Raw genomic sequence first — 1,074,220 nt, 5'->3', positions numbered from 1 at the left:
AGGGCTTGGACATGGGTTGTGAGTTCCTGGGAGAAGGGCGCCATTGACCTACATTGATGGAGGATCTTCATCCATGAGCTGACCGGAGGAGCCAATTGGTTGCACTACAAGTCTGCTGCAGGTGATAAACAGATTGGGTTGTGTTGGATTACTGACTCTGTGGATGGGGATAAAAATGGTAGTACAAGGGCAGAGGAAATAGGCCCAGCAAGCTTAAGCCATTTGCCTCTAGTTAAATGCAGAGCAATGACCTGAACAGAGTACAACCTCACAGTAGATATATGTAACCAACCACCTGGTGCTATTTCCCCAGAACGAACAAAATCGAGATTAAAGTGCAAGGTGGCACACCTTGTTCAGAAATGCACTTAAATGGTAAAGGCTTGGGCATTGTTAAAGATGAACTGTTATTTTAAAAGAATGAGAGCACGGTAATACCTTTTCCCTGTATTTATTATGCCACTACGGACCTGTCCATAAGGAATCAACATACTCTAATAAAAAAAGGCATTTGACTTGGACTCAAATCCCATCCAATTGTGTAGCGGCTGTGCCTTTAGGTAAATTACCTAGTAAATTTGAGTTTGGTTTCCTATCTGGTAAAATAGCAACAGCCTCATATTGTTTTAAGGATTAAGTGGGATCGTAGGTGTAAAGCTAGTGACTGGCAAATTCAAGGTACTCAGTAATTATGTGTCTCTCCTTGTCTTCCACCTCCAATATGTTAGGGCTTTTATGTTGTTTTTCTAGGAGTCCTAACATATTAATAGGAGAGGGGGATGGAAGAGCCAGCATGAGCTCTTCCACTCTGCCTAATATCGGCCCGGGGCTTTTCACCGTTTGCCCTGTATTTTAGAAGAGTGACTCAGACTTGAGCTTGCATCATCACAATCACCTGGAGGGTTGGTTAGAAACTTGGGTCACTGGGTTACATCCCCAGGATCTGTAATTGGGCAGGTCTGGGGTGGGGACTTTGTATTTTCTCCAACTTCCCAGGTGATGATTTAGAAGCAGGGCTTTTGTTGAAGAATAGAGTTAACAAGAGGATAGCCATGCCCATTAGTAATTGAAAGAAAGAGATGCTACGATGCGAGGCTCTTAACCAAGTCCAGAAACCTGAGTATTATTTTGACACGTTGGCTAACCACAGAGCACCTTACCGGAGGAAACAGGCTTAAGTTATAGCTAAAGAGAGCTGAGGCAAAATAACTTTTTTTTTTCTTTTTTACTAAAAAGGTAATTTAGAGACCCCTTTGCATGAAATTTTCTGCCACTTGACTATTTTAAATTCTTGTGTTACCTGGATGTGACTGGAGTGTCCTTAACTACCACTCATGGTATGAGACTAGTTACCAGGTCAGCAAGGAGTGACTTTGGTGACCTTGAGGGGCTAACAGTTTGGGAGCCAGGCCCGCAGTGTGCGGCTTCACGGGAGTACAAAGACCGGGAGACTAGGTCCCAGGCTGGGAGCACTGAATTCCAGTCACTAATTTCCAAATTCAGCCCATCCTGTTTACCCTACTCTCCAAGAACCTATCAACCCTCAAAGTTACTAGACAAGCACATTTCCTGACTGCCCTCATACCTGCTCCAAACTTAAGAAATCTATCCTCATGCTGCATCACAGCCCATTTTCTGTGCTACTGTCCAGAGAGAAGGAAAGCATTTCTGATCCTCTATATCCTTTAGATAAGCCACAGCTCAGGCTTGAAGACACTGGCTGTCTTTTTGGAGATCATTATAACCAGGCTTTTATTTGCTGCTGCTTTGTCCCCTTACTGCTCTCTTTTCCTCGGGTCTCCCACCTCTCCCCAGAAGAGTCGGCCAGTGTCGTGCTCCTCTGTTTCCTTGTCAGCTGAGCCCCTCTGGTCCTCCATCCTTAAAGATCCAAACATCTCCCCCTCTCATGCCTTAGCGCATCTGAGTCATCATACCTGAGACCCAAGAGAGCTTTCACCTTCCCTGTCTCTCATTACCCCTCTCATTATACGCCTTCACCGCGATTGCCTTTGGTCCTGTGAACATGCCTGTCTCAAATGTCCTCCCATTACTTCTAAATGAGCACACGTCACTATGCCCCTTAAAGAGCTCCTCTGCCAGGACAGCCCCACCTTCAAATACATGCAGCTCATGTTATCCTTCAAGTTGTATCCCTCATGACCCATTTTCAACCTGAATGATCTCCCAGGCAAAATCCCCTTAGCTTCAGGCATTTTACTCTGTATTTTTAAATACTTTCCTTAAGGGATTTCATCACATGTTCTAGGGATGCATCCATCACTCCCTGTCCTTAACCAGAATGCTCTGTTCTCTTAAAGGGACCCATCTCTGTACACATTTTTTTAGATATTAGAACACTCCCTGAATCTCTAATGAGCCCACCCAGCCGTACCTCTCCTACACCTTTCTGTAATTCAGCATGTAAGAAAAGAATCAAAACATGGCTATCCACCAGCCAAATCCAGCTCCCTTGGCAAAAGTATAAATGCCTGGGAGGGTGTGGGTTCTCCCACTCAGCACGGACACTTCCACTCCCTATTGCCCTACCTACCCCCAACTTGCTGCACACATTTATGTAACTAGACTGGTAGGCAGACATTTGAGTGGGTGTCCAGAGCCCCAGGCCAAACCCAGGGAGGCACTTCGGCCAACATCCCCCCACCTTGCCCGGTTATGCACACACAGTCCCACCCCACCCCCGGACCCCACCTGCTCTGTGTTCCTGGGAGTGAAAGCTCTGAGAAAATACATTTAAGAAAGGAGTGTTATTCAAGTTCAAATAGCAAGCTAGAGGTAACTAATAAAGTTGCCTGGAGGCAGTCCTTCTGTCCCTGTCTTAGTGAAGAGCTGGGAATGGATTTGTAAGTGACCTAGTAATTTTTCTAAAGAGCTTAGGGGTATTTGAACACAGTTACTTCTCTTAAGCAGCTTAAACATTGCTCTACAATCTTGAGACAAAGAACATGTTTAGCAAACTCTTTTGCAGTAGTTGGTACAAAGATACATTCAGCCCAATGTAGGCACATATCAAATTAATGAGGCTATGCCTATTAAAACACGTGCTAGCTTAATGCAGTCTAGCTTAATATTAAAGATTCCAGCTGGAGTGAGAACTTGACTTTCACTTACAGGCACTGGGAACAAGCAATTCTACCCCCAAAGAGACTCCATAGAGGGTAGGAGGGGTTCAGGGATATGGAACTACTGATCACTACCTTTAAGTATTTGACACACCATGGTGTGAAGGAGAAAGCAGCTTTGATCTCTGTGGTTCTAGAGACAAAACTGGGACCAGTGGATGCAAGTTACAGGAAACATTATGTCTGACTGGGTGGTTTCCTGAACTTGAAGCCAAGAATTAAGTTAGGCCAGGAACCACTTTGCAAAGATGCCACTCATCACCTTTTCTAGTGGACTCTGCCCTGTTTAAATAAACTTGGAGTCATGAGTTACAGACTCAGGATGGAAAGGAACCTTCAACATTACAATTCTACCTCCCTTCCAACGAGTCAGTCGCTCTTCATCACCCAGCCACAAGTTCAGGCACCTGGGTTTTGAATACATCCAGTGATGGGGAGCTCACTACTTTCTGAGACAGCACATTTTATCTTTATATTTACTCTTTTTTTTTTTTTTTTTTTTTTTTTTGCGGTACGCAGGCCTCTCACTGTTGTGGCCTCTCCCGTTGCGGAGCACAGGTTCCAGACGCACAGGCTCAGCGGCCATGGCTCACGGGCCCAGCCGCTCCACGGCACGTGGGATCTTCCCGGACCGGGGCACGAACCCGTGTCCCCCGCATCGGCAGGCGGACTCTCAACCGCTGCGCCGCCAGGGAAGCCCTACCCCTCTTTTTAAAAAGTGCCTCCTTGGGGCTTCCCTACCCCTCTTTTTAAAAAGTGCCTCCTTGGGGCTTCCCTACCCCTCTTTTTAAAAAGTGCCTCCTTGGGGCTTCCCTACCCCTCTTTTTAAAAAGTGCCTCCTTGGGGCTTCCCTACCCCTCTTTTTAAAAAGTGCCTCCTTGGGGCTTCCCTACTCCTCTTTTTAAAAAGTGCCTCCTTGGGGCTTCCCTGGCGGCGCAGCGGTTGAGAGTCCGCCTGCCGATGCGGGGGACACGGGTTCGTGCCCCGGTCCGGGAAGATCCCACGTGCCTCAGAGCGGCTGGGCCCGTGAGCCATGGCCGCTGAGCCTGCGCACCTGGAACCTGTGCTCCGCAACGGGAGAGGCCACAACAGTGAGAGGCCTGCGTACCGCAAAAAAAAAAAAAAGTGCCTCCTTTTATTCAGAGAAAATCCATTTTCCTTTAATTTTTGTAACTACTCCCAGTCCTACCATTTTAAATTACACAAATATAAATTTCCCTTCCCAGGTAATAACCATCAATATGTTGGGAAATATGAAGTCTTCCCAATATTATTTCTTCCCCAGGATAAGAATTCTCTACTCTCTCAACTTGTCCTCATGTGTCATGGTTTCCAGTCCCCTCCCCTGCATAATCTAATCACACATAATATGTATTAAAGACACAATTGCTTTATATGCATTTGCTCTTTGAATACTTATAACAGCCCTGTGAGGAGGGTGCTTTTTTTGTCCCCACTTTACAAAAACAAGAAACTGAGGCCTGGAAAGGTCAAATAATTTGCCTGCAGTAAAACAGCTGGTGAATGGTAGAGCTATGATTCAAACCCAGCCCTCTGATTTCAGAGCCAATACTTAATCTGTAGTTTCTCAATTGTATTGGTTCCAACTTATGGGCCCCCTTCACAGCCTGGTTGCATGGATCCTTACCAACGGGATCTAGACAGTAAGCATCATCACAGATACTGGGCCATAAATGGGGTGGGGCTGAGAGCCAGGGAAGACAACAAAGTGTCCCTAAAGGCTGGAGGACTAAGAGGAAACCATCTCTTCTGGGGACCCTTTAGCAGAGAAGAAACTTTAAAGTGCTTCAACATTTTCTCCGATACAATATAGATGTTCTCCCTACAAATATCAATTCAAGAAAACATCTCTGTCCGATCGCAGGCCAACTCTGGAAGTAAAGAGGCTTTGAGAAGCTCAAGCCAATGGTTCCTAGATTTAAGAATGCATCATGTCCTGGCTATTGTAAATAGAGCTGCAATGAACATTTTGGTACAGGACTCTTTTTTTTTTTTTTTTTTTTCACTACGCGGGCCTCTCACTGCTGTGGCCTCTCTCATTGTGGAGCATAGGCTCCGGACGCGCAGGCTCGGCGGCCATGGCTCACGGGCCCAGCCGCTCCGTGGCACGTGGGATCTTCCCGGACCGGGGCACGAACCCGCATCCCCTGCATCGGCAGGCGGACTCTCAACCACTGTGCCACCAGGGAAGCCCATGACTCTTTTTGAATTATGGTTTTCTCAGGGTATATGTCCAGTAGTGGGATTGCTGGGTCGTATGGTAGTTCTATTTGTAGTTTTTTAAGGAACCTCCATACTGTACTCCATAGTGGCTGTATCAATTTACATTCCCACCAACAGTGCAAGATGTGGCACATATATGCAATGGAATATTACTCAGCCATAAAAAGAAACGAAACTGAGTTATTTGTAGTGAGGTGGATGGACCTCACTCTGTCTGTCATACAGAGTGAAGTAAGTCAGAAAGAGAAAAACAAATACTGTATGCTAACACATATATATGGAATCTAAGGAAAAAATTGAAAAAAGGTCATGAAGAGCCTAGGGGTAAGATGGGAATAAAGACACAGACCTACTAGAGCATGGACTTGAGGATATGGGGAGGGGGAAGGGTAAGCTGGGACGAAGTGAGAGAGTGGCATGGACATATATACACTACCAAACGTAGGGTGGATAGCTAGTGGGAATCAGCCGCATAGCACAGGGAGATCAGCTCGGTGCTTTGTGACCACCTAGAGGGGTGGGATAGGGAGGGCGGGAGGGAGGGAGACACAAGAGGGAAGAGATGTGGGGACATATGTATATGTATAACTGATTCACTTTGTTGTAAAGCAGACACTAACATACCATTGTAAAGCAATTATACTCCAATAAAGATGTTTAAAAAAAGTTATAGTCTTTGCATTCAAAACAAAACAATGCATCAGTACCACCTGGAGAGCTTATCTAATTACCAATTCCTGGGCTCCAAGCTCGAAGGTTTTTTATTATTATTAGGTCTGGGTGGAGCTGTGGAAGCTTCATTTTAATAAGCATCGCAAGTATTTATGGCATGGATGGCTCCTGAACCACTCTCTGAGAAACTCTGCCCTAAGCTTTCAAAAACTCTTGGCCAGCTCTTCTGAATAAGGGAATGGTGTGTTAAGGCAAGGTGTTGTAGGCCAAGTGGTCATCTGGCTTGAGATACCTGGATGCCTTGCCTTCCCCCGGTAGGTGGAGAATGGTCAGCCTGGGCCCTGCTGGCCAGCCAGGGTTCTTGGTGACAGAAGGGTAGAGTCACCCTCTGAGCAGCCATTTATACAGTGGCCGAGATTTCTCAGCCTCACCTCACCCTACTCCCAGGTTTTCCTTTTTTTAAAACAAGAAGTAGTTGCTTAAGTGGAAGCCAATTAAAATCTTATTTTAAAACCGACTTCTAAATATTGTATCTAACACTCTTCCCTCCTTAGGATAAACTGCAACAATGTTAATTTTACACCCTGATCTAATGAGATCTCATTACTGATGTTGCTGTAATAACCTGCTACCAGCTCTGTATCCTTACTAGTGAGCAGATAGAAGTCATAGATTTCAAAGCTGGTCCCTGTTTTTAGCAAATAGAAAGACAAAGAGACTTCCAGCTTATACTTCGAAACCCATCTGTTGGAAAACCATGCCCAAGGTGCTTGCAGTCTGCCTGCTAAGGCAACAGGCTGATAGGAGCAAAACAAGCCCAGCTCCTGAGTATAAAACCAGGCAAAAGTCCAAATGCCTCCCGACTGCCTGCCAAGGCTACAACAGGACAGCTGGAGCCAGTGTTCCTGGCCAGGACCTCTTCCTTCAGCCAGGGTTCTGGTTATCTATGGCCACTTAAACTACTTCATACTTGGTTGTGTAAACCACCACCATTGCATTATGCTCAATCTCACATGTCAGGAATCCGGGCAGGACTCAGCTGTGTGATTCTTCGATTCCGTGTGGCATTAACTGGGGTGCCTCCGTGGTATTCAGCTGGACTGGTTTGGAAAGTCCAAGATGACTTCACTCCTGTTGCTGCCCCTCAGTAGGAACAGTGGAAGGGTGAGCCCAGCAGGGCCCATTCCCCTCTCTCTACAGTCTCAGAGCTTCTACCTGCATTCTTCCTAGCACAGTGGTTGAGCTGTGCTAACATGGTACTCAGAGCTCCAAGAGACCAAGGTGGACATGGCCAGTCTTCTTAAAAGGTAGGCCCCAAAATGGCTTAGTGTCACTTCTCGTGTTTTGTCAGGCTCAGAGTCATGGGGAGGGGAAATAGACACACCCTACCTTTCAAAGAGAGGCTTGTCAAAGAATATGCACCGTCTTTATCTCCCAGAGCCAGCCTCTTCTCCTCTGGTTCCCATGGGTTCAGAGCCATTCTCCCTTCACAGACCGCTAAATCCTTAAGACCAGAATACAAGGCTCCAGTGCCAGATGGCGATATAGGAGAATCCTGAACTTCTTCCCATGAACACCCCAAATCCAAAACCCCAACACTAGATGAGTGACTCCTGCACATCAGGCAAATGAGAAAATCCCACATCAAAGTGGGAAGGAGAGGCTGAGGCACAATCTCACTATAAACCCAACCGCCAGCACAGGATCGGGGGAAACTCACAAACCTGAGCTTCTCCCTGAAGAGCAAAGGGTTTGGACCCCACTTTTGCACTCCAACTTTTAAGACCTGCACCTGAGAGCTGAATCCCCCAAACATCTAACATTGAAAGCCAGTGAGGCTTGTGTCCATGAGACGCACAAGGCTATGGTGAACTGAGAAGAAGTCCTTAAAGGGCTCACGTGCAGACTCACCACTCCAGAGCTTGATACAGAGGCTGCCAAATGAAAAGGCCCCAGACTTGCTGTGAAAGAGGCTTATTAGCTTAACTTAAGGCAATGGCCAGAGGAGCAGGCATCTAATTTAACACACATCTAGGGCTCTACTGAAGTACTCTCCGAAGAAGGGGCCAGCAGTGGCTGTGTTTGTGTTCTCCCTCTGCCTTGCTTCAGCTTGTTAGTTTTCCCCAGAAAGGAGTTTGCACCCTTGTCTGGTACCCCAATTTTTTTTTTTTTTTTTTTTTTTGCTGTACGCGGGCCTCTCACTATTGTGGCCTCTCCCGTTGCGGAGCACAGGCTCCGGATGTGCAGGCTCAGCGGCCATGGCTCACGGGCCCAGCCGCTCCGCGGCACGTGGGACCCTCCTGGACCGGGGCACGAACCCGTGTCCCCTGCATCGGCAGGCGGACTCTCAACCACTGTGCCACCAGGGAAGCCCCTGGCACCCCAATTTTCGTGGCTGCTGCCTAGGGGACACCTCTAGATCTCCTGGCTTGGGTGGCCAGTGGAGTTTATGTTCACGGGTACCACAAGACTGTAACAAATGGAGAAAGAGTTCTTAACTGGCTATCATTTGCAGGACATGGCAGAGAGGGGACAGATGGAAGTGCCCAGTCTTTCTGTGAAAGAAACCTATTAGCTTGTCTTCCGAGTTGTAGCCTGAGGGGTGGCTTCTAATTAAACACACATTTAACGGCCAACTGTAATCCTCTCCAGAGGCCTCAGAGGACAGGCACTATCTTCACACTCCCCCTCTGCTGTTCTCCAGAACACCATTATCTCCTGGAATGGAGCCTGTATCTGGTGCCCCAGTTTTTATGGCTGGTTCCCTGTTTTTATGGCTGCCACCCAGGGGATGCCCCTTGATCACCTGGCTCCAATGGCCAGTGGGACTTGTGTTCATGAGTGCAATGGGTTGGTAGCAAAGAAGAAAACAGTTCTTAACTAGCTATCAAGTCTCAGCACAGGGAGAAATGCTCATCTCCCAGTCTTCCCCGGAGAGAGGTATATTTGCATAATTTAAAAGCTACTGCCTGAAGGTCTGGCTTCCAATTAGCCAGAGTTGAGGTGCTGACTGAAATCCTCCCCTTTAGGATACTGACAGGTCTTTTCACAGCAGCTTGAACGATCACAAAGGTTTGTCCTGAAAACTAGGGCAGGGTAGAATGATAAGTTTCATCTCCTACACGAGGCCACCCCTTAAAGACTGGAAGAGGTGGCTGCTTTATCTAATGCACAGAAACCCAGCACAGTCAAGGAAGATGAAGAAACAAAGGAAAATGTTCAAAATGAAAAAGAAGATAGAACCTCAGAAAAAGACCTTAACGAAATGGAGGTAGGTGATCTGCCTGATAAAGACATCAAATACATGGTGATAAAGATGCTCATTAAGCTTGAGGGAAGAATGCATGAACAAAGTGAGAATTTCAGGAATGAGATGGAACATATAAGAAATACCAAGCAGAAGTCACAGAGCCGAAGAACACAGTCACTGAACTGAGAGATACACTAGAGGGGTTCAACACACCTGAAGATGCAGAAGAAAGTATCACTGAACTCGAAGACAGAGCAATATAACTCACCCAATCAGAGCAGCAAAAAATACAAATAGCTTAAGGGACTGACTTACGGGTCAACATCAAATGGACCAACATTTGCATTATAAGAGCCCCAGAAGGAGAAGAGGGAGAGAGGTAGAAAACTTATCTGAAGAAATAATGGCAGAGAATTTCCCTAACCTGGAGAAGGAAACACACATCCAGATCCAGAAAGCTCAGAGTCTCAAATAAGATGAACCCAAAGAAAACCACACCAAGACACATTATAAAGTGTCAAAAGTTAAGAAAAAAGAGGGAGGGAGATCAAGATGGTAGAGCTCACTGCCCCCTCCCCCGCCATGAACACATCAAAAATACATCTACATGTGGAGTAATTCTCACTGAAAACAAGCTGGAGACTGGCAGGGAGACACATACAACCAAGGCTATAAGAAAGATCCACAAGGAAACAGGAAGGGAAGAGAAGCAATCATGCCAGGTCCTGCACTCCTAGAAGGGGAAGCATGACCTTTAGATCCTCCCTGGGGAGTGAGCCATTTGATCCACATATTGGGTACCCCAACCCTGCAGTCTGTCACCGGGGAGGACAAGTCCCCACGCTGGTTTGAAAAGCAGAGGGAATGATAGAAGGGCTGTAAGAAACCTAGACTCCGCTGTGAAAAGCATGCACATACTTGCTTACTGCCAAAAGAAGGCAGAGGAAGAAGACTGAAACTGCCCAGGACTCTGCCAGTTTCCTGTGGGTTTCCTGTGACTACCCCAGCACACGGCCCAGCTTGAGCTGATCACCCACTCCAGTCCCCTCTTGCTCTGTGCTGCAGCTCCACACTGGGGCAAGGCCTGCTGCAGCTGAGGGGAGTGCCCATTTGTGAGAGAAGAAACCAGCTCAGATCTGGCACAGCATCTGTACAGGGTGAGGATGGCCGTCGCTGGTGCTCACAGAGGCAGAGGACTGGGAGTAGTCCAGAACTCTTACTGGTGCTGGGACTGCCAGTGCCTGCACCCACACCCATGTCAAGCACCCACTCTGATTCCTCTTGCTCCATCAGTGCTTCCCTCTGAGGTGAGGGTGCCAGCGCTAGGATGGAGGAGAGCACACACTTAGAGGGAATAAAGCCAACTTGAACCTGGCCCTCAGTGCTCCTGCTCCAGTGACTTGGGACCTGACCCCACCACCAATAGGGTGATGCTGGCCACTGAGCAGAGGAGAAGACACAGCTCACACCTGGCTCTGGCCATAGCCCTTCCATCTCCAGCCCCATCTCCTACCAAGGTGATAGCTGCCAGAACACCCTGAGGAAGATGTGACTCATGCTTATGCCAGATCCAGCTCACCAAAGACACTGGCCATATACAGATTGTACAAGAATGCTCCCACACAAGGATACCCCTTCAAGACTGGGATGGGTAAATGTTTCACCCAATTTCATAGAGACAGAGAAAGTTAAGCAAAATGAGAATACAGAGGAATTTGTTTCAATTGAAAGAACAAGAGAAAACCCCTGACAAAACAACTAACAAAACAGAAATAAATAATTTACCAGATAAAGAATTCAAGGCATTAGTAATAAGAATACTAACTGAATTAGGGAAAAGGACAGATGAACACAGTAAGAATTTTTCCAAGGAACTAGAATATATAAAAAGAACCAGTCAGAACTGAAGAATACAATAACTGAAATGAAAAATACACTAGAAGGAATTAACAGCAGACTAGATGATGCAGAAGAATGCATAAGTGATCTGGAAGACAGAATAATGAAAATCACCCAATCGGAACAACAAAAAGAAAAATAAATTTTTAAAAATGAGAACAGTTTAAAGGATCTCTGAGACAACATCAAGCATACCACCATTCACATTATAGGGGTCCCAGAAGGAGAAGAGAGAGAAAAATGGGTCAAAAATGTATTTGATGAAATTACAGCTAAAAATTTCCTAAACCTGAAGAAGGAAACAGATATAAAGGTACAGAAAGCACAGAGAGTCCCAAACAAGATGAACCCAAACTGCCATAAAAAAGAATAAAATTCTGCTATTTGTACCAACATGAGTAGACCTGGAGGGTATCATGCTTAATGAAATAAGTCAGACAGAAAAAGACAAATACTGTATGTTATCACTTATATGTGGAATCTAAAAAGCCTCATGGCTTTTTATTTTTAACCACAAAGCAAAAAACGTAGAGTATATACACAAATGATACAAAGAAATGAATCTAAGCATACCACTACAGAAAATCATCAAATTACAAAAGAAGAGAGCAAGAGAAAAAGGAAGGAAAAGAGGAATTACAAAACAGCTAGAAAACAATTAACAAAATGATAATAAGTACATACACATCAATGATTACTTTAAATGTAAATGGACTAAATTCTCCAAGCAAAAGATATTGAGTGGCTGAATGGATAAAAAGACAAGACCAATCTCTATGCTGCCTCCAAGAGTCTCACTTCAGATGTAAGGAAACAGACTAAATGGAAAGGGATGGAAAAAGATACTCCATGCAAATGGAAACCAAAAGAAAGTTGGGTGGGGTAGCAATACTTAAATCAGACAAATTAGATTTTAAGACAAACTGTAATAACAGACAAAAAAGATCATGACATAATTCTAAAGGGGTCAATTCAAAAATAGGTTATAACATTTGTTAATATTTATGCACCCAACAACACCTAAATATATAAAGCAAATATTAACAGCTTAAAAAGAGAAATAGATAGCAATACAATAATAGTAGAAATTTTAAAACCCCACTTACATCATTGAATAGATCATCTAGACAGAAAATTAATAAGAAAACATCAACCTTAAATGATACATTAGACCAGATGGACTTAACAGATACATAAGAATTCATCCAAAAGCAAAAGAATGCACATTCTCTCAAGTGAACATGGAACATTCTCCAGGATAGATCATATGTTGGGCCACAAAACAAGTCTTAATAAATTTAAGAATACTGAAATCATATCATGCATCTTTTCCAACTACAATGGTATGAAACTAGAAATCAATTATAAGAAGAAAACCAGAAAATTCAAATAGGTGGAGAGTAAACAACATGCTAATGAACAACCAAAGAGTCTAAGAAGAAATCAAAGGAGAAATTTAAAAATACCTTGAGACAAGTGAAAATGGAAACACAACATACCAAAATTTGTAGGATGCAACAAAAGCAATTCTAAGAGGGAAGTTCATAGCAATAAGGACTACATCAAAAAACAAGAAAGATCTCAAATAAACAACCTCACTTTACACTGCCAGAAACTAGAAAAAGAAGAACAAATAAAGATCAAAGTTAGTAGAAGGAAGGAAATAAAATCAGAGAAGAAATAAATGAAATAGAGACTAAAAAGACAATAGAAAAAAATCAACAAAGAGCTGCTTCCTTGAAAAGATAAACATAATTGACAAACCTTCAGCTAGACACACCAAGAAAAAGAGAGGACTCAAAATCAGAAATGAAAGAGGAAATATTATAACTGATACCACAGAAATAAAAAAGGCTCATAAAAGACTACTGTGAACAGTTATACACCCAAAAAATTAGACACCTAGAAGAAATGGATAAATTCATAAAAACATACAACTTACCAAGACTGAATCAAGAAGAAATAGAAAACTGAACAGATGAATTACTAGGGAGGAGATTGAATCAGCAACCACCAACCTCCCAACATAAAAAAGTCCAGGACCAGACAGCTTCCTTCTCAATATACCAAAAAAAAGAAGAGGAGGGAACTATTCCAAATTATTCTTTGAGGCTAGCACTATCTTAATACCAAGAGGTATTAAGACAGAAAGAAAAGGACACCGTAAGAAAAGAATACTACAGGCCAATGTCCCAGATGAACATAGATGCAAAAAATTCAACAAAACATTTGAAAACCAAATTCAACAACATGTTAAAAGGATCATGCATCTGATCAAGTGGGATTTATTGCAGGGATGAAAATATGGTTCAACAATGTGATACAGGGGGGAGGAGTCAAGATGGTGGAGTAGGAAGATGTGGAGTTCGAGTCTCCTCAAAATTAGGGCACCTACCAGGTGCTGTTTGGGGGCCTTGGACACCTAAAGGGATGAGAGGAATCCCCAAGCAACTGGGTTGGATGTGGTGGGGGGGGAAGGAGGAGAGGAGACAGGATGGGACTGGCACCCCAAGGGACAGCTGGGGGAAGGGAAGGGTTCCCACGATCTGAGGGGCCCACCCACAGAGCAGGGATCAGTGGGGATGGGGAGAGACCTTCAGGGTATTGGGGGATCAGAGGGGAAGGAGGATAGCATCTCCCCCACCTGCTCAATCCCTAGTAAGCCTACTTGGGTCCCAGGCCTAAACCTCAGCCCTCCAAGGCCCCCTCCATCCGTGCTGAGCCTGAGCCCTGACCCCCACACCCCCAGGGCCTTTTCCGGCCATGGAGGTCTTGAGCATAGGCCCTGCCCCCCAGCTAAACCCTGCCCCCCAACAAGGTTGTTTCCAGCCTTTTTCTTTTCTTTTCTTTTGCTGTTGTAGTTCTGTTTTGCCTTGTTGTTGTCTCATATATATATATATCTATATCTATATCTATATATATAGATATAGATATAGATATAGATATAGATAGGTTTTTTTTGGCTGTATTGGGTCTTCATTGCTGCATGAGGGATTTCGCTAGTTGCAGCAAGCGGGGGCTACCAGTTGTTGAGGTTCGCGGGCTTCTCATTGTGGTGGCTTCTCTTGTTATGGAGCATGGGCTCTAGTCATGCGGGCTTCAGTAGTTGTGGCATGTGGGCTTTAGTAGTTGTGGCACGTGGGCTTCAGTAGTTGTGGCTCGTGGGCTCTAGAGCACAGGCTCAGTAGTTGTGGTGCACAGGCTTAGTTGCTCGGCAGCATGTGGGATCTTCCCAGACAAGGGCTCAAACCCAGGTCCCCTGCATTGGAAGGTGGATTCTTTACCACTGGACCACCAGGGAAGTCCCAGGAAACACAAGCTTTAAATGACACAATAGACCAGATAGATTTAATTGATATTTATAGGACATTCCACCTGAAAGTGGCAGAATACACTTTCTTCTCAAGTGCACATGGAACATTCTCCAGAATAGATCACATACTGGGTCCCAAATCAAGCCTCGGAAAATTTAAGAAAACTGAAATCGTATCAAGCATTTTTCCGACCACAATGCTATGAAATTAAAAATCAATTACAGGGAAAGAAAACTGTGAAAAACACAAACACATGGAGGCTAAACAACATTCTACTAAATAACCAAGAGATCACTGAAGAAATCAAAGAGGAAATCAAAAAATACATAGAAACAAATGACAACGAAAACATGACAACCCAAAACCTATGGGATGCAGCAAAGGAGTTCTAAGAGGGAAGTTTATAGCAATTCAACCTCACCTCAGGAAACAAGAAAAAGCTCAAATAATCTAACCTAACACTTAAAGCAACTAGAGAAAGAAGAACAACAAAAACCCCAATGTTAGTAGAAGGAAAGAAATCATAAAGATCAGAGCAGAAATAAATGAAATAGAAATGAAGAAAACAATAGCAAAGTTGAAGCTAAAAGTTGGTTCTCTGAGAAGATAAAAAAAATTGATAAACCTTTAGCCAGACTCATCAAGAAAAAAAGAGAGAGGATTCAAATCAATAAAATTAGAAGTGAAAAAGGAGAAATTACAACTGACACCACAGAAATAAAAAGGTTCATAAGAGACTGCTACAAGCAACTGTATGCCAATAAAATGGACAACCTGGAAGAAATAGATAAATTCTTGGAAAGATACAACTTCCAAGACTCAACCAGGAATAATTAGAAAATATAAATAGACCAATCACAAGTAATGAAATTGAAACTGTAATTAAAAATCTTCCAGCAAATTAAAGTCCAGGACCAGACGGCTTCACAGGCGAATTCTATCAAACATTTAGAGAAGAGCTCACCTATCTTTCTCAAACTCTTCCAAAAAATTGCAGAGGGAGGAACACTCCCAAACTCGTTCTATGAGGCCACAATCACCCTGATACCAAAACCAGACAAAGATATCACACACACACCAATTAGACACCAATATCACTGATGAACATAGATGCAAAAATCCTCAACAAACTTCTAGCAAATAGAATCCAACAACACGTTAAAAGGATCATACATCATGATCAAGTGGGATTTATCCCAGGGATGCAAGGATTCTTCAATATATGCAAATCAATCAATGTGATACAACATATTAACAAATTAAAGAATAAAAACCATATGATCATCTCAATAGATGCAGAAAAAGCTTCTGACAAAATCCAACACCCATTTATGATAAACACTCTCCAGAAAGTGGGCATAGAGGGAACCTCAACATAATAAAGGCCATATACAACAAACCCACAGCAAACATCATTCTCAATGATGAAAAACTGAAAGCATTTCCTCTAAGATCAGGAATAAGACAAGGATGTCCACTCTTGCCACTATTATTCAATATAGTTTTGGAAGTCCTAGCCACAGCAATCAGAGAAGAAAACGAAATAAAAGGAATCCAAACTGCAAAAGAAGTAAAACTGACGCTGTTTGCAGATGACATGATACTATACATAGAAAATCCTAAAGATGCCACCAGAAAACTACTAGAGCTAATCAATGAATTTGGTGAAGTTGCAGAATACAAAATTAATGCACAGAAATCTCTTGCATTCCTATACACTAACAGTGAAATATCAGAAAGAGAAATTAAGGAAACAATCCCATTTACCATCACAACAAAAAGAATAAAATACCTAGGAATAAACCTACCTAAGGAGGTAAAATACCTGTACTTGGAAAACTATAAAACACTGATGAAAGAAATCAAAGATGACACAAACAGATGGAGAGTTATCCCATGTTCTTGGATTGGAAGAATCAATATTGTGAAAATGACTATACTACCCAAAGCAATCTACAGATCCAGTGCAATCCCTATCAAATTACCAATGGCATTTTTCACAGAATTAGAACAAAAAATTTCACAATTTCTATGGAAACACAAAAGACCCCGAATAGCCAAAGCAATCTTGAGAAAGAAAAATGGAGCTGGATGAATCAGACTCCCTGACTTCAGACTATACTACAAAGCTACAGTAATCAAGACAGTATGGGACTGGCGCAAAAACAGCAATATAGACCGATGGTACAGGATAGAAAGCCCAGGCACCTATGAGATAAACCCACGCACCTATGGTCACCTAATTTATGACAAAGGAGGCAAGAATATACACTGGAGAAAGGACAGTCTCTTCAATAAGTGGTGCTGGGAAAACTGGACAGCTACATGTAAAAGAATGAAATTAGAACACTGCCTAACACTATACATAAAAATAAACTCAAAATGAATTAAAGACCTAAATGTAAGGCCAGACACTATAAAACTCTTAGAGGAAAACGTAGGCAGACCACTCTATGACATAAATCACAGCAAGATCCTTTTTGATCCACCTCCTAGAGAAATGGAAATAAAATAAAAAATAAACTAATGGGACCTAATGAAACTTAAAACCTTTTGCACAGGGCTTCCCTGGTGGCGCAGTGGTTGAGAATCCGCCTGCCGATGCAGGAGACACGGGTTCGTGCCCTGGTCCGGGAAGATCCCACATGCCGCGGAGCAACTAAGCCCGTGAGCCATGACCGCTAGGCCTGCGCGTCCGGAGCCTGTGCTCCGCAACGGGAGAGGCCAAAAAAAAAAAAAAAAAAAAAAAAAAAAAAAAAAACCTTTTGCACAGCAAAGGAAATCCTAAACAAGATGAAAAGACAACCCTGAGAATGGGAGAAAATATTTGCAAATGAAGCAACTGACAAAGGATTAATCTTCATAATATACAAACAGCTCATACAGCTCAATATCAAAAAACAAACAACCCAATCAAAAAATGGGCGGAAGACCTAAACAGACATTTCTCCAAAGAAGACTCTCAGATGGCTGAGAGGCACATGAAAAGATGCTCAACATCACTAATTTTTTTTTTTTTTTTTTTTGGATGCGGGCCTCTCACTGTTGTGGCCTCTCCCGTTGCGGAGCACAGGCTCAGTGGCCATGGCTCACGGGCCCAGCCACTCTGCGGCATGTGGGATCTTCCCAGACCGGGGCACAAACCCGTGTTCCCTGCATTGGCAGGCGGATTCTCAACCACTGCACCACGAGGGAAGCCCTCAACATCACTAATTTTAATGCAAATCAAAACTATAATGATGTATAACCTCACACCAGTCAGAATGGCCATCATCAAAAAATCTACAAACAATAAGTTCTGGACAGGGAGTGGAGAAAAGGGAGCCCTCTTGCACTGTTGGTGGGAATGTAAATTGATACAGCCACTATGGAGGTTCCTTAAAAAACTAAAAATAGAACTACCATACAACCTGGCAATCTCACTACTGGGCATATACCCTGAGACAACCATAATTCAAAAAGGCACATGTACCCCAATGTTCACTGCAGCACTATTTACAGTAGCCAGGACATGGAAACAACCTAAATGTCCATTGACAGATGAATGGATAAAGAAGCTGTGGTACATATGTACAATGGAATATTACTCAGCCATAAAAAGGAACAAAACTGAGTCATTTGTAGAGATGTGAATGGACCTTGAGTCTATCATACAGAGTGAAGTCAGAAAGAGAAAAACAAATATCGCATATTAACGCATATATGTGGAATCTAGAAAAATGGTACAGATGAACCTATTTGCAGGGTAGGAATAGAGATGGAGAAGTAGAGAATGGACATGTGGACACAATGGGGTCAGGGGAGGGTGGGACGAATTGGGAGCCTAGGATTGACATATATACACTACCATGTGTAAAATAGCTAGCTAGTGGGAACCTGCTGTATAGCACAGGGAGCTCAGCTCGGTGCTCTGTGATGACCTAGATGGGTGGGATTAGGAGCGGGGGAGTGGGAGGGAGGTGGAAGAGGGAGAGGATATATGTATACATATAGCTGATTCACTTTGTTGCACAGCAGAATCTAACACAACATTGAAAGCAACTATACTCCAATAAAAAAAAATGTGATACACCACAATCTGCCAATCATTGTGATGCACCACATTAACAAAACGCAAGACAAAAATAATATGATCATCTTAATAGATGCAGAAAAAGCCGTCGAAGTTTTCAACATTCATTTATGATAAAAACTTTCAGCAATGTGGGTATGGAGAGGACATACCTCAACATAATAAAGGCCACATATGACAAGCCCACAGTTATCATACTCAACTTTGAAAAGCTGAAAGATTTCCTCTAAGGTCAGGAATAAAACAAGGATGCCCACTCCTACCACTTTTATTTAACACAGTATTGGAAGTCCTAGCTAGATCAGTTAGGCAAGAAAAAGAAACAAAATGCATCCAAATTTGAAAGGAAGAAGTAAAACTGTCACTATTTGCAAACATCATGATATTATATACAGAAAACCCTAAAGTCTTCACCAAAAAACTATTAGAACTAATTAATAAATTCAGTAAAGATGGAGGACACAAATCAATACACAAAAATCTTGTTTCTAATAACACTAATAACAAACTATCAAAAGGAGATATTAAGAAAACAATCCCGTATACAGTTGAATCAAACAGAATAAAATGTCTAGGAATACATTTAATCAGGGAGGTAAAAGACCTGTACACTGAAAAGTACAAGACATTAATGAAAGAAATTGAAGAAGACACAAAAGATAATCAATGCTCATGGATTAGAAGAATACTGTTAAAATTTCCATACCACCCAAAGCAATCTACATATTCAAAGCAATCCCTATTAAATTCCCATGGCATTTTTCACAGGAATAGAATAAAGAATCCTAAAATTTGTATGGAACCACAAGAGACCTTGAATAGCCAAAACTCAGTGTGGATAAAGGACCAAAAAACTGGAGGCATCATGCTTCCTGATTTCAAATTTTATTACAGAGGTACAATAAAACAGTATGGTATTGGCATAAAAACAGACACACACATCAATGGAACAGAATAGAGAGCCCAGAAATAAACCCACACATATATGGTTAATTAATGATAAAGGAGGCAAGAACATATAATGGGGAAGGACAGTCTCTTTAGTAAGTGGTGTTAGGAAAACTGGACAGTCACATGAAAAAGAGTGAATCTGGACCACTATTTTACACCATACACAAACGTTAACTCATAATGGATTAAAGACTTGAATCTAAGACCTGAAATCATAAAACTCCTAGAAGAAGACATACACAGTAAGCAACTTGACATCAATCTTGGTGATGATTTTTTGGATCTGACACCAAAAGCAACAAAAGCAAAACTGAACAAGTGGTACTACATCAAACTAAAAAGCTCTGCACAGCAAAGGAAACCATCAACAAAATGAAAAGTCCACCTACCCACATGGAGAAAATATTTGCAAATCATGTATCTGATAAAGGATTAATATCCAAAGTATATAAAGAACTCATACAATTCAACAACCAAAACAACCCAATTAAAAAATGGGCAGAGAATCTGAATAGACAATTTTCCCAAAGATATACAGATGGCCAACACACACATGAATGTAATGTTCAACATTACTAATTATTAGGGAAATGCAAATCGAAACCACAATATCACCTCATCTCAGCTAGAATGACTATTCTCAAAAAGCCAAGTAATAATAAGTGTTGGCGAGGATGTGGAGAAAGGGGAACCCTCGTGCACTGTTGGTGAGAATGTAAATTAGTGCAGCCACTGTGGGAAACAGTATGGAGGTTCCTCAAAAAAAGAATAGGATAGACTACCATATGATCCAGCTATCCCACTTCTGGGTATTTATCCAAAGACTATGAAAACACTAATCTGAAAAGATATCTGCAGCCACATGTTTATTGAATCATTATTTACTGTAGCCAAGATAGGGGAACAGGCTAAGCACCCATCAATGGATGAATGGATAAAGAAGATGGAATATTCCTCAGCCATAAAAAGATGAAATCTTGGCATTTGCAACAACATGGATGGACCTTGAGGGTATTATGCTAAGTAAACTAAGTCAGATGGAGAAAGACAAATTTTGCATGATTTCGCTCATATACGCAATATAAAAAACAAACACAATAAATAAATAAACAAACAAATACAACAAGCCAAACCAAACAATAACAAGCATGTAGATACAGAAAACAGTAGTGGTAAGCAGAAGTTAGGGGTGAAATTGGCAAAGCGGATCAACTGTATGGTGATGAACGGAAACTAAACTTTTGGTGGTGATCTACTATAGTGTATACGGAAGTAGAACTATGATGTTGTACATATGAAACTTATATAATGTTATATACCAATGTTATCTCAATTTTAAAAAATGGGCAGAGGATCTGAATAGACATTTCTCCAAAGAAGAAATACAAATGGCCAAGAGGTACATGACAATGTGCTCAACATCACCAATCATCAAAGAAATGCAAGTCAAAACTATAATGAGGTATTACCTCACACCTGTCAGAATGGCTATTATCAAAAAGACGACAAACAAGAAGTGTTGGCAAGAATGTTCATTGTTGGTGGGAATGTAAATTGTATAGCCACTATGCAAAACAGTATGGAAGCTCCTCAAAAAATTAAAAATAGAATTACCCTGTGATCCAGCAATTCCACTTCTTGGTATTTAATCAAAAAAATAAAAATCACTCACTTGAAAAGATATGCACCCCCATGTTCAATGCAGCATTATTTACAATAACCAAGATGGAGAAACAACCCAAGTATCCATGGATGGATGAATGGATAAAGAAAAAGTGGTGTGTGTACACACACACACACACACACACACACACACACACACACACACACAGAAATATTACCCAGCCCTAAAAAGGAAGGAAATCTTGCCATTTGAGACAACATGGACGGACTTTGAAGGCATTATGCTGAGTGAAATAAGTCAGAAAGAGAAGGACAAATACTGTAATATCTCACTTATATATAGAATCCTAAAAGAACAACGAAAAAGCCCTCCCCCAAGGCTGAATTTAGAGATACAGAGAACACACTGGTGGTTGCCAGAGGTGGGGGCTTGGGGAGGGGTGGGTGAAATGGGTGAAGGGGGTCAAGAGATCCATACTTCCAGTTACATAATAAATAAATCACGGGGAGGTAGTGTACAACGTGGTGACAACAGTTAATAACACTGCCTTCAGTATTTGAAAGTTGCTCAAAGTAGATCTTAAAAGTTCTCATCACAGGAAGAAAATTGTGTGCTGATGCTTGTTGACTAGACTTACTGTGGTGATCATTCTGCAATATACAAATATTGAATCGTTATACTGTACACCTGAAACTAATATAGTGTTATGTGGTCAATTAGTTTTCAATTAACATAAAAAGACTAGAGTACCAGGAGTTTCATCAGGAGCCGTAAGAAACATGCATGCTGATTTCACCTGTGGACAATTACCTCATTCCTCACGTGGTCGTGCGGGGCAAGGGCAGGCCCTTTTCAATGTCTTTGCTGGACAGAGAGGCCCCGCTGCCCCTCACCCCTTTCACCACCACTCCCATCAGCAGGTCTGAGATTCACCAGTTGACAAACACTCCTTTTTATTTTTCACCCCAGCCTGGTCTGAGTGGCATGGCGTGCCATCAGAAGAGACAGGGAGAAGAAGGGACCGTCAACCCTCACCCCACCCCCCTTCCCACTAAGCCTGAGAGTCTCTATCCACAAACCCTGTCCACCCAAGGTCGACAGTGGCTGTGGGGCCTGAGAGGCCCCCAACTCTGAAGGGCCAAGAAAGAGCTGGCTCCCTAGGTCATCACCACATTCCTGAGAACGCAGGGTTTACTATATATTGGGGGCAGCCCTTAGGACCCAAAGATCATTTAAGGGCTACCAGAAGGACAAGGGTAAGAAGAGCAGTCTGGAGGTGGCTGGTAGGAAGTGGTACAGTGCGGGGAGCCCCAGCCATCAGGCAGGGAGCCAGGGGCCAAAGCTCTAGGGAAAGTCCCCTAGCTGCCTCCCTTCTGCTGCCAGGGAAGCGATGCCCTGGAACGCCGGTGTGCAGGGCTGCGACGCCCTCCGCCTGCTGTCTAGAGGCATGGGAAGCGGCCCGGCAGCCCCGTTTCCTGCACCTCAAGCCCGGTGAGCTTCGTGTGGGAGATCTGTCCGCGTAATCCCCTAAACAGCTCCCTCCTGCAAGTCACACGGCCTGCCTGCTGGGCCCCAATGCTTAACCCGCCAGAGAACTGACCTCAAGAAGTCGCAGGAAGTGGAATGAAGGAAAGCCTCAGCTGGGGTGCAGTGAGCCCCACCCACCCCATGTCATGTGACTGACTCTTCATGAGAGATGCCCTCGGAGGAGCAAGGGATATCCACCTCCCCCTGGCACCTAAATGCCTTTCAACTTTCCAGCCACGTCTGGCCAGTCTCTGTCTTCGTGGCCTCTAAGCCTCACTTAATGGGGGTGCGATGAACCACTGCCCTAGGTTTGGGAGAGCTTCCCCATGTCCAGATATGGGGACATCTCCAGCCCTGCCCTTTGACTGGCTGTTCTGCAGCACACTGGCAGGATAGGCCAAGCACAGTTCTGTTTTTAAAAGCAGGGCTAAATTCTCCCTTGACACCGAGAGCGATACTCGTAATCAATCTAGCTGGGGCAGCAAAGCACACACATTCTCAGTATTATAACCCCCTGAATGTTCCTAACCTCCCCAGACTGCACTCCGTGGAGGGGAAGCTCCAAGTGCTAGAAGATTCTTTTTGCACTAAACCCCAAATTATCCCCCTCTAAGTACCCTCTAATAGTAACAACAAGTGCACTTTATCCAGGCCTTACAATGCTTCCGGCACTCTGCTGAGCACTCTGTGGCCTTTGTCCCATCCTGGGGGCTGCTTGGGAGTACAGACATACCAGCATCCCTGCTTTACAGCTGAGGTTCAAGGTTCAGTGGGCTGAGGAGATCGCTGAGTCACTTAGCTGGGTTTGAACACAGGTTTGTGGGATGCCCTGGACCAATGTTCCTCCCAGCCTGTTGGGCCTGGTTCTATCCTCTGAAACCCCAAAGAAAAGCATCACCCCTCTTCCCTTCAGAGGGCAACAGGTAGAAATGGACACAATACTGCAGCATTAGTAACCACCTCTCCACTTCTGGATCCCAGATACCCTGTGATACAGCCGAAGATTACCTTCCTTTGGCCTCTCTATCCCACATGAGCACAGAGGCAGCTCCAACACCTGATACTTGTTCACACGCGGTATTTTAGGGTATTCCTTCTGCATTCAGAACTTTACATTTATCTCGATCAAATTTTGTCTTGTTAGATTCGATTGATTGTTTCAGTCTCTTGAGTACTTTTAACAATGCCGATTCTGTCATTTAGCACACACGCTACCCCTCAAAGCGTGTCATGCGCAAATGTGGCCTCACAATGCCGACTGGCTGAGGCTGAGGACGTGGCCTGTGGCCACCACACACACCACATCCAGACTGGGATCCACTGCTTTTAAACAGGGCCCCTTGGGAAGCACCGGTCAGCCAGATGAATCCACCACCCAATCCCACCGCCGTACTCACCCCTCTCCTTCCAGGTTTCCTCCTGATCTCCACTGCTGGCTCCTGGCCCTTTAGGCTCCAGGATTCTTGGAATGTCTGAGCAAGACAGCGACAGACTTCCATTTCTTTGTTGAACATCGTCAATGTCTGCCCCAAGTCATGAAACTGTCAATGTTTTTCTGCGGAGTCTCCCGACAGCAGTTGAAAGTTGTGGAGCAGAGACCTCTGTGATGCTCGGGAGAGGTTCAGTGTGCAGGCAACCCGGACCCTGTAAAATAACCAGGTAGCCCCAGTGGTGGACGAGGCTAAGGAAGGGAAGGCAGCTGTCCTGGAAGGTGAAAGCGGAGGCGTTTCTGAAACCCGGAGTCCAACGGTGAGCCCTGATCTCAAGCAACTTACAGCACCTGCCCCTCAAGGTCTGTGGGGACCCTGTGTGGGAGATGCAAGGAATTCTCAGCAGAAGGAAGGAAGGAGGGAAGGAAGAGAGGAGCTCTGGCTGGCGGAGCCCCTGGGCTTCTGGTGGAGAGGGAGGTGGCCGGAGGCTCCCTCTCTGTTTTGCTTCTTTCCATTTTCCTCAAGAGGCACTTCACCTGGGCTTTGCTGATTGGGTTCAGCCCCTCTTTGTAGCACAAAGTGAAGGGCGCCTTACTTGAACAACACCTGTTTAAAATCAGGTATCAGATAGTTGGCTAAGGAGTTGATTAGCTTCATTACCAAAAGGTGCTTCTTATAGACGATTCGGGGTCCTCAGAGACAGAAAATGCCCCCAACGCTTTTCCAGGTGTCCCCAGGTTAGCCATTCAAAGAGGACCAGAGGGAAAGGGCACACATTTGAGTTCTAGGGAGAGGGAAGGGACTGTCTACAGCAAAAGAATCAGAAAAGAAGGTAAATTCCCTCTGTAAATCTGAGAAAAATGAGCCTTACTAGACGAGCTGTATTTCCACCCGCTAATAACACAGCGGCTGTGAAAACACAGTGGTTGGCATGGGAGAGCGACACAGGTGATGAATTTGGAAGGAAACCACAGTGGGCCCTCGGGAGGCATTCACTTAAGTCAATATGTATTTTCCGGGCGCTCCAGTTCCAGGGGGAAGAGCCAACAAGCCCTTGGAATACTTACTACACCTCAGAAGCCTGGCCTGAAAGCCAACAGCAGGCTGCTGCTTCCATCTGCTGGATGCTTTTAAGTCTTGCTTCAAGTGAAGAAGAGCTGTGCCAGGAGAAAATCTGAAGGCACCAAGACTTGCCTCAGACTCTTGGGGCTCTTGCGGGACTGGGATAGCCACTGATCTGAATTTTTGCAGGACCCACAGCCCTGTCACTGTCTGAGCTAATGGACGGGGCTGGGAGTGACCCACTCGTTGACCGGTGGCCTTCGGAGCACAGTTTCTTTCAAGAACTTTTCTGGGTACCTGGGGTGGCAGCGAAGAGGCAGTCTGTAAAGGCAAAGGGATCCACAGAGCACTGAGCAAATGATAAAGACACTGCTTCAACCTGAACAGACATTTCTCCAAAGAAGACATACAGATGGCCAAGAGGCACGTGAAAAGATGCTCAGCATCACTAATCATTAGAGAAATGCAAATCAAAACCACCATGAGGTATCACCTCACACCAGTCAGAATGGCCATCATCAAAAAATCTACAAACGATAAATGCTGGAGAGGGTGTGGAGAAAAGGGAACCCTCTTGCACCATTGGTGGGAATGTAAATGGATCCAGCCACTATGGAGAACAGTATGGAGGTTCCTTAAAAAACTAAAAATAGAATTACCATACGACCCGGCAATCCCACTACTGGGCATATACCCTGAGAAAACCATAATTCAAAAAGAGTCATGTACCAAAATATTCATTGCAGCTCTATTTACAATAGCTAGGACATGGAAGCAACCTAAGTGTCCATCAACAGATGAATGGATAAAGAAGATGTGGCACATATATACAATGGAATATTACTCAGCCATAAAAAGAAATGAAATTGAACTATTTGTAGTCAGGTGGATGGACCTAGAGTGTCATACAGAGTGAAGTAAGTCAGAAAGAGAAAAACAAATGCTATATGCTAATATATATATATGGAATCTAAAAAAAATGGTACTGATGAACCTAGGGGCAGGGCAGAATAAAGATGCAGATGTTGAGAATGGACTTGAGGACATGGAGTGGGGAGGGGAAGCTGTTGTGAAGTGAGAGTAGCATGGGCATATATACACTACCGAATGCAAAATAGCTAGCTAGTGGGAAGCGGCTGCATAGCACAGGGAGATCAGCTCGGTGCTTTGTGACCACCTAGAGGGGTAGGATAGGGAGGGTGGGAGGGAGACAGACGCAAGAGGGAAGAGATATGGGGACATATGTATATGTATAGCTGATTCACTTTGTTGTTCAACAGAAACTAACACAGCATTGAGAAGCAACTATACTCCAACAAAGATATATTAAAAAAAAACCACAATGAGACGTCACCTCACACCTGTCGGAATGGCCATCATCAAAAAGTCTAAGAATAACAAATGTTGGCAAGGATGTGGAGAAAAGGGAACCCTTGTACACTGTTGGTGGGAATGTAAATTGGTGCAGCCACTGTGGGAAACAGTATGGAGGTTTCTCAAAAAACTAAAAATAAAACTACCATAAGGACTTCCCTGGTGGTGCAATAGCTAAGAATCCACCTGCCAATGCAGGGGACACGGATTCGAGGCCTGGTCCAGGAAGATCCCACATGCCGCGGAGCAACTAAGCTTGTGCGCCACAACTGCTGAGCCTGTGCTCTAGAGGCCACGAGACACAACTACTGAAGCCCGTGCACCTAGAGCCCGTGCTCCACAACAAGAGAAGCCACTGCAGTGAGAGGCCCACACACCACATTGAGGAGTAGTCCCTGCTCGCTGCAACTAGAGCAGCAACAAAGACAAAACACAGCCAAAACAAACAAACAAACAAAAACAAAACTACCATATGACCCAGAAATTTCATTCCTGGGTATATATCCAAAATAACCAAAAATACTAATTTAAATGGTACATGCACCCCAATGTTTATAGCAGCATTATTTACAATTGCCAAGATATGGAAGCAACCTAAGTGTCCATCAACAGATGAATGGTTAAAGAAGATGTGGTGTGTGTACACAATAGAATATTACTCAGCCATAAAAAAATTAAATTTTGCCATTTGCAGCAACATGGATAGACTTGGAGGGTATTAAACTAAGTGAAATAAGTCAGACAAAGAAAGAGAAATACTGCATTATATCACTTATATGTGGTATCTAAAAATTTTTTTAAGAAACATAGTGAATATGACAAAAAAGAAACAGACTCACAGATATAGAGAACAAACTAGTGGTTACCAGGGGGTAGAAGGAAGGGGGAGAGGTGAGACAGGGGTAGGGGATTAAGGGGTACCAACTACTATGCATAAAATAAATAAGCTACAAGGATATGCTGTACAACACAGGGAATCTAGCCAATATTTCATAATAACTGTAAATGGAGTATAGCCTTTAAAAATTGTGAATCACTATGTCGTACACCTGAAACTTATATAATATTATACATCAACTATACTTCAATTTTTAAAAAGGCATTGCTTCAACCCAGAAGGTGTTCAGAAGTCAGAGAACTGTTGGTGGCTCCATTTTCCTCCCCTCAGACTGATGGGAAAACCTCCTACCACCTATAACCTCCCCTCACCAGCATCTGAAAAGTCCTGGGGAGCCAGAGCAACTGGAAAGAACTAGGGAGTGGTGTGCGGGTGCGGATGAGCTGCAGGGGCCCTGATTTCTCTGACCAGGAATTCTCCACAAAGTGATCTGCTAAGTACCCAGACATTTTGTTTTTCCCCTAAAGCAAGTTCCAGAAATGTCAAGATTGTCCAGCAGGGAAGGCCCTGGAGTCCACCCTTCCCCAGACCATGAGCTCCCCCCACTTCAAGAGATAAAAGAAGGAGAAGGGTGTCAGGATTCACCAAACTTATTTAAGGAGTGGATTATGACTTTATTGAATAAAACGGTATGTAAGAAATGTCACATTTCTTTCCTTTCTTCCCAATCCTGATCTATCCTATCTGCTCTAATCTGGCTAGGTTGAAAGGGAATTCCATCTTGGTAATGACCGAAGCTCTCACCCGCCCTCCCACGGTCATATAAAGGTCCCAGGGGTCCTAGCAGGGAGGTCCCAGGTCTTCTGGTCACCATATCCTGGTTTGATATGCTCCTTGTTCTTATCTGCTGAGCCAGGGCATGGAGGTCACTCCCCAGGTCACAGCCCCAGCTGTGTTCCAGCAGATATTCTCCTCGAGGTCCTGCCACATCCCAGGGATGCTGTGCTCAGAACCTAAGTACTCCCGTCCCCTTCCCGGGCATGGGGGAAGCTCTCAGAATCTCATTCCAGTCTTCCTGTTTCTCCGAGCCCAGCACAGCTTGAGGCGGGGGTAAGCCTCAAATGGCCCCTCACTCTCAGCACCAGCCTTTAAACCTGGGCAAGAGGGGTGCCACGCTATACAGGGCCCACAAATCATGCATGTACGCACACTATACACACACACACACACACACACACACACTCGGGACACAACCCCCAGTGCTGGCACAGAGTCACCTGTAAACCCTAAACAGTCGTCTTACTAAAACCTATCGGGCCTCAGAGAAATGCCTGCCCTTGTCTTTTGCTCTGTGGCTTCAAAATAAAAGGTGGTGGAGACAGAATGCTTGAAGGGAGCTGGACACCACTGTGAAAAGTGGGGAGGAGTTGAGCACTGGAGGTGTCTAGGGTGGAGAAAAGACACGTTAGCTTGTCAAATGCGCCCTCTTAAGTAGCATCAAAAGAATAGCTTTGTGCACAGCAAAGTGTTGCTTCTCTATAGTTCGAAGTGTCCATTTTCTAGCTTCTCTTCATGTTCCTGTTCATGGTCCCAATCTGTGACATTCACAACAGGTGCATATGGCTGCTGAGGACCATTTTGTAATATTAAAGGTCTAGGGGTAACATATTTGAAGTAATATACCAAATCATTTTTATGTTTACATTTATGGTAACTTACATTTTTGATAAATAGATATTAAAATTGGGTGCATTTGGGAAACAATTCCCTTTGATTTCTCCAGATCCTTGAAAATAGGAGAACAAATCAGGATGATGAAAAAGTAGAAAATCTGACAGAGGAAATCAGAAAAATGGCTGAAGAGAGAAAAGAAATAGAAAATCTTTAGAGAAATGGAGTGCTTAAATTTTTTAGAAACAGGAAATGCTGAAAGTGAGTAGGTTTGCATGTCAAAATGCACTCATGTCATTATGAAAATGGACAGAAGACTAGATGAGCAGCCAACAGTCAAGATATTCAACAATGACAAGGAAATACATGTCAAGACTTGAAATATTATATGTCCAATATTTAGCCAAATATAATGACGCTTTTGATGGCACTAACAGTGCAATATTTATAAAAAACAATGGGTAATTTTAAAGTTTAACAGAAATGATTTTGAAATGTGATGCTATGATGGCTGAAACATGTAGTTTGTATAAAAATTAAAGAAATAATCCCTTCCTAGGATGGAGAATTCAAAATGAGATTATTAATTTATGGGTTATAAAGTCAAAAAAACATACATATATCCAATTCAACTAGATTGTACTAGGGAGGGACAAAATCATGGTGCCTAACTAACATTTTTATACATATCATTGAGCTGCCAGAAGAAAACAAGGAAGTTGAAGTTAATGAATGTTTTTAACTGGTTTTGCAAATATTGTAAAAGATAATATTCTTGTTCTAAGTGAAGAACTAAACAAAGTTTAAATTTTAGGCATTCATTGAAAGCAGAGATGCACACACTTTTTATGTAAAGGGCTAGATAGTAAATATTTTAGTCTCTCTAGCCTAGACTGTGCTTGCAATCCTTCCAGCTCTTTCAGGCATAAAGGATAGGTTCCAGGATAGTACTGGGGTCAGCCTGTCCCAGACGGAAAACTTTAGGAAATGCTGAAAGAGATCACAGGATCCCCAGCCCAGGATGCCTAAAAGGGTTCCTGTTTACAAATGAGCCCCGTTAAGGGGCTCCTGCAGACTCGGAGACCCCAACCTCAATTTCTCAACATCCTGTTTACCATCTGCCACTGGAAGGACAAAATTAGACATGTCTGTGGCACACGATATTTAATAATCTCTTATCGGTGCCGCATATTTTCGTTGTGAATATTTTAGGACTTTTACCATTTAACTGGATTCACATATCTTCTAAGGGATCCAAGCTATTTGATCAACAAAGTTGTCTTTACATTGTAAATTCAATGTAGAAGAGTTTCCTAGTTCTTTTATATTTTTAGGTTTCTTTCTGTGGTCCAACCCATCACCTTCATATGTCTAGAAGAAGAAACATAAAAAGAAAAAGAAAAAAGCCCTTGCAACTTCATAGGGGTGACTATGGCAGCACAGCATGCTGATATCCTAAAGAAAGCAGACAGCACAGCTCCAGGTAGAACTTAGAAAGTTGAGACTATATTTTACTCTATATTAATAAACTCGAAATAAAAAGTTGTTATTTCTCTGATAACACAAAGTCTTCTTTGAAGCTGTGGAAGGGAGAGTGTATGTGTGTGTGCTTGCCATTTTTATTTTTCTTAATGTACTGATAGGCTGGGCTGGGCTGGGATTGGATAGAGAACTTCAGAGAAAAAGAGTAGAAACCACTCAACTCTTGAAGTTTGCCTGCTGGTCTCCTAGCAACTGGCTTCTTGTCACAATTGAGCTGTGCAGGGACTCGGAACACTGTGAAGGGCCACAGATTCGCTTTCCCACTGGATAATGAAGTTGTTTGTAATTAATACAAACATTCCATTTAAGGAGTCATGAAGGAAAGAGGGAGAGTTTTCAGAATAAGCTTTCCTTTTCTTTTTAAAAATTCTTTTCCGTTATGGTTTATTATAAGATATAGTTTCCTGTATTATACAGTAGGTCCTTGTTGTATATCTCTTTTATATACAGTAGTGTATATATGTTATTCCTAATTTATCCCTCCCCCATTTGCCCTTTGGTAAACATAAGTTTGTTTTCTATGTCTGTTGGTCTGTTTCTGTTTTTTGTAAATAAGTTCCTTTGTGCCATATTTTAGATTCCACATATAAGTGTTATGTGATATTTATCTTTCTCTGTCTGATTGACTTTACTTAGTATGATAATCTCTGGGTCCACCCATGCTGCTGCACATGGCATTATTTCATTCTTTTTTGTGGCTGAGTGGTCAGAATGAGCTTCTCTGGGTTGCTGTGTCTGCTGTTGTGACAAGAGAAGAGGTGTGTGTGTGAGGGTGATGGTTGGCTTAGTCCTTAGAGGAGCCAGAGTTGCTCATGCAGCCTCCTCCATGCACACAGGGGCCAGGCGGGCTACCTGAACGAGGAAGGAGGCAGGTGAGGCACTGGAGGGCAGAACCAGACTGGAGTGAGGCAGGTGAGGAGAGTGAGACATTGGGGTGAAAATGTAAGGAGGCATTCACTCTCTGGGTGATGATACAAATGCTGGCTCTGCACTTGTAGCCCCTGCTTACACTAAGCAACCCACTGACCCCACTCCAGGCTCTGCTGGAGGGGCATGTCCTGCCTCAGGACAGCATTTGCTTCTGAGACTATGAGCCCAGTTACCAGATCACTTGGTTTTTAAAGAAGCAACAGGAATCTAGATGTGTGTGTGTGTGTGTGTGTGTGTGTGTGTGTGTGTGTATGTAAATCTCCCAATTTAAATATACAGTATACTATATATAAAATAGATAATCAACAAGGACCTACTATATAGCACAGGGAACTCTACTCAATACTCTGTAATAACCTATATGGGGAAATAAGCTGAAAAAGAATAGATATATGTAGGGACTTCCCTGGTGGTCCAGTGGTTAAGACTCTGCTCCCAACGCAGGGGGCCTGGGTTCGATCCCTGGTCAGGGAACTAGATCCTGCATGCCACAATTAAAGATCCCTCATGCCACAGTGAAGATCCCATATGCTGCCATCTAACACCCAATGCAGCCAAATAAATAAATACGTACATAAATATTTTAAAAAAGAATAGATATATGTGTATGTATAACTAAATCACTTTGTTATACACCTGAAACTGACACAATATTGTAACTCAAATATACTCTAATAGAGAATTTTAAAATAAATAAATAAATAAAATTTGCTTATTTTTCTTCAAAAAATAAAATACAATTATTTTTATGCAAATGTGTTTCGTTCCCTTGGGACACATGAGGACCAAAGTTTGAATCATGACCCTTTGCTTAAATCTCTTCTAAGCAGACTTTGCTTTTAAAAACTCTTTTTTTTTAATTTGCGGTACGCGGGCCTCTCACCGCCGCGGCCTCTCCCATTGCAGAGCACAGGCTCTGGACGCGCAGGCTCAGCGGCCATGGCTCACGGGCCCAGCCGCTCCGCGGCACGTGGGATCTTCCCAGACCGGGGCACGAACCCGTGGCCCCTGCATCGGCAGGCGGATTCTCAACCACTGCGCCACCAGGGAAGCCCCAAAACTCTTTTGTTATCCCATGCCTAAAGGCATGCACTCCCCTTCAGGCAGGATGTTGACCCAGGAGTGTGAGAAGCATCAGAGCCTTTTCAGTCCCACAGCTCAGTCTGTGAACTATGCCCCACCAGACATGGGGGTTCAGCACTCTAACACCTCTCCCCGCACTGAGGGCATATCCTTAGTGGAGGGCTGTGGTGGACAGGGGAGACCAGGGCTGTGGTGACCGGGGAGACCAGGGCTGTGCCCAGGGCTGTAGGGGGGGTGAAAACTTGGTGACCGGGACTTGCCGCCAGTATTTATAGAAGTGAAGAGTCCAATGAGGAAAAAGACTGCAGAATGAAGGGCATATTGAGGGTTCACATTTGGTGGGGGGGGGGGGCGGGGGGAGCAGTGGTTTAGCCGAGGGCAAAGGCAAACTTGTGAAGCTGAGTTCTGCTTCCGGGTAGGCTAGAGTAGGTCATGGCACACTTACTGACAAAGAGCAGAAAAAACTGGATAAATTACAAAAGTCATATTTTTAATGGCATCAAAGAGTTGAGGAAGCTACAAGGATAAATGGACTAAAATTTCAGAAAAGGGAGAACTGTCTGGAGCTGAGTGGACAGTTGGCTGCCCTTTATTTCCCTGGGTCATTTTCTGATTCTGAGCTGGGCTGAGCACCAGGCAAAGGAGGGAGCAGCAAAACTCTCGGGGGCCCTGAGGGGTTGCACTTTCTCAAAGTGGGGGTTTTAGGAGTCTCCAACTCATGGCTAGCTTCCCCCAAAAAACTTTTCTGAATCTGAGGCTGTGAGGGTGACAAGTTTTAAAAGGCGGAGTGGGGCTTCCCTGGTGGCGCAGTGGTTGAGAATCCGCCTGCCGATGCAGGGGCCGCGGGTTCGTGCCCTGGTCCGGGAGGATCCCACATGCCGCGGAGCGGCTGGGCCCGTGAGCCGTGGCCGCTGAGCCGGCGCGTCTGGAGCCTGTGCTCCGCAACGGGAGAAGCCACAACAGTGAGAGGCCCACGTACCGCAAAAAAAACAAAACATAAAAGGCAGAGTGAAATATGCTGTGGTCTAGGGGTGCTGAAGAAACTAAAATGGCCAGGTAGAAATGAACTGAAAACAAAAAGGCAACTGATGAAAGCTATAGGGAGAGGGGTACACTGACACTGAGATTCCATAGGCCCTTTTTACCTGGGATCACTTATGAATTCTGGAAGCTGCTAGAACCTGGGAGTCGAGGCTTGCTCTAAGTCTGCAGCTAGAGGTGGAGGGCTTATGATATTTATGAGAAACTGGGGTGATACAACTGAAGACTAGGGGACCTCAGACAGATGGCTGGGCTCCCTCTCAGGATATGTACTAAATTTTGAATCTGTATGAGGTGAGATGTTAAAAAAGCTAAGCTGAAAACCTGTGAAGGGCAGAGCTCTCCTGTAGTCTTCAGGTGAAGGAGCCAAAGACCTGCCAGGCTCTAACTGAAAACTCTGCAGAGTCACACCCTAGGCACAGGGTAAGCTGGAGGTAGACCGAGTGTTGCCAAAACTCTTACCAAAATCTCATCCAAGGCCTGATTCAGCTCAACCTCTGATGGACAGTCTCCTGCCTGATGCCTAACAGAGGAAAAGGGGAAGATAACATCATTTGGAGCCTTTACAGGTCTTTCATCAAAATGTCTGGCATCTAATAAAAAATTACCAAACATGTGAAAAGCAAGACTGTACCACAGATAACTGAATTAAAAACCTAGACAATAGAAATAAACCCATAGATGGTCCAGATAGTAACAGATAAGAACTTTTAAATAGCTATGATTAATATACTCAAGAAAGTAGAGAAAAGGATGGACAAAAGAGATGACAGAATAGAGAATTTTACCAGACATTTGGAATAGAATCTATAAAAAAAGAATCAAATGGACATTCCAGAACTGGAAAATACAACATTTAAACTTGAGAACTCAATGAATAGGTTTAATGTCAGATTGTGAACATAATTTACTAACTAGTTGGAAGACAGCCTACTAGAAAATATTCAAAATAAATATACAGAAGAAAAATATGAAAAAGTAAACATCAACAGTGTGACATGTGGGGTCACTGGAGTCTCAGGAGAGAAAGAGGGAATGGAAAGAAACAATAGTTAAAGGGGTTATGCTTAAAAATTTCCCAAACTGATGAAAGATGATGAAAGACAGATTCCCTCCCACAGATTCAGAAAGCTCAGCAAACCCCAAGCAAGATAAATACAAACTTGTGGTGCCCTTCTGTGCTGTTTTTAGATCCTGAACTGAGTACAATAAGAAGTAAGGGCTTAGACTTAGAGAAATAGAAATATTTATTCTGGGGCATTGACCACCTTTGGTTAGAAAACTGACATATTTCACAAACTCCCTATGACTACTCCCCATTTCCCAAGGTACTTTGGACACTGAAACTGCCCTGCTTTGCTGTTGTTTTTTCTCTACTTGGAATGCTCCCTCTCACCTACCTGTTGAATCTCTGTTTGTCCTTCAAGACCTGAGGCATGTAATGCTTATCACTGCTGATGATTTTGAGGTTGAAGGGAGGGCACGCTTGCTACACTCACCAGGAGGAAACAGTGCTGCAGAAACACCACTGGCCCCTCTCTTTTCCTCTTGACTGTATCTCCTTATGGAAGGAGGCATGATTTATTTGACTGGACCATTGGAGAAAAGTTATATTTCTCTATTCAGTGAGGCTAACAGGTTAAAATTGCCCCTACACGTGTCCTTTCTCTCTCTTCTGCATTCAACTTTTGTGCCACAGTTCACAACTCTGCCTGCTGCTGGCTCAGAGTCTGCCCTGCTCACCTGGTTTTCTCATGAATTCCCTGTGTGCAGGTACTGAAGTCTAGACTATGAGAGAAATGTGAAGATGTTTTTCACCCATAGCCCCAAGCCTCATTCTCGAAGCCAGTTTTTTGTTGTTGTTTTTTTCTTGCGGTACGAGGACCTCTCACTGCTGTGGCCTTTCCCGTTGCGGAGCACAGGCTCCGGATGCGCAGGCTCAGCGGCCATGGCTCACGGGCCCAGCCGCTCAGCGGCATGTGGGATCTTCACGGACCAGGGCACGAACCCGCGGCCCCTGCATCGGCAGGCGGACCCTCAACCACTGCGCCACCAGGGAAGCCCCCAAGAGACTATATTGAGCGTGGCATAATCTTTCCAAGTCTCAGGATCATGATTCAGGATAGGAATTCTGTTTCTACAGAACAATAAACTCCTAAGTGGCTATTGAGATATAAGTTTCCTTGCATCTGCATTAAGTGATGGCTGTGATTTTCAAGTTCAGGATTTTCTACCTTCTTCCTTTCTGTTATCTGATGCTTATGATATCTGATGGGGCTAACCTCCAACCACCAGTTAGCTACCTCTCGTATTTTGGGGGCAAGAAAACCAGGTAGCTAGCGCTGTCATAACTATGTATTAAAAAAACAGTAAAAAAATTCTGATTGATTGAGAAGCGCTTTTAAAGAATCCAGAGCCTGGGTTTAGAGCATAGACGTGACAGCCACAGTGACCTACTCTGCTGGGTGGTTCCTGCATCTATCTCCACCATGCTTGGATTAGGTGCTGGGGAGGGTGAGGAGATACAGCAAGAAACAAAAGAGAAGGTGAAACTCCTGGCTCTGGAGGAGGTTGATTTCTTAAAGAGATAACAAGCATGGAAGAGGGGGAGGGGGACCAGGGAGGGTGAAAAGACAGCTGTTGAAACCACTTATGGGGGAAAAATCTGATTTGTTGTGCTTTTATTGATGAGCTCACACTTAGCAGCGACTCTGAATTAATTTACCTTAAACATCTTAAATACAGCACGACAATATAGTTTAGCACCATGAGCTGAGCAATCAGCCTTTCCAGACTCAGCTGGATTAGGAATTAAAATAGAGTCTTCCAAGGAATTTAACACAGAAGGAATTTGGCTTATTTTGTAAAGCAACACAATTTTTAATAACTCTTCTTACTAATTACTAGGGAAATGAGGTATCAGCTTTGGAATCACTTAGGTAGTTTGGGCCAACATCAAATATATACAGATGTTTACTCCATTCCCACATTGGATTATATGTGTTTTGGGAAAGATGTGTGTGGGCACTTCCTATCAACAGTGTTATATACAAAGCAGTAAAAGTAAGGGAATAACATACAAGATGTTATTTCTCCTTTGTATTTATATCAAAAACTTTTTTGATTCATATAAAAATGTTATTGTAGTTTTCTTTGGATTTTAATTGACAATTTATTGACAAGTGTGGCTTGGTGTGTTTTTATTTAATTGAGAAAAATCATTCTCTTGTGAGTCCCTCTTAGTTATGTAAATATAAAGAAGGTTGGCCTCATGAATCTAGAGTTAGGGATAACAGGATTCCTGAGTTTTTCAAGGGCCCTGGAAAAAGCTACCTTATCCCATGTTATGCAGAGTTGATTTCCAAGGAGGAAATGAACTGATGCAATAGTCCTTGTGTTTGCCTTCTTTCTTTTTTTAAAAAAAAATCTTTATTGAGATAGAATTCACACGCCATATGTCTTAGTTTGCTTGGGCTGCTATAACAAGATAGATGGGTAGCTTAAATAACAGGTATTTATTTTTCACAGTTCTGGAGGTTAGGAAGAACAAGATCAAGGTGCTGGCAGATTTAATTCTTGGTGAGGGCCTCTTCCTGGCTTGTATACAGCACCTTCTTGCTGTATGCTCACATGGCCTTTCCTGAGTGCATGCATGTGGAGAGGGGATCTCTCCATCTTCCTTATAAAGGCACTAGTCCCATCATGAGGGTCCCACGCTCATAACCTAATTTAAACCTAATTATCTCCCAAAGGCCCACCTCCAAATACTATTACGTTGGGGGTTAGGGCTTCAACATATGAATCTGGGAGGGGGACACAAACATTCAGCCCATAACACCATACAATTCATCCATCTAAAGTATACAATTCAATGAATTTTCATATACGCATAGATATGCACAACAATCGCCACAGTCAACTTTGGAACATTTTTCTTATCTCAAAAAGAAACCCCATACTCCTTAGCTATCATCCCATTCTCCCCCAGTCCCCAGTCCTAAGCAACTACTAATCTACTTTCTGTCTCTATAGGCTTACTTATGTTGTACCTTTCATATGAATGGAATCACATAATACGTGGTCACTGGTGACTTAGATAAGTGGTCTGGTTGAGGGTCTCTCATGAAATTGCAGTAAAGATGTTGGCTGGGGCCTACAGTTATCAGCCTGAAGATTTGACTGTACCTGGAGGATTCACTTGAAAGATGGCGCACTCACATGACCATTGGCAGAACGCCTCAGTTCCTCACCACTCAGACCTCTCCATAAGACTACTAGAGTGTCCTCACGATATGGCAGGTGGATCCTCATAGAGCAAATGACCTGAAAGAAAATAGAGGAAACAGAATTAAATTTTATGATTTAAAGTCTCAGAAGTCACGCACACCATCACCACATTCTATTTGTTAGAAGTGGGTCACTAAATCTACACTCAAGGGGAGAAGGATAGGTTCCACTTCTTGAAAGGAAGATCAAGGAATATGTGGACAAATTCATAACTCACCACAGAAATATTGCTGGATTAAAGATCGGTGAAAAAACCAATACCAGTTTTTATACCACCAACAATTAACTAGAAAATATAAGAACAACAACAACAACAAAGCATGCTATCTACAATAGTATCAAAAATAAAAAGTTTCTAAAAATTAACCAAGAATACCAAGTCTTCTATAAGGGCTATAGGGGAAGATCCGATAAATGGAGAGATATCCTATGTTCTAGAATCGGACAACAATCCATTCCCCAGTTATCTAAAAATTTGCTATTATCAAAATGAAGATTCAATTTGAACTTCTTGAGGATATTGATAAACTTATGATAAAATTTATATGGAAAAAAGTCAAAGTCTACAAATAGGTAAGATAGTTTTAAAAGAGAAGCATAAAGAGGGGTACTTCCCCTACCAAATACAGATCACATCACAGTTCTAGCAAAACAACAACAACAAAAAACCCATAAGCAGTGTGATACTAACACAAGCACAGTCAAATGGACTATTGAAACAGAAGAGAGAGCTCAGCAAGACCCAAAGGTATAGGAGAACTTAATATGAGATAAACATGGAACCACATGTCAATGAGGACTGACTGGCTTGTCTGTCAAATGGTACTGAGAAAAATAACAACTGTATGGTGAAAATACACTGGATGTCTACCTAACACCACATAAAAAGATGCACTCAAGATGGAAAAAAATACCTAAATATAAAAGGTTATACAGTTAACAGGAAAAAATGTCAACAATATTGTTTTGAACTAAGAGCATAAACCATAAGACAAAAATTTTATTTGTCTAAATAAAAATTAAGTATTTATTTTCAAAAAAATAAATCCTGGATGTCTTTTGATAGAATGACAGAAGATATCTGCAGTGTTTAAAACTGAAAAGGGATTAATATCTAGAACATTGCTTGTCAAATTTTAATGGGGATTCTAATTCCTTGGGGGATTTTGTTAAACTGTAGATTCTGATTCTGTAGGTCTGGGGTGGGGCCCTGAATTCTGTACTTTTAACAAGCTCCCAGCTGATGCCAATGCTTCTGAATATCAAGGTTCTAGAGTATATAAAAAACTTTGAAACCATCAAGAAAATGACAGAAACCCTAATACAAAATGGACAAAGGTCATGAGAACATAATTTAAAGAGGAAACCCAAAAGGCCATCAGACATATGAAAAGAGTCTCAAACTCATTAATTATAAGATAAATGCAAATTAAAACAATAACAAAATATTATTTTACATATATCAGGGTGTCAAAAATTAGGGAGACTGATAATGCCTATTATTAGCATAAAGTTTGGGAATATAGAAATACTCATGCATTGCTGGTGGGATGGTAGAGTGGCATAGCCATTTTTTCTGAATAGTCTAGCACTATTTGGTAAATTTAAATATAAATTCACACCATATGTATAGGCGATCTACTCCCGGTTACGTTTTCCAAAATAATTCTCACATAGGTTCATAAGGAGACATGCTTATTTATGAGAATGTTTATTAGAGCATTATTTATGGTGCTAAGGAATTGAAGGCTCTCTAGAGGTCCATACCTAAGAGAGTGGACAGATACCCACTTTAGAACATAAACCAAGTTTATGGATCAAAAATCTTAATGTCTTTAAGATGACAATACTCATGTAATTGATGTATGGATTCAACACAATCTCTATTAAAATCCCAGCTGCCTTTTCTGCATAAATAGACAAGCTGATCCTAAAATTCATATGGTAGTGCAAAGGACCTAGAATAGCCAATTGTGCCAGACATGGGACTTTTTAGCATGGCGGAGTGAGGAGTTGGGCAAATCTAACAACTAACATCTTACTCAATGGTGAAAGACTGGATGCTTTTCCTCTAAGATGAGGAACAAAATGAGGATATTCTATCTTGATACTTCTATTCAACATTGTACCAGAGGTTCTAGCAAGAGCAATTAGACAGGAAAAATAAATTAAGGGCATCCAGATTGGAAAGAAAGGAGTAAAACCATCTCTGTTTGCAGACAACATGATCTTCTATATAGAAAATCCTAAAGAATCCACTTAAAAAACTATGTGAATTAATAAATTAGTTCAGCTAGAGAAGGCCCTTGCATGGAAATGGAAATGAAGACCCAACACAGCCAAAAAAAAAAAAAGAATGCAATTCCATTTACAATGGCATTAAAAATATTTAGGAATAAATTTCATAAAAAGAGTGCAAAACTTATGCTCTGAAAATTACAAAACATTGTTGAAAGAAATTAAAAGGAGACCCAAATAAGTGGAAAGACATTCCATGTTCATGGATCAGAAGATTTAATAGTGCTCAGATGGCAGTACTACTCAAATTGATCTACAGATTCAGTGCAATCCCTATCAAAATCCCAGCCAGCTTCTTTGCAAAAATTGACAAGCTGATTTTAAAATGTGTATGGAACTTCAAGGGGCCCAGAATAGCAAAACAATCTTGAAAAAGAGCAAAGTTTGACAGTTTCTGATTTCAAAACTTACTATAAAGCTATAGTAATCGAAACAGTGAAGTACTGATAAAGATAGACATAGTGGTCAACAGAATGGAAACGAGAGAAAATTTGTCACAGTTATAGTCAACAGATTTTAAACAAGGGTACCAAGGCAATTCAATGAGTAAAGAATGATCTTTTCAATAAATGGTGCTGGGAAAACTGGATATCCACATGTAAAATAATTAATTTGGATACCTACCTCACACCACATGGAAAAATTAATTCCAAATGGAACAGGACCATTTTAGGAAAAGCCAAAACTATAATATTCTTAGAAGTAAACACAGGCATAAATCTTCATGACCTTCGATTAGTCAATGGCTTCTTAGATATGACACCAAAGGCACAAATAACAAAAGAAAAAAATGCATATATTGGACATTATCAAAATTAAAAACTTGCATTCATCAAAGGACATCATTAAGAAAGTGAAAAAATCTATAGAATGAGAGAAAACTTTTGGAAATCATGTATCTGAAAGGGGTTTTGTATTCAGAATATAGAAAAGATTCTTACAGCTCAGTAATAACCTAATTTAAAAATGGGCAAAAGATCTAAATAGATATTTGTCCCAAAAAGATATATAAATGGCTAATAAGCATATGAAAAGATATTCAACATCATTGGCTATCTGAGCTATGCAAATCAAAACCACAGTGAGAAAGCTACTCAAATAACCACAATATTTGAGTAACAAATATTAGTAAGGATGTGGAGAAGTTGGAACCTTAATATAATGCTAGTGGAAATGTAAAATGTTACAACTATTTTGGAAAGCAGTTTGGTGATTTCTTAAAAAGCTAAGTATATACTTTCCATATGGCTCATTTATTCCATTCCTAGGTATTTACTCAAAAGAAATGAAAGCAGTATGTTCACACAAAGACTTGTAAGCAAATCTGTAGAGACAGGAAATAGATCAGTGTTTGCCTGGGGCTGGAGGTGGGAATAGGTATTGACTACAAGTGGAAAGAGTGAACTTTTGTAGTGTTGGAAATTTTTTTTTTTTTTTTTTTCCCCCCGGTATGCAGGCCTCTCACTGTTGTGGCCTCTCCCGCTGCGGAGCACAGGCTCCGGACGCACAGGCTCGGCGGCCATGGCTCACGGGCCCAGCCACTCCTCAGCACGTGGGATCCTCCCTGACTGGGCCACGAACCCGTGTCCCCTGCATCGTCAGGCGGACTCTCAACCACTGCGCCACCAGGGAAGCCCGAAATGTTTTAAAATGGAATTTTTGTGACGGTTACACAGATCTATAAATTTAGTTAAAGGCATTGACCTATATAAGTATAATGACTGAATTTAATGGTATGGAAATTATGCTTCAATAAAACTGTTTAAAAAATAACCAGCAAGTGGTAGGAGGTATGGATAAATCAAGATTGGCAGTGTGTTGAAACTTGCTGAATCTCAGTGATTGGTAATGGGGTTTCATTACACTATTCTTTCTATTTTTGTATATATTTGAAAATTTTCATAATACAAAGTAAAAAACAAAACAAAACAGTAGTGTTTTAGGAAAGTTTCATAGCCAAATAACTTTGTGATGGGAAAAGTCTATTTTTTTTTTTTTTTTTTTCAGTTCGCAGGCCTCTCACTGCTGCGGCCTCTCCCTTGCGGAGCACAGGCTCCGGACGTGCAGGCCCAGCGGCCATGGCTCACGGGCCCAGCCGCTCCAAAGCACGTGGGATCCTCCCGGACTGGGGTATGAACCCGTGTCTCCTGCATCGGCCGGCGGACTCCCAACCACTGCGCCACCAGGGAAGCCCCAGGAAAAGTCTATTTGATGGTAAGGCTATTCAGAAAGAAATTACCCACTGAGACATTGCACACATCTCTAAATGTGTAAATTCATACTAAGCATTTGAGTTGTCTTTATTCAACTACTATTAAAAAAGAGATAAATTTTAAAAATCTGTATCACAATGCCCACAGCTCTGTATCCCCTAAAACATGTTGCTAGCACTCAGCATCCCAAGATTGGCATGTTAGTGCTGGACAAACAAGATTGTCCCCTGAATGACCCCAGATAGTCTCTGCAGGTTGCCTGGCAACAAACCATCTGGGATCAGTATAAGGGGCTGCACCCAGTCTGGACTTCCCACAAGGTCTCCAGGTGCTATCAGCATAGGTCTGCAAACTCCCTGGACAGTTGGAGCTTATGCTCAGACTCTTTTCTCCAGTTTGTGAGGCTGTTCTCTGGCTACCCTATAAAAATGCAAAACAACAGAGGGAAAGTTTCCAGATGGAGCACAGGGCAAGGTACATCCATCTGTGCCTTGGCTCCTGAACTTTCCTTGGGATAATGAGAGCTTGGTGGTGGGGGACGCATGTCTCCTCTTTCTGCTTGTAAGTTTACTCTCAAATTCTGCTTTGTATCTACACCCTGTCACAGGTAGTATATATACTCCTTCATCCACATTCCACAGGTGAGGCCCAACATGGAGAACATACAGCTTCTTACTGCCATTTTGAAATAGTCAAAAGGATCAGTTAGGTCATTTTGGGTGTGGGAGACATGGCTCCTGGGGGCAATGGCAGGCCACCTGGCTGAGCTGGGATTGTGACCTTGAGGTCAGAGATTTATGCCCATGGACTGCAGGAGTCACAGAGCAGTGGTTCAAACATAAAAGGAGAGGCAAGGGAAGACAAGCTACCCATAATTCTATTCCTTTGCTTTTCTGGAAATCCTTCTGAAGAACAAGAAGGAAGAGACAAAAGAGGTCTGTCCTAGGCCACCATCAGAGGGACTGGGTTATCGTAACCACTTAGATCTGAAATCTATTAATATGCAGGGTTGCAACCGGGGTCATTTTGTCAGGAGAAGTGTGAGTCGGGCTCCCTCCTTCATTACCACCCTCGGTCAGAGGAGTCCTGAGAAGTGAGTTCATTTACAGGACATGAAGGGGCTGAACAAGGGAAGTTAAGGGAAACCAAGAGGTGGTTACTGCAAGCTCCCCTGCTGCCAAATGAATTGCCTGGAACCTGTCTAATTCCTGAGCTGGTTGCCAGGGGAATCAGGTCCTCATACCTGCAGAAAGGAGGTTCCTCTGAGACCTTGCATGTGGAATCCTACTGATGTAGCCACAGCCATTTGGGACACTTTGCAGTTTTGTTGTCATTATGTGATAGACCTGGACATTGTGAGGCACCCTCAACAATGTACCCTGGACTCAGAGTCTGCCGGATGAGTTAACAGAGACAGAGGTTTCCAAGAAGAAGATATTCCTAACCTTGTTCCATGCCTGGATGGGGCTGGGGTGGGCACATATTGTGAGAGACAAGGATTTTAGCTGCTTATATATACCATATACCATGTCTCAAGGGAAAAGATGGAGTTAAGGGGCCAAATAGGGGCCATGTCTGGCAGCTATGGAAAGAAAGGGGGTTGAAGAAGGGGGTAAGCAAAAAGAGGGGAAGACCCAAGGGCCAGACTCTTCTTATAAGACAATATGGTTGTTGGCCAAAGGGGTTGTTACTGAGGAAGCAGACTGACTGATCACCCAATCTTAATCTGTGAAAAATAGAGACAAGCATGTTTCAGAGGTCTGAGGTGCTGTGGGCTCTGCGATCCCCCTTCCTTCCTGGGTCAGGGGTCGAGGAGGTTCCTAAGGGGCTATATAAGTCTCCAGGCTGACCCTGGAACAAGAGGCCCTGAGGCCTCTTTCAGCTGCTCCTGGGCCCCGCCTGCAGGAACAGAGAAGATAGAAGCCACAGGCACAGTTGTAGGGGGTGGGGGTGGTGGCTGGAGAGACATCCTGCCCCAGACATGTTGCAGCTATAGGGTTTCTGGGGGATAAAACATTGGGTCTCGGGGTCCTCTAGGGGCTTCTTGTTTCTTGAGCTCATGTATTGCTCCTTTCCTCTCCTCATTCCCAGGATGGCTGCTGTAGCTGGAGTGACCTTCATGATAGACAAGTCCTGGTTTACGCTGGGGAAAGAGTGATGCCCAGATGGCCTTTGTTACATTGGTCAATGAGAGCAGTGACAGTGACAACAGTAATAGCTAACCTTGCCTGAGTGCTCTCTAGATGGGAGGCCCTGTCCTGAGGACTACACATGCTAACTCATTAATCCTCACAATCTCGCCGTGATCATCTCTGAACATCTCCACATTACACATGAGGAAACTGAGACACAGAGAAGTTAGTCATTAGTCCAGGGCAATGCAGCTAGCAAGGAGCCTCTGGTCACATGGATGAACAGACACGTGAAGGACACGCAGACTTCAGATTATGTGCCTGTGCTGCTTCCTTCCATACCTCACCCCTGCTGGTTATCAGAAAGGCTGGGGCAGTGAGCAGAGTGGTATGGGGTGAAAGTAAGCTATGGAGTCAGATGGCCTGAGTTCAAATCCTGGATCTGCTACGTTAGAGTTGGTCCACAGCAAGTTACTTAGGGTCTTTAAGTCTCAGCTTCCTCATCCTTAACAAGCGGATGGTTATACTCGTACCTATCTCATAGGTTGTTATCAGTATCAAATGGGGAAACATGTTAATTCTAGTGACCAGGCTGGATATTGGAGCTACAACCCACACATACGAGTATATTCTATCCATATATCTCTATATATCCAGGCAGCAGGAAGAAGGAAGGTGGGAAGGACTAAAAGGTGCTCTCTCTGTTTAAAGGGACCCTCCAGGACGTCCTACACCACTTTCCTGCTCACATCTCACAGTCCAGGACGTAGTCCCACGGCCACTCTAGGCACAAAGGAGGCTGGGAAATACATGGTGGCCCTGAATCGAGGTTCTGCTCCCCAGGAGGAGGGCATAACGGATGAGGAGGTAGGCAGACAGCAATCTCTGCCACACTCTTCCAGACACGTGGAAGTGCTCAGAGGAAAATTCATCACGGAGGTGGGCGATGCATTTGATTTTACATTCGTAGTGGAAACCTCTAGTTGCTTACTCCATCAATACCCATCCTCATTGCCTCCCTTTCCAGAAGAATCCCCATTTTGGGGATGTGGGGGATGCGATTGTGAGAAAAAGGCTGTTTTCTTCACTTCCCTTGTACAAAGTGGAGCCCCCATGATCCACTTCTGGTCTTTGAAGCATAAGCTTGGTATTTCTGGGAAACCCTTTGCTTCTCAGATAGAGATTCTGGAGTTTCCTTTCCTTCTTCTTCCTGCTCAGAATATGGACTTGATGGCTAAAGACGAAGCACAACCTTGAGACCAAAAGGGAAAGGCCAAGTGAATAGAGGAGACCTTAGTCCTAAAATCCTGAAGCCTCTCAACTAACGTTGGTGACCATGCCCCTGGACCTCTTGTGTAAGAAAAGAAACCTAGGTGTTTAAGCCACTACTGGTTGACTTTCCATTTCATGCAGATCATAATACACTCATGGATAAGCTTTGGCTAGGAAAGAACCAGTCATTGTCAACCTCATCCATGGGACCAGAACCCTTGCCAGCGGACACCATGGCACAAATCCATCCCAACTGCTGCTGCCCTGCCAGTATTGGGTGGAAGGGAGAAAAATAAGACTGAGACACAAACATTTGCAAGGCGCAGAAGGGACTGATGAGATTAAAATGGATTATTTTGGTAGGGAGTGCTCGATATTTGGACGAAGAAGGGGAAAAAGTGGGGGAAGAGGGCAACATAGGGGAAGGCGCTGTATGGAGATTCATTCTCTCCCTCTCTTCTCTCTTTCTCCCCACTGTCTTGCAGTCTCTGTTTTTCACACCTCCAGCTCCTTTCTAGTTGCCATCCTCCTAGTACAGAATTCTTGTAACTTTCTTGGGACTTCCCCGGTGGTCCAGTGGTTGAGATACCATGCTCCCAGTGCAGGGGGCCTGGGTTCGATCCCTGGTCAGGGAACCAGATCCCACATGCCAAAACTAAAATATCCTGCGTGTCGCAACTAAAGATCCTACATGCTGCAACGAAGATCCCCCATGTCTCAACTAAGACCTGGTGCAGCCAAATTTAAAAAAAAAAAAAAAAAAGAATTCCTATAACTTTCTTTTTTTCTTTATAAAAAAATTTTTGATTAATTAATTAATTAATTAATTTTTGGCTGCATTGGGTCTTCGTTGCTGCGTGCGGGCCTTCTGCAGTTGCAGCGAGTGGGGGCTTCTCTTGTTGCGGAGCATGGGCTCTAGGCATGCAGGCTCAGTAGTTGTGGCATGTGGGCTCAGTAGTTGTGGCTCGTGGGCTTAGCTGCTCCGCAGCCCGTGGGATCTTCCTGGACCAGGGCTCTACCCTGTGTCCACCTGCATTGGCAGGCGGATTCTTAACCACTGAGCCACCACGGAAGTCCCCTATAACTTCCTTAAGCATTTTAATTCTCCATCCCCTCAGTGCATTTTTATAAACTGATTAAATTGCTGTAATAGTCCAGGTGATTAAGGTGCAGAACAAAGGAATAAACTTAAGAAACTTAAAAATTCCTCTGTGGGGACATATATAAGACTTGAACAAATGGAAAAGACAAAATATTTCCGTATAAGAAAACTAAAGACATCAATTTTATCTAAGATGACTTATGCCACAATCCTGGTTTAAAAAGAAATATTAACTGGATATTATTGAGAAATGGGCAAACTGGTGACAAAATTCATATGGAAAAATAAGTGGGTAATGGAGCCAGACTAACTCCATCCTAATCTGCTGATGGAAATGGAAGAAAGTAAACAGGTTTTGGTAAGACTTGGCTTACACATGACTCACATCTGCAGTGCTGCATTCAGTTGAAAAGAACTAGTCACCTAGTCACCTGGTCAGTCCTGGATGCTGAGGGGCTGGGAACACTGTGGCCTCCTAGTAGCAACACTGTGCTATGGGAGGGGAATTGCCTTATTTATTTCTTATAGTGACTGACAGGATGCTTATTATTATGCCTATTTTAGACACCTTCCTGAGCCTTAGGTAAGTTAAGTAACTTTCCCTAATTCACAACTAGTAATTGTCAGGGCTGGGAATCAAATTGGTCAGCAAGGCACCCCAAACCTAAGCTCTTTTCTCCATAGCAGGTGACATTTTAGAGCTGGAAGGGAACTTAGAGATGACTTAGCTGTACCCTCGACTGTGAAATGCTTGCAGGCTTCTTCTGGACCTAGCACAGGTCCCGGCTCAATTACATGTGCTGCCTCCCTAATGAACGGACTGGCTGATTCTCCTCCAGATGAGCAAACTGAGGTCCCAGACCTTTGCATGACATGCCCGAGGTCCTCTCCTAGTTAATGGTGGAACTGGGATGGGTCTGTGTCAGTTTATCGCTCTGTCTTCTAGGCCACACTGTCATGATCCTTTTCTCTCCTCCATATGAACTCATCCCAATAGATGAAATCCCTCTCGTCAGAGGGTAAGTCCTTTATTCTTCACTGTGAGTGTCAAATGTGACTCATGGGCAGTTTTACAAGTAGTGATAACTTCACAGAAAGGTCTGGCTTTTCATCTGAAGTCCTCACTTCTGAAGCTTGACCAGCTACACTTCTTGATGACCCCCATTCTAGATGAGAACAAAGTTCTTTCTGGCTTTCCTCCCTCTTGCAATTCAGTTTGGAAATTGCCCTTTCCCCCCAGACTCCTCACAGCTGTCACTGGTTTCTGTCTCAGCTGTTTCTCTCCAAATCTGGACTCTCTCTCTCTCTCTCTCTTTTTTTTTTTTTTTTTTATGCCATACGCGGGGCCTCTCACTCTCGTGGCCTCTCCCGCTGCGGAGCACAGGCTCCGGACGCGCAGGCTCAGCGGCCATGGCTCATGGGCCCAGCAGCTCCGCGGCACGTGGGATCCTCCTGGACCGGGGCACAAACCTGCATCCCCTGCATCGGCAGGCGGACTCTCAACCACTGCGCCACCAGGGAAGCCCTGGACTCTCTTAAATGGTCATTTCTTTGCAGTCCTAATCTGAGGCCAGATCTACTTTTGGATTAATTCCAAATACCTTCTGCCTAATAACTAACCCTTGTCATCCCTGGCAGTCATGGGGAAGAATCTGGCATTGGTCCAACTGTGTCCTCAGATGTCTACCTTGAATCGCTTCTGTTCCAGCCCACAGGGATGACACTTGTATATTTTCCTGGAATGCTTAACCTCCTACTAGTAAACTCTCACCTATTGCCAATTTGCAGTTGTAGAACTCACACAAACACACTTTACAGACACACACACCCTTCCTATTTATATGGGTTTGTTCTTACCGGTCCCTGAAGACAGATACATTTATGACACCCCTAGAACCAGAGGGTTATTCTTCACAGCAGACTGGAAAACCCAGATCTGCCCTTGGACCTGACTTCACTTTTGCCTGTTGGGAATGGTTCTCCTGGGGGACAGGAGGGGATAGGTTGATATCAATCATTTAGATGCAAGAGTCAAACCAAACCAAACCAAGCCAAAACAACTCATAACCGGAGGCACTGGAGAACTCGAATTAAAACCTCTTTAAAGAGAATTTGGAGAGGTAATGATTATCTTGCTAAGTAACCCCTATTTAAGGTGACCTCCAGAGTAGGAAAATTTTTGTCTGAATAGGCCAACAGCCTTTAAATTTCATATGGATGAAAAAAACTTGTCATAACACAAGAGATAAATGAATAAAAATGTTTTCTCCAACTCATATAGTTGACTCTGAAAATAATATCTTTCATTGCAAGTAATATTTATGTGATGTCTTAAGCCTCTGGAGTTGGACATTTGGTAATATAATCTTCGATGTTTATCTGCATTCACCTTTGTGTGCTCAAATCTTATTTTTGAGAAAAATAATGTAAATTCAATTAATCACAATGTAATTGGGCCATAAAGGAATCTTGATAAACCAGCAACAAACACTATAACTCTTACTGTCCAGGATCACATCTTTAAGCTAAGTGCTGAAAACAAATTTCAGGGCTGAAAGGGCTAAGCCCTGCTAAAGACTTGGGCTCTCTTTCTACCAAAGGAAAGATTGGGGGCCACGTAGCAGCCTTGAAGCCAAATCAAACATCTCTGAATTTCTTCCTGTTCACATCCTAAGCCTCTTGATTATTCCTTATCCCAGGAAGGAAAAGAAAGTCAGATGTTCCCCCGGACAGGAAGTTGGAGGGTGAACTTCATCCTAAGTGAACTGTCAGGGAGGGGTTCTGGGGTGAGCGGGGAAGATGGAGGAGGAAATCAAAGGGGTTCACGGAGCTGTGACCAGGGCAAGGTGGCTATGCCAACAACCTGTCATCTGTCTGGAGGCCACCTCTCCTTGGTCCCTTGCCCCTGGAGGTAAAGAAGCAGAACATGTGAGGGGTCTGGCACATGGCTTGGGAACAGCAGCTGGGGGGACAGATCCTGCATGTAGGGCCAGCACAATGAAGATGTGCTCTTCTGGGTGCCTTGGAGAGAGACAGAGCGAGCGCTGGCAGCAGGGAGAAACATCCTAGGTGCAATAAAATAGTGAGTGGAAAAGCCTTTTATAAAAGGGCAGCGTAGTTGTATTCTTGGATTTCCAGAAGCTTCTTGAAAGAGCAAGTGCAGTGGGGTGATGGTTTTCATTTCCATAACTCCTCTTGGTCTCTACGCTCCCGTTAGCATCGGTCAGACTTTGTTCTCAGGATAGACTTGTCAGAGTGAAGTGCAAAGTGCACTTTGCACTTTGTGAAGTGCAGAGTGAAGTGCAAAGTGCAAAGTAAAAACCTACATATTTCTTAGGTTTGGAATTTCCAAATGGACATTTACATTTCCAGTTGGGAGCACACCCAGCTTTTGAGTACCAAAGTCAACATTCGTGCCATACGCAATAGGCCTGGGAAGGAAGCCTGATGTTGTAACAGCCAGTCCTCTTGTGTCCTAAGCCTGATCAAGGGTGAGAGTTGGGGAGGAAGACGATAGCCAAGGTGCTGGCGTGTGACCCTGTGTTCTTGCCCCATCACTTCTCTCTGGGGGCTGAGTCCAGAGGAAAGATCCCATGATGGTTAGGAATCTAGGAGGAGAGAGGATGTATGTCTTGCTATTCATCTGGTGCTCTACTGGCCTCACAAATGTGCAGGGGGAAGCAGGTAAGGCTGGGATGGTGGCAGGGCAGGGAGGGCTGGATCCTGGCCAGTCCTGACAACCCTTAGAGCAGCTCAGAAGTGAGTTTTCTTGCACAGGAGACAAAGGGATGGACTCAGAATTAGCAATAGAAATGGGAATGATAAGATGCCTAAGGCTGTTCATCTATACAGGAGTCTTGAGTGTGGGGAACAAAAGATGAAAACCCAGGACTTCCCTGGTGGCACAGTGGTTAAGAATCCGCCTGCCAATGCAGGGGACATGGGTTCGAGCCCTAGTCGGGAAGATCCCACATGCTGGGGAGCAACTAAGCCCGTGCGCCACAACTACTGAGCCTGCGCTCCAGAGGCAGCAAGCCACAACTACTGAGCCCGCGAGCCACAACTACTGAAACCCGCGTGCCACAACTACTGAGCCTGCGCTCCAGAGCCCGCGAGCCACAACTACTGAAGCCTGTGCACCCAGTGCCCGTGCTCTGCAACAAGAGAAGCCACTGCAATGAGAAGCCCACGCACTGCAATGAAGAGTAGCCCCCGCTCGCCACAACTAGAGAAAGCTTGCACTCAGCAACAAAGACCCAACACAGCCAAAAATAAATAAATAATACATACATAAACTTAAAAAAAAAAAGATGAAAACCCTTTTGAGACTTACGGTTTTCAGCCCACCTCTCCTCCTGGGATCAGGAATTCCACAAGTTCATCTGTTCATTGGTTTGTTAGTTTGCCTGGTTATTATTTCAATTATTCACTTGTTCTTATGGTTTCAGCACCTACTATATTTCTAGAGTTTAAATCTTGTATTAGCTACTGAACCAGCTCTTTCCAGCATTAAGGAATGTTCCCTTGTCTTATCCTGGAAAATGGTGATCAGTTCTGAATTGCCCTGCTCAGACTCTTCATTCTTTCGGTTACTCTGATCAGACTGACTTTGAGCCTGAAAGGTAAAGTTTTTAGAAATCCTAAACCATGGAGCAAGAACCTTTGTGTGGATATACTGAAGAGAAGGGAAACACATATTCGTTCTCTTTAGAGTTTTCCACACCTATGGAGCTACTTCACTTATGAAAAAATAGGCAGGGGCATCTAATTTTCAGAAGTGAACACATTTAAACCCTTACCTTTCAGGAGGGCAAACATTTAACTTCTTTGTGCATCTCAAGGTCACACAGGCTCAGAGAAAATTCCGACTTCCTTTAAACTCCAGCCTCTTGACTTACTATTATTCTCTTGGTCCTGAGACTTCGGAGCAAATAAGGTGATGGCTTATTTTCTCAGCATCTCTGAGGAATAAAGATTCCACAAATGTTGGAGATTCAGTGAGTAAGCCATAGAAATGTAAGTGATCTAGGGACAAACGTGTAACTGTTCCTGGAGGCTGTCAAGAACTGCTTTCTTCAAGCTCCCTTTATTCTTAGAATTCTCTGGGTGGCAAGTATATTTATGGACCATACCCCCTGGGTAGATCATCAACCTTGATATTTCCAGAAGAATCCATTGACATAGCACTAGACACTGCAGACATCCTGCTTCCTGTGTGTAGAATACAAGGCTATTTTCTATACATTCCCAAAGGAGAGAATGTATTTTTCAATACCTATTTCCTTACTGTAAAGAAAAAGAAAAGTGACTGAGGTATTTTGCCTGTGAAAATCCATGAAGTCTGGACTGGTTACTGCAGTGACTGGAGCAACAGGAATGAAGCCAAGGGTTTAGTCCATACTTCAACCTGTTAGTTTCAATGTCTGACCACAAATTATTCTCCTCACGTGACTTGCAAATGCCTCATGTTGGTCATGAGAACTGATTAAGAAGTACAGATGGCTTAGTGTGTATCCATCACCCTCAGTGGGAAAGTAATGCCAAGTGCATGCTGACAGCTCATTCCAGGCAGCGACAAATGACTTCTTTTCCAGTTGTGTTGGAAGCCAAAAGTTTTTCTTATTATAAAAAGATGTTATTTAAATTATTGTTTGCTTTTGCTCTGATGTGAGGAGAGAAAAAAAAAAAAGACCCTTTTCCTGCTGAGATGAAACAGAGAAGGATAGGCTGCAAGCTGAGAGGGCCCATGTGGTCTCTGTTTGACTCTAGATCCTAGGGTAGCAGAAAGACACCTTCACTCCATTATAGGGGTGATGCAGATTCAGAAGGGAAGTGCAAAATCCTCCAAGGTCATGGGCTTTCTCTAAGAGGAATGAAGAGCTAACGAAGGAAGCCACAAAGAGATATCAAGGGAACCAAGAAGGAATGAGTCTGTCAATAGCAATTTGCCATCTGCTTTTGTTATGCACAAGACAATTAGGTGACATCTAAGGCTGAGGTCTTCAAGGGCAGTCAAAACCAAACAGAGCTTCTTCAAGCATCTGTAGTAGGCTCATAGATTAACCTGGTCAGTGACTAATTTGCAACTCAGCTGGTGAACGATGGTCTGGCAGTCTGCTCTCTGGGCTTTGAGGAATTCTTGAAGATATTTGGTAAGTCGAAGAATGATGTTCAGAGAATAGTTGGCGTCAGCTGAGGCAGAACCTCTCTGGGGAATCTGAGCCTCACCCTGAGCAAACTTACACATTTGATTTTGGTGTGTGTGTGTTTCAAGGTGAGCTGACCCAAGCGACTGACTCACACTAACCAAATGCATAAGAGGCAGATGCAAAAGTCCAACTGATGACTCATTAATTTTTAACAAGAAACATAACAGTTGACAAACTGTTTCAGCTGGTCAGCATGTTGGCTCTCTGGAGGGATGGGAAATTCCAATGCCAGTGGGGCCAGGCAGGCAAAGAAATGAATTGACCAGATGTGAGGTCAAAAGGAGGCATGGGAATTGTGCTGAACAGGGGACCCTATTCCCTTTCTAAACTATGCAGCCAATATGATCTCCACCCAGCTGTTGCTGTTCAGGGGGTGGTGTGTGCAGAATTTCTGATTTTTTAGAAGTTGAGATACAGAGTTGCATAAGAAATTTCCTGATTTATAAATATTAGCAATTAATTTTTAAAAGTTTTAAAACCTACTGTATAAGTCAAACATGCCTACACACTTCACATTTGCAACTGCTCATTAAATTAAAACCAGAAGGCATCTTTGAGAGCCAATTTCAGGACAAGAGAGTTAGCTGGTTGAGCTCAATGTTTAGTGTCATCAGACTGTAAAAGCCTGATGTATCTGTTTCTATTCCACACACCTGCCAGGAAGGGTTGAAGTCTCCTCTGGTCCAGATACGCAGTCACATCTGCCTCAACTTCATAGGTTTCATTAAAACCACCAATGCCCCCGCTAGCAACACATTCTTCATTTACACTGTGGTGTTTGCCAAGGAACGTTCCACCTTTCTGGACATCTTCTGGGATTGCATTCTCACTCCCCAGTTAGAGTTTACCAAGCCCCTGTTTTGACCTAAGGATTCCAGAGCACTTTGTCCAAGTGGATATACAATCTTATTCATTAGGAATTGATTTTTCTCATTTAGTTTTCCACAGGAAACAATGACACTATTAATAGTATTCATTCATTCAACAAGTGTGTATTGAGCTCCTATATTGAACCAAGCACCGAGCTGGACACTAGGATTGCATGAGCAAACAAGAGAGAACCGAAGGAGCTTACACTCTAAGCACTGCCAACATTGATCAAGATCTTTCAATGTACCAGGCTCTGGGAGAGATATTTTATGTAATTATTCAATCTTTAGGCCAACTCGACAACCAGTATTATAATTATTTCTGTGTTATGGTTAAGAAGCTGTGGCAAGTTAAGATCTAATGACCCTACTTCCACTATCCAGAGAGGCACCGTGGGTCCCCATTTGTCAACCTTAGTGTCTTCCTAGGCACTGATGACTCCACTCCTTCCCCCCACCATGCTGTCTTGGGACTGGACTTGGTGGATGGGAAGTGGGCTGGGTCTTCTGATGGGAATTCCACGTATGTGTTGAAGGTCTTTCCCATTCAAGAGTTCTTAATAATGATTATTAAAAGAGATACCATTTTCTGGGTGCCTACTTTGTGCTAGGCTTCACACTAAGTATTTACTTATGTTAATTAAATCCTCAAAGCTATCACACGATGCAGGTATTATTATATCTTTTTACAGATGAAGAAACTGGAGATCAGAGAAGTCAATAAGCTGTCCAAGATTACACACAGGGTCACTGAACATCACTGGGGGTCATGGGGGGGACTGACATCGCAGACCATGGAGTAGGCGGTACGTGACCCAGTTAGTTGCTCACAGAGTTCATACATGGTGCCACTGAGAGCTGACCCAGAACAAATACAGTCAGATGGAAACGCAGGCAGAGGGGCTGGTGGAGGGGAAAGAGACTTCCAGGAGGGATTCAAGAGAACTGCCCCCCTACCCCGGGAAGTGGGAGATGCTACCCGCACATGGGAACAACCTCTCCAATATCATAATTTTGCCCGTGGTCAATCCAACACATTGGAAGAGTTGGCTCAGATAATAACTGGCCAAAAAGACAAGCAACTGGTCGATTCACCTATAAGACAGTCAGAGTCTTGCAAAACTGTTGTAATTGTTCAACTTCTTTCATGTGACCAATCTGGGAATGTAACTGACCTTCTTGACCAGATATTTTGGCATTGTGTGGACAAAGAGGAATACACAATCAACACTGAGATCCAAAAAGCCTACGTCAAGATATGGTTAAGAAGAGTCAGAATGTTTTGCAGATCACGAGGCCTTCCTTGTTTATGGTTTGTCCTATTGTCCTAGCTGGGTTGAGGAAGGAAACATTTTCCTAAGGTTTAAAAATAAATAAGTAAGTAGGATGCTATCAAAAGCCATAAACTAAACGAGTCCTTGGAGAACAGCCAAACAGGATTTTTATCAAGGAATGGCAGCCTTCCTGAGCAACCAGTCAAATCCTTGGCATGTCAAAATGGACTGCAAATGGAATAAGTAGTCCTGGAATTCTAGAATATTAGATCTGGAAGGGGCTTTAGGGACCAGCTAGACAATCTCCCTTATTTTATAAATGAGGAAAAGCTTAAGGACCAGAGAGACAGAGTGACTTAGTCAAGGTCACACAGCCAACGATGGAAGAGCATAGAATGAAGGCTTCCTGAAGCTTCTGCATATCCAGAGCAACATTTCTGCCTCTTTGAAGACTATTTAGGGCTATTTGGGTGGGGGGCTTAAAATAAATAGTTGATTTATTAATGTTATAAATTCAAAAGTGTAATTTTTCTCTCAACTTTTACATTCAACTTATGTCTTTTATTTATCAAATAGCCCTATTTAATCCAGTTAATAAAATTCTTTTAAATCTATTTAACACAATTATAAAGGTAATATATTCCATTTTCATTTTTAAAAGTTTTAAAATGTCTGAATTAATAAGTAACTTTCCTAAATACTTAAACAACACTACAAATCTAATAAATCTAGTAGAATCATCAGTGATTATCAATCTTAAATGCTCCAGTAAAGCTGTAAAATTCTCTTAACACTTATGAACTTAAAAATCACAAACTAAAATTAACTACTCCATCTTACTTTTTAAGTTGGAACCACAAGGCAGTGTTTTATTCCCCAATATTCCAAATTCTCTTAAACATTTTAAACACTTTAAGCACCAATGTTCACAAAATCTATTCTTAAACTGAATAGAAAAGTATTAACTCTATGGAACTGACGTACTTCACCATCTCCTTAAGTCTAAATCTTTCCCAGGGGTAAAGGAAGCCATTACTCCATCCCCAGACCGAGAGTACCATTTCAATGAACCGAGGACCATGAAGGATTTGGCTGTGATGAGCAGCCTAGAGCAGCAGGTAGGTAGGGGAGTCACCCCTGGATATGCACTACATTTGGAACCCCTTTAAAACTGTTGCACCAATAGTGTGGTCTTGCAGTCCGGGTTCTCTGGTTTGAAATGATACCTTCTCCCTTTTCATTTGTATCTTCATTTCCTTTCCACTCTGCAAGCCTGCTTTGCAACTTGATTGGATTCTGCTAATCTGTTTACTGCGTTATGGTATTCTGAAGCTTTTCCCTTTGTTCCTGTTTCTCCTTGCCCAGGCCATAACTCTTATAGATACTTAATGACATCTGTTTGGATTCTGTATGGATATCTCAGAGCTTTTTCCGGTTCTGTGTTCACTTAATCCAGTGATACCCCAGAGGTCTTTCCATCACATGGCCTTCTCCTGTAACATGGAGGTCAGCCTCTGGGCAGGATCTGGGAGTGGCTGCCACCTTCTCCTCCCTTTCATCTGGGAAAAACACCCCCCAAATGCTGATTGCCTTATAGACCTCTGAGGCAGAGCCCAATTCTCCCCATGGAGCTGGTCCCCCCGTTGGATACAGCCAGCCTTACTATGACGGTATTCTTCTGTGGAAGAGACTTCAATACAAAGTTGTTTTTTTTAAAAAAAAATAGATTTATTTATTGGCTGCACCGTGCAGCATGTGGGATCTTAATCCCCCAACCAGGGATCGAACCTGCGCCCCCTGCACTGGAAGAGCGGAGTCTTAACCACTGGACCTCCAGGGAAGTCCAATATAAAGCTTTTGAAGATAATGCATTTTGGGGTGTTTTTCTTTTTTTTTTTAATACAGGGAAAAGATGCCCTCCAGTCTCGGTCTTTTTTTTTTTTTTTTTTTTTAAAGGACTGGTTTTGTTTATTTATTTATTTAATTAGGACGCAGCCTGCAGCATGCGGGATCTTAACTCCCCGACCAGGGATCCAACCCATGCCCCCTGCAGTGGAAGTTCAGAGTCCTAACCACTGGACTGCCAGGAAACTCCTGACTTGGGGTGTCTTTTAATACTTCGCGTGAATATAAAATTTAGTGGGTGTGCTTGGATGGTTTAAAACAAAAGTTATGTGATATGCCCAAATTTTACTTTGGAGGGTTCTGGGAATCACACTTAAGAGAAGCAGAATCTCAGATATTACTGGAAGCCCAAATGGCCTCTGGTCAGAAGTAATCTACTCTATGTATTAAGATGCTGTAAACAGAGAAAACAAGCAATGGTTTCCAATCAAAACTCACCTTGAATTACAGGTGTTGATTTGCAGTTGAGCTGCTTTTCTCATGAGCATATACACCTGGGCACAGGGCAGCCAGAGATGGACGATTAAATGATGCTTAGTGATTCTTCAGCATGATACTGGGTTAACCAGAATTTATTTTCTGTATATATGATATGTGTATATATGTGTGCGTATGTATGCGTATGTATATATCTTTCAAATTGAAAAGAAAAAAGAAACAGAAGTCCCTTCAGTTTTTGTTCATTTACAAAAATATTTAGCTGGGCTTGACAAAACTTCTGGGTGTGTAAAGCAGATGTTGTAAAACTGTCCTACTCTGGTAAAATCCAGCCTGTAGATGGGGTTAGTTTAGCCCTTTAGTATCGACCCATGTGGTGTTAAGAAAACAGCAGCCAACATTTAGGAGTAGGAAGGTAGCACGTAAATATCTAGATTTCTTTAAGAAATGCCTGGCTACACAACCAGTATGACATGGTGACAATGGTGTCCCCACTAGATGGGGCTTGTACTCTTCAGTCCACAGTCCCCATCATCCCCTATGTCTACCTGAACTTGAGTGTCAGTTGCTGTTTATCCTCACACTCATCTTGTTATTTTTTCTTATAGTAGCATTAAGAAGCAGCATCATAATTCTAGTAAAAAATGGAAAAACAAAAGACCAAGGGAGTTGCAGTTTTCAAGAAATAGAAGAGGGCATATTTCTATGCAGAAATAAAGGCTGTTCCTAAGTTTTTAACATGCAGAGTTTTCTTAGACCCAGACAGCACCATTCAATGACTTGGCCTCTGGGCGGGGGTGGGTGGGTGGGTGGGTTCCTGCTGGCTTGTCAATATGCAACCCCTGGGTCAACTGTGCTTGGGAATAGATCCTTATGTTTGGCTCCCTGACAATGAATGTCAGCATGCTGTAACCCACTGAAATACTCATGGCAGGGAAGGTGGGTGAGCTTTACAAACTTTAGCAGTTCTCTCTTTAGCTTCTTCCCTAAGGCCCTCCTTTCTCACAAAACTTTCAAGCCAGTCCCACTCTCTCCACTTCACACAAACATAATTGTCTGCACTGGTACTTTTTCCCTTTCCAATCTCCCTTGAAATTGGGTTATTGCACTAGAAGTGTTCATGGCCATGAGAGACTTAAAAGCTAATAGAGATATGTAATACGGAAGACTCAGCCCTCCCTTAGGAAATTATTGTGTAGTACAGTTGAAAGGGGAAGATATTAAAATCAAGATTATGTTGAGTAAGATTGAAAAGGAAACACTGTAACTGGGGAGAGGGGTAAAGAGGGTAGTTGAAGGCATTTCTTGATTTTAAAATTCATTCTATTTAAAAGATACTGTCAGTTTAGAATAGGCCCTACTCCTAGCTTTTGATTAAAAGGTTGGGAGAAGAAATGAATATTTCAGACTTTCATATGGGCAGAAGTAACATTACAGATCACTCATTGCAAAGGGGAAAGAAGAGTAAAGGTTTTCTTGCAGTGGTGCAAAGAGTGCTGGAAAAGTGGCACGTCTTTCTGACAACGAATCTGACCTACTTAAATTCAGGGTCTGGAGAAGCATGAAAACATAAAAGTCCTAGGGAGTCACTCTGATCATGTCCTCCTCTCTTTCGTATATGAGACTTCCTTCGGGAGTGATAACCTTCCATAACCAATGCAATGAACAAAAATGATTGACCTCTAAGGCGCAGCCTCAAACAACCTTACTGGTGCCTCTACCCCTAGGTCCTGGTCCAGATCTGCTCTGTGCAGCTCCTTTTCCTGACTCCCGGGTGAGGTCTAGGGCAAGCCCAGACTGTCTTGGTCACCCTCAGATAAGGAAAAATCTTCTGGTCACCTGAAGTCACAAAATCAGTCTCATCTCAGTAATTAGGATATTTGGTTGCACGAAATAGTTAAAACTCCAAGTACATTTAGAGTTACAAGTTCTTTTCTCCTTTAAGTCAGGCTGCCCCAGGAAAAGGAGGCCTGATTGGATTCTTCAAGATTTCCCAAACTAGCACTTACACCAGCACTCCCATCCTCCTTTCTCGGTGTGCTGACCACAGAGTTTCTAATCCTTCCAGGAAGCAGGGGAGAGGGAGGAGAAGTAGGATGTCAGGAGAGGTCTTACCTGACAGGTACAGACATGGCTGACACGAGGCCTGGGATTAGGACATAAAATTTAAGGGGCTCCCCAAATTAGCAATCAAGATAAATAGTATTTTAATCCCACATTAAAAAAAACTAAAATTAATGCAAGAATCCCTAATGAACAAAATGTCAATGTTTTTTAAAGACAGGATAAGCTGAAATTAATTTAAAAATTATTTCCAATGCTCACTTACACAAGAGAAATTGTCAAACACAGCAATTCTCTCAAATGAAAATGAGATAAGTAAAAAAGTTGATTCTGAAAATGTTATTGATGAGTTTGTGTCCATTAAAGCCAGGAAATTAAAATAATAGCAAATCTGTTAGGGTTATAGATAAAATATTTAAATTTAAAGTAATGTGGTTTCAAAATATTTTTCAATTTCTCAGTATTTTTTCAACTATATTAATGTTCTGGGAAAAAATTAACCATTAAAAAGATACATTAAAAAATGTATGTAGAGGGGACATGTCTTTCCTTTCACCTCAGGCTCCAATATGGCTTGCTGCGGCACTGTTACCAATCCTGCCTTTATTTAAAATATGAATACTTTGTTCATCATGAATGTTTTACCATTAATTTTGATTTTTTAAAATACTGTATCAAAATATTATTTATCTTGATTACTGAGTTGTTTGGTGTCCCCTTAAATTTTGTGCCCACCCTAAGGGTCCTGCTCTGGTTGCTCTAATCCCAGTCAGGGCTGACGCTGTGTTTGAAGGTGGGCTAGGCAGTTGTTTCAATGTGACTGTCACCTGCATGGCTCCCATACTGCAGGTGCATATACCTTGTCTCTACACACTCATGATTCTTTCCTCCACCTTTAGACATCCCACAGGACACTTCCACCCTTATCTGCAGCTCTTGGGCAGGGTCTAAGCCCCACCTGAGTGGCTGTCAGGTGCCCACAACCTTTCCTGGGAAACAAGTAGCTTGAACACACCATCATTAGTAACTAAGGTCCTTAGTTTATTTAGATTTTCTTAATTTTAACCTAATGTCCTTTTAAAATTTTAATTTAAGACAAAATACAAATTTATAAAAAGACTATCTTTTTAGAGCGATTTTAGGTTCACAGCAAAATTGAGAGGAAGGTACGGAAATTTCCCATATAAATTTCCCTGCCCTCACACATGTATAACCTCTCCCATTATCAACATCCCCTATCAGAGTGGTGCCTTTATTGAAATTAATGAGCCTACATTAACACATCATAATCATCCAAAGACCATGGATCACATCAGTGTTCATTCTTGGTGTTGTCCATTCTATGGGTTTGACAAATGTATAATGCCATGTATCCATCATTACAGTATTTTACAGAATAATTCACTGCCCCCCAAATCCTCTGTGTCCTGCATATTTACCCTTCCCTCCGACTCTCAGCCCTTGGAAACCACTGATTTTTTGTCTCATAGTTTTGCCTTTTCCAGAATGTCATATAGTTGGAATTATATAGTATGTGACCTTTCAGATGGGCTTTTTTCACTTAGTAATATATACTTAAGTTTCCTCCATGACTTTTCATAGCTTGATAGCTCATTTATTTTAGTGCTGAATAATATTCCATTGTCTGCATGTACCAGAATTTATTTATCCACCCACCTGAAGGATATCTTGGTTTCTTCCAAGTTTTGGCAATTACGAATAAAATTGCTATAAACATCTGTAAGGTTTTTGTACAGACATAAGTTTTTAAAAAAAATATTTTCAGTTTTTTTGGATGTATAGTTGATTTACAATGTTGTGTTAGTTTCGGGTATACAACAAGGTGATTCAGTTATACATATACATATATCCATTCTTTTTCAAATTCTTTTCCCATTTAGGTTATTACAGAATGTTGAGCATAGTTCCCTGTGCTATATAGTAGATCCTTGTTGGTTATCTATTTTTTATATAGTAGTGTATATATGTTAATCCCAAACTCCTAATTTATATGGACATAAGTTTTTAACTCCTTTAGGTAAATACCAAGAATGCAATTGCTGGATCATATGGTAAGTGTACGTTTTGTAAGAAATGGCCAACTGCCTTTTGAAGTGGCTGTATCATTTTACCAACATTTCATCAACATTTGGTGTTGTCAATGTTCTGGATTTTGCCCATTCTAATAGATGTGTGATGGTATCTCACTGTTGAATTTAATTTACATTTCCTGAAGACATAAGATATGGGGCATTTTTTATATGCTTATTTGCCATCTGTATATCTTCTTTGGTGAGATGTCTATTAAGTATGGCCTTTGGTCCACTTTTTAATTGGGTAGATTATTTTTCTATTGTTGAGCTTAAAGAGTTTGGGGTATGTTTTGGATAATAGTCCCTTATCAGATGTGTCTTTTGCAAATATTTTCTCCCACTCTGCAGTTTGTCTTCTCATTCTCCTGACCTAACGTCCTTTTTATGTTCTAGGATCCCATCTAGTACATACCACACTGTATTCGTCAATTCTCCTTAGGCTCCTCTTGGCTATGACAGTTTCTCAGACTTTCCTTGTTTTGGATGATCTTGACAGTTTGAGGAGTACTGATCAGGTATATTGTAGGATGTCCCTTTATTGGAACTTGTCTTAGGTTTTGGTCATGATTACACTGGGGCTATGAATTTTTAGGAGGAAAATTAAAGAGGTAAAGTGTCATTTTTATCACAGCATATTAAGGGTATATACTACCAACTTGATTCGTAACCGTTGATGTTGAACTTGATTACCTGGCTGAAGCAGTGTTTGGCAGATTTCTCTACTGTAAAATGACTCTTGTTTATCTCCTTTCCATGCTGTACTCTTTGGAATGCAGTCATTATACGCAGCCCACACTTAAGGAACAGGAAGTTATACCCCCCCCCTCTTTTAGAGTGGAGTAGCTACATAATTTATTTGTAATTTTTCTACATAGGATATCTGTGATTTATTGGTTTATTCAGTAACTTACTTGTATCAGTAGGACTCACGTATATTTATTTCTTCTTCTTTTTTATGTAGTTGTTTATAGCCATGGATTTCCTTTAAGCACTACTTGGCTGCATTCCATAAGTACAAAACTGGTTTTTAACCAACTCCTGAGCAAGTCCTGGCTCAGCCAAAACTCAGACTGAGTGCCCTTTTAACATCCTGGTATAACAAGGTTCTTTGACACTTTACCAACAAACTCCCCTTTTTTGAGGTCCCTAATAGATTTACATTTATGTTACATTTCTATGATATTGAGCAAAGTCCCAGGGCAAGAAGCATTGTGGGGTTGAGGGTTGCCATAGCAGGAAGTTAGATCTCTAATGTTCACAATGGTTACTTTTAGTTTAATTTAGGCATACCCTTAGACGAACTGCACAGCTGCAATTTTAAGTTAAGCAGAGGAAACAGATGTATCTCTTATAGATTATCTGGTTAATTTAGGCCAGACTGTGTGTTTCTATGTGGAGGAAATATGGAGACAGGTACTGGGAAGTGGCGAGATGGAGACAGTAAATATTTGCAGTCGTTGAGCTCTGGCTCATAATCCAGAAAGGAGACAGCAACCAAAGGACAAAACTCTCAGGTAGTCACAGTGACTTCAGGAGTATGACTGCTTGAAAATTCTTATTGGCACATCCAGAAAAGCAGCTTATTTGAAATAGGATTATCCTGGTCCACTTTCTTGTGCCTTGGCTCTGAAATAAACTGAGCTTGGCCTTTGGTTCTTGGAAGGCTGACTTCCCGGGAGTAACTCCTGAGAAAGCTGGTATTCAGCGGGGAAAGATATTGCCTTTGAGGGTTCCCAGGGCTGTAATATGGTCATATCACCCCTGGTTGCTCCATAACTTATTGTGTGAGCTGGCGCAAACCCCCTTAACCTCTCTGAGCCTTACCTTCCTTATCTAGAAAAATGAGACTGGAATAGATGGAGTAAATGATATCTAGAGACCCTTCCAGCTCTAACCTTCTGTGTTAGATTTCTCGGCTGGTGTTAGCCCATCTTCCATTATAAAATGACCCCCAGAGAAACGTAAAGTACTAGTCTGTATTTTTCTCCCCTTCCTTTGTTTCTCTCCTCACCCTTGCCCGTACTATTTTTCCCTGTATTTATCCAAATACTAAAATTTCCCTTAAACGTAAAACTGGGATGGAATTGAAAAAGATGTGATGCTTCCCATATATGTTTAATAAGCTAAAATGACTGTTTCAGTTAGGGAGGGAAGAACTCAGCATTCTCAGCACCAGAAACACAGTTTTCAAGGGCATGCCCTGATTATGTTTCATTCGGGGTATTTTCAGCGAACAAAAGATAATTAACAATGAAATAGAAGCAAAACAAATCCATTTGTGCCCATTTGCATTCTCTTCATAGGGTGATGTCTAATTCTGGAAGCAACGGTAAAAAATTACAACAAAGAACTCTGTTGTGATTCAGCTGGTAGACAGCACAAACCAGTTCTTTTCAATATGCAAAAAGTTGGGGGCTTCCCTGGTGGCGCAGTGGTTAAGAATCCGCCTGCCAATGCAGGGGACATGGGTTCGAGCCCTGGTCCGGGAAGATCCCACCGTGTTGCGGAGTAACTAAGCCCGTTCGCCACAACTACTGAGCCTGTGCACCTAAAGCCCGTGCTCTGCAACAAGAGAAGCCACTACAATGAGAAGCCCACGCACCGCAGTGAAGAGTAGCTCCCACTCTCCGCAACTAGAGAAAGCCTGTGCCCAGCAATGAAGACCCAAAACAGCCAAAAAAAATAGTATTAATAATAATAATAATATGCAAACGGTTGGGGAAGGGGGTCAAATATGATTAGGTTGCAAGACGTTTGTTCGGCAAAAGCTCAGTGAATTTTTCATCTGTGTTGTACCTGGGCTTCCTGAAACCCACCGAAGTATCTTTTCTGTTAAAAACATTTCAGAGAACGTTTTTGGGGGAACAGAGGAGGGGGAGAGGAAAAAGGAGAAATAGTGTCAGGGATAGATCCAACAATCTGGTTTATGCCCCAGAAGGCCCAGAATTAGATGTCTCTCAAAGATACAGTGTAGTGAGACGCACACCGCATCTGGAGTCCAAGTCAGAACCTGCCCCCCCTCACCTGCAGCACAGAACTCCACCTAACACTTGCTCACGTGACTCTTGTGAAGGCCTAAAAGAGATCTGTTAAAGTGCTTGGAAAACAGCAGCATCTCATGTTGGCCACTGTCACGAAGAGGCCATGCTCCTTGGAAAGAGAAGTGCACTTCAAACTAAGCAGGGATTGTTGTAAAGGGGGCTGTAATTGGGGATGAGGAGGGCTTCCGGGATTTGTACCCCCTCTTTTCCACAGATGTCTCTTCCTATAGAGGCAAACTACTTGTAACCAGTGAGGCAGGGTCCCAGCGGGAATTGCACTGGGAGGGCAGGGGAAGCAGCCTTGGGGACTCAGGCTGGGGAGTTATTTGGGGACCTTGAGATGCTCGAGGGACCACAGGGGATGACTGCAGTGCACCTGCTGAGGGCCAGCTCACCCTTCCTTCTGGCTAGAACACGTGTTAGACTTGGACGATGAAGTGCTATGATGTGATTTATTTGTGCTATGGTTCCTACTCATGTGAAACTTACACGATTTAAGCTATGTTAAGATACGTTAAATTGTTCTAAATGGAGTCCCAGTGGCCAATGGGAATTTTCATAATTGTTGTTTTGAAATGTCTGCTGTAGGACTGTGAGTGTCTTAGGGTGTAAACTAAGAGTGTTACTTTAGATAAGAAGTATGATTGGCAATGGACGTCTCTGGAACAGAAAGAGTGACTGATAGTCAAGACCCCTTTCCTAGGGTAATTGTTACTTCTTAAAAAGAAATCACTAAGCTGAGTGGCTTGAAGCCTCTTTTCTGGGGGACCTGACTCCACACTGCTGCCCTGTTGGAGCTTGTCCTGACTCATGCTTGTCACAAGACCAGTTGCCAGACTGGAGACTGCTGCTCATCCTGAGATGCCTCCTTCCAGACTCTCCTTGGGGTGGTTCATTACCCTCTTTTCCCTACTTTAACTAACCTGTGTTATGTGCTAATTGTGTACCATAAACCAAGTGATTCATGAGCTGAATATTGCCTCCTATTTCATCTGCCTCCAATTCCCATGATTCTTACCTGCCCTTGCTGCTGGGTCCTGCAACGAGCATTAAACCTTCCCTCTATGAAGGGCTCAAATAAACATCCCAAAGAACTACAGACTCAGAGGTCTAGAGGTTGTCATTCTTTTCAGTTAACTCATTTCCTTCCTCTATCTGATGGTCTTGTCTCTTCGGCTTCCAGTGTGCTTAACTCCTCTCAGCTTCATTGCCTTCCACCTCCCTATTTCAGGTCCTTCCTTTGGCTTTACACATACACACACACACACACACACACACACACACACACACAAACACAGCCATTCCCCAGTCTTTCCTGTCTGGCAATCTTCCAACCCTCCTAGAGATCTTCATTCCTTCCTACATAATAAAGAAGTCCTGACTCCATACTCTTGTGTCCTGAAAACTCGGACCACTTGGACTTCAACAGGAGCCTAGTGGAGGTTTGCCTTTGCTGACTCTAGATGTGTATGGAAGCAGAGGGGCAGCAGAGGGTCAAACTGGATATGGAAGGAAAATGTGGTTATGGGATATGATGTGGTTTCCTAATCCAGTTCAGGTTAGATGCTCCACCAGCCAAAGATGGATTGAGTTCCCTCCAAAAGCAACCTACAAGGAAACACACCTTGTGTGTTTCCAGACAAAAGTATGGAAAATTCCGTGTGTGTGTGTGTGTGTGTGTGTGTGTGTGAGAGAGAGAGAGAGAGAGAGAGAGGGACAGGGAGGGAGAGGGATCTTAATGTCATTCTATTTTTAAGTGGAATAATTGTCAAATTTAATTTTCAGATTTTCAACTGGGAGCACAGATAGATGGCTAAAAACCGTTTAAGAGCATGCAAGCTTTAATGTCCATGTGACAATGAAGGACATTCAGAACACACTGAAGTAAATGATGATTACAGCAGATTTGATGTGGTCTGAGGCTCCATAGTGAATGACTAGCATAATGCTCCATAACGACTAGCAAAGACAGCAGTACCAAGTCCATAGCAAGTGGTTCACGTAGCTCATTAAAAATTTCTTTAACTTGACCAAAAGGAGTTTGCAAGTCAACAGATTTTCACCCACACATCATTTAAAATGGAGCAAAACAAGCACAATAAAATGTCAAATTCATTCATGGCTTTAGTCCAATCAGAAGTAAAAATGGGGTTGACTGTAGTCTTTCAGTCAGAGTTCAGGGACATTTTTTGAACATGCAAAAATGCATCACTTCAGCTTGGCCGTCTCTTCTTGAGCCTAAACCCAGATCCACAACCCAGATCTCTACCAAGTTTTCTCCTGTTAAATGATTCTGAAATTTTGAAAGAAGCTTCAAGCAATTTTATTTGTCTCCATTGTCTTATTTCTAGCCCAGACATGTTTCTTGTTAGCCACAAGAATTCCTGAGACTCATTCAAAATTGCATAATTGAATTTTCAATGTCACTGCAACAACGGTTCTTTATTGATCAGTTTTATCACACAGGAGTTTTTTTTTTGTTGGTTTGTTTGTTTGTTTTTTTTTGTGTGTGTGTGGTACGCGGGCCTCTCACTGCTGTGGCCTCTCCCATTGTGGAGCACAGGCTCCGGACGCACAGGCTCAGCGGCCATGGCTCACGGGCCCAGCCGCTCTGTGGCATGTGGGAACTTCCCGGACCGGGGCACGAACCCACGTCCCCTGCATCGGCAGGCGGATTCTCAACCACTGCGCCACCAGGGAAGCCCAGGAGTTTTATTATATGAAAATTTGTGCTCATTTGCATCTCCACAATTATAAAGCCCAGGTTTAACATGAGCATCTAAATACCTCCTACGCTTTAAAAATTTCCCACAGCTTACTTGTTATGGTTTTGGAAGTACCATCTTCTTTTTTATAAGATTGTAGCTAAGAGGTAGTGAGCATGCATTCAGCTAGCATATATGTATACTCATGTCCACATGTGAGCAACACTCAGGAAAAGCAGCGCACACTGAAGCCACAGCCATGCACCAACCGTGACACCACAATTGTTTAGATCACCTTTCCTCAAAGGGTCTGTATCAGGGTTCTCCGGAGAAACAGGACCAATAGTAAATATACAGATACGTAGAAAGAGTTATTATTAGGAATTGGCTCAGGCAATTATGTAGGCTAAATCCCACCATCTGCTGCCTGCAAGCTGAAGTCTTAGGAAAGCCAGTGGTGTGTAATTCTAGTCTGAACCTAAAGCTCTGAGAACCAACGGAGCTGATGTAAGTCCCCATCTGAGTCCAAAGGCCTCAGAATCAGGAGCGCTGATGTCCAAGGGCAGGAGAAGATGGATGTCCTGGTCTAGGCAGAGAGCAAAGTCATCTTTTCCTGTGCCTTTTTGTTCTATTCAGAACAAAACAATCAACAGATTGGATAACACCGACCTGCATGGGTGAGGAAACTCTTCCTTATTCAGTCTACTGATAAATACTGGATTCAGTCCAATGCTAATCTCCCCTGGAAACACCCTCACAGATACACCCAGAAATAATGTTTTACCAGCCATCCAGGCATCCCTTACCCCAGTCAAGTTGACACTGAAAACTAACCATCACGGAGTCTGAGTCTCGATCTTTTCAGTGGGATCAGCGTTCTCAGTTTACTCACTGGTAAAAAAAAAATAGGATGTAAACTGTGTAAAGATCAGTGGTTTGAATACTGACCTTTCCAGAGGAAGCTGAAAGCTTGTGCTAGCACATATCTATATGTTATTTCAGCTGGGAGAAGGCGCTCATTAAAATTTTCAGGCAAAGAATTAAATGGTTGTTTGTCTTTTTGGAGAAAATGCGACCTTGAGGCAAAGGTAAAAGCGGGAACGGGCAAACGATTTTATTGTTGACCTTGATGATGAAAAGGGACTCACAAAGTTGCCTTTTTGCAGCAGATATTCTTTTTCATGACTGGCTGAGCGTGCTCATTCAACACAAAGGTGAAAATAAATATTTTGAATTGCATGTGACTTGATCACAAATAAAAATGAAGTTTGAGAGTTGGATAAAGACAGTTGATTGTGAGGACAGTGAATCATGTAAGACTCTCTGTTTACCTGGCATCCAAAATCACAGCCCCCGGGCTTCCCTGGTGGCGCAGTGGTTGAGAGTCCGCCTGCCGATGCAGGGGACACGGGTTCGTGCCCCGGTCTGGGAAGGTCCCACATGCCGTGGAGTGGCTGGGCCTGTGAGCCATGGCCGCTGGGCCTTGCGCGTCCGGAGCCTGTGCTCCGCAATGGGAGAGGCCACAACAGTGAGAGGCCCGCGTACCAAAAAAAAAAAGAAAAAAAAAAAAAAAAATCACAGCCCCATTGGTAAGATAAAGAACAACATTGGCAGTGATCTTTTATCGCAGAAAAAGCCACTTAATGAACATTTCCTGGGGTTGTTGAGCCTGATAGAGGCTCCTTCAAAACAAAATGTGACATGAGCGACCTGACCTCTTAACAAAGATATATTTGTTCAGTTTGCATCAGCTGAGTTTCAGCAGCCTGAAAACCTTGTGCTATGTACCTCTTAGTATAATCCTGGCATGTCTCCTCAGCCATTACTGTGATGTTTGTTTGAGATGTTAAAAAAATATAAAGTTGTAGCCATTATATTTATGTAAATAAATTTATTTACATAAATATTATGTTGATAAATATTATGCGTTTATAAATATTATGACACAAAGAGAAGAGAAATTGTGTTGATGGTGAACGTAATACATGTCCCCTCCTGCACCCCAGCCCCCTATCCTGCCCAGGCAGCCCTCAGTTTTTACTGCTCGGCTTGTTTCCCCTGCTGCTTCCTCTCTTTTTCAAACCCAGGTGAGCAGATCACGTGATCACTTCCTCCTTGTGCTGTAGTCAAAGGAGTTCTTCTTGACCCAGGAGTTCTTTGCAAAGTGCCCATTAAAGTCTTTTGGGCCCAATTCCCAGTTCATATGGTAGGTACTTAATAAACATTTGCTGTCGAATGTTGTTCAGCTGCTGTGTTTTGTGGGCTTTCCCATTCAAGGTACTTGGGCTCTCATTCCAGTTTTTGAAAAGCACTCTTTTCATTGTGGTTCTCTCTTTGACTTTGCTCGTTTTGAGTGCCTGGTATTTTTGGTCTTTGGCTCACTCTTGTTCCTGGGTTTCTAATAAATGGCCTTTTAAATAGTCTCTAGGCTTCCTGTGGGTTTGCTTGCTTTTTTTTTTTTTTAAATCTTGTTTTATAACTCTCCCTTTACAATTTTTTCCCTAACTAGTGTCCGATAGTGCTTTCTAATATTGGATATCTATGCAAAGCATATGCTCGGTTTTCTCTCTCCTTGTGGATAGCAGGGGAGGGTTAGAGTTGGGACTGAAAAAAGAGAACTAACATTTATTACATACACGGTATAGACTTTACATGTAATTTTATTTAACGCTCACAAATGCTTATGCCCAAGATTATTTATAATAACAGCCAATATTTATTGAGCATTTACCACCTTGCTAGAGATCAAATTTTTGCTCATTTGTGTATACTATCTCACGTGATTCTCATGACAAGTCTATGGGGTAGATTATATTATTCTCACCAGTTTAAATATAAGGAAGCTGAGGATCAGAGAGGCCAAGTGACCTGCTCAAGGTCACACAGCTAGTATGGGGCAGAAGTGGGCTTCACACTCAGTCCAAATCTTCGGCAGCTATGCCCTTGAGCATTCTGTTAACAAGTGTTGCAGCTGGGGTTCACAGCCAGGGTTCACAAGTAGGACTGGCCGCAAAGGCCATGTTCCTTCCGCTACAGCACCCCTGCCTCCCTTGTTATTACATGCTATTAAATTCAACTCCAGAGTGTGTAATTTAACAGTCTCGTGATTACTGGCTCTTAGTGAAAGGTAAAATCCTGACATTCTAGAAAGATGTTTAAAACCATAAGGCCGAACAACTGAAGGCATAAATGGGTATTAAAAGAGGTAGTCAAAGGATCTGGTTTATTCTGAATTTTGAATAATTTGCAACAGGTTAGAAAACATTGAGAGGCTATTTCCAAACAGGATGCAGAAGACTCACCAGTTCTGTTTTAGCCTCATTGAGTTCCCATTGGCCCATATTAGCCACATTTGTGAAAGAGAAAAATTGAGCTTGTAAAGGACTCCAATTCATGTATCTATTCATTTGGTCATTCAACAAATATGTGTATTAAGTTAAAAAATGTGCCAGGTACTGTTGTAGGTAATGTGGTTATAAACTGTACAAGACAGATGAAACGTCTGTCCTCTTGGACCATATTCGAAGTGTGATGAGAACCCCTGGAAGGTTTAAGGTTTCTAATGTTTGAAAGGCTCACTCTGGCTTCTGGAGGGCAGGAGTGGTAGGGGGGACTAGATGGAGGGATTCTGTAGTGGTCTGGGCAAGAACTCATGGTGGCATGGAAGATCAAGGGATAGAGGTGGAAGGGATGAGAGGAGTGAGAGGAGGCTGAGGTCAGGATACATTTTTTTTGTTGTTTATAAATTTATTTTATTTATTTTATTTTTGGCTGTGTTGGGTCTTTGTTGCTGCACGCGGGCTTTCTCTAGTTGTGGCGAGCAGGGGCTACTCTTCGTTGTGGTGCGTGGGCTTCTCATTGCGGTGGCTTCTCTTGTTGTGGAGCACAGGCTCTAGGTGCATGGGCTTCAGTAGTTGTGGCACGTGGGCTCAGTAGTTGTGGCTCGCGGGCTCTAGAGCATAGGCTCAGTAGTTGCGGTGCACGGTCTTATTTGCTCCGCGGCATGCGGGATCCTCCCGGGCCAGGGCTCGAACCCGTGTCTCCTGCATTGGCAGGCGGATTCTTAACCACTGTGCCACCAGGGAAGCCCACAGGATACATCTTGAAGGCACAGCCAATGGGATGAGTTGTGGGGAGTGAAAGACAGAGAGAGTCAAAGTTGCTTCCCAGTCTTGGGGCTGGGCTGCTGGATAAATGGAAACACCATTACCGTCTGTGGGAGCAGCAGGTTTGGGAAGGCTTTCTGTTTTGACTCCTTTAAGTTTGACAAGTCCATCGTGCATTTCCAGGAGCCATGTCAGGGGGTGCAGGCTCTGTGGGTCTGGAGCTCAAGGCGGTTGACTTCCCCGCCCCACCCAGGTGATTCAGGGGTAGAGAAATGGGGACCTGAACTAAGGTTTCTACCTCTTCTACTCAACAGTGATTGGCCCCATTTCACATAGCCTGGAGGACACACGTACAGCTTCCCTGGTGTGCTCTCCTGTGAGGCACCTGAGTCCCAGTGCTCCTCTCATTTCCCCTGGAGACATTCTCAACATAGAGGATGTGTCTCCTAGGGCTCCTGAAGGGGTGGGGGTTGCACAATGGCCATCTGGAAGAGGTTTTAATCAACTGCCAAGTTGCTACGTTACTTCTCTACTTCCTCCCGCCTAAATCCGTGGTGTAGTAATAGTAACAACGGTCAGTACTCCTCTGGGGTCACAGGAGTTGGGAACTGTTCTAATCACTTTATTATCTCATCTCAGCAATCCTTACAATCCCCTGTGGAAGGCAGTCTTATTATCCCTGTTTTACAGACAGCACACTGAAGCACAGAGAGAGAGCATGAGAGGTGTGGCCACCAGCCTGGCCTGGCCTGCCCTCTGCCCTGCTGGTCCTGATGAGGTACCCCTTCCTCCTACCTGCGGCTCCCCTTGACCCCCTTCATCTGCCTTGTTGCAGGCTGGTGCAGAGGAAGGGCTTTCTACTTAGTGCTCAGGCCTGATTATTCTCCTCTGACCCCTGTAGAGCTGATGGGAGGACCCCTCTCTGGGGGGTCTTCATTCACATCCTGGTCTAGGTAAGGCAGGGCCCACTTCTCTGCTTGACCTCTGAAGCACCCCAAGCAATCAACCATGAGTTTTCACTAAACAAGGTGTGACTGAGGAAGTTCAAAATCATGAAAGAACAAAGCCTCCCAGTTCCTTGTACTGCTTAGAGCATATCACCTGCATGCATCAGTGCCCCAAACCCCCTGCTGACCCTCCTGTTTCTGCCCTACTTGATCACGTCTCCTTTTGGATCTTTTAGTAACTTTTACTTATTAAAAATTTTTTTAAATTGAAGTATAGTTGATTTAAAATGTGTTAATTTCTGCTGTACAGCAAAGTGACTCAGTTATACACATATATACATTCTTTTCCTTTGTGAATTTTACTTTATTTATCTTTTTATACAGCAGGTCCTTATTAGTCATCCATTTTATACACATCAGTGTATACATGTCAATACCAATCGTCCAATTCATCACACACACCCCCACCCCACCCCCCACTTTCCCGCCTTGGTGTCCATACATTTGTTCCCTACATCTGTGTCTCTATTTCTGCCCTGCAAACTGGTTCATCTGTACCATTTTTCTAGGTTCCACATATATGCATTAATATATGATATTTGTTTTTCTCTTTCTGACTTATTTCACTCTGTATGACAGTCTCTAGATCCATCCACGTCTCTACAAATGACCCAATTTCGATCCTTTTTGTGGCTGAGTAATACTCCATTGTATATATGTACCATATCTTCTTTATCCATTTGTCTGTCGATGGGCATTTAGGTTGCTTCCATGACCTGGCTATTGTAAATAGCGCTGCAATGAACATTGGGGTGCATGTGTTTATTTGAATTATGGTTTTCTCTGGGTATATGCCCAGTAGTGGGATTGCTGGGTCGTATGGTAATTCTATTTTTAGTTTTTTAAGGAACCTCTATACTGTTCTCCATAGTGGCTGTATCAGTTTACATTCCCACCAACAGTGCAAGAGGGTTCCCTTTTCTCCACACCCTCTCCAGCATTTATGGTTTGTAGATTTTCTGATGATGCCCATTCTAACTGGTGTGAGGTGACACCTCACTGTAGTTTCGGTTTGCATTTCTCTGATAATTAGTGATGTTGAGCAGCTTTCATGTGCTTCTTGACCATCTGTATGTCTTCTTCGGAGAAATGTCTATTTAGGTCTTCTGCCCATTTTTGGATTGGGTTGTTTGTTTTTTTAATATTGAGCTGCATGAGCTATTTATATATTTTGGAGATTAATCCTTTGTCCATTGATTCATTTACAAATATTTTCTCCCATTCTGAGGGTTGTCTTTTCGTCTTGTTTATGATTTCCTTTGCTGTGCAAAAGCTTTTGAGGTCCCATTTGTTTATTTTTATTTTTATTTCCATTACTCTAGGAGGTGGATCAAAAAAGATCTTGCTGTGATTTATGTCAAAGGGTGTTCTTCCTATGTTTTCCTCTAAGAGTTTTATAGTGTCTGGTCTTACGTTTATGTCTCTAATCCATTTTGATTTTATTTTTGTGTATGGTGTTAGGGAGTGTTCTAATTTCATTCTTTTACATGTAGCTGTCCGGTTTTCCCAGCACCACTTATTGAAGAGACTGTCTTTTCTCCATTGTATATCCTTGCCTCCTTTGTCATAGATTAGTTGACCATAGGTGCGTGGGTTTATATTTGGGCTTTCTATCTTGTTCCATTGATCTGTATTTCTGTTTTTGTGCCAGTACCATATTGTCTTGATTACTGTAGCTTTGTAGTATAGTGTTAAGTCAGGGAGTCTGATTCCTTCAGCTCTGCTTTTTTCCCTCAAGACTGCTTTGGCTATTCGGGGTCTTTTGAGTCTCCATACAAATTTTAAGATATTTTGCTCTAGTTCTGTAAAAAATGCCATTGGTAATTTGATAGGGATTGCATTGAATCTGTAGATTGCTTTGGGTAGTATAGTCATTTTCACAATATTGATTCTTCCAATTCAAGAACATGGTGTATCTCTACATCTGTTGGTATTATCTTTAATTTCTTTCATCAGTGTCTTATAGTTTTCTGCATACAGGTCTTTTGTTTCCCTAGGTAGGTTTATTCCTAGGTATTTTATTCTTTTTGTTGCAGTGGTAAACAGGAGAGTTTCCTTAATTTCTCTTTCAGATTCTTCATCATTAGTGTATAGGAATGCAATAGATTTCTGTGCATTAATTTTGTATCCTGCTACTTTACCAAATTCGTTGATTAGCTCTAATAGTTTTCTGGTAGCAACCTCAGGATTCTCTATGTATAGTATCATGTCATCTACAAACAGTGACAGTTTCACTTCTTCTTTTCCAATTTGGATTCCTTTTATTTCTTTTTCCATTCTTTTTAATATTCTTTTCCATTATGGTTTATCCCAGGATTGAATGTAGTTCCCTGTGCTATACAGCAGCACCTTGTTTTTTATCCATTCTATATGTAGTCTTTTAGTAACTTTTAAACGTTTTCTTCATATATCCTTGTATATTTTTTGTTATGCTTACTGCTAGGCATTTTATCTTTTTATTGTTATTTAAAAAGGTTTTTCCACTATATCTATTAACTAGTTGCTGTTTATATATATGTGTGTGTGTCTATGTGTGTGCGTGTGTTGTGTGAAAACTACTGATTTAAATATTTATTCTGTATCCCTCTATGGTACTGAACTCTTACTGTTAGCAGTGAATTTTCAGTTGATTTTCTTGGGTTTTACAGATACAGAGTAATATCTTCAATGATAATTTTAGCCTCTCCTTTTATATTTTTTATGCTTGTAATTTCTCACTCTCTTCTGACTGTGTTGGTTGGTACCTCGAGATTAATATTGAACAATGGTGGTGATAGCCAGCTCACTTGCTTCTGCCTGACTTTAGTGGGACTGCCTCTCATAGTCCTTATTAACGTTACCTCAGGCATGAAATAGATGTATCATGTTGAGAAGTAATCACATACACCTACTTTATTGTGTGTTGTGATCAAGGTTGGTTTATCGATTTTGTCAAATGGCATTTCAGCATCTGTGACCATGATATTCTCCTGAGAGCCACTGACATGATAAATTATATTAATAGTTTTGCTAACATTGAATCATTTGGACATTCTTGGAATAAATTCCACTTGGTCCTGATGTTTCAGTTTTAAATAAACTGTTGAATTTAGAATTGATATCCTTACATGAGAATGATCTATAGTAGGTTTGTTTTGTACAAGCTTTGACAGATTTGTTATCATTATTATACTGGTTTCATAAAAGGAATTTGAACATTTTCTTTCTTTTCCCATGCTCTAAAAGAGAGCATTAGAATTATCAATTCTTTGAGGTTTTGGTGGAATTCCCACATGAAACTCCCTGATGCCATCTTTGGGGTCATCTCTTTGAACTTTCTCTCTTTTGCCTATAGAAAAGGGCTGTTTTGATTTTCTCTTTCTTCTGGGTTAGTTTTATTTAGTTATATTTTCCTAGAGAATTGTCCATTTCATTCATATTAACATGCTGTAATTCCCTTAATTTCCTCTGTATCTATTATTATTGTCCTTTTACGATCCATCATTCTGTATCTATGTACTTTTGCCCTTTCTCTCCTGACTGGTCTAGCTAGTGCTTTGTTGTGAGTTGGGTTCTCAGGGGAGTAGACCATGAGGCAGAGGTGAGTGAATCAGATGTTTGTTAGGGAATGCTGCTGGAATCAAGATTTGTGGAAGGCAGGGGTAGGAAGCAGAAGTGGTCAGAGAGAGAAGAGATCCAGGTCCAATGCTAACCTCTGGTGACTTCTTGGGCAGCTCTGGAGCTAGAATGGCCTTCAGAGTTGTCCTGCAATGGGCCACATGGCCAGGCCTCTTTTCCTGCTTTGAAGAGATAGTGGGTGTAGACCACTTGCTCCAGAAGGGGTGTGACCTGAGTGAGGTGACTCTCTGCGGCTGACACAAGCCTCAAAGCCACTGACAGCTGAAGCGACAAGTTTTCAAGAAGGGAGAACTGGGGAAATCAGTGTCCCCCACATGGTTTATCAACTTTTTACTTCTTGAAGATTCTACTTTTTGACTTATTTATTGCCTCTACTGTTTTTTTTAACATATTAATTTCTGCTTTTACCCATATTAATTTCTTCTGTCTTCTTTCACCTTATTTTGTTGTTCATTCCTTAACTTTTTGAGCCAGATGCTTAATTCATGTTTTTTTTTCTTTCATGTTTATTTTTGTAAGTATTTTAAAGGTTAAATACTTTCCTCTGTGTATGACTTTAGAAGTTTTCTGTAGCTTCTAATACATCTTTATGATTCATTTTTTCCTTTCTAGGAAGTCTGCAATTTGTTTATATTTCCTTTTAGACCCTAAGGCTGTTTAACAGTTTTTAAAATTTGCAGATGGAAAATGTTTTCTGCTTGTTATTAATTTCTAATTTTATTGACTTTGGCCAGAAAATATTGTTTGTACTATTTCTACTACTTGAAATTTATTGAGGTTCCCTTTGTGGATTTAATGTATGGTCAATTTTTGAGAAAGTTCTCTAGGTACTCGAAAAGACGGCATATTTAATTAATTAATTTTGGGGCCACCCCGCGTGGTATGTCGAACTTCCCCTAACAGGGATTGAACCCGTGCCCCCTGAAGTGGAAGCACGGTGTCTTAACCACTGGATCACGGGGGGAGTCAAATTTTAAATTATTTTTAGGATACACAGTTTGATGTATATCAATTTAGATATATACCTTATTCATTATTTAGGTACTCTATATCTTGTTTATTGTTTGCTCTACTTAATGTTTTTTGGCTTAAATTTTAGTTTACCTTATATTTGAGACCATGACCTCTGCTTCGTTTGGTTTGTTTATTTGCATTTGCCTAGTATGTCTCAGCATAAACTTCTGTTTCCAACCTTGCTACATAACTTTTCTTTTTCAGGGGTGTATTTTGTGTGCTGCATAGAGGTAGTTTTTGCTTTGTGATCCAACCTGAAAAATCTTCTTATTTAATAGATAAGTTAAGCCATTTGTATTAACTGATGTAACAAATGTTTGGTTTCAGTTCTATTATTTTAATTTATAATATGTTTCCTGAATTTAGAAAAGTTTTTAAAAAACTTATAGTCTGTTTTGTGTGTGGTTCTCTGGGCAGTACTTCTGATACTTAGAAAGGTATCTATTTTTGTTCTGTTAATAAATAACAACTTCTAATGTAATTTCATTTAATGCGATTAGTCCTTTCTTTCTTTAAAAATATCCATTAATTCCTTAATAAGAGAAGTGATAAAGTTAACATGTTTCTTTTTACTTCCCCTTGTAACAGGGAAGAGCCAAATCGGACTACATGTTGGACCTGTTTTACTTTAACCTTTGCTTTCCGTGGCTTTTGTTCACTAAAAGGATACTGTCTGTACATAATAGCCTGCCTTGGGAAAACTCTACCCCTCTGCCTGAATGTTAAAGTGCCTTTGTTCAGGGAAATATCAGACCCTGTTCCCGCCTGTGGACGGCTATAAGAAAGAAGAAATAAACACATCCCCTCCCAAAGGCTGGCCATTCCAGGGGATATTTGCAAAACTTATGGCCTTTTTATTTTACGTCCTCATCTCCTCTGTGCTATAAAGGAAACTGGCATCCAAACCCGGATAAGATGGTTATTTTGAGACTTTAGTCTGCTATATTCTCGGTCTGCCAGCTTTCTGAATAAAGTCATATTCCTTGCCTCAGCACCTCCTCTCTAATTTATTGGCCTGTCGCGCAGCAAGCAGAGAGAGCTTGGACTTGGTAACACCCTCTCCTTCTTTTCCTTCATCATCTGATTTTTGTCAATATTTTTAAGCATTTCTTTTGAACCATTATATTTACTTATACTTTGATTACTTGTTAACTTGTTTTAAATATCTTTGGCTCTCGTTTTTACAGATGAGACCACCTCTGAATTTATTCTATTCCCTAACAACTTTCTCCCTTTCTCTCCCATTTTTTATTGTATAATTTTTACAAGGTCAAGAATAAGCTTCCCTGACATAAGGTGTATCATTTTAATATGCAAATTTAAGAAGGAACAATCTCTTGAATTTTACCTTTGAATGTTCTTCTTTTACATTGTCTTGGTTTTCTCCCTTCTTACAGCTAAAGGTATATTGATTTTTTTTCATCCATTCTCCATATTTATCACTGTTTTCTCTAGTCCTTTTTAGTTATTCCTTTGTGGCCATTTCGTTTTAGTCTTTGTTTTTATTTCTACCTTGTGTACCTTATGTTTTTCTAAAATGCTTATGCTCCCTGTGCTCCTTCCAAATTTTACTTTTTTTTCCTTTTATAGTTTCCTGAGTTTTTTTAATTGAAGTATAGTTGATTTACAATGTTGTGTTAATTTTCCTGAGTTTTTCTAATTCAAGGCTTTTTTTTTTTTGAATTGAGGTATGGTTGATGTACAATTTTTTAAAATTGAGGTATTCTAGGTCAAGTTTTATCTCCTCCTGAAGTTTGCTATCTCTTCCTTGATTTCTTACATCTGTGCTTTGTGATTTTTCCTTTATAGAAGCAATTACCTCATTAGGTTATTTTAATTCTTAGAAAATAAGCCAGAAAGAGAAAACCAAATATCATATATTAATGCATATTTGGAATCTAGAAAAATGGTACAGATGAACCTATTTGCAGGGCAGGAATAGAGACGGAGATGTAGAGAATGGACATGTGGATGCAGCACGGGGTAAGGGGAGGGTGGGACGAACTGGGAGATTAGGTTTGACATAAATGCACTACCATGTGTAAAACAGATAGCTAGTGGGAACCTACTGTATGTCTATCACAGGGAGCTCAGCTCAACGCTCTGTGACAGGAGTGGGGGGTCCAGGGGGGAGGGGAGATATGTATCCATATAGCTGATTCGCTTCATTGTACAGCAGAAACCAACACAACATTGTAAAGCAATTATACTCCGATAAAAAAATAAAATGAAAAAAAATTTGCTCAGGATTTCCATCCATTTCATTGTAACTCTTTTTCTGGTAGCAATTATATCTGTTGGTAGGTTTTACTGCTCTTTTCCACCATTTTTTTCTTATGGTATCTTTGTATCAATATTGTGTCAGCTTCTTTATGATCACTCACCTTTGAGTGAGAAGTATTTGGGGGAAGCTCTTTGCAGGAGATTCCTTTGGGCTAGGGCAGCAAGTAACCTGCAAGGCTTCAGAATTCAAAGGCTCTCTGCCATCAGCTGCCTCAGACAGTCTTCTGCAAATTTGGCTCATTTGGTGATTCTTTGAACGGTCCATCCCCACTGCTTCTCTGATGCAAGCCAGACCAAGGAGGTCAACTGTCACCAGCCCTGCTCATCTCAGGTTCCATACTTGTATTGTAAGGAAGAGACAGTTTTGCACCTTGGGTGAATCTGTCACTTTCGGGAAGAGTATTTTATGACACTTTCGTAGATATGATACCACTGAACCCTTTTGCAACTCTCTATACTTCTTGTCTTCACTTTCTACCCTATTTTAGCTGTTTGGGGGCATCTTTTAGCATATTTTGAAGGCCTGTAGATTTTATTTGTCTCCTAGTATAGCTGAAACTGAATTTGTGGGGTTTTATTTTCTTTATTGCTTCTGTATGTTTTCCAGGAGAAGAGAAAGATACTGATTTGCATAAGTTTGTTTATATCAGACGTTCTGAAGAATGACTTTCTTTTTTTAGAAATGGAAGTGTAGTTGATTACAATGTTGTGTTAGTATCAGGTGTACAGCAAAGTGATTCAATTATATATATACTTTTCAGATTTTTTTCCATTATAGGTTTTTATAAGATATTAAATGTAGTTCCCTGTTTTATACAATAGGTCCTTGTTGTTTATCTATTTCATATATAGTAGTGTGTAAGGAGTGACCTTCTTAAAATAAAAACCAGATCCTATCTTCCCAGCTTAAAATTTTTTGGTGGCTTTGCATTTCACATAGAATAAAATCCAAATTCCTTTGTACTAGTAAGTCTTGTTTGTGGTCTAGTCTCTGTTCAGCTTTCCAACCTCACCTTAAATCTCTCTCCTACACACCATGTTCCAGCCACATTGATTTTCTTGGACTCCTTAGAACATGCCAGGTTCTTGGTCACTAAGGGTCTCTGTCCACTAAACACTCCCTTTGCCCTGCCCCCTATGGCTTCAGCATTTGTTACTTTATCAGCTCCTTCTCATTTTATAGGTCTGAGTGTAAATAACACATTTTCAGAGGTACCTTCCCTGGCCATTCTATTCCAGCCCCTTGCTTGTGAAGGGTAGCAAAACATGCCACCCCCAAATAAGCCACTTTGCTATATTGATTATTTTGAGCTTTAGACTCTTGAAAAATAGCACATGCAGGGAGAGGCTTTCTCTGAACTCCCCTTATTTGTCAAAAGACAGATTTGTCAAAAGGAACTCACCTGTCTTAACCTGCCTACCTGGGGATGGGAGGTTTCATCAACCAGGGAAGATGGAGACTCTTACCAGGTCGGGGGGAGACTAGAGGTAGACTCCACACATACAGACTTTGTCACAATCATACCCCCCATCTATTCTGCTAAAGGCCCCTTCACCTTTCCTGACAACCATTTACTCTCCCCTGACAGGTCTACATCCCTCCTTCCCTCTCCCTACTAAGATGCTATTTAATCCTGAATTCTAAGTCACCTTGGAGAGTTACTCAGTTTTCCTGGGTATCTCTCATGTATACCAAAGGTATACATGATAATAAACTTTCGTTTGTTTTTATTTTCTTAATCTGTCTTTTACTACAGGGGTCTCAGCTAAGAACTCAGAAGGTAGGGGGAAATTTATTTTTCCTTCCCTATACTTGCTCCTTTCATAGTATGTCATATATTTTGTAATTATTTGTCTCCCTTTGACGAAATAAAATTCATATTTTATGGCAAGACAATAAAAATTTTAAATATCAAATGTTTCTCTGCTTGTTTGGGCCTCCTCCCTCCCCTTTAGTGTATATTACGCATCTGCATTAACTGGACCTCCTTAGGAGATACCTTCTTTATCTCTGTACGTGCAGATCTGGACTATGTAAACTGTCAGTTCATCATCTGATGTCTAACCCTTTGTCTCAAGAACGTATGTAACTGTGCTTCGGCTTTCTGAAAGGCTGTCTCCCAGGTTATCCTCCTCAGGCTGACTCGAATAAAATTTTCTCTTTCTTTCTTAGATTGACTATTGATTAATTTTTATCGACACCTTCTTCCCTTCCCTCTCTCCTTCCTTTCTTCCTTTCTTCCCTCTTTCTTTTTTTTTTTTTTTTTTGTGGTACGCGGGCCTCTCACTGCTGTGGCCTCTCCCGTTGCGGAGCACAGGCTCCGGACGCGCAGGCTCAGCGGCCATGGCTCACGGGCCCAGCCGCTCCGCGGCACGTGGGATCTTCCCGGACCGGGGCACGAACCCGTGTCCCCTGCATCGGCAGGCGGGCTTTCAACCACTGCGCCACCAGGGAAGCCCTTTCCCTCTTTCTTTTCCTTATTTCTTCCTCCTTCCCTTTCTTTCTCCTTCTCTCCTTTACTATAAGATTTAGGAGTCAAGGAACTGTGATAATCTTGTTCTTTATCGTTGTCAACACAATGCCTGTCATTAACATGTGCTCAATAAGCGTTTGTTAAGAGAATAAATACGTTAGTCAGTGAAGATTGTTTTCACACATGAGTGTCATATTTGAATAGGGAAATCAATAGGGTCTGTTGTTTGCACTGGAGAATAAATAGGTTGGATGGAGGTCTGGAGACTGTTTCTTGGAAGGTTTGGTTATAGGAACAAGGGATATTTCATTTTGCAAAAGAGAAAAGTTTGGAGATGGAAATTAATAGCCTTCAAATATAAGCAGTTTAACCTTGTAGAAAAGTGTTTTTCATCATACGAATCACTTGAGGAGCTTGTTAAAAACATGGAACCCCAGGCTCTTCCTTGATCTTTGATACATTGGGTACAGAGTAGGACTAGAGAATCTGTTTTTTCTGTTGTTTGTTTTGGTTTGTTTTTTAACAAGCACCTCAGGAAGTTCTTTATATCAGAAAATGTTGGGAAATGCTACTTTATATGAGGCAGTGCTGTTACAGTGGTGAAAACTAGGATTCATGGGCTGAAGTTACAGAAAGGCAGACTTGGACTCAACATAAGGAAATTGCTTTAAGCCAGAAGTGCAGCAAAGTGGATAAGGCTGCCTCTCTGGATGGATCTGGCCGAGGTCATCAACCCTCCAGGGGCTAATCTTGCAGTGGAAATTGCAGGGGGTGAATGAGATACATGCTGAAGTAGCTAAAATCTAGGGTTCAAGGAGATGCAAAGTGTTTTAAATACTTGGGGCTAGCAGTTATTCTAAGAGTGAGGAAAGGCAGGAGAAACAATAATGACAAACAAAAAACAAAACCCCAAACACAAAACCGTGGGAGATTTCTGAGAGGGAAAAAGGAAGCAAGACAGCAGATATAATTAAACCCTCAAAGGTCTTGAAGACCAAAGGAAACCTGACATTTTTAATATATTTAGAGCCACAGAACAAACAACAAGAATGATGAAGTGAACTGAGTCTCAGTGATTCAGTAGATTATCTTCAATTGCAAGAGCCTCAGCAATTACCATGCAGAATCATCGTGCTTTTGCTAATAACATATTATGAGGAAATGGACTGTGGAGCAGTGGGTTCTGGGCTGTGGGAAGATGAACTGGCTAGAAACTGTTCATCTGTGGTCCGTAATTCCCAGTTAGCACTGGAGTGGGAGGAAGGTCACTGACTTCCGGGTGGTGACAAGTCAGAAGTCGCCTGGTTTGTTTCTGGGTGGCAGTGGAGGCTGCTATAGAAACAGAGACTGGTTCTAGAAACCCTCTCTCAACTGGCCTGATGGGGGCTCAGAAAGGCAGAGGTGAACATCATCACTGGTTTTTTTGAGTTGATGTGGGGAGGGCCCCCTTGGAATAGAGCACGTTTGGCTCTGCTAACAGAATGGTTTCTCCAGCTCCAAGTGAAACCTGCCCCCCTCTCCCATCCAGGGGAATGGACAGCTCTAAACACTCACCACTGGTCTGAATGTCCAAACTAAAGGCAGGGTTTTTTTTTTTGACAGATACCCTCTAATGTGGAACTTGCCCCTTTGGTTATCCATAGAGGCTTTTCTAGGTTAAGAGCAAACACAAGGAGGGACTTCCCTGGTGGTGCAGTGGTTAAGACTCCACACTCCCAATGCAGGGGGCCTGGGTTCAATCCCTGGTCAGGGAACTAGATCCCACATGCATGCCACAACTAAGAGTTCGCATGCTGCAATTAAGCAGCCTATGAGCCTCAACTAAGGAGCCCGCCTGCTGCAACTAAGGAGCCCACATGCCTCAGCTAAGGAGCTGGTGAGCCACAACTAAGGAGCCTGCCTGCCACAACTAAGACCCGGAGCAACCAAATAAATTAATACATAAATAAATATTTTTTTAAAAAAGAAGTTATTAAAAGAAAAGAGCAAACACAAGGAGAAAAAGGAAGTAAAGCTAAGCCAGCCTGGACATTGAGAAAGCCATGTGGATCAGCCTGTGGCGTCAGACCTCAGAGCAACAGAATCCTGTCCTATTTTCCTCTACGCTAGCGCTTCCAATCCTGGCAGCCCGTTGGACCCATCTGGAAGAAGTGATGCTTTGGAGTTGGTATATACTAGCTCATGAAAACCAATGCAGAAAATTTCAGAAATTTTGTGAACCACTGGTTGACTAGACCCATTATTAAAAATTAATTATATGAAAATATAATTAGCTATCATTTCAATGATATTGAAAACAAAGCCCATCACTCCCTAATTATTTTACTCTTCTCTGTGCTCTTGAGGTTGTTTACATCTATTGTATGTGTAGGGCAGAAGGCCTAAATGATGGTATGCAACCACTCATCTCTTCCCAAACCCCGTGCTCAGTGATGTCTCACTGTAAGCTTAAAAGTGACCATCAGGGCTTCCCTGGTGGCGCAGTGGTTGAGAATCCGCCTGCCGATGCAGGGGACACGGGTTCGTGCCCCGGTCCGGGAAGATCCCACATGCCGCAGAGCGGCTGGGCCCATGAGCCATGGCCGCTGAGCCTGCGCGTCCGGAGCCTGCGCTCCGCAATGGGAGAGGCCACAACAGTGAGAGGCCCAAGTACCACAAAAAAAAAAAAAAAAAAAAAAGTGACCATCATGGGAGTATTTGCACCATGAAAACTGGTAAGTACTTTAATCCGGGCTTGATCTATTGTCTTGTTGACTGTCTAAGACTTAACGAAATGATAGGAAAAATGTCAATAATTCAGATTAAACTTAAAAGTAAGTAAAGCTGTCACTGTTTGCAGATGACATGATACTATACATAGAGAATCCTAAGGATGCTACCAGAAAACTACTAGAGCTAATCAATGAATTTGGTAAAGTTGCAGGATACAAAATTAATGCACAGAAATCTCTGGCATTCTTATACACTAATGATGAAAAATCTGAGAGTGAAATTAAGAAAACACTCCCATTTACCATTGCAACAAAAAGAATAAAATATCTAGGAATAAACCTACCTAAGGAGACAAAAGACTTGTATGCAGAAAACTATAAGACACTGATGAAAGAAATTAAAGATGATACAAATAGGTGGAGAAATATACCATGTTCTTGGATTGGAAGAATCAACATTGTGAAAATGACTCTACTACCCAAAGCAATCTACAGATTCAATGCAATCCCTATCAAATTACCACTGGCATTTTTTACAGAACTAGAACAAAAAATTTCACAATTTGTATGGAAACACAAAAGACCCCGAATAGCCAAAGCAATCTTGAGAACGAGAAATGGAGCTGGAGGAATCAGGCTCCCTGACTTCAGACTCTACTACAAGGCTACAGTAATCAAGACAATATGGTACTGGCACAAAAACAGAAATATAGATCAATGGAACAGGATAGAGAGCCCAGAGATAAACCCACACACATATGGTCACCTTATCTTTGATAAAGGAGGGAAGGATATACAGTGGAGAAAAGACAGCCTCTTCAATAAGTGGTGCTGGGAAAACTGGACAGCTACATGTAAAAGTATGAAATTAGAACAATCCCTAACACCACACACAAAAATAAACTCAAAATGGGTTAAAGACCTAAATGTAAGGCCAGACACTATCAAACTCTTAGAGGAAAACATAGGCAGAACACTATACGACATAAATCACAGCAAGATCCTTTTTGACCCATCTCCTAGAGAAATGGAAATAAAAACACAAATAAACAAATGGGACCTAATGAAACTTAAAAGCTTTTGCACAGCAAAGGATACCATAAACAAGACCAAAAGACAACCCTCAGAATGGGAGAAAATATTTGCAAATGAAGCAACTGACAAAGGATTAATTTCCAAAATTTATAAGCAACTCATGCAGCTCAATAACAAAAAAACAAACAACCCAATCCAAAAATGGGCAGAAGAACTAAATAGACATTTCTCCAAAGAAGATATACAGATTGCTAACAAACACATGAAAGAATGCTCAACCTCATTAATCATTAGAGAAATGCAAATCAAAACTACAATGAGATATCATCTCACACCGGTCAGATTGGCCATCATCAAAAACTCTAGAAACAATAAATGCTGGAGAGGGTGTGGAGAAAAGGGAACCCTCTTGCACTGCTGGTGGGAATGTAAATTGATACAGCCGCTATGGAGAACAGTATGGAGGTTCCTTAAAAAACTACAAATAGAACTACCATACGACCCAGCAATCCCACTACTGGGAATATACCCTGAGAAAACCATAATTCAGAAAGACTCATGTACCAAAATGTTCATTGCAGCTCTATTTACAATAGCCAGGACATGGAAGCAATCTAAGTGTCCATCAACAGATGAATGGATAAAGAAGATGTGGCACATATATACAATGGAATATTACTCAGCCATAAAAAGAAATGAAACTGAGTTATTTATAATGAGGTGGATGGACCTGGAGTCTGTCATACAGAGTGAAGTAAGTCAGAAGGAGAAAAACAAATACCGTATGCTAACACATATATATGGACTCTAAGGGAAAAAAATGTCATGAAGAGATTAGTGGTAGGACGGGAATAAAACACAGACTTACTCGAGCATGGACTTGAGGATATGGGGAGGGGAGGGGGGGGCTGTGATGAAGTGGGGGAGTGGCAGGGACATATATACACTATCAAATGTAAATTAGATAGCTGGTGGGAAGCTGCTGCATAGCACAGGGAGATCACCTCTGTGCTTTGTGACCGCCTGGGGGGGTGGGATAGGGAGGGTGGGAGAGAGGGTGATGCAAGAGGGAGGAGATGTGGGAGCATGTATGTATGTATAACTGATTTAGTTTGTTGTAGAGGGAAAACTAACCCACTATTGTAAAACAATTATACTCCAATAAAGATGTTAAAAAACAAACAAACAAACAAACAAACAAAAACTTAAAAGTATGTCCTGTTTATAACTGTTACACTGCGAATAACACAAAAAGTTGAGGAAATATTCCTCCAGCCTTCAACATTATTATCTGTTTAAATAAAGAAGCTACTCACGTTATGGACAATTGAGGAAAATCTGACCTACTTTTACATGTTTCACTTTCATTTTCCTCATAAACATAAATGAGAATATCAATCAACATTCATGTCTGAACTACGCTCATGTGTCAGTTACAACTGTACGTTTACTATGAATAAAAGAGTTCAGTAAAAATAAATGGAAGCATTTTGTGAGAATCAGTTGGTTAAATGGAATTTACAATAAAGAGCATTATGTTTTATTTTGTTTTATTATGTTTTTTTTTGCGGTACGCGGGCCTCTCACTGTTGTGGCCTCTCCCGTTGCCGAGCACAGGCTCCAGACACGCAGGCCCAGCGGCCATGGCTCACGGGCCCAGCCGCTCCGCAGCATGTGGGATCTTCCCGGACTAGGACACGAACCCATGTCCCCTGCATCAGCAGGCAGACTCTCAACCACTGCGCCACCAGGGAAGCCCATATTTTATTTTTATATGTATATTATGTGCTACACATCTTTTATGTCACTAAAATTTATAATAAGCTTATGTAGTTATATGTATACTGATTTTTTTTCTTTTGGAGAGCTGGTCGTTAAACACCACCACGACACCACTTCTGCCTGGGAGCTTTAAAAATCACAAATACCTGGCAAGGTGTTATCAGCAAGATGGTGGAGTAGGAGATACCAGCCTTCAGTCCCCCCATATAAAACAACAGTTAGACAGCCATCCATGAACAAAAATAGCGCTGGGAGGGCTCAAGTCCAATTAAGAAACTGCAGCAACACAATGGAACATCAAGAACATCAACAACAACAGCAAATGAAGAATAACTGCACAGAAAGGATTGCTGGGGAGATCTGCATAGCTGAGATGTCTGGAGATGGCTGAGAACAAAGAAGAAGCATGGGGACTATTAGTGATACCCCCTGATACGGTGTTTCCTAGTGGCCTGCCCTGTGATGGACCTTCACATCCTTTGCCTCTGAAGACCTCAACAGCCTCTGCAATGTCCACAGACTCCCTGAAGCTTTCACAGCAGAGGAAGGACCCCACAGTGTGTGTTGGCACCGACCCCAGCAGCCTGCTCCACAGAGGACGCCTTGCTAGGTAACCTCCACCTTACTAGGTAACCAACAGTCATCGCAACCATGGATGCCCCTGGAGAGGGAGATGCTACTGTGCTCTTGTCCCAAGAAGGAGCCGCTGTTGTGCCATCCTGGGATCAGGGCTGACACACCCCATCCCCCGCCTCCATACATGCCTTGGACCCAAGAGCTATGGCTGCTGTGTGTATACCTGTGCCTCAGTGACCAGAGCCACTGTCACTGTGGACTAACCTGTGCCCTGGCCTAGCTCTGTGGCCCTTTGTGAGCACTGTGGAAATTAGAGGCACTGCTGCAGCACGTGTATCTTCACTGTGGACCATGGAGCCACAGTCACTCTACTCACACACATGCTCTGGATTCTGGCTCCAGACCCACTCTGTGAGTACCTGTGCCGGGGACACTAGGCGACCACCTCAACGGGCACAGTGCATCCTGGACCCCAGAGCCATCTGTAAATATAGCACACATCTGTGCTCAGAACACTGGCTCAGCAGCTGCTCTGTGAGTGCCCACGCCAAGGGCACTGGCATCACCTACAGCGGGACCCGGACCCGCTATAACTCTGCACATTCTGTGCTCCAGACACTGGTTCCATGGCTGCCCCATGGGTGCGTGTACAGCAGCACTGGTGCCACCACCACTGAGAGTACATCCAAAAACCAGACGTGGTACCAAGAGGGATTCCCTTGGCCATAACTTCCCCTGTGGGAGAAAAAGGTATCAGGAAAAGCCCAGAACCTTTGCCATAAAAGACCCCAATAGCCCTCACTGCTGCTGTGGTCACTTACCACAATGGCTGCTGAGGACCCCTGTAATCTTTGCAAATACTGACCTCAGGTGATGGACAAGCACAGAGACTATACCACTGTCCTCCATGAAGCAGGAGCTGCCACACCCCACCCAGCCAACGCCCTTGCACACACTCATAGGTGAAGTCTTTCCCCACTGAAACCAGTCCAGAGAGTCTGGTAGAGGTGAGTGCTACATCAAATGTATACATTAAAACAAGGCTACAAGAAATACGAAAAGTCAAGGTAATATGACACCACCAAAGGTACACAATAATTTTCCACTAAATGACTCCAAAGAAATGAAGACTTACAAATTGCTGGACAAATAATTCAAAATAATTGTTTTAAGGAAGCTCAGTGAACTACAAGAAAACACAGACAACTCAATGAAATCAGGAAATCAATATATGAACAAAAGAAGTTCAATAAAGAGATAGAAATCACAAAAAAAGAACCAAACAGAAATTCTGGAGCTGAAGGATACAGTGAATGAAATAAAAGTGTGATAGAGAGCATCAGTAGCAGATTTGATCAAGCAAAAGAAAAAATCTGCAAAGTAATCGTAGGTCATTTGAAATTACCCAGTTAGAGGAACAAAACAAATGAAAAAGAGTGAAGAAAACCCATGGAATTTGGGGGTACCAGTAAAGGAAACAACCAACAAAATGAAAAGACAACTTATAGAATGGGAGAAAATATTTGCAAACCATATATCTGATAAGGAATTAATATCCCCAATATATAAGTAACTCATACAATTCAATAGCAAAAAACCCTAAATAACTTGATTAAAAAATGGGCAAAAGACCTGAATAGACATTTTTCCAAAGAAGATATACAAACAGCCAACAGGTATATGAAAAGATGCTTAATATCACTAATTACCAAGGAAATACAAATCAAAACCACAATGAAATATCACCTCACACTTGTTATAATGGCTATTATCAAAAAGTCAAAAGTTAACAAGTGTTAGGATGTGGAGAAAAGGGAACCTTTATTCACTGTTGGTGGAAATGTAAACTGGTATAGCAACTATGGAAAATAGCATGGAGGTTCCTCAAAAAAATTAAAAATAGAACTACTGGATGATCCAGCAATCCCACTTCTGGGTATATATCCAAAGGAAATGAAATCACTGTCTTGAAGAGATATCTGTACTCTCATGTTTGCTGAAGTATTCCTTATAGCAGCCAAGATGTGGAAACAAGCTAAGTATTCTTTGACAGATGAATGGATGAAGAAAATGTGAAAAAAATGCAATGGAATATTATTCAGCCCTGAAAAAGAAGGAAATCCTGCCATGTGTGACGTGGATGAACCTGGAGGGCATTATGCTAAGTGAAAGAAGCCAGACACAGAAAAACAAGTACTGCATAATCTCACTTATATGTTAAATCTAAAAAGGAAGTCAAATTTATAGTAACAAAAAATAGAATGGTATTACCAGGGACTGGGGGATAGGGAAAAGGGGGAGATGTCTGTCAAAGGGCAGAAACTTTCAGTTATAAGGTAAATAAGTTCTGGGACATGGACCTAGACATTATCATACTAAGTGAAGTAAGCCAGACAGAGAAAGACAAATATCAAATATCATATGATATAAGCTCATATGAATGAGCTTATTTCCAAAACAGAAAGAGACTCACAGACACAGAAAACAAACTTATGGTTACCAAAGGGGAAAGGTGGGGTGAGGGAGAAATAAATTAGGAGTCTGCAATTAACATATACACACTACTACTATGTATATAATAACAACAAGGACCTACAGTACAGCACAGGGAACTATAATCAATAATACGTAATAACCTATAAGGGAAAAGAATCTGCAAAAGAATATGTGTGTGTGAGTAACTGAATCACTATGTTGTACACCTGAAACTTACACAATATTGTAAATCAACTATACTTCAATTAAAAAAAAGATAGGGCTTCCCTGGTGGCGCAGCGGTTGAGAGTCCGCCTGCTGATGCAGGGGATACGGGTTCATGCCCCGGGCCAGGAAGATCCCACATGCCGTGGAGCAGCTAGGCCCATGAGCCATGGCCACTGAGCCTGCGCGTCCAGAGCCTGTGCTCTGCAATGGGAGAGGCCACAGCAGTGAGAGGCCCGCATACCGCAAAAAAAAAAAAAAAAAAAAAAAGATAAATGAGTTCTGGATACCTAATGTACAGCATAGTGGCTACAGATAATAATAATGTATTATATACTCAATTTCAACTGTTCTCACTAGAAGGAAGAAAAAGGTAACTTTGTGAGGTGATAGATATGTAATTTAGTTTTTGTGGCAATCATGTCAGAATGTATATATATCAAAACATCACATTGTATACCTTAAATATATAAAATTTTTCATTTGTCAGTCATATGTCACTGAAGCTGGAAAAAAATCACTAATACTTGAATCCCATGCCCACAGTTTCTGATGTAACAGTGTCTGGTATAAAAATTACATCAAGCTCAGGTGATTTTAATGGCAGTAGCTGACAGCAACTGCTCCAGAGATTTGCAAAACTGAATTCCAGAAAGTCTAGGTTGGGTCACTTGACCAAGACTGGCTTCATAGGAGACGTGGCTCTCCTTCCCAGGCTCAGATGACTACATGGAAACTTTACCTTCTGAGATGCAACCAGCCCATCTTCAAGCAATGACATGCAAGCTCTCTGTCCTCAAAAAGATTCCAGGTAAGGCAGGAAGGGAAGCTTGGTATACATGAAATGCAATGAAAAACACAGGGCTTACAAAATTAAGATTCAGATTATGGGAAGAGGAAGAAAGTGTGAGGATATGTTTGTCACAGGCAACTAGTTATGTGCATGTTGGCAACAGCATACCATACAAGGTCTTACAGGAGGGTAGGACTAGCCTAGGGCCAAACTTAGGGTTGTACTTCTGACAATTATTAAAACATGTAAACTACACACACACACACACACACACACACACACACACACACACACACACACACACCACAAATGAGTGCCAGAGGCAGAAATATAGATTATTTAGAGAGATTGTCTGCCTAAATCAGTAGTTTACTCTTTCTCATAGTCTCTTATTTTACTCCCTTTGATTTTAAATTCTTCTTTTACACTCTATTTTTTTCTTATCAGTTCCTTTCTTTGATTTTATATGACCTCCTACTCATTACCATGGAAAAGAATTAGAGTAACTGCCATGTTCTTCCCAAGTCTTCTCAGGGCCAGCAGAATGTCAACAGGCTTGCCAATTATTTTAGGTTGAGGTTCTCAGCAAGACAGGAAACCAGAGCTAGAAGTTTCAGGGAAATAAAAGTCAAAAGGTGTGGTTAAAGGGCCAGCATATGCCAACATCTTCTAATCAAATTCAGATGAAATCCAAAGAGCTCTGCAGATTGAGTGAAGCCTATGGGGATAGGTGGGAGGGGTGGCAAAAATAGTCCTATTCTCTGACTCACAAATCTCAGCTGCCCTAACACCCCTCACAAGGTACTGCAGAGAGACTAGTGGACAATGCAGAGAGCCTGGATTATTTTACAATAATCCTCCATCTTCTATAATTGAGTTAGACTGATTTCAGTTCTATATACACTTGAGACATTTTTAAGAGTTGAGGATTAGAACAGGAAATTGGAAACAGCTAAAACTAGCCACTTGCAACAGAAGCTGTTACTTATTCCCCAATATATTAATTCTCTCTTCCTTTTTAACACAGACACCATTTCTTATGTAAGGAAATGGTCACCTAAAATAAAACCCCGTCTGTAGTTTGTTGAGGCCTTATGGCAAAGTTCTGATGAATAAGATCTAAGAGGAAAGGTCATATGAGATTCTAGGAAGTATCCTTAAAGAGAGGGGATGCACTCCTGTCTCTTCCTCCTTCATGTTGGCAACCACCTTGGACCATTGAGGATGGTGAAGAGCAAGGTGGAAGAGGCCAGAGTTCCAGTTCCTGGTAAGATGGAGTAGACACTGTATCTTGTCTCTCCCACTGAATGCAGTTATAAAACCTGGACAGAATCCTTGGAACTGATATTTGAGGACTCTAAAAAGTAAATTATAGCAGGAAGATGGGAAAAAGAGCAGAATTCGAAGAACCACCAAATCAGTGATGAATCCCACCCCCTCCCCAACTTTTTTCCTCTGTTTTCCCCCAGCCTGGACGCAAGGCAGCCTGAAACCAGGAAGTAAGCACCAAGGCAGGAGAAGTCCTCTAGTTCTGGCTTGAAAAGTGGGAAAGGAGATTCCTAACAAGTTGGGAAATTCTCCACTTCTCTTTGTTTTCTCCATTCTCTTACACCCTAGCCACGATAGTCCTGTGATGGTGGTAGCAACAGCAATGACAGTGGCAGTAGTGGGACCCACAGGTGCCTAAAACTGAGGGATGGGAACTTTTCTCTCTGATCAGAGGTGCTGTGGTCCCAAAAGGGTAAGATAAACCTCTATTTTGGTTTGTCTCTCTGTCTTTCTACCATTTGGCCTCTGTTATAGGTACAGGAAATATATACAACAGGGCTCAATTAACAAGTCCCAGTTTTCTGGCCAAAGGACCATAAAGGGGAGCCCCAGAGAGTCAGAAAGTAGCAGAAATATCACATAGAGGGGGTTCTTGGGAAAAAAAAAACATAGATCTATTGGGTTCTCCTGGAAATTGCGCATACATGGGTCCAAGAAAATACTACAAACTTGAAAATGAAGTACTGGGTAGGCTACCACCTAAGTCCCAGACTGGCCACTAGGTGGCACACACGACAGACAGATATGAATAGTACAGGAAATGCTTTGAAAACATAATTGACACTGGAATTACAGTCTATGGAAGACTGGTCAGAACTTGCTGCCTGAACCCAAACACATCTATATACTGGCAAAACAAAAATGTCAACGTTCTCTACAGGATTTAAACAAGACTTGGAGTCTCATGACAGTATATCCAAAATGTCCAGGATACAATCCAAAATAATTTGGCATATTAACAACCAGACAGATCTCAATTTGTATAGAAAAAGACAATCAACAGACACCAACTGTTGAAATGACACAGATGTGGAGATTATCTGACAAGGACTTTAAAGTAGCTATTACACATTGCTTCAAGAAGTAAGAGTGTGTAAAGCAACTATATTCCAAATAAAATTAATTTAATAAATAAATAAAGTGGTTAAAAAAAAAGAAGTAAGGGTGAATACTCTCTTAAAGAATGGAAAGATAGAAAGTTTCTGTCAAAAATCCCTGAAGATATAAGAAAAAAACAAATGGAAATTTTAGAACTAAAAAATACAAAACGTGAAATAAGAATTCCATTGGATGGATTCAATAGCAGAATGGTAATGACAAAGGTAAAAGTCAGTGAACTTGCAGACAGACCAATAGAAATTATCCAACATAAACCAGAGAGAGAAAAAGATTGGGGGGAAAATTAACAGAGCATCAGAGGCCTAGGGGACAATACCAAAAGTCTAACATTTGTGGCATCAGAGTCCTGGAACATGCAGAGAAAGCATGTGGTACAGAAAAAAATAAGTGAAGAAATAGTGGCTGAAAACTTCCCAAATTTCTCAGAAGACATAAACCTACAGATTCAAGAAGCTCAGTGAATCTCAAAAAAATATACCAAAGAAATCTATGTCCAAATGGGTCATAACTAAACTGCTGAAAACTGAAGATAAGGGAAAAAGATCTTAAAAGCAGTCTGAGAAAAATAACACATACTTTTAGTGGGAAACAAGTAACTATGGATTTTTCAACAGAAATCATGGGCACCAGTAAGAAGTGAAACAGCATTTTCAAAGTGCTGAAAGAAAATAAGTGTTGATCCAGAACTGCATTCCTGGGATAAACCAAACTTGTTTATGAGGTAGTCTCAATTTTATGCTTTGCTGGATTTGGTTTGCTAATATTTTGATTTTTTTCCATCTTTGTTCATGAGAAAGATTGGCTTGTAATTTTCTTGTATTTTTCATGTTGGGTTTTGGTTTCAAGATTCTTCCTTTTTCTATACCTTGTAATGGCTTGCATAAGATTGTTATTTTATTTGTATTTAAATTTCTTTAGTAGAACTAGCTAGGAAGCCATCTGGGACTCAAATTTTCTTTGTAGGATTTAAAAAACTGATTAATTTTTTAAATGGTTTTAGAACATTCAGATTTTCAATTTCTTCTTCTTTTTTTTTTTTTTTTTTTTTTTTTTTGTGGTACGCGGGCCTCTCACCACCTCTCCTGTCGCGGAGCACAGGCTCTGGACGTGCAGGCTCAGCAGCCATGACTCAAGGGCCCAGCCGCTCCACAGCATGTGGGATCCTTCCGGACCTGGGCACGAACCCACATCCCTTGCATCGGCAGGCGGACTCTCAACCACTGCGCTACCAGGGAAGCCCTTCTATTTCTTCTTGATTCAATTTTGGTAAGTCATATTTTTCTAAATATTTACTCATCAAATTTCCAAATGTATTGGCACAAAGTTGTTTGTAATATCCTCATTATCTTTTTTATTTTTTTATTTTTATGTTTTTATTTTTGGCTGCATTGGGTCTTCATTGCTGTGCATGGGCTTTCTCTAGATGTGGCGAGCGGGGGCTACTCTTCATTGCTGTGCATGGGCTTTCTCTAGATGTGGCGGGCAGGGGCTACTCTTCACTGCAGTGCACGGGCTTCTCATTGCGGTGGCTTCTCTTGTTGTGGAACATGGGCTGTAGGCACATAGGCTCAGTAGTTCTGCCACGCAGGCCCTAGAGAACGTGGGCTTCAGTAGTTGCGGCGCATGGGCTCAGTAGTTGTGGTGCGCGGGCTCTAGAGCACAGGGATTACTTGCTCCACAGCATGTGGGATCTTCCCAGATCAGGGATCAAACCTGTGTCCCCCACATTGGCAGGCGGATTCTTAACCACTGTACCACCAGGGAATTCCCTCATTATCTTTTAAATGACTGCATCATCTGGAGTATGTCTCCCTTTTTATTCCTCATATTGCTTATTTTGCCTTTTCTTAGGAATCTTTCAAGAGATTCTTTTTCAATTTTATAAGTCTTTAAGAAATCAGCTTCTGGTTTGGATCCTATCTGCTATTCCATCAATTTCTGTTTTTATTTTTGTTATTTTCTTCCTTCCATTGCCTTTGAGATGCTAACCTTTTTCTAAATCTTTATCTCATTTTCTAACTATAGCTCAATAATTTCCAACTTTTAATCTTTTCATATGTATAAGCATGTAAAGCATACCCCTGTAAGTTCTGTTTTGCCTTATACCTCAAGTTTTCACATATAGTGTTATTTTTATGACTTTTCAACTTTAAATAGTTCTAATTTCTTTTATGATGAGAAACAGTATAGCATTTTGATTATGTGTGGAATTTAGGGCTTTACTGATTGAACCAGCACTGCCAGCTGTGTGAGCTTGGGTAATCACTTACTCACTCCTTGGGGGTATTGATTCCTTTGTCTGTAGAAATGAGAGAAAATAATAATAATGTCTACCTCAGGTGGACTTCTGTGCAGATTAAGTAGAACCTGGCAAACAGTTGGAGCAACATATGTGCAAGATGCTATTTGTTAGCTGTTACTTCTTCTTTGACTCATTCGTTATCATTCCTTAATTTCCAAACTTTTTTTCTAGTTATCCATCATAATTTATTTCTAGTTTTATTGCATTGTGATTACACAGAGAACATTTTCTGTATGATTTCAACTGTATGACCCAGTAAAGGGTCAATACTGGAAAAGTGTGTTCTTGAAAATAAAATGTATTCTGCAGTGTTGAGTGCAATGTTATACTTTATTATTTTATCAGTCAGTATCCTCTCAGGGAAATGGAAACCATGCTAGGTATTTCAAACAGAGAAAATTTAATACAGGAAATTGGTTACAAATTTTTTAGAAGGGCTAGAAAAGCAAAACAAAGGGAGCTTAGTAAATGCACAAAGCAATTAGCAACCTCCTCCCCCAAGGATAAATAGTTAGAATGACTTTATCCAGAGCCCAGAATCATTGCACATCTGAGGGTGCTCAAGCACCTACTGCTGTTACTAGAACCATCGCTGCTACTTTGAGCAAACAAAGCATGGTGAGGGATGATGTAGGAGCCCAGCAACGGGAAGTCACATGGATTGCTGCTGCTGTTGCTGGAGGTGCCATCAGAAACAGAAAAAAAAAAAGAAAAGAAAAAAGCCTTCTCTTTTCCTTCTGCCTTATAACCTCTGACAAGTGCCTCTCATTGGAAGCATGTAAATTGAAGCCAACTGACAAAGGAGTATGGAAAATGTACTTTGTAGGGTTCAAGCCTGTTTTGGGACAAAGCAGTGCTCAGAGTGCCTGGAATGAGGCAAGAACAGAAGCTAAACAACTAACCAACTAAAAAGTGTTGTTCAAATCTTCTGTATCTTTAGTTTATCAATTATTGACATAGTGTATTTGTATATTTCTCCTTACAGTTCTGTCAATTTTTTCCTTAATTATTTTGAGGCTATATTATTGGATTCATACAAATTTAATATTTTTAGAGCTTCCTGGTAAATTGAATCTTTAAAAAAATTATGAAGTGACCCTCTTTATCTCAAGTAAGCATGTGTGTCTTAAAGTCCATTGATGTGATATTATTATAGTTTGTCTTAAGTTGGGTTCCTAAGAACAGAGCAGAGACAGAGATTCTGATGCAAACTTTACCATTTTACCCATTTGTCACTGTACAGTTCAATGGCATTAACATCCATATCATGTGTAACCACCATTGCTATAGATTTTTTGTAGCTGCCCTCTGTAAGACTGAGGAACTTTCCATTTTTCCGGGTTTGCTGAGAGTTTTCATCATAAATGTGTTGAATTTTGTCAAATGTTATTTTTTCTACATCTGTGAAATAATTGTGTTTTTCTTTTATTCTATTAATTTAATAAACCATACTGATTTGTTTTAGAATGTTCCATCAAACTATTTTGGTTAAAACCCACTTGTTCAGGGAGGATTACCATTTTATTATATTGATATTCATGAGTTGTATTGCTCTGTAATTTCTCTTTCTTTCAATATCTTTCTCAGTTTTGCTATAGCTATGTTGTTCTCATAAAACAATTTGGGAAACATTTCTTCTATTATTTGAGAGTTTTTGTAATTAGAAACCTTTCCATAAAGAAAATGTTAGGCTTAGATGGATTTACTGATGAACTGTATCAAACATTTAAGGAAAAAATAATTCTGATCTTACAAAGAACCAACTTCTGACTTTAAAATTTTTCATTGCTGTTTTTCTATTCTCCATTTTTAAATTACTCTCTTTATCATTTCCCTCCTGTTACTTGTTTTGGTTTTAGTTTGCTGTTCTTCATTTAGCTCTTAATCTTAGATCATTATATTAAACGTTTCTTTTCTTTTAAAAATCTACATTTATAATTATACATTTTTCTCTAAGCAGTGCTTTAGCTGCATCTTACAAATTTTGTTATATTTTCAGTACTATTCAACTCAAAATATTTTCTTGTTTCTTTTAAGATTTCTTCTTTGACTCATGGGTCATTAAGAAGTATGTTGTATAACTTATTAAATTGTGGAGCTTTTTATAATACCTTATTGATTTCTAATTGAACTCCACTGTGTTCAGAACACACACTCTGTATGATTACAATATTTTGAATATTTTTGACTATTTCATGGCCCAGGACGTGGTCTATTTTAGAGGATGTTCCATGTGCACTTCAGAGCATGTTCTGCCATTTTTGGTCATTGTGTTCTATAAATGGTAATTAGGTTGCATTCATTGGTAGTGTTCATATTTTCTGTATTCTTACTGATTTTTAAAAATTTACTTGGCCTATCTGTCATTGAAAGAGAAGTGCTAACACTTCCAACTATGATTGCAAATTTGTCTATTTCTCCTTTTAGTTTTGTCAAATTTGCATCCTGCATTTTGAAACTCTATTATGAGGTACATAATAATTTAGGATTATTATGTCTTCCTCGCGAACTAATCCTTTTATCTTTACAAAATGTCCCTGGTCATAGTCCTTGTGATTTTTCTCCCCTTCACTTGGTGCCAAGGTTCAAGACACTTGATTTTCCTTATGGTCTCCTGATTGGGGCAGGATGGCTCAATCTTATACTAATAATGTAGTTATTTGGGGTTCTGGCTCTAAAAATGGTAGGTGTCACTTTTTTTTTGAGATGAAGAAAGCTAAAAGAGGAATAGCATCCAGGGGGAGGGGGGATGAACCGGAACTCAGATGTATACATGTTATGCTGGAGATTCCCAAGAGCTGTACAAATACAAGGGGAGAGAATTTTTTGAACATTTTCTATATGACAAGCACAATCCCAATTACTTTACACATACTAACAGATTTAATATTTGTAGCAGCCCTATGAGGAGGATAACATTGTTATTCTCTTTTATAGATGGGAAACTGAGGCTCAGAGAAGTTAAAGTACTTGCAGAGCTAACAGAGGAGAGAGGCAGAACATGAACCCAGGCAGTGATGCTTAGGAGCCCATCTCTGAACCACTATGTCCACATGTGATGTAGTGATCTCAAGTCAATTGTTACATTCTGAACTGGATATGCAAATCTGATCATGACACTTGACAGCTCAAATCTTTTTAATGGCTTGTCATAGTTCTTAGGTTAAAGACCAAAATTATTTACGTGTTCCTGTAAGATTTAGATCCTGCTTATCACCTGAGCCTCATTTTGAGTTACTTTGCCCCTCGGTCCGCCTCATTCATACTGCTCACTAAGATTTCTCCTTCTCTAAGAACATGACACATACTCACCCTAGGTCTGAAACACTCTTCCTCTCTATTTTTACCTCATCATGTTTTAAATCTCAAACATTTCCTCCTCCAGGAAGTCTTCTCTGATACTCCTTGGTGAGATTCTCCTGCCTTACATGCTCACAGGATTGTCTAACGCTCATCATGCTTGGAACTAGAAATTATCGTGCTTGTTGGCGATATGTCTTTTCTATGGACTTTCAACTCAGTAAGGCCAGGAAAGGTGATTGTCTTATTCACAGTTGGGTCCTTATTGCTCCACAACCGGCTTGACACATAACAGTCCTGCAGTAAATGTTTAACTATTTCAGTCTCAGAAGGAAAACTGGCGTCTTAGAGACGTAGTTCTCTCTCTAGGCACATGGCCTCCGAGAATTTGGAATATCTTATAAACACTTCTCACACGGTATAGGGCTCACATCCAAGATTTAATTTGCTATTTGAAAATTAGGTTAGCATTCTCCTGAGAACAAGCCTCAGGAGATGAGATTTCTGGGATTTTTGTTTTATGAAGTTAGGAAAGCATTTCTTGTGGTGTTTTGACCTCACAGATTCTAGTAACATCTGGAACCTAAAATGCAAAGTCATGTATATTTATGAGAAAAAAAAAAGTGGCCAAAGCTATGAAATAATCCTTTTGGCAGATTCTAAATAAATTTGTTTTAACCAATGAGAAGAGGCCATAGGGAATATTATTTATACAGAGATTGCTTTAAAGTATGAAACGGATGCCAGCAAATCCCCTGTACCCCAAAGTATTTGCCTCAAATTCCACTTGTAACATTTTGGATAAAAGCAATTGCCTCTTTTGAAATGCAAATATCATCAGGGGATGAAGGAGGCAGAGCTAAGGAGACAGCATGATGAGCTGCTGCTAATGTTCCTTTGTTCCATTTTCTTCTCACAGTTTTGTGTGACTTAGTAAAGCATCTCCTTCCCAAACTGACAGATAAGTTGAGAATAGGCTCCATAAGAAGGAAAAAAAAAAAAAAAGACGAGAGGGAAGAGTTACTCCCAGACGGATCCTTCTTGGGAATGGGATGGAGAATCCCGAGTACCAGGCAAGCAGGAAATGCCACAGAATGCCAGGGAAGGAGAAAGAGAGCCCTGTGTAGGCAGGAAGGAAAGCTTCATAGAAGTTGCATCTTGTTCACAATGTTTCCTGGGACAAGTTTATCTACTTCATTCAGCTTTGTTTAATGAGCTGCACATACCTCTATCCTACTCTATTAATTTGAAATGAAAGATTTTTTTTTAAAAGACAGCTTTGCTGAAGTATAATTGGCATATGATAAACTGCACATATGCACCTTAAATTTTATTAAAATAAAATTTGATATATGAATACACCTGCAAAATTATCACCACAGTCAAGATAATGAACATAACTCGTCCCCCAAACTTTCTTCTTGCCTCTTTGTAAATCCTTCCTCTTGCCCCTTCCCATCCTTTCCCTCTAGGCAACTATTGATTGGCTTTCTTTTTTGGGGGGAGGTGTTTATCTTTAAAAAAAAATTTTTATTGAAGTATAGTTGATTTACAATGTTGTGTTAGCTGATTTGCTTTCTATCACTCTACATTAGTTTGCATTTTCTTGAATTTTTCTAGACAGAGAATTATACTGTATGTATTCCTTTCATTTGGCATAATTATTTTGAGATTCATCCATGTTGCATGTATTAATAGTTCATTACTTTTTTATTTCATTGTATGGATATGCCACATTTTGTTTATTCATTTATCTGTTGATGTATATTTGGATTGTTTCCCATTTTTGGCTATTACAAATAAAGCTGCTATGAACATTCATGGATAATTCTGTATAAGTCTCTGCGTGGACATATGATTTTAGTTCTTTTGGGTAAGTATCAAGGGCTAGAACGACTGAGTCATATTGTAGGAGTATTTTAACTTTTTAAGAAACTGCCAAACAATTTTCCAAAGTGATTGTATCATTTTACATTCCCACCAGCAGTATATGAGAATTCCAGTTTCTTTACATCCTTGCCAACATTTGGTATGGTCATACTGTTTAATTTCAGCCAGTCTAATCATGTGTAGTAGGGTTTCCTTGAGGTTTCAATTTGTATTTCCCTAATGACTGATGATGTTGAACGTCTTTTCATGTGCTTATTTGCCATCTGTATATCTTCTTTGGTGATGTGTCTATTCAAATCCTTTTCCCATAAAAAAATTGGGTTGTTTTCTTATTTTTGAGTTTTGAGAGTTCTTTATATATCCTGGATATATAAGCCTTTTATCAAATATATGCTTTACAAATATTTTTTTCTCAGTCTTTCAGTAGTCTTTTTGTTCTCTTAACAATGTCTTCCAAAGAAAAGAAGTTTTTAACTTAGATGAAGTGCAATTTACCAATTTTTGTTTTTATGGACCATGCTTTTGGTATCCTGTCCATGAAAGCTTTGTGTAAATCAAAGTCACAAGACTTTCTCCTATGTTTTCTTCTAGAAATTTTTACAGTTTTGGTTTTTGTATTTGGGTCTGTAACCCATTTTGAGTTAATTTTTGTAGATGGTGGAGGATTGGACAGGAGTTCTATATTTTGGTTTATGGATATCCAATTGTTCCAATATCATTTGTTGAAAAGACCATCCATTCTCCACTGAATTGTCTTTGCAACTTTTTCAAAACACAATTTTCCATATATGTGTGGGCCTAGTTCTGAACTCTATTCTCTGCCTTTCATTTATTTTTCTAATATTTATACTAATAGCTTATTGTCTTGATTACCGTAGCTTTATAATAAGTCTTGAAATCAGGTAGTATTAGCCTTCCAAACTTGTCTTTTTCAAAGTTATTTTTGGCTAGTCTAGGACATTTGTCTTACCATATCCAGTTTAAAATCAGCTTGTGAATCTCAACAACAAAAAAAACCCTGCTGGGATTTGAATAGGAATTGCATTGAATCTAAAGAACAATTTGGGGAGGACTGAAATCTTAACAACTTTTAGTCTTTCAACCCATGAACAAGGCATATATCTCTATTCATTTGACTTAAAGTTTCCACAGCCAATTTTATAGATTTTAATGTATATGTTTTTTAACATCTTTCAGATTTACTCCTAGGTATTTCATGTTTGATACTATTATAAATAATTTTTTAAATTCCAATTTTTGAATGTTCATTGCTAGTAAATAGAAACATTACTGATTTCTAATGTGGATCTTATATACTACAACCTTGCTAAATTCATTTATTAATTCTAATAGCTTTTAAAAATAGATTTCAACAGATTTTCTAAACAATTGTACCCAATGTTGTCTATAAAGACAATTTTATTTCTCTCTTTCCAATCTGGATGACTTTTATTTCCTATTCCTCTCTTGTTGTACTGACTAGAACCCCCAGTACAATGTTGAATAGACTGGGTGAGAGCAGACATCTTTGTTTGTTCTAGATCTTAGGGGAAAAACATTCAGTCTTTCACCATTAAGTATGATGTTAACATTAAGTTTTTCTAGATTACTAGTATCTGGCTGAGAAAGTTCCCTTCTATTTCCAGTTTGCTGAGGGTTTTTTTAAAAAATAGAAATGAATGTTGGACTTTGTCAATGCTTTCTTTGCATCTACTAAAATGACCATACGTTTTTTCTTTTTAACAACTTTTTTAAAAGTTTAATAGGCTGAATTACATCAATTAAATTTCCAATGTTAAGCTAATCTTACATACATGGAATGAATTCTATTTGGTCATGCTGTATTGCACTTTTTATATATTGTTGGATTCAGTTTGATAAAATTTTGTTTAGAATGTTTGCATGTATGTTCATGAGAGATTTTGATCTGTAGATTTTTTTTTTTTTTTTTTTTTTTTTGCGGTACGCGGGCTTCTCACTGTTGTGGTCTCTCCCGTTGCGGAGCGCAGGCTCCGGACACGCAGGCTCAGCGGCCCTGGCTCACAGGCCCAGCCGCTCTGTGGCATGGGGGATCTTCCTGGACCGGGGCACGAACCCGTGTCCCCTGCATCGGCAGGCAGGCTCTCAACCACTGCGCCACCAGGGAAGCCCTGATCTGTAGATTTTTAAAAAATGGTAATCTCTCTGGGTTTTGGTAATCAGGGTAATGCTGACCTTGTAGAATGAGTTGGGATGTATTTCTTCCTCTTCACTTTTATGGAAGAGTTTGTGTAGTATTGATATTATTTCTTCATTAAATATCAAATAGAACTTCCTTAAATATTCCTTAAATATTCAGTAGAACTTAAATATTCAGTGAAGCCATCTGAGCCTGGAGTTTTCTTTTTGGGAAGGTATTTAACTACAAAGTCAAGTTTTTCTTTTCTTCTTTTTTTTTTTTTAATAGGTATAGAGCTATTCAGTTTGTCTATTTCTTTTTGAGTGGGTTTGGTGTTGGTCCATTTTATCTAAATTATTAAGTTTATTATCATAGAGTTGTGAATTGTATTTCGTTACTATTTGTTTACTATCTATAGAATGTATAGTGAAATAGCCATTCTCATTCTTGATATTGGTAATTTGTGTTTTCTTTTCCTGTTCAGTCTGGCTAGGGGTTTATCAGTTTTATTGATCATATCATAGGATTAGCTTTTAGTTTTACAGATTTTCTCTATTGTGCTTCTATTACCTATTTCACTGATTTTTATTTCAATCTTTACTGTTTCATTTCTTCTATTTTTTTTTTCCTAGTTTAAACTGAAAACAGGCCACTGGTCAGATACCTTTATTCTTTTCTACTTCAGGCATTTAAAGTTATAAATTTCCCCCTAAGTAATGCTTTTGTAGCATTCCCCAAATTTGGATATGCTGTACTTTCATTTTTGTTCAGTTCAAAATACTTTCTAACTTCCCTTTTGATTTATTCTCTGACTCATGGATTATTTAGAAGTATTCATGTTATTTAATGTTCAAATAATTGGAGATTTTTCAGAGATATTGGTAATTTAATTTTACTGTGGTCAGAGAGCACTCTTTATATGACTTGAATCCTTTTAAATTTACTGAGACGTATCTTATGGCCCAGAATTTGGTCTAGTGTGGTAAATTTTCCTTGTGCACTTGAAAAGGGTGTGAATCCTGCTATTCTTGGGTGGAGTGTCAATCAGGTCAAGTTGGTTGACTATGTTGTTGAAGTCTTTTCTATTTTTACTGATCTTTATCTCTATTTGTTCTACTAGGTATTGAGAAAGGGGCTTTAAGATCTCTGACTATAGTTATGGATTTATGGATTTGTCTATTTCTCCTTGAAGTTCTACTAATTTGATGCATAAACCCTTATTATGGTTATGCCCTATTGATGAATTGATCTCTTCATCATTATGAAATGACATTCTTTTTTTTTTTTTTTTTTTTTTTTTTTTGTGGTACGCGGGCCTCTCACTGCCGTGGCCTCTCCCGCCGCGGAGCACAGGCTCCGGACGCGCAGGCCTGGCGGCCATGGCTCACGGGCTTAGTTGTTCCGCGGCATGTGGGATCCTCCCGGACCAGGGCACGAACCCGCGTCCCCTGCATCGGCAGGCGGACTCTCAACCACTGCGCCACCAGGGAAGCCCTGAAATGACATTCTTTACCACTGGTAATATGCTTTTCTCTGAATGTTACTGATATTAATCTAGTCATTTCAGCTTTCTTTTGATTAGTACAATATGATATACATTTTCAATCGTTTTACTTTTAACTTATTTATGTCTTTATAGTGAATAAATGTTTTTTATAGGGAACATACAGTTGCATCTTACTTTTCCCAATCAATCTGACAATTTCTACCTTTTGACTTTAATTATGTTTATTGGATACTTTAGGCTTCTCACAGCTCATTTTCAAAATTCATTTTTCTCTATTTCATTTGGTAGGTTCTACTGTTGTTTTTAAGTTCACTAATCTTTTCTTCTGAAATGTCTAATATGCCATTAATTCCATCCAGTTTTTTTTTTTTTTTTTTTTTTTTTTGCGGTACGCGGGCCTCTCACCGTTGTGGAGCACAGGCTCCGGACGCTCAGGCTCAGCGGCCATGGCTCACAGGCCCAGCCGCTTCATGGCACGTGGGATCTTCCCGGACCGGGACATGAACCCGTGTCCCCTGCATCAGTAGGCGGACTCTCAACCGCTGCGCCACCAGGGAAGCCCCACCCAGTTTTTTTTCACCTTAGACATTATAGGTTTTTTTGTATAAAAGTTTAATTTGGGTCATTTTACTTCTTCCATGTGTCTACCTAACTCTTTGAACATATGGGACGTTTTAATATTCTTATTTTTTGAAAATTGAAATCTCTCTGGGTTTTGGTATCAGAGTAATGCTGACCTTGTAGAATGAGTTGGGATTAAGAATAGGACTAAGTTTTTTACATCAAAGTTTCTTCAATGATTATAATCAATACAACTCGAGTTTCTTTAATGTGTACTCATTTTTTATAAGATTCAAAAAGTCTTAACAAATATATCAATTAATATACAAATTATGAAAAATAAAATAAATTTTAAAATATACAAATTAGGATCACAAGCAAAGGCTTTTTCCCCCCTAGTTCTCACCACTGCTTCCGGGCTGGCTCAGCTTCCCTGGCAGGCTATTATCTGTCTTGTACATGTTCTTCTCCCCCCACCCTCCATTCTCTGTGATTCTCTCTCTTTCTCTCTCATTCTTTCTGTCTCTCTTTCAATTTCTCTTTCTTACTACATTGGGACACAAGACATGTGCACTCGATTCCTAGAATTATTACTATGCCCATGAAACACTGGCTAAGTCACTTCAACCCACTGACTTTAAACAAAATAATAATAAAGGTTAAATTAGTTACCACCTCTCTATATGATGGAAATCCTGGTGCTAGGTAATACAGTTGTAGATAAAATCTGTTAACCTTGAGAACCTTTATCTGTTTAATCCTTCCCTGTAGGCTGTCTCTCATTAAATGCCTGCAGGGGCTTAGGGCTAGGGAATGTGCTATACTGGGGGAGGATTGGGGGTGGGTTGGGGGGAGGAAAGAGCTACCAAGGAAAAGGAGCCCCCAGGTAGTTTTTGATTTTACAGTGCTAGTCTCTTAAATGCAGATTTTGCTTTGGGCTCTTAGAAGAGTTGCTAGGGCCCATTATAATTGGATAGTATTTACTACAAAGAAGGCACTTTTCTGTGTTTGTGTATATATTCAACTGACCTAGTATATTTGGATGTAAACACCAAGAATGTTTTGAATTTTTAGCTAGTCCCTTTGGTAGCCACTTTTACAGAGACAATGACCCAGGCTGCCCCCAATGGGCCCAGGATAAATAGCTTTTCCTGGCTTTCCACAGCCACCTTTTTCAATCATTTCTTTAAAGTGTAGTAGTCAGATTGCATGAGTTTGTTAGTACTTTAAAGCTGGCAGGACAGGGACCTCTAACCCTCTGTTTCTTCATCCGAAATGTGAGAACATTCTACCCCCTACATAGGGTTATTGTGGAAATTAAACAAGATGGTGCACGTAAAGCACTTAGTACAGTTCCTGGCATGTGGTAAGCTCTCAATTACTGTCAGCTACTATCGTTATTCATCATCTAATAACTACTTGTTGAGTACCCATTATATACAAAGCCCTGGACTAGGTTCTGTGATGTTCTAGTGAAAAAGCCATCATTCCTGCACTGCAGTGTAGAGCAAGGTCAGCAAAGTTTTTGCATGAAGGGCCAGAAGGTAAATATTTTAGGCTTTGTGGGACATACTGCCTCTCTCACAACTACTCAATTTTGTGTTATAGCTTATAAGCAGCCACATATGAGACATAGATGAAAGGATATGGCTGTGTTCCTACAGCTCCAGTAGCTTGCCAACCCCTGGTCTAGAGGGAAGACATATATTCAAAGGGGCCATTATGATACAGTGTGATAAGTGCTCGGATAGAGTAAGTGGGGAATAATCTAGTCCCTCGCTACTCCAAGAATGGTCCTCAGACCAGCAGCATTGATATAACCACGGAGATTGTTAGCAATGCAGAATCTCATACCCCGCCCCAGAACTGTTAAATCAGAGTCTGCATTTAATAAGAGAAGCTCTGGTAGGAGGCCACTTCATAGAAGGAAAAACATCTGATCTGAAAGCTGGACAAGTAGAAGATTTCCAGGTGATGTGTGGGGCCTGGGGACATCTTTCAGGCAGAAAGCACAGTAAGTGCAAAGGCCTGGAGGTGAGGGAGAGATGTTTGAGGAACCAAAGAAGTTGAAGACCTTGTCAGCATTGTTCAGATGTTAACACTACTCTAGGTTAGAAGAGATTTAAGCAACATAACAGTCAAAAGCAGTGACTCGATTCTGTTTAGATCCTGTTTTAAAGAAACCAACTCTTAAAAGAGATTTTTGAGACAATTAGAAAATTTGAACATAGAGTGGGTGTTAATACCCCTGGTTGTGAAAATGGTTTTGTGTTTATATAAGAAAATGCCTACTTATTAGAGATACACATGGAAAGATTTAGGGGCAAAATGACCTGACCATGGGAATTGGCTTGAAAAAATATTCACCAAAAAAGCAGACAGATAAAAAGGAATAGATGAAGCAAGTGGCACAGAAAGTGAATAATGGTTGAAGCAGGGGATGAGCACATGGGTTCATTATATTATTCTCTCCTCTTCTGTGTACTTTTTTTTTTTTTTTTTTTTTTTTTTGCGGTATGCGGGCCTCTCACTGTTGTGGCCTCTCCCGTTGCGGAGCACAGGCTCCGGACGCGCAGGCCCAGTGGCCATGGCTCACGGGCTTAGTTGCTCCGCGGCATGTGGGATCTTCCTGGACCGGGGCACGAACCCGTGTCTCCTGCATCGGCAGGCGGATTCTCAACCACTGTGCCACCAGGGAAGCCCCTTCTGTGTACTTTTGACAACTTTCATAATAAAAAGTTTAAAAAGATTTTAGGACTTCATCAAATCTCTTATCTTTGCTTTTATGTGCAGTTCATGAGTAAACCATCCCAAGAGCTATGCACAAAGCAATACCTTCCCTTCTTTGAAGACAATTCAGAGGCCCTTGACAGAAGGTCACTTTGAGCCCTGGTGGAGCTACATGCATTTTCTTTTATTGGAAAGAACAGAAAAACAATAGCTTTATGGAGGTTTCGACTTCATTTCTTTAAGCAGATGCATCTGAGCCTAGGCATAGGGGCCTCGGCCCAGAGGTAGGACAGACCCTGACCCAGAGGCCCCTGGGGTGCAGGCACAGCCAGGCCTGCAGCCTGGTAGGCAGTATTCTGCAATGGACACGTGAAGAATGTGCACTCCCGTGATCTTGGGTTTGGAATCATATGTATACAACAGTGGCTTTCGATGGTGAAGATTACAGATTTTTCAGTGAGTGACACTTACTGTAACTCTGAGAAGATCAGTAATAAGGAAATGAGAACAGCAAAAGGAGATGGCTTTGGAGCCACTATTTGTCAGCTCTGTAGCCTTGAGAAAGCTATTAAGTTTCTCAAGGTCTCATGTCATCATCTGTAAAATTATTTCACCTACTCAATTGGATTGCTGTGAAGATTTAATGCGATAATTTGTATAAAGGCTTGGTCTCATTTGGAGCTGTAAGAAGTAATCAATACATGCATTTTTTCTGAGTTGGACTTCTTTGTATTCTCCTTTATTTCTTATGTGGTTTGTAAAGCTTATTTTTGGACCTCAAATTTTACTGTTCCCCCTGTACCCTGTCTTCATCTCTAATGCAAAAAGTGGCCCTTTAGCATGTATCTCTTAACCTGGATCTTCTTCCTGCCTGGAATGTTGACATGATTCCTAGAGGTGGAGCAGCCATCTTGCCATCCTGAGGATTAGCCTACAACCTAAGGGTGTCAGGCCAGAAGGATAGAAACCTTGGTCCTCAGTGGCAATGTGGGACTGTACCAAGGCTGGACTACCCACAGAATTTCACCTTTAAAGAACATACATCTGGGCTTCCCTGGTGGCACAGTGGTTAAGAATCCGCCTGCCAATTCAGGGGACACAGGTTCCAGCCCTGGTCCGGGAAGATCCCGCATGCCGCGAAGCAACTAAGCCCATGCGCCACAACTACGGAAGCCTGTGTGCCTAGAGCCCGTGCTCCACAACAGGAGCCACCGCAGTGAGAAGCCCGCTCACCGTGACTAAGAGTAGGCCCCGCTCACCGCAACCAGAGATAGCCTGTGCACAGCAACGAAGACACAGTGCAGCTTTAAAAAAATAAAGAACATACATCCTAGAATTTTAAACTCCAACTGTCTCTAACATAAGAAAGAAAGAAAATAGGTATAGGTAAGGAAGTGTGGCAGAATACTGATAAATGATGAATCTGGAGAATGGATACATGGATTCACTATATTTTTCTCTCTACTTTGTGTGTGTGTATATGTGTGCACGTGTGTGAAAATTTTCATAATAAAAAGCTTTTTAAAATTTTAACTTCAAGAAATTTCCCATCTTGCTTATTTTGCGAAGCTCCAGCTCATAATTAAGCTCTTCCAAGAGCAGAGCCAATGGCTTTCTGTTAGCAGAGTTTTCACTGGCCTCATCCATATACTCCAGACCTGCCTCCATATTCCTGCCATGCTGCTGCCCTCTGCTGGCCCCTGCCATGGTGTGTGCCTGAGGTTAAGCGTTCCACCACGTCAAAGGGTCCTGGTTGTAAGCTCTCTCTACCGAACGTTTTCAGGGAGAGATCTGTCTCTTGATTACAGATGATGTTTGTTAAGTGAGTGTCCCTTCTATTCTAAAATTCTTAATGCCTGCTTTTTGCAAGGCACCATGAATGCTCAAAAATTGCATATGGGGAGATACAAGAGACATAAAACCCTGCCTTTGAGGTTCATCTCATGGGGACGAGGATTCATAAGCTTCCCCCTGGAGCTGATGCCCTCCATTTCATTCTCATTTCTCTGATTTCTTCAGTTTTCTACTCATGGAGATGTTCTGGGATATATTTCTGAAATCCCATCCTTTCTGCTTTTATTTAATCTTAGGCTTCATGGATGTGATAGTGGTGAAATATTTGAGAACAGAATGACTATATAAGATGGGCCAGGAAGAGATAAAGGGCTGGGTGCAGGTTGCTTTACAAGGAGGTTGTTGAATAATTTCTGTGATTCCAGAACAGAATAGATCCCAGAATAGAATAGAAATTGTACCACTAGGTTGACTGGCAAGAGACTGAGGAACTTGCACTATCTTTTCAAGTTGAGGAAAAACTGACAGGTTCATACGCCCTCCTTAATATAATTAAGGTTGTGGAAACTGCCTTTTAGGATGGAGTTTTTTTTGTATGCACTTCCTCAAACTCCCCATGGCTTCTGGGTAACTAAAGACAGAGATTTACAAGCAGGTTGTATTTTCTATGTCCATTCATTCAGGAGCAGATAAAATTGTTTTGTTATTCATGGCAAATGGAAGTTGTCTAATTCCCGTTTACTCATGGATATGAGGGGTACATATTAAAGACAGAGGGGAACTTTTAGGGATTATCTAATTTACTCTTCTCATTTTAACAGACATGAAAACAGAGGGCCATGTGAGATGGGGCAGTTTACCAGAGGTCCCATTGCTAGTTCAGTGGTAGGCAGGCACTGGAGCTTAGATATCTTTTTAAGTTCACTTGGAACATTTACAAGGATAGATCATGTCCTGGATCATAAAAGAAACCCTAACCAAAATAATTCAAGTCATACAATTATGTACTCTAATCATAATGGAATTAAAACAGAAATCAATAACAAAAGAACAGGAAAATTCCCAAACATTTGAAAAAAATCAAACACACTGCTAAATAATATATGTGTCAAAAAAATAAGTCTCAAAGAAAAGTAGAAAATATTTTGAACTGTATGAAAATGAAAATAGAACATATTAAGATTTGTGGAATGCCACTAAGGCAGTGCTTAGAGGGAAATTTATGGCATTAAATGCTTATATTAGAAAATAAGTGTTTCAGATTAATAATCTCAACTCCCATCTTAAGGAACTAGAAAAAGAAGAGCAAAATAAACCCCAAGCAAGCATAAAGAAAGATAAAAGTAGAAATTAACTGAACTGAAAACAGGAAAAAAAATCAATAAACGCTGGTTTTGATAAATATTGATAAACTTGTGGACAAAGACTGTCACCTGCCATATCAGTAAACAAAGGATGTTGAGGCCAACAAGCCATCAGCCACTGCAGCCACCCCCAGTGGTGCACCCCGAGGGGACTCAGGATGGAGGAAAACAGGATACTGGGCCCTAGACAGTTAAGGTGCATATCAAAGGAATAATTACAATAAATCCAGACTCTTGCATCTTCCCATACATAGAAAGGTATTAAGTTCATTAACTTGAGATGTCTGGTTTTCTTTAATTAGCACTAATCTTTTGATGTTCTGACTACCTGGTTTTTTTTTTTTTGCAAAAACTTCTATATACCTGGCTCCTCCCTTACCTCTTTGGAATAGTCCCTCAGAGCTCTCTGAGAGGCTGTCTCTCTGGTTTAAGTCCTCAGTAAGTTCATTGTATAAGACATAATTTTCAACTTGTAGGTTGTACATTTTTTTCAGTTGACAAACTTGTAGCAAGACTGCCAAAGAAGACGGAGAAGAAAGAGGAGAGTAACCACTCTCTTTTAGTTTTAGCACTGAAAGTCCTCCATCCCAGGAAATCCCCCACTCCTGAGCAATCTGGGATGGTTGGTCACCCTACAACAAATTACCCAGGGATGGAAAATATTTCACTACAGACCTGCAGAGGATAAAAAGGAAATACTAAAAACAACTCTACACGCAGAAAGTCAACCAATCTTGATGAAATGGACTGTTTCTTTGAAAACCACAAATTATAAAAACTCACCCAAGATGAAATAGACAACCTGAATAACTTGATAAGTACTAAAGAAACTGAATTCATAGTTAACAACCTCCTGTAAAAGAACTCTCCAGGCCCAAATGGTTTCACTGGTAAATTCTACTAATCATTTAAAGAAAAATAGCAAATTCCTTATAATCTCTTCCAAAAAAATAGAATAGGAAGGAATATTTCCCATCTTGTTATTTGATTACTTAATTACTCTGATACCAGAACCAGAAAAGAGATTAGAAGAAAACCACAGCCCAATATCCCTCATGAACATAGGTGCAAAAATTTTCAATGAGGTATTACCAAATTAAATCCTTCCTTCCTTCCTTTCTACTTTCCTTCCTTTCTACTTTCCTTCCTTTCTACCTACCTACCTGTCTATCCATCCATCCACTCACCCACCCGTCCATCTACCTACCTATCTGTCTCACCATGACCAAGTGCGTCTTATCCTGGTAATGCAAGAAGACTGGCTCAATTTTCAAATAACAATCAATGTTATCCACTATATTAACAATCTAAAGAAGAAAAACCACATGATCTTACCAAGTAGTACAGAAAAAGCTTTTCACAATTCAGCATTTAATCATGATACAAATTTTTGGTGAACTAGAAATAGAAGGTAACATTCTCAACCCAATAAAAAGCATCTACAAAAAATGTACAGCTAACATCATACTTAATGATGAAAAAAATGAATGTTTTTCTTCTAAGATCAGAAACAAGAACTGGGATGTCTACTCTCCTCACTCCTAGTCAACATGGTATTGAAGTCTACCTAGTGTAATAAGGCAAGAAAAAAAGGCATACATATTAGAAAGAAAGAAATAATCATATTACCTGTGAATAGGGATGATGTTAAGAAAATCACAAGGAATCTACAAAAAACAAAACCAAAACCCTCCTAGAACAATAAATGAGTTCACTGACAGAGCAGAATTCAAGGTCAATTCACAGTATCAGCTGTATTTGTTATATACTAGCAATGAACAAGTAGAACCCCAAATTTAATACAAATAAAATAGACCTCCCGAAAACAGAGAGGAAGAAATGCTGACAAATAAATCTAACAAAACATGTATAGGTTCTGTATGCTGAAAACTACAAAACTCATGAAAGAAAGCAAAGAATACCTTAAAAAATGCAGATGTACTATATCTGAAATGTCAGTTATGTATTTACCCATATTTCTTAATGAAATTTTCATTCAAATGTATTAATTAATTTATTTGGAACTATTGGTAAGAAAGTATGATTTAATTAGATTTTTTCCTAAAGTATTTGCTTCAGCACCTAGTACTGAATTATTCTTCCTTTCATTCTTATGAAATGTATCCTTTACCATTTGCAGAACCATATGTAGGCCAAGATATGGTTTTGAGTTATCTACCCTTTTATTAAAACTTAAAATAACTTGAGCAATATATGCCTGTATCCCCATTGTCTGTCTATTAAAAATATTCTTGGCTATAGTTATTCTCACTTAGTTTTTCCTCTGAATGGCCCCAGAGTCACTGGCATTTGTTTTGGGTTGAAATAAATGTATATATGTACTAATGCAAGAAATAAAAATTTATTTTCCCCCTCCAAAAAAAAAAAAAAATGCAGATGTAAACCTTGTGAGTTGGAAGTCTCAAAACAGTAAACATGTTAGTTCACCACAAATTAACCTACAAATTTAATACAATTCCAATACAAATTCCAGAAGAACTTTTTGTTGATGTGGACAGCTTATTCTAAAACTCATATGGAATGGCAAAGAAACTAGAATAGCCAAAAAAAATTTGCAAAAAAATAAAGTTTTACCCTAAAGACTCCACACAAAAACTACTTGAATTGATAAACAAATTCAGTAAGATAGCAGGATACAAGATTGACATACAGAAATCTACTGCATTTGTTTACACTAAGAATGAGATTCAGAGAGAGAAAGTTAATTTTAAAATCCCTTAAAAAAATTGCATCAAAAAAATAAAATACTTAGGAATAAGCCTGACCAAGTGGTTAAAGACTTATATGATGAGAACTATAAAACATTGATAAAGGAAACTGAAGATGATTCAAAGAAATGGAAAGATATCCCATGCTCTTGGATTGGAAGAATTAATATTTTTTAAATGGCCACACTACCCAAAGCAACCTACAGATTTAACTTGATCCCTATCAAATCATCCATGGCATTTTTCACAGAACTAAAACAAATAATCCTAAAATTTATATGGAACCATAGAAGACCCAGAAGTGCCAAAGAAATCCTGAGGAAAAAGAATAAAGCTAGAGGCATACCCTCCCAGACTTCAGATAATACTACAAAGCTACAGTAATCAAAACAGTGTGGTATTGGCCCCAAACCATCACATGGATCAATGAAACAGAACAGAGAGCTCAGAAATAAATCTACACACATATGGTCAATTAATCTTCGACAAAGGAGTCAAGAATATACAATGGAAAAATGACAGTCTCTTCAGCAAGTGGTGTTGGGAAAGCTGGACAGCAGCATGTAAATCAATGAAGTTAGAACACTCCCTTACACCATATACAAAAATAAACTCAAAATGGCTTAAAGAAGTAAGTTTAAAACATGACACCATAAAACTCCTAGAATAGAACATAAGCAAAACATTCTCTTACATAAATGACAGCAATCTTTTCTTAGGTCAGTCTCCCAAGGAAATAGAAATAAAAGCAAAAATAAACAAATGGGACCTAATCGAACTTATAAGCTTTTGCACAGCAAAGGAAACATAAACAAAACTAAAAGCCAGCCTACGGACCGGGAGAAAATATTTGCAAATGATGTGACCAACAGGGCTTAATATTCAAAATATACAAACAGCTCATACAACTCAATAATAAAAACAACAACAAAACAACCCAATCAACAAATGGACAGAAGATCTAAATAGCCATTTCTCCAAAGAAGGCATCTAGATGTCCAACAGGCACATGAACAGATGCTCAACATCGCTAATTATAGCAATGCAAATCAAAACTACAATGAGGTATCACCTCACACTGGTCAGAATGGCCATCATCAAAAAGTCTACAAATAATAAATGCCGGAGAGGGTGTGGAGAAAAGGGAACTCTCCTACACTGTTGGTGGGAATGTAGATTGGTACAGCCACTATGGAAAACAGTATAGAGGTTCCTTAAAAAACTAAAAATAGAACTACCATACGACCCAACAATCCTACTCCTGGGAATATCTTCAGAAAAAACTCTAATTGGAAAAGATACATGCACCCCAATATGCATAGCAGCACTATTTACAATAGCCAAGACATGGAACCAACCTAAATGTCCATCAACAGGTGGATGAATACAGAATTTATGGTGTGTATATACACAATGGAATATCACTCAGCCATAAAAAAAGAATGAAATGACCATTTGCAACAACATGGATGGACCTAGAGATTATCATACTAAGTGAAGTAAGCCAGATAGAGAAAGATAAATATCATATGATATCACTTATATGTGGAATCTAAAAAATGATACAAATGAAATTATTTACAAAAGAGAAACAGACTCACAGACATAGAAAACAAACTTATGGTCACAAAAGGGAAAGGGAGATGGGAGGGATAGATTAGGAGTATGGGATTAACATATACACACTGCTACATATAAAATAGATAAACAACAAAGTCCTACTGTATAGCACAAGGAACTATATTTAATATCTTGTAATAAACTATGTTTAATATCTTGTAATAAATGACAAAACAATCTGAAAAAGAATATGTATATGTAAAACTGAATCACTTTGCGGTACACTTGAAACTAACACAACAGTGCAAATTAACTATACTTCAATAAAAAAATAACTGATATTTTAAAAAAAAGACTTCCTTTCTTCACCTACATCAGAGGGAAGGCAGCTCTTGAGAAATGAGGTCTCATGGAAAATATATATATCACTTTGTTGTACACCAGAAGCTAACATTGTAAATCAAATATACTTCAATAAAAATAAATAAAATTGTATAGCTGGATTACTCAAACTTTAAGACTTACTATACAGCTACAGAAATCAAGACAGGAGGACCTTCAAGATGGAGAAGGAGTAAGACGTGGAGATCACCTTCCTTTCCACAAATACATCACAAATACATCTACATGTGGAATAACTCCTACAGAACACCTACTGAACACTGGCAGAAGACTTCAGACTTCCCAAAAGGCAAGAAACTCCCCATGTACCTGGCCATGTGGCGGACAGGGTCTTGGTGCTCTGGCCGGGTGTCAGGCCTGAGCCTCTGACATAGGAGAGCTGAGTTCAGGACATTGGACCACCAGAGACCTCCCAGCCCCATGTAATATCAATCGGCAAGAGCTCTCCCAGAGATCTCTGTCTCAACGCTAAGACCCAGCTCCACTCAACGACCAGCAAGCTACAGTGCTGGACACCCTATGCCAAACAACTAGCAAGACAGGACCACAACCTCACCCATTAGCAGAGAGGCTGCCTAAAATCATAAGGCCACAGATACCATGAAACATACCACCGGACGCAGTACTGCCTATCAGAAAGACAAGATCCAGCCTCATCCACCAGAATACAGGCACCAGTCCCCTCCACCAGGAAGCCTACACAACCCACTGAACCAACCTTACCCACTGGGGGCAGACATCAAAAACAATGGGAACTATGAACATGCAGCCTGCAAAAAGGAGACCTCAAATACAGTAAGTTAAGCAAAATGAGAAGACAGAGAAACACATAGCAGATGAAGAAGCAAGGTAAAAACCCACCAGACCAAACAAATGAAGGGGAAATAGGCAGTCTACCTGAAAAAAAATTCAGAGTAATGATAGTAAAGATGATCCAAAATCTTGCAAATAGAATTGAGAAAACACAAGAAACGTTTAACAAGGACCTAGAAGAACTAAAGAGCAAACAAACAATGATGAACAACACAATAAATGAAATTAAAAATTCTCTAGAAGGAATCAATAGCAGAATAACTGAGGCAGAAGACCACATAAGTGACCTGGAAGATAAAATTGTGGAAATAGCTACCACAGAGCAGAATAAAGAAAAATGAATGAAAAGAACTGAGAACAGTCTCAGAGACTTCTGGGACAACATTAAACACACCAACATTTGAATTATATGGGTCCCAGAAGAAGAAGAGAAAAAGAAAGGGACTGAGAAAATATTTGAAGAGATTATAGTTGAAAACTTCCCTAATATGGGAAAGGAAATAGTCAATCAAGTACAGGAAGCACAGAGAGTCCCATACAGGGACTCTTGTCCTTGGATAAATCCAAGGAGAAACATGCCAAGATACATATTAATCAACATATCAAAAATTAAATACAAAGAAAATATATTAAAAGCAGCAAGGGAAAAGCAACAAATAACATACAAGGGAATCCCCATAAGATTAACAGCTGATCTTTCAGCAGAAACTCTGCAAGCCAGAAGGGAGTGGCAGGACATATTTAAAGTGATGAAAGGGAAAAACCTACAACCAAGATTACTCTACCCAGCAAAGATCTCATTCAGATTCGATGGAGAAATTAAAACCTTTATAGACAAGCAAAAGTTAAGAGAACTCAGCACCACCAAACCAGCTTTACAACAAATGCTAAAGGAACTTCTCTAGGCAGGAAATACAAGAGATGGAAAAGACCTACAATAACAAACTCCAAACAATTAAGAAAATGGTAATAGGAACATACATATCGATAATTACCTTAAATGTAAATGGATTAAATGCCGCAACCAAAAGACACAGACTAGCTGAATGGATACAGAAACGAAACCCATATATATGCTGTCTGCAAGAGACCCATTTCAGACCTAGGGACACACATAGACTGAAAGTGAGGGAATGGAAAAAGATATTCCATGCAAATGGAAATCAAAAGAAAGCTGGAGCAGCAATTCCCATATCAGACAAAACAGACTTTAAAATAAGGACTATTACAAGAGACAAAGAAGAACACTACATAATGATCAAGGGATCAATCAAAGAAGAAAATATAACAAGTGTAAATATTTATGCACCCAACATAGGAGTACATCAATACATGAGTCAAATGCTAACAGCCATAAAAGGGGAAATCGACAGTAACACAATAACGCTAGGGGACTTTCACACCCCACATTCATGAATGGACAGATCAACCAAAATGAAAATAAATAAGGAAACATGAGCTTTAAATGATACATTAAACAAGATGGACTTAATTGATATTTATAGGACATTCCATCCAAAAACAACAGAATACACATTCTCAAGTGCTCATGAAACATTCTCCAGGATAGACCATATCTTGGGTCACAAATCAAGTCTTGGTAAATTTAAGAAAGTTGAAATCATATCAAGCATCTTTTCTGACCACAATGCTATGAGACTAGATATTAATTAAAGGAAAAAAAACTGTAAAAAATACAAACACATGGAGGCTAAACAATATGCTACTAAATAACCAACAGATCACTGAAGAAATCAAAGAGAAAATAAAAAAATACCTAGAAACTAATGACAATGAAAACACGACGGCCCAAAACCTATGGGATGCAGCAAAAGCAGTTTTAAGAGGGTAATTTACAGCAATACAATAATACCTCAGGAAACAAGAAAAATCTCAAACAACCCAATCTTACGTGTAAAGCACTCAGAGAAAGAAGAACAATAAAACCCAAAATTTAGAAGGAAAGAAATCATAAAGATCAGATCAGAAATAAATGAAAAAGAAATGATGGAAACAATAGCAAAGATCAATAAAACTAAAAGCTGGTTCTTTGAGAAGATAAACAAAATTGATAAACCATTAGCCAAACTCATCAAGAAAAAAAGGGAGAAGACTCAAATCAACAGAATTTGAAATGAAAAAGGAGAAGTAACAACTGACACTGCAGAAATACAAAGGATCATGAGAGACTACTACAAGCAATGATATGTCAATAAAATGGACAACCTGGAAAAAATGGACAAATTCGTAGAAAAGCACAACCTTCTGAGACTGAACCAGGAAGAAACAGAAAATATAAACAGACCAATTACAAGCACTGAACTTGAAACTGTGGTTAAAAATCTTCCAACAAACAAAAGCCCAGGACCAGATGGATTCACAGGCAAATTCTATCAAACATTTAGAGAAGAGCTAACACCTATCCTTCTCACACTCTTCCAAAATACAGCAGAGGGAGAAACACTCCCAAAGTCATTCTACGTGGCCACCATCACCCTGATACCAAAACCAGACAAAGATGTCACAAAGAAAGAAAACTATAGGCTAATATCACCAATGAACATAGATGCAAAAATCCTCAACAAAATACTAGTAAACAGAATCCAACAGCACAATAAAAGGATCATATATCATGATCAAGTGGGTTTAACCCAGGAATGAAGGGATTCTTCAATATATGCAAATCAATCAATGTGATACACCATATTAACAAACTGAAGGATAAACACCATATGATCATCTCAGTAGATGCAGAAAAAGCTTTTGACAAAATTCAACACCCATTTATGATAAAAACCCTCCAGAAAGTAGGCATAGAGGGAACTTACCTCAACATAATAAAGGTTGTATATGACAAACCCACAGCCAACATCATTCTCAATGGTGGAAAATCTGAAACCATTTACACTAAGATCAGGAACAAGACAAGGTTGCCCACTCTCACCACTATTATTCAACATAGTTTTGGAAGTTTTAGCCACAGCAATCAGAGACAAAAAAGAAATAAAAGGAACCCAAATCGGAAAAGAAGAAGTACAACTGTCACTGTTTGCAGATGACATGATACTATACAAAGAGAATCCTAAACACGCTACCAGAAAACTACTAGAGCTAATCAATGAATTTGGTAAAGTAGCAGGATACAAAATTAATGCACTGAAATCTCTCGCATGACTATACACTAATGATGAAAAATCTGAGAGAGAAATTAAGGAAACACTTCCATATACCATTGCAACAAAAAGAATAAAATATCTAGGAATAAACCTACCTAGGGAGACAAAAGACTTGTATGCAGAAAACTATAAGACACTGATGAAAGAAATTAAAGATGATACAAATAGATGGAGAGATATACCATGTTCTTGGATTGGAAGAATTAAAATTGTGAAAATGACTCTACTACCCAAAGCAATCTACAGATTCACTGCAATCCCTATCAAACTACCACTGGCATTTTTCACAGAACTAGAACAAAACATTTCACAATTTATATGGAAACACAAAAGACCCTGAATAGCCAAAGCAATCTTGAGAAAGAAAAACGGAGCTGGAGGAATCAGGCTCCCTGACTTCAGACTCTACTACAAAGCTACAGTAATCAAGACAGTATGGTACTGGCACAAAAAAAGAAATATATATCAATGGAACAGGATAGAAAGCCTGGAGATAAACCCATGCACATATGGTCACCTTATCTTTTTTTTTTTTTTTTTTTTTTTGTTTGTTTGTTTGTTTTTTTTTTGCGGTATGCGGGCCTCTCACTGTTGTGGCCTCTCCCGTTGCGGAGCACAGGCTCCGGACACGCAGGCCTAGCGGCCATGGCTCACGGGCTTAGTTGCTCCGCGGCATGTGGGATCTTCCCGGACCAGGGCACGAACCCGTGTCTCCTGCATCGGCAGGCGGATTCTCAACCACTGCGCCACCAGGGAAGCCCTGGTCACCTTATCTTTGATAAAGGAGGCAAGAATATACAGTGGAGAAAAGATAGTCTCTTCAGTAAGTGGTGCTGGGAAAACTCAACAGCTACATGCAAAAGAATGAAATTAGAACACTCCCTAACATCATACACAAAAATAAACGCAAAATGGATGAAAGACCTAAATGTAAGGCCAGACACTATCAAACTCTTAGAGGAAAACATAGAACACTCTATGACATAAATCACAGCAAGATTATTTTGGACCCACCTCGTAGAGAGATGGAAATAAAACAAAAATAAACAAATGGGACCTAATGAAACTTAAAACTTTTGCATAGCAAAGGAAACCATAAACAAGATGAAGAAACAACCCTCAGAATGGGAGAAAATATTTGTAAATGAAGCAACTGACAAAGGATTAATCTCCAAAATATACAAGTAGCTCATGCAGCTCAATATCAAAAAAACAAACAACCCAATCCAAAAATGGGCAGAAGACCTAAATAGACATTTCTCCGAAGAAGACATACAGATGGCCAACAAACACATGAAAGGATGCTCAACATCACTAATCATTAGAGAAATGCAAATCAAAACTACAATGAGGTATCACCTCACACTGGTCAGGATGGACAGCATCAAAAAATCTACAAACAATAAATGCTGGAGAGGGTGTGGAGAAAAGGGAACCCTCTTACACTGCTGGTTGGAATGTAAATTGACACAGCCACTATGGAGAACAGTATGGAGGTTTCTTAAGAAACTAAAAATGGAACTACCATATGACCCAGCGATCCCACTACTGGGCATATACCCTGAGAAAACCATAATTCAAAAAGATAAATGTAGCACAATGTTTATTGCAGCACTGTTTACAATAGTCAGGACATGGGAGCAACCTAAGTGTCCTTCGACAGATGAATGGATAAAGAAGATATGGAACATATATATAATGGAATATTACTCAGCCATAAAAAGAAACGAAATTGAGTTATTTGTACTGAGGTGGATGGACCTAGAGTCTGTCATACAGAGTGAAGTAAGTCAGAAAGAAGAGAAAAACAAATACCATATGCTAACACATATATGTGGAATCTAAAAAGGAAAAAAGTTTCTTCTGAAGAATCTACGGGTAGGACGGGAATAAAGATGCAGATGTAGAGAATGGACTTGAGGACATGGGGAAGGGGAAGGATAAGCTGGGACGAAGTTAGAGAGTGGCATGGACATATATACACTACCAAATGTAAAATAGATAGCTAGTAGGAAGCAGCCACATAGCACAGGGAGATCAGCTTGGTGCTTTGTGACCACCTAGAAGGCTGGGATAGGGAGGGTGGGAGGGTGACGCAAGAGGGAGGGGATATGGGGATATATGTATATGTATAGCTGATTCACTTTGTTACACAGCAGCAACTAACACAACAATGAAAAGCAATTATACTCCAATAAAGATTTTTAAAAAATTAAAAAAATAAGAAATCAAGACAGTGTGGTATTGGTGAAGGAACAAACCATAGACCAATGAGACAGCATAGAGAGACCAGAAATAGACCTACACAAATATGACCAATTGATGTTCAACAGCGGTTCAAAGGCAATTCAATGGAGAAAGGATTATCTTTTCAACAAATAGTGTCGGAACAACTGTATATCCATATGTAAATAAAACCCCAAACAACCTAATCTTCACACCTACACAAAATTTAATTCAAATAGATCATAGATCTAACTGTAAAAGATAAAACTATAGAACTTTTACAGAAAAACATAGGAGAATGTCTTCATGATCTTGATTAGGCAAAGAATTGTTAGATAAGACACTAAAAGTATGATCCACAATAGAAAATATTGGTAAGTTAGACTTCAACAAAGTTAAAAACTTTTGCTCTGATAAAGATATTGTTAACAGAATGAAAACACATACTACACTCTTGGATAAAATATTTATAAATCACATATCAAAGGTCTTTATGCACAGTATATAAAAAGCTCCGAATATTTAATGGGAGGAGAAGGATTGATCCAGCAATCACACTGTTAGTTATTTTCCCTAGAGAAATAAAAACTTTTGTTCATGCAGCTCTATTGAAAATCAACCCAAACTGGAAATAACCCAAAGGTCCATCAAAAGATGAATAAATACAAACTGTGGTATGTCCATACAATGGAATTTTACTCAGCAATAGAAAGGACTGAACTATTGATACATGTAGCAACCTGGATATTCTTTAAGGCATTATGCTAAATGATTAAAAAGCCATTCTCAAAAGGTTATACACTGTATTATTCCATTATACGACATTTTTGAAAGGACTGAAAGCATAGTGCCAGATAACAGATTAGGGGTGGTGTGAAGATGAGATCACAAAGATAACAGGAGACACATTTTGGGGTGACAGAACTATTTTGCATTCAGACTGTGGTGGTAGTTACAGAAATCAATACATGTGTTAAAATCCATAGAACTGTATGTACATTATGTTAACTTAAAAAATAACATTTGAATCTTTAATAATAATAGACATTTACTTTTCTGAAATAATTTCTGAAAACCCTAAGAATTAGATTTTGGACTAAATGACCTCTCAAGATTCTTATAGCTCTTATTCTTATTGAGCAGTTCCTTTGGAAAACACTAAAGACAGATTCATCTATATTTAATTTAATTGCTTCCAATACTACACATTTGGGTAAAACAATCTCAAATACTTTAAAGATAATAGGATAATAGAGGGGAAAGAATAGGTGTTTATCATTGAAACAGTCATTTTCTTTAACATGTGAAACAAGAAACAGGTGGAAAAAGAGTAAGTTGTCATTCTAACCTTATTAGAACTCATTTGCATTTCAATCAGTAGCTGTTTTGACCGCAACAACTTAAACACAATAGGGACCCAACCTTCCATTTTTCTGCTCCTCCATCCTTAGCATATAGCCTACATCCTCAGGGTCACCTCATGGGCCATAGCTGATGGATCTCCAACCGTTATTTACCTTCCAGGGGAACAAGAAAGATGAAGGGGAGGACATGCAAAAAACTTCCAACCGAGTCAAGTCCGTTTGAGGAGTTTTATTTGGCGGTGTGTGTATGCTTCCTCTCATTGGCCAGAACTTAGTTACATGGCTATCCCTATCTGCAAGGGAGCTTGGGAAATGTAGTTTTTTAGCTGGGCCCAATGCAGCCCAGGATAAGATCAGAATTCTGTTACTAATGAAGGAGGGGAAATGGATGTTGGGTATTCAGCTAGTAGTTTCTGCAATAGATTCTCCCATGGGAGAGAGGGTTAATTTGATTTCATGAGGAAGGGTGGGCAGAAAGGCAGTTTGCAATAGCCCAGAGAAGCATTTGTCTTTCAGAGGGATTATCTGGTTGAATAAGCTATGGAGAGCAACTCAGGCTCACTAAGAATACCTTTACCAGGAGGACTGTCAGTCTGACCAAGAGAAGATCCTCTCCAATCTGTCAGGATTTGAGAATAAAAAGTGTCTTCCATTCTTGGAAGTTTCTAGGAAGAATGACAACTTGTAGCTCCATGTTGACTAGGTCTTGATTGAGTTGAGGATCCATATGGTAGCCTCCAGGCTCACAGATGATGTAGGACTGCCCAGCAGTCCTACATCACATTTATACAAATACAGCTAAAGGCTGTATTTGTATAAATATGTATGTATTTGTAATAATAAATATAATAATAAATAATAAATAAATAATAATAAATAATAAAAATAAATAAATAATAAATAAAAAATAATAAATATGTATTTGTATTTATACAAATACAGCTAAAGGCTGGGTCATCACTGAGGATTTGCACACACTGGGGGGAGCACAGGCTTCCGGTAGCTCTTTCACCGACCCATTTCTGTGGCACTTGGAATGTCTCCACCATTTCCTCTCCACTGTAGAGATGCCCCAGCCTTTGGGAGGGACACAGGCGTTTTCAGCACTGTCCTTTGTTGCTATCTTCCAGAACTCCCTGCTCAGGGGTCTGTTAATGCTGTAACCTGGAAAAACTGTGTCTCACGGTTTTGCTCTCTTCTCCTCCCCAACTAGGCCTCTCCTTTTCAGCTGTGCTTTTAGCTTTAATCTTTTCCCTCCCACTGTATTGCTGTGATGGCCCATATGTGGTGGTGATAAGTAAAGTATGGAAATATATATGTGTATTAGGGTTCTCCAGAGAAACAAAACCAATTGGATATTTGTAAATCAATAAATCAATGTAAACAAATTTACATATATATAAAATAGAAATTGACTCACGTGATTACGGAGATGAAGAAGTCCCATGATTTGCCATCTGGAAGCTGGGGAACAAGGGAAGCCGGTGGTGTAGGCCAGTCCGAGTCTGAAGGCCTGAGAACCAGGAGCACTGAGGTCCGGAGGCGGGAGGAAGTAAAAGTCCCGGCTCAGGCAGAGAGCAAACTCACCCCTCCTCCACCTTTTGGTCCTTTTCATGACCTCAAGGGAGTTGATGATGCCCAGCTGCGCTGATGAGGATACCAATCCGCCACTTCGAATGCTAATCTCTTTCAGAAACAGCCTCACGGCTGCACCCAGAAATAACGATTTCCCAGCGATCTGGGCATCTCTTAGACCAGTCAAGGCGACGTATAAAATTAACCATCATGACCTGCATTTATTTAGCTTTTGAGCACAGCAATGGGAGGTGCTGAGAAGCCAGAGAGCTCTGAGAGCATTTGGGGGTCTCTAAAGTGATAACAGACAGTGGCAATAATAATAACAACAACACAAATAAGAATAAAGAAACATACAGGGGCTTCCCTGGTGGCGCAGTGGTTGAGAATCCGCCTGCCGATGCAGGAGACACGGGTTCGTGCCCCGGTCCGGGAGGATCCCACATGCCGCGGGGTGGCTGGGCCCGTGAGCCATGGCCGCTGAGCCTGCGCGTCTGGAGCCTGTGCTCCGCAACGGGAGAGGCCACAACAGTGAGAGGCCCGCATACCGCAAAAAAAAAAAAAAAAAAAGAAACATACAGACTTTCAGCCCTCTGTAAACGTAACGACCTAAATCCCTCTGCAGTCACTGGATTTCTGGCCCATGCCCCTCGCTCTTACCACTTGAGCATGTACCCAACAGGTTTGCCATTGTCAGCACCTGTGTTTCTTTGTGCGCGGAACTTCTCTTGCTGCTGGAGCCCACTTAGCTGCTCACACCGCGAGGCAGAAGTACCAGGGAATTAATGCTCCCTAGGAGAAGCCATCAACCAACGACTCATGCGAATTGTATAAATGTGTATAAATGGCTCCTTGCGTGGAGTAAATCCGAGGCATACGCTGTATGCTGGCTGCCAGAGTCTCCCCCTGGGGGATAAGCTCCAGGCATCCACAATGGCGGCTGCCTTAAGAACACATGCTTGCCTCCCACTGGTGTTCCCTTCACCTCCCAAAAAGACTAGTCATCCTAGAGTCCTTGTCTTAGGATCCGCTACTGAGGGAACCCAAACTAAGACAGGTTCCAACTGACAGTACTATGAGGAACAGCACATATAAGCAGACAAAGAAGACATCACTATTTCATGCTTTTTTTTTTTTTTTTTGAGGCGCTACTGAGTCTCACACTAATGACTAAGCTATTATTGTTTCGTGTCAATTCTAACAAACTTAGATATCTGTTTTCTAAATCCAGAACAGATTAGAAGTAAAAAATAAGAAGGGAGTAGTTTTATGCTACAGGAAGGCAGAGAAGGAACTAAAACATGAATGCAAGGGAAGGGCAAACACACGATTGAAAAAATAAGCAGTGATAGATACAGAGAACAAACAGGTGACTGCCAGGTGGAAGGGGGCTGGGGGGATGAGAGAAATAGGTGAGGGAGATTGAGGTACAAACTTGCAGTTATAAAATAAATGAGTCATGGCAATGAAATGTACAGTGTGGGGAATATAGTCCATAATTATGTCATATCTTTCTACGGTGGCAGGTGGTAACTAGCTTTATGGTGGTGACCATTTTATAACGCATAGAAATATCGAATCACTATGTTGTGTAGCAGGAACTAACTTAGTGGTGTAGGTCAATTATACTTCAAAAACAAACAAACTCACAGAAAAAGAGGGCAGACTTGTGGTAACCAGAGACGGGGTGGCATGGGGGAGGGGGAATTGGATGAAGGTGGTCAATAGGTATAAACTCCCAGTTATAAGTACTAGGGATGTAATGGACAACATGATAAATATAATGAACACTGATGAACGTTATCTGTGAAAGTTGTTAAGAGTAAATCCTGGGCTTCCCTGGTGGCGCAGTGGTTGGGAGTCCGCCTGCCGATGCAGGGGACACGGGTTCGTGCCCCGGTCCGGGAAGATCCCACATGCCGCGGAGCGGCTGGGCCCGTGAGCCATGGCCGCTGGGCCTGCGCGTCCGGAGCCTGTGCTCCGCAACGGGAGGGGCCACAACAGTGAGAGGCCCGCGTATCGCAAAAAAATAAATAAATAAAAAAAAAAATAAAAATAAAAAAATTAAAAGAGTAAATCCTAAGGGCTCTCATCACAAGGAAAAAAATTTTCTTTTTAAAAAATGTTATATCTATACGAGATGATGGTTGCTTGCTAAACTGACTGTGATAACCATTTCATGAGGTATGTTAAGTCAGACCATTCTGCGGTACACCTTAAACTTATGCAGTGCTGTGTGTCAATTATATCTCAATAAAAGTGGAAGAAAAAAAATAAGCAGACATGCTTATTGGTATCCACAGCAGATGGGGACCATTTAGTTTAGGTCAAATAGCACCACACACTTTAGATGGTCCCCATGGGTCAGTGTTTATAGAATTGTAGATGACCTGTTCTAACTTCTAGATCCCTGCTCTTGACCTGATGTGGTAATCCACTGCCTACCATTGTTGCCCAGGTGTAGACTCTTCTTACTTCTTGCTTGGATTAGTAGCAGCCACTTATCAGGCCTCTTTAGCATCATGCTCACCTCTCCTTAATTCTCTCCACTGCTGTTGCCAGAGAGATCATTTTAACATGCAAACCAAATTATGCTTAAAGTCTTTCAGTAGCAGTATTTCTCAGCCAGGGAATGTCCCAGATGTCCTAGGGGGGGTGTATACCCTTAAAAATATATATATTTTTGATTTCCTGTTTCAGATTCTATTTTTCTGAACTTGAAATACGAACGTTAGAATTACTTAAGTATTCCCACCTGTGAAAGCCGAAGCATTTGCTCCCCTCTTGAGTGGACCTGCACGGTGGTTAATGAGATGGGAGAAAGGAAAACTCTCTTGAAGCAAAATTACTCAGCTGGGTTATCAGGGGACCACTGATAAACCACACTGGGGTTTTAGCCGGTACACTATTTTAAGTTGTTTGCATTTTTGGTTATGTATTTTAAAATTTATACCCGTAACGAATTAATGGCTAAAGATGGGACACATTTAGGTACTCACATCAAAATGCAACAAAAGAATGAAAAAACATAAGAAATAGGGCTTCCCTGGTGGCGCAGTGGTTGAGAGTCCGCCTGCCGATGCAGGGGACACGGGTTCGTGCCCTGGTCCGGGAAGATCCCACGTGCCGCGGAGCGGCTGGGTCTGTGAGCCATGGCCGCTGAGTCTGTGCGTCTGGAGCCTGTGCTCCGCGGCGGGAAAGGCCACAACGGTGAGAGGCCCGCGTACCACACACACACACACACACACACACACACACACACACACACACACAAACATAAGAAATAACATTCTCTAAAACTCTTCAAGATGATTTCATCAGATCTAGAAATTGCACATATATAACAACACTTGTTATATAGTATATCAAGGGATCTCTGATACTTGTGACTATTACATGTAATCTGGTGTCCGGTTTATTGGGTATAAAGACAGTTAATACCTACAAAGTGTTCTGGGCTAGAAGAGCTGAGAAAGAGCAGTCTGAAGCCCTTTCCTAATTTCATCATTTAGAAACAAACACTAATGTTTCAAAAATAAACCAGTTGGTATTTTTTTTCATAGCAAAGGCAAGCATTCCAACATTAGGTCATAAAAGCAGTTTTAATCTACTTTTGCTACTGTAAAGTGTAGTCAAAATCATTCTATATTAGGTATGCTCAATCTTAAAACACACCCACAATACAAGATGTTAATGGTAAATGTACCGGACAAGAAACAATGCTTTTCCTTATGTAATTAACAAGGTAAATTAAGGAGCATGTGTTGCCTATTAATGGAACAAAGAAGAAATTTGTCTGTTTAAATAAATACTATTAAACAGTGATTAAAAACTGAATCTTGTAATATAATCTGTAATCTACTAACCTAAAAATATTTTTAACTCAAAAATATTTCATTATCTTATACCACATATAAATGACATGAGATTTTTAAAATCCTCCAAGAGTATCACAAGCTTATCTATTTTATCTCTGTGAGAGATATTCAAGGGTCATAACTGGATCTTTTAGCATGATACATTAGCCTCTCTAAGACTTGGTCCACATTCCTACCATTCACCAATGCACACTACCTCCTGGCTATCCCAAACCATTGGAAGTTCCCCCCAAACACGTCCTCAAACCCTGGGTTTTTGCATGTGTTCCTTTCTGCCTGGAATGTTCTTCCATCATTGTCACCATTTTTGAACCAAATGAAGCATTTCTTACTTAATCCTTGACATCAACTTATCTCTAAACATTTCCCTTTCTGAAAGTCAGTAAGAATTAGATGTTACTTTCCATGTTTCCAAACTATCCTTTTCACAATCCATTTAATTATCAGGAAGTATTGTAAGTAGTTGTGTAGTTCTCTGTCGCTTCCACTAGACTGAGTTCTTGGCAGTGGGGTTTTTGTCTTATTTATGTTTGTATCCCCTGGGCACAGTGCCTGGAACAAAAATTGGCTCTCAATAAATGTTTCAAATGATGTTCCATAAGGTGACCCCCATCAAGAAAGGGCTTAATTATATTTTTAAAATTCTGTTTAGAAAGCTGGAAAGTGTAAACTGTATTTTGAAAAAGATTATCATCTCAAATGACTAAAAGAGAAACAAAAATGTTGATATTTACAAAGGTGCCCTCTCAGATCTTCAGGGCACTGAGCTTTCCACAGAACCCAGTCCCAAGGGGATCCTGGGTACACAGGCTGTGCTCAGCTCAGAATCACCCATTCTTTTCACGTGAACTCCCTGTGTCTACCTGATGGATATGACCCAGGTTGGTCCTTTTATCACTTATACTGGCTTCTGGTTCCTTTTGGAGAGGGCCCTATCGCTGGAGTGAGCGAGGTAAAGGCAGAAAATGACAAAGGAAACAGGCTATATTGCCATAAGACATTATTTTAGTGCCTTGCAAGGAAAGAGGCCCTTGGAGGAATGAATCCACACATGTAAGCATGAGCAGTTACATTTAATTTTGTTTCAGAGAAATCCTGAGGAAAACTGCAGGAAAGCAGTGGTATGTTCTCTTGCTGACCCAGGAATCAAAAGGATGCATGTGAAAGCCTCCTCATTTCTCATAAATCAGGGCCAGATGGGTCTGCTGGGCATCCTCTTTATATCTGAAGAATGTCAGGAAATCTCTAATTAAATATTCTGGAGGTGCTCTAATTTTGGGGGAGTCTTGTTTGAGTAAAACCCAAGGGATGAGCACATGCAGCTCAATATTAAAAAAAAACCAAACAACCGAATCCAAAAATGGGCAGAAGACCTAAATAGACATTTCTCCAAAGAAGACATACAGATGGCCAAGAAGCACATGAAAAGCTGCTCAATATCACTGATTATTAGAGAAATGCAAATCAAACTACAATGAGGTATCACCTCACACTGTTTAGAATGGGCATCATCAGAAAATCTACAAACAACAAATGATGGAGAGGGTATGTAGAAAAGGGAACCTCTTGCACTGTTGGTGGGAATGTAAATTGATATAGTCACTATGGAGAACAGTATGGAGATTCCTTAAAAAACTAAAAATAGAATTACCATATGACCCAGCACTCCCACTACTGGGCATATACCAGAGAAAACCATAATTCAAAAAGACACATGCACCCCAATGTTCATTGCAGCACTATTTACAATAGCCAGGTCATGGAAGCAACCTAAATGCCCATCAACAGATGAATGGATAAAGAAGATGTGGTACATATATACAATGGAGTATTACTCAGCCATAAAAAGGATCGAAATTGGGTCATTTGTAGAGACGTGGATGGATCTAGAGACTGTCATACAGAGTGAAGTTAAGTCAGAAAGAGAAAAACAAATATCGTATATTAACGCAAATATGTGGAGTCTAGAAAAATGGTACAGATGAACCGGTTTGCAGGGCAGAGGTTGAGACACAGATGTAGAGAACAAACGTATAGACACCAAGGGGCAAAGCGGCAAGAGGGGGTGGGGGTGGAGGTGTGATGAATTGGGAAATTGGGATTGACATATATACACTAATATGTATAAAATGGATAACTAATAAGAACCTGCTGTATAAAAAAAAATAAATAAAAATTTTTAAAAAACACCAAGGGATGAGGATATAAAAAGAAGTCTTAAAAGTCTACCTTCTCTTTTCTGTTTGAAAGGGCACTAGTGCATTCTGCCAGCTTTGCTCCAACACTTCCCTAAAGAAAATAATGCAGGTTAAGTGGGGCACCTTTGTGCCTTCCAAGAGAGTTCATTTATTTAACTCAGGTGCAGGTGATTTGGTTGAAAGCAGTTTGAGCAAAAGCAATTCGGTTGAATATAATTTGGACAATAAGATAATTTGGGTCAAAAATGAATGCTTCTTCAGCCGCATGGCACAGGGAGATCAGCTAGGTGCTTTGTGACCACCTAGAGGGGTGGGATAGGGAGGATGGGAGGGAGGGAGACGCAAGAGGGAAGAGATATGGGAACATACGTATATGTATAACTGATTCACTTTGTTGTAAAGCAGAAACTAACACACCATTGTAAAGCAATTATACTCCAATAAAGATGTTAAAAAAATGAATGCTTCTTGATCATTGATTTTTCATGTATTAATCATTTTGGCAGACTAGGAGGGAGGTTTTGCAACACTTAATGTATTGTTTGGGCATTTTTTGGTCTCCTCTCCCTGCCTTTTTTAAGTGCAGTGAGGTTTTTTTCCTTATTCTTTGGATATTTTACCTTCGGAATTAATTTTCAAAAATGTATTCCAGTTCTGCCCTGTATATGATACTGAAAAGTTAGAAACATTTTAAATGCTGAGCGAAAGAAAACTAGTTGAAATAAACTCCATGTCCAACTATAGGTGGATTGCGTAAACATGTTATAGCATGTCTCAAAGAAGTATGAAAATCCCCAGCTATCCCCCAGATTAGCTATTTATCAAGACTCAGACCCAAGGGATATAAATGTGTAACCCATTCTTGTAGAAAAGACATATGGACACGCACAGAAAAAATCTGGAAGATGTACGCTTTGGTGATTTTTTCTAATAGGTGGATTGATATGGGAATTCTTTATAGTTGCCTATGTTCTATTTTTTTTTCCTTTTAATGAACATCCGTTGTCTTTTTAGTAAGAAAAATAATTTTAGAAACCTTCTTAATAAAATAAACTATAAGAGAATGATCTGGAAGTTTCACGCTTTGGGGATGTGATGGAGACTTGCAGCTGCCTGCCCCATCATCATGTTACTTGAGGCAGCAGTGCACTCAGCCAGAGGGCTGCCTCTCCCAGCCTCCCCTGTAGCTGCATGGGCCTTGGGACTGGGATCTGACCTTAGCAGAGGGGCTATGTGATCCTTCCAGAACATTTCCTTAAAAGGGATGGAGTGGGCCCTTGCCCTTCTCATCTTCTGTCCTCTGCCTGAACTTGGATATGATGGCCGACACTCCAAGAGTTAAGGCCAGGGATAACTGACTGAAAATGAACTAAACAATTAAGGAAAAAACAGCAAACCTCCCTCACCCAAACATGAAAATATTTAGAGAAACAGACAAAGATTCATAGAGGCTGCAAAATCACCCCCAAAGGCACTAGAATTGTTAATACTTTAAAAAGTCAGCAACTGGAGATATTTATGTAACAGGATGAAGCTAGGTGCCAAGTGGGAGTGTTTTCTCATCTTGGTTGGAACTGATAACTAACTTAACTGCTGAAAACAAAACCTCAAATTTCCCCACACTGTAAGCACAGAGAATGGCCAGCCATAGGGATGGCAGCTTTCCAAAATGACTTGCTGAGAGGCAATACTTTCAGCAGGTCCCACACCACCACAAACTCCAACCTCCCAGTATCCCTTTGACCCCAACCTAAATGCCCACACCATCTCCCAGTATAGGACTTTGGGGGAGGGAAATGGTTTTTTAAGCAGGAAAATATTATGAAGAACAGCGATGTCTCCTTTTTCTTGGGCCCCTCATGGGGATAGGGAATAAGCTCCAGGACAAGTGAAAGGGGCAGGACCTGGGGAGATTCACATTTGTACAACTTGGGAGTGTCTTCAAGAAAGGCAGGCGGACATCTCATCTTCTGGTTAGGACTAAAGAAAGAGCCCTGGGAGAGATGATAAGAGATGTCCAGATCAGGTGGGAACAAGGACCATTCCTCTAAATGGTTTCACTCCTAGAAGTACAGAAAGTAGATTCCTCTTGTGTCGGCCGATTCCACGATTATGAGCCTCCTTGAACTGATGAGGTTGGGATAGGGCTAACTGGGGAACGTCATAGCAGATAGCAAATAGCAAAGAGCCTAGGCCTCACACGAATATAGCTTAGACTGCATGTGGGTGTCATCCTGAGGATGAGATCACTTGTCTTTAGGGATCCTAGACACCTTGGGAAACTCTCTCACATCACTGAAGCTTGTTGAGACCAGCACCTAATCACCCATCCATATCCAGACCATAGAAAACTAGGCTGGGCTTGGTGGGAGGTGGGGAGGATGAGGAGCTTTGAATTGAATTTGAAATGGAAAGTTTTAAATAAATAAGACTGAACTTCAAGGACTAAAATGAGATGACTTAAAAAAAATTAATTTATTAATGTTTGGCCGCGTTGGGTCTTCGTTGCTGCGCGCAGGCTTTCTCTAGTTGCAGCGAGCGGGGGAGACTCTTCATTGCGGTGCGCGAGCTTCTCATTGCGGTGGCTTCTCTTGTTGCGGAGCACGGGCTCTAGGTGCACGGGCTTCAGTAGTTGTGGCACACAGGCTCAGTAATTGTGGCTTGCGGGCTCTAGAGCGCAGGCTCAGCAGTTGTGGTGCACGGGCTTAATTGCTCCACGGCACGTGGGATCTTCCCGGACCAGGGTTCGAACCAATGTCCCCTGCATTGGCAGGCAGATTCTTAACCACTGCCACCAGGGAAGCCCCTAAAATGAGATGACTTTGATAACTGAAAGTAATTGAGGAGCTATAGGCTTCAACAGAAATGTCATTAAGGAAGCTCACTCCTCCAGTGGGAAAGGGTGTTCCACAGATCCCAGTAGAGAGCAGGCACTGGAACACCAGGCCCATTTTGTGTTTCCACTTCAGTGTGGGATTCCCCCTTTTTAAACCAATTATATATATATTCCTTTTCAAAAAAATTGTCCAAGTGACTATACTGTTTCAAGCCAAATGGTATGTCATCCCGAAGGCTGGACAAGATCTTGCAATGAGATGGTCACATAGCACAGGTATGGAAGAAAGTTCTAGAAAGCCAATGTGTGGTACACTTCAGGAACCATTTCTGATCCTTTTGATCTCACCCGTTCTGGGTACCCTTGACCATTTGACTGCTCTAGGAAACATTTTCTCAAGGACCCCAGTCACCTTCAGGAGGGCCCAATTCCATAGCCTCTTGGCCTTTTGCTCTACTAGACTCCTAACTCCTGCCCTGGGGCATCCCTGTTGGTGGAGAGCCACGACTCTGCCCTGAGGTCTGCTGGGGTCCCAAGGAATGATCCAAGAGCGGTCAGCCAATGAGAAATGGATACTTCCTCCTTCCCTCCAGGGACAGGCTGCCTTGAGCTGCAGTTTACAGCACCCCTTGGAAAGGGGAGCCTTTGTGACTGAGCAGCCAGTCGCAGCTGACACCAACATCCCCTCCTTCCCTGCCTCAGCTCTCTCCCCCCACACACCCACTTCTCTGGGATCATACTCTTTAATAAGGAGTAGTATATGAGCCTTTGCCCCAGGCGCTGCTTCTGGGGAACTCAGACAGGGACAGGTGTGCAAACCTGCCTTGATTTTCAAAATATTCCTTCTCTGGTTTCTGTGCCAGATTTGCTTTGAGAATCGGCTCGAATAGTGTGAGTGTTAGCGCTGAAGATGCCGCCAGCTAGAGGCATGCGATATACCAAGTGCCCACTGTCTGCCAGGAGAAAGCAAAATCAGACAGGCTCTCAGACTCCAACCCCGCCGTGCCTACCAGGACTGGACTGAGATTCCAGCGGAACTTTCCCAAGCGAAGGAAGGGAGACTGTCCTTCACTTTGCAAATGGAGTTAGGGGGAAATGACAGACATTGGGGAAACAAAAGTGCTCTCCAGACATTGTTGCTATGGTCCCTGCTGAGACTAAAACTGAAACTGACAAGCTTTCCCAACAAAGGAAAATGATTTATCGTCCAGTATGCTAAATTAAAAGTAAAATATCCATTTTGAAAGAAAGCACAGTGTTCCAGCTATAGAATGCCTCCTAAGGAAATGAGACAAACCTTTGGCTAAAAACCCCCAAACCACTGGATCAGCATATCAAAACTTGACACAGCGTGGTTTACCAAAAGAATGAGCTGCTAAACTCCAGGCCAAGGTCGTCAAAGCATCACCCAGTCAATTCCTTTTGGAAGCACACCGTGACTTATCCTGTACGACAAAAGGCAAAACCATCCCTACTGATTTTTAGCTTTTTTTTTTTTTTTTCCTCATTCAACTATTTGTCCCTTTGCAACTAAGCTAAAGAAAGTTGAGTAGAGCCAGGATAACAATGACACCAGTCTGATTCACCTCCAGTGCGGGAAGAAAATAGAACGGAGAGTCTTCAGTGTTGGTAAAAGGCAAATTCACATTCTCCCTAGGAGGTGCTTGAGGCTGTTCAGGAGCAGGGGTAGGGGGTGAAGTTTGCAGATGACCCCTGAACACTATCAGGGTAACCAAAGAAGTAGTTTAAGGGGTTGATGGTAAAGACATCTGGGGCATCTGAGAATTCACCCAGAGTGCGAGTAGTTTTGGGGGGTTCGTGCCTTCCTCACTGAGTCAGGCACCTCTGTGTGTGATACCGGCTTGGTGACCAGGAAGGACACCAAGGCTGCCGAGAATCCCCCAAAGAATTCCAAGACTAGGGGGCCTGGCTGCTGTCACTGCCCAGTTCCTGTAGCCCTTCCAGAACATCTGGAGGGAGGCCACATGCAGGCAGCAATGCCGACCCGCAGCCCAGGGGAGCAACAGCCAGGGTCCTGCCCCCCTCTGGTGTGTTCCCAGGGTGCCAGGACTGTCCACAGAGATTGCCCAGCTAAGGGCTGCACTAAGGGAGAAGTCAGCCTTATTAAGTGGCTTCGGGCCTCCCACCTGGGTCACTGTGTAAGGTGGACATAGTTTGATGCTTGTACCTCTGTGAGGTGGTACAGGCTGTATACAAGTCTTCCTCGGAAGAGGGACACTGACAGTAGTGAGGTGGGGGCAGGGAAGAAGTCAAACAGCTGCCCCACCAACCCTGCTGAGGCTTTCCCAGACCCCAGGGTGCCTGCTGACCTCTGGATCAGAATGGAACAGCGAGGAGAAAGCTTCCTGCGCTGAGACCCTGTTCCTGAGGAATGTGCGTCCTCAGGGGTGAGGAGCTCGTTGGTGAATGAGTACAGGGTAACTTCAATGGTGACGTCAGGGAAAAGGGAATGGAGGGAAAATCCCAGACCAGAGCATTTCCCCCCAGAACCTTCCACTCCTAAAAATGGAGACCAACGCAGGCTATAGAAGTGGTTGATAGAAGCCAGACTGCCTGCCTAAGACTCCCATATCCTTTTCTTGCTAGTCTCTGAATAACTTCTGTGTTCCTTCCTCCCGTCTGCACTCGGTGACTCTTCACCCTCCTTCACACCGTATGCTGTGTGTTCCCAAGGTTTGGTCTTTAGCTTTTTGCTCTGATTCTTTCCCTCTGAGAGCTAATTCCCAAGAAGCCCACTCCTTAAATATCACCTCTGTGGACTCCTCTAAACCCGTCTCTACTCCTGACCACCTACAGACGGTCTCGTGTGGATGCTCCTGAGACCCGGGTGTCACCAGCAAGCTCAAAACCTGCATGTGCTGCTCTCTGAACACCATCTCCTTCACCTACCACATTCGCAAGGCCATCGAGGTCAGGTGATTTCCTTCTTCCCCTTCCTGTTTGCTGTTCCTACCGCCCCGACCCAGGTCTCCATCACCTCACACCTGAGTTACTGTCAGGGGACTTAGCCAACAGCATTCTTTCCTCTCCAGCTCATTTCCTCACCTTGCTGTTGGGCGAATCTCCCCGGAGCATCTTTCACTGTGTCCTATCACCCACTTACATCCAGCCCTCCAACAACGACTTCCTGGGGCAGCAGATTTGAGCTTGACCTGCGCGGGGGCGGACGGGGTGGGCAGATGAGCCGGGAGGTGAGGGAGCAGGGAGGCAGGCATCCCTCCTGGAGAGCTTTGCCGGGAAGCAGCCCGTGGGCAGCCGCCCAGCAGGGCTCTGGCTCCGTCTTTGACTGAGGTTTATTCGGTTCTAATTACAAGTGAACACAATACCACCCCCACTCCTTAAAAACGAGCAGTTTGCCACACTTCCGCCCACAGGATCGGATAAAAGAAGAATCCATTCGGTGACTCAGGGCTTCCTTCTCCCACTGACAGCCCCGCCCTCTCGCCCGTGGTGCGCACAATTTCCCAGGATTAGGTTTCTGTGATCTGAGTGGCACGGCTGGATTCTCTGATCAGACGGAGAGGGGAATGATTTCTTTTCTCTCCAGCTCACTAAAATGCTTTCTTTTCTGCTCCCGGACCCTAATCTGGCTTAAGGGGTGCTCACGGGCTGCCGTGGACCCTGGGGTCTCTAATCATTCCTTTCGTGTGAAAGCCCCAGGGCTTTCGTGGTCTTAAAGGGAGTTGAATCTCATGCTATAATTGGGTAGAACCTAGCAAAAATTGAAGAGATAGTATGTGTAAACGTAGAAAATATACTCCAAAACCTAATAGAAAGGAGTTTTTTGTTTGTTTTTGTTTTTAATTCAGTTGGTTTTATCCTAGCCACAGCTCCTTCGTTGAGGGATGCTGATTTAGAATTCTATTTCTTAGAGTCCCACCAAACCTTTGCTTCTGTGTCTGGTTTTGTGACATTTAATCAGACATTTTGGGCATAGTTTTTCTGGATGTCGTCCACTTCACAGTTTATTCGCTTTCTGCCCTACACACACACACGTTGTCTGGGTTCCTAATTCTGAGCCCGAGGCTTATGAAAAGGGAGAAAAAACTGGACTTCAAAGCTGTAGGAGCTCACAGGTCAAAAACTCACTGTGGATTTATGGGAGAAAGATATTTTCATTCCCCCTCTTTGAAAGCAAAAGATGAAAGAGCTTGGAGGTGTAACAGGTAATTCTAAAATTTGCTTTATTCACAAGTGAAAGATTTGCTGAAAGAAGAGGCAGTAGAGAGGAGTGGTTAAGAGCACAGGCTTTGAATGGAGACAGAACTGGCTCTTCTGTGTGACTTAAGGGAACTGAATTACCCTCTCTGAATCTCTGTAGCTCATCTATCAGATATGCGGATAACTCCTCACAGTGCTGTGAAGATTAAATGAGTTGCTTAGCACAGAGCCTGACACACAGTAGCAGACAAAATCACAAACCCCCAAAACTAAAGGTGAGTCCAACAACTGGACAGCACTTTTTTCTTTCCTTCCTCCCTTCTTCCCTTCTTCCCTCCTCCCTCCCTTCTTTCCTTCCTGTCTTCCTTCCTTCCTTTTTATTGTGGTAAAGTAATGCACACAATAAAATTTACCATTTAACCATTTTAAAGTTTACAATTCAGTGGCATTAAGTACATTCACATTGTTGTGCAACCATCACCACTAGCCATCTCCAGAACTCTTCATCATCTCAAACTCTGTACCTATTATACTAACTCCCCATTCCCTCCTCCCTGCTAGCCTCTGGTAACCACTATTCCACTTTCTGTCTCTATGAATTTGACAATTCTAAGTACCTCATATAAGTGGAATCATACAGTATTTGTCCTTTTGTGTGTGGCTTATTTCAGTTAGCATAACATCCTCAAGTTTCATCATGTTGTAGCATGTATCAAAATTTCATTCCTTTTAATGGCTGAGTAATATTCCATTGTATGGATATACCACTTCTTGTTTATTCATTCATCTATCAATGGACATTTGGGTCCACCTTTTGGCTATTGTGAGTAATGTCGCTATGAACATTGACGTGCAGATATCCGAGTCCCTGTTTTCTGGACAGCACATTAAAAAGGTGTGGTTTGCTATGAAAAATTATTCCAAACTTGGAAACAGGCAAAAAGGATTACTGGATGTCCTTTCAGTGCAGTGCTGGGTACTGTTTAACAGTCTGCCCCACGTGGGGATGATCTTCTAGGGATGTTTACCTGTGTTTGATTTCCTATTTATGATTGATTCAGTTATTTTACAACTCTATATATTTTAGTATATTGAAAATCATCAGAATTACAAATGATTGTTGTTCAATTGCAATGCAAATGAATTCTGCTCAGGAAGAAAGAAAGTGAATGCCAAGATTACAGTTCATGCCTTGTGGCATATTTTAGCAGGTTTAACAGAGGTTGTGAAAGAACTAGAAAATCTGTATAATTTTAATAAGGATGGTTTTGGCTTCTTGGTCTATCTTGCTCTGCTTCCCAAAGAGTCTCCAACAGTGTTTGTTTTCTGGACTTGCTCAACCCTTCAAATGTCTCCCTGGAAGAGGGTATTTGGAAGTTGGTTTTCTTTTCCGACTCTCACACCACTTCTTTGGTCAAGAAACCTTATCCTTGATTAGAGTCTTCATTTCTTATGGAGAATCCTGCTCTCTCTTTGAACAGTTGGGATGTATATTTCCCTACTCTGGTTCATTTCATGACTTGTGCTTGTTTATTATTTTAGTTCAGTGATAGGCAGGGTGTGGAAATGAAAGAAGAACATGAAGGGGCAGGAGGGGGTCAAAGTGACAGGTTGGATATTTGTCACCAGCACCTCTTCTTACCTTGGGAAAGTGACTCTCTCTTCTAAGCCAAGACACACTTTTGTTCTTCTCAGACAGAGAATGAGGTCTCTATTTTCTAGTAGTTAAATCTGTCAACTTTTCACCAATCCCGTTTTCCCCCTTTGCATGCCCATTTGTCAATACCAGGAGAATTTATGTCTGGATCCTCTCACTTTCTTGTAGCCCCACAGAGCTCAATTCCCCAGGGCCAGAACTAGGAACCAGATGCAGTGAGTGGGTGCCTGGGCACAAAATGTAAGGAGGCCTCTGGGACTTCCCGGGCCGTCCAGTGGTTAAGACTTTGCCTTCCAATGCAGGTGGTGAAGGTTCAATCCCTGGTCAGGGAGCTAAGATCCCATATGCCTCGCAGCCAAAAAAACCAAAACATAAAAGAAGCAATATTGTAACAAATTCAATAAAGTCTTTAAAAAAAGTAAGGAGGGGGGCTTCCCTGGTGGCGCAGTGGTTGAGAGTCCGCCTGCCAGTTCAAGGGACACGGGTTCGATCCCCGGTCCAGGAAGATCCCATATGCCGCGGAGCCACTAAGCCCACGAGTCACAACTACTGAAGCTCGCGCACCTGGAGCCCCTGCTCGGCAGCTAGCGAAAGCCCGCGCGCAGCAGCATAGACCCAACACAGCCAAAATAAATAAATAAATAAAATAAATAAATTAAAAAAAAAAAAGTAAGGAGGCCTCCCTCTCAGTGTTGTCCCAGTGCACGGTCAGCACCCAAGATGCCTCACTTGCCTCACCCTATCTATTCCCATCCTATGGAAGCGACAGCACTGCTAATCTAGAAACTTCCTCTCGTACAATCTCCCTCCCTCAATATGACCTTCAGCTGGGTGCAGATAGCTTTCTCCCCCACAGCCATTCTTCTAACTTGCCTTTTGAAAGAGACAATTGTATTTAAATTGTAAACAAATCATTTAACCAGCACTAAAACAAACAATTCTAACTAACATAACCACGTTAATTTTTTTTCCTTCATAAAGTTGCCAAACTAACTCAGTAATAAAGACATGTGACATTAATTCCTAGGATACCTGAGCTAGGTGATATTATAGCCATCTCTGGATTTTAGACATTAAAATTATTCTTCACTCCAGTTCTTACAAGAGCAAGTTCTTAAAGAGGCAGCTCGCTCTGTTTTTGGGGCTCACATGGTGGAAGGAGGGCAGAGCACATGGGGAAAGTCTTAGTGGTCTTCCTAGGATTTCAAGAGCGTTCGCTTGGGGAGTCAGTAATCACATCAGAGAATCAGAAGGGATGTGAGGGGTAACGATGATTGAGGCTGTCAGAGGGTTTGAAACACAAACAAGAGCTGCAAAATTAATAACACAGTACATTCTTCTGTGCATAGGAGAGTTCAAAGGCTGTTCTTGTGGGATACTGGCAATTCTTTCCAGTGCTGTCTACTTTCAGAGATGACCTTCCTCTTTGGCCTTGTTTCTCTCCCATGTAGTCTTTGGCCAGAGAGGAGGAAGGCTGTTTAATAGGGGGATAAAATTCCTGCTTCCCTTTCTCTCTCCCTCTCTCCCTCCCTCCCTCCTCCCCCATCCTTTCCCTTTCCTCCATCTCCCTCCCTCTCTCTCCTCCCTCCCTTCCTTTCTCTGTCTTTATTTTCTTCAGAAATGCATGTGATCCTAAATTCAAAGAAGGAAATTTACCATCTCATCCCTTGCTAGTCATTAGAAAACAATTAGTGCTCAGGACTTGGACTGTTTAATGATTTTCTTTCCTTTTTTTTTTAAAAAAATAAATTTATTTATTTATCTATTTATTGGAGGCGTTGTTGGGTTTTCCTTGCGGTGCATGGAGCACAGGCTTCTCATTGCAGTGGCTTCTCCTGTTGAGGAGCGCAGTCTCTAGGTGCACGGGCTTCAGTAGTTGTGGCACACGGGGTCAGTAGTTGTGGCTCCCGGGCTCTAGAGTGCAGGCTCAGTAGTTGTGGCTTAGTTGCTCTGCGGTATGTGGGATCTTCCCAGACCAGGACTTGAACCCGTGTCCCCTGCATTGGCAGGCGGATTCTTAACCACTGCACCACCAGGGAATTCCCAGGGCTTGGGCTGTTTAGACTGATGTGATTAAAGTTTAAGCCATGCTGATATACTGACAATAAATTATGCTTACATATGGTCTTCCCGGAATAAGCCAGGCAAAGTAGCTTTTTTTCCTACCATACTTATCACTATCTGAATCTCTTATTTTTCTGTTTAAGAGTTGATTGTACCTCCCACTAGAAGTTAAGCTCATTGAGGGCAGTGACTTTGCCTTATGCATGGCATAAAGATCCTCAGTTAAAATCACTGTGCACAAGAGGGAGGAGATATGGGGATATATGTATATGTATAGCTGATTCACTTTGTTATAAAGCAGAAACTAACACACCATTGTAAAGCAATTATACTCCAATAAAGTATCTTAAAAATAAATCACTGTGCGCATCTTGGAGTAGGTGATTAATATTGGTTAAATGAATGAATGAATGAATGTATGAATGAGTTGCATTCCAATAATGAGTCATCTAAGTAAGTAGATAATAATGTGTTTGCATTCTCTCATTTAGTAATCATTCTATCCAGGATCTATTTGGAGACATATGCCAGGCAGGGTGCTGGGCACTGAGGCTAAGGCAATGAACAAGAACTCCCTGGCTCCTGCCTTCATGGAGCTTAGAGTCTAGCAGAAAATACAAGAAATAAACAAGTAATTTCAGTGTATTGCACTTTTTGTAAGGTAGAACTTTAATTTTGTTTGTTTGTTTGTTTTGGAGGAAAACAACTGAAGTATAACTTGAAGGCTGCTGGGTACAGTTTGACAAATGCTTGGAAGAAACCCAGGGCTTTCTGGTGGGGCATATCCGTTAGAGACTGCTTTTGCCTGCATATGATAGAGTCCTGACTGCGGGAGCTTAACCAAATTGGGGTTTATTTTTCCTCATATGGCAAACAGGTGGCTCCATGATGTGGTCAGTGTTTTCAAGATCTTTCTATCCCCCTGCTCTGCCATCCCAAGCATCAGACTCTCCTCCGCAAGGCTTCAAAACGGTTGTTCCACTTTGGGTCTGATACTCGCTCTCCATTCACTATGAAGGAAAGGAAGGGACAAGGTGCAACAGGAAATTTAAATCTTCCTTGAAGTCACTTCTTCCAAAACTGTGTCATGTGGGCAGCCTCAGACACAAGGAGTTGGGGAACTATAGCCTTTCATTACCTTGAACAAAAGCTGTATTGGGGTGGAAGGATAGCAAATGCTACTCCATTACCAAAGCAGGTTTCCATAGTAAGGAAAAGGGAAGAATAAATATTAGGAAACAAATAGTAATGAACAGTCTTCCACAGATGACTTATTTCCTCCTGAACTTGTTCAGATAGACTAAGCTGGCCTGACTGTGTGTTAGTGACTGGATACAAGAACTTTGTGAGTCATACTGGAGAATACATCTTCAGAATGCTGGGGTTTCAGCAGGCGGTGACAACAGATTCCAGCACCAGCAGCAAAAGCAGTGACATGGTTCATCAGAGACATCTCTCAGTGTGATGACAGCAGGGTTCCAGAGCAATCAGAGAAAACAGGGAACAGGTTCGGCTGCTATAATAAAAGAGACCTCAAACACAGTGGCTTGAGCAAGATGGAAAAATTTCCCCTCATATGTAGCATTCAGTGATAAGCTGTCCAGGGCTATTTGAACTACTCTGTCATTCCCAACTTGTGGTTTCCATCTCAAGAAAAGGAAGCTACCCCAATTGTCTTCAGCTCTTAGCCAGAATGAAGGAGAAAAGGGCCAGAGATGCATGTACTAGTTCTTTTAAAAGCAAGACCTGGAAGTCTTCCAGCCTCGAAGGGCTATTCTGATTCCATTAGTGATTCAAGAATATGCAGGTCTGGCTTTCTGTAAATTAGTAAGCTTTGGAGTCTATAAGAGGAGGAAGATTCCAGAAAGAATGGCAGACTTTCTATAAAGTGGGGAGATGGGAGCTCAAGTCTTGAACTTAGAGATACTCCTGGAAAGCTGTTATTTGTACTCCATTCTGTGAAGTGGAACTCCAGGTCACAATAATAAAATGGGATGATTATAAAGGGAACTGTCTTAGCCTGGGTACTGCAGAGCCTGAGGCAAGGATTAAGGTTAAGGTGCTAACCCTTTTTTAGGGAGGTACAAGCCCAAAGCAGGGAGAGTAAAGGAAAAAGAGAAGTGGCCACGGATGACGGGAAGCGATGCAATGCATTACATTACACGCTAGCCACCTCTTCACAATGAGCCACAAAGAGACAAGGGACATAACAGGCTGCTCAGCAGGTGTGTTCACTCAGCATACGCAAGCATTTTGCCCAGACAGGTTGCAAGGAAGGAACCCCACCTGAAGTAGCTAACAGGTGATAAAGATGAGGAAGAATTTATCGGCCTTGGTCCTCCCATTTCCTATTTCTCATTGATCAAGGTTCACCCCACAGAAAGCAAACGCTCCCTCCCTTCCAGCATCACCAGCTGGTCCCTCAACAGCTGCTCAGACTGGCCAGATCCCATGCTCTGCAATTGGATGTTTAAGTCCCCACGTGGAGGGGTGACTTGGCACAGGGAGGACACCCATCAGGACAGAAAAGGAAGGAGGTAGGCAAGGGAATTTGAGAGAGTGTGCAGGTGTCTGACCTAATTACCAGGACACGCAGGCTGGAATGGGACGGTAAATGTGCAGGAAGACCTACTGTGGTCTAAAGGGTCAGCTGAACTGCCTCAATATATCTTCTCCATTTGGCTCCTAAGGAGCTAAAAATATATATCTTTATATTTATTCCTGAGAGTTACTGCATTGTTGAAAGCAATGACAACAATACTGAGCTATATTACCTCCCTGGGAAGAGCACCAAGTCAGGAGTTTGTGATGTAGATTTTCTCCTGCCAGCAGTGTGCGTGTCATCTAACATAAGTTGAGTGTGGAGCACGGTGCATCAGGGGGACCAAAGAGACACGATACTGTCACTGCTCCACATTGAGAAAGAGAAACATAAACAAATGAATAGCATTGCTACACCACCCATGCTAAGGGCAAAGTGAGTGATAAAGAAATCAGAGGACATTATCACCAGGGCTTGGGTAGAGGAGAAGCCTTCATGAAGATGGTCAGATTTGATCTGGGTCTTAAAAGAAGGGGGGACTTCGGAATGTTTAGAGTGGGAGGAGGGCATTCCGGGTTGGAGGCAAGGAGCAAAGGTATGGTCTTTGTGGGAAAGTACATGGTGAATAGCAACCAGAAGAAGAAGAAGAAGCAATGAATAACTGCCTTTGTCTGGAGAAGGGAAGGGTGAGAAACATAGTTGTCAAGAGAGGCTGGATGGTAAATTGTGGATATTCTTAAATACTAAGATAGGGAGTTTGATGTTTTTCCCCAAAGGCCTTGGAGATGCCACAGAGGGATGTTAACATTCCGAGAATGGGAAACTGGAGGGGCAAATTTTGGTGGGTGGGGGAAGGGGAGTTGGAAAAGTCCCATTGTGGACTTTATCAAGGACCCTCAACCAAATAGGCCACACCTACTTGGTCAGAGAGGGGATAGTGAAGTGGGGTAGGTCTATGGGGCAGTGCACTTAGGGGGTGTAAAGTACAGAAAGGAAAAGCAAGAGGGCAATGAACATAATTTTTCTGTGTTGTAGTTTTGCCAAGTTTGGGCTGTGAGCAGACCAAGAGATCTGGTCAGCGTGCTTCATCTTGAGTCCTTTCAACGCTATGTGAGAGGCAAAAGCAGCGCAGGAGGGTCTGCCATGAAGAACTACAGTAAGTAGCGTTCTGATTTGTATGGCTGTAAGATAATTTTCCAGGGTGTGTGTGTGCGTGTGCGTGTGAATGAGAAAGAGATCTTGTTTAGAGGCTGAACTAGTCTCTGACTGTATTTCGTGTTTCCTTCCAACGCCTCATAATTCTAGGGCATCCGTCTTCCTGTTAAGCCAATTGTCAGATGTTATTTTGGTGAGCATAGGCCTTTATTCTAACTCATTATTTATTTATTTAGTTTTTGCGGTACGCGGGCCTCTCGCTGTTGTGGCCTCTCGCGTTGCGGAGCACAGACTCCAGACGCGCAGGCTCAGCGGCCATGGCTCACGGGCCCAGCTGCTCCGCGGCATGTGGGATCTTCCCGGACCGGGGCACGAACCCGTGTCCCCTGCATCGGCAGGCGGACTCTCAACCACTGCGCCACCAGGGAAGCCCTAACCGATTCTTTAAAAGGTTTTTTTCCAGATTATTCCATTTCTAACTATGCACCTGCTGCTAATCCTCCATGCAGCTAATTCTAGGGCTGCCTGCAGATCCTGCCATGGATGTTTTATAACTGTTACAACGTATTTTTAAAATTCACTCGGGATGTTTTCCCTGGAGTAACTTACCCTTCCAGAAAGTCTTTAGCTGCTACCCACACACCACATGAGTCACAACAGATCTTGATTCAGAGCTAGTGAAACGTTTAAGAATAAAGCTGTTATTAGTGAAAAAGGCTGAGTTCAGGATTCAGTTTGGGCTTAAAAACAACAAGACACTTAAAAAAACAGAATTTTGTCTTTATATCTCAAATCTATATGTTTTGAGAAAATATTTTAGTACTCAGTAGGATTTCTGGTAAAATAAAATATGAGAAAATGGATTCTGGAATGAAAGGTAATTTGTTTGAGTTTTATATAGTGTCTGTAGACAAGGGGCACTTTTCTTGATCTGGAAAGAAGAGAAAGTGCCACAGTTATTAGTTTGCCAGAATCAGCCAACACATTGACTTTTTTTTTTTAAGTTTGCAATGCAGACCCAGAATATTCTGTCTGTAAAATTCGCACACAGATCTCCTGTAGGTCAACAAATCAGTTCTCATTTTGGTTACCATTGCTATAAGTCCAATTGTCCCAGAGCCAGAAATTCTGAAGGACTCAGCTGAGAAGTTCCCACTTAGTTCGTAGCATGTAATTGCAGTCAGATATGTACTGGGGCTGCAATCATCCAAAGGTTTGACTGGGCTGGACGTGCAAGACGGCTCATCACATGGCTGGCAGCTGATGCTCCCTTTTGGCTGACAAGGGTGTCCACACATGGCCTCTTCAGCAGGGCAGTCTGTGAGTAGTCAGCAGCTGGCTTCCAACATGGAGCAAACATTCCAACAAAACCAGGTGGAAGCTATATGGCCATTTCCAACCCAGCCTCAAAAGTCACATGGTGACCGTACTGGGTGATACAGTCATAGGTCCACCCACACTCAAGGGAGAAGGCAGAGACCCACTCTTGATGAGAGGAATACCAGATAATTTGCCACCATTAAAAAGAAAAAACCAAACTGTTACAATCCTTTACAGCCAGCCTTAAGAGGTCTCTGAGGACATCTCTAGAGATTCTTATCAAGTTCATGTCAAATTCTGTGAGCATCAGGATATCCACTTAGTAGACTGTCTTCTCCAGCTTTTCCCCAGGACCTCCTTGTCACACTTTGCTTCCTTCTCTTTCTCTCTACTTGGACAAATCACCTTAGGTATCTCATCTTCAATTTTAAGGACTTTCTAACTGAATTGGTTTTAATCGGTTGATGGATTCCTAACTTGTGCGTAGAATGCCTGTCATAAAATGTATTTTTATATTAGTAACAAAGCGGAGATTTTAATATAATAGCTCATTTTTTGAACTATCTTTCACATGAGTACATTGCACATGGATCTTATTACAATACACATCATTTCAGTGAAGAGTCTGTGCTTTTCATCTTAACAGCATCTAATTGGCCTTCTATCTCAACACAATGAAATTCCTTCATGATAAAATACTATTGACAGGGCTTCCCTGGTGGCGCAGTGGTTGGGAGTCCGCCTGCCGATGCAGGGGACACGGGTTCGTGCCCCGGTCTGGGAAGATCCCACATGCCGCGGAGCGGCTGGGCCCGTGAGCCATGGCTGCTGAGCCTGCGCGTCCGGAGCCTGTGCTCCGCAACGGGAGAGGCCACAACAGTGAGAGGCCCGCGTACCGCAAAAAAACCCCCCCAAAAAACTATGGACAGTCCTTTGGAAACAATTGTAGTGGGTTGGACCCATGTTAGAAAAGGAAAGCTACTGGGAGCTGTTTGAATGCCTGAGAAATTGTATTCTGTTGAATATTTTCAAGCAATTAGCCACCAATAAGCCTCATAAAAATAGATTCTTCCCTGCCTTAAAAACTGAATAATTGCCAGTAATCCTCAGCCAGATGGATACAGCCTTCCTACAATCACCTTAAATTTTCCTTTTCAGTCTTCCTAGGTCAGCTGAGAATTATGCTCACATTAGCTCCTTAATAATGAATGAACTAAGATTGACAGGATGATGGATGCCACCCACTTCTATTACTGGAGTAAGGATGGAGGAGTGGCTTTTTCTCCTGTAGGAGGAAATTCTGAAGGTGGATGGTGCCAGTGAAGAGGGAGTGTCACAGTATAACCTGAGCATGTCACACTTAGCACGCACAAGGGTGTGGCCTTGGATTTGCAAACTATGTAAACTGTTATCCAGAGCAAAAGGAAGTGGTAAATTTAGAAGGATAGCATGTCACTGAGATGGTGATAGGGCTATTCAATAAACTATGAATGCCTTCTTAGAAATTAAATGTAGCTTATATAAGACAGTGGATTGTTAGGGATTTAAAAACAATATGGTTTCTGTAATACAATGGCATTTTATGGCTTTTCGTGATGATTTTTTATCAATGTTGAGTATGCAGTTTTTTCTTATAGAAATTGTGTGACAAGGCAATAATAATGTGCTCTACATACAGATGAATAAGTGACCTGAGCCAGCCTCATGGGATGGCAGTGTTCTGTCTAAGGGCAGTTGTCTGTTATACTGTTTGTAATTCAAAACACTTCTGTGTAAACACACTAAAGTCTGTATTAGTTGGCTTTTATCTACACTTCAGAGGCAGTTAGTTAATATTTGAAGTATTCTAATCAGAAATTATACACCAAAGGGATAATTAGTTAGCATTTGAAAGTTCTGAATAAAGTCTATACTCCAGAGACAGCTGACAGTAGATGGACCTCAGCATTCCTTATCTGTGATCCACACTAGAGATTTGGATGAATATAGTGGATGTTAGAATTCTGTCACTGATGAAGTGAGTGGTCTTCAAATGTGTGGACTTGCTAGAAATATTGTTTGGGCGCTCCTACCTTTATATAAACAGGGTATGAGGATTTAGCAAGGCCCATACGTCTCTCTAGGATTTGATTACAAATTTGCCTTGGACTCAAATGCTGATTAGAGAATTTTTGTGACCCTGCTTGGACTTGGCAACTGAATCTGCTGCTAGAATATTACCACATTTGCTTTAAGTAAACTTTTCATGAAAGATCCTTTCCCAGCACCCAAAAGGACAGAAAGCTGGGACTTCATCGTTTATGGAATAGAATGTATGACTCTTTTTCTGTTTATGTGTTAAAGTAACTTCTCAGGCAAATTAATTGCAAGTATATCTCAAAGGTATTTTTCAAACCCACTGCCAGGCAAGAGGTTTATGAGCACACTAACTTCAATATATCTTACTTGACACATATTTTGTAGGGGAAAAATTGTTTAGATAATCACTACTAGGCTGTATTTTTTAAAAAAGAATGTTTATACATGTACCCCAATGCAGCACTATTTATAATAGCCGGGACATGGAAGCAACCTAAATGTCCATCGATGGAGGAATGGATAAAGAAGATGTGGTACATACATACAATGGAATATTATTCAGCCATGAAAAATGAAATAATGTCATTGCAGCAACATGGATGGACCTAGAGATTGTCACACCAAGTGAAGTAAGTCAGACAGAGAAAGACAAATATCATATGATACTGCTTATATGTGGAATCTCAAAAAATGGTACAAATGAACTTATCTATGGATGCAAAACAGAAATAGAGTCACAGATGTAGAAAACAAACTTATGGTTACCGGGGGTAAGGGGGGGAGGGATAAATTGGAAGATTGGGATTGACACATACACACTACTATATATAAAATAGATAATAAGGACCTACTGTATAGCACAGGAAACTCTACTCAATACTCTATAATGGTGTATATGGGAAAAGAATCTAAAAAAGAGTGGATATATGTATAACTGATTCACTTTGCTGTACAGCAGAAACTAACACAACATTGTAAATCACCTATACTCCAATAAAAATTAATTTAAAAAAATAAAATAAAATAAAAAAGAATGTTTAAAGATCATTAGAAACTCTAGGAGACTGGTCACAGGTTGCTAGACAACTCATGAGGTTGATAGTGGATGTGTTAGTCTAGGTCTTGGTAGAAAGCAAATGGTTCACTCAAGATGGGTACTGTGAAGACGGTTGGAGAGAGGTTGTTTGTTGTGGTGTGCGTGTGGGGTTTGGGGATACTAACAAGGGGTGTGCACCTCAGAGCTGGCAGCAGTGGAAGCCATTGCTACTCTTACCTGAAGGGCCAAGGGAAGGGAGCCGGCACTAGACCGGAAGAAGAGAGCTACATAGAAGGTGCCATCTCCCAGGAACAGAGGCCTTCAGGAGAGGGGTCTAGCCAACCCACGGTGTCTTTGCAGGGAGAGAGCCAGGGCGTGTATACCCAACCTCACTCTCCTCCTGTCCTTTACCCTCCAGTCTCCTGCTGATGCTTCTCACTGGCCAAACCCATCCCAAACTGGAAGGCCAGGGAGCCCAGGAATGCATCCATACAAGCTAGCTTCCAGGGGTCATGAGCATGATGAAAGGTGCAGAGTGGAGCTGGGGGGGCAAACAGAAGACCCAGTGCAGGAAATTTTCTGGAAAGACCTCTTGAGCTCATTGAAGTCTATCAGAAAATAGCTTATGCGATTTATCAGAAATAGAAATTACCTCTGCAAAGGAGCAGTTAACTCACATCAGAGCACAGAGTTCTGCCTCCATTCAGGGACAATTTTTCTTTCTCAGTATGTGTAGCAAAAATTGGTCTGACTTGGCTTTTATTACTGCTTCAACTACCTATAAGCAGGTGCGGCTATTAGGCAGAGATTATCTTCTTGATACCGCGCACCTGTGAAGGGCTGGACTGCCTTAGGTAAGCTCACTACATCTCTATACTCTACATCCTCTTCTTTTCCCTCATTGTATTTGTTGCCATCCAGATTATATATTTATTAGTTTGTTCATTTGTTTATTGTCTCTCTGCCATCCCGCTCAGTGTCCATAGTTCATGAAGACCAAAGAATGTGTCTCTCTATACTGTCTATCATGGTGCCAGGCACATAGTAGGTGCTCAATAATTATTTATTGAATGAAGGAGTGAATGAATACTCTGGTTATCTGCCAGCAAGACAGCATTAGTGAAGTAAAGAGAATGTGAGTTCTGGAATAAGGAAGAATTGGGTTTGAATCTTGATCTACTTAGGAGCTGAGAGGTCTTAGCAAATTGCTTAATCTCTCAAAGCTGCAATTCCCTCCTCTATAATGTGGTGATTCTAAAATTTACTCACCTGGCTGTTAAAGTTTGAATCAGAAACACTGTTAAGTGCCTATAAGGACTGGGAACATGAAGGAAATAGAGTGATACCTGCTGCTGTTCTCATCTACCTATTGTTAGGTTTTGTTAAAGAATGTTTACAGCAAGAGAGGACTCCTTTCAAGTGAGGAATGCGCGTTTAAACAATTTTTTTCTTGAAGGAAAAACCAGGGGCTTAGCATATAATATAAAGGCTTTATCTTTTTGAGGGTTATAGAAATTTCTTTTTTAGATGATCACTGGTCACTGAGGTTTAGTACAATCTAGTGGATATACTTTCAGCTGAGTCTGAAGCCCTTAGCATCTGTGAGCCAGGGTGTCCTATGGAATTGTCATGGGGTAAAAGCAATAGAAATGTTCCTAAAAATATGCAGGCACATATTTATCAATTGTGTTATATTTTAAATGCATTAGGATCATTCACCCTGTGATGAATTCTCTTCTAATTCTAAAAATATCTCCAACATTATTTTTTAAAATCTGATTTCCTTTAAGTAATGCTAATTTGGGAAAAGCCATATGCTGGTGATGTCCTCTGGGCTGGCTTTCCAAGTATTTGTCAGTAAAGCACCCCCTTCATCCCCTTTTTCAAAGTGGGCTTTAAAAAAATTTGAAAATCTCTCAAGTTGACTATAGAAAAAAATAAGAAATACATATAGCAAAAATAATTTAAAAATGTAAACCCCACCCAGAATCCAACTGCTCAAGAGTGAATTTGTACTTACCCCTTCCTTTATAGACTTTACCAGGAAAAATCTTCATTGGTGATACTTTCTCCTCCCTGGAATGATAGCAGGGTTTCATGTTTCAGTGAGTATTTTTGTAAACAGAATCCCTTTTGCAAATTTCCCCCACTTTCCCACTCTAAGAAAACACTCTCACGAACCTGTCATTGGGACTTCCCTGGTGGCGCAGTGGTTAAGAATCCTCCTGCCAATGCAGGGGACATGGGTTCGAGCCCTGGGCCGGGAAGATCCCACATGCCGCGGAGCAACTAAGCCCCTGAGCCACAACTACTGAGCCTGCGCTCTAGAGCCCACGTGCCACAGCTACTGAAGCCAGTGCGCCTAGAGCCCGTGCTCTGCAACAAAGAAGCCACTGCAATGAGAAGCCCCCGCACCGCAAGGAAGAGCCGCAACTAGAGGAAGCCCGCGCACAGCAACCAAGACCCAATGCAGCCAAAAATAAAAATAAATTAAAAAAAAAGAAACCGTCATTGCTTCCCCAGCATTGATTTTACCTCCTTCACGATAAGTAAAAACTTTTATTGTTTGGGTGGGATTGACCCAACCCCTCAGTTTTAGGGATGGGCATTATGTGGTATAAACGAATCCAGGTAATCCCATTTCCTCTTGCTCAAGTGATTGGTTCAAGCAATGTAGTCCTAGAATGATCTGTGCTATTCCCTTAGCCACAAAGATTGACTCATAGGTGATCCAATCAACTTGTAGCTTGAGCCTTTTTCTGGGAATTCTGCCATATAAAATTTTCTCTCCTGGATGGGGAATGTGTGAGTGTGTAATACAATTCTAACCAATGCAATGTGAGGAAAGGCTTTTTGTGTTTTTTTTGGTTTTTTTGCAGGGCTTCTGGAAAAGAAAACTGTTCTCTTAAGAGGCAAATAGGCAAATAGGGACGGGACATTTTGTCCTCCAGCCTTGGGGTGTTGATATATGAACAAGTGATGCTTGAGGTGGCTACAGTCGTCCTTTTATCATAATGTGTCAAGCCCGAGATGAGAGTCAGCATTCTGAGGAGGAAAGAACCTGGTTCTTTTTTTTTTTTTTTTTTTTTTTGCGGTATGCGGGCCTCTCACTGTTGTGGCCTCTCCCGTTGCGGAGCACAGGCTCCGGACGCGCAGGCCTAGCGGCCATGGCTCACGGGCTTAGTTGCTCCACGACATGTGGGATCTTCCCGGACCAGGGCACGAACCCGTATCTCCTGCATCGGCAGGCGGATTCTCAACCACTGCGCCACCAGGGAAGCCCAGAACCTGGGCATTGTTGAACAACTGGAAACCAACCTGCTTCGGGACAGCTTGCTGTATAGTAGATTAAATCCCTTTATCATTCAAGCCATTTGGAGTGTTCTGTTGCTTACATCAGTGATTCAACTATGAGATATGAATAACCTATTTTCTCCTCTTAGATGTTTTTCTTTTTGTTCAGAGAGAAGCAGGCTGTGGAAAAACATGAATCGCTCCACTCATTTTGTAGAAAAAATAATTACCAAAAGGTTCTTTTGGCAACTATTTTCACATATTTCATATTTTTGAGTGACACCAAATCTTGTTAGGCTTAAAGAAAATCTTGTTAGGCTTTGTTTCCTGTTAGATGTGGATGCTTGGGTACCTCGGAGAGAACTTTGGGGATCTCTTGGGACATTTTACTTCATCGATACAGTTTCAAAAAGTCTGAATGCTCACAAACAGTAGTTTTCTTCAGAGGTATGTTTCTCAGAGGGGAGCAAAATCGTTTGGAAATACAAGATCCAGAGAGAGAAAAATCCACTTCTTAGGGGCAGAAAGGACTATTCTTGCAACTACAACTTCTGGCAAAGTCAATATAGTTAAAGAAATGGAAAGAATAGATGCTGCTTCTGAGCCATATTATGACAAAGGAAACACATCAAACATATAAGCTTATTTGCCTCTTGAAAGGAAAAGATTGTGTGGCATTTACCTAAAGGCAGATCAATCCCTCTCCCAGAGGAAATGAGGAAGAGATTAATTGAAATCTTAATGAAACAGAAAATTAGGCATTGGTGAGATTGCCTGCAACCATTGTAGATTGATAAATAATGCAGCCAGTCTGTTTACCTTCTTGGAATGAGCCCTGGGGAAGCCATGGATCTGATTCCTAATCTGAGAATTAAATCTTTACTCCTTAGTTTCTGTCGACAGGCTAATTTCCTTTCTCACTGGATAAATCAGGTACATTTCCAGCTTCCTTTGTTTCGACCTAGGGAAGATTTAATGACATTTGTCTAGGCATGGCAGGGTGAAGTCCAACACTCTGTTGGAAAGAACTGGGATGCAGGAAGATGTGGCCATATTAACAGCAGTGTTTTCTTTAAAACAACAGAAGGGGAATGATGCCTTTTGAAGAAAGACCGTCTTATCACCATCCTCCTCTCTCTACATGTCAGCAATCTCTATAGTTACATGGTTGAGCTCCTTGAGGGCAAGGCCCTTCCCTCATGAATCTCCTTATCTCTCTCTTCCTGTCATGGTGCTCTGGACATGGTAGATGTTTGATAAATCCTAGTTGGTTGACAATTGAGGTCAACCTGTTCTCCAATCCACATTTTGAAAGGTTGGGTTCATTACTACTGAGGCTCTAGAGAAAGATTGCTAGGGATTAACAGATTGTACTGCTAGTGTCTGACATCCTGGGGTGGGAGAGAAGGTGGGGCTCCCACTTGGATGAGGGCAGCTCCTGAGTGAGAGGTCTTGCATCAGGTAGTGAATCTAAAAGGTGCTGAGTGGGAGGAAGAGATGGAGTGCAGAGTGGGAGGCCAGGAGCCAGAGGAGCAAATTAGCAAGTGGAGTTCACACTCTTCTCTTGGAGCCCCTTATTACCATTACAATGGAGATCTGACTTCTGAACATAGTGAGGGTGTCGTTGCCAATCCATATATCAATATACAAAATGTTAATAAAGTTTCCTTTTATCCTAAAAAAGTTAGTAAGAAAAATAAGTAGAAATTCTACTATTATCTTAGTGCACCAAACTTTTTTCCACATCTCACTTTGGAGACTGCTTGTCCACATGGATAAACAAGATAAGCCCAGTTTCTCTGCCCTCATAGGGGTTATAATCAACTGGGGAATATTAATAACAAAACAAGCCTTTATAATAAGGTAACACCCATATTCAAATATATACCTCCATACTTAATATTAAAATAAGTGAATATTAACTGATAGGAACATTTTTGGGTAGCTAAACAGATGACAATATTTCTCAGCTGCTGTAGCAGACAACTGTGGCTTCTGCTACCCAAACTCTATTCCCACTTTTTCTGGGAAGAACATCCTGAGTTTTTTCTTAGGATAACATCTCCTCTTCCCCCGGACTCTTAGCCCACCACCCCCCTCCCCAGATCTAGGGATGGGGAAATTATCCAGGTGTCAGCAGTATATTTTAATCCCTGACAAGAGAGATTGTTTCAGAAGTAGTCATGTGACCCAAGCTAGTCCAAGCAGAAAAAATCCTGGGATTTTTTTTTTTTTTTTCCTGGAATAACTTGGAAAGAGGAGTTCTCTTTTTTACAGACTTGGAATCAAGTATGAAAGTTTAGAACTTCAGACAGATATCCTCTCCACAAGAGGAGAGCCTATGAAAAGAGAACCAAGACAGAAGAAATGTAACATTCAAGAGGCAAAGGCAGAGAGACTGGGTTTTGGTGATGTTTGAGCCCCGAATCCCTGGAGACCAGATATACCTCTATACCTTCCATTTACATGGACCAATAGATTCTTGATTTTTTGCTTAAGCCGTTTTGAGTTGGGCTTTCTCTTAACAACAAAAATTTTGTAACAAATTCACTAATTTGCAGCTACTTTCAATGACTGCTAAGCTAACCTTAGTCTTGTTTGAAGTTTGAATGGAGCTCAGCTCTTTAACATCCTAAATTTTTCTTGGATTTATACTTTACCTAATATTTGTCTTTTATCTCTAAGCTTTTAACAATGATAGTGGCTTCTGGATATCATTATCCTTCCCTGCACCCTCCATTGTGATTTCTGCTATCCTAGTACAGTTTTTCCTCAGACTGTTTTGAAATCATGAGATGCCCATTGAAACTGCAGATACTGTGAAGGTTGGACAATCTGCATTTTTAAAATGCTCCCAAGTGGTTCTGTCATGCACTAGCATTTGAAAACCAGAGTTCTAGCCCTAGACCATCATCTGTAATTGCTTTCTGCTCTTCCCCCCAAACTCTTAGGTCACTCTCTGCCTTTGATCAGTTTCTTTTCCCATCCATGGATAAAAAGTGAATGAGAAACAGAAGAGCTACCTGGACTTCTCATTGGCCAGTGTGACCCTGATCTTTCTCTCTCATTCACGTAGCTGGGAAAATTTTCCCAGATGAACTATCTCAAAACTCAGATCTTTGCCCTTTGAAAATCTGAATTTATGTTTCCTAACAAAGTGCACTCATGTCTAGTCTTCTGTACTTTTTGCAGCTGTACTTTTTGCAAGGGGCACAGAATTCCCAAAACTCAGCCTGCATCAGAAATTGGAAAACATGTACGTAAATAGAATATAACAAGATATTTAAATGTTTTCCTTTTTCTTCCCCTTCTATGAAGAGGCAAGAGAGGTCTGAGGCTGCCTGCCCCTTCTTCTGTAAAATGAGCCCACTTATATTAGGGGCTTGTACGGCAACACCATATCAGGGTCTTTAAACAAAAATATCCAATGATTACCTCAAACTTGACGGAACTGTTGATTGTGATACATGAGGCTGCAGGAAAAGTTATGGGACAGTCACAGAAGCCAACTTTGAACTGTAAGCCTTTCCCATGACCTGTGCCCCCAGAATAGTAGCTCCCTGCCGGCGACCATCTGTAGCCCTGATCTGACCCTGCCCCAAACATTTGTCATGTGGAAGCTGGCCCAGCTGTCACAGAGCAAGCAGATAAATTTCCCAGTGTTTACAGACTTCTCCTGGACTTGTGCATATCCTCGCAGTAATCGCTGTTTAAAAACACCCAATAAAATTCAAGAATGTGCCAATAATAACTCCCTCGTCACAGGCTGGACTGGATTTGCAGAGCTCCAGATGCTGAATGCTGCTCCTCCAGGAAAGACATTGAGCAGGGTACCAGGAGATGCCCTGTTGAAGGCACTGACCTCGCCCTGGCCCCCAGGTCCATCTCACTCCAAACCACAGGCCTGGTCCACTTCAGGTCAGGGAGATGTGGGTGTGGGCAGAGTGGGTGAGGAAGGAAATCTCACCATTTACATCAATTTTTCTTCAGCTTTCTTTGCTTTCCAGGTCCTGCTGCTTATCTCACCATCCCTGTCTTCCCACCCCTCACCCCCCCAAGCCCCGCCCTGCTCCCAATGGAGACAGATTCCTTAAAGCTTCATGTAGAAAACTCTGACTCACCTCTGCTTACACCATTAATTCTCCCTCTCTGCCCTAAATCTCCTCCACAGTACAAGCGAGTGCCTAAGACTTTGCAATGAGATGTTAAAAAATGTATTTTTAACTTAAGGAGGAAAATGATATATGAGCTCTTCCATGTGAATTGAGAAATTGAGAATTGAGAAAGGCAATGTGGTTTATTTAGGGATGCTTCTTCCAGAAGATCCAGGCAGAAGTCAGCACTTTTGGGGAAATTCAGGGACCTCCCCGCAAATCTATCATATACAGAATATTTCCCGTCAAAAAGACTAAGGTGAGGACAGTAAGGGATAGGAAACCAGGGAGTTTGTGGGGCGGACTGAAGTAGAGGAAGCACTGTAGTTAGATGGGGTGACCCTTTCCTTTCTCTCGGGAAGGACCTCTGCAAAAGAGGGAGGCTTGGATCCTCCAGGGGATGAATGTTTACATCCTTCAACAAGTATTGTGTGTGCTAGGCACAGTATTGGATGTGGAGGATACAAGGATGAATAAAGAGACGTGGTTCCTGCCTCCATGGAGCTAGAGTGTGTGATGGGAGGGGTAATGCTAGTAATCAATTAATCACTCAATAAATGTGCACATGAAGCAGCGGTAAGTGCTGCTAAGGAGAGGTTTGTTGGACTAGGAGAGGCAATTTGAGAGAGGATTTGACCTATTCTGAGGGGTCAGGAAAAGCTTTCCTAAGAAAGTGATGACTGGGTTGAGAGCTGAATGATGACTAAGAACTAGGCAGCTAAAGGAGGAAGGGTGGGGCTGGAACTGGGGGCCCATGGGGGCCTGCTGAGCAGAAAGCCCTAGAGTAAGGACGGTAGATTGGAGTTGGGAGAGCAAGTGGGGGAGGGGCTGAGGCTGGAGAGGTTCTGTGGCACGGATCAGGGAGCAGCTTGCTTGTAGACCGTGTTGAGGTTCTGTGGCACGGATCAGGGAGCAGCTTGCTTGTAGACCATGTTGAGGATTCTCGTCTTTATCATACAAGCAATGAAAAGCCATTGAACCATTTTAATTGGTGGTGGTGGGCCTGGTAGCGGTGGGGGATGTGTTCAGATTTGTGTTGGAAAAGATTGTTTTGGCTACAATGTGATGGGTTGTGGGGGGTGGTAGGTTCAAGGTAGAAAGAAGAGGCCGAGGGGGTCATGTAGTAGCCCAGGCAAGAAATGATGGTAGCTTGGGCTAAGTTAGTGGCAGTGACGGGAAGAGAGATTTTAGAGGCAAAATCAACAGGGCTTGGTGTGTGTGTTCCCCTTATCACCTTCAAGCTTCCTCAAGTGTAAATCTGACAGGAGCCTGAAGGTAGCATGCCCATTGGTGCATGAGAGAGCAGGTCACAGCTCAATTACATTTATCTGAACAAACAGCTCCGGTGCTGGATCTCAAAGAGGATTTTCCAGCCCTCGTGCATCTTTCGCATGAGCAGGCACTGAAAATGAAGTGCTAGGGAAGGAAGCGGGCTCCCAGGTTATTTTTAGTAAGCTCTAGGAAATAGCCGACGTTCTAATTTGAATCCCTCTCATTAAAATCCAGAGCCTCACCTCACACAGTTCTTGTTGCTAATGTCTGCAAACTTCTCTTTTCCCCAGATAATTGACAGTAGGGCCCCATGGAAGTCTTCTCATCATTTCTGCAAAAATTCAGGAAACATTAGGTTTGGCACCATCACCATGTTTGCAAAGGCAGCAAAAATCCCAGCCGGCAAAACTTCAAGTGTGATGAGGCGGAAGGGTGGGGCCGGCACAGAATGACTGATCATCTTGGGATGTCTTCTAGCAAGAGTTTCCAACGTTGGCATTTTTTCTTGTCTTTGAAGCAGGAACAGGAGGCAATGGTGGCTTTGGGGTCATGCCATGGTGATGTAGGTAGGGTTTACCCCTCTTCCTTTTCTACCTTTCCTCTCTGCCCTCAAGCAGTTCCTGGATTTAAAGTTATTTTTAATATTTTTATTTAACAACAGTAAAAGCATTTTTAAACTAGATATGTTGAAGTTATATAGAACAGTCAGTACCTGAGCTATTGCTGAGCTGATTCTTATGTTGGCATTCCAGGCCTTCCATGGGCTTAACCTGGGACGTGTTATTTAGCCTCTTTGGGTCTTGATTCAGTTGCCCAAGACATGAAGAGATGTTGTACCAGCTTGGCATCTCTCCACCTTCAGTCATTCAGGCATCACTCTTATCATATTTGCCATGATGACTTTTCACTTACATTATGACTTTAACATTTTTTTCCTTTAAATTGACACATTCGTTTATATCAGTCCCTTTTTTTAAAAAAAAAGTCTTGGCTACAATGTATATGAAATTGTGGGACTGATGTGATAATGACTTTTTTCCTTAACACACATAAATAAGCACAGAATTAAAAATATTTATCTATCTATCTCAAATTACATTCCACTATGATGACATGTAGACCCCACTCTGGGAGACTCTGGACAAGTTGATTTCTAAGCTCTCTTGCAGTGCTAACATGTTATTGTTCACATCTGGCCTTACCTACCCAGCCTTATTTCCCATGGCTTCCTGAAAGAAAACCTCAAGTTTGGCCAAATCAGTGTTCTTGTTGCTCCTTGTAGACAGTGTATGCATGCTATTCCCTTCATGTAGAATTAATAATTTACTAAGGAGAGAGGAACTCTGACCTAAGAAGAAAGAATAAGTTGAGAAAGCACATGATTGGGTGGACAAGCTACCCTTGACAAGTTGGCTAAGAAAAGCCTTTGGGTTGGCAGTTGTTTGTTTGATGAAGGTCAAGTGTAAAGAGTTGAGGGACTGGTCATTCGTGGGTTTATTTTTTTCCCTTTAAAAAGAGGGTTACCCATTTACTGGGCAAATCTACTAGACAAATTTCTGAGTGCCCCCACCCCAGGGTGGGGGGTCTTCAGCTTCATCTAATAGAGAAGAGAAATCTGGTTTGACTATTATTGTGAGTAATCATTATTTGCTATAGAAATTAATTAGTTCACTTATTTACAATGCATGATGCTTTATTCCATGCTAGTCATTGGATATGTGAACATAATCAAGACACTTCTCTACCCTCTAGGAGCTCAAGTTTAGGAGGAGACAGAAAGTAAATAGGTGAACATGATAAGGCATGTTCAGGCCCCAAAGGAGAAGTGTCTCTAGTGTACAATGTGGCCACAGGAGAGCGGGTGTCAGCTCTATGGAGGCAGAACTTCCTAGGGGAAGTAAAATGATTTATAAGTTGGGTCTTGACTATAAGCCAGTGCTGGCTATCTGAATGGGCAGTGCAGGACAAAATGCCCTCCCAGGGAGAATAAACACAGCTATAAGATTATCTGGCATATTAAAGCTGAAAAGTGAATGCAGCTTAGTAGGGGTGGAACATGTGTGTGTGTGTGTGTGTGTGTGTGTGTGTGTGTGAGAGAGAGAGAGAGAGAGAGAGAGACAGAGACAGAGAGAGAGAGAGACAGAGAGACAGAGAGACAGAGAGAGAGAGAGAGAGACAGAGACGGAGAGAAATATTGGACTATAGTCTCTATTCAAGAAGGAGCTATTGAAGTCTTTTAAACAAGGGGGTGATCGTTCAGAGTTACATACTGAAAATTCACTCAGGCAGCTGGGTAGTGGATAATTAGGTTGGAAGGCGTTTCCAAAGTACAGGCAAAGAGACCAGTTAAAACTCAATTACAAGGGTCCAGGTGAGAGAGGATGAGGGCAGCAGCAGTGGGTAAAGAGGGAAGGGACAGATCTGAGACGTATTAAGAAGGATGTGATGATGAGAGAGTGGGTGATGTATAGGAAGATGCCAACATTTCCAGCTTGGATGACTGGGTCGTGGCGCCACTCAAACCCAAGAGGAAAGACGCAATTTGCGGAAACATGAATTTCTTTTGGAACTGTATTCCCTGGGGCCTGCATGACCAAGTGACAGGGTTTGAAGCAATTATGCCTGAGTTTTTTCCCCAGCTCTGTTGGTATGACCTTGTTTGACCTCCCGAAGTCTCTTTGTCCATAAGATGTACTGCCTGTCCTGGCTTGACTTGAGGTCTCAAAGAAAAGATATACGTGAAAATACTTTGTAAATGTTTTCACAAATGTACGTATTTATGTCTCTAGGGAAGTGCAAAGTGTAAAGAGCAGAGTCATCATTACATTTAGCTTATAAATGGGCAGCGTGCGCAGCTGCTTTCCATTGTGATCCAGCAGATTTCTCTGTGAAATTGTCAGTGTCACTGCCTGTCCTCCTGACCAAGATGGATTAATTCCTATGAGACTAAAATGTATTACTTTGCCCTGCAACAGTCCAATCCAAGAAACATCACGCATCTTTATTTTTCTAAACCTTATTAAATCGCTCCTCTGTTCCCATTTGCCAGGGTGGCCTAAACATCCATTTTCAGTCAGAATTGAGAGTCCCATTGGATCGCATAAAAATCCTGTTTTTCATTGGTGAAATGAGTGGGGTTCGTAGGTAGGCTAAGAAATATTACATAGGAAGCTCTACCCCCTTGCATGAACAGGGCATACGAATTGGCATAGGTTTAGGCAAACCTGTAACAGCTGTTAATTCAGACTCAGGTCTTTGAGATCCGTTGCCCATATGGCTGAGAAGAAGATGGGCCTAAGGTACCCATACCCAAGACATACCCGAGACAGCTCAGCAGCCTTATCATCCAGACCCCAATATTGAGGATTTACTTTTGGTTGCTGCTGGGTTCACAGTTTGCTGTGGCATAATCATGTTCCTTATAAACGAGGAGAGTTGTAATGTCAACAGTGTGGGGACGGTCAAGATGGAAGGAAAACCCCAAAACTGAACCACTGAGGGTGAGGACTGCTGAGGAGAGCTGAGGGTTGAGTGTACATGGTGGAGCTAAGTCTACCTAAGAGAAAGACGTAGGAAATAAAGACTTTATCTGAAAAAGAGGCTAGAATGGAGAAAAATAGGAATAAGAAAGCATTCTGAGTGCATTGAAAATCTTTCTTTTAATTCTTGCAAATTGTGAAACTATCAACTTAGCGCTATTGCCCTTAGAATAAACATTTTTGATCAGAGCACTTTAAATACTAACTCAACTCCTGGGAGGAGAGAAAAGCCCCCCTCTTAGAGCAATGTTTCTAGAGTGGGATACATGGACCACTGGTGGCCTGTGAGATGATTCTTGTAGTTAAACATAAGAATATTCTTCTATTTTAATAGCTCTATGTTTATTTTGATTATCTTTGGCAACTCATGATAGTTTTCCATTTAAGGCAGTGACACTTTTAAAAAAAATTTTATTTTATATTGGAGTATAGTTGATTTACAATGTTGTATTAGTTTCAGGTGTACAGCAAAGAGATTTAGCTATGCATATACATATATCCATTCTTTTTCAGATTCTTTTCCCATATAGGTTATTGCGGAATATTGAGCAGAGTTCTTGGTGCTATGCAGTAGGTCCTTTTTGATTATCTGTTTTATATAGAGTAGTGGATATATATTAATCCCAACCTCCTAATTTATCCCTTCCCCCAACATTTTGACATTTTCTTTTAAAATAAATTTAAGGAAAAAAGTGAGTTGATTTAAAGAAAGAGTATAGGGCTTCCCTGGTGGCGCGGTGGTTGAGAGTCCGTCTGCCGATGCAGGGGACATGGGTTCGTGCCCCGGTCCGGGAAGATCCCACATTCCGCAGAGCAGCTGGGCCCGTGAACCATGGCCTCTGAGCCTGCGTGTCCGGAGCACAGAGAGGCCACAACAGTGAGAGGCCCGTGTACCGCAAAAAAAAAATAAAAAAATAAAGAAAGAGTATAAGTATTTATTAAAATAAACAGATGATAGTATAGAAAAATAGAAGGTAGTATTAGAATGACTAATGTTTGGGAAACATCAAAAGTTGTGCTACATTTGGGTGGAGAGGTAGGAAGGAAGTAGCTTACAAGGTTTGTGATGACCACACACAGATAATTTCTCACCAGGTTACCTCATTGCATGGGCTTTTCTCTCACGAAGATTATCCTCTAAAAATGCAAGTAATTTGAGGATAGCGTCATATCGTAACATATTATAAGCACATTTCTTATTTATTTATTTTGTTTCTGGCCACGCCATGTTGCTTGTGGGATCTCAGTTCCCCAGTCAGGGATTGAGTCCGGCCACTGCAGTGAAAGTGAGGAATCCTAACCACTAGGCTACCAAGGAATTCTTTAGGCACATTTCTTAATGCTCACACTCTGACCAGGACATATCTGGAAGGAGAAAGGAGATTCCTGGGCTGCGGTGGGGGTGGTGTGGAGTGGACCCCAAGACAGTTCACCAACCTCACAGTTTTGTCCAAGTCTTGAGTGGCAGCATTTACCTAGTGCAGTGGCTGACAAGTGGATTGAATTCAAATGACATGAAGTTTAATTTAATGTGATGACGAGCATCCCTTGAGGGTAGCCTTGAGGCATTGTGACTTTTTTTGTATGTAGATCTTGCAGTCCCCAGAATTGTGCTCGGCACATACTGCATAGATACTCGATAAATAGTTGCTAAATGAAAGAATGAATGGCTGTGAAAATTGCACAATATTTTATATTTATACTTGCAAATGAGTAGAAAGGGTCCAGGCTTGCAATGATAAAGTGCGGAGGTCACATCTCATTTCTGTCCTTTACTTGCTGTGTAATCTTGGGCAAGTTACTTAACCTCTCTGAATCTCATCTATCAAATGGAACTACTCAGTGATACTCTGGTAAGTGTTTTACAATTGGCTCTCCAAGAAGAAAAGCTCTGCTTTGTAGCATTTACTGATTTCTGGGGGGTAAATAGTCCCATCAAGCTAACAACCATTTAACAGCTAGCTTGCAAAATTCCTGCAAATCTGAAGATGAACTCTCATAAGTGACAGGATACAGCTCACCACTGGAGGCAACCTCATGGGGTGTCAATCATTCTTGGAGCACATACTACCTGCTAGCACTGTGCTTAGAATATCTCGTTTAGTTCTCATAAAAATGCTGATGTAGAAACTATTATTATCCCTATTTTAGGGATAAAGAAATAGAGTGTTGGAGAGATTAAGGGATTTGTGTATGAACACACAGCCTGTATCCTTTCTACTAGACTGTCTTCCCTGTTCTTTGAAATGAATCAAGAAAGGACAAGTACCACATGCAGCATCTGGCATGTAATAGATGCTTAATTAATGTTCCTTTCCTTTCCTTCTTTACCATTTCTATGAAAAATATATTGGTAGAAAATGTCCAGGACCAGATCCCAGACATCCCTGGGAAGGTCTAGTCATAGAGCAATGCCAGAAACATTATTTTTTTATTTTTGAGAATGCACCTTAGGTATTGGGGAAGGAAAAAAAAGAACAACATAAGAAACTGCAAAGATACAATAAAATCCAGGTGTAGTTTCAAGTACGTAAAGCCATCAAATTGTTATCTAATGACCCACTTAACAAGCCAAGGGCTTTGAACATGTATGGTTCTTCTACAGGAGGGCACACGCCACCTCCACTAACTTCCTGCTCAGTTTAAGAGAACTTCATAATGATTTACCAGCTAAGTGAGAGCCTTTTCCTTCCCTGCTCTCTCTGCTTTTGGCATATCAGGCAATGAGAAACTCACAAGTGTTTCTAAGAGTCTGATATCCAGCTATTCATTAAACATATGATATTTGGAACTAAACTGATGCATTATTATACAATTTCTGGCAAAAGAGTATGAAAATTTTTCCTCCTATGGAAAAATATGGGCATAACTTGGGTTGAAGGAAATTGGACTGGGGGGATTTGGCTAAGAGGATAGGGTCTCCTACCCACCAGTCACTCCCTTCCCACATCCTCCTGCCTGGCAGAGCCAGCTCCATGAGATGCTGGAAAGGCTAGGTACTTGCTTGAAGGGAGGCTGGCCATGTAACCTACCCAGTTATGGCCAAGGGAAAACATGCTAAGGGGCTTCTAGGAACAATTTTCTTTGCTGAAAAAAGCAGGGACATGCAAGAACAAATTCCACATGTCCTTACCTGCTTTTGGACACTGTCATCTGAGGGTGACAGTTTTGGTGTCTAGGTGGATAGCCTGGAAGTTTCTACCTCCCTATTTCTCGTTAAGCAAGATAGAGAAATATCCTTATTGTTTAAAGCCCGTTTGTCATGTATTCCCTACTTTGCAGCCCAAAGCATCCTATACCAATAGTTAAAATTATCAGAAAAAAAAAAAAAAAAAAAAAAAATTATCAGGATTATCAAGTTTACCTGCTAGAATTTAAGTGTTAGAACGCATAGTTACCAAAAAACTTTGCATAAGAAAACTTTCTGCTGCAAGTAATTCAAAGTCCTTACTCCAACTGGCTTAATATAGGGAAGTTTATCACCTCATGAGGCAGGAAGCACAGAGTCAGGGCAGGCTTTAGGTGGCAGGAATGCCCTGGCTCTGCTTCTCTGAGACTCTCCTATTCTTCTCGCCCTGGTGACTTTGGTCCTCAGGCTAGCTGACTGCCAAGTTCTAGGCACCAGTCCCAACAAGACCACGTCCCCAGTGGAAGAAGAGGACTTGTCCATCCCTGTGTCTCTTCCGAGAAGTGAGGAAAGTTTCTTTGTTAGTGATAATTCATTTTCCATCCTTTCCTAAGTCATTCTCTGCCAATGGGAACATAAGATCTTCATGAGCTACATTTGGGTGGAATAGATTTGGGGAACCCATACCAAGCACCAAGTGTCACTTTTCTTATTTTCCCTCTTCTTGGAGATCTTTCATGGACTCTAGTGAGCTCGTTTTCTACCTAGAATCTCTGAGAGCCCTAACTGATCTTTTTTTACCCCTTCTAACTTGGTTTTGAGCCTTAACTCACTCAGATCCCTCCTAACTGACAAGTGATTCTTTGATGTTATCAGTTGGTTTCTCTTAAAAGAATTGGATCTTTTTTGTTTCTGGGTCCTTAATCCACCCCTGCAAATTATAAAACAGGTGTAGTTTAAAAACAAAAACCAACCAAACAAGCAAAAAAATCGGATACCAATTTCTTAAAGGAAAAAAGTCTAGATGTACAAACTACTGTTTTCATGGTTAAAAATGTTGTACCTCAATTTGTTCCTCTGCTTGAGCATATTTTTAAGCTTACAAAGAAAATAGGCACCATGCCTTTAAGGAGGAGATATGTCAGATTTTTTAAGTGATACAAAGTTACTTAAGGAATAAGAGCCATGAAATGTGAAGGGACTTTTATCTGGGGAAAACTTCAAGATTCAACCTGGAGGAAAGGGTTAGTAAAGGAGAGAAACTTGTGTGTCAGGTCAACCCTTTCGTCATTTGATGGGAACCCTACCCTTTCCATTACCCATCACAGCTCCCTCTTCTGTATTCACACGTAGCAGATTAACCACTAAAGGCTTACTTTGTGCCTGGTTCCTGCTGCTTTTAGTCTGAGAATCCCCTGGGTGAACTCTGGGCCAGCAGTAGCTGATTCGGCTGTTGTCATGACTACCTCGCATCCTGTCCCTCCCTTCCCCCACCATCAAGGGCCCAGTGTCCACCCCGGCCATCCAGCCTATGTTACTGGGCATGTGGGAGTAAGTCAACCAGCAGTCTGTGGTCACTGGCTCAGGGCAAGCCCGGGACAGACATGCCTAGTCAGGAGGAATCTCAGGATTACTTTGCTTGGAATGTTGTGGCAGACACAGCCCCTCTCCCTCTGTGGTATGTGGCTATGGAGTTGGGTGCTGCTTACACTCTGGAAGGCAAAAGAGGGATTGAAAACAGAACAAAAAAAGCAGATGGAAAGAAACTGAGGGCTTCCCTGGTGGCGCAGTTGTTAAGAATCCACCTGCCAATGCAGGGGACACAGGTTCGATCCTTGGTCCGGGAAGATCCCACATGCCACAGAACTACTAAGCCCGTGCACCACAACTACTGAGCCTGCTCTCTAGAGCCCGCGAGCCACAACTACTGAGCCTGTATGCTGCAACTACTGAAGCCCACGTGCCTAGAGCACGTGCTCCACAGCGAAGAGTAGCCCCCACTCACCACAACTAGAGAAAGCCCGTGCCCAGCAACAAAGACCCAATGCAGCCAAGGATAAATAATAAATTAAAAAAAAAAAAAAAAAGAAACTGAATCAAGACAGTCTTGAGGCCTGACCTGGCTCTGGACCTTCCAGTGACCTGGGCCAAGAAATCTCTTTATTGTTGATTGAATTTTCCATTAGCAGCCACTCAAAGGGCCGCACAGATGGAACGGCTGATGCCATAGGCTGAGGGAGAAGCTGTTCTCAAGAAATTTTAGTAAATAGTCCTATGTGTTTCATAAGTCTAGGTTCCTCAAGGCAAATAAGTTTATTGCCCAAGAAAGGGAGGAAAATGGATCCCTTGTGTTTTGAGGGTTGAAAAGAAAATTAGCCTGATTTCAAGCTTAGAGCCACAGGCCTGGGAGATAAAAATGGTTTAGGAATTCTTCAGAGGCTGAGCCCACACCCAGTCAGATGCAGCCAAGGCGTGGGATCTCTGAGGGGACCAGCCTAGCAGGCGCCTGAAAGGACCAGGCAATTAGGGCATCAAAGGCTGGGGTGAGCCTGGCGGAGTGGCCATGGAGGATCCCTGTGGCCCAATCAGGAGGCTTGTCTGTGTCCTTGTCAGCAGTGCTGGGCCAAGGGTGGAAAACCAGTGATCCACAATCACACTGTTTGTTAAAATGCAGATTCCCAGGACAGATACCAAAGTCACTGAATCAGAACCCCTGGGAGCACAGCCTGGAAACAGGCATTTCAAAAAGCATCCCAGCCAAAGTTTAGGTGAGTACCATTTGAGTACCCACACCTTAGAGCATGCAGAGGGTTAAGCTGAGGAATCTTAGTCCAGTTGTCACAGGAGAATGGCTGAAAACAGGTGGCAGAAAGTCCAGGGTCAGGGTTCCAGCAGATGCAGAGATAGGATGCCACAGGTTACCACTCTGGGTCAGGCTGGCTTAAGATCTTAAAATCCTTTTGAGTTAATTACCAGTGCTTCTGCTACGTGGACCGCCTTTAGTGTCACTAATGACCTTTGACACTTGTCCCTCATTGGATAGCCCTGCCAGCTGTGAGGTGTGGAGAGGCAGGGTGACGGGCATATTGGCCCCGATGCCACCAGAGCTCCCTGGCCTGTGTCAGGGTCACGTGGTCCTCGTGACAGACCTCCTCACAGAGTGACTCCAGGGTTGAGGTCATGCAACCTCTTTTCCTGCTGCTGCTTTAAAAAGTATACATACAGCAGTTTGGCAGGGAAAAGATTTTTACCACCACTGTTTACAAAGGAAGGCAGAAGCATGGAATTATTAGATTTCTCGAAGGTCAAGCAACAGGGAGTCTGGGGAGGTGGGAACCAGAGTGGTTTCTACCCGTGACCCAGTGAGCCGTCAAGGTTAGTAGAGGTCACGGCCTAGGCAGCAGACCCCCATGTGGGTCAGCTGCTCCCCCTATTATTTGAGTTCTGAGCGTTCTTCAGCTAAAAAAGCAACGCAAATACAGGGAAAAACGTTAACAGGCACCATTAGGAAGAATGCAGGGCTGGAACCAGGAGGATGGAGCTCTGTTCCAACTGTAATCCTTTGGCATCCCATGGTTCTTTCTGGGGCCCTTTGTTCATCGGCAAAATAAGTAGCAGGAATTCATGGCAAAATTAACATCTAGGGTTTCTAGTGTTAGGTGTTTCCTTGTCAATTTAAGCCTCTCTAATACAAGGCCGTCTTGGAAGAATGCTCTAAGTGTCCATTTTATATTGGTGGTTCTTAGATTTTTTTCAGCTTGAGTTTATCTCATTTGGACAATACTTCTCATATTTATCAACACAGTGAAATCAAAGAAGGAGGCACACTTACCATTCACAGGCTTGTTTCCACTTGCTACATTAAATGTGATAAACCCTTGATCCCACGAAAGGATTAGCTAATAGATTCCTTCTCTTAAGGTTGCCTAATTTTAGAGACCTCCCAAGGGAATGAAAATGCATAGTTTATTGGGATTGGGATTTTATGGCTGAAATTCTTCATTAGTTGAGAGGAAAGAGATACAACCAAAGATCTAGTTTACCCCCAAATAATTTTGTGTTCCCATGTGAATTGCTTCAGTAGTTAAAAGTTTCCAACTTAAAAATATTCCCTCCGTGTAAATATTTATGTGTGCATACTTTCTTAAACCTCGATCTTTTTCCATTACGTGAAGTAGTTTTCATTCTTGGTCTGCAATTCTTTTTTTTTTTTTTTTTTTTTTTTGTGGTACGCGGGCCTCTCACTGTTGTGGCCTCTCCCGTTGCAGAGCACAGGCTCCGGACGCGCAGGCTCAGCGGCCGTGGCTCACGGGCCCAGCCGCTCCTCGGCATGTGGGATCCTCCCGGACCGGGGCACGAACCCGTGTCCCCTGCATCGGCAGGTGGGCTCTCAACCACTGTGCCACCAGGGAAGCCCCACTGTTAAACAACCTATCTATCGTCCTCAAAACCGAGCACTCTAATAATTTCCTTGGGGATTAAGTCTGTAAAATATTTATCGATTTGGAGTCACACCAAATTTACTTTCTTGACAACAGCTGTATTATTTTGGGTATCAATCAGTGCCTAAAGAAACTGCCTCTGCAGTAAGCTGATTTGTGAAGTTAGTGTTGAATTCCTGTGGGAATGAATTCCATTTGGTCATGTTAAACCTACAGTATCATTACTACTGGTATATAATCATACTTGAAAAATTTTTTTATTGAGGTATAGCTGATGTAAGTTTCAGGTGTACAACATAGTGATTCACAATTTTTAAAGGTTATACTCCATTTATAGTTATTGTACAATATTGGCTATACTCCGTATGCTGTACAATATATCCATTTAGCTTATTTATTTTATACATAGTAGTTTGTACCTCTTAATCTCTTACCCCTATCTTGCCTTTCCCTCTCCCCTCTCCCCATTGGTAATCACTAGTTTGTTCTCTATATCTGTGAGTCTGTTTCTTCTTTGTTATATTCACTAGTTTGTTTTATTTTTTAGATTCCACGTATAAGTGATATCATGCAGTATTTGTCTTTCTCTGTCTGGCTCATTTCACTAAGCATAATACCTTCCAAGCCTGTCCATGTTGTTGCAAATGGCAAAATTTCATTCTTTTTTGTGGCTGAGCAGTATTTTATTATATATGTATATATATACACCCACATATATATGTATATATATATAACACATCTTCTTTATCCATTCATCTGTTGTTGGATACTCCTTGGGGATTAGTTTTTAATCTTCATCTTAGTCAGTTGTTCTATTTTTTAGGAATAGTATAATTTTACTATAAGATATACATTTAAATGAAAATCAAATATATTACACGGCAAACAGCCAGGGAGTTAAGTTACTACAATAAAGATTTGTTTGAAACCCACCTGAGGTACAGAACAGCTGTGGTTTCTAGGTAGGTGCATTTAAAGTATTTAATTCTTCTCCTCTTCTTGGTTAAAGAATACTTTTTCTTTTTCCCAGAAAGAGATATTCCTTATCAAATTATATATGATCCACCCTCGTGCTGGGGTACATAGAAAAGAGAAAAGGGCCCATTTCCTTTATGGTCATGTGCCTGGAGAATCTTGGGAAATTCTGGATAAAGAATGGGTTCTGTCATCTGCAGCTCATAAATCCTCCAGAGTTGCTCCCAGTTTCTCCACGGCTTCTTGTACAGTCTCAATCTCTGAAGGGGAGAAGAATGAAGGTTGGTTCCTCCCTTGTCTTGCTCAGAGTTTTCCAGAGTAAGTGCATGTTGGGGCCAGGGCAGGGCGCCTCCTCTCTTTCTCTCTACAGCAGGAATCCTCAAACTCTAGGGTGTCAGAACCACCTGAATTACCCACAGAGCTTGGTACATCGCTGATTTTCAGCTTCCATTGCTGGAGTTTCTGATTGCAGAACTTTGCGGATGAGGAACCTCCGTTTTAACCCACACGTCACAAGATGTATATGTTAGTTAGATGTATAGGTGGACAGATAAGCAGGCCGTTAGTTAATATCTGAAATATCCTAGAGGAATGCCTATTCCAGGAGTAGTTAGGGAGTTCATAGTGACTCTCATCTAAAGCCCGTGTGTGCTGGGGCGGGGGAGGGTTGGGTGCTTACTAAATGCAGCTTCAAATATCTTTAATCTCCCATCACAGAGGCTTTGTTAATTAGCACAATGCACATTAGAAATAGTTTTTCATTGTGAAATGAGAGGGGTTCAAGATATGTAGGTAGGCTTAGAAATACTACACAGACAGCCTTCCCTTGCATGAACAGGGCATACGAATTGTCATAGGTTCAGGCAAATCCATAACACCTGTTAATGCAGACCCAGGTCTTCGAGATCTGTTGCCCATAGGGCTGAGAAGAAGATGAGCCTAAGGTACCCATACCCAAGACAGCACAGCAGCCTTATCATCCAGACCCCAATATTGAGGATTTACTTTTGGTTGCTGCTGGGTTCACAGTTTGCTGTGGCATAATCATGTTCCTGATAAACGAGGAGAGTTGTAATGTCAACAGTGTGGGAAGGGTCAAGATGGAAGGAAAACCCCAAAACTGAACCACTGAGGGTCAAGATGGAAGGAAAAACCCCAAAACTGAACCACTGAGGGTGAGGGCTGCTGAGGAGAGCTGAGGGTTGAGTGTACACGATGGAGCTAAGTCTCCCGAAGAGAAAGAGGTAGGAAATAAAGACTATCTGAAAAAGAGGCCAGAATGGGAAAAAAATAGGAATAAGAAAGTGTTTTGAGTTCATTAAAATGAACTCAAAACCTTTTAAAATAATTCTTCCTTGCAAATTGTGAAAAGATCAACATGGGGCAATTACCCTTAGAAGAGCATTTCTGATTAGGGTATTTTAAATGCTAATTGCCTGCTCATGTGTATATTAATCCTAATAGACGTACTTATATCTTGCTGAAATGCAGGTTAAAATGCATTAGTTTCTGATGTCCCAGTTGGATGCCTCATAAGAGAGACTAGAACAGTGATTTTCAGGGGGAGAGGAAGGCCCATGGGCATGTATCAGGATATCTGTGTGTGTGAGAGTATGTGTAATTAACACAAATTTGCTTCGAGGATTCTCTCAAGCTTTTTGACCCTGTTTTGCTTTCTGCAGACACTGGCATTGCTATAGGAAATCATCTAAGTTCCATGACTTTAAATTCCACCTATTTTATATCTGCAGCCCTCATTTCTCCCTCAGAGGACTGAGATGAACATACAACTTCCCAACAGACATGTCAAAACAACATGGCCCTGGACTGAGTGCTGGTCTCCAGCACACCTGTTGCATCTCATTGTTCTTCACCTTGGTAAATGGTACTATCCTTTTTCCTCATTTTCAAGGTTAGAATCATACTTGACTCCTCTCTTTTTCTCACAGTCTTTATCCAACCTATCAGCAAGTCTTATCAGCTAAATCATATCCTGAACTCAACCACTGCTCATTACTCTCACCTCTATCGCTCTAATCCAAGACACAACACCATCCTCCCTTGCCATGCTGGTTTACTACAATAGCCACAGTCCTTGTGCTTCCTCCTTCATAGTCTATTCGAAACACAGCAGCTAGAATTTAAATAATAAATATGATTGTGTTATTCTCCTACTCAAAGCCCCCCAACAGCTTTCCATTGCACTTAAAATAGCATCCAAAGTATCAGGGCCTCAAGGTCTGCTGTGATCTGAACCCCAGGCATTTCTCTGAACATATCTCCTCCTCTTTTTAAAAAAAATGTTTATTGCAGTATAGTTGATTTACAATGTTGTGTTAGTTTCAGGTCTACAGTAAAGTGAATCTGTTTTACATATCAGTACATACACTCTTTTTTAGATTCTTTTCCCATATACACCATTACAGAGTATTGAGTAGCGTTCCTGTGCTATACTGTAGGTCCTTATTAGTTATCTATTTTATATATAGTAGTGTGTCTTTCTACTCTTTCTTCCTTGTATATTCTGCTGTTCTTTAACATGCCAAGCTCATTCTCACCTCAGAGCCTTTGCAAAAGCTGTTGCTTCTGTCTCAGAAGGATTTACCCTAGATATCTGTGTGGCTTGCCTCCCTCCACCTTTAGTCTATGCTCAAATATCACTTATCATAAAAGCCTTCTGTAACCTCCTGCTCCAAAATAACGTTATCCAGCTTTATTTTCCTTATGACATTATTATTATCTGACAATACATTTATTCTATTCTTTCTTTCTCTTTTAACCTTCCATACTACAACGTAAGCTCTATGAGGACAGGCTTTTCATCTGTTTTGTACATGGTATATTCCTAGCACCTAAACTGTGCCTGATATTTAGTAAGAACTCAGTAAATATTTGTTAAATGAAGTAAGAAACACTCAAAACCATCCTAAGCAGTTGAGGTGATACACTTTAAGCAATAAATCACAAAAGCCTTATACCTTTCAAAATATTCTATGGCCTTAAAACTTTAAAAAATTGTTTGGAATAATTTTTAGACTTACAGAGAAGTTACAATGGTAGTTCAGAGTATTTACATATATCCTTCACCCAGCTTTCCCTAATGTTAACATCTTACATAACCATGGTACATTTATCAAAGCTGAGAAATTAGCACGGCTGCAATAGTGTTAACTGAACTACAGACTTCATTTGGGTATCACCAGTTTTTCCACTAATGTCCCTGCTGTACTGCAGATCCAGTGCAGGATACTACATTGCATTTAGTCACCATGTGTCTTTAGTCTCCTCCAATCTATGTCATTTTCTCTTTAGTCTCCTCCAATCTATGTCATTTTCTCTTTGTTGACCTTGACAGTTTTGAACAGCACTGTTCAGGCATTTTGGAGAATGCACTACCATGCTCTTTTTATTTGTTTGCCACAAAAGCCAGTGTGATAAGAAAGCAACAAAAGGGAACCCCAGCACCCATTGAAAATTTTGCTATAGCTTACCTTCCACGGGCTCCTATGAGAGCAGAAACTGATTCACATTAAGTAGGAGATTGTGGAGGCTGAGGATATCAGGAGAGCAGGAATTAAGAACCAAGACGCTTTTTACCAGAAGCTCCCAGCAGATTTTCCATCAAGTCCCATTGGTTATATAACATGGTCACAGAAATGGAATCACTATGATTAGCTTAATCCAATGAAGACTCACTCTGGTGAAAGTGGGACTGGGTCCTCTTCCCTGACTCATGCTACTAGAAGGGGGAGAAGCCAACAAAGATGAAGGAGGAAACTGAGGGGCATCAGGGATGGGGACCGGGCAGGGAATGGGTTTGGTAGACAACAAGCAATGCCTGTTACAGAGTCTATTTTTATATTCTGTGTACCAGTAATGCTTGAATGGGTCGTGGCCTCCTAGGAGAATAACATATCAGAAGTGTGATACTTATCAAAAGATAGCTGGTGTGGATAGACAAACTGGTATATCCATACAATGAAACACTACTGGGCACTCAAAATGAATGGACTGCTGGTACATGCAACATCATAGATGAACCTCAAAGGCATTATACCAACCAAAAGAAGCCTGACAAACAACTATGTACTGTATGTTTTCAATTATATGACATTTTAGAAAAGGCACAATCATAGGGACAGAAGACAGATAAGTGGCTGCCCAGTGAGGGTGGAGGGAGGTGATTGGATACAAAGGGGTATGAGGGAACTTTGGGGGCTGATGAAAATGTTCTACAGATTAAAGAGAAAACAACTATCGGATCTTGGGTGATGGCATGAAAAGGGACAAAAGGACATGACATCGCGGGAAAGTTCTTTTCGAGCATAGGGTACAGTTCTGTGGTCTTGAGAAGGAGTCATCGACCTAGGCTTTGGTTTGGGCAAATGGTGCAAATTTCATTTCTGTGTTCTTTGGAACATCAGTTAGGAGTTGGCAAACACAAGACTCTGCAGAGGGGTGAGAATACCCTATGAGCTGAGCTCTGGTTCTTAAATATTTGCAAAAGCTCATAAGTTAATTAAAATGCAGTTCTATTAAGACGAAAGCTTTGCCACATTTTACAGAGGGTGTTATGTATTCAGTTTCACAGAGGGTTTTACAGAGGGTGTTATGTGTTCAATTTGGGGGGGCTACCTGTTTGTAAGTGACAGATATTGCCTCAATAAAGGAATTTTCTAGTAGAAGTACATCCCTGGCTATTTACCATGGTCCTAATCAAACATGCCTGTATCTGGTTATCAAAAACCGAGGGAATCCCAGAACCTAGGAATTCAGGGGGACAGGGTAGAGGTGAGGAACAGATATCTTTGGCTGAGGTGACGTGTCCAATATTTCAAGTCACATCACACAAACAGCTGCCTATTCTGTGATGATTCTAACCACAAGATCCTGGATGTCAGTGCCTGAAATAATGCCTAGCGGGTGATCTGATGAAGAAGCTTGGTCCAAAAAATAGGTATGAAGAGAATCCCACGGTTCGTTTGAGGCTGGTGTAGGTTTTTAAAAACTTGTTATTGTTGATGTAAATTTTCTCCCATGTGCACTGGTTGTACACACACATATTCCTGCATCTTGATTATTAAGCACTGGGACTTTGTAAATATGCATTCCAATCTGAGTAACATTACTCCTGAGTTTCAAAACATTACCATTACAGCCCCAAGATATAAACACATCCATTCCCAGACATGTGATTTTCAAAGCTGCAAATCAAGTACTAAACTGTATTAACTGTGCTGGAAAGAGAAAAAAATCCCCTTTATATTGTACTGAGCTTGCCTGTCATAGACCCCTCCTGAGAAGGAGGTTATGCAATTAGTAATAACAGAAATGCTGGGCAGGCTACGGGTTGGTCACAAGTTGCTGGAGGATGTCATGGAGAAGATGTGACCTCCGGTTGACTTCTGAGCTGAACCTGGGCAATCAGAGGCTCCTCACCGACTGACTCCCCCTCCTTGGAATGTACGTTCTGACCACATTCTCACAGTGTTCCAAGACCGTCGCCTTGACTGAGGCAAGGTGTTGTTGAGACCATCTGGAGGGTATACATGACTAAACCCAGGTAAGGCCTCTGTGTAAACTTTTAAGATTCTGGCGGGGCGAGGAAATCTACTTGCCTTACAGCTGCCCAAGACAAGCCTCTTATGTAAGTTTCCTTGCTTGTTAAAACTGCCACCTGCCAATCTGGAGGGGTCTGTCTCTTTCTTCAGTCTCTCCCTCCGTGTATGGCGCCAGTTTTCAAACCAACACAAATATTTGTTCAAAGGCAGATTCCCAGGTCCCATCACTAGAAATTTCAACTCAGCAGATCTGAGGAGGTACTTCAGAATCTTTACTGCTAAGTTAATAAGTACCACAGGTGATACAGATGCTGTGGCCTTCAAGAAAGACCCTTTTGAGAGAGACCCCTTTCTTAAATATCTAAACAGGAAATTTATTTTCTTTCAGGCTTTAACAGGGGGCAAAACCTAACTCAGAATCTTTTTTTTTCCTTTTATTGCCAAAGTGCAAAGAAAACAGCTCTTAATTCTCAGAAAAGAAGACAACATTAGAGTGAGAAAAAGGAAAGGTGGGGGCTTGAGGAAAAGCAGCATCAGCTGTCAAGTGTCACAAATTCACAGTCCTGGGAAATAGGCTACATGGTACCAGACTCATTATCCTCCCCAAATCCACTGCCATAAACTCATGCACCCAATGCATTGCTACTAACCATATTTTCCTACCTTCTCCTGCCAATACAATTATTGAAACTAAGTTGTCAACTCATTTTCATTCTTCTGTTCAATTTGTCACACAGTTTGAGAGCTATACCACAATCAATTCTATTACATACTTTTCTGCAACTCCTTACTTGATAATGAAGTAATAAAAGGATTCAAGATTTTAACTATAAACTTATTTTATTTTATACTTTAGATGAGTTTTGGGAAAGACCCTTATATGCAGCACACCCTTAAGAAATAATTGCTGAGTGAATGAATGAGATGTTGGGCTGAATCACACTGTATATATTCCCGAAGTAGTAGGCTAAATCATATTTTCAATACATCTCACAGGGAGTTGATTTTTTTTTTTTTTTTTTTTTTTTTTTTTTTTTTTTTCGATACGCGGGCCTCTCACTGTTGTGGCCTCTCCCGTTGCGGAGCACAGGCTCCGGACGCACAGGCTCAGAGGCCATGGCTCACGGGCCCAGCCGCTCCGCGGCATGTGGGATCTTCCCGGACCGGGGCACGAACCCGCGTTCCCTGCATCAGCAGGCGGATTCTCAACCACTGCGCCACCAGGGAAGCCCAGGGAGTTGATTTTTAAAGAAAACCCATGGTGAACATTTTTGGAAAAGAGAAGATGGTTTTTTGGGTAATGTATCTTTAAAACAAATCTTTTATTTTGAAATCATTTTAAATTACAAAAAAGTTGCAAAAATAGTTCAAAAGCTCCCTTATACCCTTCGAGTTGTTAATATTTCTGAACCATCTGAGAGTAAGTTGCAGATGTGATGCCCCGTTTACCCCCTCATACTTCACTGTGTACTTTCTAAAAATGAGGAAACTCTCCTAAATAAAGTACAATCTCAACATCAGGAAAATAACATTGATCCAATTTAATTCAACAGAATGCATTGAAGTTTTGCTGATTATGCCATTAATGTCATTTATAGATCTTGGATTCCATTCAAGTCATCTCCTGCATTTAGCTGTCCCTTTAGTGTCCTCCAATCTGGAACAATCTTTACTTTAAAGATTATATATTATATCAGGACACAACCCAAGGGTGATTTTTCCCATTATTGTTTTTTATTTATGTAAACTTTTGCCGGTTGATTAAGATGGTATCTCCCAAGTATTATAGCTGCGATTGTTAATTAATAAGTATGTTGTGTTTATTAATAAATAATAATATATTAATGAGAATTAATGAATTTTTTTAGGCACATGCTTTGAGACTGTAAATATCCTGTCCCTCATCAAATTTTTACCCACTAATTTTAGTATCCATTGATGATTCTGGCCTGAATCAATTATTATCATGATGGTTGCAAAATGGTGATTTTCTAATTCTACCTTTCTTTCTTCATCTATTTTTTGCATTCTACCAGTAGAACTTCCTTTCTCTCTCTCTCTCTTTTTTTCACTTTTTCTATCAGCACGCACTCGTTGATTCCTATTTTATGCAAAGGTTGCCACCTGCTGCTGTCATTATTTATTTTGATGCTTAAATGGTCCTAGATTTGGCCAGTGGGAACCCCTTCAAACTGGCTCCTATATTCTTTTGACATATCTCCATAATTCTTTAAGTACCTTCTTATCTTTTTGCTCAACAAAGTATTCCAGTTTCAGCCACTACACATGGAGCCGTAGTTCCTCTTGGTGGAGAGTGGTATTTAGAAACAAATCTGAGTTCTACCTGTGTTCACTGTACTGGGTGCTATTGCTTTGAGGATTTCTTGGTGGACAGAGCTAGGAAATATATCAACGTATATATATACATACATAAGTATATATGTCTATCTACCTAAATTAAAAATCATTTCATACCATCACCTCTACTTTCAAGCCACTTCACTGAGTTTATTCTAATCTTTCCACTTTTTATATCTGTAATTCCCTCCTCCAACAGTGAGAAACCTGCCTCTCAATATCCTTGATATATTTACTTGTTTGCTCAGTTTCCCAGTATGTAAACCAATCTCTTGGCCATGCCAGGAAAAAGTGTGGTCTGTTCCTATTAAGTTAGTTATTTTTATCATTATATAAAAATTATATTTATAATATAAATATATAAATTATATAAATAAAATCATATAAATTTATATTATATAATTATATAAATTATATAAAAATTATATAAATTATATAAATAAATATTAAATAAATAAATAAATTATAAATAAAATTATATAAATAAATTATATACATTATATAAATAAATATTATATAAATAAATAAATTATAAATAAAATTATATAAATAAATTATATAAATTATATAAATAAATATTATATAAATTATAAATAAAAATTATATATCATTATTAAAATATGTGTAGTATGTATATAGTATGTGTATTGTGTGACACATATGTGTAATCAAACATTTTATGAAAAATCAGATATTTTCCATACATATATAAGAAATTATATTCAAGTCCTTTGTCTATTTTTTAATCAGTTTTTTTTGCTATTGAGTTGTATGAGTTCTTATATATTTTGAATATTAACTTTTTATCAGATAGCTGGTTTGAAAATATTTTCTCTCATTCTGTAGGTTGATTTTTCATTTTGCTGATGGTTTCTTTTGCTGTGTAGAAGCTTTTTAGTTTGATGTAGTCTCACCTATTTATTTTTGCTTTTGTTGTTTGTGCTTTTGGCATCAGATTAAAAAATTGTTGCCAAGACCAACGTCAAAGAGATTTTCCTTATGTTTTCTTCTAGTAGTTTTACAGTTTGGGGTCTTACATTTAAGTCTTCAATCCATCTGGAGTTAATTTTTGTGAGTGATGTAAGATAGGGGTCCAATTTCATTCTTTTGCTTCTCAATATACAATTTTCAATAAACACCGTTTATTGAAGGGACTATCCTTTCCTTACTGAGTATTCTTGTCTCCCTTGTCAAATATTAGTTGACTGTATATGCATGGGTTTATTTCTGGGCTCTTTATTCTGTCCCATTGGTCTGTTTTTCAGTTTTTACAATGGTATTATACTGTCTTGATTACTATAGCTTTGTAATATAATTTGAAATCAGGTGTTGTGACATCTCCAGCTTTGTGCTTCTTGCTCCAGACTGCTTTGGCTATTCAGGGTCTTTTGTGAGTCAATATACATTTTAGGATTTTGTTTCTATTTCTGTGAAAAATGCCAGTGGAATTTTGAAAGGGATTGCATTAAATCTATAAATGGCTTTGGGGAGTACAAATATTTTAACAATATCAACTTATCCAATCCATGAACTCGGGATATCTTTCCATTTATTTATGTCATCTTCAATTTCTTTCTTCAATATCTTGTAATTGTCATTATACAGATCTTTCACCTCCTCTGTTAAATTTATTCCTAATTATTTCATTATTTTTGATGCTACTGTATTAAGGGAAGTCCACAGAAAGACCTTTCTTCAGATGCACCTGGATCCCTTTGCTCATACTTCCACGTGGTTGTTCCCTCATGCCTGACCCTCAAGAAGCTTCTGGTGTCAGAAATTCAGAGCTCCCCACAGAGGAAGAGCCCCCCGTCACCCCCTATCTCTCATCAGTAAGTAGCCTATGCTCTAAGGGTGGAGCCACAGCCAGCTTCTCAGCCACGCTTAAGCCAAATGCTAAAGCTAGGGAAGGAAAAGCTTTACATTTCAAATGTAATAAATGAAATAACTGGAGAATTTATTGAAATTATATTTTACTCACTAGGTTGGATGTGGTTTCTTTCGGTTGCATGTTTTTCTCTAGTTCTCAAGGACTTAGCCCATGGTAATACACATATCTTGTGCACTGTTAGGCCGGGGGCCTGGATGGCAGAGACTGTTCTGCCATCCATTTCTAGTGCTTAGCAGAGGGTATAACACAGGTATGTGCTAATTATTGTTTATTGGGTGAAAGAATGAGTACATCCATCAATCAATGTAGAATGGCGGGAAAGGAGATGTATGCTGGGAAGGAGACCTTAGATTTCCACCTCTGGACCCACATGGATGAAGGGAGTCCAGGTTATCCATCCTTAGTGGAACCTAGATATTTATTTTCAAGGTGACACAATACAATATAAGAGTAAATCTTGGGCTTCTCTGGTGGCGCAGTGGTTGAAAATCTGCCTGCTAATGCAGGGGACATGGGTTTGAGCCCTGGTCTGGGAGGATCCCACATGCCGCAGAGCAACTGGGCACATGAGCCACAACTACTGAGCCTGCGCGTCTGGAGCCTGTGCTCCGCAACAAGAGAGGCCGCGATAGTGAGAGGCCCGCGCACCGCGATGAAGAGTGGCCCCCGCTTGCTACAGCTAGAGAAAGCCCTCGCACAGAAAACGAAGACCCAACACAGCAAAAATAAATAAATTAATTAATAAACTCCTACCCCCAACATCTTCTTTTAAAAAAAAAAAGAATAAATCTTGAATTTATCCTTGATGTTGATAACATCGGTATTGCACATCAATCCCATGGTTACCGTCCAGCACCAACAATCTTGTTCTATTTCCACCTGCAGCGTCCTGAATCCTTAACTAAGCATCAAATTTCAAAGCTTCCACATTAAAGAAGGCCGTCAATTCAAGTTACCCTTTCTCATTTTCTGTCTCCTACTTTTTTTTTTCTTCTCCAAGATTATTTGCAGAGTTAAATTTTCTTTAAAGTTCTTTTGTGGTGTACTTGATAAGAAGGCTCATAAAACACTCCAAATACAGCATGTGGTGTAAATGTTGAAACAATAAAAATGACGAGGTGAGTAACACTATCCCTGAGGATCGCGGTGGCCCGTTTTAATTTAGAGGGCGCCAGCTACACGTCAGCGAGGGATTCAAGAACTACCGGGCAATCCACTCCGGACCAGGAATCCCCAAGACAACCCTGACGCCACCAAAGTTTCCAGTCGCAGCCAGCTCTCAGAATTGACGGAAGGAGCCTCCGCCCCGCTGAGCCGCTCTGCCAGTTTTCTCGCCGGAGCTCAAGTGTCAGGAATTTCTAGGTTTTTCCCCCCCTTCCTCGGGCAAATCTCCATCTGCACCTTCCGCGACGCTGGGAACAGGTGAGCCGGGCAGCGGCGCCCTTGGGACGCGCTCGGGTGTCTCGGCCCTGCCCGGGCCGCCGCCCCGCCCTGTCCCGCGCCTGTTGGGGCCCAGGTGCGGGAGCCCAGGTGCGCGTGGCGCCGGCTGCAGCTTCTCTCGACACCCGACAGCGGGCGCCGCTGCGGCAGCTCCCGAGCGGCGGAGCTGAGCGCCTTCGCGACTTGGGGCAGCTCCTGCGCTCGGCCCTGCTCGGCGGCGAGAGCTCCGCCCGGGCGCCGAGTTCCCGAAGCTGCGGGAGCAGGCGGGCGGGCGCCGAGGGGGCGCACCGAGCTCTGCGGACCCCGCCGGCCTGGGGCGACAGAGGCGGGCGAGCGGGGAGCGCCCAGGAGCGCGGAGAGCGGGGCCAGTCCCCCAGCGCGCTGGGGACACCCGAGCGACCTGCGCCCTTGACACCATGCGACCCACCGCACCTCCGCGCCGGCCTCGGGTTTCGCTGTCCGCTCGCTGAGACCCCGCGCTCGCCACCGCGGAAAGTCGGGAAGGCCAGGCGAGACGTTGGAGAGCCGCGCGGAGACTGACCCAGGCGTCCCCTCCGCCCCCAAGAAGCTGCCGGCCCCTTGATCCCTGGGCTCCTCTAGCTTTACCATGAACCTGGCGCAAGCTTGGCGTTAGGAGAAATTCAGAAACCGGAGGGGGAGTCAAGGCAATTCTTTGGTTGCTAAGGTAATTGTAGTTGTTACAGAAATGGGCAAGAAACAAATGGGGGAAAAGATGTTTTAAAACGGTATGCCCTTCACCCTTCCAGTTCATGTGTGTTGATTTCATTTCATTTCCTGGGTGTAGATGCTTGTCCGTTGCAGATACGTGACAGGTGTCGGGGTGTGTGTGTGCGTGTGTGTGCAGTTTGGGACTGTAGAGGCACGAGCTTACATAAGTGGTTAGGAAAGCTGGCGTGTGGAGTTGTGTGGGACGGGTGCAGGTCTGCATATAAATCATGTTCCTGGGTTTCTGGGTGTGAGGCGCTCACCGGCCGGCCGGGGCGAGAGCTGGCAGAGGGTACGTGCTTTTAGGTACTTCCAGTCTTCTGATTCCTGATCACAGGTAGGGCAGCTTTACCTCAAAAGCAGATGTTCATTAACTTTTTCTCTGAATAAGCTCGCCCATTTGTGGTTTGGAAGAAAAGCAAGCGAGAGGCGAGGTGTGGAGGCCAGGGGTGGGTGGTGAGGTCTGCTGTTTGGGGACTGCGGCAGGAAAGGGACGGGTGGGTATTTGCTGCGTGGGGATGACAACCGAAAGGGTTGTGTGAAGGACCGTGTTTACCGTTACTGTCAGGCTGCGTAAGAAGTGGCCCAGTGAGACAGGAAAGGAAAGTGACCCAGAAAATTTAATTTTGTTCAGAATGGAAGCTGCTGAATCTTCTTCTTATTATTTTTAATTTTGATGGAGTAGGAACGTTGTTTCTTTCTCTTTGAGACGAGTGGCACTTCCACGCTACAAACTTAAGATATTTTGGGTCTTGTTCTTGGCTTGGAATTGTTCCCTCAGTATTTATCAATGTTTAGCAGATGGATCTGAAGGTAGTTTCTGATCAATACCTTTTAGCAGTCCCAAAGTAAAACTGCAAAAATAAGCAGTAGTAGGTAAACTGGGACCTACTTTCCTAGGGTCCCAAAAGGGTTGGACCCTTTTTCTTAGCAGAGGGGGCTCGTGAGAGATGGAAGAATAAGAAATGGGCTTATAAGTGTCCGGACGGACTTAGAGTCTGAGCCACAGGTTTGTGTGTTGTCAAAAAGTGTTAAACTGAAAGGTAACTGTCAGATTTAGCTTAATAGGTAAGGCTTTTATGGATCAATTTTCACAGGTAGATAGGTAATTATATAGAGTGGGCTCTGGGGGGTTGGTGAGAAACTTTCTGTGAATGGTATAGTCACTATATTCTTTCTCCTTTTTTAAAAATCAATTTGTTATTTTTGTAATGGGTGGGACTGCCCTGTGAGAGAAAGCAAGCAGAGGACTGAGGGAAATTGGAGACTCTTCAGAGATTTACCTCTGTAAGCAAACGCTCACATCCTGAACAGTGAAAACCAAAATGGTAAATTTGTAAATTCTTTCTGCGTTCTCTGATATTACTAAGCTAAACTGTTGTGTCGATCTGGTGAGCTTATGTACTATAAATGTTGGTGTATTACTATATATATATTTTTTTACCCTAAATAATTTGTCCTTTTCCTAAAGTGTCTGGAAATTCTAGAAATGTCAGCTTCTGTGAGGTATTTTTCTGAAGTAGGTAGCCACTGGCATTTTCTTTTCCATAGTAATTACATTTGTTCTTAACTTTACTTCCCTGTCTCCTTTAAGAAACTTTAATTAACACGCACTGAATTTATATTGCTGAGAGTTAGTAAAACAATGCTAGGTTTTCTTCCAGCGACAAATTTATCTTATCAAGTGAAGCATTGCAACAATGCTTTTGTGGCAGAAAGATCTCTTTAAATGAGACAGTCCTTATTTATTTATTTATTTATGATTTGTGGAATGAGATAGATGGCCAATATAGATATTTTTTTAAATGAGCAAACATTTCTTGAGGAAGAAAAAAATTTTAAAGGATATTTCGGACAATGAAATTTGTCAGTAATTTTGGATGTCTTACTGTCCACAGGAACAGACTTTTATATAAAAATAGGATCATTCACTTATTTCTCTGATATTCTCCCATGCATTTTATCCCCTGAACTCCTAAGACTTTGCCAGGAATTGCCACACCTTCTGTATTGTGCCAGGGGTTAAACATCAGGGAGATATGAGTAAGGAGCTATGTGTCACATCAATGTTTTTCAAAAGAGATGCTCTCAGAGATCTCAGTACTAGGATTAATTTTTCCTTTAGCTTCACAGTTAGCTTGTCTTAATTCATAGTGCTTTGAACCTAGGAAAGCATTTAACCTCTTCATTTTCAGTGCCAGCTGGATGGAATATATTTACCGAATTTCATCTTCGTTGTAACATATGGCATGATATAAATAATTACTACACACACACTATCCTGCTGTATGGAAAGAAATAGAATTACAAAATAAACCTTTATGTTGCATGATATGGATGTAACATTTCAAAAAAGTGGTTTTACTTTTTTCTTCATACCAAAGTAATAAATAACCATTGGGAAATATTCAGGAAAATACAAAGGAAAAAATGGAAGATCGTTTGTAATTCTCCCATAGGAGGTGAACCACTGTTGACATTTCCACATACTATACATTTTTCTAGACTATATTCTGATCGCATTATTCCTTGTATTTTTACCCTTCTCCCTATCCCGCCCCCGCCCCCTGCAATTTTCAAATTGTAAATGAAACTTGGATGTGTGTTAAAGGTTTGGGAAATTACTGCTAGTTTGCTGGATGGGTTTGATAGATCAGGTTTTAATTTTTGTTAGTGGTCTTTATTTTCAAAGAGACTAGTTTCTCTGTTGTCTTTGAAAGCCAGTGTTTGCACTTTGGATTGGCAAAACTTGGCTCCCCATAAGATTGAGGATTTAAAGCATCAGAAAAGAAACAGAAAGTACCTTGGCCATGCAGGGCTAGGGGTGGTGGTGGGAGACCTGAGTTCTGGTTTCAGTTTCTCCACCAACTCTTCACGTGGCTTTTGGGCTCTGGGACTGTTTCCTCAAAGGACAAATGACACTTTTAGGTTTAGCTCAATAAGCTAACCACATACTTGTCGTTTTGACCTTTGATGAGGATGATCTTTGTTTGAAGCAGGTTTTTTCAAACACAGATGGCTGGGGGTTACCCCCAGAGTTTTGGACTCAGTTTGTCTGGAGCGGGGCCTGAGCATTTCTATTTCTAGCATGATGGTCCCGCTGATTCTGCTGGTCTGGGGACCACCCTGAGAACTAGATGGTAAGTTCCTTGGGGGCAGAAACACTGTTGCACTTTTCTTTGCATCCCTCTGGCCCATGCCTAGCAATGTACCTGCCAGTAAGTGCCCAGTAAACATTGGTCAAACTGCTATCAGTTTTCTCCATGGGGCAAAAAACTTTCCGAAGTGGTCAGGATAAAAGAGATCATAATCCATAATTTGGAACCATTAAATCTGTAATAAGAATAATAATCAGTCATGAAACCCAGTTCGTCCAACTGTAGGGACCGCAAAACTGCTCACAAGTAGGCAGTTAAAGTGCACATTAAACCAAGTGAGTTACATTAAGTAACATCTCAGAGTACCTGCTTGAGATGTTACAAACCAGGAAGCTTCTCCAGTGCTTCACAGCTGCCTCCCTGAGACCTGTAAGAGGCAATTCTTTTTCTACCACATGCACATTCCAGTAAGGGGGAGGAAATTCACTATTAATTATCCCAACTACCAAGGCAGCCCATAAAGCAAGCAGTGGCCCAGACTCCGCCCCCATCCCCCCTAAAAAGACAGAACAGTGCTCCTTAGAGCATCCTGACCAGTCTCCAAGGGAGGACCACCTCTTATGACCCAGGAAACGAGAAGAGGGCACTGAGTGAGTGCATTTGCTAGCTAGGAGGTTCCAGCTGGCTGAAACACCACGGTCAGAACTTGTTGGTCTTCCTTGTGTGGCTACTTTGTGGGTAGAAAATGAATCCCTTCCTTCCACTTTGGTGTTAGAAACATAGGGTGCAGAGGACACCCATTTTTACAGATGGAAACTGAAAAATGTGTAAATATTTGAATATGAACAGAGTAGATGCTCCTGTGAGTGAGGCTATTCAAATGAGTTGTGGTGGAGACAGCTGTCTGGGCTTTTCGAAATACTTTGGTAAAACCATCAAAGGAAAAAGCCACCTTTAAGTTTTGGTATGGTAGAGCTCCCTTGTCCACTGCTGTCTGCCCTACCCCAGAGGCTATTTTCTTGCACAGGGGAAAGCACACGTTCATCAGAGGCTCCTGAGATGAGAGTGTCCTGTATGAACGTGGATGGGTGGTGGCAGCCCTCGGAGGTCTCCAGGCTCCTGTATTGCATTCAATCCAGGCCAGCTCCGAGCTCCCACAGAACTACCATCCATAGCTCTTCAAATAGCACTGCAGGCATTTTAAACCCTGTTCATTGTGTTTCTGAACCTCAATGTCCTCGTCTGTAAAATAAAAATAAAAAATATACCCCTTGAGTATGTGTGGCTGTGAGGAGAAGGGCAGAGGATGCCCGGTAGCTGGAGAAGATGGGCCCTGTATCACCATCCTTCCTGTTTTCTAAGAATTTTGATAATGAGTTACAACCCTGGTTGTTCCCTGTATGAAATCTGAAACCGGTCCCCACACATGGAAGGCAAGGAGAAGGAAGAAAGAGGGAGACCTCCAGATCGGGAGGTGAAAGATGTAATAAGCAAGGAAACTTACATAAGAGGCCTGTCTTCCACAGGGCCAGAGGGGTAGATCTCTGTACCCACCTGCGAGAACCTTAAAAATTTATGTTTTTCAGGCCTGTGTTTCTACTTTGAGGCTTTAACTGGGCTCGGTCAAGTCCTCAGTCCAGATGGTCTCAACAACACCTTACTTACTCTCTCTCTCTCTCTCTCTCTCTCTCTCTCAAGGCTGCATCCTTGCACATGCTCCCCAGGGGGATGGTGGGGGGCAGAACGTACATTCCAAGCACGGGGGAGGGGTGAGGAGCCTCCTGAGTGCTGCGGTTCAACTTGCAGGTCACCTGGAAGCCACATCCTCTCTGTGACCTCCTCCAGCGGGAGTCTGTTGGGAAATACTAAGTATTTCAGGGCAATCGTTTCCAACTTTTTTCTATTCCTGAGGACTTGCTCTGTCAGCCTGGCACTTGAGGAACTCCTAAGTTCCTTGGAGAATCTTACTCCGTAGTTCTGACACTGGATGTTAGAAAGCAAGTGGCCCAAACACCGGAAGTGGAAAGGGTGGAGGGAGGATGATCTTTTATGGCAGCCAAAGATCTGTTTCCATGAGCCTAAAGGCCATTAGTCACCAGCAGGAAGAGAAGTGAAAAATAGGGGCTGCGGCTACAGTGATATCTCTTGGGCCAGACTGTGACCCACACCCGGACAAGGCCCTGTGCTATTTTCCTCGATTTCCTTGGTATCTCTTACAGTGCTTGGCACATGGTAGGGGTTTGGTAAATATTTGCTGAGTTACTGACTTGCAGAGTGACAGCTATGGGTGGGTGAAAATGGAAGGAAGGATGGACAAATACTGATGCAGATGTGCGGACTGGACCAGATGTGGGTGCATGGACTGGTCTGGGTGCAGGCGCGTGGGCAGTTACAGGTGAATATGCAAAAGGTGCAAATGGTTATAACCCCCATTCTTGTTGTTTGCTTGATTCTGCCTGGCTAGATCCACCTGAGATCCATGATAGTGAGGTCCTTGTCCTAGTTTGTAATTATACATCAATGTTTGTCTCTCCCACTAGGCTGTGGTCTGTTTTTTTTAAACCATAATTTTATCCTGCCCCCACCATGAGGCAACACACATAGTAAATGCTTGCGAGAAATTGGTTTCCTAAGCCAAAAGTTGCCCAGCCTACAGAGCTATGGATCTGTCATGCAGCAGTGGACTGATCTTATAAGAAGTAGCACATGTAAAGCCTTTTGTAGATCAAAGACTTTAACAAGAATTAGGTGGTATCACTCGCATTTTACAGATGAAGAAACTGAATCTGAAGAAGAGGTTCAGCCACTTGCCCTAGGTCAGGTAGTTATTGAGTTACTAAAAACCAAGATTTAAATCCAGATCTTCTCTGACCCTAAGATCCCAAGTCTCTCTGATACATCACATGGCCAGGGATGAACAGAAACCCTTCCCTTGAGATCATTTCAGTTGTTTTGGAGAGAAATAGAAATTAACAGAAAATAAACAATAAAGGATGTTAAGTGATAGTTTAGGAAAACAATGCATGGAATTTTATAAGTCAGATTGGGTAGCAAATAGATCATGAAGACAGTAAGTACAGTCCAGTTCAGAGAGAGAACACTGTATAATCAGACCTGGAAGAGAGGCTTTGGGAAATAGGCAGAAATTTCGTGAAGAGAGGGGATAACAGCAATCTTTTCAGATAATAGGTGTTAATAATAATAAAAATAAAACCAATTATTGTTTGCTTTCAGAGTAAAAACTTATGTAAAAGCTTCATCATCAGAGTCATCCCAGACCGGCGTAGCTAAAATAATTAACTCCTGCCTCAACACAGGGCTCTGTATTGCCTTATCTGCTCCAGTTTTCTTCAGAGCTTTATCACCATGACATTGCACTATATGTTTTTATTTGTATTTTGTCTGTCTCTGTCCGCTAACATGTACACTCCCGGAGAGCAGGGACTCTGTTTTATTCCCTCTTGTAGCTTCAACGTCTGTCAGTTTCTCATTCATAGTAATTGCTTGAGAGCTGTTTGTGGAATGAATGAAGGAAGGGAAAAGCCTTAGAAAATGGGTTGCAAACTCAAACACAGAGCCAGTTAGGTAAAGCAGATGAGTGAAACAAGTGAGGTTTCTTTTCCTTTTTTTCTTTGAACATCTTTATTGGAGTGAGGTTTCTTTCACAGTGGTAACTTAAGTTGTATTTTTTCATCAAAACCATGCTTTGTTTGTGTGTAAAACATGTAGAAAGTTTTTACTCCCAGAAAGAAAGGTATTTATCCCCAATTTCTTGAAACATGGGGCTTTCTGCCCCATTTTTGAAAGAGACATGGGTACCAAATAACACTATCTTTTTTTCTAAAAGCCAAACAGCCACCCATGTGTGACGATGAATGACATCTGGTGCTGGACCTCAGGGTTGGGAAGCATTAGGGGCAGGTAAGGACTGCGTTAAAGCAAAGGGTGTGTGCTGCTCAGAAAGCTGTTGTCATCCATTTTTAATCTATTTTAGTCATTAGCAACTAATTCCAATTAGAAAAATATTATAGGGATCTACAATGCCCAATCCAAACAAAACGCTTGTTTGAGCTGGCTGTGTGTTTTCTTCTTGTGACCTCTGTAGAAGAAAGACAACAACTTTAAAAACAGTTTACTGTGTATTTTTCCCTGGAGCCACTATGTAAGTGCTACAGTGTTTAGATTCCAAACCAAGCAGTAAGCTGCTGTTATATTATTTTGCTGACCATACATCCTAAAACAAAGACTGATTCAGCAGCTGGTCAGAACAGAAAGGATGCATTCACAAAGAATACATTTATTGATTATTTTTGAGTTGTTTTTTTAAGGGGAAGGCACTTTTAACTTTCAGAATGGCAGGTAGTTTAGGGACTTGGCTGCTGGTTCCTGCCTGTAGCCAGGGGTTTGTGACATTAGACACAGCAGCTTAATGCTATTGATCTGTGCTCTCCCCAGGTGCAGAATAGGGCTGAGAAATTGTGATTGCTTTGCAGGCATTCCTGTAAGAGAGGGTATTCCTGGAAATCTGAGGTTTAGTCACTCTTAATTTGGGGGTGGGGGAAGATGGGGGAAGGGGAGGGGGTGTTCCTACCGCAGGTGACACTTAGTCTAAGGTCTCTGCTGTTCTTCTCTGCTCCTTGTCCTGCTTGTTTGTGATGACAGTGGTCCCACTACTGAAGGCCCTTTTCTAGATGATGATTAATCAGATATGGCTTCTGTTTTCAAGAAGTTTAAAATTCTGTTGAGGGGAAAAAGATGGAGAAACAGAATGTGGTAAGACAGGCATGTATATGTGAAATGGGGGAGGGATTACTTCCCACTGGGAGATTTCACTGAAGAGGTTGAATGGATGAATCGGATGTTGGAGGGCCTGCAGAGTTGGGGGTCTGCAGAAATGGGGCAGGGGACAGAGGTGGTCAAAGTGTGCTTGAGGCATTTCAGTGTAAGTAAAAGGACAGAAGTGACAAAGTGTGCAAAGGATTTTTAATACCTCTCTACTGAGAGTCAGGTCCTCAAAGACCTTTCCGGCAGGGAAGTCCATGTTGAAGAACTTAGAACTTAAGGGGAAACAGGGATGGGGAAATCTAAATTTATGTTTACTGAAAGTAAAATGAGAAAAGTAGATTGAGTGACATTTTCCTCACCTTATGTTGATAATAGAGGGTATGTCACAATGAATTTCTGGTTACTTCTTACTATTATTCAGGAGATTGCTCCCCTGCAGTGAAATGCTTGTAACTGGTTTTGCTTTACTATAGTCAATGAACAATTTCCATGCGAATGGGCATATTTTCCCCCACTATGTCAGGATCTCTGTCCAAATGTTCAATGCCTTTTAGACTTTCAGACTGAGAGGTTGACCACTGACTCCCAGATCTTCCTATGGCTTAAGGTTAAAGTGGATACATCTTGGGATAAACTTTATTTAACTTGCTAGGCATGACCGGTTAGGAAGTTCTCAGATGTCTCACCCCAACGCATAGGGTATTTCACTTCATGCCAAAGCATATGCTGTTAATTCTAGGTTTTCGTTTCTTTGGCTTCCTTTAGCTTTCAAAAGCTTCTCTGCAAAAACCACTTCTTCAGCCTGCCATCTGCCATACTCCCCCACTTAAAAAAAAATCCATTTCTAATCCCCAGTTTCTTATATTTTCTAATTATCTTTAATAGGAATGACCAGTTGGCTATCAAAAGTGTATTTGGAAGTAGGTTGTTTTAAGTTGAACTTTACTTATTGGTAATTCTTAGTTGCGGAATGTTTCCTGTGGTTGAGATTGGTCATGTTTTTGGTTATATGAAGATGAATAGTGATTGATAAGACTAGAAATGCAAATTGGGGCCAGTCTATTGAAGAGATTAAATGCCACATATATATGATAAAGGTGATGATGTTAATGGTGATTCAGAGCTCTCTTGGATGTAGACAAAAAACAAAACAACTGCACTAAAACAAAATTCAAACCAATTCAAGCAAAAAGGAATTTATGTGACTAATATACCTGGAAGTTCAGGCATGGCTGGATCCAGGGACTTAAATGATATCATCAGCACTTCTTACACCTCATCGTCTTGATATCCTTCTTCTGTGACACTATAAAAAAAGAAGATGGTCATTAATCTCCCTCCCCTCATATCCTTTCAGCCTAATCCCTCACAGGGAAGGGGCCTTCTTTCTTCCAGTATTCTTATCTCAGTCTCAAGGAAGGACCCTGATTGGTCCTGGTTAGAGTCACATGTCTGTCTTGGTCCAATCAGTGTGCTCAGTGATATGGCATACTCTGCTGAGGACAGTTTACAAGCCCATCTTTCTGTATCAGAAGAAGTAAATTTAACAGCAAATATATATACATATATATACACATATATATGTGTATATCTATACACATGTGTGTATATATGTGTATACACACATATATGTATATTTATATACACACATATATATGTGTACATACACACACACATACACACATACACTGGGCAAAAAGATACAGTAACTGCCTCAGTCTTCTAAACTGGCTGGATTTTATTTGCTGGGGAGTAAAAGTTATTAACAACAAGTGTAGAGTATTTCAACTACTCTTTGGAAGTTCTGAGATATTTTATAAGAGTTGGAAGACTTTCAATACCCAAAATAAAGCTTTTGGATAATGTGAAGCATTCCTTCAGTTGTGTGTTTCTAATCTTGTTTCACTTCTATACCAGCTCTCTTGTTCAATGATTATTGCTCCTGCTCTATGCCTACACACAAACATTGGGGTAAGTGTGTATGTATATAGTGGTGACAGATACAACCTCTGGCTCCTCCACCATCCCTGCAACTGTATCTCAGCAATTACATCACTTTTTCATGGCTGTATCTGAGATGGCTCAAGTGCCACCGTGGGAATCAGAGATGCTCTGTCCTATATCCTTTTCCCAGAATATTTACACTCTTTCCAGAAAAGTATACAAATCATTGCTCAATGAATTTTCAAAGAGTAAATACATCCATATTGTCACTCCTAGGTTAAGTGAGAGAATATTTATTACCATTCCCCCAGAAACTACCACATGCACCCTCCCAGTGGTACTACATACCCCCCTTTCCCCAGCAGTGACCACTAACTGGATTACTAACACCATAGCACTCTCATTTTTGAAATATGTGAAATATATATGGAATTACACATATATGTATATACTCTCTTTTTTTGTGGCTTCTTATGCACAGTACTGTTTGAGAGATTTATTCATGATGTGGTATGTAGCCATAGTTTATTTTTACTGCTGTATAGCAGCCCACTCTGTAACATTTCACAAATGGTTTATTCATCTACTGTTGATGGGCATTTGGGACATTTCCAGTTTAGGGCTACTGTGAATAATACGTCTATAATTTTTTTTAGTGTGTTTTTTGGTGCACGTATGACTGCGTTTCTGTTTGGTATGCACCTAAGACTGGATTTCTGGGACATGGGGACATAATGTTCAACTTTAGGAGGGCCTTACAAAGAGATTTCCTAAGTGATTGTACCAGTTTATACTCCTATCATCAGTTTATGAGTGTTTCAGTTTCTCCACTTACTTGTCAACACTTGGGATTGTCAAACGTTTGAATTTTAGCCATTATGGTGGGTGGGTGGTGCTGCCTCATTGTGGTTTCAGTTTGCTCTGGTGACTAATGATTATTGTGCCTTGTTAGTAATTTTTTGTCGCTTTTACTTAATCTTTTGTGGTCCCTCTTCAAGTTTATTGCCTATTTTTCTGTTGGATTATCTATCCTATTGATTTGGAGGTTTTTTTTTTTTTTTAAACAAATTCTGAATACAAATATTGTTACCAGTTATTTGTATTTGAAGTGTCTTTTCCTATTTTGTGGCTTTCCACTTGACTCTCTTTTCATGAATAGGAGATCTTACTTTTAATAATCCAATTTGTCAATTTCTTCCTTTATGGTTATTGTTTTCTGTGCCTGCTTAAGAAAGTTTTGCCTACCCTAAGGGTCATTAAGCTATTTTCCCACTTTAATTTATAGAAGCCCTGTTGTTTTGTCTTTTATCTTTAGGCAAAAAATCTATGGCATAAGAAAAAGATCTACTTTGCTTTCCATAAGTATGTCCAGTTAACCCAGCACTACATATTGAAAAGTCTTTTCTTTTCCACTGCTCTGAAATGCCATCTTTGTTATAAATCAGGTGATCATTTATACGTGGATCGTGGATCTCTCTCTGCTTTCTAGCCCCTTCCATTGTTCTATTTGTCTATTCTTATATGATATCACACTGTCTTAACTAATATGGCTTAATAATAAATCTTGATATCCAGTAGTATGTCTCCTCCAGCTTTGTTGTTATTTTAAGAATAGTTTGGTTATTCTTAGCCATTTGCATTACTATATAAATTTTAAAACCATCTTTTGATGGGATTTTGATTGCATTAAATCCCTAACCCAAATTGGGAGTAAATTAATGTCTTTAGAATGTTGACTGTTTCAATGTATTAATATGGTAATCCCTTCATTTATTTAGAGCTTTCATTTCTGTCAGTGTTTTGTATCTCTCCATGTTGTAAATGCATCACACATTTTTCTTTAGATGTATTCCCAGTTTGTGAAGGTATATGATGCTATTATAAATGGTATCTTTTAAAAACATCATTTTCTGATTGTTTGTTGTGGGTATATAGAAATGCAATTGGGTTTTATATATTGATCTTGTATCCAGTGACTTTGCTAAATTCACCTGTTAATCCTAACAGGTCTGATAGGTAGATTATTATGGCTTTTCCATGTACACAATCAAATTACCTGCAAAAAAAAGTTTTTACTTTTTCCTTTGCAGTCATTGTGCCTTTTATTTCTTTTTCTTGCCTGTTGGATTGGCTGAGACCTCTTACATAATGGTGAATAGAAGTGGTCATAGTGGGTGTCATCGTCTCATTCCTAATCTCAGTGGGAAAGCTTCCAGAGTCACTGTGTTTTTAAAATACCCCTTATCAAATTAAGCAAGTTCCTTTACATTCAAAATTTGCTCAGAGTATTTTCATGAGTGGATGTTGGATTTGAGAAGATACCTTAAAGCAATGTTTCATGGAATGTCTGTTCTCTGCACTTCCCTTTTCTCCATGTGTCCTCATTGCCTTGGGAGCACTTCTTTTAAAATTTTATCCAACTTTTCTAGTTGTTCTCAGGGGTTGGATATGGTACATTCTAAGCTGAACTATTTTTGTCTTCTATCTACATAATATGAGTAAAATCATACCCTCAGGAACCTATTCAGTTGTTATTTCTTTGACCTATATTGCTCCTGCCTGGTGAGCTTTATGAATAGATCTTTCTTTTGTCAAGTGTTGCCATCTCCAGAAGGGGAAAAAACCTACTACTGTGACTCATAAAAGAGCTGGACCCCGTATTTAAGTGCCCAGTTTTAAAGATACTGATTTTTACCTGTTCTTACAATTAAAAGAAGAAGAAAGAAAAAAACAAAATCCCAAGGAAGAAAAGTGACATTCTTAAAAAGAAGCCAATCCAAGTACTTTTCATCTTGGTCCCCTGGGAACATGCCATCCTCTTCATCTCTTAGTCACCCCATTCCTGTGCATAGAAACTGGCAAAGCTTCCCTATCACTCCTATTTCTCCTGTAGCAGTCATGCCACCTTTCATGTGAAAGAAGAGAATAATAAAATGTTAATTCTGCAGTCCCCAGAGTCAGTAATATTAGTCACTATTAGTCAGTAGTATTAGACACTGTGATCTTAGAATCCATACTTATATAAGTCCTCTAATGTGAGAGGACAGGCAGTGGGGATCCGAAGACCTGCATTTTCATGCTGCTTTGTTACTGACCAGGAAGATGACATGCTAGTGTAACTCTATCTCCCAGGCCTTGGTTTCAGCCTCTGAAAAATTAAGTGATTGGGCGTGTTCAGGGAACAGAAAAAATTTTGTGTAAAGGATCAAAGAGTAGGTGCTTTGAGCTTTGTGGGCTGCATGGTCTCTGCTGCAGCTACTCAGCTCTGCCCTTGTAGTACAAAAGCAGCCAAGGCAATAAGGAAACAGATGGGCATTTATAGAACTTTGTTTATGGGCACAGAACTTCGATTTGTATACAGTTTTCATGTGTCATAAAATATTATTCTTCTTTTAACTTTTTTCAGCCATCTGAAAAGGTAAAAATCATTCTTAGCTAACAGACCACACAAAAGCAGGCACGGGGGTCAGGGTGGGGAGGGGGAATGGGGAGTTATTGTTTAATAGGGATGGGGACAGAGTTTCACTTTAGGAAGGTGAAAAATTCGGGCGATGGATGATGGTGAGAGTTGCACAACAATGGGAATGTACTTAGTGCCACTGAACTGTACAGTTAAATATGGTTAAAATAGTATGTTTTATATTATGTGACTTTTACCACAATAAAAAATCATTTAAAAGAAAAACAGGCAGCAGGCTAGGTTTGTCCCAAGGGCCCTACTTTGCCAACCCTTGAACTAGCTGATTGTCAAGGGCTATTTTAGAGCTCTGTGTTAGGCGTTGATATGCTAATCTTTTTTAAAATATTTTTTTTCTGTCCCATGAACACTGTTCAAAAGAGTCTTATTCCTTTCTCTTAGATCAATTTACAATAAGAAAATAAAAGATTTTATTTCCCTTTATTTCTTCCTTGACATTTGCTGTTTCATTTGGTAGATCTAAGTTTCTGGTCTATATGATTTTCCTCTGCCTGAAGAACTCCTAGCATTTCTTGCAGGCAAGTCAGTTAGTGATGAACTCACTCAGTATTGATGTGAGAAAATTTAGTTTTCCTTCACTTTCGAAGGATCATTTCACTAGGTGTAGAATTCCAGGTTGGTGTTTTTTTTCTTTCAACATTTTAAGTATTTAGAAACTAACACACCATTGTAAAGCAATTATGCTCCAATAAAGATGTTTAAAAAACCCCAGTATTTTAAGTATTTGACTGTACTCTCGTTTGTATGATTTCTGGTGAGAAGCACCCCTGTAATTCTTATCCTTGTTTTTACATAGTTAAGGTTTTTCTTCTGGTTTCTTTCAAGATTTTCTCTTTGATTTTCTGCACTTTGAATACAATATGTCTAGGTGTAGTGATCTGTTTTGTTCTGTTTTAATGTATCCTGATTGGTGGTCTCTGATCTTTCTGGATCTGTGTTTTGGTGTATGTTATTAACTTTGGAAAATTCTCAGTCATTATTCCTACAAATATTTCTTCTTCTTCTTTCTTTTCCTTCTGGTACTCCAATTACACAATGCCTTTTGATATGTACCATAGTCTTTGGATGTTCTGTTCCATTAAAATTTTTTTTCTCCCTTTTTTTCAGTTTGGGAAGTTTCTATTGACCTCAAGCTCACTGAATTTTTCCGTGGCCATTTAGAGTCCACCAATGAGTCCACTGAAGGCATTCTTCATTTGTTACAGTGTTTTTGACTTTTAGCATTTCCTTTTTAAGGAGTTTGGTTTTTTTTTAAAGAGTTTCTATCTCTGCTTTCATTACCATCTATTTTTCCATTAGAACCTTTAACATATTTAATCATAGTTATTTTAAATTTCATCTCTGGTAATTTCAACATCTGTGTCATACCTGGTTTTCATGACTGCTTGTCTCTTCAGATTGTGTTTTTTCCTTGCCTGTTAGCATGGCTCATGATTTTTTGCTGAAAGCCAAACACAATGTATCAGGTAATAGGAACTGAAGTAACCAGGCCTTTCACCTGAGGTTTTATTGAATTTGGCCAAGAGTTGGGCTGTGCTCAATGTTTGTTGTAGTTGTAAGTGCGAGAAGCTTCAAATTCCCCTGGTGTTCTTGTTTTTGCCTTCTCTCTTAAATTAAGGTTTCCCTATGTGCTCTTCAGAGACAATGTCTTGGAGGTCTTTGAGCTGTAATCCACTGTTATTATACCAGAGCCTGTTGGTGTGGTGGGAGGGTGTAGATGAGGAACAATGTTCTATTGCCTTGCAATTAAGGGCAAAAGTGGAGCGACTTCCTTTCTGTAAATGCAGCAGCACTTCCCCTACTGGAGTGGAAGGAAGACCAAGAACGTGGTGGTTTAGGTGAGGGTGTCTCAAGATGAGAGACTTGCCTTCTGCTGGCTTCCATTTCTTCAGCAGATTTGGAAGTGAGCCCATCAAGTGAGACCGTGTGTGAAGCTCGAACAAGGAGAAGTTATGAGATAGCCAACTCAGAAGGGGAGGGAGCAAGCTTGACAGGAAAACCTTTTAGGTTTGGTGGGCAGTGTTGACGAACTAATTTACTTATTTATTTATTCATTTATTTATGGCTAACTCATTTAAAGTTTGCACTCATGAATTTAAAATGCAGCTTGTCAGCTTGGTGTGAGTGATTTCCTTCCCACCCCAAAGCATTCACCTGCTCGGATGTGAGCTTGGATATCATATGGCAGAGGGTCGGGTTCCCTTGGTGTTGGAGTTTTGTCAGGAAATATGACACAGAAAGGGGGAGGTGAGGAAGTTGAGGATATTTGCAAAGGACTGATGATGAGTGATTTTTTTTTTTTTTTTTTTTTTTTTTTTTTTTGCGGTACACTTGCCTCTCACTGTTGTGGCCTCTCCGGTTGCGGAGCACAGGCTCCAGACGCGCAGGCCCAGCGGCCATGGCTCACGGGCCCAGCCGTTCCGCGGCGTGTGGGATCTTCCCGGACCGGGGCACGAACCCGTGTCCGCCTCATCGGCAGGCGGACTCTCAACCACTGCGCCACCAGGGAAGCCCGATGATGAGTGATCATAATGATGGAGCCAGGGGGAGAAGAAAGTGAAGACAGAGTGAGGAGCAGTAATGAATAGTACCAAAGGTGTGGTTGAAATGGATTGAATATTTGTAGAGAATGTTCAATAAGTGATCTGGAAAGAGGGGTAGTGGACAGAGTGTACCTTCTCAGCCTGTGTTGGGATTTGAGGTCACCAGCGATGGCAAGGTTCAGCATGTGGCCATGCAAGATAGTAGCTGAGGAGGAGGCATGAAGGAAAAGGGTTCAGATGAGGAAAGAAAAGGGTGGAGAAACCAACCAGCTTTGGCTCTAATGTTAAAGTCACTGAGGTTGACCAAGGGATGGAGAAAACCTCTGAGACCTTGGAGCTGGAATCTTTAGGTAATGAAAAGGCTTAACAGGAGAGAGGTAGGAAATAGCAGTGAGAATGGGTAGACAGTGGCATGGCCAGATGGTCTGAATGTCATGAGGGCAGGGGTTTGTGTAGGAAGATGGGAGGGAAGTCATTTGAAGCAGCAGTGGAGAACCAGGAGGATGCTTGCTTTACTTCTTGGTCTTGAGATAGGTGGGGTGAAGACAGCTAGGTTTCAGGGAGGGGATGTCTTTGGGGGAAGCCAGGGTTCCAAGAAGGCCACAGAAGGTCGGAGTTCAGAGAGGAGGTGGAAGGACATAGCGGGCATGCTGTTTACAGAAGAAGAATTCAGAAGGCAGAAGGAATCCGTGAGGAGCTGGAGGGCTCCGCGTGTCCAGAGCCGTGTGGAGTTCAGAGCCCCCGGTAAGAGAGGGTTCCTGGTGGACCTGAACTTCAGCAGCAGCAGTGACTGCAGTAATAGGACCAGGAGGCATATCACACTGCCAAGCACATCCTGTTATGTGAAGAACTTTCCACTTCTCCCTCCCAGCTGAGTTTGTTTTAGGACTTTTGTTTAATAGAAGGATTGCAAAAATAATTGTCTTTACAAGTAGCTTTGGTAGATTCGTTTATTTAGGCTGTCAGGCAGTCAGGCAACTTAGGGAAGATTGTATTTCTTCATGTGTCTTCAGGTAGGATTGGTATGGGGATGTCAGCTTCACTGATACACTAGCAAGAAGAAGGAAAGACCCATTAATTAGTTGAGAACCTCCTATGTACCAGTTGTACTATGTACCAGAAGTACCTGCTACTGAGTATGCTGTAATTAGTCTATAGGTGCTAAATACTGTATATTGAAGTATATACTGAAATTTGTATATTTACAAAATTTTGTTTTAAATACTGTGTATCAGTGATTTCACTGGAGACCAAGCTGCCCTACTGGAAACTCTGTGGGTATTGCAGTCAGTCCTGGATTAGAATTCTAGATTCTTGGCTGACAAGCTGTTTTATTGATACATTGGGCAAGTGACCTATGTTCTCAAGCTTCAGTTTTCTCATCTGTAGCGTGGGAGTGATAACATCCACCTGTTAGAGTTTCTGTCATCGTCTGGGTGATTCTAATGAGCAGGCAAGGCGGAGAACCACTGGTACAGGTGATGAGTATTTGTTCCATTTTATGGATGAGGAAACCAAGGCTCGGAGAGGCTAAATAAGCATAGCAATACGCTGTTCACGGTCACACAGCTCTTAAGTGGCATGGCCGGGACTGAGAGCCAGTTCTTTGACCTCAGGACCCTGGCTTTATCCATCACAGTGAGTTTCTGGCCAAATTCAAGGGAAGTTAAAGGAGCCCCACCTCAGCATGGCTGCCCAGACCGTCGGTGGCATGGGGCGGGATGAAGGCATCAGGCAAAGAGAAGGCAGGCTCCATGGAATCTAGGTCACTAGTTCCCAAAGCTGACTGTTCTTCCAAATCACCTGGGGAACGTTTCATTTATAAATCTCCACGGACCATCCTAGGCCTACTGGATCGGAATTTCTGGAGCATGGGAACCAAGAACATATATCTTTATAATCTGCCCCCCTCTGCAGTGATTCTGAGGATCCTAGTCTGGTTCAGGTCCTTGGACCAGCTTTTGGGAACCCCTGAGTTCTAAGTGAAGTCCTAAAATGATCAAGCGATTACAGTCTAGTAAAATACTGTGTGCCTGGCATTGCCAGCAGCATTGGCCCCTAGGGGCTGAGCCCTAGTGCCTTGTTTTCAGATCTTTGGTGCATTACTTGAAACAGACACTTGAGCTGTCATGGAGCATCTGAACTTTGAGTATATAGGAGATGTCAAGTTGGCAGACTCTGCAGTAATAGAAAGAGTTATTTGTTCTTTAGAGCTATTGCTCTTCTTTCTTCCCTCTTGAGGTTCCTGCCCACTCAGTCAGATTAGAGCTGTATAAACAAGCTTGTACTACTGAGCTAGCACACATCTTGTAAATTTTTTTTTTTTTCTGAAGTACTTAACATTGCTGATGTCAGAAAAAAAATCCACTGGGTTTTAATGGGCTGAGGCAAACAATGTGAATTGGATATAACACGGAGGGGAGGAAATAGCACCAACAGAAATTCTTATGTGGCAGCATAAATATTCAGACTATATTACAAGCAGGGTTTGGTTGCCTGTCCTGAAAGGTATTTTCCTGAATAGGGTTTCAAGGGCTGGACGCTAGAAGTGGCGAGCATGATGTATAGGGCTTCTTGCTGCCTGTGATGCTGGTTTTAGTGGCGTTGTAGTGGTCTGCTGCTTAGTTGTGTATCAGGATCACCTGAGAAGCTTGTGAAACTGCTAATGGCTCCATCTCAGATGCACTGAGTCAGAATACCTGAGGAGGAGGAAGCCTTTCTCCAATGCTTCTGATGTCAGTGGCCTGGCAATTTCACTGGCCAAACACTGGCCAAAACTAAGACTGCTGGTCAGTTGCAATAATTCATTCAGTGCTAAGGAAATTTGTGTGACTTGTTTTATTCCCTCTTCAAAAGCAACCCTGCAAAGTAGAGGGTTCTCTGCTTCCAGGTGAAGAGCTGGAAGTTGAGGGCGGAGGAATCAATTGCCAAAGACCACACAGCAGCCTTGGTGTGGCCAGAGCTGAGATGCGATTCCTGGTCTGATTTCAAAGCCCCTCCCTTTTCCACATCATCGAGGTCCTTCCTACCTGCCCTGCTCAGCATCATTATCTGCTGGACCCTAGGCTTTGCTTGCTAAGGGGCTGGCATTACAAAGGAAACCAGCTGGCATTTGTTGTAGCTGAAGCTACAAATGCAATGTAAGTTTGGAGTGAATTGCAGTCCTGACTTTCAGAAGATTTACTAATCAGAGTTTGAGTCATAGATGCTCAATTGTTCTGTTATTCACAGGGTCCCTCCTCATTATACTTTCCACCCTCCCACATATTCCTTCTGATCTAAATTGCTCGTGGATTCCAAAAGTGGATTCCCGAGTTCAGGGCTGGTCCATGTCAATAAACCCTGGGGGAAATCTTCATGTGTGATTCTATCTCTAGGTCTTTGTTGATAAAGAGCCTTCTTTGCTGAGCAGTTTTAATGGCTTGTTAACCAGATGAGTGTTCTAGACGGAGTACACTGCATCTTAGTGAAATCTTATCAGTTCTGTCATTCATTAAAAATATTAAGAATCTGCCTGCCAATGCAGGAGACAGTGGTTCAAGCCCTGGTCCGGAAAGATCCCACATGCTATGGTGCAGCTAAGCCCGCGAGCCACAGCTACCGAGCCCATGTGCCACAACTACTGAAGCCCATGCGCCTATAGCCCGTGCTCTGCAACAAGAGAAGCCACCGCAATGAGAAGCCGGCGCACCACAGCGAAGAGTAGCCCCCGCTCGCCGCAACTAGAGAAAGCCCGTGCGCAGCAACAAAGACCCAATGCAGCCAAAAATAAATAAATAAATAAATAAAAAAGTTTGAGTACCTTCTAGGTGCCAGGAATAGAGGGGTAAACCCCACCGACAAAGGCTCTGCCCAGGCAGAACTGGCTCTCTAGCAGCGGAAGTCCCTGATAAACAAGTGAGCAAAGTCATATGAATTCAGCTAGGTGCAAATCCCTGTTATTTCACTCTCCTCATTTGACTGTCTTCCACTTAATCTCCTTGAGATCAGATCATCGTCATGTTTTTTTCCTCCCGGGTGTCTACCACTTCGGCGGCTTCAGATGTTCATACCTGTGTTGGGACCCAGGCTGGAAGGGCCTCTTCTGCCTCCCCCAGACTCCTGTTCATCCTTATGCTTTGATCGTAGTTGCCGCCTCTTCCTGCTCTGTGCTGTCATAACTGAGCACCCACATATTACAGTGTCCTTTATTTTTGGACGTGTCACCCCTCCTGGACTCTGAACATTTTAAGGAGAGACGATCTGTGTCTGATTTATCTTTATATCTCCAGCACAAAGCACGGAGCTTTGTGCAATTGGATTCAGTGTTTGCTCCAAGATTAAACGTTGAGTCCCACGGCACCTAGTGGTGGGTGGTAGTATTACAGGAATTGCTCCATGGGGAGGGATGCAGAGTCTGGGAGGGGATGCCCTAGCTTAGCAGTTTGGTGATTCTTTGAGAAGTTCAGCATGAACATCGTCATGATTAGAGGAGAAAAGCTAGCATATAAGCAGTGATGATGGAAGAGAGGTGGCATGGAACATTCTGGTGAGTCTCTGAAGAAAAGTTAGAAATTTGAAATTCTGAGGTTCTGGGACGGAGCTGGAATACTAAGGATGTATAGCTAATGTCCACTGGGGCTGCGTCTTGACCTGGTTCCAATAGTTAGTTAGTTGCAGATCAGGTGGGGGATCCGGGCTTCTCAGTTCAGAGGGTTTTCAACTATGCTGGGACTGCGGTTTGTGACAGATAAGGAAACAAAGGCACAGAGACGTGAAGTAACTTGCCCCAGACCACACAGCTAGTGAGTGGAGCCTGGATTGAGACATAGAGACATAGATCTGTCTGATTAGAGAGGCCAGCTTGTCACCACTAAGTTGTCATGTCTTGGAGATTGTGAAATGCGTGGTTGTAACACATTTGCAGTTTTCCTCTTCTGTTAGTTGAAAGCGACTAGAGAAAACTATTATTACTAACGTGTTTTCTTTCTATTGAAATGTAGTTGGGTGTTTTCAGAAAAACATTCACAAATATTAAAAGTCCCTATATTATTTACTGTATGTATATACATGTATATGTAACTAACCTAAAGAAGGTTTTGTTTTTCTCCACCACTAAATTTAAAATACTCCTACTTCATTTTTATTGTACTTCATTTAAAAATAAATCTTTATACTATGTTGTAGTGAATGAAAATCTAGTTCTTTAATTTTAGGAACCCAGCTCTATAGTCATTGATTTAATTAGAACATCCTTACCTGTGTAGGTTTCACATCTAGTACTCTCTAATATCTGTTGACATGTAGACTAGAAAGTGGTTGCATCACTATTTTAGAAATGCTTCTTTCTAGACACAGAAAAGTTAAATGACTTGTCTGAATTTCAAAACAAGTTGATAGAGGAACCAAAAATAGAAGCTTTTCTACTACATATTAGACTCATTAAAATTCCAAACATAGAGGCTATGTACATTCACTGAGCAGTCTACAGTCCAGAGCCTGGGACACCAGCCTGATTTAACACACAGGAATGTTGCTCTTGGGGGTGGAGGGGTGGCCAGGGAAAGGCGAAAGGAGGGCTGACACGATTGTTTCACGATTGTTTCATTTCTAAACTTGCTATCATTGCACAGTTTTCTGGGTGGAAGATAATATGCTCATTAAAGTGAAAGTGTTTGTTTTAAAATAAAGCAATAGAAACACAAGATGACTCTGTTACACTGATAAATGAGATACATAAACGGACTGTTTTTGTTTTTCATGCTGTGTCATATTCTGTGTTCAGGCAAAAGAGTAGGTAAATAAGTAGATGTTTAAAAATGAAACAGTGTGTTGTTCATTTAACTTTAAAAGCTACTGATTAGAAGAATAATGTGTTGTCGTGTAGTACAATAGTCATAGAAATACTGATATTACAGTGGGTAGAGATAATAGAATGACACTCTTTATTTCTGCTTGTAATCTAACTTTTAAAAGGCACCCTGATTCATAAATGATGAAGAAAATAAGCAACATTATTCAAATGGGATACTTGGGGCAATTAAATTCTTAGCTTAAATTATAAATTCCTGTCTCTTCCCCATCTTCCGCCAAAATTTGTTTTTACAGGATGACCTTTGGTGCCAACTTAGTGTATAATAAAATGTTTCCTGAGTTTTTATTTTAAATTGAAATGGCCTTTTCTGTCAAGTATGGTATTTATAGAGGTTTCTTTGATGGAAATCCTCTGAATTTTGTGCAAATAACCCAGGCAGGCTCTTAGATTAGTGATAACATTTGTATAGGACTTTAATGGCTTTATATGATACTTTACACTCGATTTATTTGACCCTTACCTGTGAGTACTCAGTGGAATTTACATTTTACTGATGAGAGCAATGTAGGGGAAGGTGACTTGGCATGGTTCTGGACATATAGCAGGCATTCAACATGTTCACTTTAAAAGGAAGGTAACCAAGGGAAAACTTGTTCGAGGTCACCCAGCAAATAGTGCACCATACCAAGAACTGAACTTGCTTCTTTAACTCAAAAATTCCATATGCTGTCATTGTCTCACTGCTGTCTTTTCAGGCTGTTAAAAAAAGGTCAAATTAGAAAAATTCATTCTTATTAATTAAGATGAAATTCACATAACTTAAGCATACATTTCAGTGGCATTTAGTACATTCACAATGTTCTGCAGACATCGCCTCTATCTATCTAGTTCAAAAATGTTTTCATCATCCCTAAAGGAGACCCCATATCCATTAAGCAGCCATTCCATTCCCTCCCCCCGCCCCCCACAGCTGCTGGTAACTATGAATCTGCTCTCTGTCTCTATAGATTTCCCTATTCTAGATATTTCATGTACATGGAATTGTACAATACAGGACTGTCTTAGTCCGCTCAGGCTGTTATAATAGAATACCATAGACTGAGTGGCTTATAAACAACAGAAATTTATTTGTCACCATTCTAGAGACGGGAAGTCCAAGATCAAGGCTTAAGCAGATTTGGTGTGTGGTGAGAACCCACTTTCTCATTCATAGATGGCTTTCTTCTCACTGTGTCCTCACATGGTAGAAGGGAGCTCTCTGGGATCTCTTTTATAAGGACACAAATCCCAGTCATGAGGGCTCTGCCCTCATGATCTAATCAAATCCCAAAGGCTCTACCTCTTAATACCATCAGATTCGGGCTTAGGATTTCAACATACAAATTTTAAGGGAACATAAATATTCAGTCCTTAGCAGTGACCTTTTGTGCCTGTTTCTTTTACGTAGTATAATGTTTTCAAGGTTGATCTATGTTGTAGTGTGTATCAGTACTTTATTACTTTGTTTTTTAAAAATCTTTATTGGAGTATAATTGCTTTACAATGGTGTGTTAGTTTCTGCTTTATAATAAAGTGAATCAGTTACACATATACATATGTCCCCATATCTCTTCCCTGTTGCGTCTCCCTCCCTCCCACCCTCCCTACCCCACCCCTCTACATGGTCACAAAGCACCTACCTTATCTCCCTGTGCCATGTGGCTGTTTCCCACTAGCTATCTATTTTACATTTGGTAGTGTATATGTGTCCATGCCACTCTCTCACTTTGTTCAAGCTTACCCTTCCCCCTACCCATATCCTCAAGTCCATTCTCTGTGTCTTTATTCCCATCTTACCCCTAGGTTTTTCATGACCTTTTTTTCCCTTAGATTCCATATATATGTGTTAGCATATGGTATTTGTTTTGCTCTTTCTGACTTACTTCACTCTGTATGACAGACTCTAAGTCCATCCACCTCACTACAAATAACTCAATTTTGTTTCTTTTTATGGCTGAGTAATATTCCATTGTATATATATGCCACATCTTCTTTATCCATTCATCTGTTGATGGACACTTAGGTTGCTTCCATGTCCTGGCTATTGTAAACAGAGCTGCAATGGACATTTTGGTACATGACTCTTTTTGAATTATGGTTTTCTCAGGGTATATGCCCAGTAGTGGGATTGCTGGGTCGTATGGTAGTTCTATTTGTAGTTTTTTAAGGAACCTCCATACTGTTCTCCATAGTGGCCGTATCAGTTTACATTCCCACCAACAGTGCAAGAGGGTTCCCTTTTCTCCACACACTCTCCAGCAATTATTGTTTGTAGATTTTTAGATGATGGCATTCTGACTGGTATGAGTTGATATCTCATTGTAGTTTTGATTTGCATTTCTCTAATGATGAATGATGTTGAGCATTCTTTCATGTGTTTGTTGGCAATCTGTATATCTTCTTTGGAGAAATGTCTATTTAGGTCTTCTGCCCATTTTTGGATTGGGTTGTTTTTCTGATATTGAGCTGCATGAGCTGCTTCTAAATTTTGGAGATTAATCCTTTGTCAGTTGCTTCATTTGCAACGATTTTCTCCCATTCTGAGGGTTGCCTTTTTGTCTTGCTTATGGTTTCCTTTGCTGTGCAAAAGCTTTTAAGTTTCATTAGGTCCCATTTGTTTATTTTTGTTTTTATTTCCCTTTCTCTAGGAGGTGGATCAAAAAGGATCTTGCTGTGATTTATGTCATAGAGTGTTCTGACTATGTTTTCCTCTAAGAGTTTGATAGTGTCTGGCCTTACATTTAGGTCTTTCATCCATTTTTAGTTTATTTTTGTGTATGGTGTTAGGGAATGTTCTAATTTCATTCTTTTACATGTAGCTGTCCAGTTTTCCCAGCACCACTTATTGAAGAGGCTGTCTTTTCTCCACTGTATATTCTTGCCTCCTTTATCAAAGATAAGGTGACCATATGTGCATGGGTTTATCTCCAGGCTTTCTATCCTGTTCCATTGATATATATTTCTTTTTTTGTGCCAGTACCGTACTGTCTTGATTACTGTAGCTTTATAGTAGAGTCTGAGGTCAGGGAGCCTGATTCCTCCAGCTCTGTTTTTCTTTCTCAAGATTGCTTTGGCTATTCGGGGTCTTTTGTGTTTCCATACAAATTGTGAAATCTTTTGTTCTAGTTCTGTGAAAAATGCCAGTGGTAGTTTGATAGGGATTGCAGTGAATCTGTAGATTGCTTTGGGTAGTAGAGTCATTTTCACAATTTTGATTCTTCCAATCCAAGAACATGGTATATCTCTCCATCTATTTGTATCATTTTAAATTTCTTTCATCAGTGTCTTATAATTTTCTGCATAAAGGTCTTTTGTCTCCTTAGGTAGCTTTATTCCTAGGTATTTTATTCTTTTTGTTGCAATGGTAAATGGGAGTGTTTTCTTAATTTCACTTTCAGATTTTTCATCATTAGTGTATAGGAATTCAGGAGATTTCTGTGCATTAATTTTGTATTCTGCAACTTTACCAAATTCACTGATAGTAGTTTTCTGGTAGCATCTTTAGGATTCTCTATGTATAGTATCATGTCATTTGCAAACAGTGACAGCTTTGTTTCTTCTTTTCCGATTTGGATTCCTTTTATTTGTTTTTCTTCTCTGATTGCTGTGGCTAAAACTTCCAAAACTATGTTGAATAATAGTGGTGAGAGTGGGCAACCTTGTCTTATTCCTGATCTTAGTGGAAATGGTTTCAGTTTTTTACCATTGAGGACAATGTTGGCTGTGGGTTTGTCATATATGGCCTTTATTATGTTGAGGAAGGTTCCCTCTATGCCTACTTTCCAGAGGGTTTTTGTCATAAATGGGTATTGAATTTTGTCAAAAGCTTTCTCTGCATCTATTGAGATGATCATATGGTTTTTCTCCTTCACTTTGTTAAAATATGGTGTATCACATTGATTGATTTGCGTATACTGAAGAATCCTTGCATTCCTGGGATAAACCCCACTTGATCATGATATATAATCATTTTAATGTGCTGTTGGATTCTGTTTGCTAGTATTTTGTTGAGGATATTTGCATCTATGTTCATCAGTGATATTAGCCTGTACTTTTCTTTCTTTGTGACATCTTTGTCTGGTTTTGGTATCAGGGTGATGGTGGCCTTGTAGAATGAGTTTGGGAGTGTTCCTCCCTCTGCTATAATTTGGAAGAGTTTGAGAAGGATAGGTGTTAGCTGGTTCTCTAAACGTTTAATAGAATTCGCCTGTGAAGCCATCTGATCCTGGGCTTTTGTTTGTTGGAAGATTTTTAATCATAGTTTCAATTTCATTGCCTGTGATTGGTCTGTTCATATTTTCTATTTCTTCCTGGTTCAGACTCTGAAGGTTGTGCATTTCTAAGAATTTGTCCATTTCTTCCAAGTTGTCCATTTGATTGGCATATAGTTGCTTGTAGTAATCTCTCATGATCCTTTGTATTTCTGCAGTGGCAGTTGTTGCTTCTCCTTTTTCATTTCTAATTCTATTGATTTGAGTCTTCTCCCTGTTTTTCTTGATGAGTCCGGATAATAGTTTATCAATTTTGTTTATCTTCTCAAAGAACCAGCTTTTACTTTTATTGATCTTTGCTATAGTTTCCTTAATTTCTTTTTCATTTATTTCTGATCTGATCTTTATGATTTCTTTCCTTATGCTAACTTTGGGGTTTTTTTGTTCTTCTTTCTCTAATTGCTTTAGGTGTAAGGTTAGGTTGTTTATTTGAGATGTTTCTTGTTTCTTAAGCTGGGATTGTATTGGTATAAACATCCCTCTTAGAACTGCTTTTGCTGCATTCCATAGGTTGTGGGTCGTCATGTTTTCATTATCATTTGTTTCTAGGTATTTTTTAATTTCCTCTTTGATTTCTTCAGTGATCTCTTGGTTATTAAGTAGTGTATTGTTTAGCCTCCATGTGTTTGTATTTTTTACAGATTTTTTTTCCTGTAATTGATATCTAGTCTCATACGTTATGGTCGGAAAAGATACTTGATATGATTTCAGTTTTTTAAAATTTACCAAGGCTTGATTTGTGACCCAAGATATGATCTATCCTGGAGAATGTTCCATGAGCACTTGAGAAAAATGTGTATTCTGTTGTTTTTGGATGGAATGTCCTATAAATATCAATTAAGTCCATCTTGTTTAATGTATCATTTAAAGCTTGTGTTTCCTTATTTATTTTCATTTTGGATGATCTGTTCATTGGTGAAAGTGGGGTGTTAAAGTCCCCTACTATGATTGTGTTGCTGTCGATTTCCCTTTTTATGGCTGTTAGTACTTGCCTTATGTATTGAGGTGCTCCTATGTTGGGTGCATAAATATTTACAATTGTTATATCTTCTTCTTGGATTGATCCGTTGATCATTATGCAGTGTCCTTCTTTGTCTCTTGTAATAATCTTTGTTTTAAAGTCTATTTTGTCTGATATGAGAATTGCTACTCCAGGTTTCTTTTGATTTCCATTTGCATGGAATATCTTTTTCCATCCCCTCACTTTCAGCCTGTAAGTGTCCCTAGGTCTGAAGTGGGTCTCTTGTAGACAGCATATATATGGGTCTCATTTTTGTATCCATTCAGCCAGTCTATGACTTTTGGTTGTGGCATTTAATCCATTTACATTTAAGGTAATTATCAATATGTATGTTCCTATTACCATTTTCTTAATTGTTTTGGGTTTATTATTGTAGGTTTTTTCCTTCTCTTGTGTTTCCTGCCTAGAGAAGTTCCTTTAGCTTTTGTTGTAAAGCTGGTTTGGTGGTGCTGAATTCTTTTAGCTTTTGCTTGTTTGTAAAGGTTTGAATTTCTCTCACATTTGAATGAGATCCTTGCTGCGTAATCTGTGTTGTAGGTTTTTCTCCTTCAATACTTTAAATATGTCCTGCCACTCCCTTCTGGCTTGTAGAATTTCTGCTGAAAGATAAGCTGTTAACCTTATGGGGATTCCCTTGTGTGTTATTTGTTGTTTTTCCCTTGCTGCTTTTAATATTTGTTCTTTGTATTTAATTTTTTTTTTGCGGTACGTGGGCCTCTCACTGTTGTGGCCTCTCCCATTGTGGAGCACAGGCTCTGGATGTGCAGGCTCAGTGGCCATGGCTCACAGGCCCAGACGCTCCGCAGCATGTGGGATCTTCCCGGACTGGGCATGAACCCATGTCCCCTGCATCGGCAGGCGGACTCTCAACCACTGCGCCACCAGGGAAGCCCTGTATTTAATTTTTGATAGTTTGATTAATATGTGTCTTGGCATGTTTCTCCTTGGATTTATCCTGTATTGGACTCTCTGTGCTTCCTGGACTTGAATAACTATTTCCTTTCCCATATTAGGGAAGTTTTCAACTATAATCTCTTCAAATATTTTCTCCAACCCTTTCTTTTTCTCTTCTTCTTCTGGGACCCCTATAATTCGAATGTTGGTGTGTTTAATGTTGTCCCAGAGGTCTCTGAGACTGTCCTCAATTCTTTTCATTCTTTTTTCTTTATTCTGCTCTGCAGTAGTTATTTCCACCATTTTATCTTCCAGGTCACTTATCCATTCTTCTGCCTCAGTTATTCTGCTATTGATCGCTTCTAGAGAATTTTTAATTTCATTTATTGTGTTGTTCATCACTGTCTGTTTGTTCTTCAGTTCTTCTAGGTCCTTGTTTCTTGTATTTTCTCCATTTTATTTCAAAGAGTTTGGATCATCTTTACTGTCATTATTCTGAATTCTTTTCCAGGTAGACTGCGTATTTCCTCTTCATTTGTTAGGTCTGTTGGGTCTTTGCCTTGCTCCTTCATCTACTGTGTGTTTCTCTGTCTTCTCATTTTGCTTAGCTGACTGTGTTTGGGGTCTCCTTTTCACAGGCTGCAGGTTAGTAGTTCCTGTTGTTTTTGGTGTCTGTCCCCAGTGGGGAAGGTTGGTTCAGTGGGTTGTGTAAGCTTCCTGATGGAGGAGTGCCTGTGTTCTGGTGGATGAGGCTGGATCTTGTCTTTCTGGTGGGCAGGTCCACATCTGGTGGTGTGTTTTGGGGTGTCTGTGGCCTTATTATGGGTTTAGGCAGCCTCTGTGCTAATGGATGGGGTTGTGTTCCTGTCTTGCAAGTTGTTTGGCATAGGGTGTCCAGCACTGTAGCTTGCTGGTCGTTGAGTGGAGCTGTGTCTTGGCATTGAGATGGTGATCTCTGGGAGATTTTCACCATTTGCTATTATGTGGACCTGGGAGGTCTCTTGTGGACCAGTGTCCTGAACTTGGCTCTCCCACCTCAGAGGCACAGACCTGACACCCAGCCGGAGCACCAAGAACCTGTCAGCCATACAGCTCAGAATAAAAGGGAGAAAGAAAGAAAGAAGGTAAAATAAAATAAAATAAAGTTACTAAAATAAAAAATAATTATTAAAAAATATATTTTTTAAAAGTAATAAAAAAAAGAGAGAGAAAGAGAGCAACCAAACCAAAAAACAAATCTACCAATGATAACAAGTGCTAAAAACTATACTTAAAAAAAAAATGGGGCTTCCCTGGTGGCGCAGTGGTTGAGAGTCCGCCTGCCGATGCAGGAGACACGGGTTCATGCCCTGGTCCGGGAAAATCCCACATGCCGCGGAGCAACTAAGCCCGTGAGCCATGGCCGCTAGGCCTGCGCGTCCGGAGCCTGTGCTCCGCAACAGGAGAGGCCACAACAGTGAGAGGCCCGCATACCGCAAAAAAAAAAAAAAAAAAAAAAAAAGGACAGACAGAACCCTAGGACAAATGGTAAAAGCAAAGCTATACAGACAAAATCACACATGGAAGCATACACATACACACTCACCAAAAGAGAAAAAGGGAAAAATACGTTGTTCCCAAAGTCCATCTCCTCCAATTTGGGATGATTCATTGTCTATTCAGGCATTCCACAGATGAAGGGTACATCAAATTGATTGTGGAGCTTTAATCTGCTGCTCCTGAGGCTGCTGGGAGAGATTTCCCTTTCTCTTCTTTGTTGCCACAGCTCCCGGGGTTCAGCTTTGGATTTGGCCCCGCCTCTGCATGTAGGTCACCTGAGGGCGTCTGTTCTTCGCTCAGGCAGGACGGGGTTAAAGGAGCAGCTGATTCGGGGGCTCTGGCTCACTCAGGCCGGGGGGGAGGGAGGGGCATGGAGTGCGGGGCGTGCCTGCGGCGGCAGAGGCCGGCGTGACGTTGCACCAGCCAGAGGCACGCTGTTTGTTCTCCCGGGTAAGTTGTCTCTGGATCCCGGGACCCTGGCAGTGGCGGGCTGCACAGGCTCCCGGGAGTGGAGGTGTGGAGAGTGACCTGTGCTCGCACACAGGCTTCTTGGTGGCGGCAGCAGCAGCCTTAGCGTCTCATGCCCGTCTCTGGGGTCCGCTCTGATAACCGCGGCTCGCGCCCGTTTCTGGAGCTCCTTTAAGCGCCGCGCTTAATCCCCTCTCCTCGAGCACCAGGAAACAAAGAAGCAAGAAAAAGTCTCTTGCCTCTTCGGCAGCTCCAGACCTTTTCCCAGACTCCCTCCTGGCTAGCCGTGGCGCACTAACCCCTTCAGGCTGTGTTCACGCCGCCAGTCCTCTCCCTGACCGACTGAAGCCCGAGCCTCAGCTCCCAGCCCCTGCCCGCCCCGGCAGGTGAGCCGACAAGCCTCTCGGGCTGGTTACTGCTGGTCGGCACCGACCCTCTGTGCGGGAATCTCCCCGCTTTGCCCTCCGCACCCTTGTTGCTGTGCTCTCCTCCGTGGCACCGAAGCTCCCCCCTTCCGCCACCCGCAGTCTCCGCCCGCGAAGGGCCTTCCTAGTGTGTGGAAACCTTTCCTCCTTCACCGCTCCATCCCACTGGTGCAGGTCCCGTCCCTATTCTTTTGTCTCTGTTTTTTCTTTTGCCCTGCCCAGGTATGTGGGGAGTTTCTTGCCTTTTGGGAGGTCTGAGGTCTTCTGCCAGCGTTCAGTAGGTGTTCTGTAGGAGTTATTCCACATGTAGATGTATTTCTGATGTATTTGTGGGGAGGAAGGTGATCTCTGCGTCTTACTCTTCCGCCATCTTGAAGCTCCCCCACCAGTACTTTATTACTTTGGATGGCTGAATTACATTCCATAGAGATAGACCATATTTTTTTTAGCTATTCATCAGTTGATGGACATTGAGTTTTTTCCATTTTTTGGTGACTAGTGCTTCTCTGACAGACATTAGTGTTCAAATATTGGTTTGAATACCTGTTTTTAGTTATTAAGAGTAGAATTGCAAGGTTATATGGTAAATTCTATTCTATGGTAAATTCTAACGTTTTGAGGAGCCAGCAAACTGTTTTCCATGGTGACTGAACCATTTTATATTCCTACCAGCAATGTACAAGGGTTCTGATTTCCCTACATCCTTGTCAATGCTTATTTGAGTTAAAAAAATTATTATAACCATCCTAGTGGGTATAAAGTGGTATCTCCTTGTGGTTTTGATTTGTAATTGCTTGATAAAATATTCATATTTTAATGCATAGAATTAATCATAAAATGAGCTTTGATAAGACAAAATCAACGTGAAAATGAGTGGCTTCATTTATCTCCATGAGATTATTTAAGATTGGTGTATGATCTCCCCTAGAGTGTGTGATTCTGGGGTGAAAATTTAAAAAAAACACATGTTGCTTTGGAATTAGAAGAATGTATGTGGATAATAAGACTACAGTTATCCCCAGCTTAAAAAAATACTGCTTAAAGTAATGAGGAAAAAAAAGAAATTACATCACGTTTTGTTTCCATGCCACCTGACGAAAGATACTTAGTTCTTTGCATGGCATTTCTTTATGTAATTCTTTCCTGTCTTAATGGTCTATTTATTTATTTTCGCAGTGTGAGTGAAGACACCCAGGATGGCTCAGGGTTCCGGGGATCAAAGAACAGTGGGGATTGCAGACCCAGAGGAGAGTTCTCCAAATATGATAGTCTACCGCAAAGTAAGGCATCTGGTTAAACGTTGGGGGTGCTGTCGTGTACGTGTCTGTGTTCTGTGTAGGGTTGACTGATGGTTGATGGCTCCACAAATGTTTTCTGCCTACAAATGTTTTCTGGCCTTGACTGTTAAATGAGTAATTTTCTTTTCATATCCTCTGATTCCCCAATTTTAAAATTCAAGGAAGTTAGGTCTTGTCATCCTTGGTATTGAACACTTGAAAAACACTCTATGGCTTAATTTTCTTTAAACCAAAGTTTGCCTGAACAATGCAGATAGACACGTGTTGTCCTTTTGTCTAAAGGCCTTAGTGTAACATTAATTAATCGAATGTTCTTCAGACCCATAGTACGGATAAGATCTGGTCTAGATACTGTGGGAGGGACACAGAGGTGTGTATGTATTAGATGGTTTACAGCTGGTAGGAGACATAAGATGTACACAAATAACTGTTACAGCGTCCAAGTGTTAACTTCCAAAAGAGAAGTGCAAATAGAGTGTTACATAATCTCAGAGGAGGGGGCGATTACTTCCAGCCTCCGAGATCTGGGATGGGCTGTGGAGGAGAGGCCTTTGAACTCAGTTTTAAAGGATCTGTAGCATTCCCCTCTGTGGAAAGCAGAAGTGAAGAGCAACATTACAGGCAATGAGATGCATTCAGCAAAGGCAAAGAGCTAGAGGAAGTGAAGGGCAACCAGAACCAGTTAGCTTGGACAGAGGATGAATTACAAGTAATTGGAGTAAATGGAGGAGAGATTTGGGGAAGAGAGTCTGGGATGGAGCCAGATTTTAGAATGTTGAGTCATAGGCAATTTGATCATCAAAAACTTTAGTGCCGGGAGTTGTAAGATCAACATTTCTTTGGGATTATGAGCCTTGTGCTAGTGTGCCAAGTGGACTATTATCGAGGGTGGGTTGGAGGCTTTGGTGGGGTGCTTCTGTATCTGTGAGAAAGGTAAGGAGGACCCTAATCTAGCAGGGAAAATGCCCCTCAGAAATGAGCAGGACTGAGCGGGGGAAATAAAGAGTCTGAATTAGCAATGACTTGGAAACGCAATGAATGTGAAATTAGAAGGTGAATAGGGAGTCAGAGATAACTGGGTTTTTGACCTTGGGCGATAGAAAGGCATTGGTGCTATTAATTCAAATAGGAATATTGGGAAGCATATGTTTTAAAGGAAGGAAATATGGTACATAAGTTTTATTTGTGCATTGCTGAATTTGAGAAAACAGTTGCTGCTTCTCATACACCTTTTTGATGTCTGCACGTTTGTAAAAATGTAGCCTAACTGTATCATATATTAATAAGGAAAATGAGTTCATCTCATTCATTTCGCTAAATATTTGAGTTGACTGCTGAGTTCTGTGTATTCTGCAAGATTCTGTGTTCTATCTATGTTAATCATATGTGCAACGTTGAACTAGATATTCCTGGATGATCAATATGGTGAATTTTTCTTTTTTCCTTGTAAGAACAGAGCTCTCAAACTAATCTTGCTTTTAGTACCAAATTCCTTAATCCTTTGCTTTGAAAAAGAATGCTTAGATAACCCATCCCTAAGAGAGATGTTTATTAAGTTATAGTAAAGAAAAAAGAGATTAGTGGGGTTAACCAAGTTATGAGGCATATAGAATAACATAGAGACGTTTATTCATTACCTTCTTAACCCACCTCAGACTAGGAGACCCTCTGCCAAGCACATAGGAACATGGGATTTGGGGTCAGATCTGGGTTAAAACTGCAACTCTGCCACTTCCTAGTGGTGTGACCTGGAGTCTGTTATTTAACTTCTGTGAGTCTCTGTTTCTTCATCCAGAAAAGGGGGAAAAGGTGGGAGAAAGGATAGTACCTCCAGGAGTTATTGTGAAGATTCATTTGGATAAAGTAATTAAAGCAGCTTACATCCTGCTTGGCATATAGGTGGTCCACGATTAATGCTTCTTTTTCTTTTATCTTTCGGTCTTGTAGCAATAAGTAACACTTGGAGAGGAAATAAATGATAAAATGTATAAATGTTGATGCTGTTAATAAGGTGATTAAAGTGCATTCATACAGTGAGTTGCTTTTTATGACACAGGAAAACAATGCAGATATTTTAATGTTATTCAAGAGATTGCAAATTAATGGATTATTAAAGGTTAATAAGAAGTGTAAAGGTCATGTAATCTAAACACCTTCCCACAAGAATGTTTGGTATTATGTTGAAAGGGAAAACTTCCTACAGGTTTGTGGGAACTTGATTTTTAGTGTTTAGGTGGTATCAGGAGGCTCTTCATTTTTAAATTTTAATTTAGCTACAAAGTTGTAAAATGCTGTAATTCTTTAGAGAAATGACTATTAGTTATTTGGTTTCTATATTGGAAATCTATCTTGCTTCCTCATGCTAAATCTGTGGTGGGTATGTCTGTGTTCATGTTATTTGCTATGTTAGTTAATTGGTATAAAAGGGACATTGGATCTGTGCAGTCTATTAGAAAGAAAGCAGGCACACTTATTGCCCCGTATGGGTCCAGGACCTGGAATCATTTAAACCTCGTTAATTTGACTAACTTAGGCCCTGGTTGTGTTTGAAACATGGGATATTCACCTAGTTTTCTGCTGTAGACTGACCGTTGCCTATGACCAAGACTTACCTATGCAGGACACTATCCTCAAGGTATAGGTAAAGATTGTATCTTGGAACCAAGGTTGATTTAAAATATTTTCTATGGAAGTCCTCTTATGTAATGATTTATTCAAGGTCATAGCGATAAAATCAAACCTTTTCTCAGAGTTCTACAGCAAAAATTTACATTAAAAATGTGCAAATAGTGCTTTCATTTTGATTTTCTTTCTCTTGCTTGTTATTTCTTTCTCTTGTCAGATGTTTTCAGTGTGAAATTTTTGCTTGGACTATGTTGTGTTGATTCAGATGCTGACATTTAAAAAACTAAATCTAGAGAAATGAAACTTTTGAGTAAACCTCCGACTAATAAGTGGGATGATTATGTCCATAATGTTGTTGTGACTTTTAAATACCATTTAGGATGGTAACCTTCTGACATATGAGTAATGATGGGTGGGTTTCTTAAGCCTATACTTTTCAGAATACTCTTCATTTTCTTTTCATGTGTTCTATGTCATTAACTATGAGAAGTTATACTTTCCCAAAGCATGATTTATTTATTGACTTGAACAGACTTTCTAATTTAGTTTTTTTATCCTTCATATTCACATTTTGGATTGGAGGTGTGCATGAAAAATGTATTGGTCACATTAAAAATCTACTTAAAATAAAGCCTTAATTATTCATTGTCGTCTAGACCTGTTAACCTATTTTTCTTTTTAATATTCCTGGATCCAGAAGATCCTGGGGTCATTGAATTGCCCAATGTAATGATGATATTTGAACCTGGCTGTACATCAGATCATTTAGGGGTACTTTATAAAAATGCTGGTCCTCAGAGAACCCCCAAGTTGTTTTTGTTTAGTATGTCTGAGCTGGGTCCTAGGAGTCTGAGTTTTAACGTGTTCTCAAGAGAATCTGATGCCCAGCTAAGTTTGAAACACATTTATTTAGTGTCTTTTAAAATATCCAGGTGGAGTATGCAGTATAAAGTCATGGGGAAGTTGGTGTCTTGAATTGGGTTTTTGATTTTGTAATTATTTGCAGCTCTTTCAAGATGTAGAAAAACCAGGCTCTTATAGAGTTAAAATTGAGAAATTTTAGTACCTTCATCTTAGAGATTTTCTAGTCAATACCCTCATCTTATAGATGGGAAAACTAACGTATGGGGAAGATGCATAACTTGCTGTAGGTTACTTGGCAATTTCCCAGTGAACTGGTGATTGTGTCCAGGTAACTCGACAGCCCAGTTGGTGTCCTCTCTCCTGTTATGTTATCAACCACAAACTACCATTCCTACATTGTTGGGGCTGAAAGCCATTAGTTAAATTAAATAAATGAAAATACCACGTGGCAGATCTTTGGTTTTCGAGGTTATTCTCAGAGGTGTGACTTGGGTTACCTTTGAACATTTGTAATGCTCAAGTTTCATTCTTCTTGCTAGTTGTCTTGTTTCCTGGGTGAAGATGTTCTGAAATGTTTACTTTCTTTTATAACTAGGAATTCTTTTGAGTGAGAGTAGGTTGCTTTCTGATTTTATTTGGTTCTCTGAGAGGTGTTGGTAATGTCTCTTGACAAATTTCTACCTGGACTGGCAATTTGATTTGGTAGAACTCTGGGAAATTAAATGGTAGGTGGACAGAGAAAATTGTAGCTTACCATGACCCACGCTAGGGTCAGGAGGTGGTACAATGTGATGGAAGATGCCAAACAGGGAGCCAAGAGCCCTGGCTCACTTACTGCTTTGGTTCTCTCGATGGGGAACTTCATCTTCCTGGCTCTGTTTCTTATTTTGCTTTCTTCCTTCCCAACTAAGGAACACTTCTTACAAAAAATATGTATGTATTTAGTGTCTACATAAAATAGAAAGAAGCATGATAAGATTAACCCTGTTTACTCACAGGGTAAACTTAATAAATAAACTCAATAAATAAAATACTGTTTTGGCTTCATTTCCTCTTATGTAAAGTGATGGGGATTGGACTAAATAATGTGCACAGAACTTCTCTGCAGTGATTTTGAGAAAGCTAGCAACAGGACATTGTTTTGGAATTCATTGAAGGCATCTGTAGAGGCCAGTGCAGTTGAGAGTCAGGGAACCTGCAGACCCTGGTGAACAAGGCGTGATGAGGATTAGAAACTCTTTAATTAGCAAATATGTATTGAGTGTCATTTGTGTGCCAGACACTGTTAGATGCTAGGAAGGCAAGATGAATACTATTCCCCGAAAGAACCCATTGGCCAGTGGGGCAGAGATGGGGTAACTAGGCAGTTGCAATGCACATAGAGGTACACTGAGGGGTCTGGGAGGAGATAGAAGGGTTGGGACGTCCACATCGGGAGAGAGGATGATGATGTCATAGAAGACATCCAGAGGGTTTGACCTGCCTTAATTCTTGAAAGATAAATAAGAATTAACCTTGCAGAGAATGGGAGAAAAACTATGGAGGCAGAAGGACTAGCACATGCAAAGGGACAGAGTTGTGATGTATACTGAGTTCTGGAAGCTTCAAGTGGCTGTTTTCCTGGAGCTAGGTTTCTGTGATGAAGGTTGAGAAATAAAGCTGGATAGGTAGATTAGCCAGATCATAAAAGATCTTATACATCAGGCAAGGAGTTTGGATGCTGTGCAGGTATCTTCTCTTTCTGTCTCTGCGCCCACACTCCCCTGCTCTATATGCTGCTCACTGTACCATGTGGACTGCATCTACAGGGCTCCCGTGACCTCTGGCTTTCAATTGAATTTGGTCCATGGGAGACTGAGGAGAGCTGGGGGGAGGAGGAAGAAGGGCAAGGTCAGGGTATTTCTTTCCCTGGCCCCCTCTTGGCAAGGTCTCACACTGGCTGTGTCCCTTGACTGAAGGCCATTGCTCCTCTCTAGGCAGACTGCTCTCCTCTGGGTCCAGATACCCTTTTCTCTGACTCATCCTTTTGGGCCTTGGGGTGGTGGTTCCAGTTTGTCTTAGTAATTTATTGCTGTATAACACATCACCCCCCCCCCCAAAATCAATGGCTTAAACACGACATTTATTGCCACAGTTTCTGTGGGTCCATAATCCAAGTGCAGATTATGAGTGTCATAATAAGTGCAGGTGGCTCCTCTGGCTCAGGATCTCTCACAAGCTACAGTCAAGATGTTGGCTGGAATTGCAGGTTCATCTGAAAGTTCAACTGGGGAAAGGCCCACATCCAGGCTCACTCATGTGGTTGTTGGTGGGATTCAATTCCTTGAGGGTTATTGAATGATCGCCTTGGTTCCTCACTGTCTGTTGTCTGGAGGTTACTCTCAGTTCCTTTCCATATGTGCCTCTCTGTAGGGTAGGTCACAACATAGAAGCCTGTTTCATCAGAGTAAGCAAGGAAGAGGTGGAGGGTGGGGGTTTGGCAGAGTGGGAGTCACACTATTTTATAACCTAATCTTGGCTGTAACACTCCATCCCTTTCATTAGGGGCAAGTCTCCAGGTCTAGCCCTCAGTCAAGGTGGGGGGTTTATACAAGGGCACAAATACCCAGAGGTAGAGATCATTATGGGCCACTTTAGAAGCCATTTACCACATGGTTCTACTTCCACAAGTCAGAGGTTCCTGAATGTTTCCTTATGGTTCCCCTATGCCCTGCTACTTCTTCATACTTGATCCTTTCTGAAATAAGCCGTCTTTGAATTGTCCTATATTTTATTTGCCATCTGTTTGCCGATAAGCCTCTGACTCATACAGGTCTAATCCCCGAAGCAAAGAGAATCCATTGAGATCCTGTTTTTCTTCACAGTGAAATTCTCCACAAAAGGATTTAAATCAGGGAAGTCGTATGTTCAGTGTTCAGGATGGGATTGTGGAGGGAGGCTGTAAGAGAAATGGTAGGATTAGTAAGCAGAAGAATAGTTTGGTGACTTTACAGGAATTCATGGGAGGAAAAAATGATGTCCAGCTCAGTGGCAGTGATAATGTAGATGAAGAGAAGTGCTTGAGAGCTGTTTAGGAGGTAGAATCTACAGGATTTGGTGACTGATCAGATGCAGGGCAGATCTGAGGGTAACGAGAGGGAATGAGAGGGTTCCTCTCATTCTAGGTTATACCTGGGAGTTGTCTGAAGGTCTCTGGGGCAACAAAATTTTGAACCAAATAACCACGGAACTGAATTGCCTTCCCCTCTTCTTGTATGTAGATAAATCAAGAGGGTCATGGAAAGAGGCTGTAACTGGACCAGGATATCTGGCTATTGTCACTGCCCTGCTAGTTCACTTTTGGCCCTGCACAAGTTGTTTCTATGTTTTATTAAGTCCAGTTTTGTCATTTGTGAAGTGAAGTGTTAACTAGGCTGAGTGATCTCAAAAACACTTTCAGTTCTAACATTCCAGGGCTTTAATAATCCATAATAAAGAAATCCACATTTTATTATTTGCTTCCTTTTGAATTTTCTTTAGAGAGTTAACCAAAGTAAAACTTTAAAACACAGAGATGTCAGTATGTTTAAAACAAATGCTTTCTGGTCTTGGCTGTCTTTCATTTTCTTTTCTTTTCTTTAACATTAAATAAAATTCCCAAGGACAAACTACGGAGAGTGTTCTGGGTAACTACTTTAATTGTTCAATCTGCATTTTAAGATTCCTTTCATTAAATATTTTGAAGGTTCTTAATTGCCTTAGGAAAAAACTGTTCTGTTTTCCATTTCCCCTAGGATTAAACTTGTGAGGGGAAATGCTTCCCATCCCATTATCTTGGTTGGCAGGAGACAGGAGTGCAGGCAAGTCTCAGACCAGTGGTATCAGTGTCCACAGATGAAAGGGATGGTATTTTTAGTGTGGAGAATAGCTCAGTGTGGTTTAATATGATGTGTTTCCCTGAATATAACTTCCTAGTTTGAAAGCCTTTGGTGTATTTAAGGCTTCATTTCATTTTTTCAAATTTTTTCCCTCATTTCATTTCAAAGAGTCTAAGATTTTACACTTTGGCAGACAGTTTATTACTCTGGCTATTGATACTCCTGTATCCTTATACTATGGAGAACCTGAGTGGCCACAGAGGAGATTCCCCATTCTCAGGATTTTGAACAAGAAAAACTAAAGTTAATAAATGTCTGTGAAAGGAAAATAAATGTGTTAAATCATTGGGGGGGTAGGAGGGTTATTTTTTAAATGTCTGTTAGTTTGCAAATAGAAATCAAAATTGAAAAACTGCAATGAGGGAATGGAAAAAATATACAAAGATATAAATACAGATATAGACATACACCCATTCCAAAACAATATCCATATTCTTTGGTGAATAATATCCAAAGATAGAAATAAGTCAAATGTCTCTTGAAAGGGAATTAGTTAATTAGTTATTCGTATTTGGGATGATCCCACAGTTAGGTTACTGAACTTCTGTTCTGGTAGACCTAATAATTGCCTTGAAAGGGAGATGGTTACTGACATCCTGGGATATGGTCAGATTGACTGTTCTTTATTTTTGAAACCCTATAAGACTTTATCATTTTTCTTTTACTTGCTAAATATACTGGTTATGTAGATGTATTAAAGCTTATTGTTTCCATTATTCTTAATTATTTTCTGCACCTCTGTGCTTACATCTGGAGTCATTTTTCTTTTGTCTGAAGAACTACCTTTTGTATCTTCTGTAGTGCAGGTCTGCTGGACATAAATTCTCTCAGTTTCTCTTTGTTTAAAAATGTCTTTGTTTCATCTTCATTTTTTGGAGGGTGCTTTTCCTATGTATGGAATTCTAGATTGTCAGTTATTTTCTTTCCACACTTTAATGATAACTTTTTTTGTGTCTTGGCTTCTATGGTTTTTGTTGTGAAGTTACCTGTCAGTTTTGTTACTTTGTTGAATGTAATCTCTTTTTTAAAATCTTTGACTGCTTTTAAGATTTCTTTCACTTAGGTTTTAGCAATTTTACTATGAGCTGTTATTTTCTTTTTACTTATTGTTCTTAAAGGTAATAGCAGTTCTTTTTATTTGATTGGTGTTTGGAAAATTCTCAGCCATCATCTTCTCAAGTATTGTCTATGTCTAGTTTTCTCTTTTTACTCTTCTTGGGATTTAGTTCATATAGTATGACTTTTTCTCTGTGTTTCATGTTCTTTATGCTCTTTTCTGTATTTTTTATTCCTCAGTGTTTCAATATGGATGTTTTCTACTGACCTAACCTCCAGTTTACAAATTCTTTCCTTAACTGTATCTAATCTTTGGTTAAATCCATCCAATTGAATTTATAACATTAGTTATTACTATTTAAATTCTAAAATTTCCATTGAATTCCTTTTGATAGTTTCCAGTTTCCTGCTAAAATTCTCTATTTTGTCATTTAATTCCTTAAACATATTAATCATAGTTATTAAGTTAGTACCTGATACTTCAAAATCTATATCACTTGCTTGATTGTTTATATTGTCTTCAAATTTTTTTCTAGTTATTTTTTTCTTAAGTTCTGCACATTGTTTATACAACTAATATTGAGAGATAATTTTTAAGGCTCTGGGGGGATGTTATCTTACTCCAGAGGGTACTTAGTTCTAACTGTTTCTTTTTTCTATCAGTTAGGCAAGGGGCAGACTACCTTAATCTAATCAGATACAGAGAGTATACGTAGCTGGATTTTAGTTCTTGTTAGGGCTAGTATATTTCTAGATCACCTTTACTCTTGGGTGCAAGCTCTTCTTGTCCCAACAAAACCCCTGGATGTTCACTCAGTTTCCTCATCCTTGGTGACTCTGACCTTCAGTTGTCCCTTGAGCTTCATGAGACTTCTGAAAGCACAGATCATCTTCTCTGTCATGCCTTTTGTTTAAGAAATTTGCAGTGTCCTGAGAGGAAAAAGAAACTCCAATTGCCAGGCTCATCTTCTTAGCTCTCTTGTTTTTCAGATCTTGGTCTAAAGTTCTTACTGCCTTTGTAGCACTCCAATGCCTTCAGACAAATTTAACAAAACGTTTTTCAGTCCCTCTGGTTACTCTCAGCAGGAGGGTTATCCTGAAACATTTACTTAGCCAGTGCCAGAAGTAGAACCTTAGAGCATTGGCTTTGAAGGAAGATAGATCTGTCCCTGATAGCCTCAGTTCGCTCTTAAAATGTTTTAGAAAAGACATTTCCTGAGTGGTTTATTGGTGTAGGGTGGCAGTGGTAGAGATGAAGACCATGAGAGACTTTCAGTATATTTAGGAAGTAGAATTGACTTGGAGGGTGAGAGAGAAGGATTCGAGACTGATGACTAGGATTTGGGCCTGGGTAGCTGGGTGGCTGGTGGCATCAGTCACTGGGGTAAGTAGGAGGAGGAAGATGACTCTAAAGTGTAATATCACCACAGTACCCAAATGACATTTATTGACCCCAGCCTAGTTCTACAGAACTCTAGAAAGGGGGACTTTGTCAGGCAAATAACTCTAATAGGAAATGGGCCTGAAAAGAAGCTTTATCTAAAGGAACTCTTACCTGGCTCTAAAGAGTTTTTTGGTCTAGAAAACAGGACGTAGTTTATACCTGTCAGTATGAGACTTGTGAACATTTTTGTATTTGTTTCCTAGGGCTGCGATAACAAATTGCCACAAACTGTGTGGCTTAAAATAATAGAAATTTATTCTATCACAGTTCAGGAGGCTAGACGTATGAAATCAAGGTGTCAGCAGGGCTGTGCTCCCTCTGAATGCTCTAAGGAAGAATGCTTCCTTGCCTCTTCCTAGCTTCTTGTGGCTGCCAGTAATCCTTGGTGTTCCTTGGATTATGGCTGCATAAATCCAATTTTACTTCCATCTTCACATGGCCTTCTGCTTCTGTGTCTTCACATGGCCTTCTTATAAGGTCACTGGATTTAGGACCCACCCACCCTAATCCGTCCAATTCAGATGTGATATTCACTTAACTAATTATATCTGCAAAGGTCCCATTTCCAAATAAGGTCACATACACAGGTATCAGGGGTTAGGACTTCAACATGTCTTTTGGGGGGACACAATTCAACCTGTAATAGTTTCTAATTTTTCTCTGCCTCAAGCTTAGCACTCCTTGCAAAAAACAAATCAACAAATAGTATATATATATATTTTAATAAATTTATTTATTTTATTATTTTATTTATTATGGTTTGTGGCTGTGTTGGGTCTTCGTTGCTGTGCATGGGCTTTTCTCTGGTTGCGGTGAGTGGGGGCTACTCTTCATTGCGGTGCGCGGGCCTCTCACTGCGGTGGCTTCTCTTTTTGTGGAACACCAGCTCTAGGTGCACAGGCTTCAGTAGTTGTGGCTCACGGGCTCTAGAGCACAGGCTCAGTAGTTGTGGTGCACGGGCTTAGTTGCTCTGCGGCATGTGGGATCTTCCTGGACCATGGCTTGAACCCGTGTCCCCTGCACTGGCAGATGGGTTCTTAACCACTGCACCACCAGGGAAGCCCCAACAAGTAGTATATTTATTGAACATCTGCTTCTGGTAAGGCACTGTAATTTATTCCCCCCCACACTTTTGTGTGGGGGAATAAAAAGTAGGGTACCACATGGTCCCTGTCCTAGACAATTTTAGATTGTCCTAGACAATCTCCCCAGTTGGGGAGACCAGGGGTGGTGCAAGATTAAGGAAGAAAATAAGCATTTATTAGCTACCCATTGTATACCAGATGCTGTCCTGGGTGCTGAACATACACTGAATCATTTAATCATTAGAATAGCTTGTTAGGTAGGTGGTGGTCACCCTATAATTCAAATAAGGAAACTGAGTTTCAGAAGGGTTAAACAACTGGTATGGGTATTTGAATCTGGGCTTGCTTTATTTAAAGCATGTGGTTTTTAAAAATAAATTGAATTACATAAAAAAAGAAAAAAAAAGGACATTTCAAGGCTGTTTATAATTAATTACAGGAGAGTTGGTGTGCACAGGATGGGCATCCAGAGGAAAAGAAATTTGAAGAGAAATGACGTGAATTGCATCTTTAAGAAAGGGTATGATTCAGTCTGGTAGAAACAGAGCCAATAAATGATTCTAGGTGATGGGTGCTATCTGAGAAAAATATGAGATGTTAAGAAAACATAAGATGATAGGACTTCCCTGGTGGCACAGTGGTTAAGAATCCACCTGCCAATGCAGGGGACATGGGTTCAATCCCTGGTCCTGGAAGATGCCACATGCCACAGAGCAATTAAGCCTGTGTGCCACAACTACTGAGCCCGCCTACCACAACTACTGAAGCCTGTGCGCTTAGAGCCCGTGCTCTGCAACAAGAGAAGCCACCACAGTGAGAAGCCCGTGCACCACAATGAAGAGTAGCCCCCACTTGCTGCAACTAGAGAAAGCCCGTGCTCAGCAACGAAGACCCAACACAGCCATACATACATACATAAATAAATCAAACATAAGATGTATTTAGGAGATAGGATATTTTATAATACTAAATCTAGGAGTTGTGCCTGATGTAATAATAGCCTCATTCTTCTTATGGAGACCCTGAAGCATGAAATCATAAAATATTTTTAGTTCTGAAACTCACATGGCAAGATATTGGTACAGCTGAGCTTTCCACCAACTGATTTTCTTTCTCCCTTTCCTCTTAAAAAAATTTGTTTTCCATTTTAAAAGTTATAGTTGCATTTTGAAAGAATCGAAGCATGAACTATAGAAAAAAAAATCTCACATATTCCTACCATGCAGATATGACTACAGTAACATTTTGGTCTGTTTCCTCCCAGTTTTGTAATTTGTATCAGCAGTATATATATGATACATTAACCTAATGGGTAATCATAGGATATGTACAATTTTATGTTTCCCTACCATATCCTAAGCATTAATCTGTACCACAATACATTATCATTATCATAGTTTTGAAGGTTGCTTAATATCCTAAGTGGATTATGTCCCATAATTTAATTTTTTAGTTTCTCCTAATTAATAGCAGAATTTAGAATTCCTAGGTCAAAAGGCATAAACTGTATTGTAACTCCTGATACCCACCCCCCGACACACACACTTTTTTTTCTAGCTGGTCAGTCTTGGTTTTTGCACGGATAGACTAAGTTTCCCTGGGTAAAGTTCTGCATCAGCCGACTGCAGAGAGAGCGGGTGAGGGGATTTCTAAGAATCAGAGCCAGTGTTTGCTTCACTCTCAACCTCTACACCAGCATCTAGTGCTGCTGCCTGACTAGCTTTGCAGCACCACCCTTGTCTCAAGAGCCTCAGTGCTGGGGGATTCAGAAACTTTCAACCTGGAACCTTTCCAAGCCATTTGCTATTGTATCCTCTATTTGTTTATCTTAAGCAACTAACTAAATAAGAATAACAGCTCAGCCTCTTTTCACTCCCCACAGCATTTTTCCTGCCTCACCACCCCTGCCTATAGTTTAACCATGGGGTTGCTTCTTATATTTTAAAGCTCAATACAAAAGCACAGTCCTGAGAAGCAGCCAAGTCCTGCAGCCAAGTTTGAAGAATAAAACTTTAAAACAGCCCTTCTGTCACCCACTGGGGAGGGGAGGCAGGCTTTGCTATAAATAAGTCACATTCCATTTCTATCTCATCCTTTGCAGTCCTCTTGGATAACGCTTTTCATACATGACTACAGTGTTCTCGAACTGCCCACTCGCCCCTTTCAACCTGCCATCTTATATCTCATTTTATTTAAATGTTTAGTGGCTCTGGAGTTTAGGGACCGTGCCTGAGAGAGGGCTAGAACTTTTCTTTCATCCTCCAGGGTTAGGTGTCATGAGACAAAGCGGCCGACTTGTTAGAAACGATACTTTATCTGGCACATTTTTAGCAGTTGCCTGTATTAGTTTTCTACTGCTGCTGTAACAGATTACCACAATTTGAAACGAAACAGATTTATTCTCTTAGAGTTCTGGAGGTCGGAAGTCGAAAATGATTTGGCGAGGCTGCATTCCTTCTGGAGGCTCTTGGGGAGAATCCATTTCCTTCCTTTCTCTGGAGGCTGCCCACATTCCTCAACTCAGGACCCCTTCTCACTCTGACCTCTGCTTCGGTCACTGTGTCACTTTCTCTGACTGACCCTCCAGCCCCTCTCTCACAGGAAACTGTGATTACATGAAGCCCACCCAGATACCCCAGAATAACCTCCTCATCTCAGAACCCTTAACTTAATCACACTTGCAAAGTCCCTTGTGCCGTGGAAGGTAACATATTCACAGGTTTTGGGGATTAGGATGTGGACATCTTTGGAAGGGGCATTTATTCTGCTGGCCACACTGTATATCTTTGGAAAGGGAAGGAAAAATAATTTTGGAATTTTATCTTTTTTTCATAGCTGGGGAGGGTGTGTGCTGACGGATTGGTATTCCTTTCAGTGTTTGGTAGATACAACCTAAATTAAGTCTGGGATATCCATTTGTATCGGGCCAAGTCCATCTGAGGGCAGAAAAGAGAAGCCTTTCAGCAACCGGCAGAGAGGATGGGAGGGTGTTTCAGTTAAAGACCTTCCTTCCTCTTCACTGGGCGCCCTTATTAGGCCCTGCTCAGGACACAAGCAATCCCTTGCCTTTGACGGGGAATGACCGAGCAGGTGCATTCAAAATAAATGAAGGAAAACCCCCTTTACTGTAGCCCCATATCGTGTGGCTTCCTTGTAGGACTGTTTGTCTCCAATTATTTTATATTTTAGAATCTATACAAATTATGGTACTGAGCAATATAATTAATAAACACTTTCCTCATGGCTGGCCAGCCAGTACAGTAGAAGACCATGACCTTACATTTTTTTTTAAGCGATAAGAGAGAGTGCTGTCAAAAGGCACTACCAAACCTAAAATAGACAGCTAGCGGGAAGCAGCTGCATAGCACAGGGAGATCAGCTCGGTGCTTTGTGACCACCTAGAGGGGTGGGATAGGGAGGGTGGGAGGGAGGGAGACGCAAGAGGGGAGAGATATGGGAACATATGTATATGTATAACTGATTCACTTTGTTATAAAGCAGAAACTAACACACCATTGTAAAGCAATTATACTCCAATAAAGATGTTAAAAAAAAAAAAAAAAGGCACTCGCCTTAGCCTGAGAGGAATGTCAGTCTGCTTGTTGACTTTCCTGAGGCCTCTCTTTCCACCCTTTTTCATGCGCTGGCGAGGAGTTGTGACATGCAATGGCCAACAAAAAGCACACAAGTACTAGTGTTGGCAGTAAAACTGCCCAGGAAGAGCATGAGCCTGGATGCTAGAAAGATTCAAGGTAGATGAGCCCCTCCAAGGAGCTAGTCAAGGAAGCCGATGGTAGAGCCTAACTGTCAGCGAGGGATTGGAGTGAGCTTTTTCTCCAAGAAATTATTAATATCATTAACTTCACTGCCTTCCTGGGAAGGAGGGTCAGTAGGTGAAAAAAACCAAACAAGCTTCTGCAGCTGATGACACATTACAACTTTAGGGCAGTGGTCAGCAAACTACTTGTCCTGGGACCAAATCCATCACCAGGCCAGTTTTTGTATGGCAATCCAGCTAATTAAGGATGGTTTTTCCATTTTAAAATGGTTGGGAGGAATCAAAAGAGGAGCAACATTCCATGATGTGTGAAAATTATGTGAAATTCAAATGTCAGTGTTCGTAAATCATGTTTTATGGAAACAAAGCCACGCCATTGCTTTACCAGTTGTCTGTGGCCTTTGTTGTGCCACTGTGGAGGAGTTGACTGCTTATGACAAGAGACTGACCATATGACTGGCAGAGCCTAAAATATTTACAAACTGGCCCTTTACAGAGCCGTTTGCAGTCTCTGTTTAGGGGATTTGGAAGGGACTGAAGAAGCATCTGCCAACGTCCTTGTTGGGACAATATTTCCATAGGAACCAAGACCCAGTGATTCTGCATAGTGTTGGCTCATTGCCAGGAACCCACGGAGAGTCTGACTGCAGGATGGGCATCGAGAGAACTCGGGGACCAGGGTGCATTCATGTGCTATAAATAACACACAGGTCCTGTCATTCCCCCCTGGAAGGGTATGTTCCCCTTTACTGAGGGGTCACAGAGTTTATACCAGTGCATTACAGAAGAGATTTTGTTTGTCTGGTTGTTTGTTTTTTTTTTAATGAAAAAGAGCATATTGAGCTGTTGGAAGTGTTGGGCTGTGTGTTCTGAGATGTCCTGGTAGGAAAAGCACTAGCTACCTACGTTTCAGATGCAGCATCCAAATGGCTCTCCTCCCTGCAGGACCCACTTTGTCTGGGTATCTGGCCAGGGCTTGGCACGTGGTTGCTCACACTGATAGCACCTCTGCAAGTTCACTGCTGTTATTCCCACTCTGCTTGCGAGGAGAGGGGCTTCTGGTGGGCAAGCTCATGCCTGGGGTTCCACTCAAGGTGTGAAGCCATTTCTTCGCAGACCAGGCTCTTTTCATAAGACCTGGAAGGAACAGACCAACCACCTGGGGAGCTGCTTAATTCTGGTCTTTAATCTAGGATAGCAGGGCTATCACAAGCTCATAAGCAAAATGTCCTAATCACTGAGATATAGTATTCAGGAATAATATTAACTACCATCAACAGATACTTAGGTTGTTTCTGTGTCTTGGCTGTTGTGAAGAATGCGGCAACAAACATGCAAGTGCAGGTGTCTCTCTGAGATCCTAATTTTGTTTTCTTTGTATATATATATACCCCAAAGTGGGCTTGCTGGATCATACGGTAGTTCTACTTTTAATTTTTTGAGGAACTTCCATACTGTTTTTTCATATTAGCTGTACCCACTTACATTCATCAACAATGAGCAAGTGTTCCCTTTTCTCCACATCCTCGTCAATACTTGATGTCTCTTGTCTTTTTGATGATGGCCATCCTAACAGGTGTGAGGTGATATCTCATTGTGGTTTTAAAAAAATTTTTATTCTCTATTGGAGTGTAGTTGATTAATAATGACGTGTTAGTTACAGGTGTACAGCAGTGTAATTCAGTTATACCCATACAAGTATCCATTCTTCTTCAAATTCTTTTCCCGTTTAGGTTATTACTCTTGTTGTGATTTTGATTTGTATTCACGATAGCCAAATATGGAAACAACCTATGTGTTTGTCAGTGGATGAATGGATAAACAAATATGGTATTGTGTATACAATGGAATATTATTCAGCCATGAACCACAAGGGAAATCCTGCCATTTGTGACACAATATGCATGAACGTGGAGGATGTTATGCTAAGATAAATAAGCCAGGAAGAGAAAGACAGATTCTGTATGATCTCACTTATATGTGGTATCTAAAAAAAAAGTTGAGCTCATAGAACCAAAGATCAGAATGCTGGAGTAGAATCAGAACTGCCAGGGGCTGGGTAGTAGGATGGCCGGCAGGAAATGGGGAGATGTTGGTCAAAGGGTACAAACGTTCAGCTATAAGATGAATACGTTCTGAGGATCTAGTATACAGCATGATGACTATAGTTAATAAGACTGTATTGTGTATGAAATTTGCTAAGAGAGTAGATCTTAAGCATTCTCACCACACACACACACACACACACACGCAGGTAACTATGTGAGGTGATGGGTGTGTTCATTAACTTTACTGTGGCAAATATTTCACAGCTTATATGTTATGTCAAATCATCATGTTGTACACTTTAAATATATACAAATTTGTCAATTAAACCTCAGTAAATCAGGAAGAAAATTAACTTCCCCTTTATAGTTCCTTCCGTATCCTTTACAGTATGTTCATGACAGTCCTGAGGTATTATTTATTTCTACTTTGTAGATCAGGAAACTGAGGCTCAGAGAGGTTAAGAGACTTGTCTAGGGTCAACTAGCTTTTAGTGGCAGAGCCAGACCTTCTGACCTGGGGTCTGGTGTCCTGTACATTACTTCCCATTGTTTCTCTATGAGGCAGGGCTGGCCTGACCGTGTCACTCAAACTGATCTTAGCCGAGGACCATGCTACTGTCTAGGCTCACCCTCCGTGGTGGCTCATCTTCATTCTCATTGGTGGTCACCAACCGGCCTCCAAAGACAAATTTCACATCCTAGGTGTCTTTGGACATTACTTTAAAATTGTGGCTCCAGGGCTTCCCTGGTGGCGCAGTGGTTGGGAGTCCGCCTGCCGATGCAGGGGACACGGGTTCATGCCCTGGTCCGGGAGGATCCCACGTGCCGTGGAGCGGCTGAGCCCGTGAGCCATGGCCGCTGGGCCTGTGCGTCCGGAGCCTGTGCTCCACAGCGGGAGAGGCCACAGCAGTGAGAGGCCCGCGTACCGCAAAAAACAAACAAACAAACAAACAAACAAAAACTTGGAAAAAAAAATTGTGGCTCTGTTGAATACAGTGTATGTCTGAATCCCTTTTTCTTCCTCATCACCACATCTGTTGCTTGTGTTTTAGCCCAAACAAAACCAAAAATGTATTCCCATTTACGTGATCCTTACCACGTGGCATAATGCATGTGTTCTGCTCAGAAAAAGGCTGAAAAATCATAGGGAAATGCAGCTTCAAAGAAGGTTTGCATTCTTGAAGACACAGGAATATATCATTAATCAGAACTGCCGCTGACTGCTGAACAAATTTCATCTTAGGCAAATTTTAAATACTGGAGAAGATCCAACTTAAGCATGCATAACAAACACTCTGTCCTGGTTTTGCCCCAATCTCGCACATTCCCTCTCAGTGTTTGTCACTGGAGTAACTTCCTTCCTCCACCGGCCCCAGGAATCTTTGGCCTCCTCTTAAGCATGTGCTCTGGGGGCAAACTCCTGTACTCATATACTGATCTGTCGATCCTGAAATTGCTATCCCCCCTCCAAATTCCAAACGCCTGCATCCAGCTACCAAAAGGGCATCTCTGTTTGAATTCTCCTCACTTACTGCAGACTCAACTGGTAGAACATAAATATTTGTTTGCCCTCCTGAAATTTCTCCCTCTGCAGTTGAGTGGGAGCTTCATTCCCCAGCTAGCGTCTGGGTAAAAAACCTGAATCTGATTCTCCTTGACAAGAACCATCACGCAGTGCCATGTAAATATTTTAATTTTTGTATGTGTCACATTCTGTGTCTGTCTCCCTATAATACTGTAAACGCTTGGCACCAAGTAGGCACTAAATAAATGTTTGCTGAACAGACCTGTTAATTACGCATTCCTGAAACACATCCCATTATCTTTCCCAGATGAGATTTGGGGCCACATGACTTCTTTTACTGGATGGATCGTGTTTAGTCAGTCTTCGGTTCAAAGATTGGTAGCAACTCTCCAAGCTTTGCAAACTTATTTATCTTAGGAATGACAGGGCTTGGCTGCTCTCCACGTCATGTAACAATTCTGCTATCACATTCCCCTCCTTGCTTTCTTTCTTCGCTCTCCCCCATCTTTCACATTCCTATCTGTGAGAGAGAATGAGAAGAAATGAAGACGAGAATACAAATCCATATTTCTCTCACTAGTTAAAAATATCCATTTTACCATTAAGTGTGTTGTCTTCTCTGTCGTAATTAAAACAGCTTAGTTTCTTTCTTTTAGTTTTTATTATTGCAGAAATAGTTCCCATTTATTGTAAAAAGAAAAACCAGAAATTATAGATAAAAACACAAAGAAGAAGATAAAATATGTAAAGCCCCACCTCTTACTCAGATAACTTTTGAAGTACCTACTTCCATACCTTTATTCCTATTTTCCTATTTTCATAAAAATGGAGACTTTCTATTTTTTTTTTTTAAATGATGTTGGGGGTAGGAGTTTATTAATTAATTAATTTATTTTTGCTGTGTTGGGTCTTCGTTTCTGTGTGAGGGCTTTCTCTAGTTGTGGCAAGCGGGGGCCACTCTTCATCGCGGTGCGCAGACCTCTCACTATCGCGGCCTCTCTTGTTGCGGAGCACAGGCTCCAGACGCGCAGGCTCAGTAGTTGTGGCTCACGGGCCTAGTTGCTCCGAGGCATGTGGGATCCTCCCAGACCGGGGCTCGAACCCGTGTCCCCTGCATTAGCAGGCAGATTCTCAACCACTGTGCCACCAGGGAAGCCCAAGACTTTCTATTCTTGCAGAATTTAAATATGTTTGATTTTGAGAGGCCAAGCTCTTAACGACTCTTTTATGTTTTTATGCATGTTGGTGGTTATTTCCTTAGGATAAATTCCTAGAATTAAAATAAGTGCATTTTAAGGTTTTTGATCTATGTTGCCAGGTTGATTTGATGTTCATTTCTCAGGTTGTATATAACAGGGCTTTGTTCTTCATACCCTTGCCTATAGTGGGGACTCTTAAACCTTTGCGGTAATAGGTAAATCAAACCTCATTGTTTTAAATCACATTAAAAATTATAAATACAGATAAACACTAATCTTATGCATACTTCTCATCTATATTTTAAAAAATTGAAGTATAGTTGATTTACGATGTTGTGTGAGTTTTAGGTATACAGCAAAGTGATTCAGTTTTACGTACATATATATTTTATTTTTTTCACAATCTTTTCCCTTATAGGTTATTACAAAATATTGAGTATAGTTCCCTGTGCTATATACTAGGTCCTTGTTGGTTATCTGTTTTATATATAGTAATTTGTATATGTTAATCTCAACTCCTAATTTATCCCTCCCCTATATGTCTTCTTAAGTGAATTTTTCATTCATGTCTTTTCCTCATTATTCTTTTTTTTTTTGTTTTTTTTTTGTTTTTTTTTTGTGGTACACGGACCTCTCACCGCTGTGGCCTCTCCCGTTGCGGAGCACAGGCTCCGGACGCACAGGCCCAGCGGCCATGGCTCACGGGCCCAGCCACTCCTCAGCACGTGGGATCCTCCCTGACTGGGCCACGAACCCGTGTCCCCTGCATCGGCAGGTGGACTCTCAACCACTGCGCCACCAGGGAAGCCCTTCCTCATTATTCTTTAAGATCATTTGTCTCTTCTATTGATTTGTTGGAGCCATTCAAATAAGGAACTCCTTTGGTGTTAACGTTACCTTGCTTGTTATGAAAATAGCCTGTTTACTTTAAAGTGATATTGTCTTTACAATTGAAAAGAATTAAAGAGAAAAGTGTCCTGTTTTTAACATAATAGCACCCATCAGACTTCTAGAATTTAAAAAACAGAAAAAAAACAAAAAAATCTATAAGTTAAGAGAGAACTTATTTCTTCTGGGGAACTTGTTCCTTTAGTTTCCATCTCTTAAGTCGCTAGGGTTTGTGTTCTTTAATTGGAACTACTACTTTGCTGTGGCCATGGCAACACATCTTAGCTGCCATGAACAGCACACACCTTGACAATATATTTTTTTAGAGAGTGGTTTTCATTAACCAGTGTATTATGGAGAGTCTAGATGAATTAATGGGTGTAGACCCATAATTGTATAATAATAACAGTAATAAAAATAGTAAAATTAACAGTTACTATCTACAGATCACTTACTGTATTATAGCCACAATGCTAAATGCTTTGTATTATTTAATCTGATCTTCACAGTAATCCTAGGTTGTGGCTGTTGTTATTATCCCTAGTTTATACATGAAGAAATTGAGACACCAAAAAGTTAACTAGCTTGCTCTGGCTATACAGATGGTAAATACTGGAGTTTGACTTCAACCCCGATGCTGTACTGTCTGAGTCTTACAGGCTTATTCTAAAAGGATGCTGGGGGTATATGTTTACTTAAACAGTGTGAGCATGCATGGCAAATATCTTGATTGTAAAAGCTGGGGTTAGCACTGCAAGACTCTAAGACAACACTAGGATCAATGACCACAGTAACTGCCAGGATTTCAGAACCTACGCTCTTACAAAGATCAGAGTTTTGATGCTTCATTAGATTTAAAGAGCCCAGAGGGTAGCTGCTTCAATATATGCTATCTTGGGCTTCTCTTGAGGACCATCAAATTAGAAGAGGGTCTCTGACAGGGAAAAGGTGGAATAGTAAGGCATCCTAGGCACTAGGACAGAAGAACCACTTCTTTTCTTCTAGTTTTATTGAAGTATAATTGACAAAATTGTGTATAAAAAACACAACATGATCATTTGATATAGGTATACATTATGAAATATTTGCCACAGTAAATTTAATTAAGACACATGTCACCTCATGTAGTTACTTTTTTTGTGTGATGAGAATGCTTGAGATGTGCTCTGTGAGCAAATTTCAGGTGTACAATACAGTATGATTAACTATAGTCACTATGCTATACATTAGATCTGCAGAACTTAGTCATTTTATAACAAAGTTTGTACCCTTTGACCAATATCTCTTTCCCCATTCCCTAGACCCTGGCAACCACCATTCTATTTTCTGGTTCCACGAGTTCAACTTTTTTTTTTTTTTTTTTTCAGATTCCATATATAAGTGATATCGTACAATATTTGTCTTTCTGTGTCTAGCTTATTTCACTAAGTGTAATGTCCTCCAGTTCACTTATGTTGTCACAAATGGCAGGATTTCCTTCTTTTTTATGGCTGAATAATATTCTGTTTTGTATATATATCAGCTTCTTTATCCATTAATCCATCTGTGGACACTTGGGTTGTTTCCATGTCTTGGCTATTGTGAATAATGTTGTAATGAACAGGGGTACAGATATATCTTCAAGATACTGATTTTATTTCTTTTGGTTATATATCTAGAAGTGAGCTTGCTGGACCATATGGTAGTTATATTTTTAATTTTTTGAAGAACCTTCATACCATTTTCCATAATGGCTATACCAATTTGCATTCCCACTAACAATGTACAAGGGTTTCATTTTCTGCACATCCTCTTCAACACTTTTTGATGATAGCCATTCTGACAGGTGTTAGTGATAACTCATTGTGGTTTCGATTTGCATTTCCCTGATGATTAGTGATGTTGAGCATCTTTTCATGTACCCATTGGCCATTTGATTGTTTTCTTTGGCAAATGTCTATTTAGGTTCTTTGTCCATTTTTAAATTGGTTTATTATTATTATTGCTGTTGAGTTATATGGGTTCCCTATATATTTTAGATATTAACCCCTTATGAGATATAATTTGTAAATAATTTCTCCTATTCTATAGGTTACCTTTTCACTTTGTTGACTGTTTCCCTTGTTGTACAGAAGGTTTTTAGTTGGTTGTGGTCCTACTTATTTATTTTTGCTGTTGTTGACTGTGCTTTTGGTGTCATATCCAAAAAAATTGTTGCTTAGACTAATGTCAAAGAGCTTTTTCCTTACGTTTTTTTCTGGGAGTTTTACAGTTTCAGGTCTTATATTTAAATCTTTAATCCATTTCCAGTTAATTTTTGTGATTGGTGTAAGAGAGGGATCCAGTTTCATTCTTTGGGTATAGATTCCAGTTTCCCCAACACTATTTTATTGAAGAGATTATTATCTACCCATTGTATGTTCTTGGTGCCCTTGTTAATGATTAAGCGACCATATATTTGTGGGTTTATTTCTGGGCTCTCTGTTTTGTTCCATTAGTCTGTGTGTCTGTTTTTAATGCCAGTACCATACTGCTCTAATTACTATAGCTTTGTAATATAGTTTGAAATCAGGAATTGTGGTGCCTCCAGTTTTTTCTTCCTTCTCAATATTGCTTTGACTATTCTGGGTCTTTTGTGCTTCCATATGAATTTTAGGATTGTTTTTCCCAATTCTGTGGAAAATACCACTGGAATTTTGATAGAGATTGCATTGAATTTGTAAATCGTTTTGGATAGTATGTATATTTTAACAGTGTTAATTTTTCCAATCTATGAACATAGGATATCTTTCCATTTATTCGTGTCTACTTCATTTTCTTTCATCAATGTCTTATAGTGTTCAGGGTACAGATCTTTTACTTCCTTGGTTAAATTTATTATTAAGTATTTTATTGTTTTTGATGCTATCATAAATGAGTTTTTTTCTTAATTTCTCTTTCTAATTTTTCTCTTTTAGTGTATAGAAATACAGCTGATTTTTGTACGTTGATTTTATATTCTACAACTTCTCTGAATGTTTTTATTAATTCTAACAGTTTTTTTGGTGGAGTCTTTAGAGTTTTCTATGTATAAGATTGTGTCGTCTGCAAACAAAGATAGTTTTACTTTTTCCTTTCTAATGTGGCTGCCTTTTATTTCTTTTTCTTGCCTAATTTTTCTGGTTAGGACCTCCAGTACTATGTTGAATAGATTCTTGTCTTTTTCCTGACCTTAGAAGGAGTGCTTTCAGCTTTTCATTGGTGAGTATGATGTTAGCTATGGGCTTGTCACATAAGGCCTTTATTATGTTGAAATATGTTTCTTTTACATCTAGTTTCTTGAGAGGTTTTTTTTTTTTTATCAGAAATGAATGTTGAATTTTGTCAAATGCTTCTTCTGCATCTATTAAAATGATCCTATGATTTAAAAAAATTTTTTATTAGAGTTTAGTTGATTTACAGTGTTGTGTTAGTTTCAGGTGTACAGCAAAGTGAATCAGTTATACATATGTATATGTATATATATTCATTCATTTTTAGATTATTTTCCTATTTAGGTCATTACAGAGTAACGAGTAGAGTTTACTGTGCTATACAGTAGGTCCTTATTAGTTATTTATTTTATATATAGTAGTGTGTATATGTCAATCCCAGTCTCTTAATTTATTCCACCCCCCTCCTTACTCCCTGGTAACCATACGTTTGTTTTCTACATCTCTAACTCTATTTCTGTTTTGTAGGTAATTTCATTCATACCTTTTTTTAAAGATTCCACATATAAGTGATATCATATGATATTTGTTTTTCTCTTTCTGACTTACTTCACTCAGTATGACCATCACTAGGTCCATCTATGTTGCTGCAAATGGCATTCTTTCTTTTTAATGGCTGAGTAATATTCCATTGTATATATGTACCACATCTTCTTTATCCATTCCTCTGTTGATGGACATTTAGGTTACTTCCATGTCCTGGCTATTGTAAATAGTGCTGCACTAAACATTGGGGTGCATGTATCTTCTCAAATTATGGTTTTCTCCAGATATATGCCCAAGAGTGGGATTGCTGGATCATATGCTAGCTCTATCTTTAGTTTTTTAAGGAACCTCCATACTGTTCTCCATAGTGGCTGTACCAATTTACATTCCCACCAACAGTGTAGGAGGGTTCCCTTTTCTCCACACCCTCTCAGCATTTATCATTTGTAGACTTTTTGATGATGGCCATTCTACCTGGTGTGAGGTGATACCTCATTGTAGTTTTTATTTGCATTTCTGTAATAATTAGTGATGTTGAGAATGATCCTATGATTTTTATCCTTCATTCTGTTAATGTGTTGTATCACATTTATTTATTTGCATATGTTAAAACATCCTTGCATCCCAAGGATAAATCCCACTTGATTATGGCGTATGATTCTTTGAATGTGCTTTTGAATTCAGTTTGCTAGTATTTTGTTGAGGATTTTTGCATCTATGTTCTTCAGGCATATTGGCTTGCAATTTTCTTTTCATGCAGTGTCCTTGTCTGTCTGCCTTTGATATCAGGGTAATGCTGCCCTTGTAAAATAAGTTTGGGAGTGTCCCCTCCTCTTCAGTTTTTTGGAAGAGTTTAAGAAAGATTGATATTAATTCTTTAAATGTTTGGTAGAATTCACCAGTGAAACCATCTGATCATGGGCTTTTCTTTGTTGGGAGGTTTTTTTTTTTTTTTTTTTTTTTTTGTGGTACGTGGGCCTCTCACTGTTGTGGCCTCTCCCGTTGCGGAGCACAGGCTCTGGATGCGCAGGCTCAGTGGCCATGGCTCATGGGCCCAGCTGCTCTGCGGCTTGTGGGATCTTCCCAGACCGGGGCACGAACCTGTGTCCCCTGCATCGGCAGGGACTCTCAACCACTGCGCCACCAGGGAAGCCCTGTTGGGAGGTTTTTGATTACTGATTCAATATCCTGACTCATTACTGGTCTCCTCAGATTTTCTGTTTTTTTCATGACTCAGTCTTGGAATGTTGTCTGTTTGTATAAATTTATCCATTACTTCTTGGTTATTCACCTTTTTGGTATATAACTGTTCACAGTAGTCTCTTATGATCCTTTTGTTTCTGTAGTATCAGTTATGTTTCCGCTTTCATTTCTGATTTTACTTCTTTGTCTCCTCGTTTTTTTTTTTTTTAGTATTGCTAAAGCTTTGTCTGCTTTGTTTATCTTTTCAAAGAATGAGCTTTTAATTTTGTTTATCTTTTCTATTATTTATATAGTCTCTATTTCATTTACATCCATTCTGATCTTTGTTATTTCCTTTCTTCTAACTTTGGGCTTAGTTATTCTTTTTCTATTTCCTTGAGGTGTAAAGTTAAGTTGTTTATTTTAAATCTTTCTAGTTTTTTTTTTTAAATATTTTGGCTGCATTAGGCCTTTTTGCTGTGCGTGGGCTTTCTCTAGTTGTGGTGAGTGGGGGTTACTCTTCATTGCGGTGCGTGGGCTTCTCATTGTGGTGGCTTCTCTTGTTGCAGAACACGGGCTCCAGGCATGCAGGCTTCAGTAGTTGTGGAACATGGGCTCAGTAGCTGTGGCTCGTGGGCTCTGGAGCACAGCTTCAGTAGTTGTGGTGCATGGGCTTAGTTGCTCCATGGCATGTAAGATCTTCCTGGACCAAGGCTCGAACCCGTGTCCCTTGCATTGGCAGGTAGATTCTTAACCACTGCACCACCCAGGAAGTCCCTCCAGTTTCTTTTTTTTTTTTAACATCTTTATTGGAGTATAATTGCTTTACAATGGTGTGTGAATTTCTGCTTTATAACAAAGTGAATCGGTTATATATATACATGTATCCCTATCTCTTTTTTTTTAACATCTTTATTGGAGTATAATTGCTTTACAATGGTGTGTTAGCTTCTGCTTTACAACAAAGTGAATCAGTTATACATATACATATGTTCCCATATCTCTTCCCTCTTGCATCTTCCTCCCTCCCACCCTCCCTATCACACCCCTCTACATGGTCACAAACCACCTAGCTGATCTCCCTGTGCCATGTGGCTGCTTCCCACTAGCTATCCACCCTATGTTTGGTAGTGTATATATGTCCCTTCCACTCTCTCACTTCGTCACAGCTTACCCTTCACCCTCCCCATATCCTCAAGTCCATGCTCTAGTAGGTCTGTGTTTTATTCCCATCCTACCACTAGTCTCTTCATGACATTTTTTTTCTTAGATTTCATATATATGTTAGCATACAGTATTTGTTTTTCTCCTTCTGACTTACTTCACTCTGTATGACAGACTACAGGTCTATCCACCTCACTACAAATAACTCAATTTCATTTCTTTTTATGGCTGAGTAATATTCCATTGTATATATGTGCCACATCTTCTTTATCCATTCATCTGTTGATGGACACTTAGGTTGCTTCCATGTCCTGACTATTGTAAATAGAGCTGCAATGAACATTTTGGTACATGACTCTTTTTGAATTATGGTTTTCTCAGGGTAATATGCCCAGTAGTGGGATTGCTGGGTCGTATGGTAGTTCTATTTGTAGTTTTTTAAGGAACCTCCATACTGTTCTCCATAGTGGCTGTATCAATTTACATTCCCACCAGCAGTGCGAGAGTGTTCCCTTTTCTCCACACCCTCTCCAGCATTTATTGTTTCTAGATTTCTTGATGATGGCCATTCTGACTGGTGGGAGATGATATCTCATTGTAGTTTTGATTTGCGTTTCTCTAATGATTAATGATGTTGAGCATTCTTTCATGTGTTTGTTGGCAATCTGTATATCTTTGGAGAAATGTCTATTTAGGTCTTCTGCCCATTTTTGGATTGGGTTGTTTGTTTTTTTGTTATTGAGCTGCATGAGTTGCTTAAAAATTTTGGGGATTAATCCTTTGTCAGTTGCTTCATTTGCAAATATTTTCTCCCATTCTGAGGGTTGTCTTTTGGTCTTGTTTATGGTATCCTTTGCTGTGCAAAAGCTTTTAAGCTTCATTAGGTCCCATTTGTTTATTTTTGTTTTTATTTCCATTTCTCTAGGAGGTGAGTCATAAAGGATCTTGCTGTGATTTATGTCATAGAGTGTTTTGCCTATGTTTTCCTCTAAGAGTTTGATAGTGTCTGGCCTTACATTTAGGTCTTTAACCCATTTTGAGTTTATTTTTGTGTATGGTGTTAGGGTGTGTTCTAATTTCATACTTGTACATGTATACCTGTCCAGTTTTCCCAGCACCACTTATTGAAGAGGCTGTCTTTTCTCCACTGTATATTCTTGCCTCCTTTATCAAAGATAAGGTGACCATATGTGTGTGGGTTTATCTCTGGACTTTCTATCTTGTTCCATTGATCTATATTTCTGTTTTTGTGCCAGTACCATATCTCTTTCCTCTTGCTTCTCCCTCCCTTCCACTCTCCCTATCTCACCCCTCTAGGTGGTCACAAAGCACCGAGCTGATCTCCCTGTGCTATGCGGCTGCTTCCCACTAGCTATTTATTTCACATTTGGTAGGGTATATATGTCCATGCCACTGTCTCACTTTGTCCCAGCTTACCCTTCCCCCTCCCCGTATCCTCAAGTCCATTCTCTAGTCTGTGTCTTTATTCCTGTCTTGCCCCTAGGTTCTTCATGACCATTTTTTTGTTGTTTTTTAGATTCCATATATATGTGTTAGCATATGGTATTTGTTTTTCTCTTTCTGACTTACTTCACTCTGTATGACAGACTCTAGGTCCATCCACCTCACTCCAAATAACTCAATTTCATTTCTTTTTATGGTTGAGCCCTCTAGTTTCTTAATATAGGTATTTGTTGCTATAAACTTCCCTCTTAGAACTCCTTTTGCTGCATCCCATAGGTTTTGGTATGTTGTATTTCCATTTTTGTTTGTTTCAAAAAAAAAAATTTTTTTTCTTCAGTATGCGGGCCTCTCACTGTTGTGGTCTCTCCCATTGCAGAGCACAGGCTCCAGATGCACAGGCTCAGCGGCCATGGCTCACAGGCCCAGCCGCTCTGCGGCATGTGGCATCTTCCCAGACTGGGGCATGAACCCGTGTCCCCTACATCGGCAGGCAGCCCTTCAACCACTGCGCCACCAGGGAAGCCCTCAAAAAATTTTTTTAAATCGCTTTTGATTTCTTCTGTGGTCCATTGGCCATTCAGAAGTGTGTTAATTTCCACATATTTGTGAATATTCCACCTTTCTACCTGTTATTGATTTCTAGTTTCATACCTTTATTGTTGGAATAGATACTTGATATGGTATTAATCTTCTTAAATTTCTTAAGACCTGTTTGTAGCCTAAGATATGATTTACCTTTGAGAATATTCTGTATGCACTTGAGAAGGATGTGTATTCTGCTGCTGCTGGCTAGAATGTGTATGTATTTTAGGTCTGTTTTATCCAATGTGTAGTTTAAGTTCAGTGTTTTGTTATTGGTTTTCTGTCTGTATGATCTATCCATTGTTGAAAGTGGAGTACTGAAGTCCCCTACTATTATTGTATTGTTGTCTGTTACTCCCTTCAGATCTCTTAGTGTTTGCTTAATATATTCACGTGCTTGATGTTGGGTGCACATGCATTTACAATTATTATATACTCTTGATGAATTGATCCCTTTGTTATTATATAATGACCTTGTTTCTCATTACGATCTTTGACTTAAAGTCTATTTTGTCTAAGTGCAGCTACACCTGCTCCCTTCTGGTTTCCATTTTCATGGAATATCTTTTTCCATCCCTTCACTTTCAGCCTATGTGCATTCTTAAAGCTGACATGAGTCTCTGGTAGGTAGTATTTCATTGGGTCTTTTTTAAAAATCCATTTAGCTACTCTGTGTCTTTTGATTGGAGAATTTAATCCATTTACATTTAAAGCAATTATTGATAGGTAAGGACTTACTATTGCCATCTTGTAATTGTTTTCTGGCTGTTTAGTAGCTCCTTTGTTCCTCTCTTGCTTTCTTCCCTTGTGATTTAATGATTTTTCTTTAGTGTTATATTTAGATTTCTTTCTCTTTCTCTTTTGTGTGTCTGTAATAGTTTTTTGCCTTGAGGTTACCATAAGACTTACATAAAACATCTTACAGTTATAACAGTCTGTTTTATGGTGATAACTTCAATCACATACTCTTTTTATTTTTTTATTTTTTATTTTTTTGCGGTATGCGGGCCTCTCACTGTTGTGGCCTCTCCCATTGCGGAGCACAGGCTCTGGACGTGCAGGCTCAGCGGCCATGGCTCACGGGCCCAGCACCTCCACGGCATGTGGGATCCTCCCAGACCGGGGCACGAACCCGCGTCCCCTGCATTGTCAGGCGGACTCTCAACCACTGCGCTACCAGGGAAGCCCCAATCACATACTCTTTTACTCTCTACCTTTTACTACCCACCCCACACATTTTATGTTTTTGATGTCACAGTTTACATCTTTTTACATTGTGTATCCATATCCAAATTATTGTACCTGTAGTTATTTTAAATCCCTTTTTTCTTTTAATTTTTATACTGGAATTAAGTGATTTACACATCACCTTTGTAGTATTAGAGTATTTTGAATTTGACTATATAACTTCTTTTACCAGGGAGTTATATACTTTCATATGTTTTTATGCTATTAATTAACATCTTTTTATTTCTGCTTGAGAGCTCTCTTTAGCATTTCTCTTAAGGTATTCCTAGTGGTGATAAACTCCTTCAGCTTTTGTTTGTCTGAGAAATCTTTATCCTTCATTCAAAAGGATAGCTTTGCTGGATAAAGTATTCTTGTTTGGTAATTTTTTTCTTTCAGCACCTTGACTATCTTATCCCACTCTCTCCTGGTCTGCAGGGTTTCTACTGAGAAATCCAGTGATAGCCTATGAGAGTTCCCTTTTATGTGATGAATCCTTTTCACTTGCTGCTTTCAAAATTCTCTCTTTGTCTCTGGTTTTTGATGGTTATAGTGTGTTTCCATGAAGTCATTTTTGAGTTGAATCTGATTGGGGACCTAGGAGCATCATATACATGGATGTCCATATATCTCCCCAGATGGGGAAGTGTTCAGCCAGTATTAGAGGAACTACTTTTCTTGGCCACCTAAATTACTTCCAGATGCCTACTAATTTAGATACAAAACTCCTTTTCCTGCCAATTAAGGTTTCCCAAACTATAATTTTAGTCTTCTATCACATGACTCCACGATACATACCCAATTATCTGGGCAAACAGACCTGAACCAAGCACAGCTTGTGCTTTCTCTTTTCTTTGCTCAACCAGTTCTATCTACTTGGAATGTCTTCAGTTTCTCTGTCCCAACCACAAGTCTCCCTCTGTCAGAATTATGGGCCTCCTTCAATCCTGTGATCAAACTCTATCTAAGGATCAATTCCTGATTTTTACAGATGAAAGTGACTTCTTTCCCCCTATTTGATTCTTACAGTATTTATATTATTTTCAAGTTAATTATAACCTACTTATTTGTAGGATAGTTTTTGTGTATGTCCTCTCCCTCCAGCTCAATTGGAAGGTCCTTGAGAAATGGGATCAAATTCATCTTTATATTCCCTGTAGGACTTACATGGTTTCTTAAACATAGTAATTTTTTATAAATAAATGATGGCATGCCTTAATCCTCTTCTTAGAGATCCCAACTCTGGAAGAAAGGAAACTGTGGTTTAGAGCTTTGTTACGGGTAGAATTGTGTTTCCCCCCATAACCATACCTTGAAGTCCCAACCCTCTTTGCCTCACATTGTGACCTTATTTGGAAATAGAGTCATTATAGATATAATTAGTTAAGATGAGGTCATAGTGGAGTAAAGTGGGGCCACTAATCCAGTACAACTGGTGTCCTTACAAAAAGGAACATTTGGACACAGACACACATAGAGAGAACACCATGTAAAGACTGGAGATATGCTGCCACAAACCAAGGAGCTATGAGATGTTAGGAGAATAGCCTCGAGCTGATGCTTCCCTAGAGCATTCAGAGGAAACAGGAGCCTTCTGACACCTTGATCTCAGACTTCTAGCCTCCAGAACTGTGAGACAGTACATTTCTGTCAGTTTGTGGTACTGTTAACGGCAGCCTCAGGAAACTGACACCAGCCTGGTGTTTCCATCATCCTCAGAACAAACAAGATGGGGTGTTTAACAGTGTTTTTCCTCCTGTTCTAGGTGGAACTGAGGGCTGAGGTGGGGTGGCCAGATAACAAAGTAGCCAGAGGCTTCTCTGTCATCTGCACCTCTTGTCCACAGCTCCTGCCTCAGAGTTCTGACAGTCCTGTTAGCAGCTTTAGCACTGGCAACTCAGCAGGTCAAAACTGGATGGATACACAGGGTTTCCCTTCCAAATCTCTTCCTCCCTCTTAATCTCATCTCATTTACTGTTATTGTATTCCTTTCAGTCTCTCTGGTGAAAGCATTCTGTGATCCTTCCCTTTCCTCATCCCCAATTTTTAAAAGTCTGGATTTCCGCCTTTTTTTGAAAAATAGATCTGGGAACATCAGACCCTCATTCCTGCATGGCGATAATTGGCCAGACTGAGGGGTCGCCCCTTAATGCACAGAGTATGTTCTTGGTCCTGCCTGTTCCCATCTCTCCCATCATCCCTCTTCCCCCCCACCCTGGGGAAGTCAGAGTCAGAAGTCAGGGCAGAGCATCTGATCCTGGGCTCTTAGTCCGCCTGCACCTTTGTCTCTTGCTGTGTCACTTACTGGCTGGAGGGCCTCCTGAGGGAGGCTCCTTAATCTCACTGAGCCTTTGGACATTAATCTGTAGATGAGATCATAATGGTGCTCACCTCCTGTGAACCTTGAGAGGATTAAATGATTTAATGCACATCAAGAGGTTAGACCCTGGCCCCAAGCAGGCCCTCCATAATCATTCACTTGTATTGTTACAGAGTCAAGAATATCTTATTGGCATTTATCCAGCCTGCTTTCTTATTTTTCATAAAGGAGGGTGTGGTTACGCCCCAGTTTTTCTTTGTTTCTCCTCATCCCCCACCAGTTTCACACAGTAAGAGATGTGGTAGTTTATGCATGAAGAAGCAGGGCTGGCCTAGCAGGGAATTTGGAGCAAAGCTCCTGGGCCACTCCTGGCAGCTGAGACTCCCCTGTGCTTACCTGCCTTCTGTGTTGTTTAGGATCCAGTGACCAAAGGCATAGCTTGGTGACTGGCCTCCTGAGGCCTCCAGCTTCCCCGGGGGGGGGGTGCCTCTAATTAGGTTCACTGTTAAGGACGCAGGTATTTACCTTGGAGGCAGGAAGGGCTGCTGGGAATAGCTGCTTAACTTGAAATGCAGTCAGCAAGTCTGATGTTAGTTAGAAGCATGTTACCTGTGATTTGAGGCCTTGGCAAAGCCTAGACAAGCAAACAGTGAGGACCCCCACTCCCACCCCAGTTGTTTCCATTGTATTCCCCTTATAGGGCCTCTCCGAAGCAGAACTGACTCGTTAAGCTGATATTCATGGACTGGATCTTTGTTAATCAATAGGGATTTACTGGGCTTCCCTGGTGGCGCGGTGGTTGGGGGTCTGCCTGCCGATGCAGGGGACGCGGGTTCGTGCCTCGGTCCGGGAGGGTCCCACGTGCCGCGAAGCGGCTGGGCCCGTGAGCCATGGCCACTGAGCCTGCGTGTCCGGAGCCTGTGCTCCGTGACGGGAGAGGCCACAACAGTGAGAGGCCCGCTTAGCACAAAAAAAAAAAAAAAAAAAAAAAAAGGGATTTACTAAGCAGTTCTTGGGTGCCAGATACAGTACCAGGTGTTGATAATAAATAAAATGAGAGGTAACACACAGTCCTGCCTGTAAGGGGTTTATAGATGGAGACGGGAAGATGGATGAGACAACACTGGCAGTGGGGCTGGGGGATCACAGGTGCGGGGTATGGGATCCAGAGTGGGAGATCCTGACGCAGTCTGGGGGTGGGACTGTCAGTGACTGGGAGATCGTCATACTTGTCATTGTTGATCTCATGTCCCAATAAGATTGAGCTTTGTCAGGACAAGGATGGCAAGTATCTTTTTATTGCTCTGTCTGTAGTGCTAGCCCAGTGGTTGGCATATAGTAGAGGCTCAGTAAACATTTGAGGAGTAAGGGAATTAAATAATACCTGAACTGAGAACAGAAGGATGAGGGGCTCGCCAGGAGGCAAGTGTGTGTGTGTGTGTGTGTGTGTGTGTGTGTGTGGAGTGGCAGGAAGAGGTGGAGTAGAAGGGGGTGGCAGTAGGAAATGAAAAGGTGAGGAAGGACATTATGAGGAGGGAGTAGCATGAGCTCCCGGTGGGAGACAAAAGACTGAAACTCTGGGAACCGTGGTGCAAATGGTGGTGTGGAATAGAGCCATTTCAGGGAGGCATGGAGCAGGCTGATGGTGAGGTTTCAAACAGAGGAAAAACATGATTAGATTTGACATGCATGTTCTTATGGATTGGAGAGGACAGAATAGAAGCTGAGAGGCCAAGTCGATGACCTCTGCAACACTCTTGATTAGAGATCGGGGTGGCTGGACAAATTACTGACAGCTGAGATGGGAATGCAGATAGATTCAAAAGCAACTAGGGATGTAGAATTGTCAGGACCTGGCATTTGTCTGTGGAGAAGGAAGGAAAGATGTCTGAATGATGTCGACACCTTTGGGGGATGCTAGTTTACTTGCGTCCTAAACAACAGAGAAAGAAGAGCAGCAGGGAGATAAAAGCACAAGTGGACACGTTGAGTTTGGGTTGCCAGTGGGAAGTGCATACATCAGTCTTAACCTAATGAGAACAACCTGGCTTGAGATACGGGTTTGGACATTCACTGACGTATGAGATCGGGGTTTCATAACCTAGAGGTCCAGAGATACAATTCAACAGGCCCATGAACCTCAGACATTTCTTTGAAAATGTAGTGTATGAATGTTACTCTGGAGAGTTAGCTTTGTATCAACTTTCAAAATATCCATGTCTCCAAATAGGTTATCCCTTAATGTATGTAGTTATTGAAGCTGGAAGGAGAGATGAGGTTTCTCAAGCACGGTGGGTTGGGAAGAGAGATGAGGACTTCTGTGGGCCTGAGAGGCCCTGTGCTAAGTTGGGGGTGGGCGAGGAGACAAAGACCTACAGAAAACATTAGGTTTACTGTTTATAAAGCATAGTCACAGATATTATTGTTTTATGTCTCAGTAACTCAACTAGATATTTATCATTTCGCTCTGGGTCATGTAGAGGTCAGTATAAGACACAGAAACTTGGCCATACGTTTTAAACAAGAAGAGATTTAATACAGAGAATTAGGTGCTTAAAAACCACTGGGAGAGGGGCTTCCCTGGTGGTGCAGTGGTTGAGAGTTGGCCTGCCGATGCAGCGGACACGGATTGGTGCCCCGGTCCGGGATGATCCCACATGCCGCGGAGCGGCTAGGACCGTGAGACATGGCCGCTGAGCCTGGGTGTCCAGAGCCTGTGCTGCACAATGGGAGAGGCCACAACAGTGAGAGGCCCATGTAACGCGAAAAAAAACCAACCAACCAAACAAAAAAAAAAACCACTGGGAGGGCGAGCCTTGGGGAAAGATTTCCAGAACCATGTGTGTTTGTTTTTGTTTTTTTCTGTTTGTGATACGCGGGCCTCTCACCGTTGTGGCCTCTCCCGTTGCGGAGCACAGGCTCCGGACGCGCAGGTTCAGCGGTCATGGCTCACGGGCCCAGCCGCTCCGCGGCACATGGGATCTTCCCGTACCGGGGCACGAACCCGTGTCCCCTGCATCGGCAGGCGGATTCTCAACCACTGCGCCACCAGGGAAGCCCTCCAGAACAATGTGGAACCACACTCAGAGCACACCCCGGCAGCTGGCATCCCATTATGGGGAAGCTGGGACCAGAAAGCCACTATGGCTGCCACTACTGCTGTAACTGCTTCTGGACCCTCAGAAAGCTGGAGAAAGGGTGCTGGGATACTGCTGAGGTTAAAAGGTCTCATGTCTCCGTGACCGTCCCTGACAGCAGTGAACAGTCAAGAAGGAGCCAGAAATGGCCCCCGTCTTACTTTTACCTTCCAGAACATCTTGCATGAATGCATTTAATTAGTGCAACCTAATTAACCCCCCCTCCCCAGGTTTAGGGAAGTCTGGAAAATATTTCTAATTATTCCACCTCTCCACCTAAAAAGAGAGTGCAGTGGTAGAGGAGGAGTTCTTTTTTTCTAAGGGGCTATATGGTAAATATTTTAGTCTTACTGGGCCACGTGATCTCTGTTGTAGCTACTCAGCTTTACCATCATAGTGCAAATCAGCCATAGAAAGTACGTAAGTAAATGAGCATGGTTGTGTTCCACTAAAACTTTATTTATGAAAATGAGTGGTGGGTTGGTTTTGGCCTGGGGGTCATGGTTTGCCCACCCTTGAGTTAAGCAAGCCAATTCACAATAATTACCATGGGTTCTTTTTACAGATGATGGAGCTAAAATCAGAGAGATTCAGGGTCATTTAACTAGTGCAAGTGAAAACACACCCCAGTTATTTTGGTTTCAAAGTTCATGCTCTTTTCAGCAAACCATGATGCTGAGCCCCTCTCTTTGGGAGACTTGTGATCTAAAATAGGAGAGAAAATGTGCACTTCATTGTTATAGACTGTGGTAAAAGTCCCAAGGATGGTGAAAAATATTTTTGCATATGAGGCCTTTTTTGACAAGAGGATTCAGGACGAGTTTCATTGTGAAGTAGTTTGAGCTAGGTGTTGAAGAAAGGTGTAATTTTAACAGGTGGAGATGCTGTGGGGGTAGAGAGGTAGGGACCAAAGAGCACTTTGGATGGAGGGGGAAACTTCAAGGCAAGTTTAAGAAAACAGCTAGGAATCCAAACTCATCTGAACATTGTGACTGTCTAGGGTTTTAGCACAGATAGGGCTAGATTATGGAGAACCTTAGATGTTAGGATTAGGAATCTGGACGTGAAAAGCAGAAACAGTGGCAATTTTTGAACAAGGCTGTGATACACACACATTACTTCAGGGAGAATTATCTGGTACTATGGTGCAGAATTTTTTGAGATCAGAAGATACTGGTAACAAGAATCCATGTAAGTTATTGCAATATCTTTGTATGAGGACACAAAGGAAGCAGTGGATATGAGGGATGTCTTGAGCCATTTCTGGGACTTGGAAACTTGTAAGTGCGGGAGAAGTAGAAGGATGGTTTTGATAGTGAGAAGTGAGAAGAATAACAAAACTTGGAAAGCTGGGAGAAGGAGCTTGTTTTTGTAGGAAAGGTGGTGGGTTCCATCTTGGATATAAAGTGCTGAGGGGATAAATGGAAACATGGAGCAGGCGATTGGAAATACGGCCTTGATCTTGAAAAGAGAGTTGGTTGGGAATTGTCACGTACAGCTGGATAGAGAGCCACAGAAGAGCTCAGATCTCTGAGGGAGTGTGGATAGTGGACGATGCCCAAAGCAGAATCCGGTGGACTTAGGTCCTCAAGAACTGGGAGAGGGACAGGGATAAGAAAATGGAGTAGGAGGAGTAGGTGGAATGCCAGGATGGGTGTTGCATCAGAGGAGTGGAGAGGTGCCACTGTGTGCAGTGGAAGGACTGGCCAGTGGTGTAGCACGCCACAGGAGGTGGAGAAGAATTCACCTGGGGCCACTCGACGTGGCGATCACCCCATCGTGTTGCGTGGCCCCTGAGAGGGCTGTGTAGAGTGGGGTGAGTCAATGGAGACAGAAGGCTGGGGACCATTCTCATGAAGAGTTTGATACAGAAAGGAAAGAGAAGAGAAGACAGTAGATTGAAATTTTTGTTTTGAAGTTGACTAATTCTTCAGTGCCTAAATAGCACACGTGACTTCGCGTGTCAGGGTGTCTCCTGTTCTCCCCTCCCCACCACAGTGGGTGGAAAGAGGAACATCATCTAGATCTTGATTTCAGGATTCATTCTTTGGTCCGTTGCTTGTGTCTGACTTGGCGATGCCTTTGGCTCTGCCTGTGGCCTCTCCTGGCAACCTGTGAGGTCGGACACAAATGTGAGTAGTTGGGTGGCTGCCCAAAGCCGTTTGGCTCCCCTACGTTTGGAACACGTACTAGTTCCCATCTCAGTCTCCACTCAGCGGGAAGAAATCAGTCCCTGACTTTGAAATTTCAGAGGTTATACATTTGCAGAATATGAAATCAGCGTATCGTTGATTTTTGTCTTACCTCACAGGATTCCTTTAAACTCTACTAGAGAATGGGTACACTGGGTTGTGAAAATTTAGTCTCTCCAGGGTTTTTTCTAGAAAAATGTAAGTATGCCCAAACCCCAAAGGAATGGAATATTTTACATCAGTGCTTTCTGTGATAATAAACAAAAACAACACACACAACAACAAACAACAAGCCAGACAAACTCTAGAGTTTCAGATGGAAATGATCTCATCAGTCTAAATGAAGGGCATATTCTAACTCTTATTTCCTTTCACACCTCCGTCTGTGGCTTCTACAACATAATCAGCTTGGTCTCAAGTGAGTTATGAAATGGATGTAAGAAGAGGTAACTTGGATTAATATTTTTCCCTCAGTGGAATTCACTTCCTCATTCTCATATTTAAATAGCTGTGTTATACTTAAATGGCCCTGAGCTATGTTTCTCCAGAGCTCTTTAGAGATTTAGAAGTGTTATAGTACTCTTTCACATTTTTATAGAACTTTAGTTGTTGAAATGCTTAGATAGCCATTAATTTCATTTGAGCTCACAACAATCTGTATGATAGGCAGTGCAAGTATGATCATTAAGCCCATTATTGAAGATAAAGGAACTGAGATTCCGAGTGAGTGGTTAATTAACTAGCCCATGGTCACATAGGTTGTGAGCAGCAGATTCAAGACTGAAGGTCAAGTTTCCCAGCTCCAAATTCATTACTTTTTCTTTTTTTAAAAAAATTAATTAATTTATTTATTTTTGGCTGCGTTGGGTCTTCGTTGCTGCACATGGGCTTTCTCTAGTTGTGGCAAGCCAGGGCTACTCTTTGTTGTGGTGCATGGGCTTTTCACTGCAGTGGCTTCTCTTTGTTGCGGAGCACGAGCTCTAGGTGCGCGGGCTCAGTAGTTGTGGCTTGCAGGCTCTAGAGCTCAGGCTCAGTAGTTGTGGCGCACAGGCTTAGTTGCTCCGTGGCATGTGGGATCTTCCCGGATCAGGGCTCGAACCTCTGTCCCCTGCATTGGCAGGTGGATTCTTAACCACTGTACCTCCAGGGAAGTCCCTCATTATTTATTCCATTATGCTTTGGGTGGCATTTTTGACATTAGCATTTTCTTTCATTCTTAAGCACTTCAGCGTATAAGCTTCGTAAAACATCATGGTTTCTGGTAGTTCATTGATTGTGGAGGGCCAGGAGCAAGAAACCACAGACTTTAAATGACAGTTACTCTTATTGGAGGTTTGGCCTTTATTGAATGGAGGTCGTTTGTTAAGGGAAGGTATACATTGATATAAGAGGCTTGCCAGTCTTTCAAAAAATGGAAGCTTCTGGGCTCCTTGGGGATGGCTAATGATGATGGTTATGGAGGAGTTTGCAAATGTGAAGTACTTTATAAATCCTGGAGTAGTGGCAGTGGACTGTGTACTGGGGAGAGATTTTTGCATCTGATATTCTTTGGGAACTGCTGCTTTTGGCGCACTCTGGTTTTATAAATAAGCCTGTTTTGCTTCTCTTTTAGAAACGGTCTGTTGTCTAGCTTCATGGTGGTTTTCTGTACGTGTGAACTTGTGCTTTAGTTAAATTAAACACTTATGCTACTGCAAAACTGAATATAGTAACGTTGCCAATAACTTAGCTCTCAATAGTCTTTAAATATTCTTAACCCTGGGAGCTGGCCCAAGCAATAGCTTATTCTTTTTCCTGTACCACTCAGCATATAAATCCTGAATTACTGCTGACCAAAGATATGTAAAGTACAAATCAATGAGCATTTTGTTTCTGTATGTTAGGGAATGAGATAGTGAGTGAAAGAAAACCCCTGGATGAGGGCTTAAAAATATTGTCAGTGTTCTATGGATTAATGGAGCTGAGGCTGCTGTTTTATTCATTTGTTGACCACCATGTCTTTACACTGCACTGAAAGGGTTTTTTTTAACAGCTTTATGAGGTATAATTCACATATCAATGATTCATCCATTTATTATTTAATTCTATTTTTTTGTGGAGAACAAGTGGTTTGCCTTATTTTTTTTAATTGAAGTAAAATTGGCTTGCAATATTAGTTTCAAGCGTACAACATAGTGATTCTATATTTTTGTATAACCATTGTATGCTTATCTGAAACCATATAAGATTATTTCAATATTATTGACTGTATTCCTTATGCCATACATTACATCCCCGTGACTTAACTATTTTATAACTGGAAGCTTTGTACTTCTTAATCCCCTTCACCTATTTCACCTAGTTCTCCCCATCCCGCTCCCCTCTGGTGAACACCAGTTTTTTTCTCTTTATCTATGAGTCTGTTTCTGTCTTGTTTTGTTTGTTCATTTGTTTTGTTTGTTTAGATTCCACATATAAGTGAAATCATGTGATATTTTTGTTTGACTTATTTTACTTAGCATAATGCCCTCTAGGTCCACCCAAGTTGTCACAAATGGCAAGATTTCTTTCTTTTTTTATGGCTGAGTAATATTCCATTATATTTTGTGTATATATATATATACATACGTGTGTATATATACATATATATGTGTATACACACACACACACACACACACACACATATATATTGATGGCACTTAGGTTGCTCCCATAGTTTGGCTGTTGTAAATAATGCTATAATGAATGTTGGGGTGCATATATCTTTCTGAATTAGTGTTTTCATTTTCTTTGGATAAATACCCAGAAGTAGAATTGCTGGATCATATGGTAGTTTTATTTTTGGGAACCTGCATACTGTTTTCCACAGTGGCTGTGCCAGTTTACATTCCCAGAAACAGTGTACAAGGGTTCCCTTTTCTCCACATCCTTGATAACATTTGTTATTTGTTGTCTTTTTGATAGTAGCCATCTGACAGGTGTGAGTTGTATCTCACTGGGGGTTTGACTTGCATTTCCTTGATGATTAGTGAGGTCGAACATCTTTTCACGTGCCTCTTGGCCATCTGTATGTCTTCTTTGGAAAAATTTCTGTTCAGTTCCTCTGTCTATTTCTTAATCGGATTTTTTTTTTTGATATTGAGTTGTATGAGTTCTTTATGTAGTTTGGACATTAACCCCTTGTTTTGTAATAGGCACGGGGAGGGCGCGCAGCCATTAGCACAAGACCCATAGCACCAATGGTCAGCTTCAACAGTGGTCCTCACGGCAGAAAGTGCAGTGAGAGGCAGATCAAGGCCTTCTCCCCGGGGGCCTCCAGTCCCTCCAGCATCGGGGTGGTGGGTGAGCTGGGTGGCCTGGGGACAGGCTGGGGGCTGTGTCCTGAAGGGCTCTAGAGCTCTTACCAAGGCCTCCCATTGGCTGGGCCCAGGCCTTGAAGAAGCAGCGAACCTCTCTCGCATCCCTTCCTCTGTGACCTAATGCCTGCAGTGGTCTGCATGGGTCGCAGTCCATGGAGGTCTCAGCAACTGGAGTATACGGACACTGCCGTTAAGGTAACATATTCAACCAGCTTTAGTCTCTCCTTTCAAGTTTTAAAAATTAGTCCAGCTTAGATCAGTTGTCTCCCCCTAGGAGGTGGCCAGAGGTCAGGGTTAAGGTGTAAGGAATCTGCACATCATTACTTCAGGTCCACCTCTGTGGCTGGGGCTATTCTCAAAGAAGGGCAGCTGTTGTGAGCTGGGAATTCACCTGATGGGTATTTGCTACAACGTGTATTCCTATTGATCCTATACAAATGGTTCTTTGCAGTTTAAATGAAAAGCCTGAGGGTCGGCTGGGTCCTGGGTGCCTGGCTTCCTCAGTGATGATGGCTGGGGAGGGTCTGGGGACCTGGCCCTGAGGGTGCCACCATCTGAGATCTGCTACCTCAGCCAGGCCTGGGCACTGGTGGGAGGACCCAGACTGGGTACTGGACGAACACTCCCAGGCCAGGGTATCCAGCTGCTCAGGGATCCCCTCCTCTTAGCCAGGGACTAAACCTCAGAGGGTGAAAGTTGAGCCTTGGGACCTTGCCCTTTTCTGTCAGAACAAAGAATAACATGTGTTTTGGTGGAGGGTTACAGGAACATTGTGACCAACACGTGACCTGACCTCAAGAACAAAGGATCTGACACCAAGAAGTTTGCAACAACTAACCACATCCCTCCCTCACCTTCCCTATAAAAGGGCTTTGCTGAAAGCTTTCGGGGAGTTTGGTGGTTTTTAAGGCATGAGCCACCCATATACTTTCATAACCCTGCAATAAACCTTTCTCTGCTCCAAACTCTGACGTTTTGGTATTGTTTGACCTCACTGTGTGTCGGGCACATGGACTTGCATTAGGTAACAGTTGGACATATCATTTGCATATATCTTCTCCCATTTAGTAGGTTGTCTTTTCGTTTTGTTGATGGTTTCCTTCACTGTGCAAAAGCTTTTTTAGTTTTATGTAGTCCCATTTGTTTATTTTTGCTTTTGTTTCCATTGTCTGAGGATTCAGATCCAAAAAATATTGCTAAGACCAATGTCAAAGAGCATACTGCCTATGTTTTCTTCTAGGAGATTTATGGTTTCAGATCTTACATATAAGTCTTTAATCCATTTTGAGTTTATTTTTGTATATGGGGTAGGAAAGTGATCTAATTTCATTCTTTTGCATGTAGCTGTCCAGTTCTCCCACTACCATTTATTGAAGGGGCTGTCTTTTCCATTGTATAGTCTTGCCTCCTTTGTGATAGATTAATTGACCATGTAAGTGTGGGTTTATTTCTGGGATTTCTGTTCTGTTCCACTGATCTGTGTGTCTGTTTTTGTGCCAGTACCATACTGTTTTGATTACTGTAGCTTTGTAGTATAGTTTGAAGCCAGGGAGCATGATACCTCCATCTTTCCTCTTCTTTCTCAAGTTTGCTTTTTCTGTTCAGGGTCTGTTGTGGTTCCATACAAATTTTAGGATTATTTTTTCTAGTTCTGTGAAAAATGCCATGGATATTTTGATAAGAATTGCATTGAATCTGTAGATTGCTTTGGGTAGTATGGACATTTTAACAATATTAATTCTTCCAATTCATGAGCATGGTGTAGCTTTTCATTTATTTGTGTCATCTTTAATTTCATTCCTCTTTATCTTACGGTTTTCAGAGTACAGGTGTTTCACCTCCCTGGTTAAATTTATTCCTAGGCATTTTATTCCTTTTGATGTAATTGTAAATGGGGTAGTTTTAAAAATTTCTCTTTCTGATAGTTCATTATGAATGTGTAGAAATGCTACAGATTTCTGTATATTAATTTTGTATCCTGCAACTTTACTGAACAATTTACCCACTTAAAGTATACAATTTAATGATTTGGGGTATATTACTTTTTGAAAATTGTGGTAAAATGTATATAACATAAAATTTGCCTTTTTAACTTTTTAATGTACAATTCAGTGGCATTAATCCATTACCTTCATAATTATGTACAAATGTCACCACTATCTTCAAAAGGTTTTCATCACCCTGAACAGAAACTCTCATTAAACAATAACTCCACCTGAAAGGATTTCTGACTATGCTTTGGTAACTACCTTCAGCTGTATGTAAGGCTTTTCAGGAAGATTTTGTTTAGTTTCTTCTTTTAGAGGAAGTTTATTCTTTTAGGGGAAGGTCCATGTAGTCATGACACAGGCTGGTTCCCCTCAGGAAGCAGCCTCTGTGATGAGTGTATAGGACACTGTTAGGGAATCTCTCAGGGTGAGCACTTGGGGGGAGGAGGAGGAGGCAGAACTGGGCAGAAGGAGAAGATGGGCTTCACTGCAGTCATAAGGCCTCCTACCTAGTGGGAATTCTGGGATTTTCTGAGGTGTAGGGCAACAAGGATGGGTCTTTTTTTTTTTTTTTTTTGGCCATGCTGTGCAGCATGCAGGATCTTAGTTCCCCAACCAGGAATAGAACCCATGCCCCCTGCATTAGAGGCGCAGAGTCTTAAGCACTGGACCACCAGGGAAGTCCCAAGGATGGGTCTTTGTATCTTCATATCCTCCAGTCGTAGGAGGCAGCAGGCCCAAGAAGGGACATGAGCTTAAATTAGTTAACTCTTATCAACCAAGGGCAATTTGAGAGAGGGCTGACAGCCAAGGGCTGTGAGCCAGCAGCGTTCCCAGCAGCTGGGGGATGGAATCTTTGGTCAGTGGTTCCAAACATTGCTGCCCACTGAATCACCTGGGCATCCTCAAAAATGCTATGCCTGCTTAAACTGATGTGGGGTGAGAAGCGGGTGTCAGGAGTTTGAAATGAACAGTGGTTTGGGAATGCCTGCTCTTACTCCTGAAGAGGTGTAAACAGAGTCTGCACCGCTGTGGGAAATGGCTGAGTTTTGGAGTCAGGAAAATTTGAACGTGGCTCAACATTTTCCTAACCCTGTGGGTTCTTATTTATGTTCTGCTGATAACACTTTGCTGCCAGGGTGTTAAACATGTGAATGGGTGGGCATTTGGGTGGGAGGGCACTTAACAATTGAATACGAAAACAGTGAACACTTCCATGAAAATTTGGTAAAAAACAAGGATGTGTTATTCACAAAGAAGAAATTTAAATGATCTTTAAACATTTTAAAGTGTATTGTCTTAATATATTATCGTTCATGTCTGAAGAAATGAAAATTAAGACTGTATGTGATATAGTACTCAGTGATGGTGAAGGTGGTGGCTGGAGACATTTCTATACTCTTGGTGTGGGTATACATTGGTATAACATTTATGGTGGGACATGCAGCAATATGCATAGAAGTTCTTTAAAACTGAATGTCTTGGACTTCCCTGGTGGCGCAGTGGTTAAGTATCTGCCTGTCAGTGCAGAGGACATGGGTTTGAGCCCTGGTCTGGGAAGATCCCACATGCCGTGGAGCAACTAAGCCCATGCGCCACAACTACTGAGCCTGCGCTCTAGAGCCCACGAGCCACAACTACTGAGCCCACGTGCCACAACTACTGAAGCCTGCACGCCTAGAGCCTGTGCTCTGCAACAAGAGAAGCCACCGCAATGAGAAGCCCGTGCACCGCAACAAAGAGTGGCCCCTGCTGGCCGCAACTGGAGAAAGCCCTCACTCAGCAATGAAGACCCAACACAGCCGAAAATAAATTTAAAAAAAAAAAAAATGAATGTCTTTTGACATAACAAACCTAACTCTGGAAGTTTATCCTGATGAAGTAACCGGTAAGTGTGCAAAGACGTGTGCATAAAGGTATCAATGCTGAGGCTTGTTGACAATGATGGAAAATTGGGAGCAGCATAAATGCTCATCAGTAGGGACTGGTTAAATAAGTTATGGTACATACCTATTCTGGAACTATATAGTCATTAAAAATACTGTAGGTGTACATGTGTTCACGGAGGAAGGTAGCTACCATGTACTTTGTGTGTGTGTGTGTGTGTGTGTGTGTTACGCGGGCCTCTCACTGTTGTGGCCTCTCCCGCTGCAGAGCACAGGCTCCGGACGCGCAGGCTCAGCAGCCATGGCTCACGGGCCCAGCTGCTCCGCGGCATGTGGGATCTTCCCGGACCGGGGCACGAACCCGTGTCCCCTGCATCGGCAGGCAGACTGACTCCCAACCACTGCGCCACCAGGGAAGCCTGCTACCCTGTACTTTTAAGTGAGAGAAGCACTTAACAAAACAGCATGAGCTATTTTTGCATTAAAATCATATTTGCATTGAATATGCCTGTAAGAAGAATACTAGATGTTAACAGTAAAGTGTTTTCCCCCCTGAGTAAAAGAAATACAGGTGAATTTTACTCTCCCTCATACCTCTCCATAATATTTAGACTTTAGAATGCATTACCCATAAGTGAATTTAATATTTGTGTGTTAATTTTATATTCATGAAAAACATGGAGCCATTTCCAAAAATGACATATTTCCATAATTATACATACGTACATGCATATATATACATACATATATGTGTGTGTGGTATATGTGTATCTCTACCTATCTGTCCAGCAGTCTACAAGGGTATGGTCTATAATCCAGTTAGTGGTTATCCCTAGAATTTATAGGTCATGGGTGACTTTTACTTTCTTTCTTATGCTTATTTACAGATTTTTATAAAAAGATTGTATCACTTATAATAAGAAATGAAAAATTAGCTTTTATATTCCAGTGTGCTTGCCTAACCTAGTTTCCCAGCCACTCTTTAAACTGTGCTTTGCATCTGTTTCACGTGGAGGTCCTTCGGTTAGCATTTCTTTCTCCATCTCCATCTTTCTTCTTGCCTTCTTATTTAAATAATCACTATTATGTGTTGAAGAGTTGTGTGCTTTACCAAATTAGGGGCATTTATTCTGACTTTCCCATTTGTTATCAAACGTTGTATTTTCACTTTATTCATCTATCTCTCATTTTTCCCCTTTAAGTTTGACCTTTACATGAGACATTTCCAAGCATAGCGTTTGTCATCTACCATTATGCTTTTGATTCATCTATTAAATGGTGATGTGTCCTCCAGAAACACTGATATTAAATTAAGTCGTTCCATAGTTGCTCTTAGGAAGAGCTTTGGGGTTATTGAATTTACCAGGCAGGTAGGATATGCAAAAGAGAAATGCATGGGAAGCTTCCGGCAGGCCGAGGCTCTTCCATGTGTCTGACAAATCTCATTCATCCCTTTAGGGCCCTAAATTACATACACATCACCTCCTCTGTCACACCAACTTGACTCCTCAGGGTAAGCTGGTGATAACTTCTCCCATGTGTTTTTTTTTTTTTTTTTTTTTTTTTTTTTGTGGTATGCGGGCCTCTCACTGTTGTGGCCTCTCCCGTTGCGGGGCACAGGCTCCGGATGCGCAGGCTCAGCGGCCATGGCTCACGGGCCCAGCCGCTCCGCGGCACGTGGGATCTTCCCGGACCGGGGCACGAACCTGCGACCCCTGCATCGGCAGGCGGATTCTCAACCACTGCGCCACCAGGGAAGCCCCTCCCATGTGTTTTTTATGGCCCTTCTTAAGTTTTATTGTAAGTAGTTGTAGATGGCCGTCATCCCATTAGACTTCCAGTTAGGAAACGTGGTAGCCATCCACCAAGATGGCCCCCAGTGATCCTCACCTCCTGGTATTCACGCCTTTGAAAATCGATTACTACAGAAGTGATGGTTTGTCAGGTCCAAGATTAGGTTATAAGTGACTGCAGTTTCCATGTTGGGCTCTTTCTCTTGGACCACTCATTCTATGGAAAGCCAGCTGCCGGGCTGGGAAAATAGGCAACGCATGGAGAGAGACTCAGTCTCGTGGCAGCAGCTAATAAAAAACGGCGGCTGGCAACAACCATGGGAGTCAGTTTAGAAGCAGATCTTCCCCTTGTTGAGCCTTTAGCTGTTACAGACTCTGCCCATCAGCTTGATTGCAACTCACGGGAGACCCTGAGCTGAAACCAATCTGTCTTAACTTTAGGCTCCCAATTTCTGATCCTCAGAAAGCATGTGAGACAATAGACGCTTATTGTTTTAATCAGGGTGGCTTATTCCACAGCAATAGGTAACTAATAAGATTTTGGTAGTAGAAGTGGGGTGCTGATGTAACGAAACACTAAAATGTGGTAGTGGCCTTGAATCTTGGCAGCGTGCAGTGGAAAACGCTGTAAGGACTTTGAGGAACAGGTTAATAAAAGCGTAACGTGCCTTGAATACACTGTCTATAGAAGTTTGGACTTTCAGGAGGCCGCCAGTGAAGGCTTACAGGAAAATAACACTGGGAACTGGGAAAGGGAGAGTCTGTTATGCAGTGGCAAAATATTTAGCAATACTGGTGCCTGCAGTAGTGTGGAAAATAAAAAATGTACCTAATGAACTAGGTGATACAGTTAAGGAGATTTCTAACTGAGGTGTTGAAAGTGCCTTCTGTTTTTTTCCTGTTGCTTAGAGTAAAATTGCAGGAAGAGAGAAGCTGAAGGCAGAAGCAGTCAGCAAAAGAGAGCCAGGACTAGCTGTTTCTGAAGATTTGCAGCAAGAAGTGGCTCCTAAGCAAAGATCAAATTTGGGCCACTTTTAGGAAAACAAGCTCCAAAGGTGAAGCCAAGGGTGTGACTATAAAATCTTTTCTTAAGATCTCACAAAATCCAAGATGATGTCTCAGAGTACCAAGCAGCCAGCCAAAAAGCCCTCTAAAGAGATTAAGGGTTTGTCTTCACAGATCCACTTGATCAAACAAGAGCGCTGGGCTTCCTTGGTGGCGCAGTGGTTGAGGATCCGCCTGCCGATGCAGGAGACACGGGTTCGTGCCCCGGTCCGGGAAGATCCCACATGCCGCGGAGCAACTAAGTCCGTGAGCCATGGCCGCTAGGCCTGCGCGTCCGGAGCCTGTGCTCCGCAAGGGGAGAGGCCACAACAGTGAGAGGCCCGCATACCGCAAAAAACAAACAAACAAACAAACAAAAAACAAACAAGAGCGCTTCTTGGAGGCTCAAGGACACGGTACCCCAGCAAAAGCCCAGGGTGAGGAAGGACCGAATGCACAGGGATTGGTGGGTGGGGCTTTTGTCTAATGGAATGAATCCTAAAAGAAGTCACAGAAGACCTTCAGAGTTTTTAAGAGTCATATTTGGAGAGGCGCCATCAGCTTGAAATGAAAGGAACATAGAACAAAATGAAGAGAGGTCTTTGGACCCCCAGGTATCAACAAGTAGGAGGCAAGCTGAGGAAACTACTCCTCTGCAAACGTGTTTTACTCTTCATGAAAATGGAAAGATGATGGAGAGGCCAAAACTAGGAGCCTGGAGGGTGGCGTTAGGGGCACAGAGAACTATTCTCAGACCTCACCTCTAGACCAAATCAAGGAACATCTGCTCGGCAGGATTTTAGAATTGCTACCCCTACGTGCTCCTCTTTACCCCCTTTGTGAGCAGGAGTGTTTATAGCGGTTATCCTCTGCTTGTCCCACCACTGCGTGTTGAGTGTGTGTGTCGCTTGAGTGACAGGTGTCTACAGATTGAGAGGAGCCATACATCAGAGACTATACGGAAGAAGTCTCATCTGTACTTAGACGTGATCTAGATGACAAGCGTGTAGACGTGGAACTGATGCTGTGATGGGATGAGACTTTTAGGGACCGTGGGAGAGGTTAGCGTATGTTGCATGTAGGAGGGATGTAAATCCTCGGGAGCCGGAGGGTAGGCTGTGGTAGGCACCCCCCAAGACAGCCCACCATGAGCCCTGACTCTTGGCATCCCCTCCTCTTCCCACATTGTACTAGAGACGGTCTTTGTGACCAGCAGTGGAAGTGATGGTATGTCACTTTGAGATTAGTGTATTAGAGACTGTGGCTTCCATTTGGGGAATGTTCTTGATCTCTTACTCTCTTGGATGACTTGCCGTGGGGGAATGCCAGCTGCCATATGTTGAGGATGTGCAGGCAGCCACGGGGAGAGCTGTGCACAGGGAAGAACTTCCAGCCTGTAGCTGCATGCGAGAGCTTTCTTAGGAGCATACCTCTAGCTCTAGTCAAGGCTTCAGATGAAGGAGCCCCAGCTGACACCTCAACTACAGCCTCATGGGACACTGCATAGAAGAGAGTTCACGTAGCAGGCCTGAAAGTGCCATCCTTAGAAAGTCCTGCTTGCAAGATTGGCTCTTGGTTGGCATCTGGGAGCTTGGATTTAGGGAGGGTTCTCACCATTCTCTAACTGATGGTGAGGGTGGTTGACTGTCCCTGAACTGTGCAAGCGTATTTTTATCATGAACACCTGCTTCTATCTGGAAGTCTGGAATTTTGGTATGTGCTAGACAGCGGGTGGGTATGTGAACAGCCACCAATAGAAACCTCGGGCACTGAGTCTCTGATGAGCTTCCCTGGTAGAGAACACTTCACAACTTGTAGTCACAATACGATGCTGGGGAATTAAGCCTGTCCTGTGTGACTTGGTAGGGAGAGGACTCTTGGTAGCTCGTGCCTGGTTTCCTACGGACTGCACTCCAGGCACCCTTTGCCGATTTTGCTGTAATAAATCAGAGCCATAAGTAACACCATATGTGAGTCCTGTGCGCCATTCTAGTGGTCACTGACCCTGGCGGACCCCCAACACAGAGACCCTGAGCCAGAGCCACCTCCTCTGAAACTGTGAGATAACTGTTGTTTTGTTATTTTAAGCCACTGAGTTTTAAGAATAGTTTTAATCCACACAGCCGTAGATAAACTAATTCAGGAAGCCAGTCATTTCTCTCTCCCCAGCATTTAGCTTAGTGTCTGGAACATAGGTGTTAAGGAAATATTTGTTGAGTGAATTGATATTTCTACCTTTGAAGAATTTTATAGCCCATCCGGCTGCTTTGCGGGAAATCGCGCTCCTGGGTCGGTATAAGGAAGCAGGCTTCCCTTCCTGTTCCTTTGTCTGGAAGAACCAGTCCCAGAGGCAGCCGCCTGCCTTACAGTTGTCAGTTCTGCCATCTTCCTTTCTGGATGAGGTCCACATGTATGAGAAGTAGTGTGTGGCCATCAGACCATGCTTCGTCTCTGTTCCTCACTTCTTAGGTCCCCTGATTTTTTTTTTCTCTCTCGTATGCCTTGGTGATGATAACTATTCTTACCATTGAAATAAAACCTTCTGAAAAATTAATTAACAAATGTTTCAGGACCTTATAAGATGCTAACATTTCTCTACTGAGCCTTGCCTCTTTATCATATTATTGCCTGCATAGAAGTTGAGACAAATGAACTTTTCTTGTTTCACATTGTCCCCTCCTCTGCACAGTATCTCAGAATAGACTTATATACGAAGATAGCAACCATAGCTTTGATGTGGGAGAAGAACCTAAAATATATACTAGAAGTAGACTTCCTTGAGGAGTTATTTACAGTTTCTTAGAGAAGTATTTTAATCAAAGGGTGTGTCTGTTCTCGTGTGTGGGTATGTGTGTGTGCGCACACACACACACACACACACACAACCGTATTGATTCCTGTGGTAGTTATCAGAATGTTTCCCTCTCTTCAAATCTCCTTCAGTCTTAGCAGATGACCTTGATTCCTGTTTTCCTGATAATTTCAAGGGGATCTAATAGGATCTCTCTCATTTGATCTCCTTTCCACCTAATTAGAAAATTTTCCTCCTCTTTTATCAAAAACTCGTCTATCCTTCTTTCAAAAGGTCCCCTCTCCAGCCCGTCCTCCCTCTTCTTGAATGTGTCATCTGTTTTTCTGCTTTTCATGCCTGCATTTCTTCCTCTTTCTACGGGTTTCTATAAGGATGCTCAGGTTTCTCCAACACTAAATAGAACAGCCGTCCTTTCCCTTAGACTTGCTTTCTCTCGGAGCTGGACTTCTGTGCATTTCCTTTACTCTCCCGCCACGCTTACGATCATTCCCTTGTGCTGGCAGCCTTCGACTTCCTCATCATCCATCCCCTGCTCCCCACTTAAAACACTTTCCACTCTGAAATGCCCTCCAAGGTATTTTAGTGACCAAGTCTGTTGACCCTCCACCCCCCAACCCCACGCAGATTGTTGACCTTTCTAAAGTATTTTTTCTATTGCTTTAATTTACAGTTGTCAGCTTCTGTCATCTTCCGTTTTGGATGAGGTCCATGTGTATAAGAATTAGTGTGTAGCCATCAGGTTTTACCTTCATCTTGTTTGTCTCGGAGGCAGTTTCGTGAGTGGTAAAGAGCTTGGATCACAATTTGAATTGTGACTCAACTATTTACCAGCTGTGTGACTTTGGGCAGGTTTGTGAACCTGGGAATGTCTCATTTACCCTCATCTGTAAATTGAGGATAAAAGTATTACCCACATGGCTGTATCGTTGTGAAGACTAAATGAGTTAGTACGTGGGAAATACTTAACAGTGCCTGGCGTAGAGTAAGCAAACAAGAAACTTCAGCCTTTATTGCCAGTCGAGTCCCTTGTCGAGTAAGCGAGGTTAATCATCAAATAGCTCCTGTAAAATGAAGCGTGGATACGTTCTTCAGTAAGATGAATTATGTATTAAAGACTCTGTTTTACCAGTTTCAATGGCCAGGAGCCATGAACACGGCAGTCTCAACCTGTGGGAGTTTATAGGGATAGTATGTAATCTTGCACATTTAAAAGGTGAGTTGGAGCCCTTTTGTAGGCAGAATTCTACAGCGACAAATGAGGGGAGAATTAAAGCCTTCTTAGAAGAAATTTGTCATTGGTTTTGTGAACAGCATACTTAATTTACCCCACACTTGATGAGGGCAGGGACGCGGCTGTTTCAGGTCACCAGTTGTATACCAGTCCTGTACTCGGCCATGGTAGGCACTCCATAAATAGTCGTGAACAAAGTACACATTTGTTTTTTGGTTTTGTTTTTTTTTGTTTGTTTGTTTTTTTTTTGTGGTACGCAGGCCTCTCACTGTTGTGGCCTCTCCCGTTATGGGGCACAGGCTCAGCGGCCATGGCTCATGGGCCTAGCCACTCCCCGGCATGTGGGATCTTCCCAGACCAGGGCACGAACCCGCGTCCCCTGCATTGGCAAGCGGACTCTCAACCACTGCGCCACCCGGGAAGCCCTAAGTACACATTTGTGAACAAACATGTCTGTGCTTTGTTGAATGTAAGTTGTACACATAATGCAGGCTTTGTGTGATGAACTGACTGTGGACAAGGGAACTCTTGTCCACAGAGTGGGATGGGGGCTTGCAGGCTTTTCTTCTGATGTTCATTGGACTTGAGGGTGAGCAGCTTCAGAAACCATGCAGGCAACGTTTGCTGCTTGGGCATGCCTCCCTCTAAGCCGATCAGGTTCTCTGATTCCTCCGCCATCCCCTTGTGGTGCCCTGTCCTTATCGCAGCTGCTGGATCTGATCTCACTGTGAAAATAGTGTGTCCTTTCTACTGACCCATGGGGTTCAGTGTTTGATTAACAAGTTTCTGAGTTTCTGAGCCAAACACCTAGGTAAGTCCCCCCCCCCCCCGATGCTGGGAGGATCTGCAGTAATTTACAACCACTGCATGAGCCTTGTGTTGAATGGCATGCTCTTTGTAAGGGTGTGGTGTCATTTTTAATGCTAGTTCCAACATCGCTCCTAGCTGTGCGGTGTGTTGACTCCCAGACTAGATGACATTGGCAGTCAGGAGAGGAGTGACTTTAGTTGCCACTGCTGCATTAAAGAAAAATCAGATTTACAGTATAAATGGATTTTGCTCTCTTCAAACTAGTGACCTTGGGATAGATGTAATCCTTCGATGCTTCCATTGATGTTGCTATTGCCCCAAACATTTCTGGAATCCTTCTTTTTAAGTTGTCTTCTGAGCCTGTGGCATATTCTTGGGAATATTTTCAAGTCTGACAAATATTCATTCTTTGTAGGAGGCTTTGATTTTTGGAAAAAGGAGAGTCGCTGGCATTGAGTCCAGCAGCTGAGGTGGGTGATGGGGCCAGGGAGCACTGGTCCTGTCCAAGGCAACGTAGGATTTTAGACGTCTTTTCATTATGTCATAAGACTGGTATGTTTTTTGTTCTGAACAGTGTTTCTTTTAAAAATAATGTTTCAAATTATAAACATATCAAGCCTATAGAACACTCTGGGACTCTGTATGACAGACAGGTGTATTTCCAGCACTGATGTTTAAATGGATGCTAACTTTTTTTTCCCAAGCAAATTAGTTTGTGAAATGAAAACTATGGTGTGAGCTTAAGCTTAAACGATGCAGGTTAAACGTTAACCAGCTCAGACCACAAACCAGATGTGAAGATGATCCCAGCTGTGCCTGGGTCAGTGTTGCACTGGAAAAAAGGAGTCCAGGTGACTGAGTCTGCATTCTCTGGCTCAGCAGGGAGTTTTATTTTTTTATTTTTTTATTTTTTTAAGACTTGTATGCCTCCCAAACAAGCTGGGTATAAATTTAATTCTTCATTAAAATACGGGCAAAAAACTCAATTTTTACCTAATTTCCAAATTATAGAAAATTTTAGATATTCATATTTGTGATCGGATGCTATTTGCTCTATTTGTTGGCATGTGTTCTTTCTTCTTTCTCCAAAAAAATACATTTTAGGTATTCCTAAAACCCTACCCTGCCCCGTGCCCATCTGCACCCACCTTCCCTCTGTGGTCACACCTCTGCCAATCCCAGGTGTGTCTAGGCCTTTTGGAGGGAGTGTTTTAAAATGGACATGAATTGTATTATACTGTGTGTTTCCCTCCGACATTTTTTTGGAGATTTATCCATGTCGATTTGTTTAACTGCTCTATAGTATTTCACCTTCAGAATTGTTTTGGCCATACCAGGCTCTTTACACTTTAAAATATATTTCAGGAATGTGGAGCCCTGTTTTGCTTTGTTGGAATTACTCAGACGTTTTACAGATACATTATGAAAATTTGTCGTCTTACGATAATGGGTCTTCTCACCCACAAACATGTTATACTGTGTTTATTTAGTTCTCTTTTAATGTCCTTCAATAGAATTTCCCAATTTTTGGTATACTTTTCTTACATATCTTTATTGAGGGAATTCGTAAGTATCCCATACCCTGTATTTCTGTTGCTTTTTTTTTTTTAACTGTAGCAAAGGCATATCCTAGCTTTATTAAAGAGACTGCGCTACAGTCAATATAAAAACACAAAAACTCCCATCAGTTTAATAATAATAAAAACCCCCCAAAATGGAAAACGGAGGGGGTAGGGAAGAGACCCCTGGGCCAGGGTCATGGGGAGCCGTGCTCATGGCAGCAGGCCTGGCTGCAGGGCCCCCCGGTATTGCTGTTGCTACGAGGTTGGAGGTCAGCGATTGTCCTGTGGGAGCCATCGTTCACCTGGGTCGAGGACCCTTACTTTTTCTGGGGTGTGCTCAAGCTTCTGCATGCCCCGGATCTTGTCCAACAGGCCAGAGATGAAGACCTCAGTGGGTTTGTAACAGTCCACCAGTGGCTCCTTGACCAGCTCGGGTATTATCGCCCTCCACGTCCAGGAGTTATCCACATAAGTCTCCAGCTCCGGGATCTCCTCTTCCTGGCAGTCGTAGAGGTGAATGAGCTGCTCCAGGATCCACTCCTCAAGGTTGAGGCTCTTCCGTAGCTCCTTGCGTTCCTACTTGACCGTGACCTTCCCTTGGCGCCTCATTGGGCCCTCATCGTCCGTGGTGCCCGGGCCCTCGCCTGCGGCCCCAAGGCGTCTCCGAAAGTAGATGCTGGGCCCTGGGCCGCCACTGCCCGGACCAGGGGCCGGAGCAGCCAATGCTGCGCCCACAGCAGGGCCGCTGTCCGCCCTGGCTGCTGCTGGGGCCACGTGCGTGCGTCGGTGCCCTCCGTGTGCCGCCCCCTCCGGGAGGGCTGCCGGCTGGCTACCGGCTGCTGGCTCGGCTTAGCCCGTGTGCTTGGCTCAGCCTGGCTACGCGGAGAGGGCCCCGGGGGCAGCTGCAGCATGCGGAGCCCCCCGGCCGGCCCTGGCCTGGTCACGGCCCCTGTGTTTGTACTGTTAATGGCATCTTTTTATTATGTTTTCCTGTTGTTGCTAGTGCATAGGAACATTACTTGTTTTTGTATATCTTGCTGAACTCTCATTTATTTTCATGGTTTATCTGTAGATAGTCTTGCATTTCCTATGCATATGGATATATAACTTCTTGATAATGACAGATTTTTTTTTTTAAGTTTGTGTGACTAAGGGAAAACCGTTTTTCTACTGACAACACGTGCGTGGATTTTCCACACATTTCAATTTTCTGTGGACCAACTGGATGGCCTACAATTTAACTCAATTCTGGCATTATCGACCTGGAGTTAGCACAGACCCCTCAAGACTGCCCCCTTTTCAGATGCCAATCACAAGTCGGGGCTTCCCATACTTTTGACTAGTAGGTTCCCGTGACCCCCTCCTGAGTTCGATAATTTGCTAGAATGGTGCGCAGATCTCAGGAAAGCACTGTACTTACTATCACTGGTTTATTATAGGGATACAACTTAGGAACAGCCAAATGGAAGAGATGTATAGGGCAAGATATGGGGAGAGGGGTACACGGGGCTTCCATGCCCTCTCCAGGCACGCCACCCTCGCAGCACCTCATGTGGTCACCTACCCAGAAGCTCTCCAAAGCCTGTCTTTTATGGTTTTTGTGGAGGTTTCATTACATAGGCATGATTGATTAAATTATTGGCCATTGGTGATTGAACTCAATCTCCAGCCCCTCTCTCCTCTCCTCTGGTAACCAGCTTCATTTGCCAGGAGTCACCTCATTAGCATAAATTCACCTGTGGTTAAAAGGGACTTATTATGAATAGCAAAAGACACTCTGTCTCACCCCTATCACTCAGGAAATTCCAGGGGTTTTAGGAGCTCTGTGCTAGGAACCCAGGATGAAGACCAGATACATGTATTTTATTATATTGCAGTAACTTTCACTTATTTTTCTTGAATTAGTGTATTGGCTTGGACTTCCACTCTAATACCTGTTTTTGTAAATAAAGTTTTATTGAAACACAGCCACACTCTTATTGTCTCTGGTTCCTTCTGCATTACAACAGCACAGTTGACTACTTGGAACAGAGACTTTCTAGTTTGCAAAGCCTAAAGTATTTGCTATCAGGCCCTTTACAGAAAGTTTGTGAACCCCCTCAACAGTGTTGAACACAGGAAGTGATAGTAACCTTTCTTGTCTCATTACTGACTTTAAAAGGAGAGATTATAGTGCTGTGCCATTAAGAATGACGCTATCCATAGGCTGGTTAGCGTGTGCCCTTTATTGGGTTAAGAAAGTGTCTTTCTCGTCTTAGATCTGTAAGAAAGGTTTTCTTGTTTTGCCGAATTTTTTTATTTTTAAGAAATCATAAATTAATGTTGAGTTTTATCAAATGTGTTTTTGGCATCTGTGACTGGTTTTTCTCTCCTTTTAAACATACCCAATTATATTCTCTTTCAGAGTTTTTCTATTATTTCCAGTTCTTAGGGGCTGGATTCCTCCGGTTCACTGTGCTTTTATCACTTGTGAGCTTCCTGGGTCTGACTTTTCTAATTGTCTGTAGCATGGGTTGTGGGAGTTTTGCTCTCATTTTTCCCATGCCCATCGTTGGCCCAGGACCAATTTTTATGCTAATTTCTTAGGTTGGGCATTTCCAGACTGTAGCCTAAATTTGTACCCCAAATGCTCCAGAGGCAGAGGTATGAGTTTCAAATTTTGCAGGAAGCTTTTAATTCTCCTCTCCTGAAGCCAGAGATAGACAAGCTAGCTGAGCTTGTAGGGAAATACTTTTCAGCCCATTTTTCCTGCGGTTGCAGCTCTTTGCAGGGCCTCACTTTGGGCAGCACCCTCCTCTCTCGGGCAGGACTCACGGGCTTAGCCTCCTGTTCCCATGTGCTAGTTGACATCTACACCCTTACTTCCCCTGGATCAATGCTTATTCTATTCCTTCCTCTGCCCTGTGGTCACCTTCGGCCCCAGGAGTGGCTGCCCAGTTGATTCCTCTGCTTACTTCTGGTTTTCAGTTGAGGCTTTGTTTCTGGCACCTGGTAATTTCCTATTCTTTATTGCAGGTTCAAGTATGCATTTAAAAAATTATTGTATCTGGATTTTTTGATGATGGCCATTCTGACCGGTGTGAGATGATATCTCATTGTAGTTTTGATTATCATTTCTCTAATGATTAATGATGTTGAGCATTCTTTCATGTGTTTGTTGGCAATCTGTATATCTTCTTTGGAGAAATGTCTGTTTAGGTCTTCTGCCCATTTTTGGATTGGGTTGTTTGTTTTTTTGTTATTGAGCTGCATGAGCTGCTTGTAAATCTTGGAGATTAATCCTTTGTCAGTTGCTTCATTTGCAAATATTTTCTCCCATTCTGAGGGTTGTCTTTTGGTCTTGTTTATGGTATCCTTTGCTGTGCAAAAGCTTTTAAGTTTCATTAGGTTCCATTTGTTTATTTTTGTTTTTATTTCCATTTCTCTAGAAGGTGGATCAAAAAGGATCTTGCTGTGATTTATGTCATAGAGTGTTCTGCCTGTGTTTTCCTCTAAGAGTTTGATAGTGTCTGGCCTTACATTTAGGTCTTGAATCCATTTTGAGTTTATTTTTGTGTATGGTGTTAGGGAGTGTTCTAATTTCATACTTTTACATGTATCTGTCCAGTTTTCCCAGCACCACTTATTGAAGAGGCTGTCTTCTCTCCACTGTATATTCTTGCCTCCTTTATCAAAGGTAACATGACCATATGTGCGTGGGTTTATCTCTGGTCTTTCTGTCCTTTTCCATTGATCTATATTTCTGTTTTTGTGCCAGTACCATACTGTCTTGATTACTGTAGCTTTGTAGTATAGTCTGAAGTCAGGGAGCCTGATTCCTCCAGCTCCATTTTTCGTTCTCAAGATTACTTTGGCTATTCGGGGTCTTTTGTGTTTCCATACAAATTGTGAAATTTTTTGTTCTAATTCCATGAAAAATGCCAGTGGTTGTTTGATAGGGATTGCATTGAATCTGAAGATTGCTTTGGGTAGTAGAGTCATTTTCACAATGTTGATTCTTCCAATCCAAGAACATGGTATATCTCTCCATCTATTTGTATCATCTTTAATTTCTTTCATCACTACTGGGCATATACCCTGAGAAAACCATAATTCAAAAAGAGTCATGTATCAAAATGTTCATTGCAGCTCTATTTACAATAGCCAGGACATGGAAGCAACCTAAGTGTCCATCATCGGATGAATGGATAAAGAAGATGTAGCACATATATACAATGGAATATTACTCAGCCATAAAAAGAAATGAAATTGAGTTATTTGTAGTGAGGTGGATGGACCTAGAGTCTGTCATACAGAGTGAAGTAAGTCAGAAAGAGAAAAACAAATACCATATGCTAACACATATATATGGAATCTAAGAAAAAAAAAATGGTCATGAAGAACCTAGGGGTAAGATGGGAATAAAGACACAGACCTACTAGAGAATGGACTTGAGGATATGGGGACGGGGAAGGGTAAGCTGGGACAAAGTGAGAGAGTGGCATGGACATATATACACTACCAAACGTAAAGTAGATAGGTAGTGGGAAGCAGCTGCATAGCACAGGGAGATCAGCTCGGTGGTTTGTGACCACCTAGAGGGGTGGGATAGGGAGAGTGGGAGGGAGGGAGATGCAAGAGGGAAGAGATATGGGGATATATGTATAACTGATTCACTTTGTTATAAAGCAGAAACTAACACACCATTATAAAGCAATTATACTCCAATAGAGATGTTAAAAAAAAAGGCATTAATGATGATAATAATAGCTACTCAAAAAAATTATTGTATCTGATATTTCTAGGTGCTTATAGCAGGAATGTTTGAATGTGTATGTCATCTTAGCTCAACATCTTGCTGAAATGAGAGATCGCCATTTAAATGCAATTTCAGGATTCAACACCCAAAAGCAAAACAAAACCCAGTAAAACAGAAAGCAAAACCCCAAACTGAATCCCTAAACGAACTAACCATGAACCAGGCGGCACGCAGGGTCCTCTGATATTAGCTCATGCAATTCTTACGAAGACCCCGTAACTCTTTGCCAATGGAGAACTTGAGTAACTGGCCTAGCAGTTTGTCAGGGGCAGAGCCAGGCAAGGAACTCAGCTTTATCTGACATTCCCTCCTCTTGAACATCGGTAACACTTAAGTGTGAAGTGTGCCCGTTCTCAAGGTGACTAATGTGAAGGTCAATGCTATTTTCCATCTCATATTCCTAATATATTTACACAATTGTCTCACCTGGTAATCCAGAATACAGTCGTGATTTTGTTTGTCTATGAGAATTTGCAGTTTTGCGTGAGTTTAAATTAAAGAAAAATCTGAAAAGCAGTTGCCTAGGGGCTATTAATAGTTGCAGAAAGGAGCGTGAGGACACTTCCTTCTGAGCACAGTAGAGCTCCAGGGAATTAATAGGGACCCATTGTTTTCCATGTTGACTTTTGAGAAATGTACCTTACTCCCAGTCTGCTGAAACATGTTTTAAGGATGTATTGTCATGCATGTAGTTTCTGGAAGGCCACAGACAAGTGAATTTTTATATCCCCTCTTGGTTCATTTGCTCATCCTCTGAAATCAAGGCCTCTGCAAAGATGGAGTCAGTGGTCATTGTAGTTTGTGATTAGGAGTTGCAGGTGGCTGACATTTTAGTCTCAGTTAATGGCTGAGGATGGACCCCAGGGCACTTCACCTTGTTCCCAATCTAATTTAGCAGCACAATCTTAATTTGAGTTAAAAAGTAGCCTTAGGTATTTTTGCTTGGTGCTTGCAGGAGCATTCTGGAACGCTGTATGTTACCTGATGCTACCTGAGAGGAGGTGCTTGGGCAGACATGGCTTCTCTGAGCCCTCACCTACATGGGGGAGGTTGAGAAGTGGCAGAAGTTCTATTCTACCAGCAACATAGACCTGTCTCACTATGAAGTTGTGTTAATGACTTTGCCAAGAATTTTCCCAGTGCACAGTAGGCGTATTTGCTGGAGGAGCTGATCTTGCAGTCCCTGTATATCTGGAGCAGTCAGTTATGAATCTGCTAATTAGCTTGATGTTTGGTCTCCCAGCTAAGTGAGCTCTTGTGAACTCTGCCAGAATCTGGATTTCCAAATGATCTGATGAGAGGAAAGGGAAAGATTGGGCCAAAGAGGCCATTACAAGTTAATTTCATATAATCAGAAGTTTACTCAGTTCTAACGCCTGCCTTTTCTGTTGCCACAAAATACCCATTCTTCCCCTTTCATAGCTGCTGACCCATCTGTGGGTGAACTGGTTTTGCCTCCCTTTTTTGTTTTCAGTATTAGCGCTTGTAAAAGCCTCTGGCCACATGGTGCAAGGTGTGGCCTCCCCAGGGGCACATCTCACCTCTCTTCCCTGCCTTAAAAGGAGGCCCAAATTTCTGATCTTGGAGAGTCTGTTAATTCTTCCTTTTCCTGGTGAGTACGTGGGAGTGTTCCAAGGTTCAGCACTTCCCATCTGCCTTTCTCTTTACAATTTTTTGAGATATTCACCAATAAATGCTAATATTTACTGAACATGTTTTATATGCGAGACACTTTTAAAAGCACTTTAATAACAACACTAATATTACTGAGTATCTACTGTGTGCCAGGCACTGCCCTAGGCACCGAGGATGTAGAACAAGCAAAACAAAGGTCGTCCCTCCTGGAGCACATGTTTTATTAGGCAGACAGCCAAACAGTACAACCCATCAGTAAACAAACATACACTATGTCAGATAGTTACACATGTGCTCTGAAGGAGAAGTGGGGGGATGTGACAGTGCGTGTAGGAGCTGGCCAGGGAAGGCCTCTCTGATGGGAGGAGAACAGAGGCTCCAAGGAAATGAAGGAATAAGCCTACTGGGCCCCAGATCTCCTCCTCCCTAGGTCTTGCTGACTCAGACAGAGCCAATGGCATGGGGGGCCCCTCCCTCCCATCTCTGCTCTCTGCTCATGGCACCACTTTCTCCCAGAACCCAGCCTCTAGGCCCGAGTCCCCACCCATCCCTCCTCTTTCCTCATCCAATCGCCAGACCTCAGTGACTTTCTTTGGAAATCTCTGTGGCATCCCTTCTACTGCCTTTGTGGAAAGGAAACCCCTGCCAGCTGAGTGCTTTGCCGGTCCGTTTTAGAATGACTGTAACCGCCTCCTAAGTGTTCTCTCTGGGCTGCTAGCCTCTCTTCTCACCAATCTGTCACCGCCCAAGTGCTGGCACATACATGCCATCGTTTGGGTGCTTATTCCAGGCAGGGCACTGGATCCCCATAGGAGCTTTATTATTATTATTATTATTATCATCCCCATTTTACAGATGAGGAAACAGACTCCCTCAAGGTCACTCACTGATCCAATAAGTGGTTAAGTCAGAATTTGAACTCAGGTCCCACTGAATCCACAGACCTCTTCTAGCCAGGAACCCAAGCTGCCTCTGCCCTGCCCTTGTGTGTATCAAGACCCTGCTTTGATCGCTCCTTTGCTTAGAAATCTTTCATCCTTCCCATCATCTGTGGGAGAAAGTCCAGCCATTTTGAAATAGTTTTCAAAGCCTTTCATAACTGGACCACGCTTCACCTGTCTCCCCGTTTTATATCTGAGTTCTCTCTTGTAACAACCTCTGCCGGGCACACACAGATGTGTCCCGCTGGCAGACACGGCTACACCTGTGCTCACAGGTGGGTGCTTTTTCACTCCCTCTGTGTTAACTCACTCTCCACGCCCCAGCTCAGACTGCATCCTCTCTTACCTTCATTTGTGTCCATCTTTACCTCCAGCCTCCACCTAGTTAGGAGGAGTGTCCTGCCTGTCTTAAGCTAATCCTGATGTCATAGGATGCACTGGGCCATCCTTTGAGCACCTGTAGCTCTCTTAGTTCTGATTCCCAACTGGCCATTCCCGTTGATTTCCTTAGTACTTTCCCACAATGTGATCCTAAAATATTGAGAAAACCTATATGTCCAAAATGAGTATAACTTTCTAAGTAAGTGTCTTGGAAGATACATACTTATTTCACTAAACCTTCTCAGAGCTCAGAACACATTTGGAGGAGCCCCATTTGCTAAAACTGCCTTCCAGCTACACAAGAAAGCCAATTTCCGTCTTTAATAACTGTGACTCATTTTTGGACCCACAATGACACGAATCCAGTTCACTCACCCATCTGAATCATCAGTAGGGACTCCATTTAAAATTAGACAATTTTCCTAAATCAAATCCATCCTCAAGAGATTAAAAGTAGATGTCCACTAGAATGTGCCCTGGGGAGTTCTGAAAATGTTGGTTTAAAATGTCAGGGGCTGAAACTAGGAGAAAAGCAGGACTGGAATGTTCCTCTTATTTCTTAATTCATTGTCCCTCCCTTACCTGCTTCTTAGTGGAAGAAAAGGCAGAAAAGGAAGCATGGGAAGGAAAAGGGGAACTAATCAGAGGCAGTTAGAAGCACGGGAAGCAGTTAAAACTCACAAAAAAAGAAAATGAACAAAATTTTCTCCGAATCCAAGCCTTCCTTAGGGAAGGATGGAGCAGGAAATTTCATTCTGAAAATGGAATGAGAGCTGGTCCGGTGCAATTGGAAAGGTGAGTATAGAGGCAGGAGGAATGAGGTAGAAAGACCTAGGGACCCTGGAGCAAAGCCATTTATTTGCAAATAATTCTCCAGAGGTAAGGGAGGGGGTGGCATAGAGGGGGAGGCTGCGGAGTAGAGGGCTTGATCCAAGCTGGATCTTCTTCACTCTCTGGTTACGTGCAGCTCCTCTACTCAGCCGTTGTGTCAACAATGAGCTCGCTGAGGGCTGCCACTGAATTTTATTCTATACATGATGTACATCCAGCACTTAGCACTTGTCTGGCCCCTAGTAAGGACTCAGTACATATTTGCTGAGTGAATAATACAAAATACTTTGTTGCTGGAAGAGGTTAAGGCTAATTCTGCGCTGTCATTTCTGGTAGCGGCCACCAGGTGGTGCCTTCCTAAGAGCAGAGGAGAAAATAAGATCTTGAGTCTTGGGTGGAAGGCTTCAGAGAAGCCTTAGGTCTCACCCGGAACCCTCACCCGAGCGGGTGCCCTCCAGCGACTCATCACACTTTCTTATTCCTCTGTTGAATGTGCCTGCAGAGTTCAGACACGTGGGTAGAACCAACTTTCTCTACTTGGAGTCAGTTTCGCAGGAGGCCCACAAAAACCTTTCAGAAGGTTTCATTTACGGCTCAACTTTGCGATGTGAGACCAGTTCCGCCCCAGACCTGTGCTCTGTCATGTGGGTTCCCGTTGTTCCCAATTACCCCCTGTTCTTCAGGAGAATGTCTACTCCCATGGATCCTGTATTTTCTCTGAAATTCTCCCCCAAAGTCATTTATGGCTTCACACCCAGCTCTGGCAGCCTGTGGGTTGAAGTGCACGGCAGCCCTGCCTACTTTAAGCTGCTGCCTGATGAGTCCCTACACTGTGCCTGTGGTTTATATGTTCACATTCTCAGAACAGTTCCACAAGATGCGCAGAAAGCAGAACAGCAGCTCAGCAGGCTTAGGCAGCCTTCCCAGAGTGACACAGCCAGTCCATGGGAGAGAGGACTCAAGCCCAGGGCCAGCTGCCCACAGGCCTCACTGGGATTCTTTTTTTCACACACACACACACACACACACACACACACACACACACACACACACACTGTATTTTATTTTTACAAGAGATAAATAAACTGACACCAAACATTGTAAATGGATGACCACAACAAAAGCAACAATGATTGCAATTACCAAACATGAAACACACTCATACTGTGTCATAAATATTAACATTCAGTCCAGTAATCCTCCACTGTAACAGGTCCTTTACTTTGCAGTGAAAATTGATTTGTATATTTTTTGCCTCTGAGTCCTTGTGGGATTTTTTTAAAAAAATTCAAACAGAAAGTCATAAAAATTATAATCATCCTCATCATTTCACTCAGTCTTTGCTGGAATTCTTATTGCATTTCACATAGAGTGAGTGCGGTTTCATGTATCTGTATGGCTGAGGTCCAGGGACAATAACAATAATAATAACGATTATTGTTTTAATAACGATAAAGCAAAATCCACATCCTGTGAAGCCACGTCTTATAGGAGTATAGTTCACCATCAGTATGAGCAGACACACTGAGCTCTTGTCACTTTTTAGACGGTGCCAAAGGGAAAAATACTCGGCCTCCTTTGTGCCCATAAACCTAATTAAAGGTACTAGAGATTTTGATTGGCAAGAGCTGGGGATGGAGTTGCTGAGTGAGATTGTATGTGTCCTCGTGTGTGTGTGTGTGTGTGTGTGTGTGTGTGTGTGTGTGTGTGTGAGGGAGAGAGAGAGAGAGAGGGAGGGAGAGAGGGCATGTTAAATCCTATGAAGACCTAGAAAACAATCATTTTTGCCAGGACTGGACTTGGGCAAAGCAACAGAATACATGGACTTTTATGTCTGAGTGCCCCCTTCGAAACTTACCTGTCCTGTGTCTCACTGTCTCTGGTTTCTGCTATATAAGTTGCAGTGAATTGTACAAGGTTAATCAAATAAATAGATCAGTATAATGCACTTGCTAAATCGTGTTTCTTTTGGGAGAAGATGATTTAACTCAGTTAACCATCTCCAGGCATGGGGGATGTTAATGTTGGGAATATCAGGAGTGATTGGCCTGTGGGGCCGGGGTGGGGGGTTGGGAAGAAGGGAGGTGGAAATCCAGATCACAGTGGGGGCTGAGGTGAAGGGCGGGCTGGAGGAAAGGGGGGATGGGAGGATGTGGAGTCAGGAGCGCCCCTTGAAGTCTCATCTCAGACCTTACTCTGTGCCTTTTCATAGGGCTGCGCCTGATCGATCATCTTGGGCTTTATGGTCTTGAATGTCTTCTTTGAGCCTTTCAGAAATTTTCCACGTAGTAATGTACATGATTTATGCTTTTAAACACTTAACATGCTAGAAACTGGGCCTTGTTTCCATAATCCTCAGAGGAGACTTGGGAGATACTGTTATTCTTTCCTCCCACCCTTCTTTCAACTAATGAAATGGAGATTCAGGAAGGCCGTAAGCTAGGTAATGTTAGAGCCAAAATTCAAAGCCAGGACTGTGTGATTATAAAGCCATGCACTTAACAGCTATCTTGTGCTGTGAGAATAAAGTGGCAAATCTTAAAAATAAAAGCACCCATTATCAGTAATCTAGCAACCGCCCCCACCCCAAACCATTGATTTATTCAACATGAATGAGCCAGGTGTAGTAGACACGGGGCAGGGCGGGGGGGTGGGGATACAGGATGAATGAAACAGGCAAACCTAATTGAATGGAGTTTACCTTTAGAGAATAATAGAATAAAAGTTCTCTCAAACTTAGGAAAAGCCTCATTGTTCCGTAGCTATGGTAGCAAGTAGCCAGCAGAACCAACTTTAAATCTGTTCACTTGGTCCGCACCAACTTGTCTTAGTGAAGGCTGGTTTTAAAACCAACCACTGTTGGCCCCCCCAGTTCTGAAAGTCAGCCAGTCAGGGATGGATGCTCTCCAGAAAACCTGCCAATCAATATCAGCCTTACCTGAGCACCCACCTGTTGTCAGCCCAGGAATGACTCTGAACATCTGCGAATTACAGAGCTCCACGCTTTCCAAAGCCCTCTATGAGATCAGTCACCTGTTCTGCTTGTAGAGACCTTTTGGCCAGCACAGCCCTTCCGTATTATCTGAGCAATAAATTCAGCCTTGTAGTTCGATTTCAGATCCTGAGTAGTGTTCTCATTGTCCTTTGACAAAAACAGAGAAGTACACACGTGTCAGGTAGTGTCTGGCTACAGAGAAAATGGCACAGGTAAGAGGAGCATGACAGGATGGAAAGCTCAGTGTTTGTTGGGGGAAGCTTTGTGGAGAGACTGGAATGATTTGAGAGGGGTCCAGGCATGAGCAGATCTAGACCTAGAGCTTTTCAGGGGCCCTGAGGAAGAGAGGTTGCCCTGTGTATTGGGAAGGAGAAGAGGAGGCTGATTCTCCAGGGCTTTGGGAGTTTGGATTTTGCTCCAAATGCAGCGGGAAAGCAGGAAGCTACCCAGGAATGGACCCCGTCCTCTGCTTTAGAAAGGATGTGCACATGTTTGCACATGTGTATACACACTCATGTTCTGAAATTAGGTTAGAAGGTCCTTTAGGTCTATCACAGTGTTTACGACCTTGAGCATGTGAATCAGGGTGCCCTCCACTGTGTGCTGCTGCCCCCACCCACACTTTCCCATCGTGAGTCCCAGAAGTGGGGTGATTTCTCTACCACTGATGGGGTCCAGTGACAGGCAATCGGTGATATAAAAAGTACAGGTCTAAGAGATGACTCACTTCATTGTAAAGCTGCTCTATTGTGTCAGGTACAGAGTCTGGGGAGGCTGGGGCCAGAGTAAGGCCCCAAACTACTGTGAAACCTGCCCAAGTCCAAGTTGAGGTTGGTCTACTCCCAAATACTTCAGCCAATTGTTTTTCTTAGTCCTTACATGTAAAGCGCGATGTCTGTTTCTCAAGCAGGATTCATCCTGATCACCATTCTTACAGAGGGGATAGATGCCCATAAAAGGCTGACATACGCTCTGTTTTTATTCCTCTTACACAGTTGTTGCTTCAGTGAGATCACCTGACCATCTTCTGTTGGGAGTGTTTTTGTTAATTCGTGAAGCCTGATTTCACTTGCTGTAGGAGATGAATGTCACACGTGCTCCTTGTTTTTGGTTGAGAACTGCCCCTGCCCTGGGGCACTGCTTGCGGGCGCTGCTGGCTTTTGCTGGTGGGGCCATTGGCTTTACACTGCAGTGTGATGACAAGGCCAGCCTGGTAGTTTTTTGGGGCTGGGTAGGCTGCTCTTTCATTCCCGGCTGCTTTGCTCTTCCAAAAGCATTAACCCCAGTTGAGATGGAAATCCTTCTCCTTTTCATCAGCCCCAACTCTGAACCCCTTCCTTCAGCCGTACCTCCACACTGCTTGGGCGCTTGGGGATGTGTTTTCCTTATTCACATTTGAATTGCAATCTGGTGTGTGGATACTCCCTCACTAGATTGGCAGTTGTTTGCAGAATTCCTGAGTACCAGTTACACGGAGTAGCAGGAAATGAAAAGACAAGCAAGGAACTAGTAGAGCCCAGAGCATAGCCCTTTATCATTCTCCCTTCTTAGCTGATACATCTTACAGTTATCTCTGAAAGGAGAATTTATTTAAACATACTAAATAACTGCAGGTAGTGTCTTATGTTTGTTATCATAATAGCACTGCTAATGCTACACTTAAGGTGCAGTGAATAAACCTTTGGAGAAATATCCTCATAATATGGTTTCAGAGGACATGCATCCTTCTGGAACACATTGCTAAACTAGTGTTGTTGTTTAAATTAGCACAGAGAGATCCTATTCTAAGGCTGTGTTGGTGCTCCATTGTAATATGTCTGTAATGGATATGGAAGTCTTATGTGTGATTCAGTGTGGGTAGCTGAACTAGCTAAAGAAGACTTAATGTTTGTTTGGCTTTGTGGCTCTGGTGAAATTCTCAGACGGTATAGTTGAAAAACCAACGTGGGTTGACTCGCTCTCTTCTCATTGTTGCTTTTGGTCTTCTAGTGAATCAAAAAACAGGTACTCTTCTTGAAGTCTTTCTGCCAGTTCCTCATTTACAGGTCCTGTCATAATTGAAATACGGCCTAAATGGTTGGAGTCATAAAAAGTAGAATCCCCGGACTTCCCTGGTGGTGCAGTGATTATGAATCCGCCTCCCAATGCAGGGGACATGGGTTTGAGCCCTGGTCCAGGAGGATGCCACGTGCCGTGGAGCAACTAAGCCCATGCACCGCAACTACCAAGCCTGCGTTCTAGAACCCACGAGCCACAACTACTGAGCCCACATGCCGCAGCTACTGAAGCCCACGTGCCTACAGCCCGTGCTCCGCAACAAGAGAAGCCCACCCACCACAACGCGCACTGCAACTAGAGAAAGCCCGCGTGCAGCAGCGGAGACCCAGTGCAGCCAAAAGATACAAATAAATAAATTAATGAATTAAAAAAAAAAAAACAGGCTGAATTTAGTCCACAAGCCGTGTTTAAAAAAAACAAAAAGTGGAATCCCTATGACATATGAGCCATTTTCTAACATCGTACTGGCTCTTGATGTTGGGGTTCCACTGATAAGTTAGTCAGGATTATAATTTGTTAAGAATCTCCTGTCATTGGGAATAATCAACAGTGGATGGATAACACGTTGGATATGGACATTGCTTGCAAGTCACAGTGCGCTTGTAAACATTATTAAGTGTCATCTGTAGCAGGAACCAGTTTTTCATGATCCCTCTTGCAGTTACTACTAGCTGGGTCTTTATCATGGAGACCTACAGTATGGTTTCAAATGAAGCAGCAGCTGCATAATCCTTGTCACCCAAAGACTATAGGTCTTGCCAGAAATTGTATAATAGTGGCCTTGCTGATTACTGACATACATTCACCTTGTCACTGGCCATGTGAGAAAACTGAAGCCATCATTGTATTTTGATGTATATCAGACTCTGTGTCTTCTGAATGTAATTCAACTCCTGGGTTTCTTGGTTATGGAGGTATCAAGATCACCTGATGCTCACTGATGTGAACTACTGTGAAAGTTCCTGAGGCTTATTCTGCTGTATTTCTAAAGTTTCATCCTTACAGAGAGGCCCTTCCTCTTGCACAGTCTGCATCCAGCACCCATAAGTGCTCTCTTTTGCTGCAGGCTCAGGAACTGAACCAAACCACGGATATGGTGGGAAATGTGTTTCCTGGTTCCTGCTAACTAGTGGTATGATGTGATAAGTAAGCTCCAATGCAGTGCCTCATGGAAGGGTCCCCCAACTTCATGTGGTGAAAAGCATTTCTCTCTCTTTCTTTGGATAGAGAGAGGGGCTTTGGATACGAAAAGAATGATGTTCTTGGGCCTCAAGATGGGGAGAAGGTAGTCAAGTGTTTTATTCTTTCTGAGATGAGAACCAGCTCATTACAGAACTGAAAGTGAATGCTGTGTATCAAACTTAAACTAGGCGCTTGTGTTGAAGTCTAAGTAGTGATGGAATTTTTTTTTTTTTTCCTCCTTGAGGAGGCCAGCAGTCTGCTCGCAAATGATAGAGCTACAGGCAAAATATCTAGCCTTTTCTCTTCCTTTAATTCTTCATCTTGTTTATTGCTCCCTCAGTGATTCTAGAGGGTTAAAAGATAAGGAGTTCTAAGGTCTTTGCATTGTCTGGGAAGAAGTATAAATATGTCAGTATTAGTCTTTGATAAGTTAATGACATATATTGTAATTGTTACAATAACCCCTAAAGAATAGTAGGAGTGTATAATTTCCATGCTAACAGGTTGAAAACAAAATAATTAAAAATAAGCCAATGGGAATGAAGGAGAAAGAGAATTTGAATATTGGGACAAAAGCACTGCACACAATGGTAGCTGCAAACCCAAATATTTCAGTAATTATATTACATATAAGTAGACTGAATATTGCAGTTAAAAGACAAAGACTGTCAGAGTTTAAAAACTTTCAGGAGATATATTTAAAAGATAAAGAATTAACATTCTGAAAAATAAAAAGATGGAAAAATATAATATGCAAATACTAACCCAAGGAAAGTAGATGTAGCTTGGTCTCAATTTTGATCATATCACGGACGTGGTTGATTATGATATGGATTTGTGCTTTATGTTGTATGTTTTCATAATCAGAGTTTCTTGTAGTTAGAAAAAATGATCAAATTTATGATTCATAGAAAATATTTTATAATTGTAGTTGATTTCTTTTTCTTTTTGATAAAGATGTAGGTTTTTTACTGCATCTGAAGGAGTCTTTCAACCATTATGTAAACTATGTACCATTATGTAAGATAAGTGAAACATAATATTTGTTTAAGCCATTGTAATTTAATTGGAAACATCTTGTGTTAACAATATCATTATCTTAATGGGGGGAGAATGCAGTAGAAATCAGATTCCCTGGGGAATAGGCTCTACAGCCCAAAGTAGAGTTGTTGTTTTCCTGACCAGTGACTTATCTTATTTTTTAGGTCAGTGGTGTTCTCTAAATAAAGCAAGATTTAATTGGGCTCATTTGTAGCTGATATGAATTCTCGGGCCTGAATAGGATTTGGGTATTGATCTGGGAATCTAGAAAGGATAAGAAATAAGATCTTTAGCAACAAAAAATTTCTAGGGTTTGAGATTAGTTAACACCGGATACAGGACACACAGTGTTAGGTTGTAAATTTGTGGATAAGCATAAATATATACTCCATAGATTAAAGCATTGGCCAGATAGCTCCCATTTTTCAAGGCAGCACGTTCATATGAAGGGCTAATCTCTTCTTTCTGGAAAACTTTCAGTTTGCAAATTTTACATGATAAAGTTCCCTTCTGAACATTTTTTGTGACTTCCATGCTCTTTAAGGAATGTTATTTTACTCATTAGAGATCGTGTATGAATGCATGCTATTAAAAAACTAACAACAAAAAAAAGTGATTTGATGAACCTAGGGGGAGGACAGGAATAAAGATGCAGACGTAGAGAATGGACTTCAAGACACGGGGAGGGGGAAGGGTACGCTGGGACGAAGTGAGAGAGTAGCATTGACATACATACACTACCAAATGTGAAATAGATAGCTTGTGGGAAGCAGCTGCATAGCACAGGGAGATCAGCTTGATGCTTTGTGACCACCTAGAGGGGTGGGATAGGGAGGGTGGGAGGGAGGCACAAGAGGGAGGGGATGTGGGGATATATGTATCTGTATAGCTGATTCACTTTGTTATAAAGCAGGAACTAACACAACGTTGTAAAGCAATTATACTCCAATAAAGATGTTAAAAAAAAAAGAGGAAGAATTTCCTACATATCCATCAAAAGATAATCATTATAAATATTTGGGTGTGTGTACTTTTAGTCTTTTTTTCTAGGAATAAGATGTTTATAAAGTAGAGGTATGCTCATAGCATATATAGTTTTTATTGTGTTCTTTTATACTAACAATTTAATGTAATTAGCATTTTTCTTATGGAGTAGGGTTACTACATCAGTCTAGATACTGTTGTGACACAGCTCCTCAAATCTTAGTGACTTAACACAACAAAGATTTAGTTTTTGCTCTTGTTACATGTCTGGTGTGGTTCAACAGGGAAACTTTGTTCATTCACATTCAGGGATCCATGATGAATTCAGGGATCCATGATGACTCTGATGGAGGCTCCATTTGGACACAAGCATTAACAGTCATCGAAGCAAAATAAGAGAATGTGGTCACTCTTCACTAGCTTTAAAATCTTCTTCCTAGAAGGGAAACACCACTTGCTTACATTTCATTGGTCAAAGCAAGTCACATGGCCATGCTAACTTCAAAGAAGGTGAACAAGTGCAATCCTACTATTTATCCAGAAGGAAGAGAACTAAAATATTTGGGAACAGCTCTAATGACTACCCCAAATGGCCATTGAAAGCACTTTTTTAAATGATTGGGATAATATTCCTATGAACACCTAGTTTACAGAGTTAGCCCTTCTATTTATGTTTCCAATTCCAATATTTTATTAATAATGCTGAAATGGACATTTTGGTGTGTTATCATATGTCCATCCTACCCCCTTTTGGGGTACTTAAATTCTTATAGATTACAGACTAGATTAATTTCCCTGTTATGTAGTTTAATGGCCTGTTGTACACCTACTTTGTAGCACTTATTTTCTGCCTCCACACTGTAAGTTTCATAATTGGAACATAATAAATGCTAAATATTCATTGATGAAGGAATGAATAAATTGGGAGAGAGGGAAGAGTTCTAACAGAGGATAAAATGGTAAAGCTATTATTAAAGCTTTTTCTGTGTATTGTTAAATTGCTTTCCAAAAAGATTAAAGCAATGAATGTGTCAGTCTGCTGGGGTTAGTCAACTCACTGCCTATTGCTATCATTGGTAATTTTTCTTTGCTAAATGGAAAGGCAAAATAGATAGTATTTCAGCATTTTTTCAGCATTTTAATTGGCATATCTTTGATTACCAATACGACTATTTTTCATACATTTTTTTCTTGTGGTAAGAAACACATAACATACAATTTACCATCTTAATGATTTTAAAGTATACAGGACAAAAGTGTTAACTATATGTACATTGTTGTGCAACAGATTCCTAGAACTTTTTCATCTTCCAAAATGAAAACTCAATTCTGTATCTATTGAACCCTTTTCTCCCACCCCACCAAGCCCCAGACAACCACCATTCTGCTTTCTGTTTCTAAGAGTTTGACTACTTTAGATACCCCATATAAGTATAATCATTCAGTAATTGTCTTTTTGTGGCTGACTTAATTAACTTAGCATAATGTCCTCAAGTTTCATCCATATTGTAGCATATGATAGTATTTTCTTCTTTCTTAAGGCTGAATAATATTCCATTGCATATATATATATTTTTTTTCCTTATCAATTCATCCACTGATAGACATTTATTTTGCTTTAACCTCTAGGCTATTGTGAATAATCCTGTAATGAATACGAATGTGCAGATATCTCTTTAAGATTCTGTTTTCAAATCATTTGGATATATGTGCAAAATATATAGAGGTGTGATCGCTGAATCATATGGTAATTCTATTTTTAATTTTTTGAGGAACCTCCATAGCAGCTGTACCGTTTTACGTTCCCACGAACAGCGAATAAGAGTTCCAATTTCTCTACATCCTTGCCAGCACTGGTAATTTTTTTTTTTTTTTTGATAGCGGTCATCCTAATGGGTTGAAGGGTGGTGACTTCTCATTGTGGTTTTGATTTGCATTTCCCTCATGATTAGTAACGCTGAGCATCGTTTCATGTTTGTTGGCCATTTTCATGTCTTCTTTGAAAAAATGTCTATTCAAGTCTTTTGCCCATTTTAAAATCAGGTTATTTGTTTGTTGTTGAGTTTTAGGAGTTATTTATATATTCTGGGTATTCTGGATAACCTCTTACTGGATACATGGTTTGCAAATATTTTCTCCCATTTTGGTAGGTTGCCTTTTGACTCTGTTGATCACTTGCTTTCCTGCACAGAGTTTTAAAGTTTGATGTAGTCCTATTTGTTGATTTTAGCTTTGGTGGTCTGTGATTTTGGTGTCATATCCAAGAAATCATTGTCAAATCCAATGTCATAAAGCTTTACCTTGTGTCTTCTTCTAGAAATGTTATAGTTTCAGTTCTTAAATTTAGGTCTTTAATCCACTTTGAGTTAATTATTGTACGTGGTATAAGGTAATGGTTCAACTTTATTCTTTTTCATGTGGAAAAAGTTTTCCCAGCACCATTTGTTGAAGAGACTATTCTTTACCCTTTATGTAGTCATGGAACCCATGTTGAAAATCACCTGAGCATGTACCATAGGGTTTATTTCTGGCCAGTCTATTCTATTACATTAGTCTATATGTCTGTATTTATGTGAGTACCATATTGCTTTGATTACTGTAGCTATGTAAAATGATTTTGAAATGGGGATGTATGAAGCCTCCAGCTTTTTTTTCTTTCTCAAGAGTATCTTGGCTATTTCAGTTCTTTTGAGAGTCCATATGAATTTTTAGGATTGTTTTTTCTACATCTGCAAAAATAGGCATTGGGATTTTGATAGAGATTGCTTTGAATCTATAGATCACTTTAGGTCATACAGACATTTTAACAATATTAAGTCTTCCAATTCATGAACATGGAGTGTCTTCACATTATTTGTATTGTATCTACTTTCTTTCAGCAATCTTTTATAGCTTTCAGTATATACATTTTTTGCTTCCTTGGTTAAGTTTATTCCTAAGTATTTTATTGCTTTTAATGCTCTTGTAATTGGGATTGCTTTCTTAGTTTCCTTTTTTAGATTGTTCATTGTTAGTATATAGACACTCAACTGATTTTTGCATGTTGATTTTTGTATCCTGCAACTTTGCTTAATTTATTTCTTCTAATACATTACAGTATTACAGTATTCTATATTTGTTAATATATTTAGAGAACTTTATATTTTTATATGCTTTCATGTTGCTGTCTAGCATCCTTTCATTTCAACTAGAAGGACTCCCTTTAGTATTTTTTGTAATGCAGGTCTAGTGGTGATGAACTTCCTCAGCTTTGTTTACCTGGGAAAATTTTAATTTCTTCTTTATTTTTGAACAACTGTTTGGCCAGATACAGTATTCTTGGTTGGCAATTTATGTCTTTCAGCACTTTGAATATATCATCCTACTCTATTCTGGCCTATTATGTTTCTGCTTAGAAATTCACTGATAATCTTTTAGGAGCTTCCTGGTACATGATGAGTCACTTCTGACTTGCTGTCTTCAAGATTCTCTCTTTGTCTTTTATTTTTGATAGCTGATTATAATGTGCCTTAGTGGGCTCCTTAGGTTTATCCGAGTCCATTAAGCTTCTTAAATATTTCCTTCCTTATCTGGGAAGTTTTGGGCCATTATTTCTTCAAATAATCTCTCTGCCCCTTTCCATCTGCTCCTTCTGGGACTACCATAATGTGTTTATCGGTACATCTGATGTTGTCCTATAAGCCCCTCAAATTCTCTTCACTTTTCTTCTTCTTTTTTAAAAATTTTATTATTCTGCTCCTCTCATTGGATACTTACAAATGACCTGTTTTCAAGTTCATTGATTCTTTCTTGTACTTGATTGAATCTGCTGTTGAACTCCTCTAGTGAATTTTTCAATACAGTTACTGTATTTTTCAGCTTCAGAATTTCTGTTTGGTTCTTTTTTCTAGTTTCTTCCTCTTTGTTGGTATTCTCATTTTGTTCATTCATCATTTTTCTATTTCATTTGGTTGTCTATCTGTGTTCTCTTTTAACTTATTGAACTTTTTTGCTATGGTAATTTTGAATTCTTTTTTAGGTAGTCAGTACATCTCTATTTCTTTAAGATCAGTTCTGGAGATTTATTTTGCTCCTTTGATTTGGCTGTGTTTCCCTGCTTCTTCCTATGCCTTTTTATTTTTGCTGGGACTTGCCATTTAAAAAAAAAAGCCACCTCACCTAGTCTTTACAGACTGGCTTCATATAGGAGAAGATCTTCACCAGTCAGTCTGGCTAGAGAATCTGGAGACCCCTCCAACCTTTTCTGGGATGCATTTTCTCTGGGCTTGTGTGTATACTTTCCCAATTAGAGAGGTTTGCGATTTCTTTTCTTAGAGCTCATTATCTCTTGCTTCCTTTGGTGTTTCTCTGCAATCATGCAAGTTCTTTGGTGCAGCAAGAAGCCACCAAGCTCTCCTTTGTTTTTGGTAGCCCCCACGCATCCTAATTATGCTAGTTCCCCATTAGTGCTCAGTAGTAGCCCCCTGGAAAGTCAGAATGTTGGATCTACATTTTACTCTTCTCTTTCCCTCCTGAACCACAACTTGGTATTGTCTCCTGACCACACTAATCTGTGCCAGGGAAAGCCTATTGAGGGTGAAATGCAATGGCTTTTTCTTACCGATTTCAGTGAGACTATTCTTGGCTTTGTGTTTGCCTGGAGTACTGTGAATTCTTAATTGTTTCTGGAGAGCTTATAAAGGCTTTTGGACCATTGATAAGTCAGTATCTCTATGGGGAAATAATATCTTGGGTTTCCTTTTCTGCCATCTTGCTGACATCACCTCCCAGGAAGATCAAATTTTAAACCTATCAGTGTAGGGCAGTGGAAAGGTTGTTTGTATTGAAAGCCAGATGTCGTTCCATGTTTGTTTCTGTAACTAATGGTAGAACTACTGCTATCTTATAAAAATTTTAAATGATGCTAGAATAGAATATCATATTGTTGAAACTATAAAATCTGAAGGACTTTATTGCTTATTTTTTGTGTATTCTCAGAGTTTTAATAGTTAAAAAATTCCTTTAATAATTTTAGTATTTTGCTAATTATGAATCTAATGAATGCTTATAGCTTTATGTACATTTATTATAAGAATATGTATTACATATAATATGTTACTATAAGCATTCATTAAGTTCATAATTAGAAAATTACTGTCTAAAAATCATCTGTAACCCATTCAACCTGAGTAATAACTATTAACATTTTGGAGTATTTCTTTTACATTTTGTATGTATCTGTATGATGGGTTCAAAATTATATAACTTTAAATGTTTTCGTATACAGTTTTGTTTACTCTCTGATCACCAGACTTTATATAATGAACTTTTTTCTTGATAATCATTTAGTGATTTTTTTTCAGTAGCTACATATTGTTCTAATACCTTATTTGACCATATAACTATATCTCATATTTCTGTTTTGGGAGCTTATTATAAATATGGGGCTATGAACATCTTTGCAGAAATATAGTGAGATAGTGGTTTCTCCACTGTAAAGTTACACTTCTGTCCCCCCCTTCATACTGTCCTCTTTGGAAGGAAATCATTATGTGCTGCCCACACTTAAGGAATGGGGATTTATGTTCCCTCTCCTTAAGGGCAGAGTAGCTACATAAATTAATTGGAAATCTTCTGCATGGGAGATTTGCCTCTCCTCCCCCATTTATCAACCATTTATTTATTTAACAATTTATTTATATCAGTATGGACAAATGAATATTTATTTTTTACTTTGGGCTGTAATTCCAATGCCACTTTCTTTTGTTGCTCCAGTTGTTCTAGCTGGGAGTTCTTTCAGTTGCCTTCTATGTCCCTGTGACAAACCACTATCATTGTGTGTGTGTGTGTGTGTGTGTGTGTGTGTGTGTGTGTGTGTGTGTGTGTATGTTGAGCACTTCCTTACTTTCCTGTATTAGAAGATGCTCATGCTCGTCTTGTATGTTATCTGCCCAGCCCTGCAATCTACCATTTCTTTAAGGAATTTTGGCTCCTTTTATTGGAGAATGGTCTTAGAAACTAAGATCTGGGTGCTGGGTATTCTATTACCAAGTTTTAAAATATAAATTTAAGAGAAACTTGAAGTTTTGGAGAAGTTTTCTTTGCCAAATGAGTTTATTGCAAATTCAGCATATTTATCCAACTTCTCAGGAGGCATAAAAGTACAGTAGTTGTTGAGTATTTACACTGTGCCATACATTATGCCAGCTGCTGGGGAGAGAGGGGGAAGTGAGACCTTTTAGTGGTTTCTGGAACCACATATTCCGGTTTGTGTCTGGTGAGGGGGGCTTGGACGGGGATGGGGGCATGGGTGGGTGGGAGAAATAAACATATAGATGATTTTGGTGAAAGATAAGCAGAAGATAAATAAAAAAGGAATGAAGTAGAGAAGAACTTAGGATTGGTGCTCCTGAAGCAGTAGTCACTGGGGGAAGGTCACCTAGAGGGGCCACCCTGAGCCACTTGAATAATGCAAAGGAGGCATCTCAAGATCACGAAAGATCATTCCCCAAAAAAGGAACAATGAAGGCAAAGGAAAGAATTTGATGTGTTGGAGGGACAGAAAAACACCCATGAAGGACTAGCGGAGGGTAGTGATTGAACAGGAGGATGGAGGGAGAGGAAGGCAAAGACATAGAGATAGGGCTAGGGTGGTGCTGGTGGAAATTAGGCAGAGCAATAAATCATGGGATACCATACCTGGGGTTCTGACCACCTTAACTTTCCCTCCAGGCTTTTCCCCTTTCCCCCAAATCCTAATTGTCCCTACTGTCAGGTTACTTGGGGGCAGTTTGGCCCTCGTCTGCTACCTCAGTCCTGGACCAGAAACTTGCTTTGGGAAGTGGCTTGGTGTTGAAGAAAGATCATGGCTTTGGATTCAGAAAGTTCTAAGTTTGAATTTTGTAGGATCTTGGGGTATTTACTTAACTTCTCAGAACCCCATTTTTCTTAGAATCTTGCAGGAATCTTTTGTGGATTCGAGGTGATGTACGTAAAGTGCTTTGGAGGTACACAATGGGTGTGGCTTATTATTTGTAGTCAAAGTTTAATTGTACACCATGAGAAGAAGTTTCTGGTACAAACTGAACACTTAAATCATAACTAATTAAGAGTAACTCAGGGTTATATAATATTCTCTCATGACTCCAGCTTATACGACCCTGTTAAAATATAAAAGTGGATGATGCCAATAAACGGTGGACATATGATAGGCTTCAACCCTTTGATAGTATAAAGTTATCAAAAGACAACCAGAGACAGTAGAGGGGGAGCAAAAGGAACCATAAAATAGTAGAAGAGGAAGGCAAAGGCGCCAAGAATAAACACAACATAAATACAAAATGAGAGAAAAAGAGGATCCAAGGCAAGAGGTCTGTATTTGAGATAAGAAGTGAGGAAGAGAAGTGAATCAGAGCCACCACACGAATTGTGCCCCTTGGAGACATGCAACATGGCAGCCTTGATTGAAATCCATATGAGTGAAAGAAGAACAGAATCTCAATATATTTTAGAGAAAGTCTAAGGGCTAGGATACAGAGGTCCAGGCAGGTAAGACCTGGTGAGACCAAATTTTTTAGTCAGAGCCTGGGATATACCGGCTTGGCCATGTGCGCCAAGTTCCATCCTGAAAAGTTTTCTCTTTGGCCTTCCTGCCTGCACACACCCTGTGCCCATCACTTGAAGCATCCCATTGTGCAGGTGGTGACATGTTTCCATATCTTTGTGCGGACAGCACTGTCTACCTAGAATTCATTTCCTCCACTGAGATCCTGGACTTCTTTCAATTCAGTCCATAAGTCTTCTCCTGGGAATTCCCTGGTGGTCCAATGGTTAGGACTTCATGCTCTCACTGCCAAGGGCATGGGTTCAGTCCCTGGTCAGGGAACTAAGATCCCACAAGCCGTGCAGCCAAAAAAAAAAAAAGTCTTTTCCTGTAGAACGACCATTCTTATTTATTGCCTTCACCCATACCAAACTAACATGCCATTCTTTGGGTTCTGTGGTACACATTCCCACCATCTGCTGCACATGTGTGTCTGTCTCTTTTTCTATACTAAATCATGAACTGTCTGTTGGTCTAGTTCATCTCTGTGTTACACGGATTATTTGATAATACAATGGGCTATCAAATAATTGGCATTTGACAATTTACTTATTGAGACCTACAGTGTTCTGGCGCTGTTTTAGCCTCTGGGGAGAGTGTGAATCAGACAAAGTTCTTGCCTCATGGGGCGATAAGCACACACATAAAATAGCATCACAGAGTAATAAATGCCATGAAGACCTGGTTAGGAGATTGAAAGTGATAGGGGCAGGGGAGGGAGTAGTTAATGGGGAGGAAGGAAGCTTTGGGATAGGATGCTCAGAAAAAGCCTCTCTTAGGAGATGACATTTGAGCAGTCACTCAAGGAACATGGAAGAAAAGTTCAGAAAAAAATATGGAGAGAAAGATGTTAATTACAGGATTTCTTCTTAGTGAGATTTAATCTATTTGTTTGGAAGAAATGTGCTGGTTAAGTCAGTTTGAAGTAGCAGATGGGACCTCCAAAGGGCTGACTCAGAGAGATGAAGAGGAGCTGATTTGCTTCTGAAGCGCAGTGGGAAGAGGAGAGACAAGGGGACCGAGGGGGGCCCAGTAGGAGGGAATATGACCCTCTGTGCGGGCCCCACCCCCAGCCTTCAGTGAAGTTTCTGAACCCATGAACTGCTTGGTGGGTACACGGAGAATCACAAACAGCACATGTGGTTGTAGGAGCCCAGAGTCAGGCAGACCCTGGGTGAGACTCAGGCCGGCCGGTGGATAGGTTACAGAAGGCAGGCAGGTGAGACACAGACAACCCAGAAGCAGGTCTAGAGACTAAATGGGAGACCAGAAAGTAGCAGTGGAAGCTGGAAAGTTAGCCCTGCCCAGCAGCTCCTGTAAGGATAATACCTAAATTTAAACCAGACCACTGTATCTGCTTAAAAGTCTGTGAGATTTGTGCTCAGTTCTGGTGTGAGCTGCCAGCTTGCTTCTGTCTTGGCTTCTGCTCATCTACATAGTATCTTGATGTGTTCTCAGAGGTCTTGCTGCTCTAAGGAATGAAAGCAAATGCTGCTGTTTTAATCTATGGTCATCCTGGTTCTAGGGCATATCCTGGAGTGTGTGGTGTGTGTACCTTTGTGGGGGTGTGTCTGTGTGTGTTGGTGGGCGGTTATTGGGAAACTCAAACTGTTCTCCAAAGAGCCTGGTGGCAATGAAGTTTTTGGAGGTCTTAGGTCTCTCCTTTTGTGCCCCAGAATCTCAATGACATCATCTTTTCTTGGTTACGCAGGTGAAAATGTTAGTAGGTGTTTCTCCAGGGGAGTATCTTTTTTTTTTTTTTTTCTTTTCAAATTGCCAGGCTAGTGTTAGGCACAGATTCACTCCTTAAATTTTGTTTTTCTTACCTGATTATGACTGTAATGTTGAACTTTTAGGTGTGGCGCATACATACACCTCTCGTTTTATTTTAATTGCTTGTAAATTCCCGTGTCCAGTATCTATTTTTAATCTTATATTTGGTAACCTGAAGCATTTCATGTCTAACTTTGATTCTCTAATTGTATAGCATTTACATGGCTTGTGATAAAGACATCAGTTAGGAAGAGTCTAGGATCCAACTCCTAGTGTTATGTTTTAAGAGTAAGTAACCTATTTTGGCTGATGTGGGAAGAGGAGATTGACAAGCTCCAATGTGCGGTGTAGCGTGTGCGCGCGTGTGTGTGTGAACAGTTCCTCTCCTCTCTCTTCATTCTTCTCTTCCTCTTCTTACTTCTTCTTTTCCTTATCCCCCACTCCAAGGAGTTATGCTGGCATTAGAAATATCCCTTAATGACTATGCTTTTTAGGTATTATTATTATTTCAGAATCTGATAGCTGATTGATTACAGGGGGATTCTAGGACAAATGTCATATAGAATCAGATTCTGAGTTCAGATGTAGAAGAAATATATCACCCTTTATTGAAATCTTACTTCTTCAGCCACAGTGAACAATTCATGGCCTCCTGATAGTAACAAATAATAAAAATTGATTCTACATAATAACACCTTTATTCACCTAGTCTCATGGCCCTCTGATTTTGTTAGATGATCCAACCGCTGAAAAATGCACGAGGATTGATGTTCAGACAAATAGTAAATCCTTCTTTACAGTAGATGCTTTCTACCCCCAATACCAGCTCTAATAGTAATTTGGGTAGGCAGCTGTTCCCATGACCTTATAATATAATGTATAACAAGAGCTGTGGCTGCCCCAGATAATATTGCACTTTGGCAAACTCTGGTGTCTGGAATTTCTGCCTAGCTGCCTTGGATTGATAAGCCATAGAAGTCCATGACTGAACTGTGTTGTTTCTGGAAAGAGTGATGGAATCAACAGAAATGGCTGTTACTCAGTGAGTACTTACCGTGTGCCAGGTCCTGCACTAAGGGCTTCATGTGCCTTATTTTGTTTCATCCTCACAACAAACTTGGGAGGTATTATTCCCCCTTTGAACTTGAAGACACAAAGGTCAAACAGCTAATAAGCGGAGCTGGTAATAAGTCCTGTTCTAGCCACTAACATTTATTAACGCCATCCTATAGACATACTTTTTTAGGTTGTTTAGCCAGTCCCGTGGCTGCTGTGGGACTGGGGCAAAGGAGAGGTAAGTGATGACTGAGGACACAGAGCAGAGAAAGATTCATTCGTATAGGAGTGAGAGTCTGGAGTTACTGGAGATAATGCCTAACAGATGTGGCAGCAACAGTGGTTAATAGGCTTATTCCAAATGTGATATCCGGCCTTTGCCTTTCCATCATGGTCTGAGTTTGCAAACTTCAGACTGGGGGGTATCGTCTCATATGTATGAAGCCACTATTGAGTTAAGCCGGCACATGACATGGTACCTGGACGAGGATCTCCAGTGAACCAGGAATTCTCTGGGCAAAGTGGGAACCTAAGAGAATGTTGATTCAGCCTTTTCCATGTAGTCATATTTCAGAACAGGTCATCACAGTGTGTCCTAGGGTAAGTAATAGCTGAATTATCACGCAGCTTTACATGTTTTCACTTTAATGGAGTTACCCAGTGGCACTTTAACTCTGATTTTCTGTCAAGCTTCAGAACTATACATTTTTTTTCCCAGTCTGTTCTAGGATTAGTGAGGCCCTCAACCCATTTCTTCAGGTATATCACAACCCCTGTAGTCTTGTCTTTGCCATGGGTGCGTCCATATTACCTTCTTCTCACACCCTTTTTAGTGGAAAGCACCTATTTTCCTGGTTACCCTGCTGCCTTCTGTCTCCCCTGCAATGCCACAGAAAGGGAGGGGAATCATGGCAGCAGTATGAAATGGGGGACTTTTCTGGGCTGATTTTCCTTTTAAGTCAGAATGGAGATTTATGGTCATCCCACTTCCCATTGAATATTTACAGGTTTTCAGGTAACCAGTACTCTTAACAGTGGTTCTCACAAGTAATGAGGTTAGCCTGCTCTCCATATAGACTGCCCCTTGCTTTTCTTAAAAAAACAAAATTATTTATTTATTTATTTATTTTTAGATTGTCCCTTGTTAAAGGGATACTTTTTTTTTTTCTTAAGCAGAGGAAATAGAGATATAAAATAGTTTCCTCAATCTCTAAAATAACAGACCAAACCAGCATCATTCCGATTTTATTTGTTAAAGTTTTTAATTTCACCAACAATACATGGCAGTTGTAGACATTTGTTTTTAATAGAGAAGAGCTAAAAAATAAATAAAAACCTCTATAATTCCAGTACCCAGGGATAAGGTCTGATCTCATTCATCTCACAAGTTCTATGCAACTATTGTATTCCATGTTGCCTACTCATTAAATATTGAGAGACTAATATCATTTTTATTATGATGTTGATGTGTAAATAATTGCCCAGAGCTAATTTACAGAGATTTGAAATTATGGCCGCAATAGAAAGTCAGAATTTTATTTTCTCAGTTGGCAAGTTGATCAAAAAAAATGCAACCATGAAAATTTTTTTTCTATATTTGTATTGGGTGGTTCCAATTTCAAAACAGAGAAAGGTTTTTAACTCCTGCTTTCCTGATTCATTCTTACAAATAAGTAGAATTGTTTCCCAGCAAAACCTTGGAAAACCCCTAAGGAGAGAGCCACTGTGATATCAGGAGAAATATGTAAGTGGAAATGGCGAATTTGAAGGATGTTAATTTGGAAATTGCCATTTTTTGGAACACAGAGAGCTGGCCATGGCATTGGACTCAGGTTTTACTTGTTTTCCTGCAGGGCATTAGGTTCAAAATGAAGGAGGGGCTTCAAACCACAGGTCAGGATATTGGGAAAGTTCAGCAAAATGGTGTTAAGTCCCTTATGATATCTACCTTTATACTTACAACTTTCCTATGGTAAAAACAGATCTAGTCTTTTGCAAACCCCCTAAGTTCCCACCAGTAGAAAGTTAAGGAGTGGGTGAGTCAGGAGCAGTCAGCCAGAAGCAAACAAATGGCTTTGAACATGTCACTCCAACAGGTAACACAGAGTGGCTGGCTACAACATTTACCCTTAAAATGCCCTTGGTGACCGCAATTAAATATAATTGGAGCTTTGTCTCTGAGCTTTGCCCTCTGGCAGTCATCTGCCTCATTTGCTGATGGGTTTCTCTTCTTGAAACTCTGAAAGGGACATCTTCCATTGACCCATCCCTACTTTTCAGACAGGAAAGGACTTGCAATTTTACATTGCAAGTTGCAATTTATGCATTGTTTCTGAAAATTTCTTTGATGACTTTCTGTGTCAAAAAAGCAATTTAAGAAAGTGGAAAATATAGCAAATAAACAAAAAAATGACACTAAAAAACCCAAAACTATAGCTGAACAGTAGTCCTGTCTAAAACTGACCAGCTAGGTGATCTTGGTGATGGAGTAAAGACATGTTTATTCTGTCAACAACAGAAAAGAAAGGCAAGTAGAAATTCTTGGAAAAACAAAAATTTGCAAAGGAAATCCCAATTCAAGTATGAAGTAAACTAAAATGTGACAGAATTCTGAGTAATTGATGATGTATAAAGAGAAAAGAATACATTTGAACTTGTTGCTTGGAACTAGTATTGTGACAAAGGATTATATCTTCTTCAACGGATCTAGTCTTAATATCTGGATCTGTACTGAATAAAAATACTTACCTAATTGTAATATTAGAAACATTTTATTTTCAATTTTCAGAATTAACCTATTTGTAGACCATGAAAGATAAATTGTATTTACTGAATAAAATGGAAATGTTGTAAAGCCTGACATTGTGAAATAATGATATAGGTGATAAAATGTAAGAAATAGAAGGGGCTACAAGGTAGAGTGAAGCATAAAGGCATACATTTTTCTCCTACTTCATGATGTATAGTTGAATGGTACTCTATCTTGCTAAGGAGGGAAATAGAGATTTAGATGTATGATTATGTGATTAAGGTAGCCAGTAAAAGATTATATGTAGGGCTTCCCTGGTGGCGCAGTGGTTGAGAGTCCGCCTGCCGATGCAGGGGACACGGGTTTGTGCCCTGGTTAGGGAGGATCCCACGTGCCGCGGAGCGGCTGGGCCCGTGAGCCATGGCTGCTGAGCCTGCGCGTCCGGAGCCTGTGCTCTGCAACAGGAGAGACCACAACAGTGAGAGGCCCGCGTAACCGAAAAAAAAAAAAAAAAAAAAAAAAGATTATATGTACATGATGAAGGAGACAAAAGGGAAAGACAGTGTATCCTAAAGCCTTTTTTCTCTCATAGTATGGAATCAGCATAAATTGCTTAAAGTTTATAGAGGCATATGGGACAAGGAAAGCTGATACTTTTCACTCTATGCCCTTGTTCAAATTAAAAAGAGATAACCCATATACATCATACAAAATTAAAACAACAAACACATGATCTGTAAGAAACTGTGATAGGAAATGACACTAGCAAAACTTCACTAAATTTCCCTATTAGAAGGCACAGAGTCTCAGATACAATTAAAAAAAAGCACAGACTGCCTCCGTGTTGTTTACAGAAGTACCTGAACAAAAGGGCACCAAGATTGACAGTAAATTAACAGGCACAGAATCTAGGCAAGTGAAAGCAAAAACAAAGCAGGGACAATTTCAAGGCACAAAGCATTAATGGACAAGAGGGGATTATTTTTTTAATGGTAAAAGTTATTACACCAAGAAATTGGTACAGTCATGGATCTTTACATATGGAAAAACAGCACTAAAGCAAAAATTGTTTGCAGATAAAAGAATTTGTAAGGTAAGAGAAAGCACACAGAAAATCAGAATAGCAATTAAGTGGCTTAATTTCATATACAAAACCAGAATATACTTTAAGAAGTCTGCATCTACAAAGGAATCTTGAAAGCAAGGCTCTTGGGAGTGGGAGGTGTAGAAGTGTACAGGCAGTTTATCCTACTCATAGGTTTCAGGCACTTTCTAGAAGAAGGAATGAAAAGTTTTATTTCCGTGACATTTTCTCATGGTAAAATTCCATGAAGTTGAAAACTTTGAGATAAAGGTATTATCAGAAAATACTGTCAAGATTTTTAGTATGTGAGCTATAAATTCTCTTCTTATCACCAGGTCACTGAGAAGCAAGACTGGTGATTTTCCCTACTCAGTAAAACAGAGTGACCCAACCAAGAAATGATTCTATTGACCTTCATTCTTCTCCATGCAACCCTAATGCCCTTCCTGCTTCTATAGATTCTAGCCGATATAGCAGTTTTAGTGGCATGGCTCGTTTCCTCTAATGGAAGTGAAGATCGAGAGTAAAAGAAGGTTGGCTTGATATCTGTGCAAATGTCAGCAGGAAGAGGAAGGGGAGCCGGCAGGAGACTGAGAAAGATGTGCTTTGAGCATCAGGGAAAGCTCTTCTAGCACTAAAGGCTTGGAAGAGAAATCTCCATCTAAGCCAGAAGAGCACTTTTTAAAAAAAATTTTAAAGCCTCTTGGTTTATACCTTTCAATCAAATAGCATTGTGACCTTATTACAGTCTTTGGGCAGAAAATATTTTTAGTACATTTGGTACTAAACATAGCACGTGTTAATGTGTCGTTTTATCAAAAACCTTTAAAAGAATTTATTAATGCACAACTAGAATGATCATGCGTGGTAGAAGTTCCTTACCCTCACCCCCCACACACTATTCATAATTTACTGATTTGAAACGTTTGTGAAATCAATACAGAGGAATTAACTTAGTTGAGTGCCTGCTCCGCAGTGTCTGGCTGCAATGATAAGAAGGCTCACTGTGGATGGACTTGATACCAGCTGGTATACAAGGCTTATTTCAACCCATGGACTGAAAATAGGGCAGATCAGTGAGCAGAACTGTACCAGTTTTGGTGTTTTAGTCTGTAAGGATCTCAAGGGACTAGATTCCCCAGCAGGAGGAATTTTTCTTACTGGATTTCTAAATACCCTTATTTGGCAATGATTTATTTGAATTCAAACATCAGGAGAGCTAAGAAAAGTAGCCTTTTCAAGTGATTAAAACTGGCCCAACACTGTACTTTGGCTCTTGTTTATTAGTTCCTTAAACATTGCCATCAGGTTGTATAGGTAAGAAAGCTGAGACATGTTTGCAAGGACATTAACTCTAAAAGGCTGCAAAAGTATCTTTTAAAATGTACTTATAAAATTGAGTGGATACCGTGTCAGACCCTCAAGGGTTCCTTCAGTGTGTCTGATGTCCAGGACAAACCATGTGTTCAGATTTGCATTGTAAGTTGTAACACAATGTTTCCTACAAGGTGTGGTCCGGCGTCTAGCCTCTTGGTCCTATGTCCCAGTTTCTGATTCAGTAGGTTAGGTGATACTTAGGAATTTGCATTTTAGCATGGTCTCGGGAAGTTGGTAGGCATCCCAAATGTGAGAATAACTGCTAAGGGCCATTACGTTTCCGCAGGCAAAACTATTTTTCTGCTTCCACTTTATGTCATACGTAAGTAGGAGTTTAAAAATTTATTTTTGGTAAAACTGGAACACTGTCTTTAAATTAATAAGAGCCTTGTTGTGGAGGAGAAATCATCTCTTCAAAATTCCTCTATGAAATTGATCTTAAAAAGACCTGCTGACTCAAATGCTAGATAAGTCTGTCCTCTCCCTGGCTGCTGCCTGTCAGAATTGCTGACCTTAGGCTTCTGTATTCAGATGCTTCCTGAAAGTCAAAACATGTTTTCCAGAGTTTCTAATGGAAAAGAACTGAGCCTGTCACTTGGTTTTAAAAGGAAGAAATTGAGATTAGACAAAGTGGTTCAGATAAATTTTACGTCTCAAGAGCAGAGGGAAGAAAAGAATAAAAATTCCTATAACTGCTATCAATTACCTTTTGAGTGAGGGTATTGTGAAATAAGTAGCTCCTGTCTCCACAAGCCACAATAAATATTAGATATAGCCGTCCTGCCTAATGATTCCTGCTATGTCATAGATAAATTACATTAATTTCTTACAGAATTATGAAGAATATAACCCTTAAAAAACTGGGAATTGTAACATTAGTAATTGGATTTTTTTTTTTTTTTGCTATGGTTTGAGAGACTTTTTTCCTTCCTAGCTATTCTCAATTAGCTACACCAAGGCACCTTTGGCTGGCAAGGTGAAGGTGCCCCTGTGCTCCAAGATGACAGTTCGGTACCATGGCATGACAATTGAGATTCTTGCTTCTAAAGTGAGATGGAACCTGCAAGATGGCGTGATTCTAGTTTATGAGTATTTGACTTAGAATCATTGAAAGTCCTTTGAATTTCCTTCTCACTAGATTGGGTTCTATTGTCTTTACTGATAGAATTTTTTTCTTTTCCTTCCATTCTTTGGAACTCTAGTGCACAGAATTAGAACCACCTTAATTCTTAGTTCATGACATACCACCAACTGTCCATGCCTTCTTTCATTATTTTACTTATTTCAAAAATGAAGACGTTTTAAATGTGAACACATTGCCTCATGTAAGAATCAGAACATTGTTAATTTGTTACATCCATCTCTGCAATTCTTTTCTTATTCCTTTGCCTCTCCATCCTTCTGCCACCAGAGGTAACCCCTATTCTGAACATTGTTGCTGTCTTGCTTTACCCCCTCTTTATCTACATGTATGCTTAAGTGATACATTGTTTCATTTTGCCTGGCTTTGAACTTTATGAAGAGGTGTCATCCCTGGCTTATACAGTCTAGTGAGACTTGCTTTTTCACTGTACAACATGTTCCTGAGATTCATCCATGCAGCCCCTGCTGTGTAATATTTTGTCATTATACTGCAGTTCATCCACAAATTATAGTGTAATTTATACTATGACTTATCCATACTCCTGTCATTGGGCATTTAGGGCGTTTCCAGTTTTGCTTTTGTGACCAGGGCTGCTCTCTGGTATGCTTGTGCTGAGGTTTTTCTTCTAAAGGTAGAACAGCAGCCACTGCTGTGTGGCAGGATGTGCGATTGTTCAACTTTACAAGATAACATGAAAGTGCTTTCCAACGTTATTGCATCAATTTATGCTCCCAGCAGCAGTGCAGAAATGATTCTATTCATCCAGATCTTCACCAGCCCTTTGCATCTTCAGACTTATTTAATTTAGCTAATTTTTGGGGTATGAATCCACTGATATACTTTTAAACTAATTTGTCCATCACTTAGAAAAAATCAGGGAATACAATTTGGTTCCCTTCATGTATATTGGCTAGAGAGCAATTACCTGATAGTGTTGGCTTAGGTTAATGGCACCACATTTTTCTCCCAGTTATATCATTATATGTAGTTGACATTTTTCCCCCATACTTGCTAAAAATATTAAAAACCTTGCCTGCACAATGTATCATTTGGGAAAGTTTAAAAAGTACTAATGCCTAGACCCCACCTCCAGAGACTGATTTATTTGGGGTGCAGCCTTGAACATAGGAGTTTTAACAGCCTCCCAGCAGATTCGAATGTGCCATCAAGGTTGAGAATCACTGCTTTCAATTAAAGAAATCTTGAAAAATAAGTATAAGCTCAGGGCAGCCTGATACCATTACTTTTCAGTTTTCTAAAGTATAAATGTTGTGTTGCTTTGGAGCATTCTCTTGCTTCTAATTTTAAGTTTAGCCAACATTGAGAGGGCTGTGTGTGTGTGTCTGTTGCCAGTAGAAGTAAATAGTAGACACATTCAGTGAAAGTTATTATGGGCTATCAATTGTGCTTATCGCTTATTTTATGCTTCTAACTGTGGATCTCAAAGTTTAGTGGACATAAGATTCTCCTGGGACATTGTGGGTTTTTTTTGGTTGTTTTTTACAGTGCAGACTTTGATTCCAAAGGTCTGGGTTTGAGCCCAGGAATCTACATTCTGGCAAGGATGTCAAGTGAAGGTGACACAGGTGGGTCCAGGAGCACCCTTAGAGAAAAACTCCCTCCTTCTAATCCTGCAGTTTAGATCGGATTTTCATTTACAGATGAGGGAGCAAACGGGAAGCTCAGAGGAGTTGAGAAACCTGGACCAGGTCACACAGCTGCTGAGGGGTCAAGCCTTTGCTCTGTTTGTCCTTAGCCCTACTTCCAGCGCGCCTCCAACAAGACTCCCAGCACGTGGGGAAATCTGCCAGAGTTTGAAATGTGTGTTATCTTCTCTACACATAAATGTTCTTTTTTTCGTCTGGGCCCACTTCTCCCTCCCACCCCCCAAATAAATAAATAACCTTTAATGTCCTAGCAAAATTCACCTCATTCCTGGGCCCTGGGCTGCCCTGTGTGCCTCATTCTGTAGGTTTGTAACCAAGAGCAGATGTTTCATTTGAGACTTGCATGTCTAAATTTCATTTGCCTCTGGGTTTTGACTATTTGGGACACGTTGGGTTGCAAGAGAGACGATACCAAGGCGAGCCAGCAGAAGGGAACTTAAGGGTTGTAACAAAGAGCGGGGTGGGGTGCAGCTGGGGCTCAGGGACCTGTCAGCACTCAGGACCCCAAGCCTCTATTCCTTTCTGCACGATGGTGTCCTTCTGTGACTGGCTCCTCCTGCTTAGTGACAGGTGTGCCTTTGGACCGGAGTGCTGCATTGGCTTGCACGGCACAGGAGTACATCGCTTTCCCAGCTCCGGAGCGTACCCACTGGGAAGGCTCTGGCTTGGTTTTGGCTCCATGCCTGACCCGGGATCAGTTAGCTGCACAGAAGGTGGGGCCCTACGATCGTCAGCCTTATGGTGCAAAGGGAGAAAGGAGCCGTTTTCCTGTGAAAAAGGGGGAATGTGTCCCAGTAAAGGGGCTGGGGGCTGGCAGGCAGTCAAAGTGACTGACGTCTAATTCAGGTGCCTGTGTCTGATTTTGGAGGGGCAGAGTGACTTCATGGCTTTATGGCGTTTGGCTTTTTGTTTAGGGAGAGTGTTGAGCATGACATATGTATAAATGACTCTCTGGTGTGCCCGTCCCCACAGGTAACCAACAATAACGCTGAAAATGTTTACTTGCCTGCCATTGGCTTGAGTTTGATTTTGAGGTGGGTTATGTTTTCTGAGGAAACTGTACATAGAGACTTTATTAAAAACAGGTTGAAAAAGCAAAAATCGGTGTGTTGTATTTTTGTTCTTACTAGGCCCTTGATAGTGGCTTTAATTGGCACTGACTTCCCTGCAACTTTAAGAATTCTTTCTAAACTCACACACAAGTGTATGGAAATATTTCTGTGCACGTTTTCAAACCTTGTATTCCGTGCATGCTCTCCTCCCCAAATTAGGAGTTTACCATGAAATCTGGGCCTTTGGCCTATGTATTTTAATTTATGTTCATATTGTACTACACATGCGACTGGCTGTAATACAGCTGTGTATATCTACAAGAAACACAATGTGCATTTAAGCTCCCATTCCATTTGTGAGCACATGGTAGCTTGTCAAGGAAACAAGATTAGGATGTTTGTGTCCATATTTTGCCATGCAAACCTCATAATCACTCTCAATAATTACATCTCCTTCTTGTGTTAACCTGTAATAAATGCAGTGTCATCATATATGTTGGCATTGTGATATATATCCTTTGTATGCAAAGAATGTTTGCTGCTGTGGGCATATTTGTGTCCGGACTGTGTGATGTATTAAGGGAGTATTCTAGTTTGTATCTGGTGCTTCTTCAAGAAGGGTGTCGTAGGGTCTGTGATTATGCTCCTGCATGAGCCCCCGCCTCTGGCAACCACCAATCCCTTCTCTGTATCTATGAGCCTGTTTTTTCTTTTGTTTTGTTTTTGTTTTTGTTCTTTAGATTCTATATATAAGTGAGATACGGTATTTATCTTTCTCTGTCCAACTTATTTCACTTAGCATAATGCCCTTAAGGTCCATCCATGTTGTCGCAAATGGCACGATTTCCTTCTTTTTTATGGCTGAATTATATTCTTCTGTAAACATACACCATATCTTCTTCATCTGTTCTTCTGTTGATGGACACTTAGGTTGTTTCCATATCTTGGCTATTGTGACTACTGTTGCAGTGAACATGGGGGTGCATGTATCTTCTTGAGTTACTGCTTTTGTTTTCTTTAGATAAATTCTCACAGGTGGAATTGCTGGATCATATGGGAGTTTTTGTTTTTAATTTATTGAGGAACCTCCATACTGGTTTCCACAGTGGCTGTACAGGTTTATATTCCCACCCACAGTGCACAAGGGTTCCCTTTTCTCCACATCCTCACCAATACATGTTATTTGTTGTCTTTTTGATAATAGCCATGCTAGCAGGTGGGAGGTGATATCTCATTGTGGTTTTGATTTGCATTTCCTTGATGAATAATGATGTTGAGCCTCTTTTCAGGTCCCTGTTGGCCATCTGTACATCTTAGGAAAAATGTCTATTCAGATCTTCTGCCCATTTTAAAATTGAATTGTTTTTTCTATTGAGTTGCATGGGCAGTGAATTCTTTTCTTTTTTTAAAATAGAGTTTATTTTTTGGAAGTCCTAGGTTTATGGCAAAATCAAGCAGAATGTTTACAGAGTACCTGCATACTCCTTGACACCCGCCTCCCCTCCAGACACAGTCTTCCTCACCGTCAACATCCTGCGTCACAGTAGTACATTCGTTACAATCAATACACCTACGCTGACATGTCATTATCATCCAAAGTCCACAGTTTACATTTGTGTTCCGACTGGATGTTGTGCACTCTTTGGGTTTTGACAGCCGTATAACAACATGTGTCCACCGTTATAGTTTCATACAAAATAGTTTCACTACACTAAAAATCCTCTGTGCTCCACTTATTCATCCCTTCCTCCCCCAAATCCCTGGCAATCACTCATATTTTTATGTCTCCATACTTTTATCTTTTTCAGAATGTCATAGTTGGAATCATACAACATACAGCCTTTTCAGATTGGCTTCTTTCACTTAGTGTAATATGCATTTAAGGATCCTCCATGTCTTCTCATGCTTGATAGGTCATTTATTTTTAGTGCTGAATAATATTCTGTTGTCTGGATGTACCACAGTTTATCTATCCATTTATTTATCCAGGACATATTTTCAAATGACTTCCTAAAGGCTTCATTCCAAGGCCCTTCTGAGGGTCATTTTGTACTTCTACTTAGTGCTCATTCGTAGTACAGAGTCAGCTGGTCAAGAAACACTCCTGTCACCCATGATCTCTCCAAGTTCTCAGTATGTTCAGAAAGTTAGAATTTCATTCTTTGTAGAATTTACACCTGGCTTGGAAATTAATGCTGGATTAATTCTGCACACTCTCTCCAAGTCTCTTGAAGGATGTGCTAACATTTTCATTGGGTTCTACTCCAGGATCACAATGGTATCTGTGAGTAACTGCCACTAAATCTGCTGTGATAAAAATGTTTTCTTATCCTGGTAGATGATGCTGGTTATCATATCATATTGTCAGTTCATGACATATTTTTGCTTGTCGTCTTTCATGTATTTCCAGAACACAGGCACTGAGATGCAGAAGGTGTGGCTGTAGTCAATCCAGTTTTCTGAGACATGCTGAATCTTCAGCAAGGGTCTTAAAAAGTTGTGTTAGAATACCCATCTTCAGAAAAGTTTTTCTGAAGTTGATGCAGTGAAACAGCTGCCAATTGAGCCTATGTCTCAAGGTGATTTTCCTTTAGCGGGAGTGTATGCTCATCCTCACTTTCTTTCCAGTGTTCCTGGCGTTAAATATTTTGAGAACTGGTTAGAGTTAGAGAGGTCATTCTTTGGTCATGAAATGATGATGACAAATTCTAAAATCACATGGCTATTCATCATTAAAAGCATTTTTTTTTTTTTTTTTGTGCTAAGCGGGCCTCTCACTGTTGTGGCCTCTCCCGTTGCGGAGCACAGGCTCCGGACGTGCAGGCTCAGCGGCCATGGCTCACGGGCCCAGCCGCTCCGCGGCATGTGGGATCCTCCCGGACTGGGGCACGAACCCGTGTCCCCTGCATTGGCAGGCGGACTCTCAACCACTGCGCCACCAGGGAAGCCCTAAAAGCATTTTTTTTTTTGCATCCATTAACTCATTTATCCTTTATAACAGGCTCTGTGAGGTAAGTATAAAAAGTCTTTTTTGGTTTTGTTGCCAAGTGTTATTTAAAAATAATCGTAAAACTTGAGAAAAGAAAACCTAATTAGCAATCACCCAGTCTAATTCTCTCACTTTACAAATGAAGAAACTGAATTCCAAAGACATGAAGTCACTTGCTTGTGGCTCCATAGCTAGTTAGTGGCCCAACAAATTGTTTCCCAGCCCAAAGATGGTTTTGTGGATAAAAGCACATTGATTGAGACCTGATTCTCATATTTTTGACTGGGTGATGTTTTTACCAATTATCTAACATTTCTGGGTCTGTCTTTTTTTCATCTGTAAAATGGAATATTGTGAATATTATATTAAGCTGCATCTAAAATAGCAATCAACCCAGTGCCTAGCATCAAGTAAGTAGTTAATTTATGTTAGCAGTTCACAACTGGGTTTATATTTTCAATATTCTTCTCTCAGGGACTTTGGGAGCCAGAGCAAGATGGCAATTTTTCAGCTTTTATATTGTCTTTGGAAGCATTATATCTATGCGTCTGTTCCATCATTTAAAATTCTCCTAATGCAATTTGGAAGGATTCACTCTGAAAGAAGAGCAGGGACATTGTTTGGGAGAGTTTGATGAAAACTTGTTATGTGTTGGTTCACTGAAAAGCTGAATGAGTTTCTTTCTTCTTACTTGTGTACTCTCATTTAACTGTGAAGTACCCTGGCCCTTAAAACAAGGTACCATACTGTTTTAAACCTGGCAGAGTGTTTAGAAACCTTCAGAGACTGCTTCAGAGAAGAGTCCATGTTTCATTATCACTCAGTCATGGCTTGTGTTTTCTCTTCTTATGAACTAAATGTATCATTCCCCACCTCAAACTCCCTATGCCCCCACTCCAGTCACCAACTGATATGTTGAAACTTTAGCCCCCATTGTGATGGTTTTGGAGATGGGGCCTTTGGGGGGGGTGATATGGGTTGGATTAGGTCAATAGGTGGGGCCTTCATGATGGGATTAGTGGCTTTATGAGGGGGTGCCCGGGGTTGGGGCGAGAGACAAGAGAGAGGGAGAGGGAGATTGAGATCTCCGTTTGAGCACAGAGGAAACACCGTGTGAAGACTCAGTGAGAAGGAGGCCATCTGCAAGCCAGAAAGAGGACTTTCACCAGAAACTGAACCCTGCTAGAACTTGATCTGGACTTTCCAGCCTCCAGAACTGTGAAAAAAGAAATTTCCATGGTTTAAAGCATCCAATCTGTGGGATTTCATTAGGGCAGCCAGAGCAGATTAAGACACTTCTGCAGGAGTGTGTGTTGTTCAGCCATCTACTTCCCTGTTTGCCTACACATTTTGAATAGGTCTCCATGATGGAAAAAGCATGACTGTGATGCATTGAGAATTTTCTCTTTATCCTTCAACATCCTATGCTGTGAGAGGACACTGGGCCAGGCACTCAAAGGAGCATCAGTCATCAAATACATTTCCATTAGGTCTTTGGTGATTTAAAATCTCCTCTTAGATGAATCAAGAGGTTGGGCAAGTGTTAATGTTCACAGTTGATGTATAAAACATGAAAGCTTTGTAATAAAATTATTTTATATATAAATAGATTCCAGCAAGTATTTACTCTTCATTTCCATAATTGCTTATAATCTTTTCTTTATATTTAGTATTCTTGTACATGCCCCCTGCCCCGCCCCCCCCACTTTTTAAAAAAAACCATGATCCATGTGCTTCTGTGTAACCTGAGCTATAAAGACTGGAATACTAGAGATATTCCTTTTTTGTTTCACCTGTAGTATCTGTCATTTTCTTATGAAGAGTCCTTAGTCTGTCATGTATAAATCTCTGCATAGACGCCAACACTTTTTGCCTATTCATTAGTCTTATCTAGTTCCTTTGGCTTCCGGTTCATCTTTAGCTGAATTCAAAATCATCTGAGGTCAGTGCTTGTTTTTCCCCAAATAGGTAGGGTACAGCTAAACCTGGATCATAGCCAAGAAAGATCTTTTTTTTTTTTTTTTTGTGGTACGCGGGTCTCTCACTGTTGTGGCCTCTCCATTGTGGAGCACAGGCTCCAGACGCACAGGCTCAGCAGCCATGGCTCACAGGCCCAGCCGCTCTGCGGCATATGGGATCTTCCCGGACTGGGGCCTGAACCCGTGTCCCCTGCATTGGCAGGTGGATTCTCAACCACTGCGCCACGAGGGAAGCCCACCAAGAAAGATCTTAAGTCAAGTGTCTACAAAATTAGAAGCATTACCAAGGAAGCTTCAGCAGAGTTTTGTTTCCTTGTGTCTTATTCTCAAATAAATTTTATGCATTTTTGATAGAAGCTTTGGGTTGCTATTGTGAAACTGCTAGGAAGTGTAGCATTGTTTAACTTTGCTTTTAATTTTTGAAATATGAATTCTTTCCTTCCTTCTTTCCAGGGATTTTGCCACCGGGGGTTGGAGCTATCCATTGGAGGTCATTTGTGTGTTCACATATGTGACTGGGTAGAATGTATGAGATAAACAGGAAGGTCTTTACCTGCTATTTTGTAAAAGTTATTATTCAAGGCTCTGTGAAGGGAATGTGGCAGTCATAGAGGCTGCAAATATTCTGGCAGGATTGTAGAATTTCATCCTCCTCCTTTGAAGGTCGGAAGGAGCCATGTGAATTTCTTTGGCCAATGAAATGTGAACAGAATGTTGGAGGCTTTAAGAACTGGTACATGGCAAGTAGATCATACTTGAAAAACCACAAATGATAAACATGCAATAGATTCACAAAAACCAAAAAGAAGAAAACATAAGTATAATGCGAAGGGAAACCATGAAACCACAAAAGGAGAAACAAATAAAGGAACAAAGAAGAAATACAAAATCAACTGGAAAACAAGGTTTAAAATGGCAACAAATACATATCTATCAATAATTACCTTAAAAAAATCAATGGACTAAAGGCTCCAATCAAAAGACATAGAGTGGGAGATTGGATTTAAAAACCAAGAGCCTACAATATGCTGCCTACAAGAAACCCACTTTAGGGCAAAGGACACACATAGATTGAAAGTGAGAGGATGGAAAAAGATATTTCATGCAAACAGAAATGACAAGAAAGTGGGGGTAGCAATACTCATATGAGACAAAATAGACTTTAAAACAAAGGCCATAAAGAAAGATAAAGAGGGACACTATATAACGATAAAAGGATCAATAGAATAAGAGGATATTACACCCATTAACATATATGCACCCCATATAGGAGCACCCAAATACGTAAAACAAATACTAACAGACAAGAAGGGAAAATTTGATGAGAAAACAATAATAGTAGGAGACATTAACACCCCACTCACATCAATGGATAGGTTTTCCAGACAGAAAATCGATAAGACCACAGAAATCCTAAATGATACAATAGAACAGTTAGACTTAATTGATATTTTCAGGACATTACATCCAAAAATAAGAATATACATTCTTTTCAAGTGCACATGGAACATTTTCTAGGATTGACCACATACTAGGATACAAAACAAGCCTCAAAAAGTTTAAGAACATAGAAATTATTTTATGTATCTTTTCTGGCCACAATGGCATGAAACAAGAAATGAACCACAGAAAGAGAAATGAGAAAAAAATGATTACATGGAGACCAAACAACATGATACTAAAAAAACAGTGGGTGAATGATGAAATCAAGGAGGGAATTAAAAAATACCTTGAGGGCTTCCCTGGTGGTGCAGTGGTTGGGAGTCCACCTGCCGATGCAGGGGACGCGGGTTCGTGACCTGGTCCGGGAAGATCCCACATGCTGCGGAGCGGCTGGGCCTGTGAGCCATGGCCACTGAGCCTGCGCGTCCGGAGCCTGTGCTCCGCAACGGGAGAGGCCATGACAGTGAGAGGCCCGAGTACCAAAAAAAAAAAAAAAAAGCCTTGATGCAACTGACAATGAAAACACAACCATACAAAATCTATGGGATGCAGCAAAGGCAGTTCTTAGAGGGAAGTTCATAGCGATACAGGCCTTCCTCAAAAAATGTGAAAAATCTCAAATAACCTAACCTATCCCTAAAAGAATTAGAAAAAGAAGAACAGACAAAACCTAATGTTAGCAGAAGGAAGGAAATAATAAAGATCAGAGAGGAAATAAATAAAATAGAGATTAAAAAAATAATAGGAAAAATCAGTAAAACCAAGAGCTGGTTCTTCAAAAGAGTTAACAAAATCAACACACCTCTGGCCAGGCTCACCAAGAAGAAAAGAGAGAGGACCCAAGTAAACAAAATGAGAAATGAAAGAGAAGATATAACAACTGATACCACAGAAATTCAAAAAAACCATGAGAATACTATGAACAATTATATGCCAACAAATTGGACAACCTAGAATAAATGGACAGGTTGCTAGAAACATACAGTCCACCAAAACTGAATCAAGAAGGAATAAATAATTTGAACAGACTTATCACTAGAAGTGAAATAGAATCTGTAATATAAAAACTCCCTGCAAACAAAAGTCCAGGACTAAATGGCTTCACTGGAGAATTCTACCAAACATACAAAGAAGAACTTATACTGATCCATCTCAAACTCTTCCAAAAGTTTGAAGAGGAGGGAACACTCCCAAAGACATTCTTTGAAGCCACCATCACCCTGATACCAAAATCAGACAATGACAATATCAAAAAAGAAAATTACCAGCCAATATCTTTGACGAATATAGAAGCAAAAATTCTCAACAAAATATTAGCAAACCGAATCCAACAATACATATGAAAAATCATACACCACTGTCAAGTTGGATTCTTCCTGGGGTCACAAGGATAGTTCAACATATGCAAATCAATCAATGTGATATACCACATCAACAAAAGAAAAGACAAGAACCACATGATCATCTCAATAGATACAGAAAAAGCATTTGATAAAATTCAACATCCATTCATGGTAAAAATTCTTACCAAAGTGGGTATGGAGGGAACATGTTTCAGCTTAATAAAACAGTCAACATAATGCTTAACAGTGAAAAGCTGAAAGCCTTCCCACTAAAATCTGGAAAAAGACAAGGATTCCCACTCTCACCACTTCTCTTTAACATAGTATTAGAAGTCCTAGTCACAGAAATCAGTTAAGAAAAAGAAATAAAAGGTATCCAACTTGGAGAAGAAGAGGTCAAATTGTCATTATATGCAGATGACATGATACTGTATATAGCAAACCCTAAACACTCCACACAAAAACTACTAGAACTGATAAACAAATTTGGCAAGGTAGCAGGATTGACCTACAGAAATTGGTTGCGTTTCTTTACATAACAATGAAATATAAGAAAGGAAAAGTGAAAAAATTCCCTTTTAAAATCATATTAAAAATAAACCTGACCAAGGAGGTGAAAGACTTATGTGCTGAGAACTATAAAACACTGATAAAGGAAATTGAAGATGAGTAAAAGAAACGGAGAGAAATGCTCTTGGATTGGAAGAATTAATATTGTTAAAATGGCCATGCTATCCAAAGCAATCTACAGATTTAATGCAATCTCTATCAAATTACCCATGACATTTTTCACAGAATTATAATCCTATAATTTATAGGGAACCATAAAAGACGCAGAATTGCCAAAGCAGTCCTGAGGAAAAAGAACAAAGCTGGAGGCATAATCCTTCCAGACTCCAGACAATACTACAAAGCTACAGTAATCAAAATAGCTTGGTATTGGCACAAAAACAGACATACGGATCAATGGAATAGAATAGAGAGCCCAGAAATAAAGTAACACACCTATGGTCAATTAATCTTCAACAAAAAGGGCAAGAATATACAATGGAGAAAAGACAGTCTCTTCAGCAAGTGGTGTTGGGAAAGCTGGACAGCCACATGTAAGTCAGTGAAGTTAGAACACTCCCTCACTTCATACACAAAAATAAACTCAAAATGTCTTAAAAACTTAAATATAAACCATGACACCATAAAACTCCTAGAAGAGAACATAGGCAAAACATTCTCTAACATAAATCATAGCAATGTTTTGTTAGGTCAGTCTCCCAAGGCAATAGAAATAAAAGCAAAAATAAGCAAATGGGACCTAATTAAACTCATAAGCTTTTGCACAGCCAAGGAAACCATAAACAATATGAAAATACAACCTATGGACTGAGAGAAAATATTTGCAAACAATGCAACCAATGAGGGCTTAGTCTCCAAAATACACAAACAGCTCATACAAGTCAATAACAAAAAACAAACAACCCAACCAAAAAATGGACAGAAGACCTAAATAGACATTTCTCCAAAGAAGACTTACAGATGGCCAACAGACACACGAAAAGATGCTCGATATCACCAATAATCAGAGAAATGCGAACCAAAAACTGCAGTGAGGTATCACCTCACACCTGTCAGAATGGCCATCATCAAAAAGTCAACAAACAACAAATGCTGGAGCAGGTGTGGAAAAAAGGGAAACCTTCTGCACTGTTGGTGGGAATGTAAGTTGGTGCAGCCACTATGGAAAACAGCATAGAGGTTCCTCAAAAAACTAAAAATAGAGTTGCCATATGACCCAGAAATCCTACTCCTGGGCGTATATCCAGAGAGAACTCAAATTCGAAAAGATACATGCACCCCAATGTTCATAGCAGCACTATTATAGCCACGACATGGAAACAACCTAAATGTCCATCAACAGATGAATGGATAAAGAAGATGTGGTACATATGTACAATGGAATATTACTTGGCCATAAAGAAGAATGAAGTAGTGCTATTTGCAACAACATGGATGGACCTAGAGATCACCATACTAAGTGAAGTAAGTCAGAGAAAGACAGATACCATATAATATCATTTATATGTGGAATCTAAAATATGACACAAATGAACTTATTTATGAAACAGACTCACAGACATAGGAAACAAACTTATGGTTACCAAAGGGGAAAGGGGGTGGGGGAGGGATAAATTAGGAGTTAGGGATTAGCAGATACAAACTATTTTATATAAAATAGATAAGCAATAAGGTCCTACTGTATAGCACGTGTACAGTATACCTATATAAAACTGAATCACTTTGTTGTATACCAGAAACGAACATAACATTGTAAATCAGCTGTACTTCAAAACAGAGAGAAGACAAAAAAAGAACTGGTACATGATCTACCACATTCATTGCCAAGTGATTTTGAAAGCAAGTGTTAGGAGGGAAATTGTATCTTTCTGGGTACTTAATTGACCATGATAAATTGAATTGTAGCTGGCCTGTATTAGACATGTGTCTTAAGCAATATTATTTTGTTGGCATTTTGTTGGGATAAGGGACTGAGATTTGGCATACCCAGTGTAGCCTAACCTATTCTGACTATTACAGGGGGTCGAAGAAGTAACCTTATATTCAGGGAGCTTGTGATCTAATTGGGCAGAGAGGATGCATTTGCATAATCAAGAAAGAACTAGGTACTTCACTATTCCTTTTATTTAACCACATTTATTACTGAACAAGAGGGGAGTTGATTGTAGCATAGGATTGAGTTTTCAGCATATTCCTGTGACTCTAATTTCAACTAGGAAAAGTAACTTTTTAAAAATGATGCTTTCAGATCATAATTGATCAAAACACCTATGCAGGGGATTAAGATTTGCTGTTAATTAGCTAGTGGATGCATGATATCTTTAATCTGAAACTGGGGGTAAGAAAACCAATTATGAGTTATATCTCTTTTGTTCTTTCTATCTTGATATTATCCACCTAGGAAATAGAAATAAAATCTTTAAAACAATACACATTTGCTTTGATTGCATCTATTAATCAAAATTGTACTTTATCTTTTTATTATGTGGGGACAGCCTGCCTGACTACACATACTCATAGCTAATATTGTTAAACTGGTAATTCATTCATTGCTTAAATTGGTAATTAATTCAGTAAACATTTATTGGGCATCTGCTATAAACCAAGCCCAGCTCTAGATGCTGTGGGTACAGTGAGGAACAAAACAGAGCCTCTAGCTTCATGAATCTTACATTTTAGTGAAGACGTTGGGGAATAAACAAGTAAACAAATAACAAATAATATGATATCAGTGAATGAACGCTGTGGAGGCAACTAAAGCAGGGGGATCGGGAATGGTAAGGTGCATGATTTCAGATAGCTTGTGAATCAGTATTCCAGGTGACAGAAATAGCAATTGTGAAGGCTCCAAGACAGGGACATAGTATTTAGAGAATAGCAAGGAAGCTAGTGTGAGGTGTGAGGGAGAGGTGAGCAAGGGAGAAGCTGGGAGGAGGTAAAGCCAAAGAGGTGATCAGGAGACAGACATCCAGGGCTTTCTGAACCTTTTCTACACCTGATGGGAAGCCATCCAGGTTTTGAATGTGGGAGACCTATGATCTGCTTTATGTTTTAAACAGATGACCCCAGAGTAGTCCATAGAGAGGAAGAGAACAAACAGGAAGATGGGTTAGGAGGCTTATGCATGAGTCCAGGTGGGAGATGATGGGACTTGGATGCAGCTAGCAAGTGTTGGTTGTAAGACATGGTTGGACTCAGTATTTATTTTGAAAGTTTTTGCTGTTAGGATTTGCTCACTGGATGTGGACTTTGGCCTGAGCATCTAGCTGAATGATGATGCCATTTTCTTAGATGAGGAAAATGTTTGAGATGCCGTTACCTACTCAAGAGAAGGTGACCACTGCGTCTATGAACCTGGAGTTCAGGGAAGAGGTTAGGGCTGGGGGAATAAGGTTGGGTGTTCAGTTGGTAGGTGGATTTAAGTCCACAAGATTGGACGAGATCCTTAAAGGAGTAAGTGCAGTGGGCCAAGAAAAGATGCCAGAAGACTGAGTCCTGGGGTCCAGCATTTAGAGGTTGAGGAGCTGAAGAGGAACCAGTAAAGAGGACTGAGAAGGAACAGCCACTGAGGACAGCAAGTGAAGTGTCACAAAGCTACAAGAAGAGAGTGTAAAAAATGAGAGAGGAGTGAAGAACCATGGGAATGGTACTGAGTGGTTGATGACCTTGACCATGACTTGAGCATTGGAGGTAGCAGCATGAGATCTCGGTGATGTTAACAGTATCATTGTCAGCAGTTGATTGGGGGGAAAAGCCTGATTGGAATTGGTTCAGGTGAGAAATGAGAGATGAGGAAATAGGGACAGGATACATAGTTCTTGAGAGATTTGTTTTTCTATGCGGGGAGTAGGGGAGAATAGCTATATAGGATATGAGGTGAGAAATATTTAGCTTATTTTTTTAAAAGATGGGAATTACCGTAATATGTTTGAAAATTGATGGGAGTTTTAGAGGAAAGAATTGACAGAAGGTCTCCTTTAATAGGCAAGAGGGGATGAAGCTAAGGCATTGCATATTCTAGATTTGTACAGATTCACATAGATGAGTATACATAGTTGTGGGAAGATGCAGTGTTATCTTTTGCATGCTCCTGTTTTCAAAGAAAAATAAGAATCAGGTCATCAGATGAGTGTGAGGAAGAGGTAGAAAATATAGTTTTCTAGCAATAATAGTGTAAGATGGTCAGGGAAGTGTGGTAAGGTCATTAAGTAGGGCTGAAAGCCTTTTGAGAGTAGTGTCCAATCTTTAAAGCAAAACCAGCCAGTATAGTTGTTTATTTTCTCTGGATTGTGTCAGTTTCTCTGGGATAGGGAGAGAATCCAAGGATAATTGTATTTAATCAGGGTTGTAGTTTTGCCAACTGAAGAACGTGGAAGCAGAAAGAGGCCGAGATGGACTGGGGACAAACGCAGGGGCATGATTATTATGTAGTGTGATGGGTCAGGTGAGATGACAAGGAAGGTGAAGCCATGAGGCTGTGATTGACTGTGAAGAGGTGGTCAAGTCAATGGGTTCCGGGGCCACTGACATCGAAGTGTTGAAGTTGGGGCATTAGAGGGAATGAGCTGGAAATGCATTGAAATAAAAAGTTGGCAGCTTTCCTCAAGCCGAATCTCCAAAAGAAGGCATTTAAATAATTACTTTTGCTGCATGGCTGGGGAAAAATGTATTTTTCAAATATGACTTCAACTCATTTCGTATCAGGATATTCACTCTGATATTCTTGGGCAAGTTATGAAAATTAGGCAACTATTTCTGTGTCTTCACTCATAAAAGAAGATGAGTGAGAAAGCAGAACTGAATACTTAGTGATTGTTGGATTCTACTGAATTTCACTGCTTTGTTGCAGTTTAATTGACAGGCTAGAATTGCAGGGATGTCATTTCAGTGAAGCCATCGAGCCTCACATAAGGAGATAAAATTGGAATATAAGGTCTTGGTTGACACAACAAAAGAAACTTCGGTGTGTCACAAATGAGAGATCATTGGATAGGTGTCATCTCTTTGATTGTTAAATAATAGCACATAAAGAAATATCCCTCCTGAAAATTTGTCATGTGTATTTATCTTGTGAAGCATCAGTGAATAAAAAAACTTTCTTTGGAATTATAAAAATGTCCTCATCAAAGATAGAGCAATTGTAAAGTTTGTTATATATATGTAAATATATTTAATGTCACAGATGAATTTTGCCATTATTTTTTGTAGTATCTTGGGCATAGAACTATTACAATAGTCAGATTCATTTCCAATTTATTGAAAAGCTACTGTAAGCATTCTCACATACATTGTGTTTTTAGGAGAAATTCTACTGATGATTAACATATGTTGTCTAGAAGTGGAGCCTTCTGAATTGACAGCAAAATATGATAATTCACTTTTATTAAATATCCAGCTGGCACACTTTGGAAATGTTATCTCAAAAACAGAAGAAAATGTTATCTCAGCATCTAGCATTGGTTTTATTTTAGCTTTCAACTTCCCTGTTTATTTTATCCTGTTGGGGTAGGGGAGTTAGGGTTACAAATTTTGTGTTTTCCCTGCATTACTGGTTGTTATGAAATGGTTTACAGGTCAAGATTCCTAGATCTGTCAGGGACTTTATCCCAGAAATACTGACAACAACTATTTCTTGATATAGTTTTAGATTGATTCCTACATTAATACATGTTTTGGGGTAAATGAATGGTGCACAATACCTTTAGTCTTAATATGACCATTGGTTTAATTTGGTAGAGTTAGGATGAGGCTACCCATTGCTTAATTAACCCATCTTTGACTTCCCAGTAGAATTTCTCCCTTTTAGAGTTATCTTATATCGCCATACTCTTATTGTCCTTAGAACAACAATAACAAACCCTCAAAAGTCACTGGGCTCATCAGCGTGTTCCTTTATTTTCAAACCTTTGACCCAGCCTCTCCTGACAGTGAATGTTTTCAAACTCACCATTTGAAAAGGAGCAGGGAGTGGAAGGCACCTGTGCGTTGTGTGGCTTTTGAAAGTAGCTCTCGTTATTAACTCATGTCTCTGCCTGTTGATTGGATGTTAACTGTTTACGTTATAGACTGAGGTCAGAGTGTCTGCTGTAAACATTTGGGAGTAAATTTTCTTTCCTCACAGTTGAAGTTTATAAGTCCTCCATAAAATGCACAGGGATCTCAAAAGGAACAAATGTAGCTAAGCCTGATGCGACCACTTTATTGCTGCCTTGGAAGTATGTACTTTTCATCTCTGAAGGTGTGTGGTTTAACTGTGGGGGGAACATGTCACTGGAGATTTTACTTTTGCTGTCTTGTCTGTCTGGGTTCAGTGCCTTGAGAATCAAAGGTAGATAACAGTTTGGCAAAACCCTATGAGGGGCCAATCTTTTTCTACAGATTTTTAGGTCCGTATTTAGCTCTGTATGTTACTACTTCAAGCTCAGCAACTGGCAATTTTGTTTTCACTGAGATTGTGTTTTCTTTAAATATACAAGATAATAGCACTTTCATACAGACTACATTATATGTATATATTTTACTTAATCTCATCAAGAGGGTTTGTTTTTTTTTTTAAACCGTTCTTAAGCTAATTTGGCATCCATCTCTTTTCAAAGAGAAGCATATCCAAGGAGATCGCTCTGTCTGGAGGATGGCTATCCCCTTAAAAACTGAAATAGCTCAGTGTTATTTTAAACCCCAAGTGAGTAGTGACTTGGGATTTTACTTGAGTACTTAATTTCCTGAAAAAAACAGTTTTTGAGACTGAATAATTATTATGCTACTGAATAATTACATTTTCTTCTCTGTTCCCAGTGTTCTTAGACTTTAGAGACAAATGTTTTTTAAAAAGACCACAAAAACTTCCGGGGCAGATGTATTTTGGAATTCAGGATTTTTTTGGATTTTAGCAGGGTCTGATGTGGCACTTTTTAATCAAACACACTAGGATTTCTGCAGTGAAACACGAATACTCACACGAAGTGGGATAAAGATGACAATAACCTCACATCAGTTCAGGTAAGGTTTTGCCTCCTATAGAGTCTTGGTATCAAACTTAAAAATCAAGCAACCAAGCAACCAAAACTGTGTTTTCAAGGACTACGTGCCTGACATGTTACCAAGTATGACCCTGAACATTAAACATTCTACTTCAGATTTCTGGGACCCTGATTGTTGTATGAATTTGTGCTGCAAACTTGCATGGGTTTTGGTTTGTCGTAATGAAATCTTAGGGTTGATTTTATTTTCTTCTTCTTGCATCCATGGCCAAGATGTGAGACAGGCAGGGCTCCTGGCACTCATCTGTGTGTTGTTTGTGGTGGTGTTGGTGCTGGTGCTGGGAGGATCTCCTCTACGTGTAGGCACGTAGCTGGTAAAGGGAGCACAGGCTGGATTTCAGCACTTCCCTGTTTGCTGTGGCCCTGCTGTTGGGCCTTAAACCGAAGCTCAGGGAGCCTGGAATTAGACAAGTGACCTCAAGCAAAAGCCAGCTTCAGTGCTTAGCTTATTTCACAGGAATCATGCATGTGGATGCATGTAGATATATATATGAGACTCTGTGTATATAGGTATGAGATGCTATGTGTATATAGGCATATATGAAACTCTATGTAGAGATAGGTACATGTATGAGACTCTGTGGAGATAAAGGTATATATGTAAATATATGTGCATATATATAAATATATGTAGCCAGTAGATACATGAAGTATTTTGAAGAGAGAATGGTGTCAGGGTGATGGGCAGTATAATTAGTTCTTCTAGTGCCACTGTAACCTATCAGCCTGGATTCACACATCTGCTTCTTTACTCTAATGCCCACCCCCACCGCTTTTGGGGGAAGAGAGTAAATGTAGGTTTGGAAAGCTTGATGTGTTGTAAATTAGGGGGTAGAAGCTCTGTTCTGAGAAAGCAGTGGTTTACAGTCCTTTCAGGGAATCACCCGTCCTCCACTCAATTAGCAACTTAATATGTGATTTGCAGATTAAGTTAGTTTCAAATGGATGTTAATTTTCATGTCAGAATATAGTAAGCAGCATCCCATTAGAGTGAAGGTGAGCCTTGTAATCATTAGAGCAATATGGCATTGCGCTGTGGTTCTCAAATTTGGCTGTACGTTGGACCTACATGGGGAGCTTTAAAAATACTGCACCCTGGGAGTCACTCCCAGAAACTCTGATGTATCTGGTCTGGATGTGGCCTGGGGCATCAGCAGTTTTAAAAGTTCCCCAGTGCTTCTAATGTGTTTAAATTTGAGGATTACTTGACAGCAGTTAATTATATGGGTGTCGCATTCAGACTAACTAGGTTCACATAAACCCTGGCTCTGCCACTCACTAGATGTGTGACCTTGGCAAGTTTCCCAATGTCAACGTGGAAAATGGGGGTGATGATGATGACAGTAGCTCCATCTTAAAGTGTTGTCATGAGGATAAAATGCTTAGAGTAGTGGCTGGCACAAAGGAAGCATTTGTTGTTATTTTAAATATACTAGTGATAGGGCTTCCCTGGTGGCGCAGTGGTTGAGAGTCCGCCTGCCGATGCAGGGGACACGGCTTCGTGCCCCGGTCCGGGAAGATCCCACATGCCGTGTAGCCGCTGAGCCTGCGCGTCCGGAGCCTGTGCTCGGCAACGGGAGAAGCCACAACAGTGAGAGGCCCGCGTACCTGAAAAATAAAAATAAATAAATAAATATCCTACTGATTAAAAAAATTATTACTGTTGTTGGATATTTTCTGTCTCAAAAGCGTTTGGAGGGGGGTAAGAAATTAAATCAAGTTTTGCATAGTACCAACCTAACAGTCTGATATCTCCAATTAGATATCATTATCATTAAGAAAATTATCTATTTTCCCCATAGTATTTAAAAGTAAACCAAGACTTGTGACATCATGCTAATCAGAGCATTTATAAAATATTATTTAATTTCTTTGTTCTCATTGTAAAGAGTCAGTTTTGTTAATTTGTAAATTCATTTATTTATTCATTATTTGTATACCCAACAAGATAATGTGATACAGCCTTGCACTTAAGGATTTTATAGTCTAGGAAAAAAGAATACACACACACACACACACACACACACACACACACACACACACTACACACACCATGTCTGAATATATGAACAGACATAAGATGAAGATAAAATCCTAATCAGGCTTTTATATTTTGTCTTTCCCATAAACTAGCCTATCTTTTCTTTCTCACGAAGTAGAATGGATTACTTTTTATTATAAACATAATGCCTGTTCACTGTAAAAGAGAGATAATTAAGAAAGGTATATAAAAGAAAGAGAAAATTACCTATGATCCCACCACCTAGAAGTAAGAACTATTGTTATTGTTTTTATTATTTACCTTTATAAATGTTTCTGTGTATTCACAGGCTGACACTTTTTTTTTAAAAAAAGACTTTTTCTCAGTGTATTCATAGGCTGCTACAATTGTTGCAATCCCACACAGCCTATGCAGGTCATCAGCATGATCAGTCCTGGGTACCTTGGTTGTCCTCCAGACATCAGTGCAAGTGTTGGAACTGGCAGGCTGATGGGAATATGTGAAAACCTAATTGATTGTCTTTATACATCTGACCAAAATCAGTGGGAAGAACAAGAAGTCGGTGATACCCAGGAGTTCTTCCCAAGAGAGGACTCAGGGTAACTTTGATGCAGTCCTCAAATTCCTTCTTTACATTTGAAGACCTTTGGTTTCTTTGGAGGACAACATGCTCCCAAACTCCTATAGACCTTGTCTCCAAGAGGTCCTGTCTAGGGCACGTGTGAATTTACCTCTGTCTTTACAGCATTTGCATTTTGCTTCTTCTTTTTATAAAGCCCTTACTAGAAGGAGAGCAGAGCACTGCCAGAGCAGCTGGGAGGTGATGCTTCACTGTGCAACCTCCACAGACACCTTGACACCTCATGGTTAAATTCTGGTTTCTGCTTCACTCCACAGGGGTAAAAAGAGGATAAAGTGTGCTGGAGCCATACCCTCTTCTGTTCTTATTTTGTCTTCCTCACTCTAACTTTATTGATAATCTTACTAGTTTTTTTTAATATAATTATTTTTTATTAAAAAAACATTTTTTTGAAGTATAGTTGATTTACAGCGTTGTGATAGTTTTTGGTGTATGGCAGAGTGATTCAGTTATACATATATATATATCTATTTTTTTCAGATAATTTCCCTTATAGGTTATTACAAAATACTGAATACAGTTCCCTGTGCTATACAGTAGGTCCTTGTTGATTATCTGTTTTATATATTGTAGTGTGTATATGTTAATCTCAAACTCCTAATTTATCCCTCTCTCCCTTTTCCCGTTTGGTAACCACAAGTTTGTTTTCTATGTCTGTGGGTCTGTTTCTGATATAAGTTCATTTGTTTTTTTTTGTTTTTTTTTAGATTCCACATATAAGCAGTATCATATGATATTTTCCTTTCTCTTTCTGGCTTACTTCAAATTGACAAAAATTAAAGATAAAGAGAAAATATTAAAAGCAACAAGGGAAAAGCAACAAATAACATACAAGGGAATCGCTGTAAGATTATCAGCTAATTTTTCAGCAGAAACTCTGCAGGCCAGAAGGGAGTAGCAGAATATATTTAAAGTAGTGAAAGGGGAAAACTAGTTTTTCATAGTTATATAATATTCTCTTGTATGGACATCCCCTTATGTAATCAACTACTTGTATAACATTTTAATTATTTTTAGTTTTTCAATATTCTAATTAACTCTACAATCAATATTCTTTTACTTGGGACTTGTTCTAGGTGGAGGATTGCTGGATTAAAAAATGTGTACATGTAACATATATGTGTGTATATATGTATATATACCCAAATTATCCCACAAGACTTGTGACAATTTATATTCCTGCAAAGAGGGCATTAAAATTTCCTTTTCCCAGAGCCTTGCCAACACTGGTTATTTACAGTCCTTTCAAGCTTCGTAATTAAGATAAATAAAACTATATTGACTTATAATTGTTTAATGGTAGTGTTGAGGATCCTCCCATAGCTTTCTTAGACTTTTGTATATTAATTTCCTCATCATATTTTTGCTCACTTTTTCACTGAATTGTTCTCCTTATTGGTTTGTAATGGCTCTGCATATAATAAAAGCATTAGTCATTGCCTATTTTACATAGTGCAAATATTCACCCCAGTTTTCCTAAGTTTAGTTTTATTCTTCCTTCTGGAATGCTAACTTTTATGTAATCCTGTCTTTCAGTCTTTTTCTTCATTATTTCTAGCTTTGATGGCATGCATAGAAAGCCCCCTCCTACCCCAAGGTTATAAAGTTATTGGAAAATGCTGTTAAATGCCACTTTTAGTATTTATTAAATGCTCTTGAAAAATTTGCTCTATGCTGAAGTCCTCTAATTCTTCCTTTAACCTGTCTTTTCCTATGCCTGTTCCTTACCATTGTGACTACAGCAGGATACCTATTTGTATCTACATATAAAGTCAATGGGTTCAGCAAATACACCTGTTACTCTTCTTAAAAAATTTTTTTCAGCTGACTCTTGAATGTTTATTCTTTTAAATGATGGTTAAACATTTAGTAAAGTTTCAATAACTTTGCTAGTTGTATTTAGATTACATTAAATTGTTAGCTAGTTCATGGGAGAATCAGCATCTTTGTAGTTTTAAGTCTTTCAGTCTAAGCTAGCCTGTAGGCATTGCCTGTCTTTATCCCCTTAAGTTTGTTTTTTTTTTTTTCAAATTCTCAGTGAGGTTGTCAAAATTCGCAAATCCCCCTGCACCAGGACTCCTCTCCCCTAGAACCCTGTGACAGCCCCCCACTCCCACAGTGTCATCCTGGCACTACAGTTAGTTTACCCTTCCTTATGCTTTTGCATCCGTATCTCCAACTTCATTCATCCATTGTGGTTGTAACTTATGTCTTTAATTATTTCCTCCATCTTCTATTATGTTTATTATTTAAATATTCTACTTTCTCCTTTTCTCCTTTTACTGGATTTATCAGAATTTGTAAATTTCCTTTAACTCTGATTTGTTAATTCAATTAAATACATCTATTTTGCCAATTCTCATCTTCCTGTTTCTAACAGTCATATATCAGGCCATATTTGGATATTTGGTGTATCCACAGATACACCAAAATTAAAGAACATCTTAGATGTCCTCTGCCAACTGGAGTGTTTATTACCATGTTCTAAACCCACATACTCTCCCTGAATTGAGGTAGGGCATGTAAAAGGCTTTTGTGTCATTATTTTTTTCGTCTGTTTCTTTCTTTCTTTTTTTTTTTTTTTTTTGCGGTACGCGGGCCTCTCACTATTGTGGCCTCTCCCATTGCAGAGCACAGGCTCCGGACGCACAGGCTCAGCAGCCATGGCTCACGGGCCCAGCCGCTCTGCAGCATGTGGGATCTTCCCGGACCGGGGCACGAACCCGTGTCCCCTGCATCGGCAGGCGGACTCAACCACTGCGCCACCAGGGAAGCCCCGTCTGTTTCTTCCTTGAAAATTCTGGGGCTAGTTGAATTAATTTCGAATTTTTTTTTAAGATGCTGTTAACTTTTCTAACACATATATATGGAATATAAGGGAAAAAAATGGTTCTGAAGAACCTCAGTTCAGGACAGGAATAAAGACGCAGACATAGAGAATGGACTTGAGGACATGGGGAGGGGGAGGGGTAAGCTGGGACGAAGTGAGAGAGTGGCATGGACATATATACACTACCAAATGTAAAATAGCTAGTGGGAAGGAGCCGCATAGCACAGGGAGATCAGCTCGGTGCTTTGTGACCACCTAGAGGGGTGGGATAGGGAAGGTGGGAGGGAGATGCAAGAGGGAGGAGGTATGGGGATATATGTATGTGTATAGCTGATTAACTTTGTTATAAAGCAGAAACTAACACACCATTGTAAAGCAATTATACTCCAATAAAGGTGTTAAAAAAAAAGGTACTGTTAACTTTTTATTGCATTGCAAAAAGTTTGCTCGGGTTTGTCTGTCAGATCTTATGGGAAAAACCCAAACAAACTTTTTGGCCAACCCAGTAATTTTTTTTGCAGCGTGTTTCTATTGTTTTAAGGATCACAGCTTTTAAAGCATATCACTAGACACATTTATATTATCTACTTTTACTTAACTACATTATCATATATTTGACCTATTTCCCTAAAAAAGTACTACTCAACACTAATTCTTATACTCTTCATCATCCCCTTGAGATCTTTGATTTTGCTTAATTTTTATTTCATCAGGATGCTGTCTTAGAGCCCAGTGTTTGTATACTTTTTTGAGTTTGTTTCCAAAAATATTTTTTTCCATCAAATATGTACTTTAGCCTGTGGTCTTGGATTGTAGTTCTTTTCCTTCACATGGTGTGTAAACCCTGTTTCATTGTTGTCTGTCATGCAGGGTTGCAGATGAGAAGTTGAATGTTACAGGAATAATTTTTCCTTTATAAGTTACTTGCTCTGTCTCTGTGGAAGAGTACAGAATTTTCCCTTTTGTCCTTGAAGGAATTTCTCCAGAGTATGTCCAGGTGACTTTTTTATTAAGCCTGAGTAGAATTTCTGAGACTCTTTATTCTAAAAATGCAAGTCTGTCTTCAACTCAGTAAAGCTTTTCAATCTGAAAACTGAAGTTGTAAAGTCAGTGAAGTTTTCTCTCCTTTAAAAAATTATTACTACAGCTACTTTTTCTTTTTATATTTGTTGACCTTAAAAAAAAAAAGAATGCAGTAAGTTCTCATTTAGTCCAAGCAAGAGTTAAGTATAAACCTCTTGTCATATTTTTTCAAACCTTTTTTAAAAGTATAATATATTTAAAAATATTGTCTAAAAGACAGGAGTTATAGCCATTCAGCTTTTTTCTCATGGTACTTAGGTAGTTGTTTGTGATTTAGAGGATGATGGCAAGGAATGCTGGGAGCAGCAGAAAGAAGTCTTAGGGAGAAAATAAGCATGTTTTACAGTGTCATGGAACTTGAATCTTGTTTTATAAGTATTTGTAGTGAACAATACAGTAGGATATTGTATTAGGATCCTTTTGGCTAAAAGTTACAAAAATCCCCAGCTCAAATTGTCTTAAAGAATAAAGAAATGGTTCCGTTCCAATAACAAGGGCTACTCGGCTTCACCTCAGGCCAGGCCCTCATGCATCCACCTAGAAAACTCACCTGCAGGGTCTCAGTACTCAGAATTCACTCACATGTTTAAACCAATGGTAAGAAAAATAGAATTCCCATGACTTACATAGACTAGTTGTTCCCAAGCAGAGCTGATTTTACCCCCAGGGGACACCTGGCCATGCCTGGAAATCACTCTGGCTGTCACAGCCGAGGCGTACTATTGGCATCTAGTGGATGGAGGCCAGGATGCTGCTAAACATCCTGCAGGATACAGGACAGGCCCACAACAAAGAATTATCCAACCCAAACTGTTAATAGTGTTGAGGTTGAGAAACCCTGACAGACTAATCAGAATTTTACCCCTCGAAGCTGAGGAGAGGGCTATTTTCCACTGAAGCATGGGGCTAAAGCGGGGATGAGTGGGTGTCGTAGAGACCACCAAGAGAGCCCACTGAAACCCCTGATGTTCCCTCTGATGAGGCTGGTCTCCTGAGCTGCTCAGATAGGATGGCTCAAAGCTGTGGGTTTTAGACTATTAATAAAAATTAACTGGCTGCATTGACTTTCATGCTCTTCTCTAATTCATTCCCAGTCTTGTTGTTTGCCAAGCTTTCTGCTAAAGATTTTTCTAATGAATGTAAGCAGGTCCTTATTTAAAAAAAAAAAAAAAATCTAACAGCCTGTGATTTGCTTGACCAGGATCCAGAAGAAGTGACACGTGGGGGAAATGGCCTGAATTAGACAAGCTTGCGTATCTGTCTTGTACTTGGGGACTGACTGTCTGGAAAACAGGCAGAGAGTTTATTCAGGCTTCACAGAGAAGTTCACTAGCGTCTGCACCTCAAAGCATCAGGGTTGAGAATTGTCGGCAATGGCAGTGGTCATGTGTCGAGACCTATGGGTCTTTGGTTTTTTTTTCCTGCTAAAACCATGGTGGTTTGGGGATGAGTAATAGACTAGAACCTTCTGGATTAAGCAGTTAAGGGACCTCTGCAAGTCCCAGATCGACTTGACTGTTTTCAGCTTTGGGTACCTCATCTATAAAATAAAGAAATTAAATTATAAGATTGAACAGGTCCTATAATTCGCCTCATCTCAGGTGAAAAATAAATCCCTTTCTCAGTTCAAGAGAAGGCATGATTGTGATAGCAGCTACTGCGAGTATTTGCTTGTTGCTTTTATTGTTTTTAGCAATCAGTGGGAAATTCCTCAGATGAAATCTGTCAGGCCTGTGTATATCTGGTCAAAACTCATTTATTGATTTTTCTGCTGAAGCTTGAGCATATATAAAAAACGAAAAGGCCAAAGTTAATTTTCAGCAGCTCAGTGTCTAGGATTGTGGCTACCTGTCTCCCCAAAGCTGGAGTTGCTCTCAGATAATAAACTAAGCTATAAAACCTTTAAGATGTCTGATCAGGTGGAAAGCATTTCTGATTAATCCTTTGTCTGTTGATTCGTTTGCAAGTATTTTCTCCCATTCTGAGGGTTGTCTTTTCATCTTGTTTGTAGTTTCCTTTGCTTTGCAAAAGCTTTCAAGTTTCAGGGTCCCATTTGTTTATTTTTGTTCTTATTTCCATTACTCTACGAGGTGGATCAAAAAAGATCTTGCTGTGATTTATGTCAAAGAGTGTTCTTCCTATGTTTTCTTCTAAGAGTTTTATAGTGTCCTGTCTTACATTTAGGTTTTTAATCCATTTTGAGTTTATTTTTGTGTATGGTGTTAGGGAGTGTATTAATTTCACTCTTTTACATGTAGCTGTCCAGTTTTCCCAGCACCACTTATTGAAGAGACTGTCTTTTCTCCATTGTATATCCTTGCCTCCTTTGTCATAGATTCGTTGACCATAGGTGCATGGGTTTATCTCTGGGCTTTCTATCCTATTCCACTGATCTATATTTCTGTTTTTGTGCCAGTACCATATTGTCTTGTTTACTGTAGCTTTGTAGTACAGTCTGAAGTCAGGAAGTCTGATTCCTCCAGCTCAGCTTTTTGCCCTCAAGACTGCTTTGGCTATTTGGGGTCTTTTGTGTCTCCATACAAATTTTAATATTTTTTGTTCTAGTTCTGTAAAAAATGGCACTGGTAATTTGATAGGGATTGCATTGAATCTGTAGATTGCTTTGGGTAGTAGAGTCATTTTCACAATATTGATTCTTCCAATCCAAGAACATGGTATATCTCTCCATCGGTTTGTGTCATCTCTGATTTCTTTCATCAGTGTGTTACAGTTTTTTGAGTACAGGTCTTTTACCTCCTTAGGTAGGTTTATTCCTAGGTATTTTATTCTTTTTGTTGCAATGGTGAATGGGATTGTTTCCTTAATTTCTCTTTCTGATTTTTCATTGTTAGAGTATAGGAATGCAACAGACTTCTGTGCATTAATTTTGTATCCTGCTACTTTACCAGATTCCCTGATTAGCTCTAGTAGTTTTCTGGTAGCATCTTTAGGATTCTCTATGTATAGTATCATGTCATCTGCAAACAGTGACAGTTTTACTTCTTCCTTTCCAATTTGTATTCCTTTTATTTCTTTTTCTTCTCTGATTGCTGTGGCTAGGACCTCCAAAACTATGTTGAATAATAGTGGTGAGAGTGGACATCCTTGTCTTATTCCTGATCTTAGAGGAAATGCTTTCAGTTTTTCACCATTGAGAATGATGGTTGCTGTGGGTTTGTTGTATATGGCCATCATTATGTTGAGGTAGGTTCCAACTATGCCCACTTTCTGGAGAGTTTTTATCATAAATGGGTGTTGAATTTTGTCAAAAGCTTTTTCTGCATCTTTTGAGAAGATACCATATGGTTTTTATTTTCAATTTGTTAATATGGTGTATCACATTGATTGATTTGAATATATTGAAGAATCCTTGCATCCCTGGGATAAATCCCACTTGATCATGGTGTATGATCCTTTTAATGTGTTGTTGGATTCTGTTTGCTAGTATTTTGTTGAGGATTTTTGCATCTGTATTCATCAGTGATATTGGTCTGTAATTTTCTTTCTTTGTAGTATCTTTGTCTGGTTTTGGTATCAGGGTGATGGTGGCTTCATAGAATGAGTTTCGGAGTGTTCCTTCCTCTGCAATTTTTGGAAGGATGGGTGTTAGTTCTTCTCTAAACATTTGATAGAATTCACCTGTGAAGCCATCTGGTCCTGGGCTTTTGTTTGTTGGAAGATTCTTAATCACCATTTTGATTTCATTACTTGTGATTGGTCTGTTCATATTTTCTATTTTTTGATGGTTCAGTCTTGGAAGGTTATACCTTTCTAAAAGTTTGTCCATTTCTTCCAGGTTGTTCATTTTATTGGCATAGAGTTGCTTGTAGTATTCTCTTATGATGCTTTGTATTTCTGTGGTGTCCTCTGTAACTTCTCCTTTTTCATTTCTAATTTTATTGATTTCAGTTCTCTCCCTCTTTTTCTTATGAGTCTGGCTAATGGTTTATCAATTTTGTTTATCTTCTTGAAGAACCAGCTTTTAGTTTTCTTGATCTTTGCTATTGTTTTCTTTTATTTCATTTATTTCTGCTCTGATCTTTATGATTTCTTTCCTTCTGCTAACTTTGGGTTTTGTTTGTTCTTTCTCTAGTTCCTTTAGGTGTAAGGTTAGATTTTTTTATCTGAGATTTTTCTTGTTTCTTGAGGTAGGCTTGTATTGCTATAAATTTCCCTCTTAGAACTGCTTTTGCTGCATCCCGTAGGTTTTGGATTGTCGTGTTTTTGTTGTAATTTGTTTCTAGTTATTTGATTTCCTCTTTGATTTCTTCAGTGATCTCTTGGTTATTTAGTAACGTATTGTTTAGCCTCCACGTGTTTGTGTTTTTAATGTTTTTTTAAAGACCGACATATGGATCAATGATGATAGTTTCTCCTGATTATGAGCAATCAGTTCTGATCATCCAAGACCTTTTGAAACAGGTACCATGGATGAGCTCATCCATTCCAAATTTGATATTTTTAAAGTTTCTGCTGTACTCTATTTTTTTGTATTTATAATTATTATCCTCAGAGAATGTTTAAAGAAAAAAATTATTCAGATACTTGTTAAAGATAGTAAGCAGGACTTTATTGGGGGGTGGGGCTGGGGCTACTACAATGGAGTTTTATATTCAGGTAGAGAGATCAGGCTCACCTCTGCTGCATACAGCAAGGGCAAGTGGGGTTTTATAGCCAAGGAGCAGAGTGAGGGGGGTCAGTGGATGGGAAATTATTAAGGGGATACGTCAGGAGTTAGGAGGATTCTTCCTAGACCAACTCTCAACAGGATTCTTGCTGAAGGCAGGCCAGGGTGATAAGATATTGTGGGTGGGAGATGAGGAATGTGATCAGATATTGAGGGTGATCAGATACCAAGGGCAGGGGATTTTCACTAAATGGACTTAGCAGGATTCTTGCTAAAACTGGAATAAGCAGGCCGAGGACAGAGCCCAAGGGCAAGGCCCAGTCAGAAAGACTCCAAAGGAGTCCGAGGAGCCTGATTCAAATTTGGTTAAGGAGAGAGTTTGTTTTAATTTTTATTTTATATTGGGATATAGTTGATTTACAATGCTGTGTTAGTTTCAGATGTACAGCAAAGTGATTCAATTATACATGTACATATATCCATTCTTTTTCAGATGCTTTTCCGATGTAGGTTATTACAGAATACTGGGAAAACTGACAGGTACATGTAAAAGAATGAAAATTAGGACATTCTCTAACACTATACACAAAAATAAACTCAAAATGGATGAAAGACCTACATGTAAGACTGGACAGTATAAAACTCTTAGAGGAAAACATAGGAGAACACTCTGTGACATAAATCACAGCAAGATCTTTTTGGATCCACCATCTAGAGTAATGTAAATGAAAGGAGGGAGTCTTTGTTAGAGCAAACAGGCCTGTAGCTACTAAAGGCAGAAATATAGGTCAGAGAAATCTTGGGACCATGGGGCCAGGTGAGAATGGGCAAGCCAATAGATGGGAACCTGTGAGGAGGAGTTGGTGCTTTGGGCTGAGCGAAGAGAAGACCTCGTCTTTTTGAATCATCTCTTTCTCTGCATTTAAGGTGAAACTTCGTTCTTAAAAATAAAGGTGCCAGCACTGTGTGTTGCCAGCAGCTGAGCTACCTTTGGTGGCAGAGTTTTGATTAAATGGCATGGTTTTGCTCATCATTGACCTGTGGGGCACATTTTGCTCCTAAGAAATAAATGTGGGTGCTGTTCATTTGAATCAAGGGAGAAACTACCAACTGTGATGAACTCCTATTTCCCATGATCACAGCAGTGTGTTTCGGAGTGACCAGCTCCTTGATTCTGCAGGTGCTCTCCCTTTACACGTGCTGGCTGAGAGAGAGGGTATCTCACCTCAACACTTACCGCATATCACTACCTTTCTATTAAGGCTTCTGCTCTCTTTGGCAAAACAGAAGTGAGACTTCATCTGAAATGATTCATTGAAATGCTACACAGAGGGGAAGGGAACCATCCCATTTAACAGTTACTGACATCAAGTCACTGTCATCTTTTGTCTGAACAGCTGTGAGGCTTCCCTGCTCCCTTTATGCCCCCACTGCTCGGCTTCCCAGCCCGTTTCTGTCTTCAGCCGCCGTGATCTTTAGAAGGCTTAAATTAGACCAGATAATTCTCTCGCTTAAAAACTCTCCAATGGTTTCCCATTGCCCTTAGAATAATATCTGTGATTTTATTACGTGCTAGTGGGGCTTGCCCCCACCTGGCCCCTGCCTGTGTTCCCTGCCTTGTCTTGTGCCATTTTGTGCATGGTTCACCTATGTTCTTGTTACTCTGGTCTTTTTTCTCTTCCTCAGTCACCCTGAGCTCATTCCCTCCTCAAGGCCTTTGCACATGCTGTCCCCTCCCTAGAATATTCCTGCTCCAGATCTTTGCAAAACTGTCATAGTCTCATCATTCTCAGAAGGGAGCCACTGTGTCTAAAGTAGCCTGCCCCTCTCTCTCACCCCATTCAGAGACACTGTCTCATTGCACCTTTATATTATCTTCATCGTCTTTACTGATCTCTGAAATTATTCTGGTGTGTTAATGGTTTCCCAGTTACAATTAATTTCCATGAGGGGAAGAGGAATCTTGAGTGATTCCCCATTGAATTCCTGGTGCCCAGAACACTGCCTGGCATATAGAAAGTGTTCAGAACATGAAAGCAAAACCGAAGATATCACTGTTATGTGTGTCTATGACATAGATCACTTCCAACAAGCATGGGGGAAACCTTTCCATTTTTCCAGAATAATATTACGAAGGATAGAAAATAAGTGCACACAGCTGAACAACACTTCATAATGCTGTGACCTGCTAGTGTACATTTAAATAAATGTTGCTTAAAGAATTAGGCCAACATCAGGTGATCTGAGTTTACATTCCCACACATTGTGTATTTGTTTCCTGATGATCAAAGCTGACTTATTTAGTCTACGCTGTGTCTTTTCTGTTAGGGATATGAAGATATCTGCTCTATCCAATTTGTTTTTTTCTCGGCTGAGAAATCATCGTTGAATTTAAAAAGCGACTTGCCTGACCCTGTTTCCTGATCTTTTGATGGAAATGGTTTAGTGGGAAAAAAATATTTACTAGAAACAGATAATTAAATCATTTAATGCATTTTTCCTATGCGAATGCGTCCACGTTCCTCTGAGTGATGACTCCCTTTTTCCAATCCTTTCTCCCAGCCTTCTCCCCAGGCCAGGTCTGGAACTTCCTCTCTGTCACCAGCCCATGGTTCAGCTCCTCAGGCTTCCATATGGGACAGTTCTTCCCCCCACCCCCGCCCACCGCCCTTTACCAGCTGCCATTTACACACCAGGGCTCCAGTCAAGCAGACTCAGGGGAAGGGAGTTTGGAAACAGCTTTATCGTTAACTGGTACTTTTATGAGGCACATCACAAGATGTGTTGAACAATAATTGGTATCGAGGAAGCAAAGAACAAAGAGCTTTATTTGCGGGGGTCTTTTGCAATTTGGGAGACACAGATTCTGGTAAAACCAAAAGAATGTCTGGGGAAGAGGAAGAGTCAGGGCAAAAGCCCCCAAAGGCAAAAGCCACAAGGTTGTCCAAGAATCATGATAGACCCTGACATAAGAAAGGAAAGATTTGTCCTTAAGGGATAGGCTGTTACGAGTTGTTTTAGGGTGAAAGGGTCCAATAAGTCTTGAGTTTCTGGAACATTGGGCAGATGTTGTGGAAGCCTGCATTAAGACAATAACTGGTCAGAAGGTCAGATTCCCCCTGGGCCAAGATGTGCATAAGTCACACGTCCTCAGTGGCCTCCTGGCTCCATTTTATTTATTATTTATTTATTTGGCTGTGCCATATGAGAATCTTAGGTGCCCAACCAGAGATCGAACACTTGCCCCCTGCAGTGGAAGCGTGGAGTCCTAACCACTGGACCACCAGGGAATTACCCTTGGCTCCATTTTAGAGAGCTCTCTTAGCAATAGCAACTCCATTTTGATTTTCCTTTCACAGATGTTAGGTAAGTGCAGCACACCAAATTTTATTAACAATAAAAATTCTTTAAGGAACTTTGTTTCTAGAGAGTAACTCTGTTATCTGTAAACCAAAACTTACATAAATCTGAAAATGAATGAATGAGTACATGAACATGGTAGCCATCTAGTTGATAACTATCAATATGGAGTCAGAATCAGAATAGGAGCTCTAGGTAGAAAAGTAAGGAAAAGAAAGTTCCTATATGTTGACTGCCTGTGCTTGGCTCCATCCTGGCTGTGTGTACATCTCATCCCAGTTCCTCCTCATGTGTCCATAATGCAGATATTACGTGTTCCATTTAACAGTTATGCAAACAGAGGCCCAGTGGTTTGATGCAACTCACTCCTAAGTGACAGTGCTAGCGGAGGCGTGTGAATATGCAGGCAAGGTCCATCCTCGGTCCATTCCGAGAGATTTTATTCTCTGGCTCCATCACTTAATTGAACTTTTTGCATGTTAGTTTCCTCATGTGCAGAAGGGGATAACAGTGCTACATTATCTACCTCCCAAGCTGTTCTGAGAATCACATGGAACGTGAAATAGCTTTGAAACCCATGTGCAGCTCTGCAAACACAGGGATGAACACAGAATGAGCACTAGGTTTTATTAGCAATAGAAGTCAGGTCTGTATTCTCCCACAGTTCCTTCTTCCTTTCCTCTTCTGTTTGTTCTTATAACCCCTCTCCCTGATTCATCTCTTCTCTCTACAATAAAAATCCTCTCTGTCAGTTTGAAGTTGCCCGACAGGAGGGCTGAGCTTAGACCCTAGAATGTTCCCCCCTTTCTCTCCTCTTCATTAGTCTTCAACTCACTGCAGTAGGATTTTGCTTCCTGCACTCTACTGAAACCACCAATTTTTTCACAAGCACATTTGATGCCTTTGCCCCAGTTAGGGAAAATGTATCCCTTCCTCCTTGGAGGGAATGAGTTCATGAGCACAGTGCAGGCTGGTGTCCTTTTTCAGTCAACAACTTGTACAACTATCTTTGGCCAACAAACACTGCTTTGGCAAGGTCATCAATGATCTCCTACTGACAAAATCCAACAGACACTTTTCAAACTTCATCTTACTTACTGCAGTTCTTTTTTTTTTTTTTTGCGGTACGTGGGCCTCTCACTGTTGTGGCCTCTCCCGTTGCGGAGCACAGGCTCCGGACGCGCAGGCTCAGCGGCCATGGCTCACGGGCCCAGCCGCTCCACGGCATGTGGGATCCTCCCGGACCAGGGCACGAACCCGCGTCCCCTGCATCGGCAGGCGGACTCTCAACCACTGCGCCACCAGGGAAGCCCCTGCAGTTCTTTTTACATTTGATGTTGTTAAGAATTCCCTCGGAGCACCAACCTCCCTTCCTCAGGGAAGCTGATACCGATGTTGCTTGATTCTCCTCCTGAAGATCTACTGTTTTCTCTTAGTCTTCATCACAGATTCTTCTTCCTGGAGTTGCTTCTGGGTTCTGTCTGTCTTGAGCCCTCTTTTCTCTCACTCCACCCCGGCCCCCCAAATTTTTTTTGAAAGGCTTTAATGGTGGCTAGACGTTAAACCTGAATGCCTTTAGATTTCTTACAGTGCCTTCAGAGTTCTTTTATATCATGGATCCTTGTTGGCTCTGGGTCCTTGTTAATTGTTTTTTACAGGCAGCTCTCCTTTAAGCGACCAAACTCATGCATGGACCAGTGAAAAGTAGGTCTTTCTCAGAGAAGGTTAAAGGGAAGGTAGGACAGTCCCCACAAAGTTCTCTTTTTGTAGACCTTCAGGCCAGTGTACTTGGTGGAACAGAGTGTTAGCTGGACTCAACTTGGCCTTGCTGCTGTCTTTTATTGGTGCCCTTGAAATCTGTGTAGGGTGGGGCTCATGTCTCCATTGCCACAGTCTGTGAAAGTCTCCTTCCTCCCCAGTCTCTCATGCCCAGGGGCATTCTCTTGGTCACCTGGGCACAGAATTCTGCCCCAGTGACTTCCACTAAATAGACCCCTCCTCTGAGCAGCTGTGAGTGTGGTGGACTTCACTAAAAACAGAGGAGACGGGGGTGGCACACGTGTTTATAATGCAGTAGGGCAGGAATGTCAATACCAGGTTTAATAGGGCCCCCAGCCACCCTGCAACAAGGAGGAGTCTTTCTACTGGTCACTTCCCCAGAGACCCACTCAGCCCTTACCATTTCTCGGGCTCTCCTGGCCTTCTCTCACCTGCCTGCTCTCATGCAGAGCCCTTGGGCCTCTCCCCCTGTTGTATTGAGTGTCCCCCTAGCTCACTTAGGTAATTGCCTCCCTCAGAGGATGCCCGGTCACTACTGAGGTCACGTTTCCCTTGCTCACATGAGGAGGGCGTTATGTGCTCTTAGTTTTTGATGGGGCATCCCCTCTGGTAAAGGAGGGGACTTTTACCAGATTACCTCACTTCCTCAATGCCTACTTAATTCATCCTTAAAGAAGGACACAGGAGCAGGGTGTCATGCTTCTTTCTGGCTCTACATTTCTGTGACTTTTATCTCTTCTGAGGTTGGCTTCAAGAATGCAATCCCTTTTAAATATGTTGAAATCCATGTGGTATGTCAGTATCTGCCATGGAATCCTTTTTTTTTTTAAAAAAACTCTATTTTACTTTAAAGAGGATGTAAATAGTTTGGCTGCACTTGACAATGGCAGTGGCCTAAGGAAGCAGGGTAGAGAACCTACAAGGACAGGAGAAGCTGGGGAGAGGAGGGAAGCCAGGCCAGTTAATGATCAGCTTGCTCTGAGACCGTGTTCTCAGAGGTACTCATGCCATGGGAGGGACATCATGTTTGACTACTGTCCAACTCTTACAAAAGGCAAACGGGAGCCGTCTGATATTTGAGGGAAATACAGCAGTTTAGGGGATGTACTAACTTTACTGCTCTCTAAATTCTTTTCTCTAAGTTGGCTCATCAAAACCCAACACACTTGGACCATATTTTCTTAGCTTCCTGTAGGAAGATTCTTGTTAAACTTAGTAAGTTTGCTACGCCTTATACCTTTTTTGAAGGATTGCTGTAAGAAAGGTCCACTTGCAGAATGTTTTTGTGCTGTTTACTTCTTTTAAAAGACATTATTTTAGAATGGTTTTCGACTTACAGAAAAATTATGAAGATAGTTCAGAGAGTTCCCATAAACCCTATATCCAATTTGGCCTATTGTTAACATCTTATATTAGAATAGAACGTTTGTTACAGTTAACACACCAATACTGGTATATCATTATCAACTACAGTCCTTCCTTTTTCCATAGTTCCTTAGTTTTTACCTAATGTCTTTTTTCTATTCTAGGATCTCATCCAGATGACCATAGTATACTTAGCTGTCATCTCTCCATGTCTCCTTAGACTTTTCTATGACAGTTTCTCAGGCTTTCCTTATATTTTATCAAGAAATATTCCAGGCATTCAAAAAATGTGTGTGTATTTATATATACATTTATATCACCAATATAACCACTGTTCGGCCTCAGAAGGAGAACACTGCAGATATGACTGAAGCTCTGGGTGTTCCCCACTCCACCCCATTCCCTTCTCCTCTCTAAAGACATCCAATATCTTAGGGCTTCCCTGGTGGTGCAGTGGTTAAGAATCCGCCTGCCAACACAGGGGACATGGGTTTGAGCCTTGGTCCAGGAAGATGCCACATGCCACGGAGCAGCTAATCCCGTGTGCCACAACTACTGAGCCTGCATGCCACAACTACTGAAGCCCGTGCACCTAGAGCCTGTGTTCCGCAAAAAGAGAAGCCACCCAATGAGAAGCCCGCACACCGCAACGAACAGTAGCCCCCGCTCACCACAGTTAGAGAAAGCCTGCACACAGCAACGAAGACCCAATGCAGCCAAAAGTAAATAAATAAATTTATTTTTTTTAAAAAAGACATCCAGGGCTTCCCTGGTGGCGCAGTGGTTGAGAATCCGCCTGCCGATGCAGGAGACACGGGTTCGTGCCCTGGTCCGAGAAGATCCCACATGCCGCGGAGCAACTAAGCCCGTGAGCCATGGCCGCTAGGCCTGTGCGTCCGGAGCCTGTGCTCCACAACGGGAGAGGCCACAACAGTGAGAGGCCCGCATATCGAAAAAAAAAAAAAAAAAAAAAAGACATCCAATATCTTAAATGTGGTGTTTCTGTCCCATACATGCTTTGAAACAACTATATATAGTGTTGTTTTGCATATTTTAAAGTGATATAAATGTTATCCTGTAAGCCTTTTTCTGTAATTTGATTTTTTTTTACATAAAATATTTTGATCTATGTTCCTCCAGTTTACTTAATTTCTCAATCATGCTGTTGTACGAATCCATTCTCTTGTTGGTGGACGTTTCAGTTTTTTCCTTTTTGTCGTTGCCATGGTCATTGTAAATGGTACTGAGCAGACATGCATGATAACCCACCTTCTGCACATGCATATACATTCTATCTTGGGGTTTGGGACAGGAGGATTTCTGGGTGTCAGATTTTATCTTTGACAAAACAGTTCATTCATTCATTCAGTAAATATGGATTGAGTACCTAAATGGGTCAGAAACTGGACTAGGCTCTGGAGGTAAACAGAACAGAAATAATCCCTCCATCCTCACAGGGTTTACAGTTATTATTTGTCAAGAGAAGCAAAGATTTAATTAAAGGTAAACATGAATTATATAGGTGTATTATAAAAATATAAAACACAATAATTAGTGTTGTGTGCCAGAAGAAAAGATTAGAGATATTGAGAGATGGTGAACCATAATATTTATCTTGATATTGTAATTTTCATAAAAATTCCCTACAAGGAAAAAGCTACTCTCTTATTGAATTTATGTACTTCCTTTTATCTAACAATGGAAGCAACATATATATATATATATATATATATATATATATATATATATATATATATATATATAGGCTGTGTTGGGTTCCCATTGTGCGAGTGGGGGCTACTCTTCATTGCGGTGCGGTGGCTTCTCCTCCTGCCATGGAGCACGGGCTCTACTAAGCCAGCTCGGCTTAGTAGTTGTGGCTCGCGGGCTCTAGAGCGCAGGCTCAGCAGCTGCGGCGCATGGGCTTAGTTGCTCCGCGGCCTGTGGGATCTTCCCGGACCAGGACTCGAACCTGTGTCCCCTGCATTGGCAGGCAGATTCTTAACCACTGCGCCACTAGGGAAGCCCTGGAAGCAATATAAAGTAAAGGATTTCTCCTTTTGCCTTAACTACCAGGAATCTCACATGTAAGTATAGTGCCCAGCTGCAGTGCCTGGCACATCCCAGTTACATTCAGTACATTTACATTTTGGCTTTTTAACTAAAGCATTTTCTTTTATTTTTATTTGCCTTGTTTTACATACCACATTATTTTGGAAGTAACTAAGGTATAGATCTTAGAGGGTAGATGAGATTTTGGTCATCCCCATTTTTAGCTTTTCGTAGAAGAAATAGCCTTCCTTTTCTGGGGGTTTGGGGTGTTTGTGTAGGGGTCTTAACAGTACTGGCATGCTTGCTTGATTTCAGTGTGAATTCTCCAAATTAATTTATTACCCATCAAGAGGCAATTTGTTCCCTAAATACTTCACTTAGATGACGATTCTTCTTTTTAATCACCACCAACACACACACAAACAGAACTTAGCAATTCCACTTGGCTCTACTGCTATCTTTAGGAATATTTGTCTTGTCTTAACTACTCTCCTTGTAAAGACATCTAGTTTTCTGTGACACTGTTTACTTTCATTATGCCTTAATTATGGTATTCTGATAACCATGGAGGAGTAGAGAGACAATAAATGTGGTTTTGCAGGTGATAAAATGCTAAAGCAAAGCCGAGATGTTTGATAACCACAACAGTTGTTTCTGCAAGTATATTCCAAAAGCAGGAATATTATGGCTATTACACAATAAGCAAGAAAAAAAGCCTCCCACAAATCACTCTGCTACTTTTCTAAACCACTGTGCTTTTGAAAATCTAATGCTCTTTTATCTGATGTTTTTTTGATTGTCAGTCTGAGTAGTTGGCTCTTGATGGCAGAATGCTATTTAAAGAACAAGTTCTCAGTGTGAAATATGTCACTTATGTAAATGAGTGGTTGAAGTGGGCAAAAATGTACCTCATCATCAACCATGTGGATCATAGTATAGTCTGAAGAAAAATTATATTTGAGGAGCTATAATTGAACTCAATCTTACAAGGGCTTACTAGGTTTTAATGAATGACTTAGCACTATCAAGAAGAAGCATGTGATGACTGCAGGTAATGGAAAACTGGAATAACAAGTAGGGTTTATTTTTCTCACATGACAAATCTAGAAATGATAGGCAATTTCTAGGCTTCGTTCAGCTGCTTGGTAATTCCATAAGAGATCTGGTTTTTTTTGTGCTTTCTGTTCTGCTCTTCCTAATGTGTTAGCATTCATCCTTATGTTTATTGCCTCGTGATTGCAAAATGGCTGCTGCAGGTGTCACGTCCATATTCTAGGAGGGAGATGTGAAGTGGTGATGCTGTCCATGGCTCTCCCCTTTTACCAGGATAGCAAAGTTTCATCATAACTCCGCAGCAGACTTGCTCTTAATTCTAAATGGCTATAACCGAGTCACGTGGGTGCTCTGCTTTCAAGGAAAGCTCAGAAAGTTGAATATTTAGCTGAGACATTAAAGCTTCAAACAAAGTGGAAGACATTGACAAGGAACACACAGGGAATGGATACTGACAAGGCAACTGACTGCCAATCGTGAACCTATCGTACATCGCACATGAGAGTTTTGCAGTTGAGCATTTAATATAAAAATGAATGCCATCATCATGAAAATGGAAAACCACTACATATTTATGTCATGTCTGTTCCATAGTTAAAATCGAAAGATAGCAAATCTGGCGCACTGCCCACATCAGCGTATCTGCTTGTTGACCCTACCGCCTAAAGGATGCTTGTGGAGACAAGCTGGTCTTGCTTTGTTTCAGAGGATTTTGCTTTTATTTTCCTTTTTGTTGCTGACCTTGAAGATAATTAAGAAAAATACATAGACATGAAATGGAGCTGGTTAATTCTTCATATATTCTTCAAAAATGCATACTTTTATGCCTTGATTATCTTCAGGTGATCACTAGGGAAAGGGAACAAGAGATAATTAATAACTGCCTTCAATTAAAAAATAAATTGGGCCACAAATTTCAATCTCATTTACCACGTTGCCACAGGTTAAAAAAAAGTGTTCAAATGTCAGGCTTTCCTTCCCTTGACATTTGTCTTCTGGTTATGTCATGCTGCGTAATAAACCACAGTTTCATGGGTTGATGGGCTCAGCTGGAGCTGCTCACACTCTGGCTCTTCAACGGCAGCTGGGGCTGGAGTTATTGGAAAACTCGGGCTGAGCTAGACGTCCAAGATGGCTCATCATGTGGCCTCTTCATGTGGCATGGGCTTCTCACAGGCTGGTGGCTGGATTCTGAACTTAAAGTTTCTAAGAATTCAAGGCAGATGCTGTAAGACTTCTAACCTTGAAAGTCATGCAGCATCCACCTTCCATTAGTTATGAAGGACAGCCCGGACAAAGGCGGGGCATGAGGCATGGTCAATTGGAGACCATCTTTGGAGACAAGCTACCATAGTCTTCTTCCTTTCCTCCTCTTGTGGATTGAAAGGACCATCAGAAGCCAGAAAGAGAAGAAAAGGGTGAGGATACAGCTGCATGTAGCAGGCAATGGAGCCAGGATGCTAAGATTTGCCATCCTGGTACCCGAGGGTATCCTTTTCATGCCATTTTGGAACATGACAATGGTAATTACGAGTAGAGTTGAAATCCTTAGCTTTATATTGATACCTTAAAAAATTTTCCCTTTCAGAGGAAAAAGAAGCAAACATTAACCTTTAAAATTTTTTTTCTTTTAATACTAACAGTTGCAAACGAAACATAAAACTTATGACATCCCCAAGCTCAAATCAAAACCAACTCCGAACTATGTTTTGATGTACAATTTCTATTTTTTATGTGTGAATATTTCCTCTTGTATTGGAGGCCTAGCAGAGAACATTCTCGTCCAAAATAAATGAGATCAAAATTGATTTTATGAAGAGTATCATCTTTCTTTGTGCCAAGACTATAGGGACACAGTTAAATACATCTGCATGTAACATAGACACTTTAAATCATTCTCTTTATGTTGGCCTTTGGTGATTTTTTCATCTTTGCTGCCTTTTCATGTGAATGAATGGCAAAAGCAGAGCAAGTTTTAAGAATCTTTAGGGATCCCCAGAGATTCCTGTCTTGCTGAGACACAGGAAGGCCATAATTAACAAACAGACCACGAATGAAGAGATGGAAAAGAGGGCCGGTACCGTCGCTGCTATAAACGACTAGATTTCACCATTCCGTGCCTTGCCTGTGTTGCTGCTGCCACCTGGAGCCCCTCGCTCCCCATTCTTTGCCTGGCAGGCTCCCACTCGCCCTCAGATGCAGCCCAGCTGGTGCCTTCTGCATGAAGCCACCTCAGCTCCCCGGACAGGCTGCTCCACAGCTGCAACCCTATGTCTGTTACCTTATCTCTGTATAGGCATCTCCCTCCCTGGATTGTGGCTTCTAATGGACAGGGACCACCTCTTAGCCTAATGCCATCAGTCAAGAAAGCATAGTGTTCAGGGGCTCGGGAAAAGTTTGAAAGCAGAATACAGAGTCAACTACGCCCATATATAGGTCATTTTTATGAGGATCGGCAGCCATTGTGTTAGGTGGCTTATACCCTGCCCTGACCAAAGCAAAACAAACAAATGCTAAAAACAACAAACTGGACCGTACACACTTTTTCAGTGTCAGAGATGGAAGAGATGTTACAATAACCCGAGATAATTATGCTGGTGCTCATTTAGTCTCGTTACTAGAGCGTACCCCTCTATCCCATCCAAAGGCTCCCCATCCTTGTGGTCTGGTGCAGGAGGCAAGTCTCCTTGTGGTCCTCTTGGAGCCCCCAGAACCTTGGAGTCTCCCTTCCCCTAAATCCCGATGGGGTCTTGAGTGGGGACCACACAATTGAGCAGTTGCAGATAACCTAACTTTTGCTGTCATTTCCCTTGCATGTGTCTGGCCTCTGGGCTAAGATGTGAGTGCACATCCTCACTTTTATTCTGTCCCCCGAAGGCTAGGTAGGGTGTATATGTGGCAGGCACTCACTGGGGTTGCCCTTGACTTCCTGGAGCCCAGCAGTGCGTGGATATCAGCTGAGCACTAACACTTGACACCTTCACACCTCCCCTTAGTGGGAATTGGTTCTTTGGAAGGTGTGGTGCTGATCAGACCACCGCGTGACCAATTTCAAGACGACTGCCAGAGCTGACTGTGCTGTTTCTAAGCGTAGCCCCCTCCCTCTACCTATACACCCCTAAAACGCCCCTTTAAAAGCTCTTTGCCCACTGATTGTTGGGGGTGGGAAGTGGGGAGTCGGCATTTGGACACGAGTCTGCCCTCTCCCCGCTGCTTGCCGGCCTCAGAAATAAAGCAAACTTCCCTTTCCACCAACCTTGCCTCTCTAGTATTGGTTTAAGAGTGGGAGCAGCCGGACCCTGCTTTCAGCAACAAAGTCAGATCTGTTTTTTGTTGTTGTTAAGTAGTCTCTCTGAAGAAAGTCCCACTTGGGCAGGGGGAGGGTTTCCTAATGTTTAAACTATTCAATAGAATTGACCCTCAGAAGCCATAGACTTTCTTTGGCATGACTATAAAAGAGAAATTAGTAGTGACATCCTAGTAGAATGAGGGGTTTCGTTTTCTCTTTAATCCTAACCACGACTTTGAATATTTTCTCTGAAGCTACCTACTTGCAGTGCAAACTCCCTACATGCTTAGGACTCTGGTTCTTGTTTTCCCTTCCCTCTCATGCAGCATCCCCTACTTCATTTGCTGCTTTTCCTATTCTTCCCTTTTGCCTCTCTTTTTCATCTCTGCCAAAATCTTTATTGAGTGCTAATGTGTCAGGGAAAAATATGATGGTTTCTGCTCTCAGAAAACTTAGTTTTGTGGAGGCAGGCAGACATAAAAACAAAAAATCTCTCTTTTGAAACTTCATATTGTAGTGCACCATTTTTCATCAGTTCTATGCTCAAGAATACAAACAGAAAACAATGATTCCTCATGTTGGCAAAACTAAAATAAAATGGGTCCTCTTGTACGTTACCAGTATTAGGACATATTTGAGAATTTGAAAAGGATGTAGTTTTTATATTATCCAGAGTATTATCAGTCAGACTTTCAGGAACTTCAAATATGCTTTCTAAAACACATTAGTCCACTGAGTTATAGGCATATTTTAATAGCCCATCCATGAGAAAGCTCCCTGAAGAGAAGAGGGGACCCCAAGGTACACCTATGTCACAACTTTTGCAGGACATTCTGGACCAAGGTAAGATATTCTGGGTGTCTCAGGACAATTTGTGTCTCTATAGAGTAGATTTTCTACAGGCGGTATGTAGACAGCAAGGAAACCACAGTGGCCGAATAGAGTGAATGCTGAAGAGTAGATAGAATGACTTGCTTGGAAAATGACTGAGGTGAAAAGGGATATTCATGCACAAGAAACATCTATATTCTCATTAAAATAATCTGACAATATATCCAACGCCATCAGCGCTCATTCCTCACTGAGCCCTCATCCCTCACAACTTCTGGGAATCTAATTTTAGGAACCATTTCAAAATATGGAAAAATCCATATGCATGGAAATTATTCATTTTGGTTCTATTTATATAATAACCAAAAATGCTCTATGTGTCCCTCAGTAGAGATATGCTTATGTAAGTTAAAAACATTTTCTTCATGGAATGTTATGCAGCAATTAAATGATGATCTTAAAGACTGTGAAGTAATTTGAAAAATGCTCAAGTAATTTAAAAGTAGGATAACAATTGTACAGTGACCAAAACTGTGTAAATGTTCTTGGGGGGAAAAAAAACAATAGGCAGGAAATACAGCTAAATGTTTGTAATTATTGTGTTAATGCGGGATTATGGATGTGAAATGATTATTATATTATGCCTAATAGTATAATGAATTTGTGATTACTTTAACTATGAAAATGACATACATTTAAACATTGGACAATAGCACTGTGATAAGCGTATGATAGAAGTAGATGTAGGTGCCTTACTATGATTTGTGAGAGGTGTCAGTGGATGCTTTCCCTGGGACATAGCTATAGTTGAGTCAGGTGAAAAGTATGGCTTAAACCAAGGGTCTAGGAAACAGACACAGTAGGGCTGCAGAGGCGGGCAGAGGTCAGACGATGGTGGTAATACTGATTTGAGAGCGTTAGCTTTAGTATGGTATTTGTGTCCCAAACATTAGAACCCCATCCTGCCACAGCTGGTTTGCCCAGGGAAATACTGATTTTTCTCTGCCTTCTTTGGAGACCCTTTTTCTGCTTGATTGGTTCAGTATTTCTGGGGTTGCTCTCTTTAGGAGCTATTGATGCCCTAGAAAAAGGTTGAGCCAGACCTATTGATGACTCTGCCATTGGTCTTGTGAGGAACTTGCCTTCTCTTTTCCCTATAGCTTTGGCTAGCATTATTTGTCTTTGGACTCGTTCCTTTTTATGAAAGTGATAATAGCGGTAACCACGACAGCAGTCATGGCTAACTTTGAGAGCACATACAGTGTCCGATATTGTAGGAAGCACTCTCAAACTCCCCATTTTATAGAGGAATGCATGGAGGCTCAGAGAGCTTAAGTAATTTACTAGGATTATACAATGAGTCAGTGGTAGAAATGCAATTAACTTTTAGAAATGTGTTCATTAGTTTTTAAATACTTTTATTGGCTAAAAGTTGGCAACTTCATGTCAGTCCCTCGATCATTATTTTTTTTCCCCTGAAAGTCCACTTGTTCCTAAAATCACAAGGCCTGGGAAATCCTGTATTATTTTCTGAACCCAAAACTCAGGGCCCATGATTTGACAGTGGAAGAGAATATTTAAAATAGGAAATGTTCCAGAAAATCCAGATGACAAGATCGTAGTAAGGTTCAGAAGAAGAACCAAAGGTTTGGCTTGCTGTTCAGAGCTGGACACTGTGTACAAAATATCTCGGGAGGAATTTGAGAGCTCTAGTATTTAAGACATAGGAGATAGCCATTTCTCAGCCCTTGTGCAATCTTTACCTGTCTCTCCGTAAGCAAGGCCCCTTCACAAATGCATTACAGCCAGCCCAGTGCCAACCTTTCCCATCAGGAATCACCTTTAAAAAGTCTCCAAATTGCAAATATGTGGCTGAGTGTCAAGTGTGGCATGCACTGTATTTAAGTACCACTTAGGAAGAAAAACAAAAAACTCAGCACTTTGAAATGATTTTTAATTTAATGTTTTGGTGGAAAATTCCTGTCTTACCTGTGGCAACGAAACACCTTTTATGTAATTTTATTCAAGTTCTTGAAAATACAGGAGGAAAACCACTTCTCATTGTGTCTCCTTTTTCCCCAATAGCAACAATCAGCAAGCTAACATCTACCCTCTTCCTGTTCCCTGGAACTTATGTTTTCCCTTATTTGTTTCCCAACAACTTAGGGGAAAACAAGAACAGAAGAAAACTTTGCCCCTAAAAAATTTACAGAAAATCATAATTATATTGTGCCCAGCGAGGAAAGAAAATCAAATTGTGAAAAGGTTTTTACCAGGTTGAAATGAATATGCCTGGGCTTGCTCCCATGGTAGAGATAGGATTCCTGAGAGTCTGCTAGAAGCAGGGAAGGCCACCAGAAGCCTAGACTCAGAAATGGCACATTCTACCTCCACTGAGTTCCATTGGTCAAAGCAACTCATTAAGACCAGCCAGATTCAAAGGGTGGAGAGACAAGAGTTCACCTATGAGTGAAGGAGTGTGGCCATTTTTAAAAAATAGATATTTATTGGAGTACAGTTGCTTCACAGTACTGTGTTAGTTTCAGTTGTACACCAAAGTGAATCAGCCATATGTATACATATGTCCCCATATCCCCTCCCTCTTAAGGAATGGCTTTGTCAAAGGTTATTAATAGAGTTAAGTGAGTTAATGTAAGTAAAGGGCTTAGAAGAATGCCTGGCACACAGTAATTGCTATTTTGCTACATATTATTAATATTACTACTATTATTATCTCTAGACATTTCACTCAGAGCTTATTGAGTATCCTTTAATTTTACTTTTTTTTTTTTTTAATGATGTGGGAGGAACAGCAGTGACTCTTCACCCGGAAGATGTTATTTAAGGGCTGATATCCTCTGTCACCGGAAGCAAAGGTGTGGGGTGGGAGAGATGTTTCTAGGTGGTGCTGTTCTCTGACGTCCAGGTATCCTGTTTCTTCCTGCTTTTTCCTTTCTTCTCTGTCAAAATTAATTCCAATCCTTTGTTCTCACCATTGTGGTGTTTACCAAATGTGAGTGATAGTTCAGCAGTCTTGTGAAGTTAGGCATGGATTTATATTTTTATTATAATGTTACTTAACTATGTACAAACATAAAGCTATATATAAGCTAATTATACTTGTGTATAGCTTTCATGCATTCATAAAATAAAGAATAACTTTGAAAATGAAAAGATTTAAAAATTAAAAGCAAGGCTGGGGAGGGATAAATCAGGAATTTGAGATTAAAATATACACACTACTATATATAAAATAGATAAAGAAGGACCTACTGTATAGCACAAGGAACTATACTCAATATCTTCTAATAACCTATAATGGAAGAGAATGTAAAAAAGTATATATATTATATATAGATATATATTTATATATATCTGTATAACTGAAGCACTACTGTACACCTGAAACTAACACAACGTTGTAAATAGAATATATTTACTATATTTCAATAGAAATTATTTTAAAAGTTAAAGGCAAGAAAAACTTTGGAATTTCAAAGTAACGGCATTAACATAACATGACGGACAATGCTGTTTTTACTAAAACAATTCCTGACTCAAAACCGCCATGGCCTTTGATGCCTTGGTTCTTCCTTAGTTTCCTCTGTTCGGATGACTGCAAACCCCTCCGTTACACAGTGTATTGTGACATTATTAGACCTTTGTTTGGCACGAGAGCACCATTTAGATATCAAGTCCATCTCTGTCCCTTCTCTTTAGCCTGCGATGATTAACATAGCACTACTTGATATCGACTTGACTGTATGTAAACACAGACACGAACAGTGAAGTCACCTGGCAGTGCTTGGTTATCAGATAGCTATCTGATTTAGTGCCTTTCCAATTTTAATGGACAGATAAATCACGAGAGGATCTTGGTAAAATGCAGACTGGTTCGGAAGGACTGGGATAGGGCCCAGAATTCTGCATTTCCAATAAACTCTCAGGCGATGCTCATGCTGTGGTCCAGGGACAGCACTTTGAGTACAAGGCTCTGATTATGCCTCTATCAATATTTTTTAGATTATTATTTCAACAAAACATACAAACATTTAAGAGTCACATGTCTATGGATTTGTCCATGGTCCCCAACCTAAGAATAACTGTGCTGAAACACAAATGCAGCGAGGTTATTAGACTATTATTACAGGCCCTGTAGGAATCAAGTCCTAACATAAGTATGAAGCTGCGTGTATTGAATATCAGGCATCAGCCAGTAATGTAGGATGAAATGAGGCTTGAACAAAGCCTTCTCTGGATATTCCGTACATAACTCATAGGTGACTCCTCTACCAGAGGGACAGGCCAATTGTGTTTTTGCCTCTAATAAATCAAATCTCCCTTTTTTTGTTTTTGTACCTCTCTTATATGAGCACTCACATTTTGCCTGGTGTTAGAGGTTAAAATGTGGTGGAGCTTTTTCAATTTTAATGTCCTGAGGGCAAGGATTATGTTCTATTCATTTTTGTACTTTCATACAGCAGGCATATAAACAGTTGTAGAATTGGCTTTATGAGCTAGATAAATCTTGTGAATGCCCTTTGATATTGCATAACCAAGGCTTGATTTTCTTAAAATTCTAGGAATTTTGCTCTCTCTTTTATATTTCAGGACACTTGTTATTTTATTTACTACTCTGCTTTTTTTTTTTCTTTCTAGGAAATATTCCTAAAACTTAAATGACTAAAGTTTAGTTTCTGATATTTGAACTTACACCGCATTTTTGTTCTCGGCTCTCAGGTGCACTTTGCCTTTTATTTTCGTCTGATGAATGTTGAGAGGATAAGAAATGCTTATAGATATATACTTGATAATTTGTGAGACCAGGATTTATCTTTTCTAAATAGTGCCATAGCAGTCTTCTGAAGAGAAGTCCTGTCAGAAGATGCAATGGAGTGAATTTTTCTTTAATAATAAAGTACAAGATTATAGAGAAATATCCAGATGTAGGCTTTGTACATATAATATCTTTCCTATGAGGAAAGAGGAAACAGTGTCCGACTTTATCAATAAACCATTATGTGATGTCTTCAACATGGGCACCAAGTACATTCCAACTCTTCTTTTGGATTGAGAAACTTTCAGATAATGATTGGGAGAAAACAATCCAGAGGTCACAGTGGGATACCTAGTGGGTACCCCAACTTATCCTAGTGGGATAAGTTGTGTAACACATCACTGAACAGAGAGAGACCAGGTGTATAATATATGACTGATAAGGGAATCTTCTCAAGGTATTAATGTGATTTTTCCCTAGTTCTGTTGATCTGTCTGCCTGTCTTTCCACCCGCCAAATCCATCCACACACCCAACCCACCCAACCAACTCAATCCACCCATACCATCCCATCCATCCATTTATCCACCCATCCATCCATCCGTCCATACATCCATCCTATCCTTCCATTCAATCATTCACTTAACCTTTTCACTGAAAAATAAAACACAGACGGAAAAGAACCACATAAAACAAATATGGCTTAATGCAAAGATTCTTGAGTGTGGACTCCATATCATCAGCATCAGCATTATATTAGAACTTGCTGGAAATACACGTTTGAGCTTCTGTGGAGACATTAAATCACAAACTGTGGAGGTGGGCTCTCTTGAAACAGAGGTTTCCCACGCATGCTTGAGTTTGAGAACCATTGGCTAGGTGAACTATTATAAGGTAGACTTTTTTGGAAACTACCACCTAGGTCAAGAACTAGAACTTTTCCAGTCACTTCAGAAGCCCTTTCATGTGCCCCTTCCTAACCATAGCTCCTTCCTCCTTCCGAGAAAACCACTCTCTTGAGTTTTACAGTAATTTTTCACTTGTCTCTTTATAGTTTTATCACTGAATTGCATATCCCCAGATGGTATAGTTTAGTTTTTTCCATTGATGTTAACTTTTTGTCTTTTAATCTACAGGTTCCCTCCATTGTCACTTTCTTTATCATACAATGTTTCTGTTGAAGAACCTAGATTGTTTGACCTATTGGAACTTCCCAGAGTGTGGATTTTGCTGATAGCATACTCATGGTTCAGTTCAGTGTGTTCTTCTGCATTTCATGCATATTGGCAGCTGGATATAGAGGCTTTATCAAACCCAAGTTTGATCCTTTTGCCCAGACTCTAGGTGGTATTGAGTTCTTTCAACAGGAGGCACATGATGTCTAGTTTTATTGTTGTTTGATACTGACAACCATAGATGCTCAATACCTAGGTCTGTTGGGAGGTGTATATTAGCATATTCTGCCATTTCATTTTCACTTGTTAGCTAGAATAATTTCTGTGGAGTAAATGTATATCACTAGATGGCTTCTCAGTGATAGGGTTCGTACGTGAAAGCAGGTCAAATGTTCATCTTTCCTTTTATTGACCTAATTTCAAGATGGTGAATTGTTTTCCCTGTCATGTCCAGAAGATGAACAATTATTTTTTTAAAATATCATTATGAACTACTAGGTTTAAACATATTGGAAGGGTATCAAACAATAGCAAACCTTATCTTTATTAAATCTCAAATTGTTCCATTCGTTGGCCAGTGGGAGCCCCTTCAACCTGCTTCCTGATTCCTTTGGATATGACTCTAGTACTCTGATTCCTTCCGTGTTCCAGGATCATGTTGTACATTTCTTGCCTCAGACCATTTCTTCAAGAAACCTCTGTCGCTTAATAAGAAAATGGCATGTCAAAACCACAAAAGTCAAAGCCACAAACTAGGCACTCCTGACTATTGCCTTGGTCCTTTTTCCTGCATGTTTTCCATGATGGAGCTAGGAAATATTTATAACTATATGCATATCTTTTCTATACCTATATATAGGTGTAGTATATCTATATATTTTTATAATTAAATATATATTTAAATGTATATAAAGTTAAAATACCTCCTAAGTTTTTTCTGAGATTTACACTTTAGGACTATGGATTTTTACCTGACCTCTTTTGTATCTCCCTTCTTCCACCTCAAGAATCTTGGTTCTCAAGGACATAGAGAATGCTAGATTAGAATATCTCATAATTACTCATTTGCTCTATTCCACATTATACACACAATATTATTACTACCAGCACCAGTTATCATTACTAAAAAGAGCTTAAATTTTTTTGTGCATATGCTAGTTCCATTTCCCCCTAATATTTTATCATAATACCTAATCTGTAGTATCAGATAATAGTTATTACATGCTATACTATCTCCCATTCAACCCTCATTTAATGTTAATTCTTAATTTTATATATTTTATACCACTATCTTTATATCAATAATTCTCTAGTCATTTGGTTTCCTGAATCTTATCCTCTGGTAGATTCCTTAGGAAGAGGTTATGGTTCAGTTTTACTAGATATAAAATCCTTGGCTTACATTTTCTTTTCTTGAGTACCCTAAATATGTTACTCAGTAACATATTTAACATATTTCTCAGTAACAGAAAACTGTTACTCAGTTTTCTTCTGGCATAAAACTTTTCTTCTGCTGTAAAACTATGATGATAATCCAGTTTTCCTCCTCTTATAAGACATGTTCTCCTTTTGGCCTAGAATCCCAAAGAATTTTAAAATTTTTCTTTAGAGTCTTGTAATTTTCAGTAGCATATGTCTTGGTTTTGGCAGTTCTGGGTCATTATTCTCATGTATGTAGTTTATTTTTTAACTATACATTAAGATGTAGTTTCTAAAGTTTCTGTATTTCAGGAAAATTTTCTCCAAGTTTAAAAAAAAATTATGTCCTCTTGTTTTAGTTTTTTTCTTCAGAGACTTCTATTATCCTTATGTTGCATCTTATTTGGCTGTCTTCAAAATTTGTCACTTTTCCTTGAAACATTTTCATCTTTCTTCATTTCTTTTGATTTAAAAAATTTTCTATTTTCCTCTTCTATTTATCTTAAGGTATTATTTTTAAAATTCACCCTTAAGTTTTTTCTAGTTAAGGCTTTATTTCTAAAATTTATAATTCTCTCAAGTTTTTCATCTCATTTTTGAATTTTTTTCTAGTTCTAATTCCTAAGAAGAAATTGTTGTTCCTTTGTGTCTAGTATATTCTTTTGGTATCTTTTGGTAAGTTTAGAAATTGCATGTTATAGCTGTGATCTGATATTTGAGGCTGTTTTCCTTGGGGTGATTTCATTATAGAGTTGTTATTCCATTTTCTCTTTTTATTTCTTACAGTAATATTCTGTGGAATTTGATCTCAGTGCTTTTCTGTTGCTCATTTTCTTGAAGTTTAAGAAAGAGGCTTGATTCTATATAGCTTTTTCTAAGTACACAGAGCTCCCTCTTCGATTCACATATTATTGTTTTTTGTTTTTTTACCTAGCTGTCTGAAGTTTCCTGTCTTTTCTTCCCCTTCCCCACTGTTATCTGGCTCTTCTGGTTTTTCACCTTTGTTATTTCTGTTTTGCTTAATTTTGATTTTTCTCCCAGTACTTTTTCTCCAATGTGAGGCTCTGTCCTGGGGGCAGGAGTTGGCTAGTCACGTAGCTGTTGGAGGTTTATCCATAACTGCTTGTATTTTGGTGTTTGTGGGGATACCTTGTCACCTAGTTTTGTTGTAAATGGTGTCCATCCATTTTATATGAATTAAATGAATTTTTCTGTTTAATTGATCTGAATGTTTATATGTGGGGATTCCAAGACATCCAAAGAACTATGTTACTACTACCACTGCCATCTTAGAACTCCCCAGTTTTTTAAATGATGATTAGGGAACTTTGGACTTGAGAGAGATATCATTTTTGGAGCTGGGACAAAAAATTTATAAATGTAATTATGAGAAGTAATGAAAAGAATTGGCTTGTAAAATGTAATGGTTTATTATGTAGAGATGGGTGAACTCAGTATCTTTGCCTTGCACAATTACAGAGTAAATAGGGATAATGATGACAATACAAAAAGAAGTATGTGTGACCTGGGGCAGAAGTAGGTTAATCAACACAGTTTAGTCTCCTACTCAGGACATATACTTTATTTCTTCATTAAGTTAAGAAATTTCTGTAGTTTCTTACAATGAACAGCTACTATGTTAAGTGCTTTAACAATATGTGGACCCTTGCTTACCTGGCCCATCATATACCAAAATCACACATTGAGATGTTGTGGGGAAGTAAAGTGAGTGGGAAATGACTTGGCCAGTATCACACAGCTGCTTTGAGATTTAGACCTCAAGCCTGCCTTTCCTTGATCGCCAATCCGGGATCCCTTCTACCTCCCCCCTCTAGCTCATCACTAAGTATCCAGAAGATGGGTTTGTTAGCCAAAACTAAAACTTCCTGATGTGCAATGTATGCTGTTTTTTGAAGAATGTTGTGAATTCTCCTTTCTTAACCATCAGCATGGCAGCTCTCACTGTAGAGTTATTTTGTTCAGGCCGACATGGCGATCACGGTTCACTGAGTGACTGAGCTGCTTTGCGTACATGTTTTTATCTAATCCGCACCGCTTGGCAAAGTATTATCCTCATGCCTGGTTTTTACACACGAGGAGTATATCACCCAGAAGTACCCTGCTAATAAACTGTGAGTCTATGGACATAAACTCTTTCTTATTTTATTTTTAAAGTGTTCTGGGCAGCAGATAATAGCCTCTTAGCCTCTCTTATCATCACTGTGGACACCACGGTCTGTGTGCCTCATTCCCCTCGCTTCTCCCCCTCCCTGCACATGTGCACATGTGTACATGTGTGCGTGCACGTGCGGAAGAGGAGAGAAGTACTACCCTGAATGATTATCTTGGGAGGGAGTCTGTCCTGTTGAATGGGTCTTATAGGAGGGAGGCAGCCGCTTTTGTTTTCTTGCCTTTTTCCTTTCTGTTTCCCTCCCTACTCAGCAGTTAGTTCATTGAGCATCAGAGTGTAGATCCAGTGCACGCTCCTTACTCGTGCCAACATATCAACTTTTGCGCCATTTTCTATGTAAGATTTCTACTTGAACTCTTTACAACCTGTTGCTTTGGTGCCTAGGGCTGTAGAATAAGCAATAACTAAAAACAGAAATGTTTAAAGAAAAAACTTCATGTCTGATCCTTTATATCCATTGACCCAGGCTTCACAAGGACCACGAGAGGCTGGGGAGCGGGAGGCATGGCCCACACGTTGCCAGGCCTCCATCTTTTCCAGGACTCGTCACATCCAGTGGCTTCCTCACTTGTCTTCTTGTCTTGACCTTTATCCTTCTCAAATCCATCAAACACTATAAGCAACCGAAGGCCCCGAACTCTTCTTTCCCTAGGTCACTTTCCTACCCAGCACCCACTGATGCTTTCTCATTGTTCCTGAAATCAAATCAAAACTCCTGCTTGACTTTCAAGCCTCTCTCAGTGTGCTTTGCTGAGCTCTTTGCTAGGAGGGCTAGAGGTATAATGGTCTGTAATCCTTCTCTTCCTTCCAGCCTGCCTCTCTCTGCCCCCTTTTGCTTTTACTGAGTAACATTTTCTTTTCCGCAGTTACTGTAAAAAGAGATCGATTCTTTTTAGCTAAAGTAAATTACATCCCAACTCTCCTTACATGGAAAAAAATGTACTAAAGTGCTGACAGATACCATCTCAAGAGTGGGTGGATATTCTTGCTGTTTTCCTTCCAGGATGATCAGAAACAAATTTAACTGGTGAATGGCCACTTCGTATGGAAGGCAAGTAGTAACTCATGCTAAATTAGTATACCTCCCAGTAGAATTCACAGCATTTCTATATGATTTGCCACTTGCAAATTACAAAGATAATGAAATCTCAAATGGGAAGACAGGATGGGTCATATATGCTGTCTACATTTATCTCTTTAAAATGCACTTTGAATAACAGAGCCACCAAAATATGTTAAAAGGAGTGTTAAAATTTCTAGAACGTAGTAGGACTTCAAAAATTCCAGGGACTTCCCTGGTGGCACAGTGGTTAAGAATCTGCCTGCCAATGCAGGGGACACGGGTTTGAGCCCTGGTCCGGGAAGATCCCACATGCCGCAGAGCAACTAAGCCCGTGTGCCGCAGCTGCTGAGCCTGTGCTCCAGCCCGCAAGCCACAACTACTTGAGCCCGTGTGCCACAACTACTGAAGCCCACGTGCCTAGAGCCTGTGCTCTGCAACAAGAGAAGCCACCGCAATGAGAAGCCCATGCACCACAACGAAGAGTAGCCCCTGCTCGCTGCAACTAGAGAAAGCCTACATGTAGCAACAAAGACCTAGCACAGCCCCAAAATAAACAAATTTATTTAAAAAAACCCCTCCAGTTACCATTATATATTATTCACGGCACCCCCAACAGGGTTTTGATAAAATACCTTTTCCGGACCGAGTTTACTGCCAACACATATCAAGAGACCTGGGGAGGACCACATTTGCATGTGTGTGGCCGGCAGCATCGGTGGAGTAGAGTGAGGGGGTATGTGGCTTGAGGGAGCTTCAAATAGCCATTCAACGTGGACTCAATAAGGGAGCCTTGGAGGAGCATTCAGACGAATTTCTTAAATCATTGTATGCCCACAAAAAGTGGCAGATGGCAGCTTCAACTAGTGACCTGATAGTTAATCCATGTCTAGGATGTTTCTTAACTAAAAATGTTAAAGGAGCTAGATGGGTCGGCTTCTACTGCCAATTCTCAGTTTTGCTCTCCTCCTTAGCTACCGTGCTGCTTGTGTCTTTGGTCTAATCCCTCTGAGAGGTCAGATTCCACTGGCGGGGCTCTGGGTCTTAGAGAAATAGGGCTGTAAAATGCATGAGGTTTATTCTGATGGTACTTGTGACACTGGGCAGATGGTAGCATTTACCATGTTGATCGGTGAGGAGTGTTTGCACTCCCAGCCACAGATGGGCCGGGAGGGTCTCCTGGTAGCATCACATCCACCCCCTCCAAAACACCATGGCAGGTAGTTAGCTGCTCCCTCTTTTTGTTTCATTAGCACTTGTGCTTGTGTTTCTTTCATGTTACCTGTTGTTCGTGGTGATGATAATCTGTCCTGATGCATACTCCTACGAGGCTGTCAAGTCTTTAAGGGCAGGGACCTGACTTCTGCTGCAGGGGTTAAGAAGTTCTGCACTATGCTCAAGGTCACCAAGCAGCTGAGTAGCAGTGAGGCAGGGTCTAAGCCTCATTCATCAATCTCCAAAGCCCAGGCTCTTAATTAGAAAGCCTGTCGTGTCATCGAAATAATAATGGTCTTCTGAGGGCAGAATAATGGACGTGAAATAGTCCATTGTCCAATAATAATTATAATAGTAATTGTTTATTGGATTCTTAGAAACTGCACTAATCATTTTATAGATATTATTTCAGTTAGTCCTTCTAACAGTCCTATGCCTAGAAAACACAAACACCATTTTCAGATGAGGAAACAAGTTCACAGAAGTTAGAAGACTTGCCAACCAGGTCACACAACTCTTAAGTAGCTCCGACTTTAACCCCAGTTGATCTGATTCCAAAAAGCCTTTGGTTGTCTGCTCTGCTTTAGCGCCTGTTGGCACAAACGGGCCTTGAATATCTGAGAAAAGCTACAGTCTGGGAGCTCCTCATCTGTGTGTGTCTCTCTTGTTTCACCAAAGCCCAAACTATAGATCATTTGTTGTTACCTTGAGCATAAGAAAACACATGAAGTGATAATAAGCACATGTTTATAGATAGATGGATAGCTAGATAGATACAACTTGTCATATACCTGAATCAAATTGTAGAAAATAATGTGTTATTTCCAGGTGTACAGCATAGTGATTCAGTTATACGTATACATGTATCTATTCTTTTTCAAATTCTTTTCCCATTTAGGTTGTTACATAATACTGAGCAGAGTTCCCTAAACTGTACTCCAATATAAAATTTAAAAAAAATCTGTGTCCAATTAAAATAATTGTAGAAAATAATTTTCTTACGTGTTGTCCCATTTCTCATTTGAAATCAGTGGGGAGCTTGGGAAACTCCCAACTCAATTGAAAACTCCCCAGCTACCGTTCTCTTGAGCCCCCAGACACGCCTTAGTTCTCACTTAGATTATGGTGGAGGGAGTACCTCTGTCAGGTCCACCCCATCATGTGGGTGATTATGGAGGGGTGGTGGAGGTGGCAGCAATGATGCCTTTCTTTCATCAGTGTGCCCTGTATTTTTACACGTATTCTGATTTGGTCTACCTCAGAGGTTGGTTGACCAAGCATTACGCATTATTCTCTGTTTCCTCACCTAGGAAGGAACCGGATCTCAAGGGTGGTTAAGTGATCTCGAGTTGGATTTGAACTCAGGACTTCTGTTTTCTGATCGAGTGCACTTTATGTTGGAGTCATTGCTTTCAAACTGTGGCGTGTGGAGGTGCCTCAGAAGCTATGGTGATGAGTGGGGACAGGGGTGCACAAGGACCTACATCCTGCCCTCAGATCCACCTTCATCTCCTTGATTTACAGGACTCTGTATGAGGTTTCGATATATAAAAGGGTTCTGGCATTTTCAGCTTGATGTAACAAAGCACTACCAAAATGTAGTTATTATTATCGTGCATGCACGTGTGGGTTGGCGGGGGTTTGGCTGGGCTGCTGCAGGCTGCAGCAGTGGGGCAGCTCTGCTTCTCGTTGCAGGTGTGTGGGTCAGCCAGCGGGATGGCTCTGTTCCAACAGGCCTCTCATCTCTCCTGGACCAGTGGGTCAGCCAGGGCACGTTCTTCACATCTTCTTCCAGACTTAGGTTTGGAGCTGGCCTACAGTTTTCTTCTGAAGCAAGTCACATGGCCAAGCCCAAAGTCAAAGGGCGGGGCAGTTCTCGGCTCACTGTGAGGCCGTGGCCAGGGCATGGATGCAGAGAGGGTTGAAGAGTTGGGGCCAGTAATGCAGCCGACCACAGGTACGTTCACAAATTGTAGTATCACTGCACTGCCAACATTTGAAAGTGATGAAAGTTCTTCAAGTCATCTGCACCTATAGGATCCACTGGAGGTGGCTTTGTAGTAAAGGACAGGAGATTTGTACCCAGAGATCATCAGGCTTGAGAAATGTTGCTTGTGAGTGGCTGCCAGTTTCGGTTGTGGTCTTCATCTTTCAGAACTTGCTCAGGTAGGGTGATGTTTAAATGTGTATATGTGTTAGTGTAAGGACAGAGAGAGAGAGATGCACGGTACAAACATGCCTCGCTTACCAACCTCGTCCGTTTCCATCCTTGTTTGACCTGAAAGCTTTATTCTATGCTTCACCTTCCCTCCCACCCCTGCTCTCCCCCGACATTCACATTAAGTTGGTCTGTAGATCCAGTTCCTCCTCTGCCACTGTGTCCTTGGTTGGTGTCAGCTGCACATCTCTACTGTAAGCTTTACCTGCTGAAAGTCATTCCTGGGTGGTTTGTACCTTCTGACCCTAGACTGGCTAATTTGCCTTCATAAACTGTCAGATTCTGCAAAGGTCATTTAATTCTGTCTTCTTTGTAACGTTGTTCAAGAAAAATGGCTAAGAGGCCAAACAGTGAGAAATCTGCCCTGAACACAACATGCCAGCTGTGTTCTAATACATCATTGAAAAAATGGTGCAGGAGTTACCAAGTAGGATATTTATGAAGATGGACTCAATGAGGAGTTTATAAGGACAGATGCAAAATATTACAGTCACAAAATAAAAATTCCTTCCTGAGGTTTGGGACAGACACAATCTCCCCGTCTTCCTCACTGCTGTTTTTCCCAGTAGGTTTAATTACTTGGGTGACAGTCATTAAACATCGCACGTCATGTGTGCCAAGGGATCCAAAGGCAGTTCACCAAACATCTGAGTGGGAGGGTGATTACCTTGTGAGACAAGTGATTAAGATAAAGGAAAACAAGTAAATCATCAGGTGATACAAAAAGATATGCATCCATTCTATTTAGTCAGAATCAATTTCAATGACTTCTAAAAAGATGGGAAGAATCTAACCATATAGGCACTGTGCAAGTATGACCACTTTTATCTGATTTAGCAACTCATTTTCTAATTATCTGGAGCCCACACTAACTGTATCTACATGCTAAAATTCATTTCCTTCTAATAAGATCCCATCCACCTGGATCTCAGTATTGTGGCAATCTTATCAATGTGGAACATGTCTCTGAATACAGAAGGATGTGGGAAGGCCACCAAATTGCCAACCCCAGTGTCTCAGCCAGGATGTGGTCTGAGAAGCAGAGCCGCTAGGATTTATGATCTGGATTTCACTTATGCCATTGGGGGATCTGGTTAAACAGTCAATGGAAGGTTGTTACTCCTGTATTTGACCCTGGGGCCTGAGGATGGCAGGTCTGGCAGTGGGAAGGAAAGATGGACATGAAGTAGAGGAAGCAAAGATGAACTGGGACCCTTGGGGATAAGCCGGACTCCAGGAGGGTGGGCTGGAAAGCACATTGGTCTCTTGCTGCCTTCAAGCAGCTTCCATGATGGGGCTGACCTCCAGCAGAAGCTGACTGACCTTCATCCTGGGACGAGCAAGCACCTGGCCAGGAGTCAGAGAAGGTAAAGGAGGAGCTCGCAAATGGCTGGACAGGCTCATTGGCTGCCTCTTGACAGCTAGGTGGCCCACAGACAAATGAAAACCGTAAGAGATGCAGTGGCCCCTGGCACCCGGCACCAACCTTTCAAATGCAAAAGTGCCACAGCTGCCGCTGTACTTCCTTCTTTCAGCTCTCACACAGAATGAATGCCTCTTGTGGTCCGTGCCAACCCAGAACTCCATAGGAGAGGGAGGTTTGGGAAACACAGTTCCAACTTAGCTAGGTTAACACGATACAAATCTACTACACTTAGTCTCACAAGCCCATTGATCACACATGGCCCGCCCAAATTGGAATAATCCCTGTTGGTTCACCATTTTGTAGGGGCCACTATTTACCTAGTTTGCCTAATTAGGGCGCTAGAATGTTAGATGCAACCATCAGTTCTGTATTGCATGTTAAGGATCTGCTTACCTGATGGGAATCTTTTTTTAAAAAATTTTTAATTGAAGTATAGTTGATTTACAATGTGTTAGTTTCAGGTGTACAGCACAGTGATTCAGTTTTATATACATTTATACATTTTTTTCTGATTCTTTTTCATTATAGGTTATTACAAGATGTTGAATATAGTTCCCTGTGCTATACAGTAGGTCCTTGTTGTTTATCTATTTTATATATAGTAGTGTTTATCTGTTAATCCCAAACTCCTAATGTATCCCTCTCCCCATGATGGGAATCTTTTAACCCTTGAATTTGCAATGACATCATAAGGATTATTTGAAAAAAACCAGTAATGCAGGGTAGCACACTGCACTGATAGTCATATCTGATGCGGAGGTACATAAACATAAATGGATATGAATATTATAACACATATATGCTATAAATAATATACCGCCATTGGTATAACATGGTGTAGCAATGACGCCTCATCAGTGAAATCCAGGAACAAGAGTAGCTTAGTCGTTAACAAATGTTGCCTGAGCACCTGCTGTGTGTCAGGTAGTGCTAAAGGCACAGGGGATGTAGCAGTTAATAGAACAGCGTCGGTCCTAAGGTGCTTAGGTTCTATTCCAGGTCATCACAGCCAAGGCGCTACTGACATTGTTGGCTGGGTAATTCTTCGTTGTGGGCATTGTTCTGTTCATTGCAGAATGTCAGACAGTGTCGCTGACCTCTACCTACCAGAGGTCAGTAGTCCACTCACTCCTCTCCAAGTGGCGGCAACCAAAAATGTCTTTAGACACTGTCAAATGTCCCTGGGGGGAAATCACCCCTAGATGAGAACTGCTGTTTCAGGGGGAAGGGCAGATAATAGTTACCACTGAGATACTTTCGGACACTACAAGGTGACTTTGAGAGTATAAAGTAGGACTGCGTGGTTCCATGACCACGTTCGGGGGTGTTGAGAGAGGCCTTGTGGAGGATTGGCATTTGATTTGAGATGCAGGTAGCCCTTCCGAGATCTGGGGGCAAAGTACTTCAAGCAGAAGGAAGAGCCAGTGCTCAGGCCCTTGGGGGGAGCGAGCTTGGGGTGTTGGAGGGCAGAAATGCCAGGGGACTTGGAGCACATGTGAAGGGGTGAGAGGAATGCATGGGGTGGGATTGGGGGCTTGACATGGGGGCTTTGTTGCAGGGGTCATGGTATGGAGTCTGCATTTAATCGTGGCTGCTAAGGGAAGTCACGGGAGAGATTTGATCAGGGAAATGAGGTAATCTAATTTATTTAAAAGAACCATGCGGCCACTCTGTGGGGGGTAGACAAATGCCTCATTGTCCTGCAGCATCATGTACTCTACTTCCTACACCCAGTGACCTACAGGGATCCATGATAACCCCCTGCAGCTGGCTGTTTCCACCTAATAAGCAAATGGTAGTTTTGAGCCTCAGTGTCTGCCAGTGATCAAAACTGGACCTGGAAATCTGGCACTTTCATCACTGACATTTCTTAAATGCTGGCTACTTGAGTTTCTGGCCCTTGCGTGTACACATCAGCATCCTTGCTCAAGTACTGAGCCCCACCCTTACCCCACTTTTAAAACCAGGCCTTCTGCAGCCTTTGGTAAACATCAGCTTTTCCCGAAGGCTGTAGTGGAATGGACCCACAAAGATTTTGCATTTGGGTAAAATCTGAAAATCTCCTACCTGACTACTGACTGTAATATTCTTTTCTTTCTGACCAAAAAACCTTTACTCTAGGTTATTTCTCTCCATCTACCTCCCTTGCTCCCCTCCTCCCCAACACCCCATACCTACACAGGATTTTACTGGTTTTATGCCCATTTATATTTGAATTACATAGCATGAGCATTCATGCTCTTTACTCATAGAAAAGTCACTCTGTCTTTCCTGGACAAATGATTTACTTTCATTTTGGACCCTGTTTGAAAACACCCGGTTGTCTGAGTAGAAGCAGAAAAGTAAATGGCAAGAAGAGTCCTGCTCCACGCAGTGGTGAGATGTGGCATCTGACAGCCTGTGAGCAGGACAGCAGACCCAGGATTCAGAAACGTATTCCTGAGGTCAGTACAAGGTCACTAGCCCTGACACCACCATAACTAAGTCATCCTGAGGGCTTCTTTGTGTGACAGGCCAGCGTGGCAATGGATTTCCTAATGAAGATCATGAGACATCAAGATAAAAATGATGTCTTCTTAGCATAGTCTATCTAGCAGTGCAGGAAAATGTTACACTTTTTAGTTACACTTTAATTAATTGATTTATTTTTTGGTTGATAATTATTTTATTTTATTTAACATCTTTATTGGAGTATAACTGTTTTACAATGGTGTGTTAATTTCTGCTTTACAACAAAGTGAATCAGTTATACATATACATATGTTCCCATATCTCTTCCCTCTTGCGTCACCCTCCCTCTCACCCTCCCTATCCCACCCCTCTAGGTGGTCACAAAGCACAGATCTGATCTCCCTGTGCTATGCGGCAGCTTCCCACTAGCTATCTAATTTACATTTGGTAGTGTATATATGTCCATGCCACTCTCTCACTTCGTTCCAGCTTCCCCTACCCCACCACCCTGTATCCTCAAGTCCACTTTCTACGTCTGTGTCTTTATTCCTGTCCTGCCTCTACGTTCATCAGAATCATTTTATTTTTTTTTCTTAGATTCCATATATATGTGTTAGCATATGGCATTTGTTTTTCTCTTTCTGACTTCACTCTGTATGACAGACTCTAGGTCCATCCACCTCACAACAAATAACTCAGTTTCATTTCTTTTTACGACTGAGTAATATTCCATTGTATATATGTGCCACATCTTCTTTATCCATTCATCTGTCAATGGACACTTAGGTTGCTTCCATGTCCTGGCTATTGTAAATAGAACTGCAGTGAACATTGTGGTGCATGTCTCTTTTTGAATAATGGTTTTCTCTGGGTATATGCCCAGTAGTGGGATTGCTGGGTTATATGGTAGTTCCATTTTTAGCTTTTTAAGGAACCTCCATACTGTTCTCCATAGTGGCTGTATCAATTTACATTCCCACCAACAGTGCAAGGGGGTTCCCTTATCTCCACACCCTCTCCAGCATTTATTGTTTGTAGATTTTTTGATGCTGGCCATCCTGACTGGTGTGAGGTGATACCTCATAGTAGTTTTGATTTGCATTTCTCTAATGATTAGTGATGTTGAACATCCTTTCATATGTTTGTTGGCAATCTGTGTATCTTCTTTGGAGAAATGTCTGTTTAGGTCTTCTGCCCATTTTTGGATTGGGTTGTTTGTTTTTTTGATATTGAGCTGCATGAGCTGCTTATAAATGTCGGAGATTAATCCTTTGTCAGTTGCTTCATTTGCAAATATTTTCTCCCATTCTGAGTGTTGCCTTTCATCTTGTTTATGGTTTCTTTTGCTATGCAAAAGCTTTTAAGTTTCATTAGGTCAAAAAAAATTTTTGTTTTTATTCCCATTTCTTTAGGAGGAGGGTCCAAAAGGTTCTTGCTGTGATTTAAGTAATAGAGTGTTCTGCCTATGTTTTCCTCTAAGAGTTTTACAGTTTCTGGCCTTACATTTAGGTCTTTAATCCATTTTGAGTTTATTTTTGTGTATGACGTTAGGAAGTGTTCTAATTTCATTGTTTTACATGTAGCTGTCCAGTTTTCCCAGCACCACTTATTGAAGAGGCTGTCTTTTCTCCACTGTATATTCTTGCCTCCTTTATCAAAAATAAGGTGACCATATGTGCGTGGGTTTATCTCTGGGCTTTCTATCCTGTTCCATTGACCTATATTTGTGTTTTTGTGCCAGTACCATACTGCCTTTATTACTATAGCTTTGTAGTATAGTCTGAAGTCAGGAAACCTGATTCCTCCAGCTCCATTTTTCTTTCTCAAGATTGCTTTGGCTATTCGGGGTCTTCTGTGTTTCCATACAAATTGTAAGATTTTTTTAATCTAGTTCTGTGAAAATTGCCATTGGTAGTTTGATAGAGATTGCACTGATCTGTAGATTGCTTTGGGTAGTATAGTCATTTTCACAATGTCGATTCTTCCAATCCAAGAACATGGTATATCTCTCCATCTGTTTGGATCATCTTTCATTTCTTTTATCAGTGTCTTATAGTTTTCTGCATACAGGTCTTTCTTCTCCTTAGGTAGGTTTATCCCTAGGTATTTTATTATTTTTGTTGCAATGGTAAATGGGAGTGTTTCCTTAATTTCTCTTTCAAATTTTTCGTTGTTAGTGTATAGGAATGCAAGAGATTTCTGTGCATTAATTTTGTATCCTGCTACTTTACCAGATTCCCTGATTAGCTCTAGTAGTTTTCTGGTAGCATCTTTAGGATTCTCTATGTATTGTATCATGTCATCCGCAAACAGTGACTGTTTTAGTTTTTTCTAGGTTTCCCATAGGTTTTGGGTCATCGTGTTTTCATTGTCATTTGTCTCTAGATATTTTTTGATTTCCTCTTTGATTTCTTCAGTGATCTCTTGGTTATTTAGTAACATATTGTTTAGCCTCCATGTGTTTGTACTTTTTACACTTTTATTTTTTACTGTAATTGATATCTAGTCTCATAGCATTGTGGTCTGAAAAGATTCTTGATTTGATTTCAATTTTCTTAAATTTACCAAGGCTTGATTTGTGACCCAAGATATGATCTATCTTGGAGAATGTTCCATGAGCACTTGAGAAGAAAGTGTATTCTGTTGTTTTTGGATGGAATGTCCTATAAATATCAGTTAAGTCCATATTGTTTAATGTGTCATGTAAAGCTTGTGTTTCCTTATTTATTTTCATTTTGGATGATCTGTCCATTGGTGAAAGTGGGGTGTTAAAGTCCCCTACTATGCTTGTCTTACTCTCAATTTCCCCATTTATGGCTGTTAGCATTTGCCTTATGAGTTAAAGTGCTCCTATGTTGGGTGCATAAATATTTACAATTGTTATGTCTTCTTCTTGGATTGATCCCTTGATCATTATGTAGTGTCCTTGTCTCTTGTAATTGTCTTTATTTTAAAGTCTATTTTGTGTAATATGAGAATTGCTACTCCAGGTTTCTTTTGATTTCCATTTGCATGGAATATCTTTTTCCATCCCCCCACTTTCAGTCTGTATGTGTCCCTAGGTCTGAACTGGGTCTCTTGTAGACAGCATATATATGGGTCTTGTTTTTGTATCCATTTAGCCAGTCTGTGTCTCTTGGTTGTGACATTTAATCCACCTACATTTAAGGTAATTATCAATATGCATGTTCCAATTACCATTTTCTTAATTGTTTTGGGTTTGTTTTTGTAGGTCTTTTCCTTCTCTTGTGTTTCCTGCCTAGAGAAGTTCCTTTAGCATTTGTTGTAAAGCTGGTTTGGTGGTGCTGAATTATCTTAACTTTTGCTTGTCTGCAAAGGTTTTAATTTCTTTGTTGAAAATGAATGAGATCCTTGCTGGGTAGAGTAATCTTCGTTGTAGGTTTTTCTCTTTCATCACTTTAAATATGTCCTGCCACTCCCTTCTGGCTTTTAGAGTTTCTGCTGAAAGATCAGCTGTTAACCTTATGGGGATTCCCTTGTATGTTATTTGTTGCTTTTTCCTTGCTGCTTTTAATATTTTTTTCTTTGTATTTAATTTTTGATAGTTTGATTAATATGTGTCTTGGCATGTTTCTCCTTTGAGTTATCCTGTATGAGACTTTCTATGCTTCCTGGACTTGATTGACTATTTCCTTTCCCGTGTTAGGGAAGTTTTCAACTACAGTCTCTTCAAATACTTTCTCAGAACCTTTGTTTTTCTCTTCTTCTTCTGGGATCCCTGTAATTCGAATGTTGGTATGTTTAATGTTCTCCTAGCGGTCTCTGCAACTGTCCTCGATTCTTTTCATTTCTTTTTTCTTTATTCTGCTCTGTGGCAGTTATTTCTACTATTCTATCTTCCAGGTCACTTATTCGTTCTCCTGCCTCTGCTATTCTGCTATTGATTCCTCTATAGAGTATTTTAAATTTTATTTATTGTGACATTCATCATTGTTTGTTTGTTCTTTAGTTCTTCTAGGTCCCTGTTAAATGTTTCTCGTATTTTCTCCATTCTATTTTTGAGATTCATCTTTACTATCATTACTCTGAATTCTTTTTCAGGTAGACTGCCTATTTCCTCTTCATTTGTTTGGTCTGGTGGGTTTTTACCTTGCTCCGTCACTGCTACATATTCCTCTGCCTTCTCATTTTGTTTAACTTACTGTATTTGGGGTCTCCTTTTCACAGGCTGCAGGTTCATAGTTCCTGTTAGTTTTGATATCTGCTCCCAGTGGGTGAGGTTGGTTCAGTGGCTTGTGTAGGCTTCCTGGTGGAGGGGACTGCTGCCTGTGTTCTGGTGGGTGAAGCTGGATTTTGTCTTTCTGGTGGGCAGGACCGAGGCCAGTGGTGTGTTTTGGGGTGTCTGCGTACTTACTATGATTTTAGGCAGCCTCTCTGCTAATGGGTGAGGTTGTGTTCCTGTCTTGCTAGTTGTTTGGCCTGTGATGTCCAGCACTGGAGCTTGCTGGACGTTGAGTGGAGCTGGGTCTTAGTGTTGAGATGGAGATCTCTAGGAGAGCTCTTGCCAGTTAATATTACATGTGGCTGGGAGATCTGTGGTGGTCCAGTGACCTGGACTTGGCTCTCCCACCTTGGAGGCTCAGGTCCAACACCTGGCCAGAGCACCAAGACCCTGCCTGCTGCATCGCTTGGAAGAAAAGGAATAAAAAAAAAAAGAAAAAAATGAACAGAGAGAACCCCAAAACAAATGGTCAAAGCAAAACTAAACAGACAAAATCACACAAAGAAACATACACACACACTCACAAAAAGAGAAAAAAGGAAAAAAACAAAAAAGAGGAAGAGAGCAACCAAACGAATAAACAAATCCACCAATGTTAACAAACACTAAAACCAAACTAAGATAAACATAAAATCAAAACAAATCAGTCTCAGTCTGCAAACCCCAAGTCTACAGTTGTTCCCAAAGTCCACCGCCTCAATTTTGGTAACATTCGTTGTCTATTCAGCTATGCCACAGATGCAGGGTTTATCGAATTGATTGTGGGGATTTAACCTACTGCTCCTGAGGCTACATGAAGAAAATTACCTTTCTCTTCTTTGTTTGCACAGCTCCCGGGGTTCAGCTTTGGTTTTGGCTCCACCTCTGTGTGTAGGCCAACCCTCAGGTGTCTGTTCCGTGTCCAGACAGTAGGGGGTTAAAGCAGCTGATTAGGGCTCTCTTGCTCACTCAGGCCTGGGAGAGGGAGGGGTACAGTAGTCATAATTGGAATGCAGGGCAAGCCTGTGGTGGCAGAGGCCCGCATGACATTGCAACAGTCTGAGGCATGCTGTGTGTTTTTCCGGGGAAGTTGTCCCTGGATCATGGGACCCTGGCAAGTGGCGGGCTGCACAGGCTCCCGCGGGTGGGGGTGTGGGTAGTGACCTGTGCTTGCACACAGGCTTCTTGGTGGCAGAGGCAGCAGCATTAGCATTTTATGCCTGTCTCTGGGGTCCAAGATGATAGCCATGGCTCACGCCTGTCTCTGGAGCTCACTTAGGTGGTGCTCTGCCATCTGTGGGCACACGGAGCAGGAAGCCCCTCTCCTTGTGCACCCCAAAACAATGGTCTTCTTGCCTCTCTGGCAGGTCCAGACTTTTTCCCGGACTCCCTCCCGGCTAGCTGTGGTGTACGAGCCCCCTTTAAGCTGTCTTCATGCAGCCAACCCCAGTCCTCTCCCTGGGGTCTGACCTCTGAAGCCTGAGCCTCAGCTCCCGGCCCCCACCGGCCCTGGTGGGTGAGAAGACAAGCATTTCAGGCTGGTGAGTGCTGATCAGCACCGGTGCTCCGTGCGGGAATCTCCCTGCTTTGCCCTCTGCACCCATGTTGTTACGCTCTCCTCCGGGGCTCCGAAGCTTCCCCCCACCACCCCCATCTCCACCAGTGAAGGGGCTTCCTAGTGTATGGAAACTCTTCCTCCTTTACAGCTCCTTCCCAGAGGTGCAGGTCCCATCACTATTCTTTTGTCTCTGTTTTGTCTTTTTTCTTTTTCGCTACCCAGGTACGTGGGGAGTTTCTTGCCTTTTGGGAAGTCTGAGGTCTTCTGTCAGCATTCAGTAGGTGTTCTGTTGGAGTTGTTCCACATGTAGATGTATTTTCGGAGAGGAAGGTGATCTCCACATCTTAATCCTCCACTGTCTTGAAGATCTCCCCTTGCATATGTGTTCTAATGGACATGCAAACTATCCCAATGAGTTTAGGAAGATTTCAAGGAGGGTGTAAATTTCAGTCTGGTTGAGCAGCAAAGGATGGGACCTTGGCAGAAGAGATTGACAAGAGTATTCTTGTAGCAGAAAGAGCTTGGGAAAATGTGCAGAGCTAGGTGTTGCCTGTTTTGTTTTGTGAAGACAGTAGATTCCTACGATTAGAGCAGTGGTAGAAGTGGAAGTATTGCAGGTGGTCCTTGATAAATAGCCAAACCGACTTGGAGAGTAGTTGTAAAGGTCTTGCCAATGGAGTCATACTGTATTTTCTGTGCAGTGCAGCATCCATTAGAGGAGTGTGAAGAGGAAATTGTTGTGGAAAATCTAGAGGGAATCATTTAGGTATAAGCTATGAAATATTTTCCTTGAAACTATTAAAGAATTATAGATTCTTAGCACTAAAAGGGGACATTAGAGATTATCTATTGAGTTGGTTTTCAAGTATTGTGTGGAACCCTTCCTACAAATGACGTCTTACACAAATGCCTCGTCTATAAAACTGCTAGAAGGGCAGTCCTGGTGGAAACATGATGGGAAGAGTTTTGCATGTGCTCTTTTCTCCTCCCTTCACCCATATAGAAATCCCCAAGTTACCTGCAAAGGAAGCTCAAAATCATGGCACAACCTGCCATTTTAAAGATGAAGTAGGGCTTCCCTGGTGGCGCAGTGGTTGAGAATCCGCCTGCCGATGCAGGGGATACGGGTTCGTGTCCCCGGTCCGGGAAGATCCCACATGCCGCGGAGCGGCTGGGCCTGTGAGCCATGGCTGCTGAGCCTGTGCGTCCGGAGCCTGTGCTCTGCAACGGGAGAGGCCACAACAGTGAGAGGCCCGCGTGCCACAAAAAAAAAAAAAAAAAAAAAAAAAGATGAAGTAACTCAAAGGAAATGGAAACATATGTTTACAAAAAGACATGATCAATAGTGTTACCTTATTTATAACAGCTGAAAACTGGACCCGACCCAAATGTCTATCAACAGGAGACTAGATAGACAAATTGTGGTGTCTATCTCATACAATGGAGTAGTACTCAGGAGTCAAAGGAGTGCCCTCCTGATACACGTAACAGCGTGGATGAATCTCAGAAACATTAAGTGAAAGACGCGTGACACAAAAGAGTATGCACTCTCTGAATTCCATATATATGACATCCAAGAACTTGTAAGAGTAACCAGTGGGGTAAGGAATTAGAAAATGGTTGCCTGGGGCTTCCCTGGTGGTGCAGTGGTTAAGAATTCCCTGGCCAATGCAGGAGACATGGGTTCAAGCCCTGATCCGGGAAGATCCCACATGCTGCCGAGTAACTAAGCCCGTGCGCCACAACTACTGAAGCCCATGCGCCTAGAGCCTGTGCTCCCACAAGAGAAGCCACCGCAATGAGAAGCCTGGACACCACAATGAAGAGTAGCCCCCGCTCGCTGCAACTAGAGAAAAGCCCGCACACAGCAACAAAGACCCAATGCAGCCAAAAATAAAATAAATTTTAAAAATAGAATACACATTATTTTAAAAAAAGAAAGAAAGAAAGTGGTTGCCTGTGTGACAGGGAGGAGGATGGACTCAAAAGGGGCATAAAGGAACTTTCTGGAGTTTTGGAAGTGTTCTGTATCTTGCTTTGCATGATGGTTACATTTGTGTATTCAGTCGTCAAAGCTCATCAAACAAAATGCCAAAGATGTATGCTTTTTACTGTATGTTCATTGCACCTTAATTAGTAAAAGTTGAGTTATCAAAGGTCCTTAGAGGGAAAGTTGCCCAGTTCCCATAGAAAGACTAGTGGCTGGAGCTTAGGTTTCCTGGATTCCTGGTCCAGTTCTCACTGTATCCCCCTCCCTCAGACTCCTGCATCCTCTTCACCAACACAGTATCAACACTGACTCAGTGCCACCCCCAACCACCCTTCCCCCCAGCTCACAAACTTCACTGCTGCTGAGAAGGATTAACTTGACCGTGCTATAGAATTTCTGACTCAGCTTTTAAAATCTTCCTGCAGTGAGACCAGAACTGGCAAACATAGCCACACTTTTCTTAAACCATGCTTCACCTGTATTGCCAACCCAGTGACAAACAGTGCTCTATTCCACAGCTATGGGGGGGCTTGTATGACATAGCCATTTTTTGCTAGATGGCAATAGGGTGGGGGAGAAGACACTGATGGCTTCCATTGAAGACCTGTCTACATTGGTGGACGGCCACCTCTCAAGTCACACCTTGTTCTTGCATATCCAGAGGCTCACCTGCACAGATGTGCAGTTCAGCTCCATGAGTGATCACTAACCAAGCGGCACACACTGCTGTGCTAATTGGTGTGTATGTGAAGAGCATCGTTCGAGGAGAAGGCGGGAGGAGGTGAGAATTCATTACTGCCTTCTCGCTCATGGAAACACTGGAGAGCCCCAGCGGGTTGCTGACTGCTCTTTAGGAGGATCTAGCTTTTTTGCCCTCCTGAGCCTTTGTTCATGGTCTCTGCCTGGAGTGTGCCGGGCTGCATTTCCCATCTGCAGTATCACACACATTCATGTCAGACTCTCTCACTCTACTGAGAACTTTTATCTTTATCATCTTTGTGTTCCAGAAACCAACAACAGCACTTTAGTCTGGAAAGGTGGATCTTAAGTAAGAGCTATTTTGTCCCCATCATCCCGGGGGATATTTTGCAATGTCTGGAGATGTTTTTGGTTGTCAAACACTGGGGGCAGGGTGTTATTGACATATACTGGGTAGAGGCCAGGAATGCTGCTAATAATCTTACAGTATACAGGATAGCTCTCCACAACAAAAAAATTACCCAGCTCAAAATGTCAATAGTGCCAAGGTTGAGAAACCCTGATTGAGAATATACTTTATTGTACGGAAGATAACAAATCCACAATATCATGGGATCATCACTTACTCAGAGCTGGGTCATCATTTCCATTATGATGAATCTCTCAGCTTCTGTTACCATTCTTGATTCTCTAGGCATCATGGTCAAAGTCTTTGAGATGGGGGTGTGTATGACTGAGTCCGGTAGCTACTTGCCAAACTGAAATAACCAGCCCGTCTCAGTCCATCTCTCAATATTGCCTTGATTCAGTTTTGGGTTTCTCATCCATTAATCTGTAGCCAGGTAAAAGAGGCTTTTACACACATCGTGGAGATCTGCCTGCTCTGCTTAGAAGGGGTCTTGGGGGGGTGAAAGAATAAACTCAGATTAAATTTACTTGCCCAAGGCCACAGAGCTAGTATGTTTGGCTTCCAGAGTCATCATTTGTCAGTATGCATGTTCCCTTTTTACTTTCTTGGATTTCATTAAAATTCCCACCTCTCCCTAGTAAAATTGGTTTCCCCTTGACACGGATGCTCTAGGAATCTTGGTCTAGGGCTTAGTCTCTTAAATAAGTACAGAGATACCACCATGTTTGTTAGAAGCTATAGTTTCACCTGTTCAATTCCCAATCAGGCCAGCACTCAGGGTTCTAGTTTATCTTTTTGTTCAGTCTGTACACGTCATAAGAATCTTTCTTTTATTTAAGGTAAAAATTAAAATGTGGGGAAAAAATGGAAAGAAACAGAAAACCAAACATTTTTAGTTAGGTTACTAACTGTATGTGGCTAAGGGCAAGATATTTACAAATCTCTCATTTCTAAATTGGTAAATTAGATTTCCTTCTAGATCTTAAAATTTATGATGATAGGGCTAGTTTTTTTATTAAAACATATCCATTTTTCTTTGTTTAACTCTCCAGTATTCAACAGATTAAGGTGTAGGAATTAAGAAAAACTGTGGTAGATAGACCTGTTGTCTGTCATACAGAGTGAAGTAAGTCAGAAGGAGAAAAACAAATACCGTATGCTAACACATATATATGGAATCTAAGAAAAAAAAAATGTCATGAAGAGATTAGTGGTAGGACGGGAATAAAACACAGACCTACTAGAGCATGGACTTAAGGATATGGGGAGGGGGAAGGGTAAGCTGGGACGAAGTGAGAGAGTAGCATGGACATACATACACTACCAAATGTAAAATAGCTAGCTAGTGGGAAGCAGCCGCATAGCACAGGGAGATCAGCTCGGTGCTTTGTGTCCACCTGAAGGGGTGGGATAGGGAGGGAGACGCAAGAGGGAAGAGATATGGGAACATATGTATATGTATAACTGATTCACTTTGTTGTAAAGGAAAAACTAACACACCATTGTAAAACAGTTATACTCCAATAAAGATGTTAAAAAAATAAAAAGAAAGAAAGAAAGAAAGAAATAAAAACTGTGCTAAAGCAGAAAAGGTAAGATTTCATGCAAATGGTAGAAATCATGAAATACAGTTTTAAACTTTGAGTGTGGTTTGGGAAGATATTTCTTATTTCTCTAAGAATACTTCCCTTCTCAGATCATCTCCCTCAGTTTCTGCATGTTTTAATGAGAGGACCAAACATAGAGTATAATCAAGTGTAACGTGTGCTCATAATGAACACATGACTGGCACTTTGGAAACCTGGTGTGGCAAAAATCACCTAGAATCAGATAAATTAGGAGTCACCTTTCATTCTTGTGATGAAAAAGTGTTTGTAATGCTGAAGAATTAGTAAGAGGCTTCTTTAAAATGACAGACCCAAGTTTGAATTTTAAGCAATGCGATTTTCAAAAATTTGACCTGCACCAAACCTTTCACGAGAACCTTATATAAAGCAAGGGTGCTGTGTCTTTACTGGGTAATAAATATTCTTCAAAACCTTGAAAAACATTCAGATGAAAAACATGGAAGTGGAAATGCCCTCTTCTTGACTCCATAACAGATATCCCCTGTCCTTGATCTGCTCAAGGACCAACTTGATCCCAAGCTGGCCAGGGTTTGATACCTCTGAGTAATGACAGCAATGACCCCACAATATCAATAAGTAACAGAATATACAGAATCACTGTAGATAGCAGCCACTTAAAACTTCCCCTTAAACTGCTAGCCAAAGCACTAATTAAGATCTGCAATGGAAGCTGAGTGACACGTGCTATATGGTCTCCTGCAGCCAGAGCCTGGGACTGAGTTTTTTCACTCACTGTCTAATAATAATAACAGGCATTTAATCTCTTTGCTGATCCAGTCTCTTTTGCTTTCCTATGTTGTTTATTCCATGAGAGCCTTCAATATGAGTTATAATAATGTCACTGTGTCTGTAGCTGCATTTTTCATCCTATAAACTCCCAGGGAACTCATCAATTTAACCTGCTTTGTACAGTTTGCAGCAAACCACTTCAGGCAAGACAGGCTTAATGAAACTTTTTTCTTCATAATGAACACATTTCTCCAGAAATCATATCAACAAATGAGCCTGGGATTCTAGGTAAAGACGTACTCTATGAAAATCTATATTTAAATTAAGGGCTTTGCAATAGGATTCTTAAATAACTGTATGAGAAAAATCACCATAGGATTTCACCAAAATCACCTCCAAATAGCAAGTGTGTCCTAGGCATTTGAAATAGAATTTAATCTATAAACAGTTTACCCTAGGCTTTAAGCAATTCATTGCTGGTGAAAAAAAAATCTGGATTCTTTAAAATAGAAATAGAAAAGCATTTGCAGTAAATGGCCATTGTTACAGATACAGATATACAAAGGTAATTTTCTTTTGTATAATTTTTGAATTATAAATTGTGTATCTTTCTATAATAACTTTCACTGTAGAAAGGGCTCTTTTTCTTTCTCAGTTTACATAAAAGTGTCTGGAACAGTTCAGTGACACAGATCCTAGGTATTAAGGACTAACTTCAGACTGCAGCTTTTTTTCCCCTCCCCACCTCCCAGGCCCTTATCCAAAACTAAGTAGTGTAAAGGCCAAAAGCCAGATGAAATGATGTGAAAAGAGGTGACTGCACCAGGGGCAAGAGTGAGGCCCTCTGATCTAATGCAGAGAAACCAGTTGACATTTTCCAAAGGTTTTTAATGGAATCATCTTCAGAGGTTCTCCTTCACTAGTCAACAAATATAAACTTTGTCAACCCCCTCCAGACTCCAGATGTTTGTAATCGAATTAGTGCTCCAACCTTTGTTTCCTGCGAGGGAGGTCCTTGTGGGTACTGCAGGCTGAGCCATCTTAACTCCTGGGAGAGTGAGCGTTGCCTGGTTTCAAGGGAGGCGTCCAAGGGGATTTACCCTTATCAGGTGCTGGACAGAGCTTTTGCAGACTGCACTAACCTGGCTGGGTGACTGAGGGTGCACTGTATGCTTCCTCAGTTGTGCTGTAGAAATGCTAAATCATCAATTTTATGTATTAGGTTTGGGTTTTCAGAATTGCAAGGTGTGTGCTGAGCACGTGCAGGGGGGCTGTCTCCTTACCTTTCCCAGTGCTCCCCAGGCCCTCCCCACCACCTCCATCCCACTTTCACATATCAGAGGTGATCTGCCTGACATGTACAGTGAACAAGTAGGATCCAGCTACTTTTTACATCCTTTTCTGAGACGTTTGGGGTGAGACTCTTTCTTCCTCTTCGTGTCTGTCTCAGAGACGGAAGTCCTCGTTTTTCTTACATGTTTATTTGTCTGCAGTCAGTAGAGACTCGCGGCAGGTGTGCCGGGGAAGTGCTGCCTGCCGGGGTTGGCTGACCTCCTAGCAGGGACCAGTGTGCTGTGACGTGGCCATACCCCCTAGCAGTTCTCAGGTGAGGGACAAAGCTCCTGTGTAGTCGTGTGGACTGCAGTCCACATGAACCTCCTGTCTCTGGCCACCAGCTCCAGAGCACAGGAAGGCGTCCCCTTAGATGTGCTGTGTGCAGTCATGGTTGTCTCAAGCCTTTTCCAGGGCTCCCCTGCTCACACAGGGCCTTTCGCAAAGGGGTGGTGCTCATTTTCTACAAAGGAGACCCATGATGGTTAGTCTTTGGGCATTGTGAGTTTTTTTGTTTCATCGTATATTTGGTCAGCTGATACCTTTTAATTCCTTTGGCCTTTTTGGGTGGGTGCTAGTTAGGCAATTCTTGTAAGAAAGTAGAAACACTTGAGTTCTCTGTTTTGTGTGTGGCAATGTTTAAATCAGGGCGTTGGATTTGGCTGACTGTATGTAGCCAATTCCATGAGGCTGTGTTTTTTCTTTTAATTGAAGTACTGTGGTTTTACAGTGTTGTATCAGTGCCTGGTGTATAGCAAAGTGATTCAAATATATATATATATATATATATATATATATATATATATATATATATATATTTGGATTCTTTTCCATTATAGGTTATTACAAGATATTGAATATAGTACCCTGTGCTATATAGTAAATCCTGTTGTTTATCTATTTTATGTATAGTAATGTGTATCTGTTAATCCCAAACTCCTAATTTATCCCTCCCACCACCCCTTCCCCTTTGATAATCATAATTTTGTTTTCTGTGTCTGTTTCTGTTTTGTAAATAAGTTCATTTGTATCATTTTTTTTTTTTTTTTTTTTTTTTTTTGCGGTATGCGGGCCTCTCACTGTTGTGGCCTCTCCCGTTGCGGACCACAGACTCCGGATGCACAGGCCTAGCGGCCATGGCTCACGGGCTTAGTTGCTCCGCGGCATGTGGGATCTTCCCGGACCAGGGCACGAACCCGTGTCTCCTGCATCGGCAGGCGGATTCTCAACCACTGCGCCACCAGGGAAGCCCCATTTGTATCATTTTTTTAGACTCCACATAAAAGTGATATCATGTGATATTTGTCTTTCTCTGTCCAACTTACTTAGCTTAGTATGATAATCTCTAGCTCCATCCATGTTGCTGCAAATGACATTTCTTTTTTATGGCTGAATAATATTCCATTATATATATATATGTGTGTGTGTGTGTGTGTGTGTGTGTGTGTGTGTGTGTGTGTGTATTTTTGCTTTTGTTTCCCTTGCCTGAGGAGACAGATCCAAAAAAATATTGCTAACACTGATGACAAAGAGCTTACTGCCTATGTTTTCTTCTAGGAGTTTTTTTGCTTTTTCTAGGAGTTTTATGGTTTCAGGTCTTACATTTAAGTCTTTAATCCACTTTGAGTTTATTTTTGTATATGGGATAAAAAAGTGATCTAGTTTCATTCTTTGCATGTAGCTGTCCAGTTTCCCCAGCCCCATTTATTAAAGAAGCTGTCTTTTCCCCATCGTATAGTCTTGCCTCTTTCGTCATAAATTAATTGGCTATATAAGTGTGGGTTCACTTCTGTCTGTCTATTCTGTTATGATCTATGTGTCTGGTTTTTTGTACCAGTAACATACTGTTTTGATTACTGTAGTTTTGTAGTATAGTTTGAAATCAGAGTGTGATACCTCCAGCTTTGTTCTTCTTTCTCAAGATTGTTTTGGCTATTTGGCTATTTGGGGTTTCATACAAATTTTAGGATTTTTTTTTTAGTTCTGTGAAAAATGCCATTGGTATTCTGATGGGGATTACATTGAATCTGTATATTGCCTTGGATGGTATGGTCATTTTAACATTAATTCTTCTAATCTGTGAGCACAGTGTATCTTTCCATTCATTTTTGTTGTCTTCAATTTCGTAAATGGGATTGTTTTCTTAATTTCTCTTTCTGATAGTTTGTTGGTGGTGTACAGAAATGCAACATATTTCTGTAAAGTGAAAATTTCTGTAAAGTAAAAATAGGGTATGTAAAGGAGCATTTGGTTTACTATACCATTTTTCGTCTTTAACTTTTAAATTGTGAGGTTTATATGATCTGAGTACAGCCTGAATATATTTTAATATTTAATTGTTTAATTTTTTCTTAAACTGTGATTTAAAGACAAGCAATAATTCTTAAGATGGGTTTCATTACTTTGGGAACACTGTCTTCTCATAGAACACATGAATGGTTTTAAAATGTAAGATAATGAAAAAATCGTATTCACTTAAAGAAGCAGCAGAATTCTAGCACAGGACAGAATTAACTAGGACTTTTTAAAAAATTAAACTTTTTATTTTGAGTAATTGTAGATTCACATACAGTTGTAAGAAATAATACAAAGAGATCCCATATTTCCCTTTACCCTGCCACCCCCACCCCACCACCATGGTAACATCTTACAAAACTGTAGTACAATATCACAACCAGGTGTGATAATCAGATGATTGACACTGATATAATGAAGTACAGAATGGTTAGCAGACATTTGTTCCTGTCCCAAATATTCATAAAATATTTGGTCCACACCAAAAGGTCCTTGAAATTTGGTGCTATCCAAAATGTCCATGCCACATGGCTTTGGACAGGACCAAATATCAAGAACCTTTTGACATGGACAAATGTTTCCATGGACATTTTGAACAGGACCAAATGTGACCAAATATCAAGGACCTTTTTTGGTGGACCATATGTCTTGGACATTTTCAACAGGACCAGATGTCCTGCAAGGGTACAGAACAGCTCCATTAACACAAGACTCCTTTAAGTTTTCTTTTTATAATCATACCCCCTCCCTCTGATATCTGACCTCTGGAAATCTGTTCTTTGTTTCTATAATTTGTCATTCCAAAAATGGAATCATACACTATGAAACCTTTCAGGGTAGTTTTATTTTCAACACAATTACCTCATGATTTATCCAAGTTATTACATGTGTAAGTAGTTCATTCCTTTTTCTTGCTGAGTATTATTCCATGGTGTGGATATACCACAGTTTAACTATTCAACCATTGAAGGGCACCTGGGGTGTTGGCAGTTTTTGCCTTCTATAGAAAAATAATCAGGACTTTTGAAAAACACGGTTATAGAGATGCTTATGACTGTGTCTTATTACAGAGTATTTATTGGGCTGGGGAGAGTAAGATTAAAGGCTTACAGTCATTTAGGACTAAAACATATGTTATAAACTATGACTGTCTAGCTCAAAATAGCTTGATTCTATAAATGTAGTTTATGGTGTTTAATCAGACTTAAGTTTATTATTGGCCAATATCAATGAATACAATTTGTGCCCATGTTTTCATTTCTGCTCTCAACCTAAATGATTGCTCAACATACACTGGAAATATTTGCTTTTATTAAACGTTACTCACACATTGTATTGTTCTTGTTCAACCTGGCAATGTGAAAGCACATGATTGTGTTGATTTTTGCTGCCAAGCCCAGTTGATGGATGTTTTAAAAACATTACATACCCTTATGCACTTGGAGTCTCTCATGATGAGGCTTAATTAAATAAACATTCGATTATGAATTGAAGTGCCAGCCTAGGCTCAATCCATGAAGTGTACAATTTATTGATGGATGCTAGGTGATCAGTTGACGGATGCCCAGAAACATGTGGTTACATTGGTAGGAAGTAGAAGGAGCCTGTCTGCTCCCCCTTGGACCCCACAAAGTATCTGTGTGCATCTGCTTATGCTCCATGTTAGCTCTGGCAGGGACAAAGAAGCAGATGACTGACATCTTGTCTGCCCAGCAGATGCTTCTCCTAATGGTCATTTGTTGATGTTGCTTTTAATATAATTTATAGGACTTATAGGCAAACACATCTTTGAACTGCTAGCAAAATGTCTTCTGCTTAGGAAAGTTTTCCTACAAGGTATAAAGTTTTTAAAAAATATTTTTGCTTTAACCTCATAAGATCTTTTGGAAATATTGTTAGCTCCCTTTGCACCTTACTTAAAGTTGGAGAAATTGAAAGACAGAGACCAGGTGGGTGTGGGAGAACTTCACGAACAAAAGGAAATGAGTTGAGTCTTGCTTGCCCTAGAAAGTGGGGAATCTAAACAAGGAAATAGTTCTGGAGGATGAAAATTGACAGCTTTATTGAAGAAGGAAAAAAGTGAATGAGATGATTGGGTTGGAAACTCCCTGAAGGCAAGAATTGTCTTTCATCCCTGCCCTCAGTACCTACTTAGACCCTAGCCCCAAGGAAAGGTTCAGTAAATGTTTGTGTAATTGACAAATAAACAAAGGGATGAACAAACAGACTGAAATGAATTTTGATGTTGTTATTAAAAATGCCTTTCTCAGACTGTTTGATACACCTTGCCCTGACTGTGTTGTTTGTGTTGAGTATCTATGGCTGCATAACAAACTACTCCAAAACAGAGTGGCTTATGATAACAGCAGTCTGGAGGTTCACTGGGTTCAGTTACCCAGTTCAGATACCCAGTTTTCCTGGGTATCTCTCTTGCAATGGGACTGGAGTTTCTGGAGGCTCCATTTGGCTACAGGATGTCAGGCCTCTCTCTCTCTCCAGGTGGGTCTCAGGGCCTCTCTTCCTTATGTGGACTTGCCAGCAGAGGAGCTGAACTTCTAAAGGGGTGGCTCAGGTCTCCTGAGTACAAAAGTGGAAGCTGCCAGGCCTTTCAAAGGCTTAGGCCTGGAGCTATCAGTGTGCCCCTTCTTCCACCTTCTTTTAGTTAAGCAGTCCTGGGGGCCAGCCCAGATGTAAAAGGAAGGAAGTAAACTCCACCTCTTCATGGCGCTCCACTGTGATTCCCCAACAATCTCCAACACCACCTGGGTGTCCTACAGTTCAATTCAATTCTGATTCTACCTGGAGTTAGCACAGATCCCACAGGTTAAGGGCTCAGTCCCCGCCTTCTTCAGACACCAGCCACAAGCGAGGTATTCCCAAGTTATCCACTGTTCTGCCCTTGCCACTGTGAATTTGGGGGTTCCCACAACTCCACCTCAGGTTTCATAATTCACTAGAACAATTCATAGAACTCAGGAAAGTGCTTGATTTAGGATTATGGTTGATTATAAAGGATAGAAATGAACAAGCAGATGAAGAGAGACATGGAGTGAGGGCCAGAGGATGCTGAGTGAAGTAGCCTCTGTACCCTTGGAGTAGGGGTGCATTGCTCTCCTGGGACATCACGTTCACCAAACAGGAAGCTCCCCAAAACTTATTATTCACGAGTGTTTGACCAGGATTCATTGCCAAGACATGATTGATTATAGTATCAGCCATTGATGGTTCAACTCAGTCTCCAGCCCCTCACTTCTCCCCATAAGTGGGGGGTAGAGCTGTAAGTTCTCACTGTGTAATCACAGATGTGGCCAGCCTCTGCCTTAAAACTGTCGAAGGGCCCAACTTGAGTCACCTTGGTAGCATAAACTCAGGTATAATCCAGAGGGGTTCACGATCAAAGACATTCCTATCAGTTAGGAAATTCTGGACGCTCTGTGCCAAGAACCAGAACTGGGACAAAACCAAAATATGTATTTTATTATACCACGGGGGTGATGACAAAGAATTCATGGCCACTCTTAATCCACCACATGGCCCTCCACAAACTTGAATTGGCCTGTTACCTGATGCAAAGTGGATGGAATTTTACAAGTGACTGTTCCTATCATTCACTTGGAAAATGGCCCTACTGTATATCTTCATTGTCACTAGAGCAGAGGCTTCCAGAGAGCTGATGCTGTGCCTCATGTGCATACACGCCAGACACATACAGGGATTTTTCAGAACCAGCTTGTTGAATTGATATGCCTGTGGGGTGAGGACGGTGACCGGAAATCCCTGTGACAGATCTCGGTGTTGGACTCTGATTCCCAGCCGTGGCTCCTTGGCAATGACTTCCCTGAGCTCCCCAGCTCTCAGGTCTGCTAGGCTCTGCCTGGAGGAGAGAACGAATGATTCTCGTTTCCCTGAACTTGACTGTATTCATCATTTCCTTCCTCACCCTTGTCTTCTGTTCACCCAGGCCTGAGTCAGGCCTCCTAGTTTTGGCCTATCTGTTTTCTTTTGCTCACAGATTATTCTCTTGGGCCGGATTCCTAGGCCTTCAACTCAGTCATCTAATTCCGGCTTCTCAAATGTTTCTTTTTCTTTTTTTTTTTTTTTAATTTCTATCTTGCTAAAAAGCTATTTTGGGGTTTGATTGCAGCTTTGGGGCATCATTATCTTACTGGGTCTAGCTTGGAGGTTCCTCTGGGGTCCCTTGCTCGAGTCTTGTCTTTTGAGGATTTCCCTGTCCACATTAGCAAAGTTATATATATATATGTATGTATATTTTATTTATTAATTTATTTGTGTGTGTGTGTGTGTGTGTGTATTTATATGTTTATATATCATCACTTCGTCTTGGGAAGAACCTTATTGTCTCCATTCAGATATTTAAAAATCCTTAATGCTCTGCATCTAGAGTTTTATTTTTTAAAGGACATTTTTTGATAATCTGCCAGTGGTAAACTATAACATGAATTCCATCTACCCTTTGAGTTTAACAGTAATCTTTATGAGATAATTTTATCCCCTTCTCTCTCACCTTGTAACTGAAATTCTCAAGAGACATTTGTATCTCTCCCACATCCCAGAGCTAGCTTGGAGTTTGGCCTCAGGCAACAACCAACTAACAATGCCTTGAAAATAATTCTCTGGGGAGTTAATTAGGATAGACTGAATAAGGGACAATTTTGGTGAATCAAATGGAGAAGAGAATTTCAATGTCAAGGGTTAAAGCATCCCCCTCCTCCATCATTTCAGCTCTTACCTCTACATTCTTAATAAACATTAAAGAAAAGTAACTGTTTTATAGATTTGATACTATTAATTAATTTGGGTGCTAACTGTGGGCTCACTGTTGGGCTGGGCTCCATGGAAGTCTGAGTTATGGTTATAAAATAAGTTTTAAAAAATGTATGGTAAAATCCTAGGCAGTCTTTAAGACCCATCCTAGAAGCCACCACCTCCTAAAAGTCTGACTGGTATTCTTCTTCAGAATTGGTCATTCTCTCATCCTTACCCCTTATAACTTTTTAAAAAATAGATCTTTATTGGAGTATAATTTCTTCACAATACTGTGTTAGTTTCTGTTATACAACAAAGTGAATCAGCCATATGTATACGTTTGTACCCATATCCCCTCCCTCTTGAGCCTCCCTCCCATCTTCCCTATCCCACCACTCTACGTCATCACAAAGCACCGAACTGACCTCCCTGTGCTATGCTGCTGCTTCCCATAGCTAACTATTTCCATTCGGTAGTGTATATATGTCAATGCTACTATCACTTCACCCCAGCTTCCCCATCCCACCCCATGTCCTCAAGTCCATTCTCTATGTCTTCCTCTATTCCTGCCCTGGAACTAGGTTCATCAGTACCAGTTTTTTTTTTTTTTTTTTTTTTTTTTAGATTCCACATATATGTGTTAGAATATGGTATTTGGATCTGAGGAAGGTATTGTAGAGGCCAGGAGACATCTGAGAGAGGTTTTAAGGCAGCAGCGTTTCTGGGCAGTGAGAAGCAGCCTGCAGGCCAGTGTTCCGGTGCTGGCTGCCACGCCATAGGCAGCTAGATCCTGGGGCAGCCACCCGTCGTTTCTGCCTGGTTTTCTAACACTTCTGTCAATTCTCTATTCTTCAGTGTTCTTCCCATACATCTCTTTTCTGTTGAAGGTAGCTGGACAGAATTTCTATTGCTCACAACCAGTGACCCTGTGTAATTCAGTCACTTAATATTATGTGGCTTTGCGTAGTCACCTGGCATAAACTGCCTTCTGCTCAGGCAGTTTGGCGATATCTGCAGTCCATGTGCATCACGATTAATTTAACTTTTTTGTTGAAAACTTGTTTCTTGTGGGGAAGCAGGATTATTTTGGTTTGCGTTTAATAAGCAGAAAACAAAGACAAAGAAATACTGTTGGCACTGAGCATTAAAATACAAAGCAACAAATCTGTTGATAGGTAGAGTCTCAGCTAAGCTCCAGAGGTTTATTTGCTTATGGTTTCTGCCTATCCATTCCACAGTAGGAAATAGGGAAATCCAGGAAGAAGAGAAAATAAAGCAACCAAGAGGATAAAAATATTGAATAAAGTATTGGAACCCAAAATGCTTAAATCTTTCACATTCATTAGGAAAGTACTTGACATTTCTCAGGCGGATTTTTTTCTACCACTTGGTATTCTGTGCCAGCACTTGCATATTTAAATAATAATTCAAAAATCACAGCAAAAATTGGTCAAACTTTTCTTCCCATTTGACTCTGTTATGTCAATTCAATGAGACTTGTTAAGGAAACCATTTAGATTTGTAAATGCCACTAATTCATTCCAAAGTAAAGATGAGAAATTCTCTCACCAATTCCAAGTTAAAAAGGTCCTGAGATTTCTTGATGGAATTGGCCTTATGTGACCGTTTACCAGTAACCATATCACTCCGTGCTAGGCTGCTCCCCCTGCAATGAGCATGGTCTTTATAACAAGGTGGAGAGCTTTGTGGGCACCAGTGGCCATAACCAGCATCTTGAAAAGCAAATCAAATTCACATTTAGCTTGCGTGCTGGGTAAGGTCTTTGGTAGGCAAAAAAGGAACTAGAGCCCTATTACTGTTTCAGCTGTTAGATATCACATCTTTAGAGTTGAAAAAGGCTTTATAATCATTTTCATTAGTGGTTTCTCTCCAAAGCCCTGGATGTGACATGACGGGCACCTTTGTCTAAGAAAACCGTGTTTAGTGGGGTGGAATTGACACAGGATGCTAATTGGTGGTGAGCTGGTGATAGCATCAGAGTGATGGCAGAGGACTTATTCCACAGCCTGGTGAACCATGCTGTTTTCTCCATTTTTAGAGGCCTGGGTGGGATGGAAGGAAGGAGCTGATGACTATTATTATTACAATTTAGAAGGGGAGAAATGATTTACAAAAACATCATTACAAATGTTGACAGAAGTCCTTTACAAAATTAAAGTAGGGTTTCTCAAAACAGGCACCTGCGGTAAAGCACCTCTGATAACAGCCAGCATCTAGCCAGCATCCGAGAAGGTCACAGTTGGATCTGCCCCTTTCCAGAATGGCTGTCTGTACTGGCTTCTTGTCTTGGCCTGAGAGTTGCAGCAGGGCTTTTCAGCGGGCTGGACCTTGGTCCCGGGGATTGGCATGAGACTTTTTGCGGGGGCATCTGGCAAGCCTGTCTCCATCCTTCATTCATAAGCATGGACTTGATCCCTGCTGCCTTTACTTTGACTTGAGAGAGGTTATTGGACCATTTTAACTCCTTCCGTGTAACATGTGCAGTGGACCTTGTCAAGACATAACAAAGTTCATATATCAGGACGTGCTTTACCGTTTACTGTTGCATGCATCTGGGAAGTTTTATGACAGCAAAGACTCTGTCCTTCTCTATTTACATTGTAAGGCAGCATCCAGAGACGTGGGCATATTCTGAGTCCGTACAATTGATCAAAGCCTTCACCTGGAGTTTCTGGGGCCATTTTCTCACTCAGTAGTTGGGGACATTGACACAGGGAGGGGACAACACTTAGCTTAAGAGCATTAACACAGGTCTTTAGTGCCCCATGCCTCATTTTGCTGACTGAGCTGTGACACAAGAACTCTGGTCATCAGGCAAATTCCATTGCCCTAAGGACTGATTTGGGGAATATTGCTCGTCAGCTCCGCCAGGGCTCCCTCTCTTCTCTGCCCACAGCCCTGGAACCGCTGCATCTATCCGCCTCTCCTAGTGCTGATGTTTCTGAGACCTCTCTCTGGTCAGTGGCCAAAGTGCCCCAGTGGGCCCAGTAGGGACAACTCTGACTCTCTACCCCTCTTTGTAGGAGGTGATTTTCTAGGAAATGTCGTAAGCTCTCTAGAGCTGCAAAGGGATGGAAATCTCTCGTTAAGTCTCATAGTTGTCATCCTGGTGGTTGTCCTGGAGGTTGTCCTCCACTGGACAGCAAGGAAGGGCACAGGCCAAAGTCCTTGTCTCCAGGTGACTTCTCATACTCTCCAAAGAGGTCCCTCCCTGATGTATCTTCAAGAGCCCATCACTTCTCATTGTCTGTGTCCCCACTTGGATTCCTCCAGCAAGTGGGGTCAATACTGAACACATCTTTGTACATTCCTGCGTAGGACCTGGGACTCACCATAAACTTTAGTGCCAGAAATAAATAACTTCAGGCACCCATGTTCCATTGGGTTCCCTATGGACTCAGATGATATTCCTAGATGACAGATTTTACATTAAACAAAAAATTCCCCAAAGTATCCAGGAGCACATTGGATCCTTGTTAACAATGGGGAATCCATTAAATATATGTCCAAGTAATTTTTTCTCCTCTGATGTCTCTCTCTTGATGCCCACTATTAACTTCCCTACTTTGGGGAACTACTCAGATAAGACTTTCTAAGAGAGAAGAATGGGTATATTTAGCAGTCATCAGATAGTTACTGCTGAGTTTTAAAAAACTTGTTCATTGTACTCAAGGCTAAATTACATGTTCCTGTCTTCAAACAGCAATGATGATGATTTTATAAATGCCGGCTGGATAGCACTGTAATTAGTGGGCACCACCTTCTATTTTGGTAACAATTTATTCTTATACATCGACACTGAAGAGGTTTCTCTTTCCTGGGTCACAAAGAGGTTAAAAAAAAAAAATGACATCCTTTTTAATAAGGCATCCCAAGCAGTCTAAGTACCTATGAATTATAAATGAAAACTTTTCAGTGATTAAAATAAATATACTGATGCAGTCCCCTTCTCTGCATCATGGCTTCACGAGACCTGCATGAAAATCACTCAGGGAAGTCCCGTGGGTCTCTGAGATCACTTCCTTCTGTTTCATGAGTTTTTCTGATGTAAAGCAGAGAGAATCAAGGGCAGTGGCATTTCAGTTGGTTTGAAGAGAGGGACTCTTTCTTCCCAGAAGAGTCATCAGCCAATTGCTAATAGTCAGATAAGGCCCCAGGGTCCAGCTCTTCATGAGACTAGTTTTAGTAGTTGTGGTCCCCTAATATAACCTGTGTTTTGTTCCTTCAAGAATCAGCTTACAACATTTAACGTTCAAGGATGGTTCCATTTCTTTTTTTTCATCCACAGGTGAGGCTTCATTTAGTAGAGGCAGTTAAGAGCAGGTGCTGGGGCAGTTGGTTCAGGAGTCCTTGACCCTGCTGGAGGGGCTCATACACTGAGGAACTTGAAGACTATCACTCTGAAATAAGAGCCGAACACAATATCAGATGGACACAAGTCAACATTAATAATGTCATTTATAGGAATTATTATTTCCCATCTCTCAGACTTATAACAAAACTCTTACTGTCATCAGTGGTCATTGTGTAAGAAGTTGGTAGCAGAGAAAGAGCCCTCAAAGACCACAGGAAGTACCTGAGAGAAAGGAGAGGGGAAAGCCTGGGTGGAGAGGGAAAATTTTCTGGCTCTGTTTATTCCTCCCTGCCCTCCATTGGCCTTTTATTTGATCAGTTGTTGATTAAATAACGTTTATTTCTGTTGCGGAATTGTAAGTAAGAAACTACTAGCCTTTTATACTGTTCAAGTTGGAAATGAAAGTGATGAGGATTGCAGGTCATCGGTTCTAATATGGCCCATTTTGCCAATGTTATTAACAGCTTTTGGGGAGCATTGTCAAGGTGAAAGCAGGGAACCCTTCAGCAACTGGGAATGAGCCAAGGGAATATTCCCTTAGCCTTCCATAGACCTTTCTCCTGCCAGAACATGTCTTTAAGGTCCAATGTCTAATATTTTTTACTTTTTAATCCAAATTTTTAACTTACTTAGAGTTCTTTTGGTGGTTTGTTTAGATTATTAACTCATTCTTTTTTAAACAATGTATGTAACAAAAAGTAATGCAGGGAAGATAGTGCTTAATAAAAATCTTTGTTTAATGTCAATAATACTTATTGCCACCAGATTAGGACCAAGGTAACATCAGATTAGTAAATAGCATTTCAATCACAGACCTTTTAGGGATGTGAAGTAAAGAAGACCAAAGAAGTTGAAGAAACAACTGGATTTATCTTTGGTGAATTTCAAAACCATCAATGAGACATTGGCAAAACTGGGAAAATTATTGCTGAATCTTGAGCCAATGATGTCCCATGATCAGACCATTTGGCTATTATGCGTTTAGAGAGCCATCATGTTTCTTGGCATATTTAATCTAAAAAACCTTTATCCTAAAAAATTAGAGAAAAATTACAACCATAACAAATTGGTCTCATTTTCATGGATTCATGACACCAGTCTCTTTCCATTTCTTTCTATGTAGTGTTGTTTACAACTACTGCCCAGTTAACAAAATTTGGGAGTCTGTAAGGGACAAAATACTAAAGCTATTAGGCCCTTAAGGAAAAGTGTGCAAGATACATCTTCTGTTTTTAACCTGCTTCCCCCTTGCCACACCCCCAGGAGAACCTTTTCTTTCGAGAACTCACGGATCAACAGCTGGAAGATGGTTGTATTTTTGAGCGTTGAGGTTCGACTTTTTCTCTTCTAAGCTTTTTATGCTGCAAGAACCCTTTGGAGTGATTTGAAATAACCTCTCCTCTCATTCATAATGTATTGAAAATCTGTTTGGAGTAAGGTATTGTGGTAGATTTAAAGAGAGGGGAAATGGTTCATTCACTTAGTGTATATTTGTTGTGCACACACTATGTGTGGTTAAGAACTAAGAATAGAGTGGAGAGCAAAAGAAGACACCATTCCTGCCCTCTTGGAGTTGAGTCTAGTAGAGGAGACACTCTTGAATCAAAAAACCACACACACAAATACTAGTGTAGTGTGTGACATGAGGTGTAAAATAGAGGAATCTCATGTCTGGGGCAAAGGGCTTCCCTGAAGAAGGGATATTTAAGGGAAGACTGAGGAGAGATTCACTCAGGAAGGAGTGGGGTGCAGAATTGTACTGCAGGTAGAGGCAACAGCTGGTGCCCATCTTCTGTGGTGAGGGATAACACAGCATAATTGAGAAAGGGTATGGGCTATGGTGCTGGAGCCCAGAGAACTAGGGAGACCTCAGGGTGAGATGAATCTGGAGTGGGAGGTGGAGGCCAGACCATGTAAGACCTTATAACCACTTTAAGGATTTGGTGTTTGATCCTAAGAGCAGTGGGAAATCAGTGAAGGGTTTTAAGCAGGGAAGGTGAAGGGAACCCATTTGTGGTTTGCAGAGACCACTCTAGTGCCATTGGAGTAGAGTGGTAGCAAGAGCAGTTAGGGCACTAGTGCATCCAGGTGAAAGATGACAGTATCTCAAATGCACAGTATGGAGAAGGGAGCCGTGAATGGATTCTGGACATGTGGAAGAGGCGGAAGCAATAGAACTTGGTATTGATTAACTGTGGTTTGGAGGAGGGGTGTTAGCATGACCCTTAGGTTTCTAGCTTGCTCATAGGGTGAATGGTGGTTCCAGTCACTGAGATAGAAAACTGGGATAAAATAAGATTTGGGGGGAAAGCTGAGTTTTACTTTGGACATGTTGAGTTTGACCTGTTATATGGTGTAGTAAAGTAAGCTCTTGTTATGTAATCTAAAAAAAAAAAGGATTTTAGAAAGGTCGAGATGGCCAGAGGTAGAGTGCTACAGTTACTTCATGTTGTGTAACAAACACCCAATAGTTATGGTTTACAACAACATTGATTTTGCTCATGAGTTTGGAATTTTGGTAGGAATTTTAGAATTGCAGATAGCTCGTCTCTGCTTGGTGTCAGCCGGGGTAGCCTGAAGGCTGGGGGCTGGAATCACCAGAAAGCTTGCTCACTCTATGGCAGTTGATACTGGCTGTTGGCTGGCACCTTAGCTGGGGCTGTGGCCAGAACACCTACCCCTGGCCTTTTCCTGTGGCTGCTGGGCTTCTCAGAGCTTGGTTGGCTGGGCTCTACTGAGTGTCACAATAGTAGAGTGAGAGCCAGGCAGGGGTCCTACCTCCTTCCGTGCCCTCACCTTGGAAGTCATCAGCATCACTTCTGCTTTCCACTGCATTTTATTCGTTAGAAGTGAGTCACTAGGCCAGGCTGTAGGGTCACAGGTCAAAGGGGGAGGAATTAGAGTCCACCTTTTGATGGGAGGAGCGTTGAGAACTTGCCAACATGTTCTAAAAGCACCACTTGGGGTGAGAGGTGAAGAGAAGAAAGCAAAGAGCATTCCAGCTGGAGGGAACAGTTGGAAGCTGGAAAGTAGAAACTGTATTCAATGGAAGTGTTGTTGACCCAATTAGAGAATGCACGAGGGGTCATGAGTAGTGGGGAAATATAGGTTAAAAGAAAGTTTGGGACCAAATTATGGTGGAGCTCAAATTCCCCGAAATCCATTGTTCTGAACCCTGAAACAAGCTGTCAGAGCAGACTACAGGTTCGGATTTATTAAATAAAGATCAAAAGTAGGGATAACAGTTCAATGACCGGCGCGGGTTAGGAAGAACTCTATTTGATGATGAAATGATTCATGCCAATTTTTTTTCTGGTTCTAGTCTACAAATTTTGGATCATATGTCTCCAAATTTAAACTGCACACATGCTCAAATCTCTCTTCATTTGGGTTTGTTGTTTGCCTTATGCCAGTTGGAAAGATAAGTCAAAAAAAACCCCACAAAACATGCATGAGTGGTTCCAACAGGGGGTGGATCTCCTTTATCCCTTAGTGGGTTAACTGCAGGAATCTTGGTCTTTCTGTTCCTGGTTATGGCTTCAAATTCCTCCCATCTCACTCTTGGACTACCTCAATAGGACTGCCTCGGGGCAAGTATAGTGGGTTGAATAATGTCCCCACAAGTTCCTGTCCACATGGAACCTGAGAATGTCACCTTGTTTGGAAATAGGATCTTTGTAGATGGAACTAGTTAAGGATCTCAAGATGAAATCATCCTGAGTTTAGGGTGAGCCTAAGTCCAGTGACTCACATCCCTCTATGAAAAGGAGAAAGGACATGGGGACAGAGGGAAGAAGGCCATGTGAAAATGCAGAGGCAGGGATTGGAGTTATGCATCTATAAACCAAAGATTGCCAGGAGCCACCAGAAGCTGGAAGAGGCAAGGAAGGTTACTCCCCTAGAGCCTTTTGCGGGTAACGTGACCCTGTCAACACCTGATTTCAGACTTCTGGCCACCAGAACTGAGAGAATAAATTTCTGGGTTTTTTAAAGTCACTCAGCGTGTGATGATTTGTAACAGCAACTCTAGGAAACTAATATCAGGAGTTAGAGCCGGGCATTGAGAGTATTGGTGTTAGTTTGCCAAATGCCAGACAAACGATTTTGAATCTGTTCATAATTGGGTATCATTTTTATCACTTCTACCTCCAGGAAATCAGAAAGTCTAGCATATTTCTAAGTGTAACAGCTAGGCATGTTGGCCTGGGAGAGGGGATATGAAACGTAAGTGATGGGCTCCACCAAAGTGCCCTCATGTAACTCTGGCTGGCCCTTTTAGCTGCCCTGGTAGATGGTCACCATGAAGGGAAATGGGCCAAGGAGGACTCACAGGTGGAACCTGATACCTAACAGTTCATTCAGTGCAGGAGGTGCAGCTGTCTACAAAGGAGGGAGCCTCCCAGTTCTTTGTCTCTATTACGGTAAATAGAGAAGAAAGCGGGCCTTCCTATGGCAACGGGGGATTGCTAATGAAGTAAAGGAGACAGAAGAAATGTTCCAATGGAGAAGAAGTATGTCAAAAACAGATTGTGCACGTAATTACTTTCTCAGACCTTCCTGACATTATCAGCAGGACGGGTGTTTTGATGAGAAAACGTAATTAAAACTTAATTTTCTTTTAAGTGGAAAATATTCAGCATGGTTACAGGAGGATTGAAATCAGGGCACTGTGTAATTTTAATTGTCTTCAAGAGACGGGCTTCACGGAGATGAGCCTGGGGAGAAGGCAGCCACAGGGACAGACTCAGAGGTGAGTGGCCCTGTTGCATCTTCAGCATCGGCAGGTAGTGGTGGCCGTGCCTTTGGGTGGAGTTTTCCCTACTCTTCCAGGTGATGGAATACAAACTCAGGTTTCATTGTTGGCACATCAGCCCAGAGTAAGGGAAGTCGTGGATCTATTCCGGAGCGTACTGGTCAGGCCCTATTTGGATTACGCATTGTAGGCAGAATGTTGATTTTTTAAATATAAAGTTTGTTCCCCCAAAAAGGGAAACTGGAAGCGGAGGAGGTTAATCCTCACATGAGGCAGCAGTTTTTAAATGCCGATCTCTGAATCAGTTCTATCAGAATCATCTGGTTCCGGTTCACTAAATCTGCTTGAGTACCCGTGTGTTTCTATTTTTAAAATAGACCTTCCCACGGGATTCTGGGAGTCAGGTGTGGGAACCACAGGTTTTGTCATGAAAGGAGTGTGGACTCGGAAACAATATAGGCCGTGCCCTTTACTTCTCGTGGAGATTCAAGCTAATTGCTCTGCCTCCATCGAATAGGGGATAATAAACTTAACTGATGGCATTTTGTGATAATCAAAGATCACACCAGTGACGTGACTGAGACATAATAAGTGATCTCAAAATGATAAAACTGTGTGAGAAGAATTGAATCAGTCTCCTTGCTAAATTGGGAGAGTTAAGGTGGCTTTCTTCAAATATTTAGAGGGCACCTGGGTGGAAGAGGTAATAAACTTATTTCTTGTGGCCTGTAGAGGTCAGACACAGGCCCAGCAGGTGGAAGTCTTGCAGACAGAGAAATTTCAGTGCAATACAAAGTGGAACTTTCTAGCGAATGGTCCAGGGATGACCTGGGCTTACTTCAGAGGGCAGTACCTTCCTAATCACTGGAGCAGTTACAGCAGCTGCCATCTCGGAGCCGCTGCTAGGTAACCACCTGGATCAGCTCTGCAGTGGCCAGCATTCTATTGCTTTGTAAACTATAAACACTGGTTTGAAGGAAGTTTTAGCAGAAAACATGCACATATAAGACATACACAAGTAGGGATGGCCTTTGAAGCATTTTCTACCAGGGGCATTATTGTCACCCTTACCCTGGGCCTTTCAGAAAGGAATGGGGGCATATTTAGGTCTCTCTAATGACTGAGAGCTCTACTGGCATTTTGGGGGTGGGAATTAGAGCTGTAAAATGTGCTGAAAAGAGTAGGAGAGTTCCAGACAGTAAGAAATTATCCCACCCCAAGTGCCAACAGGGCAGGCGGACTCTATGAAAAACTGGCACCCTGTTGAAACCCAGTTGGTACCCCTGAACCAGGCCCTGAGGGTTCTTTTTGGTGCATAATTTGGAAGCCTCTGGTGTAGGATAGGCTGGGTTATAGGGCCTTGCATCCTGGCACTCCCTGGGACCACAAGTTTAAAGCCTAGTGTCAAAAAGAAGATGGGCTGGGCCTGGCCTAAAAAAGAGCGTAAAGGGGCTTCCCTGGTGGCGCAGTGGTTGAGAGTCCGCCTGCCGGTGCAGGGGACACGGGTTCGTGCCCCGGTCCGGGAAGATCCCACATGTTGCGGAGCGGCTGGGCCGGTGAGCCATGGCCGCTGAGCCTGCGCGTCCAGAGCCTGTGCTCCGAAACGGGAGAGGCCACAGCAGCGAGAGGCCCGCATACCACAAAAAAAAAAAAAAAAAAAAAAAAAAAAAAGAGCGTAAAGACAGTGGTGGGACGTGAAGGCAGTTTACCTCCTTTTCACTGGGGACCGTGTTTGCCTGAATGCTGACACGCTTTTCAGAAGGAGACTTAGCCGTTTTCCCAGTCTATCCCTCTTGTTATCAACGAGATGTTGGGGGACAATTTGATGAGGACAAGGGAAGTAGTTTGTGTTCACGGTGTTAGATGTCCCTGCAGGGTGCTAAGCAGGCTGTGTGGGAAGTCCGATGTCTGACTTTGGCCTCGGCATCAGGCTCCAGCCAACTGACCTGAAAGCAATTTGTAATTAATTTCATCCCGGCTAACTCAAGTTTCCAAATTTCTCCTTTCTACATAGCTGTTCCTTCTGCCTACCTTAATTAATTAATTACTTATGCAAATGCCTTTCTCCAACTGTTTCATTGTTTGCTCTGATGGCTGTTTTCCCAGTAAGTAGGAAGACCCCGCATCCCTTCTCTGTTGGCTCTGCCTGGTGAGGCTGGTGGTCACGAGGGAACCTTGATGAGTTACAGGGGCGTGACCATGTTACCAAGCTGTACACTAAGAGAAACACTTCTCAGAGGTGCTCCGCAAGCCTAGGAGCGGTGACACAGCCCTTGGTAGTGGGCAGGAACAAAAGCCCGGAGGGAATTTGGCCCTCTACCTGAAGGTGATCAGAGTGAAGCAAACATCTCCACTGTGGCACAGTTTGCTCGTCAGCCTTCATTATTGGCTTTCTGGGAAGCCAGTAAACAAGGTGGAGAGACGAATTATTTATTCCCTTTGGAGTGCAGGGCCCCCCCTCCAGTCCTCCTGGCTGTCACTTTGAGTCACGCCCCCGGCTTTCTGGAACCGGAACGATTGTCTCTAGTCAGCTCAGGTCTTGCAGCGGTGCCAGATCCAACCTGTGACATTGTCTGAGCAGCAGGGCGTTCTGTTCCTCCTGGCTTAGCTCTGGAGCAGCGCGGTGGCCCAGGCAGACCACACGTCATTCATTTCCTTCCTAGCATTCTTTCAAACCCTCGGGGCTTGTTACCTGGAATCAAAGACTTGCCAGCACTAAAGAGAATCTTAAAGGTCAGCTTATTCAACCTCCCACCCAGGATATGATCTTGCAGAACTAACCACCCACGTGGCACATTAGTAATATTGTTATGTGGTTGCTCAAAGCAGTTGTGTCATTTCAGGAGAAATGGCTTGTCCCCAGGGTGTCGTAAAACCCAGTGTAATGAGCTGGGCTGTGACGGAGGTTTACTCTGGTTTCCAACCTTAATTATTAGTGGTTTGGATTCTTTAAGTTTGTTTTTTTTTTGCGGTGCGCGGGCCTCTCACTGTTGTGGCCTCTCCCGTTGCGGAGCACAGGCTCCGGACGCGCAGGCCCAGCGGCCATGGCTCACGGGCCCAGCCGCTCCGCGGCATGTGGGATCCTCCCGGACCGGGGCACGAACCCGTGTCCCCTGCATCGGCAGGCGGACTCTCAACCACTGCGCCACCAGGGAAGCCCCGGATTCTTTAAGTTTATGATGGGTTTTCTGATTACCAATTACGATGTACTACATGCCAGTTTTTGAATATAACATGAAGCTCTGAACCACTTTCAACAGCACAGCAGCCAAACGCCCAACAATGGGCAGTATCCACTTCTGTTTGGATCATTGCATCTACTGCGATGGCTGGGGAACCACTTTATCTTCATCCTCTGGCTTTTCGTGTTATTTTCTGATGTTGTCATTACCTACCTGGGTACAGCCCTGTGCCATGCTGGGACCTCAGCTGTGTGCCCGTGAGGAAATGCGGTTCCACTGGGGAAATGGCCTAGAGCCATTGTTCTCAGACTTGACTGCGCGCTAGAATCACGTGGGGACCTTTCCAGAAATGCTGATGCATGGCTCCCGCTCCTGGAAATTCTGATGTAATTGTCTGGGGTGCCGCCTGAGTCTCAGGAGTTCTGTCATCTCCGTGGATAATTCTAGTGTGCAGGCAGGCTTGTGAACCTGTGACTGAAGGGACTGGCCATCTAGGAGAGCAGTACAAATGGTGGTGGCCAAGCGGGGTTAAAATGGACTTGTGATATGTAAGAGCATTTTCACCCCAGAGGTCTAATTAGGCGGTAGCAGGGTTTCCGGGGGGGGGAATGTTTCCTCATTAGCTCGATGACTATAAAGTGCACAGGAACAGGATGTGGCTGCTAAGGGTTAGAGTGATGCAAGGATGGGGAAGATTGACAGTTTTCTAGCAAATAAGATGGGATCTGCAGTTCCAGCAGGAAAAGCTCAGGTAAGGACCTTGGACGCAGGGAGGTGGTGTGGTCTGTGTCCACAAGCCGCGGTCAGAGGACAAGGCTGAAGCCTGTTTGTCACGCTCGCGTTGGGCTTGCCGCTCTCATCATAGACAGTGAGGCTGACTCCAGAGCCTGCCTTCTGGCTGTGTGACGGGGCTCTTCATTTATCTCCAGGCTCAAGGCTAAGCCTGCAGGAAAACAAAAACTGGAGTTCTCGTGTCATCCAAGACTGAGACAGTCAGAGAAAAATGGGCTTGGAACCAGAGGGGTTCGGGATAAAAAGATTGCTCTCAATCTGTTGTAATGATCAGGGCAGTCATTAGGACTGCCTGGAAAGGTGGTATTCTTGGTTGTGTCTTCTTGTGAAAGTAATTTCCTCTCCCAAACCAGGCCGATATAACACCCTTCAGCTCTCATATCGGAAGTGTTGAATTAGGTAATGTCTTTAAAGCTCTCTCTGGAGTCCTTAGAAGAAAGATCATTTGAATACTATGCCTAGACAGGAAAGAAAATGCAACTTACCTAAGCACTGCACCATAGCATTCGGTCTTCACCTCCACGTGGACTCCTAGCAACTAGAAGCCCAGGATTTGACGTGAGAAGGCTGGATATTTGGCCGAATGGAAACAGGGATGTAGCTCAGGATTTGAAGCACTGGAAGTTAGAGAATCTTTTGATTCCCAGGTGTGTATGTTTGTAACCCACTTGAAACTGCGGAAGGTCTCTCGTAGAGAAAATCTTGCTTCTCGTCCCTTGGCAGCGCAGGTGGTCAGTGGGGGTGTAGAACTTCCTCCTTGTTCTGGGAGATGAGCACCCAGGTTTCCTTGACTACCATGTTGTGGATGTATGCCACTGTGGGAGGATGTTGCCTGTTCTATGGCTTATAAATGACAAGGGATTTTTTCAGAACGCCTTGGGAATAATTTGAACTTTTTCCTCGAGACAGTGGGGAGCTACTGGAGGTGTTCGGCCAGGTGAGCAACATGTTGAAGGAAATATTTTAGGAATATGCACTTGGCAGCCTTGTATAGGTGGGGGGTAATAATACTTAAATGCTGGCTTGTTGTGAAGAGTAAATGAAATGATGTAACTGAATGTGAAGATGCAGGACTACTATTGCTTTATCCATTCCTATTGCTTTCTCTGAGGTCTGGTGCCCCCCAAGGACACAATATTCTCTCTCTCTTTTTTAAACACCTTTATTAGAGTATGATTGCTTTACAATGGTGTGTTGGTTTCTGCTTTATAAAAAAGTGAATCAGCTATACATATACATATATCCCCACATCTCTTCCCTCTTGCATCTCGTTCCCACCCTCCCTTTCCCACCCCTCTAGGTGGTCACAAAGCACCGAGCTCATTTCCCTGTGCTATGTGGCTGCTTCCCACTAGCTATCTGTTTTACATTTGGTAGTGTATATATGTCGATGCCACTCTCTCACTTTGTTCCAGCTTACCCTCCCTCATCCCCGTGTCCTCAAGTCCAATCTCTATGTCTGCATCTTTATTCCTATCCTGCTCCTAGGTTCTTCAGAAGCATTTTTTTTTCCATTAGATTCTATATATATGTGTTAGCATACGGTATTTGTTTTTCTCTTTCTGACTTACTTCACTCTGTATGACAGACTCTAGGTCCATCCACCTCACTACAAATAACTAAATTTCATTTCTTTTTATGGCTGAGTAATATTCCATTGTATATATGTGCCACATCTTCTTTATCCATTCATCTGTCGATGGACACTTAGGTTGCTTCCATGTCTTGGCTATTATAAATAGAGCTGCAATGAACATTGTGGTACGTGACTCTTTTTTGAATTATGGTTTTCTCAGGATATATGCCCAATAGTGGGATTGCTGGGTCCTATGGTAGTTCTATTTTTAGTTTCTTAAGGGACCTCCCGTACTGTTCTCCATAGTGGCTGTATCAATTTACATTCCCACCAACAGTGCAAGAGGGTTCCCTTTTCTCCACACCCTCTTTAGCCTTTATTGTTTGTAGATTTTTTGATGATGGCTATTTTGACTGGTGTGAGGTGATACCTCATTGTAGTTTTGATTTGCATTTCTCTAATGATTAGTGATGTTGAGCATCCTTTCGTGTGTTTGTTGGCAATCTGTATATCTTCTTTGGGGAAATGTCTATTTAGGTATTCTGCCCATTTTTGGATTGGGTTGTTTGTTTTTACAATGTTGAGCTGTATGAGCTGCTTGTAAATTTTGAAGATTAATCCTTTGTCAGTTGCTTCATTTGCAAATGTTTTCTCCCATTCTTAGGGTTGTCTTTTCGTTGTTTATGGTTTCCTTTGCTGTGCAAAACCTTTTAAGTGTCATTAGGTCCCATTTGTTTATTTTTGTTTTTATTTCCATATCTCTAGGAGGTGGGTCCAAAAGGATCTTGCTGTGATTTATGTCATAGAGTGTTCTGCTTATGTTTTCCTCTAAGAGTTTGATAGTGTCTGGCCTTACATGTAGGTCTTTAATCCATTTTGAGTTTATTTTTGTGTACGGTGTTAGGGAGTGTTCTAATTTCATTCCTTTACATGTAGCAGGACACAATATTCTCTTGACCAATATATTAGTTTGCTAGGGCTGCCATAGCAAAGTACCACAGACTGGGTGGCTTAAACAACAGAAATTGATTTTCTCACACTTCTGGAGGCTGGTAGTCTGAGATCAAGGTGTTGGCATAGTTGGTTCCTTCTAAGGGCCGTGAGGGAGGGATCTGTTCCGGGCCTTTCCACTTGGCTTGTTGATGGCCATCTTCTCATTGCCTTCCCTCTGTGTGTGTGTCTCCGTCCATATTTCTCCTTCTTGTAAGGATACCAGTCTTATTGGAATAGGGCCTATCCTAATGACCTTATTTTAATTTAATTACCCCTATAAGGACCTTATCTCTCAATATGGTCACATTCTGAGGCACTGGGGGTTTAGAACTTCAACATATGAATTTGGGGGAGGGACATAATTCAGCCCATAACACCCAGTCTTTTTGGAGACTTTCCCTTTTAGGGCCGTCCACTTAGTAATTACAGGCTATCTTTTTTTTTTTTTTTTTTTTTTTTTTTGTGGTACGCGGGCCTCTCACTGTTGTGGCCTCTCCCTTTGCGCACAGGCTCCGGACGCACAGGCTCAGCGGCCATGGCTCACGGGCCCAGCCGCTCCGTGGCATGTGGGATCTTCCCGGACCGGGGCACGAACCCGTTTTCCCTGCATCGGCTGGCGGACTCTCAACCACTGCACCACCAGGGAAGCCCTACAGACTATCTTAAGAGTTATTTCAAGACCCAACAACCCCCTTCTCCACCCACCATATGCCGAAAATTATGTTCATTATCTCTTGGTTCCTGTTATCCCATCACTAGAATTACTTGGTTGAATAAAGCAGTGTTTTAAGATAATTTCTGTAAATATGCACTTCTTTTACATAAGAGGAGTGAAAATAGCAGCCAATGAACTACTGGATGAATTTGTTTACCAAATTACAAACAAGTACTAATGTGTGAAAGCTAGTTCAGGAACCTAAGACATGTGACACAGTACAGAACATTTAGAATATCCCGTGTTACATTGGCAAGGGCTCTGGAGCCAGTATGCCTGGGGTTGAATTCCAGCTTTGCCCCTTTGTCTTTCTGTGACCTTAGGCAAATTATTTAATCTCTCTGATTTTTTCTTCATCTGAATAATGGGCATAATAGTAGCACGCATCGGATGTGGTTGATTAGAAGATAAGAGAGCTAATATACATAAAGTGCCTTGTCTATAGTCAGCTTTCAAAAAATGCAGCAGCTATTACTGTTGTTGTTGTTACTAGAATGTTTTATGAATTGCAAAGCACATCCCTGTTTTCTTCTTTGCCATTAAAACAACCACGTGGAAAAACAAAACAAAACAACCCTGTGGAGTAAGAGTAATTAGTCCTACTTTACAGATGAAATGACTGTGGCTCTAAGACATTAAGTGAACCATCCCGGGGTGTATGGCAGTGTTCCTAAATTTTATTTCACTATTGAGGAGGCCTATTAGAAGAGAAATAGAACACCAAAATGACAGGGCTTTCCCCAGGAAGGTGAGGCCAAAGGTGAGCTACTATAGGATGGCCTTGGGACAAAACAAGGAGGTAAGCTCCCGAGAAGTGACCAAAGAGGCAATCTTTGGGGGAGGAGGATTTCAAAGAACTGTGCCTCTTGGTCAGTGCATCACGGGTTGTAATGCTGTCCAGGTAGCTGCACTTTGAACCCTTCTTGGCTATTTGATGGTAAAGACAATCTTTGAATGTGATGGTTTCCGGTATTAGATTTGTGGAATCCAGTTGCCTCAGATTTCCCCGTCATATGTGGGCTCTGCCAGGTGACCTCCATGTGTGGGTTTTATGATGTTTCCAGTGCTCAACCTACAGCCTGTGATATTTTTTCTAGGACTCCTGATGGTACACTCAGTGCACTGGAGCAGAAAAGTTTTCTCTCTGTTCTCCTAAGTGTGGTTCTCACCAGGTTTCTTATTGCATCCTCAAGCATGGACAACAAAAATAAACGGGGAGAAATCAGCATTCTCTTAGTGATGTGGCAAGGCTGAAGGATGACATCATTAATGTGACCATGTATTGCCAACTTGGAACTTTGCACATGTCAGTAAAGATGTCCAATCTTCCTAATTTCAAAATTTTAAATTCAGTTTAAAATGCTTTATACAATTATTTTTATCTTATGAAGTATGTATAGTTCTCTATGCATGTCTTTTACCCATTAGATTTTGAGCCAGCTCATGGGTAAGCACTAAGACCTACTTGACTTTGTGCCAGAACTCAATAATGACTAGTAAATAGTAGGTGTTAGTAAATGACAAATGTTCAGTCGAATCAAAAGCTTAGGTATAATCTGTACCACCTCCCTGGGCCACTGGGAATGCCTGTATTACACCTCAAAGCACTTTGAATTCAGGTACAAGAGTAGAAGTAATTTTAACAAAACCAGTGTGCTTTAATAAAGGCAGAATTATAGCTATTTCTTTTCCCCTTGATCATCAAAGCAATCTATAAATGACTAAATATATGAAAGAGTCATCAAATGCTATAGGAGAGGGCTACTGTTTGGTTTACAAATGATTCCTGTTGTTTCTTTTTTTTTAAACACCTTTATTGGAGTATAACTGTTTTACAATGGTGTGTTAGTTTCTGCTTTACAACAATGTGAATCAGTTATACATATACATATGTTCCCATATCTCTTCCCTCTTGCGTCACCCTCCCTCCCACCCCTCTAGGTGGTCACAAAGCACAGAGGTGATCTCCCTATGCTATGTGGCTGTTTCCCACTAGCTATCTATTTTACGTTTGGTAGTGTATATATGTCCATGCCACTCTCTCACTTTGTCACAGCTTACCCTTTCCCCTCCCCATATCCTCAAGTCCATGCTCTAGTAGGTCTGTGTTTTATTCCCATCCTACCACTAATCTCTTCATGACATTTTTTTTTCTTAGATTCCATATATATGTGTTAGCATATGGTATTTGTTTTTCTCCTCTGACTTACTTCACTCTGTATGACAGACTCTAGGTCCATCCACCTCATTACAAATAACTCAGTTTCATTTCTTTTTATGGCTGAGTACTATTCCATTGTATATATGTGCCACATCTTCTTTATCCATTCATCTGTTGATGGACACTTAGGTTGCTTCCATGTCCTGGCTATTGTAAATAGAGCTGCAATGAACATTTTGGTACATGACTCTTTTTGAATTATGGTTTTCTCAGGGTATATGCCCAGTAGTGGGATTGCTGGGTCGTATGGTAGTTCTATTTGTAGTTTTTGAAGGAACCTCCGTACTGTTCTCCATAGTGGCTGTATCAACTTACATTCCCACCAGCAGTGCAAGAGTGTTCCCTTTTCTCCACACCCCTGTTGTTTCATTGCATGTGACAAGGATGGATGGAGGTGGTGTCGGGTAGAGAAAGACTCAGTTCTGTTGGTAAATTATTTACCTTGGTCACTGTTACGGGCTGAATTGTCCTCTCCAAATTCATGTGTTGAAAGCCCTAACCCCCAGTACCTCAGCATGTATTTGGAGATAGGGCCATTAAAGAGGTGTAAATTAGGATGAGCCCTAATCCAATCTGACTGGTGTCCTTATAAGAAGAAATTTGGGTACATAGAGTGACACCAGGGATGTGTGTATAAAGATAAGGTCATGTGAGGACTCAGTGAGAAAGCAGCCATCTGCAAGCCAAGGAGAGAGGAGATGCCTCCAAAGAAACCAAACCTACCGACACCTTGATCTCAGACTTGCAGCCTCCAGAAGTGTGAAAAATCCATTTCCATTGTTTAAGCCACTCTGTCTGTGGTATTTTATTATGGCGGCCCTAGCAAACTAATGCAAACCAGCTACTCTGCAACCTTTGTAGGATCCAAGGATGAGAACATGTAAAAAATAAAAGGGAAGGTGATGTAGACCCTTTCTTATTTAATGGAAGTTTTGTAAGTATCACACTGGACTATGAAAGAGTCTGTGTGAATTTTGCTTGTTTGTTTCCATTCTCACCCCAAGGCCAGTCTTGAAAGGGGCCAAGTCGGATCTTCCACACAGATGCCATGGACTGGGGGCTCAAGAAAGACACTGTGATGAAGGCATTGTTGAAATATTCTGTTTCCGTGAGGTTTCTGCATGTCATTATGGGCCCTCCCCCTCCAACCTTTGCAATTAGCAAAACTGCAGGAGTGCTGAGCAGTGATGTCTTCCACATAGAATTGTGTTTGTGGCCAGCCTTGCTTGAATTAAACTATTTGGCCATATCTACCAACTAGAGTGCTGGATAACGAATGAGGAAAACAAAATGTGAGTTCTTTCTTCTACTGTACAATGGGGTTTCTGTTTTCTTAAGTTCTTAAATTCTGTGGGAAACCCATGGGAAGTAAGAGATTCTATCCAGGGTATATGACTTCAAATCATTTCACCTCTTTTGTTCTTTCTCTCATCTATTCCACTGTGTTTTTATAATATACTCAAGGGCAGGATTAATAGCAGAGAGAATTCCACTATGAAATTTGAGCAACGTGAATTCTTTATCAAGATTTCAAGAATCAAAACTTTGATTACAATCTAGCCCATAATTGGCACTTGTATGCACTTGACATTGTTCATTTACATTAACTAGCATAAAATGCCTAATGAGGGCAGCAAAAAGGGAAAAAGAATGCTCTATGGGGAAGAAGAAATGATTGCTCTTCTGTTACTCATTGAAGGGAACGGTTGGATTTATTTCAAGTTGTTATTTAGGTAAATACTGTTGATGGACTCTCTGGAGTGTGGAAGTGGTGGACCCCAGCCTGCCTCCATTCCCTGCAGGGTTGTCTGGAAGGATGCTACAGAATAGACATAAGGCCGAATTACTCTGCAAAATGAAGTTGAAGAATTTTATGAGTTCTGGGAAGTGGAGAGAAGAGGGGTGAATACGATGAGAATGTGGGACTGGGCAACATGACGTCCGGAGCAGGGGACAGAGGAGCTCAGCCAGGAGATGGTCCCTCAGGTGGGGGACGGAACAGCAGGGAACAGTAATGCCTAATATTACTGAGCTTTGCTGTTCTGTAACCTCTGTTCACTGCACTCCCCCAAACCTTCACAGAAGCCTACTGTACATACCAGGGACTTGTTTCTTGGAAAGTAAAACTCAAGCGGTTTCTATGTTGAGTTAGTTTGAGGTGGTAAAAGAGACTGACAGGAGATGAAAAGCAAATGAGGTTCAGTGGCACCCACAAATGCAAGTCAACAGATGACAGAGACTGTAAATCCACCAGGAATCCACAGAACTTTCGAAGAGGGCACTGGACTCCTACAAGAAAGTGAGATTGGTGAGGGTTTTGTTTGAGCCATTAAAAATAAATGTGTAATAAATGAATGAATGAATAGTAATGCCCAGAAAGCTGGAGATCTAGAGATCTGGAGATCTGGGGAGAAACCCAGGTGAGAAACACTTGGGTTTAAGCAAAACTGCAGTTGTCGAAGCTTTGAAATCCCTACTGTGAAGCTAGGGGAAGGTGTTTCTGCTCAAGTACATGGGCTATTCCTCTTTTCCAGGGGAGTGGCAGGAGAAAGGGGTGCAAAGCAGGAGGTGAATAAGATGAAAACATTCCATGTGTTGGTAGTTGGTAGCCTAAGAAGGTTTTAGGAAAGAAAACAAATGACCTGTTCTACCCAGCAAGCTGATAGATCAAACCTGCCCTCCCCGACCCCACCTTGCCTATAGCCTGTCTTTTCATTTGTAGCATTTTGTATTTTGTTTTTTGGCTGCCTTTGGTCTTCCTTGCGTCTTCGTTGCTGCGCGTGGGCTTTCTCTAGTTGCGGCAAGAGGGGGCGACTCTCCATTGCGGAGCATGGGCTCCTCATTGCGGTAGCTTCTCTAGTTGCGGAGCACGGGCTCTAGGTGCACAGGCTTCAGTAGTTGTGGCACACGGGCTCAGTAGTTGTGGCTCGCGGGCTCTGGAGCGCAGGCTCAGTAGTTGTGGTGCATGGGCTTAGCTGCTCTGCGGCATGTGGGATCTTCCCAGACCAGGGCTCGAACCCGTGTCTGCTGCACTGGTAGGGAGATTCTTAACCACTGCGCCACCAGGGTATTTTGTATTTTTTTATGCAAAGAGATTTCTCATGAGAGTAGAAGACAGCCCAGGAGAGGGAAGGCATTACCTGTCTCCAGGCACAGGGTTTCAGAACCATACTGCTCTGGAATCATAAAAAGAAAACTAAGTCTTTGATTTGCAGGTGGTTTGTTTTGCTTGCTATATCAAGTAAAACTCAGATGGAATATTTCATCCGGCTGCTCTCTGGATGTTCCCTGCAGCCCCGTGCCTGAGCAGCCCTGGGGGAGGGCGCAGAAAGGAAAGGGAGGAGAGAGGAAGGAGAAAACGGGACCTGGATTTCAGTGTTGGAGACCTTCCCTGTGTCAGACCCCCGGAGTGATCAGCCCTTCAAATCCTCAACACGACCCTTGGATAGAGGGATGATGTTCCATTTCATAGGTGAGGAGACTGAACCTCAGTTCAATCTGACTGAGCTAGTAGCTCATAGTTATGGAGTGGCACGGTGCAGTTATGGGACTCAAAACCAGGACTCTTCGGTCAGAAGTGGGGCATTTCATGACTTAACCCTCCCTCCCTTCATTCCTTCCTCATTCCTTTTCTTTCCTTCCTCCCTTCCTCCTTTCCTTTTTGTTGTCTCTCTTGAGGTGAATGGTGATAACTCTTAAGCACCGAGGTACATTTTGAATAAATAATGACTTCAATTTGTAACCATCTTTTGTTCTAGAATTTTAACAAACGTAACATGTTTGAAGTTATTTTCCAACAGGCCTGATGAGGTGGTGTATGACCATGACTGCTGTCATTTATTTTCTATTGGTAAAGTCAGGGTTAATTTGCAAATGTCTAAAGAGGACAGGGCGTGAGCAGCCAGATAGGGCTGAGGTGGGACCAGGAAAGTGAGATCTCCTTATAGGTCCACCTGGTCTGTCTTAGGGGCACCTACTTCAGTGGTAGCTCAACTCATACTTTGTGAGTTCCGACAAGGAGCCAGGAACCGTGCTTGGGATAGAAAAGCAAAGAAGTCAGGGCACTCGCCTTGCATTGCCCACCAAGCCAAGAAGGTGAGTCAGACTCAGGCAAGGAAGAATCACATCACATGTATGTGCTCCAGCCTGGAGATGCAAGGACAGCTTTTGAAGGGCGTAGACCTGATAGGTAGAGTCACTTGTGGGGAACAGAGTGTGAGGAGGAGGAATAAAGCAGTTCAGGGGTTGCATCACCACGAGGAAACGTGATGTGAAGGAGTTCTTTAGCAATCTGGCCTCACCCATAATGAGCAGGTCTCCCAGGACCTCAGCTGCAAGTAGTTCTGCTGTACAACCAATAGCTGTCCCTGAGCTCATGATTTAAACGAGTGTTGCTGGGTTTCCTTTGGGGCCCTGCTTTCATTTGTCGTGGTCTCGTAGTTTGTTCTGGCACAATGTCCCTCATGGGTTTTTACAGCTTCCTTAGTGCATAGGCATCTTCCCACCAAGCAGCATGTTTACGAATACCAGCCCTTCGTTTTCTGAAAATACCGCTGAAAAGAGCAACTGTGCTGGGCTGAGCTGTGTGTTTGAGGCCAGGCAACCAGCCACCGGCATCGGCTCTTCCTGGTGACGGGCCTGCTCATGTCGTCTGCTTCTCCGGCACCCTAAAATCCAAAAAAGGGCCTGTCCTCTGTTGACATGCCATCATTTGGGAAGCTGAAACCCTTTCTGGAAATTCCTGCTATGCTTAGTGTAATAATGCTCTGATATAAATTTGTCACACGTTCTAGAAAACCCCTTTGTATAAACTCCCTGTATTAGTGAATTTATCCTAACCCCTTAGAGAACATATTCGCACAGATTTTAGAGTTAATCAACAGTAACTAATCTGAATGTTTTAAAATTTGTGTTTCCTGTGCAAGTCCCTTCAAACCACTCCTCCTTCTGGCCCCATTTTTGAGAGAAAGACGGACAGACAGACAGACCCCACCATACCTTACTGGTTTTTAACTGATGGTCAGATAACTCCCTCCTCTCTGTTACTCCTGCCTTCAAAATCTCCACTAACGTAGTTTTCTCTTTCTCTTACTATCTTTCTTACTTTCAAAAACATGTAGGTGAGTGGAATTCAAGGGCTTCCGATCATTTGTTGTATTTGTAAGCTCCTTTCTCTGTGTCTGTATTTTCTCACTGTTAGTCCTGAATACAGACTAGTAAACGTATGTGGAAGAGAGAGTAGCGAATTATGTTGTTTCACCCACTCAGGAGCTTCCCAATTCAGGAATTGTCTGGATGGGGAAGACTTTACTATATGGCGACACTAGCCAACTAAGTGCATTAAGGAAGGCCGTCTGTGACAGACTTCAGAAATAGACCAAAGATAGAGGGAGTTTTGAGAAATCTAAGGAAGCATAGAAGCCATCCTTAAGCTTTGAGGTCAAAAATGATTGGTAGCAGTGGGTTCATCTCACAATTTGAAAATGCTGTAAGGAAAGAAATGCACCTTTCTATAGACCTATTGATTTCAGCAGATATCACACAGATGGTGGGGGACAGTGATCATCCCCCAGACACCCACCATTCAATATTTTCTTCCTTGTCACGTGTTCTCAATTTATTGTGAATGTTTTTCCTACCTGATTTTTGGTGGCAATTTTTGAGGACTGGTAGCTGGACTCATTTATTCTTCATTCGTTTATCAGATCATTTTGTGTGGGTTTTTGCCAGGTGCTATTTCAAATGTTGGGCACAGCTTTAGATTCAATAATTTAACTTCTTTCAATTCCTTACCAGCCCACTTGCACATTTCAGATGAATGAGAAATTTTTGAAGGGAGATTTTTTTTTTTAAGGGCGAGTGTTTGTAGTTTCTGCTTCTTGTTCTTGGAGGGGACCACGTTCAGAGGGGTCAAGTCGGGGTTAAAAGGGTCATCTGGAAAAGCAAGAGGTGAACCCTAGCACCTCCTCCCCATCTCAGTTTGAGTTCCTTAATTAGGCACAGCCAGCCCCCACCCACCAGAGTTCCCACCTGTGAGATAACAAGGCTGGTGCCTTCAGGGTCCCTTTCTTGCAAAGCTAGTGGGTCAGAACTAGTGGACTCATGTTTTATTGGCTTAACGATCTGATCCTGGTTAGAAATACAGGATTAAAGTTCTAAAAATCATAGTATTTTCTTGGACACACTATAATTCTTGGAACAAAATGGTCTCAAATCTATTGTACATTAAAGCTAGTATTTTTTTTTTATTTATAAAAATAAAACATGAACACAGCAGCAAAACTAAAGTAATACAAAAGATTATTCAAGCACAGTAAAATCTTCCTTTTCTCCCCCTGAATCTGAGTCTCTTTCCCTCACGGTAATACCTGTTACGAGTTTCTTATTCTAAAAATTTTCTATACATACACACATTTATATGTGTATACATGCATTTTTATACATTTCCACTGTATTTGCTGAGTGCATTAGCTATATATTGCTGTATAACAAAGTACCATAAACACAGATGCTTAAAACTATACACACTTACGATCTGACAGTATCTGTGGGTCAGGAATCTGAGCATGGCTTAGCTGAATCCTCTGCTTCAGGGGGTTCTCATGAGGCTACCTTCAAGGAATTGTCCAGGATTGGGGTCCTATCTCAAAGCTTGCCTGGGGATGAGCCACGTTAAACTCATTTATATAGTTGTTAGCAGGATTTAGCTCCTTTTGGGCTGTTGGACTGAAGTCCCTCAGGTCCTAGCTGGCTGTGGGCCAGAGACCACACTTGGTTCTTCACCAAATGGTCCTCCCTGTCATGACAACTTGGCTCTTCAAAGCCAGCAAGGAAGGGAGTCTGCTAGCAAGACAGGAGTTACAATTCTATGTAATGTAGTCAAAGAAGTGACAGCCCATCACCTTTGTCATATTCGGTTGGTTAGAAGCAAGTCACAGGTCCTGTCTACACTCAAGGGAGTGTACATGAGCATTACTTGAGCGTATGAATACCAAGAGGTGGGGACTATTGAGGGCCATCCTAGACTCTCTACTCTAAGCTGTATGAACACTGAACAGTTCATATTAATGATATCTGTACTTCTATATAACAGTGCTCTGCAGAGAATTCACTGTGTGCCAGATGATACCTCTGATCTCCTTCATTCATTTATCTTTCCTTATCCCATCCTTAATTACAACTAAAAAAACACTTCAGGGCCTATCAATGGTAAAACAGAATCCTTATTCCAGAATTTAATTAATAGTCAATGGAAATAAGGACCAGTTGTTTATTGTGGGTAAACTAAAACATCATCACAAGGAGGAGTGGGTCGGAATATGCAAAATACAGTAGCTAATATTGAATAGCTAGGGGTGATGGTTATAATAATGAATAGCCTATCCAGTGGGGATATTGATCCCCCCTGGCCCTATTGAAGCACTTGCCTGGAAGATCCTGCCTGTGCCTGGTGTTAGCCCATCAGTTGCTGAATAGTGGGGAGATTTTTGGTAGGGATTCTGGGGAAGGGGTCTGAGAGGCAGTGATAGAGGACTCTGGGAGAGCTGAGGGCAATTTCTATTTACTCACCATTAAAGACATATTTTAATAACTTAATAATCAGTATAGCTGTACCAGTACATATAGCTTGAATATCACTTCTCTTATTAATAGCTAACCCTTATTGAGCTCTTTCTCAATATATAATATTGGTAATGTACAGAAAGGGAATGCAGCCAATATTGCCTGTGCCAGTGTCTAAGCCCTATTAGAGGGGCCAGTGGTGATGTGATTTATAGTTCTTTTTAAATAAAGAGCCAACAGTAAATAGGACAGTGGCTTCATTCAGCACACGGCAGAGCTGGGGGAGAGCCCGCTCCAGCTTGAGTCTTGCTCCTCTTCTTTTTTCACCCCTGCCCCAGCTCTCATTGTGTGGTGCCTGGCACACGTGCATGGGAGCCAGGCTACATGTCGAAGCTCCACCCACACCCCCTTCACACAGCTGCTCTGTGGTCCCCCTCAGACCTCAGAGCATGAGCTCAGGGGAGGCTCTCCCAGGCCCTGCGAGTGGACACGGGATCCTGTCAAGAATCTGGGGCCCGTGACCCAGAGCCTGGTCTAGGACTGTGCTGCCAGACACAGTCCCTACAGGCGGCCATGGAGCTCTGGCTGACACGTGCTGTACGCATGTACAGCACACACTGGACTTAACATGAAAAGTGAAGAATATAAAATATCTCAGTAATATTAGTACATTGATTACATGTTGAAATGATAATATTTTGCATATATTCGGTTAAATAAAATGTATTAATAAAATTAATAATTATAAATTTATAATTGTATCAAATAGTATTAAATTTAATAATTTTGCCTGTTTCTTTTTTACTTTCTAATGTGGCTACTAACTTTAAACTTAGGTATGTAACTCACATTTGTGGCTGCCCTAACATTTCTCTTGGGCAGTGCTGGTCTAGAAGGAGGAAACGGGCCTACGAGGGCACATGCCCTTGGTGCCTTGGGCTCCTTGTGCTGAGAAGAGGAAGAGCCAGAGCAGAGCCCTCTAAAGCCTGGAGTCCCAGGCAGGGGCTCCTTTTCCCCGAAGGTGGTTCATCTTTAAGGTGATGTTCATAGTTAATTTGGTCCTCCAGGGCTACGTGTCCTCCAAATCTCGCTTCCCTTTGCTCACAGGTGGTTTTACCTGAGGCAACAACCTAGGCTTCCCATCCCCGACTGCCACATCACAGTTACTTTTGAATCAATATATACATCAGCACAGGAAGTAAAACTGTTATGTATTAACCATTATCTTTTGAGAAGCTGTTATTGTTTGGATAAGACAGAATCCAATCACTAAGCAATTTTTTGCAGGCTCTGTGCCTCTTCCCTCCCTCTCCCTTTACTTTAGAGAACACATTAATCTTTCCAAATTGATTCTTCAAGTAGAGTGATGACACAAGGATCAGAATACCTTTTTTGGATTCAAGGGGTGAACATTCTGCTGTATGTCTTAACATCAATTCTGTTGGATTCCAATACACATATTTTCTAAGAAGAAAATCTGCTTATCCAATCTCTAGAGAAGGAAACTGTACACAGTCCCTTATGACTTAAGAAATTCACGTGTCTGGTATATAATATTGCTGTATGACAGCTTTAAGAATTTACAATAAATGATTTAGACTTCAGGCTTCAGAGTTTCAAGAGAAACAATGGCTTATATAGGGGGATTGTGCCTCTTGCTTCTGAATAAATTTGATTTGAGCTTGCAAGTAGGAAGGATTAATGATTTAGATGTTTATTGCTTCTTTTCTTCTTGTGGCAGAGAGTGGCTAACTGTTAATAACACTGTTTTTCCTCCCGAACGCATAGCTGGTTCACATTACCCAGCCTCCCTTGCAGTTAGGTGTGACCATGTGACTGAGACTGGCCAGTGGGGTGTTGGTGAAAGGGATGGATTCCTGCCCATACTGTTATTTACTCTTTCTCCTTTTCTTCCTCTGTCTGCGGATGCAGAGTATCCAGGGGAGAGATTCAGAATATGCATTTTAACAAGGTCCCCAGGTGATACCTATGCATATTAACATTTGAGAAACACTGTCCTAGGAGGTGACAGAGCCACTTGATGGAAGAAGCTTGGGTCCTTGCCTTGTGCTTAGAGGTGAGCCACCCAGGAGAGTGGCCCCTAGGAACAGCCATCTTAGATTGGTACATGTACTAGAAATCACCTTTTATTAGTATTAAGCCACTGAGATTCAGGGGTTATTTGTTAGAGCAGTTAGCCTTCCCTGGCTAATATACTCACAGAGTATTTGCAGAACTTTGTGCACCTGTAATATATCCCCTTCTTACTAATAGGCTCTGCCCACCAAAGTGATCTTTTCATACCACCATTATCCAAATTATTTAATATAAAAGACCAAGGTAGACCTTAAGAAGTGACATGAGTGAAACCCTTGTGGATAATTTTTAGAAATCACCAAAGTTACGAGACACTGGCAAATTTGCATTCGCCCTGTATATATTTTGTAATTTTTCCTCTCTTCCCCATCATTTGACCCTTTTTTATCAACTGCCTCCTTCACTTCCCAGTAGCACCAAAGTTAAAGGGTGAAAATTGCCCTTGCTTCCATGAATGGGTGAGGAGGCCACTCTTTCGCAAAATCCCCATGGAAGCCAAATGGTAAGAAGATGCAGGTTCAAGAATATAAATTTTCATTTCTCTTAGTTCAATTATCTTATTTTCATTTGAATATCTTTAATTTCTTTAGGCCAACATTGCTTTCTATAGCTTAATTATACAAGTTAAAATGATAAAAGGTATCTTTCTGTTATCATGAAGGTACAATTATTTATATGTTCATCTATTTATTCATTCATTCCTAGTACAGAGAATAGTCCAATCAAGAATAATCTCTTGTACCTATGACAGGTAGAAAAAAGCCCCAAAGATCAGTCTCTAAGGTGTTAATAAGAGTTTTACTGATCTTTTTGCTATAGATCTGGAGATGCAAGATATTCACAAAATGGATGAGTTCATTGGATGTGTATATGAATAGCTGTCTGTGATGGATTAGGCAGAGTCAATATTTTAAAGCTTCTTCAGAACTCCCTATATTTATACATTTTAAATTAAGAAATCTAGGTAATTTTTGCTTATTGGCTTACATTATACCTAGAACTAAATTATTAAAACACCAGCATGTTTAAGCCTCATTATTTCCTTAGACACATATATGTGCACACACAGAGGCATGCATGTACATATATCTACATGCAGGCATGTATACACATTCTCATGCCTACACGTACACACATGCTAACAAAAGAAAAAAGAAGCTGAAAGAATTTGTGCACACGTGCATGCACACACATGCATAGGCATGCATATGCACACATGCATGAACACACAAATTCCTTCAGCTTCTCTCTTTTCAGCCAACTGTTGTAGAGAGGAGTGACATCTGTTGTCAAAATTCAAGTAGAGAAATGTAATATACAAGAACCACAAGCCTAGCGGTGGACAAAAGATTCTTTGAGGCTTTCTGTAGTTGGTCTACACTAGCAACAGATCAGTGTTTCCCAGCGCAGGGGGCCGTCAAGGTGTTGGAGAGCTTAGGTACCACTGTGATAGAGGTTTTACCAAATTTTAGCTTTCCTTCACTTCTCAACTAAAATATCTTGGCGGTGATATGTACTGAGATTTTGTTTTTAAGGGTGAAATGTCTCTTTCGGAAACAAGAGGAAAAGGAAACACGTGTCCTGTGGTTTTTATGGTAAGGCTTTATAGCCTGATAGCGCATCTTGGCTTCATCATTATTATGTTTAGTGACAGAGGGGGGAAACAGTAACAGTACCCACAAAATGTGAGTTCAAGTAGCCTGACCTTTATATTGAACTCTGAATTATTAACAAGTGCTGTATGTGCATTTCTCATTTAATTCTTACAACAAGCCTATGAGATGGAGACCATCATTATATCATTTTGCAGAGGAGGAAACTGAAGCACAGAGAAGTTAAGTAACCCACCCAGTGACTCTTAGGATTCTAACTCAGGTCATCTGTCTCCCGGAGCCGGGGTCTTTTTTTCATTTTTATTTTTTTTGAAGTATAGTTCATTTACATGTTGTGTTAATTTCTGCTGTACAGTAAAGTGATTCGGTTATACACATATTTACATTCTCTTTTATATTCTTTTTCATTATGGTTTATCCCAGGATATTGGATATAGTTCCCTGTGCTGTATAGTAGGACCTTGTTGTTCATCCGTTTTATATGTAATAGTTTGCATCTACTAACCCCAAACTCTCAATCCATCCCTCCCCAAACCCTCCCACCCCCTTAGCAACCACAAGTCTATTCTCTGTCTGTAGTCTGTTTCTATTTCGTAGATAGGTTCATTTGTGCCATATTTCAGATTCCACATATTAGTGATACCATATGGTATTTGTCTTTCTCTGTCCCACTTACTTCACTTAGTATGATAATCTCTAGGTCCATCCATGTTGCTGCAAATGGGAGCCAGGGTCTTAATCAACTTCCTCTGCTGTGGAGATGATGAGCTTGCCCGTGCCTCACGGTCACTCTCTGAGGCTTTGCACTTTGTGAGTCTGGGACTGCCTAACTCACTTAAATGTGGAAGTTTCGCAAAGATTCAGACTGCTCAGGGATATGAAAATGACTCATTGGCAGGGTGGGGCTTCCAAGAAAATCTATTTCATTCCCTTCCTAACGGGCTGTGCGAGTTTGCAAAAATCAAGAACTGTGATGATTTAAGATGCGTTTGAACTATTTTAGATTTCCATAGAACCTCACTCAGCAGTCCTTTTGAGATGACATCATAGTTCTTCTGTGTAAGCTAGTAATGCTTCCAGGGGAGGAAGCCAACGTATTTTACAAATGTTGTCTTATCCTTACAACACCCTTGAGGCTTAGTGAGTGGTATTTAGTTACCATCTGGGGGACTATAAAAATTAGGTCGTGGTTTTTAAAGTTTATTTTTGTACTGTGGAGAACTCACATACTTATATTCATATACTGTCTATATAATATTCTATATTATTATTCTAGATCATGTGTTATATATGTATACCCACAAACATATATGCAAACTTTTCATGAAACACTCTTAGTATATGTGATATACCTTGGTGTATTGCATTCTGTTCCATTCTATTCCACTGAGAAGAATGCTGCTTATGACCCACAAAGCTGACTTCATGACCTACAAATGGGATACAACCTACAGTTTGAAAACCATGGCATTGAGGGGACTCCCCAGCATTTATGGACATAACTCAGGTGGTGCCCTGCCGGCATCCTTCTGATATTTTGCAACTACCACCCGCTGTGACTTTAAAACATCAGCTTTTTAGGTACATGAAAAGTTAGCAATGTGGCATTAGATCTCACAGTGTGTCCTAGAATCCCTTTCACATGCTTGGTGGATATTTACTGATTGCCACCTGTGTGCCAGACACTGGCATTACAGCAGTGACTCACAGAGTCACTGCACTGGAGAAATTGACTGTCTAGTGGTCAGAGCCAAAGAGAAAACAAATACATCATCTGTCAGGTGATGGTGCATGCTTCTGAAGAAAAACAAAGTAGGGTGAGCTACTGTGACATTTCGGCATAGGGCTGCTTCCCAACTCTTCCCTGCTCTCACCTTACCTGGGGCTTTTCTTGCTCTCAAGCAGCAGTTTTCAACCAGGGGTGATCCTGACCTCCTAGGGGACATTTGGCAGTATTTATTGTCATAGCTAGGGGAGGGGATGCTGCTGGTGTCTGGTGGATAGGGACTGGGCATACGGCTAACATTCTACAATGTACAGGACAGCCCCCTACAACAAAGAATTTTTGAGCTCAGGATAGGATATAAGTAGTGTCCAGGTTCTAGAGCCATGCTCAGGCGTGCAGGAGACCTCCCGAAGTGAGCACGAAAAGACAAAACTCCTTTCCCCCTGGGATCCTTTTTTCTGGCCCAGGAAAACCTATGCCATAGCCTGTCTCAGTGACAGAATTGTTTTCTGTTGAGCCTCAGTGTTTTGGCACCAGGATGCCACCTTCATGCTTAGACTTGCCAAGGAGCCTCTAGAATAAAGTGCGTGTTCATGGAGAGAGCCATCATGACACGGCACATCTTCCCATTCTTCTCCATCAACCTCACTCCTTGAACGGGTGACGGACATTTCAACAGGAGCTGGTCATCTGGGCTTTGGATCTGGCATGGATTTTATTTAAAAATATTCCATGAGCCCAAGATTCTTGAAATCAAAACCTATGGGCCACCTCCTGCCCGCTCTCGTCAATATAATAGTTAAATAGAAGTATCTTTGTTACGGTTATTGTTCTAAAAGTAAGGGAAAAATTCACCTCTTTCTCAACAGCACTTTATGCTTCTCCCTTTTGGATCCTCAGCTGCTAGAATTTCCCATCCACAAAGTGATTTGAAAAGATGCTCAGGCCACTTGTAAGAAAAATTACCCTTTTAGATTGCTTGGGCCCCAGCCTCTTATGCTGTGCATAGAATACAAGGGCAGGCCCCTTACCTGCCCCGAGTGTGCGGGGGAAGGGGATGAGGGATGGCCAGCGTGGTGGCTCCTCCCTGAAGATGTGCCACCATCCCAAGTGCTCCCGACGGACAGAAGACCCTGCAGGACTGTTAAGCAGCCTGGGGCAGAACCAGATGCCCTCGTCTCCCGCCATTCTTGGGAACAGTCTCTGAGCCTCCCAGCCCTTGTAAGGCAAGGAAGCTCAAGGATGTTTTCAGGAATAAACTTGAAAAGAGGGTCTCAGAAAAAACTCCCCAGAATGTTCCATAGAATCCAATTCTTGGGGAAATCCTCCTTTCCGTCTCAGTATTTTGTGTGAAGTGGACCTGGTAGGGTGCAGGGACTCTTTGTTCGCTAAGGCTTCTGTCCTGGTCCTCACCCCTCCTGCAGCCCAGGACCTCCTCAGTACCCTAAGATCTGGAGCAACTTGTCACCTGGAGACAGCTTCAGGTGACCCATTAGAGAGGATTGACCAGATGGTGGCATGGCTGTGAGTTGGAGGGTCACAGTGACATCAGGAGATGGCAGTTTTGTTGGCAGCCCTCACAGAGGCCCTTGTGCAAGATGGACCCTATCGCCTTTACTCACTGGATAGGAAATAGAAAGGGATACAGGACCTTCCTTTGCTGCAGAGGAAGGAAAGGAGGCAGGAGGGCTCCCAGGCAGGTCCTTTCTTTGGGTAATACAGTAAGGGATTGATTTACCCTGCCTGGAGCTGTTCCAGATATGGTGGAGGGACTTAACTGTGTGTCATGGAATGGCCATCCATGAAGCAGAGCTTTTTTTTTTTTTTCGGTACTGACATTACTAAATGTTTTCCTGGCAATTTCTCTGCTTTGACCAAGAGTCTTCCTCCACCACACACCCCCACCCGCCCCCAGCAAATCATCCTCTCTGTCCTCTCCAAACCCTGGATAATTCTCTCATTCTGTTTGCCATTTTCATACCATGCATCTGGAACTCTTGGACTCTGGTTAAATATCCCAACACAAGAAAAAGGAAGCAAAAGAAGGCAAGAGAGTGTATGTCTGAACACACTGTGATTTTCAGAATTTTCAGTTAGTCATAGTTATATTTCATGGTCTCTATGCCAATAATCAACAACTTTTTAAACAATTAGAGGCAAAGTAGGATGGTTGTAACCTATCATATCTATATGACTTGCTTCATTTGTTTATGCACACATGCATTCACTTATTCAACAAAATCGTACTGAGTGTATATTATGGTCTAGGCATGGGGCTGGGCTGGCCCTGTGGGAAATACGAAGATGAAATAAGACACACTCTTCTCAAGTCTGCGTGGAGTGGAAAAGACTAGATATTGGCTTAGCAAAGTGTAAACTCTTCTGGGAGACAGTAGTTTAGGATAAAACAAGGCATCACACAAATGTCAAATGGGTGCTCCAGTCAGCGAGACTGGGTCAGAGGCTCCTCAGGGGTGGGGACTGCACCAAGGTGTTGCTGGGTGGCCTGATGGTTAGCACTACTAAATGAACTGCTATAGTAGTGCCGAGGGTGATGAGGTGCGGGAGATCACCGTGAGGGAGATCACGTCGGCAGTCTCTGCAAGAAGGGGAGAATGGCGTTCTGCTCCCTAACTTAGGTTCGCTGAAAATGGGCCTGCAGACCTGCTCTTGTACCTTTGGGGCAAAGGGGAAAAGACCACAGAAACAGGTGCCACCAAAGGGGTAAGGATTCCAATCCGCACATGGAGCCAGTTGAGGACATGGCCGTGAACGAACTGTTCTGTGTCCTGTTTCCACTAACATGCCTTTACCCACATACCAGACTTTTCTCTGTCTTTGCAGCCAAGAAAGTGCCAGAGTAAAGCCTGAAATCTGCTGAGAATTCAGACTCTAGGAAGTGGGGGGAGGAGGCTGGGAAAGAGCCAGTTTAGGGCTGTGAACAGTGATAAGTTAATGAAATCGTTTGAATCTGCCTGAAAATTTACCAAGAGCATTTTAAGATAGAAGAGGCTGAAAATATAAAGTGCACTAATCTTACCTGTCACAGTGAAATTTTACACACGTACATACACGCACACACACATGCACTCACACACCCCTATATAACCTTCACTCGGGTCAAGATATAGAATTTCCCACCTCCCTACATGGAGTGCCTTGTGCTGTTTTTCAGTCAGTATCTCCCTAATGTAACCATTATTCTGACTTCTATCACCATTGATTAATTTGGTCTCTTCTTATTCTTGAATTTCACTAAATGAACACATGTAATATGGACTCTTTTGTGTCTGGCTTCTTACCCTCAACAGAATATTTATGAGATTTTTTCAGTGTTGCTGTATGTATCAGTATTTTCTTCTCTTTAAATTCTGTGTATAAGCCATCATATGAATAAACCACAATTTGCTTATTTATTCACCTGTTGATGGAAATTTGAATTGTTTCCAAGTTTTGGTGCTTTTGAATGGAACTGCTATGAATATCCCTGTGCACGTCTTTCAGTGGACAAAGGCACTCATTTCTCTTAGAAATATCTATAAGACTGGGATTATGCATTGTAAGGTAGGCCTAGGTATAGATTTCTACCTGGTCTGTTCTATGCTTCTGCTGAGGTCAAAGATAGTAATAAACAGGGTGTCTGAAAGCAGGGAGATTGAAAAGGCTCTTGTGAGCAGGGCAAGTGAATGGCTTGTGCAGTGAAGGGCCAGAAGAGCAGGTGCTGGAAAGACCCCCCAGAGGAGGCCTGATGCCAATCTAACCAGAGAGTGAGGAAGATTCATTGGGAATCAGCTTTTAGTATGTCTAGGTTCAGGGAAAGCTGAGTCAAATGACAGAAGGAAAGATTTAAAAAATTGGAAATATTTAGTCTGCGTTCTAGCTTTGTCCATCAGCACAATGCAAAATAATTGACCTTGGGCATATCACAGGATCTCTCCAATCCTATTTTCTCTTTTATAAATAAAAAGTCTGTTCAGGGTGATCCCTGTATGACCTGTGAGCTCTCATCAGCTCATATGTGTATGAATAGTAGCTTAGTTGTCAATGATCAATTCTAGTGTAAGAGAAAAGATTACTAAGAGAAACCCAGTTATTTTCTTCTGTTGCCTTAACATCCATCCCTGGATATTAAAAGAATATGAAAATATATTCTTAGGACTTTCCTTGTTTGGCCAGGCCAGCTATATGCCATTGGTCCTTCATGGGAAAGTAACTAAACCTCTCTCCTCTTCCCCCACTTTTTGTATCCTATCAGGGAACACTGGACCCCAACAGCCATCCACCACAGATGCTACTCCATTTCCTCCCCATCTCTCACTGATTCAGCCACTGCTCCTGGCTGGTTCACTGGCTGTTCTGTCACACTCACTGAAAACCACATCTCAGGATGGAAGAAAGGAGGTGGACCATTTTCTTTCACTCATTCATCCATTCACAAAGTAACTCCAGTTATGGCCACTGCAGCCAGCACCTTACACACTGAACTATCTCTGATACTCAGTCCCTGCCTTCTCCTAGACATGACACAGACCTTGCTCTCCTGCCTTGACTTGGGTCAAAACACCAAAATTCAGCATCCCCCAGAGGACACGCCTGTATCTTAAAGCTTCTCCCTCTGCATTTCAGCTCAGGGACTGGAGAAAACAGGTCAACCCCAGCTTTTCCGATGCCCGTCGGGGGCTGTGAAATGACCCTCCTGCCAAGATGGGAGAGGACTCTGGAGAAATAAGATGGGGCTCTTAGTTGCTAATTCACAGCCTACTGAGTAGAGCCCATGCTTGTGATACCTCAGGATGCTTCCTCTACTCCAGCAGACCAACCTCCTGAAGCAGGGAAACTCCCTTTCTCCTCAGTCTACCCTGGTCCTGGGAATAGGTGTATCCCTAGAGGCCATTTGTTCCTGACCCCTCCTACCTGAGAAGTTCTAGACCTCACTGAGTTCTAGTTTGTTCTTTCTTTCAAGAGCTGCATTAAAATATCTTTACAGGGCTTCCCTGGTGGCGCAGTGGTTGAGAATCCGCCTGCCGATGCAGGAGACACGGGTTCGTGCCCTGGTCCGGGAAGATCCCACATGCCGCGGAGCAACTAAGCCCGTGAGCCATGGCTGCTAGGCCTGCGCGTCCGGAGCCTGTGCTCCGCAACGGGAGAGGCCACAACAGTGAGAGGCCCGCATACCGCAAAAAAAAAAAAAAAAAAAAAAAAAAAAAAAAAAAAAAAAAAAAAAAAAAAAAAAATATCTTTACAACTTGTGTTTATTGTTTGTTGAAGTTTAGCTATTTATAATAAATAATTATATTTGTGATAATGCAAGGGCTATATCGGTCCATCTTTCTAGTCGTGGTTTCTAGTTTGGTATCTAGTATATACAACCCTTCATACTGAATAAAGAGAAAGTGGTTAACAGTGCCTGGTACATGGTGGGTCCGGTGTCGAATGAACTAGCAGATATTTCCAAGTGGTACAGGCAGCAGCACTGGCAATTAGCAGTAACATAGCCCCACAGCAGGGACAGGAAAGGCAAGCTTTCTCTGAGCCCCTGCTACACACAGAGCATGTCTCTGGTCACCAAGGAGGCAGGGCATACTCAGCCAAATATCTGCCCTGATACCTGGCAGCACCAATTTTGCAGGACCTGGATCTGCATAACCCCTGCCCCCACCCCTGCCAGTGGGGCTGTTTACACCATATTTGAAGGGGCTGTACTTTCAGGTTATTCCTGAATTGAGTCCTCTCATGTAACAGTGATTCCCAAAGTTTGGTCCCTGAACCAGTAGGATCGAGATCACCTGGGAAATTGTTAGAAATGCAGCTACTCAGGCCCCACCTACTGAATCAAACATTCTGGGGGTGGAGCCAGCAATCAGTGTTTTAACAAGCCCACCAGATGATTCTAATGCACGTTCAAGGTCCTGAACCATATAAGCATTGCTACCAGTAGTCCCGCATCACTGTCAGAAGAACACGACTTTGAACCCATTTGTTCCAATGGATCGAGGTCTCTCTTTCCTGGTTCTTGGGCAGATCATCTCTACTGAGAATTACTTGGGTTTTCAGAATTAGAGATGGGAAGTGGATGGGTGGTTAAGAAGGAAGTTTGGCCTTTTACTGGGGGGAGAATCATAAGGCAAGGTCTTTTCTTCTCCATTACTTATGTGGTTGATGGAAACTGCCAAGGACTGAGGAGAGCTGTTGACCCTTGGGTGCGTTACACTTCTGCTTACCTGTTAGTCACCGTGTCAGGTGTTAGCACTTAAGCAGCAGACTCCCCCAGGAAATGAAATCTTAGTACCAGAAATCTTGAGTTGGACTAGACAAAAGCACTTCTCCACGTAGCCGCCGTTTTTGGAGGTGTTCTGTCGAAATTCGTTTAATTGAATAGAGTGGATGAGCGCTTGAGTGGCTCACTCCAAACTTTATGAAAGACAGTTGATGGCAGTTTTGATCTTAGCCTGCATGATCCATAACCTTTCTTACTTCTCTTGAGAAAATCTTGAGCTCAGGTCCTTATGGACTCAGGCTGTCATGGGAGATTCAGTCTCAGAAATGCTCCAAAGTTTCTTGTCCTGAGGCATATTTTGGTTCATCATCAGTTTTAAAAGAATGGAAAATTCACCCCCTGTATCTTGAGTGGCAGGGTAACCAGAAGGGAAGAAACTTCTTGTCTCATAATTCTCTACCTCTATTTGTATTCAGGTGCTCTCAATTCTGGAAGGTCTGGTCAGAGGATGGAAATTTGACATTGTAATGCAGCCCTTTGGTGTCATTACAGTGTTGATTTAATTAAAAACACTCTGGGGCTTCCCTGGTGGCGCAGTGGTTGAGAGTCCGCCTGCCGATGCAGGGGACACGGGTTCGTGCCCCGGTCCGGGAGGATCCCACATGCCGCGGAGCGGCTGGGCCCGTGAGCCATGGCCGCTGAGCCTGTGCGTCCGGAGCCTGTGCTCTGCAATGGGAGAGGCCACAACAGTGAGAGGCCCGCGTACCACAAAAAAAACAAAAAACCACTCTGCTTTATTTGTCCCCATTTAGTGATTCACATCTTAGGAAGCCATTGTTGGGACTTGTTGGTTAGTTCAGTGTGGGAATGGGATTTCCCATCCTTGACCTTCATGACTAGCTGAGTAGCAGGTGCAGAAGCCGGGTGGTCATTATGCCAGCGAGATAAGTAAGGCTCAGTTACCTGATGTTTTGATCCGGGCCTTTGTAATTGCTGTGCAGACAGTGTTCAAAGCCAGATCCATCCCTACCATGAGGTGCTGACAGGACACTCATTTTTTGCCATCATTCAGAACTCTGCAAGAGAGCAAATTGCTTGTTACTGAAATGTGTTTGCCTTTGAAGAATAAAAAGCTGAATTGACACTGCTGGGTTTTGAGCCTCCAGGTGCAGCGATTTGGGAAATCTATATGTGCCATAGGATGTGGCTTAGCAGGACTAAGCTGATTCCTTCAGCATAATATACTGTGTTGTTAAACCCATTTGCATTGTGTGGAGTGAAGACCTTTCTTCAACCAGGTTTTAAATTTTCTTAAAAATATCTTGATGATATGATAAAATAATCAGGTTCTCTCTAACCCTGAAACCTAGCTGTTTCTTTGATAGTCCTACTAACAATACGAAGTTCTTTTTTTTTTTCTAACCAACATTGGAGTGCCTTTTATGTGCCTAATACAGGTTATAAGAGCAGCTCACATTACACTTAATTTGAGTTACCGACAGTTTGTCTTTATTATCCGAATATACAGTGGCAACAATAAGAGTGTTGTCAGTGCTGAATGTGTGTATACTCACAGATTACTAAGTGACCAATTTACTACAAAAAAAAAAGAAGGAAAATTACTGAGATTTGTTGCTTTCTGCTCCTTGTTTTGCATTATGGTACAGTTGGGATTTTTATAACAATTCAGAAATGAAAATTGTTTTTACATAATATCAGTTTGAGTTTTTTCCAAATTTCGTTTTCCTTTAGAAAATGTACAGCCTCTATTTTCTATTAACTCCAAAAACCCCACAATTTTTTAAATGCTAGGTCAATGCTGGGGGTACAGCCCAGCAGACTGTGGCTTTTTAATTCACTGAGACAGAGATGGTGGATGGACTCTTCTGGGAAACTGCCAAAAGGAACATCCATCCTCATTGAAAGTCAAGTGGAAATATGGTCCAGATGAGAGCAAATTAAAATATGGATGATGTTTTCAAAGAAGTGAGTAATAAATCAGGGGAGCACACACACTATTTTAGATAAGATGCACAGCAATTTTCTAGTGTGTAAGAGGGAAAAATCCATTCTGGGGAACTCTCGCAATGACTGTTTTTGGTCAGAGGTTGGAAGGAGCAAGATTTAGCAGAACTTTACACAAAAAAATGTATTTTGAAACAGTTTAGAAAAACATCTGGTGTTGTGGTCATTGATGATTTTTTTTTTCATACTTTGTCTTGTTCAGGAGATATGTGAGTGAAAGAAAGAATAATGTTGTGTCAGTTCATGTTGCATGACCCACCCTAAGCTAGTACCTTTTTCACTTTCATGGTAAATTCCCCATAACATTTGATGGAGACCATGCAGGTCAAAGGTAGATGCTTCTGGGGCTGTGATTTTGGAAATATATTTTTCCTGGCCTTCAGATATGCTGTTAATTACAGTTCAGAAATCCTCTTCAATTTAATCTGATAGGATAACCTTACTTTATGTCACCTTAAAATGAGGTCAAGCTAAGTGCTGTAAGATATCAAGTATTCAGTGGCAGTACTCCATTTCTGCAGGGGACAAAGAAAGCCTGGCTTAGGTAATTGCATTGTAATGCTCAAACCTGGCTGAATTGCTTCTGTACCTGCAAACCACTCTTCTATCTTTTACATTCACAGACTTACATTTCTCCTGAATGTAGATCTAAGACCCATTGTAGGCTCTTGTATAATTTGTGTGATTAATGGACTCTGGGTCTGGCCTATTTCTTGCATCGTAGGTCTATAAATTATCATAATAATATAGGCATAATTGCAGGTACATTTTTATATCTGTCTGGTCCTGCAGTGGTTTTATCATTCATTCACTGAGAACAATTATTAATCTTCAACCCCAAGGCAGGACACCCAGTTCCAATTGGGCCCATAAATAGTACATCAATTTACAATAGGATAGGGGTGGGGGAACAGTGTAGTTTAAAGGGAATAAGTGATATACTAAACCTGGGGATAGGGAGAGGGCATGCAGCAAGTGCAGAAAGAAATTGAAGAGAAGTTTAAAAACAAAGAGGAGAAGAAATATCACACAGCAAATGTGCTCGCATCTCAAAGTAGATGTGAAGAATTCTTTTTCCTTCTTCTGTGAATCTGAGCTGCCTCTCCATGACTGTGTGTGCCCCGGGGATTGAGGGGTTTGGTAAGTTATGAGAAAGAAGATTTTTCATTCCTGGAAGGTGTATTTGCTTGTGTTGGCTCAACTATGGGTAAGTATTCTAGATGATCAATGGACCAAAACCTGATAATATGCCATTTTTTAGAGATTGTTTATTAGCGGTCTACACATTTTAAGTATTTCCTGCCAGTTTGCACCCTCTGTAGTTTCTGTACCATTAGTGTCAGAAATTTGCTTTTGATAGGAGTTTTCTAATTAAAAACAAATTTATTGTCCCTATGCCTTGTTCTCTATATAACCCAGTCTTACACACCCTTTGAGGCACTGGTCAGATGTTGTTTCTCTTGCAAGGAGCTTCTTATAGGCAGGAACTGGACCTCATTCATCTTTTTGTCTTACACAAGGCTCGCCACAACTATTTATTGAATAAATGAATGATACAATTTATAAGAGTCTCTAAGGCTTACAAACACTTCTTGAAGAGAGTTAATAAAGCAATAAAAATAGTAGCATTTAGCGATTACCTGTTCATGTTACAAAAGTATTTTACACTCACACAAAACCACCCAATCTGACAAACCACTTAAGGGAAACCAAAAAAAATGATATTATTGTTGCTAGTTATTGAGTTTATAGTTGATTTATACTTTCCTCCGAATATGTATTGTACTCCTTATGTAAGAGCTACAAATAAAGGGTGACCATTTCTATGCCTATCATAGGTACTCCAGCCTAGACATGCTTTGTTTGAGCCAACAGGCTGGAGAAGAGGATTTGGTTATATTGCTTTATATAGTTAGTCTTGGGTTTCTTATGGGGTAGATGGAAAAATGCCAAGTTTGCTTTTCTGTCATTTGGCAAAGTTTATTATTTTCCTAAGCCCAAGAAGATACATACTTTTCTCCTATTGACACAAAATATTGTTTATACAAGTGTAGAATTCTGTTGAGCATATTATATGTATATTCCTATCTGAGTGTTTCTGTAAAGGACATGCTTCATTTTGAGACAGGTCCAATCCTATTAAAATGCCCTCACAGAAACCTCCTGATAACCATAATAATTATATCTAAGTCTTCTTAATAACAAATTTATTTTCATCAGTATTTACTACCTCAAAATGGCAATACTATAAATGAAGGATAGGATGTGGTTATAGCATGGAGTGTGAATTACTTGGACTGGATTGTGACGTAGATGTAAACACTCTACAGGAAAGAAATTGCAGTCATTATAAATCATAAAAATTAGCATTTGTACATGATTTTCTGATGTATCAACCACTTTCCAAGCATTATGTCATTGATCCTCAAAACAGCCCTTGTGAGTATGGTTATTATCTCCTCTATAAATGGAAGAAATGAGTCTCGAAAGAGTGATTAGCCTTGAGACAGCTGGGTAAGGAGGGTGTTGGCAAGTTGAGTTCAGTGCTTTTGACTCCAAAGCCTATGCCTGGAGATGTCTGTCTAGCCCACCACCCTGTGGTGGGTACCAAAGCAGATGTCACCACCTGATCCTATTTCTTTCTCTCTGAACCAGGTGGAGCACAAGAATCCTTCTCAGTGTAGACAAAATCTGTCTGCTCTCCTGCCCTGGGTTCTTTCTAAGCGTATTTTGCTGGGCCTTAGTGGAGATCAAATGCAGCCAGAGTTTGCATAAGACTCATGCAGCTCAATAACAAAAAAACAAACAACCCAATCCAAAAATGGGCAGAAGAACTAAATAGACACTTCTCCAAAGAAGATATACAGATTGCCAACAAACACATGAAAGAATGCTCAACCTCATTAATCATTAGAGAAATGCAAATCAAAACTACGATGAGATATCATCTCACACCGGTCAGATTGGCCATCATCAAAAACTCTAGAAACAATAAATGCTGGAGAGGGTGTGGAGAAAAGGGAACACTCTTGCACTGCTGGTGGGAATGTAAATTAATACAGCCACTATGGAGAACAGTATGGGGGTTCCTTAAAAAACTAAAAATAGAACTACCATACGACCCAGCAATCCCACTACTGGGCATATACCCTGAGAAAACCATAATTCAAAAAGAGTCATGTACCAAAATGTTCATTGCAGCTCTATTTATAATAGCCAGGACATGGAAGCAGCCTAAGTGTCCATCAACAGATGAATGGATAAAGAAGATGTGTCACATATATACAATGGAGTATTACTCAGCCATAAAAAGAAATGAAATTGAGTTATTTGTAGTGAGGTGGATGGACCTAGAGTCTGTCATACAGAGTGAAGTAAGTCAGAAAGAGCAAAACAAATACCATATGCAAACACATATATATGGAATCTAAGAAAAAAAATGTCATGAAGAGATTAGTGATAGGACGGGAATAAAACACAGACCTACTAGAGCATGGAATTGAGGATATGGGGAGGGGGAAGGGTAAGATTTGACGAAGTGAGAGAGTGGCAGGGACATATATACACTACCAAACGTAAATTAGATAGCTAGTGGGAAGCTGCCGCATAGCACAGGGAGATCACCTCTGTGCTTTGTGACCACCTAGAGGGGTGGGATAGGGAGGGTGGGAGGGAGGGTGACACAAGAGGGAAGAGATATGGGAACATATGTATATGTATAACTGATTCACTTTGTTGTAAAGGAGAAACTAACACACTATTGTAAGACAGTTATACTCTAATAAAGATGTTAAAAAAAAAAATCACATAGCACATCACCCAACGCCCAGCGTGAGCCTGCAAGCTGCCCTTGGTTGGAGGAGGTAAATTTCCTGTAAAAGGCTTTGATGTTTTCCCCCCAGGAATTTTGGCCCACCTCCTATGGGAGGTGAGAGGTCTTCTACTCAACATCTACTTCCTTTATTTCTTCCTTCATGAGAACTTTAAGTGGCCAACTTGGAGTATGCTGAGGCAACCTATTTCTGTCTGGGATAACAAAAACGTTCCAGATGAGTGACGCCTTTTACTGGGGACAGTTTGACCTGATTCTAACCCTCCTGCTCTGCTTGCCAGGGAGGATGATCACTGACAGGCCTTAGCGCCGACCTCTTTATTTTTCATCTACATTGTTTTTTCTGTTTTCTTGCAAAAATAGCCAACTTTTCCAAGTGCCTAGCTACTATGGCAATGAGTGCTATTTAAATAGTTGCTGAATACATGTGTCCCACCTTCAGTGAGGCAGTGGAAGCAGTCGTGGGATCTGTTGCATAAATGCATGGGAATAGTGTTTGTCTCTGGGGCAACAGAAACTCCTTTTGAGCCCTTGAGATGACTGTGTGCAGACGCAGAAAGGCTGGTGTAACGATGTCACACGTTCAGGTGGAAGGGTCAGTTCCTCCCGAAATGGAAAATGTCAAGAAATGGTCATTTGGTTATTCTGCTTTGTAATCATAGCAAATGCCTCAAGAAAAAGAGAATGAGCGAGGAAAGGCCTCAAAAGCTCTAATGGAGTTGGAAAATGTAAAGCCATTATTGTTGGTTTATGGTCTTTATTTGGCTGAGCAAATGTCCTGGCTTATTCAGACACATGGATTGATTTTTTTAAAAATACGCAGTTGACATTAAGAAACTTGAACCTAAATAAATGAACACTGCCTTACAGAATGCTGCCAAACACGTCTTGAATGCATTGGGAAACCACACCGCTGTGAACAATTACAAAGGCAGAATTTTGTCGACGCAAAGATGACATTTTTTGAAGATGCCTCTATCATGTGGCTACCAGTGTATCGTGCTAACTCTACAACCCTAAAATGCTCAGGGCACACAGGTGGTCTGTTAGTGCTAGTCGGTTACTAGTCCTGCCATAAAGGTATGGCTTGGTTCCTTAGGCTGGATTCTTTCCAAGTTGGCAGTGGACTTGAGTGCACAGAGATTAGCAGTCTTTTTTGGTCTTGGCAGTAGGCAAAGAAGCAAGGAAAGGGCTCGAAATTTTAGTCAAACAAGTTCAACATTAGGAAGTCTTCCTGATTTTAAATACCCACTGAAGTTCCCTTAAAAAAAGGTCTTATAAGCCTTTCCACCCTTCCTGCCCCTCCTCTACTGTTACCTTTTCCTTTTCTTTCTTCAGAGACGCCCCATCTGTAAAATGGGGAAAATAATAATACATTTGATCCTCCTTATTCACAGATTCCATACTCATGAATCCACTACTCACTAAAACTTATGTGTAACCCCAAAGTCAACACTTATAGCACGGTGCTTCCCTGGCGGTCCAGTGGTTAAGACTCTGTGGCTCCAAGGCAGGGGTCCCACATGCTGCGTGCCATGTCCAAAAAACAAATAAATAAATAATACTTGCAGCCCTTTTGTGCTCATTTGCAGACATGCACAGAGTCGAGAAATATTTGAGTCACAAGGTGACCCTTAATCAACTTGTTTTATCTCATATTGTGAACAAGTGTCCTTTCTACACTTTTGGTGCCACATTTTTCACATTTTTGTGCTTTTGGTTGATTTCACTGTTCACAATGGCCCCCGAGCCTAGTGCTGAAGTGCCATCTAGTGTTCCTAAGCACAAGATGGCTGGGATATGCCTTACGGAGAAAACATGTGTGTCAGATAAGCTTTATCCAGGCACAAGTTACAAGTGCTGTTGGCTGTGAGTTCAGTGTTAGTGAATTAACAATATATATTAAATAAGATGTCTCTAAACAGAAAAACACGTAAAACCAAGGTTATGTGTTGATTGGTTAATGAAAATGTTGTGACCAGAGGCTGGCAGGAACCTAACCCTGTATTTCTCGTAGGAGCTGTGGTGTGGTATTCACTGACTGTTCACAGCAACTTTATAGCCCACAGTTACCACAAGTATGAGAACTGACCGTACCTCCCTCTTAGGACTGGTGTTAGGATCACGTGAGATGACGCCTGTGAAATGCATGTTCGACTGGTACAGTGCTCAGTAACCACACGTACAGCTGTCACTTGTTATCGCTATAGTTATAAGTTAAAACCTGGGAAAAGAAAGAACAATTCCACTGTTTTATCTGAACACCTGGCTTCATTTTGCATCTTTCTTTCAGCCTTTGTTCTTCCTTATTCACATTTTGACAAAAGTGCATTAAGATGCATGCAATCTCAAATAATTGTTTTTCACCTGCCATTCTGTCATGCGCTCCATTCTGTGTTATGACACAGCTTTCATTTCCCTGGTCTTGTTGACTGAAAGTGTTGAACATTTTCTTCCTGGGATGACTTAAGAGTAGTCCTTTTCCAGTATGAGGCTGATTAATCTCTCACAACCCTGAGAAGCTTTAAAATCCTGTGATTAATGGTTTAAAAAAAAGAAAAGAACTTAGCAATAGAGAGAAGACTCTTACTGAGCTGGAAAATTCATTATGCAATCTTTTTTTACCTCCAGTGGAAAACTGCCTGTTTTAAGCCAGAGGGTCTGGAACATAATTCAGTGGAACAAGGTGCCGAGGATGTACAAAGGAAGAGTAATTATAATCTTAGTAAAAGTACTGGCCTAATTCAGGGATGGTAAAGGTTTTCTGCAAATGGCCAGATAGTAACTAGGTTCGACGCTGTGGGCCATGTGGTCTCTGTCACAACTGCTCAAGCCTACACTGTGGCTAGAAAGTAGGCACAGATAATACTTCAACACATGGGTGTGACCGTGTTCCAATAAAGCCTTATTTACAGTTGAGGTTCAATTCCAAACAGAATGTCTGAACACCAAAGTGGGCAGTTGCTTCATTTACTCTATTCCCTCCACAGAACTTGTAGTGTATGTCAGGTCTTATACTGGTTGGGAGTAACATCAGGAAGGGGAGCAAAACAAGATTTTCCATGTCTTATGAAGTTTAAAGTCTGGAGGAGAAGAGAGAGATCTTAACTGTGTAAATTAATGTGCAATTAATTATGTTGATAAATGCCATGAAGGAAGAAATTAATGGGTAATAAAACTGTATGCAGAGAGTCAGGAACTAAGTTTAGGGAAGGAGCTGCACCTTGAGGCTGCCATCAGAAGCTCACTGAAATCGTAGGGCCTTGTTCATTGTGAAATAAGTGATTTTTATTAACAAGAACTTAATGATGTACATGCCTATCAGTAAGTAGATGCTAGCTCTTAACAGATTTTCAACAGTCAGTTGGTTCTTGAACCAGGGCCAGAAAAAAAGGGGCTTTCTTCCTTGAACTAGTAATCCTGCAAATGACCCCTTAACTCTCATGCATAGATGTAACCACCATGCCATCTGGATTCAGATATTTGGTCCTTTTTATGTAACACCCTTTTTTCTTACGGTTTAACTTGCCAGCTCCTCGTTTGCTGACTTGGGGCTGGATTTATTTGCATCCACTGCTCCCTTAGTATTTTATTGTTTTGTATTATTGGTCTTCCTAGGGAGAAATGCGTGTGGTTTGAGACATGTGCAAGATTCAGGGCAACACCAACTGCTCAGCAGCTCTGATACTTCAAGGGCAATGGAGAGTCAGTGGGGTAATGGCCCACCCTAACTCTCCACAGGCTGCACGGGGGCAGGGCCTGGGCACCCGCATGGGCTTCCTGGGATGAGATGCGTTTATGCAGATACGTGGGAGAAGCCCAGAGACTTCTAGAAGTATGTGGAGGAGAACCTAGGGGGTGCAGTTTAGGGACTGAGAATTTGAGATGTGTAGTTTATTACCATTAATGTGATCTCAACTTTGCAACAGCCTGTGCAGCCCATCAAAGCATGGATTACACACTAACATGGAGAAATTCCTGATTGTGCCTCTTTTCGAGCTGTTCAGTCCTTACATTAGTGCTTTTGAAATCTCCGTAAATCCTTGAGATTAGAATTGTAAATTTTCCCAAATAGTGAACTTGTCAAAGCACTGCTGCGCATCCGGTAGAAATAGATCTCTCTCTCCTCAATAGCAATATGCTTATTTTCTTTTCTTGGTGGGTTTTTTACCCTTTGCTCGTTTTCCATGAAAAGGCTTCCTCACTACCACATTTTAAAAGTTATCTCATCGATATTATTCCAAGTGAATTTTGCAGTATCTTTTTTTTTTTTTTTTTTTTTTTTTTTTTTTTTTTGCGGTATGCGGGCCTCTCACTGTTGTGGCCTCTCCCGTTGCGGAGCACAGGCTCCGGACGCGCAGGCCCAGCGGCCATGGCTCACGGGCTTAGTTGCTCCGCGGCATGTGGGATCTTCCCGGACCAGGGCACGAACCCGTGTCTCCTGCATCGGCAGGCGGATTCTCAACCACTGCGCCACCAGGGAAGCCCTGCAGTATCTTTTAAAGGGGAGCAACAATCACGTGATTCCCTTGCTTTAAGCCCTTTGTGATTTCCCCAGTGGTGGAGCCAGGGCCAGGGTGCAAAGTAAGGGAGTGTCCAAAGAGTCCGCAATCGGGATAAAAAATATTTAATGCATTGTTTTCTAAAATTCTAATAGGCACCTATGGCTCACATCTGTGTTTGTAAATGAGGTCTTGAGCCACACTCTTTTTTTTTTTGCGGTACGCGGGCCTCTCACTGTTGTGGCCTCTCCCATTGCGGAGCGTAGGCTCCGGACGCGCAGGCTCAGCGGCCATGGCTCACGGGCCCAGCCGCTCTGCGGCACGTGGCATCTTCCCGGACCGGGGCACGAACCCGCGTCCCCTGCATCGGCAGGCGGACTCTCAACCACTGCGCCACCAGGGAAGCCCGAGCCACACTCTTGATGTCTCTGAGAGGCCACCACCGCAGACTTCATCGCACAGCTGTACCTCTCTCCACTCACACTTACCTTGCTGGAACTCCCCAATGCTCCCTCCTCCTCCCCGGCCCCCCAGGCCCTTGCACAGGTTGTTCCCTTTCAGATACCTCCCAGGGCTGGCCCTCCTGCTCATCCTTCAGAACTCACTCAAGTGTCCCTTCTCAGGGTCAGGCTCCTCTGCTGTATGCTTTCATGGAAGTGAGTCCCCTTCCTTGAGAGCACTTGCCCAGTAGACATTTTGTTGATTATTTTTATTATGTTTATTTATTATTACTGGTAACTTCTCCAGTTGGTTGTAAGTTCCATGAGAGCAGGACTGAGTTCATTTGCAACTCCCATAGCACAGTGACTCACACACTGATGATTAATGAACGATTAATGGGTGTTTATCTCATGTGCTTCTGGTGTAACCCCGTGATATTGGATCAGAAACTTCAAATAGTTGTTTTCCTGGTGGTGGGTGTGACACCCTCATGTTGTTCACCATTGCAGAGCTCTTTCGCCTCTTCACAGTAACTCTGCCAGGTAGATTAGGTTGTGTCATGACCTCTGTTGATAGCTGTGCCAAACAAATGCTTTTGAGGAGGGCGTAAGGTGGTTAAAAAAAAAAAAGATGAAGCCGTCCCTCTACAGATGAGGAAAATGAGTCTCAGAGCGGTGAGCTGACTTGCCCAGGAGTCTGTAGCACAGCAAGAACTCCTACCTGGATTTATGACTCTGAGCTTTGTCCTCATTCTACTTCCCTAGGCTCCATCTGTCAGGGGAAAGTGCTGGAGAAGATTCCCCTTTCACTTTCCAGCAAAAGGACAAAGGAGATTAGGAACTTTTTCTTAGCATTAATGCCTTGACAATTTCTAGACCTCCTTTTCCCACTAATCCCTTAAAACATCCAATTTGCACATCTCTGCTCTTAGAGGCTGAGTGTTTGGTATAAGTTCCTCGGTGAATAAAAGGCAATAAAATAAATAAATAAAAGGCAATAAAATAAATAAATAAAAGGCAATAAAAAGTATCCCCTGGTAGAATATAATTTTCTTTCTCTTGTTCCTCTCTCAGGCTTACTTTATCCTCTTCACTGTGAAAGGCTTAATTGGAACTGGCTCTCTTATTAGCCTTCCAGTTAAACTGGCTTCCACAGAGGGACTATCTCTTATTAGACTTGTTTGCTTGGCAGACCTTTGCAGAAGCTAAGCATAGACTGAAGTATTCATCAGAGTAAGGACCCAACACAGGGTCCAAATGTCTCCATGAGGCCTTGGTGGAAGACCTCGGCTGCTGTTTGTACTCCTGCCTGAACCCTGCTGTGGTTCAAGGGCAGGCCTTAGAAGTCTTCCATCAGTAGCTATCACTCCCTCTAATGCAAGGCTACATCCTTTCCCCCACAGAGAGTGCAAGCCTTGAGAGGATTGGGTGTGACCTCAATGGGTTTCTGTTCATTCATTCATTTATTCACGCATTAAACACTGAGCATCCACTGTGTGCCTGGCATTTTTTGGACCCTGGGGATGCATAGTGAACAGCTCAAAGATCCCTTTCCTCCTGGAGTTTATATTCTCTCGAGGGAAACAGCCAATGAACAAGTAATCAAGTAAGTTTTATTTTCAGTAATAAGTGCTATGGAGAAGAATGAATTAAGGCAAATAGAGATGATGTTTGATGCTGGTGATAAGTGGCAAATGGGGTGGTCAAGGAAGGCCCCCCCAAAGAGGTGACATTTGAACAGAGGCCTGAGTGATGGGAGGAGGGGAGCCATACGAAGGTCTGGGGAAAAGTTTACCTGGCAAGGTATAGCGCTCTGAGTCCAGAGTGAGGGTGATTATCCAGCAATCAGGAAGAGGCCACTTTGGCTGGGAAGCGTGGGAAGAGTAGAAGGAAGAGAGACCAGAGATGTGAGCAGGGGGCAAAGCAGGAGGGCTGTTATGCAGACCCTGGTCCGCTATGGAAGGCCTCTCAAATCACTGGGGAGATTTGAGCAGGGGAGGGTCGTGGTCTTATTTATGCTTTAAAGAGGCCATTCTGGCTACTGTGTGCAATGAAAAGTGGATGAGTGGAGCAAGACAGGGGTGGGGCGGGGAGATCAGGTGAGGGGCTACTAGAACAATCCAAGTAAGAGATGAAGGTGACTTGGAACAGGGTGTCAGCGGTGGAGGTGATGAGAAGAGGTCAGATCCTTGTGTGTGTTGAGGGTAGCGTTCATTCACAGTTGTTGCTGGGCCAGATGTGGGCTGTGAAGGAAAGAGACAAGACAAGCCTGGCCTATTAGTCCATTTACAAATATTTATTGATCACCCATCAGGGACCAACCATTGTTCTGTGTGGTTGGATATACCAGTGAACAAAATAGTCAGAGATTCCTGCCCTTGCAGAGCTTACCTTCTAGCATGGGAAAGAAAGAAACAGAAAATAAATGTAAAACACAGTAACTTATACTGCACGTTCAGAAGATGATGTGTGTTATGGAAAAAGGAAAAATAGAGGAGGGACACTTGGGGAGGGGAACTGTTGCAATTTTAACTAGGGCAGTTAGAGCAGGTCTGCTTAAGAAGTCACTGAGGTTTTTGGCCTGAGTAGCTAGATGGATGATGATGCTATTTAATGAGATGTCCACAAAGAATAAATAAATAAAACTAGAGGAGGGAGGGAGGAGGTTGGAGGTTAGAGTGATGTCAACAAGTACAGTTGACCCTTGAATAACACAGGTTTGAATTACATGGGTCCACTTATACACAGATTTTTTTTTCAATACCTTCTGTAGTACTACATGATCTATGGTTGGTTGCATCCATGGATATGGAACCATGGATACTGAGGGTGGACTGTAAAGTCATACGGGGATTTTTGGCTGCATGGAGGGTAGGTGCCCCTAACCCCTGCATTGTTCAAGGGTCAACTGTATTTGTTGTCTTTAAGTCTTGAGATTGAGGTGCCTCTTAGTGAAGATATCAAGTAGGTGGATATTCATATCTGGGCCTGAGGGAGAGGTCAGAGCTACAGATGTAAATTTCAGAGTCATCAGAGTCTGGAGGCTTTTAAAGCCATGGGACCAGAGGACATCTCCAAGGGCATGGGTGTAGAGATTAAAAAGAGAGCCAAGGGCTAGTGGGTCCTCCAAGGGGAGGAAAGAAAGGAGGAGTTAGCAAAGGAGGACCTGAAGTAGCAGTTGGGAATGCAGGAGAAAAATGAGGAGTGTGAAAAAATAAGTGAAAGAAGAGTATAAGAGGGAGAGAGCGATCAACAATTTGCAAAAAGCGTCAAGTAAGGTGGCAAATGGGTCCGGGAAGTGAACGTGGAGATCTTTTTTACAGGTTACTTCTTGAGCTGCAAGTAATTAAGTCACCACGTTATTGCCATTTAACTGCAGTGCCTAGAGTCATGGAAGGTATCATCTCACTGTGTGTCCACAGAAACACCAGGGCTGAGAGCCCTCCGTGCTGGCCAGTGTTGATGTGGTTGACTTAAGAATAAATGCTTATTCTGCAAGGCAGTGCAGCTGGTTACAGATCATGCAGGCTCTGATCGTCACACAGAAGTCTATGGACTTGATTGTATAGGTGGGTGGATTAAGGTAAGAGTTTTAAGCCGGGGAGTGACATATGGAAGCCTATTTCATGTAGATATTTGGGGAAGCGGAAGGGAAGACGGATAGGAAGACCTGGTAGGGAGATCTGGTAGGAAGAGTATTTCAGTAGTTGAGGCATGAGATGGGGGTGTGGGGGGACTGAACCAAAGGAGAAACAGGGAGAAGGCAAAGGGGAGGACACGTCAGAGAGACACCGAGTAGGTAGATCTGATGGTGTTTGGTAAGCGATTGGGAGAGGATATGGAGAGAGGAAAGATGGAAGACAACTCTAGGGTTTTTCTCTTGTGTGACTTGGGACGGGGGGCTGTGGGTAGAGCTCACGGTGGATTTTTGCTGGGAGATCAAGGGAGGGGGTTGACAGATTAACCAGTTTATGGATTAATTATTAAGATACCGCAGGGCCCTGGGAGCAATTCCCCTCACTAATTAGTTAGCTGGTAATTAGGCAGTGGCTGATTAATGCTATCGCCTGCTCCCTGTGGGGTGGGAGGAGAGGAGCTGAGCCCCTGCCCCCCAAGCACTGTGGTGCATGAAAGAAGGGGGACCTAGAGTCCCTGTCATTATAGGATGTCACCACCACCCTCCCAGAAACCCAGCTGTGAAGGGCTTTCCTTGACACCAGATTTTCTCTTCCCACAACTCTTCAGATGTTTTCTGCCTAATGGAGAGAAAGCAGGGAAACGAAAAAAATATGTGTACCACAGAATTCTCATTCTCAATAGTGGTGTTTTGCAAAAACGCCATGGCGACCTTCCTCTTCAACTACTTGGGATTTGATTTTCATGCATCTGTCAAGTGCACATCAGAGTTTAATTTTCTACTTTGGAACTACGACTTGGGTTCTGCTTCCCCCATCCTGGGCTTCTGTCCTCCTGACAAGTGCCTGTTCTGATACAAAATGGAAGTTTCCCAAGGCTGATGTAGCAGCTTAATGCTGAGTGTTGGGGAGTAACCCAAAACAGAATTTGGTGAATGCTTTTAAAAATCTATAAATTCCCTAGAAACCCAAGTCACTTTAATTCATGAAGCACACTCTGACCTCCTGTCAGAGCAGTGTGAGGACTAAATTCCAAACATTCTCTGATTATTTAGTTCAAATACCTATGTCAGAGTGCTGTCTCAGACTTAAATTAAAAATATCTGTCTCGGGGCTTCCCTGGTGGCGCAGTGGTTGAGAATCTGCCTGCCGATGCAGGAGATACAGGTTCGTGCCCTGGTCCGGGAAGATCCCACATGCCGCGGAGCAACTAAGCCCGTGAGCCATGGCCGCTAGGCCTGTGCGTCCGGAGCCTGTGCTCCGCAACGGGAGAGGCCACAACAGTGAGAGGCCCGCATACCGCAAAAAAAAAAAAAAAAAAAAAAAAAAAAAAAAAAAAAAAAAAAAATATCTGTCTCAGGCAGGAGTCCTGTGTCTACCATGAATCCCATCCTGTGACGGACGCTCCGGCAGAACACTTTGCAGATGCAAGAAGAAAAGAGAAAAGGCCCAGGGGGCCAGGGGGTAAAGAGCAGAGAGTACCAGGGGGGCAACGGATGGGCTGGATGAAGCCTTTATTTAATAGTACTTTGAAACATTAAAATGAAATGCCAAAATTTTAAAATCAGTGGTTTTTATTTTAAAAATCTAATAAATCCCCCAAATCCCAATAAATTGGGAGTATGGGATTAACAGATGCACACTACCATATATAAAATAGATAAACAATAAGGTTTTACTGTATAGCACAGGGAACTGTGTTCAATATCTTTTTTTTTTTTTTTTTTTTTTTTTTTTTGCGGTACGCAGGCCTCTCACTGTTGTGGCCTCTCCCGTTGCGGAGCGCAGGCTCAGCGGCCATGGCTCACGGGCCCAGCCGCTTCGCGGCATGTGGGATCTTCCCGGACCAGGGCACGAACCCGCGTCCCCTGCATCGTCAGGCGCACTCTCAACCACTGCGCCACCAGGGAAGCCCTCAATATCTTATAATAAACTGTAATGGAAAAGAATCGTAAAAAAAAAAAAAGAATTTAAATATATATGTATATGTATAACCGAGTCACTTTGCTGACACTTGAAACGAACACAGTATTGTAAATCAACTATACTTCAATTTAAAAAAAATTTTAATCCAAATAATCAGAAGACACGGCACATTGGGGCCCCAGTTTCCATTTGGCAGATGTCAGCTAGAGATGAGTTGGTGTCCTTCAAAACTCAGGGCATGTGTGTTTCCCAAGGGTCACACTCGCCACCACACCTTGCTGTCTCCATAGCGCCAAGGAGACATAGGATTCGCTGATGAGTGATGTTCTTCCAGAAGCCTTGCTTGATCCTCCAGGTCAGGGTCAGGCGCCCACCAATGCTCCTAAAGCAGCCAGAGCAATGTCTATTTGTATGTATAATAGTATATACATATATTATCTATAGTAAAAATATACTATGTGTAGTAGAAATTACATATATAAAGTTTATATTTTAAAAATTTATGGTTTTTACATATATATAAAATTTTACTATTTTTTAGTATATATATATATATATATATATATAACTTTTTACTATTATATTATCATTGCTTGCTGATTTATCTCAGTCCCCCGCACTGTAATTTAGGCTCCATAAAAGCAAGTGCTTTGTCCCATTTGCTATTACACCTCCCGCATAAGGCCCAGCCCAGAACAGGCATTCAAATAAATAAATTTATAAAATAGGAACTGTAGGCTAAATGATCTCTAGGGCCATTTAGTTGTAATGTCCTATTGCTCTGATGTTTCTCTTCAAATGAACAGGTATCCATGGCGTTCCTACTATGTGACGTATTTTGCTTGCGTCCATGAACACCTGATTACCGGATACTGTGCTTTGGTCTTGTTCCCTCTTTTATAGCTCATAGCAATAGAGACTATAAGAGATGGAAGGGCCCTTGGAGTTCAACCCCCTAATTTGCAGGTGGAGAAATGGAGGCTCAGAGAAGAGAAGTGACTTTCCTGAAGGCATACAATTATAACTCAATTTAGAACCAGAGCCTCTAGAGAAGAGTCCACCTGCCTTGTTCTCTAGTCTGGAGGAGCCACTGATCAATGTAGAAGGAAAGAATAAAGTGAAGGCCTGGTGTCACCTGAATGGTGAAAATAATACATGCTAGAAAGATTTCAGAAACATGACTAGGTTTCAGGAATCCAGTCTCCATGGCAATAGTTCTCAAACTGGGGTGCTCAGGCCCATTCTCAGGGGACCCTGAGTCCTCTCTGGAAACAGTGACTATGCATAACATTCTGATCATCTGCTGCTGAATTTCAGAGTTTTCACTGGTTTCTATGAGCAGGTATGAGACTATCCTGGCCAATGAGGCGGGAAGGAAGGGGCATTGATTTGTAAATGATGTGTACACACTAAGCAAAGGCCCAGGGATGGTATGATGATGTTTTGCTGTAATTAGGGGCTGTGGTGGTTAGTGACATTTTTAAGTTGCAGGGCATGATTTCACTGCAGCAGGACACCATGATCCATTGCATTATTTTAATGCAGTGGACCATTACTGGCTTTGTATTTAATTTTTACATTTATTTTAGTTTCAGGATTGCATAAGAGCTGTAATCAAAAGCACTTGGTATTGAATTTTGTTAGTTTTATGCATATTTAAGCAACACTGCAATAAATCTAAAATGATGCTGAAGGTCCAGGAGATTTTATCTTTCCTTTACAAGGCACCTATGCATTATCCAAAGGCATTGTACACTGACTTCCTTTCATATTTGTATTTAAGTTACGAGAATCTCTTGGCATGAGAGAGAATTTCTGTGGCATGAGCTCTTTGGCTGTCAGAGTGAATGACTTATAAGGAACTTGGTGTGGGACATGTGATATGCTCTTCCCTCAGTAAGTGGCTGTTCCTACAGGCGATTCTAGAATCTAAGAGGTAATTCTGACTATTGATTTGCTAACTTTAGAACCTAATCCTTTGTAAGATGTTATGATGTACAAGGTCTGAGAGGGGAAAATGTGTATCTTCTCTTTAACATGATATAAGCTAGAGGTCTGCAAGCTATAGCCCGAGGACCAAATTTGGCCGGCAGACTGTTTTGGTAAATAAGATCTTATTGAAATTTAGCCACATCCATTTGTTTACAAATTGCTTGTGGCTCCTTTCGCACTATAATGGCAGAGTTGTGAGATACAGACCCTATGGCCTGAAAAGCCTAAAATCTTTACTATCTGACAGACCCCTGGGTGTGCCTTCTAAATACCATCATTTCTGCACTGTGCTTTCAGCTTATGTACATTTCACTTGTTTGATTCTCTAAAGTGACTTCATTAATCTGTCCTGTTGGGGCAATTAGGAAATTCTAGATGGTTGTTGCTTTGTATAAGATTCCTTGATTTCTCTAATGAGGGAATCTACTCTATTCTCAACATCAGTTGCTATTGGGTTGGCCAAAAATTTGTTCAGGTTTTTCCGTAAGATGTTACAGAAAAACCCGAACGAACTTTTTGGCCAACCCAACACTTTCTTTAATTAGGACATTGGAAGCTGGCGAGATGCTGCTTTAATCATGGACACCTACCTGGTGGAGCTGGCCTGAGGCTGAGCTGTGAATTAAATGCTTGTGTTTCCATCTGTCAGCCCTCCCTTGCTGAGTCTCCCACCTTCACCCTGTCTTTCTCTCACCATCTTTGAGACGCAGTGCCCTTTGATTCTTTCTTGCCTCTCAGCCATATTAAGGAAGGCCCAGACACCTCACTTTTATCTCCATTTAAATTCATTTAGTTTGTTCATTTCTTAGTTCCTCCAAGCGTATTCACACTTAAAGCTTTTTATTCCAACTCTGGAATAAGAAGCTTTGGCCTCTCTTAAAGATTTGACCTCGGTAGAGGTGCTGAGGAAAATTGGGACGATGAGGGTAGCACCAAGGAAAGAGGGTGGGGACAGAGATTTTCCTGAAAATGGCCAAGCCCCCTCAGTGACTATGGTTCACTGCATTGAATCCTGAGTTTGCTGTGAAGATCAGAGTCTATGCCTCCCTGACCTCAAAGCCCTAAATCTTCAGGAGGATCCCAGACTTTAAAAATAAATTCTCTCGGGCTTCCCTGGTGGCGCAGTGGTTGAGAATCCGCCTGCCGATGCAGGGGACACGGGTTCGTGCCCCGGTCCGGGAAGATCCCACATGCCGTGGAACGGCTGGGCCCGTGAGCCATGGCCGCTGAGCCTGCGCGTCCGGAGCCTGTGCTCCGCAACGGGAGAGGCCACAACAGTGAGAGGCCCGCGTATCGCAAAAAAAAAAAAAAAAAAAAAAAAAAAAAAAAATTCTCTCAATGTGTTTGACTTATTTATGGAACCACCTGAGACTGACACAAAAAGCAGACGATTCAAATGCTATTTGGGACATTTGACTGAAGATTACTTCCTACGTAGTCATGCCTAGGAAAATCATCAAAGGTCTAATGGCGTATTGTAGGATTTAAGGACAGTTCCTAAAGGAAGCTATCTATTGCTGAAAATACTTTGCTAGAGAAATTAGAAGAAAGAAATTGTTGTTGTGAGTAACCCAAATAATGGAAGACACTGGAGCTTTCTTAGCCAACTCAGGTCATTCCTGATCGCTCAAGCATTGCCCACCCTCTGAGGATTAGGTCAGCCACGGTGAGCTTTCGCAGAGAAATGGTGCCTCAGTGGCGTTCACTTCATTCTTTCCTTCTTTCAGCCAACAGCTGAAAAGCAAAGGCAGGTGGCCACTGAGGTGCTCATGTGGTCCTGGTTTTTTAATATGTAATGATAAGAATCCTGTCATCTCTTTACATCTGCTTTGTTCCTACCATGGCAATACCTTCAAATATGTCAGGATTGCTGCCAATTAATTGCGTATTCTGGCAACTAGTAATTTGGCACATATGTCTGTAAGAGTTTCTTCAGCTAACATTTATTGAGCACCTACTGTATACCAAAAGACTCGGCACAGTGGTAAAGTTTTCCTGTCTTTGAGGAGCTCATGATCAAATGAGGATCTGTGAATAATTGCAGTTTAGGCTGGAGAAATTAGGAAAATTCCCCTTAATACTGTGTTCCTCTCATACCCTTTACACTGAATTTGACCTTTTTTTTTTTGTTTATTTTTTATTTTTTGGAGTATAGTTGATTTACAATGTTGTGTTAGTTTCAGGTATACAGCAAAGTGATTCAGTTATACATACATATATATTGTATATATATATATTGTATATAGTATATATATTGTATTTATATACTATATGTAGTAAATATAAATATATATACTACATACAAATATATATAGTATATTATATATAGTTTATATTATATATATATAGTATATATATATTGTTTATAAAGAGTCTGAGAAACAATATATATATTGTTTCTCAAGATCTTTTCCCTTATAGGTTATTACAAAATATTAACTATAGTTCCCTGTGCTATACAGTAGGTCGTTGCTGGTTATCTATTTTATACATAGCAGTGTGTATATGTTAATCCCAAACTCCCAATTTATCCTTCCCTCTCCCTTTCCCCCTTGGTGACCAGTTTGTTTTCTATGTCTGTGCCTCTATTTCTATTTTCTATATAAATTCATTTATATCATTCTTTTTTTTTAGATTCCACGTATAAGCGATATCATATGATATTCGTCTTTGTCTGTCTGACTTACTCCACTTAGTATGATAATCTCTAGGTCTATTCATGTTGCTGCAAATGGCATTATTTTATTCTTTTCCATGGCTGAGCAATATTCTGTTGTATATATATACCACATCTTTATCCATTCACCTGTTGATGGCCATTTCAGTTGCTTCCATGTCTTGACTATTGTAAATAGTGCTGCAATGAACATTGGGGTGCATGTATCTTTTTGAATTTGACTTTTTAAATTCACCAGTGATCATCTGAAGCCTGAGCTGTTTAGCTTGCTAGATAACACTACTCCAAGTGAATCTACAAGAATTTTAATTAAAGAAGTGAATTTGGATATGTTCAAATTGTGGCTCATTAAATAACAAGTTCTCTGCTACGTATCCTCACCATTCCCACATGCCAAATAAACCTGGTGAGCTAGAATAAAAGAGTCGAGATCACAGGTTGGCAAACTACAGGAGGCCAAGTTCCTCCTGCTGCCTATTTTGGTAAATAAAGTTCTATTGAAACACAGACAGGTCCATTCATTTGCATAGTGTCTGTTGTCTGTAGCTGCTTTTGAGCTACAATGGCTGAGTTGAACAGTTTGAACAGAGACAGTCTGTGGCCAGTAACACCTAAAATAATTGCTATCTTACCCTTCACGGAAAAAAATTTGGCAGCCCTTGGTCTAGACTCTACTAGACACCCATATAATGTAAAGAGTAAAATTATTCAGCATCTCTGACTGGTAAAACAACTTAAGAACTGGTACATTGGTATATTTTAACATTGATTGGAAGTCTAGAGAGATTTGGGTTTAAACTCACATCAAATATCCACCTCTTCTATGACAAGTATTAACATAGGAAATGTTTAGCATTCATGTACTTTAAATCTCTCTTGTTTTGATGTGTCTATTTATACAAATTAGGGACTACTAAATACATTTATAAAGCAAGTCATCTTTACCAATGGGAGAGTAATAGTGCCCAAATCATTGATGCTGAGGTGAGAAGGAAAGAAACCGGGTATTACCCCCATTGCACAGTTAAAGGGAGGGCTAAAATAGTCAGCTGAAGGCACAAAATATCTTTGGATGAGAGGTGTTAAGAGTAAGAGCACATGTAGCGTATTTCATGAAGTCTCCCCTGTCTTCCAGCTTCCCCAGTGGGCCTGCAAAGAGTTTGTTCTGTAAGAGGGCCTCTCTCTGGATCTGAGAAGCTCAGTTCTCACCCATTCCACAGGCCTTTCTTTTGGGGACTTAGGGGAGAACTTACACATCAGTCTGTGCCCGGTGTTTCACAGAACATTTTTAAACAACTGATTCTCCTAGTTTTGTAGCCAAACTCAGAATCAGCAAGGTCACTTCCTCTCTGGGGAGAAGAAGTGAGGTGAGTGCCCACATGTCTCTGCATGGTGTCTTTGCCTCTAGCTTTGCTGCAAACTGGAAATGCATTTGTCCACACCAACTAGAGATACAGCCCCTGGAAGGAAGGAAAGGGGGAGAGCAGGAATGTGTTAACAGGGGTAGTAGATGGAAGCATGTACAGCTGTGACTGCCCACTTCTGCTTAAATGGCAAGTCAGTCCCCTGGTATGAAGTCAGAGATTATGCAGAAGAGATCCTGTTTGTTTAGAAAAAGTAGACTGTTAATACATTATGTATTGTCCCTAGCAGGGTATATACCAGGTACATAGCACAAATACATACTTGAGTAAATGAATAAATTAATGAATGAATGAAGACCTCAGACTCTGAGGACAGGCAAAATTGGATCTAAATCCCAGCTTTGCCAGTTAGTAGCTGTCAGTTACCTATTGCTGCATAACAAATTACACCCAAACTTAGCAACTTAAGTTTTTATCTCACAGTTTCTGTGCATAAGCAATCTGGGCATGACTCCTCTGGGTATTTCAAGTTCAAGGTCTTTCCCAAGGCCACAGTCATCTCAAGGCTTGACTGGAGGAGGACCCGTTCCCAACCTTACCCATGTGGCTGTTGGCAGGCCTCAGATCCTCAATGGCTGCTGGCCAGAGACATCAGTTCCTTGCTGCCTGGGCCTCTCCAAAGGGCTGCTAACAACATGGCAGCTGACTTTCTCCAGAGAGAGGAATCTCAGAGAGAGTCCCAAGATGAAGCCACAGTATTTCTGTTTTGTTTTTTGAACTTTTTAAAATTTTGGAGATATATATATATATATACACATATATATGTATATATGTATCATTTTAAGTGTACAGTTCAGTGGCATTAAGTACATTCACAACCACCACCATTATCCATTTCCAAAATTTTTCATCACCCCAAACAAAAACTCAAAGCTCTAATGTTTTTATAACCTAATCTCAAAAGTGACATACCATAACTTCTAATCTACTCCTTGGAAACATGTCACTAAATCCAGCCCACACTCATGGGAAGAGGATTATACAGGGTGAGAACAGCAGGAGGGTGAGTGTCCTTGGCCATCCTAGAGGCTGACTACTATAGAAGCTAGGTGATCTTAGGCTTAACCTTGCTAAGCCTCAGTTCCATCCTTTGTAAATCAAGCATGATATCTACATTGTAGAACTGGGCTCGTATCCAAGGGGAAAACCACCAAACTTTCTGCATATCAACGTGAGATAAAATGCATGTCCTTGGGCCATGAAGTTTGACCACCTTGGACTGTGTCTTCCTGCACAGCCTCTTGGGTTCTTTATGATGATTCAGTAACTGTCACATCTTTAGACCCCTGACAGCATGAGAGGAGCCATGGAGATCCAGACTACGATCCCTAAATATTCATAGTATATATGTGAAGCAGAGCTTCCTCTAAAGAAGCCTGTGCTGGACAATGTTAGCTCATATGTTCCCATTGTATCACCTCTGGGAATTGGTCCACCCTCTCCCTCAGTCACTCATGTTCACCACGAAGATGCTCTCCTTGTTTCCATTATGGTTTACTCTCTTCCTTCCATGCAAATTCCCAAAATGCATCTCCTCTCTTTCCTGGTGAGCTGCCCTGTGCAGTGAATAAGAAGCAGTCAGTTCCTCTGCAGCTCTGTACATGGGATTATGCAATGAGCGAGCAGGCTGCTTTTAAAACTATACTTTAAAAACTTCCAAAATGACAATATATATTTCCGTTCTTGTCCCCTCTCACAGCTCAATCTTAAACAGGTCGGGGTTCATTCCAAACACCAGTTTACAGGTGAGTTCTGGGTTCACCATACGTATATTCAGCGTGTCTTTGTACTTCTTCTGTAGTCCTATAGGAGACTCTCAATTTAGATCCATAACTAATCAGCTGCAAATCAGTTCAGATAATTGTACTTTTAAGCCAAAGAAGTAAATAATATTCTGTACCAAGTTTTCCAGTGATAAGTATTTTGCAAAGACTAATAAAAACATTGGAAATTAAAATAGTTTACTGGCTAATGCTCAAAAACCAAAAATAAGTATTGAGCAGTGTTTTCCAAAGTATGGACTGTGGAATGTATTTGTTTGCCCACTGACCAAAATTAAATTGATAATCTCTAGGGTTGATGAGAATATGGTGACACAGTCATAGACGGTTTGCTGCTGGGAGTATAAGTTGGGCTCATCTCTATGGAGGTAAATTGGCAGCTTCTGTCAGAATTTAAAATGTATGTGCCCTTTGACCCAGAAGTTATACTTTTGGAAATTAATCTTAAATCATCCTTGCACATATACAAAAGGGCACATATACAAGGAGTTTCACTGCAGTACTGTTTGCAATAGGAAAAAATTAGAAACAACTCAAATGTTCATCAATAATAGACCAGATAAATCAAGTACACTGTACCTCTATTTTGGAGTACCATGCAGCAGTTAAAATAAGCAGATTTATATGCGTGCACACGAAAAGATGGACATAATATTTTGTTGTCTGGATGAAGTTAAGTAGTAGAGCAGTGTCTCAGTATGATCCCTTTTGTAGGAGATTTTATGTATATATGAATGTGATATGTGACATCATACGTAGGATATATCATTCACATACACACACACACACGCACACATGAATACCCACATAGATTTGTTTGGATGGATACACAGCAAACTGTTGATAGTAGTTACTCTTCCTCTTGGGAAAGGAATAGAATTTTCTAGAGGATGGGAAGGTTGCTTCCCACTTTACTGTATATACTTGCATATTGTTTGACTTTTTTACAATTAGCATAATTGCTTTTATAACTTTCATAAAACAATCTAAAAATTACCTTTCAAACTTATTACAGAGTAACATAAAAAAGTCTATAATTCCTCCACCCAAATACAATTACCATGAATCTTCCATACCTTTTTCTACACATGTACTGTTTTTTAAAAATGTAATTTTTCCACATAGACATTTTTGTAATCTACTTATTTGAATTCAAAATATGCAGTAAACATGATTATCCCCCAAAGTGTTACATCGTCAACACATTTCTGTGTCAGTAGATATTAAATTATAATATGTCTAATGGTTATAATATTATGGTTTTTAGGCATGTGAGTTTGCTGGAAAGTAGGAATTAAAAATGGGGCAAGCTAAACTTTTAATGCAAGAGCCTGTTACCTGGTTCCCTGCATTCAGGCTTGGCCATTCCTACATCCATACTGCCCATAGTCTATACCTAAGCTCTGTCAGTGTCTGGAATAAAATCTTCCATGGCCTCCCGTTGCCTTCAAATACAAGTCTACCATCCCTGTATGGACTACAAGGTCTCTCACTTTGTGGCTTATGTTTATTCTCCAGCATTTGGTCAACACCTTTACCTCCAACTCCTGTCAGCCTCCCACCTCACTGGCTTACTTACCCCTCCATTTCTTTTTTTTTTTTTAAATAAATTAATTTTATTTATTTTTGGCTGCATTGGGTCTTCATTGCTGTGCACGGGTTTTTTCTAGTTGCAGCGAGCAGGGTCTACTCTTCATTGCAGTACAGGGGCTTCTCATTTCAGTGGCTTCTCTTGTTGCGGAGCACAGGCTCTAGGCGCTTCAGTAGTTATGGCTCACAGGCTCGGTAGTTGTGGCTTGCGGGCTCTAGAGCACAGGCTCAGTAGTTGTGGAGCATGGGCTTAGTTGCTCCGCGGCATGTGGGATCTTCCCGAACCAGGGCTCGAACCCGTGTCCCCTGCATTGGCAGGCAGATTCCTAACTACTGTGCCACCAGGGAAGCCCACTCCTCCATTTCTGATTCAACCACTTCTGTGATTCCCACAGCATCCTTGGGCTTACCCTTGGTCCTGGGCATCTCTTGCTTTTGCTACCCAACAGCAAAAGGGAGCTTTTGTTCCCTTTTCCTGACAGAACAGTTCATCATGTGTGGAGACCTGGAGCACAGTTATAAATCAGTTTGTGCTTCAAGCTCATCATCTATTGATAGGATGAAAATAGTCTCTACTTCCTAAGGTCATTAATTAGAGGAAGCTGATGAATGTATCTCAGCGGCTTGGAAGTGCCAGATACATGGTGAGGGCTCTCTGTATGTGGCTGCAGTCGCTGGTCACCACTTTTGTACTCAGTTGGTCTGGTTTGGTTGAGATTGGTTTGGCCTTCTGCTCTAGAGGTAGATTCCTGATTAGCTACGGTCATCAGTTAATCTCCTCCTCCTAGATTGGGTAATTGGGTCAGAAGAGGACACACAACCCCCTTTGAGCCATTAGGAGTCATCATGAAAATTTTAGATTTTGAAGCCTCTCTTTTCTTCTCTAGGCTTGAGCATGGTGTATGCCAGGCTTATTGCTGCTGCACGGAGACAGCACAGAAGCAAGCAGAGCAGCGTAAAGAGAAGGCACTAGTGTCCTGGTGACACCGTGTGGAGGTCCTTTCATGAAACCACCCCTGAGCAGCTCTTTCCTCAACTTTTCAGTCATTTGAGACTAAATATTCCCTTTTTGCTTAAACCACTTAGGGCTGGATTTTCTGTCCCTTGTGACCCAGAGTTCCAAGACTTGTATCCCGTGTCTAACCAACATCATATCTCAGTGTAATACTCTGCCTACCGATCTCTCCTCCTTGTTAGATTTTAAGCTCTCTGAGGAAAGGGCCTGAGTCCTATTCAGCTTTGCATCTCCAGCCCCCAATGCAGTGCTTGAGAATATCAGAGGCTAAACATTTGTTGAGTGAATAAAATAACCCCAGATGCTACCTTGAGTGTTTCAACAGAACCTGTTCAATGCTGCTGGTTTATCCAGGCTTAAAATTCTGCTGATTGACATATAGTATAGGGGAAAAGATTTAACACTACTGAATGCCTATTAGAAGCTGGGTAGTATATATAATACTTTACATTACGTTGTGTCATTTAATCAAAAAGGCTTATTGCTTTTTCTCCCTATCTGCTCTCCCATGATAGGGAAGTGATTTTATCTATCAATGAAATAATGAAATGATCACTTTGCAAGTGAGTGATGTTTTTCTATTAAAGAAATAAGAACAAAGTATGAGCTATCTTCAGGCATCTAATAAAAACAAAAAGCAGATAAAAAGCACACAAGTTCTATTCTTTAAAAGGAAGCAATCATTTGAGTCTTTGGAGTTCAAGACGCTAGGTTTTACAAGCTATTACTACTGTTTTTGAAATAAATGATTTCATTAACATGTGCCATTTTAATTGCGAAGCATTTCAATTCAAAATCTCCTAAGAAACAGGAAGTGAAGTGCTTGTATCTAGTCCTTTAATTAGCTAAGGGAAGTGATGTGGTTGTCTATGTATAGGCCAATTGGAAGGTCACAGGAAACCCTCTGCCCTCTCCAGGCTGACAGTTTATTGTCGCCTACTTGGTGACATTCAATTTGCGGACAATTGGCCAGGACAGAAACACTGAACAGCCTTCAATCCAGAAGATTTTCTGTACTGACTTTGTCTCTGACTTCTCTTGCTCAGAGAGCATACAGTAGTAAGAACACCTAAATTATAATGCTTGTCCTCTATATATGGGCAGTTTATATTTGTTCAGGTTAATTCTTTAGAGAATAAGAATGAAGATTGTAGTACAACCCAGCTCTTTCTTGTGTAATTACTCTTTATAAAGCAGTCTATAGAAATATATTGACTAAGTAAATACAGTTATTAATCATTGAGTTATCTGCCTAAGGGCATTTAAGAATTATTGAAACTGATTATTGCTGTACTTGTTCAGTAAATATTTAAAGAGCATCCCTCTATGGACCAAACTTTGTGGAATACAAAGATACCTAGGATACAGTAGACCTCTTGTCTGCAAGGAGTGATAATCAAGTTGACCTTTTTCCTTTATAGTGGGAATTTTGATGGATGGAGAAATTTATCCGGAAAAGTGTTGAAGAATGTGGTTTATCTGCATGTAGGTTAAGGATTAATATTTAGTGAGAGCCATGGACAGCCTGAGCACACAGTTCTTAGCGCCAAAGAAGCAAGTTATTCAGAGAAAGGTGGGAAATGGCAACTCCCTCTAGTGCCTGGTTTTGTTTTGTTTTGGTTTTTTCTCTCTGTCAGAAAGGTGAGTTTCCAGAGTCTTCTAGATCAGATTGCTTGTAGCTTTCTCACATAGTTTTGGGCTCCACAAACCTTCATTTTATCCTCAAATTTGCTGTAAGTTTAACACCTATTTGTATCTAATCAGGGAAGGACATGATACCATATTATGAGTATTTTAGGTGGAAAATCTTTGAGGGAAATAATTTCTGTGTCATTTGAAAGAAGGAAGAGTTTTTGCTTTGAGTCACTTCAGTTCTGGCAAATTGAAGTGACTTTGTCATTTCGGGTCTTTGTCGTGATAACAGATTCAATTTTATTTAAACTCTGTCTCAGTGAGAATATTCTTAGGTGGGGTGGGAAGCACTTTCAAGTCATTGTACCCTATAATCTGGAAAACGAGATGAACCATAGCAGTAGAATGCCCTTTTAGGATTGATCTATTTGGTCTTCTGCTTTTTCCTTTCTCCATCTTGTTTTGTCTTAAATCCCCAGGTTCTCCCACTCAGAACTCTTCTTACACTATTGACTGTCCTCTTCTGTCCTTTCCTAGTTTATTTTTTAATTTGTCACCATCTTTTTTTTTTTTTTTTTTTTGCGGTACGCGGGGCTCTCACTGTCGCAGCCTCTCCCGTTGCGGAGCACAGGCTCCAGACGCGCAGGCTCAGCGGCCATGGCTCACGGGCCCAGCTGCTCCGCGGCATGTGGGATCTTCCCGGACCGGGGCACGAACCCGCGCCCCCTGCATCGGCAGGCGGACTCTCAACCACTGTGCCACCAGGGAAGCCCTCACCATCTTATAAAGTGATAGCTCCCAAACGAGTGTCCTTTAAGTGAGCAATAAAGGATAATAAACCTTTATTTGTATGTATGCATGTTTTCAATCAACATACTTAATAACAAAATATCAATAGAAAATGAACAGTGTCACATTTTTCACCCTTTGTTAAAATCAAAACCGTCCCTTTTACCGTTTGCTTTCAAATATGGGAGAGCCTAAATTCCTAAGAAAATGCTAAATATATCAAAGAAATGGAGACAAATATATGTGAACAGAGGAGGACACTGATACTGACCTTGGCCCCAGCCTGGACTTATTCAGACAGGATATCAAGAGACAGATTTTGGGGGTTTCCAAAGGTGAGAAAGATAAGGAAAACTTGGATATTGAGGTGTCACAGAAGCCAAGGGTAGGGTTTCAAGGAGGAGGAAGTGGTCAAAGTGTCAAAATATCAAGTATAAAGAGAACTGAAAAATATAGTTTGGATTTAGAGACTTGGAGTAATTAGTGGCTTTTGCAGCATTGTTTCGGGGAAGTTGTGGGGCTTGAAGTCCAATTGGTAGGCTAAGGAGTGAGCAGAAGATAAGGAAACTGATGTGTAGGTATGGATGCTTCCTTCAAATTAGCTGTGAAGAGAGTAATAGGATGGTAGCTGGAGGAATATAGGGACTTGAGGACTAGGAAATACTTTATTTTAGATGGGAAATACTTGAACAGGTTTAAAAGCTGATGGGAAGGATTCAGCTGGAAGGGAGAGGTTGAATTAAAAGGCCAAGAGAGACGATATAATACAATAGATAATAAATTCCTGAGATCCACAATGACCCCAAACCCAAGAATTGTTTTAGAATAGACCTGAGGTCCAAGGTTCATCTGGGAAAGACTCTACTTCCATATGGCCTCTGAATTTAGGACTGATGTTCACCAGCCTGCCCTGAAGTTTGAGAGGAAGAAGAGGACTGAGGTACCATTTGCTTCTTCTCTGACTCTAAGGAACAAAGTTAATGTTCAATATTAATCAAGCTTTGGAAACTAAGGAAAGGAACAGGTAGTGAGGGTGCGTAAGGTTAAAATAAAAAACTAGACATGGACAATAAATTCATTACAGGTCAATCTAGCTTTACCATAACCTGAGAGAGGTGGGTGGTCAAGCAGCTAGGTTTTATTTATTTTTTTATTTATATATTTTTTAACATCTTTATTGGAGTATAATTGCTTTACAATGGTATGTTAGTTTCTGCTTTATAACAAAGTGAATCAGTTATACATATACGTAATATCCCCATATCTCTTCCCTCTTGTGTCTCCCTCCCTCCCACCCTCGCTATCCCACCCCTCTAGGTGGTCAAAAAGCACCGAGCTGATCTCCCTGTGCTATGCAGCTGCTTCCCACTAGCTATCTGTTTTACATTTGGTAGTGTATATATGTCCATGCCACTCTCTCACTTTGTCCCAGTTTACCCTTCTCCCTCACCGTATCCTCAAGTCCATTCTCTAGTAGGTCTGTGTCTTTATTCCCGTCTTGCCCCTAGGTTCTTCATGACCTTTTTTTCTTTTTTTTTAAGATTCCATATATATGTGTTAGCATACAGCATTTGTTTTTCTCTTTTTTTTTTTTTTTTTGCAGTACATGGTCCTCTCACTGCTGTGGCCTCTCCCGTTGCAGAGCACAGGCTCCGGATGTGCACGCTCAGCGGCCGTGGCTCACAGGCCCAAGCCGCTCTGCGGCATGTGGGATCTTCCCAGACTGGGGCACGAACCCGTATCCCCTGCATTGGCAGGCGGACTCTTAACCGCTGCGCCACGAGGGAAGCCCTGTTTTTCTCTTTCTGACTTTACTTCACTCTGTATGAGAGACTCTAGGTCCATCCACCTCACTACAAATAACTCAATTTCATTTCTTTTTATGGCTCAGTAATATTCCATTGTATATATGTACCACATCTTCTTTATCCATTCATCTGTCCATGGACACTCAGGTTGCTTCCATGTCCTGGCCATTGTAAATAGAGCTGCAATGAACATTGTGGTACCTGACTCTTTTTGAATTATGGTTTCTCAGGGTATATGCCCAGTAGTGGGATTGCTGGGTCGTATGGTAGTTCTATTTTTACTTTTTTAAGGAACCTCCATACTGTTCTCCATAGTGGCTGTATCAGTTTACATTCCCACCAACAGTGCAGGAGGGTTCCCTTTTCTCCACACCCTCTCTAGCATTTATTGTTTGTAGATTTTTTGATTATGGCCATTCTAACTGGTGTGAGATGATACCTCATTGTAGTTTTGATTTGCATTTCTCTAATGATTAATGATGTTGAACATTCCTTCATATGTTTGTTGGCAATCTGTATATCTTCTTTGGAGAAATGTCTATTTAGGTCTTCTGCCCATTTTTGCATTGGGTTGTTTGTTTCTTTGATATTGAGCTGCATCAGCTGCTTGTATATTTTGGACATTAATCCATTGTCAGTTCCTTCATTTGCAAATATTTTCTCCCATTCTGAGGATTGTCTTTTCATCTTCTTTATGGTTTCCTTTGCTATGCAAAAGCTTTTAAGTTTCATTAGGTCCCATTTGTTTATTTTTGTTTTTATTTCCATTTCTCTAGGAGGGGGGTCACAAAGGATCTTGCTGTGATTTATGTCATAGAGTGTTCTGCCTGTGTTTTCCTCTACGAGTTTGATAGTGTCTGGCCTTACATTTAGGTCTTTAATTCATTTTGAGTTTATTTTTGTGTATGGTGTTAGGGAGTGTTCTAATTTCATTCTTTTACATGTAGCTGTCCAGTTTTCCCAGCACCATTTATTGAAGAGGCTGTCTTTTCTCCACTCTATATTCTTGCCTCCTTTATCAAAGATAAGGTGACCATATGTGCATGGGTATATCCCTGGGCTTTCTATCCTGTTCCATTGATCTGTATTTCTTTTTTTGTGCCAGTCCCATACTGTCTTGATTATTGTAGCTTTGTAGTATAGTCTGAAGTTGGGGAGCCTGATTCCTCCAGCTCTGTTTTTCTTTCTCAAGATTGCTTTGGCTATTTTGGGTCTTCTGTGTTTCCATACAAATTGTGAATTATTTTGTTCTAGTTCTGTGAAAAATGCCAGTGGTAGTTTGATAGGGATTGCATTGAATCTGTAGATTGCTTTGGGTAGTATAGTCATTTTCACAATCTTGATTCTTCAAATCCAATAACATGGTATATCTCTCCATCTATCTGTATCATCTTTAATTTCTTTCATCAGTGTCTTATGATTTTCTGCATACAGGTCTTTTGTCTCCTTAGGTAGGTTTATTCCTAGATATTTTATTCTTTTTGTTGCAGTGGTAAATAGGAGTGTTTTCTTAATTTCACTTTCAGATTTTTCATCATTAGTGTATAGGCATGCAAGAGATTTCTGTGCATTAATTTTGTATCCTGCTACTTTACCAAATTCATTGATTAGCTCTAGTAGTTTTCTGGTAGCATCTTTAGGATTCTCTGTGTATAGTGTCATATCATCGGCAAACAATGACAGCTTTACTTCTTCTTTTCCGATTGTGATTCCTTTTATTTCTTTTTCTTCACTAATTGCTGTGGCTAAAACTTCCAAAACTATGTTGAATAATAGTGGTGAGAGTGGGCAACCTTGTCTTGTTCCTGTTCTTAGTGGAAATGGTTTCAACTGATCACCATTTAGGACGGTGTTGGCTGTGGGTTTGTCATATATGGCCTTTATTATGTTGAGGAAAGTTCCCTCTATTCCTACTTTCTGGAGGGTTTTTATCATAAATGGGTGTTGAATTTTGTCGAAAGCTTTCTCTGCATCTATTGAGATGATCATGTGGTTTTTCTCCTTCAATTTGTTAATATGGTTTATCACATTGATTTGTGTATATTGAAGTATCCTTGCATTCCTGGGATAAACCCCACTTGATCATGGTGTATGATCCTTTTAATGTGCTGTTGCATTGTGTTTGCTAGTATTTTGTTGAGGATTTTTGCATCTATGCTCATCAGTGATATTGGCCTGTAGTTTTCTTTCTTTGTGACATCTTTGTCTGGTTTTGGTATCAGGGTGATGGTGGCCTCATACAATGAGTTTGGTAGGGTTCCTCCCTCTGCTATATTTTGGAAGAGTTTGAGAAGAACAGGTGTTAGCTGTTCTGTCAATGTTTGATAGAATTCGCCTGTGAAGCCATCTGGTCCTGGGCTTTTGTTTGTTGGAAGATTTTTAATCACAGTTTCAATTTCAGTGCTTGTGATTGGTCTGTTCATATTTTCTATTTCTTCCTGGTTCAGACTCTGAAGGTTGTGCATTTCTAAGAATTTGTCCGTTTCTTCCATGTTGTCGATATTATTGGCATATAGTTTCTTGTAGTAATCTCTCATGATCCTCTGTATTTCTGCAGTGGCAGTTGTTCCTTCTCCTTTTAAATTTCTAATTCTATTGATTTGAGTCTTCTCCCTGTTTTTCTTGATGAGTCTGGCTAATGGTTTATCAATTTTGTTTATCTTCTCAAAGAATCAACCATTAGTTTTTTTGATCTTTGCTATAGTTTCCTTCATCTCTTTCTCATTTATTTCTGATCTGATCTTTATGATTTCTTTCCTTTTGCTAAGTTTGGGGTTTTTTTGTTCTTCTTTCTCTACTTGCTATAGGTGTAAGGTTAGGTTGTTTATTTGAAGTGTTTCTTGTTTCTTAAGGTGGGATTGTATTGCTATAAACTTCCCTCTGAGAACTGCTTTTGTTGCATCCCATAGGTTTTGGGTTGTCATGTTTTCATTGTCATTTGTTTCTAGGTATCTTTTGATTTCCTCTTTGATTTCTTCAGTGATCTCTTGGTTATTAAGTAGTGTATTGTTTAGCCTCCATGTGTTTGGATTTTTCACAGATCTTTTCCTGTAATTGATAGCTAGTCTCATAGTGTTGTGGTCAGAAAAGATACTTGATATGATTTCAATTTTCTTAAATTTACCAAGGCTTGATTCGTGACCCAAGGTATGATCTATCCTGGAGAATGTTCCATGAGCACTTGAGAAGAAAGTGTATTCTGTTGTTTTTGGATGGAATGTCCTATAAATATCAATTAAGTCCATCTTGTTTAATGTATCATTTAAAGCTTGTGTTTCCTTATTTATTTTCATTTTGGATGATCTGTCCTTTGGTGAAAGTGGGGTGTTAAAGTCCCCTACTATGATTGTGTTACTGTCGATTTCCCCTTTTATGGCTGTTAGTATTTGCCTTATGTATTGAGGTGCTCCTATGTTGGGTGCATAAATATTTACAATTGTTATATCTTCTTCTTGGATTGATTCCTTGATCTTTATGTAATGTCTTTCTTTGTCTCTTGTAATAGTCTTTATTTTAAAGTCTATTTTGTCGGATTGATATGAGAATTGCTACTCCAGGTTTCTTTTGATTTCCATTTGCATGGAATATCTTTTTCCATCCCCTCACTTTCAGTCTGTATGTGTCCCTAGGTCTGAAGTAGGTCTTGTAGACAGCATATATATGGGTCTTCTTTTTGTATCCATTCAGCCAGTCTTTGTCTTTTGGTTGGAGCATTTAATCCATTTACATTTAAGGTAATTATTGATATATATGTCCCTATTATCATTTTCTTAATTGTTTTGGGTTTGTTATTGTAGGTCTTTTCCTTCTCTTGTGTTTCCTGCCTAGAGAAGTTCCTTTAGCATTTGTTGTAAAGCTGGTTTGGTGGTGTTGAACTCTCTTAGATTTTGCTTGTGTGTAAAAGTTTTAATTTCTCCATCAAATCTGAATGAGATCCTTGCTGGGTAGAGTAATCTTGGTTGTAGGTTTTTCTCCTTCATCACTTTAAATATGTCCTGCCACTCCTTTCTGGCTTGCAGAGTTTCTGCTGAAAGATCAGTTGTTAACCTTATGGGGATTCCCTTGTGTGAATTGTGATTTGCATGAAATCACCTGATTTGTAAGAGGCAGAGCCAGGATTGAACTAGGTTATTCTGTTTTCTAGTCTAGGGCTTACACCAGCATGCCATGAAGCCCTCCCTCTTGTGAGTTTCTGGTATTGAAGACCAGAGAAGAGTCCATATTTTGCACTTTGTTATTCATTTCACTGTCAGACTCTCTGCAACTTGTTGCCTCAACTGTGCCTTCAACACCAGGGGCTGCTATCCACTCCTCCTTTCCCAGTCAGCATTCTTATTGAAGCATGTAGGAGCTCATTGATTGACTTCCAGCCAGTCAGAGGCAGGAGATCCATTCCGTCCATTCTCTCTTTGGGGCTGTATCTATCTCTGAGTACTCGGTGGAGGGCTGCTCTTTGCTGACAGAAGTGGGGCTAGAAAGAGAGGGAATGCTGTGTTCCTCTCTCAACTTCCCAGAACTTCTGAAGGTCCTAGAAGACAGAGAGTATCCTAGATACTGAAATAGTACTGTATTCCACTCAATATCCATTCTATCATCATAAAATCTCATGACAAACAGTACACATGAGCATACATTCTACCTTAGGTGGTGGAGCCATTTTGAGAATTACATGGACTACAAATCTAGTTTGTTCTGTGGAAATAGCATTTTCATTTCAAAGAGATTGAGTGACATCCTCAAAGCCTCACTTGGTAAGGCACAGTGCCTCACCAGAGCAAGGTACCGCCTTTAGTCTAGCCAACCTCACTGGATGCTGCCCGATATTTTAGCTGTCGGATCATGCTGTCTCTAAATGCAAAGGTGTCATGTATATTAGGAAGGGACCGCAGATGGATTTAGAGCATGCAGCTTTTGCCATTTATTTTAACTTCTCCTAATAGTTACTGTGGGGGCAGCAAAATAAGTGTAAGACACAGCCCTGACACAAGGAGTCATCAGTCTTGTTCTTGAGGGGAGAGCTGACTCCTTTCAGATAGACTAAATTTCTTTCCGGGCCCTTTAAAAGTGAAATGTAATAAGATATTTAAACATCATTTCACTAACATGTAAAGGAAAATACGAACACATGCACATTAAATTGTAGGTCTCACAATTTTGGTACTAAGGAAACAGTAATTAAAGTAAGTTCAAAATAATACTTGCTGACTGGGAACAGATCAATTGAAGTACGGAAACTGTACAAATAATATGGAATAGTTAATCAGGCTTAATCCCCCTCCCCCTCCTTCTCCCCCTTTCTCTCTGGCTGTTGCTTTTCTCTTGCTTTCACTCTCTACTTCCCTCTTTCTATATCTTTCATGAGATACATAGATTTTACATTGGGCAACAAGGTCACAATTCTCTTTAATAGTTACATAGACTGAGAATATATTTGCTTTTGGAGGGAAGAAACATTTGCTTTGTAAATGTAGAAAAGAAAGAACGAACTTTGACTTTGTGGTGAAGATAGGTAAGTCCTTCCTTCAGCAATGGAGAAAGGCTGTACCTTGTATGTATAGGGAACAGGGAGGGGATGTTTCTCGTTTTACAGTGATGGCGTCTCCCAATACAGATCTCATAAGGAAAATGACAAATTTGTTGGTTTGTGGGGCTGGCAGCAGATCCCTTCCCCTAACAGCCTGAAGAGAAGGAAAATCAAAGTGCCTTCTGAGAGTTAAATGCCAGAAACCCACACACAATGGATGCCATTAGCCATCTGTGGTGGGAAAGTAACAGAGTTTCAATCAATGCATGGTTGAAGAGTTTCACAACACCCAGAACTCCAGTCAAGGTGATAGAGGGGCGATCTCTTGGAAGTAGAACTGGATGGTGGTTGCATTTAGCTGTGACAACCTCATTGGTTGTATTCCCATAGGAAGACTGTGTGCATAAAAGGGTGATGTCAGCCCAGAGCTGGGTTCTCACAGCGTGGTGAGAAGACCACCAGCCTAAGAATCTCCTGAGGTGCCTGTGAAAATGCAGATTCTGGAGCTTCATTGCACAAACACTGAAAATTTGGAGTGGGATAAAATAATTGGCATTTTGTTTACCTAATATATTCAATTGAATTTTCTTTTTGATATTTTCTCTTTAATTAAAAACATATGTTTTTTGTAACTACGGTTAAAAACATGATAAAAGAAAAGTAAATCTTACCTGACCCCTCTGTTTTTTCTACCCTGGGGTAACAATATTAGTAGCCCGTAAGCATCCTTCTACCCCATTCTCCATGATACCCATTCAAACATATATACATATATATATATACAAACATATAGAAGTGGTGGCGGTAGTTGTTGTTGTTTTGCTTTTGTTGTTTATTTTTATAAACTGGGTCATGTTACACATATTATTTTGAAATTTGTATTTCTCAAGTCTTAATAGAAAACCCTTCGGGTTGAGAAACACGTACGTAAGTATATATGTATGTACACACGCACACGTCAGTTTGATTGGAAATGCAGATCAACTCCATCTAACTTGGTAAACTCCATCTAAGTCAAAATACTGGCACAACAGTTAAGAAGTACCATAAGAGGGCTTCCCTGGTGGCGCAGTGGTTGAGAGTCCGCCTGCCGATGCAGGAGACACGGGTTCGTGCCCTGGTCCGGGAGGATCCCACATGCCGCGGGGCAACTAAGCCCGTGAGCCATGGCCGCTGAGCCTGTGCGTCCGGAGCCTGTGCTCCGCAACGGGAGAGGCCACAACAGTGAGAGGCCCGCATACCGCAAAAAAAAAAGAAAAAAAAAAAAAAGAAAGAAAAAAAAAAAGAAGTACCATAAGAAAAAGTTGAAAAAATCTTTGGAAGAAATGTATATATAAATTCTTTAAAATCATTGCGTTTTTTTTCCATGGTATGGATGTATTAAGATATTCAAGCATTTCCCCATCAGTGAACATTCAGGTAACTTCCTAATGTTGTTATATTTCATTTTGTTGCCATTACAACTAATGCTCCTATTTTGGGAGGATAGATATGCAGAAATGGTATTTCTGGGACAAATGCTACATTCATTCTTTTTTTAATTTTTATTGGAGTATAGTTGATTTACAATGTTGTGTTAGTTTCAGATGTACAGCAAAGTGAATCAGTTATACACATACATATAATCACTTTTTTCTTTACGATTCTTTTCCCATATAGGACATTACAGAGTATTGAGTAGAATTCCCTGTGCTATACAGCAGGTTCTTTTTTTAAAAAAAAAATAAATTTATTTATTTATTTATGGCTGTGTTGGGTCTTCGTTGCTGCGCGTGGGCTTTCTCTAGTTGGGGCGAGCGGGGGCCACTCTTCATCGCGGTGCGCGGGCCTCTCACTGTCGCGGCCTCTCCTGTTGCGGAGCACAGGCTCCAGATGCGCAGTCTCAGTAGCTGTGGCACACGGGCTTAAGTTGCTCCGCAGCATGTGGGATCTTCCCAGACCAGGGCTCGAACCTGTGTCCCCTGCATTGGCAGGCAGATTCTCAACCACTGTGCCACCAGGGAAGCCCCTAAAGCCCGTACAGCAGGTTCTTATTAGTTATGCATTTTATATACAGTAGTGTGTATATGTCAATCCCAATCTCCCAGTTTATCCCCCCCCCCAATCCCCTGGTAACCGTAAATTTGTTTTCTATAACCATGACTCTACTTCTGTTTTGTAAATAAGTCTATTTGTACCTTTTTGTTTTAGATTCCACATATAAGTGATAACCTGTGATATTTGTTCTTCTGTGACTGACTTACTTCACTCAGTTTGACAATCTCTAGGTCCATCCACATTGCTGCAAATGGCATTATTTTGTTCTTTTTTATGGCTGAGTAATATTCCATTGTATATATGGACCACATCTTCTTTATCCATTCCTCTGTTGATGGACATTTAGGTTGCTTCCATGTCCTGGCTATTGTAAATAGTGCTGCTATTACAGAGTTTTTATCATAAATGGGTGTTGAATTTTGTCAAAAGCTTTTTCTGCATCTATTGAGGTGATCATATGGTTTTTATTCTTCAGTTTGTTAATGTAGTATATCACATTGATTAATTTGCGTACATTGAAGAATCCTTGCATCCCTGGGATAAATCCCACTTGATCATGGTATATGATCCTTTTAATTCACTCTTAATTTTATTAGTATTGGGATATTACTTTCCTAAAAGATTGAGGCAAACTGCAGTTGATTATCATTCTACTTAATGATGTCCTATGAAAAACATTGTGAACCTTAAAGTAGTGAATACTAAATCATTAGAGGAAATACAAGGTTAGGTTCCTGCAATCTTTGGTCCCAACATTTTTTGTCAAACAATCAATATGTAACCTTGTTTTATGTGTTTCTGTTTAAAGATGGCTTATCTGTTATATATCATTGATTCATTAACATTGAACTCACAGCCAACAGCACTATAACTCATGCCTGCACCAAGTTTATCTAACACACATATTCTCTCTGAAAGCACATCACAGCCTTCTAGCATTTAGAAATGTTAGACGGCACTTCAGCGTTATGCTTGGAGGCTATTTAAACAGCAAAGTCACTTCACAAAAAGCAAAAAAAATGCAGGAAGCATTCACTAAATAGATGGTAAAAAGGACACTTATTTATAGTATGTGAGCTGAAGAAGAAAACAGAAGATCGCCTTGCTTGACCTCAGTTGGAAATGTACCTATTGAATGACTCTATAATTTTACTATTCTGCACGTGTCCACAAATGACTGCATGTAACTGCAAAAGCACTTCAAATACTGATTTTGGAGTTACAAATAAATTTTAGCAAGTGAGTGAATTTGTAAATATGGAATCCACAAATGATGATATTGCTGGTGGCTATATCTCCGCCAGCAATGTGTTTGTCATGCTCACTATCCTTCATCTTCACTGAATGTTACTGTTTTTAAAATACTTGTGAGGGAATTCCCTAGTGGCACAGTGGTTAAGACTCTGCACTCCCAATGCAGGGGGCCCGGGTTTGATCCCTGGTCAGGGAAATAGATCCCACATGCATGCCACAACTAAGAATTTTCATGCCATAACTAAGGAGCTGGCGAGCTGCAACTAAGGAGCCCACCTGCCACAACTAAGAACTAAGACCTGGAGCAACCAAATAAATAATAAATAAATAATATTTTTAAAATACTTGTGAAATTTTTGTGAAAAATATTTCCTTGTTGCTAACTACCAGTGAGGTTGAGTGTATTTTCTTGGATTTCTTATACATTTTCATGCAATCTTTGACCACTTACATGTTTATATACTTTGCCACTTTTCCTATTAAGTGGCTTATTTTTTCTCATCAGTTTATAGAAACTTTGTCTATTAGAGATGTCAACCCTTTGTTCTATGTCATGCAGATATTTTTTCCACTCCATTACTTGTCTTATTTTTGGTTTGAGTATCTTTGCCATATTTTTTTTAATAATCAAGTATGTCTGTGTCCCTTTTGTGATTTAAGGTCTCCTATCTTGTTATACCTCCAAGATTACCTAGACTTCAAATTTTTGTTCGAATATTTTTATGATATAATTTAAATTTTGAATTAGCATTACTTCGTTAAGATCAACCAGCCCATGGAACAGAAAATAGAAACCTGATAAGCCACAAGTTGGAAGTACTGATTCAAGCACTGTGCAGGAAAAATAACACCCTAGCTCAAAGACATGATCTGAATGTCTGCATGCTAGGCGTATCTCTTAAATCTACTGGGACCCCATGCTGTAAACATTAGACAGCCAAATTCAAATGGCATAACTAATAACAAATTCAATCACTCACCTCACTGAATAATTCAAGGTAGAACAGGCTTCTGATCTTTGATCTAGTAGCCCAATGATATTTCAAAGACCCAGTTTCCTTCCATTTGTGCTCAGCCTTCCTCAATGTCACCTTAACCTAGGGTTGGCTTTCCTCGTGTTCATATGGTGTTTACCAACAGCAAGAACGAGTGCTACATTCTTTCTCGTTCAGGCACAGTGACTGTGGTGGACATATTTCTCCATTGATATGGTTCTTCTGCGGTGGTTGAGACAAAGTTCCTAGCATCTAGAACTAAGCAGCACTGGTGTCCCATAATGAGGATCAATGTCAGTGTGTGATGTGCTGGAGTGTTTCTTCTCTCTGGGCTGTTTCTGGATCTGCAGCAGCCAAGTCTGGTCCCTTGGCCCTCCTAGAGATTCTATGAGCTACCTTTATTCATCTCTTTCTCCTTAGCCTGGTTAAAGTAGATTCTGGTTTTCGCCACTAGGTTTTGCAGCAAAGAATAGTAAGTGGTGCTGAAAGTGTTTTCACATAACAAGACTATTAAGGAAATGGGAATCTAGGATTAGTTATTTAATTTAGTTGGGTTTGAAGGCTTGTAGAGTGAAACATTTTCTTAAACATGGGCTGTGGTTAATTGGAGTGAAGTGCCTCTAGGAGGCAAGGCTTCTGTGGGCTCAAGTGGCTGCTGTCATATACTATGCTAGAGAAATGTGGTTGTACTAGTTACATATATGTAAGTGTGCTAGAGAGCTTAAAGAAAGAAAAAGGAAACAGGTTTTCAATTCTTACCTCAATGTAGGAGGCTCAGAAAACAAGGGAATGTCTATGTCTGACCTAAAAGAATATCATCTCTTAGAGCCACCAGGTTGATGAAGCTGAGTATCAAACATATGCTCTGATCCTGTGGTTTGTTGTATTACAATATAGGCTGAATTCACAGACTTGCTGGTTCCTTAAGTGAAAGTTAGGGCATTGGGATGAAAAGAATGGGACCCAGAGAATTGAAATGGAGACATTTGGGAGGAGTCAGATGACTCATATCTCACTCACACCTGAAGACACTATAAGAGGATTTTTTCTTTTTTTGGCCGTGCCATGTGGCTTGTGGGATCTTAGTTCCCTGACCAGGGATCATACCCAAGCCCACGGCAGTGAAGGTGCCAAGTCTTAACCACTGGAATTCTTAAAGGGAATTCCCTATAAGAGGATATTGATTCCTCATTACCCACTCCTATGATCCGCCTCATTTGCTTCCATTCATCTATCTGAAATCAGATACAAATATATCACAGAGAGCTTATCATAAACTCGTAACTTGGAAGAAAAACATTTCGTCTGTTATTGCTACTCCTGTAATTTTTACATGCCAAAATATTACAAGATTTTTCACTTCATATCTGCAAAAATCTTTATAGTGTTATCCATTACACACCTTAATTTTCTTTGTAACTAACAGGAGCATCTGTTTTTTAAATGACTCAGCTGAAATACTGTATTTCCCAAACGTCTCAGCATCTAGGAATGGCCAAGTGACATAGCCAATGAGACACAAGTGTAAGTCTGCTGATTATTTCTTTAAAAGTTCTGCTTTCCAAAGTGCTGCTCTTCCTTCTTTGTACCTTTCTCCTTTTTATTGTCTGGACGTGGTTGTAATGTCTGAAGCTGTAGAAGTCATGTTATGCTCATGAAGGAAAGGCCTGGAGAATTGCTAAGACTTTAGAACTGACCTTTTTAAGCCCCTGAACAAATGACAGTGGTTACTTTCAACTTTTCTTCTTGATTACTTAATGAGATGGAAAATGAAACCTAATTTGTTTAAATCATTTCGTTGAATTTACTTTTACATTGAGCCAAACACGATCATGAGTAGCTAGTGTGCCAGGTGGAAACCATCTATTTCCCCCTTAAAGAAGTAAAAAAAAAAAAAAAAAATCCCTGAGCTTCACTGATTGGGTCAACTTCGATACCATACCAACCCTGTATCCAGTTACTTTGGCAAGAGAAATGTTGTGTGCTAATTGGTTTAGTCCAGTTAAGGGCCCCCCTTTGAAGGGGGGTGGTCAATGCCTTTCAACCTGCTTGTTTGCAGCTCCATGGGGGGATAAATGCTGATAGGAAAAAGAAAGGGAAGTTTGGATGTGAAGTAGACAGGGAACATATCTACTCTATCCCTATTGTGAATATGCCATTAAAATTTATTACTCATTATCCTTAATCTATTTTCATGACTGCCAAGCAATCTGCTGGTTAGATTTGACCCTTGTGTAATTTATAACAGAGTGATATGCACTACTGATGTGAGCCTTGTGGTCTGATTCCTGGTTAATACATTTAAATACAAGATTTCATGAATCAGCATCTCTGAGCTTAGTTAATCTGAGTCCTCCATCCCAACCTCTAAGATATGGATCTGGTCTGCCTGTAATAAACCAGGTCTTGAGTCTGGGAGGATGAGGGCCAGATTCCAGACCAGGGAATTCTCCAGGTAAATGGCACTTTCTGAGCCATCCTAGCATCCAGCTTGCTTACCTTCTGGGGATCTCCCTCTGCTATACTCCTTAGCATCTACTTGAACCCTTAAAACTCTCATGAGTGCCATGAGCGTTACATTTTCTTTATGAAAAATTTCAGCAGTAACATTTGTTCCATCTCCAAGAGAACCCAATATACAGTGCAGGGTGGGACAGATCCAATTTCTATCTTCATAGAGTCAAGATGAATCCAGAACCTTCACCACTATAAAATAGTATCACTTTGACCAGCTATAATTCAGTTTAAGGGCTCTTGGCAGATATAACCAGGATTATACCAATCGCAGAAATGTAGAGTGAGTTTGAAAAAAAAAAAAAAGATCGGTTCTGTAACCAGAGCCTGGCAAAAGAAATCTGGGCTATAGGTAACTGGCTAATGTTTACTGAGTATAAAAAGGTATACGTCTGACTAATAGAGATCCTACCAATAATAATCAATAGGATGAAGAGAGTTCTGGACTGGAAGAGAGAAGCCCTAAGTGCTAATTTGTTTAGTATGGGTGCAACTGTGAATAAATCACCTCAATAAAATGGTCTTCAAGTTTCCTTTCAGTTCCAAAACTGAGTACTCATTAAGGTTAAATATTTCCTGAGCTGTTTTATTTATCTCATTAATTTTCTTAAAACGGCTTTCCACAAAGATTCAATTTCAGTTTTTTAACAAACTATAACAAATTTTGTATTTGTGGAATCCAAATTAATGAGGTCTGGCTGCATGCTATTTAAAACTCCTTAGAATTCTATACAGACTTTCCCTTCAAGAGTTCAGACTTGTTAATGAAATTTTCTCATTTGCCTTCACGATGAGCTTGGGAAACAAATGATCAGTCTATCAACCCTAAAAAGAAAAACTCTGGGATATTCTTCCCAGTTTTTACTATGGAAGGCAGTAACAGACCAGCATAGAAACCTAGCCTTATGGTTTGAATGTCTTGCAGATAACTCACTCTCTTAAAGAGATTCTTATAATGATTTAAAACCAAACTGTAATGTAGCTGTGAAGCTCAATTAGCAGATTCATTGGTTGGGTCTTGATCACACTTCTAGTTGTCACCCCTAATAGACTGAATTAAAGTGTTCATTCATTACGGTCATTAGTCCCTGTCAGTGATAAGAAATCTGTTGGTGTTCTACTTCTAATGAGTGCGTTAAGTGGTGTCTCTGCTTAGAACACATATCAGTTGTGGTTCAGGGTGGTGTGACCCATTTAAAAGCCATTCATGCAAGTATAGTCTGGGAGGTTTAACTGGAACAGCTGAGAAAAAGCGACACTATCCAATCTAGTAGTAATAGAAGAGGACAGTTTGGAAGGCCATATCTTCCAGAGTCCGGAAGGAAGGTGTTCTCACCAGGGGGAGAGGGCAATTGCTTTGTGCCATCCAGAGGGGGTTTTGCAATGGAACAAAGGTTTACATTAGGCCAGCTTTACTCTAGATATGGTGGGAAGACCACTTGCATCAGAATCATTTGGGATGTTTATTTAAAAAATCAGCCCTTGGGCCACACTCCAGACCTCTGGGGTAGGACCCAGGGACCTGTGTGGTTAATAAGCATCTCAGATTATTTGGGGGCTCATGAAAGATTGAGAACCACCACAGAAGATGCCTGCAAGAAGAGACAGAGAAGCAATTCACGTGCGACAAAGACATCAGAACATTTTGTAAGAAAGTATTGAGGAATCATTCAACTTGTATTTATTATTAGGGGTTTTGCCCTAAATAACTGAGATAAGCTATGAAGGGGAGCAGGGGTCAAATATGCAGCAGGTAATGAGAATAGTTTTTTGTTTGGGTTTTTTGTGTGTGTGTGTCCTTTAGAGCTTTTGGTTTTCCTTTTCCTGCTTTATGTGGTCTTGTTTAGTTGTGTGTATTTGAGTTACCTGCATAAAATAGTGGTTTCTTTGTTATTTTTTATTATACATGCAAGAAACATGGGTGTGCTGAAATTTTTTTTCCTACTTCTGAAAAGTTGGGTGTCGGTACTTCATTTCTTTTCCTAGGGTACTTGACATTTTGAGAATCTGTTAAAAGGCATGGCTTCTGATTTCCACAAATGCATGTACATAAATGTATAAAGTTTTATATTTAATTTCTTGGGTGGGGCGAATTTTTAGACCTCCCCCTACTGATCCATGGAGACCAGATAAGGAACCTCTGACCTGAGCCTAAATCACCTGTCAGTTGCTCTATCCATTCAGGTAGCTCCCTGTATCATAGCCATGGCAAGAAGGAAAAGGGCCTGGTTTATGTGGAGGAAATAGATAACAACCACCTGAGGAATTCAGTGTCCCCCAAGGCCTTGACCCAGTCCTTCAGATCTGTCAGAATTGCCCCCCAAAATATGTGCTCCTCCACAGGAATATTTGAGGCTTAACCTACCTTGGGTGGCAAGTTCCACATTTCCCCACGTTTGCTCATCGGGGCCTGGTTGGAACCATAATTAAAGGCAGGTTTAATGCATTTTGTCCTCCCCATTGAGGACTGTGGGCTCCTTGTCAGTTTTGGCCTCTGTATTTATATTTTGCTACCATAAATGGAGATGGTGTTTTCTAGCGTTTGGGTTTTGCAATCTCAGAGTTTAGTCTAGGGCTATGTGGAAATGGCCCATAGCTTAGTCTGGGCCCATTATAAATTAGATTTTTAAAAAACTGTCCACTATGGAAAAAAGAAAAATCAAATCTCCTATCATACCACTGCCAAAAACACCTAATATTATTTTGGAGTGTGTTACTCTAGCATACATTCTATATCTTTTTTTTCAAAAATAGGATCATACTATATTTAGTGTAATCAAATCTGATTTCTTCCCTTAATATATCTTAAATATCTATCTATATCAATAGATACATCTCTTTTATTATGTTTACTGGCTGCTGGTATTCTGTAATATTTATGCATGTACTTTATTTAACCAAGTGCCCATTAATGAATGCTTAGACTCATTCTGTAAATTGGATTTTCTAACATCTTTCTGTGCTTATACCCATTAACGTTTAAGATTCTTGCTGCTGTTATGACTCATCTCAAAGTCTCTGAAGAAACAAGCGCTTTGTAGAATCCAGTTTTCTTGCTTAAAAAAAGAATTCCTCAGAGTCAAGTGTTGTTTAGATGTAATTTTCACTTTATTCTGGAAAACTAAGAATAAATAAAAACCAAATCTATAACCAGTGCCCACCTCTCTCGTGAAAGTAATCAGCCTCTGTCTCTGAAATTTCAAAGGAAAAAAAAAATGGAAAATGCCACTGAAATCATTTTTAATTAGGCATTTAGCAGTTTCTAAAGCAAGTTATGAATTGGCCTTCAAGAGTGGTGTTTTTTAAGAAGGGAGCATTTTAATTGGTATGTTCTCATTTAGCATTTCATGTCAGATCGTAAAGTTTTAGACTTTGGATGTCTTATCTAAGTGTACCAGACCAAGAATATGATTTTTTCTGTCTTCTAACTAGCTAAACCATGGCACATGAGTGGATGTGTCAATATGGATCTATGGGAGGAAAGGGAAACTTTTCTATTAGCTTTGGCTTGATGTCATGTTTGGGGGCTCCAGAGCCACCACTTTTATCATGTAAGCACTTAAAATGTGGTCGATGGACCATGGCATCAACACCACCTAGGAGCTTCTTAGATGAATAGAACCGTGGGTCCCACCCTACCCCTCCGGAATCAGAATTTTCATTTTAGCAAGAGCCTCAGGTGACTCCCATATGCTTTAAAGTTTGAGAAGCACTGCCAGAGAGGACACCCAATAAATCAGAACAAGTAAATACATACACAACCTCCATGCACTGCTCTCCACTAGATATGTAGCATTTCTTTCAAAGGGATTGATTCTTGCAGTCATTTGTAGAGTGACTTAAACTATGAAGGTGTTGTTTGTGTCTTAATGTTGGAATGCATGTGTTCAAGAGAATTGATATAGAGAAAAACTTCCATTGAGTGAACCTTATTTCTCACTTTATTTTCATAGTAAAATTAGGCGTTTCCAGATTGAAAAAATACCCTAGTATATAATATAAGAATGAAGAAAAGAACGAATTAAGGTGCTCACCAAACCCCTGGCATTTTGTGTGACAGTGATCTTAAAAGCTTTGAGGCCCTTCCCAACACCAGCCATTCATCAAACTATTCATAAGCACCTAGAGCATGCCAGGTGCTTCATTGGGGAGGAGGGAAAACCAATACATGCTCCAATAATCACAAAGACAGAGGTGTCCTGGGATTAGAGAGGGCACCTAATTTTGTATGAGGGTACCAGGAGAGCCAAACAGTGGAAGGGATGTTTGAACTGAATCTTGTTAGATAAGGAGGAGTCCCCAGGGGAACCAGGAGGACAGAACACATCCAGTAACTGAGAGGATGAATATAAACATACAAAGATAGGTTGCTATGTTAATAAATCTGTTCTTCCTCCTGCTGTTAGTAGAGAGCCACTGGAGGATTTTAATCAGAGAAGTGACACGATGAGATTTGTATTTGAGAAAGATAATTCTGGTATTAGCAGAAATAGAGCAAGGTAAGGTCAGAGGGAGGGAAATCAACTAGGAAGTTGTGTACTGAGACAGTGAATGTGGCAATAACAGTGGTAGGACTGAGTTTAGAGGGATGCTAGAAGCAGAAGCGAAAGGATTAGGGACAGAGCAAAGAGATAGGATAAGGAGAATAAAAAGACAAAGACTTCCAAGATTTTAGCTGGGCTAACTTGATTGCTGTTGGTGCCGTTAAAATGAGATGGAAGACTATACTACAAAGCTACAGTAATCATGACAGTGTGGGACTGGCACAAGAACAGAAATATCAATCAATGGAACAGGATAGAAAGCCCAGAGATAAACCCACGCACATTTGGTTACCTTATCTTTGATAAAGGAGGCAAGAATATACAGTGGAGAAAAGACAGCCTCTTCGATAATTGGTGCTGGGAAAACTGGACAGCTACATGTAAAATAATGAAATTAGAACATTCCCTAACACCATACACAAAAATAAACTCAAAATGGATTAAAGACCTAAATGTAAGGCCAGACACTATCAAACTCGTAGAGGAAAACATAGGCAGAACACTCTGTGACATAAATCACAGCAAGATCCTTTTTGACTCACCTCCTAGAGAAATGGAAATAAAGACAAAAATAAATAAATGGGACCTAAAGAAACGTAAAAGCTTTTGCACAGCAAAAGAAAACATAAACAAGACAAAAAGATAATCCCCAGAATAGGAGAAAATATTTGCAAATGAAGCAACTGACAAAGGATTAATCTCCAAAATATACAAGCAGCTCATGCAGCTCAATATCAAAAAAACAAACAACCCAATCCAAAAATGGGCAGAAGACCTAAATAGACATTTCTCCAAAGAAGATATACAGATTGCCAACAAACACATGAAAGGATGCTCAACATCACTAATCATTAGAGAAAAGCAAATCGAAACTACAATGAGGTATCACCTCACACCGGTCAGAATGACCATCATCAAAAAATCTACAAACAATAAATGCTGGAGAGGGTGTGGAGAAAAAGGAACCCTCTTGCACTGTTGGTGGGAATGTAAATTGATACAGCCACTATGGAGAACAGTATGGAGGTTCCTGAAAAAACATATGACCCAGCAATCCCACTACTGGGCATATACCTTGAGAAAACCATAATTCAAAAAGAGTCATATACCACAATGTTCATTGCAGCTCTATTTACAATGGCCAGGACATGGAAGCAACCTGAGTGTCCATCGACAGATGAATGGATAAAGAAGATGTGATACATATATACAATGGAATATTACTCAGTCATAAAAAGAAATGAAATTGAGTTATTTGTAGTGAGGTGGATGGACCTAGAGTCTGTCATACAGAGTGAAGTAAGTCAGAAAGAGAAAAACAAATACCGTATGCTAACACATATATATGCAATCAAAAAAAAAAAAAAAAAAACGGTTCTGATGAACCTAGGGGCAGGACAGGAATAAAGACATAGACGTAGAGAATGGACTTGAGGACACGGGAAGGGGGAAGGGTAAGCCGGGACAAAGTGAGAGAGTAGCCTTGACATATATACACTACCAAATGTAAAATAGATAGCTGGTGGGAAGCAGCTGCATCACATGGGGAGATCAGCTCGGTGCGGTGCTTTGTGACCATGTAGAGGGGTGGGATAGGGAGGGTGGGAGGTAGACACAAGAGGGAGGGGATATGGGGATATATGTATACATACAGCTGATTCACTTTGTTATACACCAGAAACTAACAACATTGTAAAGCAATTATACTCCAATAAAGATGTTAAAAATTTTTTTTAAGAAAATGAATTGCGATCAGTGGCTTCCACAATGTCTGCATATGAAATGTCACTTAAATTTAAACTCACATCAAAGGATCTGGGTTGATTCTTTGTGTCCTTGAAATTAGTACAGTTCTTATAATACCATTTTCAGTAACTATTTCTTAGTGCATCTTTGGCAGGGCTGGTTCTGTATGAACCTCCAGAGTGAGTGGAAGGACAGTGTGGTGCCTACTCTGGTTGCACAGTTAGCTGGAAGGGAAAGGGTTGCAGGCTTATGTGAGACAAACCGAAGGCTACAGGCAGGGGCAGTACGATGAGCCTCTCTGCCTGTGACAAGAGCACCAGCTAAACTGGGCTCTGTGGAAGACAAGTCCGTCTCCAGGGCCATGGGTTTTTGTGGTGATGCTGTGAGGCACTCAGCAGCTAGTTGTTTTTCCTGAGTGTCCGTGGTGTAGGGGAGTTTCAACCACAGCATTCAGGGGTGGTGGCCGTGATTAGGGTTGGTTAAGGGGATGGAGAGGCACAGTTGTGGTTTGCTTAACAGCAAAGTTCACTGTCCAGAAGGGGTGCGAGCTGAATCCTGATAGTGTCGCGTGGCTTGTGTATGTTATTGAACACCTATTATGCTCCATGGTTTGATAAGCACTTAGCGTACACTTCCCTTAATTTTCCCAATCATTCCATTTTCACTTTGAGGAAGGCAAGCAGTTAAGACAGGCTGGCCCCTGACAGAACCCCACACAATAACTGTACCTCTAAGGGGTTAACCATTTTCTGAGGTCTGGATCTCCGCTGGGTAGGTTCAAAATTCTGGTGTGTAACCGGAGGTGAATGGGTGTTTAGGAGACTGACACACACTATCCTGACTCATAAGGGACTGATGTATAAAAACAGGACTGCCAGCCACTTATCTTGCAGTGAGAAAGAAGATAATCCTGAGAACAAGAGACATGTGTTCTCTGAGTGGTGCATTCTCCCCAAAGGCAGGTTTATATGATAACACAATTTAAGATCTTCAGGTTACTTCAGAGTGTGAAGCAGCACAGGCTGGATGAGGTAGGGGATCTTACTGGCTGGGTAACAGACCTGTGAGGGTCTGAGCCTGGATGTCACAGCTACTTTCACTGTGAGGGGATACCAGGCCCAGCCTCTGTCAGTCTCTGCTTTCAGGGTCTCCAATACCGGCTGACATCCAATTGGGCTGATACAGGCTTTCTTTAGATACTGGCCCTTCGGTCAAGTTGTGGTCTTTGAGAGTATGTTTTCTCTTTGTGATGTCTTTGCATATCACTGTTTTAGTCCATTATTTTTGTTTTATGGCTGTAAGATGTTTTGTTTCCAGATTTATGGGGAAGGGTAAGAAAAGAGGGGAGGCACTGTACCATCAACCTCAGCTCCCACCTGAAAGAAGGTACTATTTTCCCCACCTTAGAGCTGAGTAAACTAGGTCATGCTGAGCTCCCATTGCAGTCCTATGTAGTAGTCATTTAGTTGCTTGTTTATCGTCAGTTTCTCCCATTAGAATGTAAGCTTCACCAGAGTGGAATTGTTTTATTCACCACGGTGTTCCCAGCACCTGAAACAGTGTGGGACACAACGTAGGTGCAGGCAGAATAAATATACGTTGGATGGATGAATGATCAGACACTAAATTCCAGTTCTGTTGGGCTCTAAAGATGTGGTGTCACACCCTAATCTCAGTTTGGTGAGGCAATGGAAGGGAGGGAAACCTAAGAGTATCTGAGCCAAATGAAAATCAAGTGAAGACAGGGAGTGTTCTGGGGGGACTTGTGTTCCTACCTCTTCTTAAAGAACCAGGCTGGCCTGGTGGGACTGGAGCTGGTGACACACAGTGACACAAGAATGTTGAAGGCCTTTCTTGGGCATGATTGAAATAAACTTTGAAGCTAAAGAAGGAAACAATTTGTCCTGCTTTTACTATATTTTAGATGATATCTGGAACAGTGTATCATTTACAATTTCCACTTCCTTTATCACTTTTATTTCAAGTATTTCCATCTGTAGTGTCACATCCAAAGGTGACACCCTTTACCTGGTAGCAGTCCCCTGCATTTCAGACATTAATATCTACGAGAAAATAAATTGGCTCAGAGTTGCCTTTTTGTAACCCCAAATCCAGGATGTGAGTATATGGCTTATTAATATTATATGTGATTATATAGTCTGCTAATTTCCTAGTTGTTAATAGCTGGTTGATGGACATATGTATGTACTCTGCATATTTTATTCTGTGAAAAACCCACAGAATTTTACCTCATGTCCAGTATTACAAACCCCATGCACCTTTGATACAGATACATAAATTAGCCTGTATTTATTATATTAGAAAGTATGGTTATTTTCTCTAAATATTTTTAAAAGATATTAAAGTATCTTGTTCCAAATCAAATGGAGCTAACTTATTACCAGCGTTTTGTACGTTCTTCAATAATTAAAGAAAGTAAGCAAGATTTATAGACAATGCAATTTTCATGACGCATCAAAAAATGTGTTCTTATAGAAACCGTGTATCACACACTTTCATTCTCTTAATGTCTTAAAATTGCTTGGCAAAATGAAAAGGGGGGAGGGTGGGTGGTCAGGGACCCTCCCAACATTTTATTAGGATACTTTTCAAATGAACAGAAAATCTGAAGGAATTGTACAGTGGGTACTCATATACCCACCACCTATATTTTGCAGTTAACATTTTGCTGTATTTGTCACTGTCCATCCATCTGTCCATTTCTCTCTTCATCTTATTTTTGATACATCTTAAAGTAAGTTGCAGAAATCGGTATACTTCACCCCTAAAGACTTCAGCATTTCTATGATCATCTGGAGTTTAATATTTGTTTATGGTTTTTATTGAGGTAAAAGTTTACATGCAGTGACACACAAATTTAAAATTTTCTATTCAGTGAGTTTTGACAAATGCATACACCTATGTAATGCCAATCACACAGGGGTAACCAATGATGTAATTTTTCTCAATAGGCATTAGTTTAGCCTCTTCTAGAACTTTATACACTTCTAGAATTATAGAGTATATACTATTTGGGATAAGTACATAGAGTATACACTATTTTGCATAAGTCTTTCAGTGCATATTTTTGAGATTCATCATCATTTTTTGCATATATCAGTAATCGGTGCCCTTTTTAGAACTGAGTAGTATGGCTTTGTGTGGAGAGACCACAATTTGCTTATCCATTCACCTGTTGATGGTTGCCTGGGCTATTTCTAGTTTGGGGTTATTATGAATAAAGCTGCTATGAACATTCTTATATAAGTCTTTGTGTAGGCATATGTTTTTTGCTTACTTTGGAAACCCCTGGAATATGTAGCCTAACGGGGTCTATAGGCCCCCTCCCCAAAGTGTCCTGTAAAACTGGCATTTCCACGGGAATCTTTTATATTAGTATGATTTTCTACCTGTGCACTTAATGCTGTTAGAGCTCCAGCCCTGATGCTAATCTCCCTTATCGCCTCCTACCCTCACTGACAGCAAACCAGTAAGCAGGCAAATAAACTGTTCGTTCCTGGGGGATTTTTTAATGCAAGTCTCATGTTTAAATGCAGCTCTGGTGATGGTTCTTAACTATCAGAAGTGACTTCATTTGGACAGAAAGCTTTTTTACTCAGGGAAAACAGAATCTGAGCAGCAGTGTAGCGCTTTCCAGTGACTCTGCAGGCTATTAAAGTGCCACTTGCTTTGCAACTGCTGCTGTTAATTAAGTTTACAGCCTCATTATTACTTCTTGGCTCTGCTATTGCTATTAATTATGTTGATAAAAATTTATGGTGGTAGGCAATTCCTCTGGGAATTTTTTTAAGTTGCATACTAAAATTAGAAATAATAAATATTTAAGCTTCCTTATCAATACACTAAGAGTCTGGAGATTTTATTTCCAGCACTTTCTACATTGGAAAGATGGTGCCATGGTTTGGGAATTGAGTTTTTAATTGCATTTCCCTTCCTTCCTAAAATGTTGTTTTGGGGGTTTGCAGCAGAAATTTCTATAATACCTGTGTGGTTTAGCATTTTAATGTTTAACCCATTCTGTGATAACTTGTAGTTCATTTCAAGAATTAGAATTATGCCTTTACAAGAGAAGGAAAGGAAAAAGACTGGCGTGGGATTTTGTGTACGATGGGAACGCAAATTGTATTGGACAAATATGAATGTAAGCAAGTCTGTTTGTATATTGATAATATTGGGGAGAACGAATTTTCCTCTACCCTTCAAAGATTCTTTCAGCTGGTCTAATAATCAACTCGACATAAGACAGATTAACAGGTGAAAAACAAAGTTAATTTTATACATATGGGGAACCCAAATAATGAGAGGTTCAAAGACAGAAGAGTAAAAAGAAGTACATATTACCATCCTGAGCTAAGGAGTGGAAAAGGGGCCTGGGACTTCAAAGGGGAGAAGGGCAATTCATAGGATAATAAGAGAAGATGTTTAGTAATTAGATGTTTGCCTTGCCATGCAGATAGGTCACTCAGATAAAATTTATCCCTGGTAGTAATTCTCATTCTGGGAAATATTGCCAATTTAAACTCTTCTACATAGTCAAGGGAGAGGCAGAAGTTTCTGTTGAGCCTGCAGGGTCTCAATTATGTTTAGCTCAAAATAACCCAGAGGCCAAAGTGTTACATTTGGGGGAAGCTCATTCTGAACCCCCTTCCACAAAAACAGCCCCTTTTAGTTAACAGTACTGTGTCCTTTATTTATTTATTTATTTTTTTGAGAAAGGTTTAAATCCCCCCCCATTCCTTGATTCAACTCTCCAGACAATGTTTGCTAATTGGGTCCATAAGTAATTATGGTACCTTTTGGTTGGTTCTTTTACCAAAGTTTAGTCTTTTTTTTTTTTTCCTTCTATTAAGAAGAAGCAACAAATCACCCATAATTCTCCAGGTTAGAGAAAGCAACTATTGGAATTTTTATGTATTTCCTTCTAAATGCCTTCCCAAGCATATATACAAAACTTAATTTAGATCACACCCATTTTTTAAACTTTATTTTACCCCTTAACATTTTATTTAGCTATTCTTTATTAATGGACATTTAAGTTGTTTGTAATTTTTTTTTTTTTTTTTTTTTTTTTGCGGTACGCAGGCCTCTCATTGTTGTGGCCTCTCCCGTTGCGGAGCACAGGCTCCGGACACGCAGGCTCAGCGGCCATGGCTCACGGGCCCAGCCGCTCCGCGGCATGCGGGATCTTCCCGGACCAGGGCACGAACCCGTATCCCCTGCATCGGCAGGCGGACTCTCAACCACTACGCCATCAGGGAAGCCCTGTTTGTAATTTTTGTCCTTGAAAAATAAATATATATTTTGCTGAGTAGCTCTTTAAATAAATATTTGAGAGCATCTCTTATTATGTCCTAGATGTCTAGAAATTTTCATGTCTAGGGATATTAACATTGTTAAGGCTCTTAATAGAAGTTGAAAAATTGTATCAAGAGCAATTGATACAGGAAATTGTATACAGGAAATTGTCTGAATTTCCTGTCCACTAGAAGCTTTTCAGCATGCCTGGTTCACTGCAGTCACACCACTTAATATATATAACAAGCTAATAACCATATTGTTACCCAACTAAACTTGAATTTGCTTGCCAGAGCATAGAAAAGCCAATCTACTGACATGGGCTTGTGGTGAAGGAAAGTACAGCATTTAGTACAGGGTGCCAAGCAAAGAGGATGGGGAGCTAATGCTCAAAAGACATGAACTCCCCAGGTGCTTTCAGGGAAGAGTTTTTAAGGCAATATTAAGGGTGAGGGTTGTAGGATGTGTGATCAGCTCATGGATTTTCTTCTGATTGATCAGTGGTGAGATAACAGGGTGAGGTTTTGGTAATATTTATCATTAACCTTCTGGTTCCAGCCAGTCTGTGGTCCATGTCCTTTTGGTCAGCATGTAGTCACCACACTCCACCTGGGTGGGGGTCTTAGTTTCTTCAGAACAACTCAAAGATATGCATCAGGTTGTTATGTATATCCCTAGAGGAGGAGCTAGGACTCTGTTTTATCATTGAACTTCTGTTTAAACTATCATTACTTTTCTTGCTTGACTGCTTTTTGTTTGTTTGTTTCTGCATTCCCTCACTTCCCTAATTAATAACTGCTTGAGTCTGCTCTTTGGAATTTAGGGGAGGGGTAAGAGACAAAGCCTTTTTCTACAAACAAGAAATGGGGAACACGGATGGGTCTGTCACCAGGAAGGGCCTGCGGGTCTTTCATGGTTTCAATTTTCACTTATTAACTTAATAGTTTTTGAATTCAGAAACTTAATGAATTCAATAAAATGGAGTATCAAATACTGATCTATTTCTTTTCAAAGCTTTACTTTGCTCTTATTGGTGGAAAAATTTTCCTCTTCCAACTTGGGTTCAGTGGTTGGGGTCCTGCAAATTAAATGACAATAGACAGTTTAACAGGAGAAAAGATGAACGTTACTTACATATGCACTAGAGAACTGCTCGGTAATGAGTAACTTACTAAATAGCCAGAGGTAAGTGTTTGTATACCAGCTTAACAAAGGGCATGGAAGTTGGGGTGGAGGAGTGTTAGGGCTTCAGTGGGAAAATATGGAATGTTCTTTTGGGCTTTTTTGCTGCTAATGGCAGGGGGCAGTCAGTCTCCATGGCAGCTGAATTTGCTGAAACTTCCTCAGAGGGAGGTCAATAGCAGCTGTATTTTGGGGAAGCTCTGCTTTAATCAGATAAAGGAAGTTTAGATAAGATTTCTTTTTATATCTTCTGTAGCTCAAATGTTTTCATTTTAAAATCATCTTTATACTAACACTGGGGGTCTGAGTGGGTCCCCACACTTCTTATTTTTTTAATATCACAAATGTGCTAAATGATACATTTTCTAGCATGAGTTATGCTGAGATTTAGTATTAATGGTGTTTTATGGTATTTTAAACAGATAAAAATTACCTGTGAGGGATGATATTGGAGGATAAAAGGGGAAAAGAAAGAAAGGTTGCAAGGATAATTTTTATCACAAATATGAATATATTTGCTTGAAACTGACAACTACTTTCAGAAGAAAATTAGGCAAAAATTGACTCTAGTGTATGGGGGTGGGGAGGGATAGTAGTAGTGGGTTTCAAAGAATTTTTAACCTACTCCTTGATACAGTATTACCTGGAGTTCATTTATTTCAGTTTTCAGTTGTGGGATGTGTTTAAAACTTCTGAGTGACACTGTTTGGAATAAATAGTTATAAATATCAGAGATGGACAGTTAAATTAGTTTCTTCTCATTTTGATGTTCATCTAGGAAACAGTTTGTTCTATAGATGTTATTCAAGCAAATCTCAGTTCCTTGCATCTTGACTTTTGCAGTAACCCTTGATTTGAACATCCATCCTGTGGTAGCTTTGTGGATAATGCAGTGTGAGAGACATAATCGGAAGGCTTGACAAGTAAGAAAATGGGTTCATACCTCAAAACAAAGGCTCGTTATTCATGACGATTGAAGGGGTATAAAAATTTTCCCTTCTTCCCTTCAAGGTTCTTTGGCTGGTCTAGTAATTAAACTGATATCAGACAGATTAACCAGAGAAAAACAAATTTTGTATGTATGAGAGCCCCATAAAAATATGAGACCTGCAGGGCAGCCATGTAAGTGAGGCCTTATATAGCATCCTGAGCTAAGGAAATGGGTAAGGGTCTGGGACTACAAAGGGGAGGAGGGTCATTCATAAGAAGGCAGAGGAGATGTTTGGAAAACAAAGGTTGCCCTGTTATGCAGAAATTTCTTAGGTAAAAAGGTATCTTTGATTATAGCTCTTTCTAGGTATAGGCCCCCCTTCCAATGTAAATTTAGGCAGTTGAGGGGAGTTAAAGAGCTTCCCTGAATCTGCTAGGGTTTGATTGCCTTTAGCTCAAAATAATCCTCATGCCAAAGTGGCATAGTTCGGGGTGACAAATTCCGCTCCCCTTCAACATTATAAATTATACATGTGATTCATTTTGGGCTCTTCACTGCATACTTGCCACATAGATTCATTGCCTTCCAATTTAAATGGGTATTTAAACGTTTCCTCTAGGAAAAACACCTTTTTTTCTCTTACCTTCATAACCCTGGTATCTGGTGTCACTAATTCAGCTATTCAGTCTGGGACAAAGTGACTGTTAAGTTTCTAGAGCAATAAGGAAGCTATAAATGGAATGCCATTCACTCCATTAGAGAAATAACAGCCTGGGAGCTCAGGGACCAGAAATGTTGCTCTCCAAAGGTTTGTTAGAGCTTTACTTTAAATTTTATTCCTCAATATTTTTGTTGGTCTGAACCAATGTCTCTAATTATATATAGAAGATAGAAACAGCATATTTAGCAAGTTGGAAAAATCCCCACAGTCTACCCTAAGAACAGCTAAACATAGGGAGCAAACCTGAGACTCTGAAGACCCTGTTAATTCCCTGAGAGCTACTGATGACTTAATAGCCCCGGGAACACAACAGAGCTGGAACTCCAGGCAAGAAAGCTCATCAAGGGGTGACACTGAGAGATCACGTATAGCTGTTACCAAACCGAACTTGGGTCGGTTTGCCCACAGCAGAGCAAAGCCAATCTAATCTACAGACACCGTATTGTGGTGAATGAAAGTATGGTGTTTATTTGCAGGACACCAAGCAAAGAGAGTGGGCAGCTCATGTTCAAAAGACCTGAACTCCCTGATGGCTTTCAGGGAAGGGTTTTTAAAGGCAACATTTGGGGTGAGGGTTGCAGCTCGTGGACTTTCTTCTGATTGGATGGTGGTGAAGTAACATGGTGATGTTTCTGGTATCTTAATCATGAGCCTTCTGGTTCCAACTGATCTCAGGTGGTAGCCTTGGCCTGCAGTGGCTTGAAGCAGGATTTTGGTTCCCTGGCCAGAGATTGTAGTCAGGCCATGGCAGTGAGAGCGCTAAATCCTAGCCACTAGACCACCAGGAACACTGGTCAGTGACAAGGCCCTGCCCTGTCGGCTTTGTAGAAATGAATTTTCACATAGAGATGGAAAGTAGTGAAACAAAGTGTTTCTTAGGAGGAAAAGGAGTACTGTGAATAGACACACATGGGCAGACTCAGAGAGGGGTTGCACCCTCATGGTAGCTTGAATCACTTATATGGAGCATTTCTTCTGGGTTTCCTCTGGCCAATCATCTTGCTTTGCCTGGTTCTGAGTCTGTGTTTGGTTTATCTCAGGATCCTTCCCTGTGTCCGTGCACATCTCTTAGCCAAGATGGATTCTAGTGAAGAGGCCTATGGGTAGGTTGACATCACTTACTGTGGGGTGGCGCCCCCTCCCTTTTTGACCCCCAAGGAGCCTTTCTGTGCATGTATAGTTGGGAAGGTCTTCTTGGCCTCAAGGATGAGAAATATGCAGGGCTCCCCTGGTGGCACAGTGGTTGAGAGTCTGCCTGCCGATGCAGGGGACATGGGTTCGTGCCCCGGTCCGGGAAGGTCCCACATGCTGCGGAGCGGCTGGGCCCGTGACTCATGGCCGCTGAGCCTATGCGTCCGGAGCCTGTGCTCTGCAGTGGGGGAGGCCACAACAGTGAGAGGCCCGCGTACCACACAGACACACACACACACACACACACACACACACACACACACGCACAAAAAGAGAAATAAGCAGTGTCTTTATGGGCAGGGCTCAGCTCCTCTCTGCCCCTGCCGTTACTGATATCTTAAAGTGTCCACCGAAGGCAAAGTCCAGCTATTAACCCTGTCCCTGTTGTTGTTTCTATCTGGAAGGGTAAACAGGAGGCTGGCTGTAAATGTCTAACCTGGAGCCCATCTATCTCCTGCCTCACACAGCTAGTCTGGGATCTGTATGCTTGTGGTCGGCCTCATCATCCATCTGAATGAGGGGTCTTAAGTTTTTGCAGAACAACTCAAAGATATGCATCAGATTATTATGTATATCCCTTGAGAAGGAACTAGGACTGTGTTTTATCACTGAACTATAGTTTAAGCTATCATTACTTTTCTTGCTTGACTGTTTGTTTTGTTTGTTTGTTTCTGTATTACCTTACTTCCCTAACTAGTATCTGCTTGAGTCTCCTCTTTGGAACTCAAGGAAAACCTGGAAGACTAAAGCCTTTTTCTGCCAACGATAAATGGGGGACATAGAGGGGCTTTTGTATCCAGGAGGGCCCCACAGGCTCCTTCTCAGTTTCACAGCCAGCCCCCTTCTCCTTGAGGGAAAAGTGGGAAGCACAGGATAAGGAATAGATAGGATCATAAAGCCATGGGAGCTATTATCCCCCTGGTAGCAGTTTGCTCAGGAAGTGTGGGTAGGTAGTGTTGACACTGAGGAAAGTAATGAAAGTCTGATACAGAAAATCTCCAAAATTATTAAAGGGGTGGGTGGGTTGAGCACAGGGCGCTAGCCCCCCGACCCTGGCCCATCTCCACCTCCCCAAAAAAGCTAGATAAATAATAAACAAAAGCATAGGGTGGAAGCTGGGAATTCTTCTGGGGGGCTTATTGATGACCTTTGTCCCATACTGAATAGCTGTCATCTGTTGAGCCTCTACTGGGAAGCTGCTCCAAGAACAATCAGTCCCCACATGGCAGCCACTGGCTCCTTCCCTCCCACCAGGAAGCCAATTAGAGTCGTGAAGTAACTGAAGGGAAAAAAGATGGAGGGAGAGCTAGTGCGGGACCTAGAGCAAGCTTCCCCCATTCCAGCACCCCCCATTCCTACTCCTCCCTCCCATGTTCAAGCTTTTGGTGGTGAACCAGGGTGAGGCCATGGGTGCCACTGGCCTCAGGTGCAGGCAATAAGGAGTGCATTGTCCATGGAAATTTTAAAAACGTTAATGAAGCTGATTAAAAGTTGATTTGCTTTTTATTATCACCATATTCCGGCAGTTCTAAATGATGAATATAATACTCCTCCCTAGAAAATTATTTTTTAATGGAAATTTTTTTTTATTGAAGTATGGTTGATTTACAATATTATATTAGTTTCAAGAGTACAATGTAGTGATTTGATATTTTTATTGATTATACTTTATAGCAACTTTAAATGGAATATAATCGGTAGAAAATTCTTCTGTTAGCTAAGTTCTAAACAATTGCTGCAATGATTGTTGAGTCTTAATAATAATAAAGTAGCACATTTATGACTTATGCTTTCAGAAATATTACATTCTACTTGGAAGTTAATTTGGGGAACTCGCAGTTTTGTCCTTTGACTCCCTACACACGTGGACTCAGCTACATACAATCAAGTGTGTGCTGGTTAATTGTATGTGTCAACTTGACTGGCCATGAGGTGCCGAGATTAAACATTATTTTTCGGTATGTTTGTGTGAGGGTGTTTCTGGATGAGATTAGTATTTGAATCAGTGGGCTCAGTAAAGTAGATCACCTTCCTCAATGTAGGCAGGCATCATTGCCTGAGCTGGGACATCTCATCTCATCTACTTCTGCCCTTGGACTAGGATTTATGTCATCAGCTCCCCTGGTTCTCAGGCCTTTGGACTTAGTCTGAAATATACCACTAGCTTTCACTAGCTTTCCTGGGTCTCCAGCTTGCAGATGACAAATCATGGGACTTCCCAGCCTCCATAATTACAATCAATCTATAATCTCCTATGGGTTCTGTTTCTCTGGAGAAACCTGACTAATACAAAGTGTTAAGTTCTTAAGATTTGGAATAATTTGAGTTTGCTTCCAGCACAGTTTGTGTCTCTAAACCCTGTAACACCACATATTTCTGTATTTCGAGAGTAGATTCAAAATGAACAAGGATAACACAAGAACTGTAAGGGCACAGAAACAAGGCTGGCCTTACTGCAGTTCTATGTGCAAATCTGTCTCTGAAGCTTGTAGAGTTTACTCCTTTCGAAGTGCTTCTTTTCTGTGCCTTTCAAACAAATACTTTAATGTAATTGAAATGATTAATCCATTACTTTTCCTCCTTTTTTGTGTTGTAATAATTACTGGCCTAATTATATGTATAAAACTTAATAGAAGACAATTCTTTATGTTTTCATTTCTTTTCTAGCCTTATTTATTACTCGTTTTAGGATCATTTCTGAAGATAATTGTGTTGTATCAAGGAGGGAGGTCTTAAGACCCACTCTGGGGACAGCTGTGCCCCTGGGCCCACCACCCGGGGCTCTTCCTGCCCCTCCCTTCCCCATTCTCTTGTCTCTGTAAATGCCTGGAAAAACTTTACTTCTTCCGTGAAGACTTGGCCAATTATTCCACCTCTTTTCTTTCTTCTCTGAATTCTTCTACCATGCTATGGTTTCCCACAGATGTAGCATGCAGTTGTTTGCCAACTTAGATCTGATTCTAAGATTTCTTTTTTTTCTGAAATAGGTTGTAAATGCCCTGAAAGCCTGGGTTGTGCCTCCTATTTCCTCTCTTGTGTCTCACTCAACACACCTAGTGGAAATATCTGATTGATTAAGATATCTGCTCTGGGGGCTTCCCTGGTGGCGCAGCGGTTGAGAGTCCGCCTGCCGATGCAGGGGATACGGGTTCGTGCCCCGGTCCGGGAAGATCCCACATGCCGCGGAGCAGCTGGGCCCGTGAGCCATGGCCGCTGAGCCTGCGCGTCCGGAGCCTGTGCCCCGCAACGGAGAGGCCACAACAGTGAGAGGCCCGCGTACCACAAAAAAAAAAAAAAAAAAAAAAAAAAACCAACAACAACAAAAAAAAAGATATCTGCTCTGTAGCACCAACTCAAATCCTTCCAAAGCAACTCTTCCACCCTTAAAAACTTCATTGTATTCTCATGATTTTATATGATCATTTTTTATCAGAAAATTAAACCTTGATCTGGGTGACCAAATGCAACCACTTATCTTCAAGGAAACAGAGCTTGCTTCAGCTATGCATTCTAAAGACACATGAGGGGACAGAAGGAAAATCAATAGCAGTAGGTAATTTCTGGCTTTACCCCCAAGACAGGTACTTTTACAACACTGAAGAAGTACTCATCAAAGAGATGTTAGCAGACGCTAAGCTATGTCAGTGAAAACCATCTTTATTTGTATCCCCTATCTTAGGCCAGCAGTTCTCAAAGTATGATCCAGGGACCCTCCCCAGGAGTCTCAGAGACCTTTTCAGGGGTTCCATGAGGTCAAATGATTTTCATAACATTACCTGGACATTGTTTGCCTTTTTCATTTCCCTCTCACAATCTGAGCAATTGATTCAGAATCTGGTAGGGGCCAGGTACCTCTCCTATATTTTTAAAGTTTTGGTGAGGTGATTTTGATGCATAATGAGGATTAGGAACAGATGACACTCAAGTATATGATCAGATACCAAACAAAACACATAGTTTGTAAGTGGATAAAGTCAATCATTTGTTCATTTAGCCTTTATCCAGGGCAGAGGCCCACCTGGAGATTTGAACTCAAGTCTTGTTTAACACATAAGTATCTTATGACCTAAGAGGCTGATTGTTAACCTTAGTGAGAAACTTGTTGAAGGCGGGGAGAATTTTTTTTAGTTACTCAGTTATAGTTTACTCCCTGGATGAGCAACACCAGTGGAATAAAGGCTCCGAACTAAATTAGAAGGAATGTGTTAGTCTAGTTTCTGCACTAGCTTAGGACTGATTTCCCTGTGTTTCTTTGGTGCAGTGATCCCAACTCATGGGCCAGAGACCCCTGAGGGCTAAGAGTTGCAAGTAATGGAAATCCATCCAAACATCAAGCATTATCTGTGAACTAAATATGTAATATGATTCACCTATACATATGTCAGCCCTTCTTTTTCAAATGTATGCATGGACTTGATTGACAGAAAAGATAAAAATGATTTAAAAAAATTATGGAACACATGATTCCTTTTATCAGTTAAGGAATTGATATTGAAATTGATATTAAAATTGTTCAGAAATATTTAATGAGCATCAACTATGTACTAAGTCCCTAGAATACAGTATTGAACAAGACAGCCCCAAGCCACAGAGACACGCAGATTAACGGATGATTGCCATGTAGTGAATTTAGTGCCAATCCCTTTATAGCTATCTGTGGTATAAATTTATGTAATGGTATAAATGCCTGTAATTCTAGAAAAACTGCCTTTAAAGCCAGCATGTCTGCTCCCATCTCCCTGTTAGCCTGTATAAATCTGCTCAAGTGTTAATTAGCAATCGCAGGGGAGAAGTACTGTCATTCATAATTATCTCAAGATTACCTTTAGATATAGTAAACAGTGGCTTGCAATTGATGAATGTTGTGGTTTTAGCCAAATGCATTTTCTCAGTCTGTAGTTACTCAAAGTGGAGCAATAGTCATGGTGGGGGGAGGGGTTGATGCTCAAAATGTGTTGACATGAAAATGTTGAAAACAGTGATGCAGTTCGATTACCTCATTTTATAAGAGGAGGACTCTGAGGTTCAGAGAGAGACTTATTCTAGATCCATCCATGGTATTTTAAGGGTTTTTTTCATAGTGCTGAGCTGACTTTTGCACACCAGGATTGCTTTTTTTTTAATAATTAAAAAATTTTATTTATTTTTATTTTTGGCTGCATTGGGTCTTCGTTGTTGCACGCAGGCTTTTCTCTAGTTGTGGTGAGCAGGGGCTACTCTTTGTTGCAGTGTGCGGGCTTCTCATTGCGGTGGCTTTTCTTGCTGCGGAGCATGGGCTCTAGGCGTGTGGGCTTCAGTAGTTGTGGCACGTGGGCTCAGTAGTTGTGGCACACGGGCTTAGCTGCTCCACGGCATGTGGGATCTTCCCAGACCAGGGCTTGAACCTGTGTCCCCTGCATTGGCAGGTGGATTCTTAACCACTGAGCCACCAGGGAAGCCTGCACACCAGGATTTCTTAAGGTCCTGGCCAGCCATTGGTGCTGTCCCCACCAAACTGCTCACCTGGTAGGGATGGTCAATTGTGTTATTGTTCCCAATTATTGTTCCTTCTCTGTAAGAGTACTACACATCCCTGCACATAATCAGGTAACTCACAGTGCCTCCTTATGGTGGGGCATTCACTTCTCTATCCAGTGATGTGAGGCTGGGCCACGTGACTTTCACTGGCCAATAAAATGTGAGCAAAAGTAATGTAACTATGTACATCCATGCTTAAGCTTTAAGAGTCATTGTGAGATTCAGCCATGCTCTTTTCTCTCTGCCACAAGAATGGTATATTATAATAAGGAATACTTCATCAGCCTGTGAAGAAGACCCAAATCACAGCCACAGCCTGCCCACAACTGACATGTAATGAGAATGAGAAATAAACCTTTGTTTTTATAAGCCCCTGTGATTGGGAGGCTGTTTGTTATTGTGGCATAACCTAGTGAAAGCTAATTAATACAGTAGGTCACAGATCTGCAAACTTTTTCTTAAAGGACCAGAGAGTAAATACTTTAGGCTTGTGGACCACATGTAGTCTGTGTCACAGCTACGTAATGCTATGGCGAACACAGCTATAGACCATATGTAAACAAATGGGTATGGCTGTGTTCTAACAGAACTTTATTTATAAATACAGTTGGCTGGGCTGTGAACTATAGTTTGCAAACCCTGCTGTAGGATTGTATTTTCTTATCTCCTTAAAGTTGGATGTGACCATTGAAGTTGGATGTACACTTGCTTTGGCTAGTGGAATGCAAGTCATTTTAAGATCTGGTGCATGTGGTGGCTACTCTGTCAGCCTGAGTCCTGGGAGAGAATATTAGAAAACTGAGCATGGCCAACCCCTGATGGATATGTAGCATAACTAAGAAATAAACCTCACTGTTTTAAGTCACTAAGATTTGTGGGGTGTTTGTTACCACAGCATAACTGTTTATCTTTCCTGCTATAGGTCTATCTGGCATGAGATTTTAGAGAACCCCTTCTCTTCTCACTACCATCCCAGTGGACCCCATGTGGCATTCTGAGTTACTTGCTTCTTTACGATGTTTGTGTTGTTGATCATAATGATAGAATTTACTTAGATGATGTTTTGATTGTGGTAGCAGTGTGTGGCAAGGATTGTTCTATTGAACCAATACAACCTCACATCTTTTATCAATAGATCAATTAACCTAACGAGCTCTTGAATATTTTTAAAAGTACGAACTCACCTGAAATAATTTTTAAGTTAAATTTGTGGTGGATGAAATCTGTTAGCAGTTTGGTTCACAAGGCTGGCCTTTGAAAAAACACAAATCAGAGACTGCCACAATACCTGTATTCCCCCTGGTGTGTAATGGTTAATTATCAAACTCATGCTTGGCAATAAAAACGTGAGTTCATTGAAGTCATCACCTTACATGACCGGAAGCAGCCTTTCTTCCTCACTCTCGGGTCCAGGCCTACTGTGTGACCGTCTGCTTGGACCTTTGGCCTCCTTTGTCTTATCCCCTTTCCATGTCAAGCCCTCTCTGCTTCTCGGCAGTGGGTGCCTGAGAGCTGCCCTTTCCACAGTTCCTGTTCCTCTCCGAGGTCTGGTTAATTGCTTCTCTGTGTAATGTGTTGTCCAGCTTGAGCTTGCCAGAAACCCTCTGCACCTGCTCTGTGATCTCCACTGTTATTTCTGGAAAATTCCCAATTCACAGGGGGCCTTTGCTTCCCTTCTTTATGCCCAAGGGAGAACAAATCAGAGAGGAGCAGCAAGCCCTTTGTGTCTCAAACTATACCTACCAGATGGAGCCACAAAACAAAAGGCAGAATCCCTTTGTTGCTCAGAGAACATTCAGTCCTGGTGGGTTGGGCTCATTGGTGCCATGACAGTGGCTTACGCTTTCTGGACACTCCCTATAGCATCTCCTACAATTAGTCTTAGAGTTTTTGTTTAGAGTGAAAGGTAATAGACTAGCATTTTGATCCTATTACCTTGGATGAGGTATGGTGAGGCCAGATGTGCTCAAGAAAGAGAAACCAGAAAGAGCTTTACAGTTTTGTCACTTACAGTTCCCTGTGAGAACACAGCACATCACATAGGGCCACTCTAGGGAAGCACTGGGGTCGGTCACCAGGCAGGAGGGGTGGGAGAGGCAGTGGTCAAGTCCATTTATTGTGGTTTCCACAGGAAAGAAGGGGTGAGGCAGAGCTGAGGATCTAGGAGTGGCTGATTTGGAAAATTTCAGCAGACTCTGGGGCAAAGGGGCTGACGCTTGTTGTCTGGGAGCTGGCCCCAGGGCGGTTAGGGTGGGTGCACAGTGGCCTGGAGTGTGAGTGACAGTAAGGGAGGTGGTTGGGACTGTGGACTTAATTGACTGCTAATGAAGGGGAACTGACCAACCTTTGGCCAAAGCCTCAGAACTGGGCGAGGACAGCACCAAAAAACTATAGTACACCTCGGACAGATACCAAAATGCTGGGGACCTTGTGTCTGCCACAGTAATTCCATCAACTGAAGTCTCATCATGTCTAGTAAGAGTGAGACTAGTGGGGTATTAGACTGAAGTCTTTGTTTGTTTAGAGGAAGATTCTGAATTTATTTCCTCATTGGTTCCCAGAGATGGACAAAGCCATGTAGCTGCCAGGCAAGCTGTGAATGGGCCCTAACATTCTTTATTCAGTTGATGCTTTTTAGCGAAGGCTTCAAAGAAACTGATTTTCTATTACTAAATATTTCATACTTCTTTATGTTTATACTAAGCATTTAACATGTACACTATCTATAAAACAGTATTTACTTAGTTGGAAAACTTTTATTTCCATTTCACATTTTGCTACCACTCCTTACAAACTAGGATGAGTTGTTCACATTCAATAGGGATAGAACTAAGTAATAACTTACAAGGGAAGTCTTGTTCAAATATGTATATTTTTACCTGGCTCATATGTCAGTAAAATGGTTCCCCTTTTTTGTAACTTTCCTTTGCAATTTCTTTTGTGATTTCAGAAATATACAACATCTTTTGACACATGTTAAGTGTTTTAAAATTTAAATAGTCAGAGAAACTGCTTGTTGCCCCCCCTCCAGTGTTATACTATGATTTATTCAGTTTTAGAATTTCATCCGAACATAACTAATAACTAAAAATAGCTGTCAACTTACTGATCTTGGTGCTGGGGGCAAGGCCTGTAGTAATACTACTCTGTAACATAAATGTGCAACCCCAAAACATGCTATGCAGGTGGGTTGACACCAGCAAGAGGAGTGCTTTTGTAAAGAATTCATATGAAGACACCTTCTACTTCAGTGGGAGTTTTGCCAGTGATGGTAGAAGTTGCTGTGGAAATCAGAAATAGCTGCTCCTGTATTTTTGGTTTGTTTTAGTGATGTTGTAATGTCCCTCATAGATTATCATCCAGCAGGAACCATGTTTTATGGAACCCTAAGATTCTTTTAAACTACTTTAGACATTCCTCTGAACATTTATACCACATTAAAGCAGGCTCAATAATAAGATAATAGCTGAGGAGCCCTGAGGGTTGGCTACCCTAGAGGAGAGAGGGAAGGGTCAGGCTGTGTTTAAAACAGCTCTGGTCCAAGAAGGGCAGCCCACCCAGGCCCAGCCCACAAGCCCCCCTCCCAATAATCACCCAGCCATAGAGCACTGGAGTTGCATGAAGTGCTTGGAGAAAACAGTTCTACTGCTTAAAAGGTTTAAAAACCACTGTTCTAGCGTTCCTTATGAGAAAAGAAACTAAGAATAAGAACAATACTGAATTTGAACAACTAATTCCTTAAGACCTTGGGACATCCTGTGCTCTTATAGTTGTAATTTAATACAAATACATTGGAACCATGCTGTAATTCAATTCTAGGCAAAGAACAGAGTTTTGTACACGGCAGATTCATTTTGGAGTACTCTCCAGGGATTTGGTTACAGAAAAATCCAAAAGCCTTCTTTGTGTTCTCTCACCCGTAAATCTGCCCCATAGCCTGGATTTGAGAGAGAACATTGCAGCGAGGTCCTCTCTAGGACATACTGTGGGATACACCACTTTATCTTCACAAGACATATTTGAATTGCATTCTTTATCTGTTGTGTGCCCTTGTTATATTTGGTCAGATTCTACAACCCATTTCTCAAACTGGGGTTCCGTTTCAGCCCATGAATTTGTTGTTATTAGCACAGGGAGTTTTAATGCCTTCAGAAAGTGTGTGCAGTATACACTCCACAACTCCGGGGGGCACCATTTGTATTGTTGTCACATTGTGTTCTAGGGGACTGTGCCCCTATAGTGGCTTTGAGCGAGGCTTTCTCCAGCAGTATCCAAGTCTGGGTTGCATCTGAGTTTGAGATCCTTGCTATGTGACTGCCTTGTTTCTCCTAGTCAGTAGAGCACTTGACTTGGAGCCAGAAGACATAGGTTGGGTCTTCTCATTTCCTGATTCAGGCGTTGATTAATTATCAAGTCAGTTAACGTTGTGGAGCCTCAGTTTATTCACTTATCAATGGGACCAATAGTGTCTATTTCACAGGGGTTGTTGTGAACATCATTTATACCCTGCTTTCCAAAGAGGATTTAGAGTGGACCTATATGTTTGTATAAAATACAGGAAGATGACATAAACTAGAAGTAGCTGAGAAAGAAAAAGGTGAAGGGGGGGAGTATAAAACAGGGCCAAGAGTTGTCCCTTCTGTCTAGATCTGCATGCTTGCAAGGAGTAGGCCACAAATTTGCTTCTGGGCTTCCTGGCAGCCAAGGAGAAAATGGAAGCTTGATCATTCTCTTTCATCATGGTGTCCACAAGATCCACAACATGCTAGAAATTTAGGAAAAATATTCCTCTTCCAAATACCTTAACTGAAGGAGACTGCTTTCAAGGGTCTGCATAGAGGGGACACTGCATAAGGCAACCAAGAATATCTGCTAAAGAGAGAGGTTGCAGATGGGCAGCCCACAGATGCCAGCATTTGTAGGGGTTTTGATTTGTTTTGATTTGGCTTGATGTCTAAAAAACTTGATCCCATACTTTAAAATATCAATTGATTTCACAATATATGAATTTTTAGATTTTCTTTTTTAAAAAATCAGATGATCAGATAACATCAGAGCTGCATGTCAGAGGTCAATGGCACTGAGTAGCAGCTGCTTATTTTTTTTTTTTTTTTATGTGGTTTGTGATTTCAGGATCACCACCGTCCTTACCACTCCCTACTGCCTCACTTCCTATATAACCTGCTTGGTAACTTAAGCATCTGATTTACTGACTCTTATTCTATAAAATCCTTTTTGTAGGCTCAGTAATATGTTTTATTCTGAGAGGACTGACTGAGAAAATGTATAGGAAAATGCTGGCACACTGTACAAACTGTACTACAATGGAAGTATAGAATATTGTTATTGAAATCACATCACTGAGGGTTCAAGTGCTTAAATGAACAAGAGTGAGAAATAGCTAATCAATGGAACTTCAACAGAGTCAAGTATCTCCCAAAGTACACCGCTGCTAGAAAGTAGCTTACCCAGAGTATCTGTTCCATTTGCTTTTTAATCAAATAAAAATTTTTTAAAGAATTTTTACATGAGCTATATGGGAAAATAATCTAAAATAGAGTGGATATATGTATAACTGATTCACTTTGCTGTACAGCAGAAACTAACACAACATTGTAAATCAACTATAATTTTAAAACTTTTAAAATTAAAAATAAAATTTAAAAAGTTTTACATAAATAAATAAACATAGCTGTATATTTTAGTCAGAAAACAGTATCATAGCAAAGCCATGTTTTAATAGGGCTTTACATGTATAAAGTATGATTGTTAGGCTCTATTATATGATTATAATAGTCATTACTATTAGAGTGGGTGGGTATTTTAAGTCAAGGTTCACTTGTGGCTTCTAGACTCATTAAATTTAATGGTCCTCTCAGCACTCAGTTGCTAATTTTCCAGAAACATAATTTGAAGTGAGGATATTGATGGGACTTTTCCAATTATCAGAAAGAATTAATACTCCAAAGTTGAAAATGAGTTCTAATTATCTAATATTCTGAAACATAGTGTTAGACATGGCTATGGAGTGTTTAATAAAAGATGTCAAAATTGGTCTAGTGACTACCGGCTCCCAAGTTCTAGCTGATATTAGAGATGACTAGCAATTCAGAAAGAAAAGGAAGACAGTCATCTCAGTAAAGAGTCCTGGGCCTCATTTCCCCCCCCCCCACTGCCATGGAGAAAGGGGAGGAGGGCTCTCCCCTCACCCCAAGCCAAGGGAAAGGATCTCCAATCTAGAGGTTGGGGTCATGGCAGCAATAAGAGGGTGACATTTCCCTCCCCAGGCAGATGCGTGCTGAGCTGTCACTGGCCCATCAGAGTGGAGCACGGTAAAGACTTTGGGGGTGTGTGAATACAGAGACAGAGGCCTGCTTCCCATGTAGAGAGTTTGGTAGCTGGGAAGTTGCTAAAGCAGCCCATGAAAGTGAGGTCAGGAGAGGGTGTCAGCAGTGGCAAACTCACCTTCCACCATTCGGCAGAGAAAGACGTGTATGTTCTCCCTGAGTCAAGCAACACTGGGAAAGGCAGAGAGTCTGAGCAGTTATTGCTAGGTCCTGGCCTTTTGGGGTGAGGTGACCCAGGCAATGGACACAGACTGTGAAGTATATGCTGAGGTCAGAGGTCAAGTGGTTCTTCAACCACCTTGGGAACTAGGCAGGTGAAGTTCCATGTGGGTCCTCTGAAGAACCTACAAATGCACCCCTTGAATGTATGAATATGTGACTGTCGCCTCACGCAGACAACTTTGATAGCCAAGAGAGAATTGCAAACAGCACAAACTAATGTAAGAAGATGTGCAGCCCCCCTCTGCCCTGATGTCACTTCCCCTGTGTTGACCCTAGAGGAGCTACAAGCAGCAGGATGGTGGGGGGCAGTGAAAGAGGTGTGGGAGAGTAAAAGGGAAGGCCATGAGCCCCCTCCCCACTCCAGGTCTTAGAGATGGGGAAGGAGGAGAGAAGCTTCGAATTGGCTGAGTGTGAAGTTTGGATATGAGATCACTAGACCTTCAATAAGTGAGTGAGTCTTGGTTTCCACAGATAAGACTGTTCTTATGAGTGAAAGTGATTGAAAAACTATGGGATCTTCCTGAGATGCTATCCAGCCTCAGGGAAGGCAGCTCCAACAGAACATGCACCAGAAGATGTGAAGATAGTGGTGAGAGAAAAGTGAAACCATATCTTTAAATTCCCACCATTCCAAAAAACCAGTAGCCAACACCATGGAACTCATATTATTTGACAAGATTCTAACATGAATCTTTCCACATAAGGAGGCCTCTTCTCTTAATAGCTTTATAACCGGTTTTCGTGGCAGTGTTTCTTGCTCAAAATTGAATTCTTGTGACCAAAAAGTCAGAATCATAGTCTTCTAGGCTTTTCTTGAAAATATTTTCTCTTACAGTTGAATTGGTTGTCTTGCTTAATTAGTGTCAAAGGTGAATCTATTCTAGAGATAATTTTTGAGTCATGATATGTATGTGATAGTTAAAAACGGTGTTTTGATTTTGATCTTCAGTCATGATAATTTCAAATGAGATTATTAAATCACTGTAACTTCACATTTTGTAGAAATTGTGAAGAAATTAACCTAAAACATCTTGGACTGCTTCCTTTATTGTGTTATTCCCCAGTGCCTTCCAGCATTTCCAGGCAGACTCTGGTTTCCTGTTTATCCTCCATGTGGCTTTTCCTTTTGGAGGTGTTGGTGGGAGAGAGTGCAGGGTTGAGGGTGACCCTTGCAAAGTGACAAACTGTTGAGTTGACCCCCTCAGAAACTTCATAGGGAGTGTATTAGATGGCTCAGGTTGCCATAACAAAATACCACAGGCCGAGTGGCTTAAATAACAGAAATTTATTTTCTCATAACTCCGGAGGTTAGAAGTCCAAGATCAAGGTGTCATCAGGGTTGGTTTCTGATGAGACATCCCTTCCTGGCTTATACATGGCCACTTTATTGCTGTGTCCTCACATGGCCTCTTCTCTATGCAAGCAGAGAGAGAGAGGGAGAGAGAGAGAGGGCACAAGCCACAAGCTCTGGTCTCTCTTCCTCTTCTTATAAAAACACCAGTCCTGTTGGATTAGGGTTCCACCCTATGACCTCATTTAACCTTAATTACCTCCCTAAAGACCCTAACTCTAAATACAGTCACACTGGGGCTTAGGGCTTCAGTATATGAATTTGGGGAGGATGTAATTCAGTCCGTAACAGAGAGGGAGGAAGAGATTCTTTTAAAGTTTTTTCTTAAAGTTAACACTTCTTTAAAAAAAATTTTTTTAAATTTCAAATTTAGAAGACTTCTAGAGCCAATTGCCTGTGGAATTTTCTTTTACACATGACTGAAACCCGGCTCAAACTAGCCAAAGAAAAGCTGGACATTTTTTGCCTCACATAGCATATGGCTGAGGGTCAAATATATCAGCTGCAGCTGGATCCAGAGTTCACATTGTCATGTGTCTGTCCTCTGCCCCAGCCCTATTTTCCACTGCATTGGCTTCCTCCTCAGGTAGGCCCTCTCCCTGTGGTGGCATCGGTGACCTGGGGCAGCTTCAGGCTGACCCAGTTCTTAATGTTTGTGACTTTGAAAGGAGGGACGCTCTCTCCTAAGGATCAGCTCTCATTGCCCCAACATGGGGTAGGGATACTTGCTGATGGCCTGGACCCCTGCAGGTGGGAGAGGCCCAGCTCTCAAACAGAGAAGATTCTGGGCAGTTTAAACTGCAAGACATGCCACGGTCTTGCCCTTCTAAGTTTCTGAGATGAGACAATTTATTGTCCTTTTTTAACTTCTATAATTTTATAATTGATAGTTCAGGGAAAGTTCAAATTAGTTCCTCTTAATCATATTTGAAGAGATTCTATTTTAAGGTTGTTAGAAGCTTTTGGAAAGCCAATTGGCATCATGTTGACCTTTGCAGGTGTCTCTCTGCAGATCCTTCAGATTACACAGCCTTGTCACCATCAGCAGATTTGGCTCCCAATTCTTTGCCACCTGCAGGCTATCTACAGGGATGGCCTGCATCTCTGTCCTCCTCCCCCATCCTCACTCTTCTCTGCTTTTTCCTGCACACCTTGTGTGGCCCCTCTCATGTGGATGCAGGTGCATGAGCCCCCATCTGAACTTCTTGGAGTCAGATACAACTCTGTATATAGACACTCTTAGCAGGATCTGGGGCAGCACCCAGATTCTAGCTCATTAACATTTCTGCAGGGAAACATGTCAATGTTGACACTAAGTAGGAATAGAGAAAGTCTATAGTAGCCTTGAGACAGGCTGGGACCTGGGACCCTTTGCTGCAGTGCTTGCACCTGGACAAACTTCTCCTCCAGCAACAAAATACAAAAAAACTCTGAGGGACTAAATATAACTGCGTGCATGGGCAGTTGGGACAAATTCTGGACAACAAGATACAAAACAACCAAAATCCAACTGCCACTTCTGAAGAGCCAGGAGCAAAAACAGGGTGTCGGGAGCAAAAGCAGGGTACTACACATGCCCCCTGAACTCAACACCACCAAAGAGGTGGGCAGACCACCTAAGCCACCCCTTGGCCTGACCCCTGGACACACCCCTACCCTCACCCCATATAAGGAACCGGCTCGGAGCCCCCTCTCAGGGAGTGAGCAAGGGAAGCTGTTACCTGTTTTCACTCCCCTGTGCAGCAGCAGGGACCCCAATAAAGCCTTGCCTGAATTTCCTGTCTGGCCTCTTATCCTTTGTAAGAGGATTCTGGACCGATATTTGCTTGTACATAGTAGATATTTGTGAATACCTCTGTTGGAATCTCAGTAGCTCTGACTGGTCTCCATGAAATTTAAAACTTATGAAACAGGGCTTCCCTGGTTGTGTAGTGGTTGAGAATCCGCCTGCCAATGCAGGGGACACGGGTTCGTGCCCCGGTCCGGGAAGATTCCAAATGCCGCAGAGCGGCTGGGCCCGCGAGCTGTGGCCTCTGAGCCTGCGCGTCCGGAGCCTGTGCTCTGCAACGGGAGAGACCACGACAGTGAGAGGCCCGCGTACCACAAAAAAAAAAAAAAAAAAAAGAAAGAAAAACCTTATGAAACATTTTAACTTAAAGAACTTAAAGCAGTACCTTCCAGTGTTTCAAATATATGAGTGTATCTGTGGGGGGTAGATAACTATAAAGGAAAACCAATTTTATGCTGATATCTTCACTTTGAGAGGTTCCTGGTGGGCAAAGAGTTAGAAAGCCACAATACCTGAAATTAAAAGTTTTTATTTACTCTTTTTTTTAAAGTACTACTTACCATCCAGTGAGAGGAAAGCATTCTCACCAAAAATGGTTATTACCACGTGAAATGAGGTCAACGGGAAACTCATTCATAACTTTCTATTTCAAACCCTTTGTGGGGTTTTCACCAAAGGATTTTCCACATCTTTTTTGTCTTTGAGCACAGAAATTAGAAAACACTCTTACCAAGAGTGAAAGCAATTCAAGCATCCAAAAATAAATTAGTTTACCACTTGGAACCATGAAGTTCAAGAGAATTTTTAAGTTTGCAATGCTTGGTCTCTCCCAGGGAGAGGCAGAGGACAAAATTGATTCTAGTTTTGCTAATGTTCCCGCAGCTTGTGTCAACCATTTACCATCACGATGTCTCTGTTATCCCATCTGTCAGAGCGAAGAGTCTTTGCTGTATTTCAGCATGTCATGTTTTCAAGAACTTCTCAATGCTACACTCTGGTGCCTGGCAACTGTCATGGGTGAATTTGCTGCACCTCTTCCTGCTGCCTGCCGGGAGGGAGCTGGAGGAAGGATTTAGAGCATCTTCTGGTAAATCCAGATAATCACATATATGCTGCCATGGAGGTGGGAGAATGGAATTAGGGGCAGCTGTCTTATTAGAATTGTGGGAATTGACTTTTCAAATACTCTGTATGAGGAGTTGAGGGTTGGCTACACACATTGGCAATGCCCTGATCTGGAAAACACTTCGGGATTGATAAATCTAGCACTGTTTTTGAAAATGTGTTGGTTAGGATGGTGACACAGGACTCAGCATCTTTGCGAAAATGAGGCATCAGAAAATTGGAACGCCAAGGATCTTTGGCAGCAAGACGGCATTTCAGGTCCAAGCCGCTTGACCCCCTGTTTCTCTCCACTTCATGGGGAATCCGCCACCTGGTTCAGCCAGAGGCCTGGTGGTTCAAATGGAGAATTTCCTGCCAGGTGCTGATCCATGTACTGGAGGGCAGAGAAGGACCTCTTGGGAGCCACCTGCCCACACAAAGCCTCCCTTTCAGATTCAACCCAGTCTCCAGTTTCTTTCCTTCCTATAGCTTTCCTTACCTACTCCATCCCATATTGATCTTTTCCTTCTCTGAATTTCAGTCATGCCACTTTCGGGGGGAGTAAGGGAGAGGGAGCGCATCTCTTCATATTTGCTGTTCTCCTTATCTATGCTATGTAACTACACCAAAGTTTAGTGGCTTAAAACAGTAAACATTTTATCATGTCTCCGGGGTTTGTGGATCAGGAATTCTGGCAGAGCTCAGCTAGAAGTTTCTTTGCTCCTTGTGGACCTCAATTGAGGTCACTTGGTGGTTTCAGTTGGCAGATGGGTGGTCTGGAGGATGCTAAACGGCTTCACTCACATGCCTGGCGCCTTGGTGGGACGGCTGGAAGGTGTGCTCAGCTGCAATGTTCCCTGGACCACCTATACCTACACTTGGTTGTCTCAAACTGATTGTATGACAGCTGGCTTCCCCCAGAGGGAGGAATTCAGGAGAAAGGAAGTGGAAGCTCCAGGTGTCCTAAGCCTGGGCCCAGAGTCACTTCTGTCACATTCTGATGGCCACACAGTTAGAAAGTCCTCCCAGCTTTAAGGGAAGAGAACCTGGACCCCACCTCCTAACAGGTGGTATTGCAGAGTTGGCCACCATCTTTAATCTTCACACTTGCCTTCTTTGTTATCCGACCTTCTTCTATATTGTGCCGCTTTCTCCAAATTAGATTGTCTCATAAATCTTTGGTACTTAGGACAGGATTCAAGAAATACTAGTTGAAATGAAAAGAGTTGAAGGAAAGAGAGTTTCCCTCTCTAACCACTTTCTCGAAGAGGTGTCAGAGCTTTGGAGAACAATTTAGGGATACTTCTTCTAATCTCACAGCTTGGGGCTCGGAACTGAGCTGATAGGCATTTCTAGATTTCTTTCCAGATATGACAGGCTGGGGGATATGAGGTCCTGTTCTTTCTCCCCAGGGTTCAACCGTATCAAGCCTGAGCCAGGTTCAGTGAAGTCTCTTTTACCCACCAGGTCATAGTATCTTAGACCAAGGGCCAGCAACTGTGGCCTGCAGGCCAAATCCATTCTACCTCCTGTTTTTATATAGCCCATGAGTTGGTTGGGTTCTGATGTGACAAGGGAGAAAGATGCAAACCATTATGAGTATCCGCAACAAGTATATTTTGTGTCATTCCAACTCCATGGAGCCAATGACTTATTAAAAGTCGGAGAATGGGCTTCCCTGGTGGCGCAGTGGTTGAGAATCCGCCTGCCGATGCAGGGGACATGGGTTCGTGCCCCGGTCCGGGAAGATCCCACATGCCGCGGAGTGGCTGGGCCCGTGAGCCATGGCCGCTGAGCCTGCGCGTCCGGAGCCTGCGCTCCACAATGGGAGAGGCCACAACAGTGAGAGGCCCGCGTACCACAAAAAAAAAAAAAAAAAAAAAAAAAAAAAGTCGGAGAAGACACTCATTACTTGAACTGGGAGAAGAATGAAAGACTTCTGTTGCTAGAATATCCCTAACACTTGAATCTCTTCTTTCAGCCCACTGTATATTACTGATTCTTAAGCAAAAAGAAAAAAAAAAAAAAAATTTTCGTCCCCATAGCCAATTAATTTCTACCCTGAAGAGTAGAATATGGTTATTTCTGTCATTGTCTTAGTTTCTGGAGCCACTGACGGTTCAGTGACATACATATTCACACACTCACACACACTACATCTGAACATTTATCGGAAGAATCTGACTTAGCTTTCAGGAGTGCTCATTTCCCCCTAATTACTCTACACATGGTTTTTAGAGTATTTATATTTTATATATTGAAATTTGCTGACATTTAGGATTGTCAGGTAGTTAGTCTAGCGACGCTAGTCTAGCATCCAGGACGTTATAGCAGACACTCATTCAGAATAGCCACTCCAGCTCCTGGCCAGCTCACCTTTTGGAATACGCCCGCCTTGGGTGGCCCTCTCTTGTTAACATAAGAATGACAAGCTGGTACCAAAAGGTGAGTTTTTCCCTAAGATACCATATTGGGAACTTCCTGTTCTCCTCTTTGCCTCTTCTATGCTATTTTTTTCCTTTTAAATTCCATAGCAATTTTTAAAAAGTCTCCCCGCACTGTTTGATAGGCAATGAACTTTCTCTCCTGGGCGGTGGTTTCCACCTGAGGGAAATGGCATAGCACACCCATGATATTTCTCTGACTGCCTCCTACTCTGCATCACAAATCAGCGAGAAAGAGGCTGCATCCAGGCACTGAACACCGGCTCTGTGGCACGTGACTTCTCAGTCACTCTTCTCCAAAATAGGATTTCATCCGCCAGTTACTGCAAGTTACTCGTGATTTCTAATAGACTTTGCAGTGGTGATTCATTTACCCTTGGCTCAGAGAGAGAAAGATTTCAGGTGATGAAGGATGGTTGGGAGAGGGGAGATGGGTGGGTAGGCAGGACAGCTGTAGGAGAATCCTTCCCTGCAAGGTGATAACACCCTTCAGTTTTACACTTTATACCAGGAAAGATGCCACCTTACATGTTATCCTGGCTGAATCTTACAACAATTCTGTAGAGTAAACAGGCGTTACCGAATACAGAGGGAGAAATGGAGGTTCAGGGAGGTTAAGCGACTTTCCCAGTGATATACAGCTGGTAATTAGACCTGACCTTCCTGCCAAAACATACTCCTTCAGGCTTCTCCACTTCAGTAGATGGTCCTGCAATGCTCATATTAAACACCTTGGTGTGATTCTACCTCTCCTGTATTTCTCTTGCATCCTTCTTTTAGTCTAGCAGTGAATTCCTGCTGGCTTCACTTTTCTTTTTGTTTTCCTTTGTACTGGTTTATAACATCATATAAGTTTGATGTGTACAATACTATATTTTGACTTCTGTATACACTACATCATACTCACCACCCAAAGTCTACTTTCTGTCCACTGCCATGCTGTTGACCCCCTTCCCCCACCCCTTTCCCCTCTGGTAACCACTACTCTGTTAAAATACACCCAGAATCTATCACCTCTTTCACTCCCACCCTGTTCCCAGCCAGCATCATCTCCCTGCTGGACCATTGTGACAGCCTTGTCCCTGGTCTCACTGCTTTTGCCCTTGTTCCCCTAAAGTCAATTTCCAGCACACAGGCAGGTAAGTCAGATCAGACTCTTGACTGGAAATCCCATTCCATTCCAAATAAAAGCAGAAGTCTATACAGAGGCTACAACCTGCCTCCTACCCCCATTACCCCTTTACCCACCATTGCCCATGCTTGCTCACTCTACTTCAGTCACACTGGCTTCCGTGCTGTCTCTTGAATAATCAGGGCCTTTGCACTTGCTCTTCCCTCTGCCTTGTACACTCTTTTCCCAGGGAACTGCATGATTTACTGTCTAACCTTCTTTGTGTCTTTACTGGAGCGATGCCTTTTTAATGATGATCCTGTGTAAAAACGTTTCCCACTCCCTGCCCCCACACCCAGAATTCCTCTTTCCTCCAGAGCACTTTATTTTTCCCCATAGTACTATTCATAATCTGGCACACTGAATATTTTACTCATGTATTTGTTTATTGTCTGTCTCCTGCTAGAATGTAAGCTCCATGAGGACATGACTTCTATGTGTCTTATTCCGTGCTGGGTTCCTAGTACCTCTCATATGCCTGGCACATAGTACATGCTCAATAAACTTGAATGGTAAATGAATGGATTATTCAATCTTAGGACTTTAAATCCAGGCATCTCTGCTCTTTCCAGATGCTCACTATTCTGCTGGTTAATTTTTATATGATCATTTTGATAGAAAACAGCTCATTTCAGGAAATAGCTGAAGAATGCATTTACAGGGGAGGAAATTGGCCCCTGATTTCTGACATCCATTTGGACTTTGATATTCTGCGACTACAAAGGCTGATTTCATGATGCAAAATTGTTTCTGTGTCCCAGAAACACAGATATAGGTTTTCCAGATATGGGGTGTCCTTGGGCTGTGGATGTCATCTCTCTGGTAATCAACTTTCCTATCTATAAATTATACAAGTTAGTAGACAATCATTACCCTTCTTTCCACATCAAAAATGTTATCTCCTTTGGCCCACTGAGGTTAAATACCTCTTCTTAAATACAAGAACCGACTGCTTAGTTTGTGTCCCCTTCTTCTGAATGTGTATCAAAGACTCAAGCTCTCTGAAAACCAGAACTAACTTTTCCTTTACTTGGTTTATTTCCTCACAGTCCAAGACGTGATGTTCTGTACTCAGTTGCATGTCAGTATGCTTTGTTGATACAACTAAAGACAAAATCACGCTGAGCGCTGAGCTCTCCCTTACTTTGAAGTTCGTTGTTAGATAAATTAGTTCTAAGACAATAGCTGCTATTGCCAACATCAGAGGCCACTACACTTCTGTGCACATACGGCTGCATCCGCAATCACCCTAATCAATGGACACTTCTGTTTGGTAAAGTTAACTTCACACAGAGATCAATTAAGACAGGCTATCAAGAAATATTAAAACTACATTGGAGATCTTCATGCTGGAAATCTTAGGATTCTGTGGATTTGTGTGAGCTTCCAAGTTCAAACTCTATCTTGAATGAAGGGATAAATATTAAGACACCGACTTGGCTTGATCAACATTAACAAGCTATTGCTTATTGCATAAGATTGGAGCTAAGTGTATATGGGAAAGGAAATACCCTTCCTTGTCCTAAATCCACAGCCTTGAAGATGTAAAAGTATTCAAGATATTGAAAAATGTTTTAAATTTAGATGGACTTCTAATGAGCGTGATCCTGTCCTTAAGATTTCTTTTAATATATATTTATTTATTTATTTATGGCTGTGTTGAGTCTTCATCGCTGCGTGCGGGCTTTCTCTAATTGCTGCAAGCGGGGGCTACTCTTCGTTGCAATGCGTGTGCTTCTCATTGCGGTGGCTTCTCTTGTTGTGGAGCACAGGCTCTACGTGTGCAGGCTTCAGTAGTTGTGGCACGTGGGCTCAGTAGTTGTGGCTCACAGGCTGTAGAGTGCAGGCTCAGTAGTTGTGGCCCACGGGCTTAGTTGTTCCGTGGCATGTGGGATCTGCCTGGACCAGGGCTTGAACCAGTGTCTCCTGCATCGGCAGGCGGATTCTTAACCACTGCGCCACCAGGGAAGTCCCAAGACTTTTAATAAGAAACTCAGTACAGATGTGTTTTAATGTCACAATCACCACATTTTAGTAAGAATTGGTTGACTTCCCTTTTAGTATGAGATTTTGAATAATGTTTGTTTTAATATATGATTTTATGGGTGATATAAAATAGGACAGAATATTGTCTCCCTCCAGAGCAGCACTTCCTTAACTTTATAGAGAAAATACATATTTAAAAGAGCTCATGCTCGAGCACTCTTTCTTTCTCTCGCTCCCTCTTTTCTTCCCTCCCCCACTCCACACGTACACATTTTATCCCGATGAAGTGCCAGGCACCTTTAATTTAATGCACCAAATATGGACTGAGTCCCTCCTGTGTAAACTATGCTATAGTGTTATTAGAGGATAGAAAAGGTTAAAGGGTGTATATGTCTTGCCCTCAGGAAGTTTACACTTTGGAGGGAGAAGAAAACAGAATTCGCTGCACGTGCCAAAAAAAGTTGCAAGTGAAATGCCATGCAGTGGAAACCATTCTGCAGAAATCTGGAGAGATTTCCTGGAGGGGGTGCTAGAAGAGGAGAGCAAGGCGACTGGGGCCAATTTAGATCAGGTTTCCCTCTGCCACATTCTCCTCTTTGCCTTCAAAATGCTCTAGTTTGCAAGATGTCAGCTCCTGTGCAACTTTTCTGGGACTCAGCCATCATCTAAAACGAGGTTCATGCTTACGGTGTTGGTCCATGCAAAAGAATGACTGGGTGACGGCCAGAACAAATGGACTCCTCCAAAGCAGGGAGACACATAAAGAGAAAGGAAATGAAATGGCATGATCCCAGGAACTGCCACGGGGAAAGGGTGGGAGAGAGGAGAGCGGGCAAAGACTGTGATGTGTTGTTCATTGTCAACTGTCCAGCCTTTCAGATGTCACCCGAGGACACGGCCACAATTAGCATGCAACCAGACAGCGCACAATGAGTACACATTTTGGCTTGGTTGGTGGTAATAGTTGAGACTCAGACAAAAGCAGTTTCAGTTGCAGAGCTGGTGCCAGGCTTTCAGAGAAAGAGAATAAATTAGGCTGCTGTGACAAGCTGTCCCATTGCAGCAACAATAGTTTGGACTTGCAATGCTGCCTGTCAACCAGGCCTCAGAATACATCTTCATTTGTTTTTGGGCAGTTGGGGAGGATGAGTCATTAAAGAACTCTATAATACATCAAAGGCCATGAATTCTCCCTTTCATGCAGTCACACCTTACCCCAGACCTCATTCTGCCAAAATAAACTCTTTAGTACACCAAAAGTTAGGTAGAATCCCTTTCCTTTATTTATGTGCTGTGTGCCTATTTCTTTGAGAACTGCGAAAAAAATTCAGCCATTCTCTTTAGGACTGCATTTCAGTTCTACAAGTATTCACGGGCCACCTACTGTTTCCAAGCGTTAGGCTGGTTGATGGATGAAAAAGTTGTTGGAAAGCCCAGGCCTATCAATCAGGTTGTTAACGATGCAAGACAAGTAGCACCAACAACGTGTTAGGAGGTCAGAGGAAGGAGAGGTTGTGTCTCTGAGAGAGTGAGAAGCTGTTGAATCCATCCCCCTTGTTTCCGTTGTCGATCTGACCAGGTTCACACCTGGTCAAGAGTCAAAAGGGAGCTGGTTGGAGAATGGAACATTTTAATGTGTAACAATTTGTGTGGAGTCATTCCAACTTTGTATTGGTTTCCTATGGCTACTATAACAAACTATCACAAAAGTAGCGGATTAAAACAACACAAATTATTATCTTACAGTTCTGGAGGTCAGAAGTCTGGCATGCGTCTCACTGAATTAAGATCAAGGTGTTGACAGGGTATGTTCCTTCTGGAGGCTCTAGGGGGAATTTTGCCTTTTCCGGCTTCGAGAGGCTGCCCACATTTCTTGGCTTTTGGTCCTCTTCCCTCTTCAAACCCAGCAACAGTGAGTGGAGTCCTTCTCACACAGCGTCACTCACCATTTTTTTGCCTCCTTCTACTTTTAAGGATTCTTGTGATTACCTTGGGCTCACCTGGATAGTGCAGGATAATCTTCTTACTTTAAGGACAGCTGATAGGCAACCTTAATTCCATCTACAGCCTTAATTCCCTTTTGCCATGTGACCTAACATATTCACAGGTTCTAGGGCTTAGGGTATGGACGTATTTGATGGGTGGGGGGTGAGCATTCTTCTGCCTCCCACAGACTCTCATCCATCCTCCAAAACCACAGATTGCGATGAGTAGCATAAGGGCTAAGGATATGCACTTTGGGCCCAGGTGAGAGGAGGGTTACGTGGCCTTTGCCAAGAGTGACCTCATCTCACCTTACCCAGTGCAACTGGGGCTACGGATCCAAAGGGAAAGGAAGGGGCCCCATGTGCACTTGCCTGGTAATCCAAAGACTTAGATTTTGGTTTCTCTTCTGTAAACAAACTGCCAGCTGACTGTGGGCAAGTCATCAGACCTCTCTGGATTTCCACTTCATCCTCTATAAAATGAAGGTGATGAATTAGATGTTCTCAAATCCCCTTTCAGTTTCTAGCTCTCCATGGCTCTTTACTAACAAATGGACAAAAATGGAGAAAGGCTGACCTGTTGAAAATGTCCTGCCATCGCTACAGCATCAAAATGCTGGAATAGTATATAAAATGTTGTCTATCTACAACTCAGACTCTGTACCCCTTTTACCCTGTCCTGGGCCAGCCCCATCATCTTGCCCCTGATGACTGTAATACCCAGTATCCGCTCCCAGTCTTTTTTTCCTAAACTGGAAATTATGCCCAAAGAGTCATGCCAGTGAATGAGGTGAATTAGAGATAAAACTGGCTCTACAGGTGAAACACGGCTTTAAGGAAATCAACTTGGAGATGCATGAGGTCACATGTAATTGAAAGTGAGGATTCTAGAGTGACTTGAGAAGGTTGGTTCTGCTTTTCAAAGCTTGCATTATGGGCAAGAAACCCAAGCCAAAGAAGAAATACTACGTATGTATGTGGGTCATCAGACAACTTCCTCCTTCATTACCTTTTTTCCTTGAATCAAAGAACTATACATATGCAAGTAACTGAATCACCTCTTCTCTCCTTTTTTCCCTTTAATCACAACTGAAAGGAAAGTTTCCAGCTAGGCATTAAATTGGGTCAACAGCTGACACAGCAGGAGTATAGGTGGCAAGGAAGCAAGTGGTATATACACAGGAAATAAATGGCACTGTGCAGCCAGTGTGGATAAGCTGCGGAATAGTGCAGGGGCCCCATTAAGATTTAAAGTAATAAAAGATGAGAGGAAATATGGTTACCAACTGCTGATAAACATCCCTGCCTTACGAAGGCGTTAGTTTCACTTACTGGCTTCTGATGCCTCGAGTATAATCTCTCATGGTGACCTTTATCCCCCAGAGCGGGCCTAAAGGACACCTAGGAAATGTCACCTTTGTAGTTGCTCGAAGAATAACTTTGGGTGGCTGCGGGGAGACCTGAATACATTAAGTATGGCAGGTACATGGAGTTGCATGCATTTACAAAATCATCAATTCAGCTTAAGAAGAAGTGTAGGGCTTCCCTGGTGGCGCAGTGGTTGAGAATCCGCCTGCCGATGCAGGGGTCACGGGTTCGTGCCCTGGTCCGGGAGGATCCCACATGCCGCGGAGCAACTAAGCCCGTGAGCCATGGCCGCTGGGCCTGCGCGTCCGGAGCCTGTGCTCTGCAACGGGAGAGGCCACAGCAGTGAGAGGCCCGCATACAGCAAAAAAAAAAAAAAAAAAAAAAGAAGTGTAAAAAAGACGTCTTTGCCCCTGGTATGTGCAGATAAGAAGTGGAATTTCATCAGGAGTGTATATGGAAACATGCCTAGCTACAAAAGGGCAAGTACTTTCTGCTCAAGCGTGTAACAATTTGGAACCATTTATTGCTACTGAACAGCAATGTTTCCTCCCCACGAAACTGTGCTAACGTTGGACTAGGACAGTTCACGCAACTGGGGGCAATGTCCAAATTATTCCTAGAGATCTGAGGGAGGGGGTCATTCCTTCCCATGTTACACCCAGTTAGGAGTGTCCCAGAGAGGCATTTACCCCCAGGCAAACCTTTAGTGGCAGAGACAGTGAATTAGGAGCAGTTCTAGCATCAATCCACATGGGGTGCAGAAATGTCTTTCCCCTCTGACCTAAGAAGTAGAATCATGCTCTACTTGATTGAGTCTATCAGATTAGTCTTAGTCTCTCATCACCCACCAGTGTGATTATAACTCAGGTGCATGTTCATGAGCTCTCAAACCAAGGCCCCATCAGTGTTGCATCTGGGGCTTGGGGGTTCTGCTTCCTGCCATCAAGTGACCGCACGATTAAGGCGGCTCAGTCCTCACCACTGGCATCACCCTAGACCTTCCATTGCCTCCAAGAGTGAAACCAAAGGCCACAGGAATTTGTTCTCATCAGGCCCAAGGCTCACACAGCAGACAGAATAATGGCCCTCATTGATGTCCACATCTGAATGCCCAGAGCCTCTGTATATATTACCTTATATGGCAAAAGGGACTTTGCACATGTAAGTAAGTTCAAGATCTTTAGGTAGGGAGATTACCCCAGATTATCCACATAGGCCAAATGTAGTCAAGGCCAAATGTAGTCAATAAGAGGATAACAGGAGGTTGAGCCAGAGAAGGTGTTGTAGTGATGAAAGCAGAGGTCAGAGTGATGCTACTGCTGGCTTTGAAGAAGGGGCCACAAGCCAAAGAATGCAGGCAGCCTCTAAGAGCTATAAAAAAAAGCAAGGAAATGAATTTTAGTCTAGAACCTCCAGGTCGGACACAGCCCTGCCATCCATTTTAGACCTCTGACATCCAGAATTGTAAGAGAATTAATTTGTGTTACTTTAAGCCCCTAAGTTTGTAATGATTCGTTAAAGCAACAGTAGGAAACAAATGCAGCTTATCTGGTTCCCTGCCATCATGATTAACCACTTTCTGGGTTAATTAACAAGAACACAACTGTTTTCTTTAACAGAAAATTTATTCTCACCCACCAGAGTGAAAGTTTGCCACCCTGGTTCCAGCAAATGCCAAAAGCACTGTAGCATCAACTGAAGGCATCAGCGATTAACAAAACGTTTGTTTGTCATGAGTGATAATTATAGTTAGATATAGTGGGATTACTACTTCTACTGGTCTGATTTTCTAAACATGTCTTTAATGAGCATGTATTAATTTTGCAGTTAAATGATGTAATAAATTAAAATTTTAAGAGAAAGGAGAAATTTGTCATTTCTGTAGTGCCCTAACCTGTGTTACCTAATCATTAATGAGGACATGAGTGTTGTTTGCCCAAAGAGAAGGTAGAAGAAGAAGAGCAGCCCTATGAGTGAAAGCAATTACTCTATATACCAAGAACAATGCATAAGAGTGAGTCTTGCCTGTAGATTTCTACATCGTCATGAATTTAATAAGGGCACTGTAGTAAGCAGAGTTCTGAGAGAGCCTCCGAGGGTGTACCAGCTTTGCATAATCTCTGGATCTATGAGTATAATAAATTTTACTTCTGTGGTCAGATATGTTACGTGACACAGACTTTAAGGCAGGGGGATTATTTGGCTGGGCTTGACCTAATCACTTGAACCCTTTAAAAGAAGAGAGTTTTCTCTGGCTAGGAGCAAAAAAGAAAATCAGCCTTGAGGTGACTTCTCTGGTGGTCCAGTGGCTAAGACTCAGTGCTCCCTATGCAGGAGGCCCAGGTTCAATCCCTGATCAGGGAACTAGATCCCACAGGCCACAACAAAGAGTTCGCATGCTGCAACAAAAGATCCCGCGTGCTGCGACTAAGACCCGATGCAGCCAAATAAATAAATGAATGAATATTTTTTTAAAAATCAGCCTTGAGGCATGAGGAGGGTTTTTTCTGGCATTGATGGATATATAGGGTATATTAGTAAAGCTTCTGCCCTCTAAATTTCACACATGAAGGCCTCTTACGGCTCATTCTAGTCAGAAGCATATAAAGCAGGAAATTCTGGTAACTGTAGTTGAGCCTACCCAAGTTGACACATTACAAGGCCACCAGAGTCTCTAAAGAGAAATTGTGTCTTGGGTCAGGGGAGATGGGAGCCATTAGCAGACTGAGATGAACAATCGATGGCCCAGAAACAGACCTATAAAGGGCCAAAGATATTCATTAGAAGGAATTGACTCATGCAGTTGTGGAGGCTGACAGGTTCTAGGATCTGCAGGGTGAGTCAGCCAGCAGGAGGCCCAGGAGAGCCAATGGGTAGTTCCAGTCCGGTGACCAGCAGGCTCAAGACTCAGGATGAGCCAGTGTTTCCGTTCAAGTCTGAAGGCAGGAAAAAAAAATGTCCTATCTCAAAGGGCAGTCAGGCAGGAGGAATTCCCTCTTAATCAAGGGATGGTTGGCCTTTTGCTCTATTCAATCCTTCAACTGATTGGATGAGGTCCACCCACATTAGAGAAGGCGATCTGCTTTATTCAGTCTATCAATTTAAATGCTAAACTCATCTAGGAGCACCCTCACAGAAACACCCAGAATAGTGTTTGACAAGCCATCTGAGCACCTTGTAGCCCAGTCAAATTGACCCATAAAATTAACCATCATATCATGGTACAAAGGATGTGCTTTTGGTGGAGTCGTCTCAGGTTTGCCATCCTGACCAGCCTTTTGTAACCTCAGGCTCCTCACATGTGAAGCGGGGGTGACGTATTTGTCTCCCAGAACAATTGCAATGACCAACTGCTAATGTAGTTACTCAGCAAAGGTAGTGAGCAGCAACTCTATACCAGGAGCTGTTGCCCACACTGCGGACACAGTTACGAAGGCAGAGACCATGTCCTTGCTCTCACGGAGCTTACGGTGTAGTGAGAAGAGACCGATCAAAGCAGATCAATCAATAATTTATTACCTAATCGCTCAATGCCCAATGTAATAGAAGCTGTACATTCACTTGCATCCTGGGAAGTGATTATGATTTCCCTTTTCTAAATGTTGAAATGGAGGTTACTTGCCTGAGATCTCTGCTACCAAGTGTCAGCCAAGGTCTTCTGACTTCATGTGCAGTACTCTTTATACAAAGGCCTCTTCCGACAGAAAATGTAAGCCAGCTGTTCTCACAACCTTACAAAACTTAAGTGGAGTACCTTATCTCATGTGGACAGATGGTTATGACTTTATACACTAAGAAAACCTACTTAGGCAGATGTTTAGGCGATAACAAGAAATGCAAACATGACACTGATCCTAATTTAATGGATTTGCTGAAAGTTATTGGTTGCTGTTAATACAGACATAGTTATTGTTGTATTAATGCAGAGAGTAAGGCATATGTAGCAAGCTAAAAAGTGAGAAGTAAAACCGGATTCTTGGGGCAGGAGTGACCACTGGGAACTAGATACATTTATTTCATGAATTTAAATGATACTGAGTTTCTACTACTAGAGTGATAAAGGCAATAAAGAAAATAAAAGGAGGTGATGGGATCATGTGTCTAGGGGAGGGGCCCTCTTTATACAGGTTGGTCAGGCAAGACCTCTGCGAGCAGGTGACTTTTTGAGACAGGACTGAGGAGGCAAATATGTGAAAATCTGGAGGAAGCCTGTTGTAGTAGAGGGACTGCAAGTGCAAAGACCCTGAGGCAGAATGAGTGTGATGTGCTTGAGGTACAGAGTGAAGAGTGGCTGGAGGTTGCTGAGCAACCTGGTAACCCATGCGTCTGGACAGGTACAGAAGAGCCAGATCCTGCAGGGTGGTGTAGCCCACACTGAGGGATTTGAATTTTATACACAGTACAAGGGAAGCTATTGAAAGATTTTATGCAGAACTGAAATGATCCCATTTGTGTTTTTTAAAAATCACTGTAGCTGATATAAAGGTATCATCAGTTATAGGGCACTTCTAGACATTTAGCTCTTTTTAAAGATTATTGTGTTCTGGATCATTCGTGTATTCCAGACTTGAAATGGAAAAGATGAGGACAAAAATGAGAAGCTTGTAGGACGTCAGTAAGGACTGCTAGGATCCTGGCTGTGGTGCAGAGCTTTGACTTGTGGCATCCACAAGACATGGACGTGATGGCAGTAAGGTCCCATTTGTCACTTCTTTCCATCAAACATAGCTGACCTTCATAAGACCCTGTCCACTGATTGGTGACTGGGTACCAGAAGATTAGCATCGATTGGTTTTCAGTTCACTGTGACCGATAGTCAATGTGTTACCCTCTTCAGGTAACAGGGTTCATTAAACCATTCGAAATGCCCAAATTGCCAGAAAGGCTTAATATGTGACTGTAACAGAGTTGGGATTTCCAAGTCTACAACTTGCCACTAGGAGAGGGGTTGGAAGACAGGATAGAACACAGAGTCAGCGATGGCCACTTGCTCTGCCCGTGCCTGTGCTTCCCTTGGTTTAAGACATGAGCCAAAATTTCTCTTTAGCTGGCAGGATAACATAAATATTATATATGTACAATTTTATAAGTCAAGAATTGTTCTTCAAAAGGTAGTAGAAAACTCAATTCTTACTTTTAGGACCCTTCCATTATTCTGGTGTCTTGGCTTCTCAGGTAACACTGTAATACTGAAATTCATTCCATGATACTGTTGAGTGAAAGGGATCCACTGCTGGAAATCGACTTGATAGTTGACCGAGTAGGTTAAATACCATGATAGGTTAGCTAGGGGGCTGCCCCCAGGCGTAATAAGCAGAAAAGAAGGTCATATTGGTCTGGTTGGGGTGGGAAAGGAATAACCCCAGTGGTCTTCCAGAGTCGCAAAGTCCAAGTGGAAAGATGAAACCGCAGGCTGGAGGGAGGTCAGAGTCATGATCTGGCGGGGGGATGCGTGTTGAGTAGAGCGGATAAGTCTTGTATGCAGTGGTGGCTGTAGTGAGGGTTGCTGGCCGAGGAGATACAGAGAATGAAGTTAGGAGGGAGGCTTGGGGGAAAGAAGGTCAGGTACTTTAGAAGGCTGAAAGTTCTAGAAGCATGGGCAAGAGTGCCTGGTAGAAGGACAGCACCTTGAAGGTGACACCTCAGCTTGTTTTTGTCATGGATGACTCACCCTGCCAGAAATGTCTTGCTAAGACAGTTTTTTTTTTTTCTTGCAGTACGCGGGCCTCTCACTGTTGTGGCCTCTCCTGTTGCGGAGCACAGGCTCCAGACGCACAGGCTCAGCAGCTATGGCTCACGGGCCCAGCCGCTCCACGGCATGTGGGATCTTCCCGGACCGGGGCACGAACCCGCGTCCCCTGCATTGGCAGGCAGACTCTCAACCACTGCGCCACCAGGGAAGCCCCACTAAGACAGTTTTTAAAGGGAATTAGTTTCCCTGGCTTTGCTCTCTCTGGGTACCTGAACCTTGATTCTAAGACTTAGATGAGGTCCACTTGGCCAACATATTTATTAAATGCCAGAGTCTAGGGGAGTCCTTGAAAAATGGTAATGCTGTGAAGATGTTGAAGGGCTCTGTTGAGCCACTAAAGCCACATTTTGAAATGAGGATTATAACCAATGTATATACAATAAACTAGAAGGTATTATATAGTATTTTCTGATATAAGTCTTTAAATTCTCCATACCAGGGAATTTGTGTTAGTCCTTAATCAGCTGCTCTGGGAATCTGTCTAGTCCAGTGTGGATCTTCATTTCTCTATCTCGTCTACCGTCTGGTGATTGCTTTCTACCCACTTGATCTGGAAAGTGATGGCTGATTCCAGGATCCTTAACCTGCATGCTCTCCCTCTCTATTTCCTTTGGCTCCCTGTGGGCTTTTCTCTTTTTCTGCTGTAGTGTTGAAAGCTTGTTGTCAGGATGAGCCCTCTATTATTTAGAATCCAATCTTTTGATGAATTGCCCATTTCACAGAAGCACGGATGCCATGCTACTTCCTGGCAATACAGCTAAAGTTTCAGTCTCCACCCCTACTCTTAGCAAAAGTTCCTTAGGACATTATCATTTAATTACTCAGTGCCCAATATCATAGAAGTTAGACATTCATCCCAGGATCTTTGCATCCTGGGAAATAGTTACCACAAATGCTAGATCAAAGGTCACTTGCCTAGGACCTCTCCACTACCAAGTGTCAAAGAAGAGACTCAGCCCGGGTTATCTGATTCCACGTCCAACACTCTTTATGCAGCCAAAGCCGTCTTCCGACAGAAAATATAAACCTGCAGTTCTCACATCCTTATAAAACCTAAGCAGCATATTATCTCATGTGGACAGATGGTTATGACTTTATACACTAAGGAAACCTATTTAGGCAGATGTTTCGTTGACTCCAAGAAGTGTAAACATGACCCTAATTAATGGATTTGCTGAAAGTTATTGGTTGCTCCTTGTCAGAACTCTGGTTTTTCCTGTCATTCCTCAGATGGGATACAAAGAGAAAAATTAAGCATGAAGAAAATTGGCATTTCAAATGTGTTTATTCTTCACCATCAAGCCAAATAGAACTTTTCATTCAAAAAGGAACGAAGAGTTCATTGTACTATGGAAAATCACACATGAGAAAGAGGGGATAGAGAAATCCGAGGAGGCTCAATCTCTCTTAAAACAAAACGAGGAAATAGTAGAAGGCTCCTTGCAAAGAATTCTGCAGGTGCATAAAGGCTAAGATTGGACTGATCTCCGAGTTTGAGAGTGACACCCAATCTGTGCACCGTTTGGGTTCATTCTCAAGAAGGCGACGTCATCCCCATGTCCCCCGCCTGGTCCACCAGCAATGCAGGCCACCAACAAGCCATCAGCAATGCAGGCCATTCTTGTTTTGCCCTCCCCATTCCTAAGTGACTCCGTAATGCCTTCATTAGCTTCGCTTCTAGCAAGTGGCAAGTTTTACTTCAGGCCGTCGGCAGGCCCTCTGACCCTCAGCTCCATCCCTTTCTCCAACTTCAGCAGAAGGTATTTGCAAGTCCCTTTGAACTGATCCTTGCTGACTAAACCCCTTTGTGAGTCTCAGACTTTTACAAGTTCTTGGAACTCACAGGACCCCCTCTTTGAGGGTTGACTGGCTGATACATCAGTGTTGCTTCTGTCACCAGAGAAGCAGGTGGAAGGCTAGGTTTGCAGTGGGAGAATCTGTGTTAATTAGAAATTGGTCCTCATAGAGGGTCCTAAGGGAGAAGTTCAATTTGCACCTATCTTAGCGGATCCTCACATGAGTTAATTAAAAGCCACTGCTCCCACCAGTGAAACCTTCAAGGCTGGGCTGAATTCTCTGCAGCTGCCAAACATGTACAAAGGGGAGAACGGTTTGAATCTGGGTTCTTTCCAAGGCAGAAAGTTCTTTCAATCTGCAGATTCCAGGGAGCCGGCATCTCAGGGTAGCAGATAGGGAGGAGCAGTTGGGGTGAATTTTCCTCTGTGTCTGCTCTCCCCAGATGACCACCGTGCCTCTCCGCTCTCCCTGTCTCCTCCTCTGCCTGTGCTGTGCTCTCCTCCTCCCGGTCTGACCTGGCCAGGCTGTGGCCAGCTCTTTCTCTGTGATCTCCCAGGCACCAATTTTTCAACTCCTCCTTCCCTACATTGTTACTTTCTAGCCCTTAGCATCGCATTCCTCCGAGACCTCCCATTTCTATCTCCTCCTCCACGTCCTTCCATGAGCTTAGGAGGCCAGCCACAGTGGGCAGCGCTTGCCTCTTACGTACCCTCTTCCCAGGCCATTGTTCCAACAAAACTGCCCTTTCTCTCTTCCTCCCCTTAGGAAATTCTGTTAATTCTCCGTATCTGTGTTCACATCCACTTCCTTCTGTCCCTGCTAAGAGCTCATTGTTCTTTTTGTCATTCTCCTAAAGTACTCCTCTTATACCAGCATTGTAGCAAGCATTTGTCCTGTCTATATTACAGGCGTTTGTGTGGCTTTTCTTCCCACTGAATTGAAAGTTTTCAAGGGTTTGGTCCTCATCTTATTCATCTCTGTAACCTCATAGTACCTCATAGAGCTCTTTGTACAAACCCAGTGTGGCGAAGTGTTTGTTGGATTGAGACCAGCAGGCCAGCCTTTCTGATGAGCCAGAAAGATAGAGCAGATTAGCTTTTCTAAAGTTGTGAAGGGCAAGGCTGATGAAAAGCTTGTTCTCAGAAAGATTTTCTTTTAGGACCCTCATCACTGCACCATAGCAGGTTTGAAAAGAAAGTCAGGGCTGAGTACATCAGTACTGCCTATTGAGTGCACACAGGGCCGAACGTCGACTACAATAGGAAGTCGCAAAAAGAAAGAACAGATGCTTTTTGTACCTTAGGAGCTAATCATTTTCCAATGATTTTCATCTCAGGCCCCAAAGTACATTCTGTTGTTAACCCTGAAATAGTTGTACATGAATGTCCAGTCGAACACACACACACACACACACACGCACAGAGGTGTGTGTATATGCATGCATATATGTGTGTATATACATGTATGTATGTGTGTATATATGTATGTGTGTATATACGTTATGTGTACACATGTGTATTTGTGTGCACATATATGGTGTATATGTATGTATCTATATATCTGTATGTGTATATTTATGTGTATGTGCATATGTATATATGTATATGTATGCTTATATGCATGTATATTATATTATGTGTGTATACATGTGTGTGCATATGTATATGCATGTGTGTGTATATACATATATATGTGTATCTACATGTATCTGTGTGTATTTGTGTATATGTATACATGCATTGTGTATGTTGTGCGTGTATGTGTATACATATGTATGTGTGTATACGTGTGTATATATATGTGAAGATGTGCATGTGTGAATGTGTATGTGTGTGTGTGTGTGTGTATATATATATATATATATATATATATATATATATATATATTCCAATCTGTTTTTAAAAAGCCAGTGTTAGGTAGCACATTCCAGAGGAACCCAAGGCTGAGAGACTCAAGCACAGAAACTCAATTGGACCCATTTCTGCAGAGCAGGATGATTCAGACCATCCTGAGCAAAAGAGGCTGTGGGTGGAGATCCTCACCCCAGGAGACGTGGAAACTTCTTTCTCCAGTTTATTGGTTTTCCCTAACAGCATGGAATCAAGTTAATCCCTACCAGGGCTTCAAGCCTTATATTTAGTAAATTTGTATTCGAGTCACCAGCACAGATTTGACACCTCAGTGTGGTCAGCTGTGACTGCCATCTGCCCTGCTCGTGTCTCTTCCGGCACAGTGGCTGGAACATGTGTCTCGATGTCACCACACTTAACTTTCCCTGACCACAGGCACAGAGGAGGAGTGACAGCCACATCTCCCACTGCCAGGGAAAGCAGAGAAGTTGAGACTCAGGCCAACAGGATGAAGACTGAGCCACGACGAGGAGGACAGTGGAATTTAAATGGCCGAGGGGGGCCCCTACTCTTAGAGTTATATCCCTATCAGCACACTGGAGGGGAAGGAATTGGTCCTGGTAATAAAATAAACCTTTCATTCCCGGTCCTATGTTCGGTTTACTGACATTTCCCCATCACACTGTTTTAACAGTGCCCTCTACAGGCTATTTCAAAAACTACAGTGCTCTGCAGGCTTTACTTGCCTCCCTCCACTTGTTTAGGAATTCCTTCTGCGGGATGGGCTGAGCCCAAAGCTTTCTTGATATAAGAAATATATTACTAACTTCAGGTTCTTAAGAGCATGAAAATGAACCATCCCACCTGGCTGGAAGGAAGGAGGGACTCTCATCCTTGTAAGAGATTTCTTTGTAAAGGTCCACCAGGATTTCAAAATCTCACCTCCTCCTGAATAGGGGAGAGAGGCCCAGAGCAGTTCTGAAGATGTGACACAGGAACCTTGTCACGGGTTGATGGATTGAGAGCATGGTCATATTTTCTGAACACGTCACTTTGCTGACAGCTCTTAGTCTCCTGTGAAATGCTCTTTCTCATCTTTGAAGCATACTGGTTTTTCTCTGGTGATGTTTTTATTGTGGTTATTTTACATCTGTCAGAATTTCATCCCTTTTTAACTCATCCTTTGCAAAAAAAAAAATCACTCTGGGCTTGTTAGTTTCTTTTACTCCCTCTTAAAGAAACTCTAAACAAAACCCTACATACAGTTACAGGAAAGAGGTGTTTTCTTACTAGATAGTCCCATCAGAACACAACCCCCCATCCATCTATTTTAGTTCATTTTAAGCCACTATCATGTAACAAGTTCAAGAAAATTGTGTTTTCATCACGAATTATTATTCACGATCTTTCTGCCTGGTGAAGATCACTGAGGCAGCGCAGAAAAGTAGTAAAACAACAGATGAGGCCTGTTTTCAAAACACTGTGGAACTGGTACACAGCATTCCTCAAACTGTGATTGGGATGAGACTTTGAAAGTTTCTTCTGATAGGTTAGAGTTCTGCTTCTCTTCTCTCTCTCTCCCCAAACCTTAAATAAAAACAGAATCGTATGTATTCTTATAATCAGTAGGCCTGATTTATCCTGCCAGAGAATACACTGCTCAGCCTTTCATGGGGGAAAATGGACTCCTGTCGGATCCCAGCATTACGTTGTGTTTTTAAGCAAATGGTGACCAAGTGACCCAAGTACTGATTCAATTCCAGCACTTGGGTTGTATATTCTGTTCCCAGTAGTAGATTCATTTCATTAGTTTGGAGTGTGGATCTAAAGGAAATGAATATCAGACATGGACTAAGCCAAGGGTTGGTGAACTTTTTCTTTTCTTTTTTTTTTTTTTTTTTTTTGTGGTACGCGGACCTCTCACTGCTGTGGCCTCTCCCATTGCGGAGCACAGGCTCCGGACGCGCAGGCTCGGCGGCCACGGCTCACGGGCCCAGCCGCTCCGCGGCATGTGGGATCTTCCCGGACCGGGGCACGAACCCGTGTCCCCTGCATCGGCAGGCGGATTCTCAACCACTGTGCCACCAGGGAAGCCCATGGTGAACTTTTTCTGTAAAGGGCCAGATAATAAATATTTTCAGCTTGTAGGCCGTATGATCTCTTTGTTGCAACTACTCAACTTTGCTCTTGTAGTGCAGAAGCAGCCACAAATGAGCATGATTGTGTTCCAGTAAACTTACAGAATTAGGTGGCAGCCTGGATTTGGCCCGCGAGCTCTTGTTTGCTGACCCCTGGGCTCAAGCTATGGGAGGGCCGCTACCGACAGACCCAGAGGCTGAGCATTGTCTGATGGAGCCCAACCAAGGGGGTAAGTGGGACCCCACATCCAACCTGTGCTCTGCTTCTCCCCACCTCCGACAGCAAGAGTCTCTTGTTCTAACTTGCACAAAGGTGCCTAACTGCTCACAGGCTGTGTCCTACCAGAAGGAACATCCTTCGTAATGTGTTCGTCAGCGTTCTCCAGAAAAACAGACCCAATATGGTGTATATAAACAGAAAAGATTTATCATAAGGAATTGGCTCACACAATGATAGAAGCTGGCTAGTCCCAAGAGCTGCGGGGTGAATCAGCAAGCAGGAGACCCAGAAGAGTTGATGGATCACTCCCATCCAAGTCCAAAGGCCAGAGAACCAGGAGAGCTAAGGTTTCATTTCTAGTCTGAAGGCCACCAGGCTCAAGACCTAGGAGGAGCCAATGTTTTGTTTTGAGTCTGGAGGGAGGAAAAATTCCCCCTATTCATAGGAGAGTCAACCCTTTTGTTCTATTCAGGCCTTCAACTTATTGGATGAGGCCCATCCACATTAGGGAGGGCCATCTGCTTTACTCAGTGTACTGACTCAAACGTTAATCTCATCCAGAAATACCCTCAAAGACACTCCCAGAATAATGTTTGACCAAATATGTGGGCACTTCATGGCTCACTTCAATTGACACATCAAATTAACCATCACCCCTAATTTGCAAAAAGGTGCCAAATGTGGAACAGTAGTGCTGAGTACTTTGCTTTGTTTGCTGGGCTTGATTTTCAAAAGTGGGATCTCACTACTTCTGTTTTAGTGGCCACATCACTCCTTATAGACACAATTATTGTCCAAACAGTAGACAAGAGGGTGCCATCATCAGGACCATTGGACTGAAAGGATTGGAAACCCATTCAATCCCCCAAGTCAATGGAGGGTCTAAAAAGAATGGAGGGGACAGACAGTATAGCACAGCAGGTTACGTGGCGTAGGAGGTGGGAACTGTTTCCTCTCACAGAACTACAAGTGGTCCTCCCATCCTTGCCTCTCTTTATTTTTTCATTCTCTCACCCACTTCTACTTACACAGGGTCTGCCCCAGCCCTGGCTCAATGGGTCCTTTCATTTCAGGCATCTGCACTCTTACCTCCAACCAGCCAACTGACCTATTGCTTGTTGTGCCAATGCTAGATTGAAGGGAGAGGGACGCGATTTTCCTGGATTAAGCTTAGGTCACCCTTGGATCTAATTAACTGTTACTGAAATTTCAGGATAAGGTCGCATGATTCAAACATGGCTTCCTTGACCCACACCTAGGGACTGGGAGTAGGTGGTGGGAGCAATTTCGAAGGAGGTGTAGACTGGGCAGGTACCCCAGGTAAGGGGAATGCTGAAGAAACTGAGTTCATTTGGTTAGGGATTCCTGTGGTCTGAATATTCGTGTCCTTCCAAAATTCATATGTTGAAACCTACCCCTCAGGGTCATGGTATCAGGAGGTGGTATTAGAGGCCTTTGGGAGATGATACCGTCATGAAGGTGGAACCTTTGTGAATGAGACTTAAAAAGCTTGAGAAAGCTCCCTTGTCTCTTCTGCCATGTGAGGCCACAGCAAAAAGATAGCCATCAGTGAACAAGGAAGCAGGCTCTCACCAGACAGCAAATCTGCCAGCACCATGATCTTGGACTTCCCAGCCTTCAGAACGGTGAGAAGTAAATTTCTGTTGTTTATTAGCTACCCAGTTTATGGTATTCTGTTAGAGCAGCCCAGACAGGCTAAGACAGGGATCTTGTTACTGGTTATTGCCAAAACCAGAATCCCTTCCAAAAGTTTCTCCTTGTCCAAAAATTGTGATTTAGGCCACCAAGTTCTACCTTAGAATGGTAGAATATTAAAAGTAGGAGGAAACAAAGCATGCTTTTCAAATTTTAACATCAGAATCCTTTCCTCAAATAAGATCTTATATGAAACTCCAGTGTATGTAACTGAGAAAGGGGGAGGTGTCTGGTACAACTGGAAAAGGAAGATGAAGAGTGGTCCTCATTGTTCATTACCCTCGTTGGCCTCCTGCCTAGCCCAGAGATGGCCACTGAAACTCCTCCAGGGAGCCAACTTGAAAGCCACTGCTATCACTCTGCAATGAAATAATTTGGGGTAATAATATCTTCTACCAGCTTTTGTGATAGAAAACACCTTTTCCTTCCAAATTCCCGCACTCTAAACATTTTTTGTTGTATATATATTTAGAATATTTTATAGAGATTAATATAGAATTGGAAGGCTGAATATAATGTTGGTATTGGACATTCTGTTGGATCTAAGCAGCCGGGGGAAGAGAGTAAATAAAAGTAAGTGCACGAAGGAAACTGCTATTAGTGTCTGTTTACATGTGAATGAAATAGCACATCAGCTGGGCATATAAACATCTCAATAGAAGTTTTTTCAGTGATTTGTTTAATGGAGGTATATTTACATAAAGTGAAATGCATAGCTTTTAAGAGCACAGTTTGATCTTCTGTTAACAACTGCATAAACTTGTGTAATCCACCACATTATCAAAATATACACTTCTGTTGGCCAGGATGTGGAGACAAGGGAACTCTTGTACACTTTTGGTGGGAATGTAAATTGGTGCAGCCACTGTGGAAAAGAATGGTGGTTTCTTAAAAAAATTAAAGATAGAAATACCATATGATCCAGCAATTCCACTCCTGGGTATATATCCAAAAAAAAAAACAAATACACTAATTCGAATAGATAACATGTACCCCAATGTTCATAGCAGCATTATTTACAATAGCCAAGATATGGAAGCAACCTAAGTGTCCATCAATAAATGGATGGATAAAGAAGATGTGGTGTATATACACAAAGGAATACTACTTAGCCATAAAAAAGAAAGAGATTTTTGCCATTTGCAGCAACAAATATTCTTTTGTGTCTGGCTTCTTTCACCTAACATAATATTTTTGAGATTCATCCATGTTCAGCATACATCAATACTTAGTTCCTTTTTATGTCTAAGGAGTGTTCCACTGTGTGAATGAATAAAGTGTGGTTTATTCATTCTCTTGTTGATGAATGCCTGGAATGTTTCTAGTGTCTGGCTTTGAAAAAGCTGCTCTGAAAATTCTTGTTCAAGGCTTTTTGTGGACATATGTCTTCACTTCTCTTGGATAAATACGTAGGAGTAGAACTGTTGCATCATAGGGGAGATGCATGTTTATCTTTTTCAAAAACTGTCAAAGAATTTTCTGAAATGATTCCCCATTTTACACACTCACTAGCAACATTTTTGCCAATGCTTGATACTATCAGCCTTTTAATTTCTAGTGGGCATATTATAGTATCTCATTGAAGTTTTAATTTATATTTCTCTGTAACTAAGGATGTTGATTGCCTTTTCAAATACTTATTGGCCATTCATCTATCATTTGTGAAATGTCTTCACTCTACTGGTTCATTCTACTGTGGAGTGCATCCCCTATGGGGCCCTGCATGATGTGCTGTGTCCCCCTCCCCCAGGCTTTGAGTACATATGTCTAATACACTGCCATCTAGCCCATCTGTCTGGTGAAGGGCATTGTGTGTTCTGCTACATCCTACTGTTGAGGGCAGGGGATCCCTCTCTCACCAGCAGAGTGAATAGGAGATGATTAGAACAATTCCATATTATACATAGAGCAATATCTTATTCTTTTACACAGCTGCAAAAAGTTCTACAATGCAAATACAAACTTATTTATCTTGTTCACTATTGGTAGATATTTAGTTTCACTCTTTGGGCAATGCTTTAGTGAATTTTCTTTTTTTCTTTCTTTTTTTTTCTTAACATCTTTATTGGAGTAAAATTACCTTACATTTTTGTGTTAGTTTCTGCTGTATAACAAAGTGGATCAGCTATACGTATACATATGTCCCCATATCCCCTCCCTCTTGCATCTCCCTCCCACCCTCCCTATTCCACCCCTCTAGGGGGTCACAAAGCACAGAGCTGATGATCTCCCTGTGCTTTGCAGCTGCTTCCCACTAGCTATCTATTTTACATTTGGTAGTGTATATATGTCCATGCCACTCTCTCACTTCGTCCCAGCTTACACTTCCCCCTCCCTGTGTCCTCAAGTCCATTCTCTATGTCTGTGTCTTTATTCCTGTCCTGCCCCTAGGTTTGTTAGAACCTTTTTTTTTTAGATTCCATATATATGTGTTAGCATATGGTATTTGTTTTTCTTTTCCTGTTTTACTTCACTCTGTGTGACAGACTCTAGGTCCATCCACCTCACTACAAATAACTCAATTTCATTTCTTTTTATGGCTGAGTAATATTCCATTGTATATATGTGACACATCTTCTTTATCCATTCATCTGTTGATGGACACTTAGGTTGCTTCCACGTCCTGGCTATTGTAAATAGAGCTGCAATGAACATTGTGGTACATGACTCTTTTTGAGTTATGGTTTTCTCAGGGTATATGCCCAGGAGTGGGTTTGCTGTGTCATATGGTAATTCTATTTTTAGTTTTTTAAGGAACCTCCATACTGTTCTCCATAATGGCTGTATCAATTTACAGTCCCACCAACAGTGCAAGAGGGTTCCCTTTTCTCCACACCCACTCCAGCATTTATTGTTTGCAGATTTTTTGATGATGGCCATTCTGACTGGTGTGAGGTGATACCTCATTGTGGTTTTAATTTGCATTTCTCTAATGATTAGTGATGTTGAGCATCCTTTCATGTGTTTGTTGGCAATCTATATGTCTTCTTTGGAGAAATGTCTATTTAGAGCTTCTGCCCATTTTTGGATTGGGTTTTTTTTTTTTATATATATTGAGCTGCATGAGCTACTTGTATATTTTGGACATTAATCCTTTGTCAGTTGCTTCATTTGCAAATGTTTTCTCCCATTCTGAGGGTTGTCTTTTCATCTTGTTTATGGTTTCCTTTGCTGTGCAAAAGCTTTGAAGTTTCATTAGGTCCCGTATGTTTATTTTTGGTTTTATTTCCATTTCTCTAGGATATGGGTCCAAAAGGATCTTGCTGTGATTTATGTCATAGAGTGTTCTGCCTATGTTTTCCTTTAAGAGTTACCACAAAACTACTATTGCTAATAAATGAATTTGGTAAAGTAGCAGGATACAAAATTAGTGCACAGAAGTCTCTTGCATTCCTATACACTAATGATGAAAAATCTGAAAGAGAAATTAAGGAAACAGTCCCATTTACCATTGCAGCAAAAAGAACAAAATACCTAGGGATAAACCTACCGAAGGAGACAAAAGACCTGTATGCAGGAAACTTGTAAGACTGATGAAAGAAATTAAAGATGATACAAACAGATGGAGAGATATACCATGTTCTTGGGTTGAAAGAATCAACATTGTGAAAATGACTGTACTACCCCAAGCAATCTACAGATTCAGTGCAATCCCTTTCAAACTACCAATGGCATTTTTCACAGAACTAGAACAAAAAATTTCACAATATGTATGGGAACAAAAAAGACCCCGAATAGCCAAAGCAATCTTGAGAAAGAAAAACGGAGCTGGAGGAATCAGGCTCCCTGACTTCAGACTATACTACAGAGCTACAGTAATCAAGGCAGTATGGTACTGGCACAAAAACAGAAATATAGATCACTGGAACAGGATAGGCAGCCCAGAGATAGACCCATGCACCTTATCTTATCTTTGATAAAGGAGGCAAGCATATGCAATGGGGGAAAGATAGCTTCTTCAATAAGTGGTGCTGGGAAAACTGGACAGCTACATGTAAAAGAATGAAATTAGAACACTTCCTAACACGATACACAAAAATAAACTCAAAATGGATTAAAGACCTAAATGTAAGGCCAGACTCTGTAGTAAATTTTCTTAAGCAAATGTCATCTCACATCTGAAGGAGTGAATTCTTAGAAGCTGAAGTATGGGTCAAAGACTATGCACATTTAAAATTTGGAGACACATAGCCAACTTGCTCTCCATAAAACATATATACCAATTTAGACTGTCATAGACCACTTCTGAGAACCTGTTCCCCACATCTTTGTCAACCAGGATGTCATCAAACTGTCTAATCTTGGCCAAGATGATAAGTGAAAACTGTCAAGTTGCTGTGCTTTTAGTTTATATTCTTATTAGAAGTGAGTGTAAGGATCTTTTCATATACTTAAGGCTCTTTTATATTTCTGGTCTTTTTCTTACTGACCGAGTAAGCTTTTTCTATATAAAGTAAATTAGCCCTTTTTTCTATAATACGGAGTTGAAAACTTGTCATTTATCATTTGACTTTGTAGATTTTGTTGTCCAGACCTTTATTTTATTTTATGTTGTTAAATTTATTTTCTTGTATGGATTCTGTTTTTTGGATTACACACAGTGAGGTCTTCTCCACCCTATTGTTGTATAAAGAAATTCTCCTGATGTTTTTGTGTGGATTGTAATGGTTTAGTGATTACATTTAAATCTTTGATTCATCTATACTGATGTGACGTATAAGATAAAGATCCACATCTTTTCTTCTTTCAGTTGAATACCTATTTGGGTGTAATTCATCTTTTCTTGACTAACATGTAATATCCCCTTTATCAAATTCGAAGAGACTGGTCTGTGTTCTGTTCCATGGATCTATCTGTCTCTTCATCTAATAATATGAGTATATGTATATTAATACAATTAATGTCTGTTACTATCTGCATTTGTCTTCTTTTTCTTATTCATACTTATTTTGTTTCCCATATGAACTCTAAAATCATCTTGTCTACAAACTCCATGGAAAAATTCTATTGCTATTTTTGTTGAGATTATTTGAAACATACATTAAATTAAGAACAATTAAATCTTTAAGATGTGGAGTTTCCCCCTCAAAAGATGTGATAGACGTTTTATTTCTTTAAAGGTCTTTATACCCCTGAACAGTGTTTTAAAGTTTAGTTTATACAGATTTTACACATTTCTCATTACATTTATTCCTAGATATTTATAATCTTTTCTTCCTTTGGCTTTTTTTAAGTTGTAATTTACAAATATTAAGTCTGCTGATTTCCAGATATGAACTTCCTCTAGATATCTAATTGAATTTTTTATTACTTATAATAGTTTCCCAGGTATACAGTCATATCCTCTCCAAATAATGATGATTTTACTTCCTTACTTTTCGTTTTCATAGTTCTTATTTATTTCCCTTGTCTATTTTGGGTTGGCCTTCAGAAAAACACTGAGTAAAGGAGAAAGGATACCTTTATCTTATTCTTGACTTCAGCTTCGATGGTTTCCCTACAACAAATGTCAACAGAGTAGCCACTATATTCCAGGCACCAGGATAGAGCAAATCCAGCTGTCATTGAAGACTTAACCCAAAACCATCTTCTTCCAAAGCCCCTTTTTGAACATCTCAAGAAAAAGCTGTCTTTGTCCCCTCCAAACTTCCTATTTTCCTCCCCTGTGTCCCTTCCTACTGTTTATCCTGTTTTAGAGTTATTCGTGCCCTTGTCTTTTATAGTCCCCTAAAATTCTATAAGCTAGAGAAGACAGGGTCTTTGACTAACCGCCCAGCTGTGCTCAGAATTTGGCATTGCACATAGCAAATGCTCAACCCTGTGCTGCTTAATTAATTAATTAATATGAAGATCTGCTCAAATAAACTCTAAACATCTGCTCAAATAAAATGGCAGATTCTCATACAGAGCACTTAGCCATGAGTAATAAACGTAAATCCAGCTGACGAAATACACAATACACATATTCATATTTAGCACATCCACAAAGGGTGCAGGGTTTGCCTTTCAGTTGTTGTGGAGGGAATAAAATAGAAAGGAAAAAGCCACTTGCACCCGGAGAGCTGGGAAGTTTTGAACTTTGATCAGTTCTCTGAATCTAGACAAATAATATAAATCATCCAGTCATTTCATGCCTTTTTGGTTTAACCTCAGAATCTTTTTCTCTAAAAAGCCTCTCTCACTGGGGATAATAGAGTGAATGACCTCAGTATCAGTGTTTGCTGTCTTTGTAAAGTGCAATTGGTTTTATCTGGTGTGGAATGTCTTTTTGATTTTAGATTCCTATTTTTAGCTTCTCCATATTTTGTGTTATGTGGTCACCCTTACTCTCCATCCCCTCGCACCAGAGATCTATCCACACACCCTTCGTAAGTCTCTATAAAAAGGTTTCATGTAGAGCTAGAGTTCTTTTGAGGGACCTGTCATCAGCCTGCTGACACCCACACATCCGCAGGGCCTGAGTGAGGATGGGCACAGGGGCGTGGATGTAAGAGCTTGGATTTCCTGACTCCTCAGGTTATAAGTCGTAATAGGAAGAAAGTGTCTCGAGGCCAGGAACCATGATTTGGTGGCTAAAACCTAGCACACTGGCTGGCACACATTTGACTCTTAATACATGTGTGCTCAATGAATGAACAACTAAATGAATAGTGAATGAATGAACACACTTGCATCTCAACAGGAGATGGATCACAACCCGACATTCACTATAGACTCTTCTAATTTTTCAGTATGATTGAAGTTGGCAGCTTGTACGTTTACACTTGGTTTAGAAAAGTTCCATTAACCTGGTCCTTGTGCAATATGGTTCTATTATTAATTCATGCATTTGAAAGAACACACACACTGAACGCAACAGCAAATCCTTTTAAGCTCTACGCTCTGGTGAAGAGCTTCTTTCTTTCACGCTCAGGAAAAAAAAAAAAATCACTGGTGGTGATGGCAGCAGGCTGGTGCCTCGAATCTCTGCTCACAGCCTGTGGAGGAGAGAACTCACGATGACAGGTCACCTGTATCGTCATATCTGTGATTGACCAAAATTGTATAATCAGTATTTAACTCAGAGATTGGAGATGTATTCTGGGTATTGCAACCGTTAGTTTGTCCCAGCCTTTATTTTCTGGCAGATCATTCCTTCCTCTCTTCCTTCCCCGCAGCACTGGTGTAAATTGAGTTTTGTGAGAGGACAGCTCCTCCTCTCCTTGCCTCCCCCTCCCTCCCCCTCCACCGGCTCTTCACGCCCTGTCGGTCATCTATTAGTGATAACCCTTCGGCATCTTGTCCACCCCAGGGTTCCCGAAGCCCTTGTGCACTGCTGAGCAGAGACAGGTGCAGGGTCTGGTGGGGGGCCAGGACTGCTGCTCCGAGCATGCCAGGATGCCTTTCTCTTCCTGCTGCTGGAGAGGATGCCTGGCACCAGAGATATAACAGCGGTGGCGGTGGTGGCCAGTGCCCAGGAGGGTTTGTTTCTCTTGTCTGTTCTCTAGGAAGCAGAAGGTTAAACTGTTCATTTTCAGAGACCTCCTGAGTATAAAATCCCGAGCTTTGTCTTTCTGGAGTGGACCAATTCCTAGGCTCTTGACCTTGACTTCAACACATCATTTGCCTATCGCTTAGAGTGGGTTTCTTTCCTCTCTATTTGGTCAGGACAAAGGAGGCTAATGTGTGCTGTTAGCTTAGTTACTGGGGCCAAGCAAACACTGGCAGAAAAGCACTGGCAGAAAAGAAACTGATTCTGTTTCCCCCCTTCTTATTCAAGCAAATGTTAACAAGATGATTGTGTGAATAATGTCCATGGAGTGGCCTTTCTACAGCAGATTCTCTGCTTGAGGATTCCTCAGAGAAGGCTGGAGCCCCACTGGACCTGTTCACCTTCACATCTGTATGCATGATTTACACACACGGAGCTCCATCCGCATGTCCACAGCCAGCCTCCCCTGAAGCTTCGTAAGACACAGGCTGCTGCTTTAGAGAATGTTAGAACCAGACCCTCCCAGGGACTCATCTCACTGGCTTATCCCATCATGATCAGATTTCACATCTGAGAATTCAGAATTCATAGGGCCCAGGGTAATTTTAGGAAAAGACAACCAGATGTCTACTTCCCAGCTCCCAGAAGGTAAAACAGGTGTTATTCTTGACAGAATAACGAAAACAGGACCCTGCTGTGTCCCAGGCATCCAGCACACTTGACTTAGAATTATTCTAGAAAGTAACGGGGTGATTTGTATGCTCACTCTAGCCAAGGAGTGCGGAGAGAAGGGAAAACCATCCTTTTAGTCCTAATCTCCTACAAGGGACCGTGTACTTAAAGCTTTTCCAAACTTGCTCAGGATTATATCACAAAATGAACAGTTTTTTGCTCCACAAAATATTTTAATGAAAGTAAAACAAGGGATAAGAGCCTCATGCAATACTGGTCTTGCTTATTTCACATCTTCAAAGGCCTTTAATAATCTCTACTCTGTGGCTATGTGATTTTTATCACACAACCTCAGACTCTTTACATTTTTAAAATAATTCACCAGCAAGAACCAATGTCAGAACTAAATGCTAATAATATTTGGTCTGAGAGACTAGCAATGGAAGATTGTTAATGTTTAATGCACTCACATCAAAGTGGGATAATCCTGCTGCCAAAGGTCAAGAGAGCTTTAAAAAAAAAATAGAAGAGAAAACATGATTGTAGCCATTCTGTTTTTCTCACTCAAATATATCTAGTATAAATGTATTACAGCCAAGCCCAGGAGAGACATTTCCTGGCAATCTGGCAATTTCCCACGTATTGTTCACGTGGTTTTTCTCTTTCTTCTTCCTCTTTGTTTCTAACGATGAAAGCAACCCTGGAATATGCCATGCCTTCCAAGTACTTCTCTCATTGTCACTCCAAAGGACCACTGTTGGGTTTTATTACCATCCCTGATATATACAGTTCATTTGCATACAAAACTGTGGCTTGGTTTTTAGAACTCTAGTGATGGAAGTTATCACTCAGCAGTGAGAAAAGGAAGAATGGCCTTCAGCCATGCAGTAGGAAATTGCAAAGAGTTCTGCTCCTGGTTATCTTGCCGTATCAAACGATTACAAGGGTCAAGATCGATTTCTTCATTTTCTTTAGACAGCATTCTGAAGAGGCTCCAGCAGAAAACTCCAGCCCTAGAATCTCTAGTAATTGAAAAAAGAAGCAAGTGTTCTTGGGGACCTTATGTGATGTTCATAAAAGGGCACCAGCTTCTGGAGGCAGCCTGGAGTCGCTGGGTTCAGTTGGCGTGTGCACAGGATGGCCCCTGCAGTTTCTGTGGGGGGGTGGAGCACTCCGGTGCTCTTTATGAAGCTTCCAACAAGCTTACAGAGTTGCCTTATTTGGCTGGTAAATCTTTTCTTGGTCCTCAGCCCTAATTTTCTCTGGCAGATATTGTTCCATAGCTTTGAGATAAATGCACCCATTGAAAACTCTGGGATAAATCCTCATGTGGCTCTATTGTCACTCATCATTTTGCCAAGAAACATTAGTGAAGAAAGCTATAAGGTGGCCGATTAAGTATTTTGTGGTTTTTTGTTTGTTTTGTCTTTTCATCTTTTTGTGTTTTAGTAGGGGAAGAATCTGTCTCAGAAGAAAAAGCCAGGTTCTGGTTTTAGCTCTGCCCTCTAACTTAATGTGTTCCTTTATGCAAAGGTCTGAATCTTTCTGGGAATTAATTTCTTTATTTGTCAAATGACCCAATGATACCTGCCCCAGTTGACCTATAGCATGGTAGTATGGATAAAGTAAAATCACAAATGTGAAAGTGTTTGCAAAATTCTAAAATGTTTGGATAGCATTTCCTCATGTGTCAGGGAGGTAATGAGTTACAATGCTACTGCAAAAAGGCGATTATGAGGATTGAATGTCAAAGGGCTTAGAAGAGACCCTGACACATGAATAGCACCCTATAGATGGCAGCTGGAAGGCCAAGTGGTGGAGGTGTTACCCCACAATCCCTTCTATAACTTCCACCCATGCGAAGCCAAGGAACCTAACTGGCCTCACTTCAATGCTAGTATTCGTCACTATAATGCTAATATTCTTTGACTTCAGAGATTTTGCTTTTTTTGGATCCTCACATTTCTGCCTTCCAGGCATTTGCCAGAGTTTAGCTCTCCTATCAAAAGGAATCTGCTATCAGCAAAGAACGACCTTGGAGCTGGAATGACCTCGGTGCTAAGTTTGAAATCTAACTTTTTACTTACTGGGTATGACCTCAGGCAACCTTCCTCATACCTTGAGCCTCAGTTTCTTCACTGGGGATGGTATTATACCATCTCCCTTATAGGAGATGACACAAATACCACAGTCCGAGAGGCTACCTAATTGGCAGGGCCCAGTGCAAAATGAAAATGCAAGGTCCCTTGTTCAAACATTATTAAGAATTTCAAGATGGCGACAACAGAGCATTAAACCAAGCATGGGGTCCTTCTGAGTCCAGGGTCCCGTGCAACTGTGCAGGGCACATCTGTGAACCTGGCTCTGGCCACAGTTCCTGGTACAGTGGCAGCCTGCCACGTAATAGGCATTCAGTAAAGACTACTGCTTTCTTTCTTTTCCTCTCTTCTTTTCTCTCTTCTTCCCTTTATAGCTATGTATCCCTAGGAAGAGTTGGTTTCACTCCTAAACCTCCTACTGCAACTTCTCTGACAAGCCCACTTAGGATGGTTCCCTCTGATGATTAAACTGCTTCTTCCTTTCTGCCCCTGAAATTAGGGAGCCAGGTGGTAGGATTAAGGAAGGATAGCTTATCTATGCAACCTTCCCATCATGTGTCTGTATTTCCCAAGCATATGGAAGGGGAGGAAATGATGGAGAAGGTAAACTGAGGTGAAGAAAATGAACAAAGGAAAATATGGTATTAGAAGAAAATAAAAGCCTACACTTCACAAAGAATATCATTTTGCTACCCTCTGTCTAAGCACAATTGACACAGATTAGTTGTAAAATCACTTCTTATATTTGTTTCCCCAACTTTCAGCTATTTCCGTGAAATAAAGCAACCACACATTTTCTGAGGGTTTGATTTCCTTGTCTGTGAACTTCATAATTTAAAAAGTATTTTGTTATGCATTGTTTTATGCAGAATTCACAATATCTGTGTGTTTGGGTATGTTACTTACCTCTTCATTTTGTAGAGGAGGAGATAAAGTAAACTTCCATAGTTACTGGGTCAGTTGGGAATATTTGGGCTCCACATAGCAGAAAATCTGAATTACTGTGTCTGTGTTTGGTGGGGAGATGGTCCCCTTAATAAGAGTCTTGGAAGCAGACCACTGCCTCAGGGGCTGGGCAGCTCACAGACATCATGGTTCCTTTCTGCAGTTCTCATGGTCTTTGCTTCAAGGTCACAAGATGGCTGCTTTCACTCCAGGCATCACAACCATGGTCAAGAGAAGAAGAAATGTGGGAAGGAGCAGTATCAGCCACCTTGTTTCTCCTTTTCTCATGAAAGTTAAACTTTCTCAGGCATCCTCTGCTTATGTCTCAATGGCTTAGAACTATGTCTCTTGGAAGTTCTTAGTTACATAAAAGGCTGAGAAAGAGGGTGTTTACTTTTCCAGTCTTTACACTGGAGGTGAGAGAGAAGGGTGCTAAGACACCTCTTAGGTGAAGCACACAACAGCGTAGGCTCTGTGACACAGAGTGGCAGGGCCAGAGACTGAACCCAAGACCTCCGAGCCTGAGTTTAGTGATTTTACCACTGTGCCATATTGGACTTCTTTTAAAAATGTGTTCAGCACCACCCACTTGGACACTTCCTGCTGAGATGAGCAGACAGAAGTCACTCCACATTATGGAAATTTAAAAACAGGGAATACATTTACTATGCCTTGCCTTAAGGCTCCTGAGAGTTAAACTCCTCCAAGTATGTAAAACTGAGAGATAGGTGGCATACAGAGAATTTATTCCTCCCATGAGAGATCCTATGCATTTGAAGTTTCATAGAACTAGCTGTTGTATATTTGGAAACACATAACAGAAATTGTGTGAGATATCGCTTCAGGCTCTGTGCCCTTCCAGCCTTAAGCTGCCCCTCTTCCCACACTGCTTCAAATCACAACCGTCTTGTTTTTTGGTAGGAACTATTTATATATGAAGATCATATTTGGATGTCCTTAGTGATTTATTAAACTCACTTTCCTAAAGCAAGACCAGAGTAAAAAACATACATAAATATCAATTTGGAAGATTAGAAACCAAGGCCAAGATGGAATTTCTCCGCTGTAATCACCACATGCAGTTACCGCAACAGGGAAGCTTAACTGAGTAATTCAGTCCAAGGCAGAGAAAGAACAGAATCTGGAAATATAAATATGTTTCTGTTGGAGATACTTGAAATTACATTATTGCCAGCTTCTTCTTTTTTTTAGCTGGGGAATGTTGTATGAGCAATTTTTGTTGTGTTTTCTTAAATGCTCCCAGCAGTAAATTGGAAGTATAGCACCTGCTAAATATTTAGTCAGTAGTTGAAACATTGAATAACTCATGAAATCTGTAGGTGAACTGAATAATAGCTGCCCTGGAGAGAATCATAATTCAGTGTTGACAAAATAACCCCCCTTGCACTTTTCTGGGGAATCTTTTATTTTTAGCAAGGGTGTTTGATACTCCTAAGTTAATTAAGAGTTTTGACAGATTGGAATGTTATTGAACCTAGCGGCAGTGTTTAAGAACTGCCATATATGTGCTAGACACTGGGTTAGGCAATTGTGTAAGTATTGGATCATTAAATTCTCTCCCAACACTATACAGTTGTCAGCTCTGTCTCTCTCGATGAATAACCAGGACGCTGAGAGGCTGTGTAAGTAGTCCAAGACCACGGCTGGGAAGGAGTAAAGTTTTTTCCGCCACTTCTTCATAAAAGTACTTCCCAGGCAGTGTGGGGGACCCAACGGATTGGCTCACTTGACCCTTGTTACAGCCCCTTCTATCTTGTCTAATCCCTCCACAGAGACCAGAAACCTCAAATTCTCAGCCTTCCTCGTGGCTTGGCTTCGTAACCAGTAGACACAGTCTGTCCAATGACGTGTAGGTGGAATTCCATGGGAAAGCTTCCCTCCCCCGCAATAGGTAAATCCTCTTTGCCTTTTGCCCTTTGTTCAGGAAAAGAAGATTCACTCTCTAGACATTCAGTGGCTACTCTTTACCATGAGAAGGAAAGTTGCGCAGTTAAGGTTGGTATAATAGGAAGTCCAGGTCCTTGATGGCATTCTTGACCACTTGTACTAACCCTAGACTGCTTGATGTTAGAATCCTTCTTACACAAGAAAAATAATAATCTCTTATTGTATCCAGGAGGCCATGGATTGATGTTCTGTCTGCCTGCCCACCTCCCCAGCCCCCTATAGCCAAATTAATGTACCTGCATTTCTCAAAGTGTAGCTTCTAGTGTATAAGTTGTTCCTGAGGCAGAGGTAACTGAGAAAGGTGATTGCATATATGTATAGTCAATGTTGCTTTTAGAATTAGAATGCAATTCCATTAAAATAATAATATAAATTAGATAACTGATGACTAATAGTGATTTAAAGTAAAGGACTTAGTAGTCAGGTAAACCTGGTTTCTAGTGCTGGCTATAGCACTTATTGGTTATGTGACCTTGAGCTAGTCGGCTAAACTTGCTAAGTCTCAGTTTCTCATGTATGATTGGGAATAATAATAGCCCCACCTCGTAGGGATTTGCAGGGCACTTAGCACTGGCTCAGGCACATAATATGCACATAGTTGGTAGTAGTATTGTTGCTAATAATAATAGTAGAATTACTCAAGACTTACAGTTTGAGGGAACAGTTATGAAATATATAACAACCAAGGTAAAAGTGTTCTAATTTTCTCTCTCTGGATTCATCTGTTATGGTACTTTTTAAACTTAATCTAACATTAGTATCCTTCCAGAATTAAATCAATCTTTCTTAAAGGTCAATAGTTTCTCATCCTAGAGAAGCTTCTTTGGGCCTCTGAATGGTGAAAATATCTGTTTGTCCCTTCTCTTTATTTTCATTGTCAAAGGTCTTAGCAACTTTACCTAATTATTCTAGCCAGCTGCTTCCTGACACACTTATGGCCTCAAAGTTTAATACTTGAATTGGTTTCTTTTGACTCTAGTCCCCTATGTTGTGTTGATATGTAAAACAGTGATTCTAAACGCTAAACCAGAAAGAAGAGCCACATGACTCTTCTTGACCACATAGCATTCTTGACCAATTGTACCAGCCCTAGAATGCCTGGTGTTAGAATCCTTGCTACACAAGAAAAATAATAATCTCTTTTTGTATTCAGGAGGCCATTGATTGGTGTTCTGTCTCCCTGCCCACTCCACTTTAGAATAGTAAAAACAGCATGGTGTCCTTTAAATTTTAAGATTTTATCAGAAAGAAAGCTCTTCCCATTTTACTCTTGAAGGTCATAAAACAGAAAAACAAGAGTAAAAAGTATAAATTCCATTTTCAGTAAAGTTAGGAAATTCTGTATCCATGAAACAGTCTATGACATAGGGCTTGTCAAATGCAATGGAGCAGGATTTCAGGAAGAGCTAAGACAAAGTGACCGTGACCAGGCTATAGATTTTGACGAAGCGAATGGAAAATGTAGCTCCAAAGTTGGCACTACAGAGTAAGCATACCCTAAAGGCTGAAACCAATAACCCTTTGGAAAATGGCAAGAGTATTACAAAGCTGGAAGCAAAAGCTTCCTTAGACCCTACCTGACACCACATAGTAGCAGATGAAGCCAAAAGGGAAATGAGCAGGTAGATTGGTAAGGCATTGCTGTAGCCTGTTGGCTGAGAGGAAGCACAGCTAAAATAACTCATAAATACACAAACCTTTATAATGAGATTTAATGGTGAATCACGGAAAATTTATACCAACACATAGCAACAGCCTGCCTCCTACCCATACAAACTTCTTTCAAGTATCTGGATTGAGAAGAATTCTCCACGTTTGATGAACAGTCACAATAGAAAAGGAACCAGCCCAGGGTGCTATAACATACTACCTGCTACCACAAAACTATTGCAATAGAAAAGGAGAAAAAGAACTGGAAAAACAAATAGTGAATGGAGGACACTGACTATTAGTGATTCTAACAGACAACTGAAAAATATAATGTGATCAAGAGCTCAAACAAATTAAAGAAACCGCTGACAAGTTCAAAACAGATGAAGAGGTCAGGGATGATATGGTGAAGTGAGAGGAGAAAAGAAACAAATGATATAGCTGACCAAAGAAGTGAAGTGGGAAAAGCAGCACAGATATGAAGATGATTTGAAGAAACAAAGCAAAATACACACTGCTGAAAATAGAAAAGGGAATCTGAAGGGTAGGATTATCAAAGCAAATAAAGTAAAAAGGAACTAACATTTTTAAAGGATTAGAGATGAAATGGTAGGTTTGGCTGACAAGACACCACAGATACCTAATAAAATATCACTGAAGAAAAGAACTAAAAAAATGAAACACAAAGAAATAGTCAAAGATATAATTCTACACAACTTTGAAAAAATAAAAGAAGATGAGAACTTATAGATTGAAAGGATTGACCATGTTCCAGGAAAATTTCTTAAAGAGCTGTCAACATTATGCTGTATTTTAGGGATATTAATAAGCTTTAGAGATAAATAATCATTTGGTCAACCCGGCAGGAATACCAAGTAACCTCTATAAGATCAAAAGTTTTTTAAGAGTTAGGCTAGCCTAAGGTTTCCTTACAGAAGCATTCAAAGATAGCAGAGATAATGCCTATGAAGCCCTCAATGAAAGAAAAAAAAAAGTGTGTGACCTAAGAATTTTATGCAGAGCCAAACTGTCAGTCAAAATAAAGACAGTATATAAAACTTGTCCAACATTTAAGAACCCATAGAAGTTAATTCTCATGAGTCATTCTTTTAAAAAACTATTAAAGGAAAGACTGTAGCTGTCTAAGAGATGAATGGAGAAAATCTGGCAAAAGAACTTCCAAGTAAACACTGAATCCATTTAGCTTTTGGATTAAATCTAAAATAAATATGGGGAACTTCCCTGCTGGTGCAGTGGTTAAGAATCTGCCTGTCAATGCAGGCAACACGGGTTCCATCCCTGTTCTGGGAAGATCCCACATGCCACGGAGCAGCTAAGCCCATGTACCACAACTACTGAGCCTGCGCTCTAGAGCCCACGAGCCACAACTACTGAGCCCACGCCCCACAACCACTGAAGCCCGTGCACCTAGAGCCCGTGCTCAGCAACAAGAGAAGCCACCACAAAGAGAAGCCCGCACACTGCAACAAAGAGTAGCCCCTACTCGCCGCAACTAAAGAGAAGCCCATGCACAGCAAAGAAGACCCAACACAGCCAAAAATAAAATAAACAATTAATTTTTAAAAAACTTTAAAAAAATAAATAAAATAAAATAAATATGGAAATTTTGGTTGCAGTAAAAAAAGTATGTTATAAGCCCTGAATATATAGAGATATTATAATTAATATAATATTAAGAATAGAGAAGTCAGAAGGATGTATATGTTGTTTTTTTCATCATTTATAGATGAAAATCAAAGGATCTCATTTAAACATGATAAATCAAGTAATTTCTCTTTAAGGATATTAAATATACAAAGGTAAAAAGTATAAGACTATATATATATGTGCTTAGTTATATATATATACATACATATGTAGACATGTATGTAATTACATATGCATTATATATCTATCTATATCTATATCTGTATATATTTTAAATGAAATTAGTGTGATGGAAGGAAGAGAAAAATGGAGAACAGGCTTTTTTTTTTAATTGAGGTATAGTTGATATACAATATTATATAAGTTACAGGTATACAACAGTTTTTATTGTTCAGAGTGGGAAGTTAAAAGTTAGTGTTTCAAGAAATAGAGAATTTAAATAATTAAATAGTTTACTTATAATGGTGCTCACTGGAAAAATTAATCATAACACAAACCTGCCCAGATAGTACAACGAACACTCACAAAAGCAAAACAAAGAAAATATAGACTGAGAAGTGTAATATTTTTTAAAAATAAAGCAATAGAAACATAAAACATGATACAAAATGTTGTGAATTAAGAGTAAACACATCTATCACACCAATAAATATGTAGGCTAAGCTCACAATTGAGTAATTAAATAAAACTTAACCATATGCTATATACCAGACATATATCTAAAGCAAAGTGACTCAGAAACTTGAAAGTAGAAGGATGAACAAAGGAATATCATCAAATGCCAACAAAAAGGAAACAAAAGGCCATGATTTTAGTATAAAACAAGGTTGAATTTAGATCAAAAAGCATTAAGAAAAATAAAGATACTTTGTATGATAATGTATATATTCCACAAGGAAGATCTATAAGTCATAAGTATTTCTGTACCAACCAAAATAGCATAGAAAGTTATTAAGCAAAGCTACACAAAATACAAGGAAAAATATTGAAATACTTTAGTTATAGGAAGTTTAACAAATAAAGTGGACCAAAAGAAAGTAGTGATATAAATGGCCTAAATAACATAACAAAGTTATATATAGCAAACAATCCCTAAAAACTGAGAGTACTTCATCCTTTTTTCCATGTCCACAGAAGATTCCCCCAGACTGACTGTTCTTTAGCCCACATAGAAAACCCAAATAAATTTCCCAAATATTATCCTCTAATCACTCTGAGTCTAAAATAAAATTGATCTGAAATTACACAATATTTAAAATTGATAGTGATTATAACCACATTACATATGTGGTTATAAGGGATCAGCTAAAGCCATTGCTCAAAGGAAAATTCATGGGCATAAGTACTTAAATTAATAAACAAGAAAGATAGGAAATCAAACCATTGTCTTCTACTCATGAAGCTAAAAACAAGAAAAATAAAATTAACCTAAGAAAAATATACGGAAGAGATGAATGTTTAAAGCAGGAAACAATAAATTAGGGGAAAAAAAGAACAAATAAACTTTAGGAAAAAAGCAATAAATCATTAGTAAACTAACCAAGATGGATGGATAAATCATTTTCCCGGAAAATATAAATTCCCAAGCATGACCCCTGATAGAAAGGAAAAAAATCTAAATTAGCAACAAGAAATATAGAACATGGACAAAAAGCAAACCTATCCAAAGAAAGCACCAGGCCCAGAATATCTCACAGATAACTTCCACCAAACCTCTAAGGAAAAGACAGGTCCAATATTATTTACACTCTTGCAGAATAGAAGCTAGCATACATCAATTGTATCCTGAAAAAGAGAGAACAAAAAAAGAAAGTTAAGACCAATATTGCTTATAAATATTGGTGCAAAAAAAATCCTAATTAAAATATTAGCAAACAAATCCAAGAGCTTACAAAGACAAGAATTGACTATGACCAAGTGGGTTTCTTTTTTAATTGAAGGATAGTTGTTACAATATCATATTAGTTTCAGGTATATAACATAGTGATCAAAATTTTTATAGATTATACTCCATTTAAACTTGTCATAAAATAATGGTTATATTCCCTGTGCTGCACATTACATTCTTTTATCTTATTTGTTTTATACCTAATAGTTTGTACCTCTTAATCCCCTTCCCCATCTTGCCCTGATCCTGACCCCTCTCCCCACTAGTAACCACTAGTTTGTTCTCTGTATCTGTGAGTCTGTTTCTGTTTGTTATACTCGTTTGTTTTATTTTTTAGATTCCACATATAAGTGAAAACATCCAGTATTTGTCTTTATCTGTCTGACTACTTCACTACTATCCTCCAGGTCCATCCATGTTGTTGCAAATGGCAAAATTGCATTCTTTTTCATGGCTGGGTAATATTCCATTATAAATAAATATAGATATATAATATTCCATTATATTTGTGTGTATTCACACACACACACACATGCACACACACACACATATACCACATCTTTATCTATTCTTCTGTTGATGGATACTTAGGTTGCTTCCATATCCTGGCTATTATAAATAATGCTGCTATGAATATTGGGGAGTGTGTATCTTTTTGAATTAGTGTTCTTGGTTTTTTGGATATATACCCAGGAGAAGAACTGTTGGATCATATGGTAGTTCTATTTTTAGTTTTTGAGGAAACTCCATACTATTTTCAACAATATAATATACCAATTTATATTCCCAAGTGGGATTTTTTCTTTTAAAAATGTAAGAATGTTTCAAAATCTAGAACCATCTTAATTTAATTTGTATAATATTGTCAAATTTCAGAATCATTTTTATTATCTCAATAGATAACTGAAGAGGCATTTGATAAAATTTGTCTCCATTCTTGATGAAAAACCCATAATAAAATACTTCATTACACACACAGATACACGTATACACCCTCACACATACTTAGCAACATATGTCCCCAAAGCTACTAACATACCTACTGGAGAAAAAGTAGAAACAGTGCCATTAATGTCAGCTACAAGAAAAGGTACCTTAATCAACAGCATTAGTTAACATAACTCCAGCCCAAGTAGAAGAGAGAAAGAAATAATCATAGAAATTGGAATCAGGAGTTAAGGTTATGATTATATGCAGTTGATATATTATATACTGTTAAACACAAAGAATCATGGAAAAAATGTTATAAACAATAAGGAAACTCATTAAGGTGATAGAGTATAAAAATACTACTACTAAAAACCTTCCAATACAAACAGATATTGGTTAGAAAGTGTAACTGAAAAGATCCCATTTACAATTGAGAAAAATTTAACAAGAAATATGCCAAATAAAACATTTTAATACTACTGAGGAGAATAAAAGATAATTTAAACAAGTGCAAAGAGATACCCTATTTAACCTAAAGATGTCTTAGCTAAACTAAACTAGTGCAATCAAACACTAATAGGTGTTCTGAGAAGACAGGATGATTCTAAATCTCAAATACAAATAAGCACAGCCTGAGAAATTGACAAAGAAAACTAAGAGTGGGGATTAGCTTTTCACATATTTTACAAAATACATTGTAAAGCTACAGAAGTTAAAAAAATGGATTGACAGATAATAGATAGATAGATAAAGATAGATATATAGACACAGTACCATACCTGCATAGCCAGGAAGCTCAATGGAAGAGTGTTTAGAAATAAACCAGACTACATGTGATAGATGACGTGTTACCTATCAATGGAAAAAAAAGATAATCTATTAAAAAATGCTAATGAAACAATTGGATACCTTTTTGGAAAAAAATAAAGCTGGATTCCATCCTCAAAACCTACACCAAAAGCAATGTCAGATGACTCAGATATTTAAATATAAAAAAGAAAATCATGAAGGCACTATAAAAAAAATGGAAAATTTTTATTAACCTGTTTTGGGGAAGACCTTTCTATTTTAGACACAAAATGCAAAAACCATAAGTTAAAATATTAATAAATTCTATCTACTATAAAAAATTTCTGCATTGAAGAAAACACCATAAACATAATTAAAAAGTGACTTACTGAGAAAAATAATTTGCAAAGGACTTCTCTTCTTAACATATTAAAAATGCTAGTTTACAATTCTGTATTGTACACTTAAAGATTTGTCAAGAGGGTAGATCTCATGTTAAGTGTTCTTAACACACACACACACAAACACACACACACACACACATGCATACACACATAAAAAGAATAGAAGAATAAAAGGAAGCAGGAGGAAACTTTTGGAGGTGATGGATATGTTTATTAACTTGATGGTGATGATGGTTTCACAGTTCAGAGGCATATCTCCAAACTCATCAAATTGTATAAATTAAATATGTCTAGTTTTTTGTATATCAATTATACCTCATAAAAGCTGTTTTTAAAAAAAAAATAGAATTAAAAGGACAATGAATGAAGTTGGTACTTCCCAAAAAGAAATACTCATGATGGAAACAGTTGGAAAATGCCCAATCCCATTCAAAAGAAGAGAATTGTACATTAAGACTACAGAAACTGCCAGTTTCCCAGAAACCTACCGGATTTCAGATTGACATGGATCAAAAAGCTTAGTAACATATTGTTGGTGACACTAGGGAAATAAGGTACCCTCATAGATTTTTGGTGGGACTATGAATTGTTACAATGTTTATTTGGAACAAATTGCCAAATATTTACCAAAATATAATTTGCATGTATCTTCTGACTAAGAAATTCCACCTCTAGGGATTTACCTTACATTGCACTTGTGTGCAATTGTTTGTACATGCACTTGTATGAAATGAGGTATGTTTAAGAATAGTCATCACCACATTGTTAAGAGCAAAAGATTATAAATTGAATGGTGATCAATATAGACTCATTACCACAAAGATCCGGTCAGCCTATACAAAGGAATCCTATATTCTTTGAGTATGCTTTCTGAGAAAAACAAAGTGCTGACAGTACTATAGGGTAAGATACCACTGCTGTAAAATAATGATAATAGTAATAATGATTATTATATATAAAGTGTATGCTTACATATGAATAAAAAAATCACTGAAAGCATACCCATGAACCTGATAACAGTGAATGCCTTGGAGAGGGGACTTGAGTGACCTGGGGTCTGTGTTGAGAAGCCAACTTACTTTCTAATGTGCCCCTTTTCTATCTGTTAAAGTTCGTATCGTGTATATGTGTTACCTATTCAAAAGGTTAATCAACTTAATTTAAATCCCAATTCAAATCCTACGGTCTCCTATATTCAGCTCTGTGACCTTGAGCAAATCATACCCTACTTTCCCTCTCTGTGGAGCAAGGATGATCATAATCCTCTGTCCCAGGTTGCAATCAGAGCTACATGAGATAATCAGGGGAACGCAGACTGCACAGAGCCTGCCAATTACATGTAATTGTTTAGTAAATGCCCTCCACCTCTTTTCCCTGAGAATTAAAGTAAGTTGCAGTAATTTCACTATTATCGGGCTTTGCTGTGTTTTAAATTTTCTCTGTAATACACGAATGGCTTAAACATATGGCTTCCTTAGGCACAATTAAGTAAGAGGGAGAGCAGTATACGTCACCAGTCAGGCATTCTTTCCCGTTGTAAAAGTAACACTTTTTATTTAAGAGCCAAGTCTAGGTGTTAACCAGTCCTTGGCACCACTAGAATAAGGTTGAAGGACTAAAGCCGCCAAAGCACAATTATGTACTGGCCTTGGATTTCAGATACCTGGGTTCAAACCCTACCTCCATCACTCCTGACTGGCACTTGGTGGCTGTTTATCGCTGGAGATGTTTTGTTACTTCTCTGCCCTTCCATAGCATCACTTTAAAATGGGAACAACCACTGCACAGACGTGCTGTCTGGATTAAAGTCAGTCTGTCTAGAAAAGCACCTGATACATACCAGGCACTCAACAAGTATTTTTGGAAGAGTATTAAACAGCTGCTATGTGCAAGGACCAGGAAATGGTTCCTACCTTCAAAATCCTTATGCATGAATATGGGGGAGGAAACCATGACTCGAATGACTGCAGGACCAAGCCATTTAGTGGTAGAAAATGAAGTGAAGAGGGTAAGCATGACTAATAAAGAGTTATCACCAGTGAACCGGTGGCCACGTTGACTAATTGTAGCCACAATACCAAGGAAGAGTAAAACCAGCATTAGAGGCCAATACATCCAACTTGTAAGTGGAGGAAAGACTCCTTCCTGTGTGGTGAAGTATAAACTTCTTGATGGTATCACACAATTTGTGTTCTCCACAGCAGCAGACATAGCAGGTGGGCTGTAAACATTAGTGCAGGACCAATACTGTAGGTGCAAATGTTTCTCCAGCATCAGGAGCCTTGCCAGGATCTGCCATCAGGCTCCCGATCCCAGATTATGGTTTTAAACCTTCCAGTCCACTTCTCCCCAGTTACCAGTCTTTGTTCAGGACTGGTATTAATGCATTACCAGCCCTGGACAATGCATTAAATGCATGTATTAAATGCCTACCATATGCGTGAAACACACAACCAGTGGGTGTTCGGGTGGCCCCGCAGAAGGAACTGCACTTCTGTCTTTGCTTGGCACATCTGTAATTTCAGTGTACCTTGCCGTGTTCTCCTCTGTAAGGGGTTGATGTAAATAAGGAGGAAATGTTTGGGAGCCTTTGGGAACCCCTCAGGCCAGCAGCACTCTCAGCAGCATGAACTGGGGAAATGGGGCACCCAAGGAGGGTGAATACCCTCTTACCATATTTTCCCCTCTCATGCCAGGGAGTTTATTGGCAGGTTGAAAAATCAAGGCTTCTGCCATATTTTTCTCTGAGTTTGATTCATCTGCAAGGGCATTAACGTTTCATATGCCTCAGCTAAGTGAGATTTTTAAACCCATGTTAGTGACAGGATATCTAATTTCACATCCACAGGGCCCACATCTAAACTTAACATGCATGCTTGTCCGAAGGAATTCCAAACCCTCTCGCAGCAGCCTTGCATGGGACCTAGAGACCCCTGACCAGATGGGGGTGACAGGTTCCATCTCAGCTTTCAACTGAACACCTGCAAGAATTTTTTCTTCTGAGATGACATGTAAAAGTTTTGGTGTGTCCCATCTTCCCAGACGACATTCGAGTTTCCATCTTTCTGCATGCTTTCCAAGGCCTATGGTCTGTCATGGAGTGGGCCTTCCCCTGCCCTCAATTAATCAATTTCTCACAGACGATGCAGACAGGCTTCTGGCCCAGGCCAGCAAGGGCTTTCAGCTGAGACCATCTGGAGGGTGAATCTGGAGAAGGCAGCCAACAGGCCCAGGAATCTGCTAGACGCAGAGAGGAGCCTGCCTGGCCAAAAGCAAAGATCAGGAAGACTCAAGGGGGCGGGGGTATAGGTCCACTTGTTATGTGCACCTGCGCTGGCTTGCTGTGGGAAACCTCCACAGGCTGAAAGCCACCCTGTTGTTCAAGAAGATTGAGCTGTTTGCCCATGGACTTTGAAGACTTTCCTAGCTGAGTGTAGCAGTATGTCAGAGAAGTGACCGGGCATTCGGATTTTATTTGCAATCGAGGAATATACATGAGGCCAACAGGCTGTATTGAGGGGTCTGTTAATGTCCTCTGCTTGGTGAGATAGGCCTGCCTAGCAAAGTCATTACTGGAAAGGGCTGGATAGGATGAAGTAATCCCTGGAGACAATTGTCTGGGAGGACAGACTACAGAGCTGCATTTCTACTTGGTGTCCTCCAGGGGCTGCCTGACCTGGGGCTTCAAGCGTCCTTTCAGACCAAGGCTCCAAGGTCAAGAGTGGTCTGCCCTTTTCTTTTGTTCTCATTCTTTCTCTGTCTCCTTTCTACTCACTCTTTCTGCTTCCTTTTCTTCGATGGCTTCTGGCACTCTCTTTGGAGCAGAGCACAAGCTGTACACCCACTGGCCTTGAGAACCTCTCTTTAAGGCTACTCACACATCCCCAACCCTGGCAAAGGAGAGAAAAGGGAAGTGTGTCCAATTTATCACTGTAACAAATACCCAATTTTGTTTTTCTCCATGGGCTCTCCAGATGAATGCTTCTTTTACAGTGTGTGTTTGCAATATTTTCTTCCTCAGAGGAAAAAACTGTTTGCAGATATGAAATTATTCTGATTATCTAATCGCTGTTGCATTCCTCGGCAATACAGAGTTAAATGATGCATGAAATCACCTGTCAGCCCCCATTAGACAGGGCTGTGTTTACATACCCAGAGGTGGCCTGTGAATTAGTTAAGGGAAGGGGCTCTTGGCTCTGCATCCGGCTAGACACGGTTCAGCCCGGGTTACTTTGGAGGTGCCGTTTGTGGCCCCAGCTTCCACTTGGCTGAGGAAACCATCTGACAGACACTGTGGGCTGCTGCCAGCACCAGCTCTCCTTGAGAACAACTTGAACTTAGTTCCTGCAAGGTCCAGATGGCTTGCAAACTACAGAGGAGCTTTGCAGAGTCCCTAAAGCTTCTCCAAAAAAGGAAGTTGGCAATGTTTCAGTCCGGGTGGTAGGTTCGCCCTGACACTGAGGACTCATGGATTATTGTTGGGGTTTCAGAGAGTCCATATAACACCACCAGTCCCCATCTGGATTTGGAACCAATGCGAGAGGGAAAGAGAGAAGAGTAGAGGCAGGTGAAGTTCAAAATAGCACCTGTATTACTGAATGACCTGTCAGAGAACATGGGGGACAATGACACTGGACATCCTATGAACCCCAGGATGGATGCACACTTCCTCACCCGGTGCAGGAAGCCATAAGCCTCACCCCGTGGGGCAGGATCCTGGCGCCTTTTACCCTGGGGCAGGGAGCAGAGATGAGCCATATTTTCTGTAAGTACCAGCCTCCCAAGAAGCAGCAGCCAGGGACCAATTTTGCGGCCCATACAGTCGGCCCTCCCTATCGGTGGACTTCTATCCTAGGTTGTTTGAACCCACAGATATGGAGAGCTGACCGTACTATACTTTTTTTTACGTAAGGAACTTGAGCCTCCTCAGATTTTGGTTTCCATGAGGGTCCTGGAGCCAGTGCCGTGTGGATACTGAGGGATTATTGTACCCATCTTTCAGGTAAGTTTCTCCCTCTCCCAGGAGAAGAGAGAGGGTAGAGGCTGTGGCAAAAGACAGAGGCATCTGGAGGGGAGCCTTCCCCTGGGAACACGGCATTCCTTGCATGTCCTAAGGGTACGGGTCAAGCTGAAGATTTGGAGGAAGGAGATTATAAGAGCTGGAGAGGATTTTGGAAGCCATGAAATGCTTTTATTTGCAGAAGGAAACTGATGGCACAGCAGAGGGCTCTTCACCCCAGAACCTCACCATGGAGGCCCCTATTGCCTCTTGGTCCATGGGGGCTCCACCCACTGTGGGTCTCAGAGCCCAGTCCCACCCCCATCACATCTACCCCCCACCCCCAGAATAGGATAGGCTTAGAGGATGCACAGTAATCTTCTATTTGTAGCAAATTATAATTTAGTTTAATATCATGAAATTGAGTCTAATAAAGGTCTTTACTGATGCTTTGTTCTTGAGCTTTTCCAACTCTGAACAGACAGTTGGGAATATAATCAGCTCTTGCCTGAGCCATGGGGCAGCTTCGGGGGAGGCAAAGGAAGGGAGGGGACCTAATTGGTATGTCACTGGGAGGGTGCTGCTGCCTCCCAGTTGGATGGGGTCATTGTCACACCTGCTTCTGCAGGCGCTCAGACCCCTAGGCAGCTCTGTGGCTTCTTCCTGTCCTCTGGACACCGTCCCCACTGCTCTATTTACCTCATTGATAATTCCCACTGTCAAAATCACATTTCTCCCAGCCACTGACTGTGTTGCTTGATTTGTGCACTGTCTTTTGCTGGTGTCAGGGGCTCAAACCCCAGACTGCTTTGGCTTGGGCTCCCATAGAGCAGCCACGCCCCGTGCTAGAGACCCAGGAAAGGGCCCTTCCCAACCTGCCTTGTGACCATGGGGAGGCAACACCTTTGCCATCATACTCCCTGAGGGCTCTCATGCTCTCCCCGCCAGAGAAGGCACTGAAAGCTAAACACCAGCTGGCTGAGTTTTATTTCTACCTGCAAGGTAACAAGTTCACACACACACACACACACACACACACACCAGATGTCTGCTCCCATCAAATCTTGGCACCCCAGAATGACCTACATGTGGGCAAAGGCTTTTTATCTGTCTGAACTCATTGTCAGCTGGAAGTTTTCTCTCTCTCTCTCCGCTGCACACACATTATCACAAATGCAGGTACCATTTTCTCTCCATCTTGCCAGTCCTGTCCCCTAAACCCTCCACACCCCAGGCTCTTGAATGCCCCAGGAGAATGTCTGATGCCAGCATGTAATTGGTGTCCAAAAGGAGGCCCCTGGGGCACAAAAAGGACATTTTTTAGGGCACTCACCCATATATTTTTTTAATATTTAATTGAAGTACAGTTGATTTACCATGTTGTATTAGCAGGTATACAGCAAAGTGATTCAGATTCTTTTCCCATATAGGTTATTACAGAACACTGAGTAGAGCTCCCTGTACTACACAGTAGGTCCTTATTGATTATCTGTTTTATATATAGTAGTGTGTGTATATGTTAATCCCAAACTCCTAATTTATCCCTCCCCACCCGTGTTTCCCCTTTGGTAACCTTAAGTTTCTTTTCTGTGTCTGAGTCCATTTCTGTTTTGTAAATAAGTCCATTTGTATCCGTTTTTTAAGATGCCACATATAAGTGATATCATATGATATTTGTCTTTCTCTGGCTTACTTCACTCAGTATGATAATCTCTAGGTCCATCCATGTTGTTGCACAAGACATGATTTCATTCTTTTTTATGGCCACTCACCCATATTTTTAATGGTACTGTCCTTCCCCATAAGGCCCAGTGCGGGAAAGCCCTCCAGCCATGCTAGAGCACACCTGCCCTGAGGCTCAGGCTGAACCCCTCTTCTCTCCAGGGCAATGGGGCCTAGGAGCTGGGCCAAGAACGCCCCCTCCCAGCTCTTGAAAGAGCGTCCATGTACGGCTCATATGAACCCTGCAGTAACCTGGAGGAGCAGGCAGGGCACAGAGGTGAAGGCCACACAGTAGGCAGGTCGGGGAGTGTTTCTCCTTCCCTACTCCTCCACCCCTCGCCTTGGAATCATCATTCACCTTGAAAGCAGAAGGGAAGATTCCTGGTCTGGGTTGGCCTGGAAACACGCAGAAATCCAAATAGAACCCATGGAGGCACTTGAATTTCAGGAAAATGAGGGATGTCTGTCTTAAACATTTTCTGCAAAAGTGTGTTCCATGATGGAGCTCACCTAGCTCATTTATAAGGAGACTGAGAGCCTCAGAGGGGGCGTGATTTCCTTGTGACAAAGCAAGGTTAAGAACCACATGCAAAAAAGCCATTCTCACCTCTGTGCTTTGTGACCACCAAGAGGGGTGGGATAGGGAGGGTGGGAGGGAGGTTGACAAAAGAGGCAAGAGTTATGGGAACATATGTATATGTATAACTGATTCACTTTGTTGTAAAGGAGAAACTAACACACTATTGTAAAACAGTTATACTCAAATAAAGATGTTAAAAAAAAAGCCATTCTGAAGGCTTTTTGAGATAAGAACTTCACCTCCCTGCCCGCCCCACCCGCCCAATTCAGCATCTCCCCACCCTGCCGGATACTCTCCCCCTGAGTCCTGGCAATCTCAGGCTTCCCCTGGCTCTAGAGGGGCCCTTGCATCCCACCCCCACCCAACCCCTTCCACCCGCAGCCCCTCACCCGGGCCTACCCACCTTAGAATTGAAACCTCAGACTCCACCTCTCCTCCCACACCCCCAGCTCTCTCTGTCCCCAGCCCTTTAGGGTGACCCTGCTCTTTGGGTTTTTTTCCGGCGAGAGTTAGCTCATCTGATGGACTAACACTTTCTGGGAGGCCACAGGTAATAGGTTAATAGGTTTCCACTCCAAGCTGACTTAGTTGCATTTTAAGAACTGAAAGTGAATCCAAGGGACCTGGGCCTTGCCTCAAGAAGTGCTTCTAGAGCTTGGCAGTGGCAGATCAGAATAGTTTTTTAAGAAACCTCCATGCTGTTCTCCATAGTGGCTGTATCAACTTACATTCCCACCAACAGTACAAGAGGGTTCCCTTTTCTCCACACTCACTCCAGCATTTACTGTTTGTAGATTTTTTGAGGATGGCCATTCTGACTAGTGTGAGGTGATACCTCACTGTAGTTTTGATTGGCACTTCTCTAATGATTAGTGATGTGGAGCATCATCTTCTTCATCTTCTTTATTCATTCATCTGCTGATGGACACTTAGGTTGCTTCCATACCTTGGCAATTGTAAATAATGCTGCTATGAACATTGGGGCTCATGTATCTTTTTGAATTAGTGTGTTTGCATTTTTTGGATGTGTACCCAGGGGTGGAATTGCTGGGTCATGTGGTTTTTCTATTTTTAGTTTTTTGAGAACCCTCCATACTGTTTTCCACAGTGGCTGTACCAATTCACATTCCCACCAACAGTGTAGGGGTGTTCCCTCTTCTCCATGCACTCGCCAACATTGTTATTTGCAAACACACTCTTTTTACTTGGACTGTGGGTTTTTTTAAGTTGATAGAGTGGCTAAGCACTGCCCTGCCAACCTCTACCCCTGTTAGGTAATGCTTTCACAGGATCTAGTCACTTGCTTTTACCCTCACTACAGTTTGTGGATGTTCTCTTAGATCTGGTGCCCGATGGGAACTTGGTATTCCTAAGTGTGTCCTCATCAGTACAGATGAGGGCCCTGTCACCTCCCTCACTCAGGTCACTATGTTTCTGTTAATGCATCCTACGATCAAATTAACTTTTTCATGTTTTTTGTTTGCTGTCATCTTACCTTACAAGTTTTTAGTTGACTCCAATGAAAAATATCTAATATTTGGGGTGTTAATTTATGTCTCAAGTTGTGTGGTATTCTATCTACATATCTGTGCCCTAAGTGTAGGAGTTTATATTTATTCCTTATTGCAGATAGTTTTAGAACAAACAAAACCCAGCTCTGGTCGGAATACTCCTCACTCCTGATTCTGGAAAATGGTGTCTTCCTGCACCTATGGTTCTGAATCTCGTCTCTGAACCTGGTGTTTATTCTCAGCCCTAACGTTAGACATGGTCTTGGCTTTTTAGAAAGGCAGAGCTTTGAAGGAATATGCTGTGTGGCTTCCTGGGAATCAGACAATATGCAAGATGTCAAATAAGTCAGCTTGGCACATGGAACATTGTCTGATCTGGAAATAGTCATCCTCTCTTTGGAGAGAATGTGTGTGTGTGTGTGTGTGTGTGTGTGTGTGTGTGTGTGTGTGTGTAGGGAGAGAGCAGTGGAGGGGAAGCGAGAGGGGAGAGGAAGGGAGCATGAGAGGAAATTGTTTTCATTGCATGTTGAACGGAAGGAATTGGAAAAATTAATTCCTATGACCTGTAAAGTCATTTGAGGAGTGTAAGTTTGCTAGGGCTGCCATAAGAAAGTATTACAGACTGAGTGGCTTAAACAACATAACTTTATTGTCTCAAAGTCCTGCTGTCTAGAAGTTGGGGATCAAGGTGTCCACAGGGTTGGTTCCTTCCACGAGCCTTGAGGGAAGGATGTGTCCCAGGCTGCTCTCCTCAGCTTGCAGATGACTGTCTTCTCTCTGTGTCTCCACATCATCTTCCTTTTACACATCTCTGTGTCCAAATATCCCCTTCTTATAAGGACACAGGCGTTTGGATTAGGACCTACCCTAATGACCTCATTATAACATGATTGCCTCTGTGAAGACTCTTGTCTCCAAATCAGGCCACGCTCTGGGGCACTAGGGGTGAGGACTTGAATGTAGGACTTTGAGGAGGACACAGTTCAGCCTATAACAAGAGGATTCACGACACGGTATAATAAAAATATCAGCAAGGCAGCAGGGAGATCCTGCAAAGCCGGTAGAGCAGTGGAAGTCACACCTGAGACGTGGTCTTTCTGACGTGATCCCGCTTTGGAAATGGTCCAGTTCCCACCAGCCATTTACCTATTCCACACCCCTGCCAGGTATTTCAGGCCCTTTGACAGCTTTTCTCCTTAACTGGGGAAGAAAACCTTCTCCCTTCCAAATTGCTGTGGTCCGTGTTTCAAATCCAGCAGTTTCTCACATTTGCATCCCCTCCTGTGCACCTCCTGGTTCTCTGCAAATCCTCCACCCACACATAGAGGAGGGAAAAAGTCCTTTTCATTTAGACAGGAGGGGCCAGGTGCTCTACATACAACAACGTCTGCATTTAAAATTGAAAAGCTAGGGGGCGTGGTCAGCTGAATGACTGGCAAGTCTCAGGCCACTCCCCAGCCACCCCGTCTCCCCTGTAGATGGGAGCCAGGCACCCAGTGGGTGCTTCTATGTCCTGCCTGACAGGACTGCAGGCTCCACCTGACTCTCTCTTGCGCTCCTGTTGCAGAAGAGCTGCACGGAGGCTGCAAAAAGAAAAAAAGTGACTACAAAAGCCACTTAATCCATGCGGTTAACAAAAATCATTGACTAATGACTCCACTGCCCACCCCAGGGACTTGAAGCGTTAATTTTCAGATATGGGTGTTTATCCCACAGATTTTCCGTGTGTGCCAGTAGTGTATCACTTGCTTCCCAGAGTTGCTCGGGCTCCTTCTTAGATTAAAATCAGAATTCAATCAGATAGATAAATACCGTATTATATCTCATTCTCTTAGGAATGAAAAATAAGTTTCTCTTTCAGTCCGTGATTTCAGGAGCAGGAGGCAAAGGACACTGAAATAAAAAACACCTTTTCCTGGGCCTGCAAAACTTGTCCTTCCTCCAGACAGATGTAGACCTCTCCCTGGCAAGGTGCTACCTGTGGCTAGGAAGGTCCTGCTGCAGTTGCTGCATGTAGTGGGACTTGGGAGGGAAGGTGGTAAAAAGAAGGCTGCTTGGGGAGCCCAGGGTTGATGCAGAGTTGGTTCACGGGATGATCCTTTCCCATGTAGTTGGAAACCTGCACAAAGTGGGCCCATGAAGTAGGAAAAGACTTCAGCGACACCCGTTTGGAATGCGTGGCTCTTCTTCCCCAGCTGTTGACCGCTGAGGCTTCTTCAGGGAACTGAACAACAAAGGGCCAATCACGTGCATCTGAAGGGAGCAGCAGAATCTTCTGTGGTTACTCATTTGCTTCGGATGGCAGAAGAAATTAAATCTATTTTGAAGGAGGGGAAATTAACATTTATTGGGAGCAACTGTGTGCCAGGCACTGTGCTAGGAGCTTTGGCCTACATCTTCATTTAACTTTTAGAAATAAACGGTTATTCCTTAAAATTAATAAAAGTAGTTCATGGATATTAAAGAAAGTTGGGGAAATATTATAAAGCCTAAAGAAGAGAATAAAATTACCCATTGTGCCTTACTAGCCCGTTCTGTTTAACCCTTTGGGGTGGCTTGATTGAAAGGGAGAGACCAGCCAATTCAGAAAAACCAGGGGACCTCGTGCTTCTTTCTGTGTAAGAGAAGGTGCAGGGGCATTTTACGGTGCAGGAATGCAACGAGGGGAAGGACCCAAAGTCTACAGGGGAGACGGCAGCCTCTGGGCATCAGTTACAGACCAGAAGGGGTACTCTGGCATCACTCAGGGGAATGTTCCAGAAAACAGCCCACGGGCTGGGGTGTTCTGAGCAACAGTATTTATCAGCAGGAGAACCATGAGACTCAAAACCCCAAACAGAATCCTTGTTGCTGTCCCTCTGGCAGCACAAGCCGGGGTTGTCACGGGCGCCACCCAGCAGAGTGTCCGGCAGGACCCCAGGTTGCTGAGGACAATGCTCGGGGCGCCCTCAGGAATGGAGGCAGGAATTACACGAAGTGAGCAGTGTAAATGCACCTCCTTCAGCATGGCTCCCTTGGGGACTGTTCCCCTTTTTCCTTAGGCTCACTTAAAATCCTCAAGGTAAGCGTGGAAGAAAGGGACCCTCCTGTCTGGTTTCCCAGCACCTAGCACCTAGTGAGTGCTCAAATGTATTTGGCATAAGTGATGATTCACCCCCTGTTTCCCCTTTAGGACTCTTACCTGGTTTTGCCTATATAGCATTGAGGGGGGTCCACACACTGGTTTGTCTCAGGGGTGACTCTCCTGTGCTCCCGGGAGCCGTTGGGGACATTAAACATGAAGAATGATATCACCAGGGCTTCCCTGGTGGCGCAGTGGTTGGGAGTCCGCCTGCCGATGCAGGGGACACGGGTTCGTGCCCCAGGTCCGGGAAGATCCCACATGCCGCGGAGCGGCTGGGCCCGTGAGCCATGGCCACTGAGCCTGCGCGTCCGGAGCCTGTGCGCCGCAACGGGAGAGGCCGCAACAGTGAGAGTCCCGCATACCGAAAAAATAAAATAAAAAAAAAAAGAATGATATCGCCAAAGAAGGCAATGCCCCCGAAAGAAAAGTAACCAGCTCAGCAGCGGTGGGGCTGCCATCTGAGGAAACGGTGAAAAAAGTGGGTCCCCTCAGGACAGGTGGGGAGGGGCCAGATGAAACCACAGGCACAGAATCAGGGTCAGCGGACTGAGGGGAGGCCAGCAGGATCGCCCTCCCCTTCGGAGGGAAGGGTAGTGGTGTCATCACCAACCACAGTGAGAGATGTTCAGCACCAAGAAGTGGTGCCACCCCGGGTTCTTCTGAGTGTGGACGGCAGGGGTTCTGAGCAAAGCCGACAGGGGCCCTGGGGGGCAGGCAGCTGGGAAGTCTGTGGGCACCCCTGTCAGAAGAGGTGTGCACAGAGTGAGAGGGGAGCCCGGGGATGACCAGGCCTCGGGTGCAGACCTACTTTTTCTTTTTAATTCTCTAAAGCTTCTCTAGGCGTTCTGGTGTTTCCAGTTGCTGAGCAAATTTCACTCTAGTCCTTTTTGTTCCATCTGGAAATGCTCTTCTCTTTGAAACGCTGGGAGACTATGAAGGGCTAGTTCTCTCATTTCCCTGAGATTAAGGGGTGAGTATTCCCTGTTTTAAAGGATGACTGTTATCCTCTCTGTTTTCTATTTCCATTCAGTGGAGCCCAGGTACGGAAGACCAGGGCTCATCTTCAAAGATGAGAACTGTCTCTTCTCTCCAGAAAGTCACATTCTAGAGGGAAAGAAGCAGAACGTCAGTAACAGAAAATAAGTCCCAAGTGGAGGCATATAGTACTTACCATTGGAGCAGAGGGAGAAACACCACATTCTGGATCTTGCCTCACATCCTTTGAATGGAAAAAGGGAGTAAAAAATATAGACATTCATTCTGTTTATCCATTCTATAGATCATAGCTTACATCTGCTGACCCCCAACCTCCTGCTCCATCCCTCCCCAACCTCCTCCCCCTTGGCAACCACAAGTCTGTTCTCTATGTCCGTGAGTCTGTTTCTGTTTCGTAGATAGGTTCTATAGAAGCTATTGTATATAGAATGGATAAACAACAAGGTCCTACTGTATAGCACAGGGAACTATATTCGATATCCTATGATAAACCATAATGGAAAAGAATATATTTTTTTAAATTTATTCTTGACGTGTGCTTTTTTTAAAAAATTAATTTATTAATTAATTTATATATTTTTGGCTGTGTTGGGTCTTCGTTTCTGTGCGAGGGCTTTCTCTAGTTGTGGCAAGCGGGGGCCAGTCTTCATCGCGGTGCGCGGGCCTCTCACTATCGCGGCCTCTCTTTTTGCGGAGCACAGGCTCCAGACGCGCAGGCTCAGTAGTTGTGGCTCACGGGCTTGGTTGCTCCGCGGCATGTGGGATCTTCCCGGACCGGGGCACGAACCCGAGTCCCCTGCATTGGCAGGCGGACTCTCAACCACTGTGCCACCAGGGAAGCCCGAAAAGAATATTTTTAAAAAGAATGTATATATGTATAACTGAATCACTTTGCTGTACAGCAGAAATTAACACAACAATGTAAGTAAAATATACTGCAATAAAAAATATTTTTCAATAAAAAATATATACATAATGCATATGTGCACATGTGCTGGAAAGATCAAGTGACATTCCCTAGAGGAGGAGTCTTGAGCAGGGCCTGGGAGCGTGATGAGGATTCGGGTGGGTTTACAATGGTGGACGAATCATTGCATGAGCAAGGATAGAATGCAGAGAAGTGTTTGCCGATAAGTGTGCCCAGGAACCAAAAGGGTTTAGGGAACTGATGCTGGAAAGGTAGTTTGATGTCAAATCATAGAAGACCTTGAATTCCATAGTGGGAACCTTGGCATTTATTTTGTAACAGTAGGGAGCCACAGCAGGTGTTTGAGGAGATTATTTACATACATGATTCCAAGCCCCCAAATTCGCTCCAGTGGTCGGTTCAGTTGTTCAGCTTGGAGTAGGGGAAAGTGTTGAGGAAGAGTCAGAAAGGATGAGTGATTCCAGAATCCAGGGTGTCCCTGGGGAAAAGGTCTTATGTTTCTTGCTCCCCTCCAGGAGGAAAAATATGTCATAAGATTCTAGGACACTGAAGGGACCAGTTTTCTTTGGAAACAAAGATATTGACCTCTCTCCAGCAGTAAGGGAAAGGTGATGTACCTGTTAAGCTAGATTATTTCTGTAGGAACTTAAATATATGAAAGGCTTCATGTTCAAATTTGGAGCATTTTATGGTGCCGGCCTAATTATTTGGGTTGTGTTACTGAATGATATTCCTTGTCCAATTCTCCTTGGTAGGCTAGATTGAGGAATGTGGCAAGGGAAAATCTGGGATGGGAAATGAAAAGGGTGTTTGTTTTTGCATGTGTGGAATGTGGTGTTGTTGTTAATTAGTGGGCTGTGACCCATTTGAGAAGCTCCTGGAAACAACTTCTGAACCACCCATCTAATTGTTCCCAGCAGACCAAAAACTGAAGCATTTAAAACGTCATGGAAGCAATTACTTCAGGATATAGACAGACATCTTTCCCTGTCATCATCCCTGACACCTTCCCCAAGCAGAAGGCCACCATTTCTGGCTGACCATTGGTTTGGCTGTTAAACTGTTCAGAAAAAGCAGAGAGCAGTGGAGTCTGGGAAAATCTACCCACTTCCTCCCCAGAAGGAGAAAATAGTAATCGGTTTTGTAAACAAGACAGAATCCTGTTTTTTCCAAACATGTAGTCTTGAGTAGGGGTCACTGTTGCTACTGTAAAAAATTACCACAATTTTAGTGGTTTAACCCAACATGAATTTGCTGTTTTACAGTTCTGGGGCTCAGAAGTCTGAAATGGGCCTTTCTGTGCTAAAATCAAGGTGTTGGCAAGACTACATACCTTTTTGAAGGCTCTAGGGGGACAATCTGTTTCCTTGCCTTTTCTGGCTTCTAGAAGCTTCCCACATCCCTTGGATTGTGGCCCCTCCCTCCATCTTCAAAGCCAGCCAAGTCCCATTTCTCTGACCCTTTTCCTGTGATCACGTCTCTCTCTCACTGACTGCACCTGGGAAAAGTCCTTGTCTTTCAAGGACTCATGTGATTAGACTAAGCCCAGCTGGATAATGCGGGATAACCACTCCATCTCAAAGCCCTAAACCCATTACATCTGCAATGTCTCTTTTGCCATGTAAGGCAATATATTCACAGGTTCCAAAAAATATGTGGACATCTTTTTTGGGGGGGTGGGGGCGGGCATTTTTCTGCCTTCCACACTGTATTAAACTTTTAAACACAAGATGTGGCCCCATCTTCTGCATCTCCTTCCGCTCAGCTGAAGCCTTAGGTGAACCGAGACCTCCCTGGGAGCTACCTTGGCACTGGTGTAGTGACTCAGGCAGCCGGCTCTGGAGCAAGACTGCCTGAGTTTCTTACCAATAGTCTCGTTATTCAAGTCTCATTTGGCATTGGACAGTTTACCTTTCCTAAGGATCACTGTGTTTATCTGTTCCCAATAAGAAGCAGATAGCAAACTCAATTAGAGTAGTTTGAGATTATAATAAAGAGATTTTAGGTCCTCTGACATTGCTAGAATGTTTCATTGGTCGGTATTCATTTTCCTCATTTGCCTTTTATCTGACCTTCTGCAGTCAGAGATTCCTTGTTCCGTGGTTTGCCCAAAGGACCTGCTCCACTCATATTTGCAAACAAACAATAGATTCTTCTACAGGAGAGACAATGCCTTCTAAGGCATGACTATTGCAGCCAAGCTCAGGGAAAATCATTTCCCCTAAAGTATCATCAACAAGCCACTTGTCCACTGACCTAGAACATCATTCTTGCCTGCTTTCCTCTTCAGTTAAATGGGGAACAATGTTTTCCATAAAAGTAATTTATGAAGCACTACATATGGTAATAGCAAAACCATAAAAATGGGACTTCCCTGGTGGCACAGTGGTTAAGAATCCTCCTGCCAATTCAGGAGACACGGGTTCAAGCCCGGGTCCAGGAAGATCCCACTTGCCACGGAACAGCTAAACCCGTATGCCACAGCTACTGAGCCTGCACTCTAGACCCCACGAGCCACAGCTACTGAGCCCACGTGCCACAACTACTGAAGCCCACACGCCTAGAGCCTGTGCTCCACAACAAGAGAAGCCACCACAATGAGAAGCCCGCACACTGCAACGAAGAGTAGACCCCGCTTGCCACAACTGGAGAAAGCCTGCGTGCAGCAACAAAGACCCAACACAACCAAAAATAAATAAATAAGATAAAAAACTTTATTAAAAAAAACAACCATAAAAATAAGCTTCCAGGAGACAAAGCAAATAACACTGCTTCATCCTTCTAGCCTGGCACTGCCCCTGGGTGATGTCAGGCTCAGTCCATTGGGGAACTAGCTCCTAGCTCGACTGGTTCTTAGGTGCCTATTTAGCAATTCCTTGAACACTGTTGCTAAGGTTCATGGAATCTTGAGATTTATGTTTATTTAATGCATTTCCAAAGCAGAATGATCTTAAAAATGTAAATACCAAATTTACTTTAAATGGCAGATATCACTACCACTAAATCCCTGATATATTAAGTATCCCATTCAATGCTGGATTCTAAGATAAAGTTCTTTAAGAATATAGTACTCATGTCATTCATTCATTCATTTACTGATGCATACATTCGATTATTCATTCAATAAATATTTATTGAGCACCCACAATTAGGATTAAATGGTGAGCAAAACCATTTAATCTAATGAGAAATACAAGTATGAATTAAAGTGATAATTGATAGAAAAGATAGAGGGTTCTATAAGAGCTTATAACAGAAGCACCAAGAAACCATACACAGATTTTAAGTTAAAGGATCAGAGTTTTCCTTTAAGAGCATCAACAGGCTACATGTAGAGAACAGATCAGAGAAAAATCAAGATCTGCCTAACCATCCTTCATGAATGTTCTTTAATACAGTGTCTTTGTGGCAGAGAATGTTACTTGGTTAACCCAACCCCATTTCCTTTCTCCTATTCCCATACTTCCATGTGGTGTAGAGGCTGGAAAAGCTAATTACCCTCTTCCCAGCTTCCTTTGCAACCACATGTAGCCATGTGACCCTGTTCTGGCCAATGAGACTGGAACAGAGATCTGTTGGGATCTTCTGGGAAGGAATATACTTTTCCAGATAAAAGGAACAAGTACAGCTGTACCAACACTCCCTGCTTCTTCCTACCTTTCTTCTTCTTTAACATGAAGTGATGTCTAGAGCTGTGGTAGCTATCTGGAAACTGTGAAAGAAAAGCCAACATGGTGATTCATATAGAACTGAGTAACTGCAATAATGCCAGCAGCCACCCACATGGATATTACTTGTTATGGGGGGAAAATAATCCCTCACATTTGGATTTTGGATTTTTAAAAATTTTTTATTGAAGTATAGTTGGTTTACACTGTAGAATAAGTTTCTGGTATACAGCAAAGTGATTCAATTTTATATATATAACTATATATGTATATATTGTTTTTCAGATTCTTTTCCATTATAGATTATTACAAGATATGAAATATAGTTCCCTGTGCTACACAGTAAGACATTGTTGTTTATCTGTTTTACATATAGTAGTGATTGTATGTTCATTCCAAACTCCTAATTTATCCTTCCTCCCCTCTTTTCCCTTTTGTAACCATAAGTTTCTTTTCTATGTCGGTGAGTCTGTTTCTATTTTGCATGTAAGATCATTTGTAGCATATTTTAGATTCCACATATAGGTGATATCATATGATATTTGTCTTTCTCTGTCTGACTTACTTAGTATGATAATCTCTAGGTCCACCCATGTTGCTGCAAATGGCATTATTTCATTCTTTTTTATGGCTGAATAATATTCCATTGTATATATGTTATGACATCTTCTTTATCTGTTCATCTGTCAGTGGACATTTAGGTTGCTTCTTTGTCTTGGCTATTGTAAATAGTGCTGCTATGAACATAGGGGTATATGTATCCTTTTTAATTTGTTTTTTTATATAGCAGGTTCTTATTAGTTATCCATTTCATACATATTAGTGTATATATGTCAATCCCAATCTCCCAATTTATCACACCACCACCCCCCTGCCACTTCCCCCCTTGGTGTCCAATGTTTGTTCTCTACATCTGTGTCTCTATTTCTGCCCTGCAAACTGGTTCATCTGTACCATTTTTTAGGTTCCACATAAATGTGTTAATATACAATATTTGTTTTTCTCTTTCTGACTTGCTTCACTCTGTATGACAGTCTCTAGATCCATGCACGTCTCTACAAATGACCCAATTTCATTCTTTTTTATAGCTGAGTAATATTCCATTGTATATATGCACCACACCTTCTTTATCCATTCGTCTGTTGATGGGCATTTAGGTTGCTTCCATGACCTGGCTATTGTAAATAGTGCTGCAATGAACATTGGGGTGCATGTGTTTATTTGAATTATGGTTTCCTCTGGGTATATGCCCAGTAGTGGGATTGCTGAGTCATATAGTAATTCTACTTTTAGTTTTTTAAGGAACCTCCATACTGTTCTCCATAGTAGCTGTATCAATTTGCATTCCTACCAACAGTGCAAGAGGGTTCCCTTTTCTCCACACCCTCTCTAGCATTTGTGGTTTGTAGATTTTCTGATGATGCCCATTCTAACTGGTGTGAGGTGATACCTCATTGTAGATTTGATTTTTATTTCTCTAATAATTACTGATGTTGAGCAGCTTTTCATGTGCTTCTTGGCCATCTGTCTGTCTTCTTTGGAGAAATGTCTATTTAGGTCTTCCCATTTTTTAATTGGGTTATTTGTTTTTTTTAATGTTGAGCTGCATGAGCTGTTTATATATTTTGGAGATTAATCCTTTGTCCATTGATTCGTTTGCAAATATTTTCTCCCATTCTGAGGGTTGTCTTTTCATCTTGTTTATGGTTTCCTTTGCTTTGCAAAAGCTTTTAAGTTTCATTAGGTCCCATTTGTTTTTATTTCCATTACTCTAGGAGGCGGATCAAAAAAGATCTTGCCATGATTTGTGTCAAAGAGTGTTCTTCCTATGTTTTCTTCTAAGAGTTTTATAGTGTCTGGTCTTACATTTAGGTTTCTAATCCATTTTGAGTTTATTTTTGTGTATGGTGTTAGGGAGTGTTCTAATTTCATTCTTTTACATGTAGGTGTCCAGTTTTCCCAGCACCACTTATAAAGAGACTGTCTTTTCTCCATTGTATATCCTTGCCTACTTTGTCATAGATTAGTTGACCATAGGTGTGTGGGTTTATCTCTGAACTTTCTATCCTGTTCCATTGATCTATATTTCTGTTTTTGTGCCAGTACCATATTGTCTTGATTACTGTAGCTTTTTAGTATAGTCTGAAGTCAGAGAGTCTGATTCCTCCAGCTCTGTTTTTTTCCCTCAAGACTGCTTTGGCTATTTGGGGTCTCTTGTGTCTCCGTACAAATTGTAAGATTTTTGTTCTAGTTCTGTAAAAATTGCCATTGGTAAATTGATAGGGATTGCCTTGAATCTGTAGATTGCTTTGGGTAGTATAGTCATTTTCACAATATTGATTCTTCCAATCCAAGAACATGGTATATATCTCCATCTGTTGGTATCATCTTTAATTTCTTTCATTAGTGTCTTATAGTTTTCTACATACACGTCTTTTGTCTCCTTAGGTAGGTTTATTCCTATGTATTTTATTATTTTTGCTGCAGTGGTAAATGGGAGTGTTTCCTTAATTTCTCTTTCAGATTTTTCATCATTAGTATATAGGAATGCAAGATATTTCTGTGCATTAATTTTGCATCCTGCAACTTTACCAAATTCATTGATTAGCTCTAGTAGTTTTCTGGTGGCATCTTTAGGATTCTCTATGTATAGTATGTTGTCTGCAGTGACAGTTTTACTTCTTATTTTCCAATTTGTATTCCTTTTATTTCTTTTTCTTCTCTGATTGCCATGGCTAAGATTTCCAAAATTATGTTGAATAATAGTGGTGAGAGTGGACATTCTTGTCTTGTTCCTTATCTTAGAGGAGATGCTTTCAGTTTTTCACCATTGAGAATGATGTTTGCTATTGGTTTGTTGTATATGGCATTTATTATGTTGAGGTAGGTTCCCTCTATGTCCACTTTCTGGAGAGTTTTTATCATAAATGGGTATTGAATTTTGTCAAAAGATTTTCTGCATCTATTGAGATGATCATATGGTTTTTATTCTTCAATTTGTTATTATGGTGTATCACATTGATTGATTGGCGTACATTGAAGAATCCTTGAATCCCTGAGATAAATCCCACTTGATCATGGTGTATGATCCTCTTAATGTGTTGTTGGATTCTGTTTGCTAGTATTTTGTTGAGGATTTTGTATCTATATTCATCAGTGATATTGGTCTGTAATTTTCTCTTTTTGTAGTATCTTTGTCTGGTTTTGGTATCAGGGTGATGGTGGCTTCATAGAATGAGTTTGGGAGTGTTCCTTCCTCTGCAATTTTTTGGAGCAGTTTGAGAAGGATGGATGTTATCTCTTCTCTAAATGTTTGATAGAATTCACCTGTGAAGCCATCTGGTCCTGGACTTTTTGTTTGTTGGAAGATTTTTAATCACAGTTTCAATTTGATTACTTGTGATTGGTCTGTTCATATTTTCTATTTCTTGCTGGTTCAGTCTTGGAAGGTTATACCTTTCTAAGAATTTGTCCATTTCTTCCAGGTTGTCCATTTTATTGGCATAGAGTTGCTTGTAGTAGTCTCTTAGGATGCTTTGTATTTCTGTGGTGTCTGTTGTAACTTCTCCTTTTTCATTTCTAATTTTATTGATTTGAGTCCTCTCCCTCTTTTTCTTGATGAGTCTAATGGTTTATCAATTTTATTTATCTTCTCAAAGAACCAGCTTTTAGTTCTCTTGATCTTTGCTATTGTTTTCTTTGTTTCTATTTCATTTATTTCTGCTTTGGTCTTTTTGATTTCTTTCCTTCTACTAACTTTGAACCCAAAGTTGTTTGTTTTTCTTTCTCTAGTTCCTTTAGGTGTAAGGTTAGATTGTTTTTTTGAGATTTGTCTTGTTTCTTGAGGTAGGCTTCTGTTGCTATAAACTTCCCTCTTAGAACTGCTTTTGCTGCATCCCATAGGTTTTGGGTTGTCGTGTTTTCATTGTCATTTGTCTCTAGGTACTTTTTGATTTCCTCTTTGATTTCTTCTGTGATCTCTTGGTTATTTAGTAACATATTGTTTAGCCTCCATCTGTTTGTGTTTTTTACATTTTTTTACCTGTAATTGATTTATAATCTCATAGCGTTGTGGTCAGAAAAGATGCTTGATATGATTTCAATTTTCTTAAATTACTGAGGATTGATTTGTGACCCAAGATGTGATCTATCCTGGAGAATGTTCCATGTAGACTTGAGAAGAAAGTGTAATCTGTTTTTGGATCGAATGTCCTCTAAATATCAATTAAATCTATGTGGTCTATTGTGTCATTTAAAACTTGTATTTCTTTATTAATTTTCTGTTTGGATGATCTGTCCACTGGTGTAAGTGAGGTGTTAAAGTCCCCCACTATTATTGTGTTACTGTCGATTTCCTCTTTTATAGCTGTTAGCAGTTGCCTTATGTATTGAGGTACTCCTATGTTGAGTCCATATATATTTATAATTGTTATATCTTCTTCTTAGATTGATCCCTTGATCATTATGTTGTGTCCTTCCTTGTCTCTTGTAACATTCTTTATTTTAAAATCTATCTTATCTGATATGAGTATTGCTGCTCCAGCTTTCTTTTGATTTCCATTTGAATGGAATATCTTTTTCCATCCCCTCACTTTCAGTCTGTATGTGTCCCTAGGTCTGAAGTGGGTCTCTTGTAGACAGCATATATATGGATCTTGTTTTTGTATCCATTCAGCAACCCTGTCTTTTGGTTGGAGCATTTAATACATTCACCTTTAAGGTAATTATTGATATGTATGTTCCTATTACCATTTTCTTAATTGTTATGGGTTTGTTTTTGTAGGTCCTTTTCTTCTCTTGTGTTTCCCACTTAGAGAAGTTCCTTTAGCATTTGTTGTAGAGCTGGTTTGGTGGTGCTGAAATCTCTTAGCTTTTGCTTGTCTGTATAGCTTTTGATTTCTCCATTGAATCTGAATGAGATCCTTGCCAGGTAGAGTAATCTTGTTTGCAGGTTCTTCCCTTTCATCACTTTAAATATATCATGCCACTCCCTTCTGGCTTGTAGAGTTTCTGCTGAGAAATCAGCTGTTAAGCTTATGGGAGTTCCCTTGTATGTTATTTGTCATTTTTCCCTTGTTGCTTTCAATAACTTTTCTTTGTCTTTAATTTTTGTCAGTTTGATTACTGTGTGTCTCAGCGTGTTTCTCCTTGGGTTTATCCTTTATGGGACTCTCTGCACTTCCTGGACTCGAGTGGCTCTTTCCTTTCCCATGTTAGGGAAGTTTTCAACTCTAATCTCTTCAAATATTTTCTCGGGTCCTTTCTCTCTCTCTTCTCCTTCTGGGACCCCTATAACGCGAATGTTGTTGCATTTAATATTGTCCCAGAGGTCTCTTAGGCTGTCTTCATTTCTTTACATTCTTTTTTCTTTATTCTGTTCCATGGCAGTAAATTCCACCATTCTGTCTTCCAGGTCATTTATCCGTTCTTCTGCCTCAGTTATTCTGCTTCTGATTCCTTCTAGTGTATTTTTGATTTCAGTTATTGTATTGTTCATCTCTGTTTGTTTGTTCTTTAATTCATCTAGGTCTTTGTTAAACATTGCATCTTCTAGATCTTTGCCACCATTCTTTTTCTGAGGTCCTGGATCATCTTCAGTATAATTATTCTGAATTATATTTCTGGAAGGTTGCCTATCTCCACTTCATTTAGTTGTTTTTCTGGGGTTTTATCTTGTTCCTTCATCTGGTACATAGCCCTCTGCCTTTTCATCTTGTCTATCTTTCTGTGAATGTGGTTGCTGTTCCACAGGCTGTAGGATTGTGGTTCTTCTTGCTTCTGCTGTCTGCCCTCTGGTGGATGAGGCTATCTCATATGACAATATTTTTATATTACTTTATAAGTTTACCTGCAAACTCTGGAACGCCACACTCCAGAGGCCCTCCTTTTCATGTGCTGCCTCTCCCCTTCCACACCATGTATCTTTTTTATTTATAGTTTTATCCAGATATATGCCCAGCGGTAGGATTGCAAGATCATGTGGTAGCTCTATTTTTAGTTTTTTAAGGAACCTCCATACTGCTCTGAGTTTGGATTTTTTAAAACTTTCCATCAAAAGCATTCCAGGCTGATACAGTGATTCAAAAGTAAGTTTAACTGAATACAAATTAGCAGGCATTGCAATCATTGTCATAGCTAGCACAAGGAATCTCAGAAGTCTGCTCCTGACATTGAAATCAGTCTTTTGAATGGGATGGAGGAAAAGAGTGGAAGTCTTGATGGTTCCCCCTCTGAGGGTCTCTGAAAGTGGTATTCCTTAGTGTTTCTAGCTTCCTTGGAACTCATACTTGGCTCTGCTGTCTCCATCACAGCCTACATCCCTGAATCTTTCTGAAATTTATTAGTCCATGATGAAAAGGGACAAATTCTCTCTTTTACCTACTTTTTATAACCATAGAAACTATATCAGTGCCTGGCACTTTGTAGATGCTCATCAAATGTCCACTAAACCAGTAGGTGAAGCTGAGGACATTTAAATGTTGAGAATAGCAGTGTGCGGTGTTTTTAAAAATAAAAGTGAGAAATGGCCTGATCTTATGGAACACATATGGGACAGACCATACTTAGTGAAGCATGCCCATTTTGGATTAAGAAATATGATTATCATTTGCCAGCTCTGATTCCTGCCTCTGGGCTGATAAGATGTGTCAAAAGATTCATTTTCACTCATTCACAGACACCAAAACAGAAGTGGTTTTTAATGAATGCAGGAGCTGAAGTAACAGTCATTAGTATCTAGAAATAGGCAACTGATTGCTAAGTCAAGATGAAATGCTTCAATAAAAAAGACCTTCATGCCTGAGGCATACTCTGCCCTCTTTGCTGAAGTTGTGGTGGATTTTTTGTTTTAATAATGGCAACATAGTTTGCCTATTCTTGATGTTTTCTAATCTTCCACTGAGGAAAGATTGGAGGAGCTAAATAAATTAGTTATCAGATAATTAATTTACACAAACAAAACTAATATTGGCCCTTAGTCATTTCTGTTAGGTATGCCATCTATCCAAACAGAGATGGAGCTGGGCAAGAAAGGGCAGTGTCAAGGCCTCTTTGGATCATGTCTCTGTCTGGCTTCTGATGCCATCTGTCTGAAATGATTTCTAAAAACATCAAAAATTCCTGGTCCTGCCTAGCACCTTTCCCGCACCTTGCACTGCTCAGCACTGGGAAGCGTTCTGCATGGATCCACCTGGCAGATGGGCAGAATGGTAACCCAGGGGCCTGATTGCTGGTCCAATTCCTTCCTTGCAGACACAGCTTTGCATTTGTCAAGTCAGAGAAGTCTCTCATGTTTTAGAACTAGAAATCTTAGTTTAGCAACCAGAGCTATCACTGTAGAGATGAGGGAAGTGAAGTCCAGAGAGATTAAGTAGCTTGTCCAAGGTCAACACAGCAAAACAGTGAATCTGAGACTGGCAATTCTCTTGGACCTCAGACCAGTGTTCTTCCTACTGTCCTTCTGTGGCTTCAGTTTGTAAAGGGAGGATTGCTTCTCCTCACTCCTCTCTTATACCCCATGGCTCTTTCAGTGAATTATCTCTACTGTCCTCATAATATTCCTCATTTCAAAGAAAACTCACTCTATGGTATAGTGCTTTCCATTTTTCCTGCTGTTTGGAAGAATGTTTTACCTGCTTGTCAGTGCTGAGCTCTGAGCTCCTTAGAGAAGGGCGTTTGGTTGTTGTGAGCCATCCAGGCAGAACTGGCCGAGCTGGCCACGTGGTTTCTCTGCATCACTTGGCTGTCAGATAAGGGCCACCTGCTTATTGATTGGCACAGTGTAACTTAGGTCCAACATGCTCCTTGATGACACAGAACTTCAGGGAATTGATGTTGCTCTTCTTCAGGAACAAAAGGTACCAGAAGTTAGATGGAACTGAACAGTCAAGAAAACAAAAGTATATACCTCCCGTCTCCCCATTCCCAACCCAGGAGCTGTGATCTTCCAATAGAGGATAAGTCCAACCAAGTCCCTGGGACAAAGAGAGAAAATGCTGAGCAACCAGACATCAGCAGTCATTGGGCCAAAATAAACCTTGAGATGGTTGAGAATCTGATTATCTGGATCAATTTCTCTTTTTTCTCCTTTATCCTCATAGGACTGAGCTAAATGTTCCCTTCAATGCAAACAGTATTAAGTGCCTTGTATCTAAAAAGCATGTTGGCAGGTACTGGTTGAGGTTAAAAGATGAATCTTAGATTTGATAGAGCTTGGGCATTGGAGACAGGAAGACTTGGGTAAGAATCCTGGCTTTGCCACTTAATAGCTGTGTGTCGTTGGATAAATGACTTAACCATTCTGAGGCTTAATTTCAATATCTTTGTTAAATAAATTTTAAGACTGAGAAAAGTATCAGATAATTGATTTAAAATACCTAAAACAGTATTGATCATAACATAGATGTTCTGAAAATGTTTGTCATTATCATTTATATAAGCTCCTGGGAGCCCATTTTTGATCTTTTGGTAGGTCTGTACTCTTAGCATTTCTCCGGAAACCATGAAAAAAATTTCAGGGACAGTATTATTAGCTGATGTCACGGTGGACCATGCTATGGAATCAAACTCAGCTATCACAAATTTGCCTGACATAATGTTGGTAGAATAAACCCTAAGAATTTTTAAGCACATGGTGAATAGTGTAGATGGAATTTCTGCATTCTTTAAAAGGGTTGGATTCTAGGATGCCCTTCCTCTAAGGTTTATTGATTCTTATTATTTGTTGTGGCTTCATCAATTTTGACAAATGCATTTTTTTCAGAGCCCTGTGTATCAGTCAGCTATAGCCACAATTTTTCTGCATAGCAAATCACTCCAAACTCAGTGGCATACAACAATAAGCATGCATTTCTCACTCATGAGTCTGCAGGTCAGCTGAGTTTTGACTATCTAGCTATGGGTTGGGTCCCTTCTGCTCTAGATGTCTCTCACCTTACTTGGAACAACAACTATCTGATGCAGGAGGGCCAGGGAAGGGGATAAGCATCACCATCCAGGTACATTGAAAGCCTCTGCTCACATCACATTCAATAACATCCCATTAGCCAGGCAAGTCACATGACTAAGCCCCAAAGTCAAGAAGCAGACTTTCCGCCCACCATGAGGCCAGAACAAGGATCTGGGTGTCTATTAATTCTGGGGAGGAGTCAAGAATTGGGGATCAATGAAACATTCTTCTACACCTCTGATGCTGTAAACTATTGCTAGAACGTTATCCCCTTTCTGGACATTTAAGGAGATTGTCCTTTGGATCTAGCTGTAACCTCTGACGAGTGATCTACCTCTTGGTATGTTGTGAGCCAACATAAGAGGATAGGTCTTCTTTAGTAGATAGTTCCTTTTAAGATTCAATGGTGTAATAAAGCAATAATAATAAATAATAAAGCAGAGGAAAAAACAATCATGGAGATGTCCTCTGTCAGTTTTTAAATCCAGTCCACATCAGAACAGACTGGAACTTTTACCAACTAATGTCAAGTCAGGGGTCTAACTGAATTGAAATATTGGCTTTCCTCAAATTCCCAGTGATTTTCAGGCCATTTCATAAAAAGCAGTAATGTAACTGATACTTCTGGTTTCACATAGCACACTAGATCAAAAGTATAGATTACTTTGAAAATCTGATCATTTTTCTAGGAATAACTCTCCTTGACTATCAATAAGTAATAAATACTCAAACTACTCTGAATCGTTGCATTGAGTTTAGAGGACAAAAGGTGGGGCTGTAGCTGAGACTATTAACAAGAATGTGGATGAAAATCCTCCTTCTCCTGTCATCTAACAATACAGGTCTTCAGAGAATGACCCTTTTTCCTGGTGTGATATATTCAACCACTGCCTGAGGGGCAGGGAGCTTAAGATTCTTTCTCACTATCAGTACTTCTCTGGGAAACCAACAAATATCCAGGGGAGAATGGTCTTCCTGCTTGGCTGCTTCTCTGAGACCCTTACTGGGTGACAGAGCACCCCAGGGTTTAGAAAAGCCTGATCTCTGGGATACATGGCTGGGTTCAAGCTCATATCCACCACTGGGTAGCTGTGTGACCTTGGGAAAGTGGTTTAGTCTCTGTGGTGTCACTGATGCTGCTCACAGATGGTCCTCTCCCCTCTCTTCCTGGCACCCAGAAGACTGGACCCCCTGGTTCCTTTGTGATTGGGTGGTGACTCGTCCTGTCCAAAGAAATGTTATATTATTATAGTAATGTCTGGGCTATAACATGCAATAACTCATTCAAGAGTCTCCAGAATTCTCTCTTGTCTCTCTCATACAATGAGCAACAACATTCAAGATGGTGGCTACTCCATCAGCCTCGGTCCCAGTATAAAGACAATGAACAGAGTCCTCCTGGTGATCTCTGATAGACTTGTAGCATGAGAGAAAAATAAACTTGGTTACATTAAACCATTGTGATTTTGAGGGTTATTTGTTACTGCAGCTTAACTTAGTCTATCCTGATTGATACACCTCACTAAATCTCAGCTTCTTTATCTGAAAATGAGGATAATAGTGGAATCTAGACTATGAAGTAATCATGGGAATTAAATAGGATAATATGTCTATAGTACTTAGAATTGTACCTACATAATAAATTCTTAATATATTTGGCTATTATATATTATCATTATTATTTTGTTATATCTTATTCTAACTTTGTCTCTAACAAGTTACCTGTTTCTTTCAAATAAGTTGTTAATCATGTGATTTGAGAAACTCACTTACCCACAAATTGCTATACTAGTACATTAGACTAGGTAAACTCCAGCTTTAAATTTCTAGACTTAAAATTATGTGACTCTACTCTGGAAGCACTCAGAGAATCCATCCTGGTGTTTCAAATACATTCTGTTGCTTAGGGGAACAAAATATGTGATAAAACTAAGCACTATCATCTTCCCTTTTCCAGTTGCCCTTCCCTACCACTCAACAAACAAAAAGATCTATGTCCTTTTTACAGGTTGCTCTGTATCCTATTCCAAAGATTTCTGCCCAGGAAATTACATCTGGCTTGTAAGTTCTCAGCTACAGATTGGTTTCCCAGTTTAGGCACCTACATCTGGTAGTCCATTTCCTCTCTCTGTTCTGTTTTCAGTCTATGTACACAGTATCTTGTCTCGTCAATACAATTTCACCTGGCTCCAAACCATAGCCCACCATGGTCTTTCTCATGATAGTGTGGTCTTCTCTAGTCCAAAAGGAGAGGATCCTGTTCTTGTTCCATCTTAGTCCTGTCTAAAGGTGACCCCCCCTCATGCCACCACTCAAAACCATGAGACTTGTCCTCCAACTTCTCCAGATCAGCACTTTCCATATCTTGATTTATACTCTTTATTTTTTCCCCTATGTGACTCTGGCTGAATCCTTCTCTGGTCCCAGAGGCAGCCCCACCTATACTTCTAACAGCAGTATGTTAATATGTTAGGTTAAACTATAGGAAATTGCCATTTTTAGGTTGAATGTGGTGATTTCATATGGTTCAACCTATATATAAACCCAATTTAGGAAAGAGGAGAAATTTCATCACATACATATTGAATTGCATGTTGGATCCAATCCAATCAAGAATTTCTTTCTCCTTACTTGCTGAACTGGGGGCAAGTGGTTGTTCTTACAGACCATGCTTTATGCTATTTATATCTAACCCCCTGGCCTCCCTATCCCCAGCACTTGGCCCATAGCAGATCCTGCTACTAAGTTTATTGACTGAGGCAGAGGCTTTTCCTAATATCTCTTATTGGCATCCATGTTCCCACATTTTGTCTACTTATAAAGGTACTGTTTACTATTACTTTGTGAGATACAATAACACTTCTTTTCTTTAATCTCTTTCAGATTGAAGACATCATTACAAAGATGCAAGATGACAAGACAGGTGGTGTGCCTATCAGAACAGTCAAGAGCTTTCTCTCCAAAATTCCCAGTGTTGTCACAGGTAAATGTTCTCCTTACAAGATGTTGATGGCAACAAGGAAGTGTTGCTGAAGTGTTGTGTAGCCTTGACTGTGACCTGGGAGGTTTCTAATAGTTTGTGGATAGCAAAGATGATATGTTCACTGTGCTTCTTATATAAAGTCAAGTTCTGATCCTGGTTTCTAGGAAGAAGCTACTGTTTGCCAGTCATTAAGAATGGTCTAACCATGACCAGCCTGTGGTTGAGGCTTCTGGAAAGAAACAAACTCATTAATAAACTGGCTAGCCCATCAGCCATTTGGCCTATGGGGTGTACACAAGCATAGAAGTATTAAAGAAATTATTTTAGTTTTAAACAAGCTTTAAAAAAGGTCTTATATTCTAATTCTACAAAATGCTTTAAAGTGTTTTAACTCATTGTACTTGAACTCTTGAAAGAAGTGGTTTTAAAATGTTTTTCTGCATTACTTTGGGGTTTTTGTGTGTTTTCTATGGACAAATCTCTCTTTAAAAATTGTTAATTGTGAAATCTATCAAACACGTCGGTATAGTTTCAAGAAGAATAGAACAGGTCACATGTACCACCATGGTGCTTCATAAAGAACACATCCTCGGAACCTTATTGCCTCTAGGGAACGTAATGGATGGCATCTACCTCCTTTTCCACCAGAGGAACCACTGTCTACTTTTATATTAAACAAATCATTGCTTTTCCTCACAATCTTTCCACATAGGTGTGTATCCCTTACTATACAAACCAATAACCAAATAAATTAAGATAAAATTTTAGATGATTCCCTAACTATCAAAATCTGGCTATTTGCTTTCCCATTTGGGGGAAACAAAAGGACTAAGTTTCTACTGCACACCTATAGAATGGCTAAAATAAAAATCCTGACAATACCAAGTGTCAGTGAGGTTATGGAGCAACTAGAACTCTCATATGCTGTTGGTGGGAATGTAAAATGACGCAGCTACTCTGGAAGTTTCTTACAAAGTTAAACATATCTTTACCGTGTGACCCAGCAATCCCACTCCTAGGTACTTATTCAAGAGAAATGAAAACTTGCCTTCAGACAAAAACTTGTCAATATTCATGGCAACTTTATTCTTCATCTCTGAAGACTGGAATGTCCTTCAGTGGGTGAATGAATAAACAGACAGTGGTACATCCATATCCAGCAATAAAAAGGAGAGAACTATTGATGTATGCACCAACTTGGATTAATCTCGAAGTCATTTGTCTGAATGAAAAAAATCCATCTCAGAAGGTTAGATACTATATGAATCCATTTGTAGGACATTCTAAAAAATAAATAAACCAAAAAAAAAAAACTATAGTGATAGAGAACGGATCAATAGTTGCCAGGGATTGGGAGTTGGGGGAGTTATGGAGTGACAGAACAGTTCTGTATTCTGATTGGGTTAGTGGTGGTGACATGAATCTATACATAGGTCAAGATTCATAGAACAGCATACCAAAAAAAGATTAAAAAAGAGTCAATATACTATATGTTACTTTAAAAAATAAATGTACTCAGTTGAGGTACCCATAAGTATCCCAACTTATTATTCAGACTGTCACTGTCTGAACTCAAGTACCAAGTAGATTTGGATAATGAAAGATGCTTGCATTCTTAGTATTCTCTCATTCTGAAATTTATATAAATGAAATTATACCCTAATATTGGCTAGTATATGTTATATTTTTTCACCCATTTCTGGATTTTGCTTGATAAACTGTTGTTCAGGATTTTGTATCTATTCTCATGGGCGAGATTGGTCTGTTGGTTTTCTTATTTACCCTCCTTGCTGGTTTTGGTACCAAATTTATGCTAGTTTCATAAGATGAACAATGGCATATATCTCTTTCATTGACATGGTGGTGTTCTCTGAAAAATAATTTTACCTTTAATCTAGCTTTCAGGTGTTTATTTCAATTATTCTATTTTTATTTATTAAAGTCCCATCTGGTTCTTCTTTCAGTATGCCTGGTCATTCATTCAACAAATATTTACTGGGTATTTACCATTTTCTAAGCTTTGTTGGGCACTGGGTATTCAGAAGTAAATGAAACAGGTCAGAATTTCTGCTCTCATGGAATTTAGATTCTAGTAGAGGAGATAACAAAATAAATAAGGAAAATTTGCAGAATTTCCATAGAGATAAAGACCAATGAAGAAAATAAGTATGAAAAGGGGATAGGAGCGTTAAAATTTTGGAACTAGTGGCTAAGCAAGAACTTCCTGAGAAGGTAACATTTGAGTAAAGATGGACGGAGACGAGGAGTTGCATTATTTAGATATTGAGGGAACAAGCATTCCCGAAAGCCAGTGCTAAAACTCCAAGGCAGGCATGTTCCTGGTGTATTGAGGAACTAAGAAGAGGGAACTAGAATATAGTGAAGAAAAGAAAGGATAACAGAGATGAAGTCAGACTGATAATGGTGAGCTAGATCGTGTAGCTTCTTGGTCATTATAAGGCCCCCGGAGGACTTTGAGCATGGGGTGACATGCTCTGACTTATATTTCAACAGGATCACTCTATTGCTTTCTACGTACTCTGGGGAGTTGGGAGGTTTAGCACCAGATAGGAGGCTATTGTAAAAATGGTGACTCAGACTAGGCTGTCAGCATTGGAGATATGTGAAGTGGTCAGATTCCAGTTCAAGCTTAAAGGCAGAATAGTATTGGGGGATAGATCTGACGTAGAATATGAGAGAAAGGAATTGATGATGACTGCACACTTTTGGGCTTAAGTGACTAAAAGAACAGAGTTGCCATTAAGTTCAATGACAAAGACTGTGAATGGGGCAGGGGGGTTGTTTGTTTAGCTGAAGTATAAGAAATCAAAAAATTTATTTTCATTTTTACTTTTTAATTGAAGTACAGTTGATTTACAACGTTGTGTTAGCTTCAGGTGTATAGCAAAGTGATTCAATTATACATATATATGTATATTCTTTTCCCTTATAGGTTATTACAAAATATTGAGTTCCCTGTGCTATACAGTAGGTCCTTGTTGGTTATATATTTTATATACAGTAGTGTGTATATGTTAATCTCAAACTCCTAATTTATCTCTCCCCACCCTTTCCCCTTTAGTAAGTATAAGTTTGTTTTCTATGTCTGTGGGTCTATTTCTGTTTTGTAAATAAGTTCATTTGTGTCATTTTTTTTAGATTCCACATGTAAGCAATATTATATGATATTTGTCTTTCTCTGTCTGGCTTACTTCACTTTGTATGATAATCACTGGGTCCATCCATGATGCTGCAAATGATTATTTCATTCTTTTTTATGGCTGAATAATATTCCATTGTGTATGTATGTGTATGTGTGTGTGTGTGTGTATATATATACACCATATCTTCTTTATCCATTCATCTGTCAGTGGACACTTAGGTTGCTTCCATGTCTTGACAGTTGTAAATAGTGCTGCGATGAATATTGGAGTGCATGTATCTTTTTGAGTTATAGTTTTATCCAGATATATGCCCAGGAGTAGGATTGCAGGATCCTATGGTAACTCTATTTTTAGTTTTTTAAGGAACCTCCATACTGTTCTCCATAGTGGCTGCACCAATTTACATTCCCGCCAGCAGTATAGGAGGGTTCCTTTTACTCCACACCCTATCTAGCATTTATTATTTGTAGACTTTTCGATGATGGCCATTCTGCCCAGTGTGAGGTGATACCTCATTGTAGTTTTGATTTTCATTTTTCTAATAATTAGTGATGTTGAGCATCTTTTCATGTGCCTCATGGCCATATGTATGTCATCTTTGGAGAAACGCCTATTCAGATTTTCTGCACATTTTTTGATTGGGTTGTTTGTTTTTTTTGCTATTGAGCAGTATGAGCTGTTTGTGTATTTTGGAAATTAATCCCTTGTCAGTTGCATCATTTGCAAATATTTTTTCCATTCAGTAGGTTGTCTTTTCATTTTGTTTATGGTTTCCTTTGCTGTGCAAAAGCTTTTAAGTTTAATTAGGTACCAGTTGTTTATTTTTGTTTTTATTCCCATTATTCTAGGAGATGGATCCAAAAAGATATTGCTGCAATTTACATCAGAGAGTGTTCTGCCTATGTTTTCTTCTAGGAGTTTTACAATATCTGGACTTACATTTAGGTCTTTAATCCATTTTGAGTTTATTTTTGTATATGGTGTTAGAGAACATCCTAATTTCATTCTTTTACATGTAGCTGTTCAATTTTCCCAGCACCACTTATTGAAGAGACTGTCTTTTCTCCATCGTATATCCTTGCCTGCTTTATTGTAGATTAATTGACCATAAGTGCATGGGTTTATTTCTGGGCTTTCTAACCTGCTCCACCTATATGTCTGTTTTTGCAAAAACTTCATTTTAGACATGTCAAATTTTAAGGACCTATTGTACATTCAACTGGAAATAACAAGTAGGCACTTGGGTTTGTGGGTCTAGATTTTTCAGGGAGAGTCTGAGCTGGGACATAAGTCATCGGCATATGGATGGTATTGAAAGCCATGGAATTAATGAGCTCACCAAGGGAGTGAGTGTAGGTAGAAAACATAGTCCAAGTCCTAAAACTTGGGATACTCTAGTATATAGAGGACCTGGAGAAAAGAAGAAATCAGCAAAACAAATTGAGAAAGAGTAGCTGGAGACAAGGAATATCAGGAGGATATGGTTTCTTGGAAGCCAAATTTTCTAGAAAGTATTTCAAGGAGAGTAGAGTTTATCTACTATATCAAGTGTAACTGATAGTCAAGTAAGATAAGGACTGAGAATCAACCACTGAATTTAGCAACATTGACTTCACTGCTGACCTTGATAAGTTCATGTTCCATGAAGCATTGAGAGCAAAAAGCCTTACTAGAGTGGGTTCAAGTCAGAATGGGAGGAGAGTGAGTTGAGGTAGTGAGTATTATTAGCCTTCGTAGGAGTTTTCTTTAAAAGGAAGAAGTGCAGTAGTATCTAAATGGGTAAATGAGATTAGAATATGTAGGTTTTTTAATTAATATGAAAGTCACAGTATGTTTGTATGATCATGGGAATGATTCAGTAAAGAGGAAAAAATGGTGCAGGAGAAAGAGGGAAAATTCAAGGACTGATTTCAACAAGGAGGTAAGGGATTGAATCTGATGCACAGGTACATGGGTAGCTTTAGCTAGAAACATGTACAGTGTATTCATAGGAAGAGGAGGGAAGGCATAGTAAATGCACAGAGGTACAAATAAGCATAAAGGGATGGTGGGAGCTTGTAGAAGTTTTCTTCTAATTGTTTAAATTTTCTTAGTAATATGGGCAGCAAAGATGGTAGAGATGTTAAAGGACTGGGAAGAGATTAGGAGCTATGAAATAGTCATTTAGGAGAGTAAAGAGATTGGACTAGGGAAACAGAGTTTTGACTGCTAGGTAGCTTAAAGACCCTCTTGATTATTATTAATATTTATGAATTTAAAGAGAGGCAAATCATTCTCCAGCCACATTTAGCTTCCTTGATTTCAGGCATGTATCAGGTAGAAAATTAGACTTCATTGAAAGTCCTTAAAAGGCTAAAGCAAGTATGAGAGTGTGATAAATCAAAAGAGAGGCAAGAGAATAACTAAAATGATTGACCATTAGGTTTTTTTTTAAACATTAACTCACTGTATTTTTTTTAAATTAATTAATTAATTAATTTTGGGCTGCATTGTGTCTTCATTGCTGTGTGCGGGCTTTCTCTAGTTGCAGCGAGTGGGAGCTACTCTTCATTGTGGTGTGTGGGCTTCTCATTGAGCTGGCTTCTCTTGTTGCTAAGCATGGGCTCTAGGTGTTTAGGCTTCAGTAGCTGTGACTCACAGGCTCAGTAGTTGTGGCTCATGGGCTCTAGAGCACAGGCTCAGTGGCTGTGGCGCACGGGCTTAGTTTCTCTGCGGCATGTGGGATCTTCCCAGACCCGGGCTCGAACCCATGTCCCAGGCAGATTCTTAACCACTGCACCACCAGGGAAGTCCTGACCATTAAATTTTAACTGACTAAGGAGGGAAGTGAGAACGTGAGATGGTAAAGAACAATGAAGAGTAATGATTACAATAAATTTGTAGGTTCCAGTGACAAAGGAGTTTCGGAGCTGGAGGTGAGAGAAAGAGGGCTGGAAATATATGAAGTGTTGGTTAGATAGTGGATGTTTGAAATTGAAAGTGTAGAAGGGTTGCAATATATTGGTGGTGTCAAGATGCAAGGTATGACTATGGGAATAAGTGACTGAGAAAGAATAGAGGTCAAGGAACTCTAAGAAGTCATGATCTTGGAAGATTGAGCTCTCCGGATATTGAAATCACTAATGGGAAGTGATAGAGAGGGTGCTTGTGAGTCCTTATGGAATGAGAGGCTGGGACCCAGGGATCAGTACGTGACTTTCACAGCAAGGGGTACAGGTGGTTTAACCCAATGTCATGGGAGTCGAAGATGAGTGTTCTTTAGAGAAGAGAGAGGGATTGGAGACAGTCTGAATGAAGCCATGAGAAACAAAGAGGTTGCTTACCTGCCTTCAAACCCCGAGGGATATAAGGCATGGGGCAGGGAGGATAGGCACCACCTAAGAGGGCTACAGGGAAGCAGTCCTATTTGGTAAGAACAAGAAGATAAAGGGACTATTAACTGAAAAGGTTGAGGATATTTTTAAAAATCTTACTTATGATTGACCATGTGTTCCAGAGAGCAGGTAAAAGCATTTCAGGAAATGGTAAGTATATGACCTGGGTAATAAATCCACGTGATTGTTCTGTACCACGCACTAGGGTAGGCACAGGAGACATGATGATGAGTAAAAACCTGATCTCTGCTTTTCAAAAGCTATTAATCTAGTGAGAGAAACAGGTACAGGTAGACCAATAGTTATATGAGCTATGCACCATACTAGAAGAATAAACTAAGCCCAGAGGAGAGAATCATGAGTTTTTCTTGAGTATATCTAGAATATTTCTCTGAGGATGTGTATCAGTTATCTATTGCTGTATAACCAACTACCACAAACCATAATGATTTTTTTCATTTTTCATGATCATGACTCCATGAATTAGCAATTGGGGCAGTTGTTCTGCTGGTCTCACCCACGTGGCCCTAGTCATCCGATGGTTCATCTGAGGCTAGAGGGTCTATGATGGCCTCACTCACTTGCTTGGCAGTGGTGCCTACTCTTCGCTGAGGCTTCAGTTCTCCTCCACATCTCCTCGTATCCCCCAGTAGGCTAGACTGGACTGCTTCACAGCCTGCTGGTTTCAGAGTTCCAAGAGAGAGAGGATGAAAGCAGAAAGGCTTCTTAAGGCCCAGCCTCCAGAACTCATACAGTGTCAAGTCCACCACAATCTATTCTTCAAAGCAAGTCACAACACCAGCCTTGATTGAAGAGGATGGAGAAACCAACTCCATATCCTGGTGTAGGAGTAGAAGTATCACATTGACAATAGGGAAACATGATTCATTGGAGGCCAATATTCTAATGATCTACCACAGGAAATAATTTTAGAACTAGGCCTTACTCATGAGGAGAAAATGGAGGAAGGTCATTTCAAGTGGAGAAAATAGAATTTTCAGAGGCTCAAATACAGGAAACCTAGGTTTTCTGTTTTACAGGAAGCCAGATTTCAGCAGGGATGAGCTTGTTTATGTGGCTGGAGTTTAAGATACGGTAATATATGTGTTTGAGGCAAGGAACACACTGGCAGAACAACCACAGGAATTAAAAGGATATGAAGTTTAGACTTCCCAGAACTACTGCTGCCAGTGTCTGTCCCTGAAGTGAGATACAGCCACCCCCCCACCTCCACAGAGGATCCTACAATACTAACAGATCTTCAAAAATATGCTTATTTCTCATATGAAAAGCAGTATGCCACTTTAAGAATCCCTGGAGCCCAGTGGAGAGGCCAGTGGTGAGGAGCTGAGGTGGGGCTCCTTTTTGGGCAGTAGCCATGCTTTCAGGGGACTGCAGCTTCCATGTGAGACCCTGATCCCCAACCACCACCAGATGTGGACCCACAAGTGTTTTTGGCAACAAGGAATGAAATCCGAAGCTGATGGCTAACAGCCTATGGGACAGCAAGACACAAGCAATGAACCTGCTGTATACCCTTCAAGTTCTCTGTCCCTCTCATCCTTACAGCTGTGGATTCCACATAAAAAGTGATTAACAGAGTTTCACCCATTGTTGGAGCCTGTCAGGCTGTCCAACACTCCACCTCTCCACAAGTGTGTGACATATTCCTTCCACATCTACCTACGTGAAAGCATCCCTCTGTGATGAGGACAGGGTGGTGGTCCACACAGAGTCCAGCAGCAAGAGGGAAGACCGTGTGGCAGACAGGGTCTTGGTGCTCTGGCTGGGTGTCGGGCCTGAGCCTCTGATGTGGGAGCTGAGTTCAGGACATTGGACCACCAGAGACCTCCCAACCCCATGTAATATCATTTGGTGAGGGCTCTCCCAGAGATCTCCATTTCAACGCTAAGACCCAGCTCCACTCAATCACCAGCAAGCTCCAGTGCTGGACACCCCATGCCAAACAATTAGCAAGACAGGAACACAACCCCACCCATTAGCAGAGAGGCTGCTAAGTTCACAGACATACTAAGTTCATAGACACCTCAAAACACACCACCAGAGATGGTCCTTCCCACCAGAAAGACAAGATCCAGTCTCATCCACCAGAACACAGGCACCAGTCCCCTCCAGGAAGCCTACACAACCCACTGAACCACCTTACCCACTGGGGGCAGACACCAAAATCAATGGGAACTACAAACCTGCAGCCTGTGAAAAGGAGACCACAAACACAGTAAGTTAAGCAAAATGAGAAGAGAGAGAAATACACAGCAGACGAAGTAGCAAGGTAAAAACCCACCAGAGCAAACAAATGAAGAGGAAATAGGCAGTCTACCTGAAAAAGAATTCAGAGTAATGAAGTAAAGACGATCCAAGATCTTGGAAATAGAATAGAGAAAATACAAGAAACATTTAACAGGGGCCTAGAAGAACTAAAGAGCAAACAATGATGAACAACACAATAAATGAAATAAAAAATTCTCTAAAATTAGGGAATCAATAGCAGAATTACTGAGGCAGAAGAACAGACAAGTGACCTGGAAGATAAAATAGTGGAAATAACTACTGCAGAGCAGAATAAAGATAAAAAATTAAAAGAATTGAGGACAGTCTCAGAGACCTTTGGGACAGCATAAAACACACCAACATTCGAATTATAGGGATCCCAGAGGAAGAGAAAAAGAAAGGAACTGAGAAAATATTTGAAGATATTATCGTTGAAAACTTCCCTAATATGGGAAAGGAAATAGTCAAGTCCAAGAAGCACAGAGAGTCCCATATAAGATAAATCCAAGGAGAAACACGCCAAGACACAGATTAAACAAACTATCAAAAGCAGCAAGGGAAAAGCAACAAATAATATACAAGGGAATCCCCATAAGGTTAGCGCTGATCTTTCAGCAGAAACTCTGCAAGCCAGAAGGGAGTGGCAGGACATATTTAAAGAGATGAAAGGGAAAGAGTTACAACCAAGACTACTCTAGCCAGCAAGGATCTCATTCAGATTCGATGGAGAAATTAAAACCTTTACAGATAAGCAAAAGCTAAGAGAATTCAGCACCACCAAACCAGCTTTACAACAAGTACTAAAGGAACTTCTCTAGGGAGGAAACACAAGAGAAGGAAAAGACCTACAATAACAAACACAAAACATTTAAGAAAATGGTAAAAGGAGCATACATATCAATAACTACCTTAAATGTAAATGGATTAAATGCTCCAACCAAAAGACATAGACTGACTGAATGGATACAAAAACAAGATCCGTATATATGCTGTCTACAAGAGACCCACTTCAGACCTACGGACACATACAGACTGAAAGTTAGGGAATGGAAAAAGATATTCCATGCAAATGGAAATCAAAAGAAACCTGGAGTAGCAATTCTCATATTACACAAAATAGACTTTAAAATAAAGACTATTACAAGAGACAAAGAAGGACACGACATAATGATCAAGGGATCAATCCAAGAAGAAGATATAACAATTGTAAATATTTATGCACCCAACATAGGAACACCTCAATACATAAGTCAAATACTAACAGCCATAAAAGGGGAAATCGACAGTAACACAATCATAGTAGGGGACTTCAACACCCCACTTTCACCAATGGACAGATCATCCAAAATGAAAATAAATAAGGAAACACAAACTTTAAATGACACATTAAACAAGATGGACTTAATTGATATTTATAGGACATTCCATCCAAAAACAACAGAATACACTATCTTCTCAAGTGCTCGTGGAACATTCTCCAAGATAGATCATATCTTGGGTCACAAATCAAGCCTTGGTAAATTTAAGAAAATTGAAATCATATCAAGTATCTTTTCCAACCACAACACAATGAGACGAGATATCTATTACAGGAAAAACTCTGTAAAAAATACAAACACATGGAGGCTAAAAAATACACTACTAAATAACCAAGAGATAACTGAAGAATCAAAGAGGAAATAAAAAAATACCTAGAAACAAATGACAATGAAAACACGATGACGCAAAACCTATGGGATGCAGCAAAAACAGTTCTAAGAGGGAAGTTTATAGCAATAAACAACCTAACCTTACACCCAAAGCAATTAGAGAAAGAAGAACAAAAAAAACCCCAATGTTAGTAGAAGGAAAGAAATCATAAAGATCAGATCAGAAATAAATGAAAAAGAAATGAAGGAAACTATAGCAAAAATCAATAAAAACTAAAAGATGGTTCTTTGAGAAGATAAACAAAATTGATATACCATTAGCCAGAATAATCAAGAAAAACAGGGAGCAGACTCAAATCAATAGAATTAGAAATGAAAAAGGATGGGCTTCCCTGGTGGCGCAGTGGTTGAGAATCCGCCTGCCGATGCAGGGGTCACGGGTTCGTGCCCTGGTCCGGGAAGATCCCACATGCTGCGGAGCAACTAAGCCCGTGAGCCATGGCCGCTAGGCCTGCGCGTCCGGAGCCTGTGCTCCGCAACGGGAGAGGCCACAGCAGTGAGAGGCCCGCATACCGCAAAAAAAAAAAAAAAAAAAAAAAGGAGAAGTACCAATTGACACTGCAGAAATAGAGGATCTTGAGAGATTACTACAAGCAACTGTATGTCAATAAAATGGACAACCTGGAAAAAATGGACAAATTCTTAGAAAAGCACAACCTTCTGAGACTGAACCAGGAAAAATACAAATAGACCAATCACAAGCACTGAAATTCAGACTGTGATTAAAAATCTTCCAGCAAACAAAAGCCCAGGACCAGATGGCCTCACAGGTGAATTCTATCAAACATTTAGAGAAGAGCTAACATCTATCCTTCTCAAATTCTTCCAAAATATAGCAGAGGCAGGAACACTCCCAAACTCATTCTACGAGGCCACCATCACCCTGGTACCAAAAGCAGACAAAGATGTCACAAAAAAAGAAAAGTACAGGCTAATATCACTGATGAACATAGATGCAAAATTCCTCTACAAAATACTAGCAAACAGAATCCAAGAGCACATTAAAAGGATCATACACCATGATCAAGTGGGGTTTATCCCAGGAATGCAAGGATACTTCAATATACAAAAATCAATGTGATAAACCACATTAACAAATTGAAGGAGAAAAACCATATGATCATCTCAATAGAGGCAGAAAAAGCTTTTGACAAAATTCAACGAGAATTTATGATAAAAACCTTCTAGAAAGTAGGCATAGAGGGAACTTACCTCCACAAAGTAAAGGCCATATATGACAAACCCACAGGCAACATCATTCTCAATGGTGAAAAACTGACCATTTCCACTAAGATCAGGAACAAGACAAGGTTGCCCACTCTCACCACTGTTATTCAACATAGTTTGGGAAGTTTTAGCCACAGCAATCAGAGAAGAAAAAGCAATTAAAGGAATCCAAATCGGAAAAGAAGAAGTAAAACAGTCACTGTTTGCAGATGACATGATACTACACATAGAGAATCCTAAAGATGCTACCAGAAAATTACTAGAGCTAATCAACGAATTTGGTTAAGTAGCAGGATACAAAATTAATGCACAGAAATCTCTTGCATGCCTGTACACTAATGAAAAATCTGAAGGAGAAATTCAGGAAACACTCCCATTTACCATTGCAACAAAAAGAATAAAATACCTAGGAATCAATGTACCTAAAGAGACAAAAGACCCATGTGCAGAAAACTATAAGACACTGATGAAAGTAATTAAAGATGATACAAACAGATGGAGAGATTTGCCATGTTCTTGGATTGGAAGAATTAACATTGTGAAAATGACTGTACTACCAAAGCCGTCTACAGATTCAGTGTGATCCCTATCAAACTACCAATGGCATTTTTCACAGAACTAGAACAACAAATTTCACAATTTGTATGGAATCACAAAAGACCCCGAATAGCCAAAGCAATCTTGAGAAAGAAAAATGGAGCTGGAGGAATCAGGCTCCCTGACTTCAGACTATACTATAAAGCTACAGTAATCAAGACAGTATGGTACTGGCACAAAAACAGAAATATAAGTCACTGGAACAGGATAGAAAACACAGAGATAAACCCACACACGTATGTTCACCTTATCTTTGATAAAGGAGGCAAGAATATATAATGTAGAAAGGACAGTCTCTTCAATAAGTGGTGCTAGGAAAACTGGACAGCTACAAGTTAAAGAATGACATTAGAACACTCGCTAACACCATACACAAAAATAAACTCAAAATGGATTAAAGACCAAAATGTAAGGCTAGACACTATCAAACTCTTAGAGGAAAACATAGGCAGAACACTCTATGACATAAATCACAGCAAGATCCTTTCTGACCCACATCCTAGAGAAATGGAAGTAAAACAAAAAATAAACAAATGGGACCTAATGAAACTTCAAAGCTTTTGCACAGCAAAGGAAACCATAAATAAGATGAAAAGACAACCCTCAGAATGGGAGAAAATATTTGAAAACAAAGCAACTGACAAAGGATTAATCTCCAAAATATACAAGTAGCTCATGCAACTCAATACCAAAAAAACAAACAACCCAATCCAAAAATGGGCAGAAGAATTAAATAGACATTTCTCCAGAGAAAATATACAGATTGCCAACAAACACATGAAAGGATGCTCAACATCACTAATCATTAGAGAAATGCAAATCAAAACCACAATGAGGTATCACCTCACACCAGTCAGAATGGCCATCATCAAAAAATCTGCAAACAATAAATGCTGGAGTGGGTGTGGGGAAAAAGGAACCCTCTTGCACTGTTGGTGGGATTATAAATGGATCCAGCCACTATTGAGAACAGTATGGAGGTTCCTTAAAAAACTAAAAATAGAACGACCATATGACCCAGCAATCCCACTACTGGCTATATACCCTGAGAAAACCATTATTCAAAAAGAGACATGTAACACAATGTTCATTGCAGCACTATTTACAGTAGCCAGGATATGGAATTAACGTAAGTGTCTATTGACAGATGAATGGATAAAGAAGATATGGCACATATATACACTGGAATATTACTCAGCCATAAAAAGAAATGAAATTGAGTTATTTGTAGTGAGTTGGATGGACCTAGAGTCTCTCATACAGAGTGAAGTAAGTCAGAAAGAGAAAAACAAATGCTGTATGCTAACACATATATGTGGAATCTTAAAAAAAAATAAAAGGTTCTGACGAATCTCGGGACAGGACAGGAATAAAGAAGTAGACATAGAGAATGGAGTTGAGGAGGGAGAATGGTAATCTGGGACAAAGTGAGAGAGTGGCATGGACATATATACACTACCAAATGTAATACCGATAGCTAGTGGGAAGCAGCTGCATAGCACAGGGGGATCAGCTTGGTGCTTTGTGACCACCTAGAGGGGTGGGATAGGGAGGGTAGGAGAGAGATGCAAGACGGAGGGGATATGGGGATATATGTAAATGTATAGCTGATTCACTTTATTATACAGCAGAAACTAACACAACATTGCAGAGCAATTACACTCCAATAAAGATATTTTTTTTTAAAAAGGATATGAGTTTTAACCATAATTACAGATTAAAAATGAACTTTGATTTGTGGATTTTATCCCAAAGGTAATGGGCTGCCATTAGAGGTTTTTAAATACGAGGATAAATCACATCTATGTGTTAGAAGTGGATGAAAGATGGAGCAGGAAGAGATAGGGAATCTGAGACTACTTAGGGAAACTTTAGATGAGGGAGTCTAAGTAGAAAATCAGGAGTAACCACCACAGCATCAACTGAAACCACAGCTTTAGAGCCACACCTAATTTAATCTTCACAGAAATCCTGTAAGAGAAGAACTGGTATCTTTTCCATCTTATAATCAGGGAAACTGCAAATTCAAGAGCAGTCATTACTTTTCCTTGGTCACACACCTTGTCAGTGGCAGGACCTGTGCCTCCAGGGCCCACTGTGAAAGAAACGTAAGATACAAGACATCTGAGGAAAAGGTAGAATATAAGATTGATAGGACTTGGTGACTAATGTGAGGCATAAGGTAACTCATTCAAAATTGGATCCAGGTTAACATGATGGATTGAATACATCTTTTCTCTTCTGAAATGCCACAAAATCTTAATAAAAGAATTTTAAAAGATGTAATCCCAAAGTTGGAGGCCATATTATAATTATCGAACATGGAAAGTAAACATCATCCTTGGACTAAATGTCCTTGAAAATATAGTCCAGTACAAAGGGCAAACAACGCCTCACTGTCAAGATGTACCACTGTGTGAGAGATCCGTGGAGAATTGTTTCCAAACACAAGAGACAATAACCACAAAATTCAGGGGTCTGAAAAGCATATGGATGAATGGTAACTAGCAACAGCCCTGAGACATCCTTAACCATCACCAGTCATTGGGGAAAGCTGAGAAACAACTCGGTTTAAATGATGGAGTCCTCAAAAGACTCAGACGCTAGCAGCATCAGCAGACCATTCTATTGAGTTAGAATGCATTTTGCCAACATACTCACCTTCTGATTAACCACCCCCGCTTAACCAGACACTAACTCAGTGTCTACTGTCCAGCAATATCTGGTCCCATACAACCAGCACAGCACAGGCTGGGGGCTGAGGTGGCCAGTCAAGCCCCATGGCAGAAGATAAATCTCATGCTCAACCTGTTCAAAGTATCAAACATGTCATTCAGCCAGCACCTGCTGTGGCACAGGAAAAAATAACAGTTAGAACACAGGAAAGTCATTCGCCAACTCCAACCAATACCCAAGAACTTCGGTCTACAGCAGTGAAGAATTCCATTGTAATGCTGTTGGATGGAGTCACAGTTGCAGCCAATCCCATGAGCATTATGTTCGGACCCAGAGCCAGAGTGCTAGCACCAACACAGCAGCCCCTAGCTCTTAACCCCCACCAACCTCCCCTAGAGAAAAACCCTGGGATGGTATTTCAGGAAATCATTATTCCCCTTCACTCTCCTAAAGTTGTTGGCACTAGAGTGGAGAGCCACGTACAGAGAAAATCTAGATCGCTGACATCATACCAAACCCAAGTAGAAATCCACGAATATGTGGCCCCTCTGTTACTGTGCCAATGGAAGCTGTGTCTACAGGACAGTCATCGGCCTATCTTGCAGCCTTTGCTCCTACTCAGCAGCCTCCACCCGTCTTTCTAGCCATTTGTGAAATAGCCAGTCTCCCGTCACAAACCAGCAAACACCCTTTCAAACGTTTCAGCAGTTCTATCACCAACATCAGGGTTTCCCCTCTGTGACCAGCAGTTGGGAGGAGCTTTATCTCTTCTGTATTGGGACTCCCTTTCCTTAGTAAAGATTGAAACGTAAAGAGTAAGAATGACGCACACAATGAGGCTGGTTTAACCAACACAGTGTTTCTCTCTTCCACTGCTGGACAACAAACTGTCCCTACCTCCATGTGACCGGCCACCTGAGTAAACCGAAAGTGATTTCAGTGAGAAAGAAGAAACAAGTAACACAACAACGAGGGGCCTCTGGTGAAAGCTGAGAAATGCAGGATCCCTCCCAAAGCCTATATTGATGAGGAGCATGTGTGTCCCAGTGCATTCAAGATGCCGTCACTAACACAAGCCCTACAAAGCTACTGATCACCACTTTCTCAGCAGCCTGGCAAAAATCAAAGATCAGAATAATACTCCTCTGCAGGAAGTAGCCCTGCTGGGAGGCCCATCTCTGTGCTGTCCAGCTACTATGCTGAGCGGAAAATCTCACCAACTTATCCAAATCATCTCAAAGGTTAAAAAAGTGAAGAAGCACCTGTTAATGATCTACACCAAATAGACATAATACGCAGAAATATGCAGATGTATACGTTTGTAATGGATGAAACGAGTGAGTCTGGGTGAGAAACTCCAAACTGAAGGCTTTAGAGTAAAGAGGAAGGTCCCAGAACAAGAATGTATTTGAAAAAAAAAAAAAAAAAAAAAAAAAAACACCTGGGGGATATGGACTTTGAGAAAAAGAATTAGTGAAAAATGAGCGTAGAGGTGGGGGAAAGATGTAGCTGTAAGAAGAGCAGAACACTGAAAGTTTTCTAGAATTCACAGGTGGCCATCAAAGGGGTCCATGGAGCCCACTGGCACAAAAAGATCAGAGTTGAGTGCATGTTGTTTTTTTCAGATGAGTCCCTTTTGAAGCAGGCTTTGTGGTACATTTGTTTATAACCTTCCTAATGTGTTGGTATATATCAGTTGGAATCAGTGACATAAGAGATGGTAGGCATTTCTTGACCTTCTGCCTTACAAATTAGATTTATCTGGTGAATTCCTGCAGGACCCATACAGAGCCTGGATAGAAAACACCTATTTGGATTGTTGATACTTAAAAATAAAACCTTTTCCCATTATGTTATTTTCTTTTCTGTCCGCTGGCCTTTAAATATCTGATCTAACTTTAGTGGGCAGATCTTTTTTTAAAAAAATTTTTAACATCTTTATTGGAGTAAAATTGCTTTACATTGTTGTGTTAGTTTCTGCTGTATAACAAAGTGAATCAGCTATACGTATACATATATCCCCATATCCCCTCCCTCTTGCATCTCCCTCCCACCCCTCTAGGTGGTCACAGAGCACCGAGCTGATCTCCCTGTGCTATGAGGCTGCTTCCCACTAGCTATCTATTTTACATCTGGTAGTGTATATATGTCCATGCCACTCTCTCACTTCGTCCCAGTTTACCCTTCCCCCTGCCCATGTCCTCAAGTCCATTATCTACATCTGCGTCTTTATTCCTGTCCTGCCCTTAGGTTCTTCAGAACCATTTTTTTTTTTAGATTCCATATGTATGTGTTAGCATACGGTTATTTGTTTTTCTCTTTCTGACTTCACTCCGTATGACAGACTCTAGGTCCATCCACCTCACTACTAATAACTCAATTTTGTTTCTTTTTATGACTGAGTAATATTCCATTGTATATATGTGCCACATCTTCTTTATCCATTCATCTGTCGATGGACACTTAGGTTGCTTCCATGTCCTGGCAGATCTTTATTAATAATAAATATTTTATAAAAATAAACAAAACATTTAAATAAATAAATTTAGCAAAAGTAATGATAACCTTTATTGATCTAACCTAGTATAAAAATTTGAGGAAGCTCTAGGTATGGGAGAGAAGACATAGGAACAGACTTGGTCATGCTGAGTAGGAGGTTTTAAATGGGCATTTAGGTGGTGCTGTCCAGGAGACAGCTGGAAGTGAGGGACTGAAGTTCTAGAGAACATTTTCTGTAAGAGATATGGATTTGGGAGTCATCAGAGCCTTAGTGGCAGGGGTTTCCAGGGACATGACTGGGTACTAAAATTTGTACATCTTCATCTGCAAGCTATGTACCAGTCTGTCCCTTACTTAGCCTGAGATAATTTGTTAACCCACTCCCATCTTCCATGATTTTGATTTGAAATTTCCCTGCCAACATCAGGAAGTCATCTTCATCTCTCAGAGAGGAACTCATAGGTTAATTCACAGACCTTGGTAGAATGAAGAGAGTAGAGGAATGCCCATTGGTTCACCTGTGGGTCAGATGTCTTGGGGTTAGGAAGGCCATCCCAGGGAGTAAATGTACTGAGATAAGGAATGGGTATATTTAGAAGATCAAACACAAGAGATAGAAGTTAGAACACAATTCCTCCCTCAATAGTGAAAAAGTAAGAGCTATAAGAGGTGAGGCTTAGCAAATAAATGACCTTCAGGGAACACAGATGGAGAATTAGAGAAAGAAGAATAGGGAAGAAAGAGAACCTAGTATTAGATCAAAAGCCAAGGGTCATTGCCTTTTGGGAGGGAAGGCTCATTCATAAGAAAAATAGTTGCCTACCCCTCTCACCTTCCAGAGGCTTGGTATTTCTGGGCAAGGTGCCCACAGAAAGGGCACTTCCTGATCACCTTATCACTCCCTTTCAGGACAGCAGATCAGCCTCCTTGGGCCCTCCTTTTTGAATAGTAATTAGATTACAAAAGTGGTGGTTGGAGTCAAAATGGGGAGGTTTCTGAGTTTCCAAATTCCAGCCTGCCAGCCTTCTCCACTCCCTACCTGCCCTGTATGTGACAGACATATCCTGGGCCTAATGCCTGCCAACTCCAGGAAAACAGCCAGCTCGCATGGCCTTGCCCAGCTGTCTTAGGCAGTCATTCCAGGACAACTCTCTGTCATCTGAATGTCGTGAGGAATTTTCCAGGGAGTTTGAAGATTAATTTCTTCCAGGTCACCCTCAGAAACACAAATTCCTACCATCTAAGAGCCATAAGGTATATCTAGTCTCACCTATTTTTGCAGACAGGAAAATCGAGCCCCAGAGACATGATGTCATATGCTCAAAAATCACACAGCTTCTTAAGGACCAAACCAAGAAAGAATCTGGATTCCTTGCTACAATTACAGTGTTGTTGCCATTACCTTATGAGGAAAATTACAGACTCTTGAATTGGAACAGTTCCTTTTAGGTGTCTGATGCATTCCCCCCAAACACGAGAATCACTTGGGTAGCTTATTAAGAGTACATATCCAAGGACATCCCTATGTGCCTGGTCTCAAGAACCTCTGGTTTTAGCATCTGCCCAGATTATCTAATACAGCCTGTTTGAATTTGGGAATCAGTACAACTTCCACATTCCTGCCAAGTGCTCTGCAGCCTCAGCTTTAATAACCTCCAGGGATGAATGTCATCATCTCTTATTCCCGCTTTGGACAACTTTGACCTTTAGAAACTCCTTCCTTATAGTGAACTGAAACTTATCCACAGCCAGACCTGTTGCTTCAACCCATTAGTCCCAATTCTACTTCTCTCTCACAATCAAGAAACAGAGAAATGAACGTGATTAAAAGTATACCCACATAGGGACTTCCTGGCGGTCCAGTGCTTAGGACTTCATGTTTCCACTGCAGGGGGTGCGGGTTTGATCCCTGGTTGGGGAACTAAGATCCCACATGCTGCAAGGTGTGGCCAAAAACAATTTTTAAAAAGAAATATAAAAAAAATATCCCCACATAGCTCTCCTTGTAAATTTTTATGATACAGTAATTTTCAGATTGTAATGCCAGGTGTATACATGGATTTTTATTCTGTGTATCTCAACACATTTTTTCATGTGTATATTTCTATCTCTTCATAGTCCACAAATTTCTTTTTAATGGCTCTATGGTGACATAAACATTTAAAAGTATTTTCCTTATGGATTCTTGGCAGTACAGTCTGGGTGAAAGAGTCTAGGGCTATAAACTGCTGTGTGACCATTGACCTGATCATCAGCCTTTTGGGCCTCAGTTTCCTCATCTGTTAATTAATAGGTTTGGATTAAACAATATCTGTGGTCCATTCTGGCTCTGACCTTTTGCGATTCTTCAGTGTATGAAGAATGTGTAGGAAGGCCTGTCTGAAGTTTGTTCTTTTCACTCACTCCTCTAGATGGTCTAATTGAATATATCCCTGGGTTCATCCAAGTCATCAGTTTTCTCTTAAACTGTGATTCTCTCAGATCAGAAAACACGAGAACTGGGTTAGGAAACTGGAGCACTACCCCAAATTGGTCAACATTCTTGACCTTTGTTATTCTCGTTCTGCTTCCGTATCATTGAAAGTGAAAGGAACTGACAAAAATGACTCAATTTAGAGATAATTTGTTGGTTGCCTGTAGCAGACTGAAGAGTGGCCCCAAAGATATCAGGTCCCAATTATTGTAACCTATAAATATTATCTTATATTGATAAAGGGTCTTTGCAAGTGTGATTAAGTTATGGATCTTGAGATAGGGAGATTATCCTGGATTACTCAGGTGGGCCCTAAATGCAACCAGATGTATCCTTTTTTTTTTTTTAATTCATTTATTTTTGGCTGTGTTGGGTCTTCGTTGCTGCACGAGGGCTTTCTCTACTTGCAGTGAGCGGGGGCGGTGTGCGGGCTTCTCATTCAGTGGCTTGCCTTGTTGCGGAGCACGGACTCTAAGCGTGTGAGCTCAGTAGTTGTGGCTCGTGGGCTCTAGAGCACAGCCTCAGTAGCTGTGGCGCACGGGCTTAGTTGCTCTGCGGCATGTGGGATCTTCCCGGACCAGGGCTCGAACCCGTGTCCCCTGCATTGGCAGGTGGATTCTTAACCACTGCGCCACCAGGGAAGCCCTCAGATGTATCCTTATAAAAGGGGGTCAGAAAAAGATTTGACACAGAAGGGGAGAAGGCCATGTGACCACAGAAGCAAGAGATTGGAGCAATGTGGCCACAAGCCAATGAGTGCCAGGAGCCACCAGAAGCTCCCCTAGAGCCTCCAGAGGGAGTGTGGCCCTGCCAACACCTTGATTTTGGCTCAGAACTGTGGTAGAATAAATTTCTGTTGTTTTAAGCCATAAAGTTTGTAGTGATTTGTACAGCAGCCACAGAGAACTAGTATAATGCCAAAATCGCACTACACATATTGTAGCATGAAGAAAATGACATCGTAGAAAATTAAGGTGTTATTAATTGAAAAAGAAATAAGCACAAGTTTACAAAAGGTTTCTTTCAAAGTTTTAGTGGAAAAATATAAATTATAATAGTAATCTTGAAAACAAATTGTATTGACGTACCTATGTGGTATAATTACTCCACAAGTAGTAAGCCTAAATTGTTTAATTATACTATAACACAAATTTTATTTATCGAGGTCCTAATGTAGTGCAATATACCCTTCAGATATCCTCAGTAATCCTATTATTCCTGTATTCGTGGTGAATTAAATTCAACCAGTTAGTAATATATAAATATAATATTTTTAATTAGCATGCCAGAATATATACATATATCGATGTTATTCTCTTCAAATAGTCACCTTGAAAAGTTGCATATTTATTTCAAGAGTACTGTAGTTTGATTTGATTATTTCCAGAATTTCTCTTTGATAAGAACTTTTAAAGCTTCTAGAGTTTGTTAAAATGTCCTCAGCAGAAGCACAGCCATAAATCCATATACGTATATATACACACACCTACATATACATATATAGTCATAATTGATTCTGAGACTTCTGCTTTGGGAACTAGGGGACTAGCCTACTCAAACCAACCATCTGGCTGAGAGCACCTATAAATGCTGGGGGGAATTTTGACTTGATATCACTGGAGACCTAATAAGAGAGTGAAGAATTATTGGGCCAAGATTCACAATAGTATGAAAATCCATAGATATAATCCTGGATTTAGGGACAGTTTTTACCCTGGGGACATTAGACAGTCCAAACAGACCATTGCAAAGCTGAGCAGTGCTTTTGATAACATCATGGGATGAGGGTAACTAAAACTGAAGTCTGAAGACCAGTGAAGATGAGGACCCTGAGAAATTCACCATACTTTCGATCAAGACTGGAAGACTGAAAAGTGAAATGAAAATATTCAATCTTCATACAGACTGAAGACCAACTTTCAGTAATTAGGATAGGCCAGAAAATTCTAAATTCTTGACATTGGTGAAAAGTGATTCCAGATCGTTGGTACCCCTGGGCACTTCGGAGAAGCAGATAAAAATACTTTCTAGAGGAAGATAACTTTATTCTAGTTCTCAAATCATTTCTACCAATGACTTTCCAAATATAAAGACAGTACACAATCAAAGATACCAGGCACATAAGGAGAAAAGTTAACAGGAATGAGAACTAGTAGAAACAATAGATGATTGAAACAAACTCAAAGGAACTCCAGATAGTGAAATTATCAAGACACTAACTTTAAAATAGCTGTCATGACTAAGTTCATGACATAGATAGAAAGCAAAATGGAAAATTTCAGCAGAGAACTACAGACCATAAAAAAATACTCATATAACATTTTAATAGAAATTCTAGAATCAGAAAAATTTAATAACCAAGGTTAAGAACTCGGTGCATGGGTTTAATGGCATATTAAATGTGGCTGAAAAGAGAATTGTTATAATGGAAGATAACTCAGAAAAAAAATTCAGAATAAAGACAGAAAATGAATAGGATGAGCAATTGAGAAGAGAGGGTAAAAGATATAGAAATATGAGAAAGTTAAACAAATGTTAAATGGAGTCTTATATGTAGAAGAGAGAGGGAGTAAGACAGAACCAATATTTGAGGAGAAATTGAGAATCTTTTCAAAACTAATGGAGGACACCAGCCCACAAAATCAGGAAACCAAACAATCCTCAAGCAGAAAAAATTAATCTACACTTAGACACATCATAGAAGAATTACAGAAAATCAAAGGCAAAGATAAAATTTGTAAAGACAGCAAGAGAAGAAAGGACAGATCTAACTTCAAAAAGGCAATAATTAGACTGACAGCTATTTTTCTTGAGAAACAGTAGAAGCTGAAAAATAATAAGCTGAAAGCAAGTAATTGTTGATCTAAAATTCTTTACAAAGCAAAAATATCCTTATACCAACAAATTTAACAGATGAAATGTAAACTTCTTTGAAACACAAATTACCAAAACTGACTCATGAAGAATTTTAAAACTGAGTAGAAGAATACCTGTTTAAAGGAATTGAATTTATAGTTAAATTTTCCCACAAACAAAACTATAGTCCCAATTGGTTTCCTACATAAAGATTTAAAGGAAGAAGTAATACCCATTCTACAATGAGAAGGTGAGAGTACTTCCCAGCTCATTTGATGAAGCTGAGATTATCCTGATACCCAAAATAGACGAAGACATGACAAAAAAGAAAAGTACAGTACAATGTCTCTCACAAAAATAAATGCAAAATTTTGAAACAAACTATTAGCAGATTGAATCAAGTATTATATCTAAATTAGGAATTGGCAAACTTTTTCTGTAAAGGCCATGTGGCAAATATTATAGACTTTGTGAGCCACAGTCTGTTGCAATTATTCACCTCTGCCATTGTAATGCAAAAGCAGCAACAGATAACATGTCAACAAGTGGGCATGGCTGTATTCCTATGAAACTGTTTACAAAAATAGATGGCAGGACTTACCTGGTGGCGCAGTGGTTGAGAGTCCGCCTGCCAATGCAGGGGACGCGGGTTCGTGCCCCGGTCTGGGAAGATCCCACATGCCGCGGAGCGGCTGGGCCCGTGAGCCATGGCCGCTGAGCCTGCGCGTCCGGAGCCTGTGCTCCGCAACGAGAGAGGCCACAACAGTGAGAGGCCCGCGTACCGCAAAAAAAAAAAAAAAAAAAAAATAGATGACAGGCCATAGTTTGCCTACTCTTGCTTTAGATGCATCTAATAAACAAGATATTGAGCAAAAGAAGGCAGATGCAGAAGGATATATACTGCATGATTTCATTTATATAATATTCAAAAACCAAACTATGGAATGATAGAATTGAGGAATATATAATAGGTAATAAAAGTGATAGGAAAAGGATGGAAGTGACTACTCTTTACTTACAGGCAGGTATTGATTGGAACAAGACATTCAAGGGACTCCTGGAATGTTAGGGAAATTTCTTTAATCTCTGTTATGGTAACATGAATGTTTTCTTTAAAGAATTTAAACAGTACATAGTGTATGTAATATTTCATGATAAACAAGTTTTTCTTTTTTTTATTAAAAAGTAGTTTGAAGTCAGTTTGGTGAATAAGGTCTGGGTAAGGCCAGTTGCCAGGGCAGAGTGCCTATTTTGGTTTAAATAAGGTATGACTGAATGAATGAAGTGGGTTTTCTTGCTGTCATTAGAAACTGGTGCATAAGTTTATTTCCAAAGAGGATTTCCAAAAATATTTGTAGCATAGCCAGTACTGCTTGAAATGAGGTTATAAGCGATGAGGGGCCAGCTCTGAAAAAGACAATGCTTAATTAAATATTGACTATGCTGTGTTTGTCTTAACAAATATAACTCTTCTATAACACATTTTTCTTCGATGTATGCATTTTCACTTTCTTCTTCTGAAGTTCACTTCAGCAACAACACCCTGAAATTCTGTCAAGTTGTAATTGTGAAAGCAAAAGGCATAGTATTCTTGGCTTTAGTGCCATTAAAATCTTACTCTAAATGTCATATTAATTCATCTTTTCACATTTTTCCTTGTTTGATTTTTTTTTCCTTCGAGAAGAAATGGTATGAAAAAGGAAAAGACAGCTCATTTATTAAAAGTGAAAATACACCACACAGTCCTCTAATTTGGACTCTAACATTTCTTTTTAAACACTTCTATTAAAATGTCTGTTTCAGAGTGAGATAAAATTTGAGAGAATGAAGTCCAAATTTATTGTAAATGACCCGGGGTCACTGAGTCTTTTTAAAAGAAAGAATCGGGGGGCTTCCCTGGTGGCGCAGTGGTTGAGAATCCGCCTGCCGATGCAGGGGACACGGGTTCGTGCCCCGGTCCGGGAAGATCCCACGTGCCGCGGAGCGGCTGGGCCCGTGAGCCATGGCCGCTGAGCCTGCGCGTCCGGAGCCTGTGCTCCTCAATGGGAGAGGCCACAACAGTGAGAGGCCCGCGTACCACAAAAAAATAAAAAATAAAAAAAAATAAAATAAAAGAAAGAATCGGAAACTATCATGGGCACAGTGCCTGTAACAAGGGGTGGTAGGTTAGCAACAATGACTATTGAATTCATGGAATCAACTGTTGGAGCACAGAATTCTGTACTCTAAATTGGCTGGATGTGTTGCTGATAGGAAGACTCTAGCAAAATCATATTGCTGGCAGGAAGTCTATGTAAAGATTGTGAACATGTAGACCATTAACTTTAGGCTTAGCTGCTTTTGCAGTTGATTTTGTCATTCTGTTCTACTGAGGACAATTGTACCAGATAAAACTTTAATTTATGGAAACACAAAACATTTTTACTGGCAAATTAAAATAATTATGGCCTGTATTATGTATTAAAAAACATTTAAGCCGAATTTAGAAGTTGTTATTGTATCATCCATAAAGGGGTTTTTTTTTTCCTTAAACACATTGACATTAATAAGGCATTCTCTACACAGATAAAGCCTAATTCTACCCTCAGTTGTGGCCAGAGGAAATTTGGAGTTATTTTTATATAAAACTTGGATTATGACACTTAACCTAATCGTTTTGGGCTCTAAGACATCATTTTCTAGATCCAAGAACCATATCATTGGCTCAGGATCTTCTACAGGGTTCTACCCTATAGATTCTTCAGATATTATGCCCCTAGAGTATGATTTTCCTGAACACTAATGACGACACCCAATATTTGTTGAGCTCATCATAGCTAGCACTTGTGGATTATCTATATTGGCTGAAACACTCCCACCTTTTTCCTGAGGTATGTAGGCAAACTGCTGAGGTGGAGAGTGGGTTGGGGAGTCCAAAGAGGCCCCTCTTCAGAGTCACTGTTTTAGGTTTTTCTAAACAACACTTCCTAAATCCAAGCACTTCCTCCCTCTAAACCAAGTGAGGAGGGCTCCAAGAAAATCACTGTGATGATTAAGAGTGCCACAGAAGGGGCACAATGGATCCTCTCCCTAACTAGATTCTTTAAGCCATAGTTCTTTCTTATTTCTGCCAGCAGGAAGGAAAACGTGGAAAAATTCATGGGAAGCTTGGCAGGTATCTCTTTGAGTTTGTGGATGTATGTGAACCAAGAGTGATGTCTGCTCCTTGAAGCTAAGAGGCTGGATGGGGCAGCCCACACCAACAGGGAAATAAGGACCATAGCATGGTATGATATGCAAGGAGAAAGATAAGGAACCCGGCCCCCAGGATCCCTGTGACCCTTGGAGGCTCAAGGAAGGATCTCCGTGAAGACTGAAAAAGAGGTAGAAAGAGGAGAAATAAAGGATCAGAGCTCACCCTACCCCACAAGTCCCTCTGAAAAGTGATAAGAGATAATAAAAGTAATAAGAAGGAAAAGAAATAAGAGTTAAATTGAGATTAAATTGTAAATGCAAGTAACCGGAAAGCTAAAGGGTCTACCCAAGATGCCATTAAACAGTGGCAAAGGAGATCTGACTTTTCATGTTTGAGGGCAGTGATTAGAGAAAAGTAAAAATCATTTCATGTTCGTACCTCATTAAGTTCAGATTGTGCAATAGACTGGATATAATACTTAGTGACAAAAAGAATCAGGGCTTCTATATCTGGTCACACAGCCAACTAGATTTCAGAAGAACACCCTTTGGTCAGAACACTGAACTGAAGAAAGTAAGAGAAATCTTTTGAGGCTATAAGGTAGAAAGTGAGAATCCAGAAAAGTCAACTATTATAAGATTAGCCTTTTCTCAGAGGACAACTGTCAGTCCCAGGACATCTATCAGTCCAGAACCTGGATTTTAAGAGCCTATGCATGTGGGTGTCAAGAAACAAAACTGAGTAGGGAGACAGTCATTTCAGAGACCCCTGAGGGGCAATACCATTATTGGGTGAACTAGGGATAAAGAGCCTCTGAAAGGGAGATGATAGGAATAATCATTTCAGCGTTGGTTATTATTAGAGTGAAATAAAGGAGAAAAAATATCTCCCTAGATAATTTCTAATTCCAAATCCTAAGTCTCCTCTAGCTGATGTGTCTCACCAATCTCCATTTGACCCAAAAAAGCCAAGCAAAAAAATAGAAAGTTTCTGCATTTCAGTACTGCCCCTAGGTACCTGGCAGAAGCAAACACATCGCCTCTCTGGAGGAACACATTTTAAATATGGACCTCAAAAATTCCCAGAAAAAAAAAAAACCCCAAATCACTAGAAATATAAGAGAACAAACCAGCATGGGTGAAAGTCAGCAGAAAGCACAACTGGAAGAATCCAACCCATAAAGATTGCAGATGTTGGAATTATGATATACAGATATAGATGAATTGTTAGGTCAGAGTATATGAAATTGCCATTTTTGCAAGTCAAAACTGGTCAATATCTGCAATTTCATATATTTTACCTAATATTTTTAAAGAAATGAGCAGGTATTGGAAGTATCTTGAAGGAGTAAGCATTGTATACTCTCAAAAAGGACTAAGAGCTTTGATAAGGAGTCAAACAAAAATTCTAGAAATGAAAAATATAATAACTGAAATTAAAAACTTAACAGAAATGTTCAACAGAAGATTTGGCTTAGCTAAAAAGAGAAATAATAAACTAGCAGGTAGAGCAGATGAAAGTTCACAGAATATAGTATGGCAGGGCAAAACCAGAAATAATATGAAAGAAAGGTTGTAGAAAAAAGTGAGAAATTGTAACACCTAATCAAATGTTGAGAAGGAAATAATAGAAAAATGGGAAGGGCATTTCATCCCCTTTGCTCTATTACTTCCTTCTTGATTTAAAGATATAATAGTTGACACTTTCAGAGTTGATTAAAAACATCAGTCCTCAGCTTCCAAAACTCAAACAAATTCCAAACAGGATAAATGAAAACAAATTTATATCTAGCTACATTGACATCAAATTGGAGAAGCACCAAAAGAAGATTTTCAAAACAACGAGAGAAAAGACAGATTGCTTATCCAAAAAATGGCTGACAGGTGACCTCTCATATGTAAAAATGGAAACTACAGGGCAATGTAAGAAAATCTTCCAAGTGTTTAGAGACAGTAGCAATCACTTAAAGTTCTACATGTAATGAAACTATCTTTCAACAAGAGCAGAATTACACACAAAATGAAGGGAATGTATTATTAACATACATTTACCAAAGGAATTTCTATGAATATATTTCAGGAAGAAGGAAAATTATCCCAGGGAAAGTCTAAGGTGCAAAAGGGAACAGTAAGTAAGGAACACAGTGATTAATCTATACAAACATGGGCTATATAAAGCAAAACCAGTAATCTCTCCAAAACCAGTAATCTCTCGTGTGAAGGAAATGATAAAAAGGCAAAATCACTTTTAAATACCAGAAAATAAAAACATGCAAATTGAGAGGGGGTTGATGAGTTAACATGTATAAAGTTTCTGTAATTGTTTAGAAACAGGATAAAGACATTTAGTATTTCTAGACTGATACTATCCAATATGGTAGCTACTAGCTGCATATAGCTTTTTAAATCAGAATTAAAGTTAAATAAAATATAACAATTCAGTTCTCTAGTTGTACTAGTTTCATTCTAAGGACTCGATAGCCACTTGTGGTCAGGACAGAAATATAACATTCCCATAACTGCAGAAATGTTTCTTGGATAGCACTGCTCTGGACGTTGAGCTTTATATATGTATTAGTTTCCTATTGCTGCCGTAACAAATTACTGCAGAGTTGCCAAATCAACACATATTTACTATCTTACAGTTCTGAGGTCAGAAGTTCAAAATGGGTCTTATGAGGCTAAAATTAAGCTATTGGCAGGACTGTGTTCCTTCTGGAGGCTCTATGAAAGAATGTGTTTCTCGCCTTTTCCACCTCCTAGAGGGTGCCCATGTTCCTTGATTTATGACCCCCCCCCATCTTCCAATCCAGCAACACCTAGTTGAGCCCTTCTTAGGCTGCATGACTCAGCTACTGAGCCTTCTGCCTCCCTCTTCCACATTAAAGAGCCCTTATAATTACATTGGGCCCCCCAGATAATCCAGGAAAATCTCCCTCCATCTCAAGATCCCCAATTACCTATGCCAAGTCTCTTTTGTCATATAAGGTAATCTATTCACAGATTCCAAGAAAAGTATGTTGATATCTTTTTTTTGGAGGGGAAGGAACCATTATTCTACTAGCTACCACATTGTGTCTTAAATTTTCTAGGGAACTTCCAGAAGAACAGGAATAAAATGTAAACAGTTTTTCCTCAGAGAGAGAAGAAAAACCTCAATCCAACAAGCATGAAAAAGGAAAGTACATATATATAAACAAACAGAAAAAGGAACTCAAAGAAAAATATATGCTAGTGAGAATTGGTCTAAATACATGGATAATTACAATATATATAAATAGTAAACTCTGCATTTAAAAGAGCAAAATTGTGAGACTGCGTTTTTTATAAATCAAACTATATGCTATTTATAAGAGATTTTCCTAAAATACAGAAAAATGAGAAAAATAGACCAAACACTAATAAAAGAAAGCCAGCATGGGTATATTAATATCAGAAAAAAATGGGATTTAGGACAAAAAAAAATGACTAGAGAAAACAAAGGTGAGTAAATATAAATAAAGTTTTATTTACCAAAAAGATATAAAAGTTCGAAATTTGTGTATACCTAATAACATAGCCTCAATGTATAAAATACCAAAAATGATAGACCTACAAAGAGAAATTAACATATCCCTAATTATGATGGAAAATTTTAATATACATGTTTCTGTAATTGATAGATAAGCAAAAAGTAAATGAAAAAGTACTATACAGAAGATTTGAACAGCAAAATTAGCAGGCTCAATTAAATGGATATATATTAAAAACATAGCCAACAACTCAGAATTCACATAGAACACTTATTAAAAACTAAGCAAATAACAGGCCATAAAACAAGTCTCAACGAATTTGAAAACTTTGATATTATATGGTCTATATTCTGTTACAGGAATGTAATTAATCTGGTAATACTAATAGTAAAAAGATAAGTAACAAATAAGATTGGAAATTTAAAGCATACTTCTAAATACCTCAGACCAGAGAAAAAATTATAATAGAAATTAGTAAATACTTAAAACTAAACAATAATGAAAACACCAGGTATCAAAACTCATATAGAATCTGGATAAAATGGTACTTGGAAACTAATAGCTGAAAACAAATGGGCTATGATTCTAATTTGAGAAATATAAAAAACAATAACAATAAACCCATAGAAAGGAGACAGAAATTAAAGATAGGATAAATTAATAAGACAGAAAAAATAGATCAAAAGGGCCCAAATCACCTTTGGAAAGACTGACCAAATTGATGAACCTCAGGCAAGATCAGTCAAGAGAGATAGAAAAAAGAGATGTCTATCAGACCATATAAATATCAGAATGAAAAAGAGATATAACCAGAGATGTAAACGAGATTAAAACAACTTAATGCCAAAAACTGAGAATTTATGTGAAATGGTCAAATTTCTAGAAAAATATCCTAAATTACCAAAAAGGACTGAAGAAAAAAATTTTATGAATATCCCTTTAACTTTTAATGACTGTTTAAAAGTATACCCACAAATAAAATACCAGTCCCAGGTTTTTGCATATAGGCTGGCAAACATTCAAGAAACAAGTAACTTCAATCTTATATAAACTCTTAGAAACAATAGAAAAAAGACAGATCACTCCTCACCTCATTATATGAGATTAATTCAACGTATTCCTTCTGTTTTACTGCTTCCCAAGGAAGGTCATGTATCCTCCAGTGGAGAACCTTGAGGGCAAGGCTGTTGGAGCCATCCACTCCAAAGACAGGCCTTGAGGATGGGGGTATGAGGAAGCGGGGGACACTGTCTGTAGAGAATTTTAAAATAATAATAAAACTGAATAAAAATCATTCTTGTGTTATCATCCGCAATTCTAAATAATGTTGGTGTCATCATATGCCTCCCCCCAAAATTATTCTTTTGGTCTGAGTTCTTAATTGCTCCAATTACTAATGAGTAAAATTATATATATTAAATATACATATTAATATATATGTAAGCTTCAAATTAGCACATTTTCATTACCTAGCCTCAAAAACCTCCTATTCAAGTTCCCTGGCAGTCCAGTAGTTAGGACTTGACGCTTTCACTGCTGTGGCCTGGGTTCCATCCCTGGTCAGGAAACTAAGATCCCACAAGCCGTGTGGCATAGCCAAAAAAAACAAACAAAAACAAAACAAAAAAAATAAAAAACAAACAAACAAAAAACACCTCATATTCTACACGGACATCAACTCAGAGGACCAGGAGTTTCAGGGGCCTCCCAGCGTACTTAGTGGAAAGCGTTCACTGGGAGAGCAAATGCATGACCACTTGGTATTAGGTGCAGTCTGTGTCTCAAACCTCTATGGCACTATTTAAACAACAGGTGAAAATAAACACTGATAGCAAAGTAATTGTAAAGATGAAGAAACAGAACTTAAGTTATAGCAGTTCTGCCATTCCGTGTGACCACTTGGAGTTTAAATTTTGTATCTGGGATTGAAAACAGTGAGACCGTGAACACTGAAAGTGTAATATTTTTCTTTGGTGAATGTAAGTTTCAGTTCATGTATGAAACAGTGACTGAACTTCAGAAATAGCTTTCATGATTAAATGTATTCTCTTTTTGGTCATTTTTCGGTTTTAAAAGTAAAACACACACACACACAAATCAAGAAATGACACATTATGTGACCGAGTGGGGCGATTTGGCCGCAATTGTGCCTTTTGTGAATGTTTCCATTTTATTCACGTTCACTTATCGGTCATTGTCAGTAAGGGGAGGGTGTTAAAAATGATCTGTCCTGGGTATCAGATGCATAGGTATACTCTGGAATCCTCTTTTCCTTTCAGCTCCCCAGGAGGTCAGTGGGAAATCTAGTGTTTCGGGAGAGGGGTGCTTTAACTGGAGGGGACTTGGTTGGTGTTTTTAAGGGAATATTCAACTTGCACATCTTTTCCTAAACGTGGCCCCACCTGAGAACACACCTTGCCCGCCGTTTTGCTTATATGGTAGTCGTTTCCTGTAAACTGATTCAAAACTCCAAGGCCTGTGAAAAACGTATGTCAAGCTTGGGTGGCATATACATTACACCTGCAATTACATCCTCACAGCCATTTCAGTATCCTTCTAAATGTTTAGATGTTAAAAATATGTAAGTGGGTGCTCGCTTTGCAAAATGATGACTTGAGGAAGAAAAGTTTCTGAAGACTGCTGCTGTAAGATAATGTTAGCAGACAGTGTGCATATTTAGAGGGATTTCAACAGCCAGTAGCCAAGTCTCCTCAGTGTTTCTTACCAAAGAATTCTTGAGAAAGAAATTTCAGGCAATTGGGATGTATTCCGTAAATCGCATAGCAGAGAGTCTTGCTGTTGGGACTTTGCTCCTGGTGAACCAGCACTTGACAGATGTCTTATTTAATACTTCAAACAATGAAGTGATGCATCGCTGTGTGGAGCCCTGTCTGATGAAGGTGAGGCTGGGGGTCGGGGCTGACCCGCTCTGCCGGGGGACCCCAGGCTGGCTGGCAGTGGGCTGAGATGTTCACACAGTCGGCCACGGGCATCCCCGCCACCTCCTCTGTCCTGCATTTAGAGCTGGCTTTGACCTTCAGCATGGTGCTGGACAAAGGATTCCAATCGTGGATGTGCTAAAAGAGAACTCGTTTGTGCCAGGGGCTTGGCAAACCTGCGGAACTTGGTGCTGTCAGATAAGCGTTTCCCCTCCTACGAGAGTAGTCATGGGGTTTTCTTACTAGGTCACACACGAGCAGGAAGCAATCGAAGGAAGCTGACTGGTATCTTGGACAGCAGGGGTTGCCTGCCTCCTATTTCCAGTGCCGGCACTGATGGCATCCCTCATCTTTTTGTCTCGCTTCCTCCCATCTGAAAGTCTTTGCAGAGGCATATCTGATGGCAGCCGACTTTTGTAGTGAGTAATATTGGGAGGGTTTTCCCAGAGCATCGGGAAGCTCTTGTAAGTCAGTGAACAAAGGGCCAACATAATATCAATGGGGGCAGGAGCCCGGATTCAGTGATACTGATGGGGCTCTGATCCTCACCACTGCCTCTCATTGGGTATCTGACTGTGTGGCCCTGTTTCCTCTTCTGGAAAAGGAGGCCGATGGAACCTATGCATAGAGTTTTCATGAAGAGTAACTGAGAAAGTGTCCTGCAAGCCCGGCACAGTGTTTACCAAGAGCTGCCTCCGGGGTCATTAGCACCATCTCCATCGACGTTATGAAAGGAGCCGAGCCATCTATCTCTCTTTACAGGAAATGAAATGACTCCCACTGGGGTCCACCTCTAAGGCAGAATCATTGGAAGCCTCTCTTACCACTCAGCAACCCAACATCTGGGTCACTCCTGACCCAAGTAAAACATTTCGCCCACCCCTGTGGTCCCTCCTCCTCCCCCCACACACATATAATGAGAAAAGAAGGGAACTTGATTGTTGTCTCAAAATTGGCCTAAAACTGTAAATATACATATAATCCTAAACTATATATCCTAAACTGTAGGGTGAGTCTTCATTTTGGACACGGGTTTTGAATTCCAAAGAGTCCTGGTGGGTGGTCCTCTTGAGGCAATGTCTTTGTAAACAGCAAATACCAGGGAATTTGCCCTATTTCTGATCATCGATAACTCAGAGGAAGGGAACTGGTTTTAAGTCCTCGGCACACCATGATTGTAAAGAGAACAGACCGACCGTTTACGGAGCAGACTGTGGATATACATCAAGACCGTCCTCACAATCCTCCCTAAAGAGGAGGCCGTGGCAGCAGCATCTTACGGACGAGAGGTCTGTGCCCAGCATGTCACAAGAGCAGCACCGGGGTTTGAGTGCAGGTTTGTCGGATCCCTAACTCATGCTTCCTTTTACATTTTATCTTTACCTCCCTAGAAATAAAAAGTGTAATTGAATAATCTGAGGTGTGGCATTGCCTTTTGACTTAAGAGTAATCTCAAAGATACAGCAAACATTCCATTTATCTGAAATTCTATAAAAAGCAAAACTATCGTGACAGAGAGCAGATTGCCTGGAGCTGCAGGTGGGGTTGGGAAGAGAATCCACAATGAAGGGGTACCAGGAAACTCTTTTAGTTTTAAGAACTGTTTTATCTTGATTGTGATGGTGGTTATACAGTTGTATACAGTTACCAATGTTCATCAAATGGTACGCTTACAGGAGTGAATTTACAATACAACTGCACATATTATTTTTATGCATAAAAATTTTATAAATTTTAAAATAATTTTTTAAATAGAAATATATATAATATACACAACATCTCTTTCTACCATCCCCCCAAATATGGAAGTGAAGAAAGAAGTCTGGTCCATGGAAACCTATTAGGGAGTAAGAAAAGTTAGAGATGGCATATTCGTTCGCTCGGGCTGCCGTAACTGAGTACCACACACTGGGTGTTTAAACAGCAGAAATGTATTTTCTCACAGTTTGGAGGCTGGAAGTCCCAGCTCAGGAGGCTTCTCTCCTTGCCTTGTAGATGGTCATCTTCTCCCTGTGTCTTCACATCATCTCCTTCTGTATATGTCTGTGTCCCAATCTCTTCTTATAAGGACATCAGTCATATTGGATTACAGCCCACCCTAATGACCTCATTTTAAGTTAATTACCTTTTTAAAGATCCTATCTCCGGGCTTCCCTGGTGGCACAGTGGTTGAGAATCCGCCTGCCGATGCAGGGGACACGGGTTCGTGCCCCGGTCCGGGAAGATCCCACATGCCGTGGAGCAGCTAGGCCCGTGAGCCTGCGCGTCCGGAGCCTGTGCTCCGCAACGGGAGAGGCCACAACAGTAAGAGGCCCGCGTACCACAAAAAAAAAAAAAAAAAAGATCCTATCTCTAAATACAGTCACATTCTGAAGTTCTGGGGGTAGGACATCAACATATGAATTTGGCAGGAAGAGGAACACAGTTCAGCCCACGATAGATGAGGAATGGTGTCTGAGGTCCTTTATTTACTAATTTACTCATCTTGGTGATATTTGAATTTCTTCACCAGGAGCATAAACTTTATAACTTAAAGAATATATGTTGGAGAAACATACATACTTTTTTCAGATACAGCAGAGGTAACCTATAGACCCAAATATGTGCTGACGAGATCAGTAGACTGTGCTCCTTATTGGTCTCCATGATTTGTAACTTGTAAACTGTATCCGTTATGCTCCACTCAGATGCCATAACTCGTACAGTCCTTGCACGTGGCTGTGCAAAAATTATAACTTTATTCTTCTGTGACTGAACTTGATTTCTCTGTGACACTCCTTTTCTCAGTTGCATGTGAGTTTGTGGGGGCAGGCGTGGGGTGTGGTCTCCGGCAGGGAAGGTGGGCAACTCTTCTGGACCTTTGCCAGTCTGTGGTCATTCCTCCAGGACGGTATCCCGTAGCTAGCCTCCTGCCTACTTGTCCTCCAGTCCACACGTGTCACTGCTGCATCCTCTTTGTCCTAACTCTAAGACCTCTTTAGTTTTGACTCCGGAGCTAGACTCCCTGGATTTGAATCCCAGCTCTACTTATTACTGGCTGTGTGTCCTGGCCACTTTACTATACCTCTCTGTGCCTCGGTTTCTCATGTATAAATTAGAGGTATTTATAATAAGAGTACCCACTTTGTAAGATTGTGGGGAGAATTAAATGAGTTAATACGTAGCAGTGTTTAAAATAGTGTCTGCCCCATAGTAAGAGCTATATTCTGTAAAATATTTCCAATTATTAGTATCAGCAGTAGTATTGTTCTTGTTATTTTGTGTGCTTCATTGGTCCTTTATTTGGAAGCACACAAAATACTGGATTTACCCGTTAGCTGTGAAAACTCTACTGGGAATCTCGGGCCCATCTTCCAGACACATTATTTCTGCCCCTACATCATGCTGGGAATACAGCTTGTGCGGACTGGGGTGCAGAGGGATGTGGGACCTCCCAGACTCTCTGTATTTCCCTTGGGAGGTGGAGGGATGCAAATTATTTATGTCCCAGATGCCCACATCTTTGTTGTAGCAACTGTGCAGCTAGGTTCCCCGGCCCCTCAAGGGAGCCCGGCCCCTCTGCTTCCTTTCCTTCTCTCCTTTGCCAGCAGTCCGGCCCTCAAAGAATGAATGGGCTATTGAGACTCAGACTCAGCGATATGACTCTTGGTCAGCTGGTTTTGCTGAGTCACTCCCTCCCAAGGCAATAAGTGAGATTTCTCTGACTTCTCCCTGGGGCAAAAGGCAGGACACACGCTGGGTGACGGAAGTGTGGTGGGGCAAAAATCCCTTAAATTGATGCACCAAAATATTCCCAGACAACACCAGGGAAACTTTATAAAGGTGCCTGCGACATCTGAACGTGAGACTCTGTTGCCTGTGTCCCACCACCAGATTCCCCAGGGCCTGCCTGACACATGGTCCAGGGAATATTTGGAAACTGACTGTGAGAGTTGTAACCTCCTCGGTGGTATAATTGTTTACTTCCCAAGATCCACCAAAAATTATGGCTGGTTAATTTGGTTTTTTTAGTCATTTAGACACAAACTGTTTTTTGAGACTCAGGGGGAAAAAAATCCCACAACAGAGCTGTTTGGATAGCTTACAGTCAAGTTTGAATGCTCTGTGTAAATTAATGAAGTTGAAACCTATCTCATGTGAATTAAAATCTTGGAGTCACATTAATGAAGAAATGAGCCTAATGAATTAATTTTCATAAATTCTTCGGAGTCACTCGCACATCCTCAAATTAACAATAAAAGTCAAACTAGAATTTAAAGTTTGGGTCCAAGGAGAGCACACGCTGAATAAACATACTTGGGTAGTTAAAGACTCAATAACAGCTGGTAGGAACAGCAAAGTGCAGGAAAACTGCAAAAAGTTTTTCTTAAAAAATAAATGGGTCCTCAAAAGAGATGAATGCCAAACCTCTATTGCCAAATAAAGCAGAGGATTTTAAAGAGCCATGGTTCTTAGTGGAGAGTGAAGCCTTTCACATCAGCTATATCAGTGCCTGGCAAAGTCCCAAGTATGGATGTGAGGAAAAGGTTTAATGGGGAAAAGAAAGAGCACCTTGGGATGGTTGTGAAAAGTTTTAATTATAAGCCCCATCGTCACGGGAAAGGTAGAGATAAGTACTAATTTCATAAATTTAGCTATTACACCAGTCATCCCCAAAGTCATCGTATTTGTCTAACAAAAGCCATTTACTATGATAGCTGCCAGAAAGTGTAAATGGAGAATCTTAATATACTAGAGTTTAAAGGTGCTTTATGATCTTCTGGCCCAATTGATTCATTTTACAGGCAAGGAATTCGGGACTCAGAGAAGTTGGCTAAGCGGACTCTCCATGGTCTCATGACGAGTTAGTGGTGTAATCAAGGACTAAAATCAGGTGTCTGGCTCCTAGTCCAGGGCTGAGATGCAGCCCCGACCCTCACAGATTGGTAGCGACTTCTTTCTGGGGCCACAGATAAGCACTGATCTTCTAGAATCTTCCCATCAGACGTCATCTGCCAGGGTTGTATCCAGAGCTGAGGAAGGTGCTGTCCTGGCTGAAGGGAGAGACTGCAAAATTCAAACATTCTGGCAAATGCAAGCACATGGAAAAATCAGCTGAGATCAGGGCAGAAAGCTTTTCTTATTTAAATTGCCATTGGAAAGAAAGGTGAACACTTAACCATAATTCATGAATGTGATCATTGTTTTTTTCTTCCATGGAGACTCACTAATTTATTCTGAAGGGAATGATACATTTCATTTCCATATTCTGCTTTTACTTTAAAGAAATTCAGACTTCAAGGGAAAAAATGTTCAGCACTGTATTGGTACTGTGATTGCTTCAATAGTTAAGGATATCAGTGTTCATGACTTTGAAAAATCATTAGCAAAAATTGGCTGTGAAAAAGGGAAATCCGTTTAGTTCACAACAACCATCCATCTTACACGAGTTAATAATTCCTTACCTCACGTGGGAGCAAAGCACAGCACCTAACCGTGTGCCATCAGGATTGGCTTCGCCACAGTGGCTGACCCTGAAGAACCCCCATGGCTGGCTGGGCTCCAAGACTTGCCTTCCTTTACCTCTTGTTCCCTTAGTCAGTTCCTCCTGCTCCTCTGCCACCTCTTCATCTGTCTAGCATCTTTTCTTTATTCATTTATTCCACTGATATTTCTTGTGCCAGGAAGAAAAGTTAATTGCATGCCAAGCAAGGTATTAGGTGTAAGGAACACACAATGGAAAGCAAAATCATCCATCCTGCCCTCCCGGAGCTTATAATCCAATGGCAGGAACATTAGGCAAGAAGTCCCACAAATCAATGAACTATTGGGGGCTTCCCTGGTGGCGCAGTGGTTGAGAATCCGCCTGCCGATGCAGGGGATACGGGTTCGTGCCCCGGTCCGGGAGGATCCCACATGCCGCGGAGCGGCTGGGCCCATGAGCCATGGCCGCTGGGCCTGCGCATCCGGAGCCTGTGCCCCGCAGCAGGAGAGGCCACAACAGTGAGAGGCCCGCATACCACAAAAAAACAAAACAAAACAATGAACTATTGGGCATATGATGATGCTTAGAGGAGGGGGACACAGTGATGTAAGAGATCACCACAGGAGAATTTCACTAGGCTGACATTTCGAGCTGAGATATGAAAGATAAGTGGGTGTTAGGTAAAGATGGCTATAGAGAGCCAGGCAGAGGGGACCGCATGTGCAAAATGCCTATTGTGGGCGAGGGCACAGCAAGTCCATGGGACTAAAGGATGACCGTGCTAGGGGCAGGAGAAGGCCGAGGAGCACAGCCTGGTGGGAGGCTGCAGGGGTGCGTAGGGCCTTTGGTCTTGAGAGCAGTGGGAAAGCACTGGGGGTTTTATACAGGGATGCCGTGATCAGATGGGAATTTTGAAAAGGTTGCTCAGCGTTCAGTCAGAGAAGCAGAAGTGCTACGCTATCGCACTGTGTGTACGTTTATGAATATCATTATAAGTATAAATATGAATGTATGTGTTTGTTACAGGGGTTTGACATTACCCAACTGTGGTTGCTAGTTAAGCAGTCTCTGTAAGAGTATTGGCTTCACATCTGGTCACCTGATGTTGGAGCTCGTATCCCACAGGATGGGCAGTCAGCAAGGGAAGATGGATGTAAAGTAGGGAGAGTGAGGAATAGCGGGGACCCACATGCACACACTGGAACCCATAAGACGAAAACCATGTCAGTTCTTGTTGCCTCCCTGATGATCCAGTGGTCCTGCTGGACGATGCTCCCATCGTCATAGAGATAAACACACACCTAGTCCAGGAGTCAGAGGATCCAAAGGAAAATCCAGGGGAATGTGGGACACTTGCAAGCCTGGATGCTGCCCACCCCCCCCCGCAGTGAGATGAGCCCCCAGATAAGGGACAACATGTGTGTCCCTATCTGCTGCTTCACTGCTGCTCTCGGTACAGGACTGTCCCTTGTGGCCCCACCCGAACTGGAAACGCCGGGGAAAGGCAGCCTGGGGAAGGTGGTTCAGCCTTGCCAAGATGATGCTTTACAAAGCTATGCAGGCAGCCTGGCTACAGTGTGGAGAGAGTGTGCAAAGCCTTCCGCATTCCTCTCTGGCAGCTCCTACCCTAGTCTCCTGGGTCAGGTATGCACTTTCAGGGGACGTAAACTCTCCACTCTGCCTGCCAGTTGTGGGGGGGGAAATTTGGAATTCCCAGGTGAGCTGCCAAGAGGCAGAGATAGGGAAGCAGAAGCTGATAACATTTACAAGCCCATGTGGCAGCAATGCAAACTCCCACCATCACAACTAGAGCAAGTGGAGTGGGGAGACTCTCTTAATGGCCAAATCAAATAAAGAGTGGCTGGCTTCTGAAGATAATGCCGGACCCTACGTGATGTGTCCTGGGAACAAAGAGTCTGACGTCATTCCGCCTTTGGTTTGTCTGTTCGGATAGCTAGGGTATTTTTGTACCTTCTCCTGCCTGAGGATCTCCAAGCTACACACCACGAGGGGATCTGACACAGTTTGGCCACCTCTTTTCTCAGAGTGTTAGGGAGCCAGGACAGAGCCTGCAGCAGGATATTCTGTGACGTAAGATGGGTATTTTTGGTTATCAGTAGCTCAGTGGTCCTTGAATCTGACTGTATCTTTGAATAACCTGTATAGCTTTACAGCCTTTCCAATGTCCAAGCTCCCCAGAGCTTGGGGTGGGGCAAGGCACCACAAGTTGGTAAATCTCCTCAGGTGATTCTAACATACAGTCAGGGTCAAGAACCAGGGTTCCAGTCCTCTTGTTTCCAGATAATGAAGCTGAGTCCTAGAGAAGTTGGGTGTGTTGACCAACAGGGCCACAAGGAATAGAACCCAAGTCTCCTAACTCTGAAACTCATCACTTTCCATTGGGTATCCTTCCATATCCTAGAGGTCAAACATAAAGTAAAACTACGTTCTCTCCTGTGACCTAAGAATGTGATGATTTTGAAAATATGTTATTTATGAAGACAGGTGGTGAGATTAATGCTCAGTCATTCATTCAAACGCCTAAAGCACGTAGACAAACACATACGGCCCTGTGATCCTAATGCTGGCAGACCCAGCCGATTCATTTACCATGTCCATAGCATGAGAAGAGAAAAAGAAAAAGAGACAAGTCTAGGAATATATTGTTCAATGGAATGCATTCTGCAGTGATTCTATAAATTACAGGAGAGGCTTAATAGCCAATAATTAGGTCTCCTAAAAATGGAGCCATCTTAACTAGCTTATGCCACACGCTCAGTCTAAAATAGAGCCCAGAGCCTCTGTGACAGCCTGCTTCAAAAAGGACAGTAGGAATGGTGAATCAGATTCAGAAAACTTTTGTAAATTAACAAAGCAACATTCAACCTACACTTGTCCTCATAAGTATCATTAATTATTTCTTTTAAAAGAAACAAACTCAAATTATTGGACATTTTCAATCTATGGCAATAACATGTTATACCAGTATCTACTTTTACTATCTCATTTTTTTAACTTAAAGAAAAATTGCAGTATTGTTTCTATAAAAACTATACGTGCTCCTTCTAAAGAATTCAACAGTTTCAGAAAAGTACAAAGAAAAAAATCTTCCAAATCTCACCATCCAAAAATAGCAACATTGAACATTAGGTAGACATCAGTTTACACTCTTTCAAAGAGTTTGTGTGTGTGTGTGTGTGTGTGTGTGTGTGTGTGTGTGTGTGTGTACACATACACATCTACACAGAGAAAGAGAGAGAGAAGCTGGCTGGCTGGTTACATAGACGAAGTATAAAATTGGGATCACACTCTCAGGCCTTTATTAAATTTAAAAATATATACATATTCAGATTGATTTTACTTATGTACAGAAGTAAAGGAAACTGAACTAACACTGGAAGAATTCTGAAACTCATATGTTTCTTTACTACCCAACATATGGTTTCCCTAAAGATGCCTTAACAAAAATGATTATAAAAGTCATTATAGGGCTCCCCTGGTGGCGCAGTGGTTGAGAGTCCGCCTGCCGATGCAGGGGACGCGGTTCGTGCCCCGGTCCGGGAAGATCCCACGTGCCGCGGAGCGGCTGGGCCTGTGAGCCATGGCCGCTGAGCCTGCGCGTCCGGAGCCTGTGCTCCGCAACGGGAGAGGCCACAACAGTGAGAGGCCCGCGTACCACAAAAAAAAAGAAAAAAAAAAGTCATTGTAGTCATAAAATTTTTATTAACTACATGGTTCAGTTTTATGTAGTATCAATTGACCCCCTGCTATGGAAGGATATTAACTTCTTCGCATTTCTCTAACTCCCTCCTCCCAATTTTTGTAGTTTATTCCCAGTTTTTCATTTAATATATGTTCACTGAGGGTCTCCTTTGTGCAAGGCCCTCTCAAGGTGCTGGGCCAATAGCTATAAGCTGTAGACAAAACAGACAAAATTCTCACCCATCATCGTCCTTGCATTTTAATAGAGAGGAAAAAGTAAATTACAATTTTGATATTGTGCGGATTCTGTTCACTAGCCATAGGTCTCATAATTGCTCAGCATCGTTTCTATATTCAAATTCATTTGATGCTTATATGTAGGTAGAAGTCTGGCATACTAGACAAATAGCCAAAAACACATTTATGAAAATGAGGTGATACTATAAATTCACTTCCGTCCTGGAAAGTCAGCCCCATCCTTTACATACCTTCTTACATTCATTTCTCACCACATACCTCTCCAATTCTGCCTCGCTAGAGGGGAAAGTTCTCTCCTTTCCAGATTCATAGGGAAAGTTTCCCCATCATGCTAACTCCCAGCTTTGATTTTAAGGAGCAAGACTGGGCTGGGGGTGGCAACTGTAGGCTGAGGCTTCCTCTACTGCTTCTCTGCAGAACTGCCTTGACTGCCAGTTTGGAAGCATGTGACATTGCATTATGTCCCTTTCCCTTTTTGGTTGCTGGTGATAAAAATTTTGATTGGTTTTCACTATTTTGATGTTATTATTGTTCAGCTTATTAAGTATCATTAAATTAGAGAAGTGTTATGATCATTCTTTGCTACCTTATTTTTACCAACAGTCTAACTCTTTAAAATACCATTATGAACACAAACCCCTGATATAAAATCAAACCATAATGTGTTTCCTGGAGTAAGGATAGAAAGATATGTTAACTAAATTTTCCTTGTCCGCTTCATGTTGGATCAACTCCTGAAGAATAATTGCTACTCTGTCTCTTGTAAGCTTTTCCAGCCCTGGTTTGTTCTGAAGAGCTCCAAAGCAGATGGGAGAATCTTTGATAATTGGCAAGGTTCCCAAGACTCATTATTGCAACCCACTCCATCATTTGTGAGGGTATCACAACTATGTTGTTACTAGAAATAAAGAGCAAAATTCACAAATGATTTTATATATGTGAGATGTTGCCACATGAGAGGATGTTGAGAAGAGATTGACTAGGTCACCTCCCAGGACACTTCCAACCTGGAGATTCTGTGGCAGTTTGGGATTTCCAAATGATTCGAATGAGAAAGAAAAGGAAAAATATCTAAATAAGTCAGAAAGCTACATAGGAAATCTTCTGAAGAGCCCAGATATTAGAAGGATGAATGCAACGAAGCAAGGAAGGTAAGGAGAAATAAACGTAGAATATCCAAAGCTGAAAGAATGATATTCAGTTAGGTTAATGCTGAGAAGGGTTAGAGTCTTGTGACCTATACTGAGGTCAAAAACAAGAACAAAAAGAGATATATTTGGAGTGACAAGAAGGGTGAATGAGGGTCTCAGAGGAAGCTGATGGCTCACTGATGATATTTGAGGCTATTTTATTTTATTTTATTAACATCTTTATTGGAGCATGATTGCTTTACAATGTTGTGTTAGTTTCTGCTGTATGCAAAGTGATTCAGCTATGTGTATACATAAATCCCGTATCCCCTCCCTCTTGAGCCTCCCTCCCACCCTCCCTATCCCACCCCTCTAGGTGGTCACAAAGCACCGAGCTGATCTTCCTGTGCTATGTGGCTGCTTCCCACTAGCTATCTGTTTTACATTTGGTCGTGTATATATGTCGATGCTACTCTCTCTTCGCGTCAGCTTCCCCCTCCGCCCCCCGTGTCTTCAAGTCCATTCCCTGTGTCTACCTCTTTATTCCTGCCCTGACACTAGGTTCATTAGTACAATTTTTTTTAAGATTCCAAATATATGTGGTAGCATACGGCATTTGTTTTTCTCTTTCTGACTTACTTCACTCTGTATGACAGACTGTAGGTCCATCCACCTCACTACAAATAACTCAATTTCGTTTCTTTTTATGGCTGAGTAATATTCCATTGTATATATGTGCCACATCTTTATCCATTCATCTGTCAATGGACACTCAGGTTGCTTCCACGTCCTGGCTATTGTAAACAGAGCTGCAATGAGCATTGTGGTACATGACTCTTTTTTTTTTTTTTTTTTTTTTTTTTTTTTGTGGTACGCGGGCCTCTCACTGTTGTGGCCTCTCCCGTTGTGGAGCACAGGCTCCAGATGCACAGGCTCAGCAGCCATGGCTCACGGGCCCAGCCGCTCCACAGCATGTGGGATCTTCCCAGACCGGGGCACGAACCCATGTCCCCTGCATCAGCAGGCAGACTCTCAGCCACTGCGCCACCAGGGAAGCCCCATGACTCTTTTTGAATTATGGTTTTCTCAGGGTATATGCCCAGTAGTGAGACTGCTGGGTCATATGGTAGTTCTATTTTTAGTTTTTTAAGGAATCTCCATACTGTTCTCCACAGTGGCTGGCTATTTTAATGAAAAGGTTTTTTTTAAAGGTATGGGAAGAGTATAGAGAAAGTAACAAGGGATGGAGCAAGTTGGAAACTGTTGAGAGTAATTGTTTGGGAAAGGACTCAAGACAGAAGCAGTGGCTCTCAGTGGTGGACCCCAGGCAGCCTGTGGAATCAGGCAGGGAGTGAGCTAATCCCACTGTGTTTCCATTCCCCCACCTCCCTCTGGTGCTACCTCCCCTTGGCTGAACCAAACCAGAAACCAGAGGGCAAGAGGACCCATGAATCCTCTCCATCCAGGAACCTCTCCAGGCTCAGAGCAGGGTGGAGAAAGGTGGTGATTCTGAGAGACAGGTTGACGACATCCAGCAAAAAGGACAAAGAGGGGACAGAATTACTTACTACTTAAAGGGGTCGAGTTGTTACAGTACTTGACAATAAGAAAGCAGATGAGTTCAGTGTCTACTTCGTGTTTATCTTTTCTATCAGAGACAGTGATCTCACTGGTAAGAAAAGAACCGGATTGAAGGCAAAATGAAGCCAAAATGATCCAGACAGTCAACCAACACTTACCTGTTTCAAACCTGCTCAGTCTGTGGGCCTATATGAATTTTTATCTAAGAGTGCTGAAAAAACTTATGTTCAGTTTCCAGAGAGGGTCAAAATAGTGTGTTGCATTTATAATAAAATTACTGAAATTAAAAGGAATGTTTAAGATCTCAAGTATCTAACTTCAGGAAAGTATTTATGGACCAAATTAAATGAAATGTTATGTAGTGGAATTTTATGGTTTCTAGAGCTAGTTTGTCTATCATATGCTGAAGATGAGCCAGAATGAAGGCTGAAAGAGTGACAGGGCTGCCCTTGCTATTGCTGCCACAGGTGGAGATACAGTGTCTAAATTAAGAGAAGTGACAGTCTTGTATTCTGACAGAGCAAGAGCACATCAGAAGTTCTGTCTATACGGCGAGGCATCCATTTCCAGACAACAAGGACAAATTTCAGCGTCTCGCTGGGAGAGTGGCAGACTGCCGAGGCTAGAAAATCTGTCAGCGTGAAGACCCGTGAGAGGAAACAGCGACCCCAGAGAAGAGAAAAACTGAAAGGGATTCGCAAGAAGTTGAACTTCAGTGAGATGAGGTTGCAGGGAAACCGATTTTAAGATCAGTGTAAGGAAAAAAAAATCCTTGACAATGAGACAGGTTTCAAAATGGAATCAGCAGCTCTTTGGGATGGGGTCACTACAGTGAGAATATGGGAAGAGGGCTGGATGACACGTGTCAGAGAGGCTGGAATTTATCCCTGCAAGGTCTTGGCTGCCTTCACTCCACTCATTCATGAGCCTCTGAATAGTGAGGGGCGGTGGAAGGTAACCTGGAAAAGAGAGGGAAGAGGACCTTCTCGTGTTATTTTCACCTTTCCTTTTCCCTGGAAAAGTGACTAGTCAGTCTACTCTTAGAAGGATGGATGGCAAATGACCCCAAATGACTACTAAATCATCATCATCATCATCATCATTTACATTTGTTTGGCTATTTAAACTTCTGAAAGCACTTTATCAAAGCAAAGGCAAAAGAACTCGCTTTCAGGAGAACTGGGTTCAGGGTCTGGCTCCACCAAAGACGAACTGTGTCATCTTGGGCAGTCACCCAAGTCTTAACTTCCCTCTTGGTAAAGCTCTGCCATCCACTTAGGTTGGTTGTTGAGAGCTTACACACGATGACATAGACAATATTTGTATATGTATATATTCAGATGTGAATATGTAGAAATGGTGGCCACCTCTAAACCCTGCAGCCTCATGTCACCACATGTAAACTCACTGAAGCTCCCATTGACCAGAGTTTTGGGGAAGCACGACCTCACTGTTGAACCTGGGTCTCCTTGCGTCCCCTCAACCCCAGCTGAAGGAATTCACTGCCAGGGATGTCCTTTGGTGATGGGGTTTAATTTTCTACTTACTGACCTGTAGTCAGCTTTCACTTCCAGTTGTGGTCTCTGCCTTGTAGCTTCTTTCCAAAATCAGAATGTTGTTCAGTTTCTCAGGGCTACTGTCTTCTTCGTACAGCTGGGCCCTCTCTTTTCCAGGTGTCCTTGGATTGCTGAGGATGTATGAGTCCAGGTCTTAATGTTACTATAGTTAATAAATGGGAGGGGGCAATGGGTTAGGGTTAGGGTTAGGGTTTCAAGGTATCCAGAGGCCTGGGGGAAAGACTTTTGACTGAAAAAGAAAATGCTACTTAGCAAAACATCAGCCAAGCACTTTACTGTGGCCATCTGAGTTTTTCTTGCTGTGAAAACTGACACAGAGGAGGTTGTATGTGGGTGTAGGTGACCGGGGACTGGAACGGCACAGAGGCTGGTGATTGTTTATGAGTGGAGTATAGCCTGGGGCTATTTTCTATCACCAGCTATCAGATTTATCCCAAAGATGTAAAGAGCCCCATCTATAGTGACAAGTTCCAATTCTGTGTTTTCTTTGTGTTTGACATGTCTGTTCTTTCCCTGTAGTTGAGGTGTAGCTATAGAGGTATTTTTACCTGAGTATTTCAGGGCCAAGACTCACAAACCAATGACACAAGAAGGTGTCTGTCGGTTACAGGTAGTAGCCTCAGGAAAATCACCCTCCTTAAGGATGTATTCGGTGAGGAGGGTGACGGGCTGGCAGCAGATACCGCCTGGGATTTGCCCAACACAGGCATCCAGTCTTGATTTCGTAGATGGGCTGGTCCATGCTGTTCAGATATCTACAGGTAACATGAACTCAGACTTATGAAAATAACTCCTGAGAATGACTAAGGTCACATTTGGTAATGAAAACTATATGCAATTTTCTTTTGTTATGTTGACGTTGTTATATACTATTCATAATCAGTTATATTGATTTGTATTGTATCGTGTCATATTGTATTGTAGATTCTAATACCAAGTCCCAAGGTCTTGCTCTCTTAAAGACTGGTGACCACCTTTAACTTATATGGCGTAGCACTGATAGTTCTGGAATGATCTGGGTCCTCTCCTATATGTCCCATGCAGCATTGCCCCATGCCACCTGTGCTAGGGTGCCTGTGTGTGTGAGACCCTCTTAGTCTTTGCTTATGCAGTTGTGCAGGGTACCATCTTGCAGCAGTGAGTCTGTACTGGTTACTGTCTATGGAAAGCCTCCAGGACATCTGGTATTGCTATATCCTGTCCCTCCACTGACTGCTGTATTCCTCAGCTGCCACTTTCACCCCAGCACAGTCAGTGTTCTTCTAGGCAGTGATCTAGAATAGCCTCCTTTTTTTTTTTTTTTTTTTTTTTTTTTTTTTTTTTTTTTGCGGTATGCGGGCCTCTCACTGTTGTGGCCTCTCCCGTTGCGGAGCACAGGCTCCGGACGCACAGGCTCAGCGGCCATGGCTCACGGGCCTAGTTGCTCCGCGGCATGTGGGATCCTCCCGGACCAGGGCACGAACCCGTGTCTCCCGCATCGGCAGGCGGATTCTCAACCACTGCGCCACCAGGGAAGCCCTAGAATAGCCTCCTTTTAAAGCCCCCTGTGTCAAGAAACAGTACTTCCTTTTAGAAGCTGACTTTGTATGGAAACACAGATGCTATGGCCTTTCTAATGCGATGACATTAAAATTCCCCCAGCAGTTGAGGCTCAAGAGAAGGGACCATCTCACAGCCTCTCAAGAGATCAAAAACACCATTACCATTGGCATTTTCTTAACTTATGCTCCACTGTTACCATAATATTTGTTGCAGGCTGGGTTCACCAGGAGGTGACCAGTGTAGGAACAGGGACCCTAGACTTGAAATGGTACAGCCAACTAATTAAACCACAGGGTTTGCTCTGCTTACTGATATCAGCCGGTCTTCCCCTCTACACCATTGGAGAGAAGGAGCTTTATGCAAAAGATATGCTCCCGAAAGTGTTGTATTTAAATCAAGTCTTAATAAACCAGTTCATGCTGGTTAATCCACTAATAAACTTTTTAAAGGAAATGTTGAGAGTCCTTTTTTGTCATTCCATCATGAAGCCAGACTGGCACTAGGCATTTTTAGATTGAATCCAGGCTATTTATATACTAAGATCTACAGAACCGCCCCCCCCACCCCGTGGCTGTCAGATGACTTGAGGATTTGCAGATTCTATTAATTTTTTTAAGTTTTGTGGTTATATTTTTATGATAATTGTTTTCAGTTTTTCTGATGATCTTTTCAATGTTTTTAAGTATATATGTGTATATATATGTATACTTATATATATGTTTGCATATATATAACCTAAATGATTCCCTAACCTAATGTAATATATATATATATACACATAACCTAATACCACCTAAACAACTAAGTACTACCGAGAGATTTCCGTGTCTGTGTTCTCAGTCCTTCAGGTAACCTAGACATCATCTAAAATAACATCATTTAACTTTAAATATTTGCAAGGCATATCTGGCTGTCGTTTGGTTGACAGCATCTGTCTTGTACTCATTTTGTACTGTGTTCGAATCTATCACTGGGTGAAACTTCCCTTTTGCCATGATAGGTACAGTTAAATGACATTTTTATTGACCGGGAGTTCAGTTTCTTAGGGCAGTTAATAGATCGATTTGGCATCATGGAAATGACATAGTCCATCACAGTCACATGTGACTTGAAGTGTCACAGTCTAATGATAAGGGACAGAAAAGGGCATATTAGGTAATTGGTACATTTCTGCTAAAGGAAGTCACGGCCGGCTGAACAAACAGAAGTTTCACAGTAATTTGGAAGGATAAAATTATGGGGGAATTGAGTCATCACAGGGAGTCTGCCCTGTGGCATCGTCCCTGGTTTACCTTGCCAGCAGGTACCTTTTCTGGGTTGCATCTGGATACATAACCATTTTAGCAGCAAATACAAAAAGACACTTACTTTGAAGAAACAAAGTTGGTTTTTTTTTCAGTTGAAGTATAGTTAAGGTACAATGTATTGTTAGTTACAGGTGTACAGCAAAGTGATTCAGATATATACATATATATAACATATATAAGTATGCTTTTTGCAGATTCTTTTCCATTAGATATCAAATATAGTATAGTTCCCTGTGCTCTACAGTAGGTCCTCGTTGTTCTTTTTTTTATGTATAATAGTGTGTATCTGTTAATCCCCCGTGGTAACCACAAGACTGTGAAACAAAGTTTTTAAACATGTATTTCAGGGTACACTTGGATTGGTTCTGTAAAAACTAGAGCATTATTTTAAAATAATAACAGGAATAATAATACAGACTCCAGTGAGGGGGGGGTCTGTGGTGTTCAGAGTCCAAGGACTGAAGTCAGCAAAAATAAGACACATAAATTCATCTTTTGCCACTGTTATTTATGCCCTACAAAAATGGCAGCTGTGTGTGGTTGGGCCTCAGAAGCACAACAGTGGCAATTGAGTGTCAGCAAAGCAAAATCCATCACAAGAATAAATTCTTAATTTGAATTTTACCCATCTGTATCTCTGTACTTAGTTGTGCATTCACTTGTTGTACACTTGCATAAGAACTAAAAGCATAAAAAGTTTAAGCCTAGTTCAGTGTTTGTAACATTGAAATAAAAATCATGTAAGTCAGTGCTGGAGCACCAGGAGAGCTCTAGATACATGACTCAAGTTTGAGAAACCTTGAGCTGAATATTTCTCTCCTCTGCGGACCCCAAGCAACAGGCTTTAAGGCTGGTGTCCTTTTCTTCTTGTCACCTGTTCTCAGCTCTGAATGGGCGTTTTACAGATATGCCAGCACTGCGTATTAAGCCTCAAACTCATAAGGCATCAGATTTGTAAGTGAATTTGATTCTCTTAATTTTAATTCCTCAAAGTGTTTTAAGTTCATAAAGTTAACCCCAAAGTATAAAGGGACCCCCCCCCCAAATGAAACCTAGGTCATTCTGTTTAGAGTCTTAGACCTGTTAGTGGACTCCACGATGCTGCAAGGAAATAGTAGTAGACCCTGACCTCAGGCTCTGGTGCTAATACAACATGAGTCAGGAGCTGCCCACTGCAAATAGAGAACTCATCCCCAGATCCAGGCTCGGGAAGATGTAAGCACCTCTCTCTTTGAACACTCCAAGGCAGCTAGAGGGTATGGTTAAGAGTAAGGGCTTTGGGGCTTCCCTGGTGGCGCAGCGGTTGAGAGTCTGCCTGCTCATGCAGGGGACACGGGTTCGAGCCCTGGTCTGGGAGGATCCCACATGCCGCGGAGCAACTGGGCCTGTGAGCCACAACTACTGAGCCTGCGTGTCTGAGCCTGTGCTCTGCAACAAGAGAGGCCGCGACAGTGAGAGGCCCGCACACCGCGATGAAGAGTGGCCCCCGCTTGCCACAACTAGAGAAAGCGCTCGCACAGAAACGAAGACCCAACACAGCAACAATAAATTAATTAATTAATAAACTCCTACCCCCAACATCTTAAAAAAAAAAAAAAAGGGTAAGGGCTTTGACAACAGGCTTCCTGGGTTCAAATCCTGCCTCTGACATTAGCTATGTGACCTTCTTAATTCCTCAGTTCCTCAACCACAAAGTGGGTCCAATGATAATGTGAATACCCCCATAACAGTGTAAGGATTAGACAGGTTAATTGTACGTGTAAAATGCTTAGAACAGTGCCTGGCACATAAGCATTCAGTAAATGTTAGCTGCTAGCATGGTAATTTCTTTCACTATTACTACTGCTGCTGCATGCACGGACAAAGGAACTTAACCCTTCAGGCACGGATCAGCATTGCATCCTGATTTTGACATCTGCATAAAGGGAAGAAATGATTGCAAGAGCCAGTATTCTGGTTTCAGGAATGCTCCCTGCCAGCTGAACTGTATGATAAGCACCAGACTCTGGAAAGATTTATTGAGATATTGATTATGACATTGTCAAACATTTTTCCTGGTCCACGGAAAGACCTGCAGGCCGGTAAGCCTGGAAAGGTTCAGCCCTTCAAGTCCTCCATTTATTCATGCATATCCAGTCGCTCACTCAGCCAATAGCTAGCTGACCAGGGTTCAGTGCATTTGGGTGAAGGCAGCAGCCGAGCCTGGAAAGACGATTTGGCATTAGGCTGGGAAGGGGAAGAAAGCCAGGCTGAAGGTTTGGGGTTTATTTATTTTGCCCAGACAGCAGGGAGCCTGGATTTGGAGGTTTCTAGACCCTCTGGCACTCTATTAACACTGCTGCTACAAAGAAATCACCCCTGGGGAGGCAGGATAACTCCATGGGAAGTATGGACTATGGAGCTGGTTCTGGGTTCAAATTCCACTTCCGCCACTCATTTGCTGGATGATCTTGGACAAATGACTTAGCAAATCTGTACTGCAGTTTCCTCACCACCGAAATATACATGAAATACACATATGATAGTACCTAACAGCTGTTATGAGGCTTAAGGGAGTTATCTGTGTAAAGCACAAATGGTGCCTGGCACATCGACAGAGCTGTGTTGGTGCTGTTACCCTTCACCTCTTTGGGCCTCAGTCTCCACATCTGTAATGAGAAGCAAATGGGCCGCATACTTCCACAACCTTTTGTACTCAGGTTTTTGATCAGCAGATCTAAGGCTGTGCTTTCATTTTAACTTGGTGGTGGTTATAGGATAGCCAGGAGGAGATACAGGAGCGTGGAGGCTGCCCCGGCTTCACTGTTATCCCTCCTTCCCTTTGTCCCCCCCACCCCAGCCCGGACATCCCTGCAGAAGCCCTTTTATAGATCCAGGCAGTGTGGGAGTCGTCCATGGGGCACATATAACCTCCTCTTTTAATGCCAGTGTCTAAACTGAAACTTCTTTGCCAGGAAATAGAATTGGGAAGGGGGGTAGAAGGAAACTAGAGCAGGGTCAGAAAGATAGGAAAATTGTTTGTTCTGTCCATGAATCCCAGCAGATAAAAGCACAAATCTGCTGAGAAGATGCATGTCACAAGTGGTCAGATGAATGACAGCCACAACTCCATATAGATAAGACCCAGGCTGGCGCCTAGGCTGGCCTGAGAGGGGGTGCGGGGACACTTGCCATTATCAAATTGTGCAATTTAGCAGATGGCCGGTGGCAGGCTGGAATGATAGCGAGTTAATCTGTTTTCCATGCACTCAAGGCTTTTGCCAAACAGAGGTTCTCTCTGAAGATGCAAAGCTGGAGCCAACGCAGGGAGCAGGCTGCTCAGATTGCATTTCCCAGCCTGCTGCAGTGGACACCAGTGAAGCTAGCTGGACAGATGAGCAGGCATAGGAATAAACACAGGGGTTCTTTTTCTTACCACGGAAGAAAGATACTGCTAATTGGCAAGAAGTCCTAGGGTGTTTGTATTGTAATTACTGATAATAAAAATACTATTCAAAGCTAACATTTATTAACAGCTTGCTTTCCATGGCATACTTTTTCAAGTACATTACAAGTACTAGCTGGTTTTATCCACACAGCATCCGTAGAAAGTCTGTGCTGTCATTATCTTCAACACATGGGTGAGACAATGGAGATGCACAGAGAAGTTCTGTAACTTGCCCAAGTTTACACAGCTTGTTAGCAGCAGAGCCAGGCTATGAACTTGGGCAGTCTGGCTCCAGAGTCTGGGCACTAACCATGCTGTAAGCCCACTGTGCTGTAGGCGAGAGACAGTGTGAGGACACCAAGGACCAAGTCCTGTCAGCTGGACATCAGAGTGTTTAAGTCAAGTCCAGATCCTTTACACAAAATACAGTGTGTATGGGCACATGTGACTGTTAATTCAATCACCTGTCTCCTGGGTTCCTGCTGTGTGCTGGCCGCTGGGCTGGACTCTGTGAGGTGCAAGAATCAGATGCAAAGCATGGCTCTAAAGACCCAGTTGGTACAAACAGGCTCCACATATCATTATAACACAAGAGAGAAAATGGTAGATACTTAAAGAGAAGTATAGATAAAGTGCCTCAAATTCATTAAGGATGGGGAGACTCTTTGCACCCATGGTATCAGGGAAGGCTTCTCGGAGGAGGTGGCCTTTGCGGTAGGACTTGAAATAGGAGTGAAACTTGGAAATGGAGTGGAGGGAAGGAAGGAGCCTCCAGGCAGGGCAAGTTGAGCCAAAGAGGTTGGTTCAGGGTGCAGTAAATGATCCAATTTGGCTGCCTGTGGCTGTGAGAAAGAGAGATGGACCGAATGACCAGGAAGGCTGTCAGCAGTGGGCCAGGTGGAAGGAGGAGGGGTATTGATCACAATCAGAATGGACTCAGAAGTCAGCTTAGCCAAACCCCTGGATTTTCAGCTGATGGACCCAAAACTTGGCCAAGTGCCTGGAACAATGCAGGAATTAGTTAGTGGCAGAACTAAAGTCTCAAATCTAGGGCTTGCCCCAGATTTTCTTTGTACTCTCCACTCAGTGCAAACATGTGGGTAACAAGGATCTCACAAGGTCAGAAAAGCTTCACTTTTTAATTACACGTTCTCTGTGAGGGTCTCCAAATACATGGCCTGTGTTTGGAGTTAGTCTTAGCCAAATACTACCCAGTATTGCACACCCACATATATTGGGAGAAGCTGAGGATTTGAGGACTCAGGGTTTGCTGCAGACACTTTGAAGGAGCTGGGCCTCCAATCCACTGAAACCGCTGGCTTAATTACACTTCTTTAATAACCAGTCATCATTGCTGCATAATTTACGAGGCCTGGTGCCATAGGGTTCCTGCGAGCTTCAGCTTACTCTACAGCCCCCTCCCACTGTCCTTTAGTAAATCTACAACTTTTCTTTCCTGCCTCCTCATTTTTTTCCCTTTTATCTTTTGGACCGCCACAATTAGCATGTTAATTTAATCATATAACGAGAATGTCCAGGAACACTTTTAAACTCGTGAAAATCCTTTACAAGTGACTTTTTGCTATAACCATAGGTTTCCCTTGGCCTTCATTATTTGCCTCTGGAAGGTGCTATAAATGACATCAAGCAGATTTCAGATCTTTACCTCTGGAAGCAAGAAATTAAGCAGTTATTCAGGACACCAATGGTTATTAATTTAAAAGAAATACAAAATCAATTTCATAATCCCAGATCCTGGCGTTTTTTTCTAATCGGAGATGCAGCCTGGGAAGCGTTGTGACTTTCAAGGGCAACAGCGCTCCGGTGTGGCCAATCTGTGCATTGCACCCCAGAGCAATTGAAAACTCAAGGCGGGAAGAAATGCCGGCCTCAAGCAAGGACCCCAATTCACCAGCAAATAACTTCTGCTTTAAATCAACAGGGTGTTTGTACCAAAAAAAGATGAGTTCAGTTAGATTTTATTCAGATTATATTCTGTCTTAAAATTTGAAGAAGATTTCTTTTTTTCCCCGTGAAACCGGGAACAAAAACAGAGAGCCACATGGATGGGTTGGAATCATTTCCGTGATTTGAAAGTGTGGGGTGAGCGGAAGGGATGCGATTGGAAAGAGGGGAGCTGGTAGGTTGGAGGGAAGATCAGTGCAGAGGTGAGGCGTGGCAGGATGGGCTGGGAGGCCAGGAGTACAGGGAGGATGGAGTGAGGTTTACCTGGTAGTAAGAATTATGGAACATGCAATCGTTTGTATGTTAAACTAAATCAAAGGCTGCACAGAAATATCTTGCAACCCAGAATGGAGAAGTGCTGTCGCCAGAATTCAGAATTACCTGCTATAGTTTGATGCCTTTGGTGGCTGCCTCCCCACCCCAAGCTGACTCTCCACACCCACTTGAGAAAGGATTTAGTTTCTCCTGACTGTGAGCTCAACGTGTGGATGCCGTCCCTCCTGATGCATCTGAAATCACCTTGCCCTGACCTCTGAGGGGCTGTGGTGGAAAAGGAGAAGCACTGGACCTGAAACCCCAAGGCTGGGTTCTATTCCCAGCATCAGAGGGGATAGGGTATTCAACACTGATATTCTTTATTGTTCTTAAATTCTCTGTGGACAATGCACCCCAATTGCCTGCCCACGCCTACAGCTCCCACTGTTTCCTCCCTTGGAGGACATGGTACTACTCGTCACGTGCCACGGGGCTCCAGTTTCCTCATCTGAAAAGTGAGAATAATGCTCCCTGTTGACCTCACAGAATCGTTTCAAGTGTTAAATGGGCTGTGAGAATGAAATTCTTATATCATTGTTACTGTAATATGCAACTTCGTATCTGATAATACTATATAAATAAATATATAATATAAAAGATACATACCTTTATTACCTATTCTAATAGAGGAGTGAAATAACTTAGTAATTGCTTGTTAGTGTCTACCTTCTTGGAAAAACCAAACCTAGGGAACTGAGGAGTCACCGTTTGCTGTGAAACGATGGCCCTCGGGTTAGAGTTGGGTAAGAGAAAGAAATCTCATTTTTCTCAGGAGAACTCAGTTCCAGGTCAGTAAGCCAGCCCAGGGGGATGGGAGTGCCCTGTGGACTCAGGAGTCGGTACCCATATAAGGGTGTGGGGTTGTCACACTGAGGAGTATCAAAGGGACAGGTAAACTGGGGTCGTACATGGAGGAATTTGCCATTCAATCAGTGTGGGAGGTCAGATACAAGTGGAGTCACTTATTAAGAATATGAAGATGGGCTTCCCTGGTGGCGCAGCGGTTGAGAGTCCGCCTGCCGATGCAGGGGACACGGGTTCGTGCCCCGGTCCGGGAAGATCCCACATGCCGCGGAGCGGCTGGGCCCGTGAGCCATGGCCGCTGAGCCTGCGCGTCCGGAGCCTGTGCCCCGCAACGGGAGAGGCCACAACAGTGAGAGGCCCGCGTACCACAAAAAAAAAAAAAAAAAAAATATGAAGAGGCTTGAGAGAAAGGCCATGTGAGGATAAGTGTTGGAGAGATGCATCTACAAGCCAAGGAATGCCGAGGATTGCCAGAAACCACCAGAAGCTAGGGGAGAGGCATGGAACGGACTTTCCCTCCCAGCCTCCAGAAAGAACCAACTCTGCCAAAACTTTGATTTCAACCTTCTGGCTTCCAGAAGGCAATCCTTCAGCAATGTTTTGAGTGAGAAAGACAGCTTTGGAAGGATTCTTTCAGGACCCATTGTCAGGGCTGGCTATAGACCAGATTGTGAAATAGGCAGAAATCTGTCCCATTTATAGGGCCTTTTCTTTTCCACCCATGTTTCCTCCATGTAATATTTGCCTGTCTCTCACGCATATGCTGAACGGCCTTAGGCTGGCTTTCTCCTCTCGAAAGTGAATGGCTGGCCCCTAATTCTAAGATATAATATGAGATAGAAATAACAGCACTTTAGTCATTGCAAGATCCGTTATCACGTACAAGTTGGGAGTGAAGGTCCCTGCCTCCCTCCCCCCAGGAATTCAGACTAGCTGAAAGCTTCATTACCATCCATTCATTCACTCCACGCTGGACTGGGGTTATGGTGAACAAAAGTAGAGCCTGTCCCTCTCTGCAGGTGGTTTCCAGTCTCCTGGCGACATTTACTCAGGCAGTGAAGCCATACAGGTGGCATTTCAGGCATGAGTTGGTTTCAGTAAACAAAGGTGTGAGGTATCCTTGGGTGGCCGGCTGCTTGGGGCTTTTCCTGGTAGGGCCCAGTGCTTTGTCTGTACCTAGACAAGCCTGTGTCTCCCTGTCCTGGACTGTCTTTGCTAGAATGTCCCAAGTACTGTGGACTCAAGTCCCTCACATTTCTTGCAGGGCACTAATTTTGGGGTGAGTGTTCTATGCATTTATGATGTTTCACTTCAAAAGAAAAATATGGGATAGAAAGAAGTGAAGTGTAACAAATAAATAATCCAAGGCTTGTTCACTTTAGGGGTGGCAAATAAGGACACTGTGACTTTTCTTGAGTTGATGAGGTCCAGCCAAGGGCACTAACCCTGCAATGCTATTTATAGGCCTCTTGCAGTAAAAACCCTTGAAGGAAGGGTAGTTCTTCCCCTGCTAAGATTCTGTGATTCAGAGAGATTCGGAAAAGCGTCCTAGGGCAGAGATAATATCTGCCTTTAACCTACTAATGAAATGAAAAATTATATCATTGATGATTATTCCTTGATGTGGAACAAATGCTATTAATCCTTTCTTTAGTGTCATTTCAAGGCTTCTCATTCACGGATATTCTTATAGCTACCTCCTTCGCATTATCATGCTTATATAGATACTACTCACTGTAAAATGCTCTGAGAGCCAGGAATTGGACTTCCAGGTGGCATCGCTATAATCTCTGCTCAGGGCCAAAGCCTTCTGTGCAATTGGTCTTTGAATAGAGTGGAATGTGTTTGGGGTTTTGCTTATTTCCGTTTATAAACTCTTCCGTGATAAATGTTTTCATTTCGAGTTCAGATCTATGCTTTAGATGATGCTTCAGTGCTTAAAACAGTGCCTGTCATGTAGGAAGCATCCAGTAAGTATATGTTGAAGGAATGAGTAAACGAACTCAACAAAAACTTATAAAAACTCATCTCTAAAATCTAGACAATATTGCAAGCATGATAGCAAAGGCAGAAAGCATAAAGAAAAGAGTTGATAGATTGGAACATAAAATATTTTAAAACACTCCCTCTAGGGGCACCTTAAATGTAAATGACAAATTGGAGGAGGGAAAATTGTACAGCACAAATTTCAGATGAAATGGTATATCCTTAATAATTAATGAGTTCTTATTAATCAATATAAAAAGTTGGGTACCCCAACAGAAGAAATATGTATGGTGAATAAATGTATTAGAAACATTTAAACTTAAAAAAAGTGATTTTCTTTTTTTTTTTTGCGGTATGCGGGCCTCTCACTGTTGTGGCCTCTCCCGTTGCGGAGCACAGGCTCCGGACGCACAGGCTCAGCGGCCATGGCTCACGGGCTTAGTTGCTCCGCGGCACGTGGGATCTTCCCGGACCAGGGCACGAACCCGTGTCTCCTGCATCGGCAGGCGGATTCTCAACCACTGCACCACCAGGGAAACCCTAAAAAAGTGATTTTCTTAAATGGGCTATCATATCTCCCAATCAGATTGGCAATGATAAACAAGAATGCTGGTTAGGGTATAGGGAAAGAGGAATAAGTGTGCACTTCCAGAGGGAGGAGAATTTGGTTCAGCATATTCTGAAGGCCAGTTATGCTGTAGATTCTGAAGCCTTGAAAGTGATCCAGAAATTTCTTTTTCTTTTTTTTAACATCTTTATTGGAGTATAATTGCTTTACAATGGTGTGTTAGTTTCTACTTTATAACAAAGTGAATCAGCTATACATATCCATATCCCCATATCCCCTCCCTCTTGCGTCTCCCTCCCACCCTCCCTACCCACCCCTCTAGGTGGTCACAAAGCACCGAGCTGATCTCCCTGTGCTATGCGGCTGCTTCCCACTAGCTATCTATTTTACATTTGGTAGTGTATATATATGTCCATGTCACTATCTCATTTCGTCCCAGCAGAAATTTCAATTGTAGAGATTTGTCTTAAGCAGTCAGAGGAGCTATGACAAGTCACAACTCTTTATTACTTTATTGCTTATCATTGCCCCTCCCAAAAAAGTGGGAAACTACTGCTTTGAAGGGAACTAGATATAATATAAAACTATAAAAATTTATTTTTAAACAGAGGAGAAAGAGATGATAGAATCTAAGAGGGAGGTTCTGTGTGATTTTTATTTTCTTCTTTATGCTTAGTTGTTTTTTCTAAAGTTTTTATTGAATTAAAATCTTTTACTTTTATATTCACAAAAATGTATTTTTTTTCTAAAGTAAAAAATTATGGCTGCTTAGGTAATAATATGATTACTACCAAGTGATATAACCCATGTTACTGAGACCTTACCATAAGCCTCTGAGTTAACCTCTATCAAGTCCTTACCATAATTCTCAGGGTTAAGCAGGGCAGGTGGCCTTATCCCTCCACATGACAAAACTGAGACTCAGAAAAGGTAAATGGCTGTTTAATATCGCGCAGTTGATGAGTGAAGTCCAGGGTGCCACACCCACAGCTCAGTAAGTGCTCCCTCCTCTGTGGTCTGTTGCTTCAGAACAAAAATCCAAATGACCATTAGACCATTGTTGGTCTACATGAAGGTGTAGAGCAAACTGTTTTGTAGTTTGGGGAACACTTACCCAAGCATGAGCCTATTCAGTTATTAGTGTCAAGCAGGCAAGATAAATTTAATATTCCCATTTTACAGATGGGGAAGCTGAGGCTCAGAGATGTTCCATGACTTTCCAAGGTTGTACACAGTAATGGGGAAGTTGGGATTTAAACATGCTTTTAGTCCAAGTCCCTTGCCCTGTCCACTTGAGTTTGGCATAATAAGCTCTAATTTCCTTAACATCTCTCAGTCTGTCCTGTTGTGTTCCTGAAGACTTGTGATTGGGTTAAGTCCTTCTTAAGTGCCCTTCCAATATAGTTGTCACAAACTAACAAGGCTTTGGGGCTAACCTTGTGTGCCAGATTGTATTTCCAAAGATGTCTGGAATAATATGCCCTATCCCACATGCTCTTCTAGAACTTTGTCACTTCTCCATCCCAAAAGGTGGAGCCAATAGAGTATGGTTGAGGTAATGTTTCATAACATGGTACTTCATGTTAGCCAAGGCTAAGTCATAAAAATTGCATGCACTTCTGCCCTGTTGTCATGGGATGTTTGCTCTTGGAATGCAGCCACCATGCTATAAGGAAGCCCAAGGAGCCCATGGAGACGCCCACCTGGAAAGGAACTGACTGCCCCAACTCACACCCTTGGCTGAACTCCCAGCCATCAGCAAGAGCTAACTTGCAGCCATAGTTCACTTTCAGCTTGAAACCTGCCCCCAGTCAAGCCACCTCAGCTGATGCTGCAATGCGCAAAGTGAGTTGAACCCACGAAGCTCTGTCCAATTTGCAGATCCCTGAGCAAAATAAATGATTTTAAGCCATTCATTTTGGGGGCGTTTTGATAGACAGCAATAAAAGACTGATACATCAAAGAACTGAATCACACTTTTTAAATTAATTTTGTGTGAAAAATATATTCATATTTATGAAGCACCTATGATGTGCCAGACATTTTTTTCCAGGTGCTTGGGAGTATTAGCAAACAAAATCCATGAAGCTCCTTGCCCCTGTGAAGTTTGTATTTCAGGGTGGGAGCAGACTAGATAATAAGCATACTAAATAAGTAGCATCTAGTATGCAAAAGGGGATAAATGCTTCTGAAAGTTTAAAAGGTAAAACAGGGAAAGGGAATCAGCAGAGCAGGGTTAGGGCAGTTTGCTGTATTACCAGCGTGGTCAGAGAAGCCTCAGGAAGAAGGTGCCATCTGAGCAAAGATGTAAGTTTGCCCTGTTGGTACCTGGGGGACGCTGAGTAGGGGTGTCAGATCATGTTGTCTTGTCGGCCATCGTGAGGACTTCGGCCATTTTAGGGTTTTGAGCAGATCTGTCCTGACTGACATTTTTTTTTTTTTTCTTTTTTTTTTGCGGTGCGCGGGCCTCTCACTGTTGTGGCCTCTCCCGTTGCGGGGCACAGGCTCCGGATGCGCAGGCTCAGCGGCCATGGCTCACGGGCCCAGCCGCTCCACGGCATGTGGGATCCTCCCGGACCGGGGCACGAACCCGTATCCCCTGCATCGGCAGGCGGACTCTCAACCACTGCGCCGCCAGGGAAGCCCCTGACTGACATTTTTAAAGCTTCACTTTTTCACCATGTGGAGAGCCACCATGGGAAATCAGGGATGGAAGCGGGGAGACCAGTTAGGAATCAGGCAGGAAACAGAGGCTCAGTCCTAGGTGGGAACAGTGGAGGTGGTGAGAAACGCTAGATTTCAGACCATATTCTGTGTTTGGAAGGTAGGCCTGAATGGATTTCCTGACTGATCGGATGTGGAATGTGAGAGGAAGAGAGAATTCAAGGATCACTCTGGAATTTGGGGCCTGAGCAACTCTAAGGATGGAGCAGCCCTCAGCTGAGACATGCGAGGACTAGGAGTGAGAGATGGGGAAGGTCGGGAGTCCGTTCTACTGTGTTAGTACCCGGGGGAAGTCGCTGAGTAGGGGTGTCAGATCTGTGTTGTCCAGCATTCGGACTTGATGGGTTTTAAAGGCCCATTTGTTCCACAAATGTTTATCGGGTGGCTACTGTGTGGTGGGCACTGAGCTTGGCGCTGGTGATTTAGAGATGGATAAAACAGTGCATTTCTGAAGATGGCTTATGTATAGTGAGAGGAACAGGTAGCTGGACCGGCAACAGCAATGCTGTGTGACAAGCGGTTTGATAGAGATGCACGTGTATGGGCTGTGGGACCACATGGAGTCGGGGGTGGGCAGTAACATCTGAGCCGGGCCTGGAAGGCAGTGTTGGAGATAGACAGGCCAAGTGCCATAAGCAATGGACCAGCGTGGGCAAAGGCCCAGGGGTGGGCAGGGAGAGGCTGGGGGTATAGGCTTGGCCTTCTGTAGGTCCTGTTAAGAGTCCTGAACGTTACCTGTTAAAAATAGGACTTCTCCCATTTGGCTGGAGGTTGGGATGTGTTTGAGGAAGATGCTATTTCCTAAGAGAAAAAAGATGTGTAAATATTTGCACAACCTTTAAAAATCATTATAAAGTACTTTCTAAATTCTAGGGCTCTGGAACAGAATCCTGGTCACCATGCTCAGTTGTGGCTCCACATGGAAGCTCTGTGCAATTTACAAACAGGAAGAGTAAGATGATTTGAATTTGAAGATCACTGGAGTAGAGGACAGGGAACTGAGAAGCTGACATAGTCAGTGGGTCCCACACGTGGATAATGATGTCACCAAGGAGAGTGGCAGGACTTAGGGTGGAAAACAAGATTGTGATCCAGGTGACAAAGACGTCCACGAATGAGGAGAAGTTAACAAAAATAAAGAGATGATAGGCTGGAGGAGTAGAGAGGAAACTGGTAGAATATATAAGCCTCAAATAATCAGGAATTTTTACGTGGAAAAAGGAGAAATGTCACGAAGGACAAGATGATGCCTACTTTCCCTCCTAGCCCCAAATTAGGTGGTGGTGCTGGTGGGGGGGGGGGTGGCAGAAGAACAAAGGGCGCTAGAAACAACAGCAGGGGGGGTCAGTGCAGACCAGGAGGTAGACGGATCCTTCTGAGCATTGGTGAAGGCTACGCGGGAACCTTTTTCACCAATGGAGCCAGAGAACAGAGGTTCCAGGTGTGGGCGTGGGGAATGGGTCAGGGACAAATTAAGGGAAGAGGTAGCTCAAAGCAACATGGAGATGGACTGAGAAATAATGGGGCTCCAGTGGAGCTTAGGTTTTACCCACTGACTAAGGATGAGGGGGAATCAGCTGGTGTCGGCATTTCTGACAACGCAGGTTAGAGGTAATCTAGTACATATTTGTGGGTTTGTTGTATGGAAGGACGGATGGATGGATGGATGGATGGACAGCTGGGGGGACTTATCTCTGGAAGGCTCCACCTCACCCTGGAATGATGGTGTTTCTATGAGAACTCTGGCAGGATTTGGTCTCTCCCAGGCCCTCATAGCATGTTGTAAGCAGTAGATGATCAAGGGGGGCCCCCCGCTGAACATTCTCAGCTCTCCCTGGGGCCTGGTTTGTTCTTGAAATTGGCCTTAGCAATCCTGGGGCTCTCTTCTGACTTTGCATCCTAGGTGAATGTCCTGTTCTGTGTTGGGCCATGACCAAACCTTTCAGATGTAATCATTACAAGAGAGACTAACGTGACAGTGTTCGTATGTCCTTGCAGGACAGCCCTAAATCTGGAGAAGGTTCTGTGGGGTAGGGTCTTTCGTGTAAATGATGGTCATTGGAGAAATCTCCCTTGATGTCCTCTCTCGGAGGTAGGCACTGGGCATTCCAAGTGGGGAGAGCCACGGGAACAAAGGCCTGGAGGCGGGAAACCCCTGATGTGCTGAGCAGCATGTCTAGTCATGGGCTGAAGTAGACGAAGCTACAGAGGTAGCTGAGGTCATGTTGTGGAGGACTGGCTCAGCTTTTGGCACCCGTAGCCTTTGTAATTCATTTGGCTCTTAAGAGGGTCAAGCTACTTGGATTAAAATATTTGACCCTACTTATTAAGAATCTCTTCCCCCAAAAGACTGCAAATTATTTGGGGGTCCGAAAGTTTACTTCTCTTTGATCCAGATGAATCTCTCTGCAGTCTAGTGCTCCTACTATGACATTTCTCATGGTATTGTAAAGATCTTTGTATTTATCTTTCCCCCTACCAGATGTTAGCTCTTTGAATCCCATCCAGCTGCTTTCCAAGGTTCCTGCCACCACTTCTAGGTCCCTGAGTGATTCGTATGGTGAGGCAGTGGGCAGGGAGGGGCTCTCTAGCCAAATGCCTGCCTTGTTCTCCAGTGGTGATCCCAGTTGGGCCACCTTTTCTCCTTTTATGCTGGTGGTGGTCCAGGAAATCTCTGCTTTCCTCCCCTTAAGACCTCACCCTGGTCTTGGCCTTGGGATTTTCCCATTCTGAGTTTAAGAGGAGGAAGAATAAAGGATGTTTGTCATTTGTTTTGTCTATCCAACATCTTTTTTTTTTTTTTTGCGGTATGCGGGCCTCTCACTGTTGTGGCCTCTCCCGTTATGGAGCACAGGCTCCAGACGCGCAGGCTCAGCAGCCATGGCTCACGGGCCCAGCCGCTCCGCGGCACGTGGGATCTTCCCGGACCGGGGCACGAACCCATGTCCCCTGCATCGGCAGGCGGATTCTCAACCACTGTGCCACCAGGGAAGCCCTATCCAACATCTTAATGTCTTGCTTTGATTAGGAAATTCCCAAATAATGAGTGTCATTGGGGGCAAAGACCACTCCCAACTACAGAAGCAGGACATATTAGACATTCTCTTGCCCAGCTCTTGGTACAGCCAGGACATATGATGTGTTCCAGGCTCTGCCAACCAGATGTGCCCCTGGCAGACTTTGACTCAGAGCAAGGAATATAAGGGACAGAGTAATTTCCTCCCCAGACCCTCTTCTGGGCCATGTTGATGGACCTTTTCCAGTTGCCTTGTCTCAAGTCTTTTTTTCCAGTCTTCATCCGTGGCAGGTACTGAAGAACTCTACATGGTCCAAGGACATGAGAGTTGTCACTTAATGAGAGGGAGACAGCCTTGTCCCTGACCTCTCACCTTTCTAAGGGAAGACGTATCTCAAGAAATGGGCAGCTATGATCTGGGGTCATGGCCATGGTACATAAGAGAAAAAAATAGTGGAGACAATAAGACATCCAAGAGTAAGGAAGGCCTGGCATCATCTGCCTTAACCAGATCTATTTATAATTTTTAGTCCACGTCAGAAAACACTATTCTTTCCTTTGTATAGTAACTCATAATACAGCCCTGAGGATCCCACATTGTCTTTGCTCCTGTCCATCGCAGCTTCCCCAGGTGGGCAAAACAGGAGAAAGGTATCCATCTCACTCCGGTTAAAACACCTCTGCTTCCAGAGAGGGTGGGTGAGTGAGAGCTGTAATCCTGGGAAATAAGCTATATGCTCCCTTTGCTGGGCTTTGGGTTGTTGTTTATTTTAAGAAAATTTCTGTGACCTCAGAACCATGCTTCTAGGAGTAGCCACTTGAAAAGGAAGAAATATTTAGCCGCATTCTACAATTGCAACTAATGGCAGCCAGTGGGTTACTCTAGAAAGGGAGTGTCACTCACCATCCCAGTCAGAAATGATCATCATTGCATTCCGGCTTATCAGCGTCTGGGGAATGGAAGTCTTAGAATATAAGTGATTGTCTTCAGAATTCCCTGGCGGTCCAGTGGTTAGGGCAGTGCTTTCACTGCCGGGGGCCATGTTCGATCTCCGGTCAGTGAACTAAGATCCCATAAGCTATGCGGTGCAGCCAATAATAATAATAATAATAAGTGATTGTCTCGTTCTTTTCTTTAACTTTGCACCTGCCAATTCATAGCTTGACTGGCAAGAGGTGTTTATAAGGTTGAGATTAAGTCAGATATGATAAAGAGGTTTTCTGTAATGCCAATAATTTGCCACATTCTGCCTGTTTTCTGTGTGACCTGTCCTAATTGCCTTGCCTGTGAACAGATCATAGGTTGAAACTAGAAATTACTTCCCTCTCCTTGGCAGCTTGGGGACTAGCCACTACATTTCTTATAGTTTGGTAAGGGTAGTGAAGGAAACCGAGAAAAGCCTAATGATAAAAGTCTTTTAGGCAAGAGAGAATCTTAAGTAGGATTTAGAGGAAGCTCATCCTTAAATGGTCTCCTATAACTTTTAAGTTCTGGCTTGAAAAGCCAGAACCACGCAAAATGATTGACTCTAAGCAATGTCTCTGGAGCCAAAGTGCCTGGGTTCAAATCCTAACTTTACAGACCACGTGACCTCAGACAAGTACCTACCCTGTCTCTGCCTCACTTTCTTCATCTGTAAAATGGGATAATGACAGTACCTGCTTCATCAGGCTGCTGTGCATAGAAATGAGTTAATATATGTAAAGTGCTTGGAACCATGCCTGGCATATAGTAAACATTATATAAATGTTTGCTGATATTGTTTGCCATGATTCTGTGGCTTTGAATATGTTGTTCTCTCATCCTGGAATGCAGTCCCCCACCTTACTAGCTAATTCCAACTTGTCCTCCAAGATTCAGCTCAAGCAACATCTCCTCCAGCAAAATGCTCCTGGCAGCCAGGTCTGATGTAGGCTCCCTCATCCATGTTCCCAGTTCCTGCAAATGTATCTGTCATAGCACTCAGTGCACTGAAGTACGATTGTTGGTTTACTGGTCCATCTTTCCCCAATGCTGTGAGCTCCTTGATCATAGGAAGATCTTATTGGGCTTTGCACCCAGCAGTTAACTTAATCCTAGGACATAGAATGAATGGATGAAACCGTACTGAAATCGGTCAAATTCCTAGGTTTATTCACTTGCTCATCGACTCCTTCGGTCATTAAAAAAAATCTGCTGAACATCTGTGACATACAAGGTATTTTTTTTTTTTTTTTTTTTTTTTTGTGGTATGCGGGCCTCCCACTGCCGTGGCCCCCCCCGCCACGGAGCACAGGCCCCGGACGCACAGGCTCAGCGGCCATGGCTCACGGGCCCAGCCGCTCCGCGGCATGTGGGATCCTCCCGGACCAGGGCACGAACCCGCGTCTCCTGCATCGGCAGGCGGACCCCCAACCACTGCGCCACCAGGGAAGCCCACAAGGTATTTTTTATAAGTACTTTTTTGTTGATCTATCTATAATTTCTGTGTCAGCCCTTGCATTTAGCTAGGACAAAGAGAGAAGGGGTAGATTTCAAGCCATAATTGCTTACAGTCTGACTTTATCAAGAGAAATTTTGGAGACCAAGAGTCTTACTGATAACTGACTGAGTTGCTTCTTTCAAATTCAAAACCCTGTTTTAGACTACAGACTTCACAGCGGGACTCAGACATATCTGATTAGGAACTTTCAGCTAAAATAGGAGTTAGAGAGAATGTTCTACTTAAAGAATTACTTGACTCCTCTTTTAAATCAGTTGCCACAATACTTTTAAAGCTGTTTATGCTACCTTCTTAGGTATGTTTCCTCACTATGGATTCAGTTCTGTTTTGAGAATACTTTTCTGCTATGCTAAATGTGGAGAGCTTTGCGTTTACGTAACAGCCCCGCCTAGCAGTCTGCTGTTTCCGACCCCAGCATCTGCTTTTCCCTTCTGCCTCAGCCCCACTTTTGGCTGAGCACCCTGTAACTCACAGTAAGACTATTTCCCAGAGTTCCTTGCAGCCAGGTGTGGTCAAGTGACTGAATTCTGGTGTCTGAGTCGTGTGAGTATACGTGTCCTGTTGCAGCTACAACAAACCACAACTTTAGCAGCTTAAAACAATACAATACAAATGTATTATCTTATGGAGCTGGAGGTCAGAAGTCTGAAACGGGCCTTAGAGGAGTAAAGGTCCTGGCAGAACTATGTTCCTTCTGAGCCTCTAGGGAAGAATCCGTTTCCTTTCCCTTTCCGGCTTCTAGAGGTTGCCTGCATTCCTTGACTTGTGGTCTTTTCCTCTGTTTTCAAAGCCAGCAGCTAACTAGCGCTCTCCCCACCCCATCCCCTCTCTCTTCCTCCGCCCCTCCCCGTGAGCTCCTTCGAATACACACACGTGTGGGAGCCCTCACACACCTCTGCTTCTGTCCTCACATCTCCTTCTCTCCCTGACACTCCTGTCTCTCTCTCATAAAGATACTTGTGATTACATTGGTCCCACCTGGATAATCCAGGATAATCTCTCCATCTTGAGGACCTTAATTTAATCTTACCTGCAAAGTCCTTTTTGCCATGTGAGGTAGATATTCACATTTCCGGGGATTAGGACATGGACATCTTCGGGGAGCCATTATTGTGTGTATCACAGTGTGTGAATAGAGTATGGAACTTCCGGAAAATATGCTTAATATGCTTCTCACCTGGGAAAGGCATTCTTTAGCTCTTCTGTTTCTCCTTCTTCCTCCTGCCTGAAGCTGGGACATGATGGCTGGTGCTTCAGCAGACATTTTGAACCATAAGGTAACCTTCGGGGTGAAAGTCAAGCACTTGGAAGATGGAAGGGAAACATTAGAGTGGGGATTCCTGAGGACCCCATGGAGCCACCTCCAGACTTCTTTTACCAAATATACTTCTATCTTGTTTCAGCCACTGTTATTTTTTTTTTTCTGAAATGCGCGGCTGAACCTAATCCCAATCCCTCAAAACTATACCCAACTCTCTCCTTAATAAACTCCAAGTCTGAGTCTCTCAATCTGCTACCCTCCCAATGGCATGGATATGACCTTTGCTGAGAAAATATTTTAGTAAAACGGACAGTGTTTTTATTGTGTTATTTGATCAGACACCAGCCTTTAGTTCTGCCTGCATGCTGAGCCATACAAACCTCAATATTAATCTGGGCTTTTAACATTCTTGCAAAGGTTTGACCGTATTTGACTGTAATACCACCTGGAGAATCAGGGTGGGCAGGAATGGGCTACAGACATACCAAGTTCTAGTCCTGAATAACTTTAAATGGGGCATGTGTTGACCCCCTCTTCTTTACCATACATGTAAATAATCTGCAATAGCAAGTAGCAAGCTAACTTTCCACACCAAAGATCTGGCCTGTTTTACTGTCAAGATTCAGAAGCCACCCTGAGGAGTAACCAGCTCCAGCAAAACCAACGTCTGGAAGAAAAAGCAGCACAGTGATTACACCAAAATGAAAATCACTGATTTGGGCCCACATTCTTAAAGATAGTCATCAGGTCTTCCTTGAAAATCTGCAGTGAGTCAGGGAGGCACAGCTGAGGGGATAGGGTCTCTCTCTTTAAGGACCCTGTATGTGCTAATGGAGAGACAGGCCAAGAAATGAGAGCAATATCCTTTACTGTTTTATTATTTCCAAGAACCATAAACTAAATTCTCTGATCACTTAGAGCAGCCATCCTTCTCTGGCATTCTTCATATGGCTCTCTCCCATTCATTGTGTGAATCTTGTATTCTCTTTATTAATTCTAGCAATATCATTAAGCATTCACTGCCTCAAGTCTAATCCATTTTGGAAGAAGCCAGCACTTGGGGTGGGGGCGATGATGAAGAAATGGGTATAGAAAGCGTAAACTCATGATGGGTTTTATATTTAGTCTGTCCTTTTCCTAGTTACAGGGTTTCTCCATTTGAAACATTCTCAACACGTTCTCTGAACAAAAGCCAGATTCTCTTGGTCTGGAGTTGATGCGAATGAAATGAGGCTTACACATTAGAAAGACGACATTCCACCCCAAAGCCTCTAACCCGGGTGGGATCTGGAGCTTGAAGTCACTCCCAGGCTGTGTTCACCCGGCAGTGCTCGGCCACGGGCCAGCTCCACAGTCCCACAAGGTGCTTTCAGGGAATTTAGTGACAGAAAAGCCAGAAAACGAGTTTAAACTTGTTATAAATCAGAAGAGAACACAGAAACCCTTAGCTGTCTCTTTGGCTCGGGCACTGGGCAGAGCTGTCAGGTGCTGTACATGGTGGTAAGTGTCTATTTTTCCCTGACGTGAGCAAGAAAGGGAGGTTGCTCGAAGGGCAGGTTCCGGGAGGGCCTGGCGGAAGGTCCAGAGTTTGAGCTCATTTTTCTTGCTGTATCCCAAGGAAGGGGAATGGATCGCAGGATAAGTCACAGAAGAGAGACGCCCAGGCGTTCAGGGTAACGGAAGGCATTCCAGAGTGAGGGAGAGCAGGCTTGGGTGCCCTGCCAGCTGTACCACTGCCAGGCCCAGGGCTTGGTTCCAATGCTCTCTTTTCTCAGTCAACATGTTCTCGTTGGGTGACCTCACCCAGCCTCGCTGCTTAAGGGTCGTTCCTACACACCAGTGACACCCAAATACTATCTCCAGCCTGCTCTCTCCCTGAAAACCCAGCCTTCTATGTCCACTGGCAGACTTGACATCTCCACTTGGATGGCTACAGTATATGTCTGTCTCAGACAGAACACGGCCACTAATGAACCCAGGTTTCCTCCCCAACCTGCTTCCCCATCTCAGGTAGGCTAAGCTCCACCTGCATCCAGTTAGTCAAGCTAGAAACCGGAAGTCAAGCCAGACTCCTCTTGTTCTCGTACTCCGTGTCCTGTGCATTAGAGGGGACCAGGGACCCTGCCTCTGAGACAGACCCGGGACCCATTTGCTCCTCTCCATCTCGCTGCCACCACAGAGCCCAGCCAGCATGAGATTTCTTACCCACTGAAAACAGCTGCTGGCTGGTCTCCTGCTTCTCTTGTCCCTCTGCAATCCCTTTTCCACCCAGCAGCCAAAGAGATCATTTAAAACCACACGAAACCCTCCCCTACTCCAGTCCTGCAGAGGCTTCCAGAGGGTGAAACCCCTCCCTCTCCCATCGCCCCTGCAGGCGCCCGTGCCTTCCTTCTACAGGTCTCCACCTCACTGCTCTTCCTCCAGATGCACCGCTGCCTCTTTCTTACTGCTCAGGCCTCCGTGTAAATGTCACCTGGCTCACCTCCCTGTCTTCACAGCCCCCAGTCCCCTCTCCCCATCACCCCATTTTGTCTTCACTATTGCACTGTTTTTTCTTACCTAAATGCCGGAGACAGAAAAGGAGTTAGGGATTTCAGGAGGAAAGAGTGGGGCAGGGAAGGCGGGCGGTGTGGCTTGGCTGCCACCTGCTCCCCCGTGGGCTGTGCCCCCGTTTCCTACTGATGACTCGTTAGCCGGGGCCTGGCCCTGCCCTCAGCAAGGTCAGGACACACAGGCCTCTGACCGGCTCCTGTCACTGCTTCTGTTTTGTGGTCCTCAACGCCCACCACTTCAGACAGCCAAGTCCCAAGGACTCAAGGCTGTTGCTGGGAGTGGGGTCAAGGGGCAGGTGTCCTTGCAGGCAAGATGGCAGCAGGCCCCAGAGAAGCCCAAGGCCGCGCCCTCCCCTGAAGGATGGCAGGGAGGGGAAACAGTGGTGGTGTCCTGCACATGAGCCCCTCTGGGTTTGGGGCGCCTCGCTGAAGGCAGCTGAGCAGGGATCCGGGACGGTAGCCAGCAGCAGAGGTGTGGAGGATGCAGGCTGACCAAGCAGTGCATCACCTCCCAAGGCCAACTGCAGGAAGGGACCACAGCACTGCTGGCGGTGGCCATGAGGCCCGGGTTGAGGGAGGAATGGGGGGAAAGGCCAGCATCCTGACGCCAGGAAAGCATGAGCTCATTCCCCGGCAGCTCTGACATCATCTCCCTGTAGCTTTTAAGCCTGATTCTTTTTCTGATTCACCCTTGACTCTCAGCCCCTGGTGACTGGCTCAGTGCTTTGCACCTAAGTGATGCCAGAGCATGCTGTAACTTTTGCCCTTCTAGGACTCTTCCCTTTCACAGCAACTTGCTGTTCCAGTCTGCATATGAATGTTAGCTGTCACATGATACCATTGGTGTGGTTGCTTTGGACGGCTTTGTTCTTGGCCCTACATCCAATGCTTTCCTCCTCAATCTTCTGTTTCTCACTGATCCTAAGCACCTCCTTCTCTGTGATCCTTCTCCCAACACTGGGTGGGCTGGAATTACATACTCTTTCTGTGGCCCAAAGCATCCCACAAACATTCCAGTCTAGCCCTTGCAGCCTGCCAGCGCCCCTTTTTGCTTAAGGACAGAGCCGTCGTAATCATCACTACAGATAAATGAATGAAAGTGGTCCAATCAGTAGTAATGGCAATAATAATAATGATAATGATAAAGCCAGCACACGCTGATCATTTGCTCTGCACTGAAGGACACAGGGCTGAACTTTTTACAGGAATTATCCCATATGCCCACCCTCTCAGACTGTGCTTTTATCATATCTTAGATAGAGAAACTGAAGCTTATCAAGAGTAAAGCACATCCCCAAGATCACAGAGCTGGCGGGAGGGGAAACCTGGATTCAGACACAGGCTGCTTGCCTCGTGGCCACTCCTGTGGGAGATGCCAGGCTAAGGGCTTGGCTGTAGCTGGGATGGAGAAGGAGAGATGTTGGGGTTCCTTGGGGTTCTTCTGACGTTTTGCCTCAGGAACTGGAAATTGAAACTGGGAGTAGATCCCCTACTGATAGAGAAGGTCCCAGACCAATTTTTACAAGGATGGGTTCATTCATCTCAATGAAACAGAGAAGCTTGAGAGACCGAAGCTAGAGCCAGCTCTGAACTGTCTAGTCTAGGCCTGCAGCACAGGCCCAGGGAAGAGCTGGGAGAAAGGCTTGATTCCTACTTGAGGCTCTATGCTCAGGAGATCAGTCCCAGACCAGATTCCACTCTGGGCTGATAGAGGTGTGCATCACCTATAAGTGGAAAGGAACCAAAATAACCATTGAGCAGTGTGTCCAGTCGGTACCCAGGACTACGCTAAGTGCCCACCTCCATTTCCTTATTTAAATACTCATAACACAGTCTGAGGTAGATTCAGTGATCGACCGTTTTGCAAGTGGGTAAACTGGGGCTCAGGGTGGTTGAGTAACTCGTCCAAGGTGATGAACTAGCAAGTTGCAGAGCCAGGCGGGATTTGAACCCAGGTCTGTTTACAAAAGCCGAGTGTGTTCCACGAAGCCAGAGCTCCAGGGTACTGGAGCTGGCATTAGTGCAACACCAATCAAGTCTTTGCACAAGCACCTGTGTGTCCCAGACTCCGCTTGAAACCTGACCTGCTCACACTACCTTCTATGCACACCTTGCCCATCCCAAGGTGGTGGCAGGTGTCCAGAACACTCTGCAGACGTAAGCCTTAAAGCACACTGTGGAAGTGTGTCAGCATTATTCCCTAACAGTGCGGTTAGATCAGATTCCAGGTAAAGTGACTGCAGCCTGCAGACCTGGGCGTCACAAAGGCTACCTCTCCTACTCCCCTCAAGAAAGCCTTAACCCCTCAGGTTAATTTAAATACAGATTACAAATTTGTATTTGTAATTTAATACAAATTAAATCACAAACCACATTTCAGGTTCAAATGTGCACAAATGAGATGACCATTAGACAACACTGGAAGACAATAAAGCCCCTGACACCTTCCAGCCCTCCTGCAAAGGTTCAGGACACCTGGCATTAGCTCACTTCTCCCCAGAAGCTGCAAATCTGCTTATTTGTTTTTCATTTCTGCCTTTGGATTGAGCGGGAGGCAGTCATGGGAGCAGCCACCCCCCCACCCCCCCGGGAGCAGAGGCTACACCCACAGTGGCCGAGACTCACCATCTCCCTGCGTGAGACCCATCCGCGTAGCCATATCCGGCCTCCCCTTTAATAAGCTGATCGTTGAGCTAAATCCCGGGTGTGCTCCTCCTGGCCCTGGACGCTTTTGATTGACAAAACTAATCTCTCCTCCACCCTCACGTCTGCTGCTGCCTGCATCCTCTTGCAAATCATGTACTCGGCTGCTGACAATTAGATAGAAGACTTGGGATTCGGACGCGGGAGGGTTATGAGGTTATGAATCAATCGTGGGAGCCCGAGTGAGATAACACACCGGGGGAGCCGGTCCCAGACACCTCGCCACAACACTCAGAGCCTCCCAGTTGATTTATGAGTTGGTAATAACCTCGCCCAGTCTCCTGCCCCCTATTATTTTTTATAATGCGTGGGGAAGCGGGAAAGTGCCGTCTGAGCAGGGGAGGGGGGCTGGCGGGAGAAAGTCCACCAGGGGGTTCCCGTCGGCAGGGCTGGCTGTCTTTCCTGCTGTGTGCGCTGTGAGTCGCTGAGGGGCGCAGTTGCCACGTGCCCGCGGAGGCCGGCAAGCCCATGTGCCTGGCCTGGAAGATGACCCCAGGGAGGTGGCCCCCGGCCTGCCCTGCTTTAGGACTGGATAAGGCAGTGATGCTTGGGTATCACCGGGTTCAAAATGATAGTCTTGTGTGTCTGGATTTAATTGTTCCAAACTGTTCGAGTCAGACTGACGCAAAAGCCTCCAGTTTAGAAGGGAGAATCACAGGCTGGATCAAAGCCAGTCGCAGGCAGTTTGAACTCTGCAGCCTGGGGGCCAGTGAGGCCAACAGCAAGGACAGGCGAGAGGAGAAAAGGGCACCAGGTCTTTCTGCCTCGAGAAGAGAGTTGAAGACTTCACCTTTCCTTCTGTTTGTTGTCCCCCTTAGGTGCCAGCCAGGGTTGAACGAGGAGGAGGCAGTTCAGATTGCTGCCTAATGGGTTTTTTTTTTTTTTTTAAGTATAGTTGATTTACAATATTGTGTTAATTTCAGGTATACAGCAGAGTGATTCATATATATATATTCTTTTAAAATTCTTTTCCATTATAGTTTATTACAAGGTATTGAATGTAATTCCCTGTGCTATGCAGTGAATCCTTGTTGTTTATGTATTTGCCTTATATTTTTTAAAGCATTTATTTGTTGAGACTTCTTTTTACAAGGAGAGGTGTGGTTTTTGAAAGAAAGTGTCAATGGGTAGAAAACCCTGAACCTTTCCTCTAAAGCAGTAGTTGCAAAAGGCCCAGCCAAGGCTGGTGCTGGTCTGTGATGAAGTTTCCATGGGCCATAAAAAATTGAGAAAAAAAATTTTAATGTAATGAATATGTGCACGTGAATGGATATGTATTATATGATGCCCATTTGAATATAACTATTGATCAGTGAGCGTTTATGAAACCCTAGCTTCATGCCAGGTCTTTGCTTGGTGCCAGAGATAAAACAGTATAACAGAGTCCTGCTCTCTCGGAACGATAGTTATGGGTTGAACTGTGTCATCCTCAAAATTTATATGTTGTGGTCCTAACCTCTGATACCTCAGAACGTGACCTTATCTGGATACAAGGTTGTTGCATGCGTAATTAGTTACGATAAACTACTTTAGGGTGGGCTATAATCCACTATGCCCTTATGAAAAGGAGAAATTAGACACAGAGGCATACATACAGGGATAACGCCACGTGAGGATGAAGGCAGAGATTGGGGTAATGCTTCTACAAGACAAGGCACACCAAAGACTGCCAGCAAAGCATCAGAAGTGAGGGGAGAGGCTGGGGCAACTTCTCCCTCACAGCCCTCAGGTGAACCAGCTCTGCCCACACCTGGATCTTGGTCTTCCTGTCTCCAGAACAGTGAGGCAATAAATTTCGGTTTAAGCTGCTCAGTTTGTGGTACTTTGTTAGGCAGTCCCAGGAAACTAATACAGAGAGGGAAGCACTGACCAAATCATCACGCTGTAGATGTCTAGTTCCAAACCAAGATAAGTGCTTCAAGAGAAGGGGCTCACTTCCTGGAAAATGTCCTCCAGAGGAGCAAAGCCACAAAAGTTGCCAGGCGGGGGTCCCACCCCCTCCACGAGGCCCTGTCAACCTCCTAAAGTTTGCCTGCTGCAACTCCCTCCTTTGTTTCTCCTGCTGTCCAACAAGCTTTCCATCAGCATATCCCTTCCTAAAAGCATCAGAAGACATTTGAGTTTCTCTAAGGCCTAAAATGAAAAAGCAGGCAAAAAACCAAGAAGTTCAAGTTGCTACTGCTTCTCTGAGCCACGCCGATGACTTGGTGAGACACTTGGCTCCAATATGAATGTAAAACACAGACTCTCTCTGTAGCTCATGTGTGTTTTGCTTATTACATTCCAGGAGCTGTGCTGGCATTGCACATAACAGCATCTCCTTTAACCCCAGAGCCTAAGCAGCAGGTCCTTTTATTATTGTCCTCATTTTCATATGAGGAAATGAGGGCACCAGAGCAGGTAGGTTACCTAATAATAAACAGGCCATTTCAGCAAAACCATGGGCCAGGCTTTTGGAGAGAGTTTTGTATACATGACCTTGTTTTATCCTGGAAGTAGGTGGGATTTCCCCCAGTTGACCCATGAAAATGGAGATTGGGGTGGGTGGTAATTAAGGGACCTGCCCAGGATCACACAATTTGGAAATGGCATACCATGAGTTGAGCTCCTATCTGCCTGAATTTATAAACAATGTGCTTTATTGCTTCATATGCTTGGGAAGCAAGTGTATATCTGTTACATTTGTCACCATTTTCCTTGGAAAAACTCAAGCCCATTGCCAAACAATACCTCTCAAAATATGCCACTAGACTTTTTTCTTTTTTTTTTTTTTTTTTTGTGGTACGTGGTCCTCTCACTGTTGTGGCCTCTCCCACTGCAGAGCACAGGCTCTGGACACACAGGCTCAGCAGCCATGGCTCACGGGCCCAGCCGCGGTGCGGCATGTGGGATCTTCCCTGACCGGGGCACGAACCCGTGTCCCCTGCATCGGCAGGCGGACTCTCAACCACTGCACCACCAGGGAAGCCCGCCACTAGACTTTTTATCACACTAGTTCTTCCACCTGTATTTCCTTCTGTCTACTGCCAGCTATTCATTGTGTACGCTTCCCCAAAACCCAGTTGAACATTTGCTCACAAGCTTTCTCTGTTAGCTAATTGTGCATTTTTTATTGTTTTTTAACAAAGTCATAAAAGAATGGTCTAAAGTTGTTAAAAACGTCCCTACTTAGAGTGTCCTTCAATTCATCGGCAAAATGGAGATAATAATCTATTTACACCATATAATTATTATAGTAGAATCATTCCAAGCCTGGAATATAGAAAGTGCTCAATAAATTATTAGCTCAGTAGCTAACAGTAATAATTATTACTATCGCTAAATTAGTGTCTGTACTTCAAGAAAGAAATAGAGTATAGAAGATAACTTTTCCAGTTATTCTTCTATGTACTACTTGGAAAGTTATTCAGAGATAAGGGGGGCAGAATGGTATAGTGGAAATAATATTTCACATGAAATTGCCTGGATTCCAAGCTTGGCTCTGTTAGGTACTAGCATGTGACCTGGGGCCTCTCTGGGCCTAATCTTTAAAACAGGTATAAGAGTTATTATATTTTACATAGTTATTGTCAAGATAATGTGTGACAGCAGGGTTAAGTGTCCGGCTCTGGCCTAGTGCACAGTGGGCACTGGGGAATGTCATCCTTCTTGGCGAGCTTTGGCCTGCACATGGCACCTGCATGCGTGGTGAGGTGGCACAAAGCTGCCCTCTCTACTCACAAGTGCAGCAGAGACCTTGGCAGATACATGAAAATCCAATGGAGGACGGAGTCATAACCTTGCCTAAGGAGTGCCGTGAGCTCACTCACGGCAGGAACTGTCTTATCCTTGGTTGAGCTCCAGAAAAATAGTTTACTCAAGAAGTGGAAGTGTCTTTCTCCAGTGGGGAGGACTGATGAGTAAGTTATCAATTGCTTCAGTTACCAGAACCATGATATATAAGCTACAAAGTTGCAGGTAACTTGAAATTTGCAGGTGACTGGAAGCCACTTGAAATTTGCAGGTGACTGGAAGCCGTCTTTTGTCAAGTTTGCATAATCTAATTTGGGCTCAGATTGATACAAAACTTTGGGGGAAATGAAGGAAGTGATTCATAGTCGGATCTGCTTGGGTTTTGACTTATTTCAAAAGAAGATCCACGTATCCCTCATTCATTAGGGGAGCTTAAAATGCCAGAAGCCAAGCCCAGTATAGAACACTTTTATAGTAAGGGTCTCCCCCCAAGCCAGAAAGAACTTTCTAAAATCTCGGAAGATCTTACCAGCTTACTCAAGTCCAGTTTATATTGATCTAGAGTTACTACAACTTGGGAAGAGGTCACTGAGTCTCACTCTACACAAGTAAACAAGTAAGCAAACCCCAGGGAGGGGTGCTGGGGGTCACCCTTTGTCCAGGACTGTGATGAACAGCCCTATTAGAGTCTACAGAAGGCCACTCCAAGGCTTATAGCCAGCCAGATGGCCAGTGACCAATTTGAGGCCCATGACCAAGCCACCTGCTCTGTACTCCTCAGGAGGGAAGACAGCTTTTCGAGTCCTGCCTTCATTCCTCTGCCCTTTCCGCAGAGAGCAGCGAGAGCCCAGGGCCTGGTGGCAGCAGGAGGCGGTGCTCCATGCCCTCTCTACTTGACTCTGTAGCCCTTACTCTCCATGCTCTCACCACTTTAGGCTCAGAGGCCAGTTCTTCCCTCTCTGCTGCTTAACAAAAAAGGATTTTTCTCAATGCAAAAGTAATATATGAATGTTCTATGAACTTCAAATATTAAGGAATTGTAAAGAACAGAAATTTCCCATAATTTGACCCTCGCCTCTCCCCAAGATAACCTAAATTTAACAGTTTAAATATGCTTCCAGGGCTTCCCTAGTGGCACAGTGGTTAAGAATCCGCCTGCCAATGCAGGGGACATGGGTTCGAGCCCTGGTCCGGGAAGATCCCACATGCCGCAGAGCAAATAAGCCCGTGCGCCACAACTACTGAGCCTGTGCTCTAGGACCCGTGAGCCACAACTCCTGAAGCCTGCGCACCTAGAGCCCGTGCTCCGCAACAAGAGAAGCTACCTCAATGAGAAGCCACGCACCGCAACGAAGAGTAGCCCCCGCTCACCACAACTAGAGAAAGCCCAAACACAGCAACAAAGACCCAATGCAACCAAAAATAAATAAATTAAATAAATAAATATACTTCCAGAACTTTTCTCCTCCACATTTGTATATATCTATGCATATGTAAGTAATAGAATACAAATATAAATATATATTTTCTATTGTAAAAATGTCATTTTACGATATACACTGTTCTCAATATGCTTTTTCATTTAATACAGTAGGTGTTCAATAAATATTTGTTGTATGGATGAGCCATAATTTATGTATTGAATCCCCAAGTTGTGTCCAAATGCCCTGCCAATAAACATAATTATATACATATATAAGACATCATTGAAATACGGGCTTACAACACATATAGAAACATAAAGCATACCTGCATATAATAAATATATACTGAAATATACAAACAATCCACGCAGGTTGTGAAGAAGTGTTTCAGGTGCCCTCTGGTGTATTTCATGGATATCCCTAGGATAAATGTTGATAAATTAGCCTCAAAAAGAAAACTTTCAGCCAAATGTTTTGGGATCTTTGGGAATAAAGAGCGGCTATCGTGCACTTGTTCTTAATGTTTTTATATTGGCTTTAAGTCCTTGGCAGGCAGGGCACCTTGGCAAAGATAAGAACCAGAATCCAATAGTAGTAACAAAAGGCAACAATCAATTTTAGATAGAACAGAAAAAAAATTCTGCTGCAAATTCTTATTAGAATAAGAGGGAAAGAATGATTGGGAGAAGGAGGAAAGAAGGAAAGAAAGGAAAGAGAAAAGAGAAGAATAAAAACGTTTTTTCCTGATGGTTATTTGTACTATTCTTGGCTGGTTCTACAGTGTAATAATTGTAGGTCTTATAAAGGACATAATATTATGACAGATTTCCCTCCCTTACTTGTTCCTGAGGCTGAACCTGCTACGTTTACTGCCTGCTCTCAAGGCTGAGGCTGGCCCTTCCTGGCTTAGTCCAACGAAGCCTAAAATACCCCACGCCCGCGAGAATGAGACTGTCCACAGCCCCAGACGTCGTTGTGTGTGCTCTGGTCCCCCATAGCAGTGCCCGTGCGTGTCAGGGATGACGGTGGCGTGGGTGCTGCTACAGACTGAAGACAGTGGCCTGGGCAGCCAAGGGCAGCAGCCCAGCCCCACGAGGGCCTGAGGACGGTTACACGTGTCCCCAGATGAGACCGTGACTGTCATGGTGGCTACGCCAGCGACAGGAAACCCAGGTCTGTGGTCCCGGCAGTGCTAGGGGAAGAAGGCCAGGGGCTTCTGTGACTTTCACTTCTTTACCAAAAAAAATGCTTACATGTGATACTTCAGTTCTGTGAATGCAAACCGGAGCCTGGGGCACTGGGAAGAACAATTAGGCCGGACATGAATGCAGGAAGCCAAAGCGGGTAGAAACCCAGACAATGGTACCGAAGGCTGGGGTGGGGTGGAGGGGGGAGCGGATATGATAGCAAGGAAGGAGTTTCAATGTGAATGAATACTAATTAGTGACATGGATATTAATGATGACAGTAATTAACAGGGGAAAGGAAGGGCTGTCATTGTCCCGGGGTGACTAATCAATTTTGGCAGGTGATAAATAATGGTTCAGCAAGCTCAGCAGAAAGATAATCCTCTTGCCCGGGGGAGAGCTGTTGCTGATGCTGGAAACCTCTCCGTTTCTAGGCAACCCACAAAAAAAAAAAGGACTGTTTTTCTTTTGAGGGAAAAACAGGTTAGAGTCTCTCCCCCCAACCCCCAACTTGGGATTACAGTTTGTATTTGATTTCTGCTTTGTTCTTCATTTCCTAGGACAAATGTTGAACTTGTATAATTTGGAGGAAGTGGACACACACACACACACACACACACACACACACACACACAGACACACTCTCCCTTTCTCTCTAAGAATGTGAATGAAAAGGAGTGTTTTTGATCCAAAGTTTAGTTCATAGATGCCATCTGGGAGCAAGAGTGGGGAAATGCTTAGAAGTCTTGCTTTTGAGGTTGAAATGCAGGGAACTTGCAGGGCCAGGTCAGTGGAGGCTAGTCCTGGGATCAGGGGACAGCACAGAAAGGGCAGGACAGTCTACTGTGCAGGGTTCATTCACCTTCCAGAGAGCCAGAGAGAAACAAAATGTCTAAGTACTCAGGCCTATACTGGTCTCATTTGTGAACCCCAGTCAAATTTCTGAGCAATTTTAATTCTGGAAAAAGGGCAATATTCGTTCAACCCCTCTGCTGGGGTTTCCAGTGTTTTAGCTAGGAGTCCATCCCAGGAGAGCTTCTGGCAGGCCCTCTCCCTCACACCATGCCTCAGACCCATGACAAGACTTGGATATCTAGAAATGCTGCCCTTTTCAGGCTGTTTTCCATCAAACATTTCATCCTGAGGTGACAAAGCCACCTTCGAAGATCTGAACTGGTTTAAAGTGAGACTTGGGGGTGACAAAGGTAGATTGCACAGAAGTTCAGAACCTCCCAGAAAATTGGACTCCTCTACCCACACATGAACTGCACTGGCCTGGTTCTAGGTGCCACATTTAAAGGGAGGCAAACAAAAGCAAATATATTCTGAGAATTGTGACCAAAATGAGGAGGGAGCCCAGATCATATCCCCAGAAGCAACAGCTGAGGAATCCAGGCTGTTTCACCTGGAGGGGAGGAAACTCAAGGAGAACATTGATAATACATTGGACGGACTGTCCAAATAGTTAAAGGATTGGCTCACAGAGTGAGAGGTCTGAGTTCGTTTTTCTGTCATCAGAGGGCAAAACTAAGACCAAAGAGAGGAATTCAGAGAAGGGCAAATTTCTGCTGAGAGAAATCGAAGATGATTTAACTGGGACAGGTTGGCCAACAGGAGATTTGTGAGTTTCCAGGCACTAGGGTTTTTCTAAATGGAAATTACAGCACCTCTTGTCCAGGGTGTTGTGGATGGGGCTTGTATATTGGCTAGGGTTGGAGTAGATAAGCTTTAAAACTCCCTTCTGATTCTTAAGATTTTATGTTAGTTAAGGCATTACTAGATGCCAAAACAGATAACCCTCAAATATACGGGGCTCAACACAACTAAGTTTATTTTTCAATCAGGTCACCCAAATGGGCCTCAATTTTCCCAGGCTCCTTCCACACATGGCTCGACCCCCGCCCCCCTCTAGGCCCCTGGAGTTCTCTCCATTCAGCCAGCAGATGGAGATGAACAGTGTGGAGGAGGGTCACACAGGAGTTTTATGGTCTGAGTCTGGAAATGGCTTATGGCATTTCCACCCACATTCCATTGTCAGAACTCAGTGCACAATCAACTGCAGGAGAGTCTAGAAATGTAAACTAGCTATGGCCCAGGGGATAGAGGACAGAGGTTTTGGTGAACACATAGAAGTTTCTCCCACAGACACAGGGGCTTATTCATTCCGGATGAGCCCAGGCCAGAAAAAATTAGAGCTTTTTTTCAGGAACCCTTGAGGTCATCTGTGCTGGGCAGGCCTTGTCAGTTGAGGATAGTGAGCTAAAAGGAGTCTCCTCCCTCAGGAAATGGTCTGGGGCCAGGCGTGATAAGACTTCCTCTAGCCTGTCATCAAAATATGTATTCTCAGGAAGGCCCCTCCAGAAGCGCCCTAGAGAAATGTGGATACAACACCATCCTGAGTCATCAGAAGTGGATTTTGGGGGGAAAAGAACGGGACTGTGAGAACAGAAGCATACTAATGGATAGAAAGGGTTGGTTAGGAAGGAAAAGTGTCAATATTACTGAGCTCTCCAGGTGTGTGCTAATTGGAATTAGGAGTCTCTTGGGTAACCATGTTTCTTCTGACACAGAGTTAAACATCCATGAGGTCTTCAGTTGACATTGCTTTATCCTTGCAGGTACTGACATTGTGCAGTGGCTTATGAAGAACCTCTCCATTGAGGACCCAGGTACCTGACCCTTGACCCTGACTTTACCCCCGTGATATCAGTGAACAACCCATAACCAAATTCCAAACCAGATTCTCCTATCATCCTGAGAACGGGGCTTATACACGTGAATTCCAAGATGTAGAATCACTCTATTTACAAATAGAATTAATTTATTTTCTCCACTGAATTCCTATCTTTAAATTTAAATCACCCTTGGAGGAAATGAGCAACTATTTAGAATGCCAAAGAGCCCAATACAATAACATGGGAAATGAGATGGACTCTGGTTAGCCACAGCAATTAAAGATAAGTTGTAGCACTGTCAGGGAACAGCCTTCTAGAGCCAGCTCTTAAAATTAGATTGCCTGATCCACAATTAAGAGGTTTAATTATTTGCTAAGACTCCTTCTGTTCTCTGCTTCTGCAAGAAGTGAAGGAATGATTTTTTTTTCAACTTTAATTGTGCAATGCAATTACCTCACCAGGAAAACAAGAGCAAACCCTGGCCAGTAAAACAGTTTCCAAATCTGTCCTCCCACCAGCAAATAAGCAGTAAAATTTATTTTCATAGCAAAATTAGAAAATGCAGGGTTCCAGAATAAAATGAAAATCCTAGATAAGAAAACTTTTTTGAATTTATTATATACTCCCCATCTTAACTAAGTATTCTTGCTGTCTGAAGGTCATATTTACAAACATCCACTAATGTATTCTGATGTTCTTGGGGATTAGACCTATTTGCCTCAAATTGAATGCCCTTCAATTGCTATGCTTTTTAAAGATTTTTTTCAAGTGCCCATTCTAGGTGTCTGACCTTCAGCTGTGATTCCTTGCCGGGGTCAGCATGTCAGCTCGGGCATTCCTATATTTTAATCTGATGCTCCTAATAGACTATTGACTATGAAACAATACAACTTACATAGAGTTCAGTTAAACATAGGCGCCAGAAATCTGAGTGCCAGAAAAGCACGTCATGAACGGAACACTAGCCTTTTTCCCCATCATGATTAATGGCCACTCTCATGAGTAGTGAAAATTCTTAATTCTAGTCAAGTTCTTAATCCTCAGGGGAAAACTATGAATGCTAATCCTTTTAAGGAAAAAACCAAATCAACTACCCTACGTCTTTGCCTTACACAGCCTGGAATTCTGATTGTCCACTTGTGAAAACTGGACTGAATAAGTCTCTACCAGTTCATTTACATGTATGTAGTGACCCTTCTTCGTGGTGGTCTCTTCTCTTCCAAGAGCACTGTTTCCTTTGCCCTTCTAAAACAGTCATCCTATTTCTGACAAGTATTTTATCATTATCATCGGTGGTAGTAGCAGCAGTAATGGTATATTCAGAGAACCCTGAACCCCCTAGTGGTAGAACAGGCTTCAGGAATCCACTGGTGCCGGTACGAGAAGCTTCTGTGAAAGGTCCCGAATGATAAGAGTTTTATCTATGATGGTGTGTTATACTCTGATGCCCTTGGGAGGACATGAAGGTGTTGGGACCTGTCTGGGCTTCTGAGAAGTAGATGAGCAGGAGAAGTTAAGAACAATTCACCAGCAGAAATGAGGCAAACAAAAGGCCTGGGAAGGTGGGTATCCAACATCTGCCCTCCCTCTCTTCTTCCTTCCCATCTGCCACATCTCCAAGCGAAAGCCTTTTGAAGAATGAAGTGAGACTTCTAGCTCCTAGATTGGTGACATGAAAGTCCCCTTCTTACTGGGTTTTACTCCTTCTTCCCTGGAGAAGGAGCAGTTGCAGGTGATGAAACTTCCCTTTTCTGCTAGACCCATGGTTCTTGAAGCATATAGACTTCAAAAGCCAACTGGTCACTACTAAGCCAGTAAGATACAACTCCATTCATTCTGATTCTCCCAGTTACAAGTGTATGCTCCTTCCAAAGGAGAATAGCAGGTTCTAAAGATGCAAAACGGCTGGATTATATACAACCTCTTGAAAGTTGTAGCACTGTCACGGAACAGCCTTCTAGAGCCAGCTCTTAAAATTACATTGCCTGATCCACAACTGAGATTTAATTATTTGCTAAGACTCTTGAAGAGTTTGCAAATAAAATCAATACAAGTCACTTTAAAAAATTCAGAGCTTATGAAATTAATAATTCCTGGAGACTCCCTGAGTGTGTCAAATAATTTCTACAGCCAAAAATTAGTTTTTATCAGTTAGAGTACTTTTATATTTGTGAAAGATTATCATGTATGATAGAACCATTTAGATTTCTTTTTTCTTAGCTCTGCTCAGAGTAAATATAAATTTGTAACCATTTATGTGAATCTATTTATGGCTGGTGCTAAAGTAACAAAACAACAGGTTGATTGTGGCAAAAATACAAGTATTTCTATTAGGTTGGCCTCCCTAGGCTCCTGCCCACTTCACTGCCTGCGCATCCTCCAATTCTCTAAGATACTGAGCTTTCCCTCTATGTCCGTAAAAGAAGGGTAACACCCTCCTCATCGCTGGTGGGACTGTCATGTCCGGAAATGCAATGTGAGTCCAAAGACTCTATGGGCTGCATGCTCATTGCTGGTGGTGATTTAAAAAAAAAAAAAAAAAAAAGGATGAAATTAAAAATATGAATCAGGGCTTCCAGCACTTACTGAGCACTTACCCTGCACCAGACACTGCTAAGCACTTTAGGTGAAGCATCTCACTTAATTAAATACAGGCTTATCCACACCAAAACCCATGGTCTTAACTGGGAAGGTGGACTTTCTTCTGGAAGCTTTAGGGGCGTTAACAATGTCAGACTCTCAGAGCTAGGATCCAGGGGATCCAGACACATGTGGCCCTCCCCAACCATTGACATCTCCACCCCCGCCCAGTGCAGCCCTATCGGAAGGTATGAACCAATCAGTCAGCCAATCATGCAGTGATCTGGGAGTGATGATAGTTGACTTCCGGTTGCCTTTCTGCTCCCCCCACCCCGCCCCACTTACATTTCAGCTAAGTAGCCCTGTGTTCTGACAGCTTCCTAATTACTTCTCTCTCTTCTGCCCTGTCCCTGAAGTTGAAGCAATACACTTGGGAAGCCTCGTAGCTGCCCAGGGCTACGTCTTTCCAATCTCGGACCATGTTCTCACCATGAAGGATGATGGCACCTTTTATCGTTTCCAGGTAGGAATGCAGCTTGTCCTCCTGAAGACCCTTTTCTTCTCATCATCATCTGATCTCAGATTAGAACTACCTAAAAAACTGACAGTATTTAAGGGAGCAACCCTTACCTCCCACCAGCACTGGGGCAACCAAACGAACTTTTGTCTGGGCCATCTGTTGCCCTACCTGCATAGTAGTAAAAATCCCTCATGGAGAACCTACTATTCACTGTGTGCTTTACACATTATCTCGTCATTTATTCTGAAGAACAAACTTTGGGGGAATTAATATCTCCCATTTTACAGTTGGTAAAACTGAGGTACTTAGAGAATTAACAGGGCATTGAGTAAATCCAGGGGACAGCCTTGACTTAAACCTAGGTCAGCCTGATAGAAAAGTCCTTGATGTTTCTACTATATCATGCTGCCTCCCTGGTGTGAAGTTTCTATTCACTACCTATTAACACTTCCCAACAATTCCCACCCCTCAGATCCTGTCCCACAGTGAATTGGAGCAGAGGATAAGGGGTTGTGTCAAGATCTAACCAAAGGGTTTAGGAGTGGAGTTCTTCAGACAGGGTCGAAGGATATCTAAGTCTGCTCAGCTGCCATAACAAAATACCACAGACTGGGTGGCTTAAACAGCAGAAATGTATTTCTCATGGTTCTGGCTGCTGGAAGTCTAAGATTTTCAAGTAGGGTCCAGTTTGTGAGGAGAGCTTTCATCCTGGCTTTCAGATGGTTGATTGTCACTGTGTCCTCACAGGGTGGAGAGGGAGGGGGAGAGAGAGAGAGAGAGAGAGAGAGAGAGAGAGAGAGGTTGTTAGCTCTCTGGTGTTTCCTCTTATAGGGACACTAATCCTATCTGATCAGGGCCCCACCCTTATGATCTCATTTAACCCTAATTACTTCCTTACTTCACGTATAGTCACACTGGGGGTTAAGACTTCATCACAGAAATTTAGGAGGACACCATTCAGTCCTTAGCAAAGGGACAAAGGAACTTGGGGCTTGTGCCCCACAAACAGTGCTTGTCTGACTTCTGTATCAGACTTCTATTACCTCGGGATAAGAAGTTTTTGCCCTGTAAACTGTTTCTCATTTTTGCATTTATTTGGCTTACCTCAGGTTTCATTTCTCAACACCTAGATTAAAATGTTGACTGGCCTCCACTGCATTAAGAACAGGAGAGAGTTAGGGTTTGGTGTCAGCACGTGGACAGAGCCTGTCATAGGGAGGGGTCCTCACTGGGTGCAGGGGAGGGCTGCCCCTGGGCCCCAGGCAGCAGAGGGCAAGTGCTAGCGTTCTGAGTCCTGACACCTGTGCTCTTTTGCAGGCCCCGTACTTCTGGCCTTCGAACTGCTGGGAGCCTGAAAACACTGACTACGGTAAGCACTGAAGCCACGGCCCACACTTAGTGTTACTGCTGGGAATGCAGAAGGCAAATCCTTGCTGTCTGGGAAACCATGGTGCATGAGGAGGAGGGTCTTTGCCCTGCTTAACCCTTTCTCATATTGTTGACAAGTACTAACGTTCCGGTTCCACATAGTGATGAAAGACAGTGCACGCTGAAAGGTGCAGCCATTGGAAGGGAATAGGGGAAGGGAAGAAAAGTTCTACCAAGTGTGACTAATGCTCATTCTGTGGGGCCATGAAGAACTGGGCTGGTGGCTATTGACCACTCCTTCCTGGGACAGGGTTTCAGGGAGGGCTGGATCAAGGTGCCACCTCCCCCTGTCCATTTCCTTTCTCACAGACTTGTTAAGACTTTTTAATAATTCATTGGTGTTTTTGCTAGTCGGTCACTAGAGGGAAAGTGTAACAGACCATGGAAGGGGTATACAAAAGTTACCCTACCTAAGAAAACAGAGAGTGGGTGAAGCTGGGAGCTGGGTAAGCAGGGATATACCTCTGTCCAGGCAGGGGTCTATTAGACTCTTGCCATATTCTCTCTGTGAAGACTGTTTAACACATCTATGTGTCAGTCTTCTAAAGTTACATTGTCCCTATACTTCAGATAAAGCTGAGGTCCAGAGAGGCCCCATCCTCAAACCTCTCACACTGTATGCTACTTGTCTGGTTGCCTGGTCAATTGTAAGCTCCATGAGGGCAGGCTGGTCCACCTCATTCATTTTCTTATCATCCAGTGCACAGTGCATGCCTGAGGCATAGTTGGCACTCAGTAAATATTTGCTGAGCGTTCTGGTTCTTTATTAAAGGTGATTAACAGACACTCAGTAGAGACAGCAGAATTTAAACTCAGATGCTCGATTCATTCTGTTCCTCTGCACAGTGCCCTCATCACTGACTCAGCTGCTGGGGCAGCCCACAGCAGCTCTCCTTGGGACTGGTGCGTGTGATGAGACCTGCACCTTCTCCGTGGGTTCTTTGCAGGATGCTTTTCACAGGAAGGCAGAGCCAGCTGCAGCTGGGTGGTATTCTGGAGAGCCTGTCCCTGAGACCTTGTGATAAGCTATACCCTCTGGATTATACTTCTGAGGGATGGGAAACCAGCAATTGGGAACAATCCTGAGGGTAGAATTCTGGCAAGTCATTGCCCTACAAGGCTACAGTTGTTCTGTTTTCAAGTCTGGAGCACAGCCCTGATGCAGAGGACAGGTCCCTGTGACTGTCTCATCAGCTGTGTGCAAACACCACTGCGGGTCCCTCTGGAACTGTGCTGTGCCCTAAATGATGTGATAAGTGGGTCCAGCCAGATTTCTGGCTCAGAACGGGAGCAGTACTTGGCTGCTCATAAAATAAGTGCTTCTGGGGCTGAAATACTGCTCACAAAAGCCCAACTTGGAATTTGAATAATTGTAGCTCAGTCCCATGCAGCAGCCGTGTGCCCTTGTGAATGTGAAAACCAGTATTTTTCCAGGCAGTGGAGAGCGTGGGAGGAGAGCGGGACCAGAAAACTGAGGCCAAGTAAGATTCAAATATTTACTTGAATATAAACCCACAACCATCAGCCGTCTTACCCTGCATACAGCAGGGCACTATTTCCCTTTCTCTACAGATTTTTGTAATTTTAGTTGTGCGACAGGAACAGGGATGAAAATAACCATTAATGTCAGGCTCTCCCTAAAGCAAAATTATTTTGAATTCCTGTACCTCCATTTTGGCAAATCAGATGGAGAACTTAGAGTACAGGATGCAAATTACTCATTGCCATTTCCAGTTTAACCAGAAAATCAGTATTTACCAAGAGAGATGTCAGCACAATGGGCCCATTGTTGACTGGCTCCACTAGCTGTGTGATCTTGGCAAGTTACTTAACCTCTCTGTGCCTTGGAAACCTCATATTAAAACCAGAATAATAATGGTACTTGTCTCCCAGTGTTGTTTTGTTCTTTAGAAATGGGTATAAGTTTAGGTGTATGGCATGTAGTAAGGAGTCAATAAAAACCATGGTGGTGGTTGGTATTATTACCTCCAGGGTGATGTTTGATCTTACTTGTTCTGTGGTAGCCCTCTTGCCAGAAAGGATGTGACACCAAAGCTAAGAATTCAGAATAGGTATGGCTTGGATTGATGAAGAACCAGGAAACTTTCATTCATTCAGCAAACATGTACTGGTCACCCACTCTGTGTCAATTGCTCTGTCACAGATTTGAGTGAGTTACAGGCTTACCCTCCAAGCATCCTGGGCTGGGAGAGGCAGCATGATGGGGGCAAGAAGAGGATGGTGAGGAGTCCGATCTGAGTACTCAAAGATTTTATGCTGATGAAGAATGATTACGAAGGTTGAATAATTTGGAACGGGCAAGTTTATAAAAAGGTCTTCGTAGTCAAGGAGAGACGTTTAGAGTAGATTCAGCAGCTTTAGAGAGCCATTGTGGGTCCCCAACAATGGGGAATAACCTGCAAAATTCCCTCATCTATGAAATGAGGCTAAAAACAGAACTCACCTCATAGGTTATTATGAGGATAGATAAGTGGACATTTGGAGTGTCCCTAGAACACTGCCGGACGTTCAGTAAGCTCCATACATGTGGTAGCTGCTCTGCTATTGTGGTGATTTCCCCAGACCTAAAATACCGCTTGGCACATAAGAGGCACTCAGATTTTTTAATGGGTGAATGAATGAATCAATGAGTGAGTAAATGGGGCAGTGAATGTCATAGTGGAGACAATCCTCTGAACTAGACCTCACGTTCTCGTTCCACCTCTACCACTAACTAGTCCATGGGTAAATCGCTTCACTTCTCTGAGCCTTTAATTTTTCCATCTGTTAATGAGGTGTCTGTACTTGATGGTCACCAAGGTTACTTCCAAGGCTGAAATTCCATTGTTCTAAGAAGTAGTTAGAGGCTGTGAGGACAACAGAGAAATAAGTGATTTATATGTTCTCTAATTTAAGAGATTGAGGTAACTTACGATGTCACTAGTAAAGACAGAAAGCTTGGAAAGGGAGTGAGTTTTTTAAGGACATTGAAATAGGATAGGTTCAATACTTTTTAAATGTTTAATTGCACATGTAGCACATGAGTCTATTGACTTTATAGAATTTTTAATTGTGTTCCCTTTTTGTCATGGTAGGATGCTGGTGAGATTGAGATGTCAATGAGATGCCAGCATGAGGGCAAGAAGATAAAGATTTTTCAATGAGAAATCACACATCCAAGAAAAACCAACATCTGAGCTTAAAGCAAGTCCCCTGGATGCCCTGTTCGAGGACTTGGCTTTGTTGCCAGTGGTCACTTGATTAGTTAGGTGTCACAGGGAGCACTGTTGAGGCACCAAGGAAGTGCAGACAGACAAGCCCCAGGGAAGGTCTGTGCCAAGAGGAAGGTCCCTTCAATAGCTACTTGCTGCCTTCCCAGTTCTGGTGAACCAGTTGCCCAACGTGTGACATTACCTGTACGGGAAGGGGGCCGCCAGCATTCGATCATGTAGCTGGTGGCCATCAGTAGAGGTACCGGCTTTGCCTTCCGCGCACGGTACTTTACTTCTCAACTTAGCTGGCCCATTTTGACCCAGGTGGGTTGGAAATTTCTTGGGATGATTCTGCTTAAATAAAAACCAAATCTGGGTTACACTTTCCTGAGTTTCACATTTGGCCAATACAAAATACTGTCTGAGGCAACATCGTCAAAGCAGCTGCCACCGCGCTGACCTACACCTCTCCTGGGTCATTGAGACCAGGTCTGCTGGGGCAGGTGACATACCAGGCTTCCTGCTGCAGGTTGCCCCAATTCCACAGGCTGCCTAGTTGGTGACAAAGGAGGTACCCTGTAATAGAGAAGATACCCCTTTATCTGACACAGTACAGAGCTGTAGCTGTTTGGTTCATTGGAAAAGTTGGTGAGTTGGTATGAAAAAGTGATACATACATACCTTAATGACCTCAAGTTAACGTAAAATATACAAAGAAACATTCATTCAACAGCCTTTTGAGGTAGAATGAAAGATTCTCTTTGATTATCATTCCCCATAATTTGAGTTTCTTTCTTAAATAAACCACACTTAAACCATCCAGTTTTGACATCTTTAAAGTGCATCAAGAATTTTGAAAATACTTTTAAAGCAACTGTATGTTGGCCTCGCTCAGATTTCTACTATTTTTGCACGTTTTTTTCGGTTCTCTCACCTATACCAAATTCATCAGCAATTGTCTTAGCTGACTGTCCTTTATTAGTTATTCAAAAACCATTCAACTGGATCGTCATAGAAACAGCAACGCTCTCTCTCTTTTCACATTAATTTCACCAGTGCATGTAATACTAAGTGAATGTACATTATTAAAATAACAAGTATGCCTAACATAAGCAGGTTTGAGAACAAACACAATTGACTCTCACCCACAGACTCGACTGTGTGAGCAAAGTGTGGGCATACAGAGTAGGCTGCTACCAGAAGGCTCCAGCATATCGTAGGCTGCATCAGGAAATTTTTCAGACCACATGGAGGAGGTCGGTTAACCCAGCAAGAAGTTGACTAGAGTTCCTGGTATAATTAAGTTGTCAAACAGCAGGTCAGCCCTGGTCCTCTCCGACCTTCCCTCCTGGTCATTCTGTTGTTCGTTCATACCATTCATCTGTTACCTCCCCTGGGTCGTTCTACTTGGCACTAGAGAAGGAAGGAGATACCGAAGAAGCAGAGGTAGGAGAGGGAAGTGATGAAGGCCATGTTTGAGGAAGAATATCCTGGCAACTGAGGCCTAAGAGCCCTTCCTGAGCCTGGGAAGAGACACCTAAATTGTCCTCCCTCTCCACTGTCCACTGATTCCACCTGGCAGGCCAGGCCCTGATGCTAGGTGCAGGGGTTCGTGCTGAGCAGGACACAGCCTCTGCCCTGTTTGGGGTGAAACAGAGTGAGGAGGATGGAGGGGGTTGTCAGGAGTGGAAGATGGGGGCCCTCATCTGATTCTGACCTGCAGACAGATTCCCAGAGGTCAGGTGTCATGGCTTCCACATAGAAACGTATTCTTGACTGCACAGGGGTGGGCACATAGAGGGGAATGGCTGGCTGGATGGATGGATGGATGGATGGTTGGATGGTTGGATGGATGGATGGATGGATGGATGGATGAACAACTGGGCCGATGAATTTATGAATCCACCACACTGTTGGTTTTGTATATGTTGTAATTTCTCTTCTTCCTTCAGCCATCTACCTCTGTAAGAGGACAATGCAGAATAAAGCAAGGCTGGAACTGGCAGATTATGAAGCAGTAAGTACGATTATTTTCCAGGAAAGGTATGGGAGGAGAGTGTAAAATACCTGCAGTTCTTTCTCAACTTGTATTTTTCCCCCTTTCCCTCCCCAACCCCTTCAGACAGTGGAAATACAGTCTCTCCTATTTTCCCTCTTTTGTTCTCAGCTCCTCTTACCATCACAATAAATTGCTTCTTTAAATAAAGGAATCTCAAAACTCAGCAATAAAAAAAAAACAGCTCAATTAAAAGTTGGCAAAGGTCTAGAACAGGCACTTCACCAAAGAGGACATAAAGGATGACAAAGATGTTCAACATCATTAGCCATTAGAGAAATGCAGATTAAATCCATGGTGTGAGATACTGTTACACACCTATTAAAGTGGCTAAAATTAAAAGTACTGATAATGCCAAGTGCTGGTGACAATGTGGTGAACACCTGGAGCTCTCCTGTATTGCTGGTGGGAATGCAAAATGGTGCAGCCACTCAGGACAATGGTTTGGCAGTTTCTCATAAAGTTCAACATACACATACTATACAACCAAGTAATCCCACTTTTATATACCTACATACATACCCTAGAGAAATCAGAACTTACGTTCACACAAAAACCTGTACACTAATGTCCATAGTAGCTTTATGTGTGATAACCCAAAGCTGAAAACAACTCAAATGCACTTTAACAGGTGAATGATTAAATGAACTATGCTACAGCCATGTAATGGAATACTGCTCTTCAGTGAAAAGGAATAAACTATTAATCTAACCACTTGGATGAGTATCAAAGACATTATGTTGAGTGAAAGAAGCCAATCTCAAAAGATTTCAAACTGTGTGTTTCCATTTATGTGGCACTTTTGGAAATACAGAACTATCATGAGGGAAAACAGATCAGTGGCTTCCAGGGATGCATCTATAAAGAGATACCACGAGGGAGTTTTGGGGGGTGATGGAACCATTCTGTATTCCGGTTGTGGTGGTGGCTACATGAATATATACATGTGTTAAAATTTATAGTACTATACATGAAAAGAAAAAAACAAATTTATTGTATGATAATTTTTTAGTTTAATATATGATAGTTTTTTAAATTGCATCTTCATACCCAATTCACCTGTGCTTGGCAGTAAATGCAAAATCTAAGGACCAAATCCAATCCAGAAGATAAGATGTATGTCAGATGGCAATATACTCTCCCAGCTTTCCTCCACCTCCACTTTCTTTAAAAGGTGTGATTTCTTACAGAAATTGGAGACCCAGCCACACTCATATCCATTTACAGAGCCAAGGCACAGAGAACTTGAAGATTCACAGATAATGTTTTAAATATTTAAAATTTGGGGTTGCAAACTCTTTCCCCAAAACCACACTTTGTATGGGTCACAGAAAACCTAGGATACTGGCCAACTTTTCTCATACCCTCCAGAGGAGGTGTTGCTGAGCCATGGAATGACTGAAGAGCTGGCAGCTAGGAGGAGGGGCAACGTCAGGGGCAGTGCAGAATAATCCTCCCCTGGATAATCCCGGCATGCACAGCACCTCAGATCCACCCACCTCCCCAATGCCCCTCCCACTTTTGCTGTCTCAGTCTTCCAAACCAAGCGTGAGGCCCCACTCTACCAAACTTTGTCTCCCTTGGTTACCTACACCCAAGCCCACCAATGCACTGAGCCACCATTCCCCTCTCTGCAGCGCAAGGGGAATGTGCATGCCATCAGAGAGCAGGACCGGTACATGGCCCTCCACCCTCTTTGATCCCACGGGCATCACAGAACCTGTGGATGGGGGGAGAGAGCAGTGCAGGTTGCAGTGCAAGAGTTTACTGGGAGCGTTAGGACCTGGCTAAAGTTTGCTTATCCAAGGGAGCCATGAAACATAAATCTGTTGGAACGTTATCATTTTCCCCAGCATTCCTAGCGTCGCGGTTCTGTGGCTCTGAGCATCTGAGGCGCCCAGTCCCTGCCCTATCTGCCCTCGTGCACCGGCAGTCACCCTTCTTCTAGAAGACTGCTGTCTGACTCTTTGTGCGCCCAGTGCAAAGTGCTTTAACTTTGGCATGACTCCATCGCTTCCTGAATATGACCTACAGAAACAACCCAGACGGCAGAAGCATGTGGCCCCTCCATCCCATGTCTCCCTTCCCTGTAGTTCCCTTGTTGAAAAAAGCTCCTAAACGGAAACAAGACAGCACCAACTCCTGACATAGTTTATTCTGTTTTCTTTTCTCTTACCCTACAATATTCTGCTTTGATATTTGTAAAGAATATGGTGTTAAGATGTTCTTTCAGGTTGCAGTTCTGTCTAAAAGTGGTTAGAAACTAAAAAGACGTTTTGTTTTCAAAATTCAGTAATTTTATTAATTTTTTCTGATTGCATCGTCCCTTTGTAAAAACAACAATTCAAATAGCAAAGAAAGGAGGGAAAATAGCCTGCAATCCTTCTCTCCTAAGCTTTTTTCTGCACATACATTTTGTTTTTCTAACAAGAAAACTTGAATCACACCACAAACATTATAGTGTAAGCTGCTTCTTTTTCCAGTCATAGACTGTAAGGATGTTGAGAATCTTTCCATATCAGTAATAATCATCTACATTCTCATTTTTAATGGCTGCCTAGTATTCCATGGTATGACTGTGTCATTATTTATGTAACTTCTCCCCAGTTGACTGACATTCAGACTTTACCAGCTTTGCTTCCTGTGAACAGTGGGAAAATCAAAGGGAGAGGTTTTTTGAGGTACTCACACAGCAAGCCTTGGTAATAACTGAGTTCACATGTGTTGGTCTTCAACCGAAGCTCCTTTTATGTTAATAATCCACTAATGAAGGTAATCAGTTAGTGTTGGCATGAGCTCTATGAAAATACACAGCATAATGTGGGCTCTCGCCTTGCATTCCGTCAGGATTAGGCAGATCATTAGGGGACCTGTCAAACGCCCCTCCCCACCATCCTGTTGTGCTGCTAGGCTACTCTACGGGCTTCGAGAAAAGACTTCTTCCCTCTTCCTCTAAAGGTGACCCTGGATCCCTTTTCTTTCTTTTCGTTTTGGGGTTTTCCTTTCATGACCATCACAAACCTAGACACTCCCTTCTTTCCCACTTTTGAGTCTGGACTTCCAAAGTTGTTAATGCCAGGTCCCCTGGGTTCTCCTTTCCTGCCACCTTCCTAGCCCTCTGCTTGCTGGAAGACAAGTCTTGAGACATCCATTCTTGGTTTTGCGATCAGTTGCAAAAACACCCACCATCCCTTCCCTAAATCCTGCATGAACAACCACAACCAATTCTCCATATCTTCGGTGGCCTTTATAAGGGCTGTGTGAGTCGTGTTCTTGTAAAACACACAAGAAAAGAGGAATCAGGGGAACCACAGAGATGTCAGACTTAATGGGTGTGTAAATGAATATTAATAGTTCTGCTCTGTACAGCAGGGTCTGGTGCAAAGTCAGATTGGGTTCTCGTCCGGTGGATTTAAAGTGGGGCCCTACTGTTTTGTTGGGAGTAACCAAAATAGATGGCTGCCTTGTAATAAGCATAGCTGTTGATGTGCAAACTTACGATGATTAATGCCTTCTTGTTGATTTTCATTTCTCATTAGGAAAACTTAGCAAGACTCCAGAGAGCCTTTGCAAGGAAGTGGGAATTCATCTTTATGCAAGCAGAAGCACAAGTAAAGTAGGTGAACTTAATAGAGACCCTTGCAAAGAGAAAAACACTCTCTGGAATTCAGAGGTGTTGTGAGAGTGGGGTTTCCTTCCATGGCCAGCCAGCTATGGTTAGTCACTGTCTCTCTCATGACAGCAGCTGAGTAGAAATCAAGTTCAGGATGGATAAGTTGCATCTCTGTCACCCATGGCACTCTAAAACAATTTCCAAAGCGTGTGTTTCAGCAGGCAGTGGGGTTCCTCCCAAACGTAGAACTCTGGTCCTAAGAAGATGTACCTAATTCCCAAGGAGATTTCCAAATCTTCTTCTGCGCTCAGAGGCTGAAAACCATCAGACCCACTTTACTTGTTGGTCTGGAAATTTTGTCTTCATAGGAAAACATACTGGAGTTTTAGGCAGGCCAACAAGTGGCCCCTCCACTGTATCTCCCGAGGGGAGGGGTTTAGAACTAATCAAAAATAAGGCACAGAAGTCAGATGTTTGGAGTCTGAAATGTCAGATTGTTACTGATAAACTAGTTATAGGACATGATTTTGGATCTGTGACCACAGATCTTTACCCTGGAATTAAACATCCTGGGCAGAGCTGGGTATCTGCAGGGCTGTCCCCTCCTCAGGGCAGAGTCCAGCCCTGTAAGTTTACTGCACGCAGAGAACAGGTGTCCTGAGAATAGGGTGACCCAGGCAGGACCCAGAGGGACCGACCTCAGCTTTCTAAATTTCTTTTTTTTTTAATTTATTTATTTTATTTATTTAATTTTGGCTGCGTCGGGTCTTTGCTGCTGCACGCGGGCTTTCTCTAGTTCCGGCGAGCAGGGGCTACCCTTCATTGCGGTGCGCGGGCTTCTCATTGCAGTGGCTTCTCTTGTTGCAGAGCACTGGCTGTAGAGAGCAGGCTCAGTGGTTGTGGCGCATGGGCTTCCTTGCTTCGCGGCATGTGGGATCTTCCTGGTCCAGGGCTCGAACCCTTGTCCCCTGCATTGGCAGGTGGAATCTTAACCACTGCGCTACCAGGGAAGCCCCAGCTTTCTAAATTTCTTCTTTCAAATCTACCAATAAGTTAAGTCTACAAGAGATGAAAGGAGGAGAAAGTTGGAGTGTTTTTCCCGTATTCTTCCTTCCCAGCGAGTGTACTGGAAATTCCTTCCTCTCTAAGGAAGCAGGAGAAGTGGGTAGTAAATGTCCCCCACCCCACAAACATGGTCATCAACCAGATCCTCTTGATTCTGGGAAATGGACTTGCTCAGGTGCAGTTCTCTCTTGTCCTTTCTAGCAATGGGCTCTGATTTAGCTTCAAGTGATAATAGAAGAAATGGGACAGAGGAGGGGGTGGGACAGGGATGCTGAGCTGGGAGGAGGTGAGTACCTTCTCTCTGGGCACCACTTGTACCTGAGCAGCCCCCGTGGGTCTTCAGAGGACCCCCTGTGCACTCTCTGGGCAGTGTGGGTGACATTGATCACAGGTACGGTCACAGATGGCAATGACTTGAGGTCACTGGGTCCAGTGGGCCTCATGCTGTCATCGCTCTCCCCCTCCCTCTGCAGTCTCTACCCCCCACCCATGAATCCACAGGTCTGCCCACCACCCCGGTTCTCCCAGAATCCCCCGAGGGAGGTGGACACCAGACACTGGATGCTGAGCTGCATCAGGAAGAGCCTTGGCCCCTAAGGAGAAAGCAGGAGGCTGGGTGCATGGGTGAGAAGGAGGCAGGATTGAACCAGTGCACGCAGAAGCCTCCGGGAAGTGAAGAGGAGGGCTCATGTACACTTTGGGGATCACACAGCATCGAATCTTATAAAAGGAGGGAAAAGTGCCACTTTGTACATATACGGTATTTCTCGATTCACGTTTTGATGAACTCTGTGATTACATTATAATTGTGGGCCATTTAAGTACACAGTAACGATCACAAAAATCACAGGGTTATTATGACTTTATGTCAGTCAGTCCAATAAACTAAAGTACTCCCAAGAGAGCCAAGGACCAGCAGTTACAAAGCAATTAATCCGAGTTACTTTTTACTTAGAGAAATAAAATGAAGTAATACAGGCTTTTTTTCTAACGCTCTTATCTGTGCGATCACAACATAAAGAATCTGTCCGTCTGTCTGTCTGTCTTGCAATCTGTACCTCCCCCAGCTGAGGCCAGTGATATTTGCCTTCTGGATCTTGTCACACCCTAGGGTTATTACTTTGCTTTTAGGAAGCCAGACCGTTTAAGTGACTTTTAAAACACATAATTGCAGCATTTTGAAGACCTTTCTACTGATTCTGAATCTAAAGCAAACTTGCAAATTTGAGGATGAAACACTACAAGCCTATGGTTATATTCCTTCCCATAATTTGAATATGCAGTAGTAGCCACTTTGATGCGGGGCATGTCAACAACTTATGCAGCTCTTAATAATCCAAATCTTAATAATTCAAATGGACAGCTGCATTCCTGAACCCTCATTAGGCTCACTCTGTTCATTACACATAATTGGTCATTTGCAACCTAGCTGAAAACAAGCTCTCTTACCATGTGTGGGCTTCTTGAGGTTGCCTTGAGGGAACCATACACCCATATTGTACAGCTCTGCAGAAAGCAGGGACCACACAGGTGCCAAGAGCCCTAAGCACACTAAGCTCCTAAAAATGGGAGAACAGAGTTGCCACATGGATCATGGAGGAAAAACGGAATTAAAAGCCTCTGATTTTCCCCTTTTTCACTCTTTCAGGATTGATCGGAAAAAGGACAAGACAGAGAGGAAAATTTTGGACAGTCAAGAGCGAGCCTTTTGGGATGTCCACAGGCCAGTGGTGAGAAAGCTCTGCTTAGTTCTCTAAGTTTTACATTTTCTCTCTTCCTTCGCTTAAAAGAAAAGACTGTCTTTAGCCACCAGGCGTCTCACTTTTAAGAAAATTGCTAAGCTTTGTGAAATTGGTTTTGCCGTTAATTCATATCATCTCAGTAGATTTTCTGGAATGTATGTCAGTTCCACCTTTTAAAAATTATCCATCCGTGAAAATGTGGAATTGGAAATGGGGAGTTGTGGGAATTCCACCTGGGGAACTTTGGGCCCTGAAGTTTCCAGTCCTAAATTAAGCAATTTCCATTTCTACTGTCATTCAGTTCCAACTTCTAGAATATTCTCTTTCAAATGCAACCGTTGTGGTTACGGTGGTTATGTTCTATGAAGTCGCTGAGAACACTGAATTAGCGGATGCTGAACCATTATCCTGGGAGAGATACAGGGTTAGGTTCTTGCAAGCCTCCAGTCACATTTTCATCAACCGATCAATACATAACCTTGTTTAAAGTGTGTTACGGTTTAAAGACACCTTATTTAATGTGTATTGTTGATCACTGGCATTGAACTCGCAGGCAAGAGCACTATATCTCACGCCTAGATGGAGCTTATCTAACATACCTATTGTCTCCATCAAGCACATCCCGGCCTTCCTACACTTAGGAATGCTCGACAGCACATCAACACTGGGCTTGGGCAAAATCACCAACAAAAACACAAAAATGTTTAAAACTGGTGCTAAATAGACTGTGCGCAAAGGACAGTTGTTTGCAGCATGAGATGAAATAAGAAGGCACCTCACCAGGAACACGCAGGTCTGGCAACTCAACATTTTTCCTGCTCTGCACACGTCCACAAATGACCATGAAGGCACCACAAGCCCTGACTTGGGGGTTATAAATAAATTTTAGCACGTAGGCAAAATCACAAATACAAAATCCACGAATAATGAGGTTTCACGCATTTCTAATTTCATATTACTAAAATAAATCTTACATTTTCTTCATGAAATGGAACTAAAATGAATAAACTGTCAGCCTTCCTCAAGTCTGATTAAAAGCAAAACCAAAAAAAGAATTCCCTATCCTGATAGTGGAGTGGTTTTAGATGGTTAGGTATATGAAAGAGCAAAGGCTCTGACTGAAGCCATCCACCAATTTGTGGAGGAACACATACTGAAGGTGAAACACCTCTGTAAAAAAAGAAAACTGTAAATGGCAAAATGGGGGTAGTCTTGTATTATCTGTAATGGAAAAGATAAAGATTGGTTCTGATTGGTTCCTGAGCCAACTTGGAAAGTATGATTTTCACTTAGTAATTTATATGATGATTTTTTTTCTCTCAGCCAGGCTGTGTGAACACAACAGAAATGGATATCAGAAAATGTCGACGTTTGAAGAACCCGCAAAAGGTTAAAAAGGTTCGCTAGTTTAGCTGAATTAAAAATTCTTGGGGGGCTTCCCTGGTGGCGCAGTGGTTGACAATCCGCCTGCCGATGCAGGGGACACGGGTTCGTGCCCCGGTCTGGGAAGATCCCACATGCCGCGGAGCGGCTGGGCCCGTGAGCCGTGGCCCCTGAGCCTGCGCGTCCGGAGCCTGTGCTCTGCAATGGGAGAGGCCCACGTACCACAAAAAAAAAAAAAAAAAAAAAAAATTCTTGGGATCACCCTTCCATTTCCAGTACTGTTCAAATAATAATTTACTATTTGTAGTTTTTCCCTGTTTCATCCTTTGAAACCATGTCATTCATTCTACAAATATTTATGGAGTGGCTGGCATGTGCTTGGCACCGTTCTGGCTGAGGAAATATAGTGGCAAGTCTTACAAAGCCCACAGCCTGGTAGGCGTGAAGCAAGCCAGCAGGCGATGATGGGAAGTACAGGACGGTTCAGGAAGACCAGGAGGGTGCCCCAGACTGGGAGCTTCCCAAGGGTTTCCATAGCAGGCTCGAGAGTGCAAAGGTCTAAAGGGTAAGTAGCAGTTGGCTCTGGGGAGACAGCAGAGAGGAAGGGAAACTTAAGGAACAAAAAAGTAGGGCAACACCACAGGCGAAGGCCAGCTTGGTACTTTGACACAAATACAAGTCTTTTAGTATAGGTAGATCTCCCAAAGCCAAATCACCATCTCACCCAGCTGTGAATGATCCAGTGATCATTTGTGTTTCACTGTACTGGAAGGGGCAGTGGCTCTCTCTCCTCTATCAATATATATGTGACATGACATATATATCAACTTCTTGAATTTACTTATATATTTTGTTCTTCATTGAGATATTGATGCCCACTGTATTACACTTTAAAACATTAGTCTTAAAATGTCCCCATTTAGTCTTTAAAGGCCCCCTAATTCTAATATTCCAGAATTTCATGGAGCCCACATGCACCCTGAGCCTTTCTTGATTTTATAGATTTCAGCAGTGTTTTATTTCTTTCCCAGAACAAAGATTGTCTTTAATCTGTCTCTAACAAAAGGAACAGATTAAAAAGTAGCTATAACTGTGGGCAGGTGGAAAATCTGACCAGAAAACTGGTCAGCTTAAAAGGAAAAAATCGGAAACCCTGCCATCTCAAGTTTGTACCAGACAGGCATGTCATCTTCTGACAAACAGAAAATCTAGAGGGGATCTTTATCTTCCTGCATAATCTTCAGGAACTGTTCCTGAACTTTCCTGTGTCTCAGAATCACCTGGGGCATTTGATAAAAGTGCAGGTTCCCGAACCCCACCCATGAAGATTCCTATTCAGGAAGTCTTGGGTAGAACTTGGCAATGTACCTGTTTACCGAGTACCCAAGATAACTCTTTGCAGATGGTCTGTGGAGTGTATTTGGAGAAACACTGATACACAAGGAGACCATTTAAACTCAATGAAAGGATGGATTTTCTAATAGTGGTAACGCAAACATGGACAGGCTGCCTCCAGAGGCAGAGTTCCCATTATTGGAGAATTTCGAGCGGAGGCCACTCACTTGTTGTCAGGATGTCATGGAGGGGATTGGAAGCATCAGATGAGTGCTTGAACTAGCTGACCCTTCGGACCCCCTTCAACTCTGAGGGTGCATGATTCAATATTCTTGTTTCTTCTCTAGTCAGTGTACGGCGTGACTGAAGAATCCCAGTCGCAAAGCCCAGTGCATGTCCCCAGTCAGCCAATCAGGAAAACTACAAAAGACGACATCCGGAAACAGGTGAATGAATGGGCTACTGCACTCTAAGGAGGAGATGTGGCCAGCTTGAAAACCTTTTGAATGTCCACCTCTGGAGGCTGAGTGAGCTTTGAGTTTCTGGAAAGCACAGTGGAACCCAGCTGTAGGTGACTTGAACCTTTGGGCTCTGTGTGTAAATAATTCACGGAGGCTCGAGAAGACAAATTCTCCACTGAGTTACTCCAGCAGTTGCTAGAAAAGGACATAAATGAGTTACCCCAACACCATGGGCTGACTGCCGTAGTCGGGTTTCCCCCAAGATGGTGGCGGAGCTGGAGGCAGGAGGGACTCGTGTCACAGCGTCCTTAAAATTGTATTGCACTTCCAGAGTAAACCAGCTCAGGACCACCAACTTTATTGCTCTGATTCGAAACGAAGGTTGACAGATAAAGCAAACCCTACCCACAATGCCATTTCAGCATTATTTGGTTCCATGTTATCTTCCTTCATGATGAGGAGTTAACTGGTCAATCCAGGTCACAGACAATGCCTAATTACATTACTGCTTTCCAGGGGTTCACTGGTAATGAAGTGACTTGACTTTACATTATGCTTTACTGGCTTCTAGGGGGCACCCAAAGGCATAAACTGTGAGGTGCCTTCCCTTGACAACTTTATTACTGGGTGGGGAAAAGGAAACAAATGTATGGAAAATAGCTACTCAGTGCCAGTTAGGTATACCAAGCACATGGGCATGATGTAGGTGTAAAAGTTGGATAGGAGATCACTGAAGATTAGCCAAACCAGATCCTTATGGTGTGTGTGTTACCTCCATGCTGTTACTAAGCTTTGTAGAATATATACTATATGTAAGTTTTCATTCACTTCTGGGTAAAGAAGATGTGGCACATATATGCAATGGAATATTACTCAGCCATAAAAAGAAACGAAATTGAGTTATTTGTAATGAGGTGGATGGACCTAGAGTCTGTCATACAGAGTGAAGTAAGTCAGAAAGAGAAAAACAAATACCGTATGCTAACACATATATATGGAATCTAAAAAAAAAAAAAAAAAAAAGTGGTACTGATGAACCTAGTGGCAGGGCAGGAATAAAGACATAGACATAGAGAATGGACTTGAGGACACGGGGAGGGGGAAGGGGAAGCTGCAGCAAAGTGAGAGAGCGGCATGGACATACATACACTACCAAATGTAAAATAGCTAGCTAGTGGGAAGCAGCCGCATAGCACAGGGAGATCAGCTCGGTGCTTTGTGACCACCTAGAGGGGTGGGATAGGGAGGGTGGGAGGGAGATGCAAGAGGGAGGGGATACGGGGATATATGTATGCATATGGCTGATTCGCTTTATTGTAAACAGAAACACAATATTGTGAAGCAATTATACTCCAATAAAGATCTATTTAAAAAAAAAAAAAGACTTAAGCTGTAACACAACACAGGAGAATATGTGATGTAGGCTAAATTGTAGAGTGTGTTTCTTAGTGTGGTAGGAATTTCCGAAAGGGCAAAATGGTTGCTGGAGTGTCGAGTTGGAGGGCTGGAGAAGTCTGTCCAGAGTAGGTGTTTGGATCTTGGTAGAAATACAGGTTTTGGGTTCCTGGGGTGAAGGGGGCGGAATATTCCAGTTCGGTCTTAACACTTCTGTTCTGCCTTTCCTCAGATAACATTTTTGAATGCCCAGATTGACAGGCATCGTTTAAAAATGTCCAAAGTGGCTGAAAGGTATGTTTCCCCTTAATAATATTACTACTTTCTTCTGATTTAACAAAGGAGAAATGTTACAGGGCTATGGCTAACAAGTGAGTACCAAGAGGCAGACCACAGTCATTTCTTAAACTGATGGGTGAAAAAACCACAGACCCTGTGTGAGTACAGCTAAGATAGCAGACCTCCCTTGAGTGATGTCAAGAAATGTTCTGGGGCTTCCCTGGTGGCGCAGTGGTTGAGAATCCGCCTGCCGATGCAGGGGACACGGGTTCGTGCCCCGGTCTGGGAAGATCCCACGTGCCGCGGGGCGGCTGGGCCCGTGAGCCATGGCCGCTGGGCCTGCGCGTCCGGAGCCTGTGCTCCGCAACGCGAGAGGCCACAACAGTGAGAGGCCCGCCTAGCACAAAAAAAAAAGAAAGAAAGAAATGTTCTGTTGCTAAAGCTTTTCAGGGGCGTGGCCGAGGGACCTTGTCAATCAAGGAAGAACATCCTTAAAAGCTACCTAATGCACTTTTACCTCCAGCCTCTTGATTAATTCAAATGGAATTGCTCCCTTTTCTTCTATAAAATGCCCAGATTCACTTTATAAGGGGAACGAAATTACGTATGCCTTTTGAGGTGCTGGCTGCGCAAACAGGAGGGAACTGGTCCATCAGGCGGCGTTCCACCTCCACACACCATCAACCAGCCAACTGCATGGAATCAACTGTAAAGAAAATATTTAGGACCTCCAGCCTGACTTCCACCAGGGCATTTGTGCTACAATCTGCACCAGGAGCTGGTTCCACCTTGTTAACTCACGGGAAACTCAATTTTGTCAACGAAACGGTCTGTGTTTGAACTCTCCGTGAAGAGGGGAGACCACCTGGGGAGTCTGTATGGAATAAATCTGAGCAAGCATCCCCAAGCTGAAGGTTTATTCATTCATATACTACTGGTAAAGCAATGACCAATATCTGAAAGCTCAAGGGCTTAAGCCGGGTCCTAGTATTTATTGTCTATAACAGTAAAGTGGGTCCTTTAAGCCCACCTCATACAGGGGGCTGGCTGTGTGTTCAACCTGTAAGCCTTTCTCTGCTGGCCCCTGGGTTCATCCACATCTTCTTTCTAGATAAATAACAGCAGGTTGAGGCAAAGAGAACTCCACACCCAACGCCAGACCAGAATTCACACTTTGCCCTCAGGTGGCCAAGGACATCCCTGGATATGGGCTCATCTCTTTAATGGCATCTTGTATCTATTACAGGACTTCTCAGTAGTGTCACGATTGACATTCTGGGCCAAATACTTGTTTGTTGCAGAAGGCAGGCTGCCCTGTACATGATAAGATGTTTTGCAGCATCCCTGACTTCTACCCACTAGATGCCAAAACCCCACCTCACAGTTTACGACAACCAAAAATGTCTCCAGACGTTGCCAGATGTCCCCAGGAGGGGACAAAATCGACCCCGTTGAGAATCACTGATGTTCCCATTTTCCCCAATGCACGTGCTTGAGAACGTTGCCGTGGCTGGAGCTCACATCTAGACGGGTGTTCTGGGGTCACAGTTTTAGCCTAGCGGCTGGGGAGCCACCTCATCCCTCTATCATAATGTGGGGCTTCTGGAGTACAGGTTCTCAAGTTGCTTTTTAGATCTCACTGTGGTTGCCTTTGTCCCAGAAGAGTGCTTGTTAGTGAGATAGCTGGGAGCACCTTGACTCCATTGGTGTCATAGCCTGTGAGGAACTACAAGCTTCTTTCTCTGTGAAAAAGGGACAGAAGTGGCTGTCCTGGGATACCGTGAGGGCCAGAGCTAGCCTTGCAAGGGCACTTTGAAGTTTGCAGTCCTAGGAGAGCATGTATGCGGGAACATCTTTCCCTGGGTCTGCTCGCTAGGGTCAGTGGTTTTGAGCGTGATCATCCAGGTGAACGAGGGGGCTAAGAATGGAGATTCCCAAGCCACAGCGCTAGGGAATTGGATTCAGTGATTCCGAGTAGGCTGAGGAACCTGCAGTTTGAATTCTCTGCGGTGGACTGACCAGGTCTCCGAGGATTGGGGGAAGCCACTGCCCGCCACTCACAGTGACCTGAGAGCTCACCTCAAAGGGGACACCCAGCTTGGTCTTATCTTTGGGGTGCAGGGAAAGATCCCAAACCAGTCAGCACGAGGGAGGCCAGCTGTGCAGGTGTGCAAGGCGGGAAAGGAGACAGCCACGGTGGGGGAGGGGAGCTGGACGCGCGTATTGTTGGTTTGTTTACCACCAGGTACCATCTAATTATGCTTGAGAGGCTGCTCACACTGAAGAGATTATTCATGCTAGCCCTACACTCCTCGCTCCGCAGCTTGAAGCTTTCATGAGTCTCCACCCAGCAGAGACTGCACTTTATTCCCAGCAGCAATAACTGGCAACTTTTCAATGTGACACAAGGGTTTTTCATTAGAGCCACAAGGAAACCCCCAGATAGAGGAGGAGGGAGAGGAGACGGGTGTTAGCAGGAGATAAAACAGCCTGGAGCCTTGATCTCTGTCAGCAGCTCTGTGGGGGTTGGGACAGGGAGGTGGCGCTGGCAGCTGGCCTTGGGTGCGACTGCTCTGCTCGCCAGAGGTGACAGCTGAGCTATCTCAGGTGGGTGCCACTTCCCCTTGACGGATCTGGGTTCCCTGGGCCTGCTCCAGGTGATGGTGGTAATTAGCCAGCGGCCATCAGGCAAAGGACCGCAGCCCCCTGAGAACAGGTGCACATCATTTTTCACTTAGTTCCCTGAGAACTGAAATTGGGGAGAGGGCAGGAGGGCTGGTGATCATGAAGGTCCAGTTCTAAAAAAGGCAAGAGTCAAGGCTGGGTCAAAGGGTGCAGCCAGACCCAGCTGGGAAGAGAAAAAGGAAACTTTGCAAACTGAAGGAGCAGAACAGAACATATTAGGGGGTGGGTGCGGAGCCAGTCATCTGGGTTTGGATTCTGCCTCTGCCATTTTCTAACTGTGTGACCTTGGGCAATTTGCTTCACCTCTCTCTGCCTCTGTTCCACCTCTTGAAAGGGGAGAGAGCAGTAGTACTTAACTAATAGGGTTCATGGGTGAATCCATGGCAAGAATTTGATCCAGTCCTTGACACAGCACATTCAATGAATGTGAACGATTGTTATTATTTTCCAGTGTGGTGCTTTGGACAGGAGCAGAATTGCATGAACTGGGTGTGTGGTGTCCAGGGGACCAGAGGGCAGGCCAAGGAATGAGCCTGGCCCTGCAGATGGCAGTTCTGTGTTAGTGCAATTCTTCCCACCCTCTCTCTTTTCAGTCTCCAGCACAGAGAGCCCCGCAGGCTGCCGAAGGCTGGCCCTGCAGCCTGCAATCTGTGTGTCTCCCCTGGGTGCCTCCTATGGCGCCACTAACCTGGCACCTTTGAGGAAGGAGGGGCCGTACTTGAAGAGGTTGGCTCTTCTGCACGGACTTGCTTGGGTCATCCTGATTTCACCTATTTTGTCTCATTGTCCCCATGAGTGGTCAAATGTCCCCAAAATTGCAACATCATGGCAACCAAACTACATTTCCTGGAAGCAATACAAAAGTCTGTCTGAAATGTCACCCAATTTTTGCTTCAGAAAGTATGGTCCCTGCACACACAGATGAATTTTCCAAATAAATAATGCTTAACATCTTAAGCTTTCCATTTTAACTATGTTGAATGAAAATATTTCTTAAACATGCCCTTGCCTTCTTAAAGAAAGGACACTGCATTTCAGTTAAGTTTTCTGGATAACGCAGGGTCATTGTTCTTATTTTGTGCTTTAAAACTCTGTCAGTGATCAGAATCAAGTGCCACAAAATGCTTCCCTTTCCCTAAACGGCCCCAGACCATTATGTTCTTTGAGTGTCTGTTTATGCTTTTTAGTTGCTGGTTTGTCTTCTTGTTCCTGTCAACATGGCTTATCTCCAGTAGCCCTTCTTGCTCTCTAAACAACTCCCATTTCCAACTTGTACCAGGCCAGGTGTATCAGTTAGCTATTGCTGAGTAACAAACCGCCTAAAAAAAAAAAAAAAAAAAAAGCCTGAAAACTGAGTGTCTTCAAACAACATGCATTTACTACTGGTCACATGTGTATGTGCTAGTCTGTGTGCTCACATGTCTATGTACACATGTCTGTGTCCTCTGGGCCACCCTCTTGTCTGTGTGCCTCCATGGATTGGGTTGGCTGCTCTACTGATCTTGCCTGGGATCTTTCACATGTTTGGTTCAGCTGGTTTAGGATGACCTCAGCTAGGACCCTTGGGCAGTCCTTCTCATGGTCTCCCATCCTCCAGCAGGCTAGTTTGACCTTGTTCACCCGGGGATAGTAGGATTCCAAGAAAGAGAGCGGAAGCATGCAAAGCTTCTTGAGGCTTGGAAGTGGCACTCTGACACTTGTGCTGCATTTTATTGACTAAAGTCACAATCTCAGATCAGATTCAAGGGCTGGGGAAATAGACTCCAGTTTTTAAACTGATCTACCACACCAGGAAATCAAATAATCAAGTTCTTTAATCTCCATCCTAAAGCAAGAGGAAAGAGTCTTCGTGAGGTGTGCTCTTCCAAATAACAGACAGTGAGCCTTGGGGCATAGAGTTTATTTCATTGTAGACTCTGCTCAGAGCCCCTTTTGGTTACTTATCTTACCTATGTTTCCTCAGTAGTTGAAGTTGCCAAATAGATGAGGTCTTAGTCTTCTTTGCAAGAGTCCTCAAGGGGTCCACTTTTTATTCACCCCTGCCTTACAGCACTGGACAAACCAACTTTGAGAATGTAAAAATCTATATGTTTTAGGGCTTCCCTGGTGGCACAGTGGTTGAGAATCCGCCTGCCGATGCAGGGGACACGGGTTCGTGCCCCGGTCCAGGAAGATCCCATATGCCGCGGAGCAGCCGGGCCCATGAGCCATGGCCGCTGAGCCTGCGCGTCCGGAGCCTGTGCTCCGCAACGGGAGAGGCCACAACAGTGAGAGGCCCGCATACCACACACACACAAAAAAACCTATATGTTTTAGTCCAAAATTGTCTGAAAAGTCTCTATATTTTGCTATGTTTCCCCACCCTTAGTGGCACTGAGCTTCAGCCAGTCACTGCTTGGATCACACCGTGCTGCCCCACATGGAGAGATGGCTTTGTGTCATTTTATAACTGCTCCTGTACTCAGCTCATCCTTACTCCATCCCTGAGAGCCATTTGTGCATCACAGCTGACTGCTGAATTGATTTTTTACCATCACCTTGCTTGAGCATGTCTGAGATCACTGCTGCACCCTGAAATTGGAGCTGGTTCCTCCTCTGCTTCCTGACCCTCTGTGATCATGAAATGTAATTAATAAAATGAGATAAGACAGCAAGGGACTGCGTACCCTAAGGGTCTATTAAAAACATGCTAGGGTGATAGAGGTCTGTGAACTTAATGTCTAATGATAGTTTCAGGGAGGAAAAAAAGGGGCCCAAGAGGTCATTATGACATTGCTTTTATGTGATTCCAGACACCGCAGGGTCCTTGCTTCTCACGTTAGGTGATAGAAGAGAAAACATCAGAGGTAACACTATAGCCAGGGTGACTGTATCCAGACCAAGATCTAGAAGGGCCGCAATACCTGGCCTGGTATATGCTCTTCTTTCTGAGGGACTAAATTCACCTCCATGTCCCTTCCCTCATCCCGAGTTTCTCTATTGCATATCTTTTCTCTGGGTGACCCATAATTAAGGAATTCTTTCTTCATATTGTCTCTCCTCCCCATCTTCTCCAACGTGAAAAAAATAGATGAACGAGTTAATGAGAACCAAACTTTCTTCTTCTGTGTCTGCAGTGCTGCTCTGCTTTTCATTCCCTTCCTAATCAGATGCTCTTCCTACCTGGTTCCCTTTTGTGCATCATCATTTAGAAAGTGCATATATCAAAGGGGGTGCAAACACACTCTCCTGTTCACCCCTTCTCACATTCAGTCTCCAGGTTTCCTTCCCACTGAGAAGCCCCCGAGTTTCCTAAGGAATCCAGTAGCACATTTGTGTTGTATTTCTCAAGTTAAAATGATGGTCACTATCCCATAAGGCTTTGTATTCCATGCCTTTGTTTCCCTTGACTAATCATTTCCCACAGCTGCAAGCCATCCCTCACTGCCCATTTTCCCTGGAGCCTAACTGTATCTTTCCATCTTCCCCTCACCTGCTTTGTAAACCAGATCCCATATACGTACTTCACTCTTGGGATGCTGTGTAGGGAAAAATCCAGTCTTCCTTTGCCTGTGTTTTTCCTTTACTCTGAAACTGCCACACTCACAGTACTTTTTAAAAAATTTTTATTGGAGTCTGGTTGATTTACACTGTTGTGTTAGTTTCAGGTGTACAGTAAAGTAAATCAGTTAAACATGTGTATATATCCACTCTTTTTTAGATTCTTTTCCCATATAGGCCATTACGGAGTATTGAGTAGAGTTCCCTGTGCTATACAGTAGGTCCTTATTAGTTATCTATCTTATATATAGCAGTGTGTCACAGTACTTCTGACACCAGATGTGTGGGGATTTTTCTCCTCACTCCAGGCAATTCTCTGACACCAGCTGGGTGTCCTACAATTTAACTCAATTCTGACACTCTACCTGGAAATAGTATAAGATCCCACAAGTTAAGGTCTCAATCCTGTAAGACAGCTCCCAATTCACCTCAGATGCCAGTCATAGTAGGTTCCCGGGTTACCCACAACTTCTGTCCAACTTGGCTACACATCAGAGGTTCCCACAACCCGTTCCTTGGGTTTGATTAATCTGTAGAGTGTCTCACAGAACTCAGGGAAACACTTACTTAACATTTACTAGTTTATTAAAGGATATGATAAAGGATACAGACAAACAGCCAGACAAAAAGATACATAGGGCGAGGTCTGGGAGGGTTCCAAGCACAGGAGCTTCTGCCCCTGTGGAGTTGGGGTGCGTCACCCTCCCCATGTAGATATGTTCATCAACTAGAAGCTCCCTGGATCCCACACTACTGGGATTTTTTGGAGGCTTCCTCATGTAGGCATGGTCAATTATTAATTCCATGTCCAGACTTTCTCCCTTCTCAAGAGAATGGGGGGTGGGCTTAAAAGTTCCAAGCTTCTAATCATGGCTTGGTCTTTCTGGTGACCAGCCCCAGCCAGGACCCATCCATAAGCCCACCCAGAGTCACCTCATTAGAACAAAAGACTCCTATCACTCAGGAGGTTACAAGGGTTTCAGGAGCTCTGTGTCAGGGACCGGGGTCAAAACCCAAACACTGAACGGGGTTTGCAGGGTTTTGAGATGGGAGGGGCCTATGAGCCAAGGAATGCAGCCTGCTTCCAAAAGGTAGAAAAGGCAAGGAAATGGATTCTCCCCTAAAGCCTCCAGAAGGAACACGGTCCTGCTGACACCTTGACTTCAGCCCAGCAAAACCCACTTCAGACTGCTGACCCTTAGAACTGGAAGGTCATACATTTGTGTCATTTTAAGCCACTAAGTATGTGGCAATTTGTTACAGCAGTCATTAGAAACTAATACAGTACCCAATCTCTCCCTTTCTCTGAGAATCCCAAGAAGATCAAACTGCACATTCTCCTTTCCAAAGTGTGTGCATTTCCAAGTCCCTTGCTGATCAAAAATTCCTGTTATACCACTGAGAGGTATATATGTAATTCTGATGATTCAATACATCCTACTTCTACCAATAAGACAGAACATTGAAAATACATATGCCCATATAATTTTACTGTTTCCTTTACAAAGCCTCTAACCAACTTTATTTATGTAACTGTACCTTAACAAAATAGCTTTTCCTCTTCCTACAGTTAATTTCCCTGCTGACTCATACTGGCCACCACTGGCCCTCGCTGACTGATTGGTGATCCTACTGACTTGAGCTGCTGCCTTGGTGCAGACTGTCGGGCGTTTCTGCAGGAAGTTCTTAGCTCTTTCTTCATGTGGTCCTCCACTTATATCCTGGATACCTGCCTGGACCCTGCTCTGAGAAGGCAGGACGTAGGGCTAGGTCATAGGAACATCTTCATTCACGCTTAATGCCTATTACATAGTCATATCTTGTGACCCCGTGTGGTTACAAAATCCCACCTTGGGCTCTCGACAACTTCTCTTGAACTAACATCTCCATTAAATCTCACCACCTCTCCTCCAACCACTCCTCTGAATAGCCCCAAATTTCTCTAAAGGAGACCTGGCTGTGAGCCTGTGTTTCATTACAGCTTGTGATGCTCATAGCTGCTCTCTGGCCATTTCAGCCTCTGCTGCCATAGGCTGGGCAGTGAACCACTGCCTTCACTGCCTTTCCTGCAGCAGCAGGCAGCCACGTGCAGTCTCCTCGAGTGGCCAAGTATAGCTGACTCCCGAATAACTCAGGAGTTAGGGATATGACCATCATGCACTTGAAAATCCACATATAAAGTATAATTGGCCCTCCATATCCATTGTTCTTGGCATCCATTTCTGCATCTGTGAATTCAACCAATCGTGTAGTACTGTGGTATCTACTATTGAAAAATCCACCTGCAAGTGGACCGGTGTGGTGCAAACCCATGTTGTTCAGGGGTCAACTGTACTCACCCAGCCCCTCCTGAGCCTCCCCGCTGTCCCCTTGCCCCAGGCGCTCATTCCTGGCTCCGGGACCTGACCTGGCTGGTTGGACCTGGCTTCCCAGGTAGGAGGCGTGGCCACGTGCAAGGTCTAATAAAAACATAAGCTGGGGGGTGCGGGGAGGGTCTACTGGTAAAACCTCCAGCCTGTCTCACAGAAATCTGTGGCAGGAAATTTTTTTCCCCATCCCTATGTTTTACTTCTGGGAAATCCACTTCTGGTTAAGAAATGTTTTTTCCTCATAACTTGTAACTAACTAGTTAGATGAAGGCCCAGGCTTTGCCTTGGGTTGCTCAAGTAGAAGTCCTTTATTAGAGACACAGGGTCACCTGAGGCTGAGGTCACTGGAACAGCCGGAGGCAGACATCTGGGAGGATAAAGGGGTCACAGCTGAGCAGAGCCCCATAGAGGACACGCTCCATCTCAGATTTTGAGAACACTGTGGGTACCCGAATGCTTCATAATCAAGAAAGCCCCCAACACCCCATCATGCCTCAGACACTCTGGAGCATCTCAGTGTGGCCTGTCATCCCTTGAATAGGATTTAGGTTGCCTGCTGCTGGTTTGTTACCGTGTCCATCTGAACAGAGGAGTCAGGTGTCAACTGTGCCTTCCCCACCCTCACATCCAGGTGCTTTCATGTTCCTTGCAGTGGGTTGAATAGAGGTGCCCCCAAAAGATACGTGCAATCCTAACCCGCGGAACCCGGGAATGAATGTGACCTTATTTAGGAAAAGAATCTTTGCAGAGGGTCTTGAGATGAGATCGTTCTGGATTATCCAGGTAGATCCTAAATCTAATGACAAGTGTGCTTATAAGAGAGAGAAGGGGAGAAGACACAGACATGTCTTCACAGAACGCCAGGTGAAGACAGAGGCAGAGATTGAAGTGATCCAGCCACAAGCCAATGATCAATCACCTAAAGCCACCAGAAGCTAGAAGAGGCAAGGAAGATTCTCCCCTAGAGACTTCAGAGGGAAATATGGCCCCAATTTCAGACTTCTAGCCCCCAGAAGTGAGAGAATACACTTCTGTTTTAAACCACCAATTTTGGGATAATTGGTTATAGTAACGCTAGGAAACTGATATATTCCTTAATATGCAAACCCATTTCTTTCAGGAAGAATGAAATTTGCCCAAGTGGCAAAGAGGTAACTCCCCTTTGGAGCTGTCACAGCACCAAATTATTGCCTGACCCTTCCTGTCACGGTGCTCACTTAGGGCTCCCTTCCCTGTCAGTTCTCACCTGAGATGCTGTATGGCTCATACAGATGAAGCCTCGCTCAGGCCAGATGCACATCCACCAGGAGATTTACAGGACACTGGGCCTGCGCTGCATGTGGCGGTTGCAGTCAGCTATCTCACCGTTCTTGGGTACTTGGAAGACTCTCGAAATGCTTTCCTATTTTTTTTTTGTCAAATGGTCCTGAGTATTCATCAAGGCCATTATGGAACATATGGTGAACTTGACAAAGATCAGCTCAATGGCTCACCCCACAGCTAGAAGCAAGGTTTTTCAACTTGGACCAGTGCTTCTCCCACCCCACAGGGTGACGGTCCCCGCCTGGGACAGTGAGAAGGTTGTGAGGTGTTAGGAAGCCTGCGACCAAATTTAAAACCAAAAGTATCACAGGCTCCTTCATCTTCATTTGATGAATAAAATATCCTGTGTCCTGAGCCTCTCAGAAAATTGAAGAACGGGATGTGGTGCTTTGCAGACATTAATGTGCATATGAATTACCTGGCCAATTTTACTACCAATGCAGATTCTGAGTCAGTAGGTCTGGGTGGGGCCTGAGCTTCTGTGTTTCTTACAAGCTCCCAGGTGATGCCCCTGCTGCTGGTTTGTGGACCACATTTTGAGTAGCAATGAGATGGAGCTGCCAGTGAATTTCTTCACATTCTCAGAAGTAAGCTACTTGGCCATGCTTGCCCTTTGCAATTCAGTAGCAGGAATTGTGGCTCTGAATCTGCCATTGCAGAGGAAACTGGTGACACTCAAGCTGGTGATGCTTAGGGAAAAGTTTTATTGTGGATTGATAGCCATAAAAATATTCATATCTTTGGGCCCAATAATTCCACTTATGGATGTTAATTCTAAATAAATAACCCAAAAGATGGAAAAACCTTTCTGAACAATGGTGTGCTACTATAGCCAGCACTACATATACTGAAAAAAAGAAATTAGAAGTCTATGTCCAATATAAAGGAAATTATTATATAAATTATAATAAATTCATTCAAGATAATATTGTGGATGTATGTTAGTCTTCTCTCCCTTCCCAAAAGTAACATGTCAGTAAAGGAATGAAAATGGTATGAACTCACAAGGTCAACAAATGAATGGATTAACAGTTTCCACACATTTTTTCCAAGGTCAAAAGTATAAAGAATTGGGGACATGACTACAGGCCTCTGTCTCTATTTGTAATGTGTTTCTTTTTATTGGGTGGTGAGTACAAGGGTGATACTCTTACAGTTTTGATGCCTTTCTGAATGCAAGAAACATTTCAAAATTTAATAAAAAAGAAAGTGGATGGGGACAGAGTGAAGAACATTATGACCTCCATGTTAGGGGTGGGAGAATTATCACAAAACAATTTGCCCAACAAAATCTGGCTTTGGCTCTTGAAGGCACCAGGGACAATGGAAGGCAAGAAGGAGGCACGGGGATAACCCCAGAGGAATGGGTGGTCTGTCTCCGGAGCTTTTGGATCCCTTGATCAGTGCCGCGTGAGGAGACCCTCTCTCCCCTCTTACCACCACCATGGGAGATGGGCACTTTATTCTCCGGAGAAACGGAGTCACATCAGCTCAGAACTCAGGCACATCATATCATGAAGGGCCAGCTGAAAGCAAGAGAATTACTGAGCGAGCTGTGTACTGAGCTGTGGGACCCTCTACCACTCCCCTGTCCTGCTCTCAGCCCTCCAGGGGCCAGACGTAGATGCCCATGGCTAAGACACTGGCAAACGACAGCCAATGGGCCACATCCACTGCACTCCACTCCCTGTGTTTGCAAATAAAGTTTTATTGAAACACAGTCACATGCATTTATTCATGGATTGTCTATGGCTGTCCTTGTTCTACAACAGAAGAGCGGAACAGTTGCAACAGACACCATCTGGTCTGCCAAGCCTAAAATATTTACTCTCTGGATCTTGCAGAAAAGAATTTGCCTACCACTGCACTAGAGCAAAGCAGATATCCCCCGAGGAATGACTCCAGATCTCTCACGTGGAGCTTTAGTGAAATGACAGGCAAGCTGCCCTGACCCAACAACAAAGCCCATCAGTTGGCAGATCCTGTCCACACACACACTAAGCCTCCAAGCAGGTTTTAGTCCCTCACTTTTAAGCACAGATGGATGTCCAGTGATGTTCCCGACTCTCGGAGGGAGAGCCCCAACACAAAGGAGTGTGATCAGAGCAAACAAACAGAAAAAGGGACTTGGAGGAACCAAAAACTATTCAAGAAACAAAAGAAACTGACAACAAAAATATAGATTTAATATCCTCAGAGATATGAGAAGCTATTTCATCCATAAAACAAGAACTAGATACTATGATAAACAAGAGTGAACCCTGGAAACGTAAGAAAGTGATAGTCCAAATTGAAAAAAATAAAGACAGTTCGGAAGAACCATGAGACAGAAAGACAAGAGGATGAAAATTAGGAGGGAAAATTTAGGAATATTGGATTATCAATTCCAATATTTAATTTAAAAGAATTATGAAAAGAGAACGCAGAGGAAATGAAGGTTATGAAATTAGCAAAGAAATACCATAAGATTTCTGGGAATTTTTTTTTTACCTATGGATTGCCCATGGCACCTGGCACAGTGAATAAAAACTACCGGCAAGGGCCATGGTGAAATTTGAGAGCATTACAGCAATAAAGAGAAGACTTTAAGCTTCCAGAGAGAAGAGAAACTAAACAAAAGAACAAAAATTAAAATGGATTCAGACTTCTCAACAGTAACATAGCACTGGATGTCAAACAAAGTAAAGCAATGCCTTCAAAACTCTGAAAGAAAATGATTTTTAACCTAGGGTTCTATGTCCAGCACTGTCAGTCAAGTGTAAAGATAAAAGGGAAACATTTTTAGACCTGCAAGGACTCAAAATATTTAGCTCTTATGCATCCTTTCTTAGGAACTACTAAAGAATGTGCTTCAACACAACCAGGAGGTAAAACCAATAGACAGACATGGAATCCAGGAAACTGGGGCTCTAACATAGACATGAAGGAAGGCCCAGGATGATGGTTTTGCATCAAGCCTATAGAGCAAACAGTCCAGATTCAAGCAAGAGGACTCCAGACTTTGGGGAGAGGGCCTCCAGGAGACAGGGAGACAGCACCGCCTGATTATCTGATGTGTTTAAGATGTGAAAAATTATTGCTAGGTGTTTTACAGATTTGTTAGAACACTTGATAAAGGTACTACGCTACTTAGCTCAGCAGCAGACAGTTTTTACCCGGTTTAATAATGTGGACACTGACTATTGATTTAACAAAAATTGTTATATTTGGAGGATCATGGGAGGAAATGGTGGAGTGAGTGGGGGGGACTGGTGAGTAGAAAGTTAACCCTTGTCTAAAATTGATAATCAAGAGCAGCTATAAAAACGTATAATTTAGAAATATACAGGTAAATGCTAAAAGAAATAAGGACTGAAAGTAAGTGCCTCTGTGAAAAGGGATAGGAGAAAACATTGCTATTGCTTTTTTGTAAAAGAAATCATTTAGTACTATTTTATTGTTTTAACCATCTACATGCATTTTGATAAAATTGAAATTTTTGTTTAAAAAGATTATGGGGCTATTTAAATTCTGTGGCTATTTAACTAGAAAAACGAAGTTGCTTTTTGGAAAAAAAAATGTTTATAATGTGTTAACTCCTTTTGGTCTGCCAGGATTTTAAAGTCTTTACAATAAAGAAGTCCTCCAGTTGAGAATGATGCACTGGCAGCCTAGAAAAACTGTAGCATCCTTTGTGTGCACCAGATGCCTTGAGATCTGTAGTCCATGTGGGAGGACGAGACATAGGCAGCCTTGGACCAGTGTATCAGTAAAGCTAGCATAACCAGGGTAGGATGCACCAAGGTTCAGCAAAAGATTTAAGTGGGAAAAAGATATAAAAACATGTATCCTATGACTGCAATAATGCGAAAACGGTATGTTCATCATGAGAAGGGAACAAAGACAAATGAAAACAGTTGGATTTGTTGGAAGTGGCAGTGAAGGTAAATTTTTTCCCCTTTAACTTGGAATTATATGAAGACTGATATAATGTTTGTGTAAAGCAGAATACACGTTTTTATAGGAAATCAGTGGCATTCTTGGCTCTGCTTCCTTCCTGCAGCTTAATTGCTTACACAGAACAGTATGTGGAATATGACCCTTTGGTCACACCAGCTGAGCCGTCCAATCCCTGGATCAGTGACGATATTGCTTTATGGGACATAGAGATGAGGTAAAAAAAAAAAAAATGTTTTAATGTTTGGGGGGGGGCAATGCATGAGATCGTGAAATTATGTTACACCTTACCTTAATTTGACTCTTTTTATCAATAGAACAGAAACCCCTCAGGTAACCACCCAACTGGATTCCTTACCCATGGTTTCTACCTCCTAATAGCTTTGTACGTGGATCCTTTGTGGCTTCCCTCTGATCTCTCTATGATCCTGTGGATGTTATGATAACTGGGACAGTCCTTCACATTTCCTAGTTCCAATTGCTGGAGGGCAAGAACCTGTGGGTCAGTTTGGCTTTTGTACATTAGCAGCAGCAACAATAACAGCTAGCACTTACTATGTGCTGGCCACACAGTAAAGTGTCTTCCACTGAATCCGCACAATAGGTAAACATTATTATTCTCACAATTGAACAGATGGGGAACTGAAGCACAGAGGAGTTAGTGAACTTGCTCAAGGTCACACAGCAAGTAGGTGGCAGAGTTAGGATTAGAACGCAGGCAGAGGGCTCCAGAGCTGTGGTTTTCATCACTCTGCTCTTCTGGAATAGTGGGCAGCAATGGTTCCATCCCATAGCTCCTTACCGATGAGAGAAACTAGTGTTGTTTACTTAGTAGCTGAGGAACCGAAGCCCAAGGGGACTTAGACCACGTTCAAGATTACAAAAGGAAACCCAGTGTGGTGTGCCTTTGTACCCTCTGCCCCTCGGCGAGGCGAGACAACTCTTTATTTGTTCATTTCTTTATATCTCTCTCATTCACTTTCATTCATGCTCTTTTTCTGGCTTCTTTTCTTAAAATGGAAAACCTTATAAGAAGTAATAGAAGTCATAGACGCCTCTTATAAAAAGTTCAAACTGTCCAGATGGGCATAACGAAGAAAACTCTTTCTCCCTCCAGCCCAATCTCATTTTCCAGAAGGAGCCTTTGTTAATAGTCTAATGCCATGATTCCCAGACTGCACCAGGGCACTCTAGGCTGCTGCAGGAAACTCACAGGGTTCCCACGGGACATTCTAAATCTTTGAGGGAAACACAGTGATGTTCAACCCATGTCAGATACTGTATAGACGATTAGCTTATGGTCATTCACCATTCTCAACATTAGATCACATTACATTCCTTCCAGGGATGTCATACCTTTGCAAATCTGGGTTTTCAGGGCAGTTGTGATAAAAAGCAAATACTGGGCAAAAATCAACATGGACTAGGAAATGAGGGGGCAGGTCCAGTCTGATTCCAAGGTTTGAGAAGATGTGCAGTACTCCACAGTACACACGCGCTCATTAGGAATCAAGTAAACATATTATTTTTTCTTTCAATTTATATGTATTTCAAATAGCTATTAAGTTGTTAGGACATAGATACATATTATGCTCTTTGACTTTTTAAGAAAAAAAAGGAACTGTTAAGGTGTTTGTTGTTGTTTTGGCCCAGGGGCTCCATGAAAAACTTAGTGAGACATTAAGAGCAGCATGAACTAAGGAAGAGTGAAAACCTTTGACTTACTGTGTATCCCTTTAGATCTATATGTATATACAATATCATATTCTTTTGGATAAATAGGTCCTTTACATACACATTGTCCTGTAATTTTTTAATTAACAATATATCATGGCAATCTTGTAAACACGTATAGATCCACCTATGCTTTTTAATAGTTGCATCATGTCCACTTATATAATTGTAATGTAATTTATTTAACTAATGCCCAGGTCATAACACACCGCCCGCAGACCTCTTGCCCCAAGCTTGGGAGCTCCCTCGTCCCTCCCAGAGCATCTCTCCTTCACCCTCATGCTCAGGGCGGATGTGGGCATGCAGATGGCAAGCACCCTGCCTCCACACTTGCAGCCTACCCAGCAATTGACCCCTTCTCACCCTGGGGCCCAGGAAGTAGGTATTGTACAACGGTTTCTAAATTCCTTCTTTTCTATGCACCTTTTTACTTAAGAGGGTGGGATCCCAAGTGGGAACCCCCCACGATAAAGTTCGTCACTGTTTGGGAAAAATAATATTTAGGTTATAACCTTTTTTTGTTGTTGTTAACATAAACAGTGATACAAGGAACATCCTTATACACAAGTCCAATTATTTCTTTAGGATAAATGTCCAGTGTTGGAATTGCTAAGAATGGTATGCATATTTTAATTTTAGTTCATGTGGCTAGATTCCCCTGGAGCAAAACAATAACAACTTTTTTTCATGCCCTCAGCTTAAAAGTGCCCATTTCCCCACATCCTTACCAACCCAAGCATTGTCAAGATTTTTCATCTTTGCAAATCTGACAGGTGAAAATAAAAATATTGTACTTTTATTTCTTTGTTAACATACTTGAGAATCTTTTCTCATGATTACTAGATACTCATTTTTCTTTTGTGGCTTGCCTGTTTTTGTGGTTTTTTGCCCATTTTCCTAGTGGTATGTTTTGCCTTAGTCTTTGGGATAGAAAGCAGTCACATTTACTTGGATCATATAGTTAATCTTTTTCCTGATAGTTTATGTTTTCTGAATCAAATTTTTCTTCCTGTTTCTGTTTCTCTTCCTTGACTTTTGCTTTATTAATCAAGTTTTGTATTAGTTTTTGTTTCTAGTCTAGTCATACTTTTAAGGGGTTTATTTTAAAATGTCATTACTTCAAGCAAATAATAATGAAGTATTAAAAAAATGAAAACTAGAAGTTTTTATTTACCTCCTCCAAATCCCGTTCTTCCCCAGAGCTTTGCTTACCTGATATATATATATATATATATATATATATATACACTTTTTTCTTAAATTTATTATTTTTGGCTGCGTTGGCTGTTCGTTGCTGCGTGTGGGTTTTCTCTAGTTGTGGCTAGCGGGGGCTACTCTTCGCTGTGGTGCATGGGCTTCTCATTGCAGTGGCTTCTCTTGTGGCAGAGCACGGGCTCTAGGTGCGCGGGCTTCAGTAGTTGTGGTGCACAGAATCTAGAGCACAGGCTCAGTAGTTGTGGCGCATGGGCTTAGTTGCTCCGCAGCATGTGGGATCTTCCCGGACCAGGAATCGAACCCATGTCCCCTGCATTGGCAGGCGGATTCTTAACCACTGCGCCACCAGGGAAGTCCCAACCTGATATATTTGAAGCTAACACTTTGAGACATCTTTCTCAATCAACATTAAAAGAAAATAGTATGTAGATGGGTATCTTCTTTCTAATATTTGTGACATGCCCTCGGTAGTCCCTTTGATCAGATCCAAGAACTTAAATCTTTCTTTAACTTGGGTCCCCTTCCTTCCTTCCTTCTTCCTTCCTTTTTTTCTTTCAATTATTGCTACACTTTTCTCCATTCTACCCTCTCTTTTCAGGAAATCCTTTTGTAGGAATTCTGGTCATGTGGGATGTAGCAGCCCTATCTCTTTTCTCTACTATTTTTCCATCTCTTAGTCTTTTTATTCTATATTCAAGGATAGAATTCCTTGAATTACTCTTCAGAGTCACCAGTTTCAATGGTGTCCATTCTGTGATTTTATACTTTAATGAGTTTTTCTTTTCCTACGAAGTGTTGAGAAGAGTGGTTGACAACCATGCTTTTTATTTCCAAGAATCTGTAGTATTTCTTGGACTACTTGTTCTTAGTAGCCTGCTCTGTTCTAGTGATGTTTATCCTCTTGAATCGCCCTGAGGATGGAATTCAGATTTTTTTTTCATATCTTCCCTCTATTTCTACCACTTAGTCCATTTCACAGGATATCATTGATCAGAGAATCATTGTTTCTGTTCATTGTCTCATTACTCCAGTCACTGTTCACAGCAGATCAATCCTTTCAGATACCCAGAAATTTGGGGTACTGCTGGTTTTCATAAATGAAGGTCTTGGCTTTCAACTTTTGCCATACATTAGAACCACCTGGAGAGCTTATTTTTAAAAATACTAATCAATGTCCAGTCCCCTCCCCAGGTCAATTAAGTCAGAATTGCTGGCAGTAGGGCATTTTTTTCTTAATTTTATGCTAATGTACAGCCCTGGTCCAGATGGACTGTACCAGTAGCTGATGAGGGTTCCCTCAGTAATTGTTTGGGTGGGTGGTTCTCAAACCACGGGGTACATCAGAATCACCTGCAGATGCTCATTCAAATACAGATGCCCGAGAGTGGTTCTGGGTGCCTATATTTTTAGCAAGCCTTCTGAGTGATTCTGAGGCACAGCACAGGTTGAGAAATCCTGATGTGACTCCTGAGTTCCCCTGACCTGGGGCAGGCTTTCCTCTGGTCACGTGGCTGTACAGCCTCACCTGAGTGTATTAATGGGAGGAGGGCACAGGGAAATCGGCAGCGTTCTCCTCTGGGTCCTGGACATATGGTCCAAGAACAGACTGAAAGACTGGGTCCTCTCTGGAAGTGGGATGGGTGCTTGTGGGGGTCCGTGGATGGTCGAGCCCCAACTTTCCTTAGCCCAACGCCCCTGCAGCCAAGTGTGCTGCTGCGTTTCAGGCCCTGATTGGGTTTCTGAAGTTCTTCAGTTTCCTCTCCATGCTGCTTCCCAAGAAGGCCACTCTTCTCCCTTCTGCTGAGGGATCTTAGGGACACCCAGATAGATCTGCAGAAACCTATGAAGTAGGGGGAAAACCTCAGCATCTTTAGAAGTCTCCCTGCCCTGCTGAGATGTTTTTCCCATCCATATTTGCTGTACCACCCCTAGGTTACAGAGGCACCACCCTCTGGCTTTATTGCCCACATGAGAAGCTGGCCAGAAAACATCCCCCTTTTACTTAGAAGACCCTCTCTGCCCCCAGGGAGCCTGTGTCCCGTACTTATGAGTTTATTCCCTATGTTCCCTGTTCAGTGCCCACCAACGGCATCTACTTCCAGTTTTGCTGCTCACGCCTTGGGGTTTTCCCAGACTTATGCTGGGGACACTCAGTTACTTTATTCCCAGATGGCCCCACTAGAAGCATAGGCAGCTCTCAATCATCTTTGTCACCAGTTCAGTGAGTCCAACTGCTTCATACCTTCACGAAATTCCTCAGCGTTTGTCATCTGCTGGTAGGAAATTTCTTTGCCTCTACACACTATGTTTTGTCTTGTTTTTTAGTATTTCATGGAACTCCAGGCTCTTGCCTGTTCCCTCTTCCTGGACCACTTCCGCAGACCCTCACACAGCTGACTTCCCTTCTCATTCAAGTCTCACTCAGCATTGGTGTCCCTTCCTCAGAAAGGTCTTCTCCTAAATGGAAGAAGAATTTGAAAAAGAATAGATACATGTATATGTAAAAAAAGAAGAAGAAGAATAGAGGTCTTCTATGACCACTCAATCTGTAGTGGTCACCCCAGCCATCCAGTCACTCTATATCACATCCTCCCCCTGGTTCTCTTTCTGGATAAGACTTAAAATTATTTTAGTGCCTTGACCTGTGTTGGGCACATAGTAGGTACTCAAAAAGTATAGGTTGGATGGAGGATAGGTGGAGAAGTGACCATTCTTTTAGCCATTTCGTTGGTATTTGGGAAAGGAGGAGAGGTAAGTGCATGAATTGAATTCAACACGATGACGCTGGGATTTCCTCCTTCTTTCTTGAAAGTCAGCAAGAAAACATGTGATAGCTTGGGAAAATGGCAGTCATCTGGCCTGTTGGTTTATCCCAACCTATCAGCTTGGTCCCCAAGGGACGAGCTGACCCCACAACTAGGCTCTGGCTCTGTTCTTACTGCTCAGGCTTCTACTCTAATCATAACACCTGACCTAACACCTGCAGTGTTCTGTCTACCTTCAAGCAGAGTCAAGTCATTTAGATACAAGTGAAAATGAAGAGAAGCTGTGAGGCCCTGTTTCTTCTCCCAGTAGGACATTCCCACCCAGTCAGATGCTGGCGGTGGTTGGGTATCTGCCTTTGGTGACACGGAGTCGGGGATCAGTGCCAACATCCCGGTTCAGTCTAAAGATGAGACAGCCTTTGTCCGTGAAACAAAGGTTGAACATGGCCGGTAAAATAATCAAAGGCTATCTTTTCTCAGTTTCAGTTTAATTCAACAAATAGTATTGTGAACCTACTATGTGCTGCCTTCTGAGCAAGAAGGTCTCTCAAGATACTAATGTAGCGAGGTGAATAAACATGCTATCTTACCTCCTGACCCCAGGATTCCTCCTCATTTGGCAAAGGACATGAATGTCGCTTGGGGCATAGAGTCAGGCCCTGAGGGCAGGGGTGTGGGCAGAGAGTCAACAACAGGTGGAGAGGTTGTGCCCCATAAGAAAATGAGATGAATGTACTTTTCATCCCTCAGGGCAGTGAAAAGTGAAGGTGGAAAGAGGAGCGGAGTGACGGGAGAGACCAGACCTCTGTGCAGGGCCAGGAAAACCCCTAGTGCTGAGATGTCCAAGGACTTTTCAAAATAGGAATACCGAGTATGTGATTTTTTTTAATTGCCTGTGGCTGGATGGGGCAATGTGTACCCCCTTCTCAAGACCCTCCAATTTCAGTAAAGGCTCTACCCTCGCAAACACTGTGTGAAGGAGGTTTTTGGCGAAGATGGGTGAAGGTGTGTGGAAGAGTCAAGGCAGCATGGGAGAGAGCAGGAGTCCCTTGTGACTTCGATTTCATCTGAGGTGGGCTGTGATTTCTACCGGACATGAGCAAATGGGTACAGACTCTTTACGATGTCCAGGGCTGAGGGCATCGCAGAAAACGTCTGGATTCCACAGAGATGAACATGCTGTCTCTGCCATGTGGAGGTTTCAGACAACCCAGTGGAAGACGGTGACAGGGTTTAGCAGAATAATTGGCAGTATGATACACCTTGTAGCATAAATAATAGAAAATTGTGCTTTAATCCTGTCTCCTTCTCAGACAAACTTTTAGATCTAGAAATCCAAGAATGAGAAAGGGCATGTTCAGAGGGCAATACAAGGCTGCCCTTTTAAAGGATGGACCTCAAGTCTATCTAATGGAAATTCTGAGAAGTCAAGGTTTGATAAAGAAAGTAGTGATGGCCGGGGCTCGTCACTGAGGGAAAATAAGCCCCAGATTGCCAGATCTCAGTTGGAGAGGGCTCTGTAGTCTAAACACCACCAGGAGAGTGTCTCTGGGAAGTCTTCCTGAATATGCCATTAGCCAGATAGTGGATCTAACAAGAACCTGGCATTGCCTGCAGGATTGTGGTTCATGATTTGCTCTCACCTCATGATATACGTTTGGCTTTCTCTTTATACTGGGCAAAGGTGCATGAGCAAAGAGCTACAAGGAAGCAGGCTCATCCTGCTTGGCCAAAGGTATCCACTCCCAACTAGCCTGACCTGCTGAGTGGAAGAAACTGTCCCTGAGCTGCCCGTGCCCAGCAAGTTTTATAGAACTGTTCATCCAGGACATTAGTCAAGTTCCTTCGCTGTGGCAGTCAGTCTCCGAATATGGCCCCATCGGTGCCTTCTCTCTTTGTATGCCTGGGCTGCTGCTTACATCAGGATGGGACACCTCCTGCTCTTTTTATCTGGGCTGGCCTTGGTGCCTTATTTAACCAACAGAGTATGGCAGAAGTAACATTCTGAGAAAATGGTCATAAAGCAGCCCTTGGTCATTTGAGACATTTGCTTTTAAGACACTCCTTCTTAGAACCTGTTGGCCAAGCCGTGAGAAACCCAAACCATTAGGGAGGCCATGAGGTTGACAGCCTCAGCTGAGCTCCTGGCCAAAACCCAGCATCATCTGCCATGTGATGGGCCATTGTGGATGTCCAACCCAGTCCAGCCTTCAGATGACACCACCCCAGCTGCCATCCAACTACAACCTCTTGAGAGACCCCAAGTGAGAACCACCCAGCTGAGCCCAGTCAACCCATGGGATACTGAGAGAGAAGAATAAATTGTTGTTTTAAGCCACTGAGTTTGAAGATGGTTTGTTACACAGCAACAAATAATAGGACCACTCCCCATTGAAGTATTTAGGACCCTCAGGTTTTCTTGGGGGCATTAAATAAAATTGCGATAGTTCCTTCAACAGCCCTGGTCCTGAGATGGGGTCAATGGGTATTTACTCTTTAAGGAACAATCCCTTGTATCATAGTTTTTCTGATAAATATCTTTTGAAGATAGCTGAGTGTTTTTAGAGACAGCTGCAACTGTGAATCTGGCTTTCTTGTTCTCAGTTTGGGAGATTTCCTCCATGCTCTTTAGTTGGGAGATCAACTGGAATGACAGACTCCCTTGGAGAGCCACCTGTCTTTGCTCTATGTTGGTTTGGGCCGCTCACTGGGAGGCAGAATTTGGTGAGGATCAATGGACACAGAAGAGAAATTAGAGTTAGAAAAAGACATCCAGCCAGCGATTAGAAAATACTGTCAGTATAAGGACACACCGTCCACATCACTATACACATCTTATTGATTTCCTCTTAGCGTTAAATACTTGCTGTGTGAAAAGCACTATGATGAAAACAAAGACACATGATATGTGATCTCTGCCCTCAGAGAGCTCACAAGGTAGCTGGAGAGACAATGACATAAACCCTTAAGAAGCTAAATGATGGTACAAAACCATAATTAGAAATATGTCATAAGGAAGCCTTTCTACACAATGGATGGAAATAAAGGAACTGTGAGTTCCATGGATTATTTGTTTGAGCTGGGCCAAGAAAAATTATGGACCCAGTCATCTGGGGATGGATGTTCAGAGATATTTTACTTTTCAGAATTATTTTATAACCACAGAGGCCATTCCGTGGTAGCATTATGTTCAAATCTGATCTTAAACCTTAAAAGGGATGATGCTTGGAAATAACCAAGTGATACAAAAAAGACAAATATAGAAAAGTTGTATCCAAGAAGCTTTTAATAGAATAAATCCCAATGACCAGATGTTCTAGAAGAAAAGGAGCAGATGTGAAGTGTCCAGACACAGAAATAGGATTGTGAATAATGGATAATTGAAGGAACCCAGATGTACTAGTTTGAATAATGTCACCTAAAAATTCAGAATCTCAGAATGTGACTTTATTTGGAAACAGGACCATTAAAGATGCAATTAGTTAAGATGAGGTCATCCTCAGGTAGAGTAAGCTCTTAATCCATATGACTGGTGTCTTTATAAAAAGAGAAAACAGAGACACAGGCACACACAGAGTAAATGTCTAATGAAAAACCAGATACAGAGGGAGAACACCATGTGATAACGGAGGCAGAGATTGGAGTAATGTATGAGCAAGCCAAGGAATGCCAAGGATTGCTGGCAACATCAGAAGCTAAGAGGAAGGCATGGAACATATTCTCCCCTAGAGCCTTCAGAGAGAGCGTGGCCCAGTTAACACCTTGATTTCAGATTTCTAGCCTCCAGAACTGTGAGAGAATAAATTTCTATTTTAAGCCACCCAGTTTGTTGGTACTTCTTTGTGGCCACCCTAGGAAACTACCACACCCTAGGAAACTACCACACTATTTCTCCAGACCTCCTTGTTTCTGCTGAAGGCTGAGCCTGCAGCTTTCTGGATGTCCCGACCTCTGTCCTAGGCCTCCGATTCTGCCTCTACTGTGACACCCCAAGCTTTCTGGCTTACCCTGAAAATGGCCCTTATCCCACTCCTGCCACCACCAAGGAACCTGGCAGGATGAATGTGGTCTCACTGCTTGGGTACCAGAAAGTGGTGACACTAGTGGTAGGTGTGTGTCCATAAGGCAGTCACTGCAGTGACCAAACAACTCTCCACACCTGGCTCTCTGGGCACAGCCTTTGATTGGGGTGCAGCTGCCACCAGCACCATCCCTGCAGAGCCCTGCAACCTTGGTGGCAAAGAGCAGATAGCTGAGCCCATTCCAGGTCACAGCATGACACTGGCAGAAAGAGATGCTTTCCTGCAACTCTCTGGGTCTTATATTTGCTGCTAGCCTCAACCTCAGTGGGGATTTCTCTAGTAACAGTATTTTTTTTGTGCCCTGGGAAGCTATTGAATTTGATTGTTTCTGTGGCTTGAGCTTGAGAGAATTCAGGGTCTGTCTTCTTGGCTCGTTGCAGAAGGCCCAGCCTGGCACTTTGGAAGAGATCTTTCATGGAATTCCCCATTGTTCCACTGTCAGCCTATTGAGCTATCCCTAGAGATTCGTGAGAGCCTCCCCAAGCCCCAACGACAAGCCCCAGAATTAGAAGATCCTGCAGATAATGATTATACCTAGCGGTGCAGAAATAGAAGAGATGGGTTTGAATCACTTCATTCCAGAACTGTGATTTCCAACACAGTAGCCACTAGCCACATGTAGCCCCTTAAATTTAAGCTGTAATTATTTAAAATTAAATAAAATTTAAAATTCAGTTCTTCAGTCATGCTAGCCACATTTCAAGGACTCAATAGCCACATGTGGCTGGTGGCTACCGTATTGGAGCACAGATATGGAATCCTTCCATCATCGCAGAAAGTTCTATCAGGTAGCACTGGTCTAGAGCTATTTGTTTTCCAAACATTTCCACACACGTGCTCTCTTCCCCTTTTTTACTAAGTGTAGTTTCCTGAGATAAATATTGAGAATATGTCAACTCCATAACACAAAGAAACATCATTTTATTCACTTAATGTCTGTTAGAGGTAATAAAAAGTTTGTGTCCATTTTTTTTTTTAACATCTTTATTGGAGTATAATTGTTTTACAATAGTGTGTTAGTTTTTCCTTTACAACAAACTGAATCAGTTATACATATACATATGTTCCCATATCTCTTCCCTCTTGCATCACCCTCTCTCCCACCTTCCCTATCCCACCCCTCTAGGTGGTCACAAAGCACAGAGGTGATCTCCCTGTGCTATGCAGCAGCTTCCCACTAGCTATCTAATTTACATTTGATATGTGTCCATTTTTTAAAAGAGGGGGATTACTTGGATGTGATCACTGTACCCTACACTACAGAGCAGCGCTCACAGCACTAATGTTTGCAGATGAAATGTACCTTCCTTGCATCATTTGTTGACGCTACTGTGCAGTGATTCTGAGCCCTGTGGGCAGTAGCCTTTGCGAACCAATGTGGCTAGCTTTCATTCCACACCTACACACTTTCTATCTCCACTTTCTGTCCTTGGCAACAGAGCTGCATTGGGAGAATAACCCAGGTTTGGATGTGAGGAGTGGAGAGATGGCTACTGTTGAGCTCCTGCGAAAAGCCTGAGTGAGACCATTGAAAATGAATGGAATATTCATGCTATTTTCTCCTCCAGTTTCTATAATTTTCTTGTATCAAGCCGGATGACAATGAAACTATGTACTTCATTATTTGGCTCTCCAGAAAAATAACTTCACCACACCCTAGAATTTAAAATTATGCTTCTGGCTTTTGTTGAAAGTAGCTGTATGTAAAAGTTTCCTGTATTTTTTGTTGTAAGAAAAGTATCAAAAACATCATTTATTGTGTTTCAGTGCCTCTTCTGTAAAGACTTGTGAGATAATTCCTCTTACAATTCAATACTAGAGCAAAAGTTGTCTTTACTGACAAACTTATAAGCTAGCTCTTTCAAGTGTTGAGAGTTGTGTAATCCATTCAAATCTCTTTTTGTCTTGGATCCAAGGAAGCTCTAAAAATTTTTTTGTTCACTTGCAGCCGTTTCCCTAGCCTAGATTTTCTGGTATAATAATCATCCCCTACCATGACTTGTCATCACTTGTTTTTATTATTATATTTAAGAGTTTTGTTTTTTTGTTATTGTTCTGTTTTAGTAATTGTATTCTTGTAAACCTCCTCTTCTTTGTGGACGTAAATTAAACATCAATTTATCAATGAATATCAAAAAAAGAGGGGAAATAAATATTGCTAGGCCAGTGCTTCTCAGAGTTTAATGTGCACTTAAATCACCCAGGGATCTTGTTAAGCTGTGGATTCCAATTCCACGTGTCTGAGGTGGGGCCTGAGATTCCACTGCTGGTCCACAGACCACCGCTTGAGTGGGAGATGGCAGCGTGTAGCTTGTGAACTAGCACCTTATTGCTGCTAGAAGGAGTCAGAGGAATAAATACAGCAAGTGAACTGTAAATGGAAAGGACAGAAGCTGAAGGAAATATTCTCATCTTCCAACACATAATGAATAAGACCAATTCCCCATCCCCCTCTCCCTGATGCTTTGGTTTGGAGAGGGTCCCATGGATGTGAGGCAGCACAGCAGAGCTAAGAGCTGCACTCTGGAGCCACCCTGTCTGACCTAGAGTCTCCACTCCATCCCTTCCTAGTGTGTCTCTGGGCAAATTGTCACTAGGCCTCAGTTTCCCTATCTGCAAAATGGGGACAATACTAGTACATTTTTCAGAGTAGTTTCAAGGACTCAGTGAATTAACAGATGTGAAGTGCTGGGAACAATGCCTAGGCCATCATAAACACTGTGCGGGTGGTGGTTAAATCAGTGAATGAATGCAACATTCTGCTTCTAAACAACTGAATAAGGTTTATCCTGGATGAGTGGATGCATTTCTGACCAACTGTATATCACTTGGATCTAAACTGGACTCTGTTTTTCCCCCGTGGATTGAGGAAGGGGCAAGAGAGGGGAGCTACATCTTTGATGAAAGGTCAGATTCACGAGGCATCCTCTTTAGTTTTTTTTAAGTGAAAAAAATGATGACCTTAAGAGTTGGACTTATAACTGACAGGAGTGGCCCAGGGAAGCCAAGTCAGTGGGGTTGTTGTAATTCCTGTAGAGCAGCCACTTGGCGGGCGTCCTGGTGACCCTCACTTAAATGTGGCCCCCATCAAATACCTTCTTTAAAGAGACTTTTTACTGTTGGCTAGTGCTGGTGTACAAAAGTCTGCATTTGGGATTTGTGCAGGTTTTTTGGAATCTGTCACTTAAATACAAGACATTTCCCTTTGGCCCGTAGCAGCAAAGTAAATTTGAGTTGCTGAAGAGAATGTGACACAGGTTTTTGCCTGGTATTGACCACCTTTTAAACCTTTGTTCCCTCTCCCAAAGCAAAGAGCCCAGCCAGCAGCGAGTAAAGAGATGGGGCTTCTCTTTCGACGAGATATTGAAGGACCAGGTGGGGCGGGACCAGTTCCTACGATTTCTGGAGTCCGAATTCAGTTCCGAAAACCTCAGGTAAATCTCTCCAAGGTTTGAGTTGTGTGCTGAGTGTATATGAAGAAATTTGCATCTCTCTTTCCACCTCCCTTTGTCAATCAGATGTTCTGGTTCAGATTCAAATTCCAGTTAATCTGGCTAAGGTTGACACAGAGAACAAACTTTGTGTGCAGCTTTGACATCACCAGATTAGCACTGACCAATACCAGCGTTTTTTGTTCTTTAAGTCCAGATGACATGTTTTCAAGTTATTGGAAACATGTCTCCAATAATAAGTCAATGGTCAAATGGATTTAATGGCGCTATCCATTAACTAAAACCATAAAACCATGGAAATCCACAGTGGAAAGGCAGTTCAGAGACCATCCCCTTCAAAACTTCCCAGTCCAGGGTCCTGAATACTGGACAGGCTAACCAGAAGAAAGATTGGTCAGTGCGCTTATTTCACAATTTCAGAAAGCCAAAGTAAATATCATTCAAGACCCGGAGACATAACTGTAAAAGCTCATTAAAAGCTGCTTTTCCTTTTGGGAGGAATTCTAGCAACTGCTTGTAGTGGTTACTCGGGTCACTTGATGCCCATGAGAACATCTGCTTATTTCTATTGGTCTGTGACTAATCACGATGGGGGGGAAACGTCTAATGTGCTTACAGTTACTGTTTAGGAGAAAAAATGAAAACTTTCAAAACATGGGACCCATTGTAAGTGGAAGGAAAGGGAGCACATTAAAAGGGGCAGGGGGGCTTCCCTGGTGGCGCAGTGGTTGAGAATCCGCCTGCCGATGCAGGAGACACGGGTTCGTGCCCTGGTCCGGGAAGATCCCACATGCCGCGGAGCAGCTAAGCCCGTGAGCCATGGCCGCTGGGTCTGCGCGTCCGGAGCCTGTGCTCCGCAATGGGAGAGGCCACAACAGTGAGAGGCCCGCATACCGCAAAAAAAAAAAAAAAAAAAAAAAGGGGGGGCAGGGGTCTTGGTCATGAAAAATCTGGTAACGTGGTTTACAGGCTTTCACTGTATTAGATGTAGAAACAGAGACACATAGAAAATGTGACTTATCTAAGACCCTTACTGATCTTAACCAAGCGGTGGCTTCTCAGTGGATAAGATGGAAATCTCAGTGTTTTCTTGGCCCCAAGCTCTCTTTTATGTACAAGCTTAATTCCCATCTTTCAATGGCATGTTTCCAGAGTGGCTTCATAAATTTTTTATTTTTTTTTTTACTTTAAAAAGAGCATATGCTGGGGCAAAGGACTGTCTGCTCCAGTGTCAATGTGCAAAATCCATGTTATTTATTTAGAGTTAGAGACCATGTCGGTCCCGTATATCTATCAAATTATATTTATTACACACCTATCCTGTACCCAGCCCCCGAGAGTCTGCTAAGGGATGCGAGAAAGTCAAGATGCGTGATCCTTGCCTGCAACGACTTTGCAGGTCCTTGAGGAAAAGACACAAGAAACTCTTAAATCATTAAATGAATATAAATGAGTGTAAACTCTAAGAACCATTTTGGAAGTGTTTTAAAAGGGGACAGGGCTTCCCTGGTGGCGCAGTGGTTGAGAGTCCGCCTGCCGATGCACAGGAGACACGGGTTCGTGCCCTGGTCCGGGAAGATCCCACATGCCGCGGAGCGACTGGGCCCGTGAGCCATGGCCGCTAGGCCTGCGCGTCCAGAGCCTGTGCTCCGCAACGGGAGAGGCCACAGCAGTGAGAGGCCCGCATACCGCAAAAAAATAAAAAAAAATAAAAGGGGACAGATGCGTGTAAACCAGAGGAGGCAAATCATAAGCCGGACTTTGAAGAGTATACAAGATACTGACATGGACAAGAAAGAGGGAGGGGGAGTGTTAGGGAGGGGGAGTGTTCTACGCTGGAAGACCCTTGAGACCAAAGATGTGGCAGGGGGACCCTCCCACACCACGAAGTCCTGGGAGGACGTGTAGATGCTGATTAACTGTAATAGCGATGACTTTCCAGGCAGCCATGTGCCTTCTGTAAACCAGATAAGGTTGAATATCAGATTTCAGGTTATGACACAAAAGAGTTCTTTCCTTGTGCTGAGACAGTGTACTAAACACATCTCAGAGTTGCGCTTCGGTTCCTTATTGAGTATTCGTGACAGAAGACTTGACTCTAAAACTCTTTATTGGGATGGTGCTCAGAGCAGCCTCCCAGGCTGTGCCTGCAGGTGGGTCCTGCGTGGGAAGCCGTGCCTCCTGTGGCCACCGTCATGCACCCAGGCAGACTCTGTGAGGCCAGTTCAGCCCCAGGTCCTACCCCCAGCTTGGTCCCCATGAACCACCCCTGGGAGCCCTTTCCATGTCCCCTTCTCATCCCTGTCCCCCAGGTCCCCAAGATGGAGCAGTAGAGAGGCCCCCTTTACCTGACTATTTCTCAGCCACCTGCGCCCCTGCAGAGACTTTGAGGGAGGACCACAGGGTGCTGGTCCTTGTGAGGGGCCCCAGGGCGGGAGCATCTGCTGACTCAGCACTGCCTTGCCCAGTGCTGAGTGGCATATCCAGGGCCACGAAATCCGCCGTGCATTTCAGGCCGGGAGTGCACGGAGGAGAGTGCCCCTGGCAGGTGTTCAGCACCTCATCCTGCTTTACCGCCTGCACCAGCGCCTTGCTCCTGTGCCAGGAGGGCTCTGTTCAGTCCTGGCTGAGAGAATGCGTGTGAGCGCACGTGAGCGTGCCAGGGGACTAATCTCCAGCCCCAGCGTGGGTGCATAAATCCAGACTTAAAGAGGGTCCCCTCTGATCCGTGACAGGAGAGCGGATAAAGAAAATAGAACAGCTGGAGATAAAAAGTATAGCCCAAGAGCTTCTAAAATCCTCTCTGCAAGCCCAAACTCTACTTTTATGATATTCAGCGTAATTGGATATATGGGGGGAAGCTTGGTTTTAAATCACACAACGTTAGGACTCTTCGGTCACAAGAACCAGGACTGCCCTCCTCTTCCCTTTGCAGTCATTCCTGTGGCCACAGATATTGGCCTGGCGCCCACCGTGACTCAGGTCCTGAGGGCACAGGGCTGAATGCGTTCCACCCCTTGTCCAGGGCGGCCACGAGCAGCCCTGCAGGTGCATCTCTGCTGTTGGTCCCTGTGAAGGGAGGTCCCTGGAGCCGTGCCATGCGGCACAGCATGAGGACCCCGCTCATCTGTGGTGTTGGCCACCCCGCGGGTGTCCTTTCTCCCCAGGACTGGTCAAGCCCAGGCACCTGGCATTGGAGCAGGGGAGGAAAAGAAAGAGACTGACCAGAACTCAACTGGATACACTGCAAAGGCCTCTCCACATCTGTCCTCCCGCACTCCCTTGCATCTCTGCAGTGAAAGGGGTATTTAGAGCAAGACATTTCTGCAGGACACCTAGAAAACTTTTGCCAGTTAAGTAACCAAGTGGTTCAAACTATACCAGAGCCTCAGAATACAGAGCAGAGGAGTTCCAAAGAGACATAGGTATTGCTCTCACCACAGTGGAAGGTCACCCTGGATCCTTTAAGGAAAGATGTCTTGCATATGTGATCCTACAGTGTAAGTTGACGTCCCCTTTGATCATTTTTCTTTGGGGTGAGCCTGTGAGATGAGGGAGGGGCGGCGTCTCCAGGCCCTTGAGGGGGCACGACCAGCGCATTTTGCTGCAGACAGCACAGCATGTGATTGTATGCTCTCTGCAGCACCCTGGGTCGAGCCGGGGGCTCCGTTCGGTGGGCCCCCCTGGAGACAGCTGTTTGCTCAGGGCCTCTCTAATGCATCCCAGGTGGGGCCTCCCAGTGCTGAAGCAGGGAGTCCCAGGGAGTGACCTGACCTGGTCCCTCTCTTTTCTCTGTGTGTTTTCCTAGAATGGTGACAGGGGCCCCTTGCCACCTTTGCCCCCTCCATCTCCCCTGCACAAATCTCTGTCCTACCTGGCTTGACATCCGCTGCCGCTCAGCAGGGCACGAGTTAAAAATCAAAACCTGCAGCAAAGAGCAACCCCCATACATTTTTGACGAGCTGTAACTCTCCCGAGAGAATGTGGTTGTTCTTCTAACCTGCAGATTGATTACCCCTGTTCCACACAGTGTCAGCTGAAGGGAGAAGCAATTCAAGAGAGCGCAAGAGAGTCGCCAGGTTGGCCTGGAGCGTTCCCATCTCCCACACTTGCCCCGAGTCATAGGAAGACCTCGGAAGGTTGGCCAGGCCCGGCAGTGTCCCCCACGTACCAAACGCATGGTTAATGGGAACAGAGGTGCTCACACAACCCTGGAACAACCTGTGGCACTTCAGCCACTGCCTGGTGGACATCGCTCGGCTTCCGTGGTGCTGCTGCTGGTGGGATTCCAGCCCAAGCAGAGACTAAGTCAAGCGGCGTCCATTGTGCCCGAGTCTCTGTTGACCAGCAGAGAGCATAGAAACCCTTCCTTCTGCGTGGCGTTGGCTTTTCCCTGGGAACGAACTAAAAGCTGAATTTTTCTCATCCATGAAAATCTTGGTTGATGAGAAGATATGTTAGCGAGGAACTAAGGGCTGCCCAGACCTCCTGATAGGATGGAGAGCGTCCAGCTGCTGCGTGAACGGCTCCCCTTGTTGCAGCCAGCCTTGGGGAGGAAACCCCATTCCCCGTCGGCACCCTGGCCCTGCAGGAGATAGGAGGCCCCCTGGGGCAGCCCCCGACCGCCCTCAAGTCCCGTCCCCTGCTGCTTGCCGCCGGGGGTGTCTGAGCCCAGGCTGCCTCCCCGCAAAGGCCAGTTGCCACCTGCACTCCTAAGCCAATGACACGGATCCCATGCTGGCACAGGGCTGGCTTCCCCACTCCTCCAACTCCCGCACCCGCGTGTTCTCGTGGCCCTTCTGCCGCAAGACGCCGCGGAGGCTTAGTGCCGGGGGGGGGGGGGGCACTGATCCGCCGCTGGTGTCCTCCTCCCTGCTGGTGTCTTGGAGGAACGGCGGCGGTACCTGCAGGCTTTTGATGAGAGCAGAAACTGCGCAGGCCTCAGTGGGCCTCCCATCCTCAGTAGATGTGGGAGGGAAGCTTCGGGGGCTCTTTCAAGGGGAGGGGGGGCCGGGCAGCCGGGGATCGGAACCCCCAGCTCAGGCCCATGGGCTCGCAGATGACAAACACATACCAAGCCTGTTCTGAATTTCTAATTGACTCAAAGGTTCCTCAAAGCCAGTGATGGTAAACACATGGGATGTCAGGATGCTGTTGTGATAGCATTTTTGCTGTCACCTGAGAGGGATGAGACAGGTCATCTCCGAGGCAGACAGAGGGCTGAGAGGGTCCCCCGTGCATGCAGGGAGAGAAAACTGCTGTCTGGGGAATGTCACCCCCGCCCCTCCTCCCCTTCCTCTTCCCCCCGCTCCTCCTCCTCTTCTTTCCCGTCCCCCAGCATGCCTGTTTCTTCTTTTTATGCTTTTCTTATTCTTAGCTTTGTCTGATAAAGGGAACCTTTTCATTTTTATGTGAAAGTTTATTAAATTTGTTTCAGAAATTTCCATTTCCGTCCACCCCAGACCTTCTGTATACCCAGCTGAGCGATGTGCATTAAGGTGGTTCCCAGTTCATTCTGCCAAAGGGACGCTGAGGCCTCAGGGGCCACGGGGAGCCTGCAGCGCTCAGCAGCTGCCGGGTCCTCAGGGCCTCCTCAGAGCAGACTGGAACAAGGGACAGAAGGTGACACCCACATGACATTGACTGAGGGGGGCAGGAAATCGCCCAGGTGTCATCATTTGCGTGAGAAATTGCCGGGTCTGGTGGTCTTGGGAAGGACACTGGCCCGGAGAAGTTGTCACCAGCCTGGGCCTCAGCCCGAGGTGGCTCCCTGGGGCTGCAGAGGACTCACCGAGCTGCCCGTTAGCCCTCCCTCCAGTGCTCTGAAAAACCAGCACCACTTCCTTTCTTTAGGGCTGGTTTCCTAATCTTTACCTGCCCATCAAACACAGTCCTCCAGGAGAAGAAAGCCTTATAGGTACTGTCGTCGCCAGATGACCATTTTCACCTTCAAATACTTGGCCGCCTCCTTCATTTCATGGCAGACCTAGTGGGGGGTACAGAGAGACCCAAGGAGCCTAGGGAACATCCAGGGGGAGGGAGGAGACCCACTCCCAGCTGAATTGCAAAAACCCATCTGAACAACCGGACAGTTAACAGCCCCCTTCAAACTCTACCCCGTGCCCAGCAGACTCCGGTTAAAGAGCCGCTAGTTTCCCTCTCCCTGGGGAGCCAGAGGACGTGAGCAGCAAAGACCTGGGACAGAAAGACAGAGGGCTGGTGTTGAAGGGCAGGTGATGGCAGATGGAAGTGGCAGGAACCCCAGGCAGCTTCCACCCAGGCCACCCGAGGAAGAGGTGAGCTCTGAGGGATCAGAGCGGCCCAGGATTGAACCTGTGGCCACCCTGCAGCTCCCTCCACGGCTCCCACCCACGGGGCCTGAAAGCATTTCAGAGTTACACCGCATAGGAAGTGCTCAGACCAGACCTGTCTCACATACCCCTCCACCTGCTTTGTACCCACTGTGCCATGAGGAGAGACATGCCCAGAAAGATACAGCAATTCCGAGACAGCAGCACAGTGCGGATGAGAACTTCCTTGTCTTCTGGTTGAGGGAAGTGATTGTCTCCTTCCCCGCCTCTTGCTCTTCAGGACCAGCGAGGGAACCGTGAGGGTTTTCTTCAGGGAGATCGTTAGAATCACTAATGGCAAATCACGGGGAGAGTTGGAGCTCACAGAGCTTGTGTCACTCACGCATACACACACACACACACAGTCTCTCTCCAGTTTTCTGTCCTTGTGTAAATGGAGCTGCATTACCTGAGTTGGCCACTGGGTGGCACCTTTAGGCCATGCACTTGGCTCCACAGACATTTCTCTGAACAGCAACAGAGAAATATGCTTACCCTTTAAAAAAAAAAAGAGTACATCTTACTGTGGGTGAAATTCGATGACAGATTGAATGCACCTTCCTCCATGTCGTGGTTCAGCTTCTCTTGTCCCTGCCCTTTTGTTGACTTGAGTACGTGTGATACCCGTGACTGTGGGAACCACATAGCCAGGAGCCTGTCCTCATGTCTCACTGATGGGGAAACTGGACTCTGTTGTTCACAGGGCACGAAATGTGCCACCCAGACCTGAGTCCTGCTGAAAGCCCTCTCCAGGGATGCCTTGGGAACCATCCTCATGACCTAGGGAGCTGTTGTCCAAGCTTTGGCCCTGGCTACTGCTGCTCTCAGCAGAAAAGAGCTCACAGCTCACGCCCACCTCTCCAACACCATGCTGCTGCTGAGGGATTTGTGGGAGGCAAATATGGATGTGAGCACGAGGTTTTTCTCTCCAGTGATCCCTGGAGAATCTTTTGGTAGAGAGGTTCCCCACGTATGTCCCTTCAGCTTTGTTCCAGATGAGCCCATCTGCTTTCCAACAGACATTTATTGAGCACCTACTATATGCCAAGCACCATGCCTGATACTGATGTTGCAAATAGGCTCGGTTTCTCCATCTATAATATGAATGACTGGGTCCTTCCAGCTCGAATATTCTTAATGACGCCCAGATTCTATCTGCTTCTTTGATCTTTCCTTCATTTGGATGCCGCCATATCCCAACCAGATATGGCAAAGAGACTCACATTATCTGTGTCATGGCATCTATCTCAAGTGGTAGTCCTCAGCCAGGGGTGATTTTATCTCCCAGAAGACATTTGGTCATGTCCAGAAATGTTCTGGTTGTCACAACTGGGGAGGGGATGCCACTGGCATCTTATGGGTCGGAGCCAAGAATGCTGCTAAATCTCTTTCAATGAACAGGGCAGCCCTCACCACAAAGAATTATCCAGCCCGAAATGGCAATAGTGCCAAGGTTGAGGAACCTTGATGTAGAGGGAGAGAAATCTCTTTTTGGTCATCAGAAGCACGGTGATCTTCTAACATGCATTTAGTGCAATAATGGAATGCCTTTGTATTCTCAGCAGTCCCTGTGGCCTTCGTGGTGTGTGAAGTGGCCACTGGGAAGGCTTGGGGACGCAGAAGAATGAGTGCCATGGGAGGTCATTTCTGGGACCATGTCCAGCAGAGCAGCTACTGACTAAGCCCCTGGAACAGACTGTCTTTGTGCTTCCATTTCAGGTTCTGGTTGGCTGTCCAAGATCTCAAGAAACAACCCCTACAAGATGTGGCCAAGAGGGTGGAAGAAATCTGGCAAGAGTTTCTGGCCCCCGGAGCCCCAAGTGCAATCAATCTGGATTCTCACAGCTACGAGATAACCAGTCAAAACGTCAAAGATGGAGGGAGATACACATTCGAAGACGCCCAGGTTTGCTTATCTAGTCGAATAGTTCTGTCCCAAGATGTTCACTTTTCCTCTCCACCGCCCCACCCTTTAACACACATCCAAGGCGTTGTGTGTAGTTACAATTTCAGGTTTTATTATTTATAAGGCCATCAATGGAGACCATTCCAGGTAGGTGCACAAGAAAATTCCAGAAGGATTGTTTTCCTAGATGAGTTACGTCGTTAAAGAGAAATAGAAGCTTACCATTATATGTGTTATCTTTTCCAGAAAAACCTCAGAGTGTTTTACAAAACCTGAAGTCCTGTAATAAGTCATAGTAGAGTCTGGACACCATAGCACAACATTGGCAAACTGGGAGCAGTAGCTGACAGGGCCAGGGGTCAAGCCCACACTCATAACCACCACCCTGCACTGCTTCCACAGTGACTCCCAACCCTGTGGTGACTGGGGACCCTTGTGCCATGTGATGAGATACCATGAGGAACAGGCCAAAGGCCCTGCCCTCAAGGGAGTTAAAGCCTAGTGGGAGAGAAAGACAAGGAAATGGGCAGCGTCACCAGTAAATGAAGTGCCTCAACAGGATGAGCTCTAGGGTTTAAGGGACCCATGGTTGGTGGTTGGGGGGAGGGAAACTCACAACTCTGCTAAGCACAGTTACCACACAGATGCTGGTGAGGCTGATGAAAGAAACAGGAGCCCCCTAAGCAGCAAGCTTAACCTGAGGGCTGGGAGGTGCCATTTCTAGAAATAAGCATCAGACCCATTTCTCACTTCCTGGTTCCTAACTTTTATTTCCTTCTGCCATCCTACACTCCGTGACAGGGCTTAAGGTTTCGCTCTTGTCTCCTCAACCCTCTTCATTTCTCTCACTTGTAGGGTCCCCAGGTGAGAATTTAGCGAGATTGCCCTCCCACAGACATTACCTAACTTAGGAAACAGTCACCGATGCAGGTAATGGCATGAGAACACAGCCAGTGTCTCATCATCCAGATTTGCCTTGTCATTTGCTCAGAACTTCAGAATGGAGATACCTACCAACCTCAACACCACAACTATCATTTCTCTCCCCCTGGTCATGAGCTCCACTGAACACCTGTGCCAGGTAGATTTGGTTCTGTAGAGCTCAGTGACTTTGCTTTATGAAGTCCCTCACACCCTTCGCACCTTCGAAGCAAAATATTTAAGCCATGAGAAATCTTTTTTATTTTCCAATAGATTTGTGTATGTGTGTGTATGTGTCCCAAGCACGTAGCAACATATCGTGGTGAGGAGAGTGGTGGCGAAACTCCGTGGGTAATGGAGAGGCTCCGTGGGTGGTAGAGAATCTCCATAGGTGATAGAGAATCTCAGTGGGTGGTGGAGAATCTCCATGGGTGATAGAGAATCTCAGTGGGTGGTGGAGAATCCCCATGGGTGTAGAGGAGCTCCATGGGTAGTAGAGAAGCTCCGTGGGTAGTAGATAATCTCCATGGGTGATAGAGAAGCTCTGTGGATGATGGAGAAGCTCCATGGGTGACAGAGAAGCTCCATGGGTGATGGAGAACCCCCATGGGTGATGGAGAAGCTCCCCAGATGAACAATCTGAAGCACAAAACTCAACTCTCCATTATTCATGAAACATGAGAAAAGGGATACTGGTCATAACCATGATGCTCCCCGCCCGGTATTATTGGTCTGATCATGACATCAGGAAGGATTTATTTTCATGTTTTATTATGGAAACTTGTAAACATGTGGAAAAGTAGAAGGAATGGAACAACAAACCTTTGTGGACCCTCATCCAGACTCAGCAATCATCTATACAAGACTGATCTCATTTTATCTGTGTCCCCACCTACTTTTTCACCATTTGTTTTAAAGCAAATCCAAGACTGTATCATTTCACTGTAAATAGTTAGGTATGTATCTCTAAGAGAAACTGACCCTTTGGTCTTAACATTACCACAATGCCTTAACAAATTAGCAGTTATCTCTTAATATCATCAAATGCCGTGCAAGTGTTCAAATTTATAGTAGTTCCATAAATGCCTTTTTAAAATCGTTATTCAAAATCAGAATCCAAACAAGGCCCACACATCACAGTAGATCACCATGTCTTTTAAGTGCCTCATAATCTACGGGTTCCTTTTACATCCTCCCCACCCACCCACCCCCAACCCCTTGCAATTTATTTAATGAAGAAATTGGATCCTTTGTGCTGGAGAGATTCCATCGTCTGGATTTTTCTGACTAACCCTGTGGTACTATTTAATGTGTCCTTCTACCATCTGCATTTCCTGTAAACTGGTAATTTGGCTTAGGTATTTAATCAGATTTAAGTTTGATTTTTGTGGGCAAAACTACTTCCTAGACTGTGCTGTGCTGTCTTGTCAGAAGGCACATGATGTCTAGTTGCCTCTCTTTGTGGTTTTAGCAGCTATTGATGCTTATTGCTTAAATCCATTAGTTAATTAGGGGTTACCAAATGCTGTTCTAATTCTATCATTCTTTCTTCATTTATTAACTGAAATACAAATAATCAGATGCATCTACCATTTGATTATCTAGTAATACAGTTCACATAGGAAAGATGGAAAATGTGTTTGATTCATTCCCTTTATTTGCCAATTTAAAAAATAATGAATGGTTTACTGTCATCACCCAATGGTGACCAGTTAGGGGTATTTTGTGTGTGTGTCTTTTAGTATCCTTGTAAACCTGTGGGTTTAAACATATTTGATGTGTTTTATCCATTTTGTTTATTATTTTTATCAATGCTTGGATGTGCCATCTCTGCCCTGTTGGCTCCTTCTGACATGACCCTACTAGTGTTTGATGTCATTCAAATACCAAGGAAACTAAGATGATCTAGGCCATTCCCCAGACCTGGAGTCAGCTGGTTCTCTAAGAATCGCTGGTTCCTCTTAGGGGGAAATGGGTTTTAGAGACCATAATTTGGGCACTTAGAGGCACTCATTGTTCCTGGGTTGGTCATCATTTTTAGGCCTTTCCAGTGGCCAGAGCTAGGAAATAGGTGGTTGTTATTTCTGATAAAAATACATCACGAGTACATACTGATACTTTCCATTCAGACTCAAGACTACAGGGGATTTCATTTAACTGCTTTCTTATGTCAGTGTCACCTTTCTCTATGCTGAGAATCCTGGTTCTCAAGGACGCCATAGATGATAGCATTAGTACTTCATGTTATTTGCTTTATCCTGCATCACCACAGAGCAGTCTCAAAATCGCAGTGCCAACTAACAGCAGTGATGTGATTATTGCCTGGTTCTTCAATAGCTGCACAGTATTCCATTGTGTGGAAGTACCATAGTTTAGTCAACCAGTCCTCTCTTCCTGACATTTATGTTATTACTAAGTCAGGAAATATTTGATGGGAAAACTTGGGAAGTCAGCACATTGTGCCCTGACATGTTTCTGGATACATAGCCTTCATTAGCACAGTTCTCTTTTCAGGTACCTACTTCCAAATATATTGTATCTCCTTACTGAGGACACCCAAAGCATCTCTAACCTCCTCAGTGTTTGTCAGGACTAGGATTCTCTGAATTCTAATAAAGTACTCTTCCTAAACCAATTTATTTTCAGCTTGTCCCCTTTTGTTTCGTAAGCGTGTTTTCATCGTAAGTATACAAAGTGCTTCTCACTAGCACTCTGACCTTGGGCAAGTTACTTAAACTCCCTGAGTCTTCTTTTCCTCATCTGTAGAACACAGATACAATGGTACCTATACTGTGAAAAGGGAATTAAGGGAAATGAAGCATGTCAACAACTAACAGTGTCTGGCTCACAGTAAGATAAGATATTTATGATATTATTTCCTTAATGTCATTAATATTTTCTTATACTTTTATGTTTAGGAAGTGTGGTGAAAAAATTCAAATAATTGCATATAACCTTAGTACCCAGAGATAACCCCTATTCTCGTGTTTTGTTTCTCTCAACTTATGTGTAAAGAGCGTTTATGCAAATAGGGTGATTCTGTAGCCTGCCTTTTACACTAAACTAAGAGTTGATTGAAAAGGCTAAATTTCTTCTGTGAAGGGCCAGATAGTTTAAATTGTGAGGTTTGTGGGTCATATGATCTACATCACTACTACTCAATTCTGCCATATAAAAACAGCTACACTGTAACAGTGTAACAATATAAAATACATAAATAAGTGAGCATGGCTGTGTTGAAAAACTTTATTTATGGACCCTGAAAGCTCAATTTCTTATCATTGTTCATGAAATATTATTCTTCTTTGGATTGTTTTCCAGCCACTCAAAAATATAAAAACCATTCTTAGTTCACGTAACATAAAGAAATAGACAGAGTTTGAGACCGCTGTGCTGAACAATATATCATGAAAATCATTGAAACACTTCAACAAGTCCAGAAAGATAGAAGATAGACTTGGGAGTGGTTAATCTTTCATTTATATGGGAGAGTAGGTTAGAGTAGACCATCTTGGTGCAGTAACAGCAACCCACCAATCTCCACAAATGTTTCTGCATCAAGGTTGAGTGTTACGGAGCCAACCGACCGAGGGGAAGTCAGCCAGTACCATGATCTTCACACTGCCTTACCCTTCCTGGCCAGCACTGCTGCCTGCACCCGCTGCACGGGTGTGACTTAGAAGTTTCCAGGTAAGGAGAGGAGGCTAAGACCCAGCCAGGACTTGCTCTCTGATCTCCCGACTTGCTGGTCAAGTCTGCAGCTCAGATCACACTGCCCCGGGGTTATTAGAGCTGAAGGCTTGGTTGTCATGCAGAGACCTGGAGAAACTCTGGTCCCTAGAGAAGGTCCCCGAGCTGGGGAGCAGGCTCTGATCCTGTTTCAGCCATATGCTTTGTCTAGGATTGTAAGATTATACCTGTAAGTCCTTTAAGCTTGCTCTCCTCAGTCTGCCCGTCTGAGAAGTGGGAATGGTAACAACCAAGCCCTTTGGAACGCCCCCCTCCATCCCCGCATTGGGATCGGGAGCTCTGGGGTGGCTTTCTCAGCAGGTCACATGGTTCTGAGAAGCCAACCAACAGTGGTCAAAATGCCAATAGGCATGTGAGTATATGTCCTGCTATTAGGGGTCAGTAGCCAGAGAGAAGGCTCAGCCAGATTTATGCATTCATTTGAAATGAGGACTGGGGGTGGGGTGCAGGCTCCCTCTGATGGTTTTGTCTTTTATTTGACCACATGCATTGTTACAGCAAAGTTAATTGCCTGTGTTTGCTTCCTGTGGAAATATCTCACAAGATGCCCTGTCAGCATGGGCCCAGCATTTGCACTTGTGTTTTGCCGATCCATTTGGCTTTTTTGAAAATTTGGGCCAAGACCAAATCTTCCATAAAGGTCTGTGGGCTGTGACCATAGCCCTCAGCTGTTTGCTGTGTCGTTCCAGTTTCACAGATTTAACCTCGTGAGGGGAGAAAAAAAAGAAAAATGAGCCATGATTTTCTTGTTTTTACGGACTCAGTTCTTTATGCTAGGGATTGAATTCTCTGTTCTCAATCTTGGGGCATCTGCGGGAGCTGCATCGCCACCTAGTTGCTATGTGGTCTCAGGCAAGGATCTTGACCTTTTGTGCCCTAGTTTTCTCCTCTGTAAAATGGGGATGATGTCTTCTCTACAGCCCTCTAAGGGTTTTTTTAGAAATCAGATGAGCTAATAGCACTGAAAATTCTTTGAATAAGTAAAGTGCTATATACTTCTATGTGTGAACTCACAAAAATTAATGGCTTTAGTGTTCCCTGAGGTCTCAAAATTCCAAGCTAGATCTAAAACGAGTTCTCCCGGGCTTCCCTGGTGGCGCAGTGGTTGAGAATCCCCCTGCTGATGCAGGGGACACGGGTTCGTGCCCCGGTCCGGGAAGATCCCATGTGCCGCGGAGCAGCTGGGCCCGTGAGCCATGGCCGCTGAGCCTGTGCGTCCGGAGCCTGTGCTCCGCAACGGGAGAGGCCACAACAGTGAGAGGCCCGCGTATCGCAAATAAATAAATAAATAAATAAATAAATAAAAAATAAAACGAGTTCTCCCAAGAAGGGTCTGCTCTTAGAAGGGGTTCTTAGGGGGAAAATTCAAAAATAAAAAGTATGTAGGAGCCAAATTTGGGGGGCCTTGAGTGTCTTCCTAAGGAATTTGAACTTTCTCACTCTGAAGACAGTAGGAAAACATTGAAGGCTTAGAGCTGAAAGAGAAGGAATCAATTGGTGATGAGCAGGGCAAGCTGCAGCTGAGAGAGATCTGAACCTCGGGGCATGTAGTCCGAAGCTCTTCTGGCGGTTTTTGGAGGAGAGAATGAAACCACAGGAAGTATCTCGAGCCTAAGGCCTCCTCTTAGGGCATTCATCTCTTTCCAGAGCCTCCACAGGCTGCAGGAGGGAGACCGGAGTCCGCAGGCTGGTGCAGTGGCTGCCTGGCTTCAAATTAAAAGTCTCAGAGTATCCTAGGATGTTCTGAGGACTGTGTCACTGGATCCATTCAGTCATTCGTCCATCTCCCCATCCATCCATTTCATGAACATTCATTCTCCCATTCGAGTTGGGAGACCTTGACCTGTGGGCTGTGAAGTTCTACACTGAGGGAAATTGCAAAGGATATTAGGGACCCAGATGGCTTTCTGCCATTGGGCACAGCTTATCCAAGAGCACATCATTCTTTACAAATAAAACAAAACAGGCCTAAGAAAACACTTCACTGTGATTGGATTGGATTGGAAATCTGTCCATCAAAGGGATTGACAGTTGAATCTGATGGACCAATCCAGCCTGTTGACTTTGGTCCCTGCAAGGTCCCACGTAGGTTTCCTACATGTCCAAGCCCCCCTGCTTTCCTGACCTGCAGTAGCTGCTGAGATGCCCCATCCAGACCTGTCCCTGCAGTGTCTGGCCTCCAGCACCTCTGGATTTTAAGTTCTTTGCTGGGAGCAGACATCTGGCCTTCCTTATCTTCTGTAAATCCCTACAACACTAAAATAATGCTCTGCACAGAGTTTTGGTTTAAATAAAAAAATTTCCTTGACAAGTCAGTCCACAATGATAACACTCTCAGCTGTACCTATCATTTAAAAAAATAGATAAATAAAAGGCCATTTGTCCCTTGGTTTTCCACTTTGAAAAATCTTGCCACACAACCTTGGGGAGCACATATAGTAGGTGATCAATAAATACTGGTTAAATCCAGTTTCTACAATATGCCAATTCAGCAAAACTTGGAATATCCACTAAGGGCCAGATGTTCTAGGCTCTGGGAATATACAGATACATAAGCTCTCCTCTTAAGCAGACCCCAATCTAAGTTACCAAAACTCTGCTAGGCCATCATCTATGCATGGAGTGACCAAAAAGCAACCTCAGGGTTTCCCTGGTGGCGCAGTGGTTGAGAGTCCGCCTGCCGGTGCAGGGGATACGGGTTCGTGCCCCGGTCCGGGAAGATCCCACGTGCCGCGAAGCAGCTGGGCCCGTGAGCCATGGCCACTGAGCCTGCGCGTCCGGAGCCTGTGCTACGCAACGGGAGAGGCCACAACAGTGAGAGGCCCGTGTACCGCAAAAAAAAAAAAAAAAAAAAAAAAAAAGCAACCTCAAGGTCAAAATGAGGTCAGGGTGATACAAGAGCTGTGAAATACACCACCAAGTCACACCCACAGTGAGCAGATGAGAAGCCTCTAGTCAAAAGTCTCTATTCTTACCTAAACTTAGATGTTTAAAAGCAACTTGATTAAGGAATGAAAGGCCTCTAACATTTGCTTTGTTCAAAAGCCAGAGTCCAGTGGAGCCCACGTTTACATTTGCCCCAGATTACTCAGAAGCAGGTGTCTTCCTAGCTGGGTGAAGGCTGTTCATCTTTGCCCTAGTGGTGGAGGTGGTGGCATTGTGTGCCAGTATCACAAGACTACACCAAGTTTCCTGATATTAATCCTCATTTGGAGGGCATTTCCTAGTAGACTTCCCATGCCAGACATATTTTAATAAAAAATGCCATGGCACTGCTTACCCCAGGAATTACTCATTTTATCCTGTGGGTGGTTTTATCTTAGGGAAGCAAGCAGCAGAGGGAGGGATGCACTTTGAAAAGAACAAACCAGTTGTTTGTGAGCGGTTTCTGCTTATTACCACACAGGCGGGTAGTTCTCGAAGAGAAGGCGTCAGGGAACTAAATTCCAAACTTCCTTTGTTGAGGCTTCAGAGCGGAGATTTCTTGCACCAAGCCCCATGACCTTGAAGAGGAGAAGGAAACATTTGTCTAAGTTAATATCCATGGTATTTGGGTAGGTGAAAGGAAATATGCAAAGCTGTCTTTGAAGCTACTCTTATCTAAGAATAGGGATCGAACAGCATCATAATACTGTGCCCTTTGGCCAGTTAAATTGAACATGTTTATACAGATGCTTTGCAATGTAAAGGCAAAAGATAATTCACTCTTACACTCTCTTATGACTTGAATGTTGCATTCTTTTTTGTGTGTGTGTGGTACACGGGCCTCTCACTGCTGTGGCCTCTCCTGTTGTGGAGCACAGGCTCCGGACGCGCAGGCTCAGCAGCCATGGCTCACGGGCCCAGCCACTCCGCGGCATGTGGGATCTTCCCGGACCGGGGCACGAACCCGTGTCCCCTGCATCGGCAGGCAGACTCTCAACCACTGCGCCACCAGGGAAGCCCCTGAATGTTGCATTCTGTGGAAACAGTGTCTGCCACGTCCCACTTAGAAGGACAAAGAAATCCAAATGGGGGCTTCTCATTTAAGATCCACAGGATCCTAGAATATTTTTTTTAATGTATATATATATATATATATATATATATATATATATATATATATATATAACTAAATCACTTTGCTATACAGCAGAAATTAACACAACGTTGTAAATCAACTATATTTCAATATTAAAAAAGAAGGAAAAAAACTCCACAGGATCCTAGAATGGTCATCCAAAGTCACATCCATGAGGACAAGCTACTGTCTTTCACTCAAGTGAGCATCTGTACTCACTCAAGTGAGTCTTTTCTATGTTTATTAAGCAGATACTGACTTAGGATACCCATCAATTCCCTACCACTGTGCACTCCCACCCTCTGTCCTCCTGAAGGACCCATGATGAGAAAAGTGTTAATTTTCTTTAGGCTTCAGCTAACCATGCCTAAGGTCTGAAGACCTTTGGTTTAAGATATTCAAGAGTCTCTTGAAAGGTGAGACTCATGCATCTTCTGGGTGACTTTCTGTAACACAGACTTGCTGCCCATGACTTCCCAGGGGCCCGGTCAGCCCTCAGAGCTTTGCCAGTTTGGCCCTTCTGGTGCAGAAGGCAAGTTGTACATGATCTGCGAGGTGAGAGCCTGTGTCACCCTGGGAGACAGGGTGGCCGTTGCTGTCGCTGACAATGTGGTGGTGAACAGTTCCTGAAGGGGAGTGGTGAATGGAGGTTGCATCTACCCCTGGGATGCCTCAGATTAAAGCTTGAGAGGAGGCCCCTGACGCTTCTGCTAACCACACGCTGAGGACTTTGTCCCAGCCACGGAACCTGACCCCCTCAAAACCCCAACTCAAGGACCACGAACAGCAGCATGTACCAAGGGAAGAGTGTGAGCTTCGGGGTCACAGAACACTGAGCGCAAATCCTTGCTCTGTGCTTGGGCAAGCCACTCCACTTTGTAGAGCTTTAGGGTCCGCATCTGTAAAATGGGGTTGTTTAAACCTAAGCATTGATTCAGAGCAAACAACAACAGCAATGGAAATAATACAGCTGGACTCTGCTCACCTTTCCTCCTCCCTGGGAACCTTCTGGTCTTTGGTCCCCTTCCCACGTCATCCCTGGCAAGGACAGTCCCAACATGAAGGCCAGTTATCATCATTACTTTACACGTGTATAGTTTTCGTAATGTGTTCCCTTGTATTTCCTCCGTTAATTGTGTGCTCGGCGGGGCTGGAAAAGGCAGAGTCGGGACCTGAATCCACACCTTTGGCCCCCAGCCCAGCCCCGCTTCCAGCGTATCACGCGGCAATGCCACATCCTGCCCCACAGCGTCCTCTTCCTTCAAGAGACCACAAGGGACCCAACAGTTCCCAAAGGCTGGATGTTGTTCCAGGAAGCTTTGATAGTCCCAAGAGGACAGAGGACAGAGACACATACATCTGCAGAAGAAAAACAGGACACTTGAAAATCCCAAGAAGAGCTCTTGGCAGCTGTGCAATGCTCCAGCTGAGCGGCCTCCCACTCCAGGAGGATGCTCTAAAGCTAGGGGATGAGATTGTAGCTGTTTCAGGAACCCACAGCAAAGAGGAGGACATAAGGGTGTACTGAACTTCTAACTGCTCCAGCATGCTTGGGGCCCAAGGCCCAGGCATTTGTCTGATTACCTTCCCCAGTGCTGTGAGGCCCACCATGTCTTGTCTAAAAACAAAGGAGATTTCCAAATGAGGACCCTCACTGCAAAACATTGGTTTGTAGCAGGTGTGGTTTTGAGACAGCTTGCACTGCTCCCTCCCTCCTCCTCCCACATATGTCTCGGACTCCACTGAGTGCAGTCTTTTGGGGTTTAGGGGTTTTTTTTTTTTCGTTCTCTCCATTGTTGTTGTTGTTTTTTTCCTGAATCTTTTTTTATTGAAATATGGTTGATTTACAATATTATATGAGTTTCAGGTGTACAACATATCATTCAATATTTGTATAGATTACATTCCATTTAAAGCTATTATAAAATCTTGCCCATGGTCCCAGTTGGTTTTGCTTCTGCCTTAGCATCCCAGGTGAGCAAAGCTCCCATCTTGGGCTTGGCCCTGGATGAGGGTGGAGTGTCTCATCAGGGTGACATCCATGTACTGTAACTGTCAACCGCCATGGGGTGTGATTGCCTCCCCGCACTGAGAATTGTAGCTAAGATATTCAGTATGACTTAGGGCCTTAGGGCATCAGTTTCTCGACCTATGGAGAACCATCCTCACTCTCCCGGGAGCAGGTGCCTCCCTACGTGTCAGGAAGGCAGATGTGGACCCTGGTAGGTCTGCTTGTTCACAGTCAACTCAATCATCCATGTTTTAGAAAGAGGCAGAGGGAGCAGGGGAGGGAGGGGTCTGGGGAAGGAAGGAAGGGAGGGAGGGAGGGAGGGAAATAAAACAAGAAAAGACAAGAAAAAGCAAAGAAGAGAAACGCAAACTTCTTTCTCTCTGGCCCTTAGGAATTCTGTCGGTGAGCGCTCACTGGTTTTGCCAGTGGCTCTCCTGCTTTTTGCAGATTCTGGATATACATTTGCCTTAAGACTGGTTGTCTGCAAAGCAGGGGAAACAAACCAGAACCCCTCATAAATCAGTAGGGGTCACTGCCAAGAGCTTTGTACACTTGCTGTCCCTGGCAGTGATAAACTCATTGCATTTGGGAACTGGCCAAAGACCCTGAGTCCTATCTTAATTCTCATTCCCAGAAAAATCTCAGCACTCCGTTCCCCCCACCCCCTGTTTACTGTCTTTGTATTTCTTAGACAAAGCTGGCAAGGAAGAAGGCACAGCGTTCCATAACTGGGCACATCAAAGGCTGCACTTCTTTGCTTGGGGGAGGAGAGGAGGGTAGAGGAGAGTCCTGGATCCATAGGCTGTGGGAGAGGAGGCCCCAGAGAGGCCTGAAGCCTCAGGCCCTGTGGGGGGCATGAGGGCTCTGCAGAGGTTCTTGGATTCTGTTTTGCTCAGACCATGCCTTGCACGTGCTATTGTTGTTTTGGTGGTTGTTTCCTTACAGGGTAATCTGAGATGGTCATAATGATGGCCAAGGGCTAGCAACGATGTTGGCAGAGTGAGACTGCCTTATGCAGCCCACATCCAACAGGCCATGTTCTCTTTACTCTCTCCCCATGAGGTCCTCATCTTGCCTCTAGCCTTGGCAACAAATTGCCAAGTTGGCACGTGACATAGAGAGGACAAGAGCAGTGCCCAAACTGCCCCTCTGACCCACATCAACTGCCCCCGCCCCCCCCCCCCAGAGAGGGGACCACCACTGCCTGCTACTCCCTCCTCCTCGGCCCTGGATTGTCCTTCTTGCTCTGGTTGACCAGACTAGGAACTGGGAGACACATTCCTGTCTGCCCAGCTCTTCCTACCTGGATGAGGCTCTTTCTGGTTGAGGGACAACCATTTCCCACCTCTGGCAGGGTCGGTCATCCCCAGTTATACCCATTCACAGCACCCTGAACCTGCTCTTCTTCCTTGTATCCCTCAGCTCAACGGGTCACGCACTCCCTTATGCAATGAAATCTAAGCTTTATGACAGCGGGAACCTCTTCTGTCTTGGCGATGCTGTAATCTCAGGGCCTGACACGGTGCCTGGCACCTAGGAGCTGCTCAACAAATATTTTGGAGATCAAATGTTGAGGCATCTGCTTTATCCTATTCTTTCTCAATTGACGAGTTCCTTCTTTCAAGAGTTTTTCCTGCCCACGATGAGCTGGAGGAATTAGCTAGATCAGGGGTGAAATTTGTTGCCAAGGCCAGAAGGGCTGGGCTGGGAAAGGTTTCCTTACTCTTCTTGGGGGAGCAGGGGGTAGTTTGTGAGATATACCTGGGGATTTAGATTCCTCTGAGAAGTCAGAACAAGAATCATGGGTCTGTTGCCTTGGAGAGGGGTTTGGAGAGGGTCCAGGTCTGAGGGCCAGGCCTTTCCAGATGTCTCAGGAGCCACCTGGCTCTGTGGGCCAGACAGAAGCCATGCCTGAGACAAGAAGAAGACAGCGAGATAGTTTCTCTCTGGGTTAACATTTGTACCTAAGATGTAAATGTCAGACCACTGTAAAGGGACAACAAATGCAAAGACCGTGATGTCCCTCGGTCTAGGCCCTGAGGCCATTAGGGCTGAGCCAAGATGCCCACATAGGGACTTCCTTTGAGTTGAGTGTGTTCCCCACTCTCCTTCCACACAGAGAGCAGGATCTGATCATAAACTAAAACAAGTATGGAGCCTGCAAACTTGCCCAGTACTTACAAACTCAGACCAGCATTTCAGTGAACCAAAAAGCAACACAAATTCCGCTACCATTTAACCCCGTGCTGGACGCTATCTATGCACGTATAAGAGATCAAAAACACCTTGTTCCCTCAAGGAGCTTAAACTAGGGTGGGCTGGATTTTTGTCTGAAATTTGCAGAAAAACACTCAGCGACATGTGTTCCCACTAAGTTTATTAACTCAGAGCACATCTGGATCATCAAAGTAGATTCAGATTGAAGCCAGTGTTTCATTTCTCTGGGCTCCTTGCAGTGGTCCCATTCCCCCGAGTGGAGCTGCACCCGCTTTTATAAATATAGGGGCATCTGGGCAAGAATGAAGCTGGTGCCCAAATAGGTCTGCATATGGTCCATCTGAAGATGGCCGGAGAGGGATCCACATGCCACCAAGATGATTCTTGCTTTCTGTCTTCACTTTCTTTTGAGGTGGGTAGGAAGGGGGTCTTGGCAAGCCATCGTCATCACCCAGCTTCCTCTGGGATGTACCAGCAGTCTGGCCAGGTATTGCTTAAATGTGCCCTGTGCCCCCAGCTGAGGAGAAGTCTCCACCTCCCCTTCCTCCTCCCCTGGGAAGAGTACCCGAGGAAGAGGTCCTTAATGACCAGTCCAGCCTCTTTGCTGAGCATTCTCTTCACTGACCAGCTCTCCATTCCCCTGAGCACTGGGGCCCTTGTCCAGCTTCGTGGGATGAACAATGAGTGTACATCAGGCAAGATGCTTCCCTGCCTGATGAGCCCACCCTCCCTATAGGGAAAGCCCACCCTCCTCCTAACAGGTCCTCTCTCGCGACAGCCAGGCTTTCCTGTGCAGCTGAGCTACCTTCCACTTCAACTAATAAATAACCCTTTTTCAATGGACAAGTTCCGTCTTTTAATGAAACAGGCTTTCCCTGCCCTTAATGAGGACAGATCTATTAGGAAGGGATCACAAGGCTATAGGAATCAGCCGGAAGTGAAGGGTAAAATCTGTTGCCATGACCAGAATGTAATGCCTCTAGGAGCCCAGGAGGGCACTATGCCCCAGCATCTGCCCCTCCTGGATGGAAGACTCAGGCCTGGCATATTTGCCCAGATGCCCCCACAATCTGGTTCTAAGGGTCCCCTTCCAGGTTGGGATGGTGGCCCTGACACGCAGAAACTGACCCAATTGCATCGTTGCCTGTGGACTTTTTTTTAATTAAACTTTTTATTTTGAGATACTTTTAGCTTCACAAGCAGTTATAAGAAGTAATATAGAGACATCCCATTTACCCAGTTTCTCCTAACAGTAACATCTGCAAAAACTATACTACAGTATCACGGCCACGATGTTGACATTGCTACATCCCCCGAGTTTATCAGGTTTCCCGATTTTACTTGTATGTGTGTGTATGTGTTTAGTTCTATACAACTCTATCACATGTGTAAGATGTGTCAAGATACAGAGCTAGTCCACCACCACAAGAACCCTTCCTATTGTCTTTTATAACCACACCTCCCTCCCCTCCCTGCCCCTCTCCCATCCCTAACCTCTGGCAACCACTAATCTGTTGTCTGTTTCTATAATTTGTCGTTTCAAGAATGTCATATCAGTGGAATCCTACAGTATGTAGCCTTCTGGGGCTTTTTTTCATTCATCATAATTCCTTTGAGATTCATCCAAGTGGTTGGGTGAATCAGTAATTTCTTCCTTCTTATTGCTGTGCCTGTGGTTTTCATCATTAAGCACTACTGCATCCCAACATGGCACCGAGGCCCAATTACATAGCCTCTGCAACCTGATCCTCAAGGATCTTTTACTCTGTGAGAGACAATAGGTTTTGGTGGGTGTTTTCTGAGTGGGAAAAAAAACGAATCAAAGCAAACATGTTATGTGTTTTTCCAGGTACAGACAAGCATATTTCGGTTTGTTTGTGTCTTTCCCAACAGTTGGGTTGCAGTTCCCTTTAGCATTGGTTGACAGTTCTTTCTTGTGTCTTCCCACCTTCTGCCTTTCCAGGAGCACATCTACAAGCTGATGAAGAGTGACAGCTATGCCCGCTTCCTCCGGTCAAATGCTTACCAGGACTTGCTGCTCGCCAAGAAGAAGGTATCTCTGCGAAGGGCAGCCTTGCCTTTCTTAGCACTGTTGACCTTTGCCTGCTGCTTGCTGCTGGTGTGAAATGAGAATGTCATCCCTTGGGTTTTATTTCTTTTCTCTTTTCTTCTTTCCCTTCTGTACCTGGTCCCGCTCCAGTAGAATATAATTAGGATTGTCACCACATCAGCCCACCCCCAAGGTCCAGGGTGTGGCATCCTGTCTCCCTGGGCCCATCATCTCCATCTGCGTGTCCTGCCCACAGCGGAGAGTGTGACCAAATTCTGAGGCCTCAGTGGCTCAGCCCAGTAGTACAGGGCTGGCAGTGGCATCAGCCAATCCCTTAGGAAACCACTGAAGAGTCCAGCCCGCTGCCCACAGACTTTTCTGTCCCCGACCAGCTCAGAGTTGAGTATGAGGCAAGGATTGGGGCACCCCCGGCTCTGGATAGAAACGCTTATAGGGTTCCAGGGGGCGATCTGGCACCCGAAGTCCTTCCTGGTGCGGCGGGGGGGGTGCCCCATCCTCTCCCTCACCTGCCCCACAGCATTTGCTTTTGCTTTTAACCAAGAAGTAATGGCATCCTAGCTCCTTCCTCCTCCTCCTCCACTCTGAATGAAGTGGTTCCCTGTGGCCCCCAGTGTCTGGATTTGGGGGCGCAGGGACCCTCAGCATGCAGGCGGTGGGGAGTGGCCAAGGGGTGAACTCAGCTGGATTTCTGGGAGGAGGGAAGGGAGAGCCAGGAGGGACATGGGGTCTGGAAAGGGGGAGGCAGGAGGGAAGTCTCATGGTTCCAGTATGCCTGCAAATGCTCTGCACGTCTCGGTTCTGATCTGAGGCCCACGTGTGGTTAATGGGGCTGTCCTTGCACCGAGTCCCGGGACTCCCGTGCCATGCTGCTTAGGACCGTGCACATCCCTTTCTTCTCCCTCTCAGCCCCCCCAGCAGCAGCCCCTGAGCCTGTGCTTGTCCAGCAACACGCTGGCTGCCGGGCTTCCTCTCTCGGCCACACAGCCCCTCTTTCTGTGTACTGTGACCTCACGTGCCAGCATCTTGTCTGCATATCTGGCTGGTCCCACATCACTCCCGGGTCTAGAAGAGCATTTATATCCTGCTTGCCTGCCCTTAGGTAGCCCTGAGGACATCCCCAAGAGTCTGAGAAAGAGAAGTAGACTTTGGGACTCCCAGAGTGTGAGGAACACAGCTTTCTTGTTGGCCTGCATCCCCTCCATCAGGTGTCACTACTACGATGGAAAATGTGAAGCCTGACCTCCAGCCCGCTCCCTTGCCAGAGGGTGGAGGTGGAGAGGCCCTGATGCAGCTGGCTGACAGCCCCACCAGTAATGGCTCTGATGACCCAGTTTTTCAAGAAAAGTTGTGGAGACCTTTGGTGCCTCCAGCCCAGATCTCAGGGGAGAAGGCAAAGCAATTGTTCCTTATTTCTTGCGGCTCAAGACGCTGAACTGATCCCGGTGTGGGGAAATTGTGAGCCCCTAGCAGTCTGACCCATCTGGGCCTGTCCACACACTCAGAAGAAGCCAGAGGCCATTCAGTCTCCCTGTGGGTCTGAACACAAAGGGAAAACGCACCCCAGCACAGGGAGTGGGGCTGAGATTCCACAGATCCTCCCGTACGAGGAAAGCTTCTCGGAGGAGGTCACTTGAATGAGGAAGGAACAGACGGCCTGCCTGTAAAATGTCACAGATGAAGTTCATTAGAATTATCCTTCCAGCCCCTACACCAAGGAGTGTTCTTGGGGCAGAAAGCTCTTGCAGATGCCAAAGCCCTTTCAATATCCAGGGGTTAATTGTTTCCAAAATCAGTGACAAGCCTACCTTTTCTTCCATTTCTCCCGAGTCTCCAGGCATGGACTGGATTTGTAACTCGGCACTTCCAGGTAGGCCTAGAGTGTCTTCTGATGTCAGGGATGGGCTTACCATGCGATCTACATGTCCAGGTCATGAAGGGATGTGAGCCACAGCTAAGAGGAGGGATATAAATCAGCCTCACTTTTTTGCTCAGGAAGGCTCCTGACGGAGTCTGGAGGCATAGCCTTCCAGTCCTTCCTCCCTAATTCCTCTTCTATCTTAGTATTTTCAGAGATCAGGTTAGTTGTTTTGATGAGCCAGGTCTCAAGGGCAGGTGAGCTGGGTTTTGAGGGGCCCCTCCAGAACACTTAAGTACCAGTACTTAAGTACACTTTTCCAGGGCAGCTCGGAGGACCTGTGCAAGGCAGAGGAACCTGAATAAGTCAGGCCAGTGGCCACTCTCTGTGAGCAGCAGCTCATGAGCCAAGGGACAAGAATGCCAGGCGCAGAATGCCAGCTGCGGGGCCTAGGACTGGCGTGACTTGAGCTGCACAGACAGCCCCCGGGCTGCCCACTGGATCGAAGCTGAGTCCTGCTGGCCCCAGTGGCAAGACTCAGTATGGTGCCTGGCCAAGCACGGATCCTTCAGTTCCCTGTGCCTGAAGGAGAAAGACCAGCCTGGCTCTGCGGCGGTGTGTCCTTTGTGTTGTGTCTTCCTTCTGCAGCGTCCTCTCTGTCTCCCGGCAGCCAGCTGAGGGGATGGGGTGTGCCAGCCAAGGAAGCCCTCTGACCTTGTCCATACCCACAGTGGCTGCTTTTGGCCCCCTCTGCTTCCAGCACATCCTGCAGACCCAGAGACACCTGGCTGCTTCTTCGGCTCTCTAATTTCCATTATTTGCTGTGTGTGTGTCCACGTGAGTGTGTGTGCTATCCAGATTTCCCAGGCATGGATTCAGGACCTTGGAACTGGGCTCGGGGATAAACTAGCAGGTATTTGGGATGTAATTCTCCCCCCTTGGAAAAGCAGGAAAGTTGAGGAGAGGGTCAGGTCCACATCACACACACCCCTCCTCCTCCACTAGAGGAGAGCTGCCAGGCCTGGGGGGAGCGTCCAAGGGCTTTGCCTCCTCTTCCTCCTGTGTGGGGGGACCCTCAGCCTGGAGTCCCTGGGAGGTTCCTGAGCCTGCTGTCACCTGCCGTGAGTAAACCTTGGAAGAGGTCACCTGCCCGAGTACCGAGAGAGCATTTTCTGTCCAGAACGCTCCTTCTGAGGCCCAAGATCTTTGTGGTTGCAAAAGACCTGGGTAGAGCCTCCTTGGTCTAAGGACACAGAACGAGAGTCACTAGGGGCCACGAGGATGTTGAGAAAGTCAACAAACTTTCTGGCTGCATGTGAGCAGAAAAATTTCAGAGAAAGTCCTAACCCAGACTCATGGAGGACTTGATGACTTCACCTCGCCCATGGCCGTTTTGGCCGTCTCAGCAGGATTCCCCCACAGGCCCCGCTGGCCCTGGAAGCTCGTCTGGTTTGTGTCCCCCATTGGGGCCCCCAGTTGGCTCCTGCGTGTGGGCTCGGCCACTCAAAAGCAGTGAGCAGGCAGCTCCAAACTGCTGACCAAGGGCCCGGCTCCCAGCCCAGTGGCTCCTACTTCAGCCCCGAAGCATGATTAATGGCTCTTCTAGAAGCAAACAGCCCTGTCTCCTCACCGCTCCAGGGAAGCTCTGTTTTCCGTCTCTCCCACTGACTGTTGCACACAGCACTGGCTGCTTCTCTTGTCCCGTTTTTTTTCCCGCCCTGTCTTGCTTTTGTTTTGGTTCATTAGCTGCCGCTGCTCTTGGGGAACGATGTGTAAGCTGAAGATTTTTTTTTGTTTTCTGTATTTTTCTCCCTTTTTTTTTTTTTTTTTTTTTTTTTTTTTCCCCTAAAGCCAGAAATTGAGCAAGGTCGTAGAACTTCCTTAGAAAAGTTCACTCGCAGTGTGGTAAGTTCAGCTGGTTTTCTTTGGTTGTTGTTTTTCTCTGTTTTGTTTTCTGTGTGTACGGTGGTGGTTATTGTCGTTTCCTTGGGGTTGGGAGGGAGCCCAGGGCTTTCCCCTCAACACACCCACCGGTTTTCTTTTGCAAGGGAGGGTCGGCAGCTTCTCTCCTAGGGATGGATCTGCAAAAGACAAAAGGCCCGGCGGCTCCCTCCGCAGACGGTGCACCAGGCGACCGCCTAGCCTCGGGCCTGGCGTTTGATCTTCTGTCTGGGGCCTTGAGGAGGAAGGACCGCCCCCTGCCCTCGGGGCTGCTCGGTTGGTGCACCCTCTGCAGCAGCCCAGGGAGAAGGCCATCCAACCGGACCATAAAATAAATTGGCTCAGAACGATAGCTCATCTAAAAAAACATCCAAATTTCCCTCTGTGGACTCCGGCAACCATGCGGGTGCCAGAGGCCAGCTGCCGCTGCTGCTGTGTCGGCGGCTTTTGCGTGTGCCTAAGGCGGCCGTGCTGCATGGGTTGTGGCGATGCGGTCTACAGCTGGCGTGTGTGTGTGGTGTGTGTGTGTGTGTTAGTGGCCTCTGCATGAGTTCCCACGTCCCTGACAGCCTCTTGTCAGCCTTCCTTGCACAGCGTGACACGGAGAGGAGGGCAGTCGCTACGGGGTGGAGCAGCCGTGGGAGGGTCTTCCCCATGGTGCCTGGTGGAGATTGGGGGCTATGATGTGTAGAACAGCACAGGCCCGTCTCCCCTTTCCATGATGTTCTCTGTAAGGCAGCGGCACAGGGCTTGATGCACAGGAAGCACTCAGTCCCGCTCATTCACTCAGTCGTCAAAAACAAGCTGCTGAGTTCATGGGGCCCAGCCTGCACTCTTCACGTCAAACCAGAGAGAACCAACATGGCAGCCAGGGAGCAGGAATGCCACATGTGGAATTGGCCAAATTTCCCTTCCCAGAGGGTGGAAACCCACTGATGCTAACTTGCCTTTTTCCTCCCTCTCTTGAAGAGGAGAGTCCTTGTAAACCTGACTACTGTGTGATTAGTATCTTTATTTTATCCCTTTAATGAAAAGTCTAAGAATTCTGGGTTGAAAACAACCTGGTCATTTACCTGGCATAGCTAGGTGCATCTTAACTGAATTTAAACGTCATTGTGAATTTGCTAGATGTATAAGCATCACAGGAACTCTAGGAGGTGGCAATTAAAATATGAGGGCTCATCCCATCTCTTCTTTGCTCTTTTCTCCCCATGGCCTTTCCTCATGAGAAATCAGAACTTGCACAGTGTAAGACCTGTGATTCCCCTGTCTGTCTCCATGGCTGGTTCGCCATGGACACGTAACTTCATACACCAAGCAGCTGCCACGGGCTGTTAGAGGCAAAGGCCAACAGGAGTTCCTTCAACCCCGAAGGCTGATAGAGAGTGGTGGGAACCCACCCCTCCCTCTCTTTTGAGGCCTGGAGGCTGTAGGTGGAAGATGTTTACGGGTTTTGTATACTGTGGAGAAAGCAGAACTCCTGCAGCCCCGTGGAGGCCCTTCAGGTTGACCGCGTGGGCTGAGGGGGTGAGAGGAAGCCTGGTACTTGGATGAGGCATCCGAACATCTCCAGGCTGCTTTTCATGAGAAGTGGGTATTGGGAAAGCAAGCATGATCTCAGTGAAGCTCTGTGAAGAGCATTTATTGATGTTCCTTCATCCCAGAAGTGGTGTTGGTTCAGTGGTTCTCCAAGGTCTGTTAACAAAGCGTTTGGAACGAGAAAGCATCAGACACCACCTTCCAAGCATCTGAAGTGTGCACATGGGAGAACTTACAGAGATGTTTCAGGGCCGGCTGAAAGAGAAAAATCTTCCAAGTTCCTGAGATTTTTAGAGTCTATATGAGAGAAGGCCCAAACTTCAAAACCAAAAAATTCCTAAATTCCATGCTATTTTTTCTATGAAGACTCGAAGGGGTGGTGCGTTCTGAGTTTTTGTTCCCAGTGGTGGAGATGGAGATGGATTTGTATTGATCCATCCTTGTTCCTCGTGCCCTTGGGGTAACTCCACTTGGGGTAACGAGATGAGGCTGAGTTTGCCCATGGCTGTAGAATAGTAGCAACTCTCAGAGTACTTGAGGCTGGAACCCAAGAACATGGTCTCCACGTGTGGCCCAGTGTTCTAATCAAACAGAATTAACCAGCCAACGAAAATGCCTTGCAATTTGATGGCCATTTTCTGGATATAATATACATAAAGTGCTTGATTTGTGTAAAAGAAGGTCTACGTGAATATTTCATCCGCTACATACTGCAAACTATAAAACTCAATGAAAGCCTTGTTCAATAGCATTCTCATGGTGCTGGGAAATATGTGTAAAAAGACCATCCATGTCATGGAACCAATAATGGGAAAATGAAGGGGTGGAGCTGGGCCGTCCATGGACCGAGGATGTGAAGCCAGCTGCCATTTAGGACTAACTAGTGGCAAGAAACGTTGATCCAGATGGTTAGTTATCTCAGTCAGCTCCCTTCTTATCAAAACTGAATCTGGGTCCAGAATTTCTCCCACGCCAGTGTCCTTTCTTTTCTTGGTAAAGGAGGGACATGTGGAGAAAGCAGATCGTTCTTTCCAAGACTCAGGTGTATCATGATGTGGAGGGAGCTTGAGCATCAGAGCAAATGGGGGGTATGCTGTGCCAAGGCATTGTGTAACTGGGCCACCTAGAGCCACGGAGCTTGCATAATGGCCCGCTTTTTGACAGGGCAGGCCCAGGTTCAGAAGCAAACGTCACTCAAAGTCCATGGCGTGCCGCAGCCAGCCCACATCGCATCTTTATTCAGAGCAGAAAACAGGACTCCCTCTGATGAGCCCAGCCCCACAGACGCCCAGCTGGCCAAGCGACGCGCAGCTGGGTTTCAGCCCCTCCTTGACCCTCAGCTTCCCTCGTGCAGTGGATGACTCACATCACTGTACATGGTGGCCCCGGTCCCAAGAGCTCCAGGCCCAGGAAGAGCTGTAACCCATAGCAGCTTCTCCAAGGGGGCCTAGGACACGGCCTCAGGTCAAATGAATGGAGCCTGTCTCTCCCTAGTCCGGTCCACTGGGAAGCTTCCTTTCACAGCGACTGTAGGGTATGAAAGGCACGGTAGGAAACTTCTGTGGCTTGCCTTTGCATCACCCTCCATCTCCTCTGCAGACTCTCTGGTGGGAGGCCCCAGGCACTGCTGACTGGGGGGAGGAGGCTCTTCTCTAACCAGAGACCACTTTCTACTGCTCAGGGCTGACCAGTCTGCCGTTCTCCACCATCTTCCTGCTTTTGCGGTTGACAGATGACAATGAGGGTACGAGGGTGGCCAGAGCGGAAAGGCTGTCCATGCCCCAGCTCTCTCTCTTAGGCGTGCTCATTCCTTCAGGGCCTACCACAAAGCAGGGAGGGCCCCACAAGGGGCGACCCTGACCTAGAGGACAGCAAGGATGCGTGGGAGGAGGGCAAGAAGCAGCAAAGGGCCATTAGCCAAGGTTCAACAGCAGCAATTTGATCGTCCCTTTTCAGATGGTGGCCAAAACCATGTGGTGAGAACTCCAGAGGAGGAACTCTGGGAGGAAAAGCTAGAAAAAGTCCTCTGCATGGTATCTGCAGGGGATAGCACTTAAGTTAGCAGAAGTGGCAGCCCTGGGTGACGGTGGCATCAGCCTCCCTGGACACCTTTGCCTGGAAGCTCAGCCGAAGCCCCAGCTGTCCTCTTGAGAGCCTCATCAGCTGGAGCCTCGGGCTCCCAAGATGGGCAATATGGGGCTGCTGGTGCCCGAGCTACGCTGGAGGCCTCAGAGGAGAGCAGAGATGAGAACTCAGTGTTCCTCCCCCTCCTAAGGGAGCCTCACAGTTGGCCTTTGTCGAGGTGCTCCTTGGAATTGAAACAGCAAGGGCCGGGAGCTGAGGGAGCCTTGGCGTGCGCCAAGCAGCATCTCCAAGCGTTTCTGTCCTGCCTGCCAAGGAATGCAGCGGGAAAGTCAGATGGAGACCAGGAAGTTCTGGGAGCCAGCTGTCACCCTCCCTCCCTCTCCCTTTCCTCCCGCCCCAACCAAAAGCCAAGGAAAAGCTAATGAGAGCTAAAAAGTCTGCAGCTCACCTCCCACCACCTTCCAGGCAGCTCCGGCCCCAGGCCCAGGTGCTGAACCAGAAGTGGAAGGCTGAGACCCTTGGCAGGCGAGGCAGAGGGCCTGCAGCCAAGGTGCTCGGCCCATCCCCGCCCCCGCCACAGCAGCTTCTTCCCCGGGGAGGCTGTCTCCCCCTCCCCCTCAGCGTGTCAGGGGCAGAGCCGTGCACTCTGCTGGAATGAGCTCTCAAACACCTAGACTCAGCAGAGCCCCTTTCGGGCCTCCAGCAAGGAACGATTGGCTAAAAATCTTTCGAGTTGATTCTGATTGCAAACAGTTCTTGGGCCCCATGGGGACGTCGGGGTCGCAGACTGGGTCGCCAGCCTCTCCCATCTCAGAGCCCTGAGAGCCAGCAGCAGTGGGACCCGGGCCTGCCTAGAGATGGGGATGGGTTCCATGGCAGTGCTTGGGAGGGAAAACATGAAAACTTGCCTGTCTTGAGCAGCAAGGACTTCCCCTGGGACTCTGGGAAACTCCTCAGCAGCCTCCATGCAGGGTGGCTCCTGCTTCCAGGCTCAGCTTGCTAACAGTGTGGCCTCAGGCCCATCACTAGCCCTCTCTGAGCCCTGGTTTTCTCCTGTCAACAATAGTGTGGACTAGATCATCTCTGTGGACCTTTTCATCTGGAATGTTCTATGGGTCTGTGCTTCTCTCTATCCTGAGAGTTGCGAGTTGTGCTAATCATCCCTCAGAGTGAGAGAGGAGCTGCCTTCCTGCCTGGGAAGTGGCTGCCCACCCTTGACCCTGGGAAGTAGACCATGTTTGGAACTGAGCTGGGTGTGTATTTTAAATCCTTTGACAGGGATTTGACGATAAAGCACCTTCAGAGCTGAGTGCACCTGGCACCTGGCACACAGGCCGCCTCCCCCCATCGCTCAGGGCTCACTGTGCACTGTGACCCCTGGGGGGCCGGGGGGGAGAGGTCACAAAGAGCAGGGTAAGGACCACGCACCCTGTCAGTCCTGCCAGTGCCGCAGTCCCCGCCATTCCAGGGCGGATGCCCAGCTGGGTATGTGTCGGGAGGTGGGGCTGAGGTCAGTCGGGCAGAGGGGTGGGCTCTGCGTGGCTGCTGCCATGTCACCCCATGCATTGTGGGAGGGTGGGGAAGATGGGCTGTGAGCATCTGGGGACCTCAGCATCAGTCTGCTGTTCTCCTGCTGCCCCGCCTTCCAGTTCCCCGGAGAACTCCGGGCCGGCTTTCCACTGTCCTCTCTTAATGCCCAGAAAGAGGGCACAGAGGGAGTGTTAACCTGGTTATAGTCAGTGGTAGGTTAAGCCTCCTCTGGTCTCGATCCTTCTCTCTCCATCTTGGGTCCAAGTGAAGTTTGAAAAAGCATGTTTAATATTATAGTTTTGTAGCTGGAAAATGAAAATGTAAAAGTTTATTTTTTTTTTATAAACCAACTATAAAATGTAAGACAGCTGAATCAGCTTAGCTGGCAGGATACAGAGAAGACAAAGAGGTAAAGTGGCTCTCTCCATGGGGCTGTTGGGAGGGGTTCTTTCTGAAACTCTGGGGAAGGGTGAGATTTTTATTTATCAAAAAGGGTCAGAGGTGGTCATTTCTGACACTGCCACTCCTCTTGGAAGAAGGAACCCCCAGCTGATGGTTCAACTTGTCAACGAAAAGCAGCCAAAAACGCCCTCCCCGCGGAGTGCCCACTCGAGGTGCAATGCGGCAGTGACTCAGCCTTCTGACCCAGGGGACAGCTAGGCTCTGCAGAACTGCGCCCTCCTCCTCTGGCCGGCCCTCCTTCTCCCCCACCCCGGGCTTCTCCTGCCTTCCCCAGACCCCAGTGTGCCGGGCAGTCAAGTGAAAAACTCCCATGAGGCAGAAAGGCACAGCTGTGTGTTTACAGCCACGGATTCCGATCCAAATCGCATCCCTGCCAGTCTCCCGCGAGGCAGGATGGGGGCACACTGTGGATGGATGTGCCAGGTGGGAAGCTATTTCGGGAGCTGACCTGCAGCCCTTTGCCGTAACAGAGGCTTCCTCCTACACCCCCTCCCCCACTCAGGAAAGACGTCCTTCTAGAAGGATCTCTCCCTTTAGAAGTGGCCGATGGGGCTGTGGGATTTCAGCCCGTTCCCTGTTGCTTGTACCGTCAGATTTCTGGCTCCTGTCCCCAGGCAGCCACGTGAGAATGGCCACGGGCTCCCATCTGTCCAAGGAGAAGGCAGAGGGTGAAGGTGACCGACCACAGGGCCCTCAGCGGGATGAACGGCGGGGAGTGCGGGCCACGCAGGGGACAGGATGCCCGCTTCTCCAGAGGACAGAATCTGCCTCGGACCTGCCAGGGGAGCAGCGGTACCACGCAAGGGGCAGGAGAGAAACCTCCAGGCATTAGGCAGGCTTTGGAATAGCAGGAACCTAGGAAGGAGACAAAGCTGCCAATGTCAAGGTCGGGGAGAAGAGACCCAACTCTGCCTGTGTCCAAACTGGACGGTTAGAAGTCAGAGAGCTCAAGGTCTAAGGACTTCGAAGGCTGAGAAGTAAGCCGGCCACGGCATTCCCCCAGAATGAGCACGTGGTGAAAGCAACGCAGGAGTGTCCCCTGTTTCTGAGCAGCAAATGAGTATCTTTGGTTCAAATCGAGTTTGGGAACCACGGTATTCTGGAAGGAGGGCAGGATACAAATCCATAGGAAGGAACAATCTCCAAAACGTTGCTATGAAGCAGAATGCTAACTGGGACACTCACTGCAGGGGAGCTGAAAAGAGCTTGGAGCTGTGGGATCTTCAGTTTAGTGATGTTAACCTGAAGGCCAATGAGAGAAAGACCCTTGAGTGTTTCTTTGCTGGCTCCCTGACAGGTGGGAAGGTGGGATGGGGTTGGGAGTGTATAGCTACCCGGGCAGTGGCAGCGTCCAAATGGCAAGGGTTCTGCCACACCTGCTGGTCAATTGAGTTGGGTGTGTATTTAAAATCCTTTGACAAGGATTTCATTTTGGCCTGAGCCATGGCACCACAGCCCCAAACAAGAATGGGCCTCATTGGTGTAATATTTGCAGGAACTTTCCACACCCTCCTTGCAAGCCTGGCTCACTGTAGATGGATGACCATCATAATTACATCCCCTGCTCCAGAAAATATTTATTTGTGACCAGATACTAGTGCAATAAGGTTGAAAATAATATCAGTTCCTGTCCCCTGTACCCCCTCCACCTCCGCTGCCTCTGTGTTTGCCCATAATTAGGGAAAGCAAGTATATTCATCGCATCTTAATGGCTGATAAGATGGTGAATTATTAGATCTATGTCCATGGGAAATGCAGTTTCTAGTTGTGGCCACAAGGGTCCAGCCATAACCTTGTCCTATCCACATCCTTTTTGATGACTCAGATGGAGAGACAAACATGTCAGTCATACTCAAAGAGGCAAACCTGGAAGGTACTGCTCATTTGATAGGCAATGGAATTATCGTAAAACCATCTCCTTCAGGTGGAACGATGGGTCCAAACAACCAGGTATAATTTCACCAGATAAAATTTATGTTAAAAAAAAAATTCAGTCTCACAACTACAGGGTGGCATTCCTAACCTTCAGTGTAATTCAAGTTTAAAAAAATCTGGGGTTGTAATTGATTACAAGCCTGATAGAAGCAAAAGCAGGATGCGATCACTTTTTTTTTTTTTAAGCAACTTTAGGTTGTAATAACAAAAGTGGAACAGTCAGAAAAGAAGTGCTCCACTGCTCTCTGGGTTGCTCTAGACTGTGTTGAATCTTGGTTCTAAGCCCCCTGCATTTTATCAGGAACTTCAACAAACTAGAGAAAATTCAGAAGAGAATAGCTGGGGACTCTGGAAGCCATGTCAGATGAGACTGAAGGAGGTAAAGGTGTCCTGCCCCTAAAGAGATTCAATAACCATCTGGAGCTATATGTGTGTTTGTCTCCCAGAGTGAGTGGACGTTTCTGGATTGTTCCAGACAAAGCTAGAACAAATGCGTAGAAGACATGGGGACGGTCACTCGTTCTAAGAATATTCTAACAGTAGCAGCTTCCCAACGATGGAATATGTCACCCCAAGGAAAAAGGAGCTCCCTGGAAACGTTCAGAAGCTGAATGGCCAAGGATATTGTAGAGCAGGTTTCTGCTCTGGATTCCATCACCTCTTCCAAATGGAATCCTCGGATGCATTAAATATTTGTGAAATACTGCATTTTATCATATGGTTTATAAATAAGCTACGGAAAAGGAGGACAGATCACACGGAGGGAGTTTGCTGAGACTGGAGGAGAGAGATCCAGAGGAGATTAGATTTTACCTTGAGGGAGAAAAGCCAGATGATGATAAAGTCAAAGCAAGGCCACTGTCAAGAAGTGGAATTGCTGCCCTTCACTTGTCATCCTGGCCTTTTGTTTTTGGTTTTTGAAGCCAGTCGCTGCTGCTGCAGCTGAGCCCTGGACAACAGGGCTCTCTTCCCTGAATGCCCAGGAGGAAGTCAGTGCGCGGAGGACACTGGTGCCCGGTGGCTTAGGGAGGCTGAGCACAGCTAGGGTTGGTGTGTGGGGGGGTGGGGGGGTGCCCTGGCCCTATGCTGGAGAAAGCTTGCCCTGACATCATTTCCATCCAGAAAGGGTGTTTTGTTGAAAGCAGAAAAGATGATCAAGCCAGTTGCCTTTTACCTGATGCCAGTGCAGGTTCCAGGCGGACAAGCTGGCCCCCAAACTGTCTCAGCCTGGCCAGGAACAGAACACGCCCCCTGATACCTTAGACCAAGGGGGAACTGCGCTCGTGGGCCCCCTCTTTCTGGGCCCTTCCGTGAGGACTCATCTTCAGCCCAACTCAGGGGAAGGGAAGGGCTCTCGTGTCACATTCTTTCCAGCTGTCCCGAGGACCAACCTGATTGCAAATGACACTCCCTCCTCTCTCGGGCATTGCCAGGGCTGCCTTCAACTCATCATGGGATTGTATAATTATGGTGATTGCAGCTTATGGCTTTTTTCCTCTCCTCATCTTTTGCTTTCAAATTCTTTGAGGCCTCTCATTAAACATGGCGATCCCGATAAAGTCAGCAAAGTTTTAATAAGACATTTTTTGAAGCTAAAGAAAGCCCAGTCAGAGTTGATTGTTACTGTGTTCCCTCATACAGGCCTTTAAAACTCTGGTGGGCGGGATTGATGCCTGGATATAAGAGGTAGGGGAGAGAGAGGTATGGGATCCAGGGGGCGCCCATGCTTTTTCACAGGGTTGGAGAACTGTTTTACACCATGCCCCTGGCCTTTCTCATTTGTACCGAGAGCACGGTGCGTCCAAATCCCCACAGCTAATGGGAAAAGACAGACCATCGAGTAAGGGTAGAGGGCCTGCCCTTTCCACCATAGCATACTAAGTTGGGAAATGGAGATGGAGCAACCAGTACAAAACTCAACCCAACCTTGTAAGCTGCGGCAAAAGTAGAGGGGAAATTCTGCTGGATTCTCTGTCCTGAATGATCCTGGAAGGTTCCAGGGCATCCATAATTCTAAATATGTAAAAGATTCAACCATTAGTATTTGTGAGTGGTCACCATCCTGTGGTCATATCCTCAAGGGCTGTTTCCTTGGTAATGATACAGCTTCAGAGCCCATCATTTGCTAGCCGTCAATCACAGCGTTGCTGAATTGTTTTCTAGATGTGTAGGACGTTATGAGAAGGGTCACCAGGAAGGCGTGCGGCTGGGGCGGTGGCCGCTAGAGCCCCCAGTTTGCCCTTCAGCAGCTTTGTGTAGGCTTGATGTCAGGATCCCCTTTCTTTCCAGCCTCCCCAGGACTGCACGGAGGACTGCACAGCGACGTGCATCTCGTCCTGGCAGGAGTTTGTTTTGAGAGGCTCCCCCGACTGGCCCCTCGTCCTGCCCTGAGCTGTCCTCACTGCTCCTCAGCCAGCTATCTGCGTGTGACTGAACAGCACTACCTATGAGAGGTTAAATGTCAAAAATCTGGCAGTGATATTTCCCCCAACTGCATCTTCATCCCCTACTGAAGATGACCTGCTGGCTCCGCCCCCTGAGAACCACATCTTTAGGGGCCACCAGATGTAGAGAATGGGCTCAGGGTTAGAGATGGGCAGCCCCCGTTGAATCCTATTTCTCCACCTGAAGTTGGTATAAGACCTTGGGCAAGCCGCTAACTTGCCCAATGGGTACGATGATGCCTGCTGCCCTGGGTGGATGTTGGCGCTAAATGAGGGCATAACAAGAACAGCTGCCATGTCTTGGGAGCTCGCGTTGTCGCACTGTGGGCATCCGTGTCACGCAGAACCTGGCCCGAGAGGGACTTCGGTTCTCCTCCAGCTCCACCACTTAACTGCGTTTCAGCCTCCAAGCCTCGGTTTCCTCATCGGTAAAAAAGATAAGAGTAAATAATTAAGAGGGAAAGAATACATAAAGTGCTTAGCATAGTGTTTGCAGTATATATGCTTAAGTATAACTCTTTGTATTATTTTCATTATTGTGATGTTACCTGCAGCCCATTAGCTCTTATTACCTTATCTGATTTCCAACCACGTCCCGCAAGGTAGGTATTATCGTATTTATTTTGCAGTTGAGGATGGTGACACGCGTATCTCAAATACGACAATGTGTGCAAAGCACATTCGTTTATTATAGCAACTGGCTCATGACTCTACTCGATAAATGGTAGCTATTATTATTGTCTTATTTTTAAAGTCAACTCAAAGAGCCAGTTTCTCTGCTTTCCCTAGGAAAGGAGGGACTGTGGTAGCCAGCACACCAGCTTCTGCCCTGTGGTCTATTTCTTAGGGCCCCTGTGCACTTCCCAGGAAGCTGTAGGAGCTGGGGGCTAGCAGTGCGGTGCCAGGACGTGGGGGGGGGGGCACCAAGGAAACACTGCCTACGTTGTCAGGATCTGGCATTTGCCCCGACTCCTGAGGTGCAGGACCCTAAGATGCCTCCTGCTTCCAGACACAGATCAGAGATGGTTCTCCCCTATAAGAGCATGAAATCCAATCCTGCAGATGTAGCACTCTGCACGCAGAAGCCTCATTCCCAGAGACCCTCACCTGGCAGCTGTCTGTCTGCCTGGAGCCGCCCTGAGCAGTAAAACCTCACCAAGTCTGGTTGCCCCATCTGCCAGATAAACAGAGGCTCCTGTTTTCTAACTGCGTGCTACAAATTGGGGTGGTTGGAGGAGTCAGAACCAAGTGGCAGGGGATGCTTTGAAATCCTTCGGAAACCAGCCCCCTGGGCGGCACACTCGCACCGCTTTCAGTATTGACAGAAACAGAGCAGAGAGGCCATTTCCACTGACACGAATGGCTTTTTCCTGGGGAAAGTCGGGTTTATATATGGATCTTAAGGTACATGCTTGAAGTTTGCAGTGTCTGTCAAAGATTGGCATCTTAGGAGCCTGATGTCAAGCTCTACAGCCAATCGTGTGGTTGTTCACGAACCTTGCATGAGATGCTTTTGCAAGTGCCTGTGGTGTAAACACTCACATGAGTGTGTGCACGGCTGCCTACACAGGTGCATGTGCTACCCGCCTGATACACGCCTCCGTGTTCAGTGTATGGTACGTGTGTAACATACGCTGCAGACCTGCATGTGCGTCTGCGCATGGACCGCCTTGCCCGCTGCTGCTGTGTGCGTGTCTGGGCAGGGGCTCCCCTAAAGCCACAGGTCTTCACGGTTTCAGCTGGATAAGTTATTCTTCACTTCCCTTCCTAAAAACACAATTGCCTAGTGCTGCTGGCGCAGAGTCAGAATGGCCGCTGCATTTCACCCCCGAGGTGGCTTCCTTCCAGCAGTGGGTGAGTGATCCCGGCGTCTGAACTCTCTAACCTTCTTTGGGATCTTTCTGCCCAGAAGGTGCTCCAAATCGGGAAGAGATGATCTGTTTGTCCATGGCCTCATCTCTGCCCACCCGTCCTGTTCTCACACCCTAGTTCCATGGACAGTCAGTGGCACCCATTTTTTAGTGTGCCCATTTTTCCTGCCTCTTTTTATACACCCATAGTTCTTTCTTCCTAAGAAACAAGAAGCTGAGGGGTCTAGAGATGACACGGAGATGAGTGCCTTGTCCCAGAGGCAATGTACAAATAATGTCTTCAGGTATTGATCCTGTAACTCGCTTCTCCTGGACCCCTAGCAGAAATGCCCTCTACCTTTGAAGATGGTTTTAGACCCAACAGCAGCATCCTGAGGCTTAGTCTCGCACTTACAGCTTCCATTACTCTTCCTCTGTGGTCCAGGGCCAAGTCCTGTGGGAAACTTGGAAATCTCACCTTTCTACCTGCTAGACCACCAGGGGAGAAGAAGGCTAGGGAACCACCCATCCCCTGTGTCACAGGGATGGAGAGCATTGCAGCGACATGTGAAAAGGGTTTGTAGGGAAGTAAGAAGGTTCTCTGTGGCTAGGAATTCCATCAGCCCACGTTTCTGTCCAGAGAGGTCTTGAAAAATGCTGCTTGACCTGTCCCCTGCTGCACTTTTGCAGGTTAGAAATACATGTCTGATAAATGCCCGCCAAACTGCATTCCTGAGAGTAGAGAGGAAAGAGAAATGAGCCAGCCCTCTTTGAATGTGTATCCAAATGGACTTGGACATTCACGGAAAGATTATGCTCTGGGGCGGTGGGGACAGTCAGCATGTTGGCAGCCTGTGCCCTCAAAACTCTGCCTTGGCAGCTGGCTTAACCAAGGACCCCAAACCATGGATGTGTTCTGGGTGAACGTGTTCGCAGGAGATGAGAAGTGCCCTTAGGTGGGTGGGGTTAGAGTCCTCCTGGGTCCTGAGAAGGATCACACACTGCCGAGCAAGTGATCCGTCCTGCTGTCTCATCCACTAAACTTCAGCAGCACTGTCCCCTGTCGCCATAGTCAAGGGTCACTTGAACTTCCTAGTTGGAAAAAAAGTAGCATCAAGTTGTTGCCGATAGCAACTCAGCCATGTCCCTGTTTCCTTGAGTCTTTGGGCCCTTGCCTAATTTGGGGTGAACCAGCACAGAGATGCGGGAGTACATTTAAGAAGGAGGAGGAGGAGGCAAGGAAGAGGCAAGCGCAGCATGGGCTAAGGAAGGTGTGCCATCGAGGGGCCTTGTGAACAGAATGCCCACCTCCACTCCACCCCCGTGTCCGCCAAGAACTTGCTGCAGGCTGGGTGTAGAAAGAGCACCAGGGTTTTTCAGTCAGAGCGAGAGGAAGGAGATAAGAGATCCGGGAATAAAAGGGGGGCATTTCTCCTGCATGAGGTGAAAAAAGCAGCAGGGAAAATGGAAATGCACAACTTGGACAGGAGGCTGGGGAGTTGGGGACTGGGCATGGTGCCACCAGTGTCAGGCACAGCTGCTGAGCCCTCGTCACGCCCGGCATCCCGCATGCCTGCCCGGTTCCAGATTTATCCCTGCACAGCTGGGGACCATGGAGGAAGGTCTCCCATCACCCACCAAAACTAACAGGTAGAGGTCGGACTTTGCAAAGAGCCCCGTAAGTGACGAGGACGACGAGGGGGCAGAAGTCAGACACGCCAGGAAGAGCAGGCGGGCAGGGCTTCCCCAGCCAGCTCGATTTAGGCACGTGGTTCTAATCGGGGTGGGTTCTAATTGGAGTAAAGCATCCGCCCGCCCCTCCTCAGGAAGGTAAACATCACACCTGCATCTCTCCCCCCTGGGACTGTTGCAGTGGAGATCCCAGAGGCATGGGCACCAATAACAGGGCCACAAACAGAAGTGGCAGCTTCACTGGCCGGTCCAGTAGCCACCGTTTTAAACCCATGAGCGCCAAGCAGAGGTGACATGCACCTCAACTCAGCACAACAGCCCAAGTCCCACTTTGCCAGGCTTGCCAGCCAGAAGGTAGCAGCTTTTCCTTCTCAGGAGTCCCCAGTGTGATGAAGGGAAGCCCCTTAGGCAAAACAGAAATGCCTGGGATGGTCTCAAGTGCGCCCAAGAGCTGAAGCGTCTTTCTCAGTGAGGTTGAGAAAATCACCCCGCGCTACCCAGAGAGATAGTCGGGTGTGGGTAGATGTGGAGGAGTCCTTAGTCCTGAGCTTTTCCACCTGCCTCCTTCCTTGAGACTGATAGTCATGTACAAGGGAGAAGGCGGATGGGCCATGAAGGCCACTGACCAGCTGTCTGCACTCAGGCCAGTGGTTCAACCTCATGTGTCCAGTTGAGGGTTAAAGGAATACTTAACTGGCAAGGACGCTGTGGACAGATGTCTAGTGCGCTTGACACACAACAGCTGCTCTATGTTCAATCCATGGGTGGCCGTTAGTAACTTTCCTCGGCAGCTAACCTGCGTCCCTGGTAAGGGGACCGTCCCCACACTGCCCCCATCAAGATCTGGTTGAGTCGAAGAGGAGGGCACTTGAGAAGGGAGGGTGCATGAGATAACGATGCCACCCCGTTGGGCAGGAACAAGAAATTCAAAGAGAAAATCCCTGGAGATAGGGGATATAGGTTGGTCCTCTCACATTTAGTTCAGGTAGGAGGGCTGACAACTCAACTTTTCTAAATTTAAAAAAAAATTTAAGTAAAAATTAAAAAAAAAAAAAGCACTGCTAGTTGCCAGGCTAGAGTAAGGTGTCTGGACCTGCTAATCATCCCAGTAACATTTTGTGGGAATTGCCCTCGGCAGACACGACTGCAGGCAGATTCCATAGACCCACCTTTGACGTGGAAAAACCTGATTGTTTATATTACTGTACATAAGATGGTGGGCTATTGCAAAAGAATCCATCGTTTATATTTTGACCATATTCCTTACTTTTTACATAGGTTTAATGTATGTTAAGATTTCATCCAGAGAGCTTTTTTAAAATATAATTCAATTTTCACCTATCTCTTGATTTGGAGGGGGGGAGGCTTTGTTTTATGTTTGTGGTACCCTATTTTTTTTTTTTACATCTTTATTGGAGTATAATTGCTTTACAATGGTGTGTTAGTTTCTGCTGTATAACGAAGTGAATCAGCTATACATATACATATATCCCCATATCCCCTCCCTCTTGCATCTCCCTCCCACCCTCCCTATCCCACCCTGCTAGATGGATACAAAGCACGGAGCTGATCTCCCTGTGCTATGCGACTGCTTCCCACTAGCTATCTGTTTTACACTTTGTAGTGTATATATGTCCATGCCACTCTCTCACTTCGTCACAGCTTACCCTTCCCCTTCCCCGTGTCCTCAAGTCCATTCTCTACATCTGTGTCTTTATTACTGTCCTGCCCCTAGGTTCTTCAGAACCACTTTTTTTTCTTCAGATTCCATATATATGTGTTAGCATACAGTATCTGTTTTTCTCTTTCTGACTTACTTCACTCTGTATGACCACCTTTAGGTCCATCCACCTCACTACAGATAACTCAATTACATTTCTTTTTATAGCTGAGTAATATTCCATTGTATATAAGTGACACATCTTCTTTATCCATTCACCTGTTGATGGATACTTAGGTTGCTTCCATGTCCTGGCTATTGTAAACAGTGCTACAATGAACATTGTGGTACATGACTCTTTTTGAATTATGGTTTTCTCAGGGTATTTGCTCAGTAGTGGGATTACTGGGTCATATAGTAGTTCTATTTTTAGTTTTGTTTGTTTGTTTGTTTGTTTCGGTATGCGGGCCTCTCACTGTTGTGGCCTCTCCCGTTGCGGAGCACAGGCTCCGGATGCACAGGCTTAACGGCCATGGCTCACAGGCCCAGCCACTCTGCAGCATGTGGAATCTTCCCAGACCGGGGCACGAACCCCTGTCCCCTGCATCGGCAGGCAGATTCTCAACCACTGTGCCACCAGGGAAGCCCCTATTTTTAGTTTTTTAAGGAACCTCCATGCTGTTCTCCATAGCGCTGTATAAATTTACATTCCCACCAACAGTGAAAGAGGGTTCCCTTTTCTCCATACCCTCTCCAGTATTTATTGTTTGTAGATTTTTTGATGCTGGCCATTCCGACCGGTATGAGGTGATACCTCATTGTAGTTTTGATTTGCATTTCTCTAATGATTAGTGATGTTGAGCATCCTTTCATGTGTTTGTTGGCAATCTGTATATCTTCTTTGGAGAAATGTCTGTTTAGGTCTTCTGCCCATTTTTGGATTGGGTTCTTTATTTTTTTGATATTGAGCTGCTTATATATTTTGTAGATTCATCCTTTGTCAGTTGCTTCGTTTGCAAATATTTTCTCCCATTCTGAGGGTTGTCTTTTCGTCTTGTTTATGGTTTCCTTTGCTGTGCAAAAGCTTTTAAGTTTTATTAGGTCCCATTGTTTATTAGGATTCACTGTTTATCTTTGTTTTTATTTCCATTTCTCTAGGAGGTGGGTCCAAAAAGATCTTGCTGTGATTTATGTCATAGAGTGTTCTGCCTACGTTTTCCTCTAAGAGTTTGATAGTGTCTGGCCTTACACTTAGATCTTTTTTTTTTTTTTTTTTTTTTTTTTTTAATTTGGGGGTATGGCTCACGGGCCCAGCCACTCCGCGGCATGTGGGATCTTCCCGGACCGGGGCACGAACCCATGTCCCCTGCATCGGCAGGCGGACTCCCAAACACTGCACCACCAGAGAAGCCCTACACTTAGATGTTTAATCCATTTTGAGTTTATTTTTGTATATGGTATTAGGGAGTGTTCTAATTTCATTCTTTTACATGTAGCTGTCCAGTTTTCCCAGCACCACTTATTGAAGAGGCTGTTTTTACTCCATTGTATATTCTTGCCTCCTTTATCAAAGATACGGTGACCATATGTGCATGGATTTATCTCTGGGCTTTCTATCCTGTTCCATTGATCTATACTTCTGTCTTTGTGCCAGTGCCATACTGTCTTTTTTTTTTTTAACATCTTTATTGGAGTTTAATTGCTTTACAATGGTGTGTTACTTTCTGCTTTATAACAAAGTGAATCAGCTGTATACCATATTGTCTTGATTACTGTAGCTTTGTAGTATAGTCTGAAGTCAGGGAGCCTGATTCCTCCAGCTCCGTTTTTCTTTCTCAAGATTGCTTTTGCTATTTGGGGTCTTTTGTGTTTCCATAAAAATTGTGAAATTTTTGGTCTAGTTCTGTGAAAAATACCAGTGGTAGTTTGATAGGGATTGCATTGAATCTGTAGATTGCTTTGGGTAGTATAGTCATTTTCACCATGTTGATTCTTCCAATCCAAGAACATGGTATATCTCTCCATCTGTTTGTATCATCTTTAATTTCTTTCATCAGTGTCTTATAGTTTTCTGCATACAGGTTTTTGTCTCCTTAGGTAGGTTTATTCCTAGGTAATTTATTCTTTTTTTGCAGTGGTAAATGGGAGTGTTTCCTTAATTTCTCTTTCAGATTTTTCATAGTGTATAGGAATGCCAGAGATTTCTGTGCATTAATTTTGTATCCTGCTACTTCACCAAATTCATTGATTAACTCTAGTAGTTTTCTGGTAGCATCTTTAGGATTCTCTATGTATAGTATCATGTCATCTGCAAACAGTGACAGTTTCACTTCTTCATTTCCGATTTGGATTCCTTTTATTTCTTTTTCTTCTCTGATTGCTGTGGCTAAAACATCTAAAACTATGTTGAATAATAGTGGTGGGAGTGGGCAACCTTGTCTTGTTCCTGATCTTAGTGGAAATGGTTTCAGTTTTTCACCATTGAGAATGATGGCCTTTATTATGTTGAGGTAAGTTCCCTCTATGCCTACTTTCTGGAGGGTTTTTATCATAAATGGGTGTTGAATTTTGTGAAAAGCTTCTTCTGCATCTATTGAGATTATCATATGGTTTTTTTCCTTCAATTTGTTAATATGATGTATCACATTGATTTGCATATATTGAAGAATCCTTGCATTCCTGGGATAAACCCCACTAGATCATGGTGTATGAAACTTTTAATGTGCTGTTGGATTCTGTTTGCTAATATTTTGTTGAGGATTTTTGCATCTGTGTTCATCAGTGGTATTGGCCTGTAGTTTTCTTTTTTTGTGACATCTTGTCTGGTTTTGGTATCAGGGTGATGGCGCCCTCATAGAATGAGTTTGGGGGTGTCCCTCCCTCTGCTATATTTTGGAAGAATTTGAGAAGGATAGGTGTTAGCTCTTCTCTAAATGTTTGATAGAATTCGCCTGTGAAGCCATCTGCTCCTGGGCTTTTGTTCATTGGAAGATTTTTAATCACAGTCTCAATTTCAGTGCTTGTGATTTTTTTGTTTATATTTGCTATTTCTTCCTGGTTCAGCCTCGGAAGGTTGTGCTTTTCTAAGAATTAGTCCATTTCTTCCAGGTTTCCATTTTATTGGCATAGAGTTGCTTGTAGTAATCTCTCATGATCCTTTGTATTTCTGCAGTGTCATTTGTTATGTCTCCTTTTTCATTTCTAATTCTATTGATTTGAGTCTTCTCCCTTTCTTTCTTGATGAGTCTAGCTAATGGTTTATCAGTTTTGCTTATATTCTCAAAGAACCAGCTTTTAGTTTTATTGATCTTTGCTATCATTTCCTTCATTTATTTTTCATTTATTTCTGATCTGATCTTTATGAGTTCTTTCCTTCTGCTAACGTTGGGTATTTTTGTTCTTCTTTCTCTAATTGCTTTAGGTGTAAAGTTAGGTTGTTTAGTTGAGATGTTTCTTGTTTCTTGAGGTAGGATTGTATTGCTATAAACTTCCCTCTTAGAACTGCTTTTGCTGTATCCCATAAGTTTTGGGTCATCGTATTTTCATTGTCATTTGTTTCTAGGTATTTTTTGATTTCCTCAATGATCTCTTGGTTATTTAGTAATGTATTGTTTAGCCTCCATGTGTTTGTATTTTTTACAGATTTTTTTCCTGTAATAGACATATAGTCTCATAGTGTTGTGGTTGGAAAAGATACTTGATATGATTTCAATTTTCTTAAATTTACCAAGGCTTGCTTTGTGACCCAAGATATGATCTATCCTGGAGAATGTTCCATGAGCACTTGAGAAAATAGTGTATTCTGTTGTTTTTCAATGGAATGTCCTATAAATATCAATTAAGTCCATCTTGTTTAATGTGTCATTTAAAGTTTGTGTTTCCTTATTTATTTTCATTTTGGATGATCTGTCCATTGGTGAAAGTGAGGTGTTAAAGTCCCCTACTATGATTGTGTTACTGTTGATTTCCCCTTTTATGGCTGTTAGCATTTGCCTTATGTATTGAGATGCTCCTATGTTGGGTGCATAAATATTTACAATTGTTATATCTTCTTCTTGGATTGATCCCTTGATCATTATGCAGTGTCCTTCTTTGTCTCTTGTAATAGTCTTTATTTTAAAGTCCATTTTGTCTGATATGAGAATTGCTACTCCAGCTTTCTTTAGATTTCCATTTGCATGGAATATCTTTTCCCATCCCCTCACTTTCAGTCTGTATGTGCCCCCAGGTCTCAGGTAGGACTCTTGTAGACAGCATATATATGGGTCTTGTGTTTTTAATCACAGTCTATGATTCAGCCAGTCTATGTCTTTGGTTGGAGCATTTAATCCATTTACATTTAAGGTAGTTATTGATATGTATGTTCCTATTATCATTTTCTTAATTGTTTGGGGTTTGTTATTGTAGGCCTTTTCCTCCTTTTGTGTTTCTGGCCTAGAGAAGTTCCTTTAGCAATTGTTGTAAAGCTGGTTTGGTGATGCTGAATTCTCTTAGCTTTTGCTTATCTTTAAAGGTTTTAATTTCTCCATTGAATCTGAATGAGATCCCTGCTGGGTAGAGTAATCTTTTCTTAAAAAAAATTAACTAATTATTTATTTATTTTTGGCTGTGTTGTGTCTTCGTTGCTGTGAGCAGGTTTTCTTTACTTGTGGTAAGCAGGGGCTACTCTTCATTGCAGTGCACGGGCTTCTCGTTGCAGTGGCTTCTCTTGTTGTGGAGCACGGGCTCTAGGCGTGCGGGTTTCAGTAGTTGTGGCTCACAGGCTCAGTAGTTGTGGCACACAGGCTCTAGAATGCAGGCTCAGTAGTTGTGGCACACGGGCATACCTGTTCTGTGTCATGTGAGATCTTCCTGGACCAGGGCTTGGACCCAAATCCCCTACACTGGCAGGCGGATTCTTAACCACTGCGTCACCAGGGAAGCCCTAGGTACAGTAATCTTGGTTGTGGTTTTTTCCCTTTCGTCACTTGAAATATGTCCTGCCACTCCCTTCTGGCTTGCAGAGTTTCTGCTGAAAGATCAGCTGTTAACCTTATGGGGATTCCCTTGTATGTTATTTGTTGCTTTTCCCTTGCTGCTTTTAATATTTTTCTTTGTATTTAATTTTGATAGTTTGATTAATATGTGTCTTGGCATGTTTCTGCTTGGATTTATCCTGTATGGGACTCTCTGCACTTCCTGGACTTGATTATTTCCTTTCCCATATTAAGGAAGTTTTCAACTATAATCTCTTCAAATATTTTCTCAGTCCCTTTCTTTTTCTCTTCTTCTTCTGGGACCCCTATAATTTGAATGTTGCTGTGTTTAATGTTGTCCCAGAGGTCTCTGAGACTGTCCTCAATTCTTTTCATTCTTTTATCTTTATTCTGCTCTGCGGTAGTTATTTCCACTATTTTATCTTCCAGGTCACTTATCTGTTCCTCTGTCTCAGTTATTCTGCTATTGATTCCTTCTAGAGAATTTTTAATTTCATTTATTGTGTTGCTCATCGTTATTTGTTTGCTCTTTAGTTCTTCTAGGTCCTTGTTAAACATTTCTTGTATTTTCTCCATTCTACTTCCAAGATTTTGGATCATCTTTACTATCATTACTCTGAATTCTTTTTCAGGTAGACTGCCTATTTCCTTTTCATTTGTTTGGTCTGGTGGGTTTTTACCTTGCTCCTTCATCTGCTGTGTATTTCTGTGTCTTCTCATTTTCCTTAACTTACTGTGTTTGGGGTCTCCTTTTCGCAGACTGCAGGTTCATAGTTTCTTTTGTTTTTGGTGTCTGCCCCCAGTGGATAAGGTTGGTTCAGTGGGTTGTGTAGGCCTCCTGGTGGAGGGGACTGGTTCCTGTGTTCTGATGGATGAGGCAGGGTCTTGTCTCTCTGGTGGGCAGGACTGTGTCCGGTGGTGTGTTTTTGGGGTGTCTGTGAACTTACTATACTGATTTTAGGCAGCCTCTCTGCTAATGGGTGGGGTTGTGTTCCTGTCTTGCTAGTTGTTTGGCATGGGGTGTCCAGCACTGTAGCTAACTGGTCGTTGAGTGCAGCTGGGTCTTAGCATTGAGACGGAGATCTCTGGGAGAGCTCTTGCCAGCTGATATTACATGGGGCCTGGAGGTCTCTGATGGACCAATGTCCTGAACTCGGCTCTCCCACCTCAGAGGCTCAGGCCTGACACCCGGCTGGAGCACCAAGACCATGTCAGCCTCTCAGTTCTCTCCAGGGGTGACCTCGGAGAGCGTCCTGTGTCGTTTTTGCTGCCTCCCCGGACTCCGGGGCGCCACCCACAGCCGAGTCACCGGGCTGGCTGCATCTCAGGTGTCTGTGGTATACTATTTTTAAAAAGTCAAATAAAGAGAATATTTCAATACCAAATAAAATGCCCTTGAGCTCCTGAGAGAGATCAGAAAGCTTGGCAAGGACTCAGGAGTAATACAGACCTCAGGAATGGATCTTGTCACAGGGCACCCCCCCCCACCCCACGCCCTCCCCCTTCCCTGAAGAGTGAGAAAGCCAGAAGCAGCCTCTGCTTCCTGAATGCTGCTCCAGCCTAGCTCTGCCATGGATCAGCCATGTGTAACCATTGGCTAGTTCTCATCTCATCTGTCCATCCTGCTGATGATGAAAGAGGAGAGTTGGAGTGTTTTCAAATTATTCTCTATCAAGTATCGGTTTTCCTACCACCCCCTGCCAGAGCGTCTAGCCCTCTAAACTATCCCAGGCAAATGGCACCCTCTCTCCAATTTTAAACATCATTGAGAAAGGAGATGCCACAGAATACCTTACACTTCCTTTTGAAATCATCCCTTTTGCTTTGCTCAGTGGAGAAGGCGGCACCAGGGGGACCAACCTCCAGGGAAGTCGCGCGATGAAGTCAGGCAGTCCTGACTTGACTGGAGTCCCTGGCTCCTCCCCCTCCCAACAAACCCAAGCTGGGATCTTTCCTTTCTACCTGGCTCTTAGGGCTGACCGCTCTCCTCAGGAAGTCCCCTACAGGCCTGTGAGTTCACACACACTCATCATTTATGAACCTGAGCATCATCTACTCATAGGTAACTTTCAGCCTCCTTGAAAGGACAGCTTATCTCTGGGACCTCCCACTTCTCGCCTGCTGAGGTCACCTGGTGAGCCCTATTCAGCAAAACACCGTTTTTCATTAGCAGGGATGGAAAATGCCTGTATGTCACCACAAGGTGATCCGTTTGGATCTATGGAGACTAGAAATCATGTTCCAAATTAGTTCTGTTGCAAGTTCTAGTTCCCCTAGCAGAGGAATGTGGGTTTCTCCTATACTGGAGGGGGAAGCTTTGAATTTAGCCAAAGGGTAAAGTTGCTGGGACAGCAACTGAAAAAGAGTAAAGGGTGGGAAATTTCAAAGCAGAGATGTGATAGCTGGATTTTTTTCTAATCTTCTTTTTTCTTCTGAAACATAATTACACATGGCAAAAGGAATAGATCTGAAATGTATGGTTCAATGAATTTGACGAACGTATGCACCAGTGTAACCTACACCCATCACCCTATAAAGTTCCCTTATGCCCCTTTCCAGTCAATTCCATCTCTCTCCCCTAGAGACAACCATGGTTGATTTCCATCCCCCTCATAGCATGTGTTTAGACTTAGTGGACTTGAGATCTGTAACTTTGGTCTTAGGTCACCTGAGCAAAATAGCAAGAAAATCTCATCAGCAGCTCAGATGTCTCTACTTTCTTAGAGTTGAAAAAGGTCCTGCCTGAGCCACTAGTGCTTGGCTCCGCTGCCCCCAGTATGCCATCTGACCCCCAGGGCTACTCTCAGCCTTTCTCTCAGCCAAAGAGGTTAGCGTCAGTCTCTCAGGTAAGTGAGTGGCGAAAGCCCTTGGTAACCCGGATGGTGCATGCTTTGTTGATTAATATCTGGAAGTGAGATGCACAGAGCCACAGCATGTCAAGCAGCATGTCGATTTTTCCTGAAGCACTTCACAAAAGAGAGCTATTCCTTTTGTGCACTTCCTTTTAGAAACAAAGGATTCCGTGACCACCTTCTTCCAGGCTTCTAGCCATCAGGATGGCTGCAGAACTGAAATGATTAGTCAGGGTGGAGGGTGGGAATTGAACGTGTGGGTGTTTGTGAACCCAGCACTGAGCCTGTGGTCCATGAAATTGAAGGATCCCAAATTCTATTGGATTAAACTTGGCCAAATGTCTCGAAGGTGAAAAGTACTTTGTCTGAATGCAAAGCTTTGGTGTCTCTGGAATGTACCTTCTGCAGCTCAGTTCTTAATCACTGTATATTTTTTCACTTGGACAAAGGCTGCCTGCTAATGGCAGTTTCAACCACCTTCAGCTGCTTCACTCAGCTATGCCAAGGCCTCAGGCTGAGCTGGCTGCAGTTTCCTGGCACCATGATCTGTTCCCAACTGACCAGCATTGAGGAACAACACACATTCACGCCCTGAAAAGATTCCTCTCCCTGTAACTAAGCAAGATGCCAGGCAAAGGCAGAATTACCACTCCCCTTCCTAAGTGTCTCCTGCAGAACCTTCCAAACTGGAGGCGAGGATGGGGGTGAAAAGGAAGGAAAGACCCCTAGAAGGTGCAGGGTGGGAGCTCTCCTCTCTGTGCGCAGAGCAGTAGCTAGGAGCTCCCAGCAAGCCCCTAGCAGCACACACCTTGGGGCAGCTCATCTCTGAACACCGGTAGCCTCTGCTGTCAGGTTTCACTTTGATCCCTGAAAATTATAAGAACCTCAGCTCTTCAGGAGAGAGGCAGCTGCTGAGCCAGTGTGATTGCAGGATTTCTTCCCCAAAGCCCGAGGCCAGCATCTAGCCTTGCCTGCACCTTGCATGAGTAAACCACCTTCCAGCCTCACCCACGAGGTCACTGCCTAGTGAACAGATTGTGGCTGCGCTGAGCTGCCCCCTGAGCCGACCTGAACCATCATGACCTCCTTTAGCAGCAGAACTGGCATTTGGTAAATGTGTGAGAGCAGGAGCGGGAGAGGAAGACAGAAATGCCAAGGAGTACCACCTGGATGGCTGAGAGGTTGGGAACAATCTCAGGGCGTGTTCTCGGGGCTGTCAGCTGCAGCCCCGCCCCCAACTGTGAAGCCCAGAGTGCTGCAGGCAGCTGGGGGAGGGGAGGGGAAGGATTGATGGGCTGGCCACAGGTCTTTGCAGTCAGAGCTGTGAGGCTGAGCTCCAGGACTTAGGCAGGAAGAGATTAATTAATGCCTCCCAGCCCAGCCCGCTCTACAGAACTGGGAGGTGTGGAGGGTAGGGATCCTCGAGCCAAATTCACCTGAAACAGACAGACACACAATCATCCAGAAACAGAACCTCTAACCTCCCTCAACCACAGCCCCTTCTCCAGCCAAAATGACCTCACTAATGAGAATGAAGCTGTAATGAGGGTTTGGATGCCTGGTAAACCTCACCCTCTTTGTCTCTGGGCTTTTAACATCCGCACCGGCAACGGACTGTTATTTGGAAGCTTTAGTGATTCCTTGTTTTCACACCCGCCAGCTAAATCAGAGCCCCAAATGCCATTGTATGGCAAACCTGGAAATATATTTGCATACACCATGTGTAATCTGTGGCCCTGGTAGAGGAGGGATGGAAGGAGGGGGGAGGAGCTGGTGTTTGGTGTGTGGTTTCCACAGCAATAAGCAGCACCCAGGAGGAAAGCAGCATTCTTTGGTGCCTTTCATGTGAGCAGGGATGGAAAAGGGTGAAAGGAGCTGGGGGAGGTTTGGTAGAGCCCGCGTACCAGGAGGCCTCTAGACTTATCAGCTCCACATTTCCCCATGCTTCCTGACTTCAGGCCTGCTTGGAGAAGGCCCGTTCCCAGGTCCACCGCCTGGATGACAAATGCCTACAGCTCCGTGTAAGAAAGGGCAGTCAAGGAAAGTCCCGGCTCCATGTGTGCTTTAGAACCAGGGCTGGAGGGAGTCCTCAGAGGTCAGCCTCTGCCATCTGCGAGCTATTGTTGTACCTAACTCACTCCACACAGAGGAGTAGCCATCCTGCTTTTAGTGATTTGCAAAGACTGGCAGTTGAAACCCTCTAGGATTTAAAAAAAAAAAAAAAAATCTGATTAAAAAATTCTTAGCCCAGTATAAATGTGTCCGGCTGCAGGCTAAGTTTAGTGTATCTGAAGATTCAGATAAGGTTGCTGATGGGAGATTTTGTGCGTGCGTGCGTGTGTGTGTGTGTGTGTGTGTGTGTGTGCGCACGTGTGTGTGTGTGTGTGTGTGTGTGTGTGTGTCTTAAGGTAGGGAAGAAAAAAATGAAAAGTTTTGTCTCACTAGCAAACATGAGGCATGAAAGGGGAAAAACAGAGCAAAGGGGAGGTAGATGCAGACTTCCCAACTGCCCCTGAGAGCATTTGCATTTCTGGAGAAGCTCCCATCCCTGCCATCGGAATTCTCAAAGTCAAGCTGGCACGTCCCTCCGTGGAGTGCTAAGCCAGATGACATATTGTCCTGCATCCAGCAAACTCACAGCCCATGTTGTTCGTTTGTTGGAAATGCCCATTATCCATCAATTCATCAATCAGCAGGTTTATTGAGTACCCTACCAGGCTTCACAAACCTGATCAATTTTTTTTAATTACATCCAGCTTACATGCAGCCAAGCCCAGTAAACAAGATGAGCCCTCACACCCCACTTGGAAATGAACATGAGGAATTGCTGGCCCCTGAAACCTCACCCTACCAAACGCTGCAGCCCGTGCTGATGAGCGACCACGTGCTACCCTAGGCAGATGGCACTGGTGTCGCTGACCCACTGTCAATATTAAGATGGGTTCTGAGTGTTTCCTCAGACACAGCGATCAATCTGCTTGGGTCCAGCCATACTCTCCTCTAGACGCCTGTCCAATGCTATGGATTTCTGAAGAGGGTGAGCAGGGGCCGGGCGCAGACTATGGCTAGGGAAATAAGCAGAGGACTGAGCCTTGTTCATCCTTCTGTCGGTGACCAGTCCCACGTCAGAGGCTCCTCCCGGGCACGTGAACAACTGGCCTCTCTCAGGACCTCTATGCCCCATGTACCAGGCCTCACGATAGAGCTCATCCTTTTTGTTTTTGAAAGGACAAGAACGGCTTCATAGTTTGTAAGTGAAGGGCTTGTAAGACTTCCTGATGTGGAATCATCCAAGTCAGCCTCTGGGTACCATAGATGGGGACCAAGCACATAGCAGTGTATTGCCCTGTGTCCTGCATCCCAGGCTCCGAGCCTCAGCAGCGCCCCCAGACCTTCCCAGTCCCAGAACAGGTTGTCAGGAGGACCCAAGGAGAGCTCAATCCTGCATTTGAAACAGGATCCCTAGGTCTTCTGCCTTCTTCAGACTAGTTCATTCATTAGTTCCAAGTCACCCAGATTCTTAGCCATCATCTGTTTGGGTCAACCCACCCCCTGTGATCTTACTAGTAGACCCCAGGCCACCTTTCCTTCCTCACTTGGATAAAATCAAGTTCAGGGGCAGCCCACAGGCATTAAGAGACACTCTACCTAAAGGTTGAAATGCCTGGTTTGGGGTAAGTAAAATCCCCACGCCCCCAAAAGTGTACCAGCAACACATCCTCACCCCGTAACCTGCCCCAAAGACCTGGTTGTTCAACTGTCTGTGGCTAAGGCTCCCAAATGGAGAGGTGAAAGGGGTTGGTGAGCTAAGTCGTTTGGCCTCGTGGCTCATGCAACAATTAATGCACCTGTCTGGCTCTCTGTGTCTGTCCCGTGTGTGTGTGTGTGCCTGTGGTGCCCCTGTGTCGCTGTCTCTGCAGGGAAAGTCGCTGGCGGGCAAGCGCCTCACCGGCCTGATGCAGTCCTCCTGACGGTGTCCCCCGCAGGGCCCGGGCCCGAGGACCACGCGGGCAGCCGGCCGTGCTCCGCATCTGCAGACAGAGCTTCCCTGCGGGGAGATTTGGTCACTGTGAAAGAGAAGGAGTGAGGGCCGGAACGGGCAACGGTGGGGAGACGCGGTGGGGGAACCAGAGGGAGGCCAGAAAGAGGGTCCCCGGAGCCTGGGGTCGGCCGGGTCGAGGCCCCTGTTTACAGCCCTCTCTTCCTTGTATAGTCGTGTGCCGACACCCCACTCTCTAGGAGGTCCTGGTCCCTAACACGTTCAGGGGAGAGCACCCGGTGGGACTCCCGTTGTGACTGTCAGCTGAGGTCATATTCTGTCATCACTCCTCCCGCCGTCTGGGGGATCACGCCTTCCAGCAAACTCAAGAGGACCGCTGGCCCTGAGCACATCCAGTATCACACCCCACCGCCTCTCCGGTGCACCCACGGCACCCCCTAGTTGCACCACTGTGTCCCGACCACCTCCCGCCTCCCCCAGCTCCGCGGCCGCTGCGTGTAAGGAGCCGGGGCCAGGCTGCCCTCACGCCACGCGCCCCAATCACATCGTCAGCACTGAGCCATCTCCCGCGCTGCCGCACCTCAAGTTCTTCCAGCCCCCCTGGAGGCCCCCTTTCAAAGAGGTCTCCACAGGCATTGGCGGCTGCCCTCTCCTCCTGCCAAAAGTCTCGAGGGTCCAACACCAGAGGAAGCACTGGTGTTGATGAAAGAGCTTGTGGTTTCACAGCCGTGAAGGTTCTGACCATCTTTTAAATTTTTTATTATTTCGTAATTTATTCTGTGTGGCCCCTTTGCTCCTTGGTGTGTTCCCGCGTGTCTTACTCAAAATAAACGTAGCGGTGACCTCGAGGGCCATTGGGATCCTCCCCTCCGGCAGCTCCACGTGGGAGCTGGGAGGGTCCCAGATGGAGGGGCTGGGCCCCAGGCTGTCAGTGCTGGGCGTGGCTGGGCCCCTGCCGCCAGGTCTCAGTTGTGTCTGAAGCTGGGGCGGAATCTGTGCCCAGAGGCGAGGCCAGGGCCCAACGGTCCTCTGACGGCCCAGCAAAGGCTTTGCCCTCCACAATGCCAATCATCAGAGGGCAACGCCAGCACAGAGCTCAACCTGCAAATGACCATCCGCCCACCTGGCTGTGAGGGAGTGATACAGGGCACCGAGGCGGGTACCTGGCGCTTAGTAGGTGTCTTGCAAATGGTAGCTATTACTCTCATCGTTGTCGCTGTCATCGTTGACTCCCAGGCGCCCTCCGACAGAGCGGTATAAGCAACGTGCTTCTGAATTCAGACACTCACCCCCGCCTCCACACCTGCTATGACCATCCTCCTTTGATCTATTCTGGCCGGAGGTGAAAAATCTCCCTTGGGAGTGTATAAACAGCAAACACAGAAGCAAAACAGCAATCACTGGTATTTCTTTACTTGTGTGGGCAATTTCACCAGCTGGTGAGGCTCAGAAGCTTGTTTGCAGACGCTGATTCCTGGGTGCTTCCCCAGGACCATCTTTCCAAGCCCACCTTCGTGCCCTGTCCCCGGGGCACCAGCTCCCATCCCTCACAGCGGGGCCACCGAGGGCATGAGGAGTCGTGATTACAGTTGCACCGTGGTGGGTTCTTGACCCCTGCGCCTCAGTTTACCCCATGGCAGCGTTTGCTCTCCCTTCTCGGTACAGTGGAAATTAGAGACATTTTGTTGAGTCCTCAGAGTGCCTCCAAAGGGGGGGGCTATAGACCCAGATTCTGGGCAGACACTCCCTCCCCCTCATGCCACACAACCTGCGTTCAGAACCTGGCACCTGGCAGACAGCTGGCCACTGCTTGATGAGTAAATGAGTTTGCTGAAGCTCGCTCCCGTATTGTAGGGTCTTCTGACCCCTCTTCTTCTCGTCCCATCCTTTCTTTGTCCCCTTGCTTTTCACACAGACCTCCTGTTTCAGAACAAAATTGCCGATCATGTTCCTCTGCACCCGACATTGCCCAAAGGAAGCTATTCCCTACCAAGGTGCCCAGGCTATGCTGACACTGACACACAGGGTAGGTGGGCAAAGGCGGTTCTAGAACAACAGGTGCCTCTGTGCCCTCAATTATCGAGGGCAAGGGCCTGGCTGCCTCCTGTCCTTCCCTGTGTCTGCAGCCAGGGCAGGGGTAGTCTCCCTGGCCAGGACTTCTGTGCCCCCCCGGCTGCAGCTCCTGAGGCTTGACCCACCTTGGAGGTCCCCAGAAGGCCCACCCAGAGCCAGATGAACTGCAGCCCTGAGATGGAGCAGGCTGAAGGCTTCCAGACACCTCTGGGAACATCCAGCAGGCTCGACAGACATAAGGGCGCTTCAAATGGATTCAAACCCAGAGCAATAACCCCCCTCATCCCGCCTCCCAACCAAGGCATGTTTGGTCTTGTGACTGCCACCACGTACCCCCCAGCAGATCACACCCAGAAGTGGGGGGTAGAACAGGATTGCTCCACTCAAGCTGGCTAGTCCAAGGTCAGTCTACCGTGCAGACCTTAGAATGCAAGTACACTTGGAAAATCTGGTCTTGGCCAGTGCCCCATTGGCCTGGTCAACACAGCCAAAACTTCAGACCAGATTAGACTTTCGAAGGCAATTCTGTAGCAAAATAAACTTTGCTTTTTTGCCCTGTCCTGCCTTAGCTCCCCTGACTGGGCGTGGTCTCTGGGTCTGGGATTCTTCCTGATAAGGATGCACAGGGCAAATACCATGTTGGCAGCCCCACAGCCAAAGCATCAGGGCAGTCTCAGAAGTGACCCCCCCACTCATCAGGGCAGATACACAGGCACCAGGCATTGGGCATCTGACCGCCATAGACTTTGCCTACGTGGGAAGAGTAAAGCTTGTAGGTTGGCACATGTAAGTGCCCAGCAGCAGCCAGAGGGCCTGACCAGAGCAGCAGGGGCTCTCTGGGCTGGAGAGAGGGCTCCTGCCCTTCCAGGAAGGGATGCTTTGTTCTGCTGGGAAGGGGTTGCTGTGCCCCAGGAATGCAGCAGGGTCTAGCCCACCAGTGCAGTCAGCTGCATCGTGCTCCAGACCAACCCCTGCCAAGGGGTCAGGTACAGGCCAGCACCCAGGAGGGACCTCTCACCACTCTGAGTCGCTTCTTAGACCAGTGAACACATGGAGACGTGCTCCAGGGGCTTTCCCTGTAGTAGGGTCCCTGTTGTGTTCAAACTACCTCACCAGCAGGGCATGAAGCAGCAGCCTGCCACCCATCCACCTCCTTGGCTAGTTGTAGAAGTTGATGTTTTTCCAAAAATGCACCCCTCGCATTATGCTCCAAGTGCATGGGCTTCAAAAACCACCACTAGCAAGCCTTCCCAGAAGCTTGAAAGAATTGAGGGCTGTTGGTCTTTGGGCCTTGCAGAAAGTATTGAAGGGAGATGTCCCAGCAAAGTCCAGGAGCTGGAAAGTCCTGCGGGGGGAAGGTAACATGCCACCAGCCTCCAAAAGGGCTGTCTGAGCTGAGTATGTAGCAAGGACCATGTGTGGCACAGTCAAAAAGTGGCCAAATGAATCCCTGAGAACTCACCTCAGGACCCTCTGAAGAGAGATCTGTGTTCATGTAACCATGGCAACGGCAGATGCCAACAGCCTACTCATTAGTACCACCCACTGATAAGGCATCCCCTGGGCACAACCCAGGGGCCATAAAGTAGCAAAGTAGCAAATGTAGCAATAAGGGGCCCAGGGCCGTAAAGGGACAGGGTCCTAATGGCCCGGCCTCAGCCCTCTCCCCGTCCCAAATGAGGGCTCAGAGCCAGAGGCTGTCAGGTGTCCGAGGAGGGAGGCCCTCCGCCACGCCAAGGGCTCCTGGTCTGTATTCAATGCCCACTCGACGCATGATCACAGACACGTCGGAATGGCCTCCTCATAGTGCATGTGGTTCTCATTAGTTTATTTTTCTGGAATTTGGGGATTGGACTCCAGAACCAAACATGCTGGTACCATCTAAAAATAAATGACTTGAACCCACTATAATCCAGCTCACTCTGTGTGGCTCCTTGGTTTGCGGGTTTGTTGGGTAGGATTTACCACTAGGAAAAAAAAAATCTATCACCCATCCCCACTCCCCACTCCTTACCCTGCCCCATTACATATATACACACACACAAACCATTACATACACACACACACACACACACACACAAACCATTACATACACACACACACACACACACACACACACACACACACAGCCTGTTTCCCCCTCGCTCCTAAGCAGGATGCTGAGCAGCTTGGAAAAGCTCTGGGGTGGGGAATTCATCCTGGTTGGTTGGGACAACAGTGTCACCAGAAAGCTGACGCCCCTGACTCTACCAGGGTCTCCTTGGCTGGGTGGTGTCTGCGCTCCACCACAGACCGCAGTGGCCTGGTGATCTTTTTTTTTTTTTTTTTTTTGCGGTACGCGGGCCTCTCACTGTCGCAGCCTCTCCCGTTGCGGAGCACAGGCTCCGGACGCGCAGGCGCAGCGGCCACGGCTCACGGGCCCAGCCGCTCCGCGGCCTGTGGGATCTTCCCGGACCGGGGCACGAACCCGTGTCCCCTGCATCGGCAGGCGGACTCTCAACCACTGCGCCACCAGGGAAGCCCCTGACACTCTTTAAATAAAATCCCAAGACAGAAGTCTGCTGCACACAGACGGGGATCTTTATGGGGAGTCTTGGTTTCCCGAGCGACAGACACTCTCGTCTTCCAATCACGCCAAAGCAGCGGTACTCTGAGAGCCTGGAAGTCAGGCTGACAAGAGGAGAAAGAGAACAAGGTAAAAAGGAACCACGGTACCGCAATCCTATTAACGATGAGGCCGGCACCCAGCAGTTTGCTTCAGTGGCAGAAATTCTGCTCCTGAAAGTAAGCAGAATTCACACTCAGAAGTGTGGGAATGGGTCTTCAGCCACATTTGCATAGGAACCAACTTGCCTCCGAACCCCTGGGCCATCTCGCCCAGCGAGAACTCCTGCCTCACAAGGTCAAGACCAAGATCACACAGCAGTAGCCGCTGAAGTGTCCGGTCTGTAGCATATCCCACTGTTGGGTCATGGCCCCACCACAAAAGAGCTGTACTTCCTTGTCCTCCTTGATCATGGCCACCTCCTCCAGGGAGTCTGGAACTCCTTCGCAGTTGAGCCATCTGGCTTATTTCCAGATCTTTGTTCAGCAAGCTGTCACTGTGCACAAGGTCCCACTGATCACCGAGGACAGAGCTCTGCTTCAGGGCCAAGGTGGAGGCGGAGATTTGGGGCTGCCCATTAAAATGGCAAGAGCTCTGCCCACCCACGATTGTCTGACAACTGCCCAAGTGCTTCCTCTCTCCCCACTTCCTTTTGGGGACTTCTGGCCGAAAGGGCATGAGACTGTCCCTAACCTTGGTGGCAGCTCCCAGTTGCTCAGGGCCTCAGATAGATGTCTCCGATCCTCGGATTTTTCCTAGGATGTGACAGCTTCCAAACTCTGTGGCTTGGAGAAACATCCTGGAGGCCCTCTGAAGGGCTTGTCCCCTCCTGGGCCACAGAGCGTGCCTTCCCCCAACCTGCCTTCCCAAGGGTGCTCCCGTTCATGCACTCCTGGCTCCCCTTCCTGGGACTTCTGACGCCTGGGCCCCCGCCCTGCCCACAGCCCTTCAGCACCCACAGTGGTGGTTACAGCATCTGTCCCAGAACCTGCACATCGCAGGGCAGGCCTCCCTGGCCAACGAGAGGCTGCAGGCTCCGGCTTGTTTTAAAGGGGCTTTGGGGTAGGGCATGTACCCCGGCATGAGCTCCGTCTGGCGCGGAGCTCTCTGGTTTGCTCCTGCCCTTAAGGCACAGCCTTATTCCTCTCAGAGCCTGGGAACTGGCCCAGCCGGATCTGGCTTTTTTCAGCAGACAAATAGAGTAACAGCCCCGGATGGCGGTGGCTGGGCCGCACACCTGAGTCTGAGCACTAGTTTCCTTCATTGTAAAATAAGGGTGGGAATTTCAGAATCGTATGGTTGTTGTGAATTAACATAGAGGGCTTAGCCTGTGCCTGGTACCTAGTAAGTGCTCACGAAACGGATGCCCATATTAGCAGTTGCTGCATCTGAGAGGGGCCCTCAGATGGTGAAGGTGGAGCACGTTTGCAAATCGCTGCTGGGCAGCTTTCCCAGCCCTTCCTGCCAGCCGGGAGGTGTGGGTTTTGTTTGCCGGCGCAGGTAGCAGTGTCTCTCTTGCCTGTGACAAACCTCTGCTCTCATCTTCCCAGCAAGGGCCTGGTTCCCTCACTGTGTGTAACCTGGATGGCCTTGATCAATAATCCCGCGTTAGGCCTCAGTAAGTAGCTGGGCAGAGGGGGGCCGGTGTGTGTGGTGTTCCTGCTGCAGACCCTGGATGGAAACTGGAAGAAGTGTGAGCTCTCCATCCACGTTCCCATTTGTGTGACAAGCCTCCATGGCTGCTTCCCTAGGATCTGGATTCTGAGCTCTTGTTCAGAAATATTCCATTTGGGGCCAGTTGCTGGGACCTTGGACCCAGGATGAGCAGCTGGGCAAGGCCACCGTCCTCAGAGAACATCTGTCAGCCACATGGACACAGCTACCTCTTGGAGGGAGGGCCTCATTCCTAAAATGGCCAAGCAAGCCAATGAAGCCTGTTTTCCCTCTTTCTCCCATTACATCACCAAAAGACTGTTGAGTTGGGGAGGAGGAGGAGTGATCAGGGAAGGAAAGATTAGAAACTAGAGGAGGCCCTGCCTATCTCTTGCTGCTGCCCTGCCCGGGACCACACCCGCAGTACAGAATCAGTGAGTATCAGCCCTGAGAGGACCTTAGAGATTTTCTAGTCCAATTGTGAGTGTGTGTGTGTGTGTGTGTGTGTGTGTGTGTGTGTGTTACATTTTGTTTGTTTATTGAGGTATAATTTACATACAGTAAAATTCACCCTTTTTAGATATAGATATGAATTTTGACCAACTTATACAATGATGTAACCACCAACCAAAACTCAAGAGAGTAATTTTATCACCCCCAAAATCTCCCTCGTGCCTTTTCATGGTTAATCCCCTCCCCCCATCCACATTCCTGGCAGCTGTTGATCTGTTGTCTGATCCTGTAGTTCTGCCTTTTTCGGAAAGGCACATAAAGGGGATCATACAGTATTGGTCTCTAGAGTCTGGCTTCTCAGCCCAGTGCACATTGTTGCCTAGATCAGTAGTGCGTTCCTCAGTGTTTTGTTTTTATACATAAAGAAACTAAGGCCCAGAGGGGCAAGGCCAAGAGGAGGTGGAAGATCAGGGCCTGGAGTCCAGGTCCTCACTGCCACCCACCCCTCAGACCCCTTGGCCACAACCTCTTCAGTAAAAAGTTATTATTTTAATCCCCCAAAGTCCATGAGCCCCTATCTGAGGAAGCACATGATCACAGAACCTGCACACTGAAGACAGTGCATGATTCCTTATCTAACAGAAGCAACTTACTTGGAAACAAAGGGAAGCAATAGTACATATTGGAGCAGGGCATCATGTATTCAGTTATCAAGTAGTGCTTTATAGACCCTCTTCCAATAGGCAAAGGATCTCTATAGACATTGCTCCGAAGTCGATAGACAAATGGTTGACAAATACATGAAAAGAAATGCCATCAGAGAAATGCAAATCAAAAACAATGAGATCCGGGCTTCCCTGGTGGCGCAGTGGTTGAGACTCCGCCTGCCGATGCAGGGGACGCGGGTTCATGCCCTGGTCCGGGAAGATCCCACGTGCCGCGGAGCGGCTGGGCCCGTGAGCCATGGCCGCTGAGCCTGCGTGTCCGGAGCCTGTGCTCCGCAACGTGAGAGGCCACAACAGTGAGAGGCCCGCGTACCGCAAAAAAAAAAAAAAAAAAAAAACAATGAGAAGCCACTTTGCACCCACTAAGATGGTTATAACTAAAGAGACAGATAATAACAAGTGTTGGTGAGGATGTGCAGAAATTGAAGCTCTCTTACATTGCTGGTGGGATGTAAAATGCTGCACACACTTTAGAAAAGTCTGGCAATTCCTCAAAGAGGTAAACGTAGAGTTACCATATGACCCAGCAATTCTACTCCTAGGTATGTACCCAGGAGAAATGAAAACATATGGCCATACAAAAATTTGGAGACAAATGTTCATAGCAGCATTATTTATAATGACCAAAAAGTGGAAATAATACAAATGTCTGTCAGCTGATAAATGCATAAACAAAATATGATATATCCATACAATGGAATATTATTTGGCTATAAAAGGGAATGAAGTACTGATACCTAATATAACGTGAATGAGCCTGGAAAACATGCTAAGTGAAAGAAGCCAGTCACCAAAGACCATATATTGTATAATTTCATTTAGATGGAATGCACAGAATAGGCCAATCTGTAGAGACAGGAAGTAGATTCGTGATTGCTTAGGATTAGACGGTCGGTCACTGCTAATGGGTATGGGGTTCTATTAGGGGTAATGAAATGTTCTAAAATTGATTGTGGTGATGTTTGCACAGCTCTGTGAATATGCTAAAAATGATTGACCTGTATACTTTAAATGAGTGAATTGTTTGGTATGTGAGTCATATTCCAGTAAAGCTACGTGAGGGGATGGGGGGGTTGGTAGGGAGGAGAGGAAGGGAAGGAGGAAGGGAGGGAGGTGCAATAGCTGTAGTGCAAACAGGTGCAAAGCCTGTTTTTCTAAGTAGCCAAGAGAACAGAGCTGTTCCCTAGAGAGAGCAGGTGAAGGTAGCCACAGAGGACTTTGAAATCCTGCCTAGTATCAAAGACAAGGTCAGCAGATGCCTGGTCATCCCAGAGTGAGTGGTCCATTTCAGCCATCTCTGCCTGCTCTGAGAATTCAAGCCTCCTTGTAGGGAACTAATTAAAATTGGGTAGATTAGCAGTCTGCAGGATAAGAGATCCACTCAACACACTCTCCTGCATCCCATATGAGCCTTGTTTCCCAAAGCTTTAAGCCCCAGACACATTCGGGCTGTAAGAGCAACGTCCTGGATGGAGTCAGAAGACTTGGGTTCTCGCCTTGGATTTGTCACCATTAGCTAGCTGTGTGGCCTTAGGCAGCTCATGGCAGCCCAGCACCCCTTAGGGCAAATGTTAAAGACTGCCACGCCACACCTCCAGAGGTTCCAAATGGGGAGTTTTGAGAACCCCAGGAATCTCCATTTTTCATAAGTAATCCTATCTGCACAGCGAAGGAAACTATCAACAAAATGAAAAAGCAAACTATGGAATGGAAGGACCCATTTGCACATCATATATCTGATAAAGGATTAATATCCAAAATATGTAAAGAACTCATACAGCTCAATAACAGAAAACAAATAATCCAATTAAAAAATAGTCAGAGGAGGGCTTCCCTGGTGGCGCAGTGGTTGAGAGTCCACCTGCCAATGCAGGGGACTCAGGTTCGTGCCCCGGTCCGGGAAGATCCCACATGCCACGGAGCGGCTGGGCCCGTGAGCCATGGCTGCTGAGCCTGCATGTCCAGAGCCTGTGCTCCGCAACGGGAGAGGCCACAACACTGAGAGGCCTGCGTACCGCAAAAAAAATAAATAAATTTTTAAAAATAAAAAATAGTCAGAGGAATGGTCATTTTTCCAAAGAAGACATACAAATGACCAACAGGTACATGAAAAGATGCTCAACATCACTAAGCATCAGGGAAATGCAAATCAAAACCACAGTGAGACATCACCTCACATCTGTTAGAATGGCTAATATCGAAAAGATAAGAGACAACAAGTGCTAGTGAGGATGTGGAGAAAAGGGAACCCTTGTACACTGTTGGTGGGAATGTAAATTGGTGCAGCCACTACAGAAAACAGTATGACATTTCCTCAAAAAATTAATAGAACTACCATATGATCCAACAATTCCACGTCAGGGTATATAACCAAAGGAAATGAAATCACTATCTCAAAGAGGTATATGCACCCCCGTGTTCATCGCAAAATTACCTACAATAGCCAAGACATGGAAACAACCTAAGTGTCCATCAGTGAATGAATGAATAAAGAAAATGTGGTATATATACATAATGGAATATTATTCAGCCATAAAAAAGAAATCCTACTATTTTAGACAACATGGGTGGACCTTGAGAACATTATGCTAAGTGAAATAAGTCAGGCAATGACAGATACTGTATAATCTCACTTATATGTGGAATCTAAAATAAAACAAAACAAAAAAACCCCAAGCTCATAGGTACAGAGAACAGATTGGTGGTTGCCAGAGGTGGAGGTAGGGAGTGGGGGGAATGGGGTGAAGGCGGTCAAAAGGTACAAACTTCCCATTATAAGATAAATAAGTTCTGAGGATCTAATATACAGCATGGAGACTATCGTTAACAGCACTGTATTACATATTTGAAAGTTCTAGGAGAGTAGATCTTACAAGTTCTCATAAGAAAAAAGTTAACTATTTGAGGTGATGAATGTTAACTAAACTTACTGTGGTGATCGTTTCACAATATATACATATATAAAATCATTCTGCTGTACACCTCAAACTAATACAATGGTATATGTCAATTAAATCTCAATAAAAATGGGAAAAAAAGTAATCCCAGGTGATTCTGATACATATTCAGATGAGAACCACTGGACTAGATGCTTCCTATGTTTTCTTTCAGCCTGAGAACTGTAAGGGAAGAAGGTCCAACTGAAGTCCAGAAAAGACATCTAACTCCTCTGCACCTCTTCTCTAACCAAAGATGCTTACCTCCATCTTCCCCAGGGTGAAGGTCTATACACTGCAGTCTGGCTGCACCTAGAATTTTCCTAAACCAATTCCAACCCCCCTCTGCTGGCTCTCTGCTTGCCACCCTCACAGAAGCAACCAATCCTGGGTTCCCCTCCTGGAAGGAAAGTCCCTCATTTAGGGGTTAAGGATGCTCCATGTATGCACACACACACACACACAGACATGCACATGCACACATATCCATGCACGTGAATATGAGCTAATCTACTGAGTCGTCAAATGCTTCTATTCATGCAAGACTTTGCCAAAGTGAACTCACTGAGCCTGAAGATGAATGCATCAAGTCAGAAACAAAGGGAAAACACTGGGATCAAACCAAAAGATAAATTACAAATTGGATCAGTGGCTTTCGTTCTCGCTGTGCTGTGGAGGCATGTTATTAGCTGTCTGGACATGCCCGCTGGCTGGCAACACCCACCCACACCGACACACACAGAGCATCCACAAGCCCCCTCCCCAGTCAGGCAAGAAGCAGAGGTGACCTTGACACTTCTTACTCTAAGCCTTTAGCACTAAGACTCGTGACTGCACTCAGGCTTCTGAGCTTTGGGCAGGAAAAAACGAACTCTCCTTTTGGCTTTCCCCCATGGTACCAGCTGGCGAGCCCACAGAACTTCTGCCAGTTCACTCACACAGTGTTCCGTGCCATCCCCAGTCCCTGCTGCCCCCTCCACAGCCCAGCCTCATGTTTGGCAGAGTCAGAATGACCACAGAGGAAGAGAGGGACGGGTAGAAGGAAAGCAGGAGTGCGTCTCCCCCAAAGAAGTTAGGTGGCAATAAGACAGGATTTGGTGCCTGACCCGATAAAGGACCCAGGGAGCCAGTTCTGATGGAAGGCATGTCCTGGGAAATTTACATCTATAAATATTTACTGAGATTGGCCATGTGACAGGTGTGGTGCTGCTGCCACGCTTACAGGGTTGAGTGAAAGGGGTTCTGTCCTCCAAGACCACACCTTCTAGTAGAAGAGACAGACATGGAACTAACCAAGTGGGACACAAGGCAGAGGGGCACAGGTACAAATAAAATGCACATTGTAAGGAGCAACTAATTCTACCTGAGAGGAAATGAGGAAGGGGGTAGCTTGAAAATTGCTGACCTTTTCAGGGACCAGTGAGTGGACCCCCGTGGCTGGAGCATACAGAGTATGGAGGACTGCAGTGCGTGTGAAGGAAAAGGAAAGGTCAGAGCTGGACACCAAAGAAAGACACCATGATGCCTCAAACCAGGGTAGGGCCTGGCAGTGAGGATGGAGGGAGGGGACAGATTCACAAGATGCTGTGGGAGAATATAGAGCCCCCTGGTGACTCAATGAATATGGGGGTCGGAAAGCAAGAGGTGAGTATTGAATATTTCAGAGGGCTCGAATCAGCATGGAAGAATGGTGTGGGGTCAGTAGACCTAAGAACGATCCCAAAGGGCATGAGGACAGAGCGGCCAAGCTAGGAGCAGGTTTCCTGGGAATAAAAGCCAATGAGGGAGGTGAAAAGATAATAGGTGTTGTTTAGTAAGGGCGTTTCAGAGTTTATTCTACCAGCGGTGGAGCAGTTTTGAGGCAGCCAGGGTATGGCCGTGGGGGTAGCTGAACTGGAGAGGAGCAGGAAGGACAGCGTGGTGGAGGTAAGGGTCATCCCAGGAGACGTTGAGGTCACTTGGAATGACCGTAGGAGGTGCAGTAGAGGACAAGCCTGGGAGTCGAGAACTGGAGTCCTCATCCTCAGGGAATCCGGGCACTAAGGAGGAGGCGATGATGGAATAGCCACCCGCTGTTCCTTCAGTAGGAGAAGGGTCCAGGACAGAGTTCACAGGTGGGTGGCCAGAAGGCAGCGGTGAAGGGGGACAAGGGCATGCCAGCCTCCAGCTTCATCCGGATTGCCCTCAGAAGTGCATCTGGGCTGAGCCTTCCTTCCCCCACCTCCATCACTTCTGGAAATAAAAGCCGGTCCCCTTGGGAAGCCAGAGTTGCGTGCGATGCTCTGCACACAGCAGTCCTTGGGCTGGCTGACTTCTGCTCTGGACTTCGTTCCCGTCTGCCCTGCTCCTCCCTGAGAAGGCGTCCTCGGACAGCTCAAGGCTCTCCATCCGGGTCTTTAAGGGCCATCTGGTGGGAAGGCCTCTCAGGGGAACAATCTGGTGACGATATCCCTTTGACTTTTCAGTCATTAGACCCCTCCGTAGGGTTCAAGGTGAACTGCCTCATACCCAGTTTCAGTCTCGTGAACACAGTTGAGGAAAGAGTCCCCTTGGTTTGAGGTTCTCCTGTCACCTTTTGCTTTCTCTTCCACACAGACAGCACACATTTTATTCTTCCAGTTTTTCTGTTCCGGGCATTTCCTCCAGGTCTCTGGCCACGTAAAGGTGGGCATCTATGCACGCGGCCCACCACATGTGGGGCTCCCGGCAACAAGAACAGCTAAAAGATCGTAATGTTCTCCTCCCCAAAGAGTGCATACAGAGTTTTCACTGAATAACATCACCCTGTAATCTGTAACAGAAAGAAAAGAAGTGATGATGGGGGGGCGGGGGATAAATTGGGAGATTGGGATTGACACCTACACCCTTCTATATATAAAATAGGTAAGTAATAAGGACCTACTGTATAGCACAGGGAACTTTACTCAATACTCTGTGATGACCTATATGGGAAAATAATCTAAAAAAGAGTGGAGATATGTATATGTATAACTGATTCACTTTGCTGTGCACCTGAAACTAACACAACATTGTAAATCAACTACACCCCAATAAACATTTTTTTTTAAGTGATGCTAATTCATAGCAAAAGGACCCAGGTCTCCAACACAATAACGCCGTTCCTTTAATGTACCCAAAAGCAGCAGATTAGGACACACCTTTAATTTCATAGGATGCTTTCGGCACCTTGAAGCATAAACACTTTCGTCTGTTTGTTTCAACCATTTGGACCAGAAATTTCATTTCACTTGCAGAAATGTCATCAGAATGAGTAGCCGTAACCATACAGCTTTGTGCTGCAGGGCCGTCCTTAGGGCATCCTGCAGTCCCATGATGCAGGCAGGCTGGGAGACCGGGAACCTGCCTCTCCTCTTCCTCCCTGTCAATCGGGGCTTCTCAGCAGTGTGGATCCAACAGCCCCCAACCTGCCGTCCACTATGTCTTGGGAAGAATGAATGATTTTCAGAGGAGATCTGAAATCAAGCAAATGTCTTAGTAATCTGAGAGCCTAAGGCTCTGAAATGCCTTATACCTTTCAGGTGAGATAAATACATGGGCTTTGTGACAGCGCTGACCTCGGTTTAGAGAACGCCTCCCTTTATTTCTGGAAGCATTGGTGTGATCTGAAGAGTGAGGCTGCTGGTAGAGGGCCTCCAGGGTCACGAGGCTGACCCCTGTTTTGTCTGTGAAGGTCGCCTTCATGCATATCTGCACTGAAGTTCCCAACACGGGGCTGTAACAGGCAGAGGTTTTATTTGACACTCACAGCAGAGCCCTCAACTGCCTCTAACTCAAGAGCGATACCAATGCTAACAATAATTTTCTCTTGCCCAGAATCCTATATTCATATGCATGTGACATTCATATCTATAGGAAAATTTCCTGAGCAAATACATCGAAAGTTTGAAAGGGTGGTGTACAGGGACTAAATTCCAGACATCTGAACAAAATCTCCTAAAGAGAAAACCAAGTTCTCTGCATGTAAAGACGGCCAGGGTTCCACATTCCTGTAGCATTCGCCAGCTCTTAGCACCTACCTCTTACCTCTGTCCCTCCCTCCCAGCCTCCCTCGACAGCTGGCCCCTTTTAGCCCCGCCTCCGGGAGCACATACATTGAGTGCAGCTCCAGTTCCTCCGGGGAGAGGGCAGTAGCTGAAATGTCACCAGGAAACGTCTAGGCGAGCATAATTGGAAGAAAGCTGGGTTAGGTTGCCCGTGTCTGTAATAAAAACACGCCATGGGAGAAGTGATTTCGCACCACTGTCCAGACGTGTGACCCTGGAGCTGCAGGCACACTTGCTATCCGAAGTACCACCTACCACCCAAGGCTGAAAGGTGACTTACGTGTCCCCGTGTCCTTGGAAGGAGTCCAGGGCAGCCCGCAGAGGAGAGAGCCACTTCCTCATGTCACTGAGCGGCTATTGCCAGGTCTGAGGGACACAGAAACAGCTCAGATTAGTGGTGATCTAAGGCAGGCCATCAGCCCTGGTAACAGAGACACGTTACTTGCAAACCCCCAATCATATCTTGCTTCAAATCGAAGAAGTTGAAGTGTGTCATCGTCACATGAAGCACAGAGGCTGGATGGGTGGCCTGGGAACTGGCACGGGGTAAAAGCCTCTCCTCTCCCTCTAGGGGTCGGAACTCTTGACTTTCAACCTCCGGGACCTTACAGCAAGTGGCTGAAATTAGCTGCCCTCCCTTCACACCTGGGTTCTGACTCAGAGCTTGTCCACACCTCTCTCCAGCCCAGAACACAAACGGCCAATATACCATTCTGACCATTAGAACTTAACGGCCCTCATTTGAAAGACATTTTACTAATTTGGAAAGCGAAGAGCTCTTCGAATTTTTCTTTGGCTCGGGAGGACCTTCGCTATCTTCTGCGACACGCCCGCCTCCTCCTCCTCCCCCGCGAAATGCCTCTCTTGATGACACCAAAGGACCCCACCTCCTAATGTCTGGCCGGCAGCCTCTGATGCCCCCCTCCCTGCTTCAGCCTCCACGCCCCACCTGACATCGAATCCTGTGACTTCTGCTTCGTTGTGCTCTCCCTGCCTCTGGCTTCGCCGAGGTCCAGCGCGCGGCTGTTGCGGTTCGGCCTTCGGCGCCATCCAAATATATTCATTTCCTGCTTCAAACACCTCGACGGCTCCCCGTGGGCAACGGAATTCACTCAGTTCAATTCCGCACATGGGTATCTTGCACTCACGACGTGTCAGCCTAGTGCTGAGGATGTAAAGGTGAACTAGGTGGAATCTGTGCCCTGAAAGGATTTGCAGGAGTCTCCCAGTGGGATGGGCACTTAAGGAAGGTGGCTTCATGTGAAAAGCACTCAAGTGAAAGGAGTGATAAAACACTTTGGAATTCTGGGAGCCAGGGGTTAGAAGAAACTACAGAAGACTGGTGATATTTGAGCTGAGGCTTAGAGGGTAAATAGGCGTTTGTCAAGTGGACACTGATGAAAGGGCCACTGAGGGATCTTTCAGGAAAAAGAAATGACTTGGGCAAAGGCATCAACTTATGGAAGCCCCTGAATGATTCAAGGCCTCCGAATGGGCAATCGTGGTCCCTGGCCATCACTGTCACGTGCCACATGTACCATCTTTAGCAGAAGACCATCAAGATTAGGACAGAGTGCTGTACCTCCCACCAGGTGGGAAGCCAGTCATCCAAATAACAAACCCAGTTCAGAATGCATCCCGCTTCCAAAAGACCTTCCTCCTATGAAAGGACAGGAAGAGGAGGAAATGTCCAGCCCTGATGCCCAGAGACACTAAAAGGAAACCCACAGGGCTTCCCTGGTGGCGCAGTGGTTGAGAGTCCGCCTGCCAATGCAGGGGATGTGGGTTCTTGCCCCGATCCGGGAAGATCCCACATGCTGTGGAGCGGCTGGGCCCGTGAGCCGTGGCCACTGAGCCCACGCGTCCGGAGAGGCCCGCCTAACGCAAAAAAAAAAAAAAAAAGGAAGCCCATGGACCAGTCTTCAGAGGCACCTCTCTTGGGATGAGGCATTCCCACAGCCCTAGGATAATGCTATCCAGTGACAATGACCACTGATGCTTTGGAGACTCATGCCTTAGAATGCTGTCTGCTCAGCACTAACCAAGTGCCACAGGAGACCAGTGACAGACAGTATAGGGCATTGTCCCTGAGCACAAAGTACTCACAATCTCAATGCATAGATGAGACCCATGCAGAGAACCAAGTGAGATGGCAGTGTATAACGAAGTGAGTATATGGCAACCGCAGGTCATAGCAGAATGAGCTCTTCAGACAGTCAAGTCACCGGTGTGGGCTGGAGTCATCGGGGTGGGTTCAAGGAGTAGATGAGCGGGATACAGGCTGAACCATGGAGGTTGGGTGGGAGTGGGACAGTAAGAAAGAAAGACAAAGAGCAAACCTGGGGGGATACCATCAGCTAATGCATGAGCCTGTTCACGTAGCCCCTCAGAACGGGAAGACATCCTGATGCTACCCAATCCAAATCCTCAGCCATCACAAAACCCTCCTGCAATACCACGACCACCTAGGCTCTTAACTGGGTGCTGTCAGGGCACAACAGAAAGGAATCGAATGGAGAGACTCTGCAGCAGACCCAAATCTCTCTCGTGATAGCGACATCTTTCTCCAAGGAGCCAGAATCCTAAGTCTTAAAATATCCTGCTTTGGGGCTCAGGGGGCAACCCTTCCCCCTGACCCTGTATCTCAGCAAAAATACCATCCCCACCCAGGGCGAAAGCTTTGCCCTGCAGGACAGGACGGAAGCAATGGGCCTCCATCCTTGGCATCCATATTCATGGGAATTGTTCGTGCTCTGACCTGTAGCCCTGTGTGGGCTGTCAGCCGGGGAGCCGGGCTGATGATCCCCAGAAGTACCCTTCGGGAATGAGCCCACAGCCATCTGCCTCTCCTCCAAGCAACTCGGGCCCTGGGAGAAATAAACAGCTGTTGTCCCTGCAGTCCCAGAGAAGCATGAAATAGGGAGGGAGCAAGGAGGGGGCGGGGGGGGGGGCGGGCAGCACCTTTCAGAGCAAAAGGGCTCACTGTGTTTGCAGGTTATCAGTGTGGCTATAATCAGGCTGTTAGCCAAATGCAGGTGGAGAATGAAGTCGTTTTGAAATTGCTTTCTAGAGGAAGCGGAGCCTGTGTTGGTTTAATCTACGCATACGCTCTCTTTCAAGTAGCTCTTCAGCTTCTTACACGTCCAAGAAGCTAGGACTCGGGTCCCCTGCTAACCACAGTCAGAACAGTACACTTCTCTGACCCTCAAAAGGGATCAGGGCCTGCCAGCCAGAGCCCCGCCCTCTACCTCTTCCACCTGCCCTGTGAGAGCAAGTCCAAGCCACGAGGCCCTTCTCATGTGCCCAGTCAGGGCCCAGAGACCCTGTGGGCTCACAAGCACTTCTTTTCAGCTCACAGGCACGTGGTCTCGTTCTGTGGGCAATGTCCTGTGCCCAGGATGGCCAGCCCAGCCCCTTCAGGCTTCCCGAAGGGACTCCACAGCAGCCTCTTTTCTAGGGACGGTCTCCTGTTGAGAGAGGGGTCCTCAGCGTCCCCTGCAGATAAAGCCTCCTGCTCAAACCCTCTTCTTCTCAGGCTGCAGAAAGAGGACGGGGTGCCCCCACCTGCTTCTCCTCGAGGGTTCTTCTCTTCGTTCACAGCGCCCTCAGCCATCCATTTCTCCTAGCCTAAAGTTTGAGGCTCCTTTTCTCCGTCGTCCTCCTACACAGACCATCAGTTCCAAACTTCATCCTTACATCTCTCAGCCCAAGCACTCTCCTAATCCCCACTTCCACTCCCGTTGCTTCTGGTTCCTGCCCCAGCAGCCCACCCGGGTCCTCTGCGTGCAGTTCTGTCTCTCTCCAAGCCACTGTCCACACTGCGGCCGGAATCATCTCCCAGAAATTTCAGGTCTGACCCTCCAACGCCTCTGATCAATGTTCCATAGCTCTCGTCCTCAGGATGTTGTCCAAACGCCTGATCTGACTCTTTCTACCTCCGCGGCCTGTGCTGCAGCCATATTGAAAGTGCTCACAATGTCCCTAATAGATCTGCTTTCTCTCACTAGCAGCCTTTGCACATGCTGCCGCCTCTGCCTGGAGGGCTTTCTCTTCTCCTCCCTACTCGGCTAAATCCTATTCTTCCTTCAGAGCTTGGCTCAGGTTTCCCCCCTCTCCAGGAGTCTTCTCTGCTTCCTCTTTCCCCCAAGTTTGGGATAGAGGTCCCTTTTATATGGACTTGTTACAGTATATGATAGGCACATCTCCCTCCCCTGCCTGTCTATTGGCTCCTTCAGGGCAAGGATGCTGTTGTAGTCAATTTTGTATCCCTTATGCCTCTTACAGCACGTAACACTTTAAAAAGCATTTCAAAGGCATCAAATGGTGGCATTCATAAAATAAAATAATGGAAGACGTTGAAAATCATTCAGTGATCCCAAGGGCCAATAGCTCGGGGTGAGTGTAGTTGGAGATTAAGCTGGGAGAATCACACATGCAAATCACACGTGCAGAACCACGAAATGTTTTCACAGGGGGTACCTTCAGCTTCAGCTCAAAGTCTCCCCTCACTTTTGATGGGTGCATTCTCCCTAGACGCATCCAATCAAATGTGTTGACTCTTGGTTCTGTGAGCCTTATCACTGACCAAGGAATAACGTTTGGTAATTAGCACGTAGTGTAGGCTGACTAGTGTGGGATGAATGACTCAGCCGTGACGCCAGGACTGGGAGCATAACCATAGCCTCCACCCAACATAGTCCCCTTCCCATGGGAACTCTGATGTGCCGCCATGTGCTTTTCAACCCTGGGTTGGGTAAAATAACCTTTGACACAGGTGTCCACTCGAATCCAAGTGGACTGATGGGAGTGATGCAAGAACACAGTCTTCTGAGCTGGTATTCGCTGGTTTCATGAACAAGTGAAGGCAAATGAGTTACACCCTGACTCACAAAGTAGAAACTACTCTGTCTAGCTCAGCCTTTTTCTTGAGCCAGTTTTTCTGTCAATCCTCCTTGGTGCCCCCAGGCCTCCCCAGGTCTCTTTCACAAGCTGGCAGATGTTTTCAACACAATGCTGGCAAAATGACATACAGATGGTCACCCATATGGTGCCAGTTTGGATCTGACTCCTGGAGAAAATTCTGGAAGCCCACTCAGCTATGAAGGACACCCACCAACTTCCTGCACTGGGTCCAAAGCTCACTGCTCATGGCGACACAGGTGGGAAGCAGGTGCTTCACACAAATGGACTACCCTCTGCTAATCACCACCAATCAAGCCAGTGGTGCAGGAGAAAACAAAATGAGACAGAATCATCATCCAAGAGGTGAAATGAACTGGTGGCCAAGGAGACAGGGGATGAGTCTGGATTCCCATAACATAAATGGTCATATGTCAGGCAGGCTTTGCTTCAGAGCAGGCCAGAAACTTGGAGACAGAATGTGGGGAATCTTCAGATTTAATTCCAGTTGATGCAGTATCTAGGGGTGTTCAATGTATTACGTTCAAGCTAATCAGCGTCCACAACTGCCAAAAACAGACTCAATCAGCCAATCATTCAATGTTTATTGACTATCCAATATGTGCCAGGCATTTATTGAACGCCTACCACGTGCCAGGCACTATTCTGAGTCTGGGGACAGTATGGTAAACAATTACCATAAGGACCATGCTTTTTAGAGACTTACATTCCAGTCAGAGGAAGACAGAAAGACAAACAAGTGAGAAAATGTTAGATAAGTAATAAAGGCGATGTGATAGAGGATAAATGGTGGCTACTTTAGATTGAATGACTAAGGGAGTCCTCTCTGAAAAGCTGACATTTGAAACTATAGTCTGAATGAGAAGCAGGAACCAACTAACTGCACGGGCATCAAGGAAATAGCTAGTGCGAAGGCTCAACGTGAGACAGGTTGATGTCCAAAGACAGTTGGAATAGCAGTATCCTGACAATGGGTGATCCTACAGAAAGTAAAACTCTGGCTGACAGTGGAAGGGTCCAGAAACTGATATAGGCCTGTGTTGAAAACATCACCACTCGGAGTAGGCTTGGCATTGGATCTTGGAGATAGGGAGAAAAGCCAGGTCTTGGGGCATTGGGTCGAGGCTACAAAGGAAGTAGGCAAGTACAGGAGAGGCTAGAGCTGAGGTGTGTCTGAAGGATGGGGTAGAACCAAGCCCAGGTCAGAATCTGGGGAAGCAGGGCTGAAAGTCAGAATAATTCAATGGATCAGGAATTCAGGATGCAGTCATGAGCCAGATGTGAAGCCAAATAGAAAGAAACCCAAAGATCATGACACTTCCATTTCCAGGAAATTTGGTATATGCCTCCTGTTGGGACGTATCAGTCCAAGATTTTAACTAACCCCAGAACACTACTGATTCTCAAATCTATACTTGGCAATGTGCACATTTCTTTTGAAATGTAGTCCCAACTTCCTGAAAGTCTCAGGAAGTTCAAGCTCAACTTTTCCAAAGTTAAACTCATGAAGTCCCTCCTATCCCCTTCAAATCACCTCCTCTTTTTGAAGTCCACATCCCATTGAATGACGTCCACATCTACACTGCTCACAACCAGGGAGCCTGGACATCATCCATTGCAGGTTTTGCATTTTCCATGAAGCAGACTCTTAGATGAAGATTAGCATAAGGAGACGTACTAGAAAGAGCTCTTGTGATCTCCACGTGTGTAAGGGAGAGGAGAAAAGCAGGATTAGAAAAAAGAAGATGTTGAGCTGCAGTGAAGTCTCAACCAAGGTTTCAGCCAACCCCTCAGGGAGCTCTGACGCTGGGAAGGCCCTCAGAGCTGTCTCAAGGTGGGTCTGAGTTGTCGCTTCTGTACCCTAATGTTGACCTGTCATTGGATGCAGGATATCTAGGAAAGCAAAGTGAACTTGGACAAGGCAAACTATCTTCAGCTGAGGGCAGTTCTCCCAACAGCTGGAGGAATAAGTCCTTCAGTCCTGAAGGGGTCAGGGTGATATATCAAAGCATCTACTTCTTCTCTCTTTTGCCTCATCCCCACCATCTCATTAAAGGTGAGACGTGTCCTGGGGGGTCTACCTTCTATACATCTCTCTCACCCATCCTCTTCTCTCCTTCCACCTTGCCACTAATCCAAGTCTCAAAATTTCTCCCCTGGACTAGGTCTTCTATCTGCTCTCCCTGACCCTCTCCGGTCTGTACTCTACACGGCTGCCACATGACTGTCCTATGTTTCTGAGACTAATCTGAGCCTGTTAGTCTACAGTTTAAAACTCTTGGACTTCCCTAGTGGCGCAGCAGTTGAGAATCCGCCTGCCGATGCAGGGGACACGGGTTCGTGCCCCGGTCTGGGAAGATCCCACATGCCGCGGAGCGGCTGGGCCCTTGAGCCATGGCCGCTGAGCCTGAGCGTCCGGAGCCTGTGCTCCGCAACGGGAGAGGCCACAACAGTGGGAGACCCGTGTACCACACACACACACACACACACACACAAAACTCTTCAGCAGCTATCTTCAGAATACAATCTGAGTTCTCTACAGGATGAAATCTGAATTTCAGATCACAGAATGCAAGATCCTTCAGGACCTGGCCCCTGTTGACGCCTCTGTCCTCTTTCCCCACCCGTGACACCTGGACATTATCTTCAGCCTTTCTTCATGACTTAGTGTTCCTAAGCGTCCCTTTGGACGTCTGACTCTTTGGTCAAGAAAGCCTTTCCAATCTCCACCTCTTTGACCTTTAGGACTCATCGCGGGGCTCACTCTATCCTGAAATAATATGCCCATAACCATCCATCCACAGTCCCCTGCCCCACCCCCAGGTCATCTTGGTCTTCCCTTTACCCCAGCGTTCACAGCTCTCTCATAATGACCTGAGGCCTTGCCCCCCTTCCCTGTGACACACTGAGACCCTTAAGAATAAAGCCTGTATCATATTCTTTATACTATCCCCCACTACCGCCACAGTATGTGGCACATAATAGGTACTCAGTAAATATCTGATGAATGAATCGAGTGGTCAACCAATGAGACTAAGAGAATAAGTTAGTAATGTTGTCTATTTTACACCAAAGCAAGATGCTTTAAGGGGTTTATCCACCCTACGGGGATATGATAGCCACAAGGAATGGACAGATTGAGTCCTCATTCCAGGGCAACAGCTTCCAGACAGTGTTGGGACTCTGTGCAGCCATGATGGCCCATTATCCCTGAGCATGGGTTTAACATAAACTGAGGGTCAGCAGTGTCTGTGTTTCTGGTAAGCTGGTGGGCTGTGCTCATGAGACACCTACTGTGGCTCATCTGACACTCATGCCAAACCCCTTCTCCCATGCCCTCCTGCACTGCAGAGACTGAGCGCTGAAAACCACATCCATTCCTAGATCTCACGTGACCTACTTTCCACCAGACATTCGGAAAATGGAAGTGAGCAACGTGAGGTGGTGGCCACGTGCTGGGAGATCAGAACTAGGTGGCAGAGGTGCTGGGTGTTTTGGAAAAGCCGTGGTGGAAGTCCTACTCCCTGGTCCCTGCCTCGGAGATTTAAAAAAAAAAAAAAAAAAACAAAAGTGTGTCCAAGTGGGCCCAGCAGCGGGTTTCTGCTCCAACAGTCATTGGGTGTTTCTCCTGGGTGGTTTCCTGACTCTTTGGTAAAACTGACGCCACACCTTGTAATACATCCCTTTATCCTTAAACTAGCAACTGAACAATACACCCAGTTACAAGGAAGCCTGCGGATTTTCCTTGGCAAGCCTTCATCCTGGTGGGAGAAGCAGCGATGTGATAAACTTAACCCAGCAAGAAAACCTCTGTCATCAAAACCAAGACTCCTATCTGAATCCCATTAAGAACGAAACTGTCAGTAAAAATAGAAAGAACTGTCGACTAAAACCATGTAAACCACTGAGGCATAGTCAGCCCAGCTTGGCTACCCTCCAGCAGAGAAGAAGGATGGATGCTATACCCCACTTGGCTTCAAATTATTCTGCAGCTCTGCCATCCCAAAGGCTCCAAAGGTTTCCATTAGAGGGGGGGGGGGCGTCATCCCCCACCAAGAGATGGCAGTGCCCCATCCGGTGTCCAGTGGGAGGCTCATTTGTGAACTCAGAGGCAACGCTCCCTGGGGACTCCCAGGGGTATTTGGGCAGGGGAACATGCTGGGGTGCAGAGGTGAGACAGTACCTGGGGACCCCCATAATATAGGGGGAACTCTTATCTGTGAGACCCTGTGAGATTCCCCCTGGGAGTTCCTAGAGATACTTGGGGAAGACTTGTTTGTGAACCGATGTATGGGGGTTTCCCAGGGGCTCTCATAAATGTCATCAAGGGGTCTTTCATCTGTAAGCATGTGTGGGACGTGCCCTAGGGATTCCCAGAAAGACCTGGGAGGGCCTTTCCTTCCTGAGCTCATGGGACACATCCCTGGGGACTCCCACCTCTACGTGGGAGAACTATTGTAAGAATACATGAGGCACTCCTGGGCTCCAAAACTTCAGGGGGCCCTTCTCAGGGGTTAGGCACTCTGCATGGTCAGTTTGAAGCAGGATCCAGTGAAATTTGAGAATTTTGACCCATGTGACCTTTTTACCCACAGGCCTGGGAGCATTTTGACATTCATTTTGATTACTGAGGACAGAACCCCTTCCCTCTCTTCCTTGGGGACAAACTTATTATTTAGGTCTGGCAATTCTTTTGTTGAGGTTACTATCAAAACTTGCTGGCCTGGGAGCCATTTTGACCCTGTCTGGTGACCTTGCATATCACTGTTGTGCTCCATTAGGCAAAAAGTTACAATTTAACTCTCAGAAGGCAAGCTTTTGTGCCGCCTTTTTGGGGACTATGTTGCCCTCTTACTATTTACAGAAATAAATGCAAGCTTTCACAAACTAGTTGGCCTCTGTGAAGGAAGGAGTGTGCAGGGTCCCTGGGCGTCCCGGGTGCCCCATGGAGCCAGCGCCCAGCTCTCTGGTCGACTGCCAGCGCACTTCTCTCCTCCCCTGACTCCAATGCTGAACGCTCATCCCCTGCAAGTTCTTTGCAGAGCTGGGAACTCAGAAACACATCTGAGAACAAAAGAGATGAATAAACAATTCACACTGGAGGAAAATCAAATGACTGCTAAACACTCGGAAAGATATCCAACTACACTAAAAATTTAAGAAATGCAGCTTAAAACCAGCCACCATTGCTACTCATTAAATTAGCAAAAAAAAAAATCAAATAAGGATATCCAGAGCTGGCAGCAGTGGTATAAAGTGTGGTTTTCACCTGCCACTGGTGGCACTTTAAATTGGTGCAAACTTTTGGGAAGCAGTTTGGCAGTGGATATCAAAAGCCGTTAATGTGCTCTAACTTTTGACCTTGTTACTCTGCTTCTAGGAATCTATCCTAAGGAGAAACCAGATTTCTGTAAAAGGATACGTATTAGAGTAATCACAAAAGAAAAGCTGAAACAGAAATGTCCAATAAAAAGAGAACTATTTAATAAATAATGATACATTCGTATGGCAGAATATTAACAAATAATAAGTATGTTTTCCAACAAAGTAATTGCATGAAAAATTGCTTACAATATTAAGTTGTGAAAACACAGGGTTCAAAGCCACATGGGACTATCTCACAAAAGACTTGATTCCAAAAAAAAATCTTAGAACTAAATAAGACAATAATCCAATTAAAAAGTGGGCAAAAGGTTTGAAGATACTTCACAAAGGAAGTTATGCAAATGGCCAATAAGCACATGAAAAGATGCTCAACATCAGTAATCATCAGAGAAATGCAAATTAAACCAGTGAGATACTACTACACACCCACTAGGATGTCTAACATTAAAAATATGCATAATACTAAGTACACTGTAAAGACATGGAGCAACTGGAAATCTCATTTATTACTGGTAGGAGTTAAAAATAGTCCAGCTTTGGAGAGCAGTTTGTCAGATTCTCATAAAGTTAAACATACTCTTACCACATAACCTAGCAATCCCACTACTAGGTGTTTAACCAAGAGAAATAAAAGTATATGTCCACAAAAAACACTTGAACAGGAACACTCATCATCACTTCATCAGAACTGACAACAACCCAAATGTTCACCAATAGGTGAATGGATAAACAAATTGTGGCATTTACGTATAATGGAATATTACTCAGCAATAAAAAGAATACAGTATTGATATGTACAACAACCTGCAAAAATCTCACAAACATTACACCAAGAAAAAGAAGCCAGACACAAAAGTGTACTACTGTACGTTCCATTTATATAAAACCGTAGGACAAGCAAAAATAGTAGTTACTGAGGCTGGGTAAGGAAGAGGATGTAAGGATTGACTGGGAAGGGACACAAATGAATTTTTTGGAGATGGAAATGTTCTATATCTTGACTGTGAAGCATTTGTTAAAACTCAATGAACTAGGGCTTCCCTGGTGGCGCAGTGGTTGAGAGTTGGCCTGCCGATTCAGGGGACACAGGTTCGTGCCCCAGTCCGGGAAGATCTCACATGCCACAGATTGGCTAGGCCCATGAGCCATGGCCACTGGGCCTGAGCGTCCGGAGCCTGTGGTCCACAACGGGAGAGGCCACAACAGTGAGAGGCCTGCGTACCGCCAAAAAAAAAAAAAGAAAAAAAACTCAATGCACTATATTCTTAAAAGACATGCATTTTGTTTCATTTAACTGTATCTCAATGAAGTTTTTTTGTTTAAAAAAATGTAAGTAGAGGGCTTCCCTGGTGGTGCAGTGGATGAGAGTCCGCCTGCCAATGCAGGGGACACGGGTTCGTGCCCCGGTCCAGGAGGATCCTGCATGCCGCGGAGCGGCTGGACCTGTGAGCCATGGCCGCTGGGCCTGTGTGTCCGGAGCCTGTGCTCCGCGGCAGGAGAGGCCACAGCAGTGAGAGACCTGCGTACCGCAAAAAAAAAAAAAAAGTAAGTAGAGACTTCCAGTAAAAAAAAAAAAAGGGCACATTAACTACATGCACTCTTTCACTCTTTCCAAGTCCCCACTAAATGACAGTAAAGAAAAAAGAGCAAGTAGGGAACCCAATTTCAAAAAGATGTGGTTAAGTTGGAAATCTGATGGAGGAGTGGTAACTGACCCAGCAGGGTGATGTGTCCCTCAACCTACAGCACATTCACTGGTTGATTTAGCCAGAGGAAGAAGGATGGGGACTCAGAAATGCCGGGTGTGAATAAGGGCAGGAATGAAGCAAGGGGGTGACTACAGAAGAATTAACTGAATATCTGTAGGTGGAACAGTCTGTTCTCATACCCCACCATGCTGTGGCACAGAAAGCAATCAAGTGCCCCCTATGCCACCCCCAATAAAACATCAGTATGTTCCACTCTTAAACACACACACACACACACACACACACACACACACACACACACAGAAAGAGAGAGAGAGAGATCAATATAAAAAACCCAAAGAAAATTATAGGAACCCTCTAAGAAAGTAAATCAAAATTTTAAAAAACAGAAAAGATAAGGAAATCAAGGCTCATTTGAGAAACTCCATATCCAAATATTAGGAGTTCCAGGGAGAATGGAGAAAATAAAGAGAAGAAATGATCAAAGAAATAGTACAAGAAAAATTTCCAGAACTGAAGGACATGAACCTATAGAATAAAAGGACCCAAAATGCCTAGCACAATGACTGAAAAGTGACCTGTACTTGGAACATTTTTGTAAATTTTCAGAATACTATGCCTGAAGAGAAAATGCTAAAAGCTTCCAGGGAGTAAAAAAAAAAAAGTCATCTGCAAAGGAATCAGAATCAGGCTGGCCTCTGACTTCTCACCAGCACTGTAGGTAATGATTTCAATGTTCTGAGAGTAAACTACCTGACACAATAATCAATCTGGCATTACGGTAGAATAGTCAAGGACTCAAAAAATGTACCGCCTTCATACCAAGTTTTTGGAAGTTACTTGATGTATTGTACCCAAACAGAAGCCTAAATAAAGGAAAGCATGCAATCCATGAAAGAGAGGAACCACGCCAGGAAGAGTGTCAGGAAGCCTCAGCTGAGGCCACGCAGCAGGCTCAGGGGCAGTCAGTCAGTCTAGACTGGAGCAGGATAGAGGCCCCAGGATGAGAGAGAGCTTCCAGAACAGCAAACTTCCAAAACAGCAAACTTTAGATTACCCGATTGGATGGAAAAGTGGGGTTGAGATAGAGAACTCGGTAAAGACAAAGAAAATTGACAACGAAAACGTAGGCAAAACAGAGAGCTGTCCAAGCAGCAAATGTACCCTTGGAGCACTGCTTGGCTCTGCAGAGAACTGCAGTGACATAGCCTCAATGCCTTACACACTGTTTACTGATTCTTACTTTTCCAGATGAATTTATAGGAAAGATGGAAAACTTAATTGTTGTGGACCACCATGTACATGTTGACATGGGAAAAGCCAAGTACTGTAGACAGAAGTTGATCTATGGAATATGTGGAGGAGAGCTGAAAAAGGGGTGTGTGTGTTTGTGTTGTGTGTTTGGCAGGGGGCGGGGCGTGGGGTTAATATCCTCCCTGTAGAAAGTGAAGGGTCAAAATAACTGTATACGGTTGATAGAAAAAGATTAAAAAGATACGTTTGTTGCTTACAGTAAAAAGTAACCAACAGAGGAATTCCCACCATGCAGGAGACGAGGCCAGGGAGGCCACACCATGAGAGCAGGAAGTCTAGCAGATAATTTCTAACATTGATAAGCAGGAAATAGTGGTAGACCCATGTCAACTGGAGATACAGGCTGACATAACCACCAGAAGAAAATACCAGAAGGGCTAAAAGCAGCTGCCTCTGAGGATCAGGACTGGGGACAGATTTTCCCCCTGAGCTCTTCTACACTTGCCATTTTTATTTAACTATGTTCACATATTACTTCACTAAAATTAAAAAAAGAAACATTTAACTAAACTATACACAGCATATGGTTGCCAATATTGTAAAATATATACAAATAAATTCATAGAAAAAAAGACTTGAAGGAGATATAGTAGCTAAGTCTGGGTGGAAGTTTTATGATGTCATTTAGCCTATTCTTTATACTTTTCCATCTTTCCAAATTTTCTATAATTGGCATCCATTATTTTTATAAACAGAAAAAAATGTCATATAAAGAATCAAAATGACATTTAGGGACAACTTTTCAATGATATTGGAAATGAAGTGAAAGAAACAAATTTGCACATAAAAATGAATTTGATTATTTAAAACAATATGCATGAAAGTGGAAAGATTTAGGAAAATATTAAAGTAATTATCTTAGTGGTGGAATATGGGTGATTTTTTTTCATCTTATCTTTCCTTTTTTTCCCAACATATTTTTTTCATAATAAGCATATTAAACCAGGTTTGGCTGGAGAAGTAAATTTGATCTCTTCCATTGGCTTCAGGCCAAAATAACTATGTAATGCCTCTGGGGTGGTGCTGACACTTTGAAGGCCCTCATACTTCTGGCATTAACAGAACTAAATGCAAATGAAGTTCTCTGGTGACTGCTTCTAATTGAGCCGATTGGCTTCAGTCACCCACCCAGCATTCATCCAGGGCTTACTGTGTCCTGTGACCTGCAGGAGGGGCTGAGTGGGTATTACAAATGGAGGGGGTGCCTGATCTTGTGTGGCAGACCAGTTTGCAGAAGAGAATAAACACCCATAGGTGAAAACAGATGGAAAATGTGCCTAGAGCTACAACAAACAACAATCTAGCCTGAGGGATGGCTATCCTATCCAGACCAGCACCACCTTGGAATCCTTGGTGGAATCCTAGATGGCAGGTTTCCTCTCCCCTCCTCCAACAGAGACTCTGCGAAGCCAGTTCCCCTCCTCCTCCCCAGCCCCAGGAAGTGAGCATCCTGCAAATATCCAAGATAAGGATGAATAGCAACAAACACCTGGAATTCTTCACCATCCAACCACACTTGACTCCAGGAGAGCTAGGCTTACTCAGTCTTCCCATGGAGAAACCAAGAAGTCAAAAAGAAGAAGGAAAATCAAGAGTACCCAGAGGTCTCTCTGAAAATGCTCTCCAAGGGAAGGCTGAGAGGTTACCAGTGTGTTCTCTGGCCAAGTGTGTCCACAAGACTTTCTGATGATGTAAGCCACATATACTGGCTCCCAAGAGACTGTCAACAAAAAGAAATGCATGGCCTGGACAGGGATGCCTAGTATCTGTATTTCAAGCCTCAGAAGTTCCTTGGCTGTCTCTGTCTCCACCTGCAATTGCATTAAGACCAAAGTAAATATAAAAAGATGTTAAAAAGAAAGTTTTGCCCAAGGCACCATGACACAATGGACATGACATTCCAATTTGGTGCCAAAAGAGGACTCACATTTTTAAGGGAAGATCCAAAAATTAGTTATGGAACTCAAATTTCTCACCTACACCCATATTGAGGACATACAATGCTCTGGCTTTTAGAGATCAAGGGAGAGGATTTGTAGAGAAGATTAATTTAGAAAAAAAATTATTGATGTGCTGTGAACCTCACCCCTTCCAAGAGGGAGGGTGAGAGGGACCTCTTCCTTATCTCAAATCTAGTGAAAGGGGCTTCAGGGGGACCATTGAGAAAGCTTGGTAAGTGTCCCCTGTGACTGGGGGGACAGAGTGGGCCCATGTTGGATTCCTGCCCAGAAATCTAAAAGGCAGAGAGACATGGGCTGGCTGGCTGCTCCCACCGTAGATGGAAGGAGATACTTCTGCAGCTTTGGGACTCACCTACGAACTCCCAGAGTGTGTCTGGACAGGGGTACCTGAATGCTTCCCTTGGACCAGATGTGAGCCAGTGGTGCAAGAGAGAGTAGGTGTGTTCACCTTGGACCCTGTCCAAGAGGGGCTTCCTCAGGGGTGAACAGTCCTCAGCAGGGAGAAGCTGAAATGATCTCTAGGTCCTTGACCTGTGAGAAGGGTTTTGTGATGAGCTAGAGGCGAGTGACCACCCTGGACCCAGCAGGGAACAATCCCAGTGATGGAGAGCTTCCTATGGACCAACCACACCCAAGAAAGAACATCAACCTTCCCTACTGCCAGTCAAGCAAGAGCACCCAAGCCCCCCTCCTCTCTTTTCCCCTGCCTGTTCTAATTCTGGACCTTAATTCCAATTGCGGAGTTAGAAGAGGAGGAACTGAGAAAGAAAGAAGAGACCCTCTGTCCCCACCCCTTCACCACCCACAGGTTTCCCGCCTTGTAGTAGCCTTAGCTGTTGGGTTATGGAGTTTGGATTATTACATGGGCCTGGGCATTCTAATTTCTGGGTTGAGACAGTGTCTGGTGACTTAGCATGACTGCAGGACTTTTTATTATCTAAGAGGGAGCAGAAAAGTCATGGAGCTGGCATGAATTCTCCTCCGGGGTAAGGGAAGAACCTTCCTCCATGAGTACATTTGAAACGGACAATGAAAATGAAAATAACATTGTTTTATACTTACATCTCAGGGATCTCGATTGTTCAAAGCCTATCACTCTCTCTGCCATGGAATTCATGGCTTCTCCAAAACCAAAGATCACCCCTCCTTATAGCTGAACTCAGTTCCAATCCTTTATATACAGCAAGGGCTGGCTAATAAAAATACTCAAAGGGACAGAAGATACTCAAAGATCCCAGAGACAGTAAGGAGGATTGTGAATGTGGGAAACCCTGCAAAGGAAGGTGTACGGCCGTTGGAGCAGCCATTACTGTTCTTAAGACCTGGATATTTTGTAGTACTAAGACAGGAGGTCCAGAAAGTTCTACCAGCTCTACCAGCAGCACCAAAAGGAAATAACCATGGATAGAATTACAATTTGGGGGTAAGAGGGAAGAAGAAAAGAATGAAACTAATATTTTGGTGAGCAATTTATACACATCAGTAACTTTTACACACGTCATCTCATTTAATTTTTCCACTGTCATGCAAAGTAATACCATCATCTCCATTTTGCAGAGGAGACACTGGGAATCCAGAAGTTGAGTGACTTGATCTTGGTCATTGTCTGTTTGTAGAGCCCATCTACCTTCCACCATAACAGGCTGCCTCTCATACTGTTAAATATTTAGACAGTGACTCTTGTGGGCAATGTAATGAGAAGGGCTATGGGATGCTTGGCTGATGGCTCTATGAGTGATGCCAGAAAACCAATTTTCTACCAGGACAAGGTAGGCCAAGCCCCAGAATCCGGGCCCCTGCTAAAGCACTCCTTCCCACAGCCCTTTGCTGAGAGAAGCAGATCCTGGACTCCCTGACCCTCACCCCCAACCACTATGTTGATTGACCCAAGGGTCAGAGTTCTATGAAGGGATCTTGTATTCGTCAGGGTTCTCTGGAGAGACAGAACAAATATGAGATTAGACATAGATGTAGACATATTTAGAGAGAGAGAGGGATTTATTATAAGAAATTGGCTCATGCAATTATGGAGGCTGAGAAAGCCCAAGATCTGCAGTCAGCAAGCTGGATACCCAGGAGGGTTGGTGGTATAGTTCCAGTCTGAGCCCAAAGGCTTGAGACCCAGGAGAGCCAATGGTATAAGTTCCAGTCCAAGGGCAGGAAAAGACCAATGTCCCAGCTTAAGGAATCAGGCAGGCAAAGTTTCTTACTTACCCTTTTTGTTCTGTTCAGGTCTTCAACTGATTAGATGAGCCCCTCCCACATTAGGGAGGGCAATCTCCTTTACTCCGTCTACCCATTCAAATGTTAATCTCACCTGTAGCAGTAAATAAAGTTTTATTGCAACACAGCCACACCCATTCGATTACAATATTTTCTATGGCTGCTTTCACACCACAAGGACAAATCTGAGTGGTTGTGACAGAGACCATATAACTCATAAAGACTGAAATATATACCCCCTGGTGCTTTCCATAAAAAGTTTGCCTCCAGGTGACACTTATCATTGAGCTCTTTCTATATGCCAGATGCTGTTCTCAATGCTTTACTTGAAAATCTCACTTAGCTCCCACAAAGCCCCTGTGAGATTAGGAGTGGAGTTTTACAGATGAGGAAACAAAGACTTCAAAAGGTTAAGTAACGATTTGCTCCAGGTCAGGCGTAGTAATGGAGAATTTGAACCCCACAACCTGATTCTGGAGTCTGTTCTTTTAACCACTGAAGCTACACTGCCAACCAGCCACTGTTTATTCCATGTATCTTCACAGTAAGTTCCTTCTTAGAAGACAAGCATTTTCATGCCAGAAACATTTAAAAAAATTTAAAAAGATGGTTCTGAAAGGATTTCTTTTTGTACGTTTTTACCCAGTGCAGCAGTGTCCAGTGTAGGCTGATGGGTAGAACCGCCAAGCTCAGCTGTGACTGCGGTGAGTGACTTGCTGACACTTTGGTCCCCGTGATCTGGACAGACCTGCGCAGAGTGTAGCAGACAGTCATGGAGACACCTCAGAGGCTGTGGTCACCAGTAGGAATGATCTTCTACTGTGTCGAGATAAGCCAAGGGGCCGCTACTCACACTCAAGAGTGTAACACAGACATCTGGGAAGGTATGAGATGCCCCATCCAGCACCACCACTGGCAGAGAAACTGCTAGCCGCCAAGACCTGATCAAAGCAGGAAAAAATTAAGCAACTCGTGAGTTGTTCTTGATTTCTGATTCTCCTCACAAAATTTAACAGTCTGGGACTTATTATTGCTTTAAGGAGGGTAAGCAGGGATGTATAAATATTTTACAGCAGTTACGTACCCATCAGTCAGAAGAGATGCTGGGCCATGGCAATGAGACAGGGTCCTGGAGACCCCCTGTGTGTCGGGTGTTACCCTTTGGTGACTGGGTTGTGAAGAGGTAGGGCTCTGAGAGAGGAAGCAAGGACACTGGGTTGGGACACTTGGCAGGGGCGGGGGCAGCAGCCATTACCACCCGATTGGAAGTGTTTCCAGTTTTGACCCACAATATGGCCTGACCTGTACACCTTAGCTGAACGTCAGCTTGGAGTGGAAATAGTCCTAGAGTTTAACCCTAGAGATCAATTTAATTAGTGTTTGCCAAACATTCCTGATCATATGAATCACCTCATGTGCTGGTTTAAAATGCAACTTTCTAGGCCTCATTGCTAGAGGTGCTAGAAGTCTGTACTTTTACATCCACCCTGTAGCCGTTATGATCTGATACATTCAGGAGACAGTCAGTTAATCCAGTGTTTCCCAAATACGTCTGGTGATAAGAAACAAATTCCCCAGCCCACCCTACCTCTTCTGAAGGAGAACTTCCAGGAGAGGGCCCTGGGAAGCTGAGTCACCCAGGGACTTGATCTATAATCAAGGAACATGTTAATACTGGAGGTGGGACCAAGATCTAACTTTTCCGAGACAGTAGTTTGTCTCCCTACAAGCCCCCCAAATAGCGTGTGTTTATTAACCATCTATCAATTCTCAAAACGGGGTAGGATTTTTGTGAGGACAGCATCTGCGCCTTAATTTACAGAGGAGCCCAGAGCAAGTAAAGTGAACAATTCCAGTACAGTGGAGCAGATTCAAAGCAGGGTCCTCCTGCCCCCAGGTATAGCCCTCCTCTTCTTCTTCCTCCACACACCCTCCCCAGCAGGAGGTCTGCTGCATTCAGACACACCTGCAAGAAGCAAATACACTTCCTCTTAGTTATCGACTGTTAAGGGAACAAAAAGCCTAGGTCCAACTGTGCCCTTGGGCACACTCCTGACAGTTCTTCAGTTAGCTGATTGCTTCCCCTAGCCTTCTAGAAAGATCTTAACAAGTTCTATTTATAGTTGCCCCAGAGAGCTGATTCTCTCCTTCTTTGGGCTCCTGAGGCCCATATCATTAGGCTATCATGGCTCTGATATTCTGAGTGTGGGCTGAGTGGAGACTGAAAAACTTTTTGCTGGTTACCCAAAAGCCTTGATAACATCACACCATCTTTCACCCGCTGCTAAGGGGAAACCACTTTCCTTCCTCTCCTGAGCTGCTTGCATATGTACGAGTTAATTGTCCAAACCTCAGTTTTGTTGAATTAATTGCCTCTTCAGCTGGCCTCTTCTCCTCTGGCCTAGAGTGGGAATATGAAGGAAAGTAAGGCAAGGGACACCTTCTCATGTGAGGGACGCTCACAGTGTGGGTACCACCACAGGGTGACTCCTGATGGCCGGCCCCTTGGGCTTATTCTCCACCCACACATTTTCCCTTCCACCCTAAATCTTTCCAGTGCATCCAGGCACATTTCTGTGATCAGTAGTCATGCTTGAAAGCCATCCAGAAATAGTGACTGAGCTGCCCTTACTAGCCATATTTTCATAGTCTTTGCTAAGCATGGTGTCTTCCATAAATGATTCATGGGGGAACTCTAAGTGCATTTTATTTTCTAATAACCATCTCTCTCTGCCAGTCCATTATAGGTGAACTATACGGAAGAGTAGTGAACCCTTATGAAAGATTACCCCCTGCGTGCCCAAAATGACCACACTGACCTTAGCAATATTAATCCCTGGCCCAATTTTGCTGAATATGTCATATATATCCTCAGGTCACTGGAACTATGGTTCAGTGTGTTTTTCCATCTGTATCAAACAACCTGTGTATATGGCTTAATCATGAGTGTAAATGTGCAGGCCGAAATCACAACCTTTGATCCTAGAACTAAAAGATGACACACACTGTCCAAAGGTCATCTAATGCATCCCCCTGCATCTCCAAAGGCATTGCATAAATCATTCCAGACAAAGTCATATGCAACCACTTGTTTAAAAAAAATTTTAACCCCAGGAAGATGTCCAACCTTTTTCTGTAATCTGTTTTGTTGCTTAGCAGGTGTCATGAAGGTCCTCACACCGTTGTGATGGATTTCTTCCTTTGTCTTTAGTGCAGATGGAGAACAGCCCATTGAAGAATAGGCTGATTTACCATCAGTAAATTATGAGATGGTGCCTGTGTTTACACTTTCATTCTCCATCAAGGCATCTGTTTATTTAATTGATGGCCTCTTGCCTTCTTTAAAGGTTACCCTGATATTTAGCAGGGTGTTGGGAGTGGCTGAGAAGTGATCAATTATACCTGCATTTACTCTCCTCCATCATCACTGCCATCATACAATCACAAACCCTTGCAGTCTAAACTCCATCCATCCATCCAGTGCTGCTTAGGTTGCTTGCCTCTGTGGAAAGTCACCACTGAACCAATAATTGCTCAACTTAATGACCTCTTCTTGCTTTTGATATGGCTTGAACTCTAAAACATTCATGTGAGGAGAACTTGAAGGAACCAAGATTATACAACCTAGAGGAGAAGACACTCAAGTGAACAGAATGCTGGCTTCAAGGTCTGATTTCCTTGGAATGCCCCTGTATCCATTTTTCTATTCAATATTTCTATTTTCTATTCTATTTCCATTAGTTTTTCTATAGCTATGACAAACATAGTACTTTAAAACCACACAGATTTATTATCTTTGGGTTCTGAGGGTCAGAAGGGTCAGAATGTCAGCAGGGCTGCATTCCTTTCTGGAGGCTCTATGAGAGAATCCACTCTCTTGCCTTTTCCAGTTTCTAGAGGCTGCCCACATTCCTTGACTCTTGGCCCCTTCATCTATCCTCAAAGCCAAGAATGGCTGGTTGAGTCTTTCTCATATCACATCACTTTGAAGCTGACTCTTCTGCCTCCTTTTTCTATCTTTAAGGACCTTTGCAATTATATTAAGCCCATCTCTATTTTAAGGTCAGCTGATTAGCAACCTTAATTCCCTCTGCAATTTCTCTTTGTCATGTAACATAACAGATTCTGAGAACTAGGACGCGGACATCTTTGAGTTGCCATGATTCTGCCTACTGCAGCCCCTAACTGGTAGGGTTAGGGCCAGCGGATAGAAGTTACTGAGAGTGCAATTTCAGGCCAGTCCAAAAGTTCAGGAAATAAAGAACTTTTTAATAGTCAGGACTGCCTAGAGGCAGAATTGCCTATTATTGAAGATACTGAATCCCCAGTCCCTACAGGGCTTCAAGCATTGGTCAATGAGCCACTTCATCCTAAATAAGCGGTTATTACATACCAAGCACTGCACTAAGCACTTGTCATACCTTACATCACCAATCTTCACGATAGTCCTACTATATAGAAGTTACTGTTTTCGAGAAGATAAATCTGATGCTCAGAGAGACTCAGATGAGACTCCCAGCTCTGCCTGGTATTAACTACAGGACCTTAGGCAAGTTATTTAACCTCACCAATCGTCAGACTCCCCATCTGTAAAATGGGTAGAATAATGGAACCCACTTGGAGGGATAGTCATGAGGATTAAATGTGATAATAATAGCATCTAATTCATTGGTTTGTTGAATCTTATAGTAAGTATGTTTAGCCCAGTGCCTGTCTCATTGTAAAGGCTCAGTAGCTCTCACTATAATTCAGCACCTTACACTTAGTAGGATGTGGTAGACTCCTTGGGTGTCTGCCCAGCACCTGGAAACCTTCCCTCAGAGTCAGACTATGGGCCTCAGGCAGCCATGTTTCTCCTCCATGTCCCCAACCTCCTGGTCATGGCTGATCAGACCAGCAGTGATCACCTGACTCAAGCCAGACCAAAAGATGCTCTCTGCCAGCAATCTGGAATCTGATGCCTGACAGATACTTGACTCGGTCTCTGTGAGTTGCTCTCCCTGGACTTGGTGTTGTGAGACATTCATTCTCACAGAGGAACAGAGAATAATTGGGTCTCAAGAAACAGGATTAAAGCCGTTGCCCGGAAAGGAGCCAAGAGATGGAGAGACCAGACAGCTGGCCACACCTCTCTTCCCCTCCCCTTCTGAACCTGCCCCCTTGCCACTACTGTGTTCTTGAGATACCCATGTGTCTTCCCAAAAATATGTTGCTCTATTTCAATGTAGTGGCCTTGAGTTGGTATGTGTGTTATTTACAACCAAAGAGCCTTAACACACAGATGTTCACAAACATTCGCAGACTGTTGGAGCTGAAAGGGACCTTCAGCCCCTTTCTTTGTTTACCCATCCAGGCATTGTGGTGCAGAGAGGTTAGGAGGCTGACCCCAGGTAACACCGAACCAGAGGCAGAGCCAGGATCAGCACCTAGAACCTCCTGGCTGCCCTGGTTGAACTCTGCCCTCCACCTCTGGCTGCCTCCAAATCCTTTTTTTTTCTTCAGCTCTAATGCCTAGGGTTTGAGAAGCTAACATGACTGGAAGCAGGGTAAAGCTGGAGACTGGGAAGGGTCCTAGGGTTTTAGAAGGAGTTCAAAGGAAATTTCACATTGGGAGAGCAAAAAACCTATTCAAGAAGCTAATTTTGATGCAGGATCTGAGCCTCTTCCAACAGCACCTGGGTCTGCCTGGATGATGCTGGAAAAGAGAGGAGCCAGGCATCGTTTGCATATATGCAAATGAGACCTTCCACAGCTGCCCAGAAGCCACCTCTGCTTGCAGCGCCCAGCTCAGCGGCTGGGGCTGCTTTCATCTGTCTACTCAGCCTTGGAAGGTAGAGAGACGAGCTTGTCAGAGCTTCCCAAGCTGACAAGGACACAGAATCATCCCAGCACCCCTGGGCTGGAGGAGCATAGCGTCTAAACCTCCACAGTGTGAAACTGGGGCCTCCCTTTGGCCCCTGGCCCTCATCCCCCCACCCCCATTTCTCTCTTGGTCAGGAGCGGAAGGACCCAGGATTCTAGCGTGGTGTGGTGGGGAACATCCCCCCAGGCTTTGCTGGGGGGAGAGCCGCACTCCTTCTGGGGTTCAGACATCGCCCTTTCTCTGGCCTCAGAAACCACCCAGGCCCATTGCTTCTCCTCTGCAAGGCTTTTCCTTGGGAACGCAGGGAGAAGGAAGAGACCAGATAACTGGCCTGAGATTGGGAGGCCTGACCTGAGCCCCAGCTCAGCCATTGGATTCCCTGTCACCTGGAGCAAGGCTCAGCCTCGGTTTCCCCTTCTATAACGTCGGAGAGGGGGGCAAGAAGCTTAGAATCTGTGTTCCTAGCCAAGGAGCTCCTTCCCCCACAAAAATGTAGATGGACTGCCAATCAGTCACAGCTGTGTTGCTCCGGCTGCCACAGCATTGGGGGAGATGGGGCTCCGTCAGCCTCTCCTCCACCTGTTCATCTCACGGAGCCCCCAGGTCTGTCAGAACACATTTTGAAAACCACTGGGGGCTTCCCTGGTGGTGCAGTGGTTGAGAATCCACCTGCCAATGCAGGGGACGCGGGTTTGAGCCCTGGTCCGGGAAGATCCCACATGCTACAGAGCAGCTAAGCCTGTGCACCACAACTACTGAGCCTGCGCTCTAGAGCCCGCGAACCACAACTACTGAGCCCACAAGCTGCAACTACTGAAACCCACACACCTAGAGCCCGTGCTCCACAACAAGAGAAGCCCGCGCACTGCAACGAGGAGTAGCCCCCGTTTGCCGCAACTAGAGAAAGCCCACACGCAGCAACGAAGACCCAACACATCCCCCCCTCCCAAAAAAAAAAGAAAAGAAAAGAAAACCACTGGGCTGGCTGGTCCCTAAGGTCCTTCCCTGCTGCCCGAGTCTGTGATTTCAAAGCTAGTAAATGCTGCCCAGTGAGTGCGGGGAAGAGACAATGGGACTGAGGGGGTGAAGAGGATTTGAACTAACAGCAAGACCCAAGACCAGCCAGCCGGCCCTCAAGTTCGTGTTTGTGGAACTGCCCTCAGGAAAATCCTGGTGGAGGCCCTCACCCTCCATCCACGTGGGCCCTGGGAGGACTTCTGAGCCCGAGATGGCGGCAGAGGAGGGCTTGTCCACCTCCTGTGCCCTCGGGGTCCTCTTCTCTTTTCCTGGCTGCCTCCCTCCCCCCCTCCCACACACACAGACACTCTCACTCACTGCTGCCTTCAATCTCTCTCCCTTCCCTCCCCACTCACCCAGCCCAGCCCAGTCCCTCCCTGGGAAAAAGCTTGAACAATACCTGGAGAAGGGGATCAGGTATCCTGGGGGGACTGGCCCCTATGAAACACACAGATGGTTAATCCCTGGGCAATTCTGGGCTTTCCTTTCTTTCCCTCCCCCCTCCCTCTCTCCTCTCTGTTTCCTCTTCTGGGCCAGCTCCCAGCATCACTGTTCTCCTGACAGACATCCTTTTCAGAAGAAAAGGCAATTTGCCCTGGATGACAGTTAAGTGGCGGTGGGACCCAGTGAGTCACTTTTGCTCACCAGGCCTCAGTTTCCTCATCTGGGAAATAAAGGGACTGCATTGACAAGGGAGTGTTTAAGCTCTGGGGATGCTACCCATCCCTTTGAGAACCTGAGGCAGACAGACGCTCACAAGAAATTTTATAGCCCAGTTGGAAGCCCATCCATGGACTAGAGAAAGGTTATCCAAGGGTCCTGTCCACACTCAGGTTCTGAGTCTCGGAGGCTGGGCCCAGCCCCCTGACACCACGCTAGCTACACCTCTCCTGCCCTGGGCTGCAGACCCCAAAGGATTCACAGGAGGACGGGGCCAGGCCAACCTGCCACCCACACTGGCCATTCCAGCTCCCTAGCCTCTCCTATCCCCACCCCTGGCAGGAGGTCTGCTCCTGTGCTCCTGGCACATTTTCCCCCCCGCACTCATCTGTAGCCCTCCCCCAGCCTGCAAAAGCTCCACGAAAGAGGAAGGGAGGAAAGGAAGGGAGGAGGAGGAGTGGACCCCTCAGTAGACACAGGGCAGAGGGCAAAGGGCTGCAGCCTCCAGCTCCTCCTTCTCAACCCCAACCCCCCTGGCTTGGGCACACAAGCTCACACACCCTTGGCATCTGCCCTTGGCCCAGGATGTCTGTCCTCCTGCAGTCAACTGACAGGGCCCTGGTTGGAGAGCCAGGGCCTTCCCTCGCCCCCTCCTCAAATTCAGCCTGCTCAGCGCAGTTCACAACACCCCCTGCTCGTGACCCTTTAGAAGCTCTCCATCGAAGCTCCCACAGTTCCGTTCCCTCATTGAAGACTTTCTAGGTCAGACTGCAGCCCCAGGCTTTCCTGCCTCAGCTCCTAAAACTCCTGTCCACACTGGCCAGCATGGACGGCCAGCCACATTTTCTTGTCTCCACATGTGCCTGGAATAATCTCTCTCTCTTCTCTCCTCCTCCCATAACCTAATGTCCCAATTAGTTGAAATGCCACCTCCTCTCTGAAGCCTTCCTAGCTTTCTCTCCAGTTGGAAGTCCTCTCCCCCTGAACTCTTGTGGCACATTATCTGATGCCTCTGTGGCCTCTGCCACATTCCCCTCATTTCTGTGAGTAACCTTGACCATATGCGACCATATCACTATTTAGTGGGCATCTGTTGAGTGCGAGGTACAGGCCTGAGTCATTTCATTTCATCTTCCTACAAATGCAAGATAAAACATAGAGATAATTATCTCCATTAAGAGACAAAGGCAAAGCCACATCTCTCTGACTCCCCAGCCATGTACTTTCCTTGGCCCTATTGTGCCGACTAAGTTTCTTAAGGGACAAGATCTTATTCACCTTTTCTCCTAGATGGAAGCTTTTGCCACAGCTGTCATTAAATGGTGGGAGAGAGGGTGGTAGGAGGAGAAAGAAGAAGGACCCTATGTGCCAGGCACTACACACATGCCACTGTCTTCAATCTTCACAGCAACTCTACAAGTTAGGTGTCGTTATACCCATTTTACAGATGAGAGAACTGAGGCTCCCAGAGGTAATATAACATGCTTGCCAACAGTCACTGTGAATGACAGTGCTAGTCTTCCCTCCAAGCATTCTCAGGCCCCAAAACCCTTCCACCAGCAATTTCAAGTTTCACAGTGTTCACTGAGGCAATGATGAACTTTCCTGGTGCCTCCCTCCAGTCTACAAATGGGCATCCAAGTGTTAGCATCCAATGATTTGTTTTTTCTTTTTTTTTCTTTTTGGCTGTGTTGGGTCTTCATTGCTGCGTGCAGGCTTTCCCTAGTTGTGGCAAGCGAGGGGCTACTCTTTGTTGCAATGCATGGGCTTTTCACTGTGGTGGCAGCTTCTCCTGTTGTGGAGCATGGGCTCTAGGCACATGGGCTCAGTAGTTGCAGCATGCAGGCTCAGTAGTTGTAGACACAGGCCCTAGAGCACGTAGGCTTCAGTAGTTGTGGCACGTGGGCTCTAGAGCTCAGGCTCAGTAGTTGTGGTGCATGGGCTTAGTTGCTTCTCAGCATGTGGGATCTTCCCGGACCAGGGCTCGAACCTGTGTACCCTGCGTTGACAGGCAGATTCTTAATCACTGTGCCACCATGGAAGTCCTGAGTCCAGTGACTTTTGTAATTGAAATGTATTTACTTATTGACTTCCATTAGGTAATTGGAACTGTATTCCCAGGGATAAAAATTTTGGCCTCAAGACATAATTAAAAGCATACAGGACTACAGTGTATATTTTTAAATGGCATAACTAGAGGAAAGCTGATGATTTTATGGCACAACTAGAAGATCACCCCAGAAGCTGCATCCACCGCTCTCCAAAGTCAGTTCTAGTTGGAGGAAGATGGGCCTTGATTCTTATCTAGTCCTTTAAAATCCAAGAGTAGTTATAAACCACCAGTTTTAAACCCTCTACTTCTGGTGCTGTTTATCAATGGCTTTAGCTTGTGGTTGTCTGTTTAGGGACTAATGTAATAATGTATTTTTTCAGGGTCCTTCATGAGCTGTTTAAGGAAAAAGCTGGTCTTTTTACGCCAGAGAAGCATGGAGATCATTTTCATAATTTATTATTTCTTTAAGTGCAGAGTGGATTTCCCTTAAGAGGAGCACAGCGTGGCCCACTTAATATAGATCCTGTGAATAATGCAGTGGGACTCAAAGGATTCAGATTTTAAGTGGGCTGTAGTCGCCCAGCAGAGAGAGATGAGTAAAGGCCCAGCCACCCAATGCTTCACATCCAACAGAGCCGCCTTCTCCCGACAGGGCCCAAGGCCCAGGGCAGATCTGCTGCTAAATTTGCCAGGGCCTTTCCCCAGAAAGAAAAAGACCTATGTCTGAGAGGCAAACTGTGCTCCATACCCCACCCTATTTTATTTCCTCTGATTTGCTCATTCATTCACTCACTCATGTATCCAACCATCTATCCACCCATCTATCCATTCATTCATTGAATATATACCAGGGCGGTTGGGATTCCACCATGAATAAGATACAGTCTGTGCCAGCGAGAAAGCTCACAAACGGGGCAAGGAGTGCCAGGTGCTGTAGAGAGGTGTGTACCTACCATTGGTGGAGCCTCTGAGGAAGGCACGGCTGCTCCCTGGGCAAGTCAGAAAAGGTTCCACAAGGAGAGCGCTGAGTTGAGCCTTAAAAGTGTTTGTAGGTGGAGGGACTATGAGTGCAAGAGGGTGGGGAGTGGAGGACAATGGCATTCTAGATAGAACACAATTCAGATACACTGACCAAAGACAGAATGGAAGGGTGGAGAAACTCTGAGTAGCTGCGGGAAAGGAGGATTGTAAGAAACCACCTAGAGAGGTTATAGACTATTTAAAGAGCGGAGAATAGGATAAGGAGCTGTCCTTCAGGAGGATGCATAGAGGGTGGGGAGAAGGCGTAAAGGTTGCAAGGATCCAAGCACACATTTCAAACAAAATGACAGGAGAGTTGCTGGAAGACCTCAGACTCGTCTCTCACCGGTTAAGGACTCAGAGCCTCCAACACCAGCTCTCATCTGCAGAAGAAGGCCCTCTGTGCAGTCTTGATGGCAACTGGGGCTCCGTGGAAGAGTTTGCCCTAGATCTGGGAGGCAGCCTGGGTCCCAGGGCCTAAGACACAGGTCCTGGACCAGCCCAGTGTCCCTAGAATAAAGTGGGGGGGGGGAGGGGGTCATTGCTCCCATCGTCCTCTCCAGTTGGAAGGCCCACTCCCAAATTCAGATCACTGCTGTCGAAGTCCTGCACATCCCTCCCGGTTCTCCTCCAACACACCCAGGCCTTTCTGAATCTGTTCTCCCCCACCGCGTGCACTCAGGAACATACATCCTTCATTCCATCCTGAGTTACAGCCACTTGTGCACGGGCTAGTACCCTCCGCTGGCGTGCTGTTCCCATGGGAAGGTTCTATGGTTGATACACAGCTCTACGTGCCCCCCAAGGCTGCAGCCCACAGTAGATGTTCAAGTTGCATTCATCAAATTGGCTTAGGTGACCCCTCTCAGCATCTCCATGGACACAGAGCCCCCAGAGGTGTGAGGGCGTCAGAAAGGGGAGATGACTGAGAGACTGGACCTGTGTCAGGCCCTCCTCAGCTCCCCCAGCCCCCAGGGAGGCTCTGTGGAATTGTGTTTTCCCTCTGTTTGGGGTTGAGCCTGTGTTTAGTCCCTGGAGGGGCTGGCGTTATTCTCCTCAAGGTTTCAAGGGGGTGAAGGAGCGTTTCATGTTTCTCTGTTTGGCAAATAGTCCATCCCCTGCCTCCCCTCCCAGGAATCAGGAATCTCAGAAATTAAAGCCAGAGGGACTCGGGTTTCTTTCTGAGGAGAGGCTACCACGGCAGATGCCAGTCAAGCCAGGAAGGAGGTGGTGGTGCAGGTGGGGGGCACAGGGCCTTGGGTTTTCTCTGCGGGGGGGTGGGAAGTGAAGGAAGGAACAGCTCTGGATAAAAAGCCCCGAGGCGCAGAGGGCAGGCTCCAGTTGCCTGCTCCTGCCAGACCTCTTTCTTTCAGAGCAGGGTTGGGACCACGAGGGCCAATAGCAGCCATTCTGTTCCCTCCTGGGGGCACGTTTCTCTTCTGGCGGAAGCGGGAGAGCAGATGCGGCACTTGCTGCGCTGGAGAGGGGGCTGGAGGAGCGAGTCCCCGCTGAGAGCGGCAGGCCCGGCCCAGATGCCAGCAGACAGGGATCGGGCGCTGCAGGAGGGATGGGGCTGAACCGGGCTGCTGAGCAGAGGCTCGGGGATGGGCGGGCGCTGGAGTGAGGGAGCAGAGCTGACACCTGGATCTCCGCTCGCCTCCCCCTGGAGAACACTTTAATGAGGCTCAAAGCTGTAATATCACAGAAGGAGCATTAACAATGCTAATTACCTAAAGTTTAGCCCGGGAACGTTCTCAACCCACCCGTCTTGGGAACACAGTGTTGTTCTGGCCCTGCTGAAGCATGGATGGGCTGAGGCTCGTGACGGAGGAGGTGACAGCAGAGTGCCAGTGCGGGCCAGGGTGGGAGGGGGGTGCGGGGCGGGGGAGGAAGGATAGTGTGAGCTGCAGGCTGCAGGGACCCCCAGCAGGGGAGGAAGTGAAACCTCATGGTCCCGAAGCATGTTCCTCTGAGCTGCTTCAGAGAAACCCAAGGGAGAAGCGCCCCTGCCTGTCAGGCCCACTTTGGGGAAAGCTGGGAGCAGAGACTGTGTCCATTCGTGTCCAGGCAGAGGGCGGTGGGCCCACGACGGCCTCCCGCAGCCTCAGGGGACACCCCTCGTGCCCCTCCTGCCATGAAGCCCAAAAATGTTTTCCCATTGTTGTGTGTGTGTGTGTGTGTGTGTGTGTGTGTGTGTGTGTGTGTGTGTGTGTGTTTAAAGCAGCTGAACAGCGGTATATGAAATGGATGAAATCAGAGCTGTACTGGTCAACGTTTGAGTTCAGGTTTGGGGCTTAGGACCCCTTTATCCACCGCTGCCCCCTGAGGCCTCTGGACATCTCTAAGGCCCCTTCCAGAAGCCTAGGCCTCTGCACTTGGAAAAAGAGTGTTGTAGAATGACCTAGACTTCCAGCTTCATTGTGTCTGGCATGAAATCATGTCCTTCCCAGGGGCTGCTTGGGGTCAGGCGTTGTTGGATGTCCTGGGGCCTCTGACCCAGGCCAGGAGAAGGCACGGGTGCTTGCACAGGTACCTACCTGAGCTGTTGGCTCCTTACCCAAGCCTGCCTGAGTCTGGGAATGGCTTTATAGACACTCATGCCTGTATCTACGAAAGGTGACCCAGTGAGATAACACAAGACTGAGGCCTTCCGACTCCTTTCTGTTCCCCCAAGAAGGGGAACTCACACTATCTCTGTCACAATGCCACCCCCTTAGACTCTCTAACATGAGGGGTTATCCCACTGGTCCCTCCTTAGTCGCCCCCACCCCATGCTTTTTCCTCTCCCCGAGGACAGAACAAAGGAAATCCATTCTGCTCTGACTTTGCTTGAACATAATTTGGGTGCCTCCGGTTCTTCTCTCACTCCTCCATCCCTGCGACCCCCTAGAGCAACATCAGTGTCCGGTCTGTGTTAGATCACTTTCCCAGGCCCCGAGACCCATTGCCTCCCCCGAAGCCCTCTCTCAGCAACTATGGATTGAGTCTGGGATGCAAAGCTGGTTCCCTGGGGTCAAAGCAGAAACATCACAGCCCCCCATGCAGATGAAAGGCCAGGGCATGGGTGTTTGTACCATCTTTTCCTGCCTGAACTTGGTCACAAGCCTCAGTCCCCCCACTGCTGGAATGAGCAACTCAGCATTGCCAGCCCAGCTCCCACCTGAGAACACACTGGATGAAGGCCTGGCCTCTCTGCTCTGGCCCCTGGGTGGGCACATCACTCCCTCCGCAGAGACGGCCCACCCGTCGGCTCGACAGCCCGTGTCTGCAGCCACAATCAACAGCTCCTCTACTAGAAAGAACCGCCCTACACTCTGCTTCCGAAGGGAAAGCCTGAAGGCACAGGATGACTTATTGAAGGACGACGGAACATTTAATCAGCGAAGGGACTGAAAGAGACCTCCTCTTTCCCCGCTGCCATGTCCACCTGTGTCTTCAAGAAGACACAAGTAGACTCTGATTAACAGCACACAGAAGTCCCTGGTTGCGGTCTGGCTCCCCAGATGTCCCCGTGGGCTGTGTCCATCAGATGTCGTATTATTATTACCTGTGTGGTTTGTAAGCCCCATGGCAGTGGGGTCTTGCTTCTCTGCTGTATGCTGAGTGCCTAGCACATGGTAGGGGCTTTATTTACTTATTTACCTTAAATGTGTGTGGGGAAAACTGACTCCCAACTTGCAGCCTCCGGAAACCACTTCCACAGGGTTCAGAAGTCCTGCACCCTGAGGCTGTTCCGTTATGGAGGTTGCTAAGCAGGCTTGGGGGCTCTCAGGGCAGATGTTGCTCCTGCAAGGCCTCTTTGCTCCTCACCCTCGGCAGCCGCCTCACTGCCTCCTATGGAAGGAGGGGCAATGACTCAGCTGGCTTCTAGATGGGTCCTGAGGTCCCTCCTTCCCCCACCGCGGCCCCACCTCAGCTGTGAGTCATCTCTGAATCATCGGCCTCACCTCCCCCAGAAGCTCCGGGGGCTTCTCTTCAGGATGCCCTGCCATTGTCTAGAGGGCTCCTCAGATGAAGCCCATGGGGTGCTGCCTGCTGTGCCCACGAAAGCTGCCGTGACCGTGGCTTCCCGGGAGCCTGTGTCCGACGGGGTCAGAATTGCATCCGCAGGGGCCACTGGGACCTGCAACGTGTTGCTTTTGGGGTCTCCTCGCAAACAGGTAAGCTCCAGTGTTTCTCTGGAGCCTGACACACAGGCACACGTGTGCTCACACACACGCACATGCACGCATGTGCTCACACGTGTACTCCCACTGGGCACCACAGAATGAAAGGGCTCTTACTCACACAGGCTCTGTACATTTGCAATTGATTTTTTTAAAGATGGGGGTGGCAGGGGAGTGGGTGGGGAGAGAATAACCAAAAGTCGCCAGGAGTTTTGAAGCCTTTTATTTGTTTACACATTCTCTAAATTGCAGACAAAAAGATTCGCTACATAGATCATCAACACTGCTAACCGACCACAGAACGAGGATACAACCACAGCAAGTAAGAGACGGGGCCTGTGACTCAGTCTTTGTGGACGTGCAAGGGCTCCACGGAGGGGCTGGGATGTCCAGGGGTCCCCAAGATAAAGGCTGCTCGATGCCCACTTCAACCTGGCTACAGGACTTGACCTCTCCCAGGCGCCCCTCCCAGAAGCCGGTCAGGACAGGAGGAAGGCAGGGGGAGAGGGAGGGGTCCTGGTTCACGGGCAGTCCTCCCAGCCAGCCCTCTTCTGAAGGAAGCAGTGGACTCGACTTCTGGGCAAGTCCTCATCAGTGGATCCAAATCCAGATGTGGGCTGTTTCCAACCTGGAGATCCTCCCGGAGACTCACAATACACCCGCTCTCTGGGAAGTCACAGGACCCACGCGTCCTCTCAGGACACTGGGAGACATGGCACAGCCTCATCTCCAACACTGAAACACTGAGAGACCTCGAAACATCCCTCAGACAGGGCAGAAATGTCACAGCACTTTTCACACCAGGAGCCACAAAAGAGTGGGAACTTAACACACAGGAGAAAGGAGCAGCTCCAGAAGGCAGAGGAGCAGAGTGGAGCACACATACCTACGGAGGTGACCGTCACCTGAAATTGTCAGGGGATGGGGGCTTTTGTGTGTCTGTTGCGGTGGTGGCTTTTTACAGGGGCCAACGGAGATCTCTCCTTCGGACCGTTACACACAACTCCCTACGTCTGGAGCCCTTCTCTCTAACCTTGTGAAAGCTGTGTCTGCCTCAGCCCTGGACACTGTCAGAAGTCCCCGAGCAGCTCAGGGCTGGACGACTCTAAGCTGTCCCATCAGTGGGAGGAAATGGGGTGTTGGATCCCAAGGTCCAGTGGGGAGGGAGTTCAAGGGAGCATACAAGGAAGACCCTTGTTAGCAGGCATTTCTATTGCTGGAGGTCAACTCTCTTGGCCATTCTTTTATGACTAAGAGTTTTAGAAAGAGTTGAGGCGGCGGGGGGAGGCCGGGGATGGGCACGGTGAAAGAGACAAGGATGCATTTCGGAATGACGGGGATACACTGTGAAAATGGCCTCCTCGCTTGTGCCCACACCTGCAAGAAACGACCCCGAATTTGCATCTCATCTGCAGGTCTAGAGATATAAATTGCATCCTCGGCAACTGGAGATCATTGGGACGTCTCCTCCAGGGGTCCCCTTTCCAACCACAGGCCAAAGCAATCTGAGGACAGTAAATTCCAGAGGCTGCGAGGCACCCACAGTCTATTCACCGGCTGGGACAGACAGTGTGGAAGCTGAACGCGCCCCGTCCCGGGCTCTTCACGCTCTGAACTCAATCGGAGCCTTCAGAGGCTTCAGCTTCCTCCCGTCCCCGCCCGAGGGACCCCCTCAGCCTTCCTACCCCAGGGGCCACAACCCACCCAGAGGAACCCAAGGAAGCCCACCAAAGCCACCAGAATCAGCCTCTCTCTGAGGAGAAACAGTGGGGCTTTAGGGCAACTACGAGAAGAAAATCCATTTCTCTAGGTTTCCTGGCAGAGATGTTCCACTTTTTGGCTCTCAGAGGGGAATGTTATCGAAACTGGGTTTTTTAATTGCCCTCAGTCTAAACACATTTGGCAAGGGAGGCACAGACCTGTCTGAGGACTTGTTCTGGCTCTTGAGCTGGTGGACTGTGTGATGTGGATGGGACAGTCTCTCCCCCAGGCCTCCATTTCCTAATTGGTCCAGTGGGTCAGCATTAGGCTGGGAAGGGGGTCTGAGCAGACGGGATTCGCAGCCTGAGAGTAAACTTGAGTGGAGGTGGAGGGGAGACCGTCTTAGGGGCTCAGCCCACTGGGCCAGCGGTGTCCACCCTTCATGGAGCCTTGGGGGGTGGGGGTGGGGGCCTGGGAGCTCAGGGTCCGAGGCCAGCTGCCTGGGGGGCCGTGCTGCCAGCCTGGCCTGGTTGGGATCCAAGTCAGATGGGCTTCCCCTCCCTCCTCCTGCCAGCAAAAGAGACTGGTGAAGCTGGGACAGTCGGAAGAGCCTTGCCCACAGGCTCTCAAATGGATGGATGGTTCAAGCTCCAGAATGCATTTCGGGTTCTCAAGCACTTTAAAACCTGACTCCCGGCCAAGCATCAAGAAAGCCTCGTGTCCCCGACTCTCCACAGAAATCACCAAAACCGCCTGCTGGGAGCCAAGCGCTGTCCGGGGAAGAGCCTTCCCCAGAGCCTGCCCCCAAGAGAAACCGAAGGCTGCGTTAAGCCAGCTCCGAGCTGACACCTACCCAGGGGCAGATACGTGCCTTCCCCCAGCCCAGGCGCTCAGCTTGAGAGCCAACTTGGTACGGCTTCTTCAGCTGGAATCTGGCCGTGACATGTGCCGAGGAAGCAGGAGCTGGAGGAAATGGCCCATTTCTGGTGCTGTCGATACAGACCACGGGAGTCTAATGGAGCGTGAGACTAGGGTCCGACGGACACCTGGCCAAAGGAGGGCATAGGAGATTTACTGAAAATGTCTCATGCTGCCCACCAGGACCAAGCCAGAAACGCTGCACAGCTGAGACAGCCTGGCTGGGGTCTCCACAGGAGTCCCCCACAGCCCATGCATGAGGCCCCCGTCCCACCACTATTCACCTCTGCTTCCTCCAGTGGGGACTGGACTAGACCACTGTGTAGGTCACTTTCCCCCTCTGAACAGGCCCTGCCAGTTGCACCTGCCTGCCCGCCATCCCAGGAGTCGAAAGGCAGCATCTGGAGGCACAGGCTCAGAGTCCCTCTCGCTGGTGACATACTCCAGCCCAGGTGCCTTCATCATCTCACTCCCGTTCATGTTAAGGATGCTCATCTTCCAAGGGCAGCCAGTGCTTGGGAAACTTTAAAGCAATCAGGCTGAGGTCAACTGCTCTCCTCTCCCCAACCCCCAGAGGGTGAGAATAACTGGACACCTAAGCCTCATCCTCTACGGATGAACATGGGTCCCAAACAGAGAGACCCAGATACACATACACCTCCCCTGATGGCACGCCAGGGTGATCAGGGTCCCTTGGGGGGAGTGTAATTTGGGGATTGAAAAGCAGCAACTTTGGGCCGAGGTGTGCTTTATTTCCCCAGCATATCTGGGGAAATACCCCGCCACGTGTTTTAACCAGCACCAGCCTGCCCAGCAAACAATCACGGCAGGCAAGAACGTGTTCATTTTCCTCTGGAGAAATGTGTTCATTTTCCTCTGGAGGAAAGATGCCTAGAGTGGGCCAACATGGCAAATGAGGGGTGGGCAACGAGGATGGACACACTCCCTTTCCCGGTCCAAGGCACAAAGGCTCCCTAAGCATCTGAGCATTTCTTGCCAAAGCGTGACTCTCTGCTTTTCCCAAATGCCACATGGACCAGATGCATCGGTGAGCCAGGACTCTGCCTCCCTACCCCGCCTCTCTCCAGCCACCTACCCCCACCGCCTCTGCTCTGGGATTGTTCTGTTTCCATGCTCTCACTCACATATTTGAGTTTCTTTCCTTTTTTACTAGTACCTAATTTAGGCCTCTTCAGCTACATGGTGAAAATGTGCAGGGGGTTTATTTTTTTCTTTTGTGCTGCTGTTTCTTTCCACCAGCACCCCATCCTGCAGCATCCGGCATGGCAGGAGGGATGGGGGTGGGGGGGTGCGGGAAGGGAGAAGGCTAGATAAGGAAGAGGAGACCCAAGGTCTCGGTGGAGAATGATCATGAAAGGGCAAAGTCAATAAAAACCACAACCCCCAATCCCAAAATGGGCAGAAGACCTAAATAGACATTTCTCCAAAGAAGATATACAGATTGCCAACAAACACATGAAAGAATGCTCAACATCACTAATCATTAGGGAAATGCAAATCAAAACTACAATGAGATATCATCTCACACCGGTCAGAATGGCCAGCATCAAAAAATCTAGAAACAATAAATGCTGGAGAGGGTGTGGAGAAAAGGGAACACTCTTGCACTGTTGGTGGGAATGTAAATTGATACAGCCACTATGGAGAACAGTATGGAGGTTCCTTCAAAAACTACAAATACAACGACCCAGCAATCCCACTACTGGGCATATACCCTGAGAAAACCAAAATTCAAAAAGAGTCATGTACCAAAATGTTCATTGCAGCTCTATTTACGATAGCCAGGACATGGAAGCAACCCAAGTGTCCGTCCATCAACAGATGAATGGATAAAGAAGATGTGGCACATATATACAATGGAATATTACTCAGCCATAAAAAGAAATGAAACTGAGTTATTTGTAATGAGGTGGATAGACCTGGAATCTGTCATACAGAGTGAAGTAAGTCAGAAGGATAAAAACAAATACCGTATGCTAACACATATATATGGAATCTAAAAAAAAAAAAAAAAATGTCATGAAGAGATTAGTGGTAGGATGGGAATAAAACACAGACCTACTAGAGCATGGACTTGAGGATATGGGGAAGGGGAAGGGTAAGCTGTGACGAAGTGAGAGAGTGGCATGGACATATATACACTACCAAATGTAGGGTGGATAGCTAGTGGGAAGCAGCCGCATGGCACAAGGAGATCAGCTTGGTGCTTTGTGTCCACCTAGAGGGGTGGGATAGGGAGGGTGGGAGGGAGGGAGACACAAGAGGGAGGGGATATGGGAACATATGTATATGTATAACTGACTCACTTTGCTGTAAAGCGGAAACTAACACACCATTGTAAAGCAATTATACTCCAATTAAGATGTTAAAAAAAAATCATGAGAAATATTTTTTTTTTTTAAAAAAGAACCACAACCCCAATTCTACCTATAAAATCTTTGCATCCCTTAGACAAAGCAGAATCGAGACTTTTTTCCAGGTTCCCAGCTACTGCCAAACATCTTCCCCAAAGAAGCAGGAGAGAGTGAAGGGGAGAGATGAGAGAGTCCTTGCAGCCAGTGGTTTTCCAAGCATGAGGCTCCCTTTTCAACTCCCTGTGGTTGTGCAGGGTCTTGAAGCTGGGGGAGCCAGCCTGGGAGAACCCCGGGGAAAGAGAGCATCTTGTCTGGCAGCTCCTGGTTACTGGCAGTTCTCTCTCTCATCCTGGAGCAACACATAGGGTTCAGTTTAGTTCGTTATGCGAGGGGTGTGTGTGTGTGTGTGTGTGTGTGTGTGTGTGTGCGCGCGCGTGCACACACATCTCTGTTCTCATCATCCATGTTAATAACGTTGATAGGAATGATAGGGTTGCAGAGACGCAAGCAAATGGGATACAGTGAGTGTGAATATAACCTGGAGACTTGAGGGGTCGTGTTGCTGAGGGAGGAGAGAGGTCTTGGGGGCTCACACACCCACCCACCCCCATTTCCTACAGTGACCACTTACCCCTTCATTTCCTCACCACAGCAGGCTTTTTTGCCAGACTGGGTTGGTGCCATCCTGAATGGCCACTCTGCTTGCTGCCTGGGCTAGAGGTCATGACTAGTCATTATATCTCTGTCGAAGAGGGCTCTGGCTGCCCGCCAGTCCCGGTCCCTGCCTTCCTCTGGCCTGCCTGGGAAATGTCACCATCAGCACAAATACTTCCTTCTCTTGGCGGGGCCAAAGAGGGGGAAAGCCTGCAATGACCCTCTTTCAAAACACTGGAGCGAAGAAAGGGAGGGGGCTGGGAACAAAGGCGGGGAACAGGGGCGTTCCTGCGCCCTCTGACCCCCGTCCTGCCCCCTACAGCCTCCAGGAACCCTGGGAAGTTACCTCAGTTCTCAGCCATCTGAGGGGACACGACCAGGGCTCACTCAGAGCCCAGAGTGCCTCCTCCGGGAGCGCGCCCCCTTCCGAAGCTTTCCGCTGACACAGGGAGCCCCTGATCCTTCTGGGCAGGCCCAGACCCTTCCCCTCGCAGCTCCCCCGCTGGTGCTTCCTTGGGCCTCTCTTCCCTGCAGGCTGGGGAAGGCGCCATGCAGCCAAGCCTTCCCGGGAGCAGCTGCTGAGAGGCTCCAAGGGCACCCCTGCTCTCACAGCCATGGTACCCGGGCAGGCAGCACCCAATGCGTGGTGGCTGCAGAGAATCATAACCAGACCCCCAAGCCCTGGAATGTTCAGGAACTCAACCCACTGACAGCTGCAGAGCCCACCTCTGACCACTGACCAGTTAGACCCAAGGAAACCAGCAGGGCCGTGGGCCTGGGTGGGGAGGCTTGTAGGCCTGAGGCAAATGGAAGTATCTGTGCTCTCCACCCACTTCCCCATGGCTCACCTGACATCCAGAGGAATCCAATCGCATCCTTTGGGGGTGGGGGGAGGGTAAGATCGCAAAAAGGGGAGCACGCAACAGGGGTAGGAGGAACCCCATCCACTTTGCCGGGAGGTGGGGAGGACCAGCCAGGTGCCCCCTCTCTTGGTGTCCCAGATGCTGGCATCCTGGACTCGGGGACTGGATGGGGAGGGTCTCCCAGGCCTGACCCCCTCTGGAAACCGTGCCTAGAACCTCTGTTCCCAAGGTTGCAGGCCGTGAGTCTAGCCCATCCTCCGCTGCCACCTCTTTCCCCACCAAGCCCCCTCCTACCATCCAGACCAGGAGGACCTCAACGGCTTATCTCACTAAGTTCAAAGGACACTTTTTCTGTGGGGTTGGGAAAATCCACATGGACCAGAAGACCCTCTGTACCTCCCACCTCCAGCTGGGTGAGGGGCACCACTCCTGCCTGCTTTGCCCTCTGAAGCCCCCAACCAACGGGGAGCCAGAGGCCAGGGGGCCTCGAAAAAGGAACAGCTGCTGTCTTGGTGTCCAGAACTGACAAAGGCTGGGCCTTTGGGGGACAAAAAGAAAAGCACGTTGCCAGGATCTCAGGCCTGAGGAAAGAGAAAGGGTGGTGGGGCGGGTGTTATAATAACCCTTCCTTTCCGTGCCCTCTAGTTATTTAGGTGCAGGACTTCTTCGTGAGTGGAAACCAGGCTTCTGGCCCCTCCTCAAGTTCCCCCTCCTTACTTCTCTTCATTTTGCTTTGCCTGACTTGAAAGATCTTGGACCCTCCCCACTCCTTCCTCAGGGCCGCCCCTTCCTCCCCCTCCTCCAGGGATGGGAACGTACCACAGGTGACAGCGGTGCCCAGCTCTGAAAAGGAGGCATGGTCAGGGCATCCTCACTGGGGTGTGAGCACGGCTCTGGCCCCGGGAGCCATGTCTCCCTTGGGTGGGGACACGGGCACGCCCTGAGAAGGGCCCCACAGTGGGCAGCAGGGGAGAGGCTGGGGGGTCGGGGAGCGAGAGAGGAAGGGAGGCTGCCGTCCCAGCACCTGCATTCAGTCTGAGAACCACCTGAGGGGCAGGGAAGGTGGTCCTCAGCGCTCCCCACCAACCCCCTACACACGCCTCACAGAGGATACTAGGGGCCCCTCTTCTCTGAGCCTGGAAGCCTAAGGGTGCCCATAATCCTTCTTCAAGAGCATAGATCTCTCTCCTAAACTTGCCCCCCTAGGAAAAGTAATAATAATCTTCTCATTTTTCTTCCTGAAAATATCTGAACTTTTAAAGGGAAGGGCCGAAAGGAATCATGCTGTGTTCAAAGCACAAAGACTAAATAAGATGCACCGTAAGTGTAACTCTCCAGGGTATCATGCAACCATCACTGTGAAACTCAAACCCTCCCCCAACCTTAAAACCTGTTATCTTCCCCAGCTCTGAAGGAATCCGGCCTCCCTCCCTCCCCCACCCCTGCGGGCTGGCTACGCTGTCCCAGACAGACGACGGCCTGCGCTGAGCCCGGGGAAGAAGCTGCTCTCCTAGGCCTGCCTGGCTTCCTACCTGACCCTGGGGCAATGACAGGAGCAGAGGCTCCTGCGGACCTGCTGGCTCCTGCCTTAGGGGCTCTGAGCCAGTGGGAGGTTTAGAAGGAAAGCCACCACCGGAAGGTAAATCTCCTGGAAGGGGCCTTGTCTCTAATTCTTCACGCCAGTGCCTCCAACTGGATTTGCTGTAGGCCCGAAAAGCAGTTTCAAAAACACCCACAGGAAACAGAGGGTTTCAACTTCCGGTTGGGATCCCGCAGCCTCACCTCCTCTCTGGTCGGGGGGAGCCACAACATCGGGGTGAAGCAGAAGAAAGGCACCCTGGCTGTTCCCAGGGTTTTAGCTGTGAGACAACAGCACCATTATCTCCTCGTGGTGGTCTCTGTACCCAGTGACCAGAACTACCAAGGTGTGGGTCCCTCCCCACGCCAGGGCCCATGCCCGGATCTTCAGCAGCATTACCTCTCGTCCCCGCAAAAACCCTGCTGGAGAAGCCATATCTCCCTGCCTCACAGATGTGGGAGATGAGGCTCAGAGAGGTTAAGTCATTTGCCTGAGGTCAAACAGCTCGAAACTAACAGAGCTGGGCTTTAAACCAAAGTTTGGAAGTGACTGTTACACTGAGCTGAATTATAGCCCTCTCCAGAAGTTAGCACCCCATTCTAGGCTGTGTTGACCTTATGGAAGGGAGCATCTTCATTCTGAAATCCCCAGCCCCAGGATAGATCTCTCACCTTCCACCACAGATCCATGCTCAGTCACAGTTTTCTTGTCACAGCTTGACCTAGTGGCCCTGACCACAGACAGCCTGTTCCTTAAAATATAAACCCCCTTTGGTCAAAAGGGAGATCCCAAGAAGGCATCTAACCTTGGCTAACTCACACAAGAAAGGGGGTGTAGAAATCGTTTGGGGTCCCTACCTGACAAGCCCAGCTCTCCAGCGATGATTTATATAACATTATGCTTTTTAAGACTCCTGATGTCACTGTGGGACAGGCAGGACAAGTATTTTCTCCATTTCACAGCTGGGCAAACTGAGGTTCAGAGATGTTAAACGGTTTGCCCAAGGTCACACAGCTACTCAATGGCAGGGGCAAAACGAAAACCCTGACCATCCATGTGTACCCTGTGATTCTAGTTCATTCTCTGGGGCTCAAAGAAAGAGCAATTGTTGACCAACACTTTCCTTTTCTCAATACAGAAGGTGACAAATGTGACCATGACTTCTGTTTGCTTGCAGTATCCTGCAAGTGCTATCTCACAAGCTGGCTTTGCTGTCCCCATTTTCCAGATGGGGAAACTGAGGTCTCCAAAGAAGAAGGGGTTGGGCCCATCCTTCAGGGAGTGAAACTGGGAAGGGAACTATGGGTCTTCCTGATGTCTGGTCCAGACTCCTGGCCACCCTCATGCCTGTGGAAGGTTACAGCACCGTCCTGGGTCTGCGAGACCCAATCCTACCCTCTCAGCTTCTGTGGCGGCAAGTGTGGCTGGAGAGAGAACAGAGCCACCTCACCGTCTGCGTTGAGGTGGGGAACAGATTTGCACACACTCCAAGCGTAGGGTCACTTGTAGGGTCACTATTTTGGTTTCAGATTTGCTTTTTTTTTAACTTTTAAGCCATTTGTGGCTTTTGAGAACATTTTGATGACTTTTTTCCTAAAATTAAATCAAAGTGATTTTTCAAAACCAATAACCAGCCTTTGAGGACGCTCACTGTGGGTTTTGTGGGAGGACAGAGAGCCGGAGTGGTCAGGAGAGGAAATCTGGCCCTCTGATAGGACCCGCCCGGGGTAAATGGACGATGCGACCACATAGCAACTTCCCAGACCCTCCCTGGGCCTCCGGAGTCCAAAACGGGTTCACCAACCCGCAGGCGGAAGGAAATATCTCATGAGGAAGATGAAAATCTCATCTGGTCAGGCCCTTTAAATAAAGTCGTATGTATGCATGGAACCCCCTCCAAGGCCACAGGCTCCTGCAGGAGACTCCCGTCTCTGGCCACAGGTCACCCGTAGAGGACCTGGGGGAGACCAGCTCGGCTGCGTGCCAGGTTGCCCCAGGTCTGCCGGCCAAGAGCAATTAGTCAGGAAGAAGGGCTCTTGCCAAATCTCGGCGAGAAGGCCGCAGCCAGGCAGAGGTAGCCCAAGCGGCCAGAGCCTCTGGGCCTCCAGGGGCTTCTTCAGGAGCTGAAGGACTAAAAATAACTTAGGCCTTTGTTGTAAGCAGCCGGACCACAGAGAAGGAGCTGATTTCAAGGAAGCTGAGCGTGCGCCAGGGTCCTGCTCACCGAGACCTGCCCTTTAGGCAAATGATTTTTCCAGAAATGTGTCAGTTTGTGTGTGTTGCTGCTGTTGCCACTGCTGCAGAGAGTCAAAGGCAGCCCGGTCCGCTCCAGCCCACAGGGCTGACTTCCAACACAGACTTCTCGGAACTGAGCCTCCCCACCTCTGGCTTCTCAAAAGGAGAGTCGAGCATGTACTGGGGAGCTTAGGAGACAAGAGCAGCCCTCGAGCTGAAGCTTCTGCGTGACTGTCGCCCTGGTCGTAAATAATCACATCACCCCAATTATTTGTTTAGGGAACAATCATTTCTCCCCCATCCTGAAATTTCCAGAGTCAGGTCTCAGTAGGCAATGGCAAACATACACTATGTGGAAGGAAGGAATTACTTGGGAAAAGGAATTCTTAGTGTCACATCAACACTGAAGGGTTTCTCAGAGCTGCAGTCCTTGGGACCAACATTCAGATTCTTGACCCGGCAGCCTTCACTCACCTTCCTGGTTCTTGAGTCCCACCAGGGAAAGCTCCAGACCCAGGCTGAGTGGAAGGCAGAGTCTTGGTCTCTTCCTCTGCCACAGGCTGTGGCCTGTCTCTCCTCAAGGATGCCCCAGCTCTGAAGGTCTGGTGCCTTTGCCAGGCCGCTCCTGATGGACAGCAGATACTGACTGGCTATGGCGGGGCCTCAGAATTATCTTCACACCATTTCCGTCCACCCCTCAGGGCCTCCCCTTCCCTCCCCAGCCCCCTCAAGAGATCGCCCTGGCTGTGGATGCCACTGGCTATCTGCTGGGGAAGCAGCTCTTCCTCTTCGCAGGGACCAAGGAACAAGGAGGGATTTCAGGGCTCCATCGTCTAGACAGCCTCTAGGTTCCGAGTCTAGAAGTTTCCAGGTGGGCCTTGTAATAAATAAAAACATCTCCACAGCACTTTGCTCCTCTGCTGGGTTCAGGATGAAGGGGCAAAGCTGGGGGCAGGGAGGCTGTGCGAAGATTTCTTGGAACACAATAGATAGAAAACACCAAACCACGCATGAGTGACTGATGGGTGATCACAAAATGGGACCAGTGGCTCCTTAAATGGGAACCAGTGAGAGGGCTGCAGTGCTAGGGTAAATGTGAAGGGGGTCCACAGGGCTGTGGCTGGGGTTCTTCTTCAGAAGTTTACGATCATTCTGACAGAAACAGGAGGGGCTGGCTGGAGAACGGAAACCTGTGTGTAGGAGTTAAGCAGGTATCTCGCCCCCTCGGTTCCACGTGTCCACGCCCTCTGTGGTTAATGATGCTCCTTACAGTTGGTCTGTCTGGATATATGGGAGGAGGGGCTCGATCTGGTTTAAACTGGGCTCTGCTTCGGCCTCTCGGGCGGCAAGCCACATTCTGTGACCTGGGGCCCTAGGCCTGGCAGCCGAAGGCTGAGGCTTTTTCTTTGAGCAGTTCCCAGCATAAGTGGCAGCTCCAGCTCCCTACAAGAAATGAGATGGCATTACTAGCAGCCCCTCCCCCAACCCTCAAGCCCCACCCCTTGACCCTAACCTTTTTGCAAGCCCTGTCTTAGTTTGACTTTCACGATTCAGAGACCGAGTCCCAGTTCTGAAAATGTGCTGGAGTCTGTCGCTCAGCTGCTCGGGGAAACAGAAAGTGCTGAGATGACTGGTTGAACTGCGGTGAAGACCCTCCCTCCTTGGCTGTGCCTCCTAACCAGCATCACCGGGTCTGGACCACTTCCCCTAGAAGCTCACACCTCCCCCACCCTCTCAGCCATATGCCTGGGAAACATCTCCTTGGCCCTCAAGGTGAAATTGCAGCTGGTGGAGCTGTGCCTCAGTTTCATCATCTGTAAAATGGGAGTGGTCATACCTGCTCCGTAGGGCTGTGACGAATAAATGAGACAAGACACATAAAGCCCTTAGCACAAGGCCTGCACATTAGTGAGGGCTCAGTAAGTGGTAGAAGTAGCTGTTGTTGTTATTGTTGACTTCATCACCATTACCTTCTGGGGGCTCAGCCACTGGGGGATTTAAACAGTACATGTGGTAGCCGCGGTCACAGTCATCGCAGAAGAGGAGCTGGTCCTGGTGGAATGCAGAGTAGGAGGAAGGAGGAAAGATTGAATTATTTAGAACCAACATCTGGCCCCCACCTACTCCGCCTGCCTTATATCCATTGATCAACTTCCCTGGATGCCCCTTTCCAGGCCCCATTTAGAGTCCTCACTCTCCCTTGAACATGCCTTGTGCTTTGCCCACACCTCAAATTTCCCCCTCTGTCTCCCAAACTATGTGCATCCTTCTCCCCCTTAAGAGTTCTGCTCAAATCATAGCTCCTCCAAGAAGCCTTCCTAGACCACCACCTCACACCCAAGCTTAAAGGGATTCTTTATCCTTCTGAACTCACATAGCCAATAATTCTGCCTCCATAAGGGCGGAAAACTAATTTCATGCATTTCTGTGTTCTCCAGGATGATTGCCTAGTGCATAGAAAGTACTTTCAATGTTTGCAAATTTTAATTGAATTCCTCTCAACCTCACTCTTTCCATTTGTGCAGTGGGAAGCAACCATACTTGCTGGTAACATCCATAACACCTCAGAACTTTTTCAGGGTTTCATTATGCAAGTCTAGAGAAATGCAAGTGATGTGATGCCACCTTTCAGCTCTCAAAAGCCTCTTCGGGCCTGGAGGCTGGAGCCAGATGAGAAGAGTCCCCTCCAGTGCTGTGGTTAACTTCCAAGGACACAGTAGGCACCTTTGCTCCTGCAGTTCCCTCTGCCTGGAGACTCTCCCAGTGCCTGACCTCTTCTCTTCTGGACCATTCCCTACCCACCCTTCAAGTCTTCAAACACTTCTCTTCCACGAAGACTTCACTAATCTTCGTCAAATGGAATTTCTCTGACCCCTCTTGCATCCTCATAGTACTTTCTCTCCCTGAGGACATTTAATTGCACTTTCCTTTATGCTACAAAGCCTGGCATGTGGTAGGCATGTACACCCAGTCCATTTGGAACATGCCCCTTTTGTCCACTCCTTTATAGATTGCAAGGCCCTTGGGGCAGAACCTTGTCTTACTCATCTCCGCATCTCCTTCAGAACTTCCTTGCACATAGTAGCTACTCATAAGTGTTTGTGATCTGGTCCCCATTCTCCAGGTTCAGCCCTGTTCTATTCAGTGACCTTTGGGCCTGCTTTGATGGCTTATAAGATGTCTGCAAAGTTAAATTCTGTATCAAATCTCACCTTGGCTCTCACCAGTGTAGAGATCCTAGAAAAAGTAGATATAGAAGTTGAAAACCCCTGTGAGCAAGCAATGGGGCAGGAGAGATCATGAATGATCTTTTTTTATATATCATGCTAAGACCTTTCAATAGGACAATGGGAAGCTTTCGAAGAGTTAGCAATAGAGGAATAACATGGTCAGACTTGCAGTATAGAAAGGTCTCACTAGCTGCTGTATAAGAAAAGATATCCAGGTGGAGAGAGATTGGTTCTCGAGGCCGGAAGGCCACTTAGGAGGTTACTGTAGTCGTCCAGGTAAGAGATAACTTATGATGGTGGCCTGAACTAGGGTTGTGGCCTGGGGGAGAGAAAAAGGGCTTGCTTTCATCTGAGAGTCATTGATTAGATGTAGAGAGTGATAAGGAAGGAGTCAAGGATGTCTTCTAGGTGGCGGCTTGGTCGGCAAGCCAAATGATGTAGCCATCCACTAAGGCGTGGGCAGAGGAACAGACCTGTGGGAGGCAGAAGGCAACCTCAGCTATGAACACTATCTGTAGGTCTACAGATCACCTGGCGAGGGTGCCTGGAGACAGCTAGAGGTCAGGAGAGAGGCCTGGGTGTAAGCTATGGACTGGGGAGTCACTGGTGTTGAGATGGCACTGGAGGTCCTGGGAATGGAGGTCCAGAGTACGTGAGAGCAGATGTCTTTGAACTCGTGCTCGTGGAGGGGTGTTCATGAACTCCTTGAAATAATATGCACAACTCTATGTATAGGTACAGATGTACATCTTTCTGAGCAAAGGGTAAATCCATAGCTTTCATTGAATTTTCTAAAAATCAAGGACTCAAAAAAGTTACTGAGGAGAAGGCCAAGAATAGATGCTTGAGGAACACCAAAGCTAAGGCCCAGGCAGAGAAGAAAGAGACTAAGAAACAGCAGTCAGAAAGGTAGGATGAAAACCAGAACAGTGTGGTCTATTCCAAAAGAGTTACACCATTATTGTTGGAGCTGAAATAAGCTAAATGACAGTATGATTTAGGGATAATACAAGGAGAAACCAGTTAGGATAGGGACAGAAAACAGGGAGAGACTTGTGAGAAACAGTATTATTAATATCTGAAATACATTGATAACTCCTACTCTAGTACTGGCACGAGAAATAGAAAGAGGTGGAATATCCTGGATTGGACTTTCCCAAAGGGAAACCAAGGCATCTGTGGGTTTAAATGTCTCTTTCAGGGGTTGATCATTTTCTAGAACCATATTCTCTTCTTTTCCATTTGCTTCTCAGATAATTGCCAGCCAAAACCACCAAAAAAAAACCCCAGCTCATGTGGACCCCCATGAGAAACACAATTTAAGGACATCTTACTCCCAAGTATTCAAGAACCAGAATTCACCTATGGCTACAGTTCCAGTAGAATGGGAATCCCTTTCTGGGATGTGCAGGGTAAATCCCTGGTTATGTGAGAGGAACCCCTTATTGCCCGAGCAGCCTCACTCCTTGATTCCTCCCCTAAGGTTCTGCCAAGGTAACAAAAAACCTCTACATTAACGCTATTTGTAAAGCCAAAGACCAGAATCAACCCAAATGTCCATCAATAAAGGACTGGTTGAATAAACTAATGAAGAGCTATGCAACTGTAGGAAGGAATTAAGATTATGTCTATAAATTGCTGTGGAGTAACCTCCAGGATATTCAGTGAAAAAGCAAAGTAAAGAAAACAGGTATATCTTTCTACCATTTTCTAAGAAAATGCATCCACTTTCTTATGGATTCATGTGCACGTACACGTGTTTCCACTTAACAAAATAGAAAGATAAACCATAATTTTTTTAAATGGTCCTATCAGCAGAGTGTAAAAGAGGTAGGGATAGAAGCTAGATTTCTTTGAACATACTGTTTATTTTAAAAATTTGACTCTGGAGCCAGTAAATATTTTACATGGTCATAAAACAAAATTCACACGGTAACTGTCACTGAAAAAAACAAAAGAAAAATGAAACAAATGAATCTAATCATGTACTAGTTGGTGGCATAACCACACAGAAAGAAACTATTCCAAGTGACTTGGAAACAAGTAGTTGGACTGTACCTCCTCAGTCAAATATATCTTAAGGACAAAAACAAGTGCAAATATGCATATACATATACATACATATATTTTTTTTCAGCAATCATATTAGTGTTGTTAACAGTAGAATTGATATTCTATGTGTGTATCAAATGAGTGGTTATGTTGGTAATGAGAAGCAAAAATTTTGACATGGTTAAAAGAAAATACAGATGTAAGAGTGATATGGTTAAGTAAAAACCCTATAATTAGTTCTGGCAATGAATTGGAAATATCAGTGCAAACTCACAGTGTATTTTATCTTTAAAACAAGCAAGACCTATTTTCTAGCTCTGTCCATTGAAAATGCCCCCAAACAATGACTAATGCAGTAAAAATTAGCACCCCATCACCCATATTATATCTTCTAAAAACCATTGCCCACTAAAAGGAACGAGGAGTCATTGGAGAAATGGCTGATTCCAGGTCTGGAGCATGAAATGTATAAGTATCGTTACATATTGGAAAGCAAGGAAACAAATACTACTGAGATAGGAACTTCCCTGGTGGTCCAGCGGTTAAGAATCCGTCTTGCAATGCTGAGGACCCCTGTTCGATCCCTGGTCGGGGAACTAAGATCCCACATGCCGCGGGACAACTGAGCCTGCATGCCACAATTACTGAGCCCGCTCTCTCTGGAGCCCCTGTACCTCAACAAAGAGCCTGCGTGCTGCAACAGAAGATCCCGTGTGCCGCAACTAAGACCTGACGCAGCCAAAAAATAAATAAGTATAAAAAAAACAGAAAACAAATACTATTGAGGTCATGTCAAAAGGACTCAGGATCCAAACTGTGTTCCCACTGGAACAAAAGTGGGAACACAGTCCCAAAGATGGGACAATTTTAACTGTAATGGATTGAAATAAATCAAGTATGTATAAATCCCCGAGTCCATAAAGATACTATTTTTTAAAAACTTTGTCACTTTTGTTGGATGCTAGGGAAGCATCCCATCATTTTTTAATTTATTATATTGAAATAATTTTAGTCTTAGAGAAAAGTTGCAAAAATGATACAGAGTTTCTGCGCACACTTTACTGAGCTTCCCCTAAAGTTGACGTCTTACATTACCACAGTACAATCATGAAAAGCAGGGAATCACCATTGCCATTAGCATGACACTATTGACTTATCTGCAGACCTCACCTCATTTGAATTTCACCAGTTTTTTTCCCACTTACGTCCTTTCCTCCAGGATTCAATTCAGGATCCTACATTCCATTTAGTTGTTAGGTATTCTTAGTGCCCTGAATCTGTGACAGTTCCTTGGTTTCTTTGTCTTTCATGACTTTGACACTTTCGAAGAGTCCAGGCCAGTGATTTTGTAGAATGTCACTCAGTCTGAGTTTGATCTGTTTTCCGTAAGAGGAGATCTTCTCAGTGCATCTTATCAGGGGGCACGGACACCAATGTATCTTATTACTAGTAATGTTACTCTGATCCTATAGTTAAGGTAGTATAGTATCTGTAGTGTAGTTTTTCCACTGTAAAGTTATGGTTTTTCCCTTTGTAACATATTAATAAGTAATCGGGTGGGGGAGATACTTTGAGATCAAGCAAATATTCTGCTTCTCACCATATTTTTGCCTGCTAATTTTAGCATCAATTGATGATTCTTCCTTATAACAACCATACCATGATGTTTGCCTATTGGTGATTTCCTTCTTCCCTCTACATTTATTAATTGTAATCCTGCTCTAAGGAAGAGTTTACCTCTTCCCCATTCATTCATTAATTCATTCACTTATTCAATTTTTAAAATGTTAATATGAATATTTATTTTGTCTTTGGGTTATAATCCAATACTATCATTATTTACTTTGTTGCTCAAATTGTCCCAGATTGGGCCATTAGGAATTCCTTCAAGTTGGCTCCTGTGTCCTTTACCAATTTTTTAGCACCTCCTTACTTTCTAGTACCACAGGAGGCTCCAGCCTCCTCTTACATTTTCCCAGCTCCAGCCATTTCTCCAAGAATCCCTGGCTCCTTTTACTGGAGAATGGTATTTAGAAACCAATATCTGGGTGCTATGGGTCCTCATTGCTTCTGGGTTGTCATTGCTTCTAGGCCCTTACGACAGAGTTAGGAAATAAATGTACATGTAGGTGCACATCTATATTTATTTCTATATTTATCCACATGTGTGTATACATATAAATAGTTATAGATATATAATATATAAACAAAATATATTATATTTAAAAGCATAAATTCATACTGATACCCCCTATTCCAACCCAGGACCACAGGGTTGAGTCTAGCCTTCCCCCTTTATTTGATTTTTCTTTCTCTGACATTGGGAAACCTGGCTCTCATTATTCACAATATATAAGTATCAGTTCAGACCTGCAGACACATCATGTAGTTTCAGAATGACTAACTCACATGCCTGTGAGAAACAAATTTACCAACTAGCATATAATATGTGTATAGTCATTTCTGTCTTTAGCCTTAAAATACACAGTCAAATACTACTTTCCAAAGTTATCTAGGTTAATTTTTTCCTTCCCTACCCTTCAGTATGGCCATGTTACTATTTATATTATAGTTAAGTTCATTTGTTACTGTTCATATTCCATTTTCGCTTCCCCCACATCCTGGTTGAATTTCAGTATTTATCTTGAGGGTATGTGAAACAATACCTCGGTTCAAAGAGTCAGAGCTATACAAAAAGGCATTTTCAGAGAAGTGTTACCCCCCCATCCCTACTATCCCACCCCCATTTCCCCATTCTTTCTAGCCCATTCCCACCTACCCTGTAGATAACGAATCTCTTTAGTTTTTTGCTTATCCTTCCTGTATTTCTTTCACACAAGTAAATAGATATATGTATATTTTCTTATGCCTTTCTTGCAAGAATGGCAGCTTACTGTAGATATCATTTTTACTGTGCTTTTTTATTTAACAATATATTCTGAAAATCACTCCATATTAATTCATAAAGATCTATATCATGTTGTTGTTTTACAACTGCCTAGTACTTCATTGTGCCATCCTTTCTTCAACCATTTTGTGTATAAGCATTTAGGTCATTTCCAATATTTTCCAATTATAAACAGTGTGACCATGAATAACCTTACGCATATGTATTTTCATAGAGTTGTGGGTATATATTTAGGGTAGATTCTTATAGGTGAGATAGCTGAGTCAAAAGTTAAGTGCACAGTAGCTGTGTTAGGTATTGCTAAATTTCCCTCCAGAAGGGTTGTACCACTTTGTATTCCCACTGACAATATATAACGGTGCCACCTTTCCAATAGCTTCATCAACAGAATGCACTGTCATATTTTTTGCACTGCCATACTTTTTTTCCCCAATCTTATGGGTAAGAAATTATATCTCAGTTTTGTTTACATTTTAATTTCTTTAATTATGAGTGCATTCAAACATTTTTTTTGCAAATATTTAAGGGTCATTTTTATATCTTTTGTGAACTGTTTTTCATACCTTTTCCCCATTTTCTATTAGGTTTATGGTCCCTTGTCCCTCAAATTTTAAGAGTTCTTTATATATTGCCACCTTTATCTGCAGTATATGATGCAAATATTTTCTCCCATTTTGTCAGTTGTCTTTTTACTTTATTGTGTTTTTTACTATGTAAATGTTTATGTGGTCAGATTTGTCAACATTTTCTTTTATTCCTTCCGAATATTGAGTCACAGAAAATCTTTCCTTATATTTAAAGAGAAATTCACCCATGTTTTCTTCTATTACTAGTATGGTTTTATTTTTTATATTTATATCCCCAGTCCATTTGAAGGCTGTTCTTACATATTACATGAGATATGGACCTAATTTTATCTTTTCCCAAATGGTTACCCTGTTGTCCCAGCATGTCCATCTTTGATCCTGTAATTTTAGATACAACCTTTATTTTATATTAAATGTCCGTATGTAGTTGGGTCAATTTCTATTCCATTCCACTGGTCTTTTTGTCCATACCATTTTAATCTCAGAGGCATTACAGTATGTTTTAATATCTAGAAGGGCTAGACTCCCTCCATAATTTGTTGTTTTTCAGTATTTCCTTGGCTATTCTTGCATGTTTATTTTTCCATATGAACTTTAGTATCAACTTGTCTAGTTCCATTAAAAAGCATGTTGGTGCTTTTATTGAGTTTGAATCAAATTTGTAAATTAACTTAGGAAGGACTAAGATCTTTACAATGTTGAGTCATTCTATCCAAGATCACACAATGTCTTTTCATTTGTTCAAATCTACTTCTATGTCTTTTCAAAAGCATTTAAAATTTTTCTTTATTTAGGTTTTACATACTTACTGTTAAGTTTATTTCTAAATATTTCTTATTTGTTGCTACTGTAAGTGGAGTTTCTCTACCATAATGTCTTCTAACTGGTTATTATTTGTGCATATGAAAGCTATTAATTTTTGTATGGTAATTTTATATCCTGCTACCTTTAATGTTTGAGTTAGCTTTATTATTGATTCTCTAGACATTCCAAGATATACTATTAAAGTTATGAAATAGAGAAAAACTTTCTACTTTGTTGCCATTCTTATACTTATTGTTTTCTCTTGTCTAATTGCATTAGCTAATATCTCTAGAAATATTATGAATAGTAATAGAGATAGTGGGCATCCTTACCTGGTTCCTGATCTTAGCAGAAATGCCTCTAGTATTTCTCCATTAAATAAGACAATGGATTTAGTTCTAAGGTATAAAAAGTTTATCATGTTAAGAAAACATCCCACAATTTCTATTTTCTTGAGGGTTTGATCATGAATACATGTTGAATCCACCCCTTATTTTGAAAACTGATAAATAAAGGGAAAGAATCTAGTATTTATCCTGCCTTTTCTATATAATCCAAACATGTAGGTAACTAAATATGAGGTTGGAAAAGTTTCTCTTTATAGAATTATTCCAGCTAATAAACAAAGAAGAAATTATGGAATAAGAACATCACTATTTGCAACCCCTAATGAAATAGTCAGTGTAGTTGAAGATGCTACCATCATGAAAAGAGAGACACCAGATATTACATACCTCCTGATGAAAGTATACCTCACTATTTATGAAGTAGTCTTGCTATTTATATATTTTAGAGACAGAGACAGAAAGAGACAGAGAAAAAGAAAGAGAACCTGGATGTGATCAAGCCTCTAGCTCTAAGCACCAATGTACAAGAAATACAAGAGACAGAGGAAGATGTCAAACACCACCACAGGGATGCAGTTAGTAAAATACAGTCATGGGAAACTCTATTGAACTAAATTGATTTCTTCAACCAATAAATCAAGGGAAAAAAAAGATCAAAATAGAAGGAAACCCTATATATTAAGAAACTTTGAAGACATATCAACTAATTGCAATGTATGAGTCTTATTTGAATCCCAATTCAAATAAATTATAAATAAAAACATTTTAAAACAATTTAAGATAATTAACACAATGTTTAAGACAATTGAGGCAATAGGAACATTGACTGGATGTTTCATTATATTAAGGAATTATTGATTTTTAAAAATATTATTGTTAATATTTTGGTTATTTTTGTTAATAAGTAAGTCCTTATCTTTTTTTAACTTGAAAATAAATATATTCACAATCTGTAAAACATAAGTCCTTATTTTTTTAGACACATATGGCATTTACAGGTGAAATGATATTATGACTAGGACTATAATATCATGGAGAAAGAGGTGGCAATATTTACAAAACAGGATTGGACATGTATTGATCATTGTTGAAGCTAGTGATGGGAGTACATCAGTTTCACTGTTTTCTCTATCTTTGTATATATTTGAAATTGTCCATAACAAAATGTGGGGTTTTTTTTATTCTGCATCTATTATAGTTAACATTTAGACCAAGTGAGATGACACATTCCAGAATGTGGTGTAAAGAGCCAAGCACATCCCAACCATAAGCAGTGGGCACCATTGTCTATCAATGAACCCTTGAGGGCTAACAGCCAGCAAGGCAGCCTCTGGCCATCACCTCCTGCACCTCTCTCCACAGGCACGAAGAGTACCCAAGGTCCCTGTAGCACAAGGGTCCCAAGGGTCCTCGGGGCAAAAGTCAAGAAGGAGGTCCTGATGGATATTTTCCCCAGGAGTCCAGTGATGAGAATCCTGCCTTCCTCTCCAATCCTCAGAGGACTCCCAGCTCCTTGTATTTCTCCCTCCCATGCGGGAAGTCCCACACTCACATCATTCTCCGAGGTCCCACAGAGGATGCAGGATTTGCACTCTATGCACTGCCACTTGTAGGTCTTGACAGCCTCGGTCATGTTCAGGGTGAACTGCAGGCATGTGGGGTGACCTGGAGGAAGCAGAAATGGCAGCATTAGGGCCAGAGGGTCTGACCTGTCACCCCTCAATGCCACAACATCATGGCCAACTTGGAGGGAGGGTGGGGTAGCACGGGTTGGGGAGTAAAGTGGGAGCCTGGCTGGAGTCCTACCAACCATCCTCACCACCACCCACAGTTACATCAGATCAACGCCCAAAGAGAGAAATAGGTATTAAGCCTTTTGCTGGGGAGAGATGTCATCCAAGTCCTCTTGCCCGAAGAGCCATGTTGCCCCAGAGATGTAACCAGTTGATGAGGACAGAAAGTGGTGATCAGAGAGAAAGAGAAAGGAAATCGCACAGCACAAGGCGACACCATGAGAGTCTGCAGCATTATCTCCCCAGCATCAACTGTGGTGGGAAGTAACACATATGGGCTATTTGCAGCTGAGCCTCTGACCTGCAAAGCTGTGCACATTGCCTTAGGGCACCGGGGAGGAGATCAGAGAGAGCATGTGAGGCTCCCGGGGTCAGAGCTCAGGGGGCACTGGGAGGCACTACACTGCTACCTAAGGTGTCTGTGCCCATGCCCAGGGGACAAGCAGAAGTCCACGTCCTGCACAGGAACAGGCCCTATGGAGGGAAGCAGCCTGGCAGGGAGGGCGAAGAAGCGAGGCATCACTGCAGGGGTGCACAACAGCCAGGTCTATCCCGAAAGGACTCGTCACTGGCTCTAACTCTTCTCTCCATCCTATGTATCGCGTTAGCCAAGCCAATAATAAGAGCAGGGAGAGACATTATTAATATGACCTTAGAGGACCCAGCCCCAGCAGACCTACACCGGAGGCTTGGCCTGCAGAGCTAGGCTCTGCTCTCAGCCACTGCCTACCCAAAAGGAGCACACCAGCAGCAGGAGGACAGCTGTGAGCGATAGAATGTGAAGACCTTGCCCTCCTATTTGGCAGGGAAGGGAAACTTGGATGATGTCCCCGGGTTTCCCAGGGCTGTGAATCAGACGGGGATCTGCCCAGACACCCTGGGCAAAGCCCTTTACCAATTCTGTCACAAAAGAATTGACAGTTTTGCCTATTGCTATGGGTTCACCCTTCTCCCAATTCTGCCAAATCCACCATATGGTGCATGTGTCGCCTCTTTCACGTGAGGGATTGTGAGCTTCTAAAGAAGGATAGTACAGACAGGACACCAATTAGGGGCAACCAACACAGTGTCCAACCCAGTGTCCCCCACAGACAGTCAAGATCCCACGTGGTACCACCACTCCTTGGCAAAGCCACATCCCAGCAGGAGGACCCCATTTCTTCTTTTCCAAACCCTCACAGAGTTCTAACATGGTCCTTTGGGGGAAATACTGTCTATTCAGTCAATAGAAGGACCCTTCAGATCTGGGCCACCACCAGTGCAAACCACACTGAGTTATCTCTGAGACTGAGGGTGGGGATAGAATGACTCATGGTGAGGGGAGTTGGGGACGCCTAGCAAATAGCAGGTGGGAGCACTGAGGAGAGGACTGAGCTAAAAGCATTTCTATGACATCTCAGGAGCCTTGCAACTTAGAAACCCTCACAGCTCTGAATAACCCTCTCAAAGTGACACCAGGCCAGTGACCCTGGGGAGAGCAAAGCCTTACGTTAAAAGCCTGGATGAACATCCAGCTGATATTCCTGACAGCATCTCAAAGATCGGTCTCAGAAGAACACTAGCCAGGGCTGTTCCCTATTCTGATCTCTCACACAGAACACTGGGATGGGAATAGGAGAGAAAATACCAGTTTGAGATTCTGGGTGGTCTGGGCTGTAGACGCCCAGGTTCTCAGATAGGACACCTGGGAAGGTTGAAGATGAATTCATGGAGCATAAACCTAGAACAGCAGGTTGATGTTGCCCTGTTCCACGGCCTTAGGGCACACCCAGACACAACCAGCCAGCTTACAGTAATTGTTCATGAACTAGGGTTTATGGAACACCTGCTAGGCCAGCCGTGGCACTAGACAGAAAAGATACAGTGGTGAGCAAGACACCCACCCCCAAAATCCCTCTAGTCTGGTCAGAGAGAACTCAAATTAATAAACTACACACATACCTATTGACCTATAATTGTGTAAGTGCTGTAAAGAAAAACCATAATTGGCAATGAAAAATCACAGGAGAATCAAATCTAGTCTGAGATGTCAAGGAAACCTTCCCTGAAAAAGATCTTTAAGCTGATACCTGGCAGATGAGGAGGAGGTAGCTGAGTGGGCGAGGGCAAGGACTCCACGTGAGGAGAACAGCACGTGGAGAGGCTCTGAGCAGTGGAGGAGCTTGGCAAAGTCAACGGAAGGGAAAGGCCAGTAGGCAGAGGCTTGTCGAGTGAAAGGAGGAGGGCAAGAAGTGCCCAGAGAGGTAGCTACAGCCAAGTTACATGGGCACTTGTGGCCCTCATTTAAGGATTTGGGGCTTTAAAATCATTAAAGCATTTTTAGCAAGGCAGTGACTGAATTGCCTTGTGTTTTTAAAGGAGAATTCCTTCAGCACGAGGGATATTTGGGCGGTGAAGCAGTTCTGAACCTTGACTGCAGTGAGTTACGTATTGATAAGATTGCATAGAACTATACACATACATGCATAAACACACATGTGTGTGAATGTAAAACGAATAACATATGGATAAGGTCTGTGATTGCATCGTGTCAGTTGCCTGGTTCTGATAGTGTACTATGGTTACAGAAGATGTTACATTGGGGGAAACTGGGTGAAGAGTGCATGGCACCTCTCAGTAATACATTTTGTAACTTTCTAGGAAGCTATAATTATTTCAATATAAAAAGTTGAAAAGGTTTTTTTAAATAAGGAAAACACAAAGAAAAATTTAAGTCATCAAAAAGGAGGGAAGGGGAGGGAGGGAGGGAAGAAGGGAAAGGCAAGGCAAGGCAAGGCAAGGAAAGGAAAGGAAAGGAAAGGAAAGGAAAAAGGAAAGGAAAGGAGAAAGGACAGGAAAGGGAAGGAAGGAAGGAAGGAAGGAAGGAAGGAAGGAAGGAAGGAAGGAGCTGCTGTCTAAGGAAAGAACTGGGGGGAGGGGACAGAGGGAATGTAGAGATGTAAGAATTATTGCCAGGAAACTAGTTTGGAGGCAGATGCTGCTGTTAGGAGAGAGACAAGGATGGTGGAGGTGGAGATTGGAGAAATATTAAAGAAATCATTGACAGGACTTGACCATTATTTGAGCATTGGAAGTGTGGAAAAGAGATGAGAAATAGTCTCAAGAGTCGGACCTAAGAAACAAGGTGGGTTGCAGTGAAACTTACTCAAATGAGGAACTACAGAAAGCATATAGGGACCAAATGGAGGAGGGGGAGGAGTACTCTGTTTTGAGCATGTTGAATTTGGGAAGTCTGTGAGACTTTGGGTGGAAATGTCAAGTGGATGGTCAAATACAGGGGTTTAGCACTCAAAAGAAATATGAACTAGACATGTAAATTTAAGAGCTTTTGCTAAATAGGTGGTCATTGAAACCATGAGAGTTCATGAAATTATCTAGGAAAAGGGAAAAAAGAGAAAGGAAGAGGAAAGAAGAGAGAAAAAAGTCTAGGACTGAGTTTTGAGTAACTCAACTATTTGAAGATCAAAAGAAAGGACCAACAGAGGAAACTGGAAGGATGGCTGGAGAGAGGTAAGACGCAAACCGTGCAAGGATGGGTCACAGTGGCCCAGAGAAGAGCTTTCAAGAAGGAGAGGGTAGTCAGCTGTGTTGACTGCCAAAGGTTCATGAGTTTGTCATTGCTCGATAAGGACCCTGAATGAGGGCATGCTGACAGAGCTGAGCAGAAGCTGCCCTACTAATAATAATACCCTCAGCAGTGTCACCTTCCCTGGGAAGGAAGGTCAGCACATTCCAGAGCGTGACATGTAACTCCACAGCCAGCTGTGCCTCTGGATGCCTCTGGGGGTGGGGTGGGGGGGTGCATGCTTCATGAAGCCGACAACACTCCCCAAATATTTACTGAGAGCCAACTCTCTTCTCAAGACCTCTCGACCACTGTGCTGAGCTCTGAAGACATTTTCTGGGATAGCTTTGGACCACTGAACAGTAGCAAGTGGGCTTGAGAAAATCCTGTTGGAAGAGTCTCAAAAAATCCCATGGGCTTTCCCTGTGTTCCGGTTTTGAGAAAGTCACCAGCCTCCCCCCAAAGACCTTCACACCCAAAGGAAGGGAACGAAGCTCACACAGCCTCCATCCCAGGTAACATGTAGGACTAAGATTAGCCTCAGCTCTGGCTACAGAGCTCCTTCAGCTCAGAATTCAGACTCAAGTGGGAGAGGAAAGGAGGGGATGCAACTTCTCAGCTGAGGAGGGTGAGACACAAAGAGTTTAGTCACCCAAGCCGCCATTAGCAGGTGCAAAAACAATGCCCAGAACTAAGTCCTCCTTTCTGTGCCACAAGAACACGTTGCCTGTCTGCTGCCTTTCTCTACAAACTGGAAAAGTCATTTCCCAGATAAAACTATAGGGATAAGACTTCTTATCTATCATGGAAATGACTGGAATAAAGCATACTGTTGGACAAAAGGAAAAGTTGCTAAGGAAAGTGCTAGAAGCTCATATCTAAGTTTTACTGCTAGAAGTCCTTATTTTTGCCCAGAACTAATTTCTAAAATCCTTGGAAGTAAGTGGATAATAGTCTTTCCAGTTCAAGGGTAGTAGAAAATAAAGAGGCACATTGGCAGTAAAGCAATTTACTTATGGCCACCCACTACTTAAAGATTCCTGTCTTAATCTCTTTTGTAAAATTAACCATCATTCTCTAATGTGCTTGCTTGGAAATCTAGATTTTCCATATATCCAGTTTTCTTAAAGCGAGGCACACCGGCATTGCTATTTAAATAGCCCAATGGAGTGAAGGGGAAACAACACTTCCCAGGTCCCCTGGGTGAGATGATTCAACAGGACATTTATAAGATTTCAATTACCAAAATGGATTTAGAAAGTGGCATGGTGTGTATGATTCATCCCAGCAAGATCATTAAAAACCAAGTCCTTCCTGAGTGTTCCTCCAAATTTGTTCTATTAGGAGGGTTCAGTAAATCTTCTGCCCGTTTGTTCAGTTGGTCCAGTGGTGAACTTGGTGTAAAGAGACATTCTTAATCCAGCCCTAACCCCTTCCAAAACGGACCTCAATCTTCCCTACAAGTTGAAACAGGAAATATAACCTACGGCCACCATGAGCGGAGACCTAACTTCTGGACAGGGCTTTCAGACAACGGAGATTTGGCTTTGGGGTGCTAAACCAGCAGGATGTGAGACGCTTCTCAGAAAGAAGATTGTTCATGAGGTTGGTATGTATGAAATTGCAGTCTACTGAACTCAGTGAAAAAGAGAAGGCAGGCATCTGAAAGCAGGGACTGCCCTGTTGCCACCTGAAGGATACATGTCATGGCTTTCCAGAACCCATGTGCATAGACACTGACAATGTTCAAGGACAGCGAACAGGAGTCCGTGGTATTTGAGTGAGAAGGCGCACAGGTAAATATCCAGGCAAAACCAGTGTTAGTTTTATATTTACAGCTGCCTACTTCCACACATGCTCATACACAACTGCCCACACACATGGATATTTCCAACCTTTTAGGGGCAAAAATATCTAAATATACCTTGTTGATTGAGTTCACATTACAACTGTGACTTAGAAGCTAACAGAGCCATTTACCAGTCAGTGTCACTCTGTAGATACTCAGCACAGTGAGAGAAACACCGTTCATTTTCAACAAACCCTGGGCAAAAAGAAATCTACAAATGGCTATGACATGTGTCTCTTACATTATGATCCTTATTAAAAGAGTTTTTCATTACATTATTGCCAATATTTAATTTGGACTAGGCTAAGCCACATCACTGATTAAATTAGAGCTCCAGAAAAAAAATTAAAATTATCTCGCTAGGTATGTGCTGAAAACATAAATAAAATAGATGCAAATAACTGTGGAACTAGCATGGTCTATTATTTACTCATTGTGAAATTATAAACACCCAATTATATTTTATTACCTTATTCATCAATGTTGATCTCTTAAAAACTAATTTCTCAGGAAAGGAAAACCTAAATATCCATGGTTCTCAGGCAAGTAACTGCAAAATTCAAATTGTACTCCTTGGTCTGATGCCTGGTTTATAGAAATCATATTATATAAAATATGTAGGATCGATTCCAATCTGAAAAAGCACCAAAAACAAGTCTCCATAGGCATTCATTAGAAAATAATTTGGCTCAAATTTCTAGCAGTTCTCTATATTCGTACACACATACAATTTCTAATATTTACATATTGCAAAAATATATAAGAAGCTTTAGCTAAAGAATTTATGCACAGTGCAGTCAAATCTGAATCACCCATGTTAAAGAGTAATTTGCGGAGAAAAAATACTACTAGCTCACTTTGGGAAACCATCTCACTCCATCAGATCCATTCATTTTCACTTATCCTCTCTCTCCCTCTCTCCTTCTCTGTCTCTGTCTCTCCCTCCCTCCCTTTCTCTCTTTCTCTGCTTATCTTCCTGTTTCTAACCTCCTCCACTTTGAGACCCAGTTTGTCAGGTGGAAGGAATATGGCTCTGAGTTATTATACTTAATCTGTAAAGGGAGGAACCAATTCTGAGCCATTAAGAATTTGAACTCTGTGCACATACATTGTGACAAGCATGTTATCCGGGCATTGCTTCCCTACATAGATTGCTTCTCCAGCCCTGCTTTGCAAACCTTCTACAATGGTCTACAGGCTTACCTCCCATCTGCCCCAGATGTTCTTCTAACACTAAGACATCTACAAATCAAGGACCACAGTGGCACTCCAGAGGCACCTGCATGGCTCCCTTTTTTCTCACCATTTTAATGTACTTCAAAGAGGACAAAGAAGAGAAAGAGAGTAGAAAGGATAAAGACCATACAAACAAAAATGCATTCAAAATAAATTATGGTGTATGCCATGGCTGCCTTTTGCTTGGCTAAAACACTTTACCATCAGCAAGTTCGACCCATCTTAGGGGTCTGTTTATCCTCCTTTAAAGCTGTCAAACTCTAGGGCACCCAGATGTCACACAGGAGACAAGCCACAGGGATTGTTGCTTCAATCATTATCATCAATAATCATGGAAAGCCATTCAAGCAAGAACATTAGTAGCACTATTTTTTTTTTTTTTTTTTTTTTTTTGCGGTACGCGGGCTTCTCACTGTTGTGGCCTCTCCAGTTGCAGAGCACAGGCTCCGGACGCGCAGGCCCAGCTGCCATGGCTCACGGGCCCAGCTGCTCCACGGCATGTGGGATCTTCCCAGACCAGGGCACGAACCCATGTCCCCTGCATCAGCAGGCGGACTCTCAACCACTGCGCCACCAGGGAAGCCCAGGAGCACTTTTAATGGCCTAAATCACTAAGGGCTCATGGCTCCATTCTCAAATAGCCCTAGGAATTCCCAAAGTTTTCATGGTCAAGTGTTGTCTGAGTAGTCTCATATATAAACCTGAGGGCATTTCAGTTGGTCCTCTTAAAGTGAAATAAGGGGATGGGACAGCCTTGACCTGGTTTTATATAACTTACCTGACTGTCCCAGGTTGGGGCCAAGGTACCAGAAAGATGTCAAGAACCATGGTAATGATCCCAGGGCCCCTAATTAGTCACTGCAGCTGAGTACCAAGGATAATTTATTCATTTACTCATTCCCTCAACAGTATTTTTTGAATAAATAAATGTGGCCAGCAGTGTTCTCAGCACTGGGGATACAGTAGTGGGGAAAACCAAAACCTGCCCTCATGGAGCAAGTACCACAATTTGATACATGATGCAGCATCTGAGTCCCTGAGAAAAGTCACTTTGCCTCACAGGCCTTAGTTTTCCAATATATTAAATGAAATGATAGGAATCTGTTATCCATGAAGCTGTGGCTCTGTCTATGCCACCTATAAACACTATTTTTAGAGATATTCGTGATCCCAAATTGCCCATCCGGTTGGTGAAATAAACAAGCCTTCTAAAGTTTGCCAGCTGACACTCAATGTGAAAGAAACTAAGAAGGAAATTAAAGTAACCAGTTAGTTCTGTTGGAATTTCTGGCACATATTCCACTGAACTAGCCAATTCCAGGTCCAATACCATGATAGAAAGCACAAGAAATCTAGAAACCAAAAGCACTTTTCATCAACCACACCACCCACCCCTATGTAAAACGTTGGGTCTGTACAGATGGGTGGTCAATGAGTCTGCAGGCAGCAGAGGCCTTGGGTAAGGCTTCATCATGAGCAATACTGAGCTGTTTGTGTGACAGTGGGCAGATATTGCCAGGCAGGAATGGATGAAGAGGGTCACCAACATGAGCAACTCAGGTTAAGCCTCCTTCTAAATCTTTAGTTGGAACTGTAGATTGGAGGCAACCATCTGCCAAAGTGATGCTTATCCCATAGCAGTGCATGGAGCCCAGACTGAATCGTTGTCCAGAGACCAACATCAATATTGGATGTGAATCCCTGACATTGGCTGTGCATATCAGGCCTCTCTGGACATAATGAGCATGTAGCCATGGGCGCTGGCTAAAGGCTTTGGGTTTTCTTTGGAAAAGCGAGCCCGAAGAAGCAATTGTTGCTCAGATTGGAGACCCTGCAATCTTCTGTCTGGGAGGATTTTATGGTATAATTGATGGAGAGCTGGTGGAAAAGAGCAGTGATTAGTCAACACTTGATTGTCTGTGATCCTCCAACTGCTGATCTTCCATGAATTGGAAGATGGACTTGCGGGTGGTCTAAGTTCTCGAGTCGTCTGAGGAGCTTTGCGATGGCATTCCATTCTTTTCTTTCCAAAATATTTCAGAGTTGTACCAAGTCAAAAGAAAAATGATGCTTTCTTGATTTTCTGGCCTTTTCTATGTGCTACTGGGAAGAAATCATAGAAGTGCCTAGAAACAGAGGACTGACAGTGTGTCCATGACACTTAAACACTTTGTCTTTCAGTTTGTCTTTTAAATCATTTTTAATTCTAATTTTGAGGGTTCTTCTGACTTTGCAATTTACTTTATTGTGATCAGGTTCTTACAGAAAAATAATTCTATCGAATTTGACCAAATTCAATGAGCACCTACAACTGCCAGGAACTAAACTAGGTGCTGAAGTTTCAAAGATGAAAGAGGCGTGGATCCTGCCTTGAGGAATTCAGGTTTAGGAGGTGTGATAGGCAGCTTCTGAGATGACCACCAACAATCCCCATCTCTTGGTATTCGTAAGCTTGTGTAATTCTCTCCCCTTGAGGGTGGGCTGGACTTAACTGACTCACCTCTAGCAAGTAGAATACGACAGAAGTGATAGGATGTCACTCCTAATATTAAGTTATAAAAAGACTGTGGCTTTCATCTTTGGCACTCTGTCTTGTGCTTTCTCACTCATTTGCTCTAAGGGAAGTCAGTTGTTGTGTTGTGAGATGTCCTTGGAAAGGTCTCAGTCCAACTTCCTGGGAGGAAAGGAATCCTGCTGAAAACCATGCGAGTGAGCTTGGAACAGGATCCTCTCTCAGTCAAGCCTTCAGGTGAGACCATAGCCCTGGATGACAATGTGACTGCAACTTCATGGAAACCTTGATCCAAAGACACTCAGCAAAACCACACCTAGATTCCTGACCAATACAAACTATGAGATAATATTTATGGTTTAAGTTGTTACGTTTTGGAATAATCTGTTATGCAGCAACAGATAACTATTATAGGTTATATTTTTTGAAATGACTATAATACAGTGTAATAAGTGCTATAATAGGAGAATGAATAGAGTGCTTACAGATGGAGAAGCAGTCAATAGTGGGAAGCTTAGGGAAAGCCACTGAGAGGAGGTAGCATTTGAGCTGGGCCTTGAAGGACGAATTTCCTAACGGAAAAAAAGGACAAAGAGAATTACAGGGAGAGGAAATTGCAAGAAATTTAAGGTGCGTGGTTTATTCAGGCAAAGTAGAGTAGCTCAAGAAGAGCAGGAGAAAAGGGAAGTGGCATAAAATGATGCTGAAGAGGTAAGAGGAAAGATTGTGAAGGGCCACTTATACAGGCATACAGATTGGAATTTGACTCTGTAAGCAGTGAGGAATCCTCAGAGTTTTTTAGGCAGGGAGCTGATTTGCTTGTACCCATGCTTTAGAGAGATGACTCTGGTGGTTAGGACAGAGGGTATAGTGGAGACAGCTAGGGCAGGATGACCAGTTACAATATCCATGTATTCAAAAAAAATTTATTGAGCACTTACAATGTGCCAGGCACTGTGTAATGTGCCAGGCACTGTGTGAGGTGCCAAGCAGTGAATAACACAGATAAAAGTTCCTACTCCTATGCAGCTTATGTTCTAGTGGGGGCACTAGCATAGGACCAGCCTAGAAGCAGTGGCGATTAATGTAGGAAACATTTGAGAGGTAGAGTTAGTCAATGGGACATGATTCTTGCCTGGACATTGGTGTGAGCAAGAGGGAAAAATTAAAAACAACACCGAGATTCTTAGGTTGGGCCACAGAGTAGATGATAACACTGTTAGCTGAGATGGAGACAGCAGCTTTGCAGAGAGTAACAATAGATTCATGTTGGTACATTGCACTTGTTGTGATGAGACTTTCAGTGGAGTTGTCCTTGGGTCACTGAGAAAATACAGGTCTATACTCAGGAGAGAGGACCAGGCTGGAGATATAGATTTAGAAATCATCAGGTGTGGGTGGTAGATGAAACCTTGGCACTTGGTGAGATACTCAGTGAGAGACCACAGATTGAAAAGTAAAGAGGACCTTGTTGGGAGGAGGGGGGAGGGTAACCACCAGAACTAAAGGCATGAAAGGGCATCAAGAAAAGAATTCAGTGAGAAAGACAGAGACAATGGTCACAAAAGGAGGAGAACCTGAAGAGAGCCCTTCATGGCCTCCATGGCCACTACCATCAAGGGAGAGATGAAGTAAGATAAGAACTGAAGAGAACGTATTACACTGTGAACCACTGCTGATTAGGACTGGGTAAAGTGATCCTCATCGCTCTCTGAATGACTGGGTGGTTTCAGCGTTGTAGAGGGAAGAATCCACCAGTAGATTATATCACAACATGCTTCTCCTTCCACAGGCTTTGTCCATCAGGCTCAGGTTTGGAAATACCATATAAAATAGTCTTAGGAATATTGCCTTTATCTGATTCCATTTGTTGATAGCAGGGGTCATTTTTTTTAATGTAGGTTCCATGGCCAAAGCTAGGCCCTGCCAGCATCACTTTCCATCCTTGCCCTAGGAGATGCATCAAGTCTCTGGAAGTCAGTTCATTCCTTCTGACCTTGGATTGAAGCTCTTCAGGCCCAGGTGTCAGAGCCCTGCCTGCAAGCCTGGGGCAGGTCCTAGTGGAGGCTTTTCCCAGAGCTCCAGAGTTTGGTCAAATGGCCCTGCATATAGTCCAAGAATGGCCAGATCCAGGAGAGATGCTGGTGCTCAGGCAGGAGAGCAGCATTGCAAGTCAAACTGAACAGTCTGGAGCTGAACAGGATGGAAATAATCACCAGCCAGTAATGTTGGTGGCTGTGGTGTTTTTTTAAAATGCCGTTGAATTCTTTGTTCCTCCTCTTTTCAAGAGGTGGAGAGGCTATTCCTCAACTGTTGAGTGTGGGCTGAACTTAATGACTTGCTTTGACAGACACAGTAAAAAAGGAAGTGACAATATGAAACTTTGGAGGGTAAATTATAAAAAGGCACTTGGGTTTCCATTTTGACCTCTCTCTCTCTCTCTCCCTCCCTCTCTCTCTCCCTCTTTCTCCCTCCTCCTAAAAAAGTCAGCTGCTATGTTATGAGCAGCCCTATGGAAAGGCCCACATAGCAAGGAACTGAGAGGGGCCTCTGGTCATCAGCCAGTAAGGAACTGAGGCCCTCAGTCAAACAGCCCAAGATGAGCTCAGCCCTACCAACATCACATAAGCAAGCTTGGGAGCGACTCCTTCAACCCCAGTCGAGCCTGGAGATGACCGCAGCCCCATCCAACATCTTGACTACCACCTCCTGAGAGAACACGCACCAAAACCACCCAGCTGAGCCATTCCCAGGTTCCTGGTCCTCAGAAACTATGACATAATAAGTGTTTGCTGCATCTGGGGGTAATTTATTACGTAGCCACAGATAACTGAAATAGTAGCAAAGGAGAAAAAGTAAGGGGTCTGGTGTGAAGGTTCTAGAAAAACCAGGCACCTGACAGGACTCCTGCTTAGGCGAGTCCCAGACACAGAAGGAGCAGCACTGGGCTGAACACTGAAGGGCAGAAGTGGGGTTTGGGATCTTATCTCATTTCCTCTGCTCCATGCAGGGTTGTTAATTTTTTAAAAGAACAAATAGTGGGTACTAAGACAATTTATGCAACAATGTGGGGATGACTGAAAAAAGAAGTGAATAGGTGTGAAACCTCACCATGCAACAAGAGCATGTCTGTGGCTTCCTGGTCCCAACCTGTCGTCTGCATGGTGTGGGCCGGAGAGGACCTCTTCACCATAGAAGATGCCATCTTTGGCCTCTGGTCTTGACCTCTATTCCCATCTCATCCTCACCCTGCTCCACCTTCCTTCCACCTTCCTGAGCCCCTCTCTCACCTCCAGCAAGCTTTCTATGTAGGTTTTCTGGAACAAGTCCCCCCATATTAGAAAGTCAGGGACTTCCTGGAAGTTCCACAGACTGACATGAGCAGAGCAGCAGCCTACAGCCAGTACATTGGCTAAAGAAAGCGATGCTTGGACATCTTAATGATAATTCTCATAACGTTTTCAAGTAAACACCTTTCTATTCCCTGCTTTCCTTTGATTCCCCACAAAAATCCTTTGAGGGAGGCAGCACAGATATAAGTACTCCTGATTGACAGGTGAGGACACTGAGGCTCAGGATGGCTCAGGTGGACAGCAAGTCATGGAACCAGGGCCAGAAGCCATGTCTTCACACCCTCATCCTTTGGACTCTTGCTACATCACGGTCTCTCACTACATCATGACCCAAGATGGCCAACCCAAATGTGGTGGCCCAGCTTGAGTTCAGCTCCTTACTTGAAACTGTTAAATATAAGAGCATTTTCCCCTTTTATTCACAAGAAGTTTGCTAAGGCACAGTAATGTAGGTCACTGAGTTTCTCTGTGCCTCAATTTCCTCAATTTGTACCACACACAGGTGACTAGTTGTCCCCTAAGGCCTTTCTGGGCCTCAGTGTTCCATGCCTCTAGAGAAATCCTTCAGGAAGCCGGGCTTGCTCACACGAGGCAGGACATCAAGCCCTCACCATCTGGCAGTGGCTGATCCTGGAAAACCCTGGGGAAGCCTCACCCCGCAGTGAGACAGTCCAGCCCACACCAAGGGGCCCTGGAGGCTGCAGGAAGTAGGGTAGCAGCCTGTGGTGACATTACTGGGCTTCAGGTCCTGAGAATCTCAACAGAGGTCCCCTGACCCCATTGGCCACGGTTTCTCTGCCAGAGCCTGGGGTGGGGAGGTGTCCTTTCCCTCTCCCTACCTCACCATCCCATGCAGCTTTGCTGGGCCAGTTATCCCACATGGAGCTACCAGGATGGACGTCCCATCACCAGCTCCCCGAGTAGAGCCTCTGAGAGGAGCACACAAAGACATCTAGCATCCAAAGCCAATTTCGCATCAGCCCCAGACACCTCGAGTACACTGTCCGTTCAGAAGGGATAGGAATGTTTCTTACTCACCTTATTTAGGAGAAGAAGAAAAGAGCAGACAGGGCCCCCCTTTTGCATTCACCAGACTGCACCACAATCAAGACACCTACAACCCTACCACCCACCCTGAAGCCCCAAAAATGGTTCACCAACTCCTTTTAATCCTTTTTCCTCCTCACCCCCTAATTCCCTCACATCACTAAGCCACTTTCCAAGTTGTGATGGCAGGAGAATGGAAAATGAGGATGACGGTGGTGACAACCGGCTTCCCCTGAAGCCTCTCTCCCAGGCTCCTTGAGCACCTGAGGTCCCTGATATCCTTCAACACCCTCAACGAGAAGGAAACTAAAATCAAGCTGAACCAACCCTACTTAAAGGAGAAACATCCTTGGGCTCCAAACCCAGCACCATCTGTCTGGCCCTTGTATTAACTCAGAATTTGCTTCCAACCCCCAACACAAAGGCAGCACCAGCTTTGCACTCGTCCTGCATCTTCGGGCACTCAGTCCAACTCATAGATCATTTTCCAGCAGTCAAATTCTCATCTAAGATTAATCTGACTTTTCCTTACAATCAAATATTTATCCAACAAATTCATGAATGAGAATTGATCTCGCTGTTTATTTAGAAAGCTGGAGGAGTTGATTTTACATGGGCTTTATTTTTTTCCTCTGGATAAATTAAGGAGTTGAGATAGAACAAAAGAAAGCAAATCAATGGCTATTTCCAGTTACCAGCATTGTCTTCAGATTTAATAGAAATGATGCCCTAAGACACATAGTTTATTCAGTATGAAAATACCCATCGATATTAGAGTAATGCAAAAGGAAAGCCTTTCCTGGTACTTTGTAAATGTAGACAAGAGCCTCACAAATGTTTGAAGATTCACAAAGCCCTTCTGATAGGTGGTCATCAACACCGTTCCATAACCAGGGAAATTAAGGCACAGAGTATCTCTGAAATGGCTCTGGTTCACCTGAGGAATAGGTATGAGAGGATATTCATCACCAGAAATCTGACCTCCCTTCAGAGAGAGCTAAATATGTGGCACATGTGCCACTGTTCCATCCCATACTCACGGCAGACATCATTAATCAATTCAACGTGTTCTTCACTCCTCATGCTGAGACCTTGGATCCTTGTCCACACAGCACTGCAATCCACCATGACCATTCTGTGAGTTTGCATACAAGGAGAAACCTAGTTGCTACCTCTGAGCTGGAAACTGTTAAGCTTAATAGGTTAAAAGTCTCACGTGAGCACTAAGGATTCGAACCTTAAGGAGGTCACCAAACAGATATTTAACTTCTGTTTGCCTTTCTGTGAGTCAGAGACCCTATCAAAACAACTAGGACCACAAACCAGATGGTGGCCTTGTTTCGTGGTTGGACTAACAGACAGTATTCCTACAGTCACATACTTCTGTGTGCACAGAAAGTCATCTGAAAGACCCTTTCTAAAAAGAAAAAAATTTAATAGTGGTTAGTGTTTTTTTCTACTTCATTAGTTATGAGGTACCAACCCACCCCTCCTTAAGTAATTCCTACATCTCTCATTGCCCACGGCGGGAAGTAAGCTCCTTCGTGTTACAAACCTCTTTGCTGCCTGGCCACAACTGCCTGTTTTAGGTTCATCTTCTTTCTGACCACTGACCCAGCGACTTCTACACCCTGTGCAACAGCCTCAAGGAAAAGTACTTGCCATGATCCTCTGTCTCCCCACCCCCACCCCCCAAAACCTGCTCTTTTTGCACTTCACATTTTTGCACACAAAGGTCTCTCTGAGCCATCTCTCAACTCTCGTTCACAGCCAAACCTGTCAAGCAGATAGTCTACACTCTGGTTGCATGAAGTGTGGTCCATGAACCAGTGGCATGAATATCACCTAGGGGCTTGTTAGAAACACCCACACCAGACCTATGAACCTAAATCTGCATTTTAACAAGATGCACTGCCCTAAATTCGCTCCTTCCCTCTCTGGGAAACCCCACCCAGTCTTCCTTCTCTCTAATCTGACTTCCTTCCCCACATCTCCATCAAAAAGACTCTCACTGAGTGAGTGAATCTGTCAATTCATATATGAAAAAAAGGATCCATGAAATATCACTTCCACTTGTGACCGCCCTAGGAACTTCTATTCAGCCTTCGAGTCCAGTCCAAATAGCCCACTTCTGTGAAGACATTTCTGCTCTCCAATGCAGACAAGGAAACCAAAGTGCTGAGAGGCCGGACAAACTGCCTGAGCACACCCAGTGCACCCACGGTGTGCCACCTTTAAGAATGACATCAGGAAGGATTCCCTTGACCTCCCCAGAAGCCCCTCATGGCCATTGGCAAGGGCAAAGCTCTGTGGCTGAAACGGGTATGGCAAGTCGCAAGTTGCTTTGTGGACGAGGCCCCCGCGTGGGCTGATCAAAACCAGGTTTCCTTGTTCAGGATATTAACCTGAACAAGGGGCGCCCTCTACCCAGTCTCTCAATCCCCTTGAAGACTGTTGTATGCTCTCTTCCTTCAACACACATCCAAAGAACACACCTCTTTCACTCTCCTGGCCTCAAGGGGGAGTTTTTCCTTTTACTTTGGAGAACAAAGACCTCAGAGAGGAAATATCAGTTGCTGGTCTTTCCACTTCCCCAGGCCACAGCAACGCCATTCTGTTGACCCAGTGGCTCTCCAGCTTTAGAGTACGGGGAGAGGTTCTAAACGTACAGGTCCTGATGCAGCCTCCTTGGGCTGCACTTGGTGACACCCTGCTTCCTAGACTCTCCTCGAGGCTCTTGCACATCGACAAACTGTGCCATGATGCAGGTGTGTAGGACCACGGGCAAGTCCACCAGCGACCTTGAGTCCACCTTGGTCAAGAGAGGGCTCCAAAATCTTTCCTGCCCACCTCATCCTTTTATGTTGAGGATCACAGCAATAGGGTATGTGCTATGGCTTTGTTAAATAGAAAACGTTCTTTTTGAAGGCAAGGTTTTACCACTTTTCTGCTTGGTTTTGGCACTAACAAGTAACCCTCTATTCCCATTCCCAGAAATTCTGTATTTCTCTCAACCTCAGAGCCTACTGTCAACATACTCTTAAGTGTTTCAGACAGTCCTGTGATTGTTGGATGCAAAGGACATCAATTCATACTGGCCAGTGTCCAGACATACATAAGCTATCTTCCCAATAGCAGTTCTGTTTGCCAGAGACCTGGGGGTCTTGTGCATAAGCAGGAGGCCTAAGCTCCCTCTCAGCAGCTTGAGACAGGCAACACACACTCTCTCCCCAAGATAAGGCCTTTCAGACAACAAAGCACTTAGAATATTTCCTTTGTGCTATCAAGAACAAACACAGGAGCCCACCCCAGTGTTCGTGGGACTGATCTGACAGGGGTAGGAGAGATGTAAGATATCATTTCCATTGTGTCATCATGAACCATTGAAAATCTTTGCAACCTAATTAAACTGCACTCACTGAATGATGAGTGAATTCCACAGCCCCAGAACAAGCATTGCTTTTCACCATTTTCTATTTTAGTGGCTATTCAACTATTTTAAGAAGGACATACATACCTGAGCCAAAATCAAAAGTGCACAGCTAGTAATAACCAGCACGGTCCTAACTTACTGAGGATGCCATCAATTCGTGGGGTCAGGGGCTCCAGCACACTGACCTCACCACTTCTTACCACTTACCACCCTCTCTCAGTCATCACCTCTCATACGCCCATAGCCATAGCCGTCATAGCCTCCATATCCATCCCTAAAATCACACCCTTGCATCTATCTACTCACCCCTCTTTCCTACTCACCTCAACTCCAGTTAAGCCCAGCCCTCCACCTGTTCCATGCTGAACCCAAGCAGAGAAAATCTCACCCCTGTGCTAACCAGTCTCCACTGAATGGTGACCACAAATCTTGGCAAACCATTCTCTCTCATCTCTCCATCTTCTCAAATCTCCCATACCTCGTATGCCTTTCTCGCACTCTTCTCATTTAGCTGAAAAAATACCTAAGCAATAAGCATAAAACTTTCTCATCTTCTCCATGTGCTTCCACCCATCTCCCCGCACCCGTGCCCCTACGCCTGTCTCCCTCCCGTTACCAGGAACAACTCTTCCAGCTCCTACTTGTGCCTGGATCCTGACCTCTCACACCTCCCTAAGAACTGTGTTCCTGCTATAATTCCCTCCTGCATCATCAGTTTCTCTCTCTCTAGTCGACCGTTCTGCCAGCGTACAAATATGCTCTTGACAGAAGAGCACCTATCTCTCAAGGAGACCCTGACCAAGCATCCCCCCTCCATCGAGAGACACATTCCTGCTCCTCTTTTTAGCACAACTCCTTGAGAGGGCCAGTGCTCTCCATCCCCCTTTCTGCACACTTTCTCCTCAGCATGCTCACCTGACCTCCTCCCACCTCCCTGCTGCCTTTTTTCAGTCTCCTTTACTGGATCCTCTTCCTTACTCCAGTCTCTTATTTTTATCTAGTTAGACTCACTTCCCCTAAATATCATCTACACACTTGTCACTCCCAAAGTGATAACTGCAGCACAGACCTCTCTGCTGAGTTCCAGACCCATATATTCACTGCCACGGTGGTTGGGAACCCGAAGAGTAGAAAGTAAGAAAGATCCGAGATGGCAAAGGATCATCGTGGGAAGATTCCCATCTCAAGAGGTGGTGATGAGCCTGCAGCCAGGAAGGGAGGCTGCAGCTGGGGGGACTGCAGCGTCTTCCTGGGGTTGGGAGGTGGAACTCAGAGTGAGCAGAAAAGCTGATGGCAGCAGCTTTCCGAACGGCCAGGATGCATTTCGGACCATGAATGAGTAAAGAAAAGAGGTCATCACGGTTCCAGAATCATGAGAACAGAGAGGAGAGAGAAAGTGAGAAGTGGAAGAATTAGTAAATCTTGGGGGAAGGGCTGCGGAAGGAAGAAAGGAGACAAAGAAAAAGGTGGGAGACAAAGAAGAAGGAAGCGAGAAGGAATGGGCAAGAGAATGAAAATAAGAACCCAGAAAAGAGATTTTGGCCCTTGCTTACTCAGGAGATACAACCAGAATTCTGGCTGAATTCTCAACAAGAGGCAGAAACTCAATTCTCCGAGTTTTCCCCAGAGGGGTATTAGTATTATTACTATGAATGGCTACCATTTATCAATGTGTTTCCTGGGTGCTAGGCACTTTGAACACACTTCCTCATTTAATTCTTAAAACAGCCTGTGGGGCTTCCCTGGTGGCGCAGTGGTTGGGAGTCCGCCTGCCGATGCAGGGGACACGGGTTCGTGCCCCGGTCCGGGAAGATCCCACATGCCGCGGAGCGGCTGGGCCCGTGAGCCATGGCCGCTGAGCCTGCGCGTCCGGAGCCTGTGCTCCGCAACGGGAGAGGCCACAACAGTGAGAGGCCCGCGTACCGCAAAAAAAAAACAGCCTGTGACTCGGGTGTCCCTGTCCCCATCTGATGGAAGCTAAAGCTCAGAGCAGTGAAGTAATTTACTCAAGACCACCTATGAATGGGGTGGCAGAGGCAAGGTGCAAACCTACATCTTCTCCCAACCTCCCCACAGGGCACCGCCACGCCACCGGGCCACAGGAAACAGGCAGTGGAGAGAGACCTTCTCCTGACACACGGAGGCTGAGGCAGGGGGCGGGGTGCCATGAGCAGCCCTGCAGAGAGCACTGACCCCCCGGCAGCTCCCCAAGTCAGAGGGCTGCCCACCTGCGCCGAGGTGCTGCTTTCCTCTCCACAACCCGCTGTCCCCTCTCCACACTGCCCACTGCCTGGAGGGGAACCTGAGGACTCGGCAGGGTGGCGTGAGGATTTGGGCGAACTGCTTCTCCCAGCCCTGGCAGCTAATCTAGGATGTGGGATTAAAAGCACTCCCAAATTATCCTAGGGCAAAACCAGGTCAAGCTCACCTCCAAACCCAGCCCTCACAGAGTTAAAGGTGAGGAACTGGTTGGGCTTAAAAGGCAAAGAAGTTAATTAGCTCCCTGAAACCAAGAGGGGAGGAACAGAGCCTGGATAAAGGGGTCGCTGGAGGCGAGGGAGAGAGCACTCAGCTGGGGGTCCAAAGCCTCACACCCACGGGGCCTCCAGGGAGCTCTGAGGTCTGGGCCATGTCTCTCCTGTGTCTCTGTTTCCTCCTCTATCGGACCAGGTCTGAGGCCCCTTCTCTGCACCCGACAGCCTAGGACGGGGCGGCATATGGGGCCAACGCAGCCTCCTCTGAAACGGGCTCAGCGGGCGGGGCAGTGGGGCCTGACTCTGGAAGTCAGAGCTGGGAGACAGCAGTGATTCTCGGCAGGTGTGCCCTCCGCAGGTGCCCCGGACCCACAGGGAAGATGCCCCGTCCAACCCTAACCCAGCCGGGTCTCCATGTGCCTCTTCGATCAGGAGAAGTGGATGGAGCTGGGGGGCCGGGAGGGGTCACACGTGTGGGTGGACAGAGAGAGCAGGCGGAGGGGGCAGCTACCTCCCAGACACGATCAGTGGTCATGCTGCAGGGGGTTGGGGGGAGCATATAAACATATAAGCCACCATTTCCCCTCCACGACCCCCGGAACAGTGCCTAAACCTTCCACCACCAGCGCGACTCCAGGGGCCTGAAAAATGCAAACCAGTTTCTCTGACAGGATAGCCCAGTGGCACATTCCTGACTTGATCTGCCCGAGCCTCTGGCTGTCAGCACCAGGGTGAACCGTGGACCACCTGGTCCAAACCCTTCTTTAAAAAATACAAGGAGGGGCTTCCCTGGTGGCGCAGTGGTTGAGAATCCGCCTGCCGATGCAGGGGACACGGGTTCGTGCCCCGGTCCGGGAAGATCCCACGTGCCGCGGAGCGGCTGGGCCCGTGAGCCATGGCCGCTGGGCCTGCGCGTCCAGAGCCTGTGCTCCGCAACGGGAGAGGCCACAACAGTGAGAGGCCCGCGTACCGCAAAAAAAAAAAAAAAAAAAAAAAAAAAAAAGCAAGGAAACGCTTCACCCAAATGGTGAAGCGACAGGCCCAGGGTCACAGGGCACAGTGGCAGCAGGGCTGGGACACTCACCAGGCCTCCTAAATCTTCCCACAGCACGGACTGTCCCCTGGGGGCGCCCCCTGGGGGGTCTGGCATCTTGGCATCCTGCTTCCAGGGCTGCCTCTGCCCCTGTTCAGCCATGGCAGCAAACAAGCCCCTGGGGCCTTGCCAGCTGACCCCTCCTGACCCTGCCTTCCGGAAGGGTGAATGCACATCAAAACCCGGCGGCTAAAATATTCCTGGGTACCGTCCGCTTGGCGCCCAGCTCCCTTTTCCACAGTCTACTGGGAGGGAGAAATTGCCAGAAGGGATAGCTCTAAAGGCTTTCACAGAAGGGGGACTCTCCTTAGAAACATTCCTTTGTTTGGACAATGGGGATAAGGCAGGAAGATGGGGGGGATGGAAGAAAAAGGTTAATTTTTTTATAACGTCACATTCTCACTAAAATGGCACCCTGGAACTTTCAAGATCATCTGACCAATACCAGGTTGGACTCCTGAGTCACAAAGATGGAGACTGAGTTTCTTTTGAAGCAGGTCAACCAAATGATGCCCAGGGGCCTTAAAAAGAAGTCATGAAAGGGAAAGAAGTCCCAGGAAAGGAAAAGTGCCCTACCTGGGAGTGAGAGAGAGCTCTTTGCTCCCCTCCTGACAGGCTCACAGCTACCTAAAATGGCCCTACGGAGCTGCCCGGCACAGAGAGGCCTGGCCAGGGCAGCTGGCTCTTTGCAACTGCCCAGTCTGTCCTTTTCTGGGAAACCCAGATTCATTAGCATATGGCTAAACCCACAATGCTGGCCAGCCAATGGGTAACAGGACTCCCAGCGAAGATGGATTTGCCCAGTAGCCAGCGGGATTCTTGTTACTATAGGAAAAAGCCAGGTTCCCAGAGGATGCTGGAGGAGAGGAAACAAGAATGAACAGAAGCCCAGAGCCCATGGTTGAAGGAAGGAGGGGGAGGATGCGGGAGGGTCCACCTCCCTGGGCAATGGTTAAAAGGGAAAGAAAGGGGGGAAAAAAGGAAAGAAAGAACCCAGCCTTTGAAGTCAAATAGACATATGCATTTACCAGGTTTCAAGCAAATTACTATTTAACCTTTCTCCACCTCAGTTCCCTCAGCTGTAATATAGGCCCAACATCACAGGCCGTTAAAGGAGGTGAGGAGATTAGAGAACCTATGATGACGTGTAGTTGGCGCTCAGAGCTCCTGGTCCCCCTTCTCTCCTTAGCATCCAAAGCCAGCCCCACTTGGTCCTGGGAAAAAGCCATGGGGAAACTCCCACCCAGTGAGCCCCGGACAAATCACAGGGGCCTTCCAGGGAGGAGGATGGCGGTCCCAGTGACGAAGGGCCGACCCATTTGGGCAGCCATCCTTAATTTCCCTCTTCACATTTTGGGAGCCCTGGAGCGCTCTTCTCCCAAATGAGGCATGCAGCAGAAATGAGCTGTGATTAGCGCAGGGGAGAGACCAGAAGGACAGGAGAGCAGGGAGAGCAGCTGCAGAGTTTCCTGGAATTAATGGAGAGGGAGCAGGGAGGGCAAGTTGCTGTCTCTGAAGCTCTGTCTCCCTGAGCCAATCACCAGGCAGAGACCTCGTTTAAAGCCAACCTTCTCAGCCTCTGCAGGGCAAAACCCACTCTGAGGGCTGCCTATGATAGAGCTCATGCACTATTTGAGGCAGGCCTGAGGTGTCCTCTGTGGGACACGCAGGGAAATTTCAAGCCAGTATGTAAATGCATGAAACACACAGAACACTGCGCTAGAGGCACTTAAAACTCAGCCTCAGAACGTTGGCTGTTCCAGATCTACGGCAATGTTACAGTCTAAAGGCAGATGAAGGAGAGAGCGATTTTGAAAGAGTTGGGTGAGATAGTGCTGTACGAGGCCCAGGTGCTGCATAAATGTTGGGCGGGTGGGCGGAGGGGGAAGGGGTGGTTCCAATCATTTTTCCAGGGAAGGTGGTTATTATTCTACTGTTTCAATGCACAGGGTTTCAATTCTGTGCTGTCAGATGACCTTTTCAGTCCAGGGCTCTGCCACTTTTAGCCATGCCTAAGCCAAGGTAATTGTCACTGAACATTACAGGCGAGTAACAAGCAATGCAAATGCACTCGTGTTAATATCAGAAAGAAGATCTGGAGTCTAGTCTGGGCCCTACCACTTCTGCGTAGCTTTGGCCAAATCACTTAACCATTTGAGTTTTGGTCTCTCATCTGCTAAGTGGGACAGTAACCCCTGTCAAGGCTGCCAGGAAGATTCCATGGAGAGTGTGGTGGCTATTATTTAGCACGTCTTCCAGACTCAGGGGCCAGTGAGGAATCCATCAACAAGATGAAGTGGGGAGAATGAGATAGAAATGGAAATGAGGACAGGGGATTGCAATCTCACAGCTTCTTCATCCTCCAACATGTAAATCAGCTAAGGGTGTCCAGACAGTTGTACCAAAAGGAGCTTCTACACCAAACAAAGGCCATGGCCAGAATCTAAGCCTGGTTTCCTTGATTTTCCTCAGTGACATTCACTGACCTTTCAGTCTAAAGGGTGCTTTTCCAAATCAACCCTTTCTCCAACTTGACTGGGATGACACTTATAGATTTTGATCCCAAATTTCAACTGGTCTGTCAGATATAAAGCTCTCTGGGGCCAACCAGCCTCTTGAGATATCCCATACTCCTTCCCAAATGCATTGCGAACCAATCGGTAGTATAATAGAAGATTCTCTGGTTTCAGAGTATACTTCACAGAAGACGCCCACAGAATCATTTGATACCAAGCAAGATGAACCTTTCATCAGCTGGACAAGTGTCACAGAGAAGACGGGATACAGTGGGGTTCTGTTAAAAGGCATTTAGAAGGAATTCTGATCACTTCTTTTCCCCACAAGGGCTAGGATCCTATAACCACAACAGGGTCAGAGGCAGCCTAGTGGGAAGCGTGTACAAAACCCAACCTTCTTGACGTGTGCGTTGGGGCTGTCCTCGCGTAACCATCCTAAACATCACATTCTCCTGCTCAAGAACTCACGACGCCCCTGACTTCCTACCATTCCTGTTTCCTTTGCTATGGATCAGGCCCCACCACAATGAGGATGCTACTTACATTCCTATGACTCCTCACTACAGCCCAGGATCTCCCCCAACTCCCTTCAGGCTCATCTCTGTGATGGCTTCAAACCTACAGTGTCACTCGCACCTCTGAGCTTTTGTTCAGACATTCCACACTGCTGCTGTCAGAGGCCTGCCTTCTCCTTACCCACCCGACTCTACTCATCTTTCCATGAAGACATACTTCAGCCTGCACTCCTAATCCTAACTCTTGACTGAGCCCATCTGATACTTTGCTGAGCTCCCTTTGCTGGGCCCATTTTGCACCAACTTGGCACTTAATTAGATGGTCTTGCCTTAAATAATATACTAACTGCCTGTCTCTCCTCCTCATGAACAGAAAAGCTGTCTTATACAGTGGAGAGAGTCTTAGGGCTAGAAAACCCTTGATTAGAAATATCAGACTTTACCAGCTGTGACTACTATCTTTGTCAATTCCATCTCCCTGAGCTTCAATTTCCATTTCTGTGAAATAGGAATAATAATCTTAACCTGAAAGGACTAAATATGGCTTTCACAAGCTAACACCTAAAAGAAGCCTATCGGTGACTAGCACATAGAATGTACCCCCAAAAGTTTGTTTCAGTTCTCCTTTGCTCCGCTTTTATGTCCTGCAAAACCTAGCACAGTATTGCAACATAGAAGGCCTTCAATAAATGTTTGATTAATTGATCAGTATCATAAAGCAAACCAATAACTAGGGGGTCATTATGCAAGGTAACAGTATATGGTCAAAATGTATTGATCTATTTTTCAATTGTGGACGAAAGGTTGATGTCTACGGAGGGAAAACAATCTATTTTAACTAAAGAAGTTTTCAAGATTACAAACTGCCAATCTCTCTGAACCCATAACTCAGCCAAGTAGCAGTTTCAGCATAAGTGTTCATGCTAGCAATTCATCACGTCCCTCCTCCACCCCCTCTTATGCAAGTTACCTCCATTCCCAACCTCTTTTACATATTTCTGGCCCACAGAAAGTTGACTTCACACCCTAAATACAGCACAATCCTTGCTACTTCTTTAAATCAAATACCAAGCAAAACCATTCTATAGGAGTTCTTTTCTAAGTTATTTAGAAAGCATCCTGATCACTGCCTTTCCCAAACAGAATTTTTGGCTAATATACACAAATATAAAATTAACTTTGTCTTCTAATAAGACCTTTCTTCCCCCACCAAGTAGGGGAGAAAAGAGTCGACAACCATGAATAATAGTGAGGTCTTCAACCAAAATCCAGCTGAGAATAATATCCAGGCCATATGAGCAACTATGAAGTCCATGCACCAAGAATGACACTGGACATGGTGGGGTCCGATGACCTGAGAACTGGAGGGGAATTTAGGTGGAGTTTCAACGGAACAATTTTCACTTCGTGGCCTTTTGGCCTTAGTGGTTTTTTCTGCTGCTTCTCACTGTTCCTTTTTCACATGTTTGGTGTTTCTCTGGAGGAAAATGTCTCTTGCCACCTCATTCACTCTCCAGCTGGTGTCTCACACTATCAAAACAAGAAGAGTCCCCATACAGGCTTGGGACATTGCTCCAGGATGAATAGGAGCAAAAGCCTAGAAATGTAATTTTAGTTAATGATCATAATAAGCATTCATGAGACTAATTTTCCCCATGCCTCCCACACCCTGGTGGTGAGTCAGGCACTCACTCTTTCAGGTTGCCCAGCTGCAATTCAAAGCATTGAAGGGGTAGACAGGTTCCCCAAAAGGTCATCTAGCCCACGTCCCTAGCTCCACTCAGGAGAAATCCTTGACTATCAGCGAGTTCCATTTGAGCCTCAATAGTCAAAAAATCTTTGATATCAAAAGAACTTTGTCAACTTGTTCTAAGCCCCAAGGTGCTCTTCTCTCTAGAGACCAAAGGCAACTGGTCAGTCTATTTTTCTCAATGATACAAATAATGATGGTTACTACGTGACCCCTAATTCTCTTCCCCAAGTTAAACAAGCCCAAATCCTTTAACCTTTTCTTAAGGGGCTTATTGTCCATCACTGTAAACATGTTGTTAATCTTTTTTGTATCTTTTGGTTTTTCCACAGTTATTTTCAGCTAATTCAAACATGGTGGTGTCAAATATTAAATAGGGTGGCGAAGTACTTTCCAACCCTTGCACGTTATTCCCAATATAACACGGCCTGGTAACATGCTAACTTAAAAATAAACAACACAACACACCTTCAGCTAGTGTTCCACTAGGACTTCCAGATCCATCTAAGCTATGATTATGCCTTGCCGGGAGATCACTAATAGCACAGTCAATGTAATTCTATCAGTCAGGTTGGTGCTAAACCATTGACAACCACTGTTACCACCTCTCAACAAAGTATTTCCTATTCTGGTGTAAGGAAAGATCAGGTAACCAAGGGATGGTGCCGCTTATACCATGTTTATATAAAATACATAACAGAAGTTTCTAACTTTTGGTCTGAAGAATCTTTCTCCTTTTTTTAGTCTATGCCTAAAAGCTGACATCTGGGTGACCTCAGATGTGATCACAGGGTAGAGCTTGCAGCAAATGGAGCTGACATATAACATGCCCATCCCAACCCCTGCCCCTTTTAAGGAAACTTGAAAATAACCGGGGGAACCTAGCAATAAGCACCACTAGAAGGTATCCTGAGATCTGAAAAGTTCCAGATCCTTTCCAAACAACTGAACATCCTCTAATAAGGGCTAAAGAGGGATCTTGGGTACATTTGACATAGCTGCTGCCACGAGGCATGACTAGCTCAGAGGCCACCCTTCAGGATCATCTCCTATTCAATTTGTAAGAAGGTTTGTTTTTTTAAAAAAATTATTTATTTTGATTATTATTATTATTATTATTGGCTGTGTTGGGTCTTTGTTGCTGTGTGCAGACTTTCTCTAGTTGTGGCGAGTTGGGGGCTACTCTTCGTTGCAGTGCGCAGGCTTCTCATTGCGGTGGCTTCTCTTGTTGCGGAGCACAAGCTCTAAGCGCATGGGCTTCAGTAATTGTGGCACACGGGCTCAGTAGTTGAGGCTCGTGGGCTTTAGAGTGCAGGCTCAGTAGTTGTGGCGCACAGCCTTAGCTGCTCCGCAGCATGTGGGATCTTCCCAGACCAGGGATTGAACCCATGTCCCCTGCATTGGCAGGTGGATTCTTAACCACTGCGCCACCAGGGAAGTCCCTATAAGAAGGTTTTAATTCAATAGCATGTCTGTTTTCAGGAATCTTCCCCACCATCCAGGGAGGAAAATTATTTCTTAACAGTTCTTTTGGGATGTGAGGTTGAGGAGGTGGGGGAAGTCTCCTAATTCTGAATATGACCACAAGAATCTGAGTTCTTAGAAAGAAAGACATCATAGCAACATCCTCAAAGGCATCACAGCAATTGTTAAACACCCCGTGATTAACAATTTCAGAGAGCCACAGTCAGTGAAGAATCGGTAGTCACCAGAAAGAGACCATTTCTCTAACTACAGCAATTCCATGCCTCCTGTGTCAGGTTCCACTAAATTTCCATTATCATTTATCTCATAAGATGACACGCATTTGCGCAAATCCGTCCATTTTAAAGTTGGCCTTTTTTCATACTTAAGTTGCCAGAGATGAACATTAGTCATCACGTCCCCAGAGTCACTATTCTGTATGGCCAGCACATAGACTGGCTAGATTATTGACAGACTCTTTAGATAAGCATTGCACTATTGTAGTTTGGACTCGGCACTCAAACTGGAAAATCTAGTCGACAGCTTTCTAAAATCTTGTGATGGAATATCTTGGCTCTGAAACATTTTTGCAAATAGGCCTCAGTACAGTTGACATTGCTGACCCTGAAATGCACCCCTAGCCTTTCACCTCATGATGTGAAATTCTTCTCTTTCCTTAGTCCTGAGACCTAGAAAATGCCCTAAATATCATCACCGTCCAATTTAACAGTATAATAGTTGCTTTCTAAATCAGGGGTCAACAAACTGTGACCCCTGGGCCAATCTGGCCAGCTGCCTATTTTTGTAAATAAAGTTTTATAGGAACACAGCCATGTCCATTCATTTACATACTGTCTTGGGCTGTTTTCATGCTACAACTCCAGAGCTGAGTAGTTGCAACAGACTTCTGGCCTGCAGAGCCTGAAATATTTACTATCTGGGTCATTATAGGAAAAGTTTGCAAACCCTTCATTACAAACCACAAGGAAAACAAATTGCTTATTCAGAATAACCTTCTCTCCACCCTGACGAAAGAAAACAAAACAAAAAAAAACCCTGAGCCAAGTGAGTAGTTTTTGCATACTACTTTGCATAAAATCTGGCCTGGCTCTCTTACAAAGTGTCCTCTGAAATAAGATGCATATAAGATGTAAACCACAAGACAAATCTAAATAAAAATTCTAGAGTAATAATAATTATATATAAAAATATGTTATATATATTATGGTATATATAAATATATATTATAAATAATATAAATATATATATCCCTCTAGAACTTTTATTTAAATTTATAAGTATTTTACATCTTATATGTATCTTATTTCAGAAGACACTTTGTGAGATATATGTTTTTCTTTAAATCAGAAGCAGTTGTGAATTTGCTGGTTTGGGGATACAATAAAACTTGAATTTCATTCTAGTCTCATGGAATAATTTGAAGGCCTTAGAAAAGAAGGGTAAAAGAAATGTGATATAAGAGATAACTCATCATCAATAATAAAGTGAAATAAAAAACATATCTCTAAACTATACAGCTGTGCCCAGAGTTTTAAAGGGGAGCTCTTTCAGACGGAAAAGGACTGGATGGGGGGAATGGTTTTTTTACTGGAACTCCATCCTGAATCCCTAGCATGTGGTGGATAATGATCTAACTCCACCCAGAGAGCAACCCAGGGACCCATTCCCAGCACATAACAGTTCTAAGGCAGGATACACTAGACACATCCATAGATTAAGTCAAGGTTCTGCTGTCATGAAAGAGTTTGGTCAAGGCATCCTAACCTTGACTTCAACTTTAACCAGACTTGCAGCCCTTGGGGAGCTGCCCCAAAGCCTTCAAAGGGTGTCTGCTACATGCTCACCTTTGGTTTCTTCCACACAAAGTTGGTCTTCAGTGTTTTTAATTTACAACCAACATTTTTAAATAGGGAGATCTCACCAAAACTTTTGAATTTTGGGCCCCTCTTAAAAACCCAGAAGACCTGGGAACCCTGCACCCATGTTCTTTCAGGCAGCATCCCTTGAGCTGGTGGCAGCTGCCCCATTCAGAGCACAGGTGCTCTCTGGCTCTACACACCCCCTAACACTCTCTGTTGCTCCCCTGTGCCCTGAAGCTCAGCATAAGGGCTACTCCCTGTCTCCCTGGCACTGTTCATTTTCTCATCCCTGGCCTGCTTTACTCACTAAAGATACCTGCTCTGTAGGCATCTGAATGTCAAACCCAGAGCTAACCCTTTATACAAACTAATATATTTCCAAATGGATGAGGAAAAATGACTTCTTTTCCTCTTTCTCATTCTCTGGCTCACATGTATACTTTCCCCCTCCCACTTGGTCAGTGATCACCTACAGACAGAAAGCACACATAGGCTTTGCCAACAACTCACCATCAGATATTTGGAAAAGGCAGTCCCTGCCCTCAGGACCTGCCATTAGAGACATTAGATTCTCCTGGATCTCCTCTATCCTTATTTACACTGATACTATAGCTCCATGCTAGACTCGTCCCTACAAGCAGCCCAAAGACAGTCTCTACAAAGAAAGACTTAGTCATGAGGTAAAACACACTTTGGGTAGAAAGTGTTTGCCCATCAGAGTACCCTTTTCCAAGGTATAAAGTAGAAGGAAGATTTCAGGTGTAATCACTTCCCTCCTCAGAAGATACTGAATCCTCTAGGTAACCTCTGAATTGGATCTAATGCCTCAAATGAGTCGCTGTAGGAAGTGGGTGTGTAATAAATGTGCAAAACTTCCTTTCTACACCAAGTATCTATAAGCAGATGAATGGGAAAAGAAAAGGTAATATATACACGCAATGGAATATTATTCAACCTTAAAAAGGAATGGAATTCTGACATGTTACAACATGAATGAACCCTGAGGATACTATGCTAAGAGAAACAAGTCTGTCACAAAAGGTCAAATATTGCATGATTCTACTTATATGATGTACCTAGAATAGTCAAATTCACAGAGTCAGAAAGTAGAATGGTGATTGCCAGGGGCTGGGGTGAAGGAGAAATGGAGAGTTAGTGTTTAATTGGTATAGAGTTTCAACTGAAGAAGACGAAAAAGTTCTGGAGTTGGATGGTGGTGATGGCTGCACAACAATGTGAATGTAATTAATGCCGCTGACCATACACTTAAAAACAGTTTAAAATGGTAAATTGTATGTCATGTATATTTTGCCACAGTAAAGAAAAAAAAAGAAAAAAGCCTAAGGAGGGTAGATTGGGGGGAAAAAATCCTTTTTACTGCTAGAGAAATGTATAAAGTCCATAATGAACGTCACAAGGTGACATTCATTTTAAAGTAAGATAGAACATGCTAGCAGGAGCAACATGATGTCATGTTCCCTCTCCACCTGGCCTCAGAGTGAGCTGGCAATGCTCAGAGGGTAAGACCTGGCCTGAGAGGCTGGTCAGGTTCTCTCTGACCTAGAGGACCCAACAGAGAAGATGGGAGAAACCTATCTCAGGCGGGGGGATGGTAGGTTTACAGCTGAACCAACTGGCAGTTGGGGAGGCTACATCACTACCTTTCAGGCAGTGGAAACAGTAACCTCTCAGCTTTTTCCAAGCACATGCTAAATCTTGCATTCTCGTGCAAAACTATCTTAGCACAGGTGTGACGGCAACATTGGATGGGTACATTAAGTCAGTATCCATAACTAGGCTCTCCATAAATCCATTTAGGCCACGGAGAGGGTGACAGTGGCCATAGTGATGGTGGGTAGGTGACAGAAACTCTGGACTCAAAGCTCAGACGCTGGTACCAACCCTGGACATTGTTCACTTTCCAAGCCACCTCCTGACAGCTAAGCCAGTGGCAACCTCTGCTCTAGACTGCACTTCTAAATAAAACAATAGGGTTCAACAAATCCCGGGCATGCAAATGGGCAGAATCCTTTCAGGAGTCCCTTCTACAGGACAGTATGAAAGTTGAACTCATGCAGGATGAGGTTGGAAAAGCAAAATTTACAGAGATGCTATAGGAGCATTGGAAACAGACTTTTATTTAACAGAAACGTACACAGACTTGATACAAACCCTACATTATGCAAAGCTTTATCATGATTCTACACATGTTATAACTTGTGGGCGTTGGTTGGAGAGCAGATTATTATTATAATTATTAGCATCTTGAAAAAGGACATTTTCTCTCAGAAAATGTCAAAGGAAGGACTACAAAATGATACAGAGACCCTCTTGGTGATCTCTGCCAGGGACTGGCCTTGAAAGGGCTGGCAAGAAGTCCATGCCCATCCAATCTGCCCTTGCAAAGGCGAAAGAGAGACTCTCGGGCTCAGAACCCTTTCACTAACACTGCCGCTCAAGACTTCCGTGGAGAGGAATATCCAGCATTAGACTGTACATTGATCATTAGGACTCTGTTCGCCAGTGAGGAAAACTCAAGAGCATGAATGTGTAAGACTGGGAGTAGAACCCGGTGGCCTGGCCGGTCACCACAGCTCCTTCACCAGGCCTCAGACACAATGTTGAATGCATTTCATAGTCCACCTTCACTTCCACCAACATGGCCATAGAAGGACAGGTTAGACCACTCGCCTTTCTCCTTTTTACCCCCACCAGCAACTGAATTTGAGGCTTCCGTCTTTCAGGTTGGCCTTCCTTGCCTTGGGGACACCCAGCATCTCAGGCCCCCAAAGCCAGCTCAACAGAAGGCTCCCTTTGAACGTCTCCTCTAGGAGCTGTTAGGGAACAGAATTAATATCATCCCAGCTGATGTTTATTTTTTGTTCTCTTTCCCCCCTCTCTCTCTCTGCCTTTCTCTGCACTATTTTAAACAAAGCTGTCTTTGTTCAAATCTATTGAACTCGTAGAGATACATTTAATCGCTAGATGGAATTCCTTTCAGAGCTAGGCCTTGTCAGACATGATAACCAGGAGGCAGGCTGCTTCTTGACATCAGATAAATGGGGCTTGCCTTGGGTGAGGGGAGAGTTTGTTTGTTTGTCTGTTTGTTTTGGGGGGAGCAGAGAGACTGCTGATAGCCCTTGTGGCTAATTTATTTCAGTCAAGTCTTAACACATAATCAAACACTTTTCAATAGACTTTTGAAGAAGAAGGAAAAAAAAAACTGATCACTCCTCACTTACCACATCCAACTTGCAGAAATAAAAATACCTAAAGAACATACATGAATGGCTTTTTAAAAAGCCTGAGAGAGCAGAGTTGATCTTTATTCTCTTATTAAAAATGTGGGCTATTTTTCCTTAGAGTTAATATGCAGTCTTTATTTTACATTAAGTCCTCTTTTGATTTTCATGTCTTCACAAAATTGCTTTTAACTTTTGAAGTTGAAGGTACTTTAAACAAAAATACTGTGCCACAACAGCACCTTTTCTTTTAAATATTGAAATAAATAAAATAGTTAACTCTTTTTTCTTTTGTCAGTCTGTTTGTGTTCAGTTATTTCTATTGTAGAGCAATTCCAGTCTGACCTGGATACTTTCTCACAGACACTTACAGAAAATGTAATGGAGGATTTTAAAACGAAAAAAAAATCTTCTTATTGCACAAAGTGAGGCCATTCCAGAGACTTCTCTGAGCTGAGCTGAGCTGAGTTGTGCTGGAGGCTTTTCCACAATCCAGGCTCCTGTGTTGGCGGAAACACATGCGCAGGAGGGGGCCAGGCAAGGGAAGAGGAAGAGGAGGAGGAGGAGGAAGAGGAGGAGGAAGAGATGCAAATCCTCATGGCTTCTTTCCACCTTCTTCAGAAATGGCTTGCTTGAAGGATGCCAGAGTCCCCGGGTCATAGTGTTGACTGCAGAGGGAAAGGCAATGAAAGATAAAACAAAAAACAACAGCACAGGACAACTGCCTAAAAAAGAAAGATTTAAATTAAGGAAGTGGTGGAAATGAAATGAATTGAAAAAAAAAAAAGAAAGAACGGAAACAACTAACTAATTGCCACATGAATGAGGCCACGGCTATGTACAACGAGAACTAGACTAGTGTCTCTTGTGCCTTCAACAACAGCAGCTTGAAATCAATCAGGAATAGGGCAGGTCAGTTGCTCCTGGGCAACAGAATGACACAAGAAACAGGATGCAGCTGGATTTTTCAATTCCTAGGTGGCGTAGTAGGCAAAACTGGGTGTTGGCAAAATCTTTTTTTTTTTTTGTCCTCTACTTGGAAATGAAACAAACAATCTTCTCCCTGTTAAAATACTCCAGAAAGACCATTACGATATAATCTGTCGCCTGTCACCTAAGTGGAAATGAGTAGTTTCTATGGTACAGGACCAGTTGCAGTCATAGAAAACCCCAACAGACGCCCCATTGGTCTAAGGCCAAAAGGACACTGCTTTGATGCATACACTCTCACCCCCAATCCTGCCCCAAGTGATTCCAGGGTGTCAGAATTACTCAGACAGAGAATCAAGACAAGATATCTGTTCCAGTCCTCAACTAGCCCCGTGATCCCAAGTGTCAGCCTTGGAACGTGGTGGCAGTTCAAACCCAGTGGGTCCTTTAGCCTGGATGGTTACCAACCAGGCATGGATTTTCCTTCTAGCCGAAACGAAATCTGCCAAGTTATCTTGGTCTTTGGAATGGAGTAGTCGGCACAAAGCAGTAAGCAAGAAAACCAAGTACTATCACATTTCACCCCAGAAGCAGTTCTTGAGGGCAGAGGTGGGTGCCCCCAAGAGTGTCCAGCTCACTCTGAGTGGTGAGGGAAGGAGGCAAGTGGGGGCCGGGGTGGGGTGGGGTCCAACTGGAAAGCGGCCAAGCCAGCAAGGAACAAAGTTCAAAATCAAATGAGCCAATCAGCCTCTTCCAAGTTGAAACTCCCCTTCCCATTCCCTATTTCTCCTAGTACCCAGGGCATGACTCACTGGTCAGGTGTATAGGACTGGATTAGATGGACTTCCAAAGCTAAGACTCTACCCATCCACCTATGCTTTCAAAGGGAGGCTGAGAAAGGCCTCATTTCCACCCACCACCGAGCCCTCCCTCCACACCTGTTCCTGTTTCTTTCCTCTCCATCCCATCCCATCCCTCTGTCTCCCTCTCAGATATGCTTCTCTGCTGCCCCTTCCCAGGCTGCCCTCCTCTTCCCTCGTGCTCATCTCTTCACTGTTCCACCTCCTCCAGCCCCTTCACTCCAGTGACAGAACCAGCTGGCCTTTCTCCAGACCTCCCAGAGAGCACCTGCCAAGTTGGGCTTTCAGTCAGACTTTCACCCCCTGCCAGGAGTCTTCCTGTCCCTCTTCCAATGCCCCAGACCCCCTGGCCCCTCTATCGCTCATTTGGTGAGTCTGTCTCATAACCATACCCCATGCTCTTTCCATTTCCTCAAATTTCTACCTTTCTTTGACCCCCCAACACACACACACACACACACACACGCACATGCACATGCACACGCACACACATACACACACACACAGAGTCTTCTTCTGCCCTACTTAAGCCATCTCGAAAATAGCTGGTTGGTTCCCATCTTTCTGCTCCTAAATCCATTTTCTCTTTCTGGGCCAACTGCAGGCCACTGGGAATGTCCTGCTATGTCTTGGTCTCCTCCTCTCAGTCCCCTTCAGGAGGCTTACTTTCCATCCCTCCACAAATCTTCAACTTCCCCCTCACCCCATCCTCACGTCTTCATTCACTTCCCCCCACCCCACATCACTGCCTCCTGGCTCTCATCTACCTCCTCACTTGACCAATGGATGCTGTGTCCAGCTACAACTTCAACTTTTCTGCCAACAAAATTTCTTGAACATCCACTATGCATAGAATGAGACACTAAATCCTTCCACTAATTAGCTCAGAAACGTTGCTCAGTTCTGTTTGTTTCAACAAATAATTATGGCACAGTGGTGTCGGGTACTGTCCAAGGGACATGAATGACATCATCTTTGCCCTCGAGGAACACATCATCTGTTTGATGAGAAAGACAACCAAAAAATCCTAATATGTTGTAATAAGCACTATTCCTAGTGACATGAACAAAATGCTACAGAACAATACTTAAGCACTTTTAAAAAAATAATGTGATTTTTGCCATTTTACATGTTTCAGGTTGTGATTCCCAGCTTTGCTTTTTGTTGAGCTCTATGTGCATTCTCTCTGACAATAGACACTTTTGCCTACAGATTAAATCATCAAGCTAGAGCTCTTTGTTGATCTGGATGGCTTCCCCTAAGAAAATCTCCCTGATTACTGTGATTCCTAGCAAAAATAATCACATACCACCCCATGACACTCTTACACATTTTTAACTACTTATGAATATCTAGTCTGCCCAACTAGATTGCAAATAAATCCACTGGCCCCATGTTTAATTTCATCCTATCCTTCACAGGGCTGAGCTGCTATTACTCAGTCCCTAGCCACTAAATGAGTGAAAATATTATCCTCCAAGGTCTACAAACATACTAGCCTGAATGTCAGCTTAAGGGCCAAATTTCTAAGTCACTCATAATGCAGTAAATCAATCATGAACACCCTGATACTATGCACTAAGAAGGATACAACTTCATTTCTGTGGTAATCTTACCGAAAATGCATAACCTGCTTTCAATCATTAGGAAACAGCACACAATCCTAAAGTGAAGGACTTCCTATGAAATGATAGCCAGTGTTCTTCAAAGGTGTCAATATTATGAAAGTCAGAGAAAGACTGTGGAACTAACTACCCCAGATTAAAGAACTTTAAGAAAACATGACAACTAAACATAACATGTGATCCTGGATTGGACCCTGGACTAGAAAAAGGACATGAGTGAGACAATTGGCAAAATTTGAATAGAGTCTGTAGATCGTAGTGTTGCATCAACGTGAATTTCTTGGTTGTGATCATTGTACTGTGGTTATTTGAAGAATCTGGGTAAAGAGTATGTGGGAATTCTTTGTATCATTTGTGCAAGTTTTTTGTAAGTATGAAATTATTTCAAAACTTAAAAAAAAATTTAAGTCTTAGTCATTGGTTAAGGACCAGTGTTGAAATACTCTGGAAACCTAATTGCCAATGCTTTTTAGCCAATAAAAAGTTGGTAAAGTTTAGTTCTGACAGGGATCTTCCATCACTCTCAGCTGTTTTGTAAGTCAATCAAGCTGAACGTTTTTTCCTAAACTGTTGTTTTGAGTAAATGGTCAGAAATCACTTTTATTAAGTGCAACAGTATCATATAATTCAACGTTTCAGTGTTAGAAGTACTTGGGTATGTGAACAAAACACAGCCTGAAGTGTTCACTCCCTGCCATCTCACCCCTCCCACTCTCACCCCCACCCTGATGTCACCATCAGCACATTGACCATTTAGAAAGCTCAACCTCAGTTCTTTTGGAAAGTTCATGAAGACTTAGACCTAACGTCTCAACAGGATTCTAAGATGATAATAACTTGGGGTTTTTTTGGTTTGGTTTGGTTTTACAGCATCAGATGCCTCTTCTCAATCCAGTAAGGTCTTGAATGAAAGACCTCAAAGCCCTTGACTAATTTTACTCAAGAAATCTTCAAAGTGAGATCTGTGGAGACATCACTACAGCCTGAGGAAAGAGTATTAGAAGACCCAGATAACACCTACTGACCCTGGAACCTCAGACCAGTCATTTAACCTGAACGAACCTCAGTTTCCTCATAAGCAAAATGGAAATAAATAACATCTACTCTACCTCACGGGGTTGTTTTAAGAATCATGGTGAGGTAATGTTGGTTATATATTATGATAGGGTAAGGAACGTCCATACCCTAGGGATAGAGAAACCATGGCAGAGATACACAGAAACAAACTCACATAGGAATTGAGTCCAGAACCCAGAACTTTTCTACTCTAGGCTTCTACTCACTGGATCAAAAGTGCCTCACTCAGAAAATACACAACACAAGTAACATCACTTCAATGGCTGAACAAAATCCCCCACAGAAAAATTCCTAATACATGAGTCTGCTCAAACTTTAAGTACAAGTTCAAAATCATATTCATCAGATGTAACAGGAGGCATATTGGGATAATATTAATTAATTTTATTCCACCATGAAGTGAGAACCTCCAAACAGTCTTTAGTTCTCTCCCCAAGTAATGATCTTGTGTTCCCTCAAGTGCTATATAAAGGCAGTGGGGCAATACCCATTAGGTGCAAAGAGAGATACAAAGTAAGCAGGAAGACTTAAAGGAACACTATTGATGCGAACATCATATTTTTATTAAATCCTTCTCTCTAAAATACCAGCAGCAATTTGCATTAGTGACTTTAAAGTACCTTTAAAAAATTAAATGAGTATTTCTCACTCCCAGTGTTAATGGTGATTAGAGGGTCTAATCTCTACATAGTCTCAGTAACAGATGTAAAGGATTAGATTGTCCTAGGTAGGAATAAACAACAGGTAGACAACAACGATAATCAGCTATACATCAGCAGTTCCCCCCAGGGGATTTGAATGTTGCAACAAATTTAGAAAGTTCTATTATCTTTGATTCTCCTATCTTTGGGCTAGGTCTCAGAAAATTAGGTGACATTTCTGAAGGATTTGGGGTGGTGCTTTACTGAGATGATGATAAAGGAAACTAGTCAGACCATTTTCATACTGATGATTCTAATTTATTTTATATTAATATTTGAGTACCAATACTTTTTTAATAAAGCAACAACAAAACGATAGATGCTCTGACTGCTCACACAACTCTTGCAGTTTCTGAGGTCGCAAAAAAGTAGGTCTTTGTCCCTAATAGGCATCAGGAGGGAATGTATGGAAATGATGATTAAGAAGATGAGCTCTCTATAAAATTCTGCACAGAATTCTAATTGGAATTATCTTTTTGGGATCTAATTGATTACTCTTCAGTTTTGAAATTGCTTTTAATAAAGTAACCTTTTAAAGTTCTCACATGGACCTGAGAAAAGGGAAGGGAGATATATATGTATATATATTTTTTCCATGTATATGCAAGGGGCAGCACAGAACAATAACAAAAGTAAATAGTATAAGTCCTGGAGTCAGGTTGCCAAGCACCAAAATCTGGCTCTTTATTAGCAGCAGGGCTTCAGGTACATTTAATTACTAAGCCTCAGTTTCCTCATCTGTAAACTACGGATAATACAAGCACCTACCTCACGGATAGTCAAGAGGATTAAATGAACTATTCCAGGGGAAACAGAACAAGACCTGGCATATAAATGTTTGGCCATTGTTATATAAAGAAAGGAGGATAAAGATATAACAATGACCATCAAGGCATTTAGAAATCCAGGAAAGCCAGCTTCCTCCTCCTATGCTTCCTTTTAGAGTTTTCTTCCTTCCCCTTAAGACATTTTCCTCCAAAGCAATGTCCATTCTACCCTCTCAAATGTAACTCAGTCTCTCCGGGTTGACCTTTCTCAATGAAAAGTTAAAGATTTGAACTTGATTATCTTCAAAGTCCCTTCCAGTTCCCTTCCTGTTTTTTTAAAGGATGTAAATTTTGAGTCTGTTGAAAGATACTATTAGCAAGGTGAGACAAGGTACTCAGGCAATGCTAAGATGCATGACTATGCTCACCTTGGCTACACCAACTGAGAAAGATGAGGACATCTACCACCTCCAGCAAGAGACACTGAAGATCAAGCTATACTAGTAAAACTAAAAAAGATAAGCAATAGCCATCCTCAGATAAATCTTTCCATGGGAGTTTGTTTAGACAGTTCATTATTGGTTCTCCCTCAGAACCCCAAGCTAGACTCTGAAATTAGGTGACTTTTTATAATTTGTTTTGATTATGTGGGTTTTTTAAAATTTCAAGTTCAAAGTCAAGCTGTCATTGAGAATTTCAGGACTACAAACAACTGTTGGGTTGGCCAAAAAGTTCGTTCAGTTTTTTCCATATGCTCTTACAGAAAAACCCAAAAGAACGTTTTGGCGAACCCAATACAAGATTACAAATGACAGTATAGATTGGTTGGACATATTTTTATTAATGTAGAAGCTCACATTTTACCAGTGAGAGCAAGTCATAATGCTGTGAATCCAATGTCTGAGTCAAAGTAACAGAACAGAAGAAGTAAAGAGGTGGAGGGTGACAGCAAGAGCAGGTTGTATCCCCTAAGCAGAAACCAAATGGAACCAACTACGCTGGCTTTTTCACACACGTGAGCATGTAGGAATATTACAATGTTGGAGGTTTATGCCATATTTCCTAGGAACAGGGCCACATACAGATTAGGTAGAACATCCCCAAAGTGGGTGACGTGGTCACTTTCATTCTCTCACAACTGAGCACAAAAGCCCAGGAGAGCACTTACACATTTCAAGCAGGAGAAAAGTGGAAGCCCTGTCTGTCTCAGGCTACCAGGGAAGCACAAGGAGTCCATTTGTGGGTTTCTTTGCTTGGTCCTTTCTTCTGTTGGGTTGGTTTGTTATTTTAATGAGAGGTCTAATTCGTGAGGTTCTGCAAAGGCTGGATTGTCAAAGCAGATCTTCCCAGACACTTACAGCCTGTTGCCTGGGTGGCCTCTTGGATCTCCCAACCCAAGCCAAAGGGCAGTGCCTACATCTCTGGACCTACGCTCTCAGGAAGGCCAGAGACCCTGACCACACTTAGTGGGAGCTTAGAATCTTCAAATCAACTAGGCTGAATGTTGTGCCTAATCAGAGATCTTCCTTAATTTGGATGCATCCCCCTGGCTGTTGAATTGGTAACTGGAGCAAGGAACTCCACCCTAGATATGCAGTCCCCTCAATTTCTACCCAAGAACAGCAGCCAACTCCAACCTCAGTTCCCTGGACTTTGCTTCCAGGTATGGCCAAGGAAGGCAGAGTTAGCCAAGCACTCCCCAGCCGTTTTCTCTTGCAGTTGAAGCCAGAAGTCCACCATTCTCCACACAGAGCCTCACAGAGCCCAAGCAAGCCTCAGATCCCACACCTAGGCCCGGGCCCACATAGGTATGCATGCACACACAGACAGCAGATGGCTGGGTAGAAGATGTTCCAGTGGCCACTCCCACACGAATAAGGGGGTCTGAACCCAGAAAAACAAAAGACAAGTTAGGAGCGGGGGAAAGGAAAAAAAGAAAGAAGGAATAAACTTAAAACAACTATGATGGTTTTCCCTTATTGTAAGACACGTCAGCCAGGACATACCTTTTGACTAGGACCGCACAGCTGTTCATCCTTGGGACTGGCTGGCCAACAAGGTAGACGGTCTTCATCACCCCAGGGGCCTTGAGCAAGTGTTGCTTTGGTTTATTTCAGGAGGTGCTACTGGAAACATAAAACAAAGTGCCTGGAGGGCACTATAAAAAATAGAAGAAGTATGGGAGACTTGATCATCCAATGGGTATTTATACGTTTTTAAACAGGGGTGAGGGGAGAGGGAAATCTACTGTGAAGTAATGTCCTTTCTTCCATGAGCGCGGCCTCGGGTGGTTTGGTCACTGTTGAGTCCACGACTTTCTGCTTATACTCCATTCCTGTGTTTGGAAATGGCTCTTCACCGGGAGGAAAGTGAGGAAAAACCCAGCAACAACAAAACAGCAGCTCTGCTGATGGAGAAGGAGGATCCCACAGGCGCTGCAGGTCAGGGTCCAGGAGCTGGACGGGGGCCACAAACAGGCTGCCCGGCTTCTCAGGAACTGCTGGCATGTTCTCGCGAGCAGGGAGGAAGATGGAAAGGTCGGGGGAGGAGAAGTGGGAAGGGGGTCTGCCGTGGGGAGCCACCAGCTCCGTGGGGTACAAAGTGCCATCCTCTCCCGTCAAGGAAATCCTCCCCCATACAGGCTTTCTTCTAAACAGGATATTACTTCAATTTCTTTGATTTCCCTTCTCTCTCTGTCTCAAAAAAAAAAAAAAAAAAGGCCTGCTTCTAATAATAGCTAGAAGATATAAAAAATCATTTTTTAACGTTATTGTTTCTTTGTTTCCAAACCCAATGTTCCTCCTTTCTTCGTTTTGCCAATAAATAGGAAAACTGAGGAAATCAACTCTGCTCATGTCAAAAAGATCCCCTCCCCCCCAAAAACGAGATAATCCGCCTAACTTCCCATTTCTATGGAAAATAAACAGTACATCACGATGCCATCTCTCTGAAGGACTGTTATTCTTTCTTTTGTTCTGTTTCGTTTCAGTAGTCTGTGCTTCTGCTGTATGTACCCTAAATAAAGGGAAGGAGGGGGGAGGGACATGTGGAAAGTGAGAGGAAAAAGCAAGGATGAAGGGAAAACCTAAATTGTCTTTCATTAAAAAAATATATATATCAGAACCAGAGCAATGACCAAAGTCACAGGGTGATGGCTAATTGCCCAGAAAGTCCATTCCGTGCGTTTAGCAACTGCCCTTTTTATCTGCTGTGGGCGAACCCCGGCCACTGCGGCGTCCTCGGCAGGAGCGAGGCTCTTCCAAATCGTCCTCATCAAAGCCGTGGAAAGTTGAGGTGTCACTTTCTGACGTGGAACCGAATAAGTCCTCCGTGGTGCGTGCTGCGGCCGCTGCCTCCTTCTCCTTCCTGCCTTCTCCTCCCAAATGAGCTGACATGTATGATGAATATATCAGCACATGGGTTAAGCAACAGACAGCATTATTAATATTCTTATTACATTATTACAGTGTTATTCTTAATAGCAAAATCATAAACCATTTCACACCAAAAGGGATTAACTGGGTGCGTCACCTGGTGACAGGGGTTTGGGGTAACGGGACAAAGCCAACATTTCCAGGGAAAAGGATTCTCCCCTCCCTGAAAAGGCATCATCTCTACCATAATATATTTGTCCACAGCTCTGACAGCGCAAGATTCAACCACGATCTTTCTTTCTTCTCTTCCGAAGGCACACATTCGCATGCACGCTCGCTCAACCCACCCCAGACAATGCGTTTCCTTGGTGGTTTTTAAGCCTGGTTGGTATTTCTTTGGTGTTTTCAGCTGGCGTTTCTTTGCACAATGTTTGTCCTTCACTTTGACAGTCAGCTTTACAAAGGTATTACTGTCAGATAACCCAGTCAAGGTGGTTAAGCCTCCATCCATTTTATTTTTATTTTTACCCGTTTCTAATCCCATTCTTTCCATACCCTTTCAATTCTGCCCTTACATCATGTAGTTAGTTCACTTGCACTGAAAGCAAAAAGAAGTTGGAAAGTCTGATAAGTGATAAGGTAATAAAAGAGTCTCCCGTTTTCTTTAACCACTGGAGGACATTTCTGTGATCTGCACCCACACACGTGCGCATACACATACACGCGTGTGTGCACACAGGCACGCAGGCACACACACCAGGCCCTAAACACACCCAGGTCTGAGTTACTCCAGAAAGTCCAGGGTTCTCAAATCTAACTCAGAGCACTGAGAAAGTGGGAAATAGGGGTGGAAAAGCCGAATAAAAGACTGTATCCTAAAGTCTATAAAACTCTGGCAGAAACTTTTTCACGTTCCAAATGGGCCCCAGGACTGCCCCCCATGAGGTCATAAGGCACCGCTTAGGGTGCCAATTTCCGGAATCTCACTTTTTCTCCCAGGAAAAGTAGGTAGTGGGGTAGATGGGAAGGAAAAGACAGCTCTTCCGAGTTCCACACTCCTCCTTGGAAGGACTCCAGGGAGGCCCTAGAGAAGTATTGGCCCACCTGCCTTAACGAGCATATCCCATGGGCTAACGCCACCTGCTTATTCCCAAGTTGCTGACTATTTCAGGAACATCAGAGTGAGACCTTGACTAAATTATCCACCAAAATTAATCCCTGGTGAATGCAATGAGAACACCTAGGCTGGTATAAAATGGCCCCCTGAGTCACATAGCAGACAGATCCTTGGAAGAATAAGCTGAGTAAAGGCTGTGAAGAGAGAAGCTTTGTATAGAAAAAACCAACTGCCCACTTCTGGTTCCCCATGGATCAGATTCAAGTACCCGTCTTTTGTAGGAAAGGGAGAGGAGACATTTCAGAAGTTTTCACTGAGAATTCTGAAGCTGCCCTCTCTAACTCATCCCAAACCCAAAGCAGTCCATAAAATTCTGCCTAGAATATCATGCCACCAAGTAACTTTGTTTCTGGTGGTAGAGATTTTGTCTGATCGCTTGCTTTTTAAAAATGCTGAAGTGAATTTCATTTGTTTCATTTTCTTTTTGAGTATCTAAATCCCTCCACTATCACATGGGCCCTCTCTTCTAAGCTGGCACCAGTAGGATAAAGAGTTCAACATTAGGTATCACGTATGGCACATAAAGGAAGTGACAGAATTGCACGGATGGGCCACCCTGTCAGGGTCCTTAAGGGTTAAATGCGGAGGGTTGTATGCAGTAAAATCCACAGTGCTTTTCCAATTACTGATTTGCTGTTCAAGTCAGTCTTAAAGCTTAAACAACCCAAAACCAAATACAAAAGGACTAAAGCTGAGGTCTGCGGACGGAGCGAGGGAAGAACTGAGCTGCTATAGTAAAGCCAGGTGTGGTCATCTCAGGCCTTCTCTCAGGACTAGGAGTAGAACAGATGCTGGGTAGAGAGTGGAGAGGAGCCATGACTCCTGGCTGGTGGAACCAACCACCCAACCAAAACTGTATTTCACCTATTAGTCAGCAGTTGATAAGACTAAAGATGAGTCTGAAACCTTCTCTCCTCCCTGCCTTGCACTTTGGCCTCGTTATAACATAAAACAATATGAAAAGCCAACCACGATCCAGCGCAAAATAATGGAGTTGAAAAGCAAAACAACAGCTTGCACAAAACTTGAAGACCTGTGCTCATTCTAAGAATTAGAAGAACCAGACCAATTTAGTCTCTGGATAGACTGAAGATGAAAATTCAAAACATCCCAAGTCAACTGCAGAGGAGTCCTAAGAACACCTGCCCTTTGCCTCCTTGATCGACCGGGCTCTCTTTTGCTTTCCATGTGAGAAAATGGGTAAGTGGCCAATGGGGTGGCATCTATGCAGCTATCCAGGAGCGCATGGGTCTGTGCCCCCCACAGCTCCAGATGCAGCTGCTCTCCCAGTATTCACGTCTCCACATTCTTCCGGTTTGCCCCGGGCACTTCCGCAGAACCAACGCACCTCTTTGTTATGGGCACGTCACCCGATACAAGGAAGCACGTTGCCTGTGTCTCCGGGTGTTTCCACACGGTCTCACTGTCGTCCACAACAACACACACAAAGAAATAGCCACCTCACGGAAAGGTCGGACAGACAAAAGCCCAAACCTTCTTCTTTCCCTTTTCCCCAGATCCCAGGGCATAACTTCTAGTTCTTAAGCCTCAAGAAGAAACAAATCAAAATAACCTGAAAACCCATCTCCACTCGAAGTATCATCACCGTCACCTCTGCACCCACCCTTCAGCCCCTGACCCCCACAAGATGGCAGAGAAGTGCGAGTGGAAGAGTTCCTGGTCTACGGGCACATGATGCGAGAAGGGGCCACACTCACCAGAGCGTCCACAGTCTGCACAGGATACCAGCTCTTCCGGCCTCCCACTCTTCTTGTTCATGTTAGAACCCCCCAAGCAGAAGTCACAGTAGTTATTGGGAATGACTGTCCCATCCGGTCCTTTCTGGGCTGTGGAAACATTTTTTTTTAAATCCAATGTTAGGCTCTGGTGAGTCTCCACCGGCCCCTCTTCTCCCACGGTATGGCAGAATCTGCTCCAGAAAGAATATGAAGTTTAGAATCTGAGGTGTTGTTACAACCAAGTTAACTTGGGCAAAGTTTTCTTTATGATTCTCCTCGGTTCAACCGTACCAATGTCTTGCAAGCCATCCAGAGCTGAGTTTGATTGTAATATTTGTCAGTTCTGTGTTTTTATAGAAGCTACTCTGCTCTTCTGATTGTATCCCTGGATCAGCAAAGCATCCAGAAGGCCTTACTAATCAAGTAAACTTCTCTCATCCCTCAACAATGAGCCCTTGGGACCCAAACATCAGATGGTAAGCATCAACGGTGGTGTGACTAGAGGGAGAGAGAAAGGTCACTACCTAGGCCTTGCCCTTGGGAAAGATGCTATCATTTAGGAGACAGTCCTTCTGTCTCTGAAAAGGAAAACAAAGAAGCCTGATGGGGGATCATTTGCAGGAAGGACCCTGAAGATGCTCTGGGGGGCTCTGCTGCACGTGTAGGCAGGTACACAGGTGTCCACTCTTGTTCAGCCCCACCTCCCTGAAGTCCAGACTTGTTGGTCACGGAAAGCACCCAGGACTGGTTAATCAGCAGACCCCAAGTGCCTAGAATCAGAACTGAACACTTAGCTCAGCCTCATACTGGAGATGGGTTGAATGGTGAGTTAGTGAGCATATCGGAGGCTTAAGACTTTCATAAGCCACCCTTACGGAAAGGCCCTACACAAAGACAAAGGAATATCTCGGGACACGATTTTAAAAACAAAGCCTTGTGAAAACAGCACATGTCCTCAAGCACTGAAATCTCAGTGTCTAGGGGCTGGTTAAAAAGCCTTGGACAGGTTCTTTGCATGAGAAGAAATGCCTCCATTTTACTTGTTTTTCGATCCCTATTGTGGACATTTCTTTGTCCTGTTAACGCTCCCTGTTTGTGACTAAGAAAAAAAGTCTCTCTGTTTATGGGATCAGTCTAAACCACTGGGGTATCTTCCTCCCCTCTATCCCCAATGTCTGCCCCTATCTTTCATTATTCACTGCCTAACATGAATCAGGGTACAAATCTGTAAAAGGAAGCAGATATGTGAGCAGAAATACCATCCAGACAGTAAGTGATAAACGGATTCACCGACTTTAATATGATTCCCCCTGACCTCCGCTTCCTCCATGCTTCTGCTTTGCCTCTAGGAATAGAAGAACTTACCTGGGGAAGTCGGAAGACAAAAGCTCACAGAATTGCATTATAGAGGGTTAATCCATTTATCAGTTGCTATTTGGATTGTTTAATCAGTTTCTAAGTCATTGATTTTCATCTTCAGGGAGGCAGACAATTCTCTGCAAGAAAAATGTGGGCTGTTTGTGGCAGACAGAGGAGGGGGCCACACCCTGTGGCCTGAGGAGTGTGGGTTTTTCTTCATCAGTCACTGCATCTCAAAGACAGATGTGTGTCACACAGAATGGTTTTGCAAATAATCTCCAAAAAGCAGGACATCCGCAAAAATTTTATTCTGCCTATAAAATTTTCATTGCCCAAATCCAGAAAGAAGTCCCTTTCTTCTTTCTTTCTCAGTTGCCATCTTAACCATTTTTAGAACTCTCTCAGGACTTCCCTGGTGGTCCAGTGGTTGGGACTTTGCCTTCCAATGCAGGGAGTGCAGGTTCAATCCCTGGTCCGGGAGCTAAGATCCCACATGCCTCGCAGCCAAAAAACCAAAGCATAAAACAGAAGTAATATTGTAACAAATTCAGTAAATACTTTTTAAATGGTCCACATCAAAAAAAAAAAAAAAAAAAAAGAACTCTCTCAAGAAAATCCAAGTATGTCTATGAAGCAAATAAACTCGGGGTTTCCTGATTAAGCGACTATCATGGAACTCAATCAAAAGATGAACGGTAAGAAGAAGCGGGTTATATTAAATGTACGGGCTGAGTGTAAAACAGAGCTAAGTTTCATGATTGCTATGAACTAGATATAAAATGTGGAGATGCCAATCACAACTTAGGTAGCTTCCTGCATGAAAAGTGATCAAAGAATCCCATGTATATCATCACACTAAACCTCTCAGGAAGCCCAGTCTCATCACCTGTCTCCTGTTCTCTTCGGGACCCCCTTTTACGTCAGATTTTCTCCCCTTTCACAAAATCTTTAAGCAACCAAAGAATCTGGTTTTTCTCCACCACACTATTCCTTGTGATTTATGAGGATGAAGAAGTAGAATATAGAGTATAAGAATGCCCAGATAATTCGACAGTTTTCACCACCAACAGACCATTGGTAGAACACCCTACCGAATCAGGGACTCTAATATGGCAAGAAACAAAAAATTCAGAAACAATCTAGTAGAGCAAAGCAGACAGTGATGGAGAAATCAATCCTATGGAGAAAGACCAATGGAAGAGAATTTAATTCATCTGATGAAGAGAAGCTTCCAAGGAGACTGAAGCAGAGCAGGGTCCCTGCATATATTTGTTGGTTATACAAAGTTCCTGGCCAAAGGGATGAAAATGGTGATAAATTCCCAGCTGCAGGCCCTGGTGTGTACAGCTATGACATGCCAGGTGAGTGGGTACCATTTTAGTCCAGTGAGGGCCCAGTGTAGAAAGTGATAGTGAGCAATTAGACTTTGAAATCCTTTCCACTTCAGTTCCTACTCTCCTCTCACAACAGTGAGCTCAAGCTTTCTTCCATCTTGGTACAATGGCATGGGATGGACTAATCAATAGCTTTCACCTCTGGTTCGCGTACATTTTGGGGTATTTAGGATTAGTGAGGGTTCTCCCATGGAGCTCTCCCAAGTCCCCAGCCAGAAATGACCAGTCAGGCCTTAGGCAGAGCACGCTGTTGACATTGCTTCTATGACCCTTGGCTTGTCTATACATGTATACACCTGCCTCATCACCCCATATTCAGTGGTTTACTCCTTCAGATCAGGGACCACATCCAACTCATTGTTGGAAAAACCTATGTGTCCTGCACACAGGAAATGGTTAACAATGATGTGTGAGATGAATGGCTTAGAAAAGGATGGCAGAGAGGTAGGTAGGCAGCCCAGTGATGCCTCGGGAGCTCCTCTTAGGGGGACTGAGGCAGAGTTATCTGTCACTCTGAATATCACTCACCGCCTGGTTTATTTCCCCAGTCCCCAAAACGAAGAGCTGGTCCACATCCAAATGAATGGTCGGTCATCTGGCCTGGGTCATGTCTAGCTCCCAGAGTACACAGAGTGGGTGGCCAAGAGCCCTGGGTTGCTGGAAGAAGAACACTGTACTATTCCCTACTATGGTAGGTGAGACATCGTCGTGTACACAGACATACAAGAAAAGTATAAGACTAGGACTCACTGTCTCTTGAGAAGGGGTCACCAGTTTATGCCTATCCATGCAGCCCCCCATTCAACTGTTTATTGAGAAGATGAAGAAGAAGACACATATGACACTACAAAATGATGACAGATCTTACGCTGAGGCTTTACACCACTATTTCATTGATTCTCACAAGCATTTTGTGAAGTAGGCAGCATTTGACAGATGAGGTAACTGAAGCCCAAAGAGATTAAGGGGCTGGCTTCAAGCCCCAGTTAAGAAGTGGAGGAAGCCAGATTCACCCCCGGGTTGTCTGTGTCCTCAGAGCCTCTGTCTCTAATCACACTTCTCTGCCTCTGGGAAGTCCAGAGCCAACGTTGCATATATAATATTTCATAAACGTGATTCATCCAGTACTTTATTTGGGAAGCCCAAAGCGATAAAAAGTATTGAGATTGGCCTGATGAAGTGGAAATTCCCTTTGAACTTAAGTTTAATGTCTCTACCACTGTAATCCATCCCGGTGGCCCCATTTATTGTCCTATACTCTGTGAAAACACTTCTCCAAAGAATTCCATAGGCTCATGAAGGAATTTTTTTAAGTAAAGCTCACACCATGGCTTTATTGGCCTTTGGCCTGACCCATCCGTGAGCAATTTCCTGGCACTGTCTATGAGGTCATTATAAAAAGGATTTTGCTATAAATAGGAAACTCGCCCAGACCTTGCAAGTGCATTTAAATAGAGATTCTGCTTCTGCTTATGGGAAATTGAGTCCCACTTTATAAAGCAAGATGACGGGGAGGCCAAAGACCCGAGTGGTATCTCGATGGCAGCATCCGCGATGATGGCTTTGGTTTTCTGTTGATGAATGTTCATGGGCTGAGATCATATAAGTGATACAAGGAAGCTGTTGAGAAAATAAAGTGAGCCTTGAGAGTTTAGGGGTTTACCTGGGGGGTGGGAGGGGAATAACTTTAAAAAGCTCAAAGGAAAAAAATGGAAATCAGAACAAAGTTCATGAGGAAATCCCCCCAATATAATAATAATAATAACAGAAGGTGGGAGGGAACATTCAAATAAATCAACCCAAGAGAAAGGAAAAGCCAAGCCCCAAAGAGTCCCACCAGCACACTCGGGAAAGGGTGAGCAGTCATTCTGGAACGGCAGTGTGGCACATGACCATACTACAGGGTTCTTTACTTCAGTCAGGCCACGTGTTGAGGGCAAACAGGGCCCCAAATCTTCCTGAACTACCCCCTAGACAGGGCTGTCTTTTCCCCTTTCAGCCTGATTTCTGCCGCAATACGCCTGCCTGCCGCTCAAGAGGAAAATGAGCCGTGGGCACAGGCTGACCACAGGCAACAGCCCTTCACCTGCTTCTGCCGAGACCAGAGCTGCAGCCCTAGTGTCCTAGGGAAAGAGGATGCAAGCCAGAAGTTTAGGCTACTCCATGGCACATCCACGAAAGCGTGACTTCACATCCTGGGCAGACACTCCGACCGCCTGCCAGGGCCTGGTGTGCACAGACGCGGGGCCATGTCCCGTGCCCGCCACCCAGCCTGACCCCAGCCCCAGGCCAGCAGCTGTCCCCCCAGGGCCCGCTAGCAGGGGTGTGCAGCGCTCCGGGACCCCAGGGGCACAGAGAAGAGCCCTCCAGGAGGCGCCGTGCCTCTCCTCGCTCCCCTCACTCATCCCCCCCTCCACCCTCCACGGCTGACGGTTCCCGTCCCTCCACGGGGCTGACATGTTACCATGGCAACCAGAATCCTAGGCTCCGGCAGCCTCTGGTCTTGCCACCTGTTATTACTTCATCTCTCAAGTGTAAAGCATCCTAGCCTGGTGCCATTTGGCGGTGCAGAGAGCATCTTCGGAGGACGGAGTAAAGAGAAGGGGAAAGGAAAAGACGGAGAGTGGAAGGCAACCTCAGACTGGCCACACAGGGCATACCGGACAGGCCAGGCTGGAGGAGGAAGCTGCGGAGACGGGCGGGAGGGGAGCGAGGGGGTGAGCCAACGTGCCTTCACTTCAGAATCTGCGAGCAGGCCTCAGCTGGAGGCCACCGCAGCAGCGTGCTCCCTTCCACCCAGCCTTTAATGAGGGACCCGGGAGGGGCGGGGGAGGCGGCGGAAGGCTGAGGCTGTGAAGAGATCTGTGCTGGGCCCAAGTGGAGTAGAGCCAGGAGAGGGTTAAAGTGGCAAGATAAAGACAGTGGCGAAGGCTGGACCAGAGGGCACTCAGAGCCTCCGAGCCTGGATAAATGGCCTTAATTCTCATGCCCTTGCTCACCCTGCCCCTTACGTGTTTACTCATATAAATTATCCCCAAGGCCTGACACCTTTTTTCATTGCTTCCCTAGAACTGATGAAAAAATAAATCCCACAGATCCAAGGAATAAAAATGTTGGGCTTCCATTCGGGCTGGTTCTTCTTGGCCACCTAACAGCAACTCTGGTCCCACCCTGGGGCTCCAGAGGGAAGACAAATGATGCCTTCCTCCCTGAATGTGGAGGGCGGTGCAGCTGGGGAGCCCGGTGGGGAAAACAAACACCAGGGTCCACTCAGCACAGGACCGTCAGACCTCACGCACCATTCTTTCACCTGGCATTGAGCACAGGGTGAGTGTATGATAGGGATTTAGAAGGGGGTACTGCTAATGCAGAATGATTCCAGGCCCCGAGATTAGTCCTCCTGGAGACGAGAAGGCCGAGGGCTGATTTAATAAGCCTTTGGGTTTACGGATGGGCCTAAGTCACCGTATTGTCAAAGACATCAGGAGACAGAAGGAGCTGAAATGGCAGCGCATGCTACCAGAAAGCTGGACACGAGCGCGATTCAGCAGTTAAAGGCGCGGTCGCAGAAGTAGGCTTCTCTGGAGAGGCGTCTGCACCTGGGAAGGTGTCCCTGGCCCAGGTTTGTTTGAGTGCAGGCCCATCTAGAGGCAAGAGAATATGCTAGATGTCTTAAGGCCCCTTTTAGGCCTATTATTTGAGGATTATAATAGGGCGAAAGAAGAGTGAAGTTTTTCAAACCCAGAGGAACTCAGTCTTTCATCCTTGCTTCATATTTGTGTACACATCTCTCTCCCTATTAGCCGTGAGCTCCCTGAGGGCAGGAGTGGTGTCTTTAGTCACTGAATCCCCAACACCTGGCACAGTGATTGACACAGAGCTGACAATAAATACTTAATGAAAGCTTGGCAGATCTTCACAGAGGCTTTTGGGAGGGGAAAAAAACAACAACTGCCAGGCAAAGGGAAGTGAAAGACCAGGAATTCAGTGGATGTAAAGTGTCCCGAGTACTCAGTGACCATCTTAAGGCACTGCCAGCATCAGTTCTGCCCATAACAGGGGACATAAAGAGTGAGGGGCAAGGCTTCCCTGGTGGCGCAGTGGTTAAGAATCCGCCTGCCAATGCATGGGACACGGGTTCGAGCCCTGGTCCGGGAAGATACCACATGCCGTGGAGCAACTAAGCCCGTGCGCCACAACTACTAAGCCTGTGCTCTACAGCCCGCGAGCCACAACTACTGAGCCCGTGAGCCTAGAGCCCGTGCTCCGCAACAAGAGAAGCCACCGCAATGAGAAGCCCGCGCACCACAACAAAGAGTAGTCCGTGCTCGCCGCAACTAGAGAAAGTCTGCACGCAGCAACGAAGACCCAATGCAGCCAAAAATAAATAAATTATTTATTTAAGAAAAAAAAAAGGGCTTCCCTGGTGGCGCAGTGGTTGAGAGTCCGCCCGCCGATGCAGGGGACACGGGTTTGTGCCCCGGTCCGGGAAGATCCCACATGCCGCGGAGCGGCTGGGCCCGTGAGCCATGGCCACAGAGCCTGTGCGTCCGGAGCCTGTGCTCCCCAATGGGAGAGGCCACAGCAGTGAGAGGCCCACATACCACAAAAAAAAAAAAAAGACTGAGGGGCAAGAAGCAACATAAAGAGTGGGGGAGCCCACTGGAGAGAATAAAGTGGTGGTAGAGAAAGCCAGTGGGTCTGCCCTTCCGCAGGAACCCTCTCCCTTAGGCATTTCTTGGAAAACCAGGATGGAAGGAGTTTAGAACTCCCAGGCTCATTTGGCCCCCAGGGCCCCTTGAACCTCATGTTTGGTCTCTTGCCGGGAGCTCTGAACCGGCCAGTGAGAATATAGGTCCTGTCTTACTATGTGCTTTGGTAGCTGTAGAATCTTCCTAAAAATTTCAAATGTGTGTCAGTCATCTCACCCTTCCTTGTACCTATCTCCTTTTCCTCTATCTTTATGGAACACAAAACTCATACCGTTAGACACACACCTTGTAAATATTTACTCCAAGACACTGTGCTGTAAAATCAGAAATCACGTGTCTGCTCACACTGATGTCTCCATCTTTTTTTTTTTTTTTTTTTTTTTTTTTGCGGTATGCGGGCCTCTCACTGTTGTGGCCTCTCCCGTTGCGGAGCACAGGCTCCGGACGCACAGGCCCAGCGGCCATGGCTCACGGGCTTAGTTGCTCCGCGGCATGTGGGATCTTCCCGGACCAGGGCACGAACCCGTGTCTCCTGCATCGGCAGGCGGATTCTCAACCACTGCGCCACCAGGGAAGCCCTGATGTCTCCATCTTAATGGATGTATTTGGTTAGAGTTGCCACTTGCCAGGAGTTTGGACACCATGTCACTACTTCTGGGACTAGATGGTCACATGACCCTTTGGTAATGTCCTTTGTGCTCCAGCCTTAGGCCAGCCACCCCAGGTCTGTTACTGACGCTTCGGAAGAGTGAGAAGAAGACTAAGCAAAGTTGATTACTTTTTCTCAGCGCTGATTAAGGAAAGCACAAGATGTTTCCATTTTCCAGTGGCAGGTCATGTGGGTCAGTTCATGCCCTGGTGTAGCAACTTGTTATTGCCACCAAATGAGTCAGTTGAGGGGGAGAACGTTTCACTTGAGAGGAACTATGTCAAAAGGGCTGTGAATGAAGTGGTGTCATTCCCCTGAGAGAAATGCAGGACACCCCGGTGCTGTAGAGCAGGATAAGCCTCGTCTGCTTCAGTTGTCAGGATATTATTATTGTGATGTCAGAATTCAGCAAGCTCCCTTCCTGTCTTGCTCAGCCTTGCTCCTCTCCACACCTCCTCACCACCACCTCCACAGGACTCGGGTATGTCAACCCCATCAGTCCACAAGGGACCAGCATTTTCTGTGTCCTTCAGACTAAAAAGCAGTACTCAGGGAAAAGAAAAGGATGAGTCTCAAGCATCAGACCTGAGGATGAGGAGAGTGAGGGACCACAGAGCTGACAGGCAGCCCAACCCAGAGAGGAGGGCCCAGACCAGGAACACACCCAGAAAGCAAGCCGGGAAGCAGGTGCTGGGAGCCCCAGATAGGTGGTGGGTGCCTGTGATAGGACAGGGCCTTAGGAAAAGAATGAAAACCAAGTTTCTCCCCCCAAGATTTAACAATGCAACCTGTTTCCTGGCTACCTGACTCGGTGCATCCAAAAGTAAAAAGAATTAAAGGGAGGGCCTCCCTGGTGGTGCAGTGGTTGAAGGTCTGCCTGCTGATGCAGGGGACACGGGTTCGTGCCCTAGTCCGGGAGGATCCCACATGCAGCGGAGCGGCTGGGCCCGTGAGCCATGGCCGCTGAGGCTCCACGTCCGGAGCCTGTGCTCCGCAACGGGAGAGGCCGCAACAGTGAGAGGCCCGCGTAAAGGAAAAAGAAAAAAAAAAAAAAAAAAGAATTAAAGGGAAACACAGATCGGCCATAGGTCTTCGAAAGCTGGATTTCTCTAAGGCAGTGGTTCACATAGTTCACATGACTTCTTAAAAATGCAAATTCTAGGCCTCCACCACAGACCTACTGAATCCAAAATTCTGGGGTGGGAGATCCAGAAGTCTGCGTTTTAAGGAACAGGTGATTCTGATGTGCTCAAGCTGGAGGACCAGGGCTCTAATGAGACACATGACAGTGATATCACATTGTGTCATACACATCTGTTAGTGCTGTGCTGTATATGAATTAATTTTTTTCACCATTGCATAACCCTATGATACAGAGGCATTAGTGTTCTGATTTTACACAGATGATACTCAAGGCATGAGGAAGCTTGTCTAAAGTCATGCTACGTTGGTCCTGAACCCAGGCAGTGTGGCTCTTAGCTGGCCCACCTGATACTATCCTGCCACGGGTACATACAACAACACACCCGAGGGAGGTCAAGTCAGAGTGGTCAGCAGGCCCTGGAGGCAAGGGCTTCTCAAATTTGAGTGTTGTGCAAATAAATCACTTAGGGATCTCATTAAAATTCAGATTAGGATTCATAGGTCCAGGTAGGGCCTGAGAGCCCACATTTCTTACACGCTTCCCCGTGGGGTAGCCAAACATCCATGTTTGCTTAGCACTGAGGTGTTTCCAGGGCAGAGAACTTTCCGTCTAAAACTGGGAATATCCTGGGCCAACCTGGACAGTTTGATCACCTGAGTCCCGGGTGATGTGGATACTGCTGACCACACTTTAAGAAGCAAAAATGCAGGCCCTCAAGGTGAGGAGCTTGGATTGTATTCAAGTGTGATGCAAGTTTTGAGAGCATGGCATGGCATAATCTATCTTATACTTTTGAAAGACCACTTTGGCTACTCCTTGGAGAAAAGACTATAAGAGGTAGGAATGAAGGCAGAGAGACTAATAAAGAAGTTGCAATGATCCAGACAAGAGGCAGTGGTGATAGGGATGGAGAAATGGAAACTGATTCGGGGTATATTTTGGCGGGGGAGCCAAAAGGGTGGTGAAGGAAAACAGAGCCAAGGATTAATCCTAGGATTTTCATTTCAGGTACAGCATTATTATTTTTTTTTTTTAAGAACAAGGTCAGAAAGAGATATAAGAGCTTGGAAGACTGAGACATAGAATGAAAGAGAAAGATGCAGGGAAATTATTGAACTGAGTGATGTGTGAATTTTTTCTAGAGCAAAACTCATTTACAAATTAAAGTCTCAAGCAGAATTTGTAAAGGGGGATTCCATATAACATCATAAACAGCTAAAGTTCATTCTGAAGATTAAATTTGCCTGCTATGGACTGAATTGTTCCTCCCCTAAAAGGCATATGTTAAAGCCCTAACCCTCAATGTGATGGTATTAAGAGATGAGACACTTATGGTGGGATTAGTGTCCTTATAAGAAAAGACACCAGAGAGCTTGCTTCTCTCTACTGACATGTACCAAGCAAAGACCATGTGAGGATACAGCAAAAAGATGGTCATCTCCAACCCAAGGAGAGAGTCCCCACCAGACACCGACCCTGCCATCACTTTTACCTTGGACTTTCAGCTTCTAGAACTGTGAGAAATAAATTCCTATTGTTTAAGCCACCTAGCCTATGGTATTTTGTTACACAGCGCAGGCTGACCTCGATACTGCCCATTAATACATTCATTTCTTTTGAAAAGCCACTATGCAACATGATGCATTTGACAATTGGCCTACAGGGGGAAATTAAGGGACATCAGTAGGACTATGATAAACATCCCAGGTTGAGATTGGGATCCATCACTTGGGATTCCAATGTCCTGACATAACTGAATGGTGTCCAACTCAAGCACATTCACATCTCAGTTTCTCATCTTGCTAACTGTGTGACCTGGGGAGAGTTCCTCAACCTTTCTGAGCCTTTGTTTCCTCATCTGTAAAATGAGAGTAATAGCATGTGCCTCACAGACTTGCAAACATTACACGAGATGTGTAAAGTGCCTGGCACAAGTAGGTATGCCACCATGTCTTTCCCTCTTTCTTTTCCTCTGCAAAATAATTTTATTTCTGAAAAGGCAGGAAAAAGGATCAAAGGTGTAAATAAGTAGGCTTTCCCAAGAAGTGACACATGACTGGAGAATTCACATTTATGCTCTGTGTCCAAGGGCACATCCCTCAGTCTCTGTGTGCCTTGGTGTTCTCTAGGGGACATGGCACCTACCTTATAAGGTTACTGTGAGGAATGAATGAGATAAACGTGGCATGCCTAGCACAGTGTCTGACACATTCAAGGAATGTCAGCAAGTATTATTGTCCTTGTCATTGATCAGGACATGAAACTCTTCAATCCCGAACATTCTAGGTAATTAGGCCAAAAAGGTGAGAGAAACAAAAGAGGCTCACAGAAAGGCAAGTGGCAAGTAGATGCCAGATCCTGGGGAAATGGGATGGTAAATACAGAGATGCACACCTGGCTAGATTCTGCTCCACAGTTTCCTCCCACCAGGTTTCACGTATCCATCTTATTTCCCCAATTAGACCAGAAGTTGTCCTGGGACCGAGACCACATGTTATATCTTTTTGGAGCCCTAGTTACACTTGGCCCTGCGAGTGGGTGCATGCACAGTAAGTGCTCCGTAAATACTCATGTTTAGCTTATGTGGAAGGATTGGGGTCCCATATCTAAGATTTAGCAAAGGATGTGCCAGGGCTGGGTCAGGCTCTGATAGTTCCTCCTGATGCCAGTGAGACCCCCATAGGCTGTTAGCTTCCCAGCATCAACATGGCCACAGACAGGCCCCGGCTCAGATTAGCCATTTGTGGTCCTGGACATGCTCTGCTTGCCTGAATGGCACAGAGGTGGGATGTTGGCACCCTCAGAGTGTGGGCCTGATGCCAGACACCCACGTCACCTCAGGAAGGCTCATGGCAACCCCGTGAGTGCAGAATGATGGTTCTCTCCATTTTACGGATGAGGCAACGAGGGAACAGAGAAATGTAAGTACTGACCCACATCTACACAGACAGAAGATGGCAGGGTGGCCGAGTTGCGATTCACGCACTGGCCCAGTCAATTCCAGTGGCATTTTCTCAGTCACTGGGTCAAGAGTGTGGATGACCCACAGGTCTGGAGAGTCAACTCCAAGTGTACCTTCAAGGCCAGAGCAACCTCAGATTCTTCTTTGCTTTGTAATCTGTAAACTGTTTAGTGAAATAATAATTCACCTAAGGAACACCGGTTGTTAGTTTCCAAATTTGCTCTTTGGGGAGAGAGAAACAGCTCACTTTTCGAGACAAAGCCTTGGATCTGAACTGCCCTCCCTCTCCCCAGTAACGAAGCCTGAACATCCTGCGTCAAGGTTGGGTAAGTGGTGAGTTGTGTTGGTTTTACAGGTTTTCAGGCACCTTTCAGATTGATCCAAAATTCTTAAGCTTGTGCCAAACGTGATTTTCACGCTCTCTCTTAAAGCTGTATCCATTGCCCCTGGGCTGTATGTTAGAGGACAGAGATGTCAGAAGACTAACATCTGTTCGATCTTTCCCATCAGTGTGGCAATGACATCATATGCTTCTTTTAGATCATTTGCACATTATCAGACTAATTTTCAGATTATCCAATCAGCCAACATTACCCTTAATCAACTCGGCTCTCCTCTTTCAGTTCTGCAGAGTACAACATGCCCTCCAAAGGCACACTGGGGTGGGGAGTTTTCTTCTCTTGACAGATATTGAGAGCCTAGCTATATGCCAGGCCACCACTATTAGACAGAAGACTGAGACCTCCTGGGACTGAGGACAACCCAACTTCCATTCCAGGGACCGGAGAAATAGGCTTGGAATAAATTTTATAGATCCATACTTTAAAACACATTTCCCTCATAGGAGCTCCAAGTATGCTGTAGAGAGCATTTTACGTTCATTTATGCTATTAAATAAGAGATACACCATACGATAATTTATAATATGCCACACATATTTCTTTATAAATCATTTGTTTTTACTTCTAGTAATTGCTAACATGGTTCTCCTTTTCCTACAAGATGACAACTACACAGCCTGGCAGAGAAGACACTTCCAGCTGCGGCCCCTGCCCACGTTCCATCATTTCTCCAGTACCACTGTCAGACACAACTACTACCAATTGTCTGAACGCACCATACTATTTCACACCTCCCTGCCTTTGTACATGCAGTTCCCTCTGTCTGGGAAGCCCTCTCCCACCCAGTAAATTTCTCCTCATTCTTCAAGGGCTAACTTGAAGGTCACCTCCTCAGGGAAGCCTTTGCAAACTCCCTAATGCTTTTTAAACGTTCAAACGTTTCTAACGTTCTGAAGCTTTCAATGCCCTGCAGGGCTTTGTAAAACATAAATTGCTGGCCCGCACCCTCAGAGCACCTGTTTCCAGACGGAGCCAAGAATCTGCATTTCCAGGAAGTTCCCAGGTGATGCTGATACCACACTTAGAGCCCTACTGCCCTAAGGAGTAGAAAGTGTGCTGTGCCTTTGAGCCCTTGGCTTCCTACCCCACATTCTATACATACCCTATTACACATTCCTGCTCACAACTGAGAGCTCCTCGAGGAAAGGGACCAAGGTCGTATTCGACACATGGTTACTAAACCAACAGATGGGTGGTGGATAGATGGATAAATCGATGGATGGACGGATGAATTATTAGACTGAATTTATTCACACAGCTTTTTCATACAGGTCTATGACCTCAGACATCCCCATAACCCCCACCCCCCGCAAAAAAGGTACCTTGAAAACATCGTCTATAATAGATTCCCTATTCCCTTCCCTGCAGAGAAGGTAAAAAGAAATTCAAGAAGAGCTTTGACATTGTGAGCCTGTGTCAAAGGAGTTTTGAATTCTAACCCAGTGCTCTTTCTGCTACCCTGTTTACCAAGGTGACATTTAAGGAGTCACAACAGGATGCCTCTGAGTGGCACCTCTCAGAGTCCTAACCTGCCCAAACCCTCCCTCCTTTTATTCATATATATGTAGTCTATGTGTGTGTGTATCTATATGTATGCATGCGTACACACATGTGCACACACACAGTGATTTCATTTGTAGAAAGCAGATGAAGGTGGTCAGAGAAACAGAAGAAGGAAGAAGAATCCAGCCTCCCACAGGGAGGAGAAGGGCAGCAGCTCAGGCAGGGAAGACCCCATCAGAAAATCCTATCTCCCAAGGGGCGGTGTCTGAGCTCCAAGCACCCCTGGGCTGCCTGGAGTTGAGACAGAGAGGTCAGGACACAAAGGAAAGGGGACAGACCTACCAAGGAGACAAACAGTGTATATTCAGGAGAAAATGAGAGACTAGGAGAGGAACAAAGGCGGGAGAACATCAGCTGGGAGGGGGCGGAGGATGGGAGGAATAGCAGTCGAGTGCTGAGCTGGCAGCACAGGGCAGCACGGTGGGGGGTGGGGGGGGGGCGGGGGGCAGCCAGTGCTGGCTCCAGCGTTCCGCTCTGCCCTTTCAGCAGCAGCAGAAGCAAGGATGAGCAATGTGCTGGAGACACAGCCGGGGGGATGTAGCAAGGGACAGCAGGAGGACCAAAGTCAAAAGGTCTCTACTGCTGCAGGTGGTGCAAACGCAGATGCCCGTGACATTGACACCTCCGGAGTCTGTAGGGCTATTTGTCCCATAGGCCTGTGCTCACACGCAGTGGGGGTCCCGCTGCAGCTCTGCTCGAGAGGGAAAAGTCAGCATTCCCATCTCACTGGCATCCAGAACTTTTCCTGGGGGAACTGCAGATTAGCCTCTTGGATTAAGCTCTCTTGCCTCCCTCCCCCACTCCAAAAGCCTTGCCAAGGAAGGATCACAAAGCGGAGACCTTAGGATGCTGCAGAGCTGTCACATTCAATTCACCACAGAGCCCCAGTGGCATTTAGGGGCAGGATGGATGGGAGCCCACCCCAACCCCAAACAGTGGGAGCAGCTAATGACTGGCTATTAATGATGCTGGCAATTAGCACTCATGCGAAAATGGTTGGGGGGCCGCTCACCAGGGGAATGTGGGAGGGAACAGAGCACACATTCAGAGAAGTAAATAGATTGGTGGTGTTTGTGGTGCAGGGAACCTGGGAAAAGCCGCTGTCTCTTGGATTTGTCCAGAGAAATTGGGGAAGAGGAAAGGGAGGGCTTCTGTGGACATTGAGGGCCTTTCTGCCTCACCCTCCCCGCTAGTAAAATTAGAGCTAATCACAGACTTCTTAGAGGCCTCATGAGGAGATGTCGTTAAAATGGTGTTTGTGAGGGTTCTGGAACCTTCCTCGTGTGAGAAGACCCCAGATGAGCCCAGGTACAGCTATTCTTTTCTATGCAGTTTTTTGTGTGTGTATGTGTGTCTCTGTGTGTCTGTGTGTGTGTTTGTGTGTGTGGCCTCACCGCGCAGCATGCAGGATCTTAATTCCCCAACCAGGGATCGAATCCATGTCCCCTGCAGTACATGTGGGGAGTCTTAACCACTGAACCGGCAGGGAAGTCCTCTATGCAGTTTAAATCCCTTGGGTAGTCGGATGATCCTTTATGAAGAACCCAATTTCTCATCAGCAGGGAGAGGGGAAGGGGAGTAGAGGGGGGCTGGAGTGAGAGTGCTCACTGGCAAACCCACAGAGAGAGGAGAACACACAGCCGGATACTTAGGGATGCATCTCCATCCAGGAGAAAAGATGCAGCTTCCTCCCTAAGCAAGGCTGTCTGGCCTCACGGTGAAGACATGAAGAGACAGAAGACACTGACCCACAAGGCTGCGTGAGGAGATCCTGGTGGACAGAGAAAAATAGGGGCCAGTGTCCATCTTGGAAGTCAACAGACAGGCAGGAGGGGCCCACAGGCACGGCTAAGGAGGAGACCCCCTGGAACCACTGGGGGTCCGCAGTATACTTGGGGGTCACAAGGAACCTTCCTCTGTGGCTGTTATCACTGGGCACACACATGAAAGAGACCCAGACCAAAGAGAAGCACTCCAAACCCCGCGGCTCGAGGAAAGCACCTATACACAGGGACAAAACGGACTGACATTTGAGAAGAGATGTAAAGGAGATAAGCCAGCACTGGGGGAAGTGAGAAATAATACCAAGCTAATAAATACTTTAGAGAGAGCAACCATCACTAGTAAACACTTTCCAGACAGCAACCCAAATCAAAGGAGATCATTCTCGGACTCCTCGCGGCATGAGACAATAGCTATGCCTTCGCCACTTAAATCAGAGAAGGGATGAGAGGAGAGACAGGGAAACACAAAAGCCAGCTGACCAGTACAGGTCAATACATTTTCCTTTCTGGAAGACAAGGGTGACTGGACCAAGGGAACCTCTCCCCAGGGAGCAGGCAGAGACCTCAGCATCATAGCTATTCAGAAGCTGGCACGAGGAGATGGGCACCTCCTGCCTGCTTTTCAGGTTCTGTCCAGATGACAGTAGTTGGTAAGAAAACAAAAGGTCTGTCACATGAAAGGCCTGAACCCTGAAAGAGAGCAAGAATTAAAGAAGGTGCTATGGCCTGAACTGTGCCCACCCCACAAACTCATAAGTTGAAGCCCTAACCCCCAGTACCTCAGGATATGACTATATTTGGATCTACGGCCTTTAAAGATGTGATGAAAGAGCAAAAGTTAAAGTGAGACTGTTAGAATGGGCCCTAATCCAATCTGACTGGTGTCCTTATAAAAAGAGGAAATTTGGGGACTTCCCTGGTGGCGTAGTGGTTAAGACTCCACCTGCTAATGCAGAGGACATGGGTTCAAGCCCTGGTCCAGGAAGATCCCACATGCCGCGGAGCAACTAAGCCTGTGCACCACAACTACTGAGCCTGCGCTCTAGAGCCCGCGAGCCACAACTACTGAGCCCGCGTGCCACACTACTGAAGCCCACGTGCCTAGAGTCTGTGCTCTGCAACAGAGAAGCCACCGCATTGGGGAGCCAGTGCACTGCAATGAAGAGTAGCCCCCGCTCGCCGCAACTAGAGAAAGCCCCCATGCAGCAATAAAGACCCAATGCAGCCAAAAATGAAATAAATAAATAAGTTTTTTTTTTTTTAAATAAAAGGAAGAGGAAATTTGGACACACAAAGAGACTTTGGAAGTACACATGCACAGAGGGATGACCATGTGAAGAGGTAGCAAGAGGGCAGTCGCCTGCGAGCCAAGGAGAGAGGCCTCTGAGGAAACTAACCCTGATGGCACATTGATCTGGGACTTCCAGCCTCCAGAACTGTGAGAATACAAATTTCTATTCTTTAAGCCAGCCAGTCTTTGGTATTTTGTTATAGCAGCCAAGGAAACTAAGACAGGAGGCAATGTTACAGGGGAAAGTTGGGGTGGGGATTAGGGGAAAACCCACACTAATCCAAAGAAAGGTTTTGGCCAAGGTGTGTTCATTGTTTCAAGTATTTGGTGAAGGCAGCCAGTTGACATCAGCTGATTGAGTTGATTAACTGAAATGCACAGGAATCACCCTCAAACCTTAGAGTCTAAATATTTTTAAAGGTCTGGTCCCTTGAACTACACTGAATTGTTCAATTTAAGAGCACCTACCACAAAATCCTTTGAGCAAAGTTAAAAACACATGGCATGAATCCGCACCCACATGTGACTCGGCTGTGAAAGCGTGTGCTCAGCTTCCTGAGGCACTCCTTTCCCCTTCACGAGTACAGCCTGGGTACAGAATGTCACCACCCTGGGCCTGATTTCATCAAACAAGCCTTCTGACAGGTTTCCCATCCTCTAGCTTTCTCCTGGCTTCAGTCCATCTTCTCCAGGATGACCCAGCATGTGGTGGACAGGGTCTTGGTACTCCGGCCAGGTATCAGGCCTGAGCCTCTGAAGTGGCAGAGTCGAGTTCAGGACATTGGTCCACCAGAGACCTTCCAGCCCCTCGTAATATCAGTCAGGGAGAGCACTCCCGGAGATCTCCATCTCAATGCTAAGACCCACCTCCACTCAACGACCAGCAAAATCCACTGCTGGAAACCCCATGCCAAACAACTAGCAAGACAGGAACACAACCCCACCCATTAGCAGACAGACTGCCTAAAATCATAATAGATTCACAGACACCCCGAAACACACTACTGGATGTGGTCCTGCCACCAGAAAGACAAAATCCAGCCTCATTCATCAGAACACAGGCACCAGTCCCCTCCACCAGGAAGTCTACACAACCCACTGAACCAACATTACCCACTGTAGGCTGACACCAAAAACAAAGGGAATTACAAACCTGCAGCCTGTGAAAAGGAGACCTCAAACACAGTAAGTTAAGGAAAATGAGAGGACAGAGAAATACACAGCAGATGAAGGAGCAAGGTAAAAACCCACCAGACCAAACAAATGAAGAGGAAATAGGCAGTCTACCTGAAAAAGAATTCAGAGTACTGATAGTAAAGATGATCCAAAATCTTGGAAACAGAATGGAGAAAACACAAGAAAAGTTTAACAAGGACCTAGAAGAACTAAAGAGGAAGCAAGCAATGATGAACAACACAATAAATGAAATTTAAAATTCTCTAGAAGGAATCAATAGCAGAATAACTGAGGCAGAAGAACGGATAAGTGACCTGGAAGATAAAATAGTGGAAATAACTACCATAGAGCAGAATAAAGATAAAAGGATGAAAAGAATTGAGGATAGTTTCAGAGACCTCTGGGACAACATTAAATGCACCAACATTCGAATTATAGGGGTCCCAGAAGAAGAAGAAGAGAAAAAAAAGGGGGCACTGAGAAAATATTTGAAGAGATTATCATTGAAAACTTCCTTAATATGGGAAAGGAAATAGTCAATCAAGTCCAGGAAGCACAGAGAGTCCCATACAGGATAAATCCAAGGAGAAACACGCTAAGACACACAGTAATCAAACTATCAAAAATTAAATACAAAGAAAACATATTAAAAGCAGCAAGGGGGCTTCCCTGGTGGCGCAGTGGTTGAGAATCCGCCTGCCGATGCAGGGGTCACGGGTTCGTGCCCTGGTCCGGGAGGATCCCACATGCCGCGGAGCAACTAAGCCCGTGAGCCATGGCCGCTGGGCCTGCGTGTCCGGAGCCTGTGCTCCGCAACGGGAGAGGCCACAGCAGTGAGAGGCCCGCATACCACAAAAAAAAAAAAAAAAAAAGCAGCAAGGGAAAAACAACAAATAACACACAAGGGAATCCCCATAAGGTTAACAGCTTATCCTTCAGCAGAACCTCTGCAAGCCAGAAGGGAGTGGCAGGACATACTTAAAGTGATGAAGGAGAAAAACCTACAACCAAGATTACTCTACCCAGCAAGGATCTCATTCAGAGTTGATGGAGAAATTAAAACCTTTACAGAGAAGCAAAAGCTGAGAGAGTTCAGCACCACCAAACCAGCTTTACAACAAATGCTAAAGGAACTTCTCTAGGCAAAAAACACAAGAGAAGGAAAAGACCTACAAGAACAAACCCGGAACAATTAAGTAAATGGTAATAGGAACATACATATTGATAATTACCTTAAATGTAAATGGATTAAATACTCCCACCAAAAGACACAGAGTGGCTGAATGCATACAAACCCAAGACCCATATATATGCTGTCTACAAGAGACCCACTTCAGACCTAGGGACACATACAGACTGAAAGTGAGGGGATGGAAAAAGATATTCCATGAAAATGAAAATCAAAAGAAACCTGGAGTAGCAATTCTCATATCAGACAAAATAGACTTTAAAATAAAGACTATTACAAGAGACAAAGAAGGACACTACATAATGATCAAGGGATCAATCCAAGAGGAAGATATAACAATTGTAAATATTTATGTACCCAACATAGGAGCAACTCAATACATAAGGCAAATATAACAGCCATAAAAGGGGAAATCGACAGTAACACCATCATAGTAGGGGACTTTGACACCCTGCTTTCACCAATGGACAGATCATCCAAAATGAAAATAAATAAGGAAATACAAGCTTTAAATGACACATTAAACAAGATGGACTTAATTGATATTTATAGGACATTCTATCCAAAAACAACAGAATACACTTTCTTCTCAAGTGCTCATAGAACATTCTCCAGGATAAATCATACCATGGGTCACAAATCAAGCCTTGGTAAATTTAAGAAAATTGAAATCATATCAAGTATCTTTTCCAACCACAGCACTATAAGACTAGATATCAATTACAGGAAAAAACCTGTAAAAAATATAAACACATGGAGACTAAACAATACACTACTAAATAACCAAGAGATCACTGAAGAAATCAAAGAGGAAATAAAAAATTACCTAGAAACAAATGAAAATGAAAACACAATGACCCAACACCTATGGGATGTAGCAAAAGCAGTTCTAAAAGGGAAGTTTACAGCAATACAATCCTACCTCAAGAAACAAGAAACATCTCGACTAAACAATCTAGCCTTACACCTAAAGCAATTAGAGAAAGAAGAACAAAAAAACCCCGAAGTTAACAGAAGGAAAAAAATCATAAAGATCAGATCAGAAATAAATGAAAAAGAAATGAAGGAAACGAAAGCAAAGATCAATAAAACTAAAAGCTGGTTCTTTGAAAAGATAAGCAAAATTGATAAACCATTAGCCAGTCTCATCAGAAAAAAAGGGAGAAGACTCAAATCAAAAGAATTAGAAATAAAAAAAGAGAAGTAACAAATGACACTGCAGAAATACAAAGGATCATGAGAGATTACTACAAGCAACTATATGCCAATAAAATGGGCAACCTGGAAGCAATGGACAAATTCTTAGAAAAGCACAACCTTCCAAGGCTGAACCAGGAAGAAATAGCAAATATAAACAGAACAATCACAAGCACTGAAATTGAGACTGTGACTAAAAATCTTCCAATGAACAAAAGCCCAGGACCAGATGGCTTCACAGGCAAATTCTATCAAACATTTAGAGAAGAGCTAACGCCTATCCTTCTCAAACTCTTCCAAAATATACCAGAGAGAGGAACACTCCCAAACTCATTCTACGAGGCCACCATCACCCTGATACCAAAACCAGACAAAGATGTCACAAAGAAAGAAAACTACAGGCCAATATCTCTGATGAACATAGATGTAAAAATCCTCAACAAAATACTAGCAAATAGAATGCAACAGCAGATTAAAAGGATCACACAGTATAATCAAGTGCAGTTTATCCCAGGAATGTAAAAATTTTTCAATACATGCAATTCAATCAATGTGATAAACCATATTAACAAATTGAACAATAAAAACCATATGATCATCTCAATAGATGCAGAAAAATCTTTTCACAAAATTCAACACCCATTTATGATAAAAACCCTGCAGAAAGTAGGCATAGAGGGAACTTATCTCAACATAATAAAGGCCATATATGACAAACCCACAGCCAGCATTGTTCTCAATGGTGAAAAACTGAAACCATTTCCACTAAGATCAGGAACAAGACAAGGTTGCCCACACTCACCACTCTTATTCAACATAGTTTTGGAAGTTTTAGCCACAGCAATCAGAGAAGGAAAAGAAATAAAAGGAATCCAAATCAGAAAAGAAGAAGTAAAGCTGTCACTGTTTCCAGATGACATGATACTCTATATAGAGAATCCTAAAGATGCTACCAGAAAACTACTAGAGCTAATCAATGAATTTGGTAAAGTAGCAGGATACAAAATTAATGCACAGAAATCTCTTGCATTCCTATACACTAATGATGAAAATTGTGAAAGAGAAATTAAGGAAACACTCCCATCTACCACTGCAACAAAAAGAATAAAATACCTAGGAATAAACCTAGTAAGGAGAAAAAAGACCTGTATGCAGAAAACTATAAGACACTGATGAAAGAAAATAAAGATGATACAAACAGATGGAGAGATATACCATGTTCTTGGATGGGAAGAACCAACATTGTGAAAATGATTCTACTACCCAAAGCAATCTACAGATTCAATGCAATCCCTATCAAACTACCAATGACATTTTTCACAGAACTAGAACAAAAAATTTCACAATTTGTATGGAAACACAAAAGACCCCGAATAGCCAAAGCAATCTTGAGAAAGAAAAACAGAGCTGGAGGAAGCAGGCTCCCTGACTTCAGACTATACTACAAAGCTACAGTAACCAAGACAGTATGGTATTGGCACGAAAACAGAATTATAAATCAATGGAACAGGATAGAAAGCCCAGAGATAATCCCACATATGGTCACCTTATCTTTGATAAAGGAGGCAAGAATATACAATGGAGAAAAGACAGCCTCTTCAATAAGTGGTTCTGGGAAAACTGGACAGCTACATGTAAAGAAATGAAATTAGAACACTCCCTAACACCACACACAAAAACAAATGGATTCAAGACCTAAATGTAAGGCCAGACACTATAAAACTCTTAGAGGAAAACATAGGCAGAACACTCTATGACATAAACCACAGCAAGATCATTTTGGACCCACCTTCTAGAGAAATGGAAATAAAAACAAAAATAAACAACTGGGACCTAATGAAACTTAAAAGTTCTTGCACAGCAAAGGAAATCATAAACAAGACGAAAAGACAACCCTCAGAATGGGAGAAAATATTTGCAAATGAAGCAACTGACAAAGGATTAATCTCCAAAATTTACAAGCAGCTCATGCAACTCAATATCAAAAAAACAAATAACCCAATCAAAAAATGGGCAGAAGACCTAAATAGACATTTCTCCAAAGAAGATATACAGATTGCCAACAAACACATGAAAGGATGCTCAACATCATTAATCATTAGAGAAATGCAAATCAAAACTACAATGAGGTATCACCTCACACCTGTCAGAATGGCCAGCATCAAAAAATCTACAAACAATAAATGCTGGAGAGGGTGTGGAGAAAAGGGAACCCTCTTACACTGTTGGTGGGAATGTACATTGATACAGCCACTACGGAGAACAGTATGGAGGTTCCTTTAAAAACTACAAATAGAACTACCATACAACCCAGCAATCCCACTACTGGGCATATACCCTGAGAAAACCATAATTCAAAAAGACTCATGTACCAAAATGTTCATTGCAGCTCTATTTACGATAGCCAGGACATGGAAACAACCTAAGTGTCCATCAACAGATGAATGCATAAAGAAGATGTGGCACATATATACAATGGAATATTACTCAGCCATAAAAAGGAACGAAATTGAGTTATTTGTAGTGAGGTGGATAGACCTAGAGTCTGTCATACAGAGTGAAGTAAGTCAGAAAGAGAAAAACAAATACTGTATGCTAAAACATATATATGGAATCTAAGAAAGAAAAAAAAAGGTCATGAAGAACCTAGAGGTAAGATGGGAATAAAGACACCGACCTACTAGAGCATGGCCTTGAGGATATGGGGAGGGGGAAGGGTAAGCTGTGATGAAGTGAGAGAGTGGCATGGACATATATACACTACCAAATGTAAAATAGATAGCTAGTGGGAAGCAGCCACATAGCGCAGGGAGATCAGCTCTGTGCTTTGTGACCACCTAGAGGGGTGGGAGGGAGGGACATGCAAGAGGGAAGAGATATGGGAACATATGTATACGTATAACTGATTCACTTTATTATAAAGCAGAAACTAACACACCATTGTAAAGCAATTATACTCCAATAAAGATGTTAAAAAAACAAACACATGCCATGTCCACAGTTATTCTTCACCCCATGATCCTAGAATGACCCACATCTTGAAGCAAGCCCTAAAGATCCCATTATCCCATCCCATTCTGATTTTGGGGTGGCCCAGAAACCATAAGGAATGTTGTAGAGGGAAGTCACATGGTGAATGCTAAGCCCTTTGTGACTCCCTAATTCATAACTGGAAGTTGAGGAAGGAAAGAAAGAATAGAAATGGGAACACAAATCTTCAGGATCATTCTGGGTCTTCAGTGCCCCACATCCCAAGTGACAAGTATACCCAGATCATGTTTGCTGACTGAGTGCTCAAGTGAAGAGCATGGAGGCTCCAGAGCCGTATTTCTAAGGCAGGAGAGCCCTTACCAAAAGTGTGACCCTATAAGAGCCAAGACAATGAAGCAAGAATATTCTATGTCTCTTGGTGGCCAAGGAGACATTTGGAATGTCTGTCTGAACTGACACACGCCACAGCTTTGCCCACCTCAGGTTAGCAGCTGTGAATGGATCTTCTGGAGCTGAGCGGAAAGAGGAGCAGGTCTGGCATTTGACAATGGCCAGGTAAGGATGTTTCTCTTCCGCCTTAACACTTACCTCCCATCCTCTGGGAACAGAGCTGGGTGTGCCACCCCTGCCTGGATCACTCTAAGCTTCAGGCTCAGTTGACCCACGGGGCATCTGGGGCTGGGCTGAAATAGCCAACTCACCACAGGTCCTTGAGACCAATCAACAGGTGCCACCAGAAGATGCCCGAGGTGAACAAAAAGGAATGCTCCATAGCCCTGCTCACCCACCTCATCACTCCCCCAACCCAACAACTGGGAACTCACGTCTGTGGTTCTCGTTTCTGTGGTTGGGTGGGGACCGGGTCTCCTGGTCTTGGGCCTCATCCCCCTCCTCGCTGGCCAGGTGAGTGTGAGCGTAGTGGTAGCTGAGTCCCGGCCGGTTTTTATAGCGCTTGCCGCAGACTAGAGAGGAAAAGAGGAAAGGAAGGGAAAACGCAAATGTTAGCAACCTCTGCAGCCACTGCCATCATTCTCCCAGGCAGTGACTCCCATCCATCCACCCCAGAGCTGGGTTTCCCCGAAAAGGTGTCTCCCACTCCCAACACCCCCCTACCCTCACCCCAACACCAACACCGTTGCAACAACATGGACCCAGGTAAAGAAAAACCATAGAAGACGGAAGTTGAACTGTGTAAGAGCGCCATCATTTCCTAGCTGTGAGACCCTGGGAAAGTCACTTGCACTCTATGTGCCTCAGTTTCTTCAGAGGGAAGATAAGTATAATAGTAGTATTAGCTCTTCAGTTGTTATGATGAGTTAATCTCTAGGCAAAGCACTTAGAACAGTGGTAAGGGTGATAAGTATTATAATTTTGAAGTTAAAAGGCATTGGGAGTCTATTTAGTACAACACCCCATGGCACAGATGATGAAGTGAGTGAGGCCCAGCAAGCTTAAGTGATTTGCCTGGGAACACACAGCTAGTTGTGGCAGAGCCACTGGAACCCAGGTCTCCTGGATTCCTGTGCAGTACTCCTTCCACCACCCTGTGGTTGACTCTGTATGAAGTACAAAAGCTTTATATGGATCATATTTTTGATCTATCGGTCAGTGATTCTGTGCCAGAAAAACACATTCCACTTCCACCATTAAAACTATGAATCTGAGGCATCCTTGGTAGATGTCGCAACCAAGATCCTGTGCCCTTGATGGCCCAGGAAGCCTCTGATACCCCGAATCTCTAAAAATGTGTCCTAGCAGGCACTAGCTCTCAGGTGGACAGTAGGAGACAAGGGAAACAAGCAACACAAATATGATTTCTTGGACCCAAGAAGAAGAAAGGGGCATCTCCCCTGGTTGGCTGCTCAGTACCTAAATGGCTAAGACTAGACCACTGCCACCACCCTCCCTGTCACAAAGCCCCATATCTCAGCCCATGGAGGGATGGCATTGCTGGTAGCAGAAGCCACAAGGGTCTTCCAGTAAAAATCCCATGCCAACCCTCTCATCTTGTCCCCACCTCTCCCCAGCAGAGCAAACCCCACCGGATCTGCTGGATAGCTGAGGTTGCCAGCTTTAAGAGACTCTCCCTTCACATGACTGGGTTATAGCGGTGAGTGTAAACACTTCACAAGGTGGAAAGAGTACAGGCTTCATCATCAGACATAGCTTCAAATCCCACTTCCAGGTGCCAGAGTTGACCAGCTGCATGACCTCCACAGTATAGAGAAGAGCTGTTACCCACCCCTCTTACCCACTAACCTTATTATTTCTGGTGGGGTTTCCTTTCTTACTAGATTCTCTTAGGTTTTTCAGGTATTATAACCATTGGCAAAAATGGATAATGTCATCTCTTCTTTCTCATATATATATAAACTATTGTATCTTCTTAGCTTAATTTATTTTTTTGTTTGTTTTGTTTTGTTTTTTTGTTTTTGTTTTTGCGGTACGCGGGCCTCTCACTGCTGTGGCCTCTCCCATTGCGGAGCACAGGCTCCGGACGCGCAGGCTCAGCGGCCATGATTCACGGGCCCAGCCGCTCCGCGGCATGTGGGATCTTCCCGGACGGGGGCACGAACCCGTGTCCCCTGCATCGGCAGGCGGACTCTCAACAACTGCGTCACCAGGGAAGCCAGCTTAATTCATTTTTAAGAATCACCAAGACAATATTTTAAAATAGTAAAAGCAAGCTTTTCCAATTGTAGTGAAATTGGATTTAGTGGTTCACTGTTTAGAATGATATATGTAGCTAGTTTTTAGTCTTTATCAAGTTTAAGTAGTTCTTCTTATTCCTGAGTTAGAGTTTTATTACAGGAGAATTTTACCACTAATATATGACTCTCTTTTAGTTTGCTGACATGGTGAATTATGTTGATTTCCTAATCCTTCCTACTATTGAGCCATTCTTGCATTCCTAGAATGTACCCCATTTGGTCAGTGTGTATTATCTATTTGATATACTGCTGCATTCTACTTTCTAATTTTGCATTTTGCATCTATACTCAGACTTGAGATAGATAAATAATTTGGGGCCTTTTACCATGATTTTCAATTGCATAGTTATGCTGACTTCCAAAAATGAATTAAGGAGTTCTGTGTGAAATTGGACAAGACACATAATCTCTTTGTGCCTTTTAAAAAAAAAAATAAATTTATTTATTTATTTTTGGGTGTGTTGGGTCTTCGTTTCTGTGCGAGGGCTTTCTCTAGTTGCAGCAAGCAGGGGCCACTCTTCATCGTGGTGCGCGGGCCTCTCACTGTTGCGGCCTCTCTTGTTGCGGAGCACAGGCTCCAGATGCGCAGGCTCAGTAGTTGTGGCTCACGGGTCTAGTTGCTCCACGGCATGTGGGATCTTCCCAGACCAGGGCTTGAACCTGTGTCCCCTGCATTGGCAGGCGGATTCTCAACCACTGTGCCACCAGGGAAGCCCTGTGCCTTTTTTTAAATCTGAAAATGATGATGGTATTACTTACCTTGAGGGATTATAAATAATGTTTGTAAAGTATCTCACTCAGTACCCAACACCTAATAGATGCTCAATAAACAGTAGTGAGGGGCAAGGGGCTTCACTGTGGTCTACCACATCTTAAGTGCTGGACTTTGACCCTTACCTCTCCTATGGAATCTGGGAATTGGCTGGACTTTCTTAAGAAGGTGAGAATCTGAAATTCAAGTTGGTGATCAAGTTGGTGACCAAGTGACTACAAATTCAAGTCCTACAATTGGCTCCTCTCTCCCTCTCTCTCCCTCCCTCTCTCTCTCTCTCTCTCTCTCTCTCTCTCTCATAAATGTTGCAAAAAAATAATAATAACATGTCACTACACAACTCAATTCCATTTGACTCAGGAAGTGGGACCTAAGGACACCCCTAAGGCACACTGTGGGCCTGCTTGTGGCTTTTTCTATTTAACTTCTAAATGATCTAAGGTCAATAAACAGCAAATTATGGGGTCAATGGATATAAATTCATTTCATTATAAGGAATATTGCTGGTGAGGAATAAATGTTTATTAAAAATAAGGCCAATAATGTCAGTATTTATATGGGGAAGCCTCAGCTGCCTCTGCAGATCTCCCCACTGCACACTCCACAGTATTTTATTTGTTTCATTTTGTTGTGTCAATTACCACCGTCTTCCTTAATCACAGAATTCCAGGATCTTAAGATCCTGATCTAACTGACTATCCAATTGTTTTATTCCCACAAACACTCTAGATGCCTTCCTGGAACAATTCCACTGATGGGGAACTCACTACCCACCCGAGTAGGCATTTCTTCTTTGACCTCCTTGAATTATAGTTATGACTGCACTGGAGGACCTCTCTTAAGGACAGTGTCATATCGATTTCATCTTGATGTCAACAATTCCACCTGCCATGCTGCCATGCACATTTTACACCTTCAAAACATACCCATTGAATAGTTGATGAGTGAACACAGAAACGTTTTGTAGGAAAGTGAGGAGATGGGGGAGGAGGTAAGTGTGTAGAATCGGCTCCATCTATCCACATTAATCTCACACTAATAGTTCTTGAAACCTACAAAACCAAACCCAAGCACAAAGCTTCCCATATCTCCTTCCCCAATACCATAGAAAGCTTTAGAGCAGATCCTTTTGCTACAAGAGAGATTCTCAAAGAGTAGTCACCAGACCAGCCCGATCAGCATCATCTGGGAAGTTGTTAGAGATGCAGTTTCTTGGGCTCCACCCGAGACCTACCGAAGCGGGAAGTCTCGGGGTAGGGCCAGTCAATCTGTGTTTTAACAGGGCCTGCAGGTGATTCCGATACACACTACAGTTTGAGAACCACTCTGCTAGAAGATTGAATATATTGAGGCTGGACTCGGCCCGCCCTGCATGCGCCTGCCCTTCTGGATGGATGGAGGTGGCAGGAGGGGGCAGCAGGAGGCAGCCCTGAGACCTGTGCTCAGTTATTGGAGGAAACAGAAGCGGACAGCACACGGTAGCCCTGGAAGCCAGACCCCTTAACCACAATCCCTGTATGCAGAGCTTTCCAGGTGGAGCTTCATTTTTCACCACCTACTTATATCATGTCATTCCTTCATCACCAGGTCTTCAAGGAAACATTTATTAAACACCTAATGTGTACCCAGCCTTGAAGCACCGGAGGACAAAGACAAATGAGCCCCAGTCCCCTCCCTCCAGGAGTCCGAAGTCTAGCAGAGGAGATATACACGTCAACTAGCACCAGCGCGAGCCTGTGCCCCGCAGAGAGGAGGGGCCAGCTCACGGGCTTAAGTGGGGTGGGGGGATGGCTTCCCAGAGCAGGCAGATGAGCTGCAGCTTGTGAGAGAGCAGGACATCACCAGACAGACAAAGGAGGAGGGCATGCGGGCACCAAAGCACATCCCGCCAGCACCTCTGGGGAACTGCAGGAGATTCAGTAAAGCCAGTGGGAAGGGGGCATCGGGGTGGGTGTGATGGGGACTAAGGAGAGGAAGGTGGGCAGGCCTTTATCCCGACAGTGGGAAGTCGGGGGACGACTGTACATATCCCGAGGACCAACTTAATCAGATTTACATTTTAGAAATACTGCTTAAGGTTATAGTGCAGAAGATGGATTTGGAGGTGGCAATAGGCTCCTTTAATTTTCTGTGTGTGAACAATGAGGACTTTGGGGGTAGGAGAGAGGTTAGAGAGAATCTGGTACAAGGGGGAGCGGGTGGGAGTCAGCAGAAAGGAGGAGCGCAAAATGACTTCCACGAACTCGGCCTTCCTGGCCCCGTGCCATCCAGCCCCCCTCCACCTCCCCAGCCTCACCTGAAGCTACCTCTGCCTCCTTCCCAGCCCTCCTGCCCACTGGCCCCTTCGTTTCTTAAACATTTTTCTTTCCACCACAGATCCACTTTGCACAAGCTCTTCTCTCTGCCCAGAATGTCCCGCAGCCCCACTTTGCCTGCCTAACGCTTCCCAATCCTTCACTTCTCGAGCCTTTCCAATCACAATTAGGACACGGGTGTGTTTACCTTCTCAGGACTAGTCGTGTATCAATATGTGTCTCTCCTACCAGCAGCAAGCGTGGCAGGCCCTGTGTGTTTGCACACTGTTGCAGCCCCAGTGATGAGCTCAAGGCCTGCACTCGATGTCAGCTAAGGGAAGCAATAAAAATACCTAGGTTTCTGACTTGGGCAACCGGGTGGAAGCACGTAGAAGGAAAATCAGATTTAAAGAAGGACGGGAATGAGTTCAGTCTGGGGTTGGCTTATACACCTGGCGCTCGGCAAAGAGATGTGGATGTTGGAGTTGCCAGGTGGCAGTGGAAGTGATGGATATGGAGAGAAAAGTGCCAGGAGAGAAGGAGGAGAGCAAGAAGAAAGGTGTGGACACAGGACAGAACTCAGAAAACACCGGTATCTTAAAGAGTCTGATGAAGAAAGAGAAACCGATTTAAAATTTTTAAGAAACACTCACAAAAGAGTGAGCAACATAAGCCAGAGGGGCAGGGTCTCCAGGTGACGGGAACAATGACACCGCCAGTCACGGCCCCTGCTAACAGCTACTGGGCATGTACCATGTGCCAGGCCTGTTCTGGTGCTTCAAGTAAATCAGCTCACAGCCACACGCATCCCCATTTTACAGAGGCAGAGCCAGGATAACATCAGATGCCCCGGAAGGGCCAAGAAGGCTGGGGACTCAGAAGGCAGCACTGGGCTTGGCAATTAGCAGGTCACCTTAGTGAGCAGGGAATCCACAACTTCCAGAAGGACGACGCAAGGTGACAGGGACCTAGGATGCTTTGGGGAATGAGGAAGTGGTGATGGAGCCAACAGACCATTCCTTCCAGCATGGCTATGGAAGGGGAAAGAGTCAGCTGGTGGGCAGATGGGACTGCAGGGTCCAGGGAGGCTGAGTGGGGCTTGTCCTGTAACAGAACAGATCTTGAGCAGGCTCGTAGGCTAAAGGGAAGGAGGCAGGAGGGAGGGGAGTTTGAAAGGCAGGGTTAGGAGAGATTGGAGTTCATGGAGCAAGATGCCTGACCCCAAAACAAAGCTGCTGACCCAAGTCCCAGTCCTTCAAATGACTTCATCCTAGGGACGAGAGATTTCTAAGATTTATTTTGGTTGAAGTGCATCTGGGTCAGACTGCTACATTGTGATGAAAAGAAACGCCTTGGAAATCCTGCTTTGACTGGTTTGGAAGAGAAGGAAAATCTAGCACTGTCTCACCTTCTATAGGTATTTCATCACATCTCCCTGCCACTCTGAACACTTGTGAGCCAGCTTCATAGACGTGTGACCTGTACATTCAGACAGGATCCTGGGTTCGGAAGGGTCCCACACTTAGTTTAACGCCTTGCTCTTGCCATCTTGAAATTTTTAATACTATTAAACAAAGGGGCCCTCATTTGCATTTTGCACTGGGCCCTGTACATTATGCATCTGGCCTTGGAAACCATTTGCGGCAGGGGGTGGAGATCTGGGACTAAGTTATTCCAAACAGCCACCTTGATCCTGTAAGAGCTGCCACAGTGAATGCAGGACCCAGCCAGCTCTAGTCGAGGGCTAAATTTCCCTCTGAAGTAACTAGGAAGCCTGGCCAGAAGGGTTAGCCACTCAGCAGTGGTCATTTTAGTTCCACCAACAGCTTTGGCTCTTCTTCTGGGTCGACCCTCCCTTCAGAGAGGCAGGCTCTGTATTGATGTGTGGGTAGGCTAGATCCGAACTGCCTGGGTTCAAATCTCAGCTCCGTTGCTGACTCACTGTGACCTTGGGTGAGTGGCTAAATCTCTCTGTGCCTCAGCATCCTCTCTGGAAAACGGGGATGATCATGAGAGCACACTTACTGCACAGCTGTAAGGCTATGTGAGAGAATACATATAAGTGGTGCTGGGAAAACTGGACAGCTACATGTAAAAGTATGAGATTAGAACACTCCCTAACACCACATGCAAAAATAAGCTCAAAATGGATTAAAGACCTAAATGTAAGGCCAGAAACTATCAAACTCTTAGAGAAAAACATAGGCAGAACACTCTATGACATAAATCACAGGAAGATCCTTTTTGACCCACCTCCTAGAGAAATGGAAATAAAAACAAAAATAAACAAATGGGACCTAATGAAACTTCATAGTTTCTGCACAGCAAAGGAAACTATAAACAAGACGAAAAGACAACCCTCAGAATGGGAGAAAATATTTGCAAATGAAGCAAATGACAAAGGATTAATCTCCAAAATTTACAAGCAGCTCATGCAGCTCAGTATCAAAAAAACAAACAACCCAATCCCAAAATGGGCAGAAGACCTAAATAGACATTTCTCCAAAGAAGATATACAGATTGCCAACAAACACATGAAAGAATGCTCAACGTCATTAATCATTAGAGAAATGCAAATCAAAACTACAATGAGATATCATCTCACACCGGTCAGAATGGCCGTCATCAAAAAATCTAGAAACAATAAACGCTGGAGAGGGTGTGAAGAAAAGGGAACACTCTTGCACTGTTGGTGACAATGTAAATTGATACAGCCACTATGGAGAACAGTATGGAGGTTCCTTTAAAAACTACAAATAGAACTACCATACGACCCAGCAATCCCACTACTGGGCATATACCCTGAGAAAACCATAATTCAAAAAGAGTCATGTACCAAAATGTTCATTGCAGCTCTATTTACAATAGCCAAGACATGGAAGCAACGTAAGTGTTCATCAACAGATGAATGGATAAAGAAGATGTGGCACATATATACAATGGAATATTACTCAGCCATAAAAAGAACGAAACTGAGTTATTTGTAGTGAGGTGGATGGACCTAGAGTCTGTCATACAGAGTGAAGTAAGTCAGAAGGAGAAAAACAAATACTGTATGCTAACACATATATATGGAATCTAAGAAAGAAAAAAAAAAGGTCATGAAGAACCTAGGGGTAAGATGGGAATAAAGACACAGACCTACTAGAGCATGGCCTTGAGGATGTGGGGAGGGGGAAGGGGAAGCTGTGATGAAGTGAGAGAGTGGCAGGGACATATATACACTACCAAACGTAAAATAGATAGCTAGTGGGAAAGCCGCATAGCACAGGAAGATCAGCTCTGTGCTTTGTGACCACCTAGAGGGGTGGGAGGGAGGGAGACGCAAGAGGGAAGAGGTATGGGAACATATGTATACATATAACTGATTCACTTTATTATAAAGCAGAAACTAACACACCATTGTAAAGCAATTATACTCCAATAAAGATGTTAAAAAAAAAAAGAGACAATACATTGAAAATAGTGCAGGGCTCACAGTAAGCCTCAGCCATTGTCAGCTGCTATTGTCAACACTGTGGATCCGCAAAGGGAATAAACCCTAAAGGGAAGGGGGTGGGGAGGACTAGTAGTTTCTCCTCTGAAGTCTGCGGTGATGGAGTTGCAAGGAAAAGAATGTTGGGAAAGATACATTCTGAAAATAAAGTATTAGAACCATCTGCTATCCCTTTATCATGTCAGCAATCTCACTCCCCACTCTTGTGCAGAACCAGACTGAGCCCCAAGACAGCAGAAGCATTCAGAGAGTGATGCGCCCCCATCCTCCCACTCCAGTCTCCCTCCCCAGGGCAAGCTCCTTGGCGTCATGCTCCCCTGAAGCCATCACCCCTGGGACCAGGCACAGGCCTGTGCACAGCCTCAGGTCCTTCTTTTCACCTTGGCAGCATGCACCTGGATTGTGTGTTCCAGGCACCACGCACGCACGTGGAGAGGAATGGCTGTGACAATGAGGAAGGTCCAGCTTGCCTTCCCCTCTCTCCTTCCCCCTGGGGCAGATCCATCTGTCAAGCTGCAGAATTAGTGCATGCCCGCTTCCCAATCCAGAGCTGCATTCACCAGGCAGGACCTCCTGTCTGGAGTTATGAATACCTTCAGTGCCACCCCAGAATATTTACAACATGCCTCTGCCACCCCACTCCAACCCTATACCGCTCACTCCTTATGAGGATTGGGGAGGAAGCGGAGAAGGGGAAGGAGGGAGGAACGATCGGGGCAGTTTGTGTGAACAAAGCCGGCTGCAGCAGACAGCAGAATCCTTCCTGCCAGGGAGAAGCGGCTGCCTTCCCCACTGATAACTTAATGACTCTGGCACATTTTCATCAGCCCAACTTGGAGCACGCAGTGGGTATCTGAGCCAGTGGTTTCCGAGAGCCTGAAAGCAGCGACTGAAAGCAATTACAGAATGAGCATCCAAGAGACAAAGCCCGGGCCTTGGGAGTCACCGGGCCACATCTCTTTCCCAGCTCTGCCCTGTGGCACTTACACACAGCCCTGAGGACACCACTTCCCTTTCTCTGCAGCTTGACTTCCTCTTCTGTAAAATCGACCCAACAGTGCCTGTCACCCGCCGATGCCTCCAAGGCATCATACTTACAGACTATCAGGCAGGCACACATTCTTAACGTTGAATCTCACAACAGCTCAGGAGGTAGGGATTATCATCCCATTTTACAGAGCAGGAAACTGAGTCTGGGGGGCATTGAAACAATTCACTAAAGGGCAGAGTCGGGACTTGAACTCAGGTCTGTCTGACTTTGAAGCACACAGAATCAAAGATGTGCTAGTCATTCTCCATTCTTCACCACCCCTCCCAGTGCCTGGAGCTGACCTCGATGGCCTCTTGCCCTCTGCTTCCGGTGGAGTTTGGCCATCGGGAGGCACTGGCAGGAGAACGGAGGGTGAGAAGAGAGGAGGTGGGGATCTGTGCCTTGCCCACCCCACTTGGGCTACCCTCCCTCCCAGATTCAGCTACCCCTGGGAGCCAATGTCCTCCCTGCTCCCTGGAACTCAGGATGGGGAGGGCTCCCCGTCTCCCTTGTTGCTACCTTTATCCTGCCCACACCTCCACAATCACTCTGACTTCAAATTCTCTGCCATTCAGCCCATCTAAGGTTGAAACTTATGTCCCGCTGGAGCCAAGACAAATACAAACAAGGGCCATTTTGACAGGAGAATCATAGCCTACCAGACCAGTTCAGATGTTTGGGGACCTCCACACCTTCCTGAAAACCCTCGGTCTTCTCTCTGCAGAACCATCAAGGCGGGTGGGGGACCGTCTATACCAATCCCCTGGGTGGGAGGAAGCCCCAAGTGAGAAAAGCCCTGCTGTGAATGAGCTTGGGACAAAACCCAGGGAACACTGCAGAAAGCCACTAGCTCAGACTTGTGTACTCAGGGTGGGGTGTTAATCCCTACAACTATGTTAAATGCCTAGGCTTTTTCAAGAGCCAATGATGGCTCCACAAAGCTCAAGCGATAAAAGTGGTGGCTTCACAAACAGCCCAGGTCCTGCAACATTTAGGCACCAAGAAGCTCCTCTTGGACAAGCACAGGTGGGCTTCCCTCCCCACCCCTTCTCGAGCTAGAGGCCAGCAGCGTGGGTGGCCCTCTGCAGACCTGGCGTCTGGCCCTCGCTCTGATACTAACCCAACTGTGCATCCTTAGACAAATCCCACAGCTTTCTGGACTTGGTTTCCCTATCTGTAAAATATGGCAGTTGCATCAGACCATCTCTAAGTCCTTCCATTCTAACACTGCACAACGCTTTGTTTCTCTGGGTCCTCTGAGGACTGTGTGCCTCCTGAAGCAATTATTCCCTCAACTGTGACAGAAAAATGATGTAGATTCCCAGCCACAGGATCCACCCAGGGGCTGCCTACGCCCTTCTCCCCACCCCACCAAGCCAGGTCGCCAGATGCCCTTCTGTGGCTTCATGTCTTCTTCCAGGCCACCCTTGATGCTTATTTTAAGCTGAATTCTTCTGGACAGAAACACAGGGGCTGGAGTAGGGGTGGGGTGTAATATCCTGATTTTTCAAAGCCACATTCCTCGGGGCCTGGCACTGACCCATATATTAGGAGTGAGCCCACAGCCAAGATCTATCAAATGCCAGTGATCCACAAGTCCTGTGTCTTCATCAAGGGAGGGTGTTCTGCGTATTTTAGGAATTTACTGTATGTGAACGTGACTACATGTTTTTTTTTTTTTTAAAAAAAACAAAACAGGAAGAACAGAGATAGGCAACAAGGTTTCATTTCAAAATACTCTATAACCTGATTCTGGATCCCCCGCAGAGAAATGCAGAAACTTCCAAAACCAAAGCATTAAATGTGTTCGCAGAACTCTTTCCTTCTCTGTTGAGAAGCAGGGTAACATAATTCTGGTGAACTCTGGGGTCAGTTGTCCTACGTCAGCTAATTGGTTGTGTGACCTTGGGCAAGTTACTTAACCTCTCCAAACCTCAGTTTCCTTGTCTGTAAAATGGGGATAATAATAGTTTTATACCTCGTGTGGGTATTGTGAGAACTGAATGAGTCCATCCTTGTAAAGTACTTAGCACACTGCCTGGCACACAACAAATGTTCAACCAACAGTAGCTATTTCTGATCATTCAGTTCACTCTCAGAATGCTTACCTGGTCTCTGACAATGCCAGCAGCCAGAGCACAAAACACCACTGGGGACTCAAGTGTGAAATAAGTACCCTTTCTTGAATTAGTAGAAAATAAATAAATATTTATTGAGCATATTTATGAACCAGGCAGTGAACTAATTATTTTTACACACGGTCTCATTTCACCCTCTTGAAAACCCTCTAAGGTCGATCTTGTTGTCCTCACTTGACAGAAAAAGAAACTGAGGCTCAGAGAGGTTTTTGTGATTTGTCCTAGGTCGTGGCTAGGGAGTGTTGTAGCCAAGACTCAAATCCTGGGCTTCTGATTCAAGAGCCATCTTCTTCGGGCCACCATCCCTTATAGAGATGGTGTCTTTGATTCCTTATTCTAGTGAAATCATACATTAGCATGTCCTTAATTCACTTAAAGAGTCAAATATCATTCTTTTTTTAATCTTCATGGAAAATAATTTAAATAATAAATATTACTGTCAACATTTCTGGAGAAGATAAACAGAGAAAGGCAAAAAAATCAGATGCAATATCATACAGTATGGTAGCCTCCAAACATTCGGGAATCTGGCCAGTGTGCTCTCTTTGAGGATCTCTGGGTGAATATCTGACATAAAGGCTCCTTCAGATGCTTGATTTGTGAGGCCTGACCTACCAAGTGCGTCTCAATGACCCTTCCCTGAAGCAGGCCCCCATCCACCTGCAACATCGGTATAAGATCCTCACGAACTTTGGGGAAACAAATGTATACTAGCATATTTTAGACATTTCTGCCTGGATGTCCTGCCATTTCCACAAACCCATATGTCAAAGTTTCATCACTTCCCCAAATTACCTCCTCCTCCTCCAGAATATTCCAGTTAAGCCTCCCTCATGTCTCCATTACTCAAGCTCAAGACTTAAAGAGTCACTGTTGCCACCTCCCTCTCTCTTGTACCCCATATCCTGTCTGTCCTCTGCCAGGTTCTGTGGATTTTTCTTTCACAAAGTCTTACTTGTTTGCCCCATCCAATTTGTTCCTGCTGTCACCACTGTCCAGACTTCATGTCTTCTCCTTCCTGACTAGAAAAGGCTCCTCTTAGCCACAGGCTGCAGGCTCTCTCCCCTGAACACCTAATCCTCAAGATTAACCATTCCAGAGATGTCTCCAGGATCATCCATGATTCACCATTGACTATACAGGCCAAGCTCTAAGCAGCTCGGTCTTGTGTTCCCAGCGTCCTTATCCAGCTCTGTGCCCCCCAATCTCCCTACCCAAAACACTCTGCTTCAGCCACGCTAGTCTATCTTCTGTCCTGGTCTGTGCATCCCACATTCAACATTTTGGGAGCAACCACTGTGCTGGGTCTGGGATGCAAGTTGAATATGACACGGTCTCTGCCCTCAGAAGGCTCACAGTCCAGCTTGAAGAATGGACAAATAGACAACCTGTTATCATACTATGTGAGAGGTAGCCTGTGCAGAGTTATGTACAAGGTAAGGTAGATTCCAGGAAGAGATGAGTGACTGGTGGGGGTATAGGGAGATTGCAGGGGAGAGAGAGAGAGAGAGAGAGAGAGAGAGAGAGAGAGAGAGAGATTGCTAACTGGGATCGAGTCCTGGCTCTGCCACTTATTCACTGGGTGACCTCAGGAAAGTTAATTAACCCCTTTTCTCCGCAGAATCCTTATCTGTTGGATGGAGATGATCATGCCATCTATCTCCTGGTATTTTTCAAGGATTAAAAAATTAATATAGATGAAACCTAACATTCCAGGCCCATACTATAAATCAACAAACTTTTGCCATTACTGTTATTACCTCTGGCTGATTCTCACATACTCCTCCTTCCCTGGAGACTTCCGTCAATTCAATACACCCTCACTGAGGACCTGCTTGGCATCCTAGGGAAGCACCCTCTGACATACCGGTCCCCAGCCCCAGACCACTCCCTCCCCTGGATTCCTGCAGTGCTCACTGCCTACTCAATGAAAACTGCTTGTGTTACCTCCTCCCGGGATATCAGCCTTATCTTGCCAACTATATTGGCGACAGAGGAAATAAGGAAAAGGCAAGGGTGGAAGAAACAGTCATTAAGCACATACCATGTGCAAACATTTTAATATATATGATCACATGTAGCTTTCCTAACCGTGTACATCCCCACTCCACATCTCAGGACAATGGACACTCCCAGCAGCAAGATAATTTTCTCGAAAAATTCTGGATAGCAAGCTAACATGTGGCAGGGCCACTATCTGACCTCAGGCTTCTCACTCCAAAGTCAGAGCACCTCCTTTGTGCAGCTCTTGCTAACCCACTTCCCTGACCCCCCACCAGGACTTGAAATAAGAGAAATCAAAGGCTGTGCACCAGGCACTTTGACCTCACAGTTCTGCTTCTAGGAAATAATAAAAGCATTATGCAAAGATATAGCTGCAATATTGTTTTTAATAGTGAACAAATTTTAAACTGTCTAAACATCCAACAAGTGGAACAATGATGGAGCTAACTGGGGCATGGCCATATCATGGAACACCATATAGCCTTAAAAATGTTGTCATGAAAATGTCCTTATTGACATGGAAGGATGGTCCTCATGTGTTGTTGAGTAGGGGGGATGGGTTAAAGTGGTATGTATCATTTATTGGGGGGAGGGTATAGTAGACAGAGACAGCGAGAACCCTAAAATAGGATACAACAAAACAAAATGGAAATTGCCTCTGAAGAGTAAGATTATGGGTGATTTTTATTTTTCCCTTTATGCTTATCTGTAATTTCCGATTTTTCCACAATGAACATATACTGTTTCTGACTGGTTAAGAAAGTAATTCACGAGGGTGTGCACATAGGTATAAAACAAACTTACGATTACCAAAGGGGAAGGGGGGAGGGATAAATTAGGACTATGGGATTAACAGATACACACTAGCATATATAAAATAGATAAACAACAAGGATTTACTGTATGGCACAGGGAACTATATTCAGTATCTTGTAATAACCTATGATGGAAAACAATTGAAAAAAAGAACATATATATATATATATATATAAAACTGAGTCACTTTGCTGTACATGTGAAACTAACCCAATACTGTAAATTACCTATACTTCAATTAAATAAATAAATAAATAAATAAATAAAAGAGGGTGTGAGTTACAGCCCAGAAAAGGCAAACCTAGGTTTGGTGGTCAATGGGCAAGGTTCTTGAGAGAGCTAGAGGGTATGAGGGCATGAATGAGAAATTTCAGCCTCTCCCCAGCCCTGTCTCCTACCAGCCCTGCCTCCTACCAGCCCTGCTGGGGCAACCTGCAACCTGTGTCCATGAAGCAAGGACATTTAAATATTTAAACAGACCCAGCTTTGCAGGAACAAATGCACTCAGTCTCCAGGGATCAATCCCATGCCACAGGCCCTGCTCCACAAATCAAGTTTCTGGGGCATGGAGCCTTTCCCACCCCTCTCCCGCCGCACCCCACGCAAGAACCTGCAAGATAATAGCAGCAACAACTGAAGGATGAGGCCGGCTTCCCTTCAGCGGCAAGGGCAGCCAGCCTGAAGGCCGCGTTATTGGCTTTTACCACTGCAGCTCGAAGCTAAAATCACGTGAGCCTTAGAGAATGGGGGACCTTAATGCCCTCAAAAATTTTTTTAATAAGACTGCAGTAGTCACCTGATTCTTCCTGGGCACTCAGGTATAGGGGAAGCCAGAGTGATTTTAAGGAGGTTGAGGTCAAGCAGAGTTTCTAGAACGCCTTGGGAGCAACTGTGCCTGCCCCATGCGCCAATCCAGGCTGCTCTCGGCCCTGCGGGGTGGTCTCCTGATATCCCACAGCCCAGCATCCTGTCTCTCAGGAAAAGAGTCTCATTGTTAAGTTGAGAAGAAAGGAGCCCATGGCGCGGGGGGGACGGCTGATTGAGGAGGTCTAGAGACTCAAGAAAGGAGCTCCCCATCATTGACAAATGAGGAAAGTGGTGCCATAGCCACTGAGGGGTGGAACCAAGACTATACCCCCAGACCCTGCTTCTTGCCCCAATACATTCTCCCTGGGGTATACACCACCCAGAAGAGCAGGGAGGGACGCAGATCCTATTCTGACACTGCCCCAACTGGACAGAGTTACACCCCACCAGATTTCTAGAAGGGAGGAAACACTGTGAAGTCACAGGCCACACAATCGAAAATACACGTCTGTGGGATGAGGGTAGCAGAGGACAAAGTTCTTGCTGATATGGAGGCTGAGTTGAGAGGTATCACTCCTGATGTGTGAATACCTGACATGACTCAGAGGTGAGTCAAGTTCCCAGGAGGGCTTCAATCACGTCTATTTGCCTTTTGTCACTAAGCTACCCTAATGACCCAGTTAGGGGTGGGAGGCAGAGTGATTTTAATAGATTTAAATTTTAAAGGCTCAGAATTATGTAAACTATTCCATTCCACTTCAGCTATAATTACTGCCTGACTCCAGCCTACCAACCTGACACCTGGAAGCCATCTGTCAACAGTAGCCAGGGCTTCACCTCATAAATAAAAAATAAAAATAATGAGCAAGCGCTCATTCATTCACAGTTAAAGCATGTTTTTCCTCAGCTCTTAGGACAGCCAAACTCCATACTGGTTTGGAGGAGGGCACATTTAGCCAGAGGTTTGTGCAGAGATGTCCCGGGGTGTATCAGCTCTGGAGTTGGAGAAATGAGGATTCATATTCCTGCTTTAGCATTAACCAGCTGTGTGATCTCGGACAAGTCCCCTCACCCCTCTGAGCCTGCTTCTTCTGCGTCAAGTCAGGTCACTTGTCCCTGCCTCTCCAGGTTATTGTGGGGATTTACAGAAATAATGTATATAAAATGCTTACCACAGTGCTCTGCACATGTAAGTACCCATTAGCAGGCGTTATCACCGTAATCAGAAAAAGCTGGGAGCAAAAGACAAGTGTTGGCAAGGATGTGGGGAAGTTGGAGCCCTCGTGCGCTGCTGGTGGGAATGATAAATGATGCAGCTGCTATGGAGAGCAGTATGGAGGTTCCTCAAAGAATTAAGACTAGAACTACCATCTGATCCAGCAATCCCACATCTGGGTATTTATCCAAAAGAGTTGAAATCAAGATCTCAAAGAGATATTAACACTCCTATGTTCATTGCAGCGTTATTCCCACTAGCCAAGACGTGGAAACAACCTAAATGCCCATCAGTGAATGAATGGATAAAGAAAATGTGGTATACACATACAATGGAATATTAGTCATCCTTTAAAAGGAATATTGCATTATTCAATACACAATCACACGGATGAACCTCAAGAACATTATGCTAAGTGAAATAAGCCAGTCCTAGAAAGACAAATACTGCGTGAGTCCACCTATATGAGTTGTCTAAAGTAGACAAATTCATAGCATCGAAGACTGGAATGGTGGTTGCCAGGGGCTAGTGGGGAGGGGGTGATAGGAAATTGCTAACCAACAAGCATAAAGTTTCCATCAAGCAGGATGAGCAAGCTCTAGAGATCTTCTGTACAACAATGTACCCCTACTGAACAACATATATTGTGCACTTAAAAATTTAAGAGGGTAGGTCTCAGGTTAAGTGTTCTTTCTACAATGTAATGTCATTTTTTTTAAAGAAAAAATTGGGAAAGGAAAAAAAAAAAAAACTTCACAAATCACTTCCATTGTGCCCCGCAGAAGGGCAAATGGGTGCTTTGTTCCTCCCTAAATGGCTGAAGCTTAGAGACAAAATGTTCTCCTTCTCCCTGAACATCACCCCATCACCACCATCTTCTTTCCTATGATGCTCCTTGAACAAAGAAAATAGAAAAGTGAGTCTCTCATCAGGAGTCTGCCCCAGTGATGCTAACAGAAAATCCAGGGCTGGGAACAGTTAGGAAGAGAAGTGGCAAACTCTTGAAATTATTTTCAAAATATCTCAGTAGCCCAAACCCAAGGATTTCTTTCATATGTCTATCCCCAGTTATCATCTCACCTATAAAAGGGAGGTAATTACATTATTAGGATTTAAAGCCATTAAGTAAACTGAAGTCAAGTGCTGGGTTGCTGAATTGTATTTCAGACTACAGAGTCTTATATCAATGTTGAAAGAACAGGGAAGGAAAGATTCTAAAGAGACCAACAAAAACAGCAATGCAAGCTGGTGGCACTCTGCCTGGAGAATTCCTGGAGATTCCAGAACTTCCAGATGCAAAAAACAGGAAATAATAAAAGGGCTGATCAGTCGGAGGCCAGAAGCCTTCGAATTTGAATGCAGTAGACCAGCATTCTCAAAAATCAGTATTCATAATTATCGCCTGAGAAGCTCTCAAAATGCAGATTCCTAGGCCTGCTCCCAGTGATTCTGACTTAGGAGCTCTGGTGTGAGGCCCAAGAACCCACATTTTAATAAACACCTTGGTTATCTCTGCACAGGTGGTCCAGGTCCACACTTGACCAGCGCCAACAGCCTTTCCTACAAAGTCACACGTAGGTGCTTTGCTGTAGGGAACGAACACTTTCCCTTTGGCAAGAGGTTGAAAGGGAAGAAACAGAACTTTAATCCTGAAGCTGGGTAAACTTTCAAGATAATTAATAGAGATTGGTTACTTGCTGGAAAATGAAGTATTCATCTACACACACACCATGGATTGGGTAAAAAATAAATTATGTTCAGATGATTTTAATATTTCTCTGAGACGGAATAAATCCAAGGGCTGAGTGAAAGGTAACAAGCAAACTATCCATCACCTGAAGTTAGCAGCTAAGATAATATTTCAACCACCCACCTTGAAAGGGAAGCTTGGACCGAGAACAGAGCAGGACCACTATATAGGAATATACACCAGGAATGGTTAAATACAATCACATCTGAAAAATAGCTACAGCTACTCCACAGAAACCCGGAAAGAGGTGGTGGGGTCCAAGGTGGCCTAATATTTTCATAAATAACTCGAAAGATGGAGTGGGGATTATGCAAATCAATCCATAGAAAATACAAAAATGGCAGGGATTGTGAATCTGTGGTGAATGAAATTTAACTACTGGGCAATGTCTTTAAATTTGCCTTTATTGAATCTTGCATATTGAAGTCACATATTATTGTATTTCTTTATGGAGACTCAATAGGGCCAAATGCAGAGTGATTTATGGAAGTAGGAATAAACAAATGTAGAAGTAGAAAAGAGCACACACCTGGAGAGGCATTGGCCCAGGGGTCAGGACAGGCACCGGGTGGGAAGTGTTTGAGATGGTGCACTGTGCAATGCGGTGGCCAATTACTTCTATTCTCTACAGATGTAGGTGGTGTTAAAAGCCGATGTGTAAAATAAACAAGGAAATGTGTCTGTTACTCTTTGAACCACTTGGCCTGGGTGCTACTTCCAATGAGAGTGCTGAGCTTAAATTAAACCTGGAAGAGAATTCAGAGCGGGCCATAATCGCAGAAATTATGGGATGCGTCCCTACGTAAACCAAGAATACAAGGGGATGTTAAGAGGGCCTCCAGCATAGACGAAATCCTGAAGGTGCCTATTTGTTGGGAAAAGATGCACAAAAGCTAAGCGGGCCTGTAGGAGAGAAAAATTTCATCTCCTATTAAGGAAAAAACAATCATTCAAAGCACAGTTGGAATCATGGAAGAAAGGGCAGCTTATGGTAACCATCCCTGGGGACATTCAAGGAGTTGACAAGACACCTCTCTACTTAGGATGCATTAGAGATTATTAAAAGCATTCCTTGCTCAGCTTGGGGGGTGGGAGGTGGGCCTTGTGACCTCTCCAAAGGTCATTCGTATCCCAAAGGATCACATGTCTGAAGGGCACCAGATAAAAATAAAGTCTATTAATCACTGAGCTGCCACACAATTTCCTAAGAGAGCCAGGATAGAGACGGGCGTGCCACGGTGGACCTTGTCCCGCCGAGGGGGGGAGAAAGCAGGCGGCGCCTGTGTGGGCAGAGCCAAGACATCAGCCCCTGAGACTTTTCATCTGCCACCAGGCCTGCAATCAGGCCTCCCAAGCTCCACAGGGTAAACAGGAGGAGGAAGAGAATCCGTGGGGAGGGGAACAGGAAACAGCAAATGGCACTGAGAGCCCTAAACAAAGCCACAGGAGCTCGGGGGAGAGGGGGTGAGCCAGGCCAGACAGGGACACCCACAAGGGCGCTTCGTGGATTTAATACTAAGGAGGCAAAGGCAGGGAAGACAGGAACCGAGGGGAGGGTAGAGAAGGGCGCACGGGTGTGTCTGGGATTATTTCCGGCTGAGAACCCAATGAAAGCTGGAGAGAGAGCGTGAAAGGTAATCCCACTATCTGCGGTAGCAGAAAATCACCTAAGAAAATACAGCTTTTTGAAAGAGGAATGGAGTGGCAATGCCCCAGTTCCAAAGCAGCTCTTGGCCTTCTGGATAGCTGGGCTGCTCTGGCCAGACACAGCTGGAAAGCCTGCCCCCTGGGGGTCTGAAGGACCCTTCCCAGCCCAGAATCAGTCTCCCGAGGGCTAGCATGCTTGGGCTTTTACATGCTTGGGCTTTTATACATCAGAACAAAACTGAACCCCATCCAGGAAGCAAGACCCAGGCGGAAGCAGGCACCTCCTGGTATTGCCGAGAGACATCAGACCCATGCCCTGCTCCCTCCTCATCCTGAACCGGCCTCGCCTTGGGATGGAGATGTTACCTGCAGGAGTCGTCTCAGGAATGTCATCTGCACGGTGTATTAAGCAGCCAAGTGGGGGTCATGGAGTTTGAGTTCTTCTAGCAAAATGTTCTCCAACCAGCTGTCACCCCACCGGGCACAGAACAACTTTTTGAAATCAAAAGAGGCCAGTGAAGAGGGAGGAAAAGGGCACCACCCCCCATGTACTCCGTGTGCCCCATTTTCCCCTGGGTCTCTCCCACTTTCACAGAGACTGCAGACACTGGCAAGCCGGGCAGGACACCCGAGGAACCACTGTGCCCGGGCCCTGCCTCAGCGGTTCCACTGCCATCCTCACTGCAGCTCCTTCTCGCCCACAGCGGAGCTCTGCTTCCTCAGAGAGGAGAAGGTGGGAAGGGAAGATGGTCAGGGAGAGAGGTTTCAAGGGCTGCCCTTGCCATGGGGCGAGCAGATGGCAGCCGATATGGTGAGAAGATAACTAGGGAAAGGATTTTTTTTTTTTTTTTTTTTTTTTGGCTGTACCACACAGCATGCTAGTTTCCTGGCATGCGGGAGTTCCCCGACCAGGGATTGAACCCAGGCCCCCTGCCGTGGAAGGTGGAGTCTTAACCACTGGACCACCAGGGAAGTCCCTAAGGCAAGGCTTTTAAATCCACCCCTCCAGTGCTCTGATAGGTGAGAAAGTCAAAAGCTCTCTCAAGCTGACAGCAATCCCTCGGGAAAGCTGCAGGTCTCTGGAGGTCCACCCGCTGCCACCACCACCCCCACCCCCACCCCACCCCACCCCGCTGCTCTGTCCCTCGGCCCCTCCCCTGCTCTGTCTGCAGACCCTAAACCCAGGAGCCGGGCAGTCGCTTGTCCAAAGATGTTTCAGAAGCAAGCAAGAGAAGCTGGAGATGGATTGAGAGCCATTTATTAAACTAAGTCATGGTCAGAGAAAGATTCATAACCTGCCCCACCTAGGACAGGAAAGCGAAAAAGAGAAAGGAAGTTAAAGCGAAACAAATGAAAAGCCACAGGAGCCAAGTACCTTTGTTGGAGGCTTTTGAGTTATGCTTTTGTTTGAATTCTCTGAAACAGAGAAAGAAATAAGAGGATGAACCTTAAGGAGACAGAGAGTGAAAGAGAGAGAGCCGGAGGAAAGCCATGAAGGAGGGCACTGCAGGGAGAGGAGCACGGGGCGGGGAGGCCTCCGGGCTTGCTTCTCCCTCCTGCAAGCCACACCAGGGCCTGGAGCAGCAACGAGAGGAGGTCAGGGGGTGACCGTGGCGAGGCAGCAGCAGGCAGGCCCGAGAGGAGGAGCCAGTGAGCCTGAGGCTGGGGCGGCACAGGAAGCATGGGGCCGGGGCAGGAAGGCGGCGTCTGCCGTACTCACTGTCACAGACGTAAGGTTTGTCGTGGTCTTCCTGAGAGGCGGCGTCGTGCTTCCTCCTGCCACCTGTAGAGCCACGGGCCTGGGGAGACATGGGAATATTGGGATGCTTGTTACGCTGACAATCACTACGGTTCCTGAGCACGTTTTCTGTGAGGCCTTGAGCGCTTCACCCATATCTCCTCATTCAACCTCATACTACATTTGTAGTCTCTCACACACCAACCCCATTTTACAGGCCAGGAAATCGAGGCCCAGAGATGCTACGTAACTTGCCCAAATCATGCAGCTGCTCACCCGTATCACTTCATTAAATCCTCACAACTCCAAGAAGCAGGTGCTACTATTATCTCCATTTTACAGATTTAGGAGACTGAGGCAACAGAGGGGTTAAGTAGCTTCCCCAAGGTCACTTGCTCACTAAGTGCAGAGCCAGGACGCAAACTCGGGACAGTCTGACTGCAAAGCCTTGAGCAGTCAGAATTCCCATCCTCTACTGTTGGCCCTAGGATCTCTTCCTCCAACTCCTTAGCCTTCCAGCTTCACTGACACCACATGTGGGTGCCAACCCAGCTCCCCTCAGCTGCCCAGATAATGGGCGAATTAGAGCAAGTGGAGTAATTGCAGCTATCACCCCAGACTCCTGTGTTCACACTCCCCTCCAGCTCAAGTCTCTCAAGAGGCAGCCAGGGCTTCCCTGGTGGCACAGTGGTTAAGAATCCATCTGCCAACGCGGGGGACACGGTTCGAGCCCTGGTCCGGGAAGATCTCACATGCCTCGGAGCAGCTGAGCCCGCGAGCCTGCGTTCTAGAGCCCGCGAGCCACAACTACTGAGCCCGCGTGCCACAGCTACTGAAGCCCGCGTGCCTAGAGCCCATGCTCCACAACGAGAAGCCACCGCAATGAGAAGCCCGCGCACTGCAACTAGAGAAAGCCCACGCACAGCACCGAAGACCCAACATAGCCAAATATAAAATAAATAAAATAATTTTTTAAAAAAGATGATGAGATAGACCAGAAAATGCTTTCAAAACAAACAAAAAGAGGCAGCTAGGCCCAGCATCAGGGCATGAGCTCCCCTCCCCCCTGCTCCGCCTACTCCATGGAGCAAGCTTCCGCTGAGGCTCCCCTGTGTGGTCTGCCTCGGGGCTCCAGCCAGTGGCAGAGCCCTTGACACCTCACACTCTCCTGGGGCTGGACTCTTGAGACCCCCACCCAGTGTGCATCTCCAGAGAGGCCAGCATCATCCGGAGTGAGGGTGGGATGGGCTCTACCTCCAAGGATAGCCAAGAGCAGCCAGAGAGAGAGCTGGCGGCTCCGCAGCCCCAGGACAGTGGCTACAAGAACATGGCAGGTTTTATTTTTAGACCTTTGTAAGTCCCACACCGGTCACATGGGTAGCACCCTAGCCTCCTCCAGGTCATTCTCTGGTAATGAGTAGCAGTAAACTCCCAGCCAAGGAAAGGGCCTGCTGTGGTCTTTGGGGACAGAGAAGATGCAGCAGATGAGAAATAAAACATGGCAACACCTGGTGTGCAGGGAAAATGGGCCAGTTCCAGGGGCCTGGTCTGGAAAAGTGACCCCGGGGGGACTTCATGGTCAAAAGGCCTTGAGTTGCTCACACACACATACACACACACACACACACACAGAGTTTCCCTGGGGATGTCACAGTGGAAAGGCCTGTACCCCAGCCCTACGGGGCTCACACTCTCCCCAAACACACACCCTTCACAATCAACACCACCTGCCAAGCTACCAAGGCCACCACCTCCTCTGCTGTCTCTTTCCAAAACAAATTACACAGTTCCACCTCCCTCCTTCCCTCCCCACCCCCCACCCCTGCACACGCACCAGCCCGCCGTCCCCCCCTCCCCTCGCCCTCATTACTCAGAGTTGACCCCAAGAGGGAGCTGTGCGGCACTGGCAGTCACCCCAAGGCACTGACAGGCCTCCCCGCCTGCCCACGTTGAGGGTGGTCACCCTCAGCTGCCCGCGCCCCCCCCATCCCCCCTTGGAGAAGCCGGGGACAGCTTGACGTGTGCAGCCCGCAGCCCTGTCACAGGCGCCTGGGAGCAGGTGAAAGCAAGTCAAGCAGAATGACAAGAGGCAACAGCAGACTCAGGGAGGGGGTTCTGGGAGACTAAAAATACCACCCAGGAGAAGAGGAGGAGGAGCTGGAGCTGGGAGAAGCCAGCGGGAAGCGGGGGCCCTGCCGAGAGCCAGAGTTTAATGACACTCTGCAGGGCTGCCGGCAGGGTGGCTGCTGCCCCCACTCTCCCTGCACCTCAGTTTCCTCAACTGCAAAATGGGGATCGTGGCTACAGGGCATTGAGGGGACAGGCGAGGGACGCCTCCTGTGGCTGGAGCACACTGCTCGTCTCCTGGAATGTTTCAAGCTTGGAAACTCAGAATCCTACTCGTCTTTTGCTCAGATGTCACCTCCTCAGAGAAGCCCTCCTGACCAATGCGTGTTCACTCATCCCCTCCATCGGTCTCTTACCCCTACCCTGCTTCATGTCATAGCACTTAGCATTGTCTGACGTTATATTATATGTGTGTGGGTGTACTTGTTGGTTTCCCATCTCCCCCACATAAGGGTGGAAAACGTCTATTTGGGTGACCATTATACTTGGAACCTGGCACAGGGCCAGTCACCTAAGCAGCACTTAATAAATGTCTGCTGCACAAATGAATCCATCCATCAGTCGGCTGGTCAGTGAGTTAATCATCTTTGGTTCTTCTTCTTCATTCTCTCTATCCAAGTGCTATTGTGTCTTCCTTCAAAAGCCATCTTAGGCTTTGCATTTCCCTTCTATTCCACATCTTAAGCCAGGAGCTCATCAATTAACCCCTGAACCGCTCAAAGAACCTGCCAGCTGGGGTTCTACCTCTGCATTGCCCTACCCAATCCATCCTGCATGAGTCTCAGACCAATCAGACAAAAGGAGTGAAGGACGGGAGCCCATGGTCATCCATTCATTCACTGCCATCCAAAGCCCACTGACATATCCACTGACGACCTAGTGCCAGTCCTACCAGGATCACCTCATGCTGATGTTACGTCCAAGTCTTTGTTTTGATTGATCCCAGTCATGGATCAGCCTCTACTCTGCCCATCCACATCTGGTCCATGCTTTAGCCTTGCTAACGTGCCACACCTCCAAGAATCTTCCTCTTGCCACGCTGAGGAGTAAAGCATCAGCTTTAAAGTCAGACAGACATAGGTTTAAACACTAGCATGTGTTTTTGGACAAGTTACTTCTCTAAGCGTTAGTTTCCTCAGCTGTAAAATGGGCATAGCAACATCTTTATTGCAGAGTTGTAATGCTGATAAGGGGGTGTGAAACCACAGGGGAGAGAGCTAGGTCTACAGGAAGCACTCAATAAATTATTTCCCCTCCTTGCCCAGTTGATTGTTCTTTCCTCTGAACTCTTATTGCATTTGGTAAGTGCACGGTCAGAAGCCTGCTGATTTCTAATTGTATCATGACTATTAGCATTTTCTCCTCAATTTAATTCCAAGGTCCTTGAGGGCAAGGATGGCACTTCATACTTTATTATGAACCCACGATATTTAGCACTATGCTGGGCACACAGCATCCAAAGCTCTTTCACTGAGCTCTTAATTCCTACAGTACCATCTGAGTTTAACCAAGTAATATTATTCCCATTTGGCACTTGATGAAACAGGTTCTGAGAGGGTTCATGATTTGCCCATAGTCACAGAGCCAGTAGAAGGCAGAGGCCCAGGTTTCCAGAATCTGTTACAGAAAACTTTGAAGCTGATGTCCAAAAGAAACCATCCTCCCTCTCTGAGAACTACTCACCCAACTCCACTCCTCCCCATTCCACCCCCCCATTCACACACTGGTGGGCCATGGCCGCCATGACTGCACCACACAGCCCTGCCCTACTGGCTGCCGTTGATTGGCTGGCTCAGGAATAGACATGTGACCCAAGCTGGGCCAATCAGATTCTACCCCCAAGGTACTCTGAATTGGGAAACAGTGACTCTAGTTAGTACAGGTCACTTGGGGGACCCATAAATTCAGGAACTATGGGGCCACGTGCACAGAGAAGCAGGAGAGGCAATCCTGCAACAGAAGAATAAAGGAAGGAGCAGTAGAGGCCAGAGCTGCCTGGGTTCCTTACTCTTTCCCAATCCTAAATCCCCACCAACTTCTTGTCCTTCCTGAATCTTCAAAAATTGCTCAAATATGGGACAATGGCTCAGCAGCTTTTCAAATACTTCCCACTTTTGCTTAAGCTGTTGAGTTTCCTACAACTAAAAGACTCTGCACTAGGACAGACTCAGTCCCGAGCAGAGAGCTAGTTGCTCTATAACTGTTGTTCTCAAATAATGGTCAAGGGATCCTTGGAGGTCCCTAAGACCTTTTCAGGGAGTCTCCAGTGTCAAAACTATTTTTGTCCTAGTACTAAAATGTTATCTGAAAGTTTTCACTCTCATTCTCTCACAAGAGCACAGTGGAGTTTCCTAGAGGCTACACGACACAATGATGTCATCACTCTGTGTGCTCGTGTATTCTTAAATTCAACATTTTTCCTGTTTTGATTTCTAATATGGGAAGTATCACTAGTTATAACCCACCAGAACAATAACTTTGGGGGTTCTCAGTAATCTGTAAGTAAAGAATCCCTGAGACCAAAAAAAAAAAAAAAAAATTGAGAACCACTGCTCTACACTCTTGCCATTTAAAGTGAGGTGCTCGGACCAGCAGCACTGGCATCCCTGGGATCTTGTTAACCAAGCAAAGATCTCAGTCCCCACCCACCAAACCTACTGCATCAGAATTTGCACTTGAACAAGATCACCAGGTGCTTTATATGCACGCTGAAGTTTGAAAGTACTGGAATACACCACAGTGCATCGTGAACACTTACCGAATGATAATACTCACATGGGTGACTCACAGGAATTTCATGAACTTTAAAGAGCTTTGATTTGTTGGACTAAAGTTACCACAGATACAATTATTCATTGTTGGGTCTCAATTTCTCTCACCCCTCAGGGAATCTCCATTGTCAAGGTTCTGAGATTTGTCCCCTTTGCTTGCACCCTCCTAATAACATCTAGCCTTTATTAAGCACTCAGCATTGGTTGTGTATTATTACCCCAATTTTAATGATGAAGAAACTGACACCCAGCATACTTATTCAATTTGGTCAGGGTCACAGAGGTTACCTAAACCACCCAAAGTCTAGTAAGTGGTAGAGCTGGGATTTGAACTCACAGTTCAAAGCAGAGACTGTTCTTGTCATTACTACCTTAGCCCTCACTTCCTCAATGAGCACACAGAGCACTTGGGAGTTCTGTGAAACTGCAGACCCTAATTCAGCCCACCTAGGGTGGAGTCGGGGGGGGGGGTCTGCATTTCTAACAAGCTCCCAGGTGACACTGATGCTGCGGCCCAAGGGCCTCATGCTGAGATGTACAGCCTCAGACTTCCTCTCAGTCCTGACAACAGGAACGGAGTGACTGTCCTCCAGGAGCCAGTGGCAGCTTGAATACCCCTGAAAGGGTAGCTTCATTGAGCCTGTGGGTTAAGCAGCTCCATACCTTATTCCAGCACAGGTAGGCTCACCTGCACTTTCCAGGTCCTTCCATGGCTCCCAGTACGGATGTCTACAATGTCACTGCACAATGTAGAGCCGTTTGACTGCCCCTTAGCCAGCCTCGGGTGGGCCCAGAGCTAGTCTAGGTCCCATCCAGCCCCCACGCTGTGTTCAGGCCTTTTCTCAGCTCCCATAAATCTGAAATGTGACTTTCTGTTCTTTTTCCATCATTCAATCATTCATTCAACAAAATGGCCAGTGGTCACATGCTGGGCACTGGGCCACATGTGACCCAGTAGAAAAAGCACAGACCTGTGTTCAAGTCCTAGCTTCTTGCTTACTAGGTTGGATGTCCTTGAACAAGTTCCTTAACCTCTCTAGGAGTAATAATACCCACGTATGGGAATGAAAGAAGCAGTGCTGTCCAAGAGAAATATAATGAGGGTCACATGTCATTTTAAATTTTCCAGTAGCCACATTTTTAAAAAAGAATAAAAACAGAAACAGATGCAATTAATTTTAGTAATACATTTTATTTAATCCCATCTATCCAAAGTATTACCATTTCAATATGTAATCAATATAAAAATATTAATGAAATGTTCACCATTCTTTTCCTACTATATCTTTGAAATATGGTGAATATTTTACACCTACACCACATTTCAGTTTGAATTAGCAACATGTCAAGTGCTTGGTAGCCACCCACATGTGGCCAGAGGCTGCTGTAAAGGACAGTGCAGAAATAGAGAATGCGATATAAAGGACCTATCATCACTATCGATATCGTGTTTATGATATCGCTATCGACCTATCATGTTTATGACACACTGTGGTGCAGTCCAGTAACATAGCTCTTATTGTGAAGAGCCCGTTACACTGCCTGATGTATAGGACGTACACAGTAAGTACAGATGGCTGTTGCTGTTGCTTCTGCTGGTGTTGTTACAGAGAAGACGCCCAATTCGTATTCGCCAACTACATGTTCAACGCCTAGATTTCAGATGGGAGTGGAGAAGATGTAAAGACGAGCATTTTCCATCATCTACTCGAGTAAGTTTGGTTTGGGCTGAGACAAGGGTTGGAAGCAGGCCTGGAGGTACACAGCAATTGGAGTTCACAAAAGGCCCAGAAACTCCACATTCTAAAGCCTCCTTTAACGATGGAATAAGATATCCTTTATTTTGTAACCCCCAAAGAAGGCATGGGTCCAGGCAAGTTCGTCAGGGGCCACTAAGATGATTAGGTGAAAAGGTGACGGGGCACTTTCTAAGGAGACATCTGGCTGACAACACCCAAATCCACTGATCAATTTTACCACCACTGAAAGGAGAACGAGTGGACAGCATACACCTCCAGATGTGAGGCGATAAGAAGCACATATCACACCTAAGAAAGAGTCTAGCCCCACCAAAAAATATTTACACACACGCACAAATATCCCAAATCTAATCAAGTCTCTCATCAGACCACCAGTTTTCAGGAGATAGAGAGGATTGAGGGACACATTAAACACCACCAGTCTGCCAAATCCAGAATATGAGAAATTCCACAAGACCAACCACCCAAGTTCTTCAACAAATAAATGTCATGGAGAAAAAAAAAAAATATGTATGTGGTAGGGAGCAGCAAGGAAGAAGTATGTTATAGAATACAAGAGACCTAAGTTTCAAATAAACCAACTATAAAAAGGCATTTTTGAGAAAATCGGGGGAAAGGAGTAGGGACTGGATAGTAGATATTAGAATAGTTATTTTTATTGGGTATGATAATGATACCTGTTAGAGATATACATTGAGGTATGTACAGGTTAAATGAAAAAATGTCTAGGGGCTCTCATTCAAATATCCCCCCCCCACACACACACACAAACCCCACAAACATACAAACCAACCAAAAGTGAGAGTAAAGAAAAGATTAAGCAAGAGTGTCAAAACACTGATCATGGCTGAAGCTGAGTTGTGACTCTATAAGGTGTGCGGCATCAGAGGACCGCCCTGTCCAGACTGAGAAATTCCAGCTCCTGTCCAAGTTGCAGCATCTTAGCTCAGCATGGGCACTGCTAGGCCGCTTGCACCAGTCACCTAGGAACTTGCTTATAATACAGCTCTCCAGGCCCTACCCCAGCCCAGACTTCCTAAATCAGAACTCCTAGGAGTGGGTCCTGCAGATTTGCATTTCGATAGGCTCTCGTGGTGTTTCTGATGTGTACTCAGACACAAGAACCACGGGAATAGAGAGGCTTGCCATAACTATCACTGGACCCAAGCTCAGAGGGCATCCAGGACTAGCCTCTCGTCCACAGGAGGGGTAAAGCATCCCGCCTAGAGCCTGAAGGAGCCAGACAGGCCTCAGAGAGTTAATTCTCCAGATGGAAAGCAGCAGTTCATCCCCGCAGGTCCCGCTGCATCTGGTTACTGTCAGATACTCCTGCAGACCCCTGAAGGTAATCACAGAAAACCCCTTTGGGCTTGAACGTGAGGACTCTGGAGGACCACCCTGAATGCCAAAGAGCACCACTCAGGTTTGGCTCCCTCCCCTTAAGAGTCACCCTCATATTTTTATTCCTTCCACCATGGATTTCCCCTCTGCCATCCCCCAGGCATCTGGCCTTTTCTTGTCACATTCCAGGCCCACACGTCTCCAAAGCCCCTGCCACACTGGCTTGGGAACCATCACCTGCGGTCCCCATGCTTTCCCAGTTTGCTCCCACTCTCTGCCTAGTGAAACGTACCCCAAAGCAGGTGTCCTGACCCTGTCATTCTGGGGCAGTCCCAGGGAGAGGACACTTTCCGCCTTATTCTATGACTGAGGAATGGGGACAGCAGTCACATTCTCCTCATCCTCCACCCTCACCCTCACCCACACCTCAACCTCCACCTTTCCCAGACCCTCACCACCCCCTAGGGGCACCATCTGCCTTTTCTCTCCCTCTTGCCAGCTCTAAACTTTTGCAGGCTATCACTTGAGAACCAGAACTCTTCTGGAGGTTTCCTCTCTGGGTGTCCTGCAAGGAAGACCATGGATACACCCTCTATCTAGCTGCAGTGGGACTTTGAATCTAGGGACCAGTTGTTTGCCAGGCCCCGGCCTCCCTGATCTCTTTCCTCCCTCACGGCTTACCCGTCCTCTGGTCCGATTCTTCCGCTTGGGAATATCTTCTTCTAAATCCTCTTCTTCATTTCCTTCTTCTACATTTTCATCATTTTCCAAAACCCTCTGAAATGACAAGAAAATAGAAGTGTTGAGAAATAAAATGCAAAGGAGAAAACCATCAGAGGGTAATTTGGAGGGTGTTCTGTTTGGGTGTTGTTTTTTAACACAGTGAAGATGCTGCCATGGCTTGGGAAGCTAGGCCTCCAAAATGCTGGCCAGGAATTGGAGCTCTTGGCGGTACCAACTCTCTCTCCTGGGACGGTTCCAGCCAACTCCTCCTAGAACACCGACTTTTTCAACTCTTTTTGCCCAAGAAATGTTTTCTAAAAAGAGAATACTCTGGTAGGGGTACCCTTCTATGTGGGCCCAAGATGTCTGGTCAAAACTTACTTTAATGTAATTTTCCTTTTGTTCTTAAAGGGCCACCTCAAATATATGAAAATATGTTTCTCCTTTCCCTGGCATTCTGGAATCCTGCCCTGTTTGATGAAAACAAGTAACTTCCTGTCCATCTGACCAGAATTTGACATGAATGTGTTATTCATAATCTTCCATTGTTATTTTTTTAAGAGTAATGGATTTTCGTTACAGCACATTACTTGTAATGGAGCTTAAAGATAAAAAATTTTAAAAAAAAAAAGATCATACATTTAATTCTCTCTCTCCAACAGCCCCGTGAGTCACACTGCAGCAGAGAATCCAATTTCCATTTTACAGGTAAATAAACTGACTCTGAAAACAGTTTCGACTGCTCAAGATCATATAGCAGAATCCATGACCAAAGCAAGGTCAGGTTCATCAGCTCAGACTTTCCCATTTCTCTCTCAGCCCTTGTGTCTGAGAATTCCAAGGCATACTGCAGTACTTCCTATAGGACCTGAGCACCTCACTTGCTTTGGCGGAGGGGAGGAAAGGGGAAGTAAGGTGCGTATCTCTAGGTTTAAGGGAGGGATAAGAGACCGCGGCAGAGGACCCAGCCCCCCCCCGAGTGGAAGTGGGATACGGAGAAAGGGAGCCCATGGATTCCACGTCAGGATCCTGGGGGCTTCTTTATAAGCTCACTGTGTGACCTTGGGTGAGTCATCATAGCTTCATGCCTCAGTTTCCCCAATTATAAAATAGGAACTCATTCATTCAATCAACAAACATTTGTCCAGGGCTGACTACATGGCAGGTACTGTGCTAGATAAGCCAAAAAATGGCTACAGTCCTGGCCCCAAGTGGACTCTACAGTCTAATGAAGGAAGGACAGATTCAAACAACATACATAACCATATAATTACAACTGTTATGAAAACAGTGACAGGCAAGTTCCAGGTGCTATGAGAGGTTGTTAGAAGGGACCTTTCCGAATCTGAGGTCAGGTAAGGCTTACCTGTGGAGGTGAACTAAGGAAGTTTAGATGTAAAGGATGGACAGAGACTAACCTTGGGAACAAGGACCAAAGAGAGGAGAGGAGGGAAAGTATTCTACTCAAAGGGAACAGCATGGGCAAACTCCCTGAAGCAGGAAGGGGAATATGGCTTGTCCAGAGAGCATGAAGAGGCCAATGGGACCAGAGCTCAGGGGCTCAGGAAGAGACTGGCCTAAGATGAAGCTAGAAAGGTGGGTGGGCACCAAGTTATACAGGACAACAGCATCCACCTATCCTTGTGGTGATAGTGCGACAATCACACAAGCTATGAAAAGACTTAGAAGGCGGGACTTCCCTGGTGGCGCAGTAGTTAAGAATCTGCCTGCCAATGCAGGGGACATGGGTTCAAGCCCTGGTCTGGGAAGATCCCACATGCCACGGAGCAGCTAAGCCTGTGCGCCACAACTACTGAGCCTGTGCTCTAGAGTCCTCGAGCCACAACTATTGAGCCCGCGCGCCACAGCTACTGAAGCCCGTGCGCCTACAGTCCGTGCTCTGCAAAAAGAGAAGCCACTGCAATGAGAAGCCCGCGCCCTGCAACAAAGAGTAGCCCCTGCTCACCGCAACTAGAGAAAGCCCGCACACAACAATGAAGACCCAACACAGATAAAAAATAAAAAATTAGGGCTTCCCTGGTGGCGCAGTGGTTGAGAGTCCACCTGCCGATGCAGGGGACACGGGTTCGTGCCCCGGTCCGGGAGGATCCCATATGCCACGCAGCGGCTGGGCCCGTGAGCCATGGCCGCTGAGCCTGCGCGTTCGGAGCCTGTGCTCCACAACAGGAGAGGCCACAACAGTGAGAGGCCCGCGTACCGCAAATAAATAAATAAATAAATAAAAATTAATAAAATTGGGAAAAAAACCATTCATGCTGCTAAATAATTTTTTTTTAAAAAGACTTAGAAAGCAGCATGCAAGGTACTGACTTCTGGTATCACCATCACTGTTCCAGTGGCCTTCTGGACAATGCCCTGGGCCTGTCCTCAAAGCAGGAAGCCCAGGAGTGAGTTTCCAGTGACCTTCTCCCGTTGCCTTCTTGTCAGAGAGTTCCATTCCCATCGCAGGAGTCAGGATATTGCTAATTGCCAAATCCTCCCAAAGAACTCAAAATAGGTCTAGTAAATTCTTCTCTGGCTTCTCTAGCAGGTTTATATGGGAAGCCATCAGCTGATAGCACTTAGGCTCTCTGGGCCAACCTTAGCCACCTAACAGAGAAGCAACGGCATCTGCCAGACACGACCTCTGGCCCACAGCTAGGAAACGCTGGCCCGGGTCCACAGCAAGCGTCCTAGCCTTCCTGCGCCTTGGCTTCCTGAACCGAAGGGGGGAACACTAGCGAGACAATGACAAGTCAGACGCTCTGCAGTCTTCGGTGAAAAGATGTAGCATAAATACCAGGTGTCATTCTTACGACAACTGTTGCTGTTTGTATAGCCATCTTGCAAACTCTCTGGGTGTTGAAGTCATTTAACCATGGTAAGTTCCAAGTGTCTCGAATTTAAAGATCATTGCCTCTGGCATCTCGGCGCAATTCTCATGCCACTCTCATTTTTTATTATGAAGGTATTTATTACCTGCAATATGGACTCTGGGTTGGAAGGTGAAAGCTGGCGAAGGCAGCTGCACTAGTCCCTAGACGTGCCGCACAGCTTCAACATCCCGGAGAAAACGGACTTCTCCCTCCCTCTCCCCAGTGGCTTCCCTGTGTCTCTAGAACCTCTGGTCCGAGCCACAGGCCTCACATGGGACAGCAGCATTGCCTGTGTTTCTGCATTTCCTGCAACATGGCCCTGACACCAGAAGCCTCTCTACACAGCTCGGGAGAAGCCAGGAGTTCCTAACAAACAAAGCCCGTATTCAGGGCTCGGGAAGCAGAGGGAACATCCTGTATTAGGAACGCAGGGCAGGGCTGCCCAGCTAGAGATGCAGCTCATCCCCCGTGACACACTTGCATTCCCTGTCCAAGGACGTTATCTGGAAAATAAACATATTTTAAAACAACTTTGCTCCCTGTTACTCTAACCAGTCTTTACGGTGATCCTTTGTGGCTGTGCTTTTATAAAAAAGAAGGAATTCCTCTTTTTTCTTTTTTCATTTTTTTTTTTTCTTTTGCATATCAGATGAATTCCTCTTTAAAGGTTCCATTACCTCCAGCTGGAAGAGTGCAAAATTCTCCTATTTCCCTCCTTGCACTGCTGGCCCTGCATCCAGTCTCCTTTCCATGCAGCATCCAGAGGGGTCTTAAGGAAACATAAATTCACTGCCCTGGTTAAAATCCTCCAGATGGCTTCCTTTTTCATGTCCCATGAATCCAAGAGCCTCCTGCAGGTTGGCCCTGCCCACCTTTCCAAGTGCCTCCCCGACCCTTCCCTCCCTGGCACCCTGCTCCAGCCACACCAGCCTCTGTCTGTTCTTTGCACACCACGAGCTCAGAACTATCGCGATGCCTTCAAGAGCACTGTTCCTCTGCCCAGAAAGCCCTTCCCAGGTTCCTCACTTTGCTGGCTCCTTCTCATCTCACAGGACCGGGGTATAGCCCTTGTCTCCCCTAGGATGCTAGCTAGAATCTGTCCCTCCTCTTATACTGAGCCTTCATACTCTGTTCTTTTCATGGCATTTATCCTGAAATGCAGTTATTTTACCTGTTTGTTTATTTGCTTTCTGTCTGTATGTCATGCTACAAAATAAGTAAGAGCAGAGGGGACAGGTCTCTCTTGGTTTCCCTGTTACCCCAGAGCCCAGAACAATGCCTGCTCAGAGGAGGCACTCAATAAACTTTGATGGAATGAATGGAAAAATGAACAAAACAGTCCATTTGTTACATGTGCACTTTATTTTAATAATCAAAGCTAATAAAAACATGTAAACTCATCCGGCTTTGGGTCCTGGTTTCGGCCTCTAGCACAGCAGGTGGTAGGCCCATGCTTTGCATATCGTAGACATTCTGGTTACATCGGGGATGATGATGATGATGATTCAACAATGACAACCCGTATACTGGCCCGATGCTGCCTGAGAAGGACTCGAACCCGCCGCCAGCTCGAAAAGGAGAGGGCTGCCTGTCTCTAGAGCATCAAGGCTTCTGGGCAATGGTTCTGTCCCTCTCATTGACTCAGTCAAATTACCCCAGCTGAGCAAAAATACTCTTAACAGGCAATACAGATGGGACAGACGGTGACTTCAAAGATCTAAAAGTCCAAAAATGGGGGATAATACATGAATAGCAAAAAAAAAAAAAAAAAAAAAAAAAGAAGAAGAAGAAGAAAAAGAAAGTACTAGGTGCCCTAAATGCCAGAGGTAAAAAGAGAACTAGGGGGTGGGGGGTGATCAAGAAAGGCTTCATGGGGAAGGTGGTATCAGGGCTGAGCCTAATAGGTGGGTGGAATTTGTACACGTGGTGATGGAAGAAAAGGCATGCCAGATAAAGGGCACAGCATGACCAGAGGCACGGAGGGAAGGAGGCTGCAGAACAGAGGGAGTAAAGGAATCGTGGGAAATAAGCCTGAAAACTAGGTTAGGAGCGGAGAGGGGAGGCCCAAGAAGATCACACTCATCACTTTGGATTTATTTAGCGAGAAACAAAAGTGTTTTAGCCAAGTTTTCTAAACAAGGGCATGGCACAAGCAGCATTGTGTTTTGGGATGAAAGGTCAGCTATCAAAGTAGGACATGGTGGAGAGGGGACAGACTGGGGACGGGCAACTCACAGGAATCTGTTCACTCATGCATCCACGCAATACATATTTATTGTGCACCTACTATGTGCAGGCATTGTTTAGGTCTTGAGATACAAAGGGGTGCAAGCAAGAGAGACAAAGATTCCTGCCCTTGAGGAGTTTACATTCTACTAGAAGAAAACAGAAAATAAACAATAGCATCATAAGTCAGTAAATTATAAAGTATGTTAGATGCTGGTAAAACCTACGGGTAAAAAGAAGAAGAAAAGGAAAGCAGAGTAAGAGAATTGGGAGTGCTGAGGGGCGGAGAGAGCAGAGGATGTGGTATTACATTCAGTGGTCAGGGTAAACTTCACAGAGAAGAAGAGACTGGAGCCAAAACTTGGAAGAAGGTGAGGGTGAGAGCCCAGCGTATGGGGAGAGGGCCGTGAGGCAGAGGAAGCAGCCAGAGCACAGCCGGAGGTGGAGCGCGCCTGGTGTGCATGTGAGAAGCCGAAGGTCGGTGTGCCTGGAGCTGAGTCAGCCAGGAAGAGAGGAAGCAGCGAGTCAGAGAGAGGTGAGAGGGCCACGACATTTTCTCGGGAGAACAGGGGCCAGTGCAGGGTTGAGCACAGGAAAAGCTCCCTCTCAGCCCTGAGCAGGGGACTACTTAGAAAGCAATCGCAACCGTTCAGACAGGAGATGTGAGTGCCTTGGACCAGGGCAGCAGCGGTGGATGTGGTGAGGAGGGGCCACTCTCTGGATTTGTGTTGAGGGCACAGTGGACAGGGCTCCTGATGAATGGCTATTGGATGTGAGAGAAAGACAGGGGTCGAAGACAACTCCAAGGTGTGTCAGACATATAAAGGTTTCAGTCAATAAGGATCTTAACTAGGGCTGTAGGTCTGACAAGTCGAGGAGGGAACAAATATAAGCCATGTTGTGACGACCAAACGGAAAAGACTGGACCATTCATCTGAACGCAGGAATGGCGGAGAAGGAGGCCACATTCACTGACTCATTCAATGCCTTTATTTATTTATTTATTTATTTATTTATTTTTTTTGCGGTATGCGGGCCTCTCACTGCTGTGGCCTCTCCCGTTGCGGAGCGCAGGCTCCGGACGCGCAGGCCTAGCGGCCATGGCTCACGGGCTTAGTTGCTCCGCGGCATGTGGGATCTTCCCGGACCAGGGCACGAACCCGTGTCCCCTGCATCGGCAGGCGGACTCTCAACCACTGCGCCACCAGGGAAGCCCTCAATGCCTTTATTGAGACCAGACTCTGCTGGGCACATGCAAAAGGCCCCGAGGGTACAACAGTGAACACGAGGGCACGGTCTCTGACACGACGGAACCCACACCCTGTGGTACTGACGAAGCAAACCAAACATTTTACTGGTAGTCATTTCATTACAATGTTAATAAATTAATATGTAAATATTAGATTGGATATAAAATTAATAAATATGTAATTGTATAATATATGTATAACATAAAATATATAATTTTAATATAAAGTATTAACGTAATACAAATGTAATTTAATTTTAATAATTTCATTATGTTTAATTATTAAAAACTACGACTTCATATTTGTATTCATTAATATTATTACAAGCTTCTGTGCCAACCATTGGATTCAACAATGGGGACTCAAGACACATAAATAAGACACCGTCAGAGCACACCATTGTAATCCTGCGTGGTGGCTGCCTTAGCCATGCTGTGTACAGGCGGCGGTGAACACATGGGGACGGGAGCCAGCAACCTGCCTGGGGGATGACTTCTAAACTGGCCTTGAAGGAGAGGTGGGTGGCGCTGGGGAAGGACAAGACAGCCGGTGATCTAGAGCTGAGGAGGGGGTGTGAGGCAGGGGTGCGGTGGGGATCCCTGCGGGGGCTGGCTGCCCCAGACAACCGAGCTTTCCAAGCCTGGGCTGTGGCTGCTGGCTCCCGGGGGGTGGGGAGGAGGACGCGGTCAGTTTCGCTCACCACTGTGTCCCCAGGACCTTGCACGGTGCCTGGTGCACAGTAGGCTCCAAAACTACGTTTTGAGTGGACTAACAGGGAGACCAAGGCCAGCTTCCCCATTGTGGTGGGAAGTTGAGACGCAGCCCTGGCCCTTGAGAGGACGACCAGAACTGGGGCTGGAGTTCCGGAGGCACGACCGTGATGCTTGGGGGCCACCCCCCACCCGTCCCGCAAGCACAGAAATACCTGTATTTCCTGGATGTTTTCCTCCTCCCTGGTGTCCAGCTTCTTCTCGATCCCCTCTCCACGGAGCAAGGCTTCCAAAGTGGTGCTTTCTGAGGTGAACCCATCTTTCTTCAGAGGCAGCTCCACTTCTGAAAAACAAGGACAGAAAAGCAGTGTCAGGCCACTGGAAACAGGAGAGACAGGAGGGACAGGAAGGGTGGCCCTTGGGGGCATGCGGAAACCGCAGCCCCCGGCAGGGATCCAACATGCCTGCGATCCCTCCTCTGGGACGAACGGGAACACTGGAGTTCAGCTTTTCCATCTCCAGTTCACAGTCCCAGAGCCAGAGCCCAGCCCTGCCTGCTCCCTCAGAGACGGCGGAGACAGGGCAGAAGGGGCGCCAGAGAACACGGGGTCAGATGGCCCGCGTCTCTGTCCTGATTCTGCCTCCCTCCAGCTCTGTGACTTTGGGCGAGGCGCTCAAGGATCCCCGAGCCCTTTTGCACATCTACAAAGTGAGGGTGACAATGCCCAGCACCCTACCAGGCCATTTTGTGGAGCATAAATGTGTTCCTTTACATTCAAGCGCTTTGAAAACTCTAAAGTGGTGCACCAATGTCGGCCTCAAGTTTTATTATCCTCTCCCTCTATGCCAACTCTTGTCTGCCAACTCCATGACCTCCCCCCGGCCATGCTGGCTGCCCAGCTCCAGTCTGCTCCATGAAAAGCTATTTCAACCTCAGAGAGGCTGCTCTTATCAACTCACCAGGGAAGTAAAGGCCTCTGAAGCCCAGTGAAGAAAAAGAACGAGAGCAGATGCCTAACAGGCCCCTGATCAGCAGCTGGGAGCTGCAGTGCCCGCACACTGCGCCGTTTGTTCTGAAGACATCAGAGTCTGATTGGCTTCGTGGGGCTTGAGATCATGGGGCCACCTGAGCAGTGGCAGCCAGTGCCGGCCCTGCCCATGAGAGAAATCGGAGAGAGAAACTGAACCCCTTTCTTAAGAATTCCCCCAACTCCTAACCCAAAGGAGGGTGGTTGAGGGTCTTTTGGTTTGTTTGGGGGGTTTTATTTTTCTGTTTTTTTTTTTCATTAAAAACAGAAACCTCAGGTACAGGCGATCACACTCAGATTTACTACAAAATATTCCTCCAACCTCTCCCCGGACCCTGCGCTTCATACCCCCTGCGATTAGATGCGTAGGCCCTACCCTGTATCAGGTAAGATGGGTGCAAGACCATGAGGGGGTGGTGCCGGAGCAAACGGTCAGGGGAACGAATGGCCCATCTGTATGGAGTTTACAGAGGTGTGGACAGGAATTAGGGGACAAGGAATGGGGAAGCACCAGGGCAGTTAACAGTGGGGGGTTATGAGCCCTGCTATCCCTGGAGGGACAGAGAGAGTGTGTTTGCAAGACCTGGAGAGAGCCATGGAGAGCTCTCGGGCCAGAGAACCCAGGTACACACACCCAACCTCTCTCTCTCCTTGCCCTGTCTTCCTGCTCTGCCCTCCCACTGGCCAAGCTCAACCAGAAGCCAGGGGGCAAGGGAGCCTCACTGACGCAGCCACTGAGGCCAGCTTCCTGGGGCACAGGGCAGCATAAAGAAGGGTAAAAGGCTGATCTGGGGGAACAGACAGAAATAACGAGCACAACCAGCCCACGTTCCACTGGCCTTTATTCAAATGGGGCTCCACATTCCCCTTCTATCTCCTCCACCAGAGCCAGATGCAGGCTGGCCAGCCCATAAGAAAGGGTGCTCAGGCAGCCCATTAAAACTGAAGGAACTCACACCCGTGCATGACCGGCCCCCAGGAGATGATGGTGGGAAGGGAGAAACAGTATCTAAAGTCCCTTGAAAGACAATGTCTTTGGGATTTTCTTACCAAAAAAGGCAAGCAGAGGATCCACCTCCATCAAGAAGTACTACCCCCAAATCAACCACCTCTGAAACTCAGTCACCCACTTATTCATTCAACAAATATTTACCGAGCACCTGCTATGTGACGACCACCGTGTTAGAACTAGGTACATAGGAGGTGAACCAAATAGCAACCAACCCGGCCTGTAGATGGCTGACAATCTAAAGAGACGGAATTGGGAGATTGGGATGGACATATATACACTAATATGTATAAAATGGATAACTAATAAGAACCCGCTGTGTAAAAAATAAATAAAATTCAAAAAAAACCAGACAGACATTAAATGCTAAGTACAAAATAAATATGCAATTACAAAATGTCATAAGTGCAACAGAGAAAAGCAACAGGGTAAAATGTGAAGAAAGAGTACAGTGCGGGAGGGGGGGTGTCTACTTTAGATCGGGGGCCAAGGAAGGGCTGTGTGGTGAAGTTACATCACACAGAAAAATAGCCAACTGTCTGCTTTGGTGAATTCAGAGTGTACAGCTCCAGAGCCTGCTCCAATGACAGATTAGTCTTTCTCCCAAGTCACAAAAGGCTTCCAAATGTCTAATCTAAAACAATTAAAATATGTTGCCTCATGCCCTGTCCTCAGCCAAAAGAGAACAGCTGTTCACCATTCCTCAGATTTATAATAATCATATATATTTTTTTATTTATGAAGTTCATATTTTAGTATCCCCCTTAGCCTTCTCAATACTAAATAAATCCTATATCCAGAATTGCACAGTATTTTAGAGCTGAAAAGGCCTTACAAATCATCTGCTTTAATCATCTCTTTTTCTTTTTCTTATTTATTTATTTACTTATTTTATTTTGGCCGCACCGTGTAGCATGTGGGATCTTAGTTCCCCAACCAGGGATCGAACCCTTGCCCCCTGCATTGGGAACAAGGAGTCTTAACCACCAGACCACGAGGGAAGTCCTATCATCTCATTTTATAAATGAGTCACCTGAGGCTCAGAAAAGTTAAGTAACTTCACCAAAAGCCACACAGCAGGACAAGAATGCAGCCAAAGGATCTTTCCTAGACACGGTTAAGATGGTGACAAGAGCCCCACTCATTGTATTCTTATTAGTAGCTTGCAGGCTCAGTCTGAGTCCCAACAAGCACGGATATGTTTGTGTACGTGCAGAGTGCCTGGCACAGAGTAAACCTTCAAAATGTGTCAGCTGTTACTGCTACATGTCACTTATTCCCCACCGCCACCCACGTGGTGAGCACAGTTTATCATCCCATTTCACAGATGAGGATGCTGCAGCTTAGGGAGGCTTAAACTTGCTCAGTATCAGACACCTGGTAAAAGGGGCAAAGTCCAGCCTGGACCCCAATCTGTCTCAGAACCCATTCACCTCATCTCTAGGCTGTATGGACTTCACCTCGCCTCGCTCTGGTCCTTCCCTGAAAAGTCGTTTCCCAAACCTTTGTGCATGTTCACTGCCCTCCTAGACCACCTCCACAGTTTTCATATTTCGAGATAAAAGGCAGACCTTTGCTGAGGCTGAGGGCAGGTGTGTGTCAAGGTCCTGGGCTCTGTTCTATATGAACATCCCCATGGGGTGTTCACTCAGCACAACAGGACTGAGTTGTCCGTCACCGGTAAACTCCCTCATGCTCGCCCGCTACTGCTCTTCTTCCTCCCCTGCTAACTACTCCTCCATCCTGCTTTCCCATCATTCAGTCTGCCCTGTTGGTCCTCTGGTCCCGATCCTCTGAGATGGGCCTGGGGTGAGAAACATGAGGGAGAAGAGAAGCAAAATGCGAAGAGTGAAATGGGCTCTCCTACACGCGAAGAGCTAGAAGGGACCCCCAACAGCATCTGGAGTCCAGTCACTTAACGAGGAAAGTAGGGCACAGAGAGACACAGAGACTTTCCCAGGGTCACAGAGAAATTTAGTGGCATTATCCTCGCCTAATTACCAAAATGTTTAATTGGCTCATAGAAGTTCTGCTTTCAGAAACGGCTGGAGTCAAACCCTGGCCTTGCCATGTATTAGCCAAGGGACCACGGGCTGGTTACCTAAATCTCTAAGTCTGTTTCCTTATATGTTAAATGGGGATGATCGTAGTATCTATTTCATAGTGTTGGTGTGAGAATTAAACATGGTAATACACTGCATAAAGAAACTCTGAAGAGATCCCCACAAAAACTAGTGTGAGAGAGTGGAAAAGGAGGCTTACCAATTTTTGCTTCGCTTTTTTTTCTATTCAAAACAAGATTCAAGGGCTTCCCTGGTGGCGCAGTGGTTGAGAGTCCGCCCGCCGATGCAGGGGACGCGGGTTCGTGCCCCGGTCCGGGAGGATCCCATATGCCACGCAGCGGCTGGGCCCGTGAGCCATGGCCACTGAGCCTGCGCGTCCGGAGCCTGTGCTCCGCAACGGGAGAGGCCACAACAGTGAGAGGCCCGCGTACCACCAAAAAAAAAAAAAAAAAAAAAAAAAAAAAAATTCAAAATTAGATCATAAAAAAAAAATTTTTTTTAATTAGATCATATAGTAAAGAGCCTGGGATGTTCTAAGTGTCCTATAAATGCTACATGTTATTATTATCAAAGTTTAAATGATTCTGATTTAATGGCACAGCAACGCTGTCCAATAGAAATATAATGCAAGCCATTCATGTAACTTTAAACTTTTTAGTAGCCACGTTAATAAAAGTAAAGAGCAACAAGTACAATTAATCTAAATATATATTTTATCTAACCCAATATATCCAAAACATTATCACTTCAATGTGTAATCAATATTTTAAAATTATTGCGATATTTTACATTATTTTATTAACATTAAGACTTTGAAATCTAGTGAGTATTTTACACTTACAGTGCATCTCAATTCAGATTAGCTGCATTTCAAGTGTTCCATGGCCACACGTGGCTGGTGGCTACCGTATTAAACACTACAGGTTTACATAATTAAAAGCAACATTTGCTATGATTTTGCTTCTAAAAAATGGAAGGACGTTAAATATGCTCTTAGTATTGTCTACCTGATACCCGGCTGAGCACCATTCCAGAACAACATTCTAGCTGACCCCTGGCAAACCCTGGTTTCAAAGCACTATGGGTAAAGCCTGCAAGGTCAGAGTGACAGGCTAACCAGTGCCCTCCCAACAAAGCAACAGAGGGTACATTCTCTGGCTCCAGACCACAGGAGGTCCCAGAGGGAAGGAAAAATAAGGTAACAGGTCCAAGCTCTTGCACAATGCACGTCCTAGACACGCTCCCTATGGAGCCCTTAGGGATTTCATTGATTCGGTTTTATTCTAATACAGCTCATCTGGATATAAGATTTATAAAAGCGTATTCATTTTGACCCTCGCACAAATTTGGGGACCGCATAACCTGACAGGAGCCATCAAACACTTAATATTAAAAGAAAAGGGTCTAAAACACACACACATAGTTTATCTTTAAATTAGCCTGATTTTATACACATGGATACAAACCCACGGATCGGTACTCTCTCCGGAGCGGCAGCAGCTGTCACCCAAACCAGCCACCTCCCCGGGCCCCCGTATGCAGCACTGCCTGCACTTCTAATTGGGAACAGAGATACTCCTTGGGTGACTTCCAGCACGATCCATCACACCAAAGACAGCTTCTGTGCAAGCTGAAGCAAATCAGTTTCCAAATAAGAAAAAACCTCTCAGACAAACAAGGATTGAAGCATAGAAAGTCTTGGAAGGAAGGAAGGAAGGCAGGCAGGAAAGAAGGAAGGAAGGAAAGAAGGAAGGAAGGGAGGAAAGGAAAACACAAATAAAAGCAAAGCAAAAAAAAAAAAAAAAGTCACCAGTGAAAAGCAATGGCTTCTCCCCAGGGCTGTGGACAGGGCAGCCATCCTCTCGGGTGGAGATCAAAGCCACAGGCTTTTGACACAGGTGCCCCGAGCCTGCCACCCAATGCACCAAATGCAAGGCTTCCACTGGGCTGCTGGAACCACTGAGCTCATTAACAGGATGCAGGCAAGACGAGGCTGAAAGTGCAACATGGGAGCACGGTGAGTAATTAAATCCCAGGTCATTTAAAAATGCAAACGCTTGGATGTCACAGGCTCACGGAGCCTCTGACTCCTCGTGCATTTTTTGCCTCAGGATGGAGGACTGGGAACCTGCAAGTCATATATGGATTACAATAAAATATGCCATATAAAAAAACAGATTAAGACAGTTCTTCTTTGGGGACATATACAAAAAGAGGAGCTGTCTGTTAGCTGTCGAGTTTGCAAGAGATACCATCTTTGGGGAGGCTGTGCTCTACCAACAGACAGACTGCCCCCAGGGAAATTGTGGTGAAACACCCTGACAAGGCACATCCATCCGTCCATCCATCACAGGCGCTCTCTGACGCAGGAGCCTGGAGATAGAGTTATGGTGCAAAGGACGTAGAAACCCCACAGACAATGGCAGACAATCCTCCTGTTACATCATGAGTGCTCAGATTTTTTTTTTCCACCGGACGCTAGTTTTTCTTTAAAAATACAAATGTGCAGTTTTCTCTTCCAGCCACTTATTATTTTGAGGAGTTAATCTCATCACATTTCCTCGGGTTTATACATCAACTTACTCCAAGGAGCAAGAAGCTTAAGCATCATTTTTCATTTATGCCCAACAGACTCTCGGGCTCATGGGGAAGGAGAGGGCTATTGTTATCTCTCACCCTACGGAGGAAGAGATTGGAGGGGACCTAAGCCCTGATTTCCTGAGATGGTGGCAGGCCCAGGAATCCATCTGTGCATTCCTCAGGGGTGCCATTTTCTTGGCTGTGTTTGACTCCCTGCTTTGTGATTCATAAAGCTGAAAATAGATGAGGTTCACGATGAGGACCCATCACCCAGGCTGCACCCTGCAGGCCCTTGTACTGCTTCTTTTAGAAGCCCAAGATACGCACACAACAGGAGGACTGATCATGGCCCCAAGAGCCCTGTGGTCCCCACTCTCTGCTGTGCCTACCCACTCACCCCTAAGCCAGCATGCAATGATGGGCCCCTGGAAGCAGCACCCAGAGGCTGGCACCATAGATAAGCATTCCCTCACCCCTGAGACACAGAAAAACACCCACACTATCAAAGGAAGCCCACCACTGGGCTGGTCAGCAGACCAAGTCGATACAACTTAGCGGGAAGGCGAGGGAGCGGAAGGACGGTGGGAATGGACTGAGTGGTGAAATGGTCCAAGGGAATACAGATTGCTGGAAAGTGCGAGAAGCTGTCTGGGGTGAAATCTCAGCTCTTGTACCCTACACTGCACACTTGGCCTTGATCTCCTCATCTGTACAACAAACCCCACTTCCCGGTGTTTTTACAGGGCCAGATGCGATAATGGACATACAGCGTCTGCACAGGGAGGATGCTCGATTCATGTGAGCCTCCCCTTTTCCCCTTCTAAAGTCTCCTTCTCCTTGCACTTCTCAGCAAAACTCCTCACCTTCTGACGCTCTCACACCATCAGACGTGGTGAGACACTGCTCCCTGCAACTGGGCATGGGCCCAGGGGGAATGGAAGTGAGGGAGCCAAGTCTGGAGCAGTTAAGAGGACAGAGGAGGCTGAGGATGGGACTCAGCTCACAGGCTGAGATGCTGCTCCAATTCCACGGGGGGGCCATGCTGCAGATTTGGAAATCACAGCAGAACCATGTGGAAGAGGCCTTGCTCTACTCATTCATTTTACATTATTTGTAAAATAATTGAGCACTTACTATGTACCAGGCTCTGTTCTAGGTGCTGAGGACACAGCTGTGAACAAGAGACAGAAATTCTTGCCCTCATGGAAGTTATATTCTAGTGGGGGAGAAACAAGACATAAACAAGCAAGACCCATAGTATGGCAGACGGTAATCAATGTTCTGGAGACAAACAGAGCAGAGGAGGGAAGCTGGAGCATCAGGGGTTATGCAAGGGTGGTTCCACTTTTAGATGTGGCCACGAAAGCACGAGCCTGAAGGAGCAGGAAGGGGGCCACGTGGCTAATAGGAAAGGACGTCCTAAGCAAAGGAGCCATCGCGCAAAGGCCCTGAAACTGGGGCCTGTCTGCCCAGAGTACAGTGAGCCAGGGAAAGGGTAGGAGCCCAGTTCAGAGAGTTCTGGGGCCTTGAAGGACTGTGTAGGCCATTGCAAGAATGCTGACTTCTAATTCTGAAGCCACTGGTAGTTTCAAGCAAAGGGTGACATTATGATGCCTATATATATTTTTTAATTTTATTATTTTTTTATACAGCAAGTTCTTCTTAGTCATCTACTTTATACATATTAGTGTATACATGTCAAGCCCAATCTCCCAATTCATCACACCACCACCACTACTCCCCCTGCCTGTTTTCCCCCCTTGGTGTCCGTATGTTTGTTCTCTACGTCTGTGTCTCTACTTCTGCCTTGCAGACTGGTTCACCTGTACCATTTTTCTAGGTTCCACATACATGCGTTAATATACGATATTTGTTTTTCTCTTTCTGACTTCCTTCACTCTGTATGACAGTCTCTAGGTTCATCCACGTCTCTACAAATGAGCCAGTGTTGTTCCTTTTTATGGCTGAGTAATATTCCATTGTATATATGTACCACATCTTCTTTATCCATTTGTCTGTTGGTGGACATTTAGGTTGGTGATGGCTATATTTTAACAGGATCACTGTGAAGTCAACTGAAGGAAGGTGAGGGGGGTGAGGGGAATGAGGAGACTAGTTAGGAGTGACTGCCGTAGGTGTGGAGCCCCCCCAACGAGCCGGTGCTCAGGAGAGGGCCCTGTCCTCATGGTGCCCATGTCCTGGTTGCTAGATACAGCCAGAGGGCAGACCCCTGGCCCCTGAGCAAGGGGCATCCCCACACAGTGAAGGAGGCTGGGTGCCCAGTGCCAAGGGGCACAGGTACAGAGCCATACCGGAGCAAGTCCACAGAGGAGCAGTTCTCAGAGAAGAAGGCAGATCAGCCTAGGCCAAGGGCAGGAGATAAGACCCAGCCAGACAGGCCTGGCCCAGCATCACGGGATGACAGGCATTAGTAAAACAGAGAGGAAGCCTTCCAAGTTTATCTCTGTGCTCTGGACAATGTATGCGAGAGGACTCAGTTCTGGGACACAAGAGGTGAGCTTGGGCAAGCTGTGGTTCTGGGAAAGGTAGATCCCACAGCCAGATGCCAGGTCTTTTCTCCTCAGGATGGAAGATACTAGACTCGGGCTTTTAAAAGACTCTAAGGCAGGGCTTCCCTGGTGGCGCAGCGGTTGAGAATCCGCCTGCCGATGCAGGAGACACGGGTTCGTGCCCTGGTCCGGGAAGATCCCACATGCCGCGGAGCAACTAAGCCCGTGAGCCATGGCCGCTAGGCCTGCGCGTCCGGAGCCTGTGCTCCGCAACGGGAGAGGCCACAACAGTGAGAGGCCCGCATACCGCAAAAAAAAAAATAAATAAAAAAAAAATAATAATAAAAGACTCTAAGGCAGACTGTGTTCCCATTCTGTCCAGACAGCACACACTCTTCCAGCTGGGCAGTGAGCTGCCTGCAATGAGCACGTGCGGGGGACAGAACAGGGTTGGCTGAGGCCCCCTCGGCCCACCTAGCGGCACTGTGTGGAGGTGGCATCACAGTGCCAAGTCCTCCAGCTCCACCCTCCCACTGGACCCTCAGAACAACCCCAGGAAACAAGCAGAGCAGCTGCCATGATCTGCATTTCAGATGAAGAATCAAGGCCAGAGTGGTTAAGTGACTGCCCAAAATCACACAGCCAGTGGGTGGAGAGGTCTGGACTTGAACCCAGGTCTTGTGATTCCTATTTGAGGCCTTTTCTCCTGCAGAGCACAGCTGTTCGACATAATGAAGGCCCCTATGGGCTAAAACCAAAGAGAGGCAAGATGGCAAAGCTGGGACAGGCCCCACAGGCCAGGCTGGGTGCTAGATGGGGAGGCCAGGTCAGCTGCCGAAGGCTCCTCCTCTCCCATTCAATCTCCCTCATCGTGCAACGGGCATGATGAGAGCTAAGCCACATCCTTCGAGCTTAAGATCAGACACCAGGCACTTTTCTTTCCTTCATCCCTTTAATAAATCTTTGCTGTCCACCTACTATGTGCCAAGTCCAGTGCTGGGTGTTGGGGATACAAATGAAGGATTGGGTGGGCCTCTGCACTCAAAATGTGCGCCTTCCAGCACGGAGAGATACAAGTGAACAGGCCCTGGCGTAACAGGGCGACAGCCTTACAACCTACGCTCTAAACATGGCTCCCCCAGGTCCAACTGAAGAACCCAGCCATGGAAACTCTGCAGCAGCTGTGCACGCCGCCACCCAGTCGACTCCCAGCTGCCACCCATTTCCTGGGCCAGCCCAGGCTCCCAGAGCCCTGCAAGACTCGAGCAGTGTCACAGGCCCAGGCCCAGTCCCCTGGACCCAGCGCCTTCCCCCAGACTGCCAGGAGGGCACGAAGCAGGGTCCGGAGTGGCCTGCCCACCTCTCTCCAGCTCACAAGGCCAACAAGAGCTGTGACAAAGCTGCTGTTGCCGGCCTCCAGGATGGATGGCTGCAGCTCTGACACTGCGGGAAAGAGATAAATGACTGGTCATTTCCCCCTGATGCACTTGAAGGCATCCATTCTCCCCGCCGTACCACACTCAAGGAACCCCCTCGCAGAGACAGATAAGCACTGACATATGGGATGGGAGCTCAGCGTCCTTCCCCCTCGGAAGGACACAGCCAGACTCCTCTGTGGGCCGGGAGCAGGTCACACTGTCCGTTGGCTCACAGCTGGCTGGGGGCTCCACGGGTCCCTGCCCCCGCCTCCCACAGTCTCGCCCACCCCACCTGGCTCATCCCTGTGAGGAGCACACGGGAGACGGGGAGGCGGGGGTAGGGGGAGCCAGCTGACAGGCTCATCGATCTCAGGCTACATGCTTGGCACATCGTCGGCGTTCCGTAAGTTGTTCCCGGGCTGGGAGGGTGCTGGAGGAGTCGGGGGGACTGCCTCGAGGAGAAGAGAAATCGCGCCGAACATCAGAGAGAAAACGGTGGAAGAAGCCCAGAGATTATTAAAATGTGGGCCATGTACAAAAGCAGTAGGGAACTAATTAAGATGCAGGGTTTTCAAAAGCTGGGGAAGTTGGCCACAGCCTGCTCCCATCTGTAGAGTTCTGGCAGTTCAGTGTGGCAGGGACAGCACCCTAGGCAGGCAAAGCAGGCCTCTCCACCGCTGCCCTCACAGGTGGGACTCAGGCCTCTGCCTGGGCCGCCCCCTTGGGGGGCACCCCTCCAAGGGCCGCTGGGACTTGCTTGTTGGCCAGCTATGGCACCCTCTGCTTTGGGGCCGTATCCTAGCCTACCATGCCCTGAGGGTCCCTGCCTGACTGTTCATGTTCCCCCAACATGTGGTAGGGTGGTGATTATCCTGGTCATGCATGCCCAGTCACTCAGTGGCTGCCAAAAGAAAAACCAAGAGAAAGAACCAGAACCCTATTCCTGGCTGCCTTCCTTCCCATCACCCTTGGAATTTGGCAAGGGTGGCAAAGAGCCAGGCTGCTCCCCAAGTGTCCCGGAGAGGAAGGGCATTACAAAGTCTCAGGTACATTCCGGGAGCCCTACAGGTCCGACACACCAGGATGAATGTGTGTGTTGAGTCCTGGAGCAACATGGCGCCAGTTCCAACAGGCTCCCCTATAGGGTTCTTTTCCTTTGCTTCACCACCGATATCCCCTTGGGAAATTAACTTCCTAACTCAGTGCCACAGTTTCCCAACCTCTAAAACAAAGATAAAATCTGCTCCAGATCACAGGGACCAAAAGGTCTGGGGTCAGAAGGTGCTAAACTGATCAAAGCAGACTATCTGAGAATTTAACCCAGAAGGACACAAGGAAAAGTTTGTTCCCAGCCCTTTTTCCTCATTCAAAAAAAAAAAAAAAGTGAAGTTAAAGGCTCTTTTCTAATCAGCTGGCTTTTGCCCAACATCTGCCCGGCTTCAGGGCCTTCTGGTGGATATTTACTATCTACCTTTCTCTCCTGCCAGCTCAGCTTCCCCTTTGCAAGGACAGAGCTCTACTCTCGGGGGAACGGTCCAGGGGAGGCCCCTCTCTGGCACCAGGCTCCTGCGTCTCTTCACGTTGCCTGAATTGTGATGGCTGTGCCCTGAAACACCTTGCATGCACCTCTGCAACCAGGTGCAAGCTGCAGAGAACACTGAACTCCGTTGTCAGTCAGAGGAGAGAAATAATGTTGTGTGTGTTGTCCTTCAGATGCCCAGGCAAGTGGGAGCTTTGCAAGATGTTTATTCAGGACTGATCGGAGGGGTGATGTCAGGCGTGAGAAACACATAGGTCCAGGGATGTTGAGAGTGCTTTCAAATTCCAAAAAGCTCGCCCCAGCTCTCATCCTCATCCCACCCACACACAGATACATTTTTATTTTCAGCAAGTAGTAAAGAAACATAGGCAGGATGGCATATTCATAGTGAGGAAGATGGGATGAGGACTGCAGCCTAGGGAGGACTCCATCAGTGTATAGTTTAGCCCAGGAACAAACAACTTCACAGCAGCCACGATGGGCTCCCCACTCCCCACCCAGCGATGCCATAGATGAGCTCTGTGCTGGGTGGGGGCTGAACAAGAAGGGGACGGTTCTGCAGCCCTGCCCTCAGACCTGCTCCAAGGTCCCTCAGATTCCTGAGTGGACACCCCCTCCCCTTGCCCTGACCTGGTTTCCTGACAAAGCTCTCAGCTCTGAAGACCTGGGGTCAAGGACAAGTCTAAGCCACGTTTAACCCTGGCCTGTGTTGCTAAAGTCTGCCCGCCACTGGCTGGACTCAGGCAGGGACGCAAAGGAAGTCAGGAGGGACAAACCGGGTGTTGGCATGACAAATTGCTTGTGGCATCTCCTTATTATGCATAGAAAGGTCTGACATGGAAGAAAACTCATGCCTTGAGACAATTCCTCTCCAGGCTGGTGCCCAGTCTCTCACAAGTCAGGGGAACTCTCTCCCCTGAGAACTCTGCTGATGGTAGAGCCCAAGGGAGGCTCCAAGAATCATAGACATAACTGCATTCCTAGAGCCTGTCAAGGGGAGCTCAGCAGCACAGGCATCACCTAGGAGCTTGGCAGAGATGCAGAATCCTGGTCCTCACACCAGACCTGCTGAGTTAGAATCTGCATTTTATCAGATCCCAAGGACTGCATCCCCAGAACACACACTGAAGTTTGAGAAACACTGGTTTTGAAGACTTACAGGTGGCCGGATCACACGTCAGTATGGCATGACTCCACACCATCTACGGTTTCTTTATTAAACATAAACGACTGTCAAAAAGAACAATTTATTTTGGAGGTATGGGCTTCCTCCTTTGTTGTCGCAGATCTGGAAGTGGTCTGAGTCCTGGTCTCTTGGAAGTGGCATGGATGAGTGATGAGGTAATCCTTAACTGGATTACACTTTGAGTGTAATTCTAGAACCACTCTGGCTAATATGGGGACCACTAGCCACGTGTGGTAATCAAGCACTTGAAATGCGGCTAGTTTGCAATGAAATGTGTTAAAAGATACACACTGGAATTAAAAAACAATACCAAAAAAAGTAAAATACCTCGTTCATCATTTTTATACCGATTACATGCTGAAATGACATTATTCATACGTTAAGTTAAACAGAATCTATTGTTAAGATTAATTTCACCTGTTTCTTTTTCCTTTTTTAAATGTGGCTACTAGAAAATGTAAAATGACACATGTGACTCACAATCGTGATCCAGGAGACTTAGCTCTCCTACAACCTGCATCTCAGGGAGTCTGGGACAACCCCAGTCATCACCCTGGAGTGTCTGCAAGGGTCTGTAAACTGTGCAAGGCCATTTGAGAACTTGGGTGGAGCACCCACCCCTAACAAATAAAACTTTTTGCACAAGTGAAATGTGAGTTAGGGTGAAAATTTGAAGCATGCTTAACAAGGGAACTGTGGGAAAGCATCCCGAAGAACTGTTAAGTAGAGATTTTGCAGAAAAAACACAGCCTACGGAGCCAGTGTGGAAAGGCAGGAGTGAGGTAACATTGCCAGGCAGCCAGCCTTGACAGGCCTGTGTTGTTTGGTGACAGTGGGAGGAGGCATGTCAGCTCTGCCTTTGGCCCACTTAACAGCACTGTTGCCACCACTCTGAGTCATGTCGCAGCTCTGGCATCCCCCAAACCAGACGTTCCCTTAAAGCTAAGGACCCAAAAGCAATCACTTGGCCTTGCTGCAACAAGGTCTGAAGACTGGCACCCGCTCAGAAGTGTAATAACAGATCAGTAGTCAAGAAAACTAACCAATTCCTTCTGCACTGCCACAGAACAAACATCACCTAGAGGCAAATTTTGAACTCAAACTCTTTCATTTCCATGTCCAAGATGGGTTCTGTTTTTAGTGACTGGCCCCACTCGTGTAAGATGCTCCATTAGCTCATTTCTGTTAAGGGTGAGAGAGGGTACATGGTACACTGTCCTCCTCTGAAACAGTCTGGGACGAGTTTTCCTTACTTGAAGCCATGGGAAGGTATCACCTGGCCCAAAAGAGCCGCAGCTCCTTCGGCTCTGTTGGGAAAGTCATTCATCCTGGGCCTGTTCCCATACTGTGCCTGCTTGCTCTCCTCTCCCGGGTGGCAAGAGAAAGACAAGAGGAAGGGGAAGGCCCGAAACACCTAGAGGGAGAGAAGCTTGGTGAGGCTGGGGGCACGTGGATGTGTTTATTCCTGAGAGCGCCCTGTAGGCATGTTCACTCTCCTGGAAAACTCAGCTCTACGGACAAAGTGGCAGAGCAACCTCGTCCTCAGCCAGCCCAGCACCCCCGACCTCTCCCATCGCTGGCCCAGCCAAGCTCCACAGGGCACTGACCAGGTTTTATTTCCAGCAGCCGCAGCTTCGGATCCTCAGGTGGGTGCAATCGTCTCTTCTTACGCCAGCAGCGGGCAGGGTATGTGTACAGCTGGCCCGGGGCGAGGCCTGTGGACAGAGACAGTGTAAAGATGAAAGGCTCCAGGCTGGATCTAACCTTCTCATTCACAGTGAGGAAAGTGAAGCCCAGAGACGTGAAGTGACTTGTCAAGGTCACACAGCTGGTAGATGGTAGAGCCCAGGCAGACTCTAGGTCATCTGACCCCAGGACCCTTGCTCTGTCTGCTCTACCATGCTGCCTCAGTAGACACATGCCAAAATCAGTTCTGCTCTCTTGGCCTAGGAAGAAGATCAGAGGGACCTCCAAACCACAAGAAGGACTTTTCCAGATTTGTCCTCATCACCGTGTTTCCAAGGCAGTGCATATCCAGCTACTGCCCATCAACTGCCCCTCTGTCCAGGTCAAGCAGGTTCCCTTCCAGGTGAAGCAGCAGAAGTCATTCTGTCTACCTACGGACAGCCTGGATTGGGAAACATTTCAAGGAAACAGGATCAAGGTGCTAGATCTCCTACCCACTGGTTTCTTCCACCCACTGATAGCAGCTGGCAGCTCGCTGAAGCCAAAGGGAGCCCTGTGCCTGATATTCCATCAGAATATAAGCCTGCATAGCCAGCATACCTGTACAGCCCTGCCCACCTGCCTGGTCATTACAAAAAAAAAAAAAAAAAAAAATGGGCAGGAGTTCAGCATCTGGCCTTATGTGTCACACGGTCTCCCAACAAGAATATCACCATTTAGATTCGGCTTTTGACACGAAAGCTCCACACCAGCATCATCTGTCATGCCGAGCACCCCATGAGGAGCCTTCCAGCTCAACAGACAACACTCTCGTGGCTCCTGTGGCATATGCTGGGCAGCCAGAGGCCTTGGAGGAATGTGGGCTCCCCGCACTAGATCCTGGTTTGTTCCCAGAGAAAAGGGCAGGGGGTGAAGGCTGAGGGGAGAGCAAGAGGGCTGAAGGCTGGTTAGGCGGTTTGCAGATTAAAAGACTGCTCAATGCACCCCAAAATGAACCAGCAAGCCCACTGACCCACCCCCGCTAGAGTGAAAGGCTGGTGAGGACAGGGACTTTGTCTTGTTCATGTCAGAATCCCAAGAACCAGAACTGTGGCTGACACAGAAAGGAATCAAACTAAACATTTGCAGAATGGGTGAGTGAGTGAGTGAATGAATGGAAGAATATGTTCCAGTTCACTTTCATGGAAGTCACAACTCGGTCTTCTGTAGTAAACATGGCATGTGACAGCTGTTGAGACAGGCAGCCTCCCACGAGAGGGGCACTTCCTAGACCTAGGACCATGAGTAGAAAATATCAGGACCCTATTTTCATCTGCTGTCTTCCATTTTGGGGGTTTTAAAAGTTAAGACCAAAACCGGCTTTATTTTTGCATTTTTCAGAGAAAAACCTACAAAAGTTTCATTGCTACACATCCATTCATTCATTTTTCATTTGTACTTGTCATCTCTACCCATGCCTAGATTTGGGTTCAAAGCAGAGGCAACTATTCCAGCATTAAAGGAAACAAAAATTTCCAATTCTTTTTATGTGCTAAGTTTCATTTTTAATCACACAGCTGCTCCCACAGGTTGCTAGGCTGTGAACAAGCTGGAGGTTCTGACCCTTCCCCCTTTGATTCTTAGAAACCATCAAGGGTGATAGAGCCTACAGGCTCCAGAAATATCTCTGACGTTATGAGCTAAGGGCTCATCATGTCCTAGAGTCATTCTAATACTTGACATTGTTGATAACTGTAAGGTCTTCTGCACAGTAGGAGGATCATGAAGCTCTGAGCGCCTTGAGCTCTGAGGACCAGACTTGTGACTGATTTATAGAAGACACAATGAATCCAAAAAATAAGCTTGGTCTCACTCCCATATGAGGTCCAGTTTTGACCTCTGTTTGCGGGAAGGCATCACTGGGAATAGTTTGATGTTCCTGGTGTGTTTCCCTCCAGGGCCATGTCACCTCTCGCCCCCTAATTCCTGAATGGGTACACTGAGTCAGAGTCCCTTCCAGATGTTTTGGCCACTTCTGGGGCTGGTGTTCCCCAGGATCCCAGAGAAGGCCAAGTACAAGGGCTGGCCTGCTGCTCCATACCCCAGAACTGGTCCCATAATCCCACTTAACTTGGATTAGCAATTCTTAATCCAGGCTGAAGCCAAAATCACCTGGAGAACTTCTTAACACCAATGCCCCAAATCCATGCCAGAGCTACCCAATCCAAATGTAGGTGGGTGGGGGAATTGAGCAACTCTTTTCTTTTTAAGAACTCTATAGATTGTTACAATAGCTGACAAAGAACCTCTGGATGTCTAAGCATCATCTAGTTACTGCCTGGATGTTCTCTCTGATGTACCAAGACTAGCCTAATGGTTTTTCCTGTAGATTCCTAAGGTTCCCTGTATTTTTCCCAAGCCACTGTCATTAACTGCCTGCTTACTAGACTGTCCTCTCCACTGGTTTTATAAGATCCAGGGTGGCAGGAACCATGTCCACCTCAAGTATCGCCAGTGCTTAGCACAGTGCCTGGCAGGCATATCAAGAAATATTTATCAAATAAATTCAACCAGAACTGAACCAGCCTCAGAAACATGGGAAGTGAATGACCCTTAGCCCCTGCTGTTCCTGGCTCCAGGAGACTCCTCCATCCACATACAAACCATCCAGGAAGGACCCCTTGAATGGAGCACAGAACCCAACCACCCATGCCAAGATGGGAGTCTCTGTACCTTAGGCTCTTTCTTGCCCCATGTGCTGCTTCGTGGTATTTCCAACCTGACCAAAAGCAGATTAATGAGAAGGAAGTGGCCCAGACCAGCGTACGCAAAAGGTCTAAGTGACAAGAGGTCAAAACTGTCAGCATTTGTCCAAGTCCTCCACCCTCCCCGAGACTGCAGTCACCACACTTGTTGGTCAGCTGCCTGGAGCCACTCAGCTTGTGGCTGCAGGTCCACTCTCCCAGGAGAGTCCATTTTAATAAGTAGTTTGAATGTCCAGAAGAAGGGATTGGCTTTATTTCATTCTTTAACTTTCTCTGGTAGATTGGAGAAGCTCCACGGTGCAGAGGACAATCACGAGTCCTCAGACCCCCCATTCCCTGTTACCTTGGAAATCTCACCACACCTCCCTGAGCCTGTCTCTTTGCCTGTAAGATAAGGGCGGTAATAATACCTACCTTACAAGGACTGTCGTGGGGATTAGCTTGTATTCGAGAAGAAGCTCTTTATAACCATGAAGCGTTGTACAAATGTCAGTTATTAATTATCATGAATTAGCTGACTTAGACGAGCCTGGACTCTCTGCCCACGTGACATGACAAGGCTGCTCTTTGCTCCTTTAGCCACAAGGGTGGAAACAGGCCTCCCTTTGATGTCTGCTTCAACCCGTATCAACAAGCAAATGGCCCCAAGAACTCTCTCAGGGCTCCCGCCCCCTTCCTTGACCTCCTCCCTGGGCTGACAGGCACCAGGGTACCTTTACAGGGCCAACACGTTCAGCCCTGGAGTTCCACTTATAGAGGGATGAGCAGAGCCCCATGAGAGTTATATTGTTTATCTCATTAGAACAGGAGGCACATAACTCAAGCCCATGTGTGTGGTAGATGGACGAGGGAGGAAGAGGAGGGGGGAGGAGGAGGAGAGAGGCACAGCTGCCGCTGGGGAAATTAACCTGAAGGAGGGAGCCTGGGGCTAGGGGAGATATGGAAGAGGGGAAGGGGGGGCGGGAGGCAAGAGGGGGGACCAATCCTCCCAGTAACCAAGGCCACAGCAACTCTTCCATTCACACACCCCCACTGAGCAAACTGCTTTGCTATTACTTTGATCTGCAACTCCAGGTACACTTAGGTGCAAGCACAGGCAGGACGGACGCACATGCACACACGCACGTCCACATGGGAACTCACACACAGGTTGGTGGGAGAACTGGCTTCATAGGAAAAATCAGCAGGATGAGCTCGGTGCCTGTGCAGTCAGCAGATTCCAGGCAAATCTCCTGTTATATGCGTGGCCTACGTTCAGCAGGTGGATACTGGGTGTTATGAGCATCTCTGACAGACACAGCATGAGCCGTTAGGAATCCAGAAGATGAAATGGGATGGGAACAGATGTGAAAAGAAGAAACAGAATGGCTTCCTCTTCCCCAGACCAGAGCTGAGCGGTGGCATTCAAGCCCACCCAGAGAAGGGCTTTGCCTGCAGCAGCTCAGGGAGGTGGCCCGAGGCTCCCCACAACAGAAAGCTCATTACTTCACAGGACAGACTGTTGGCCAACTCTTGCTGTGATAAAGAACCTCACCTTGCCCTTATTTTGAATCAAAAATCTACTCTACCTTCTTGTTATATACTTATGCCAATTTGTCCACCCTCTGTCCCAAGAGTAAAGAGGTGTCATCTGCAGCCCAGCCACCCACCCCATCCACCTGCTTGGGCTTGAAGGAGAGCCTACAGAGAGGACGAAGAACTGGAGGGCAACAGGAGTTGGAGGAAAGAGGCAGTGACTACACCTGCTCGTGAGCCTGGGATTCTTCACCAAGACTGGGCATCAGAATTGCAGAAGTAGTTATCGAAAAGGGCAGGTGGCTTGGTTCCAGTCCAATCCTACCAAACCGGAATAACAGAGATTCACCAAGACAACTGTAGTTTGAAAAACTCCCACATAAGGAACTTTGAACAAGATCAAATCTTACTCATATTTACTTCCCCAGGACCCAGCACATAATAGGTGCTCCATTAATGTCTGTGGCTGAGGATGCCAATTTGGACCAACTGCAGAGTTGGAGAGATGAGTGATAAGCCCCGGGTAGGGCTTGAGGAGTGGGGAAGATGTATTTCCCAAGCACTTAGAGCCATGTCATTTCCGAGTGCTCTGTCACCCTCTCTTCTCCTGACTTATATAAGAGCTGCCCTGATCTCATGGACCACCTCTTCAGTGAAGCATTCCTGAACCACCCCAGGCCACAATGCCTCTTCTCTTCCCTCAAAGTCTACAGTCCTGGGTACTTGGCACCACGTGACAGCACTCAGCGTGGCTCTCTGTCTGGCCCCCCGACCATCCCCTTCCTGCCTCCCCTCCCATTCTTCTCTGTGAGCTTCTCTCTATGATTCAATTTCAGTGTCCCATGTGCCAGGACTGCCCTGGCAAGGTAGACCTCAAATCCATAATGCTGCCTGCTTCTGCTGGCCCAGAGGTTCCCAAACCCTTCACTGGTCCCATCACACTCAAACGCTGACAGAGTAACAGTAGCTAACTTTTACTGAGCTCTTACTCTGCTCTAGGCTAGCACCTTATACCCAATGCTATCTCATTGTGACAAAAAGCCTACGAGACATTTAAAGGATGAGGACAGTGAGGAAAACAGTGATTAAGTAACTGGTGCAGGGTCATACAGCTCATAAGCGTAGTCCAGTCCCCAGCCCATACTCAAAATCTCTCTATTATCCTATCTAACTCCCTGCTGAGCTGCTGGTCCACATGCAAGAGACTTGAAACCCAGAGCCCTGACCTTGAGAAAGCAGCTTCCCATACCAAAGCTCACAGAAAAACAACCCCTGGCCCACCCACCTGCCCACCTCAAGCCACTTCTTGTGGAATTCATTTTTCCTTTCCTACCACATCACCAACTACAATTACTCATGGAGAAATGCATCCTGGTATTGTAGTAAGGCATATAAAATGTGTGGAGAATCAGATACTTACCAGGACATGCTTTCTAAATTTATCAGAAGAATTTTTTTCAGTAATAACATTATAATGCGAGGGGGGGAGCTGAGATGTTATTGGATCTGACTCTTACCTGATACAAGAATTGCCTCTCCAATATCCCTGACTAGAGTCTCCACCCTGGCCTCTGTTTCAATAATTCCAGTCCTACCATTCCACGAAACAGTCTGCTATGCTGTTGAAATATTCTGTTGTTAGAAATATGCTTACCAATCTCGTCTCATCGGTGAGAATGCAAAATGGCACAACCCTATGAAAGAGAATTTGGCATATCTAGCAAAACCATACATATTTGCCCTTTGATCCAGCAATTCCACTTCTAGGAATCTGTATCACAGATTCACATAAAAAAATATAAAAATATGCATTCATTGTAGTATTTTCAATACTAGAAAAAGACTGGAAACAGTCCAATGTCCATCTATAAAGTCCTAGTTGAATAAACAATAGTATATCCACACAATGGACTATAATGAAGCCATTGAGAGAGAGAGAGAGAGAGAGAGAGAGATAGAGAGAGAGAGAGAGAGAGAGAAGTATACACTGCAATGGGATATATTGTTAAGTGAAAAAAGCAAGGTGGAGAACAGTATGCGTAGTATACTATCATTTCTTTAACAAATGGGGATATACACATATATATATACATATACATACATATATGTTGTGTGCTTGCACAGAGTTTTTTAATGGAAAGATAAACCAAAAACTAATTTTTTTTAAGTTACAGGGAAAATAAAAACAAAATAATAGTAATAAGAAGAAGAGAGGAACAGGGTAAAAGAACAGAGATAGAATAGAGCTAGACTCTCTCTCTAAATATACCATGCTTTGTAGATTTGACTTTAGAACCATGTAAATATTTTATATTATTAAATTAAATTAAAATATAAAAGCAAACATCTGCTTCTAGCTAAAATGGTTTACCAAGGACCAGATTTATCTTCCCACCTGAAGCCAAGACAGAGAAAAAAATGAAACAAGAGTTTTCAAGACACTGTCCATCAGGCAATGGACCATGATCCCTGAGATACTGGAAATGAACAAGATGAGTCCTATGACTGCCCCAGCTTACTTCCTTGAGAGAGTTTCCAGAGTGCTGCACAGGGAGGAGGAACATGGGTAGAACCCAGCCAACTTCCTGAGTCTGAATTGAAGACAAAGAGCTGAGAGTCTGGGAAGACCAAGGTGACTAGAATTCAAGGAAAAGAATAGTAAACAGAAGAAAGTGGCACAGAGAAAGAACTGTGGAGATACACAAAGGGTCCCCTTCAAGTATTCAGCTCAGTACTGATGAGCACATGCTTGTAAGGAATCTACTCAATGCCGAGGAAAGAACCACCTGTAAGAACAGAGGTGTGCCGGGTGTGCACAAGGGGCTGAGAATAGTCTGTTCCCACAAGAACACTGGGAAAGTCTCATGATTCATGGAGTACTGGGTAGGGTACACAGAATGGTCTTGCCTCACTAATGAGGAATAATTTAGCCCTAAGCTAAGCACTGCTCCAGTTCCACCTAACAAATCTTAAAAGCAAGATAAGAAAAGATCAAATTGTTTCCAAGTAACTTGACAGTGAACCAGAACAAAGTTCCAGAATATTTACAGGAATAAAAAATATATACCGAACCCAGCAAGGTAAAATTCACAAAGCTGGACATCCAATCAAAAATTACAAGGCATGTAAAGAAGCTAGAAAATATGACCTACAATGAGAGGGGGAAAAAAATCAATTGAAACCAACCCAGAATTGACACTGTTAGAATTAGCAGCAAGAACACTAAAACAGTTATAATTTGTATTCCATATGTTTAAAAGTTAAAAACAGTTTGTTTTAAAAGACTCCAATTTGACTTCTAAAAATGAAAACTACAATGTGTGAGATTAAAAACATACTGGATGGAATTAATGTCAGATTAGACACTGGAGAAGAAAATATTAGAACACTTAAAAACATAGCAATATGGGCTTCCCTGGTGGCAGAGTGGTTAAGAACCCACTTGCCAATGCAGGAGACATGGGTTTGAGCCCTGGTCTGGGAAGATCCCACATGCCGTGGAGCAACTAAGCCCATGCACAACAACTACTGAGCCTGCACTCTAGAGCCCGTGAGCCACAACTACTGAGCCTGCATGCCACCAACTACTGAAGCCCATGCACCTAGAGCCCGTGCTCAGCAACAAGAGAAGCCACCGCAATGAGAAGCCTAAGCACCACAACAAAGAGTAGCCCCCACTTGCCTCAACTAGAGAAAGCCCACATGCAGCAATGAAGACCCAACACAGCTAAAAATAAAAATAGATAAAATAAATTAATTTTTGTAAAAAATCAATGTAACTCATCATATTAACAAACTACAAAAGCAAAATCACATGATCATCTCAATTGACTCAGCAAAATCAGTTGACAAAAACCAACATCCAATCCTGATTTAAAACTGTCAAACTAGAAATAGGAGCATCCTCAATCTGATAAAGAGCAACTACAAAAAACCTACAGCTGGGACTTCCCTGGCAGTCCACTGGTTAAGACTCCGCACTTCCACTGCAGGGGGCAGGGGTTTGGTCCCTGGTTGGGGAACTAATATCCTGCATGCCACGCAGTGTAGCAATAAAACAAACAAACAAACAAACAAAAAACCTACACCTAACATCATACTTAATAATGAAGGAATGAGTGCTTTCACCTTAAGATCAGGAACAACGTAAGGATGTCCACTCTTTCCATGTTTACTTAATATTGTACTGGACATTCCAGCCAGTGCAATAGAGAAGTAAAATAAATAAAACGCATAGATATTGAAAAGTTTTCTTTATTCACTAAAATAATCAACTACGTAGAAAATGCTGTGGAATCTATAGAAAGCTTCTAGAACTAATAAATGAGTACAGCAAGATTGTAGGATTCAAGTGAATACACACAAAAAAATGTATTTCTGTATACTAGCAAAGAAAAATCAGAAATTTAAATTTTTTTAAAATCCATTTACAATATTATCAAAAATATTAAGTACTTAAGATAAATCTGACAAAAATGTGAAAGAACTGTACATTGAAAACTAAAAAATATTGATGAGAAAAATTAAGAGGGATAATAATAAATGGGGAGATATATCCATGGGTTGGATGACTCAATATTGAGAACTGTCAGTTTTCCCCAAGTTCATCTATAAACTCCACACAAGGGCTTCCCTGGTGGCCCAGCGGTTGGGAGTCTACCTGCCAATGCAGGGGACACGGGTTAGAACCCTGGTCTGGGAGGATCCCACATGCCACGGAGCAGCTGGGCCCATGCACCACAGCTGCTGAGCCTGCACTCTAGAGCCTGTGAGCCACAAATACTGAGCCTGAGTGCCAAAGCTACTCAGGCCCGCGTGCCTAGAGCCCGTGCTCCACAACAAGAGAAGCCACTGCGATGGGAGGCCTGCGCACCACAGTGAAGAGTAGCCCCCTATTCCCACAACTAGAGAAAACCTGTGCACAGCAACAAAGACCCAGTGCAGCCAAAAATAAATAAATAAATATATTTTTTAAAAAAACAAAAAACTCCACGCAATGTCAATCAAAATCCCAGCAGACTTTTTGTAGAAATTGACAAATTGATTATAAAATTCTTATGGAAGTACAAAGAACCTAGAATAGCTGAAATAACTTCAAAAAAGAAGAACAAATTTGGAGAGGTCTTGTATCTATTTTCATTAATAAGAAAACCAGCAAACAACCCAATTTTAAAATGGTCCAAAGATTTGAATATTTTACCAAAGGATATACATGGATAGTAAATAAGCACATGTAAAGATGCCCAACATCATTAATTAGGGAAATGCAAAGTGAAACCACAATGAGATACCACTATATAACAGTAGGAATGGCTAAAACTTTAAAAAGTTGACCATACCAAATGTTAGTGAGAATATAGAGGAACTGGAACTCTCGTACATTGCTGGAATGGATATAAAATGGTACAACCACTTTGAAAAACAGCCTGACAGTTTCTTAAAATGTTAAATATATAACTTCCTTATGATATAGCCATTACACTCCTAGGTACTTTACCAAGGAGAAATGAAATTATAAGTCCATATGAAGACTTATACACAAATGTTCATAGCAGCTTTATTTAAAATAGCCAAAAACTGGAAACAAATCCAAATGTCCATCAACAGATGAATGAATAAACTGTGATATAGCCATACAATGGAATACTACTAATCAGCATAAAAAAAATGAATCATTGATACATGCTAGAACATGGATGATCTCAAAATAATTACTCTGAGTGAAAGAAGTCAAGACCCCATCCACCAGCCACCAAAAAAAGAAGTACATATTATATGATTCCAGTATAGAAAGCATGCCTGGGGGTTGGGAGACATATAAGGTAGAGGTAGGAGGAAGAACAGGAAGGAGGAATTACAAGGGACACAAGGAAACTTTGGGGAATCATGGATATATTCATTATATTGATTGTGATGATAGTTTCACAGGTATACAGATGTCAAAACTTATCAACTTGTACATGTAAATATGTGTAGAGTACTGTATGTCAGTTATACTTCAATAAAGCTGTTAACTTTATTTAATGAAAAAGCAACCCAGGGACTTCTGCTTCTGGAAAGATAGAGTAGATATACTCTTCCATATTCCTCCCACTAAGTACAACTAAAACTCTTAGACTTTGTTTACACAACAAAAATAAGATACTGAAAGGTAAAGAGGCTGACCAGCTAGGGACTTTCAGATCCAAGAAACAACAGGGTGGTGAGTTCCCTGGGCATTCTTTTTGCTTTATATATCCCAGACTGAGTTCTGGAATAGCTGATAATCCAGAAACACCTACAAATATAGACCAAAAAAAGCCCCAAGAAAATCCTGTTCTCAGGGCTTCCCTGGTAGTGCAGTGGTTAAGAATCCATCTGCCAATGCAGGAGACATGGGTTTGAGCCCTGCTCCAGGAAGATCCCACATGCCATGGAGCAACTAAACTTGTGCACCACAACTACTGAAGCCTGAGAGCCCTAGAGCCCATGCTCTGCAGCAAGAGAAGCCACTGCAATGAGAAGCCTGCACACCACAACGAAGAGTAGCCCCTGCTCACTGCAACTAGAGAGAGCCCGTGTGCAGCAACAAAGACCCAACGGAGCCAAAAATAAATAAATAAAATTTTTTAGAAAGAAAGAAATGAAATCTTGCTCTTTAGCTAAAGGACCAGGAAAGGGGCAGCCTAGCAGGGCATCCCAATAGCCTTGCTGGGTTAGTGCCAGAGAAGGTCAGGTGACACACTGACCCCCCATCATGTCAGTGGAGCCCGCACAGGGAAGAGTAATGAGGCACTCTTCCTCCTCCCAACTAGGGTGGTATTGGTGAAGGCTTAGTGGGGAATCTGAACTCCCACCCCACCCAGCAATAATGAGGTACTCCTTACCCACCAGGGTGTCAACAGAGACCGAGTGGGGAACATGGACTTCCACATCCACCCGACAGTAACAAGGGGCACCTCTCTTCCCTTGTCAGCACAGTGTCAGAGGAGGTCTGTGAAAATAGAAGATTTAGATAACATCTAGAGTCTCATAACATTATAGCCAAAATGTCCAGGATCCAATCAAAATCACTCATATGAAGAACCAGGAAAATCTCAACTTGAATGAGAAAATACAACAGGTACCAACACTGAAATGACACAAATGTTAGAATTATCTGACAAGGATTTTAAAGTAGCCGTCATAAAAATGTTTCAAACAAACAATCATCAACACTTGAAACAAATGAAAAAATATTAAGTCCCACAAAGAAATAGAAGATATAAAGAAGAACTAATAACAAAAACAAAACAAACCCTCAATGAATGGGCTCATCAGCAGAATGTAGAGGATAGATGAAAGAAGTAATGAATCTGAAGAGCGTATAATAGAAATTCTCCAATCTGAGCAACTGAGAGAAAATAGATTTGAAAAAAGAAGAAGGAGGAGGAGGAGGAGGAGAAAAGAAGGGAGCCTGGGGGACTTATGGGACTATAACAAAAGATCTAACATTTTGGAGTTCCAGAATTTTCTTTCCCAGTGAAGTCCCAGAAGGAGAAGGGAAAGAGAGTGAGGCTGAAAATATATTCAAAGAAATAACAGCTGAAAAATTTCCAAATTTGGCAAAAAACATAAGATTCAAGAAGCTGAGTGAATCCTGACAAGGATAAACTCAAATAAATCTACACCAAGACATATCAAAATCAAATTTCTGAAAACTAATAACAAAAAATCTCAAAAGCAGTGAGAGAAAAATGACACCTCACTTATAAGAGAAAACAATTTGAATGACAGCAGATTTCTCATCACAAACTACTGAGGCCAAAAGGCAGTGGCAAGACATTTTTCAAGTGCTAAAATAAAAGGATTGTCATCCCAGAATTTTATATCCAACAAAAAACATCCTTCAGATGTGGCACATATATACAATGGAATATTACTCAGCCATAAAAATGAACTAAGTTGGGTCATTTGTAGAGACGTGGATGGACCTAGAGACTGTCATATAGAGTGAAGTCAGTCAGAAAGAGAAAAACAAATATCATATATTAATGCATATTTGTGGAATCTAGAAAAATGGTACAGATGAACCGGTTTGCAAGGCAGAAATACAGACATAGATGTAGAGAACAAATGTATGGACACCAAGGGGGGAAAGGTGGGGTGGGATGAATTGGGAGATTGGAATTAACATATATGCACTAACATATATAAAATAGATCAACACTTGAAATGAGAACCTGCTGTATAGCACGGGGAACCCTGCTTCACTTCGCTGTACAGTAGAAACTAACACAACATTGTAAAACAACTATACCACAATAAAAAATAAATAAATAAATAAAATTAAAATATCCTTCAGGAATGAGGGGTGGAATTCCCTGGCAGTCCAGGTTAGGCCCAGGTTAGGACTCTGCGCTTCCACTGCAGGGGGCACAGGTTCGATTCCTGGTCAGGGAAATAAGTTCCTGCATACTGTGCAGTGTGGCAAAAAAAAAAAAAAAAAAAAAGGAATGAGGGGGAAAATCAAGACATTCTCAGAAGAAGGAAAACTAAGAATTGTTACTATCAGACCTACTTAAAAAGAATGGCTAAAGAAAGTACTTAATCAAAAAGGAATTATAAAAGCAGGCATCTTGGAACATCAGAAAGGAAGAAACAGCAAAAGAGTAAAAATATGAGTAAATACAACAGACACTTAAGTTTTATAAATTACATTTGACAACTGAAGCAAGATTTAGACGTCTGTCTGATGTCGTTTCCAATGTATGCAGAGGAAATATTTAAGATACTGTTGTTATAAATGCTAGAGGATAAAGGATTTAAATGAAGAGAGGAGGAGGTGGGTGTGACTATAAAGGGGTAGGATGAGGGAGATGTTTTTGGTGATGGAATAGTTTTGTATCTTGATTGTGGTGGTGGTTCCACAAATCTATATCTGTGATAAAATGGCATAGAGCTATGCACACACATTTTACCCATGTCAATTTTCTGGTTTTGATATTATAGTTACACAAGATATATACATTGGGGGAAATTGGGTGAAGGGTAGAGGCAATCTCTCTGTACTATATTTACAACTTCCTGTGGATCTATAATTGTTTCAAAATAAAAAGTTAATTAAAAAATGTAATTACAAACAGAGCTGGAACTCCCGGCTCGGGGTCTCTTCCCTCCACCATCACTGAACTGCCCCAGAGCCCGAGGGGAGGGCGGCCTCACTGAGGCTGCCAGCTCTGGAGGGGCCCCGGCAGATGAAGCCATGACAGTCATGGGGACCGCGGGCCAGCCGTGTGGATTAAAGGCTCTTGATCCTCCAGCCAGGTGTCAGGGCTGTGCCTCTGAGGTGGGAGAACCAACTTCAGGACACTGGTCCACAAGAGACCTACCAGCTCCACGTAATATCAAACGGCAAAAATCTCCCAGAGATCTCCATCTCAACAGCAAGACCCAGCTTCACTCAACGACCAGCAAGCTACAGTGCCCGACTACCTATGGCAAACAACTAGCAAGACAGGAACACAGCCCCATCCATTAGCAGAGAGGCTTCCTAAAATCATAATAAGGCTACAGACATCCCAAAACACACCAACAGACGTGAACCTGCACATCAGAAAGACAAGATCCAGCCTCATCCACCAGAACACAGGTACTAGTCTCCTCAACCAGGAAGCCTACTCAACCCACTGAACCAACCTTAGGCACTGGGGACAGACACCAAAAACAATGGGAACTATGAACTATGAACCTGCAGCCTGGAAAAAGGAGACTCCAAACACAGTAAGATAAGCAAAATGAAAAGACAGAAACACACACAGCAGATGAAGGAGCAAGGTAAAAACCCACCAGACCTAACAAATGAAGAGGAAATAGGCAGTCTACCTGAAAAAGAATTCAGAATAATGATAGTAAAGATGATCCAAAATCTTGGAAATAGAATGGAGAAAACACAAGAAAAGTTTAACAAGGACCTAGAAGAACTAAAGAGGAAGCAAGCAATGATGAACAACACAATAAATGAAATTTAAAATACTCTAAATGGGATCAATAGCAGAATAACTGAGGCAGAAGAATGGATAAGTGACCTGGAAGATAAAATAGTGGAAATAACTACTGCAGAGCAGAATAAAGAAAAAAGAATGAAAAGAACTGAGGACAGTCTCAGAGACCTCTGGGACAACATTAAATGCACCAACATTCAAATTATAGGGGTCCCAGAAGAAAAAGAGAAAAAGAAAGGGACTGAGAAAATATTTGAAGAGATTAGAGTTGAAAACGTCCCTAATATGGGAAGGGAAATAGTTAATCAAGTCCAGGAAGCACAGAGAGTCCCATACAGGATAAATCCAAAGATAAACACGCCAAGACACACAGTAATCAAACTATCAAAAATTAAATACAAAGAAAACATATTAAAAGCAGCAAGGGAAAAACAACAAATAACACACCAGGGAATCCCCATAAGGTTAACAGCTGATCCTTCAGCAGAAACTCTGCAAGCCAGAAGGGAGTGGCAGGACATACTTAAAGTGATGAAGGAGAAAAACCTACAACCAAGATTACTCTACCCAGCAAGGATCTCATTCAGAGTTGATGGAGAAATTAAAACCTTTACAGAGAAGCAAAAGCTGAGAGAGTTCAGCACCACCAAACCAGCTTTACAACAAATGCTAAAGGAACTTCTCTAGGCAAGAAACACAAGAGAAGGAAAAGACCTACAAGAACAAACCCAGAACAATTAAGTAAATGGTAATAGGAACATACATATTGATAATTACCTTAAATGTAAATGGATTAAATGCTCCAACCAAAAGACACAGACTGGCTGAATGCATACAAACCCAAGACCCATATATATGCTGTCTACAAGAGACCCACTTCAGACCTAGGGACACATACAGACTGAAAGTGAGGGGATGGAAAAAGATATTCCATGCAAATGGAAATCAGAAGAAAGCTAGAGTAGCAATTCTCATATCAGACAAAATAGACTTTAAAATAAAGACTATTACAAGAGACAAAGAAGGATACTACATAATGATCAAGGGATCGATCCATGAAGATGATATAACAATTGTAAACATTTATGTACCCAACATAGGAGCACGTCAATACATAAGGCAAATACTAACAGCCATAAAATAGGAAATCAACAGTAACACAATCATAGTAGGGGACTTTAACACCACACTTTCACCAATGGACAGATCATCCAAAATGAAAATAAATAAGGAACCACAAGTTTTAAATGATACATTAAACAAGATGGACTTAATTGATATTTATAGGACATTCCATCCAAAAATAACAGAATACACATTTTTCTCAAGTGCTCATGGAACATTCTCCAGGATAGATCACATCTTGGGTCACAAATCTAGCCTTGGTAAATTTAAGAAAATTGAAATCGTATCAAGTATCTTTTCTGACCACAATGCTATGAGACTCCATATCAATTATAGGAAAAGATCTGTAAAAAATACAAACACATGGAGGCTAAACAATACACTACTTAATAACGAAGTGATCACTGAAGAAATCAAAGAGGAAATCAAAAAATACCTAGAAACAAATGACAATGCAGACACAACAACCCAAAACCTATGGGATGCAGCAAAAGCAGTTCTAAGAGGGAAGTTTATAGCAATACAATCCTACCTTAAGAAACAGGAAACATCTTGAATAAACAAGCTAACCTTGTACCTAAAGCAATTAGAGAAAGAAGGACAAAAAAACCCCAAATTTAGCAGAAGGAAAGAAATCATAAAGATCAGATCAGAAATAAATGAAAAAGAAATGAAGGAAATGATAGCAAAGATCAATAAAACTAAAAGCTGGTTCTTTGAGAAGATAAACAAAATTGATAAACCATTAGCCAGACTCATCAATAAAAAAAGAAGACTCAAATCAATAGAATTAGAAATGAAAAAGAAGTAACAACTGACACTGCAGAAATACAAAAGATTATGAGAGATTACCTACAAGCAACTCTATGCCAATAAAATGGACAACCTGGAAGCAATGGACAAATTCTTAGAAATGCACAACCTGCTGAGACTGAACCAGGAAGAAATAGAAAATATGCACAGACCAATCACAAGCACTGAAATTGAAACTGTGATTAAAAATCTTCCAACAAACAAAAGCTCAGGACCAGAGGGCTTCACAAGCGAATTCTATCATTTAGAGAAGAGCTAACACCTATCCTTCTCAAACTCTTCCAAAATTAGTAGAGGGAGGGACACTCCCAAACTCATCCTATGAGGCCACCATCACCCTGATACCAAAACCAGACAAGATGTCACAAAAAAAGAAAACTACAGGCCAATATTACTGATGAACATAGATGCAAAAATCCTCAACAAAATACTAGCAAACAGAATGCAACAGCACATTAAAAGGACCACACAGTATAATCAAGTGTGGTTTATCCCAGGAATGTAAGGATGCTTCAATATGCGAATCAATCAACGTGATACACCATATCAACAAACTGAAGGAGAAAAACCATATGATCATCTCAACAGATGCAGAGAAAGCTTATGACAAAATTCAACATCCACTTATGATAAAAACCCTACAGAAAGTAGGCATAGAGGGAACTTTCCTCAACATACTAAAGGCCATATATGACAAACCCACAGACATATCGTCCTAAATGGTGAAAAACTGAAACCATTTCCACTAAGATCAGGAACAAGACAAGGTTGCCCACTCTCACCACTCTTATTCAACATAGTTTTGGAAGTTCTAGCCACAGCAATCAGAGAAGAAAAATAAATAAAAGGAATCCAAATCGGAAAAGAAGAAGTAAAGCTGTCACTGTTTGCAGATGACATGATACTCTACATAGAGAATCCTAAAGATGCTACCAGAAAACTACTAGAGCTAATCAATGAACTTGGTGAAGTAGCAGGATACAAAATTAATGCACAGAAATCTCTGGCATTCTTATACACTAAAGATGAAAAACCTGAGAGTGAAATTAAGAAAACACTCCCATTTACCACTGCAACAAAAAGAATAAAATATCTAGGAATAAACCTACCTAAGGAGACAAAAGACCTTTATGCAGAAAATTATGAGACACTGGTGAAAGAAATTAAAGATGATACAAATAGATGGAGAGATATACCATGTTCTTGGATTGGAAGAATCAACATTGTGAAAATGACTCTACTACCCAAAGCAATCTACCGATTCAATGCAATCCCTATCAAACTACCACTGGCATTTTTTACAGAACTAGAACAAAAAATTTCACAATTTGTATGGAAACACAAAAGACCCCGAATAGCCAAAGCAATCTTGAGAACGAAAAATGGAGCTGGAGGAATCAGACTTCCTGACTTCAGATTATACTACAAAGCTACAGTAATCAAGACAGTATGGTACTGGCACAAAAAAACAGAAATATAGATTAATGGAACAGGATAGAAAGCCCAGAGATAAACCCACACAAATATGGTCACCTTATCTTTGATAAAGGAGGCAAGAATATACAGTGGAGAAAAGACAGCCTCTTCAATAAGTGGTGCTGGGAAAACTGGACAGCTACATGTAAAAGTATGAAATTAGAACACTCCCTAACACCATACACAAAAATAAACTCAAAATGGGTTAAAGACCTACATGTAAGTCCAGACACTATCAAACTCTTAGCGGAAAACATAGGCAGAACACTCTATGACACAAATCACAGCAAGATCCTTTTTGACCCACTCCTAGAGAAATGGAAATAAAAACAAACATAAACAAATGGGACCTAATGAAACTTAAAAGCTTTTGCACAGCAAAGGATACCATAAACAAGACCAAAAGACAACCCTCAGAATGGGAGAAAATAGTTGCAAATGAAGCAACTGACAAAGGATTAATCTCCAAAATTTACAAACAGCTCATGCAGCTCAATAACAAAAAAACAAACCCAATCCAAAAATGGGCAGAAGACCTAAATAGACGCTTCTCCAAAGAAGACATACAGATTGCCACCAAACACATGAAAGGATGCTCAACATCATTAATCATTAGAGAAATGCAAATCAAAACTACAATGAGATATCATCTCACACCGGTCAGAATGGCCATCATCAAAAAATCTAGAAACAATAAATGCTGGAGAAGTGTGGAGAAAAGGGAACACTCTCACACTGCTGGTGGGAACGTAAATTGATACAGCCACTATGGAGAACAGTATGGAGGTTCCTTAAAAAACTACAAATAGAACTACCATACGACCCAGCAATCCCACTACTGGGCATATACCCTGAGAAAACCATAATTCAAAAAGAGTCATGTACCAAAATGTTCATTGCAGCTCTATTTACGATAGCCAGGACATGGAAGCAATCTAAGTGTCCATCAACAGATGACTGGATAAAGAAGATGTGGCACATATATACAATGGAATATTACTCAGCCATAAAAAGAAATGAAACTGAGTTATTTGTAATGAGGTGGATAGACCTGGAGTCTGTCATACAGAGTGAAGTAAGTCAGAAAGGGAAAAACAAATACCGTATGCTAACACATATATATGGAATCTAAGAAAAAAAAATGTCATGAAGAGATTAGTGGTAGGATGGGAATAAAACACAGACCTACTAGAGCATGGCCTTGAGGATATGGGGAGGGGGAAGGGTAAGCTGTGACGAAGTGAGAGAGTGGCAGGGGCATATATACACTACCAAACGTAGGGTGGATAGCTAGTGGGAAGCAGCCACATGGCACAGGGAGATCAGCTCGGTGGTTTGTGACCACCTAGAGGGGTGGGATAGGGAGGGTGGGAGGGAGGGAGGGAGACGCAAGAGGGAAGAGATATGGGAACATATGTGTATGTATAACTGATTCACTTTGTTGTAAAGCAGAAACTAACACACCATTGTAAAGCAATTATACTCCAATAAAAATGTTTTTAAAAAATGATGGTTTCAACACAGGCAAAAAAGAAAAATGTAATTACATAAAATCAAAAAAAAAAACCCCAGCAATACCTAATAAGTGAAAGCAAAAATGAAACAAATAAATCCAACTGTGTATTGAGTTAGTAGTATAACCACACAGAGGAATTATTTTAAGTGACCTTAAAACACAGTAATTTGACTCTACATCCTTAATAGGAAATACGCTAAGGACAAAAAAACAATTGCAAAGAAAGAAATAAAAACTTAAACCATTTAAGTAACCTTATTGTTGGTAGTCTCATTTTATTCTGATATTGCTGTGTGTTTATCACAGAATAAAGCAGATAAGTAATTATGCTGGCATCATTAAGAGCCAGTATCCTTTTCTGGTGTGGGAGTAAGGAGATAGAGAATTAAGATAGTTAAAACTGTCAAAAACTGCATTGAATGGGAAATACCAGTAAATTTCATAATGTATTTTCTCTTAAAAAGAGAAAACAAGAAAAATGAAACAAGAAATCATATTTCTTAGTTCTGCTCACTGCAAAGTCCTAGAATCAACAACCAACCCAGGAGCAATGAGCACCACCAGACTGTGGTCTCTAAATAATATTCCTACAAAGAGGCAACAGGGTTTCTTAGAGAAATAGCTGATTCTAGGTCTGGGGCACGACATGTACAAGATGAGCCTGAAACATTTGTCCCAATATTAGGATATCAAGGATGCTAGAGAAACTACTAGGCAGTTTCAAAACACTAGCACCAGACAAAAACCCTACTGTCCAAAGATGGGACAATTTAAGCATCGAAATAGTTACAATGGATTAAAATGTAGCCAAAATGTATAAATCTGTGAATTCATGATGGTACTCAAGATAATAAAAATAACTTTATTGGGCTTCCCTGGTGGCGCAGTGGTTGAGAATCCGCCTGCCGATGCAGGAGACACGGGTACGTGCCCTGGTCCAGGAAGATCCCACATGCCGCGGAGCAACTAAGCCCGTGAGCCATGGCCGCTGGGCCTGTGCATCCGGAGCCTGTGCTCCGCAACGGGAGAGGCCACAACAGTGAGAGGCCCGCATACCGCAAAAAAAAAAAAAAAAAAAAAAAAAAAAAAAAAAAAAAAAAAAAAATAACTTTATTGATCACCTTTGGAGAATACTAGGGAACCAACTCATTATTTTGAAAACTGATAAATAAAGGGGAAAAATCATTTATCCATCCATTCATATGTGAACTATACCACACAATAACCAAACCTTTAGTGAGGAGATATTTCTCTTTATAAATGCTGTAGAGGTAATAAATGAAGAAATAATGATATCCTCAAATTGAATGCACCATTTTGCAACCCTTTATAAAATAAAGGATCTAGGCAATTTTCATCAAGGGCTGCTGACATCAGTAAAAGAGTGATATCTAGACCCCATGAACCTCCTGATGAATGTACACATCACCACTAAGAAACTGTTCTAGCCCAAAAAATTGAACCTGAATCTGCTCTTACCAATTCACAGGAATAACACCATGGGGATGCAGTGAGAAAATCCAGACTCTGGGAAACCCTACAGTGCAAACAACCCAGTTTCTTCCACAAATAACGAGAGAAAGAGAGAGAGAAAGAAACCTACAGATTTAAGAGACTTAAGAGACACATCAGCCAATTGTAATGTAGGAGTCCTATTTGGATCCTGATTTCAACTATAGGGGGAAATAAATGTTGAACAAATATTTGATGCTATTAATGTCTTGTTTTTAACTTTGAGCTTTGATAGCTATGGTTGGTATGTTTATTTACGTTCTTACCATTTAGACATACATACTGAAAAATTTACAGATGAAATAACATGCTGTCTTGATTTGCTTCAAAATAACCTGGGTTCAAGGAGGAAAGTGGGAGGTGAGTATAAATGAAATGATTGGCTATGAGTTGATCACTGGGTGTTGAGGCTGTGTAATAAGTACATAGAAATTCATTTTACTATTCTTTCCACTTTCGAATGGCTTTGAAACATTTCATAACAAAAATTTTAGGGCTTCCCTGGTGGCACAGTGGTTGAGAACCCACCTGCCAATGCAGGGGACATGGGTTTGAGCCCTGGTCTGGGAAGATCCCACATGCCTCGGAGAAACTAAACCTGTGCACCACAACTACTGCGCCTGTGCTCTAGAGCGCACCACTACTACTGAGCGCATGGCCACAACTACTAAAGCCCACGCACCTGGAGCCCTTGATCCACAGCATGAGAGGCCACTGAAATGAGAAGCCCACACACCGCAACTAAGAGTAGCCCCCACTTGCCGCAAATAGAGCCCGCGCACAGCAACAAAGAGCCAAAACACAGCCGAAAATTTAAAAAACTTTAAAAATTAAAAACAAATTTTTGTAATATACTCTTACAGAGCCAGAAAACTGAATTCTTATAATTGCCTCCCTGATCTCCACCCATTGGTCTTTCTTCTGTTCTCTGGAGCCTAGAAGACTGGTATCACAGTAATAGTAATCATAATAATATCAACAATAACAGCCAGCATTTTTGGAGCACATAACTTACTATGTGCTAAATTCAGGTTATGAGCTTTTTATGAAGATTTTCATTTAATCCTGACAAAGTCCTGAAGTAGGTACAATTATTATCCCATTTTACAGATGAGGAACCTGAGGGCAATAGGTTTGATGACAAAGCTCAGCCTCAAACCAAAATCTGACTGCAGATTTCCAGCTTATAACCACTAAGCTACACCAACACACAGGGTAAAAGGTGAAGAGGGCTGTCATAGCCTCGGTGTTCCCCTTTTTGGGTTAAGCATCCTGACTTCTTTCACTCTGCCCCTCCCTGCCAATGTGGCTTCAACGTCCCACACAATCCTTGGAGCATCCTTGGAGCACCTTGGAGTTATAGAAGCAGTTGAGTTTCTGGAAAGCATCCTAGGCTCCCTGTACAGCTTGTGCCACCCCCATGCCCACCCAAGCTGCGGGGATTCACAGACAATCTCTAGTCGGCCTGCATCCAGGCTGGGATCCTAAACATGTGCAAGTCCCAGGGGTGGCATGGCTCACCTGGGCCTCGGTGCCTCTTCTCCATCCAGATGTAGCAGTTGTTCTGGGCCACCCCGGTCTGCGAGTCCAGGAACGGGAGACGCACGCTGCGCTCTGCGCACAGGCGCGAGTTATAACTCCGGCAGTGCTCAATGGCCTCCTTGTAGAACTGGTCCCCGAGCCTGCCGGGAGATAGAGAGAGGAGGAATGAGGCCAGGGAAAACCAGAACACACGCAGAAGGAAACTGAAGTCACCCACCCACCTCCCAGGGAAGATTTTGCGGTTATGAAGACCAAGGCAATGTGTACCAAAAGCTTTGCCAAGCAGCAGAATCCAACTCAGTGTCAGGTCTCCAATAGGTTCTATTTCCTGTACTAAATCCACCAGGAATCTTAGAAACCCCTTTAACAAAGAAATGAGGACCCCAAGAATAAACCACCAGTAAAAGTGACACTTCCCTGTTCTAGGAAGCATGAGGTCCCACTCCAGAATGGTGGTAGCTCTAGAACAACCTTCTGCACGGGATCTACTAGGACACCAGGCTTCTAGAGCCCCCTGCCCCTTAAAATCCCCCATTAGCCATACTTTTTTCTCAGTGGTAACCAACAAAGGCACTCTAGATTGAACCCAAACCACCAGCATAGATACAAAGATTTCCATTACAATAGAAAAGAAACACTCCATAGAAAAGACTAGAAGGTCAGAGGAAACATCCTGTAAAAGTAGAGCGATTATGGGGGAAGGAGGTGAAGAAAGGCATGTACCAATCTTCTAAAACCACACACTTAAAGAAAAATAACTTTCTATGGTAAACAAACAAAAGAAGCATTTGAAATAATAATAGTTGATTTTTGACCTCAAAATAATTCAATTCCCAGAGTTTAATACACAAATAGAAAGACCTTTCTGGTTTGCTGGAGTGGTGATCTGATTAAGCACAGTAAATTTGAGGTGTCTGAATCTTTGGTATCCTTGGACATGTGGTGATGCTACTAAATTTAAGATAATGACGGGGCTTCCCTGGTGGCGCAGTGGTTGAGAATCCGCCTGCCGATGCAGGGGACACGGGTTCGTGTCCCGGTCCGGGAAGATCCCACGTGCCGCGGAGCGGCTTGGCCCGTGAGCCATGGCCGCTGAGCCTGCGCGTCCGGAGCCTGTGCTCCGCAACGGGAGAGGCCACAACAGTGAGGCCCGCATACCACAAAAAAAAAAAAAAAAAAAAAAGATAATGTCCTTTTCAGAAACCAAAAATATAACATTCTATAATTGATCAATCTTAAAACACAAACATAATCAATGAGATCAAATACCTAACAAATAAAAGATAGGCATATGGCAGAGGTTAATAATGGCCCAAGGGGCCTTCCCTGGTGGTGCAGTGGTTAAGAATCCGCCTGCCAATGCAGGGGACACGGGTTCGAGCCTTGGTCCGGGAAGATCGCACATGCCGCAGAGCAACTAAGCCCGTGTGCCACAACTACTGAGCCTGCGCTCTAGAGCCCGTGAGCCACAACTACTGATCCCACATGCCGCAACTACTGAAACCCATGTGCCTAGAGCCCGTGCTCAGCAACAAGAGAAGCCACTTCAATGAGAAGCCCGTGCACTGCAACGAAGAGTAGCCCCGGTTCGCTGCAACTAGAGAAAGCCCGCGCAGCAACAAAGACCCAATGCAGCCAAAAATAAATAATAATAAATAAAATAAATTTTAAAAAAATAATGGCCCAAGGAATTACAGATGTAATCACATGATGTCTACCAGGTAAATCAGAGCTTCTTAGTGAGGAGAGTAAGGAAAAGGCAGGAAGAGGAGGAGTCTCAGGGATTGCAGAGCCAAAAGGGAGACTCAAGTAGCTCATTTTTAAGAGACATTATGAATGTCCCTTTTTCTGGTCTATGTAGATCCAAAGATGCCAAAATGGGGGGGTGGAGGGGAGCGGTCTAAGTTTAAAATAATATATTTCTTAACCAAAATATTTAGAGCAGTAAAGAAAGAAAAATTTTAAATGGATTCTTCTGTACTCTTTTTCACTTTTTTATTGAAGTGTAGTTGATGTACAATATTTTGCAAGCTACAGGTGTACAATATATAGTGAGTCACAATTTTTAAAGGTTATATTCCACTTATAGTTATCGTAAAATACTGGCTATAGTCCTGTTGTACAGTATATCCTTGTAGCTTATTTTATATCTAATAGTTTGTACCTCTTATTACCCTACCCCTATCTTGCCCCTCCCCCTTCCCTCTCCTCACGGTTAACCACTAGTTTGTTCTCTTTATCTGTGAGTCTGCTTCTTTTTTGTTATATTCACTAGTTTGTTGTATTTTTTAGATTTCACATATAAGTGTTATCATACAGTATTTGTCTTCTTACCCTTTTAAAAGTCAATGGGTCAGATTCTACCAAAAATTTTAAAGCAAATTCCTTATTCTGGGAGGATACAATCATTGAAGCTTCTGAGGCATCTTTTGGAAACTACTTGTGGACATGCCTCCTAAAAAAAAGCCCTTTGCTCCTTTTTTACCTCTGGGCATCTTCCTTCTCACAAGGACGGCATAACAGCTCAGAAAGTGTCTAGAAGTTGCAAAACCTAACTGTAATCAAATTATAATAGGGCTTCCCTGGTAGCACAGTGGTTGAGAGTCCGCCTGCCGATGCAGGGGACACGGGTTCGTGCCCCGGTCCGGGAAGATCCCACATGCCGCGGAGCAGCTGGGCCCGTGACCCATGGCCGCTGAGCCTGCGCGTCCGGAGCCTGTGCTCCGCAGCGGGAAAGGCCACAACAGTGAGAGGCCCGCGTACCACAAAAAAAAAAAAAAAATTATAATAGTCACACAGCTGGAAATGAATTGGGGAGGGGGAATGAAAGCCCATCAAAATGCTATAAAATGGAACTGCACATAAGCTGATGTAATCAAAGTTAGTAACAAGGATCATGAGATTGATCAAAAATAAAGAACCATTTCCTGCGAAGCGTTCGCATCTGTGTCCCACCAGTTTAAATGCCTCCTTCTGCTAAGGCGATGCAGCTCCGTGTAACAGAACTGTCGAGGGCAGCTCAGCACAGGCAAGGTGACACACAGCCTGTCCAGGGTGTCTTGGGGGCCCCAGCTTCCCTCCACATAACAGAGACCAGTCGCATCACATGTATGAGAACTGACAAGAACACACGACAGAGAAGCGTCTGATGTGAGAAGCCGTTATCTGGTTTCCCAGGATATTTTGACAGACTGCCAAAAAAGATGTTAACTATTCCAACTCCAAAAATTCTGCTTAAAGAGAAACCATGGAAGGAAAGGAGGGAGGGACAGAGGGAGGGGAAGGACGAAGGAAGGAAAGAAGGAAGGAAGGAAGGAAGGGAGGGAGGGAGGGAGGGGAAGGAAGGAAGAAAATTATACACTAAAACTCATCAACTGGATAGCTAGTGGGAAGCAGCCGCATAGCACAGGGAGATCAGCTCGGTGCTTCGTGACCACCTAGAGGGGTGGGATAGGGAGGGTGGGAGGGTGGGAAATGCAAGAGGGAAGAGATATAGGGACATATGTATATGTATAACTGATTCACTTTATTGTAAAGCAGAAACTAACACACCATTGTAAAGCAATTATACTCCAATAAAGGTGTTAAAAAAATAAATTAAATAAAGATGGCTTCAAAAAAATAAAATATAAATAAATAAAACTCATCAACTGGAGAGAAGAGGGTTTCCATTTTCAAAACAAACTTCTGGAAGCCAGTACAAAAGAAATCTACAATAGGATCTCAAATCAGACTTTTCTCGATATGCCTGGAACTCGCTTCCAACAGCTTCAATCCCAAGAAGAGAAACAAGAAAGTGAACTTGCTGAAAATGAGAAGCGCGTTTGGCCAAGTCCATGCCCCATACTGAATGGAACGAAAAAGTCAAACAAAGTGGCTCACTGGGTGAAAATTAATTTCATCTTAAACACTTTCCACTTTCATAACATGCAATGTTATTAGTAACAGGCATGCTGCGGGGAAATGTGTATCTTTAAATGTAATCTTTGTGTGAATGATACCTCCCTTATGTAAACAGGAGAGATTTTCTGAGGACTGGAACAACCGTATTAAAGACTGAAGCTACAAAAATGTGACAGCCATTACCCTCTGCCATCGCCTCCAGGGAAGTCACTTTTAAACAGGCCAGGCATTGGCAGCGATTCGGAAACAAAAGTTTAAAGCCTTTTTTAAGATACGAGAGGAGAAAAGAGACTTCATTCTCTGATAAATTCAAGCTGCACTTCTCCAAAAGTTAATTAGCCAAAAGCTTCACAGGGCTTGCTCTGTTCTCTAGAAGAAAATCAATGGCCAGGTCTCCCTAACCCATGGAAAGCAATTTAAACAGGAGAGGGGACAAATGTCCTTTTCAATGTGGTATTTTTTTTTTAATTGAAGTATAGTTGACTTACAATGTTGTGTTAATTTCAAGTGTACAGCAAAGTGACTCAGTTATACATACATATATATACTTTTTCAGATTCTTTTCCATTATAGGTTATTATAAGATATTGAGTATAGTTCCCTGTGCTATACAGTAGGTCCTTGTTGTTTACCTATTTATATACAGTAGTATGCATATATTCACCCCAAACCCCTAATTTAGCTCTCCTCTCCCCATGTGGTATTTCTTTGTAAAAAATCCCACAGTGATAGGATCCCAGGGGTGAAAATTTGCATTAAAGTTGCAAGGGGCAGGGACTTCCCTAGTGGTCCAGCAGTTAAGACTCCTCACTCCCGGTGCAGGGGGCCTGAATCAGGGAACTAGATCCCTCATGCATGTCACAACTAAGAGTCCGCATGCCGCAGCTAAGACCCAGCACAGCCAAAATTTAAAATAAATAAATATTTTTTTTAAAAAAAACACAAAAACGTTGCAAGGGGCAGAGGAAGCTGGGAAAGGCTGGCAGCAAATGAATCATTTTGTGCAGTGGTGACCAGTGTGCCCCAGGCTGGGACAGGCACGGCCCAGCCTCAGCCATCACCTGTCTGCATCAAACCAAGGGGGCTAGATTTTCCACAGGGTGATAGATGTCTTGGGCTCAAAGAAGCTGGCACAAGGCAGAGGAGAATGATGGTCTCATCAACAACTGACTTCAGGCTACTCAAGGCTGCAGTCAGAAGCAGGAAAGGCAGGGGGAACAAATTGCTGGGCTCTCTGCCAGAGCAGGAGCCCCTCACGGCCTGCTGCTTGAAGCAGTGCTGGCTGCCCCGTTCTGGAGCTTTTGTGAGGGGTTTTGTAGGATCCTTAGCGATCCCTTCTGGAGTGAGAGAGCCATTCTAGCTCTAAGAGCTTTCCAGTGGCCCTCCTTGAGCATATCTGTGGAGAAATGGATTCTAGGCACCAAAGAGGATTCAGAGTGGAAAAAAATTGGACGTCTCAAAAATGACTGCCAACTAGGCTCCACATGTGATTTTTCAGAGCCTGTGATACCCTCTCCAAGACGCCCTGCTCCTCTTCCTCACATTTCCACCTCCCTCTCTCTCGAGACCTTGCCTGTTCTCTTAGATTCCATGTCCACTGTGCTGAACAGACTCCCAGATCCGACCCCCAACCCAGATACCTAGGGCCCCTCCCTCTTCATTGTCCCTGTGGTCCCATGTTCTGACCCAAGGACAAGCGTCCTGCCCTACCTCAAACATGTGTCCAAGAGTGAATTCTTCATGCCCTGCCAAGGCCTGCTGCCTCCCCAGTCTCCATTGGGGTGGCAGTGGGGACCTCAGGGAACCCTGCTCTGTCTCTCCCCAGCACCGTGTCCTTGACCCTCCCCTATCCTTCAGCCCAGCTGGCATCAAATTCTTTCATCAGGGAGCTCTCTCATTCTCTCCTTTCCCACCCGTGGCCACAGGTCCCTTCCAGCTGTAAAAACAGGACCTTGGCCCATCACAGCTATTTGTGCTCATAAACAGATAAGCAGAGATAAAGAGGAGCTCAGGCCTGTGGCAGATTGCTGGCCCTGCCTTCCCCCATCAGCCCCTCTTCTCTGTGGGCACCTGGCTTTCCTGCTGTCTCACTCAGCTGCCCAACTTTCACAACGGCCCACACACACACACATTAAAACTCATCTACACCAATTTGCTAACTTCCTCCTGTTTGCATTTAAACACGTTTAACTCTCACTGTGGCACGGAAAGCCATCTCCCATTTGTGTCGTGTTTTGTAATAATTAGCAAGCGGGGGGCAATATTTGGCAAGGTGGGGGAACCTTTTTATTTTCCTCACGGTTACACTGTTCCTAAAGCTGCCCTTGAAAGAAAACCAAGTTTAGTGTTTGCTGTGGACTGAATTGCATCCCCCCACCCCTGAAATTCACGTGTTGAAGCCCTAACCCCACAATGGATGGTAGTTGGAGATGGGACCTTTGGGAAGTAATTAGGTCATAAGAGTAGAGCACCCACGATGGGATTATCGTCTCTCTCCTCTCTTCTCTTCTCTCTCTCTCTCTCTCTCTCTCTCTCTCTCTCTCTCTCTCTCTCTCTCTCCCCCCCACCCATGTGAGGACACAGCAAGAAGGCAATTACCTGCGACCCAAGAAGAGGGCCCGTACCAGACCTCACCTAGACCATGCTGCCACCCTGATCTCAGACACCCCAGCCACCAGAATTGTGAGAAATAAATGTCTGTTGTTTAAGCCACCCAGTCTATGGTTATTTTGTTATAGCAGCCCCAGCTAAGACAGTGTTTCTTACATAAAATAGGAAGGGATAAAGAGGATTTTAAGAGAGAGATTCAATCCCCTTCCTCCTCGTTCTGTCCTCTTCCAACAAAAACAACAATAATAATACTATTAACAATGTCAATTTTAACTCAACTCAATGTTTAATATTTGTCTTCCCTACTAGACTACAAACTCCATGAGGGCAGGGACCACATCTGCAGGGCCACTGCACACAGCCACTCAGATTTTACACTAAACCACACCCGGCGCACCTTTCATATAAACTCCAGGGTGAACTGTACTGGAGCATTGTAACCCAGCAGCCCTGCATACCTGGCTTTTCTACCGGTTCACCTCCAGCATCTAGCACAGAGCCCGGCACACAGTAAGTGTCCAATAATTCTTTGTTGAATTGCTTTCAACATCTCATATACCACTCACTTATGGTAGGAGTTTCAATCAGAGCAGTAAAGCATATGGTGCATGCATGGTCTTCTGAGTTTTTTGCACATATAGGTTGGTGATTTAGATTACATGACTGTCCACTTGCAACTTTAAAAAAAATATTAAAAGAATGTTTGCAGGCACTTCCACTTAGTCCTCAGCACCCGGCCCCTGTTACTGCAGCAGTCTCCTGCCCGCAATCACCATAGCTCTTCTCCTACCCAGCTGACAAAAAGAAGTCTCCCTCGAACCCAGTTTTCAATCTTGCATCCCTCAGTACAGAAGCCAAGATGGCTCCCAATAGTGCCAAATTCTTCTACTGAGCTCTTAAAGGCCCTTGGAGAGTCTTGGTATTGAGGTAGAACAGAGACTTGGAATCAGGCAGATCTGAGTCCAGCTCCACTGCTTACTGGCTACACAAACCTGGGGCAAGTTACTTACTCTCCCTGAGCCTAAATTCTCCTTCCCACAATATGGGTACATAGCTCCTACTTCAGCTCCAAGATAATTAAATGAGAACCTCTGACTCACAGAGGTAAATGCCTGTAATCAGTGGTGAGTCCTCTCTCCTTCCTTCAAAGAGCAGTGCTTTCTGCCACTTTATGACTTGACCCTCTGCCTGAACAGGCTAATGCCCTCCTTGTGACACACATACACACAACAGTATGTCTGAGGTTGTCAGGTACCCACACAAACCTCCAACCCAAGACATTAGGCAGCAGGGTGGTGAGGCCAACCTCAGGCATCAAGGAGAGCAGAGTAGATGCTGCATGATGATCTCAGGAGTCTAAAGCCTGCCCCATGTGCAGAAACCACATCTGGCTTGTTTGCTGCTCTATCCCCAAGCCCAGCAGAGCTTGCTGTGTTGGGTTGATTATGAAGGAGGGAGTGAATGATGAATGAATAAATGAATCCTTATCTGACCTTCCTGTGTATATGAAGCAGACAGGCCTTCCCTGGACCCCAACAAAATACTTTACTCAGACCCCTCCCCCCACACCCGAGTCTGGAATTCTTGCCTCCTGTCCTTGGCCTGGTTGATCTTACCCTGTTCAAAGGCTGGCTGAAGGCCCACCTCTTCCAGGAAGCTTCCCCAATTATTCCTGCCAGTGGTTCTTGCCCTCTGCCTCTCTGAGCTCCCTAATTGTCTCATTCATGTTTGGCCAGTCTCTACCACCCTCCTTCTCTCTCCCCACCCAACTAGATTATAAACATCTTGAAGACAGGGACTAAGAGTTAGATACTTCTGTGCTACCCCACCAAGCACAGTGCTGAGAATGTAGAAGCGTGTGATAAATACAGATTGCTTGTTTGAAATGTCACACCATCCTTAGCAAACTCATGGAAGCTTCACAGTTGAGGGATGCTGAGGACTTTCTTTCTCCAGATGATAATGAGGTGAGCCTGAAGTTACGTGGCTTCTCCAGAGCACAGGATTAGGCATCTGAAAACAGATATCCTATAAGTTCAAATCCTACTGAATTCTCTTCATCATCTTAACAAGGGTCACTTCAGCTGTTGAGATTGTATTTCTCCATCTACAGCACTCACGCCAAGACGCAGAACTAACATTCCTCTTCCGTGAACTCCATAAGAAGCTCACTGAATATTGTGCTGTGCTGTCATCAGATCACCCCAGGAAGACTTGCTCCTCTTCTGCTGATGCAGGAAACACCCCTTCTGTGCTTATCAAGAATGCCGTCACCCCACCTTCCAGAAGAAGGATCTAGGGCAGAGGTTCTCAAACTTTGGTTTGTATCAGAATCAATGCGGGCAGGAGGGTGGGATGGCATTGTGAAATTCTGATGCTGGAGGTTTGCCTGTGATCCAGACATCTGGATTTTTGACAGATTCCCCCAGTGATTCTGAGAAATATGAGACTCACTAATTGAAGGACAGCTCCCCCAAACTCCAAAGCAAGGGCAAGAACAAGACAGCCCTGTGATGCTCTTCAGCCATGTTGTAACAGCAGAGCAGGAAAGCCTGGTTAACTGACTTTGACTCAGCTTGTTTTGTTCCTGTGGGAAACCTTTTTCAGGCAGCAGGCATGGATTAACCTGGCAGCACTCACGTGCAGCAGACGAGTCCCACAGAAGTCCGCATCTCTCACAAAACATCCACAAGGCCTGGTCAAGGCAACCATACGGAGATCCTGACTTCCTTAGGGCGGTCACTCTGGAGGCGACTCTGACCTTCCTAACATCACAGGAAAGGCACCTGGGGAACGAGGGCATCGCCTTGCAAAAGCCAGGTCAAACGAAGAATTTGAACCCTAAAACTCCCATCATGACTTGAAACGTCGCTCAGTCTGACGTTCAGGCCCGCTAGACCCAATAAATCCCTTTTCCGGCATCTGCTCTGGTGAAGATTTTTTAGGGACTTATTATGCAAAGCTGCCTAAGCAAGACGGAATTTATATTGAACCTGGCCATGATTTCTGAGCTGCCACTGGGTGTTCTGATGACATACGCAACTTGGGGTTGAAGTCAAGGGGCAGCCAAGGACAGGAGACTAGAGGTAGGAGAAAAGCAGTGTGATTCCTTCCAATAAATAATGGGAGAATGGGGGAAGGGGAGTGAGAAAAGGGGGATGCTCTGGGGGGGGGGGGGAAGACTGTAGCTTTTCTTGTATCCAAGGTTTGCCTTTCAAATGGCATCCAGACTTGACAAAATAAATCTCTCCTCCAGAGGCTAAAGAATGTGTAGAATGCAACCAACTTTCAAAAGTGAGGGGAAAAAATTGCTTTATCTAGGGTGAAGCATACCTAGAAAGGAAACACACACCTATCACAGAAACTTCATTGATTAAGTATTTTTAGTTTCCCTGGTTCATAGACTAAGTCCTTTCTGAAATCCCAGCTATGTGCTGGACACCAGTATGCTGTCCCCCGAGGGTGACTGCCAGGAGAAGCAGACCATGGATTAGAGACAATTCTCAGACAAACAAATCCTTAGACCCCATCTTTGCTGCTGGAAAATAAGAGCCTCGGTGCTGCCCTCCCCAGTAAAGGGAATATTGGTCTGGCATTTAAAACACAGCCACAAAGAACACATCCTCTGTAGTCCGTTCTCGATGCAGCAGTCCAAGGGATCTTTTTAAAATGGAAATCAGATCATGACATTCTCCTCCTTAAATCCCTCCAATGGCTTTCACTGCACTTAGAATATAATTTGAACCCCTTCCCGTGGCTACAGGCCCCCAGACTATGTGGCTGTGCCCGCTTTTCCTACTTCATCTTGTCTCCTCCCGCCCTTCCCTACTGGACTCCATCCTCACTGCACTTTTTTCTGTCCCTCTAATAAACTAAAATCATCTCATCTCAGGATTTTGCACATGCTATTCCCTGTTCTTGGTATACATTTCTCCCAGATCTTCTCATGGCTGGCTTCTCTTCAAAGAAGTCTTTTTTCACTCACCGAATCTAGGGTAGCCCTCACTACCTCACATCCTATTTTATTTTTTCCATACTATTTACCACTCTAAAAAAATCTCTGGGGCTTTCCTGGTGGCTCAGTGGTTGGGAATCCACCTGCCCATGCGGGGGACACGGGTTCAAGCCCTGGTCCGGGAGGATCCCACATACCGCGGTGCAACGAAGCCCGTGCGCCACAACTGCTGAGCCTGCGCTCTGGAGCCCGGGAGCCACAACTACGGAAGCCCGCGTGCCTGGAGCCCGTGCTCCGCAACAAGAGAGGCCACCACGATGAGAGGCCCATGCGCTGCAGCGAGGGGTGGACCCCACTCGCCGCAACTAGAGAGGGCACACACGCAGCAGGGAAGACCCAACGCAGCCAAAATAAATAAATAAATTTTTTTTTAAATAAAAATAAAAAAGTCTCTGCTTTCTCTTGGCCTGCTGATCATCTCTACATAACAAAAGTGTGAACTCTGGGTGAGAAGGGCCTTTATCTCCCTGATAACTGTGTCCCCTACACCTGACACAGGATTTGGCACATAGGAAATGCTCGTCAGATGACACTGAACAAATAAATGAAAGATCCAGGCCAACCTGCAGCAGAGAGTTTGGAGGGTATGGAAGCCCAGCCTTCCAGAGGGAAGAAGGTCAGTGCTCAGGAGAGGACTGTGCCCCCAGCACAGGCAATGAGAATCACACCTCCACCTTCTCACTTCCGATCCTCTCACACACCCGTGACGGTGGGTGAGGGACCAAGTCTCCTGTCCATACCCAAATCCTGCTCATGACCCCACAACGCCACCTATACAACCCAAAGCCTGGAGAGAAGTGGGACCAAGTGGATAAACGCTGGCATTCATGGTATCAGCCACTCCTTTCCATGCCCAAAAGGACTTTCCAGGACTGATACTGGCACCATAAACTAGTGGTGGCCAGAAGTGGTCCCCAGAGTAACTTACTCCAGTTCCCTGAAAGGGCCTCTCTCTGAATTAACCTCCTCTGCATGTATGTTCTCAGAGAGCTGATCCATGTCCTCTTCCAGAGCCCCAAGCCCACCGGTGGTGGCAGAGGCAGGAGCAGCATGCAGATGGAGAAGCACTGCGTGATGGGAAATCAATGGGAACTTGAAGGTCATCTGGAGGGCGCTGTCTCCCCATCATGCACCTGCTGGGATGGGATTTGTGGTCCTGACCTCGCTTGGAGACCTCTGCCCTCCTGTCAGAGTTGGTTAAAATCAGCCTGCAGAAGCAAACAGCCTGCAGACCAAATGATCTCTGGGCCGTCCTTCTAAGGGACATCAAGCCAAACAAAGAAGCACTGAGTCTCATCTAACCTGCCACAAGGTTGAGAGTCACCCCAATTTCTCTTGGCAGCCCCCTGGGAAAACTGTCCCAGGCCCTGCTGCTTTTGGAGGCACATACTTGTAAACCTTTTAATAAAGACAGAACAAAGCCAGGCTAACCAAGAGGCTGGTCATGTCTCCAAATTGAAATTCTCTGGCGGAAAAGGCAGAATAGTCTTGAAAACTCAAGACCAAAACTGAAAGGTGAGTGCACTCTAGAAATACCTAAATCTGCCCTTATAACCTCTACATCCCAGGATAATGACAAAGGATACCAATACCTCCACACTGCTTAAAGGAGGTCTATTTTTCTTCCCATCCCAACAACTATTAGGAAACAGGACTGGATTTAGAACCTGATTCTCCTTTCCTCGTGGACCTATTTTCCCAAGTCCCCTTCCTTCCTTCCATCTTTCCTTCCTACCTCCCTCCCTCCCTCCCTTCCTTCCTTCCTTCCATCTTTCCTTCCTCCCTCCCTCCCTCCCTTCCTTCTTTCCTCCCCTCCCATGCCTTTCCTCATCTTCTTCCCCCAGTTTTTCCACCTCATCAACAGTCATTTAACATATAGAAGAGGAGAAAAGCATTCAGCCCACATCTCCAACCCAAAAGGTGAAGGCGAGTCTGATAAAAATGAGGACGAGACACCCTCAACATATTTATAGAAGGAAGACAAGATGACAATGATCATAAAAATAATAGTGTCAAGGTTTCCATTTGTTGGGCACTTACTATGTGTGCCAGGCACTGTTCTCAGCACTTTATATGTTTCATCTCATTTCATCCTCACGACAACCCCATCCTTCTATTTCCCCCTATTTCACAGATTAGGAAACTGAGGCTCAGAGTTTTAAGCGATGTGCCTAGGGTTTAAAGTGGCACTTTGAAGACAGAAGCCCAGGCAATTTCAGTCTTGCTCTTGGCTGCTACACTATCAACCTCCCACAAGGACACCACCGCCCTTTCACGGTGAGTTGAGCCTCCAGAACTGGAATGACTTGAACAATACTTCTTTTTTTGGAGGCACCTGGTTTCTCTAAGAGCATCACCAATTTGCTGGGTAATCTTAGCTACTTCTCTTTTGGGGGCCTCAGTTTCCCAAACTGCCAAACAGTCCAGAGGTAAACTTTCCAGTCACAGAGTCATCCTCAGTAACTCAAGAAGTAGGTTGGTTATGGGGCTGCCTGAGAAGATACCCTCAGAGAAACACAAAATGTCATGGTGTAGTTTAGAAACCACAGCCATCCCGAAGGTGGACAAGTGGCGATGGACTCTGAGAGGCCCTGTGGGTCTGAACATCTACTGAAGGGAGGAAAAGAAAGATGCCAGGTTATCATAAACTAGGGTCAGAGTTAAGAACCCCAGAGTGTTAGAGACCGTCTGGTCTGATGCCTTTGTTGTACTGCAAGGAAAACCAACAACCAGAAAGGTGAGGTGACTTCCTCCAGTCACACAGGGGCAGGGCTGAGAGTCAGTCCTCAGCCTCCAGGCTCCCAGTTCAGGGACTTCTCCACTGTTTACAGTAGGGGTCCGCAAACTGCAGTCCCTGGGCCAAATCTAGCCACCATGAATTTCTATAAATGAAGTGTAACTGGAAGACAGTCACACCCATTCATTTATGTACTGACTGTGGCCACTCATGCTATTGTGGTAAAACTGAGGGGTTCCAATGGAGATTGCACGGCCTGCAAAGCCTGAAATATTTACCTTCTGGATCTTTACAGAAAAAGTTTGCCAACTCCTGGTTTACAGTATAAGCCTTGAATAATGAAAAGACTCCACCTTTGGAATGAAAGAAAATAGAATGGGAAGCCAAAGAGTCTTAAGCAGATAGTTTTACAATTATCCCAGCTGGGTACAACTTAATAAAAACCCATAAATACAGTTAATAATAAGGAAAACAAGCACTAGCTCACCCTACCTAGTTAATAATTATCATTAACCACAGCAAGTAGAACTCATCCCTGAACATTTTTTTCTAGCCTCCCTTGAAAGCCCTTTTTCACTTAGGAAATACTCTCGGCCAATGGGCAAAATGATGCTTCATACGACTGCACAGACCTCATTTCCTTCTGATGAGTTAAAGACTATTGCTGAGGCAGTGGGGGAATTGAGAGCAGTGCCCCTCCCTGGGGTGCCCTCTGTCAAAGTGGAGGTGTTAAAACCCACTCGTCCCCCGCACTCTGAATAAGATCGTCAGGAACAAGCAGGCACAGCAGAGACTCTCATTTATGCCTCTTCTGCCCCTGGTGTCTCCCTGCCTCTCTCACCCATCTCTCTCTTCTCCAGACAGTGAGCAGGGTCAGCATACGGCTGATAGAAGCATCCCAGCCCTCGGCTGTTTTGATGAAGATGGTCCGCCCCATGGAACAGAGGGATGGTGCTTGGTCCCTGATAGGCTGAGGTGGGAATCAAGGCTGGACCTCCTTTCTAGGTCAGAGTTGGAACTCAATCACTGTGGGTAGGCAAGTCTCTCAACCTCTCTGGGCCCTGGGCTCCCATCTGTCAAATGGAGAGAATCATCGTCACATATTCCAAATGATGGAATATAGACAGGGCCAAATTAAGGGACAAGACAGGTCAGCCAGGCAGCACCCTGGGTCCAATCTCTAAGTCATACTAGAACACCACCAGAAATGTGGAAAGTTGGAGGGGCTTATATTTACCAGCATAATCTCAGGCAGAGAACTTCAAGAAGTAGGACCCCGTCTGTGTGGAACAGTCCCGGTTCACACCGAGGTCCTGGCATAACTGCTAATAACTCCTGCTTTCCCTCTCAGAAGTGCCTCTGCTTGGCTGATAAATGATCGGGTCACCCTACTGATAAGCTGTTTAGAGTCAGAGAACAGTGAGATCCCCCCCACCCAGAACATGGTCAGTGATGGCAGTAAATGGGCTTCTAAGGAAGACATGTCCAGTTCGGTCAAGAATTGGGGTGCAGGTCAGGGGCCAGAACTGAACTGTTTGGGACAAGAAAGGAGAGGTTGCCTCCAGTGATCCGGCTTCTCTGGTGGCCCCTCAGCCAGCCCTTTGCCTCTTCGTATATTTGTTAAATAAATATTTAGAGAATATCAGCCCTGGAGAGAAGAGGGGGCTTCAGAAAGTACTGTTAAGAGCAGCGATGTACCAACAGGTACTTACCACCTGCCTGTACTGCTAAGTACCTGATTTACAGTCCCCAGGACCAGGCCCTTCACTGAGCCCAACCCTGACTCGTTCTGGGGACCTGGACCCAAGTGAAGCTCAGAGCCTCCTTTTCTTCTCAGAAACTCTTTCCCACGGGGGCTGCACCTCGTCCACCAATCCTGCTCAACCACAGGGATGCACGTGGCCGTGCTAGGTCCTGGGAACTCCGTCATTAAGCGAGCTGAGAGGCAAGGGAAAAGAAAGAAAGGAACAGAAGAGCCAACTTGAGCCAGAGGCTGACGTCTGTGGGGGAAGAGGGACGGGCAGGGCAGCTAGTTAGAGAAAAGGCAACAGAGGAGGAAGAGGAGGGGGAGGAGGAGGCCAGGACAGGAGTCAATATAGAAGAGAGGGAGCAGCCTGGAGCACCTGCCTGCCCCAGAGTCATCAATATCTCTTCTGAGGACAGGTTATCTGGGGAATTTATGCTCTCTAATAATTACTTTGCAGACGGTTCCACTTATCTTACCAGAAGAATCTGCCAGTTGCCAGACAACACCACCCACCCTGCCCTCCACCTCTACCCAGCCCTCCCAGCTCCCCAGCTCCAGTCCTCTGACCTCTCACCTTTCCTCGCCTCTCTGGCCTGGGGGAAGTTGAGGGTGGAAGAGTCTCAATAACTTCCAGCAGATTTAAAGGCTCACTGGAGCTGACTGAGGAGGCTGGGGGGCTATCCCGTGTTGATAGACATGAGAGATAAGTTGAGGCCGGGCCAGGGGATGCAGCAAAAGGCTACACAGGCAAAGCAGAAGCAGTGTTTTGGGGCAGACTGATTTAACTATTTCTGTCTTCAGCTGACTGATGCCAGCAGATCTGGTTAGCATTTTTTTTTTTTTTTTTTTTTTTTTTTGTCTTCACATCCCTCCTCAAAGCCTTCTGTCCCCACCCCCAGCGCTCCGATGATGGCTCCCTCCAGTAATGGTCTGGCCATTTATGCAGTAACCATCATATGCTGCCTTGGGGGGCCAGGGTCTCTATAAACACGTCCCAGCCCCAACTGTGAGCTCCTGAGAGCAGGCCTTGGTTCAAGTCCCCTTGTGCCAGCATCTGCTCCTGAGTCTCAGCAGTACCACTGACCGGGCCAGGCACTGTTCTAAGCGCTTTAGAAATAGTGATACGGACTTCCCTGGTGGTGCAGTGGTGGAGAATCCACCTGCCAATGCAGGGGACATGGGTTCGAGCCCTGGTCCAGGAAGATCCCACATGCCGCGGAGCAACTAAGCCCGTGCGCCACAGCTACTGAGCCTGCGCTCTACAGCCCATGAGCCACAAACTCCTGAAGCCTGCGCACCTAGAGCCCGTGCTCTGCAACAAGAGAAGCCATCGCAATGAGAAGCCGGCGCACCGCAACGAAGAGTAGCCCCGGCTCGCCACAACTAGAGAAAGCCCGCATGCAGCAGCAACGAAGACCCAACGCAGCCAAAAATTAAGTAATTAATTAATTTAAAAATAATAATAAGTGAAAAGCACAGATGAAATCAAATTTAATAAAAAATATTTTTTTAAAAAAGAAATAGAGATGCATTTCATCTGCACAATGGCCCCATGAGAGAGATGCTCCTCCTATCCCCCATCATACAGGTGAGGACACTGGGGCTCAGACAGCTTAAGTCGTGAGCCCAGGATAACCTAGGGAGTGGCCAAGTCAGGATGTGAGCAGGCCATCTGTCTCAGAATCTCCGCTCTTCAGCATTCCACTCACGCTGCCTTGACAGTAAATGTTTGCTGATCCATCGGAACATTTTATATTGTACCTACCCACTTATTTACGCCACTCTTTTCTAAAATAATAATTTTTATTAAAGTGATAATAAGAACAGCCATCAGCTAACAGTCATTGCGTGTATGCAGTCGCACATGTATAGGTGCCAGTCCTCCCGTCCACCCTGCAGGGAGACGCCATTATTCACCCCATGCTCAGCTCCAGCCGCCTGTCTGCCCCAGAGACACCAGCCTCCTCCTCGCTCAGGGCCTTTGCACCTGCAGCCCCCTCCACAGGCACCCTCTCTCCATCGTCACAGGGCTGGCTGCTTCTGCCCCTCCTGCTCCGCTCAGCCCACCCCCTCAGAAAGGCCCTCCCCGAATTCCTGACCCACAGCACCCATTCTTAACCCATCTCTCTGGTTTATGGCCTTTTCAGCACCTTGCCAACTAGCAAAACTTATTTCATTTATATTTACTTACTACCTGTCTTCCCCCTGCTAGATATGTCAGCTCCCTGGGAGAAAGACTGGTCTGGTTTGCTCACCCCAGTTTTCCCAGTGCCTAAGACTGGGTACCTGGCATAGAGGAGGCACTCAATAAATATCCCGTAGGCACTGTATAAATGATATACCACTGGGCCTTGCGGAACACATGGTGGCTGCTCAGTTGGACACTTTCATGTAAACCCTCTGATCTGTTCGATTTTCTTTTATTGAGCCTTTACAGTGTACCAGGAATCTTGCTGAGTACTTAGTATTTCATTGTACCCCACTATGAGACAGAGAATATCTTTACCATTCCCATTTTACAGATGAGGAAACTGAGGCTTAGCAAGGTCACACATTCACCCAAGACCACACAGAAGCAGGGTGAGTTCAGTCCCCGTCATGTCTGCCTCCTGAGTGTCTTGCATTGGCCCTTCTAGGTTCTCTCTGCCATACTTCTTCAGGCTGAGTCCCCCCAGGAGTCCTGTATGGTCAGCCACTTGCTCCCTCCCCTCTGCTTCTGGTGGCCTGGGCCAGCGGCAGAGCAGAGAGAAGAAAAAGAGTGAGATGGGGTACTTAATTCCCCCAGTCGCCTCCTCACTGGGTCTCTGTGGGGTAGCTGCAACGTCTACTGAAGGTCCCAGCTCCTGTCGGGCAACCCTCTCCACACAGCTACCCCTTGCCAGCCCAGTGACCTTCCCCTCTCCCCCTGACCTCATCCTGGGGTGCTGCCATCCCCTTGTATGTTTCCCTGTCTGCGTTTTCATAAATAGCCTCGTTTCCTGCGGGGCAGTCTGCGGCTTTCAGCTGGAACCCCGAAACACAGAAACGCCTCCTCCTCCAGTCCACCCACCACGGTCACTGTCCCCTCTGCTGCCTCAGCTCACTGCCTCTGCCTCCGCCAGGCCCTTCCTCACGGCCTGGGGGCTGTCTCCCTCCAAGACCTATAAATAAACGTTGACTTGCTGGCTGGAAGGTTTTCCTGGCAGCCTCTGCTCTTTGCCAACCACCGAGGCAATACTGAGGGGAAAGGGGCGCTCCAGGGCAGCCCTGCAAGGACCACAACAAGCTGTTGCCTGGGACAAGAACGAAAGCAAAGGTTATCAGGTCCAGGGTAGGGGTCTCCTTTGCTGGGCTCAGGCTTCTCCTGGGCAGGCTGTTTGGGGACCCTGCAGATGATGCACCAGTAACTCAAACAAAGCCAACCTCCCAACTTCAGTGATCACAGTACCACTTGTCAGGCCACCACAGTGCAGCAGGTACAGAACTCAGCTGCCATGTGCAGACATTCGCCCTAAAATCAACAGATGAGGAAACCGCAGCTCAGAGAGGACAGAGCATTTAACCAAAGCTACTAAGTGGTAGAGCTGGGATTAGAATACAGGTCAGTCCGAGGCCACAGACTTTAACTTCCCACCAGTCCACGCATCCTCACAGCCCAGCACTTCACTCTGCAGGAGCGCCACAGACTCGAACCCAGTCCAGGCAGGCAGCTCAGAGTCACTGGCCGCCCATGGCCAGACGGGAGTCGGGTGGAGTGGGGTATGGGCTAGGGAAGGGTGTGGAGGGCCCCGTGCTGCCTAGAATCACTTTGTCCAACGGGCATGGCATGTCTTGGCCACAGCGAGCACTGACCAGACGGGGGTCGGGAACCTGCACAGCCAGCAGGAAGCTGTGTGCTCGTCCTGGGGCACACACCAGCATTCCAACAAAAACCGCCACAGGCTCGGACCTTCCACGCCCCTGCCCTAGACAGTCATGAGGCAACTGTGAAGGGGAAGGTGGAGGGACCAAGTGGAAACAAAAAGGGAGGAAGTCTCCCTGCTGTGGGACCTAATATTCCCCATTCCCCCAATTCAGGGACTAAAGACTTTGTTTCTTTTTTGGAAGGCAATGGCAAAAAAACAAATTTGGGGTCTTGGGAGTGATTTTTTGGAGGACACGCACTCATGAGGATGCACACACACACACACACACACACACACACTCACTCACACAAACACACACCAGCTCTGTCACCACACAGCCCAAAATAGTCCACGCTTTGGTCCTGGCTCCTGGGCTCCTGGAGAACCCAGCTCAGCACAGCCTCCTGACCTCGGTCCACATGACTGCTGGCCTGCTGATTCCCCAGAGTAACAAAGCACTCCCAGGGCCCGGCAGCAGTGACACCTGCTCCTCCAGACCATTCCACCCCCACAAGCTCGGGTGTCGCCGTGGCCCTGTCTGATGTGTCCTGACAGGACAAGGTCCAATTAGCAGAAGCCATTTCCAGCGACCCAGCATGAGATGGGGCCCAAATCTCCAGAGCCGTCCTGAATCTCCTCTCCCCCAGTCCCTCCAAATCTGAAATCATTGACGTGACATCTCTAGGTGAATGGCTCCCACAGCATTTTATAGACTGTTTGAAAAAACAACCAGAACAGAAAATGTCCTTTAAAAAAAATATATTGAAACACACAAAACTTGTTCTAAATCTGTGTACTACTGTAATTTGAATACTCTCACTCTAATCAAAAACACTCCTTGCCCTTCCCTTTAAACACCAACAATTTAATCTCCCCTAAAGATAGGAGGATGGCAAACATGATTAGACCCAATTAATATACAGAGAAACTGAGAACAACAAAAGCAGGAAAATCAATAGAATTGCCTTGCTCTGACCAGTGCTGCAAATGAAGTAATAAGTTGAGCGAGATTTGGAGAGGAAGGAAACCAAAGATGTCAGACAGCAGTCATGAGGCAATTTAATGAAGCAGCATCGTCCCATACGAACTGGCTGGGCAAAGACCACTATGGCTGACAAGGCATTCCTGGGGATGGTAGGAGGGGCAGAGGCAGCTGGGGTCACTTGCCTTCTATTCATTATCTGCCATGAGGTTCATCAGTGGTAAACTCTCTCTCACAAAAGCAAGACATAAAAGAAAGCAAAAGGGAGGAAGCATCCACACAAGCTGGCAATCTATTAGGGACATGGTAATTTCTAAGCAGGCAAAGGCCATGTGGGCTCCCCCGACAGCTTCACACTAAGTTTAAATCCATCAACACTCTCCTCCCATCTCTCTTCCATATTCAGGGAGGAAGAAAGGAAATTAATAAGCCCATACCCAATCCCCACCCTAGTTGAGCCCTTTGGAGCATCCAAAGATGGGGTGAGAGAAGCCCCAGGAAAAGGGAGACCATGAGAGATCACCATCCCCACCTCCAGCTTGGTGCCTGGAGCTCTGTTGGAGAGAAGACACCAGCAAACTCAACAAGAATTTAGTTGGGCCCACCCACAAGTCCAGGCACGAGATGCTAAGTGAGATAGCCAGCTCCATGTTATCTTTGCACCAGCAGGAGTAAATTCCTCTCTGTCCAGCTGGGTTTCCTGGCAGCCCCTCAGTCTACCCTGCCACTCCTGGATGTGGGTTCACAAAGCTGCTCCTGGCCTATCTGAGTGACAGCCATTCATTCATTGAGCCAGTAAGTGTGTCAGGAGTGCCTACTCCATGCACGCCACATCACTGAGAGGCAGCAAAGCATTTCAGCGAAGGGCTGGGCACTGGCATTAGGAGGCCAGGTTTGAGTCCTGGCTCCTCATGTATTCGTTGTCTGACTTGTCGACCTGAGCTTCACTTTCGTCATCTGTAAAATGGGGATAATAGGACTGACTGTCTTCGTAGATCACTGAGAACATATGACATAACCTCACTGCGAGCAATGAGTAAATATTAGCTGTTGCTACTTTGAGTTGGGGTCTCACCTCCACTCGCTGCTACCACCAGTGGCAGAAAAGACAGCTGGCGTCACTCTCAGACAGGACTCTCTGTTCCACTAGGCTCTCTGTCCACAAGGATGAAGGGCAGCTGAATGTATTAAAAAATAAAACAGCTCAATGCCACTGGCTCAGATAGCACCTCCACCACCAGTCAGCTGTCTAGCCAATAGGATCAGTGCTCAGAAGCTCAACCGTGAATGTGTGGTTGATTCAGTACAAACCATCCGCACCAGCAGGAACCTAACTCATAGCACAGATCTTCCCAGTGGTGGGTCAAGGGCTTCTATCCCCTTTGCTTAAAGGGCACTTGGTCACAAAAGAGGAAAAGGCCTTAGCAGGTTGGAACTTTGGAACATTCAACAGGACATGTGGAAAGGTGGTACAGTGGTTTCCTACTGCTGCTGGATGTAACAAATGATGACACCTTAGTGCCATAAGAAAACACAAATTTGTATCTGACAGTTCTGGAGGTCAGAAGTCTGAAATGAGTCCTAGAGGGTTAAAATCGAGGTGTAGTCATGGCCGTGCTCCCTCTGGAGGCTCTAGGGGAGAATCTGTTTCCTTGCCCTTCCCACCTTCTAGAGGCCGCCCGCATTCCTTGGTCTGTGGCTCCTCCTTCCACCGCACCACTTAGATTTCTGCTTCCCCTGTCACATCACCATCTCTGACTCTGATCCTCCTGCTTCCCTCTACAAGGACCCCTGTGACTGAGTCAGGACCACCCACATAATCCAGGATAACCTCCCCATCTCAAAGTCTTCAATTTAATCACATCCGCAAAGTCCCTTTCCCCATATTCACAGGTCCCAGGGGTTAGGGTGTGGACGTCTTTGAGGGGCCCCTAGTCTGTCTGCCAAAGGTGGGTTCTGCTTCAAAGGGCACTGGAGAACTGTTACAGCAACAGTGAGACTGTGAAGAGTAAGGTTCCTCCCTAAACTCAAGAATATTGAAGATGTACATCTGAAACTTATACACTATTGAACATCAACTATAGTTCAATTTTAAAATAAATTAATAAATAATAAAAATAAAAAGAATACTGAAGATGTCCTACTTTGAGGAAAAACATCGAATTGAAGTGGAAGGCATATGGTGCCTAAGGGCATGGGCTTTGGACACCCAGCCCTGGATCCATTACTTAGTGTCGGTGTCAGCTTCCATTTCCCCAACTAGAAGTATGTACTAACTTACCACTTACATCATAAGGAACAAAGAATGAAACACACCCTTCTCTCTAAGCCGGGAATGAGCTACCCACTAGTCCCATTGGTCAGTTACTCTGCTCTTATCAGCCCGGTCACTAAATAAACCAGTTTGACATGAACTACTTGACTGTCAGCAAATATCAGCAGGCCCTGTCAGGCCCTAGAAGCAGAAGGGCCACTCAGCCCAATGCAGACTGACACTATGAGGCCAGAGGGGCCCCAGAAGAGACACCCAAAGACCTAAATTCATGGTCAGAATTTCCTAGTCGGGACATAGTCCAGAAACAGGGATCTCAGTTTACTTTCTGCAGAAAGAAGAGTGTGAGGCCCAAGTACTCTTCTCTTCCACTGATTCATACTCCATTCCCCTATGTGCCTTTTTCTCTTACAGATAATTGCGTATTATTTTAGTTTGTATTGTGATCAATTTGGGCTGCAGGTTACAGTCAACAGTTCCCATTATGAATCTTTCTACCTTCCCATTTTGTAGATGGGCAAACTGAGGCCAGGACCCAAGGAAAAAGGACTTTATCTTACAACATCATCGTGAGTCACTTGCTTCCTGCACTGAAGTATCTCAAGTGAGGTTAAAAAGGGTTTTAGAATTTGAATCTCAGATTTCCTGCTAAATTAGCTGCGTGACTTCAGGAAAACTGTATAACTTATCTGAGCATCCCTTTCTTCATCTGTAAAGGAGATAGGAAAATTTGCCTTTTACATGATTGAATGGTTAAATATCACATAAAACCCTCAGCATGTTGGATTTACGGAGCCCTTACCATGTTTTAGACACCTTGAGAGGCATTGTGCATATTAATTCATTTAATCCTTACAACAACTCTAAGAGGTAGGTTTTGCTTATTATTATTATTATTTCTGTTTTCCTAGAAAGTAGACCTCTTTGGGGGCAGGGATATTCTTTACATCTTCAGCCCCTAATTCAAATATCCTGTGAGTGCTAAATGTAATCTATAAATACTGTTGCTGATGAAAAGAACTGAGAGGGCAGTTGAGTCTAGAATCATCCCCAGAAGGTTTTATGAAGGTAGAATCTGAAAGGTAGGTAGAATTAGAGAAAAGGAAAAAGGAGAGAGGGTAGGTCTTCCCAACAGGGTAAGGTGAGAAGCAAGGCATGTAGGGGATAGGACTAAGCACAGCACCTGGATCGGACACTAAGTAAAACTGCCTTCCTGCAGCTGCAGAGTCTGCTAGGATACACTCATTGATTTGCCTCAGCCAGTAGAATACAATGGAAGCTAGGCGGTGCCAGTTCCAAGCCCAGGCCTCAGGAGGCCTTGCAAGCTTCCACCCTGCTCTCCTGGAAGCCTGCCTAGTTGCTTGGCATGTGAGCAAGAGTGGGCTAGCCTGCGGGAGGGTGAATATAGATGTGGAGCAGAGAGAAGTCATCCTGGCTGAGGCTCTTCTAGTCCAGCCAGCCCATACGTACTCAGCAGCTGACCAGAAACACACACATAAGTGAGCCCAGCCAAGATCAGAAGAACCACCCAGCTGAGCCCAGATCAAGCTGTTGACCCACAGAATAGTAAGTGGTTGCTCTTTGAAGACACTAACCCTTGGGGCGTTTTGGTAAGAAGCAAAACTAATAGGAACCAGTGTCTTTTTCATCTTTATGTCCTTAATAGCCAATACAAGGCCTGGCATATAACAGCTACAACAGTAACTGCTTCATGAATAAAGTATTGAATCAATAAATCAATAAAACTGTGAATTACTGAATGACATGCTGGAAAGTTGAAACTATGTCAGATTGCATAATTCTATTGAGATACCTTGGTTTAAGGAATATTCCCAAATTGGGTTATGAGATACCTAATAAAAAGACCCACTTCCTTTCTTCTTCTCAGTCAACATTCTTTTTCACCAAGTTTAGTCAAGTGAAAAAGAAAATTTCACCTGAAGTTATAATGTAGGGTACAGTGATTAAAAAACTAGACTAGTTGTTTAGAAATTTGGGTTCTAGACTCAACTTTTCCAATAACTGCAAGACTTTACTAGTTCTCTTAATTACCATTTCTACCTCTGTAAAATAGATATTAAAAAGAAAATGACACACACCCCCCGTCAACCCCTCACTGAGTTGTTGTAGCAAATGAGATAGAGTGTGAAGGCTCTTGGGTGCTTTTCGCCATCAATAATTCTACTTCTTAATAAGCAGAGTTTTACTTATTGACAGTTTCAAGTGCTTTTATAAATATATCTTTCTATAAGCTCCATTTACCCTTTCTCTATCTTTCTTCCCACATTTTGCTCTCTGGTAGCCATCTTTTCAACAACAAAAACAAGGTAGGAAACAGTTAAAATTATCCTTGATGGTGAGGGGAAAACTGTTGCTCAATCCGAGAGGTGATATTTCTGGCACTGAGGATTCCACGTGACTAAGGTCAAACCTGACACCTGCCTGATTTACTCTCCGGGACCAAAGTCCCAATAGAGAACTCTGGGTCCCCACTAGGCCACACCAGGGGCTGCCAGCTGCTGAGGATACAGCCTGGTCCCACTCCTCTTCCAGCAGCTTCTGCCCAGGGTGGAAAGTCAAAGTCTCCAAATTCCAAGTAGGGCTCTTCCAACAGCCTCAGTTCCTGCCTTGGGCCCAGTCATGGGATCAGTGTAGCCGAGTTCCGAGCCCAAGTCAGGCACTGTTGAAACGAGTCTTGGCGACCCCTCCTACAATGGCAGGACCAGGTTGGAAGTTCACAGAGTTCTCTGAGCACTTTGTGACCCTCTTGGTTTACTGACCTCTCCCAAACTGCAAAACCTTTGAAAGTCATAGTTCTGGGGTGAGCATCAGGCTTCCTTAGACCCAAGCGTCTCAGAGCATAGAGGATAGATAGTCTGTGCCCACTAAGCCCTGTGCTACACTCATCCTGTGCCTGATGAGGGCTGGACAGAGGTCAGGGGTGGTTACTCCTCAAACCAGGCAGGTAGGGCTGAAAGAGTGGGCAGCTCTGGCCCTGCTCAGTGTCCTGGGTCTCGCTCACAGAGACCGCGCATCAACCCGTCCTCCCTGTGCTGGGCATGGGTTATCTGTCTGCCAAGCTGCCATTCCACCTCCTTCCACTTCAGATTTCCTCCAGGGAACCAGCTTTCCCCACCATCAGTTGAGTAAAATCAACCCCACTTCATCCCTCAACTTTAAAGAGAGGCTTGTGACCCAGCCCTGGCCAGTGAGAAAACCACCTCCCCAGGCCTTAGTGATTGCTTCAAAGATGAATGAACATGAGGTCCAGGCCAGGCAAATTTGGGCCAGACTTGGAATTGCTGTGAGAAAGAGGCACTTACTTTCTCTTGGTATGCAAAAGCTAACACACTGTATATCCGAAGCTGCTGGGAGACCCCCATGAAGCAGACCTCTCTACAGAGGATATGTAGAGGAAAGCAGAACTGAGACAGAGGGGAGGTGGAGGGAATCCAGATGACCTAGGTGAGCCCCTAGATCCAGGCCCAAATGAAGCAGATGTACTACCGAACTTTTAGTTTCATGAGCCCCTACATTTCTCTTTGTGCTTAAGCAGTTCAAGTTGAGTTTCTTGCCATTTGAAACCTTTAAAAGCCCTGACTGATGCACATTCCAGAGTCTGGTTTTACCAAGACACTCTAGACAAGGCTGAAGAAGAAGCCAGGGGCCCCATCCAAACAGCTCTAGGCCACTCCAACCCAAATGCTTTTGAGATAAAGATGGTTCACTATGGCCATCAGGTGTCACACATCAAAGCTGAGAGGTCAGATCCAGAGAATGTTATACACGGCATCTCAGTAAACTGCACTCTCCAGCTCACCACAGTCCCCACCACTCCCTATTGTATTTAACAAGCCCATTTTCCTCATTTACTTTACCTGCCTTGTCTCCTTAAATGGATGGATGGATGGATGGATGGATGGATGGATGGATGGATGGATGGATGGATAGATCAGTTAATCAACCAATGGATGAATTGATGGATGGATGGTAGATGGGCAGACAAGCAAGTGGTTACGTATTTGCAAACTGAGCCTACCTACAAATAGGCATGAGACAAAGAATAATACCCTCAGGCCACTGCATTCAGGGATCACTTGATAATACGGGAAAGGAAATAACCACATGCTTAATTCCATGTGGCTTTCGTCTTTGGAACACTAGGGGACAAGACTCTCTGGGTAGCGTCCACCCCGCAGTTATTCTGCTCCCTCCCAAGCCGGGGTGGTTAACATAATCCCACCGCACAAGAAGGAACCATTCCTGGCAGTCACAGGCAGCTACATCACATGAAAAACTGGCCCAAGGCAATGGCCTCTCCTCAATCCTCAGCATCTACTCAGATGTGGGCAGCAGCCACACAAACAGAAAGAGTTACTGAGGACGCGGGCCCTGTGCTTTGGTGTCTGGACTTGGAGTCATTGCAGGCAGACGTCCACAAATGTATCTGTGAGGCTCGGGCCTTGAAGCAAAGATATGAGGAATCCAGGGTGGCTATGGAGGGACACTAAGTGGCTCAAAGAACTGAGAAAAAAAAGAGAAAAAAAAAACAGAGAGATAGCAGCTAAAGAGATAAGGCTCAGAGCAAGGACAAGGCCTGTTCCTCTGCCCCCTGGCTGAAGGCATCACCATGACCTCAGGGAGGTACCTGGTGATTCACACAGAACCACACTGTGAACCATTCATTGTGGTTGTGTATCCTCACAGGCAATCACTTAGGAAACCATATACCTACCATGCACTCCACTATGAACCACAGACCCCCTTTCATTGTCTTTGTGAAGTCATCACAAAGTTCTGAGCAAAAGAATCTTTCCAGGGATTACTGAGGGCTGATCCCGTAACCAGGTAGGTTCAGCTGTCTCTTTGCTTGGGACGTGGCTGCCCAGCGGGGACAGACCAGGAAAGCAGCACCCATACTCAGCGCACCTGGACAAGGCACAGTCGTGCTGGGTAAGCCACCACAAAGGTGAGTCACAAACACAAAACGTGAGGCTCTGCATCTCATCTCTCCTTACAGCCAGGAAATGACTGCTTACAAGAGCGGGAGAAAATAGAGCTACACACATAACTCGTCCAAGGACATAAAAGAAGGGTAGCTGCTGGGGGATAAGAAGTACTAGTTTCCTTGGGGATAACCCTTGATGGTGTATACCATCCCTGCCAGGCACCTTCAGGAGGACTCAGTCCCAGAGCCCAGGAATCACAAGCATCGAATGAGCCATGTAAAATAAATTGCCACAGAGGAGCAAAGGGAATGGCACCAACAAATGGCAACGTGTGGGTACCAGTCAGCAAATGTGCCATGGCCTGTGGCTAACAGGAACAGCTGGTGTGCAGCACTGTCATTGGCCCCCTGGGACACTATGAAACAGACGAGGCACATGGTCTCTGCCCTCAATATGCTTGTAGTTGAGAGAGGCTACCAGACCAGTGAGTATACAGTCACAGTAAAACACATACAACCTGGGAGTCAGGAGACCTGCATCTCATCCCGCTCTGTTGCTTTGGGTGTGAAGTTCATCACTAAGTTTTCTGGGCTTCAGTTTCCTCATCTGTAAAGTGAGATCCCTCACGGGTGCTCAGTTCTGAGTGTTCCTGGTTCTCAGACTGACTGATCTCTAAGGACTTGCCCAGTGTTCGTACATTATGCTTTTGAGGGTCATGTAGAAATCAAAGTTCAGAGTTAACTTCCGGGATTGGGCGCAAAGGTGCTGAGCCCTCAACCCCTCGCATCAGCACACGCCTCGAGGCACAGGCCCCCAGGCAGCCCCAGGCCTGAGACACACTTCTGATTGCCCCTGAACACATGGACTTTCAGCCCTGGGTGTTTTGTTTTAATGCATCAGGAGGAAAGAATTCGGATTCTTTTTAAAATATACACAAAGGGAATACATTTGTTTATTTTACGGAATGTATTTTCAGATACAACTGGGTGAGAAGCAAGGCTAAAGACCGCTCTTTTCTCTTGGCTCATGAGAGTACAATTCCTCCATGGCGATTTCTCCAAATGGCAGAGATTTTCAGTCTCCTGTCTTCTGATCTGTCTCGTTCGCTACCCTGGTCATGGGGAACTGTCACATGATCCTTCAGGACCTCGGCACTCCAATAACTACATCCTGCCACCATCAGCCCTGTGGGGATGCAGGGTACCTGCCCACTACCCACTCTTCTACCTACCCTGCCCTGTAAGGTCACCAGATAAAATAAGGATTCCCAATTAAATTTGAGTGTTAGATAAAGAACATAAATTTTTAGTATAACATTTGCCTTTCCAGGTGGCAAAACTGAGGCAGGTTCCTTCCGAGGATAGAAAAGATCTTCTCTCCTTCTAAGCTTGTTTACAGAATCTCAGCCCAGTGGCCCTCATGTCACCTGGCTTCAGTGAAGCCTGCCTTTGCTTCTTTAAGGGTGAACTGTGAAAGCCATGGCCTCTGAGGTTCATGGTAACATAGGTAGTTATCCCATTCAGATGTCAGTGGTGCTTGGTCATAAAAACTGCTTATGGCTAGAATCCAAAACATTTCTATACATAACTACCAGCCCCGGTGCAGAAGAGTCTGGTGAGAGGGGGAGGTGGGAGAGAAGGAGAAATGTGAGACAGGTATTACCCTAAAAATCTCCAAGGGAGATCTCAGTCTAAGAGATCTCACTATCCTTAATAAAAGAAAAGAAAGAAAGAAAGGTGTTGCCTGGTAATGGCTGACACATGGGCCATGAAGATCTGGTCCTAATTTCTAGCTTCAAGAGACAAGGCCAGCATGTCCCCCAACCCTGGATTCCATAACGGTTGAGTGGGCCTAACAACACCTGCAAATCTTTCACCTGCCTACATGGGCACCTGGAGTGGAAGCTCCACGAGGGCAGGATTGGTGCCCTTTTCTTCTCATCACTATAAACCCACCGTCTAGTCCAGGACCTAGCCTCATGGCAAACACTCAGTAAGCTTATGCTGAATGAGAGGATGAATGCCCAGTTATCCAATATGTCCCAGAAAGTAACATGAGCTTTGTAGCACAAGGGCTCTGAACAACTCAGATATCCAGTGAAAGGGGTTGGCCTGGATGACGTCTGAGGTCATCTGCAATACCACGAGCCCTTGAGCCATCAGACTCAGGCAAATAACTTCACGGAAACAATTTTTTTATTTTAAAAATCATTTTATTACTTTTCTTAAAAATTAAATATGCAAGAGGAAGGTAAAATAACCATTGCACTCTCACTAAAATATGATTAATTACAAATATTTCAGGTAAAAGCAATGTGATTAAACATGATGTCTTTTCCTTGAAACAACAATTCAAAGATCTAGTTCTAAATTCAGTTTATTTCAATACTTGATTCTAAGGGTGCTGTGAGCTGAATTAGGTCCAAATTCATATGCTGACGTCCTAACCCCTAGTGCCTCAGAATACAACTGTATTTGGAGATGGCACTGAAACAATTTTAAACACTTCCTTCAACACCCCAGCTCAGCATCTCTAGCTGAAGTCCTCAAACTAGGCCCAGTGATAACCCCAGGAGGGAAGAGTATAGAGAAGCCAAAAATGGGAACTTGGTGAAGAAAATAAGGGATGAGCAACTGGCGGAATAGGGCACAGCTGGCTAGGGATCCAAAGAATGGCATAAGCAAAATAATTCAAGATGCAGCATGGCTGTCCAGGACATACACACTCACACAAGCACAAAGATCCTCCTTCTAGATCCACACTGCACGCCCCCCCAGCCCCATCCCATCACTCTATGACAGTGCTTCTTTGTGGAACAGAACAATAGCTACATTATGCCAACCTATAATTATCCTAGGAGAAGCGATAGTAAAGTCAAGACATCGCTTGAACACTGGGATACCGGAGACCATCCCACAAGAACAACAACAAAACAACAACAATCCACAAAATCCCTAATTTAAATAAAGACTGAAAACTGCCCACGCCAGTACCCTTTCACATTTATCTGAGGGCAGGATTTTTTTTTCCACGTAATTATCTAAGTACAAGGACTTCTTTCATTGGAATTGATAAAGAGTATTGGGGGAAGGAGTGGGGAGGTTGGTTTTTTGGTTTTTGGTGTTTTTTTTTTTTTTTTTCAATAAGGAGGCAGAACGTAGAGGAAGCAGTCGGGCGGTGGAGCATGAGAAAACACCAAGGATAGGGGATGGTACACAGGAATGTGGGGCAGGGGATGACACAAATGTAGTTGAACCTGCCTCTACTCAGTGAATCCATTCCATTAATAAAGAGATGCCATTTCACTACTCCAGTGAAACTAGTTTCCAGGGACTTTGGTATGAAATACACAGAACCCTGGATGGTGTCATGCAAAAGACGGCGACCAAAAAAAAAAAAAAATCAGAATACTGAATTCTCAACTCTCTACAATAACTAGTTCTTTCCTTGGTTTATTCAAAAAACAGGTCTTCCATTTCTGCCCCATGCAAGGCATCGAGCTAGCAACTGAGGGAAACAACAAAGAAGTAATCACTCTCCTCTCTGAGCCTTAGTTTCCTACTATTGCCAAATGAGAGTCCCTACCAGCCCTGGACACACACACACACACACACACGCACACGCACACACACACACGCACGTGCGTGCGCGCGCACACGCACACATGCACGCACGTTTCTAAGTTCCTGGTACAGCCCCAGCCCCGCATGGGACCTGCCTCCATAGGCCATCACGGAGGAAGGAGAAAGTCTGCTGCTTCTAAAGCTGGGATGAAGCCTGAACTCTGAGCAAAGGAGCAGGAACAGCGTGCCGTGGACACGCAGGGTCATCTTGGTGTGTCCTGGTAACAGCAAGCGTGTGGGAAACAGGGCTGTCTCTAGTTTCTAAGGAAAAGGTGTCTCTTCTCTCCAATGGGGCCCATCCTCCTGAAGGGTGGCCTCTGGGTTCTGCCTCTCCTGGACTCCGGGCCGGGCGCCCTCCCGCTCAGGCCTCCACACTTCTCAGCCTCCTTTCCTCTCACCTGCGCCACACACTAACACAGGGCTGCACGATCATTCTTTTAAATCGTCAGAGGCCCTTCTAGCAATGATCCAATCTCGTTTCTACATTTACTGAGAAGCTCCTCAAATATACAATATTCTCATCTGTCCATTCGGCTGAGCTCTTCACCATCCTTCCTCAGAACTACTTTTTCATAGTCATTAATTTCCTCCTTTTTTTTTTTTTTACCACTTCCTAGTCATAATGCTGCTTTACCAACCTTTGACAGTATTAGCCATGTATTCCCTGAAACCTACAGAACCTTGATTCTCATCTTTCATTTAGTTCCCTCAATGAAAGTTCCCTACATCCGGGGCCAGGTGGTGGGGCTAGGACAATCGTAGGACCCAGTCCTCACCCCTCTACCCATCTCTAAGTATCTACTACCTTGGCTCCAACTCTCACCTCACATCAGCCAAGGGCTGTAAAGGACTCAAAGCACCTCCATACTCATCACCTCTTTTTTTTTTTTTTTTAAGTCTTTATTGAATTTGTTACAATATTTCTTCCGTTTTTATGTTTTGGTTTTTTGGCCGCCAGGCATATGGGATCTTAGCTCCCCCACTAGGGATCGAATCTGCACCCCTCACATTGGGAGGCAAAGTCTTAACCACTGGACCACCAGGGAAGTCCCAGAAATCTGTAACTGGCTATGATCAATTAAGTGTAAACACCACTGCACTCTGACCAGCCCCTACTCATCGCCTCTTACAATAACAAAGTTCAGTCCTGCAAACTCTGGGAAATCATTTTACATTTGCAATAATCTCTTTCACTTAGAGAGAGGCTACTCTTGCAAGGAACACGGTTTTGGAAGCGCGGAAAACTTGTGGTGGAAGTGCAACCAAATGACTCCTGAAATGTGACATGCTCTCCCCAAATCCTCCGCTCACTGAGCCGCTCTCCCTTAGCACGGTGCCGTGTGCTTTACCACAGATGAACTGTGTCCGTCTCCCCTGCACCGTGAGCTCCTGGAGGGCAGGCTGGTCTCTTTTTAGTCCCCATACTGCCCAGTGCTTAGATATTAGTCGAAATGCAGCAAGATCAGGGAGAAGTTCAATACCAAATCTCATCTCTATATGATTCGTCCCTTTGGAAAACTATTTCCAGGTTTATTTCTAGCATGGCCCAAGGGAGTACTTGCCTACCTACCTACAGGGTTTAAGGAGGAGAGCTTTCTCTGATCTTGGGCATTTCAGAAGCCACCATCACACTGCACCAAGATATCCAAGCAGGCCCACCAGTTGGACATCCATAAGGAGGACCTTGAAAGAAACACCTCACATGGTGTTTCCGTAATTCTGTAATTGCCTTTCAGGACACAAGGCTCCATAATTCTGTAATTGCCTTTCTTATTTACTGTATGCCTTTGACCAAACTCCTTAAGATGTTTGTTCCTGTTTTCCCATCAATAAAATAAGGATTAACATACCTGACTCCTAGGGTTTGCTGTGAGGATTTGACAAACAAGTACTAGAGAAAGTGCCTAGTGCTATGCTTAATACGTAATAAAGGCTCAATAAATACTTTATTGTTATTATTATTATAATTAACAGGTTAGAAAGGGGGCATGATATTGACTCCAGCATAACTTTCATACTGCCCTTTGACTTGACTAGTTTTGACAGAAGGGCCTTTTGACAATGCCTAAAAAACAAACAACTAAACTTTCTTTTAGAAGCTTTTAGAAAATACCAGGTAATGTGAGAAACAGATAACCTTCCTCCCTTCCTAAGGTCACCCTACCCTGACCTCAGGGATTGGAAAAGATAAGCTCAGAGATGGGGTGAGGGATGTGGTGAGGGTTAGAACTGGGGTAAAGATCTGGGACAGAGTGATAATTAGGAAAAGAAGAAGGGAAAGAAAAGGGTCAGGGATGGATGGAAGGTCTGGAAGAGGGGAGATCAGAAATGGAGTAAGGGTCAGCTTTGGAGGGCGGCAGAAATTAGGTGAAATTAGGAATATCTGATGGATGCTCACATTAATAATTTTAACTTTCCACCACCATCACCCCCCACTATAGAGTCAAAATGTCCTGCTTTGTAAAGAGGAGTGCACGTGCTGGGGGGGCAGAGGGGAGAACCCTGAACTGAATGAACGTTTTTAAACAAACAAGATATTTTGAACTCAAACAGTAAAAGTCACTAAGCTGGTCCAATCCCACTGGTCCTTCTCCACAAGTGGGGCTGGCAAGAAAGTTCTAGTAACTAGGTCCGCCCACAGGATATAAAATGACTGGTGAATTTTGCATTCCAAGGACAAGAGTTTTCCAAATTAAAATTTTACTAGTGTGTGAAAATAGTTCACCATTTACTTTTAGGATGAGGTAGTGTTGCGAACATCAGCCTAGAAATCCATTTTCAGAGACGCTGTCTATTCTGAGATGGGGGGAAATACCCTCCCCAAAGCTTGTTGCTTCTATCCAGACCTCTGAGATCTTGGACCCAGAAAGAGAGAGGGATCTCAACAGCTTCTTCCACCAGGGAACCAGCCAGAGGTCTCTGGGCCATATTGGGTTGGCCAAAAAGTTCGTTAGGGTTTTTCTGTAAGATGTTACAGGAAAACCTGAACAAACTTTTTTGGCCAGCCCCCATAGAATGTAATTCAGAAGCCATGGCTTGGATTTTGATATTCTTGGGAGTTCAGGAACAGTCCTGTTGATCTGAGTTCCAGCCTCAGCCAGACCACCTACTTGCTGTGCAAACTCAGGCAAGTGATTTCACCTCTCTGAGCCTCTGTTTGCTCATCTGGCCCTTCCGGACAAGCTTAACCTGGCAGTGCTTTTCAGCTCTAATACTCATTCGGTCAAAAAAGAAAGTGTTTACTGAGCGCCTACTACATGTCGGACACCTTCTAGACTCTGGGGATACAGCAGGTTCCTGCCCTTATGGGGCTTACATTCTAGCTCCAACGTCCTATGAACTCCTAAGAGCCTAGGAAGAATACACCCTGTATGGTGTGCTTGTACATCTCAGAAAAAGAGATGGGGCAGAGGTTCCATAGGATAGAAAGTAAAGCTTGTGAGTGATTAAGTAATTGTTACCCAGTTAGTAAGTAGAACAACAGTAACTTCTTCCTTCAAAAAAGTTTTTAACTTGCTGAAATATACTGGGTTTTTGTGGGGGGGGTTGGGGGGGGCATTATTTTTTGGTTGTGGTGTGTTTTTTCTGATGAGGGGCTGCAAAATGGAACTGTGGGTACAGGAAGAGCCTTGAGGAAGGTCGAATGTGTGCGGATGAAGACAGAGCAGAGAACAGATGTGTGACTCTAATGGAGGCCCCGGGAGAACCCCACGCTTCTGCCAGGGTCAAAGACTTCACTCCAGAATATCCACTCCCTTTTCAGTCACGGGAAACTTTAATATCATCACCAAACATGGTTCAGGCCTGCCCAGCCCTGTCCGGCTACTGCCTGATGACCCAAGACCTGGTCCCTCCACCGGGGCCTTGGGGCAGAGTGAAGCCGGGGACGTGGAGAAAGGGTAAGAAGCCAGCAGGTCAGCACAGGTCACACAAGCCACCCTTTCTCCCATCCCGTGTGCAAGTCCATGTCAGGGAGGAAAAAATTTTCCTCTACCCCTATAGGTTCTTCTGGCTGGTCTAAGAATTACCTTGACTTGAGACAGATTAATAGGAAAAAAAGCAAACGAAAATTTAATAACATGTATGCATGGGAGAAATACAGGAAAACTGAGTAATTCCCCAGAACGGCCCAAGTCCTCATCCTAATTACCATTCTCAGCTGAAGACCAGAGAGGCTGCTGGGAGTGGGGGTCATCTCTGGGGCGTGACCAGCAAAAGCACAGCCAAAAAGGGTAAGGTCGTTAGGCAGCTTAAAGTCATTGCCTTCTCCATAGATAGTGTTTCCAGAGATTTGGTCAACTCTTCGGTACAGTGAGGGAGATGCCCTTACAAATGGAGATTTCCCTTACCAACGTAAATGTTGCTTACAAAGCTGTGACTCCTACTCGGTGTGTTCAGAGTTTTTTTCCCTGTCGGCTGTTTCTTAGAAAATAACCAGCTTAAAATAATTAATATGCCAAAGAGACATATTTGGGGATGGCAAATTCTGCTCCCCTATGCCCGACTGCCCTCCCTCCACCAGAACTTCCGGACCGCTCAACACCAGGGAAGGAGGAAGTGGGGCTGCAGAGCACACGTGCCCTACATTTCAGATGCGATCTGTGGGGAAGGGCAGGTTCTGGGCGGCGACGGTGGAACAGGAAGGGAAAAGGCACTGGGGAAGAAGCAGACCCCTGGGAGAGGTTCACAGCCCATGGGGTGTACCAGAGACCCTGAGGAACAACTCTGAAATGTAGATTCCCGGAGCCCTGCCCCTCTCTCTCCTGATTTAGTAGATTAGGGTGGAGACCAGGAGCCTGACTTTTCACTCTGCTCTCCAGCTACTTCTGATGCAAGTGGGCCATTGCCCACCCTTTGAGGCCCCCTGTGGATAAGAAGAGTAGAACTTGAGGTTCTACTTGAGAACTGTATGCATCCCTCTTTAGCTGACAGTTTGGGAAGTTCACATTTCCTTTATTTTCTTTCAGAACTTCAACTGCCCACCTGCAAAATGAGGATAAGGAAAGTACCTGCTTCTTGGGATTACTGAGAGAAATAAATAAGAAAAAGGATGGAAAGCACCTAGCACTGTGCCTCGTACATGGTAAGAATTCAGTAGATTCCCTCTTATTATTCAGGGGGTGGTTCTTATAAACGCCTTCTTCCTTGTCAGCCCCTTCCTCAATTGGAGCATGTCATGGGAAAGAAGGGGATGGCCCGCAGTGAAGCCTCAAACACAGAAGGCAGGGCACCAAGGCGTCTCTGTGCCCTCACAACCAGCACCAACACCGTGGTCCAGGAACACCACCCAGAACATGCCTTGATGTACAAGCATCCAGAGCAGAGGGGGGTGCTCATGGGATGAGGGGGATCTCATCAGAGATATGCCCTGAAAAGAGACTGTGGTGGGGGGACAAAGAAAAGGTGACAAAGGGAAACAGGAGGGAAGGGGGCAGGGCACAACCCTTAAAGAATGAACTGTGAGTACGACATAAACTGCTTAGAACCAGATTGGTCCAAATTGGCCAAAGATTTGACTTCCAGTGGACTTTGAGCCTTGGTATATTAGCATATGCTAAATGACACACCCACAGGTGCCATGACAGTTCTGAGGCTGATCATAAAAGGTCAAAAAGTAGGCAGAGGCCCAATTCCTGGAAATCCCCACCCCTTCCCCAAAATAGTTGGAATAATCCTCCCACGTTAGCCTATGATATTACTCAGCCCATAAAAACTAACCACCCCATATTTCAGCTGCTCTTGCCTTTTGACACAGACCACATTCTGTCTGTGGAATGTGTATCTCTCTAAATAAATCCACTTCTTACCTATCGCTTTGCATCTTGCTGAATTCCTTCTGTGCTGACATATAAAGAACCTGAGCTTCATTAAGTCCTGAGACTCAATTAAAAGACAGTGGGTTCGAGTCCCAGCCAGTGGGTTTGAAACCGTGTACCTCAGACTGGAACTTGAACCCACGTGCCGGGACTAGAAGCCAGCCAAAACCCAGCTTAGGACTTGAATCCACTTGGCCAGGACTCGAACCTGGCCAAACCCCACAATCTTCCAACTGAGATCACACACCTGGTTTCAGGACTTAATGAAACTCAGGTTCTCGATGTCTCATCGTAGAAAGAATTCAGTGAGAGACAAAGTGATAGGTGAGAAGTGGATTTATTTAGAGAGAAACACACTCCATAGAGTGTGGGCCATCTCAGAAGGTGAGAAAGGCACCAGGATATGGGGTTGTCAGTTTTTATAGGGGTGGGTAATTTCATAGGCTAATGAGTGGGAGGAGTATTCCAGCTATTTCAGGAAGGGGCGGGGATTTCCAGGAACTGGGCCACCGCCAATTTTTTGATCCTTATGGTCGCCTTAGAACTGTCATGGCGCCTGCGGGTGTGTCATTTAGCTTGCTGATGTGTTACAAAGAGTGTATACTGAGGCTCAAGGTCTAGTGGAAGTCGACTTGTCCAACACCTTGGACCCGTGTGGTTTTAATCCGTTTATGTCATGTCCTGGAGCTATGGCATTCTTTCAAAGGTTGTGCCCCGCCTCCTTCCCTCCTTTTCAAGTTCAAGACCCAATCTGAAAGTTTTGGCTGGGTTCGAGTCCCACCTGAGTTGTGCAGTTTCAAAAGGAGGAGGGGAAGGGCAGAGAATGGGAACCATATTCACCCCGCAATGTCCTGCATTGGCAACTGAATACCCACGTTTCAGAGTTGGAAGAAAGGTGAGTCCTGCGTGTATGGGGTCAGTGTCTTGCAGGGAAAGAGGGGCATGAAAAGGAAAGGGGGATGAAGAGCAGGAACAGGTGGTACTGCATTTGGGTCTAAACACAAATGGAGAGATTTTATTTAACAGGAACTGCTCAGAAGGAAAAAAAAAAAAAAAACTCAGTCTAGGAACAAACCCCCACACCCCAAATGCAAGAATGGTAGTAGAAAATGGGGTCCCTCACCCACAACCACCTGCATCTGCATCAGAACTCTTTTCCTAGTCAGGCCTGGCACACTGCCTTGGTCTTCCCTATCCTCCACTGGCCCCTGGGCTCAGAAGACCCCTGCCCACCATGTCAGGAAATAGGGCTAAGAAGTAATTAGTTAGAATGAGGTTATGAGGATGGACCCCAATCCAACATGTCTGGTGTCCTTTTAAAAAGGAGAGATTTGGGTACAGAGACATGCATACAGGGAGGACACTGTGAAGATGAAGGCAGAGATCAGGGTGATGCTTCAACAAACCAAGGAACACTGAAGGTTGCCAGCAAAGCACCGGAAGCTACGAGAGGCCTAGAACAGATTCTCCCTCATGGCCCTCGGAAGGAACCAACCTTGCAGACACCTTGATCTCAGACTTCTGGCCTCCAGGACTATGAAGCAATAAATTTCTGTTGTTTAAGCCACCTAGTCCATGGTATTTTGATACAAAAGCCCTACCAAACTAATACCCCCATAGCCTTACTTTTCTTCACCACACTGACCATCAATGGGCAAATGAGATACTTCCAGAAAGTCACCATATTTACTTTTCTATCTAACAAACCAACATGGTAGAAGAAATTCACAGATGAAGAAAACAGAGTCCCTGCCCTCCAGGAGCTCACAGAAATACAAATGTTTGCCACTTTACAGTTTACAAAACACTTTGACATACATCATCTCTTGTAGCCCCAGACCTCTTACTGAGACGGAGGGGAGGGTCACGTGAGCCCTTCCACAGATGGGAACAGCTGAGTTCTGGAGAGTCGGTGACTTGCTCCAGAGCACTCAGCTACTAAGTGGCAGGAAAGCAACTGCAGCGAGTCCAAGAAGATGTTTGGTGGGGCTGTTTCATTTTACTCTGTCGTTCTGCCTCTTGTCTCTCCCACAAGCAGTAGCCACAGCACAGTGGCAACTGGTATCCTAGATCTGTTCCAAGCTAGCTCCAGAAGGCAAGAGGGAGGCCAGCCAGGGAGAAGAGGCTGCTGCGCCCACCACCCCACCCCCAGGCCCCCAGCCACTTCCAGCTCACAGGCCCCGCAGGTTCCTGGTAACGGTGCCACCCAGTGTTGTCAAAATAGCGAGCAGCTGGAAAGAATTCCAGAATGAAATGTGCCTCTTCAGCTTCCTAAATGGCTGCAACTGTGGCAGCTAAACCCGCTAATGTGCTAAGCATTTTCTGGCAGGGCCAGGAGACAGGGCTGGTATTTTGGGAGCTGGGAGGGGCTTGGAGGCATCATCCTCGTCAAGTCCTGGAAGGAGGTGGAGGCAAGGAGAACCAACCCAGAACACTTCCCATGAAGTCACCGAGGGCCACCGGGGCTGCACTTCAGAATTCCTGGAGCGCTGCTGGCGGGCAGAGAGGGCGCTTGGCCTGGTGGGCAGGTCCAGGCGGGCGCAGAGCCCTCACAAGGCGATGGGGGGAGGGCTCTAGGATGCAGGTGACGGTGGATGCTTTTTCTGCTGACACAGAGCAGTGTGTGATACTGTCCGCCAATGCCGGGCAGCCTGGGCCCGGCCTTATCTCTGTTCGCCTCTGAGTTGGCAAGGGCAGGGCCCATGGTGACCAAACAAAGGACAAGAAGCCAATGCCCAGGGCAAGCCGGCAAGACTCCCTGAGAGGGGTCTGAGGATAAGGGCATTCCGCGTGGTCAGGGCGTTGGAACAGAGTCGGGGGCAATGGGAACTTTCATACGTGGGACCCTCTGAGTTCCCAGGCACGTTCGAGCCCCTCAAGCATTTGCTTCTCGTGGTGCCCTTGTTTTTTAGTGCTCTTTTAAAAATATGAGACCAGGAAAAGGAGTAAACCCCCAAAGCTGGATCAAAACTAGGTCCTGGTGTTCCTTCGTCCCTGATGTGCTTGAGTGCACATTTCTTGGAGAAACCAGAGGGTTCTGACAGAGTGAAGAGGCAGGTATTGGGGACCAGAAGGTAGAGATGGTAAAGAATTCTTTCTTGAGGAGGCATTGGTGACAGGAAGCGGTGGTATGAGGACAAAGAAGGGTTGCTCAGGTGAGGGAGACATGAGGCAATCTGGGAACACAGAAGCCAGTAAAACCCTGACAGGACTCAATCTGGGGGGAAAAAATCCTGACCGATAGAAACTGCTGAGAGCTTGCAGCTTTTAAAGCCCTCCTAGCAAAAGGATCTTTGGAAGCTTTGCAAACCCTGACCACACAGCCAGTCAGCCGCAGCCCGGCCCAGAGCGCTGAGTGTTTTTGGTAAATCAGAGCAAACCCACTCACAAATATCTTGTCCTGACCTCCCCCTGGCACCCATTCCTTTCCTGTCTATGTGCCTGCCTTCCTCGGAAGTGAAGTTGTCTCAGAGCCCGGGGGAGAGTGCTGCAGAGGCCGAGGGGAGCTAGGGGGGCAGACTGCAATCTCAGCTCCTCTACTCACTAGCCGCTGACCCTGGGCGAGGCATTTAGCCTTTACAAGTCTCATTTTTTAATCTGCAAAAGTGGAGATAAAGGAACTGTGATTGTAGAGTTGGTGGGAGAACTGAGATCAAGCACAGTGCCAGGGTGCTCCACGAGGGCTGGTCACCTTCCTCTGCAGAGCCTCCAGCACCATATTCAATGGGGGGAGGATGCAGATCAGTGGGAGTTTAATTAAAAAGTTGGGGAGACAAAAGCATTCTTATATAAAACAACGAGTCATGAGTTTAATAGAATCCCCTCTAAAACGGTACCCCTGCCCACCCCACCCACTTTCCCCATAGTCTTTCAGCTGGTAGATGTATTTTAGCAGGGCCACTGTGCTTACAACTCTAGGTGGGTGCCATCCATGTTCTATTCTATGAGCCCTGAAGGGAGCACCATTCAATAGACTAGCATTTGAACAGTGACCCCAAGGGCAGGCAAATTTGCAGCCCTACTAAAGTGCTTTTTTAGCGTCACCACCTTCAGGAAGCCTTTCCTGAGGCTTCCCACAGCCTCTTCCTTCTTGCAATGCCAAAAGCAGTTCACCTGTACCTCCCTTATGGAGCTCAATAAACTCTGCCTTTATAATTCTTGGAGTGTGTTTATGTGTGTGACTCCAGCAAGAGTTGGATCTGACCTTTACATTCCCTGCAGCACCTAGTATAATACTAATTCATTTTGTGAGGCCAGCACTAACCTGGTACCCTAACTAGTCAAAGGCATTACCAAATTTTTCTTAATTTTAGAAACCTTAACCGTTACCTCACACCATATATAAAAATCAACTCAATATGGATCATACAGCTAAATATAAGAGCTAAAACTATCAAACTTCTAGAAGAAAATCTTTGTGACTTTGGGTTAAGCAAAGATTTATTAGGACACAAAGAGCATAAGCCATTAAAGAAAAAAAATTGATATACTGGACTTGATCAAAATTTTAAATGCCTGCTCTTTAAAAAGGTACTAATATGAAAATAAAAACACAAGCCACAGACTTGGAGCAGATATTTGCAAAACATATATCTGATAAAGGTTATTTAGTCAGAATATATAAAGAACTCTTAAAGCTTAATAATAAGAAGACAAATGACCCAATTTTTTTTAATGGCCAAAAGAAATGAATAGACATTTCACAAAAGAAGTAATATAGATAGCCAAAAATCCTGTGAAAAAATGTTCAACATCATTAGTCATCAGGAAAATGCAATTAAAATCACAATGAGCTATCACTAAACATCTATGATAATGGCTAAAACTGAAAAAACTGACAATGCCACGCACTGGCAAGGATATAGAATAACTGGAACTCTCATGTATTGCTGGTGGGAATGCACCACTTTGGAAAGCACTTTAGCAGTTTTTATAAAATTAAATATACACTTATGACCCAGCAATCCCACTCCTAGGCATTTGCTCAAGAGAAATGAAAACATATGTCCACACAAAGACCTATATATATGAATGTTCATAGCAGCTTTATTCATAATGGCCCAGACTTGGAAACAACCCAAATGTTTGCCAATTGGTAAATGAATACACAAGTGCTGATACATCCATACAATGGAATGCATCCACACATGCAATAACTTGGATGAATCTTAAGTGCACTGTATTAGTTTCCTATTCCTACCATAATGAATTATCACCAGCTTAGTGGCTTAAAACACTACACAGTTACTGTCTTATAGTTCTAGAGATCATAAGTCTAAAATCATTTTCACTGGGCTGATGTCAAGGTGTCAGCGGGACTAGATCCTTCTGGAGGCTCTGAGGAGAAAATCCGTTTCCTTACCTTTTTCAGCTTCTAGAGACCACCTGCATTCCTTGGCTCATGTCCCTTCCTCAGGGCCAGCAGTACAGCACCCCTCTCTCTCTTTCTCTCTCTCTTTCTCTATCTCTCTCTCTCACACCTCTGCTTTGAAGGAGCAGGACTTTGACCAAAGGCACAGAGGCATAGCAAGTTTGGGGAACTTATAAGCAGTTCCGTATTTCCAGAGTATTATACTGAGACGTTTCAGAGATAAGGAAACTGAAAGTCAGAGAGATCAAGTATCCCACCCAAGGTCTAGGGCATGGTGAAAATCATGTACAAGCCCAAGGCCTCAGAATCCAAATCCAGAGTTTTTCCCAGTACATGTGAGCTCTCAGATGTCCCCATGTTAACCTTGAACCACCAGTCTTGGAGGCTGAATGGGCATCTTCACCACCTCTCAGAGCCCTGCATCCCCTCCCCGCTCCATGAGAGATGGTACCTGCCTCTGGACACCTCAGCAGCAACTCAGCCTGCGGAGTCAGCACGACCCTGGGTCTCCGGCTCTCCCTACCCTGGGACCAACCGATTCCCAGCCCCAGTTTGATGAAATTACAACCTTAATAAGATTGATATTTGCATCCTGCTTTATATTTGTCAGCACTCTTTCACACAGGGTATTTTGCTTGGACTTCCCCATTGTGTGAGGCTAAGGGTGCAGATATTATCAACCCCACTTGATAGATCAGAAAGCTGAGGTACTGAGGGTGGCAGGCTGGCCACACTCCCCCAGCAAGTAGATAGAAGCCAAATCAGAATTTACTGCAGGCTTCCTGCTCCCCACGCCGCAGTGCCTGTAACTCGGAGAACAGAACTGGGGCAAGCCTGCTATCCTCGCTGAGCCTCACATTCCTCATCTGTAGGATGGATAATGGGGTAATATCTGCCCTGCCTATCACACAATGCATAAGTGAAAGAATTTCAAAAGGTGGAAGAAAGTATGTATAAAAGCATTTTGGAAACTTTAAAATGTACAAAAGGTAAGGAACTGTTCTGATTATACTCTTTTTTTTTTTTTTTTTTTTTTTTTTTGGTGCTAGGCGGGCCTCTCACTGTTGTGGCCTTTCTCATTGCGGAGCACAGGCTCCGGACGAGCAGGCTCAGCAGCCATGGCTCACGGGCTCAGCTGCTCCACGGCATGTGGGATCTTCCCAGACCGCGGCACGAACCCGTGTCCCCTGCATCGGCAGGTGGATTCTCAACCACTGCGCCACCAGGGAAGCCCCAGTGAGAGGCCCGCGTACCACCAAAAAAGGACAGCCACATGCAAAAAAATGAAACTGGACCCCTATATCACACCATACACAAAAATTAACTCAAACTGGGTTAAAGACTTTATCACACCATACACAAAAATTAACTCGAACTGGGTTAAAGACTTTATCACACCATACACAAAAATTAACTTGAACTGGGTTAAAGACTTAAATTTTTGAAAAAATAAAGTTTCTTTTATTCCCTCAGAAAGCCAGTTTCTCCTCCTGCTTTATTTCTGGTTAGAGCAGAGAAGTTCTACCCAACAGCTCAACTTGAATCTCAAGGTCAATGTTTAATTCCTCCTTCCAGTTTCACCTTTTCTGGGGGCAATTCCTCACCCCCACCCCCATCCCATCCTCTCTGTCGCAATCAGTCCCCATTTAATGCTACAAGTTGCCAGCTCCCACTTTCTGTTCTCATCCCTCTTGTCTCTCCCTGGTCAGAACCAACCTACACATTGTTAAAGCAACACTTCCATCGTATCTCTCAGTGGCTCATGACCCCCAAGGGGACAGAGTCCGGGGGTCCTCCATGGGCTGCTGCTACCCCAGCCAGCCTCTCTGGCTTGTCTCCGACAACTACGTCTTCCTAGGCGAGCCCAAGTGGCCCACACTTCAGAAAAGCTCTACCCTCTGCCCACCTTATGTCCCCATCAGGAACTCCCTCTCCCAGTATTCAATTAACTGTTGAGGGGGAATCAAATTAGTCCCTCAACTCTTAACATAAAGCTCAACACATTCCAAGTGCATTGAAGAACTGAGGTTTAAAAAAAAAAAAAAACAGAAACAATTATATAGGTGATTATCTATCTGACGGCTGAATGGGGGTGAGGAATTTCTAAGCTAAACAGCAATGAAATAAATCAGTGGCTAACAAAAAGGAATAATAGTTAACATCTACTAAGTTCTACTTATTGTAAGTGGATATCAGTATTAAAAATAAATAAAATCAAACGACCTAATGTAAGACACACAAAAAAAAACTCCAAATGGATCATAAAATTAAAGTAAGCACTAAAATTATAAAACTTCCAAAAGAAAACATAGGGGGAAATCTTCATGAGCTTAGTGTAGACAAAAATTTCTTAGGACACAAAAAGCAAGAACCACAAAAGGAAAAGAATAATTTGAACTTTGTCAAAATTTTCTGTTCTTCAAAAGACTCTTAAAAACAGGAATAACGGTTGTCCAGCTATGAAAGTGTAATTGATTCCAGTGAATTGTACACTTAACATGGTTAAAATGGCATCTTGTGTTATATATAATTTTATTGACACTGTTAAGAAGATGAATAGGCAAAAAACAGACTGAGAGAAAGTGTTCATCATACATATATGTGACAAAGGACCTATATCCAGTACATATAAAGAACCCTGGCATCTCAGTACTGAGAAGTCAAACAATCCAATTTTTTTTTAATGGGCAAAGATTTCAACAGACTCTTCACAAAAGAACACAGACAGCCAATAAGCACGTGGAAATATGCTTAGTATCGTTAGTCATCAGGGAAATGCAAACTTAAACTATATCACACCCACTAAAATGGCTAAAATAATTTTTTTAACTTTTTATTTTATATTGGAGTATAGTTGATTAACAATGTTGTGATAGTTTCAGGTGTACTACAAAGTGATTCAGTTATACATATACATGTATCAATTCTTTTTCAAATTCTTTTCCCATTTAGGTTGTTATACAATATTGAGCAGAGTTCCCTGTGCTATACAGTAGGTCCTTGTTGGTTATGCATTTTAAATATAGCAGTGTGTACATGTCAATCCCAAACTCCCTACCTATCCCTCCCCCCTCCACCCTTCCCCCCTGGTGACCGTAAGTTCATTCTCTTAGTCTGTGAGTCTGTTTCTGTTTTGTGAGTAAGTTGATTTGTATCATTTCTTTTTAGATTCCACATATAAGCGATAGGTATTTCTCTATCTCTGTCTGACTTACTTCACTCTGGATGATAATCTCCAGGTCCATCCATGTTGCTGCAAATGGCACTATTTCATTCTTTTAAATGGCTGAGTAATATTCCATTGTATATATGTACCACATCTTTTTTATCCTAAAGTGGCTAAAATTTTAAGAATTGATAATATTAAGTGCTGATGAAGAGGTGTAGCAACCAAAATGCTCATACGTTGCTGATGGGAATATAAAATGACTCAGCCACTTTGGAAGAGTATGGCAGTTGCCTATATAGAAGCATGCTTGCTATATGACTGAGCAGTTTCATTTCTAAGCATTTACCCAAAAAGGCAGGAAAAAATTTGTCTACAAAAAGACTTATACACAGATGCTCATAGCAGCTTCTGTCATAGTAGCCAAAAATCGGAAACAACCCAAATGTCCATCAAGTGGTGAATGGATAAAATATTGTGGTATATTCATAGAGTGGAATAAAAAGGAACAAACAAACATACACAGTAACATGGATAAATCTTAAAAAAAAAAGGCTGAGTAAAATAAGCTAGATCTAAAAGAATACATACTGTATGATTCTATTTATGTGAAATTGTAGAACTGCAAAATTAATCTACAGTGACAGAAAGCAGATCAATGGTCACCTGGGGCAAGAGATGGGGTGGACTGTGAAGAGACACAAGGGAATTTTGGGGGATGATAGAAATATTCTGTTGTGGTTGTGGTTACATGGATAGATACATTTGTCAAAACTCATAGAACTCCATACTTAAATTAGTACATTTTATTGTATGTAAATTATACCAGAATAAAGTTGGTTTAAAATAATTTTTTAGAAGTCAAACCACAAACTAAGAAAAACACTTGCCACATATATGACAGATATGACAAATCAATATCAATAAGTACCCATACAAATTGATATAAGAAGCATTAAGACCTTAATAGATAAAAGGCCAAAGGACACAGATAAACCACAAAAGAGGAAATAAGAATAGCTAATAAGGGCTTCCCTGGTGGCGCAGTGGTTAAGAATCTGCCTGCCAATGCAGGGGACACGGGTGCAAGCCCTGGTCCAGGAAGATCCCACATGCCGCGGAGCAACTACGCCCGTGAACCACAACTACTGAACCTGCACTCCAGAGCCTGCAAGCCACAACTACTGAGCCCACGTGCCACAACTACTGAAGCCCACATGCCTAGAGCCCATGCCCCGCAACGAGAGAAGCCACCACAATGAGAAGCCCACGCACTGCAACAGAGTAGCCCCCGCTCACCACAACCAGAGAAAGCCTGCATGCAGCAACGAAGACCCAACACAGCCAAAAATAATAAATAAATAAATTTATTAAAAAAGAATAGCTAATAAACAAGAAAAAATTAAAACAATGAAATGCCATATTTCACATACCAAATTAGCAAAGTTTTTTGTTTGTTTGTTTGTTTTAATAATAAGGCTAGTCTTGTAGGGTAACATAAGTACTCTGCTGGCAAAACATAAATTGGTACATTTCTGGAATATAATTTGGCAATAAGGATCCAATTAACAATTTCCAGATTATTTGACCTACTTCTAGGAACCTATGCTAAAGAATAATCAAAACTAGAGATCAGGGCTTCCCTGGTGGCGCAATCGTTGAGTCCGCCTGCCAATGCAGGGGACACGGGTTCGTGCCCCAGTCCAGGAAGATCCCACATGCCGCGGAGCGGCTAGGCCCATGAGCCATGGCCGCTGAGCCTGTGCGTCTGGAGCCTATGCTCCGCAACGGGAGAGGTCACAAGAGTGAGAGGCCCGCGTACCGCAAAAAAAAATAAAAAAACTATAGATCAATATGCAAGAATTTTCATTACTGACTTAGGACAAGCCACTGGGCTGAGTCAATACGAATATCAATATGATGAAATAACAAATATTTGTTTATAGTAGGAACTTAACAAACATCTCTTAAATGTACTTACTTTATATACTACATAAGAACTTTAAAAAGGAAATATATTGATGACTTCCACTAATGGGTATAGAAATGTATATATAAATTTTTTCATTACAGCAAAGATTGGAAATCACCTAAATGTCCGTTCAGAGAGGTGAAGTTAAATAAATTGTGGTATATCCACTCAATGAAATACCGTGCATCTGTTAAAAATAGGACAGACGTAAACATACTGATATGGATCTCTGAAATATATTGTTAAATTGAAAAAGCAAGGTGCAGAAAAACAAGGCACGCAGAATGCAACTATTTTAAGGGGGAAATAAAAAGGATAGATATACATTTATGCTCATAGAACATCTCCAGAAAGACATAGGGAAGAAACAGAATGGGTGACAGTGTTTGGCTCTGTATTGAAGAACTAGGGGGAGTTCTCTGGTGGTCCAGTGGTTAGGACTCGGCACCTTCACTGCCCTGGCCGGGGTTCAATCCCTGGTCGGGGAACCAAGATCCTGCAAGCTGCACGGCGCGGCCAAAAAAAAAAGTAAACTGAAGAACTAGGGACTGAGGATGGGCAGGAGACTTACTTTCCTCTCTTGTTTACTCTCTGTAGTGTTTTAATTTTTTACCACATAGAGGTCTTTCTTTTTCAAAAAGTAAAAACCCCTAAAAAACCAAAAAAACAACACCTTTTTCAGAAGAAGAAAGGGGAGTGTTATTGAATTGTGTGTGCCCTCTCAAAATGCATATGTTAAAGTCCTAACCCCCAGTATCTCAGAATATGATCTTATTTGGAAATAGGGTCATTGCAGACCTAATGAGTTAAAACGAGGTAGTTAGAGTGGGCCCTAATCCAATATGACTGTTGTCCTTATAAAAGGGGGAAATTTGCACACAGAGACATGCACACAGGGAGAACACTATGTGAAGATGAAGGCAGAGATTGGGGTGATGCTTCTACAAGACAAGGAGCACCGAAGACTGCCAGCAAACCTCCAGAAGCTAAGAGAGGCCTGAACAGCCCTCCCTCACAGCTCTCAGGATTCCATCCAGCTGACACCTTGATCTTGGACTTCTGGCCTCCAGAACCGTGAAGCAATAAATTTCTGTTGTTTAAGTCTCTCAGTTGGTGGTACTTATTACAACAGCCCAAGCAGACTAATACAGGGAGGAATATTAACATGAAATCAAACAGACAAAAAAAATGATAAGGTTCACAAAGATCAAACTAGCTATCCTAGAAACAAACATCCCCAGCACCTTGTCCCATAACCAATCAACCCATCAGTTTACCCCACCCCCATGCCTGTAGCTATGGGGTAAATACTTCTCATTCTCTCTCCCTCCCTCCCCCCACCCCTCACACACACACACACACACACACACACACACACACACCACTTAATTTTAAAACGTAAAACAACAAACAAAGCCATTTGACATTATTACAATCCCGTGCACGTGTCAGTACTGTCCCACTCACCTAAAGAGAACTGAGCCATTGTCCAGAATCCCATGGTGTTGCATTAAAGGCACTGGAAGAAAAGAACACACCAGGAGACCCCTGGTAACTCTAGCTAGTGACTCAGCTTTCGTCTGTGGAATGGAAACTACCCTTTCTAACAGTGCCCAAGACATCTTCAACAAGGAAGCTTTAGCTTCCACAACTGTGCTGTAGCTCTATCAGCCACTGTGCCCAGTATACACCCAAAACAGAGCTGCTCCCACAGCAAGAGCACGCACAGCAGGTTCCTCCACTGTGTGCCTCTCCCACACCTCCAGTGCAGGCTCCAGAGCCCCAACCAGACCTCCCCAAATTTCCCAGCAGCCCTTGCTCCCATCAGGCTAGATAGGTTCTTCTTTCCAGTGGCCTTTCCTTTTCTTGTCCCTATTTCTGCCAGGTCAAAAAGCAAAACAGAAAGACACTAAAGCAAAACCAAATTACTAGTCATAAAAAGCAAGTGAGCTGGGTGGGGTTTGATAGAGAAGGTTTAAAGCTCACAGGCCCTTTAACTGAGATTTCAAAATGGCAACTAGCTAAATGCCATTTGGCCTAAATCTGCTCACCCAAACCTCCCTCCCAGTTTCCAAGGGGTGTCCATAATTACTAGCACAGCCACCTGCAAACATGGAATCTGAATCTCCCTTCTTTTTTTTTTTTTTTTTTTTTTTTTTGCGGTATGCGGGCCTCTCACTGTTGTGGCCTCTCCCGTTGCGGAGCACAGGCTCCGGACGCACAGGCTCAGCGGCCATGGCTCACGGGCTTAGTTGCTCCGCGGCATGTGGGATCTTCCCGGACCAGGGCACGAACCCGTGTCTCCTGCATCGGCAGGCGGATTCTCAACCACTGCGCCACCAGGGAAGCCCTGAATCTCCCTTCTTTCAAAGATTAGAGAGGTGGGACCACAAAGACGAGTTCCCAATGCCAGAGAAAGGTTGGAAGCGGGGAAACGGGAGAAGAGAGAACCTCTCGGCGGCGTGCAAGGACGTGGTGGGCTCGCCCCATCCCATATCTCAGCTATTATGCATTCCCAACTGGCTTGGCCAAAATCCAGGGAGACTCCAGGCTGGTAAGTCTGTGAATGTGAGGCAGAGATAAGCAACTCGGAGAGGGAGCGCTCGCCCACAGTCATATACGGCTGCAGTGCTGCTGGAAAAAGGAGCCAAGGGAATCTTCCGTTACCAAGACATTTCTGCACTCAATCCTGCTCCTCAAGATTAAGAATTCTGTTTCTTGGCTTCCTCCCACTTTCTGGACGGTAACTAAGCAGTTACCTTGAGAACATGAAAAATCAGGGGGGGTTGCAACATTTTTTTTTAATGTGTTGAAAACATGTTGACCCTGGATACTTGTTTGTAATAAAACTGGGACAGTAGGAAGCTCCATTCGTTCCTTTCGTCTCTGGGATGGCCATCCTGTGGCATGCCCCAACAGACAGGGAGGGGCCAATCTCCAACCCTGCCCTCGGCAGGAGATCTGCTTTGGGAGCTCAGAAAAAAAAAAGGTGCATTTCCTTGGGAATGTAAATTGATACAGCCACTATGGAGAACATTATGGAGGTTCTTTAAAAAACTAAAAATAGAACTACATAAGACCCAGCAATCCCAGTACTGGGAATATGCCCTGAGAAAACCATAATTCAAAAAGACACATGCACCCCAATGTTCATTGCAGCTCTATTTACAATAGCCAGGACATGGAAGCAACCTAAGTGTCCATCAACAGATGATTGGATAAAGAAGATGTGGCACATATATACAATGGAATATTACTCGCCATAAAAAGAAATGAAACTGAGTTATTTGTAATGAGGTGGATAGACCTGGAGTCTGTCATACAGAGTGAAGTAAGTCAGAAGGAGAAAAACAAATACTGTATGCTAACACATATATATGGAATCTAAGAAAAAAAATGTCATGAAGAGACTAGGGGTAGGACGGGAATAAAACACAGACCTACTAGAGCATGGACTTGAGGATATGGGGAAGGGGAAGGGTAAGCAGGACAAAGTGAGAGAGTGGCATGGACATATATACACTACCAAATGTAAAATAGATAGCTAGTGGGAAGCAGCCGCATAGCACAGGGAGATCAGCTCGGTGGTTTGTGACAACCTAGAGGGGTGGGATAGGGAGGGTGGGAGGGAGGGAGATGCAAGAGGGAAGAGATATGGGAACATGTGTATATGTATAACTGATTCACTTTGTTATAAAGCAGAAACTAATGCACCATTGCAAGACAGTTATACTCCAATAAATATGTTAAAAAAAAAAAAAAAGACACATGCACCCCAATGTTCATTGCAGCTCTATTTACAATAGCCAGGACATGGAAACAACCTAAGTGTCCATCAACAGATGACTGGATAAAGAAGATGTGGCACATATATACAATGGAATATTACTCAGCCATAAAAAGGAACTAAATTGAGTTATTTGTAGTGAGGTGGATGGACCTACAGTCTGTCATACAGAGTGAAATGAGTCAGAAAGAGAAAAATAAATACCATATGCTAACACATATATATGGAATCTAAAAAAAGAAAAAGAAAAGTTTCTGAAGAACCTAGGGGCAGGACAGGAGTAAAGACGCAGATGTAGAGAATAGACTTGAGGACATGGGGAAAAGGAAAGGTAAGCTGGGATGAAGTGAGAGAGTGGCGTAGACATATATACACTACCAAATGTAAAACAGATAGCTCGTGGGAAGCAGCCGCATAGCACAGGGAGATCAGTTCAGTGTTTTGTGACCACCTAGGGGGTGGGATAGGGAGGGTGGGAGGGAGAAGCAAGGGGGAGGGGATATGGGGATATATGTATATGTAGAGCTGATTCACTTTGTTACAAGGCAGAAACTAACACACCATGGTAAAGCAATTACACTCCAATAAAGATGTTAAAAAAAAATTTTTTTTTTAAGTACATTTCCTACCAGAAGGAGGCTGGGTCTTTGGGGAAGGGTGGATGAAGTTGGACAAACAGAAATGAGAGGAAGGCCTTCCTAGAGAGGGAACAGCATGAGCAAAGCCTGGGAAGAGGGTGACGGCAGGCCTGGCAACGAGAATGGCTGGGGAGAGGGGCAATAAACTTACGGAGACTGAGGTATCTAGTGCTGGAAGCTGATCCACACCCTTCACCAACTCCAGGGCATCCCTGAGTTTGTCCTATGCACCCTCCAAAGAGCAAACTCCAGCAATGTGGGGCCCTAGTAGTCTGGAGGAAAGGAATGTCTGCCCCAAGCCTTGCCCCAGGGTCAGACGCCTGGAAAAAATTCCTGGGATTATTTGGTGTTGTCTGAGATGGATTTGGAGCCACCCTGGCTGAAGACAGAAGTGGCTTTGGGTGGTGCTGCCAGGCCTGGTCTGTGGCAAGCTGAGGGCACTGTCATGTATCAAAACTTCTGCCCTTGCTGTTTACCAGTCTGCATCTGCTTTCCTTTCTCTTCTCTTGTTCGCTGAAATCCTTAAAAACCATATCCTTCCCAGTCCCTTCATCAGAATTAACCCACCACCCTTTATACTCCTTCAACAAGTCGCTGTATCTCTATTTCCATGTGTGCTTTACCTGCCTTGTCTTATAAGAGTCTCACTTCCCTCTGGATATAAATGCTTGAATGTGAAGAACAAGGTCTGACACATCTTTTGACCCCCAGCACCAACTCTTCCGCAGCATACTCTCAGTAAATACTTAATGAGTTGACTACACGGCCCCATAAGGAGTGACCTGGTACTGGCTGACATTCCTTATCCCTACATCCATCCATTCATTTGTCCAAAAAGCATGTGAGTGCCCAAGATCTGGCAAGCTGGCTCATCTCTAACAGAGCACACTGGAACTCTTCAATCAATCAGCTGAAAAGTGAGTTTCAGTATCCTGGCTTCAGTATGAGGGTTTCTTTTCAGGTCCAGGACATAGAACATTCCACAGAACAACAGGACAAAAACCTGACCACTGCAAGGTGGGTGCAGCCTACATCCTGATGCCCATATCTGTCCAGATGGAAAGTCACACCCCTCCACCCTGGGGGAGATCGATTGTCTGGGAGGTGGGTGAGGGCCCTCAAGGGCTCTGCCCAGCCCACTCAGGGGAAGCCTAGATAAGCCTATCACGGAAGAAGGCAGAGTAAAGACAACCCCTCCATCTAAGTGCACAGTACTCTGGGAATGCTAGGTAAGGGGCTGGCAATGTGGAGTGTGGGGAGGGCTCTAGGAAGCCTTCTCAGCAGAGTAGACATGATCATGGAGGCAGAGGATTCGCTAAAGGTCATGGGAAAAGTCACCCTGCTCAGAGCTCAATAGGTGCAAATTCCTTGAGAAGCTAGTATGTCCAGGAACTGCTCTGCTCTGGGGAAAAAATAGGGGTAGAGGTGGGAGAGGGAGGGGGTAGGTTAGGGACAGTCATTTATCTCGGGTCTCTTCCAGTTCCAAAGTTATGGGATCCGATTCTGAACCTCCCCTGCCAACAACTCGAAAAACTTGTCTGAGACCAGGGACGTTAGGAGAGAAAGTTGACTAGTGTGTCAAATAATAAACCAAGAAGAGATTCTGAAGTCAAAACAAGGGATAAATTTTCCTTATCGCTCTAAGACATGCATCAAAGCAGCTAGCTGCTGTCTGCCCAGCCTGGGAAGACAATAATGGTTTCTAATGGCCTGTAAACAATAGGACCAGCCTTTGTAATAAAGTTTAACCAATTCATTCTTTAGGCTCCCTCCCTGCACCCTGAAGGGCCCCGCTCCCCACAGCTCTGGGACAGGGCAACCTTCAGGAGTCTGAGAAGAGGAAGGATCCAGGCCCAAGGCTCAGTGCCTCTGAGTCCTCAGGTGGTGTCCAGAGAAATTTCAAACCTGTGGGGCAGCAGCAGGGATGCCCACAGGGAGTGTCAAAGACAATTGCCTTGTCCTCCTTCTGGGTAAAAGGAAAAAGAATCCCTCCTTTCAGAAAATACCAAAAACAAGAGAGAGACACGACACACCAGGGAATTGGCACAGGGGGTAAACTTTGTCTTTACTCTGTGAGTTCACTCATTCATTCAGCAAACAGTCGTGTACACCTACTATGGTGTGAGGCACCTGCAGAGGGTGCCAAAGTATACAAAGAACATACCTGCTCAGGATGGAATTACAGTCTGGGGGCCGGTGCTGGTAATAAGGTACCTATGCAGGTATTAATAATAAAGGTGAGTACAATAGTATTTGCAAAGTGCTACCCGTGTCCAGACCTCTATTTCCATTTCTTTGCTTCTCCTTTCTTTGATGCACCATGTTCAATGTGGGTGACTAGGGCAGATAATATTCAGAAAACAGAGGAATCAGAAAGAGGGGAAAGAAAGGGGACACAAAAGAAAAAGGAAGCCAAGCCCCTCCCCCTCCTGCCACTGTCCCCTCTACACTCAGCCCCAGTTCTGGGAAAGAAGAGGACCTATTGTCACTAGAGGCCCTGAGCAGGTCCAGGCCACCGAGTCACAATTCATGCCACGTTTGTTCCTGCACCAACGAGGCATATTGTCGCTGAATTGTGCAAAGCTCTGGCTATCTGAATTTTTCTAATTGATACACCCACTCCCAGCACCCTACACCTTTACTCTTAGACCTGCTGTGTGTGTGTGTGTGTATGTGTGTGTGTTTAGGCATAAACACATGTGCACACACATGAATGATGATGTGATAGAGGCAATTCTAAGGTTTTTCATCCATGGTTCCAAAGTTAACAATGTCTCCTTTTGAAAACAATGATGAATACCTTGTTTTGCATTTGTATAGCCTCTCATTTTTCAGTTCTTCAAAAAATATTATCTCACGTTCATGCCACGAGTAACCTTGGATGGCAACAAAGAATAAACACTGTTATCTCCACTCTAAATTTTTCCTCCTTTCTCCATTTGCTTTCTACTCAGCAACGGTTGAGCACCTAACATGTACCACGCAGGGTATGACGTTTACAAGACATAGCAAGACAAATGCGGGCCCCACCTTCAACAGCTTCACAGTCTAGCCGGGGAGAGAGACGGGACACGCACTCAGTCTCCAGGATCTGCAGCAGCTTCCGGAGGAGATGACTGAGACAGACCTTAAAAGATATGTATGATTTTGCCGAGGGGAAAGGAAATTCCGAGGAGGTGGGCCTGCCACCTGCGCTCAGAGAAGAGTGATGCTGCGTCCAGATCATGGGGTGAGCGGTGGTGAAGGGCACAGCATGAGAAACGAGACTGGAGGGGTGGGCTGGGGAGCCAGGAAAGTCTTGCCAAGGAGCTTGGACTTTGTCCTGTGGGTAACGAGGAAACCACCAAGGGTTTTAAGCAGAGGCAGGTGACGTGATCAGACTTATGTTTTAGCAAGTTTATTCTGGCTGCTGGATGCAGAATACACTGGAATAGGAAGAGACTGAGCAGGCCCTGGAGACGTTTCCAAAATAGAATCAACAGGACTGGGTGTCCCCTTGGCGGTAGGAGGGAAAGGAGGTGTCAGAGACGGCTTTATCGCATGGGCTTGAGGGGCCCTCGTCCAAGACAGGAAACCAATAAGAAAGCAAGAGGCAGAGAAATGAAGTGCTTTGCCTAAGGTCACGTAAACTACCTGATGTCAGACCCGAACCAGGAATCTAAAATTCTTTCCGGTAGAAACCCCTTGGCTTGCCATGTTAGCATCAACCAGTGACTTAGCCATCATCTGCCAGGTTATTTCCTTGTTCCCTACTTGTTTTACGCATGTTCATTTTTTATCCTACAGAGATCACAAGCCCGTCAAGGCAAAATTCCTTTGACCTCCCACAGGGCCTGGCACAGTACTAGGCACTAGGTGGTCAATGAATGTTTGTTATTAAATCAAATTCAGGAGCCCCAAGGGCACCTTAGGCATTGCCTGCCTTAACTGCAGTGTGAGACTGTTTCCTCCTTTAATCCTTAACAAACAATGTTTTTAAAATAATACCTAGATGGAGTAATTCTTTGATGTTTGGATTTCAAAGTTCAGGAAAATTTTCACAACAACAGAAAAAAAAAAAGTTAGAGAGATCATCATAGTCTTGCCAACTTGTTTATTTTGCCCAATAAGAACATTCTCAAAGCCAACTGCCATCTACTACACTGTTTCTTAAAAGAAAGGATACAATACATGTCCCACGAGTCAGAATAATATAGTTTTAAGGTTAGGGATAATCCTGCAAATAAAATCAGAGTTCCTCAATCTTAGCACAACTGACGGACACTTTAGGCCAGATAAGGCTTTGCTATGGGGTGGGGGAAGGGAATGGGGACGGATCCTGTGCACTGTAGGATGTTCTGCAGCAGCCCTGGCAACTACTCAGTATACGCCAGTAGCACGCTCAAGTGTTTTGGTAACAACCAAAAAATGTCTCCAGGTATTGCCAAACAGCCCCTGGGGGCAAGATCATCTCAGTTGAGAACCACTGAATTAAATAAAGTAAGCCTTATTAAAAATCTAGTTATATTATCCTTATATTTTAGAGCAGTGAAAACTTCATCACAAACTGGCATCCGTCCATAAAACAGCTTCGAGGAAGGAGAGGCACAGAGGTTAAGAAGATGGGATTTGAAATCAGGTTTGACCTCAGATCCCAAATCTGAGTCTTACACATTGCCTGACTTTGAATAAGTGCCTGCTCTAAGCCTCCCTTTCCTCTCCTGAAGGATGAGGACAGCACCTTCCATCAGAGTTGGGAGGATTAAATGGAATCGATGTAACCCACCTAGCAACGTGCCTGGCACGTGATTGTTGGGAGAGGGGGTATGACAATTACTAATATTATTTCTACCTCTTCTATACCACATAGCACAGTGTCTGGCACACAACGATGGCTACCCAGATTTAGGATGTTCTGGGTAAAGGGACCTTGCCCATAATGTGGAAGGTCTTTAATAAACATTTATTGAATGAATAAATGAACCCTCAATCACCCCGCTCTCACCAGTTCCTTTCCTCAATCCCAGCGCATCTAAGTTCGTTCCTCTGTTACCAGAACTTTCTCAAAACCTACTCATGGGAATTAAACCCATAAAAGAAGTCTGGCCACTCCAGGACCCCTGCTCTGTGGGTGAGAACTCTGGGGAACCCTCTAACAATCTGTATCAACACACTACCCACCCACTACCTGGACTTTGAGTAACTCTCACCCCATATAGGAGAGTGCAGCCTTGCTCAGGTCCACCATTTAAGTCACCCATTCCATCAACATCGTCAGGTTGCTGTCATCCTCCTTAGATATTTAAACTGGAGGTAGGCCGGGGACAGAAAAAGGAGGTGGCAATAACCTTGAACAAAAGTAGCTATAAAAGGGCATGGGAAACAAGGCGAACAACAAATTAAACAAGCAGGCAACCTCAAGGGAAGGGGAAGTGGGGGGGGGCTCCAACAAAGGGGTCAGAGTTCCCGCTGCTTCCTCTGTCCCCACCAAGCCCACCTCCTGCCCCAGCAGACAGAGCACTGGTAGCTCGCGCAAGGGGAAAAAACACTCCTCGTTATAAACCATACATGGTGCTCGCCAAAGCCCAGCCAACATACATTTCTGGGGTTCACCTCACACGTACATTAAGCATCTTCTGACAATTTCCCGAAGGACGGAGATTTTCTCGCCATCACAGCGTCATAGGACATAATCACAGGGAGAGGACTTAAAGAGCAGTTGACCCAAGCTCTCGTTTTACAGACGGGGAAACTGAGGCTCGGAGAGAGAAAGGAACTGGCTCAGGATCGTCTCAGTGCGCTCCAGGTAGCGGCAGCACTGAGCTGAGAGCTCAAGGCTACAGTTTTGGCACACAGCTTCGCTGGGGGCTCCAAAACATACCCAGAGAAGAGCAAGGTGTGTTATGAACTAAATCTCACCCTTCCTGAAAATATAGTTGCTCACATTTGCAGCCTCAGATGAGGAGAGGCTTAACAAGTTCTCAGAAGGGGCCACTGATCTAGTCCTATGGCTTCTCCTTCCATTTGGAAACTGTTAAGAGAAGAAATCACCTTCCACAGGAGAATCCAGAAACTCCTTTCTCTGCCCCATCATGTGTCATCTGCCTTCTCCAGACCATTTGGTACTGTAACCAAAATACAAAGAGAACTGTAAAGGCCATTTGGGGGATGGGGGCTGTTGGGGGGTGCAGGGCACACATGTGCATAAGATGGGAGGAGAGAGAGGAAACTACTGCGGCCAAATATTAGTAAAGGGTGAATCTAAGCAAAGAGTATAGAGATGTTCATTGTACCACTCTTGCAACTTTTCAGAAAGTGTGAAATTTTTCTACGTAAAAATTTCAGGGAGAGAAAGCGCTAGATCATAATCTGAATTAACTTGTTTTATTTATTTGGAAAGAATCAGGACTCACTCCTTCAGTTTCTCACAGCTTCTCTATCTAAGGACTAACATCCTCAGAAAAAGTTGTAAGACATCCCAGAGGTTAAGAGGTGTAGGGCTCCAGACAAGAATGTGCTCATAGTAGCCAGTAGCTATGGCAACCTTGGGATCCATATCTGATTTCAAATATTTTGTCCCATTAGCTCCCCAAACACACATATGCTTGTCACATCATGTATCATGGTGGTTTTGGTTCAGAAAATAACTAAAGTCACAACAGGTTATGGATGGGGCAAAGTCAGAATTTTCCCAAAACAGTTCATCACCTTTTCAATATAGGTGGTTCATAAATATAACAGAATGCAGTTTAATTCCTATTCAGTATGGAAATTCTTTCACATAAATGAATTATGAATCAAAATCCACATCTGACCCACAGCCACCATGTTCTCTATTCATAGTAGTATTTAATTGGGGTCATATGGAATCCATAATCCAGCCCTGAAAAATCCACACTTGACCATATATATAAAATTCATGCCAATAGCATAGCATTCAAGGCATGGAGGTTTGAGAGAATACAACCCATTCAAGAAACTCGAAGCAACTCCTTATGGCCAAAGTAAGGGTTGAAAGGAGAATGGGCAGAAGAATATGAGGTTGGAAAGATAGGCAGAGGTCAGATCCAGGAGGGCCTATATGCTGGACAAAGGAATAAGAAGTTTATTTTGAGGGCAACAAGGAAGCACTGGGTTTTAAGATGGGATGCATATAATTGGATCATTCTGGCAGAGGATGGATGGATGGCAGTAACTCAAAACTAGGGAGTCTAACTGGAATGACAAAAATCTGAACAGTCAGAGTGGGAGTGAAGAACTGAGGACAAATTAGAGAGGGCTATTAAAGAGAGCAAATGGACAGTCCTTGACAGGAAGAGGGCGGATGTGCCTGAGAGAGAGAAGGAGTCCAAGGTGACTTCCAGCTCGGCTGACTTGGTAAATGACGCTGCTGGTCATTCAGATGGGGGCTCCAGGAGAAGGTTTGGCAGAGGACTGTAGTAAGTTTTGAACATGCTGAGGTTTCACCTGCATATGTAAATACGGAGCTGCAGAGAGAAGTGCAGGTTGGATACACGCATTTGAAAGTAATCAGCATACATATGGTCATGGATGTCATGGGTGTGGAGGTGGTCAACTGCAGAGAAACTGAGAGCAAAACAAGAATTGAATCAAGGACAGAAACTCTGGGGAACAAAAGTGTTTTAAGGGTAGGCAAGGAAGAGGAGACTCCCCACTCCAGCCCCCCAAGAACACTGAGGACTGGTCTAAGAAGCAGAGACCTCAGCCTGATTTTAAGTGGCCCACTAAACTCCTCCATCTCCACAAGCTGGTCACACCATGCTGGAGTAGAGGAAGGAACAATAACGTATTAAAATAAACTCACTTCTTAACAACAAGAAGAGAAACAACCCAATTACAACATGGGCAAAGAATTTGAATGGACATTACTCCAAAGAAAATATACAAATGGTCAATAAGCACATAAAAAAATACCCAGTACCTTTAATCATTAGAGAAATGCAAATCAAAACCACAATGAGATGTCACTTCATATCCACTAGGATGGCTACAGTCACAAAGATAATTGCACGTGTCAGCAAGGATGTGGAGAAATTGGACCTTCAGACACCACTGGTAGGAATGTAAAATGGTGGAGCCACTCTAAAAACAGTTTGGCAGTTCCTCAAAAAATTAAGTATAGAGTTATCATACGACCCAGCAATTCCACTCCTAGGCATATACCCAAGAGCACTGCAAACATATGTCCATCCACACGAAGACTTGTACTTGAATGCTCATATTAGCATTACTCATAATAGCCAAAAAGTAGAAATAGACAAAATGTCCATCAACTGATGAATGGATAAATAAAATATCCACACAGCGGAATATTATTCTACCATAAAAAGGAACAAAGTACTGATATACGATACAATATGGTTAGACACTGAAAACATGATAAGTTAAAGACCCCAGACACAAAAGGTCACATGTATTGTCCGATTCCATTTGTATGACATATTCAAAACAGGGCAATCCATAGATACAGAAAGCAGATTTGTAGTTGCCAGGGCCTGGGGGACAGGAGAATGAGAATGACTGCTTATTGGGTAAAACATTTCTTTCTGGGGTGATGAAATGTTCTGGAATTAGATAGTGGTGATGTTTGTACAACATTGTGAAATACTAAAACCACTCAATTGTATACTTTAAAATACTAAAAATCAATATTAGAACATTGACTGGATATAAGTGTCGAAAGGAACTATTTTATGTTGTTTTCGGGTGGAAGAATGGCATGGTTCTGTTTTTATTCTTTTTTAATCCTTTCCATTTAAATAAATAAATAACTTTTAAAATAAAATACTGAAAAAATAAAACAATTAATTGTACATGGTTAAAATAGTGAACTTTATGTTATGGGCATTTTATCTCAATAAAAACAAATTTTAGACAATAAACTCACTTTACAAAATTACCCATAGGCAAGAGGAGCTGGGTAGGCAATTTCTCCAGCTTGCCCAGATATTCTGACTAAAGAAGCCAAAACTCCAGATATTCTAATTAAAGAAGCCAAAGAGCATGCTTCTCAAAAGACACTTAAATGTCTTCCAATGTCCATAGGTTGGGGGTGAGGGACCCTGCTGATAAGCAGAGTCGGAGCAGGAGCCTCATGATAGCTACTCATGCCTTGGCCAGGCTGCCTCACTTCTAGGACCCCAAAATGCCAAACAAGCAGCTCTGGTTGGACCTACAGAGAGACAGCAACCAGGCATGACCCGGGCATAGTAACTCCACAAAGACAGAAAAGAGAAATAATTTCCGGGTCCAGGGTACCCAGAAGCCCCAGAATGGCAACCTCCCAGTTCCTGCCCCTTATTCAGCACCTAAAACCCCTGCACTATGTTCAAGACAACCTCGTGAGACAGCATTCCAAGCTGTCCAGAGCATCAGCATTCACCACATATATATAGCAGCTCTGTCCACACGGTGCCTCAGGCAGTTGCTCTGAATCTCTTTGGGCTTTGGACACAAGTGACTTTGAAATTAGCACAACTTACGTGGTTGACACCCAGCTCAACACCGTCGGCTGCAAAAGTCAAGGCCCCAGGAAGCCGAGTGTGGGACAGGAGACGGACCGTGAGTTTATCAGAGGAGCTCAGAGTCTCTGGGGAGCAGAACCTGAGGACGGAGCTCTGGGGTTCCGCAGAACTTCCTGATGATGATTTCATCTCTACTTCCCTCTCCAGTGATGTGCTTCCCTCTCTTTTTGCTCCCCATCTCCCGCCAAACTCCCAGGGTAACCCTGGATAGTACAGTGACAGAATGAAAATGCTTCGAGGTGGCATCCCACCACCCCGCAGAGACCATCAGAGCAGGGAGGCAGATCTGGAGTGAAAAGCCAAACCTCTGGCCTGTTCTAGCCATTGGGTAAGCAACCCCTCCTCCATGCCTCCCTGTTCCTGCCCGCCCCAAAGGGAAACGGAGCACAATGAAACCAGGTCTTCCCTTGGGGTTCTGACCACCTCGTGGGGAGATTATGATTACCCTGTGGTTGCCATGCCTACTGTGATGTCATTCCTTTTATCATTCCATCTGGGTGGATTTTTTTTCCTTTTCTCTAAAGGACATCCTCTTATCCAATGCCTGGGAGCCCAGTGGGAGCTCTAGCCCTTGTCTTAATCTAGACCCAGGTAAACTACACTGTCTGGGGACCTGAGAAGACTCTACAGCCCTAATGGAAGCAGGGAAGAGTTAGGAGCAGATCTCAGGACACAGAGAAGCTCTCCTCCCATCTGGTCAATCTCTCCCTGCATTTAAGCAGAGTACAGATTTCACCAGCTCTCAGAAATGCAAACAGGACAGGGATGTGTGATAAGGTCCTGTCAGCTTTGCTTAACTGGGCAGAAAGAAATCACTTTTTAAGTAAAATAAAGGCAAAGAAAAATAAGGCTAGAGGGAAAGGTTTACAAACCCCACACTTATCATGCACAGAAGAATGCAAAGGAAGAAAGAAAAATATTTCCTAAATGATTACTTTCCACGCTGTGTAGCCACGAAGCTCTAGGGGTTCCATGTCAATGAAAAGCATTTCTTTGGGTCCCTACTGTGTGCCAGGCACTGCACCAGGTACTGGAGTCCCAGTCTTCAAGGAACTAATAACAAGATGACTGTTCACAGTCATGACAGCTACATAGGTTTGTCCAAAAAGATTTTGCCCCACTAAAAAGATAGAGAAACTGAGGCTCTGAAAGACCAGGCAGTTTGTCCACGGCCAGGAGGCTCCGTCTACAACCTGTGGGCAGAGAGCAAAAGCTCAGGTATGGGCAGGCCTCTCCCCAAAGCCTCAAGTGAAGACAGCGTGCTGCACACTTTCTCCTCCTTCTGTCCTCTGCTCCGGGATCCGCAGAGGATCCTTCTCCCGGGCAGTGACAGAAGGCAGAAGGCGGAGGCTCCAGCTCCAGCTTCTGCAGCCCCAGCAGGGACACGGCGGCCATCGGCCGTGCAGAAAGGCAGGAGGGCCCAGGGAAGGGCATCCCTGCAGCCAGCTCGCCCTCTGCGGTCAAGCTAACCTTCATGCAGCGGGACTGCTCCTGGAAGTCATTGATGCCATTGTTAAGACACAGCACCAGCTAGAAAACAGTGGTCCTGCAGCACTGGCAACATCTAGACTTAGGAAATAAAAATGGCGATTGCTAGTGGTGTCAGCGGCACTGTTGTTTTCAGCCAAAACCTAACACACAGAAGTGGCTTTATCTTGCTAAATCTATAACATGTCTCTTGTGTTAAAAAAAAAAAATCAGGGCTTCCCTGGTGGCGCAGTGGTTGGGGGTCCGCCTGCCGATGCGGGGGGCGCGGGTTCGTGCCCCGGTCTGGGAGGATCCCGCGTGCCGCGGAGCGGCTGGGGCCGTGGGCGGTGGCCGCTGGGCCTGCGCGTCCGGAGCCTGTGTTCCGCGACGGGAGGGGCCACAACAGTGAGGCCCGCATACCACAAAAAAAAAAAAAAAAAAAAAAAATCATACATCATAAATATATTCTTTTATTCTTAAGCAGGAAAAAAATCCAATCCCCATTTTATGAATGAGGAAACCAGGGCAAAGAAAAGAGAAAGGTCATCCCAGGTGACACTGATATGCAGAAGGGAGATTTTTATCTTATGTACTCACTTTGGGGGACCCTTGGTGACAGCACAGGCACTCAGGGATTTGGATGAAAGCCCCATTACCAGGCCACCAAACAAGCCACTACTGTTAGTTCTTTTGTGTTTAGTGGGGCTGGGGGCGAGTGGTAAGAAGAGGTGGGAGACAGGGCCCCATGAAAGCCCAGCCATTTACTCCCAAAGAGGCTGCTGATACAGTTCGGGGGCCAGATGTCAGACTTGGTAACACTGTCCTCCTTTTTAACAAGCCAGACTGCCTTTCACCTGTCCTGAGGTAGGTGTCCAGATGCCCTACTTTTCCATGTAGCCCTGCTCCCCTGGGACCAGAGGCCCAAACAGACTGCTTTGCCCCTGCACAGGTAAGAAGCTTTACCATCCAAAACCAGGCCAGTGAGTATACACAGGAACATTCACCAGATGATGGCTTGGCTGGTTTCAGTAGCAAAACCTGTCCTTTAGGACTCATACCTGTGAGAGAGAGCCCTGCAGAAATCTCAGTTTGGATCATATCAAGCTGGCCCTGTTCACCCCACCAAGAGCAATAGGATGTGAACTCTGAGCATGATGAGGCCTAAAAAGCAGGAGTTCTGGAATCTGACAGACCTGGGCTTGAATCTCAGCACCACTCACCCACTATGTGGCCTTGAGTGTTTGCTCTCAGTTTTCCTCATCCATAAAATGGGGATAAAAATAACTAACTTTGGGGCTTCCCTGGTGGCGCAATGGTTGAGAATCCGCCTGCCGATGCAGGGGACACGGGTTCGTGCCCCGGTCCGGGAAGATCCCACATGCCTCGGAGCGGCTGGGCCCGTGAGCCATGGCTGCTGAGCCTGCGCGTCCGGAGCCTGTGCTCCGCAACGGGAGAGGCCACAGCAGTGAGAGGCCCACGTACCACCAAAAAAAATAAATAAATAACTAACTTTGAGGGCTTCCCTGGTGGCCCAGTGGTTAAGAATCCATCCACCTGCCAATGCTGGGGACATGAGTTAGAGCCCTGGTCCAGGAGGATCCCACATGACGCGGAGCAACTAAGCCCGTGTGCCACAACTACTGAGCCTGCGCTCTAGAGTCCGTGAGCCACAATTACTGAAGCCCGTGCGCCTACAGCCCGTGCTCCGCAGCAAGAGAAACCACCCCAATGAGAAGCCTGCGCATCGCAGCGAAGAGTAGCCCTCGCTCGCCACAACTAGAGAAAGCCTGCACGCAGTAACAAAGACCCAATGCAGCCAAACATTTAAAAATTTTTTTTAATTTTTTTAATTATAAAAACAATAAGTAACTTTGAGAAATTATGAAAATGCCAACTCTTCAAAGATGGTACCTATGATTATTGGTTTGCCAGATGCAGCAGTGTGTCTGTGCTCAGCCACTCACACATTTTCCCTGATCCCCTTCTGCCCGTGTCCTTCACTTGCAACATAACTGACCTGGAGGGTAAAGCCTTCTCTCACAAGACTAAGCTCTCATCCTTGCCAAGCTAACTGACCCATATACGGTTCACAGCCTTGTTCTTATTGGAACCACTCGTTTGTTTATTTGAATTTTTTATTCAGGCATATACTTTTTATGAGTTTCTTTATGCATATATGTATATATATAATTTATTCAAATGCATTTTATCACTTATGCTATTTTCTGATACTCTATTTTCCCACATGAGCATCCCACCCTGACCCTGCTTTCCCCAGGTGGCCCATGTTAACATTTTAGTCTGTGTCCTTCCACATTTTTCCCCATACCCATGTAATTTTACACACACACACAAACATACATAAATAGGGGTCTGGGGAGAGGTATACACTCTTCTCCCTCTTGTTTATTCTGCCATACATTGCTAAAATCCCTTTAATGGTTCTGTAATGACCCATGGTATGAAGTTACCATTGCTATCAGACCATTTTCCTACTGGTGGGTATTCACTGAGTTTTAATTCTTGGCCACTAACAAACAAAACAGCTGTAAAATCCTTGTGTATATGTCCTTACCAAAGACCATTTTCTAAGCAGACAAAATGCCCAAGTCTGGGTGTGAAAGTCATCCATCAAAAGGACATGATGATGAGCTCCCAATATGGTCACATCATCCTTAAAAGCCGCCTTAGAAAAGGATGCCTCTGCTCTTACAAGTAGGTATCCCAAGCATTGGTCTGACCTCCAACACCTAGTTCTTCCAGGGTCTTACTGTGTCAACTCTATAGGTCTTAATTTTCCCATCTGTAAAGTAAAATAATAACTGCTCATTGGGGTAGGATTCAAGAGTGCTTTTGTGAGGGGACTTTATGAGGGAGCAGTGTGTGAAGTGCTATTTTTGCTGTTATTCCATAGGAGGTTGCTTCTAGCTTGTTGTTTGGGGGGTCAAGGAAGGGAGGGTAAGCCAAAACTAATAGTTTCAATTAAACTCCCTCTAAGATGCAGCAGTTCTGGGCTTCCCTGGTGGTGCATTGGTTAAGAATCTGCCTGCCAATGCAGGGGACACAGGTTCGAGCCCTGGTCCAGGAAGATCCCACATGCCACGGAGCAACTGAACCCGTGTGCCACAACTACTGAGCCTGCGCTCTAGAGCCCACGAGCCACAACTACTGAGCCCGCGTATTGCAACTACTGAAGCCCGTGTGCCTAGAGCCCGTGCTCCGCAAAAAGAGAAGCCACAGCAGTGAGAAGCTCAAGCACCACTACGAAGAGTAGCCCTTGCTCGCGGCAACTAGAGAAAGCCCGCGCGCAGCAACAAAGACCCAGTGCTGCCAAAAATAAATAAATAAATAATTTTTTTTAAAAAAAGACTCAGAGGTCCCGCTTTAGAAAGTTGCTGGGGGGCTTCCCTGGTGGTGCAGTGGTTGCGAGTCCGCCTGCCGATGCAGGGGGCGCGGGTTCGTGCCCCGGTCTGGGAGGATCCCACGTGCCGCGGAGCGGCTGGGCCCGTGGGCCATGGCCACTGGGCCTGTGCGTCCAGAGCCTGTGCTCCGCTGCGGGAGAGGCCACAGCAGTGAGAGGCCCGCTTACCGCAAAAAAACAAAAAAAGAAAGTTGCTGGGGCTGGAGAGGAAGGCCTCTGTCTCTCCGCCTTCCTGAAGCACCTTTTGCACTGAGATTGTTTACAAACCAAAGTCAGGACTAGACAGAGGGACTTTTGACTCTCCACCTGCCGGGCTTTGTCACATTCCAAAGAGGAGCAGCAGTAATTGAAGTTATGAGAGGAACGATCCAGTGACCAGATTTTGGAAAATCAGTGATCTCAGTGACGTCTGATTTTCACTCAAAAGTTCCCTAAGCTCTAAATTTCATTCAATAAAAGGTACAAGGTTGGGGGGAGGGGGTGTACTTCTTTTGCAGGGGGTGTAGTAATAGCATTTTCTGTTCTTGAAGAAAAGGAGACACCCTGGGGAGGGGTGGACTCCTAAACCTTCCATTTCAGGTAGCAGTTCTAAGTCTTTCAAGAACCTCCCTGAAAAGAAGCAGTTACAGCAACTCGAGTCAATTTGCCTGGTTACCATATGGCTCATAGCACACGAGAGCGGGGCAATAGGAATGATAAAAATCAACAGAATTAGTGTAACGTTATTCTGCTTTAAAACTCAAATCAAATCGGAACACGGAACAATTGTCTTCATCAAACTCAAGCAGATGATGGACACCCTGACTCCGGATGAGCTCTTGGCAGCATCTATTGAACACAGCTTACCCTGGGACCTAGCTGCCCCACTGGCAGGTATGCACACTTCAAAGGTCCAAATGTGCCGGCATGTTCTTCACAGCACAACTCAGAGAAGTCCCCAACCGGTAATTGCCACGTGCCCATCAAGAATAGAAATAGGCAAAGAAATCACAGTAGACTCACATGACGGAATACTGCACAGCACCCAGAATGCACAACCTACAAGACCTATAACTACAGCCGACACTATGGATGAATCTCTCAATGTTGATGGGGGAAATCCAGACACTGAAATGGACATACTAGAAGATTCCACTCCATGGGGCGCTGCAATCAGAATGGTCACCTTTGGTGGTGGGGGGCAGGGGTAGGAGGTGTGGTGGTAACTGAAAGGGGCACAGGTGGGCTTCTGTCCTCTTGTTTCTTAATCTGGACATTGATGACACAAGTAAATTTAACTAGCCAGAATTTCTTGAGCTGAATAAGTGTGTACTTTTCTGTATGTATGCTATACTTCAAGTTTTAAAACTTTAACAAATAAGACATTGAGGGACTTCCCCGGTGGTCCAGTGGGTAAGGCTTCACACTCCCAATGCAGGGGGCCCAGGTTTGATCCCTGGTCAGGGAACTAGACCCCACATGCCTCAGCTAAGAGTTCACACACCGCAACTAAAAGGTCCTGCATGCTGCAACGAAGAGCCCGCTCACCGCAGCTAAGACTCGGCACAGCCAAAATAAATAAATAAATAAATATTTTTTAAAAGATAAGACATTGAACAAAAATAAAAGTGATTAAGAGGAAAATAATCAGGTGGACAGGGCTCTTGGAGACAGGTTTTATCTGGCGTGTGTCATTCCCGAGGACTCTCCTGTCCATGCAAAGACTGCTTAGCTGAATGTGGCAGAAGAGGTTTCTGTGAGAAGAGATGAAAGTGGGAACAGGAACTGGCACTTTCTTTGGAAAAGAGCAGTTTCACAAAATCTGGATGTGCAGCCTCCAGCCGGGTAGTTAATCCAATGCATTATCCATTACAGAAGGACCCAGGTTTCCTTCAAAAACATTTGGGATTTTCGTTTTTGCTTTTCTTCTCTTAAAAAAAATGTTTGGAATCGGGGGAAAGGCATCATTATTTTATATGGAAATCAAATCCCTTTTTACAGATAGGGAATGGAAAGAAAAACTGATGATCGATATCAAAGTTGAAGCCAGAGATGGAAAGAGATTTTCTATAAGGCTCTAATACCACAGACAAACTTGGTTTCCATTCACTTCAATAACAATATTTACAGAAACAGCTAACACATATGCAGGGTTTACATATGCTAGACATGGCTCTGAGTGTTCACATACATTAACTTATTCAGTCTCCATCTGTGAGGTAAAGACTGTATAATCCCCACTTTGCAGACTGAGACTGAGGCCCAGAGAGGTTAAGAAACTTGCCCAAAGTCACACAGCTAGTAAGTGACAGAACTAGGCAGTCTGGCTAGAATCTTCCTTCTTAACCATTATATCATATTGCTTTCTAACAAGCATTTACTAAGCGCTTATTACGTGCTGGGCACTATACTGGGCAGGAGAGGTACTGACATGCAGAAAACACCGATCCATGGGTTACAGGGTTAGTCCATGCAGTGATGAAGTTCACACAGGCATCCAGAGGTCTAATTCCATAATGAAAAGTTAGAAAACTCTCTCCAAACGACTGGATGTAAGTTTTCAATGACTAAAAAGCACTGCCCATTTTCTCAGTAAATTAAAAGAATAAAATTCCTTAATACTTAAAAAAAAAATTCCTTGATACTATTCTTCTCAGTAAATTATATGGATAAATATTGCTTGACGCCCCACCCACTCCTGGCTCATGAGACTCAATAAAGTTCTCTTCATGTTGATTGGGGGGAAAAAAAAAAACTTGTAAAGATGTTTGTTTACTTTTCCTGAATTGCCCTCTTGTGTAAAATGGATTGCTCACCACTGATCTAGAAGGCTCCAATATAGGGCCTCTCAAAAGGTGCCCAGGTTATTAAAAAATGGAAGAAATGCAAAGCAGGATTACTACACTTATGGCACATTTTAAATGCTCACACTTAACAGATTCACACTTTTTACATATACACACACACAAACTTAAATACAATGTAAAATAATTATGATCTCAAGAGAATTACAGGATCTTTTTAAAAAATATTAATTCAGAGAGTGCCCCATGGACAGTGTGGTCTAGCCACAGACTATACATTGGATGTCTTGTGATGAACATCTTGGTAACTACACGATATAATCTCATGCAGAGGTAACAAAGTTTCGTTTGAGTCCTCAATGAATGGGAGACCCAAGTTTAATCAGTCCCACTACCGCCCCCACCCTCTTAATAAGCCTTTCTTAAGGGAAGAAGAATAAAGTGATTCATCCCAGTGGTAAGGAACAATGAAAGCCTAGCTGGGAAGCAGTGACAGAGAAGAAATTAGGTTCACAGAGCTGGAGAAAATGTGGGTGAAAACTTGAGGACATGGCCACTAAAGACCCAGGCCAGCCAGGTGTAGGCTCTTCATGATACCTAGAGGTCAAATCCAGGAGGTCAACTAAGGTTACAAGAGGCAGGCAGGAACGCAACCACTGCCTACTTGCCCATGAACTAGCTCTGACCCAGGCCTCCAGATGCTACACCCACACCACTGGCCCACCTTTGCTGGCCTCTCTACAGGCACAGAGGGTCCTAAACACATATGAATCTTCCAATATGTGCTCCCTTCTCCCAAGTCCATCCCATTTCCTGGGAGTCAATTAGATATTTTTAGAGTCAAAAATGGTGCCCACTGTAACATGGCATCTTACGCTCCTTTCCAGAACAGTGCGAGGTCCAATTCTAAGACCTGGGGGAAAAAGGTATGAAACCGCCTCAGACCCAAAGATGAGACAGTGCAGAAAGCTGGTTGAAAACAATTTTCCAATGTCTATTTATTTTTCTGCTAAAATCTATCCACTGTGTGAGTTGCCAAGGAAAGTTAAGGCTCTTGTTCTAAAGCGAGGAAGGTTCTTTTTCCACACGACACCTGTAGAAGATGGAAAATGTGATACCCTCTGCATATCACAGGACACCAGCTCCCAGTAAGCGGACACCCCAATTCCTGCCAGTGCAGCACCCAGTTGCGGCAGCTTTTTCATTTTTCTCCTCTTGCTGAAGGGGCCCTAGAAAGGCCACCAGGGCCTTCCCCAAGGGCAAAGTTCTCCCCAGCCCCCAGTGAGGCCTCACTGCTCACTATCCCTTTTATTTAGCTGAGTAGTAGAGTTTTAAAATAATTCCTGGAGCTCTTTACTTGGAGACACACCCAAGAAGAGGCCCGTGGACCATGAACTAAAGGCACTGGCTCCTACTCAAGCTATAGAAGGCTAAGTGTGACCTTGAAACATCCTCTCTAAATTCCTCCCCTATGTCCAGTCCAGGCAAACACTAATTGATTCTATTTTCTCAAAACACCAGCCCCTTCAGATGGCTTTGTTCATCTTCATTACCATTTCTCAATGACCAAGGGTCAATGCCCAATGTTGCATCCAGAGAGACAAGGCCCACGGGAAGACATAAGCCTGAGAGAGGTGGTGAATCCATGAGCAATGCTCCAGATACCCTTGAGTCAACTGACTTTCTCAAACACGCCCACCCTCACTCCCCAGCAGGAATGGTTTATACTTCCTGAGCCCTGACACTGGTTCAGACCATCTTCTAAGAGTTTTGTGTGGGTTAACTCATTTAATCCTCACACCAACCCTATGGGGCAGGTGTCAGAGGTGAAAGAGAGAGCTGGGATTTGAACCCAGAAGTCTGATTCCCAAGCCCAGGCTCCCATGAAGACCACAACGTATTTCTCTACTCAAGGACTACAGCTGGTACTCTGATGAGGAGCATTTACCTAAATGTGTTGTGCGAGTTCATTTACTTCTCTATCTCCCTGACTCATAAACTGCTAACTGCCCCTCAGTATTCATTCTCCCTTCTCCCTTTTTATAATAACCTCCACCCCCAAGCTTTACCTAAGTATTGACACATGGTCATCAGCTCCAGACTACATTTCCCAGCATCCCTTGCAGCTAGATGTGGCCATGTGACTAAGTTCAAGCCAATGAGATGTGAGTGGAAGCCCCTTAATGACAAACTGCTTGCCTTGGATTTCCTCACCTCCTGCTTCCCACATTTTGAAAGACTAAGAGATGAAAACTGGTAAAAATAAAATAAAATAAAATACCTGGGCCCAAGAATGACTTCATAGAGTTACCCTGAGTTAGAGTTACCTTGCCAGCCTGGTGTGATCCCCCTAGGACTTATATTAAATAAGAACCTGTCTTCTTTAGCCATTCTGTTTGAGGAAGTTTATAGCAGCTTACCCTTATATGCTAGATTCAGCATCCGAAGTCCCAAACCTTGTCTTATTCTACTCAGCATCCCCAAAACCCTCTCTTAGTGCTTGGAACATAGTAGGTTGCTCATCAAATATTTTTTAAGATAAATGAAAACACCACTATGTAAACCAGGTGATACTGGGGCCAAACAGACTTACCCAAGCTCAGTAGATGACCCTTATCCAGGTGGGTACAATGTCTCCCGCTTTCCTGGCAAACAGGAGCTCAGGCCAGAGAGCCTATGTTTAGGGAAGCATTTGTAACAGGGGAGGAGTAAATTTGTACTGTATCTGTGTCAGCTCTCTGCTGAGACAATGCATTTTGTGCCTAACCACAAGTTAGCTGAGGTTACCGCTTGTCTCACAATAATGATGAGTTCAATTTGAGCACTTACTGCAGCCCAGGTACTGTACTAAGCACTTCACACACATTATGGCATTCGTTTTCATTTAATCCTCACAACAGCCCTAAAAGGTAGGAACATTCATTATCCCCAAATGAGCACACCAGGCTCAGAAAGAAGTTAAGTAACATGCCCCGGCCACAAGGCTAGTAAGTGGCAAAGGTCAGAGTCAAACCCAAGTTGCTTGAGCCCTATACTTACTTTTCTTACCCACTATGCTACTCTGCCTCTCTTCATGTATGGCAGGCTTCTGTTCCCTACTATATTGGGAGGGCTGGGCCAAGTTTTATGCTTATCTGAATAGATGCCTCATGCACCGAGCTTACAGTGTGAACATGACACTTTTCCTCTGTGCATAGTCGGTGAGAGGCTACACACACCCACCAGGCTTCAGCAGGGCAGAGGGCAAACAGTCTCAGCCCCAGGGCCCACCTAGCTCCCTCTTGCTTTCTCCTGCTCCCTGGGCTGCCCTTGCTGTCCCCAGACCTCTGCACCCCACTGCCCACACCACTGCCACCCACAGCCTGCATCCTTTCCTCTCAGCTACCTTCCCTGGATTTGCTCTCTTGCCTGTCTCCATGCACAATTCTTGCCAGGCCCTGAAACTCTCCTCCTTGAAGCCGCACGGTCCAGATCTGCCCATCTAGCTTGGTAATGGTGTGGCCCAAGTTCCACATCCCACCTTCACCCCAACTTTGTCCTCACAGCCATTCTTCACCTCCACCAGCTCCTTCCTCCTCATGCCCTACACTCAGCAAAGTAGAGTCAGCAGCCAGGGAAGGAGGCACCAAGCAGGCTTTATCCAAAGAGGCTGTAAACCTAGAGTCTATGGGCCAAATATGGCCCCCGAGGATGTTTTGTTTGGTTGTACTATGCTTTTTGAAAATTGAATTAGTTATATCAAAAGTTGTTAGAGCTTACCATAAATGCTGGAGAGGGTGTGGAGAAAAGGGAAACCTCCTGCACTATTGTTGGGAATGTAAACTGATACAGCCACTATGGAGAACAGTATGGAGGTTCCTTCAAAAACTACAAATAGAACTACCGTATGACCCAGCAATCCCACTAGTGGGCATATACCCTGAGAAAACCATAATTCAAAAAGACACATGCACCCCAATGTTCATTGCAGCACTATTTACAATAGCCAGGAAATGGAAGCAACTTAAATGTCCATCAACAGATGAATGGATAAAGAAGATGTGGCACATCTATACAATGGAATATTACTCAGCCATAAAAAGGAATGAAACTGAGTTATTTGTAGTGAGGTAGATGGACCAAGAGTCTGTCATACAGAGTAAAGTAAGTCAGAAAGAGAAAAACAAATGCTATATGCTAACATATATAAATGGAATCTAAAATAATGGTACTGATGAACCTAGGGACAGGGCAGGAATAAAGATGCAGATGTAGAGCATGGACTTGAGGACACAGTAGGGGGAAGGGGAAGCTGGGACAAAGTGAGAGAGCCGCATTGACATATATACACTACCAAATGTAAAATAGATAGCTCGTGGGAAGCAGCCGCATAGCACAGGGAGATCAGCTCGGTGCTTGTGACCACCTAGAGGGGTGGGATAGGGAGGATGGGAGGGAGGCTCAAGAGGGAGGGCATATGGGGATGTATATATACATATAGCTGATTCACTTTGTTGTACAGCAGAAACTAACACAACGTTATAAAGCAATTATATTAGAACTTACATACACATTCAGATTTCAAGCCTCTCTTCAAAAATCAGGAGTCCTGGCAACAGTGGGCCCTCCTTCCCATGTGGCAAATGTCTGGAGTTAAATTTGGACATCCCGATGGGTGGACATGAACTTCCATTTTACCGCAGTCCTCTCTATTCCCTGTTCTACTTTTCCCATCCAGACATCCCTTCACTCATTTACACGGCCTGCCTGGCCCCTTGGCCCCTATGGGCATTTGTGTTCATAGTGCCTGCTGTGGTGTCTCTGTTTTGCTAGTGAGCAAACTTGAGAAAGGGGAGAGACAGCTTATTCTTCCAGGTCTCAAATTTGAATTCATCAGCAAAGCCAAGGCTGCCTATCGTTAGATACTATTTATCAAGCTCCTGGGTGTCCCAGGCACTGTCCAGAGCATCACAGAGGTTTAAATACAGGTCCCTTGCCCCTGCCTCTCTCTAGTCACTACCCGCCTCCATACTGCTGCTCCAAACACGTGGACAGGCCAAAGAAAGGCACTGTATTTTTCTTTTTTTTTTTCACTTGTTCATTGATAATGTGAATGTCCTCTTTTTTTTGGGGGGGGGGGGTTGTTTATTTATTTATTTATTTATTTATTTATCTATTTATCTATTTATGGCTGTGTTGGGTCTTCATTGCTGCGCCCAGGCTTTCTCTAGTTGCAGAGAGCGGGGGCTGCTCTTCACTGCAGTGTGCGGGCTTCTCATTCCAGTGGCCTCTTGTTGCGGAGCACGGGATCTAGGCACGTGGGCTTCAGTAGCTGTGGCTCATGGGCTCTAGAGCACAGGCTCAGTAGTTGTGGTGCACGGGTTTAGCTGCTCCGAGGCATGTGGGATCTTCCCAGACCAGGGCTTGAACGCATGTCCCCTGAATTGGCAGTCGGATTCTTTTTTTTTTTTTTTTTTTTTTTTCCGGTATGCGGGCCTCTCACTGTTGTGACCTCTCCCGTTGCGGAGCGCAGGCTCCGGAAGCACAGGCTCAGTGGCGACGGCTCACGGGCCCAGCCGCTCCGCGGCATGTGGGATCTTCCCGGACCGGGGCACGAACCCGTGTCCCCTGCATTGGCAGGCGGATTCTCAACCACTGCGCCACCAGGGAAGCCCCGGCAGTCGGATTCTTAACCACTGCGCCACCAGGGAAGTTCCCGGCACTGTATTTTTCAATACTCAGATCACAAACACCTCTTTTATCGTGTACCATGATAATCTGATTCTCCTCATCTCACCCCAGATTAACTTTTCTCAAACCTCTCATTCAGATTATACACTCTGAACCTGCTGAGATGTGACCTTTCTATAAGGTAATCCCCTCGGGGCCGAAATCCTGGATGGTGTGTGTGTGTGTGTGTGTGTGTGTGTGTGTGTGTGTGTGTGTGTGTGTGTGAAATCCTGGATGGTGTGTGTGTGTGTGTACACAAGTGTGCTCACACATGTCCTTCTGGTTTAACACTCCGTCTCCTCATGAACTTCCCACACAGGTGAGAAGTCAACATTTGCCCCAAGTGGTGAACGAGTATCTGTCCTCCTGCCCCATAAAAGGGGCAGCAGCTGCTGGTGGTCCCTTGGTGGAATGAAGGTTCAGGGTTGCCACGTCTCCGATTTTTCAAGAATCCAGGAATATAATTTAGTAAAGGGAAACAGTGATTGCTATTAATAAAACCTGTGCTGAGAAACAAACCATCCACACACTCACCCCCAGCCCCGGTGCTTGAGAGACTCTACAAGGAACAGGTGCTGGAGGGCTGATAGGTAATGCAGGCAATGCAGGATCCCCTTGAAATGCCCCATTGGAACAGTCAGCAGCAGGTCCTCAATCCCTCACCCCGGTTGTCCTGACACCCATCTTAGGACTTGGAAGAGGACCCTAGCCTGCTTGGCTGGCTTGGCCTTCCAGCTTTGTCCTCCATGATGACAAGACAGCTAAGGTGTCTTTGACTGGTTTGTTTCCTTTTTTTCCTAACTCCCTGTTTGGGCTGTCCTTGAAACAAACCTTATATTTCTTGTTCATCTTCTCCTTAGAACCCTCAGGTTCTTAACTCACACTGCATTATGCGGATCTGTCCAATAAGTAGGTTGCAGCTTCCATTCCTTTGATTAAGCAACTCTAACAAAGAGTTCATTGAGATGAAAGTGCTTATCATGAACCAGGTAACGCCCTTTTCCTTCCCGACCAGACGCAATGAACATATAAATGGCAGGCAAAGGGACTTCTTGGGGAAGTGGCAGATGATAACTACTCTGGCTCCTTCACTTCTAAGGCTTTTTTTAAAAAAAGAGAGAGAAAAGAACAATTTCCAAACGAGAAAATGTCACAGATTGCCACAAACGGGCTTCCCGTGGGATGATCATTTTGATGCAAGTACTCTCTCTCCAAGTGAAAAACATACAATGTACAAAATGTCCACTTGAGGATCTGTGCCTCCTATTTGGGTAATCACCCTTCTACTGTGGGTACTGAGCAGGCAAACGATATGCCCAGAAAGGCAGCCAATGAGAGAGGCACGTTTGCCCAGCGTCCCTATTGGCCAGGCCTGGCACCAGCTGGAACCAGGGCCAGCTTTGAGGACAGCAAAGCGACTTGATAGGATTCTCTCTTCAAAGCATAGAGCAAACATCAATTAATCCTCAAAAGATGCTTTCAGGGAGAACATTATCCCTTTTGAGGATGTGGAAGCTAAGAGGTACCGCAGGTAGTTGAAGGGAGGGCAGAGGAGAAAGCAGAGCACTGGGCCCTGGGCCCCAGATCTGTTCTCCGGAGAGAGTCAAGTTGCGGGAGAAGAATGAATCAACAGAATTGGGGCAAAGGAGGAGGCGGCTGAGAAGCCACTGCTTTTGAGGGTGCCCCTCAAGGTTCCTGCTGCACCATCCCAGAGGAGGCTGCAAAGTGAAACAGGGTGAGAGCTCTGAGCACGGCTCTGTGGGCTCCAAGCCCGGAACCAGAGAAAGAGTTCAAATGACTGGATTTGGACTCAAAACCCCTTCTTTAGAGCCTACTCGCCACTGAACGTGGGAGGAAAAAGGGAAATCTGGACCCAATTTGCCACACTGAGTCTGTTTTGGTAGCCCCAGCCCATTTCTTGAAAGGGGGAGGGGAAGGATTTGTGTGTGTACACAGAGGCCATCCCCTGCCAGGCTGGTCTTTCCATCTCAGGAGAACCGATCCAGAGCTTCCCACAGCTCACAAGGATCACAGCCTGTCATTGTGTTTGGCAATAAATGTCACACATGCTCACATTACACGTTTATTCGACCTTTAATATTTTGCTCTGAGATACCTGGAAAAGTTGTATGCCACTGTTAAAAATGTTATAAAACACCCCACAATCTCTTCTCCACACACAGGCAGTAACCTTACACACTGATTTCTACACTGAATGTTTTTAGTCTGTGTTTTGTCCAAAATTTCAACTAAGTTTCTTTGTCGCACACTATGTGCTGTTTGCATCCCTAAACAGAGCCCATGCCATGTGCAAATTATAGGCTTATTGGCGATACTTAAGTTTTTACAGAAAGGATTTTCCTGAAGGGTCTGAATGAGTTTGCTCTCAATTTACCATTTAGTCAAAGAAATAAAAGAAATCATCCTACAATGGACTTTTTTTTTTTTCACTCAGCTACCAACAGCCATTCTGACATAGCCTTCTGTATGCATGTGTGTGCTTTCAGAGGCGTAGAAAATATCTGGAAGGATATACAAAAAAACTGTCCTTAACCACGTGGAGCAGAACGGGCAAGAGGGGAAGAAGTCTTTTTTTGTTTCCTGTTCTTTTTTTCTCTTTTTATGGCCTTCTGTACTGTGCATTTTATTTTCACAATCAGTGCATCACATCTTAAATGCTTAAAATTATAAAGTGAAAAGTCACTCTAAGATCATTTTATCCCCAAGTGTTGCATTTTGTCCCCATGCCAATGCAAAGTAAGCAAGTAGCTTTTGGAAATAGCTTGCTGTCTTGTACACAAAAAATATTATAAACTTTCCTCACAATATTGTCAACACTCGGGCTGCTTCATCTAAAATGCACCAAGCTAAGAAAGGACAATATCTTGAAACCTGCTTCACAGAGGAGGGTGAAGCTGCATCCATCAGAGGCAGAAATGTACCTCTAATACCTAGGAAACAACTGAGGCTTCTGGACTTGACTTCCTTAGGGATTATCTGAGAAACACAACTAAAAAGCCATCATTCTACACAAATCAGACATGACTCCCACTCCCAATTCTTGGTCCCTATGAATGGCCAGAACACACAAACTCACAAAACCAACCGATAGGCTGGAATCCCTCCAATTATTAAAATCATCTTTTTCTTCTCTTAAGGAATGGACTTTTCAAGTGACACCAACCTCTTCCATCATTTAAGTGTTTATTTAGAGAATTCGTCTGCTGGAAGCTTGAGAGATGCAGATCTAATCTCAAAGGGCTCTTAACCATTTGCAAAGGAATTAGAAATGAGGTTTAAAAAAAAAAAAACAAAAAAACCCACCAGGGTTGAAGTGATGAGGCCAACAGGAAAATCCAATTCATTTACAAAATGTTGACTTACATCTGTTTTCCTCACGAATACAGCTAGATACAGTTATTATCAGCAAATCAGTGACTAGGAGTCTGAAATGAAGGAAAATGTACACTCTGGGTCTCTTAACTCCCGGTACTTGGCAGAGCTGGGCAGCAGAGGATCAAATTGTCGATTTCAGCCTGACCCTGAAATCAAAACTCTAATAGTCACAGAAGTTCTGCAGCTAATCAGTTAGTGTTCACACTTCACTCATCACAATCCTTAAAGTCACCAGAGGGAGCCCGAATTTGCAACAGTCCAGAATGCATTCCTTGGGGGCCATACATGTCCTTCCAATTCTACTTTTGCCCTCTCCTTCCGGAGACTGATTTAGAAACGAAGGGAAGTAGGCTAAGAAAAATCTCACCTTTAATATTAATAAGAATTGTGCAGTCCCCGGATGATCAGAGCCCAGACTATACAGGACTTGAAAGAACGATTGAGACTTTGATATGGAATATGAAAAAGTAACAGGCAGGAGGGGTGGGGAGACCAAACTGGGAGGCCCAGGGCCCAGCTTCTGCCAGCTCCACTACTGACTCACCAATGATGATCGCTCTGATTTATTAAGCAAAGGATGATGTACACTTACCTCGCTACCTTTTTATCTGTGAGATGAATGCAATTACCTCTCAAATGGCTTATCTGTCATGACAGGGGGAAAAAAAATACACAGTACAATACAAATAAGGGAACTAGGAACTGAGCCCACCCTTTGCCTTATTTTCAAAGAGATTTCATATATGTTATCTCATCATTATTCCTGGTGAGATAGAAGACCATTATTATTAGCCCCATTTTACAGAAAAAGCAACTGAGGCACAGCATGGTGAACTGACCTGGGCAGTGTGGTTGGTAGAAGCAGCACGGGTCAGTTCAGAACACTGAAATGCATTCCAGTGACCTTGGTCTTGGGTTGTGTCTGGAAGACTCAGCCACCTGGAGATACAGAACTCAGGCTTCCTCTGTACCGGCCTAGAGCTCTCTCCTTGACCTCACCCTGCTTCTGCACAGAGAGCCTTTTAACTAAGACAGTCTCAGAGTGCCACTGGCCAAGGGGGTAGTAGGGAAAGCAAAGGCTTCTACTGACTCTCTATCCCATGGGTCAGTTTGATACAAAGCAGACATGGACATCCCTGGGTCATGAGGCCAGGAGAGAAGATGGAGAGGTCAGGAGTGAACACCTGGGTGCTGTGAGCTGGGAACCCCTATCTCAGGGGGTTTTAACAGCTCAAGGCATGAGTGATCAGCAGTAGCCCCAGGTAATGATTCCTGCACTCAGGTGTAGTTTCTATTCTTATGAAATGTCAGGAAACTTATGTTCTAGAATCTAGGATCGACCACTGCTATCAAAGACCTGGGTGAATTGGAAGGAAAGACAGAAACAAGTGTATAATGAGCATCTTCTAAGGCCTGGCCTATTTGGGGGGCCCTCACAGAGTTCATCTCATGCCATGGCTTCAGGCAAGTCATGACACGGACTTTCTCCATGGACAGAATGAGGAAGAGGATGTCTCTGGTTCCTTCCAGACCAGGCACATTATCAGTCACTGTCCCATCCCCACTCCATTAGTCAAATTCTCTTCCACAGGCACCACGGGATGCTGCTGGGGCTTCTCTGACCCCCCAAAGTCCTCCCCCCGACCACTCTCTCTGAGCCAGAAGGAGAACACCTTTCCCTCTTCTCTTATCACCCCTGTTGTAGCCAGCAAGACCTCCACCAGAACACCCTCAAGTTACTCAGGAATCCATGAGGCAACTTTGGGAGAGGCAAGAGGGGTGAGGAAAGAGAGGAAGAAGAATGTCACAGTGGCAGCCTGCCACTTCTGGAAGGATGCAAGCATTTCCCAGCCTGCTTCATGAAGGCCCCCCAAACCCTGCACTGGTCTAGGGAGGGACACTGCATTCCAGGAGTTGCAGGGGACTGAACAGACCCAGGTGGAGCATGGATTCCACCCCACAGGGGACAATATTTTGAAAAGAGCACACATTTGATCAGGGAAGAAGGAAAGACCATGCTTAAGACCTGCCCTCCACACCCCCAACCCTTCCCAGCCTCAACTTGAAGCAAATCGTTAACCAACCCAAACCCAGAAGTGTGAATAATGCATGGAGCCAGCTCTCAGGCCTCCCACACAGGAAGGCGTGTCAGGCTGCACAGATGGCAGCCTCACGTGCACAGGCCATAGGTCTTCTGTGAGGGCTGAGATCCCAGCACAACCCCTATGCTCCTCAGTAACCATGCAAGAGAAAGCGGGGCTCCCCCAGAGAGTTATGAAATGTGAGGTGAGCTCTTCTGAGTGACTGGGGAAGTGCCAGCCATCCTGGGGTGGACACCAACAGCTGGAGTGATTTGTTAGCCCTTTTTTCATGAGTTAATTTGCTTCCAGCAGATTCCATTAGTGACCTGACAGACCCAGGACCTGGAGGAGGGCCTTGGAAGAGCTGCTGAGTCAGCAGACTGGAGGGGCGACGGGGAAGGCCAAATGTCTTGCACCCAGCCCTTTGCCCGGTGTTTCTATTTGAAGAGCTTAGAATACTTATTTGCAAAGCTCTTGTTAAGGCAGCATCACTAAACTACATACGGTGAGAAGACACACGAACCTTGACCACCAAACCGCCAACAAGAAGCTGATGCAATACAGGAAAAGGATGCCCACATGAGAGAATCTTTTCTTCCCAATGGCAGGAAGAAAGCAAAAGTCAAAGTTATAGATCGTGTTCCATCTGCAACCAGGAACCTGAGGGGAGTGGAGGCTGGGAGAGGGCTGAGCTTTCTTTGAGTTCCAGTTGACAATTCTAGTAGAATAAGAAAATAATGACACTATTACTACTGCTGCTGCTCTTACTACAAATAATAATAATTACAGTTAACATTTACTTGGCACCTGGTACGAGCTAGGAACCATGCTACAAGCTTTTTAGGCATTATCTCCTTTACTCTCTGCAACAGCCCTTTGAGGTAGGCAAACTGTGTGGGTAAGAGATGTCTCACAGCCATTAAGTCAGGAGAAAGATTCAGAGCAGGAGTAAGCCCAGGTGTGTCTGACTCCAAGCTTGTGCACTGAACCGCTTTGCTACAGTTCAATCCCATGGTCCGGAGAGAAATCATGGAAAGGGGACTTGGGAGCACAGGCTCCTGCCCCACACATGCCCTAACTAGCTGTGGGATCTCAGCAAGTGATTTCAGCTCATGGGCCATTCTATCTCATAAGATGGCTGAGTGATTTCTTAAGGGCCCCCTCAATTCAAACTACAGTCACTGACCACCTGAGTGCCACCTGAGTGATGGGGGAATGGGTGTATAAACATAACTGAGGCACGGCCCTGCTCTCAAGGGCTCTGCAGACTAGCCCTGCCTTGTGCAAAAGCTAAAGAGCCTTGGGTGCCCTTTCAGCTCTAAAATACTACTCAGCGATTCCTTTTTAATAGAAAAAAGTATTTCTGACAGCATTTATACCCATCTTCTATTTGTTCTTCTTTGTAAACATAGGCATGGAGAAGTGTCTAAAATGACGTTCATCTAATGGATTTGGGGTGATACTTTTGCTCTCATCTTTTTACATTTTTGTGTTGCTTGAATTTTTAGTAACAAATATACATCATTTTAACAAAAATAATAAATTCATTTTGAAACACCACTAAAACAATAATATATATGCATGTTTATATGCACACACATACATATATACACAGACATATATATTTCAACACTAACTGGATATTTTATATTATTAACAAATTATTGTTAACTCCAGTGAGATTGTGACTTTGTTTTTAAACAGAATCCTTTTGTTTTGTAGAGACATACTGAAATATTTATAGATAAAATGATGTCTGGAATTTATTTCAAAATATCCCTGGTATGGGAGGGTCGGGGTAGGCTTTTGGTGAGACTGGCTATGAGTTGCTAATTGTTGAAGCTGTGTGATGGGTATATGATACTCATTATACTATGTGTGTTTGAAATTTTTCATAATATACAGCAAAAGAGAAACCTCTTTCAAGGCCAACAGGGGAGCAATGTTTCCCAAAAGCTAAGCTAAGTCCCCAGCCAGCAATCTTTCTACCTGAGCTTTTCATCATCCTAGGCTAACTCTTCTCTTTCACTGTTACAGTTTAACTTCATTTTTTTCTGTGGCTTTCTTCCACTCCCACACCATTCCCCAAAACTTTCTAGAATCATCCATCAGGTCTGTTGGTACATTCTGTGCCCAGGCCACTCTATCTGACCTTACCCTTGCCCAAGGGACAGAAGGTATGGGCCTGAGCAATACTCCCACACACCCCTGTTCAAAGTCAGCTACTATCAGGCTCTGTTTATTTAGAAGCAGAACAGATTGACTGGTAGATGGTGAGGGACATGTTTCACTCACCCATTCAACAAATACTTACCGGTCACCTACTTTGTGCCAGAAACTGAGCCAGGGATGATGAACAAGACAAAAGTGCCACCTTTGCAGAGTTTTCACACTGGAGGAGGGGCTACTGTAGATGTAGCTCCAAGATTTAGGGTCAGGGGTATATTCTCTAAGACATCCCTGAATCACGTGGGATCTTGTCCAAAAAGAGACAAACACGATCTGATGCCAAGAGACAGAATTACACCCAACAACCCACCCCAACCCGGTTCCCCATTTCATGGGACATGAAGACCAAACCAAGGCAACCACCGGGTAAGTAAATGATGGCAGAGGAGAGGGCAGCCAGGCCTCACCACTCCGGGCCCACCACTTGCCACATTCGTATCAGAGTGTTTATAACCTTTGCTGCCACTTTAACAAAGGATTTGCATCCACATTTGACAGTGAACTAGGTAAAGTTTTACTAGCATGCATGACTGTAGCAGTTTTTAAAAACAAAACTTCGCTTCCAGGAATGACTTATACGACCTCAATAATACAACCAGGGGCCTCCTATGTGAATGTGTGGTCATGGGAAAACGTTTAGCATTATTCAGTGAATCACTTATGCCTGCACTCAGGGACAAGGACTTCCAAATCAAATTTCTTGGCCAAAAAAAAAAATTCAATTTGGAAAAACCACAAACATTTTCCAATTTTCTTGCTCTATCACAATAATGGCAATAGAGTGTTATGAGTGAAGGTTTTAATTTATTCATCAAGATATATTCTATAGGCTACATCAAGATATAGTCTATTCTCATGTTAATTGTGGATTCACCATTGTTCTAATAAAAATGCATGCTTTGCACATTTTCCCCCATTGACTACAAACTCAAAGAGGAAAAAAACCTTTCAGCCCTACTTTTGTGTTTTACCCTCAGCACCTAACACAATGCCTGGCATATAGTTGGTACTGGTAGATATTTCTTGAATTGAATCCAAATATGCTTTAAAAATATTTTTTTAATTAAAGTGCAATGGCACAGGACTTCCCTGGTGGTGCAGTGGTTAAGAACCCTCCTGCCAATGCAGGGGACATGGGTTCGAGCCCTGTTCTGGGAAGATCCCATATGCCGTGGAGCAACTAAGCCCGCGCGCCACAGCTACTGAGCCTGCACTCTAGAGCCCATGAGCCACAGTTACTGAAGCCTGCGCACCTAGAGCCCGTGCTCCGCAACAAGAGAAGCCACTGCAATGAGAAACACATGCACCGCAATGAAGACTAGCCCCCGCTCGCAGCAACTAGAGAAAGCCCGCTCGCAGCAACGAAGACCCAATGCAGCCAAAAATAAATGAAATAAAATAAAATCAGAAATACATATTTTTTTTAAAAAAAGTGCAATGGCACACACCCAGAGCAACCAATCTGCATCCAGGTCCCAACAAGACTCACTGGACCACATCCTAATCTCCTCCCCGGGTGGAGGTCCAACAAGGGCAGATGCAACAACACCCCTGCCTATTGGACATTTCCATCCAGATGTTGAATCAGCATCTCAAGCCTAACAAGGGCAAAGCTGGGCCCACACACACCTGCTCCCCGGCGATCCTCACCAGCTCAGAAATCCCATTTTTCTACTTGCTCAGGTCAAAAACACTGGAGTCATCCACGATGCCTCTCTTGTTGTCACACCCCACTTCCAATTTTTTTTGCAAAAGCTGTCTTCCCTATCTACAATATGTACTCCAAATCCAGCCACTTCTTACAACCTCTGCAATCACCACCCTGGTCCCAGCGACTGCCTCGTTACTGGTCTTTCTGTTTACTCTCAACTAAGCAGCCAGGGTGATGCTGTAAAAACCCTCCAGTAGGTTCCCAACTCCAAAAATAAGCCACGGTTTTCCTATTACTCTCCCCCTCTCTAACTCTGCTCCAGTCACACTAGCCTTCTTGCTATTCTGCAAAACATCAGGGCATACTTTCACCTCAGAAACTTTGAACTTGCTCCTCTGTCTGCCTTGAATCTTATTCCCCCAGATGACCAACAAATGTCACTTTTCAGTGAGGTCTCCCTTGGCCACCTTAACTGTCCTCCCCCAACACTCACTATCCCAACTCCCTGATAGACTTAGCACCATCCCAGTTATTCACTTTCTTAGATTACCATCTGTCTGCCTCCGCTAGAATGAAAGCTTAAAGAAGGCCAGGATTTTGCCCATTTTTTTTCACTGCTGGTATCCAGCACCCAGAACAGTGCTAGGTACTCAGTAAATATTTGCTAAATTAATAAATTAATCCCAGGACACCTAGAAATAGCCTTAAATCCCCATCATGGAGGAAAAAAAAATCACGGAATCCCCTTAAAAACATATGATCCAGTTCATAGCAAAACATACATATTTCAGGCCTTTCTCAAGCAAATAAGCAAGTTCTAATGAATCTCAAGAGGGGAGGAAATCTCATTTCATTTTTACTCCCTCTCACCCTTCCTAAATCAGAGACCGCCTCCCCTTCTATCAGGTCCAAAGCTGGAAAACATCTGCTCAAGGGATGGAGGAGGAGGTGCAGGTGCCACCAGACCTGAAGGCATTACCACCCACAATTTTGAGGGGAAGAGAAGATGACTGAAAAAGGGAAGAAAAATTAGCACATCGATTAGAAACACATGTTTAAAAACCCCTTCCCAGCCCATGAGTCGGCTGAGTGAAGCTGGCATCAGGGTGACAAATTAATTTTACGACCTTCTTGCTTTCACTAAGAACTGCAGAATTTTTTTTAAGCAACTGTTGTGTAGAAAAGGGGCATGTATGTCTGCCCATATGTCTATATAGAGAGGTCTGGTAACAAAACAAGACGCTTTCCAACACAACATGCATCAAACCACCTACTGTGTGCCCAACACAGTGCAAGGTGCTGGAGACCCAGGAAGGTCTAAGATATGGTTCCGTCTTACAGGGAGCTCTGGCAGGCAAAGGTGACCGGCACAGACACAGCTCACCAGATGTCACTGTGCTAAGTGCTCCCCTGGCATGAACAAAGTGCTATGGGACCCGCAGAGGGGCAACTGGTTCTGCCTGGAGGTGGCTCAGTTCTTGAAGGGTGAGTGGAAGCTGGAAGCGATCATCAGGGAGAGAGGCATGGGGGTCAGAGGAAGAAGAGCTGGCAGAGATGGTCAGAGAAGCAAAGGCCTGGAGGTGGAAGGTCCACAATCTGGCATGATTCAAGCTCAGAGTCCATGGACAGGTGGTGGAATGGGAGGTTGAATTGTCATGCTAGGGAGTTTGGCATCCTCCTCTGAGGAGTGCCCCCTGGTCCCTCCAGGTAGAGTAGATTCCTCCCCTCCTTTGTATCCCACCATGCCCTGTACACACTCCCCAAAGCACATTCCCAGCCCAGCAGGGCCTTGGCACAGGGCATTGGCTGTTCCTTCTGCTTGGAATGCTCTCCTCCCAAGCTGTCTGCAAGTGTCGCTCCCTCCCGTCCTGCAGGTATCTGCTCAGACATTACCCTCTCTGTGAAGCCATCTCTGATTACCCCCTCTCCAGGGAGCAACCCACACACATGTGCCCCTCACCCTCACTGTATTTCCCCATAGCATTTATACCTGTGTCTTTTTCCACTGTTGGTCTCCTTCACTAGCATGTATGTTCCATGAAGGCAGGGACTTTGTTTTATTGACTGGCTGTATCCCCAGCACCTGCAGTGCGTGGCACATGGTGGAAACTCAATAAATAGTTGATGAATTAATAAAAAGCACCTGTAACACTTGAAGATCAGGGTTGTTTATATCTGTCCCCCCCCCTACAAGGTTGAAAATTGATATGAAAGCAAAGACTGTGCTCTCATTTCTCTACCCAGCACCTCCCATAGTGCACATGATTGGCGCTCAGTAAATAGTTGATGGGTGGGTGGATGGATGGATGGAAAGGATAGATGGTTGGGTGGGTGGATGGATGGAAAGGATAGATGGTTGGGTGGGTGGATGGATGGATGGGTGGGTAGCTGGGCAGATGGATGGATTCTACAATCCGTAGGCACCACTGAAAGTATAAAGAAACTGAACAGTGCAAAGCTCTTCCTGTGGGTAGGGATAGCCTGACATGAGGAGACATTACAAGTTAGGAAGTCAATTAGGAAGCTCCTGCCAGTGTCCCTGTGAGCACTTATGTTGCCTGAATGAGAGGTGAATGGAGGAGGGGACAGAGTCCAGAGACATTGCCAAGGTTAAGTCAACAGGACTTGGGGACTAAGTATATGTAGGAGTGAGGGGAGAGAGAAGAGCCGAAGATGACCCTGAGATTTTTGCTTAAGTGATAGTGAACCCCAAGAGGAATAAGCAGCTTTAGGGGAAGAAGAATGTTTTATTTAGAATATAAGTTTGAGGAGGGACAACCCGATGGAGTTGAGTAGGCAGTAGGACAGTCAGGAGGAGAGAGGAAGATCAAATCATGAGCGCTGGCTAAAGTCATGGGAATCCGCTCATTCATTTCCACGTGTGAGCACCTTCCATTGCTCCAGGCACTTCCTATGTGCTAAGACTTCGGATGCCACAGTGCCCAAGACAGGCACAGTCTGTGCTCTCATGGAAAGTAAATTCCAAGAGGAAAAGCAAATGTAAGACAGGTGAACAAATGCATAAAGATAATTTCTGATGGTTGTACGCACTGTGAAAAAAAATACACCAGGGTAATGGGAGAGTTATGCAGGGACAGTATTCCATGGGGTGGGCAGGGGAGGCCCCTCTGAAGAAGTGGCTTTTGCCATGATGAGACAGAGGGCAAGAATGACAAGGCAGTTCCTTGCTTCATGACTTTGATTTTCTTGAACAAGTCTGGGGTGAAATCATCTGCTAGGAGTAAGAGGATGGAGAGGAATTTCACGTAAAAGGGCAAAATACTGAAACAACTGCTGTCGGGAAGAAATAAAAAGGGGTGAGAAAAGAGATTATGGTGGGGCACCAAGGACCAAGCTGAGGGCTGACACCGTGAATGGGTAAGGTAGCCTATCAACAACAAGCGTATTCATATTTTAAAATTATTATATAAGGATGAAGCTCTATGTCCCTGCAGCTATACTGAAACCAGAAATAATGCCCTAGTAAGATCCGGAATCTCTACCTCTACTTGGTATGAGATGGACTTGCCAGAGCGTTTATTTGATTTTAATTAAGTTTGATGGGCTGTAAGGGTTTTCATTACTTGGTTTGACCAGGCGCATTTCCACCACCACCCCCTCGTAGACCCCAGTCGCTTCCTGCCACAGCTTTCCCACTCAAACCATCCTGCACATTAATCACCCTCAATGTCCATCCTGACATACCTTAAATAACACCCCAACACCTACAGGATCCGTGCCAAAGTTCTCACACAGGTGTCTGTAATAGGTCCTTTGTTACCTGTTCAGCCTTCTCTCTCCCAACTACTCAGCCTGGCTGGTATTCACACTTCCTTTCTGAGCCCAAGTTCATTGGGATGGACAGACCCAGGTCCATGCTTCAGGTCTTGGGCAAGTTGCTTAAACTCTTTGGAGTGTTCTCATTTATAAAATAGTTAATACTGCCTGCTTCCTAGGAGGATTAAATGAGTTCATGTGTGTAAGCACACAGCACAGGGCTGCCGAGCAGGCATAGGTGTTCAAGAGATGGAAGCTGGAACGAGCGTGACTCTTACTTTAAAAGCTGCCGTGTAACGATCCAGTTATCGCCGCAACCAGCACACGGCCCCACACGCAGGAGACACTGGGCCCACGCCGTTAATATTGTTACTACGTGCTGCTTTGTGATTCACCTCCTAGTTTCCACTGCACTCTTCTTCAGGCTGATCTTAAAAGTCAACTTGCATCTTACCGTCTTAGAGTCTCCCACTTATATTAATATTCAGCATATGTCTTGTCCCTCAACTAGACAGAAAGTTCCCGGAGAATAGAAATTGTATCCTCTGCTCCTCGGTATCGCCCTCACTGTGAAGTACAGAACCTTCCGCTTCAGGAGGTGCTAAATAATTCCTGATCGATGTGCGGTGCTGAGAGATTGGTTCCCCTCTTAAAGGGAAGCCTTCTCTATCCTCAACTCCCTAACTTCTACCCATCCATCAGTACCTACCACCCGCCTCCACCTCCTCCAGGAAGCTGGTCAGTGAAACTGGCTTCTTCCTTTCTTGAAAGTCTATGGCACTCACTAATTTGTCATATTTTGCTTCAGGGCTTCTAAAATTTTAGGGCAGGCAGAGCTAAGGGAGATTGAGCGTGTGTGGCCCACTTTGCTTTCACCAGTACTCATAGATGTATCTATCCTAGCCAGACCAGGAGACCGCTGGGCTACACCAAGGATCTTTTTCACAAAGAGGAAGCAAAAGCTGAGGTGGTCGAATACCGGTATTTCAACCATGAGGGCTCTGGTGGGGTTTCTGTCCCACAATTTCAGGCTAGAAGATACTAGAACAAAAATGCCAAGAGACCCTCTGTGTTGTGTAAGGAAGGCAGGCCTGGAGGATCTGCCTCTTATTAGCTGTGCAGAGCCTGAGGACTGTCCCCAGACCTTGCCCTGGCCTCTGCTGCCGTGTCCCACAGTGAGGGAGACCACCGATGGTCTCTAAGGTATTTCTTAGATCTACAGCTCCAAGCACTAGCTCTGCCTATGAGCTGTACTATTGACAGACAAATTGAATCAAAAGAGCTTTGTCTCTCTTTGGTCATTAGTTGGTGGGGTACTTTGAAAGCTTCTCTGCTCCTGCTGCCCGCTCACCTAGCAGGTATTTCATCCAATAGACATAGAAGTGAGAGCATCACAGAGCAAAGTTTGAACAACTGAAAAGATGCCCACCCACCTTGTGACTGTTATGGGTTGGGTGCTGGATACGTGGAGGTTCTTTGTGTTATTCTGTGTATTTTTGTACAGGTTTGATATCTTCCATATTAGAATGTTATAATAATAATTACGATTAACTCACCTAATTCCACCCTTTCGTGTACTAATTGGATACTCACTTTCTAGATGGATCTCATGAGCCCCCAAAAAGGTACTGGATCTTTTTTAAAAAAGGAACTACATCTGGAAATTATAAGTAAGTACTTTTTAACCTTTGCCCACTGGAGAATAGAGTGGGAAGAAAGAAAGGCAAAGGAAAGTGCTTGGAGTCAGACATCAACTGGAACTCCCTCCTCCACCAACTCCATCTGGTAACTGAAGTTACCATAGCCTTGTCTCCTTAAGCAAATTATTGTGAGGCCTAAAGAAGACCTTCCTTCCTTCTTTGCCTCGAAAGCACTTGGTACCCATCTACCCCCCACCTCCCATTTAAAGCGTCATTACACTTACTGATGCATGTGCAGGGCTGAAAGAGCAGAGGTTCTTAAGCTTTAGCAGAACTAAGAACCAGAGTGCACGGTCTCAGCCCTGATTCAGTGGGTCCAGGAGGCAGCCCAGAATCCACCTTTCACCAGTCACACACATGCCCCTTGTGTACGTAATCCTGGGCCACCCCTTGAGATGCTCAAAGGGCAGTTGGAGGGAGCAGCAGGGACAGCAGAAGGACTACTCCAGACTCTGCTTAGGAGGAAAACAGATCTCTCCACAGTATCAAAAACCTCTGAGGATGGGGACGGACTGTCAGCTTCTTTAAACTACCAAAAGGAAAAAATAAATAAATAAAAACTACCAAATGGAACTGAGAATGAGCGGAAGGAGGGAAGCAGTTCAAGGGAAAACTCTATCATCACAACCTTGTCCAGCTAATGCCTGTCCTTCATGACACGCACATGTCTCATTTTTATTTTCTAAATTTTACCGAGAAAAGCCTCCTCAGAACTCATTCATCCCATCCTTTCCAGGCTCTATTGCTAAATCTCCCTTCAGCCAGGGGGAAATTTTTTAGAACATAAATGGGATTAAGTCACTTCCCGACTTAAACCCTTGACTGCTCACTGCTCTTAGGAGAAAGTACACACCCTTAAAATATCCATCAAGGCCCTGCATGTTCTGGTCCCTCCTGACCTCTCCTACCCTATCGTGAGCCACACTTTCCTTTTCTTTCTTGCACTCCTAGCCACAGCAGCCTTCCTTGGTTCTTCCAATATGCCACAGGACCTTTGCACATGCTGTTCCCTCTGCCTGGGATGAAACGTTGCCTCCTCAAGGAAACTTTTCCTCAACATACCAGACTAGAGCAATTCCCTCAGCCTACTCTCTTCTGTCTTCCTGGACCTTCCAACATAACACAGATTCAACTTTTATTTATATATTTATGTGATCAATGTCTATCTCCCCAACTGGACCACAAGCTCCACAAAGATAGAAGTCCATATCATTTTTGCTTACTACTGTATACTCAGTGCCACAGTAGCTGGTACCTTGTACATGCTCGACTAACATAGGTGCTAAGGGCACCATGGTCTAGAGAGATGTGTGAAGGGAAAAGAGAAATGGCACACAAGGCTGGAGAAATTCACAATGCAAATGACAGGCCAGTGTGAGATGGCGCACTTTCTCCTGGACTTGGAGGGCTGAGAATCTTCTCCAGTGTCACAAGGATGGTGGTCACTGACGCCACAAGATCTCGGGTTCTCTGAAATAAGAGCGTCTGTCCAGGACTGTCCCCAGAGGATGATGAGAATGTGACTTTCCCCTTGGGGAATGTGGGGGCTGGAAAAGAGGGCCAGGAGAGATTGCACGCCCAACTCCTCAATGCCCTGCCTGTTATCTCTCTGAAAACATAGCTTTGTCCCTCACTATCGGGACGCCGAGAGAGAGCGGGGACAAGAAGGTCACAGACAGAAGGGATCTGCCCCCCTCCTATCTGGAGCCACAGAAACAGGCGAGCTCAGGTTATCTTTGTGTTCACTTCTGTTCCCCAGAGATGCGTGGGGTGTGGGGTGGGCACGAAGATTTAGACCAGTCAGCTCCGAAAACAGGGTGTTTTTCTGCTTGGTCATCAGACATATGCCCATTCAAGGGAGGCAAAACAAGCTGAAGTTTAGATTCTCCGACGAGGCTATGGAGTCCCATCAATTACACGACGTGGAAAAAACTTTGGACAGTTAAAAATAACATAGGGGTCTGGTGTTTGGAAGATCTGGAGTTTGGAATGCCAGCTTGTCAAGCACAGATCGCTGCCTACAAAACGCGTGTGCTGGGAACATGTATACACACACCCGCTGGGACAGGAGGGTTGCGATCAGCAAGGTGTCCGACAACAGGATGGTGGACCACACGGGAGAAAAGTGCACAGACCAGCTCTCACCCCAACACACTTTGGTCTGAAGGACGTTCAAGCCCTTTTCTAGCTGTGGAAAGGGCAGAGCTCATCCAGGCAGAAAGCACTTGCCTCTCCCTTGGAGGAGGCATCAGTGAATGGAAGCAGGAACCAGGCGTCCAGTCACATGACAGCTCACCTCGATGTGTTGTGTTTCTGCAGCTCTGAAATGCTCATCCCTGCTCTGAAGGACCGAATATCAGCACCGATTCAGTGGCATGCAATAACCTGAACTCCCGGACAAAGCATGCCATAGCTAAATCTCTCTCAAAGTCTCTTCTAGGGCTTCCCTGGTGGCGCAGTGGTTGAGAGTCCACCTGCCGATGCAGGGGACGCGGGTTTGGGCCCCGGTCAAGGAAGATCCCACATGCCACGGAGCGGCTGGGCCCATGAGCCATGGCCGCTGAGCCTGCGTGTCCGGAGCCTGTGCTCCGCAACAGGAGAGGCCACAACAGTGAGAGGCCCGCGTACTGAAAAAAAAAACACAACTCTCTTCTAGCACATTTGTTCCAAGAGTTACTAATAATAATGCCATCGAGTTCTAGAGTGTCTTTCTTCTAAGAAAATAAGAGCTTCTCCTACTTATTATCTCATATTCCTTAAGAGGCCACTGTGGGAAAAATCAGCTAGTGTGACTGCATTTTACAGATAGAAAAACGGGGTCACTGCCAACATCTATTACGAGGGTGATATTCTAAGCACTGTACATCTATGAACTTGTTTAATCCTTCCAACAACCCTCTAAAGGCAGAAACCATCTCTCCCACTTCACAGAGGAGAAATTTGAGGCACAGAGGGGTTAGGAATCCCGCCCGTGGTCATGGGGCTTGGATGTGAACCCACACTCTCCAGTTCTAGAGACCGTACCCAAGCTGTAGGCCACATGGCACTGCTCACCACCCTCTCGCTCCCTAGGATGGCCATCTGAGCTCTCAAAGAGTTCAAGGCTCCAAGGAACCTGAGGACTGGGGTAACACCAGCCTCCCCCTGAAAGCTAGCTCCCTGGGGCCCAGCCCTTCCGGCAGGAGGAAATAAACATTCGGTGGGCAGCTTGAATGGGTAACGGGGTGCCTGGGTGCCTGGGTGGGAGTGGAGAGGCATTACCTTCAGAATAAACCTCTTCCATCCTCCCAGGAAGAAACACAGTCTTAGAAACCTGTAGTCTCACTGCCTGCTCCCCATCCCACACTCCCACCTCACTCCCCGCAAACCCCACTCCCATTTGAACCATGAAACTAATCCTTGGGGCACCAGCCTTTGATTGCGCTAAGAGGGTCAGCATTTATGTGTTCTTTCCTAGACAGGATTTGTATATTTTATTTATAACCATTTATGGGTTGTTATCATTGTTGCTTTTGTTGAAGAAAGGGGGTGGTGATTAAAGTATAGAAAGGGGGAAAGACCTTTAGATCCGGCACTAGGACGGGCTTTATCCTACAATCCTGCACCACTTGGCAAATCTGCCCAAGCAGCTGGCCAGGGCTGTCCTGTACCCAATGGGATGGATGGCTCATCCAGGGCAAGCCCCCAAGAGTCCCCCTCACCCCCACCCCCTCTGGGAGGTTCCCTGGGAAAGATCCAGAACACATAACCAAGGAAACCAAGAACCAAGAATCAGTGAGAGGGAATCTCTGGAGGTGGACATCCTCCCTGCTGAGGGACACAGGATGATAACCCCTACCTCCCCCTTGGGTCTCTCTTTTGGCCTCTGAGGTGTTCAAGTTCTTCCCAAGAATTGGCTGCCAAACTGGGGCTCCACTCAGAGCAACCTGGCCCCAGGCTATTTCCTTTTTTACCTCCTGTTCATAGACCCCTCCCACTCCCGTCCAGCCAAATGGATCCATTTGCTATCATCCACACATCCCTTCCTACCTGGCCTCCCACCACCACCCCAAAGGAAGAGGGTTCTCTAAGGAATTACTCAAATGCTTCCCAAATCCTTGTTCACATCCCTTTCATGCCTGACCTTCTCCATCCTCCGCCTCCACCACTCCTGAGCCTTACCAGATCCCACTTTCCTTCCAAACTCAGCTCCAAGCTACCTCCTCCCTGAAACCTTCTCTGACATCCCCACCGTGGGACCACTTTCTCTCTTCCAATTTCACAGACCCCTCGGGGGCTGGACCACTCACAGAGCACAGTTAATCCCACCATGTAACCTCACGCACCCTGTTTCTTCTCCACGGCTTCTTCTCACATGTTTGCTGTGTGCAAGCTTTGCCTTTTCCTCCTTCTCTCTCCCTGCTCCCACACTGATAAGATAGAGTGTGCCCTCCTGGGGACTAGGCAGAATACTCTTCCCTTCCTTTTGTGCCTCTTCAGTGCTTTTTGATCAAGGTGCGATGCATGGGGAAAGGAGAAAGATGTCAAAAGGGCACAGATGAAGGGGACAAGGTCAGAACGAAACCGAGGCTGGAGGTGCAAACCTTGATATGAAGCATTAAGTAGATTATTCCTCTATCTAGGGCTCACAGAGCATTGGGGAGGTTTAGGTCTGAGTCAAGGAATGAAATAAGAAGCAGAAAGCAAAAGAAAAGAGTAACCAGTGGGCTTTTCCTTCCTGGGGATTTGAAAAGCTACAATAGAGCCTGAAGGAGAGATGCCAGGAAGTTGGACTGCCCAAGCCTGCCAGCTCTAGGTCTTGGAGAAAGGTGGGGACATTTCAGAGCTTTTATATTGTCCAGACCAGTTCATCTGCGTCACAAAGGAGACAAGAACTCCTGGCAACACTGGGCAATGATAGAGATGGTTGCATCCATCAGAGCTCCTTTTGTCCTGTATTTCTCAGGAAGCTGAACACATTCTAGGCAGATAATGGGTGAACATAAATGACCACCAGAAGAGGGACCTATATAATTGGGTCTCTCAGTTAGGCAGATCACGAAATAATAAAAGAACCCTATTGCTCCAAGGATAGCAAGAGCTAGCTCCGTCTCAGAAAAGTCCACGAACCAGTCAGGCTCTATCCCTCCCCCATGCTGACTGGGATCTCCAGCCCCTGAGATAGCAAACAATGCCCCCTGGTGTGTGTGCTATGGACCAGGGAACTATGGGAAATTTCTGAATTTCATAGAACTCCGTAGATCAGTGTTCATCTCAGCTACCCTGTGCACAACTGACCTAAAATCGAATGATCCAAACCTGTTCCCCATCCCCCAGAGATGTGTGTAATTAGATAAAATGAGGACAGAATATGTAGAAGTATCTGTTATACTGGGATGGCTGCCCAGAAAGGAAATGAGCACCAGGAACCGGATGGCCCCATGTGCACCCTCTGTGCTGAAGGGCTATACCCGGGACTGAAGGAGAGCTAACTTCCAGAGTAGGTGCTGGTGCAATATGAACCTCTCTGAATTCACAAACACTTTGGTACAATCCTGCTCCTCCAGCCTATACTTCGTGCACCATCAGCACTTTTTCTAGCTCTCCACGTTGAAGGATGTCTAGTGGACGAGAATCTGAGTTAAAACTTGACTTGAATAGCCTGTCTCCACCTCTGGCCCTCACCTTCCTTCTGACACAGAAAGGCCTCTCCAGGGTGGCACCTTCCTCCACATGGTCCCAACACTGAATGTTCTGGAGGGTCGAAAAGCAGCAAGAGGAAATACAAAAGTTATGAGGATAGAGATTTCTCTCTCTCTCAATATGAATAATAAAGGTCCTCACGTGATCCCCAGGACATCAGTTTTTGTTTCATTGTCACATGAATTTACCTGCCCTGAACATGGTTGGGAGAGAGCCATAGGGAAAGTTATATCTATGTAGGCATTATGAAAGTATAGGAAATTCTCTCAAAGAATATCTATCTGAAAACAGTGACTGGGCCACAGTTACCTCCAAAGCTCAGTAGGACAGGCAACAGACTCTCACCAGATCCCAACTTTGGGTTAAACCATTATAGTACCTGTACCTTCTGGTCTCTTCCATCTTAAAAACCCATAAAAGTCCTCAGGTATACCGAAGGCTAAAGGAAATCCCATACACAGCTGAGCATATAGTAGACACTTAGTAAAAATGTGGTTGATTTATCAGTGGCTAGTCACAAGCCCTGGGTTACTTAGTCCCGAAAGAGGACAGAGCAAAAAGATTTGCCTTTAATTCCCAGGACCAAGGGGAAGGAAAGCCAAGTTTTTTAGATCCACAGGGATGAAGTGGTAAAGAGACAAAGGGCTAGAATGAATGACGCTGACAATCATCACAGCCTCACACGCTACATGCAAGCAAGGCAAGCTTGTGCCTATTTTCCGACTACTGAAATTGAAGAATTCGGGGAAAGGAATTCTGCTGCCTTTTCCAAACTCCTGCCAGGGAGAGAATGAGAAACAAGTCGACTCTAGAGACCTAGAAGCAAATTAGGCGGGAAGAGCCTGCTGGCTTCATTTGCTCAGTTACTCCACACACATTTATTAAGCGCCTGCTATGCTAGATCCTATAGGGAGAGAAAGGCACAGGCAGCCACCCTCCCAGTCTTCCAAGGCCTTACATTCTAACCAACCAGCGTTAAGTATTTCAGTGGCGGGGAGAGAAGAGTATGCTTGAGACTATGGGGCCAAGGACAGGGGTGGGCAATTCTACCTGAGGGTCAGCAAGGGCTTTGCCAGGGAAGAGGGGACTTTGAAGTGTCTGGAAGATGAGCAAGTAGATGTCCGTCATGTGCCTCTGGGGCAGGATAGGGCTGAGGAGCCACAAGCAGTTTGGTAAGACTATAGTGGAAGTGGGAATGGTGCCACCTGTCTGAGCAGGGATACAGAAGCATCCTTTCAGGGTAACGAGTTCACCCACATCGTTCATTCTAAGGTTCTTGACCTGGAGCCCATGTGCCTCTAGGGCATCTGCTGATGGGCTCCTCAAAGTCTGTGAAGCCCATAAAACCACAGGCAGATGTTCACACCTATCTGCATTTTTTCTGGGGAGATGATCCAGAACTTTCATAGGATTCTCAAAAGGGCCTGTAATTGCCAAGGAAAAGTGAAAAAGAAACACTCAATACGACATTGAGTTGCCTAAACACCAAACTGTGATGTTAGAAGCCATGGTTTTCTGTCTCTGTACCCTGAAGGTAGCTTAGTACCTGACATATCATAGGTTTTCAGAATTAGCAGAGCTCAAGGGATGAATACAAGGAGATGGGAAGAAATCGCCATTTTCATTATCAAAACACACATTGTGTGCACAGACATTCGTGTGCCAGTCAGTGGGCTAGATTTTACAAACCAATACCTCTTTCCATAAAGGCACAAGGAAAAATATCTTCTCAATTTCCTGTTCACAGGATTGCAAAGCCAAGTCCCTAAATGTGGATACAAGTCACCCAGGGCAATTCACTGCAATCCCAGATCAGGCTCAAACTTTAGTTGGCAGTTGCCTAGCAACGAATAACCCTGAAGACACATCACCAAATAGAGATGCCAAAAGGGCATTCTGTGGACAAGCTGGTTCTGAAAACTAGCCCCCGTGCAAGTTTGTCTGCCAGGCCTCTCTGGGACTGTTGGGGGAAGAAGCAGACTTTGCAGCCAAAAGGCAGCTGGAAGAGGGGGTGGGAAGGTGTTCAGATGGTGGTGGGTAAGAAGCGGGCACAGAAACAGGGAACCGAGGGCTGAGGGAGCACGCAGCCTCAAATAGAGAAGGCAATTGGCGCCTCTGCAGGTCCTCTTTCAGACCATACCTACAATTACTCTTCTGAGCAGTTGCTGAGCAAATCCCAGCCATATCTAAAGATGCAGAAAGTGGCAGAAAGACTTGACTGCACCTACATCCAGCCCTGCCCTGAAGTCATCATCCTCCAGCAGTTCCACTGAACTACATCAGATTGGGGTGAGCAAGATGACAGACCTCCAGACCCAGGAAGCAGTTTTTATCCAGCTCTCCAGGGCAGCTCACTCCCTTACAGAGGCAGCAAGCACCAAAGAGGCAAAGAGACCTCACTTTCTAAAATTCAGATTTTTTTTTTTTCTCTTTAATGAAAAGCTCAGAAACTCCTTCTGCTGAGGCAGGTGAGACTGGGATTCCTAAGACAAAAGTTCTAATCCAAATCATGACACAGGCCAACACTAGGCAACCTCTCCCTGAGCAATGGTGGAAAGCTTGGGAAGGAAGCTTGGGCCTTCTTCAGAACCCGTTCTCCTGGAAGGTCTTGGGGGCCAGGGGAAAGGGGCAAACAAATATATCAGTCAGGAAGCAACTCAGGAAGAACAAATGCGGAAGTCAAACAACAACAAATAAGGCGGATATAAATCCAGATAAAATATTAAAATCATTAAAGGGCTGCTGCTCCCTGAAGATTGGGAAAAATGAAGAGAGTTAATTAAAAGCAATCTCCATGCACTGCTGAGCCAGCCGGCCCTGATAAATCAACAGCTGGGGCTTCTGTGGAGGGCAGTCAGGGGGCTTCAGGAGTGGGGTGCGGCGGGGGGGGGCTGCTGGCCGGGGGAGGGGGGCTGCCACAGAGATGGCAGTGACGTCCAGTTGAACACAGTGACTTAAGTTTCGTGTCTTATTAAATATTTTATGACCACTGAATAAAGTTGTTCTCCCAAGGGGGGAGAAAATGATCATTCGGGTGAACAAAAAGTGAGGAAGATAAGGGTGAAGAGATATTTTTTGTTTGATTCAAGACATACTTGGGACCATGATGTCAGCATCTCTGATCTTGCCCCAGATGCAGAGGCTTTTGTTTCTTCTCTCTACCTGATCTGCACAGGTAGATGCCTCTTCTAAAATCTCTCTGCAAAACCCTGGGCTATGTTTGTTTGGGGGGTTGGGGGAAGCAGTGCAAAGTCAGGGAAAGAAATGAAGAGGAAGAGGAGATAAAAAAGACCTTCAAAATTCTCATTGTTGATCCAAGCCAGACTTTTAGCACAAAACTAAAAGGTCAGTGGAAATTGTGGGAACTTTCTTTTTTTTCTTTCTTGCTTTTTCTTTTTCCTCCTTTCTTTCTCTACTTCCTTCCTTCCCCCTTTTCTCTGCAGTCAGATAAAGTTTTTGTTCTTCATTTTAATCAAAAAAGAGCTCAGAACTTGGGGGGCCAATCTAAGTAAAAAAAAACAGCAATTTTAGTGTATTATAAAAACGGCCCTTCTCTATTCTAAGGGAACCCTCCAGTTCTTCCTTGATGGAAATATAATCAAGAGAAATGATTGGGAGAAAGTGGTTTTTTTTTTCCTCCGTAGAATTGGGATTGGAAGGGGGTGTGTGCATGGGGAAACATAAGGAATTATGCATTTGGATATGCATTTTAATTAGGTGGACAGAAGCAGCCGCCTGTTAATTTTTCTTGCTTGTTTCCACTTAGCATTCATCACAGGCAAAACCACCATAGAGCACTCCCACGATAATAGATGGTTCTGCATTGGCTAAGTCCTCGGGGAAAATAATTAGCAGGAGAGAATATATTCTCTCCACTTCAACTACCCCATCCACCCTGCCCTCCCCCACCTCCAGCACCACATTGCCTCCGCCCTCCCCCCCACCCGCAACTGACAGTGGTTTCACTAGAAGCCTAAGGGAGCAGTCCGCTTCCTGGTTTACAAGCACTTACTTTGCCCTGCCAAAGAACAAGGGTCTGGAAGGAGAAACGGACTGGAGGCCTTCATTGGAGTGGAAGCTCCTAGATGCAGGGAGGGAGGCTCTATGCCGCTTAGCTGCGAGGGGCAGGCTTGCAATCAGAATTGGCCAGGACAGGATGAAGAAAGCTCCAAAGAGGGTGAGACAGTTCTCCCTGAGCTCAACTAGCAGCAAACAGAGATATGTAAAGAGTCCTTGTTGAGGATAATGGGAGTAGGGGTGACATTTCTCACTTAATTTGCTTTTATCAAGTACAGGAATGCTGTGGGTTTGCAGCAAGCTTCGATCTGAAGCATTTCCAAGGCTGGCAAATAACTCTGTCATTCTGAGATTTGACCCTCGCCACGATGCTGTCCATAGTCTACTCTTGTATAAAGAATCAATTCTTGCCGCTGACCCCCTATGTCAACAGCACACCCTCCTTGCTCACAAGCAGATTTAAACCCCAGCCCCCCCTGTCACCCCCTCTCCCTCCCTGGAGTCTTCTTGATAGAAGGAGGAGCCAGAGACTGGCTGATGACCGGAGCCCAAGTTCCAGGAGAGCACTTCCTGTGCCCGCCAGCGTCTGATTCCTCTGATCATGGGTGGACTCAGTACAGGGCTGACAGTGGGAAATGAAATGAGGGCTTCCCTTGAGCTCATATTCTCTCTCACCTATTTCAAACCCAGACGATGTAAAAAACCCCACTGAGATCCCAGGGCTATTTACACACAGCTGGACGAGTGAGGCTTTGCATTTACTGAGAAACAATGATTAGATATGATGTGTAATGCCAGGATCTTTTCATTTATTTTAGTTTTAATATAGTAATGTTTATGAGACATTGCTGACTCTCTGAGAAGGCCTCAGTTAGCTACGAGAAACTTTGCAGTTCTAGTAACACCTCACACGTGTACTTTACACCTTCTGAAATGTTTTCACATCCATTATTTCATCTGGGCCCCTTGCAGGGGGTAAGCAGGGCTGGGTACAGGGAAGGGAAGCGAAAGGAGATACAAGCCCTTCTCACCTTATGAAAAAATAGGCCTGATTTACTACCTCTTGACTTTCAAGCTGTCCTGTCATCCCAGGTGCTCCTTCCACCTGAACCCCTGTTGCCAGATGAAACCTCCACTTTGCCTAGGAAACCTTCACTCCAAGCCTCACCAAGGTAACTACTACTGCTGCAGCTTCTGGAGCCCCCCCCCCCCGCAAACCCAAACCCTGACCCCCACAGGGAGCCACTGCCCTCAAAGGGTTAGGGTTAGGGGGACAAAGTGAAGGCAATCCTTGTGGCTGGGGATGAGAGAAGTGAGTCTCTGGGTTCCCAGGGCATTTACCCCTCCTCCCCAAAACAGTGGTTGTTCCATGGGGGAGGGGGTAAAAAGGTTGAATTCTATTAGTATTTTTTTTTTTTTTAGTTTACAAGGAGGGAGTTGCCTGTACTATCTAGAAATGTACTCCCTGGGTTTTAATAAGTCTAAAAATGAAGGGGGACCTAGGCACATACCCAAAAGAACTGAAAGCAGGGACTCAAATAGCTACTTACACACCCATGTTCATAGCAGTATTATTCACAATAGCCAAAAGGTGGAAACAAGTCAAGTGCCCATCATTGGATGAACAGATAAACAAAATAAGGCATATACATACAATAGAATATTATGCAGCCATAAAAAGGAAGGAAATTCTGATACACGCTGTAACAAAGCTGAACCTTAAGGACATTATTCTAAGCGAAGTAAGCCAGTCACAAAAGAACAAATATTGTATAATTCCATTTATATGAGGTGCTTAGAATAGGCAAATTTATAGGGACAGAAAGTAGAATGGTGGTTAGCAGGGACTGGAATGGGGGCGGGAGGAGGATGAGGAGTTGTTGTTTAATGGGTATGGAGTTTGTTTAGGATGATTTTTTAAATTCTGGAAATGGATAGTATGGATGGTTGCACGACATTATGAATGTACTTAATGCCAGTGAACTGACGCTTAAAAATGGTTTAAATGGCACATCTACGTGTCATATATGCTAAATATACATGTTATGAGTATTTTACCACTAGTAGTAAAGAAATTTAAGGGGCTGCGTCTGTATGCCGGAGGTCAGGGTGACCATTTTGTTTTGTTTTTCTTTCATTTTACCGCTCACAATTTAGGCTTCTATGAATTCTCTGATAGGTTTTACAACCCCCCTTCCTCCTTTAGACTTGTAGAAAATTGCCAGGGGAGCTTCCAAACAAAGGAAAGCCTGATAATAATGCCCCCAGAAGAATCTGGGATGTTCTGGAGGCATGTCACTGAATGAGAGGCAGTGAATTCCAATTTAGACACTGCTAATACCCACCTGGGTATGGCCAGACTCTGTGGGTCTGCTAGACACCTCCATTACCTCAGCAGTTATCATGGGATACAACAGAGGAAGCTCACTGAGACATCCATACAGGCCCACCTGCTTCGGCTCACTGAACAGTCAGGTAACTGCAGCCGCCCAGGTGGAAGTGAAATAAGCACTTTATTTCCATGTTAATTGGGATGGGTGCCGTGGTAGAGGGGAGGACTGTTCCAAGGAGACTGTAGATAAATGAAATCCAGAGAAGACTTTTGCTTGGTTCCCTGTCTCCCTCCATACATTTAAAGAAAAGAGGAAGAAAAAGATAGATGTTCTCAATAATTCCAGTCTTTTGCACAACCAAAAACTTTATCTGAGTGCTTGTAAACAACAAAATAGGCTAATTAGCTTTCCCACTTCTCTTTCCATCCTCTAGTTGGAGTGCTAATGAGAAGAAAAGTGTTCAAAAGGGATAATCAGAAGAAAAGTCCACATTCTAAATGGGCCACCACCTGGTCCTCAGGCTTGGGTCCTGAGAAGGGAGAGATTAGAACCGCAAATGGTAGCATAATGTGGCGAGACTGTATCAGAGAAGATGAAACTACAGAAGAGTCTACCAGTCTTAACTACCCTTTAGAGCCACACTTTTTTTTTTTTTTTTTTTTTGCAGTATGCAGGCCTCTCACCGCTGTGGCCTCTCTGTGGCCTCTCCCGTTGCAGAGCACAGGCTCCGGACGCACAGGCTCAGCGGCCATGGCTCACGGGCCCAGCCGCTCCGCGGCATGTGGGATCCTCCCGGACCGGGGCACGAACCCGTATCCCCTGCATCGGCAGGCGGACTCTCAACCACTGCGCCACCAGGGAAGCCCAAGAGCCACACTTTAAAAACAAGGAAGGGGACTTCCCTGGTGGCGCAGTGCTTAAGAATCTGCCTGCTAATGCAGGGGACACAGGTTCGAGCTCTGCTTGGGGAAGATCCCACATGCCAGGGAGCAACTGAGCCTGTGCACCACAACCACTAAGCCTGCACTCTAGAGCCCGCGAGCCACAACTACTGAGCCCATGTACCACAACTACTGAAGCCCACGCACCTAGAGCCCATGTTCCACAACAAAGAGAAGCCACTGCAATGAGAAGCCCATGCACCCTAACGAAGAGTAGCCCCTGCTCACCGCAACTAGAGAAAGCCTGCGTGCAGCAAGGAAGACCCAACGCAGCCATAAATAAATAAATTTATTTTTTAAATAAATAAATTAAATAAAAACAAGGAAGAATTTGAACACTGGACCCTAACTATCCTCCTTATGCTAATTAACCATAGTAAGAGCCACAAGTTTTTTTGACTTGAAAGGAATTTTGGCAATCAAGGTGCATCACCCTCATCTTACAGACAAGGAATATGCAGCTCAGAGAAGTTCTGTGTCTAAGGTCGCATAGTTAGTGGGTGGTAGGGCTGAAAACAGAGCTCAGATCTCTGGGATCCTCTCCCAGAGCTTTTTCTCCTCCATTACTCTGAAGCTACAAAAGAAAACCCACTGGTGAGAAACGAATGTGGAAGAGGGACAGAGTTTGAGACAGGGCCACGCTGATGGCAGGTGAAAATCTGGGGACTGAAAAACCTTCTCTGGTGGAGCTTCTGATTGAAGTTAATACAAACAGCAGATTTTCAAAGTGAATAACAATGAAAAAAACTCACTCATTTCATAGCAACATGAGATGACCACAGGGGGATTAGACATGTGCCATCATTGTTCCTTGGGCTCTTAACTAAGGCCTGGATAGTGCAGGACTCAATGTGGGCTATTTGAACCCCATTATTAGGAGCTCTGAGCTTAATACCCTTGCCCCTCCCTGCTTCCAAACACAACCCCCTAAATCTTAGGCTCCTCAAGGCTTCTCTCTTCCCTTGCCACTCCCACCCACTACTACTATTCACAAACACACAACCTAGAAATTCCCAGCACAGGCTGCTCCTCTTCCCCCCCCCCCCACCACCCCACCCCGAGCCAAAACACCTCCTAACCACTACTTTTAAAACTCTGATGCAAATCACAGGCTTCAAAAACCTTCTTTCAGTGACAGTTTTATGATGCTAGCTCCATTCATCCATATGGTTTGACAGACTGTGAAACACTAGTAACCTGACCAATAAGAGAAACAAATTACAAAAACACCACAACACCTCATCTCTCCCCAGTTGCTCACACAACTAAAGAAAACTTTGGAACTTGCTGTAGATCATAATATCAGTCTCTCTTGCTGTTAAACAATCATCTTTTCAGAGTTCCAGACCACACAGTGGTTTTATCCACTTACCTATTCTCTCCCCACCCACACTCCAGGCCACTCTTTTATCTTTTCTTGTTAAATACCTACATGTTTAAAGATTATTGAAAGCTAGGGTCATGCTTACATAGGCCCCTGCTGGAAAACCCTGGCTGGGCAAAAACTATTTCAGTGGTTGTGGCACTTCTTTGGCCAGGGGCTTGCCACATTGGGCTACATTTCTGTCTTCTCCTGACTTTCAGAACACTCAAGAAAGCACAAAAGTTACTTTGCAGAGGTTGGGATAATAAACAGGCCTGGATTCTGGTGCCTTTTTATGACCCACCCCCAGCACCACTACCATCAGCATGGCTGCACTTTCAAAACTGCAACATCGGCCTCAGTTTCCTTTCTTTCCCTGGCACAGGCTCAAAAAAAAGTCTGTGGACTGTGGCATTTTATTTTTTTGCCTTGATCTGAGCAGACGGCTCTGCAACAGCTTTAGACATTACGGTGTTTCTCAGATGTGCCTAAATTTCAGCTACCTGCATGATTCCAAAAAGACAGAGGAGAATAAGGAGTCTCCAATTAAGTTGCCTCTGAATTCCTGCCCACTTTATGGAACTGAGCAGCTCCCATTCAACTGGAAACCTCTGGATGTCTCCCAGATGGTCTGCAGGTCCGGCAATTTTCAGAGGTTTAACCTGTGACGATGCCTTCATTTGGGTTCTGGCAGAAATTAATATCCTTTATGGGTATCTCATCCAAACCAGACATTCTTCCCACTGAAAAATAATGTGTGCTAACAAAGTTTGGAAAATTTAAGGATTTTTTTTTCCAGTGGCAACCATAAGCAGATGCAGAAGGTGGTTCTTAGGCATCTATCGGCTTAAAACGTCTGAGGGTCCTTTTTCATAAGGGGCTAAAATAATGCCCATAAAAAGCTGCAAGTTCACAAATTCCCAACCTCAACGTTCCCCATTTAGTACCTACGCATGCACCCCCAACAGAAAGAGCCAGAAGGAGATTAGAACCAGGAATGTGTCCCCTCTACACCATCCTCTCTGATATCTAAACTGAGTGCCACAGCAAGAGTGAGGTCTGGCTTCTAAGTGGCAACAATTACACAACTTTCACAGGCACAAAACCACTTTAGATTAGAATACACTGTCTCTAGCTCATAGAATGTATAAAAAGACGAAGATCTGAGGTCCATCTATGCACATGACCAGCTGCTTGACCTTGGCTGAGTAAGTATATTTGCTTCTCCCAGAGCTGTGTCCTTAATAACAAAACAGAGATATAAAACCATGCCTCCAAGCAAGGGAAACTCCTTACAAAAAAGTTTCAATACAATTATGCATCTGTATGTTCACATGTTACAAGCATGACCAAATAGTTTTCTGCTCTCATTATTTATAAACAAATAGTTACTTGGGGTAAATCCCTATTGGCTTATGTGGAATAACTAAATAATAATAACAGTTACTCTCTTCTAAGCAGGCAATTAGTATAATAGATATATACGTTCATAATCCAGTCTGGCAGAAGGTGGCAGACATTCCCAGTTAAGTGCATACAAACCAGGGTTTTGATAACTTAATAAAAGAGTAAGTTGTTTAAAGTGTTGATAGCAGATTTGGGGGAGGCTGGCTAACCTGAAGTAGAATATCAAATAAGATTAAAATCTATATTAAAAGCAAAAACAAAAAAAGAATATAGCAGGGCAAAAAAAAAAAAAAAAAGAAAGTTTTATGTTTCCTAGGTATGTAGAAATCAACCAGAATACAATAGGTAATATGGCGGACTTACACATGGACCTTTATCAAATCCAAATTTATGTTACCATCATAACATGGCCTTTTACTTCACTACATGGCCCTTATCTTGCGTGTACATGTAAGAAATAAGGGTGACTCACACATCTAGGCTCAGACAATGTAGCTGCTAAATTAAATAATGTGCAATACCTATTTACACATCATACATGCCTATCGATGCTTTTAAATTCTATCAGCCCAGATGTGACTGCTTGGTTGTGGAGCCACCTGCCGTGTGCCCTTTGTGATCTGATCAGTCCAGGCGGCTCCTGTTTCTGCCTCTAACACCCTATTGGGCAGTAATAAGATGTTAAAGGCGACAACAGACAGAAAAGCCAGGCTGTCAGCTTCAGAGAGGACGGGGGTGAAGGGTACAAGGAGGAGGAATAAGAAAGGGAGTTGAGGGGAGATCAAAGACAGGCAGGAAGAAAGCTAAACTGCTGAGAGAGGAGATGTGGCTCCAGGAGCTTGGGGCCCTACAGAAGACCCCAAAGCAATGAGATTCAAATTGTGCCATCCAGTTACTCAAGCTATTGAATTATTGAATGTCCCACGTGGAAAAAGCTAGTGTAATGAAAAATGGTCTACACTCAGCATAGGCAGAGCCCTACAGAGGTGTTGCATGAAACCTGGGCTGTTTTTTTTCCAGAACATTACCTACCACCACTTTATCCCTCAATCCTAGAGGAAACCTTTGTGTGACCAGTTTCTATAGGGGGCGTCCTTGGTGTTGGCCTTTTTTTTTTTTTTTTTTTTTAAGGGAAGGGAGAGAAAGACTCAGAACGCACACAGAGAAAATGCTGATGTTGTTCAGCTCCGTTTCATTGTCAAGAGGGACACAGGAAGATAAAAACATAGCTCTCCAAACCTTTCTCCCTGCTCCCCTCCTCCCAGCACCCCCATCCATCCTTTCCGCTGGATGTGTCTCTGCGCTTTGTTCTAATTTAGCCCATGCATAATTTATTCACGTGTGTATTGTTTCCTGATTGGCAACTTTTAAAAATAAATGAAACATATAAAGATGATCTATTAAACAAGTTGTTTTTTAAAATAAAAGCAGATGTTGTAGGTCTCGCAGTAACAACATGCGTGCTCCTGCGTTAGCAGTTTAAAAACCATCTAGGGCGCAGGAGGCTCGGCTGGTCGGGGGTATTGTTTACACACCCTTACCACCAGGGAAAGGGGTCGGGATGCAAAAACATGAGCGGCTAATTATAAGTGACCATTCAACTGCCACCTAGAAAAAGCAGGCTGGGGTGTTGTGTGTATGGCGACACAGAATTACAAATACATCACATTGCAACTGTTTCTAATTATACAAAGTACAAGTGTAATAATTCAGAACTAATTCCAATAACCAGCCCGCTTCTCTGTCCCTTTCCCCGCTTCTCTGTCCCTTTCCCCACTTCTAACCCCACCCCACACAGAAACCCTCCCCAAATACGCACCCTTCTGCGGTCCAAAAAGCAAAAATAAAAAACTGGAGCGGCAGGAATGAGTGTAGAGACCTTGCGCCCGCCCGCGCATAAGTGGGCTCCCGGGTAATAACTAGGGTACCGCTTTCCCAGTAGGAAACAAACCTGGCGCACATGTGAAAATAGATTTCTCTAACTTGAGTTTACCAGGAGGCATCAGCCCCGCTATGCGTTTTCGGCTGGAAATGTGAAAACTCCAAATCGGCTGTGGGTTCGGTAAAAACTCACAGCATCAGCTGTGTGGCAGCGCTAGCGACGAGAAGGGATGCGGCGAAGTTACGCCCGTTTATTCTGCCATAAAACATCTTCTTTCTCGGGTGAAACGCTGTGGCGTTCAAGTGCAGCGTATCCTATCCGAGCTTCCGAGCGAGAACTGAAGCCGAGAGCTGCTCTGTAATCAGCCTCAGCTTCCAATGTCCTCTTAGCAGCGTTAATACATATACAGAAATTTAAAACTCCGAGATCTGGGACATTCCTACCCTTTTCCCTTATTGCCGATAGGAGATAAGCTGGTGCAAACACCTCCCGTTCTCCCCGCGCGTTCCTTCGCGTTAAGAACCCCCTGCCGCCCTCCCGCCTCCCCGCGTGCGAACCTGGCTTTCAACTCCTAGGGGAGCCCCGGGTGCTGACGCGGATGCGCTAAGTTGAAAGAACCTGGGTGGGCATCTGCCACGCACCCGCGAGAATTCGGCACGAAACGGCCCCCACGCGCACCTCTCCCTCCCCTCGCCCGCGACTTGCAGCTGGGAAGTCCTAATCCCAGGCGCGCAGACCCACCCACCCACGCCGCGCCGAGATCCGGAGGGAGCGCCCCTCTGTCAACATTACTGCCAATAGCACCCCTTTTAGAGAGACGCTAGTTTTCCGAAGCCACCCCCGGCTCCGCGATCGCGAGCGGACTTGGCGGCTTAACAGTTCCACCGACTGGAAGGAAGGAAGGAAGGAAGCCAGGATAAAAAGGAGGGGGAAGGAAGGCGAGCAGGAATTGGCTGTCGGACCCGGGGACTGGCCCCCGCATGCCCTCGCCCAGCCCACCCCCTCCGTCCCGGATCTGGGCGTCCGCTCAAAGTCTCGCGGCGGCGGCCAGAGGCACCTGCCCCTCGTCTGGCCGGGAGCAGACGCAGCCCGCTCAGGCGGGGAGCCCCAAGCTGCCTCTCGCCTGCCTCGGCTTTTCACCCGGGGGAGGAGAGAACACCATTCATAAGACCTGCAGCTTCCCGGTCTCCAAATCAACCCCAAGTTAACCCGAGTCGTTAATTTACTACAGCCAGCTCCCCCACAAACACACCCGGAGACACACCGGCGACCGCCCGAAGCGCCGTCACGCTCCGGGGGCTGCCCCGGCAGGAAAGCCCCGGGCAACCACCTGGGCCCCAGGGCTCCCGGGACCCGCGGCTCCCCCTGCAGTCCTCCCAACTCCGGAAGGTTTGCACAAACTCCCCGCAAGCGATCGGAAGGCGGAAAGCGCCTTGCAAACTCCGGAGCTGCAGCGGTCCGCTCACCCCGGCGGACCTAGCTGCGGGGCGGGGGCCGCGGGCTCCGGAGGCGCGGGGCTCAGCCAAGTGCACCCAGGCCACCCCAGCCCGGCGCTCGCCCCCATCAGGGCCGCCCCCCGCGCCGCGCTCACTGCCCCGCAAAGCCGGGGACTCAGGGGACCGTGCTGTCCCCGAGCTGCCCACGATCCCCTAGCTGTAGAGCGCTCGAGCGCCTGGCTTCCCTGCGGATAACCCCTCTCTCTCTGTCCGCCAATTTAGAAGAACATAGATGTAACAATTTTCCTCTTGTTAATTGCATCTCCTGACATTTCTGCGCGTTAAGGAAAAAAAAAAAAAAAAAAGATGAAGAAGTAAGAGCTGAAAGAAAAGAGAGAAGCCCCGCCGCGGCTGTGGGCGCCTGCAAGTGCAGTGCATAGGCTGCGCTCGGCTCGCAGAAGGCGCCTTTTTTTTTTCAAATTGAAACCACGCGGAATATGTACATTTTTTAGTCTTACTTACGCTTTCAGGGGGTTGTGAATGACAGTCGCCATTTTGCTACAATGTAACAGAATATTGTCTGTCTCGGAGTTCTAAAGGTTTGCTCAGGGGAAGCGGAGAGCCAATCAGAGCACGGGATACCGGCCCGCCGGCCAATCGGCACGGCTGGTCGCCAGGTGGGCGGGGCCTGCACGGTGGTAGTTATTAGGGGAGCTGTCAAAGCCCAGAGGTCACTCCCTTTTGTAGAGCCCGAGAGCAAGCAGGTCTTAAAGGGGCAGTACCGCGCGAGCAGCTCTTTTTCGGATTGAGGAAAGTGGAGACGCACGGGAGAGTATTTTAGTTTTGTTTGAATCCCTACTTTCTAAATAACTGCAGAGAGTTGCGCTCCTGGACAGAAATGTTTAAGTCCTGGACAGAAATATTTAAGTATTGCCAACAAACCACTGCACCCCATTCATTAGCTTTTGGCTTTGCTGTTACGTTTTTAATCCCCCAAAGGGCAAATCCCCTTGTTCCCGTGCAAAAGTTGAAAGGCGGCCGTTTCGTCTAACAAATTA

The 1,074,220-nt window shown here is 43.5% G+C and overlaps 2 protein-coding genes and 1 pseudogene across 15 annotated transcripts; 1 reads left to right on the top strand and 2 right to left on the bottom strand.

Moving 5' to 3' along the window:
• Positions 1 to 182,388: 182,388 nt before the first annotated feature.
• RGS6 (regulator of G protein signaling 6) lies at positions 182,389 to 756,610 on the top strand. 9 transcript variants are annotated; one of them, XM_067028210.1, is made up of 19 exons: positions 182,406 to 182,546; positions 214,766 to 214,869; positions 568,375 to 568,474; positions 650,293 to 650,343; positions 653,346 to 653,452; positions 654,767 to 654,818; positions 660,042 to 660,106; positions 663,685 to 663,761; positions 666,472 to 666,553; positions 667,889 to 667,963; positions 669,631 to 669,729; positions 671,372 to 671,433; positions 685,378 to 685,488; positions 698,376 to 698,501; positions 706,589 to 706,775; positions 721,698 to 721,787; positions 725,512 to 725,565; positions 737,384 to 737,450; positions 752,547 to 756,610. In XM_067028210.1, exons 2-19 carry the CDS (start codon positions 214,786 to 214,788, stop codon positions 752,711 to 752,713), a joined length of 1,656 nt encoding a protein of 551 aa, XP_066884311.1. In that variant the 5' UTR covers positions 182,406 to 182,546; positions 214,766 to 214,785; the 3' UTR covers positions 752,714 to 756,610. The 9 variants fall into 9 exon arrangements, with proteins under 9 accessions (XP_066884313.1, XP_066884311.1, XP_058911847.1 ...); XM_059055867.2 differs by lacking the exon at positions 182,406 to 182,546 and adding an exon at positions 183,161 to 183,249; XM_067028209.1 differs by lacking the exon at positions 182,406 to 182,546 and adding an exon at positions 183,483 to 183,627.
• On the bottom strand, positions 269,035 to 276,500 carry LOC136793726 (protein phosphatase 1 regulatory subunit 14B pseudogene; annotated as a pseudogene).
• Positions 756,611 to 799,633: 43,023 nt separating the features above from the next.
• Positions 799,634 to 1,073,736, bottom strand: DPF3 (double PHD fingers 3). 6 transcript variants are annotated; one of them, XR_009334367.2, is made up of 13 exons: positions 1,073,685 to 1,073,736; positions 964,871 to 965,031; positions 942,608 to 942,715; positions 927,882 to 928,009; positions 920,563 to 920,658; positions 911,865 to 911,943; positions 890,288 to 890,425; positions 865,631 to 865,759; positions 861,368 to 862,749; positions 853,402 to 854,069; positions 821,232 to 821,344; positions 811,722 to 811,803; positions 799,634 to 811,194 (listed from the first exon to the last, which is right to left on the bottom strand). XR_009334367.2 is itself a non-coding variant. In XM_067028208.1 (11 exons), the coding sequence occupies exons 1-11, from the start codon at positions 1,073,714 to 1,073,716 to the stop codon at positions 811,124 to 811,126; spliced, it is 1,137 nt and encodes a 378-aa protein (XP_066884309.1). In that variant the 5' UTR covers positions 1,073,717 to 1,073,736; the 3' UTR covers positions 799,634 to 811,123. The 6 variants fall into 6 exon arrangements, 3 of the variants coding, with proteins under 3 accessions (XP_066884309.1, XP_066884307.1, XP_066884308.1); XM_067028208.1 differs by lacking the exons at positions 853,402 to 854,069; positions 861,368 to 862,749; XM_067028206.1 differs by lacking the exons at positions 853,402 to 854,069; positions 861,368 to 862,749; positions 1,073,685 to 1,073,736 and adding an exon at positions 1,071,664 to 1,072,113.
• Between the last annotated feature and the right edge of the window lie 484 nt (positions 1,073,737 to 1,074,220).

Source organism: Kogia breviceps, chromosome 3, assembly GCF_026419965.1.
Source record: "Kogia breviceps isolate mKogBre1 chromosome 3, mKogBre1 haplotype 1, whole genome shotgun sequence".
NCBI classification, from domain to species: domain Eukaryota; kingdom Metazoa; phylum Chordata; class Mammalia; order Artiodactyla; family Physeteridae; genus Kogia; species Kogia breviceps.
The sequence above is the reverse complement of the archived record's forward strand: the minus strand, read 5'-3'. Positions and strand labels throughout refer to the sequence as shown.

Excerpts from the sequence above, each read along its gene's own strand:
- RGS6 (XM_067028210.1), top strand. The coding sequence starts at position 214,786 with ATGGCTCAGGGTTCCGGGGATCAAAGAACAGTGGGGATTGCAGACCCA. Across the intron at positions 660,107-663,684 it reads AACTGGCAGATTATGAAGCA|GAAAACTTAGCAAGACTCCA; the intron begins GTAAGTACGATT and ends ATTTCTCATTAG. Across the intron at positions 685,489-698,375 it reads TTATGGGACATAGAGATGAG|CAAAGAGCCCAGCCAGCAGC; the intron begins GTAAAAAAAAAA and ends CCTCTCCCAAAG.
- DPF3 (XM_067028206.1), bottom strand. The coding sequence starts at position 1,071,806 with ATGTGCGCCAGGTTTGTTTCCTACTGGGAAAGCGGTACCCTAGTTATT. Across the intron at positions 928,010-942,607 it reads GCTGCTGGAAATAAAACCTG|AAGTGGAGCTGCCTCTGAAG; the intron begins GTCAGTGCCCTG and ends CTTGTTTTTCAG. Across the intron at positions 890,426-911,864 it reads CAAACCTTACGTCTGTGACA|TCTGCGGCAAGCGCTATAAA; the intron begins GTGAGTACGGCA and ends TTTCCTCTCTAG.